Here is a 917994-nt window from a genome sequence, read left to right as displayed (position 1 = left end):
ATCTGGTGCTCTCATACTTAGATGATTTCTTCTTGTCCTGGTAGTCGTTCTAGCACCTAGACATTGTCTACGAGTTATGACAAATATTTGACGGTAATTTTGATGGATATCTGGTGCTCTGATACGCAGACGATGTTCCGTCGTCCTGGCACTTGGACATCGTCTACGAGATATGACAGATATTTGACAATAATTTGAATCGAGACCTGACGCTCTTATCTGTAGAAGATGTCTCGTTGTCCTGGTAGTCGTCCTGGCTTCTGGACATCGACTACGAGTAATGACAGATATTTGACAGTAATTTTAATAAATATCTGGTGCTCTTATACGTAGCTGATGTGGCTTTTGTCTGGTAGTCGTACTAGCACCTAGATATCGTCTACGGGTTATACAACAAATTTTGACGGAAATTTTGATGGATATCTGGTGCTCTGATCTCTCTACGTAGACAATGTTCCGTCGCCTGGCACCTAGACATCGTCTACGAGATATGACAGATATTTGACAATAATTTTAATAAATATCTGGTACTCTAATACGTAGATTATGTCTCTTTGTCCTGGTAGTCTTCCTAGCACCTAGATATCGTCTAGGGTTATAAACAAAAATTGACGGTATTTTGATGGATATCTGATGCTCTGATCTTCTACGTAGACAATGTTCCGTCGCCCTGGCAACTAGACATCGTCTACGAGATATGACAGATATTGACAGTAATTTTAATAAATATCTGGTGCTCTCATCTGTAGATGATGTCCGTAACCCCAGGAGTCGTCCTGCATTCGGACATGTCTACGAGTTATTACAGATATTTGACAATAATTTTAATTGAAATCTGATGCTATTATTTGGACAACGTCTACGAGATATGACAGATATTTTACGGTTATTTTAATAAATATCTAGTGCTCTCATACGTAGATGATTCTCTTGTCCTGGTAGTCGTCCTGGCTTCTGGACATCGTCTACTAGTTATTACAGATATTCCGACAGTAATTTTAATAAATATCTAGTGCTCTGATACGTAGCTGATGTCTCCTTGTCTGTTAGTCGTCCTGGCACCTAGACATCGTCTACGAGTAACGACAGATATTTTACGGTAATTTTTAATAAATATCTGTGCTCTGATACGTAGCTGATGTCTCTTTGTCCTGGTAGTCTTCTAGCACCTAGTATCGTCTACGAGTATGACAGGTATTTACGGTAATTTTATAATATCTGGTGCTCTAATACGTAGATGATGTCTCTTTGTCCTGGTAGTCGTCCTAGCACCTAGATATCGTCTACGAGTTTTGACAAAGATTTGACGGTAATTTTGATGGATATCTGACGCTCTTATCTGTAGAAGATGTCTCGTTATCCTGGTCGTCGTCCTGGCTCCTGGACATCGACTACGAGTAATAATAGATATTTGACAGTAATTTTAATAAATATCTGGTGCTTCATCTGTAGATGATGTCCCGTAACCCCAGGAGTCGTCCTGGCATTCGGACATCGTCTACGAGTTATTACAGATATTTGACAATAATTTTAATTGAAATCTGATGCTATTATTTGGACAACGTCTACGAGATATGACAGATATTTGACGGTTATTTTAATAAATATCTGGTGCTCTCATAAGTAGATGATGTCTCTTTGTCCTGGTAGTCGTACTAGCACCTAGATATCGTCTACGAGTTATGACAAATATTTGACAATAATTTGAATCGAGATCTGTCGCTCTTATCTGTAGAATCTGTCTCGTTGTCCTGGTATTCGTTCAAGCTCCTAGACATTCTCTACGAGTAATGACAGATATTTTACCGGTAATTTTAATAAATATCTGGTGCTCTCATAAGTAGATGACTTCTCCTTGTCCTGGTAGTCGTTCTGGCTTCTGGACATCGACTACGAGTAATGACAGATATTTGACAGTAATTTTAATAAATATCTGGTGCTCTAATACGTAGCTGATGTCGCTTTGTCCTGGTAGTCGTACTAACACCTAGATATCGTCTACGGGTTATAACAAATATTTGACGGTAATTTGATGGATATCTGGTGCTCTGATCTCTCTACGTAGACAATGTTCCGTCGCCCTGGCACCTAGACATCGTCTGCGAGATATGACAGATATTTGACAATAATTTTAATAAATATCTGGTACTCTAATACGTAGATTATGTCTCTTTGTCCTGGTAGTCTTCCTAGCACCTAGATATCGTCTACGGGTTATAACAAATATTTGACGGTAATTTTGATGGATATCTGGTGCTCTGATCTCTCTACGTAGACAATGTTCCGTCGCCCTGGCACCTAGACATCGTCTACGAGATATGACAGATATTTGACAATAATTTTAATAATATCTGGTACTCTAATACGTAGATTATGTCTCTTTGTCCTGGTAGTCTTCCTAGCACCTAGATATCGTCTACGGGTTATAACAAATATTTGACGGTAATTTTGATGGAAATCTGGTGCTCTGATCTCTCTACGTAGACAATGTTCCGTCGCCCTGGCACCTAGACATCGTCTTCGAGATATGACAGATATTTGACAGTAATTTTAATAAATATCTGGTGCTCTCATCTGTAGATGATGTCCCGTAACCCCAGGAGTCGTCCTGGCATTCGGACATCGTCTACGAGTTATTACAGATATTTGACAATAATTTTAATTGAAATCTGATGCTATTATTTGGACAACGTCTACGAGATATGACAGATATTTGACGGTTATTTTAATAAATATCTGGTGCTCTCATACGTAGATGACTTCTCCTTGTCCTGGTAGTCGTCCTGGCTTCTGGACATCGTCTACTAGTTATTACAGATATTCGACAGTAATTTTAATAAATATCTAGTGCTCTGATACGTAGATGATGTCTCCTTGTCCTGTTAGTCGTCCTGGCACCTAGACATCGTCTACGAGTAACGACAGATATTTTACGGTAATTTTAATAAATATCTGGTGCTCTGATACGTAGCTGATGTCTCTTTGTCCTGGTAGTCTTCCTAGCACCTAGATATCGTCTACGAGTTATGACAGGTATTTTACGGTAATTTTTATAAATATCTGGTGCTCTAATACGTAGATGATGTCTCTTTGTCCTGGTAGTCGTCCTAGCACCTAGATATCGTCTACGAGTTTTGACAAAGATTTGACGGTAATTTTGATGGATATCTGACGCTCTTATCTGTAGAAGATGTCTCGTTATCCTGGTCGTCGTTCTGGCTCCTGGACATCGACTACGAGTAATAATAGATATTTGACAGTAATTTTAATAAATATCTGGTGCTCTGATCTGTAGATGATGTCCCGTAACCCCAGGAGTCGTCCTGGCATTCGGACATCGTCTACGAGTTATTACAGATATTTGACAATAATTTTAATTGAAATCTGATGCTATTATTTGGACAACGTCTACGAGATATGACAGATATTTGACGGTTATTTTAATAAATATCTGGTGCTCTCATACGTAGATGACTTCTACTTGTCCTGGTAGTCGTCCTGGCTTCTGGAAATCGTCTACGAGTTATTACAGATATTCGACAGTAATTTTAATAAATATCTAGTGCTCTGATACGTAGATGATGTCTCCTTGTCCTGGTAGTCGTACTAGCACCAAGATATCGTCTACGAGTTATGACAAATATTTGACGGTAATTTTGATGGATATCTGGTGCTCTGATCTCTCTACGTAGACAATGTTCCGTCGCCCTGGCACCTAGACATCGTCTACGAGATATAACAGATATTTGATAATAATTTTAATAAATATCTGGTACTCTAATACGTAGATTATGTCTCTTTGTCCTGGTAGTCTTCCTAGCACCTAGATATCGTCTACGAGTTATGACAAATATTTGACGGTAATTTTGATGGATATCTGGTGATCTGATCTCTCTACGTAGACGATGTTCCGTCGCCCTGGCACCTAGACATCGTCTACGAGATATAACAGATATTTGACAATAATTTGAATCGAGATCTGACGCTCTTATCTGTATAAGATGTCTCGTTGTCCTGGTCGAATAAATATCTGGTGCTCTCATCTGTAGATGATGTCCCGTAACCCCAGGATTCGTCCTGGCATTCGGACATCGTCTACGAGATATGACAGATATTTGACGGTTATTTTAATTAATATCTGGGGCTCTAATACGTAGATGATGTCTCTTTGTCCTGGTAGTCGTCCTAGCACCTAGCTATCGTCTACGAGTTATGACAAATATTTGACGGTAATTTTGATGGATATCTGGTGCTCTGATACGTAGATGATGTCTCTTTGTCCTGGTAGTCGTCCTAGCACCTAGATATCGTCTACGAGTTTTGACAAAGATTTGACGCTAATTTTGATGGATATCTGGTGCTCTGATCTCTCTACGTAGACAATGTTCCGTCGCCCTGGCACCTAGACATCGTCTGCGAGATATGACAGATATTTGACAATTATTTTAATAAATATCTGGTACTCTAATACGTAGATTATGTCTCTTTGTCCTGGTAGTCTTCCTAGCACCTAGATATCGTCTACGGGTTATAACAAATATTTGACGGTAATTTTGATGGATATCTGGTGCTCTGATCTCTCTACGTAGACAATGTTCCGTCGCCCTGGCACCTAGACATCGTCTACGAGATATAACAGATATTTGATAATAATTTTAATAAATATCTGGTACTCTAATACGTAGATTATGTCTCTTTGTCCTGGTAGTCTTCCTAGCACCTAGATATCGTCTACGAGTTATGACAAATATTTGACGGTAATTTTGATGGATATCTGACGCTCTTATCTGTAGAAGATGTCTCGTTATCCTGGTCGTCGTCCTGGCTCCTGGACATCGACTACGAGTAATAATAGATATTTGACAGTAATTTTAATAAATATCTGGTGCTCTCATCTGTAGATGACTTCTCCTTGTCCTGGTAGTCGTCCTGGCTTCTGGAAATCGTCTACGAGTTATTACAGATATTCGACAGTAATTTTAATAAATATCTAGTGCTCTGATACGTAGATGATGTCTCCTTGTCCTGTTAGTCGTCCTGGCACCTAGACATCGTCTACGAGTAACGACAGATATTTTACGGTAATTTTGATGGATATCTGGTGCTCTGATACGTAGCTGATGTCGCTTTGTCCTGGTAGTCGTACTAGCACCTAGACATCGTCTACGAGATATAACAGATATTTGACAATAATTTGATTCGAGATCTGACGCTCTTATCTGTAGAAGATGTCTCGTTGTCCTGGTCGAATAAATATCTGGTGCTCTCATCTGTAGATGATGTCCCGTAACCCCAGGATTCGTCCTGGCATTCGGACATCGTCTACGAGATATGACAGATATTTGACGGTTATTTTAATTAATATCTGGGGCTCTCATACGTAGATGATATCCTGTTGTGCTAGTAGTCATCCTGGCACCTGAACATCGTCTACAATATATGACAAATATTTGACAATAATTTGAATCGAGATCTGTCGCTCTTATCTGTAGATGCTGTCTCGTTGTCCTGGTAGTCGTTCTAGCACCTAGACATTGTCTACGAGTAATGACAGATATTTTACTGTAATTTTAATAAATATCTGGTGCTCTCATACGTAGATGATGTCTCTTTGTCCTGGTAGTCGTACTAGCACCTAGATATCGTCTACGAGTTATGACAAATATTTGACAATAATTTGAATCGAGATCTGTCGCTCTTATCTGTAGAATCTGTCTCGTTGTCCTGGTATTCGTTCTAGCTCCTAGACATTCTCTACGAGTAATGACAGATATTTTACGGTAATTTTAATAAATATCTGGTGCTCTCATAAGTAGATGATTTCTCCTTGTCCTCGTACTCGTCCTGGCTTCTGGACATCGACTACGAATAATGACAGATATTTGATAGTAATTGTATTAAATATCTGGTTCTCTTATACGTAGATGATGTCTCTTTGTCCTGGTAGTCGTCCTAGCACCTAGATATCGTCTACGAGTTATGACAAATATTTGACGGTAATTTTGATGGATATCTGGTGCTCTGATCTCTCTACGTAGACGATGTTCCGTCGTCCTGGCACCTAGACATCGTCTACGAGATATAACAGATATTTCACAATAATTTGAATCGAGATCTGACGCTCTTATCTGTATAAGATTTCTCGTTGTCCTGGTCGAATAAATATCTGTTGCTCTCATCTGTAGATGATGTCCCGTAACCCCAGGATTCGTCCTGGCATTCGGACATCGTCTACGAGATATGACAGATATTTGACGGTTATTTTAATTAATATCTGGGGCTCTAATACGTAGATGATGTCTCTTTGTCCTGGTAGTCGTTCTAGCACCTAGACATTGTCTACGAGTAATGACAGATATTTGACGGTAATTTTGATGGATATCTGGTGCTCTGATACGTAGATGATGTCTCTTTGTCCTGGTAGTCGTCCTAGCACCTAGATATCGTCTACGAGTTATGACAAATATTTGACGGTAATTTTGATGGAAATCTGGTGCTCTGATCTCTCTACGTAGACGATGTTCCGTCGTCCTGGCACCTAGACATCGTCTACGAGATATAACAGATATTTGACAATAATTTGAATCGAGATCTGACGCTCTTATCTGTAGAAGATGTCTCGTTGTCCTGGTCGAATAAATATCTGGTGCTCTCATCTGTAGATGATGTCCCGTAACCCCAGGATTCGTCCTGGCATTCGGACATCGTCTACGAGATATGACAGATATTTGACGGTTATTTTAATTAATATCTGGGGCTCTCATACGTAGATGATATCCTGTTGTGCTAGTAGTCATCCTGGCACCTGAACATCGTCTACAATATATGACAAATATTTGACAATAATTTGAATCGAGATCTGTCGCTCTTATCTGTAGAATCTGTCTCGTTGTCCTGGTATTCGTTCTAGCTCCTAGACATTCTCTACGAGTAATGACAGATATTTTACGGTAATTTTAATAAATATCTGGTGCTCTCATAAGTAGATGATTTCTCCTTGTCCTCGTACTCGTCCTGGCTTCTCGACATCGACTAAGAATAATGACAGATATTTGATAGTAATTGTATTAAATATCTGGTGCTCTTATACGTAGATGATGTCTCTTTGTCCTGGTAGTCGTCCTAGCACCTAGATATCGTCTACGAGTTATGACAAATATTTGACGGTAATTTTGATGGATATCTGGTGCTCTGATCTCTCTACGTAGACGATGGTCCGTCGTCCTGGCACCTAGACATCGTCTACGAGATATAACAGATATTTGACAATAATTTGAATCGAGATCTGTCGCTCTTATCTGTAGATGCTGTCTCGTTGTCCTGGTAGTCGTTCTAGCACCTAGACATTGTCTACGAGTAATGACAGATATTTTACCGTAATTTTAATAAATATCTGGTGCTCTCATACGTAGATGATGTCTCTTTGTCCTGGTAGTCGTACTAGCACCTAGATATCGTCTACGAGTTATGACAAATATTTGACAATAATTTGAATCGAGATCTGTCGCTCTTATCTGTAGAATCTGTCTCGTTGTCCTGGTATTCGTTCTAGCTCCTAGACATTCTCTACGAGATATGACAGATATTTGACGGTTATTTTAATTAATATCTGGGGCTCTAATACGTAGATGATGTCTCTTTGTCCTGGTAGTCGTCCTAGCACCTAGCTATCGTCTACGAGTTATGACAAGTATTTGACGGTAATTTTGATGGATATCTGGTGCTCTGATACGTAGATGATGTCTCTTTGTCCTGGTAGTCGTCCTAGCACCTAGATATCGTCTACGAGTTATGACAAATATTTGACGGTAATTTTGATGGATATCTGGTGCTCTGATCTCTCTACGTAGACGATGTTCCGTCGCCCTGGCCCCTAGACATCGTCTACGAGATATAAAAGATATTTGACAATAATTTTAATAAATATCTGGTACTCTAATACGAAGATTATGTCTCTTTGTCCTGGTAGTCTTCCTAGCACCTAGATATCGTCTACGAGTTATGACAAATATTTGACGGTAATTTTGATGGATATCTGGTGCTCTGATCTCTCTACGTAAACGATGTTCCGTCGTCCTGGCACCTAGACATCGTCTACGAGATATAACAGATATTTGACAATAATTTGAATCGAGATCTGACGCTCTTATCTGTAGAAGATGTCTCGTTGTCCTGGTCGAATAAATATCTGGTGCTCTCATCTGTAGATGATGTCCCGTAACCCCAGGATTCGTCCTGGCATTCGGACATCGTCTACGAGATATGACAGATATTTGACGGTTATTTTAATTAATATCTGGGGCTCTCATACGTAGATGATATCCTGTTGTGCTAGTAGTCATCCTGGCACCTGAACATCGTCTACAATATATGACAAATATTTGACAATAATTTGAATCGAGATCTGTCGCTCTTATCTGTAGATGCTGTCTCGTTGTCCTGGTAGTCGTTCTAGCACCTAGACATTGTCTACGAGTAATGACAGATATTTTACGGTAATTTTAATAAATATCTGGTGCTCTCATACGTAGATGATGTCTCTTTGTCCTGGTAGTCGTACTAGCACCTAGATATCGTCTACGAGTTATGACAAATATTTGACAATAATTTGAATCGAGATCTGTCGCTCATATCTGTAGAATCTGTCTCGTTGTCCTGGTATTCGTTCTAGCTCCTAGACATTCTCTACGAGTAATGACAGATATTTTACGGTAATTTTAATAAATATCTGGTGCACTCATACATAGATGATTTCTCCTTGTCCTGGTAGTCGTACTAGGACCTAGATATCGTCTACGAGTTATGACAAATATTTGACAATAATTTGAATCGAGATCTGTCGCTCTTATCTGCAGAAGCTGTCTCGTTGTCCTGGTATTCGTTCTAGCTCCTAGACATTCTCTACGAGTAATGACAGATATTTTACGGTAATTTTAATAAATATCTGGTGCTCTCATAAGTAGATGATTTCTCCTTGTCCTCGTACTCGTCCTGGCTTCTGGACATCGACTATGAATAATGACAGATATTTGATAGTAATTGTATTAAATATCTGGTGCTCTTATACGTAGATGATGTCTCTTTGTCCTGGTAGTCGTCCTAGCACCTAGATATCGTCTACGAGTTATGACAAATATTTGGCGGTAATTTTGATGGATATCTGGTGCTCTGATCTCTCTACGTAGACGATGTTCCGTCGTCCTGGCACCTAGACATCGTCTACGAGATATAACAGATATTTGACAATAATTTGAATCGAGATCTGACGCTCTTATCTGTAGAAGATGTCTCGTTGTCCTGGTCGAATAAATATCTGGTGCTCTCATCTGTAGATGATGTCCCGTAACCCCAGGATTCGTCCTGGCATTCGGACATCGTCTACGAGATATGACAGATATTTGACGGTTATTTTAATTAATATCTGGGGCTCTAATACGTAGATGATGTCTCTTAGTCCTGGTAGTCGTCCTAGCACCTAGCTATCGTCTACGAATTATGACAAATATTTGACGGTAATTTTAATAAATATCTGGTGCTCTCATAAGTAGATGATTTCTCCTTGTCCTCGTACTCGTCCTGGCTTCTGGACATCGACTATGAATAATGACAGATATTTGATAGTAATTGTATTAAATATCTGGTGCTCTTATACGTAGATGATGTCTCTTTGTCCTGGTAGTCGTCCTAGCACCTAGATATCGTCTACGAGTTATGACAAATATTTGACGGTAATTTTGATGGATATCTGGTGCTCTGATACGTAGATGATGTCTCTTTGTCCTGGTAGTCGTCCTAGCACCTAGATATCGTCTACGAGTTATGACAAATATTTGACGGTAATTTTGATGGATATCTGGTGCTCTGATACGTAGATGATGTCTCTTTGTCCTGGTAGTCGTCCTAGCACCTAGATATCGTCTACGAGTTATGACAAATATTTGACGGTAATTTTGATGGATATCTGGTGCTCTGATCTCTCTACGTAGACGATGATCCGTCGCCCTGGCACCTAGACATCGTCTACGAGATATAACAGATATTTGACAATAATTTTAATAAATATCTGGTACTCTAATACGAAGATTATGTCTCTTTGTCCTGGTAGTCTTCCTAGCACCTAGATATCGTCTACGAGTTATGACAAATATTTGACGGTAATTTTGATGGATATCTGGTGCTCTGATCTCTCTACGTAGACGATGTTCCGTCGTCCTGGCACCTAGACATCGTCTACGAGATATAACAGATATTTGACAATAATTTGAATCGAGATCTGACGCACTTATCTGTAGAAGATGTCTCGTTGTCCTGGTCGAATAAATATCTGGTGCTCTCATCTGTAGATGATGTCCCGTAACCCCAGGATTCGTCCTGGCATTCGGACATCGTCTACGAGATATGACAGATATTTGACGGTTATTTTAATTAATATCTGGGGCTCTCATACGTAGATGATATCCTGTTGTGCTAGTAGTCATCCTGGCACCTGAACATCGTCTACAATATATGACAAATATTTGACAATAATTTGAATCGAGATCTGTCGCTCTTATCTGTAGATGCTGTCTCGTTGTCCTGGTAGTCGTTCTAGCACCTAGACATTGTCTACGAGTAATGACAGATATTTTACGGTAATTTTAATAAATATCTGGTGCTCTCATACGTAGATGATGTCTCTTTGTCCTGGTAGTCGTACTAGCACCTAGATATCGTCTACGAGTTATGACAAATATTTGACAATAATTTGAATCGAGATCTGTCGCTCTTATCTGTAGAATCTGTCTCGTTGTCCTGGTATTCGTTCTAGCTCCTAGACATTCTCTACGAGTAATGACAGATATTTTACGGTAATTTTAATAAATATCTGGTGCTCTCATACTTAGATGATTTCTCCTTGTCCTGGTAGTCGTACTAGGACCTAGATATCGTCTACGAGTTATGACAAATATTTGACAATAATTTGAATCGAGATCTGTCGCTCTTATCTGCAGAAGCTGTCTCGTTGTCCTGGTATTCGTTCTAGCTCCTAGACATTCTCTACGAGTAATGACAGATATTTTACGTTAATTTTAATAAATATCTGGTGCTCTCATAAGTAGATGATTTCTCCTTGTCCTCGTACTCGTCCTGGCTTCTGGACATCGACTACGAATAATGACAGATATTTGATAGTAATTGTATTAAATATCTGGTGATCTTATACGTAGATGATGTCTCTTTGTCCTGGTAGTCGTCCTAGCACCTAGATATCGTCTACGAGTTATGACAAATATTTGACGGTAATTTTGATGGATATCTGGTGCTCTGATCTCTCTACGTAGACGATGTTCCGTCGTCCTGGCACCTAGACATCGTCTACGAGATATAACAGATATTTGACAATAATTTGAATCGAGATCTGTCGCTCTTATCTGTAGATGCTGTCTCGTTGTCCTGGTAGTCGTTCTAGCACCTAGACATTGTCTACGAGTAATGACAGATATTTTACGGTAATTTTAATAAATATCTGGTGCTCTCATACGTAGATGATGTCTCTTTGTCCTGGTAGTCGTTCTAGCACCTAGACAGTGTCTACGAGTAATGACAGATATTTGACGGTAATTTTGATGGATATCTGGTGCTCTGATACGTAGATGATGTCTCTTTGTCCTGGTAGTCGTCCTAGCACCTAGATATCGTCTACGAGTTATGACAAATATTTGACGGTAATTTTGATGGATATCTGACGCTCTTATCTGTAGAAGATGTCTCGTTATCCTGGTCGTCGTCCTGGCTCCTGGACATCGACTACGAGTAATAATAGATATTTGACAGTAATTTTAATAAATATCTGGTGCTCTCATCTGTAGATGATGTCCCGTAACCCCAGGAGTCGTCCTGGCATTCGGACATCGTCTACGAGTTATTACAGATATTTGACAATAATTTTAATTGAAATCTGATGCTATTATTTGGACAACGTCTACGTGATATGACAGATATTTGACGGTTATTTTAATAAATATCTGGTGCTCTCATACGTAGATGACTTCTACTTGTCCTGGTAGTCGTCCTGGCTTCTGGAAATCGTCTACGAGTTATTACAGATATTCCACAGTAATTTTAATAAATATCTAGTGCTCTGATACGTAGATGATGTCTCCTTGTCCTGGTAGTCGTACTAGCACCAAGATATCGTCTACGAGTTATGACAAATATTTGACGGTAATTTTGATGGATATCTGGTGCTCTGATCTCTCTACGTAGACAATGTTCCGTCGCCCTGGCACCTAGACATCGTCTACGAGATATAACAGATATTTGACAATAATTTGAATCGATATCTGACGCTCTTATCTGTATAAGATGTCTCGTTGTCCTGGTCGAATAAATATCTGGTGCTCTCATCTGTAGATGATGTCCCGTAACCCCAGGATTCGTCCTGGCATTCGGACATCGTCTACGAGATATGACAGATATTTGACGGTTATTTTAATTAATATCTGGGGCTCTAATACGTAGATGATGTCTCTTTGTCCTGGTAGTCGTCCTAGCACCTAGCTATCGTCTACGAGTTATGACAAATATTTGACGGTAATTTTGATGGATATCTGGTGCTCTGATACGTAGATGATGCCTCTTTGTCCTGGTAGTCGTCCTAGCACCTAGATATCGTCTACGAGTTTTGACAAAGATTTGACGGTAATTTTGATGGATATCTGACGCTCTTATCTGTAGAAGATGTCTCGTTATCCTGGTCGTCGTCCTGGCTCCTGGACATCGACTACGAGTAATAATAGATATTTGACAGTAATTTTAATAAATATCTGGTGCTCTCATCTGTAGATGATGTCCCGTAACCCCAGGAGTCGTCCTGGCATTCGGACATCGTCTACGAGTTATTACAGATATTTGACAATAATTTTAATTGAAATCTGATGCTATTATCTGGACAACGTCTACGAGATATGACAGATATTTGACGGTTATTTTAATAAATATCTGGTGCTCTCATACGTAGATGACTTCTCCTTGTCCTGGTAGTCGTCCTGGCTTCTGGAAATCGTCTACGAGTTATTACAGATATTCGACAGTAATTTTAATAAATATCTAGTGCTCTGATACGTAGATGATGTCTCCTTGTCCTGTTAGTCGTCCTGGCACCTAGACATCGTCTACGAGTAACGACAGATATTTTACGGTAATTTTGATGGATATCTGGTGCTCTGATACGTAGCTGATGTCGCTTTGTCCTGGTAGTCGTACTAGCACCTAGACATCGTCTACGAGATATAACAGATATTTGACAATAATTTGATTCGAGATCTGACGCTCTTATCTGTAGAAGATGTCTCGTTGTCCTGGTCGAATAAATATCTGGTGCTCTCATCTGTAGATGATGTCCCGTAACCCCAGGATTCGTCCTGGCATTCGGACATCGTCTACGAGATATGACAGATATTTGACGGTTATTTTAATTAATATCTGGGGCTCTCATACGTAGATGATATCCTGTTGTGCTAGTAGTCATCCTGGCACCTGAACATCGTCTACAATATATGACAAATATTTGACAATAATTTGAATCGAGATCTGTCGCTCTTATCTGTAGATGCTGTCTCGTTGTCCTGGTAGTCGTTCTAGCACCTAGACATTGTCTACGAGTAATGACAGATATTTTACGGTAATTTTAATAAATATCTGGTGCTCTCATACGTAGATGATGTCTCTTTGTCCTGGTAGTCGTACTAGCACCTAGATATCGTCTACGAGTTATGACAAATATTTGACAATAATTTGAATCGAGATCTGTCGCTCTTATCTGTAGAATCTGTCTCGTTGTCCTGGTATTCGTTCTAGCTCCTAGACATTCTCTACGAGTAATGACAGATATTTTACGGTAATTTTAATAAATATCTGGTGCTCTCATAAGTAGATGATTTCTCCTTGTCCTCGTACTCGTCCTGGCTTCTGGACATCGACTACGAATAATGACAGATATTTGATAGTAATTGTATTAAATATCTGGTTCTCTTATACGTAGATGATGTCTCTTTGTCCTGGTAGTCGTCCTAGCACCTAGATATCGTCTACGAGTTATGACAAATATTTGACGGTAATTTTGATGGATATCTGGTGCTCTGATCTCTCTACGTAGACGATGTTCCGTCGTCCTGGCACCTAGACATCGTCTACGAGATATAACAGATATTTGACAATAATTTGAATCGAGATCTGACGCTCTTATCTGTATAAGATTTCTCGTTGTCCTGGTCGAATAAATATCTGTTGCTCTCATCTGTAGATGATGTCCCGTAACCCCAGGATTCGTCCTGGCATTCGGACATCGTCTACGAGATATGACAGATATTTGACGGTTATTTTAATTAATATCTGGGGCTCTAATACGTAGATGATGTCTCTTTGTCCTGGTAGTCGTTCTAGCACCTAGACATTGTCTACGAGTAATGACAGATATTTGACGGTAATTTTGATGGATATCTGGTGCTCTGATACGTAGATGATGTCTCTTTGTCCTGGTAGTCGTTCTAGCACCTAGACATTGTCTACGAGTAATGACAGATATTTGACGGTAATTTTGATGGATATCTGGTGCTCTGATCTCTCTACGTAGACGATGTTCCGTCGCCCTGGCACCTAGACATCGTCTACGAGATATAACAAATATTTGACAATAATTTTAATAAATATCTGGTACTCTAATACGAAGATTATGTCTCTTTGTCCTGGTAGTCTTCCTAGCACCTAGATATCGTCTACGAGTTATGACAAATATTTGACGGTCATTTTGATGGATATCTGGTGCTCTGATCTCTCTACGTAGACGATGTTCCGTCGTCCTGGCACCTAGACATCGTCTACGAGATATAACAGATATTTGACAATAATTTGAATCGAGATCTGTCGCTCTTATCTGTAGAATCTGTCTCGTTGTCCTGGTATTCGTTCTAGCTCCTAGACATTCTCTACGAGTAATGACAGATATTTTACGGTAATTTTAATAAATATCTGGTGCTCTCATACTTAGATGATTTCTCCTTGTCCTGGTAGTCGTACTATGACCTAGATATCGTCTACGAGTTATGACAAATATTTGACGGTAATTTTGATGGATATCTGGTGCTCTGATCTCTCTACGTAGACGATGTTCCGTCGTCCTGGCACCTAGACATCGTCTACGAGATATAACAGATATTTGACAATAATTTGAATCGAGATCTGACGCTCTTATCTGTATAAGATGTCTCGTTGTCCTGGTCGAATAAATATCTGGTGCTCTCATCTGTAGATGATGTCCCGTAACCCCAGGATTCGTCCTGGCATTCGGACATCGTCTACGAGATATGACAGATATTTGACGGTTATTTTAATTAATATCTGGGGCTCTAATACGTAGATGATGTCTCTTGGTCCTGGTAGTCGTCCTAGCACCTAGCTATCGTCTACGAGTTATGACAAATATTTGACGGTAATTTTGATGGATATCTGGTGCTCTGATACGTAGATGATGTCTCTTTGTCCTGGTAGTCGTCCTAGCACCTAGATATCGTCTACGAGTTATGACAAATATTTGACGGTAATTTTGATGGATATCTGGTGCTCTGATCTCTCTACGTAGACGATGTTCCGTCGCCCTGGCACCTAGACATCGTCTACGAGATATAACAGATATTTGACAATAATTTTAATAAATATCTGGTACTCTAATACGAAGATTATGTCTCTTTGTCCTGGTAGTCTTCCTAGCACCTAGATATCGTCTACGAGTTATGACAAATATTTGACGGTAATTTTGATGGATATCTGGTGCTCTGATCTCTCTACGTAGACGATGTTCCGTCGTCCTGGCACCTAGACATCGTCTACGAGATATAACAGATATTTGACAATAATTTGAATCGAGATCTGACGCACTTATCTGTAGAAGATGTCTCGTTGTCCTGGTCGAATAAATATCTGGTGCTCTCATCTGTAGATGATGTCCCGTAACCCCAGGATTCGTCCTGGCATTCGGACATCGTCTACGAGATATGACAGATATTTGACGGTTATTTTAATTAATATCTGGGGCTCTCATACGTAGATGATATCCTGTTGTGCTAGTAGTCATCCTGGCACCTGAACATCGTCTACAATATATGACAAATATTTGACAATAATTTGAATCGAGATCTGTCGCTCTTATCTGTAGATGCTGTCTCGTTGTCCTGGTAGTCGTTCTAACACCTAGACATTGTCTACGAGTAATGACAGATATTTTACGGTAATTTTAATAAATATCTGGTGCTCTCATACATAGAGGATGCCTCCTTGTCCTGGTAGTCATCCTGGCAATGACATATATTTTACCGTAATTTTAATCGTTATCTGGTGCTCTCATACGTAGATGATGTCTCTTTGTCCTGGTAGTCGTACTAGCACCTAGATATCGTCTACGAGTTATGACAAATATTTGACAATAATTTGAATCGAGATCTGTCGCTCTTATCTGTAGAATCTGTCTCGTTGTCCTGGTATTCGTTCTAGCTCCTAGACATTCTCTACGAGTAATGACAGATATTTTACGGTAATTTTAATAAATATCTGGTGCTCTCATACTTAGATGATTTCTCCTTGTCCTGGTAGTCGTACTAGGACCTAGATATCGTCTACGAGTTATGACAAATATTTGACAATAATTTGAATCGAGATCTGTCGCTCTTATCTGCAGAAGCTGTCTCGTTGTCCTGGTATTCGTTCTAGCTCCTAGACATTCTCTACGAGTAATGACAGATATTTTACGTTAATTTTAATAAATATCTGGTGCTCTCATAAGTAGATGATTTCTCCTTGTCCTCGTACTCGTCCTGGCTTCTGGACATCGACTACGAATAATGACAGATATTTGATAGTAATTGTATTAAATATCTGGTGATCTTATACGTAGATGATGTCTCTTTGTCCTGGTAGTCGTCCTAGCACCTAGATATCGTCTACGAGTTATGACAAATATTTGACAATAATTTGAATCGAGATCTGTCGCTCTTATCTGTAGATGCTGTCTCGTTGTCCTGGTAGTCGTTCTAGCACCTAGACATTGTCTACGAGTAATGACAGATATTTTACGGTAATTTTAATAAATATCTGGTGCTCTCATACGTAGATGATGTCTCTTTGTCCTGGTAGTCGTTCTAGCACCTAGACATTGTCTACGAGTAATGACAGATATTTGACGGTAATTTTGATGGATATCTGGTGCTCTGATACGTAGATGATGTCTCTTTGTCCTGGTAGTCGTCCTAGCACCTAGATATCGTCTACGAGTTATGACAAATATTTGACGTTAATTTTGATGGATATCTGGTGCTCTGATCTCTCTACGTAGACGATGTTCCGTCGCCCTGGCACCTAGACATCGTCTACGAGATATAACAAATATTTGACAATAATTTTAATAAATATCTGGTACTCTAATACGAAGATTATGTCTCTTTGTCCTGGTAGTCTTCCTAGCGCCTAGATATCGTCTACGAGTTATGACAAATATTTGACGGTAATTTTGATGGATATCTGGTGCTCTGATCTCTCTACGTAGACGATGTTCCGTCGTCCTGGCACCTAGACATCGTCTACGAGATATAACAGATATTTGACAATAATTTGAATCGAGATCTGTCGCTCTTATCTGTAGATGCTGTCTCGTTGTCCTGGTAGTCGTTCTAGCACCTAGACATTGTCTACGAGTAATGACAGATATTTTACGGTAATTTTAATAAATATCTGGTGCTCTCATACGTAGATGATGTCTCTTTGTCCTGGTAGTCGTACTAGCACCTAGATATCGTCTACGAGTTATGACAAATATTTGACAATAATTTGAATCGAGATCTGTCGCTCTTATCTGTAGAATCTGTCTCGTTGTCCTGGTATTCGTTCTAGCTCCTAGACATTCTCTACGAGATATGACAGATATTTGACGGTTATTTTAATTAATATCTGGGGCTCTAATACGTAGATGATGTCTCTTTGTCCTGGTAGTCGTCCTAGCACCTAGCTATCGTCTACGACTTATGACAAATATTTGACGGTAATTTTGATGGATATCTGGTGCTCTGATACGTAGATGATGTCTCTTTGTCCTGGTAGTCGTCCTAGCACCTAGATATCGTCTACGAGTTATGACAAATATTTGAAGGTAATTTTGATGGATATCTGGTGCTCTGATCTCTCTACGTAGACGATGTTCCGTCGCCCTGGCACCTAGACATCGTCTACGAGATATAACAGATATTTGACAATAATTTTAATAAATATCTGGTACTCTAATACGAAGATTATGTCTCTTTGTGCTGGTAGTCTTCCTAGCACCTAGATATCGTCTACGAGTTATGACAAATATTTGACGGTAATTTTGATGGATATCTGGTGCTCTGATCTCTCTACGTAGACGATGTTCCGTCGTCCTGGCACCTAGACATCGTCTACGAGATATAACAGATATTTCACAATAATTTGAATCGAGATCTGACGCTCTTATCTGTAGAAGATGTCTCGTTGTCCTGGTATTCGTTCTAGCTCCTAGACATTCTCTACGAGTAATGACAGATATTTTACGGTAATTTTAATAAATATCTGGTGCTCTCATACTTAGATGATTTCTCCTTGTCCTGGTAGTCTTCCTAGCACCTAGATATCGTCTACGAGTTATGACAAATATTTGACGGTAATTTTGATGGATATCTGGTGCTCTGATCTCTCTACGTAGACGATGTTCCGTCGTCCTGGCACCTAGACATCGTCTACGAGATATAACAGATATTTCACAATAATTTGAATCGAGATCTGACGCTCTTATCTGTAGAAGATGTCTCGTTGTCCTGGTCGAATAAATATCTGGTGCTCTCATCTGTAGATGATGTCCCGTAACCCCAGGATTCGTCCTGGCATTCGGACATCGTCTACGAGATATGACAGATATTTGACGGTTATTTTAATTAATATCTGGGGCTCTCATACGTAGATGATATCCTGTTGTGCTAGTAGTCATCCTGGCACCTGAACATCGTCTACAATATATGACAAATATTTGACAATAATTTGAATCGAGATCTGTCGCTCTTATCTGTAGAATCTGTCTCGTTGTCCTGGTATTCGTTCTAGCTCCTAGACATTCTCTACGAGTAATGACAGATATTTTACGGTAATTTTAATAAATATCTGGTGCTCTCATAAGTAGATGATTTCTCCTTGTCCTCGTACTCGTCCTGGCTTCTCGACATCGACTAAGAATAATGACAGATATTTGATAGTAATTGTATTAAATATCTGGTGCTCTTATACGTAGATGATGTCTCTTTGTCCTGGTAGTCGTCCTAGCACCTAGATATCGTCTACGAGTTATGACAAATATTTGACTGTAATTTTGATGGATATCTGGTGCTCTGATCTCTCTACGTAGACGATGTTCCGTCGTCCTGGCACCTAGACATCGTCTACGAGATATAACAGATATTTGACAATAATTTGAATCGAGATCTGTCGCTCTTATCTGTAGATGCTGTCTCGTTGTCCTGGTAGTCGTTCTAGCACCTAGACATTGTCTACGAGTAATGACAGATATTTTACGGTAATTTTAATAAATATCTGGTGCTCTCATACGTAGATGATGTCTCTTTGTCCTGGTAGTCGTACTAGCACCTAGATATCGTCTACGAGTTATGACAAATATTTGACAATAATTTGAATCGAGATCTGTCGCTCTTATCTGTAGAATCTGTCTCGTTGTCCTGGTATTCGTTCTAGCTCCTAGACATTCTCTACGAGATATGACAGATATTTGACGGTTATTTTAATTAATATCTGGGGCTCTAATACGTAGATGATGTCTCTTTGTCCTGGTAGTCGTCCTAGCACCTAGCTATCGTCTACGAGTTATGACAAGTATTTGACGGTAATTTTGATGGATATCTGGTGCTCTGATACGTAGATGATGTCTCTTTGTCCTGGTAGTCGTCCTAGCACCTAGATATCGTCTACGAGTTATGACAAATATTTGACGGTAATTTTGATGGATATCTGGTGCTCTGATCTCTCTACGTAGACGATGTTCCGTCGCCCTGGCACCTAGACATCGTCTACGAGATATAAAAGATATTTGACAATAATTTTAATAAATATCTGGTACTCTAATACGAAAATTATGTCTCTTTGTCCTGGTAGTCTTCCTAGCACCTAGATATCGTCTACGTGTTATGACAAATATTTGACGGTAATTTTGATGGATATCTGGTGCTCTGATCTCTCTACGTAGACGATGTTCCGTCGTCCTGGCACCTAGACATCGTCTACGAGATATAACAGATATTTGACAATAATTTGAATCGAGATCTGACGCTCTTATCTGTAGAAGATGTCTCGTTGTCCTGGTCGAATAAATATCTGGTGCTCTCATCTGTAGATGATGTCCCGTAACCCCAGGATTCGTCCTGGCATTCGGACATCGTCTACGAGATATGACAGATATTTGACGGTTATTTTAATTAATATCTGGGGCTCTCATACGTAGATGATATCCTGTTGTGCTAGTAGTCATCATGGCACCTGAACATCGTCTACAATATATGACAAATATTTGACAATAATTTGAATCGAGATCTGTCGCTCTTATCTGTAGATGCTGTCTCGTTGTCCTGGTAGTCGTTCTAGCACCTAGACATTGTCTACGAGTAATGACAGATATTTTACGGTAATTTTAATAAATATCTGGTGCTCTCATACGTAGATGATGTCTCTTTGTCCTGGTAGTCGTACTAGCACCTAGATATCGTCTACGAGTTATGACAAATATTTGACAATAATTTGAATCGAGATCTGTCGCTCATATCTGTAGAATCTGTCTCGTTGTCCTGGTATTCGTTCTAGCTCCTAGACATTCTCTACGAGTAATGACAGATATTTTACGGTAATTTTAATAAATATCTGGTGCACTCATACATAGATGATTTCTCCTTGTCCTGGTAGTCGTACTAGGACCTAGATATCGTCTACGAGTTATGACAAATATTTGACAATAATTTGAATCGAGATCTGTCGCTCTTATCTGCAGAAGCTGTCTCGTTGTCCTGGTATTCGTTCTAGCTCCTAGACATTCTCTACGAGTAATGACAGATATTTTACGGTAATTTTAATAAATATCTGGTGCTCTCATAAGTAGATGATTTCTCCTTGTCCTCGTACTCGTCCTGGCTTCTGGACATCGACTACGAATAATGACAGATATTTGATAGTAATTGTATTAAATATCTGGTGCTCTTATACGTAGATGATGTCTCTTTGTCCTGGTAGTCGTCCTAGCACCTAGATATCGTCTACGAGTTATGACAAATATTTGGCGGTAATTTTGATGGATATCTGGTGCTCTGATCTCTCTACGTAGACGATGTTCCGTCGTCCTGGCACCTAGACATCGTCTACGAGATATAACAGATATTTGACAATAATTTGAATCGAGATCTGACGCTCTTATCTGTATAAGATGTCTCGTTGTCCTGGTCGAATAAATATCTGGTGCTCTCAGCTGTAGATGATGTCCCGTAACCCCAGGATTCGTCCTGGCATTCGGACATCGTCTACGAGATATGACAGATATTTGACGGTTATTTTAATTAATATCTGGGGCTCTAATACGTAGATGATGTCTCTTTGTCCTGGTAGTCGTCCTAGCACCTAGCTATCGTCTACGAGATATGACAAATATTTGACGGTAATTTTGATGGATATCTGGTGCTCTGATACGTAGATGATGTCTCTTTGTCCTGGTAGTCGTCCTAGCACCTAGATATCGTCTACGAGTTATGACAAATATTTGACGGTAATTTTGATGGATATCTGGTGCTCTGATACGTAGATGATGTCTCTTTGTCCTGGTAGTCGTCCTAGCACCTAGATATCGTCTACGAGTTATGACAAATATTTGACGGTAATTTTGATGGATATCTGGTGCTCTGATCTCTCTACGTAGACGATGTTCCGTCGTCCTGGCACCTAGACATCGTCTACGAGATATAACAGATATTTGACAATAATTTGAATCGAGATCTGACGCTCTTATCTGTAGAAGATGTCTCGTTGTCCTGGTCGAATAAATATCTGGTGCTCTCATCTGTAGATGATGTCCCGTAACCCCAGGATTCGTCCTGGCATTCGGACATCGTCTACGAGATATGACAGATATTTGACGGTTATTTTAATTAATATCTGGGGCTCTCATACGTAGATGATATCCTGTTGTGCTAGTAGTCATCCTGGCACCTGAACATCGTCTACAATATATGTCAAATATTTGACAATAATTTGAATCGAGATCTGTCGCTCTTATCTGTAGATGCTGTCTCGTTGTCCTGGTAGTCGTTCTAGCACCTAGACATTGTCTACGAGTAATGACAGATATTTTACGGTAATTTTAATAAATATCTGGTGCTCTCATACGTAGATGATGTCTCTTTGTCCTGGTAGTCGTACTAGCACCTAGATATCGTCTACGAGTTATGACAAATATTTGACAATAATTTGAATCGAGATCTGTCGCTCTTATCTGCAGAAGCTGTCTCGTTGTCCTGGTATTCGTTCTAGCTCCTAGACATTCTCTACGAGTAATGACAGATATTTTACGGTAATTTTAATAAATATCTGGTGCTCTCATAAGTAGATGATTTCTCCTTGTCCTCGTACTCGTCCTGGCTTCTGGACATCGACTACGAATAATGACAGATATTTGATAGTAATTGTATTAAATATCTGGTGCTCTTATACGTAGATGATGTCTCTTTGTCCTGGTAGTCGTCCTAGCACCTAGATATCGTCTACGAGTTATGACAAATATTTGACGGTAATTTTGATGGATATCTGGTGCTCTGATCTCTCTACGTAGACGATGTTCCGTCGTCCTGGCACCTAGACATCGTCTACGAGATATAACAGATATTTGACAATAATTTGAATCGAGATCTGACGCTCTTATCTGTATAAGATGTCTCGTTGTCCTGGTCGAATAAATATCTGGTGCTCTCATCTGTAGATGATGTCCCGTAACCCCAGGATTCGTCCTGGCATTCGGACATCGTCTACGAGATATGACAGATATTTGACGGTTATTTTAATTAATATCTGGGGCTCTAATACGTAGATGATGTCTCTTTGTCCTGGTAGTCGTCCTAGCACCTAGCTATCGTCTACGAGTTATGACAAATATTTGACGGTAATTTTGATGGATATCTGGTGCTCTGATACGTAGATGATGTCTCTTTGTCCTGGTAGTCGTCCTAGCACCTAGATATCGTCTACGAGTTATGACAAATATTTGACGGTAATTTTGATGGATATCTGGTGCTCTGATCTCTCTACGTAGACGATGTTCCGTCGCCCTGGCACCTAGACATCGTCTACGAGATATAACAGATATTTGACAATAATTTTAATAAATATCTGGTACTCTAATACGAAGATTATGTCTCTTTGTCCTGGTAGTCTTCCTAGCACCTAGATATCGTCTACGAGTTATGACAAATATTTGACGGTAATTTTGATGGATATCTGGTGCTCTGATCTCTCTACGTAGACGATGTTCCGTCGTCCTGGCACCTAGACATCGTCTACGAGATATAACAGATATTTGACAATAATTTGAATCGAGATCTGACGCACTTATCTGTAGAATATGTCTCGTTGTCCTGGTCGAATAAATATCTGGTGCTCTCATCTGTAGATGATGTCCCGTAACCCCAGGATTCGTCCTGGCATTCGGACATCGTCTACGAGATATGACAGATATTTGACGGTTATTTTAATTAATATCTGGGGCTCTCATACGTAGATGATATCCTGTTGTGCTAGTAGTCATCCTGGCACCTGAACATCGTCTACAATATATGACAAATATTTGACAATAATTTGAATCGAGATCTGTCGCTCTTATCTGTAGATGCTATCTCGTTGTCCTGGTAGTCGTTCTAGCACCTAGACATTGTCTACGAGTAATGACAGATATTTTACGGTAATTTTAATAAATATCTGGTGCTCTCATACATAGAGGATGCCTCCTTGTCCTGGTAGTCATCCTGGCAATGACATATATTTTACCGTAATTTTAATCGTTATCTGGTGCTCTCATACGTAGATGATGTCTCTTTGTCCTGGTAGTCGTACTAGCACCTAGATATCGTCTACGAGTTATGACAAATATTTGACAATAATTTGAATCGAGATCTGTCGCTCTTATCTGTAGAATCTGTCTCGTTGTCCTGGTATTCGTTCTAGCTCCTAGACATTCTCTACGAGATATGACAGATATTTGACGGTTATTTTAATTAATATCTGGGGCTCTAATACGTAGATGATGTCTCTTTGTCCTGGTAGTCGTCCTAGCACCTAGCTATCGTCTACGAGTTATGACAAGTATTTGACGGTAATTTTGATGGATATCTGGTGCTCTGATACGTAGATGATGTCTCTTTGTCCTGGTAGTCGTCCTAGCACCTAGATATCGTCTACGAGTTATGACAAATATTTGACGGTAATTTTGATGGATATCTGGTGCTCTGATCTCTCTACGTAGACGATGTTCCGTCGTCCTGGCACCTAGACATCGTCTACGAGATATAACAGATATTTGACAATAATTTGAATCGAGATCTGACGCTCTTATCTGTATAAGATGTCTCGTTGTCCTGGTCGAATAAATATCTGGTGCTCTCATCTGTAGATGATGTCCCGTAACCCCAGGAATCGTCCTGGCATTCGGACATCGTCTACGAGATATGACAGATATTTGACGGTTATTTTAATTAATATCTGGGGCTCTAATACGTAGATGATGTCTCTTTGTCCTGGTAGTCGTCCTAGCACCTAGCTATCGTCTACGAGTTATGACAAATATTTGACGGTAATTTTGATGGATATCTGGTGCTCTGATACGTAGATGATGTCTCTTTGTCCTGGTAGTCGTCCTAGCACCTAGATATCGTCTACGAGTTATGACAAATATTTGAAGGTAATTTTGATGGATATCTGGTGCTCTGATCTCTCTACGTAGACGATGTTCCGTCGCCCTGGCACCTAGACATCGACTACGAGTTATGACAAATATTTGACAATAATTTGAATAGAGATCTGTCGCTCTTATCTGTAGAAGCTGTCTCGTTGTCCTGGTATTCGTTCTAGCTCCTAGACATTCTCTACGAGTAATGACAGATATTTTACGTTAATTTTAATAAATATCTGGTGCTCTCATAAGTAGATGATTTCTCCTTGTCCTCGTACTCGTCCTGGCTTCTGGACATCGACTACGAATAATGACAGATATTTGATAGTAATTGTATTAAATATCTGGTGATCTTATACGTAGATGATGTCTCTTTGTCCTGGTAGTCGTACTAGCACCTAGATATCGTCTACGAGTTATGACAAATATTTGACAATAATTTGAATCGAGATCTGTCGCTCTTATCTGTAGAATCTGTCTCGTTGTCCTGGTATTCGTTCTAGCTCCTAGACATTCTCTACGAGATATGACAGATATTTGACGGTTATTTTAATTAATATCTGGTGCTCTGATACGTAGATGATGTCTCTTTGTCCTGGTAGTCGTCCTAGCACCTAGATATCGTCTACGAGTTATGACAAATATTTGAAGGTAATTTTGATGGATATCTGGCGCTCTGATCTCTCTACGTAGACGATGTTCCGTCGCCCTGGCACCTAGACATCGACTACGAGTTATGACAAATATTTGACAATAATTTGAATAGAGATCTGTCGCTCTTATCTGTAGAAGCTGTCTCGTTGTCCTGGTATTCGTTCTAGCTCCTAGACATTCTCTACGAGTAATGACATATATTTTACGGTATGTTTAATAAATATCTGGTGCTCTCATACTTAGATGATTTCTCCTTGTCCTGGTAGTCGTACTAGGACCTAGATATCGTCTACGAGTTATGACAAATATTTGACAATAATTTGAATCGAGATCTGTCGCTCTTATCTGCAGAAGCTGTCTCGTTGTCCTGGTATTCGTTCTAGCTCCTAGACATTCTCTACGAGTAATGACAGATATTTTACGGTAATTTTAATAAATATCTGGTGCTCTCATAAGTAGATGATTTCTCCTTGTCCTCGTACTCGTCCTGGCTTCTGGACATCGACTAAGAATAATGACAGATATTTGATAGTAATTGTATTAAATATCTGGTGCTCTTATACGTAGATGATGTCTCTTTGTCCTGGTAGTCGTCCTAGCACCTAGATATCGTCTACGAGTTATGACAAATATTTGACGGTAATTTTGATGGATATCTGCTGCTCTGATCTCTCTACGTAGACGATGTTCCGTCGTCCTGGCACCTAGACATCGTCTACGAGATATAACAGATATTTGACAATAATTTGAATCGAGATCTGACGCTCTTATCTGTAGAAGATGTCTCGTTGTCCTGGTCGAATAAATATCTGGTGCTCTCGTCTGTAGATGATGTCCCGTAACCCCAGGATTCGTCCTGGCATTCGGACATCGTCTACGAGATATGACAGATATTTGACGGTTATTTTAATTAATATCTGGGGCTCTCATACGTAGATGATATCCTGTTGTGCTAGTAGTCATCCTGGCACCTGAATATCGTCTACAATATATGACAAATATTTGACAATAATTTGAATCGAGATCTGTCGCTCTTATCTGTAGATGCTGTCTTGTTGTCCTGGTAGTCGTTCTAGCACCTAGACATTGTCTACGAGTAATGACAGATATTTTGCGGTAATTTTAATAAATATCTGGTGCTCTCATACGTAGATGATGTCTCTTTGTCCTGGTAGTCGTACTAGCACCTAGATATCGTCTACGAGTTATGACAAATATTTGACAATAATTTGAATCGAGATCTGTCGCTCTTATCTGCAGAAGCTGTCTCGTTGTCCTGGTATTCGTTCTAGCTCCTAGAAATTCTCTACGAGTAATGACAGATATTTTACGGTAATTTTAATAAATATCTGGTGCTCTCATAAGTAGATGATTTCTCGTTGTCCTCGTACTCGTCCTGGCTTCTGGACATCGACTACGAATAATGACAGATATTTGATAGTAATTGTATTAAATATCTGGTGCTCTTATACGTAGATGATGTCTCTTTGTCCTGGTAGTCGTCCTAGCACCTAGCTATCGTCTACGAGTTATGACAAGTATTTGACGGTAATTTTGATGGATATCTGGTGCTCTGATACGTAGATGATGTCTCTTTGTCCTGGTAGTCGTCCTAGCACCTAGATATTGTCTACGAGTAATGACAGATATTTTACGGTAATTTTAATAAATATCTGGTGCTCTCATACGTAGATGATGTCTCTTTGTCCTGGTAGTCGTTCTAGCACCTAGACATTGTCTACGAGTAATGACAGATATTTGACGGTAATTTTGATGGATATCTGGTGCTCTGATACGTAGATGATGTCTCTTTGTCCTGGTAGTCGTCCTAGCACCTAGATATCGTCTACGAGTTATGACAAATATTTGACGGTAATTTTGATGGATATCTGGTGCTCTGATCTCTCTACGTAGACGATGTTCCGTCGCCCTGGCACCTAGACATCGTCTACGAGATATAACAAATATTTGACAATAATTTTAATAAATATCTGGTACTCTAATACGAAGATTATGTCTCTTTGTCCTGGTAGTCTTCCTAGCACCTAGATATCGTCTACGAGTTATGACAAATATTTGACGGTAATTTTGATGGATATCTGGTGCTCTGATCTCTCTGAGTAGACGATGTTCCGTCGTCCTGGCACCTAGACATCGTCTACGAGATATAACAGATATTTGACAATAATTTGAATCGAGATCTGTCGCTCTTATCTGTAGATGCTGTCTCGTTGTCCTGGTAGTCGTTCTAGCACCTAGACATTGTCTACGAGTAATGACAGATATTTTACGGTAATTTTAATAAATATCTGGTGCTCTCATACGTAGATGATGTCTCTTTGTCCTGGTAGTCGTACTAGCACCTAGATATCGTCTACGAGTTATGACAAATATTTGACAATAATTTGAATCGAGATCTGTCGCTCTTATCTGTAGAATCTGTCTCGTTGTCCTGGTATTCGTTCTAGCTCCTAGACATTCTCTACGAGATATGACAGATATTTGACGGTTATTTTAATTAATATCTGGTGCTCTGATACGTAGATGATGTCTCTTTGTCCTGGTAGTCGTCCTAGCACCTAGATATCGTCTACGAGTTATGACAAATATTTGAAGGTAATTTTGATGGATATCTGGTGCTCTGATCTCTCTACGTAGACGATGTTCCGTCGCCCTGGCACCTAGACATCGTCTACGAGATATAACAGATATTTGACAATAATTTTAATAAATATGTGGTACTCTAATACGAAGATTATGTCTCTTTGTGCTGGTAGTCTTCCTAGCACCTAGATATCGTCTACGAGTTATGACAAATATTTGACGGTAATTTTGATGGATATCTGGTGCTCTGATCTCTCTACGTAGACGATGTTCCGTCGTCCTGGCACCTAGACATCGTCTACGAGATATAACAGATATTTGACAATAATTTGAATCGAGATCTGACGCTCTTATCTGTAGAAGATGTCTCGTTGTCCTGGTCGAATAAATATCTGGTGCTCTCATCTGTAGATGATGTCCCGTAACCCCAGGATTCGTCCTGGCATTCGGACATCGTCTACGAGATATGACAGATATTTGACGGTTATTTTAATTAATATCTGGTGCTCTCATACGTAGATGATATCCTGTTGTGCTAGTAGTCATCCTGGCACCTGAACATCGTCTACAATATATGACAAATATTTGACAATAATTTGAATCGAGATCTGTCGCTCTTATCTGTAGATGCTGTCTTGTTGTCCTGGTAGTCGTTCTAGCACCTAGACATTGTCTACGAGTAATGACAGATATTTTGCGGTAATTTTAATAAATATCTGGTGCTCTCATACGTAGATGATGTCTCTTTGTCCTGGTAGTCGTACTAGCACCTAGATATCGTCTACGAGTTATGACAAATATTTGACAATAATTTGAATCGAGATCTGTCGCTCTTATCTGTAGAATCTGTCTCGTTGTCCTGGTATTCGTTCTAGCTCCTAGACATTCTCTACGAGTAATGACAGATATTTTACGGTAATTTTAATAAATATCTGGTGCTCTCATACGTAGATGATGTCTCTTTGTCCTGGTAGTCGTACTAGGACCTAGATATCGTCTACGAGTTATGACAAATATTTGACAATAATTTGAATCGAGATCTGTCGCTCATATCTGCAGAAGTTGTCTCGTTGTCCTGGTATTCGTTCTAGCTCCTAGACATTCTCTACGAGTAATGACAGATATTTTACGGTAATTTTAATAAATATCTGGTGCTCTCATAAGTAGATGATTTCTCCTTGTCCTCGTACTCGTCCTGGCTTCTGGACATCGACTAAGAATAATGACAGATATTTGATAGTAATTGTATTAAATATCTGGTGCTCTTATACGTAGATGATGTCTCTTTGTCCTGGTAGTCGTCCTAGCACCTAGATATCGTCTACGAGTTATGACAAATATTTGACGGTAATTTTGATGGATATCTGGTGCTCTGATCTCTCTACGTAGACGATGTTCCGTCGTCCTGGCACCTAGACATCGTCTACGAGATATAACAGATATTTGACAATAATTTGAATCGAGATCTGACGCTCTTATCTGTATAAGATGTCTCGTTGTCCTGGTCGAATAAATATCTGGTGCTCTCATCTGTAGATGATGTCCCGTAACCCCAGGATTCGTCCTGGCATTCGGACATCGTCTACGAGATATGACAGATATTTGACGGTTATTTTAATTAATATCTGGGGCTCTAATACGTAGATGATGTCTCTTTGTCCTGGTAGTCGTCCTAGCACCTAGCTATCGTCTACGAGTTATGACAAATATTTGACGGTAATTTTGATGGATATCTGGTGCTCTGATCTCTCTACGTAGACGATGTTCCGTCGTCCTGGCACCTAGACATCGTCTACGAGATATAACAGATATTTGACAATAATTTGAATCGAGATCTGTCGCTCTTATCTGTAGATGCTGTCTCGTTGTCCTGGTAGTCGTTCTAGCACCTAGACATTGTCTACGAGTAATGACAGATATTTTACGGTAATTTTAATAAATATCTGGTGCTCTCATACGTAGATGATGTCTCTTTGTCCTGGTAGTCGTTCTAGCACCTAGACATTGTCTACGAGTAATGACAGATATTTGACGGTAATTTTGATGGATATCTGGTGCTCTTATACGTAGATGATGTCTCTTTGTCCTGGTAGTCGTCCTAGCACCTAGATATCGTCTACGAGTTATGACAAATATTTGACGGTAATTTTGATGGATATCTGGTGCTCTGATCTCTCTACGTAGACGATGTTACGTCGCCCTGGCACCTAGACATCGTCTACGAGATATAACAAATATTTGACAATAATTTTAATAAATATCTGGTACTCTAATACGAAGATTATGTCTCTTTGTCCTGGTAGTCTTCCTAGCACCTAGATATCGTCTACGAGTTATGACAAATATTTGACGGTAATTTTGATGGATATCTGGTGCTCTGATCTCTCTACGTAGACGATGTTCCGTCGTCCTGGCACCTAGACATCGTCTACGAGATATAACAGATATTTGACAATAATTTGAATCGAGATCTGTCGCTCTTATCTGTAGATGCTGTCTCGTTGTCCTGGTAGTCGTTCTAGCACCTAGACATTGTCTACGAGTAATGACAGATATTTCACGGTAATTTTAATAAATATCTGGTGCTCTCATACGTAGATGATGTCTCTTTGTCCTGGTAGTCGTACTAGCACCTAGATATCGTCTACGAGTTATGACAAATATTTGACAATAATTTGAATCGAGATCTGTCGCTCTTATCTGTAGAATCTGTCTCGTTGTCCTGGTATTCGTTCTAGCTCCTAGACATTCTCTACGAGATATGACAGATATTTGACGGTTATTTTAATTAATATCTGGGGCTCTAATACGTAGATGATGTCTCTTTGTCCTGGTAGTCGTCCTAGCACCTAGCTATCGTCTACGAGTTATGACAAGTATTTGACGGTAATTTTGATGGATATCTGGTGCTCTGATACGTAGATGATGTCTCTTTGTCCTGGTAGTCGTCCTAGCACCTAGATATCGTCTACGAGTTATGACAAATATTTGAAGGTAATTTTGATGGATATCTGGTGCTCTGATCTCTCTACGTAGACGATGTTCCGTCGCCCTGGCACCTAGACATCGTCTACGAGATATAACAGATATTTGACAATAATTCTAATAAATATCTGGTACTCTAATACGAAGATTATGTCTCTTTGTGCTGGTAGTCTTCCTAGCACCTAGATATCGTCTACGAGTTATGACAAATATTTGACGGTAATTTTGATGGATATCTGGTGCTCTGATCTCTCTACGTAGACGATGTTCCGTCGTCCTGGCACCTAGACATCGTCTACGAGATATAACAGATATTTGACAATAATTTGAATCGAGATCTGACGCTCTTATCTGTAGAAGATGTCTCGTTGTCCTGGTCGAATAAATATCTGGTGCTCTCATCTGTAGATGATGTCCCGTAACCCCAGGATTCGTCCTGGCATTCGGACATCGTCTACGAGATATGACAGATATTTGACGGTTATTTTAATTAATATCTGGGGCTCTAATACGTAGATGATGTCTCTTTGTCCTGGTAGTCGTCCTAGCACCTAGCTATCGTCTACGAGTTATGACAAATATTTGACGGTAATTTTGATGGATATCTGGTGCTCTGATACGTAGATGATGTCTCTTTGTCCTGGTAGTCGTCCTAGCACCTAGATATCGTCTACGAGTTATGACAAATATTTGACGGTAATTTTGATGGATATCTGGTGCTCTGATCTCTCTACGTAGACGATGTTCCGTCGTCCTGGCACCTAGACATCGTCTACGAGATATAACAGATATTTGACAATAATTTGAATCGAGATCTGACGCTCTTATCTGTATAAGATGTCTCGTTGTCCTGGTCGAATAAATATCTGGTGCTCTCATCTGTAGATGATGTCCCGTAACCCCAGGATTCGTCCTGGCATTCGGACATCGTCTACCAGATATGACAGATATTTGACGGTTATTTTAATTAATATCTGGGGCTCTAATACGTAGATGATGTCTCTTTGTCCTGGTAGTCGTCCTAGCACCTAGCTATCGTCTACGAGTTATGACAAATATTTGACGGTAATTTTGATGGATATCTGGTGCTCTGATAGGTAGATGATGTCTCTTTGTCCTGGTAGTCGTCCTAGCACCTAGATATCGTCTACGAGTTATGACAAATATTTGAAGGTAATTTTGATGGATATCTGGTGCTCTGATCTCTCTACGTAGACGATGTTCCGTCGCCCTGGCACCTAGACATCGACTACGAGTTATGACAAATATTTGACAATAATTTGAATAGAGATCTGTCGCTCTTATCTGTAGAAGCTGTCTCGTTGTCCTGGTATTCGTTCTAGCTCCTAGACATTCTCTACGAGTAATGACAGATATTTTACGGTAATTTTAATAAATATCTGGTGCTCTAATACGTAGATGCTGTCTCATTGTCCTGGTTGTCGTCCTAGCACCTAGCTATCGTCTACGAGTTATGACAAATATTTGACGGTAATTTTGATGGATATCTGGTGCTCTGATACGTAGATGATGTCTCTTTGTCCTGGTAGTCGTCCTAGCACCTAGATATGGTCTACGAGTTATGACAAATATTTGCCGGTAATTTTAATGGATATCTGGTGCTCTGATCTCTCTACGTAGACGATGTTCCGTCGTCCTGGCACCTAGACATCGTCGACGAGATATGACAGATATTTGACAATAATTTTAATAAATATCTGGTGCTCTAATACGTAGATTATGTCTATTTGTCATGGTAATCGTCCTAGCACCTAGATATCGTCTACGAGTTATGACAAATATTTGACGGTAATTTTGATGGATATCTGGTGCTCTGATCTCTCTACGTAGACGATGTTCCGTCGTCCTGGCACCTAGACATCGTCTACGAGATATGACAGATATTTGACAATAATTTGAATCGAGATCTGTCGCTCTTATCTGTAGAAGATGTCTCCTTGTCCTGGTAGTCGTTCTAGCACCTAGACATTGTCTACGAGTAATGACATATATTTTACGGTAATTTTAATAAATATCTGGTGCTCTCATACTTAGATGATTTCTCCTTGTCCTGGTAGTCGTACTAGGACCTAGATATCGTCTACGAGTTAAGACAAATATTTGACAATAATTTGAATCGAGATCTGTCGCTCTTATCTGCAGAAGCTGTCTCGTTGTCCTGGTATTCGTTCTAGCTCCTAGACATTCTCTACGAGATATGACAGATATTTGACGGTTATTTTAATTAATATCTGGGGCTCTAATACGTAGATGATGTCTCTTTGTCCTGGTAGTCGTCCTAGCACCTAGCTATCGTCTACGAGTTATGACAAGTATTTGACGGTAATTTTGATGGATATCTGGTGCTCTGATACGTAGATGATGTCTCTTTGTCCTGGTAGTCGTCCTAGCACCTAGATATCGTCTACGAGTTATGACAAATATTTGACGGTAATTTTGATGGATATCTGGTGCTCTGATCTCTCTACGTAGACGATGTTCCGTCGCCCTGGCACCTAGACGTCGTCTACTAGATATAACAGATATTTGACAATAATTTTAATAAATATCTGGTACTCTAATACGAAGATTATGTCTCTTTGTCCTGGTAGTCTTCCTAGCACCTAGATATCGTCTACGAGTTATGACAAATATTTGAAGGTAATTTTGATGGATATATGGTGCTCTGATCTCTCTACGTAGACGATGTTCCGTCGCCCTGGCACCTAGACATCGACTACGAGTTATGACAAATATTTGACAATAATTTGAATAGAGATCTGTCGCTCTTATCTGTAGAAGCTGTCTCGTTGTCCTGGTATTCGTTCTAGCTCCTAGACATTCTCTACGAGTAATGACAGATATTTTACGGTAATTTTAATAAATATCTGGTGCTCTAATACGTAGATGCTGTCTCATTGTCCTGGTTGTCTACCTAGCACCTAGATATGGTCTACGAGTTATGACAAATATTTGACGGTAATTTTAATGGATATCTGGTGCTCTGATCTCTCTACGTAGACGATGTTCCGTCGTCCTGGCACCTAGACATCGTCGACGAGATATGACAGATATTTGACAATAATTTTAATAAATATCTGGTGCTCTAATACGTAGATTATGTCTATTTGTCATGGTAATCGTCCTAGCACCTAGATATCGTCTACGAGTTATGACAAATATTTGACGGTAATTTTGATGGATATCTGGTGCTCTGATCTCTCTACGTAGACGATGTTCCGTCGTCCTGGCACCTAGACATCGTCTACGAGATATGACAGATATTTGACAATAATTTGAATCGAGATCTGTCGCTCTTATCTGTAAAAGATGTCTCCTTGTCCTGGTAGTCGTTCTAGCACCTAGACATTGTCTACGAGTAATGACATATATTTTACGGTAATTTTAATAAATATCTGGTGCTCTCATACTTAGATGATTTCTCCTTGTCCTGGTAGTCGTACTAGGACCTAGATATCGTCTACGGGTTATGACAAATATTTGACAATAATTTGAATCGAGATCTGTCGCTCTTATCTGCAGAAGCTGTCTCGTTGTCCTGGTATTCGTTCTAGCTCCTAGACATTCTCTACGAGATATGACAGATATTTGACGGTTATTTTAATTAATATCTTGGGCTCTAATACGTAGATGATGTCTCTTTGTCCTGGTAGTCGTCCTAGCACCTAGATATCGTCTACGAGTTATGACAAATATTTGAAGGTAATTTTGATGGATATCTGGTGCTCTGATCTCTCTACGTAGACGATGTTCCGTCGCCCTGGCACCTAGATATCGACTACGAGTTATGACAAATATTTGACAATAATTTGAATAGAGATCTGTCGCTCTTATCTGTAGAAGCTGTCTCGTTGTCCTGGTATTCGTTCTAGCTCCTAGACATTCTCTACGAGTAATGACAGATATTTTACGTTAATTTTAATAAATATCTGGTGCTCTCATAAGTAGATGATTTCTCCTTGTCCTCGTACTCGTCCTGGCTTCTGGACATCGACTACGAATAATGACAGATATTTGATAGTAATTGTATTAAATATCTGGTGATCTTATACGTAGATGATGTCTCTTTGTCCTGGTAGTAGTACTAGCACCTAGATATCGTCTACGAGTTATGACAAATATTTGACAATAATTTGAATCGAGATCTGTCGCTCTTATCTGTAGAATCTGTCTCGTTGTCCTGGTATTCGTTCTAGCTCCTAGACATTCTCTACGAGATATGACAGATATTTGACGGTTATTTTAATTAATATCTGGTGCTCTGATACGTAGATGATGTCTCTTTGTCCTGGTAGTCTACCTAGCACCTAGATATGGTCTACGAGTTATGACAAATATTTGACGGTAATTTTAATGGATATCTGGTGCTCTGATCTCTCTACGTAGACGATGTTCCGTCGTCCTGGCACCTAGACATCGTCTACGAGATATGACAGATATTTGACAATAATTTGAATCGAGATCTGACGCTCTTATCTGTAGAAGATGTCTCCTTGTCCTGGTAGTCGTTCTAGCACCTAAACATTGTCTACGAGTAATGACATATATTTTACGGTAATTTTAATAAATATCTGGTGCTCTCATACTTAGATGATTTCTCCTTGTCCTGGTAGTCGTACTAGGACCTAGATATCGTCTACGAGTTATGACAAATATTTGACAATAATTTGAATCGAGATCTGTCGCTCTTATCTGCAGAAGCTGTCTCGTTGTCCTGGTATTCGTTCTAGCTCCTAGACATTCTCTACGAGTAATGACAGATATTTTACGGTAATTTTAATAAATATCTGGTGCTCTCATAAGTAGATGATTTCTCGTTGTCCTCGTACTCGTCCTGGCTTCTGGACATCGACTACGAATAATGACAGATATTTGATAGTAATTGTATTAAATATCTGGTGCTCTCATAAGTAGATGATTTCTCGTTGTCCTCGTACTCGTCCTGGCTTCTGGACATCGACTACGAATAATGACAGATATTTGATAGTAATTGTATTAAATATCTGGTGCTCTGATACGTAGATGATGTCTCTTTGTCCTGGTAGTCGTCCTAGCACCTAGATATTGTCTACGAGTAATGACAGATATTTGACGGTAATTTTGATGGATATCTGGTGCTCTCATACGTAGATGATGTCTCTTTGTCCTGGTAGTCGTCCTAGCACCTAGATATCGTCTACGAGTTATGACAAATATTTGACGGTAATTTTGATGGATATCTGGTGCTCTGATCTCTCTACGTAGACGATGTTCCGTCGCCCTGGCACCTAGACATCGTCTACGAGATATAACAAATATTTGACAATAATTTTAATAAATATCTGGTACTCTAATACGAAGATTATGTCTCTTTGTCCTGGTAGTCTTCCTAGCACCTAGATATCGTCTACGAGTTATGACAAATATTTGACGGTAATTTTGATGGATATCTGGTGCTCTGATCTCTCTGAGTAGACGATGTTCCGTCGTCCTGGCACCTAGACATCGTCTACGAGATATAACAGATATTTGACAATAATTTGAATCGAGATCTGTCGCTCTTATCTGTAGAATCTGTCTCGTTGTCCTGGTAGTCGTTCTAGCTCCTAGACATTCTCTACGAGATATGACAGATATTTGACGGTTATTTTAATTAATATCTGGTGCTCTGATACGTAGATGATGTCTCTTTGTCCTGGTAGTCGTCCTAGCACCTAGATATCGTCTACGAGTTATGACAAATATTTGAAGGTAATTTTGATGGATATCTGGTGCTCTGATCTCTCTACGTAGACGATGTTCCGTCGCCCTGGCACCTAGACATCGTCTACGAGATATAACAGATATTTGACAATAATTTTAATAAATATGTGGTACTCTAATACGAAGATTATGTCTCTTTGTGCTGGTAGTCTTCCTAGCACCTAGATATCGTCTACGAGTTATGACAAATATTTGACGGTAATTTTGATGGATATCTGGTGCTCTGATCTCTCTACGTAGACGATGTTCCGTCGTCCTGGCACCTAGACATCGTCTACGAGATATAACAGATATTTGACAATAATTTGAATCGAGATCTGACGCTCTTATCTGTAGAAGATGTCTCGTTGTCCTGGTCGAATAAATATCTGGTGCTCTCATCTGTAGATGATGTCCCGTAACCCCAGGATTCGTCCTGGCATTCGGACATCGTCTACGAGATATGACAGATATTTGACGGTTATTTTAATTAATATCTGGTGCTCTCATACGTAGATGATATCCTGTTGTGCTAGTAGTCATCCTGGCACCTGAACATCGTCTACAATATATGACAAATATTTGACAATAATTTGAATCGAGATCTGTCGCTCTTATCTGTAGATGCTGTCTTGTTGTCCTGGTAGTCGTTCTAGCACCTAGACATTGTCTACGAGTAATGACAGATATTTTGCGGTAATTTTAATAAATATCTGGTGCTCTCATACGTAGATGATGTCTCTTTGTCCTGGTAGTCGTACTAGCACCTAGATATCGTCTACGAGTTATGACAAATATTTGACAATAATTTGAATCGAGATCTGTCGCTCTTATCTGTAGAATCTGTCTCGTTGTCCTGGTATTCGTTCTAGCTCCTAGACATTCTCTACGAGTAATGACAGATATTTTACGGTAATTTTAATAAATATCTGGTGCTCTCATACGTAGATGATGTCTCTTTGTCCTGGTAGTCGTACTAGGACCTAGATATCGTCTACGAGTTATGACAAATATTTGACAATAATTTGAATCGAGATCTGTCGCTCATATCTGCAGAAGTTGTCTCGTTGTCCTGGTATTCGTTCTAGCTCCTAGACATTCTCTACGAGTAATGACAGATATTTTACGGTAATTTTAATAAATATCTGGTGCTCTCATAAGTAGATGATTTCTCCTTGTCCTCGTACTCGTCCTGGCTTCTGGACATCGACTAAGAATAATGACAGATATTTGATAGTAATTGTATTAAATATCTGGTGCTCTTATACGTAGATGATGTCTCTTTGTCCTGGTAGTTGTCCTAGCACCTAGATATCGTCTACGAGTTATGACAAATATTTGACGGTAATTTTGATGGATATCTGGTGCTCTGATCTCTCTACGTAGACGATGTTCCGTCGTCCTGGCACCTAGACATCGTCTACGAGATATAACAGATATTTGACAATAATTTGAATCGAGATCTGACGCTCTTATCTGTATAAGATGTCTCGTTGTCCTGGTCGAATAAATATCTGGTGCTCTCATCTGTAGATGATGTCCCGTAACCCCAGGATTCGTCCTGGCATTCGGACATCGTCTACCAGATATGACAGATATTTGACGGTTATTTTAATTAATATCTGGGGCTCTAATACGTAGATGATGTCTCTTTGTCCTGGTAGTCGTCCTAGCACCTAGCTATCGTCTACGAGTTATGACAAATATTTGACGGTAATTTTGATGGATATCTGGTGCTCTGATAGGTAGATGATGTCTCTTTGTCCTGGTAGTCGTCCTAGCACCTAGATATCGTCTACGAGTTATGACAAATATTTGAAGGTAATTTTGATGGATATCTGGTGCTCTGATCTCTCTACGTAGACGATGATCCGTCGCCCTGGCACCTAGACATCGTCTACGAGATATAACAGATATTTGACAATAATTTTAATAAATATCTGGTACTCTAATACGAAGATTATGTCTCTTTGTCCTGGTAGTCGTCCTAGCACCTAGATATCGTCTACGAGTTATGACAAATATTTGAAGGTAATTTTGATGGATATCTGGTGCTCTGATCTCTCTACGTAGACGATGATCCGTCGCCCTGGCACCTAGACATCGTCTACGAGATATAACAGATATTTGACAATAATTTTAATAAATATCTGGTACTCTAATACGAAGATTATGTCTCGATGTTCAGGTAGTCGTCCTGGCAGCTAGTCATCGTCTACGAGTAATGACAGATATTTAACAATAATTTGATTCGAGATCTGTCGCTCTTATCTGTAGATGCTGTCTCGTTGTCCTGGTAGTCGTTCTAGCACCTAGACATTGTCTACGAGTAATGACAGATATTTTACGGTCATTTTAATAAATATCTGGTGCTCTCATACGTAGATGATTTCTCCTTGTCCTGGTAGTCGTACTAGGACCTAGATATTGTCTACGAGTTATGACAAATATTTGACAATAATTTGAATCGAGATCTGTCGCTCTTATCTGTAGATGCTGTATCGTTGTCCTGGTAGTCGCTCTAGCACCTAGACATTCTCTACGAGTAATGACAGATATTTTACGGTAATTTTAATAAATATCTGGTGCTCTCATAAGTAGATGATTTCTCCTTGTCCTCGTACTCGTCCTGGCTTCTGGACATCGACTACGAATAATGACAGATATTTGATAGTAATTTTAATAAATATCTGGTGCTCTAATACGTAGATGATGTCTCGTTATCCTGGTCGTCGTCCTGGCTCCTGGACATCGACTACGAATAATGACAGATATTTGACAGTAATTTTAATAAATATCTGGTGCTCTAATACGTAGATGCTGTCTCATTGTCCTGGGTGTCGTCCGAGCACCTAGATATTGTCTACGAGTTATGACAAATATTTGACGGTAATTTTGATGGTTATCTGGTGCTCTGATCTCTCTACGTAGACGATGTTCCGTCGTCCTGGCACCTAGACATCGTCTACGAGATATGACAGATATTTGACAATAATTTGAATCGAGATCTGACGCTCTTATCTGTAGAAGATGTCTCCTTGTCCTGGTAGTCGTTCTAGCACCTAGACATTGTCTACGAGTAATGACATATATTTTACGGTAATTTTAATAAATATCTGGTGCTCTCATACTTAGATGATTTCTCCTTGTCCTGGTAGTCGTACTAGGACCTAGATATCGTCTACGAGTTATGACAAATATTTGACAATAATTTGAATCGAGATCTGTCGCTCTTATCTGCAGAAGCTGTCTCGTTGTCCTGGTATTCGTTCTAGCTCCTAGACATTCTCTACGAGATATGACAGATATTTGACGGTTATTTTAATTAATATCTGGGGCTCTAATACGTAGATGATGTCTCTTTGTCCTGGTAGTCGTCCTAGCACCTAGCTATCGTCTACGAGTTATGACAAGTATTTGACGGTAATTTTGATGGATATCTGGTGCTATGATACGTAGATGATGTCTCTTTGTCCTGGTAGTCGTCCTAGCACCTAGATATCGTCTACGAGTTATGACAAATATTTGACGGTAATTTTGATGGATATCTGGTGCTCTGATCTCTCTACGTAGACGATGTTCCGTCGCCCTGGCACCTAGACATCGTCTACTAGATATAACAGATATTTGACAATAATTTTAATAAATATCTGGTACTCTAATACGAAGATTATGTCTCTTTGTCCTGGTAGTCTTCCTAGCACCTAGATATCGTCTACGAGTTATGACAAATATTTGAAGGTAATTTTGATGGATATATGGTGCTCTGATCTCTCTACGTAGACGATGTTCCGTCGCCCTGGCATCTAGACATCGACTACGAGTTATGACAAATATTTGACAATAATTTGAATAGAGATCTGTCGCTCTTATCTGTAGAAGCTGTCTCGTTGTCCTGGTATTCGTTCTAGCTCCTAGACATTCTCTACGAGTAATGACAGATATTTTACGGTAATTTTAATAAATATCTGGTGCTCTAATACGTAGATGCTGTCTCATTGTCCTGGTTGTCTACCTAGCACCTAGATATGGTCTACGAGTTATGACAAATATTTGACGGTAATTTTAATGGATATCTGGTGCTCTGATCTCTCTACGTAGACGATGTTCCGTCGTCCTGGCACCTAGACATCGTCGACGAGATATGACAGATATTTGACAATAATTTTAATAAATATCTGGTGCTCTAATACGTAGATTATGTCTATTTGTCATGGTAATCGTCCTAGCACCTAGATATCGTCTACGAGTTATGACAAATATTTGACGGTAATTTTGATGGATATCTGGTGCTCTGATCTCTCTACGTAGACGATGTTCCGTCGTCCTGGCACCTAGACATCGTCTACGAGATATGACAGATATTTGACAATAATTTGAATCGAGATCTGACGCTCTTATCTGTAGAAGATGTCTCGATGTTCAGGTAGTCGTCCTAGCACCTAGACATTGTCTACGAATAATGACAGATATTTGACAGTAATTTTAATAAATATCTGACGCTCTTATAATCACTCTTACATCTGTATAAGATGTCTCCTTGTCCTGGTAGTCGTCCTGGCACCTAGACATCGTCTACGAGTAATGACAGATATTTAACAATAATTTGAATCGAGATCTGTCGCTCTTATCTGTAGATGCTGTTTCGTTGTCCTGGTATTCGTTCTAGCACCTAGTTATTGTCTACGAGTAATGACAGATATTTCACGGCTATTTTAATTAATATCTGGGGCTCTCATACGTAGATGATGTCTCTTTGTCCGGGTAGTCGTTCTAGCACCATGACATCGACTACGAGTAATGACAGATATTTTACGGTAATTTTAATAAATATCTGGTGCTCACAAACGTAGATGACTTCTCCTTGTCCTGGTAGTCGTCCTGGCTTCTGGACATCGTCTACGAGTTAATACAGATATTTGACAATAATTTTAATTGAAATCTGGTGCTATTATTTGGACGTCTACGAGATATGACAGATATTTTACGGTTAATTTAATTAATATCTGGTGCTCTTATTCGTAGACAATCTTCTGTCGGTCTGAGAGTCGTCCTAGCACCTAGATATCGTCTACGAGTTATGACAAATATTTGTCGGTAATTTTGATGGATATCAGTGCTCTGATCTCTCTACGTAGACGATGTTCCATCGTCCTGGCACCTAGATATCGTCTACGAGATATGACAGATATTTGACAATAATTTGAATCGAGATCTGACGCTCTTATCTGTAGAAGATGTCTCGATGTTCAGGTAGTCGTCCTGGCAGCTAGTCATCGTCTACGAGTAATGACAGATATTTAACAATAATTTGAATCGAGATCTGTCGCTCTTATCTGTAGATGCTGTCTCGTTGTCCTGGTAGTCGTTCTAGCACCTAGACATTGTCTACGAGTAATGACAGATATTTTACGGTCATTTTAATAAATATCTGGTGCTCTCATACGTAGATGATTTCTCCTTGTCCTGGTAGTCGTACTAGGACCTAGATATTGTCTACGAGTTATGACAAATATTTGACAATAATTTGAATCGAGATCTGTCGCTCTTATCTGTAGATGCTGTATCGTTGTCCTGGTAGTCGTTCTAGCACCTAGACATTCTCTACGAGTAATGACAGATATTTTACGGTAATTTTAATAAATATCTGGTGCTCTCATAAGTAGATGATTTCTCCTTGTCCTCGTACTCGTCCTGGCTTCTGGACATCGACTACGAATAATGACAGATATTTGATAGTAATTTTAATAAATATCTGGTGCTCTAATACGTAGATGATGTCTCGTTATCCTGGTCGTCGTCCTGGCTCCTGGACATCGACTACGAATAATGACAGATATTTGACAGTAATTTTAATAAATATCTGGTGCTCTAATACGTAGATGCTGTCTCATTGTCCTGGGTGTCGTCCGAGCACCTAGATATTGTCTACGAGTTATGACAAATATTTGACGGTAATTTTGATGGTTATCTGGTGCTCTGATCTCTCTACGTAGACGATGTTCCGTCGTCCTGGCACCTAGACATCGTCGACGAGATATGACAGATATTTGACAATAATTTTAATAAATATCTGGTGCTCTAATACGTAGATTATGTCTATTTGTCATGGTAATCGTCCTAGCACCTAGATATCGTCTACGAGTTATGACAAATATTTGACGGTAATTTTGATGGATATCTGGTGCTCTGATCTCTCTACGTAGACGATGTTCCGTCGTCCTGGCACCTAGACATCGTCTACGAGATATGACAGATATTTGACAATAATTTGAATCGAGATCTGACGCTCTTATCTGTAGAAGATGTCTCCTTGTCCTGGTAGTCGTTCTAGCACCTAGACATTGTCTACGAGTAATGACATATATTTTACGGTAATTTTAATAAATATCTGGTGCTCTCATACTTAGATGATTTCTCCTTGTCCTGGTAGTCGTACTAGGACCTAGATATCGTCTACGAGTTATGACAAATATTTGACAATAATTTGAATCGAGATCTGTCGCTCTTATCTGCAGAAGCTGTCTCGTTGTCCTGGTCTTCGTTCTAGCTCCTAGACATTCTCTACGAGATATGACAGATATTTGACGGTTATTTTAATTAATATCTGGGGCTCTAATACGTAGATGATGTCTCTTTGTCCTGGTAGTCGTCCTAGCACCTAGCTATCGTCTACGAGTTATGACAAGTATTTGACGGTAATTTTGATGGATATCTGGTGCTCTGATACGTAGATGATGTCTCTTTGTCCTGGTAGTCGTCCTAGCACCTAGATATCGTCTACGAGTTATGACAAATATTTGACGGTAATTTTGATGGATATCTGGTGCTCTGATCTCTCTACGTAGACGATGTTCCGTCGCCCTGGCACCTAGACATCGTCTACTAGATATAACAGATATTTGACAATAATTTTAATAAATATCTGGTACTCTAATACGAAGATTATGTCTCTTTGTCCTGGTAGTCTTCCTAGCACCTAGATATCGTCTACGAGTTATGACAAATATTTGAAGGTAATTTTGATGGATATATGGTGCTCTGATCTCTCTACGTAGATGATGTTCCGTCGCCCTGGCATCTAGACATCGACTACGAGTTATGACAAATATTTGACAATAATTTGAATAGAGATCTGTCGCTCTTATCTGTAGAAGCTGTCTCGTTGTCCTGGTATTCGTTCTAGCTCCTAGACATTCTCTACGAGTAATGACAGATATTTTACGGTAATTTTAATAAATATCTGGTGCTCTGATACGTAGATGATGTCTCTTTGTCCTGGTAGTCGTCCTAGCACCTAGATATCGTCTACGAGTTATGACAAATATTTGACGGTAATTTTGATGGTTATCTGGTGCTCTGATCTCTCTACGTAGACGATGTTCCGTCGCCCTGGCACCTAGACATCGTCTACTAGATATAACAGATATTTGACAATAATTTTAATAAATATCTGGTACTCTAATACGAAGATTATGTCTCTTTGTCCTGGTAGTCTTCCTAGCACCTAGATATCGTCTACGAGTTATGACAAATATTTGAAGGTAATTTTGATGGATATATGGTGCTCTGATCTCTCTACGTAGACGATGTTCCGTCGTCCTGGCACCTAGACATCGACTACGAGTTATGACAAATATTTGACAATAATTTGAATAGAGATCTGTCGCTCTTATCTGTAGAAGCTGTCTCGTTGTCCTGGTATTCGTTCTAGCTCCTACACATTCTCTACGAGTAATGACAGATATTTTACGGTAATTTTAATAAATATCTGGTGCTCTAATACGTAGATGCTGTCTCATTGTCCTGGTTGTCTACCTAGCACCTAGATATGGTCTACGAGTTATGACAAATATTTGACGGTAATTTTAATGGATATCTGGTGCTCTGATCTCTCTACGTAGACGATGTTCCGTCGTCCTGGCACCTAGACATCGTCGACGAGATATGACAGATATTTGACAATAATTTTAATAAATATCTGGTGCTCTAATACGTAGATTATGTCTATTTGTCATGGGAATCGTCCTAACACCTAGATATCGTCTACGAGTTATGACAAATATTTGACGGTAATTTTGATGGATATCTGGTGCTCTGATCTCTCTACGTAGATGATGTTCCGTCGTCCTGGCACCTAGACATCGTCTACGAGATATGACAGATATTTGACAATAATTTGAATCGAGATCTGACGCTCTTATCTGTAGAAGATGTCTCCTTGTCCTGGTAGTCGTTCTAGCACCTAGACATTGTCTACGAGTAATGACATATATTTAACGGTAATTTTAATAAATATCTGGTGCTCACAAACGTAGATGACTTCTCCTTGTCCTGGTAGTCGTCCTGGCTTCTGGACATCGACTACGAGTAATGACAGATATTTTACAATAATTTTAATAAATATCTGGTGCTCTAATACGTAGATGATGTCTCTTTGTCCTGGTAGTCGTTCTAGCACCTAGATATCGACTACGAGTTATGACAAATATTTGACAATAATTTGAATAGAGATCTGTCGCTCTTATCTGTAGAAGCTGTCTCGTTGTCCTGGTATTCGTTCTAGCTCCTAGACATTCTCTACGAGTAATGACAGATATTTTACGGTAATTTTAATAAATATCTGGTGCTCTAATACGTAGATGCTGTCTCATTGTCCTGGTTGTCTACCTAGCACCTAGATATGGTCTACGAGTTATGACAAATATTTGACGGTAATTTTAATGGATATCTGGTGCTCTGATCTCTCTACGTAGACGATGTTCCGTCGTCCTGGCACCTAGACATCGTCGACGAGATATGACAAATATTTGACGGTAATTTTGATGGATATCTGGTGCTCTGATCTCTCTACGTAGACGATGTTCCGTCGTCCTGGCACCTAGACATCGTCTACGAGATATGACAGATATTTGACAATAATTTGAATCGAGATCTGACGCTCTTATCTGTAGAAGATGTCTCCTTGTCCTGGTAGTCGTTCTAGCACCTAGACATTGTCTACGAGTAATGACATATATTTAACGGTAATTTTAATAAATATCTGGTGCTCTAATACGTAGATTATGTCTATTTGTCATGGTAATCGTCCTAGCACCTAGATATCGTCTACGAGTTATGACAAATATTTGACGGTAATTTTGATGGATATCTGGTGCTCTGATCTCTCTACGTAGACGATGTTCCGTCGTCCTGGCACCTAGACATCGTCTACGAGATATGACAGATATTTGACAATAATTTGAATCGAGATCTGACGCTCTTATCTGTAGAAGATGTCTCCTTGTCCTGGTAGTCGTTCTAGCACCTAGACATTGTCTACGAGTAATGACATATATTTAACGGTAATTTTAATAAATATCTGGTGCTCACAAACGTAGATGACTTCTCCTTGTCCTGGTAGTCGTCCTGGCTTCTGGACATCGACTACGAGTAATGACAGATATTTGACAATAATTTTAATAAATATCTGGTGCTCTAATACGTAGATGATGTCTCTTTGTCCTGGTAGTCGTTCTAGCACCTAGATATCGACCACGAGTTATGACAAATATTTGACAATAATTTGAATAGAGATCTGTCGCTCTTATCTGTAGAAGCTGTCTCGTTGTCCTGGTATTCGTTCTAGCTCCTAGACATTTTCTACGAGTAATGACAGATATTTTACGGTAATTTTAATAAATATCTGGTGCTCTAATACGTAGATGCTGTCTCATTTTCCTGGTTGTCGTCCTAGTACCTAGATATGGTCTACGAGTTATGACAAATATTTGACGGTAATTTTAATGGATATCTGGTGCTCTGATCTCTCTACGTAGACGATGTTCCGTCGTCCTGGCACCTAGACATCGTCGACGAGATATGACAGATATTTGACAATAATTTTAATAAATATCTGGTGCTCTAATACGTAGATGATGTCTCTTTGTCCTGGTAGTCGTTCTAGCACCTAGATATCGACCACGAGTTATGACAAATATTTGACAATAATTTGAATAGAGATCTGTCGCTCTTATCTGTAGAAGCTGTCTCGTTGTCCTGGTATTCGTTCTAGCTCCTAGACATTTTCTACGAGTAATGACAGATATTTTACGGTAATTTTAATAAATATCTGGTGCTCTAATACGTAGATGCTGTCTCATTTTCCTGGTAATCGTCCTAGCATCTAGATATCGTCTACGAGTTATAACAAATATTTGACGGTAATTTTGATGGATATCTGGTGCTCTGATCTCTCTACGTAAACGATGTTCCGTCGTCCTGGCACCTAGACATCGTCTACGAGATATGACAGATATTTGACAATAATTTGAATCGAGATCTGACGCTCTTATCTGTAGAAGATGTCTCGATGTTCAGGTAGTCGTCCTAGCACCTAGACATTGTCTACGAATAATGACAGATATTTGACAGTAATTTTAATAAATATCTGACGCTCTTATAATCACTCTTACATCTGTATAAGATGTCTCCTTGTCCTGGTAGTCGTCCTGGCACCTAGACATCGTCTACGAGTAATGACAGATATTTAACAATAATTTGAATCGAGATCTGTCGCTCTTATCTGTAGATGCTGTTTCGTTGTCCTGGTATTCGTTCTAGCACCTAGTTATTGTCTACGAGTAATGACAGATATTTCACGGCTATTTTAATTAATATCTGGGGCTCTCATACGTAGATGATGTCTCTTTGTCCTGGTAGTCGTTCTAGCACCATGACATCGACTACGAGTAATGACAGATATTTTACGGTAATTTTAATAAATATCTGGTGCTCACAAACGTAGATGACTTCTCCTTGTCCTGGTAGTCGTCCTGGCTTCTGGACATCGTCTACGAGTTAATACAGATATTTGACAATAATTTTAATTGAAATCTGGTGCTATTATTTGGACGTCTACGAGATATGACAGATATTTTACGGTTAATTTAATTAATATCTGGTGCTCTTATTCGTAGACAATCTTCTGTCGGTCTGAGAGTCGTCCTAGCACCTAGATATCGTCTACGAGTTATGACAAATATTTGTCGGTAATTTTGATGGATATCTGGTGCTCTGATCTCTCTACGTAGACGATGTTCCATCGTCCTGGCACCTAGATATCGTCTACGAGATATGACAGATATTTGACAATAATTTGAATCGAGATCTGACGCTCTTATCTGTAGAAGATGTCTCGATGTTCAGGTAGTCGTCCTGGCAGCTAGTCATCGTCTACGAGTAATGACAGATATTTAACAATAATTTGATTCGAGATCTGTCGCTCTTATCTGTAGATGCTGTCTCGTTGTCCTGGTAGTCGTTCTAGCACCTAGACATTGTCTACGAGTAATGACAGATATTTTACGGTCATTTTAATAAATATCTGGTGCTCTCATACGTAGATGATTTCTCCTTGTCCTGGTAGTCGTACTAGGACCTAGATTTTGTCTACGAGTTATGACAAATATTTGACAATAATTTGAATCGAGATCTGTCGCTCTTATCTGTAGATGCTGTATCGTTGTCCTGGTAGTCGTTCTAGCACCTAGACATTCTCTACGAGTAATGACAGATATTTTACGGTAATTTTAATAAATATCTGGTGCTCTCATAAGTAGATGATTTCTCCTTGTCCTCGTACTCGTCCTGGCTTCTGGACATCGACTACGAATAATGACAGATATTTGATAGTAATTTTAATAAATATCTGGTGCTCTAATACGTAGATGATGTCTCGTTATCCTGGTCGTCGTCCTGGCTCCTGGACATCGACTACGAATAATGACAGATATTTGACAGTAATTTTAATAAATATCTGGTGTTCTAATACGTAGATGCTGTCTCATTGTCCTGGGTGTCGTCCGAGCACCTAGATATTGTCTACGAGTTATGACAAATATTTGACGGTAATTTTGATGGTTATCTGGTGCTCTGATCTCTCTACGTAGACGATGTTCCGTCGTCCTGGCACCTAGACATCGTCGACGAGATATGACAGATATTTGACAATAATTTTAATAAATATCTGGTGCTCTAATACGTAGATTATGTCTATTTGTCATGGTAATCGTCCTAGCACCTAGATATCGTCTACGAGTTATGACAAATATTTGACGGTAATTTTGATGGATATCTGGTGCTCTGATCTCTCTACGTAGACGATGTTCCGTCGTCCTGGCACCTAGACATCGTCTACGAGATATGACAGATATTTGACAATAATTTGAATCGAGATCTGACGCTCTTATCTGTAGAAGATGTCTCCTTGTCCTGGTAGTCGTTCTAGCACCTAGACATTGTCTACGAGTAATGACATATATTTTACGGTAATTTTAATAAATATCTGGTGCTCTCATACGTAGATGATGTCTCTTTGTCCTGGTAGTCGTACTAGCACCTAGATATCGTCTACGAGTTATGACAAATATTTGACAATAATTTGAATCGAGATCTGTCGCTCTTATCTGTAGAATCTGTCTCGTTGTCCTGGTATTCGTTCTAGCTCCTAGACATTCTCTACGAGATATGACAGATATTTGACGGTTATTTTAATTAATATCTGGGGCTCTAATACGTAGATGATGTCTCTTTGTCCTGGTAGTCGTCCTAGCACCTAGCTATCGTCTACGAGTTATGACAAGTATTTGACGGTAATTTTGATGGATATCTGGTGCTCTGATACGTAGATGATGTCTCTTTGTCCTGGTAGTCGTCCTAGCACCTAGATATCGTCTACGAGTTATGACAAATATTTGACGGTAATTTTGATGGTTATCTGGTGCTCTGATCTCTCTACGTAGACGATGTTCCGTCGCCCTGGCACCTAGACATCGTCTACTAGATATAACAGATATTTGACAATAATTTTAATAAATATCTGGTACTCTAATACGAAGATTATGTCTCTTTGTCCTGGTAGTCTTCCTAGCACCTAGATATCGTCTACGAGTTATGACAAATATTTGAAGGTAATTTTGATGGATATATGGTGCTCTGATCTCTCTACGTAGACGATGTTCCGTCGCCCTGGCACCTAGACATCGACTACGAGTTATGACAAATATTTGACAATAATTTGAATAGAGATCTGTCGCTCTTATCTGTAGAAGCTGTCTCGTTGTCCTGGTATTCGTTCTAGCTCCTACACATTCTCTACGAGTAATGACAGATATTTTACGGTAATTTTAATAAATATCTGGTGCTCTAATACGTAGATGCTGTCTCATTGTCCTGGTTGTCTACCTAGCACCTAGATATGGTCTACGAGTTATGACAAATATTTGACGGTAATTTTAATGGATATCTGGTGCTCTGATCTCTCTACGTAGACGATGTTCCGTCGTCCTGGCACCTAGACATCGTCGACGAGATATGACAGATATTTGACAATAATTTTAATAAATATCTGGTGCTCTAATACGTAGATTATGTCTATTTGTCATGGTAATCGTCCTAACACCTAGATATCGTCTACGAGTTATGACAAATATTTGACGGTAATTTTGATGGATATCTGGTGCTCTGATCTCTCTACGTAGATGATGTTCCGTCGTCCTGGCACCTAGACATCGTCTACGAGATATGACAGATATTTGACAATAATTTGAATCGAGATCTGACGCTCTTATCTGTAGAAGATGTCTCCTTGTCCTGGTAGTCGTTCTAGCACCTAGACATTGTCTACGAGTAATGACATATATTTAACGGTAATTTTAATAAATATCTGGTGCTCACAAACGTAGATGACTTCTCCTTGTCCTGGTAGTCGTCCTGGCTTCTGGACATCGACTACGAGTAATGACAGATATTTTACAATAATTTTAATAAATATCTGGTGCTCTAATACGTAGATGATGTCTCTTTGTCCTGGTAGTCGTTCTAGCACCTAGATATCGACTACGAGTTATGACAAATATTTGACAATAATTTGAATAGAGATCTGTCGCTCTTATCTGTAGAAGCTGTCTCGTTGTCCTGGTATTCGTTCTAGCTCCTAGACATTTTCTACGAGTAATGACAGATATTTTACGGTAATTTTAATAAATATCTGGTGCTCTAATACGTAGATGCTGTCTCATTTTCCTGGTTGTCGTCCTAGCACCTAGATATGGTCTACGAGTTATGACAAATATTTGACGGTAATTTCAATGGATATCTGGTGCTCTGATCTCTCTACGTAGACGATGTTCCGTCGTCCTGGCACCTAGACATCGTCGACGAGATATGACAGATATTTGACAATAATTTTAATAAATATCTGGTGCTCTAATACGTAGATTATGTCTATTTGTCATGGTAATCGTCCTAGCACCTAGATATCGTCTACGAGTTATAACAAATATTTGACGGTAATTTTGATGGATATCTGGTGCTCTGATCTCTCTACGTAAACGATGTTCCGTCGTCCTGGCACCTAGACATCGTCTACGAGATATGACAGATATTTGACAATAATTTGAATCGAGATCTGACGCTCTTATCTGTAGAAGATGTCTCGATGTTCAGGTAGTCGTCCTAGCACCTAGACATTGTCTACGAATAATGACAGATATTTGACAGTAATTTTAATAAATATCTGACGCTCTTATAATCACTCTTACATCTGTATAAGATGTCTCCTTGTCCTGGTAGTCGTCCTGGCACCTAGACATCGTCTACGAGTAATGACAGATATTTAACAATAATTTGAATCGAGATCTGTCGCTCTTATCTGTAGATGCTGTTTCGTTGTCCTGGTATTCGTTCTAGCACCTAGTTATTGTCTACGAGTAATGACAGATATTTCACGGCTATTTTAATTAATATCTGGGGCTCTCATACGTAGATGATGTCTCTTTGTCCTGGTAGTCGTTCTAGCACCATGACATCGACTACGAGTAATGACAGATATTTTACGGTAATTTTAATAAATATCTGGTGCTCACAAACGTAGATGACTTCTCCTTGTCCTGGTAGTCGTCCTGGCTTCTGGACATCGTCTACGAGTTAATACAGATATTTGACAATAATTTTAATTGAAATCTGGTGCTATTATTTGGACGTCTACGAGATATGACAGATATTTTACGGTTAATTTAATTAATATCTGGTGCTCTTATTCGTAGACAATCTTCTGTCGGTCTGAGAGTCGTCCTAGCACCTAGATATCGTCTACGAGTTATGACAAATATTTGTCGGTAATTTTGATGGATATCAGTGCTCTGATCTCTCTACGTAGACGATGTTCCATCGTCCTGGCACCTAGATATCGTCTACGAGATATGACAGATATTTGACAATAATTTGAATCGAGATCTGACGCTCTTATCTGTAGAAGATGTCTCGATGTTCAGGTAGTCGTCCTGGCAGCTAGTCATCGTCTACGAGTAATGACAGATATTTAACAATAATTTGAATCGAGATCTGTCGCTCTTATCTGTAGATGCTGTCTCGTTGTCCTGGTAGTCGTTCTAGCATCTAGACATTGTCTACGAATAATGACAGATATTTTACGGTCATTTTAATAAATATCTGGTGCTCTCATACGTAGATGATTTCTCCTTGTCCTGGTAGTCGTACTAGGACCTAGATATTGTCTACGAGTTATGACAAATATTTGACAATAATTTGAATCGAGATCTGTCGCTCTTATCTGTAGATGCTGTATCGTTGTCCTGGTAGTCGTTCTAGCACCTAGACATTCTCTACGAGTAATGACAGATATTTTACGGTAATTTTAATAAATATCTGGTGCTCTCATAAGTAGATGATTTCTCCTTGTCCTCGTACTCGTCCTGGCTTCTGGACATCGACTACGAATAATGACAGATATTTGATAGTAATTTTAATAAATATCTGGTGCTCTAATACGTAGATGATGTCTCGTTATCCTGGTCGTCGTCCTGGCTCCTGGACATCGACTACGAATAATGACAGATATTTGACAGTAATTTGAATCGAGATCTGTCGCTCTTATCTGTAGAATCTGTCTCGTTGTCCTGGTATTCGTTCTAGCTCCTAGACATTCTCTACGAGTAATGACAGATATTTTACGGTAATTTTAATAAATATCTGGTGCTCTCATACGTAGATGATGTCTCTTTGTCCTGGTAGTCGTACTAGGACCTAGATATCGTCTAGGAGTTATGACAAATATTTGACAATAATTTGAATCGAGATCTGTCGCTCTTATCTGCAGAAGTTGTCTCGTTGTCCTGGTATTCGTTCTAGCTCCTAGACATTCTCTACGAGTAATGACAGATATTTTACGGTAATTTTAATAAATATCTGGTGCTCTCATAAGTATATGATTTCTCCTTGTCCTCGTACTCGTCCTGGCTTCTGGACATCGACTAAGAATAATGACAGATATTTGATAGTAATTGTATTAAATATCTGGTGCTCTTATACGTAGATGATGTCTCTTTGTCCTGGTAGTCGTCCTAGCACCTAGATATCGTCTACGAGATATGACAGATATTTGACGGTTATTTTAATTAATATCTGGGGCTCTAATACGTAGATGATGTCTCTTTGTCCTGGTAGTCGTCCTAGCACCTAGCTATCGTCTACGAGTTATGACAAATATTTGACGGTAATTTTGATGGATATCTGGTGCTCTGATCTCTCTACGTAGACGATGTTCCGTCGTCCTGGCACCTAGACATCGTCTACGAGATATAACAGATATTTGACAATAATTTGAATCGAGATCTGTCGCTCTTATCTGTAGATGCTGTCTCGTTGTCCTGGTAGTCGTTCTAGCACCTAGACATTGTCTACGAGTAATGACAGATATTTTACGGTAATTTTAATAAATATCTGGTGCTCTCATACGTAGATGATGTCTCTTTGTCCTGGTAGTCGTTCTAGCACCTAGACATTGTCTACGAGTAATGACAGATATTTGACGGTAATTTTGATGGATATCTGGTGCTCTGATACGTAGATGATGTCTCTTTGTCCTGGTAGTCGTCCTAGCACCTAGATATCGTCTACGAGTTATGACAAATATTTGACGGTAATTTTGATGGATATCTGGTGCTCTGATCTCTCTACGTAGACGATGTTCCGTCGCCCTGGCACCTAGACATCGTCTACGAGATATAACAAATATTTGACAATAATTTTAATAAATATCTGGTACTCTAATACGAAGATTATGTCTCTTTGTCCTGGTAGTCTTCCTAGCACCTAGATATCGTCTACGAGTTATGACAAATATTTGACGGTAATTTTGATGGATATCTGGTGCTCTGATCTCTCTACGTAGACGATGTTCCGTCGTCCTGGCACCTAGACATCGTCTACGAGATATAACAGATATTTGACAATAATTTGAATCGAGATCTGTCGCTCTTATCTGTAGATGCTGTCTCGTTGTCCTGGTAGTCGTTCTAGCACCTAGACATTGTCTACGAGTAATGACAGATATTTTACGGTAATTTTAATAAATATCTGGTGCTCTCATACGTAGATGATGTCTCTTTGTCCTGGTAGTCGTACTAGCACCTAGATATCGTCTACGAGTTATGACAAATATTTGACAATAATTTGAATCGAGATCTGTCGCTCTTATCTGTAGAATCTGTCTCGTTGTCCTGGTATTCGTTCTAGCTCCTAGACATTCTCTACGAGATATGACAGATATTTGACGGTTATTTTAATTAATATCTGGGGCTCTAATACGTAGATGATGTCTCTTTGTCCTGGTAGTCGTCCTAGCACCTAGCTATCGTCTACGAGTTATGACAAGTATTTGACGGTAATTTTGATGGATATCTGGTGCTCTGATACGTAGATGATGTCTCTTTGTCCTGGTAGTCGTCCTAGCACCTAGATATCGTCTACGAGTTATGACAAATATTTGAAGGTAATTTTGATGGTTATCTGGTGCTCTGATCTCTCTACGTAGACGATGTTCCGTCGTCCTGGCACCTAGACATCGTCGACGAGATATGACAGATATTTGACAATAATTTTAATAAATATCTGGTGCTCTAATACGTAGATTATGTCTATTTGTCATGGTAATCGTCCTAGCACCTAGATATCGTCTACGAGTTATGACAAATATTTGACGGTAATTTTGATGGATATCTGGTGCTCTGATCTCTCTACGTAGACGATGTTCCGTCGTCCTGGCACCTAGACATCGTCTACGAGATATGACAGATATTTGACAATAATTTGAATCGAGATCTGACGCTCTTATCTGTAGAAGATGTCTCCTTGTCCTGGTAGTCGTTCTAGCACCTAGACATTGTCTACGAGTAATGACATATATTTTACGGTAATTTTAATAAATATCTGGTGCTCTCATACGTAGATGATGTCTCTTTGTCCTGGTAGTCGTACTAGCACCTAGATATCGTCTACGAGTTATGACAAATATTTGACAATAATTTGAATCGAGATCTGTCGCTCTTATCTGTAGAATCTGTCTCGTTGTCCTGGTATTCGTTCTAGCTCCTAGACATTCTCTACGAGATATGACCGATCTTTGACGGTTATTTTAATTAATATCTGGGGCTCTAATACGTAGATGATGTCTCTTTGTCCTGGTAGTCGTCCTAGCACCTAGCTATCGTCTACGAGTTATGACAAGTATTTGACGGTAATTTTGATGGATATCTGGTGCTCTGATACGTAGATGATGTCTCTTTGTCCTGGTAGTCGTCCTAGCACCTAGATATCGTCTACGAGTTATGACAAATATTTGACGGTAATTTTGATGGTTATCTGGTGCTCTGATCTCTCTACGTAGACGATGTTCCGTCGCCCTGGCACCTAGACATCGTCTACTAGATATAACAGATATTTGACAATAATTTTAATAAATATCTGGTACTCTAATACGAAGATTATGTCTCTTTGTCCTGGTAGTCTTCCTAGCACCTAGATATCGTCTACGAGTTATGACAAATATTTGAAGGTAATTTTGATGGATATATGGTGCTCTGATCTCTCTACGTAGACGATGTTCCGTCGCCCTGGCACCTAGACATCGACTACGAGTTATGACAAATATTTGACAATAATTTGAATAGAGATCTGTCGCTCTTATCTGTAGAAGCTGTCTCGTTGTCCTGGTATTCGTTCTAGCTCCTACACATTCTCTACGAGTAATGACAGATATTTTACGGTAATTTTAATAAATATCTGGTGCTCTAATACGTAGATGCTGTCTCATTGTCCTGGTTGTCTACCTAGCACCTAGATATGGTCTACGAGTTATGACAAATATTTGACGGTAATTTTAATGGATATCTGGTGCTCTGATCTCTCTACGTAGACGATGTTCCGTCGTCCTGGCACCTAGACATCGTCGACGAGATATGACAGATATTTGACAATAATTTTAATAAATATCTGGTGCTCTAATACGTAGATTATGTCTATTTGTCATGGTAATCGTCCTAACACCTAGATATCGTCTACGAGTTATGACAAATATTTGACGGTAATTTTGATGGATATCTGGTGCTCTGATCTCTCTACGTAGATGATGTTCCGTCGTCCTGGCACCTAGACATCGTCTACGAGATATGACAGATATTTGACAATAATTTGAATCGAGATCTGACGCTCTTATCTGTAGAAGATGACTCCTTGTCCTGGTAGTCGTTCTAGCACCTAGACATTGTCTACGAGTAATGACATATATTTAACGGTAATTTTAATAAATATCTGGTGCTCACAAACGTAGATGACTTCTCCTTGTCCTGGTAGTCGTCCTGGCTTCTGGACATCGACTACGAGTAATGACAGATATTTTACAATTATTTTAATAAATATCTGGTGCTCTAATACGTAGATGATGTCTCTTTGTCCTGGTAGTCGTTCTAGCACCTAGATATCGACTACGAGTTATGACAAATATTTGACAATAATTTGAATAGAGATCTGTCGCTCTTATCTGTAGAAGCTGTCTCGTTGTCCTGGTATTCGTTCTAGCTCCTAGACATTTTCTACGAGTAATGACAGATATTTTACGGTAATTTTAATAAATATCTGGTGCTCTAATACGTAGATGCTGTCTCATTTTCCTGGTTATCGTCCTAGCACCTAGATATGGTCTACGAGTTATGACAAATATTTGACGGTAATTTCAATGGATATCTGGTGCTCTGATCTCTCTACGTAGACGATGTTCCGTCGTCCTGGCACCTAGACATCGTCGACGAGATATGACAGATATTTGACAATAATTTTAATAAATATCTGGTGCTCTAATACGTAGATTATGTCTATTTGTCATGGTAATCGTCCTAGCACCTAGATATCGTCTACGAGTTATAACAAATATTTGACGGTAATTTTGATGGATATCTGGTGCTCTGATCTCTCTACGTAAACGATGTTCCGTCGTCCTGGCACCTAGACATCGTCTACGAGATATGACAGATATTTGACAATAATTTGAATCGAGATCTGACGCTCTTATCTGTAGAAGATGTCTCGATGTTCAGGTAGTCGTCCTAGCACCTAGACATTGTCTACGAATAATGACAGATATTTGACAGTAATTTTAATAAATATCTGACGCTCTTATAATCACTCTTACATCTGTATAAGATGTCTCCTTGTCCTGGTAGTCGTCCTGGCACCTAGACATCGTCTACGAGTAATGACAGATATTTAACAATAATTTGAATCGAGATCTGTCGCTCTTATCTGTAGATGCTGTTTCGTTGTCCTGGTATTCGTTCTAGCACCTAGTTATTGTCTACGAGTAATGACAGATATTTCACGGCTATTTTAATTAATATCTGGGGCTCTCATACGTAGATGATGTCTCTTTGTCCTGGTAGTCGTTCTAGCACCATGACATCGACTACGAGTAATGACAGATATTTTACGGTAATTTTAATAAATATCTGGTGCTCACAAACGTAGATGACTTCTCCTTGTCCTGGTAGTCGTCCTGGCTTCTGGACATCGTCTACGAGTTAATACAGATATTTGACAATAATTTTAATTGAAATCTGGTGCTATTATTTGGACGTCTACGAGATATGACAGATATTTTACGGTTAATTTAATTAATATCTGGTGCTCTTATTCGTAGACAATCTTCTGTCGGTCTGAGAGTCGTCCTAGCACCTAGATATCGTCTACGAGTTATGACAAATATTTGTCGGTAATTTTGATGGATATCAGTGCTCTGATCTCTCTACGTAGACGATGTTCCATCGTCCTGGCACCTAGATATCGTCTACGAGATATGACAGATATTTGACAATAATTTGAATCGAGATCTGACGCTCTTATCTGTAGAAGATGTCTCGATGTTCAGGTAGTCGTCCTGGCAGCTAGTCATCGTCTACGAGTAATGACAGATATTTAACAATAATTTGAATCGAGATCTGTCGCTCTTATCTGTAGATGCTGTCTCGTTGTCCTGGTAGTCGTTCTAGCACCTAGACATTGTCTACGAATAATGACAGATATTTTACGGTCATTTTAATAAATATCTGGTGCTCTCATACGTAGATGATTTCTCCTTGTCCTGGTAGTCATACTAGGACCTAGATATTGTCTACGAGTTATGACAAATATTTGACAATAATTTGAATCGAGATCTGTCGCTCTTATCTGTAGATGCTGTATCGTTGTCCTGGTAGTCGTTCTAGCACCTAGACATTCTCTACGAGTAATGACAGATATTTTACGGTAATTTTAATAAATATCTGGTGCTCTCATAAGTAGATGATTTCTCCTTGTCCTCGTACTCGTCCTGGCTTCTGGACATCGACTACGAATAATGACAGATATTTGATAGTAATTTTAATAAATATCTGGTGCTCTAATACGTAGATGATGTCTCGTTATCCTGGTCGTCGTCCTGGCTCCTGGACATCGACTACGAATAATGACAGATATTTGACAGTAATTTGAATCGAGATCTGTCGCTCTTATCTGTAGAATCTGTCTCGTTGTCCTGGTATTCGTTCTAGCTCCTAGACATTCTCTACGAGTAATGACAGATATTTTACGGTAATTTTAATAAATATCTGGTGCTCTCATACGTAGATGATGTCTCTTTGTCCTGGTAGTCGTACTAGGACCTAGATATCGTCTAGGAGTTATGACAAATATTTGACAATAATTTGAATCGAGATCTGTCGCTCTTATCTGCAGAAGTTGTCTCGTTGTCCTGGTATTCGTTCTAGCTCCTAGACATTCTCTACGAGTAATGACAGATATTTTACGGTAATTTTAATAAATATCTGGTGCTCTCATAAGTATATGATTTCTCCTTGTCCTCGTACTCGTCCTGGCTTCTGGACATCGACTAAGAATAATGACAGATATTTGATAGTAATTGTATTAAATATCTGGTGCTCTTATACGTAGATGATGTCTCTTTGTCCTGGTAGTCGTCCTAGCACCTAGATATCGTCTACGAGTTATGACAAATATTTGACGGTAATTTTGATGGATATCTGGTGCTCTGATCTCTCTACGTAGACGATGTTCCGTCGTCCTGGCACCTAGACATCGTCTACGAGATATAACAGATATTTGACAATAATTTGAATCGAGATCTGACGCTCTTATCTGTATAAGATGTCTCGTTGTCCTCGTCGAATAAATATCTGGTGCTCTCATCTGTAGATGATGTCCCGTAACCCCAGGATTCGTCCTGGCATTCGGACATCGTCTACGAGATATGACAGATATTTGACGGTTATTTTAATTAATATCTGGGGCTCTAATACGTAGATGATGTCTCTTTGTCCTGGTAGTCGTCCTAGCACCTAGCTATCGTCTACGAGTTATGACAAATATTTGACGGTAATTTTGATGGATATCTGGTGCTCTGATCTCTCTACGTAGACGATGTTCCGTCGTCCTGGCACCTAGACATCGTCTACGAGATATAACAGATATTTGACAATAATTTGAATCGAGATCTGTCGCTCTTATCTGTAGATGCTGTCTCGTTGTCCTGGTAGTCGTTCTAGCACCTAGACATTGTCTACGAGTAATGACAGATATTTTACGGTAATTTTAATAAATATCTGGTGCTCTCATACGTAGATGATGTCTCTTTGTCCTGGTAGTCGTTCTAGCACCTAGACATTGTCTACGAGTAATGACAGATATTTGACGGTAATTTTGATGGATATCTGGTGCTCTGATACGTAGATGATGTCTCTTTGTCCTGGTAGTCGTCCTAGCACCTAGATATCGTCTACGAGTTATGACAAATATTTGACGGTAATTTTGATGGATATCTGGTGCTCTGATCTCTCTACGTAGACGATGTTCCGTCGCCCTGGCACCTAGACATCGTCTACGAGATATAACAAATATTTGACAATAATTTTAATAAATATCTGGTACTCTAATACGAAGATTATGTCTCTTTGTCCTGGTAGTCTTCCTAGCACCTAGATATCGTCTACGAGTTATGACAAATATTTGACGGTAATTTTGATGGATATCTGGTGCTCTGATCTCTCTACGTAGACGATGTTCCGTCGTCCTGGCACCTAGACATCGTCTACGAGATATAACAGATATTTGACAATAATTTGAATCGAGATCTGTCGCTCTTATCTGTAGATGCTGTCTCGTTGTCCTGGTAGTCGTTCTAGCACCTAGACATTGTCTACGAGTAATGACAGATATTTTACGGTAATTTTAATAAATATCTGGTGCTCTCATACGTAGATGATGTCTCTTTGTCCTGGTAGTCGTACTAGCACCTAGATATCGTCTACGAGTTATGACAAATATTTGACAATAATTTGAATCGAGATCTGTCGCTCTTATCTGTAGAATCTGTCTCGTTGTCCTGGTATTCGTTCTAGCTCCTAGACATTCTCTACGAGATATGACAGATATTTGACGGTTATTTTAATTAATATCTGGGGCTCTAATACGTAGATGATGTCTCTTTGTCCTGGTAGTCGTCCTAGCACCTAGCTATCGTCTACGAGTTATGACAAGTATTTGACGGTAATTTTGATGGATATCTGGTGCTCTGATACGTAGATGATGTCTCTTTGTCCTGGTAGTCGTCCTAGCACCTAGATATCGTCTACGAGTTATGACAAATATTTGAAGGTAATTTTGATGGATATCTGGTGCTCTGATCTCTCTACGTAGACGATGTTCCGTCGCCCTGGCACCTAGACATCGTCTACGAGATATAACAGATATTTGACAATAATTCTAATAAATATCTGGTACTCTAATACGAAGATTATGTCTCTTTGTGCTGGTAGTCTTCCTAGCACCTAGATATCGTCTACGAGTTATGACAAATATTTGACGGTAATTTTGATGGATATCTGGTGCTCTGATCTCTCTACGTAGACGATGTTCCGTCGTCCTGGCACCTAGACATCGTCTACGAGATATAACAGATATTTGACAATAATTTGAATCGAGATCTGACGCTCTTATCTGTAGAAGATGTCTCGTTGTCCTGGTCGAATAAATATCTGGTGCTCTCATCTGTAGATGATGTCCCGTAACCCCAGGATTCGTCCTGGCATTCGGACATCGTCTACGAGATATGACAGATATTTGACGGTTATTTTAATTAATATCTGGGGCTCTCATACGTAGATGATATCCTGTTGTGCTAGTAGTCATCCTGGCACCTGAACATCGTCTACAATATATGACAAATATTTGACAATAATTTGAATCGAGATCTGTCGCTCTTATCTGTAGATGCTGTCTTGTTGTCCTGGTAGTCGTTCTAGCACCTAGACATTGTCTACGAGTAATGACAGATATTTTGCGGTAATTTTAATAAATATCTGGTGCTCTCATACTTAGATGATTTCTCCTTGTCCTGGTAGTCGTACTAGGACCTAGATATCGTCTACGAGTTATGACAAATATTTGACAATAATTTGAATCGAGATCTGTCGCTCTTATCTGCAGAAGCTGTCTCGTTGTCCTGGTATTCGTTCTAGCTCCTAGACATTCTCTACGAGTAATGACAGATATTTTACGGTAATTTTAATAAATATCTGGTGCTCTCATAAGTAGATGATTTCTCCTTGTCCTCGTACTCGTCCTGGCTTCTGGACATCGACTAAGAATAATGACAGATATTTGATAGTAATTGTATTAAATATCTGGTGCTCTTATACGTAGATGATGTCTCTTTGTCCTGGTAGTCGTCCTAGCACCTAGATATCGTCTACGAGTTATGACTAATATTTGACGGTAATTTTGATGGATATCTGGTGCTCTGATCTCTCTACGTAGACGATGTTCCGTCGTCCTGGCACCTAGACATCGTCTACGAGATATAACAGATATTTGACAATAATTTGAATCGAGATCTGTCGCTCTTATCTGTAGATGCTGTCTCGTTGTCCTGGTAGTCGTTCTAGCACCTAGACATTGTCTACGAGTAATGGCAGATATTTTACGGAAATTTTAATAAATATCTGGTGCTCTCATACGTAGATGATTTCTCCTTGTCCTCGTACTCGTCCTGGCTTCTGGACATCGACTACGAATAATGACAGATATTTGATAGTAATTGTATTAAATATCTGGTACTCTTATACGTAGATGATGTCTCTTTGTCCTGGTAGTCGTCCTAGCACCTAGATATCGTCTACGAGTTATGACAAATATTTGACGGTAATTTTGATGGATATCTGGTGCTCTGATCTCTCTACGTAGACGATGTTCCGTCGTCCTGGCACCTAGACATCGTCTACGAGATATAACAGATATTTGACAATAATTTGAATCGAGATCTGACGCTCTTATCTGTATAAGATGTCTCGTTGTCCTGGTCGAATAAATATCTGGTGCTCTCATCTGTAGATGATGTCCCGTAACCCCAGGATTCGTCCTGGCATTCGGACATCGTCTACGAGATATGACAGATATTTGACGGTTATTTTAATTAATATCTGGGGCTCTAATACGTAGATGATGTCTCTTTGTCCTGGTAGTCGTCCTAGCACCTAGCTATCGTCTACGAGTTATGACAAATATTTGACGGTAATTTTGATGGATATCTGGTGCTCTGATACGTAGATGATGTCTCTTTGTCCTGGTAGTCGTCCTAGCACCTAGCTATCGTCTACGAGTTATGACAAGTATTTGACGGTAATTTTGATGGATATCTGGTGCTCTGATACGTAGATGATGTCTCTTTGTCCTGGTAGTCGTCCTAGCACCTAGATATCGTCTACGAGTTATGACAAATATTTGACGGTAATTTTGATGGATATCTGGTGCTCCGATCTCTCTACGTAGACGATGTTCCGTCGCCCTGGCACCTAGACATCGTCTACTAGATATAACAGATATTTGACAATAATTTTAATAAATATCTGGTACTCTAATACGAAGATTATGTCTCTTTGTCCTGGTAGTCTTCCTAGCACCTAGATATCGTCTACGAGTTATGACAAATATTTGAAGGTAATTTTGATGGATATATGGTGCTCTGATCTCTCTACGTAGACGATGTTCCGTCGCCCTGGCATCTAGACATCGACTACGAGTTATGACAAATATTTGACAATAATTTGAATAGAGATCTGTCGCTCTTATCTGTAGAAGCTGTCTCGTTGTCCTGGTATTCGTTCTAGCTCCTAGACATTCTCTACGAGTAATGACAGATATTTTACGGTAATTTTAATAAATATCTGGTGCTCTAATACGTAGATGCTGTCTCATTGTCCTGGTTGTCTACCTAGCACCTAGATATGGTCTACGAGTTATGACAAATATTTGACGGTAATTTTAATGGATATCTGGTGCTCTGATCTCTCTACGTAGACGATGTTCCGTCGTCCTGGCACCTAGACATCGTCTACGAGATATGACAGATATTTGACAATAATTTGAATCGAGATCTGACGCTCTTATCTGTAGAAGATGTCTCCTTGTCCTGGTAGTCGTTCTAGCACCTAGACATTGTCTACGAGTAATGACATATATTTAACGGTAATTTTAATAAATATCTGGTGCTCACAAACGTAGATGACTTCTCCTTGTCCTGGTAGTCGTCCTGGCTTCTGGACATCGACTACGAGTAATGACAGATATTTGACAATAATTTTAATAAATATCTGGTGCTCTAATACGTAGATGATGTCTCTTTGTCCTGGTAGTCGTTCTAGCACCTAGATATCGACTACGAGTTATGACAAATATTTGACAATAATTTGAATAGAGATCTGTCGCTCTTATCTGTAGAAGCTGTCTCGTTGTCCTGGTAGTCTTCCTAGCACCTAGATATCGTCTACGAGTTATGACAAATATTTGACGGTAATTTTGATGGATATCTGGTGCTCTGATCTCTCTACGTAGACGATGTTCCGTCGTCCTGGCACCTAGACATCGTCTACGAGATATAACAGATATTTGACAATAATTTGAATCAAGATCTGTCGCTCTTATCTGTAGATGCTGTCTCGTTGTCCTGGTAGTCGTTCTAGCACCTAGACATTGTTTACGAGTAATGACAGATATTTTACGGTAATTTTAATAAATATCTGGTGCTCTCATACGTAGATGATGTCTCTTTGTCCTGGTAGTCGTACTAGCACCTAGATATCGTCTACGAGTTATGACAAATATTTGACAATAATTTGAATCGAGATCTGTCGCTCTTATCTGTAGAATCTGTCTCGTTGTCCTGGTATTCGTTCTAGCTCCTAGACATTCTCTACGAGATATGACAGATATTTGACGGTTATTTTAATTAATATCTGGGGCTCTAATACGTAGATGATGTCTCTTTGTCCTGGTAGTCGTCCTAGCACCTAGCTATCGTCTACGAGTTATGACAAGTATTTGACGGTAATTTTGATGGATATCTGGTGCTCTGATACGTAGATGATGTCTCTTTGTCCTGGTAGTCGTCCTAGCACCTAGATATCGTCTACGAGTTATGACAAATATTTGAAGGTAATTTTGATGGATATCTGGTGCTCTGATCTCTCTACGTAGACGATGTTCCGTCGCCCTGGCACCTAGACATCGTCTACGAGATATAACAGATATTTGACAATAATTCTAATAAATATCTGGTACTCTAATACGAAGATTATGTCTCTTTGTGCTGGTAGTCTTCCTAGCACCTAGATATCGTCTACGAGTTATGACAAATATTTGACGGTAATTTTGATGGATATCTGGTGCTCTGATCTCTCTACGTAGACGATGTTCCGTCGTCCTGGCACCTAGACATCGTCTACGAGATATAACAGATATTTGACAATAATTTGAATCGAGATCTGACGCTCTTATCTGTAGAAGATGTCTCGTTGTCCTGGTCGAATAAATATCTGGTGCTCTCATCTGTAGATGATGTCCCGTAACCCCAGGATTCGTCCTGGCATTCGGACATCGTCTACGAGATATGACAGATATTTGACGGTTATTTTAATTAATATCTGGGGCTCTCATACGTAGATGATATCCTGTTGTGCTAGTAGTCATCCTGGCACCTGAACATCGTCTACAATATATGACAAATATTTGACAATAATTTGAATCGAGATCTGTCGCTCTTATCTGTAGATGCTGTCATGTTGTCCTGGTAGTCGTTCTAGCACCTAGACATTGTCTACGAGTAATGACAGATATTTTGCGGTAATTTTAATAAATATCTGGTGCTCTCATACGTAGATGATGTCTCTTTGTCCTGGTAGTCGTACTAGCACCTAGATATCGTCTACGAGTTATGACAAATATTTGACAATAATTTGAATCGAGATCTGTCGCTCTTATCTGTAGAATCTGTCTCGTTGTCCTGGTAGTCGTTCTAGCTCCTAGACATTCTCTACGAGTAATGACAGATATTTTACGGTAATTTTAATAAATATCTGGTGCTCTCATACTTAGATGATTTCTCCTTGTCCTGGTAGTCGTACTAGGACCTAGATATCGTCTACGAGTTATGACAAATATTTGACAATAATTTGAATCGAGATCTGTCGCTCTTATCTGCAGAAGCTGTCTCGTTGTCCTGGTATTCGTTCTAGCTCCTAGACATTCTCTACGAGTAATGACAGATATTTTACGGTAATTTTAATAAATATCTGGTGCTCTCATAAGTAGATGATTTCTCCTTGTCCTCGCACTCGTCCTGGCTTCTGGACATCGACTAAGAATAATGACAGATATTTGATAGTAATTGTATTAAATATCTGGTGCTCTTATACGTAGATGATGTCTCTTTGTCCTGGTAGTCTTCCTAGCACCTAGATATCGTCTACGAGTTATGACAAATATTTGACGGTAATTTTGATGGATATCTGGTGCTCTGATCTCTCTACGTAGACGATGTTCCGTCGTCCTGGCACCTAGACATCGTCTACGAGATATAACAGATATTTGACAATAATTTGAATCGAGATCTGTCGCTCTTATCTGTAGATGCTGTCTCGTTGTCCTGGTAGTCGTTCTAGCACCTAGACATTGTCTACGAGTAATGGCAGATATTTTACGGAAATTTTAATAAATATCTGGTGCTCTCATACGTAGATGATTTCTCCTAGTCCTCGTACTCGTCCTGGCTTCTGGACATCGACTACGAATAATGACAGATATTTGATAGTAATTGTATTAAATATCTGGTACTCTTATACGTAGATGATGTCTCTTTGTCCTGGTAGTCGTCCTAGCACCTAGATATCGTCTACGAGTTATGACAAATATTTGACGGTAATTTTGATGGATATCTGGTGCTCTGATCTCTCTACGTAGACGATGTTCCGTCGTCCTGGCACCTAGACATCGTCTACGAGATATAACAGATATTTGACAATAATTTGAATCGAGATCTGACGCTCTTATCTGTATAAGATGTCTCGTTGTCCTGGTCGAATAAATATCTGGTGCTCTCATCTGTAGATGATGTCCCGTAACCCCAGGATTCGTCCTGGCATTCGGACATCGTCTACGAGATATGACAGATATTTGACGGTTATTTTAATTAATATCTGGGGCTCTAATACGTAGATGATGTCTCTTTGTCCTGGTAGTCGTCCTAGCACCTAGCTATCGTCTACGAGTTATGACAAATATTTGACGGTAATTTTGACGGATATCTGGTGCTCTGATACGTAGATGATGTCTCTTTGTCCTGGTAGTCGTCCTAGCACCTAGATATCGTCTACGAGTTATGACAAATATTTGACGGTAATTTTGATGGATATCTGGTGCTCTGATACGTAGATGATGTCTCTTTGTCCTGGTAGTCGTCCTAGCACCTAGATATCGTCTACGAGTTATGACAAATATTTGACGGTAATTTTGACGGATATCTGGTGCTCTGATACGTAGATGATGTCTCTTTGTCCTGGTAGTCGTCCTAGCACCTAGATATCGTCTACGAGTTATGACAAATATTTGACGGTAATTTTGATGGATATCTGGTGCTCTAATACGTAGATGATGTCTCTTTGTCCTGGTAGTCGTCCTAGCACCTAGCTATCGTCTACGAGTTATGACAAATATTTGACGGTAATTTTGACGGATATCTGGTGCTCTGATACGTAGATGATGTCTCTTTGTCCTGGTAGTCGTCCTAGCACCTAGATATCGTCTACGAGTTATGACAAATATTTGACGGTAATTTTGATGGATATCTGGTGCTCTGATACGTAGATGATGTCTCCTTGTCCTGGTAGTCGTACTAGGACCTAGATATCGTCTACGAGTTATGACAAATATTTGACAATAATTTGAATCGAGATCTGTCGCTCTTATCTGCAGAAGCTGTCTCGTTGTCCTGGTATTCGTTCTAGCTCCTAGACATTCTCTACGAGTAATGACAGATATTTTACGGTAATTTTAATAAATATCTGGTGCTCTCATAAGTAGATGATTTCTCCTTGTCCTCGCACTCGTCCTGGCTTCTGGACATCGACTAAGAATAATGACAGATATTTGATAGTAATTGTATTAAATATCTGGTGCTCTTATACGTAGATGATGTCTCTTTGTCCTGGTAGTCTTCCTAGCACCTAGATATCGTCTACGAGTTATGACAAATATTTGACGGTAATTTTGATGGATATCTGGTGCTCTGATCTCTCTACGTAGACGATGTTCCGTCGTCCTGGCACCTAGACATCGTCTACGAGATATAACAGATATTTGACAATAATTTGAATCGAGATCTGTCGCTCTTATCTGTAGATGCTGTCTCGTTGTCCTGGTAGTCGTTCTAGCACCTAGACATTGTCTACGAGTAATGGCAGATATTTTACGGAAATTTTAATAAATATCTGGTGCTCTCATACGTAGATGATTTCTCCTAGTCCTCGTACTCGTCCTGGCTTCTGGACATCGACTACGAATAATGACAGATATTTGATAGTAATTGTATTAAATATCTGGTACTCTTATACGTAGATGATGTCTCTTTGTCCTGGTAGTCGTCCTAGCACCTAGATATCGTCTACGAGTTATGACAAATATTTGACGGTAATTTTGATGGATATCTGGTGCTCTGATCTCTCTACGTAGACGATGTTCCGTCGTCCTGGCACCTAGACATCGTCTACGAGATATAACAGATATTTGACAATAATTTGAATCGAGATCTGACGCTCTTATCTGTATAAGATGTCTCGTTGTCCTGGTCGAATAAATATCTGGTGCTCTCATCTGTAGATGATGTCCCGTAACCCCAGGATTCGTCCTGGCATTCGGACATCGTCTACGAGATATGACAGATATTTGACGGTTATTTTAATTAATATCTGGGGCTCTAATACGTAGATGATGTCTCTTTGTCCTGGTAGTCGTCCTAGCACCTAGCTATCGTCTACGAGTTATGACAAATATTTGACGGTAATTTTGACGGATATCTGGTGCTCTGATACGTAGATGATGTCTCTTTGTCCTGGTAGTCGTCCTAGCACCTAGATATCGTCTACGAGTTATGACAAATATTTGACGGTAATTTTGATGGATATCTGGTGCTCTGATACGTAGATGATGTCTCTTTGTCCTGGTAGTCGTCCTAGCACCTAGATATCGTCTACGAGTTATGACAAATATTTGACGGTAATTTTGATGGATATCTGGTGCTCTGATCTCTCTACGTAGACGATGTTCCGTCGCCCTGGCACCTAGACATCGACTACGAGTTATGACAAATATTTGACAATAATTTGAATAGAGATCTGTCGCTCTTATCTGTAGAAGCTGTCTCGTTGTCCTGGTATTCGTTCTAGCTCCTAGACATTCTCTACGAGTAATGACAGATATTTTACGGTAATTTTAATAAATATCTGGTGCTCTAATACGTAGATGCTGTCTCATTGTCCTGGTTGTCTACCTAGCACCTAGATATGGTCTACGAGTTATGACAAATATTTGACGGTAATTTTAATGGATATCTGGTGCTCTGATCTCTCTACGTAGACGATGTTCCGTCGTCCTGGCACCTAGACATCGTCGACGAGATATGACAGATATTTGACAATAATTTTAATAAATATCTGGTGCTCTAATACGTAGATTATGTCTATTTGTCATGGTATTCGTCCTAGCACCTAGATATCGTCTACGAGTTATGACAAATATTTGACGGTAATTTTGATGGATATCTGGTGCTCTGATCTCTCTACGTAGACGATGTTCCGTCGTCCTGGCACCTAGACATCGTCTACGAGATATGACAGATATTTGACAATAATTTGAATCGAGATCTGACGCTCTTATCTGTAGAAGATGTCTCCTTGTCCTGGTAGTCGTTCTAGCACCTAGACATTGTCTACGAGTAATGACATATATTTAACGGTAATTTTAATAAATATCTGGTGCTCACAAACGTAGATGACTTCTCCTTGTCCTGGTAGTCGTCCTGGCTTCTGGATATCGACTACGAGTAATGACAGATATTTGACAATAATTTTAATAAATATCTGGTGCTCTAATACGTAGATGATGTCTCTTTGTCCTGGTAGTCGTTCTAGCACCTAGATATCGACTACGAGTTATGACAAATATTTGACAATAATTTGAATAGAGATCTGTCGCTCTTATCTGTAGAAGCTGTCTCGTTGTCCTGGTATTCGTTCTAGCTCCTAGACATTTTCTACGAGTAATGACAGATATTTTACGGTAATTTTAATAAATATCTGGTGCTCTAATACGTAGATGCTGTCTCATTTTCCTGGTTGTCGTCCTAGCACCTAGATATGGTCTACGAGTTATGACAAATATTTGACGGTAATTTTAATGGATATCTGGTGCTCTGATCTCTCTACGTAGACGATGTTCCGTCGTCCTGGCACCTAGACATTCTCTACGAGTAATGACAGATATTTTACGGTAATTTTAATAAATATCTGGTGCTCTAATACGTAGATGCTGTCTCATTTTCCTGGTTGTCGTCCTAGCACCTAGGTATGGTCTACGAGTTATGACAAATATTTGACGGTAATTTTAATGGATATCTGGTGCTCTGATCTCTCTACGTAAACGATGTTCCGTCGTCCTGGCACCTAGACATCGTCTACGAGATATGACAGATATTTGACAATAAGTTGAATCGAGATCTGACGCTCTTATCTGTAGAAGATGTCTCGATGTTCAGGTAGTCGTCCTAGCACCTAGACATTGTCTACGAATAATGACAGATATTTGACAGTAATTTTAATAAATATCTGACGCTCTTATAATCACTCTTACATCTGTATAAGATGTCTCCTTGTCCTGGTAGTCGTCCTGGCACCTAGACATCGTCTACGAGTAATGACAGATATTTAACAATAATTTGAATCGAGATCTGTCGCTCTTATCTGTAGATGCTGTCTCGTTGTCCTGGTAGTCGTTCTAGCACCTAGACATTGTCTACGAGTAATGACAGATATTTTACGGTCATTTTAATAAATATCTGGTGCTCTCATACGTAGATGATTTCTCCTTGTCCTGGTAGTCGTACTAGGACCTAGATATTGTCTACGAGTTATGACAAATATTTGACAATAATTTGAATCGAGATCTGTCGCTCTTATCTGTAGATGCTGTATCGTTGTCCTGGTAGTCGTTCTAGCACCTAGACATTCTCTACGAGTAATGACAGATATTTTACGGTAATTTTAATAAATATCTGGTGCTCTCATAAGTAGATGATTTCTCCTTGTCCTCGTACTCGTCCTGGCTTCTGGACATCGACTACGAATAATGACAGATATTTGATAGTAATTTTAATAAATATCTGGTGCTCTAATACGTAGATGATGTCTCGTTATCCTGGTCGTCGTCCTGGCTCCTGGACATCGACTACGAATAATGACAGATATTTGACAGTAATTTTAATAAATATCTGGTGCTCTAATACGTAGATGCTGTCTCATTGTCCTGGGTGTGGTCCGAGCACCTAGATATTGTCTACGAGTTATGACAAATATTTGACGGTAATTTTGATGGTTATCTGGTGCTCTGATCTCTCTACGTAGACGATGTTCCGTCGTCCTGGCACCTAGACATCGTCTACGAGTAATGACAGATATTTAACAATAATTTGAATCGAGATCTTTCGCTCTTATCTGTAGATGCTCTCTCGTTGTCCTGGTATTCGTTCTAGTACCTAGTTATTGTCTACGAGTAATGACATATATTTTACGGTAATTTTAATAAATATCTGGTGCTCACAAACGTAGATGACTTCTCCTTGTCCTGGTAGTCGTCCTGGCTTCTGGACATCGACTACGAGTAATGACAGATATTTGACAATAATTTTAATAAATATCTGGTGCTCTAATACGTAGATGATGTCTCTTTGTCCTGGTAGTCGTTCTAGCACCTAGATATCGACTACGAGTTATGACAAATATTTGACAATAATTTGAATAGAGATCTGTCGCTCTTATCTGTAGAAGCTGTCTCGTTGTCCTGGTATTCGTTTTAGCTCCTAGACATTCTCTACGAGTAATGACAGATATTTTACGGTAATTTTAATAAATATCTGGTGCTCTAATACGTAGATGCTGTCTCATTTTCCTGGTTGTCGTCCTAGCACCTAGGTATGGTCTACGAGTTATGACAAATATTTGACGGTAATTTTAATGGATATCTGGTGCTCTGATCTCTCTACGTAAACGATGTTCCGTCGTCCTGGCACCTAGACATCGTCTACGAGATATGACAGATATTTGACAATAAGTTGAATCGAGATCTGACGCTCTTATCTGTAGAAGATGTCTCGATGTTCAGGTAGTCGTCCTAGCACCTAGACATTGTCTACGAATAATGACAGATATTTGACAGTAATTTTAATAAATATCTGACGCTCTTATAATCACTCTTACATCTGTATAAGATGTCTCCTTGTCCTGGTAGTCGTCCTGGCACCTAGACATCGTCTACGAGTAATGACAGATATTTAACAATAATTTGAATCGAGATCTGTCGCTCTTATCTGTAGATGCTGTTTCGTTGTCCTGGTATTCGTTCTAGCACCTAGTTATTGTCTACGAGTAATGACAGATATTTCACGGCTATTTTAATTAATATCTGGGGCTCTCATACGTAGATGATGTCTCTTTGTCCTGGTAGTCGTTCTAGCACCATGACATCGACTACGAGTAATGACAGATATTTTACGGTAATTTTAATAAATATCTGGTGCTCACAAACGTAGATGACTTCTCCTTGTCCTGGTAGTCGTCCTGGCTTCTGGACATCGTCTACGAGTTAATACAGATATTTGACAATAATTTTAATTGAAATCTGGTGCTATTATTTGGACGTCTACGAGATATGACAGATATTTTACGGTTAATTTAATTAATATCTGGTGCTCTTATTCGTAGACAATCTTCTGTCGGTCTGAGAGTCGTTCTAGCACCTAGATATCGTCTACGAGTTATGACAAATATTTGTCGGTAATTTTGATGGATATCTGGTGCTCTGATCTCTCTACGTAGACGATGTTCCATCGTCCTGGCACCTAGATATCGTCTACGAGATATGACAGATATTTGACAATAATTTGAATCGAGATCTGACGCTCTTATCTGTAGAAGATGTCTCGATGTTCAGGTAGTCGTTCTAGCACCTAGACATTGTCTACGAGTAATGACAGATATTTTACGGTCATTTTAATAAATATCTGGTGCTCTCATACGTAGATGATTTCTCCTTGTCCTGGTAGTCGTACTAGGACCTAGATATTGTCTACGAGTTATGACAAATATTTGACAATAATTTGAATCGAGATCTGTCGCTCTTATCTGTAGATGCTGTATCGTTGTCCTGGTAGTCGTTCTAGCACCTAGACATTCTCTACGAGTAATGACAGATATTTTACGGTAATTTTAATAAATATCTGGTGCTCTCATAAGTAGATGATTTCTCCTTGTCCTCGTACTCGTCCTGGCTTCTGGACATCGACTACGAATAATGACAGATATTTGATAGTAATTTTAATAAATATCTGGTGCTCTAATACGTAGATGATGTCTCGTTATCCTGGTCGTCGTCCTGGCTCCTGGACATCGACTACGAATAATGACAGATATTTGACAGTAATTTTAATAAATATCTGGTGCTCTAATACGTAGATGCTGTCTCATTGTCCTGGGTGTCGTCCGAGCACCTAGATATTGTCTACGAGTTATGACAAATATTTGACGGTAATTTTGATGGTTATCTGGTGCTCTGATCTCTCTACGTAGACGATGTTCCGTCGTCCTGGCACCTAGACATCGTCTACGAGTAATGACAGATATTTAACAATAATTTGAATCGAGATCTTTCGCTCTTATCTGTAGATGCTCTCTCGTTGTCCTGGTATTCGTTCTAGTACCTAGTTATTGTCTACGAGTAATGACATATATTTTACGGTAATTTTAATAAATATCTGGTGCTCACAAACGTAGATGACTTCTCCTTGTCCTGGTAGTCGTCCTGGCTTCTGGACATCGACTACGAGTAATGACAGATATTTGACAATAATTTTAATAAATATCTGGTGCTCTAATACGTAGATGATGTCTCTTTGTCCTGGTAGTCGTTCTAGCACCTAGATATCGACTACGAGTTATGACAAATATTTGACAATAATTTGAATAGAGATCTGTCGCTCTTATCTGTAGAAGCTGTCTCGTTGTCCTGGTATTCGTTCTAGCTCCTAGACATTCTCTACGAGTAATGACAGATATTTTACGGTAATTTTAATAAATATCTGGTGCTCTAATACGTAGATGCTGTCTCATTTTCCTGGTTGTCGTCCTAGCACCTAGGTATGGTCTACGAGTTATGACAAATATTTGACGGTAATTTTAATGGATATCTGGTGCTCTGATCTCTCTACGTAAACGATGTTCCGTCGTCCTGGCACCTAGACATCGTCTACGAGATATGACAGATATTTGACAATAATTTGAATCGAGATCTGACGCTCTTATCTGTAGAAGATGTCTCGATGTTCAGGTAGTCGTCCTAGCACCTAGACATTGTCTACGAATAATGACAGATATTTGACAGTAATTTTAATAAATATCTGACGCTCTTATAATCACTCTTACATCTGTATAAGATGTCTCCTTGTCCTGGTAGTCGCCCTGGCACCTAGACATCGTCTACGAGTAATGACAGATATTTAACAATAATTTGAATCGAGATCTGTCGCTCTTATCTGTAGATGCTGTTTCGTTGTCCTGGTATTCGTTCTAGCACCTAGTTATTGTCTACGAGTAATGACAGATATTTCACGGCTATTTTAATTAATATCTGGGGCTCTCATACGTAGATGATGTCTCTTTGTCCTGGTAGTCGTTCTAGCACCATGACATCGACTACGAGTAATGACAGATATTTTACGGTAATTTTAATAAATATCTGGTGCTCACAAACGTAGATGACTTCTCCTTGTCCTGGTAGTCGTCCTGGCTTCTGGACATCGTCTACGAGTTAATACAGATATTTGACAATAATTTTAATTGAAATCTGGTGCTATTATTTGGACGTCTACGAGATATGACAGATATTTTACGGTTAATTTAATTAATATCTGGTGCTCTTATTCGTAGATGATGTCCTGTCGTGCTAGTAGTCATCCTGGCACCTGAACATCGTCTACAATATATGACAAATATTTGACAATAATTTTAATCAAAATCTGGTGCTCTTATCCGTAGACAATCTTCTGTCGGTCTGAAAGCGTCCTAGCACCTAGATATCGTCTACGAGTTATGACAAATATTTGACGGTAATTTTGATGGATATCTGGTGCTCTGATCTCTCTACGTAGACGATGTTCCATCGTCCTGGCACCTAGACATCGTCTACGAGATATGACAGATATTTGACGGTTATTTTAATTTATATCTGGGGCTCTCATACATAGAGGATGCCTCCTTGTCCTGGTAGTCATCCTGGCAATGACATATATTTTACCGTAATTTTAATCGTTATCTGGTGCTCTTATACGTAGATGATGTCCTGTCGTGCTATTAGTCATCCTGGCACCTGAACATCGTCTACGATATATGACAAATATTTGACAATAATTTTAATCAAAATCTGATGCTCTTATCGGTGGACGATTTTCTGTCTGTCTGAGAGTCGTCCTAGCACCTAGACATTGTCTACGAATAATGACAGATATTTGATAGTAATTTTAATAAATATCTGGTGCTCTAATACGTAGAAGATGTCTCGTTGTCCTGGTAGTCGTCCTGGCACCTAGACATCGTCTACGAGTAATGACAGATATTTAACAATAATTTGAATCGTGATCTGTCGCTCTTATCTGTAGATGATGTCTCTTTGTCCTGGTAGTCGTCCTGGCTTCTGGACATCGACTACGAGTAATGACAGATATTTGACAGTAATTTTAATAAATATCTGATGCTCTCATACGTAGATGATGACCGGTCGTCCTGGGAGTAGCCCCGGCACCTAGACATCATCTACAAAATATGACAGATATTTGTAGGTAATTTTAATCATTATCTGGTGCTCTTATACGTAGACGATGTCCCGTCGTCCTGGGAGTCATCCTGGCACCTGGACATCGTCTACGAGATATGATAGATATTTGATGGTAATTTTAATCGATATCTGATGTAATGATTCGTAGTTAACATGCAATCATCGTGAGGGTTTCTAGACCCAGAGTATATATTTCATTTCAAACTACTGATAATTCGTGATAAATTTTGGATTGTAGTATAAATAAAACTTGCTCTTTGCGTATGACAGGGTTAAAACTGTCGTAATTATTAGATATAGATGTTCTAATAAAAACACCCTTATTTTAATTTTTTTATTATACCAAACAATTAATTCATTATTTCATGTGCTAAATTTATGGGGACACAACACTTTTAAATTACAAAAAAAAAGAATTATGAGTAAAAATTACAAAAATGAAAAAAATGAAAAATTTACATAACATTGCACCGAGTGCCACAATGGACCAGCAGGGATAATTAAAGGTTTATCACGGTAAAGTTAAAGGTATTTATACTAAATATCACTAAAAAAGTTTCTAATGATTTACTTTAATTTTGTCATTTTTGCTCATAATTTTTTTTTGCTGGATTTAAAGGTGTTGCCTTCCCTTAAATATAAAATTGACGTAAAAAAAACGGTAGTTTTACTGGTGAATTATCTGATTTGTTCACTAAATTTTAATGCAAAACACGTTTTAATATGATGAAATATTAAAAATTATCATATTTTCCAATAAAATATGTTAATGAAATGTTTTTTCTTTATTCGTATCTAATTTTATTCGTTTTTTTATCGTCTAATAAATTGTCATTGTGTTTATAAGTACACTTTTTACTTAGAAATAATTTAAAGTTATTTCTCGATGTCGCTCTTAAGAAGGAACATTCAATTAACCACGACTGAATACTGGAGTTCATTAATAGATTTCAGATCAAAAGATTGGCCTCGAGATTTATTTAGTCATATAACAAAACTTAATCTTATCGTAAATGGTCCTATTATTATTCGAAACAGTATTTCATTTAATGATAGAAATTCAGTTATTGCGTTTATAAGGTCGTAATCATTTTCACTTTTAATTTTATCATCGCTATAAAAGACAAAGCTTTTTCCATCAATTTTTTAAACTATATTTTTATCAATTTTTAATATATTGAAATTTAGAGGTGATAAAATTACTTTGTTTCTTAAAGCTAAATCATTTGTATCAATTTCATGACCAAAAATTTCTGTAGGTAGATCATTTTTACAGATAAATTCTTATGGGATTCTTTTAACATTATTTTCTCTTGCGGCGAGCTGCGTTGCAACGCGGATTAATTACAGGCGTTGTGAGAGTTCTCCGTCTCACCGAGGGATTGCAATCCGGTCGAGTATTTCCGAGTTTTCCCCTGAAATCGAGCCCCGTTACGATATTCAAATCGTATTTAAAAAATATTATATTATTACAGTTCGATTGATTGTTTTGCCTTCTTCAATTAATGACCATTATAAAATTATGTATTAAATATGCTTGACTATTTATAATTTTGCAAGTTTTTTGCCTATTTTCAATGATTTGCAGCTTATAAGGGATGCATTTTTACCTAATACGTATCGACAATCGTTGAAGCGTGAGCGCGATCGATGGGCCCTTAAACTCTTGCCTTACGCGAGTACAAATCTCAATCGCGATTTGTAAAATGGCCTCCGCTAATGGAGGCAATAAGCTTGGTGCCAATAAGTTAAATAAAAGTTTAACCAGTCACAGTCTAAATAATAAAAGTTCCAACAAAAAAAAAACCCCAATCGACAACAATACAAGAATGACAAGCTACGCAGCTATAATGCAAAGACATCAGTTTCCCACTAAAAAATAAGGCCTTATCATGGATTGTGTGGACAGTCTCACCTTGACCGACTACACCTGTGTCATAGGTGATATCGTACAACCTGTAAATATACTCAACGCCTCTAACATTTTCAACAACAGAATACGTCTCTTCCTTTCCACCAAAAAACTGATCGACGAAATCACAGCTAAGTACAAACACATTCCCATTGGTGAAGCATCTGTTACAGTACGTCCTGTAGTATCCAAATAACAAAGAGTGATCATTTCAAATATCTGTCCTACTATACCGCACTATATACTTGAAGAAGTAATTGATTGAATTGAAAAAAGTCTTAATATCAGACGTAGCTCTCCAATCTCAAGTCTTAGAGCAACTATATCTAAAGAAGGATACTCTCATGTTCTCAGTGATAGAAGGCAGATGTATATTAATCTTGACGACGTAGACAAGCTTCCTGAAATTATCAAAATAACCCACGATGACACCATGTATTATATCCATCCATCAACAGATGCCATCAAATGAAGCAATGCCCACATGCAAAACCCGACAACCAAAACAAAGATTTAAGTCCCCAAGTTGTAAATAGTTCATCAGTTACTTGAATTCCAGAGATTCCTGTGGCATTCCGAAATCGCTCTGAAATGACTTTTTCTGCTATTGAACGTACAAACAATTCGATCGTTCTCACCGAGTTCGCTCGCCCGCAATCTGTAGAATCATTACTACCACTAATGGAGCTTGACCAACGGGATGATGTTGCCGCAGATAAGTGCAACAAAAAGCGACACCTATCGTTATCTTCTACAGCAGGCTCATCGCTGATTCAAAACAAAAAACTGCATCTTTCTTTATCCGAATCTAGTCTTGAATCTTTCAACGAAAAAAACAACCCAACAACAAAAAGCTAAAAGCTCCAACTCCAAAAAAAGTCTAGTAAACTGAACACTCTAATGCAAGAAATTAAACTAAAAATTGAAGATCCTGTCTCAAACTTTCCACTGAATTATCAAAATTTCATCAATTTTCTCAAGCAAGTCTTTTCCAATCCTTCAGCCGTACTCGATATAGCAAACACATTCTCGGTCAACGTTGCTGATCTAATCAACATGATGAGGACACTACACCCAAACTTACCATCAAGCACCTTGAAACGAAAGTTCACTTCCATCATAAAAAACTGGATCAATCCTTATCAGAACCACTGATAACAAACAGCGTAAAAAGTACACAAGAATCACAATCTGACGAAAAAAAAAACAATATCACATCTCAATGACTTAAAATAGTATTTTGAAACAGTAGAAGCATAATTTAAAGGAAAGAAGAACTTTACTCAGTCCTTGAATATTTAGATATTTTTGTATGCGTTGAATCTTCATTGACAGACGCGAATCATTTCCATTCTTTTTTTGGCTTCAAAACATTTCGAAAAGATTGCAACTATTCCAGTGGAGGAGGTATCCTGATGCTGATTTAAAACAACTTAGCCTTTCTTGAAATTGAATTGAGACAATCTTACCTGCTCCGAACAATCCGTTGAACTAGCAGGTATTAAAATGACAAATATTAAGCCGTGTATTAAACTTTTAGTTTGTTACACAGCTCCGGGTATCATTCTTTATCAAAACACATGGGATGAAATCTTTGACAACATTCGAAAAAGTAAATTTACAATTTTTATGGGAGATACCAACGGACACAGACTCCACGAAAGTCTCAGTAATTCTAACATGTTTTTGCATAATTTTAACACAATCACCCATGTCACCCTTAATAGTTGCGCCTACTCTAACTTAGACTTAATATTTTCCTCCTCCAATCTTTCAAACAGAATACATACGAAAGTAGCTGACGATACCCTCGGCTCTGATCACTACCCGGGATTAATTGATGTTTTCATAGAAAAAAGTATTTATTACAAAAAGTCATTCAACCTTAAATCCATTAGAACAAATTGAGGAAAAGTCTACGAAAATCTAGAAAACAATTATTTCTAATTCTTTTCATCAGAGTTTGAAACATCTTGCACTAGAGAAAAATACTCAAAATGCACCAATACTGTATCAAGCGCAGTTTAACATAACACTCCGAAAAAAAGAATTGCAAATACAAAGATGCACAGGAATTCCGCTCGCTGGTGGGACGCGGAATGTCACAAAATAAAGAGGCTCCGTAAAGTTGCGCTAAAAAAATGGGAGTTTACCAAAAATAAGGATGACTACATTGAATATAAAGAGTATTGTGCAACGGTTAAAAAAACTTACAAAACAAAAAAAAAGAAACTTTTGTAGATTTTTTAGAGACTATCGATTTTAGAACAGACCCTAATTATGTTTGGCAAACCTCCAAAACTCTAAAAAACGCAGCGTATGAGCACGTAGAGAGCGCATACGGATCGCAGGTGCATCCGACTGCGACATTACACAACTGAGCGCCGAAAATCGGAGCGAGTGCTCTGACCTCTGTGTCAGCACTCCTTGTGCGCGTGAAAGACGACTACAAGGTGTAAGCGTCGATCCTTTATGGCGAATGCTGATTGGACTACCACGATCTTTTTCATCTAAATTTCGTAACTGCGTGAATTCGTACCGAGACTTTAAAAACCCCGGAGCCGATCCACGCAGTGCCTTTTTGCGTAGTGACTTACTCACTGTCGGCTACAACTGATTCTAAGGTGAAGCGGCGGTGTTTGCTAGTGTTAGTGTTTGGAGCGTGCTAAATTCGTCCAACACCTTGGGAGCGTGCTAAATCCGTTCCTTGGCATAGCATACACCGGAGAGCCCTTTGAATACAGATCAGTGTCACAGAGAGCAATACGAGCTAAGGTTCGTCGAGTGGAATTTCCGGCATTAGCAAAAGCAGTTGACCATCCTTATTTTAAATTGCCACGTGAACGCGTATAGATAATACAGTCAGCATCTGCCACAAAGGGTGATTAGAACCATCTGAGAGTGCGCAGGATATTAATAATAGTAAGTTAAGCCAAATATAACGAATCTCCGTCAACTCTGTAAACTGAACGTCTATGAAATGCTCTGGGCCAATAAAAACATAACAATCAATATAAATAAAACCTTTGTGTATTAAATAGATAATAATAACTAAACCTCAATCAAAACAAATAAATTCGAATCAGCTTCGCAGTCACGACGTGCAGGTAAGAGTACTTTACTTGTGGACTAACCATCAGCATCCACACACGAAACGAGTTAAGCTGACATAAGGTAGAGTCTGCAGAACACCGTAGTGCCACAAGCGACTTGCCTGCAACGACCGTAAGTACAGTGGACACTCACACGTCCACCAAACGCAGTCTAGGACAGAATACCGTCCGCACGAAAAATACGCGTCCGCGCAGACTAGCAGCGCGGGACATCCTCAATTCCACAGTCCGCGTGTAACTTTAGTAATAGAATTGGCTGTCGAGCCGAAGGCTAGTTTTCGCAAATAAATAATTATTTGTAAGACTCGCGTAGCCCGTTCTACTATCTAGTACGGTCTTTACATCTATTTAATCTCGTAAAATTCAATTATTCTCTTGAATCGAAGAATAACCATTCATATTGCGGCTTGGACGGGATTGATTATGAAGTATTGCAAAAGCTTCCTCTTTAGTATAAACTTATAATGGTAGATATTTTTAATAAAATGTATGAAACCAGCTCATATCCGAACGATTGGCAAAAATCATACGTCCATTTCATTAGAAAATCCGACGGACAAAATGTGAGACCAATGAGCTTAACGTCATGCTCTTGCAAACTTTTTGAATCCATGCTAAAAACTAAACTCCAATGGTGGATAGAGTCTAATAACATCCTGCCTAAAAGTCAAACTGGGTTTCGTAAAGGGCAATCCAAAATAGACAATCTTACCAATATCACCTTAAATGTATAGGAAGCCTTTTGTAAAAAAATGGATCTTTTACCTGCATTTCCAGTTGTAAATGGCGCATTTGAGCACGTAAATATTGGCATTCTCTTGCAATAATTGGCTACGATTGGGTGCCCTCTCAGATTGGTAAAATTAATTCAATTCTTGACCACCGAGCGTTTCATATACACCGAAATAAATGGTGACCAGTTTAAAACCGTTTACAAGGGTGTTCCGCAAGGCGGAGTGCTTAGTCATCTTTTATGCAACATGTACGTTGCAAAAATATGTGAAAATTTACCGAAAAGCATCACTGCGTCTCAATTTGCGGATGATATTGCGCTTTACTGTAAGAGGGGATACTTTAGATACATCTTTAGATACATGTAAAAATCTTTTAGAAAAGGCGATTTTAACCGTCAATTGTAATTAAAATAATCAAGGGTTAAAACTTTTCGCACATAAAACTGTTTTTATACATTTCAATAGGCGAAACATTAAACCAGGAGACACAGAAATTTCTGTCTACAACACGCTCATTAAATCTAGCGAATCCACCCATTTCCACGGTATCATTTTTGATTACAGGCTATATTCGAAAAAGCAAATTGAACAAGTAAACAAAAGAGTCTTCAGAGCTTTAAACATAATCAAATTTTTACGAAGCATGTGGTGGGGTGCCCATCCCAACACGCTGATAATCTTTTATAAGATCTTTGTAAGGTCTATTATGATTATGGGTGTTTTGTCTACTTCCCTACGCAATCTTCATCTCAACAAAAACTCGAAAAAATACAATATATGGCTATCAGATTAGCATTAGGATATAGAGCAAGCACTCCTACTAATATTCTTTTGGGAGAATCCAAACTACCACTTATACTAGAGCGCTTCAAGTATCTATGTAACCTATCTAAACAAAATATAGTCTAACTATGAACTGCCAATTTATAAGACTATATCTAATTTTAATAAACTAGCCCTTAAAAAATAACAATAGAAAATTTAGCAACAGAATTCTCCAAACTTGTATAAAAAGCACTCGTCCCTTAAATAATATCATCTATTCTAAAAATAATTTTCCTTTATACACCACGAACTATGAAATATTAACAAACAACATACAAGTTGATATCGAAACGGGAGAAAATCTAAAGAAAAGCTTTGACCCTAACTGTTTATTTAAAAAACCGATTTACAACAAAAACGTAAATATTTTTTTTACAGATGGTAGCTAATCCAAAAATTCTTCATCAGTAGAAAGTGCATGTCTCTATGAAAATCAAAACAAAGTAATTGTAAGAAGCATTGACAAGGCTGCTTCAATCTTCACCGCCGAATGCGTCACCATTAATGATGCTGTTGATATTGTGTTAACACAGCCAAATCAATCTTCTTATATATTCTCTGATTCACTTCATGCCTTGCTCTCGTTGAAAAGTTCCAATAACCATGTTAAAACTAACCCCTACGTTCTCGAAATCAAGAGGAAAATTTATGAATTTTCTATCAGTTTATCGAAATTTTTGCGAAATTTCGAAACCAAAACTCTTTTGGCACACGTGAGGAGTGGTGGCAACAAAAGAGCTGACTTATTCGCTAAGGATGCTGCGAACTCTGAGCCTACAGACACCCTAAAAATTCCTTTTACTGACTTCAAAGAATCAGCCAAAAACGACGCAAATTTAGGTACCCTTGAATTTATTAAAAACCAAGCATTAAGCAAAGGCAAAGATTATTTCAAAATATATTACAAGGACAGCCCCAAACCTTGGTTCGCTAAAACTAATCTATCTCGCAAAATTATATCCACCATTAACAGATGCAGAGCTGGCCACTACATTATTGCCTCCTTACTTATGCGTATAGGATTAAAAAAAACCTCTCTATGAGAATGTGGCGACGAATATCATTGACCATAATCTGTGGCACTGTTCTATGTTCAACGAACAGCGTCTAACGTTTATAAAAGAATTATACAAACAAAAAATGTACCTTCTTCTCTCATGCTCCACTCTATTATCGTTCCCTCATGTTCAAATCTGTCACGCTGTACACACATTCTTGAAAAATTGTAAATTACAAATTTAAAAAAATGTATACTTTGTAAAACCAAACATTTGTATAAGTGACATTGTTATGCAAAATAACTCTCTCATGAAAATTTTAATTGCCTAAATAAATGAAAAAAAGACATGAAATGTACTAGGTTAGAAGTGTCAAATTCGCATGTAAAACCTCTTATTAGCCTTTATATCATGTTTGTTTTCTACACAAATTCTGAAGGTCAGGCCCATACTAAAACTTTGCAACTACTTTTTAACTATGAAAAGGTATCTTTTTACTGTATTGACGTTGTCGGAGTCCGGATCGAACATTCAGATTTTTATATTTTAAGGTTTAAAATGCAAATAAGGTAGCCTTAACATATATATATATATATATATATATATATATATATATATATATATATATATATATATATATATATATATATATATATATATAGGGCTTTATAGGTATTATTATTAAAAAATTCAGAAAATTTCACTCAAAAAAGTATCAGGGTAGTTTTAGTTAAAAATGCACCACTTATGAGCTACAGATCATTGAAAATAGGCAAAAAATGCAAAAGTTGCTTAAAACCTCAACTTTGACCAGCTAGAACTCAAAGCCAAATGTAGCAATCGCGCTAAAATTTATTTTGGGAGTCAGGTACAATATATAGATAATATCTACAGTTTAGGCAAAAATTAAAATTTTCATATCTTCGATTTTACAGAGAACCATCCATATACATATATAATTTTATTTCTAATTTATTACAAACTTATCTGTATATTTCTATAAATACTTAATTATTATTAATATAATTTATACATTAAGAAAATAATATTATCCATTTTACCTACTTATGTGAAAAAACAATTATAATATATGTCGCCATTATTAAAAAAACCGCTGCCAATTCATTAGCACGTAGCTTCCTCCAACTAAATTTATAGGTCTAATAAATAAAATATTGTTTTAATATACAGTATAGAATACGAACGCTGCCGTCAATTTTTGTCACTAACGAATATATCGGTGTAACATAAATTCATAGATGGGGACTTTAACGACGTGCAACGACACCCCTATAAGAGGAAGCAAAAGTTTTAAGAAAAATCGGTTTTTACATTTTAGTTCTTTACTTGAGAACCGCTGGACAAAATCGTTTAAAATTTTAGCAGCAGACAGCTTTTTCATGCTAAATCACCGAATAAAATTTTGAAGCATTTGACTACATTGTATTCGAGATATATGGAATCAAAAAATTTTCAAAAAATAAATTGAAACCTTGATATCTTAAGAACTATAGGGGTTTAAAAGTTGCGCAATAAACATAGCCAAAACACATAAAATATCTACTTTTTCCCGGAATCTCAAGTGCAATAAGGCCTTTTTGCGTCCATAAGCGAGACACAAAAAAAACTCATTTTTTTCAGTTTTCGCATTATTACTGAAAAAATAAGTGGTCAAATCAATTGACATTTTAATGGGATATAGTTTGGCAGGTCATTCATCGACATAATTTTTTTCGCGAGGTTATGACGTTATTTTCAGAGATATGAATTTTTAAAAAAAATATCACCTCTTTTATTTTATCTGCCGAACAAAGCGTAAGTAGGTAATTTTATTTTCTTTTAAATGCATTATAGCTGTATTGTTTGTAACAACCTGATGATTGAAAAAAACGCAAAATAGTGTTTTTCAAAAATCAAAAAATGGTCATAAAAAAATATAGTTGAGAAAATAAAAAATAACTGTTATTACCAAATTCAGAATCCAAAAATATATATGCATGTCAAATTTTATTGATATTGACAGAGTTAATCCAGAAATACTACAATATGTATATACACACACATATATTCATAGGGCTAAGTGCAATCCATAAATGCAATAAAGTCTTTTTACGTCCATAATTGAGGCACAAAAAAACTCATTTTTCTCAGTTTTCGATTTATTATTGAAAAAATAAGTAATTAAATCACTTGAAATTTTAATTAGATATAGTTTGTCACGTGACCCATCGACATAATTTTTTTCGTGAGGTTATGATGTTTAGTTTCAGAAATATAAATTAAAATAAAAATCACCTTTTTCATTTTATCTGCCGAACAAAGCGGTCAATCCGAGGACCAAACAAGAAATAGTAAGTAATTTTATTCTGTTCGAAATGCATTTTAGCTAAATTGTTTGTAATAATGGGATGATCGAAAAAAACGCTGAATAGCGTTTTTCAAAAATCAAAATATGGCAAAAAAAATAGTTGAGAAAATAAAAAATCACTGTTTTTCCCGAATTTGGAATCTTAAAATAGATATGCATGTCAAATTTTATTGATATGGACGGAGTAGTTTCAGAAATTTTATGGTATACACACACACACATACACACATAGATATATATTCTTTGCTAGTTCTGATATTAAGCAATACATAATGTTGAAGCTACGTGCCAAAGAATTGGCAGCGGTTTATTTTCCAGTGATGGGGTGGGTAGTGGTCCTCTGATGTTGCCTGGTAATTTGAAATATTGTTTTCCTTCTATTTCGTGTGTGTAGCTTTTGATTTCTTGGTATAGTTTGCATGATCTTGATATTCCTTTGGCAAGGCTGTAGGCATTTTTTGTTATAAAATTATTGTCTAGAAAGTCATATAGTTTTTCTACCACACACACACACACACACACACATACATACACACGTACATCTATACGGACATTTTCTAAAAACACTTAATAGGAGCGAGAGAAACTTGAGAGCTAAAAACACTTGATTTGAACTTCCAATACACCAGAAAGTATTTTCTAGAAGTTTTGACGAAACTCAAAATTTTACTATTACTCAATATTTTAAACAAATTAACTACGAAAACAACTTGGGGTAAACGATGTATTTTTAACGAAAGGAGAAAATATTTTGTCCCTACTACAAAAGAGTAAAAACAGAAATTCGCTCTTTACCAAAGAGCAAATTGAAAATGTTCTCCTTTCTAAAAGTAGAAAAAGTATCCCAAAAATTTTGAAAACGTAAATTGAGGATTTTACTTTTTATCAAAGAGCAAATTGAAAATTTTCTCCTTACTAAAAGTAGCAAATGTATTCTGGAAATTTTAAAAGAAGTATATACTTATTTCTCGAGCAAAAACGATTAGTTTCTAGAAGAGCGAATAAAATAATAAACATGTTTTTTTAGGGTATGATGATGATATAACTTCAGATAAGCTCCGCATATTTTTGTTCAATTATATTTGTTAAATTTTATTTTTTGATGTTAATAATTCATACACGAGTAAAGGTTGCAGAAGAACATTTTCAATGTGCTCTTTGGTAAAGAGCGAATTTCTGTTTTTACTCTTTTAAAGTGAGTGCGAAACATTTTCTCCTTTCTGAAAGTAAAAATTTATATGTTTACCCTTTATAAAAGAGCGACTTGACGATTTTCCACTTTACGAAGAGCGAAAGTGATAGTTTGCTCTTTTCAAACTAGTAAATCGCAAAATTTTTACTCTTTAGGAGTTAGAGTGTACATATTTAAAATAAAATAAGATTAATCAAAATAAGTCGAGTTTATAACAATATTTTTGGAAACATAATATAACACAAACTCAAAATTGTTAAGTTCAAGGATGGGCTCAGTTTAATATTTATGAAACAAGCATGGTAAAATATGTAGTAAGTACACAAGAATGGTTTGTATCTGATCAATATATTATTTAAGTTTTTAGTTAACAATTATTTAATTCAGAACTTGATTGATCCCAACAATTCTATGTTTGTTATATTATGAATAAAATAATATTGTATAACTTATATTATTTAATATACTATAATTTACTTTATTCGATTGATCATATTTCTTTTTAGATCTGTAATTTTGTTTTAATCGAAATTATTATGTTTATACTATTATTATCGACATGCACTGTAATAATAAATAAATCAAACTCGGCTAACCGTTTACTTTTGTTGAAAGTTAATATTTCTGAGACATTACATTTTTTTTTCAATCAAACTTATTAGAAGTATCTGAAATATGTTCTAGAAATAAAATGTATATTTTATAAACAGTTTTAATTACAAACAAAACACAGTTAATGGACTCGACATTGACAATTCTTGAATCATAATTGATTTTATGTGATCGAACTATGTAAAAAATGTAGTTCGATTAATAAAAAAAAATACATTAATTGAAGTTTCTGATTAAGTTATTTTTTATATTGCAACTGCAGAATATTCTTAAATTTTCAGTTTGCGGGCTCCGCCTCAATCATTTACGTCAATAACGTAAGCTCGCGGCGCGTGATTAGATTAATACGCACTATTATATTATTTGCACGAAAAATATATAGAGGTTCCACATGTTGCTAATATATATCTAAAAAAACTAAACCATACATTGTGAATTATGATTAATAAACGAACGCAGTTACGATAATCTATTGTACTAATTTCATGGCCCCGATATTTTTGCAGCAATCGTGAACTTAACACCTCACGAAGAACAAAACCATCGACTCTCACATGTAACATTTGTACGATAATATTCTTATATTACAATAGCAGTCCGCGCATGCGTACAAATATTTTATAGGATAATATTTGTAGATTTTTCTAGTCTTTGCGACAATATGTATATATATATATATATATATATATATATATATATATATATATATATATATATATATATATATATATATATATATATATATATATATATATATATATATATATATATATATATATATGCGTGTAAGTTGTTTCATTGATCAGTCTGCTCTAATATTTTGATATAGTATAATCAGTAAATCATAAACATTTTGTACGATAATATTCCTATAAGTTTATTTGTAATATTTTTCTAATATAGTATTTGACGCAGAAAATCATAGTGTCAAAGCTGACTAAACTTTGGAAGGCAGTGTAAGTTAAATATATCTATTTATACATATTTCTGATATTCACAACTGCAATCTGTGCATTCATACCAATATGTATAAATAGCCGGGAAAGTGGTTTTGATTCCTCAGTCTGCCCTGAACTTTAGAAGTGGCCAGTTCGGAAAAATTATAATAATTTTGTACGATAATATTTATATACAGATCTGATATCTATCAATGCAGTCCGCGCAAGCGTACCAATATGTATAAATAGCCGGGGAAATTGTTTCGATTGCTCAGTCTGCTCTGGCCTTTGAAATTTGAATATATTCAATTGCTTTCTTCTAGAGGAAGCTTTGTAATAGTAAAATTTTAAGTTTCTTCAAAACTTCTAGAAATGGCTTTTTGGTGTGTTAGAAGTTCAAATCAATTGTTTTTAGCTCTCAAGTTTCTCTCGCTCCTGGCGATATCGTGAGCACTCGCAATAGACGTGTTCAACATCCTCTGTTGCATCCGAACATTTGGGCAGTTCGGATGGTCGTCTAGTTTAAACTGATGCAAGTACGCCCGAAAACATCCGTGCCCGGTCAAAAACTGCGTGAGGTAGTAGTTAACTTCTTTATGTCTTTTTCAAATCAAGTCCACTATCCTTGGTATAAGGCGATAAGTTTATCGTCCTTTGCCATTCAGCCATCGTCTTCTTTCTTGCAGCATCCCAGATCTCCTTCTAGATTTTGTCACTCGATCGTCTCCTAGCTTCGAATACGTCCTTACTTTTCAACGCTAAGAGGTCAATGGGTAGCATATCTGCTATAATGCAGGCATCATCGTCCGATACTCTTAGTGCACTTCGCCTGTACACGGTAGTCAACTTTCGTGCACACGATTTCACCCGCATTGCATCTGCCCATATTGGGGCTCCGTATAGCATAATCAATGTGGTTACACTGGCTAAAAGTAACCTTCGCTTATGAGATGGCCCTCCTTCATTTGGCATAAATCGTGATAGAGCAGTCCCAACTTTTGCTGCTTCATCACTGACTATCTCCAGAGGCTGTTTAAAACTTAGTCTTGCATCGATGGTGATGCCCAAGTATTTGATGGTTGGTTGAAAAACGATATCATGTCCATCCACCGTCAGTATGATTTCCTCCATCTTCTTCCTACTGAAAATGAGGATAACTTCTGTTTTGTGACTAACTAGTTCCAGTCCCATCTCTATTAGCCATTCGTGTATTATGACTCTTCAGCTATGTCTTTCAACTCTTTTTTATGTTTCGCTACTACCACTACTGCTATGTCGTCAGCGAATCCTATGACTGTTGCTCCTTCAGGTAATTGTAGCTTCAGTACCCCGTCATACATGATGTTCTAAGTCGGTGGGCCAAGTACCGACTCTTGGGGGACGCCTTCTGTAAATTTATATGTCTTGATACCGTCCTCAGTGTCATATAATAGTTTTGTGTCCGTCAAGTAGTCAGACATCACCCTTCTTATATATAAGGGCACATCCTGCTTCCAGAGTGCCTCGTATATTTTACTATATCTGGCAGAATTAAATGCATTTTTGACATACAATGTAACTATGGTGCAATACTTCTTTTTTCCTTCCTTCTATCTTTTCCCCTCCATCACTGTTTGATCAGTGTCAGTCACTAGACTAACTGCGTCCAGGGTTGAACGCTTCTTTCTGAAGCCATATTGGTGTTTCGCTAATCCACCTTTTCCTTTTATAAAATGATCCATTCTGACGCAGATAATGCATTTCAGAATCTTCCTTGGGGTATCCAGCATGCAGAGTGGTCTGTATGATGAGGACTCCTCGGGTGGTTTCTTTCCTTTTGGCAGAAGCACTAGTCGCTGTTTTTTTTCAGTTTGTAAGAAATGTTCCCTCTTCTAGACATGTATTGTACAAGTCTACGAAGACCTCTGGATGAGCATGAATGGCATGCTTTAACGCAATATTTGGAATGCCATCCGGACCTAGGGCCTTGTTGTTTTCTACCCTTCTGCAGGCGTCTAACAATTCCAGAATCGTGATCGGTGAGAAAGCCTCTTTATTTAAACCTCTTTCGATGACACTTGTCTTCTCCAGTTGCCTGGGGAACTGCGTGGTCACTATCCGGTGTAATAGCTCCGGGCAGTTTTTGGTGAAGGCACGTAGCTTCCTTTAATCTTCTTCATTACTATTTTTTACGGTCAACTCCAAGGGTCTTGTTCGACTCCGTCCTGTAATTCCTTAAGGCACCGTCGTTTGTTTTCGCGGATTTTCTTCTTAAGCTAGGCATCTACTATTTCCTGGTCTATACCAGTTTTATAGTATTTCTTCCTCGCCCGTTGTTCTCGTCTTCTGGTCCAGTAGCACTTGCTACGTGCATTCGCAATCTCCTTGTCACACCAGTATACTAGTGGTCGTGTACTGTATGCTACTCTTCGTGGCATTGCAGCGTCACATGCTTATGTGATGTTTACTGTCACCAGCTCCGCCTTGCTGTTTGCCGTCCCAGACAGTTGCATTTCTTCTAGTGCTAACAGGAACATCTCCTTATCATAATCCTTTGTTTTTCAACTAACTCTATTTATCGTTGTACTCGCGCTGGATCCCCTTTTTGGTATTTCTACCTTCATTATTATGGCCTGATGATCACTATGTGTGTAGTGTTTACTTACTGTCTATAGATCAACTGAGCCAATAAGGCTGCTACTAACAAATGTCAGGTTGACAATAGACCCTGCGTCTCCTCTTCTAAATGTGTGCGTGCATCATTGGTTAACTAGGATCAAATCCAGAAGAGCACATGCTTCCAGGAGTACTCATCCTCTGTAGTTAGTCTTCATGCTGCCTCACTCCACAGCTTACGCATTAAAGTCGCCTGCAATCAGTATTGGTTTTCTCCCTACTGCGTCTTGTATGAACCGATCTAGCAGTTGTTCGAACTGCTCGATTGAAGCGTTAGGTGAAGCGTAGCAGCTGTAAACAGTGACACCTGCTACCTTAGCCCGTATAAATCCTTCATTACCTATCTTCATTTTTTCACAGAAAGCAACGTTTGCACATGCACAGATTGCTGCTTCACCCGTAGTGTCCATTTCTCACAATGTTTCGTCTAGATCTCTATATTGTTCGCACACAATAACTACGTCCTGTAGGTAGGTCTACGTAAGTAGGTCCTGTGCTGTCTCATAGTGGTTTAGATGCACTATCTTCATTTTCGTTGGTTCTTCATTACTTTGAATACAGCTCGGTAGACTGGGCATGTATAGCTATCAGCTGCATGGATACTCTTTGATTTTCCATCCTTTTTCCGACAGAAAATGCAACTCAGCGCATTCGTGCAACTTTTCGCTGTATGTCCTTCTGTTCCGCACTTAAAACAGCATTTACTTTCTGTCGTACGTCTCTGTACACTGATGGTCGAGTCTCTTGACTAATCTCTTTGATTCTGCAATTAACCCAACCTACTTTAAGCTTTCCCCGTGCGATCGCTTTTTGTGCAATCTGGGCAGGCAGCTGTACGACGTCAGTCTGCGTATCTCCATGAGTTTTCCAAAGAGTCTTTACGGACGTCTCCTTTACTACTTTCTTCTCTTCTGGAAACTCTCTACTCAGGGCTTCTAGAATATCCTGCTTAGAGATAAGCATATCCAGATCTTTTATTGCAAAGATCACTTCATGCTGAAGTTTCTTAATTGTGGCTTCTTTTACCAGCACCGCTTTAACCGCTTCTTGAAGTTTCTGCGATTTTACTTCTCTGGTACATTGTAGCTCCAAAAGAAAATCTCCTGCCACCGTTTTGCGTATCTTATTCGCTGTTACTAAGCACCGTAAGATTAGGGTCTGCTTTTATTTTCCTTAAAATATTAGCGTACAAATTTTCTTCAGCAGCTTTTATAACAAGTGCATCAGGCCTTGTGAGACTTTCTCGTGGTTTTCTAGTGCCATTTTGGTTCTTTTCTTTCTTTTTATCCTTTCTAGTAATAACCTCCTGCCAGAGTGGGTCTGCTTTTTCTTTACGAAACACCTGTGATTGTATTTTTGATGCAACTTCCACAGAGGCTAATTCCTTATTTTTTCTCGTTCTTTTAGCGTAGTTTTCTTGTCGCTCTTCTACTTGCCTTATGCTTATTTAGCGTTCTCGTCGTCACAGCGTTTGATGCTTCTATCATCTGTGATGTCTTGTCTTCCTTTTGAATATGCTGCTGGTTCGGTGACATTTCCGCTTTTTATAGCATAAATCGAAGACTCTCCTTGATCTTTTCCAGCGCCACTTGTCCTCTTTTAATTTGCTTAACCTGGATCATAATCGCCGATAGATTGCTTTTAACAGACTTATGAATGTTGGATGCGTTTGACACAACATTATCCGTAGAGTCCAGCAGGTCTCGTCTCTTCTCCCATATGCTTTCTCGTTCCCGCTCAGCATCCTGGATTGTATTCCAAATCTCGAGAGTTCCTTTCCCTGCTTTCTTTCCTTGCTCGGTTAAATTTTCCATGCTCGATAATATTCTTCGTTCAGGCATGTGTCCAACCACCATCGATCCCCCATCTATAGAGGCAGCTGACATGGTCCCAACACATGACTGTAAGCGGTGCCAGACTAAGAACATCATACTAGAGTAAAGCACGCGATACTGCCCTAGCCCTATGAATGTGTGTGTGTGTATATATATTGTAGTATTTCTGGATTAACTCTGTCAATATCGATAAAATTTGACATGCATATATTTTTTGGATTCTGTATTTGGTAAAAACAGTTATTTTTTATTTTCTCAACTATATTTTTTTATGGCCATTTTTGATTTTTGAAAAACACTATTTTGCGTTTTTTTCAATCATCACGTTGTTACAAACAATCCAGCTATATTGCATTTAAAAGAAAATAAAATTACCTACTTACGCTTTGTTCGGGAGATAAAATAAAAGAGGTAATTTTTTTTTTTAATTCATATCTCTGAAAATAACGTCATAACCTCGCGAAAAAATTATGTCGATGAATGACCTGCCAAACTATATCCCATTAAAATGTCAATTGATTTGACCACTTATTTTTTCAGTAATAAATCGAAAACTGAAAAAAATGAGTTTTTTTTGTGTCTCGCTTATGGGCGCAAAAAGGCCTTATTGCACTTGAGATTCCGGGAAAAAGTAGATATTTTATGTGTTTTGGCTAAGTTCATTGCACAGCTTTCAAACCCCTATGGTTTATAAGATATCAAGGTTCCAAGTTTCTTGTTTTAAATTTTTTGATTCCATATATCTCGAATACAATGTAGTCAAATGCTTCAAAATTTTATTCGGTGATTTAGCATGAAAAAGCTATCTGCTGCTAAAATTTTAAACGATTTCGTTAAGCGGATTTCAAGTAAAGAGCTAAAATGTAAAAATCGTTTTCTCGAAAATTGCGCGAGCGTCCTATCTAATGAATAGCCTATTGTTTTGATGGTTAGATTGGTTAGGTACACATGTAAACATGCGTAAATTTCTGTGAAAAAATTGACGAAAGTGTTCATATTCTATAATAAAAACAGAGGATTCTGCAAACTTTTGGACAATGAACCATCCAAAACTTATATTAAATTATGTATCAAAAACCGCCTCATACATTATCAAGCAGTTCCTATTGAAAATTGTTTGCAAGATCTGACGTAAGACCATATCAACGATCTTATACAAGATCTGGTACAAGATCTTGTCCCAGATCTTACACAAGATCTTATCATCGATTTCAACCACGAACCTACATAAGATCTTACATAAGATCTTGAGTGAATTATTGGGAAAAAAAATTGTTTTACTTATCGTATAAGCAAGCTCTTATACAAGATCTGGTGCAAGATCTTGTGTAAGATCTTATGTAAGATCTTGTGTAAGATCTTAAGTCAGATCTGATGGGAGATTTTGCGTGATATTTACTGTAAAATCATGTATAATTTTATCAGGAAAAATATTTTTTTTTTATGAAAGCAAGATTTTATGCAAATTCGTACATAAAACCTCTTAAAAATTGTTTTTAAATGCTATTTCTTATTTCCTTCTCTCTTAAAATGATTGATATTTAGGTAAGTAGCAATTACAAAGCAAACTATAGCTGCCGATGAAAAATAAGACTAGTAGGATGGGGCCTGGAAGAAATGCTCGGGGATTCGCAAAATAACCACGATGCAAGATAGCCAATAAAAGTAGAAGTTTTACTATTTTATTCTGGATTAAAAAACTTTTTTTAAATTAACTCGTGTTTTATTTTACATACTGTAAATTAACATTTTATTAGGAAACAATATTTATTCTTGGTTTTTCTTCATACCAGCTAAATGCTCCTTTCGTAGGTCTTGTAGTTTTTGACTGATATATGGCTTCATTGTGTTCATTAGAAGCTCGACAGTGTCCTTGTCTTTTATTTTTTTTTTCTAAAAAGTCTTTGTACAACTCTGAAATTAAAAATGAATCAAATGAAATGAGTATTTCCTTGCGAAAATAATGTGCAGTGATCTGTGCATGGATCTCTGCAAAGTTTTCTGCACTGATCTCTGTCAAAAATTTGAACCTTCTATTTTTAATTTCCAGAAAAATCAAAAAATTATGAAAAATGCCTTACTAGGTATTATTATTTAGAAGATAACTCTATAACTTTGATAGTGAATTCCACAATTTTTATTTTTCAAGTTTTAAAAAATTTTTATGTCAATCTGTTATTAAATAAATAAAGTTTGTCTCCACAAGTTTGAGTCCACAACCAGAGTGTTGGTGTTATTATCAGGATGATAACACCCATTAAGGCATTTATTATGTTTTTAGCTTTTAAGAATTTTTTTTTGGAATTAAAAAAAATACGGACCAAATTATGTGCAGAGATCAGTGCAGAAAATTTTGCAGACATCTATGCACATATTTTTTTTGTAGCAGGTTTTTATGTTTATGGTATTTTACATTATTTAGATAAAGAAGGTGAAGTTTTATCAATAAAATTAATGGAGAATGCATGAACCTTCACAATTTTGTATAGCATAGTCTTACAAAATAATGTGCAAATATCTGAGTAGAAATCTCTACAGAAATCTGTGCACAGGTGTTTGCACATTATGTTAGTAAAGGGTAGCATAAAATTCCGCTTTGTTTGTATTCGAAAATAATCGCACATGTATGTAATCACCTTCCATACCCGTATAGAAAGAAACTGTTAAACTGTATATTTGCAATACTTTTTTGCATTTTGTAATTTACAATAATAAATTAAAAAAAAAACTAAAATTCGGCTTTACATATTTTTTGGCAATCAATATTTTATTGAAAAATAGCCCATTTTTCAATAAAAGTTTTTTTAATAAAATAAAGTTAATTCGCAAATCTCGATTTACCTACAATCCTGTAAACACGTTCGTAACACCAAAGCTAAAAATAATCTTTGAAAAATAGTTTTATTACCTCCGTCTGCTCATTAAGTTAATAATATTTATAAAGTTCAAATGTATTTTCCATCGAGAAAATCATTATTACTAGACATATAAAAATGTATAATACTATAAACTAGAATAAACTTCTGATTTGTAGTTGCATTTAGATTTTTATATTAATTCAGATTTGAAGATAATGGGTTAAAGGTTAATAAAATTGAGATTTGTAGTTAATCAATGTAGTTTGGATTATTAGGACTAAATTATTATCACTATCAAGGATTGATTTATCACAGGAATACAGTTTTTAAATCAATCGTGCACAGTATCCTGTTGAAATAACTTACGTGATTACTCTCACGATTATTAAAGCAGATACATGAGTAATTGCATGTATAACATCCGAATAGTAAAAAATTTCATGTGAGTACAGGATAGCCGCGTAAGTAGTCATGTTATTAGTCGCGTAATTGATTTCGTGATTATCTCATGATTAATATTAAAATTAATTGCTTCATTATATAATCAAGTTAGTTCTCGTGTGGGTTATTAATTTCTCGATATACATACGTGTTTAGTCACGTAAGTAAACGCGTGAGTAATCAGCGGAGTGATTACGGGAGTTGTCGAATGGGGTTTTTAGTAGGACAGGTTATAATAATTGTAATTTGATTGATTTAGAAGCTATATAATAGAGGTCTATGGTGTTTGGAAGAAATGGATTTGTAATGAAATTAAGGATCTGAAAAATTAATTTCTATAAGTTTATGCTAATAATATAAGCTTACACTGTGTAGTGACGAGATAAGTGAATTGGCACCTTGGCTGTAAAAAAAATTTTCTCTTTTAGTTGTGAATACGTAAAATTAATTAAATTTAGATTATAATAAGGGAATTTATAAAATGTATCTACGAGAATCTTAAAGGAGGCTAGAAAGCTGTGAATAGTGGGAACGAACAAGCGCTGAAAGTTTATGAGTGTGAGGATTCTGGGTGACTCAAACGGGGATGAAATACCTTAGGATCGCTCTGTAATCCAAAGTAATTCACATACTCCGTCGATCGCCCTGAAACAACTATATACTGACGACGACTTCGCAAGAAGTACAATACTACAGCGACAATACTGCAGCGAGGCATCAACATACTAACACAGGCCCTGAAGAAATTGTATCAAGCGCAACATATGTTTACGAAGGACTTCAGACTAATCAGCCTGATTTCATTCATGGAATCATCAAATTCACCCTGGAAAAGCTGGTTGACAAGTTTATCAAGAAGACATTGCTATACCCCTCCAAAGAGTAGGACAGCTTTGTGGCCCTGAAAAGAGCCGGTTGTGTTCTCGTGTGGTAATCAATGAGGCCTAGGTGGCCTAACGTAGCCTAGTAGGCTTACCGTGACCACCAATGCAACTCATGCACTGAATGGCGCAACTGACGCTCCTACTCCTTAGGAGATTGTTGGTCACTTGGAGAAAGTCTCTACGTAAAGCGATACTCGCCCACGGCTAATCTTAATCCATTTCTACTAAGTCCTCTTGCAGCCTTAAGCAATTTTGTAGGAGGGCTATCGCCTAAAATGTTCTTGGACTGCCTGAGTCCCTCGGCATTCTGCAATTTGGCGCTCAGTTCTTTGTTAAGCCAGCGCAGAGGTTATCAGCGCCTCTGCCCGCCAGCCTGTCCACCATTTCGTTGCCCACCACTCTGGACACCTGGGACCCACAGTAGTCTTACGACGTTGCGATTTGCTAGTACTTTCAGCGTCTCTCTATAGCTAAGAAGTTCTTTTGAAGTAACTCTGTGATGGCACCTAGAAGACTGGTATGCTGGTCGAGGGAGCATACAATCTCTTGTAAAGATCACATTACCAGTTGATCTAAACTGTAGACAGACGTTGGAGTTATTGGCAAATAGCAACGCTGTGCAAGGTAGCAAAATGCCAATGGAGTTAGACAGGCCAAAGATATCATAGGTTACACCCTACCGGTGAAATAGCTTGCGTCTACCAGAGGACTAAGAATAAATGGATTCAGGTTAGCCGTGGACTGGCTAACTGAACACTGAAAGGTAATGTACCACCTACAGAAAATAGGATACACAGATTCTGAGGATTGCAGGTAATGCAAAGAAGAAGAAAATACCACCTCTCACCTACTGTTTAGATGTCCTATTTTCACGGGGTCGAGGCAGAGCTTGTGGGATGTCTCCTTAACGGGGACAGAGGAGTTAAGGGCGGCTAACTTGACATGCCTAATTGCCGTAGCTGTCAACAAGAAATTGTAAGGTGTAATGTTATAGGTTAACGAGGCAAATTACTAAGACACTTTAGATAGATGCAGCCCTGCCAAGGTACTGTGGCCTACCCAAAATCGACAAAAATGAAAGTTCAATATCAATAGGTTAACCTTCTTATTTCTTGTCAAGAAGCTTTCTTAAAATTTGACAAAACAGCATGAAGAAGCCTGATTCACATACAGAAAATAGCTACGAATTCGTAAATAATAATGTTAATACTTCTGAAAATGATTGCTGGATCAGCCTCGATATAATTGCATATTACGATACAAGTGTCATAAATAGTCCGATACGGCACGATGTGTATTGGGCACCCAAGCATGACTAATGAGCGGTGCGTGGCTCAGTTGGTTAAGGCACGCACCTTAACTAACGAAAACTCAGCTGTTCAAGGCGTCAAGAATTTGATCCCCCGTAAAGTCACTTGGATTTTTTTTTCAGTGTAATTTCGGGGTTTCCTGTCTCACAGGCACATGCCTGGGCGAATGCGAAACAATAGTGAAGAATATATCAAAGGTAAATAAAAAAAATATTAGGGTAGCGGGTAGCCAGTCCGATGCACTAGACAGAGAAAGTCGGCCTTACTGGTGAGGAGCTGGTCGCTAAAACAAACTATTGTCAGCTTAACTAGCAAATGTGTGAGTCTGGGTCCTGACTGGAAATGCCTCGCAGGCGTAAGAGGTATGAGCCAGAAAATTGGTAGTAAAAAGGCGTTCAAAACAAAAGTAGGGACAAAAAATAGAGTGCTAAAGTGAATAAAGGTATAAAAACACTATCCATGCCCGTGCAAGATACTAGTGTATAAGCCCATCACTTTTCTTTTATAGCACTGACTCACTCATAAATTCGCTGTTGACCTGCAAAAATTGAACTCAGCAGGAAAACATTCTATACTGACAACGATTCCGTAATTGCGAGTTTTTACTTTAGGTTATTGTTAATTAACTTTTTGCACGTACAGGAACATTTCGATTAAATAAAACCTACTTTGATAGTTTCCTGATAAGGACGGTACTGATTGTTGAAACTACGAAGGGAAAAGAAAGAATTTTATGTATTTAAAGAAAGATCCTGATGTATTTTTGATGCTCGTTAACTACTTTAGATGCGCTCGGCGCGGTTTTTAGTTTTTACTTTCCACGTGCCTTCTTTAGAGTAAGACAACTAAAAAAGTGTTTGGAATAGTGATAAAATAACCATTATTCAATCTGGCTTTTGGCAATGTTTTGCCTGGCTTATAATATGTACAAAACATGTCAGTTCAATGTAGTTTTATTCTGTTATGGATTTATGAGCTCAAGAAATTCTGGATTCAAAGGTTTTAGGATTTTATGGTTAATTGATTAATGGTTGTAAGGAAGTAATACAAATTTATAGATTCAGGAGTTTATGCGATTATGAGATAAGGGTTGTATATGTTCAGTGGTTTATTAGTCTGTACGAGTTACTGTCAGTATCGAGTTCATCTTTGTTGCAGCAGAAGACAAGCGTTCTTTGAAAAACTTTGAAACTTAAGGTTTTGGTCGTACTTCATTTGTTAAACAAAAGTCTTGATAAATGTTCTATATTCAAGATACAATATAATTTCAAGAAATAACATTTTGAAGATGGGCTCTCAGAGCATTTTTCTACAGCACGATGCTACTGCATAGATGTATGCATAAAGCGAAAACTAATAAATTATGATTTTTTGAAAAAACTTGTAAGAACGTAAGAATGATATTTTATTGAAATGATATATACTGTGAAGTCCTTCATTTCCTATTCGTTTTTCGTGCGCAAAAGGAGCCGATTTGACGTAGTTAAAAAAGTATGATGGGTAACAAGGAGAAAGTGGCTTTTTCTGTCTAAGATGATGCTTGAACTAGAGTCAGAGTCACTAAAGGCTCGCTAGAAAATTCCAATTCTCCCTCCCCTTCCTAGGTGCACCATGTAGTAATAAATAGTTCTGATTCTCCATCATTCGTGCCAAGTTTGTTCCTACGTCATAATCGACAGCGGTATCCAGCCCACGTAAAATTGCGGGTAAGTACGAGGGATCATGACGGGTAATTACGAGGGATCAGGAGGATCAGAAATATTTAAATGTCTTTTTTGTAACAAACGAACGATTTTCGCGTTTTTTGTATCTATTAAACTGTTAATCTTTTTAAAAATGCGTTGATTTTGATTTATTTTCATTATTTATTTATTATTTACGAAAAAATTGAATTTCACTTTTTTGTAATGTTCGAACAAGAGCGTAGTTGCTATGTTATAAAATAGTGACGTCAGCCCTGTTTAACACGTACGAAAAAACACAAAAATATGTCCGCTCGTTACAAAAAATATGATGTGCACCAAAGACTAAGTGGGTTTTTTAGGCCGAGTGTAGAGTTTGCAGTACTTACCTGCGGTTCGTGCTACCTCTCCTCGACTTGTACTACAAAATCCACACTCGGTCTAACAAAGCCCATTCTACGACCTTGGTACACAATATATATGCTATTGTGCTCCGAGAGAAAAACATTCTGCATACACACATGCAAATGCCAAAATATTTCTGTAACTGAATTCGTATGCTTATTCATAATTATTATTGATTAAGTACCTTTGAGTAATTGCATTCGATCTGGCTCAAACTCCATTCTTTCTTCCCCAGGGTATCGAAACGAGGTAAGATGTAATTTAAGACATTTATTTTTTAGCTTGTTTTCAGGCCATATAAGTTCCATTAAGTCTCTCAAAAAGATCGTAGAATTCTTAGGTTTTCTCTTATTCATTTCTCTCCATATTTCTTTGTCTACTGAGACATCTAACCCTAAATAGATCTGAAAATGTTTGAATATTATCATATTATTGTAATATAGGCAAAGACACACACATGGATATTTTCCAAACTCAGTCAAGAAATGGACTTTTTATGACACGTGCATGAAAAACACCACTTTTCATGCATGTAAAATGAATAAAAAATCGAGTTTCTCTTATCAATGGAAGGAAATAATTTTTTCCTTGCCTCGTATCAAGAGAAGGAGTTTTAGGGTACTTTATACCCTAGATGCACAATGAATAAGATTGGTGTTCCGAAAGTCTTGTTGTTAGATTGTAAGTAAATTTGTTGGTAAAGAATACCGATACAAAAGTCCGATTTTTGAATTTAAAAAAAAAGTTAAACATTCTCGTATTTAGATGTTTGCTGATAAACTTTTTTGGTGTACTAGGAAATCTAAGTGGTAAATCTTTTTATCATGTCATAAATAAAATTTGAATTTTGCCGCCTGCTGAGCATCAACAATTTAAAGCGATTGTAGGTTATGTAATAAAATTCGCACGTTTAATTTGCGTTCCTAAATTCTTGTAGCAGGCGACTGATTATTTATTAAATGTTTCACGATAAAGCCCATCACTTTTTTAAGAAAGGATTAAAAACAAAAAACATGACATACCGTGTCTTCGTCCAGCTCTTCATATCTCTTGTGTCCTATGTTAAGCTCGAATTTTTCTGCAAATAAATAGAAGAATAAAATATATCAAAAGTAAAGAAGAAAATAAAGTGACAGATGTAGAGAAGCAAAGGAAGAAGGCAAGTAAGAGTAAGCACTATAAAAAGAGAAATAAAGAGAAACAAGAAAATTAATAGTTCTAGAAAAAAGTGAGGTGGGGAGAAAAAGAAAGAGAGGAGAGAGAGGGAGGGGGAGGGGGTGGGATGAGAAGAGAGAGGGGCGGGGAACAGAGAGGGAGGGAGGGGGGAAAAGAGCAGTTTAAAAAGTTACACAGAGGAAATAATGTAAGTTAAAGATGAAACTACTAACCCGCTATTTTATATTTCTTTGGCTTCCTTTTTTGGATGTTTGGTTTCCTTTTATTACTTGCGCATTAGTTGAATTTTCGGTCATAGTGCCTTGATTCTCTTTATTTGCTTCCTCTTCTTCATCCAAAAGATTTCAAGGCTCATGGCTAGCAAGAGTTGCGATGTGCTCTCAGAAGGTATAGTGACTTTACTTTTTAAGGTGTGCTAACTGTAGCTATAAAAAGTTAAAGTCAGCTATAACGTTTGTAAACGTCATCAAAATCTTTTAGCATGTACGTGTATGTGTGTTTTATGTGTATTTGACTGCGTGTACACACACACACACGGATCAAGCCACAGAGCCCAGTCCCGCCGTCGATTCCGATCGGGTGAAAGCCCTGGTAGTTGGCGCTGGCCTCATAGAGTTTGGGGGGGGGGGGGGGGGTGGGAGGCAAACTCATTTAGGAGCCGCAGAGGTTTGTCACCTGACCACTGCTGCATGTAGAGACGCAGGTGATATGGAAATAAAGGTTGATGCAGACAAAGATAAGAGAGCTGTTTGCATAACGCAAAGGAATGCGCACTTGGATCGCCTTGGCAGCAGAATTGATGAATTGATGGACTATGTCAGGGACAGGCACAATATGCACAAAAAAGTTAAAAATCTTGCCTGAATCATAAGAGCAAGCTATAAGAATCTCTGCATGGCAGATGATAACTTATAGCAATGCCAACGCCCGGGAACTCAGGGGAGGAAACCCAGGCAACCCCAAGTCTTAGATCTCGGAAGGTGGGTACAACAAAGAAAGCCCCAACTACTCCGTAGGATAGAAATGGAGGAAATAAAGAAGAGCATAATCAACCTAAAAAGGCAGCATGGCAGAAAGTCGCCACAAGAAAGTCAAAGAAAAAGGAAAGAAAGGCAAGCAAAGAGGATAAAAGTGTCCCTGGCGTTACAAACCAGAATAGGGCCAGTAAGGATGGACCAAAGCGGGCAAGACCTCTTAGACCGGATGCTTTAATCATCAAGCCTGCAGAAGGAAAGAGCTATGCAGACATTTTGTCAAAAATGAAAGCGGCTCCGTCACTTAAGATGCTGGTGAATAGCGTAAATAAAATACGCAGAACAGTTGCAGGAGATCTTCTGATAGAGCTTAAACGCACAAGAGAAGTCAAAATCTTGGACTTCCAAGAAGCAGTTAAAGCGGTACTAGTGGAAGGCGCCACAATAAGAGTACTCCAGCAAGAAGAAACCATTGAAGTAAGAGATCTAGACATGCTTACCTTAAAAGAGAAGGTACTAGAAGCACTACAGAAGGAAATTGGCAAAGAGAACATCATAGAAGACTCTATGATAAGATCTCTCCGAAAGACGTACGGTGACACGCAGATTGCAGTAATACGGGTACCAGCTTAGATAGCGGCTAAGATCAGAAAAGGATGGGTCAACTGTAGGATCCGGGTGGCTAACCGCAAAAACGAGCAGCTTAGGTGTTATAAATGTCTTGGTTTTGGCCATATCGGCAGAAACTGCACAGTAACTGAAGATAGAAGTAAGCTTTGCTTTAAATGTAGAAAAGATGGGCATAAAGCAAAGGAGTGTGAGAACCAACCCAACCGTGTACTCTGCAAAGGAGGCACAGGTGGAAAGAGTAACCACGAAGCTGGTAGCTATGCATGCCCAGTTTACCGAGCTGCAGTAGAAGCCACTAACAGATGAAGAAAATGAATATAGTGCAGTTGAATATAAATCACTGCGCGACTGCACAGAACCTACTGAGCCAGTATGTCCGTGAGACAGAAATCGACATAGCCATCGTCTTTGAACAATACAGAGACCTGGACAAACCATCGTGGGATATGGACAGTACTGGTAAAGCGGCGATATAGGCATGCGGAGACGCCGCTTTCCAGGAAAAACTGACAAGACGTAATGAAGAATTCGTACGCGCTAAGGTCGCAGGCGTACATATTTACAGCTGCTATGCTTCTCCTTACACGTCGATAGAACAATTCAGACAACTGTTGGACCGGCTAGTACAAGGATGCTGTAGGAAGATAACCGGTACTGACAGCAGGTGGTTTCAACGCCTGGGCAGTAGAGTGGGGCAGCCAAAGGACGAACGAAAGCGGACGAGCGCTATTGGAAGCATTCGCCCTCCTTGACTTGGTCTTAGTTAACCAGAAATGTTCTTACACATTTCAAAGAGGAGACGCAGGGTCCATCATAGATCTCACGTTTGTCAGTAGCTGCCTGATTGGCTTAGATCATGAACAGTTAGCGATCATTACACAAATAGTGATCACCAAGCGATAATAATGGAGATAAAAATATCAAAACAGAAATCCAACGGGAGGGCAACGACAAAAAGAGTCGGAAGGAAAACGATTATGATAACGGGACATTCCTGCTGGCTCTAGAAGAAATACAGTTGTTTGGATCGGCGAATGATAGGGTCGAGCAGGTAATAGGAAATATTACCCGAACCTGCGACGCAACGATGTCAAGAAGGGCTCCCAATAATAGACGACCGCCAGTATGCTCGTGGGATAAAGGAATTGACGATCCCCGCAGCGAGTGTCATCGAACCAGAAGACCGGAACAGCGGGCTTGGAAGAAATACTACAAGACTGGTCGAGGTAGAGAAATAGTAGACGCCGTTAACAAAGAAATGAAGGATGCTAAACGGATACTCAAGAAAAAAATCCGAGAAAATAAACGACGGTGCCTTAAAGAGTTACAGGACGAGGTTCAGCTAAATCCCCGGGGGCGACCGTACCAAGTAGTAATGAAGAAGATAAAGGGAGGTTATATTCCCCCTCCTAAGAGCCCAAAATTGTTGGACCGTATTGTGACCACACAAAGAGGATCCCGCATATATAAGAAGGATTATGTCTGACTACCTGAAAGATAGAACCCTCTTGTACGACACAGAGAGCGGTACGAAAACCTATCAAGTAACCGGAGGGGTCCCACAAGGGTCAGTGCTTGGCCCATTATTGTGGAACATCATGTACGATGGAGTACTTAGGCTAGAGCTACCTGAAGGGGCAACGGTTGTAGGGTTTGCAGATATGACATTGCAGTAGTGGTAGTAGCAAAGCAAAAGAAAGAGGTGACGGAAATCGCTAACGAGACAGTAGGTATAATCCACGATTGGCTAAAGCAGACTGGGCTTGAGCTTGCTAGCCACAAAACGGAGGCTATCCTTATATCTAGTAGGAACAAAATAGAGACAATAACGCTGACAGTGGACGGACACGAAATAGACTCTCAGCCGACCATTAAGTACATGGGAATCACCATGGACGCCAAACTAACGTTTAAGCAGCATCTCAAGAGGGTGAGCAATAAGGCAGCAAAAGTTGGTGCTACACTATCACGACTAATGCCAAATGTAGGTGGGCCAACGCAGGATCGGAGGTTACTCCTAGCCACTGTAACTACATCAATGATGTTATACGGTGCCCCAATATGGGCGGACGCTATGTTGGTGAAATCCTATGCACGAAAGCTGTCAACAGTTTATAGGAGAAGTGCATTGCGGGTCGCTTCTGCCTACCGAACAGTATCAGAAGATGCAGTGTGCGTTATCTCAAGTATGTCGCCTATTGAACTTCTAGCAACAGAACGAAAGAATATATACGAAGAAAGCCGGCGTGGTGACAATACTCAAAAGGAAGTTTGGAAATCCGCGAAGGAACAAACCCTAGCTGAGTGGCAAAGAGGATGGGACTTCAGTGGAAAGGGGCGATGGACGCACCGCCTCATACCACTTATTATGGGCTGGACCAATAGATGACACGGCGAAGTGAATGACTACCCTACGCAGGTTTTGAGCGGACATGGGCGCTTTCGAACCTATACCGCTTCAATATAGAGGACAATCCATATTGCCCAGTATGTTCGGAAGCAAACGAAGATTCGGAGCATGTTTTCTGTGACTGTTCACGATACGAAATGGAACGAGAAGAACTCGAGCGTTACCTTCAGACTAGGGTGACCCCTGAGTCAATGATGACAGCTATGCTAGCGTCGAAAGATGGCTGGTGCGCAGTAAACAACTACGTAAGGACCATTCTCAAGAAGGTTAGAAATGACGAAGAGAGTAGAAGGGAAGGACAAGGCGAAACAGCTGAGTAAAACTGTTGCTAGACGAAGGCCACTAAGTAGTAGATACGAAACGCTCCTCGGACTGATGCAGAGGAACGTAGGTCACAGAGTTGAGCTCTCACTCCCCTGCCCGATGCAGAGGAACGTAGGAGCTAGGGTTTAGTACCTGTAAGTGCTCCTCAGACCGATGCTGAGGAACATAGGTAACTGAGTTGAGCCCAGACTCCCTCACCCGATGCAGATGAACGTAGGTGTCGGGGTTGAGTCTGTCCAGAGGATGGCCGATGCTGCAGGAAACAGGCGGCTGGACGATGCACAATGAAGAATACGGCAGGACTATGTAGAATGAAGAAGACGAGTTTGATCCTGAACCCCTAATCACCTTGGTGGATGGGGATGTATAGAAATGTCAAACTTCAAAGGAGAAGCCAAAAAAGGCTAGTTAATGGGCCCCACGGAAGTATTGTTCAACGATACTACCTGTGGAAATCTGGTGTCGGAGGGCCACTTGTGCAGAGCCTGCCTACGCCACATAAAAATAAAAAAAAGAAACACACACACACACCACACACACACTTGACCTGATACGATTATTGACATAAGTACGCAATCCGGTATATAATGCCTTATAAGACCCGGAGAAATGTTGATGCACAGAAAGACATTTTAAACTGTAAGAGAACGCAGCAGCTCAGTGCTTAATTCGTACAACTCATGGTTTTGGTATTCCGATTTTCACGAAAGCTACTTGAGCCACGCCTTCCCTTTCTACAAAACTTATGGTGAAAGGTGTCATTTAACTGACGTTAGGATCTACCCAGTTTATTTACTTACCCAGTGTGTCCGTGAGCAGAAGGTAGACATAGCCATTGTGTGCGAGCAATACAGAAACCTGGAAGAGTCGACATGGGAATCTGATGGATCAGGCAAAGCAGCGATTTGGACATGCGGGGATGCTGCTTTTCAGGACAAATCAGCTACATGAGTGGAAGGTTTTGTACGAGCAAAAATAGCAGGTATACATATCTACAGCTTCTATGCCTCACTAAATGCGTTAATCGAAGAATTCGAACGATTGTTAGATATACTGGTACAGGATATCAGAGGAAGAAAGCCAGTGATTATTGCTGGTGACTTTAGAGAAGAGAATGCCTCCAGGAGCACCTGCCCTCTGAGGTTAGTCCTTTAACTGTCCCAATCTACTGCCCAAGCGTTAAAGTGGATTTGGTATTAGCCAATAAAGGCTGCACCCACACCTTCAGAAGATGAGACACGGGATCTATAGTAGGTCTGACGTATGTAAGCAGCTGCCTGATTGACTCAGTTGACGAGTGGATGGTAAGTGAAAACTATACAAATAGTGCCAAATCTGAGACGACCGACAGTATAATGGCGAGACAACGAAGTTGAGAGTGTCCGCGGCGAGTGCCATCGAACTAGGAGGCAGGAACAGCGGGTGAGGAAGAAATATTATAAGACCGGTAGATGCCAGGATATAGTAAAAGCACAAGAGCTGGAAATAAAGGACGTTAAGCGGAAACTCAAGAGGATAATTCGTGACAACAAGCGAAGGAGCCTCAAAGAACTGCAGGACGAGGTCAAACTGGATCCCTGGAGCCAACCTTATAAAGTAGTAATCAAAAAGATAAAGTGAAGTTACGTACCGCCTCCTAAGTGCACAGAATTAAGGCACCGTATCGTAACTATGCTATTTCCTCTTAAATTAGACGAAACATATGAAATTTAGAAATGGACAGACAATGTAACTATTACCCTAATCACTACGGAGCAGCTGTTGACTGCATGCAAAAAGGTGGGATACAACACGACTCCAAGCCCGAAAGGCATACCCAATATTGCATTGAAACATGCTATCTACGCCCGGCCTGAAGTCTTCGAAGACTTGTTTAATTCGTGTCTTAAGGGAGGAACGTTTTCTGCGAACTGGAAATAAAAACGTCCCATGCTGCTACCAGAAGGAGATAAGCCATCCGGAGAATCCGCATCGTACAGACCACTATGCATGATATACACATCAAGCAAGATTCTTAAACCCATAATCTGCGTAAGGATGGACCAGGCCATAGAAAGATCAAGTGGACTAGATGATTAACAATGTGTCTTTAAGAAGAAGCGCTCCACCCTAGATGCTGTCATCTTAGTGATCAGCTTAGTGTTAGCTTATTGATCGACACTGCCTAATCAGCGATAAAAGAACTCTAGACGTAAAAAATGCGTTCAACTTGACTGAATTCTTATAAGAGGAATAACATGAGAATCATATGAGGAAACATTTGAGCATCGTATGTTATATCGCAAGTTTGCAAAAGTATAAATAATCAGGTGTTGGGGATTTAAATGATCTACACAAACTATGCATTTAACCTTGTATATTTTCGTAGTCCCTCTTCAGAGAAAGTCTATAAATTACAAGAAAAGAAACGAAAAGAAACGCATAGTTCGAGTAGATCATTTGAATCCCCAACATCATAGTCCATTGTATAAACATCCAAGACAATCTCAATTAAAAATAGTCATACTTATTTTCCCGTGCTCTGACATAGATTTCTCTTTTACTACTACTGATGCTATACGAAATACTTCTATGAAGTGATTTTATATAAATATAATGTTGAAAAAAACTAAAACTAATGGATTAGTGGAGCGGTGAGAGCGGGCCAGAGCCCTCTAGATGCGGCACAAACTTTAGCATATCCACACTTCAAGAGTTAACGGCACGTATCGAAAGGATCATGCGCTGAGTCCTCGCGAGGTCGCTATGTATGGCAAAGCGAGTCAGTGAATCAAGAGTGCGGCGAGAGAATAGCCGCCAAGCACCAAGAAAAGGGAATAAAAGGCTGAGTTAGCGTGTTCTGAAAGAAAAAAACGAGCGAGAGGGAGAGAGGGGGGAGGTCGGTGACATTGAGCGATATAGATAACGTTATTTGCGTGCGTTCAGAGCGTTGGTGTTGCGCGCGAGAGAGGCGATGGAAAGAAGATTGCAAGAGAAAACGCGGCTGAAAACCATAAAATTGAAAAAAAGAGCGAGAATGTACAGGAAAAGTTTCAGAGCTGATTCTGAGAAACCAGGTCCACTTTGTGTTGCCGGTCGCGAGAGGGAAGGGAGATCAAACGTGGGCGAGGCACGTGTCGACAGAAACCTTTTCGAACACGGCGGCGTAGGGCGCTGAGAGATTTTAGATTTTAGATTTATTAGATTTATTTGACGTATAATATGTTGTACGATAAATTGTATACAGCAGCAATAGTAGTACAGCAAAAATGTGTATTGTGATAGTATGATAATGTGAAGATGGGTCAAGCGAGAGTGTGTGAGTGTGTGCGTTTGCGTGAATGTGTACAAGCATGTGTGTGTGTGCGTTTGAGTGAATGTGTACAAGCGATTCAAGTGTTTGTGTTTTCAAGCTCAAGAAAGTGCTCTTTAGCTAGTCTCTTGAAACCTGAGACAGATGTAGTGTTACGAATGTGAGATGGTAGGTTGTTCCATAGGTATGAGGCGCTGATATGAAACGAGTTCCTCAGCGTCTCCGTCGCGAATGTCGGAATATCCAGAGGTATCACCTCCCCCCTAACAGGCCGAAGTGTCACGCGGAAGTCAAAGTATGCCAGTACGTATGATGGTACGGCTGTGTTAAACATTTTTCTTAGGAAACAAACAGTGTAATACTTCCTGCGTCCGGCAGTGGTTAGCCACTGCAACTCCCGCCTGTATGGGGAGATGTGCTCATCTCTTCTTACACCATAGATGTACCGAATTCCTGTATTCACGAGCCTCTGAAGTTTTAGGTCGAGTTCCTGCGTCAGGTCACAGTATACGAGGGAACAATAGTCTATAAGAGGAAACAGGAGGGCCTGCACTAAGTGCTTGCGCAACCTGAGATTGGTGCTTTTCCTGAAAAAATAAAGCCTGTACATTAGTGTGTGAGCACGCTTACACACTTGTGTAATATGCTCCCTCCACGTAAGCTTAGAGTCGAGCACCAATCCCAGATTACGCATGGAAGATTCAAAGCTGACCTGGGCACCCCCTATGTTAATGAAAGTGTTAGCTGTTGAGGGTAATGCGTTTATGTAGTAGGGAGAGCCCAGGACAATTGCTTTAGTTTTAGTAACGTTAAGTTTTAGCTTATTCTGTGCAGCCCAACCAGTAATCCTCTCAGCATTGGCACTCATCTTGTTTGATAAAGAATCGAGCTCTTCGAGGTGGCATTGACTGTAAATTTGCAAGTCATCCGCGTAGATGAGATGGAAAACATCGGTATCAAGGCAGAAACCGATGTCATTAATGTACAATGCAAACAGCAGTGGACCCAGAACGGACCCCTGCGGGACGCCGATGTTGAGACGCCGAGGAGAAGAACGTTCGTTATTGTCACCAACGACGGCCTGCACTCTACCAGAGAGGTAGGAGGCAAACCAGCGGATGACTTGCTTTGAGAAGCCGAAGGTGGATAGCTTTCTCAGGAGCCTGACGTGACACACAGTGTCAAACGCCTTGCTAAAGTCAAAGAGAAGGAGTAGTGTTACTTTCTTTTTGTTTATCCCAGCTCTGGCATCATCAGTTAGCTTAATTAGGCCAGACTGAGTGCTGTGACCAGTGCGGAAGCCTGTTTGAAGGTTATCTAGTAATAGCCTTGATTCAAGGTATTCTGAGACTTGCCTGTGCACTAGCCACTCCAGAGCCTTGGAAAGAAAGCAGATAAGTGAAATCGGACGGTAATCAGTCAGGGCTGTTGGTGAGCTGACTTTGTTGAGTGCGCGCACAAGTGACATTTTCCAGGCAGATGGGAAGCAGGGTTCGCTAAGGGACAGGTTGAAAATATGACTTAGTGAGGGAGCAAGAACCGGCAAAGCTTTTGAGATGACAACCTGTGGGATGCCGTCGCTCCCCCTGGCCTGAGTGTCAAAGTGCGACACCGCAGCCAACACGTCCGATTCCGTTATAGGTTTGAATTCGAAATGTTCCGGGAGGTCAAGACTTTCCAGGGTAACAAGATAATCCTCAACAGCAGGAGCCAGCGGATCATTTGAGATCGCGCTGAAATGCGTGTTGAGTTCATCTGTGGTGAATCTAGATGGTAAGGGGGCCTTGGTGGCAGAAATTCCAAGTTTCTCCAGCTCTTTCCAGATCTCAGCAATATCGGTCAAGGTGGACAGGTGTGAATAGTAATAATTCAGTCTGGCCTCCTCGACTTGTTCGTGAGCATAGTCTCTAGCTAATCTGTAAACGCGTCGATCTGATTCGAGCCTGGAGTCCCTGAAACGCCTGTAAAGTCTATTGCTCTCGGATACAAGGCCACGAAGAGCCGCAGTGTACCACGGGTGACGTTGTCGTCCTGGTGTCACAGTCCGCAATGGAGCGAGGTGGTTGATGGCGTTAGTGAGGTTAGCGTTGAGTAAAGATATGCAGTCGTCAAGTGATGAAGTGGTGAGAGATGACCAGTCACATTCGCTAAGAAAGTCTCTCAGCTTCTCAGCGCTGATTCCTTTAAAGTTTCTGTATGAGTATGTATTTGGTACGTAGCGTGGAATCTGTACGTCGAGAGTGGCTGTGATAAGGTCGTGTCCGTTGATGAAAGGTGCGTTTGTCTTCCAATATAACTGCAGGCGATCCTGCTCGTCGATTAGGCACAGATCAAGCCAGGTGTCAGAACCCTGTTTATGGTGTGTGGCACCATAGGGAACGGACGAAAGAGAGTTCTCATCAATGAAGGCCCTGATGAAATTGGCATTTTCAGATGAGGATAGTTGGTCAGAGTTAAAGTCCCCCATTATAACCTTCGTGGAGTAGTTGTGCATGTGAATTGTTAGTTCGTTAATAAAGTTAGAGCCTTGGAAAAAAGGAGCATGAGGTGGACGATACACAACCCCCACGAAGATCGGAGAAACTCCCTTGGCCGATATCTCACAAAAGAGGTATTCAGGCTTGCCTGGCTTGCCGGACCATTCACCGTCGGATGATGAAATAACACTAACCGTCAGAGATTTGTGTATATAGAGGGCCACACCTCCACCGTTTCTGTTTCTGTCTCATCTGTAGAGCAGGTAATCATCCAGCGAAGGGCTGGATGTCACCTTCTCGCTTAGCCAGGTCTCAGTAACAGCTATTACGTGGAATAAAGAGCGAGTGGATAAAAAGAGCCTGATCATCTCAATGTGACCCGTGAGAGAGTTCGCATTAAAATAACAGACCCTTAGACCTTCAGACAGAGATACCTTAGAACCCGATGAAGACACGGCGGATGAGCTTGATGGCGGACGTGGTGGGATGAAATGTATGTGTGGCAGCTTCATTGTGGAGTGATGTTTACGGCGAGCGGGATCCGAGCTAAAAAATTATCCAGCTCGGCATCGGTGGTAATGACGGTGGCATGCTCGTTGTCATCGTTGCAGCGTACGAACAATCTCCCGTCCCTGACGAACGTTCGGCAGCCCTGCCTCCTCTTGTCTTCCAGCCTAGCCCGTGAACGCAGCTTCGGGACGTCGGTGGGGAGTAGCTCATTGATGTTTATGAGCCCTTGGTGGTCAGGGCTCAGAGAGAGAGAGAGAGAGAGAGAGAGAGAGAGAGAGAGAGAGAGAGAGAGAGAGAGAGAGAGAGAGAGAGAGAGAGAGAGAGAGAGAGAGAGAGAGAGAGAGAGAGAGAGAGAGAGAGAGAGAGAGAGAGAGAGAGTTGCATGCGACGAATGGTAGCGCGAACTTAGAGATATTTTGTAACTTTTGGGTTGCAATGAAGAGTGAATTGAATCTTATACTTTGGTGTGTTTCTTCCAGTCATCCCTGTGTAACTCGACTTGATGCAATCTAGCGAGACTTCTTCCGAGTTTGGAAATGGAACATTTTAGAAATAAAAATCATGTAGATAAGAGGCCGAGAAACGAAAGTAAAAATTCGTTTTCACGGATTTTTGCCACGTCACACAATAATGAAATGATACTTGTTAATATTGACATGTGGTTTGTACACAAATTTAAGAAACAGCATTTAGATATGTAAATTTTTAATGACAGTTTAAATCTAAAGATATGAAAGATTACGATAGCTAAGCGATCAAGACACTTAATTCACAACTTTAAAATCCCAAGTTCAACTCTTTGCGAGACAAAGTTTTTTTTATTATAATATTTTATACTACAGTGTGGCTAAAATCTGCTTTTAAGTTACGCCTATGTGACTACAGTAGTTTTTTTTGCACCGTGTGAGTGCACTCGTTAATCTCGGGCGCTAACCTTGATGTGCAAATAAGGACTACTTTAGTCACTAAAAGGTGCGACTTGTGGATTTTATCAGTCTGTGCTACAAAACTTTATACGATACTCGTGACTAAAGGAGGTTCACCACCAAAATCATTTTCTTAGGAAATTGATGAAACTTTGCAATTTAAAATGAATGATGAAACTTTAAAATTTCAGATCAATCCGATGTCTAGAAGCTTAGATATAAGGACTTAAAGTTTGGACGATTAACACGCGATCCCGTTGCTGGGCCCGCGAGCCCGCTGAGTCTCTCGCTTTCCGACGCGGCGAGTCTAACGATGTGTGCGTGCGGCCTGTAGAGGCGCATTCAAAAGTATCTGCGCTGCAGAGAGGGGGAAGCCATGCTGAGAGCGCAGCTAAAAAGCTTTGAGAAAACGTTTTTCCCGAGTTAAAATTACGATCTTATCGATTATTCAATAATAAATTATTGATAACTACCCTAGTGGAAATGGAAATTGTGCCGCACTGTGCCATACTGTGCCAAGCTGTGCCACACTGTGCTACATATATACCAATTCGAACATTTGGTAAAAGCTTAGCACAGTTTGGCACAGTGTGTAGCTCGCAAATTTTCGTCCTACCATATGCGCCATCTATCGTCAGGTTCTCTGCTACTTGGTTGTTGCTCTCTTCTGTCACTCGCTTTGGTTCGTGATATTGGTAACTTCCTCTTCTTTATTCTCGATGTGTTATTTTGCTTCTCTTTAACCATCTGACTTTCTTCTTAATCAATATTCCCCGTAGGCCATTTCTCATATATTTCAATGTCTTCCAATGTCGTACTTCTTCTCATGTTTTTCGAGGCTTTCTCTCCTCTAGATTAGCTTCTAGTCAATAAAGGCTACACCTGCACCTTTAAAAGAAGAAAAACAGAATCTATAGTAGATCTGTCTTATGTTAGCAGATATTAAATGGGCTTAGTTGACAAGTAGATCATCAGTGAGTACATGCAAATAACTATACAAATAGTGATCACGAGGCAATAGAGCTAAGTAAGTCAAAGTGAAAAGTAAACGCGAGTTCAAAGCAAAATAGAATTAGCTGGAAAGTGGTGTATGGCAAGCAAGTATTTTTGCTAGCATTAGAATATACGCAGTTGTTTATCTCGAACTGAAAAGTTGAGCAAGTGATAAGTATAAGTATACGAGCCTGCTATGCCGCCATGTCAGAAGAGTACCAAATTAGAAACGACTGCCATGATACTAGTGGGATAAAGAAATCAAGAGTGCCTGTAGCGAGTGTCTTACTATACTAGGAAGCAGGAACAGCTAGTAAGAAAGAAGTAGTAGAAGATTGGTAAAGGCAAGAAAATAGTAGACGCCCGAGAAGCCTATAGAATTGCAGGACGAGATCGAGTTAGATTAAACATACAAAATCGAGGCAAGGACAATCAATGAAGCTATTTCCCCAATTACCGCAGAGAAACTATTGACTGCATGCAAAATGGTGGGAAAGAACAAGGCTCCAGGCCCGGATGAAGTCTTCGTGGATGATTAATAATCTTAGAACGAGTGAAAGAACTCAGAGTGAGTTCCGACAAAAGGAAAGGGTTGAGTGAGTGAAGGGTTCTTTTTAATTAACACACGCGATTTCGCGGTACACAAAAAGCACTTGCTTTGGCATAAAAACCCTCACGGTTTAGAGGAAAAAGCCTCAGCAAGTGTAAGCTTTATTGAAAATAAGGAAAGGGAAACTATACAAATAAAAGAAAGAGAACAGTGACTCTAAAAGAGAAAAAACTCATGTGAAAGAACGCACGCAAACGTAAAGACGCGAGGTACCTTTTCCGCACGCAGAGAGAGCTCTCTTACCGCAAAGACAAACGCAAAAACCGCCGCTGAAGAGGGCGTTGAGCAGGCCTCGTCGTAGTTCGCCGCTGCTTCCGTCCTGGTCCTGGAGGTCTGGAAGCCGGGCCTGGGGAGCGAAAGGATGGTCCGCAACCGTGCACCAAGCGCGCCCCGACGTCTCGGGGAGCCAGACGCTTGGCACGAGGGCAACAAGGGGTGTTGCCGCTGTTCGCTCGCCCCGAAGGAGTCACGTACAACACGTGGACACCTTCGCCAACAAACCTTAAGACTATCGCCTCGAGGCACACTCACACACTCGCACAAATACACACACGCGAACGACGCGATCGCGAATTTTCCGCTAAACACTACAAACAAGGCGCAGAACGAGGTGAACAGTGATAGCTCTGAGAAGAACAAGTCACTGGCTCACCGTACAAAGAAAAAAAATCGAAAAGCGTAAGGAAGCCAAACGTGCGAAGCGCTAGGCAGTCCGAACAGGAATCCGCGCGCTCGCAAGCAGGGCCGGCGGCGCGCAACTCGGCGCATGCGCGCGCGCTCTCAACGTCGCAACGGAGAGCGCGCAGCGGCGCGAAATTCAAAAAGCCTAAATTTACACCTACACTACTTGAACGAATAAAACGAACTGAACAGTGGAATTATATAATTTATATCTCAAAGAAGAAATGTTCCCTACGGGCGAGTAAAAAAAAACGCCTTGTGCTGCTAAAAAAAGAAGATACTCTACCTGAAAAAGCCGCATCATAGAGACCACTATGTATGCTGGACAGTGTATGCAAGACACTGTCTGATCAGCGATGAAAGGGAAAATATGAAAAATAGGATACAAAAAACTGTGCTATTGACATGTCAAAAATGCGTTCAACTTTGCCAACTGGAGTAAGATAAAGGAGTCACCCCATAAACAGGAGGTATCTTTGTATATAAGAAGGATTGGTAGTAGAATTCTGTCCTTTTGGTTGTAAGACCAATATGATACAGTTCTATAATTGATAGAGTTCTAAGGTTAGAAGTACTTAAAGTACATTGCAGTGGTACAAGTAGCAAAAAAAAAAAACCAATGTAGTGGCAGATATTACTTGGGAGGCTATTCTTTTGTATAATTCACGAATGGCTGATTAATGGGATCCGAAACCCATCTTTTACCGACTGTATCAGTGCTCGACAGAAAATAGCATGCAACTAAAGAAGTGCAATGAATTATGAAAAACCAAGAGTTAGTTGTCCTTCCTTTTATAAACATCTATCACAGTTCCAAGTTTCAAATAAAAATATTAACGCATTAATAAATAGCATTTGAACGAAAATCAGTAGCTGAAGCGTGAGTATGCTGAGAATTTCGCATACTCTTATTTTTCATAATCTTTTCTTTATCCTCCCCCTTCATCTTAGCAACAATAAATTGTCCGCTTTTTCTCGCAAATTCGAACCCTGCGTTAACCTTTAGCGTATCATGTAAAAACTCCATTACCTATGCTTTAAAATCATTACCACCCGTATTCACGCCTCTAATTACAATAGTGTCTTTTATTTCTTTCCTCTCTTAATCATACAATAATTTTTGCATTATAACTACTCTCTCTCTCCCCTCTCTCTCTCTCTCTGATACGACGCGCTGCTTTTACCGCTCCATCCGCTTCTGAAACTCCATACGGAACCCCTGCCTCCCTCTGTTGTCGTGCTCTCTAAGCTAGTGGCCGACCTAGTGGTCTGCATTTCCTGCCATTCGTTTCCAATTCCTTTATTTGATTTTCTAACATTTCCAAACGCTCTCCTATTTCTACCAAAGCCGCGCTCATCGCTATCTTAGCTTTTTGCATCTCTACCTTTTCCTGCTTAATCTTTCTTACCTCATCTCTAATTTTATTTTTGAACACACGCATATCATCCTCCCGCTTCTCTAACTCGCGCCGTTTTTCAGTCTTGTCCTTCTTGGTTTTGCCCTTTTCCTCTTCCGCGAAGTTTACCTTCTTTGTCAGCTTCTGGTCGAACGTTGTTTGGGTTCCAGTACGGCCTCCTCCTTTGCTCTTGTTGTCCTCGTCAGTTTCCGCCTTCTTCATCTGCGACGATCTCGTATACGCACCGCCGCCGACCATTGCTCTACGCACAAAAAAGGACTCCCTATAACCAAGTACAAGCAACAGCACAGTTACTACACTTAGAGGGGAATCTGCGAAGAAGCAGACTCTAAGTGAGATTTAGAGATTGATGGTTGGATCTCTTCTTCTACGCTCCCTGATAGGACATAAAGTAGGGAAGGACGAATAGACAGGGTACATAGAGTAAAGATAAAACTGAGTGCTGATTGAGACTAGATTATATTAAACTATGTACAAGTTGACTAGGTTTGTTCACACCGGCGGACACGCCGTGACTGATTGATGAAAGTGACTGAGCTTACAAGCTCCCCGTGCGCTCGCTACGTCGTGGTGCTTGGTGGTGGTAGGAGGAGACCGCCACAGAGATGGTATAAACAAGATGGAACTCCAACAATAAGCGAATAGAGCGATGAACAAGGCTGGACATAGGGTAGTTAATTACTACCTCATGCAGTTTTTGAGCGGACATGGGTGCCTCTAAGCTTACCTGCACAGTTTTAAGAAAGATGGCTGTCCAAACTGTTTAGTATGTTTAGAAACAAATAAAGATGCCTAGCATGTCTTCTGCGATAGCTTAAGGTATCAACGGGAGTGGGAAGAACTAGAACGTTTTCTTTACGGCAAGAGTGACAGATGAGTCACTCATAACACTCATAACAACTACACGGGCGTCGGAGAATAGGTCGCGTGTAGTAAGCAATTACATAGTAGCCATCCTTAAGAATGTTAGAAAAGAAGAAAAAGACGGAACAAATAGATAAGTATCAGGTTCCTGGCTGTACAAAAGATGACCGGACACTGCTACACAAAATAGACTACCGGACGACGTAAAAATAATAAAACGAGTTACATCCTGAACCTTTAATCATCTTAGTGGATGGAGTTGTACGGAAATATAAAACTTTAAACGAAAAACCGGCTAGACTAATTAGCCTAGCCGGTTTTTCGTTAATCCCCATTAATTAATGAGTCTTACTGAAGTATTGTCTAATAATAGTGCTGGTACACGGAGAAAAAAAAAACGTTGCGCTTACTCAAAATCTAAGTAAATTTAACCTGGGTCGTTCAGTAACAGACTATCAAGTAAATCTAAATCGCTCGCGTAGTTTCAACTGAATGAACAGTTCGGCAGTTAACTCCAGTACTAAATAAAATTTGTAAATGAAAATTGCATAATATATATTATTACTATGCTCGACATTGCCTTAGTCATAGTTTGTTTGTGAAACCAAAAAGAAGGCCATATAATAATAAGAAGAAGAATATGCTTGACTGTGCCGCGAAAGGAACTCAAACAGAAGTTATGGGCACAAAGGAAGGTCGGCGCAGATCCGACTTCTCGGACGAAATACTCTATATTGTATCCATATATTTCTCTTTCTTTCTCTCTCTGTCTCTCGTTTCTCACGCTACACCATACTAGTATACTTCTTTAGGTTAGGTGTGCCCCGGCCGCCCCTTTTCGCTGTCGCGCGCAGTTACGTAGATTTTACAAAAGTCTGTAGTAGCATCTACTCAACGGCTTTACTTAAGTAGCTGCAGTAAACGCTACTGTTCTTTTTTATCCATGTAGAGATCCGGTTCCGGATGGTAACGTTTACAAAGCTTGCTCTGTCTAGGCCCAAATATAAAAAAAAACATAAGGAGTGCTGTAAAGTGCGTTGGCGAAAGATTGAAGGCTACTCACACCCTTATATTGGTACTGTTGCGCATACTTTTCACTTAGGACAGTCGCGCTTTCGATGCGTTCATCAGGCTCGTTGTCCAACATTCAAGCCTCTTTCACACTTGCTAAAATATATGTTCAGGCTGATCCCTTGCCTAAACAATACCTTACTGCTAGATGATACTGTACTTTTGTTGAACCACTTTTAGCATTGTGCAGTTTTTCGGTATTTATCATGACTGTTTTACCACTAACTCACTTTTGTTAAACTTAGTTGGTTGAGTTTGGCCAGTCAAATTGCAGTATGTTTATTTTCTGGGTTTTTGCTGTTTTGCTTTATGAGTTGCTATCGTCCTGCTTAGCTCGCTTACTTTGTCTTTTTCTATTAGGAATCTTTAGATATCACTGTCGTCATCCGCACGCCGATGAACCGGCTACTATCGTAGCATGCCTTACACTGTTAGAAAAAAATGTTGATCTACAGTAGGATACGCAGTAAAAATTATTGTTTACTCTAAAAATACAGCCATAAATTGTTGCAGTAAGAATTTTAGTTTATTTTTTAATGGAAGTGGAGCACTAAAAATACATCAATTAAAATAAAAATTAGTCATTGAAACATACTCAAATTTAAAAGATTTCTGTAATTATTAACTTTTCTCAAAATTAAAATTTTATTATTTGAAAAGATAGAAAGATAGAATGCTATTAATGATGAATTCATAACAATTATTACTTCCAAATATATCTAGTAACTTGTTCTTGTTAAAAATATTTTGACAATTTCAGAATATTTTGAAACTTGATAATACTAAGTCACAATAAAAAAAGCTTTATCATTATATTTTTTCAGATCGCATTTAACGATATTGCTGAAGAAATAATACCTCTTATTGATAATAACGCAAATCCTAGAATCTATCCTGCGGATAATGATGTTGTTATACACGAAAGTAGAACTACTGAAAACGAACCAAATCTGCACCCTGAAAATGTACATATAATTGGCTTTTTTAAATTTTGCTAAACTCAAATTCATGAATATTTTATCATATCGAGTCCAAATTTATCTATTTTATTCTAATCTTTAATATAAAAGTTGCATAAAGCGCATTTAAAATTGCCTATTCTTAGAATAAAACATGGCACAGAGCAATTACTCGAGTTTAAAATGTTTAATCTACTTATAATTTAGTTCAAATAAATAGTTTAAAGTACTTAATTGTTTATAGAATTACTTATCACAATATACATTCAATTACATAAATTCTATATTTAATTAATTTTTTCAGGATATTTCAAGTGTAATCATGATAATGATAGAAATTTTCATCTACCAGAAGATTTATTTGGAAACGATTCAGAGTTTTATTTTGATGATGAAATGAAAAAATAAAAAACTTAAAAGATTTGATGAACACAAAAGGATTTTTTGACACAATTACGACACCTGTTAATATAAGTAGAGGCGAGCTACTGTTAATGCTTTTAAAATTTTGTTTAATGAATCATACATGTCAAGCAGAAATGTCGAATTTGTTCAGATTTATTAATGCTATTTTTGCTGAACCTATATTACCGGAATCACGATATATGTTAGATATAATTCTAAATCCGGACAATAACACTGAATTATATGGGTGCTGTCTAACATGTGGAAATTGCCTTGGAAAATTAGGTGAAGTTGATGAAAAGGTGGTTTGCAATATTCGTCAAAATCAAACAGATCTATCTACTTCATCGTGTGAAAATTTATTTGCAATTCTTGATACCTCAAAATCAATATCTGATATTATCAGCAGTCATGAGGATTATTATAATTATATTGTGAAAGAAAGAGTTTATGAAGAAAATCATATGAAAGATATTTTTGATGGTAAAATGTATCGTGACTTTGTATCGGCACTTCCTGAACAAGACAATTAAATGCTCAAAATATTCGATTTGGCCTGTGTATCTAATGGTACATGAAATTCCTGTTCAAGATTTAGCAAAATTGTAACATGCTGTTTATGGTTTAATAAAATCAAACCGCCCATGGAGACTTTTTTATATTCACTTGTTAATCAAATTAACAGCTTATTCCGTGACGGTATTAATTGTACCATACAAGGAGAAGTGAGAAAGTTAAAATTATTCGTACTTCTTTGCTGTGTCGACACGATTGCTAGAGCTCCTGTTCTCGGAAAGAAGCAATTTAATGCTCACTTTGGTTGTGATTGGTGTGAACATCCTGGTGAATGGTGTGGAGGTAGTATGAGGTATCCTATATTATTTGAGACACCTAGAGAAAGAGATAAGGATACGACAATAGATTACATGTTACAAGTAGAATGTATGGAAAATCCAACTCCTATTTATGGCATCAAATCTGTATCACCTCTGATTAATTTACCACATTTTGATATTATCAACGGTTTTGTACCGGACTACATGCATTGCTGCTTGCTTGGAGTTGCGAAGCAAATTACTAATTATCTGCTTGATAAATGCGATACGCATCTTATTGATGATTTAATCAAAAGTATCAAGGTCCACATGTTGTAAGTCGCTTGTCTAGACCACTTTCAGACAGAAACTATTGGAAAGCACGGGAGTGGGAAAATTGGATCATATATTATAGCGTCCCAATTCTAGCTTCTAAAATCTGTAGTGAAATGCTTCATTACTGATCATGTCTATCGCCGTGTTTAAACACCCGAAAAATATAAGAACGCTTCCACGCCTTAGGAAAATACCCATTAGTCAACATCTTGTTAAAAATATCGACTATGGGCCTCTCCAAGACTGGCCAGCAGCGCTTAACAAAAACATTACATTGTCCGTACCAGGGTTCGCCGTGCATTTCAACTCACGGACGATAAGGCGCAGATCCTCCGCCAAAACACTTACATTGGAAATAAGCTCGTGCGAATCAAGAAGACGATTCAAAGGGCTAGTTGGACTAGAGTTATAAACTGAATTGAAATGGGAGGAGAACAAGTTAACCGTTTCAGGCTCCGATTCAGCCTTTAAATCATCAAGATACGTTGTAACTGGAATACCAGCCTCGCCCTTCAAACCCTTGACAAATGATCAGAACGCGTTTATCTTGGACCTAAGGCCGGTTTCCACAGATTGAACATAATCCCGGTACCGAGATCTCGACATCCGGATACAAACGGCGCGGAGCCTCTTAAATTCAATTTCATCGTTGGTTTCGCCAGTGAGCTTCCACGCTTTATGAGCCAACTTTTTATCTCTAATAGTACGTATAAGTTCTCGATCATACCATACAGGATATGTACTAGGATTCGATCTCGACAAAGGAACCTGTTTGCTAATACAGGTGCCCACAACATTATAAAAACCGCACAAAATATCATCGAGATAGTCACTAGAAAGGATCGAATCCCAGTCCACATCACTAAGATGGTTAACAATTGATTCGTAATCGGCAGCAAAAAAGTTACGTTTTGACACAGGTACAAAATCACTATCACAAGAAATATTAACATTAAAAGCACTCGGAACGTGATGACCATCGGTAGGCACAAGCTGTTCATTCAGTTCAAAGAGATCGATGAAATCAGGAGATCCAAACAATAGGTCCAACGAGTAGTCCTTCGATGGATGTGGTGGAATAAGTTGGGACAGTCCCAAAGATGAAAAACAGCCGCAGATGAGTTTAGCCTTCATGCGATGACCCGGATCCACATAGCCAGTCTGAGCAAACTGTAGTGGATTTGAGTGCCATGTGACGTAAGGAAGATTGTAATCTCCCACCATAACAAGCTGACAATCAGCATTGGCCTCAGCGACGATCTCCAGCCCATCGACATACTCCTGGTATCGTGTCGTATCGGAATAAGGCTGAAGATAGACCGCACCCAGGATCATGGTAATGTCTGGAAGTGAAATTCTGATGAAAATTTGCTCGAGTGAGGATTCGACAAATAATTCAGAGGAGTTGATGTGATTCCTTACAGCAACAAGAACGCCGCCACCTCTTGAGACCCCAACAGCCTGAAGGTCACGATCCCTTCTATAAATCCGATAGCCAACCAGTCCGAGCTCGGCAGATAATAAAGCGGGTTGCAGCCAAATCTCTGTAAAAACGATGATATCCGGTAAATAAGCCAGTTGAAGAAGATTTGAACGAAGATAGGTTAGCTTATTTACCAGTGAGTGGGCATTTTGGTAGTAGATGGTGAGCTTGGCTTTATCCGCAACACAACAATTAGCTTTGATGTCTGTTGGCAAGAAAAAACCCCTGACTCTTTTTGGCGTCAATGAGAGCTAAACTGTCCCGAACAAATTTGACTGTCTTGGGCCTGTCAGGATGGTCGCGATTATGCTTGCTCGCCTCCTCAAGCAGCTGACGACGACGTGCGCGCTGGGCTAGTGTAAGGTCTGCGGCAACAGAAATCCCAGATGGAAGCAGACTTCTGTGTGTGATAATACGGATCACCTCAAAACTGGTGCTGAACCTTACAACTATTGGAGGGAAGGCCCCTCGATAGGTCGGCCTGGCAAACCTCCTAACGCTGATCTTATCAAGACCCAGGCTGTAAATCTTGCCCAAGATCACCCTGACAGTCGCCAAATCAGAGTCTGACTCGCCAACTGGAACGTCGTACAGAAGGAGGTTGCGTGAGCGGTACAGTTGGTCCTGAACTTCCGACGCAGAGTCAAGAGAGGCAAGAGCCTGGACAACTCGGCCATCGGGCAGTGGTGTAGAACCGTCTCCAGACACGACAACCGGATCAGCCAGAACAGCAGATGGGCGCTCCTCAAGGGCCCTCAAACGGGCATCCAGCTTAGCGACTTCCTCACGTATAGCACGCCTCTCCGTCCTGTCCTGCTCCAGCTGAGAGTCAAAGCGCGCAAACCTGTCGTCAATACCAGTCAGGGACTCCCTGATCGTAGCTACCCTGCAGCAAGTTCTTCAGCTCCTCAAATTAATCATCGAAAACTGAGGCTTGGGCGGGGGCAGGAGACACCACCACTGACTCAGACGCTCCGACGGCAGCCGACACTAGGACCGAGGCAGGCACACGCGATCCCCCGATGCTCAGATGGCCAAAGGAAACGGAAGTCGAAGGTCCGAGACAGAGGTTACAGACCACTTTGTCAAGGTCATCGCTACACTTAACACAACCCGACAAGCCAGCACATTTCTCGTGGAAGCGACGGTTACATTTTGCACAGTCAAGGTCACCTTGACCAAAACGCACGCAGTTCACATATGCGCAACCGATACAACTGCTCAATCTCGGATTACGCTTGGTAACCAACGAATCATCTATTGGCATGACTCTGCCGTCCGAGGATGCCACACGGATGAAAAGCTTCCATTGAGCGACATTGCTGAAATCACAATCCGCAGACGAGGCACAACACACAAAATGCAATAAATGCGAAGAAAAGCCGAAAAACGATAAAATACAGACTCAAGTGGACGAAGTCAATGTGCAGTCAGCCGTTGGTACGGCAGTGTCCTTTTACACCCGTATACGCAGTGATACGAATAATTTTGTGAGAGTGGATTTTCGAGCGTGAAGGTTACTTAAACAAAATTAATTCGCACCGACACAGCCTGCGGACACAATATAAAAGGCTTTAGCACTCAAATAAATCAACTTAAAAATAGTTCGACTCCACGTGGTCGGGCAAACCTAACCTACAGAGACACTTGAATACTCGCACTCAGCTTACACAATAAAGCTAAAAATTTTGCACTATTTTACACTCAATTTACCCAACAACTAGACTAGATTAAAGCTAAATAACTAACACAATCAAACTCCGCACACATTCATTGTAAGCAAACAGCGCTAAATTTAGCGCTAAGTCTTGTTCAACCAAATCACATCACGCAAATTTTGAAGCTAGGCGTAGAGCATGGCAGCTGGAAACGATGATGAGGCGAGACGCACCAGGAGATCAAGCTGGAATTCACAGTTCGTTCCAGGAAAATCGTGTCAAAAAGCCAGAAGTGATGCCAAGATGGCTGCAGGGGGTCTTCACACACGGATGCCTTGTCGATGAACAGTACGATGAAGATTTCTCTGCGAGCGTCGAACCCCGGCCAATAAAAATTAGCACAGTCCGAACCTTGCAAAAAAGTGCGTGCAAGAAACTATAAACAAAGAGCCCGAAGGCAGATAAAGGCAGAGATAATCCAGTTAAAAGCAGGAGCGATTGAAAGTGCGTGTGCTTATATTTACCGTTAGATGGCGTCCGTCGGTTATCGCCAGTTCGGTAGCGTGTAACTCCATTTCTACCATCTTTGTACTAGCCTCTGACTTTTCATTCGGATGTGCGGCTATATACTCCGTCCACTCCTTGTGATTAAAGTTTTTCCAATATTTACCCGAATCCGACTCTTCTTCATCCTCCATTTCGACTGACAGACCCCTCGGTTCGACAACCTGGGGAGCGGCGTAAATAATCGGCCCAGGATTTACTGGGTAGATCGACGCGACTAATAATTCAACCCCAAGTAATTCGCGGGTTCCAGGGGGTTGAGCTGAGCTCTCGCTACTCCGTTTCCGAGGCTGGAGGACTTTGCAATTTGAGCTCTCACGTACTGTAACCCCTTCCTTGTTGCACAACTGGCAATATACCTGACGTGCTAACCTTCTCCCGATTGTTGGCCTAGGCCCGCGGACATTGGCCATGAGTCGGTTAAGTTGCGCTATCCTAGTCATAACTTTCTTGCAGACGCGTTCAGTTTCGTGTCTAGAGTTAGCCCTAAATACTTGGCCGATGGTTCCGTCATTATAGTCTCACCGCCTACCATCTTAGGTATGATGGTAGGTATTCGCTTTCTTGTCAAGATAACGATTTCGGTCTCAATCAGCGCTAATGTCAGTTCGTGATTTGCCATCCACCATAGCACTCTACTTATAATCGCATTCAACTTCGCTTGCGCGATGTCTACGTTTCGTGCCGTTATAACCGTGTAACGGTTTAATTTTCCCCAGGAGACTGGATAGTCAGTCAGTTCCAGGATCTGGATAGGGGAAAGGGGCAAAAAAAGAGTCTGTTTTTATATTTTTAATAATAACAAAATATATTTCTTAAGTAAAGAATAGCAATTTGCAATCAGTTGCTAAATCCCGGCTGATGAATTGTTTAAACTAACGCGGTTGACAATTTACAAGAATATCTACGCGATTTCGTTACAAGAATGATTCGGTGTTCGCGGCTACGGTGTTTCGGTACGGTGGCGCTTTGACGGATCGGTGGCGGGTTTTGAGGTTAGGAATTCATTCGGTATGGTGGAGTCGCACGGCTACGCTGATCCGAATCTGCGTACAGTAACGGGGTTTTGAGGTTATCCCTCGGATTTGTGGAGTTGTGTGGGCACGGCTTCACAAATCTTCGTCGCTCGTCTCGTTCCTCTCTTTATCCTGTGTGCGCACAGAGATAAAGCGAGTCGTGAGATGTCGGCGTAAGGCTGTGTTTGTTGGTTAGCAACTTACCTTTATTTCACGAGGACGTAAGCGCACGACCGGGTGAATCGCCGGTGGTGTAATTGTTACTCCCTCATCCCTCTCGGCTCATAACAGTATTTTATTATTTTTTGTAGTAAATTTCGAATTTATTAATCAGTACATTTTTACATTTCATACAATATTCTCACAAAAACTTTTTTTAATATTGTAAGCAAACTATTATTTTTTGTAGTAAATGTTAAATACATAAATAAGTACATTATTACATTTTGTGCAGTTTTCAAACAAAAGTTTTTTATTTACATATCATTCATTTCATTCCAAAATTTTTCAAATGCATAAAATTTAAATTGCTTTCTTATCACTTTGAAAAGCTCCATATCAGCAATAGTACAATTAAAATGAAAATTGGGCTATAAGTTTTTCTTACAGTAAAAGATGTAGATAAGGCTCTTTCGGGATTCTTACTCTTGATACAACCTAATTTTTGAAGTGGCATCTTTTGAACAAGATATTCTCGATGTTCTTGAAGCATTGTACACACAGTTCTTTTTTTGGACATTATTTCTTCGTCTTTTTCTCTTAAATTGCTGAGCCATATCGTAAACCAATGTAATTCGCAGTCACAAAGCAATGGATTATCTGTAAAGAAAATATTAAATTTAAAGTTTTCTGAATGCAATAAATTTAAAATTAACATTTGATGTCAAATAGTAGAAGACATTGCATTTGTCATAAAATAAAGGTTTGTTTCTCTTCAGTTATTGAATCGAAAACTCAGAAAAGATTACAAATCAACATAATATATTATCTTACATTATATTTATTTATTTATTTATTTATCAAACCACTTACAATGCATTTAGAAGGCATCCTATAGAGGTAAATAAAATTACCTGTACATAGGAAATGGTATAAAGAAAAGCTTAAAAACTAACCTAAAACTAAACAAGAAAGAAAAGTAGAAAAACAAAACAAGTATGTACTTTGCATACTCGTTGTGCTCCCCACCTTTCCAGCCCTTTCATACTGTTGTTGTAAAAATTGTTACTCATGATTGTGTTTATTTGTCTTTTCTAGCTACTAATATTCATTGCAAAAAATACACGCAATTGAATAAAGTTTTGAATTTGAATACGCAAATAACGATGATAAAACTTTTTAATGTTTAACAAAATACTTATTAATAATATATTTCCATATAGTTTATACTATAACTTTCAAAAATACTTATTTACATAAAATGTCTATTTGAGATCTCTTACATTGCGTTGGTTAATTGTAAAATACTAGTACTTAAAATTTAAGAGTTTTTCCATAATATATTGCATTCATTTTCTTTGATGTATTCTTTGAGTTTTGTTTTAACTGGTAGCTTACTACCACTTAATTCTTTCAGATCTCTTGTTAAATTGTTAAAAATTTTAATTGCTACATAGTAACTATTCTTAGTAGCTATTGTCTTAGATATTTTAGGTATTTGAATATCTTTGTTTCTTGTTTTGCTCGTCGAGTTAATATATTTTTGTCTTAGATTTTTATGATGGTACAAGATTGATTGATAAAGGAATAATTGTTTTACGTTTAGCGGGTATTTTTCTTTTATAAATTTGATTTTACAAATAATTTTCATGATTTTATTTTGTACTCCTTGAATTAGTTTAAGGCAAGTACCATAAGCTCCGCCCCATGCAATTATTCCATAATTAATTATGCTATGAAAGAAAGCGTAGTAATCAGTAAGTAGTGTTTTAGTGTCCATGATGTTCTTAATTTTAGCAAAAATAAAGATCAAATATTTGTTTTTTTTTTTTTATAATATAATCAACGTGTTTATCCCATTTCATATTAAAATCGAAGATTAATCCTAAATATTTATGGAATTCAACTCTTTTTAATGATTTGCTATCTAGCCTTATATCAACTGGTAATGGCACACTATCACTATCACAAATTTCCAAATCTCATGACAACCGTTTTCTCTACATTTAAAGACAATTTATTTACTGCTAGCCATTTCGCTACGGTTTTTAAATATTCATTCATCCTTTCCTCTGCCTTAGCCCACGTATCGTCACTCGAGATGACGATGGTGTCATCAGCGTAGGACAGGATAGAATCATTTGGCATATCTCTCAGTAGATCATTCACGTATATTATAAATAGTAACGGCCCTAGTATAGTTCCTTGAGGAATTCCAGTTGTTACGGTTTTATCTTCACTCATACAATTTGGAATTTTTACTCTTTGTTTCCTACTATCGAGACAGCTGATAAACAAATCTAAAGCAGTCCCTCTTACACCATATAGTTCTAATTTTTTAAGCAGAATTTTGTGGTTTACCATATAAAAAGCCTTGGATAGGTCTAAAAAAGCAGTTATCAGAGATTTGCTTTTATCCAAATTGTTGTAAATTAAGTTTGTTATGTAATTTAGACAATCTGTGGTGCCTCTATTACTAACAAAACCAAATTGTTTGTCTGATATTATATTATGTATTTCCATAAAATTGTAGAGCCTAATAAAAATTATTCTTTCAAGGATTTCCGCAATGTTTGAAATGAGGGATATAGCCGGTAGTTAGACATCAGAGTCTTAACCCCAGTTTTATAAGTAGGTATAACTTCAGCCCTCTTGAGGGCTGAAGGCCATACTGATTTCTCAATGCATAAGTTATAGATGTATTCCAATGGTGAAAGAATGTAATCTGCTATAGTTTGAAGGGCAGCTACACTTATATCATCCACTCCACCTGCTTTTTTTTCATGGAGCATATTATTTCATGTATCTCTATCGCATTCGTAGGTCTGATGAACATTGATTGATTATTACTGATTGGAAGTTTTACCTCATTTTCGTCCGGTACGACAATATGATTACTTAATGTTACTCCTATTGTACAGAAATACTCATTCAAAGTGTTTGCTATTTCCGCCCTATTTTCAAGCTTTACGTTATTGTCATATATATATATTCAATTTGTTCCTTTTTTGTACAGTTGATTTACCTAACTTAGCCTTAATTGTTTTCCACAGTTTCTTTAGATTATCACTGTTTCGCTCTATGGTTTCGCGATCGTATTTTATCTTAGCATCTTTGATGCCTTTATTTAATATTTTTGAATAATTAATATAGTCCTGTTTCAAAATTTGACACGTTGGTTTGCTCTTCATTAAATTATACAAGTTTTCTTTTGTTTATTGTTATCCAGTTTTTGCGTGGTACAGAATCTTTCTTTTTGTTTTTGTTTGCTTTGTTTGTAATAGTAGCTTTATCAACACAGTGTTGTATTATTTCTATTAAAGATTCTATAGCACAATCCGGGTTATCTATGCTCAAGATAGAGTTCCAATCAATTATACTTGCCTCTCTTCTTAGTTTTTTGTTACAAATAAGTTTCGAAACTGTATGGTCATTTATCTGTGCAGTTTCTTGTTTAAAATTTATCATCAGAGGGTACTGATCATTGAAAGGATTTGTTAACTTGTATGAATCTATTGAAATATTATTTGACTTAACAAAGAAGTTATCTATGCATGTACTTCCATCATTGTTGGTGGAGGGTCTAGTTATCGTTGTGAAACAAGGACTATATTTGAATTACAAAAAATTATTTATATATTCCTGGCTAAATGTTTTTTCGAATAAGTCTTTTGTACTAAAATTACCGTCAAGTATATCCACATTGAAATCACCCACTATACAATAGTTTTTTATCTTTCTCTGGGTTAACATGAATTTTTTAATGCTATGGATAAATTCTGTTTTTGGTAAGTCATGTGATCTGTAGATCGCGGAGACTTTAAAGGCTTCACCAGTTATTAGTTTTATATTTGTGCTTATTATCTTTAGTCTATCTATCTCATCTATACTAGTACTTTCAAATATGTTATTCTTTATATAAAGCATTACCCCGTCAGATTTATTGATTACACTATTATTGTAATAACTCTTATAACCACCTAGGTGAAAGTACTCTGGATGTTTTAGCTTCCATGTCTCCGTGCACACTACAATCACTGGCTTCCTAGCTAGTCGCTCAATAAAAGTCTCAAATTTCGCAAAATTTGCATTTAGACTTCTTACATTTATACATAATATTAAGTTTTTAGTTTTATCATCATTAAGACTTTTATTGAGGGTTCGTATGTTATAATATTCTATTTCACTATTTCTTATTTCAATAAAGTCAATGTCTTCCATTATGCGCTTTGTTGTTCATTTTGCTCACTATTCCTGAGTTTATGCTATGCAGACTTGTAGTCGATAATCCAGCTGATATTTAAGCGAAACAAATGTTTTCCGGTTCTCCGGGCCACCAGCCCTACGTCACACTTTTTTATATATTACGTTTTCTAGTTATGAAAAAAATGATTGACTATAAAAAGTTTGAGCCTTAAAAATTTTTGACCTCATATATTTTGGGTCTTAAAAAATTTGGGTCATAAAAATTTTGGATCTTTAAAATTTTAACTTTCAAAAAATTTTGGTTTCAAACATAAAATTTTACAAATTTTGGATCTTAAAATTTGGGCCTAACAAATTTTTATTCTCACGAATTTTCAACCTTCAAACCATTGAGTCTTAAAAATGTTGAACCTTCAGAAAATATATAGATGGAGACGTGTTCGTAAATTTAGGTTGATCCTAACAAACTTATTTTAGGCATTACAAAATGTGGTTCTTACGAACTAATTTCAAAATTAAAATAAATAAATGTTTACTTTATTGTTGTCTAGCTTCATTTATTGTACATTGTGATTTTGCTGCTGCATTAGTTTAATGCTACAGTAGATTTCATATTTTCAGCGCTGTATTTAAAAAATACAGCATCTGATTTTCACATATACAGCGCTGCATGTAAAAACTGCTGCAGCCAATTCTAATATTTCCAGCGCTACATTTAAAAAATGCTACAACTAATTTTTACACATACAGCCCTGCATTTAAAAAATGCTGCAGCCGATTCTTACATTTACAGCCCAGAATTTACAAAATGCTGCACCCGGTTCTCTTATTTTTAGCGCAGAATTTACAAAATGCTGCATCCGGTTCTCTTATTTTTAGCGCAAAATTTACAATGCTGCAGCCCATTTTCATATTTCCAGTGGTGCACTTAGAAAATAGAGCAGCTGTTATAATATCGTACTATTTAAAATGTTTCGTGTTGTTCTACTTTAGCATTGTTCATTTATAGCAAATTTAAATGTGGTCTATCTTTTACTTTCAATAAAGCCACATATAACTAACCATGACTAAAAACTGACCATGGCAGATAGACGCCAACTTTATTGTATAACTGACCTTGTGATTTATTTATTGTCAATGTGGAACCTTATCTGTGAAAAAAATATTTTTGACGCATATTAAAAAGTAGTTCTTCTTTTGATGGTGATAAAGTTATTCTTGGTATCAAATAGTACATTATGATATGTGTGACTTAAATGGTTCTTTTTTACACGGCGCAGTTAGCACCCGAGCGTAGCGACTACTTTAGTCACAGATAGGTGTGACTTAACAGCGTATTTTAGCCGCGCTGTGCTATAATCTAATTTTTCGATGATCTTTCCCTTTAAAATTTCTGCTTGGATCAAATGCTTTAAAAACTGTTTAACTATTAATCGTGTTTCATTACGAAGACCTTCATTATTATTCTAATTATTTAAGGTAGTTTACCGGAATATTTATTTTCTAGTTGAATTGCGAAGCAAGTTTTCTTAGAATATTTTTTTAAAACAAGCTTATGATGTAAAATAGCAATACAAATCATGGAGAAAAAGTTGGATAGGGCAAGCGAGGTCTTTTCTAAGATACAACAATTCAAAGTTTTCATCCCATGCTATCAGTATATCTCTATATAGGTGCGCAGTATTCCTCTCTCTTACAAGTTTTGAGAGTATTTTGTACTTTAAACAATTTATATCACAATTCTAATGTTTGATACTATAAATTGGAAGGTTTTGACATTAGATAACACTGCATACTTTTTTAAATAAGGAATTTTCTAATGAAAACCCTGATTGAGCACCACTGCAGCCAGTGAACTACCTTAATAAAATTTCAATGACTCCAATTTTAAATTGTAATTTATGTAGAGGAAGTCCATTAGGAGTTAAAGATTTCAGAAATTCTATAGGTAACATAACATCTAAGTTTTCTTCATTATTATTTTCTGTTGTATTTACACTTAAATATTGAACGAAATGTCCTTTCATAATAGCTTGTATTTTAATATCAATATCGATTAAATCATCATTTAATGTTTTGTCATTGATTTTTATGTTATTTCCAAAGATTTCTGTAATAATGTCTCCTTTTGATATCATGTTAACAGGTATTTGAAATAGTTCATTGTCTTGTTCATAAAGATTTAGACGTTTTCCATGACCAACATTTAATAGACATTGTTTGAAATTGTCATCGTTGTTGGATACACGAAGGTTTTGATTCAATTTCATGCGTCTAAAATTTGTCCGCAAGTAGCTTTACTTCACTAAATTTTCGATAACTTAAATTCGATTACTGTGTCAAACTACCGGTAATGTTTGTCTAAAATCTCCTGAAACGAGCATAGATTTATCAACAAACGTTATTTTTAAATCACATAAATCTTGAAAAAGACGATCAACTGCTTCAAAAGCAAATTTCGATATCATTGATATTTCATCCCATATTATAATTTATACATCTTAAAGTTTTTTTTTATTCATAGAATTAGGTTTTACATTACATGTTGCACAATCATTAATATTCGGTGGTAATTTAAATGTTGTATGTACTGTTCTTCCATTACTAAGTAAGTTCGCTGCAATACCAGTCTAAGCAATACATAAAAATGGTATATTATGTAATTTTCAGTAATCTATTAAAACATTAAGTAAATAACTTTTTTCACTCCTTCCTGGTGTATCAATAAAAATACACTTATACTGTTTATAATTTAAACTTTCTAAAACTGTATAATGTATATTTTTTTGATTTATGTTAAGGGATCCAACTTTCTTCTGTAATTTATCTAGCATATTAGTTTCTTTATAAAAAAATGTCGCATTATCAAATCCTTCAATGTACATTGTTATATTAGGCAAATTAAAATCACTTAACGTCAAACCGTTTACTTGCATTACTTTTTCAATTGCATTTACTGCTATATTATCACCTGTACATTCTTTATAATTAGGATGATAAAAATTACTCTTACATTTTTAATATAATTCTCGTGCATTGATTGGGTTATGAAAAATACAAATAAAAGCAAACAATTCGCATAGCACTGTTGGAAACTTTATTTATACTGCTTGTTGTATACATTTGTCTCACTCTTCATCTTCATTGATAAGATGTTTTGCTATAGCAGCTTTATAAAATGTAGAATATAAAACTTCGATAACAGTACGTAAATCTTCAAATAAGGTTGGCCTTTTACATGTAAAAGTAATAATCTGATAAAGTATCGTCCTCGATTTTATTCCATGTTTTTAGTTTTTCGTCAAATGTGTAATGTATTAGTTATGACGGGCGATATTAGCACGTCATAAGCTCAGCATGCCGCGAGAAGGAAGACTTGTACTAAATTCACACTGTTACAGGTACCAGCGCTGGCAAGGCGGGGAGAGCTGCTGGACGACGCGAGAGAGGCGGAGAGAGAGGGAGAGAGAGAGAAAATTCGGCGACACGCGACTGAGACGCGTGCCGCCAGATACGATCCGACCTTTGAACTGACTCCTCGCGAGACGCTCAGTACTTTCGGGAGATAGCTGTTAGGAGAGTAAAAGTTGAAGTGTGTGAGTGTGCGTGCGTATACGACATTGCGTCTCGCTACCGCATCCGGAACTGCACCGATGGGGTTCCGACTGCTGACAGCGAACATCAGGGCGATACCGGCTAATTGTAAGTGCCAGCTCTCTCTCTCTCTCTCACGCTACACTCGCCAGGGCTCTCCTTATCCTCCCTCGTACCTGCGACCTCGCTTGCTCGCATGCAAGCCCTGTATATAGTTTGTCAATAAACGCTGTGACAGTTCCTCAACAATCTCGACAGTCGTTATTTTGCATGTTCCTCCGCGTATACTTGTACCTCGCTCCATCACCGACCCAGCCGCCTCCGCGGGCTTGCGTCTCGCATATGTACGAGATCGCAGCATAACTGGCATGGCCGGAACCTATTCAGCACTAGGTGCTATCCCGACGACTCTCTTTCTCGAGAGTAACGAGGTCTACGGACCTTGATTATAGCGGAGCTGGAAACTGAGCAACTGCATCCAGTACACCGTTATATAGTGTATCAAAATAAATATAATTATATTATAATTTTTTGCATTAAGGTCAGTTTAATTTAATTTTAAAAATGCAGATTATGTCATTTCTATTATTTTATTTTTAATGTTTTCCTTCTTCCATTTTTCAAAATATATTTTTATTATATTAAAGTGCTAAATGACATCATCTTATGAGGCAGATATAATTTTGGGCCTTAAAATTCTTGGGTCTCAAAATTTTTGGGCCTTGAAAATTTTGGGCCTTAATATTTTTGGATCTCAAAATTTTTAGCCTTAATATTTTTGGATCTCAAAATTTTTAACCTTAATATTTTTGGGCTATACAATTTTGGGTTATTTAAATTTTCCTGTACGCCGTAAAGCCATTCACATCTTTTCTCAACAAGTGATATATAATATTTGTTTATTATTATTATTTACTGATTCGGAGGATTGGCGGAGTAGGTAGGCGTGGTGCAGGAATATAAAGCGCTTTGGGTTGATTCGTCTTTATTCGTGCCACTTGGTTCGGTTACATGTGTATATCAATTTGCACTGTGAACGACTGTCTTTGGCGGCGGCTGGCTGACGTCTGCCTCGGAGCAGCCGGGCTCGGGAGAGAGAGGGGAGCGCGCGGAGCGAGCGCGATCTCTTGGCGATTGAAGGAACTTTTGCAAAACTCCCGTACATTTACAATTCAAAGCTTACTATTTACATGTTGCCCATATATATCTAAAATAGAACAATATAATGGGTAAAGGTAAACATTTTAAAAAATAAATATTTGAAAGGCAAAAATTACGAATTGAATTATAAAGAAAGGTAAAATTTTAAGTCCCAGAATATCGAAAAGATATAATTTTGAAAACCTAAATTTGGAAATTCCTAAAAATATCGCTTTTGCAATATTTCAAAATCTCAGTTTATATATTTTGAATTTCTGATCTTCGCCCTTTCTAATTTTCATTTTAAAAATTTTTACCCTCACTCACAACTGACATATTTTATTAGTTTAATAATCCTTTAATATTTCATGATATATGATATTTTTTGTATATATTTTCACGTGTGTGACAATAATATCTAATTTAAATCATCATTTTTATTACTTTTATCTTTGAAACTTGAATTTTTTGAAAGTGAAATTGTTAAATTTTTTTTAACGTTACCCTGGATAATGCTACATATTGACTATAACTGAATACTGGATTTGGTAAATAGACACCAACTTTGTTTAATGTTTGGCCTTGTGATTTGTTGATTGTCGATGTGGAACCTTATCCTAATCGTACTGGAAACTGTCGTCTTGTCATCTCAAAAGAAATTTCTTCCTTTGAAGAAGTCAAATCAATCCGTGGTATTAAAACAACTTTACCAAATTGTTAACCGCTAGTTATTTCTGCTTGTATACAGGATTGCATCATTTTCCTTACATTTACTAGGAATCGGGGCGCGCTACGCGCGCTCTTATTTATACTTTTGGTTTCTATTTATAAACAAAAATGAACGAAATCATTGAAGTATATTGGAAAGAATTTTGAGCGCTGGAAAGAATTTCTAGAGATATTTGCATATAAGTATAAGATTTGATTAGAGATGCTATTCGAACAATGTATATAACTACAATGACATGTCATTGTAGTTATATGCATTGTATTCAAATTGGACATCTGACTCTTTACACTAATACTTGCGAAAATGGTGTAGAAACAGTCTACAATAACAGTTTCGTTATAAGTCACTTGGTTTGCTTTTTCACTTTAAACTCTATGGTTGCGTAAATAGAATTTTTATAATAGCTGTCTATATAAATATATAAAAATTATATAAGCTAATATAAAAATTATTTAATTTCATGTTTTAGAACCATGAAACAAACCTACAAACAAAATGTCAGCTTTCTAGCTATGATAGTTTTTGAATAAACCTAAAAACAAATTTATGGTATATCAATCGTATCGAACCAAAATTTTTGTTTGGGCCCTTGATTAAAATCTATCATAGCTAGATATCGTCGCTCCCTACGAAGAGTAGCACTGTTTCAATTTCCCGTCATAAGTGGCACAACTCATTTCACGCACGCTAGACTAGCAAAACTCAAAATTTCCCGCGCAGACTAGCACAACTCAAACTTTCTTACAACTTAAACAACGAGTTTCTATAAAAAATTCTTGATTTTTGCAAAACTGTCCCTAATGAACATTTTTAAATATTCACAATTTACGACTTTTTACTGAATTTAAAATTGTTTTCACAAATACAAGAATTTTTCACAAACATTTTTTAAAATTATTCACTTTTTTTAGAAACCATATAAAATTTCCGAAACCTTTTTAAACTTTGAGGTTTGTCTGTCTTAGTCCAAGGTTTTCATGAACTTAACCAACAAAATAACCCAATAAAAACGTAAAATGCTCACATTTCAAGTAATATAAAGTCGCGAGTTGTACTACTCTTGACCTATAGAGTATATAACCTCTTGACATATATAACTATAGAGTTTCAAACGAAAGAGCGAACCAAGAAATTTATATAGAAACTGTTATTGTAGACAGTTTCTACACCATTCTGGCAAGTATCAGTGTAAAAAGTCAGATGACCAACTTGAATACAGTGCACATAACTGTATAATGACATGTCAAATTGTTCGGATAGCACCTCTGATCAAATCACATATCTGGTGAAGATTAACAAAAGTCTATCAAAAAAAATGTTATTGTTTATTCTCGATAACGCATATATAATGATAGAATTTCTTGAACACCTTGAAACAAATCACTATGCAAAGTTTCAGCTCGTCACCATGCTTCTGCACTTCTGCATATGTATAAATATATGTGCGAGGTTAGGTTGCCCATTCTCAATACACACTATATAACTGGTAATATATAACCAGGTCTCTTTGCTACTATCTCATTTATTTATTTTATTTCAATCTTTCATTCTGGGCAAGCAAACACCTTAAAAATATATATCATTAAGGTTATGAGTTTAAAACATAGATCCTAAATCAAGAAGACGGCTGATCTCATTACCTAGGCAACTAACCCGCAACCAATCATAATCATGTATTAAATGCTTCACTACAAAGACCATCATTTTTTAAAGAGAGGACTTAAGTACCATTACAAAGCCCATCATTTAAATTTAAATTTTTCAGCAAAATTTAGAATGTTATTATAAATATTTAGTATATCATTCTTTTTCGGTTCTGAAATTGCTAATCAAACTATTTCGGAAAGTTTTTGGTACAGTTTTTTGTTTTGCTATCAATAAATAGTGAATTTAAGTTATTTTTACCACAAGGGCCATGTATCATTAATTGCTTAACGATATCATGTAATCTTGGATATTTTATTCCATGAGATATTTCTGCACTTATAAGTTTATCAACATCATCTGTATTGTTCAGTTTTTATGAATAAAACCCAACAAGCGCATATGTGGTAAACCTCCTTTCTGAAACTTAATTACATATGTATATGCAATACATTTTCGAAAAATGTATTTTTGAGAATTTTATTTAATAATTCATTAACATTTGCATTAAAAACTTTTACTACTAAATCAGATCTATTAATAGCTGATTCATTTTTTCTTAAATTTTGTTTAATTTCCTTCCATTTTAGGTTACATGTCATGGTAATGAAAAGATCTGTTTTATCATACTTTTGAACTGTTGTCATTGAGTCTAAAACATTTGTTGTAACGATCGTGAACTTCCTGAAAATGTTGAATAATAGTAATTTTTGGAGTTTGTGTAAAAACATGTGGGAAGTGTGTTTTGATGCATTTTTAGTCGAAAAATGATGTTTTGGGAGAATGTCTGTACGGATGTATGTGTGTGCGTATGTAGACGTCTGTATCTCAGCTTCCACTCACATGGAAAGGTACCCAACCCGAACTTACCGATTTTGATGATTTTCATATATGTTGTAGAACATAAAAAAATAAGAGACACGTATTTTTTTTTATCGGCTAATTTTCACTTTTAAGGGGTAAAAACCTCCCCTAAAGTTAACCCCCAAAAAGCGTTTTTTTTAAATATCTCGGCTTAAAATTAATATTTTTCAATAAAACAAATTGGAGGTTATTTCTTACAAAAAGAGCAAGTATTTCATGGTGATTTGAAGAGTAAGGGTAGCATCCCCTATTTTTTAGGGGTTGAAAACATATATTTTTTGGCATAATTTTATAATAAAAATGTTTAAACCGACTAAAAAAAATTGGAAAAAATGTTTAAACATCCTTAATAACAAAATTTAGTTGACGTCTTTCGGTGTTTTCATAAATATTACCCCTAAGGGGGTAAACCACCCCTAACACAAAATAACTGTAAATATGTAATTCAATACATAATATTTCGTAGAAAGTTTGTATATAGAGGTTTTCGAGGTCGCTGATTACAAATCTATCAGATTTTGAAAATTCAAAATGGCGGAACCAATAGGACGGAAATATCGAAAAAAAATTTTATATAATAAAAAAGTTTTAAACGACTAAAAAAATTGGAAAAAATTTGTAAACATCTATAATAAACAAATTAAGTTTTTCGATTTTTTCATAGATACTACCCTTTAGGGGGTAAACCACCCCTAACACAAAATAACTATAAGTATACTTCAATCCATAATATTTTGTAGAAGGTTTGTATATAAGGGTTTTCGAGATCGCTCTTTGCAAATCTGATATCAGATTTTGAAAATTCAAAATGGCGGAACCAATTTGGTGGACGAAAATGTCGAAAAAAAATTATAACTTTCATAAAAACTTGTTATAAATGTGTGATCTTTGTAGCCTGTACATGTGAACTAAAGAGCCTTAAACCCTAAACCCCTAAAGAACAAATAGGCTAAATGGTTGTGCTTTTTAACCAAACCACCTCAAATTCCTAAATTTGTAAACAAGAAAATTCTGTGTGTGAAGCAGTTTTATAATTTCCGTAGAAATTGTTATCAGAATGTTATTGAAATTCCTTTATTGTAAATTCAACTTATAATGTATTTTTGTTTATAATATTAGAGTATAATAATAATCTACAATCTTTTATCTTTTGCCATAGTGCATTTTTTGTATTGAGCATAAAGTATATTATTTTACGATGTTTTTACAATAATGGTAGTACTCATAAAAGTGTTTAAAGCACAATGCTTTTTTACACCAACCACATCGTACAATTGCAATGTTTGTGCACCCTTCTATTTCACAATGTGTTGCACAAGACTTTCCAAAACTGAAATCTATAGGATTATCAAATTTATCTGGTTTTTCATTGACGTAACCGCTTTTATACCAGGAATATTTAAACAAATCTATATATCTCGGTGAAGACAGTTGGTTGTGAACCAATGATTGAAGTTTAATTATATTATTTCTCACATGTAAATTCATATCATGATCCATTAACATTACATTATCAGAAAATGTTCGGACAAAGTTTTCCCAAATACGGAATCCATAGACATCAAGTGGTTGTATTTTTCCTGTGGTTCCAGTTGGAATTTTTTTTATGTTAATAATTTTATTTTGTGGCATTGTTTCTTCTATACCTTTGTCACAATGATCACTCCAAGAATCAAGTAATAGTATTGAGTGATGGCCTACATAGGGATAAAATATTTTTTCCAACCAGATTTTGAAGTGATCTGCAATTAAACGACTTACTAATTAATTGATCAACGATATTACAATGTAAAAATTGTTATTAGTTCCCTTACTTGTTGTTAATTTTCCAGATTTGGATGCTTCCATGTACACGTTTTCTGGTCTAAATACGTTTTGTTCTACAATAGGGCCAAACTTGCCACTTGGTTCCTTTAAAACAAGAAATAGCGGTGACAACAGTTGTCCAGTAGCTGATATTAGTGGCTGTATAGTATAACTATGCGTTGTTGCTGAAATTGACTGTACCAGACATTGCACTTGCTTTTCTCCTTCTACCGCTAATGTTCTTCCAGAATGCATTTCTAGCTGAAATCCGCTCTGATCTGTATTATACAAATTTTCGAGTCCAATCCTTGGTATACACGATTTAACGTCATCGATAAATGCTTCAGCTTTAGCCGTAAGTTCTGCACTACTTTCTAGTGTTTTTCTTGTTATGAACTTATTTATTTTCCTAGAAACTATTCGGTGTGCTTGCTTAAATTTGAGTAACCATTGTTTAGAAGCTTTGAATCTAATATCATCAAAACCAATTTCTTTTTTAGCTTGTAAGGCTCATCGAATTATATCTTCATCATGGATAATTGAACCACTGTCGAGAGCTGCTTGAAAATTATCCAGGGTATACTGACAAATTTGTGCTACTTTTTCTCTATACGTGCCACCTTTATTAATTGAATGAGCCCAACGACGTAGCTGACTAATAGATGATACTTTTTTGAATCTGTTTTGCACTGTTTTGAGACTTAAATTTTGCTTCGTTTTGCTACTTCTCCAAAATTCTACAGCTCTTTTTTTGTATTCAAAATCTAGTTCTTCATTATCTGCTGTACATTGATTTGTTGGTGCTATATCCGGATCAGGAAAATGATGTTGCACTTCATCTTCAATTATTTCCGCATTATGGTCTTTATACTCTTCTTGAAAATCCAAAGAGTCATCAGTAATCATTTCTACATCGTTGAAATCATGTGTTGCATCTATTAAAATTTCTTTTATTTTTTCGGCCAACTCTGTTTTATGATAATTCGTGACACTATCTGGTATGTTTAACGCTTGAAAGTATGCTAATAATAAGTTTAGAACGTTTAACGGATTAATTTTCATTTTTCAATCTAAAATGAAAACAAGCGGTAAAATTTATACAAGCTGTGTTTTTGCATGTAAGGCACGACTGCTACATTTCTACCAGAATAAAACGAGTGAATGTAAATTGAATCAAATCATTAATTTATGCATTGGAGAAGAATTCTCGTTCCACTTTGTGATGTTCGGAAAACTCTATTTTTGGTTTTATTCAACTTTTATTCACTTTGAAATTGAATAATGTAAATCTATATAAAATCACTAAAGAAAATTTTCTACAACTGTATGATACCACTGACAAACAAAAAGACGTACTATTCGTACTTTCCGGCATCGAACTAGAATACCCACAAAACTCACTCACTGCCTAAAAAATAACACAGGCAGCTGAGGAAACACTCGATGAAAACAATCTAAAAAAAGAACATACTGATTCGCACATATTGTCAACAACTTTTATGACATTTATCTGTGGAATTATCATTGAATGTACGATAACATTCATTAAACTAATGAATGCATATAAAATTCCCTTTCAATAACAACGTGTTCTTTAATTGCAAATGAAGTTCGAGTTTTAATATTCTTTTATGTATTTTTACCAATAACAAAAATTATCATAGTAATATAATAATAATAATAATAAGAAGAAGAATAAGCATAATTGCAATAGCAATAATAACAGTAATACTGATAATAGCAATGATAATGAAAAATAATAATAATAATTAGAATAATATTTATTATTAAATTTAGATTTTTTGATAAATTCATTAAATCGTAGCAAATAGTATTATTATGGAATTCCAGACTGTAAATATTTTACTATAGATACAATAATCATTACTTCGAGAATTCATCTAAAAAACTTTCGGCTTACGAAATAATTGTAACAATGAAAAACTCCCAAGTTTGACAACATTAAATTTTATTACAAAACGCAAAAGAGTTTGATAAACTAATTTTATTAACCTATGTTTTTTCATTTGCAAAAAAGTGTGGACTTTTTGAATTTATAAAATTATATAATTATGCAATTTATGAAATACTTTATAATTTATGAAATTACTTTTGAAATTATGCTAATTTATAAAAGCAGAAAAATAAATAATCTTTGATTGAAACATAAAACGAGACGTTATTTGTTACATACAAAATGATAGAATAAAATATCGGTAATATGTCTATACTCGTGTCTACGGTAAAGCATAGGCCTTCGGCTTGTCTGGAGGTTAGGGGTTTGGAGTCGTTTGGTTAAAAAGCACAACCATTTAGCCTATTTGTTCTTTAGGGGTTTAGGGTTTAAGGCTCTTTAGTTCACATGTACAGGCTACAAAGATCACACATTTGTAAACAAGTTTTTTTAAAAGTTAAAATTTTTTTTCGACATTTTCGCCCACCACATTGGTTTCGCCATTTTGTATTTTTAAAATCTGATATCAGATTTGTAAAGAGCGATCTCGAAAACCCCTATATACAAACCTTCTACAAAATATTATGGATTGAAGTATACTTATAGTTATTTTGTGTTAGGGGTGGTTTACCCCCCTAAGGGGAAGTATCTATGAAAAAACCGAAAAACTTAATTTGTTTATTACAGATGTTTACAAATTTTTTCCAAATTTTTTAGTCGTTTAAAACTTTTTTATTATATAAAATTTTTTTTCGATATTTCCGTCCGCCATATTGGATCCGCCATTTTGAATTTTCAAAATCTGATAGATTTGTAATCAGCGACCTCGAAAACCTTTATATACAAACTTTCTACGAAATATTATGTATTGAATTACATATTTACAGTTATTTTGTGTTAGGGGTGGTTTACCCCCTTAGGGATAATAGTTATGAAAACACCGAAAGACGTCAACTAAATTTTGTTATTAAGGATGTTTAAACATTTTTTCTAATTTTTTTAGTCGGTTTAAACATTTTTATTATAAAATTATGCCAAAAAATATATGTTTTCAACCCCTAAAAAATAGGGGATGCTACCCTTACTCTTCAAATCACCATGAAATACTTGCTCTTTTTGTAAGAAATAACCTCCAATTTGTTTCATTGAAAAATATTAATTTTAAGCCGAGATATTTAAAAAAAACGCTTTTTGGGGGTTAACTTTAGGGGAGGTTTTTACCCCTTAAAAGTGAAAATTAGCCGATAAAAAAAAATACGTGTCTCTTATTATTTTATGTTCTACAACATATATGAAAATCATCAAAATCGGTGAGTTCGGGTTGGGTACCTTTCCTTGTCAGTGGATTTTAACCCAACAAGTCTTATTTACGTTTTTACTAGAACATTGTGGTAGAACAAGTCTATTTTTACATTTTGTGTACGCGTTTTTTTTTTACAGTGATTTTTTAGTTCTGATACTTCAGTTTTTTCTAATAAAGTTATTGGAAAACTTAATAAAAGTAAATTAATTAATATGCACCTGAAAGAAAATAAAATTACCTATCTTTTAATCGTGGAAAATTAATATTATCGTTCGTCGTTCTTTTATTATACACCATAAAGCACAATTTTTTAAAATTGTTTTAACTTGAAAACCAAGTGTTAAATCTTAAAAAAAAACATGATTATTGAAAGTTATTACGACTATATTCCACTTAAATTTGATGTTATTTCATAGAACAGATCCTGAGAAAAACATCAAAAACTGAAAAAAGTCGTTTTTCTACGTGACGCGATAACTGGAGTAAGAAAGCAATAATTAAGTTCAAATTCTGGATTTAGTAAGCCTTATATAGCACCTTGATCCCTTTCTTTGACATATTTATGAAACTAATTAGTTTCGAAGATATTAAGCTTCAAAATTTTGTTTCTTTACCCTGTATACTCTATTATTTATAGTCTCTCGAACAAATGTTAGAGACTGGTGGATCTCGATGGACTAGTTGGCAATAAACAAAAACACTCTCCACCGTTAATTCGAATTAATATACCGTAAGAAAAGGCTTTGACTTTTATTGAAAGATAGAGTGTATTTACAAGTGTTAAATCTAAGGAAAAGTAATGAAAGCTTCTGTATTAAAGTACCGACGCGTGAACAACCATATTGTTACGGACGACACTGTAAGGCGAGTACGTGCGCTCACTGTGTTTCAGAAATACGAACTGACTATACAATCCACGAGAGCGGCAGAAGGCCGCTCGCGCAACAGGCGGAGAGAGAGAGAGAGAGAGAGAGAGAGAGAGAGAGAGAGAGAGAGAGAGAGAGAGTAGGAGCGAGTGAGCGCGCGTTGCCATGGCAACGCCCTTTTCGGTGCCGTGCGAGCAGGCTAATACATTCGAATTCGAGCTACAACAGCTCGCCTCTCGAACCTTCTCGCTCTCTCTCGGCGTAACCGTCTAATCTTTCGAACACTATATAACTGAAAACTGCATCGCTTGGATCTCAGCTTTAATTTATTGAATTTTTATCTATACCTAGGATCGTTTTTTTTTTGTTTTTTTTTTTTACCAATTTGTTGACAACAAGATTTTCAGTTACGCATGTGTGTTTGTTCATGGCGATTTTTCGATCACTAGTTATTTTAGATGCGTTCCACGAATTATCCTTACTATTATAGCTCAGAAACGATATGTTAAACTTTTCTTTGAAACATTATGATTATCGAATGTTATTATAACTATAGACTACTTTAATTTTAAGTTATTTCATGGAGTATATCCGGAGAAAAACGAGAAGGAGGAATTTCAACTCCAACGTGCAGAGTTTCTTTTTCTGTTTGTTTCTCTTTGGCAATCGGCGCGCGTTATCGTGACAAATGTCAATTTTCGAGTAAGGCACCCACGTATACCTCCCGTCAGATGGCAGTATGTAAGCCTATTTATAATAGTGTGATTGCACAGTAGAAAAATACTTGAAGCTAAATAAATACAATAAATGAATAAGAAATTTAATAATAAATAAAAAGTTTACAAATTTTCTTTTAATGCCGATGACATGCTATCGACTGTATATAATAATATAATATAAACAATTATAGCTATGCGAGAAAAAGAGAGAGAGAGAATTATAATTGAATATGTATATATAATTGATTCGAAATGATTTTATCTATCAAACGAAGAAGTACAGAAACGTCATAGAATTATATATAAAGTCGAAGCAATTCAAATATTAAAGCGATAAATAATGTTAAAGGAAGCTACGTGCCAAAGAATTGGCAGCGGTTCTTTTACGTTGTCATTGCGTTCCTTTTATCTTTTAAGTGATCTATGACACCTTTGTATAAATCTGTCCTTAATTAGTGTTGATTTTTATTAAAAAAAAATAATCGTGAACTTTTAACTTTAACCCAAGCATCAACAATGTATTGTTGAGTTAATTTCACTAAAATTAAGTAAGGATTAAAATATGGCATAGGATCAACATGTTTACTTATACGTAGGTGCTCTATGTTTTGAATATATGCATCTCGAGCTTCTGGTATTGACCATTTTCACCTACAAATACCACAGCTACTTCATCACATTTAGCTGCGTTATATCTACGTTTATCATGCTTAGATTTACGTGTTAAATACATCTCTAAAATAATTAACTTTTGAAAAAGTAAAAGGTTAGGCAAGTTCGATATATTCCGCAATGAAATTAAAGATTGAAAAGAACTGAGATCAATCAAACAAAGTCAAGTTTATCATATTTAATCGTAATGAAGCGAGAAACAACTCTCAAGATAATTATTATCACACCATGTCCGTTTCATTGTACTTATGGTGTTTGTATGACGTTCTATTACATAAAAAGAAAATTTCATTTGTTCACCAATAAACAAAAAAAAAACAAAAATTAAAAATAAAATATAAGCATCTTTAGCACCTTTAAATTACAGCTTTTTTGTAACTTTTTTATCACTAACATGAAATCTCTGATTGTTCTGATATACACCACCCTCGAATTATTTCTATACCTAGACACCAAAAACCACGGTGCGAATTACCCAGACCTAGTCATTGGCCACCCTGTACACCTAGACACCGCCCTTAAATGATTTTTATACCTAGACACCAAATATCATGGAGCGCGCCAACTAGACCTCGTCATTGGTCACCCTGTACACCTGAACACCGTCCTCGTATGATTTATGTACCTAGACACCAAAAACTATGGAACGCACCACCTAGACGTCGACATCGACCACCCTGTGCACTTAATCACCGTACTTAAATGATTTTTATACCAAGACACCGAAAACAACCTGAACCTTATCATCGGCTTCCCTGGCAAGCTAGTTACTGTTACTGCTTCGGAACGCAGAGTATGCACCGGCAATCTCTTAATTCTAAATATCGTAAGATAATATTATATGAGGAATGTGAGGATATGTAAAAAAGGTGTAAAAGCAATTCCCTATTATTTTTTATGCGCAGCTAACTTCAACGTCCTTTCACACTAGAGAAAAAGATAATGATTCAAGTAAATCATATACAAGATTGTTCATATTATATAAATGACAGCGTTTTTTTCGACAACTTCTATTAAAAATCACTGATTAGCACACGAATGTGATAGTATATAAAAATCACTTGGAAACAATTATGGAAAGTATCGTGTTTCTCAAAAGTAAAATCTCAGATACCAATATAAAAGTAAATAGTGTCGCGGGCGCCAAAGCTTCGTCTGCTTCTCAAACTCGTCTCGTGGCGCTACCGCGCCATTTGATCAAAATGTCTGTTTGTTACGGTTGATGATTGCTTTAGGCTTTCGTGTTATCGCCAAACGGCGGTCAATGTTACTTCATAATTATGGCAATATTAGTCGCGAGGACGCGATTTACCTTCAATAGTATGAGAATCTTTCTGTGCTTCAAGACGCGACTCCTAAATTCGATTAACGACTTTTAATAATCACGCGACTTCTCAATATTCTCCAAAAACAACCGATTCAACACTTAATTCAGTACTTCTCCGTGATATTAACACTTCAGTGGTCCAAAATGGCGGTGGTGTCCTTTTAACCGACGCGGCTCGACCAAGATGGCGATTGACAACTCGCCTCTGGAGGAAATCCTGGGAAACGCAAAGTCTATGATTTTAATCGTGGACCTTGGCCTCAATCCCTTGGTTTCCTAAAAATCGCGAGAACACCCGGGACTCGGAGACCCGTTGTGGCGCAATGATAGGAGGGAGGAATCCTCGGTCGTAATGGCCTGATGCCGGCGCTATCCAGAGATTTCTCAGATATATTGTCGCTATCTGCTTCGCGTTTCGGATTTGCGAGTCTATTGTTTAGTCCTCGACTTATTGGCGCCACGATCCAAAATACCATTTGTCCCGTTCGCCTTACCTCTCTCCATCCAGACTCCGCGATCGCGTCATCTAACCGAAACGGACAATACTTGTTGGCTTATTTTGCGCGGTTCGTACAATAACAAAACGACGAGAAAGCGCGATCTCCTTCGTGACAACTTCGGTCGTGATTTAAGCGAAGACTCGCGATTCTACGAATTCGCGACTCGACAACTCCATACGTACGACTCTACGACTTTACAACTAAAGACTACTACTTCGACTGCTCCAACTGTTCGGCTCCAGGGTTGACGACGAATTGAACGCTGAGGAAGCTTCATCGCGGCTCGAGCCCCTGCGCGTCCCGGAAAAGACGCATTCGGAACACCCTCTATATATTATATCTCCCGCGCGAAAGAATGCGAGTCATAATGAATATTAATGGCGTCCTGCGGCGCCAATTACGTATTGGCACTATTGTCTCATCCTGCCGCCACCTAACGCGGTCATTCGCGACGATAACGAATAGTACGGAAACTGCTAGTGGTGACGCACCATCTTTTCCAACGATGCTCGCGAGTGTCGACGCGCCTTTACGCCTACTGTACACGAGTCAGCTGCGCGGCTCTCTCTCTCTCTCTCTCTCTCTCTCTCTCTCTCTCTACAGGCGGCTAAAAATCACTTCTTCAATTTGGAAAATACACAAACATGACGCAAACATCTCATCTCATGAACACACTTTCATCTCATCTCACTTAATTCCATTACTCAGTTTCACACTTACACCCTGACACAACAATTATTATCTTTATTTCACCAAACTACTATAATGTATATGTACAACATAATGTACAAAAATAAAACCAATCTAAATCTAAATCTAAAATCTCTCTCTATCGCCGAGGCTCACGCGCGCGTTCCCTCTCTCCGCGGCTATACACTATCGCAGCTGCCATATGCTCGCGGCTCGGCGCTTACCTACTCGTACGAATGTTTTTGCGAGCGAGATGCGCGGCGAGGATGCGCAACGGTCAGTTGCGGCCTCGTGGCTATCGCGCGCGGATCTTCTCGTATTCCCGAGGACGACGCGAAGCCTCCTGGTGCCGTCACCATCAACAGGCACGACGGTTCTGTCGATATAACAGCGACCCAGGGTTTCAGTTGGGCCGCATTGGCGCTATTTCCGCGAGTGATGCTCTATCTGTCAGTACCGGGGTGCCACCTCTGGCTCCGGCGCTGACGGGTGAGGTTAGGAACCCCAGGCATACCGGATCACCGGAAATATAATCCAATGTTGTTGATTCCCCGATGCATTTGCCACAAATACATCTGAGAATAAACGGCTCGAAATTATGTGTTGTAATCGCGTGTCGTTAGAATAACGACACGTCGCACGTATAACTGGCAATTATAAACCTATGTTGAATCCACGTATAATAATAGATGATGCCCTATTTAAAAACCTAGTAACATCTTCAACAAAGTAAAAGGAGCTAAAATTTACACACATCTTGATATTACAGATGCTTATACTCATCTTTCTGCTGACGACGGGTACAGCCATGCTTTGACCTTCAATACTCCTACACATGGATTAGTTCGTCTTACACGAGCTGTTTACAGCGCAGCTAATGTTCCTGCAGTTTGGCAACGTCGATTAAAAGAAATCTTGCAAGGTCTAAAAAACGTTGAAAATTTTTTCGATGACATCATTGTATGGGTTGAAACTTTTGAAAAAAGTTGATTATTTTGGAAACGTGTTTGATCCGTCTTCTTGAAAATGGTGTTCATTTCAATCGATGTAAATGCGTTTTCACTACAAATTCTGTAGAATTTTTGGGCCATAAACTAGATATACAAGGTATTTATAAATCTGATTCTCACATCAAGGCAATTCGAGATGCACCTAAACCTTCTACACCTTAAGAACTAGATTTGTTTATTGGTAAAGCTACGTACTACAATTCATTAATTCCTAAATTCGCTACAAAACCTCGACCACTTCGAGACATGCTTCTTACATCATCTTTTCAATGGTCGCCAACTGCTGATAAAGCATACGAAGAGCTCAAATATATTCTCATTTCTCCTCAAGTCTTGATGCCATACGATCCTTCCTTACCTCTCATACTTGCCACTGATGCAAGAAAAGTAAGACTTGGAGCTGTTTTATCACATAAACTCAGCAACGAAATCGAAAGGCCAATTGCTCATGCAAGCCATACATTAACTGCTACTAAACAACGCTATCCTTAAATCGACGAAGAAGCTTTAGCTATTGTTTGGGCTTGTCAAAAATTTTTCAACTATTTATACGCTCGTCATTTTACACTGTATACAAATCACAAACCATTGACACAGATTTTTCATCCTATTATTTGTATCAGTCAAATGGCTAATTATGCTGATGACTCAGCTCATTTCAACTACGATATTAAGTTCAAACCAACTAAAGCTAATGCAAATGCAGATTATTGTTCACGTGCTCCACTTCCTTCAACGGTTGACGCTATTGAAGAAATTACAAAACTTGATTCTTTTGACACATTTATTATCAACCAGATTAATCAGTTTGCTGTACGAGCAGAGCAGATTGCGAAGGAATTATTTTTAAAACGAAACATTCGCACACGATTAGATCTTGATCGACCCGAACCTATCAACGAGAAGATTTCTGCGAAACATCAAGCTGATTCTATCAATACATACCGAGAATTCAAACCACTTAAACATGTTTATTTTCTTTCCGGTAATACAAAATTAGATAAATGGATTCCAGGACAAATTAATTCTCGTATAGTAGATCTGCATTATGGAATCAGTTACATGGAAAAAAAATATAAACGACACGTCGATCAAATTCGTGCTTTTACAAAAAGATCAAAAGAAGGGGAAGAAACAAGAAAGAAACCAGAAAGAGTAACATTTTATGAAGATAAAATTGGTGCTATTTTGACAACACTTTCCACTACAAGCACACAACGTCGTACTCGATTATACAAAAATAACGTAACTCCAAGATCTATGAGTACACAACAAGAAGTAAATACTGAAGTAATTACCCCATCATGTAAGGCTCCTTCGACTTCTCAGACTGATGAGTCGTTTAAAGAATCACTGACTATACAAGCTACGTCAACTCAAGAATCTTTAATTTCAAAATCTTTACCAACTTCAAGTGTTGAGATGTCTACGACTACAACGGTATCACAATCCTTAACATCTCAAGCATCTTTTCCATCTATTGTAAATGATTCATTCCAAAATCCATCTACCTCTGCAACTTTTCAAGAAGAATTTTCGTTTCGAACTCAAGATCAACGTACTGTACGTTTACCTTAAGAACAGTCATTTTTCATTCCAAATACACCGCCGAGTCGACGATCATCTCGGATACGCAAATCACGAACTATTTACTCTCCACCTTGATAATTCAAGAAATCTTTATAAAGGAGAGAGAAAATATAGCATATTTCAATTAACGTTTTTTCAAGTTCTATTATTTTTCATGCAACTTCATATTACTGATTGTAAATAATAACCGTCATTCTAAATAGAACTATTTTTGAGTGAACATCTGTGCAGTTTTCTTTATCCATACACAATAATTTTGTATGATTTCGTGTGTATGTTTACTTGTCAAAAAAAATTATTTAATTCTTTTAACAGCATTTAAGAACATGACACATCAGTTCGTAATCGTGATTGCGAGGTGATTTCATTATCAATGATGTATAGTTGTCCATATCTTCTGGCTTCGTTTTCGTCTGAATGTAAAATATAAATACTGTGGTGAATTTGACCACTTATTTGAATAATTTGAGGGCCTTTTCCGAATTTGAAATATTTAGCATTACAGAATTCACATATTTCACTCATGCTACCTAAATCATTCTTCATAATTACTGATTTATCGAAATTGAAATCAAACATAGCAACCAATTTTGTTATTGAAAATTTATTGAAATTTTTAACAGCGTAACCTTTTAATTTTTGTATTTATTATTATAATTTAATTACTTTTCAATTTTCTTCAGAGCTATAAATATATATACCTAATCAACTGAGCGACGTTAGGAGCGTGGTGACCCTGCTAGTACATATTGTCGTGAATTGCTAATCTTATTATAACATGCAAAATTTTGTGTTAACAATATTCTAATAATCTGTGCATAGCTTCCGGAGGACTTTAAGTAAGGAAAAAGATGAAATCAAATATAATGAAATCAATCAAGCAAGTCAGCGACGTGCGTTGTCCTTTCTTTCCGTCGCAGCCACTGCCCCTCTCTCGTTGTTTACTCATTAAAATAAACGACGCACTTAGGTACATGCACTCTCTCTCTCTCTCTCTCTCTCATTTATACACGCAGCCTTGAGATGCTTTACCCGGACCGCGTCAAACGTCGTTGTCACACGGCGAAATTTTGCCGTGTTACAAGTTACACTGGCTATGAGTAACTATCGACCCTGCGTTGGTCCACCTACATTTGGCATAAGTCGCGTTAGTGCAGCACCGTTTTTTGCTGCCTTATTGCTCACCCTCTCGAGATGCTGCTTAAACGTTAATCTGACGTCCATGGTGATTCCTAGGTACTTAATGGTCGGTTGAGAGTCTATTTCATGTCCGTCTACTGTCAGTGTTATTCGTTACCCCAGTTGACGTCATGCTGTAGTGGGGGAAAGGCACCGCCTTCTTCCCCTCTCCCCTTTCCCTCTTTCCAATTTATCTCTCTATTTATTTACTTATTATTCTTATTTTTTTTAAGAAAGTTGCTATAAATACTGTAATATAACTTATATTTTTAAGGCAATTTTCTACTATGAAAATGGGCAAGAAAGAATTGCAATAAATAATACAAGATAAGTATTTTATATTTTGTAACGGTAGATTATTTATTCAATGTATATTTAATGAGATAATTATACAAATTGTGATGAACATTGGTAACTTTCTTCTTTTTTTTGTAGATAATATTAACAAGAAAGATAGTAGTAAAAATAATAAAAGAAAACAGACATAATTAATCACTCATTTCATTTTATATATCGACAATTTTATCAAGATGATGAGATACAAGTTGGTAAAATATATCGACAATATCATTACGACTGAACGGAATTTGCATCGCACGCGTCTGCATAGTTGTTGTGACACTGTCGAACCATTTATCATCAATAAGTTTGATAATTGCTTTTACGAAAGTTATCGTATAAATACCAAGTTGTCTTACTGGTATATTGTCTGGATTAATACTCCTAATATATTCTACAGTCTCTCTAGCAACACAACTTACACTGCCCACTACAAACTTAAGATATTCTAGACGCGCAGCAATGCATTTTACAATATACTCATACAATCATAGAAACTTAACTTTTTTCATAAGAATAGTCGAATGATTCCGTTTGCTTACTATTGCAAATGTTTTGGGTGGGTTTGTATCTACAATTTTGATAGCCCTGTCTCTCTGACTGTGAGTGAATTTTGCTGTCCAACCTGTACCGCAAATTTGTTGACCTGTCATAGAATTGCTGCTGCTGCTACTGTGGTCGCAAAGATACTTAAAAAAGTCGTTGAAATACTTTGTGAATTGCAACCACTTATCGTGGGTAAAAGTAATTCCTTTCGAGTCATCGCCTGATAGTCGCAAAGCTGGTCTCTAGTACTCATCTTGCAAGTTGCTGTATTCTAGGCCGACAATGATTTCCGTTGTGTACTACTTGTCCAAAGTATACAAAGTGCTCAAGAGTCGAACTAGACAAAGTTTGTTTTCTTTCTGGTACGCCATTATGCGACTCTCTCACGATCACCACCTTCGAACGACTAACTCCGACTCTTAGCATAAAGTCTCAAGATGATAAGGTATGGTATGGATAAGGATTGTGGTGGTAGTAGAAACAGCCACGTGTAAGAGAGATACGGTATCATTATCTCCTCGAATTACAATAACGACATCTTAGAACTACAGCTTTGTAAGCACCTGACAATGCAACCGCCATTTCCAATGAAGTCCTCGTCATCGCTTTTTCCCTTTGTTTACAGCAGACATATCGTCTTACTACGTCATCATTTTTTGCAGATTTTCTGAAAAATTTTCGAGAAATTTCTTAAACCCCAGGCCATTACACATGTAATACAAAAACATGATGCAATATTGCCCGCAAACATTGGAAGAATCGCTCTGTAGTCGAATATGATTCCAGCGAAAATGTTTACAATTTTTTTTCAATCGATTAATATGTTCGAGAATAAATGAAAGTAATTTAAAACTATCAAAGTAAAAAGTGTTACAAGATTTGTCTGCATGTAAGACGACCCAGTGCATACCCGATCTCGTATGATCAACCATATTTACATCAAACGCTGTCGGTTTCGTCCACACTTTCGGTATCGGATCGGTTGGAAATACACCAAAAGTATGCAAGCGAACTTTCGATAGATTCTTTAGTATCTGAAGACTGTCCGTTGCATAGATCGCTTTAAGTGTTCCGAATTTCAGCTTTTTTGGAAGCACGCACAGACAGCCACGATTTTAACCTGTAAGAGTTATTTGAAGCGCATCGATAATTACTATGACAAGTTTTAACAGCGTGATGCATACAGTATACATCAGACGATAATTTAGCGAAAGACTATTATTTTGCGTAACAATATCCATTTATTACATTACATTACCTGTAGCATATATTTTTTGCACTCTTTTTGAAAGTTCTCTTAAAATTTTTTTTTACCGACTTAAAAGACACCTAGCCATCAAAGTAGTCCAGACCGTGATGATATTGGATCAGCCAATCGTTCTCGTTTCGTATATCTTCACTCAGATGATCAAGCGCTATCCCAGGTGTCAGTGTCTAATGACTGTTAAAGTTCCCATCAACGGACACTACGGCAACCTCTTTTGGCACATTCCGATGTTTCGCACCCTTGAAGAACTGTATGTCAATGATCACATCCATGATTGAGTGAAGCGTATATGACAGTGCTGGATTGTCGAAAATTAGAGAAAGAGACTGACTGTAGAAGTCGCATGCATGGCATTCATAAGCACAGTAGAGAAAGTAGCGGCATCTGTGAGAAGTAAACTGTTTTTATTTGCTAAAATCTATGATCACTTGACGCGAGGCATCAATTTCCAAAATATTATCATACTCTGCGTACAGAATGCAATTAACCGTTTCTGTTAGTGCATTGATAAAACGTACTTCAAGTCTAACACTACTGTGCTTAATCAAATTCCAGTGGCTGCAGTCATTCGCCGATAAATCGGGAGTCAAATCAAAAGCAAATAGACAGTAGCCGTGGGGATATTTTTCGCGCGTCACTTAATTACTCTCGTTGAGGAAGTGTATTTCCGTACCGGAGAACAGTGTGTGATACGCATCCACGTATAGATTTCTCGTCGTAAAGTCCGGTTGCAGTGGTTTCGAGGGCACCTGCACCCCATCAACGTACAAACATAGAAAGTTTATATTAAAATTTTGAAAATTGAAGAAATTAAGCAACCGATCACCATTAAAAGCTTTGTTATTTACGAAACCCAGGATGATTCTCTTTGGCAGCTGACCCAATATGATATTGTCCAATGTTTCACCGTGTACACCACTGTGCATAGTGACTGCCTTGACTTCCACCCGTGTCAATGGATATTTAGCCGTTGCTGGTAAGAGCGATTGAGCATGTGCAAGCAATATACTGGGACTGATTTTTACGTGTCTCACTAAAAGATAAGCCTCCTCCATGCGTACGGAAAAAAAACCCGCAGGGTTCATCAGGCAACAGTTATCATGAGATTTCACCAAACGCACCCTCACTTCGATACCGTTAAGTAGTAGCTTCTCTTGATTAAACACATCTGTATGGAGGTGTCCAACCAGGTCAACAGGTTTATTTGCAGCAAGTAACTTTTGCCCTTCCACAAACCCTTCGTTCAGGTTTTCTGTGTTGTTCATTTTTCCAGCCGTATCGTCACACCACAAGACAATCGACAGGTGAAAGTCTTTGGCGGCAGGTCCGTAATTTAGCAGCGTCTTTATGAATGCTCTGTAGGCATAAGCATTTGTAGGTTGTGACACGGGTTTCTTATTGTAAAATACATCCACTTGATCGAATAGTAAATGTATAAAATTGTTGAGTGGTCCCACCCGAATTTTTAAAAGTTTATAAGCCGCTTGATCAGCCTTAGCCACATCTTCTTCGCTTGTACTAGATTTTATACTCACACGAAGACTAAGCATTGTATGAGCCGGATCGAGATATTCATCGCTGTTCCCGGGTATCACAAATGTTATCGGTGAATCATTGGTCAAAGACAATATAGGCTTATATTGAACCTAATGCGAGCCTTCGACTGTCGTTTATGTTGGTGGAATGTCAAATAATAGCAGCTCCAACTTTAAACATTCGCACAAATGGGTATGTAAGAACGCCATCTTTAACTGTCAAAAATATCTCTTATCGTTCTGCTTCTCACTTCTCTTCTTTACATCACTACTCCTCGACTTGCGTTTCTTTCTTTCGCCAACGCCTCTTTTTTTCTTACGCGATGTGACAGGACCAGCGAGCAATTGCAACTGCGCAGGATTTCCTTAGCGCAACATTTTATATCCTGATACCTCCATCAACTTGTCCAGTTTCTCCTGAGCTTTTCTCTTAAGAATCTCACCAGATTCTCTCTACTATTGCGGAAAGACTTCTTTACTCGTGTGTTGTGTGATGCAACATCGGATATGATGTTGAATCCCGTATGTATGGCCTCTTTACCCACAGCTTTAGTCCCACGACTGATGAGTGAAAGGACGCGGCGAAATATGCCAGCTGGAAAGGAGCAAATACCACCGTGACCTGTTTGGTAGGGAGATCCGATGTAAATGTGACCAACTCCATGGTGTAAGGGTTCTGTTTCCCTCCCCTACTGTACTAGTAGGTAGCCATTGCCATATTGGCAGTTAAAGTAATCTTCGGAGCGATTCATGACTAGTCATCGACTTTCTTGAAATAAAGTGTTACAGTCACTGTCCCGAAATCGAATAGTATCGACTGGGCACATCCCTATTAAAAATTTTACTGAAGGTCTTATATAAGAACTTGCGCAAGATCGTACATAAGATCTTATGTTGATGATGAAAACGAAACCGCTGACAATTCATTGGCACGTAGCTTCCTTCAACTAAATTTATAGGTCCAATATATAAAATATTGTTTTAATATATCTATATATCTGCTTGCTAATGTATGAGGCGGTTTTTCATACATAATTTAATATAAGTTTTGGATATTTTATTGTTCAAAAGTTTGCAGACCCTTCTGTTTTATTATTATAAAATATGAACATTGTCGTCAATTTTTTTTCACAAAAATTCACGCATGTTTACATGTCTTCCTAACCAACCTAACCATCAAAATAACAGGGTATTCATTAGATGGGTTGCTCGCGTAATTTTCGAGAAAACGATTTTTACATTTTAGCTCTTTAGTTGAAAACCGCTTGACGAAATCGTTTAAAATTTTAGCAGTAGACAGCTATTTTTATGGTGAATAACCAAATAAAATTTTGAAGCATTTGACGACATTGATTTAAAGATATGAGAAAATGAATAATAATAATTGCTTACGAACCATAGGGGTTTGAAAGCTGTGCAATGAAATTAGCCAAAACACATAAAATATTTACTTTTTTCCGAAATCTCAAGTCCAATATGACCTTTTTGCGTCTGTAATCGAGGCACAAAAAAACTCATTTTCTTCATTTTTTGATTTATGATTGAAAAAATAAGTAGTCAAATCACTTGAAATTTTAATGGGATATAGTTTGACACGTGATCCATCGACATATTTTTTTTGCTAGGTTATGACGTTTAGTTTCAGAAAATTCAAAAAAATCACCTCATCCGTTTTATCTGCCGAACAAAGCAGTCGATCCCGAGTATCAAACGAGGAAAAGTAGGTAATTTTATTATCTTTTAAATGCATTATCGCTGAATTGTTTGTAACAGTGGGATGATTGGAAAAACCCAAAATAGTGTTTTTTAAAAATTGAAAAATAGCCATAAAAAATATAGTTAAGAAAATAAAAAATAACTGTTTTTCGAATGCATGTCGAATTTTATTGATATTAACGGAGTAGTTTCAGAAATATCACGGTTACACACACACACCCATACGGACATTTTCTAAAAACACTTGATTTGAACTTCTAACACACCAAAAAGTATTTTCTAGAAGTTTTGAAGATACTCAAAATCATACTATTACAAAGCTTCCTCTAGGAGAAAGCAATATTTTCATCAAATATTCATTCAAGATCTTACGCAAGATCGTATACAAGATCTTGCATAAGAGATTACGTAATATCTTTCCCAAGTTCTTACATAAGATCTTATCACCATGATCAATACAAATATTTTAATTTATTATTTATTCAAGATCTTATGTAAGTTCTTATAAAAGACCTTATGTAACACTTAAAAAGATATCTTTTTATTTATCATTTACTCAAGATCGTATGCAAGATCTTGTATAAGATCCTATGTATATCTTGAGTAAGTGATCAAAAAACGGTATCTCTTTGAGTGTTATATCAGATATTAGATAAGAACTTACATAAGATCTTGAATTAATTATTAATAAAAAGATTTCTTTTGATCATGGCGGTAAGATCTTGCATAAGATCTTATGTAAGAAATTAAGAAAGATATTACGTAATGTCTTATGCAAGATCTTGTATGCTATCTTGCGTAAGATCTTGAATGAATATTTGATGAAATAATTTTTTTTTTATCACGAACATAAGATCTTATATAAGATCTTTCGTAAGATCTTATCTTCGTTCTTGGTTGAAAATCGCTGATAAGATCTTATGTACGATCTTGAGTAAAATTTTTAATAGGGATTGGTCTCTTATATCTATTTCAATTGTCTGAAATGCGTTGAATAATAGTGGTATGTACATTGGTGGGGAGAAACTTTTGATTCGAGTAGTACCATATTCGTAATTATCGGTAATCATGGATACAGCTCCTAGTAGACGCAATTGAACATCACCTTTCACATTGACTCACAGATGTCGCTGTAGATGATGAACATGGATGGTTGTCCATTGGAAAGTACAGCAGGTCTATCCAACTCTATAGTGTATTGATTTCCAATTAAACAAATTCTTGTCTCTCCTATTCAAATCCAAGAATTTTTGTTTACTTTTCCAATAAATAGAGTTCGTGACTGAACTGTGAGCAGCTGCTTTTCGGGCTGACTCGATTGATCGTTCCATAACCACCACGTTTAAGGGAACACACCACCTTTAAATCCTGAAAAATAGAATTATGAGTAAAAATGTTCTTTTGGGCTCAGATTCAAGATGGATACTTTTTATACCTGCAGTTCTGGTATAAATACAGGGATTTTAATTTGAATGTTTGTTTAACTTTGCTAGTGGATTTCTTCTTTATTTTCTTGTCCTTTTTCTTTTTCTGCTTCAGCGCTCTTTTTATTCGTAAAAAAAATGTTTTGAACGTTATTTTGCTCACCATACAGCAGGCAGTCATCGTTGCCAGTGATCGCTCGTCTCTGGCGGCTTCATCCGCGAGCATTCGTGAAAATGCGTATTCAGCTAGCATGCGATTAGCCTTTCGTCGATTGCCTTACTTATCTACGTAGACTAAATCATGCTGACGATATGCTTTATCCAGCGGATTGATACCGAATTTACCACATTTAATACCTCTTGCTAGTTTTGTACCTGGACCACAGAATCTGTATCCGGGTACGTGCATTTCAAACGGTAGTAGATCGATCAATTCATCTAGTGTACTATTTGTTACACTTACTTGTTCTTCGTCTTCTGTGAATTTGGTATCTTGCTCAGGCTGAATCTTCCGCTCAAACGTCGCCATGTTGTAACTTCAGAAGTAGATGCTGCTACTTTTTTCGCACTTGCGCGACCGGCGACTGTTTTTTTTTTTGTTTGTGTACTCGCGCTGCTACCGCATTACTATTACTTTTTTCTGCTTCGTTACTGCCAATAGCACTGCTATTTGCGCGACTACCACACTCAGCACGATAAGGTGGTGTTCTAAATAGACGATTGATGCCCTGTGGTGTCAAAACCCGACGCGGAATAACACTGCTGGCACCACCTGGTGGTACCGGTGTAGAATTCCCAGGTGATGTACTATCCATCATATTCTCCCAAACGTGCTTATTACCAATAAATTTCTGCGGTATAAACGATTCACGGAAAGCAACGGCGAATTGCGTATGTCCAAGTGCTGGTGGACATTTTCTATTTCTCATAGTATCATTCATCAGATCAATCATGTTGGCGTAGTGTATACGCACATCACCTATTGTCACGCCACCGTTTGCATCCCAAGTAATATTATCACTAACTTGTAATTCACGCAATACGTGGCCGGCTTTACGTCTGTGCTTTGCAGGTACACTCTCTATGATACTTGCATCGATCCAATCCTCTTCTTCAACGCGCTGTATTTCATTATCATCGTCATTGTAATTGTCATCAGCGCCTTCGTCATAATCGCTGTCATTCTTTTTCTTCATTTGTCGCTGCTCTTTATCTTTCTCATCCTTTTTGATGACCTTAGCATAGCTATCAACGTCTTTGAATTGAATGTAGCTTTGTAGTACTGATCGATATTGACTCGATTTTTCTCGCTCACTTTTGCACGTAGACGAATTCAGTATATTGCTCATTTCAGCATCCAACCTGGTCATTATGTTACCTGGTGTCTGAACTGTCTTTAGTATAGAACCAACATTATTATCGCGTACACCATTTACTAACATACTCTGGAGACGTTCAATATTCTCGTGAGGTACAAGAACCATCTTTTTGGCGTGTTCCATATTGTCCACTTACTAATACTAGCCAACAGTGTGCCGATGATCAGTGCTAATAATACAGGCAAGAAACTATCATGCTGTACAATAATTTTCTTCTTCTTTTTTTAAATCAGCCGTCTGCAAGAGAGCTTTTCGCTGATTGTTATTTAAATAGAAAAGCGCCTTCAGAATGACAGCGTCCTTGCGAGTAAAGGAATGTTGCTTCTCAGGCGAACCCTTCACAGGGAGGCCATTAGTACAAGGTTCACACTATTACCACCATTTATCTTTTTATTGCGTGATACATAGACGTTGTGCAACTCGTTGTCCAAAAATATACAGGTGCGAAATCTGCAGTTGTCCAGTGTCTTCTGCTTCAAATCTAGCAGAAGATAACCGTAGGGTCTTGAGGTGGCGTTTCAGTAAGCTTCTTGCAAGAATCGTGAATTCTCCGGACACAGCTAACGCGATAACTGTAGTATCTGAGATCTGTCGTGCAAATTCCTGAAAATCACAATGTATTGAGCGTTTACATATATGTCGCGTTGTCCTTTACCCTGATGAAAGACGTTCTGCGTGATGAATATCACCGAGAGCAAGTGATGATGGATCGCTTTAGAGAATATATCGACTATACTAACGATGGATGATGATTCACGCAGCAAATCATTAATGATAACAAGTTTAGGTTTAGGATCGGCAGCCCAGTCACTAGTCTGTGGCAAACCCTCGCGAAATTCTACTTTTTTACCTTCTGGCTTAGCTGCCACTCTGCGTAGTAGATAATCACACGCTCAAACTGCCTAAAGACATGTAAAAGTAATTTAAGCTATCGATAAACTTTACCTGTAATACCTCTATCATGATTATTTTTGATCCATTCATTACTACCGATGGTACGACACGACCTTCATTAAACGTCTCCACAATATATGTGAAAATAAACTGTGCTTCAAATAATTGTGCTTTGTGTGCTATACATATTACTTGTTGAAATTGTTCTCTTCGAGCTATTGCAAGCTCGACGAATTGTTTTACCGGCTCGTCATCAAACACATATTCGCGAATGCCACATTTTTCACACCTTATTGAAATCTCTTCAATCTCTATGCAATATGTGCAGAGTTGTTGTGCAACATACAAATTTGGAATATGCACCTTTTTCTCTCCATTACCTAGCACAGGTATTGATTGCTGCGTTTCAAAATCGTAAAACAAAAATAGGACTAGATTTGTAGAATTTGAACTCTTGATCGGCTGTACATGACATAGGTATCTAATGAGTACCCGTGACTTGGACGTTGTGCAAAAAGATATATTGCACTCGTGTGATCTTTCCTGGTTATTTAAATTATTTTAAAACAATTTTGGGAGAGTTTAACTTTGCTACCCACACTACTGTTTCTATTTTACGTTCTTTTTTTCATATGATTTGCTTGACAATTATCAGCAAAAAATAATCTTGAAGAGTCGTTCTTTAAGTACCTCTGTCACACTACAGGGAGGCGACGACATACATTTATAACACTTGTTGGAGCATTTATGCTCCTCGGCTCGCCAATAACTTATTGCATGGTATACAGTAACCGGCGCTACCACCAGCTGCAACAAGATTCAATATCGGCTGATAAAGATGCACTCGTTCGTAATACATTATACGTAGCACATGTAAAACTTCATTACCGTAAGTAACGCTAACTGTTCGTGTCCCTTTATAAACTGGCGGGGCACTACGTCTAAATGTAAAAAAGTTGTAAACAACAATTTCTGCATTACGCGGAGCAAAATAATCTTAAAACTTACGGATTTCTTTTGCCAAATTAATAAGTTCTATGGCCGCATTTCTCTGTGTCCTTCCTCCACTATTCTGAATGAGATTCCAATATCTGTAAAGCTCCCCCGTACGTATTTGTCCTCTAATTGCGTACGTATAGGCAGTGACTAAATTTCGATGTAGACAAAAGTTGTCAATATTTAGACTTTTTATTCGCTGATTTTTCAGTCAAAAGCACTCGTCCATCACCCACTATATCTTCAACAATAGCACAATTAATCGATAATCTTTTGTTCACAGTAAACTCGTTGGCACTTTGTAGTAATCCTTAAAGATCTTTAATAAGGAAATCTCGAATGAGTCTGAACGATAGCCAAAGAGATCCACGATTGAACTACTCCGAATCGATGGTCACACCGATGAAATCGTTCAAGCCGCCTTTTTTGCAAAGTTGTCGATGCAAGTCTCGCACATAACCTTGAAGCCGAGAGTGAAAATCTGCATTCATGGGTGGTTCCGGTAAAATCCCTCGTATCTCTTTTTCATCGTAGTCAAAACGTCTGTATAAACGCGTTGACTTGCTTTCTATGCTAAATCGAGGATTTTCCTCTCCCCCTCTTACTTTACCGCTCTGCGAATAAACACCTGTAATATTCACTTATAGATTTTTTATATGTAATAATACGAAGAAATAATTTTCGCTCTTACCTTCATCAGCTGTGTTGGTTCTACTACTAGTGCTGTCACTACTGCTACTACTATAACTACTAGTATTACTACTGCTGCTACTTGTGCTATTGGTACGGCTACGTGTCTCTGAAACTAAAGTATAAGACGTGCCATGTTATGCTCGAAAAAAATTCGCATTACAATGACAAGTGTAATACTTCTCACGCCACTTTTTCTGCTGATGCAAAATACGATGCATATCAGAGCCGCAAACACACGGGAGTGCATTTTAAGAAGTTTGCGGTAAGCTAACGATAGCGACGTCGACGGCAATGACATTTACACTATCGACTTTTGTATCAGCAAATATGCATACTGTGAAAAAATGCCGCAAAATTAAAATGAAGAGTTTATGGAATACTGACAACAGAGATAGCAACGCCAGCGACATCAACACCGCCCGCTTCGACAACGACTGCGACGACAATGATGGCAACGACGACAGTGGCGGCGGCGGCGGTGACGATAAACTTGATACTCTGCGCGACATAGAAATAGTCTGCAAGGTCAGCTGCACGTGTCAATGAGTCATCTCCCAACTCGAAAGTCTGTGAAACAAGTACCTCGATAAAGGAGCTCTGTAATAGAAGACTCATCATGAGTCGTCGTCATCGTCCCTGGCCTGGGAAAAAAAGAAGGTATCAAGCATCCAAGCGCACGTGTGCTTCATTTGAGAATGCTGAAAGCGAAGACGACGACGACGACGACAACGTAAATACATCAGTGATAACCGTCGGGTATTCATTGCCATCAAGAATTATAAGTCCTTCAAAAATCGCCGAAAATGGGAATAAATGCGAACAACGCCAGAATTTTTTACTTTTTCTGGATAGCAGTTTTTACCCTATTTTAAATTTCTCGCAATTTTTTATAGGGACGGTCGTTTTCAACGATTTTTTCTTTTAAATTCAAGGTCCTGGGCCTAGCTGTCCATTAATCACGGAATAAATATCGTTCGCTTGATCAGGTAATAAATTACCCGTAGCGCAATAAAGTCTATTTAGCAATAATTTATCGTAACTTGCAAAATAATTAAACTATTCTAAATTTTTCACCTGTATACGCTTTGGCTACCTCAAATATGCTCAAATACGAAAGTTACATTGTTTATAAGCCTCTATCTCCGAAAGTTACAGTCAAAAGATTGTTATTATTAGCTCTAATTTGTTAATTAAGCATTGTCTACCTATTCATGTGATGAAAAAATGTATGAAATCAAATTTTGTTGACTGATATGGCTAGGGAATTTTTAATTAAAAAATTAGAGCTAAAAATAACAATTTTCCGACTGTAACTTTCAGAGATAGAGGCATACAGACAATGGCTTGAAACTTATGTATTTAATCATATTTGGGGTAGCCAACGCGTATACAAGTAACAAATTCAGAATATTTTGATTATTTTGCAAGCTACAATAAATTATTGCTTAATAGCCTTTATGACACGCCATGGCATAAACCTCGACTTAAGTCACGCTCGTGCAAAAATGCACTCGATAAAAAGTTTTCTTGTCGTTCTTTGTGTCATACAAAAGGGTTCTGTCTTTCAGATAGTTAGACATAATCCTTCTTATATATGCGGGTACCTTTTTTTCGTAGTGTCTCGTGTAGCTTGCCCCAGCTGGCTGAGTTAAACGCATTTCTAACATCCTGTGTAACAGTATCATAGTACTTTTTGGCTCCTTCTTTTCATCTCTCCCCTTCTATTGCAGATCTAGCAATGTCGACTACTAAGCTTACGGCGTCAAAAGTGGAGCGTTTTTTCCTGAAGCCGTATTAATATTCTGCTAGTCTACTTGGTTCTTTAATGACTTTGTCCATTCTATTGCTGATTATGCGCTCTAGAATCTTACCCGGGGTGTCCAACATGCAGAGTGGTCTGTATGAGGCAGCTCTAGGGGGCTTATCTCCTTTTGGTAGTAGTACCAGGCAGTGCTTCTTTCAGTTCTTAGGAAACGTCCCTTCTTAGAGACATAAATTGTACAAGTCCACAAAGTCATCGAATGGTAGTCACAATACGGTCCAGTAATTTCGGGCTTTGTGGAGGGGGAATATAATCTTCCTTTATCTTCTTTGTTACTACTTGGTAAGTTTGCCACCAGTGGTCTAGCTCAACCTCTTCTTGTAACTCTTTAAGGCAAAATTGTTTATTTTCTCGGATTTATTTCTTGAGTACCCGTTTAGTATCCTCTATTGCTTTGTTTTGGGCTTTTACTACTTCTTGACCTGTTTGTCATTGCACTCTTGTTGGATCTCCGTTTTAATATTCCTATCTCCATTATTATCGCTTGGTGGTAACTATTTGTGTGATGTTCGCTTACCGTCCATGATCTAACTAAGCCAATCAGGCAGCTGCTAACAAACATGAGATCTGTGATGGGCCCTGCGTCTGCTGTTTAGAACGTGTAAGAACATTTCTGGTTTACTAAGAACAAGTCAAGTTGGCCAAATGCTTCGAATAGCACTTGTCCATTTCCGTTCGTCTTTTGGCTGCCCCACTCTACTGCCCAGGAGTTGAAATCGCCTGCTATCGGTACCGGTTTTCTTCCTACAGCATCCTGTACGAGACGGACCAACAGTTGTCTGAATTGTTCCATCAGCGCGTTAGGAGAAGCATAGCAGCTGTAAATGTGTACGCCTGCGACCTTAGCGCGCACAAACCCTTCATTACGTCTTGTTATTTTTCCCTGGTAAGCAGCGTCGCCGCATGCCTATATCGCTGCTTTACCAGTACTGTCCATATCTCACGATGGTTTGTCCACGTCTCTGTATTGTTCACAGACGATGGCTATGTCGATCTCTGTCTCACGGACATACTAGCTCAGTAGGTCCTGTTCAGTCGCGCAGTGATTTATATTCAACTAAACTATTTTCAGTCAGTGGATTCTACTGCAGCTCGGTATACTGGGCATTTGTAGCTACCAGCTGCGTGGTCACTCTTCCTACTCGTGCCTCCTTTGCAGAGTACACAGTTGGGTTGGTTCTTACACTCCTTTGCTTTGTACATCTATTTAATATTTAAAGCAAAGCTTACTTCTATCTTTAGTTACTGTGCAGTTTTTGTCAATATGGCCAAAACTTTATAACACCAAGGCAGCTCGTTTTGGCGGTTAGCCACCTGGATCTTAAAGTTAACCAATCCTATTATGATCTTTTGTAGCTTAGTGATCTTAGCCGCTATCTAAGCTGGTACCCGTATTACTGCAATCTGCATATCACAGTACGACTTTTGCAGAGGTTTTATCGTAGAGTCTTCTATGATGTTCTCTTCGTCAATTTCCTTCCGCCGTGCTTCTAGTACCTCCTTTTTTAAGGTAAGCATGTCCAGATCTCTGATTTCAATGGTTTCTTCTTGCTGGATTCCTTTTTGTAGCGCCTTCTACTAGTACTGCTTTAACTGCTTCTTAGAAGTCCGAGGTTTTGATTTCTCTTGTGCATTAAAGCTTTATCAGAAGATCTCCTGCAACTGTTTTGCGTATTTTATTTACGCTATTCCCCAGCGTGTTAAGTGACGGAGCCGCTTTCATTTTTGACAAAATATCTGCATAGCTCTTTCCTTCTGCAGCCTTGATGATTAAAGCATCTGGTTTGGAAGGTCTTGCCCGCTTCAGTCCATCCTTGCTGGTCCTATTCTGGTTTTGTAACGCCAGGGACACTCTTATTCTCTTTGCTTACCTTTTTGCTGTAATTTTTTTTTATGTGGCGTAGGCAGAGCATGCTCTGCACAAGTGGCCCTTCGACACCTGATCCCCACAGGTAGTATCGTCAAACAATACTTCCGTGGGGCCCGCTAATTAGCCTACTTGGCTTCTTCTTTGGGGTTTGACATTTCCATACATTCCCCATCCATCGAAGTGATTAGGAGTTCAGGGTCAAACTCGTCTTCTTCTTTCTGCATCATCCAGTCGTCTGCTTCTTGCAGCATCGTCCGGTCGTATACTTCTTGCAGCATCGTTCGGTCATCCTCTGGACAGACTCAACCCCGACACCTACGTTCCTCTGCATCGGGTGAGCCAGTCTGGGGTCCAACTCAGTTACCTACGTTCCTCAGCATCGGTCTAGGGAGCACTTAAAGGTACTCAACCCTAGCTCCTACGTTCCTCTGCATCGGGTAGGGGAATGAGAGCTCGACTCTACGGCCTACGTTCCTCTGCATCAGTCCGAGGAGCGTTTTGTCTTAGCGACTTAATGGCCTTCGTCTAGCGACTTTTTACTCGGATATTTCGTCTTGTCTTTTCCTTTTTCCTTCTTCGTCTTTCCTGACCTTCTTAAGAATATCCGCGGCATAACTGTTTACAGTGTTCCATCCTTCATTTGAAGCCAGTAATGCTTCCAATATAGATTCAGGGGTAACTCTGGTTTGGAGGTAGCCCTCAAGATTTTCTCGCTCCTGCTGATATCATGAGCATTCACAAAAGACATGCTCTACATCTTCGTCAGCGTCCAAACAGACTGGGTAGTTTGGATGGTCCTCTATTTTAAATCGATGTAGGTACGCCCGAAAGCATCCGTGCCCCGTCAAAAACTGTGTGAGGTAGTAATTGACTTCCCCATATCCTCTTTCCATTCAGTTCGCTATTCTTGGAATAAGGCGATGTGTCCATCGCCCCTTGACGCTGGAATCCCATCTTTTTTGCCACTCGGTCATTGTCTGCTTCCTAGCGGAGGCACAAATTTCCCTCTGAGTGTTGTCATTAATCCGTCTCTTCGCCTCGAATATGTCCTTCCTCTCTATTGCTAAAAGGTCGATAGGCGGCATGCCTGCTATGATGCAGACCGCCTCGTCCGATACCGTACGGTAAGCCGATGCAACCCTTAGTGCACTTCTCCTGTACACGGTCGAAAGCTTTCTTGCGTAAGTTTTCACCAACATAGCATCCGCCCATATTGGGGCCCCGTACAATATAATCGATGTGATTACATTGGCCAAGAGCAACCATCGTTTCTGTGTTGGCCCTCCTACATTTGGCATCCACCTCGATAAAGCAGCGCTAACTTTTGCTGCTTTATCGCTTACTACTTCGAGATGATGTTTGAATGTTAGTCTTGCATCGATGGTGATGGCCAGATACTTGAGGGTCAGTTGAGATACAATCTCATGTCCACCAACCGTCAGTGTTATTCTCTCCATCTTCTTCCTACTAGAAATAAGGATAGTTTCGGTTTTGTGACTGCCCAGTTCTAGCCCTGCTTCTGCTAGCCATTCGTGTATTATACGAATGGACTCCTCGGCTATGTCTATCACTTCTTCTTTGTGCTTCGCTACCATCATTACTGCAATATTGTCAGCAAAGCCTACCACTGTTGCCCCTTTGGGTAATTCCAGCCTTAGTACCCCATCATACATGGTGTTCCAAATAGGCCAAGTACTGATCCTTGGGGGACGCCTCCTGTTACTTCATAGCTCTCCGTGCCGTTCTCGGTGTCATATAATAAGATTTTGTCCTTCAAATAGACAGACATCATCCTTCTTATATATAGAGGCACATCCTGCTTACGGAGTGCCTCATGAATCTTACTCCATTTCGCCGAGTTGAATGCATTTTTGACATCCAGTGTAACGATGGCGCAGTACTCCTTTGTTCCGCCGTTCCATCTTTTCCCTGCTATCGCTGATCGCGCCGTGTCATCACTAATCCTACCGCGTCCAGGGTTGAACGCTTCTTCCTGAAGCCATATTGGTGTTCCGCAAGTCCTCCAATCCTCCAACGTCCACAAAGACCCCTGGCCGGGCTTCGATAACATGCTTCAATGCGATATTGGGTATGCCATCTAATCCTGGAGCCTTGTTGTTTCCTATCCTCTTACAGGCAATTAGCACCTCGTCCATCATAATGGGGGAATATTTTCTTCGTTTACCTCTGCTTCGGTGATACACGGTTCGTCCAGCTGCCTGGGAAACAGTGTAGTCACAACCCTTTGTAATAATTCCGGGCACTTAGTAGGGGGTACATAGCTTCCCCTAATCTTCTTCATTACTATTTTATATGGTCTACCCCAGGGGTCCTGGTCGACCTCGTCCTGTAGCTCCTTAAGGCACCGTCGTTTGCTGTCGCGAATTGTCTTCTTTAGTTTCCGCTTGGCATCCTTCATTTCTTGGTTGCAGATATCCACTGCTTCCTGTCCTCTTCCAGTTCTATAGTACTTCTTCCTTGCCCGCTGTTCCGGCCTCCTGGTCCGGTGACACTCGCTACGGGCAACCTCCGCTTCCTTGTTCCACCAATATACTGGTGGCCGTTTTCGGTTGGGAACTCTTCTCGGCATAGCAGCGTCGCAGGCTCGGGTGATATTTTCCGACACCTGTTTAGCTTTACTGCTTGCCGATCCTATCAACTGCATTCCTTCCAATGCAAGCAGAAACATCTCCTTATCGTAGTCCTTCGTTTTCTAACCGACTCTATTGGTCCTTGTACTCTCGCTGGATCCCTGTCTCGATTTACTCCATTATTATGGCCTGGTGGTCGCTATTTGTGTAGTGTTCACTCACAGTCCACGTGTCAACTGTGTCAATTAGACAGCTGCTAACATACGTCAGATCTACAATAGATTCTGTGTCTCCTCTTCTAAAAGTGTACGTGCTACCCTGGTTGACTAGCAGCAAGTCTAGTAGAGCGAATGCTTCCAGTAGCACTCGCCCTCTTTGGTTTGTCCTTTGGCTGCCTCACTCTACGGCCCAAGCATTGAAGTCCCCTGCGATTAGTAGCGGTTTTCTTCCTACCGCATCTTGTACAAGTAGATCCAGCAGTTGTTCAAACTGCTCGATTGGCGCGTTAGGAGAAGCGTAGCAGCTATAAATATGTATACCTGCTACCTTCGCGTGTACAAAACCTTCTTCACGGTTGGTCATTTTTTCCTGGAAAGCAACGTCACCACATGCCCAGATTGCTGCTTTGCCAGTGCTGTCCGTATCCCACGATGGTTCGTCTAAGTCCCTGTATTGTTCGCACACAATGGCTACGTCAACCTCTGCCTCGAGGGCGTACTGGATTAGTAGGTCCTGTGCTGTCTCACAGTGATTCAAGTTTGCTGCACTATCTTCATTTTCTGGGTCTATCTAGTGCTCCTACTGTAGCTCGGTAGATTGAGCATGTATAACTACCAGCTGCATGATCACTTCCCTTCTGCACCACGTTCCTTACAGAGTACGCAGTTCGGTTCGTTGTTACATTCTCTGGCTTTGTGTCCTCCGGTTCCACATTTGTAGCACAGTTCACTGTGATCCTGAGTTACTGGGAAATTTTTGGCGATGTGGCCAAAACCCAGACATTTGAAGCATCTAAGCGGCCGCGTGTTCCGCTTCATCTCCCTTATTCGGCAGACCACCCAGCCTATCCTGATTTTCTGCTTTGCTAGCATCTGCTGGGCCATTCCCGCCGGCATTTGGATGACCGCTGTCTGCGTATCACCGTAAGCCTTCCGCAATGACTTCACTACCATCTCCTCCGTCGTGGACGTGTCGTCATATTGGAACTCCTTGTGTAGTGCCTCCAAGACTTCTTCCCCGCTGGTTAATACGTTGAGGTCCTTTATTTCAATGACCCCTACGTCTTGTAGAGTCCTTATGTTGGTACCATCCTCCAGCACCCCTTCGACTACTTTTCGAAGCTCTGCTGTCTTCCCTTTCGCCTTGTGTTGGAGTTCCAAGAGCAGGTCTCCGGTCGTCGTCCTGCATACCCTGCTTACGCTATCGCCAAGCATCGTCAGTGCAGGGTCCGCCTTCATCTTTCTCAAGATGTAGGCGTAAGACTTCCCCTCCACAGCCTTTATAATAAGGGCATCTGGCCGGGTTGGTCTTGCCCGTGGCGGTCTGTTATTTCTCGTTCCTTTTTGGCTTAAGGTACCAGTGCCATCTTTGTCGTCCTCTTCATTCTTCTTTTACTTCGTCTTCCTCGTTTCCACCACCTGCCAAGGTGGCTTTGTGCCTGGTGTGGGCAATGGGGACTGCGACGTTGCAGCCTTTTTTGCCTTCTTCCTGGTCGCCGTGTCCTCCTGCGGTGATGTTCTCCTACGCTTGTTCGGCGTTTGCTCCATCTGTCTATGGACGAAGGCGGGAGATGTTTAGCTCTCTCGATTCTTGCTACTTTTAGCCTTCGACTGTGTACCTGTTCTGTTCTGGATCGAAGTCGTAAAGTACTTTAGCGCTCTTCTAGTAGCCTTTGCCATAGTTTTCAACTATGTATGGATGTTTTTCTTATCCAAGATAAAATCCACCAGAGCTTCAACTTTCTCTTTAAGGAGAGTGAACGACATAGCCTTAATTTCTTGCTCCTTTTCTTTTCCTTATCTTACAATGCTCTCCTGATTTAGCCAATCTATACCTCCATTTTCATCTTCCGTCGCATGGGCAATGGGGGAAAGAAGGTCTATCAGGTTTGCGTTTGACGCGCTACCCAGACTGTTACTGTCTAGTTTACTTCCTTGCTCCTGATTTAGCCAATCTCTTCCCAAGCTATTGTTGCTGCTTATTTTCTGGGTAGGGAACACAGCTTCAATGACACTTTTCGAGGTATCCGAAGTCCTCGAGTTATTCTTTGTCGGTGTGCGTTGCATATTTCCGTTTCCCTTCTCTCTTCTCTCACCTACCTTCCACTCGGCTTTCACTCTGAAACTTAGCCTAGCTTACGTATATTCTGGCCTCGTGCCACAGTGCAAGTAGTCCTCAAACGCATCCGTGGAGGGATGGCGAGGCCCCTCCTGTCCACGGCGGGACCCTGTCCGGTCGCAACCCGGCACCACCGTAGCTATCAGGATTTTCGCCTGTTGATAGGGCAGCCAGAGCGTGTCAGCGTAACACCCCCGGGTCCCTGTACTACCCGGCAGCCTCGGAGTGTCAGAACCCAGTTTATCTCACTTCCTCCTACTTCAAACGTCGAAGTTAAGTCGCACTGCAGCAACCGGCGAGCGTCTGCTCAGCGATATTTTTAAGATCCAACCTCGTTTCTTGCAGTGAGTCTTAACTGATCTTTGTTAGGTCCGCGGGAGATATTTTATTTTTCTCCTACGCTCTGCAAGCAGCACTACGTATGTAGCACTATGTGCCCACAGAGAGCACCCTCTTTCCGCCACCATTGAGGACGCGCCACATGGGGTACAGCCTCCTCCTCGTGGACCTTTTTGCTGTGTGTGTATGCGTTTGCATGTTTATGTATTTATGTATGTATGCGTGTGTGTGTTAGTGTGTTCTTGTATGTATGTGTAAGATGGCTTCTTCTTTGATGTTTTGATATTTCCGTTCATCCCACATTTAGAATGGTGATAAGGGGTTTAGGGTCAAACTCGTCTTCATATTTTTGCATTGTCCGGTCGTCTACTTTGTGCAGCATTGTCCGGTCGTCTACTTTGTGCAGCATTGTCCGGTCGTCTACTTAGTGCAGCATTGTCCGGACATCCCTTGGACAGTCTCATCTTGCCCTTTTTTGCCGTATCCTCGGCTATTCCTATATTCCTTAGCAACATACTGGGCAATTTGGATTATCCTGTATCTTGAAGCGGTGTAGGTAGGCTCGAAAGCACCCATGACCGCTCAAAAACTGCGTAAGGTGGTAATTCACTTCTAGGCCAGGCTGTAGAGATTTGAAACTGCCTTATTGTGACATCATTTGTTACAGCAAACCGATTGTGGAATCATGTAGAGGATGATAAGCAGATAAAAGGTTATATGTTTTTTACTCGCATTTCCATTACTTATTGTTAGTTATTAACAACTTCATAAAAAACGCGATTTTTGTCTTTTTTTGCTTATAACTTTAAAATTAAGGAAGCTATCAGTATGCCTATAATCATTTATTTGTAGAAAATTGAAATATGTACAAAATGAGAGGTCAAACGCCTCAATCGGATTATTAGATTTTAAGATAATTAGAAAAAAACAAAAAATTAAGCGTTTTTTCAAAAATTCATAGCTCCCTCATTTTTTGAGTTGGAGCGCTAACATTTTGGGAATAAGTGGGAATTATAATGTTCTTTATATGTGCAAAAGTTGGGTGATGTCGGATTATTATTTTGCACAAAATCGCGATTCAAAGTTTGCGGTACGTTTTTTCAAGCAGACCTCTATGCTCTACCGTAAGTCCAATGGAAATTTCAAAAAAAGGATCGAAAAGTTGAAATCATGCACTACAAAACGTAGATTTCAGTTTTTTGATCAAGCGCCTGGAAGCATGCGAAAAACCATCGTAAAGTTCGTGAAAATTGGCCAAGCGCGCGCTCGTAGTCGAGTGGTGGGGGACGGAGCAGCGCTGGAGGAGAGGCGCATATATAGTAATAGGCGCGCGCGGCGCGCGTTACTTATCTTTGCATTGACATTTTTCAGCACCTACTGTAGCTATTTGAATGATTTTTTTTTATTTCAGGGTAACGGAACCAGAGGAATCCGATTCTTCTGGTTTTAAGCAACTTTTGCATTTTTTGCCTATTTTTAATGATTTGTAGCTCATAAGGGATGCATTTTTAACTAATACGTATCGGTAGACATGTAATGTACTAAGTGAAAAGTGTCAAATTTGCATGTAAAACAACTTATTAGATATTATGTCATGTTTGTTTTCAACATTACTTGTAGTAGAAGGTCAGGCCCATTCTTGAACTTTACAGCTAATTTATACTATAAAAAGGTATCATTTTCACTGTATTGAAGTTGTTGGAGTCCGGATCAAACATTCAGATTTTCATATTTTAAGATTTAAAATGCAAATAAGGTAGCCTTAACACACACACACACATATATATATATATATATATATATATATATATATATATATATATATATATAGGGCTTAAAAAGTATTTTTATTTAAAAATTCAGAAAATTTCACAAAAAAAAGTGTATGGATAGTTTTAGTTAAAAATGCATCCCTCATGAGCTACAAATCTATAAAAATAGGCAAAAAATGCAAAAATTGCTTGAAACCTCAACTTTGACCAACTCTTACTCAAAGCCAAGTAAGAGAATCGCGCTGAAATTTTTTTTTGGCACCGCATCCGCCATAGTTGATAGTGACTTAGTTAAACTTCTTCTTTTCTACAGCGCTTAGTGCTGCAGGCCTCGTTGCCAATTGCAATGCAAAATTGGATCCACGCGTTATTATACATAGCATTCCAGAAGATTACTGCAAAGAACAAATAGTTGCAATTCAGACTTCTGACAATGAGTGCCGTAACGATCCTGTTTGTGTAAATTGTAAGCAAAAGCTCATTAAACATTAAACTCAATATACTTAGCCACTTGGATTTGGCATTACAAGTGCTTCGCTGAGCCTTGGAACTCCTCTGCAAGCGAATGAATTTCTGGCTTTGCTATTTTGAGGCACGATCGACTTAGTTGCAAACGTTGCGGTGATATAGCTCTTTACACTCAGCTCGCTGTAGAATCGTTAGCACATTAGCGCGCCCTGAAAACTATATTAGATGGCCAGAGTTCGTTCTAGCTCGAGTAGCCCTTGATCGTCTTAAGCTGCTATGCGTACTTGCCTATATTTGCCCCAAGATAGGTTTTTGAAGCAATATCAAGAAAGTTATTTTTAACTTGGTGGGCGGTCTAAATTTTGAGTAATTGATTAATTCTTGCGCAATTATTGCTTACTCTCGGCCTTGCTGCAGCACATTTTGTGGGGTAAGGGTAAATATTTTGAAAATTAAAGATTTGAAATAAGAAAATTACAAATTTATTTATAACAAAAGGTAAAATCTTGAATTCCAAAATATTAGAAAAGTAGAAAAAGAAAAAGTTTTGACCACGAATATCACCATTCGCAATATTATAATTCAACATTTTTATTTTATAAATTTTTTCATTTTAAAATATCAGTTAAAAAATTTTGAATTTCTAATCTCTACCATTTCAAATTTTTATTTGTCAAAATTTTTGCCCTCACCCTTTTTAGGGCATAGTCACTACCTCAATCTCTCAAAATTTACAATACAAATTTACATTCGTATTTCTGGCAATTGCTTAGCTTTTATGCGTCAGCAGCTCCACCAGCCTTAGATCTCCGTTATTGATGCCTTTTTTGGATTGCTTCCCTCAGCTCAAAAAGACTGTATCATGTGAAATTTTTACATGTGACAAGTCGTTCAGAAGAGGTCGGGGTAAAACGTCCCAAGGTTGTGTGAATGTGATTGTGTGCATATAATCATTCGCGTCTGTTTCATTTTGAGTAAACGTTTCGGGAGAGAAAGATTCGCTTGTAAAAGACAATTAAAAGAGTTATAAAGAAACGAGAGAGGACGACGGATAAGGTTGACGCGGTCAAAGAAGGGTCAACAACTCGACAGGGCTCTCAAGGTTTGGCTTGCGCATCGTAAGGCGTCATATGCATATGTCAGAGTCTGGCAACACTGGCATCTGAAGCAGTTGGAACAGCACTACAGTTCATCCGCAGAGAGTCGGGGACAAAACCTGCTGCGTATTGCGCTCGAGATTAATAGTGTACGCTTGAATCGAGAGCCTTGATGTCAGAGGGATGTAATTGACTCTGGTCCCGTAACACACAAAGTAAACTGCGAGCTCCCTGCGAATTTTAGCTGTTTAGTGATTAGCGATAGTTTAAATTACGCGGGCGTCTGCTTTAACAGTCAGGCATTGAAAGAGAGATTTTGGAATTTAGATTTTGGATTAAGATTTAGATATGTTTTATTTTTTACATTACGTTGTACATATTTACATATAGAATACAAGAAGTAGCATAAATTTGTGTGTAAGTATTAAGTACATGGAATGGAATGAAATGAAATGTGATGAAGGAGTATATGTGTTTGCGTAAAGATTATGTGTTTTCCAGTTCAAAGAAATATTTTTTATCTGCTTGTTTAAAGTGCGATATGGATAGTGTGTTGCAAAGGTGTGATGGAATTCTTCGCGTCTCCGTCTTGAAAGCCGGGATATCTAAGGGGATCACATCACCCCTTACAGGTCTGAGCAAAACGTGGAAATCAAAAAAGGCTAGTATGTAGCCTAGTATGTAGAGAGAGAAAGAGAGAGAGAGAGACACACACACACATACATAAGTATCGCATCTCCTATGTCAAAAATATTTGAAGATGTCGCACTGAATAAAATTAATGGCTTCATCGCTAGAAAGAATCTTTTAAATCCTTTCTAATCGGGGATTCGGAAAGGCTACATCACTTCTTCTGCGCTGGTCTCTGTAAGCGACGATATCTGTAAAGCCATTAATTATGGAAAAATGACCATTCTTGTCTCCATGGATCAAACTCAAGGTTTAGGACTTGTTAATATAGAGCTCATTTTCAAATAACTACGCGTTTTTAGCTTCTTAGACTATATCTGCACCTCGTTGCGCTCCTTTCTATCCAATCGCACACAAGTTTTTACGTTAAGTACAGACGAATCATCTTCGCCTCTCCTTAGAACTTCGCGATTTTTTCAGAAATCACGTCCTGGGCCTCTGCTTTTTTCGATTTACATTGCAAAAGTTCTGTAATCAAGTTGGTCAGCTGAGTCTACCCCCTGTCATTGTTGATGGTTAGACCATAGACCCTTGTGATTCTCTTAAGCTTCTAAGCATTACCCTTGATAACTGCCTGACTTTGAAGAAGCGATGCACTATTACCGCGAGAAAGTGATTTTCTGCACTTGCCCGTGTAAGAAAGTGCGCGTACTTTATTCAACGCTCGATTAAGCATATGCTTGTGAAGATACATGTCTTTCCATACCTGAAACATTGCTCTTAGCTATTTCTTAGTTTGACGAAAGAAATGGTCACTTAATTAGATCGTTGTAAAAATGCTGCTTTATATTTCGTGTAGGTTGTCAATCGCTTTCAGTATCTCTCGCCGACATACCGGAAGTATAGTATTGCATACTTTAAGTGCAGGCTTGAATTGCTACCTGTTAACTTGCTCGTATCAGTCCTAAAGTCAAATATTCCCTCCTATCTAAGCGCTCACTTAAAGTACCGAAAAACTGAAGTTCTAAGCTGTAAACAAGCTATCGAGCTTGACTTAATAGTTGATTCTAACTTTGAGAAAATCCGAATTAAGCAGATTAAAAGGCAAATGAAATTGTTTAGGATAGGATAACAAATAAGAAAAAAAAAACTTAACAAACTAAATAGGCAATTATTACACTATTATTAAATACAATTACAATTATAACGATGTTTTATAACAGGACCTACAAATACATCATAATGGTCCGTATAAGCATCTACAAAAACGGTTAACACTATTAGTATACACTTTTAACTCAGAAAGTCAAAGCTGCGATGCCCCGGGTGTCCTCATCGGCCCATAGGCACCTTTCAAATTTTTACTGTTGATCAGACGGTCTCAACACCTCCAAGAGCAAGTGCATTCCCAATCCTGAAACTAAAAATGAATAAAAATATATAATATACAATTCTTTTCAATATAAATCATCAAGAAAATTAAAGTAGCGATTCTCACACATATTTTCTGGTAATGACAGTAACCCGCTCTAGGTGGAATTGGAGCAGGCAACGCGTCTCGTTTCGCTCGCTTGACTGTCCGAATACACTGCCAGTCCTCAAACTAAAAGAAAAAAAGGAAAAAATAAATAATAATATAAGCTTCATACACATGGGTGGTTCTCTGTAAAATCGAAGATGAAAATTTTTATTTTTGCCCAAACTGTATACATATGTTCTATATGTTGTACCTGACTCCCAAAAAAAAAATTTCAGCGCGATTCCTTCATTTGGCTTCGGGTTCTAGCTGGTCAAAGTTGAGGTTTCAAGCAATTTTTGCATTTTTTATCTATTTTCAATGATTCGTAGCTTATAAGGGATGCATTTTTAACTAAAACTATCAATATACTTTTTTATATACTTTTTGTATTCAAACCTTAAAATATAAAAATCTGAATGTTTGACCCGGACTCCGACAACCTTAATACAGTAAAAAGATACCTTTTTATAGTAAAAAAAGAGCTGTAAAGTTTTAGAATAGGCCCGACCTTCTAGTAGAAGTTATGTAGAAAACAAACATAATATATATATATATATGTATATATATATATATATATATATATATATATATATATATATATGGGTGGTTCTCTGTCAAATCGAAAATCAAAAATTTTTTTTTTCTTTAACCCACAGTAAATATGTTCCAGAAAGTTTCCAATGCACCTTAATTTTTTTAGATTTTTAAATTACTTTTTACCAAAATGGTAGGGAGCCAAAGATGTCAATTTTGGCAATTTTTGGGTTTTCAGCACAAATTAATTAATTCATAGATCCTCAGGGAAGCATTTTTAAATTTTTTAAATTTTTAAAATTTTTTCACCTTTTCAATAAAAATACCCTCAAAGTCATATATACAGTATGTCACAGATAAAGCGGACACATTTCTTTTTTGGTGATTCAGAAAAAAATAGCGTGAGCGCAAATAAAACTGGGGGGGGGGGGGGGGATGATTGAAGGTTAAATCTTGCTTAGTTACATAGTTAGGTTACATAGTTACCGTACCCTTTTTTTCTTAAGTTGTGAGGTTTCTTAACGGCCCTAGGTTTAATAAAATGATGCATAAAAAAAAATTAGGTAAGGTACTCTAAGCCCTTCCATTTGATAGGCCGTGGCAAATAATGCTTAAAACCGCGATTATACGATTACCTTTGTGCCTGTTCAATTTTAAATCAATTTTGTAAATTGATTTCTGAATAGGGAATATTTCGCCGGGCAACCGAATATGGCGGCATGCGACGCACTTCCGTACAGTTGTGACTCGAGGTTAGTGCGTCGTCTGCTACGTGCAGGTTATGTGATCTCATTCGCGAAACGACGAGGCTGCTGCTGCGCGGTATGTCCGCGCGACTCACGAACGCGTCCCTCCCTTGCACGCTTCGCTCACTCGAGCCGTACACTCTGACTCAAGCTGGCGCTCAAGGTCGCTCGCTTTAGGTGGGTCGCGCATCGCCTTGCTTTCTTCGCTGTCCCTCGGTGGTTGAGTCACGTCTTCTTCTAGGGATTCGATGTTGATGTTGCTTCGGAGTGGTTTTCGTCTTTCCGCCTTCTCTGTGGAGACGGCTGATGTCAGTACTGGCGTCTGGTGTCCGCCAGCTTTGTATCGTCTGCGAGATTGGCACGGTGGCCGTAATTCACCGCCCGTGCACCCTCGCCCTCTGCAGGCGCTTATCTCCAATCGTAGCTCCGAGTCGCAAGCATCTGACTCGAGCTTTCCACCAGCTGTTCCGTGGTATCTTCGGCTCTCCAGGGTCCGTGGTCTTCTTTACGGCCCTGCCAGGTGCCTTGTGCTGATGCTCACACATGCCTGTTGAATTTATCTCCTGGCCGACTGGCCTCGCTGACCGGGATAGTCGCGCACTACCGTCCGTCTCCTGCGCTTCCCTTCCTTTGTTAGGAAGTATCGCATCGAATGTGTCGGATGCGCCAAGTTCGTTCTGTCTTAATCACGAGACTTTGCTCGCCGTGCGCCTACCGTGGACGCACGATATTCCGGGGTCTGCAGCCTGCTTCGCGTCATGGATCTTCTGTTTTGCAGCCTTGGCGAACGTGGGGCTTGCACTCCGACTCGCCGTTGCTGTCGAGGCTCCGAAATTCTCTCGACGCGTGGCGATTTTCTTAACGCGCCTAACTTGCGAAAACTATGTTTGATAATAAAAAACTTACCACTACCCAGTTTGATCAAACCCCGAACGTTGGGGCGCCATTTTATAACGGGGTTTTCTAATTCGTCGGACGCGATAGCCAACGCGTCACCGAGAGTGCAACCCTCACTCTCTCTCCGCGGTCAATTTAGAGAATCTCGTTGCCAAACGCGAGGTGAGTGAAGCTTCTTGCTTTCGCGTTCGGACATGCACCGGCTACAGAGTTTTCCGTGAGCCTCGAACTGGGTAGCTGGGATCAGAATAAATAAGAACACGGGAATGTTAACAACAGAATGATAAACTATATTGAACTCAACTATAAATATGAATACAAAAACGCGTCGCCCGAAGCGACGGCGTATAATACGGGCGCGAGAGAGACGCGATAACCGGCGCGAACCGGACCAAAGCTCGGTGACCACGAGCAGCAGTCAGCGACGTTTCGCGCGGGCTTTTCCGTGGTAAACACACGCGAGACTTACACTGGTGCGAGGAGTCGGTCTCAACTCGCACCTCTCACCGTGGCGATGCGATCCCGGGCATCGAGAAGCGTTCGCCCTCGAACAATGAAGGCGTCCCTCCAGGTCCCTGTCGGCGCTCCCCTTACGGGCACGGGTCGAATCTATCCCACTAGCAAGCTTCTCGCGGTTCTGGAGATGAGCTCCTTTCTCGCGCGCTGGTAGCAAAAGTCTGTCGATTCTATTATTCGACGCGCTCGAGTTCCCTCTCGACCTCCCTCTCCTCGGTCTTCCGTAAGTACAGCCATCCGACGGCGTCGTCTGCCGCTCTAACCTGATTTCTCGCGACGAACAAGCGCGCGAGAATACAATATCTCGCCGCTCGTTACAATATATATATATATATATATATATATATATATATATATATATATATACTAGTGGGGCTCCGCCCCCCTGCTCGCTTCGCTCGCCAACCCCCTATTTTATCTTCAAAATTTTATTTTCATGAACTGATAATTATGTTCTGGATGGTTGAAAATGATCGATCTTATTGTATAAGAAAACCTGTTACTGGAAGTAAAAGTATTGTTTAACATTGAACTTCTACTATTAATGGCATTTAAAATAGTTTTAGCTAGTTTTTGAAGTTTTCTGACGCTTGAAATTCATCATTTGAATTTATATATATATTTTTTTTTAAATTAATTTTAATTTTTTTAATGTTCTTAATGTTTAAATCTTTGTGCCGCAAAAGGCATCTATAAAATGATAGACTTTTCGAGTTGCGCGCCATTGGGAGACGTGAGGTGATCCTGAAAATTAAATTATTTGGAAAACTGTCTCTTTATTCTGTCTCTCTAGTTCTGTCTGACTACTCATATTACCTGAAAATTCATCGAGGTCTTTGATCTCGCTTATCTTGTCCATTTTGTTGTTTATTCAATCAGTGAATCATCTATAATGATTATACTTTCTGATGGTTCTTTGAGTTCTTTGAACTCAATTATTCCCTAACTTATTTACACGTTATTAATAATTAACTTTAATCTTATAACTTAAATAAAATTAGAGATCTTCAATATCTGGTTCTCTTGGAACTGATACTTCTTACCTTAACCTAAACCTTAATTCTATTTAATATTATCCAATTTAAATCTATTTAATCATAATATGTTATAAATTTGTATTTAATTGGACTGTTAATGCGGCCTTATTTTACTACGCAATAGCGTTGTGAAAGTATGACGGTCTCAAGCCCGATAACGCAGAGAGCAGTCATGTTATTTGGTGGGGGGGGGGGCGATGGGGGGGGGGGGGGGGGGATGGGGGGCGGTGGGGGGGTGGTGGGGGGGTTTTTGAGATTTTCGAAAATAACAGAAAAATGAAAGAATTTTACGTGTTTTGGTGGGGGGGCCAAGGTGGGGGGGTGGTGGGGGGGTGGTGGGGGGAGTCTTGCCAAAATGACTATATAATATAGGAAGATATATATATATATATATATATATATATATATATATATATATCTTCCTATATTATATAGTCATTTTGGCAAGACTCCCCCCCCCCCCCTGGCCCCCCCACCACCCCCCCACCAAATAACATGACTGCTCTCTGCGTTATCGGGCTTGAGACCGTCATACTTTCACAACGCTATTGCGTAGTAAAATAAGGCCGCATTAACAGTCCAATTAAATACAAATTTATAACATATTATGATTAAATAGATTTAAATTGGATAATATTAAATAGAATTAAGGTTTAGGTTAAGGTAAGAAGTATCAGTTCCAAGAGAACCAGATATTGAAGATCTCTAATTTTATTTAAGTTATAAGATTAAAGTTAATTATTAATAACGTGTAAATAAGTTAGGGAATAATTGAGTTCAAAGAACTCAAAGAACCATCAGAAAGTATAATCATTATAGATGATTCACTGATTGAATAAACAACAAAATGGACAAGATAAGCGAGATCAAAGACCTCGATGAATTTTCAGGTAATATGAGTAGTCAGACAGAACTAGAGAGACAGAATAAAGAGACAGTTTTCCAAATAATTTAATTTTCAGGATCACCTCACGTCTCCCAATGGCGCGCAACTCGAAAAGTCTATCATTTTATAGATGCCTTTTGCGGCACAAAGATTTAAACATTAAGAACATTAAAAAAAATTACAATTAATTTAAAAAAAAATATATATATAAATTCAAATGATGAATTTCAAGCGTCAGAAAACTTCAAAAACTAGCTAAAACTATTTTAAATGCCATTAATAGTAGAAGTTCAATGTTAAACAATACTTTTACTTCCAGTAACAGGTTTTCTTATACAACAAGATCGATCATTTTCAACCATCCAGAACATAATTATCAGTTCATGAAAATAAAATTTTGAAGATAAAATCACACAGAAACTACAATAGGGGGTTGGCGAGCGAAGCGAGCAGGGGGGCGGAGCCCCACTAGTATATATATATATATATATATATATATATATATATATATATATATATGGGACGTTCCACGTCAAATGTAACAAAGCTCTGCCCAAAATTACTTTTGATCTAAAAAGGCTATAGCCGGGTTACTATGGTGAAATGGCCCCCTTGGAAAATGTATATATGTTATATACCATTCGATGGGGGATAAAAAAAAACTCCCATAGCCAAATTTTTAGCTCTCTGCCTAGTGCGCATGCGCAGTAACGTCGATAAACGTGTTTTTTTGATTTTATTTTTTTCTGAAGTCCCTATAGGATAAAAATTTTTTTAAAAATTCACATTGGTGTATTTTTATGTCATGAATAACTGCAATTTTTTTGGGATTACATAACCTCAAATATCGGATCTAAAAAAATTATTAAAGTTTTCAATCGATATTTTGACCCCCTTGTTTTTGAGGTGCAACTTTTTAAGTAGACTTTTTTTGTGTACTTTTTCCCGTTCTTTACGATGGCACTAACGTTTTTTCCTTAAAAATGGTGGCACAACTCGATTTGAGCCAAAAACTGATTTTTTTGCCATTTTTTCACGTTTTTAGCTGGTTAGTTAATTTAGTTACTAAAGTGACTCCTTTTGAGTAGTTTTGCATATCTTCCCATGAAAACATAATCAAATGAAATATTTTGTTCGCTCCAAGCCGTATTTTTTATATTATCTCACGTTTTCAATAATGGTCTTATCAGAATTTGAGGTAATAAAGGGTTTCTCTCTATATATAAAAAGAATATCGCCGCTGTCAGTGTCTGCTTTTCTCTTTAACCTAAAAATGCCCTCATTTGAGTGATTTAACGCCGAAAAAGGCCATTTTTGGTACCATGTAACCCAAAACTAACCTAAAAATGTCATAATGCAAGGGTTTTCACGCAAAAAAGCCTGTTTTTAGCTAAACATAGCCTTGAAATCGATCGTTTGAGGGTACTTTTGGCGTCTTGTGGTCTTAAAAAGGCCATATTTGGCTTATCTGCCTCTACTTAATTGATTATTCAAAATCTATTGACAGTAATAATTATCAGGTAAAAAGGAATTGAAGTTAAGTATGTTCAATTCGTACAAAGTATAATTTATTATCTTCATAGGCTATTTAAAATAAATTATGGAACGTATACAAGTAGCTTTTTAAAAATAACGAATGTTCACAATAGAAAAAATGATTCACTCATCATTGTCACTATCTTCATCAATACACACTTCAATTTGATCATTAAGAAACATTTTAGACAGAATTTCAGCTGGTCGTATGATTTTTGATAAATATCTTCCATGTGAAAGATAATAGATTATGGCAGCAATATGCGCACAACATCCTATAGTACGGTTACCGTTAGCACAATCACAACAGTGTCTTAAGATGCTAGAATAACCAATACCATTTGGTTTATACTCAACGAAACATTTGTATTGTTTTCTGTTAATATGCCTGGATTGAACTTCAAGTTTGAGAATATTGTTAGTCTCTTTTGAATATCCAATCTTCAAATTATTATCTGCGTCAAGCATTTCCGCTAAGTAAGATATTGTCTGTTTAAGCTGATATGTTCCTGTAAACAGAATTTTCAAATCTTTTATTGTTAATTCAGGAAAGTCTGGTAAATCATCCGAAGTTATTATTTTAAATGGTAGTTTCCGACGACTCCATCTTTTGTCTGCTACTAAAACTGCTAATGTATTTTCAACATTTTTTCTAGATTGCATAGCACTAAATATTTCATCTTGCATGTCTTCATCAGAATCTAGGCGTTTGCCAAACAAGTTATTTAAGTAGCAAGAAATTTTACAATAAGATCCAGTATTTTTCACCATTTTATTATCAAGTTTGTGATCTAATAACCTATATTTTTTCTTTTGAACTCCGTGCACTACTTCAACAACCCATCGCAGTTTTGTCGTGAATCTTGTTTCATTTGATTCTTGCGTAGAAAGTTGAGATTTTGAACCTTTGAGTGCAGGCATCAAAACAATATAACCCATATTTTCTAATTTTTGTTTAATGTCCCTGAAACCTCTATCCAGTATAAAAATGTCCCCTTGGCGAAGAAGTTTCTGTAAAATATTCTGCTTCTCTTCCAATATTTCAATCAGTATTGTAGCATCATTTTTATTTGCAAGATATGGACCTAACTGGTCAACAACATAACCATTAGTAGTACATATAGTAAATGGTTTAGTCAGAGGAACTTTTTTTGGCCTGAATAAGATTTTCTTTGGTACTCGTTATTAGAGCTTTTTTCATGCCTTATATAAGTACCATCAGCAATCAAAATAAGTTGTTTACCAGGATGTAATTTCTTTGCCATATTAGAAGTTTGATTTTCAATCAATTCATTTCTGTCTACATTTTCTAATCCAAAGTGTTTTGGTAGTAAATCTTTTTCGAAAGATAATAATACTGATTGACAAAAACGAGATACTTGTTGTTCGCTTTCAATGTCAAATATTGTAGAGATGAGCGAGTTAGAATTCCCAGAGCGCATTTTGAATAAAAATACGACAATGGCTTGTGTCGCTGTCCTTACACAGGAATTCTTCAGAGAAGTGAGTTGATCTTTAAGATAATTAATATTTTCCCACGTTAATCCCGTAAAAACTTTCAATTTTTTTTCAGGCATGGAAAATTCAGCTACTGTATCTAATAAAGTTTCGTCTGCTTCCATTGATAATTGACTCAAAAATTGTAGTAATTCATCAATATATACCGTACTTGTAGTGGAAAAAATATTAATTTTATTTAGTTCATCTTCATAAAATCTTTTTTTAATTAAATGTGTGCAACAGCATCTATTGCCATGTGGAATAAAAACATTCATTTTACTATAAACTTGAATTCGGGCCTCTAAAGGAACTAATATATTATTAGTCTGTTTTTGGTACCCACAAACAAAGCAATATTTATGTGTCGCAATCGTCCTTTGAATAAGTAATTCCGTGGTTGCTCGTACTTTTTGTTCCTTTATTGCGTATACAGATGATTGTGTACTTTCCTGAGATGATGAAGTGACAGTTAGCTGAGAAAATGATTCAGAAACATTTGAATCTTGAGACGAAGCAGTTGCTGGAACATTAACCTTTTTAGGTTTAGAGCTTGATATGTATTTGGCTAATCGCTTTCTACATGAATCACAAATTACATCATGGATGTAAATATCTTTATTTGATAATTGTTTAGCATATTCGATTTCAACTTCAGATTCGATTTCCTTTTCTCGACCAATTGATTTTCTAATATAAATATTACACATGGCACATCTTCGATCATCGCGTTTCCTGATGTTATCTGACTCTTCATTACTATTAGATGCCATATTTATTTAACCATTAGACAAGAAGATCACTTCTGAAATAATAAAATATAAATATTTTACAATACATTTAAAAATGCTGTTAGTTAGTTTTTAAAAATCTAAAAAAATTGTTTGCCTTTTTTTAAATTAAAAACTAGAATGAATAATAAATATTACAAAAATATTATAATCTAAGTTCTTGTATAATCCAGTTTTCTCAGTAGCTTTACATGAAAAGTAAAAAAATAATATTGCCTAGTAAAAGTGAAATAAGTTGTATTTCATTTATAAGTTTTTTAAGCAAATAATTTTTTTTTGTCATAAAAACTGTATTGAAGTGCTTGCACCTAGTGATTTTATAAAATCAACAAACCTATGAAATTATTATATTCAATTTGTTTTTTTGTAAAAATATGTTCTTGTATCTAGACATGAATAATAGTGTATTTTAAAATAAATAAATAATGTTGTTTTTAATGATGTTTCATATACGTATGTGTTTAAAGCATAGGTTAGCTTGTGTTTACTTTATTCATTTTACATTTTTTTAACTTAAAAGTTAATTGACAATTAATAAGTTCGCATCCTATTAGTTCTATTTTTCATTTTTATTATTTCTCATGTATTGTTTTTATGTAAAACCAAATATTTTTTCTCATCTCATAATAATTAACTATAGTAAAAATCACATCATATATAGTCATATGCAGATATTTATGTGCATTTTTTATTAATTTGACAGTATTTTATACATAAACAAATTAATTATTGTTCAAGACTTTCTATATTTTATCAATTTAATCATACTTGTATAATTAATATACCGCATTACATCAAAACATGCAACTCATCAATCGTCAAATCCGTTTCTAGCAAAAGTTTATTGTCATATTTTATTCAAATGTTTTTCCTTCTTAATTTTATTTAGTTAATAGTTTCAACAACTTTATGTTTAACTAATTTCTCATTTTACTTTATGTGATTAGCCTAAATTGGTTAAGTTAAATAGATAAAGACTCGTTCCCCTTACATGCATTGTACGTATATCTATATCTATAGGATTGAAAATTCATTTTTATTAATTACTTTTTTGTTAGCTTATTGATTTAAAATCTGATTGCTATTTTTGTTTTAGGATAAGATCGGATCTTTATGCGAGTACTAAAACAGTTTATAATTTAATGTTGGTTTAAACTTTTGATTTTATGCAAGAATTTAATAACGTACACAACATGTTTTTCTTATTTAGCGTATAAAAAGGTCTAATAATTATCTGTTATTATTATTACATTATTATATTATATTATTATATTATTATATCATATTATTATATTATTATATCATATTATTATATTACTATATTATCTGTCATTATTTTTGATACAATTACTCTTAATACTACAGAATTTATAATAAAAATTTTATTTTTCTACCCATTAATAAGTCTTACTCTGCATATACCGGTAAAATACAAGTGTATTTATTATAAATACATGGGAGATTTTTTTATTTATCAGTAGGTTGGTTACAGTATTTTTTTCAAAACTCAAAGTGTCGGCATAAAAATAACATTTTAGATATTAATAATAGGTTTTGATTTTAAAGAAGTTATTTAACAAAATATTAATTTATTGTGTAATATGTATTAGAAATACATATAACCCTAATATCAAAGCATATAATCTGTGATGTCAAAACTTTTGAAAAACTTTGTTAAATCTTCATTTTTTTAAAAGATATATAAAATATATAGTACTCACTTTAAATATACAAGATTGTTAGTTTTGAAGTAAACAGCAGAAAGATTTAAAGTAGCCGCGTCAGCCTTCGGTTCCAACTAACTCCAATGTATTTGAAAATAAATACTTAACTACTTTATTATTTTTTCTAGTATTGCTATCAATTATCAGTCAAAAGCCGAAATAGTAAAAAGAAAAATCGAAACAATTTTTATTTGCTAGATTTTAATTTACTTTAAAAGTTATAAACTTATACTAACAGCGTTTTCACCATTCACTTGTATTAGTATATTATGGAGAAAGTACAATTGAATCCGTCGTCCCGTACCGACCTCGGGACATACCGTCTGAAATAAGCTGTTTTTACGGGATTGGCTAATTCTGTACCGTCGATTGGGTTATCGAACAGAATTAGCCAATAATATAAAAGTGACTTATTTCAGACGGTATGTCCCGGGGTCGGTACGGGACGGGACGGGACGTATTGTACTTTCTCCCTTATATAGACAATTGTAAGAAAAAAAAAATTAGTTTTGAAAAAAACAATGTTGGCCATTGGTTTGCGCATCGTTTAATTAATTAAGAAATCAAAATACTTTATTTGTTTATGCTCCTGATAATTCTTAATTTTATGATTGACCATTCACTACGCAGATCGTCTGCATTGCAGCCGCCGCGTCAACCGCGCGGCCAAGCATAACCTTTTATTATAAATAAAAATAAACAATAAACAAAAAAGTGCGACAGAGACAATACTTTCGACCAATCACAGAACGTTTAAAAAGAACATAACATTAGCCATCAGTTTTATAATAAGGTGATATCACAATTCTGATAAGACCATCATTGAAAACGTAAGATAATATAAAAAATACGGCTTGGAGCGAACAAAATATTTCATTTGATTATGTTTTCATGGGAAGATATGCAAAACTACTCAAAAGGAGTCACTTTAGTAACTAAATTGTAACATGACCAGCTAAAAACGTGAAAAAATGGCAAAAAAATCAGTTTTTGGCTCAAATCGAGTTGTGCCACCATTTTTAAGGAAAAAACGTTAGTGCCATCGTAAAGAACGGGAAAAAGTACACAAAAAAAGTCTACTTAAAAAGTTGCACCTCAAAAACAAGGGGGTCAAAATATTGATTGAAAACTTTAATAATTTTTTTAGATCCGATATTTGAGGTTATGTAATCCCAAAAAAATTGCAGTTATTCATGACATAAAAATACACCAATGTGAATTTTTAAAAAAATTTTTATCCTATAGGGACTTCAGAAAAAAATAAAATCAAAAAAACACGTTTATCGACGTTACTGCGCATGCGCACTAGGCAGAGAGCTAAAAATTTGGCTATGGGAGTTTTTTTTTATCCCCCATCGAATGGTATATAACATATATACATTTTCCAAGGGGGCCATTTCACCATAGTAACCCGGCTATAGCCTTTGTTTAAATATGGAAAATTTAGCATTTTTTATGTACTTTCAATTAGTGAGGGTATTTTTATGTATTTTGTGCTGCTGAACATGAAACCGGCCGTCTTTTTTACCGATACCTCAAGCGCTCGTCCCTAACCTCAAAAAATCACCCAAAATGTCTGTTTTACGCGGTTAAGAAATTTACGTCTAGAGGAAAATTATTGACGAAGGCTATTTTTATGAATTTTGAGCCACTGAATTTGAACACGAAGCTTATTTCTTTGGTTTTCTATTAGTTAAGTACATTCGATTAAAACCAAATGCCTTTAAAACCTAAATAAGTAGATGGACGTAGCTTTACTTTATACCTGTTAAAAACATTTTTGGTCGTGTATGCTGATTCATGGATTCAAAGAAATAAATAGATGACATGGACTGATTCCTTTTGGAAAATGATTAAAATACCTGTCATTTTAGAAAATTTATTGATTTAATTAACTCGATTACGTCAATTCCATATGGCGTTCATAATGACCAAATATTACTAAACTTCATAAGTAATCAGAACAAAGCGCACGTTGTAATTGAATTTATTCTGAAAAGCCTTAGTTGGGATATTCTATGTGTGTGTGTGTGTGTGGATGTGTGTGTATGTATACCGTAATTTTTCTGGAACTACTCGGTCAATATCAATAAAATTTGACATGCATTTATATTTTTGGATTCTGAATTCGGGAAAAACATTTATTTTTTATTTTTCTAACTATTTTTTTATGTCCAATTTTTGATTTTTGAAAAACACTATTTTGCGTTTTTTTCAATCATCCCATCGTTACAAACAATTGAGCTAATATGCATTTGAAAGAGAATAAAATTACCTACTTTTCCCCGTTTGGTCCTCGTGGTCGACCGCTTTGTTCGACAGATAAAATAAAATTGTGATTTTTTTTTAAATTCATATCTCTGAAACTAAACATCATAACCTCACGAAAATCATGTCGATGGGTCACGTGTCAAACTATATCCCATTAAAATTTCAAGTGATTTGACTACTTATTTTTTCAGTAAAAAATCGAAAACTTGAAAAAATTAGTTTTTTTTTTGTGCCTCGATTACGGACGTAAAAAGGCTTTATTGTGCTTGAGATTTTGGGAAAAAGTAGATATTTTATGTATCTTGGCTAAGTTCATTGCGCAGCTTTCAAACCCCTATGCTTCTTAAGATATCAAGGTTTCAATTTTTTTTTTTGAAAATTTTTTGATTCCTTATATCTCTAAAACAATGCAGTCAAATGCTTCAAATTTGGTGATTAACCATAAAAAAAGCTATTTGTTGCTAAAATTTTAAACGATTTCGTCGAGTGGTTCTCAAGTAAAGAGCTAAAATGTAAAAACTGATTTTTCTTAAAACTTTTTCTTCCTCTTATAGGGGTGTTGTTGCACGTCGTTAAAGTCCCTCCCTATTAATTTATGCCAAAATTATATATATATATATATATATATATATATATATATATATATATATATATATATATATATATATATATATACATCAGTATGACATATAGTACATGAGTACTGCCAATCTTTGCGCAGATGGCTTGCTTAAACGCAGTAAAAATACTTTTTGGAAATATATTGAATTCAAATTATATTTCATTAACATATATTGTATGTATATTAAATCAATACATTTAAAATTTTTGAATTATAATTTTAAACTTTTTCGACGATTTCATCCGTTTCAGATCCACAAGATTTGGAACCTGTTAATTTGATTTATTTGGTATTCGGAGTTCTGATATACGACACTGTGTATGAATAATACAAATGGTGAATCAACGTTCTAAAAGAAGTGGTGTAGAGTAAAAAAATAAAGTCTCAAGACATTCACTTGTTTTTTTTTTATTAGAAAAATTATAAAATATACATTTCTCTTTTGTTTATAATCTTTGTTGTACATAATACACTAGTTTTATTATTGAAAGTTTATCAATATGATTATGTATAATTAAAGAGGAATGGGAAGGAGTCGTTGGGTTTTTGAAATAAGAAACGCATCAATTTCGCGGAAAATTGAGCGGAAAAAAAGCAATTTGAGTCGTCACATAAAGTTTGACCATGACAATGAGAAACAAACATGCAGAACATGTGATGTGCACTCTTCTAAAAGGGTGAGGTGCGAAATGTGTAAAAAATATATAAGGAGTGGATCAATGAAACGGCACGTTGCTACTTGTGGTTCAGTTTGTACCATTTGTGATCGAAAATTTACGTCGAGAGATATTTGACGCAACATATTAATCACAAATATTGACATATTGTAAAATATTAATAATACCATTGAAATATAAATAAAACTTTTCTTTTGTAGTTGCCCTGTACTCAATTCCAACTTATTCAGATCCACAATATTTTGTATTATGTTTTAATTGCTCCTTCAGCAAAATAATCGAGATTGAAAATATTTAACAAAAGCATTAACATTGTATATTTAAATAATGTTTTATCTATTGGAACTATAAATTTAGTTGGAGGAAGCTACTTGCCAATGAATTGGCAGCGGTTTTATATTTTTCTGTAGTTTATAACATTTTAAAAGTTTAACATTTTTTAAATTTATCAAATTTAGAAATGTTATTAACTCCAAAACAATGTAACAATATAATAATAAAAATAAATATAAAAAAATGTAAAAAGTGTATGATTCTGTAAAAAACTGTAAAGCATAGTCTAAATACAAACTATCTTTTATAGTGATTAACTATTTTTATTAGAATTTTATAATAATTTACAGTGTACAACTTTATAACATTAAATAAACGTTTTATCAAATTAATAAAATCCAAAAAGTGTGGACATTCGATCGTTTACTTATCGTTTTTTCCAATATTTCTTAAACTTTCATTCCAACGTTTCAAAGTGTGGTATTAAAAGTTTTTAAAATGTTTTTAGAGCCGTTTCATGTTAGGGCTACATTAAAACATTCACTAAACATATTTATTATTTATTTTATCATTATTATTGCCAATAAGATATTATATTTGCAGTATACTTAATACTATCAAAATTTAGTATCAATTAATAATATCAAAAAACTTCAAGATTACTAAAGAAAAGATTCTCGGCTGCACCGTCTGTTACAAAAATTTCAGTAGAATATGCGTTTTTAGTTTCTCCCGACAAAAAAATTACTGTGTTTAGATACTCTAATGCACCAAGACCATTATCAATAGTACAATATTAATAATTGAATTTTGATGTTAGTTTTTGTATATACGTTCAATTCTCACAATTACTGATTTGAATCGCGCGCGCTATTGCAGTTGTATACTTAGATAGAGTAGTTGTAGGTACGAGTGCAGAATATGTAATACGTATTGATTAGATAGTATAAATAGAGACGCCAAAATTCTACTCCCCCCTTTTCCGGCAGACGCCGACGTGATAACACGTATCTCGACCTCTCTCACGTGTAATTTACAAAGTACATAAAAATCGAATTATCAACGTTCACCGAGAATTATATTATTTGTTCACCTCAAGTTCACCACTCCGTTTCCTAAGTTAATAAACCAAAATATCAGGTTATGGGCCCAGGTAAAATCAACCGAAAACTGTACAAATTTTCCATTGTCGAACAGTGGTGATAATGGTGGCACAGTGACTGGCAAAAATTGAACGCCGTATAGTGAAGTGAGAGACCGATCATCGAGATGGCGAACAAAATCCAGAATGGATCTTTGCATATCATGGAAAAGCTCATTGGCAGCGAAAATTACAGGCCATGGGCAGTTTCGATGCGTGCACTCCTCGAGGTAGAAGATCTGTGGGATATCATCCCATCACCCGTAGATGGTCAAATTAGTACGGACCCGAAAAAGTTACAAAAGGCTCGAGGACGCATAATCCTGGCGATATAACCGGAGGGGTACGCATATGTGAAGAACGCATCCACTCTATAAGATGACAAGGGACTTGCAAGGAAGGTAACTTTACTCCAAGAGGCAACGACCACCGAATTTGAAGATTGCAAATCCATGGAAGCGTATGTATCGCGAATCATCTCGGCCGCGAGGAAATTGAGTGCTATAGGCACAAATTTAGCCGACGATCTAGTAGGAGCGCTTTTGCTCGACGGATTATCAGCCTCATACAAACCCATGATCATGGCACTCTAAAATTCAGGAGTGAACGTTACCGCAGACCTTGTGAAAAACAAGCTTTTAGAGGAACCGGTAAGTGGCGCAAGTGAAAACGATGTTGAATCTCGCGGGCTGTTTGCGCAGTCTTAATATACACATCAGCCACGTTCGAACGGCAACAACAGAGGGCGCCACCAATCCAGACAGAGCACGCGAAGAAATTCAAATATCAGGTGCTACAACTGTAACCAATATGGCCACATCTCTAAGAGATATACTGCTCCGATCCGCAAGAAAATCCAAGCTTTAACCATGCTCCCCACGCATGTAACTCACACAGCCGTCGTTGACTACTCTCTCGTTGTGGCTGAACGTTGCACACCAGGAGCTCCGGAAGTTTTGTTCACCATGGATCTAGTGAGTGAGGCAAATTCAGGAGACTGGATTTTGCAGTAAAGTACATCTGACCAACGTACGAAAACCCAGAACACTGAATGTCACAGCAGTGAATAAAGCCAAAGTACCCGTTGTAGCAGTCTGCCTGATCCAAACTCACCAGCTGTATCAACAGCTCTGAAAGTGACCGAAGTACCCAGTGTGCACCTATGGCATAGAAGGATGGCTCATCTTAACCACGAGTACTTGAAACAGCTCCGTCAAGTATCTACAGGCATTCAATTTGTGAATGATCAACCCGTCAAGTGTGAGACGTGTGTCACTGGAAAACTGATCAACAAACCCTACCATCCAAGCAGCAAACGTGCAAGCAGACCATTAGAACTTGTACACACAGATGTCTGCCAAGTTGAAGTTCCATCGCTTGGCCAGGCAAGGTATTTTATCACGTTCCTAGACGATTACTCTCGCAAGACATTTGTATATTTTTTAAAGAAGAAAGACGAAGTACCAGATACAGTGAGGAATTTTATCAAGTTAGTGCACAATCAGACTGATAACAAAATCAAAGTGATCAGATCTGACAACGGAAAAGAATATGTCAACAATGATCTGAAAAGCACCTTGGAACAACTTTGAGTAAAACATGAGACTTCTGTCCCCTACGTGCCACAACAAAATGGTCGTACCGAGAGGGTAAACAGAACCCTGCTTGAAAAGACTAGGTGTATGTTGGCTGAGTCGAACCTACCAAAAAGTTTCTGGGCAGAGGCTGTCTCCATAACATGCTGTATAAGCAACCGTAGTCCCAGGAGGTGTCTTGGTGGCCGTACTCCAGAGGAGCTGTGGACAGGACTACCACCAGACCTGTCTCATCTAAAAGTATTTGGAAGCCGAGCCAGGGCGTACGTCCCAAGCCACCAGAGGCAGAAGATAGAGGCTACTTCCAAGCCAGCTATTATGCTGGGCTATAGTGAAACTCAGAAAGGGTACAGGTTGTGGAGTCATGAAGACAAAAAGGCATTTACTTCATGTAAAGTGCAATTTTTTGAAGAAAATCCAGCAACTACGTGCACCAGAAACAAGATCTGTGCACCCATAGACACAGAGGCTGCCAACAACCTACCTGCAAACGTTGAAACAGCACATGGACATACAGTTGATATGAGAGCCGAGGACTTACCTGTAAACCTGGAACCAGAAGCTGAATCCGTAGACCTGCAACATGAAAACCCACCAGTGGAAGACGTACCCAACGCAGCACCTGTGAGAGAAGCAAGAAAAAGGACCTCGCCTATAGACCACGATGACCAACCCGTAAATAAGAAGAACAAGGAAGCGAGAAAGGATAATTTAACCTCTAAGTTGCAGGAAAATCAGCACAGCAAGGACTCGACTCGCCCCTTGACTAGATCAGCTGCCAAACTCAGCCAGTCTAAGGAAGCAGAAAGCTCAGATGACGACTTATCAACTGTTCCCACACGCAGACCTCAACGCAGGAAGAATAAACCCAGGTATCTCGACGAATTTGTCATTTACTCGACAGTAACTGAACCTGGTGAACCACGAACGTATGAGGAAGCTACGTCTGGTCATGAATCTGCATAGTGGAAGCGAGCCATGCAAGTGGAAATGAACTCCATAACCAAGAATGGAACTTGGTCGCTGTGCAATGTGCCATCAGGGCAACCAGTGATAGGCTGTCGATGGGTATACAAGAAGAAGGTAATGCCAGATAAGACAACCCGCTACAAAGCCAGACTAGTTGCACTAGGATATTCACAGATCCAAGGCATCAACTATGATGAGACGTACTCCCCAGTAGTACGATTTACATCCTTAAGGTTATTATTTGCATATGCTGCAAGGAAACGCTTGGACATTTATCATCTGGATGTGGAGACCGCGTTTTTGCATGGAGATATGGACACTACAGTATACCTACAGCAACCAAAAGGATTTGTTATCCAAGGAGAAGAAAGCAAGGTATGTTTACTCAAAAAAGCAATCTATAGATTGAAACAGGGCAGCAGAAATTGGAACGCCAAACTTGATCGAGCCCTCAAGGATATGAACATGAAACAATCAGATTCTGATGCATGTATTTACAGTTTCTTCACAGTCAACAAGTGTATCATAGCTGCATTGTTCGTGGATGACTTGATTGTTTTCACCGATAGCATTGATTTTTTAAAGACTTTTAAGGATTGCCTTGCAAGAATTTGCACCATCAAAGATCTTGGACCCATTCAAAGGTGCTTGGGCATAAATGTAACAGTCAATCAATAACAGGGATTCATCGAATTGGATCAAAGAGATTATATCAAGTCCATCTTGAAAAACTTCTCCATGCACGAATGCAGACCCACAAGCACACCGATGGATGCGAATCTTGATCTCAGCTCCAGCAAGTCACCTGATGCAGAGTCAGAGACACGTAATATACCCTATCAGAGTGCAGTAGGATCCTTGCTTTATCTAGCACAAGCAACGAGACCAGATTTGGCTTTTGCAGTCAGCACGATATCAAGATTCAACCAGTCTTTTGATCTGTCGCATTGGAACATCATTAAAAGGATATTTAGATATACACAAGGGACTCAAGACTGGAGGTTACGGTATGATCCTGATAGCGATTCTGAAATTACTGGCTACTGCGATGCCAGCTGGGCATCCAACACAGAAGATCCTTGCTCTACAACTAGCTATGTGTTTACGTGTCCGGGTGGAGCCATCAGCTGGAACAGCAGGAAGCAGACGACAGTGGCACTATCCAGCACAGAGGCAGAATACCTGTCATTGGCCGCTGCTACCCAAGAAGCAAGTTTGGCTCAGGAGATTGAGCATGGAACTACTAATTAAAGAATAGACACCCTTGCAGATTTTCTGTGATAATAAAGGAGCAATAGACTTGTCAAAGAACTCCAGATTCAGTGCCAGGACCAAGCATATAAATGTGCGACATCACTTCATACAAGAGAAGATAACAAACAAGGAGATTAAGGTGAATTTCGTTCCTTCTACCCACATGCTCGCAGATGCCTTAATTAAAGCTGTGAATTCTGCGAAGATTGAAGTTTTTTCCAACGCTGTGGGTTTGAAAAAAAAAACTTGAAGACTGAAGAATGAGAAGTTAGATATATAAGTGTATTTTATTTCTTTGTTTTTATAAGAATTTTTATATTCAACTGATATAAATGTTAGGTATTAATGTGATATTTAATTGTTCGATTGAGAGGGGCGTGATGTTAGTTTTTGTATATACGTTCAATTCTCACAATTACTGATTTGAATCGCGCGCGCTATTGCAGTTGTGTACTTAGATAGAGTAGTTGTAGGTACAAGTGCAGAATATGTAATACGTATTGATTAGATAGTATAAATAGAGACGCCAAAATTCTACTCCTCCCTTTTCCGGCAGACGCCGACGTGATAACACGTATCTCGAACTCTCACATGTGTAATTTAAAAGTACATAAAAATCGAATTATCAACGTTCACCGAGAGTTACATTATTTGTTCACCTCGAGTACACCACTCTGCTTCCTAAGTTCATAAACCAAAATATCAAATTTAAAATACGTTCAACAAAATAATACAAATATACAAAAATAAAAGTAATAATTAAAAAACTTAATTAAATTATAAAATTATAAATTAAAAAAATAAAGTAATGCGGGCTTTGTAATAAAGACAGTCTCAACCCTGTAAAACGCAGAGAGCTATCATAGGAATCAATAAAAAAATTGCACAGTATAAACCATATTATCAGTAATCAGTTACATTATTTAAGTGCACTGAAGTAAAAGTAAAAAAATAAAATTTAGCTTCGTGATCAAATTCAGTGGACCAAAATTCATAAAAATAGCCTTCGTCAATGATTTTCCTCTAGACGTAAATTTCTTAACCGCGTAAAAAAGACATTTTGGGTGGTTTTTTGAGGTTAGGGACGAGCGTTTGAGGTATCGGTAAAAAAGACGGCAGGTTTCGTATTCAGCAGCACAAAATACATAAAAATACTCTCTGTCAATAATTTTCCTCCCGTCGATCACAGGATAAACCTCTAAACTGCGTGAAAAAGCAATTTTGGGGGGTGGTTTTTGAGGTTAGGGACGAACGCTTGAGGTATCGGTAAAAATTACCGTCGGATTCTTGTTCAGCAGCTCAAAATACATGAATATAGTCGTTGCTTAGAATTTTTCTGAGCCCCTGTGATTTCTGACAGCTTGATCATTTCGTAAAGTAGTAATTTTTTAAGGTTAGGGAACGCGTAGCTCCATCTGGGAACAAAATTTTAAAAACTGCCTCTCACTAATTGAAAGTACATAAAAAATGCTAAATTTTCGATATTTTAAAAAATGTTTAGATCAAAAGGAATTTTGGGCAGAGCTTTGTTACGTTTGACGTGGAACGTCCCATATATATATATATATATATATATATATATATATATATATATATATATATATATATATACTTACACAGACACATTTTTTTATATTTATGATTCTTTTCATTTTTTGCACAATATGAATTGGATTAGTATCAGAACATTCAGATTAGATGTAAGAGAATCATGAAATACAAAGCTCATTTTTACCTTGAATTTATAGTGAGATTGATTCTTTTTGGAATAAGTAATGTCAGTGTGTTGATTTTTAACACTTGACATTTTTAAAACTGATTTCATTACATTCATTAGCGTATATTGATAAAAATACAGAAACACTTTTGTAAGCTATAACTATTAGACAATTTCTTTAAGGATTGCATAACTTTTTAGAGGAGAAATCATAATTATAATACTAAGATACAGAATGGTGAGGATGAGTACAAAATTTATAGTTGTCAACATTTTACCTTGTAAAAAGGTGTTTTTTTGAAACGATCAGAAGAAATCTTTTTATTAATAATTAATTTAAGATCTTATGTAAGTTCTTATAAAAGACCTTATGTAACACTTAGAGATATCTTTTTATTCATCATTTACTCAAGATCGTATGCAAGATCTTGTATTAGATCCTATGTATATCTTGAGTAAGTGATCAATAAAACGGTATCTCTTTAAGTGTTATATCAGATATTAGATAAGAACTTACATGAGATCTTAAATTAATTATTAATAAAAAGATTTCTTTTGATCATGGCGGTAAAATCTTGCATAAGATCTTATGTAAGAAATTGTGCAAGATATTACGTAATGTCTTATGCAAGATCTTGTAGATATATAATTTAATATTCCTGCTGGCCCATTGTGGCACTCGGTGCAATGATTTGTGAATTTCACTGTCCGTGAGATTCCAAGTAAACAAATAGTTCTTTTGGGCTCAAATTCAAGGAGGATACTTTGTATACCTGTAGATTTAGTATGAACGCAAGAATTTTTATTTGAATGCTTAGAAATGGTTTGGCGATAAAAATACTGAATTTTTTCTTTTTTTTTCGCTTACTATGCCACCTTTTTGTGTATAAAACATTTTCTAAACATTCGAATTAAAATCTCTGTATTCGTACTAAAACGACAGGTATCCTCCTTGAGTTTGAGCTTAAAAGAACCATTTGTTCACTTGGAATTCTACGGACAGTAAAAAAATTTACAAATCATTGCACCAAGTGCCACAGTGGGCCAGCAGAGATGATTAAGGTTTTAGCACGCCAAAGTTAAAGATATTTATACCAAATGTCGCTAAAAAAAATTTCAAATGATTTATTTTAATTTTGTCATTTTTACTCATAATTTATTTTTTTTTCAGGATATAAAGGTGTTGTGTCCCCTTAAGACATTTAAACATTTTAGTTTTATCTTGGGAACTGGAAAACTTTACAACACTCAATAATTCCTCTTCTACAATTATTGCTCGCCGAGCAACATTTACATAAAAGACTCGACAATCTGCGTGTGGCAATCTACGAGCTTCATTATGAATATGATAGCGGCAATGTCGCAATACCCGGCATAGCGCGCACCATTTGAAATTCATACGTTCAGTAGATTACATAAAAAAAATTTATTGTTTGTTAACTGTTAATAAAATGGGATAAGGAAAACAGAAGAGGAATAATTTTTTTTGTTTATTTAAATATTTAGTAATAATAACATTTCATATTAATTATTATTTTTAGAAATATAGCACATTTATAATATACGTAACATGTACTTTGGATTTCTTTGGAACATTTTTTAGTCGTTGATCTAATTAAACAATAATATTACATACATAACGATAAAAATACGTAGAAACAACAAACTAAACGAAAATAACTAAATCAAGATATTAATATTGAGAGCTTGTAACTAAACATTTTTCTAAAAATTCAGAAATTTTTTAAACAGTTGGTCTACTTTTTGTAACGGCAACCAGTCCATTTTCATGTTCACCAAATAGATTTATTAATCCAGCCAATTTATTATCTTTGTAAGTCTGAATTATTGTCTCATAAGAAATATGAGCAGCAACAATTTTTTTCGCGTCGCAAGCGAAGTGCATGACTTTAATCCCTCCAATTCTTGTAACTTAATCGGTAAATCTTTTATATAACTTTTTAGTTTAATTGCCTTCTCCCACAATAAAGTGTTGTCTATTATTTTTTGCGATGAAATGCCCAGCTTAATCATTACTTGCTCGAGCATAGTAACGTCACTTATTGCGTTGTGTGCATTGGCAGTTGATATATTATAGAGATTTGCAAGATTTTCTAATTTGTTTTCCTCTTTTTTTAGTGAGTCTTGTAGCTTTTTTTATAAGGGGCAACGTTTCAGCGAACCCATAAACTACTGTCTTATAATGATTTACAAGAAATGTTTTTTCAATTGCTGCTAACAATCTCGGGCGGTCAAAACTGCAATTGTGTGCGACTAAAACGCATCTCCCTTGTAATTTGCACAAAAATTTATAAAATTCTTGCAAAGCCTCTGATAGAACAACTGGGGGGACCACATTCTTATGCCACTGCAATTTGCCTCCGTCCTCTCGTAAGCCAGTGACTTTGCCTGCCTTCTCATTAATACGTTGACTAAGATTTATATTAATTGAAAACGATTTATCGCTACAACGAATAATATATATATATATATATATATATATATATATATATATATATATATATATATATATATATATATATATTGTGAAACTATCGCTCGTTTAAAATTACAAAAGATGTTAGAATGACTCTATCGGTCTATACGAGCACAATTAATTTTGAAATAATAGGCTATGACACTGTTCATTCTCAAAATTTGAGATTTCTGAACAGGCATGCCTTTCAAAAATAAAATAAAAATTTTGGCGTTTCGTCCTACCGTCATTGTTATATCTTTTGTGATTTATTGCCACATTTTGCAGCTATTTGCAAGATATCTGCTTCTTTTGAAAAGCCACCAGTTTCTAAGTCGAAAAAAAACAATTTTACGGTTGTTAATATTATTAGTACGTTTAAAATTGGAAGAGCATCGGCATTCAAAAGACCTACATCCGATTGATAAGTCTCAGGGCCTTTGACGGCTTCTTTTTTTTTGTCGCAGTTCTAATTTCTTTTTTTTTTTAAGTAACATACTTTTTCTCTTAAAGTCCTTGGACAGTGATTTTACGTATATTTTTTCGGCTCGAGAATCCAGCGCTCTATAATACTTTGCAGAGTATTTAGATGTAGATAACGATAGCTTTGTAGACAAACGATTTGCAAATTTGTCTCGTGTATTCTTTGTATTTATCGCAAAACCCAATCAAGCATCGTACGATGCCGATCCCCCATAAAATCGTATTTTTGGAGATTTACTACATATAACTATATTCAAGCTTTCGTTGGCATTACTCGATACTCCAGCTGGGAATCTATCAGTTTTACTGGCTAATGTGTTGCATAAGCACTTCGAAGCATCGAATAATTTTGATTCTGTAAAGCCATTTCCAATTGTAGAATGCTTGTATGTTTGTGGCTTTTGACGATAACCACACCAATTACCACAATTTGAAAGATCATTAAAACTGTGATATGGAATATTCTTTATCGCTGCAGACAAAATAATAATAATACACGAGTCGCGACAACTTTGCGACTCGTCGCGAAGCCGGAGTATTTGCGCTCGACGCGTGTTTCGCCGCGAAGGTCGCGCGTCTCGCACCACGCAGGTGGTATCCTCGCGCACAATCTCTCTCTCAAGCACTGCGCGCATCCACACTAACCTTCTGCTGGTCTTCTCGATGACGCCATCGCCAATTATCGAGGTCTAGCGCTGGACCGCTCGGCAGGACCTGGATCAGCCTAACGCACTCGCACACACTCCTTTCTCTACGCCGCACGTACCGCGAAACACCAATAGACGCACTTTCGCGATACGAGCGAAGCCGCGTGTTTATAATTCGGGAGTCAAAAGCTATCTGTCCTCCTCGCTGGACTAGCCCGCGCGCTCGCTCGTTCCGTCCCTCTCGCGCCTTCGAATTTCGCACGTGTTTTTTTATCGCGCGCGCGACTCTACGTACTCTCGTCGCGGCGCAGCGGTACTCATACCACTTCGTGTTAGCCGCGGTGCTCAACACGTTACAACGTTGCTTACTAGATAATAATAAGCTATCATATTTCTCTATTTGTTTACTAAAATTTTAGCATCTTTATTTTCATGATATTCAGTCATTGATTAATCAATTTAACTTGGCGGCAAAAATTTAGAAAAATTAGAATTTGAAAAAATTTAAGCATGAAAGGCAAAAATTAAAATACTGAAATTATAAAATCAAACAATTTCTAAAACAAAAATGTTGAATTGAAATATTAGGAAATATAAAATAACAAGAGTTTAGAGTATTTTTGTTTTAAATTTAGATTTGTTTCAAATCTTTATTATTTAAAATTTTTACTTCCACCCCTATTAGGAATTGACATTAGGAAAAAAGATTTTAACAAAACTTGAATTTTATCACTATTGTAATATTTTAACCGAGCGATGTTAGGAGCAAGGTTAATCGTGCTAGTAACTATTAACAAGTAAAGACAACAGTTTTTGCATAGCTCAGAACATCAAGTTTTTCTTCATTTTATAATTGTTGTCTTCTACATTCACTAGTTTTTTCTCAATCCAAACAGCTATATTCGGATTTCCACACATTTTTCTTAACTTTTTAAAAACACGCTTTTATTACATAATAGAATACTGTTATTACATAGTAAAATCTAATTAATGTAACTGTTAAAAACTCTTCAAATCTGATACCATCCGCAGTAAACTAAAAGAAAAAACTGAAAAAACTAATAACACCGGTCAATAACTGTTATCTTTGTCTCAATTCCGACATTTTTCTGCTAAAACTTTCTGTTTTGTTCAGTTATCTTCTGTTTTAGTCTGAAATCTTTAGATCGAAACTGGTTATGTGCAAAATTTGTATTCCACTAAAAATCAATATAAGTATGGAAAATTATGTAATTTTATACACAATTATCTTTTATATCCTTACATAAAGAATAATTTATTTCATTAATTTCATTATCATTTTATTTAATAAATTATTTAAATCATTAAATAAGTCAGTATTTAAAATATATTTCTGAATAGTGTGCGTGAAATGCACAATTACGCACGCTCCACGTGCGTGCAAGCACATTTTCCGCCCCCTGTATCGGAAAATAACGTTTGATAGACATGCTAAGACTTGATTTTTTAAATTTTATAAATAGATAAAATTCAGTTGCCAATAATCGAATGACACTTTATTGATTGTAGCATCACTATGAGTTTCTCACCTAAAATTTTTATGTTTAATGTTTTAAAATCAAAATATTGCTTAGAATGCTCTAATGCATCTATTTTTGAATACGGTTTTACTATTTGAAAAATAAATTTTGTAACACATGCACCATTTTCGCGTTTTTTTTTTTTTTTGACCTAAAATTAGGACAAAAATAGTCGTTTTCCGACCGGCGGGCGAAAAAATGCAGCAGTGGGGCGCAAAAGTATTTTTTCGCCCATTAATCAATTCATTGGCAAATCTTCTAAACTCGTGAATTTCAACAAGTCCAGTTTAAAATGCGAAAATCAGTACATGCGTTACAAAAAATATGGTGTGCACCAAGGGCTCGGTGAGAGTCAAAATTTTGAAAAATAAATATTTGAAAGGCAAAAATTACGAATTGAATTTTAACGAACGGTAAAATATTAAGTCCCACAATATTGGAAAGGTATAATTTTAAAAACCTAAATTTCTAAAAATAGCGCTTTTGAAATATTTTAACTACAAATATCACCTTTCGCAATATTTCAATTCAACATTTTTGTTTTATAAATTTTGTCATTTCTAAATCTCAGTTTATAAATTTTGAATTTCTAATCTTTACCCTTTCCAATTTTTATTTTTCAAAATTTTCACCCTCACCCCAAGGGCTAAGCGGGCTTTTTGGCCTCGTATGGTTGCAGTACTCGTTTGCGGCTCGTACAAAGCGGGGGGGGGGGGGGGGGATTTTTCCGAAAGCTACATTTTCAGATGGATATTTTTTCTGAAAAAAATATCCATCCTCGTTTCATAAGACATTAAGATATAGAATTGTCCAATGAAATATTGAAAAAAATCATAATATAAATACTCTTAAAGTGTAATTATCGTTTAAAATCCGTAAAAAACTAGAATTAAAAATTTCAAGTAATACAAATTTTTCTTGTTAAATTGTTTAATCAATGACTGAATATCATGAAAATAAAGATGCTAAAATTTTAGTAAACAAATAGAGAAATATGATAGCTTATTATCTAGTAAGCAACGTATAATTTTTATATTATCAAAAAACTTATCTATGCATACAATTATTTATCACTCGTGAGAACATTTACGTAATTTTGTTATGTATTAAAATTGTATAGTTGTCCACGTCAATTCATCACTGTCAATGTGACATTCATTTAAAAAAGAGGTAAAAAATGTATGCTGCAAATCACTTAAACCAATTAATTAGTGCAGAAATGCCTGATGAAAATGAAAATGAAAAATAGATAATCTGCTGTTGTATGACAATTTATGATACATTTATGATACTATAATATGATACTATACCTATAGGTATAGATGTACTTATTTTAAAACAAATTGAAAATTATTCTAAATCTAAAAGTCAATTAAATAATAACCATATACTCGAATTTAACAACATTTTAAAATTTTACTCGATTTTTGATATGCAATCTGCAGTTAATGCTCAAAAATTGTCTAATATTTAACCTCCCTGGCGGGTAAACAGTAACCGAATTGGGTTGTTGTTCGGTTGCAGTTCAGTTGCTGTTCGGTTGCTGTCTAATTTACGCAAATATAGCTATTTCATGCAAAAAATGGTCTAACAGGATAATATGGATGCCATTTAAACGCTAATGATGATAAATGAATAGGTTAAAATAGCAGTATTAAGAAAAAAACCATCTATTTACAATATAGCTGGTGGTACGTATTCGCATTCACAGTTTGAGGTTATAATTGGAAAATGGTATCTAGCAGGCTTGGATTCGAGTTTTTAGTTTAAAGGAAAGCATAGAATAATTTTTTGCATCAGGAAAAATTCTGTCTGACCAAAGACTTGAATCTACGCCCTGCACGAGGCCAAATAAGTACGGCAGTGCGCCTTAGCCGTCTGAGCCACGCAGACGTTGTTTCACACAAGCACTACGAGCTTCGCCATATGTTTGAATTATTCAAATTATTCAGCTTACGCCTAAATATCAATAATTTTATATTTACACGCGAAAAATTAATTGATTTATTGATATATTCATGAAATATAATTCTCACCCATAAAAAATGCCCAAGATATCGCTACTTTTAGGGAAATTAAAATGTCCAGTTTTTTCACATTTTATTTAGCCCGTTTTTGCCTTTACGGATATTTTAAATAGGTGATTTTCTACCAGAGGAAAGGTAAAATTTTGAGTCCCAAAATATTAGAAAGGTATAATTTTTGAAACTGAAATTTGAAAATTGCTAAATATATCCCTTTCGCGATATTTGAACCACAAATATCACCTTTCGCAATATTTCAATTCAAACTTTTTGTTTTATAAATTTTTTCATTTCAAAATTTTAATCGATAAATTTTGAATTTCTAATATTATTCATGGATTAATTTCCGATTTACCCCTGAAAGCCGAAGATTACCATACACATTTTAATATATAATAGAAGGATTGTCTGTTTTATACCTGAAAAAAAATAAATCCAACTGAAAAATCTAGCAAAATAAATAATACTGAAAACAACAAAAGATTACTGTTGTCTGTCTCAATTCCGACATTTTTCTGCTATCATCGGCAGTTTATAACTTTTTTCATTAGTTGTTTCCATTTATCTTTTACGCTAGGGAGGATTTAAGATATCATTATCATTTAATATGAAAGTAACTATATTATTATGTATTATGTTGTAGTACAGAATATAAATGTTATGATTGTTATCACCCTACAATTTATATTACATTAAAAATGTAAATAAAAAAATCACTACCAATTCTTTGGCACGTAGCTTCCATTAAGATTATGTATTGCTTTAATATTAGAATTGTTTTTACTTCGTATATATTGTAGCCAACATGGTGGGAGTGCGGATGGCCCCCGATTAGTGTGTCTCAAATTTTGCTTGTCACAGCCAGAAACTGCAACAACATTGATTTGCATAATATGTGACGCAGTATATCATTTTAGTTGTTTAGCACAAAAAATAACTGACATTAAATTTATAAGTGGAAACTTAATAGTGTGCCCAGAACACAGTGACAAAAACTTAACTTCAAAGTTAGATAAGGAAGGTTTAAGCAATGCAACAAGATTCCTGATTGCACAAATTAAAGTAAATAAAACAGAAGAAGTAAGGAGAGAACTACTACTTGAAGCTTTAACAACAGAACAGGATGAACTTGACATTAATATTAAAGAAAAGTATAAGTTGATAAAGAATGAAAACTTTCTTTTGAAACAGCTAGTTAGTGAATTGCAAGAAAAAAACGTACTACTTAAAGAAAATATGCTCAATAAGCAAAATGAAAGTGCCGCGGCTAGTTTTTGGTATGCAGAAGTTACAAGCTTCCCTAAACTATTACAAAAACAAGTACCTAAGATAACTGTAAAAAATGTGAGTAATAGAGAAAGAAAGTTATAGAGTGCTTAGTTACTGAAAAGAAGATTTAAACAAAAACTTGTACGTAAACAAAAAAGAAGAACTTATTATCAATTGCTTGAATAGTGAAAGTGCTATGCTAACTGAATCTATTTTGGAACATAAACTCGAAGGTATATGTGAGGTTAGGAAAAATACGTTGAAGAATTCTAAAATCGAAATTGTCAGAATAGATAACTATAGTAACATGGAAGGAGGAAGATATAAACATGAGAAATTTTGGAAGTTTCACTCACAAGAGGCAAGTGCTACATACGCACAAAAGCAATTTCAGTAGCTTAACTACAGTTCTAATGGAGGTTCCTGCTGACATATACAAATTCATCAACGGTAACAAATGCAATAACAGTTCTGTATGCCATACCATATACATAGACTCCACTGATTATCCTATAAGGCCTACCTTACCAGCGGTACATCAAGTTTATCGAGAACATGATACTACTACAGATACTGTTGGAATACGCCGAAAATGTGTACACTTTATGCACGCTCACACACAAGTACAGACACAGACATACAGCTACAGACTACAGCGTACAGAGGCCCAAGCAGAGAGGGTCCACTACCTGGACTTTATTGCACCCGCCGCCGGACTTAAGCCCCCATCGCAGCAGTGCGTCAGTTCCAGTACGGACACGACCAGAGCAACACACCGAGCAGAGCATTCAATCATACACACAGTTATTCTAAATATTCAGTTATTCAGTCTTGTACATCTTTTTAATCATTGTTAAATAAATAAAGTATCCTTCTATTTGTCACATACTTCACGCATATTCCTGATATTCCAACAGATACACATAACCCAACCAAAAACAACACAATGAAACAGCCTTTACAAGAACTACCTAAATCTACAAAACATAAACATGAAAGGAGTGAGGCAGCCAAGGAGCAACAGCTTCAACAATTGAACATGGCTCGAACACCACAACAACATGCTGCTCATGCAAAAGTACAAGGTTAAGAAACAGTAAAACTTAAATTAATAAAATGGATACTTTTGATTATCTAGATACAATACAGAAAGAAAAAACATACAGTGGTATTAGCGATCTAAACAAGAATATTAGCAACAAAAATGATATAATTATGCACTTAAATGTAAGGGACATGAATGCAAATTTTGACAAGGTAAAAATTTTTTTTGAAAGCCTGATCGTTAAGCCATCTGTTGTTTTTCTCCCTGAAGCATTTGAGCGGGCAAATCATAATTTTTTTGAACTGATCAGAAGTAACTATGAATACGAGTCTTACTACAACGATAGTAGGATTAATAGGAATGACGGAGTTATAGTTTTCTAAAATAGAAACTTGGTTCAGAGCACAGAAATTGTTCAACAGGGGAGGATTAGAATTGTGAATACAAAAATTAACTTAAATAATAACAGTAATATTGAAATCTCATCCACGTACAGATCTCATGGCATACCTAAGACTGAGTTAATATTAGATTTAAATAAATATTTGATAAAGGAGAGGAACGTTAAAAATCACTTAGTAATAGGAGATTTTAATATTGATATATTGGATCGCGATCATATGAGCCAAGAATTCCTGTGTAATTTCTTCGATAAAGAATATATTCCTGGATTCGTTGGAATTACGAGGCCACCTGTGGGCATTGCAGAGGGATCTTGCATTGATAATATTTTTATAAAAACTGATAACTTAAATACAATTACTTATAATATACAGCTTCGCCCTGGGGGTGTACAAGATCAATTCTGTACAATTGAGGGAGTTTCAAGGCAATAAAAAGCCTGCTATGCTGTTGGAAAGTACTTTAGCGCAAATTACTTTTATAGAATCAGGATTACAAAATTTTGCTCATTTCTTAATAAAGGAAAGTGATCAATGTATAAAGTGATCAAATTATACTCAGACTTGTTCCAATACACCTTCAGGACTAGTGTTTTTTGCAAGTTTCATTGATACACGTGGTTATAAATATTTAATTTTGTATTATTTAATTTCATGTATTTCTTACTAATTATTTTAGACGCACCTGCACCACTTTTGCCGGGAGTCCCGGAAGCTGTTCCGATGAATGAAGGTAGCTTTATGAAATAATAATGTATTTATCAATTGTGTATACAAAATACGTGCTATTAATAATTTTACTATATTTTTGCAGAAGGTGTACGTAGACGACGACGTCATAGGGGGGAAGAAGGAGGCGTTTCGTTTTTCGAAGAATGTTTAATCCACAGTCGGCAGATGCGCAAAGGTAGGAAGATCTAGGTCCGTTGCCAGCCCCCGGTGTAGTAAACGCTGTCCCCGCGCCGGTTCCTGGTGTAGTAAACTATGTTCCCGCGCCGGTTCCTGGTGTAGCAAACGATGTCTCCGCGCCGGTTCCTGGTGTAGTGAATGATGTTCCCGCGTCGGTTCTTGGTGTAGCAAATGATGGTCCTGAGCAGGTCCTGGGTGTGGCAGATGATGTCCTCGATCTGGTTCGCGGTTTAAAGTTGATGTTCCTCAACGGGTCCCACCTATGGAAGTTGATGTCCATGATCCGGTTCGCGGTTTAGAAGTTGATGTTCCTCGACCGATCCCACCTATGGAAGTTGATGTCCTCGATCCGGTGCCCGGTGTAGAAGTAAATGTTATTCAGCCGGTACCCGCCATGGCAGATGATGCCCCTGAGCCGATCCCTGGTGCAGCGGTTAATGTTGCTGGTGTACCAATGGATGTTGCCCATCTGGTTCTCGGTGTTGCAGTTCATCTCCCTGAGCCACCTGAACCAGTAGCAGGACAGCCTGAAGACATGCCTCTCAAGCAAAATGGTAATACAAATTTATTAAAGTATTTGTTTGCGCGGATAAAGCCTTAAATATCTGGATCCTCTTTTATATAATTCAATAGTGTATTACGACACTAGTGCGGTAAAGTAGTTTCACATCCCTTTGTTTGAAATCCCTTTACCCGCCTTGTATCGTACGATATTTTATGATACAACCTGCGTAAACCGACATTTAGCGAGTGCATTTTTGCATGAGCGTGGCATAAATCGAGGTTTACGCCACGGCGTGTCATAAAATTAATAAATATTAATGAATGCTTTGTGCATACAATTTCTGAAATTTGTATTACAGGGTTGATAGCTTCGTTTAGAGCACGTCTGCATTACTCGATCCCAGGTGGCATAACCGATATGCTCTGAAAAAGATCCTGCGTGTAGAGCTTCTAGTGATGCAAGGCTGATGCTTGATGAAGCACAACCCTAACATGATTGTAATAGTGATGTTCACTAATTTTTTTTTATTTCGTGTTTGATGAAGTAGGTGTTCAGTCGAGTGGTCTTTCGCTTCTCCATGAATTAAAAAAATCATTTTCTTACTTAACTTTGTAACACAAAAAATCTTGTTTATTTTCTTTCTTAATTTTTTTAAACAGCCTAACGTGCTTTTTTCTTATTTAGATATATGCATTGTTTGCTTGACTGACCGCAAGACGGTTGCATTTGTACCTTGTGGTCATTACTGCTGTTGTATGATTTACGGCAACAGATGTCAAAGGGAAATGGAGCGATGTCCAGCATGCCGCCAGGAATCGATAGCTGTTATGAAAGTATATTTTTAGTGTGTGCTATTTAATATTATTCCGCATTTTGTAATTTTTTTTAAAAAGCATTTTGTAAACCTCAGTATTCTTTTATAATAAAAAAAGTTCCTTGATATTATCCTTGATATTATCCTTTACAAAACAGTGTGGTGTATTGTGAATAGCTCATACGTGTTTGTTTCAATGTAATATTAAGAGAAGCTTATAGTACGAGAGAAACGCTGCAAGATCGACCATTGAAAACAATTAATTATTTAGAAAGCTTTGGTATGCTTTAAGCATTATAAAAGGAGAAAAGATTAATTTTCTTAGTCCTACGTTTTTATTTATGGTGAATCTTATCCGAATCCATACACTTTCTCCTATCTGTAAAACAATGCGGATTCTAAAATTTTTATTATTGTGTGCATGTAAATCAACGCTTTGTCATTGAAAAAACGTTTTAAATTACGAATTCAAGAAATATTGAGAAATTTCTTTATTTGTAATGCAATTGAACTTGTAATTGACACGTACAGTGTAAAAGTCCAAATAAGTCGAGAGGGAGTGACAAATGCAAGTGGTAGAGTATTCGATTAATAAATGATGTACAGAACCTTTTACAAATGTACATGCAATGTTATTTTTATTTTATTTATTTATTTTTTTTTTTGTCAAAGAAATTCTTATACTTATTACGTTTTATGCTTCATACAAGGATAAATGCAAATGAAGCCCCTTATTGATCCACTTTTTCTCCGTTGATAAATACTTGTACAGAATAAATCTGCTATAAATTTATATAAGTACACTGACAAGCATTCTGGTTTCACCAACAATACGTACACACCCACTTATTAATATCCTGTATTTTGAAAAACTTACATTTTGCCGTATGTACAAATACTTTACCGCCAAGTTGCATGTCTTAGTTGACTGAAAATATTTCAGTAACTGTAACTGCATAATCCCACTTTATTGCACCTATGCAATTAACAAAGTAAGCAGATACGCGTCTAGAAGAGGGGAGCTGCTTGAAGCGCGTATAATGTTGATGAAATATGTACTGTATTTTTAACACACGAATGTATCTTTTTTATAAGACACGAATTATTTCCGCGTTTTTTGTATGTATTAATTGGGACTAAAGTCGCTTTTTGACGGGCGAGCTACAATATTAATGTAGGGGTCTAAACTTTTTTTTGCCTACTTCATAGAACTAAGCAATTTTTAAAAAACGTCCACGCCTCATATAAAATATGGTGTGCAGCAAGGGTTAAGTTTGTTTTTTGACCTCGTGTGATTGCAGTACAAGAGGCCCACTTTATGCTCTTATTGGTACACAATATACTATTATTTACGGAACTTGTTGTGGTCATTCCTGGTTGGTCATGGGAAAGATTAACAAAAACTAGGTATTCATCAGCCTCAGCATTTACTAATTTAATTTTTAGATTGTAAAACTTGTATAATTTGAAGTTGCTGCTTCTCAGACTTTTTAAATTACTGAAATCACGTTACACACCTATGTATGTAACTTTTTAATCATGGTCGTGCTTTTGTAAAACGGAGTAGATTCTTTTTTAATAATCAACAATTTTTTTACCAATTACTTCACCGGATAAAACTCCGCATAACACACACAACTGCAATGATTGCAGTCCAGACGAGTGAAGGAACTGTATAGCGTATTACCCTGTAAAGCTGGATATATAAATAATTTCAAATTTGATCATGCATGGGAATGATTTCAAATTGTGGCCCTTCCTTATACACTCAACGAGATGATTTACTATTTTATTTACTGTTATTACTATTATTATTAATTATTATTATTGCTATTACTATTAAAGTGCTAAAAGAACATTTTTTGAATCTTTGTGTGCGAAATTCAATTTTGCCTACCTGCGTAGCGTGCTTGGAATTCTAAATATCACTCACGCTTATCTGCTAAGAACGAAGATTCGCACGCTCGTGTCAAAAAATAGTATACGAACCTCGTGCGCGTAGGTGATCACACTCGCTTTTTTTGTTTTCGCTTGTGCGAAAATTGCCTAATTCGCGCACTCATAACGTAATAAACTATTATGAAAATTAACGACAACTGGCACTGAATGCGGAAATTAAATTTCGCTAAATTTTCTTTACATGAGAAAAACATGACTTAATTGGATTCACCGTTTTCTAATCTCCTCGATATACTTCAAAGATTCCTTTGAATCCACTTAAATGGGTGCGATAGCACATTGCATTATTCGCGCAGAAAAGTAAAACATTTTATATTAGCACGTTTTACGACTCAAACTAATATTTTTTGTAGTTGGAACAATTTTTCAAAAATAAAACCTCAAAACCGTTAGTGTTTTTGTACAATGTGCGAGTCTACACGGCAAAATCTTGAAATGTACTTGTCTTTACGAATGGGACTGAAATCAGCAGTTTTAGGTGTGCTAATTTTTGTGGAAGCGGTGACGATGTACACTAATTGACAATATCTCGGCATATAGGATTATCTTTGATGACAGCGCAAGCGAGCCACTCTTCTTTTTATATTTATATTATTCTAATCCTTAATAATAATTAATAATATCATTTTAATTTATAAGTGGGCGAATTCTTTGTCTTTTTTTCTCTACATTACGTGTTGAATTTAGATTTACGGTAAACAAGGATAAGAAAGAGCAACTTCTTTATTGAATTCGTTAACTATAGCGCCATCTGGGCAAAAAAATAGCTACTTCTGGGCTTTTAACGTTTTTTATTTATCGTACATCTTCTATTCAATATTTAATCGCGTATTCTTTTTTATTTCGGATAATTTTTAAGTCGGCGTAATTGTTAGAATAACATCGGTGTAATCTCTAACATTCTGATATCTTTTAATTAAAAATTTGCTTTCGTAATTTTGTTTTTCTACTTTTTTTACATTTTTTCATTTACTATTGCAATGAATTTTGTATGCGATGATTCACTTATTACTTTTTACCATTAATTAAAAATATATTCATGCTTTATTAGCATTCTACAATAAAACTAATACTTTTAATTACCATTATAAGAATCTTCTTTTTTAAATCGATATAATCGTTTTCTGAAAAAATATCCATCTGAAAATGTAGCTTTCGGAAAAATTACCACCCCCCCCCCCCGAGAGCAAAAAACATAATTATTGTAGTACACATAAATACTCCTTACAAACGTATTTTCCTACACGACAAAATTCTATACAAATATTTTTTACACGGATATTCTCTACACCGATTTTTTATAATTTTACTACACTTCGAAACTCTACACAAGATAATATTGTTGTCAAATTCATCTGACAATAAGTTATGTGATTGTGTAGACTTTTGCAGTGAAGTAAAACGTACGCAAACTTACGCGTACTTACCTAGTAGTAGACAGTACAAAGACTTGCTGAAATGTACTCATTTATACGAATATGTACAGCTTTATACATTAAGCAATTGTCATTCGGAAAATATGATTGGACAAAAACATACGGATATACATTTGTACGGATATTTACATAAGCCTACAAAAACGTACACGAACGTACGCGAACGTACGCGGACGTACGCAATAGTGCATATGAATACAAAAAAGTATGGAAACATACGCAATTTCACATGTATGTACACACTTGTGCAGAAGATTAGTAATAATTATTCAACTTATAATTGTGTAGATATAACAAGGGAATTTAGGGATACAAAATATTATCCATATTAAATGTTTTTTTAAAAAATATTCATTCGTTTATTAATAGAATTAAATGTTTATTTAGTTAACATATTTTGCAATTGTTGCTTTGCTAAGGATATTTGTAACATATATGTTTTATATGCTTAACAAATACGTCCTCATTTTTCATCTTTGGTTTGTATTTTTTTGAAAAATATAAACACATTTTCTGTATGATTATATCCTACTTTACAAATTTTTGTAATTATACCAAAATCACTATTATTTGTTAGAAATATTGAATCGTTGGTTTTTTTATTTTGATTGTATGTGCAAGAAGTGTAACGACATCCATTTAAAATTATTTTGTGATATTTTGAACATTTACTTATTCGTAGGACATTAAAAAATGTTCTTGAATATAACTGTTCTATATCTAAGACTTTATGAATCTTTCCACGTCCTAATAAATTACAATTTTCAATTTTCTCATAAATCTTTATTATGTCATCATTACATATACCATCCCTGATAGAAACGGTATCCAAGTTATTTGGAAGTTTTCTTTGTCAGTTTTTGTTACAAGATGTAACGCTTTTTATCCTAGTTCTTTGGCAGTTTTTAGATTGAGTATTCTTACTTATTTTCTTCCGAAGATTGATTTGAGTTGATGAAATAATACGACACAGGTGCACGTGGTTAATGGCGATTCGAGGTTAGAATTGGAAAATCATTACTAGCAGGCTTATATTCGAGTTTTTTTTTAACGAAAGTATATAGAATAATGATTTGCATGCGAAAAATCATCCGAAAAATTTCGAGCGACCGGAGACTTGAACCCGAGCCCTGCACAAAGATAACCGCGCGCCTTAGCCAACCGAGCCAAGTAAATAAGTGACCAACTATCTTGGGCATTACTTTTCAAAAACAGCTCGATCTAAGAACTGCCAAAGAACTAGGATAGAAAGCGTTACATCTTGTAACAAGAACTGACAAAGAAAACTACGAAGTTCTTAGCTTTTTCACCATTTTAAATCGGCCATTTTCTACCAGGGATACATTTATGTTTCTTGTATCATCTGAAATATAATCTCTTTGTTGAATTGAAGGTAATTGCTGATAAACTAATAGTCTATAAACAATTTGTTGTGCAATACGATTATTACATTTTTTCTTTTTTAATAACAATATATTTTCATGTTCAAAATCAAATGTACTATAAGCCCATATAATTCTACAAAATAATGATTAATATTGCAGCTCTTTGTTGCAATGTATGAGTAATTGAGTCCTGTAAATATATATCCATGGCTGATACAAAAAGCGCCCAATAATTATAATACTAGACAGGTATAATTTCTTGTAAACAAATGAATAAATAATATATAAGCCAGCTTAACCATTGTGATACTTTCCATTTATGTCTTTCTTCAATATATCGAGGAATACTTAATAATATGGGAATTCGTGTATCATCATATACAGGGTGAGTCATTTTAATCTTTAATCTCAATTATCTCGTTGGCAAAGCATGCCAGCGAAAAAAGTTTCGGATAAAAGTTTTAGGTCAAGTCGATTTTTTCAAATAGAAACCCCTACTTTTGGCACCAGAAATGGAAAGAGCGGGAAATTTTACGTTTGAATATGACCTTGCCTTGACCTTGAATTCAATGCTCAAGGTCATTGGTCATGCCGATAACAGTACAACTGGTTAGCTGAACTCGAATGCATTCAAGGAGAAAATGTTACCCACAAAAGTTTTCAGTTTTCTCCCCGGCTGACGAATGGTCATCTTGACCCTGTCGTTAAACAGGATCTTCAAGGGCATTTAAGGTCAAGTTGATTTTTTGAAATGGAAACCCCTACTTTTAGCCCCATAAATGAAAAGAGAGTGACATGCGTTCAAAAATGAAAAAATTTTCAATATTTCCAGAAATTTTCAATATTTCCAGAAATTTTCAATATTTTCTAAAATTTTCGTAATTTTTTCAGTTTTCAAAAATTTTCAGTCATTCCATTATTTTGTATTAGTGTCAATTTTCAAAATTCTTGATGTAGTTAAGTCATTCCATTATTTTGTATTAGTGTCAATTTTTGAGAGTGAACTACTCTTAACAGTTATACAGATAGCAAATTAGTGCAGAAAAGCTTAATCGTGTTTTTTACTTCTTGTAAATCGATAATTATTATTGAAAAAAATCTGTTTCCCTGTTTATTGGTCTGTAACAAATTATTTTGATTTTGATCATGGCTGATTATGGTCCCAACGAAATCGTTGATATGATCATGATTTTGGGAGAAAGTCGAAATAATTATGCAGCAGCTGCCAGACTTTATGCTGAACGCTATCCCAATAGGAGACACCCAAGTAATGTTACTATTCAAACCTTAACTCAGAGAGCTCGAAATGGAGCTTTTGTTCGTCAACGCCGTCATCATGAATACGACGAAAACGATCCTCGTGTTATTACCATTCTAGCGATTATTCATCTTGATCCTCACATTAGTACTCGACAAATAGAAAGAGAAATAGGTATACCTCAATCAACAGCATCCCGAATATTGAGAAGGAGAAGATATCATCCTTATCACATAACATTAACACATCAGTTAACTCCAAATGATATGATTTTGCGAGTACGTTTTTGTCGATGGGCAATACGAATGATTCAACAAGATCAAGACTTTTTTAGGCACGTTCTTTTTTCAGATGAATCAACATTCAGAAACACTGGAGAATTGAATAGACATAATTGCCATTATTGGTCAGATGAAAATCCTCATTGGTTCAGGCCCATAGACAATCAACACCGCTGGAGTGTTATGGTCTGGTGTGGAATCATCAATGGCTATTTGATTGGTCCTTATTTCTTAGAAGAGAACGTGAATGGGGTAAACTTTTTGAGATTACTTCGAGACATTTTACCTGAATTACTAGAAAATGTAGAACTAGCCACAAGGCTAAGAATGTGGATCCAATTAGATGGAGCACCACCACATTATGCACGCATTGTTCGTGATTATTTAAACACCCGCTACAATGGCAGGTGGATTGGGCGAGGTAGCCCAGTTGCCTGGCCCCCTCGTTCACCTGATTTAACCCCTCCCGATTTTTACTTATGGGGATATCTTAAGAATGTTGTTTATGCTCAACGGCCAACAACGCGAGATAATATGATCGAACGCATTCGTACAGCTTGTGCAGCAATCCCTCGAGATGTTCTACTTAAAACCATAAGACAATTCAGAGCTCGACTTGATCTTTGCATCCAACAAAACGGCGGTAATTTCGAACAATTAATCAATGGTTAACTCCAGTTAACATTCCATAAAAATACCAAAAAAATAACAAAAAGGGAAAAAACAAAAAAAAAACAAATAAAAAAAAATAAAACAAAAAACAAAAAATGGGATGCTAAATCCTTTTGACAACCTCCTCGATGGTGCATCCTGGGTTCGGCTGATGTCAAAGGTAATTTCCGCACAAAAGATGATTTGTTTCCAAAATCACATGTTCGAACGTAAAATTTCTCGCTCTTTCCATTTCTGGTGCAAAAAGTAGGGGTTTCTATTTGAAAAAATCGACTTGACCTTCAAATGACCTTGAAGGTCATGCTCAATGACATTGTCAAGGTCATCATCAGATATCCAGGGAAAAATCCTAAAACTTTTACCCGAAACTTTTTTCGCTGGCATGCTTTGCCAACGAGATAATTGAGATTAAAGATTAAAATGACTCACCCTGTATATAGACCATATTGTCCCTTTGGAGTTATCTGCAGCTTTACAACCATCCGCATTGAAAGTGTATGAGAAATTATATGGATTTCCTAAAAGAATAGGATTTTCACTATATTCTATGTATATTTTACTGTCGAAAATATCTTCAAATGTTTTTTTATTTAGTTTTATACGATGAAATCTTTCTTGTAAGGCATTGGTAAAAATTGGATCCTCGAAAAGTCTTTGTAGCTGCTGTACAGGATTGATTTCAATAAAAAATGAACCTGCAGATGACGATTTAATTACTGAACCACAAGTGCAACGTATTATAAAATTCGATCTGTTGTTTTTTTCCAAATATTTGTTACACTTATTGCAAACTATATAATTTGTTAAACTTTTTTTAGGAACGTCAAGCACATTCATAATAGAAGGAAGCAGCAAGAAGGAGAAATCGAGAAGACAAAATAAGGAAATTCAGTCACACATTCGCAAGATGCACAACGCTCGCACTACATCCACACGCCTTACGAATATATCTACACTATATTAAAACACTAAAATGAGAAATTATGTAAATTATGTAAAAAATCACTGGAACTAGTGAATCATTCTGGGATGATAATTATTTTATGATATGCGGTGCAAACATAAATACATAATCCTACTACAAAAATAAAAAAAAACAGAATTAAGTCCACTTTTTCGATAACGAATGGTTCAAAAAAAGTGACCAGGTCATGAAACATTTCACATAAATTACATATAGGTATAAAATAATGATAAATATTATATTTATGTGATTTTTTTTTGTAGTTTATAAGAAATAAAGTATATGTATACATATATCAAAAACACAAATATGGCAAATATGTTTATTTGCATTTATAATCTGAATTATTTTCAAACATATGAGCCACATAGATACATATGTATGTTTTACATATATCATTAGTAGTGATCTAGAGATTCGGTCAAGATGAAAGGGATTCTGCGAATAATCATCTGAGCAGATATGATCTTGTTGTTCAAAGATATCTGTTTGTGAATGAGAAATGACGACTGCTCTATGTATGTGGATGACCTGCAGATCTACAGCCAATGCTACCTCGAGGAGCTTGAATCCTGTTCTGTCAGGATGAGCGCTAGCGCCGAGAGGATAATGGGCTGGGCTGCGCTGAATAGACTTAAACTAAATGTAACTAAAACTAAGGCTATCATCCTGGGTTCCCCCTACGCTCTACCTTCTACTGCTAACACTTATATAAATATAGGGGGAGGTCAACTTTGAATCATCGGTGCGCAACCTGGGGCTGGTGCTTGACTCCAAACTTACGTGGAAAGAGCACGTTACACAAATTTGTAAACGTGCTCACTCTTTAATGTACCGTCTCTATTTTTTTCGGAAAAGCACTAGCCTTAGATTGCGCCAACATTTAGTGCAAGCACTCCTGTTTCCCCTCATTGACTTGATTGCTCACTTGCTTACTGCGACCTGACTCAGGAACTTCACTTAAAACTGCAGAGGCTTTTCAATACGGGGATCCGTTATATCTATGGTGTGAGGAGGGACGAGCACATCTCCCCTTACAGGCGTGAGCTGCAATGGCTTAACACCGCCGGGCGTAGGAAATATTTCATGGCCTGTTTTCTAAGAAACATGTTCAACACCTCAATACCTACTTATCTATTAGCCTATTTTGATTTTCACGTCGCGCTCAGGCCTATGAGGGGTGATGTGACCCCACTGGACATCCCGTCCTTCAAGACGGAGACGCTGAAGAATTCATTTTTCATCAGCGCCTCCTACCTCTGGAATAGCCTTCCATCTCATCTTCGCAACACACTATCCATATCACACTTTAAACAAGCAGCTAAAAATTACTTCTTCAATCTGGAAAACACATAAACATCACACAAACATACACACATTCTCATTCATCTCATGTCACTTCATTCAATTTCACACTCTTCACACGCACTGGCACACTTACACAAAATTTTTATTCTTTTTATAATATACTATAATTGTATATGTACAACACAATGAACAACAATAAAAAACAATTAAATCTAAATCTAAATCTAAATCTATTCCCGCATATCGCAAGACGTAATCTGCAGATTTGGTCCGAACGAAAGGGATGCTGCGAATAATCATCTGTGCATATATGTCTGGGGGCCGGTGCCGAGGGGGTGGCATCCTTGCGGTGTTCGGCCTCGTCGCTGGTCCGTACCGCCTCCATCTCGACTCGAGCTTCCGTCGGCTGGGTCGTCTGCGTCTCCGCGTCGGTTGTGATCGTCGTTGTCGACTGCGTCCCTTTCTCGTCGGTATCTGGTGGGTCGGTCTGGGTCGTCGCGTCTGTCGTCGTCTGTTCCGTCCAGGTCTCGACGTCTACAGACGGTTGGAGTGGCTGCACCGAGAAGTGCTGTCGCGAGCGAGAGGCCACTACTACTGGTATGTCCACTTTACCCATGCAGGGTAGAGTGGACCCTGCTGCCGTGCAAGGTCGGCTGCGCACCACTTCGACGATCCTGTTTATCGTATCTTGAACCGCGTCTCGGATCGGAGGGTTGGCGCGGAGGAAGGCCTCGATCTTGTCGATGTGTCCGTCGAGGGGCTCGTAGGCCCACAGTGCCTCGTACTCCGGGTACTCCGCGTCATCTGTCCATAGTCTGTCGCGTGGTCTCGTGTGGGGTCGACGAAGGGGAGGCTCGTCGTCCGAGCGTGGTCTCGTGCGTGGTTGACGAACGGGAGGCTCGTCGTCCGAGGACTCCATATCCCAATCCATTGATTGGGATTCCCCCTCCTCCTTAGGGGGGCGGGTTGGCGACGAAGGTGCGCCCCAGGTGTAGGTGGCGTTTGAGGTACCTCGGTGGTGGATGGTGCCTCAGTGGAGGATGGTGCTCCACCCTCGTTGTCGCTGCTGATCAGCACGTAGTCCCCTTCGACGTCGACGTCCACTTCGAAATCTGAGGTGTCCCCCAGAAGGGTGTCCTCGTCTGCCGAGGACGGCCGAGACATGGCTGTCTCGAGGTTCCTCGCAGTCACGTGAGCGTACGTATGTGTCGGTAGCGTTCGAGGGTGTGTGTTTCGTGCGGTAGCTAGTGGTGGTACGTGTATGTGTGTGAGTGGGAGTAAGTGTAGCTGGTGTATGTGAGAAAAAAACTTGAATGAACGAGCGGTAGCGTGCTAGAAGCGGAGATTCTGGCGATAGCGTAGGTGATGTGCAAGCCTGGAAAGAATGGTGCAGCGTTAGCGGGGAATGCGGGCCAAGATTGAGGGTAATGCGTCTGTTCAGGGTGTGTTGTCTGTCTGTCTTGAATGATTGTAGCGTTTGAGGTCGGTAATATGGATGCGCGGTAATACTTTACCGTCTCCCCCGATTAATTCATAAATTAGTGGTGATATCACTTTCGTAACCGTGAATGGACCTTTGAACTTATTTACAAGCTTTGCTGCTACATTTTTAGCTGCATTAGATAAAACTCGATTTTTCACCCATACCTTCTCACCCGCTACAAACGTTATTGCGCGGTGCTTTTTGTCGTAGTGTTGGGCCTGTTGATCATGTGCTGTCTCCATGTTGTACACGACCCAGTCGCGTATTGCTGTCAGTCGTCGCATGCGTGCAACCCAGGTTGCCTTGTCTGTTTTGTCTATGTCCGGTATTGATTCTAATTCTTTGCGCAAGCTAAGTACGGGTAATGGTTCGCGGCCAAAGTTGAGGAAGACTGATGTTACCCCTGTGGAGGCGTGTTTGGCAGTGTTGAATGCGAAACGAAAATCGAGCAAGTGCTTATCCAAATCTCTATGGTCCTGACCAATAAATGCAGATATCATAGTTTTTAATACTCTATTAACCCTTTCGACTCGGTTTGCTTGCGGCCTATAGGGAGGTGTGTTCGAGTGGTGGATTTTAAGTTCGGTAGCTAGCGACGACATTATGTTATTCACGAATTCCATGCCGTTGTCTGTTAGTAAAACGCGAGGGGTTCCCCATCGGTTAATGACTAGGTCTAAAAGTGCATCTTTAATGTTCTTTCCGGTAGCTTTTCTCAACGCCCTTATTTCGACCCATTTTGTAAAAAGATCTTGAATTACGAGTACGTATGACATGCCAGACTTACTCGTTGGAAAAGGTCCCATTATGTCCGCCGCGACTAGTACCCAGGGGTGCTCGATTACTCTTTGACCTAGGTGCCCCGGGGCTAACCTCTGTTCGACTTTCGTGCGTTGGCATACGTCGCAGCCTCTGATGTAATACGTTACATCCTTAAACACTCCGGGCCAAAAGTATTCCTGCGATAAACGCGCGTATGACTTTTCGATTCCCGAGTGTCCCGCTTGGGTAGTCTCGTGGGCTTCAAAGAGTGCTTTTTCCCGTTCTATCGTTTTTTGGACTAATTTCCATTCCGAGCCGTCGTTAGTTATCGCATCTAGTACCAGATTTTCGACCCTGTGATATAACCGTTCGTTAATAATTTTCCAATCTAAGAATTTTCTCGGATTATTCTTCAGTCCTCGATACGCTTATCATACCAGTCTATGGGGGTATCGGAAATAGAAGCTAGCGTTTCCGTTGTACTTTCAAACATTCGCGACAGTGCATCGGGCACTCGATGTAGGGCTCCCTTTCTATATATTACCGTAATATCCTGTTCTAGCAGTAGCATTGCCCACCTCCCTAATCTACCTTGAGGGTTTTTGAGGTTTTGCAACCACAGTAAGCTGCTGTGATCCGTAATGACCGTAAACGGGCATCCGTCCACGTAACGTCTGAATTTCTCGCACGCCCATACGACCGCTAGGCATTCTAATTCCGTAGTTGTGTAATTTTTCATAGATATATCATCAGTATCGTATCATAGATCGTTTGGGTCAAAACTGCTCCCAGCCCTACCATGCTCGCACCTGTGTGGATTACAAACGGTTTTTCAAAATCTGGTCTAATTAGGATGGGGTCTGAGGTTAGTAGTTCTTTTAAGGTGTCAAATGCTTTGGATTGCGCGGGGCCCCATTCCCATGTTTGTTTCTTATGGAGCAGTCGGGTAATTGGTTCAGTTATCGTCGCGAAGTCTTTGATAAAGCGACGGTACCACGATGCCATCGCGATAAAGCGTCTGACTTGGCGCAGCGTTTTCGGTGGAGGGTAATTTCTAATGGGAGCCACTTTTTCGGTGTCTATTTTCAACCCTTCCTCGTTGATAACAAAACTTAAGTATCTTACCGACGCGCAGCAGAATTCGAATTTATCTCTGTTTAGCGTTAAGTTCGCGCCCTTGAGCTTATCGAGAACAATTTTTAAATAACGGAGATGATCATCAAAGTTTTCTGTAACTATTAATATGTCATCTAAGTAATAGAATACGTGCGGTTGTAGGCCCGGTCCTAATATTTTATCTTGCAATCTTTGAAATGTACTTGGTGCGCCCGAAAGGCCAAAACAAACTCTTTTGAAATGAAATAAACCGCGTCCCGGTACAATGAAAGCTGTTATTTCCCTGCTCTTTTCCTCTAATAAAATTTGAAAGTGCGCTTGTTTAGGGTCTATTGTCGAAATATAGCGCGCTCGCCTTAGATTATCTAAAATTGCCTCCATCAGTGGGAGTGGATAAGCGTCTTTCTTTGAACGGTGGCGGGTCGCCTCGGCCCAGGGCGCCAGGCATCGAGATGCCAAGGATCCCGCGATCCCCTTTCCGTGTGAGCGCCACCGTGTGTTGGGACCTGACGGCGTGGGAGATGAGCTTGGCTAGCTCTAAGGAATGGGTGGAGTATCGAACAGGGTCGTGGGTCATAAAACTCATTAAGGCTTGCTGCTGATATGATAAGTCGTATTTATTCTTCATTTTCCCTCTTAACAACCACAGCAACCTACCGAAAACCTGCGACCTCTACAGTCCAGAGGCACTACGCTGAACTAACTAAACTACTATGCGGCACGTCACGCCGCCGATCGAGGTCATCGTGAGTAAGAGCGAATTTCTCCACGCGGCCCCGCAACGATTTTAATAATTCTAACCTCCTTCCGGGGAGATCACCCGCGCCCACCGAGTAATCGACGCCACCGTCACGCTCGTCAGCGCGCCGTCCGCCGACTTGTCGGTGCGGGCGAATACCCGCCTCGCCTCTCTGATCGTCTACCGGCCCCGACGATCAGCACGTCCTTCGCGGCGTATTCTCGAGAGTTATGTGATTTCCCCGGCCCATCAGACGCTTATTTTTCCATATACCGCGTCGTGAAAAACCCGCACTACTATAATACTATAATCTCCGAAAACCACTTCACGATGTGACGACCTTGACACGACCGCGCGACGAAACACAACACTTGCCCGTCCTCTCCGCGCACACTAACTTAATCGCTAACTTACTTACTAACGGTAGCTCGGTAACACGCAGTAATCGGAAGCTGATAGGAATAGCGGGGGTGCGGAAACGATAGAAGGGAGGTACAATCCGAGGGGAGAGCGATAGCGAGGAAATATGCACAATACATGGGTAACGATAGCGAGGAATTGTGCGAGAGCGACAGCATGAAAAAGACAAACGGTAGCTTGAGCGGAGGGTAATGGAAGCGTGAATGGAACGATAGCGAGGAAAAACGAGAGCTTACAAAATTCGCAAAAGGCGACGAAACCTCACGGTACTCGACTCGCCGCCCTTGCCACGACCGTCAAAGTGCAATGAGTCGCACTAACCGTGTCGCGACGCGTTCATCCGAGGCACAGCCGCAATAATTTATTCGCACGCTAAGTACACTTTTACTTACTTGCTACGATAGCGAGAGCGAAGGCGAGCTGCAATGGAGCTCCCCACGCGAACTACTCCCCCTTCTGTGCGCCTACTCGCGGCTTGACCTGCCACGTTGTGAGGTTGTCGTCGCCTCTCTATTGCGTGGCGCAAATTTTCCACTTGTAACGTGCAGTCGAACTGCCACGTTACAGCAGATATGATCTGCTTTTTAAAGATATCTGTTTGTGAATGAGAAAAGACGACTGCCTATGTATTCACGCATATCACAAGACGTTATCTGCAGATTTCGTCCGAATGAAAGGGATTCTGCGAATAATGATGTGTGCAGATATGATCTGCATTTTTAAAGATATCTGTTTGTAAATGAGAAATTATGACTGCGATACGTATTCACGCTTATCGCAAGACGTTATCTGCAGATTTCATCCGAATGAAAGGGATTCTCCGAAAAATGATGTGTGCAGATATGATCTGCATTTTTAAAGATAGCTGTTTGTAAATGATAAATGATGACTGCGATACGTATTCACGCATATCACAAGACGTTATCTGCATATTTGGTCCTAACGAAAGGGATTCTACGAATAATGATGTGTGCAGATATGATCTGGTTTTTTAAAGATATCTGTTTGTGAATGGGAAATGTTGACTGCGATACGTATTCACGCATATCACAAGACGTTATCTGCATATTTGGTCCTAACGAAAGGGATTCTACGAATAATGATGTGTGCAGATATGAACTGGTTTTTTAAAGATATCTGTTTGTGAATGAGAAATGATGACTGCGATACGAATTTACGCATATCACAAGACGTTATCTGCAGATTTCATCCGAATGAAAGGGATTCTCCGAATAATGATGTGTGCAGATATGATCTGCATTTTTAAAGATATCTGTTTGTGAATGGGAAATGATGACTACGATACGTATTCACGCATATCACAAGGCGTTATCTGCAGATTTGGCCCGAACGAAAGGGATGCTACGAATAATCATTTGTGCAGATATGATCTGGATTTTTAAAGATATTTGTTTGTGAATGAGAAATGACGACTGCTCTATGCCTTCACGCATATAGCAAGACGTCATTTGCAGAAATGGCCCGAACGAAAGGGATGCTGCGAATAATCATCTGTGCAGATATGATCTGGCTTTTTAAAGATATCTGTTTGTGAATGAGAAATGACGACTGCTCTATGCCTTCACGCATATCGCAAGACGTAATCTGCAGACTTGGCCCGAACGAAAGGGATGCTGCGAATAGTGATGTGTGCAGATATGATCAGGCTTTTAAAAGATATCTTTTCGTGAATGAGAAATGATGACTGCGATACGTATTCACGCATATCACAAGACGTTATCTGCAGATTTGGTCCTAGCGAAAGGGATTCTGCGAATAATGAAGTGTGCAGATATGATCTGGTTTTTTAAAGATATTTGTTTGTGAATGAGAAATGACGACTGCTCTATGCCTTCACGCATCTCGCAAGACGTAATCTCCAGATTTGGTCCGAACGAAAGGGATGCTGCGAATAATCATCTGTGCAGATATGATTAGGCTTTTTAAAGATATCTGTTTGTGAATGAGAAATGATGACTGCGATACGTATTCACGCATATCACAAGACGTTATCTGCAGATTTCATCCGAATGTAAGAGATGCTCCAAATAATCATCTGTGCAGATGTTATCTGCTTTTTTAAAGATAGCTGTTTGTAAATGATAAATGATGACTGCGATACGTATTCACGCATATCACAAGACGTTATCTGCAGATTTCATCCGAATGAAAGGGATTCTCCGAATAATGATGTGTGCAGATATGATCTGCATTTTTAAAGATATCTGTTTTCGAATAGGAAATGATGACTGCGATACGTATTCACGCATATCACAAGACGTTATCTGCAGATTTGGACCTAACGAAAAGGATTCTGCGAATAATGATGTGTGCAGATATGATCTGCTTATTTAAAGATATCTTTTGGTGAATGAAAAATGATGACTGCGATACGTATTCACGCATATCACAAGACGTTATCTGCATATTTGGTCCTAACGAAAGGGATTCTACGAATAATGATGTGTGCAGATATGATCTGGTTTTTTAAAGATATTTGTTTGTGAATGAGAAATGATGACTGCGATACGAATTTACGCATATCACAAGACGTAATCTGCAGATTTGGCCCGAACGAAAGGGATGCTGCGAATAATCATTTGTGCAGATATGATCAGGCTTTTTAAATATATCTGTTTGTGAATGGGAAATGATGTCTGCGATACGTATTCACGCATATCACAAGACGTTATCTGCAGATTTCATCCGAATGTAAGAGATGCTCCAAATAATCATCTGTGCAGATGTGCTCTGCTTTTTTAAAGATAGCTGTTTGTAAATGATAAATGATGACTGCGATACGTATTCACGCATATCACACAAGACATAATCTGCAGATTTGGTCTGGATGAAAGGCATGCTGCGAATCATCATCTGTGCAGATATGATTAGGCTTTTTAAAGATATCTGTTTGTAAATAAGAAATGATGACTGCGATACGAATTTACGCATATCACAAGACGTTATCTGCAGATTTCATCCGAATGAAAGGGATTCTCCGAATAATGATGTGTGCAGATATGATCTGCATTTTTAAAGATATCTGTTTGTGAATGGGAAATGATGACTGCGATACGTATTCACGCATATCATAAGGCGTTATCTGCAGATTTGGCCCGAACGAAAGGGATTCTACGAATAATGATGTGTGCAGATATGATCTGGTTTTTTAAAGATATCTGTTTGTGAATGAGAAATGATGACTGCGATACGAATTTACGCATATCACAAGACGTTATCTGCAGATTTCATCCGAATGAAAGGGATTCTCCGAATAATGATGTGTGCAGATATGATCTGCATTTTTAAAGATATCTGTTTGTGAATGGGAAATGATGACTGCGATACGTATTCACGCATATCACAAGGCGTTATCTGCAGATTTGGCCCGAACGAAAGGGATGCTGCGAATAATCATTTGTGCAGATATGATCTGGATTTTTAAAGATATTTGTTTGTGAATGAGAAATGACGACTGCTCTATGCCTTCACGCATATAGCAAGACGTCATTTGCAGAAATGGCCCGAACGAAAGGGATGCTGCGAATAATCATCTGTGCAGATATGATCTGGCTTTTTAAAGATATCTGTTTGTGAATGAGAAATGACGACTGCTCTATGCCTTCACGCATATCGCAAGACGTAATCTGCAGACTTGGCCCGAACGAAAGGGATGCTGCGAATAGTGATGTGTGCAGATATGATCAGGCTTTTTAAAGATATCTTTTCGTGAATGAGAAATGATGACTGCGATACGTATTCACGCATATCACAAGACGTTATCTGCAGATTTGGTCCTAGCGAAAGGGATTCTGCGAATAATGAAGTGTGCAGATATGATCTGGTTTTTTAAAGATATTTGTTTGTGAATGAGAAATGACGACTGCTCTATGCCTTCACGCATCTCGCAAGACGTAATCTCCAGATTTGGTCCGAACGAAAGGGATGCTGCGAATAATCATCTGTGCAGATATGATTAGGCTTTTTAAAGATATCTGTTTGTGAATGAGAAATGATGACTGCGATACGTATTCACGCATATCACAAGACGTTATCTGCAGATTTCATCCGAATGTAAGAGATGCTCCAAATAATCATCTGTGCAGATGTTATCTGCTTTTTTAAAGATAGCTGTTTGTAAATGATAAATGATGACTGCGATACGTATTCACGCATATCACAAGACGTTATCTGCAGATTTCATCCGAATGAAAGGGATTCTCCGAATAATCATCTGTGCAGATATGATCTGCATTTTTAAAGATATCTGTTTGTGAATGGGAAATGATGACTGCGATACGTATTCACGCATATCACAAGACGTTATCTCCAGATTTGGTCCGAATGAAAGGGATTCTCTGAATAATCATCTGTGCAGATATGATCTGGCTTTTTAAAGATATCTGTTTGTAAATGAGAAATTATGACTGCGATACGTATTCACGCATATCACAAGACGTTATCTGCAGATTTGGACCTAACGAAAAGGATTTTGCGAATAATGATGTGTGCAGATATGATCTGCTTATTTAAAGATACCTTTGGTGAATGAGAAATGATGACTGCGATACGTATTCACGCATATCACAAGACGTTATCTGCAGATTTCATCCGAATGTAAGAGATGCTCCAAATAATCATCTGTGCAGATGTTATCTGCTTTTTTAAAGATAGCTGTTTGTAAATGATAAATGATGACTGCGATACGTATTCACGCATATCACAAGACGTTATCTGCAGATTTCATCCGAATGTAAGAGATGCTCCAAATAATCATCTGTGCAGATGTGATCTGCTTTTTTAAAGATAGCTGTTTGTAAATGATAAATGATGACTGCGATACGTATTCACGCATATCACACAAGACATAATCTGCAGATTTGGTCTGGATGAAAGGCATGCGGCGAATCATCATCTGTGCAGATATGATTAGGCTTTTTAAAGATATCTGTTTGTGAATGAGAAATGATGACTGCGATACGAATTTAGGCATATCACAAGACGTAATCTGCAGATTTGGCCCGAACGAAAGGGATGCTGCGAATAATCATCTGTGCAGATATGATCTGGCTTTTTAAAGATATCTGTTTGAAAATAAGAAATGACGACTGCTCTATGTATTCACGCATATCGCAAGACGTTATTTGCAGAAATGGTCCGAACGGAAGGGATGATGTGAATAATCATCTGTGCAGATGTGATCTGCTTTTTTAAAGATATCTGTTTGTAAATGAGAAATTATGACTGCGATACGTATTCACGCATATCACAAGACGTTATCTGCAGATTTGGACCTAACGAAAAGGATTTTGCGAATAATGATGTGCAGATATGATCTGCTTATTTAAAGATATCTTTTGGTGAATGAGAAATGATGACTGCGATGCGTATTCACGAATATCACAAGTCGTTATCTGCAGATTTGGTCCTAGCGAAAGGGATTCTGCGAATAATGAAGTGTGCAGATATGATCTGGTTTTATAAAGATATTTGTTTGCGAATGAGAAATGACGACTGCTCTATGCCTTCACGCATATCGCAAGACGTCATTTGCAGAAATGGCCCGAACGAAAGGGATGCTGCGAATAATGATGTGTACAGTTATGATCTGCTTTTTAAAGATATCTGTTTGTGAATGGGAAATGATGACTGCGATACGTATTCACGCATATCACACAAGACATAATCTGCGGATTTGGTCTGGATGAAAGGCATGCTGCGAATCATCATCTGTGCAGATATGATTAGGCTTTTTAAAGATATCTGTTTGTGAATGGGAAATGATGACAGCGATACGTATTCACGCATATCACAAGACGTTATCTGCAGATTTCATCCGAATGAAAGGGATTCTCCGAATAATGATGTGTGCAGATATGATCTGCATTTTTAAAGATATCTGTTTGTGAATGGGAAATGATGACTGCGATACGTATTCACGCATATCACAAGACGTTATCTCCAGATTTGGTCCGAATGAAAGGGATTCTCCGAATAATCATCTGTGCAGATATGATCTGGCTTTTTAAAGATATCTGTTTGTAAATAAGAAATGATGACTGCGATACGTATTCACGCATATCACAAGACGTTATCTGCATATTTGGTCCTAACGAAACGGATTCTACGAATAATGATGTGTGCAGATATGATCTGGTTTTTTGAAGATATTTGTTTGTGAATGAGAAATGACGACTGCTCTATGCCTTCACGCATCTCGCAAGACGTAATCTCCAGATTTGGTCCGAATGTAAGAGATGCTCCAAATAATCATCTGTGCAGATGTGATCTGCTTTTTTAAAGATATCTGTTTGTGAATGGGAAATGATGACTGCGATACGTATTCACGCATATCACACAAGACATAATCTGCAGATTTAGTCTGGATGAATGGCATGCTGCGAATCATCATCTGTGCAGATATGATTATGCTTTTTAAAGATATCTGTTTGTGAATGGGAAATGATGACTACGATACGTATTCACGCATATCACAAGACGTTATCTGCATATTTGGTCCTAACGAAAGGGATTCTACGAATAATGATGTGTGCAGATATGATCTGGTTTTTTAAAGATATTTGTTTGTGAATGAGAAATGACGACTGCTCTATGCCTTCACGCATCTCGCAAGACGTAATCTCCAGATTTGGTCCGAATGTAAGAGATGCTCCAAATAATCATCTTTGCAGATGTGATCTGCTTTTTTAAAGATAGCTGTTTGTAAATGATAAATGATGACTGCGATACGTATTCACGCATATCACACAAGACATAATCTGCAGATTTGGTCTGGATGAAAGGCATGCTGCGAATCATCATCTGTGCAGATATGATTATGCTTTTTTAAGATATCTGTTTGTGAATGAGAAATGACGACTGCTCTATGTATTCACGCATATCGCAAGACGTAATCTGCAGATTTTGTCCTAACGAAAGGGATGCTGCGAATAATGATGTGTACAGTTATGATCTGCTTTTTAAAGATATCTGTTTCTGAATGAGAAATGACGACTGCTCTATGTATTCACGCATATCACAAGTCTTAATCTGCAGATTTGGTCTTAACGAAAGGGATTCTTTGAATAATGATGTGTGCAGATATGATCTGGTTTTTTTAAGATATCTGTTTGTGAATGAGAAATGACGACTGCTCTATGCATTCACGCATATCGCAAGACGTTATTGGCAGATTTGGTCTGGATGAAAGGCATGCTGCGAATCATCATCTGAGCTGATATGATCTGGCTTTTTAAAGATATCTGTTTGTAAATGAGAAATGATGACTGCGATACGTATTTACGCACATCACAAGACGTTATCTGCAGATTTGGTCCTAACGAAAGGGATTCTGCGAATAATGATGTGTGCAGATATGATCTGCTTTTTGAAAGATATCTGTTTGTGAATGAGAAATGACGACTGCTCTATGTATTCACGCATATCGCAAGACGTAATCTGCAGATTTTGTCCTAACGAAAGGGATGCTGCGAATAATGATGTGTACAGTTATGATCTGCTTTTTAAAGATATCTGTTTCTGAATGAGAAATGACGACTGCTCTATGTATTCACGCATATCACAAGTCTTAATCTGCAGATATGGTCTGGATGAATGGGATGCTACGAATCATCATCTGAGCAGATATGGTCTGGCTTTCTAAAGATATCTGTTTGTAAATGAGAAATGATGACTGCCATATGTATTCACGCATAGCACAAGACGTTATCTACAGATTTGGTCTTAACGAAAGGGATTCTTCGAATAATGATGTGTGCAGATATGATCTGGTTTTTTTAAGATATCTGTTTGTGAATGAGAAATGACGACTGCTCTATACATTCACTCATATCGCAAGACGTTATTTGCAGAAATGGTCTGGATGAAACGGATGCTGCGAAGTATGATCTGTGCAGATATGATCTGGCTTTTTAAAGATATCTGTTTGTAAATGCGAAATGATGACTGCTCTATGTATTCACGCATATCTCAACACGTTATCTGCAGATTTGGACTGGATGAAAGGCATGCTGCGAATCATCATCTGAGCTGATATGATCTGGCTTTTTAAAGATATCTGTTTGTAAATGAGAAATGATGACTGCGATACGTATTTACGCATATCACAAGACGTTATCTGCAGATTTGGTCCTAACGAAAGGGATTCTGTGAATAATGATGTGTGCAGATATGATCTGCTTTTTGAAAGATATCTGTTTGTGAATGTGAAATGATGACTGCTCTATGTATTCACGCATATCGCAAGACGTAATCTGCAGATTTGGTCCTAACGAAAGGGATGCTGCGAATAATGATGTGTACAGTTATGATCTGCTTTTTAAAGATATCTGTTTCTGAATGAGAAATGACGACTGCTCTATGTATTCACGCATATCAAAAGTCGTAATCTGCAGATTTGGTCTGGATGAAAGGGATGCTACGAATCATCAACTGAGCAGATATGGTCTGGCTTTCTAAAGATATCTGTTTGTAAATGAGAAATGATGACTGCTCTATGTATTCACGCATAGCACAAGACGTTATCTACAGATTTGGTCTTAACGAAAGGGATTCTTCGAATAATGATGTGTGCAGATATGATCTGGTTTTTTTAAGATATCTGTTTGTGAATGAGAAATGACGACTGCTCTATGCATTCACGCATATCGCAAGACGTTATTGTCAGATTTGGTCTGGATGAAAGGCATGCTGCGAATCATCATCTGAGCTGATATGATCTGGCTTTCTAAAGATATCTGTTTGTAAATGAGAAATGATGACTGCGATATGTATTCACGCATAGCACAAGACGTTATCTACAGATTTGGTCTTAACGAAAGGGATTCTTCGAATAATGATGTGTGCAGATATGATCTGCTTTTTAAAGATATCTGTTTCTGAATGAGAAATGACGACTGCTCTATGTATTCACGCATATCACAAGTCTTAATCTGCAGATTTGGACTGGATGAAAGGCATGCTGCGAATCATCATCTGAGCTGATATGATCTGGCTTTTTAAAGATATCTGTTTGTAAATGAGAAATGATGACTGCGATACGTATTTACGCATATCACAAGACGTTATCTGCAGATTTGGTCCTAACGAAAGGGATTCTGCGAATAATGATGTGTGCAGATATGATCTGCTTGTTGAAAGATATCTATTTGTGAATGAGAAATGATGACTGCGATACGTATTTACGCACATCACAAGACGTTATCTGCAGATTTGGTCCTAACGAAAGGGATTCTGCGAATAATGATGTGTGCAGATATGATCTGCTTTTTTAAAGATATTTGTTTGTGAATGAGAAATGACGACTGCTCTATGCCTTCACGCATCTCGCAAGACGTGATCTGCAGATTTGGTCTGGATGAAAGGCATGCTGCGAATCATCATCTGTGCAGATATGATTAGGCCTTTTAAAGATATCTGTTTGTGAATGAGATATTACGACTGCTCTAGGTATTCACGCATAACGCAAGACGTAATCTGCAGATTTGGCCCGAACGAAGGGGATTCTTCGAATAATGATGTGTGCAGATATGATCTGCTTTTTAAAGATATCTGTTTCTGAATGAGAAATGACGACTGCTCTATGTATTCACGCATATCACAAGTCTTAATCTGCAGATTTGGACTGGATGAAAGGCATGCTGCGAATCATCATCTTAGCAGATATGATCTGGCTTTTTAAAGATATCTGTTTGTAAATGAGAAATGATGACTGCGATACGTATTTACGCATATCACAAGACGTTATCTGCAGATTTGGTCCTAACGAAAGGGATTCTGCGAATAATGATGTGTGCAGATATGATCTGCTTTTTGAAAGATATCTGTTTGTGAATGAGAAATGATGACTGCGATACGTATTTACGCACATCACAAGACGTTATCTGCAGATTTGGTCCTAACGAAAGGGATTCTGCGAATAATGATGTGTGCAGATATGATCTGCTTTTTTAAAGATATTTGTTTGTGAATGAGATATTACGACTGCTCTATGCCTTCACGCATATCGCAAGACGTCATTTGCAGAAATGGCCCGAACGAAAGGGATGCTGCGAATAATCATCTGTGCAGATATGAACTGGCTTTTTAAAGATATCTGTTTGTGAATGAGAAATGACGACTGCTCTATGCCTTCACGCATATCGCAAGACGTAATCTGCAGATTTGGCCCGAACGAAGGGGATGCTGCGAATAGTGATGTGTGCAGATATGATCAGGCTTTTTAAAGATATCTGTTTGTAAATGAGAAATGATGACTGCGATACGTATTTACGCACATCACAAGACGTTATCTGCAGATTTGGTCCTAACGAAAGGGATTCTGCGAATAATGATGTGTGCAGATATGATCTGCTTTTTGAAAGATATCTGTTTGTGAATGAGAAATGACGACTGCTCTATGTATTCACGCATATCGCAAGACGTAATCTGCAGATTTTGTCCTAACGAAAGGGATGATGCGAATAATGATGTGTACAGTTATGATCTGCTTTTTTAAAGATATTTGTTTGTGAATGAGAAATGACGACTGCTCTATGCCTTCACGCATCTCGCAAGACGTGATCTGCAGATTTGGTCTGGATGAAAGGCATGCTGCGAATCATCATCTGTGCAGATATGATTAGGCCTTTTAAAGATATCTGTTTGTGAATGAGATATTACGACTGCTCTAGGTATTCACGCATATCGCAAGACGTAATCTGCAGATTTGGCCCGAACGAAGGGGATTCTTCGAATAATGATGTGTGCAGATATGATCTGCTTTTTAAAGATATCTGTTTCTGAATGAGAAATGACGACTGCTCTATGTATTCACGGATATCACAAGTCTTAATCTGCAGATTTGGACTGGATGAAAGGCATGCTGCGAATCATCATCTGAGCTGATATGATCTGGCTTTTTAAAGATATCTGTTTGTAAATGAGAAATGATGACTGCGATACGTATTTACGCATATCACAAGACGTTATCTGCAGATTTGGTCCTAACGAAAGGGATTCTGCGATTAATGATGTGTGCAGATATGATCTGCTTTTTGAAAGATATCTGTTTGTGAATGAGAAATGATGACTGCGATACGTATTTACGCACATCACAAGATGTTATCTGCAGATTTGGTCCTAACGAAAGGGATTCTGCGAATAATGATGTGTGCAGATATGATCTGCTTTTTGAAAGATATCTGTTTGTGAATGAGAAATGATGACTGCGATACGTATTTACGCACATCACAAGACGTTATCTGCAGATTTGGTCCTAACGAAAGGGATTCTGCGAATAATGATGTGTGCAGATATGATCTGCTTTTTTAAAGATATTTGTTTGTGAATGAGAAATGACGACTGCTCTATGCCTTCACGCATCTCGCAAGACGTGATCTGCAGATTTGGTCTGGATGAAAGGCATGCTGCGAATCATCATCTGTGCAGATATGATTAGGCCTTTTAAAGATATCTGTTTGTGAATGAGATATTACGACTGCTCTAGGTATTCACGCATATCGCAAGACGTAATCTGCAGATTTGGCCCGAACGAAGGGGATGCTGCGAATAGTGATGTGTGCAGATATGATCAGGCTTTTTAAAGATATCTGTTTGTAAATGAGAAATGATGACTGCGATACGTATTTACGCACATCACAAGACGTTATCTGCAGATGTGGTCCTAACGAAAGGGATTCTGCGAATAATGATGTGTGCAGATATGATCTGCTTTTTTAAAGATATTTGTTTGTGAATGAGATATTACGACTGCTCTATGCCTTCACGCATATCGCAAGACGTCATTTGCAGAAATGGCCCGAACGAAAGGGATGCTGCGAATAATCATCTGTGCAGATATGAACTGGCTTTTTAAAGATATCTGTTTGTGAATGAGAAATGACGACTGCTCTATGCCTTCACGCATATCGCAAGACGTAATCTGCAGATTTGGCCCGAACGAAGGGGATGCTGCGAATAGTGATGTGTGCAGATATGATCAGGCTTTTTAAAGATATCTGTTTGTAAATGAGAAATGATGACTGCGATACGTATTTACGCACATCACAAGACGTTATCTGCAGATTTGGTCCTAACGAAAGGGATTCTGCGAATAATGATGTGTGCAGATATGATCTGCTTTTTGAAAGATATTTGTTTGTGAATGAGAAATGACGACTGCTCTATGCCTTCACGCATCTCGCAAGACGTGATCTGCAGATTTGGTCTGGATGAAAGGCATGCTGCGAATCATCATCTGTGCAGATATGATTAGGCCTTTTAAAGATATCTGTTTGTGAATGAGATATTACGACTGCTCTAGGTATTCACGCATATCGCAAGACGTAATCTGCAGATTTGGCCCGAACGAAGGGGATTCTTCGAATAATGATGTGTGCAGATATGATCTGCTTTTTAAAGATATCTGTTTCTGAATGAGAAATGACGACTGCTCTATGTATTCACGGATATCACAAGTCTTAATCTGCAGATTTGGACTGGATGAAAGGCATGCTGCGAATCATCATCTGAGCTGATATGATCTGGCTTTTTAAAGATATCTGTTTGTAAATGAGAAATGATGACTGCGATACGTATTTACGCATATCACAAGACGTTATCTGCAGATTTGGTCCTAACGAAAGGGATTCTGCGAATAATGATGTGTGCAGATATGATCTGCTTTTTGAAAGATATCTGTTTGTGAATGAGAAATGATGACTGCGATACGTATTTACGCACATCACAAGATGTTATCTGCAGATTTGGTCCTAACGAAAGGGATTCTGCGAATAATGATGTGTGCAGATATGATCTGCTTTTTGAAAGATATCTGTTTGTGAATGAGAAATGATGACTGCGATACGTATTTACGCACATCACAAGACGTTATCTGCAGATTTGGTCCTAACGAAAGGGATTCTGCGAATAATGATGTGTGCAGATATGATCTGCTTTTTTAAAGATATTTGTTTGTGAATGAGAAATGACGACTGCTCTATGCCTTCACGCATCTCGCAAGACGTGATCTGCAGATTTGGTCTGGATGAAAGGCCTACTGCGAATCATCATCTGTGCAGATATGATTAGGCCTTTTAAAGATATCTGTTTGTGAATGAGATATTACGACTGCTCTAGGTATTCACGCATATCGCAAGACGTAATCTGCAGATTTGGCCCGAACGAAGGGGATGCTGCGAATAGTGATGTGTGCAGATATGATCAGGCTTTTTAAAGATATCTGTTTGTAAATGAGAAATGATGACTGCGATACGTATTTACGCACATCACAAGACGTTATCTGCAGATTTGGTCCTAACGAAAGGGATTCTGCGAATAATGATGTGTGCAGATATGATCTGCTTTTTGAAAGATATCTGTTTGTGAATGAGAAATGACGACTGCTCTATGTATTCACGCATATCGCAAGACGTAATCTGCAGATTTTGTCCTAACGAAAGGGATGCTGCGAATAATGATGTGTACAGTTATGATCTGCTTTTTAAAGATATCTGTTTCTGAATGAGAAATGACGACTGCTCTATGTATTCACGGATATCACAAGTCTTAATCTGCAGATTTGGACTGGATGAAAGGCATGCTGCGAATCATCATCTGAGCTGATATGATCTGGCTTTTTAAAGATATCTGTTTGTAAATGAGAAATGATGACTGCGATACGTATTTACGCATATCACAAGACGTTATCTGCAGATTTGGTCCTAACGAAAGGGATTCTGCGAATAATGATGTGTGCAGATATGATCTGCTTTTTGAAAGATATCTGTTTGTGAATGAGAATTGATGACTGCGATACGTATTTACGCACATCACAAGATGTTATCTGCAGATTTGGTCCTAACGAAAGGGATTCTGCGAATAATGATGTGTGCAGATATGATCTGCTTTTTGAAAGATATCTGTTTGTGAATGAGAAATGATGACTGCGATACGTATTTACGCACATCACAAGACGTTATCTGCAGATTTGGTCCTAACGAAAGGGATTCTGCGAATAATGATGTGTGCAGATATGATCTGCTTTTTTAAAGATATTTGTTTGTGAATGAGAAATGACGACTGCTCTATGCCTTCACGCATCTCGCAAGACGTGATCTGCAGATTTGGTCTGGATGAAAGGCATGCTGCGAATCATCATCTGTGCAGATATGATTAGGCCTTTTAAAGATATCTGTTTGTGAATGAGATATTACGACTGCTCTAGGTATTCACGCATATCGCAAGACGTAATCTGCAGATTTGGCCCGAACGAAGGGGATGCTGCGAATAGTGATGTGTGCAGATATGATCAGGCTTTTTAAAGATATCTGTTTGTAAATGAGAAATGATGACTGCGATACGTATTTACGCACATCACAAGACGTTATCTGCAGATTTGGTCCTAACGAAAGGGATTCTTCGAATAATGATGTGTGCAGATGTTATCTACTTTTTTAAAGATAGCTGTTTGTAAATGATAAATGATGACTGCGATACGTATTCACGCATATCACAAGACGTTATCTGCAGATTTGGACCTAACGAAAAGGATACTTCGAATAATGATGTGTGCAGATATGATCTGGCTTTTTAAAGATATCTGTTTGTAAATAAGAAATGATGACTGCGATACGTATTCACGCATATCACAAGACGTTATCTGCATATTTGGTCCTAACGAAAGGGATTCTACGAATAATGATGTGTGCAGATATGATCTGGTTTTTTGAAGATATTTGTTTGTGAATGAGAAATGACGACTGCTCTATGCCTTCACGCATCTCGCAAGACGTAATCACCAGATTTGGTCCGAATGTAAGAGATGCTCCAAATAATCATCTGTGCAGATGTGATCTGCTTTTATAAAGATAGCTGTTTGTAAATGATAAATGATGACTGCGATACGTATTCACGCATATCACACAAGACATAATCTGCAGATTTGGTCTGGATGAAAGGCATGCTGCGAATCATCATCTGTGCAGATATGATTAGGCTTTTTAAAGATATCTGTTTCTGAATGAGAAATGATGACTGCGATACGAATTTACGCATATCACAAGACGTAATCTGCAGATTTGGCCCGAACGAAAGGGATGCTGCGAATAATCATTTGTGCAGATATGATCAGGCTTTTTAAAGATATCTGTTTGTGAATGGGAAATGATGTCTGCGATACGTATTCACGCATATCACAAGACGTTATCTGCAGATTTCATCCGAATGTAAGAGATGCTCCAAATAATCATCTGTGCAGATGTGATCTGCTTTTATAAAGATAGCTGTTTGTAAATGATAAATGATGACTGCGATACGTATTCACGCATATCACACAAGACATAATCTGCAGCTTTGGTCTGGATGAAAGGCATGCTGCGAATCATCATCTGTGCAGATATGATTAGGCTTTTTAAAGATATCTGTTTGTGAATGGGAAATGATGACAGCGATACGTATTCACGCATATCACAAGACGTTATCTGCAGATTTCATCCGAATGAAAGGGATTCTCCGAATAATCATCTGTGCAGATATGATCTGGCTTTTTAAAGATATCTGTTTGTAAATAAGAAATGATGACTGCGATACGTATTCACGCATATCACAAGACGTTATCTGCATATTTGGACCTAACGAAAGGGATTCTACGAATAATGATGTGTGCAGATATGATCTGGTTTTTTGAAGATATTTGTTTGTGAATGAGAAATGACGACTGCTCTATGCCTTCACGCATCTCGCAAGACGTAATCTCCAGATTTGGTCCGAATGTAAGAGATGCTCCAAATAATCATCTGTGCAGATGTGATCTGCTTTTTTAAAGATAGCTGTTTGTAAATGATAAATGATGACTGCGATACGTATTCACGCATATCACACAAGACATAATCTGCAGATTTGGTCTGGATGAAAGGCATGCTGCGAATCATCATCTGTGCAGATATGATTATGCTTTTTTAAGATATCTGTTTGTGAATGAGAAATGATGACTGCTATATGTATTCACGCATATCACAAGACATTATCTGCAGATTTCATCCGAATTAAAGGGATTCTCCGAATAATGATGTGTGCAGATATGATCTGCATTTTTAAAGATATCTGTTTGTGAATGGGAAATGATGACTGCGATACGTATTCACGCATATCACAAGACGTTATCTGCATATTTGGTCCTAACGAAAGGGATTCTACGAATAATGATGTGTGCAGATATGATCTGCTTTTTTAAAGATATTTGTTTGTGAATGAGAAATGACGACTGCTCTATGCCTTCACGCATCTCGCAAGACGTGATCTGCAGATTTGGTCTGGATGAAAGGCATGCTGCGAATCATCATCTGTGCAGATATGATTAGGCCTTTTAAAGATATCTGTTTGTGAATGAGATATTACGACTGCTCTAGGTATTCACGCATATCGCAAGACGTAATCTGCAGATTTGGCCCGAACGAAGGGGATGCTGCGAATAGTGATGTGTGCAGATATGATCAGGCTTTTTAAAGATATCTGTTTGTAAATGAGAAATGATGACTGCGATACGTATTTACGCACATCACAAGACGTTATCTGCAGATGTGGTCCTAACGAAAGGGATTCTGCGAATAATCATCTTTGCAGATGTGATCTGCTTTTTTAAAGATAGCTGTTTTTAAATGATAAATGATGACTGCGATACGTATTCACGCATATCACACAAGACATAATCTGCAGATTTGGTCTGGATGAAAGGCATGCTGCGAATCATCATCTGTGCAGATATGATTATGCTTTTTTAAGATATCTGTTTGTGAATGAGAAATGATGACTGCTATATGTATTCACGCATATCACAAGACGTTATCTGCATATTTGGTCCTAACGAAAGGGATTCTGCGAATAATGATGTGTGCAGATATGATCTGCATTTTGAAAGATATCTGTTTGTGAATGAGAAATGACGACTGCTCTATGTATTCACGCATATCGCAAGACGTAATCTGCAGATTTGGTCCTAACGAAAGGGATTCTTCGAATAATGATGTGTGCAGATATGATCTGGTTTTTTTAAAGATATCTGTTTGTGAATGTGAAATGATGACTGCTCTATGTATTCACGCATATCGCAAGACGTAATCTGCAGATTTGGTCCTAACGAAAGGGATGCTGCGAATAATGATGTGTACAGTTATGATCTGCTTTTTAAAGATATCTGTTTCTGAATGAGAAATGACGACTGCTCTATGTATTCACGCATATCAAAAGTCGTAATCTGCAGATTTGGTCTGGATGAAAGGGATGCTACGAATCATCATCTGAGCAGATATGGTCTGGCTTTCTAAAGATATCTGTTTGTAAATGAGAAATGATGACTGCTCTATGTATTCACGCATAGCACAAGACGTTATCTACAGATTTGGTCTTAACGAAAGGGATACTTCGAATAATGATGTGTGCAGATATGATCTGGTTTTTTTAAGATATCTGTTTGTGAATGAGAAATGACGACTGCTCTATGCATTCACGCATATCGCAAGACGTTATTGGCATATTTGGTGTGGATGAAAGGCATGCTGCGAATCATCATCTGAGCTGATATGATCTGGCTTTTTAAAGATATCTGTTTGTAAATGAGAAATGATGACTGCGATACGTATTTACGCATATCACAAAGACGTTATCTGCAGATTTGGTCCTAACGAAAGGGATTCTGCGAATAATGATGTGTGCAGATATGATTTGCTTTTTTAAAGATATCTGTTTGTGAATGAGATATTACGACTGCTCTATGCCTTCACGCATATCGCAAGACGTCATTTGCAGAAATGGCCCGAACGAAAGGGATGCTGCGAATAATGATGTGTGCAGATATGATCTGCTTTTTGAAAGATATCTGTTTGTGAATGAGAAATGACGACTGCTCTATGTATTCACGCATATCGCAAGACGTAATCTGCAGATTTTGTCCTAACGAAAGGGATGCTGCGAATAATGATGTGTACAGTTATGATCTGCTTTTTAAAGATATCTGTTTCTGAATGAGAAATGACGACTGCTCTATGTATTCACGCATATCACACAAGACATAATCTGCAGATTTGGTCTGGATGAAAGGCATGCTGCGAATCATCATCTGTGCAGATATGATTAGGCTTTTTAAAGATATCTGTTTCTGAATGAGAAATGATGACTGCGATACGAATTTACGCATATCACAAGACGTAATCTGCAGATTTGGCCCGAACGAAAGGGATTCTGCGATTAATGATGTGTGCAGATATGATCTGCTTTTTGAAAGATATCTGTTTGTGAATGAGAAATGATGACTGCGATACGTATTTACGCACATCACAAGATGTTATCTGCAGATTTGGTCCTAACGAAAGGGATTCTGCGAATAATGATGTGTGCAGATATGATCTGCTTTTTGAAAGATATCTGTTTGTGAATGAGAAATGATGACTGCGATACGTATTTACGCACATCACAAGACGTTATCTGCAGATTTGGTCCTAACGAAAGGGATTCTGCGAATAATGATGTGTGCAGATATGATCTGCTTTTTTAAAGATATTTGTTTGTGAATGAGAAATGACGACTGCTCTATGCCTTCACGCATCTCGCAAGACGTGATCTGCAGATTTGGTCTGGATGAAAGGCATGCTGCGAATCATCATCTGTGCAGATATGATTAGGCCTTTTAAAGATATCTGTTTGTGAATGAGATATTACGACTGCTCTAGGTATTCACGCATATCGCAAGACGTAATCTGCAGATTTGGCCCGAACGAAGGGGATGCTGCGAATAGTGATGTGTGCAGATATGATCAGGCTTTTTAAAGATATCTGTTTGTAAATGAGAAATGATGACTGCGATACGTATTTACGCACATCACAAGACGTTATCTGCAGATGTGGTCCTAACGAAAGGGATTCTGCGAATAATGATGTGTGCAGATATGATCTGCTTTTTTAAAGATATTTGTTTGTGAATGAGATATTACGACTGCTCTATGCCTTCACGCATATCGCAAGACGTCATTTGCAGAAATGGCCGAACGAAAGGGATGCTGCGAATAATCATCTGTGCAGATATGAACTGGCTTTTTAAAGATATCTGTTTGTGAATGAGAAATGACGACTGCTCTATGCTTCACGCATATCGCAAGACGTAATCTGCAGATTTGGCCCGAACGAAGGGATGCTGCGAATAGTGATGTGTGCAGATATGATCAGGCTTTTTAAAGATATCTGTTTGTAAATGAGAAATGATGACTGCGATACGTATTTACGCACATCACAAGACGTTATCTGCAGATTTGGTCCTAACGAAAGGGATTCTGCGAATAATGATGTGTGCAGATATGATCTGCTTTTTGAAAGATATCTGTTTGTGAATGAGAAATGACGACTGCTCTATGTATTCACGCATATCGCAAGACGTAATCTGCAGATTTTGTCCTAACGAAAGGGATGCTGCGAATAATGATGTGTACAGTTATGATCTGCTTTTTTAAAGATATTTGTTTGTGAATGAGAAATGACGACTGCTCTATGCCTTCACGCATCTCGCAAGACGTGATCTGCAGATTTGGTCTGGATGAAAGGCATGCTGCGAATCATCATCTGTGCAGATATGATTAGGCCTTTTAAAGATATCTGTTTGTGAATGAGATATTACGACTGCTCTAGGTATTCACGCATATCGCAAGACGTAATCTGCAGATTTGGCCCGAACGAAGGGATTCTTCGAATAATGATGTGTGCAGATATGATCTGCTTTTTAAAGATATCTGTTTCTGAATGAGAAATGACGACTGCTCTATGTATTCACGGATATCACAAGTCTTAATCTGCAGATTTGGACTGGATGAAAGGCATGCTGCGAATCATCATCTGAGCTGATATGATCTGGCTTTTTAAAGATATCTGTTTGTAAATGAGAAATGATGACTGCGATACGTATTTACGCATATCACAAGACGTTATCTGCAGATTTGGTCCTAACGAAAGGGATTCTGCGAATAATGATGTGTGCAGATATGATCTGCTTTTTGAAAGATATCTGTTTGTGAATGAGAAATGATGACTGCGATACGTATTTACGCACATCACAAGATGTTATCTGCAGATTTGGTCCTAACGAAAGGGATTCTGCGAATAATGATGTGTGCAGATATGATCTGCTTTTTGAAAGATATCTGTTTGTGAATGAGAAATGATGACTGCGATACGTATTTACGCACATCACAAGACGTTATCTGCAGATTTGGTCCTAACGAAAGGGATTCTGCGAATAATGATGTGTGCAGATATGATCTGCTTTTTTAAAGATATTTGTTTGTGAATGAGAAATGACGACTGCTCTATGCCTTCACGCATCTCGCAAGACGTGATCTGCAGATTTGGTCTGGATGAAAGGCTACTGCGAATCATCATCTGTGCAGATATGATTAGGCCTTTTAAAGATATCTGTTTGTGAATGAGATATTACGACTGCTCTAGGTATTCACGCATATCGCAAGACGTAATCTGCAGATTTGGCCCGAACGAAGGGGATGCTGCGAATAGTGATGTGTGCAGATATGATCAGGCTTTTTAAAGATATCTGTTTGTAAATGAGAAATGATGACTGCGATACGTATTTACGCACATCACAAGACGTTATCTGCAGATTTGGTCCTAACGAAAGGGATTCTGCGAATAATGATGTGTGCAGATATGATCTGCTTTTTGAAAGATATCTGTTTGTGAATGAGAAATGACGACTGCTCTATGTATTCACGCATATCGCAAGACGTAATCTGCAGATTTTGTCCTAACGAAAGGGATGCTGCGAATAATGATGTGTACAGTTATGATCTGCTTTTTAAAGATATCTGTTTCTGAATGAGAAATGACGACTGCTCTATGTATTCACGGATATCACAAGTCTTAATCTGCAGATTTGGACTGATGAAAGGCATGCTGCGAATCATCATCTGAGCTGATATGATCTGGCTTTTTAAAGATATCTGTTTGTAAATGAGAAATGATGACTGCGATACGTATTTACGCATATCACAAGACGTTATCTGCAGATTTGGTCCTAACGAAAGGGATTCTGCGAATAATGATGTGTGCAGATATGATCTGCTTTTTGAAAGATATCTGTTTGTGAATGAGAAATGATGACTGCGATACGTATTTACGCACATCACAAGATGTTATCTGCAGATTTGGTCCTAACGAAAGGGATTCTGCGAATAATGATGTGTGCAGATATGATCTGCTTTTTGAAAGATATCTGTTTGTGAATGAGAAATGATGACTGCGATACGTATTTACGCACATCACAAGACGTTATCTGCAGATTTGGTCCTAACGAAAGGGATTCTGCGAATAATGATGTGTGCAGATATGATCTGCTTTTTTAAAGATATTTGTTTGTGAATGAGAAATGACGACTGCTCTATGCCTTCACGCATCTCGCAAGACGTGATCTGCAGATTTGGTCTGGATGAAAGGCATGCTGCGAATCATCATCTGTGCAGATATGATTAGGCTTTTAAAGATATCTGTTTGTGAATGAGATATTACGACTGCTCTAGGTATTCACGCATATCGCAAGACGTAATCTGCAGATTTGGCCCGAACGAAGGGGATGCTGCGAATAGTGATGTGTGCAGATATGATCAGGCTTTTTAAAGATATCTGTTTGTAAATGAGAAATGATGACTGCGATACGTATTTACGCACATCACAAGACGTTATCTGCAGATTTGGTCCTAACGAAAGGGATTCTTCGAATAATGATGTGTGCAGATTTATCTACTTTTTAAAGATAGCTGTTTGTAAATGAAAATGATGACTGCGATACGTATTCACGCATATCACAAGACGTTATCTGCAGATTTGGACCTAACGAAAGGATCTCGAATAATGATGTGTGCAGATATGATCTGGCTTTTTAAAGATATCTGTTTGTAAATAGAAATGATGACTGCGATACGTATTCACGCATATCACAAGACGTTATCTGCAGATTTGGTCCTAACGAAAGGGATTCTCGAATAATGATGTGTGCAGATATGATCTGGTTTTTTAAAGATATTTGTTTGTGAATGAGAAATGACGACTGCTCTATGCCTTCACGCATATCGCAAGACGTAATCTGCAGATTTGGTCCGAATGAAAGGATGCTCCAAATATCATCTGTGCAGATATGATCTGCTTTTATAAAGATATCTGTTTGTAAATGAAAATGATGACTGCGATACGTATTCACGCATATCACAAGACGTAATCTGCAGATTTGGTCTGATGAAAGGCATGCTGCGAATCATCATCTGTGCAGATATGATTGGCTTTTTAAAGATATCTGTTCTGAATGAGAAATGATGACTGCGATACGTATTTACGCATATCACAAGACGTATCTGCAGATTTGGCCTAACGAAAGGGATTCTGCGAATAATGATGTGTGCAGATATGATCTGCTTTTTAAAGATATCTGTTTGTGAATGAGAAATGATGACTGCGATACGTATTCACGCATATCACAAGACGTTATCTGCAGATTTCATCCGAATGAAAGAGATGCTGCGAATAATCATCTGTGCAGATATGATCTGCTTTTTAAAGATATCTGTTTGTAATGAGAAATGACGACTGCTCTAGTATTCACGCATATCACAAGACTAATCTGCAGATTTGGTCTGGATGAAAGGATGCTGCGAATCATCATCTGTGCAGATATGATTGGCTTTTAAAGATATCTGTTTGTAATGAGAAATGATGACTGCGATATGTATTCACGCATATCACAAGACGTTATCTGCAGATTTGGTCCGAATGAAAGGGATTCTCGAATAATGATCTGTGCAGATATGATCTGGCTTTTTAAAGATATCTGTTTGTGAATGAGAAATGATGACTGCGATACGTATTCACGCATATCACAAGACGTTATTGCAGATTTGGTCCTAACGAAAGGATTCTCGAATAATGATGTGTGCAGATATATCTGGCTTTTAAAGATATCTGTTTGTGAATGAGAAATGACGACTGCTCTATGATTCACGCATATCGCAAGACGTATCTGCAGATTTGGTCCGAATGTAAGAGATGCTGCCAGAATAATCATCTGTGCAGATATGATCTGCTTTTTAAAGATATCTGTTTGTAAATGAAAATGATGACTGCGATACGTATTCACGCATATCACAAGACGTAATCTGCAGATTTGGTCTGGATGAAAGGATGCTGCGAATAATCATCTGTGCAGATATGATTCTGCTTTTTAAAGATATCTGTTTGTGAATGAGAAATGATGACTGCGATACGTATTCACGCATATCACAAGACGTTATCTGCAGATTTGGTCCTAACGAAAGGGATTCTGCGAATAATGATGTGTGCAGATATGATCTGCTTTTTGAAAGATATCTGTTTGTGAATGAGAAATGATGACTGCGATAGTATTCACGCATATCACAAGACGTTATCTGCAGATTTGTCCTAACGAAAGGGATTCTGCGAATAATGATGTGTGCAGATATGATCTGCTTTTTAAAGATATCTGTTTGTGAATGAGAAATGACGACTGCTCTATGTATTCACGCATATCCAAGCGTATCTGCAGATTTGGTCGTGAAGGATCTCGAATATCATCTGGCAGATATGTCTGGCTTTTAAAGATATCTGTTGTAATGAGAAATATGACTGCTATGTATTCACGCATACCAAGACGTAATCTCAGATTTGGTCTAACGAAAGGATCTCGAATAATGATGTGTGCAGATATGATCTGGCTTTTTAAAGATATCTGTTTGTGAATGAGAAATGACGACTGCTCTATGATTCACGCATATCACAAGACGTTATCTGCAGATTTGGTCTGGATGAAAGGATGCTGCGAATATGATCTGAGCTGATATGATCTGGCTTTTTAAAGATATCTGTTTGTAAATGAGAAATGATGACTGCGATACGTATTCACGCATATCACAAGACGTTATCTCAGATTTGGTCCTAATGAAAGGATTCTCGAATAATGATTGTGCAGATATGATCTGCTTTTTAAAGATATCTGTTTGTAAATAAGAAATGATGACTGCGATACGTATTCACGCATATCACAAGACGTTATCTGCAGATTTGGTCCTAACGAAAGGGATTCTGCGAATAATGATGTGTGCAGATATGATCTGCTTTTTGAAAGATATCTGTTTGTGAATGAGAAATGACGACTGCTCTATGTATTCACGCATATCGCAAGACGTAATCTGCAGATTTGTCCTAAGAAAGGGATGCTGCGAATAATGATGTGTACAGTTATGATCTGCTTTTTAAAGATATCTGTTTTGAATGAGAAATGACGACTGCTCTATGTATTCACGCATATCACAAGTCGTAATCTGCAGATTTGGTCTGGATGAAAGGGATGCTACGAATCATCATCTGAGCAGATATGGTCTGGCTTTCTAAAGATATCTGTTTGTAAATGAGAAATGATGACTGCGATATGTATTCACGCATAGCACAAGACGTTATCTACAGATTTGGTCTAACGAAAGGGATTCTTCGAATAATGATGTGTGCAGATATGATCTGGTTTTTTTAAGATATCTGTTTGTGAATGAGAAATGACGACTGCTCTATGCATTCACGCATATCGCAAGACGTTATTGCAGATGGTCTGGATGAAAGGATGCTGCGAATATATCTGTGCAGATATGATCTGCTTTTTAAAGATATCTGTTTGTAATGGAAATGATACTGCTTATGTATTCACGCATATCACAAACGTTATCTGCAGATTTGGTCTGGATGAAAGGCATGCTGCGAATCATCATCTGAGCTGATATGATCTGGCTTTTTAAAGATATCTGTTTGTAAATGAGAAATGATGACTGCGATACGTATTTACGCATATCACAAGACGTTATCTGCAGATTTGGTCCTAACGAAAGGGATTCTGCGAATAATGATGTGTGCAGATATGATCTGCTTTTTGAAAGATATCTGTTTGTGAATGAGAAATGACGACTGCTCTATGTATTCACGCATATCGCAAGACGTAATCTGCAGATTTGTTCTAACGAAAGGGATGCTGCGAATAATGATGTGTACAGATATGATCTGCTTTTTAAAGATATCTGTTTCTGAATGAGAAATGACGACTGCTCTATGTATTCACGCATATCACAAGTCGTAATCTGCAGATTTGGTCTGAATGAAAGGGATGCTACGAATCATCATCTGAGCAGATATGTCTGGCTTTTAAAGATATCTGTTTGTAAATGAGAAATGATGACTGCGATATGTATTCACGCATAGCACAAGACGTTATCTCAGATTTGGTCTAACGAAAGGATTCTCGAATAATGATGTGTGCAGATATGATCTGGTTTTTTAAGATATCTGTTTGTGAATGAGAAATGACGACTGCTCTATGCATTCACGCATATCGCAAGACGTTATTTGCAGAATTGGTCTGGATGAAAGGATGCTGCGAATTATGATCTGTGCAGATATGATCTGGCTTTTAAAGATATCTGTTTGTAAATGCGAAATGATGACTGCTCTATGTATTCACGCATATCACAAACGTTATCTGCAGATTTGGTCCTAACGAAAGGGATTCTGCGAATAATGATGTGTGCAGATATGATCTGCTTTTTGAAAGATATCTGTTTGTGAATGAGAAATGACGACTGCTCTATGTATTCACGCATATCGCAAGACGTAATCTGCAGATTTGGTCCTAACGAAAGGGATCTGCGAATAATGATGTGTGCAGATATGATCTGCTTTTTAAAGATATCTGTTTGTGAATGAGAAATGACGACTGCTCTATGTTCACGCATATCCAAAGTGATCTGCAGATTTGGTCTGGATGAAAGGGATGCTACGAATCATCATCTGAGCAGATATGGTCTGGCTTTCTAAAGATATCTGTTTGTAAATGAGAAATGATGACTGCTCTATGTATTCACGCATAGCACAAGACGTTATCTACAGATTTGGTCTTAACGAAAGGGATACTTCGAATAATGATGTGTGCAGATATGATCTGGTTTTTTTAAGATATCTGTTTGTGAATGAGAAATGACGACTGCTCTATGCATTCACGCATATCGCAAGACGTTATTGGCATATTTGGTGTGGATGAAAGGCATGCTGCGAATCATCATCTGAGCTGATATGATCTGGCTTTTTAAAGATATCTGTTTGTAAATGAGAAATGATGACTGCGATACGTATTTACGCATATCACAAAGACGTTATCTGCAGATTTGGTCCTAACGAAAGGGATTCTGCGAATAATGATGTGTGCAGATATGATTTGCTTTTTTAAAGATATCTGTTTGTGAATGAGATATTACGACTGCTCTATGCCTTCACGCATATCGCAAGACGTCATTTGCAGAAATGGCCCGAACGAAAGGGATGCTGCGAATAATGATGTGTGCAGATATGATCTGCTTTTTGAAAGATATCTGTTTGTGAATGAGAAATGACGACTGCTCTATGTATTCACGCATATCGCAAGACGTAATCTGCAGATTTTGTCCTAACGAAAGGGATGCTGCGAATAATGATGTGTACAGTTATGATCTGCTTTTTAAAGATATCTGTTTCTGAATGAGAAATGACGACTGCTCTATGTATTCACGCATATCACAAGTCTTAATCTGCCGATTTGGTCTGGATGGAAGGGATGCTACGAATCATCATCTGAGCAGATATGGTCTGACTTTCTAAAGATATCTGTTTGTAAATGAGAAATGATGACTGCGATATGTATTCACGCATAGCACAAGACGTTATCTACAGATTTGGTCTTAACGAAAGGGATTCTTCGAATAATGATGTGTGCAGATATGATCTGGTTTTTTTAAGATATCTGTTTGTGAATGAGAAATGACGACTGCTCTATGCATTCACGCATATCGCAAGACGTTATTTGCAGAAATGGTCTGGATGAAACGGATGCTGCGAAGTATGATCTGTGCAGATATGATCTGGCTTTTTAAAGATATCTGTTTGTAAATGCGAAATGATGACTGCTCTATGTATTCACGCATATCTCAACACGTTATCTGCAGATTTGGACTGGATGAAAGGCATGCTGCGAATCATCATCTGAGCTGATATGATCTGGCTTTTTAAAGATATCTGTTTGTAAATGAGAAATGATGACTGCGATACGTATTCACGCATATCACAAGACGTTATCTCCAGATTTGGTCCGAATGAAAGGGATTCTCCGAATAATCATCTGTGCAGATATGATCTGGCTTTTTAAAGATATCTGTTTGTAAATAAGAAATGATGACTGCGATACGTATTCACGCATATCACAAGACGTTATCTGCAGATTTGGTCCTAACGAAAGGGATTCTGCGAATAATGATGTGTGCAGATATGATCTGCTTTTTGAAAGATATCTGTTTGTGAATGAGAAATGACGACTGCTCTATGTATTCACGCATATCACAAGTCGTAATCTGCAGATTTGGTCTGGATGAAAGGGATGCTACGAATCATCATCTGAGCAGATATGGTCTGGCTTTCTAAAGATATCTGCTTGTAAATGAGAAATGATGACTGCGATATGTATTCACGCATAGCACAAGACGTTATCTACAGATTTGGTCTTAACGAAAGGGATTCTTCGAATAATGATGTGTGCAGATATGATCTGGTTTTTTTAAGATATCTGTTTGTGAATGAGAAATGACGACTGCTCTATGCATTCACGCATATCGCAAGACGTTATTTGCAGAAATGGTCTGGATGAAACGGATGCTGCGAAGTATGATCTGTGCAGATATGATCTGGCTTTTTAAAGATATCTGTTTGTAAATGCGAAATGATAACTGCTCTATGTATTCACGCATATCACAACACGTTATCTGCAGATTTGGTCTGGATGAAAGGCATGCTGCGAATCATCATCTGAGCTGATATGATCTGGCTTTTTAAAGATATCTGTTTGTAAATGAGAAATGATGACTGCGATACGTATTTACGCATATCACAAGACGTTATCTGCAGATTTGGTCCTAACGAAAGGGATTCTGCGAATAATGATGTGTGCAGATATGATCTGCTTTTTGAAAGATATCTGTTTGTGAATGAGAAATGACGACTGCTCTATGTATTCACGCATATCGCAAGACGTAATCTGCAGATTTTGTCCTAACGAAAGGGATGCTGCGAATAATGATGTGTACAGTTATGATCTGCTTTTTAAAGATATCTGTTTCTGAATGAGAAATGACGACTGCTCTATGTATTCACGCATATCACAAGTCGTAATCTGCAGATTTGGTCTGAATGAAAGGGATGCTACGAATCATCATCTGAGCAGATATGGTCTGGCTTTCTAAAGATATCTGTTTGTAAATGAGAAATGATGACTGCGATATGTATTCACGCATAGCACAAGACGTTATCTACAGATTTGGTCTTAACGAAAGGGATTCTTCGAATAATGATGTGTGCAGATATGATCTGCTTTTTGAAAGATATCTGTTTGTGAATGAGAAATGACGACTGCTCTATGTATTCACGCATATCGCAAGACGTAATCTGCAGATTTGGTCCTAACGAAAGGGATTCTGCGAATAATGATGTGTGCAGATATGATCTGCTTTTTTAAAGATATTTGTTTGTGAATGAGAAATGACGACTGCTCTATGCCTTCACGCATCTCGCAAGACGTGATCTGCAGATTTGGTCTGGATGAAAGGCATGCTGCGAATCATCATCTGAGCTGATATGATCTGGCTTTTTAAAGATATCTGTTTGTAAATGCGAAATGATGACTGCTCTATGTATTCATGCATATCGCAAGACGTAATCTGCAGATTTGGTCCTAACGAAAGGGATTCTTCGAATAATGATGTGTGCAGATATGATCAGGCTTTTTAAAGATATCTGTTTGTAAATGAGAAATGATGACTGCGATACGTATTTACGCACATCACAAGACGTTATCTGCAGATTTGGTCCTAACGAAAGGGATTCTGCGAATAATGATGTGTGCATATATGATCTGCTTTTTTAAAGATATTTGTTTGTGAATGAGAAATGACGACTGCTCTATGCCTTCACGCATCTCGCAAGACGTGATCTGCAGATTTGGTCTGGAAGAAAGGCATGCTGCGAATCATCATCTGAGCTGATATGAGCTGGCTTTTTAAAGATATCTGTTTGTAAATGAGAAATGATGACTGCGATACGTATTTACGCATATCACAAGACGTTATCTGCAGATTTGGTCCTAACGAAAGGGATTCTGCGAATAATGATGTGTGCAGATATGATCTGCTTTTTGAAAGATATCTGTTTGTGAATGAGAAATGACGACTGCTCTATGCCTTCACGCATCTCGCAAGAGGTGATCTGCAGATTTGGTCTGGATGAAAGGCATGCTGCGAATCATCATCTGAGCTGATATGATCTGGCTTTTTAAAGATATCTGTTTGTAAATGCGAAATGATGACTGCTCTATGTATTCACGCATATCGCAAGACGTAATCTGCAGATTTGGTCCTAACGAAAGGGATTCTTCGAATAATGATGTGTGCAGATATGATCAGGCTTTTTAAAGATATCTGTTTGTAAATGAGAAATGATGACTGCGATACGTATTTACGCACATCACAAGACGTTATCTGCAGATTTGGTCCTAACGAAAGGGATTCTGCGAATAATGATGTGTGCAGATATGATCTGCTTTTTTAAAGATATTTGTTTGTGAATGAGAAATGACGACTGCTCTATGCCTTCACGCATCTCGCAAGACGTGATCTGCAGATTTGGTCTGGATGAAAGGCATGCTGCGAATCATCATCTGAGCTGATATGATCTGGCTTTTTAAAGATATCTGTTTGTAAATGGGAAATGATGACTGCGATACGTATTTACGCATATCACAAGACGTTATCTGCAGATTTGGTCCTAACGAAAGGGATTCTGCGAATAATGATGTGTGCAGATATGATCTGCTTTTTGAAAGATATTTGTTTGTGAATGAGAAATGACGACTGCTCTATGCCTTCACGCATCTCGCAAGACGTGATCTGCAGATTTGGTCTGGATGAAAGGCATGCTGCGAATCATCATCTGAGCTGATATGATCTGGCTTTTTAAAGATATCTGTTTGTAAATGCGAAATGATGACTGCTCTATGTATTCACGCATATCGCAAGACGTAATCTGCAGATTTGGTCCTAACGAAAGGGATTCTTCGAATAATGATGTGTGCAGATATGATCAGGCTTTTTAAAGATATCTGTTTGTAAATGAGAAATGATGACTGCGATACGTATTTACGCACATCACAAGACGTTATCTGCAGATTTGGTCCTAACGAAAGGGATTCTGCGAATAATGATGTGTGCAGATATGATCTGCTTTTTTAAAGATATTTGTTTGTGAATGAGAAATGACGACTGCTCTATGCCTTCACGCATCTCGCAAGACGTGATCTGCAGATTTGGTCTGGATGAAAGGCATGCTGCGAATCATCATCTGAGCTGATATGATCTGGCTTTTTAAAGATATCTGTTTGTAAATGGGAAATGATGACTGCGATACGTATTTACGCATATCACAAGACGTTATCTGCAGATTTGGTCCTAACGAAAGGGATTCTGCGAATAATGATGTGTGCAGATATGATCTGCTTTTTGAAAGATATCTGTTTGTGAATGAGAAATGACGACTGCTCTATGCCTTCACGCATCTCGCAAGAGGTGATCTGCAGATTTGGTCTGGATGAAAGGCATGCTGCGAATCATCATCTGAGCTGATATGATCTGGCTTTTTAAAGATATCTGTTTGTAAATGCGAAATGATGACTGCTCTATGTATTCACGCATATCGCAAGACGTAATCTGCAGATTTGGTCCTAACGAAAGGTATTCTTCGAATAATGATGTGTGCAGATATGATCAGGCTTTTTAAAGATATCTGTTTGTAAATGAGAAATGATGACTGCGATACGTATTTACGCACATCACAAGACGTTATCTGCAGATTTGGTCCTAACGAAAGGGATTCTGCGAATAATGATGTGTGCAGATATGATCTGCTTTTTTAAAGATATTTGTTTGTGAATGAGAAATGACGACTGCTCTATGCCTTCACGTATCTCGCAAGACGTGATCTGCAGATTTGGTCTGGATGAAAGGCATGCTGCGAATCATCATCTGAGCTGATATGATCTGGCTTTTTAAAGATATCTGTTTGTAAATGGGAAATGATGACTGCGATACGTATTTACGCATATCACAAGACGTTATCTGCAGATTTGGTCCTAACGAAAGGGATTCTGCGAATAATGATGTGTGCAGATATGATCTGCTTTTTGAAAGATATTTGTTTGTGAATGAGAAATGACGACTGCTCTATGCCTTCACGCATCTCGCAAGACGTGATCTGCAGATTTGGTCTGGATGAAAGGCATGCTGCGAATCATCATCTGAGCTGATATGATCTGGCTTTTTAAAGATATCTGTTTGTAAATGAGAAATGATGACTGCGATACGTATTTACGCATATCACAAGACGTTATCTGCAGATTTGGTCCTAACGAAAGGGATTCTGCGAATAATGATGTGTGCAGATATGATCTGCTTTTTGAAAGATATCTGTTTGTGAATGAGAAATGACGACTGCTCTATGTATTCACGCATATCGCAAGACGTAATCTGCAGATTTTGTCCTAACGAAAGGGATGCTGCGAATAATGATGTGTACAGTTATGATGTGCTTTTTAAAGATATCTGTTTCTGAATGAGAAATGACGACTGCTCTATGTATTCACGCATATCACAAGTCGTAATCTGCAGATTTGGTCTGGATGAAAGGGATGCTACGAATCATCATCTGAGCAGATATGGTCTGGCTTTCTAAAGATATCTGTTTGTAAATGAGAAATGATGACTGCGATATGTATTCACGCATAGCACAAGACGTTATCTACAGATTTGGTCTTAACGAAAGGGATTCTTCGAATAATGATGTGTGCAGATATGATCTGGTTTTTTTAATATATCTGTTTGTGAATGAGAAATGACGACTGCTCTATGCATTCACGCATATCGCAAGACGTTATTTGCAGAAATGGTCTGGATGAAACGGATGCTGCGAAGTATGATCTGTGCAGATATGATCTGGCTTTTTAAAGATATCTGTTTGTAAATGCGAAATGATGACTGCTCTATGTATTCATGCATATCGCAAGACGTAATCTGCAGATTTGGTCCTAACGAAAGGGATTCTTCGAATAATGATGTGTGCAGATATGATCAGGCTTTTTAAAGATATCTGTTTGTAAATGAGAAATGATGACTGCGATACGTATTTACGCACATCACAAGACGTTATCTGCAGATTTGGTCCTAACGAAAGGGATTCTGCGAATAATGATGTGTGCATATATGATCTGCTTTTTTAAAGATATTTGTTTGTGAATGAGAAATGACGACTGCTCTATGCCTTCACGCATCTCGCAAGACGTGATCTGCAGATTTGGTCTGGATGAAAGGGATGCTACGAATCATCATCTGAGCAGATATGGTCTGGCTTTCTAAAGATATCTGTTTGTAAATGAGAAATGATGACTGCTCTATGTATTCACGCATAGCACAAGACGTTATCTACAGATTTGGTCTTAACGAAAGGGATTCTTCGAATAATGATGTGTGCAGATATGATCTGGTTTTTTTAAGATATCTGTTTGTGAATGAGAAATGACGACTGCTCTATGCATTCACGCATATCGCAAGACGTTATTTGCAGAAATGGTCTGGATGAAACGGATGCTGCGAATTATGATCTGTGCAGATATGATCTGGCTTTTTAAAGATATCTGTTTGTAAATGCGAAATGATAACTGCTCTATGTATTCACGCATATCACAACACGTTATCTGCAGATTTTGTCCTAACGAAAGGGATTCTGCGAATAATGATGTGTGCAGATATGATTTGCTTTTTTAAAGATATCTGTTTGTGAATGAGATATTACGACTGCTCTATGCCTTCACGCATATCGCAAGACGTCATTTGCAGAAATGGCCCGAACGAAAGGGATGCTGCGAATAATCATCTGTGCAGATATGATCTGGCTTTTTAAAGATATCTGTTTGTGAATGAGAAATGACGACTGCTCTATGTATTCACGCATATCGCAAGACGCAATCTGCAGATTTTGTCCTAACGAAAGGGATGCTGCGAATAATGATGTGTACAGTTACGATCTGCTTTTTAAAGATATCTGTTTCTGAATGAGAAATGACGACTGCTCTATGTATTCACGCATATCGCAAGACGTTATTGGCATATTTGGTGTGGATGAAAGGCATGCTGCGAATCATCATCTGAGCTGATATGATCTGGCTTTCTAAAGATATCTGTTTGTAAATGAGAAATGATGACTGCGATATGTATTCACGCATAGCACAAGACGTTATCTACAGATTTGGTCTTAACGAAAGGGATTCTGCGAATAATGATGTGTGCAGATATGATCTGCATTTTGAAAGATATCTGTTTGTGAATGAGAAATGACGACTGCTCTATGTATTCACGCATATCGCAAGACGTAATCTGCAGATTTGGTCCTAACGAAAGGGATTCTTCGAATAATGATGTGTGCAGATATGATCTGGTTTTTTTAAAGATATCTGTTTGTGAATGTGAAATGATGACTGCTCTATGTATTCACGCATATCGCAAGACGTAATCTGCAGATTTGGTCCTAACGAAAGGGATGCTGCGAATAATGATGTGTACAGTTATGATCTGCTTTTTAAAGATATCTGTTTCTGAATGAGAAATGACGACTGCTCTATGTATTCACGCATATCAAAAGTCGTAATCTGCAGATTTGGTCTGGATGAAAGGGATGCTACGAATCATCATCTGAGCAGATATGGTCTGGCGTTCTAAAGATATCTGTTTGTAAATGAGAAATGATGACTGCTCTATGTATTCACGCATAGCACAAGACGTTATCTACAGATTTGTTCTTAACGAAAGGGATACTTCGAATAATGATGTGTGCAGATATGATCTGGTTTTTTTAAGATATCTGTTTGTGAATGAGAAATGACGACTGCTCTATGCATTCACGCATATCGCAAGACGTTATTGGCATATTTGGTGTGGATGAAAGGCATGCTGCGAATCATCATCTGAGCTGATATGATCTGGCTTTTTAAAGATATCTGTTTGTAAATGAGAAATGATGACTGCGATACGTATTTACGCATATCACAAAGACGTTATCTGCAGATTTGGTCCTAACGAAAGGGATTCTGCGAATAATGATGTGTGCAGATATGATTTGCTTTTTTAAAGATATCTGTTTGTGAATGAGATATTACGACTGCTCTATGCCTTCACGCATATCGCAAGACGTCATTTGCAGAAATGGCCCGAACGAAAGGGATGCTGCGAATAATCATCTGTGCAGATATGATCTGGCTTTTTAAAGATATCTGTTTGTGAATGAGAAATGACGACTGCTCTATGCCTTCACGCATATCGCAAGACGTAATCTGCAGATTTGGCCCGAACGAAGGGGATGCTGCGAATAGTGATGTGTGCAGATATGATCAGGCTTTTTAAAGATATCTGTTTGTAAATGAGAAATGATGACTGCGATACGTATTTACGCACATCACAAGACGTTATCTGCAGATTTGGTCCTAACGAAAGGGATTCTGCGAATAATGATGTGTGCAGATATGATCTGCATTTTGAAAGATATCTGTTTGTGAATGAGAAATGACGACTGCTCTATGTATTCACGCATATCGCAAGACGTAATCTGCAGATTTGGTCTGGAAGAAAGGCATGCTGCGAATCATCATCTGAGCTGATATGAGCTGGCTTTTTAAAGATATCTGTTTGTAAATGAGAAATGATGACTGCGATACGTATTTACGCACATCACAAGACGTTATCTGCAGATTTGGTCCTAACGAAAGGGATTCTGCGAATAATGATGTGTGCAGATATGATCTGCTTTTTGAAAGATATCTGTTTGTGAATGAGAAATGACGACTGCTCTATGTATTCACGCATATCGCAAGACGTAATCTGCAGATTTTGTCCTAACGAAAGGGATGCTGCGAATAATGATGTGTACAGTTATGATCTGCTTTTTAAAGATATCTGTTTCTGAATGAGAAATGACGACTGCTCTATGTATTCACGCATATCACAAGTCTTAATCTGCCGATTTGGTCTGGATGGAAGGGATGCTACGAATCATCATCTGAGCAGATATGGTCTGGCTTTCTAAAGATATCTGTTTGTAAATGAGAAATGATGACTGCTCTATGTATTCACGCATAGCACAAGACGTTATCTACAGATTTGGTCTTAACGAAAGGGATACTTCGAATAATGATGTGTGCAGATATGATCTGGTTTTTTTAAGATATCTGTTTGTGAATGAGAAATGACGACTGCTCTATGCATTCACGCATATCGCAAGACGTTATTGGCATATTTGGTGTGGATGAAAGGCATGCTGCGAATCATCATCTGAGCTGATATGATCTGGCTTTTTAAAGATATCTGTTTGTAAATGAGAAATGATGACTGCGATACGTATTTACGCATATCACAAAGACGTTATCTGCAGATTTGGTCCTAACGAAAGGGATTCTGCGAATAATGATGTGTGCAGATATGATTTGCTTTTTTAAAGATATCTGTTTGTGAATGAGATATTACGACTGCTCTATGCCTTCACGCATATCGCAAGACGTCATTTGCAGAAATGGCCCGAACGAAAGGGATGCTGCGAATAATCATCTGTGCAGATATGATCTGGCTTTTTAAAGATATCTGTTTGTGAATGAGAAATGACGACTGCTCTATGCCTTCACGCATATCGCAAGACGTAATCTGCAGATTTGGCCCGAACGAAGGGGATGCTGCGAATAGTGATGTGTGCAGATATGATCTGCATTTTGAAAGATATCTGTTTGTGAATGAGAAATGACGACTGCTCTATGTATTCACGCATATCGCAAGACGTAATCTGCAGATTTGGTCTGGAAGAAAGGCATGCTGCGAATCATCATCTGAGCTGATATGAGCTGGCTTTTTAAAGATATCTGTTTGTAAATGAGAAATGATGACTGCGATACGTATTTACGCACATCACAAGACGTTATCTGCAGATTTGGTCCTAACGAAAGGGATTCTGCGAATAATGATGTGTGCAGATATGATCTGCTTTTTGAAAGATATCTGTTTGTGAATGAGAAATGACGACTGCTCTATGTATTCACGCATATCGCAAGACGTAATCTGCAGATTTTGTCCTAACGAAAGGGATGCTGCGAATAATGATGTGTACAGTTATGATCTGCTTTTTAAAGATATCTGTTTCTGAATGAGAAATGACGACTGCTCTATGTATTCACGCATATCACAAGTCTTAATCTGCCGATTTGGTCTGGATGGAAGGGATGCTACGAATCATCATCTGAGCAGATATGGTCTGGCTTTCTAAAGATATCTGTTTGTAAATGAGAAATGATGACTGCGATATGTATTCACGCATAGCACAAGACGTTATCTACAGATTTGGTCTTAACGAAAGGGATTCTTCGAATAATGATGTGTGCAGATATGATCTGGTTTTTTTAAGATATCTGTTTGTGAATGAGAAATGACGACTGCTCTATGCATTCACGCATATCGCAAGACGTTATTTGCAGAAATGGTCTGGATGAAACGGATGCTGCGAAATATGATCTGTGCAGATATGATCTGGCTTTTTAAAGATATCTGTTTGTAAATGCGAAATGATGACTGCTCTATGTATTCACGCATATCTCAACACGTTATCTGCAGATTTGGACTGGATGAAAGGCATGCTGCGAATCATCATCTGAGCTGATATGATCTGGCTTTTTAAAGATATCTGTTTGTAAATGAGAAATGATGAATGCGATACGTATTCACGCATATCACAAGACGTTATCTCCAGATTTGGTCCGAATGAAAGGGATTCTCCGAATAATCATCTGTGCAGATATGATCTGGCTTTTTAAAGATATCTGTTTGTAAATAAGAAATGATGACTGCGATACGTATTCACGCATATCACAAGACGTTATCTGCAGATTTGGTCCTAACGAAAGGGATTCTGCGAATAATGATGTGTGCAGATATGATCTGCTTTTTGAAAGATATCTGTTTGTGAATGAGAAATGACGACTGCTCTATGTATTCACGCATATCGCAAGACGTAATCTGCAGATTTTGTCCTAACGAAAGGGATGCTGCGAATAATGATGTGTACAGTTATGATCTGCTTTTTAAAGATATCTGTTTCTGAATGAGAAATGACGACTGCTCTATGTATTCACGCATATCACAAGTCGTAATCTGCAGATTTGGTCTGGATGAAAGGGATGCTACGAATCATCATCTGAGCAGATATGGTCTGGCTTTCTAAAGATATCTGTTTGTAAATGAGAAATGATGACTGCGATATGTATTCACGCATAGCACAAGACGTTATCTACAGATTTGGTCTTAACGAAAGGGATTCTTCGAATAATGATGTGTGCAGATATGATCTGGTTTTTTTAAGATATCTGTTTGTGAATGAGAAATGACGACTGCTCTATGCATTCACGCATATCGCAAGACGTTATTTGCAGAAATGGTCTGGATGAAACGGATGCTGCGAAGTATGATCTGAGCTGATATGATCTGGCTTTTTAAAGATATCTGTTTGTAAATGAGAAATGATGACTGCGATACGTATTCACGCATATCACAAGACGTTATCTCCAGATTTGGTCCGAATGAAAGGGATTCTCCGAATAATCATCTGTGCAGATATGATCTGGCTTTTTAAAGATATCTGTTTGTAAATAAGAAATGATGACTGCGATACGTATTCACGCATATCACAAGACGTTATCTGCAGATTTGGTCCTAACGAAAGGGATTCTGCGAATAATGATGTGTGCAGATATGATCTGCTTTTTGAAAGATATCTGTTTGTGAATGAGAAATGACGACTGCTCTATGTATTCACGCATATCGCAAGACGTAATCTGCAGATTTTGTCCTAACGAAAGGGATGCTGCGAATAATGATGTGTACAGTTATGATCTGCTTTTTAAAGATATCTGTTTCTGAATGAGAAATGACGACTGCTCTATGTATTCACGCATATCACAAGTCGTAATCTGCAGATTTGGTCTGGATGAAAGGGATGCTACGAATCATCATCTGAGCAGATATGGTCTGGCTTTCTAAAGATATCTGTTTGTAAATGAGAAATGATTACTGCGATATGTATTCACGCATAGCACAAGACGTTATCTACAGATTTGGTCTTAACGAAAGGGATTCTTCGAATAATGATGTGTGCAGATATGATCTGGTTTTTTTAAGATATCTGTTTGTGAATGAGAAATGACGACTGCTCTATGCATTCACGCATATCGCAAGACGTTATTTGCAGAAATGGTCTGGATGAAACGGATGCTGCGAAGTATGATCTGTGCAGATATGATCTGGCTTTTTAAAGATATCTGTTTGTAAATGCGAAATGATAACTGCTCTATGTATTCACGCATATCACAACACGTTATCTGCAGATTTGGTCTGGATGAAAGGCATGCTGCGAATCATCATCTGAGCTGATATGATCTGGCTTTTTAAAGATATCTGTTTGTAAATGAGAAATGATGACTGCGATACGTATTTACGCATATCACAAGACGTTATCTGCAGATTTGGTCCTAACGAAAGGGATTCTGCGAATAATGATGTGTGCAGATATGATCTGCTTTTTGAAAGATATCTGTTTGTGAATGAGAAATGACGACTGCTCTATGTATTCACGCATATCGCAAGACGTAATCTGCAGATTTTGTTCTAACGAAAGGGATGCTGCGAATAATGATGTGTACAGTTATGATCTGCTTTTTAAAGGTATCTGTTTCTGAATGAGAAATGACGACTGCTCTATGTATTCACGCATATCACAAGTCGTAATCTGCAGATTTGGTCTGAATGAAAGGGATGCTACGAATCATCATCTGAGCAGATATGGTCTGGCTTTCTAAAGATATCTGTTTGTAAATGAGAAATGATGACTGCGATATGTATTCACGCATAGCACAAGACGTTATCTACAGATTTGGTCTTAACGAAAGGGATTCTTCGAATAATGATGTGTGCAGATATGATCTGGTTTTTTTAAGATATCTGTTTGTGAATGAGAAATGACGACTGCTCTATGCATTCACTCATATCGCAAGACGTTATTTGCAGAAATGGTCTGGATGAAACGGATGCTGCGAATTATGATCTGTGCAGATATGATCTGGCTTTTTAAAGATATCTGTTTGTAAATGCGAAATGATGACTGCTCTATGTATTCACGCATATCACAACACGTTATCTGCAGATTTGGTCCTAACGAAAGGGATTCTGCGAATAATGATGTGTGCAGATATGATCTGCTTTTTGAAAGATATCTGTTTGTGAATGAGAAATGACGACTGCTCTATGTATTCACGCATATCGCAAGACGTAATCTGCAGATTTGGTCCTAACGAAAGGGATTCTGCGAATAATGATGTGTGCAGATATGATCTGCTTTTTTAAAGATATTTGTTTGTGAATGAGAAATGACGACTGCTCTATGCCTTCACGCATCTCGCAAGACGTGATCTGCAGATTTGGTCTGGATGAAAGGCATGCTGCGAATCATCATCTGAGCTGATATGATCTGGCTTTTTAAAGATATCTGTTTGTAAATGCGAAATGATGACTGCTCTATGTATTCATGCATATCGCAAGACGTAATCTGCAGATTTGGTCCTAACGAAAGGGATTCTTCGAATAATGATGTGTGCAGATATGATCAGGCTTTTTAAAGATATCTGTTTGTAAATGAGAAATGATGACTGAGATACGTATTTACGCATATCAAAAGTCGTAATCTGCAGATTTGGTCTGGATGAAAGGGATGCTACGAATCATCATCTGAGCAGATATGATCTGGCTTTTTAAAGATATCTGTTTGTAAATGAGAAATGATGACTGCGATACGTATTTACGCATATCACAAGACGTTATCTGCAGATTTGGTCCTAACGAAAGGGATTCTGCGAATAATGATGTGTGCAGATATGATCTGCTTTTTGAAAGATATCTGTTTGTGAATGAGAAATGACGACTGCTCTATGTATTCACGCATATCGCAAGACGTAATCTGCAGATTTTGTCCTAACGAAAGGGATGCTGCGAATAATGATGTGTACAGTTATGATCTGCTTTTTAAAGATATCTGTTTCTGAATGAGAAATGACGACTGCTCTATGTATTCACGCATATCACAAGTCGTAATCTGCAGATTTGGTCTGGATGAAAGGGATGCTACGAATCATCATCTGAGCAGATATGGTCTGGCTTTCTAAAGATATCTGTTTGTAAATGAGAAATGATGACTGCGATATGTATTCACGCATAGCACAAGACGTTATCTACAGATTTGGTCTTAACGAAAGGGATTCTTCGAATAATGATGTGTGCAGATATGATCTGGTTTTTTTAAGATATCTGTTTGTGAATGAGAAATGACGACTGCTCTATGCATTCACGCATATCGCAAGACGTTATTTGCAGAAATGGTCTGGATGAAACGGATGCTGCGAAGTATGATCTGTGCAGATATGATCTGGCTTTTTAAAGATATCTGTTTGTAAATGCGAAATGATAACTGCTCTATGTATTCACGCATATCACAACACGTTATCTGCAGATTTGGTCTGGATGAAAGGCATGCTGCGAATCATCATCTGAGCTGATATGATCTGGCTTTTTAAAGATATCTGTTTGTAAATGAGAAATGATGACTGCGATATGTATTCACGCATAGCACAAGACGTTATCTACAGATTTGGTCTTAACGAAAGGGATTCTTCGAATAATGATGTGTGCAGATATGATCTGGTTTTTTTAAGATATCTGTTTGTGAATGAGAAATGATGACTGCGATACGTATTTACGCATATCACAAGACGTTATCTGCAGATTTGGTCCTAACGAAAGGGATTCTGCGAATAATGATGTGTGCAGATATGATCTGCTTTTTGAAAGATATCTGTTTGTGAATGAGAAATGACGACTGCTCTATGTATTCACGCATATCGCAAGACGTAATCTGCAGATTTTGTCCTAACGAAAGGGATGCTGCGAATAATGATGTGTACAGTTATGATCTGCTTTTTAAAGATATCTGTTTCTGAATGAGAAATGACGACTGCTCTATGTATTCACGCATATCACAAGTCGTAATCTGCAGATTTGGTCTGAATGAAAGGGATGCTACGAATCATCATCTGAGCAGATATGGTCTGGCTTTCTAAAGATATCTGTTTGTAAATGAGAAATGATGACTGCGATATGTATTCACGCATAGCACAAGACGTTATCTACAGATTTGGTCTTAACGAAAGGGATTCTTCGAATAATGATGTGTGCAGATATGATCTGGTTTTTTTAAGATATCTGTTTGTGAATGAGAAATGACGACTGCTCTATGCATTCACTCATATCGCAAGACGTTATTTGCAGAAATGGTCTGGATGAAACGGATGCTGCGAATTATGATCTGTGCAGATATGATCTGGCTTTTTAAAGATATCTGTTTGTAAATGCGAAATGATGACTGCTCTATGTATTCACGTATATCACAACACGTTATCTGCAGATTTGGTCCTAACGAAAGGGATTCTGCGAATAATGATGTGTGCAGATATGATCTGCTTTTTGAAAGATATCTGTTTGTGAATGAGAAATGACGACTGCTCTATGTATTCACGCATATCGCAAGACGTAATCTGCAGATTTGGTCCTAACGAAAGGGATTCTGCGAATAATGATGTGTGCAGATATGATCTGCTTTTTTAAAGATATTTGTTTGTGAATGAGAAATGACGACTGCTCTATGCCTTCACGCATCTCGCAAGACGTGATCTGCAGATTTGGTCTGGATGAAAGGCATGCTGCGAATCATCATCTGAGCTGATATGATCTGGCTTTTTAAAGATATCTGTTTGTAAATGCGAAATGATGACTGCTCTATGTATTCATGCATATCGCAAGACGTAATCTGCAGATTTGGTCCTAACGAAAGGGATTCTTCGAATAATGATGTGTGCAGATATGATCAGGCTTTTTAAAGATATCTGTTTGTAAATGAGAAATGATGACTGCGATACGTATTTACGCACATCACAAGACGTTATCTGCAGATTTGGTCCTAACGAAAGGGATTCTGCGAATAATGATGTGTGCATATATGATCTGCTTTTTTAAAGATATTTGTTTGTGAATGAGAAATGACGACTGCTCTATGCCTTCACGCATCTCGCAAGACGTGATCTGCAGATTTGGTCTGGAAGAAAGGCATGCTGCGAATCATCATCTGAGCTGATATGATCTGGCTTTTTAAAGATATCTGTTTGTAAATGAGAAATGATGACTGCGATACGTATTTACGCATATCACAAGACGTTATCTGCAGATTTGGTCCTAACGAAAGGGATTCTGCGAATAATGATGTGTGCAGATATGATCTGCTTTTTGAAAGATATCTGTTTGTGAATGAGAAATGACGACTGCTCTATGCCTTCACGCATCTCGCAAGAGGTGATCTGCAGATTTGGTCTGGATGAAAGGCATGCTGCGAATCATCATCTGAGCTGATATGATCTGGCTTTTTAAAGATATCTGTTTGTAAATGCGAAATGATGACTGCTCTATGTATTCACGCATATCGCAAGACGTAATCTGCAGATTTGGTCCTAACGAAAGGTATTCTTCGAATAATGATGTGTGCAGATATGATCAGGCTTTTTAACGATATCTGTTTGTAAATGAGAAATGATGACTGCGATACGTATTTACGCACATCACAAGACGTTATCTGCAGATTTGGTCCTAACGAAAGGGATTCTGCGAATAATGATGTGTGCATATATGATCTGCTTTTTTAAAGATATTTGTTTGTGAATGAGAAATGACGACTGCTCTATGCCTTCACGCATCTCGCAAGACGTGATCTGCAGATTTGGTCTGGAAGAAAGGCATGCTGCGAATCATCATCTGAGCTGATATGATCTGGCTTTTTAAAGATATCTGTTTGTAAATGAGAAATGATGACTGCGATACGTATTTACGCATATCACAAGACGTTATCTGCAGATTTGGTCCTAACGAAAGGGATTCTGCGAATAATGATGTGTGCAGATATGATCTGCTTTTTGAAAGATATCTGTTTGTGAATGAGAAATGACGACTGCTCTATGCCTTCACGCATCTCGCAAGAGGTGATCTGCAGATTTGGTCTGGATGAAAGGCATGCTGCGAATCATCATCTGAGCTGATATGATCTGGCTTTTTAAAGATATCTGTTTGTAAATGCGAAATGATGACTGCTCTATGTATTCACGCATATCGCAAGACGTAATCTGCAGATTTGGTCCTAACGAAAGGTATTCTTCGAATAATGATGTGTGCAGATATGATCAGGCTTTTTAAAGATATCTGTTTGTAAATGAGAAATGATGACTGCGATACGTATTTACGCACATCACAAGACGTTATCTGCAGATTTGGTCCTAACGAAAGGGATTCTGCGAATAATGATGTGTGCAGATATGATCTGCTTTTTTAAAGATATTTGTTTGTGAATGAGAAATGACGACTGCTCTATGCCTTCACGTATCTCGCAAGACGTGATCTGCAGATTTGGTCTGGATGAAAGGCATGCTGCGAATCATCATCTGAGCTGATATGATCTGGCTTTTTAAAGATATCTGTTTGTAAATGGGAAATGATGACTGCGATACGTATTTACGCATATCACAAGACGTTATCTGCAGATTTGGTCCTAACGAAAGGGATTCTGCGAATAATGATGTGTGCAGATATGATCTGCTTTTTGAAAGATATTTGTTTGTGAATGAGAAATGACGACTGCTCTATGCCTTCACGCATCTCGCAAGACGTGATCTGCAGATTTGGTCTGGATGAAAGGCATGCTGCGAATCATCATCTGAGCTGATATGATCTGGCTTTTTAAAGATATCTGTTTGTAAATGCGAAATGATGACTGCTCTATGTATTCACGCATATCGCAAGACGTAATCTGCAGATTTGGTCCTAACGAAAGGGATTCTTCGAATAATGATGTGTGCAGATATGATCAGGCTTTTTAAAGATATCTGTTTGTAAATGAGAAATGATGACTGCGATACGTATTTACGCACATCACAAGACGTTATCTGCAGATTTGGTCCTAACGAAAGGGATTCTGCGAATAATGATGTGTGCAGATATGATCTGCTTTTTTAAAGATATTTGTTTGTGAATGAGAAATGACGACTGCTCTATGCCTTCACGCATCTCGCAAGACGTGATCTGCAGATTTGGTCTGGATGAAAGGCATGCTGCGAATCATCATCTGAGCTGATATGATCTGGCTTTTTAAAGATATCTGTTTGTAAATGCGAAATGATGACTGCTCTATGTATTCACGCATATCGCAAGACGTAATCTGCAGATTTGGTCCTAACGAAAGGTATTCTTCGAATAATGATGTGTGCAGATATGATCAGGCTTTTTAAAGATATCTGTTTGTAAATGAGAAATGATGACTGCGATACGTATTTACGCACATCACAAGACGTTATCTGCAGATTTGGTCCTAACGAAAGGGATTCTGCGAATAATGATGTGTGCAGATATGATCTGCTTTTTTAAAGATATTTGTTTGTGAATGAGAAATGACGACTGCTCTATGCCTTCACGTATCTCGCAAGACGTGATCTGCAGATTTGGTCTGGATGAAAGGCATGCTGCGAATCATCATCTGAGCTGATATGATCTGGCTTTTTAAAGATATCTGTTTGTAAATGGGAAATGATGACTGCGATACGTATTTACGCATATCACAAGACGTTATCTGCAGATTTGGTCCTAACGAAAGGTATTCTTCGAATAATGATGTGTGCAGATATGATCTGCTTTTTGAAAGATATTTGTTTGTGAATGAGAAATGACGACTGCTCTATGCCTTCACGCATCTCGCAAGACGTGATCTGCAGATTTGGTCTGGATGAAAGGCATGCTGCGAATCATCATCTGAGCTGATATGATCTGGCTTTTTAAAGATATCTGTTTGTAAATGCGAAATGATGACTGCTCTATGTATTCACGCATATCGCAAGACGTAATCTGCAGATTTGGTCCTAACGAAAGGGATTCTTCGAATAATGATGTGTGCAGATATGATCAGGCTTTTTAAAGATATCTGTTTGTAAATGAGAAATGATGACTGCGATACGTATTTACGCACATCACAAGACGTTATCTGCAGATTTGGTCCTAACGAAAGGGATTCTGCGAATAATGATGTGTGCAGATATGATCTGCTTTTTTAAAGATATTTGTTTGTGAATGAGAAATGACGACTGCTCTATGCCTTCACGCATCTCGCAAGACGTGATCTGCAGATTTGGTCTGGATGAAAGGCATGCTGCGAATCATCATCTGAGCTGATATGATCTGGCTTTTTAAAGATATCTGTTTGTAAATGAGAAATGATGACTGCGATACGTATTTACGCATATCACAAGACGTTATCTGCAGATTTGGTCCTAACGAAAGGGATTCTGCGAATAATGATGTGTGCAGATATGATCTGCTTTTTGAAAGATATCTGTTTGTGAATGAGAAATGACGACTGCTCTATGTATTCACGCATATCGCAAGACGTAATCTGCAGATTTGGTCCTAACGAAAGGGATTCTTCGAATAATGATGTGTGCAGATATGATCTGGTTTTTTTAAAGATATCTGTTTGTGAATGTGAAATGATGACTGCTCTATGTATTCACGCATATCACAAGACGTTATCTACAGATTTGGTCCTAACGAAAGGGATTGTGCGAATAATGATATGTGCTGATATGATCTGCTTTTTGAAAGATATCTGTTTGTGAATGAGCTCGGCCCTTATCAACTGGCCGGAAGCTAAGGGCAGCCCCCCATTGCGTTCGGGAGGAGGCGCAATGGGTATTTCATCCAACCCCTAATCCCAAGGTGTGAGCCATCGTGCTGAGGGGACTAGTTGGCCGCTGGGGTACTAGTCGGTCGCAATCGATGCCTCGTGGAAACCTGGCGAAATCTCCGAGTATCTAGCCTTATTGCCAGATGCGGGGCTCTGTGATGGCGGACCTTTACTTCCCCTACTACTCGTGGGACTTTTTATGGAACCTTACACAAAATATTTAGATGAGGGAGGAAGTGGTAGTGAAGCTCAAGGCTACAGGGCGGCACCGCCTAGTCAGCTGGAGGTGGAGCACCCCACCGCGATACCAGACGGGAAGATCGTCAAGGGCAACACTGCCTATAATACTCTGACCCGATGGATTACTGGGGCAGCTAGCACCAGTAAAAACCTAAATATTGTCCCCGCTAGGGCCTCAACCGCTGCGGTCCCTTCGCAGAACCCAACAGAGTTCGTAGCGCGTGGAAGCTCTGGGGAACCTTCGGGGTACCCGGAGCCGTCTCAGGGTGGGCAGGTCAGCATGGGCGTGGGCCTGCAACATCCGCCGGCAGGGGCGAATACGCGCACTGCTGGTGTTTCCGACACGGATCTTGCCGTGGGGGGGGGGGCTCAATGAACCCTCAGTCGGATCTAGTAACCGTCGGGCTTCGATCTCTGAAGTTCCGGCTGGGTCAGCGGGCGGGAACGGGAGAGCTCCAGGCGTTAAGCGGCGCAAGGACGCCGACTCGTCTCCGCCGGCGAATCTGACCGCCAGAAAACGACCCAACGTGGAGCCTGAAATCATGGCTGCCAGGATGGTAGACCCCCTCACGAGGGCGATCATGTGCGAGGGATATCCTGACGAGGAGCTGACGCATCAGCAGTTGGCACTCGTCAGCGAGTCGGTCCAGACAGAGATCGATAAGATCCCCAATGGACCGTGGCCCGAGTTCAATGTCTCCTTCGTGAAAATGGGGTCCATCGTCGTGGTAGCCAGCAACACCTTTTCGAGGGACTGGCTGGAGGAGATAATCCCCCGGCTAAGACCTTGGGAGGGCGCAAAGCTCCTCATGGTTGGGATGTCGGAGCTCAAGAAGCCTCGAAGGGCCACTCTCCGCGTGCCTGGAAACAGGCTTGAGCCGGGAGTGGTTCTGAGCCGACTGAGTCACAGGCATCCGGACCTGTTTATTAGTAGGTGGAGGGTACTGAGTACCGAAAGCAGGGAAGGGCCAGACTGTGGAACCTTTCTGGTGCTCAGCATACCTGAAACCTCGGTAAGGCTGCTCCGGCAGCCCAATTTTCAACTGCACTGAGGCCTGGGCCGGATTACCATCAGAGTTGATGAGGGTCCCCGGGGGCAGCGCAAATAGAGCAACACTGCCCCGTCATAATCACCATGGCTGGCGACGAGATAGTGTTTACACAAATAAACTTGCATCATAGAAAAGGTGCCTCGGCCGCACTGGTCAGGCGCATGGCTAAGATGTACACAGTCATATGCCTAATACAAGAACCTTGGCTAGTCTCGGGGAGGATCAGGGGTCTGGGGGGTGCTGGTCGGATCTATAGAGACCCCACGTGCAGCATTCCCAGGACGTGCATACTTGTTAAAGGTTTTGATGCTCTGCTGCTGCCGGCTCGGTGCAGCAGGGACCTCACGGCAATAAAGATCAAACTCCCTGTAGGAGGGGGCTCTGAGATGGAGGTTGTGGTGGCCTCTGGCTAATTCCCATACGACTCTCAGGAAGATCCCCCACCATGGGAGGTACAAGATCTTGTTGAACACTGTAGACAGCGAAGTATTCCTCTTATACTGGGATGCGACGGTAATGCTCATCACATAGTTTGGGGCAGTTCGGATACTAACGGCAGGGGCGACGCACTGCTGTAGTATCTGGTAACGACGAGTCTGTGTATTATGAACAGAGGCAGAGAACCTACCTTCTACAATTCGGTTAGAAGTGAGGTGATTGACCTAACTCTGTGTACAATTGGAATGGAGGGGTGGGTGGGCAGCTGGCGGGTATCTAACGAACCTTCACTGTCCGACCACAGATACATCCAATTCGAATGGAAGGAAAGATGCTCGGAAACAAGTGCCTTTAGGAATCCCAGGAAAACAGACTGGGCGTTCTTTAGGGAAACCCTTAGGAACGAGCTTCAATCCTTCAAACCAAGCTTTTGAACAACGGATGAGCTTGATCACTGGGTATTTGAGCTAGGTGAGATAGTAAACATCTCTTTCCAGAGAAGCTGTCCCTGGACCATCCCAAAGGGAACATGGGGTGGAACATGGTGGAACCGGGAGCTAGAGGATCTGCGACGTGAAACGGGGAGGACCTTTAACAGGGCCAAGAATACTCGCAATAGTGTCGATTGGCGGATTCACAGAGAAGCCCAGAGGCTATATAAAAACCGCACCAACGCGGTAAGAATCAAGGGATGAAGGGATTACTGCGAGGATATCGAGAGATATCCTGACGCGGCCAGACTCCTCCGGATACTCGCGAAAAATCCTGAGGTATGGCTTCAAACAATCAGACTGCCTACAGGAGAATACACAACCTCTGAAGAGGAGTGTTTAAAACTACTTCTGGAAGCCAACTTCTCGGGCAGTGCTAGAGAAACTCAGGGGACAGGTGCTAAGGGAGCGACAGGAGCCTATAGGACCACGCCTACCAAGGCACTTGGAATCCTTGTGAAGGTGGAACCACTCCATCTTACTATGATTGGGATGGCTGCTAAGGCAGCGCACAGACTCAATGCGTACGGACAATGGACACAAGGCACGAGGCACACCCGGCTCCCGGGTGGGGTGGGTCTCTTGCCGGAATTTTCCAACAAAATTGATATGATGATCCCGCGCTACTTCTTTGAAAGAAGATACAGGGTCGTGATACCGACAAGAGAAGAATGGAAGGCCCGCCGGAACAGTCTACCAGGAACTGGGGACGTCTGGTACACAGATGGCTCTAGGGCAGAGACTGGCACTGGTTCGGAGTACTACTGCCAAAGGGATGGAAGTGGAACCTTCTTTTCCCTGGGGCGGTATGCTACGGTCTTCCAGACCGAGATATACGCTATACTGACCTGCGCTCAGAGAAACATTGAACTCGGCGCAAGGGATAGAATTATCACCATTTGCTCATACAGTAAGGCGGCACTTAGAGTACTCATGGCTCATAGGACGACCTACAGACTGGTCTGGAAATGCAAAGTGGTTGTAAATCAGCTGACCGCTCACAACAACAAGGTCAGGCTGCTCGGGGTCCCAGGGCACACCGGGATAACGAAATAGCAGATAGACTTGCAGCTTTGGGAGCTAAACACCCTCCAATCAGGCCGGAGCCCTACACAGGTGCCGCAAGGTGCCTGCTAACGGGCGAAATCCGGGGCTGGGTTGAGAGGGAGCATACTAAGGAATAGCAAGGAACTCAAGGATGCAGACAAGCCAAAGCGGTAATGGGACAGGACACCAATGTCGGCTGGAGCAAGTGCATCGCAGGAGGCAGCAGAAATAACTCCCGACTCCTGACACAGATAGTGACCGGGCACCTCCACTTAAGGTACCACGGTCTGAAGATGGGGAAGGAGGCTACGGGTATATGCAGGTGGTGCGAGGGGGCGGAAGAAACGCCTACCCATGTACTGACTGTTGGCCCAAAATTTGCGCAGCTCAGACATCAGTGCTTGGGAGAGCTTTTCCCCACGTATGAAGAGATTAGGGCACACGACGCGGGAGCCATATTGACCTTCTGGAGAAGGGCAGGCTTACCTGCGTAGGGGACGCCATGACGAAGGGTGGTACAATGGGTTTACAGCCTAAGTTCCAGGGATCTTGGTGGTCCCCCCTTCATAGTAATAATAATAATAATAATAATAATAATAATAATAATAATAATAATAATAGTATCATGCGCTGATGCAAAATGTTTATGGAGAGAACCACAAAAAAAAACTTTAGAGCAATATAAAGCTACGAGAGTTAAGGACCATGAGTGCTATTCAAAATTCTACAAAGGCTGTCTAACTGTTTCATTGTCAGAAGATCAAAGTAAATTGATAATAGTACATTACATAACTAGGGGCGAAAGTTGGCTTTTTCAAGCGAGAATGATGATTGAGTGAGAATCAATCATCATCCGAGTCTGAAAAAGCCAATTCGCCCCTTGTTGTGTACCGTGATTTTTATAATCAGGGGATCGAGAGCGCTCTTTTAAGCCTGTCTAAAAAAGCAGAATTTCGAAAATTAAAATATTTTCATTTTTACAAATTTAAAAAATTTAAAAATTTTGGAAATTGTGGAGGCGAAAGTGCTGTCTACTTTCGCCCCTAGGGAAAAAACACGCCTTAAGATATATGTATATATGTGTATTTGGGTGTATATGTACATATACACACAAAAACACTAAAAAGCCCTTTCGCCCAGGCTTGAAAAACTCGACTTTTGCTCCACTTTTTCGTAGGTGAAAAGCGCGTTTTCGATGTACGTGTTATGAAAAAGAATTATTGCTCTCAGAGGGTGAAAATGCTTACACAAAATACATGTAAGTGAATGCCTATATTTATCATCTCATCGATCAATTTTTTATTCGGTGATTTTTTTTACAAAGTTTATATATAAAATATTCAATATTTCTACCATTTTTGTATGTATTGCTTTTGCAATTATTTTTTTAAAAGTATTGGAAGAAATGAAATTTTGGTGGTGAATAATAATGAAATAGATGATACTCTTGAAGTAGTTAAGGCCATCGTTAATAACAAAGAATCATCTATAATGAGAATAATATCACAAGTAAAAGTACCAGAAATGAACGATTGCTGTCATACAAGAATTTCTAATTTTTATACCGAAGATTTGGTTACTGCTTGTATCAATTCCGCATAACAGGCTCCAGGGTTTCCAAAATATTTACATACTTAGCAAATGAAAATCCTAATTGGCAAAAAAATCTTTATAATATTTTTATCCTCAAACTTTTCGATCTAAATACACATATCATGGCAATAAATATGAAAAAGTAGCTATTGCAGAGTATGAGAAGCTGACACAGACGACAGTTACTACGTGTGGTTTAGTAATACCTAAATCAAATGCTTGGATGGGATATAGTCCTGCTGGGCTCATAATCAAAAATGGCAAACATTATATACTAATTGAAGTGAAATGTCCTTACGCTGGGAAAGCCAGTACCATTTCTGATATCATAAAAGATATTAAATATCTACAAATAAATAATGATAATACAGCTACGTTCAAAGAAGGACACGAGTATTACTGCCATGTACAAATAGGAATTTCAGTTTTAAATGTCAAATCTACAGATTTCATTATTTATGCTCCATTTGATTCTACCTTTATTATTCTAAATGTGCCATTAAATGAAAATTATATTGTAAATGTTTTAACTATAGTCGAAAAAACCTATTTTACCCAGATGCTCCACTATATTTGTATGAATAAAATGGAAAATGTTCCAGATAATAAAAATACGTAAAATTAATTTTTAAAAACATTTTATATTATTTAATAGAAACCTTTTTTAATATTTATATATGTCAACTTTATCCATACTATTTTTAGAAAACGTTTACAAAATTAGCATACAAAACTTCTTTATAAATACATCACAGATAATTATAAATAATTTCACACAATAAATACTTATGAATATAGTCATTATACGTTAAATTTGTCATTTTTTAATATTGGAGAGCTTAAATTTACTATAGCACAAATAATTGTCATTATTTGTTCTATTCTAGGGACGAGAAACCCAGGTACTTTAGTGCTCAAAATTTTAAATACTTTTATCCGCTGATTGGATCTTTCAATATGTACACGTGCCTTAGCAATTTTCGCATTTAATAATGCTTCTTCTTTGGAGAATTGTATCTTGTCTATCAAAAATGGAGGTCATACTAATTTGACAACAAAACAAACTGTTTCAAACAAATTTCGTTAATTAGAAATCCCTCGTCAGTCATGAGAGCATCACCTTTTTCAAACAATAAAATGAAGTTGCTTTCTTCAAAAATTGCTTTGTCAGAACTCCTTCCCAAATAACCATCACTTAAAAAAGATATTATTCCAGCTGGTGTTACAGCTGTCATAAATCGTACAGTATAAGTACTTTTATACACTGAGTAAGATGCTAATCGGCAGCACAGATTCTTCGGTGATTGAATTGTGATCTATATTACATCAATCACAGCTCGGACATCGGTGAAGCCATTAAAGCACTCAGGAATGTTTTTTAAAATTTCATCCTTTTCTGGCCAATAAATGAAATGCTTCACACCAGCCTTTAGTATATCTAGCATTCTCAAAAAGATTTTTCTACAATTCTCTTCTGTATATATTTGGAACATGACTTACAACATTCCATAACTTACAGTCTGTTTTAATTTAATGAATGTCAAGATTATTTTATCTCTGATAGTTTTGAGAAACTCTTGCCGTACAAAGATGCTGATGCAGGCGTTGCAATTTTGACAACATTTTCTAAAAAATATAAATGATGAAAAAAAGGCAAACCAGTCATTGTAGACAAATCTTTGTCAGTTCTAATAAAATTCGAATAATTTTCAAATAACATTTGCACTTCTTTATCTTCGGATTCATATAATTTTGTTTGGACTGCTTTATCCTGATGTAACAATGCAGGATGTTCTATTTCTAAACTGACTGTATTTTTCAATATTGCTTTTTCTACGCTTTCATTTTCAATATTCTCAATATTTTCTAGACACTCGTTACTTTTACGTTCATTTTCAACTAACTTATTTTCTGAATTTTCATTTTTGTTTAAATTCTTCTGTCCAAATTTTTAGTGCTCCTTTTCCAATGATCGATTACGCACCCTTTCTGCCCTTTTCAGATCATTGTTCTTTTTTATTTCAGTTTTTTCTGTAATAGGCTCTAGAGCTGGCAAATTTACAGAGGGCACTGCAGACTTTTGTAGATACCTGTTCTTTGCCAGCATATCTACAATGAAATTACTATATTAATATAAATAATCAATAATAAAAATTTATGGTTTCAATGAATATGTGAATTCACATAGCAAGATATAATCATCTTTCTTGAAATGCAAAGAGCAGACTCTAGAAGTGGAAATAAGGCTTTTTATTTTCAATACTTTTTCCCAAGCCCACCTTCTATCAACATATTCAGTGCAATTATATTTATTTATAATTGGAACCTGAATCTCACCAATCTTTGGGAAAAAGTAAAATCTCACTGTAAGATCTCTTGCCACAGTTTTGCTGCTGTTTTTTCGAGGAGATAATTTCATGCCCGTTTCAAGGTTAGTTTCCATATTTCTATTAAACAAACAAATACTACATTCTAAATTTTTTCTGTAACTTTTTATTTCTTAGAGTACTTTATGTAATACTTACGAAAACGATTGTATTTGAAATCCTCACGTAAACAAACGATCAGCTGATCGCAGCAAAGTGCTCCGATATGAGTTTTGATATTTTACACTCGTAGCACACACTGCACGACAAAAACTTTTCGGTAAAACAAACGAATCGATCGAAATATCTTTGGTTACGCGATATTTTCTCTATTGGATACACTATTTAAAAAAAAAAAGTCGAAGGAAACATTGTCCTCACCTATACGGCCTGTGGATTTGGAACTTAACCCACCGTCATATGCACCGCCATATTGATGATATCACGTCCTCCGTTATATTGCCAATTGCGTATATTATTGTAGTATTCAGTAAGATGCTGTACGTTCACGTAAGTTTCCATTAACTAGCGTACGTTTGCGTACATTTCTGTACGTTTCCGTATCTTCTGATATTAATCTTTTTTTGTAAGCGTACTTAAAATGTAAGTTTCTATACGATGTTGTACATTTACGTACGTTTGCGTATGCTTGCTTACGTTCGCGTACGTTCGCGTACGTTTACATACGTTTCAGTAAACTGCTGTACAAAATGTTCGGATCGTAATCAAAATTTACGCTAACGTACATCAACGTACAGCGCCATAAGAAAATCTACAACAACGTACTGTAATATAACTCAAACGTACGATTTCCATTTTCATTGGGGCAGCATCCCATTTATCTCGGCCAAAACTGCAAATTTCATCTTGCGATATGCATAAATACATACAGCATTCGTCATTTTATGTTCACAAACACATAGTTTAAAAAAAAAAGATTATTTCCGCACAAATAATTATTTGCAGCATCCCTTTTATGTAAATCGTAACTGCAGATAACATCTTGTGATATGTATGAATACATACAGCATTTGTCATTTTATGTTCACAAACACATAGCTTTAAAAAAAAGATTATTTCCGCACAAATAATTATTTGCAGCATCCCTTTTATGTAAATCGTAACTGCAGATAACATCTTGTGATATGCATGAATACATAAAGCATTCGTTATTTAATATTTACAAACATAGAACTCTAAAAAAAAGATTATATCTGCACAAATATTTAATCGCAGGATCCCTTTTATCTGGACCAAATCTATTGATTATATTTTATGATATGCATGAATACATAACGCATTCGTTATTTCATATTCTTAAGGGGGCACACCACCTTTGAAATTAAAATCAAAATTTTTCATTAAAAATGTATCAATACTTATATAAATAAACCAAATTTGTTTACTATTCTTAGACATAATTACCTTTATTTTGATGGTTTTAGACTTTCTATATACCTCTATAATACCTACGTATAGTAGGGTCCATAATTCACTGACCGTAAGATTCCAAAAGAACGAATGGCCCAAATGAGGTCAAACTCCAGGATATTGTTTAAAAGTACATTAGTTATAGTATGAATGAGAGATTTGGTTTAAATTTTTAATGAAAAATTTTGATTTTAATTTCAACGGTGGTGTGCCCCCTTAAACTAATATTCTAATATTATTTTAAAACTGTTTAACTTATATTAATTTTTTTATACTACTACATTTCATTCTTTTTGATTTATCTTATTTTTTTACACCTGTAAGTTTTTTTGCAATTGAAATATATACCATTATGATACATAACATTATTGGCATGCACAATAATGCAGAATAAATCAAATTCACCTAACTCTTGTCAAAAGTTAAATTTTTGGGCAAACTTATTAGAAGTATCCTAAATTTCTTCTAAAAATTAAATATATTTCATACATATTTTTAATTAGAATAAAAATATAGTTATTAGACCTGTTAATTGGCGGTTATAACAGCACGGAATGTGGGCATCGCGCAAGCGAAGTTAAACGCGATCATGAGCAGAGTGCTATGGTGGATGACGAACCACGGATTGAGTTTAGCACTTGATAAGACCGAAATTGTCCTATTGACAGGAAAGCGGATACCGACCATCATACTCATGAAGGTAGGCAGCGAGACTATAACGACGAAACCATCAGCCAAGTATCTAGGAATAACTCTAGACACGAAGTTGAACTACCTAAATCTAACAGTTAGGCGGCTACTCATGGCGACCACTAACTCTATCCTGTTATATGGAGCCGGGGTTTGGGCCGACGCTATGACTATAAGTATCGGAAAAAGATTATGGCGGTACAGCGAAGGGGGGCCCTTAGAATAGCATGCTCCTACCGGACGGTCGCGGCCGAGGCATCGATGGTAATCGCGGGGGTAATCCCCGTAGATCTTCTTGCGATTAAACGCAAGCGGATCTACGAGGCTCGTTTAGCGTCGAATAGCACCTCGATTGCCGCGGAAGAAAGAGAAATAACAATGCTCAATTGGCAGACTAGGTGGACCGATTGTCCAAAGGCAAGATGGACTAGGACCCTTATAAAAGATGTGGGCCCGTGGGTGTACAGGAAATGGGGGGAGGTCAACTTTTACCTTACCCAGTTTTTCTCCGGTCACGGATACTTTAGGCAACACCGGGGTGTAAGTACTGCGGTGACGAACGGGACGACGTGAGACACACGTTTTTTGACTGCCCTCACTGGGCTGAAAAGCGTAGAGCACTGGAGCTGACGATAGGGGCGTTCACGCCCGAGACTGTAGTCGAAACAATGCTTGACAGCAAGCAGAACTGGGACGAGATAACGGCGTACGTGGAGACGGTTCTCCGCGCGAAAAACAATCACGGTTGTTTACAAGACTAGTTGATGGCTAGCACAGCTTAAGACAGACGACCCCCCGAAGGAATGCAAAAGCGGTTACCGGGGGGGTTTTCGCGGCCCTACGAGAGGTGGAGTTTTAGTGAGTATGCCTGGCGTTGTCCCGCGCCAGGAGGGTCTCACACACGCGGAGCCTCGCACGGCTCCTATCATGGTGCATTAAGCATTTCTCCAACTCTCCGGATAAACAAAAAAAAACCTGTTAATTGACAAATTTTTTAAGCATAATTAATATAATGTTATTGTATTATGTAAAATATATTTAGTTTTGTGAAAAAAATTAAAGTAATCGAATTTTCTCATTATGTTATTATAATAAAACTATGAAATTTTGCAAAATGATATAGGGGAGAGCCCGTAATTGATTGTAACTATTGTATGATCAACTGTAAATTTCCTTCATTTATTGTTATAAGCGAGTAGGTGGTTTTTTTAATTGTTATATTGTGGCGCGAAATTTGAATTTTAAATAGATTAGAGACCTGTTTAATGTCATATTAATATTAAATTGTAATTGAAACTTCCGAAAACAAAAAAAAATATGTTCAAGTGTTGCTTCAATGATTGAGCCGGTTCTGAGCTGGCACACTTTTGTATAAGACTTTGGATATAAATGAGTGTATGTTTTAAAGAATGAAAATAAATCATACAGATGAAAATCATTTGTTCATTTACTATAATTCATCTAATTTTTATTTACTTTAATATATCATATAATATTTAAATTTCAAGTGGCGCGGTAGCGCCACGAAGGGGAGTTTGAGAAGCAGATGAAGCCGCGGCGCCCGTGACACTATTTACTTCTATATTGGTGTTCGGATTTTTCATGATACAGAAAAAAATGCTTATTGTTACTGTTCGTAAGATTTTTTGGCTTATTAGTATGTTTTCTGAGCTAAACTATGATTTCCAACAAAAAGATTAGTTAAAAAGCTGCTTATGTTTATAATATGTGAGTGTATAATCCGCAAATGCTAAAATTACGTTTTTCTTCTTCAGCCCGAAATGTGAAAGGCCAGTTAAGTTAGCCGCAAGAAGTGTTAGGACCGTGAAGTTGGCCGCAAAGCTATAAACAGATAAGAATTGCTTTCTCAAGAAAATATAATAATATATTACGATATTTTGAATTAAGAGGTTGCCAGTGCATACTCTGCGTTCCGGAGCTGTAACAGTAACTAGCTTGCCAGGGTAGCCGATGCCACGGTCTAGGTGGTGCGCTCCGTGGTTTTTTGTGTCTAGGTGTAAAAATCACCCGAGGAAAGTGTCTAGAGGTACAGGGTGGCCGATAACGACGTCTAGGTAGTTAGCCCCGTAGTTTTTGGTGTCTAGGTGTAAAAATTATTCAAGGGCGGTGTCTAGATGTACAAGGTGGCTGATGACGAGGTCTGGGTAGTTCGCATCGTGGTTTTTGGTGTCTAGGTGTATAAACAATTCGAGGGTGATGTACATTAGAACAATCAGTGATTTCATCTTAGTAATAAAAATGTTACAAATAAGCTGTGGTCGAATGGTGCTAAAGATGCTTATATTTTATTTTTACGACTCTGAATATGAAATACTCTAAATAATTTTAAAAAAAGGATTGAAATCTCTAAAAAAAATTAACTCTTAAAAAAGTAAAAGGTTCCGCAACAAAATTACAGATAGAAAAGAACTGAGATCAATCAAACAAAGTCAAGTTTATTATATTTAATCGTAATGAAGCAAAGAACAACTCTCAAGATAATTACTACGTTACTTGCCATGCCCATTTCATTTTGTTTATTGGTAAACAACTCAATTTTCTTTTTATATATATTAGAACGTCATACAAACACTACCCTATTAAAAATTTTACTCAAGATCGTATATAAAAACTTACGTAAGATCTTATATCAGATCTTGGCGAAGATCTTGCGCAAGATCGTACGTAAGATCTTATCAGCGATTCTCAACCAAGAACTAACATAAAATCTTCTGTAAGATCTTATACAAGATCTTCTGTTCATGATGAAAAAAAAAATATTTTCATCAAATATTTATTCAAGATCTTACGCAAGATCGTATACAAGTTCTTGCATAAGAGATTCCGTAATATCTTTCCCAAGTTCTTACATAAGATATTATCCAAGATCTTACCACCATGATCAAAAAAATCTTTTTATCAATAATTAATTCAAGATCTTGTGTAAGTTCTTATAAAAGACCTTATGTAACACTTAAAGAGATATCTTTTTATTCATCATTTACTCAAGATCGTATGCAAGATCTTGTATAAGATCCTATGTATATCTTGAGTAAGTGATCAATAAAACGGTATCTCTTTATGTGTAATATCAGATATTAGATAAGAACTTACATAAGATCTTGAATTAATAATTAATAAAAAGATTTCTTTTGATTATGGCGATAAGATCTTATGTAAGAAATTGGGCAAAATATTATGTAATTTCTTACGCAAGATCTTGTATACTATCTTGCGTAAGATCTTAAATGAATATTTGATAAGAATAATTTTGTTTATCATGAACATAAGATTTTGTACAAAATCTTCCGTAAGATCTTATCTTCATTCTCGGTCGAAAATCGCTTTTACACTTTTTTTTTACATTTTTTTTACAAAACTAAATATGTAAATATACGAATACATATGAGTACTGATGCGTTGCCAAAGTAAATTTTCTACATTCTATTAAACATTTATTTTTGTTGCATTCTTATTATTAATTGTTAAAATAAAATTTTATTTACAAAATGATTTCTCACTTTGAGTATATATATATATATATATATATATATATATATATATATATATATATATATATATATATATATATATATATATATATATATATATATATATATATATATATATATATATATATATATATATGGGGTTCTCTGTCAAATCGAAGATCAAACATTTTTTTCTCCCTCAACCCACGGTAAATATGTTTCAGAAACAGTTTCCAATGCACCTGAATTTTTTCAGATTTTATTTTTAATAGTATATTACGTGCCTAGGGAGAAAAAACTTGGACAGTCCATAGCTCGTGTAAATTGTCACCCGAGCCGAAGGTGAGGGTGGCAAACACGAGGTATGGGCTGTTTCATTTTCCTCCCGTGGTGCGTATACTATTTTTCTTCACACCAGCACCAAAAATACACATTCCTCTCTAGGCGTCCGAAAGGGAATGTGGTACTTTCGGTGCAGGTGTGGAGAAAATTATTTTTTACCAAAATGGTAAGGAGCAAAAGATGTTAATTTTGGTAATTTTTGGGTTTTCAGCACAAATTAATTAATGTACAGCTCTTCAGGAAAGCATTTTTCACTATAGACATAAATATACTTTTTTTTGTAAAATTTTCTCACCTTTTTAATAAAAATACCCTTAAAGTCATATATATATATATATATATATATATATATATATGTGTGTGTTATACCTATCTTATAAGCCAACTATTTGAACCTGAATATTGGTGAAAGTAAGAGTTCGATTTGGACTACGACCACCAAAAAAATTCATAGAGATACCTTTTTATAGTGCAAAAGTTCCTGTATGGGTCTCAGAATGACAGAGACCCTGTATCTTTCGCTAAAAATGAAGATATCCATAAATTTGTGCTTAAATGATTAAAATTCATATTCAAAGCCTGTGGCAAAACTTATGAATTGCTTGGAGCATTCCTAAAAAAATTACAGAGGTAGTAAACATCAAAATAAAGAAAGTCACTGTAGAAGAAAATTGTTTCTTAATGACCATCATTGACGAAAAATTCAAAGCTTAGTGATAAATTATTCAAATACATGTTTGCTTATATAAATAAATTGCGTCACTTGGATCATCGCCAAAAAAATCATAAAACTTGTTATTGTTACAAATATTCCTACGGAAGTCAAGACATCGTAAATATATTATATCGCTTACAAAAATTAACTTAATTATTCACTGACTTTACTTCACTGACTGCAAAAAATTATAACATAAATCATACACTCGATCATAATTTTTCAAGGTTTCAAACAAATTTTGTTGCTAGCAATGTTCAATTGATATTTGTTAGATAACAAAATTTGTTGCTAACTATATTTAATTCCTATGTTTTAGAAATTTCTCTCGCTCAGTGTGAACGAGCATGTTTAAGGTACATTTTAAGCCAGGATAGAGTAAAGAAGACGGTCCGGATCTTACAGAAAGCCGTGGCAAGTGACTAAAAACACTTATTTATATAGTAAAATGTCATGAATTTTGGTCAATGATTTTACTAGGTATATACATGTTTCTTAAAAAAATGGTGTATATTTTATATATTTTTGATAGAATTTTTTTTTTCAAATTATATCAAATAAAATTTTTTTTGATAAGAAGAATATCTTCTTGTTTCTTGCAGAATTTAACCCAGGCTTCAGTGCTGGGGTCACGATTATTCGGAGGGTCGCTCAAATGCTAACTTCAAGGGGCAACGCGGTAAAAGCGATCTGCTTTGTCCCCTGAAGTCAGCCATCGGGTGACCCTGCATAAATGCGAAAATGTTCGAATTACCGGTGGCTGCACAGATAAATAAGAAAATGTCAAACTAAAACTAAAAAACAAGAACCCTAAGCCAGGGCTGTTAATCCCTTGTTGAAAATATATACCTGGATATCCAGGTGGATTTTTCATATGGATAATCTATATGGATTCATGAGGATTCCATATGGATATCCAGATGGATATCTATCTAGTTTTTTGGAAAGTCAAGACAGTTAAGGCTAAAATAAAGATTTATATATTAAAACCAATCCTAAATAAATGTCGGGGTCGATTAAATATTATGTTTCTATTGGATAAGATTCGAGTTTGTTGACGAAATTACAAATCTACACTACTATATTAAAATTCAATTATATTCCCGCGTGAAAATTGAAATTAGTTAAGAGAGGTCAATGAGATCTACATAAGAGTTTCATGAGATCTATATGAGATCTCATATATCTGAAATTCATAATGAGATCTCATGTAGATCTCATGTGAATCTCGTGTAATATTTTTACGTGGGTTCGGTCGATTTTGTAAAAACCCTCCAAAACTCGTAAAAAAAAATTAAATCTAGTTTACGGTAAACATGTTCTTTGAACTTAAAAAATGTCCGCCTGTCCGGCCGGATTTTGTTTGCATTTATTTTACAAAACTTGATAAATTTTATAAACAAAAAAACTATTTAATGGCATAGACAGGTACATATGATAAAAGTATACATTCCTAACAAAAAATATTTTAAAGATTTGGTCCAGGTGGAATTTATTCCACCATCTACCGATACAAACATTTGTTAGTGTTTAAGTAGTAGAGTCTGCGATTTCTCTTAAGGAGCGCAACCGTAAAATACAGTTCGCATGGATCCCCATGTCGCATAACGACATTTTTTAGCTGGCATCATTTGAACAGCTTAATAGGATTTTAGCAACAATTTTTAATATACGCGGTCCATTAAAATGATTAAAACAATTGATTCTATTAGAATGAAGATTCCATCAACTTGTTTTTAAGTAATATCTTTCTCACTTTTGACACAGGATCACAACGATATGTTGTTTTATTGATCTTTGTATATACAAATTCGAGTCGTAGAGTCTGCCATTTCTCTTTAGGTGTGCAAACGTAAAATACAGTTTGCACAGATCGTTTGTATTATTGCAATGTCGAACAAGAGATTACAACGACATTTTTGTACTAGCATCATTTGAAGAGCTTTATGGAATTTTAGCGAGAATTTTTAATATACGCGGACCTTGAAAAATGATTGGAAACAATTGATTTTAAAAGAACGGAGATTTCTCTAACGATTTTTTTATTAATACGATTGCAACGTTTTACACGAGATTAAAATGACATAGTGTTCTATGGATCTTTGTATATACGAGTTCGAGTTATAGAGTCTGCGATTTCTCTTAAGGGGTTAAACCTGGCAGTGCTGGGGTCACGATTATTCGGAGGATCGCGCAAATGCCAACTTCAAAGGGCAACGCGGTAAAAGCGATCTGCTTTGTCCCGTGAAGTCAGCCATCGGGCGACCCTGCATCAAATCGAAAATGTTCGAATTACCGGTGGCTGCACCGATGAATAAGAAAATGTCAAACTAAAACTAAAAAACAAGAACCCTAAGCTAGGGCTGTTAATCCACCTTGCATAGTACGTATAGTATACTATACGTATACTGTACGTATACTATACGTATAAACAGGTATAATAAACAAGACACAGTATAGTTAAAAAATCGAAAAAATAAATTGCTGTAATTAAATTTTGAATATCGGGCAACTAATTAGGTACTAAAAGAATAAAAGTTACTGTAAAAAAATGATTTTTCTTAACTTAACTAACAGTTATAAACATTCGTTAAACATTTTACATAATTTTACCCGAATCGCATTATTGAAATAGTACAAAATTTCAATTTCAGCATTACAGGCGGTTGAAAACGGTTGAATAATAAACTATATGAAAAGAATGAATTATGTAGACATAATTAGAATAATCTAAACGTTTAAACAACAATATTAATGTAATAAAACGATAAAGCCCCTTTTACGCTATGTACTAGAATTGTAAAATATTTTAATTACGCATCAACCTATGAATTAAAAGAAGTTTTTGAGGTCGCTGATTAAAAATCTGATATCAGATTTACAAAATAATTTGTTAAAACAGCTTTGTTTATGCAAATTACTGCATAATTGCACTCAGAGAAAGATATCATTGCCGTAAACATGTACACACGTTAGGAGCAATGATTGCTAATATATTCGTGTACATCTTACAAATATTCTATACGAAACAAAAACAGTTTGTATGTATACTATAGATTTCTATAGTATACATACAAAATATTGCGAGAAATATCTGTACGTTAATAGTTAACATATGAATTTCATGGCTATCGTGCGTAGTGTTGCGTGCAGATGGCGTTTCTCTCGTACCGCCTAACCTCAAAATCCGTCATCCTCTTTCATACAAAAAATATTCTTGAGGGTTATTTACCATGAATAATCAATAAATCATTAATAATAGAACGAAAGCAACTGAATATACCTAAGGAAGCATGCAAAGTGCTTTTGGAACGATATAATGTCAAAATTCAAAATGTTGTCTTTCATCGGCTTTTTGGGTCTAAATATTACATCTGATAGTTCTAGAGATAAAATAATAAGTGTGATTCCAACTGATTCAGCAGCCTCTCGCATTTCCAAAAAGGTATATGTCAACTAGTTTATTACTATTAGTTCAAAAGTTATTGGAAAAATTCAGTAGTGAGTTAAACATCATATCGTAATCATTCATTTATCAGATTTTGATTTTTCCAATAACTTTTGAACTAATAGTGATAAACTAGTTGACATATTCCTTTTTAGAAATGCCAGAGGCTGCTGAATCAGTTGGAATCACACTTATTATTTTATCTCTAGAACTGTCAGATCTGGTATTTAGACCCAAAAAGCCAAAGAAAGACAACAATTTGAATTTTGACATTATATTACTGTAATGTTACTCAGCATTAATAAAATTCATACAAGTGTGTTTTCTAATAATTTTTATCTGATTAGTTCATACAGTCGTAAAATGAAAAATCTTAAAGCGCAGCCATATGTTAACTATTAACATACAGCTATTTGACATATAACATAGCTTCGTTAACTATTAACATACGTATTATTGGCTCAAATCGAATATGCCTATGTTAACAGTTAACATATATGTTTGCTGCAATGTTTCTTGCCGAGCGGAACGAGGATAAAATCTAAAACAAAACTGCTTAAACCCAACTACACCACGCTTCCCGAGAGTAATAATTTATTTTAAAAAACTCCTCGGCACATCCAAGGAAAGCGAGAACAAAACCTACAACCAAAATGCTTAAACCCAACTACACCACGCTTCCTGAGGGTAATAATTTATTTAAACAACACCTCGGCACATCGAAGGAAGGTGAGCGGAGCGAGGATAAAATCTAAAACCAAAGCGCTTAAATCCAGCTACCCCATGCTCCCCAAAGGTAATAATTCTTTTAAACAACACTTCGGCACATTGGAGGAAGGTGAGCGAAGCAAGTAATTAACCGAAAACCAAAGCGCTTCAGCCCAACTACACCACGCTCCCCAAAGGTAATAATTTATTTAAACAACACCTTGGCACATCGAAGGAACGTGAGCGAAGCGTGGATAAAACCTGAAACCAAAGCGCTTAAACACAACTACACCACGCTCCCCGAGGGGAATAATTTATTTAAACAACACCTCGGCACATCGAAGGAAGGCGAGCGGAGCGAGGATAAAATCTGAAACCAAAGCGCTTAAACCCAGCTACACCACGCTCCCCAAAGGTAATAATTTATTTAAACAACACCTTGGCACATCGAAGGAACGTGAGCGAAGCGTGGATAAAACCTGAAACCAAAGCACTTAAACACAACTACACCACGCTCCCCGAGGGTAATAATTCTTTTAAACTACACCTCGGCACATCGAAAGATGGCAAGCAATTGCGAGAAATATATCAAAAACATACATTTTTTATTTTAGAAAAACAAATTACGTACAAGTTATGTAAAAATACTGTTTAAAATCTTATGATTCGAGTGTACTCATTTAAAGCTTGCATTCATATTTAATCCACGCGCTAAGAGAATTTTATAGGAAATGCGCGGCTAATGTCGATTAAAATAGCTTGTACATGTACAAATTATTGTACAACTACAACGTATTGTATACATGCTTGCTTACAATAATTATCGCAATTGCTCGCCTTTCTCCGCTGTACCGAGTACGGAAACTCACACTGCATGAGGGAGGTTTAAGAGTTCATGATTTTTATACAGGGTGAGTCATTTTAATCTTTAATCTCAATTATCTCGTTGGCAAAGCATGCCAGCGAAAAAAGTTTCGGATAAAAGTTTTAGGATTTTTCCCTGGCTATCTGATGATGACCTTGACAATGTCATTGAGCGTGACCTTCAAGGTCATTTGAAGGTCAAGTCGATTTTTTCAAATAGAAACCCCTACTTTTGGCACCAGAAATGGAAAGAGCGGGAAATTTTACGTTTGAATATGACCTTGCCTTGACCTTGAATTCAATGGTCAAGGTCATTGGTCATGCCGATAACAGTACAACTGGTTAGCTGAACTCGAATGCATTCAAGGAGAAAATGTTACTCACAAAAGTTTTCAGTTTTCACCCCGGCTGACGAATGGTCATCTTGACCCTGTCGTTAAACAGGATCTTCAAGGGCATTTCAAGGTCAAGTTGATTTTTTCAAATAGAAACCCCTACTTTTGGCACCATAAATGAAAAAAGAGTGACATGCGTTCAAAAATGAAAAAATTTTCAATATTTCCAGAAATTTTCAATATTTTCAAAAATTTTCAAAGTCATTCCATTATTTTGTATTAGTGTCAATTTTCAAAATTCTTGATGAGTTAAGTCATTCCATTATTTTGTATTAGTGTCAATTTTTGAGAGTAAACTACTCTTAACAGTTATGTAGATAGCAAATTAGTGCAGAAAAGCTTAATCGTGTTTTTTACTTCTTGTAAATCGATAATTATTATTGAAAAAAATCTGTTTCCCTGTTTACTGGTCTGTAACAAATTATTTTGATTTTGATCATGGCTGATTATGGTCCCAACGAAATCGTTGATATGAAAAATCCTAAAACTTTTACCCAAAACTTTTTTCGCTGGCATGCTTTGCCAACGAGATAATTGAGATTAAAGATTAAAATGACTCACCCTGTATATAAACTTGCCGTGCGTGGGGTAGGTGGAATTTAGTTTGAAATCAAATTATCTCTCCCGCCCGCCCCCCTCCAATGTGCCGAGTACGGAAAATCGCAGCGCGTGGGGTAGGTGGGTCTGAGAGTTTATGTTTTTGATCATTTTCGCACTTGCTCGTCGTCCTCCGATGTACCGAAATGTTTTTAATTACATTATTAATCTTGGAGAGCACGGGATAGTTGGGTTTACGCGCTTTGGTTTTTGATTTTATCCTCGCTCCGCTCACCTTCCTTCGATGTGCCGACATGTTGTTTAAATAAATTATTACCCTCAGGAAGCATGGTGTAGTTGGGTTTAAGCATTTTGGTTGTAGGTTTTGTTCTCGCTTTCCTTGGATGTGCCGAGGAGTTTTTTAAAATAAATTATTACTCTCGGGAAGCGTGGTGTAGTTGGGTTTAAGCAGTTTTGTTTTAGATTTTATCCTCGTTCCGCTCGGCAAGAAACATTGCAGCAAACATATATGTTAACTGTTAACATAGGCATATTCGATTTGAGCCAATAATACGTATGTTAATAGTTAACGAAGCTATGTTATATGTCAAATAGCTGTATGTTAATAGTTAACATATGGCTGCGCTTTAAGATTTTTCATTTTACGACTGTATGAACTAATCAGATAAAAATTATTAGAAAACACACTTGTATGAATTTTATTAATGCTGAGTAACATTACAGTAATATAATGTCAAAATTCAAATTGTTGTCTTTCTTTGGCTTTTTGGGTCTAAATACCAGATCTGACAGTTCTAGAGATAAAATAATAAGTGTGATTCCAACTGATTCAGCAGCCTCTGGCATTTCTAAAAAGGAATATGTCAACTAGTTTATCACTATTAGTTCAAAAGTTATTGGAAAAATCAAAATCTGATAAATGAATGATTACGATATGATGTTTAACACACTACTGAATTTTTCCAATAACTTTTGAACTAATAGTAATAAACTAGTTGACATATACCTTTTTGGAAATGCGAGAGGCTGCTGAATCAGTTGGAATCACACTTATTATTTTATCTCTAGAACTATCAGATGTAATATTTAGACCCAAAAAGCCGATGAAAGACAACATTTTGAATTTTGACATTATATCGTTCCAAAAGCACTTTGCATGCTTCCTTAGGTATATTCAGTTGCTTTCGTTCTATTATTAATGATTTATTGATTATTCATGGTAAATGGCAGACTCTACGACTCGAATTTGTATATACAAAGATCAATAAAACAACATATCGTTGTGATCCTGTGTCAAAAGTGAGAAAGATATTACTTAAAAACAGGTTGATGGAATCTTCATTCTAATAGAATCAATTGTTTTAATCATTTTAATGGACCGCGTATATTAAAAATTGTCGCTAAAATCCTATTAAGCTGTTCAAATGATGCCAGCTAAAAAATGTCGTTATGCGACATGGGGATCCATGCGAACTGTATTTTACGGTTGCGCTCCTTAAGAGAAATCGCAGACTCTACTACTTAAACACTAACAAATGTTTGTATCGGTAGATGGTGGAATAAATTCCACCTGGACCAAATCTTTAAAATATTGTTTGTTAGGAATGTATACTTTTATCATATGTACCTGTCTATGTCATTAAATAGTTTTTTTGTTTATAAAATTTATCAAGTTTTGTAAAATAAATGCAAACAAAATCCGCCCGGACAGGCGGACATTTTTTAAGTTCAAAGAACATGTTTACCGTAAACTAGATTTAATTTTTTTTTAACGAGTTTTGGAGGGTTTTTACAAAATTGATCGAACCCACGTAAACATATTACACGAGATTCACATGAAATCTAAATGAGATCTCATATAGATCTTATGAAACTCTTATGTAGATCTCATTGACCTCTCTTAAGTAATTTCAATTTTCACGCGGGAATATAATAAAATTTGAATATAGTAGTGTAGATTTGTAATTTCGTCAACAAACTCGAATCTTATCCAATAGAAACATAATATTTAATCGACCCCGACATTTATTGAGGATTGGTTTTAATAGTACTTTAATTGATCCAAATAATGAAAATAATAATCATTTTTCTAATATGATTTATTTGTGAATTTATCAATAAATTTCAATAGATTTATAAGGTAATCTATTTATATAATACTTTATGGATCTTAATACATTTTCACAGTTTGATTCAATTGATAACACTTCAAGTGATTTAAATTATCGAAGTTTAGTAATATCCTTTATGAAAAACCGCTGTCAATTTTTTAGCACGTAGCTTTCTCGTATAACTAAATTTATAGTTCCAATAGATTAAATATTGTTCAAATATACAGTATATTAATGCTTTTTTAAATACTTTCAACCTTAATTATTTTACTGAAAGAGGACCTGTAATAATATCATCTAATTTTCATGAAAATATTCAATCCTTAATATTTTAAATACCATAGGGTATTATATAAAATATAAAATCATGAATTTTCTTAAGGTATTGCTACCCATACTGTAGTAGTCAAAACAAGTCCTCTTTTAATATTTTGTTTATTTGCGAGATACACATAATAATAGAAGTTGCATAAATTAAGTTATATTAAATAATGATTAAACATTCTCATAAACAATTTTATTTACCGTAATTATTAATAAAAAGTTTTAGACAGAAGCTGATTTGACTCATTTTTTTAGGTTAAGTGTACATTTTTTAACTTTTATTTGTTTATTACTACGTTCCAAGCTTAGATTTTTGAGGTATCAACTTATTCGTTACATGTCTATCTACTAATTTGCAAAGTTTGGATATATTCTGAACGGTCAGTTTTGTGCAATCAAGCAATTACTCAAAAAGTGCAGATTTTCGCAAATTGAAATGTTTATAACTTTTGTCACAGGTTCCAAACCTTCACCAAATTTTAACTGAGTGTTTATCTTATCAATATCTAACGGTCAATCACTTTTGGGTAGCACTACCTTAAGACATTCTGAATTTTAGTTAGCGAGTTATAAGGTTTAACAAAAATAGTTATTGTTAGTTATACAGGGTATACAGGGTGAGAGACAAAGAATTTGAATCTTAATACCTATTCGAGGAGTTACGCGACGAGTGGCTCCACAAAATACGTGTAAAATTAAATGGGGTGTATCAGAACTAAAATAAGTATCATTTAAGATGGAGCGTATAGGGCTCGCGTAACACCTCGAATTAAGCTAATCGGTTTCATAAGTTGCAAAAAGAACTTAGCCAAGGTAAGCAAAATATCTACCTTTACTCAAAATTTAAACTTAATTAGAGTCTTTTTACTTCCGTAATCGTACGTTAAAGAAAATTAACCATCTCGGTTGGGTAACGTGTTAATCAAATAGAGGCATTTTTCCCCAAAATGAATATCTGAATTTCTTATAAATGGTCTAACTCTATGGTAATTAGTTCAATTATTTACATTATAACATGTTTAGGGGAAACATTTTTTATATATATCCGATAGTAAAAAATAACATGGCGTGTCATTTTTGATTGCGAATTTGGCCAACGGTTCGCCAATTGATGGTAAGTGTTTCTACCAGGGGTATGACATCAAAAATCCAATTTTTCGGTTTTCAATTTTTAGCTCAAAAACTAGTCGCCAAAATGGCTTAACATTTTTACAGCAAATAGATATTAGCGTTTTTTATTTTCATAAATTTTTTCAAAATGTTTGACAATTTAGTTTTTGAGTTATTAAATTTTTTTAGAAATCACCTTTTTTATGATAGCAATTGAACGGAACGGTCAATTTGGAAAATCTTACGGGAGAAAGTAGGCAATTTTACGCTCTTTTATATTTAGAAAAAAATCAAAAATATTTCTTCAAAAATTGAAAAATGGCTGTAATATATCCATGAAATGGTTAGAATCATAAAAAAAAATTCCCGAATTCAGAATGAGAAAAAAAAATGCACATCAAATTTTATTACTTTCGGTCGCGTGGTTCCAGAATCATAACAGTATACGTACACACACACGCGCGCGCGGCGGATAGGGGAATGCTCATCGGCAAGATGAGCTTTCCTGAACCAGCCGGAGGATGGATCAGAAATAAAATATGCTCCGCGGACCAAACAGGCTAGGAAAAAGCTTGAAAATAAATCTAATATGAATAGTGGGATAATAACATATTACTATCCTAAGCGGGTCAAGTCACAGAGTGCAGTCCTGCCACCGATTCCGATTGGGTGAAAGCTCCGGTGATCGGAAATTTTCTAAAAACTCATGATTCAAACTCTAAAAACCTTCAAATGCGTTTCTACGACGTTTTAGCGGAACTGAAAATTTAATTATTACAAAACTTTCTCTAGGAGGATGCAAAAACTTTATATTTCGATTAGGATCGATTAAATTCATTGCGAAACCAATCAGTTTTAATTGACTCTATGTTTCCTAATACAACCGCTTGGTATCGCTTCAAATGTTTATACTCGCAAGTGAAAAGATTTATTTTCCGTTACTATATAAGAAAGATCAAATGCAGAAAGATAGAATAGATTTATTAACTGAAATCGATTTGAATTGAAACTTTATTAAAATCATTTGACTTTATGAAATCTCACATGATTAAAAACAATTTATGTCAATTAAAATCCATTAACACTACGATATATACATCAGTTTCTGTTCAAAACGTTTGCATAACAATGTTTAACTAAACACTTTCGCCAGCAGTTTACCGTCGGTAAGTATTTCTATCACGGCATCTTCATAAATCTGTACATTTGTATAAGAATTATATTCTATTTTTTCCTTTAAAATTTATGAAATAATTGAAAGAATTGCCAAGATTGCAAAGTTCCTGTATATGCTTATAAATATACGTTAATGAATGTAGTAAAATCAGGTATATATATATATATATATATATATATATATATATATATATATGTCAAACATCAAGCATTTGAGTTCAGCAGCACAGATAAGATCAGCTGACTAGTAGTTATTAAAAAAAAAAAAGGTTACGGTGTTCTAAAATATTATTTTAATGCTCACTTGCCGTCTCATCTCATCTGCTGAACTTGGATGCTTGATGCTTGACATGTATACAACTGATTTCACTATATTCATTAATGTGTATTTATAAGCATGTACAGCAACTTTGCAAACTGCAAACACTTAGCAATTCTTTTAATAATTTCATAAGTTTTGAAGGAGAAATAAGAATAGAATTCTTATACAAAAGTACAGATTTATGAAGATACCCTGTTAGAAATGCTTACCAACTGTAAACTGATGGCCAAAGTGACGTTTTCAGCAGGTTCGTTGGCCAACTACAATCAACTGTTGGATTATTTTCTACCAGGGTCGAGACCAAACTTATAATTGTCAAAATTTTACCTTGTAAAAGGTGTTTTTCAAACCGATTTTATACCTGTTTAATTAAAGTTCAAAAAAATGACCTCGGCAGATAAACGACCTCTTGAGAGCCTTATTATCTTGCGTATCTTGTCTTTGAGGACCTGCTACTGTTGCTATTGAGCAACCTTGATCACCTGGGGCGGGAGGGTCTTGATGATGCTGGCAGGCAGCAGCGGTATGCTTGGATTTGTGGCCGGGTGTCACGTGTATGCTAAGCTTGAGGTTGGTCGGACTTCCGGCACTGCCGATCTATGGGGGTCACATTAGCTCCTCGTTGACGCCTATTGCCTCCTCCTCGTCCTCAAACATGATGTGACGTTCCATCGCAAACTTGTTCTAGGGCTCTTGTTGCCTAACGCGCCGTTTTCGGCTTGATGATCTTAAGCGCCAAGTAGTCCAGTCGAATAAGGTGAAAACTCATAATATATTTTCAAAAATTAAATATAGCAATGTTTCTGTACTTTATGGCGAAAAAGGGTATGATGATGATAATTTTCAAAAACTAACAAAAAAGGAGTGGTGGAAAGTTGTCAAATTTGCATATAAGTGGCAAAATTACGCATTTTTTAGTTTTTGCAGTGCCTATAAAAATCTAGACAATCGATCGAAAAATAACTTATGCTATGTTGGAGATACTTAAATTACCTATACATAAATGCACCTAAATCATTTTTTTATTAATTAGTTAGGTGTAAGATTAATGTCGAACGCGAAAAAATGCGTTTTCGAAAATTAGGCACTATTATTACAAAAATCGATGGATGTTGTTGAAACTTAACGAAAAGATGGCCAATACAACTGTCAATGTATGTGCCGAAAGCTGATTTGATTAACTGTCAAATTGTTGCTAGAGACATTTGTTAATTTATTTTAATGATTTTTTTGCAGCTAATTGTTTAATTACTAACCGTTGATTTCATAAGTTAATATCGCAGTTACAGGTTCTATTTGGACCAAAAAACGTGTGAAAAAAATTTCAATAAGTTAAAATTAAGATGCTCTTTGCAACCAAGAAAGTGGGACATCTAAAAAAGCGTTATAAATAAATTCTGCCATAGTCAGAGAAAAGCCGCTATGGAATTCGCTCTTTTTGCGTTTATCACTCGACAATTTGGTCAAAATTTGAATTTTGTTGTTCAAAGATATAAGTGAATAAAAAAAAATACTGGCTGATTTTGCATGTGAAAAGGATAGAAAAAGATATCCATGTTTTGTTTTTTGTAAACTTAATAGTTTTTGAATTAAAAATATAAATAAACTTGTTTTTTTTTAATATTAAGTTATTTTTAATTTAACAATAATTAGGTTTACAAAAAAATTATAGATACCTTTTTTTATCTTTTTCACATGCAGAATAAGCCAGTATTTTTTGGGCGCCAGGTCCGGTTTAAACCCAGTTAATGTATGTATATCGCACGGGCATGCTCTTGTCTGTGAGCATGTGTTTGTTAAGTCATATAGACATGGTACATACATAATATAAACACACATATAATTGTTGCGTTACATTGTATATAATACATTGAACACAGCTTGCCGGTTATATTGCCGGCCCTAAAAACAGCGTATTTTAAAGCATAAACGAAAATGTCAAACAAGTCTCCCTATAGTAGCCTACACTGTAAAATGATTTTGCTTCCTCCTAGAGGAATCTTTGTAATAGTCTTTGCAATGGTAAAATTTTGAGTTTCTTCAAAACTTCTAGAAAATACTTTTTGGTGTGTTAGAAGTTCAAATCAAGTATTTTTAGAAAAGGTCTGTATGGATGTGTGTGTATGTATACCGTAATATTTTTGGAACTACTTCGTCAATATCAATAAAATTTGACATGCTTATTATTTTTGGATTCTGAATTCGGGAAAAACAATTATTTTCTATTTTCTCAACTATATTTTTTTATGGCCAATTTTTGATTTTTGAAAAACACTATTTTGCGTTTTTTATCAATCATCCCATAGTTACAAACGATTCAGCTATATTGCATTTTAAAGAGAATAAAATTACTTTTCCTCGTTTGGTGCTCGGATCGACCGCTTTGTTCGGCAGATAAAATAAAAAAGGTAATTTTGGAATTTTGGTTTTAAATTCATATCTCTGAAACTAAACGTCATAACCTCGCAAAAAAAATGTCGATGGGTCACGTGTCAAACTATATCCCATTAAAATTTCAAGTGATTTGATTACTTATTATTTCAGTAATAAATCGAAAACTGAAGAAAATGAGTTTTTTTTTGTGCCTCGATTACGGACGCAAAAAGGCCTTATTGCACTTGAGATTTCGGGAAAAAGCAGATATTTTATGTGTTCTGGCTAAGTCTATTGCACAGCTTTCAAACTCCTATGGTTCGTAAGATATCAAGGTTTCAATTTTTTTTTGAAAATTTTTTAATTTCTCATATCTCTAAAACAATGTAGTCAAATGCTTCAACATTTTATTTGGTGATTCACCATAAAAAAGCTATCGCTGCTAAAATTTTAAACGATTTCGTCAAGCGGTTCTCAACTAAAGAGCTAAAATGTAAAAATCGTTTTGTCGAAAATTGCGCGAGCGACCTATCTAATGAATAGCCTGTTGTTTTGATGGTTAGGTTGGTTAGGAACACATATGAACATGCGTGAATATTTGTGAAAAAAAATTGACGACAGTGTTCATATTCTATAATAAAAAAACAGAGGGATCCGCAAACTTTTGGACAATGAACCATCCAAAACTTATATTAAATTTAGTTAGAGGAAGCTACGTGCCAATTAATTGGCAGCGGTTTTTAAAATCACTAAAATGTAGTAAAATTACATGAGGTTCCAACCCCACGTATAGCAATTTTACTACTCCAGCTACGTAAAATTACAAAAATGTAGCAATTTTACTATTATTGTAGTAAAATTGTTCCGCCTAGCGTTGGTCGGATTAATTTATTACTCTTAGCGTAGTAATTGTACATGGGTCAGATTCTCGCATTCAGTGTGAAAATACTATCCATGTATATTACGCACGCAGCAGTCTGAATATTATCACTTTCAAATAAAAAACGTGAAATTAAGATATAGACTCAGAATCGATTAATTTTTTGGCTATCGATTTTAATCTTATATTTTTAGCAGATAACACAAGTACTGACGTGAGCACCTCTATGTAGCGAGCCACGAAAATCTCGCAGCCAATCAAAGCGCGTGGTTCGCCTAGCAAGACACAAAAGACGTTCTTTCCAGAGCAAAATTAAGCCCGAAACTACGTACTTTTGGCCGAGGGATAAACCTACAAAGATTTAAGCGTTCAAGCGCTTACGTTTTGAATTTCTTAATACAACCTGACTAAAAAGAGCCTCTAATCGATCGTAGCCACAAGCCCCCCAAAACCTTAATTCGGCTTTGCCAATAGTTAGTATCTTATGCAAAAAGCACGAAATTTAACGGTGTTTTTTGATGCAACCAAATCGATTTAGTCATATTATTATTGATAAGATCCAGGTACTATTTTCTACGGATCATATCATACATCAAGTATTTTCACATTTTCGTCAAAAGGAAAGCTAAAAAATGAAAATATTTGACTAGGAAAAATTTCCTGTGTAGTAATTTTTATTACTTGTAGTGTAGTAATGCACATTTATCATGCATCAAATTTCATAATAGTAGTTACTTTTAGAATAGTTATCTTACCTGTGATATCTAGAAGTTTTAAGGTATCTACAATATTTTCAGTTACATCTTCAGGTATATGCATTAATTTATTATTCTGTAAATTTAGTATTTCTAGAGAGTTTAATGATTCAAATACTAATGGGGGTAGTATTTTAATCCTGAAAAATGTAGATTATTATAAGAAACTCACTTTTTTCCATGAAAAAGGTTGCAATGATTCTTTGCATTTTGTTATTTATTTATTGTCAAATATTAGACACATTATATTTGTATACATGTATTGTTTATGGATAGGTATTAAATATAATTTTATGTGTGCTAGAAACAGATCTGTTGCCCTTTAGAGAAATAGTTTATCGAGTTCTACATCCACACAGTGTTGATAGAATTAAGCAGTAGAATTCAGTCGGATTTGATAAGATTTTCTATTCATTTTAAAAATCTACTTTAAATAATTCTTTGCATAACATCAACTTGATAAAATGAAATAAACTATACAGAAATACTATTTCTTGTTTTAAAAAACAGTGTTAAGAGTTAGATTCAAAGGTGACAAGAAGTTGTATCGATTTCTTTTGTAATGTGTCATGTTGATATGTGTATATAAATATTATAACGAGGTTTTCTAGCCATCGCACGCGACAACTGGCACGTCATCGTGTAACTTTCTACTTTTCATCGCAGTAGACCTGAAATATCAGCAAGGTTAGACGCTGGTGCAATTTCCTTGGGACAATGTTTAAGAAGACCTTGTTAACAAACGCAAGGTTAGTAAAACTAACATTGCTTTCCTCGCGTTAGGACATATGTTCCCGTGCTCACGGCGTTTGCTAATTTTTCGTCACGATCGAAACTTCGCTGAATTTGCACTTTTTTACATTGGCAGCAAAGGACTCGTGGTGGTGTTTGAAGGAAAATATTCTTATGTATGTCAAGCGAGTTCCCAGTCGTCGGGAAATATGCTCTCGGAGTGATTCTCCTAGTTGACTTCTCCTTTGAAGTTTAACATTTCCATACATTCCATATCCACCAAGGTGATTAGGAGTTAGGGATCAGAGTTTTTCATTCTGCATCGTCTAGCCGTCTGCTCCCTGCATCATCGACCAGTCATCCTCTCGACAGACTCAATCCCGCCTGAGGAGCACTTAGAGGTGCCCAACCCTAGCTTCTACGTTCCTCTACATCAAGTAGGAGAGTGCGAGCTTAACTCTGTGACCTACGTTCCTCTGCATCAGTCCGAAAAGCGTTTCGTATCTACTACCTAGTGGCTTTCGTCTATCAACAGTTTTACTCAGTTTTTTCGCCTTGTCCTTCCCTTTTATTCTCTTCGGCATTTTTAACCTTCTTGAGAATGACCTTTACGTAGTTGTTTTCTGCGCACTAACCATCCTTTGACGCCAGCATAGCTGTCATGATTGACTCAGGTGTCATCCTAGTCTGAAGGTAACGCTCGAGTTCTTCTCGTTCCATTTTGTATCGCGAACAGTTACAGAAGACATGCTTCGTATCTTCGTTTGGTTTCAAACATACTGGTCAATTTGGATTACCTTCTATCTTGAAGCGGTGTAGGTAGGCTCGAAAGTACCCATGTCCACTCAAAAACTGCGTAAGGTAGTAATTCACTTCCCCGTGTCGTCTATCGATCCAGCCAACAATGCGTGGTATGAGGCGGTGCGTCCATCGCCCCTTTCCACTGGAGTCCTATTGTCTTTGCCACTCAGCTAGGGTTTGTTCCTTTGCGGATTTTCAAACTTCCGTTTAAGTATTGTCACCGCGCCGGCTTTCTTCGTATATATTCTTTCGTTTTATTGCTAGGTCTATAGGCGGCATACCTAAGATAACGCACACTGCATCTTCTGATACTGTTCGGTAGGCAGAAGCGACCTGCAATGCACTTCTTCTATAAACTACTGACAGCTTTCGTGCGTAGGGCTTCACCAACATTGCGTCCGCCCAGATTAGAGCATCGTATAACATAATTAATGTAGTTACACTAGGTAGGAGTAACCTTCGACCTTGCGTTAGACCACCTACATTTGGCATTAGTCGTGATAGTGCAGCACCAACTTTTGCTGCTTCATTGCTCACCCTCTCGAGATGCTGCTTGAACATTAATCTGGCGTTTATGGTCATTCCCATGTACTTAATGGTCGGATGAGAGTCTATTTTGTGACCATCTACTGTCAGTGTTGTCTCCATTTTCTTTCTACTAGATATAAGGATAGCCTCTGTTTTATGGCTAGAAAGCTTAAGTCCAGTCTGCTTTAGCCGATCTCGAATTATACCTACTGCGTTATCGATTTCCGTCACCTCTTTCTTTTGCTTTGCAACTACGACTACTGCAATGTCATCTGTAAATCCTACAACTGTTGCCCCTTTAGGTAGCTTTAGCCTAAGTACTCCATCGAACATGATGTTCCACAATGATGAGCCAAGCACTGATCCTCGTGAGACCTCTCCGGTTACTTTATAGTTTCTCGTACCGTTCTTTGTATCATGAAATAGAGTTCTGTCTTTCAGATAGTCAGACATAATCCTTCTTTTATTTGCGGGTACCTCTTTATCTCGTAGTACCTTGTGTTTCTTGCCCCAGCTAGCTGGGTCAAACACATTTTTAACATCCAGTATAACAATAGCACAGTTATTCTTGGCTCCCATTTTCCATCTCTTCCCTTCTATTGCAGTTCCAACGGTGTCGAGTACTAAGCTTACGGCGTTAAAAGTGGAGCGTTTTTTCCTGAAGCTGTATTGATATTCCGCTAGTCAACCTGGTTCTTCAATGACTTGGTCCATTCTAACGCCGATTATGCACTCTTTAATCTTGCCCGGATTGTCTAGCATGCAGAGCTGTCTGTATGAGGCAGCTTCTTTAGGTGGCTCATCTCCTTTATGTAGTAGTACCGAACGTTGCATTTTCCAGTTCGAGGAAACGTCTCTTCTTCGAGACATGAATTGTACAAGTCCAGAAAGACATCAGGGCATGCCTGTATAGCTTGTTTCGATGCAATATTGGGTATGCCATCCAAGAATGGAGCTTTGCTGTTCCCAACCCTTTTTCTTGCATCCAGTAGTTTCTTTGTAGTGATTGTTAAAATGATTTTGTCATTTTCCTCCGCCTCAGGGATAGCTGTTACTTATAGTGGAAGGGGAAACAGCGTGGTCACAATATGGTCCAGTAATTCCCGGCTTTTAGGAGGGGGAATATAAACCAGGGATCCAGCTCAACCTTGTCCTGTAACTCTTTACGGCACAGTCATTATAGCTAATGAAAATATATTTTAGCATCCTTTATTTCTTTGTTTCGGGCGTCTACTACTTCTTGACCACTACGAGACTTGTAGTATTTCTTTCTGGTCCGGTTCCGGTCGTAGAGTCTTCTGTGATGTTTTCTTCGCCAATTTCCTTTTGGAGTGCTTCTAGTACCTCCTCTTTTGAGGTATGCATGTCCAGAACTCTTAATTCAATGGTATTTTCTTCTTGTAGTGCTTTTATTGTGCTTTTATTGTATGCTTTTATTTGTATAATTTCATATATTTTTTTTAGCAAAAGGTCCAACTTGACTACTGTAAATAATAGCAGGAGTTTTTTTTTGCCAAAGGATGCATGATTTTTTTAACATGTTCCGCACATGAAGTGGTTGGTCTTCGTCTACAAATTTCTTTAAAGTGCGTAGCAGTCAATAAAGATCTTTGTAAGATATGCTACTCATCACAATCAGCCTGTTTCCGTGTATTTTTTTTTCAATTTCCAGTCGTCTGTTTTGAGTATTACAATGAAGAACTGAAGCATTGCAACAAGCATAATAAGATCCTCGCATACGCTAATTGATTCTTTTGCCGCTGACTAATTTTGCAAGTACATTGTTGCAGCTCTCGACTTTATTAGTGTCTAAACGTTGCAACAAACTGGCACAATTACAGGAAAGACGACTAATCGCTTCTTCAATTTCTAAGAAAATAGCAATTTTCATTATTTCCGGAACATAATTATTTTCATGTTCCTTCAATTTTCCATTGCAAAAGTAAGAGGCACAGTTTGTGTGCTCTCCAAAGATGTGGTACGGAACGTTAACAATATCATTTCGAAGTCTACGAATTTTTTCATCGTGTGAAACACTTTCATTGTGTTCGATAGCTTTCGTAATAGCAGTCCGTATCCTGAGTAAATTATTTTCAATCAATTTTCTCCATTTAGAAAGTTTTTTCTACCCTTTCCAACGTTTTTTAAGTTATGAGATAAATTTTTCAAGAGATGATTGGTACATTCAATTTTTTTCACGTGGATACCGTATTTTTTATAGGGATTTTCTTGAAGAATACGATTGTACACGCTGCAATCTCCGTCAGCAACTAAATATTCATAAATGATTCCGTGTTGTTCCATACTTTCTTCAAACCCATAAGCAATTAAATCTGCTTCCATACTCGATGAGCTTCGAGAAGAGTCGAAATTTTTGTAGCAGATATGTTTTTTCGGCCCTTGAACAAATAGAACAATATTTGTTTCTTACTCCCATATACGATATTTTTTGAGTATTGTAACCTAGTATTATTGCCATGCCCAAATTAGAATCAAACCTTCCATTCGCAAATGTCCTTCTCAAATAAGAACCCTCTCAGATAAGCCCGTATAATACTGATATTTGGATGAGTACAAGGTCCAAATGTTAGATGCTTTTTGAAATTAATTATTTGATTAAAAATGTGTGCCATATTTACAATACTTCGACTTTCATTGAAAAGCATGGTGTCAAAACTTTAAATGCTCGATGGTTAAATATTTTCGATATTACTTTGCATTTCTTTATCATTTTGCTTATGTTCATCATAATATGAGTCAAAATCTGTAGATCTGGTAATCAACTGTAGATCTAGTAATCGATCATCGCTTTCTTGATCTGATTCGTGCAAAATAGAAAGTAATTTTTTATTACATATCGGGTTCGATCCTGAGCTAACAATGACATATTCAACTTCATTATCATCGCAAGATAAAATGCGCAAAAGGCTTTCTTCTGTGAGTACCTCCCGTTATAAAATTAGATTCTAAAATACGTAATAATTCTTCTTCTGTGAGAACGTCACATGCATTAGATTTAATTTCTGTATCATCCATTTTATCGCCGAAAATATTACGTAACCCTTCATTGTGATTTTTTTTCGAGCTCTCTCTTGCGTTCTAATCTTTTTTCTCGTCCGCAAGATATAGTATAATTTTCATTTTCAATGTATTACTATCAATTTCATATCAAGGATAATAGTCGTTTACATTAGTTATGATTTCAAACAAATACGAATAAATACATGAATTTCATTATATCAAACATGATTGATAAATTACTTGATTTTATGGGATTTTTTACGGGAAGGTGCTTTGCGACTACTCCAGTATGTTTTGTGCTTATTATGTTTTTTCCGAGAATAACTTATCTTTATTATATATTTGAATTGGATCGCAAGCTTGAGAGGCTTTTACGCACTATTTCCGTGATCGCAGTTGCAATTGGTTATGAACGATTGAAGACTCAAATTGACATCTTTTGAATGATTTTTAACTTTAACATACACAGAAAATATAAAAAACAATAAACAACGCCATTTTTTTTTATCGAACATCAATTGATTTTTACATTTATTTTGATGATGAGATTCGCCCGACAGCGCATCGGATGGTTTGGATCTCGAGATTGTGGGGTTAGAGAAGATCGATCAATTGTTTTGGCCAAGCTTTGACAAGTTAAAAAGAGCGTAATTTCAAATATCTTTTTCTCCAGGATCCCGTTGATGGCTGCTATGCAGCTCGCTTCCGCGCAAAGACGGTATCAAAAACTATAACCGGTAATTTTTTCAGACTCCTATGTACAACCGTTTTCCTAAAAGTTGGGAGCAAAGAAGCCTGTCAATTTAACACGGTTAGTATATCTATATCACTGGTGTAATGGCCCCTTACGTATAAACTTCTAATTAAATATTTCATTCTGAACTATATTTTTTTTCTAACTTGTTTTTATTTTCATTTTGAATAAACAATTGATTAGGATCTTTGCATCTAGATAATGATACATACAGTTGCACAAGAAAGAAAAAACGTTTTTTTAAAGTATATTTCTAAATTATCAAAACTTTGTCCTTGAGATTTATTAATAGTCATAGCAAACACTAAGACTAAAGGAAATTATTTTCTGTATAAAACAATTAGCAATGATGATAAATTTCCAGTATTTAAAGTAATTCTAGGTATAAAAACTTTATTTCCAATTTTTTCCCCAGTGATAATTTTGGCTTCAATGTTGTACTCAAATAATTCGGTAACTTTTAATCGCGTGCCGGTACACAAACAGTCTGTTGTACTCAAGTTTCTTATTAACATAATAATAGCCCCAATTTTCAAATTAAGTTCATGAGGTGGCAATACTTTAGAAATGCTATATTTAATATTTTGATCGGATAATTTCGGCACACCTTGAAACGTTGCAGTAACAATACTGTAATAAATTTTTGTATCTTCTTCCCCGGTTGAAAAAAATCATATGTTTTCATCACTATGTTAAAAATATGTACTTTTATCATATGTTTTTGTGGTTCCAATTTAACATATGATAAAATCACACGCTAAAAACATGTAATAAAAACACATACTAATATCTTTTCTGATTTTTAATCGAAAATAAAACTTAAAAGCGACACATTTATTATATTTGGTGACCATAAATAGTAGTACCATGCTAATGATAACATCTGAAACGGTTTAATCTATGTTAGCCGTGAACCGCGTGTAAGTTCTGTGCCCGAGTAGTTATTAGAGAAGATAAAAGCACACCCGATGAATGCAATTAATGATGAAGGATCATTAGACACTACGGGTAATGATCAATAGTCTACGCACTCAATAGTCTCACCAGGTCGTGTGCTCACGTCCTGGTGAGTCTAAGGTTAACTCCTAACCTCCAAAACCAGTCTCACGCCGACATCTCACGACTCGCTTTATCGCTGTGTGCAAACAGGATAAAGAGACGAACGGAACGAGCGACGAAGATTTGTAGAGCTGTGCGCTCACGACTCTACAAGTCCGAGGGATAACCTCAAAATACCGTGACACTATCCCGACCGTTCCTGTGCCTTCACAGCGTGATTGGAATTGTTGTTGTGCGACACATTCGGATTGGCGTAGCCGTGCGCACACGACTCAACCGTCACAAATGAATTCCTAACCTCAAAATCCGCAACCGACCCGTAACACCGCTACCGGACTGATGCACTGATGCCGCAAACGCAGAAACCTTATTGTACCGAAATCGCGTAGACGTTCTTGTAATTTGTTAACTGCGTTAGTTTAAAGAATTTCACTTGTAAAGGCAAAGTATATTTAACGAGAACATAATTGATTTATGTTTCAGCCGGAATTTAACAACTTATTCCAAATACTATTGTTTGATTTAGAAATATACTTCATTTTTGTTAAGAATAAAAAACGGGCAAAAAACAGACTCTTTTTTGCCCGTTTTCTCTATCCAAATCCTGGAACCGACTGACTATCCAGTCTCTCGGTAAAAGATATATCGTTACAAATATAAGGATCTAGACGAACCATCGTGGAAAATGGACACTACGGTTACAGCAGCAGTCTGGGCATGTGGAAATGTTGCTTTCTGTGAACTAATGAAGATCCGTGAAGAAGGATTTATACGGGCTAAGGTAGCAGATATCACTGTTTAAAACTGTTACGCTTTACCTAACGCTCCAATTGAGCAGTTTAAACAACTGCTAGATCGGCTCATACAAGACGCAGTAGGGAGGAAACCAATACTGATTGCAGGCGACTTTAATGCGTGGGCTGTGGTGTGGAGCATCATAAAGACTAACCACAGAGGACAAGTACTCCTGGAAGCATTTGCTCTCCTGGATTTGATCCTAGTTAACCAAGTGTGCACCCACACATTTAGAAGAGGAGATGCAGGGTTTATTGCCGACCTCACATTTGTTAGTAGCAGCCTTATTGGCTCAGTTGATTCATGTACAGTAACTGAACACTATACACATAGTGATCATCAGGCCATAATAATGAAGGTAGGAATACCATAAAGGGAATCCAGCGCGAGTACAACGACAAATAAAGTTAGTTGGAAAACAAAGGATTATGATAAGGAGATGTTGCTGTTAGCACTAGAAGAAATGCAACTGTCTGAAACGGCGAACAGCAAGGCGGTGCAGGTGACGGTAAACATCACCCGAGCATGTGACGCTGCAATACCACGAAGAGTGGCATACAGTAGACGACCACCAGTACACTGGTGGGACAAGGAGATTGCGAATGCACGTAGCAAGTTCGACTAGACCAGAAGACGAGAACAACAGGTAAGGAAGAAATACCATAAAACTGGCCAGGAAATAGTAGATGCCCATGGACAAGAAATAAAGGACGCTAAAAGGAGTCTCAAGAAGAAAATCCGCGAAAAAAAAACGATGGTGCCTTAAGGAATCACAGGATGAGGTCGAACAAGACCCTCAGGGTCGACCGTACAAAATAGTAATGAATACGATTAAAGGAAGCTACGTGCCCCCTCCAAAATGCCCGGAGCTATTACACCGGGTAGTGACCACGCTGTTCCCCAGGCAACTGAAAGAGCCAAGTGTCATCGGAAGAGGTTTAAATGAAGAGACTCTCCCACCGATCACGATTGAGGAATTGTTAGACGCATGCAGAAGGGTGGGAAACAACAAAGACCCAGGGCCTGATGGCATTCCAAATATTGCGTTGAAGCATGCTCATCCAGAGGTCTTGGAGGCGTCCTCCAAGGGTCAGTACTTGGCCCACCGACTTGAAACATCATGTATGACAGGGTACTAAAGCTACAATTACCTAAAGGAGCAACAGTCGTAGGATTTGCTGACGACATAGCAGTAGTGGTAGTAGCGAAATATAAAGAAGAGTTGACAGACATAGCTAAAGAGTCGACCCGTATAATACACGAATGGCTAACAGAGACGGAACTAGAACTAGCTAGTCACAAAACGGAAGTTATCCTTATTTCCAGTAGGAAGAAGATGGAGGAAATCATACTGACGGTGGATGGACATAAGATCGTTTCTTAACCAACCATCACCATGGAGTTGTTCACCAATAAACAAAATGAAACAGTTATACCAAGTTACGTAGTAAGTATCTTAAGAGTTTTGAAGTGAGCGGTAGCTTTTCATGGTAATTCAATTTTTTGCGTCAACTAGACGACATGACTTTTTTAATATGCGCAAAACGTTTGCAGGTAAACATTATTGACTTATTGCGGTAAACATTATCACTGTATGACACGCTCTTGCGTAAACCTCGATTTACCGCACGCTCGTGCACAAATGCACTCTCTAAATCTCGGATTACGCACGTTGTGTCATAAAATATCGTACGATACTATTATTCTTATTATATTTTCTTTATCTTTCTATTTTATAATGTTGTTATAAGATTATTTCAGCAATTCATATTATGTGTATATCTACCACTGTTTTGATTCACGCAGTTGAGCGATCCGAGAACAGTGCGAGTCACGAGCGTTGACAAGCTCTCCATAGGATCAGATCGCTCTGTGCTATCGTTCAAGCAGGAGCTCGAATAAATGTACAAGGCTACTGCGCCTAAAGGCTTTATAATAAATACTCTGAGTGTCTTGCATATACAGCGTGTTTCATTTTAATCCGACCACGACAAAAAACCATGGAAAAACTAATTTTAACGAAAAATGACCTTAACAAAAGTTGAAGGGGTTAAGGGGGCCATCGAATGACACAAATACATATGACCTTGAACTCGATTTTCAAGGTCATTTGAGGGTAATTGTGATTTTTTTAAATAGGAACCTCTATTTTAGACCTTGGGATCGGATAGAGCGGAAAAAATTACGTCGCAAAGGATATTTTAAGTTTGCTTTGGTGACCTTGAAAAGGTCAATTCAAGGTCAAATAACAAAAAATCTGCTAACAGCTGTTTGTCTGATTTTATTTTACTGATGTAGAAAGATGACCTTGACAAAAGTTGAAGGGAGCAAAAGGGGCCATCTAATGACACCAACACCTTTGTCCTTGAACTCGATTTTCAAGGTCATTGTATTTTTTTAACGGGAACCCCTATTTTTGACCTCGGAATACGGAGTAGCGGAAAAAATTACGTCGGAAATGACATTTCAAGTTTGCCTTAGTGACCTTGAGAAGGTCAAATCAAGGTCAAATAAGAAGTATCAACCTAAGATTGTTTTCCTTTCAATTTTTTCGTAGAATTATCATTTTGTTATTGTAATAAACATTAAGAGAATAATTGACTTAAAATGTGATTATGCTTTGCTGACTTTAAAGCCATTTTGTAAGGTCAAAAGTGCAAAAATGCAATATCAAATGTTATGTGGATTCCATATTTATATCCTAACTTTAGTGTTGCCCAGGAACAACGACGTGGACGTAATAGGATTGTGTTCCCTTTGGGGTGCTTGATTAGAGTGAGTCTCCTTGCCTCTCACTTTTATTATGTACAGATTTGAATGTAGATGCCCAAAGACACCACCATTTTTTGGATTCTATTCAGTTCTTGGGATGTTTTCGTAAGCGAATTGTTATCCTATCTTTAGCGTTACTCAGGAACGACGTGGAAACAATTGGCTACTAATTTTCCTCATCGAATTTTGCCTGAATTTATTGTTGAAATAAATAATTTATTTTGTAAAGATGATTTTTCATGTTGAATTTTCCCGCGACTCATTGTTGAAATAGACAATTTTTCTAATAAGAGATCATGATGATGATCTTCGTTGTAATTACGACGTTCTCTAACCCGTGCTAGTTGCCCTTGTTGAGCTCTACGGTAAATCTCACGAATTGTTGTATGACTTGGATGTCTTCTATCGGGATATCGAATTCGATACAAGGCTGCAGCTTGTCGATAATTACGTCTAGATTCACCAAGAATCAATAAAATATCAACCCTTACAGCGGCTGGATAATCAGCCATTGTTAAAAATTTATAACAAGTTCAATAAAAAATTTTGTTTTTACCAAACTGAACAAATTAGATAGCTTTCGATGAGTAATAAATTTTAATAGAAAAAATAAAGGTCAATGAATGAAAAAGAGAAAATGTTAAACAAATGATATTTGATTAGTTTGGCTAATCAATAACTATTCAATAACTACTAAACTATTGAATACTAAGTGTAAGTAACAATGAGTAGAGGATAAATTCATATGAAAAGAGATCTCTTATTAGAAAAATTGTCTATTTCAACAATGAGTCGCGGGAAAATTCAACATGAAAAATCATCTTTACAAAATAAATTATTTATTTCAACAATAAATTCAGGCAAAATTCGATGAGGAAAATTAGTAGCCAATTGTTTCCACGTCGTTCCTGAGTAACGCTAAAGATAGGATAACAATTCGCTTACGAAAACATCCCAAGAACTGAATAGAATCCAAAAAAATGGTGGTGTCTTTGGGCACCTACATTCAAATCTGTACATAATAAAAGTGAGAGGCAAGGAGACTCACTCTAATCAAGCACCCCAAAGGGAACACAATCCTATTACGTCCACGTCGTTGTTCCTGGGCAACACTAAAGTTAGGATATAAATATGGACTCCACATAACATTTGATATTGCATTTTTGCACTTTTGACCTTACAAAATGGCTTTAAAGTCAGCAAAGCATAATCACATTTTAAGTCAATTATTCTCTTAACGTTTATTACAATAACAAAATGATAATTCTACGAAAAAATTGAAAGGAAAACAATCTTAGGCTGATACTTCTTATTTGACCTTGATTTGACCTTCTCAAGGTCACTAAGGCAAACTTGAAATGTCATTACCGACGTAATTTTTTCCGCTACTCCGTATTCCGAGGTCAAAAATAGGGGTTCCCGTTAAAAAAATACAATGACCTTGAAAATCGAGTTCAAGGTCAAAGGTGTTGGTGTCATTAGATGGCCCCTTTTGCTCCCTTCAACTTTTGTCAAGGTCATCTTTCTACATCAGTAAAATAAAATCAGACAAACAGCTGTTAGCAGATTTTTTGTTATTTGACCTTGAATTGACCTTTTCAAGGTCACCAAAACAAACTTAAAATATCCTTTGCGACGTAATTTTTTCCGCTCTCTCCGATCCCAAGGTCTAAAATAGAGGTTCCTATTTAAAAAAATCACAATTACCCTCAAATGACCTTGAAAATCGAGTTCAAGGTCATAGGTGTTTGTGTCATTCGATGGCCCCCTTAACCCCTTCAACTTTTGTTAAGGTCATTTTTCGTTAAAATTAGTTTTTCCATGGTTTTTTGTCGTGGTCGGATTAAAATGAAACACCCTGTATATTATTTCCTCTTGCTTTTATTCATTATACCTTTAATATACCTAAAGGTTATGGGCCCAGATGCTCAACGACGATAATTGCAAGTTATAGAAGAGGGAAACGAAAGTGATTGTAGTGCAAATAGTACTGATACTGTACGTACATTGATATCTGCAAGTGAACGTGTGTTTGGTTCTAAAATGTCTGAAACCAAACTATACCATATTCATCGATTCAATGGAAGCAACTATCAATTGTGGAAGCGCCAGATGGAGATCTACATGGCTGATAACGGGTTGAAAAAGTACATTGATGGATCGACACCGAAGCCAACAGCTGCTGCTGATCTGCCAGCATGGGAGAAAAAGGACGCCAGGTGCAGGCCTCTTTGATGCGTGGCTTTGAACTCGATCAACTGCGATATATGACGGACTGTACGACGGCCGCTGCTATTTTGGCCCGTCTGCACACAATTCACGCTGAGAAAAGTGACCAATCTGTTCAGGTATTGTTAAACCAATTTATTAACGCAAAAATGGATTCTGCGGATTCAATGGCAGATCACATCGCGAAAATAGTATCTCTCGCATAGCGTTTGAAGGATATTGACATGGAACAAAAAGAAGAAGTTGTGATTGCAAAAATTATTTCGAGTTTATCGGAAAAATATGATAATATGCGCACAGCGTGTATGCGGTCCCGCGGACAGATCGAAAGCTTGAGAAATTGACCGATCATTTAGTAAACGAAGAGTTGCTGTTAAATATCCGCGAGCGACGGAATGGTGTAACTCTGAGCAGCAAGCAAGAAGCATACTACGCGCGCGCTAAGCGAAATAATGTAAACAATAAAAGGTCGAATTTTGAAAACTAAGTGATGCAAAGCAACCGTGGCATTGGGCTCGAGAATGTACGGAGAAACGCAAACACTTAGAGAAAAAGAGCCAAAGAAAAAATACTCTCTCGTTAGCGAAGGCTGTTCTAACGACGATAATACTCATTTTGCTAGTAAATATATTAATGTGTTACGATGGAATGAGCGCAACTAATCAATATACTAACGGTGTGCAGAGTTCCTTTCTTCTTTAATTATCATTGTTTTTAATTTATGAAGGAATCCCTTTTGGCTACCGCAGACGCGGTTACTGCCTTCCAGGAAAGGGAGCCGGATAACGAAATCACTTTATACGGGGTTAAAATTTGTAAGAACTACTACGTTTTATTCGCTCGAATTAAAAGAAAAGAGAAAAGTACCTTTTTAGAATAGTATGTGTTTTTTTTTTCTCAGAGAAGAGGTGTTAGGGAAAATCTAAAAAAGACCATAGCGTGACTTTGTTTATGGGGTCGTCGAACAGCTCATTTATTTCATGTTGAGTGTTTAGTTGCAAATAATTCAGATGTAGAAAATGTATGTTTTGCAGATTCGGGCAAAACGGAAAATTTATGTGTAAAACGGGATTGGTTTAAGAAGTTAACTCTCTTTGAAATTAATAAACACAAAGTTCGCGTTGGCGATGGTAGCCTAGTCTCCGCTGTAGGTATTGGTGATGTCGATGTCAAGGTTAAAAATTCTGACGGAACTCATAATATACATACTATCGGTAACGTATGGTATGTGCCTGAGTTAAAGAAAAATTTACTGTCTGTTGGCCGTGCATCTGAAAAGGGCGTGAGAGTAACTTTTGTGGAGGGCGGAACAAGAGTTTTGTTTTTTAAAAATAAAAAATTTATTGTAGATGGTATTCGAGAAAATGCGAAGTTGTATAAACTCAATTTTTTGCCTGTATATAATTATAGTGATTCGAATGTAGTTAGAACAGGTAACTATATCGATGCGAATATTGTTAATACTACGAATAATTTAATGTAATGGCATGAAAAATTAGGGCACGTAAATTTCCAAACGCTAAGGAAAATGATTTCGAGCCGTTGTATAAACGATATGAATGTTTCTGATATAGGTAGTACAGACCCGTTCTGTGAAGGCTGCGTGCTAGGTAAACAGCATAGAACTCCGTTTCCAAAACATGGGGCGACTAGAGCCAAATATGCGGGAGAATTATTTCACGCTGATCTTTGTGGTGTGACAAGACACGAGTCTCGCACATGTAAGGCGACCGAAATAAACACGGCATACGCAGCGAGCGCGCGCGCGCAACGAAAGGCGAGGCCGCACGAGCGCGGAGCGCATCAACCGGCGAGCGACTCAGCGACGACGCGCCAGGTGGCGCGAGCGACGTACGCGGTGCGCCGTGAACGCACCCATACATATCCGCGCCGCGCGCCTTTATAAGGCGGATCGCGTGGCACGATGAGCAGTTCTACTCGAGTTCCACTCCAGGTAGCATCGTGCGCACACGTTACTACAAGGAACAGTGAGATATAGATCCGCGCTGACGAAGTCGTCTCGTGAGCACACGTGACGATTTGGTAGACGAACCGAAACCCGAAACTCCGAGTTGCCGTCGTGAGCACACGAGGCAACCCGGAACACCCGAGCGATATCGAGTCTCGTCTACGTGAGCACACGTGACGATACCCGGTGCCACCGTAAAAATCCTAACCAACAAAGCCAGCCTTACGCCGATATCTCACGAGTCGCTTTATCTCTGTGCGCACACCGGATAAAGAGAGGAACGAGGCGTGCGACGAAGATTTGTGAATCCGTGCGCACACGACTCCATAAATCCCAGGGATAACCTCAAAACCCCGTTGCACTATTCCGACCGTTACTGTGCGCACACAGAGCGGTCGAGATCGTTGTTACGCGACACATTCGGAACGGTGTAGCCGTGCGCACACGACTCCACCGTACCATATTATCAGGTGTAGCATCAGTTATTTCAGTAATAGTTTCTACGTTTTTGAATGATCAAAAATATTTTAAGTCTTTGAATTGTCGAAAATATTCTAAGTCCCGACAGAAGTTACGCGTAAAAAGTTAATCCGGCAGAGCTTCCGCATAGTAAGATTGTTAAAGACACACTGGCAGTGCGCGGACCTGTTGCTGGGCTCTTTTGTGCACTTCTAGAAAAGGTGATCTCCAATTTTTTGTCTCTTTCGTGGGGTGTATATTTGGCCAATTAGAAGGCCTAGATCAGCTTCTTGCCTTATTTGGAGCTTTTAATGCATGTGACGTTGCAGGAAGGGCCAATCAGAAAATCAGAGTAAAAATCCTCTCGTCTAGTACATCAAGTCCCCTTGTGCTCCTCTCCTGGCAAACTCGCCTTTGATTTACTTTTTCTTATCTGCAGGCTTATAGAAGCTCCTCTTATGTGTCATTTGCCGATAGCACTGCGCGCTCCGTGAGTTTCCCCTTCATTGCACGTTCATCGCTTTCTGGTATGCGCGGTCCATGATGTACGGTAGGCTCCTTATTTTTCTCTCTACTTGTGCTGTGCTGTATTCGTTATTTAAAATAAAACCTTTTTCAAAAGGTAAAAGGTGGGCAAGTATAAACTGTTTTTTATTTACTTTTAATTTTTTATTTGATGATATAATTCATTCAAATAATTATTTATATAAGTGACAAACTATGGTAAAAAAATATATGAAATCAAATAGTTAAATAACAATTACGTTTTTCGAATAAATTTATCAAATTTTTCTTTAATACGATTAATAATTTCTCCGAGGTACCTGGTGCCCAGGGTGGACATTATCAACGTCGTCTTCAAAAGTTTCAGGAAAATCCGTAGCATAATTAGTCGAAACTTGTTACTCGGGGATTTTTGGGGTCGCTGAACACGAATATCGCGAAGGCAACAGCCTCCGAGGTACCTGGTGCCCAGGGTGGACAATATGAACGTCGTCTCCTAGAGTTTTATGAGAACTTGTCACGCAATTAGTCGAAACTCGTTACTCGTGGGTTTCGGGAGTCACTTATCACTCTGTAGTTTATGAGGTATGTGTGGATACTGGTTGTAGGTATTGCTGTGGAGATAGATTCTAGCGTGTACATCTATTTATTTTACAAATCTTATTTGACGGTTGCTTTTAAACTAAAACTAATACTCACTATTTTAACAACAGTTTGATGATTCTCTTTTAAGTTAGTGAGTAATAAATAAAACCTTTCTCAAAAGTTAAAAGGTAGGCAAGTATAAACTGGTTTTTGTATACTCTTAATTTTGTATTTGATGTTGATATAATTCATTCAAATAATTATTTATATAAGTGACAAACTATGGTAAAAAAATATATGTAATCAAATAGTTAAATGGCAATTACGTATTTCGAATAAATTTATCAAATTATTAATTTTCAATGATAATTTTTCATTGTTTATTATCTGCTTTATCATTAATGATGTTGTGTTTCACTAAATTTAAGAGACATTATAAGTTTATTTGACAATGTTATTAATTTTTACCACTCAAACAATTCATATTAGGAACTATCAACCTATTTCTTATCATCGATGAGTGGCTTATAGCCGGTCTTTTTTGCGCTATGTTCCTGACCCATCGTGGTTGCCTAGTCATCTCCAAGTGAGACGCGACGCGTATCGGGCGCTATTTATAGCGGTAAAATAATAGTTGGAAAGAGAGGGAAAAATGTTACGATCTCCAGATAGGTAAACATTTATTGTCAAAGCCGATTCTCTCGTTTAAATTATCTGTTCTGTTGGTTCTACGAAATGTTTCTAGTTTAGTGTGTCGTTTTTTATAACACTCTCTATAACAGTCTTTTTTTACCCTACTGTCATTCGAGCGCGCTAACGCTAATTTTCCTGCGCATACACCCATCTTGCGCATTGGCTGATTGCCGAATAAGGATTTTTAATAATTGTTGCGGTATAAATAAGGAAAGATGTGATGGTGAATAATAATAAAATGTTTTTTTTAATGTATTAAAAATTTATTCAGGAAAGTATATACATGGTGTACGCAAGAGGTTAAATTTTTAGGCAAATTTTACATAATTTAGTACATCTTTTGCGATGAACGGTAAACCGGACACGATGATTTCGGATAATACAATTCTCAAATATTGCTCTTTAAAATTGTCGTTGTTATCGTCGACCATTTTATCCAGTACAAAGCCTTCTATAGCGATGTTATGTCTCGAATAAAACTGTTTAAATTCCTTGAAATCTGTCAAAATGTTCTTAACCCATTAAAAACCAGGCTAAACCTGGCAGAGATATCGAGAAACGAACTGTGCCATCCTTTGCATAACCAAAAAAAAAAAAAAATACTCGTGTTTTTCTTTTGTCGATCACAATTGTTTATAACAAATTATTTAAACAAATAACCCAAAATGTCGTAATTTTGCAAAACTGAATGCGTATATCGATTCTATGGGCAAAAACACGACAAAAACCTATGTAACTTTTTTTTTTCAGAGTTCAATTTGTTAGTGTAAAATACCTATAAACAATCGTACTCTGGGAAGGGAGCATTGACCATGCCAAATACCATGCAAAATATGGCAGAGATATCAAGAAACGAACTATGCCATCCTTTGCATAACCAAAAATACAAGTACCCGTGTTTTTTCTTTTGTCGATTACAATTGTTTGTAACAAATTATTTAAACAAATAACCCAAAATGTCGTAATTTTGCAAAACTGAATGCGGATATCGATTTTACGGGCAAAAACACGATAAAAACCTCAGTAACGTTTTTTTGTCAGAGTTCAATTTGTTAGTGTAAAATAAGAGTAAACAATCGTGCGCAAAGTAGTAAAAGTTTCAATAAGTTTCCGAGTTATGAACCCAATTATGGCTCATTGCCGTGATCTTCTTTGTGTTTTCTGCAAATAGGTTTGCAACATTTCGTATAGAACCATTCAGTTCTCGTCGAACACTTACCTATCCCGCATTTTTTTATACTTCCTTGTTTCATGATGTGTTCTGAAGAATTTTCGGCTTCCTCTTTTCCCTGGGAATACGTACTGATGATAGCTTCTGAATGTAATATTCACAAACTTCTTGAACAATATCTTTAGAACCTTTCTTTTCATCCGGATGGAGTTTATTGCAAATCACCGTAGCGTTCGCTAAAGATGCTTGGATAAGTCGCATAAAAAGACACCATGTCCATTTTTTACCTCTTATCGAAAGCATCAGAGCATTACAGTGTTGATCGTGGAGATCGACACCACCCATGTGTTTATTGTACATGAAAAAAGAATGAGGGAAAAGAATGGAATTTTTCGACGATTCCTGCCATCTTTGCATTGCCACTTTCGGTTCCTTCTAACAAAGTAGAAAGTAAACAGAAGCTAAAACATTTTGTGTGTTATTCCCTGATTTACCTGTGTAAATATCGAGGTCATAGATGTATCCATCAGAAGAACAAAGTGCCCACATCTTTATTCCAAACCTGATAGGCTTATTCCTGATACACTGCTTGATACCAAATCTACCGAAATATTTCACCATTACCTCATCTACCGATAGGTTGTAGTCGAAGAAACCGAATTGCATGCAATTCTCACGGAACATGTCATACATCGTTCTTACTTTCCAAACTTTGTCAGTTGGATTTTCATCTTGATGTTTATAAAATCGAATATTCTTCTTGATGGTAACAAATTTATTTCTTGTCATAAGTTAGGTAATAATTGGACACTCTAGGATTCGTTTTGTTGACCAATAATCATAAAGACGTTTTCTAGAATTGAAAATAGTAATCATTATGATTACAATAAATCATTCTAGATCATTTTTAGACAAATCGAAATGATTCTCAGAAGTAGCTTCCACAACATGATTCTTCATCGATTCCGAGAAGAATAACTCGAATAATTCTAAGGAATTTTTAAAAAACAATGGAGAATTAGCTGACAGATTGGAGTTGTCCTCGATATCAGGAGATATATTATCCAGAGTATCATCTTCCCAATCGTAAATATGATTCCGCTCCAATAATTTTTGAGTACTTGTGTAAGTACTTTTCACATATTCGTAAGAACCTGTAGGAAGATCATGAGATGTTATAGATCTTCTTCTAGATCAATATCCGAATCTACATCTGAACTTTCATGATCAGCAGGAACAACAATGCTATATCGATATATTGATCTTCGTCAATGTCAGAATCCTCAACTAAATCAGGTAGATCTCTAACTCTTCGTCTCGACATTATCAATTGCGTTATCGACATAGAATAATGAGAAATGACGTGTCCTTGCAGAGAAACTACAGCCACTTCTTTGGGCAAAAACTTGTCTTCTTTGTCCCTGAAGCCCTGAAGTTCTATCACGTAATCGTAATCCATGGTGAATGTATCGGGTGCTGCTGCTGCCGACGTCGATCAACTGAGTCGACGATATACAGCGTCAGAACTCTTATACCTCTTTTTTCTCTCTCCCACCACCCAGCCACTTTACGAATTAAAGTCCGTTATAATTTGTCTATTCGAGTCGATTTCGTGCACGTTGTCAAACTCTGCGTAAACAATGCAGTTTATCGTTTCCGTTAGAGCTTCGGCGAAACGAACCTCAACGCGTAGAGACCCCGAACGAACGAGATTCCAATGGCTGGTAAAATGCGCTGATAAATCCGGTGTCAGATCGAAAGCAAACAGGCAAAATCCGTTGGGATAACCGTAACGATCGATATCGAGACCCTCGTTTAGGAAATGTATACCTGTGCCGGAAAAAAGCGTATGATAAGCGTCTACGTATAGCTTATGGTCATCGGTAAAGCGTTGCTGCAACGGCCTACTGGGGACTTGAACGCCGTCCACGTAGAGCGAAATAAAGTTTATGTTAAAGTGTTGAAAATTGAAAGGGTTGAGCTTTCTATTGCCGTTGAAGGCTTTATTTTTAACAAAGCCCAGGATGATCCTTTTGGGTAGCTGTCCTAGTATAACGTTGTCCAGGATGTCGCCGAGTATACCGCTGTGCAGCGTAAACGACTTGACTTCGGCCTTTGTTAAGGGGTATTTGGCTGTTGTTTTAGCAAGAGCGTTCGCGTGCGCTAGTAAAATACCCGGCTTATCTTGGCACGACGCACGATCAGTGTGGCCTCCTTGATGTGCACCGAAAATTTTCCGTTGTCGGACCAGTCCATGAGACAAAAGACGTCTTTGCTACGGACCAATCTTACTCTCACGTCTACACCGTTGATCAGGAATTTCGATTGATTAAAAACGTCACAATGCAAATGTCCGATCATGTCGACGGCCTTGCCACCAGCTGTAAAGAACAGTCTGTTAATGAGACCTTGATTCGCACCATCAGCCTTACGATCTAAATTTGGCGCGGCATCCATGGCATCGGCGGTGTCGATGCTCCACAAAGCAGACGTGAGATGAGAGCGCATAGCAGGTGCCGCATAATTTAGCAGCGTTTCTATGTAGGCTCTATACGGATACGCATTGTTTGGCGGTGAAACTAACTTTTGATTGAAAAATATGTCAATCTGATCAAACATTGAGTGTATAAAGTTATTCACAGGGTCAACTTTGAGATTTTCGCTGGGTGTATCACTAGCTGGTAGTATTTGAACGGTCAGGTGCAACATGGTGTGCGCGAGATCGATGTAGTGATCGGTTGAACGTGGAATTAAAAATTCCAAGGGTGAGTCACCATCGTCGCTGAGCGACGAAATGGGTTTGTAGTAGAGATAAGCGCTACTTTCGATGGATGTTTGAGTGAAAGGAAGAGTAAAGTGTTCTAGCTCGCTCTTCATTCCCTCGCCGCTGCACGCATGTAGATACGCCATTGTTATTAATTTTAGGACCGAAAATATCTGTGACACTTCTGATCCGCCTCTTTCTCTTCTTTTTGCGCTCTAATTTCTTGCTTGGTTTTTTGCTTACTCGCTTTTTTGATTTTGCCTTGCGACGCACGTTGCGTACCGGTGTACGGCTCTTCTTCGACTGCCGTTTGCGCTTGGCAACAGGACCTATATAGCTGTTGTCGCTCATCATCATTTGATTAAGCTGCTTTTCTTTTCAAATTTTTACCCGACTCTTTCAGTCGACCGCTGAGGGCTTCTTTGAAATTAGCACCGTTATTGGCGACGTCGTCTATTACATTCAGGCCCGCGCGAACAGCTTCTTTGCCGACCGCTTTGGCACCGCGCGCGAGATAAGGTGCTATTCGACGACAAATCGAGCCCAGAAAGCTTCCAATATATGAACCTCGTTGGTAAGTCGCTCCGGTGTATACAGATTTTACACCGGCGCCGCCACCGACTTGGTCGTTATAGTAATGAATATAATGACTCATTTTTATGCCTACAGATTACGCTTAAAGTGAAGCGTAACCGTCAGTGTCCCGTACTCGAATGGTATTTTTTCACCGTGCTGATCTCTTATATCGATAACGATATTTTGGAAAGAGTGCTGCAGCAGTGGAATGTAATGGATCGGTGCAAACTGTTTAACCATGTACGTGCCGAATTTGTACTTTGAGTTTTCAAAAGCGACTATGCGCAAAAGTGCTGCTTGCGTATCGCCGACCGTGTACGGTATGCATATGTCTGTATAGACGTAAAGCTGATCGGGCACAGCGCGTGCCAAAGAGGCAGGTCTGCTACCCACGTTATTGCTTACATCCAAATTCGATGTTACAAAAGTGCCCGTTTGTCTGTGCACGGCATCTTCGAATCCAAATACGCGTCGAATTTTTTTATTCAAGGTTGTATAATAAGGATATTTACATTTACAAGTACGTCTCAAGGTGTAGTAGTAGCCTTTCTGAAATTCAGTCGGTGCGAGTATTTGATGCTCGCGAATATCTCGTACTTTCTTCAATTCTTCGGCCTGCTGGTCCACAGTTTCGTATATTCCATGATGAAAATTGTAGTACTGATCGCCGTCTTTGCTGGTCTCACTACCAAGTTTAAAAGTGTAGTACGCCTCGGGTTCTTGAATGTGCATAACGGTGCGCGGCACGTGGATTTTGGCTAGGCCCACGTGCCAATTTCCTGTCAGTCTTATTTTGCGGCACAGATGCGTGCTGAAACAAGTTGTCGCGTTATCGGGAAAATAGACCAAGCTGCTGTTACTCGGTAGCACGAGATAAAAGTCGTCCGCGTTATCCATAGTTTAAACACCTTTGATATCGCTCGCTTTTATCCAAGAGTTAAATTTATCGGGATATCCCAGCCACTTGACAAACAATTGTTTTTTATTTCCGCGACCCTTGGTTTTAATTACACGCTCTATCTTGAATTCTTGATCAGTTAGCATACGAGCAGCGCCTACGCGCACCAATTCCTCGTTGTAAAAAAATCCGTCAATGATTTCACTATTGAGATCCTCCAATTCGTATATATAGATACCTTGCCGCTGAGTTACGCGTTTGATTTTGAAAATTTCTTCGCTAAAGTTTTTTTCGAACCCTTTCGAAAAGGTGCCCTTGGATCGACTGATGCGCACGTAGTAGTTGACACGGTATTTAGGCTGTATCGGGTGCTTCTTTTCACGAGCGTGGCGCTGCTGCTCTACGTTGCTGCGGAATTTGTGCGCATTGTAGAGATTAACCGCAGCAGGCCTCATATTTGTAGACGTGTGAATCGTGTTGTTGTATGCGTCGACAATTTTCTGTAACACGCCAATGTAAAATTTGGTGTTGCGGTGGGTAAAGTACCTCCACATACGCTCTTTCAGCGTACGATTCACGCGTTCAACTACGGCCGCTTTGATATCCGGATTTCGGACGGTGCGAAAAGAAATGTCGTATTTTTTGAGAATTTTTTGAACAGCGCTACCTGTAAACTCTTTTTCCTTGTCCGATTGTAAACACTGAGGCACACGATTACCGGCTCGTTTGAGAATTTTTTCAATGGCTGTAGTGACTGTCTGAGCTGATTTATCGCGCAAGGGTTCGGCCCATACAAATTTACTGAGAACATCTATGACGACGAGTATATAACAGAATCCGTCATTCGCTCTTCTCCCAAACGTCGTCAATGTTGGTGACGTTATAGTGCAATCTTGAACAGTTTTTGCGTATCGGATGATGAAGTGTGTACGTATCCTAGTTGCTCAGCCACTCGTAGATGCGATTCTTTTCTTTGTCGGTTAAATATTTACCTCGAGTATTGACACGGAGGAGATTTCGAGCACCGGCGTAACCGGCCTCGTGTCCTGAATCATAATACTGTTTCTCAAACTTCATACCGGCAGATTTAACCATCTTTGTTCACGAGCCGATCGTCTTGGCGGCCGCGGCTGGTGTCTAACTTTACTCGGCGGCGGTGACGTGACTACTGTATCCGTACTTTTGCGCTTCGCCACCTTTATTCGAGCCGATATTTGTCTAATCATTTTTGAAAAGTGCGTATTCCCGACCAATTCATTCGGCGTTTCGGAGCTGGCGATAAACTTTGCAAATTGAAATTCTCCAACGGGCGGATCGTACTGGGTATATTTTTTTGGCTTTATCAATATATCGCTCAGTAAGTCTGCTATATTCGATTGAGGCACGAGACTACCGTCTATGATAACGCCACCCGTGTTGTTCCATTTGAGCCGATCGGACTCGTTAGCCTGCCAGTGTTAAGCAGCAAGCGTGCTTTTTTCTGATGACTTTTGGCACACTTTCGATAATAGTTTCTTCCGACAGCTGTGTCGCGAGATTCTCATCGCAAGGTTCTTCGAGTTGTTCGCTTTCCTTGAAGAACCGAAATCGTCGCAGTGCTTGCAAGTAGTTTTTACACTTTTCTTCTTCACTGATAAAATTTTTTGAATTAAGAATCTCATGCATTTCCGCGTCTAGTCGTGATCAGTTATCCCCAGGCGTTTGTACACTGCCCTCGGTTGTTGGTGGTGCTGGTATCGCGTGCTGCTGCTGAACAGTCGTAAGCTGGGCGGTGTTTTTTAAACGCTCGGCCATCGTCTCCGGTACATCATTTTTCTGGGGTGCTCCATGTTAGTGTAAAATTTTTGAAAAAATCGTGCTGATGAGCGGTTTGAGAAGCAGTGGTAAGAAAAAACCATCGCTCTGAATTATAGTGCGTTTTCGACGTTTTCGCTACCTTACCCCGAGCGGCGGTCGGTGGTTCGATCAATTTTCTCAAGACGCGTTTGTGCTTTTTTAGACGATGTTTTTCGCACTCCTTGATCTCGACAATTCCGTGTAGACGTTGAGCGCGCACTCGCAGATAGACTTGATGAGCTGTTTATCAGCGGTCCGTATCAAGGCATCGCACTGTTTTGCGTTGGCGTGACAGAGGGCGTTCAAAAGTGCAACGTGTTTTTTTGAAAAATGTTTACCACAAACAATACGTGGATCGGTGCTGCTGTTGCAGGATGTTCGTACGGCCATCGTCACAGAGAGATTGCTTTAGTCTCGTTACAATCGGCACATTAAATAATGTTGTGTATCGCACCTTGCATCTATCGTCGATTTGCCACGACGAGGCACGTACGCGTATTGCAGCTGATCGTAAGGAAAAACACATGTTCGAAATCGAAAGTCGTCCGGCGTATCCTGTTTTAAATCCAAGAGTAGATAGCTATGGGGGCGACTACATGCATCCATGTAGGCCTCTTGCAGAAATTTCGAGTCTTCGGGATAAACTTGTCGCGCTAGGTACTGGATTTGCGCACGGTCGCGAGGATTCTTGAACAGAACGATGTAATTCGAATTGAGAGACAAATCACGTTGATTTGCACCTTTGTAAAAAAGATTCTGACATAGATATATAGTGGATATGTTTTTGTGATGACAGCCACGTACAAATAAATCGAGTACTACACTGTTAGAAGATTCACGCATCAAGTCGTCTAAAATTAGCAATTTTTTCTTATCGTTATCGTTGGAATAGTCGCTTGGCTGTGGCAATCCTTCCCGAAACTCTATATTCAAATTACCGGGTATTTTGAATTCGTTCCTATACGTATCTTGTCATTCGACATAGTAAAATAATACGCGATCAAAGCGCACGTTGCACATTTCAAGCAGATTAGCGAGAAACCGTTTTACGCATACGGTTTTTCCACACATCGTTGGGCCTGATATGATGCATATGAACGGATGCTTCCAACGAATATCCATCTTTGTTACTGACAAAAACAAACAACCGTCCACCTGTTTTATTGTCGATGATCCCCGTGGCGGCACGGTGGCGGCTCGGTCGAGGCACGACACAGTCAGCTCATCGCGTACCTCGTTATCAGCTGTTTTCCCGGGCGGGTGGGTGCAAGATAAGCTGAAACGACGCGACCGCTGCTCTCTAGCCTACTACACGCGGTGTGATCAGCTGATGATCGGCCGCCGCGGTAATAAGCTGATTTTTGGAGTGATGGGTAATGGTAAATATATTAATTTTTTTACTTTTACAGTATAGATAAGAATACATCAAGGTAAGATTTTTCATTTATTTTCAATCATATTTATTGAGATGTAGACATATTTTACAATGGATTAGTTATTTTTTATAACCAAAAGGAAGAGAACAGTTTTTCGACATATATCGTCTTTTTTTAAGAATAACGCTATAAGTTTTGAACTCGTCGCAAGTCATAACCTCGTGAGTAAGTGTGCGCCTGATTGTTGAAAAGTGTACCTTAATTGTACGCTTGTCCTTGACGGTATCGTTGTTGCTTTTGTCGGCATTTTCACCAAATTCATCGTCAATTAGAGATTTTATGCTGTCAAAATTTATCTTTAAAGAATTATTGTAATTTAGACGTATACCATTGACTTTACAACATTCTATAGTGGCACCGGCGCTTGGTGTGATTGCCCGAACAGCGTAAAATTTCGGCGCTGCAGACATCATGGTTTCTATGTACGTACCCTCGCCATAACTTCTTAACTCATCCGTCATAGCACTTAAGAGATTACCTATTGGCGGCTAATATTCGGCCGGGTCGTTTTCATTTTTCACAAAAATGCACGAGTCTGTATCGCAGTATAGTAGGCGCGATCCGAGTTTTTCCAAGTAACCATACAGTTCGAGGCGTGCCTGCGCCGTTGTGTACGCTGCTATGACGACATTCGCATAGGGTGTCGATGTTACAGCTTCTTCTCTGAATTGCCAATTTACATACAGAATATCATCATTGATAGCTAAGATGTCGAAAACCTCCTTATCGGTAGTAAATAAAAGCTTCAACAAATTTTCGCGTGATTTGACAACAGTGGTTTGTTTCATATTTGTGCGCTGACCGAATTTACCCCATAAGCCAGTTGAACAAAGTTTCGCAACAGCCCGTAATCCAGGATTTTTTAAAATTTTTTCACGATCTAGAACGATACCCTCATCGCGCTCGTACTCGGCTAAATACCGCGCTTTCGCAATTTCGTTGATACACCAGCGGGGCCAGTCGGAGGCTTCTTGTTTTATCTTCAAAAATAGATTTACATACTGCGCAAAGAGCCCACCTTTCGTACCATCGAAGCGCGTCGTGTCGTACTGCCAAATGATGTATATCTCGCTTATGCGGTAACCGAGCTCAACGGCTTTGCGCAGCTCATCCGCCACCCAAGTACCGGTAAACTCACGATCCGCTATTTGTTCGTGATGACAATCTTCGGTGCGCGCCTCGGCGCAACAAGAGCGACATAGCGCAAAGAGGAGGCGACCGTGCATTTTAACAGGCAGCAGCGGCATATACAAATTTCGCGGCGGTAAAACTCTGCACTTGACCAAGCCCTCGACACCGTCAAGATTGTTGTAATCATCGCCAATCAATTCGCGACACTATTCACCTACGAAAATACGCGGATGACCGATTGGGAATTTTCCATGCTTACAGATGTACGGGTACAGCGAACAAATATCTGTATATTTGATTTTCTCGCCGTCTTTGACTTTGTAAAAAGGTATGATGTTTTCTGTTCGCCCTCCAAAAAATGCATCTCGCGGATTTAAAGTTATTCGACTCATTAGAGGATGATTTTTCACGTAGGAGGCGATCTCTTGGTTTCTCAATTTCACCTCGTCAAACTCGCATTCCCATATACTACGAACATCATAGCTGCAATCGCGCATTTTTTCCAATTTAGACATTGTGTTTTCGTATGCGGCGTTAAAGGTGCGACCATAAGCCAGCGATATCTCACGCGCTTTATCAAAACATTTCGGGCAGCCGTGCGTGCAACAACCCTCGTACTCGTATACTGTGCCTTTATGCTCTCTATTTATAAAGGTGGTAAAAATTCGTCCACTAGAAAACACTCGGGTAATCGAAACTCTCGAGCGCGCCCCGCGTGAATGATTTCTCGACCACACTCGCGTTCGCACTGAACCAACCACTCTATAGATTTTTGAGAATGTTTGTCACCTCGGCGATAACCGCTAGCAGGTATAATGCCTATAGTCTTATCGCATAAGAAATTTTTTCTGTACACAAGCGAGCAAGCACTTGCTATAGTAGTTGCTTCAACGGACAAATTTTACCCACATTCAGAAATATCTCTCGAAAAGCAACACAGGCGCGTCGCAAAATCTCCACATCCATACGTCAGTCTTCTACTATTTCTTTTTGAAAATCGAAAACATAATCAAGCCGAGTTTCATTGTTATACCACGCGTAGAACGCTTGTCGTTCATTGTCAGACATAGAATCTGGCGCGTAAAATCTTTCATCGGGTAGAGGGACGACGTAATTTTCGTTCTCGGGGATATTAAACAAATACTGGGAAATAGCCCTTTATCGCGCACGGTGGCAGACCAAAAGTTTCGGGCAATAAACTTAAGCGCATGTGAAAATAATTTAGACTGTCAATAAATTTGGTACGGCCACATTGTAGCAAAACGATATTTTTTCCATTGAGCTCGACACGAGGATTGGCATTTTCACACTCTTCGACTAAATACTTCAAAATAAACTGGGCATCGAAACCACTAGCATTGTGCACGATGCATATAATACGCTCAAACACCGATTTTTCAAGAACGTATAATTCAATGAAATGCTTTATGGCGTTTTCTCGAAAGATGTGTTTGCGTATACCGCAGGTGTCGCAGCGTATTTTCATATCATCGGCGCGTGTCAGATAGTCCGTACACAAATGTTAACAACGCATAGATTTGGAGTATGCAAACACGTATCTGCTCGCATTTTATACAGCGTATCTTGTTGTGTTTCAAAATCGTAAAACACGTAAAGGTACTTTTTAGATTCTTTTAGCTGTTTTGGAGCGCGCACAATCTGCATGTAACACGCGGCGATTGTAGAGTGCCGTGACCGACAAATTTTACAAAATAAAATACCACATTCTTGCTTTCCACGATGTATGTGTACGCGTTTCTGCCATGTTTGACATATTTTCAACAAATCGCAAATTTTCTTATTTCGCTTTTTATAAGACCCCACCGTTTTATGATTCTGAAAACAAGTGTTTCAGAAAAAACTTCTAAAGCAGTCGTTGCACTTAATCAGCTGAATGTCGTCTTTGCTACAACTAGGTGTAACAAAACAACGCGGGCATATCGAGTTACACACGTGTCGATCAACGTACTGATACTTTTTATTACAACGGTCGCAAAAAAATTTACTTTTAGCAGCACCCGTTAAATTCAAAATTGTATCAAAATGATGCACGGCTGCATCGTGACAAATATTAATGACTTTCGGTGAACAAAAGCCTCACCAACAACTAATGCTCGCGGCAAGCACAAATTATCAGAGTTTCGAATGATGGAAATTAAAGACCGTTGACCCAGCATATTTATACCAAAACTATTCTTTCGTCCAGCCCCAAGCGGCACCTCCACGTACGTAACTTCAATAGAAAAATTATCGTCTATTTCGAAATTTTCATTGCTCTGCGTTTCTCCGCTGACAAGCATCCATAAATTATCCACGAAAAAATTTGCGACTGGCCGTAGGGAAATACCAGCTGAACCGCGCGTGAAAATTTCACTATTTATCGTAACGCCTATCGAATCACTACTGCTCGCCATTGATACTAAATACGTGTGAATATCGCGCATTACTAACTCAAGCCACAAAATAGGATCAAAATTTTCAGGCATAGTCTCTAACACACGCATGACTATTCGCACACCATTTACACGAAATCTACGTACATAGTGATTAAGCTCTTCTATGATGGCAAATCGAACACCTGGACCTTGAATTCCGATATTATTATCGTTTTCTCTAACGCTAGCCTCGACGCTATCATTATCGCTGTGTACACGTTGCTCGTCACCGCTATGCGCACTTTCCTCACGATGCACACTACTGTCGCTGTGTATACTACGCTCACCACCACTACTCCGGCAGCTGCTGCTGCTGCTAGTACGGGTGCCGCTACTGCTACGGCTGCTGCTGCTGTAGCTGCGATATCTGCTGCCACTGCTGCTTCGGGTGGTAGAGCTGTCATTATCGCTACTTTGACGACGAGGCCGACGACGTACCTCTAATCCCCCGCCTATCTGTGTTGGCGTGTTTACAGCAGTATTTATGACACTTTCGGGTGAGTCGAAATCGTCGACACGGTTCTGCATTTGAAACTCCGGCGATATCGATGCACTACAGGCTGCTGCAATAATAGTTTTACAAAAAAAAAAAACAAGTCTATTATTTTATATAGCCATTATTTTTATTTATTTTTAAAAACACACATGCGCGAAGTAAAAAATGTTTTCTTTTGAATTCATTCTTCTGGCGGTCCATTAAAACTTTCATGAACACGGTCCAGTAAATCTACGATGTCCGGCGCCATATACAGAGGAGAATTTTCGTCTTCGGCCTGTGTATACAACCATCGCAACTCTTGGGCTCTACGCACTTTGTATATACGATCAATATAAACCTCTAAATTTGATGCGTTGAACCGCTCTATATGGAATCGGTGCCATTTTCGACTCTTCTTATAACTTTTCTTTAAAAAAAAAAAAAAAAAAATAAAGATTAAACTTACGCTCATTTATCCTATTGTCAAAAGCATCTCTTTCACCGTACCGATGATACGTCATTCGGGCGCGATCGACGATCTGATGATAAGAACGCTCGGCCTCTGGAACGGGCCGCGACTAAAAGTTTTGTATTACTGCGCGCTGAGAATTGTTTGTAGAGGCTGCCGCTGCTGCTGCTGTAGCTGTGTTATTGGCAGGTTCATCATCTTCGTCACTGCTTTCAGATATTGATCGTGCACTTCTCGGATATAAAAGCACGATTAGAAGCTTCGACATCTGGAGACGAAAAAAAATCTTCTTCTGAACACCACTCTTCATTCTCGTTATCAGCACGTGGAGTCGAACACGCCTGCGGAGGTCCTATAGGCGACGACGGCGTGAAATCAGCGTCACCCTCTCCGCTACTTTCAAGCATCGTAAATCCGCTCAAAATTTCGACTTGATGACCGTCGTTTAAACGTTCTGTCGCGGGAACAGAGGTTGAACACGCACTTGTAGCTGTGTCCTCGTCGGTATATGGCACAAGCTCTGATGGACCCGATACACGTTGGCGTGATCGCGGTACACTCGTACCAGCGCCGTCATCGTCACCGTCGTCATCGTCCAAATCGTAAGACAATCTACGTTTTGCAGATCGCAATGGTACCCATCGACGTATAGTGCCGCCGTCGCTGTCATCAATCGAGGACAAAACGGTATAAATTTGCCTATCTTCTTCATCGCCATGATCGTTGTTATCGCGCGTTTCCCTTAGAAGATTTTCGCGCGCTGTAAAACATATTTTATAAGAAATGTGTTGATTTAAAAAAATAATATTACAAAGTTGAGTACTTACCAACATTTCGTCGTATTCAGTCATTAAACACTGCAAAGGAACCATCTGATGAAGATCACGTAGTAAAATTAATTCGGCCGCTGTGCTTACAGGCAAATGATTTCCACGGAATATCAAGCGATACAGGCGAGCAATTTCACGAATAGTACAGCAGCTAAGAATCCAACGAAACATTCTTTTCAGATGTACGCAACTCATGCGTCTCAAGCGACGACGCCACTCAAAGTCGCACACTCTCCAGATAGCAGTATGATTTGCGCTTAATCGCAACAAATCCACTACACGTATAATAATACCGCGAAACTTATTTTCAGTAGAGTTTTCCATTATGAACGGTAAATGAAAGAGGTCTTTTCCGTGCACAATACTCATGAAAAGTGACACACACTTCTCGTTGTGCTTCGCCTTTTATGTCTAATAGGGAAAATGATTAAAATAAAAACGGATTTCTGTAACACCCCCGCCGAAATCGCCACGCGTATACAGAACTCATTCAGCTGCAATGCTAGCGCAATTGCGCCACTACCCCCTTGTATACTCATACACGACGGACGTCGTCCGCCATCGATATACGGTTGTAACGTACATATGCCAGTCCCTATAGATAATCATTCGTTAAGGCATTTGTATACATTCCGTGAAAGATGTTTCGGAAAACACGAACATCCTAGCGTGAGCTAAAACAGCATATTACCACCTCAACAGCCGCACACCTTGAGTATACAAAAATATACAGATGTCCCTTCGCCAGGATAACGACGATATTTAGACCCACCGTTTTTCCAAAGCACACAGCTGCTCGGAGATAAAAAGTTATTCTGCTACGGTGTCTTAAAGGACGAAATTCGATCAAAAACTTTTCTCCGAACCGTATAGTTCGACACGTAGTTCCACGTTCAAAGCTTAGAAAAAAAAGTAGAAATGGCCTCTTTCGACAACAGTTTAATCGATCAGGTGTGCGCTATGACGGACGCCCAGTACGACCCGGAAGAGTTGGACACCATTCTGCACGAATTGAAGTCCAGGACTGCAACAGAGCCTGCTGCGGCTATTACGACTAGTGATGTGCCAGAGCGTGAAATATGTGCTGCGTATTTCGACCCGGATATGATACGGGTGTTGACCGAAGCGATATGCGATCAAGGCGAAGAAGTGAACAATTTTCCGAGTAACGGCGCGAGTGAAGTGACCGATAGCGACAGTTCAGCGTTCGGCAATGAGCCCACTAGTGCAGTGTCTAATGTATGGTCTGAGCAAATTGGCGATAATTTGTTACAAGAATTATTCGAAGTGCCAGCCGAGTGTCGTGAATCCGTGCCCGCGATACCTGCCAGTACCGTCATCAACGAAGTAAACAGTGATAGTGCCGACGTCGATCTCGCAGCGTATGATGAAGAAATGTTTGGCCTCATGACTGCCGATATACTCGCCCTGATTCCACCGACTGATTGTGAAGCAGAGTAGCAGCAGCAGCAGCAGCAGGCGCAACAGCAGGAGCAACAGCAGCAGCAGCAGACGCAACAACAGCAGCCGAAGCAACAACAGCAGGAGCAGCCCCAAGAATTGCAGATATTTCAAGATATTCTGCGCATAGATGAAGGTTTGATGCATAATCGGAACACTGATAGTCTGCGTGTACACAAGAAAATCGCCGCCATCACGAGCGACTATATTCGGGCGCAGATCAAACATACCGCGCCGACCGTGTCCATCGCACACAAGCGTTTTACACGTCCAGTTTAGAATTCTTGGAGCCCTTCAAGAAACTAGAACTTGTGCAAACGCTCCAGCGGACAATCAACAGGAGTGTAGCGTGTATTAACACCGCAGTAACGGACTCGTGCTTAAGAAAAGATCACATGTTTATGTTCGCCTTAGCGCGAAAAATATTAGATGAAAATGCTGCTATCTGCACTCCACCCTTGATGACGCTTTCGTCATCAAGATTTATCAATAGCATCCGCATCGTAACAGACGGATGTATTGATAAAAAAAACCTACCACGTGTGACGGGAATAGAGGCGTACAGATTGTTGTACGACCTCTGTATGCTACAAGTATGCTGTACCGCATAGTAAGCATAACCTTTTTTAATATTTTTTTCTTTATACATAATTTAATCATACAGCCATTATATGTAAATTGTTTTTTAAAAATAAATAAAAACGGTTTACCGTTTATCGCAAAAAATGTGCGAAATTATTTTAAAGTTGCCTAAAAATTTAACCTCTCGTGTATACTATGTTTTTCCCTGAATAAACTTTTAATAAATTTATAAAAAAATACATTTTATTATTATTTACCATAACACCTTTCCTTCATTTATACCGCAACATTTATTAAACCTCCTTTTATGGCCATCAGCCAATAAGCAAGATGGATGTATTCTCTGGAAAATTAGCGGTTAATAGAAACCATCGAAACAAAAACATCCATACGTATAGAACAACTAACATTTGAATAAAAGAAACGAGACGCTGAGTATGTACAACAGATACATATATACACACATGAAAGTGGAAAGCAAATATAGCGCTTCTACACCATAAGGACATATCTGTTGCATTATCCAAAGTCGACTCAGCAACAGGTACTCCTTATCAGCCCCCGAGAAATCAATAATGACCTACGCCATAACAGACCCCCAGGCCGAGAGAGAGATAACGAGATAGAGGGGGATGTACACTATACCGGCCTAGGCCCCGAAGCCGAGGGGAGGGGGAAAATCAATAACGCCTGTCTCGCTATATGGCCCTTCTTACTACTATTAGTTTTAGTTTAAAAGCAACCGTCAAATAAGATTTGTAAAATAAATAGATGTACACAGACAAGTGACCCCCGAAACCCACGAGTAACGAGTTTCGACTAATTGCGTGACAAATTCTCATAAAACTCTAGGAGACGACGTTCATATTGTCCACGCTGGGCACCAGGTACCTCGGAGGCTGTTGCCTTCGCGATATTCGTGTTCAGCAACCCCAAATATCCCCGAGTAACAAGTTTCGACTAATTATGCTACGAATTTTCCTGAAACTTTTGAAGACGACGTTGATAATGTCCACCCTGGGCACCAGGTACCTCGGAGGCTGTTGCCGTCGCGATATTCGTGTTCAGCGACCCCCAAAACCCCTGAGCAGCAAACCTGGACTCATTTTAATAAATACTATGCACCGAATGCGTCTATTTATTATATATACATTTTATTTCTAATTCGATTTGATTTTTCGCACCACGGAAGTTTCGAGGATAAGAACGGAAATTAGGAGAAGAAAAAGTAATTGAAAAGGAAAACATAACACAAAATTTTGGTCAGCTATATAATGATAACGGATCGTTCAATTTTTACGAAACTTTTTTAAAATAAAACTTCTTTTAATATCTTTGAAAATAACGTTGATTCGCCTGATAAAACAACGTATTCCAATAAGATATAAATGTTTGAATATTTTGTAGAGGTTAGAAAACTCCATTTCAAAGAATATTAGGTTGCAGTGCGCCCGACAGCCCGTATAGTACTCTAGTACTTCTACTTGCCTTCGGGGGCGCTACCGCGCCCCTTGATATTTTATAGTGGCTCGGTTTTAGTATCGGTGTTTTATTATCGGCTTAGTCTTCTGCCTTAGAGTCGCAATGTGTGCGTGCATATCGGTGTGCTTTGCTTGGTCTCTTGCCGTAGAGTCGTAAGGTGTGCGCGTGTATCGGTGTTCTATTTTATCCTTATTGTTTTACGTGAACCTACTATTATTACTGAATTTCTTAACTGATTTCACTTGCCAATATTCGAGTTTAATTATGTTTTTATGTTTACTTCGCCTTACGTTGTCTTTTCTTGTTCTTATCTATCCAATTAATTATTAGATTTGTCAATTACTATCGGTTTTGTATTTAAGGTCTGTTTAATAATAATGTGATAGTATCCCGATGCCAAGTATAGTGTTATACTTTGTGCTATCGAGAGCGTCTTGTGACCTACATATTCTGAGTTTGCTATATCTTATTATACGCTATATTCTAGTGGAAAGGGTATCGACTGATTATCTTTACAATACTTGTTTTAAATATATTAAAATGCGAAAGAATGTGAGCATTTCACAACTCTTACCTTTAATTTTATTATACATGTTTACCTAAACATGGAAAAGTCTACACAAAATTATCCTAGTATTACAAAGTATTTTAACTGTCAAGCTGAAACGCATGTTATTTACTCGAGTTTACAAGACGAAGCGAAGTTTTGCCACGGATCAGCGCGGGCTGTCGTTGGACGGTGAAGTGGGGATCGTCAACTCTCAGAGCTCCTCGCTAGGTCTGTTGTCTCAAGCAAGTCGATATCTGCTCGTTTATACTTAGTAATACAGCTAAATTAGTTAATAATTATTCTTAAAATAATAAATTAATATACATTGTACATTTAAATATAAATTATCAGAAGATGGTAAACTTACATATTTTTTTGCAAATTAAGAAAAGTTATAGAGTCGCCATATCCGGTGAATGAGTCTTCCAAAAGATTAGAAATATTGTTTGCTCGTAAATCAAGATGTCTTAATCGATGTAGACGGCGGAGGGCGTCGCTTGGCACCGTATGTAAGTTATTGTCACCTAATTTTAAATACTGTAAATTTTCTGCAATATAAAAATTTAGTAAGATCTAAAAACGAGTAAATAATCAGTTAGTTACAATAATTAAATTAAATATTTTAAAAACAAATAGATAAGCTATAAGCTCATCGAATAATATGAATTTTAGATTACCCCCTCTCCACTCAAAGTGATCTACAATCAGATGTGTGTATTTTAGATAAAGAGTTTTCTGAATCACCTCTTCTGTTCATTTCTGTGCTAGCCCAATCCTTAGGATTGCCCACTCTCAAAGTGATTTTAAAATCCTATCTTAGAGTGATACCTTCTTTAATACTTTTTATGTTTTTCAAGCTTCTCCCCCTTGATGTCCAGATAGTCCCTTGTCCAAGTAATTTAGAACCCGTAGTGTGCATACGCCCCGTACAGTTGTCTAAAATGGCAAGAATGTAGACTTATTTCAGTAGCGCCTCGTAGAGTTGCGCTATAAACAATAACAAGGGCAATTTTTGAAGGTTAGAAGATGTACTTTTATGGAAAAATAACGACAAAAACCTTTCAGTATCAGAAGTCCTTTCAAAAAGCCCCTGAAATCATTGGGGGGTGTTTTTTGAGGTTAGAGACGGACGTTTGAGGTATCGGTAAAAACTACCGTCGGATTCTTGTTAAGCAGCTCAAAATACATGAAATATATATATATATATATATATATATATATATATATCTTCCTATATTATATAGTCATTTTGGCAAGACTCCCCCCCACCACCCCTCCACCCCCCCCACTACCCCCCCCCCCCCCCCCACCACCCCTCCACCACCCCCCCACCTTGGCCCCCCCACCAAAACACGTAAAATTCTTTCATTTTTCTGTTATTTTCGAAAATCTCAAACCCCCCCCCACCCACCCCCCCACCAAATAACACGACTGCTCTCTGCGTTATCGGGCTTGAGACCGTCATACTTTCACAACGCTATTGCGTAGTAAAATAAGGCCGCATTAACAGTCCAATTAAATACAAATTTATAACATATTATGATTAAATAGATTTAAATTGGATAATATTAAATAGAATTAAGGTTTAGGTTAAGGTAAGAAGTATCAGTTCCAAGAGAACCAGATATTGAAGATCTCTAATTTTATTTAAGTTATAAGATTAAAGTTAATTATTAATAACGTGTAAATAAGTTAGGGAATAATTGAGTTCAAAGAACTCAAAGAACCATCAGAAAGTATAATCATTATAGATGATTCACTGATTGAATAAACAACAAAATGGACAAGATAAGCGAGATCAAAGACCTCGATGAATTTTCAGGTAATATGAGTAGTCAGACAGAACTAGAGAGACAGAATAAAGAGACAGTTTTCCAAATAATTTAATTTTCAGGATCACCTCACGTCTCCCAATGGCGCGCAACTCGAAAAGTCTATCATTTTATAGATGCCTTTTGCGGCACAAAGATTTAAACATTAAGAACATTAAAAAAAATTAAAATTAATTTAAAAAAAAATATATATATAAATTCAAATGATGAATTTCAAGCGTCAGAAAACTTCAAAAACTAGCTAAAACTATTTTAAATGCCATTAATAGTAGAAGTTCAATGTTAAACAATACTTTTACTTCCAGTAACAGGTTTTCTTATACAATAAGATCGATCATTTTCAACCATCCAGAACATAATTATCAGTTCATGAAAATAAAATTTTGAAGATAAAATCACACAGAAACTACAATAGGGGGTTGGCGAGCGAAGCGAGCAGGGGGGCGGAGCCCCACTAGTATATATATATAATACAAATAGTTTTATTGTTCGCTACGTTCATAATTGAAATTTTAATTCAATTTTATCCGCTAGTATAAGGGACTGGACTTATTGCCAGCGCCTTAACTCGCGCCCAAAAAGTTTGCTCTGACTAAATTTTACTTGGAGAAGGAGCTTAGTGCTTTGTTCCGTTCAAGCTTGGTCGATCGAATGAGGCTGAGGAGTTGGATGAGGCGCCTTTTATCCTGTGAGGCGCTACTATGCCAAGCTACTGCTGCGCGCTTCTTCCTCCAGTTGGCCGGCGCTGCTACTGCTGCCGCTTCCCCTTCCAGTTTGCCGCTGCTTCTGCTCGCTGATTGGTTCGGCGTTGATCTTTTTTTTTATGTACTCCCTATTCGCGATTTTATTTCTGTGCACCTTGCTCACAGTGCACACAAGTCAGGACCGTTACAACTTTTCGCATGTGTATCAAACGTTATTTCCTGATACAGGGGGCGAAAATGTGCTTGAACGCACGCGCAGTATGCGTAATAGTGCATTTTACGCACACTATATCGAAATATATTTTAAATACTGGCTTATTTTATAATTTGGGTAAGTATTAAATAAAATGATAATGAAGTTAATTGATCTTTATGTAAAGATATAAAATATGATTTTGTATAAAATTAAATAATTTTCCATACTTATATTGATCCTTAGTGAAACAAAAATTCTGCACATAACAGTTTCCATCTAAAGATTTCAGACTAAAACAGAAGATAACTGAGCAAAACAGAAGTTTTCAGCAGAAGAATGTCGGAATTAAGACAAAGACAATGGTTATTTACAAGTATTATTAGTTTTCTTTTAGTTTACTGCCGATGGTACCAGATTTTAGCAGTTTTCAACAATTACGTTAATTAGATTCTATTATGTTATTAAAGGCGTGTTTTTAAAAGAATAAGAAAAATGTGTATAAATCCGAAGATAGCTGGTTTTTTTCCCAATCAAACTCGGAAAAATAAATACAACTGAAGGATCAAGCAAACTAAATAAAACTAAAGATAACAAAAGATTACCGTTGTCTGTGTCTCATTTCCGACATTCGTCTGCTATTATCTGCAGTTCATAACTTTTTTCTTTAGTTGTTTTCATTTTTCTTTTTCGCTAGGGATTTAAGATATTGTTATCATTTAATATAAAAGTAAATATCGTATTATGTATTACATTTTAGTACAGAATATAAATGTTATGATTGTTATAATCCTACACTTAACATTATATTATCAATGTAGATAAAAACAAGTTAAATTAATAGTATTTTATTGTTGGATTTTGTTAATATAATTTCATACTGTCATCAAATAATTATAAAGAGTTTGAAAACATTTTTTAATGTTCGAAATTTATTTCTATTTTATTTCATAATTTTAAAACTGGTCCTGTGTACTAGTAGCTGCAATTACTTTTATAGAATGTTGGTTGTATTGAATATATTGATTTATACTCGATGGTAATTAATTCTCGTAGAATGTTTTTGAAATCGTGCTTTTGATTAGTTAGAATTTATCAATCTGGCAATCTGACTGGAGCATTTTGTAAACGTTCCACAAGAATTAACTACCATCGAGTGTACATCTAATATTTAACAGTATATTTAATAATGACACTTTAAACAATTAAATATTATTAAGACAACTTTTAATGATTTCTTCGCTTTTATTGACGTAGATATTTTCTTTCATTTGTAAGACATTCAATAACTGACTTTATAAAATCAATATTGCTGTTTTTGTTTTTACTTGCGGATATTTTAGGAGCTTTTTCTGAGTTGGTCTAGAGTAATTTATGGCATCTGAGTACGTAAAGAACTTGCTGTCAGTTTTACTTCTGTTATTATGTAACTTTTCTTTAAGGAGGTTATTTTTCTTAGTTAATTCACCAAATAACCTTTTCAACAGCATGTTTTCAGTTTTCGGCAGTTCAAAATCACGTTCATCTATGGATTCACTTTCTTGCAAGTCTAGAGTCTTGGTACTAGTCTCAGCCAGAAGGTGTCACATCTTCTGATTTTGTTAGTTTAATCTGTGCTATCAAAAGTGATGCTGACTTACTTACAACTTCCTTATCAATTTTTGAGGTTATGTTTCGGTTTCTGAGTTCCGAGCAAACTATTATGTTATTCAAATAAATAAGGTGAATAACAATGATAGAGTCAACCCTTGTATAAAATAAAAATAAAAAATTCCAACAAATAGATATTCCACTGACGACGTTTCGTTGGTGTGGTTTCCAACCTCTTAAGATCAATAATATATATAAGATTATTACTAAAGAATTTATAGTTTTTGTTCTTTTGCTTGAGACAGCTAAGTTGATATGCCTCATCACAGATCACACATACTCACACTGCTGTTGTTAGAAGTTTTTGTTTGTAATATGCAAAATTATTGGCGCGCTCTTGGCATGTGAGGACGTATACGATTTTTGAGCTTAGAAGAGTTATCAAAATTTAGGAGAGAAACAAAGCAATTTTTTAAATTTTCAAAACTCCCGATCTAGCAAATTTTTGAATTGCGCGCCAAAATCAACATAGTTGATCAGTCAGAGGAGCAAACGTTTCTCCAGTGTCGATGGTGCTGCACCCTAGTGGCGAAAATTGGAACCAGACGCACAGCGACGACGATAACTGCTTTTGCGCTCTTTAGAAAGAGATAGAGCTATTTGTATCTAACCTCTAAACTTCTCTGAAGAAGAACCCCGTTTGGTAGAATTTTGAGCTGATGATCAAAAAAACGAGATTTTCCTTTTTTTTTCCTCTTTAGCGATGTTGAACACTAATATTATGTCCTTATGATGGAACAGCTATGAGGACGTTCACCGGCAGCATCGATGTTGTCCCTCGGTGGTGATCAAGAATATTGGTTTGTCTCTATCGGTCTTCCCGTGGCAGGTTGTGTGGTGAGAAAGGAGAGAAAGAACTTTAAGATATTTTCTCTTTTCTTCTCAACGTTTCGACGGACAATGCTGCCCTCATCAGAAGACTGATGTGAAAAAATTTTATTAAAAACTTGTTGTATAACAATATATGTACAGTGTGAAGGATAGAACTTTGAATTATGGAGAAGATCGGTACAAAGTTTTGTCGAGAAGGCGCTTCCCCGCCGCGCGGCAGGGGGAACGTAGGTGAACAGTGTTTCTCTCTCAGCTGTTCAATTCTAATTCGCGCGAATCGAGATTTTCGTCGTGTTTATATAGCGCGGAGCAGTGAGAAGAGAGTCGAGCGGTCGTGTTGACAATTTCTTCCGCTATTGACGTCAGAGCCTGGCTTATGATTGTTTTGTTTTCAGCTGGTGTATAAGGTGTGTGTATACTGTATTTAAATTTTGTGTGTCGATTTTTTATTTGATTTGAGCATTTCGTGAATGACACACTTGTGCATTATATCAAAGGTAGCTATTTTTATAAATATTTTTGTTGAAAATCATAATTAAGCATAATAAAATATGATATAAGTCAAAATAATTTAGAGTCAATGAAGGAATATATTTATTTTTTTGTAATGAAAAATGCGAACATCAAAATAGAAATAAATAGTAGTGCGGATGCCGCGGCTTCTTCTGCTTCTTAAACTCGCCTTTGCGGCGCTACTGCGCCATTTAATATTGAAACTTGATAATATATTGTGTTTACTTGATTATTAATACTTCATTAGATTATTTTATAATAAGTTAATGCTATACGTTTAAGGCGTCATACAGCTACTTAAATTTAAAATTGCTATAATTAATTATATAGCGCTTACAATTAGAAATCCCATTTGAAAGAATATATTAAAGGTTCGTCACTTTAATTTGAAAACTTACAATGCAATATTGTCCTGATTTTTTTTCCACTAAATTCTGAAGAGAAACAAGTCAATAGTACATTACGATACATGTTACCTAAGTAGCACTTTTTTGCACGCCGTGAGGTTTAATTACGCTCATTACGGCGTGCAGAACTGTTATCAGGTCACAAGTACCGTATAGAATTTTAAAGTACAGCCTACCTAAGCCTGTTGTCACGCCTATCCATGTCATAAGAAGTCCTATTTTTCACTGTGAGCTTAGCACACGAGCGTAGCAAGTGTTATAAACACGGTGCAAAAAAGGACTACTTAGATCACGGATATGCTCGGCTCACTGTGCAGGCTTAGGTCACACTGTACTATAAAAATATTTAAAAAATCTTGTTTTTGCAGAGTTTTCCAACTTAAAATGACTGGAACCTATATTCTATACCACAAATTTAACGTTTATTTCTCTACTTTAATAATCTGTAATAAGTTTTTGTCCTCAGTTTCTCTAAAGTAATGTTCAATAACAGATACACGAAAAATCGAAAAAAAAACTATGATTTCAGGGGCATTTTTAAAGGACTTCCCATACCGGAAGAAGATTGTCGTTTTTTTTTTCATGAAAGTACATCTTTTGACCTTCGTGAAAATCGCCCTCGTTATTTTCCGTACTGCTGTTTAATGAGGTGTTACTAAATTTTGTCTAAATTTTTGCCGTTTCAGACTACTGTGCCCCATATAAGTAGCATATCCTTTTACTTGATTACCCATTGAATTTAGAAATCATGAGCATTCAACTCTCACCTTTTTTTATCTGATAATAAAAATTATTATTTAGTTTTTTTGTGAGAAGAGAGGGAAAGGAAGAACTTCCCCTACTTCATTTTTTGAAGTGAATACTTCTATAGGCTCGCTAGTTACACATTCGGACCGCGGAGTGAATCGAGAAAAAATCAACCATCACGAATAAAGCGAACACTAAGAGGAGAAGATCTCCCTCTCTTCCTCTCCCCTCCACCGCGCTCTTCTTATCTTTTCGCTGTATTTCGGGCCCCTCCACGCTCTTGGATAGATTACTACTTGTATACACTGAAGTAGGATTATGGGAGCTTGGTACAAATGTCCATTAAATGCCACTGATTTTAGCAGAAGATTTTAATGTTAATTACTAAGTATGAACTACATTGAGTGTAGTATTTTTAAGGTTTTTATATAAAATCGATTCTAAAACATTTATATCTGTGGCTTTTCAGCAAAACGACAATACATTAATTCCTAATTTTTAAGTATAATTAAGTTACGGCAAAATTTCGTTGTTAACATAAATGTACGTTGTTTCTACATGATTCCTACGTTTCAAATCCATACATTAAAGGTTCGACTGCACGTGTCTTTCTCTATAAAATCATTTTCAGCAGTAAAGCATGGACTTAAGCTGTTTTTCTGGTCATAATTTTTTATTATTTGGACTTATTTCATTATGACACGTTTCGTCTGGACTATAGAAGCAAACTTACGAAAATATTGTACAAAAAACGCTGCCAATTCATTGGCACGTAGCTTTCTCCAAATAAAATTATATAATGAATTAGATATTGAATGCACAAGTGTGCTGTGTATCTGCGTCAAGATAGAAGCACTGGTGTAGTGCTCTACTGACTGCGCCATCTATACGCGAAATGCACTGACACCGGGCCCATGTTCCGATGCCCCTCTTACTCCGCGATGTTTGCTCGTCCGAGACAGATGTACTCAACCTTATCTTTCTGAATAAACGCCCATTCCACTACTTTGTGTGTCGATTTATTCTACAGGTTAAAGGCTTAGACACCCAGTTCGTATAAAACGGAATCTACATTCAATTCAAGTTGTAAGTTTGAACCAAGCCAGTCTACAGTGCAAAAGCGCAAGTGTTCAAAATGGAGAGCGATCTACTGAAAATTTCAAAGCTGAAAAGTGTCGAAAATTGGAGTGTCTGGAAGTTTCAGATTCGTGTGATTTTAATGTCTCATGAAACTTTTGATGTTGTGAACAGGACAGTGACAAAACCAGAATCTTTAGGAGCTACGGCAAGTGCCGAAGAAAAAACAAAATACGAAAAACAGTTAAGAGAGTTCAACATAAAGAACAGTATTGCCCAAAAGTTTATAGTGACGTCAATAGAAAGGCAACCAATGACGCACATTCTCAACTGCCAGTCAGCGAAATAAATGTGGGATAAACTTCATGAACTACAATCATTTTTTATCTGCTTGGGATTCAGCTGCATCTGCTAAGAAAACACTGGAGATTCTAACGTCCCGTCTAGTTATGGAAGAAACGCGAATGTCTTGTAACACCCCGTACAAGCTCCGCACAAAATTATAAAAAATATAAAATAAAAACTTTTGTTAAATAAAATTTTAGATTGTACGCAAGTATCTACTCTCCCCCACTCTTCATTCAAACGCTCCAGGTCAGCTGAGCTCACGGCAGCATAACACTAGCAGCGCCACGAGCCAGCGAGCGGCAGCAGCAGGCAGCAGCGAGAAAGCGGGGAGAGCGCGCAACACACTGTATATACCTGTATATAGCGAGCAGCGAGCGCAGCGGCGCGAAAGACGGAGTAGCGGCGCAGCGCGAGCATTAGAATATGCATGTATGAATGATAAATGTATATAGGTGTGAATGTATGTTTGCAGGTATGAATGTGAGAGTTTTTTTGGCGGCGCGATACCTGCTCTCTCCATGGCCTATATAAGGACCCGTATGAGCTATCCGAGCTCACTAGCCGAAGCGCAACTTAAGCGCCAGCGCAACTAAAGCGCCTAGTCCTTGCTTTTGAGCAACTTATGCCTTGAGCAGGTAAAAGACTTAGAATATTTTTGAATATTTCTCAAACTTATAAAATTTCTGTATCTCTAAATACTTATAAATTTGTCGAACCTGATAACGCAATCAATGCATATTAGTTAGTGAAACATAAAATAATTTCAAATCAATTGTATACTTAGAAAATCATGATCTTACTTATTACTACGTAATATTCCGGACCCCTTACATATTATAAGAATATACTATTATTTACAATCAAATTTCTATTTTTGATCTGCTGTCAGAATCCAGACGTAGATCAGTAAATGATCATTGCTCTTCTCAAGAAACTAAAATCTTATACGCGCACAAGACCAAGAAGAGTCGTGACCGTTTTAGTCTGTTCAAGAAAATTCGGAGAATAGCGCTTTTGCAGCAACTAGTCGAAACAAGAATTCGGGGAAAAATAAAAGTAAATCCAATTTGTATAAATGGCCTAAGAACGCAAAAGGAAAAAACGAAAGCGACGCTACTGGAAACAAGTCAATACGAGGAAATTGCTGGAACTGCGGAAGAGTTGGCCACAAACGCCACGCATCGACCTTTCTGGAAACTCTCGGCCTGCGAAGTTTGACTTGCGACGCCCTAACAACAATAAATCGTCGGACGATAGCAGCGCCCTTGTAGCAGAGTCGCTGATTTCAACGACTGGGAATATACAGTCAACAGCGTGGTTTTTGTTCATGTCCAGCAAGCGGGAGTACTTCACATCGCTCGAGTCTACTGATTGTCTGCCGATTCGCCTTGGAGACGGACGTCTACTGTTCGTGGAAGGTATAGGTCGTGTTCATATATTAGCGTATAACGGAAAAACATGGGTAAGAAAATATTTATCGAATGAGGGAGCAGTGCTTGCGATAAATATGAGTTTTAAATCGAATAAAGCTAAATATACTTTTTATAAAGATAATGAAATCGTGGCAATGGGCGGAAAACCGGAAACTAGTAATTTATTCATAATGAAAATAATAGTCGATAAAGTAGAAAAAAAAAGTTCGTATGTTGCTAAAGAAAAAGCGAACACGTAGATTGAGAAAAATATGTTACAGGTGTGGCACAAGCGTTTGGCTTACCAAAATTTTACACATGTTGAATATTTTCTTAAAAAAATAATGTTGAGATAGACGAATCATATCAGCTCCGTAATGCTTGTGCTTTCAGCAAAATGCATAGAAGTCTTTTTTCGTCCAGCGAAAATCATACGACTAAAGTTGGGAAAATAATTCATTCGGATTTATGTGGGTCAATGGAAATTAATTCTATCGGTGGCTCTCGATACTTTTTGTTGTTTAAAGAAGATTATTCGCTGTACGTTACCCTATATTTTCTTAAACATAAGAACAAAGTAAAAGATTGTTTTGTTAATTATATGCAACACTTGGAAAAAGAAACGGGCATGAAAATAAATATATTAAGAACTGGTAATGGTTTAGAATATGTTAACAAAGATTTGAGTGAAAAACTTTTTAGAAACAGTATCAAGCATCAAAGAACTGTTGTCTACACGCCACAATTAAACGGAAAAGCAGAGCGCAAAAATCGCATGCTCGCGGAAGCGGCGAGCACTATGTTATTCGCAAAGAATTTGCCGAAAAATCTATGGGCAGAGGCCGTAAATACAACATCGTACGTACTAACTAGGAGTTGGAAAACAAGTGATCCGAGTAAAACTTTGTACGATTTTGGTATGGAAACAAATGCAATTTCAACTATTTTAAAATTTTCGGTACTGAGGTTTATGCACACATTGATAAAAGTCATAGAAAAAAGTGGGATGCGAAATATAAAATCGGTTATTGTAGGAAAGGCTATAGGATTTTGATGTGCGATAAGAATAAAGTAGAAAAACATAGAGATGTTTTATTTAAAAATGAGTTAAAATCTAGTACTTTAGAAACAACAGATAATGAGCATGATTTTTACATTTTCGAGGCATCCAATGACATAAATCAATCCAAAGAGACAAAACTTATTAAAAAAAAAATGAAAATAATATTGCAAACAAAATCGAAAATCAAAATATGATTGTTGCAGAACCAGCGAATTAACAGAGGTATAATTTGCAAAACCGTAGAAATTTACAACCACCAAACCGTGGTGACATTGTAACTGATTACACGTTTAATTTCGAGCATATTGATGATTTTTTTATTACGGACTTTGATTAACCGAACGATTATCAACAAGCAATAAAAAGCGGAAACTCAAAGGCTTGGCAAACAGCCATGAATGAAGAAATTCTAGCACTTAATAAAAATAAGACTTGGGCTCTAGTTAACGCACCAATTAATGCAAAAGTACTCTCTAATAGATGGGTTTATAAAATAAAAATAATGTAAAATTTAGAGCCCGGCTGGTGATAAAAGGTTTTCTCCAAAAGAAATGTAGATGATAAGGAAATATTTAGCCCGGTGGCAAGATACAATTCGATTCGAATCTTCTTAGCTATAACATCTTCAGAAAATATGCATCGTATGCAATCCGATGTAAAATCAGCTTTCTTAAACGGTGATCTAAACGAAACCATGTATATGCATCAACCCAAAGGTTTGTTAAAAAAGAGTCTGTACAAGTCGAAACAATCTGCTAGATGCTAGAACGCGAAATTTTTAAAGTGTTTAGAAAAAATTTGATTTACATCATACCGATTGCTGATTTTTTACTAGTAATGGTAAACAAGAAAAATTAATTTTGATAATTTACTTTGATTATGGTGTAATTGCATCAAAAAGTAAAGAAAGATTGCATCTGTTTTTAAAATATCTCGAAGAAAATTTCGAAATAACGTCAAATTCTCTGAAATCATTTCCAGGCATAGAAATTAATACCTTGTCAAACGACTCGTTGTTCGTACATTAGAAAACATATGCTGAAAAGATTGCGAATACATTTAATTTAGACAATGCTAATACTGTCCGAATACCAGCTGATCCAAATAGCATCTCTACTATTTTCGAAAGTGGTGGGGAGAGAAGTGGGAACAATATTCCGTATAAAGAAGCTATTAGCAGCCTCATGTTTCTCGCAAATATAACTCGTCCGGACATTGCATTTGCAGTGGGAGTGCTTAACCGACATGCTGAAAATCCATCGAAAATTCATTGGAACGCGATAAAAAGAGTAATAAAGTATGTAAAGGGAACGACAGGGTACGGTCTAATTTATAATAGTAACAATGATTGTTCAAAAATATTAACGTATAGTGATGCGCAAATGACCACGCAACGCGAAAATCAGTCTCAGGTTTTGTTATAAAATTGGGTGATAGTCTTGTATCTTGGGGATCCAAAAGACAGCACGATTATTGCTCTTTCCACTACCGAGTCCGAGTTTATTGCTGCGTGCACTGCGGCACAAGCGGTCATTTGAACCGAAAGATTGATGAAAGGTTCTAATGATAATTGCAAAATACCTGTACTATACGTCGACAACCAGAGCGCAATTCAATTAATTAAAGGTTTGCGATATCACTGTCGTATAAAACATATAGACATGAAGTATACATTTATAAGAGAAAAACTATAACGAAGGCTTGTTTAAAATTGAATATGTTAATTTAGTGAATCAACAAGCAAATATTCTGACAAAATCATTACCTGTAAATCATTTGAATATTTACGAGATTTAATTCATGTAAGACGTCATTTATTGTAACTTGCGAACTATGTAATCAAAAGAAAATATTCTATGTATGTATTTTATACACTTATCTATTCTAAGTAAAAGTGTTTGAGATATAGAATGCACAAGTGTGCTGTGTATCTGCATTAAGATAGAAGCGCTGGTGTGGTGCTCTACTGACTGCGCCATCTATACGCGAAACGCACTGACGCCGGGCCCATGTCCCAATGCTCCTCTCACTCGACGATGATCGCTCGTCCGAGACAGATAACCTTATATCTCTGATTAAACGCCCATTCCACTACTCTGTGTGTCTATTTATTTTACAAGTATATTTATGCTTTTTAAATGTTTACAAATAAATTTTTCTTAAATGCCAGCAAAATGCACTTGAAGCTATGGTTTAACTTAAATAACCCATATCCCAAAAAGTGATTGAGAAAAATCGGGTTTTACATTTCAGCTATTTGCTTGAGAACCGATCAACGAAAAAGTCTAAAATTTCAACAGCAGATTTTTTTATGGTAAATCACCAAATAAAATTTTGAAGTATTTGACTACATTGTTTTAGAGATATGAGGAATCAAAAAATTAAAAAAAGAATTCAAACCTTGATATCTTAAGAACCATAAGGGTTTGAAAGCTGCGCAATAAACTTAGTCAAAACACATAAAATACCTTTTCTTAAAATCTCAAGTGCAATAAGGTCTTTTTAAGTCCGTAAAAAACTGATTTTTCCCAAATTTAGAATCCAAAAATAGGATATTGGATATACGGACATTTTCTAAAAACACGTATTCTAACTCCTAACACTTTAAAACGTGTTTCTAACGTGTTTTTGATAAAGTCGAAAATTTTCCTTTAACAAAGCTTTCTCTAGAAGGAAGCAAAAACAAAGTCTACAACACTTCTATTTCTGTATTCACTTCTATCGGCTGTCCCCAAGACAACCACATTTTTTTAAAAAGGACACAGTCACGCTTCTAATGCTTCTAATGTAAGTAAAAATATTGTGATTTATATGTAAAAAAAAATATTTAATTGGAATCCTCGTAGTAAAAGTCGTCAAAAGAAAATTAATTCGAACGAAATAACGCATATAAGCGTATATTTTACAAAGCGTGATGATAATTAAAAGACATACTGGTGACTATGAATACGTGGGTGAGTGTACATGTGTAAAGGAATGCTTAGAATCATTCTATCATACCATTATGGCGACGGGAAACCCTGACCTGCCGGATAAATTTGGATATAAACCGTTTAAGGGCCATCCTAGACATAAGTTAGGTGCCGTGTTTCATACAGATCATTTCAAAAAATTAATTCATAATATACAGGGTGACCCAATTTAAACGGGCACCGCTCATAATTCGTCAGGGACAGCCACAATCGAAAAAATGGTAGAGACCAAAGTTGTAGGATATCGAAGGGGCAACCCGATGGTGACCTTGGATTTGACTTTGAACGCGTTTTTCAAGGTCATTTGAAGGTCAACTTTGGATTTTTAAATAGGAACCCCATTCTTTTATTGCGGGAATGGAAAGAGCGGTAAATTTTACGTTCAGAATGGTATGTTCGGTTGCGGCACTGAAGGTCATCTCAATGTCCTGCAGCCAGAATGAAACCCCGCCTACGTAATTCCTCTAGCAACGCCAAATTAAAAAAAAGTGGTAGAGACCAAAGTTGTTGTATAGGGGGGGGGGGGAGAATTGTGACCTCGAATTTGAGCCAGTCCTACAAGGTCATTTCAAGGTCAAATTATTTTTTTTCAAACTTTACTTTTACTTTGTATCCGAGATGAAATCCCTTCTTAGATGTTCTCTGTCCAGCGGCCAAGACGCAAATGAGCCCTCGCTAGCGTCCAAACATAAGTCTCGCTATTCCCCGAATGATCCCTTCCGACGGTTAACTTGCGAATGACTCCTCTAGGTGGTCGCCACCTACCTACCCGAACTCCTGATGTGCGAAAAATAAAAATGGCTCCCGAAATAAGCCTTTTAAAATAAGTCCCGCGCTCAGTCTTGCCACCGCGACTCCGTCGAACCTTCCCCTACGACGCTTAACTCACGAATGATTTTCAAGCAGGCGCCCCGGCCCCGCGCCGTACCTGCCGCCCGAACTTTCGATTTGCAAAAATAAAAATAGCCTCCGAAAATTGTCGAAAGAGTCTCACACTCGGCCTTCCGCCAAAAATATTAACGAAAATTTTTATTAAAAAGCCAATCATCGATACAGAAAAAGATTAAGTAAAACATCGAAGTATTGTAGAAAAACGTCAAAGTTTGATAAAAACGTAAAAAAAAATATTAAATGTTTTATTTTTAAAAAATCATAAATTGATAAACCGTAATGCCAAAATATGAATAGAATTTTACAATAAAAAGCCATCGATACAGAAAAAGAAAAAGTAAAACATCGAAGTATAAAGTAAAAAAGTTTTTATATTTATTTTACACACATTTATTATTTGAATCAGAAATAAATTGCATTATGTTTTTTTAAATAACGTTGTTGTTTTTCCATTTAATTTATTCATAAATTATTATTGTTTTAAGTATACATAGATATACATACATACGTATGTTTGTATACATATGCTATACACACATACATGTAAACACGCATGTTGAAAATACATATGTATAAGCAGAATTATAAAGTTTGTAATACATACCATGTCGTCACACAGATTATACATACAATTACTGGCAACAGTTAATATAATTATTTAGTGATAATTCCACTGTATAAATATTTTAATTCTATTAGAAATATTTTTGCAGCAGAAATTGGTAGGTACTTAAAGTTTTTGCACTTTTCTATTAGATAAGTAATAATAAACAACCAACAACACTAAAAAATGTATGTTCATTATTTAAACTTGTACAATATGTAAGCTGTAAAATATTGTATTTAACACGATAATAATTAATTAATAACATACATATTAATATAAAATATTGCATCTAAAGTTATGTTAATGTAAAAAAATTTTTATCTAACGTAACAGAATATTTATTATTGTTAACAAATGAAGATTGTACTTTTTACATCATTTCATTTAATATTAAAAATAATACGAATATACATTTTCTATTAAAATTTTTGTATTAATGTCTTGTATAAAAAAAGTTCTGCAATACGTAATGAAGGTATTTCTTGAAGAATCAATTTACTTAAAATTAAAAAATGTTTGATATAATTTCAAGTCATAGCGATTATTCTAGAAAATATTGTTTAAGAGCTAAATATTCCGATTAATTACCCATATTTTAAATGTATGTATAAGTTTGATTTCACTTCATAAAATTTAATAAGTTAAAATAAATCTTTTACTAAAATACAATTTTAACTATTTTATAAGTTATCTATTAAAATTTACTTTTAACACTTTTGGAATTACAAAATATTTATTTATTATCTATTTCATAAAAGCTTCCTAATCAATAAATTATTTTATAATAAAAAATTAATAATTACTATTTGCAATTAAATAATTGTTTAAGTAGTTTTTTATTTATTATTTTTTGCAGAAAACAGTCTAAGTTCTAGTAATGCAGTAGAATTTTTTAATTTATTTAGATATTTATCGACTTCAAATACTAATTTAATAATTGAAAATATGTGATTTGAGTCATTTTTTAATTTTTGTAATACTTATAATCTAAGTAAATATGCCGGACTATAGTCGAAGCGAAATTCTTGATATTTTATTGATTTTGGGAGAGTGTCGAAGAAATTATAATGTAGCAGCACAATTATATCGGAGGCGTTTCCCAAACAGAAATCATCATCCATCTCGAAGTACGATCCAGAGAATTGAACAGCGAGAGAGGCGAGGACCTCAAAGATCACGACAACGTCATAGAGTAATGACTATCGAGCGAAATGATCCACGAGTATTGGTGGTGCTTGCTATGATTTATTTAGATCCTCATATTTCAATTCGACAAATAGAAGTACGATCTGGCATCCCGAGAGAAACAGTGAGAAGAATAACAAGACTCCATCGTTACCATCCATATCATATTACTTTGACCCAAGAGCTAACAGAACGTGATTTTGAAAGAAGGTTACGATTTTGCCAATGGGCACAGGAAAGATTGCAAAAAGATCCACATTTTTTCAGGTACGTCATGTTTTCCGATGAAGCCACTTTCCATAATACAGGTCAACTAAACCGACACAATTCCCACTATTGGTCCATTGAAAATCCTCATTGGACCCGTGCAGTCGATCACCAACATCAATGGAGTCTTGTAGTATGGTGTGGTATTGTTAATGGCTATCTAATTGGGCCTTACTTTTTTGACGGTAATGTTAACAGAGATAGATACCTCCATTTTCTGACAAATGAATTACCAAATCTGTTAGAAGATGTTAATATACAAACCAGAATGCGTATGTGGCTTCAACATGATGGTGCACCTGCGCATAGAAGTTTAGATGTTCAAGATTTTTTAAATCAAACATACCGTAATAGATGGATAGGTATTGGACGTGGTGAAGATCATGTTGAGTGGCCTCCACGATCCCCAGATCTCACGAGCCCAAAGAGGACATAGAAAAGTCAATTACTACCTCACGCAGTTCTTGACGGGGCACATATGCTTTCGGGGGTACCTCTACAGATTTAAAATAGAGGACTGGCCAAACTACTAAGTCTGTTTGGACGCTAACGAAGATGTGGGACATGTATTGTGCCTGTTCGCGATACCAAATGGAGTGTAAAGAACCCGAGTGTTATCTTCAGACTAGAGTGACACCGGAGTCAATGATGACAGCTGTGTTGACGTCGGAGAATAGTTGGTACGGAGTAAACAACTACGTAAGAACCATTTTCAAGAAGGTTAGAAATAACAAAGAGAAAAGAAGGAAACGACAAGGCAAAACAGCTGAGCAAAATGGTGCTAGACGAAGGATACTAAGTCGTATATCCAGAGGATGACCGGACAATACTGCACGAGGTAGACGACTGAATGATGCCACAGAAAGCAGACGGTCGGACGATGCAGAATAAAAAACGTGTCTGATCCTAAACCCCTAATCACCTTGGTGGATGGGGGATGTATGGAAATGTCAAACTTTAAAGGAGAAACCAACTAGGTTAGTTAACGAACCTCACAAAAGTATTGTTTAACGATGGTGCCTGTGGAGATCTGGTGTCGGTATCACATTCATACATCTATATAGACATTTTCCAAAAACACTATTTCTCGACTTAAAATACTTTAAAACACCCTTCTACATGCTTTTACACAAACTCCAAAAATTACTTTTACAAGATTTTCTTAGAAAGGAAGCTGCACTGCTGATACTATGGCTAAGAATATAAGCTTATTTCTTAGTTTATATGCGAACAAAAAGCAATTCGCTTGTATAAGCGTTATGAGCTCTCACTTTCATTGCTTCCTGCTTTACTGATGCTGTCTAAAAGACATGCGTAAATATAATTATAAAATTTCGAGTGGTTTGATAAATATATGGTTAAAAAATAATCTCGAGTAGTGCGAGAAACTCTTGCGCTCTAATTCACTACAGATACTGAATATACTATATTCTACACAACGCCTAGACTAAATTTTCAAAATAACTTTATATATCACTTCATACTTTTTCGAACAAACTTTTTGCACTCAAACTCACAATATATATTGAATATACTATATTCTACACTACGCCTAGCCTAAATTTCTTAAAAAACCTTATATTACATTTCATACTTTTTTGAACGAACTTTTTGCACTTACACTCACTATATATACTGAATATACAATATTTTGCACAACGCCTAGACTAAATTTTCAAAATAACCTTATATTACACATACTTGCTCATTACTTGCTTGAACTAACTTTTTTCACTTTAACTCTACACCATGCCTAGACTAAATTTTCAAAATGTTTTAACTCTACTTCCTTTTGCCTTTTTTCTGACTAAACCTTCTCTTTCTTCTATCTTCCTGAATCTTGTAATCCTGTTACTTTCTTATCACTCCTTTTTTTTTAAATTACACGCATAATCACCATATATTATTACACAGTCCGTATCCTGTAAGCCTGTGAACGGTAGAGGCTTGTCTTTGTCAACCACTACTTTATCATGTCGTACACATAATGTGTGCTGCCTTGCTATGGCTGACAGCAGCAAGTTACTTATATTGCTTTTATCACCATATATATACATTTAATATTTGCATGTTACTTAAAATCTTGAATTGATGAATTTTTTATTATATACTTGCGTCTACTAAACACTTACATATGTGTACATACATATATACCGCATATACACACAATATCTAAAACGATAAATCTTTAATCTTGCTTGCTCTGAACATAATACTATGTCTCAGAATAATAAAAATTCATATAAATTATAAAAATTTAAATCATTAACTCAATGATATATGGTTACTGCATCACAGAATCGACTTCTTAAACAAATATTGAACAAGATACTTTTACTAAATTGTAACTTATGCATTGTATACATTAATTAAATTGTAACTAGATTATACATAGCAAATTATAACAATCATAAATAACAATCATTATTGCATTGAAAAATTAATAATAATAATAATAAAAATTAAAATAAGAACAATATTTTAATCATAATTATAACCGTAAACAAATTTTTATGCAATTTTTGACTATAATGAAATATCAATGACATATTATACTTTGCAATCAAATGCAACAAAATCATTTATATACAAGATAAACAATAATTTTAATAAATGAAAAATAATATACTTTACCAGTCAAGAGGCTGGTAGAAAAATTCATCTACTACAAACATTATAAACATTGAAGAACCTGCAACAATAAAATAAATTCCACAAAGTAAATGCTTAATAGAGATAGTTTTAAGCAATAATTTTTGTTTTTAATTTATAATAAATTACTTATCTAATAATTCTATTGAAGTACTTTATTGAAAGCAGGATACACATACATGGAACACTTGTGCAATTTAACAAATTGTAATCATACTTGCACATATATCACTAATAATAAGAAAAAAATAACTATTCAACAATATTAGTATGCACCAACAATATATGAAATACAATTCACAATTTAAAATTGAAAAGTCAAAACAAATTAAAATCTAAAATACTAATAAAATATAGAGTGTAAACTTCAATATTAAAATTGAACAAACGATCCGAATCATAAACTACATAAATATTCGGGCGTCCAAGCAAAAGTGACACACCTAGCGGTAGAATTTAGAAGTACTGAAAGTACTAGAGAGTAATACCAAAACAATCAACAATGTAGGTACCTTAACCGATAAACTAATTGTTTAATCTGTCCCCACTGTTGTCATAAATCAGTGCAACCCAACTGTTCAATTGAATCTTTGTGTCTCCTAATATTATAGATAAATTGCTTTAAAAATTTCAATAAAATGCATCAATTTCCCATTTACTTACCGATTTAGAAGTAAAAAAAACACCTACAATTGCACTGCCCAGAATTTCCTGCCTGACAACTATAATGAGTGTTCAGAGTCTTACTATTACTATTATTAGTGGTGATTTGAATATTTATTTCATGTGGGTAATCAATTAACGAACTAGAGGTTAATCACAAATCAAAGTATTTATCCACTTACACATTTTGAACATTGAAGTACTACAAAGCCCACATAATAGAATATAATTAGAATTTAAGATACTGAAATCTTCTTCAAATGCTCTACTTCCCCCATTGATATATTTCATTAACTCAAAAATTTCAACAATTGCACTGGCCATTGCGAACTAACAAATTGCAACTAAATAAAGAAAATGATAAATAGAAAGTAAGCAAGTTTGTCACTGAAAAAAGCCGTGTTTTAAGAATAACTACAACTTTTATCTTCAACATTTTCATGTAAAACGTAGAGCCGCAAAGTATTATGATAAATAATTGATTTTTTTTTGCTACAGGAAACCGATTAGCTACGAACTTGAGTTATAAGCATTTTCATGATATCATGTCAATAGAAAATAGTTGTATTTTTCAAAGATCCACAACTTCTTAATTTAACTTTTTTTGTAGAATCCTTAGTATTCAACATATGGATTTAAAAAACGTTTTTGACCATTTTTGAAGATAACCGCATTCTGCGTAAATATTAAAAAAACGCGCGCAGCGCATCTAAACTTGCTAGTGTACTAAAAAATACATATTTTCATGTAAAACTCAGTCATACATATTTTTTTTTTATTTTTATTTTTTATTTAAATACATATAGTTATAAATTACAAGTTATATAATTATTGTTGTTTATTGTAATAGTGATATATAAAAATTCCTCCTCTTCCCTTGCCTCTTCTTCTGCCTCTGCCTTTTCCTCTGCCATTTCCTCCTCCTCGATTATTGTTTCCTCTATTATTACCTGCAATCATTTTTAATAAATTTTTATTATCTTCAATTCTTTATTTGAAATACTAAAGTTTAATTAATACAAAATAATAATTCAATAATTCACCTCGATTATTTTGCTGCAATTCACGCAACGTTTCTCCTTGTTGGCGAAGAATGTCCTGCAATCTTTGCAACTCCTCGAAAACGTTGCTTAAAACTTGATTCTAAAAAATAAATTATAATTTAAATATTTAATATGTCTTTATTATTATTCCAAATAACTTTGTACATTTTTTAACATTTTTTAGTTCCATATACTTTGAAAGAATTGATATTACAATATAAACACAAAATTATTGATAGATTAAAATTCAAATTTCCCACAAAAACTTATCTATTTAATTTAGATTTCTATTTTAATTGTATAATTTCATAAAAAAAAACTTAATAAGTGCATAATTATTATGAAATTTTACATTTAACTATCTCTCTGGTATATCATAACATTTTTTAATAATAATACTTTGTAAAAAATATTTACACCGAATTTTACATCAAATTTTATGTAATAATTTAAAACCTTTACGTGTACAATTTTACATAAATCAATTAAATTGTAAAACTTTACATAAAATTTTAAATAAAATTGTACGTAAAGATCAATATGTAAAATTTTATGTGAAATATTACATAAAGTTTTACAATTTTATTCGTGCATGTGAACATTTATATCTAATGGTCTAAATCTATACATAAAATTTTATGTAAAATTATGTGTATATATTTTTACAAGATAACTTTTTATTGTCTTGATATTTTCCTAGTAAAATTTTAACCAATCTGGCTGGCATATTTTCTATGATGAAAACTACTTATACAAACTAACCAGTTTCGCTAATATACATATAAAGCGCTTTGTATTTACGTGGCGCCACGCCCTGGACAGCGTCGGCGCCAGCGTAAGCAGACGCTGCAGCCGAGGCCTGACTTCGACTAGCGGGGTACCGCCGGAGTCAGCCTCAAGATGTCGTCCGCCCGACGCCACGCCGTGGCGAGCGGGGAGCACGTACCCGGTCGCCATTCTGGGACTGGCCGCCAGACTGAGCACACGCTCAATTTTCTTCAGTATTAATAGTTTTAAATAAAGTCTTCAGAGTTGAGTAATAGTACATCGGAGTGTGAGTCTTTTTCTCCTGTACCCTCCTGTGCCCACGCGACTCGCGTTCGTTAGTGATACAGTTAAATTCTAAAGGGGTGACCCCGTTCAGCAGCACGCTTCGGAGTCGGGCACAGCGCGAAGAACCGACGCCATCTTCGCCGCGTCATCTCACTCTTACTCTCGGCGGCCAGCCCATCCTTCTCTCTCGGCGTACCGCGCTGAGCCGAGAAAGAACTTTTTTTACTGATTCGACATAAGGCACGCCGGAGCCCATTTACAGCTCGCGGCGGCCACTTTTATTCTTCATTACTTCTTGCATCGAGCAGCGAGCACAGTCGCGCGCGGTGGCACGCGCGACCCCGGTGAATCTCGCCGCCGGTGAAGTGACCCTCAATCGAGCACCGGAGCAACACCAGGCGAGCACCAGAGGCACCTCGCCGCACGGCATACCAGCAGCGGGGAGTCTGCCTCCAGCCCCTCTACAGCTGGAGTGCGCGCGGAGCGGGCCCGTCGCTCGTCTCCCTGCCTGCAGCACACCACGCGGCGAGAGCAGCCGCACCACCGAGGACGAGGCACAGCACCAGAACATCGCGGTGACACGCACCAACGCACCGGGGTCCCAGCCAGGAGGTGCCTTCAACATCGGTGGAACAACACCGGCCGAGCAGCAGTCCAGCGGCAGCGCGGCGTCCACATCTCGCCATCATCATCGGCAGCGTCCGGCGGCAGTACCTTCACATCAGGTTTTTTTTTTCGCCCCGCAACAGGTATAGTCTTTTCGCGGCCTTGAGTCGCTCTTTCTTTTCAAGTGCCGCGTATACCTGTTGCGTGCCGCCGGCGCCGACGCCGCGCTTCACGCAGTTGGCCATCTTGCCGACTCGCGCTGTCTCCCGCGCTTTCTCGCCTTCCGCCCCGGCCCTCCCGCGCGAGCGGCCATTTTCCCTGTAGCGTTGCGCGCCGCGTAGAGCCAGCGCGCCGACCGCCGCGCGCGTTCCGCTGGCTCCGCTACCACCACGCGTGTCGCGCGAGGGCGCCACCCGCCACCCATCGGCGGTACGCCGCGCACACAGCGTGCCGCGTCTCGGCTCTCGTACCTCACAGCGCCTTGCCGCGCGCCGCGCGCTCAATTTTTTACACTCCGAGACAACCGCAAACCCATCCTCCGTGGGGCCTCAGAGCTCGCAAACGGGAGCGAATGGTTCGGAATCCATTCCAGCCCCGCCGCCCATGCCAATCGACGGGGTATTTCCGTATCCGCGGCCGGCTTACGAATCCACGCGCTGCGAGATTCCTTCATATTGGAGTGCTAATCCCGCATTGTGGCTCGCACAGGTCAACGCAGCTTTTGAGGCCGGGGGAGTGCGGAACGAGCGCCACAAATTCAACACAGTGGTGGCGCGGCTTCCCCAGGACATCGCAGAGGAGCTGTCGGACCTGATTTTCCAGCCTCCAACCGTCAACCGCTACGCAGCCCTCTGCCAGGCGGTGCTACGTCGCCTCTCCACCTCAGCCGACACCCAGCTTCACCAGGTCCTGAATGAGGTGCGCCTGGAGGACCGCACTCCATCCCAGCGGCTGCGTCACATGAGACGTCTCGCCAACGACGCGATTTCAGATGAGGCCTTGAAGGTCAAGTGGCTCGATCTCCTGACGCCGCACACCGGCCGGCTCTGCCAAGTCCTGCAGACCAGCTCTCTCGAGGAACTGGCCCACCTGGCTGACCTCGCCATGGTTCCAGAGCCGCAGGTCCACGCCGTCGCCTCTCGACTCTCAACACCTTCGTCGAGCGGCGTCTCGTCTCGTACGGCATCGTCCCAGCCAGATTCGGACATGGCCACGCTGCAGGCTTCGCTGGCGCAGCTCCTCACCACCTCGCAAAGGCAGAGCAAGCTGCTCGAAACCCTCGTGCGCAACAACACCAGCAACAACACCAGCAACAACATTAGCAATAGCAGCAGCAACAGCAGAGGCAGAGCGCGCTCTCGCTCTCGCCCCCGTCGTACCGCAGCGCCAGCGGCCGCCAGCGACGACATGTGCTGGTAGCACCGGAAATTCGTCCAGCAGGCCGTACAGTGCAAGCAGCCTTGTTCCTTCACCCCGGGCTCGGGAAACTAAAGGCGCCGCCGCCCCCGCAAGCCGAAGCGGTAGGCGCAGTCACGGAGAGACTCTTGCACATCACCGACCAGTCAACAAAGCTCAGGTTCCTGGTGGATACCGGTTCGGCCGTCTCACTGCAGCCTCTCGCGCACTTCAAGGAGACGAGACGACGTAGCCCTCTCACACTCAGTGCAGCCAACGCCTCAGCGATTGCTACCTACGGCACTCACTCGCTGACGCTGGACCTCACTCTGGCCAAACCACTCAACTGGAAGTTCATCGTAGCCGATCATGTCAGTTCATGTCAGTGATCCCATCCTAGGCGCGGATTTTCTGGCACATTTCGGCCTCGCTGTCGACCTCCATCACAGACAGCTCCTCGATGCTGACCACTCACACCATACCACCGGTGCAGTCCTTCCAGCTCGAGTCTTCTCCGTCGCAGTCAACATCACGGCCGACGTCGCTGAGGGTGTGTTTGCTGACCTGTTGCGAGACTACCAAGATCTAGCTACTCCAGGCAGCACCACCATTGTACTACCGGATCTCTCCGCCCTCCACCACATCGTGACGAACGGGCCACCAGCTGCAGCACGGCCACGCCGGCTCCACGGGGAGCGCCTCGAGGCTGCGCGTGCGGGTTTTCGAGCGCTTTTGGAGATGGGCATCGTCCGTTTATCAGACAGCTCCTGGGCGAGCCCTCTACAGCTGGTCAAGAAAGCCGATGGCTCATACCGCATCACGGGCGACTATCGCCAGCTCAACAGTCGCACCGTCCCGGACAGATATCCGCTCCCAGTGATAGAGGACCTCTTACTGGAACTACAAGGCGGCACCTTCTCGGTCATAGACTTGAAGAAGGCCTTTTACCAAGTCCCTATCGCTCCCGAAGACGCTCACAAGACGGCAATTACAACCCCCTTTGGGCTCTTCGAATTCACTCGCTCTTCGATGGGGCTCCGCAACGCAGCACAATCTCTCCAACGCGCAATGGATCATCTTCTGCGCGACCTGCCGTTCGCGCGAGCATATCTGGACGACATAGTCGTTGCATCCAGGGGTCGAGAGCAGCATTTGGAGCATCTCCGGGTCCTCGTCGCCACGTTACGCAAGGCACGCATCAAAATCAATCAGGACAAGTGCGTCCTGGCCAAAGAGTCAGTCAACTATCTCGGGTACTGCATCTCTAAAGATGGCTGTAGTCCACCACCAGGCAAGGTCGAGGCAATCCAAGCTTTTCCGTAGCCGGCTGACACTTCACAACTTCGTCGTTTCTTGGGGCTGGTCAACTACTACAGGCGATGCATCCCTGGTGCTGCACGCCTCCTCGCACCCCTCAACGATCTACTGAAGCTCTTGACGCAGTGCAAGAAACCGTCGCCTCTCGCCTGGACGAAGGAAGCAGAAGATGTCTTCGAGAAAACGAAGCGAGCGCTCGCAGACGCAGTCACCACTACCTATCTGCGTCGCGAGGCCCCTCTACGGCTCTACACCGACGCCTCCGACGTCGCCATCGGTGCTGCCCTGGAGCAGTACGAGAGGGAAGACATCTGGCGCCCGCTAGGCTTCTTTTCTAGAAAGCTCTCGGACACCGAGAGGCGCTACAGCACTTACGATAGAGAGCTTCTCGCCGCATTCGCCTCGGTTAAGCACTTCAGCAGCATCCTCGAGGGGCGCCCTTTCACCCTGTACACGGACCACAAGCCGCTGTCCCTCGCAGCTCAGCAGCCTCCGGAAAAAGCCTCGCCTCGCCAGTCCAGACAGCTTGACTACATATTCCAGTTCCCGATCAAGCTGGCGTACGTCAAGGGCCCCAACAACATCGCCGCAAGACCTGCCTCACCATCGTCGACAGGTTCTCCAGGTGGCCGCACGCCATCCTTCTTCCGGACCAACAGGCAGACACGGTCGCGCGAGCCTTCCTCGAGCACTGGATCAGCTCGTTCGGGACGCCGCTCACCATCACCACGGACCAGGGCCCGCAATTCGAGGCGCGCCTTTTCGCCGCCCTCGCCAACGTCATCGGCGCAGCCCGGGTGCACACAACACCTTACCACCCGCAGGCCAATGGGCTGGTGGAAAGGATGCATCGCACTCTCAAGGCGGCCCTCATGTGCTGCGCACCAACACCGTGACCGCAGGCCCTTCCAGCCGTCCTGCTGGGCCTCAGAACGACCTTCAAAGAGGATCTTCAGGCTTCCCCTGCCGAGATGCTCTTCGGCACAACTCTCCGAGTCCCAGGAGACTTCTTTGTTTCAGCTAGTCATCCAGGGGCGAACGCTCCGGCTTTCGTCGCCGAATTGCATGGTCTCATCGGCCAGTTGCGGGCAGCCCCAGGGTCCAGGCACCTTCCGCCTCGCACGCCGTTCTTCCACGCCGACTTGCGCACCTTCACGCACGTCTTCAGGCGAGTCGACACGGTCCGCACGACGCTGCAGCCGCCCTACACGGGGCCACACAGGGTGCTGCGACGCCTCGACGACCAGCCATACATGGTCGAGGTGAGCGGCGAGGCCAAGACTCTCTCGACCAGCTCCCTCAAGCTGGCGTACCTGGAGGTAGCCGATCAGCCGCCTACCAACGCCCCGCTCCCTGCGCGGGCCTCACCAGCTGCAGCGGCTCCGGCTCCTCCACCTGCCGCGCCATCGGCGCAGGCAGCTCCACCAGCCGCGCCATCGGCGCAGGCAGCAACACCACCAGCGCCCGAGGCACGGCCACTCGCACAGGGTCCTCCAGTTGGGCCATCCACGTAGGCGCATCCAGCGCCCACGCCGTCCACCCAGCCGCAACCACCTGTGTCGCCGCCTGTCTCGGCGCCTTCAACATCGCCGCCGCCGCCGCCCGCCGCCAGTCCATCCCTCAACAGGCCAAGAAAAACGGTGTCGTTCCGGACGCAGGACACGCCCGGCACTGGCGGGGGAGTAGCTGTGGCGCCACGCGCTGGACAGCGTCGGCGCCAGCGTAAGCAGACGCTGCAGCCGGGGCCTGACTTCGACTAGCGGGGTACCGCCGGAGTCAGCCTCAAGATGTCGTCCGCCCGACGCCACGCCGTGGCGAGCGGGGAGCACGTACCCGGTCGCCATTCTGAGGCTGGCCGCCAGACTGAGCACACGCTCAATTTTCTTCAGTATTAATAGTTTTAAGTAAAGTCTTCAGAGTTGAGTAATAGTACATCGGAGTGTGAGTCTTTTCCTCCTATACCCTCCTGTGCCCACGCGACTCGCGTTCGTTAGTGATACAGTTAAATTCTAAATGTATACTTAACCTTTTGAGGTTAATATCATATAGTATAATAACACTTATTCAATATAAGAAGAAAATGATTTATTAATGAAGGCTTGTATTGTTGATTATTTTTTAATTAAATCATACTTAACATTATTTTACATCTTACAAAGTTATGATGGTAGCTTAAGTAAATATAAACTAGTAAATAAAAGCCATATAATTTTAATAGCCGATATCCAAATCCATTAACCTTTGCCATCTGCATTATATTGAAGGTAAATATCTGGATTTTTGCACAAATATTTTTTCAAATGTTTAGAATTAAATTACAGCACCTGTTAAAATTTTCAGCTCAAGACCTATAAAATATTTGCTAACAGCCGAGTCAAATTTCACATAAAAATTATTACAAAAGATCTACTAATCTTACCAATTATATTTTTGGTTTCCAGTGTATTTTTACATTCAGAAGGATACAATAACTTAGTCTCTTTTCTCAATGCAATAATGAAAATCTTCACTTTTAAAAATTGCAATTGAATTTATCTCAAATAATACACTTTTAATACCTGTACAAAAATACACACTTACGTACAATTCTATACACTTTTGTATATTTATATACATTTTTTTTTCTATACTAGAAATACTGCACAATTTTCACATTTCACAATAAACCATAATATTTACATGAGTGTCCAAATAAAAATTTTAAATATGTCATCTGAGATCAATTTAGCTTTAAATTTCATTTCACTATCTACTTTATGTATATTTATGTATATGAGTTTTCGAATAAAAGCAACAACAAAATTTGAAAAGCAAGTATCATGTTCAAACTTCTTGTAACTATTAAAAGTGAAAATACTTATTAATGCATTAAGAAAAGAGACAAAGTTATTATAACTTTCTGCATATAAAAATACATTAGAATTTAGAAATACAACTAGCTAGAATTAGTAGATCCTCTAAAAAAATGCTAACAAGAAATTTGACACGACAAATCCAAAATTTATCATAGGCCTCGATCTGAATATTCCAACGAAGACAATTAAGTAAAAACTGCTACGATAACTTATATTTGACTAATTTAAATTAGTTAATAATAAAATAATAACAATTGATCATCACCTTCACATAGCTTCCATTTACTTATTTATTCTAACTTAAGTTATCAACATTACTTTTTAAGAGATAAAATAATTTTTTACACTTTATTGTGCTGCACACTTACAGTTTAATACATCTATTAAGGTAGTTCACTCAAAATTTCAACTTTCATACAGATCCTTGATTTTTGAGTATGTTATAGATGACGATGCAGCGGACACAGTGATATTTTTTTAAGGTACCAAGCGGTGCTCGTTTTCGAGATATTAAAGCCCAAAGTTGAGTGTTTTTATACAGGAGTAAATGGGAAACGCGCTTCGAAACGGACATTTCATCTAAGTACATAAAGCGTATATCATGTGGAATTTTAAAAAACTAGTATGTTCAACTTTAGAATATGAAGATTATGATTCGAGTTTGAGAAATATAGCAAGCGGTATTACTTTTCGAGATATTTTAATCCGAAATACGCATGTCTTACTTGGTCGGATGGGTCGCACGCACGAGAGGGGAGAGACGCACGAAACGTGGCAACGTCGCAACTCGACGAACACGTGTATCGTCGGTAATACCTATGGTAAAACAGTATATTACCCGCATGGGACTATTATAATAATTATATTTATAATATTATAATATTATTATTAAATATTTTAAAAGAAAAATAGTAGTAGTGGTAGGAAAGTACGAAATCAAATTATAATTGAACCTTTTTTATTAGTATAAAATGTATTTTTTAAACTTCTGTTTTAAATTCTTTCCAACATTAACGCATTACTTACTAGTAGTATCAAATATCATTCTTCATACATTGATCAAATCAATATTGAATGATGCATCAACAACGTAATATTCTCATAATAATCTCTAAAATAAGCTGTTAGGGTAGTAATAAATTTACCGAACTAACAAAGTAACGTTGTGTGATTATGCGGATGATAGCTTACTCTCCCATACGGGGGAGATCAGTACTTCGCACTGATTGTTGCGCCGAAACTGTTTGCGTGATAATAAAACACCAAGGAAAATTAAATTGTTAACGAGAACGACTTACTTGTGTTTGTTGACGGGGATGACCCAAAGGTTGACGATCAAAACTCTCAAATCAAACAATTTCTTAGACTCAATTATTTCAAAAATTCCTTTATTTGTTTCTGGAGACTTCAAATAACTTTCAAATGGAATAAGACACAATTTCGGTAAATGATGATCAAGACGGAAACACAAATAAGACTAAACTCCAACTTAAAAACTCAGAAATATAACTATAAAATCGAACTCTTGAATAGCGTCCTTACTCTTGGATCGCATACACAGGAATGAAAAATCGGGGGAGGCGAAGCTTGAAGAAAGCGGCATGGCTTTCTCCCACGCAGGGCCTTTACTTCTCCTTCGCACTTCAGTTTTGCCGCGCTCTCTTTCTTACTCATTAGGCCTTATGGGCCTAATTTGTTCAACATCTGTATTTCTGGAACTTTTTGTTCCTTTTCGAGCTTAGTAGTGGGGTTTGATTGCTTTGACTTTTTGTTTTCAGTATCATCAACTGGTTTGTCCTGCCGGTTGCTCAAAGTCTGTTGCTGGTATGATACTTTTGAAGTATCTTTAGGATTCACCTGTGATTGATCTTTAGAAGCTTTTGGTAGCCTTTCAATTTTATTTACACGAATAGTATCAGTATCAATACTAGGACGAAATTGCTGAACCGGCTTAATATTATTAGTTATCCTTGACTTTGTTGAATCAATAGTTTCGGACGAACCTGTCGTTGTATTATATACATTCGTCATTTTCTTTACTTCTCTATCTTCTGATAATGATTGATTTGGACTATTAGACGGCTTTACGTTTTCTTCAAGTTGAGAGCTTTTTTACGGTATCACGCGATTCATCCTTCTGTGTTTAAAGTATAGGATAATCACGTATACCGGAGCTAGAATTTTGCGAGTGATTCTTACGTACTCTTGTACCGTTATTTTTCGAATTGGCACTGGAGTCTCTGCTGCTTTCACCATTGCTGTTACTTTCTGAATCCGGCGAAGGAGAATAGTTTGGCAGCTGTTCGGGTATTTTGGGAGGCAGTGGATTAGTAGGTGTTGTCTCGTTTGAATTTGGATTAGAATTGTTACTTGACTGTTTATTTTCCTGCTGCAATTGACTTTGTTCCATCTTTTCTATATCCTGCACATATTTGACAACTTTGATTATGGCCTCATCTTGTGCCTCTGTTTTTTTGCTGCTTTCAGGTGATGTCTTAGATTTCGGCATGTTCGGTGATGGTGGTTTGTCGAGACTAAGACTCCCACCTTGCTGGCTAAAGTTATGTTGTCGTATTTTTCTGTCTGAATTGTCTAACACGACTAGAAATCGTACAAACAAACGCATAACTTATAAATCTGTAGTTTTGAAGTATGCTATCAATTGACTTATATAACTCTTTTATTTTTAGTTATTGTTACTTTATCATTTTCATCTTTTTTGGAACAAAATTTCGTAATACCGTCATCTCCCTCAGTCTTATAAAATTTCAAAAGCGACTGATAAGTAACGTTATGTTTCGCTAATCTTTTTTGCATCTCAGTTGTAATTATTCCGTTTAACTCATTCAAAAACATCATGTTTGCTTTAATTCTATTAGAAGTTTGCATGTCAATGCAACTTTCTTGAAACGTTTTTGAAAATTGGAATAAATTGTCTTTAAAATTAAACGCATTTACGAGCATCTCTAAAAGTATTACGTCACAAACAGCATCGTGAAATTTTTGACCTTCTTCTAATTTTAAAAAATCAGTAGCAAGATTTTCTAATTTGAATTTTGTAGGGCCTTTTCGGTCAACGAGTAATTTTTTAAACATTGATAGAGTGTCTGCAAAACCAGAAATCATTTGAAAATTTTTATTCCTACATATAATCCTAGTGTTTTTTTATAATTTATCACGCATTGTTCGCCTTTATTCAAAACGCATACGCTATCAGCTACTCTAAAATCACTAGCAGAGCTTGTGCTGAGGCATTCATTTTTTTGGCTTTATGAGCTACAATATTATTGAACGATTCATTTATTTGACTAGAGGCCGCAGCTGAAAATTTATGAGAATTCGCAGCATATTTGTCAAAAAAACTAACTAGTTTTGTATACAAGTCGTCGTCTGATAATGTAACTGTGTGTTTATCTTTGGTCTTACACCAGGAACTACAATTTTCATGTCGACCGTATAAATGATCCGGTATTCTTTTTAACTCGTCAGCTAACTTTTTACTTTGGCCCTTATTTTGCCTCACACCATAAGAAAAACATTTTTTATGTGACCTATGACTCCCTTTCGGTTCAATTGCTTGTGCGAATCTTTTAACTTGTATAATTCATTACTGAAATTCTTTACGAGGTGATTTGTATCAGCTAATTTGTCGATGTGAATATTGGGATTGTCTTTTCGCACAGCAGATATCATTGAGCTATCCTCATCACCGATAATACACCGGACTTGTAAACCAGCCTCTTTTAAAATTTTACTATGGTTTATTAATTGAACGCCAGCGTCTGCTTCCATGGCCTTCGCACTTCCATGAAAGTTTTTTCGGCAGTCGTGATCTACGTTACGCCCTGCATCGTATGTTCGGCATTTCCGATTTCTTGTCGCATAATCAATGACTTTACCTGACAAAAATCCTATCACGGTGCTGTAGCCGTTCAAGCTATCGTAGCTTTGGCCACGTTTCGTCCAACCAGTATCGAAGGAAACAATAATATTAATAATATCGCCTACAGCAGCATCGAAAGTTTGTTGTGATTCAGGAGTAGTGTTTTGATATGAGGATTTTAGAGCGGTAAGATTCGGGTATAAGTTGGACGCAATCTCTGGTGACCTACAAAGTTTTATAGAAATTCAATAAATAACGCAACACCTTTTTTTAATAGAGAACTTTTATATAGATTAGTTTATATACAGTGTATATGAATAAATCGAAAATCATAATTAATCAATCAAATAAGCAATATAAAATGTATACAATAGGCATACTAACTAGACAAAACCTTTGTATATAAACTTTCATTTGTACAATTATAAAATATTGGAATTCATTCGATGTTAATATCATTATTACATTTATAAAAACGCTGAATTACATTGAACTTATAAGAATCATACATGTTCAACAAATTCTATTATAAACACAGTGCCTCCTCGGAAAAAACTAACATGTGTTTTATAAAATACAAAATCGATTAGTTATATTGACATATTATTCATGTTTATTATAAATGTAATCCACTTATGACGATTAATGATTGATCCTTACAACTCATTACGTAGCTTCTCAATATTTTCTATGACTAGCTGTTTTTCTTCAATCTCAGCTGGTTCGAGCTTCAGTTTCGATTGCTGTTCCTATCATTTTCTCGTACTGCTTGTATAAATAATTGGAGATGGATGGTAAATTTGTACAAGCAAGAAGTTTGTTTAAATTGGTGTTTCCAACACCTGCGTGCACAGCTCCTGCAATAATACATTATAATAAATATGTATATATCTTATTATTGGAAAGAAATAACAAATTTGCCATTTTCATCCTTGCTGCTCATCTCAACTTTTGTTGTTCCTTGACATGAATCGCACTTGATTGTTAAAATCGAATAAAGACCGACACACTTTTCTTCAATCGTATTTGTTAAAGTTAAAATAGACTGGCACTCTTTACATTTCAGATTCTCTCCGAGTACATCCAAATCGTCTATACGCTTCCTGTTATCTTCTCTTGTCACCTTAGGCAAAACCTCTACTTGTTTCTTACTACCACCTGACATTGCTTGATATCGTCTGAATGTAGTTTTTTAAAGAAATCTCCCATTTTTATAACGATAATTTGTATTAGTTGGCGGACATGGCTTGTAGCGTGGCTTTCACAACCTCTCAACGCAACTGCCGAGCCAAACTGTAAACAAGAAGCCCAGAGAGAAAGAGAGAGAGAGAGAGAGAGAGAGAGAGAGAGAGAGAAGAGAGAGAGAGAGAGAGAGAGAGAGAGAGAGAGAGTAAGCGAGCGGCGTTGCCAGACTTCGGCGAGGCTTGGAGGGAGGTGCGCAGAAGTCTGATTTCGCACACTGCGCAACAAGCAGACAAGAATAGAGCGAATTGGTTCTCAACCACTTCTTCTCTGGGCATGGGGGGGGGGGGGGGGCGTGTATTGCGTGTCACTTCATTGAGCGGAGTTCCACTGGGCTGAGTGAACTACCTTAAAGTAATTCAAATTCATGCATATTCTCAGATTATAAATTTTTTTACTCCACTAATCCTATGAATATTAATTGACTTTTGATAATAATATTTTAATTCTTTTAAAAAAAAACAGTAACATTCTTATCAATAAAAATTAATAATTCAATCATTATTTATACTTCAAAAATACACCAATTGCCATAGTTACAAGGCAAAAAATCGCTATTCTCTTTTATAATTAAATCAAATTAATGTCGAATATTACCAAACTTGATAAAATATATAAATCTGATTACAAAAATAATAAAGTAGTTGCTCTCATTTAATTAAATCAAATAACTCAAATCGAATATAATAATATTATCAAACTTTGATATTATATGTACAATACAATTTGAAATCAAAAATAAATCTGTTACTCTCTTTTATGAATCAAATCAAATATCAAATATTACCAAATTTTAATACTATAAACAAACAATCCAATTAAAAAATATATCTTTTTCATTAAAATACTAGCAAAAAATATGAATTACTTTTAACTCAGGAGCAGTTTTCTATAATAAACATATGTTTTAACTCACATTTAAAATTTTTATCACGATATACTTGAAAAAAATTCTCAGGTTCCCTTGAATTAAATAAAATACCAAATGACTCTCAATAAATAAATTAAAAATAAAATTTACCACATCCCGAGGCTGGGGCTGAGGTGGTGGTTGCGAAAGGGGCTGAGGTGGTGGCTGCGGCTGGGGCTGATAATCATCACCCTTATTACGTTCTGAAAAATTTCAACATTAAATCATATTTAAAAAAGTATATAGGTACATACATATAATTATTATGCAATATAATTCTTATAAATACTTACCATCAGCCATAATAATTATATGTAATATTATAAATTATATAATATTATTATTATTCCAATCCCTTTCTACTAGTCCCTTTCCACTAATGCGCTGTGTGGTATGAGCAGCAAACAATACATACAGAAAATACACAATGTCTATAGACTTTCCACTTTCTATAAGCACTACAATCTCGAGTCGAATCACGAATTAATACTAACTTCAGAGCAATATCAAATATAAGAATTATCCACCCACCACCGCCAGGAGCGCTACTGAACATATAAGAATATGAGCACATACGTACGTTTCGCATTCACCATGTTAAGCGACTAGCGCCCTCTCAGCAACCAATAATGGACAAAGTAAAATACTTTAAAAGTATCTCACGACACATACGACATATATATATATATACACACACACACCCACATATGGATGGGGGTAAAAAAGCAGAACGGTAAATTTTCAGATGGATAAATTTTCAGAAAATATAAAGCAAACATCTTTTTTTCCAAAACAGATACAAATTAATTGGAAAATTAACCGTCCCTTTTGAAAAAATCCAACCTTTTTTTAATTTGAATTGTTTTTATACAATACAGAAAAATACTAAAGTACAAAAATATATTGCATTAATTTTACATCAGAATGCTATTAAATCAGAAAAATTGCATTTGATTGGTTAACTGTAACTAATGTTAAAAAATCATTAAAGTCATTAATAGGACTTCAAAAGATGGAATAGACAAATTTTAAAATAAAAAAACATCCGAAAATATTTGTCTATAAAGCGCTAAAAGTTGGTAGTTGGCTGAAATATCCAACTTCAGAATTTTAATAAGTTTGAACGTAATAGGCTGCTGTAAGATGGCACCTCCAGTCTTGGTATTTTAATGCCGCTATATTTTCTTAGCGTCAACGACAAACGAGAGCGCGACATTTGAAGGCGGAAAATCTACGTCACCAATGTCAGTTCGTTCTTCCTGCTTTATTTTATGTTGATGTATGAACATAGTGTAATTGTATACCAAGGGGGAAAAGGAGACCTTTTGCTTTTGCGTTTCCGTTTGCAGTACAGGCGAGCGTCAAAATTTGCCCTGTAGTCGGAGCAAAGTTGCACCCAATCCAAATATGCCCCACCTTCCCCTATATATATGATTTCTGCGCATGCGTGTCTGACTCGCTCGTTTACACAGTGCAGATCAGTCGCAGCTATACTCGCAGACTACAGTGCTCCTCCACTACCTAAAAGTTGTATAGTTCCGTTGCTATTTCATCTCTCCCCTCTACTCGTGCGTTATACGTCATTTCGTCTCTGTTCGAAGCAGGGCCGGATAAAGCAAAGCACCTGTATGGCAAATTGATATTTTTAATGTTATTCAAATTAAGTTTGAAGAATGTGCAAATTTATTTCATTCACATGAAAAAATTAGGGTATTTTATTAAAGGAGCGTTGAAATCATAACAATTTTGAATTGATTTATAATTCAATATTACAGAAATATGCACTTTTTGGTCAATTGTTTATTAAAATTAATAACACTATAATTATATTTCACTGTTGAAACCTTGTAAAATAAAAAAAAATAATAATGAAATAAAATAAATAAATGATTTATTTATATATACAATTTCACATATTATTGGCGTGAATATAAATTATTCTCAAGGCAACAATTGAATAGTTTAATTTTTTTGTATCATATCATTTTAAATGGGAGATATCGTCTTTAAAGGGCTCCAAGAAATACGTTTTTCATTCACTTGATACGCACCTTATAAGCTCCCTTTTCCCTTTCGCGAGTGGACGCGTAATCTGCTTTTTCTGTCGAGTGTTCAACTGTGTAGGCTGCGACCATGTTGCTACAGTTTCTGAAATATTTCCAGACAACTATAACGTACGACAGAAGGTAAGTCTTTTATTAAACTATTAACACAAACAGCGCAATTCAAAACATATTCTATTAATACGTGAGTGTGTGTATTTTCGATAATTATATATTGATTGATTTATATTGTCATCTCGCTAAAAACGGTTTTTAAGCTGCAACTTGAATTCTAAGCATTCTAAGAAAAAAGTTTTACGAAAAAGTTGTAGATCTTTGAGAAATACAACTTTTTCTGTTGACGTCAAATAAAAATACAGGTCCTAACTAGAGTTAACAGCTAAAATCAATTTTTATAGCAATAAATCAGATATTCGTTACAAAACTTTGCGGTTATACATTTTACATGAAAAAAGTTAAATGTCAAAGACAATGGGCACGGTAGCGCCCGCGGAAGTTGAATTTAAAGTTAAATTTAAATTTATTTAAATTTATTTTCCATTACCCCTCAAAGAATTTATTGCACTGAGTACTGTCAGTACTGTCAGTATTATATAAACAGTGCAACTTTTAATATAACAATTTTAGTGGCAAAATATACGTTAATTCATTATTAATTTAAAGAAAAAGTAATAATATAATGTTTCTATGTGTGTAAGAGAGATGGCAGTTAAGTATGAATAATTATTTTCAATTTAATCTTTGAGAGCCAATCTTGTATATATATCTATGTGATGTACAAGTCAGTCATTCTGATGCCATTTTCACTGTTTGTCGCTAGATGTCTAAATTTTTGCACGGAAAGTTGTTAACTTCTTTTAAAAAGAGCTACTGTGATAGTTTTTACTGCATGACCAGCCTCCATTGTAATTTCGAATTCGAGGCATATAAGAATTATTGGATTTGACAGGTCAAATATCATATTACGGTTGTTGCAGAGGATTTATTGACTCTGGCCAATTATATTTCTGCTTTGTAGTTGCTTTTTATATTCAGAAACTTACAATGGCATTGCCCTTATTCTCAAAGCATTGATAAGACTTTTTAGTTTCAAGATTTGAAAGTGATTTTGTACACGATACCTGTTTTTAGGCACGACCGCGACACGGAAGTGCCTTATAGTTTTGTCATCGAAAAATCTGTGAGATACAATATCTCACGCAATTTTCGATCGATCGGGTTGAAATTTTGGGAGGAGTCTCCGCTCGCACAAATCTAAAAACTAATTTTTTTTTTATTCTAATCGTCTACGTTTTTATAAAATGCGGGCACAATTTGTTCAATTTTTGCGTGTTTTTTGAATAAAAATTTTGGTGTTACACGATTATCTCTGGGAGACTTTTATCAATCGGGTTAAAAATTTATGTGCGAACTCCCCTCGTAATAGTAAGGTGCCAAATTCATTTTGAGCTTGATCCTGCATGTATACGCAGAATGCGGTCACATCAAAAATCGCTAAAAACGGTTTTTTGACTCTAACTCGAATTCTATGCATTCTACAAAAAAAAGTTAAATATAAAAGTTGTAGATCTCGAAGAAATACATCTTTTTCCTATTAACACTTAAGCGTGAAAATGCTTTTAATTCGAGTTAACAGGCCAAAATCGCAAAGCGATGCAAGGGATGCTAGTTGAATTTTGGATTTCACTGTTATTAAGTACATTGCTTGAGGTAAATCCAACTGTTAATATTGTTTCACTATCCCAAAAGAAATGTACATGCAAAAAATCAATTCTCTAGGTGTGTTGATTTGCAAATGAGATACCTGTTTATCAATTTTTATTTTCGCTCTCAATTGCAAACTAACACACCTAGAGAGCTGATTTTTTGCATGTAAATATATTTTGGAATTGTGTAACAATATTTAAAGTTGAATTAACCTCAAGTAATGCTCTTGTAATCTTAACTCTGACACCTGTATCAAAATTTAAATAAGCCGGGTGAAGTTTTTTTACACATTGTTACAGAGGATCTACTAACTGTAGACAATTACATTTCTGGATTCTGGTGTATTTTTATATCTAGGCCACGGTTAGTAGATCCTCTATGACAATCTGTACAAGAAATTTCATTCGGCTTTTTTAAATTTTGATACAGATTTTGAAAATGGCATCAGAATGACTGACTTGTACATTACATAGATATATATATATATATATACAAGAGACTGGCTCTCATAGATTGAATGATGCGAGATTTTCCACTCCTTCACTAAAAAAAACAAACGATGCGAAATTGTTCACTCCTTCAGTTGCTCCTTGAGACCAGAGTACCCCTCATGGGCCTTTTATACACTGGAAAAGGAGAAAACAACTTTAAATACATAGCAACATTTCTCTTGTGTTTCTAAAATATTATTATTGAAAAAGAAAAAATCTTATCTGATAGCTTATTGGAGCTGTAACAAGTTCAGCTGCAAGGGAAGTCTTGGGCTCTTTTTCTTTGGATGTACAGCTGCAGCGGAACCCGGATATAAAACTACAGTAGACCCTACATAACAATAAGTAGTGTAAGCTACATTTGAATCTTTGAATTTTTATTGCACATATCTTTTTTACTTGGGATGTTATAAAAAGAAAAGACTACCAAACTCACTCATCGCATCATGGTGCGAGTGACCTAGCATGAAGCAGACAGATTTTGGTTTGAATACGTCGATTATTGATGTATAGTGCTTTCACAACTAATGCTTCCACGAAAAGCAGCCAATCGATAAACAAAGTTTTGCAAAGCCACTTTTGAGCTAAATTTTCTGAAGGCGACAGTTCTTTTGGGAGTACAGTGAGAATCATGTTTTCACCCCTGGATGGCTGTTCAAACACTTTTATCTGGAAATAAAAACAATTTAAATTTAATCACTCTTTTAAATTTATAATAAATATTTAGAAAAGAGAAAAATTACCTTTGTTTTTGCTAACCATGCTGTGCGTGGAATGTGTTGTAATGTATGGAATCCATAATATAAACACTTAGTTGGACTCCTTTGCATAAACCTTTTATGGCTTTTACGACTTTATTTACTGGTATTAAAATATCATCCCTTTTCACTGCTAAAACTTGTGCATAACTTAGTATACTGGGGAAGTATTCGAAAGCCTCATAAATCCCTTGCTCTTTAACAACATTTATGGGAACATAGAGACTCTAATCGCCTTCTTTGTGACAAATCAGTTTTCTTAATTGGCAAGTCACTACGTCTATCAAATGACCTATTTAAGGTTTTCATTTTTTCTTGAAGAATCTGGTAATACTCTTAGATCCAGCTGCTGCTTTTTGTCTTGTCAATGTATTGTCAATGTCTTGTCTTCATTGTACTTGAATACTTGTAAAGACTCATCTCCTTTTCCATCTGTCACCAATGATAATTTCAAGTTTTGACATTTTATAAGACGAGCTGTTTCTGGATACTCTTCATCTTGAAGACATCGTTTCAGTGGCATTACTTGTTGAGATTTTCTCAGATATAGGATAATCAAAAGGATTGAGTCGATGGGAGTTGAAAGGTGCATCTTCCCATCTTCTGATCTGACATTATAATCGATGGACCAAGATCTCTTATTCTCAGGTCCTCTGGACTGAACACAAACATTGCAGCCTGATTGGAAGCTGGGTGTTTGAGCTTGACCATATCAGGATGTACACCTTCGGAGCTTTCCAAACTTTCCTCATGATGAAAACCCACGTATTGGGTTTTGCACTGGAGGCAAACTTGACGAACTACTTGAGACATCCTTTCACCCGCGGCATCTTGGATAATATTATAATACGATTCGCGCATCACCTGCAGTTTTATATTATAATATAACCTGCAAAAAAGTCGATGACGCGCGGCAACCCCTGTCACGACCACAGGAGAGAGAGAGAGAGAGAGAGAGAGAGAGAGAGAGAGAGAGAGAGAGAGAGAGAGAGAAAGAGAGACAGCACTTATTCAAAGCCGCAAAAACAAGCAGCATATCTCCAAAAAGATGTCGAGTTTCGCAGGTCCACTAGCAGAGGCCAAGCTCCAAAATCTTGCGGTCGTTGCCTTCGTTTTTCCTGAAGCAAAAAAGAGTATGAGACGTATAGACGGCTCACAGTCTACACAGCAGCCGCTAGCTCGAAACTATCTTTTTCCCATGCATGGCCATTCAGACCTGCAAAGTATTCAAGATGAGACTCAGTACCTGATAAATGAGACTAAAAATCGTCAATTTTATTAAAATTAATTGTGAGCTAAAATAAGCTGCTAACAAATTTGAATTTTGGCGCGTTGTTGGCGTCGCCATTGCAGCAAACATCGTTTGCGCGCTCTCTGCTTATGTGTTCGGTACAGGTTAGGTACGGTCTGCCGGTCGCGAGCTAGAGAGTATTACTTTATACCCGTAGGTATAAAGTAATTGGCCATCCCCCCCACTCCCAACAATACAAGTTTCCTTCCCCTACTATCACCGACTATCGCCACGCTGTCGCGCTCATGCGGAAGCACCGATGCCGGCTAATCTGTCAAAAGACAAAAACGTCTCGGCCGTCCAAGTGCACGCATGTACGCGAGAAGATACAAATCCACTCCTGGCTATCTACACGACTACGACCGGGCAGCGATCATGCAGCGGCATCCGATGATCCCGTTGCACCAACGAATCTACGTTGTGAGTCGAAGAACGTACGAAACCATGTAAGCAATTTAGCTTTTTTATAATATTCATCCTCGCTTCTTCTCGACAACTCAATCGCGATAAAAAATTACGTGGTGCAACAGCGATTTTTTTAAACAAACACGTATTGTGTTAACAACGCAAATTTTTTCGCGTTCAAATGTAATCAAAAAAGGCCGGCATTTGTTTCTTGTCATTCTTTTGTTTCAACGAATCGAAATTTAGTGTCGTATAATAACATCGTTTTTTCTCTGTTCACAATAAAATTTGCGTCGTGTAAACGTTTTTTTCGCGTTTGGAACAGAAATAAAAAATGGCGGCGATAAACAACGCTATCTCTCAAACCGAATTTTCGACTAGATATATATATATATATATATATATATATATATATATATATATATATATATATATATATATATGTATTAATGTCGAAGTTTGAGACCATGAATCTTGATATACACCAAAGTTTGAGTACATTTGCTAACTTTGGGGCCGGTCCCCAAACTTTTATACATCTAAGCCTAAATATAGGGACCGGCCCCAAAGTTTTATATATAATAGTACATATTTGGAGACAAATTCAATTGTGTATGCTAAAGTTTGAGGACTTTAGCAAATTTTGAGGACGGTCCTCAAAGTTTTATGTATCTAATCAGCAGTTTGAGGACGTAATAAGAATTATACACCCAATTTTAGGTACATGAGGGCGTACAACTACTACAAATATTATATAAGCTTAAAAAATAAACATTTTGTTAAGTTACAAATTAAGAAACTAAGCATCAAGTACAAAAATCTCTAATGCATCGTATAGTTCTTGATCTAGAAACTCCCAATTAAAATATGAAAAAGGCATATAGCCACAACCCTCTGACTTAGCGTCCTAAATATTCAGTATACTCCAAAGGTAACGTGCTTAGAATCAAGCAAAATAGATCCTGAGATTGAAAACAAGTTTATATGTTCAACTCAGACAAGAGCGTTAGACTTTTGATAAAAAACTAAAATATAAAAAAATTTTGAGCTAATTGGTGCATGATGTATAGTGTTAATTATATTCGTAGAACTTCGCTCAATTGACTGCTCAAAAAAGTTTAAAAACATGAGAAAACTAAAAACATTGATTAAGATTATCAGCTAAAATAAACAACAAGGAAAATCTCATTTGATTTTCGTACTAAATATATTTTTATACACTTTGATAAAGGCATCAGCACAACTCTCGAACTTAGCGTCTGAAATGGTATCCAAAATTTAAAACTCCTGATAGATTAAATGAATTAAACTTTGAGAAAAACATCGCCACATCCCTTCAACTGAGCGTCGTTAAAATACGGTATACATATATAGTTTTAAACTCTAATTGACGAAAATGTTCTTAAACTTAGGTACAAGTAGAAACGTTTGAATAAAGATAAATCTGTGACTGAAATAATAGCAATTTACTTATTAAGCAGCTTTTAAGATAATAAATGCAAGCTATACATCCTTAATGTAAGCATAGATCTTGGGTTTGATAATCGTTCCAAAATAACCTAATATTAATGGCTGGAATCAATATCGTAGATATACAGGTGCGTAAATTTGCGTTGTCAATCAAATCCAGCTGAGACAATAATCAAATTAAGAACATAAATATCTACTTAAAGTTTATCAATATCTACAAATTGAAACTCCTAGAAGATTAAATGAATTAAACTTTGAGAGAAGCATCACTACAACCCATTAAATATGCGTCCCCAAAATCCGGTATACATATATAGTTTTGAACTCATAATGAGGTGTACATAGACAAAGATGTTCCTGATCTTAGGTGCGCGTAGAAACGTTAAACTGAGACGAAACCACTGACTGAAATGATAGCAATTAACTTACTATAAAGCTGCTAGGTTGATTAGTGCAAGCTATACAACCTTAATGTGAGCATAGAACTTGAGTTAACTAATCGTGTCCAAATAACTTTAGAGTAATGGCTAGAAACAATCTCGTAGATATGCAGGTGCGAAATCATGCGTAGTGAATCAAATTCAGCAGTAAAAATAATCATAATAAAGACATTAAAATCTAGTTAAGCATAAATAGTACCAACTATATTAAAGACCTAGAAAAATAAATGAATTAAACTACAGAAAAGTATCGCCACAACCCTGTAACTAAGCGACCCCAAAATTCGGTATACATATATAGTTTTGAACTTATAATGAGGTGTACATAGACAAAGATGTTCCTGATCTTAGGTGCGCGTAGAAACGTTAAACTGAGACGAAACCACTGACTGAAATGATAGCAATTAACTTACTAAAAAGCTGCTAGGTTGATTAGTGCAAGCTATACAACCTTAATGTGAGCATAGAACTTGAGTTAACTAATCGTGTCCAAATAACTTTAGAGTAATGGCTAGAAACAATCTCGTAGATATGCAGGTGCGAAATCATGCGTAGTGAATCAAATTCAGCAGTAAAAATAATCATAATAAAGACATTAAAATCTAGTTAAGCATAAATAGTACCAACTATATTAAAGACCTAGAAAAATAAATGAATTAAACTACAGAAAAGTATCGCCACAACCCTGTAACTAAGCGACCCCAAAATTCGGTATACATATATAGTTTGGAACTTATAATGAGGTGTACATAGACAAAGATGTTCCTGATCTTAGGTGCGCGTAGAAACGTTAAACTGAGACAAAACCACTGACTGAAATTATGGCAATTAATTTACTAAAGAGCTGCTAGGTTGATTAGTGCAAGCTATACAACCTTAATGTGAGCATAGAACTTGAGTTAACTAATCGTGTCCAAATAACTTCAGAGTAATGGCTAGAAACAATCTCGTAGATATGCAGGTGCGAAATCATGCGTAGTGAATCAAATTCAGCAGTAAAAATAATCATAATAAAGACATTAAAATCTAGTTAAGCATAAATAGTACCAACTATATTAAAGACCTAGAAAAATAAATGAATTAAACTACAGAAAAGTATCGCCACAACCCTGTAACTAAGCGACCCCAAAATTCGGTATACATATATAGTTTTGAACTCATAATCAGGTGTACATAGACGAAAATGTTCCTAAAATTAGGTACGCGTGAAAAAGTTTTTCTGAGAATAAACCGCTGACTTAAATAATAACAATTTATTTATTAAACAACTTTTACGGTTATAAGTGCAAGCTATGCATCCTTAATGAAGGCATAGATCTTGGGTTTAATAATCTTTCTAAATTAACCTAATATTAACGGCTGGAAAAAAAATCGTACATATGCAGGTGCAAAAACCTGTGTAGTTAATTATATCTAGCAGCGAAAATAAAAAAAAGCATATGAATATCTACATAAAGTTTATTAGTATCTACAAATTAAAAATTCTAGAAAATTAAATGGATTCATCTTTGAGAGAAGCATCGCTACAACCCTTTAAATATGCGTCCCCAAAATTCGGTATACATATATAGTTTTGAACTCATAATGAGGTGTACATAGACAAAGATGTTCCTGATCTTACTTACGCGTGAAACATTTTTCTAAGAATGAACCGCTGACTAAAATGATGACAATTCACTTATTAAACAGTTTTTAAGGTAATAAGTGCAAGCTATGCATCCTTAATGAAGGCATAGATCTACGGTTTAATAATCGTTTAAAAATAACCTAATATTAATGGCTTGAAACAATATCGCAGATATGCAGGTGCGAAAACCTGCGTAGTTAATTAAATTCAGCGGCGAAAATAAAAAAAAGAACATAAATATCTACTTAAAGTTTATCAGTATCTACAAATTAAAACTCCTAGAAGAATAATTAAATTATACTTTGAGAGCAGCATCGCTACAACCCTTTACATATGCGTCCCCAAAATTCGGTATACATATATAGTTTTGAACTTATAATGAGGTGTACATAGACGAAAATGTTCCTAAAATTAGGTACGCGTGAAAAAGTTTTTCTGAGAATAAACCGCTGACTTAAATAATAACAATTTACTTATTAAACAGCTTTTACGGTTATAAGTGCAAGCTATGCATCCTTAATGAAGGCATAGATCTACGGTTTAATAATCGTTTAAAAATAACCTAATATTAATGGCTGGAAACAATATCGTACATATGCAGGTGCAAAAACCTGTGTAGTTAATTATATCTAGCAGCGAAAATAAAAAAAAGCATATGAATATCTACTTAAAGTTTATTAGTATCTACAAATTAAAACTTCTAGAAAATTAAATGAATTCAACTTTGAGAGAAGCATCGCTACAACCCTTTAAATATGCGTCCCCAAAATTCGGTATACATATATAGTTTTGAACTCATAATGAGGTGTACATAGACAAAGATGTTCCTGATCTTACTTACGCGTGAAACATTGTTCTAAGAATGAACCGCTGACTAAAATGATGACAATTCACTTATTAAACAGTTTTTAAGGTAATAAGTGCAAGCTATGCATCCTTAATGAAGGCATAGATCTACGGTTTAATAATCGTTTAAAAATAACCTAATATTAATGGCTTGAAACAATATCGCAGATATGCAGGTGCGAAAACCTGCGTAGTTAATTAAATCCAGCGGCGAAAATAAAAAAAAGAACATAAATATCTACTTAAAGTTTATCAGTATCTACAAATTAAAACTCCTAGAAGAATAATTAAATTATACTTTGAGAGCAGCATCGCTACAACCCTTTACATATGCGTCCCCAAAATTCGGTATACATATATAGTTTTGAACTTATAATGAGGTGTACATAGACAAAGATGTTCCTGATCTTAGGTGCGCGTAGAAACGTTAAACTGAGACGAAACCACTGACTGAAATGATAGCAATTAACTTACTAAAAAGCTGCTAGGTTGATTAGTGCAAGCTATACAACCTTAATGTGAGCATAGAACTTGAGTTAACTAATCGTGTCCAAATAACTTTAGAGTAATGGCTAGAAACAATCTCGTAGATATGCAGGTGCGAAATCATGCGTAGTGAATCAAATTCAGCAGTAAAAATAATCATAATAAAGACATTAAAATCTAGTTAAGCATAAATAGTACCAACTATATTAAAGACCTAGAAAAATAAATGAATTAAACTACAGAAAAGTATCGCCACAACCCTGTAACTAAGCGACCCCAAAATTCAGTATACATATATAGTTTTGAACTCATAATCAGGTATACATAGACAAAGATGTTCCTGATCTTAGGTGCGCGTAGAAACGTTAAACTGAGACGAAACAACTGACTAAAATGACAGGAATTTACTTACTAAAAAGCTGCTAAGTTGATAAGTGCAAGCTATACAACCTTAATGAAGGCATAGATCTTGGGTTCAATAATCGTTCCAAAATAACCTAATATTAATGACTGGAAACTAAATCGTAGATATGCAAATGCGAAAACCTGCGTAATTAATTAAATCCAGCGGCGAAAATAAAAAAAAGAACATAAATATCTACTTAAAGTTTATCAGTATCTACAAATTAAAACTCCTAGAAGAATAATTAAATTATACTTTGAGAGCAGCATCGCTACAACCCTTTACATATGCGTCCCCAAAATTCGGTATACATATATAGTTTTGAACTTATAATGAGGTGTACATAGACAAAGATGTTCCTGATCTTAGGTGCGCGTAGAAACGTTAAACTGAGACGAAACCACTGACTGAAATGATAGCAATTAACTTACTAAAAAGCTGCTAGGTTGATTAGTGCAAGCTATACAACCTTAATGTGAGCATAGAACTTGAGTTAACTAATCGTGTCCAAATAACTTTAGAGTAATGGCTAGAAACAATCTCGTAGATATGCAGGTGCGAAATCATGCGTAGTGAATCAAATTCAGCAGTAAAAATAATCATAATAAAGACATTAAAATCTAGTTAAGCATAAATAGTACCAACTATATTAAAGACCTAGAAAAATAAATGAATTAAACTACAGAAAAGTATCGCCACAACCCTGTAACTAAGCGACCCCAAAATTCAGTATACATATATAGTTTTGAACTCATAATCAGGTATACATAGACAAAGATGTTCCTGATCTTAGGTGCGCGTAGAAACGTTAAACTGAGACGAAACAACTGACTAAAATGACAGGAATTTACTTACTAAAAAGCTGCTAAGTTGATAAGTGCAAGCTATACAACCTTAATGAAGGCATAGATCTTGGGTTCAATAATCGTTCCAAAATAACCTAATATTAATGACTGGAAACTAAATCGTAGATATGCAAATGCGAAAACCTGCGTAATTAATTAAATCCAGCAGCGAAAGTAAAGAAAAGAACATAATATCTACTTAAAGTTTATCAGTATCTACAAATTCAAACTCCTAGAAGAATAATTAAATTATACTTTGAGAGCAGCATCGCTACAACCCTTTAAATATGCGTCCCCAAAATTTGGTATACATATATAGTTTTGAACTTATAATGAGGTGTACATAGACAAAGATGTTCCTGATCTTAGGTGCGCGTAGAAACGTTAAACTGAGACGAAACCACTGACTGAAATGATAGCAATTAACTTACTAAAAAGCTGCTAGGTTGATTAGTGCAAGCTATACAACCTTAATGTGAGCATAGAACTTGAGTTAACTAATCGTGTCCAAATAACTTTAGAGTAATGGCTAGAAACAATCTCGTAGATATGCAGGTGCGAAAACCTGCCTAGTTAATTAAATTCAGCGGCGGAAATAAAAATAAAAGAACATAAATGTCTACTTAAAGTTTATCAGTATCTACAAATTAAAACTCCTAGAAGAATAATTAAATTAAACTTTGAGAGCAGCATCGCTACAACCCTTTAAATATGCGTCCTCAAAATTCGGTATACATATATAGTTTTGAACTGATAATGAGGTGTACATAGACAAAGTTGTTTCTGATCATAAGTACGCGTAAAACATTTTTTCTAAGAATGAACCGCTGACTAAAATGATGGCAATTCACCTATTAAACAGTTTTTAAGGTAATAAGTGCAAGTTTTCGCTTCTGGATACGATTAACTAAGCATGTTTTCGAACGTGCTAAAGATCTATAGTATTTTTTCTAGCCATTACACAAGGTTATTTTGGAACGATAATTTAAGCCATGTTCTATTCGTGAAGTAAGATCATATAGATTGAACTTATTACCATAAAAACTGATTATTAATTAAATTGTCATAATATTAGACAGCAGTTTTATCTTAGTTAAAAATTTTTACACGTACCTAAGTTTAGGAACATATTTGTCGATGTACACCTCATTATAAGTCCAAAACTATATATGTATACCGAATTTTGAGGACGCTCAATCCGAGGGTCGTGGCGATGCTTCCCTCAAAGTTTTGTTTAAATTATTTTCTCTGAGTTTTAAATTGTGGATACAACTTATAAATTATTAGATTTTCATGTTCATACTTTGTCTATTTTCGCTTCTGGATTCGATTAACTAAGCAAGTTTTTGCACGTGCGAAAGATCTACGATATTATTTCTAGCCATTACTACAAGGTTATTTTGAAACGATTATTCAAGCCAAGTTCTATGCGTAAATTAACGTCGCATAGATTGCACTTATTACCATAAAAGCTGATTATTGATTTAATTGTCATAATATCAGACAGCAGTTTTATCTCAGTTAAACATTTTTACACGTACCTAAGTTTAGGAACATATTTGTTGATGCACACCTCATTATAAGACCAAAACTATATATGTATACCGAATTTTGAGGACGCTCAATTTGAGGGTCGTCGTGATGCTTTCCTCAAAGTTTTGTTTATGTGATTTTCTCGGAGTTTTAAATTGTAGATACAATTTATGTTTTATTAGATTTGTATGTTTATATTTTGTTTATTTTCGCTTCTGGATTCGATTAACTAAGCATGTTTTCGAACGTGCTAAAGATCTATGGTATTTTTTCTAGCCATCACTACAAGGTTATTTTGGAACGATAATTTAAGCCATGTTCTATGCGTGAAGTAAGGTCTTATAGATTGAACTTATTACCATAAAAACTGATTATTAATTAACTTGTCATAATATCAGACAGCAGTTTTATCTTAGTTAAAAATTTTTACACGTACCTAAGTTTAGGAACATATTTGTCGATGTACACCTCATTAAAAGTCCAAAACTATATATGTATACCGAATTTTGAGGACGCGCAATTCGAGGGTCGTGGCGATGCTGCCCTCAAAGTTTTGTTTAATTTATTTTCTCAGAGTTTTAAATTGTGGATACAATTTATGTTTTATTAGATTTTTATGTATATATTTTGTTTATTTTCGCTTCTGGATTTGATTAACTAAGCATGTTTTTGAACGTGCGAAAGATCTATGGTATTTTTTCTAGCCTTTACTACAAGGTTATTTTGAAACGATTATTCAAAACAAGTTCTATGCGTAAATCAACGTCTCATAGATTGCACTTATTACCATAAAAGCTGATTATTGATTAAATTGTCATAATATCAGACAGCAGTTTCATCCCAGTTGAATATTTTTAAACGTACCTAAGTTTAGGAACATATTGTTCGATTCGATTAACTAAGCAAGTTTTCGCTCGTCCGAATGATCTATGATATTTTTTTGAACGTGCGTAAGATCTATGGTATTTTTTCTAGCCATTACTACGAAGGTTATTTTGATACAATTATTCAAGCCAAGTTCTATGCGTAAATTAACTTCGCATAGATTGCACTTATTACAATAAAAGCTAAATATTGATTTAATTGTCATAATATGAGACAGTAGTTTTATCTCGTTAAACTGTTGTACGCGTACCTACGTTTAGGAACATATTTGTCGATGTACACCTCATTATAAGTCCAAAACTATATATGTATACCGAATTTTGAGGACGCTCAATTCGAGGGTCGTGGCGATGCTGCCCTCAAAGTTTTGTTTAATTTATTTTCTCAGAGTTTTAAATTGTGGATACAATTTATGTTTTATTAGATTTTTATGTATATATTTTGTTTATTTTCGCTTCTGGATTTGATTAACTAAGCATGTTTTCGCACGTGCGAAGATCTACGTTATTTTTTAGCCATTACTTAATTTAAGCCATGTTCTATGCGTAAAGTAATGTCTCATAGATTGCACTCATTACCATAAAAGCTGATTATTGATTAAATTGTCATAATATCAGACAGCAGTGTTATCTCGTTAAACTGTTGTACGCGTACCTACGTTTAGGAACATATTTGTCGATGTACACCTCATTATAAGTCCAAAACTATATATGTATACCGAATTTTGAGGACGCTCAATTCGAGGGTCGTGGCGATGCTGCCCTCAAAGTTTTGTTTAATTTATTTTCTCAGAGTTTTAGATTGTGGATACAATTTATGTTTATATTTTTTTTATTTTTGATCCTGGATTCGATTAACTATGCTTGTTTTTGCACGTGCGAAACATCTACGATATTTTTCAGCCATTAGTTTTTAAGTTTAGGAACATATTTGTTGATGTACACCTCATTATAAGCATAAAACTATATAGGTATATATCATGTTCCATTTGTCGCTGTTCTTCTCTATTGATTTTATTCCTTTTTACGCATAATAGCTGTAAGTCCCCAAAATTAGGTATACATATATTTATTTGGTCTCAAATGACTGTATACATATAAAAGTCCTCAAAATACGATGTATACGTAAATGATAGAGCCTAAACTACTATTTTTTCAAATAACTCTGTTTAAACTATAAAAATTGGGGTATATATTATGATTTTTGAGCTCAGCGACGTCATGTACATCTATATATAGTGTTTGTATAGCGATGTATACAACGTACCCAAACTTCGGCAAAGGTACATATATATATATATATATATATATATATATACACACACACATACGATACTACATTTCGATTCGTTTTAACAAAAGAATGACAAGAAACAAAATGGTTGGACGACAAAAAACCGCGGAAAACATTTATATATATATATATATATATATATATATATATATATATATATATATATATATATATATATCGTGCACCGCATGCGAATAGCGCGTTTGAGCTCTGGCCGGAGAATGTAGGTAGCATTGTACTGCGTGCAGCACAAGATGGCGCTACGTGTCCCAGGTTACAAGTAACCAATAAAACTCGTGGGCCCGAGGAAAAGTTTCTTTTTCCTGCTTTCGGCTCGGCGTACAACACCGCTATTCAAAGTTTCTAGTATTATTTTCCTTTCCCTTAACCTCAGCGACATACGGTAATAACTTTTTACTATCCTTTATCTTTCATTCTTTGTAAACAAAAACAACCAGAAACCATTATTAGATGTTTGTTTTCTTTCCCAAATTATCATAACCTTCAATCTTGTAATTGCCTGATTTGTAAAAAATTTGAATACCGCATTCAATGCTATTTCTTAGACATTTTTGAAAATTTAGCTTTTAGTTGTAAGCGAGACCCAAAAGTTCAACAATTCTTTTTTGGAAAGCCAAATGCAGAGCCATGCTTTGGTCTCCAAGTTTTACATTTCCGGAAAGAACTATGTGACTCATGCTTTCTCAGTTCGTTGACTTGCTAATTGTAAATATTTTTGAGGGATTAACTTCTGCACGATCTCTTCTCGATGGTGTCTTATTATTTCTCATTTTCTGGTCTTTCTTTCAAGTTTCTTTCACACTAAGCAGTATTCGCTTTACCTTGACTTCCCACTGAATACTATCTATCAATTCATTTTATAAGTGAGTTTTTCTATCATTTTCATATTTTTACAGATATCTCAAATGCAGAAACATAGCATATTGCTTCGGAACTGCGAAAATGGGGGTCGACATGGCAGAGATAATCGAGGTAGCACCTCACAGCAGTGCCTGTAACGTCGATGAGCATGCAATGGACCTCGCAAGGTTCAGAGATGCTCTTAAAACAGAAATGCAAAGGCAGTATTACCGTCTGAGAGATTTATATGAAACTATGTCATTGTTGTAAGTATCAGTTGAAGTAGGAATGAGTTTTACCATATAGATTCATAATTTTCACTAAGTTTTGTTACTGTTTTGTTTCAGGTATCCTGAAAGTGCATTAATGTTGCCCTTTGAGACGATAAGATCTTCTATGAAGGTGTGGAGACGGCGATTGTATCCCCCAATGCCCAATAATCTGCTAGATTTTGGAGTCCACCTGGAAAATCCAGCAAACCATCTCATGCTCCAATTTCACAGTGGAGAATTAACTTGTACAATCATCAGGGATGCAAACGGAGACGTACATATATGCCTAGCAGATCTAGGTCTTCTACGGTTCATTCAGCAAGACATCACTATTTTTCAAATCGATTCAACCTTTGATACAACCTCTGAAATGGACGGGCAGCTTCAACTTTTGACATGGCTAGGCGTCTATCACAATCATGTAAGAAATATTTTTTTTCATAACAAATCATACAAGTTTTGTTGTAAAAAACATAATGAACTGAGATTGTTCATTGATTCTAAGTAATCATTTTTTTTTATTATAATTTATTACTTAATAAAACCTTAATGTTTGCAGATACAGACACATACACACATCATCTCACTTAACAAAAAGTCACACACATATACACACACGCATATCTAAAAATGCTAATATTTTGTATTCGTTTTAAAATAGGATGTGGTTTTTAATGTCACGAAAGACGGAGGTGGCTTACCAGGCAGTGTGCGAGCACATAAGGAGAAATATGACTCATTCCAATGTGCGACTAATCGGATCGGACTTTGAGATTGGACAAAGAAATGCTGCCAGAAGAGTATTCCCAGATGCGTTCATTGTAGGATGCCATTTTGTTGGCGAGTCTTCGCGCCGCTTGCCGTCTACAGTATACTACAGGGCTAATCTAGCGCCACCATGCGGGCAGCGCTAGGTATTCACGCGTGCTCTGCAAAGTACTCTCTCTCCTGCCGACCGCTCTCGCAGCAACAGCTCCGTCGCCCGAGTTATACATCAGAGGAAAATAAATAGAGAGTTATAACAAGAATATTAGTGCCTAATTTTATTACGAGTTCTCCTCACCAACCATCCAACTAGGATTCCTCCAACACATTTCCATTACATTAGAGTAAGCCAAATTTGAGTTTATATGTAATCGATATTCCACGTTAGGCTTCGTAGAAACAGCTTTTTCCGTATATATCATTCTCTCTCTCTATCTCAATTCTGTCGTATGCTTTCTTCGCCTTTGCTTGCATCATTCTTATTGTCTTTGCTCTTTTGATCTTTTCATCTTCATTTCTCAATATACTGGTAGCTCTGATTTCACTTTATGAGTGAGTCCTCCTATCTATTCTTTTTTCTTCAAATTGGCCACTGCGAGTGTTGGTTTGGGTTTGAAGTCACAGCTCTTGCTTATTCGCTCTCTCACTTTCTGAAATGGTTTTGTTAATTGCCAACATAAGACTTCTTAAAGTTAAAATTATTTTAAACCATTAAGAAAATTGGAACATTAACCTTGTACTTTTACATTCCGTTTTATATTCTTCTGCTAAAACCTGTAAAGCAGTGCCTACTTTAAAACTCAATCTTTTCAATCGTTTTTACCTTCCTATTGTAGGATTGATTGCTTATGTATATCTAATCTATATATAATATAATAATTTTAATTTTATTTAGTTGCCACCCTGGTAAAATTTTTACCAGGGTACATGTAAATATAAATAATTCTAATCATTTATAAAGGCGTCGTCGCAAGAGGGAAGTGGCCCCAAAAAGTAGTCCAGTTAATCGTACTCGCTGAATCAACTGCACTAAAATGCGTGTCAGTGTTTTGGCATGTGATGAATGGACTGTTGAGTGGATTTCTCTCGTTTGACGGATATATTTTTTCTGCTCGGATCGCCGAGGATTTCCCCGTGTCTAGGCGTATGGAAAAAAAATTAATTCTCCACGAATTGTAGATCAGAGATTTACTCCTGTGACGTGCGGTTGAATGCATTATTAACAGCGTGTGGCATGTGGTTCGAAGGATAGTCGATTTTTCAAAAAGTTTCGATAGCTTCTCATTGTATTTTTATATGACTCTGTATTTTGGGATCAGGTGAACGGTTAGACGGGAAATATCAATAACGTCAGTACACGATGATATTGAAATGTATTATTAGATAGTACAAAGTATAAGATGCATGATACACATATTAGTAGGTATTCACTGTGCACTTCAGTCACTCGGGAAGACTTCCCACTGACTGACCTTTGGGCCTGCGGTGGGCCCTGTCTGCGGGGGTGCTTCCCTTTCTTTCCGCTCAGTGCGCATGCTCTTACGTATGATACTTCCGAGGGGAAAGATGATCACGCTTTCGCTCATCTCAGTCTTTCTCTTTCTCTCGCATTCTCTCACTCATTCTAGCGTCTGTTTACACAGATACACCCACACGCGTTACTCTCAGGCATACTCTTTCACTCCCACATTCGGCCCTTCCTGACATGTCGCGCGCCCTCGAGCGATGCCAGTTTTTTTTTTTTAGTTAGGTAAAAGCATCAGTACTAATTATTACTGATGTCACCAGTCCAAAATTCTTCAAATTCATTCTGTTGGAATTCTTCTAAGACATCAGGAGGAAGCATATTTTTTCAAATGAATGTAAAAATCCTGTTAGATTATTAGTAAAGTTTTCATTTTGATTTTGTGTTTCAAGCGAATTAAAATCAGACTATCCTCTCCTGCTGCCATAATAGCCTAGAACTGTAGATCTCGCTGGGCATACTACAAGCTTGCAACTCCGGTGTGGTGCAGCAGCGATGAGCTTTTCCGTTCTTATTCGCACCGAGGTCGATCTTATATTGCGCGCGGGCTTTCGCCTTATCACCGCGCTGCGCTGCGACAACCGATAATCAGACGCTCTCATGTCTAGTACGAGTTTTTTCATTGTGCTGCTGCTCTATTTTTGTACTTTTGAACTGCCAAAAGCCGCGCTAATGATATAGGTTAATTCTAAAGTTGAAAATGTTGTTCAGTGGCACCGATCACGTTAACGGTATCTAAAACTCTACCCAGCGCGCAAAACCAGCAAGAAAGTTCGTAAACACTGTCGGAATCTCCTCGAAAAAATATTTTTAATCATCATTCGCGCAGCTGCATTTCTCTCTCTCTCTCTCTCTCTCTCTCTCTCTCTCTCCCTCTCTCCCTCTCTCTCTCTCTCTTTTACTCACTCTATTTACATGCTACGTTTTCACACTCCCACAAGAATATATTCATTCTATCCGCTTTCTCTTGGGGATTGGAGTAATCCATGATAGCCGTATCGTAATTATTAATGATGGTATCCTCAGTTTGATTTTAATTTTCTTTTTTTGTCTTGGAGTTTCTGATTTCGTAAATAATCATGATGAAGCTAATTATTTCATCAGAAAGATACTGGCCCTAGCGATTCTTCCAGAAGATTTAATACTAAATGCGTTCGAAAATCTCGTTCATTCAATTTCAAGACCATCAAGAAGGAGACTTGATGCTTTTATTAATTATTACCGCACGTACTGGCTGGGAATAATTGGACCAGTAGGCTTTTCGGTTTTCGGTATCAAAAATCGTACGAACAATTTGATCGAAGCTTATCATAGTCGGCTTTTACACCGATTAGGATGAGATCCATCACCATGGAATTTTCTTGGTAAGAAATTCATTGGTTTGTTTATTTGGAATTTTTTAAAATGAAAACATGATTATTCATATTTATATAATATATTGTTTTCTTTCAGATAAGTTGAAACGCTTGTGCCAAAACTCTTGTAATGATCTGGAAACAATGGCGCGAACAATTGTAAGACGTCAAGTCAGATATGTTACAGTCTACAGAAATCACCAGTTGCAGAGGGTCTGGCGCCTACTGTACTTGCAACATATTTCCACGGAGCATTTCTTGACCATCTGTAGTAATTTGATAGGAGCAATTACCAAGCTATTTTAGCTCTGGAGGAGGAATTTGATCAAGCATTGGCAATTCATACCAATGGTTGGTATTAAATATTTTTGTTTTTTGATATTTTTTCTTTTCAGTAATGATTAACCCATATGTTAATGTATTTTAGGTGTAGATCCCGAATTTGATTTTCAAACCATTGCACGATACAGGAGAAACGAAAGATTAATGATAAACAGGCAATACCTTCAGGCGCCTGAAGTACAGGCTCCAGCTGAGGCTCCAGTAATTACTCAAAATTTCTTAAATTTTTATTACTCAGATAACTTTTTGTGATATATTAGTTATATATTTAACAATTTTAAATGCACTTTCACGGCTCACAATAGAAAAAGGGTGCGCGCGTGCAAAAGTTATAACGGTAGAGAGGGAAAGAGAGTGAGAAAGAGAGAGAGGGAGGGAGAGCACCCAAGTTAGAGCTCTGTAAGCGTTTTTCTTTTACGAGTTGCGAACTTCTGCTGTTTCGTGTGCTGGTAATTGAAGCCGAGAGTCGTGTCACGGTGTACAGACTAGTTTTGCCTCTTAAGGGTATCAGTGTTATTATAAAAAAACATCGAACAATTTTTCTATATGCCATATAGCAGGTATAGCATGTCTTCGAAGGCTAAAATTCATATTTTTCATTTTTTCCAGCTACCGCAGGCTTCATTTGGATCTGGGCTTTGAAGAGCACTTTTATACATCTACCAATGCTTAAAGCAAGTATAGTTTCCAAATTAATGTGGGCATTTGAAAATAATTATTATTTAAAAAAGTTGTCTAGAAAAGAACATATTATTTGGCATTTTTTAAACATTTTTGTTACATTTATTTTAATATATTTTAGACTTGTTTAAATAATAATTTTTTTCAAAACCCCACATTCATGTGGAAACTATATTTGTTTCCAGCATTTCTGGATGTCTACAAGTGTGCTTTGAAATCCAGAACCAAATAAACCTGCTATATGTCATACATAAATTGTTTCATGTTTTTTACAACGTACCTGAGTATTTTAAAAAGTTTTAGCCTTTTCTTGTCAACAATTTAGAAATTCGTTGAAGTGTTTTTAAAATTTTAATAATAAATAATGTTATAAATATAAAATTATGTGGCAAAGCAAGCGATGGTTTCGTACTACGAGAGTAGATGAGAGACCCTGCGTAGATGCTCTGGCGTTGCATGATCGAGGCTCGACGGAGCTGCACTCTATACTGTTTACTTATTGGTTGAAAATAAATCATTACATATCAATTCATTTGACGAAGTAGTTGCCAATCCTAGCAATAGTTGAGTGGGTAACGGCTTCTCTGAGTTTGAAATGTAATGCCGCTAATTATATGTATTTTCTTTGTATAACTTAACTTGTGATTTATTCTGAACGAAAAGAAAATTGCATCATCGCAAAACATAATAATCTGACGAATGTTTTTTTATTTATTTCAGTTCGATGCATCGTTTGTCTTGTCCAAAGAATGTGTACAGTTTTTCAGCCATGCGGGCATTTCAGCTGCTGCGAATCATGTTCTGCGAGACTTTTCGAGGACTCGAGGCAATGTCCGACCTGCCGTCATTACATTGATTCTGTAATGACAATCTTCAACGTCTGAAAGTTTCTTACTCTGTTCAATTACTTTTAATATTACTTTCATTAGTATTTTTTTACTTTTTTTTATTGCAAGATTGCTATTATTTATTGTAATTTATAAAAAGTGGATATCACGTAAGTAGGTAGAAACTCAGTAGTAAGTAAAATTACTAATTTTACTGCGAGTAGATCTTTTTGATTTAAAATAAAATCAGTTTTTACACTGTAAGTGCGTTGCTTTTACATGAACGCGATTTTTGTATCCATGATCTCTGTTTGTTCTAGGTCAGCAGCTAAGTTTTTGATACTATGTATTTTTTTATAAAGATTTTGACATGTTTTTGATAATTCTATAGAAACCCTTGAAGGGAAATAAAAAGCATATAAAATATTCGGCCAGATGTGTGTATACACTTCTATCGAATATACACATTTATATAGCTGTAGGAAATCAGGCCGATGTAGATGTACGTCGTACGCGTACATGTTATTTCGAGAGATGCAAGAGCGAAACATAATTGCGGAACGATTTTTATTGACGTATCAATGCAGATCGTTATTTCGACTATGTATACACAATATAATACTGTTGCGTAAAAAAAAAGAATTGGGATGGAGCACAGCGTCCACATTCCTCTTGTTAATCGAAATCTCAATACTGCGCCGTGAGAGATTTTTTTTTATTCTCTGTATATGGACGTTCGTTACATAAAAGCCAGAGAGAAGTATTTGTGTTGATCGAGAATTTTATTAATTGCCAAGCATTCCGGACACTCACGGAGCTATGCGAGCGACGCTTCGGTTAAAAAACAATAAGAGCATTAAAAATCGCTCCGGTTGGCGAGCCAACTGGTACACAAGCGTAAATTTACAACGGAAAAATGTTTGTTAATAGAAATGGTTCTTTTTTTTTATTTTCGAGTGTTTCGGTGCTTTCATACACACCGGTGAACTTTACCCGTCCGAGTAAATTAAATGATTTACTTGAGCCGCAGTAAATTCTCATCTGAATTATTTCGCTACGCAGTTTACGCTCCAGTAAACGAAGTCTACTTTATACCTGCTTCTCTTCGATGCTCGGCTTCTTTTTCCTCATCTTTTTCGCTATGCGATGCTGAATCCTATTTATAAACGTTACACGAGTTAAGGATACTTCTTTTTTTTTCGTTCAAATATAATCGCACACAATATCGGAATTTAATCTTCGGTCTTTTTATTCAAATTTCCACACTATATACAGCTGCAAATACAGCATTTGAAATTATAAATAGTCTAACTGTAAAAGAATCAATTATAATAATCGACGCGCCATTATAACGAGAAAAAGAGAGAAAAAAGCTTCTCCGACAGTTTACAAAACGACCAACATTAGTAGACACACATATACAGATATGAAGAAAAGAAGAAACTTATACAGGGCATTTAGTCACTGATGTATAAATCCTACACACAAAATATTTTCCTTGCGTTTTAGAAGCCCAATTTCTTTCGAGGACCGGATTCTCTCTCGAGATATATATACGTGTATGCGTGATCGAACTTCAACTGCTGCTGCTGCTGCTGAATTCAATTCTGACCTGAATATTGTATGCGTGTATTATAGGTATTTTCGAGACTGATGTTAAAGGCAAAACGAAAAGGCACAATGGCCGGGCTGTTTGTGGGTTTTTTTGAGTGCGGAGGACCGAGAATATCAGTAGTTCTCTTTTTTTTTTCATTTTTGTTGTATAAAGGGCGATGGCATAACGGCGAAATGATGGAGCTTTAAGGTGATTTTAATTTCGCCAACTTTTCGGCATAAATTGTAATTGGCTGATTGTACGCGCGGATGACGTCTAGACTGTAATTGGGAAACTCGAGGCGAAAGGTGGAGCCGATATTCTCGTGTGTGTACAAGATGATGGGAATTTTATATCGAGAGAAGCTCTCTGCGTATACTTTAATTCACTCGCGGCAATTTGCTAAATTTCAAGGTTTGCCATGGATTTTTACGAGCTTTATTTGTTCGTATTACAAGCACAACGCCCGATTGATTCTTGTACGCGTATTATTATACGATTTTTTCACTCAAAAACCCAACGAAATTCCTCAGAGCGACCGTATGCGCGCTCGAGTCGCATGTAACTGCACATTTCAGCGCTCGAGAGACGTTACAACCAAAAGTTTAAAAAATAAACGTATACATCTTATACGAGCAAAGCTGCAGCTCTCCGTATAACTCATTCGCGCAAAACGCTTCCAATAACTTACCTCGCGCGCACACACACTAGCGCAGCTTTTTTCACCGGCGCTTTTTGCCGCATCTCCCGCGCCGCCGCGATTCTAAGAGTTCCATCGCTAAACGCCCGATGATTGTGCGAAAACTCGCGAAGCGCATATAAATTTCATCCGCAAAAATCCGACTCTACGTGCGAGCCTTTTCTCCCTCGAGCGTAGTATACGTTGTGTAGATGTCGGTCAGGAGAATATATATATATATATATATATATATATATATATATATATAGGGGTGGTGGGGGGGAGTCTTGCCAAAATGACTATATAATATAGGAAGATATATATATATATATATATATATAGAAAGCAATGCCAACTTATATTGGCCGCGCGCGATAAATATCCCTCTCGCGCGTCGACACGTGTTATAATACTTATATCCGAGAGATTATATTCCGAGACGATTTGCGCGAATTTATCGCTTATTTGGGATACTTTTCGGAAACGAGGCTTTTCTTCGCAAATGTTGAAAGCTCGCGTAGTTTTCAAGGCGAGGAGAACAATTAAGTCGGAGATCGATGGGACGATTACGGCGGAAGGCGGTGTGCATATTTTTCGTTAATTAAGCGCGGGAGCCTTGAAACATTGTCGCGAGAGATTGATCGCATTGTGAAAATAAATAATAACCATACGGGTGCAACGTTATAATATTCACGAGTGTAAAGTTACACGTTTCGGTCCCTCCACCCGATGCGAACAAGACTCGCGCGCAATTATTACCAAAAGCGTCCGAAGAATGATTTACGACCTTCGCCGGAATAAAGTAAGTCACGTAGCTTTTCCACACACGATCGTCGTTTGCAAATCCCTATATTTACACGTACACGCGTGTTACTCGCTCGGAATTGATGTCTGTATCGTCGGCGCGCTAATGAGAGAACACGAGGACGTAGTAATGTATGTATTTACTTTTGTCATGCGCGGATACATCCCAAAAAAGAAGGATGTTGAGGCAGCAGCTTCGAAATTAAACGTCGGACATTATTTTTTCTTCTCAGCTCACGCGAGGGACTTAGTAATTGATACAATTTTTCAGGGCGACCGGCTCATCCCCGTTACGATACGAGGCTCTGGTACTATGGGACGATGCTGGTTGAAATTTGTATCGATCGGGTTATTAAGTATTCAGAAGAGAGAGAGAGAGAGAGAGAGAGAGAGAGAGAGAGAGAGAGAGAGAGAGAGAGAGAGAGAGAGAGCGAGAGAGAGAGAGAGCGAGAGAGAGAGAGAGAGAGAGATGTATGAACAATTGGACGGTTTTAATTGCTGGTGATTTTTAAGGGGATAAGTGAAGCTTGTGATAGATCTATTAATTCAATCGCTGTCGCGATTTTTTATGCAGATCAGGACGCGTGGAAATGATGGATACGGCGCGTTGTTATTAATAGATTTCGACGATCGGTATTATTTATCGTGGTAAGTTAAACGAGACATATGTACGCGCTCAAATGAAGCAATTAAAATGGCAGCGAGTTAATTAAGTTATACAAATATTTCGGTTTTTGCGCCAACTTTTTTTTCCTATACGCATACATACACTGCGCGTGTAACGTCTGTGGGGAGATAGGCGAGTTTTGCGGAAAAGTTTAAGCGAAGAATACATTTAAAGCAGATGCCTACAATGTAATCTGATCTTGCAGATTTCCTTCTTTGGATATAATGAGGTGTATTTCCAACGACGACGATGAGAATTAGAAAAAGTGCGCTCTCGAAGCTCTTTTCAATAACTAATTTAACAACGTCTCTCTCGCGTTCGTAATTTACATTCATAAAATGTTTAATTACAGCGCCTTAATCAAATTTATAAAGACTTTCGCTTACGCGAGCTCTCGTGTACAGACTTGTAACTTGTATCCGGGCTTAAAATATACCTTAAACATGCCCCCTCGGACCGATCGAGAGACATTACTAAAAAATATAAATCAAATACTGCTAGAAACAAATTTTGTTGCTAGCAATGTTTAATTGATATTTTTTAGATAACAAAATTTGTTGCTAACTATATTTAATTCATATTTTTTAGAAATGTCTCTCGATCGGTCGGAGGGGGCATGTTTAAGGTACATTTTAAGCCCGGATAGAGTAAAGAAGACGGTCCGGATCTTTCAAAAAACCGTGGCAAGTGACTGAAAACACTTATTTATATAGTGAAATGTCATGAATTTTGGTCAATGATTTTACAAGGTATATACATGTTTTTTTCGATAAAATTGGTGTATATTTTATATATTTTCAATAGAATTTTTTTTTCAAATTACATCAAATCAAAAATTTTTTGGTAAGAAGAATATCTTTTTGTTTTTTTGGAGGATTTAACCCAGGCTTGACCCCTTAAGTACCCGGTAGTAACTAGAAATAGAATGACACGCAATCGCTTACATGACAGTTGAGTAATTTTCACGTTGTTGAATGAATCGTTGAGAAGAATATATATAAAGCAGGAGAAAATCATTGACAATAACAACGTATACGCAGACGGTGGCTGTTTGAAGAAATAATTTATTGATCGACATCAGGATCAAGCGAAAATTTTATACAAGTGGTTTGTGTTGTCCTAAAGAAGGCATGTATAGTATATATAGCTTAAGGTGACTGATTATGTAATAGTTTATTGAAAATTCATAGTAATTTTCGAAAAACTATATTTTCACTGCAACAACAGTGACAAATTATTTCTGAAAGCGACACGTCGTTCGAAGTCGAGCTGACCGGACAGTCATCCAGGAACGTAGGCATCTTACCGGCACCAGCGTCCAGGACGTCTTCGTCATCCAGGACAATGCATGGATGAAATGGGCTGAAACAAATTTAACGTACTTTTGAAACCATTAGTTTCCGTATTAATGAAGGAAATTTAATTTAAATGACTAGAGCATTTTTTAAAAATCAAACATGTCAAAATTATTGAAAAATAGCTAAAACTTGGATATGCTTGATTTTAAAAAAATGCTCTAGTCATTTAAATTAAATTTCCGCCATTCATGTAGAAAGTTATGGTTTCAAAAGTATGCTAAAAAATTTTCAGCCCATTTCATCCACGCAGTCTCTTATACAATGACGTGTACAGTGCATAAGGATTTTTACCAGTGTTTGATTTTTCATCGAGGTACAGTAGGTCCCAAAAAGGCCTAAAAAAATCTTAAGACGTAGGTAAAGTTATGTTATTTAAGTGTACAAATTTTCAATTCAATCGAAGTTATGCATGTAAATTTAAAAATGATTTTTCTCAGGTTTTAAAAGTGTTGTGTCCCCTTAATGTGCTGACGCTAAGGCTGCCATTGCAATAGTCCTTTTTTGTAATATAATGAAGGTTCCAGAACGGAGATTTCTTTCTCCCTTTTAGTCTCGAGGGAGTGCTTGCGATTTTAAGTGCTTTTTAATCTTGCTGATTCTCTGTGTGTACATATACGTATACAATCTTCAATAATATATAAAAAAGAGAGCTTACTTGCGCCGCATGCGCGCCGCATATAATAGCGCGCGATTAATCGAAGCAAGAGAGAGAGAGAGCTTTTCACACAATGTGTTAGTATGGAAACTTCACACTGGGCAACTCTCTCAGTTTCCCTGTTTATAATTATTTATGAATACCCCCAAAAAGTATTTTTATAACACGTGCATAAAAAAGACCATTTTCGGCGCCTATAAACTGGGTCGAAAATGGGGTTTTCCGAGCGTCACACAAAAAGTAGAGCGAGAGTCCCTGATCACAATACATGTATCAATTAATCTATTTTCACCCCCTATATAGGTAGAACGAGCCTACAATAATCGGAGAATCGGAAATCGAGCGGACCGAAAATGATCGTTTTCGCCTTTAGCCTACGGCGCCCTCGACTACCACTCGTGCTCAAACATCATCCTCGCTTGGAAAAGTCCATTTTCGCCCCTTGTTGCACAATGTACTATTAATAACCCCAGAAGTCCAACTTATTTAAAATACTGTTTCACTAATTTACAGGAGGGCCCTTATACGTAGTAACAGTCTTCCTCTCAAAGAGCAATTTTTATGTTTTGTAAGCACTGTGGCGTCATCTGTGTAAAAGAGATAAAAGTTACCTTGTAAAGTGCCGTCATCTAACAAATTTAACGTTATTAAATTAAACTACATTCGTACATTTTAATTTTCGTACAATTATTATTCCATCAAAAATCGCGTATGACCTAAAATTTCTAATATCCTACTTTTCGATATAATTTTTAGAAAAAGGTAACAACCAAAATAAACATTCTAAATTTTTTATATTTTTACAGAATATTTTAAATTCTGATATCTTTAAAATAAATAATAATTTTCAGATTTATTTTTTCTAATTACTTGCATTATTTGTCGAATATTTTGACATTGGTATTTTCACTTATGTCATAATTTTATTATGCAATACTTTACTTATTTATTTGCATCATTCTTTGAAATGCATTATAATGCTTATAGTCATTCGAATAAAAATGTGTTAATTGCATTAAAGTTTTGATATATTTTTTTTTCGATTGATATGATAATTTTCTGAAAATTTACCGTTCTGCTTTTTTACCCCCACCCACACATATTTATACGTAACTATTCTTTTGAGGATTTATTTCGGCACCTATCCAGTATTTTAAGGATTATATCGTCTTTTAAGAATCGATCATCAAAAGACGAAAGTACACTTCCTGTCTTTTGAGGGTTTATCTAGAGTCTATTTACTCAGAGTATGTCGAAGTGTGTATGATTGATTCAGCACAACTCTGATTAAAGAGACTAAAAATCCTCAACCATATAATGTATGTATATATGTATAAAGACAACTTCCGATTATCGACCAAGTTAATGACAGTAGTCGATACCATTTACGATACCAATATAATACCGTTGAATCGCCAACGACAACATATATAATAACTAAATATTCGTTATATATGTTAAGCTGGTGAACCCTTACATATACATACAACATTATTCTTACGTATCTAATATATGAATAGTAATTATTTACGTATGACATATTTATACACGTCATGTATAGAATTTAATTAGATTATATAATAGGATAATTTTATATATTTCAGATTATGTTATTTTGTACGAATTAATTATTATTTAAAGTTTTTTTTAACTTTGCTAACATAATTAATGTTTCTTTATCACATATAGTGAGACAAATTTTATTGTATTTTATTCGATCTATTGAAAATTTATATGCCGGTCTGCGTAGTGTTAAAGGTCAAAAAATATTTACTTTTCTCTGCTGTTGGGTAAAATTTGTATCGTTGGATTTTTTGAATACTAAATTTTATATTTTATAATTTACTACAGTAATTTTTGCTAGCAAATGTTGTTTCTTACCGTTTTTATACAGTCGAGAAATTTTTGATTTATAAATATTTAAAGTACGTTGAATTATAACATATGAGTACGTATAAGTTTATAATTTATCCTATGTCATTATATACATTTTGTAGAATTTTTGTTTAAACTTTATTGTGTATCCTGTGGTTTTTACTGTTATCTTCTACACTAAATTTTTGATTATTAAGTTTATTTTTTTTACAAATAAAAAGTTGAATGTATTATTGCAAGCAAGAATTGAAAGTAGCTATGTTGGAAACTGCAGATAAAATCAAATAAAATATTATTTTTTAGAAAATGGAAAAGTATTTCCTGCGTTTCGGAGAATTGGCCGACTGTTTGCGTCTTGTCAGAAAGGGCCGGAGTGGGAGAGTGGGGAGTGGGAGAGTGGGGAGTGAGTATAGGTGCTATTCCTCCCTGCGATTGTAGTCTCTCGCTTAGCGCCACACGTCACACGTGCGCTCGTTAGCCGCTTGAAGTGATTTGCTTTATGTCTCTCTTGCTTGCATCGGTCACGGTCGAGTCATCACTTCATCAGTATCTCATCATCTTCCGAACGGTGCAGCCACGTTTTGGTGACGAAGGAACAAAGAGTGATTGTGTCAGCAGCGCAGTGTCCTGTCATCACCCTGGCGTCGTGTTTAGACTTCCTTGCAGAGGAAGTCATCTTAATCTGCCTGTTCCGTCGATTCTTCGTCAACCCAGTAAGTTTATTACATTTATTAATATCATTGCGTTATACTTTTCAAATATTTACTGCGTGTTTATGCGGGTTATTTACGTTTTGTGTTCCGCGTGCCCAATACAAAAACAAACGATCGCGTCGACCGATTCTCGGAAACGTGGACTTTTTTCGTAATTAAAAAAAATTACTGCATTCTTGTTTCACGAAATGTGCGTGCACTCGTATTTGTTTGTGGGTTACATTATGCTAGTAGTTTTTGTTCATGCAAATATGAAGAAGTTTGTTTATGGAACAAAACATAAAGCGAAATCCATTTGGCTATACTCCGCGCTGTTCCCTCCCCTCATCATTTCCGAATGCATAACCAAACGATCGCGTCTGCCGATTCTCGGAAACTTGGAATGTTTTCTTACTTAAAAAAATTACTGCATTTTTGTTTTATGTAATGTGCGTGAACTGTAAACGCACACCGTACAGCTATTCTTTTTTTACACGATTTCATATGTGATGTACTATAAGATCGTATAATATTTTCAAAAGATTTTATGAAATTTTTACGTACGCTTGCAATACTTTATTGTAATTTATTGTACAATACATTATTCTGTACCACTAACGTTTATTGTATTTTATTGTTTATAGCCGAGTTATCGCTTTGGACGTTGTGGTAAAACTTTATCTGGAACGGGAAGGTGGCCATATCAACGTGTTATTGTGCTTTTCCCATCAGCCATCATTTATCACGTAAGTTTCTATGCAGTTTATTAATTTGACCTTTTTAAACATGCTTAGTAGACTATCCTTAATTGTCGCGCATAGAGGTTTTTCACGGATATGCATGAGTTTTGTTTTCAAAGGTGCTCAGTGTTGTATTTGTTTAGATATTCCACTCGAAGATTTCGCTGCACTCCAATAGTTATATTACAATAAAACACTTAAAACTTTTTCGTCATTGTATATCAATTTTACAGTAATTTAATAAATATGTTCAATTTGTTTTCCTTTCAGCGCATGCAGGATGTTTTTTTATGTCAGAGACCAGGATGGACATTTTGAAATAATCAATCAAGATGAAATTTTTCGTTTTGATGCATCATGTTACGACAAATTTACTAAATATCCTATCTTCACTAAAGATAGAAGTTATAAAGGAAGCGTGGCATTTTTTGATGGTAACTATTGTTGTAACTTTTTTATATATATGTACAATTACTTCAAATTATTGTATCCTAAACTTTTTAATAAAATTTTACAGAGTCTATGGAAGGATTGAAAAAACAAATAGCATCGCAACGTCCTAAGGCACCCCCAAATGCTCTATTAGTTACAGCAGATGAATTATCTACCGAGGAATCTAATAAGACCACAAAATCAAAATCTAATAAGAACAATCCCACAGCACAAATTCTTCACGATAAATTAAAATCTCTGAGTCAACAAAAACAGGTAACCAAAACATCAATTATTTTAAAATTCTATTTTTTATTTATTCTTCTTCTTAGAAGTGTATTTATGTACGTGTTTTGTAATTCATACCCTAGTTGCATAGCCGCAACTCTCTCTTTACGAAGCGTATGTACGTATACACATTCTGAGTACACAGACTTTGTTAAATGCGAATTTGCGTGTGAGTGTATGAAAGAGAGGGGGGGGAGGGAGATGAACAATAGTGTATAGCTGTGCAAAAGTATTATCGAGTACTATCAAGTTGAGAAAGTTAAATTTTAGTTAAAATTAGCCGAAAATTGATTAAATAATTCACAACCTACTATATTTATATGTATAGAAGGCCGCATTACGTTTTCCTAAACGGTTCGAAATGTCTCTCATATTACTGGATAATAAATCACAGCATTGCAACGAGCTGCATCATATACATAATAGCTCTGCGCGTGCTTGCGAGAGAGTACTGGTCGACGTCTACCCCATTCATATTCGTCAGTGTGCGCATGTCTATCTGCAATGAAATTAAAAGTACAGGATTGTTTCCTACTAATACCTGCAATCCCGTGCAATTATATGTGCCGCCTCAGAAACTTTGATTTTATAAAATTCTAAAATTTAACAACATGCGGTGTACAATATGTAGACAATAATTATAAATGTAATTTAGAAATGATAAATTATATACGTTTATATAATAGCAAATACATACAATTTCTTTCAAAAAGAATTCTGCTGATGTAGTTCTGATCGCTTTATGACGATTTCGTGAGTTGTAAAAATATTATCACTTCAAAATTATATATTAGCTCCTATAATTGTTGACTCTTGTTGTATACGACCAAGTCTATAAAGTACTATAAAATTGTATATATATTTTATTGGATTTCTTTCAGTTAAATTTTTTTTTTTACTTCAGGTATCGATTTTAACTGAAAATTTCTTTTTCAATCTTAACACTTTAATATAATTGTAGCAGCTATATAATAAATAGGCGTTGAAATTTTTCGGTTAATATCACTTGTAGGTGTAACTTATCGTACAATTTCCATAAAAATGTGTGACATTTCATGCACAAATAAGTTATATTTTTTCTTTGTTATACAGAAAATATGGTGGTGTACATCGGGTTACGCTAATGCCGACGGTAACATTTTTTTATTCAGTAGAAACGTTGAATCTTATAAAATAAATAGATATATATCCATTCAGAAATTGCTTGTCATGTATGGTCAGTGAAATGACAATCATGGATGGTGGTTTACCCTGCTTAAACGCCTCTTTTGAAATTGAGCAGATATGTACAGATTGTACAAAAGCGTACAAAAGTATAGAATTTTTTCGCCTAAATAGTTATTTCTCAATTAGACCTTGGAATGTCCTTGATTCTGACCTGATAACGTCAAACTGCTTAAATGATTTGTTTCTCAATTTGACCTTGAAATTACCTCGATCCTGACCTGGTAGAGTCAATCTGACCGCGGATTTGGATTCAGCGACCACTAAAACCTATATGTATGGTACTTTATTATGTTTAAGTATCTTTTTCTCAATTTGACCTTGAAATGACCTTGATCCTGACCTGATAGAGACAAACTGACCGCAGATTTGGATTCATCAGGCTAAAATACTATAGGATATAAGTGTCTCAACCCCAGATCAAAACAATTAATTTTGGTTGTGTGGCTGTGTTATTAATCATTGATGAAATAAGTATGACAGGCCGACGAATGTTTTAACAAGTGAACCAAAGATTACAGCAAATATTTAGATCTAATGAACTATTCAGCGGTGTATCACTTATAGTTTGTGGAGACTTCAATCAGTTAAAACCTGTTATGGATGGCTGGATTTTCGAACCACAAAACACAACTCTAGAAATCATGCAAAGAGCTTACTTGTGGTCAAAGTTCAAAATCTATACTCTGAAAGAAATAATGCGCCAAAGAGATGATAAATTATTTGCTGAAGCACTAAATAATTTAACAACAGCTTCAACATGAACTATAGACTTTGATTTATTTAAATCGCGACAAATAAATAATATTCCAAATATTAACATACCAGAAAACTGTATAAGGTTATTTAGTACTAATAATGCAGTGAACCATTACAATAATACATTTTTAAATTCGTTAAACACAGAAGGATGTATCAGTGATTGTATTGACAACTGCATAGGAGAACGAACTGCAGCTGCAAAAACAAAATTATTAGAAAATGCAATAATGTTACCAGCTCAGAAAAAGCAAGGATTATCAAACAAATTACTATTGAAAATAACAGCCAGATATATTTTGACCAATATTGTTGACACCGAAGATGGCTTAACCAATGGAGCAACTGGAAAATTATAAAACATCCATTATGGATATTACGTTTGTATGAAAACCAAAAATAAAATAAACATGCCATTACAAGTTTATATTGAATTTGATGATGAGCATGTAGGAAAGAAAATGAGATCACAATATTTCGAAAAACTGAAAAGTAAAAATATTCCCATGAATTGGACACCAATTGATAGAATTTTACGATCTGTTAATATAACAAAATCATCAGCATTACAAATAAACACAAATCAGTTTCCTTTACAACCAGCAGAAGCAATGACAATACATAAATCGCAAGGATCCACGTATAAAACTGTATTTGTAAATATTGATAATATCAAAGACAAAAGAATGCTATACGTAGCATTTAGTCAAGTAACAAGCGCTTCTGGACTATTTCTAGAAGGAGAATATATACCACCATAAAAACACCCTGATAAAGTTGAAAACGAAATGCATCGTTTGAATCATGAAAGTCCTATATTACTTTCATTAAACTTTATAAAAAAATCATAGAAATTTAAATACTATAACTTATATTTATCAAAATGTAAGAAGTTTGAATAAAAATATTAATTATATAAGATATGATAGAAATTTCATTAATAGCGATATAATATCACTTGTTGAAACATGGACATTAAATAAAGACGTAATAGATATCGATGATTTTGAAATTATTTTTAGACAAAACTGTATAGGATCCATAAGGAAACCATATGGTTATGTAACATGCTTTAACAAAAAAATTAACTACGAATCCATAAAATGTTTTTACGAAAGAATGATTTCTGTAAATAAATGTTATGTATCATTTATGGGAATTAACATCGATAGGTATAGCATAATTACTGTTTATAAATCACCCAAATATCCATATTTTCATTTTACAACGAATTTAATAAATATTTTCGAAGAAATTAAAAAAACAAAATACATCAGGTATTATTTTTATAGGAGATTTTAATATTAATGTTAGGAATATTCATGACAGTGAAACAAAAAATATAATAAATATTATGTCAAATCATGGTTTAAAATTAACAATATCAGAAGACTCTGTAACAACAGATTAATATACGACAATTGATTTGTGCTTTAGTAATATTACTTTAAATGTTAACATTTTTGAAAGTATTTACAGTGATCACAAGCCATTATGGTTTGAATTACAAATAAATAATATGTGAATGAATAATTAAATTCGAATACAATAATTCTTTGATTTTAAAGTAACCATTTTATTAATGATACGATACAATGAATATGATGAATAATGAAACACTTTATGAAATCATATTAATTACAATAATTGAATTATTCATATTTATATACTAGATAACATTTAAAATTCAAAAAGTAAAATCAACTGAATTTATAGCCCAAGCATTATTCCTTCTAAAAAAACAGGCTAAACTTGCACGATATATGTTGCATTGCAGGATTTAAATACATACAGAACAAATTAGCAACTATAAATTCAGTTCATAATATTTTATATGATTTCATAAAAAAAATATATATTAGATTCTTATTTTAAAAATAAAATATAAAATGTATTAATCAATTAATAATAATTAAGATAAAATTTTAGTAATCAAATAAAATATATTTTATTTAATATACTTCTATTCAATAAAATACTGTACTTGAATAATAAATTCAAGTATATGTATCATCCTGTAGTGCAACATTTATCAGGAATAGTTTAGTCTGTTTTTTTAGCTGGAATAATGCTATTGCGAGAAAAGTCTCGTTGATTATTATTGTCTAATCGTATCATTAACGTTTACATTTCATATGTTATTATTATTACAATCCCTAAAATCTTTTATACACAAATCAACTGTCATTCAAATTTAACATTCTTTTATTGCAGTAAATCAATAAAAGTATTCGAATGAATCTGAGTAGTTTTATTTAGATTGTGCAATTGATGAATCTGAAAAAATTAATCTGTTTCATAAGAATACGAATTTCTTCTATACAACATGGTCAGGTGTTGTATAATATCAACGTATACGTATGGTTTAGTGAGTATATTGTTTATATAAAATATATATTTTTTGCAGCAAAGAAGAACGTCTCTCGCCACGTCACAACCGGTAATCAGAACAGCAAAAAAAGACGATGTCGGGTGTGTTTGATTTAGAGTACGTACTGTATATCTATATATACTGTTATATATAGATATACTACACATGTTAAAAACGAACGTACGTTCCTAAATCAAACGCACCCGTCTTCTTTCATCGTCAAGTCTTACCCCATTACAGTTTATCAATAATATTTGAATATCTGCATACTTTATGTGTGTGTGTGTGTGTGTATGCGCGCGCATGTGTGTATGTATCTGCATGTGTATGTGTGTATTCATCGGCGAACCTTTAAATATCGGCGAGTGCCTTATGTGAAAAGCAAAGCGTTTCGCTTTTAGCGATGTTTTATTATAGAATACAAACGCTGCCGTCAATTTTTTTTTCACAGAATATATATATATATATATATAAATGAATATTATTAAAATATCTATGGTTCATGCAAGCAACATCGACACCTACGAAAAGGCGACAGCTGTGAACAGACTGCGCGTGGGCGCGCAGGTCATGTGACCATTCTCCGTATGCGCGTCAATTTTAAATCACCAATGCGCGCTTATATGTCTAGTGTAACTGTGCCTGCTTTCTGCGCTGCTTGCAGACACCGCGTAGGTGGGACTGCTGACGTATAGGTGTACTTAGCAATTAATTTATTTATTAAATTAATTAAATAAGGAAAGATTCATATATACAAGGAAAACGACGCGATCATATAGGAACGAACGCTTACACATCTAGTGTAAGTCTGCCTGCGTGCTACGCTGTTTGTAGTCACCGCAAAGGTAGGGCTGCTAGTGTGTAAGTGAACTCTGCAATTAATAAATTAAGTAATTAATAATAATTAAGAAACGTCCCCACATATTTAAGCTCGTGCACAGACTGGGAAGACATACGAGAAAAGATTCTGGACCACTGTGATCTCCATTATGACCAGCCCGATGAGGAAGTATAGCTGCCACTTTACAGTGGAAACACGTAAATTTTCAATGGCAAAAAAGACTCTTTCTAGGTAACGAAGTTATGTCCATGAATAATGTATAATGTTTATATGTATGTATGAATATGTAAGTAAAAAGTCTGCGCGGATCTGTAAGAGGTTAAACACGAACGCACGAATTTGACTTGGTACGTGCGCACGTACAGACACTTAGTTAGTGCCCCACGCTCAATAAAACCTAGACCCTCACACAGATTTGCTAAACCTGTTCTCGTGCTCGGTGGGTCTCGGACGGCAGGAGCCGTGCTTCGGCACACATTTTGAAAGAAGAGGCTAGGTTGGTTAAAAAGTTTTTCTTTTCAGAAAGTGTTTCGACTAATTGCAAGGTAGCCCGCTGCTTGTGCACAAAGTGTCGGAATCCTTGCAAGGAAATCCTCTTAACCGCAGACTGATGACTATGCGTATTTTACAGACAAGAACATCCTCATACTGGAAGAATCAGCCAGAATGCTGGAGATTCTAAAGGCAGCTTAGGACCAAATGGTAGAGTTGAGAGGACCCGTAAACCACTCCAGCGACGTAGAAGGAACAGGAGCCATTACGTCAATGTCCACGCACACGTATGAAAACGTAACAAGCTGGTCAGTGGAATGTCATCAATCGCGAAAGAGAACGCCAGGATGAATGCAAACCTGAAAAATCTGACAAAGACTTTCAGAATGGATATAAACAACCTGACGAAGTCTGTAGACAGTCTGAGACTCAAGGATCAGAACACAGTTAGTAAACTCAAAGTCGTCAGCAACGTAAGCCTCGACGAGCTGTCAAGCTGCCTCTAAGGGGACGCGGTTTTTGCGCAGCGATCGGCAGTCAGTCTGTATTTCTGACACCAAGACTTAGATACTTTACAAGCACAGACTTCAAGGGTTCATCCACTCTCATGCCTGGATCACATAGTTTTAACCCGTATGAGTGGAACCATAATGTAAATATTAATATGTACAGAAACCTGTCCCCGACTTATCCTAGAATTGCCCGACCATCTTACGCCTCGTGCGTCCAGGTGTCGGCGACGAGTATTAACCTACGTTTTCACACAATAACTTTACACTTCCATCATAATCGTAAGAGTCTTTAATTCTACACTTCGCTTATTACTCGAAAATATAACCCGTATAGAAGATATAACCCTTTATTCAACGGAACACAATACAAAGAAATAGAGAGATAAAGACAGTGATCCGGAGGTAACTAACGCGTACGCGAGATAACCTTTTCGTTCGCGAAACCGAACAGGGAACTGCCTTTCACCCGCGAGACGGATACGACTGGAGGAAACGGAAAACGATTTACTGACCTTAAATCTTTCTAACTGGAACACCGGGTGAGGTAGAAATTGAGGCACGTCCGTTCAGGAGTAGACGGGGCGGCGAGTGCCGGCTTGAGCGCTCGCGGCTCGCGGCCGCCATTCTGCTCTCCCTAGCCGCCGTACCGCGCGCGCGCTGATTGGTCAACGTAGATAGCCCCGCGGACACGATGTCGAAACAGATAGCCGCGAAATTCGAATTATCGTAGCACAAAGACAACCTTTCACCAGCAGACAACCAAGCTAACTCTTGACTGCAGAACCCGCAGTGACTCCCAATGGCCCGTCGTCAGGGCCCTTGACTCGGGCGGCATCTGTCACTACGAACGCGAGATGCTGTAGTTTTTGTTCCTGACGTTCGTGCGGGCGAGCTGCCATCACGCTGGTCCTGCTGCATCAAACGCTCACGTAGGTAGACCCCACAAAGGGCTCCGCCACCTGCATCAGCTCTCTTACGGTGCGCGGGGCCGACTTGAACGCCCTGTCGAGGTGAAAGGTCGCTGCTGCTGCGCCAATCGTCGTCTCCTCGCATCTCTTACTCACGAGTCGGCGACGTGCGTTGTCCTTTTCGTCCGTCGCAGCCACTGCTCCTCTCTCGTCGTTTACTCAAAAAATAAACGACGCATTTAGACACGTTCACTCTCTCATTCACACAGGTAGCCTTGAGACGCTCTACCCTGACCGCGTCGAACGTCGTTGTTACACGGTGAAATTTTACCGTGTTACACAGTTTACTAAACCAAGATAAACTCGACCACGATAAGAACATTGTACGAAAAATCATCTTGAATAAAATAGATGACAAATATCATTCATTTATTAGGATTTACTCTGAGAAATACGACGATAGGACAAATTAGCACTTTTTGCGGCCTTCACGTATAACATTAGCATATATTCAGCTACTAGCTTTACACTCTCCAAATTGGTTTAGGCCGAATTGCACGCTTTCCAATAAAAATACCCTCCAATGAAAAATTAAGAACGTACAATGCATATATTAGAGATCTTATTTTGCGACTTGATGAGATGAAACTCTTGGCAGGGGAAAACCAAATTAAAATTAAACACAAATGAAAGGAAACATATAACAGAAAGGTTAGCAAATTTAAGGGAAAAGTAGGAGGTAATGCAAGACTCATTACTAATCCCCGGGCAGATAAATTTTACGGTAACGACGGTTACAGATATAAACTCTTAAAAATCATCGAATTTATAGGCAGGAAGAACGTAATTTTGGAATCCCCCAATAGGAAAAGAATTTGAAAACATATTGACAAATTAAAACCTGTAGAGGATGACTCTGACACTAATTCTGATTAGTTAATTGTATTTCTAAATATTTTGGACCAATTTTCATAAACCATATAAACTTACGTCTACTTTTGCAAGATGAACAATTTAAATCTATATTTCTTTATGATTTTTAATATAATAATAACGACCCAAAGTGAACCGCTATATCAATTGGATCTTTTAGACCCAAATCCCGGTATTTACTTTGAGAAAAAAATATTCAAAAAAGCAAGACACTTGAACATTTAGTTGTAAATAACAAAAAACTAGAAGACAAGGTTCTTATAGCGAACGCAATGAATGAGTTTTTTTGTAAAGTAGGTATTGATTTAAGTAACCAAATTCCAAATTTGGATGCTGATCAACTAAAACTTTCAGATAGAAATGACAAATCAATTTTCTAATATCCAACATTTTTGAAATTCTAAATATTATATATTCCATGAAGAAAAAAAAAACTGGCGGTGTTAATAATATCAGTGCAAAAACAATCAAAGTAATTGCAAGTGAGATAGCGATACCGTTGGAACACATTTTTAATATGTGTATCCAAGAATCAATGTGGTTAAACGCACTAAAACGTGCTGACATAGTCCCTATATTTAAGGTTGGATATTGGTCATTTATGTCGAATTACAGATCAATTTCTCTTATATCAAACCTAGCAAAAAATTTCTAGATAATCATATACAGTAGATTGTATACGTTTTTGACGGAATGTAAAATTATATCAGACAATCAATTTGGTTTTGTTAAAAATACAGGTACTACAGACGCGTTAAATTATGTATCAAACATTATTTATAATGGTATAGATAAAAGCAAGTCTATTATTACTACTTTTATGGACCTAGCTAAAGCATTTGACACTGTAGATCACAAGATACTGTTAGAAAAATTAGATAGATGTGGAATAAAAGAAAGTGCCTGAAAACAATGTGTAAAAATGCAAAACTGCAAAAGTGAATATAAAGAACTATAATTACTTTTTACTATAATTATTTTTGCATATAAAGAAATATCGATTAGTGTACCACAGAGAACCATATTGGGACTATTATTTTTCATCCTATATGTAAATGATCTACTAAGAAATATGCAAAAAGATACGACAATGTCTTATGCTGATGACACGTTTATCATAACGAGTGATAACAAGTGGTCATCTGGCCAGGAAAAGAAAAATAATTATCTTAGTAAAGTTGTACAGTGGCTTACTTTAAATAAGTTATCATTCAATGTTAGCAAGATAGTGTATATAGCGCATGGTAGCTACTATGATAGCGTTTCTAACACGTTAGAAATTGAATTAGGTAGTAATATAATAAAAAGAGTATAAAATCATAAATATCTTGGCTTAATTTTTGATTTTAATATGACATGGGATAAACACATAAATTTTATAGTCAAAAAGCTAAGTATTTAATTTTTGATATGAATAAGGTAAACAACAGTGAGAGAATCAACCCTTGTATGAAATAAAAATTCCAACAAATAGATATTCCACTGACGACGTTTCGTTGGTGTGGTTTCCTCTTAATATTGTAATTTAATATGTAATATTTGTAAAAATTGGTACGCATTTATTTAATTTTTATGACTGTATCTTATTGTAATTTATCCATATATATTTATTTACTTTGTCAATAAAGATCTGAAGAGGTTGAAAACCACACCAACGAAACGTCGTCAGTGAAATATCTATTTGTTGGAGTATTTATTTTATACAAAGGTTGACTCTCTCACTGTTGTTTACCTTATTTATTTTTTTAACATGGAGAGCAAAAAACATAATTGTTATTTAATTTTCGTTTTTGCAAAAATTAAAAATTTAATGGACTGTAAAACATTAACGATGATTTATTACGCATTTTTTCATAGTCCAGTAAATCATGGTATAATTGCCTAGGGGGGAGCGTACAACAATTTTCTAAATTTAATACAAAGCATATAAAAAATCATATAAAAAATAATAAATAAAAATCACTTTACAACGTGAGACTCTCCTCTTTCAGTAAGGCAACTATTCCAATTAGAGGCTGTGTCTTTCCATTACGTTACATTAAGAAACATATTTACTAAGAGCACTAGCAATACTAGAAATAAGAGTATACCGTTGCTAAGAATAAATTCCCTTATGAAAGAAACCTGCACACAAACTTGCAGAACTTTTTACAAAAATTGTTGAAGGCAAACATGCAAATAAGTGTGTATGATTATGTGCAAGTAAATGTACATAAATGTCTATAGGTAGATCAGTTGAAAGATCTGTAGGATGACATGCAGAAAACGTCTAAATAAAATTGTAAAGATAGCGTGCATGCAGTGTGCACGTCGATATGCACGTAATTATGCAAATAATTCGCGGAATTTCATTGCAGAATAGTTAACAAATAATCCTGTACGAAATTCGCATGTTTTGGAAGATCATTTTAGCAAGCTCCCTGCAGCCAACCTACAAGATCTATTTCATACGTTGCTCTGCACGTAAACCTACAAGGAACTGACGCAGTTTTGAGAATCGTTTTAGCAGCCTTCATAACAGTCGGCAAAGTTACCTGCAGAAAAGTCTATAGACATTACTGCACAAAAATCTGCAGAGATTCTTGAAGGAAATGATGCAAGGATATCAGTGGCATTTGAAGGAAATTGCTGAAATGTCTGCAGGAAAATCGGCAAAGATCGCTGGATTGTTTGTGCATAAACCCTAACAAGTCACCCTGCATGAAATGCGGAACATTTCAAAGAACCTCTTCACATATTGCTCTGCAGATAATCATGTAGGAAATTTGCGTAATTTCGGAAATCGTTTTAGCAATCTTAATAAAAGTCTACTGAATGTCCTGCAAAAAAGAGTAACGAGATTTTAACACAAAATTCTGCAAAGATTCCTGCAAAAAATTCTGCATAGATTTATAAAGAAAATACTAAAGAGATCCTGAAGAAATTTCTGCAGAAATGTCAGTGGTAAGTGAGAAAAATTGTGCAGACATGCGGTGGCATCTGCTGAAATCTTGGCACGGTAATTTGTAAAGATCGCTTGATCCTCATTGCATAAATCCTAATAAGTAATGCTGCATACAATTTGAATATTTCTAAGATCCTCTTCGCAGATTGTTCTGCAAGAAATCCTGCAGGGAATTTGCGCAATTTCGAAAATCGTTTTAGTAATAAAAATGTCTGCAGACTTTTCTGTAGAAAAGTGTACTGAAATTACTTCATAACATTTTACAGAGATTCCTGCAGTGTGTTCTGACGAGACTCTTACAAAAAATTCTGCAGAGATTCCTACAAAAAATTCTGCAGAGATTCCTGAAAAAATGAGGCATTGGAAGAAAATTCTGCAGACATGTAGTGGCAGCTGCTGACGTTTCTGCTGGAAAATCTTCAAATCTTTCAGAACAGTCTGCAGGAATATCTGCAAAGAATGTGAACTCATCTTTGAAGATTTGCCATGGCATCTACAAATATAAACTTTCTTTTTTAAGTTATGTTATTTACTCACCTTTTAAATTAATAATGTAAATATATCATAAATGGAGGGTATAAGAGTATATTGATTTTATAAATCATGTGATTATTTCGACTTATTACAAATTTACTGCACTTGTCGTATTACCAATAAGACAAGTAAAGCCGAGGAACGATAGAATAAATTTCTCAAATTTAAAAAATTAAATATTTATTCATCACTTATATTATTCAGTCTGTTTCAAATGTATTAACTATAGGAAAGATACAGTGTGTATCTAATTGATATGGAATGTCGTTACATTTTGACTCTATAGAACTAATTTCATGGCAGACCAGATTCGTTTTTTGCGCAATAAAAGAATACTTACGAGAACTATAATTTCTATTATTACATAATATCTCGTTTAGTATTGTGAATTTTTCACATATTATAACATATTTTTCTATATGTGAATTAGAAGAAGTTACTAAAAGCAATCGTGAAATGGTCAACAATTCTTTATCAGTAGTCAAAATTGTGCTTTTGTTTCTCTTCATGATCCTTTTATAGTTTGACGAGTACATGTTTGTATATAAATCTGTCATAAGTTTTACACTTTTGTAAAACTGGATCATGAATTGCTTGCTCAATTAAGATTTGTTCATTAAGTGTTAAGTTTATCATTTTTGGCTTTCCAAAGATACGCAAATCATCTCCATATTCTATACAGCTTTGTACTCTTGACTGATTCATTAATTTTAAAAATAAGTTCAATACTTTCGGATTTGTATCATTATTGGCAAAAACGTGAGATGTATTTCTTCTGTATCTTAGTCTAGTAAAACATTTTGCAATTTGTTGAGGTATATACTGAGTGCCGAAAAATAAGTGCCTTATTACCCCGTTAAAACCTTCGAAGGGAAAAGTGGACCACGCCCACAGAGCGCCGAAAAGAGAAACGTACTTTGGTATGTGTAGCAACAAATGCATATTATATTTCATAAATTCTATTCCATATAAGTCACGTACGTCTTTTACGAATTGGTGGAATGCATTTTTAGCTAATAACAAATCATCCTTAGAAATTTTTCTTTAAGAATCAAACTCAATCCAAAAACAAATAAATGCCAATGTTTGATATATCGCTGGTTCATTATACCTTGTAAACAAGGAATAGAATAGTAAAGGACAAAGTTTTTCCATTCATTAGCCTTATACTTATCAGTTATTTTCCTTCGTGTTCTCGTGATTTCTGATGGAGGTTTTAATAACAATAATTTTTCATTAAATTGATCCATTTTTCTTCCTATGTAATAATGTTTATTTTTATTGGTGGAATCGAACCGTGCAGTCACAAAAAGCTTTGCAACTCCAAGAAGACAAGTATGCATGTAATCGGGTGGCACTGAATGAATGACATCAAAATTTGATATACGGGATTTCTGTCATATTCATTAGATGAACGTATGTCCATTTCTGCCTCAGTTTTGTAGGCATAAACTCGTGCAAATCCCATTCCCATTAGTATTCTTTCGCCTTTCTCTAAACAATAACAGCAACCATATTTACCATTATATTGTTTCATGTTTTGAACCATTGGTCTAGCTACAGAATCAGCTGTACATAAAATAGTGTAAACTTTTATAACAATTTGATCGTGTACTTCTACGCAACGCTTAATGCCCTCGGTCTTTAGCATTTCTAATTCATTTATGAATGGTTGCAAATACATATTCATATTAGGTTTATTCTCACCATACCATAATCCACATAGCAAAACATTATTTTTGCGGATTCGATATGGCAACTCGTTTACGGTTACTAAAATTGGCCACAGAGAAGCTTTTGATGACTTCGATAGGTTAACACCATCAACGTTCCATTGTAATGTTATATCATTTGCACCAATAATGTTTCGCTTTTTCAGTCGCTTATATAATTTTGCATTGATGACATCAGTCTCCTGACATGTGTTCCTGAATTTCTCGTATAATTCGCTATGAACTAGATCTTCTAATTGTTTTCGCAAAGAAATACTAATGAAAAACTGACCTTTTCTTTTTAACATTTTTTTAGTATACTTTACTAAGCAGAAACGGCAAGTACCATTTCCTTCCTTATTAAGGGTCAATATTTCGTTGCAATCATCACAATAATAAGATTCTGTAGAGTCCAGTTGTGGGAAAGACTTCATAAAAAGATATATTGACTTGAATTCATCATGTGGTAGGTGGCAATCGATTGTACTGATCAGATTTTCGAAGCCGATATCCGGCAAACTGTGCCTTATTGCAAATGACAAATTGATCAGTTCACTTTCATTCTTCGTAATCCTACAATTTTCGTACAAGACATTGCGTTCCTGCAATAAAATTAAATAATATTAATACTTATGAGAGAGAGAGAGAGAGAGAAGCCAGAGGTGGGGAGCGCGCGCAGAAAGAGAGAAAGAGATAGAACGAGTGAGGTGAATATCGAGTCAGGATAAGAGAGAGGGGATGGCTGGCACGACAGTCTGGCGCCGTTACCGTTTTGGGAACGTGAGCTGGAAAAAGTTCACAGCGTGCCGTAATAAGTTATCACTTCAATAATGCTGCTGCATGTAATATAGCTCAAAAACGAATCAAACATCAGTTTAAACATAAAATGTACGAATTTACGAGGAATGTACTTCCTATGACGTTAAATTATATGAAATATAACCAACCTGATTATCGGAAAACTGTGTCTCTTCAGATTCTCCATAATTATTGTCCTCTTCGGTTTCGCTAAGAATACTCTCATTATATATATCTTCATTTTCTTCATCACTACTCAGGCATTCACTTTCTTTATCACTACTCAGGCATTCCTCATCGGATACATCGGATGCAGTATCTGTTTCATCGTCAGATTCTGAACTATATTGTACATTATCTATATTACCATCATCATTAGTTTCCATTGCAATGTCTTCAACAACAATTGGCGGATTGCATACTGTACCAATAGCCCTGGTTCGACATATCTTGCTATTTGCATGTATTTTATATTCGCTCTCATCATATACGTCAGATATCGCATCTTCACTATCCACAAAGCGATTTTGTTCGTTTTCATTGTCAGACGAGTCAACCTTGAATTAAAAGATAAAATTAACAATGATATAATTACCTCCCTGCAGATTTTTTGATAACAAATCGTCTAGGACAAAACGCTAATTGTTAAGTGTTGAGTAGTAAGCCTTAATTGAATAAAATTGTTTTTCTGTACTATCTGATTTTATAGTTTGTGGTTAAGAAATAAATCACAAACTATATATATATATATATATATATATATATATATATATATATATATATATATATATATATATATATATATATATATATATATATATATATATGTATGGGATCGACCGCAGCGAGAGAAAGATTTTTTTTCCCAAAGGAGAAAATAGTACATTATGCACCAAGATGAGAAGGAGGCCTTTTGCTCCCGCGTGTGAGTTTGCAGTACGAGGCGAAGGCGAGTGCGCATACCGAGCAGAAGCCGAGTACTGCAAACACGCAAGGAAGCAAAAGGCCTCTTTCTCTCCCTTGGTTGTATAATGTACTATTACTCCCGCATATGCGGGAGTTAAACTTTTAACTCCCGCAAAATTATTTTTCTACCGTCGGTCGAAAATTGACTACATTAGCCCCTAATTTTATGTCAAAAAACGCGGAAATCGCGCATGTGTGGTAAAAAGAATTATTCTCCCGCTTTTGAGTGAGGAAAATTTTTTTAGAAATATAATAGTGCCGGTAATTCGGTACGGGTACGAAATGTGGGTACTAACTAAAGCTGATGGAAACTTTTATGTGCAGCTCATGCATCGCTGCCCATAGCGCACGCAGCGGAATAGTCGCGCTCGCTTCGCAATGTACATAGTAGTATTACACAATAGTATTCAAAAATAAGGTTCTGAGAAAAATATACGGCCTAAAGTAAGATGAGTAGACTGGGTAATGAAGGAAATTACACATTGGGTTACATAATTTACATGCATCACAAGATATTTCAATTTATACTTGGAAAAAATGAATTAATCGTGTAGGACATTCAATAAAAAATCTTTAGAAAATCCTGCACGATTCCTGCAGATCTCATACAGAAATTTCTTAAAGCATTTTTGCATCAGGTATCGTGAGTGTATTCAGAGCGTTACTCCTGCAATAAATTATGCCTTACTTTTTATCATTAAAGTGGTTTAAAATTTTAAAAGTAATATAAAAATATTTCTATATTAGTTTGTACCATCTGGATGATACTTGCCTTGAAAAATGGTGGATCATTATAACCTAACTAAAATAGTGTGCAGAGATTTCTCTGAGTTTTATTAGAGCTCTCCGTTGAGATTTCTACACAGGGCTCTGCAGAGCTTTCTGCACAAAATTTGGACTCTAGTAATATAAACAAATTTTAGTTCCATAAAATTATTGTGAAAATTTAACTTTAATATAATATATATCCCTTACTAAAAAAAATGTCCATAGATTTCTGCACGGATCTCTGCAGAGATTTCTGCACTGATCCCTGCAGAGAAATCTGTAGAGATGTCTGCAGAGATCTCTGCAGGAAATTCGGACCCTCTGCAGAGGTGCCGTAAAACGTTATATAATGAACAACAATATAGTTTAAATGCATAAAAACTTATTTAAAACATAATTTCAGGCGGGTGTACATGCTAACGCAGCTCTGCAGAGAGTCTATATTTACTGCTGAGATCTCTGCAGACATCTCTGCAGACTTTTTTCGTAAGAGTATGAAAAAAATTAAGTTTCATGAAAGTGCTTGAATATGATATAACTTTAATACCCCTGGCAAGAAAAATAACGTGATTTCTCACACGATCAATCACGTGATGAATCACTTGAATTCGCACGTGATTAATCATCACGTTATTTCTAACGTGACGATTTAGCGTGATTCCTCACGTGAGAACGGAAAAAATACTTTGCCCTAACCTAGGATTGAGCTCAGGCAGTAAGATAATGGATTTTGAAGTTGAGGACCAGGGTTCAATCCTCGGTTAGAGAAAATTTTTTATTTCCTTTTTTTGCGGTCAATTTATTTGGATCATCAACAAATATATTTTTCTAATTGTTTAGTAAAAACAAAATAATTTATTTTAATTAAAACAAATATAAAATATAAAACTACAATTTTATGAGTGATTTCTGACGTGATTTTTAACGTGATTTGTCACGCGGAAATCACGCCAACTAGTCACGTGATAAATCATGTGATTTTTCTCGCCAAGGACACTATATTGTATTAAAGTTATATATCTATGAAGAACTGTTATGGAACTTTTTCATATTGCAGTCCTAATTTCCTGCAGAGAGCTCCGCAGAGATCTATGCATATTATTTACTAATAAAGTATGCAGAATTTCCTGCAATGAAATGCAGACCTCTATACGGGGAACTTGTACTCTCTGTAGACATGCAATGAAGTCTGCAGAGATACCTGCAGAGTTCGCTGCAGAGTTTTGTACAGATGCCGATAAATATCTGCACAGAGTACAAATTCCCAGCAGAGATCTCTGCAGGTGTCACTGCAGAAACCTGAACAGACCTTTTCTGAAAAAACATATCTTTTTTTGAAAAATTTAATGGGATTTGATTTGTTTTAATATTGCTGGTATCAAAAGATCCTGCAGATTTCTGTACAGATTCGAGATTTGTGCAAAAATTTGTGTGGAGAGCTCAGCAGAGGCTAAACATTTTTGTTTTTAATTATAAATTTAAGTAACCATATAATCATCTATTTTTTGTTGCATCATCCAGATAAAATGTACAACTTGTATAGAGGCACCCTTTTTATCGCTTTTGAGGTTTTTAAACATATTTTTATCTTATTAAGTAATTGTTTATTACAGGTAACTTTTGCTGCTCCTTACGAAAACACTCTTCAGGAAATTATACAGGTAATCCTGCAGGATATTTTGTAGGATATCGTGTAGGAAATCCTGCATGTATTTCGCAGTATTTCCAGGAGGATCACCTGCAGAATTGTTAAAAAATAATTATTTTTACAAGTAGCCTGCAGGAATTCCTGCAGGAATTTACAGCAGGAATTACTGTTGATTGCTTGTTTTAATAATAATTCTTTAAAATACTTAAAGATACGTATATATTTTTATATATAATTATAATTTTAATTTTATGATATTTTTAATCAATAAAAAAAGTTAAAAATTAAAATTTTATAGGCATTAGTCTCCATTTTTATTGCTATCATCCAGATGGTAGCACCTATACGCCGACAGATTTTTCATTTAAGTATTTTACAGAATTAGTATTCAAAAAATCAATCCAACAGGTTCCTCAAGGGAATCCTTCAAAAAAAAAAAAAATTGCTATAGGAATTCCTGCAGGATTATTGGAAAAATAATTTTTTAAAAACAATTCTGCAGAATTACCTGTAGGATTTTCTAAACGAATTTTCTACGAAATACATGCAGGATGTCCGCAAAATACCTCTAGCAAATCCTATAGAAATTTCTGGATAGTTTCCGTACGATTCCTGCAAGGTTCATGAAGAATTAGCTGAAAATTTTTCAGTTTGATTTCCTGCAGGATTTATTCATAAGGGGCTTCAACGAATATTTTCTTACTTTGAATATTCTTAAACACACTTTAAGGTATAGAACAACTAATTTTCTATTTTTTAAAGTAGAACATGCGAAAATGATACTGTTAAAAATTTTTTAATTCTAAAACCCACTTGAATTTATAGAATAACTGCTAAATTTTTAGATGTAAAGAATTGTTTGGATAATATTTCTTACGAAAAAAGTTTGCAGAGATTACTGTAGAGAAATATGCAGAAATTCATGAAGATAATTTTGAGTCTGCAGTAACATCTGCCGAAATCTGTGCAACAAACTCTGCAGAGATCTTTGCAGATTTATGCGCAGATTTATGTACAAAAATATCTGCAGACTTTTTTAGTAATGATATACTTGTACTTTAAAAACCAGCTTGATCAGCTGATCTGAAATTAGATCTGTTTTTGTCAATTACTCCCACGGTCGCTAGAGAAAGATTTGTAATAGCAAAAGTCTTAATTAAAAATTTATTTATTCTAGTTGAAAACAATAAAATTTGACATATTGATCAACATATGGGTGATTTTGCCGTAACTTACACAATTTATAGAATTTTAATTGGAATTTCAAGAAAAAAGCACGACGTATCAGTTCTGTAACACTAGTCAACTACCACTTCGGCACAATATATATCCAAGTATATTGCGTTTTTCTTAAGCAAATAGTTGGTATATTCGAATGTATGCGCGAGGAATTTATTATATTGATTGTATTGAGCTGCATGGGCTAATAAAGGCCTAAATGTATATAACTTTTTATAGAAACAATTTCTTGTGGTTTGGCCTTAGGTACTTGTTTTAAATATCATTTCAGTTAGAATAAGCGCTCTATAAGTTAAAATAGTTAATTTTACTATGGGAACATTTTGAAGCTTGTTTTGTGCAAATTACGGCAGAATCACCCACATATGTAAAAGTATAGTAAATATAATCTACAAATTTTTCAATAAGGTATATTTTATCTAAATGAAAATACTACATTTCTTGCAGTTAAATAATACTACAAAAAATAATTGATACCTTTTTTATCCTCTGTTTATACGCGTAATATTTGGTATCATTTGTCTAATGCATACACTTGTATAATTCATGAAAAAAAAATCTTAAGACCTTGTCAGAACACTGGACCTTTACATTAGTAGACTAATGATTTTAGGGGACCTAACCACCTTAAAATTAAAAAAAAATTAGGTATTGAATAATATTTTTATATAAAACTTAAATTGTTTAAATAATTGATTAAACAATGATGAAAGTTAAGTGGTACTGTAGAAAGCATCAAACATTTTTTATATTTACCATATGACAGGTGCAACATGTCTTTGAAGGCCAAAATTCACAATTTTCATTATTTCACTCACCGCAGACTTACTTAAGATATGGGCATCAGAGCAGTTTTTCTTTGATAGTAATACTTGAAATACATATAATTCTGACATGAGTGTAGGAATTTGTATTAAAATTTAATTTAATAAAGTAACCTATAACTTAAACAAAATTTTTGTCATTTTTTCAATTTTTAAACAATTTTTTTTATTTAACTGTAGACAACTTTTTAACATTAAATTTTAATACAAATTCCTACACTCATGTCAGAATTATATGTATTTTAAGTATTTCTATTAAAGAAAACGTGCTCTGAGATGCCCATATTTTAAGTAACTCTACGCTGAGTGAAATAATGTAAATTGGGAATTTTGGCCTTCAAAGACATATTGCACCTGACACATGGTAAATATAAAAAATGTTTGATGCTTTCTACAGTACTACTCAAAAATATATTTCAATATCTCATTTTTTTATTTTCAAGTGGGTAGGTCCCCTTAACCACTTAACTATTTTATCCTTACATTTACATCCCATAATGTAACATAAACAGGAACATGTAGGTCGCTAGGGTTCCTGATGACAAGGTCCAAGTCCATATTTTTTTTAATCCCCGTATGTACTACATACCAGCACGGTGTCTAGGTGGCTACGGTGGTAGATTACAAGGTCCAGATAGTCCGCTCCATAGGTTTTTTGTGTCTATATCTATACTACGTACTACTACATTATCAAGGTGGCTTATAGTTACAGAGCACACTACCTGGACCTCGTCATCGGACAGCTTAGCTACCTACAAATCATCCAAGTACAAAGTGCACACCTGGATATAAAAAAACTACAGTGTCTTAAAGTCTGTTTATTCATTAAATAAATAAATCTATAAAAATGATTTCAATGTAATATGAAGGGGCTCGATAGTGCTACACTGGCGATTAGACATACAATAATATTTTAAAATTTTTTGATATTTTACGCTTCTGACACATAAAAGCAAATGTATTTTAAAAAAATTAATTTAATGTTTGTTTCCTAAATTGAAAAATGACCACATTCTTATACAAATAATCAAACAGCAAATGAGTTTCGTATAATAATAATGATAGAAAAAATAAAATATTGCATAACATTTGTGAATGATAATTTAAAAATGTACACGGCAATTATCTCTGTTATACAATTATTATGATTTTTGTTTACTAACCTCTTCTGGACTTTCTTGTACACTTTTTTCATTTTCAGTTTTATGTCGACTACGTAAAGTTGAATAAGGAATTTTTAATAAAGGATTTTTTTCATATGCTTTAAAAGGACCTCTCGGCCTTCTGATGTTTCCATTATCGTTATCCATATATTTGTTTAAGCCTCTTTAAATGAACTGTTCCTGAAGTCAAAACAATCAAAATTATGGTAGGCATCAGCATAAGGAAGAAAGATTATTGTATTTTTGCTTCTCTTACCTCAAAGTGTGTTAGGTTAAGCTTTCAAAAATATAGTGTGGTAAACATAAACATACACAAGCCGCCATTTATTTATTTTTTTCTTTCTTATTTGAAAGTGAACGATACTGCAGGCTACAGGGCTGTCTGCTGTAGTCGAAGTAACGATAGTAGTGTGTGTGTGTGTGTGTGTGTGTGACTGTATATATATATATATATATATATATATATATATATATATATGCAGGATGAGTCATTTTAATCTTTAATCTCAATTATCTCGTTGGCAAAGCATGCCAGCGAAAAAAGTTTCGGGTAAAAGTTTTAGGATTTTTCCCTGGCTATCTGATAATGACCTTGACAATGTCATTGAGAATGACCTTCAAGGTCATTTGAAGGTCAAGTCGATTTTTTCAAATAGAAACCCCTACTTTTGGTACCAGAAATGGAAAGAGCGGGAAATTTTACGTTCGAACATGTGATTTTGGAAACAAATCATCTTTTGTGCGGAAATTACCTTTGACATCAGCCGAACCCAGGATGCACCATCGAGGAGGTTGTCAAAAGGATTTAGCATCCCATTTTTTGTTTTTTGTTTTATTTTTATTTGTTTTTTATTTTGTTTTTTCCCTTTTTGTTATTTTTTTGGTATTTTTATGGAATGTTAACTGGAGTTAACCATTGATTAATTGTTCGAAATTACCGCCGTTTTGTTGGATGCAAAGATCAAGTCGAGCTCTGAATTGTCTTATGGTTCTAAGTAGAACATCTCGAGGGATTGCTGCACAAGCTGTACGAATGCGTTCGATCATATTATCTCGCGTTGTTGGCCGTTGAGCATAAACAACATTCTTAAGATATCCCCATAAGTAAAAATCGGGAGGGGTTAAATCAGGTGAACGAGGGGGCCAGGCAACTGGGCCACCTCGCCCTATCCACCTGCCATTGTAGCGGGTGTTTAAATAATCACGAACAATGCGTGCATAATGTGGTGGTGCTCCATCTAATTGGATCCACATTCTTAGCCTTGTGGCTAGGTCTACATTTTCTAGTAATTCAGGTAAAATGTCTCGAAGTAATCTCAAAAAGTTTACCCCATTCACGTTCTCTTCAAAGAAATAAGGACCAATCAAATAGCCATTGATGATTCCACACCAGACCATAACACTCCAGCAGTGTTGATTGTCTATGGGCCTGAACCAATGAGGATTTTCATCTGACCAATAATGGCAATTATGTCTATTCAATTCTCCAGTGTTTCTGAATGTTGATTCATCTGAAAAAAGAACGTGCCTGAAAAAGTCTTGATCTTGTTGAATCATTCGTATTGCCCATCGACAAAAACGTACTCGCAAAATCATATCATTTGGAGTTAACTGTTGTGTTAATGTTATGTGATAAGGATGATATCTTCTCGCTCTCAATATTCGGGATGCTGTTGATTGGGGTATACCTATTTCTCTTTCTATTTGTCGAGTACTAATGTGAGGATCAAGATGAATAATCGCTAGAATGGTAATAACACGAGGATCGTTTTCGTCGTATTCATGATGACGGCGTTGAGGAACAAAAGCTCCATTTCGAGCTCTCTGAGTTAAGGTTTGAATAGTAACATTACTTGGGTGTCTCCTATTGGGATAGCGTTCAGCATAAAGTCTGGCAGCTGCTGCATAATTATTTCGACTTTCTTCCAAAATCATGATCATATCAACGATTTCGTTGGGACCATAATCAGCCATGATCAAAATCAAAATAATTTGTTACAGACCAATAAACAGGGAAACAGATTTTTTTCAATAATAATTATCGATTTACAAGAAGTAAAAAACACGATTAAGCTTTTCTGCACTAATTTGCTATCTGTATAACTGTTAAGAGTAGTTCACTCTCAAAAATTGACACTAATACAAAATAATGGAATGACTTAACTACATCAAGAATTTTGAAAATTGACACTAATACAAAATAATGGAATGACTTTGAAAATTTTTGAAAACTGAAAAGATTACGAAAATTTTAGAAAATATTGAAAATTTCTGGAAATATTGAAAATTTTTTCATTTTTGAACGCATGTCACTCTCTTTTCATTTATGGGGCTAAAAGTAGGGGTTTCCATTTCAAAAAATCAACTTGACCTTGAAATGCCCTTGAAGATCCTGTTTAACGACAGGGTCAAGATGACCATTCGTCAGCCGGGGAGAAAACTGAAAACTTTTGTGCGTAACATTTTCTCCTTGAATGCATTCGAGTTCAGCTAACCAATTGTACTGTTATCGGCATGACCAATGACCTTGACCATTGAATTCAAGGTCAAGGCGAGGTCATATTCAAACGTAAAATTTCCCGCTCTTTCCATTTCTGGTGCCAAAAGTAGGGGTTTCCATTTGAAAAAATCTACTGCACCTTCAAATGACCTTGAAGGTCACGCTCAATGACATTGTCAAGGTCATCATCAGATAGCCAGAGAAAAATCCTAAAACTTTTATCCGAAACTTTGTTCGCTGGCATGCTTTGCCAATGAGATACTTGAGATTAAAGATTAAAATGACTCACCCTGTGTGTATATATATATATATATATATATATATATATATATATATATATATATATATATATATATATACACTACTTTTTAAGACAACTAGAAATTGGCTTAGCGCGCGTGCCGCGCGCATTGATTTTATTGTTGTTGAACTCTCTGAAGTTGCTTCCTATTTTTTGATAACGGTCTGAATTGGCTCTGTATGAGCTTCAATTCGATACTATCGCTATCTTCCTTTTAGAAATGGAATACTGAGACTGCGGAACAGCCAGAGAATATATTTAAATGTAGATGGAGCCTTAAGGTCTAATGTTTTCGCTATGTGCGGAAGCAACAGTGGCGCCATGCGAAATACACGCAATCAAATGAGATGCATATCGTTTCATATTTGATTATGTGTATTTCGCATGGCACCATACTGTCGGTTCCGCACATTGCTAATATATATGAGGGATAGGAGGAACGGAACAGTGGTATTGTTCCGTTTTTGCGCAAAGGCAAAGGCCCTTATATACTAACTGCTACTGCATAGGTGTAGTACACGGCAAGTACGCGTGTAGTAAACGTGTAATTGAGGTGTATGAGTTGACATATATATGTTTCCCAACTCATATTATATAAGTCATATAGTATCGTTGGCCAAAATTAACAAAGTATCGATATATCCGCTCTTAAAAAATTGTTTCTCCTCAGCTTTTACAATATTCTTTGTAAATATATAGTATAATTAAATGCTAACAATAAAAGCGAAGGTATTTCATTCTTATTGGAGTGATTTTTACACTAAAAATAAAGCGCTTTGCTGCTTCTACAGTTTTGTACAATCACGTGGGCATGCAACGATAAGTCTTTCGGTTTTAAACTCTTTCTCACCAAAATGGCAAATTTCATGGCAACGGTCGATAAGAAACTTCGATCAGAATTGTCACAAATTCACAATCATGCAAGCATATTAGTAGAATTTGTGAACAATGACAATTCATTTGCTGTAGGATTCACAGCATGGCTTGAAAAAGATGATGCTGCCAGAAAAGATTATATCATTTTGTTGGAAGAGGAAGTCACAATCTTCTGGCCCACATGTGACACTCAATCTGCTGCTCTTTTAAAACCAAAGCTTCGAAAAGTAAATTTTGTTAAGCATGTTGTGAAAGTACTAGCCTATGGTGGTGAGTACAAATATAATTATTTTTATGATATTAATGAATGTGATTGGATAAACTTTCAATGTTATACCTGTATTTTATACTACATTTATTTCAGAATGGACAGATGTGAAGGAACAAATGAAAAATAAAGTAAAATATGATAAACTGAATGTTTCACTAAATAGCCGTAAAATTATCAAAAAAAAGGAATTTCATGGCGAGAAACAAAACGACACTCTACCACCCAAGAAAAAGAAAAGAAAAAATAGCAAAGTAGAACAAATACAAAATGAGGCGCTCCTGCATAGTATAAATCAAGAGGTTTGTAATTTTTCAAAAAATATTTGTATATTTTAGTTATAATATAATTTTAAAAAATTAGATATTTTATAATAAATCTTCTGAATAGGATACAGTAACACTGGATTCAAGCAACAATGTCAACTGCGATAAGCATTATTCAGAGAAAGCTATGCAGAAGAACAAGAACGCAAGTCTAAAGAGGAAACATGTGGCTAAATTAGATTATGACGATGTATATAATAGTAACGATTCTGACGGTGAAGTACCAAATAATTCACAGTCAGTTAAATCAAAAGATTCAAATCTCTCTACTTCTGACCCAAAGAAGAAAAGTAAGAATGCGCATGATAAAGAAAATCCTTATGACAAAAAACATGATCATTTTAATTTGTCATATTCCGATGATATTGAAATAGTCAATAAAGACAGAGAGAACAGAGCCACAACTCCTTTGCACGAATTAAATAAATCAAAAGATTTATTGCTTTCTGATGATGGTGATGGACAATTCAATGATGATGAAGACGATAGAAAAAATAAAATTCCCACCACCAAAGCAAAAAAAAAGGACAGAAGGAACGTGTGACATACACTACGCAAGAGTTAGCTTTGGTAAGACTAATTGTAAACTTTTATATTTATAATATTTTATTGATATCCCTTTATCATGTTGTATCATGAAAAATCAGTACAGTGAAATTAAATCATTTAAAATGTTATTTTTGATGATTTTTGTTTATAAAATAACTGTGCAAAATTTTTTCGTGTCAAAAAATACGTTTTGTAGGGTATCTTTGTATATATACAGTATCTTCAGTATCAATGAATGTCAGGTGCTGTATTCTGGAGGTTGCATGTAGACCATAGCTATGTAATTATGAAAGACATACTTTGTCGTGTCGTTCCACAAAGTTTGTGCCACCATGCAAAATTGAATGCACCCGGAAACTTTGTGGAACGACACGACAAATTATATCTTTTATAACCACATATCTATAGTCCACATATAGCCTCCAGAATACGCCCCCAGTATAAAGACAAAGTAAAAGTATTGTTGTAAGTTTAGCATGTTGATTGGTTTCATAACCTGTTAATTTCATTAATGTGTTAATGAAATTAGTGTCAAACAATGTGTTAATTTCATTCTACCCTGAGTGACATCATTATAATTTCCATTTTGACACTTATATGTAAATATAACTGGATAGAGCAAAGACATCGTTTATTTAACCAACGTAAAATGTGCATAGACGTCAGCTGATGGAATTTCAATCAGACAGTCAAGAAAAATCTTTCATATTACCTTGATTTAAAATTATTGAAAGAAGGTTATAATAATAATAATATTACAGTTCTTTACCTGTCTTTATGAAATTATTAACGTCAGCTGTCTGGACATTTTAATAAATGGCGTTAGATATTCCTAAAAAAGGTTATATTACAGGGTAATCTTTTAGGCCAAGGCAGTTATACATCTGGATTCTATTTCCAATTTAAGTGCAGAAAGTACTTTTACTTTGTCTTTATACTGGGGCCGTATTCTGTAGGCTACATGTGGACTACAGCTATGTGATTATGAAAGACATAATTTGTCGTGTCGTTCCACAAAGTTTGTGCCACTGTGCAAAACGAATGCAGCTGCAAAGTTATGAGTGCAATAATTTTAAATCAAGGTAATATGAACGATTTTTCTTGACTGTCTGGTTGAAATTCCAACAGCTGACGTCTATGAACATTTTACGTTGTTATTGTATACCAATTTACATGGGCTGTGATGGGAAATTGTACGAATTCGTGTATTTCTTGAATACAAAAATTGTTTATTAAACCTCAAAAAATACTTAAATACCCTCTTTTAAGCAACCACGTGGTTTTACTACGTAGTTTTTTTATGTAAGAAAAGATGATATAGTTTATAAAATAACACAATTTAACTAACTTCATCTATGCAGTTCTTTAACAAAATATATCTCACCAATAAACCATAAATAAAAAATTGCACACATTTTGACCAGTGCAGTATCGGTAGAGCATCCTTAAGTAGTTAAGAGTTAATTTTATTTCAATTTTAGACAACAATACAGTTTTTAAATTTATCAAAGACAATTTTTTCTTTTACAAATATTTTCTTTTCCTCACACCTGCACGGAAAGTACAATTTTCATTCTGGGCACCTGGTAGAACTGTGTATTTTTCATGCTGGTGTGAGGAAGAATAGTATACACGCCACGTGAGGAAAATTGGACAGCTACCCTCGCCTTCTGTTTGGGTGGCATTATACACGACATATGAACTGTCCAAGTTTTTTCCTTCCAAGGCCCGTAATATATACTATTACTTCAAATATTCTTGTGATATTTATACAGATATACATACATACACACTCACACTTCCGTGTGAGGCGTATTATAAGAAAGTTTGTTTTCTAGAATATTAAAAAAATTCACCCTTACAACGAAAGTATGCAGATATTTCTGTTGGAAATTTGGAGTCTCTGCAAACATGTATAGCGGCATCTGTAGATATATGTGCAGTAAACCTTGCAGAATTGACTGCAGCAAACTTTGCAGTGCTTTTTGAAAATTTTCTTACAGAGATTTCTGTAGATGCCACTGCATATCTGTTGCAGAGAGTTTTTTGCGTAAGGGACATAGAGTTTGCCGGCAGAAAAATAAAAAAAGAGATAATATAAAAATTTTTAACTTAAGAAAATATTCGTTTAAAATACATTTATTAGTAAGAAGATTTCAAAACTGTATTATTGTGTCTATTTATTTAGAATGAAATAAAATTAATGTTTCTTATCTGGCCCCTACAAAAAAAAATATATAATTTGTTGCAAAAGTATCTGCAGGCTACCCTACAAGATTGTTTATAGGATATTTTGGAAAAAATTGTGAAGGAAATCCTGTAACATATCCTACAGGAAATCATGTAGGCTTTCTTTTAAAATTAATTTTTTTCAAATTGAAAAGTAAACACCATTAACCTGCATGGGTCAACTGGTTCATTTCACGATTGCGCAATAGCCTTGAAGGGTTACGCATACTCTGGTAACTAAATCCATCGCAATCTTATTTGTATTATGATGCACATGCAGAAAAATTGCAGCAGCACGTAAGTGGTCTGCATCTGATTTCATCTATATTTCTGCAAACAGCAAATTATGAATGACAAGCATGCAACAAAATTACATAAAAATTGCTTTAATAACTTACAGCAAGGATCTTGCAGCAGACTTACAGCAAGCTCACTATATTTAAAGTGAATTTATAAATAATATATATTATATATATATATATATTATGTTACAATTTTTACACAATTCTGCTGCACGTATGAATTTGCAATACTGCTTTCACTATTTGGTTGTAATTTTGCTGGAGGCTAAATTGAACTTGAAAATTTTAGATGTTTTCTTGCATAAGTTTTACGTAATCTATGACAAAATTAACGGTCTTTAATGCTGCTGCAATTCCACTGCATGTGTCTGTGGACTTGATGTCTGACTGCAAAAATATCATTCAAAGTGCGAAACAGCCCACACATCTTCTGCATAATCAAAAGTGTAGAAGGTAGGGATGTGCGAGTCAAACTCAAACTTTTTTAGTTTTGATTGTAAAATAAGTGGGGGATTATAAAAAGCTACTTACACGATTGTCGAGTTTTTACACATATTTAACGAATACTATGGTTTTTTATTTGATACGTAACAGTGATATGCAACTTAAAGTTTTGAGTACTTTTTCGAGTTTTTTTTTCAAGTTATTGCCTGAAAAATAACTCAATTAGTTATTTGGACTGATATTTCAACCTCCCAACATTTTTTTCCATGTAGGATTACTTGTTACAGTTCATGCAGAAAGTATCAAGCGATATTTACAGATTTCCGTGGAAAGATTTCAGCAGATGCCACTGCATGTCTGTAGAATTTTATTTGTATGCCACTGTCATGACTGCAGAAATTTCTTCAGGAATCTTTATAGTATTTTCTTAATGAATTTATGCAGAATATTCTGCATATATCTCTGCAGAAGTTTGTGCAGAAATCTCTTAACACTTTTCTGCTGGAAACTACCGACTTTTCTATTAAGGGATGCCAAAACGATTTTGAAAATTATGCAAATTCCCTGCATGATTATTTGCAGAGCAATATGTGAAGAGGTTCTTTGAAATGTCCCACATTTCATGCAGGATGACTTGTTAGGGTTTATGCATAAACGATCCAGCGATCTTTGCCGATTTCCCTGCAGACATTTCAGCAATTTCCTTCAAATGCCACTGATATCTCTGCATCATTTCCTTCAAGAATCTCTGCAGATTTTTGTGCAGTAATGTCTATAGACTTTTCTGCAGGTAACTTTGCAGACTGTTATGAAGGCTGCCAAAACTGCGTCAGTTCCTTGTAGGTTTACGTGCAGAGCAACGTATGAAATAGATCTTGTAGGTTGGCGTGCAGGGAGCTTGCTAAAATGATCTTCCAAAATATGCGAATTTCGTACAGGATTATTTGTTAACTATTCTGCAATGAAATTCCGCGAATTATTTGCATAATTACGTGCATATCGACGTGCACACTGCATGCACGCTATCTTTACAATTTTATTTAGACGTTTTCTGCATGTCATCCTACAGATCTTTCAACTGATCTACCTATAGACATTTATGTACATTTACTTGCACATAATCATGCATACGTATCTGCATGTTTGGCTACAACAATTTTTGTAAAAAGTTCTGCAAGTTTGTGTGCAGGTTTCTTTCATAAGGGTTAAACTGTAAGTAAAAAGAACAGCTATTTTGTAGCTATAAACATATACAATGATCGCAAAAGTTTAATAACAAGCAAAGTCACAATAAAGAAAAGATCAAAAATGTTCATAAGAGTAAGATATGTCCTGTAAACAAAAAAAAAAAAAAAGTTTTAACACACTGTTACTTAAATTTTGCCGAAAAATTTTATATGTTTAATCAAAACTCTGTATTAGTGCATTATATTAGTTGTTAAATCTATTTTTATTAGATTGTAAGTCAATTTTTGATACCATCCCTATGTACATGAAACGGTCACGACTTATCTCGGTCCTGTAATAATTAAATTTATGTAAGAATACAAAATCTATTGATTTTACTATCTGAAAAGTCGCGAACATTTACTAATCTGCGTCGTGATTCTGACAACATATTAAATAGAAAGATTTAAAATTTTTATAATAATTCTCAATTATGATAGTTCAGGTCCGGGATACCAGGTAGTGGAGGTTTATCGCAGTAAAGAGATTTTTGTTCTTTATAACAAAAATAAATATATTCAAATAAATAAATAATAGAATATTGCTTATATCTTGCATATATTCTAAGTATCACAAAAATTAAATGGGTAAATCTGCTTTGATTTTACAAACAAAAATAAAGAGATACGCATTTAAGTTGCGTAATCTGATTTGAATCGTATGGTTACAAGAAGAGATTTTATGCAGATACGCTTAAATTTGCGTTATCTGATCGTATAAGAAATTTTACAATTAGGTAACGAAATTTTAGAATTAGGTAACGAAATTTTAGAATTAGGTAACGAAATTTTTCTAAATTATTTTGACAAGAATTAGAATTTTTCTAAGTCTAAGACTGATACGCTTTATGATGCGATATCGTGCTTAACTCGAAATTTTTATAAGTGTAGAAATATTCGAAAATATTCTAAGTCGTTTACTCGAGGCATAAGTTGCTCGGGAATTTTGACTAGGCGCCTAAGTTGCGCTGGAGCTAGTGAGCTCATACTGGCCGTGCGGGTCCTTTTATACTTTCACATTCACACTTTCACACAGACATTCACACCTATGTACAAAACCTATTCATACAAATAATTTATAATATGCGCCCGCTACGCCGCCGCCGCTTCTCCTTCTCTTCCGCCGCTTCTATATACATATATACATGGTGTGTTGGGCGCTCTCCCTCTTCGGTGTTGCTGCTACCGCCGCTCGCTGGCTCGTGGCACTGCTGAAATTGCGCTGTCAGCTGTAGCGCGGGTTTATCCTAGTTGAAAATGGGGGAGCGCGATACTCGCGTAAAATCTAAAAATGTATTCAATAAATTTTAGTTTTTTTTCTATATAGTTTTTTGCGCAGCTTATACGGGGCGTTACATACAGGCAACCCTGTTTGCCTCTATAGGGTGCCATTTTAAGTCATATGTATATGATCAATAAATACTAAATAATAAATACTAAAAAAAAGTGGGCATCATGAAAATGAGAAGAGCAGATTGATAGATTAAAAGCTACATTAACGTAGATGAATTCATGCAAATTCATGGACCATTAGATTCCTATCAAGCCGTCTACAACAGCTGCTTGACCCGAATAGAGGAAATAAAGTGTACGGGCGCACTAGGCCTGGACCTCATAAAACTTAATCATCAAATACTAAAGCATATTCAAGAAGGAACGAAAAAAACATTAAAACAATGACACACTAATCGTATCCAGCAGTAAGAAACCCTAGAAGCATTACCATAAAGAGGATCGCACCTTTAGAAATAGTAGACTCAATAAGTAAAAGTCTATTTGGACTAGTCATGACAAAAGACATAGAAAACATTACCAAAAATATAGATCCGCTGTTTCAAGACCAAGCAAAAATCTTGCAAGTAATGTACAAGAATGCACACATCGTTTCAGCACAATTTGAAGAGTTATACAACATAACTAGGAACCATCAGAAAGTACTCCAAGGATTTAAAGCAAGTCTGACCAAAAGAGTTAATACAGTAGTCAAACATTTAGTAGAAATTTAGTAGAAATAACATTATACGTAAGACGCATAGTTCGTTAAGTAATCAATAAGTCGTTTTAAGTCAGTACACATCGTAGACTATGAGACGACGGGACGGCAAGTGTGCATTGAAATAATATTTATGAAAATTGTAACCTTTTTTCTAATAACCACTAGTCAGCTGATCTTATCTCACCTGCTGAACTTGAATGCTTAATGCTTGACATATATAAAATTGATTTCACTACATTCATTAGCGTATATTTATATCCAGGTAGAAATGCTTACCAACGATAAACTGTTGGCCAATGTGACGATTTTAGCAGGTTCGTTAGCCAACCATAATCAACTGTTGGGTTATTTTCTGCCAGGGTGAAGACCAAACTTTTTACCTTGTAAAAGGTGCCAACATTTTACCTTGTAAAAGGTGTTTTTCAAATCAATTTCATACCCATTTAATACGTTTAATTAAAGTTCAGAATTACTATGACTTCTCAAGAGCCTTATTATCTTGCTTATCTTGTCTTTGAGGACCTGCTGCTGTTGATATTGAGCAACCTAGATCATCTGGGGCGTAAGGGTCTTGATGATGCTGGCAGACAGCAGAAGTAGGCTTGGATTTGTGGCCCGGTGTCACGGATATCCTAAGCTTGAGGTTGGTCAGACTTCCGACACTGCCGATCTATGGGGGCCGCGTCGGCTCCTCGTTGACGTCTATCGCCTCCTCCTTGTCCTCGAACTGGATTAGACGTTCCGTCGCAAACTCGTTCTCGTGCTCTCGTTGTCTAATGCGTCGTTTTTGGCTTGATGGTCTTGAGCGCCAAGTGTCATTTGCTGGTCGTCAGGGCAGCTCCGGCAGTCGTCGTTGCGGCGTTCGCCAATTGTGGTAAACCCTACTGCACTAATATATGAGGGCTGGCCGAAACCGCTGTAACGGAAGAAGGAAGAAGACCTTGTCGTTCATTGTCGACTCATTTCGAAGAAACAAGTGTATAAGGTCTTGAAGAGAGAATATAGTTGCCGTTGGGAAGGCTAAAGTACGAGGCGAACAACCATAGATGTGAAGGTCGGCATTAAAGGTGACGGGGTCGTCGTCAAGCTCGAGCTGTCAAAGCTCGTGAAGTTGAAGATGAGCTCATAGATTTGCCGTGGATCGAGGTGTCGATCTCGCTCTTCTTTGTTTTGACAGTCTTGCATGTCCTAAAGCGATTGGTCGGTGCTCAGTTTCCAATCCACCGATATGAACCAAGGGTCACAAGATGTTCACTGATGTAGAGCACGCTGTTGTTTACTCTCTGGATTCACACGTCGTGTTCGTGATGATCCACGCAAGTACTTGCGTTGAGGCTTGGCAGGTCTTTGGCGCCTAAATATAAGACACATTAATTTTGTCGGGAGGAATACTAGCGGCAGCGCGAAGGTTCTTTGATAAACGCACGATCATGCACAATCACGCACAATTACGCACAATAGACAGATTCGCAAGAGTTTGTGCATACCACGCAGCTTCAAAACACCACTGTTTTAGGCTATGTTTATGTTTGCACAAGGCTGGACGTACTCTGCTGCTGCGTGTGCATTAGGGTGGACCTTAATTTTTTTTTTTTCACTTGGGCCGGGCAAATATAGCTTCTATATACCTCAAAAACCATGCGCATATAGGTTTTGAACCCATAGCATCGATTTTTCACGTGCCTCAAAGCACCCGAAGTTTCTTATGGGATTTACATGTTAAAAAAGGGTCAAAACGTTTATCGTTCTGAAAACCTGTGAAAATTTTGGAATTGTAACTTTGGCAGTATATTTTCCCATGTATTTTGAGCCGCTGAATCGAATGGTGCTATTAGTTTTCACCGTAATAGTGAAATCAAGTTATAAGCCAAAATCGTTGAAAAACTCAAAAAAACGTGTAAAAATGGACTTTTAACGTTTATAATCAGTGATAAGTTGGAAAGTTTTTTTCAAAAACATACATTTTTATGTATTTTGAGCTCATTTAATGAATGGTGCAATTGGTTTTTGCCGATTCAATTGAGAAAACAAGATATAAGCCAAAATCGTCAAAAAGGTCGAAAATCACGGTAAAGTGACCAAAAAATGGGTTTGTTACAATGTTACTAATACGAGGTCAATTTTTTATACATAAAAAGTATAGTTATACATATCTGAAAAATTCTTTTGTATCGGATACGGGCTATATTCAAAAACCGGAAGGGTAAACCGGAATAGCTGTGAGTGGCTGTTGTCGTTCCAGAATTCTTATTTCGGATTTTCGTTCCATCGATGGGACCGCGGTCTAAAGCATTTTCGGATCAGCAAAGGGATCAGCTGACACGAAGTAACGTGAATACAAAATGGTAGTGTTGAATGTATACATATTATATTATACAACGATAAACAATAAACACTGTACGTTCTCTCTATCATCGGACTCAGAGCAATAAGCACTGCACGGCGAGCATATAGCTCATGTAAACATAAGAATATTTATATTAAACTTATTTTCCTATTTAACCACGGCTCAATTTATTTCAACAGGTACTTTTTAATTTCGAGATATATTGCTCCGCATGAACAATTTTATTTAGTTTTTCAACAATGGCTTATAATTTACGCGAAAGAGTCAATCACATTGGATATTGTACTAATCAAATAGTTGCAACTAATAATCTACCAACGATAAAACAAGTACTAGCTGCTTTATTCTATAACCTACGAAGAGTTTTAAAGTACCAAAACCAATATCAGAATGTGAAGTTTTTAGATAAATAAATGTCAAAAATTGTTAAATTTAATCCAACTGTGTTTTTCTCATTATATTAAAGTAAAATAAGCCTGTATGCAAAGTCTCAAATCTCTACCTATCATAGATCCAGAGATATGAGAAAAAATGTAATATTCAATATCAGCGCAACCCTAACTTTTTGTCAAACTTCATGCTTTTGGGACTCGCTGATATATTTGAAAGACTTGGAGTACTATAACTTCTTTTTTTATTATTAATTAAGTTAAATTACACTTACCTGTAAAGTTTTAAGTCTATATCTTCGAAAAAATAAAAGATATTACTTAAAATGCAAAATTTCATCTCTCCGTAAAACTCACTTTTGAACATAACTCAGCTTTATAGCGATCACGCCATGCAGTTGCAATAAACAATTTCTAATAGCTAGCCTCCAAAATCAACGATGTCTTGACGAGTTGAGTCAATTTCAAGAATATTGTCGTATTCGGCATATACAATGCAATTAACCGATTGTTGTAGAACACTTTCGAATCGTAATTCTAAACGAATGGTGCCATTTTTTATCAGATTCCAGTGTGTATTACAATTTGCAGATAGATCAGATGTGAGGTCAAACGCGTATAAACACTAACCGTGGGGATAATCTGTCCTGGATATATCGTTTCCGTCGTTTGCAAAATGAATACCCGTGCCACTAAATAATGTATGATAAGCATCTACATATCTATCTGGATAGTTTGGCTGTATAGCTCTACTAGGTATTTGTATCCCGTCTACACTCATTGCCAAGTAGTTTAAGTTGAAATGTTGAACATTGAACGGATCTTTACTGCCGTTAAAAGCTTTATTTGAAACTAAGCCTATTATTATACGTTTTGGTATTTGACCGAGAATAATGTTGTCTAAAGTTTCTCAGGTTATACCAGTGTGTAAAGTAAAGGATTTTACTTCAACACGCGTTAAAGGATATTTAGCTGTACCTTTAGATAAAGCTTTTGAGTGTGCAAGCAAAATCCCGGGATTAATCTTAGTACGACGTACTCGTAATCAAGCATCCAGAATTTTCACTTTTACATTTTCAGCCTCGTAGTTTATTAAACAAAAAGCATCTTTGGAACGTATAAGAGGAACTCTAACTTCCACTCCATTGAGGAGAAATTTCTCCTGATTGAAAACATCAGCGTGTAAATGGCCCAGTAAATCAATAGTTTTACCACCTTTAGTATAGTCACGACGAGCACAAGCCCCTAAATTAGTGGAAAAACTGTTTTTCCATCACTGCTAGGTGTCTGTAGAGCTGCATCCATATGGCCAGGTGTATCATTACACCATAGAGCACACGTCAAATGGGATTTTTTAGCTTCTTCTGAATAATTAAGTAATGTTTCTATGTATGCACGATAAGCGTAAGCGTTACTCGGAGGTGAAACTGCTTTTTGATTAAAAAATACGTCCACTTGGTTAAAAATACTATGCAGGAAGTTGTTAACAGGAGCAACTAAAGTCTTATCTTCTATGGGTGAATCTCCTTTTTCAAGACGTACACTAAGATTTATCATAGTATGAGCCAAATCAATATAATCATCTGAGTTTCCAGGAATAAGAAATTCTTAATATGAATCTTCAGAAATAGTCACCGGTTTATACTCAATCCATTGAGTACCTTCTATAGACGTCTGAGTAGGCGGTAGAGTGAATAAATCAAGTTCGGATTTTGCACACTCGCAAGAGTGAGCGTGAAGAAAAGCCATTTTTCTTAAGCGGGACCAAAAATATCACGTACTGAACCCGTTTTCTTCTTAATATTCCGTGTCTTTCTTTTCTTGCTTGATTTTTGACTGACTTTCTTTGTTTTCCTCGTCTTTGCTTTACGTGTAGTGTGCTTTCAATGCTGGTTAATTTTCGACTGGCGCTTACGCCGCTGTTGTCTACTTTTATAACCAGATCCCTCCATGAGACTCTCTATTTTTTCTTCAGCTTTTCTTTTCAAATTTAGACCTGATTCACGGGCTCGCGAACGTAGAGCTTGTTTGAATGTGGATTTATTTTCACTTACATCATCTATTATATGCATGCCTGCTCTGAGTGCTTCTCTTCCTACTGCGCGGGCACCTCGTTTCAGAAATGGCAACGCCCTACGAAAGAGACCTCCGAGAAAACTACCTATACCACCATGACCCTTCTGATACGGGGCTCCTGTATATATATGCTCGACACTACCACTACCGACTTGCGCCTCATAATAATGATCGTAATGCGTAATGTTAAATAAAGTTATGTTATTTGTCTAAAATGAAGTGTCACCATCGACGTTCCACACTCAAATGGTATTACAAGGCCCAGATGATCTCTTATATCTATTGTAATGGTTCGAAAGCAATTCCTTATTAAGGGTACGTAGTTTACAGGTGTAAAAGTTTGATACTGATTAGAAGCAAATACATAATCCTTGTAATTGACAGGGGCTATACGCAGTAGAGCTGCTTGTACGTCACCAACAATCGTTGGTTCACATACATGTATAAATATACAATTGTCTTGGTAGTGCATTCAGAATACTAGCAGGGCGAGTTGCTATAGCAGGATTACTGTCTACTTTTATACGTTCAGAAACCTCAGCAAAGCCTAGTATATCTAATGCAGCACGACTCATCTGCACTGAATGTTTAAAATTGCAGAGCTCATCACTGCATGTGCGTTCGGCAAAAACGTAGGTATTGTTATGCTCAATTGAAAATCAAAATATCATATGTGAATTGTTTATTAATAGAATTTCATTTAAATGCTCTAAAAATTCTATAAAATTATTATAAACGCCATAGGGAATAGATGCGGTTACTTCTAGGTTATGAACCGGTTGGTTGCCGTATATATCTCTATATAAAGGTGATATAGTTGAAAACATTGTTATATCTCTATCTTCTTTTCTTAAATGTAAAAATGAGCGCGGGAAGTGTATTTCAGAAATTCCTACTTCCCACGAGCCGTGCAAATTGATTTTTTGAGCTAGCTTCGTGACATAACAGGCAGTGGTGTTCTCTGGATATACTTTCATACTACTATTACTAGGTAAAATCATATAAAACTGGTTTTTCTTCATTTTGTTTAGATTTTTTTTATATCTTTAGCAGGTATCCAAGAATTAAATTTACTAGGGTAGCCAACCCAGCTAACAAAATATTTTTTCTTTTTACATTTACCACTTGATTTGATAATTTTATCTATTTTGTATTCTGTGTTGGTTAAATCTTTTTCTATGACTGCGAGTTCTTCCTCATAAAATATACCGTCTATCAACTCACCATTTAAATCCTTGAGCTCGTAAACTGGTGGTTTTCTATGTTTTAATACTTTGATAATTTTAAAAACTTCCTCTGACCAGTTAGCCTCATAACCTTTCTCGAAGGTACCTTTTGTTTTGCTTATACTTACTATGTCCCCAACTGAGTACTTGGGTTTTCTCTCCTGTGTTTTATACCTGAGATCCACGTTACGCTTAGCCTGTTGGGCATTATATATAGTAACAGCTGCTGGCGCCATCTTAATTGTGGAATGTCTAGAATTATTGTAACCATAAACTAGATCTTGCAGAATATCGATGTAACGTTTTGTGTTTTTATGTGTAAAATAACGCCACATCCGTTCTTTTAAAGTACGATTAAATCTTTCAACAATAGCTGCTTTAATGTCTGGATTTCTAGTTACCTGGTGAGTTATATTTTTTGATTTTAAGAAAGTTTGCATTTTAAGGCCTAAAAACGCACCAACTTTATCAGTTTGAAATATAATAGGCGTTCTATCATTACTTCTCGAAAGAATTTTTTTAAACGCCTCCGTAACGGTTAAACAAGTTTTGTCTTTAATAGGTTCGACAAAGACATATTTACTTAGTACGTCGATAACCACTAGTAAATATGAAAAATCATCGTTATAAGTTTTTAATGGTGTAAGCTCTATAAGATTACCCTCCCACACAGAATCTATAGTCGGTACATTATAATGAAGTCTTTGAAATTTCCGGTGTACTGGTTTATGCAATGTATAAGCATCTTGGGCTCTTAACCACTTGTAAATATTATTTTTATCTGCTTTATTCTTGATTTTATGCGTAGCCTGCTTCATCTTTTGGGTTATAATAAATTTTATTTAAAAACTGATTAGCTTCATCCATATTTATTTATTTTACAAATTACATAGGAAATTTTAACCAACCACCTACTTGTATAATATTACTACCACTACTGTTTTTACCGATTTTTCTTCTAGCTCTTTTACTTCGTACTCTGTATGAACTGTCGACGGCATCGTCGTCGGAGACCACGTTGTCTATTGCTGTATTTATTATTGTCGAAGCATCCGTATATGAACTATTATTCAAAGACGATGAACCATTAGCTGATTTTCTATTAGGTATAGGTGTAGAAGTGTATGGCGAGTTTTGAAGAGTCGATTGTTTAGATAAAAGACTACTGTTGTTAGACCTCGAATAAGGTAATGATAGTGGCGTAAATTTTTTCCTTCTTTATATAATTCAGTGTTCCCGATAAATTCTAAAGGCATCCCGACATCGAGTAATAACCAAGCGAAATGTTCGCGTCCTGTAGCTCTCACGCCTTTTCTACTACGTACAGCATCATTTATAAGATCTATGATATTTGAATTTGGAAGAGTAACTCCATCTATCGTTACTGTCCCGCGATCATCCAGGTTAATCTTGATGAGTTATTTAAGTTTTTTTAAAAATTGTAGCATTAACTCCGCTTTATGTCTATAGCTTACTGGTACTGACATAGCAATGGTTGCCATGTCAATGGCATACTCCTGCTCTTCTATTTTAACACTTGGCGTGTTTGAAATTTTAATATTCTTCTTTAGATCTTCTACAAAAAATAAATATCTTTGTAACACCTGTTTGTATTTTTGCCACTTTTCTCTCTCATCTTTTTCAGAAGAATTTAAAATTTCATTAATTTCAAAATCTAGTCGTGATAAATGGTTTCCAGGGGTTTATACACTATTTGAGACCTTTACGACCTAGTTTTTGCTTAGTAACATGTCATTATTCAGGGGCTGCTGCTGCTGTTGTTGTAACTTAGTTATCGAGTGACGTTCTAGATGTTGACGGTGCCATTATATACGCAGGACTGGTAAATCAGTCTCACCTACGTTTCTTTTTATATTACGTGGAATATAGACATATTGATGCTTGTCATCAGGAAAAATGCATGTGCGCACTCTACATGATTCAGGAATACTTTGTTTTAAATCTAACAGTAAATAACCATGAGGAACCGACGTGGCATCGAAATAAGCTTCTTGTAAGAATTTCGAATTTTCAGGATAAACTTGACGCGCCATATGCTGGATTTGAGCACGATCTCGTGGATTTTTAAAAATAACAATATAGTTAGCATTTAACGAAATATCTCTTTGTTTCGGTCCTTGATGAAATAAATTCTGTGAGATTAAAATACATGATTTTCGATGATGAGAACCTTTTGTAAAAAGATCACAAATCGTATTGTTTGAAGATTCGCGCATAAGGTCATCGATAACTATTAATTTCGGTCTAGAATCCGACACAAAATCCTCATCCTGTGGAAGGCCTTCATGAAATTCGACGTCCTTACCGTATTCTAAGTAACCGTCTTGCCATTCTGAATAGTAAAGCATTTTACGGACAAAAGGTGTGTCTGACATGACATCTATATTCCGAAAAAATCGTTTAACAAAGTGCGTCTTTCCGCAGCCTGTCGGGCCACATATCATAGAGGTCCAAGGGTGTTTCCATGGTAGACTCATTTTTATTTTTCAGAAAAAGCTTATTTGTCGAGCAGGTCACGCACGCGCTCCGGGTACACGACAAGCTATTATTTAGCTAATATACAAGTTCACTCCGAGGCCGCTACTCTAGCAATGACCGCTATCGTTTAGCTTCTTTCACTTTATAAGCTTGTTAGGGTATGTAATATTAATAATGTAATTCATAAGGTAAGCTATTGAATTTAGAAATAATTTACGCATTAGAATTATTTAAAATTATTATTTATTAAATTTAGCAAATACACAAAATATTACATTTTAATAACGATGTTTCTTCGAAAAAGGTATTATTATTTTTTCATATGATAAATCACCACAAGTTCTATACATATATCTTAATTTTTTTGTTACGTGTATTGGACAGTAGGGATTATCTGTAAAACCATATATTTTTTCAACGTTGGAAACCATAAAGTCGATTGACGTTACATCATATATCTCGATCATTTTTAATAAATGACTAATATGTCTATTTTTGAATGAAAAAATACAATAACGTTTATCAAGAATTTCATCGTCCACCATGAAACTACAGTTGTGTATTATGTACCGACATTGAAATGAAAACAAAATTTTAGTAAATTGTGAAAAGTATTTCAAGTTTTTTAACACATCAACGTATTTTTCCTTATTCTCTTTTTTCATTAGTAAAAGTGTATGTACAATACGATGCCATGCCAGCCCTTCCAATGATTGTTTATACTCAGGAAAGAAGCGACAGTTAGATACGCTACAGTTTATGCAGAATTTTTCCTCCAGGTTAATTTTGTTAGGTACTGGAAATAAGAAAAAAAACAAACACATTAACACAAAAATAAAGTGCTAACTCTTTAAACTTTATTCAATTTTATTGAACATTAAAAATAATAATATAAACTAAGTTTTGGGTCTCCTTTTCGATGATTACAAAAATACTTATCACTATTAACGTGTATAGGACATCTATGGTTATCTGTACATACTCCAATATTATATTTGTTATCTGTAGTAAATTGAATAGATAGTACATCACAGTAAATGATCCATCGTAATAAATCGGTGACTTTGTCGTTGTTTGAGTAAGTACAAAAATATTCATAGTCTACTATTGTAACTCTTCGAGGACAATCATCGGCATCGCAAAATTTACTATTACATATTATACACCACTCACACTTGCTTTGATATTTGACTTGGGCACTAAACTTTACATTGCAGACCTTCACAAATACACTTAATTAATCTAAATATTATTTATAATAATTATTTTTCTCCAACTTTAACCTAAGTAAATAACCTATAGCCTGTCTCCAGGCTATACCCTCCAAACTCTGCTTGAATGTAGGGAAATAATGACACGTCGGTACGTTACAAATAGCAGTGCTCTCTGAATTTAAAGCTAAAACAAAAATTTTTTTAAAATTAACATTATGTATATAACGAATAAAAATAAATTTTTACATTCTTTAAAATGGTTTCCGTATATTTTGAATTTTATTACAATTTTAGTTGATTTATATTTCTAAGCAAAATATTTACAATATATACATTTTATAAATATTTCATAAATTTTATTTACAATAAAAAGTTTATTAAACTTAATTATTTATACGTCTTTTTTTTAAATCCATAAGGACTTGATGAATTAACGCTTTTTGAGCGTCTTTTCATGCTGTTTAATTTACATGTTTTTGACTCGTTACATTTAACATCATGCATCGCCGTACGCCTGATTGAAGCAAAATTATGCACAATTCTATCACCCTTATTTAAACTAAAGATTTTATTTTTTCATGGTTAATTTTACTATTTGTTGAATAATTTGAACTAATACCCTTAATTTTACACACTTCATGCGTGGAACCATCGGTTTTTTTAACTTTATACGAATAAAATTTGGGTCCTGCTGTAACGAATGACTCGATATAACTTTTCACACCATAACTTTCAAGCTCATTAGTCATATCACCTAAGAAACATCCCGTAGGTACCTTGTACTCTCCAGGGGTATTTTTATTTAAGTATATACAGGAGTCAGTGTCATAATACAGCACTCTCCTACCAAGTTTTTCTAAATAAGAGTATAGTTTTAACCTAGCCTGAGCCGTAGTATAAGCGGCTATACTAACGTTTGTTACAGATGATGGTTTATAATTATCGTCTGTGTAAGCCCAGTTGATATAAAAAGTTTCCTGATTGACATGTAATACATTTTTCAAGGTTCTATCAGATGACTGTAAAATTTCCATAAGCTTAACCTGATCATTTATAATTTCTGTAACGCCCATATTTTCTTGCTGGCCAAACTTACCCCAAAATGAATTTAAACAAAGTTTAGCTAAAAATCTTAAGCCAGGATTTTTAGCTATTTTTTCTCTATCTAATTTTATACCCTCTTTTCGCTTATATTCTTAAATATAGTTCTCACGTGATTGCGCGTCGTTACAGTCACTGGGGTATCCAGAAGCTTGCTATTTTAATTTTAAAAAAGTATTTATATACTCAACAAACAGGCCCGATTCATTCTTCTCTGGATTATACTGTTTAACTTTGTACTGCCATATTTCATATATGGCAGTAATTTTATAACCTAAACTAACGGCTTTTTTCAACTCCTCCGATACCCAAGTGCCTGTAAGCTCTCTATCTGCTAAACGCTCATGGTTACAATCTTAACAGAGGGTGATTGTCAATATATCTCTTTATGTCAGCTGAAAACTTACTTTTTATTTTTTTGAAATCATAACCCCAAATTTCAGTTAATATATACCCAGCCTTTACTATTCGAGCCGACGTATTTAAAATTCGCGTATATTTTTCTTCGAAATTCGTACCATGTACAGTTTTTAAGCGTTCGGTACCCTTATAACATGAAGTACAACCATAAAAACACCCATGATATTGAAAAACGTATCGATCACCGGTGACCGATTCATAGTAACCGTCAACCAAAATGTTTTCGGTGAGCCTAACCTCAGCTCCTTTACCAGCGTGTTGAATGTCGAATCCTGTCTTCTTCTCTTTGAAAAGCAACCATTCTAAAGATTCTTTAGAATGAGTATTTTTCTTCCTGTAACCACCAGGCGGTATTATGTCTATTTCGTCAAGTTTGAGAAAGTTCTTACGAAAAACTTTCGAGCAAGCACTAGCAATTGTCGATGCTTCAACAAACGGACATGTACCACCTACTTCTACAAAACTTTTTCTAAACGCTGAACAAGCTTTTCTAAGAATGTCAACATCGGTTTTACAATATTTTAAAATTTCAGTTTGAAATTTGAAAACGTAATTAGATTCTCGCATCTCTTTATGCCACGATTGAAATTTTTCTCTCTCGTGAACACTCATGGAGTCTGGAGAGAAAAACTTCGCATGAGGTATAGTACCTTCGTAGTTATAATATTCCTTTTTATTAAATAAATGCGGAAACGTACCTTTAATCAGATCATCGGAAAAAACAAAAGCTTTTGGTAAGTCAGATAATTTCATATGAAAATAACACCGGCACACAAAATAAAAAAAGTTGTCTGCGCGAGAAATCAGACCTATCTATCTTTATGTTTTTCGGGTCGCTGAATTCGAATATAAGGTCAGTTAGGCCCTATCACGTCAGGGTCAAGGTCAGTTGGAGGTCAAATTAAGAAGAAAAGGTTTAAAAAAATTAAAATGCCATATATTTATGTTTTTTTGGTCGCTGTATCCAAATCCGCAATCAGTTTGGCCTCATCTCGTCAGGTTCAAGGTCAGTTCAAGGTCAAACTGAGAAGAAATGATTAAAAGAAATAAAAATGCCATACATTTATGTTTTTTCGGTCGCTGAATTCGAATATAAGGTCAGTTAGGCCCCATCACGTCAGGGTCAAGGTCAGTTGGAGGTCAAATTAAGAAGAAAAGGTTAAAAAAATTAAAATGCCATATATTTATGTTTATTTGGTCGCTGAATCCAAATCCGGAATCAGTTTGGCCCCATCTCGTCAGGTTCAAGGTCAGTTCAAGGTCAAACTGAGAAGAAATGGTTAAAAGAAATAAAAATGCCATACATTTATGTTTTTTTGGTCGCTGAATCTGAATCTGGGGTCAGTTTTACCCGATCACGTCAGGTTCAAGGTCAGTTCGAGGTCAAATTGGGAAGTAACGGTTAAAAAAATTTAAATGCTATATATTCATGTTTTTTTGGTCGCTGAATCCAATCCGGAATCAGTTTGGCCCCATCACGTCAGGGTCAAGGTCAGTTGAAGGTCAAACTGAGAAGAAATGGTTAAAAGAAATAAAAATGCCATACATTTATGTTTTTTTGGTCGCTGAATCTGAATCTAGGGTCAGTTTTACCCGATCACGTCAGGTTCAAGGTCAGTTCGAGGTCAAATTGGGAAGTAACGGTTAAAAAAATTAAAATGCTATATATTCATGTTTTTTTGGTTGCTGAATCCAAATCCGGAATCAGTTTGGCCCCATCACGTCAGGGTCAAGGTCAGTTCAAGGTCAAACTTAGAAGAAAAAGTTTAAACCGATTAAAATGTCATATCAAAACTTTCCAAAAATGGAAAAAGATACCGAAAAATTGTAAAAAATCTTATTTAATCACATAATATCTTCCTTGTGTACAGAGAAAAGTTGCTTTCGTTTATATTTTTTTCTTATTTTGCTTTTTTTCCACTAGCTTAGTAACTCTCGATGTCTTTCTTTACTCCTTTTTTCTCTTGTAACGAACTCTTTTTACTTCAAATGACCTATGCAATGGGTTTCTTTTTCTCTTTTTGTTATTTGTTTTAATGTCTCTCTTCAGTGTCCAGCAAAAATCTGCCATCATGTTGGCATTCCATCTTCCTTGGTATCGATTCTCCATTACACTTATATCTTGATGAAATCGTTCTCCCTGTTCTTCACTGACATCTCCATCAAAAATACCTTCTTTTAATTTAGCTTCACTTATTGCGGAAAACTTTTCTCCCAAATACTGGAAACAATCGCCATCTTTATTCAGAGCTTTGACGAACTGCTTCATGAGGCCAAGTTTGATATGAAGTGGTGGTAGCAGATAGTTTGATGGGTCAATCAATGGCGTACGTATAATGTTCCCCGATCCTGGTTCAAAATGTGTTCTAGTTGGCCATACTTGCTTAACGTAGTGATTTACCCTGTCTCTACTATCCCATAAACACAAGAAGCAGGGATTTTTAGTAAAACCTGATTGTTGTCCTAAGATCATGGTTGCAATTTTAAGATCAACAACATTTCTGTTTTATCTCTTTCCTAGCGTGTTACCATCGTATAACATCTACTGCAAACTTTTTGTGGCACCCAGTTTACATTTTGATTGGCTACTTCAATACCAAAGCATTCACTCTAAATCAACTTAAACATTTCAGATAACAAAACAAATTACAACTTTTATTACATCCATGTGAATACCAATTCTCTTTATCGTTAAGAAAGTATGGCCAACTAGAACACATTTTGAACCAGGATCGAGGAACATTATACGTACGCCATTGATTGATCCATCAAACTATCTGCTACCACCACTTCATATCAAACTTGGCCTCATGAAGCAGTTCGTCAAAGCTCTGGATAAAGATGGCGATTGTTTCCAGTATTTGGGAGAAAAGTTTCCCGCAATAAGTGATGCTAAATTAAAAGAAGGTATTTTTGATGGTCCTCATATTCGTACTCTATTTGAAGACGAAACATTTATCACAAAAATAAACGACACAGAAAAAGCTGCATGGCAAAGTTTTAAAACTGTTCGTGAGAACTTTTTAGGTAATAAAAAGAGTGAGAACTATCAGGAAATAGTTGAACAAATGTTGGAGAATTTCAAAAATTTGGGTTGCTTGATGAGTTATAAAATGCATTTCTTACATTCCCATCTTGATTACTTCCCTCTTAATCTAGGAGATGTCAGTGAAGAACAGGGAGAACGATTTCACCAAGATATAAGTGTAATGGAGAATCGATACCAAGGAAGATGGAATGCCAACATGATGGCAGATTTTTGCTGGACACTGAAGAGAGACATTAAAACAAATAACAAAAAGAGAAAAAGAAACCCATTGCATAGGTCATTTGAAGTAAAAAGAGTTCGTTACAAGAGAAAAAAGGAGTAAAGAAAGACATCGAGAGTTACTAAGCTAGTGGAAAAAAAGCAAAATAAGAAAAAAATATAAACGAAAGCAACTTTTCTCTGTACACAAGGAAGATATTATGTGATTAAATAAGATTTTTTACAATTTTTCGGTATCTTTTTCCATTTTTGGAAAGTTTTGATATGACAGTTTAATCTGTTTAAACTGTTTCTTCTCAGTTTGATCTTGAACTGACCTTGACCCTGACGTGATGGGGCCAAACTGATTCCGGATTTGGATTCAGCGACCAAAAAAACATGAATATATAGCATTTTAATTTTTTTAACCGTTACTTCCCAATTTGACCTCGAACTGACCTTGAACCTGACGAGATGGGGCCAAACTGATTCAGGATTTGGATTCAGTGACCAAAAAAGCATAAATATATGGCATTTTAATTTTTTAAAACCTTTTCTTCTTAATTTGACCTCCAACTGACCTTGACCCTGACGTGATGGGGCCAAACTGATTCAGGATTTGGATTCAGTGACCAAAAAAGCATAAATATATGGCATTTTAATTTTTTAAAACCTTTTCTTCTTAATTTGACCTCCAACTGACCTTGACCCTGACGTGATGGGGCCTAACTGACCTTATATTCGAATTCAGCGACCCGAAAAACATAAAGATAGATAGGTCTGATTTCTCGCGCAGACAACTTTTTTTATTTTGTGTGCCGGTGCAATTTAAGCTGTCAACAAATTTGAGCCCTTCACCTATAGTCATAAGCATGGTACTAGTACCATTCATTATGACTTTAGGTGTAATGTTTGTTTTTTCAACAAAGTATTTTAATATAAATTGAGCGTCAAAGCTCTTACTATTGTGTGCTATACACACAATTTGTTTTATATTTTTTGGTTTTGACGCTTCTGCATTTATTATTTATTCAATAAATAGTTTTACGGTGTTGGTGCCTTTGAACACAACAGTTACACCACCGCCACAAAACTCGCATTCTTGATTCATATTTGAATCAATACATTTTTCGCAGCATAACTGCACTACACCTAAATTTACATTATGTTTAAAAGAAGTTTTACTGAGACCTTCGAACTCTTCCTCTTGGGTAGTTTCAAAGTCATAAAAAAAGCATGCGCTGGTTTTTCTATGGCTTTACTATCTACCGTATTCTCAACATTTTTTTTAATTTTATTTCGGACAATCGGTACATAACACAAATGATTATACGGTCTTACGCATGTGCAAGTGGGGCAGTATGATTTGCCGCATTCATGAGCGTCCTGTTCAACGGATATGATATTATTACAAGTGTTGCACCTTTTCACAGCAGCGCAGATGCTGATATTTTTATTAAATGAGTTTATTTTTAAATGTCTATTGTAACACGCTTCACCGTAAAAATTAAGTGAACAATCGCGACATTTTATTATTTCGGTATTTTTCGGGCACATAGGTGTGGTCATACACCGGTCACACGTATACGCGCATTTGTGCGTTGATTTACGATTTAATTTTTTGTTATAAAAGGGACAGTAATATCTACAAGCTGTTAAACCAGTTAAGCTGGTGATAACGTCAAAGTGACCTACCTCATTATCTATTTGCTTATATAGTATGTTTAAAAAACGTTTTGGAGTTATATTTTCAGATTTTACGTATTTATAGCCATCAAAAAATATTGAGTCACCAGTACCTAATTGCTCTAACGTGTATATGTTAATTATAGTCTCATCTAATTTTAAAAAATCCTGAAATTTTTTTTATTTCGGGAAATCCACAACCAAGTGTTTCATTAATATCATCACCTGCGTTTCTACACAACTCTTCAGCTTTATCCAGCTGAAATTTCAATTTACTTTTTCGTATCCGTTCCCACTCGCTCTTCACGATAGGTGAATCCTGCTCCTGTTTTGCACAGTGCGCTAAGGCTACGACTTACGCGCGCGGTAGACATTTAGCGTCTTTATTAACTATGTTAACAACGGATTTTGATTTTATAATATCATAATTTGTTAGGGACCCTCCACCCGTAGGCGGTGTGATGCTAATTATTCTAATACATAAGGTGTCATCAACTTTCAATTCACGCGAACTCTGAGTGATTAGATCTATCATCCTCCAGAGATCGTTGAATTGGTAGTCGGTCAACAATCTAAAATTATGTAACGGTCCGTTTGGCAGAAAATTACTAGATATTGTGATTCATACGTAATCAGTCGACGCACAATTTTCAGTTATATAGCTAAATAAATTCAGCATACATCTCTGTAAATCATCCGGTCTATCGCTAACTAAAACATCTTCATTTATTTTTAAATTAACTTCCCTAGCATTAGTCTTAAATCTAGGATAGTAATCTATACTATCCGAAACTACAGCAAAGTACTCACTATTTTCCGGGGCTGCTGGTTCGGGTGCTCATGGAAAGTCTGCAGCTGTTGGTGCGGAAACCCCCGCTGCTGCGGCCTCTTGAAGCTCTGCTGCTACCTCTTGAACCTCAGCTGCTGCGACTTCATTAGATTCCGCTGCTGCGGCCTCCTGGAGCTCCGCTGAGGCCACCTCAGGGTGATCTGCTGCGGTTCTTTCAGTTAGTGAAAAGTTTTCCTCAGCTGTTATGACTGCTTCTTCCAATAGCGCGTCCGGAATCTCCATAGACTCTTCATCCAGGTTCTCTACTGTGCGTATTTTTTCGTACTCATTGAAGCAGCCACTCAAATCACTGGTCCAGCCACTGCCTAGAATTGAGCCGCCCTCACTAGAGTCACTATAATCGCCTATGCTATTCACACGTTTTTCTTGATTATGACGATGATGATTAGAACTTGCGTCGTCAAACTCTTCCAAAACCATCAATTCGGCGTCCCGATGGTCCTCGTCATTTAAACCGAATGACACGTCTCCAGGTAGCTCTGCATTCAGAGCGTCGAGAGCATCATTCTCGCGTTGTAGACCTAAAATAAGTAATAATATTAAAGCCGCGGTTTTAACTAATAAATTACGAATTTTAATAATAAATATTTACCCTCTCTCAGTCGAAGTAAATGACCCATCAAGGCTCTTACTTCAGGTGCGTTTTCGGTTCCTCGTGCTCTAAGCACTATAGACACGGTTTCTAAATCCTCTTTAAACACCCTGTGTCTATGTAAGACACCGATACACACCGTACTTTGCGCTTGGATAAATTCCCGGAACAACCTTCTCACATCCCTGACAGCATCCCTCAGCGCCGTGGTCAGGGTGCGGTTGGTCCGTTCTCCGCCACGAGGTTGATAGGCTCTCATATAGAGTTTCACTTCGTGAAGTTCATCCCGAATCCTGCGTATTTCTTGAATACACCCGCTGTCACCTCTAGCGTGGAGTAATGCCACGTCCAGGGCATCCTTGAAGATTTTGAACAAAGACTCCGTCTTGAAATCCATTTTGTACACTGAAGAAGTTCTCTGTGACTCAGATAGCTGCACAACACACTAGACACTGTGCACAATCCGCACTTGTAGACAGTAAGTATTTTATTATATGCAGCCACGTTAATGCACCTGTAATAAAATAATTTTGATGGATACTTTTCGGGCTACAAAATGAATCTTTGGAAATTCAGACGTACGTACGGCGGGGCTGGAGAGCGCTGAACCGACCCGAGACCCTTAATTACCTATCGAAGTGACCATTTAGGGAGTTTAATGGTCTACAACGTCGCGCTGTGTATGAACCGTTAATGACGTGCTTAGGATGGACACAGACTACCCATGCATGGTATTGTAACAGATGATCTAATAATAATAAAGTCATTTAGACAACCGATTCCTAACTTAAAGAACGATAACGATGCATCGTCATTACTGAGGCTGCGTTTGAGCGACTGAGTTTATGAGACATTTTAAATGCATCAGTGAAGCGTCGCTGTCCGATACTATCAGCCGTAGTGGGGCGACGGCATAGCGTACTATCTAGGTAATTATATTTAAACACAAATTTCGCCATACTCTAGTAATTAGAGTTATTATTCATACACGCTCTTTTCTCTTTCCCTTTCTTGTATAAACACGTATACTACCCTTTAACGCAAACGTATTTAAAGGATGGCTGTGACAGTCTTTGAGTATTCAAGTTGCTACGGCATTAAGTAACAGACGTACGTTTTCACATCAGTTTTTACAGTAGTATTACAAGTTTTGTTTAAAACATGAACAACACTCGTTTGTCAAGAGATACAAAGCGCATCGCAATGGCATCTTATAATTCACGAGAAGATACTCTGCAATATTTACTATATTCAAGAGTTTATCCATTAAACACATCGTGTACTAAAAAAATTATCGTTGGTCTTAAGCCCCAAAGCAATAACGATTTTATTTGTATTGTAAAAATAATTAATCAAACATTTTTTGGTATAAATTTCCCAACCGACACATGGACTACGTTCAAACTACATTTTGCTAAAAATAATAGTTATTTTAGTGACGAAGTACAGAATAATCCAACAGCTTTTGACAAGATCTCGTTCAACGGAATTACACTGAGCTTTACAACTTCATATAGGACCAAAGCTATATTACTGGATAAAATCGAGGAGAAGACCACCACTAGCTACACATCAATAATCACTAACGAATGTGTAGAATATGAAGTGAGCAATAAGAAAAAAGCGTACTCTCCTGCAATTGTTCTACAGAAGACGACTTTTGAGGGCATTGTTAATATGCTTGAGTGTATCGACTATACGATTGAGACATGTGTAAAAATAGCCTCTGCAGTGTCACAGTGCAGTAACGATATTATTAATAATGTTTACAAAAAATTTATTGAAAATACTGTACTCCCTCAAACTAAATCCTATGTCAAACAGTATTTACGCTCGAAAAATACTGAAATTAAAAATACAATATCAACTAACTTTGACGAGAATTTTAATAAAAATTATTTTGTCGTAATTTTTAGTGAACTGCTAACACTGCATTGTAATATAATATCAGAAACTGTAATAGAAAAAATTACGGCACCTAAGTGAATATTGTTATTGTGAATTATTATTCCATAAATATTGAAAATACAGCACATGATTTAAATATATATATATATATATATATATATATATACACATAAAATACAAACCTGTTTTTCCTTATTTACCGAAACTGAACATATATCCTGCACCTATTATTTATTTAGTTTTTCGTAATTATTATTGATATTTATTATTATTATTATTATTATTATTATTATTATTATTATTATATTCATATGAGCGTGTATAGACACTCTCGAGCAGGCGCTCGCGTGCACGTACACATATGCCTGAATGTGGAGATGTGTGTACACATATGCATACATACGGACGTGTACACATATGTATGCATACGTGTTAGAAGGTGCAGAAATCTACCTCACCAACACATAGTTAAAAGGACGCCACATGTACATGATGCATTGAGAGCTGCTGAAGGGAGGGGGTAACTCCCACAGACGCTACAGCCACGCTATATCGCTGGCTAGAGGGGAGAGGTACACAAGCCAACCACTCTGTCCGCCATCTTGGACCTAACCTTGTACGAGCTTCAGCTGGCCCCTACAACGGCGGCCATATTTGTCCCTATCCTTGTACGCCGACTGAGGCTCTCACCTCCCCTCTTTGGCCGCCATCTTGTCCCTATCCTTGCACATATACTACTATTGGCTACAGTATTAGATAAATGTAAAATTAGTAAAAGAGACGTAATGCATTTGTTGATGGCCGCTGCGGAAGCATTCAGCATTGATACGCGCAATTTAGTATTAAACACATCATCTATTCACAGGGCTCGTCAAAATTTTTGCAAAAAACGATATGAGACAATTAAAAAACTTGCTCCACCACTTTTTTCTGGTTTACCGAGCACCATCCACTGGGATGGAAAGTTGCTTCCAGGATATTTACGAAGAGAAACTACTGATATACTAGCGATTATTATTACAAGTAATGGAATGGAGCAACTCTTGGGTGTTCCAAATATCTCTTCTAGTAGTGGAATAAATCAAGCTCAAGCAGTATTCGATACTTTCAATGACTGGTCTTTATTAGAAAATATTGAAGCTCTTTGTTGTGATTCAACAGCTAGCAATACTGGTCGAATAAATAGAGCTTGTGTGTTATTAGAAAGATTAATCGATAAAGATCTTCTCTATTTTATCTGCCGGCATCATATTTACGAGCTTGTTCTAAGAAGTACTTTTGAAATAAAATTTGGCAAGACAACTGGTCCGGAGGTACAATTGTTTAAAAATTTTGGAGATTTTTGGAAATCTGTAGATCAAACAAAATTTGAACCGGGTATTAGTGATACTTTTGTAATTGAATCTCTGCAAGATGTAAAAGAAGAAATTTTAGACTTTTGTTCGAAGTCTTTAAAAAAGGATTTAAACAGAAGTGATTTCAAAGAATTTTTGGAACTAGTCATCATTTTTCTAGGCGGGAAATTACCTAGTGGTATAACTTTTTATCCACCTGGAGCTATTCACCATGCTAGGTGGATGGCAAAAGCTATATATTGTTTGAAAATATTCATCTTTCGGAAACAATATTTGCTAGATAAAAAAGATGTTGATGTAAAATGTAGAGACGTTTGCATTTTTATAGTAAGAGTCTACGTTCATGCCTGGTTTTGTACTCCATTTGCTGCTCAAGCACCAAATCAAGATTTAAAGTTTTTAAAATGTTTGTACGAATATAGAAGAATTGATGAAAGTATATCTGACTGTGCTGTTAGAAAATTTATGAATCACTTGTGGTATTTGACTCCGCAACTAACAGCACTAGCATTTTTTGAAATGAAGAAAAGTTAAAAATGTGCGAAGCTCTACAGTCAAATTCTAGTGCGTTTGTTTATGGAAAACGAATTTTAGTCAATGAAAAAAATTTGGATAAATTAGTGAATTCAAGTATTAGTGATTTTATTTGCAAAGACACTTATGAAACTTTTAAACGTTTAAAAATTGACACAACTTTTTTAGAAAAAATTCATCAAAATGGACCAAAGATAGAAAATACATTCATGGTTTGGAAGTTGTTAAAAATCTCAGAGTCGTGAATGATACAGCCGAACGAGAAGTAAAATTGATAACTGAATTCAACAATCTTTTGACTAAAGATGAAAAGCAATTGCAATACCTATTACCTGTAATAAAAGATTATCGAAGCTTGTTTTCAGATAGCAAGAAGGAAACGTTGATGCGGCGATATGAATGAATATTTTGTTTGAATATACGATTAGAACATTTTTGTACTGTTTTTTAATTTTTACCTTCAGAATCTCGCTTCGACAGATCGTTTTTCTTTATCTCAGCTTATAAATTTTCTTTTATTTTTTTAAACTAATATGTTTATGTGATTCAGTAGTTCAAAGTATAAATTAGTAGAAAATATTACAAATCAGCTTTTTGGCCTTTTTACCGTGATTTTCGAGTTTTTTGATGATTTTAACTTCTTTTCTCGATTGAATCGGCAAAAGCCAATTGCACTATTCGTTTAATGAGCTCAAAATATATAAAAATGTATGTTTTTGAAAAAAACTTTCCAACTTATCACTGATTATAAACGTTAAAAGTCCATTTTTACACGTTTTTTTGCGATTTTTCGAGTTTTTCAACGATTTTGGCTTATAACTTTTTTATTTCACTATTACAGCGAAAACTAATAGCACCATTCGATTCAGCGGCTCAAAATACATTGGAAAATATACTTCCAAAGTTAAAATTCCAAAATTTTCACAGGTTTTCAGAACGATAAACGTTTTGACCCTTTTTTAACATGTAAATCCCATAAGAAACTTCGGGTGCTTTGAGGCACGTGAAAAATCGATGCTATGGGTTCAAATCCTATATGCGCATGGTTTTTGAGGTATATAGAAGCTATATTTGCCCGTCCCGAGTGAAAAAAAAAATAATTAAGGTCCACCCTAGTATGCATCTGTCTTCTCAATTAAACACTGACGCACGGTTAAAAACGATGCAAGAAAAACTAGATAAAGACAACTAGACAACTTCTACCTTGAAAAATCTAGTCCTCTTGCCTCAGAATCTATGTGTAGATAGATGCTTACTCCGTGCGTTCGGCTCTCTGCAACTGCGATTCGTTTCGTAAAAGGCAGCGATGCTTAGCGGACACCTTTCTCACTCTTTTACTATTAGAGTTGCACATAATTTATATCTTCTGGAAACATTCACAGCGTAGTGTAGTATATTGCACTGATTGCTGAGAATAATCTTATTGTAACCTATTAGTATAACATATTTTGTATTGTTGTACTTAAAAAGATGAGAATCGCGTATGACCAAAATTTTAAGAAATGATCGCAAATTAATTTTTGATCATAATTATTTTCCTAAAAGAGAAATTTTTGGAGCAAAATATTATGGTTATTGAAAAGTACTCATTAAAATCTTTAAGATACATTACTCAAACATAAGCATCTAAGACATATTAGACAAGAAATCATTGGAGATAATAAAACGCATTTAGGTTAAGGGGACGGATACACCTTAAATAGTCAGAAAATGAAGAATCCAAATTATTGTTTAAATTTGTTACTTTTTAAATCAACAAAAATTAATTAATCAACAAAAATTGTTTAAACACTTTAAAAAGTAACAAATTTAATGTCCAGACAACTTTTTGAAATAATATTTTAATATAAAACCCCACATTCATCTGGAAACTATATGTGTTTGAAGCACATCTATTAGTATAAAAGTGCCCTTCGAAGCCCAAATCTTAAGTAAGTCTGCGGTAGCTGAAAAGTGGAAATTCTGAATTTTGGCCTTCGAAGAAATGTTATACCTGATAATATGGCACATATAAACATTTTTTTATCTTTTTACATTATACCTGAATATATTTAATTGTTTAATTAATTTCTTAAACAATTTAGGAAAAATATAAACAAAAAATTGAATTTTTCATTTTTTGACAATTTAAGGTGTATCCGTCCCCTTAAATAGCAAATATAAAGTATAATATTGTCGCGCTGCTCCCTGAGGGCACAGTTTATAAAAACATATACTTGCCATCGGGGCGCTATTGCGCTCCTTGATATCAAGAGTCGACGCAATCCACTAAAACGGAAGGACTATTGCAGTCATACATATACCATATATTAGTAAATAGAGAAACATAATAAATTTGAAATAGTCTTCATAAAACTTTCACACAGATACATGGCAATAAATTCCAACCAAGAAAGATACATTAAATTTGATACAGAACTTGCAAACAGATGTACAAGAACCCACTATGCCTTTCTTTGCCCGACATTCGGACCTATTGAAAGTACATCAATATTAAAAGACTGCGAGATAACAATGCTATTATATTATAATACCCAAATATTAAAAAGCTGTGATATTAGATATGAAACCAGCACAAGAACCCAGAGTAATTAAGTAAGAACCCATAAGTAAGAACAGTGGAGACCATGATAGTCGGACAGGAAACCAAATCCAATCAGACCACATATGTATACAAACCAGAAATATATCTGAAAATTCAAGACATGTACCCTATTCTCAGAGGAAGAGATCAAAACCTCGAAAATAATATACCTCGAATCAACGAAATTCTCGGACCAAACAAAGTTTTAATTGAGCGAAACCTTTGGACCAAATAGTAGAAAAATTAAATTAATTAAAAGAACACAAAAGGAGCGATTATCACACGAATACGTTACTATACAGCAGTCTAACTTTTCAATTAGTGATGGTAGCACGCATCATAGCACTAATCATGAGAATGAAATGTGGATTGATGAAAAACGCTTAATGTTACAAATAGACCCAAAATATTCTTACTTTATTACTCGCGTAGAAGACAAAGCTGACCCTATAAATGCTTGTAAAAGAATAGATTTAAATAAAAAACAGATATCTAAAATAAACCTAAACCCAATGATAACTAATAACCGATCCTTCTCTTTACTATAATCCAAACAAAGAATCCCAACACCACTTAGAAAATCAATGCATTACGCGTACACAAAGATAAAGAAAAAGCAAACACGAAATGGAAAGAAACATTTATGATGACATGTATGAGTCACAACGGACCATATAGACTGAAATGTTTCAATTAATTCAATTAATAAAGGTTTAATAAACCAACAACTACATTATAATCTCTATTACACTTAAATCATAAAAAGCAATTGAATAATATACACCACAATTTCGTGCGCATTGTTATGTTTCAATTCAGGATGACGCACGACAATCATCACCACGTATTTATCAGTGTAACACATACACATACACATACGAAACCTATTTGCCATCTCTTATTCTCATATAAATCTCGAAAATTGAAGTTTTACTCCAATAAATGAACCACTAAAATCCATTAAAAGCAACCTTAAAGGTGATAAATTAACTCTTACTCTATTAAAGCTACCCTTGAAAGCGACCCTTAAAGAACCAACTACTCAGCCCCATGATGTCCTTAAGCAATGAACTGCAGTAGCACTTGAATTATTGTTGTATCTCGTTAAGCCATAAACAGCAGTGGCAATGTTGTATTGTTGACCCATGCACAGCCGTAGCTTGTGGGTTAGTGCCGTTTTTAGGCCAAAGCCATTGAAAAAAGAAAATTTTTAATTTAACAGCAACACTGAAAATTGTACATTTCTTCGCTCGTTAAATAGAGCACCTTTAAAACTCCACAAAACATAGGATAAGTGATAACCAGCACCCTGCAGGACTAATATCTTAAATAAAAATACAATTTTACTTATACATGAGATATACACAAAATAATAACCTCCTTACCTAATCCCTACACCCAATAAGAATTTAACCTATAAAAACAATTTTACAAGTTAATACCACGTTTCTATCAAGTACCATTACTTTTAAGCAGCCCAAATTACATAACTCTTCAAATTAAAGATACATTGCATGATCATGCATGTTACACGATAGAAACCACAAACCATCTTTGTATATGAACTACATATAAACATAAAATATTCTGTTACAGGAATATGGACCACAACAACTTTAGAGTCCTTGATGTAGTGGGCATGAGAGGAAATGCTCTGCTCGCCAAATTCATCGGCAATCGAGAGAAAGCAATGAAACATTTCATAACATTTGGACCATGCACAATAAAATTTTCCAGCACAGCAACCCCGAACCTACACATGGCAGCAATTAACGCAGGACCCAGTAGACACCTTAACCCAATCCTTGGACCAAAATTTACCGCTATCAAGCCCCATACCAAAAAACAGGTCAAATTCGACGCATATAAAAGAGCAAGAAGAAGACATATGTGATACACTAAGCCTGATTAGTTATGCAAGACTCTCACAATAATCAACATACGAATTCAAAATACTATCTTATAACACAGAAAATAGCTTGCAATTACAATTATACACACGTATCATTATTAAAACCATTTAGCACCCAATATAAAAGGAAAAAGAGTTGTTTTTAAGCTCATCTCATCAAGACAGCAGGTAAGCCTTTTGATTATTTAACATTCAATTACGGAGGATAAAATTGTGTTTGGTCATAGGGATTTAAATCCTGGACAAAATCCCCCTCGAAACCGGGAGTGGGCCAGACAGACGGGGCTCAGTTAAAAAAAAAATAAAAATTGAATAAAGTAAACAAAACCACCCTAACATCCAGACATATCGCATGTATTAAATAATAATCTTCTCAGAAAAATATGGCGAATATGTAAATTCGTGTTTTTAATCAAAATAATTTTATAAATCATAACCGTCACATAAAAATATTTGTATATTTTACATACATCATCAGAAGTAATCTTAAGATTTTGTCTAGATGATAGGGATGCTACAAATAATTATTAGTATAGAAATAATCTTTTTTTTTAAAGTCATTTACTTGTAAACATGAAACGACGACTGCTGTATGTATTCATGCATATCACAAGATGTAATCTGCAATTTTAGTCAAGATAATAGGGATTCTGTGAATAATTATTTGTGCAAATCTGATTTTATTTCCTTCCTCAGAAAGCTTTGTAATGGTCATTTTTGGAGTTTTTGTAAAAACGTGTAGGAAGTGTGTTTTGATGTATTTTCAGTCAAAAAATAGAGTTTTTAGAAAATGTCTGTACTGATGTGTTTTCTGCTCAGTGGATTTTAACCCACTAAGTTTCATTTTTTTTTTTTTGTTTTTACTAGTACATAGTGGGGAAAATCTGTTTTTACATTTTGTGGACGCGTTTTTTTTTCTATGGTGATTCTTCAGTTTTGAGATTTAAGTTTTTCTAATAAAGTTATTAAAGTTTATAAAAGTGGATTGCCTAATATGTACCTGGAAGAAAATAAAATTACCTATCTTTTAACTGCCGAAAATGTATACTATCATTCGTCGTTTTTTCGTTTTACACCATAAAGCGCAATTTTTTGAAATTGTTTTAACTCGAAAACTTAATGTCGAACCTTTAAAAAAAAAAAGCATGAATATTGAAAGTTATTAGGACTATACACCACTTTAATTCAAAATCATTTCATGGGGCAGATCCTGAGAAAAACATCAAAAACTGAAAAAAGTCGTTTTTCTACGTGACGCGATAACTAGAGTAAAAAGGCAATAATCAAGTTTAAATTTTGGATTAAGTCAGCATTATATAGTACCTTAATCCCTTTCTTTACGCTGTTTATAAAACTAGTTAGTTTCAAATATATTAGGCTTTAAAATTTTGTTCTTTCACCCTGTATACTCTATATAACCCAAAACTGCATCGCTTAGATCTCAGCTTCTTTTTAATAGATTTTGATCTATACCTAGGCTTGTTTTTTTTTACTAATTCATGAAAAACAAGATTTTCAGTTATGCATGTGTATTTTTTCGTGGCGATTTTTCGATTAATAGTGATTTTGGACGCGTTCCGCAAACTATCTTAACCATTATATTTCAGAAACTGAATGTTTAACTTTTCTTTAAAAATTATGATTATTGAAGGTTATTATAACTATAAAGTTTGTTATAATTGAGAATTATTTTTTAAATAGTAAAACTTTATTCAAAAATACATGCATTAAAGCATTTTAAGCAATATTTTAATTTTAAAATATTGGACATGAAAATTACAGGTGAGAAAATCATAGTGATTTCACAATCAATAAAGTGTCTTTTTAAAATTATTAACTGAGTTTTATCTATTTATAAAATTTTAACATTTCGTAATAAAATTGTATATTTTGACATAAGAGCGCAAAAGTTAATTATACACAAGGTTAAAATCAACTTTTTGCATGTGTATCAAATGTTATTTTTCGATACAGGTGGCGAAAAATGAGTTTGAACGAACGCGGAGCGTGCGTTAAAGTGCATTTTATAGGCACTGTTTTGAAAAATATTATAAATACAGACTCATTTAATAATTTAAATAAGTATTAAATAAAATGATAATTCAATTAATTGATCTTCATGTAAGGATATGAAATTTGATTTTATATAAAATTACATAATTTTTTATACTTATATTGATTCCTAGGGGAAAAAAAATTATGGACATAACAGTTTCTATCTGAAGATTTTAGACTAAAACAGAAAATAACTGAACATAACAGAAATTTTCAGCAGAAGAATGTCGGAATTGAGACCAAGACAACAGTTATTTACAGGTGCTATTAGTTTTTAATATTTTTTTTAGTTTACGGCAGAGTTACCAGATTTTAATAGTTTTTAACAGTTACGTTAATTTGATTCTATTATATTATTAAAGGCGTGTTTTTAAAACGTTTAAAGAAATCAGTAGAAATTCGAAAATAACTGTTTACATTGGGAAAAACTAGTGAATGTACAAGAAAACAATTATAAAATAAAGAAAGCTGTTTTAAACTATGAAAAAACTGTTGTCTTCAATTAACAATAGTTATTGTCTGTTGTATTCATTTTTTTATTCATTTACAAAATCGTAAAATTTTATACCCGAAAAAGCTGAAGCAAACTGAAGAAAACACTAGCAAATTGAATAAAACTAAATACAACAGAAGATTTCTGTTGGTTATGTCAGAATTCCGACATTTATATGCTGTCATCTACAGTTCATAACTGTCTTTTTATATTTGTTTTCATTGTTTTTTCGTTAGGAATTTATGATATCGTCGTCATTTAATATAAAAGTAAATATCGCATTGTGTATTACATTTTAGTGCAGAATATAAATGTTATGATTGTTATAATCCTACAATCTACATTATATTATAAATGTAAATAGAAAAAAATGTGTAATTATTATTATTTTTTTTTATACTTATTGATATAATTAATACTGTCATGAAATGATTACAAAGAGTTTGAAAACATTTTTTAATATTTAAAATTTATTACTGTTTAAAAAAGGAAAAAAGATTTTAACAAAACTTAAATTTTATCATTATTGCAGTTATAAATATAAGTTATAAAAGAGCCAGTGATAAAAAGTCTTAACAAAGCTATCATTACCTATAATGCGCTACTAAATAGTCTAAAAGTACTAGATATGAATAAACCATCTGATAAGAATTTAATTAAAAAGTGGATTTAAATAAATCATTGACTATTTTTATGCTAGAATATAACATAGGAATTATTATTATTCCAAATTTATTTGATCGAAATGTATGTTGATGCGTGCGAAATGAAATATAAGCAGCTAACTGAAGTTATTGTTAAACGCATAATAGTTAGGTATACGATTGATCTTTTTTGTAGAATATAAGTATTATTATATTTTATATTCTATTTTTTTTATGTAATGCCAGTGCTTGCGAACTGGTAAGGCGTTTACCTCTGCAAGGGACTGAGTGTTTCTATTATTTAATTATATTCTGTACTATTTCTGGAATAAATAAATAAATCAAATTGCAATATATTGTGACAGCGCACATGCACACACACACACACACACACACACACACACACACTACGAAGCATGTATGTAGCACAGTGCGCGCGTAACAGCACATTCATCCGATATTCCGATAAAGGTGATGTTCAACATGGTCAAGATAACAGTTCGTCAGTCAGGGACAAATATGAAAACTTTTGTGGCTAACATTTCCTCTATAAATGTATTTGAGTTCAGTTAATTGATTGTACTGTTATCAGCATGAACAATGACCTTGACCATTGAACTTAAAGACAAGAAGAGGTCATATTTAAATGTAAAATTGTCCTATCTTTTCATTTCTGGTGCTAAAAGTATGAGGTTTTCATTTAAAATCATTAACTTGATCTTTAAATGACCTCGAAGTTAATGCTCAACGGCATTGTAAAGCGTCACATAGCCATAGAAAAATCCTAAATCATTTGTATAAAACTAGTTTTTATGTCATACTTCGCCAACGAGATAATTCGAATTAAAGAATAAAATAATTCACCCTGTATACCACCTAATCATTAGCCTGCACTTTATTATGACTGTATTAAAATTTCTCAATAATTATATACAAGACTTAAATTAACGTATTCTGTGCTTAGAATAGTTTAACTTTTCTTATACAAGCAAATAAAAATGACTATCAAAATTTCATCTGTCGTAAAATCTTACCTTCTAAACCTATAAATGCATCAGGATCCACACGAATTATTTGATTTCCTTCAAGTTCGAGAGAATTTAATAAAGTCAAATGAGAAAATGCTCGCGCTGGAATTTCATTAAGTTGATTATGTGCTAGTCCAAGTGAATCTAGATGTTTTAGACCTAAAATGTAGTAATAATTAATAAATATAACATAAAATTCATTATATCTCTAAAGTCTTTTATAAATAGCATTGAATTATTCTATGAGGGTCCATTATTTATAACAACTCGTACATGCTAAGTCTTTATATTTTTACATTAATATTTTCTGTTTCATTAATATATCGTTGGTATCTAAAAAAAGTAGCATAATTCATTATTTACGCCTAAAATTCAGAAATTTGAATTCTCACCGCAAAAATATGCACATTTAACTTTTTGCATCGAAGACTAGCATGTTTCAGTACTCGAACCAACATTGCTATCGGGGTACCGTAGGCCTGAAACGCTTACGAAAATCTTGATCTCAATATGTACATAAAGTTAAGTTATCTAAGTGTAATGAATTGCAAATCAATCAAAGTTATTCGTATAAATTTAAAAATAATTCGTCTTTTAAGGTTTTAAAAGTTCCTTGTGACCTTAAGTATTTATATCTCTGCACGTATGCATGCAGTGAAAATACCATGTATCAGAAGACGCTTGATGTTAGAAATCTTTTCTTCTATTTTAAATTAGACACTTTGTTCAAACCGCAAAATTTTATGCGCTTTTAGAATTCGGAAAATCTGAGTACTTTTTGGAAAAAAATTAATTTTACCTCGAAATGATCTTAAAGGGCAGGGTCAAACTCGAGGTCACTATTTGGCACTTCCTCGATTTCTTACAACTTGTGTTTCTACCATTTTGCTTCCTTCCTAAAGAAGCCTTGTAATAATAATTTTTAAAGTTAGTGTAAAAACATGTAGGAAGTGTGTTTTGATGCATTTTCGTTAAAAAATAGTGTTTCTGGAAAATGTCCGCGAGAATGTATGTGTGCGTGCGTGTTCGTTCGTATACGCATGTATCTGACCTTCCACTCTGTGGATTTCAACCCAGCATGTATTATTTCCTTTCTTTTTACTAGTACATAGTAGAAAAATACTTCGTTTTTACATTTTGTGGGCGCGTTTTTTTATAGTGATTTTTCTAGTTTTCTCTGATAAGGTTATTGGAAAAGTTGATAAAAGTAAATTACTCGATAACTAGCTGAAAAAGAATGAAAATTTTCCATCTTTCTACCACGGAATATTATCGTTTGTCTTTTTTTTTATTCTAAATTATAAAGCATAACTTTTTTAAATTGTATTAACTCCAAAACTGAATGTCCAACCTTTCTAAAAAAAAAATATGATTAATAAAGGTCATTAAAACTATACTCTTCTATAATTTCAAATCATTTTATGAAGCAGAACAGGAGAAAAACATCAATAACGGCAAAAAGTCGTGTTGTTAACATCAGTAACTGTAAAAAGACAACTGTATAACTAAAAACTGCATCTCTTGGATCTCAGTTTAACAATTATAGCTATGCGAGAGATAGAGAAAGATAAAGAATTATAATTGATTATGTATATGTAATTAATTAGAAATAATCTTATCTATCAAATCAAAAAGGACAAAAACTTTATAGAATTATACATGAATTATATACAATTTTGATATCAAAGCAGTACATAAAGTTAAAAAAAGCTACGTGCCAAAGAATTAGCAGCGGTTTTTTATTCTGGCGTTGCCAGGGAACTGACGTAGGTGAGGTTTCTAACTAGCTGGATGACCTTGAGATGACTTTTGATACCCCATCCAAAGATACCATTTTGAACTTAAAATTTCCGGCTCTTTTCATTTCCGTAATAAAATTCAGGGTTCCTATGTAAAAAATCGATGCTGACGTTTAAATGACCTTGAAATTCGCGTCTGAGGTCAAATTTTTCAATTAGAGCCCTCCCCGTAAAGTTATTAGCAGTGCCCGTTTCAATTGGATCACCCTGTATATAAATATATAAAATTGCATCAGCAACCGTCATAATATACATACATACATACATACATACATACTTACATATATATCTCTATATTATAAAGAAAATTTGCTGCCGTCATCGCCGGTTCAGAAAGTTTGTCCCTTAATTAGTGCTTAATTATTAGTACATAAAATATGTAAGTCTATTTTGTAAATATTACAAACACAAGCTTCTACCTTCTCCTGGAATAGTAGGTTTATTTCCTTTTTGATATTGTGTCGTTGGTCTCATATAATCTTAAACATTCATTTATTAACTTTAATTATCCGGAAGTCAATATATATTAAACGAAATTGTTAAGTGACAACAGTGCAGTGCAGTAAATATAAATATTTTCCATAATTTATCTGGAAAAAGAAACAATTTCTTTGGAACAAGAACCATAACTTGACGTCCATTGAGTTTTTGCTGCTCTTGATGTTGTTATAGAAAATACAGAAAGACTTGTTTGCAAAGATTTTTTCGTAAATTAAAGGTAAATACATAAATACTCTTTATCCTTGAGTGAATTCTATCGTTTGTTAGGCCGTTCTCTTATGTAAAGGTTAAATGGGAATACGCGCGCAATCAAATACATCTCTCTTTTTAAGAGTTGTGTATAAGGAGAGAGAATTCAATCCTAAATATTTCGAATAAGTCTCATGTGTTTTTGTGGTGCTATAGATTAGTTGTAGCTAAAGTTGCGTGCTGCAGTTGTAGCTGGACCGGCGATTGCTGTTGCTAGCTTACACCGCGGAGCCGTGGGCGAGGTCGGTGTGTTGAGTGGACTCGGCGCTCCGAAGAGGCTCGATGCGGCGACGAGCTTGCTCACGAGGGGCAATGATAGCGAGATGATAGACGAGAGCGAAAGCTTTGAGGATAACTTTGCGAAATACTCTTGTATCGCTGGGTCATTGACAATGGCGGGCGCTTGTCTGATTTTATTGCATCTGGATATTCTTCTCTCTGTGAGCTCAAGCCCACATGCTATATGATATACGACAACCTGCGAGAGAGTAGCTCTTCTATAAACTACATGTACGATGTATATCTCTCTGTCTTTTTCGTTTTTAAAGCTGTCGCGCGTAGCTAGCCTTCGATATTAATGACTGCGCACGAGAACTGCGTCGGGTTTTCCGAGAATTTTAATTTGAGAAGAGGGATAGAGCCGGAGCGCCATGTGCTATTATATTTATTTGTTTTACTCAACTCTACTTGATAGAGAGTGTAACGTTCCTATTTTTCCCGGGGTCGGATAGTTAGTCATATCCAGGATTGGTTTAGGGGAAAGGGTTGATTGAATAGTCCGTTTTAAATGTTAACAACAATAATCATATATTTTACGGTTAAATCAACAATGTGGGTGATTGATGTTATGGCCCACCTGTAACAGAAATATACATTCGCAGTTGTTAAGAATATTTTGCCTGTACAATTCAAGTGATTTCAATCAGCGCGGTTACAATATTATGGTACGATTACAGTGTTACAGTGCGGATACAGGTATAACGAGGTGGCATCGGTAATGCGGTACGGTGTCGGGCTTACAGAGCAACGACTTTGCGCGCACGACTCCGCCCTGTGTGCGCACAGTGACAAAAGGAGTCAAAAGACGTCAGCGTAAAGGTCATTTCGGAGTAGAGAGGTTAACCTGAAATTCACAGAGACGTGAGCGTACGACTCTGGATTGTCGGTGAGCGTCTCGCTACTTTCTTAACCCTCTGTGCGCACAGTGGCAGAGGTAGCAGAGATACGTTGGAGTGTGAGAGGCAGTTTTCGGCGCCTCTGGGTATCGTCCACGTGTGCACATGAGGACAAGACTAACAATTCTTTCTAGTTTGCCGATTATCTCGTGTGCTCACGATAATCATCCAGAAGATCGGAGTAAGGTAATGCGAACTAGCCGTCACGTGTGCTCACGAGACAGTTTCGTCGGTGGTAGTCTAACTCTGGCTCTCCTTACAGTATCGTGTGCTTATGGTACTGCTCGTATCGAAAACTTGAGCTGAACTGCCAGCAACGCCGCGCGGTCAGCCTTATAAAGCCCCGTGGCCTGGATGTGTGCGCTGTTGTACGTGTATGCCAGACGAGAGTGTTCGTGGCGCCTAGTGTGCACTGCGCCCGCCGCTTGGCGCGTTACGGCTGAATCGCTTGTCGGTGTGCGTCGGGCTGCTGTGGCCGGTGCTCATGTGGACACGCCTTCTTCTCGTTGCACGTGCGCTTATTCCGCGTCGTGTGGACTCGCGTTTACGTCGCGTGGCTAAGTTTGCTCTGAGCCTGTTGCAGCCGCCTTTACGTATATTTATCAGCGATACTCGTGTCTCACTGCAAGAAAAAGATCGTTGATAAAATCATTGCCGGGTTCCTAGCTATAAACCGAATACAATTTCTCAATATCGCAAGATTCGGACGAACGGATCTCCCGGGAAACCCATGACTGGCGATATATATTCTGTAAGCCGTTCCAGTTGAAAACCCGGCAAGCAGTAGAGATGTTATTTGACAATAATTATATTATGTATGTTGTAACATGGCAAACTAAAAGTGAGGGAAAAACTCAATTTTGATTATTCCGTGCTCATGTACTCTTAACACCACCGGTATTTGTCATCAATACCTTAATTTACCTGGGTGCCAGGTAAATGCATTCCCGGTCAGCTAGGTAGAGCATGTGATCCCAAGGGAGAATCCGCTAAATTTAACCACTCGGAATTTGTGGTTGGCCGTAATTATTTAACAAATACGTTCGTGTGTATACCGATAGGGAATCGAGTAGGTATTTAGGTCTTATGCAAGAAATAAATGTACTTGCAGATCTTTAGTTAAAGTAATTTGGACGAGAATCGTGTATTCATTCAAACCTAGCTATCCTTATCTAATGCAACTCAAAAAAAAAATTATTGAATTAATTTAATCACGGTGATCTTCGGCAAAGTCACGAGAACCATCAGCGTTGCCTAGAAATTTTACGATGTTAACCTATCTAAATGTCATTCTGACTAACTCTGTTCGATTCGTTTGAACCTGTGCGTCGAAGTACATATAGATGTATCTATCAATTTTCTTTTTCAAGATGCTGCACAAGTTGGAGTCATAGGTGTAATGTTTTGTGTCTAGCTTCGATTTATATTTCATATTACTATTGTGACAATTTATTTACTTTGCATTGTCTTTATCACAATCACTCGTTTAATGGGTTTCAGAGCATTTTAGCCCGGCATCATCTTGGCATGTGAGAAAGTACAAGATTTTTCAGCTTTAAAAAGTTATCAAAAAATGTTCAAGAGAAATACAAATTTCTAAATTTTCAGAACTTTCGCTTTAACGGGTTTTTAAATCATGCAACAAAATCACCATAACCAAACTGTCAGCAGAGCCAACGTTTGTCCAAAACCGATGGTGTTGCACCCTATTGGCAAAAATTGGAACCAGACGCACAGCAACGGTGACGGCTGATCTCGCGCTTATTAGAGAGATATAAAGCTATGTTTTTCTAATTTTTAAGCTTCTCAGTAAAACACCTTCATTCTGTAAAATTTGGAGCTAATGATTTACTAAGCGAGATTTTTTTTCTTCTCATCTTTAGCGCTGATTAGTACCGATGTTATTTCCGCATGATGAAACAACAGCTATGAGGATGTTCACCGGCAGCAGTTGTACAGTGTTTGACAGATAAGGTTATATTATCTCCTGTATTTGAAAATAACTCCTCTAGGTTTATAAAACACACAAAAAAATCGTAGTCTTTCAGCGCTAGCGTACGAGACAGATAGAACGTGTAATAAAACACATTGAAATGCTGTTAAAGAAGCAGAGCAAATTGATGATGCTGCTAGACTTACCGAGGGCGATGCCGTATTTAGATATGTGTACATGCACGCAAGACCGAAGTCAATGCTGCTTTAAGTGCGGTACATCGGGGCATGCAGCGAAAAGCTGCAACAACAAGCCAAGCTGTATTCTTTGCCACGGTGAAAATGGAGTGGAAAAAAGTGAACATGCTGCAGGTAGTTCAGCATGCCTAGCCTACCAAGCAGTATTAGGAGTAGCAAAAAAAGAATATGAGAATAGTACAACTTTCATCTAAATCACTGTGTAATAGCTTAGGACCTCCTCTATTAGTATGTCTGTGAGCAGAAGGCAGACGTAGCTATTGTGCAAGCAATACAAAAACCTAAAAGAGTCAACATGGAAATCTGATAGATGAGACAAAGTTGCCTCGCTGCTTTCCAGAAAAAATCAGATACACGGGTAGAAGGTTTTGTGCGAGCAAACATAGCGGGCATAAATATCTACAGCTGCTATGTTAGATTGATTGGTACAGGATGTCGGAGAAAGAAAGCCAGTGATGAATCCACTTATGCGGTACACTATATACGATGGAGTTTTAAGGTTAAAACTACCTGAAGGGGCAATGGTTGTGGGATTCACAAATGACATTGCAATGGCGGTAGTAGCAAAGGAAAAGAATGAAGTCCCAGAAATTACTAACGAGGCTATCCGAATAATAAATGAGTGGCTGATCGAGACAGGTCTAGAGCTTGCTATTCATAAAACGGAGGCTATCCTTATATCTAGGAAGAAACTGGAGACGATAAACTTGACGTTGGATGGACATGAGATTGTTTCTCTACCAATTAATAAATACTTAGGCATCACTATGGATACCAAATTGACATTAAATAAGCATTTTGCCATAGTGGGAGATAAGGCATCTAGAGTTAGTGCTACTCTATCAAGGTTGATGCCAAATTTAGGAGGGTGCAGAAACGAAGGTTACTCTTAGCCAGTGAAATCACATCGATTATTGTATACGGGGCTCCAATATAAGCAGATTCTATGTTGGCTAAATGTTATACACGAAAAATATCAACAGTGTACAGGAAAAGTGTACTAAGAGTCGCATCGGCTTATCGTCGGTATCAGACGATGCAGTCTGCATCATAGCAGGCATGCCACCTCTTGCCCTTTCAGCAATGGAGAGAAAGGACGTATTCGAGGCGAAGATAACCACAACACGCATAATGAAATCTGGGACTCCGCAAGAAAGTAGGCAATAACTAAGTGGCAAAAAAAGATGGGATTTCAGTGATAAGGGACGATGGACACATTGCCTCATACCAGGAATAGAGGTCTGGATGCAGAGGGGACATGGGAGACTCAGTTACTACCTTACGCAGTTTTTGGCAAGGCACGGATACTTTTGGGCGTACCTCTACATATTTAAAATAGAGGATGGTCAAAACTGCAAAGTCTGTTTGGACGCTTACAAAGCTGCGGAACATGTCCTCTGCGACTGTTTGCGATACCAAATGGAGGGTAAAAAACTCGAGTGTTATCTTCAGACTAGAGTGACACCTAAGTCAATGATGACAGCTATGCTGACGTCAGAGGATAATTAGTGCGCAGTAAACAACTACATAAGGACCAGAAGATTAGAAATGACAAAGAGAAAAGAAGGAAAGGACAAGATAAAACTGTTGACAAAGACCACTAAGTAGTAGATACGAAACGCTTCTCAAACCGATGCAGAGGAACGTAAGTAACAGAGTTGAGCTCTTACTCCCATGCTTGATGCTGAGGAATGTAGGAGCTAGGGTTGAATACCTTTAAGTGCAACGCTGTGCCTTCCAATACAGGTGCGCATTACCTAGCGCCTCGTATGCACTAGGATTTTTCTTTAACCGTAGGATTTGGTGCGATCGCCAACGTTTGTGAGAACGCAGGAAAGAGGGGAAAATAAACAATCACAGTAGGTACAGTTTATTGCAATCTGTATTTCGCCTGCAGGCACAACTTCGAGATCTGACATCGAGGAGCCCTACAACGCAGCAGGACAGCAGCAGCACTGTGCCTAGCATTGCGGAGATTCACAACCTTCACAGTGAACTGGCTGAAGTTAAAAGGCGCCAAGAACAGACCTTGAACAGTGTTGTTGTTGTCACGGGTCTTCACTATATCCGTGACACTTAGCTGCACTTCCTCGCGTACTTAGTGATGAACGAACTTGACTCTACGGTCCTCAGCAGAGACTTTACATCCGTCAGAACTATGAGAAGGCTTGATGCAACGAACAGCACAACCAGGGGTGACGGCAGACTGCCACCATTAGCCGTTACTCTCTCCTCAAGTGCGCTCGCTTGCTCAATCGTCGTCGCCAAAGCCCGAAAAGGTAAGCTGCACACCAATAAACTGGACGCAAGCTTGCTAAAGAAGGCAAAAGCTCTGAGCCGTGAATATCAAGGGCTCATAAACATCAACAAGCTGCTCCTTTTAGACGTTCACAAGCTACGTTCGAAGGCTAGGCTAGAGGCCAAGAGGAGGCAGGGTTGATGAGCTTATGTGAGAGACGGGAAACTCTACATGCGCTGTAATCATGACAACGAGCGCGCCACCGTCATCACCACCAATGCCGAGCAAAGCTCTTTTTCAGCTCGGATTCCGCCAGCTTCAACATCAACCAACGCTGTGGCTACAACATACACGCATCATTTCACCACACCCACCATCAAGCTCATCTGCTATGTCTTCATCTGATTCTAAGGTATCTCTGTCTAAAGGTTTAATAGTCATTTCAATACAAACTCTCTTACGGGTCACATTGAGATGATCAGGCTTTTCACAACATTTGCTTTCTATTCCACCTTATAGCTGTGACTGAAACCTGGCTGATCGACAAGGTAAAATCCATCCCATCACTGGATGACCACCTACTGTACAGACGAAACAGAAACAGGAACGGAGAAGGTGTTGCCCTTTACATACATAAATCACTGACAGTTAGCGTTACCTTTTTTGTGTGATGTTGGCAAAAAGAGTTTCTCCCATCTTCGTGGGGGTTGTGTATCGTCCACCTCATGCTCCCTTCTTCCAAGGCTCTAACTTCATAGACCAGCTAACAAACCACATGCACAACTATTCCACAAAGGTTATAATGGATAACTTTAACATAGACCAACTCTTCTTATCTGAAGATGCCAATTTCATCAGGGCCTTCATTGATGAAAACTCTCTTTTGTCGGTTCCCTATGATGCCACTTACCACAAACAGGGTTCTGATACCTGCCTCAACTTGTGTCTAATTAATGAGCAAGATCGTCTGCTATCGAAAACAGACGCACCCTTCATCAACGGATATGACCTTATCACGGCCACTCTCGACGTACAGATTCCACGCTATGTACCTAACACATACTCTTACAGAAGTACAAAGGAATGAGCTCTGAGAAGCTAAGAAACATTTTTAGCGCATATGACTCGTCATCCCTCATTTTCTCATCACTCGACGAATGCATAACTACGCTTAACGCTAACCTTACGAACGCCATTAATCATCTTGCTCTATTGGAGACTGTGACACTAAAACGGAAGCGTCACCCGTGGTTCACCACGGCTCTTCGTGACCTCGTATCTGAGAGGGATAAACTTTACATGCGTTTTAAACACTCTAGGTGTCTTTCGGATCACCGCATATATAGACTAGCTAGAGACGATGCTCACAGACAGGTCGAAGAAGCCATGCTGAATAACTATTATTTACGCCTACCAATCTTGACTGATATTGCCAAGATCTGCAGAGAACTAAAGAAACTTAAAATTTCCACCTCCACGGCTCCTTCACCATTTTACTTCTCCACAGACGAACTCAACAAGCATTTTAGCTCAATCTCCAACGATCCGCTTGCTCCTGCTGTTGAGGATTATCTTCACACTCTGAAAAGTCTAAAGCTCCTTGAACATTTCAAGTTTAGCACTGTAACGGAATCGGATGTGTTAACTGCGGTATCGCAATTCGAAACCTAGGCCAGGGGAAGTGACAAAATCCCACAGGTCGTTATTTCAAAAGCACTGCCACTTCTTGATCCTTTACTAAGTCGAATTTTTAACCTGTCCTTGAGCGAGTCCTGCTTTTCCTTTACCAGGAAATTGTCACTTGTGCGCGCACTCAACAAAGTCAGTTCACCAATAGCCCTGACTGACTCTCGTCCGATTTCACTTTTCTGCATTCTCTCCAAAGCCCTGGAGTGGCTAGTGCACAGGCGAGTCTTGGAGTACCTTAAATCAAGGCTATTGCTAGACAACCTTCAAACAGGCTTCCGCACTGGTCACAGCTCTCAGTCTGGCTTAATTAAGCAAACTGATGATGCCAAGACCGGACTTTACAGCAGAAATAACTGTATTTTTTTTTTCAGTGCAGACCGTCTGCAAATCGTCAGCCAATGCCACCATGAGGAGCTCGATTACTTCTCTAACAAGATGAGTACTAACGCCAATAGGTTGTGCTGCACAAAACCGACTATAACTCAACGTTAGTAAAACTTAAGCAATTGTCCTAGGCTCACCCTACTAAATAAATGCTCTACCTTCAGTCGCTAACACTTTTATTAATACTGGGTGTGTCCAGATCAATTTTGCATTTTCTGTGCGTAATCTGGGATTAGTACTTGATTCTAAACTCACGTGGAAGGGTCATGTCACACAATTGTGTAAGCATGCTCACTTACTAATGTACAGGCTCTACTTTTTCAGAAAGAGTACTAATTTCAGACTTCGCAAGCACCGTGTGCAAGCGCTCCTCTTTCCAATAATCGATTACTGTTTACTTGTGTACTGTAGCCTGACTCAGGAACTTAACTAAAAGCTACAAAGGCTCGTAAATACAGGGATCCGTTACATCTATGGTATAAGGAGAGACGAGCACATCTCCCTGTACAGGCAGGAGTTGCAATGGCTGACCACCGCCGGATGCAGGAAGTACTTTACTGCTTGCTTTCTTTGTAAAATATTAAATTCAGTCGTACCATCATACGTACTGACTTATTTTGATTTCCACGTTACACTTCGGTCTGTGAGAAGAGAGGTGATACCTCTGGATATATCTGCCTTTACCACAAAGACGCTAAGGAACTCGTTTCATATCAGCGCCTCATACTTGTGGAATAGCTTACCATCATACATCCGCAAAACTACATCCATCAACTTTGAAAAACTTGCTAAAAAGCACTTCTTCGAACTTGAAAACATGTAAACATCTTGTACACTCTCACATACACACACTTGCTCATTCTCGCTTACTCCAGTCTTTTTCCTCACACACTCTCACTCTACACTATCTATAATAGAGACACATTCAACCTTTCATTTATTTACTTATTTTTGCTTATACTATAATATTGTACAACATAATGTACTTGAATAAAATACAATTCAAATCTAAAAATCTAAATTTAAATCTCTCTTACTCGCGTACGCACTCTTGCCCCGAAGCCGTCGCCTGTGGCGTTACGTGGTACGTTCTTTCAGCTCTTTCTCTCTGACTCTCACGTTTACGCGCTTGACGCGGCTCTCGCCTGTCACTGCGCAACTTGCGCGATCTCTCTCTCTCTCTCTCTCTCTCTCTCTCTCTCTCTCTCTCTCTCTCTCTCTCTCAACGTCCAGGGTGGACAGTATCAACGTTGTCTTCAAGAGTTTCAGGGATATTCGTAACATAATAAGTCGAAACTCGTTACTCAGGGGTTTTCGAGGTCGCTGAACACAAATATCGCGACAGCAACGGTCTCCAAGGTACCTGGTGCCCAGGGTGGACAGTACCAACGTCGTCTTTAAGAGTTTTAGGGGAATTCGTAACATAATAAGTTGAAACTCGTTATTCTTGATCGAAGAATGTGTAACATAATAAGTCGAAACTCGTTATTCTTGATAAAACTCGTTATACTTGATAAACCTGTCGCTTAATAATTTTACGGTAAGATAAAAAGAATAGTTTTTTAATGATAATTTTTCATTTATTAATATCTGCTTTATTATTAACGATGTTGTGTTTCACTGAATTTGAAAGACGTTATAAGTTTATTTGACACCGTTATTAATTTTTATCAAATCACACAATTCACATTAGGAACTATCAACTGACGGGTTTATCAAGTATGTTTATAATAGTGTAGAATACCGCCAGTAAATTAACAATGACGTTAGGAAAACAATGAAATTATAAATCGTATTAAAGAATAATTTGATAAATTTATTCGAAATTATGCGTAATTGCCATTTCATATATTTTTTTACCATAGTTTGTCACTTATATAAATAATTATTTGAATGAATTATATCATCATCAGATTAAAAATTAACAGTAAATAAAAACTAGTTTATACTTGCCTACCTTTTACCTTTTGAGGAAGGTTTTATTTTAAAGATAAATCATACGAAGAGTTTCAACTGTCATTGTTCTAGAAATTTTATAAAATATATTATACAAAGTATTTTGTTTTTTTTTGACTAAGTATTGGATGTGTACAACGTAAAAGCGGATCTAGTAGAAATAGGACGGGTGGGTGTCGATCGGAGAGGTGCATCTTGGGTGGGGTTGACACAAGATAGGGTAGCGTGGAAGGCTTGCGTAGATAAGGCGATGAACTTTCGAGTTCCAAATGCCATGTAAAAAAAAAGAAAAAGTATTGGATGTGTTCGTTTCATTTCAAATTGTAATCTATGACAATCGCAAAATATTTAACGCTTTCAACTCGGGTAACAGCTTTGTCGCTTATTTTAATATTTGTTTGTGCTGGTACACTGTCAACATAGCTGCCGAAAGTCATACAGACTGTTTTATCTATATTCAATGATAATTTTTTGAGTGCTACCAGTTAGATATTACTCCTAAACACTTGTTCATATTATTTTAGGCATCTTCCCAATTTTTACCTGCCGCTAATATTGCCGTATCGTCAGCGAATACCATAATTGCCTCACGAGGGATCTCCCTTAAAATATCATTAATGTGTAGGATCAATAGTAATGGTCCTAGGATACTACACTGTGGTACCCCTGTATTTACTAATAAGAATTCGCTCTTCTTTCCATCTACCTTTACTCTTTGATATCTATTGTTTAGATAATTTGCAAGGAGATCGAACGCCTGGCCTCTGATCCCTATACAATACAGTTTGTCCAATAATATACGGTGATCAACAGTATTGAAAGCTTTCGCCAATCAATTCATAAAAATCGTATATTCAAGTATTAATAATTCTCTCAAAAATCTTAGCAATATTTGATATGAGGGAGATTCGTCGATAATTAGTTATGCTATGTCTTTCACCAGATTTGTAGATCGGTGTTATTTCAGCTTGTTTGAGTGAATCAGGCCATATTGGTTTTTCGATACACAGATTAAAAATATATGCTAACGGTTCTGCAATGTAGTTGAAAATTACCTTCAGCGTTTTGGCATTGATTTTGTCAATGCTACCATTTTTGAATTTCAAATTATTGATTATAGTTTTGACTTCTGTCGAATTAGTAAGTTTCAGAAAAATAGACTTAGGATTTATCTCGGGCAGTTTGAGTTTAGCATTATTTGGTTTTACAATATCATCACTCAATTTACGTCCTATCTTACAAAAAAAATTTGTTCATATTTTCAGCTATTTCTATTTTGTTTGTAATTTTATTATTATTGATCTTTATATAATTTATGGCATTATCATTGAATTTTTTTTTCATCTATTTTTTTGTTTATGATATTCCATAGCTTTTTAGGATTGTTAGCATTTTTTCAACTAGGCTTTTATCATATCTAAATTTAGCATCATTAATAACCGTGTCTAATGTTTTAGTGTACCTTTTATATTCATATTTGAGTTTTTCATTATTAACATCCATTTGCCATAATTTATATAAAAATTCTTCGGTTTTACATGAATTTACAATACCATTGGTGATCCAACTTTTTTTATATTTTCTTGGTTTCGTTTTGGTTAACTCAATACAATGTTTAATTTTAGATATTAAATTATCAGTTGCTAAGTTGGGATCCTGCATCGATATCATTTTATTCCAGTTTCTGTTTTCTGCTGTTTACTAATTATTTATAATTTAAATATGCTGTATTCAATTTTCATTATACCGAGTGCAATAAATATTGGGTAATGGTCAGTTATCGATAGTTTGAGTTTATAAGTTACTGTATTTTGGTTATCCGTTTTTATAAAAATATTATCAATGCAGGATCCTTCTATAGGTGGCGTTGTAATACCGACAAAACCCGGTATATATTCTTTTTCAAAGAAATTGCACATAAACTCTTGAATTGCATGATCGCATTCTGATAGATCAATATTAAAATCTCCTATTACTAAATGATTTTTAATATTTTTCTTTCTTATTAAGTATTTGTTTAAATTTAATATAAATTCACTCTTTTGTATTACATGTAATCTATATATAGCGGAAATTCCAATATTAGTACTATTAGTTAACTTAATTCTAGTATTTACAATCTTAATTTGACCCTGTTGAACGATTTCCGTTCTTTAAACTAAATACTTATTTACAAAAACAAAAACTCCGTCATTTCTATTGATCCTACTATCGTTGTAGTAGGACTTATATCCGTAGTTAGTGCCGATCAATTCATATATGTTATTATTTACTTGTTCAAAAGTTTCAGTACAAATAACAACCGTTGGTTTCGCCATAAGGCTTTTAAAGAATATTTTAACATTATCAAAATTTGCATTTGGGCTTCTTACATTTATTTGCATAATTAGATTATTTTTATTACTAAATGTCTGATTTATATCGTCAATACCACTGTATGTCATTTCTCTTTGCACAGAATCTCTTTGTATCAAGTCGAGATAATCGAAAATATCCATTATTTAATAATTAGTAGCTTTGCCGCTTCTTAACCTTGAATCCCTTTGTTAAGTAGGTAGCTGTTGCTTTGTAGATTTTGCTGTTTTTGTTGGTTTTGGTTGTTTTTGTTTTTGTTTAGGTGTTTGTGTTACTTCGTTTTTGGGTGAGCTTTGGGTTTCTATTATAGGTACCTTCTTATGGTAAACTGGGCGTACCGTCGATAAAATAGGTCTCACCAGATAGTCAGTTAACTCCATGTACTTGTTTATTTTTTTCTTTAATCATTAGGATCATATTTGATGTCCAAAGGCTATAGCCGGGTTACTATGGTGAAATGGCCCCCTTGGAAAATGTATATATGTTATATACCATTCGATGGGGGATAAAAAAAAACTCCCATAGCCAAATTTTTAGCTCTCTGCCTAGTGCGCATGCGCAGTAACGTCGATAAACGTGTTTTTTTGATTTTATTTTTTTCTGAAGTCCCTATAGGATAAAAATTTTTTTAAAAATTCACATTGGTGTATTTTTATGTCATGAATAACTGCAATTTTTTTGGGATTACATAACCTCAAATATCGGATCTAAAAAAATTATTAAAGTTTTCAATCGATATTTTGACCCCCTTGTTTTTGAGGTGCAACTTTTTAAGTAGACTTTTTTTGTGTACTTTTTCCCGTTCTTTACGATGGCACTAACGTTTTTTCCTTAAAAATGGTGGCACAACTCGATTTGAGCCAAAAACTGATTTTTTTGCCATTTTTTCACGTTTTTAGCTGGTTATGTTACAATTTAGTTACTAAAGTGACTCCTTTTGAGTAGTTTTGCATATCTTCCCATGAAAACATAATCAAATGAAATATTTTGTTCGCTCCAAGCCGTATTTTTTATATTATCTTACGTTTTCAATGATGGTCTTATCAGAATTTGAGGTAATAAAGGGTTTCTCTCTATATATAAAAAGAATATCGCCGCTGTCAGTGTCTGCTTTTCTCTTTAACCTAAAAATGCCCTCATTTGAGTGATTTAACGCCGAAAAAGGCCATTTTTGGTACCATGTAACCCAAAACTAACCTAAAAATGTCATAATGCAAGGGTTTTCACGCAAAAAAGCCTGTTTTTAGCTAAACATAGCCTTGAAATCGATCGTTTGAGGGTACTTTTGGCGTCTTGTGGTCTTAAAAAGGCCATATTTGGCTTATCTGCCTCTACTTAATTGATTATTCAAAATCTATTGACAGTAATAATTATCAGGTAAAAAGGAATTGAAGTTAAGTATGTTCAATTCGTACAAAGTATAATTTATTATCTTCATAGGCTATTTAAAATAAATTATGGAACGTATACAAGTAGCTTTTTAAAAATAACGAATGTTCACAATAGAAAAAATGATTCACTCATCATTGTCACTATCTTCATCAATACACACTTCAATTTGATCATTAAGAAACATTTTAGACAGAATTTCAGCTGGTCGTATGATTTTTGATAAATATCTTCCATGTGAAAGATAATAGATTATGGCAGCAATATGCGCACAACATCCTATAGTACGGTTACCGTTAGCACAATCACAACAGTGTCTTAAGATGCTAGAATAACCAATACCATTTGGTTTATACTCAACGAAACATTTGTATTGTTTTCTGTTAATATGCCTGGATTGAACTTCAAGTTTGAGAATATTGTTAGTCTCTTTTGAATATCCAATCTTCAAATTATTATCTGCGTCAAGCATTTCCGCTAAGTAAGATATTGTCTGTTTAAGCTGATATGTTCCTGTAAACAGAATTTTCAAATCTTTTATTGTTAATTCAGGAAAGTCTGGTAAATCATCCGAAGTTATTATTTTAAATGGTAGTTTCCGACGACTCCATCTTTTGTCTGCTACTAAAACTGCTAATGTATTTTCAACATTTTTTCTAGATTGCATAGCACTAAATATTTCATCTTGCATGTCTTCATCAGAATCTAGGCGTTTGCCAAACAAGTTATTTAAGTAGCAAGAAATTTTACAATAAGATCCAGTATTTTTCACCATTGTATTATCAAGTTTGTGATCTAATAACCTATATTTTTTCTTTTGAACTCCGTGCACTGCTTCAACAACCCATCGCAGTTTTGTCGTGAATATTGTTTCATTTGATTCTTGCGTAGAAAGTTGAGATTTTGAACCTTTGAGTGCAGGCATCAAAACAATATAACCCATATTTTCTAATTTTTGTTTAATGTCCCTGAAACCTCTATCCAGTATAAAAATGTCCCCTTGGCGAAGAAGTTTCTGTAAAATATTCTGCTTCTCTTCCAATATTTCAATCAGTATTGTAGCATCATTTTTATTTGCAAGATATGGACCTAACTGGTCAACAACATAACCATTAGTAGTACATATAGTAAATGGTTTAGTCAGAGGAACTTTTTTTTGGCCTGAATAAGATTTTCTTTGGTACTCGTTATTAGAGCTTTTTTCATGCCTTATATAAGTACCATCAGCAATCAAAATAAGTTGTTTACCAGGATGTAATTTCTTTGCCATATTAGAAGTTTGATTTTCAATCAATTCATTTCTGTCTACATTTTCTAATCCAAAGTGTTTTGGTAGTAAATCTTTTTCGAAAGATAATAATACTGATTGACAAAAACGAGATACTTGTTGTTCGCTTTCAATGTCAAATATTGTAGAGATGAGCGAGTTAGAATTCCCAGAGCGCATTTTGAATAAAAATACGACAATGGCTTGTGTCGCTGTCCTTACACAGGAATTCTTCAGAGAAGTGAGTTGATCTTTAAGATAATTAATATTTTCCCACGTTAATCCCGTAAAAACTTTCAATTTTTTTTCAGGCATGGAAAATTCAGCTACTGTATCTAATAAAGTTTCGTCTGCTTTCATTGATAATTGACTCAAAAATTGTAGTAATTCATCAATATATACCGTACTTGTAGTGGAAAAAATATTAATTTTATTTAGTTCATCTTCATAAAATCTTTTTTTAATTAAATGTGTGCAACAGCATCTATTGCCATGTGGAATAAAAACATTCATTTTACTATAAACTTGAATTCGGGCCTCTAAAGGAACTAATATATTATTAGTCTGTTTTTGGTACCCACAAACAAAGCAATATTTATGTGCCGCAATCGTCCTTTGAATAAGTAATTCCGTGGTTGCTCGTACTTTTTGTTCCTTTATTGTGTATACAGATGATTGTGTACTTTCCTGAGATGATGAAGTGACAGTTAGCTGAGAAAATGATTCAGAAACATTTGAATCTTGAGACGAAGCAGTTGCTGGAACATTAACCTTTTTAGGTTTAGAGCTTGATATGTATTTGGCTAATCGCTTTCTACATGAATCACAAATTACATCATGGATGTAAATATCTTTATTTGATAATTGTTTAGCATATTCGATTTCAACTTCAGATTCGATTTCCTTTTCTCGACCAATTGATTTTCTAATATAAATATTACACATGGCACATCATCGATCATCGCGTTTCCTGATGTTATCTGACTCTTCATTACTATTAGATGCCATATTTACTAAGTTCTTGTATAATCCAGTTTTCTCAGTAGCTTTACATGAAAAGTAAAAAAATAATATTGCCTAGTAAAAGTGAAATAAGTTGTATTTCATTTATAAGTTTTTTAAGCAAATAATTTTTTTTTGTCATAAAAACTGTATTGAAGTGCTTGCACCTAGTGATTTTATAAAATCAACAAACCTATGAAATTATTATATTCAATTTGTTTTTTTGTAAAAATATGTTCTTGTATCTAGACATGAATAATAGTGTATTTTAAAATAAATAAATAATGTTGTTTTTAATGATGTTTCATATACGTATGTGTTTAAAGCATAGGTTAGCTTGTGTTTACTTTATTCATTTTACATTTTTTTAACTTAAAAGTTAATTGACAATTAATAAGTTCGCATCCTATTAGTTCTATTTTTCATTTTTATTATTTCTCATGTATTGTTTTTATGTAAAACCAAATATTTTTTCTCATCTCATAATAATTAACTATAGTAAAAATCACATCATATATAGTCATATGCAGATATTTATGTGCATTTTTTATTAATTTGACAGTATTTTATACATAAACAAATTAATTATTGTTCAAGACTTTCTATATTTTATCAATTTAATCATACTTGTATAATTAATATACCGCATTACATCAAAACATGCAACTCATCAATCGTCAAATCCGTTTCTAGCAAAAGTTTATTGTCATATTTTATTCAAATGTTTTTCCTTCTTAATTTTATTTAGTTAATAGTTTCAACAACTTTATGTTTAACTAATTTCTCATTTTACTTTATGTGATTAGCCTAAATTGGTTAAGTTAAATAGATAAAGACTCGTTCCCCTTACATGCATTGTACGTATATCTATATCTATAGGATTGAAAATTAATTTTTATTAATTACTTTTTTGTTAGCTTATTGATTTAAAATCTGATTGCTATTTTTGTTTTAGGATAAGATCGGATCTTTATGCGAGTACTAAAACAGTTTATAATTTAATGTTGGTTTAAACTTTTGATTTTATGCAAGAATTTAATAACGTACACAACATGTTTTTCTTATTTAGCGTATAAAAAGGTCTAATAATTATCTGTTATTATTATTACATTATTATATTATTATATTATATTATTATATTATTATATCATATTATTATATTATTATATCATATTATTATATTACTATATTATCTGTCATTATTTTTGATACAATTACTCTTAATACTACAGAATTTATAATAAAAATTTTATTTTTCTACCCATTAATAAGTCTTACTCTGCATATACCGGTAAAATACAAGTGTATTTATTATAAATACATGGGAGATTTTTTATTTATCAGTAGGTTGGTTACAGTATTTTTTTCAAAACTCAAAGTGTCGGCATAAAAATAACATTTTAGATATTAATAATAGGTTTTGATTTTAAAGAAGTTATTTAACAAAATATTAATTTATTGTGTAATATGTATTAGAAATACATATAACCCTAATATCAAAGCATATAATCTGTGATGTCAAAACTTTTGAAAAACTTTGTTAAATCTTCATTTTTTTAAAAGATATGTAAAATATATAGTATTCACTTTAAATATACAAGATTGTTAGTTTTGAAGTAAACAGCAGAAAGATTTAAAGTAGCCGCGTCAGCCTTCGGTTCCAACTAACTCCAATGTATTTGAAAATAAATACTTAACTACTTTATTATTTTTTCTAGTATTGCTATCAATTATCAGTCAAAAGCCGAAATAGTAAAAAGAAAAATCGAAACAATTTTTATTTGCTAGATTTTAATTTACTTTAAAAGTTATAAACTTATACTAACAGCGTTTTCACCATTCACTTGTATTAGTATATTATGGAGAAAGTACAATTGAGTCCGTCGTCCCGTACCGACCTCGGGACATACCGTCTGAAATAAGCTGTTTTTACGGGATTGGCTAATTCTGTACCGTCGATTGGGTTATCGAACAGAATTAGCCAATAATATAAAAGTGACTTATTTCAGACGGTATGTCCCGGGGTCGGTACGGGACGGGACGGGACGTATTGTACTTTCTCCCTTATATAGACAATTGTAAGAAAAAAAAAAATTAGTTTTGAAAAAAACAATGTTGGCCATTGGTTTGCGCATCGTTTAATTAATTAAGAAATCAAAATACTTTATTTGTTTATGCTCCTGATAATTCTTAATTTTATGATTGACCATTCACTACGCAGATCGTCTGCATTGCAGCCGCCGCGTCAACCGCGCGGCCAAGCATAACCTTTTATTATAAATAAAAATAAACAATAAACAAAAAAGTGCGACAGAGACAATACTTTCGACCAATCACAGAACGTTTAAAAAGAACATAACATTAGCCATCAGTTTTATAATAAGGTGATATCATAATTCTGATAAGACCATCATTGAAAACGTAAGATAATATAAAAAATACGGCTTGGAGCGAACAAAATATTTCATTTGATTATGTTTTCATGGGAAGATATGCAAAACTACTCAAAAGGAGTCACTTTAGTAACTAAATTGTAACATAACCAGCTAAAAACGTGAAAAAATGGCAAAAAAATCAGTTTTTGGCTCAAATCGAGTTGTGCCACCATTTTTAAGGAAAAAACGTTAGTGCCATCGTAAAGAACGGGAAAAAGTACACAAAAAAAGTCTACTTAAAAAGTTGCACCTCAAAAACAAGGGGGTCAAAATATCGATTGAAAACTTTAATAATTTTTTTAGATCCGATATTTGAGGTTATGTAATCCCAAAAAAATTGCAGTTATTCATGACATAAAAATACACCAATGTGAATTTTTAAAAAAATTTTTATCCTATAGGGACTTCAGAAAAAAATAAAATCAAAAAAACACATTTATCGATGTTACTGCGCATGCGCACTAGGCAGAGAGCTAAAAATTTGGCTATGGGAGTTTTTTTTTATCCCCCATCGAATGGTATATAACATATATACATTTTCCAAGGGGGCCATTTCACCATAGTAACCCGGCTATAGCCTTTGTCTTGTATTTATAGTTAGTGTATTCACAGTTTAAACATTTCATGGTATTATGTACAGGTACTGGTCTTGTGATTGTTTGCGCATTTAAGGCATACACTAGTGTTGTTACATTTTTTACTGTTATGTCTAAACCTCTTACAATTATAACAGAGTCGTTGAACAAGTTATATACTTTGCAATTCTGGTATCCCACGAAAACCTTGCTTTCATTTTCTTTAATATATTTATGCACCTCAGCAGAAACCTTCATCCAAACTGTAGTCAGATTATTGTATTTATTTTTATACATGTGTAAAACTTTACCTTTGTTCGTACAACTACTAAAATTTCTTGCGTTTATATCTTCCTTGTAGTCTTGACCCTCAAATTTCTTACAATTGTCAATTCCAACAATTTTAATTTTGGGATTTTTCAATTCATCTTTTCTAACTTTACAAACACCTTCGAGGTTATGTTTTAGCACCTCTTTTGTTGGTGTAAGTAACACTTTCACTATTCCAACAGGAGATAATGAGTTCATCCTATTATTAACAAACATATTTGTAGTTTAAATCCTTTTATAAGTAGTTAAACACTGAATAACTTTTTCCCTAATGTCAACTGGTATGTTACCCACATTTTTACTGTTATCTTTGGCACCTCACTCCTACTAACAGTTAATTCTGAATTGAGTAAATCTAAGTTCTTACCCTCTGTTTTAGCCAGTGGTTCTCTTCTTATTTTCTCAGTTGTCTTAGATTTAATATGAGCAATAATTATTCTTGCTCATTCAGTCAGGCTGTTCTCCTCAATTTTAGAGGTTATGTTTTTCAAACTATGCTCGGGGCAGGTTATTTGATTTTCCCCAAGTATTTATAATTATCAGATATCTGATTAAGAAAGTTGATGTGAAAAGCCTCATCACAGGTGAAACACACTGCAGTTCCCACTTGCTCTCCAGTATGACACGATAAAAATGCGTGACGCTTACCAGGAAGCTTGCGTCGTGGCACTATGTTAGCTTATAATGTATTGTTGTTATTTTATTGGATTTTACTGGAATTTGTTTATGTGAGCATTTAACACTCTCTAAATGCCGAAGTGTAGGAGATGCTCAAATAACGTAGCGAACAAAGGCATAAATTGCACTACTTGTAATGTTTCTTTTCACGGTGGTTACCTTGCACGATTTGTAAGAGCAAAGGTTTGTGCAAAACCCTGCGGTCAAGCGACGTTCTATAGTTCAAACAAGATTATTGCTCAGCGTGAAAATTTCACTGAAAATTATAAGCGTGATTTTACTTTCGACAACGCTAGAGATCTAAATATCGACCCATTTCAGGATGTTAGTTTGCTTAGCAATAGCATGGTTTTAGAAACCTAACCAAGTACTTTAAATAGTTTTAGTCAGGAAATCGCGCTATGAATGTACCAGATGATTGGAGTACTTTTTCGTTAGATGACAAACTTCCCGCGGTTTTTCATCAAGTGGCCTTCACAAACACACACGTAGGCAATTCAACTGTGACGACAAACAATCTTTCAGAAAAAGTTGATAAGCTGCTTGTAGATATCTCAGGGTATAGAAAGTGCTTGCAAGATTTTAAGGAAGAGAATGCTACATTGCGTACCGAAATTACTGGATTAAAGAATTGACAGACAAGGGGTAATGCGAAATATAAAATTAATATGAAATATGGCATACCATTCAATTATCAGATCCCCTTGAAAGACCTAACTGCTGTTATGTTTCATGAATTAAATTTAGACTCCGAGTTGTCAGATGTGTATAGCTACAAAGAGATCAAACCAAGGCATGTGCGGAAGACTGTTAGCTCAAATGACCAGTCACAAGGCATAGGTACCTATTCGTATGTTATTGAATTTAAATCACTTTGTGTACGCGACAATGTTCTTAAGGTTAAGCGTTCTCGTGTTGTTTTAAAGATGCGTGATTTGTACACTAACAGAGGGGATTCGATGATTAATTTCTACGAAATGTTGTCGCCATATGCTTATAATTTGTATCGTGCTGCCAAAAATCATGCTCGTTTCTAGGCTACAAATATGTATTAATTAGGCTATTAATATAGTAACTCTGTTACAATGGCGGGACTTGGGCGTTGTCGTCCAGATCGGACGGGTGGGTGCCTATCACCACTACACAGCGCGTCCTTAGGTTGCGGATAGAGGAACAGCCCCTGCGAAAGAGGTTAGCTGCGAATAAATTGAATAAGCAGCCGCGGACAGTCGATAGGAACAGGCGTGGGTGTGATGAGCCCACACTGTCGAACGCATTCATCTAGAAACACTACGCAAGCACCACAACAACAAAAACATTTCACATTATCTCTTATCTCTCAATCTATCTCTTTCATCACACATTACAAAAATGGGCAAAAATCCTTCTGCCGAGGAGGATGCGGGAACGATGACAACTGCCCCGAAAGGGGATGTGTAGAATGATTCGTCACCTAGTCTTACGCGGTAACGATGCCAGCGAAGGCGCGCTGCCTTGCAGGGGGGGCGTTAGGATGCGAGAATGAAACCGTAGTGTGTCTGACGATGAATTGACACTGTCCTCGTCAAAGTCGGAAAGCTCTCATACTTAGTTCTAGAGAGGTATGGGGGTTATCACCTCTAGAACGGTGGACTCACCTGCGATCGGAACAGGATCCGAAGCGCGCGGGTTTAACATAACATCATGGCTCAAAAAAATCAAATCCGAACCAAAAGGGACTTAAGGGTCGGAACTTGGAATGTTCGCAGTCTATACAGAGCAGGTGCGTTTAAAGAACTCGTAAAGGAAGCTGATAGGTACAATCTAGATTTGGTAGCAATACAGGAATCGCGGTGGCCAGATGGCGGAGTACTAGCATCGGGTAACTTCACGTACCTGTATGGGGCCGGGAGTGGGGGATCTCTAGGTACCGGATTTCTCGTAAGCAAAAGCATCATACATTCGGTTAAAAGTTTCAAATCCGTCAATGATAGGCTCTCGTACATCATTATCGAAGGTGAATGGTATAGATATGTATTTATTAATGTACACTGTCCTACGGAGGACAAAGAAGAAGAAGCTAAGGATCTCTATTACGAAACTTTAGAGCAGGTAATCGACCAGTTCGCGTCTTACGACACAAGAATAGTATTAAGCGATTTCAATGCTAAAATAGGTAGGGAGGAAATGTTTAGGCCTACTATAGGGAAGGAAAGCCTGCACGAAGCCAGCAATGATAACGGTATTAGGGTCATAAATTTCGCGGCGGCAAGAGATCTTATAATCAAAACTACGTGTTTTAAGCACAAGAACATACACAAAGCAACGTGGACATCGCCGGACGGGGCCACACAGAACCAAATTGATAATTTCCTCATTGAAAAAAGACGTCATACTAATGTTCTTGACGTAAGGGCTTACAGAGGGGCAGATAGCGACTCGGACCACTTCCTAGTAGTAGCCAAATTAAGAGCTAGACTAGTAGCGAATCAAAATAGTAGGCGAGCAAACAAGGTAGAAAGCTTCGATATTGAGAAACTACGAGATAGAACAGAGCGAATTAGGTACCAGATAGAAATTAATAACAGGTTTCAGGCACTTGAAGAAGCAAACACATCGCCGGAGGGGAATGACGAACCGAATAGCTTATGGGGGGACATCGAAAAAACGGTAAAAGAGGCCGCGAACAAAGTACTGGGTAAAAGGAAAAAGCCAAAGAGCAAACCATGGTTTGACGAAGAGTGCGAACTCTGGTTTGAAAGGCGCAAAAAGGCTAAATTAGATAGCTTACAAAATAGAAGCGATAGGACCATAGAAGAGTATTCTAACGTAAGGAAACAGACGAGCGCGATCTACAGAAATAAGAAGCGGGAGTATCAAAAGAATCTTATTAGGAGAATAGAAACTAACAGTAAGGAAAATAACCCCCGCGAAATGTACAGAGGGATTAACGCCATCAGAAAGGGTTTTAGGAGCGCAATTGATGAAGGACGAAAACGGGGACCTCATAACAAATGACAACAAATTACTGTCGCTGTGGAAAAATTATTTCGATAAATTATTAAACGTGCACGAAAATAGCGAAGAATTAGGGGACGAAATTCACACTGCTGAACCCCACGTGGAGGAACTGAGCTACCAAGAAGTAGAGGCCGCGATTAAAAAACTAAAAAACAACAAAGCCGTGGGAAATGACTCTATACCAGCTGAGTTACTCAAATATGGGGGCGTCGAGCTCACTTTCAAAATCTATAAACTAGTATGTGCCATCTGGAAAAATGAAACAATACCCGAAAATTGGAAGGAATCTATCATTATACCGATTTTTAAAAAGGGGGATAAGACAGACTGCAATAATTATAGGGGTATCTCACTTTTAGCAACGTGCTATAAAGTTCTGTCAAACGTAATACAAGCTAGACTCACTCCATTCGCGGGAGATATAGTAGGAGATTATCAGTGCGGATTTCGGCGCAACAGATCGACGAGCGATCAAATGTTTACCATAAGACAGTTGTTAGAGAAAAAGTGGGAATTTTGCGAAACCATACACCAACTATTTATAGATTTTAAAAAAACGTACGACTCGATTAAGCGAAGCAAAATGTATCAAATTCTAGTACTTCTCGGTGTACCCAAAAAACTCGTGAGATTAATTCAAATATGTCTGAACGGAAGCACGGGAAAGGTCCGAGTAGGCGGTAATGTATCAGAACCCTTCATGATACGCGATGGTTTAAAACAAGGGGATGGGCTCTCTACGGTGTTGTTCAACTTAACGTTAGAGTATGCCGTTAGAAAAATGCAGGTTAGCCAGCTGGGCGCAACGCTTAATGGAACAACGCAGATACTAGGCTACGCAGATGATTTGGATATACTGGGGGATTGTAGGGAAACGGTAGCAAGAAACGCGGAAATCCTCATAAAAGCGGTGGAGTATACAGGGTTAAAAGTGAGTGAATCAAAAACAAAGTACATGATTGTGGATAAGCTAGGCACCTGCAGAGGGGAGGAAGATCTCAGAGTTGGGAATTTTACTTTTTAAAAGGTTAGCGAATTCAGGTATCTGGGTACGACCATAAATGATAGAAACGAGATTAATGTCGAAATAAATAAGAGACTCCATTCGGGTAATGCTTGCTTCTACGCCGTGAGTAATTTACTTAAGTCGAGGCTGTTGTCTAAAAACGTTAAAATAAGAATATACAGGACAATAATACTGCCGGTGGTTCTGTACGGGTGCGAAACGTGGGCTCTCACTAAGTAGGCGGACAACCGTTTTAGGGTATTTGAAAATAAAGTCTTGCGAAAAATATACGGGCCGAAGAAAGATGAGGAAACCGGAGAATGGAGGAGACTACACAATGATGAGTTACACAATCTGTACGCGTCACCAAATATTAACAGAATAATAAAATCGCGCAGATTGGGATGGGCAGGGCACGTAGCGAGAATGGGAGACGACCGTACGGCAGCGCGTGTCATGAAGGGCAGGCCGATGGTAACGCGACCTCTAGGTTGACCTAGACGTAGATGGGAGGACAACGTAAAAGCGGATCTAGTAGAAATAGGACGGGTGGGTGTCGATCGGAGAGGTGCATCTTGGGTGGGGTTGACACAAGATAAGGCAGCGTGGAAGGCTTGCGTAGATGAGGCGATGAACTTTCGAGTTCCAAATGCCACGTAAAAAAAAAAAAAAAAATTAATATAGTAACTGAGCGCGATATAAAATAATTGCAATGACATAAACCACACGAGCCAAATACGCATAATAACACGAACTGTTTATCAATTGTTGATATTGAGAATGAGATAAAATTACCTTCGAGTACGTTGCGCATAGCTGAGCTAAATGTAAATTCTATTAAAGCTCATTTTATCGAAATAAAGGCATTTCTTATTAATTTGCGAATTGATATTTTATCCATTTCCGAAACATAGCTTACGCCACTGCATGAATCCTCTAATTTTAATATTACTGGCTATGATTTCATGCGCAATTATGGAGGACTCAAATCGCATAAGCGTGCTAATGTTACTCAAGAGTGACTATGTTCAGGGTGGGGGTGTCGTATGTTATGTATGTGATGACTTAGTTTTTTCTATAATTGATTCATCTCAAATTGATAGCATACAAGAAACAGAATATCTGCTTCTAAGTATTGAAGACAAACAGAAGTTATTATTTAGCTCAGTTTATCGTCACCCGAAGAGCCAGACGTTGGTTAAGTTTTTGACTAGCCTGCAAAAAGGGTCGCATTTATTTAGTAATTAAGTCCACCAGAGTCTTTTTTGACTGCTCTTTCAACCGAATTGCAGGCCTGAATAGTACAGATGTTAGATGTAAATGATATTGTTGGCTCATTTCGTGAAGTTATTCTTCGTCCTCTTGATCTTCATGCGCCATTTACCTCACGTAAATTGCGCCGTCAACCTACTCCTTGGTTTTCAAAGAATCTCAAAGATCTCTGCAAAGAACGTGACCGATTATACGTTTATTAAAAATTTACTGGTAAAAATCATGACTTTGAGAGTTACAGGTCGTTTGAGAACCATGTCTATCGTGCAATAAAGCATGCTCGTGATACCTACATTGTCACAAATATCCAGGATCGATCAAGAGCTTAGAGCACCGCCATCGCAGCAGCTACAAGAAGCAGTACTTCCCCACCACAATATCATTCTACAAAATAATCTAATAGAATAGAAGAGTAGCGGCAATAGCGCACGGGGCGTAGATTATCCAAAAGAATGGCGGTCGTCAGAAAAACTGGCGCGGACTATCAACAGAATTAAAAAGATGTCACTGAACGAGCAAACTACGTCGCGATATCCCTCAAATAGCGACAAGCTCATCAAAATAACCACGTGACATGAAAACATCGAACAAGAGCGCTTTCCCGAAAATGAATCGGGTAAGTCCCACGTGGGGACGTTATCTTCGACATGAATAAAGTTCACGCTGAATAAGTTGAAAGTACAAAGCTGTAAAAGAGACCAAGGGACTCAATAGAAAAAAATAGTTCGCATAATTAAAAACTCAGTGGTGCAAAAGTTATACAAGTGCCACGTTCGTCGAAATGCACCATCCTTTCTCGTTACTGGAAGAGAGCCGACGCATAGAGGCGCCCATCTGCCAAAGGACCGACACGCACACAAACCTGACCGACTGAACCACCGACGCAAAACTAGCGAGCGCCAAGGATCTACTGTATAGAGTATCTGTATAGAGTAACAGAAGTAGCTCGACCGCTGAGAGCGTAAGATGGCTATATAGAGAGCCCGAGCACATGTTGTTCGTATACGACGATATAAGTGTAATCTCCAACAATGAGTATTAAATAAAGGTAAAACACTTACCCGAGGGGTCCACTGGAACAAGGTGATATTATTTATTACACCAAATCCCTCATTTATTAACAAATTTAGATCGTATTAGCAATGGATGAAAGGATGGCACTTTTCAAAGCAAAAAATAATCATAAAGTATAGTAATGAATAAAGCGATTTTATTTTGTATAAATTATCAAAATGATTGTTATTTTGTTTTATTATTATATATATATATATATATATGAAATAAGTATAATAGAATAAATAGAAAATAATAACAAACGCAAATTCTCATTAAAATGCCGATAGCTGAGTAGGTCCCACTTTTCAAGAAATAAAGTGGCTACACAGTTCGGTCGTGAATAAAGCACTATATGCAACACGAGAGTAAAGTCGATTATTCCCTCGGGTGATTTACTGCCCTCGATTTGCACAAGCAGTAAACTCTCACCTGAGGGAATAATCACCGACTTTACTCCCTTATTACATAATGTACTATTATTATGTCTGGAGTAATAACAATTTTGAAATTAAGGCAATAAATAATGTTGAAGCAGGCTACATGCCTAAGAATTAACAGCGGTTTTTTTACTGATATTTAGTAATGAAACCTTTAACCTTACCGTGCTAAAATATTAATTACCCTTTCTTGCCCATTGTAGCACTCGGTGCAATGTTTTGTGAATTATTTCACTGTCCGTAGGATTCCAAGTGATAGAGTGGTTGTTTTGGACTAAAATTTTAGGAGCATACTTTGTACACCTGTAGTTTTAGTATGAATTATTTAAAGTTCTTACATGAGAATTTACATGAGATCATGCATAAGTTCTTACATGAATATTTAATAAAGATAATTTTTTTACTATAAATGTAAGATCTTATATGAGATCTTATGTAAGCCTTTAAGTAGGTTCATGGTTGAAAATCAATGAAAAGATCTCGTGTACGATCTTGTACAAGATCTTGTTCCAAATTGTACATAAGACAGTTTGTAGGATCTTATCTCAGATCTTGCGAAAAATGTTTAATAGGATAGCATAACATAAATTAATACTTGCTAGATACAGAATGGTGAGGATAGGTACAAAACTTATAGTTGCCAACATTTTACCTTGTAAAATGTGTTTTTTTATTTCAAATACCATAGGGTCCTTATAACCTTATAAAATCATGAATTGTATTAAAACATTCTGAACTTTAGTTTGCGAGTTATAAGGTTTAAGGAGGTTCGGTGGTATTATGCGGGGGGGGGGGGGGGGGGCGCGGGGAGGTGCCTATCCTTTAACATAGGACAACAGCAGGGGTGACAACTTAAAATAAATTATTTTATTCCATCTAAAAACAATATTTTAAATTAAAAAATAATTTAAAAGGCCTTTACAATGTTATATCTACTGTTTTTAAACATTTCTGCGTTATATGACGTTTTTTTGTAACATATTTTCTTTAATAAAAAATCCAAATAAAAATAGAATAAATTTGGCAACAGCGCACGGATTGGATGTATGATGGCTGTACGTTGGTAGTAACTGATCTCACGCATCAATAGTTCAGCTGTGGCTACAACCTAAAAAGTGTAGAGACGTGCAGATTGTTCACAGTAGTTATTTTATGAAAGAAAAATGTCTAATCGTTGTAGACATAAAGGACGATTCATTAAAAAAAAGTACAGGATGCTTTATTAAGAAGATCTGAAAATGCTAAAAATCTCAACATGACCAAAATTGCAAAAAAAAAAAAAAAAAAATGATAGAGAATGACGAAGCTACAAATTGTAAAGTCGAAGGTAGCAGAATCATTGATGTGAAACACATGTCGGAGCAAATGATTTGCACTGCGTGCAAGACACTACTTCTAATGCAGGATGTCGAGTAAGAGACCATCAAGAGGTGTAGCTTCCATTTTTTATGTGCGCTGCAGTAATTATTTATTAGTTGTTCCTGTTAAAACTGACAAGGAATACAAATGTCCAGCATCAGGAAAAAAAAATGTTTGTGACAAATACTAAAACAGCGCTTGGTAAATATAGTCAATTTAATATCATTTTCTTGTTTTGATTTCTTTTCTTGGCATATTTCGTATACATAATTTTGCAGGATCTATACACACTGGAATAGGTGAAATACAAGCAAATAAGTTTCTTAATATCATGGGCATTTCTGGTATAGATTCTAAACTTTTCAAGAAGCACGAGAGGATTATTGGTCCATTCATAGAGTATGTTGCGAAGGAAAGCTGGTTGGAAGCAGCTGAAATGGAACGACTTTTGACATTGGAAAATATAGAAGAATTGAAAAAGCTGTTGTGAGTTTAATATTATGCGATACAATACTGGGTTCGCTCTATACAAGTACTATGAATACTTTATGATAATATAAATTGTATAAACGACATATTGAGAGATAATTACTCTCTATTATAATGAAATTATTAATTGATTTTTACAAATTCATCATGATTTTACATTTATTATTCTTAAGTTATAACCCATGTAAAACTTAATACAAAATAATATTGTATAAAAAAAGGTTTCTTATTTCACTTGACTTGGAACAAAATTTCTTACAGGCCTGAGGATTTACAGGAGCAATTTTTAGTTGTGAATGTCGACTCATCAGAAAGTGACCGACCGTTAGTGAGAATTTTTGCCTCGTATGATATGGACTGGAGCCAGCGTGGAAATGGACATGTGTACGACAGTTTAAATGGTTATTGTGCCATAATAGGATTGAAAACTGGGAAAGTCCTCGACTATTGTACCAAAAATAGAAAATGCAAGACTTGTGATTCAGAGCTTCGAACTGGTAAAAAAGTTGAACATGACTGTAGACTTAATTTCCATGGCAGCGCAAAGGCTATGGAATCTGATGGAGGATTAGAACTTGTCACTAAAAGTTCCATTTTAAAAGAAACTAATCTTCAAGTTGGAGTTTTCATTGGTGACAATGACATCAGCTGCATATCATCTATCCAGAAAGCGAGTTCTCACCAGGTTGTTAAATAGTCTGATATGAACCATTCTGTGAAAGGCATCGGAAACATACTTCATGAAATTCATAAAGAGAAGGCATCAGATCCTGAAAAAGAATTGACAAATGAGGTTATCAAGCATGTTCAACGCTGTTTCTCATATGCTGTCCACCAGAACAAAGGGGACATTCAAAAAATAAAAGTTGCTATTGAGAATATTCCACAACATCTGTTTGACCATCATGAGAAATGTGGCAATTGGTGTACTGGTAATCAAGAAAATGTATCTGGTATTAGACTTTCCAATCCACAATTGTTTGAAGCGTTAAAGTAGATTTTTGTTCAACTGACAAATACCGGAGAAAAATTTGCAAGTGCTGCGAGTAGTCAGGCGAATGAGAGTTTAAATAACTCTATGTGTAGTAAAGCACCAAAGAGGATATGCTACTCTACATCTGAATCTGGGGATTACAGATTTGCTGCTGCCATTGCATAAAAAAATTGTGGTATTGATTTTCTTAGAAGTACTATGATACATGCTAGTATACCTTGGAGTAAAAATGTAGATACTTATATTGAAAAATGTGACAAACAATTATTGAAAAGAAAGGAAAAATCTAGTCAACCACAAGTAAAAAAAAAGATTAGAACTAAAAGCTAAAAGATCGCAATTAAGAAATCAGAAAGAAAAAGATGAAGGAAATACGTACCAAAGCAATATAACTTTATTAGAATCTCACACTATTCAAAGTGTTCATGAAGAACAATGCCTTCATGTTTTGCCTAACGATACCATTTCTTATGGAACAGATGATCTTTGTATAGTATTCTTTGATTTAGAGACCGCTGGATTGAAGCTTTCGCATGAAATTCTTCAAATATCTATGAAATGTGGACAATTTATATTTACTTCTTTTATCACACCTACTCGCTCTATAGCTCCTGCCAAAACAAAAGCAAATGGTTTGAGTACAGTACACAAAAAATTATTCCAACATGGATATGAAGTTTTTACTAGGGCTAGTAGTGTAGTATTTCAAAAATTACTGGAGTATTTACTAAGTCTTGGAAAAAAATGCATTCTTGTGGCGCACAATTGTGCTTTTGATTCAAGTCGTCTTATTCTAGCTTTACAAAAGTTATCCCTCATTGACAAGTTCAAAGAAGTTGTTGCGGGATTTAGTGACACGCTTGGTTTATTTAGAAAAAACTATCCTAAGAGTCAAAATGGATATAAGCTAACGACACTAGCCTCTGAACTGATGAGTCTTCCATGCGATGGTGCCCATGATGCTAGTTTTGATACTTCTTTATTAGAAAAGCTTACAGTAGCTCATCTGCAAGTACTGGAGGTTATAAACAGCAAAAAATCTGTTGAAGATGTTATCACACAGATGGAAAATGCTGATAACAGTAGAAGAATTCTAAATACATATACACAGTTGAATTCTGTTTTAAAACTATCCATGTGGAAAAGATTGGCAAGTTTTGGAATAACGAAAGAGATGATACTCGAAACTTTTAAAACAAAAGGAAAAGAACAAACAGAAATTTTACTGAAAGGAGTCAATAATGAAAAGCCACAAATTATAAAAACAAAGAAAATGTTGATCAGTATTTTAGATTATCTCCAGGGACTCCAGGAGAACTTGTGATAAAGTGGACTTAAAGTTAAACTAGTTAGTTGCATTTTGACGTGCCAAAGATTTAAAAAAGTCAATAGATTGTATTGATTCATATATAATATATTAGTTAACTGATACCGTATATATAACAAGATTTTGTTTTAATAAAGAAAAATATTCTAGTTAATCTGACGTTAATACAATTGTTCATTGTGATCATTATACCAATCAAAACACATGAAATCAATGTTCAATATTGTTCATAACCTCCATATAAACAGTGCCAAGCAAAACGCCAAACAGACAGCGAAGATCTTTACGTATGATTAGGTTAGGTTAGGTACACACAGGCGTGCGTCTTTATGAGTGTGTGAGTTACGCTGTTGTCATATTTCTTATTAGGCCGTTCAAGATTTCAAAGACGGTATTGTAAGATCTCAATTATTGTAAATTACTTTGCAGATAGCAAGGTAACATACCTTTATAAAAATATCAAACGATTCCTCTTTATTTTCTCTATCAGTTCATATAAGTAAGTTTTGGCTCTCTACGCTTTTTCAACTTCATTTTGTGTTCCTAACAGTAGAACTGTTTGTGTCCCATAAGAAGCCGTGTAAAATTAGAAAATTTCAAAAGCGTGGTTTTTTAATATTATGTGGATAAAAATTAAAAAAAAATTATTTTGGTTTTTAAATATAATTAGGAATTATATTCTAAAATTTTATGCCGATCTCTACGCTTTTATAAAACCCCTGAACCTCCTTAACAGAAATAGTAATTTTCAGTTATACAGGGTATACAGGGTGAGAGACAAAGAATTTGAATACTGATATCTTTTAAACTAAACAGTTTTATAAGCTACAAAAAGAAGCTAGCTGATGTGATTTTCCCAAAATTTCAACTTAATTAAAGCCTACTTACTCCCGTTATCGTACGACATAGAAAACCCATTTTTTTCAGTTTTCGATTTTTAGCTTGAAAACTAGTCATCAAAATAGTTTAAAATTTTTACAACAAATAGATATTATCGTTTTTTATTGTCATACATTTTTTCAAAATGTTTGACAATGTACTTTTAGAGATATTAATTATTTTTTTTTTTAAATCACCTTTTTTATCATAAGAATTGAACGAAACGGTCAATCTGGAAAATCTTGCAAAAAAAGGAGGCAATTTTATGATTTTCCAGATACACTATGGTTGAATATATTGTATAGATCATATTATAAAAAAATATTTTTAAATATCAAAAAATGGCTACAATATGGCCATAAAATAGTCAGAATCATGAAAAAAATTATTTTTCCTGAAAATTTTTCCGTATTCAGAATCAGAAAATATATATGCATGCCAAATTTTATTACGATCGATACTCTGGTTCCAGAATTATGAAGGTATACATACATACATACACACAGCCATCCGCACGGACATTTTCTAAAAGCGCATGATTCGTACTCCAAACACCTTCAAATGCGTTTCTACGTTTGCGTTTCTAAGTTTCAGTGAAACTGAAAATTGTACTATTACAAAGCTTCCTCTTAGGAGGAAGCAAACATGGGCCTTTATATTTAGTTCACAGGTAGTGTTGAAAAAATAGATGTATAAATAATATAAGTAATTCATTACCCTGGTAGAAGAATAAGCTTAGGCATTGATTTGCTTAATAAAAATAAGGTTATTTCTTTCGTTAAAACTAACCTTTTTTTAACCAATTCTAAACTTAAAATAAGCAAATGCGCGCTTCTAATGTGATCATAACCCATATAAAGTGCATTGCAAAGAGCCAATATATAAATCTAGTTTTGTTACTTGGGGTTTTTGCGGCTGCAGAACACGTATATCGTGATGGCAACGCTCCCTGAGGTTTGTGGTGCTTAGTATGGACAGTATCAACGTCACCTCCTAGAGTTTTGTGGGAATTTGGAAAATGAAATACTAGGTACCTCGGACGCCCTTGTTGTCGCTGTATTCGTAATTAGCGACCTCAAAAACCCCCGAGTAATGAGTTTCAACTAATTATGTTTCAAATTCCAACAAAAATCCAAAAGACGACATTGATACTGTCCACCCTAAGCACCAGGTACTATGGAGAGCGTTGCCGTCGCAATATTTGTGGTTACCGACCCCAGAAACCCCCAAGTAACAAAACTGGACTTTTTTTGTTTAATATTTACCGACTTTTTTTGTTTTTTTTTGTGAACCTTTTTCTATGTTTTTTGGCCATAATCAGGTGTTTGTTTGAAAGCGACATAATGCAAGATGTCACGCTTTTCGTTTCATATCCTCCATGCCTGCCGAAATCGCCTCGCTGGTCGTGTAATTAAATGCCTCCTCGATTGCTAGGAATGACAGCAATTTGATGAATGAATACCAAACCCTTGTTCTTCATGCCCTTTTGAATGAAGCTAACTGCGTCCACTAGCGCTGTGTCCACCGACTTCCTTGTCTGGTAGGCATGCTGCTTGCTGTGCAGCGGCGCTTCTACCAGTGATGACTCCTTGATGTATCTGTCAAGCCATTTCGGGGTTTTGAGTAAAAACGAGGTCATGCTGATTGGCCCGAAGTCCATTGCGTTCGTGTGTTGTGTCTTACCTGGTTTGGGCAGAAAAGCCACCCTTGCCTGACCCCATTCTTCCAGCACATATCCTAGTGCCAGACAAGTTCGGTACAATTTCTCCAAGGCTGAGACTAATACGTCCATGCCCTGTTGCAGCAGAGCCGGGAAAATGCCGTCCGGATTATTATGTTTATAATGTCTATCAAGTATCCTTTGTAATAATTAAAGAATCGTATGTACGTATATCTATAGCTATGACTGACTGAGAACAAAAAAAAAAGAGAATCGGAGAGGCGAAAACTTAATTTTTTTCGTAAAATTAATTTTCAAACTTAATTATTTTACAAACGGCCAATTTTTTCAACAAAATATTATGTTAATTAGGAAGATCTTAAAATCTTTGAAATTGTATACTCATACATGAAAATCAACAGGAGATCGAATAAAATATATACAGAATTCGTAAAACGTTAATAGGTTATTTAGCAAATTCAAAGTATAATAGGTCGCGGCGTGCTCCCGACGGCACAGTGTATAAAACTTATACTTGGCATGGCGGTGCCACCATGCCCCTTGGTATTGAGGTTTAAATTTTTCCATGAAAATTATATGATTTGATATTGTGACGGGTGCTCCTTATGTAAAATAATTAAAATTAAAAGTATTTTGAAAATTAATAATATACTGTATATTTGAACAATATTTTATCTATTTGAAGTATAAATTTTGTTAGAGGAAGCTACATGCCAAAGAATTAACAGCGGTTTTTCTGTGTTTACAATAATGTTGTTTAATTTTATTTGATTTAAAACTTTAAATTTATAATAATTATCTTACAGAAATTTGAATATGATTGTTTTATATTTTATTTGTAAAGATTTGATACTTTCATCACTTTTATTCAAAATTATATGAGTACATAAAAATTGCTTAAGATGAATTTCCTTTTTTATAACATTTTTTTGTAACATTTTTTGTAAACAAAGATATGGTTTTCCCAATAAATTTCCATTTTAATATATTTCTTTTTTGTACTTATAATTTCAAAATCATAAGATATATCCAATATAATACAAAACCTCATATGAATCTGAATAAATTAGCTTGTATTTTATTCGTAAATATTTAATACTTTGAGCATTTATTATTCAGTCTCATATGAATATATAAAAGTTTTGTAAAATATGAATTTTGCAAAAGTAAAAGTTTGAAAATAGAATAGTAAATTAACAGTTATATGATACATGTACAATTTTACAATAAAAAAACAAGATTACGAATACCTGGTTGTGTATGTATGCGTACACGCGTGCGTGTATGTGTGCGTGTGTTTCTTTTTTATGTGGCGTTTTTATTTAGGCAAAGGAAGCTCTGCGAAAGTGGCTCTCCGACACCAGATCCCCATAGGCACCATCGTTAAACAATACTTTCGTTGGGCCCGTTAACTAGTCTAGTTGGCTTCTCCTTGAAAGTTTGATAATTCTATGCATTCCTCATGCACGCAGGTGATTAGAGGTTCAGGATCAAAGTCATCTTCTTCATTGCTTCGTCCAGCCATCTGCTTTCTACAGCATTGTTCAACTCCGACACTTACGTTCCTCTGCATCAAGTGAGAGAGTCTAGGATCAACTCAGTTTACCCACGTTTCTCTGTATCGGTCCAAGGACCGTTTCGAATTTACGACTTAGTGACCTTCATCTAGCAACATTTTACTCAGCTGTTTCACCTTGTCTTTTCCAGACCAGGTAGTTTAGACGGTCCTTTATTTTAAATCTGTGTAGGTATGCCTGAAAGCATCCGTGCTCCATCAAGATCTGTATGAGGTAGTGATTGACTTTCCCATGTCTTCTTTGCATCCAGTCTTCTATTCTTGGTATGAGGCGATGTGTCCATGGCCCCTTACTACTGGAATCCTATCTTTTTTGCAACTCACAAAAAGGATTACCATACTCTGGTTCATGGATTTTCATGAAACTTTTGGAGGAGTCTCAACTAACCGTATAATGACAAAAGCCACTTTTAGTTTGATCTCATACGCCTTTATTCGCTAGATACAGCGCACCCCTATTTTGCCTATTTTAATTAACTTATGAATGTATTAACATGCAATAATATTAATATACGGGTTATTGGGCTTACCGGGTAAGTCAAATAGGTTTTATAGCAGCACATGCGACTTCGTTTTTGCAGATTTATACAGGCCTATCGGTTACACTTCCATATTTTAAAATTGATAGTAAATAAAATTATCCATAAAATTATCCAGTCCTAGACCTGCCTTTGCAAGCCATTCGTGTATTGTATAGATAGGCTCCTCAGCTATTCAAAGGCGCGGCAGCGCCATGAAGACGAGTTTGAGAAGCAGACGAAGCTTTGGCACCCGTGAAACTATTTATTTCTATATTGGTGTTCGGATTTTTCATTATACAAAAAAAAAATGCTTATCATTATTGTTGGTAAGTTTTTTTGGCTTATTAAAATGTTTTCTAAGTTAAACTATGAATTCAAACAAAAATATTAGTGAAAAGGCTGTTTATTTTTATAATATGTGAGTGTATAATCCACAAATGCTAAAATCACGTTTTTCTTCTTCAGTCCGAAATGTGGTAGGACCGTTAAGCTGGTCACACAGATATATACAGATTGGTATGACTTTCTTAACAAAATAATATATTACGATATTCAGAGTTAAGAGGTTGCCAGTGCATACTCTGCGTTCCGCATCAATAACAGTAACTAGGTTAGCTGATGATAAGGTTCAGATAGTTTTTGGTGTCTAGGTAAATAAATTATGCGAGGGCGGTGTCTAGGTGTAAAAATCATTTGAACGCGGTGTCTAGGTGTACAGGGTAGTCAATGACGAGGTTTAGGTGGTACGCTCCCTGGTTTCAGGTGTCTAGGTGTGAAAATTATTTGAGAAAGGTGTCTAGGGGTACAGAGTGGACAATGACGACGTCTAGGTAGTTTGCAGCGTGGTTTTCGGTGTCTAGGTGTAAAAATGATTCAAGAGCAGTGTTAAGTGTACAAGGTGGCTGATGACGAGGTCTAGGTGGCGCGCTCCATGGTTTTAGGTATCTAGGTGTAAAAATCATTCAAGGAAGGTGTCTAGGGTGGCTAATGACGAGGTCGAGCTGGTGCGCTCCGTGGTTTTAGGTATCTTGGTGTAAAAATCATTCGAGGAAGGTGTCTGGGTGTATAGAGTAGCCTATGACGAAGTCTAGGTGGTGAATATTAAAAAAAATTTACTAAAAAGAACTGAAATCTCTAAAAAAATCATATTTCAATAAAGTAAGAGGTTAGGCGAGTTTGATGTATTCCGGAAAATTATTATGGGTGACGATCACGTAGCATTGCATACATATTCATTACAATAATTCTTATATTTGTCGAATTTAATTGTGACTTAACAAATACTGTAGCAAATGTAATAATTGTATCCATGGATTAAAAAGTAACGAGATCAATGAAAAATAGTTAAGCTTTAAATGTATAAATGATATAAATAATTCAACAATGGAAACTGTAACTTGTCATTTTAAAACTCTTTAATGTTATTTTAAGGAGGAGCTGAGGGGTGGCTAAGGAAGGGCTGAGGGGGAGGGGGCTGAATCTTACCTTGGCTCAAAACAATTATATATATATATATATATATATATATATATATATATATATATATATATATATACATATATACACAGACTAGTGGGGTTTCGCCCCTCTGCTCGCTTCGCTCGCCAACTCCCCATTTTAGTTTTTATGTGAATTTTTGGAAAATATAATTCTAAATAATGTATGGTTCAGAATTTTTTTCAAAATTAATTTTAATTTTTCCTTTTCCGACTAATTAGTAGCTGCCACGATCTATCAATAATTTATATGGTTTCCAACAGATATAACTGGAAACTTGCGAGTTATAATATGTAATCTGTAACATGATACATACATATAATATGTAACATGCAATCTAGAATGGAAAGAATTAAAATCAATTTTTAAACGATTTCCAAAAAATTCAATTTTTTTAATTGATATACCTTACATCACCATTAGACTATTTTACACAAAATTACAATTAAAAATGTAACTCACAAAAATATTTTTAGTGAAGTATTAGTTTGTGTTTATACAGTTGAGTTTCAAAAACGAGGTTGTCATAATAAAAAAATTGTATTAATGGCATGGACTGGTATAGCTTCAATATTACCCGAAAGGAATGTTGAGTCATAGAACTTTTCGTTCACCTTTAGATTTGACAAATATGAAAATTGCTGGATCTGATAGAGAAAAGTTACGGAAAGCAGATTTAATTATTTGGGATAAAGCTTCTATAATTCCTAAAAAAAGCTTTAGAAATAGTTAATTTAACTTTACGTGATCTATGTGATACTAACATTCCTTCCGGGAATAAATTAATAGTTTTAGGATGAGACTTTTGACAAATTCTACCTGTTGTAAAGAATATTAGTAGAACTATTATATTAGCAGGAACTATAAAAACATCATACCTCTGGTTACACTTCCATATTTTAAAATTGAACATCAACATGCATTTACTCATGTCACGTCAGCTTACCATTACCTAGACTGACCGGTCAAAGTAAACGCTAATATCACGTCGAACCAACAAGCAACCATACCACGGTAACTAAAGCTGTTACCCGGAACGTCAGGCATAGCAGGCACTGGCAAACCAACGAAGGTCGGCAACGCAGAACGCGACACGACCAGCCAGCGGCTAATACGTGCAGCCACGGAAGAAAGGGCGACGATCCTGAATAAACCACGTCAAACAAGGGGGAGACAATCCGGTATTACAGGACAATAAGAAAGCTATAAATCACTGACAACCAAACCCAAATAAGTGGAAATCGATGTAAAGATAAGGGAAATTACAATAAAAAAAAAACATTCTAGATGGCCAGGCTGTGGCAACGTACTGAGGGGCGCTGATCAATAAAGGAGAGCTCACCCCCGCTGAGATACGCACCCTCCCAAATTCCTGATTGGCTAGAACCTTCACTATGCTTATGCATTACCCTCATTCCTATAAATACTAATGGAGAGCAAGGAGGAGTATCTTTCGGATTCCGGAGTTCTTATTGGTAGGGCGAAGTTCTGCCCAACTTAAACTTTTTTTCGATAATTGGACTTAGACTCAGAGCGTTCCCCTAGTTTTCGGACTAAGTCGTATTTCCACCTCCGACACGAGTAAATCTGCGCCCTTGAGACGAGGTGCAGTGCCAGAACGAGAACGAGTTCAGCGAGTCGGTAACAACAAGCCAGCACTCTCAAAGTAAGTAATTTCTCCTTATCTTTACTCATACTCTAATCTCAGTGTCGCATGAATCGTTATTATGTCAATTCATAGTGTCGTAACTTAATAAGTTTAACGTAATTTGAAGTAGATCTGAGTTTCGCTATTCCGTGAGCTATAACACCATCAGTCGAGCTACCGGTCAAATCGCGCGCTTCTTTACCTTTTCCCTGGGCGGTATCGTGTGCGCGAACTGCGCTAAATAAAAGGTCTCATCAACTCGGACTACATAATTATTTCTAGCATACGAGTATTCGCTCTGTGCAGCCGCCCGTACGTAACACTCAATAGAAAATTTGCAAAATTATTATTAAATTAGGAGAAGGAATAATAGAAAAATTAAAAATTCCAGAAGTATGGAAAACGAATGATGTATGTTCAAAAACCTTTAGTTACGGCATAGATTTTATATTGAATAGTGTGATACTCACTTCTCACAATGAATATACTTATTAATTATAAAATCTTAAATCAAATGGAAGGAGAGACAAAAACTTATTACAGTGTAGATACTGCAACCTATCAAGGTGTTGATAAATTTGATGATAACAATTACGAAAATTTTCCGATCAAAATATTAAGTAGTATTTGTGAAGGATTACCACCTCATAAACTTGATTTAAAATTGAAGCTATTATTATGTGTTAGAGTCTACACTTCTCACGTTCTATATTCTCGCGATAGAAATAATGTTCAATCGAAATCACTAGATGTAGTAGAATACAAATACACTTTATTTGAACTATTAAGGAAATACAGAATTCAATAAGAATGTTTGCCCGTTTGATACACTCAGCAAAACTATCGATACGGCACGTTTTCCCACACGTCTGTACGCTATCGTTAACCAACGGGTTCTGACCGTCCGTTACACTCACGCCATCTCTAAATGGTCGCGGTTATTTCGGAATATAATATTTGGCCATCCTTGCATTTCGGTCCTCCAAGCGAACACCCTTTAAACTATACGCTGTTACATTACAAAATCATTAAGCTTACTAGGGACTCGGCGATTTCTCGTCGGTCATTTCTCTTCTTCGCTATTCTTACTTATCGGTTCACTTTCGTCTACCTTCAATTTTACAGTATTTTTCCTATCAGTTGGAATCGGATTGCTGCCCTGTCCTACGGATTCAATGACATCTTCTTGCGAATTCAAGTCGCCTTTCTCATAGCTCTCTTCGTCTTCAAGAGGTGTGCCTCGCCAAATTTTTAACTGGCTTACATAAGCTGTCGTATCTAACTTAGATGTATTCGCCGTATTCAAATTTTGTACACTATATGTATCTGAAGGTAATACGTCGACGATCGCAAAAGCTCCTTTATATCGAGAATGAAGCTAAGTGGACTCTCCCGTAGCTACAGCATTAGTTTTCATGAATACAATATCTCAGAGTTCGAATTTAACATTTTTAATGCGCGCTTTATCATACCTATCTATCGCCATTTTCTGCTCAACTTCAATTTTATGAATAGCTTCACGTCTAACTTCTTCTGGAATTCTATAAGACTCCGCATTTATCGTGAGCTCTCTACTCAGACCTGGCTTAAAACGAGGGATGTACCCATACAACATTTAGTACAGTAATTTTCCGGTAGTCTTACTTATAGATGCGTTTAAGTCTCGCTCTAACTGTTGTAGTTCCTTATCCCACGATTCAACGTTAGCTATATTGGACTTGAGAGCCAGCAAGATCGTTCGGTTCAACCGCTCTACCTGTCCGTTCGCCTGTGCATGTCTACTCGAATGCAGCATGTGCTTTATCCCGTTTTCTGAACCAAGTGTTTTAAATTTCTCGGAAGTGAATGCGGTTCCTTCATCGGTAATGAATCGTAACGGAGCTCCAAATCGCTCTATTAGTTTTTGTATCTGACCTACTGTAGTTGAAGCCTTTACATAACGAACTGCGAAGAGTTTACAGAATTTAGTCAAGTTACAAACTGCGGCGAGAATATAATTATTCTTTTTTGTTGACGTTATGAATGGTCTTAAGTGGTCTACATTAACAATTTTAAACGGACGTTTCCCCACAGGGATAGGATGCAGTTTGCCTGCCTGTTTTCCTACTTTGTTTTTTGCAAAAATGCATTCAATACATGCCGCAATATGTCTCCTTACGTAACTACGCATATGAGGAAAACAATAATATTCTCTAATTAGTGCTACCGTTCTATCTACGCCAAAGTGACTCGTAAGATCGTGTTTTTTAATGACTAATATATTTCTCATAGCTGCAGGCACTACATACAATTCTTTGTTTCCATTTTCGACGCGTTTATACAATACACCTTTTCGCAAAACATAGTCATTAACTTCTTTTAGTTTCTTGAGTTCACTGGGCTGACAGTGCACGCAAAGCTGCGTGTCGTCCGCAAACAGCATGTGTCGAGCAAAACGTAATGCGCGTGGCAAGTCTTTAATGTAGATAGCGAATAAGAGTGGGCCCAGGACGCTTCCCTGAGGTACTCCGGATGAGGCATGCAGCCAATCGGAAAGATTTCCACCCTCATCAACCACTGTTTTTACACGATCGACCAAGTAGCTAAAAAACCATTGAAGGGTTGCATTCGAGACATTTAGGCTCATACAGGCAGCATCCAAGTCGGCATCGGTAAGTGGAGGGCACTAGTTCACCATATTTGCATAGTGGATATTCAGGGAGTCGGCGCTGAAAATAGTGAGAGGAGAAGGCATCGAGCTGTTGGTAATACGAAGGTTTCTGAATTCGCGCCACTGCGCGTTCAGATTCCGAGCATTCTCGAGTTTGCTCGCGATGTATGCGTTTTTTGCCGAGTCTAACTTGTTAGATGCGTTTGTATTCCTCAACGTCATCATCGGTCGCTGACTGCAGAGCAGTTTTGTACTGTTTATCACGTTGCTTCATGAGCGCACGAATTGCTGGGCATACCCAGGGCTTGCGTTTAGACGATAGAACAATCGATCTAATCAGGGCCGCATTGTCGAATATCGTAGTAAGAGCCGAGGTCAGGACACGTTGGCCAACATTCAGGTCTGGAGGAGGAGAGCTGGTCCCGAACAGGAGGCTTTTGCTCGAGTGCTCCCTAGAGGGAGCCAGTAGAAAAGCATTCGCGAGAAAATCATCATTGGATGTAGAGAGTAGAGGTGCTAGGGCAGCATCGGCTTCACGGTCTAAAGAGGCCGCTGAGACTCGGCTAAGATCGCGTGAGATCTTCGTAATACAGAGTGATATAAGAGACGACTGTACTACTTACTAGAGAGAGGGAGAGAGAGAGAGAGAGAGAGAGAGAGATAGAGAGAGAGAGAGAGAGAGAGAGAGAGAGAGAGAGAGAGAGAGAGAGAGAGAGAGAGATTAGATTAGATTAGATTAGATTAGATTTATTTGACGTACAATATGTTGTACGATAAATTGTATACAGCAGCAATAGTAGTACAGCAAAAATGTGTATTGTGAAAGTATGATAATGTGAAGATGGGTCAAGCGAGAGTGTGTGAGTGTGTGCGTTTGCGTGAGTGTGTACAGGCGTGTGTGTGTGTGCGTTTGAGTGAATGTGTACAAGCGATTCAAGTGTTTGTGTTTTCAAGCTCAAGAAAGTGCTCTTTAGCTAGTCTCTTGAAACCTGAGACAGATGTAGTGTTACGAATGTGAGATGGTAGGTTGTTCCATAGGTATGAGGCGCTGATATGAAACGAGTTCCTCAGCGTCTCCGTCGCGAATGTCGGAATATCCAGAGGTATCACCTCCCCCCTAACAGTCCGAAGTGTCACGCGGAAGTCAAAGTATGCCAGTACGTATGATGGTACGGCTGTGTTAAACATTTTTCTTAGGAAACAAACAGTGAAATACTTCCTGCGTCCGGCAGTGGTTAGCCACTGCAACTCCCGCCTGTATGGGGAAATGTGCTCATCTCTTCTTACACCATAGATGTACCGAATTCCTGTATTCACGAGCCTCTGAAGTTTTAGGTCGAGTTCCTGCGTCAGGTCACAGTATACGAGGGAACAGTAGTCTATAAGAGGAAACAGGAGGGCCTGCACTAAGTGCTTGCGCAACCTGAGATTGGTGCTTTTCCTGAAAAAGTAAAGCCTGTACATTAGTGTGTGAGCACGCTTACACACTTGTGTAATATGCTCCCTCCACGTAAGCTTAGAGTCGAGCACCAATCCCAGATTACGCACGGAAGATTCAAAGCTGACCTGGGCACCCCCTATGTTAATGAAAGTGTTAGCTATTGAGGGTAATGCGTTTATGTAGTAGGGAGAGCCCAGGACAATTGCTTTAGTTTTAGCAACATTAAGTTTTAGCTTATTCTGTGCAGCCCAACCAGTAATCCTCTCAGCATTGGCACTCATCTTGTTTGATAAAGAATCGAGCTCTTCGAGGTGGCATTGACTGTAAATTTGCAAGTCATCCGCGTAGATGAGATGAAAAACATCGGTATCAAGGCAGAAACCGATGTCATTGATGTACAATGCAAACAGCAGTGGACCCAGAACGGACCCCTGCGGAACGCCGATGTTGAGACGCCGAGGAGAAGAACGTTCGTTATTGTCACCAACGACGGCCTGCTCTCTACCAGAGAGGTAGGAGGCAAACCAGCGGATGACTTGCTTTGAGAAGCCGAAGGTGGATAGCTTTCTCAGGAGCCTGACGTGACACACAGTGTCAAACGCCTTGCTAAAGTCAAAGAGAAGGAGTAGTGTTACTTTCTTTTTGTTTATCCCAGCTCTGGCATCATCAGTTAGCTTAATTAGGCCAGACTGAGTGCTGTGACCAGTGCGGAAGCCTGTTTGAAGGTTATCTAGTAATAGCCTTGATTCAAGGTATTCTGAGACTTGCCTATGCACTAGCCACTCCAGAGCCTTGGAGAGAAAGCAGAGAAGTGAAATCGGACGGTAATCAGTCAGGGCTGTTGGTGAGCTGACTTTGTTGAGTGCGCGCACAAGTGACATTTTCCAGGCAGATGGGAAGCAGGGTTCGCTAAGGGACAGGTTGAAAATATGACTTAGTAAGGGAGCAAGAACCGGCAAAGCTTTTGAGATGACAACCTGTGGGATGCCGTCGCTCCCCCTGGCCTGAGTGTCAAAGTGCGACACCGCAGCCAACACGTTCGATTCCGTTATAGGTTTGAATTCGAAATGTTCCGGGAGGTCAAAACTTTCCAGGGTAACAAGATAATTCTCAACAGCAGAAGCCAGCGGATCATTTGAGATCGCGCTGAAATGCGTGTTGAGTTCATCTGTGGTGAATCTAGATGGTAAGGGGGCCTTGGTGGCAGAAATTCCAAGTTTCTCCAGCTCTTTCCAGATCTCAGCAATATCAGTCAAGGTGGACAGGCGTGAATAGTAATAATTCAGCCTGGCCTCCTCGACTTGTTTGTGAGCATAGTCTCTAGCTAATCTGTAAACGCGTCGATCTGATTCGAGCCTGGAGTCCCTGAAACGCCTGTAAAGTCTATTGCTCTCGGATACAAGGCCACGAAGAGCCGCAGTGTACCACGGGTGACGTTGTCGTCCTGGAGTCACAGTCCGCAATGGAGCGAGGTGGTTGATGGCGTTAGTGAGGTTAGCGTTGAGTAAAGATATGCAGTCGTCAAGTGATGAGGTGGTGAGAGATGACCAGTCACATTCGCTAAGAAAGTCTCTCAGCTTCTCAGCGCTGATTCCTTTAAAGTTTCTGTATGAGTATGTATTTGGTACGTAGCGTGGAATCTGTACGTCGAGAGTGGCCGTGATAAGGTCGTGTCCGTTGATGAAAGGTGCGTCTGTCTTCCAGTATGACTGCAGGCGATCCTGCTCGTCGATTAGGCACAGATCAAGCCAGGTGTCAGAACCCTGTTTATGGTGTGTGGCACCATAGGGAACGGACGAAAGGGAGTTCTCATCAATAAAGGCCCTGATGAAATTGGCATCTTCAGATGAGGATAGTTGGTCAGAGTTAAAGTCCCCCATTATAACCTTCGTGGAGTAGTTGTGCATGTGAGTTGTTAGTTCGTTAATAAAGTTAGAGCCTTGGAAAAAAGGAGCATGAGGTGGACGATACACAACCCCCACGAAGATGGTAGAAACTCCCTTGGCCGATATCTCACAAAAGAGGTATTCAGGCTTGCCTGGCTTGCCGGACCATTCACCGTCGGATGTTGAAATAACACTAACCGTCAGAGATTTGTGTATATAGAGGGCCACACCTCCACCGTTTCTGTTTCTGTCTCGTCTGTAGAGCAGGTAATCATCCAGCGAAGGGCTGGATGTCACCTTCTCGCTTAGCCAGGTCTCAGTAACAGCTATTACGTGGAATAAAGAGCGAGTGGATAAAAAGAGCCTGATCACCTCAATGTGACCCGTGAGAGAGTTCGCATTAAAATGACAGACCCTTAGACCTTCAGACAGAGATACCTTAGAACCCGATGAAGACACGGCGGATGAGCTTGATGGCGGACGTGGTGGGATGAAATGTATGTGTGGCAGCTTCATTGTGGAGTGATGTTTACGGCGAGCGGGATCCGAGCTAAAAAGTTATCCAGCTCGGCGTCGGTGGTAATGACGGTGGCACGCTCGTTGTCATCGTTGCAGCGGACGAACAGTCTCCCGTCCCTGACGAACGTTCGGCAGCCCTGCCTCCTCTTGGCTTCCAGCCTAGCCCGTGAACGCAGCTTGTGGACGTCGGTGGGGAGTAGCTCATTGATGTTTATGAGCTCTTGGTGGGCAGGGCTCAGAGCTTTGGCCTCCTCCATCACGGTTGCGTCCAACTCGTTGGTGTGGAGCTTGCGTTTACGAGCTTTGGCAACGACGATTGCTCGTGCTAGTGCACTCGACGAGAGGGTGACGGCCAGTGGTGGCAATCTGCCGTCACTCCTGGCGGTGTTCCCGGGTACATCGAGCCTACCCATGACCCTGACGGATGCAATATCTCTCCGCAGGACCGTAGGGTCAAGTGCGTTTATGACTGCAAACGCGAGAAGATGCAGCGAGGTCTCACGGGTGTAGTGCAAGCCCGTGATAACAACAACACTATTTGAGGTCTGCTCCTGCCGTCGTTTGACCTCAGCCAGCTCACTGCGGAGGCTGCTAATTTCCGCAGCGCTGCTGCTGTTGTTGCTGTTGTTGTTGTTGTCCTGCTGCAATGCTGGGCTCCTCGATGAGAGATCTTGGACTTGCGCCTGCAACTCGGTGATGGTGGACTCAGCATTAAGTATGCGAGTCTTGAGTGCAGGCAGCTCATCGAGGGCCTTTAGGCGCTTCTCCAGCGGGCTAAGACGTTGCTCAATTCTCGAGATCCTCTCCGACACGATGTTTTGTGTCTGGATGGCTTCCGCATGAGCATTGCGGATGTCATTGAGAGCTTCACGAATGTCCTTCAATGCAGCTTCGATAGTTGGTGGTGAGCGAGTTGGTGAAGTACTTCGTGAAGTGTTGGCTGATGGTGGTGCCGATCTCGTCTTCTTCATCCCCGGTTGTTTTGGGGTGGTCTTAGCCGCTGTTGTCGCAGTCACCCCCGCCGCCGATGTTGACCTGGGCCCCGCTTTGGCACCCTTGGCGTCCGCACAGGGAGGACAGGCTATAAACTGCCTATCGTTTATCACGACTGTCTTGATGTTGATGGTGTTCAGACATTTGACGTGGTAATGGAGCTTGCAAAAAGCACACCTTTTCGGCTCCTTGTGCTGAATAGGCTGTTTACAGCTGCCGCATTGCCGAAAAGGCACTTCCCCGCTCTTTTCGACGTTTTCACTCATTTTCGTCGATAACTTACTGGCAGTCGGTAGAGCAGAAATTCGTGATGTGATGTTAAGTTATCGACGGAGTGGTAGAGTCGGTGTTATAACTCTTACGGCTAGATGGAGCGTTAGTGTAAAGAGCGAGAAAGCACCGACCTCAAACAATGTGCAGACGCCTTAGAAGTTCTCCCTCGATGCGGTAGATGTCTCCTCGATGTTGATTAGGAGCGGAGAGAGACGCCGTCCGAGCGGGAAACCAAGCCAAGCCGAGCCGAGTAGATTTTGAGGTTAGAAGCCGTGCAGAAAGTTTGTGCAGAAAAGATGTTGAAAATAAATTGCAACCTTCAGCGATTTATATGTCGTCGTAAAGGTTGCAAAAAAGAGCGTGCAACAATCTACAACAAAAGAGGGCCCGAAGCCAAGAAGCGGCAGAAAAGCAGTGCGAAAGTAGGAGCAGAATGAAAAGCTGTCAAAGCAACTCACCAGAGAGAGAGAGAGAGAGAGAGAGAGAGAGAGAGTCGTATGGCAAGGCATCGTCAGGTGCTACATGGAAGCTAATCTCTTTAGCGGTACATTCATCTACAGTGACAGTTTCAATAAAGATCCCACTTGATTTTCTGGCTTGCCAATTCCGACTAATGTATTCGAGGCACTAATAAATTTCAATCCATTTTCTTGCACGACCGAAGCCTTTACTGTACAGTCTGAGCTACCTGGATTGATAATTGCGTCAATTTCTACATTGTCGATCTGCACTTTCTTAACGTATTTAGAGGCCTTCTTTGCCATCAACGTGTCAACTAATTTTACCTCCGCGTCTCGCATCTTTTTCGGTTTAGTACATTCCTTAGAATAATTGCCGGTTTTGTTACAGTTAAAACATTCTTTATTGCGTTGCACCGTACAATTTTTGGCTATGTGCCCCCGCCCATGATTACGATAACATTCTACACCCGAACCGCCCACTGTAGTGTCGCTGTCACGTCGCTGTTGTTCGCTGCTACGTTGCTTGTTGCTGCCGTCAAACGTACCGTTGGCCCGATGTTGATCTTGTCCTCGGGTGGTGTTCTGCGCCGCTGTGGATTTGCCGTCGCTCGATGCCTTTCGTTGTACATTTGTAGTTGTCCTAAATGTCTCTGCCTTCGCTGAGATGCGCTGCTTTTAAGCCATCTCAAGCGCTCCGAACGCTATGATGCTCCGCAGTAGATCATCTTCGTCGAAATGGGTTTTACTCAGGACAAATGCACTGGCCTCCCTAGACCACAGCCGCACGGCAATCTGAGTATTGGTTTCCTCGAAGCTGAAGTTGAGCGCTTTACACAAGCGCAGCTTGTCGGAGAAATATTCTCGCGAGTCCTCGCTCGGTTCTTGGCTGCGTTTCAGCATGTCTTGCCATCGCTCGGTCAGTGTTTTCTCCGTTAGAAACGTACCGTAGAATGCCTTTCTGAAACTTTACCAATGTACTATAGTATTTATATGAGCATAATACCAGTTTCTGGCTGCTTTATCTAAGTGGCTACGTGCCGTTTTAAAAGCCACAGCCTCAGTCCACCCATGCAACGTGGCTGTCGATTCGAGTTGCTTTAAAGCATATCTTCGCGCTTGATGCACCGAAGAGCCCATCAAAGTTTTGAATGTTGTGTGACAGATCCGGTAAAACGTTTTAATGGAACGTACCTGCGGTTTGATTTTGATTTACCGTCTGTATGAGCTGAGCATTTTGCTTCATCATTTCCGCCATCGACGAGATCAGCTTTGCCAAATCGCTCTGCTCTCCTTTGTGTTGGTCCTCTGTCGAAGTTATCTTGCCGTCCGCCATTTTCAGCAACACCGCCGCTACCTCTTTCTCTCAATCTTCGTACTTGTCGTAGCGTCTCCGACGCTTTCTTCGATCGCCGAATCGCAAATCTCCGTATACAGCCTGTCTCGGCCCAACTCGTCCTCTTGACAACTGATATATCTCGTTCAGACTTCAATCGACGCTATCGCCTTTGTTTCTGGTTAGAATCTTCACACGACTTAAACTTTTCGGCTCCTTCCTCTGGCACTGGGTCTGAATCCTTTCTTCCGTCCAATATCGACTTCTATATTCTCGCGATAGAAATAATGTTCAATCGAAACTATTATATGTAGTAGAATACAAGTACACTTTATTTGAACTATTAAAAAAATACAGAATTTCTGCAAAACTATCGATGCGGCACGTTTGCCCACACGTCTGCTCGCACTCGTCGACCAACGGATTCTGACTGTCTTCACGCCCGCGTCTCTCTCGCGGACCCACTCAGGTTTACCAACGCAATATTCACACGAATCCGTCACACTCACACCATCTCTATGTGGTCGCGGTTATTTCGGAATATAACATATGTTAATAAGAAACTTAAGCAGAACAGACGGTTTGTGTAATGGCACGCGATTAAAAATTACTAATTATTTAAGTACAACATTGAAGCCAAATTTATAACTAGGAAAAAAATTGGAAATAAAGTATTTATACATAGAATTACTTTAAATACCGGAAATTAATCGTTATTGCCAATTATTTTATACAGAAAACAATTTCCTTTAGTCTTAGCGTTTGCTATGACTATTATTAAATCTCGAGGACAAAGTTGAAATAATGTAGGAATATACTTAAAAACCGTTTTTTCTCATGGGTTTTTTCTCATATGTATCATTATCTAGATGCAAAAATCCTAATCGATTGTTTATTTAAAATGAAAATGAAAAAAATGTAGAAATCGAAAACATAGTTTGGAATGAAATTTTTCATCATAAGTTTATACTTAAATTTCACGAATATACATGAATTTTTTTTTTAATTTAGTATACAAAATATTTTTGATTTAATTATATTATAGCTGTATCCACAAATATTTGGAAATAGAGTGGAATCCAATTCAAAATTCTTTAGTTTGAATAGAAAACGAAGCACATGAAAACTTTTTGCGAGCATTAAATAATCAAAGGGCACAACATGAATTAGAACAAGTAAGTTATGAACGTTATTTAAATGATTTAGTCAGAGAATATGATAAAGATCATTTAAAAAGATAACATTCACGAATTCAATTTTTCGAAATAATTCGTGATGAAATACAAATAACATACAAATTTACGAAACAATTATTACCTTCATATGTGTATCAGTTATTGTTTCATTACATGATCAAATTATATACAATACTTTTATGCAAGAAAATGAAAAAAATAAATCAATGCGCCTAAAGTACTTAAACTTGGGACATTTTTAATATTCATACAAAAAGTAGTTCTTATCATACTTTTCTGTTCCGTATCTGTGCAAATTGTCGTAACTTATCAGTGCTGTTGTATATATCGGTAAAAGGTGTGAAGCTATGGGGTGTGGGGCTGTTTGAAAAATAACGTAAAAATGAATGATGTTTACGTTATTCGATGGGGGGGGGGGGGCTGTGGGTGCTGCGGGGAAAGGGCGGGGGGATAATTCCGAAATAATTATATAATATGGGTAGATATATATCTTCCTATTTTATATAGTTTTTTACGTGATGAGTAAGTCTCAGCCCCTTCTCTCCTCTCCTTCTCCCCCTTCTCATACCCCTCCTCATACCTCTTTTTATAGTTTTCCTCATAATTTTTTATATTTTCTTTTTTACATAAGAATTTTTATCGTAATAATCAGAAATAATTGAGTATATAGAATGTTATCATGGTGCTGGTAGAAGAAGCCACAATCAAGAGGCTTTAGCATGAAGTGGTATTTAAAATAAAAGACCTTGACATGCTTACCTCTAAAAAGAATATTCTAGAAGCCCTGAATAGAGATATTTTAAAAGAGAAGGAAGTAGTAGAGAAGACGTCCGTAAAGACCCTCCAAAAAACCTACGGAGATACGCAGACCGACGTCGTACAGCTGCCTGCCCAGATTGCCCAAAAGGCGATCGCAAGGGAAAAGCTTAAAGTAGGTTAGGTCAATTGCAGAATCAGGGAGATTAGACACATTAAAAGAACTCAAGAACCAACAAAAATGAAGATTTGTTGGTTCTTGAGAAAAAAGAAGACACTGTTAGACAGCACAGAACCTACTCAACCAGTATGTCCGCGAGAAAGAGGTAGACGTAGCTATTATGTGCGAACAATATAAGGATCTAGACGAACCATTATGGAAAATGGAAACTACGGGTAAAGCAGCGATCCGGGCATGTAGAAACGTTGCTTTCTGTGAAAAAATGAATACCCGTGAAAAAGGATTTATACGGGCTAAGGTAGCAGGTGTCACTGTTTACAGCTGCTACGCTTCAACTAACGCTCCAAACGAGCAGTTCGAACAACTGCTGGATCGGCTCATACAAGACGCAGTAGGGAGGAAACCAGTACTATTTGCAGGCGACTTCAATGCGTGGGCTGTGAAGTGGGGCAGCATAAGGACTAATCACAGAGGTCGAATACTCCTAGAAGCAATCGCTCTCCTGGATTTGGTCCTAGTTAACCAATGATGCACCTACACATTTAGAAGAGGAGACGCAGGGTCTATTGTCGACCTGACGTTTGTTAGCAGCAGCCTTATTGGCTCAGTTGCTTCATGGACAGTAAGTGAGCACTACACACATAGTGATCACCAAGCCATAATAATGGAAAAAGGGATATCAAAACAAGGACCCAGCGCGAGTACAGCGACCAATAGAGTTAGTTGGAAAACCAAGGATTACGATAAAGAGATGTTCCTGTTAGCACTAGAAGAAATGCAACGGTCTGGAACTGCAAACAGCAAGGTGGAGCAGGTGACGGTAAACATCACCCAACAATGTGACGCTGCTATGCCTTGAAGAGTGGAATACAGTAGACGACCACCAGTATATCGGTGGGACAAGGAGATTGCAAATGCACGTAGCTAGTGCCACTAGACTAGAAGACGAGAACAACGGGCGAGAAAGAAATACTGTAAAACTTGTACAGGCAAGAAAATAGTAGATGCCTGCAGACAAGAAATAAAGGACGCTAAAAGAAGTCTTAAGAAGAAAATCCGCGAAAACAAACGACGGTGCCTTAAGGAATTACAGGACGGAGTCGAACAAGACCCTTGGAGTCGACCGTAAAAAATAGTAATGAAGAAGATTAAAGGAAGCTACTTGCCTTCACCAAACTTCCCGGAACTATTACATCGGGTAGTGACCACACTGTTTCCCAGGCAACTGAAAGAGCCAAGTGTCATCGAAAGAGGTTTAAATGAAGAGGCTATCCCACCGATCACGATTGAGGAATTGTTAACCACCTGCAGAAGGGTAGGAAACAACAAGGCACTAGGGCCGGATTGCATTCCAAATATTGCATTAAAGCATGTCATTCATGCTTATCCAGAGGTCTTCATAGACTTGTACAATACATATCTAGAAGAGGGAACATTCCCCACAAACTGGAAGAAACAGCGACTAGTGCTATTGCCAAAGGAAAAGAAACCACCCAGTAGTCCTCATCATGCAGACCGCTCTGCATGCTGGATACCCCTGGCTAGATCCTGGAACGCATTATCTGCATCAGAATGGATTATTTTATAGAAGAAAAAGGTGGATTAGCGGAACACCAATATGGCTTCAGAAAGAAGCGTTGAACCCTGGGCGCAGTTAGTCTAGTGATTGACACTGCACAAACAGCGATAGAGAAAAAAGATGGAAGAGAGAAAAAAAGAAGTATTGCGCTATAGTTACATTGGATGTCGAAAATGCATTCAATTCAGCCAGATGGAGTGAAATACACAAGGCACTACGGAAGCAGGGTGTACCCTTATGTATAAGAAGGATTATGTCCGACTACTTGAAAAACAGAATCTTATTATATGACACCGAGGACGGTACCAAGACTATAAAGTTACAGGACGTGTCCTCCAAGGGTCAGTACTTGGCCCACCAACTTGAAACATCATGTACGACGGGTTACTAAAGCTACAATTACCTGAAGAAGCAAAAGTCGTGGGATTCACTGACGACATAGCAGTAGTGGTAGTAGCAAAACATAAAGAAGAGGTGACAGACATAGCTGAAGAGTCTATAATACACGAATTGCTAACAGAAACGGGTCTGGAATTAGCCGGTCAAAAAACGGAAGTTATTCTCATTTCCAGTAGAAAGAAGACGGAGAAAATCACCCTGACGGTGGATGGAGATGAGATCGTTCCTGAACCAACTATCAAATACTTGGGCATCACCATCGATGCAAGACTCAGTTTTAAACAGCATCTAGAAGTAGTCAGTAATAAAGCAGCAAACGTTGGCGCTGCTCTATCACGATTGATTATAAATGTAGGAGGGCCAACTAAGAAGTGGATGTTACTCTTAGCCAGTGTAAACTCATTGATTATGCTATACGGAGCCCCAATATGGGCAGATGCAATGCGGGTGAAATCGTATGCAGGAAAGTTGACTACCGTGTATAGGTGAAGTGCTCTAAGGGTGGCGTCTGCTTACTGTTCGGTATCAAACGATGCTGCCTGCATTATAGCAGGCATGCCACCCATAGACCTTTTAGCGTTGGTAAAACAGGACGTATTCGAAGATAGGAGACGATCGAATGACAAAAGCCAGAAAGAAATCTGGGATGCCGCAAGAAAAAAGACTATAGCTGAATGACAAACAAGATGGAACGCTGGTGACAAGGCAAGGGGCGATGGACTTAGAGTCGATTATGACGGCCATGCTGACTTCAGAGGATTGATGGTGCGCAGTCAGCAAATATGCAGCAGACATTCTTGAGAAAGTCAAAAAAGATGAAAAAGACAAAAGAAGACAAGGAGGCTAAGTATGTATGTGTGTGTGCGACGCAGAAAATTAAGGATGACTATAGTGATGACGACCACATCAACCAGAAGCGGGCAAAAGCCCTCCGCCCCTCCGCGAAGCATTGCTGAACGGTGGTACCACGGGGTTCAGGGGCATAGAAGATGGAGCTAGGCACCTTTACCAAGGGTCGATAAAGGCAAAAAGGCCGTTTCTTCTTACGGCTGGGTATTTTTTCACCTGGCCGTAAGAGGGATGGGTTTGGTCGGTGTAATTTCGACACACGGCTGACATTGGGGATAGGGCTGTCTTGACGACCCTATAAACAAGGTCATACTATGGTCTTTCTATGATTGTCTCTAATACCTCTTTCTCCGAGAGAGAAACAAAAAAACACACACACATTAATACGAACATTTTCTCAAAACACTTGATTTGAACTTCTAACATACCAAAAAGTATTTTATAGAAGTTTTGATAAATCTCAAAATTTTACTATCACAAAGCTTTCTCTAGGAGGAAACAATAAAAAAAAAACTTTAAAGATAATAGTTGATAATTCAATATTGTTTCCATTCAGATGAATTCCACAAAAATAATAAGAACATTAAGAATTAATTATCATTGTAAATGAATTTTGTGATAATTTATGATTAGTTTTTTTTTTAAATAATAAGATAATTTACTTATATAGGTTTACAGCATAGGGTATAAAACATGTAAATAAATAAGGACCTTTTTTCTCATACGTTTTTGTACACTATCTTACATTTTCAGATGTGTTAACTTTTTTTACATTTTATTACATATGTTATTTTACCACCTAATATACTCAATATATTTTTTTAATTCTTAATTTTATATTAAAATGTAACAATGCATAAGAAATCGTAAGAAAAAGTAAAAGGATGTAAGCAGAAGTAAGAAAATAAAAAAGTCGCCATTTTTTTTATAAAATATTACGCTTACAGACAATTTTTTACATTTTGTTATACTCTTTTACGTATTGTTACATTTGTCGTTTCAATGAAGAGACCCCCATGAAATCCTGGATTAATGGATTTGTAATAAATTGTAATAAAACGTAACAAAATGTAATAAAATGTAGCAAACTGTAATAAAACGTAAAATGGTCCAAAATCCAACAAAAACCTACAAAATGGTAAGATTTGTTACATTTTCTTATCTTTTATTACACTTTATTACATTTTTTATTTCCACTTGGGTAAAAAATTAAGAAAACACAACACTTTTAGACGGTGAAAAAAAAGATTTACGAAGAATAATTACAAAATTGAAGTAAATAATTTGATATTGCTTCCTTCCTGAGGAAGCCTTGTAATGGTAATTTTTGGAGTTTGTAAAAACATGTAGGAAGTGTGTTTTGATGCATTTTTAGTCTAAAAATAGTGTTTTTAGAAAAGGTCGGTGTACGGATGTATGTGTGTATGTATTCGTTCGTATACGCCCGTATCTCAGTTTCTACTCAGTAGATTTCAACCCACCAAGTTTCATTTTCTTTGTTTTTACTAGTACATAGTGGGAAAACAGTCCGTTTTTTTCTATCGTGGTTTTTTAGTTTTGAGATTTTAGTTTTTTCTAATAAACTTTTTGGAAAAGTTAATAAAAGTGAATCGCTTAATATGTACCTGAATGAGAATAGAACTACCTATTTTTTTACTGCCAAAAATTTATACTATCATTTGTCGTTCTTTTGTTATACACCATAAAGCGCAATTTTTAAAAATCGTTTTAACTCGAAAACTAAATGTCGAACCTTTCTAAAAAATGCATAATTATTGAAGGTTATTAGGACTATACATCACATTAATTTAAAGTCATTTTATGGGACAGATCCCGAGAAAGACATCAAAAACTGAAAGAAGGCGTTTTTCTACGTGACGTGATAACTGAAGTAAAAAGGACAAAATGAGATTAAAATTTTAGACTTAGTTAGCATTATATAGTACCTTGATCGCTTTTTCTGGGCTGTTTATAAAACCAATTAGTTTCAAAGATATAAGGCTTTAAAATTTTGCTTTTTCACCCTGTATACTCTATACAACTGAAAACTACATCGCTTAGATCTCAGCTTTTATTTAATGGATTTTAATCTATACCTAGGCTCGTTTTTTCTGTTTTTTTTTTTTCAAACCAATTCGTGAAAAACAAGATTTATAATTACTCATGTGCATTTTTTTATGGCGATTTTTTTATTACTAGTGATTTTAGATGCGTTTCCCAAACTATCCTAACCATTATAACTTGAAAACTAAATGTTGAACTTTTCTTAAAAAATCATGATTATTGAAGATTATATGAACTATATAGAATGCTTTAATTCCAAGTCCTTTTATAAAGTAGATCCAAAGTCCTTCTGTTTGTGTTTCTCTTTGACAAATGGCGCGCGTTTTCGTGACAAATGTCAAAAAGTACAAAAACGTTAAAGAATTATATATGTAGTAAAAACAATCTGATATTAAAGCAAAACATAATCTTGAAGGAAGCTACGTGCCAAAGAATTGGCAGCGATTTTTTTAGTAATACTTGTTTTGTACAATGTTTTGTGAATTTTTTCACTGTCCGTAGGATTCCAAGTAAATAAGTGGTTCTTCTGGGCTAAAATTTTAGTAGGACACTTGTATTTTTGGTATAATTGCACGGATTTTAATTTAAATGAGTAGAAAATGTTTGGCGATGAAAAAACTGGATTTTATCTTTTTTTCCGCTTATTATGCTGTTGCGTCCTGAGACATATTGCAATATTTAGCAATAAGCCAGGCAGTACAATATTAATGAGTGCGTACAATAAGTAGCTTAGCGGAGTTACTGGTTACACTCGAATACGAGGTGCGATCAGTAGATATCAATCACTCAAACTGGACTATACAAATCTAAATCGAGATTTAACAAATTAACATTTGACTTCGGTAATATGCTAATCAGATGAGAATCAGATGAGGATCAGATGAGAATCAGATACGAATCAGATGAGAATCAGATACGAATCAGATGAGAATCAGATGAGTATCAGATGAGATTCAGATGATATTCAGATGAGAATATAAGAATCAGATGAGAGACAGGTAAGAATACAGGAAACAAGTGAAAATCAAATAAGACTCACTTGACTCTCATCTGAAAATTACGCCAAAATCACATTTAATTCTCAACTGATTATCATCAGCAGTTTTTCATTAGGGGATACCACTTTTTCTGTAACTAAACTTAATCATTAGGATTACACAATTAACGACGAATCATTATATTCTTCTAAGTTCTAAAAACATTAAATATAAACTTAAATAAGTGTAAACAAAAATGTAAACAAGACTTACATAAGAATAATAATGATTTCAATATATTGTATAACAAATAATATTGTATAAACAAATAATCATTGGAAAGTTTAATAACGAAAACATTTAATTTAATAACGAAAAAAAAACACTTTTCTTCTTACCTTAAAGGGACACATCTTTAAATTCTGAAAAAAAGAATTATGAATGAAAATGACAAACTAACAGTAAATCATTTGAAATTTTTTTAGATATTTTGATTTGAATGCTTAGAAATGGTTTGGCGATAAAAATACTGAATTTTTTCTTTTTTTTTCGCTTATTATGCCATCTTTTTAGGTCTAAAACATTTTCTAAACTTTCCATTTAAAATCCCTGCATTTATATCAAAACTACAGGTGTAAAAAGTATCCTCCTGGAATCTGAGCCCAAAAAAACTATTTGCACAATTGAAATCCTACGGACAGTGAAAAAATTCAGAAAACATTGTACCGTGTGCCACAATGAGTCAGCAGGGATAATTAAGGCTTTGGCATGGTAAAGTTAAAGGTATTTATATAAATGTCACTAAAAAAAAATTTTAAATAATTTACTTTAATTTTGTCATTTTTACTCATAATTCTTTCTTTTAGGATTTGGAAGTGTTGTGTCCCTTTAATGGCGGTGAGGAAAAAATATAATATATTTATTTTGTCAAAACTATGAATCAGAATATACATATGGGGGTGACGAGCGAAGCGAGCAGGGAGGAAAAGCCCCCTAGTGTGTGTGTGCGTGCGTGTGTGTGGGTGTGTATATATATATATATATACATATATATACATATATATATATATATATATATATATATATATATATATATATATATATATATATATATATATATATATATATATGAAAATTTTCATTTTTGCCAAAACGGTATATACAGGGTGACCCAATTTAAACGGGCACCGCTCATAACTCGTCAGGGACAGCCACAATCGAAAAAATGGTAGAGACCAAAGTTGTAGGATATCGAGGGGACAACCCGATGGTGACCTTGGATTTGACTTTGAACGCGTTTTTCAAGGTCATTTGAAGGTCAACTTTGGATTTTTAAATAGGAATCCCATTCTTTTATTGCGGGAATGGAAATAGCGGTAAATTTTACGTTCAGAATGGTATGTTCGGTTGCGGCACTGAAGGTCATCGCAAGGTCATGCAGCCAGAATGAAACCCCGCCTACGTAATTCCTCTAGCAACGCCAAATTAAAAAAATTGGTAGAGACCAAAGTTGTAGGATATCGAGGGGACAACCCGATGGTGACCTTGGATTTGACTTTGAACGCGTTTTTCAAGGTCATTTGAAGGTCAACTTTGGATTTTTAAATAGGAATCCCATTCTTTTATTGCGGGAATGGAAATAGCGGTAAATTTTACGTTCAGAATGGTATGTTCGGTTGCGGCACTGAAGGTCATCGCAAGGTCATGCAGCCAGAATGAAACCCCGCCTACGTAATTCCTCTAGCAACGCCAAATTAAAAAAATTGGTAGAGACCAAAGTTGTAGGATATCGAGGGGACAACCCGATGGTGACCTTGGATTTGACCTTGAACGCGTTTTTCAAGGTCATTTGAAGGTCAACTTTGGATTTTTAAATAGGAACCCCATTCTTTTATTGCGGGAATGGAAAGAGCGGTAAATTTTACGTTCAGAATGGTATGTTCGGTTGCTGCACTGAAGGTCATCTCAATGTCCTGCAGCCAGAATGAAACCCCGCCTACGTAATTCCTCTAGCAACGCCAAATTAAAAAAAAGTGGTAGAGACCAAAGTTGTTGTATAGGGGGGGGGGGGGGGGGGGGGGAGAATTGTGACCTCGAATTTGAGCCAGTCCTACAAGGTCATTTCAAGGTCAAATTATTTTTTTTCAAACAGCACCCACTTTTTCGACTCCGGATCCTGAAAGCGTGTAAAATGTTGCACTTTAAACGAAGTAGTAAATTTAAAATAGAAGAAAAGATTTTAATCATTTAGCGTACCATTTCCTGCGTTTTGTCATCATTATAAAACTTGATGTCCAGGACCCACGACGAGGACGTAGCAGGGTGGATTTTCAGGTCCCATTTTGATCCGGCCGATGAAGGCAAGACGTGAAGACACCGGCCGATTAAGGCAAGAATCATAGCCCGGCCGATGAAGGCAAGACGTGAAGACACCGGCAGATGAAGGCAAGACCATGAAAAAATCACTTTATAAATAGAGTTTAAGCTTTACCTAATTAAGTGTTCAAAAATCCCTCCATGATGTCTAATACATAGTTGAATTCTTCGCTCAAAGCTTCCAACAGTCGACAGAAGCACATGCCTTGGTATGCCTCTGCAAGTATTAATGATTCTTTGCATCATATTTTCTCTAGTAGTAGGGGCGTCCGCATACACGCTGTTTTTCAAAAAGCCCCATAAATAAAAATCTGGGCTCGTGAGATCTGGGGATCGTGGAGGCCACTCAACATGATCTTCACCACGTCCAATACCTATCCATCTATTACGGTATGTTTGATTTAAAAAATCTTGAACATCTAAACTTCTATGCGCAGGTGCACCATCATGTTGAAGCCACATACGCATTCTGGTTTGTATATTAACATCTTCTAACAGATTTGGTAATTCATTTGTCAGAAAATGGAGGTATCTATCTCTGTTAACATTACCGTCAAAAAAGTAAGGCCCAATTAGATAGCCATTAACAATACCACACCATACTACAAGACTCCATTGATGTTGGTGATCGACTGCACGGGTCCAATGAGGATTTTCAATGGACCAATAGTGGGAATTGTGTCGGTTTAGTTGACCTGTATTATGGAAAGTGGCTTCATCGGAAAACATGACGTACCTGAAAAAATGTGGATCGTTTTGCAATCTTTCCTGTGCCCATTGGCAAAATCGTAACCTTCTTTCAAAATCACGTTCTGTTATCTCTTGGGTCAAAGTAATATGATATGGATGGTAACGATGGAGTCTTGTTATTCTTCTCACTGTTTCTCTTGGGATGCCAGATCGTACTTCTATTTGTCGAATTGAAATATGAGGATCTAAATAAATCATAGCAAGCACCACCAATACTCGTGGATCATTTCGCTCGATAGTCATTACTCTATGACGTTGTCGTGATCTTTGAGGTCCTCGCCTCTCTCGCTGTTCAATTCTCTGGATCGTACTTCGAGATGGATGATGATTTCTGTTTGGGAAACGCCTCCGATATAATTGTGCTGCTGCATTATAATTTCTTCGACACTCTCCCAAAATCAATAAAATATCAACAATTTCGCTTCGACTATAGTCCGGCATATTTACTTAGATTATAAATATTACAAAAATAAAAAAAATGACTCAAATCACATATTTTCAATTATTAAATTAGTATTTGAAGTCGATAAATATCTAAATAAATTTAAAAATTCTACTGCATTACTAGAACTTAGACTGTTTTCTGCAAAAAATAATAAATAAAAAACTACTTAAACAATTATTTAATTGCAAATAGTAATTATTAATTTTTTATTATAAAATAATTTATTGATTAGGAAGCTTTTATGAAATAGATAATAAATAAATATTTTGTAATTCCAAAAGTGTTAAAAGTAAATTTTAATAGATAACTTATAAAATAGTTAAAATTGTATTTTAGTAAAAGATTTATTTTAACTTATTAAATTTTATGAAGTGAAATCAAACTTATACATACATTTAAAATATGGGTAATTAATCGGAATATTTAGCTCTTAAACAATATTTTCTAGAATAATCGCTATGACTTGAAATTATATCAAACATTTTTTAATTTTAAGTAAATTGATTCTTCAAGAAATACCTTCATTACGTATTGCAGAACTTTTTTTATACAAGACATTAATACAAAAATTTTAATAGAAAATGTATATTCGTATTATTTTTAATATTAAATGAAATGATGTAAAAAGTACAATCTTCATTTGTTAACAATAATATATATTCTGTTACGTTAGATAAAAATTTTTTTACATTAACATAACTTTAGATGCAATATTTTATATTAATATGTATGTTATTAATTAATTATTATCGTGTTAAATACAATATTTTACAGCTTACATATTGTACAAGTTTAAATAATGAACATACATTTTTTAGTGTTGTTGGTTGTTTATTATTACTTATCTAATAGAAAAGTGCAAAAAATTTAAGTACCTACCAATTTCTGCTGCAAAAATATTTCTAATAGAATTAAAATATTTATACAGTGGAATTATCACTAAATAATTATATTAACTGTTGCCAGTAATTGTATGTATAATCTGTGTGACGACATGGTATGTATTACAAACTTTATAATTCTGCTTATACATATGTATTTTCAACATGCGTGTTTACATGTATGTGTGTATAGCATATGTATACAAACATACGTATGTATGTATATCTATGCATACTTAAAACAATAATAATTTATGAATAAATTAAATGGAAAAACAACAACGTTATTTAAAAAAACATAATGCAATTTATTTCTGATTCAAATAATAAATGTGTGTAAAATAAATATAAAAACTTTTTTACTTTATACTTCGATGTTTTACTTTTTCTTTTTCTGTATCGATGGCTTTTTATTGTAAAATTCTATTCATATTTTGGCATTACGGTTTATCAATTTATGATTTTTTAAAAATAAAACATTTAATATTTTTTTTACGTTTTTATCAAACTTTGACGTTTTTCTACAATACTTCGATGTTTTACTTAATCTTTTTCTGTATCGATGATTGGCTTTTTAATAAAAATTTTCGTTAATATTTTTGGCGGAAGGCTGAGTGTGAGACTCTTTCGACAATTTTCGGAGGCTATTTTTATTTTTGCAAATCGAAAGTTCGGGCGGCAGGTACAGCGCGGGGCCGGGGCGCCTGCTTGAAAATCATTCGTGAGTTAAGCGTCGTAGGGGAAGGTTCGACGGAGTCGCGGTGGCAAGACTGAGCGCGGGACTTATTTTAAAAGGCTTATTTCGGGAGCCATTTTTATTTTTCGCACATCAGGAGTTCGGGTAGGTAGGTGGCGACCACCTAGAGGAGTCATTCGCAAGTTAACCGTCGGAAGGGATCATTCGGGGAATAGCGAGACTTATGTTTGGACGCTAGCGAGGGCTTATTTGCGTCTTGGCCGCTGGACAGAGAACATCTAAGAAGGGATTTCATCTCGGATACAAAGTAAAAGTAAAGTTTGAAAAAAAATAATTTGACCTTGAAATGACCTTGTAGGACTGGCTCAAATTCGAGGTCACAATTCCCCCCCCCCCCCCCCTATATAACAACTTTGGTCTCTACCACTTTTTTTTAATTTGGCGTTGCTAGAGGAATTACGTAGGCGGGGTTTCATTCTGGCTGCATGACCTTGCGATGACCTTCAGTGCCGCAACCGAACATACCATTCTGAACGTAAAATTTACCGCTCTTTCCATTCCCGTAATAAAAGAATGGGGTTCCTATTTAAAAATCCAAAGTTGACCTTCAAATGACCTTGAAAAACGCGTTCATAGTCAAATCCAAGGTCACCATCGGGTTGCCCCTTCGATATCCTACAACTTTGGTCTCTACCATTTTTTCGATTGTGGCTGTCCCTGACGAGTTATGAGCGGTGCCCGTTTAAATTGGGTCACCCTGTATATAAATTATGATAGTGTTAATATATCGCTATAAAATGAACTTAACGATTACTTATCTAATATTTATACAATTTATTATTAATGGGATGTCGTCTTAAAAGCTTCGCAAATCCGCCACGGGGTATTTTGTATTACCAAACTTCTAGAAAAACAGAATGTCTGATGAATTTTTCTCTCGGTAGAACGATTTATTAAACTCAACACTATGGCGCTACATACTCAGTTTTTCATTTGCAAACTTTATTCAAAAAGTTGTATGTAATAGAAAAATAGTGTTAATTGGGACGATATGCTCTTAGGTATATAACATCTAACATTTAGATTTTTAATATAGTTTCTGTGGCGATTATTTACCAATATTTTACATTTTTAATTTCAATATAATTATGTTGGATTCATATTTTATTTACATTTATCAATATGACATGATATTTAGTTTTAAGTGATAACTTCAGTTAATTAAGTTGTAGTACTAAGTAAATTACTTAAGTTACTTACTAAGTTAAGACTTCAGTAAATTAAGTTAAATTAAGTTAAATTTTAGTAATGTACTATTAGTGGAGATAATTTAGGTGAGATTATTTTCTTTGTTGTACAAATGTAACAGTGAAAATGCACAATAATTTTACCAACCTCTTGCAAAATGATATAGCCTTAGACTAACGATGTGGGTAAGGTATTCTTCCACATCATAGCTATGACAGAAAAAAATAATAATTATTACAATTATTCCTTACAAAAAATAAACAATTAATTTGTTTGTTAATTAGGCATTATTTAATTTATTAGGTTTTGTTTCTATGTACTAAAGCCCCTGTTGATACTAAAATTTGATGTTGCCAACGCAAGAATGTTTCAGCGTTTATGGGCAAAATCGTTGAATGCTACGTAATATTAATAGTATAACTATGGTACAAAATTAACCATTTCAGTTGGTTAACGTGTTAATCAAATGAAGCCCTTTTTTTCCAAAATAAATGTCTGCATTTCTTATAAATGATCTAACTGTATGGTAATTAGCTAAAGCATCTACATTATAACATGTTTACGTGGAAATTTTGTTATATTTATCCAATGGTACACAAATAACCATAGATATTAATAGTCATTTAAAAAAAGTTTACAAAAATTCGTATTTTACGCTAAATTAAAATGTACTCGTCGTAAAATATACTAATACTCCAAAATCAAATTATGAGGCTTCGCAAATAATATTTATATTAATACAATAAAACTTTAATAGGTGTAATCCTCAAAAAAAATCGCGTCAATCAGCATTCACGGTAACCCTAAATTATTACAGTATCAAACGCCGATGCTTCATTAAAGTGAGGCAATAGTACATTGTGCAATTAGGAGAGATGACGATATATTTTTATACTTGCACCAAACGTATACTATTGCGTACATGTAAAGCGGGCGTAATGCAAAGCGTATATGTAGCTCTTGATCGCTCGGGGACGAATAATATAACTTTACATTTCTTTCTATTTTACACGAACTCTACAACAAACTTCTGAATAAACATTTCTTTTTTTTTATAAGACACTGTTTTTTTGTAGACCGACAGAACGTTAGCAAGTAGTAGCCAAAACCTTCTTAGGTAAGCTGCAAAGTCTAGCAACTTTCGCAGTACAGCTGGATCAATAACATTTCCTATTGGCCAAGTTATCAACAAGGCTAGTGATATGCATAAACCCATCGGGAATTTTTTCTGGAGGCAAATGTGCTACTGCATAAGCCCTTTCCTGAATATATTCAAATTCCATAGGAATATCCTTGTAATCCCAACTTTTTGATAAGGCCTTTATAAATCATAATCATTTAGACGTTATTTGTTTTTTATTATTACCAGAAGAAATTTACAAGGTATGTATTTCATACCTGGAAACCTGCAGAGGTAAATAAAATTACCTGTTCGCAGTCTGGTTATAAAGGAAAAGAAAGATATAAACAAAACTTAAAATTAAAACTTAAAACTAACAAGGAAAGGTACCCAACCCAAACTCACCGATTTTGATGATTTTCATATATGTTGTAGAACATAAAAAAACAAGAGACACGTATTTTTTTTATCGGCTAATTTTCACTTTTAAGGGGTAAAAACCTCCCCTAAAGTTAACCCCCAAAAAGCGTTTTTTTTAAATATCTCGGCTTAAAATTAATATTTTTCAATGAAACAAATTGGAGGTTATTTCTTACAAAAAGAGCAAGTATTTCATGGTGATTTGAAGAGTAAGGGTAGCAGCCCCTATTTTTTAGGGGTTGAAAACATATATTTTTTGGCATAATTTTATAATAAAAATGTTTAAACCGACTAAAAAAAATTGGAAAAAATTTGTAAACATCTATAATAAACAAATTAAGTTTTTCGGTTTTTTCATAGATACTTCCCCTTAGGGGGGTAAACCACCCCTAACACAAAATAACTATAAGTATACTTCAATCCATAATATTTTGTAGAAGGTTTGTATATAGAGGTTTTCGAGGTCGCTGATTACAAATCTGTTATCAGATTTTGAAAATTCAAACTGGCGGATCCAATATGGTGGACGGAAATATCGAAAAAAAATTTTAACTTTCAAAAAAACTTGTTTACAAATGTGTGATCTTTGTAGCCTGTACATGTGAACTAAAGAGCCTTAAACCCTAAACCCCTAAAGAACAAATAGGCTAAATGGTTGTGCATTTTAACCAAACGACTCCAAACCCCTAACCTCCAGACAAGCCGAAGGCCTATGCTATACCGTAGACACGAGTATAGACATATTACCGATATTTTATTCTATCATTTTGTATGTAACAAATAACGTCTCGTTTTGTTTCAATCAAAGATTATTTATTTTTCTGCTTTTATAAATTAGCATAATTTCAAAAGTAATTTCATAAATTATAAAGTATTTCATAAATTGCATAATTATATAATTTTATAAATTCAAAAAGTCCACACTTTTTTGCAAATGAAAAAACATAGGTTAATAAAATTAGTTTATCAAACTCTTTTGCGTTTTGTAATAAAATTTAATGTTGTCAAACTTGGGAGTTTTTCATTGTTACAATTATTTCGTAAGCCGAAAGTTTTTTAGATGAATTCTCGAAGTAATGATTATTGTATCTATAGTAAAATATTTACAGTCTGGAATTCCATAATAATACTATTTGCAACGATTTAATGAATTTATCAAAAAATCTAAATTTAATAATAAATAATATTCTAATTATTATTATTATTTTTCATTATCATTGCTATTATCAGTATTACTGTTATTATTGCTATTGCAATTATGCTTATTCTTCTTCTTCTTATTATTATTATTATATTACTATGATAATTTTTGTTATTGGTAAAAATACATAAAAGAATATTAATACTCGAACTTCATTTGCAATTAAAGAACACGTTGTTATTGAAAGGGAATTTTATATGCATTCATTAGTTTAATGAATGTTATCGTACATTCAATGATAATTCCACAGATAAATGTCTTTCACTCATAAAAGTTGTTGACAATATGTGCGAATTAGTATGTTCTTTTTTTAGATTGTTTTCATCGAGTGTTTACCTCAGCTGCCTGTGTTATTTTTTAGGCAGTGAGTGAGTTTTGTGGGTATTCTAGTTCGATGCCGGAAAGCACGAATAGTACGTCTTTTTGTTTGTCAGTGGTATCATACAGTTGTAGAAAATTTTCTTTAGTGATTTTATATAGATTTACATTATTCAATTTCAAAGTGATAAAAGTTGAATAAAACCAAAAATAGAGTTTTCCGAACATCACAAAGTGGAACGAGAATTCTTCTCCAATGCATAAATTAATGATTTGATTCAATTTACATTCACTCGTTTTATTCTGGTAGAAATGTAGCAGTCGTGCCTTACATGCAAAAACACAGCTTGTATAAATTTTACCGCTTGTTTTCATTTTAGATTGAAAAATGAAAATTAATCCGTTAAACGTTCTAAACTTATTATTAGCATACTTTCAAGCGTTAAACATACCAGATAGTGTCACGAATTATCACGAAACAGAGTTGGCCGAAAAAATAAAAGAAATTTTAATAGATGCAACACATGATTTCAACGATGTAGAAATGATTACTGATGACTCTTTGGATTTTCAAGAAGAGTATAAAGACCATAATGCGGAAATAATTGAAGATGAAGTGCAACATCATTTTCCTGATCCGGATATAGCACCAACAAATCAATGTACAGCAGATAATGAAGAACTAGATTTTGAATACAAAAAAAGAGCTGTAGAATTTTGGAGAAGTAGCAAAACGAAGCAAAATTTAAGTCTCAAAACAGTGCAAAACAGATTCAAAAAAGTATCATCTATTAGTCAGCTACGTCGTTGGGCTCATTCAATTAATAAAGGTGGCACGTATAGAGAAAAAGTAGCACAAATTTGTCAGTATACCCTGGATAATTTTCAAGCAGCTCTCGACAGTGGTTCAATTATCCATGATGAAGATATAATTCGATGGGCCTTACAAGCTAAAAAAGAAATTGGTTTTGATGATATTAGATTCAAAGCTTCTAAACATTGGTTACTCAAATTTAAGCGAGCACACCGAATAGTTTCTAGGAAAATAAATAAGTTCATAACAAGAAAAACACTAGAAAGTAGTGCAGAACTTACGGCTAAAGCTGAAGCATTTATCGATGACGTTAAATCGTGTATACCAAGGATTGGACTCGAAAATTTGTATAATACAGATCAGAGCGGATTTCAGCTAGAAATGCATTCTGGAAGAACATTAGCAGTAGAAGGAGAAAAGCAAGTGCAATGTCTGGTACAGTCAATTTCAGCAACAACGCATAGTTATACTATACAGCCACTAATATCAGCTACTGGACAACTGTTGTCACCGCTATTTCTTGTTTATAGGAACCAAGTGGCAAGTTTGGCCCTATTGTAGAACAAAACATATTTAGACCAGAAAACGTGTACGTGGAAGCATCCAAATCTGGAAAATTAACAACAAGTAAGGGAACTAATAACAATTTTTACATTGTAATATCGTTGATCAGTTAATTAGTAAGTCGTTTAATTGCAGATCACTTCAAAATCTGGTTGGAAAAAATATTTTATCCCTATGTAGGCCATCACTCAATACTATTACTTGATTCTTGGAGTGGTCATTGTGACAAAGTTATAGAAGAAACAATGCCACAAAATAAAATTATTAACATAAAAAAATTCCAACTGGAACCACAGGAAAGATACAACCACTTGATGTCTATGGATTCCGTATTTGGAAAAACTTTGTCCGAACATTTTCTGATAATGTAATGTTAATGGATCATGATATGAATTTACATGTGAGAAATAATATAATTAAACTTCAATCATTGGTTCACAACCAACTGTCTTCACCGAGATATATAGATTTGTTTAAATATTCCTGGTATAAAAGCGGTTACGTCAATGAAAAACCAGATAAATTTGATAATCCTATAGATTTCAGTTTTGGAAAGTCTTGTGCAACACATTGTGAAATAGAAGGGTGCACAAACATTGCAATTGTACGATGTGGTTGGTGCAAAAAAGCATTGTGCTTTAAACACTTTTATGAGGACTACCATTATTGTAAAAACATCGTAAAATAATATATTTTATGCTCAATACAAAAAATGCACTATGGCAAAAGATAAAAGATTGTAGATTATTATTATACTCTAATATTATAAACAAAAATACATTATAAGTTGAATTTACAATAAAGGAATTTCAATAACATTCTGATAACAATTTCTACGGAAATTATAAAACTGCTTCACACACAGAATTTTCTTGTTTACAAATTTAGGAATTTGAGGTGGTTTGGTTAAAAAGCACAACCATTTAGCCTATTTGTTCTTTAGGGGTTTAGGGTTTAAGGCTCTTTAGTTCACATGTACAGGCTACAAAGATAACACATTTAAAACAAGTTAAAATTTTTTTTCGACATTTTCGTCCACCACATTGGTTCCGCCATTTTGAATTTTCAAAATCTGATATCAGATTTGCAAAGAGCGATCTCGAAAACCCTTATATACAAACCTTCTACAAAATATTATGGATTGAAGTATACTTATAGTCATTTTGTGTTAGGGGTGGTTTACCCCCTAAAAGGTAGTATCTATGAAAAAATCGAAAAACTTAATTTGTTTATTATAGATGTTTACAAATTTTTTCCAATTTTTTTAGTCGTTTAAAACTTTTTTATTATATAAAATTTTTTTTCGATATTTCCGTCCTATTGGTTCCGCCATTTTGAATTTTCAAAATCTGATAACAGATTTGTAATCAGCGACCTCGAAAACCTCTATATACAAACTTTCTACGAAATATTATGTATTGAATTACATATTTACAGTTATTTTGTGTTAGGGGTGGTTTACCCCCTTAGGGATAATATTTATGAAAACACCGAAAGACGTCAACTAAATTTTGTTATTAAGGATGTTTAAACATTTTTTCCAATTTTTTTAGTCGGTTTAAACATTTTTATTATAAAATTATGCCAAAAAATATATGTTTTCAACCCCTAAAAAATAGGGGATGCTACTCTTACTCTTCAAATCACCATGAAATACTTGCTCTTTTTGTAAGAAATAACCTCCAATTTGTTTCATTGAAAAATATTAATTTTAAGCCGAGATATTTAAAAAAAACGCTTTTTGGGGGTTAACTTTAGGGGAGGTTTTTACCCCTTAAAAGTGAAAATTAGCCGATAAAAAAAAATACGTGTCTCTTATTTTTTTATGTTCTACAACATATATGAAAATCATCAAAATCGGTGAGTTCGGGTTGGGTACCTTTCCTTGTAAGATATATACATTTGGCATAGCTTCTAATAACAAATTTGTGTATTGCATACAGAAACAATTTTTTTCTTTTATTATTTTTCTAACAGTTGTATCGTATCCAGTCTTTTATGATTTTCTTTTGAGGGTATTTATTTATATTTAATACTTTTAGTCGATTAGGAAGCTCATTATATACATTAATTGCTTTCATATAGCTGTTCTTATTGCTGATTCTCTTATTTGTTTTTGGTATAATAATACTTCTATTCCTAGTAACACTATCTGATGCTAAGAATTTTTCTTTGCGATCATAGTAGTGTAGTTTAAGAGCTTCGAAAGCAAACAGTTGACCTATATTTAATGGATTGTCTTGTAACAAAAAGTTATTTTTATTGATGATTTTTAAAATTTTGTTTTGTAATTTTTGAACTTGGTCTCGGCTATTCCTATATGCACCACCCCAAGCAATGATGCCATAAGTTATAATACTATGAAAAAATGCGTAGTAAATCATTCTGAGAGTCTCTATGGGCATTGATTTAGAGATTTTATAAAAAATATAGACTAGGTATTTAGTTTTTCCTACTATATATTGCATGCGGTTATCCCACTTTAGATTACTATCAAAGACAACTCCTAAATATTTAAAGTTCTCCACCCTAGTTATACTTTTATCAAGAATTTTAACATTTATCTGAGCTGGTACGCTTCCAATATTACTTCCAAAAGTCATGCACACTGTTTTTCCTATATTTAAGGACAACTTGTTTACTGCCAGCCACTCGGCAATTACACTTAAGAAATTGTTCATATTTACTTGAGCTTCTATCCAGTCTTTACCTGTAGCTATAATAGCAGTATCATCTGCATAAGAAATTATGGACTCGGGGGGAATCTCCTTTAAGACATCATTAATATACAGAATAAATAGTAGCGGTCCTAATATCGTTCCTTGCGGGACTCCTGTGTTAACTAAAGTTCTATCACTTTCATTACCGTCTATTTTGACTACTTGATATCTATCATTTAGATAGCTGGAAAGGAGATCCAACGCTTGACCCCTGATTCCAATACGATATAATTTGGCCAGTAGTATACTGTGGTCAACAGTATCAAAAGCCTTCGCCAGGTCAAGAAAGGCTATTATCGTAGGCTTACTCTTATCGATATTATTATATAATACATTGGTTAGGTAGTTCAGAGCATCCTTCGTACCAATCCCTCTCATAAAACCAAATTGTTGCTTAGAAATTATATTACTCTTTTCTACAAAATCATTTATTCTATTATACATAATTCGCTCAAGAATTTTTGCAACATTAGATATAAGAGAGATAGGTCGATAATTCGTGATCTTATGTTTTTCGCCTGATTTATAAATCGGCACTACTTCAGCACTCTTTAGAGCATCAGGCCATACCGCTTTTTCAATACACTTATTGAAAATATGGGTCAGAGGACCTGCTATATGATTACATAGCAATTTTAAAGTCTTGGCATTTATCTTATCAAATCCCCCATTTTTCAGTTTTAGCGTATTGATTATACTTATTATTTCAGCCATACTGGTTGGCTTTAAGAAAATCGACATAGGATTCATGTCAGGTAGCCTAAGTTCTGCGTTGACAGGTTTCACGATATTTGCACTTAATTTTCTCCCAATTTCGCAGAAGAAAGTATTCATGTTTTGAGCTATTTCGACTTTGTCTGTAATTTTCCTATCATTAACCTTTATATAATTTATGGTATCATTAGATTTTTTAACTTTACCGATTTTTGTATTTATTATTTCCCATAGTTTTTTTGGGTTGTTGTAATTATTCTGCACTAGATTCAATTCATATTTCATTTTGGCATCGGTAATTACCTTATCCAAGATTTTAGAGTAGGTTTTATACTGTATTTTAAGCTGTTTATTCTGCACATCTAGTTGCCACAAATTATACAAAAATTCTTTGGTTTCACATGATCTTATTATTGCGTTGGTAATCCAGTTTTTTCTACCATTTTGTCTATTAGCCTTTTTTGTTGTTTTTGACAATTCTACGCATTGCTTGATTTCATTTAACAATTTTTCTACAGCCAAGTTTGGATCAGGTATCGAACTAATTTCATCCCAGTTTCTTGAATTAGCGTTATTTATTATTTTTTTGTAGTTTACGAAAACATACGGTTCTTTAGTTACTGTCTTTAGCTTATTTACAGCTATGATAATCGGGTAATGATCCGTTAGATCATGCTTAAGCTTGTATGTGGCTGTGTTAATGTTGTGAGATTTAATGAAAATGTTGTCGATACATGATCCTTTAGCTCTACCGATAGCTGGCTTTGTAATACCAACAAAACCCTGAATAAATCCCTTATCAAGGAAGTTACATAGAAAATCTTGGCTATAATGATCACAGTCTAGCAGGTCAATATTAAAATCACCTATGACTAAGTGATTCTTTACATTTTTTTTATAAATTAAGTACTTATTAAGATCTAGTATAAATTCTGTTTTCGGTATCCCATGTGACCTATACATGACTGATATTTCAAGACCGCTTTTATCATTTAAGGTTATTCTAGTATTTATTATTTTAATTCTCCCTGCTTCAATGACTTTGGTATTTTGGACTAGATTGCTATTGATAAAAACAAAGACTCCATCATTCCTGTTTATCCTACTTTCGTTATAATAAGTTTTATATTCATAATCTGAACCATTCAGTTGATAGAAATTATAATTAACTTGATCAAAAGCTTCTGAACATATCACAATCACTGGTTTGATAGCTAAACTTTCTATTAAAATTTTCAGCTTATCAAAATTTGCATTCATACTACGAATGTTTACATGCATGATAAAGTCCTTCTTATTGTTTATAGCTTTGTTAAAATTTTCAATATTACCACATGTCCGTTCTTTTTGCATCGATTCATTTTGAAACCTATCCAAATAATCAAAAATATCCATTTTTACCTATTTCTTGATCTTGTTTTTATCACTCTTATTGGCTGGTGACAATGCAGAGGATTGCGGTTTTAGATGGTTCAGTGGAATTTGTGGATCACGTCTTGTGATTGGTCTTCTGTTGTGTTCAGTTTCTGGCTTTGTTTTGTTGCGTGGAGTGTCATTTTCCTGTTGTTCACTATCTACGACATTATTAGCCTCTGTGGATACTTTACGCCTGTTTGCCAATTCTATGCTGTGATAGATCGATTCAGTTTCAGGTAGAGTAGGTTTTATCGGGTAATCAATAGAGTCAATATATCTGTCAATTTTCTTTTTCAAGATGCTGCACAAGTTAGAGTCATAAGTATGATGTTTTGTGTCTAACTTTGACTTGTATTTTGTGTTACTATAATGACAGTTAATGCACTTAGCATAATCTTTATCACAATTACACGTATTATGCTTCCCGGAACATTTCAAACACAGAAACTCATTTTGGCATTTCCTGGCACTGTGTCCAAATCTACCGCACTTGAAACACGGGCAAACGTTAACCAAATCATAGGCTTTGCATTGCTGATATCCAACAAAAACTTTGTTATTTTTTCTCTTATATGCTTGTAGATGTCAGCTGGGACTTCCATTATGACCGTACTCAAGCTATTATAATTATTCTTATACATGTGTAGGACTTGTCCTCCCTTTTCAAAATAACTGAAGTTCCTTTCGTTTATGTCCTTTTCAATATCCTTGATGTCCATATTTGCGTGATTATCTATACCTACTATCTTAATTTTCGGGTTGTTGAGTTCATTTTTCATGACATCACATTTGTCCTCTAGTTTTTCCTTTAGTACTGTCTCTGTCAATACCGCACTATTCTCATTAAGACAGCTTATAATGACTTCTTCATTTTTATTTACGTAGATGTTCTTTGTTTGGATGTTTTTTTCAGCTGTTAGACATTCAATAACTGACTTCATAACATCTATATTACTGTGGTTGTTTTTTCTTACGGATATTTTAGGAATTTTTTTATGGATTGGTCTAGAGTACTTCATGGCATCTGAGTATGTAAGGACATTGTTGTCAGTTTTACTTCTGGTGTTTTGTAATTTTTCTTTTAGGAGGTCATTTTTATCAGTTAATTCACTAACTAATCTCCTTAACAGCATGTTTTCCGTTTTCAGCAGTTCAAGATCACTTTCATCTATGGAATCAGTTTCTTGCAAGTCTTGAGTCTTGTTACTAGTTTCTGCCAGAAGGTCATTCCTCACATCTTCTGATTTTTTTAGTTTAATCTGTGCAATTAAAAGTGATACCGACTCACTCAGGACATCCTCATCAATTTTTGAGGTTATGTTCCGATCACTGTGTTCAGAGCATACTATAAGGTTATTACCAATGAATTTAAAGTTTTCATTCTTGTTCTTAAGGCTTATTGTAATATTTTTAATAGAACGAGTAATTGGCTTAAATTGGCTTAAACTTAAAGTGATAAAGTTGCATTCTGTCTTTTAATGATATACAAATATACAATTTTTTTTCTATTTCTTTGTAGTACAAAACATTTTTAGTATGTTTTTATTTTGAATCTATTTTTCTTTTTTTGTGACAGAAGAAAATGTAAATAGTTAATGTGTGTGTGTATATACACACACATAATACGTTAAAAATTAAAAGTCGACATAATATAGCTGTACGTAAAATACAAAAATCAGATAATTCATTTAATTTGAAATTTTAGGACGAGAATTTGAGAACGATGTTCCTGTGCTTCGACGACGAAGACTACATTTCGGTAATATTTTTTTTTAAGTAACAATATATTTATTATTAGATTTTATCCAAGCTGCTACAAAGATTATATTTTGACTCATGCAGTGAGAGATGCAGAGCAGATACTCGAACCGTTAGCTCAGCCAATTCTCCCAGTTCGAAGACGAGGCAGGCCTCGTCAAAATGCGAATGCTGCTGCTGAAGAACAGCCAGCTGTACGTAGACGAGGAAGACCTCGAAGAAACGAAAATATACCTGACAACGCAGTAGTTGATGAACCAGCCCCACGTAGACGAGACAGGCCTCAACGAAACGTACCCGCCGAAGAAGTAGTGGACGAACCCGCCCCACGCCGACGAGGCAGGTCTCGACGCAATCGAAATGTGCCAGTCGAAGAAAATATAGAAGAAGTTATTGCAAGTCTTGAGTCTTGTTACTAGTTTCTGCCAGAAGGTCATTCCTCACATCTTCTGATTTTTTTAGTTTAATCTGTGCAATTAAAAGTGATACCGACTCACTCAGGACATCCTCATCAATTTTTGAGGTTATGTTCCGATCACTGTGTTCAGAGCATACTATAAGGTTATTACCAATGAATTTAAAGTTTTCATTCTTGTTCTTAAGGCTTATTGTAATATTTTTAATAGAACGAGTACAGCCTGGTAGAAAATGAACGAGTTTAACAGTTCGACTTGGTAGCGTACCGCAAGCGCTAAAGCCGAAATCTTCGCTATTATCGCACAAGAAATTTTTAGACAACTTCTAAAGACTGGCAACATATTGATTTACATTGACTGTACTGAATGAAGTATCGGTGTACGCAAGTTCCACCCGGGTAAGAGTAAGGCTATTCACTCAATTCATATGTTCATTGTTCATTTTATTAAATAATGAATACGAAAGTAACGATTTTCCTTTTTTTTTATTTTAATCGTCGCCTCTTCCTCGCGTTGTAGTTATTATTGTTTGCAGAACGTATGCTTAATTACACAAATACGAAAGTTATCTAGTATGAATTATTGTGATAATTGTCATACCAACGCCGGAACAGTGTATTTTCGTGCTATAAGCAAGTGTATTTACTTATTATTTATGATCATAACAATTTTTGAGGTTAGCTAAGCTACAACATTCGAATCAACCACCATAGCTCCAACAACCCCTTAATGTACGCATACATCTGGTATTTATGTTTAAAAATGTTATCGGTAGGGATTTCCTGCCATTTTTGTTCTGGCTAGTTCAAGAACCACAGTTATGTACAACGCTATATGGGATAAGGTTTTTAAAATCGTTCCCAACCCAAGACAAAATGTCCTAAGTCTAATGGGCGATTTTGAAAGATCTCTGATAAACAGTGGCCGTAAAAATTTTCCAAATGCAACAATTTCTGGTTGCTTGTTTCACTATAAGCAGGTGATGATTTTTTCTAATTATTTCTCTGGTAGAAAATTGAATAATTTTTTTCTATTAACTTCAAATGTGATCCAAAATTTTACATTTTACTAAATAAATTTACAACGAATTTCCAATTATCGTAACCTATTATGATAAAGGTACACATTTTAATATTATTTGCCCATTTTTGGTCACAAGTTACATTACTTGAAACAGTTTCTACATAGTTCATTCTTAGCAACAAAATAATATTGTAAGTTTAAAGACTAAATAATCAAATGTAGTGCTAATAAATATGAGGCAATAAGGACGCAAGTTCAAACCCGATTACTTGAAGACGATTTTTCCCCTAGAAAATAATTTAGTTCAATGAACATATGAATTGAGTGAATAGCCTTACTCTTACCCGGGTGGAACTTGCGTACACCGATACTTCATTCAGTACAGTCAATGTAAATCAATATGTTGCCAGTCTTTAGAAGTTGTCTAAAAATTTCTTGGGCGATAATAGCGAAGATTTCGGCTTTAGCGCTTGCGGTACGCTACTAAGTCGAACTGTTAAACTCGTTCATTTTCTACCAGGCTGTACTCGTTCTATTAAAAATATTACAATAACGTCTAAATGATTATGATTTATAAAGGCCTTATCAAAAAGTTGGGATGACAAGGATATTCCTATGGAATTTGAATATATTCAGGAAAGAGCTTATGCAGTAGCACATTTGCCTCCAGAAAAAATTCCCGATGGGTTTATGCATATCACTAGCCTTGTTGATAACTTGGCCAATAGGAAATGTTATTGATCCAGCTGTACTGCGAAAGTTGCTAGACTTTGCAGCTTACCTAAGAAGGTTTTGGCTAGTACTTGCTAACGTTCTGTCGGTCTACAAAAAAACAGTGTCTTATAAAAAAAAAAAGAAATGTTTATTCAGATAGATGTTTATTCAGAAGTTTGTTGTAGAGTTCGTGTAAAATAGAAAGAAATGTAAAGTTATATTATTCGTCCCCGAGCGATCAAGAGCTACATATACGCTTTGCATTACGCCCGCTTTACATGTACGCAATAGTATACGTTTGGTGCAAGTATAAAAATATATCGTCATCTCTCCTAATTGCACAATGTACTATTGCCTCACTTTAATGAAGCATCGGCGTTTGATACTGTAATAATTTAGGGTTACCGTGAATGCTGATTGACGCGATTTTTTTTTGAGGATTACACCTATTAAAGTTTTATTGTATTAATATAAATATTATTTGCGAAGCCTCGTAATTTGATTTTGGAATATTAGTAGATTTTACGACGAGTACATTTTAATTTAGCGTAAAATACGAATTTTTGTAAACTTTTTTTAAATGACTATTAATATCTATGGTTATTTGTGTACCATTGAATAAATATAACAAAATTTCCACGTAAACATGTTATAATGTAGATGCTTTAGCTAATTACCATACAGTTAGATCATTTATAAGAAATGCAGACATTTATTTTGGAAAAAAAGGGCTTCATTTGATTAACACGTTAACCAACTGAAATGGTTAATTTTGTACCATAGTTATACTATTAATATTACGTAGCATTCAACGATTTTGCCCATAAACGCTGAAACATTCTTGCGTTGGCAACATCAAATTTTAGTATCAACAGGGGCTTTAGTACATAGAAACAAAACCTAATAAATTAAATAATGCCTAATTAACAAACAAATTAATTGTTTATTTTTTGTAAGGAATAATTGTAATAATTATTATTTTTTTCTGTCATAGCTATGATGTGGAAGAATACCTTACCCACATCGCTAGTCTAAGGCGATATCATTTTGCAAGAGGTTCGTAAAATTATTGTGCATTTTCACTGTTACATTTTTACAACAAAGAAAATAATCCCTGGTAAAAATGTTAACAAGTTGGAGTATAATTTAGAACTACAGTTGTGTTTTAAATCTTGTGTACAATATAATTGAAATCTTAAAGAAGTCGTAAATTGACTGTATTATCCTTCTGACAGATTTATGTACACTTGATTTAAAAGTGTAATAAACATCCATACTACCATATTTGCTTATAATATAATCAATTAAATTATACGAACTAGTCAATTTTGTACCAGGGTGTTTTTTCATTTTTAATAAATCTTTAAATAAAAATGTAGACAGATAGATAATTATCAAAATGCAAAATACAAAAAATACTAAAAGTTAAGCTATTATTCAGAATCAACTTATAATGGATATAACAATTTCTCCCAGTTTATTTTATTACTTTGCAAAATGATTATACTTTGAACCAATGATTAATATCGTATATAAAGTTCTTTAAAAATATTCTTTTTCATTGTATCTCAAATTTTTTATAATTTAAAATATGGATAGTAATTAGTTATATAAAAGTAAAATTATGTCACAATAAGTTGTATGAACTCTGTCAGAAATAGCTATTAATATAGTATTACAATAAACATTTCTTGAAATCAAATTATTCATATTTGTTAGTGCACGAATATAATGAGTGTGTGCAACGGACTCTACGATACGCAGCTGAGGAAGAAGAAGTGGAAGAAAATGACGAAGACATCAATGTGGAGGAAGAACAAAATGTACACTTTGGTATAAATGACGTAGATTTTCTAAGAAACGAATTAAATCCTTACGCTGGTCCAGGTATATAACAAAGCATTAACAATTTTTTATTGTTTTTCTTAGCATTATATTTTTGACATTGATTTAAAAAAAAAAAAACAAAAAAATAATAATTACTTAAAGTGATAAAGTTGCATTCTGTCTTTTAATGATATACAAATATACAATTTTTTTTCTATTTCTTTGTAGTACAAAACATTTTTAGTATGTTTTTATTTTGAATCTATTTTTCTTTTTTTGTGACAGAAGAAAATGTAAATAGTTAATGTGTGTGTGTATATACACACACATAATACGTTAAAAATTAAAAGTCGACATAATATAGCTGTACGTAAAATACAAAAATCAGATAATTCATTTAATTTGAAATTTTAGGACGAGAATTTGAGAACGATGTTCCTGTGCTTCGACGACGAAGACTACATTTCGGTAATATTTTTTTTTAAGTAACAATATATTTATTATTAGATTTTATCCAAGCTGCTACAAAGATTATATTTTGACTCATGCAGTGAGAGATGCAGAGCAGATACTCGAACCGTTAGCTCAGCCAATTCTCCCAGTTCGAAGACGAGGCAGGCCTCGTCAAAATGCGAATGCTGCTGCTGAAGAACAGCCAGCTGTACGTAGACGAGGAAGACCTCGAAGAAACGAAAATATACCTGACAACGCAGTAGTTGATGAACCAGCCCCACGTAGACGAGACAGGCCTCAACGAAACGTACCCGCCGAAGAAGTAGTGGACGAACCCGCCCCACGCCGACGAGGCAGGTCTCGACGCAATCGAAATGTGCCAGTCGAAGAAAATATAGAAGAAGTTATTGAAGGAGGCATTAGAGAATACGCTAATGTAGAACCAGCAGGCATCCAAGCAGGCATCGGAGAACACAATGCAGAACCCATTAGAGAGGCCGACGAAGCAGCCAACGAAGAAGGCCAACTCATCAACGAAGAAGGCATCAGAGAACACGTTGGAAGTGGCTGAGGAACCTGCCGCAGCAGTTGGAGGACTGGCCGGAGAAGTTGAAGAACCTGCCGGGGCAGTCATAGAAAATGTTGCTGAACCAGACATCGAGGATATTGTCGAACCGTTGGTCGATAATCCCGTACCAAAGAACAAGAGAAACGTTCGCTGAGGTAGCAAGAATGTGTGTAAGTAAAATGTCATAAGTTACATACTATTGGAATGCGTTACTGTTCATTTAGTACACAATCTTTCAATTTACATACTTATCAATAGTTACCCCTTTCTTTAACAACCATATACTTTGGACGTATTTTACGCGTTCTATATTTTTTAATTTACACTTTTAATGGTTAGAATTTCAAACATGCACAGAAATCGCGTGCGAACCTAACAAAGAAAGAATAATATTGCCATATTCTTTGTCAAGTAGGATATGAATAAAAATTAAAATCGTTTGAATAATAATTAGAATTTTTTTATATTGTTGAAAATTAATTATTCTACAACGTCATTGCAAGTTAATAAAATAGAAACTCCTGCTTTTATTTGGCTGGCAAACAATACTATAAGTTATAATCTCAATTAGCAACTTAAAATCCCCAGACGTTTCTAGAAGCCGTGTTTTCCGAGCAAAATAAAAAAAGAAAGTTTAATTTATACGTTGTATGTTCTTCCACTTCTGTAATAGTTCTTATTAAGTATAAGATAGATATAAACTATTACGTAAACTATTTTTATTTATGTATATAATAATTTCTTTCTATTGTATTACTTTTTATAGAAAATCTACAAGCAGGTATTCGAATCTAAAATTTTATTTTATTTTACCAATTTATGTTACTAATTTGACAAAACATTACTATTACTATTTACAAATTTAAAATAGAACGTTTGCTAGTAATTGGAATCATTATGCTGTTTTTTAATTTGTTAATTTCATACTAAAATAGTATAACATGCAATAACTGTACAAAATAGGTGATTCTCTCATCAGTTAAATTTGTTGCAAACATATATGAAACACATGCGTATAAATGTTTCCTGCAATTGTCTTTAAACAAAAAATTTATGACAAAAGGACAAGTGTGGGTTACTCTTATGCGTCTGTATTGCAAATACTACTCTGTCTAATAAGGTGCTCTAACAGAGTTCTCTTTCTAAAAACGATTTAAAATGAACTATGAATGTAAATTAATTGAAAATGAATTGAACAAAAATCAAAATATAAAAAACGAAATAAAAGCAAATTTTAAACAAATTTAAACAAAAATTAAACACGAAAAATTAAATCAAAAATTGAGAGAAATGAAAGAAGGATTTAAAAAGTTGAATAACTAAAAAATTTAATAAAAATTAAAATAAAAAATTAATTAAAATTATAATATTAAACTCTAACTATAAAAAACATGCTTTTTTGAAGATTAAATAATTAAAAAAAAACTTAGATTTATACATTGAAAGAATGTACTATTTTGTTCTTAAATGTAAGAATCAACTAGTTTGTGCACACATTTGTATTTTTTTCAAATTTGATTATACGAAGTAATAATGTTGATATCCCTTCATTACGTAAACAGCATTATAAGTTACGCTATAAGAATACATGTCAATAATCTTTACATGCTTACCGTTAAAACCTTCACGTAAGATTTTATAGCTACTAGGAAATCTAAGTGCGCTTCACGCACGCCTTATCATGTCATCAATTATATCTTTCCAGAAAGATTTTTAATTTTGCCGCCTGCTGAGTACTAATAGTTTGAAGCGTTTATAGGTTATGTCATGAAATTCGCGATCCTTAGTTCTTGTACTAGACGAACAATCATTGATTAAATGCTTCATAACAAAGTCCATCACTTTAAGAGAGGATACGGTCGCGAATATAGTTATATTTGCGTACATTGTTTAAGTTACAACTTTACTAAATATCAATTTATCTACGGATACGAACATAATTATAGAACATATTCGTATAGAAGAGTGCCGACTGGCACCAACTTTACTGATGGTCACGATACTTGAAAGAATGTCTGTGAATCCGTTGCTTGGTTAAATTAGTGTGCCGATCGGCACCTTCTTGTGCCAATCTACGCATTTTAAGACTAATGAGAACATTCTGTGCAAAAAAAAAAACATTTTTTGGAACCAAATTTATGTAGAAATACAATACGTCGAAATCGTTTTTTGTAATTAAAACAGCAGTTTCGGATATTTCTAACAGACAGAAAATGTTAATGTAAACTTAGTAAATTTGAGTAGAGACACTCGTACCGCAGTTCTCATAGGAACCTTAATATTTTTCTTAACGTGACGTATACATTCTAAATTGCACAAAATGTACAATGTTCACGCATACATCTATTGTTCATACGAGAATGCTGATCTCTGCATATTTCGATGAAATATTAGACTAATAATTAAATAAATTTATAAAGTTTCTATTTGCGTACATTGTTGAAATAAGAAGTATATTGAATAACCATTTACAGTGTACAAGTAAGTTTTTTGAATAGTTTTTATCTTCTTGTAATCGCGATCATTCGTATAGAAGAGTGCCGACTGGCACCAACTTTACTGATGTTCACGATACTTGAAAGAATCTCTGTTAATTCATTGCTTGGTTAAATTAGTGTGCCGACTGGCACCTTCTTTTGTCCAATCGACGAATCTATGGCTTGACTCAATTTTCAGTGGTTACAAATGACCACGGATATTTTTTTTATTTCTTCATTTTTTTTATTGAAAAGTAAACATCAATCATTTAAATAGCGTAAAAACAGATTATGATACAATAGATGTATGTTATCAAAACGTTCGTAACTGATTTGTGATCATAATTTTGTAAAAGCTAGAGCAAGTACAAAGGTGGCAAAAAGTAAGCAGGTAATGGTTATGAAACTTAAAGATTGCATATTTAAGTTTATCAATCTTGGAGATGAATGTAAAATTAATTAAAAGTTTTTTTCCTTAATGTTTTACTAGACAATGCTCGGAAAGGTCGATGATCTCGTCTTCTAAGTATGCATTGAACGTAAATAACGGCGTTCAAAAGAAAATTTCTAAAAAAAATCCTCTAATTGAATCATAAATTAAAATCACAGAATAATATTAACTTGCTGTGACTTTAATATCATATATTAAAGTCACAGCATAATATTAATATAATATTAACTTAATAATATAATAAAATTAACAAATTAACATTATCTATGCAATATAATTAATATTATATATTTTATTTTTATTAAGTTTGCGCCGTATGCTACACGAGGGAGCATCTCCACAAATTGCCAGGCTGCTGTCATCGTATCTGCAAGGTCCGCGTCAAAAAGCTGATTAAGAAGGAATGCCCGAGCTGTAGACAACCTATAACAACCTATTTGCCGGAGCATATGATGGAAGACGAGGCGTGGAATGAAAATATACCAGCACAACTCGAGCGTGACTTCCATTACCAGTTATTTAAAGATTTTTTGAGGGAGGTTGAACAAGAGATTGACCATGACGTTGACTATGACAGCAATTAGACAATGTAAGTAGATTATGTGAATAGCTTTATAAATACTTTATAAATACTACACAGATATCTAAGGGAATTCAAAATATCCATGACATCAAGGATATCGACCAACATCAAGGACAAAGTTGAAAAGCACACGAACACACAGACGCCGGACAAACTCTACACAAAAATATCCCTACATCCTACACAAAAAATTTTAAACAGATATTTACTGCATGGGAATTCCCTACATACATTTTCGATAATTTTACTATACCGTAAAACTCTACACAATTGTATAATTTATTGTTATACATTGTTGATAACAATAGGTTACACAATTGTGTAGAGTTTTGCGGTTTAGTAAAATTATCGAAAATGTGTGTAGGGAATTCCCCTGCAGTAAATATTTGTGTAGAATTTTTTCGTACAGTTATTTCTTGTGTAGAATTATTTTGTGTAGGGTGTAGGGTTATTTTTGTGTAGAGTTTGTCCGGCGTCCAACCACACACACACACACACACACGCGCGCGCGCACACAGTGGATTATGCCTATACTTTGTTAAAATGTAATTTTATATTTGAAATACTTCAGTTAATTACATAAATTTTAATTATATATATATATATATATATATATATATATATATATATACATATATAGATATAATTAAAATAAATAAGAGAAATAAGAATAAAAGAATATATATGGGACGTTTCACGTCAACCGGACCGTCAGTGCACCCAAAATTTGGGTTAACCTAACAAGACGTTTGAGGGCTCAAAATGATCGTCTGGTCAAGGGCTTTTGAAAAAGTTCTGGCCTTTTCAAAAATCCAATGTGGCGCATAAAATATGGAGCCTGAAACCCACGTTTTCATAGCACATTCAACAAAAACAATAGTAAAAATGTTCTAATTTGTGAAATATCCCACCAAAAAGCATGTACAACTCATGATAGGACATATTATTGACAATGCTGACGGAATTCCAAAATGAAAAATGGCGGATCCAAAATGGCGGACATTATACCACCACCAAACCCATTTTACCGCAACAAATGATTTTTGATCACTTTAAAGTATCGATATGAGGGTTTTCAGGGTCACTGAATCTTAGCTTGACCTCGAAATTTCAAAATTTAAAATGGTGGATCCAAAATGGCGGACATTATACCGCCACTAAACCAATTTTACCGCAACAAATCATTTTAGATCAATTTATAGTATCGATATGGAGGTTTGTGAGGTAAATGGTTATAAATGTATTATCGAAATCAGTATTTGTGCACATGAATCTTATATTTTTCCGGTCTATTAGATTTAGAATTATCTGTCTGCGGTTTTTACACTTACATTTTTCTATTGTTCTGTGTATATGTATATGCCTGCGTGGATGAAAAAAATATATAATTTAGCCAAATGAATCAATCTTTAATGACATTTTGTACACTCTTATCAATTCTGGCTCCTCGTTCGTAGAGTTTTTACTGGTGATAAATGGCTTTCGCCGATATCATAAATTACTCTGTTCCTAGGTTCATTGGCATTTGAGTAATGCATGACTTTCAACGTTTCATTATTTTCTGGGATAAATCTATGCCCCATTTGTATGTTTGTGACAGGTGGGCAGTTTTTAAATCTCTTTGTTAGGAATTGACGAGTTAGTTCGTGATCTTTTTTGGTGTATAAGAAAAATTTTATATTGAATGATCGCCCATTAGCCCATGAATAAAGAGCTTTAACATCTAGAATTGCTTTATTTTTTGCAGCTTGTAAGCTCGCTCTTGTAGCTTCTCTCTTTACTATCGCTCCAACTCCATCGCAACTACCTTTTCCGTGTGCTGTTGCAAAACAGTGCCATTCAGCATCAACGCCAAAATCTCTCTTATGACTCATTAAACTACTCATTTGATAACGATTTTTAAAATGCTGTTTAGCACCATCAGTAGCATATATTACCTTTTTTACTGTGGGACAAACCTTGCGAATTTCAGGTATAAGTTTTTGCTGCATTATGTATACTGCAGTGGCATCATGAGTACTACAGTCGGACAGAGATACTGTACTGAAATGCTATAGCTTGCCTTCAGATTTATAATAAACAACAGCAGGAAAAAGCGTACTTTGATCATTATTAAAATGAAATGCCTGTGTAACATCTTGGGCTGTAAAAGCATAGTTCTCAGCAAAATCCAATTGAGCAAGAACCTCTTCATCTGAAAGATTATCTTTCTTCCCAGAAATAAAATTTGATTGTTCCTTAGCGATGAAGTGATGAGGTATCAACTTTTCTAGGCTAGAACATAAAGTTTCAATAAATTCTTGCGATGTTAGGCATTGTTTTATCAAAGTGTATCTATCGGTTGATTGCCACGTGCTGAAGATGACTTGATCAATATTGTGCACATCCATATTATTCTCAACGTAATTAGAAAACTTTTGAATGTCCGGACAAAATTTGCATTCATTCAAATAACAGCTTGGTTTGGGATCCTCACATAGAACGAAATTCAAACAATCTTTATAATTCTTCAGAATATTGTTTGAGGTTTTTTCTATATTTACTGCGTCAATCGTCGCCTTGAAATTTTGGTGTATCGTACATACACATACATTGTGTGTACCAGAGGATCCTGCAAAGACACAACATTTTGATCTCAGTTCCGCAAACTTGGTAAGCCCAATCGGATGTTCAGGAAACTGTTCTTTAAATTGATTATGAAGGTTCTTAATATCAGTAAGTAATAATATTTTTTGCACTTTTATTTTTTCACCATATAAATAAATACTGACGGTATCTTTTTTATTTGTCATAATTCTGCTGTTAAGATCATTTTCGTAAAAATCTTCAACTTTCTGAGTAGTTTCTGCAGGTAATATTTTTCCACGTTTTGCAACAGGAGAAGCCAAAACTCCATCTGATTCTCTTAACTGTTTTGCTTTACGAGCCATTCTGTGAGACACACCACATTGGTTCATAATTTTACGTATTGCCCAGTGTTCGGGCAAAATAGTAAGAATACTGACACGTAATGGATCGTTCTCCGACAGGGATTGGAATTTGTTTTTAAGTCCAGTTAAAATATCTGTAAGATCATCTTGCATAGGTGCATCCGTGTTTGAAACCGAAGGTGAGTCAGTCTCTGATTCAAAATCAACACTCATACTGACGTTTGGAGATGACAAATCATGTAGTTTGTAAAAGGATTTTCTACATGTATCACAAATCAGTGAAGATGTTGGATAATCAGGATAGACATCTTGAAATTCTTTGGAGATCTTCCTAAGAGATTTGCTGTGTCCTGTATTAATATAATATGGATTAACGCATCTATCGATACGATATTTTTTCGCAGGAGAAGACATTGTTGTAGAATATGAGAAAGCACAACCAAAACAAAAAAAAATGTTAGAAATAACAAAATTACGGCTAGTACAGTTGAACAAGGAGTTGCCGATAAAGTAAGACTTACTCAACAACTGCCTTAAAAAAGATGTTGAAGAAGAAGTCGCCAATGTATCTATTAATGTACCTATTAACTATCCTAAAAAGGACTGTTGGAGAAAAAGTCGCCTATGAATAGAGCCACTGATGGACTTGCTCACCAACTATCCTGAAAAAGACTGTTGGAGAAAAAGTCGCCGATGAAGAAAGCATTCCTTGAAGAAAATATTCCTTTCTATGGGTTGCTAAACGTGGGAAGGGGTTGAGGGTGTAGGTAAAAAAGAGGGATGAAATAAATCACTTGAAAGCAATAAATTCCTTTGCCACAAAACAGTTTTATTTGCTGAAGTCTTTGCACAAGTTGTCATTGGAGACGAGCCGTGTACTTGCAGCATTAGGCTGTTGGAAGAGGGGCGAGGTACAGCGCTGGACCCGGCCTCCTTATGTGCCCTCCGCGACGCTACTTCACTTGTGGGTAATGCGCAGCCGCCTAGCGGCGCGCCACGGTACTAGCGCCGCGGTGATAAGCGCTGCAGCGTGCGTGGCGTGTTCGGCGAGTTGCGCGTTAGCAGGGGCTTTTCGCGAGAGAGCCTGCGGGTGGGTTATGACAAATATCCGCCAGTTTATATTGGCCATATTGAATTTAAAAATTTCGAGGTTAAAATAAGGTGTAGTGGCCCCAAAAACCCTCATATCGATACTTTAAAGTGATCTAAAATCATTTGTTGCGGTAAAATTGGTTTGGTGGTGGTATAATGTCCGCCATTTTGGATCCGCCATTTTTGATTTTGGAATTCCGTCAGCATTGTCAATAATATGTCCTATCATGAGTTGTACATGCTTTTTGGTGGGATATTTCACAAATTAGAACATTTTTACTATTGTTTTTGTTGAATGTGCTATGAAAACGTGGGTTTCAGGCTCCATATTTTATGCGCCACATTGGATTTTTGAAAAGGCCAGAACTTTTTCAAAGGCCCTTGACCAGACGATCATTTTGAGCCCTCAAACGTCTTGTTAGGTTAACCCAAATTTTGGGTGCACTGATGGTCCGGTTGACGTGAAACGTCCCATACATATATGGGGAATTCTTTGTCAAAAAAGCCACCCCCCCTGCCCATTTCAATTGTGGGGAAACAAATTTTTTGAGCATATGAAAAAATTTGTCAAGAAGTGTAGTTTTTTATGCCATAAGGTGTTTTTTGAAAAAAATAAATTTAATCTCAAAAAAACTGTCTAAAGTGAGGCATCTCGCAAAAAAGTGCCATTTTTTAGTCAAAAATAATCGAAAAAAATATAATTCCTCAATAATTTTGACCAAATTACTCATTAAAAGTATTTTGGGAGTCGCTGAACAAGAATCCGATGTCAAATTTCAAATTCAAAATGGCGGATCCAAGATGGCGGACATTTTTTTTCTTACTGTTGACCCATTTCTACTAAATTCTGTATGTTGGGGTTTTTGGGATCGCTGATTAAGATTCCGAATTCGAATTTCAAATTCAAGATATTTGATCCAAGATAGAGGATCTTAATTTCGAATTGCTGAATGCAGATCCAAAATGACGGACAGATAATTTCTTATTATTGGCTGTATTCTACAAAATTTTGTAAACGGAAGTTTTTCAGGTCTCTGATAACGAATTTGAGCTCAGGTTTCAAATTCAAGGTGGCGGATTCAAGATGGCGGACATTGCTTTTTTATTATAGATCTGAGATTAAATTAACGACATATTTTTATTTCCCTCCAATGTATAGAATTATTAAATTGATTCAATTCAAATTTTTGTGGCGCTTTATTCTCAAATCAGTATCGACAGTCCTTGTCAGGATAGTCGGCTTATTGAGATATTCGGTGCTCTTCAACATCGGCGTACTCTCAATAGCTGTCCTTCTTAGGATAGTTATTGAGATTTTTTTTCAGGTTCAATAACAAAATTTGTGGTTTATATTCAACAGTCCTTTTTAGGATAGTTGATCAATTTTCCATAAATTTTTGTGACCCTTTATTCTCACATCAGTATCGACAGTCCTTTTCAGGATAGTCAGTTTTTTGAGATATTGGGCGCTTTTTCTTTGGATATTTATGAATATATTGATCAAGATGGGTGATAAGTTGAGAACAGACAGATGCGTGGATTTGTTTAGGAAACCCGGTGAAAAGGGTCATTATGGAAAAGATCTCCGTAGGGTTTCTGGTGCTCTAATAAAACAATTCCCTAGTTTACATCCCGACTCTAGAATTTGTGCGGCTTGTCGAAAAAAGGCTTCTGATTTAAATTCAAACGAAATGGGTGAATCTATTCCAGCCAATACAAGTGCTTCTGATGAATCGTATAATGCTAATTCTCGTATGTCCAAGGATGAAGAAAACCTTGATTCTAGAGTGTCACCGGAACCAGAAGTTCGATCCCAAAGAGAAATTGATCTAGAGAAAATGCTAGATGGGCTTAAAACTAAATTTTCATCTTTGTACAGGAACGATCCTCTAAGAGTCAGGATTCTTACTATTGCTCCAAGTTCATAGAGCACGAGAAAGATTGCTAATGAGTTTAATGCTTCAAGATATTTGGTTCAAAAGTCTAAAAGGCTGAAGAGTATGAATGGGGTTTTAAGTGAAACTGTTGCGAAAGCGGGTCGTAGTTTGTCCCAGGAAACTGTGAAAAATATTGAAGAATTTTACAATAACGATATGTATAGTCGAATCATGCCATCAAAGAAAGACGTTGTTTCCGTAAAAAATAAAGATGGCGCAAGAGAAGAAAAACGTAAACGTTTATTATTATTGAATATGAAAGAACTCTATTCTTGTTTTAAAGAAACTCATCCGAAAATCGAAATTTCTTTTAGTAAATTTGCATTTCTAAGACCAAAATACTGTATTCTTCCCGGAGCATCTGGAACGCATTCGGTATGCGTATGCACTATCCATCAAAATATGAAACTAATGTTAGATGCAATAAACCTGAAGCAATTGACTGAAAATACAAGTACTCCTCTTTCTAATTATAAAGATTGCATAGAAAAAATGGTTTGTTCTAATCCAACTTCCGATTGTTACATCAACAAGTGTAATAAATGTCCAGGAACTGAAAAAATTATATCTGTAATAAGTAAACAATTAGAAGATTCCTGTATTTCTGATATAAAATATTCATCGTGGACTGACACTGATAGAGCAACATTAACCGAACAGACATCGAGTGTTGAAGATTATTTATTGGATCTAGACAATAAGCTAAATACTCTGAAAGTTCATTCTTACATTGCTAAGCAGCAGACTCAGTTTATAAATGAAAAAAAAGAAAATCTTAGCCCTCATGAAGTACTTGTAATGTTTGATTTCTCAGAGAATTATGCTTACGTGTGTCAGGATGCTTCCCACGCTTTCCATTTCAACAATAATCAATGTACAGTGGTACCTGTGATTTTCTATTACAAAGAAAATAATGACGTTATCCATCAGAGTATGGTTTTTTTGTCTGATAGCCTGAAACATGACACTGCCGCTGTATATGCTATTCAAACGCTATTGATACCAGAAATTAAAAAAAAAGTTAAAAGAGTTCAAAAAATTTATTATTCGACTGATGGCGCTAGGCAACATTTTAAAAATAAATTTCAAATAAACAACTTGATTAATCATAAAAAAGATTTTAATATTCAAGCAGAATGGCATTACACAGCAACTGCACATGGAAAAAGTATGTATGATGGAATAGGTGCGCGCTACTTTCAAAAGGTCAGCCTACAAGGCAAGCCTTACGGCAAAACCATCTGAAGCAATATTAACTCCCCAAGCCCTATTCAATTGGGCAAAAAAACATTTTGATAACATATCTATTTTCTACTTTGATAAAGTATTACATGACAAGGTGAGGCGAAAATTGAATCAAAGATATCTTAATTGTGAGAGTGTTCCTGAGATTTCGAAAAACCACGGTTTTATAATACGAAACAATGGAATTGTTTTGATTAAAAAATTTTCTAATGATACGGAAACAAATGCAAATCACTGGTCACCACAATAATCAAAGAATTAAAAAATTATTTTGAATTTTGTTAACCTAACCTCAGTTTTGTATTAAGTGAACATTAATATTTTTTGACCATCAATATTTTTTAATATCGAATTTTGAATATATTATTCGATGATAAATAAGGAATGTCCGCCATCTTGAATCCGCCACCTTGAATTTGAAACCTGAGCTCAAATTCGTTATCAGAGACCCGAAAAACTTCCGTTCACAAAATTTTGTAGAATACAGCCAATAATAAGAAATTATCTGTCCGTCATTTTGGATCTGCATTCAGCAATTCGAAATTAAGATCCTCTATCTTGGATCAAATATCTTGATTTGAAATTCGAATTCGGAATCTTAATCAGCGATCCCAAAAACCCCAACATACAGAATTTAGTAGAAATGGGTCAACAGTAAGAAAAAAAATGTCCGCCATCTTGGATCCGCCATTTTGAATTTGAAATTTGACATCGGATTCTTGTTCAGCGACTCCCAAAATACTTTTAATGAGTAATTTGGTCAAAATTATTGAGGAATTATATTTTTTTCGATTATTTTTGACTAAAAAATGGCACTTTTTTGCGAGATGCCTCACTTTAGACAGTTTTTTTGAGGTTAAATTTATTTTTTTCAAAAAACACCTAATGGCATAAAAAACTACACTTCTTGACAAATTTTTTCATATGCTCAAAAAATTTGTTTCCCCACAATTGAAATGGGCAGGGGGGGTGGCTTTTTTGACAAAGAATTCCCCATATATATATATATATATATATATATATATATATATATATATATATATATATATATGTATATATATATATTCTCAATAACAGCAAAAATTCTTTTATTCTTAGTTTAGCAAAGGAAGGGATACCAACTAAAAAAACGCGCCTATCTATTTACCTCACGGGTGGCGTGGAAAAAAATAGAATTACTATTTTGAAGATCAGTTTGTATAGTAGTCCTCTTTTAATTTAATTTTTATTACATTGTTTAACCTTCAACTACTGTCAGTTATGTATTGGAGCTATTATATATATATATATATATATATATATATATATATATATATATATATATATATATATATATATATATATATATATATATATATATAAGCGGGCAAAAAAAAAATGAAAACGATCCCTAAAATTTTTTAAATAAAATGGTTAGTAGTTCACATCAAATATACGTGTATGATTGTGTATGTATATGATTATGTATATATGTGTGTGTACATGTGCGTAAACGCGGATATTAGTACATGCGTTATAAAAAATATGGTGTACACCAAGGACTAAGTGGGCTTTTCGGCCTTGTCTGGTTGCAGTACGCCTTGACTCGTACTGCAAACTTCACACTTGGCTTAAAAAAGCCCACTTTACGCCCTTGGTACACAAGATACTATTTCATACATAATTTAAAAAGTATGTGCCCAATAATTTAAGTATGTGCACAACGACTTAATTTATTGTGCACAAAAAACACGCACGTGCGCTAACTTCACGATACAAAAATGAACTGCTTTAGTACAATACACACTTGGAATGAGTCGTTCTTCATGGTGCGGTGTTTAAACGCAATCGCTGTGCTCGGGCATGCCCGAGTATACATGCCGTACCTTAAAATAGTATTCAAGGTAACCATTACGCCATCTATGAGCATTAATATAAATTACAGTGTGCACATCTCTGTGATTTCGGTGTTCACAATCACCTGTTACATGGTATATCTAAGAATCGAATTAGTGCACAATACGTTTGTGCACAATAATATTTGTGCGCGATTTATGTTGCGTGCACAAAAAATTGACGTATACAGAAAAGTGTGCACAACTTTTCGTTGTAAAATAATAAATAACATTTACTGTGCACAAAGATCTTGAGCCAAATTATTTACTTTAATAATTTATTCTGTGCACGATATTTTGTGTACAATCAATAAGCTTACAATGTCTGTAATTAATATTATGTGTACAATCAATTGGTTTGTACTTTGTGCACAAAAGTAAATCTGAGTAATTGTCGCTGTGTACGATCTTTTGTGTACAATGAAACTCATTGAAAGTTTAGTGTTCAACTTGTGCAGAATCAATCTGTGCACAATAATTATTTTCTGGTTTTTTAATTTTACTAAAAGTGATGTGCAAAATCAAATAGGTGTTGTGTATAAAATTTAAATAATAATTTTCTGTGTACAATCATTAAGTGCACTAGCGTTTAGTGAAGTAAAGTCCTAATAACTTCGAACAATCATGTTTTTTTCTAGAAAGATTCAACATTTAGTTTTCGGATTAAAACAATTTAAAAAAATTGCGGTTTATAGTGTATAATAAAAGAACGATGAACGATAATATAAATAAATAAATCACGGAAGAGGCGCAAATATAAATGATTAATCATAGTCAACAATCTATTCCCTAACTATTTAAATTTTGCTTCGATTGAGAATTAATAAATAGAGATCGGTGTGTACTCTATAAGTACAAACTTATAGTTCCTAAAATTTTTCCATCTTTTAATATTCACTAACATAATTTTATGTGAAAATATTTGTAATTATTAATGTAAATTGATGTAAGAATTACCTTCGAAATCTCCCTCTTTAATCACTGAGATACGATTTTCTTGCATTTCCAGTTTTTTTAACATATCAAGAGACGACAGCGAGGAAGTAGGTATATGTAGTAGTTCGTTTCCTCCTAAATTGAGCCTTTTCAACTTTCTTCTAAGAAAATAATATTATATTGAAGTACATGTATTGTTTGTTGTTTAAAAAAGAGGTACATAAAATTTAAATAGTATAAATATTTTCTGCAATGCCATTACTTCATAATATTTTCATCCTCTTTGGATGAAAAATAAAATAAATAAATGAATGAATAACGTTTAAGGGAAGGTCGGAGCCACGTTAATTGGTTCAAATATCACCTAACCTCGAAAACTGTTTATATCATAAATAATAAATAGAAACACTTGGTTATAGCGTGCAAATGCAGTGTTCCACGGATACTTTTGTAATAATTTATACCGTATAAGTATCATTTATGTGTAATTTTGCACAATTTCTGAAAATCACAAGAACTAAAACGAGAAGTGCAAGTGGCGATATTAGTAAAATGGCCATTACCTTCATACACAAAATTCCTATAATACACATAATTCCCTGCGATGTGGAGTTGAATGTGTTTTAGCGTCGATCTGACAAAATGCTCAATGAGCACCTTGTGACATATTGATTACGTAGGCTCTCAATTGTTTAAATGTACCGTTAATAAAACAGAATTTACAAAATAATATCACTTAAAAAATATTGAAGTAAAAATCGTAACTCATGTACTTTGGTGTAAGATTTAACCTCAAGTTTTCAAAAAAATATTGACGAAAAATAAATTAAATACGGCTAATAAGCAGCTACAAGTAAAGATTTAAGAAGTGTATTTAACTTGCAGAGATCGATAAATTTTTATAAAAATAAGAATTAAGATATGAAAAAAATCCGTCTAGTTCCAAATTTTTGATATGATTGATGCCTTCTTTCTTTAATTAACTTGGTCTGTAAAATTCAAAGCTTCCATAGGTAGGAAACAAAAACTTTATTCTTTAATAATGGAAAGTATTATTTATAACAATCATAATTTTGTAGAACTTATACAGTGTAGTGATCGAGTTATAACGGTTTAAACAAATTTCACTTCTAGTGCATAACAAAAGAACAATAAACGATAATCTAAATTATCCGCGGTAAAAAGATAGAAAATATTATTCACTCTTAGGTACACATTTACTATTTTATATATATACTAGTGGGGCTTCGCCTCCCTGCTCGCTTCGCTTGCCAACCCCCCATTTCAGTTTCTGTGTGATGTTTATTTTGAAAATGTTATCTTTATGATTTGATGATTACGTTCTAGTTGGTTAAGAACGATCTTATTGTATTATATAAAATTTGTAGATCATAAAAAAGTCAAGAATTTATTGTTTGTCAAAATTGAGAAAATCAAAAGAAATAAAGTAAAAGTACTTAATTAACGTTGAACTTCTACTGCTAATGGAATTTAAAATATATAGTTTTTTTCCATTTTTTCGGAATTTTTTTTTAAATTAATTTTGATTCTCCTTATTTTTGATTATATGTTACAATTATAAATAAATATGGTCCGCCACTCTTTCTTATAATAACCATTGCGGCTTTGTTGAATGACCTGTGGCCTCTAATATATGTTGATGATCGATCTTTTTGTTTTTACGTAGCATAATGAGGAAAAAAATCTGTTTTTCATTTTATTAATGTGTTTTGGTTTCATAGCGATTCTTTGATTTACTTTTTTGTGATAATTTTATCAAAAGAGTTAATAAAAATAGTGGCGTCCGTGGCGCGACGACAGAACTTCTGCCTTCCAAGCCAGAGGATCTCGGTTCAAGCCCGGGGTCCGTCACTTTTCGTTGCACTTTTGACTAGTAACAAAAGTAATTTATTTTTAATCTTCGAGTTCACGCCCTCCTGCTTATCCAGGGTTTCGGTCATTTCCCTGGCCATTTCTCTTACCTCCCGTATCTTGTCATGCAAGCTGGCATGAGCTTGTAGCCATTCCCTTGTGGTCTGGCTCTCTTTGCCTACCGTTCCACTCTCATATCGGTATTCTGCAGCACTCATGGCACTACATATACTGGTACTGCTGCTTGATTTATGGATTGGATATCCACCAATTCTCTTGTGTTGTTGGCACCCTTAAGGTCTCCACTTTCAGGTTCTCCTGTGAGTTTCTCCCGAGTTCGTTCGTGGTTCCCATGTTATAAGAATTTTCTTCATTCTGGCATGTGTCCAACCCCCTGGAGCCTTTCTACAATAGGTTCAGTTCAGCTGTTTAGCTGTTCAGTCGTGTCTTGTTCAAAACGTAGCAAAGAGGCGGTCCACTATCTGTATATTAGACATTCATGACTGTAAAACGGCTTATTAAATTAATTGAATTTTTTAATAAAATATGGCGTTTTTTTGATACGTTTATATTATAGTTCGATTAGAGCTTAAAATATACTATATTAATGCGAAATTCGATTAATTTAATAGACAAATTAACAATCACGAATGGTAATCATATAGATAGTGGACCTCTTCTTTGCTACGTTTTGAATAAGACACGACTGAACTGAACGAGTGGAACAGCTGAACTGAACCTATTGTATAAAGGCTCCTGAATTCCCCCGTCTATGGGGGCCGCTGACATGGACCTAACACATTACTGTAGACGGTGCCAGACTTGGTACATCATGCCAGGGTATAGCACGCGCTATCGCACTAGCCCACCTTTACTCTTTCGAGCCTCCTACTCCGTACAAAGGTGCTCGGCTTTCTGGAGAGTTTCCGGCGGATGTCACACGATATCACGCACTTGCTCAAGCCGGTTGACCGAAACCAGCTAAGTAACCAGCCTCCCGTCTTGCTGTCAGCGGGAGCCAAAGATGGTTCGGGTCACTTCGGCACGCAACCGTAGGTTTCAGAAAGAGACCGTTAGATCGCCTCTCTATCCAGGATCTCCTTTTGGCAGCTCACAGGTCGCACCACGCGGTAAACGCGACGGCCTGATTTGGTCCACGGAGCCTATTTTCACATACGGGGTGTTAGCTTGCCCACGCGGAATGAATATGTTTAACATGTATTTTATTAGAACTATTTTCTCCGTAAAGAATAAAAACCAGGATCCATTCCTTCAGTATTATAATATAAAACACTCTATAAAGAATAAATCCTTTGGTAAAGAATAAAACTCGTCATTAATTATTTGAAAATGGCAGAGCGAAATTTTATTCTTCACAAAAAATTAAACTTTGAGATTTATTCTTTACAAAAGAAAAAATTGTGCTATTTATTCTTTTGAAATGGTGAACCAAAATTTAATTCTTTGGAAAAGATTAAATTGTGCGATTTATTCTTTTAAAATGGCGGAGTAAAAATTTATTCTTTTTTAAAAGTAAATCTCGCAGTTTAATCTTTTGTAAATAATAAATCTCGCAGTTTAAACTTTCATAAAGATTAATCTGTACGTTTTATTCTTTACAGCAGAATAAATTATACCTTTTATTATTTCTGTACTCGTAAAAAGTATAAAAGTAATGATTTATACTTTCCTAAAGAAGTAAACAAAACATGTATTCTTTCTAGCGCCTGTTTTCGTTCTTTAGTCTTCAGAGTACAGGGTAACGTTAAAAAAAATTTAACAATTTTACTTTTAAAAAATTCAAGTTTCGAGGATAAAAGTTAAAATAATAATGATTCAAACAAGATATATACGAAAAATATCGTATATAATGAAATATTAAATTAATAATATACTAATAAAATATGTCAGTTATTGAGGAATGATGTGAATGGATTCACTGCACACAGATACTTTAAGTATACTTTAATATAATAGTTGAAGTAGATATATAAAAAAATTAACTTTTGAAAAAGTAAAAGGTTAGGCGAGTTTGATATATTCCGCAACGAAATTACAGATGGAAAAGAACTGAGATCAATCAAAGTCAAGTTTATCATATTTAATCGTAATGAAGCGAGAAGCAACTCTCAAGATAATTAATATTTAACTTGCCATGCCCGTTTCATTGTACTTATGGTGTTTGTATAACGTTTTAATACATAAAAAGAAAATTTCAGTTGTCCAACAATAAACAAAGTGAAACGGGCATGGCAAGTTAAATATTAATTATCTTGAGAGTTGCTTCTCGCTTCATTACGATTAAATATGATAAACTTGACTTTGATTGATCTCAGTTCTTTTCCATCTGTAATTTCGTTGCGGAATATATCAAACTCGCCTAACCTTTAACTTTTTCAAAAGTTAATTTTTTTTTAAAGATTTTAATCCTTTTTTTAATTTTTTTGAGTATTTCATATTCGACATCGTAAAAATAAAATATAAGTATCTTTAACCCGTTGACCACAGCTTTTTTGTAACATTTTTATCACTAACATGAAATCACTAATTGTTCTGATATACACCCCTTTTGAATTATTTCTACACCTAGACACCAAAAACCACGGTGAAGACCTCATCATCGGCCACCCTGTACACCTAGACACCGCGTTCAAATGATTTTTACACCTAGACACCAAAAACCACAGGGCGAACTACCTAGACGTCGTCATCGGCCACCCTGTACACCTAGACACTACTCTTGAATGACTTTCACATCTAGACACCAAAAACCACGGAGCGCTTCACCTGGCCCTCGTCATCGGCTACCCTGTACACTTGGACACCGCCCTTGAATGTTTTTTATACCTGAACACCAAAAACCACGGAGCGCACTACCTAGACCTCGCCATCGGTCACTCTGTACACCTAGACACCGCGTTCAAATGATTTTTACACCTAGACACCAAAAACCACAGGGCGAACTACCTAGACGTCGTCATCGGCCACCCTGTACACCTAGACACTACTCTTGAATGACTTTCACATCTAGACACCAAAAACCACGGAGCGCTTCACCTGGCCCTCGTCATCGGCTACCCTGTACACTTGGACACCGCCCTTGAATGTTTTTTATACCTGAACACCAAAAACCACGGAGCGCACTACCTAGACCTCGCCATCGGTCACTCTGTACACCTGGACACCGCGTTCAAATGATTTTTACACCTAGACACCAAAAACCACGGGGCGAACTACCTAGACCTCGTCACCGGTAACCTTGTACACCTAGACACCGCTCTTGAATAATTTTTATACCTATAATATAAACTCTTAATTTAATAGGACGCCGCAGTAATATTTTTTTGTATGTAACCCCGCAATGATATGAGGAGTGTGAGGATATATAAAAAAGGTGGAAAAGCAATTCCCTATCATTTTTGATGCGCAGCTAACTTCACCGCCCTTTCACACTGGAGGCGGATAACTTCACCGTCCTTTCACATTGGAGAAAAAGATAATGATTTGAGCAAATCATATACAACATTGTTTATATTATATAAATGACAGCGTTTTTTTTTTTGACAACTTCTATTAAAAATCACTGATTAGCACATGAATGTAATAATATATAAAAATTACTTAGTAATAATTATGGAAAGTATCGTTTTTCTTAAAAGTAAAATCTCGGATACCAATATAGAAGTAAATAGTGTCGCGGGCGCAAAAGCTTCGTCTGCTTCTCAAACTCGCCTTCGTGGCGCTACCGCGCCACTTGATAAATTAATAATAAACAAATAAATCATCTCTTATTTTAGATATATATGGGTAGCATGTAAATAATGTGCTATGAATTATAAATAATAATAAAAAAATAAAATATGTCAGTTATTGAGAAAAGATGTGAATGGTATCAGAAAATTTAAATAACCCAAAAATTTTGAGGCCCTAAATTTTCAAGACCTAAAAATTATAATTCCCAATAATTTTAAGGTCCAAAATTATATCCGCCTTATAGATGATGTTCAGACGTCAGGGTAACTCCTAGATGTTAAGTTATTGAGAAAAGATGTGAATGGCTTCACGGCACACAGGTACATTGAGCACTCTAATATAATAGTAGATTGTTTGGAAATGGCTTACAGAAAGTCTGAGGGGGCATGTTTAAGGTATATCTTAAGCCTGGGTAGAGTAAAGAAGACGGTCCGGATCTTTCACAAAGCCGTAGCAAGTGACTAAAAACACTTATTTATATAGTAAAATGTCATGAATTTTGGTGAGTGATTTTGTATGGTATATATATGATATTTTTTAGTAGAAATAGAGTATATTGTAAATATTTTCAGTAGGTATTTTTTGTTTTCTAATTTACGTGAAGAAAAAAAAATTTTATTAAACAAATATTTTTTCTTTGTTTTTCTTTACAGGGTTTAACCCAGGCTGGACTCCTTAACTCGGCTTACAAAGAAATCAACCTGCTATAATAAGGGCGGGGAGCGACAATGTCCTGCATTGGCTGAATTTTTTCGAAAACTTCTGCATACAGTGCGATGCCTCAGGCACTGTTACGTCATAGGTTAAATAAAAAAATAATAAAAATTTAAATAAAATAAAATAACGACGCAGCTGCGTGACAAAAAAACATTATATATTTCGTAGAGATTAAGAACAGGTGAGCGTCCGGACAGCGCAATTAGGAGCGCGCAGGTACAGCGATCATGATCCGTGTACGGCAGGCAGCGGTCCTATCTTAGAATTTGTGCGCAGCCGGGAAAAACCAAAGTATCTGGAGAAATTGCCAGCGACAATCTGGCGCCTCGAACTTTGTTTGTGCTGCGCCGCAGAATGCAAAGCTGCGCAAAGCAAATTTTAAATTTAAAAAGTAGACTATTTATAATAAATAAAATAAAAATTAAGATTCATATAAAGTATGGACAGTTGAAAAGTATTAAGTTGCAATTGTGCATATTTTATTTATTTTAAAGATGCAGAACTCGTATTCGTGGCGTAGAAAGAAATGTATACTCGCACAAGTTTTACGATATGTTTTCAGTTTAATTAGATAGTTTATAAAACAAAACTAGTTAGAAATAGCAGTTAAGTTATAATAATAATATTAAGTTTAAATAATAATAAAATACTGTAATGAAGATTTGAAATTTTAAAATATTAAGTTATAATAGATTTGAAATCGATCGCGATAGTAAATTAAAATCATAGTTGATAATTGTTATTATATATAAGCAAATATTGTAAAATTTAGAAATAATTAGAATTAAACTTTAAGAAAATTAGAAATAGTACAGGGAGAGCCATCTAGCGGAAAATCGGCAGGGCTAGGAAAATAGCGTGGGCGGGACCGAAGGTGGAGCGGAAGAAGATCGGAAGAGGCACCAAGCGGAAAGCAGCGATGCTCTATGTCGATATAGAGGGCGCAGATGCGGACCCAAAGGGATGGGCCTATGAAAAAGATGCGACGCGTGGGCGAAGGGAAGAAAAACGTGTAGAGAAAAGTTCAGTCTGATATGAGAGGCTCGTCGAGGAGTTCAGCCGAGGTGGCTGCTCCCAAGCATAATTCGAAGTTTTAAATTTTGTATTTTTTCAAGCCGTGGTGGCTAAAGTGTGGACAACAATTTTCAAAGATTTCAAAAGATACATTACTAAAACATACTTGTAGTAAAGTTTAATTTAATTATTTTCCGGACATATATCAATCACTAAAAACTTTATTATTTATCAAAAACAAGAAGAAAGGAGTTTACAATCCAGTAAACTCAGAATTGGCTACAATCTTCTAAAAGAAAAATAAGTGAAAATTATATAAGATAATTAATGAATAACTGCCGCTTATTTTACAAATATATTTTGGGAGGACTTGTCGAGTTGCCTGAAGGGTTGACTGGACTTCGCTTGTCGGAGGCCTTTTGACCTACAGTTCAACGAGACCTGTTCATTAGTTTGGGAAGGGTTTTGAATAAATTCACGCGGAATATTAAAATAAATAAGGGAGCGACTCTATCCCGAGTTTAGCGAAAGCTGACTTAAAACGGAGAATATTACATTGTGCGCCGACGTTCGGACGTAACAGCACCGGGTTAAGTATTATCCTGACGTCAATAATCGAAGGTGTGGAAAGAGTAATTGCATTCGCTGGTCGAACTATGACTGCGGCCTACCGCAATTTTACCGCTAGCGAACGGGAGTATTTAGCAGTTATATGAGCCATACGCAAGTACCGCCCGTATATTGAAGGCTATCTGCAAACGTAAACGCACAAAAAACGCAAAAACGTCAGGCGAAGTATTTCAACGCAAGACTTATAAATATTGAATTCTCAGTAGGCTATAAAGTGATAAAAAAAAATTATGTACTATTCAAAGAAACTTAAGAGTCAACGGCTGAAGATCCAGAAAAACATGCGAGCAATGCCACTGAATCAAAAAGGCCGAAAAAACGCGGTAGACCGAAAAAATATCAAATCTTTACAAGTCGTGCAAGTAGAGCAATTGGTACGAATCGCGCCCGCGATCAATTTATCCCCTTGTCGGACCCAAGCTCAAACAGCAGCAGACCAATAGCGTTAAAAACTTTCTAAATACTTCCTATTTCTACTTACCTTGTATTCCTTACATTTCTACCTTCTGTAAATTTACCCTGGCTCCTCTTTTCTAGTTTAATATCCAATATTGACCTCTCTACTCCGTAGCGGCTGATCAATAACGAAGAAGATAGACTCCAAGAACATCGACAAAGCAAGCAGCTTGGGAGATCTTCCTCCCTGGGAAACCGCACCGACGACCAAGACTCCGAGCCAGGCCGACTTAATCTGAACCTTGAGTTAGGCCAACCGGCCGAAATTCCAGCGCTCGAATGCCAAGAGCTTCCACCGGCCGAAGTTCCATCAATTGACCGCTAAGAGCTTTCACCAGCCTAGCCAACATCCGGCATCGAGCTCCGCAACGGCCGATACCGAGGATGGGGCAACAGAGTCAGATGAGTACTCAGACACGGATCAGTGCAACCGTTCGCTCTTCGTAGTTCCCGATACTCCGATGGGAGAAAAGCAGCAAGTAAGAAAACTGCAGGTGAAACTCAAGAAAATTGAGGACGCCCGCATGAGCGGAGATTGAGAGCAAGCACCTAGCGCAAACAGCAGTCGAAGTCCGGGTGCAGCTCATCGTCGCCCTCGAGGAAGCTCTCGAAACTGGCAAGGAACTCCGGGGAGATTATGAACATCGTCCGGGTATAACTTACTCTAAGACTCGAGAAAAGAAGGTAGCAGAAGACTTGGCGATATGAAAAGCCATGGCCAACTGACCGAGAACTACGCTAACTCCTCAGCAAAACCCTCTGGCAGCAGAGAAGCCTATTCAGCCGACGAAGACCGCGCAATCGGCCGAAAAGTCTCTGCTGACGGGCAAAGGAGCCAACCGCAAATAGCAGAGAGGCCCGAGTCGCAAAGAATTAAAAGCGGCCAAGAAAGCACGTAAGACCAGAGAAGAAGCGGCCGCTACAGCAGCAAGAACAAACCATAAGGCGGTAGCTGCATTAGCCTAAGCAGAATAAGCAAAAAGAAAGGAAAAAGAGGAAAACATCAAGGCATTAAACGTAGAATTCGAAGAGCGCCGCCTGCGCAAGAAGACGGCAAAAGCTACTCTCCCAGCATTCACCGAGCCAGGAGCCCAATGTTCAATCTGATTTAAGGAACTGTCCCAACATCGAGATCCACGAAACAGATCTCTTGTACGACTTCCACAACAGAAGAAATTAAAGGACAACGTCCGACATTCTTTCCTTATCTTTCCTTTCCTTGAACGCTACTGTCTGCTCAGCAACTAGGCCTACGGCCGATATGATATTTTTTATTTTAGTTAAATTATTATTGTAAAAATAGAAGGAGGTATCCCCTCAAAAAAGTGATTTTTTTCTTGTGTGCCTTATTACTCTAAGTAGTGTTCATTTATGAATAAAGATTTTTTTATTAAGCTTATCTAACTTCAATTAAAGGACTTACAGCATTAGAGTAGCACAATTCAATCAAACAAGTAACAATATTTTTATTTGAATTTCGTTGTACTTAGACAACCGCAGGTTATTCATATTTTTATATCACATTCTTCAAAGATATTACAAATAATATTTAAGACCCTTACGTCAAGGGTAAACAAAAATGACTTAATTGTTAACGGTGGGTATTGATTTAACTTTTTTAGTTTCGTGATTAACTTTTGTCTTTGCAATTCGTATTTAGGACAATTACACAGTGTGTGGTTAAGGTCCTGTTGCTCGTATTCACAGTCAGATTTTGAATCTATTACAATATGTATACGGTACAAGGATGCTGCAAAGTTATAATGATTAGATCTGCATCTATTAATTGTGACGATATCTTTTCTGGAGAGGTTTTTGTTATAAAACCAAGGTTTACTTTTTTCTATATTATAAATTGTAAAGTACTCAACTCCCTTTTTTTGCCCTTGTTTTTTTTTAGCAAGATTAGACATACTCACTAACGCTGTTTTTTTACTGTTTCAAAGAGATTAGTTTACGGTATACTTTGGTGATTTACATAACTTTTATTTGTAGCTTTTTTGGTTGCGAGATCAGCAGATTCGTTTCCCTCGATTCCCGCATGCGCAGAAATCCAGTAAAGTTTTAACTTATTATTTGTATTTTGTTCAGTGATAGAATTAAATTTACTCTTAATTTGTAGAATGAAAGGATTAGTACGGATACTACTGTTAGGACTATTAAGGGTTCCCGGCGTACTATAGAATCGAAGAAAATAATTATGTAACTATCCATGTGTGTCATATTCATGCGATGTCCATTGCCTGGTTAATCGCAATACATTTGGCCGTTAAAACGGAGGTGGCGCCGTGTCTACTTTTACATACATCAATTTTTAAATTCGGAGCTATACATGCTGACCCAACATGTGGGTTTCCTAGGATCTTTCTACCGTCTCTATAAATATCCAGAACCTTGTGTTTTTCAAGGAATGCTTTCAGTGTTACATTTGGATTTTTTCCTTGGCTAATTTTTGTCCTAAGCTTTTATGATAGGGTATAGAGGTAATAATTGTATTAAAGTCATGAGTATAGATAACGAAATTGTCATGAGTGTCAATTAGGTCTTTATACTCTGTCATATTTTCGATATAACGGTTAAGAATTTTTTAGTTAGTTGTGCATAAGGTTGTTTTTATTCGATAAGGTTTTTAGGATATATTTATTACCTAGAAATTTATATTGATGGGTGTGCTCTTTCTGTAGCCTAAAGCGCATCCTATTGCTGCGTACTGTATTTGTTCTAATTTTTTAGCGTATTTTTCTTTGTTGGGGAAATACAAAAAGCAGCCATATTCCAATAAAGATCGAAGGTTACTTTTATACAGTATGAGGGGAGTCTCTGGGTCTGAACCATGCCACGTACCGCATAAGAATTTTATCATATTCATTGCTTTGTTGCACCTTGTTTGAATCATAATAATGTGTGCAGAGAAAGTTAGCTTGTAATCGAACATGATACCCAAAAAAAGCGTGCATTCTTTAGATTTTATTTTGTGGTTTTGAATACGAATTTTTGTAGTTCCTGGTTGAATATTGTTGTTGTTGAAATATATTACGCTGTTTTTTAAGGAGCTAGTTTGAGTCCTTAATTTGCTAAATTATATTGGATGATGGTAATTGATTTTTCGATGACCTTTACACATTCATCAAGGGAAGTAGCGTTTCAGTAAATAGCAGTGTCATCTGCAAATTGTGAAATAGTCACACTTTTAGGTAAATTTTTTTAATGGCGGCTACATATACAAGGTAGAAGAGAGGGCTCAGTACGTCTCCCTGTAGGACCCCTTTACAAACTTCAGTGATTTCTTGCCCCTCGATGTTTGTGTGTAGGTATCATTCGTAGGTCAGAAATTCAGTAAATTTGATTACTTGGTCTGAGAATTTAATACTAGCTAATTTATTCAACAGTAAGTCGCTTAAGACATTGCTAAAGGCGCCAGAAACATCGCGAAAGTACGTCATTTTTTTTTACTTAATGCTTTATCGACATAGAGAATTAGTTTGGCTAAGTTGTCTTTGCACGATCTGCCTCTGCGAAAGCCAGACTGCTGAACTGAAATTAGATTGTTCGTTTTAATCCAGTATTCCAGCCTAGCTTTGAGCATCCTTTCGAACGTTTTGCATAGACATGAGGTCAAGGCGATTGGTTTCACTCTACTGACATCCGGTTTGTCAATAAAATAAATTGCCGGGTCCTTCCAGGCATTTGGAAAATCACTCTTTTCATACATTTCGTTAAAAATGTCGAGAAGCAGTAGTTTATAAGTGTCAAGGAGATTTTGTAGGCACTCGTAATCTATTTCATCTAAACCCGGGGATGCTTTTATTTTGCCTGAATTAAAGCTTATATCAAGTTTGACAAAAGAAAAGTATATCTATAAGATCTATTAAGTTATTTGTGAATTCCCATTTTCCATTTTCTGAAAGAAGCCCGACGTAGTCTTTTGATTCTGTTGCAGTCATCATCTCACCAGGGAACAGAATTTCGCGTTTGTTTTTTCTTATTATAATTTTTTCGGTGCCTAGAAGCAACAATTAAGTCGGAGATAATATTTATAAAATGTTCGCATTTTTTAGATGGCAGCATAGAGTTATATTCGGAAGAGAAGAAGGAAGAGTACATAATATCTAGATTGGTTTCTACCTTTTTCCAGTCCGTTCTGATAGATTTAAGTCTATAGGAGCGGTTAAAGTATAAATGTCTTTGCGTTTCTACTTCTAGGATAATAGGAAAGTGGTCTGAACCGAATGTTTCGTCCTGTACATTTACAGATATATTATCGGCGATTTCATGTTTGAAATGACTAAATCAATATTAGAGTTATTGTTGTTATTTTGAACATTTGAGTGTGTAATAGTATTGCAATTATGCAAAAATAAGTTTTTTGTATAACGCTATTATGAAGCCTATCGCTGGTAATGGCCGTCTTCTTGTAGTTTCACTTACTGTTATGTGAGTTGAAGTCTCCGACTAAAATCGCGTCAATATTCTTGTTGATATTATTTAAGACTGAATTCCATTTCGTTTGTGTCAAACTGCTTCCCGGAATTTTATAGTAGGCTAGTAAGTCCAGGTTCGGTGTAGTATTTGTTATACGTATGCCTGCTATTTTCACGTCTGAAATTTGTGTCGAGATTTCAGCTATAATACCAATAATTTAAATGTGTTGTAACTAAAAACAGAAGACCACCTCCTCGTGAATTATCTCTGTCTTTTCTGTACGTATTAAAACATTTTTAAATGCTTCTTGCAACTCGTTTTTCGTGATTTTACGCTTCGAATATCCCAAAACAATATTTTTAGTGTCAGAGTAAAATTGTAATTAGCCATTTATGAAATTCTTACACTCTCAAACTCAACAACACTCTCACTGCCGGACTCACTAACAGATAGATGCATTTCACTCTTTGTTAGATGTTTTGGTGATGCGCGATTTCATGTGTCGATTGTCAATTAGGCTTTATATTTGTGTTAAACAGACATCTAGGCTTGAGAGATCACTTGTTTATTTACCGGCAACATATCGAATGTCTGACAAACCGTATGTTTCCCAAATGAAACTTGCCATCTCGTTGGTATCCATTTTTAATTTCTCTTTCTTAGAGTTTAAGAAGTCGAGAGCTGGTGAAGTTTTATGGTGATTTCTGTTAGCGTATTCGACGGTTTCATTTTTTTTTTTGAAGATGTTTTTATTTTTTGTTCTTTTTTCGGATCAAGTTTGTCACTGACAGAAGAAGTAGTATTAGAGTGGGTTCTTTTATTCTGGGTTGCAGGAATTACGATTCTATGATTGTGGTAGAGTCATTCTGACCTTTAGTTTGCTTTTCGATTAGTTTTGGAAATTCATCGATAGGATGAGAGAGAATTTCCAGTAGAGGTGATCGTAGTTCATGCAGAGTATTTGTTTGGTTTCGACAGAATTTCTGTGTATGACCTTCTTCTTTGCACGTAAAACTTATAAGTTTGTCTGTAGAAAAAAAGATCCAACTAGCCATGTCGTCGTAGCTTATTTTCAGTGCTTCGGGCAGTTTCGAAAGGTCTTCTGGTTGAATATACATTTATCGGCGAAAGCTCATAAGATGAGAAAATCCTGTAGTTCTGATAGATGATGCTTTTATGTGCGTTATCTTGGACGTTGGCGTGATACCATGAGTTGCAAGTTCGTTTTCAATAACAGAAAATGGAATAAACAGTTGTACGTTAGAAATTAAGATACGTTTCGTCTTTGAATACAGTGGACGAATCGTTAGTTGATGCTCTTTGATTTTTATTTGTTTGATTTCGAGAACAAGATTATTTGCTAGTTCAACTGTACTGAGGTATAGACAGACGCGTCTTTGTGAGATCCTTGAGACAAATTTTACGTTTATGGGTTAGACCAATTTTCCGATTTCAATACAATAATCTTCTATAGTGAGACAATCAATTACATCCATAATAACAGCTTGTTCTTTCGTAGGACATTTCTCTTGTTGGACTGCAGTTGCGTAAGTTGCAGCAGACTGCAACTGTGCTATTTGAGCCATTTTTTGTGCCTTAAAGTTACTTTTTTATGAGCAGGTTATCTGAGGTCAGAGATAACCTGCAGTGCACTTTTTACGGAACTACACTACCGCACTTAACTGAAATATATTTGTCGGTTATGTTGTATATTAAATAGATTTGTACATTCGTGTCACCGAATGCAGCAAAGCCAAGTGTTTACTTAGCGGGAGGAGGACAAATGTCTTTTCTGTGTAGCGGTTAGCGCAAGACTGATTGACTAAAGATAATATAAAAATAATACACTTGATCTTCCTTATAGTCATTTATTAGAAATTGCAAATGCATAAAATAAATTGACCCTAAACGTCCGGATAGCTGTAGAGAGATAGAGCTGGTACGCTTATTAAGCAACACAGCGTCAGAGGGGGGAGGGGTATATGACGGTGTGCCATGACGCCTTCCAGAACTATATCTGATTCATGTATATAACAGCTATCCATTATAGCTACCAGCGGCGCACAGTAAGTCGTAAGAGCGAGAGGGCGAAGCAGCGACACTTATGAGGTAAGAGAGAGAGAGAGAGAGAGAGAGAGAGAGAGAGAGAGAGAGAGAGAGCCGCGTGCGTGTGTGCATGTCTCGCCAAGTGTGAGAGTAAGAGAGAGTGGGAGAAAGCTTGTGCTTCCCATGCTACTGCGTTCAGCGCTGTCATGACAATTAACTTTCTACCACCAAGCCGAATAGTCGAATTTTAAAATCGCTTAGCTTTGTCCACTGCGTGCCTATCCTGGAGGATTATTGCTGCTTCAGAAGCGTGTCCCTGGTTTGTCGCAAGGTGGAGTAACTCCGTTAACAAGTCCGCTAATTGTACCGGCAACGAGCAGCTCCAGTCGAGGCTACGTGGCATCCTTTGCGAGTCTGCACGAGTGCGAATATAAGTACCTTCTTGATCGCTATTCTCTCTCTCTGCATTATTAGCCCTGATTCGTCTCTCTCTTGCCTTGCGCCTCTGTACATTGCTTTTGCGTTACATAAAGCTAACTCTTGATTTAATTCACTTTTGTTATTTCATCCCTGACTACCTTTTCCCGCGCTTCTCTCATATTTGTCTCTCGCGACTAAGGTACGCAGCATAAAACTGACGAAGCCTGCGCGGGCTCACGTGTTAGAGGACGAGTACGTGTAGCAAACTGCGCTACGGGTAAGACTTCGTACAGAGGTACCCTTAATCCGCATATATGTGCGGGATTGAGCTTAAAATAGAACCACAAAGTTTTAGTGATAAGGGGAGTTTACACACAAATGTTTAGGTCAATTAAAATGTTTTAGCAATTTAACATCGAAATTTCTGCCCATTAAATACAGGACAAAATTTTCGCGACATCCACGTTAGCTCAATTTTAGATCATAAGAATGCCCATGTGCAACGAGGCGCAAAGCATCTGCAGATGTATGAGGCCAGATGATGATTATTATAAAATATATAAAAGAACAAATAAAAAATATAAAATTCTCTGTTCATCAGTCGACAAGTATAGTAAAAAATAAGTATATAATATATAATGACATCGAATTACTCATTTCCCAATTAAAAAACAAACTTTTAATACAGAAAATAAGTGTTATCCCATAGTTAAATTAAATGATTGAAAAGATAAAATTTCTTCAGAAAAATACATTAAAAAAAAATTAGCTTTATACAGAAAATCGTGAGATCAACAAATAAGTGTAGAAAAAAATCTGCAATAAACAAAAAAAGACGTGAAAAACGATCAAAAGCAAATAAGACCAAAAATAATAAAAGAGTAAATTTAAAAAGGGTATTAGATTATGACAAGAAAAGAGCAGTAGAAAAAGCTGAAATTAATTAAAAACGAAAAGATAAAAGCGTGTTAAAAAAATATTGATTCTGCACGACATAATAGTATATTCCAATACTATTGCGGTAAAGTAGTTTCAGCCTCGTGGGGACAATATCGCTCGAGTGAAACGAGGGTGGTAAGTCCCCACGAGGGTAAAATCCCTTTACCCGCCTTGTATTTTACAATATTTTATAAAACAACGTGCATAAACCGAGATTTAGCGAGTGTATTTTTACACGAGCGTGACTAAATCGAAGTTTATGCCACGGCGTGTCATAAATGATGTTTCATGAGATGCAATATTAATTACTGAGAATTATTCAGTTAAAATAGACGCAATCTGTAAATTTTATAATGCAAAGCATTTTGAATATGTATAAAATGTTAAAGATACAAATTTTCAAAATTGTTGTCATAAAGGTAAAGTTATACTACCAGAAGATCTATTATATAATCTTGATCTTGATTGATGCGCGTTGAAGTCTTCTCAACCGTCTGAAGGGTAGAGCATAAAGAAAATATGCTCCACGAATCAAACAGGCTAGGGGAAAAAACCCCGAATATTAATCAAACATGGATAGTGAGTTAATAACATTACTACTCCAAACGGGTCAAGCCACACAGCGCAGTCCCGCTGCCGATTCAAATCGGGTAAAAGCCCCGGCGGTCGGCGGTGGCCCCATGGTGATGGGGGGGGGGGGCAAACTCACTTAGATGCCTCAGAGTTTAGTCACTTTGCGACAGTACACGATACACTCCCTCACACATACGCACAGACAACACTCCCAACCACGCGCGATGAAACGATAATCGAGGCAACAGGAGCCGCACGTAAAGCATAAAGATAAAGTTAGGCTCATAGAAAGAGAGAAAGAGAGAGAATTGAGAAAGTAGCGTGACAAGAGATAGCTCTCTGACCACCGCAGCGCCTATAGAGACGCTATAAGAAAGACAGAGACGGGCGACGCGATGGAGCCCAAGAAAAAGAGAAAGAGACAAAGAAGTTCGAAGCAGAGAGAATAGAAAGACTCTCTCCGATTCTAGCTGCGCTAGTGAGCGAACGTGGTTAAAGCCACTAGCTAATTTACAAACTGATGGACACGTCCTGTCCAGCAGCGTGGTTCCACGGATATTGAGACTAACCAGGGCGAAGCCAGCCCGACTATCAAGACGCAGCGGCAGGGCGAAGCCAGCCCGACTATCAAGGCGCAGCGGCAGGGCGAAGCCAGCCCGACTATCAAGGCGCAGCGACAGGGCGAAGCCAGCCCGATTATCAAGGCGCAGCGGCAGGGCGAAGCCAGCCCGACTATCAACGCGCAGCGGCAGGGCGAAGCCAATGCGACCAGCATAGGTGCACAATCGAGGGCGAAAAGAGAGCGTCGGCCATCAACCCGACCGAGCACCGACGGATAGCACGACGACCGAAGCATCACCTCCAGCGTCAGTGCATCGAAAGCATAATGGTGGGAACAATTGCTTTATAAAAGCGACGGCCAATTTCGGCGATCGTCTTATCGCTAAACACGCGGATAACATACGCGGCGTGCAATGCGCAGTTCGAAGCATTATTGTCATTTCCAATTAAATAAACGCTCAGAAGGCAGAATCAGCCCTCCTGAAATTGTAGCGTAGTAAACCCGTATTATTTATCCGCATATGCATGTCTTGATTCCTACAAACATTTCTAGCCAAGCACAAAAGGACTCCGCCACTCTCCGCGGTCCGTCAAAATTGAGACGCTGAGCAGCCGAGGTAAGACCTTCGTTGTCACCGAGACGTCATTACGTTGACTGGGATCGATCTACGCGACAGCCAAACGCTTAGCCGGGTTAAAATAAATAATACGCACAGGTAGATCGCATACCCTTGTTACAACTTAATCCCTGCTGCACGTAGAAACGCAGGTGATATGGAAATGGAGGTTGAAGACAATGATAAAAGAGCTGTTTGTGTAACACAAAGGAATTGACTATGTCAAGGATAGGCACAATGTGCACAAACGAATTGAAGATCTTGCCTGAAGCATAACAGCAAGCTATAGGAATCTCTGTATGGAAGATAATAACTTACAGCGATGACGCCAGGGAACTCAGGAGAGGGTAAAACACAGACAACCCTAAGTCTTAGATCTTGGAAGGCGGGTACAACAAAGGGAGCTCCAACTACTTCACAGGATAAATTAAAGGAAATAAAGAAAAGGATAACCATCCTAAAAAGGCAGCGTGGCCAGAAGTCGTCACAAGAAAATCAAAGAAAAAGGAGAAGAAAGCAAGCAAAGGGGATAAAAGTGTCCCTGGCTTTACCAACCAGAATAGGACCAGCAAAGATGGGCCGAAGCAAGCAAGACCCCCCAGACTAAATGCATTAATCATCAAGGCTAAAGAAGGAAAGATCTATGCAGACATTTGGTCAAAAATGAAAGCGGCTCCGTCACTTAACAAGCTGAAAAATAGCGTAAATAAAATACACAGAACAGTGGCAGGAGATCTTTTTATAGAGCTTAAACGCACAAGAGAAGTCAAAACATCGGATTTTCAAAAAGCAGTTAGAGCGGTACTAGTAGAAGGTGCCACAAGAAAAGCACTACAGCAAGAAGAAGCCATTGAAGTAAGAGATCTGGACATGCTTACCTCCAAAGATGAGGTACTAGAAGCACTACAGAAGAAAATTGGCGAAGAGAATATCATAGAAGACTCTACGATAAGATCTCTGCGAAATACGTACGGTAACACACAGATTGCAGTGATAAGATTATTAGATAGTGGCTCAGATCACTAAGCAACAGAAGATTATAATAGGATGAGCCAACTAAGGATCCGGGTAGCTAACCGCAAAAACGAGCCGCTTAGTTATTATAATTGCCTAGGTTTCGGCCATATCGGCAGATAGAAGATAGAAGTAAGCTTTGCTTAAAATGTAGAAAAGATAAGCACAACGCGAAGGAGCGTAAGAACCAACCTAACTGTGTACCCTGCAAAGAAGGCACAGGTGGGAAAAGTGATCACGCAGCTAGTAGCTACGCATGCCCAGTTTACCGAGCTGCAGTAGAAGCCACTGACAGACAAAGAAAATGAAAATAGTGAGATTAAAAATAAACCACACCGCGACTACACACGACCTACTGAGCCAGTATGTCCATGAGACAGAGATGATACATAGAGACAGATCAACATGGGCATCGTCTGTGAACAATACAGAGACCTGGATAAATCATCTTGGGATATGGAAAGTACTGGTAATGCGGCGATATGGGCATGCGGAAACGCCGCTTTCCAGGAAAAAATGACAAGACGTAATGAAGGATTCGTACGTGCTAAGGTCGTAGGCGTACACATTTACAGCTGCTATGCTTTTTCTAACGTGCCGATAAAACAATTCAGACAACTGTTAGACCGGCTAGTACAGAATGCTGTAGAAAGAAAACCAGTACCGATAGCAATCGATTTCAACGTCTGGGCAGTAAAAAGAGGCAGCCAAAAGACGAACGAAAGAAGACGAGCGCTATTGGAAGCATTCGGCCTTCTTGACTTGGTCTTAATTAACGAGGGATGTTCTTACACATTTCAAAGAGGCGACGCAGGGTTCATCATAGATCAAGACAGAGATATAACGAGAGTACAACGACGTAGAGAGTTAGTTGGAAAACGGAGAATTATGATAAGGAGACATCTCTACTGGCCTTAGAAGAAATACAGCTGTTTGGATCTGCGAATGATAAGGTCAGGCAGGTAATATAAAACACCACCCGAGCCTGCGACGCAACGATGCCCAGGAGGGCTTCTAATAATAGACGACCACCAGTATACTAGTGGGATAAAATAATTGACGCTGCTCGCAGCGAGTGTCATCAAACCAGAAGACGGGAACAGTGGGCCAGGAAGTAATACTACAAGACGGGTCAAAGTCAAGAAGTAATCGATGTCCGAAACAGAAAAATGAAGGATGCTAAACGGATACTCAAGAAAAAAATCCAAGAAAATGAACGGTTTTCCCTTCAACTGGAAGTAACAGCTATTCCCGAAGCGGAAGCAAACGACGAAATCCTTCCAACAATTACCACAGAGGAATTACTGGCTACATGCAAAATAATTGGGAACAACAAGGCTCCAGGCCTAGAAAGCATACCCAATATTACATTGAAAGAAGCTATACAGGCACGCCCTGATGTCTTTGTGGACCTGTACAATTCATGTCTCGAAGAAGGGAAGTTTCTTAAGAACTGAAAGCAGCATTGCCTGGTACAACGACCAAAAGGAGATAAGCAACCTGGAGAAGCTGCCTCAAACAGACCACTCTACATTTTGGACACCCCGGGCAAGATTTTAGAGCGCATAATCAGCGTTAGAAAAGACCAAGTCATTGAAGAACCAGGTAGACTAGCAAAATATCAATACGGCCTTAGGAAAAGACGCTCCACTCTTGCCACCGAAAGTTTAGTAGTCGACACCGCTAGAACTGCAATGGAAGGGAATAGATGAAAATAAAAAGCCAAAAAGTACTGTGCTATTGATACACTGGATGTTAAAAATGCGTTTAACTCAGCCAGTTAGGGCAAGATACACGAGGCGCTACAGAAAAAGAGGTACCCGTATATATAAGAAAGATTATGTCCGACTACCTGAAAGACAGAACCCTTTTATATGACACAGAGAACAACACGAAAACCAATAAAGTAACCGGAGGAGCCCCACAAGGGTCAGTGCTTGGCCCATTATTGTGGAACATAATGTAAGATTAAGTACTTATACTAGAGCTACCCGAAGGGGCAACGGTTGTAGGATTTGTAGATGACATTGCAATAGTGGTAGTAGCGAAGCTAAAGGAAAATGTGACGAAAATCGCTAACAAGGCAGTAGGTGTAATACGCGATTAGCTAATGCAGACTGGACTTGAGCTTGCTAGCCATAAATCGGAGGCTATCCTTATATCTAGTCGGAAAAAACTGGATACAATAACACTGACAGTAGACGGACACGAAATAGACTCTTAGCCGACCATCAAGTACCTAAAAATCACCATGGACTCCAGACTAACGTTCAAGCAGCATCTCGAGAGGGCGAGAAATTTGGCAGCAAAAGTTGGTGCTGCACTATCGCAATTAATGCTAAATGTAGGTTGACCACCGCAGGGTCGAAGGTTACTTCTAGCCAGTGTTACTACATCAACTATGTTATACGGTGCCCCAATATGGGCGGACGCTATGTTGGTTGAAGTCCTACGCACGAAATCTGTCAACAGTTTATAGAAAAAGTGAATTGCAGGTCGCTTCTGCCTAATAAACAATATCAGAAGATGCAGTGTGCGTTATCTGAGGTATGCCGCCTATAAACCTTCTAGCAATAAAACGAAATAATATATACAAAGAAAGACGGCGTGGTGACAATACTCAAGAAGTTTGGAAATCTACAAAGGAATAAACCCTAGCTGAGTGACAAAGACGATGGGACTCCAGTGAAAAGGAGCGATTGATGCACCGCCTCATACCACGTATTGTTTACTGGACCTAAAGACGACACTGGAAAGTAAATTACTACTTTACGCAGTTTTTGAGCGGACATGGGTGCTTTTGAGCCTACCTACACCGCTTCGAGATAAAAAATATTCAAATTGCCTTGTATGTTTGGAAGCAAACGAAGATGCGGAGCATGTCTTCTGTGACTGTTTGCAATACGAAATGAAACAAGAAGAACTCGAGTGTTACCTTCAGACTAGAGTGACACCTGAGTCAATGATGACAGCTATGCTGACGTTAAAGGATGGTTAATGAGCAGTAAGCAACTACGTGAGGACCATTCTCAAGAAGGTTAGAAATGACGAAGAGAATAGACGGGAAGGACAAGGCGAAACAGCTAAATAAACCTGTCGCTAGACGAAGGCCACTAAGTAATTGATATGAAACGCTCCTCGGACTGATGCAGAGGAACGTAGGTTACAGAGTTAAGCCTATACTCCCTCACCTAATACAGAGGAACGTAGGTGTCGGAGTTGAGTCTGTCCAGAAGATTACCATTCGATGCTGCTCGAAGTAGACGACTGGATGAAGCTGCAGGGAGCAGACGGTTGGACGATGCAGGATGAAGAATACAAGTTTGATTCCGAACCCCTAAGCATCTTGGTGGATGAGGGATGTATGAAAAAGTCAAACTTCAAAGGAGAAGCCAACTAGGCTAGTTAACGGGCCCCACGAAAGTATTGTTTAACGATATTACTTGGGGGGAAAAATATCAAAAATTTCAAAAAATATCAAAATTTTTCAAAAAATATCAAAATTTTACAAAAAATATCAAAATTTTTCAAAAAATATCAAAAATTTTCAAAAAATATCAAAATTTTTCAAAAAATTAAAAAAATTTGTTTATTTTTGAGTGTTTAATAGTAGCGGGAGGGAATACCCATTCCCTCCCGCACGCTCGAAATGAACAGCTTGTCATTCACTTTAGAGGCATGGAAACGGGTCTTTTTCATGGACGTGTTAAGAAAAGTCTATACCTTGACTTGTCGAGTAGATTTTGAACTTGTTTTGGAAGAATACTTCGATTATCAACAGAAAAACATAAATTTTCTTACTTACATTTTTATAAATTATAATTGTCTGTATAATTTAATATATACATGTTTGAAATACAAAAATAAATCTTTGCTTACTTGTCAAGTCCTCTAAATGCATCCGACTCAATTACTGAAATTTTGTTTTCATAAAGTGTGAGGATTTCAAGTGTATCCAAACCTTCAAATGCTTTCTTATGTATAGTAGTAATCTTGTTATGATTTATATTTAGAATAAGAAGCTGGTGGAGAGTCTTGAGGGCTGCAGATGGTACAGAGGCTAACGAATTTTGTGAAATATCCAGCTGTGTTAAAGCTTTACCTATAATATAAATATTCATTGACACACACACACACATATATATATATATATATATATATATATATATATATATATATATATCGATTTATTTATTTATTTATATTAATCTCTCTATATTATATAGTTGTGAATGTAATCATGTTTCTGCATCTACGCAATATTCTACATAATATTAAAATACTATATTTTCATTATTTTTGCAAAAATCATTTAGTGCTCGTGAATTAAATTTATATTATATATCTCTTGTGATCAGCGTTGTGCCTAGAACCATTTTAATATGGCGTCAATGGCCAAAACTGACGTACTAACTTTCACTAAATTACTACGCATGCAGAACAGCCGTATCGGTGTGAGCGCCTGGTCGAGCAATGGCTGAGCATAAGCAGTAAGTTCAGCTAAGTTGCAAATAAAAATGTTTGATTTTTGTAGGTTATATGTAATTATAGTTGCAAAACTTGCCGAAAGCAAGTCTTTCTGTCTATTTTGCAGTCTGTTTTCTTTCTTTAACATAAAATGTGATAATTTTCTTACTTAAAATTTAAACCTGAACGGTTTTAGAAAGTGTAATATAAAAAAATCTTTTAACCAAAGTAAACAAATTAGGCGAGTTTGATGTATTGCGTATTTACCATACATGTCAATGATTTTATTTTCAATAAAATCAAACTAAAAACAACTGAGATCAATCAAAAAGTCAAGTTCATAACCATATTATTTTGTTCATAATATGGCAAACAAAAAATCATTGTATTTACTTAATAGCTAAATCAAATCTTTGGTAATTCAAAATAAAGTAATGTATTAATACATTATAAACATGCCAACATGGCGCAAGGATGAAAAAAGCCTTTTGATTGGAATTCGAATCATATGTTTTTAGAAAATGTTCGTGCGGATATCTGCGCGCGCGCATGTGTATGTGTGCGTGTGTGTATGAGTATGAGTATGCATCGTAACGGTCTCGACTTGTGCGAGCGTCGGAAAAAGACTCGCGCATAAAAAATATTTTGTAACGGGGGTGTATCAAAAAGAAGATTAGCGCCGAACCAATCAGCAAGCAGCAGCAGCATACTGGAATGAAAAGTGACAGCAGTAGCAACAGCGGCGGACTTGAGGGGGAAGCGGTGGCTGTGGCTCGGCGCAGTAGTACCTTACAGGATAAATATCGCCTTGCTCAGCTCCTCAACCTCATTCGCTCGATTAAGCTCAAATATAAAGGAGCATGAAGACTCCTACTTCTAGTAGACTTCGGTCAGAGCATATTTTTGTGCGCAAGCTAAGGCGCTGGCACTACGTCCAGTCCCTTACGCTTGCGGTTTAAATTAAATCAATTACAGCTGTTAACGTAGTGAACAATAAACTATTTGAATATTAATATATAAAATTTTCTTGTATCTTTACCTTTAGCTTTCGTATAGTTCGACTTCAAAGGCATTAAGTCCTCTAAAGGTCAACTATACAAGTTTGCGTTACTTTCGCGTGAGAAAATCTTGTTTTTTAAACTGAATTACGGGATTCAGTTACGCTACATTGACACGTCGACGAGTGTATGTGTGCGAGTAAACAGGCTGTAATTTCGTAGCTTACGTTGGAGCAACGAAAATACAACCTAGGAGCTATCTCTAGTGTGTGTATAAGTGTTACAGTTTCGCGAGCTGCCACGACGTTGTTAGCGATATCGCGTGCAAGATACGCGGCGATAAAAAGCACGGACGGCTAAGAATGAAGATTACGGCAGATTTGGAAAAAGTCACCGAGCAATGGTGCATAAGCCGGAACAGCGTTGAACGCAAGATAACGCTAGAGTCGTTAGAGTTGCGTCAGGACGGCAGACGTTTAAATCAAGCTAGGCGACTACAGAGATGGTTACTAGGCGAGTACGTGCCAACAGACTTTGTGCCATCCCCTAATATGTCAGCAGAGGAAGCGCGCACCAAGCGAGAAGGGTTGCGCGTGGCGTTCATCGAGCATACGTCCGAAGAGACCTCAGGACGCTCAAAGTGTTCAGTGTTTGGAGTCAATGATGACGCCGGCAGGCACATCCAATAGTACAGTTGAGTCGTGCAATGCAGGCAAACTGCTAAGTGGAAGCGCACATTAAGTTCAGCACACCGCAGTTTATGGTAGAGACTGAAGTCGACAAATGGTTGCTGAAGCTTTCAAAAGAGGAAGTAAATCGCGTCCTGAAAATGCTGATATTGATTCTAATAGTATGTATGTATATGTATATATCAATATAGATACACATATATATATATAAAATATATGATGAAGTTGGCCAATGCACGAAAATCATGCAGAATCTTTGATAGTTCATTGAGAAAAGTGCATATATATGTATACATAATATGTATGAATACGTATATGTATATACGTATACATATATATCTTATATATAAAATATATGATGGAATATATATTGCGTTTGTAAACGTTGTTTTATTATTATAAAAGAATTTCGTTAAGATCATTTATAATAACAGTTTTTCAAGTTGACTAGTCTTCTTGAGTTGATTCATTTCCACTGCCTGAATCAGTATTTTCCTCGTCATTATTTTCAATAATAATGAGTTTTTTCATTTCATCTGTCAATTTACTCATTTTTTTATTTGCTTTGTACGGTCGATTTAGTAAGGATAAATATGGATCAGAATATAATAATAATCTCTGGTACATATCCGTATTAGTCGCGATTCTGAAAATGGAATGTAATTTATTCGAGTGCTTTAAAGAAGACTAAACAATTATATTCAATAGTTTTAGAAAAGAAACTGTAATCTACCTTGAAATTTTTCTTGAGAATCTATCCCTAAATCTTTTTACATTTTTGTTGTTACTTTCCTGGGCTTCTTCGGACAGCATTCCTATTGGTAAAAGTAACTGATCCATTATTTAATGGCCATGTATTACATGCATTGAAGGTGGCATATAGTACCAATTGTAAAGATTGGTATACATTCTTGCGGTACATTCACAAAATTCTTTGAAAGCTATTATCTTCATTTTATAGACTGAAGATATAATAGATAATATAATTTTGAATCTTTTCAGCGATTTTTCGCCAAACCCTAATTTTATTTTATTAGTTTATATGTAATTATTATTGTTTTGTATAATTATTATAATAATAAACCAGGTCAATCCTTAAGCACTTAGCTTCCTTCAATTTAATGTATTACTTCAATAAACTAATGCATATAGATTTCTCATAGAGGAAGCTTTGCAATATTAAAATTTTCAACTTCATTAAAATCGTGTTAGAAAGTATTTTTTTACTAGCAATTAACGTCTAGTATTTTTAAAGAAAAATTCATCTTTTTTAATTTTGATGTAAAATGTATACAAGTAATTGAAACACATCTCGATAAATAAGCTATTTTATCACCTGTAACTCTGGCGACAACATCCACGTTATTAAAAAATCTTCGCGATGTATTACCATCGTTGGTATTTCCAGACCCTTGTATCGGTGCATCAACCAATATTCCAAGGGTATCGTGAAGACTCTTGAATTTGCTTTTTTCGATCACAAACAATATTTTCTTTTTTTTGAAACCTTAAAATAATAAATTGAAATAATAAAAGGATTAAGAATTATTATTACTAAATTTGATTAGAAACCGATTAGTTTTACGTTAAAACAAATGAAAAATCTTTTAAAAGGAGCACCTGTATTTTTATCACGTTTTGAAGTAATTTATTTATTAATTTAAAACATTTAATAGTTTCATAAATATCTATGTAGGGTGTTCATTAAGGATAATTTACAATTTTAACTTAGATATCGTAATCATCAAATATCATAAAAACAGAAACATTTAAGGCTTAATAATTAAAAAGAATTTTTAAAATTAAAATGTCCGGGTAAAAATAATTAAAAAAAAAACAAATAAGATATTTTATATTACAGCAAAGTAATCGCGTAAACAATAATGATATATCTCATAATTCAAAATCAACAAAAACAACTCTTCCACAAATACGAAATACTTACTCTCCACATTTTAATTTCTATCCGATAAGAAATATGAAGTACAAGTTCCATAAACCGTATATGGACATGAAGAACTGAAAAGCCATATTTTAAAGCTGACTCTTGAATAGGCCTATTCAGTAAATAGTCAATTTTGTTTAATTGTGATATTGTCGTATCACAAACAAAACATCTTTGCGATGAAGTGTCATTTAGCGCATTACAAACCTGAAAATTTATTGAATTCAAGCACGATTAATAAAATTATTTAATGTTCTCGATACTGTTCATTAATTATATGAACAAATAGTTGTAAGAGAACATTTTTTATTATTTAGATAATATTAATAGATTAAACCTTAGTCAAAATCGAAATATTTAAAATGGCTAGAAAACTAAGAAATGGCCATGAGAAATGGCTAGAAATTAGCTGGTGATAAAATGGTTTTTCTTACATTTTTTGAGCATTTGATAGAATAAACATAACCTCAAAATTATCATTTTTTCTATTTTGTAATCGAGCACATTTTACATAACCATTTTCCAGCCATTAAATAGCTATGATTTCTATATTCATTAGACAATCCTAATCAATGTTTACAATTTTGAAAATGACTTTTATAGCACTGTGTGACTTAAACCCGCTATATAGCCACACTTTTTCGTGGCTAAAATAGTTCTTTTTTACACCGCTTCCAGCGCCACAAAAGCCATTAGAAAAGAGAAGTGACTTTTTTACACTCTATCAGAGAACGGAAATAAACACTACTTAACCTAAAAATTATTCCCTTATGAAGTGCTTTGACATTTAAAATACATCAAAAAACTAAATAATAATTAAATAACTGGACACAAATAGGTAAGTTCATTAAATGATAAACATTAAAAGTAGGATTCAATTTAAATATATTTAATTCTTGGTCACAGCTCGGTCACAACAATATATTAAAATTTTGATATAAAACTCTGACTATAAATATTATGAATACAACTAAAAATTATTCTAAAATATAAACTACAATTTACAGTTTTTCTGTTTGGACGGCTTTGTCTAACTTAATGCAATTTACATCTATAACAGGACTATTGACACTATTTATGGTAACATTACAGTTATTAAAAATATAAGTTGACCTAGTTTCATCTGATGAACCTAAAACGTACAACCCAATGTCAGGATTGCAATGAACTGGCAAATTTAATTCCTGTCTTTCATTGAAAACTTTCTTCGTTGTAGGTCGTTGACAAGGCAGGTTATTAAATGAAGCATTTATGTTTTCAATGGACCTAAGAACACCCGCTGATGGAATTTTCTTTGATGTAGATGGTGCAACAACAATCTTGGTATCTAATTCTTGAATGTTCTTGATTGTTGGACCAGAATGAGAAACTGCAACTAGTTTTTTCCTTTGATGATACAGGTACAGCTGTAGTTATAGAAGTTGATGGTGCGCAGTGGATCTCTGTCTCTGTATCAGGAACGATATCAATGGTTTCAGCTTGCTTTGATTCTTTTGGTAATGTAGCACTTGTGGAATTTGATGCAAAATTCTCTTCGACTGACACAGGAACAGTATCATCTACCTTAGCTCGCTTATTGGTTACAATTTCTGATCCTATCTGATTACTAATCTTCTTCTTATTGTTCAAGGAATCTGCTATGTAACCAGAAGCAACAGTGCTGGACTTCCATCCATCATGTCGTTTTAGCGTAGTCAGGTCAGCACCCGCATCGACTAACAGAGTTGTTGAGGTTCTCCGGAAGCAGTGTCCAGTATAATTATCAGGCAAATTTAAAAAAGTTGCTATTTCTTTTGGAACTTGCTGGAATATATTACCAAGAAATATCAAATAGTGGACCAGCGATAGTAAACGATCTTGGAACGTAATTTTTTGTTTTGTTGATCTTGATTAGCAGTACATCTTCGTTTTCCAATCTCTTCACATCATCTTGGAGAATATTAGTGAATTCTTCTCTTCGTAGAGCTCCATAGATTCCAAAAATAAGAACACACTGTAAGGTTTATTTAAATTAGATATTTTAAGATAATTATTGATATATAATTTGAATAAATATTGAAGTTGTATAATTACTTTATCAAGCAAATATAAATGATCAGGTGCATCGTTAAGAAATGTGGAAGTATGGTTTGACGTAAAGATAAGTGACTTCTTTGGTCGATATCCTACAGATTTCTTTTTCAAAAAAGCCATTAACTTTATGTAGTCAGCAATATCAATGATATTGTAAGCTTTCATCGTAGCCTTCAACATTGAATAAGAAGACCACAGGGAAGGTGGTACGTACTTAGTTGAGAGATGTGCAAAATATGTTAGTAGCACATCCTCACAAAATGAGTTAGACCCATTTTCCTTGCGCCACATTTTAAAGGTGTTATATGCTGCTGTGTAAATCATTTTTGATTTGGTAGGCAGCAAATCTAATGTTACATTCGAGCAACTTCTTTCATCGCATATGGCACAAAATCACCATTTTCACCTTCACTTTCTGAACTACTCATGTTAGATATTTAACTGATATTTAGATATTATAAACTTATTAAACGAAATATAAATAATAATTTATAAACTAACAGAAGTTCAACAAATAAAAATAACCTTAAAAACTACAATGTAAACTTATGCTATGAACTCTAAAACACAATATCAATCAATAAAAATAATTCAATGAATTTCAGCTTCAAAAGAGACCACTTTTACCGCGAATATCAGTTACAGAGCTTTCGATTTAACTTCCAATGATGAGTTACATGAGAGGGCGCTAACCAGAAAATGATGCCGTCGTAGGGCAATGTACCTACTTTACGTTATGCCAATATAACTAACCTAAACTAAAATGATACCGTAGGTAGGGCCAAAACGAGATATGCGTTCAAGATAGTATATGAGATACGAAAATGTGATGATTATTCTTAAATAATTAATTTTTATAAGGGCGGGGGGGGGGGGTGCTCCCCCCCGAACCCTCCGTTCCCCCTGCCTGACTGCCCACCGCCGTACTGATACTCAGTGCACGAAATCGGTTTTGCAAAAAATTGAGAATAATCAAGTTGCTGGCGGGTTTAAGTCGATCGGGTGCTAACTGCGCCGTGTAAAAAAGAACCATTTAAGTCACACGTATCGTAATGTACTATTGAGCCAGTCAAATGATTTGCTAGTAATTAAATGAAATCAATTGCAACAAGAGAATTATATATCGCACAAAAAATAAAAAAATTGAAGTTGAAATTTTTTATGTCAGTAATGCTTTACCTTGCCATCAATCATTGTCAATATCATTTCAAATTCTATTTTACACCCAGCAACTTCAACATCATTCAAATTTTGTATTTGCTGTTTAAAATCTGACTCTTCCGCTTTACATAATTCATCAGTTTCTTTGCGATAAAAAATTTTAATAGGTCGACAAAGTCGAGTTGATGATGGAGCTGGATTTTCCCAATAAATTTGATTATTACTCTTGTCAACTAGTTTTAGTGGAACTAGTGATGAACAAAACAAGTAATCAAGAGCACTGCCTTTTTCACCGGATATTTGTTTATGTCTGTTTGCATTAGTTCCATCAAACCCATATTTAGCATACAGAACTAAACGTGTATTTGTTTCTTTATCAAATGTTAATTTTAACGAAGAACATAATCTCTTGACAGTATACGTTATAAACGTTAAAAAATGATATATCCATTTATTACTTAAATTCTAGCTTTATATTTATGATAATTTGCCGATAATTGATTATATGAAATGGTTTGAATTTCTTAATTATTTTCATAATTTTTTTATTAAATATAGACAAACTTTTAAATATATATGTGGATTAGTGATTAGTAAGAACTCTTATGTATATTGCAAGAACATAAACCATTAGTCCTTAAAACTAAATTACGGAAATTTCGCCTACTACAAATATATATTTTATAAAAAAAAGTAATACTTTTTTGTAAGGGTATAAATCGTGGTTATGCTGCCGAGCTCGATTTCTAATTTCGTTATATGTGTCTCTTGTCATGTTATTCGCTATCATGAGTTCCAAAGCTTCTTCTGCAGACATTTTTGTCATTTTCGAGTAGCTTTTTGCATCTTGTACAGCGTTTGCTAAGTCGTTTGCAGAGTTACTTTCAAAAATGTCATTAATTAATTGAACCCCTTCTTATTTCCATCTATTTTAAGTTTTTTCTTTGCAATTTCACAAAGCTCATCAGTACTTAGAGTACTGGCTGAGGCATTACATCTTTTGTTTTTTGTTTTTTTTTACAGCTTGCACTGTATAGAACTATCGGTCGACCTTGCTTACGTACTGAAAAAATGTACATTAATTTTAAGGGGACTAATACACCTTAATTTGGAAAATTATACTATTAAATTTAATTTTTCATATTTTTACAATTGGTGTATCTGTTCTCTTAAGGAACATGAAATGAGAGTTTACTTTTGTAAACGTATACTAGTAAAAGGGTTAATAATGATTTTTAAAATAACAAGTTCTACACTTTTTTTTTCTTTTTTACATGGCATTTGGGCTCGAAAGTTCATCGCCTCATCTACGCAAGCCTTCCACGCTGCCCTATCTTGTGTCAACCCCACCCAAGATGCACCTCTCCGATCGACACCCACCCATCCTATTTCTACTAGATCCGCTTTTACGTTGTCCTCCCATCTACGTCCAGGTCTACCTAGAGGTCGCGTTACCATCGGCCTGCCCTTCATGACACGCGCTGCCATACGGTCGTCTCCCATTCTCGCTACGTGCCCTGCCCATCCCAATCTGCGCGATTTTATTATTCTGTTAATATTTGGTGACGCGTACAGATTGTGTACACACAACAGCCTCGACTTAAGTAAATTACTCACGGCGTAGAAGCAAGCATTACCCGAATGGAGTCTCTTATTTATTTCGACATTAATCTCGTTTCTATCATTTATGGTCGTACCCAGATACCTGAATTCGCTAACCTTTTCAAAAGTAAAATTCCCAACTCTGAGATCTTCCTCCCCACTGCAGATGCCTAGCTTATCCACAATCATGTACTTTGTTTTTGATTCACTCACTTCTAACCCTGTATACTCCACCGCTTTTATGAGAATTTCTGCGTTTCTTGCTACCGTTTCCCTACAATCCCCCAGTATATCCAAATCATCTGCGTAGCCTAGTATCTGCGTTGTTCCATTAAGTGTTGCGCCCAGCTGGCTAACCTGCATTTTTCTAACGGCATACTCTAACGTTAAGTTCAACAGCACCGTAGAGAGCCCATCCCCTTGTTTTAAACCATCGCGTATCATGAAGGGTTCTGATACATTACCGCCTACTCGGACCTTACCCGTGCTTCCGTTCAGACATATTTGAATTAATCTCACGAGTTTTTTCGGTACACCGAGAAGTACTAGAATTTGATACATTTTGCTTCGCTTAATAGAGTAGTACGCTTTTTTAAAATATATAAATAGTTGGTGTATGGTTTCGCAAAATTCCCACTTTTTCTCTAACAACTGTCTTATGGTAAACATTTGATCGCTCGTCGATCTGTTGCGCCGAAATCCGCACTGATAATCTCCTACTATATCTTCCGCGAATGGAGTGAGTCTAGCTTGTATTACGTTTGACAGAACTTTGTAGCACGTTGCTAAAAGTGAAATACCCCTATAGTTATTGCACTCTGTCTTATCCCCCTTTTTAAAAATCGGTATAATGATAGATTCCTTCCAATTTTCGGGTATTGTTTCATTTTTCCAGATGGCACATACTAGTTTATAGATTTTGAAAGTGAGCTCGACGCCCCCATATTTGAGTAACTCAGCTGGTATAGAGTCATTTCCCGCGGCTTTATTGTTTTTTAGTTTTTTAATCACGGCCTCTACTTCTTGGTAGCTCGGTTCCTCCACGTGGGGTTCAGCAGTGTGAATTTCGTCCCCTAATTCTTCGCTATTTTTGTGCACGTTTAATAATTTATCGAAATAATTTTTCCACAGCGACAGTAATTCGTTGTCATTTGTTACGAGGTCCCCGTTTTCGTCCTTCATCAATTGCGCTCTACTCCTAAAACCCTTTCTGATGGCGTTAATCCCTCTGTACATTTCGCGGGGGTTATTTTCCTTACTGTTAGTTTCTATTCTCCTAGTAAGATTCTTTTGATACTCACGCTTCTTATTTCTGTAGATCGCGCTCGTCTGTTTCCTTACGTTAGAATACTCTTCTACGGTCCTATCGCTTCTATTTTGTAAGCTATCTAATTTAGCCTTTTGGCGCCTTTCAAACCAGAGTTCGCACTCTTCGTCAAACCATGGTTTGCTCTTTGGCTTTTTCTTTTTAACCAGTACTTTGTTCGCGGCCTCTTTTACCGTTTTTTCGATGTCCCCCCATAAGCTATTCGGTTCGTCATTCCCCTCCGGCGATGTGTTTGCTTCTTCAAGTGCCTGAAACCTGTTATTAATTTCTATCTGGTACCTAATTCGCTCTGTTCTATCTCGTAGTTTCTCAATATCGAAGCTTTCTACCTTGTTTGCTCGTTTACTATTTTGATTCGCTACTAGTCTAGCTCTTAATTTGGCTACTACTAGGAAGTGGCCCGAGTCGCTATCTGCCCCTCTGTAAGCCCTTACGTCAAGAACATTAGTATGACGTCTTTTTTCAATGAGGAAATGATCAATTTGGTTCTGTGTGGCCCCGTCCGGCGATGTCCACGTTGCCTTGTGTATGTTCTTGTGCTTAAAACACGTAGTTTTGATTATAAGATCTTTTGCCGCCGCGAAGTTTATGACCCTAATACCGTTATCATTGCTGGCTTCGTGCAGGCTTTCCTTACCTATAGTAGGCCTAAAAATTTCCTCCCTACCTATTTTAGCATTGAAATCGCCTAATACTATTCTTGTGTCGTAAGACGCGAACTGGTCGATTACCTGCTCTAAAGTTTCGTAATAGAGATCCTTAGCTTCTTCTTCTTTGTCCTCCGTAGGACAGTGTACATTAATGAATACATATCTATACCATTCACCTTCGATAATGATGTACGAGAGCCTATCATTGACGGATTTTAAACTTTTAACCGAATGTATGATGCTTTTGCTTACGAGAAATCCGGTGCCTAGAGATCCCCCACTCCCGGCCCCATACAGGTACGTGAAGTTACCCGATGCTAGTACTCCGCCATCTGGCCACCGCGATTCCTGTATTGCTACCAAATCTAGATTGTACCTATCAGCTTCTTTTACGAGTTCTTTAAACGCACCTGCTCTGTATAGACTGCAAACATTCCAAGTTCCAACCCTTAAGTCCCTTTTGGTTCGGATTTGATTTTTTTGAGCCATGATGTTATGTTAAAACCCGCGCGCTTCGGATCCTGTTCCGATCGCAGGTGAGTCCACCGTTCTAGAGGTGATAACCCCCATACCTCTCTAGAACTAAGTATGAGAGCTTTCCGACTTTGACGAGGACAGTGTCAATTCGTCGTCAGACACACTACGGTTTCATTCTCGCATCCTAACGCCCCCCTGCAAGGCAGCGCGCCTTCGCTGGCATCGTTACCGCGTAAGACCAGGTGACAAATCATTCTACACATCCCCTTTCGGGGCAGTTGTCATCGCTCCCGCATCCTCCTCGGCAGCAGGATTTTTGCCCATTTTTGTAATGTGTGATGAAAGAGATAGATTGAGAGATAAGAGATAATGTGAAGTGTTTTTGTTGTTGTGGTGCTTGCGTAGTGTTTCTAGATGAATGCGTTCGACAGTGTGGGCTCATCACACCCACGCCTGTTCCTATCGGCTGTCCACGGCTGCTTATTCAATTTATTTGCAGCTAACCTCTTTCTCAGGGGCTGTTCCTCTATCCGCAACCTAAGGACGCGCTGTGTAGTGGTGATAGGCACCCACCCGTCCGATCTGGACGACAACGCCCAAGACCCGCTTAGGGTAGCGGCATTGTAACAGACAAGTTCCACACTACATCTCAAAAACTAATGAACTTGAATATAAAGATATTATGTATTCTATTTATGTTAACAATAATAATCTACAGTTTTTAGACTTTAATTTATAAGTTTCAATCAGTATTTTGAAAAAAGTATATTAAAATCTACCATACAAAATACATACTCTATAATAAAGGAAATAATTACCAGGGTTTGGAGCGCAATCGTGTTCAGTTGCATGTAGTATAAAATGAAAATCCTTTTCTAGCCAGTCTGCATACACACTCTCAAACTGTGAAAAATATTTTTGTTTTTTTTTTGGGAGTTTATCAATTTTTTTGTTGTAATGGTTAAAAAAACTCTTGCTGAGGCTTTGTTTTAAAGCAGCCTGAATTTCTTCAATTGATTGCAAATGAAATTTACCCACAACGTGTTTCACTATAGCCTCTTTTTGTTCAGCAACACTTCCACTATTATTATTCCTCCAAAAAGATATAATCACTTTGTTTTTTATAAAGTAGTCACCCATTATAAAACAAAATTACAACTATCAATAATCAAAACGTTAATGCGTTTGATGCGCAATATTCTTCTAGCTAGTCAGTCATGCACAGTTTTCCCAACTAGTAGCTACTGTTACAACGACAGAATTATCAGAACGTTCACGTGTTTAATGCGCAATATTCTGCTAACTAGTTGTTAAAGTCACGCTTAGGTGAAATACACAACACGCATGTATATATGCCGGGAAGGAAACGTAAACATTGCAGGATTATTGAATACATATCAATTGTAGTGTTATGGAATGGATATGGGGGAAATCACTTTAAATAATACACACACGCCCACTCACACACACACACACACATGCTATTTACTCAAAGAACTATCGAAGATTCTGGATGATTTCCGTGCATAGGCCAACTCCATCATATAGTTTATATATACGATCTATATATATATATATATATATATATATATATATATATATATATATATATATATATATATATATATATATATATATATATATATATATATATATATATCTTCCTATATTATATAATTATTACCACCAAATAACGTAAAATTCTTTCATTTTTACGTGATTATTGAAAATGCATATACCCCCCCCCCCCCCACCAACCCTCCACTAGGCCCCCCCCACCACCCCCCCACCATACTCCTTCATGTTTTTAATGTATTTCAAATACTAATTAACAGTGAAATGAGTTTAAAAACTAAAATCTATAAAAATCTAAATTAGTAGAAAATTAAAATTAGAAAAAAATAAATACAGATAAAGTATAGAAATAATTTAAACAACAATATTTCTACTATTTCCACACCACCTATGAGGTAAATAGAATGGCGTTTTTTTTTGTTATGTGGTATCCCCAGTAGGCCTAATCCACATATTGTTTTAAGATTGATTATTTAAAAATTTTTTCTTTGTATTTTATGTATTCAGTCTTTCATATAAATTTAAATATGCTTACGTATTTTATTCGTAAATGTATAATACTTTAAGCAAACATACTTTAAATTAATATGAATATCTTAATAAAATTAATTCAAGTTACGAAGAAGTTCAAGTTAATTCAATTCAAGAAGTTCTAGAAAATAAGAAAACTTAAAATAAATTTAGTTATAATATTAATGTGTTAAACACAAAATTGAAAAAAAAGAATACGTATACTAATAATATTCATAAAAAAGCTATTTTTGTTCATGTATTATTTGTGTTGAAAATGACCAAAAAAATGACAAAAAAAGTGTACTAATAATTTGTGTACTATCTATTTTATATTCTTCTATCTAAATCTTTTTTTTACATTTGATGTGAATTTTTTATTATGGGTAAACAAAAAATTTAATAAAAAAATCGTTGTTTACTAATAATTTATCTATTAATGTTTATTTATCATTTATTATTTATTATTAATTTAAAAAAAAATTAATGTTCAGTGTGTTCATTCTCACGAATATGATTGATAATATTGCCAATATTTAGAATATATTTTACATAAGCGACATTATCATTCTTTAATGATGATGGCAATTTTTTTTACGAAAATCTAATATTTGTTTTGTAGTAATAGTAATATCAGTAGGCATTTCATCTAAATAAGTAAAATAAGATTTTATGATTTTATTATTATCAAAACATTCGTAGAATTTAATGAGTGAATTTAAATTGTGTAATTGTTCTATATCATATTCATCCATCATGCTTTGTAAATAAATTTCATAATTTACTTGATCAATTACATATTGTTCTACTTGATTATTTAATGCACGTAAATACTGTCTATGTTCATTATTTTCTACTATAACAAAAGAATTTTGAACTATATCCCATTCCATTTCTGTAAAATAACAAAATAAATTACATAAAACAACAATAATTAATCTTTTAATCAAAAATTTCATTCCAAACTATATTTTCGATTTCTGAATTATTATCACTTTCTATTTGTATAAACAATCGATTAGGATTTTTGCATCTAGATAATGATACATATAATTGACCATGAGAAAAAAGAGGTTTTTTAAAATATAATCCTACATTATCGAAACTTTGACCCTGAGAGTACAACGATAGTACAACATTTATTAAAAGATAAAGTAGAAAATTACAACAAAATATAGTTAAAAGAAATATTAAACCTGAACAAAAATAAGTGTATAAGACTTAACATAAGAATTTTCGCAAATTAAATAAAATAAATAACATTGTAAAACAAATTATTATATTAAAAATAATTGATTACCCACTAAATACATTAGTAGGTAAATTAATTTATTTATAATAAACTATATTAATACGTAACGTTAATCGATTATCATAAAAAGATAATTGGGTTTATTTATATTAAAATCAGCTTATAAACTTTTATAAATATCAAATTGGGGGGTTGGCGAGCGAAGCGAGCAAGGGGGCGAAGCCCCACTAGTATACATATATATATATATATATAATTTTATGATACTATATGTATGGGTGGTTCTCTGTGATATCGGAGATTTAAATTTAAATTTTTGCCCAAAGTGTACATATATGCTGTACCTGACTCACGAAAAAAATTTCAGCGCGATTTCTTCATTTGACTTCGGTTCTAGCTGGTCAAGGTTGAGATTTCAAGCAATTTTTGCAATTTTTGCATTTTTTGCCTATTTTCAATGATTTGTAGCTTATAAGGGATGCATTTTTAACTAAAACTATCTGGATACTTTTCGTGTGAAATTTTCTGAATTTTTTCATAAAAATACTTTCAAAGCCCTATATGTATTTTAAGGCTACCTTATTTGCATTTTAAACCCTTAAATATGAAAATATGAATGTTTTACCCGGACTTCAACAACCTCAATACAGTAAAAAGATACCTTATTATAGTAAATAAGTAGCTGTAAAGTTTTAGAATGTGCCTGACCTTCTACTAGAAGTTATGTAGAAAACGAACATGATATAATGTCTAATAAGTGGTTTTACATTCAAATTTTACACTTATAACCTAGTACATTTCATGACTACCGCTATCAACATGTGTTTGTATCGGTAGACATAAAATTGCATCAAAGTCCTTATCTATGAACTTGTACGTTTTAGAGAATAATGCCAATCGCATTTCATTGGTCAACTTTATCTGTTTTGATCCATACATTCGGCATACGAATTCTTCCAAAACTAACATCGTTGATTCGTCGCAGTTTGGATAATTGCCTATGTCGGCGCACACTTTGATATATTGTTCAGAACGTCAAAGTATACCAAAAGGGTGGTTTTTCCCTTCTGATAAAAAGCAGGATTATAACCACACCCAGTGAGGGCGTGATAAGCCGGCAGAGCTAAGCAGCGCACAACACTGCACGCATGTGTTTGCTTTTCAACGGCTGCCAGACCGATTTATCATTACTCGAACTTTGCCAGACCAAATTTTTGTAACATTCTATATTATACAAAAAAAGTTTACAAAATATGTTTTAGTAGGGATGATTTCAGTCAAACTACTTCATTTTTCCGACAAGGTTTTCCGACTGCCAGACCCATTTAAAACCGCTTACAATCTGCCAGACTAACTTTTTTATGCAATTTGGTATGTCAACAATGTATACTAAAAATTTCAGTAGTAATGATTTTGGCTAAAAATCAAAATATTATAATACGCCCTAGTAAAGCGTTGCACCACTAAATTCATGCCAGACCAAGCATTCCTAAATTAGAGAGATATGTAATCTTCGGAAAACAGTTTCCCATGTGTAAAGAAATGTCACGCATTGCTGTCACAAGCTCTCGGACTAACAGGACCGGCTTTAAAATTTTAGAATAAAATAAAAATGCTAAGACTCTTTGAATAAAATTAAAAAACTCTTTGTAATTATTTGATGACAGTATTAATTATATTAACAAAATCTAACAAAAAAATAATATTAATTAAACATTATTTTGATTTACATGTATAAAATAATGTAAATTGTAAGATTATAACAATCATGACTTTTATATTCTGTACTAAAATGTAATACATAATACGATATTTACTTTTATATTAAATTGAAAAAAAACGTTATGAACTGCAGATGATAATAGAAAAATGTCTAATCATAATAAAGCAACAACATTTTGTTTGGTCAATAAAGCGCTTATCTAACTTAAGGTTAAATTATATACTGACCAATTAAGAACAACTTTCAAAATACTTACTACGTAACTTGCCATAACCATTTCATTGTACTTATGGTATTTTAATGACGTTCTAATACACAAAGAGAAAATTTTAGTTATTCCCCTAGCGAAAAAATCACGTGATTCATCACACGATTAATCACGTAATAGATTACTTGACTTCTCACGTGATTCATCACTTGACTATTTAGCATGATAAATCACGTTTAAAATCACGTAAAAAATCTCTCATAAAATTAAGGTATTTGTTTTCATCGCGTGATAAATCACTACAAATAGTCACATGATAAATGACGTGATTTATCATGTAAGAATTCAAGTGATCTATCACGCAATGAATCGTGTGATAAATCACGTGATTTTTTTCGCCAGGATCACCATAAACAAAATGAAACGATCATGGCAAGTTACGTAGTAAGTATCTTGAGAGTTTTTCTAATTGATCAGTATATAACTTAAGTTAAGTAAGCCCTTTATTGACCAACAAAATTGTGTTGCTTCATTATGATTAAATACAATAAACTGGGCTTTGGTTGATTGATCTCAGTTCTTGTCTATCTGTTATTTCGTTGCGGAATATATCAAACTTGACTAAACTTTTACTTTTTAAAAGTTAATTTTTCAAGATTTTAGTCCTTTCTAGTAAATTTTTTTAGGTATTTCATATTTCTTCTAAAAATAAAATATAAGCATCTTCCGTACCTTTTGACCATAGTTTTATTGTAACATTTTTATCACTAACATAAAATCACTGATTGTTCTGATACACTACCCTCCAATGATTTCTACACCTAGACAGCAAAATTAAGTGCAAACTACCTAGACCTCCTCATCGGCCACCCGGTACACCAAGACGCCGTCCTCGTATGATGTATGTGCCTAGAAATAAAAAACCAGGGAGCGCACCACCTAGACTTTGTCATCGGCCACCCTGTACACCTAGACGTCGTTCTCGTATGATTTATTTAACTAGACACCAAATACCACAGAGCGCACCACCTAGACTTCGTAATCGACCATACTATATATATATATATATATATATATATATATATATGACAGTACAGCATTGTGTACTAACAGCCTTTGTATTATTTAAGTATAATTACTGTGTAAAAAGTGTCATCAATGTGCTTAAAGTCACCGATGATGAGGTTCGCATAGATATTTCAATCTTATCAGTATGCGAGTCAGTTACTCTCAACCACCAAATCTCTCAAAATCATGGTACATCCATGATATTAAAGGTGGATGTCTGTTATTTTGCGTTAAGACTTGTTTAATTGTTTAGAAACAGATTGCTATATCAGTTTTTACTTAACAGTCTTGGTATGGCTTTTCACCCTGAACCTTATGGGTTCGGCGTCAAAAAATACAGGTAGCTTTGTACATGAAAGTCGTATTCATATCAGCTAGAATGAATTCAACTTGATATACTGTTTCAACATGCCAATACAAATTAAGTTGGAAAATTTCAGCTCTCTAAGTATGATAGTTTTCAAATGAGAGTGAGAATAAAATTGTGAAACAAGTAATCGAAACCAATAAAATTAGATTATGCTCTTATTTGAAAATTATCATACCTAGAGGGCTGGAATTTTGCAAATTAATTTATGTTTGCATGTTGTAACAATATATTGAGTTAAATTCATTCTAGCTGATATGAATTCGACTTTCATGTATAGACCCACCTGTATTTTTGCCGCCAAAGCCACAGGGTTCAGGGTGCAAAGCCGAACCAAGACTGTTAAGTGAAACCTGAGATAGCAGGCTGTTTCTAAATAATTTAACAAGACTTAATGCAAAAGAACAGACATCAAACTTCAATATCATGGATTTAGCATGATTATGAAAGATTTGGTGGTTGACAGTGACGGCACTCGTATACTAATGAGATTGAAATACCTGTGCAAACCTGATTATTAGTGACTTTGAGCATCGATGACACTTTCCACACAGTAATTGCACTTGAACAACACTAAGTCAGTCAGTACAGCATGCTTGTACATACTGTCATATATGACAGTATGAATGTGTAGGGTTAGCTTTTTACTTTTAATGGGCACTTTAAAAGTCATATTTTCTCTTCAAAATCATTGTAGATGAATTAATAGGCTAAATATTCATCATTCAACATTGACTGAAACTGTGAAAACTGTAGTTCTGTCTGCTATGCTAAGCTGCTGTATAACATAGCAGACAGCCTCTACAATACGCGTCATATACTTCTCGTATGCCTGTCCCTGGTCTGAACCGTACGCACATGCGTAAAATATTTCTCGACGGATTCTGGGTTTCATTTCTACCGAGTCGCTAAGGAACGGGCCATAACTTATCGGCCATTTGCTACCAGGGATATATAATACATTAATGAAAGTATATAATTTATGGTGATGTTTGTTTAAAACATCTATTTGATTATAAGTTACGGTTTATTTGAATAAATATATATTGTTTAATATTAATTTCTCTTTCTATACTGATAAACTCGTGTAAGTACTCTTCATATAAAGAAAATAATTACATAACGATTTTTGTCATTTCATATTCACAAACACATAGCTTTAAAAAAAGGATCATATCTGCAGAAATAACACAGCCCCACAATAAAAAAAATTGTAAGTCCCAAAAACTTGACCACGGTACTTATATGTTTTTGGGATCGCTGAATCCGAATCCAGGGTCATTTTAACCCCATCAGATATTAAGTCAAGGTCAAATAGGGGTCAAATTATCAAAATACATTAAGAAAAGAGTAAACTATGGTATCTTGGGGTTTTTGGGGTTGCTGAATGCGAATCCGGGGTCAGTTTAACCCCATCAGAACTTTCTCAATGTCAGTTGAAGGTCAAATTATCGAAATACAGGAAAAATACACTAAAACCATGGTATCTTGGGGTTTTTGGGGTCGCTGAATGCGAATCCGGGCTTATTACAACCCTATCAGGTCATGGTCAAGGTCAGTTGAAGGTCTAATCATAAAGATTCATAAAAAGTAAAATCAAACCATGACATTTAGGTGTTTTTGGGGTCGCTGAATCCGAATCCAGGGTCAGTATAGTCCCATAAGGTTATATTTATGGTCAGTTCAAGGTTAGTTCAAGGTCATGGACGTAAAGAGAGTGAAAAAAATTGTTATAAACTGAAACAATGCAAAAGGTAATGTAAACCATAAAGCAAAGAACAATATATATGCAAGTACAATCGTATCTTTTAAAACTATATCATAGTTTGCTGCTCCTTCATTTACTTTAAATTTGTTAGAAGTATATGCAAGTCAATAAAATACCCGTAAAAATATTAAGCCCATTACTCTTTTTTATGGTAACGAACTATTTTATTGTCAAATGATCTACGAAGTGGATTATACTTCCGCTTCTCCGATGTTGATGGTAGATCTCTTTTTAACGACCAACAGTAATCTGCTAACATATTTACGTACCATCTTCCTTGGTACCTGCGCTCCATTTCCTTGATATCTTGGTGAAATCTCTCTCCCTGCTCTTCGCTGTAATCACCTAGGTTTTCTGGAAACTCATCAACATGCGAATATAAAAAGTGTAATTTTAGATTCATTAGGCAGTCTTCATTATCGGGTGTCTCTCTCAGTGTAAGTCCCAAGACGATTGATGTTGACTATCTTGGGTTTGTGTTAAGGTCTTCTTTCCCAAAAGGTTTCCAAAGTCATGTTGCAGTAATCTTCATCTCACTTGTATCACTTGTATTTCCTACTTGATACGAACGGATATGAATATGCTGTTTGTTTGCCCCCAGGGTACCTCCACGTGGTGACGGTGGGAAACGACCGATTCTTTTTTTCGGTCGGCTAAACCCCTGGGTGAAGGCTTTACAGCCGTCATGGCAGACAAACAGCAAAAAATTACGATGCAGGGATTCGGAACCCCAGTATCGGCGGCTGATCAGGGTGAGCAAGCGGGCCCGCAGGCGTCGTCATCGAGCGACCGCAGCTCTTTGTTAGTGGGAAACTTGGCTTTCGAAGAGTATAATACTACAAGAATTTATCACTTGAGGTCTGGTGACCAAGAAAGCCTTATAGCAAAACGGGATAGTTTTTGTTACATTTGTGGCAAGTATGAGACCCCAAAAAATAGAAGAAAAATCAATCAAAATATTAAAGAGCAGTACAAGAACATGTTTGACTTAGACATGAAAATTGACGAATTTGATTGGGTTCCTAAAATCATATGCGGAATATGTAGGAAAATGCTACAGAAAGGCATAAATGGTAAAACTGAAGTAAAAATGAAAGTGCCTATGATATGGAAGGAACCTTTAAGGAAAGAAGACTGTTATTTTTGTAATACGAATTTGCATGGAGTTAATAGTAAAATCAAGTCGCACATTAATTACGCTAACGTTGAAAGTGTCACGAAACCTCTATATGAATCGTCAATTGATAAAAGAGAAGATCCACTGGGTACGTACGTAAGTGGAAGTATGGATCTTGAGGAAGATTTAGAAAGTCATGATAAAGATGAAATGATAGAAGAAGAAATGGAGGAAGGAGATGTTATTGCGGAAGAAGAAAAATCGCCTGATGAAGACAATGACGTTGCTAGTACAAGTGATACAAGTGACGAGGAATACATCTCCTATAATGCTAAGAAGGAGAAAGGTCCACTTACACAAGAAAAAGTGAATGATCTCATACGCGATTTGGGCCTACCAAAGGATGGGGCGGAGTACTTGGCTTCATGGCTAAAAGAAAATACTAATAAAGCTGGAAAAATTCAAGTTTCTTACTACCGAGACAGAGATAAGAAATATCGTGATTATTTCGCTAAAGATGAAGAATTTTCCTTAGTTTACTGCAAAGATATAGTTGGGTTGATGAATTGCTTTAAACATGGATGTTACAACCCCAACGAGTAGAGATTGTTCATCGATTCGTCGACGAGAAGTTTAAAAGCCGTTCTGTTAGACAATACAAATGTTTATGCAGCCATTCCCATAGGATATTCGGTAATACTGAATGAAGAGTACTGTAACATGAAAGTAATATTAGACCGAATAAAATACAATGATCAGAAATGGCAAATATGTGGGGATCTTAAAATCATAACAATACTTCTGGGGCAACAATCGGGATTCACAAAATATCCTTACTATTTATGTGAATGGGATAGTAGGGATAGAAAGAATCGTTACATAAAGAGTGTCTGGCCCCTTAGAAAAAAGTTCGAACCGGCTTCTAAGAATATAAAAGAAAAGCCACTTGTTGATCCATCAAAAATTCGTATACCACCTCTGCACATTAAATTGGGACTTATAAAACAATGGGTAAAATCTTTAGACAAAGATGGTAGCTGCTTTAAGTATCTGCGAAATCAGTTTCCCAAATTAAGTGATGCTAAAGTAAATGAAGGAATTTTCGATGGCCCTCAGATTCGTAAGATGATAAATGATGAAATTTTTGTTACGAAAATGAATCATACAGAGAGAGAAGCATGGTTATGTTTAGAGGACGTAATTAAAAATTTTCTTGGAAATCATAAGAGCCCAAATTACGAACAAATAGTTTTAAATTTAGTAAATAGTTACAAAAATCAAGACTGCCTAATGAATCTAAAATTACACTTTTTATATTCGCATGTTGATGAGTTTGCAGAAAACCTAGGTGATTCGGATTCAGCGATCCCAAAAACATATAAGTACAGTGGTCAAGCTTTTGGGACTTACAATTTTTTTTATTGTGGGGCTGTGTAATTGTAAACTTTCTATCATTAATCAATAAACATTAATAATGCAATGATTATTTTTATTTTATAAATATACCAATTTCGCACAATTATTAAGCACAAAAAGATAGTATACTACAAATCTACAAAGTATTACACGTGTAATACACATATAATCGTATTATATATCGTACGCATTAACATGTTGTTATAACATTAACGAACCATGCTTAAATCAAACATGTATTTTAGTATGTCAATTATGATTACTTTAATCCGTAAACCTTTTCAGACAAATTAAACATTTGTACTTTTATTGATACTATGCACTCGCGTGTGAGTCGTCAAATATTGTTTATATTTATATTTTTTTGAGCAGATTTCACATTCATAAATTCGCCATTTATATGCACATTTATATGATCAACACTTTTGCAAATAATTTTTTTTTACAAAAATCATACATAAATTTTGTATGTCCTGTAGTAAGTAAAAAGGATATAAATTAAATGAATTATATAAACTTTATAATTCTTGCTATATATCTTCCTATATATTATATAACAACGAACTTCTGTTTTTAAATGTCCTTTGCGCCGTTTATCACGACGGTTCTGACGTCAAAGGAGAGTATTGAAATGTCTGGTTTCTTCCCGCGTTCCGCGTCCGGGAATATAAGGTCGGTTCGTTTCGTCTTTAGAACTTATAGTTCGATTTCAAGCGCGCGATTATGATTTTACAATTATTAACAACACGTTCTCTCTGCGTTTTCTTCGGGCTTGAGACCGACAATAGGCCGCATTAAAAGTGTGTACGGGAAATAGTACGGGATAAGGTAGATCATTCCAGGTGGAAGCTTAGATGTAGACTGAGATCCAAGCAGGTTCATCCACGGCTGCACGCCGAGTAGTTTTTGGGAGAGAGAGGGAAAGAGACAGAGAAAGATTTTTAGATTTAGATTTAATTGTTTTTTTATTGTTGTACATTGTGTTGTACATATACAATTATAGTATATTATAAAAAGAATAAAAATTTTGTGTAGGGTGCTAGTGCGTGTGAAATGGAATGAAGTGAAATGAGATGAATGAGAATGTGTGTGTATGTTTGTGTGATGTTTATGTGTTTTCCAGATTGATGAAGTAATTTGTAGCTGGTTGTTTGAAGTGTGATATGGATAGTGTGTTGCGAAGATGAGATGGAAGGCTATTCCAGAGGTAGGAGGCGCTGATGAAAAATAAATTCTTCAGCGTCTCCGTCTTGAAGGACGGGATGTCCAGTGGAGTCATCTCACCCCTCACACGACGTGGAAATCAAAATAGGCTAATAGATAAATAGGTATTGAACATTTTTCTTAGAAAACAGGCCATGAAGTATTTCCTACGTCCGGCGGTGTTAAGCCATTGCAGCTCACGCCTGTAAGGGGAGATGTGCTCGTCCCTCCTCACACCGTAGATATAACGGATCCCCGTATTGACAAGCCTCTGCAGTTTTAAGTCAAGTTCCTGAGCCAGGTCGCAGTAAGCAAGTGAGCAATAGTCAATTAGGGGAAACAGGAGTGCTTGCACTAAATGTTGGCGCAATCTAAGGCTAGTGCTTTTCCGAAAAAAATAGAGATGGTACATTAAAGAGTGAGCACGTTTACAAATTTGTGTAACGTGCTCTTTCCACGTAAGTTTGGAGTCGAGCACTAGCCCCAGGTTGCGCACCGATGATTCATAGTTGACCTGGGCTCCCCCTATATTTATATAGGTGTTAGCAGTAGAAGGTAGAGCGTTTATATAGTAGGGGGAACCCAGGACGATAGCCTTAGTTTTAGTTACATTTAGTTTAAGTTTATTCAGCGCAGCCTAGCCTATTATCCTCTCGGCGTTAGCGCTCATCCTGACAGAATAGGAGTCAAGCTCCTCGAGGTAGCATTGGCTGTAGATCTGCAGGTCATCCGCGGAGATTAGATGGGACACATCTGAATCTAGGCAAAAACCAATATCATTGATGTACAACGAGAACAACAAGGGGCCTAAAACTGACCCCTGTGGGACACCGGTGTTTAGTGGTAGAAAGGTAGAGATCTCATTGTTGTCACCAATGACGGCCTGTTCTCTTTCCGGGAGGTAAGATGCAAGCCAGCGGATAACCTGCTTGGAGAAGCCGAAGGAGGATAGCTTTCCGAGTAGCCTGACGTAACACACCGTATCAAACGCCTTGCTAAAATCAAATAGAAGTAGAAGAGTGACCTTCTTCCTGTCTATCCCAAGCCTGACATCATCAGTCAGCTTAATTAAGCCGGACTACGTGCTATGGCCAGTGTGAAAACCAGTTTGGAAGTTGTCAAGATAAAGTCTTGTTTCAAGGTATTCAGAGATTTGATTGTGCACCAGCCACTCCAGCGCCTTGGATAGGAAACAAAGTAGAGAGATCGGACCGGTAGTCTGTTACAGCTGTTGGAGAGTTGATCTTGTTTAATGCTCTTACGAGCGATGACTTCCAGGCGGAAGGAAAACGTGCCTCGCTCAAAGACAGGTTGAAAATTTGACAAAGTAAAGGAGCGAGTATTGGCAATGCTTTAGAGATTACAACCTGTGGGATGCCATCGCTTCCCCTGGCCTGGGTATTGAAGTGTGATACTGCAGCCAGCACGTCCGACTCTGTGATAGCCCTGAAGATGAAATGTTCAGGAAGGTCTAGACTCTCAAGGGTTCGTAGATACTTCTCAACAGATGGAGCTTGAGGATCATTTTTAGATGGAACTAAAGTGTTTGTTGAGAGCATCTGGAGAGAACCGAGCAGGTGGAGAAGATTTAGAGGTAGTAATACCAAGATTTTCAAGTTCTCTCCATATCTCTGCAACGTCGGTCAGAGTAGACAAGCGTGAATAATAGTAATTCAGCCTGGCCTCCTGGACCTGTCTTTGAGCGTCGTCCCTTGCGATTCTATAAAAGTATAGATCCCTAGGTAGTCGACTTCTGCGAAAGCGCCTGTAGAGTCTATTCCTTTTAGTTAAAAGGTCACGAAGAGCCGCGGTGAACCACGGGTGTCGTTTACGTCCAGGTGTCACAGTCTTTAATGGGGCGAGATGATTTATGGCTTTCGTGATGTTGTCGTAAAGGATGGTAATGCATTCGTCAAGTGATGGCGTGGTGAAAGACGACCAGTCACATGCGCTAAGGAAGTCCCTTAGCTTCTCAGCACAAATTCTTTTGTAGTTTCTGTAGGTGTATGTAGCAGGTACGTGGCATGGAATCTGTACGTCGAGTGTGGCTGTGATAAGGTCATGTCCGTTGATGAAAGGAGTGTCTGTCTTCCAATATGAGAGCAGGCGATCCTGCTCATCGATTAAGCATAGGTCGAGCCAGGTGTCAGAGTCCTGTCTGTGATGGGTTGCACCATATGGCACAGAAGTAAGGGAGTTTTCGTCGATGAAAGCCTTGATGAAGTTGGCGTCTTCAGACGAGGAAAGCTGGTCTGCATTAAAGTCTCCCATGATGACCTTCGTGGAGTAATTGTGCATATGTGTTGTTAGTTGTTCAATGAAATTAGATCCCTGGATAAAGGGAGAATGAGGAGGGCGATACACATCCCTACGAAGATGGGCGATATTCCCTTAGCTGTGATTTCACAGAAAAGATACTCCGGCTTACCTGGTTTGCCCGACCATTCACCGTCAGATGACTAAATAATACTAGCTGTCAATGAGTGATGAATGTAGAGGGCCACACCTTCACCGTTCCTGTTTCTGTCCCGTCTGTACAGAGTGTAGTCGTCCAGTGAAGGGGTGGACGATATCTTATCGCTTTGCCAGGTCCCAGTTACAGCTATTACGTGGAAAGGGGAACGAGTGGACAAGAAGAACCGGATCATCTCAATGTAACCCGTAAGGGAATTCGCATTGAAATGACAGACCCTTAGGCCCCCAGACAGAGACGTTTTAGAAGTAGATGTGGATGAGTTTAATATTTTAGATGGTGGTTTTGGTGGGATGATGTGTATGTGTTTTAGTGTATGGTGTCCGTGTTAGCTGTTGGCGGCGTGCGGGCTAAAAAAGCTTCAAGATCCGCATCTGTAGTGATGATGGTGGCCCGTTCATTGTCCTCGCCAGAACGGATGAAGATCCTGCTATCCCTCACGAAAGAGCGGCATCCCCTTCTCTTCTTTGCCTCCAGCCTGGCCTTGACTCGCAGCTTGTGGATGTCTGGAGGAAGCAGCTCATTGATGTTGATGAGTCCCTGGTGGTCTGGGCAGAGGAAGCTCTCGCTTCCTCCAGTAGTGCACCATCCAATTCACTAGTGTGAAGCTTGCGTTTCCTGGCTTTGGCCACTATGGTGGAGCGGGCCAGCGCACTGGAAGAGAGAGTGACAGCTAGAGGTGGGAGTCTGCTGTCACCTTGCGCATTGATGTTCTTTGCGTCAAGTCTCCCCTTGATCCTGACGGCTGCCACGTCCCGCTTCAGTACCGTGGGATCCAGTGCAGCCAGGACGGAGAAAGCCAGGAGTTGCAGTGACATCTCCTGGATATAGGCCAGGCCGGTGATCACCACCACATTGCCCGCAGAACGCTCCTGCCTCCTCTTGATCTCAGCCAGCTCGCTGCGGAGGTTGTTGATCTCCTCCGAGGCTGGAGCAATGCTGTTGTTCTACTGCTCTGCGGAGCTCCTTCACGACAGTTCTTGGTATTGTGCTTGCAGCTCAGAGATGGAGGACTCGACATTGCTTAGCCGAGTCTTGAGCGCAGGCAAGTCGTCAAGGGCTTTGAGGCGTTTTTCTAGGAGGCCAAGTCTCTTCTCGATTCGTGAGACCCTTTCAGACACGGTGTTTTGTGCCTGAAGGGCCTCATTTTGGACCCTCCTGATGTCGTCCAGTGCCGCGAAGATGTCCTCGAGGGACCCCTCGATGGACGTCGCCTGTGTTCTTGCAGGCGACTGGATTCTGGAGCCGGCAAGAGATGAGGGCGCAGACTTATTCTTCTTGGGCACACCTGTTACAGGCATGCCCTTGGCGGATATGTTTGCTGTCGCTGCCGCCGATTTCGCCCTCGTCTGCGTGATCTTGGGCGTGACGACGGCGTATTCACCTGCACAGGCAGCACAGGAGAGTGTGGGAGCATCTCCCACCATTATTGACCGTAGAGCGACGCAAATGGTGTGGAAATGCTCGTTGCACAACTCACAGGTCCTCATTTTTCCCCTGGCTGCTTTGTTGCAGTGAGCACACGTAACTGGCGTTTCGGCATTTTTCCCACCAATTCCGCTCATTTTAGACGATGTTATGTCTCTGTCGATAACTTACTGTGTTTGATGGTGGTGATCCGTCTGTCCAACAGGTGGCTCCACGTGTATCACTTAGAGGGAAAAAGAGACGCCGTGCAGCGAGGAGAGAAGCCGTGCGTGTTTGCAGGTTATGTGTCAGCGACAGATGTTGAAACAGGAAAAAAGCGTTGTAGGAAGTTGCAGCCTCCAGTGAATATTATATCACGTTGAAGGTTGCAGAATAGCGCATGCAACAAACTACAAAAGAATAGGCCCGAAGTCAGCATGCGGCAGTAAGAGTGCAGAGAAAAATAAGCAAAGCAGAGCAGGACTTTGTGTACTCACGTGAAGTTGGCAGAGATAGAGAGAGAAAGCAGGGGGGGGGGGTAAGGACCCAGATGAGCTGCAGGCAGAGGGCTCGGGTTCTGAGGTCCTAAGGATTAGTGCGCTTGGGAAAATCTCTGCGCACGTTTTATGACGGGTGGCAAAAAAGATCGTAAAGGGGGTAAAAGTGCCTCTCGGATTCGTGCGGAAAAACATCGAGGAAAGATTGTCAGTTATATTAGAAACTAGATTTTATTCTTTTATTTTGAATATTCGCGCTTCTAGTATGGCGGACGGTATATTTACGTAACAGTATATAGTGGACTGCGAGTAGGTAAGCAAGGCTGGTTCTGCCTCCCCCCACCACTCAACTTTTACATGTGAATACAGCGTCCCCACTTTTTCAATTAACTCACCTGTACAGGTGAGAATGCGTGCTAGAAGCTTCTAGAATATTCTAGAAGCCTCTAGATGTTTGGTGGTGGGGGGGAAATTCACGCGGTCCAAGGATGTGTATACTCCCGACAGCATGATGCCTGGGGTATACTCCCAGCAGTCTGAGGTATACTCCTGGAAGCGTGCTGTTCAAGGTTAAGTCCTGGCAGCGTGCTGTTCAATGTGAACTCCTGGCAGCGTGTTGTCTCCAGGAGGCCGTTCGAGGTCAGAGGGTCTACAGATTTTAGAAGCGTGTGATGCTTGCGTCAGTGAAACGTCAATCGATGAGCATGTAGATGATGACTCGCGCGGCGAGATAAAGCGATCAAGTTGCATCCACTGTTTTTTCGCGAGCATCTTTATACTTTAAACATCCTGTTGCTTTATTATTGACTGCTCACTTCAGTGCGTATGCTGTCCAACACAAGGACCCATCCATTCAGTGGGAATACGTAAATGTGGCGTCATGAACGTGTACTCGTCTTTGTCATTCATTTTACTATAACAGATAAAATAGTGCAATGTGAACTCTTGACAGCGTGCTGTCAGGAGGGTCTACAGATTTTAGAATGGTATTTAACAGTATGCATAAGGATTAGGGATAAAGGATTAAAATGCAATAGTCACAATTAAAATTAATACATTTATTCAACATTACTTTATACACAACTCATTTAGTTTTCTCTCAAGTACTGGTACCATAATTTTGCCCATTCTTTCGATTCTTAATTTGAAACGCTCTTGATCTCGGGCTACTTGCTCCCACTCTCCACATCGTGCATTTTTATGTGCATATGTCCATCCACACATTAAATGATCTGTTGGCTTTTCTTGAAAATGCACTCGCTTCTTCATGCTGTTATTTATTTTGAGCATTCAGTTTACACTGCACGCAATCTCTTCTTAATGGTGGGGTTCCATTCACAATGCAATTGTGCTCTCGGCAGAAGATGGCGTATTGTCGTGAACTTATGGTGTGGGCACAGTGGCTCCAAAATATCATATTTCAGCCTCTGTAACGAGGGAAAGTCCATTTCACTCATATCAACTACGTGAAAATTGAACTTCTCGAGCCATTGCTTCTAGAACAGTTTTCAAGACATTTTCCAGCTCCTCGTAGGCCAGATCTTCCGAACTCCATGATAATCCGTGATAATTGCGTTCCAGCCAGAGATTTTCAGACTTGTACTTGGCTGTGAGTCTGCGCCACGGTGTAGGCGGCTTGAAAAAAAACACCACCATCTTGTGTTGAGCGTTGAGTGGAACTAGGACAAGTTCCTTGACAACAAATTCGTTTACAGGCTTTCTGAATCCTTGCACATCGAGCACGTACTCCATTTTGACTGACTGCCTACCACAAGCTGCTTCTCAATTTATACCATCTTCTCCCACCACCCTTTAAACAATTTTTTTACATCTCCACTCATAGGGTTGTATTCGACTATACGATCGTGTAGGATGAGACAATATGCAGAGGTGCCAACTGGAATATTTGCCCTAGCCTTAAATTCGAGACGTACATCAACTGATGCTTGTTTAAGTGACTCATTTTGTTTTGAGCAGTCAATGATAACGAGAGGAGCATACGACAGATAGTCGACCTTTTTCAGCATTGGTTCTACCTCTTTATTGTAGTAAGCATTTTGAAAGTTGGCATACATATCGTAGAGTAGAGCATACTGATTATTAGTAATATTGAGATTGAGATTTCCATAGGGATAGTGTTGAGAGTTGAGAAAAAGTGTAACGTTGCTTATATTACAATGATCAAAGCGAATAGCATTGGCTGTTTTTCGTTCTTTTCGAAGTTTTTTTTTTCCTCAAGCCTTGTCCACGTCTCAGATACATATCGTAGCCCTCTTTGTAAGGTTTAAGATAGAGACCTCGGCCACCGAGCGCAATAGCTTCCATTGTTTTGTTATGTCTTTCGCTTTCGTCAAGCTGTCGTTTAGCGGCGCTAGCATCTGTGACGGGTGGTGACGGGGTCCTGCCCCAAAGACAACGACTGACCTTGCTCTAGTAAACTTTATTGCAGGTTGTGAGCTCCGCTCGCGAGCTCTGCCGCCAATCAACTGCCCGCTTTGCCATCGACGCGGCTCGTCGACGGTTAGCGGTCGCACGCGCGAAGGTGCAACCCGATGCACCTTTGCTCGTGCGAACTCTCCGAGTCCGCCGTTCTCTGCTGACGGAGCATTGCATGCGCCGTCGGCAGCGGCGACCCGAGCCGTCACCGGAGAGCCTGGGGCTCGTCCGTGACACATCGTTCACTGCTTTAGCGATACCAGCATCGCCACCTGCTAATACACCTGTTGCACTCAAACCGGCAAATATCGGAATGAGAAATGGTAGGAATCCTCCGATTTTGGATGGGACTGGCAGCACACGTGGAATACGTACATTTTTCTTGTCCCCAGCCTTGTTTACAGCCTGACGAGCAGCCTTAAGAGCGCTGCGAATGACTGCGTGAGAGTTATTGCTTGGAACAGCAGAAGTAGAAGCAGCTTTGATCACTTTAGCCAGCGAAATAGATGGCTTCTTCTTTTTAATTCGTTTGAGACCCATTCCAAACTTGGATTTTGCCTTCATGGTGCCTGCTATGGCGAGGGCAGCTGCTTTTTCGCCAACTCCCGCGTCTACCGCCCGGACTCGCTCCCAGGCTTTTGCGGCCAAAATCTTATCTGCAGCGTTTCTTGCTTCGACGTTTTCTCGATTCTGTGAGTAGGCAATATCGTGCTCTTTGCAAGCTCTATCAAGATTATTGATTCCAGGATCTCCACGTGCTAGTCGTTTCGCTAGTTTAGTGCCGGGACCGCAGTACTGATATCCCGGAATATGCAGCTCTACTGGAAGCTTGTTGATGAGTGTATTCTTTTACAACATTACATTTTTATTATTTTAATTAATAAATTCAATCATTCATACTTTTTAGAACTATAAGAAACACCAATATATTTATATTCTTTTGCTACTACAGCTGTTACTGCTAACCTCAACGTCGTGTTTATTTTGTAAAAGTGAGTAAGTTTTACTTATAATATTATTTTATGTATGTATTCATAGTGTAACGATTCGAAAGCTAATAAAAATGCAATCAATATATAATAGATTATTGGTATGTAGTATACATGGGTTCAGAATTAGCACTTTGAAAAATAGTAATAGAAGCACTATTATAGCAGAAACTATAAAATCATCATACCTTTGGTCAAATTTCCATATTTTTAAGTTAAATATAAACATGCGTTCATGTTATAAAGAATTTTCAAAATTGTTACTGAAAATTGGAGAAGGAATTATTACAAAATTTAAAATTCCAAATGAATGGAAAACAAATGATGTATGTTCAAAAATTTTTGGTAAAAAATTTCACTTTTAGTTGAATAGTGTAATACTCACTTCGCATAATGAATACACGTATTTCTTAAAAATAAAAAAATTTTATGACAGATGGATGGCGAGGAAAAAACATATTATAGCATAGATACTGCAACATACAAAGGTGTTGACAAATCTGATGATAATATTTATATAAATTTTCCGATAGAAGTATAATATTCGTGAAGGATTACTACATGAACTTAATTTGAAAATTGGTGCAATTGTTATGTTAATAAGAAACTTAAGTATAACAGAAGGTTTATGTAATGGCACACGATTAAAAATTACGAAATTATTTAAGTACAACATAGAAGCTGAAATTATAACTGGAGTAAAAATTGGAAATAAAGTTTTTGGAAATTGGAAATTGGAAATAAAGTTTTTGGAAATTGGAAATTGGAAATTGGAAATAAAGTTTCTGGAAATTGGAAATAAATTTTTTGGAAATTGGAAATAAAGTTTTTGGAAATTGGAAATTGGAAATAAAGTTTCTGGAAATTGGAAATAAATTTTTTGGAAATTGGAAATAAAGTTTTTGGAAATTGGAAATTGGAAATAAAGTTTCTGGAAATTGGAAATAAATTTTTTGGAAATTGGAAATAAAGTTTTTGGAAATTGGAAATTGGAAATTGGAAATAAAGTTTTTGGAAATTGGAAATAAAGTTTTTATACCGAGAGTTACTTTAAATACTGGAAATTCACCTTCATCTTCGTTACCACTTATTATACATATATAGAAAACAATTTCCCTTAGCATTTGCAATGACTATTAATAAATCCCAAGGTCAAATTTTCGATAATGTAAGATCCCTAGCCCCGATAACATCGCGTGCCGGGCATTTTGGGGTCACGCATGCTGGCTGCTCGTGCCGTCATTGTGACGTCCCCAAGACATCTTTCGTTGGAATTTTCAACAATTTTTTTTTTCCTGCCATTCGGGAAGTCATAATGTTGACATTTTGGCGGCACAGCGTGCCAGCACGCGTGCTCACATTGCGGCAGCACGAAACTTTGTCAGAATGACGGCCATGAGTGCCGGCTGTATGACACCGACACGAACGAAGGCAATATGTCGGCATTTTGCTGTTACGCCGTGTTGGCACTCATGGCAGCATTATGACGACATTTTGAGGAGTTACATGACGGCATTGTGCCTTCGACCTGTGTTCAAAATTTATTAACATTTGGCGCTGTCAGAGTGCTAGCAGAATGCCTGCTGGGAGTGCTGCTCGCCATGACAGCATTCTGTCGGAACGAAATACCCGCAGCATGCTGGCTTTGTTGGCTGCGAAACTTTTCAGCCGCGCAAAATTTTGTTGTTATTCGTTTATAAATGAATATATAACGAAATAAATAACAAAATTACGTGAATTGATGGTAATTATATCTACAAGTATTATATGTAGCATAATGTTGACAATTGTTAGTTTTATTAGAAAATAAAGTTTAATAATTAAGTTATTAACGTATTTATAAGAGGGATATAACCCGCTTCTGTTAATTTATAATAAACATTTAAGATATATTTTGAATTATCAATAGATGTATAGAAATATGTTTTTATGACGAATGAACAATTACAATAGTTGTAAATTCATCGTGAAATTAATTAATAATTTTTATTGTTAAATTAACAATTCCCTTACCTACACATAGATTATTAATAAGTAGGAATTTTTATTGTTAATAAATTTTGTCTTTATCGTTAGATAATTCGAAAAATCAAAAATTCAATTGGAATTTCGCGCCGTTCATGTGATTCCGGCATTTTTATACTCGCCGGAAAATTGGTCGATTTCGCTCTTTTGTTTTTGACGTTTTGCGCGTGAAAAGCAAAATTCTCTGTTCACTCCATAATAATTGAATTTCAATATAATTATTGAGTGTTTAAGCAGCTACAGCAATACATTATCTTTGGTAAGCATAACAATATTTATATTCAACGTTTTTTCATAATGAATGTTTATAATCAGTGTTTTATTGTATGTTATATTAATGTTAACAAAAGGTTGCGGTAATGATATTGATAAAAGTTTCTGTCACTTTCACGTTAATATATGTCAAATATTAACGTACTTCATAATAAATTATAAACTTAAAGTTCGAAATAATTGTTGCTACAAACTTTTATCAATCAATATATTTTATTATACTCGCTCGACAAAGTTTATGAAAAATGAGGTTAAGTGCAACAATTTTCTATTGTCCTCACAGTTTCAGATATCGTTTCAAACAATAACTCTTGGTGTACGAACTGTCCTTGCCTACATCCACCAGCAGAGGCTGATATAGGAAGCGGATCCAGGAAGCTGCACCTGCAGCATCATCGCAGATCCTTCTTTCATCTTTCTTTTCTTTCCCTTTTCTTAATTATTTACTTTCCTTTTTCACCTATTATAACAATAGATGCAAACTGTCTTCTCTTATTTCTGAAAAAGAAAATTCAATTTCTGAAATACTTTCTCTTTGTCGAGGTACCATCATCTTCTTGGGGATTGCTGAACGAAGCTGCTCTTCTTCTGGAATATCTAGCTGTCCACATAACTTCAAAAAAACAAGTTGAAAGTTACACCAACAAAAAAGGTATACAACATGTATAGATATTTAAATTTATATCCTATTTCATGATTTAATTGATTACTTTGATTTGTATTTAATGAATTTTTTCTTCATCAGGCATATTATTATTTTTTTTTTCAGGGATGTGCTTTTATATTGCACTTTCCTGATTAATTATGCAAGTGCGTAAACTAATCTAGTTGTATTTACAGGTTAAAAACTTAGAAGTTCAACGGAAAACCAAGGCCATCAAGGTACTCTGCACTTCTGGTCTGGAAAACTGCAGTTAACAGGATATTCGCAGTCAATCTCTTCGTTAGCAGTTCCTCGATAAGGATATAACATTCTGCCCAAGTGTCTACAAGTTGTTTACTTGGTACTTTTTGTTAAGCTTGATCCTGTTACCAAGTTTATCTGAAAGCTTGCATGCGCTTAGCCAGTTTACACATGTATCATAAGTGATGTATCTGTAAGCCAAAGTGACACATGTTTTATAGTTTTTGACTGTTTTTGTACGTACAGACACTTGTAATAACTCTGTCTGTTACTCAGTACATGAACAGAATTTTGCACTTTTAAGAGTGCCAGTATGTGTCAGGTATAATGTGAATTCAACCTTATTGTTCATATACTGATTTAACAGACAGAGTTATTATGAGTTTGTGTACTCGAAAAAACTGTCAAAAAACATAATCTTAATAAATACAACTATTAGGTACCTTTACAACAAAAGATTTTAACGAATACACCTTGGAATCTGGCTTAGCGGGTGTTTTCTTACAGGTCAACTTGCTAACCAATGAAGCTACATGAAAAGTGTCAAAGTAATTAGTTTTGCAATGACTAACAAAACCTGTATGCCAAATTTCAGAGCTCTACTTCAAAAACTGCATGAATGACAGGAAAATATCATGAGACTGACTTTTATGTTTTACGAGTGATGAGTTTCAATCTTTGTTGGACATGCTATTTATACAGTTTTTGAAGTAGAGCTCTGAAATTTCGCATGGACATTTTAAAATTGATTGTGAAATAAACTTCTATCGTTTTTTTTATTTAACTTTTGTTTGTTTTAATTTTCAGCAGTAGACCTTGACCCGGAGTTTTATTTTTTGTGTGTGACTTTGCTGACATTCTAACAGAGGATTTCTTATATCAGTAATAAGTGGCACTACTGTTTTCTACTACATTTTTAAGTATATAAAAATAATTTCTTCACCTCAGTATATAATAGTTCACTGGCATGTATACCAAATAAAATAATGACTGACACTATTATTCGACACAATCGACACACCTATTGAAGTAATTGCAAAAGTAATTATTATTTTTATGTTCTTCAAAATAGAGTAGAAAAGGGATCCTCTGTCACAATGTTTGTACAAAATCACACACAAAAATTTAAAAGCTGTATCAAGGTCTACAGCTAAAGATTAGACTAACGAAATAAAGTTAAATAACTTCTAGGGTAGTTCTCTGCTTGGAAAAAATTATAAATAAAATGTTCAAAAAAAAAGACTGTTTATCAGTCGTACAAGAAAATGCCTGTCTAATTATATATTCTCCTACCATTCGGACGGTTTTTTAAGTCGAGCTCTGAAATGTTGCGCATTTGTTTTAAAAGTGTTTCAAAAATAACCACCTTCAGAAATTTTATACGATCATATCATTAGCATGCATATAATAATACGTTACGTATCTTTTATAGGTTTGCTCATCAACCGGAAAATCAACGGCTGCAGTGAAATTAACAGTCACTACAATAATTTTGGCCAAATCATCTCTCAGGCATTGTAAGGGTATTGTCGTCTCTTGAGAGCAACACATTTTGGTTTTATTTTTTACATTCATTTATATCTTTAAATTGTTCTTTTTATTGGTATTTTACTTGCTTCGTTTTTTGTAATTTCATCGTACGTTATCGGATAAGTAGCTCTTCTCGAACATCGCGTCGAAATGTATAGGCTTCAAAGTTTACGGTCTAGGAAACCCTTGAATAATTGCAGTGCTGATCACAGAGCTCGCAGAAGAAGATTGTTCGAAAGAGCGCGGGATGATTATCTATCAGAAACTGCTTCAAATCATTCAGCTGACTCTCATGACTCTCTTGCCGACGTTCGTTCTTTAGCTTCAGTTTATCGCTTTGATGAACACGTAGCTTCTCCTCCTCTTCATGATAGCACAATCGATACAAATCGTCCTTTTGAAGTTGGTTCCAGTAACAGCGTTTCGAATGAATTAGAATCGAATGATGGCGATTGTGTTGGTTTGCGCGAAAACGTAGACATTTTTGAAGAAAAATTAGGCACGGTTTTCGCTGAACAAAACATGACTCACCAGCAAATAAAAGCTGTTTTGCAAGTCATCAAAAGTCATGATTGTTTCTCAAGCATGCATGTCGATCCGAGGACAATCATGAAAACACCTGCTTACTGTAATCTTCCCATTATAGAAGTTGGCGGAGGCGAGTATCTGCATGTGGGTGTCAGAAATGCTTTGGTCAAATGTCTTTCATCGACTCCTGTAAACATGCATACCGATACCCTGCTTCAATTAGATTTCAGCACTGACGAGGCTTCTCTGGACAAAGTTGGTAAAATCTTGATGTGGCCTATGCAGATTAGAGTAGTCAATATTTTTAACAGTAGCCCATACATTGTCGGTGTATTTAAAGGCTCGAGAAAACCAAACTCCGCATTGACATTCTTCCAGCCGTTTAAAGAGGAGATGCAGGAATTATATGACAATGGGCTTGATTTTCAGATCAAAAATTTTGTCGTTCGTTCAAGGTGCTTTGTTGCCGATGCACCTGCTCGTACTTTTTCTTTGGGTCATCGCGGGCACAATTCTCGTGCTCCTTGTTCAAGATGCTGGGTTAGAGGGGAGTGTGTTCGAGTTGGAGTTATGGTGTATAAAGGAACGGATCATAGGCTTCGTACAGAGAATGAATATTCTTTAATGGTAGATACGGATCACCACAATTGTATAGAATGCCCACTTGCTTCGCTTCATTTCAATATAGTTTCCGGTACGGTATTTGATTATATGCACTTAGTGTGTCTTGGCGTAATGGAAAAAATCTTGCAAGGAGTAATAGATGGCAGGTTCATAAAATCATCGAAAATATCAAATAAGAGTCATCTACAAGCTCTAGATCGTCGGCTTGAAATAGTTAAAATGTACTGTCCAAGAGATTTTGCTCGGAAGCCTACCAATATTGCGAAGCATGGCAAGTTTAAAGCCACTGAGCAAAGACAGATAATTCTGTACAGTGGGCCGGTTATTTTTTACGGATTAGTAAACGATGCTGTGTTCTGTTCGGTCAGTCATTTTCTCCTTCTTCACACTGCGATCAGAATTCTAGTAGATCCTGGACACACGATCCAATCTATTGATTTTGCAGACAATTGCATCAAACTCTTTAACGAAACTTCTTCCGATGTTTATGGCGTAGAATTTCTATCGTATAACGTTCATGCTCTTTTACATCTCCCCGACGATGTTAGATCCTTTGGTCCGTTAGATTTGTTTTCAGCATTTCCCTACGAAAACAATATGACGTATTGTCGCAAAATGTGTAGGAAACCGAGTCAGCATTTGTAACAGGTTGCTAATAGGAATGCGGAAAATTGCCATACGCAGAGTAAAGTACTCGTCGATCCATCCAGACTAAAGTTCACTGCAAAGCACGTAAGAGGTCCTACTCCACCAGTCGACGATTACAATTATTGTCAATATAGTAAAGTCCTTACAGGGTCGATTTATTTGTCAATACTTCGATATGATAGCGCAATTGTTCTTCGAAACGGTTCCATAGCTATTATTCAAAATATTATAGAACGTAATAATGGATGCTATTTTCTTTTAAAACAATTTACAAAAATTGACGATTTCTTTGATCTTCCGTGTCGCTCATCTGCCATTGGTGTTTATCTTTGTTTGTTATTAAGCCCAGAATTGATTTACGTTAGTCTCAATCAAATCGCAGGGAAATGTTTTTTAATGCCGTACTGGTCGAAAGAAGATCCAACTAAAGAATGTAGCACCGAACGTTTCGTCGTTGTTAAAATTATTTCTACGCAGATCGCAAATTAATTTTATAGCATTGCGTGGCATACTCCCTGCTATAAAATAATCTACTTTACACGTGTAATAATGTACGACTGTACTATTTTATAGCTAATTTTACACACTAGTACAAACATACATTATCATCGTAGATGAACGGCAAGGCCAAAAAGAACACCGGAGGACTTTCTGTAGCTGCTGCTGCAGAAAATCTTAGCAGAAAGATGACCCTCTTGGAAGGCTCTCAGTCGCTGTTGGCCCCTTCCTTAACAAAGAAGAAAATAAAGAAGCGGCCACAACCTCTGGCTCATTCGACGCCAATACCTGGGGCATATCAGCAGCTGCTGGAAACACCGCCGCCAAAGAGGCCAATGCAAAAATATTCGGCTCATTCGCAGCCAAAAGCTGGGACATCCCAGCAACTTCAGGAAGCACCGCCACCGAAGAGACCAAAGATTAATCTCACAGCTCCGAGATCAACACCAGTCTCAGTTGTTAAAAAGATTAAGAAGCCTGCAACTGCATTGACCAACATTGCTTTGCAGCGGAGAAGTATGAGTAAAAATTACTATTGTTAAATAAAATATTATTTATATTATTCTGCTACGCTACCACTAATTTATTCTTTTGTTACATTTCAGTGCAACCCGATACAATTTCTCAATTGGGCGCATCGTCGTCGACCATCGAATTGACGGAGAAGATTAAGTAAGTAACAAATTTAATGATCCGCAGTTCAAACTTGTGTTTTTAATAATTCAATTCTTTTATTCGACATTTCAGTTCGCTCAACAGAAAAATCATCAACGTTGAAGAAACAAATACGTAATATACTTTGCATAATTTTATTTCTTGCTATAAATTTATTTTATTCGTTTATTTTTTGTTACAGCACCATCAACAACCGACTCACATCCCTTGAGAATTCGGTCAAGTAAAATCTACGTTTATATTAATTTAAACTTAAGTATAATATATTTTATTTTACATTAATACGTTTGATTTTAGATCATTGGACGATAGAACAAAGCGGATGGAGGAAATGCAAGAGTAAGTTGACATTTATGGTTGAATTTTGCAATCGAAACGATAATTGCAAATTATCGACTAATTTTACTTTTTAGATCCATGTTGAAGATGCACAAGGACATGACGAAAAGAAACTCCCCTAAGGCTAGAAGAAGACCTGCCTGCTTCCCTTTTAAGTCGATTGCAGATCTGCTTGAATTTAACAATTCGAATGAGGAGCTGTATGACGATGTCGTGAGTATCCGTGTTCTTCTAATTAATAAATAATTAGTATTATATTGAAAAAACTTGTTGTAGGTCAACTATCTTGCCTACCTGGGAGGTGCAAATCTCTGTGACGAAGCTAACTTTTATTTTAAAAACTGCTTTGAATTCGACGCCGACCTCTTCCGTAATCTGTCCTGGCTTGGCTCCAGAATCGACGATGTCAAGGTGTCTCTAATGTCGACTCGTTTAGCGCATGCTTGCGAAGGTACGCATACTTCGAATTACTTGCGATTCATATAATTCCTATTACCTTTTTATTTTACAGCTGCAATGAATCTCAACAAGGACGCTTTAGAGAAGCCCACAAAAGACAAATTCGCCACTGCCATGACGAAGTCAATTAAGGCAATTAAGAATGCCAAGGAAGCGTATCGTCGAAAGAGAGCTGCTGCACAAAATGGTAGAAACGGTCCTGCAAACGCTCAGCAGCCACGGCAGCCTCCACAACGACGCGGTGTTCGTGTCCATTTGCCGATCAACAATCGTGTCCTCAATGAACCGCAAGACGAGCTGAACAACCGGCTGCAGAGCAACGAGAACTACAGAGATCCCCTCCCACCCAGGCAATTGGAACCTGCCAATAATGATGAGGAGGACGAGGACCAGTACGCTGACGAGATCGAGGACGAGGCAGAAGAATCGGAAGAGGAACAGGGGGAGAACGAGGAGGAAGAAGAAGAGGAAGACGAAGAGGAAGAAGAAGAGGAAGAAGAAGGGGAAAATAACAAAGACGAGTACGAAGAAAAATCTCAGAAGAGATTGAAGAAAGAAGAAAAGCACCAAAACGAGGACGAGGAAAATTATTGGAATGGATTCATCGAAAATCAAGAAGATGAATGCAACAATGACGACGACGACCCATTAAGCTGCGACTTGTTTGCCGAGCCGTAATGAAGAGGATTTGAGGGATGAGTTAATCATTTGTTTTTCTTATACATTTCTTTTATTTTAAATAATTCTTCTCCTTACAGCATGATAAAATAATACACATAAGTTTTTATCTTTTTGATTATTTATTTATTGAACAGTAGTGTTTTATGTGAATTTTTTTATCTAAACGCTCTTTTACATTTTTTTTTATTTTTTAACGTAGCTTTTAATTTATTTTTTGAAATTCAAAATTAAATATTAGATTTATAAATTCATTCATTTCAGTTCATTACTTTTTAGAAATGTAAGAGAGCGTTGGAGGGGCTGATCGCTGTTCGCTGGGCCTCACAGAGTTGGGCGAGGTCGGGGCCTTTCTCACTCTAAACCATAAAAAAATTCTTTGCAGATACTGGAACAAAAATTTGCCTGTAAGCAGACTGCTTAACAATCCTTGTTAAAAATTATCCTTTGCAAACTAAAAAGCCGGTGCTGCTAATACAGGTAAACTTGCTAAGAGAATCAAGTTAACTGGCAGGGTATGTACTTTTCAATCTATTAAAATTGCATGATAAACTTGCTCATAGCAATGTTCGCCAGTTGAAGACAAAACAATGTTCATCATGCCATTTTAATAGGTCTGAAATTTCGAATACAAGTGTCATTTTCACCACAAAACTATTTACCGTGTCAGTTTTAGGTAACTTGATCCTTGTCAAAAGTTTACATGTACCTTCACCTCCGGCTTTTGAGGTTGCGACTCTGATTTTTCATAAGGGTTGTCAAGCAGTCTCAGCAGAAATTACAATATTTTCTAGTCTTATTTACCTATACCTATTTTTTTGTGCAGATGACTATGGCTGTGCATGTGGTATGTACGCGCCATGTCTCTCTTGATGCGCAACACAGAAGTAAAGTGTCTACTAAAAGCTAGTGCAAGTCTTGTGCGGGGAAGGAACATTATTAGGGATTAGCATGTGAGGGAGTAGGCTAGTTAATCTAAGATCTCTTCGAGCCTGAACATCCACACGCGTTTAGCCAGAAAAAGCCTATGATTCTTACAATGAATGATAAAGTGATCTTTTAAGTTTTATTTAAGTTTGCCTATTCTTTATATGCACTGACTTTTATACAAAGGCGATATATATTTTTATAGTAAAAAATCGAATAAGAATAAAAAATACAATAGTCTCTACAGCCAAGAGATTCACTTCATTAATTATTGTAAGAAATTACAGACTTATTCTGGCTAAGCGTATGCAGGTGTTAAGATGAACGTTATAACAGGTACAATTTAACAACAAAATCATAATCTGCCTAGCTTTGTTATGTTATCTAAAGTCCCTGTACAGAATTTCAGATCTCTAGGTTAAATAGCATTTCAATTACAAGGTCTTAAAAATATTCTTATACGTCTTTTCATCGGTCTTTTCATCGGCTTCTTTAGGATGTTCCTCTTATAATGTTTATCTAAACACTCGCACTAACAACTGTCTTATACTTAACGATTGTTATAATATACTTTGTATTATATATGGCGTGATATTAATTCACTTATTTTATTGCTCTTGCGCTTATTTATTATAATTGTATTTTTTATCTTTATTTAAATTTGTTTTACTTAATATTAATAAAAAATAATTTTATTAAAATGAATTTTCAGAGGTGTTATATATATATATATATATATATATATATATATGGGACGTTTCACGTCAACCGGACCATCAGTGCACCCAAAATTTGGGTTAACCTAACAAGACGTTTGAGGTCTCAAAATGATCGTCTGGTCAAGGGCTTTTGAAAAAGTTCTGGCCTTTTCAAAAATCCAATGTGGCGCATAAAATATGGAGCCTGAAACCCACTTTTTCATAGCACATTCAACAAAAACAATAGTAAAAATGTTCTAATTTGTGAAATATCCCACCAAAAAGCATGTACAACTCATGATAGGACATATTATTGACAATGCTGACGGAATTCCAAAATCAAAAATGGCGGAATCAAAATGGTGGACATTATACCTCCACCAAACCCATTTTACCGCAACAAATGATTTTTGATCAGTTTAAGTATCGATATGGGGGTTTTCAGGGTCACTGAATCTTATTTTAACCTCGACATTTCAAAATTCGAAATGGTGGATCCCAAATGGCGGACATTATACCACCACCAAACCAATTTTACCGCAACAAATGATTTTAGATCACTTTAAAGTATCGATATGAGGGTTTTTGGGGCCACTGCACCTTATTTTAACCTCGAAATTTTTAAATCCAAAATGGCCGATCCAAAATGGCGGACATTATACAACCACCAAAACTATTTTACCGCAATGAACGATTTTAAATCAGTTTATAATTATCCACCCTGCCAGTTCCACAGTCAGAGACATAAGTGAGACAGAGTTTAGTAACAATATCAATTCAACAAACTTATCAGACGGAACAAGTGCATTAGGCGACCTCAGCAGAGCTTGTAATGAACTCAGACGATCTATTGCCCTAAACGCAACTAATTCAAAAATAAACATAAAGAGAAATTATAAATTAACAAAAAAAGTACCACTTAACATTTGGTTAGACAATATAAATGCTGAATTAAAAGCTAATAATCTTGCAGACATACTTGACGATTCTCAACAATCAGACGTTTCAGAGACAGTAATAGAAAGACAAAACAGAAAATACCAAGTCAGAGACATTCTAATAAGTCGCGTAGATGATTATTACCATAATAAGATTTTACAAATAAAAGACCCATTAGAAATAGTCAATAAAATCAAAGAGTTCAGACGAGCAGAGGCCAATGTTACCGATTCTTCAGTCAGAGAAAAATTATATAGTCTCAAAATGAACAATAGAGAATCAGTAAACGAATTTTGCGATTGTTTTGACTCTATTCTCAGAGATTTTGAAAATTGTATTACCAAAACACCTCTGACGGAGGAAGAGATAAGATCGGCCTTCTTTCAAGCTGTTAGTATAAAATTTAAAGAAATCAGATCGGCCAATATTATCAGACTTCAAGCAACCAAATCAGAGATGAGCCTTGATTACATAAAAACTTTGATACTACAGCTGGAATCAGACAGACGCAAATCAGACGGTCAGCCTTCAGACGACAGGCAAAAATTGCAGCTAAACAGGCGATAATCACAGACAAGTGTTATCGCTGCAATAAGGTGGGACACAGAGCAGCCTTTTGTCCTCTTAAAGAGTACAATCTATGGTACTGCTTTTATTGCCAGGCTGTAGCTCCACACAAAGGGGATGATTGTCCAAATAAGGACAATCCCAAAGATGGGTATATAAAATCTTATACATATAACAACACAAACACACAACACAAACACAACAGTAATAACTTCAGAGGTAGAGGTAACAGAGGAAGGGGTGGTTATAATAATGTCAGAGGTAGAGGAAATAATGTAAGAAGGGGATCTTTCAAACGCAAGGTCGATATACAAACACCAGGCCGAAATCAGAAGAAGGGATACAAGGTCAAAGCGATGCTAACAGGTAACAACACACATATAATTAATAAAACACCTACAAAACTAGTACTTATTGCGGACTCTGGCGCAACAGAGCATATAGTAAATAAGAGCATAATTTTAAGTAACTTCAGAAAAAGTTCAGGCGAATATATCAGAAGTGCAAATAAAAATAAATCTGCAAACATCTCTATAGACGGCAAACGAGATTTAATTTTAAAATCAGAATCAAATGAGAATAACAAAATAATTTTGACAAATGTAATTTCTGCCAAAAATATTTCAGACAATCTGATCTCTCTCAGACGTTTTGCAGACGTAGGTTTGAGTATTTATTTGGATAATAAAATACTTAAAATCTACGATAAAAATTCAGACGAAGAGTATTTAGCTGGGACGTATGAAAAGCCAAACTGGATAATTTCTTTAAACGTAGCAAAACATGAACAATCAGACGAGCAACAAGAAGTATACGATAAGTATTCATGCACGGCTAACATAGTCTCGGTTGACGAGTTCTTGCAGCAATCTCAGTCAGATATCAAGGATCTTGAGGATCAAAACGAATCAGATGAAACTAACGCATCAGAGGGACCTCAGATGAATCCGACTGAGATTGGGAGGGAGAAGCAGCAAGAACGAACTGTACAAGAATCAAATTCATCTAGTCAGAGAGAAGTTTGTGATACAAACTTAGATGAACAAATTCTGAACAGGAAAATCCTAAATATAGACGACTCGTCAGAAGAAATGCTGAAATATCTACAAAATAATTTGGACAACAAATCAGATAGACAAGAAAAGAAGCTGAACGAAGGAATGCTCTGGCATATCAAATTAGGTCACGCTTCTCTGCAATATTTACTATTGCTACAAAAGTCAGAAGATAAACTCAGAAAGGTAAAATTCGACAAATCCATTACAGACTGCGAAGTTTGCGTCCTAGCAAAAATGGAAAACCTGCCGTTCTCAGAAGTCAGAGTCAGAGCAACAAGGCCATTAGAAAGGATACACACAGACACAATGGGACCACTTAAACCAGTCTCGTATCCTGGGGAAAATAAATTCATAATAGGATTTATTGATGATCACACCAGATTTGCCAAATGTATGTTCGCGAGATCATTTTAAGCTATCACTACTAACAGTTAAGTTTAATCCAACTTTCAATCTTATTATTTTACGAATGTTTTTCTATATTTACAGATTTTACTTTATTAGGAAGCGCATTAAATATCACTACGGCTTTCTTAAAGCTATTCTTATCACTAATTCTTTTATTATTTTTGGGTATAATAATACTTTTATTCCTTGTTATACTATTAGACGTAAGAAATTGATATTTAAGGTCATCATAGTGTAGTCTCAATGCCTCCAAGCAAAAATGTTGTTCTATTTTTGGGGATTGTCCTGAACTACAAAATTGTTTTTATTTACTATTTTTAGTATTTTTTTTTGTAAGTTCTGTGGAATATTTAAGTTGTTTTGATATGCTCCTCCCCAAGCTATAATGCCATAACTTATTATGCTATGAAAGAAAGCATAATTAATTATACGTAGAGTTTCAACTGTCATTGTTTTTACGATTTTATAAAATATATACAGCAGATATTTTGTAACTATGTATTGAATGTGCTTGTTCCATTTTAAATTGTAATCGATGACGATCCCGAAATATTTAACGCTTTCGACCCTGTTAATTGTTTTGTCTCTTATTTTAATATTTGTTTGCGCTGGTACACTATCGACGTAACTGCCGAAACGCCACCTTTCTTAAGTTTTAAATTATTGATTATAGTTGTTACTTCTGTCGAATTCGTTGGTTTCAGAAAAATGGAATTTGCATTCAATTTAGGTAGTTCAAGTTCAGCATTATTAGGTTTCCATTAATATCACTCAATTTACGGCCTATCTTACAGAAAAATTTGTTCATGTTATAGTTATTTTAGGCTTTTTTCGGAGTGGCTTTGGAAAACTGGTTATCTCTGAATACGACAGACTTTTTGAGGTCCTCTCGTTTGGCTTTATTTGCAGTTTTTCTTTTAAAAGAGTTGTTTTCATTTAGTTCACTTACTAATTGTTTCAGTAGAAAATTTTCGTTCTTGACAAGTTTGTATTTTTCTTCAATATAGATTTCAAGCGAATCTTGTGCTGTACTTAATACACTTGGTAAAAGTTTACTCCTTATTTCTTCTGATTTGCTCAATTTTATTTGAGCAATCAACAATCCCGCTGCGTTATTTAGACTTTCCTCATCAATTTTTGAGGTTAGGTCTCTGCTGCCATGCCCTGGACAGATTATTAGACTTGCACTAATAATTTTAAACTCAATTGATTTTTCAGCTAGATAATTACGATGATACGCTGCATCGCAAATGACACAAACTAGTGTCGTAGTTGTTTTTAGCGTGTGACAAGCAAAATTACTAGCGCACTTGTCGGGAGGCATCCGCTCTCCCGCCATGTTGGACTGTATGATATAAAACATTGAAACAGAAGAAGAAACTCTGAACGTAGGAGTTAAAATTCCTCCTTCCCGGTTTCTCCGGATCTGCTCTAATAAATTACTTAAAATTAAAGTGGTGTATAGCACTAACAACCTTCGATAATCATGAATTTTTTTAAAAATACAAGATGATAAAAAATGAAAACTTACCTCTGAAATAGCTAGTCAGTGAATCGCAGAAAACTTCTATATGTAGAAATAATAAGTTTTCCAAAACCACTGCAAAAAAGTGCCTAAGATAACCGCGAAAAAAGTAAGCAACTAAGCTGTGGACTTCAAAAAGAAAGTAATAGAATGCTTACTAACCGAAAAGATGATCCAAACAAAAAATTTGTACGTTAATAGAAAAGAAGAACTAATTATCAACTGCTGCTGCACTGATGGTCCGGTTGACGTGAAACGTCCCATATATATACATACCGGGTACCGAAAATGCGCAAATGTAGGCACAATGTTTTCATACAGCTTCGCATAATGCTGGCACAATGGCAAAATGCTGCGCAAGCTGGGATTCCTCGCGAATTAAAGTGTTTTGAAAATGCCGACATAATGAGCACATCTCATGTTGGCATATCGACAGCATCGGTGCCGTCATTGTGCTTAGCACAATGCCGTCATTACCGTGTCCCGGAGCAGGCCCCGATAACATCGCGTGCCGGGCATTTTGGGGTCACGCATGCTGGCCGCTCGTGCCGTCATTGTGACGTCCCCAAGACATCTTTCGTTGGAATTTTCAACAATTTTTTTTTCCTGCCATTCGGGAAGTCATAATGTTGACATTTTGACGGCACAGCGTGCCAGCACACGTGCTCACATTGCGACGGCACGAAACTTTGTCAGAATGACGGCCATGAGTGCCGGCTGTATGACACCGACACGAACGAAGGCAAAATGTTGGCATTTTGCGGTCACGCCGTGTTGCCACTTATGGCAGCATTATGACGACATTTTGAGGAGCTACATGACGGCATTGTACCTTCGACCCGTGTTCAAAATTTATTAACATTTGGCGCTGTCAGAGTGCTAGCAGAATACCTGCTGGGAGTACTGCTCGCCATGACAGCATTCTGTCGAAACGAAATTCCCGCAGAATGCTGGCTTTGTTGGCTGCAAAACTTAGAAAATTTTCAGCTGCGCAATTCACGAAATAATGCTTTTTAATGTATTATATTTTAAGGCTGTTGATTTTGTTAATTTGGGCTATTATGTATCCACCGGACTTTGTTCGTTGTCAATTTTCACTAATCATATTATTATGACTACTCTTTTATAACTACCGAATTTATAGCAGCCTGCCAGTTTCGCGCTTTACACGAAATAAGCGGCGAATATCAATGTTGTTAAACGCGTTAATAATAATTTTGGTGATTGTTTATTACAATAACTTGCAACTTTATTAACATCAACAGCTGCTCGCAGTATATAAGGACACAATTAGCTACGACTTGTAACAAGTGTTCGTGGTCGAGTGGTAAAGTGCCAGCCTGCTAACTGAAAGGTTCAGGATTCGATCCCCCTTAGGGTTTTAATTTTTTTGTTTTTTCGCTTAATTTAAGTGCCGGCACGATGCTTGCACCGCGTGCCGTCTTTGTGCTCAGCACAATGCCATCATTTCCGTGTCCCGGAGCAGGGGTACCTGGACGTCACGCGTGGCCCATTCCGTGAAGTCTCCGTGCCGTCATTCGGCCGACATCATGTTATCGGGGTTAGTACTTTTACAATATTAATTAACAATTGCCCGTAATTACCTTAAAGCTGCTGTCCGCCGTAAATGTTGGAAAAACATGCCTCAACAGAGGAATCCGTCGGGAATACAAGTTTTCCAGATTTCGTGCAAAAATTTTCTCAATTCAATAAGTTCTCAATTTCCGAAAAACCCATGTGTGTCAAAATTTGCCAAAGTGTTCCAGAGTGTGCCAAAGTATACCAAGGTATGCCAAAGTGTAATAAATTTCCGAATTTGAACACTTTGGAACATTATGGCACATTTTGGCACACTTTGGCACACTTTGGCACACAATCCATTTCCACTAGGGATTATATTTAAAAAAACCATTATTTTCTCATGGACAATTATATGTAGCATTATCCAGATGTAAAAACCCTAATCAATTATTTATCCAAATTGAAAATGAAAATGATACATAAATTAAAAATATAGTTTGGAAGGAAATTTTTAATTAATACAAAGTATTTGTATAAAATTTCTTGATTTTATAGTTGTTATTTTTTCTTTTGTGATATCAGTGAATATATATATTGGCTCTCAACAACTACATATTTTCACCTTATGCTCTCTGTAAAAACTGCAATCTGGCTTACGCGTTCACTAATAATGTATATACTCTAGTACAGCTCCTGCACAGTAGCTATTTCAAAATATAACATACGAAACTATACATTTCAAAACAATTTTATATAAGACATTTCATCTTTTGTCTCACATTCATTATTTTATAGATATACTAAATCTTGACAATGGAATTGAACCCACTTCAAAATTCTTTCGTTCAAGTTGACAATGATGAGCACAGAAATTATTTACGAGCATTAAATGTTCAAGTAGAAGAACACATAATTGATGAAGTAAGTTATATCAATCAGACGATACAGGAAAATGATGAAAATGACTTGAGATACTTAAATTCGAAAATTGAATTTTATGAGGAATTTAAAATATTAGAAAACACATAAAAAAATTACAGTACTCGATCAAATTCCAACAAAAATTACATTAACAATTCAAACTATTCTAAAGTTTCGTAAAAACAAAATTTATTTCCAAATGATTTAAAAGATGATACTGAGGCTTATGTTAAATACATCATCAATATAGCCAATATATTAGATCACATTTATCAAAATTAGTGAATAAATTAATTTTATAATATATTTCTTTCTTTCATAAAATTATTTTCTTTTCAAAATTAATTCATTATTTTTTCAGAAAAAATTTCCGTGGTTATAGGGCTCTCGGCGATGATTCCACGTTTTTTTTTAGATTATTGTATAAAAATGAATCAGTATTAATTATTTTTTGTTTAAATGCATTATCTTTAGAACAAAATTCATTCATTTTTAACAATAACAATAATTTAGTACAATTTGATCATGTCAGAAAATTATATGAAATTATTGGTAACACCGGCACACAAAATAAAAAAAGTTGTCTGCGCGAGAAATCAGACCTATCTATCTTTATGTTTTTTGGGTCGCTGAATTCGAATATAAGGTCAGTTAGGCCCCATTACGTCAGGGTCAAGGTCAGTAGGAGGTCAAATTAAGAAGAAAAGGTTTAAAAAAATTAAAATGCCATATATTTATGTTTTTTTAGTCGCTGAATCCAAATCCGGAATCAGTTTTACCCGATCACGTCAGGTTCAAGGTCAGTTCGAAGTCAAATTGGGAAGTAACGGTTAAAAAAATTAAAATGCTATATATTCATGTTTTTTTGGTCGCTGAATCCAAATCCGGAATCAGTTTGGCCCCATCACGTCAGGGTCAAGGTCAGTTCAAGGTCAAACTGAGAAGAAACAGTTTAAACCGATTAAAATGTCATATCAAAACTATTCAAAAATGGAAAAAGATACCGAAAAATTGTAAAAAATCTTATTTAATCACATAATATCTGAAGACCATATCATTGGTTTTGTAAATTTCAAGTTTCTTTCTGTTTTATCTCTTTCCCAGCGTGTTACCATCGTATAACATCTACTGCAAACTTTTTGTGGCACCCAGTTTACATTTTGATTGGCTACTTCAATACCAAAGCATTCACTGTAAATCAATTCTCCAACATGTCAAAATGACTGCTATTTTTGTATGACTAATACCAAAGGTTTTAATACGGCTACTAAATCTAAAATTGTATAAGCAGACGTTTCTTCAGTAGTGAAACCTGTGAGAATAGAAGTCATGGATAAAACTGTTAGTATCGAACCCATGGATGTGGACCGCTCAGGCGAAGTAGAAGAAATGCAAGTTGATGAGTCCTGTGACGAAGAAGGTTCTGAGGTTGAAGACGAATCTGACGAAGAATCCTCAAACGAAGAATACCTGCCAGCTAGTACAAGAAAAGCTCCAGAAACCTTTAACCAAGAAGAGTTAAGTGATCTTATTCGAAATTTAAGATTACCTAAAGATGGAGGAGAATATCTAGCGTCAGTTCTTAAAACGAAAAATCTGTTAGCAAAAGGAACAACGGCCTCTTTTTATCGAGATAGAGAAAAAGAATTTAGGAATTTTTGTACGAACGATGAAGAGAATTCGTTGGTATATTGTATAGATGTTAAAGGTTTAGTCGATGCAATAAAACCGAATACGTATAAAGACGAGGAATGGAGACTTTTTATTGATTCGTCAAAACGAAGTCTGAAAGCTGTTCTGCTTCATAACGGGAACAGGTTTGCATCTATTCCCATAGCTCACTCGACTAAGCTGAAAGAGACTTATGAAAATTTAGAAATTGTATTGGAAAAAATAACGTACTTGGAACATCAATGGAAAATTTGTGGTGATCTTAAAATTGCAACCATGATCTTAGGACAACAATCAGGTTTTACTAAAAATCCCTGCTTCTTGTGTTTATGGGATAGTAGAGACAGGGTAAATCACTACGTTAAGAAAGTATGGCCAACTAGAACACATTTTGAACCAGGATCGAGGAACATTATACGTACGCCATTGATTGACCCATCAAACTATCTGCTACCACCACTTCATATCAAACTTGGCCTCATGAAGCAGTTCGTCAAAGCTCTGGATAAAGATGGCGATTGTTTCCAGTATTTGGGAGATAAGTTTCCCGCAATAAGTGAAGCTAAATTAAAAGAAGGTATTTTTGATGGTCCTCAAATTCGTACTCTATTTGAAGACGAAACATTTATCACAAAAATAAACGATACAGAAAAAGCTGCATGGCAAAGTTTTAAAACTGTTCGTGAGAACTTTTTAGGAAATAAAAAGAGTGAGAACTATCAGGAACTAGTTGAACAAATGTTGGAGAATTTCAAAAATTTGGGTTGCTTGATGAGTTATAAAATGCATTTCTTACATTCCCATCTTGATTACTTCCCTCTTAATCTAGGAGATGTCAGTGAAGAACAGGGAGAACGATTTCATCAAGATATAAGTGTAATGGAGAATCGATACCAAGGAAGATGGAATGTCAACATGATGGCAGATTTTTGCTGGACACTGAAGAGAGACATTAAAACAAATAACAAAAAGAGAAAAAATAACCCATTGCATAGGTCATTTGAAGTAAAAAGAGTTCGTTACAAGAGAAAAAAGGAGTAAAGAAAGACATCGAGAGTTACTAAGCTAGTGGAATAAAAGCAAAATAAGAAAAAAATATAAACGAAAGCAACTTTTCTCTGTACACAAGGAAGATATTATGTGATTAAATAAGATTTTTTACAATTTTTCGTTATCTTTTTCCATTTTTGGAAAGTTTTGATATGACATTTTAATCGGTTTAAATTGTTTCTTCTCAGTTTGACCTTGAATTGACCTTGACCCTGACGTGGTGGGGCCAAACTGATTCCGGATTTGGATTCAGCGACAAAAAAAAAACATGAATATATAGCATTTTAATTTTTTTAACCGTTTCTTCCGAATTTGACCTCGAATTGACCTTGAACCTGACGTGATCGGGTAAAACTGACCCCAGATTCAGATTCAGCGATCAAAAAAACATAAATATATGGCATTTTAATTTTTGTAAACCGTTTCTTCTTAATTTGACCTCCTACTGACCTTGACCCTGACCTAATGGGGCCTAACTGACCTTATATTCGAATTCAGCGACCCAACACCTTTGACCTTGAACTCGATTTTCAAGGTCTTTTGAAGGTCATTGTATTTTTTTAACGGGAACCCCTATTTTTGACCTCGGAATACGGAGCAGCGGAAAAAATAACGTCGGAAATGACATTTCAAGTTTGCCTTAGTGACCTTGAGAAGGTCAATTCAAGGTCAAATAAGAAGTATCAGCCTAAGATTGTTTTCCTTTCAATTTTTTCGTAGAATTATCATTTTGTTATTGTAATAAACATTCAGAGAATAATTGACTTAAAATGTGATTATGCTTTGCTGACTTCAAAGCCATTTTGTAAGGTCAAAAGTGCAAAAATGCAATATCAAATATGTAGAGTCCATATTTATTATTATTGTATTAAAAATACAAAGACCTTCAAATGACCTTGAAAATCAAGTTCAAGGTCAAAGGTGTTGGTGTCATTAGATGGGCCCCTTTTGCTCCCTTCAACTTTTGTCAAGGTCATCTTTCGACATCAGTAAAATAAAACCAGACAAACAGCTGTTTAGCAGATTTTTTGTTATTTGACCTTCAATTGACCTCCTCAAGGTCACCAAAGCAAACTTAAAATATCCTTTGCGGCGTAATTTTTTCCGCTCTATCCGATTCCAAGGTCTAAAATAGAGGTTCCTATTTAAAAAAATCACAATTACCCTCAAATGACTTTGAAAACCGAGTTCAAGGTCCTAAGTGTTTGTGTCATTCGATGGCCCCCTTTACCTCCTTCAACTTTTGTTAAGGTCATTTTTCGTTAAAATTAGTTTTCCATGGTTTTTTGTCGTGGTCGGATTAAAATGAAACACCCTGTATATATACATATATACAGGGTGACCCAATTTAAACGGGCACCGCTCATAACTCGTCAGGGGCAGCCAAAATCGAAAAAATGGTAGAGACCAAAGTTGTAGGATATCGAAGGGGCAACCCGATGGTGACCTTGGATTTGACCTTGAACGCGTTTTTCAAGGTCATTTGAAGGTCAACTTTGGATTTTTAAATAGGAACCCCATTCTTTTATTGCGGGAATGGAAAGAGCGGTAAATTTTACGTTCAGAATGGTATGTTCGGTTGCGGCACTGAAGGTCATCTCAATGTCCTGCAGCCAGAATGAAACCCCGCCTACGTAATTCCTCTAGCAACCCCAAATTAAAAAAAAGTGGTAGAAACCAAAGTTGTTGTATAGGGGGGGGGGGGAGAATTGTGACTTCGAATTTGAGCTAGTCCTACAAGGTCATTTCAAGGTCAAATTATTTTTTTTCAAACTTTACTTTTACTTTGTATCCGAGATGAAATCCCTTCTTAGATGTTCTCTGTCCAGCGGCCAAGACGCAAATGAGCCCTCGCTAGCGTCCAAACATAAGTCTCGCTATTCCCCGAATGATCCCTTCCGACGGTTAACTTGCGAATGACTCCTCTAGGTGGTCGACACCTACCTACCCGAACTCCTGATGTGCGAAAAATAAAAATGGCTCCCGAAATAAGCCTTTTAAAATAAGTCCCGCGCTCAGACTTGCCACCGCGACTCCGTCGAACCTTCCCCTACGACGCTTAACTCACGAATGATTTTCAAGCAGGCGCCCCGGCCCCGCGCCGTACCTGCCGCCCGAACTTTCGATTTGCAAAAATAAAAATAGCCTCCGAAAATTGTCGAAAGAGTCTCACACTCGGCCTTCCGCCAAAAATATTAACGAAAATTTTTATTAAAAAGCCAATCATCGATACAGAAAAAGATTAAGTAAAACATCGAAGTATTGTAGAAAAACGTCAAAGTTTGATAAAAACGTAAAAAAAATATTAAATGTTTTATTTTTAAAATATCATAAATTGATAAACCGTAATGCCAAAATATGAATAGAATTTTACAATAAAAAGCCATCGATACAGAAAAAGAAAAAGTAAAACATCGAAGTATAAAGTAAAAAAGTTTTTATATTTATTTTACACACATTTATTATTTGAATCAGAAATAAATTGCATTATGTTTTTTTAAATAACGTTGTTGTTTTTCCATTTAATTTATTCATAAATTATTATTGTTTTAAGTATACATAGATATACATACATACGTATGTTTGTATACATATGCTATACACACATACATGTAAACACGCATGTTGAAAATACATATGTATAAGCAGAATTATAAAGTTTGTAATACATACCATGTCGTCACACAGATTATACATACAATTACTGGCAACAGTTAATATAATTATTTAGTGATAATTCCACTGTATAAATATTTTAATTCTATTAGAAATATTTTTGCAGCAGAAATTGGTAGGTACTTAAATTTTTTGCACTTTTCTATTAGATAAGTAATAATAAACAACCAACAACACTAAAAAATGTATGTTCATTATTTAAACTTGTACAATATGTAAGCTGTAAAATATTGTATTTAACACGATAATAATTAATTAATAACATACATATTAATATAAAATATTGCATCTAAAGTTATGTTAATGTAAAAAAATTTTTATCTAACGTAACAGAATATTTATTATTGTTAACAAATGAAGATTGTACTTTTTACATCATTTCATTTAATATTAAAAATAATACGAATATACATTTTCTATTAAAATTTTTGTATTAATGTCTTGTATAAAAAAAGTTCTGCAATACGTAATGAAGGTATTTCTTGAAGAATCAATTTTCTTAAAATTAAAAAATGTTTGATATAATTTCAAGTCATAGCGATTATTCTAGAAAATATTGTTTAAGAGCTAAATATTCCGATTAATTACCCATATTTTAAATGTATGTATAAGTTTGATTTCACTTCATAAAATTTAATAAGTTAAAATAAATCTTTTACTAAAATACAATTTTAACTATTTTATAAGTTATCTATTAAAATTTACTTTTAACACTTTTGGAATTACAAAATATTTATTTATTATCTATTTCATAAAAGCTTCCTAATCAATAAATTATTTTATAATAAAAAATTAATAATTACTATTTGCAATTAAATAATTGTTTAAGTAGTTTTTTATTTATTATTTTTTGCAGAAAACAGTCTAAGTTCTAGTAATGCAGTAGAATTTTTTAATTTATTTAGATATTTATCGACTTCAAATACTAATTTAATAATTGAAAATATGTGATTTGAGTCATTTTTTAATTTTTGTAATATTTATAATCTAAGTAAATATGCCGGACTATAGTCGAAGCGAAATTCTTGATATTTTATTGATTTTGGGAGAGTGTCGAAGAAATTATAATGCAGCAGCACAATTATATCGGAGGCGTTTCCCTAACAGAAATCATCATCCATCTCGAAGTACGATCCAGAGAATTGAACAGCGAGAGAGGCGAGGACCTCAAAGATCACGACAACGTCATAGAGTAATGACTATCGAGCGAAATGATCCACGAGTATTGGTGGTGCTTGCTATGATTTATTTAGATCCTCATATTTCAATTCGACAAATAGAAGTACGATCTGGCATCCCGAGAGAAACAGTGAGAAGAATAACAAGACTCCATCGTTACCATCCATATCATATTACTTTGACCCAAGAGCTAACAGAACGTGATTTTGAAAGAAGGTTACGATTTTGCCAATGGGCACAGGAAAGATTGCAAAACGATCCACATTTTTTCAGGTACGTCATGTTTTCCGATGAAGCCACTTTCCATAATACAGGTCAACTAAACCGACACAATTCCCACTATTGGTCCATTGAAAATCCTCATTGGACCCGTGCAGTCGATCACCAACATCAATGGAGTCTTGTAGTATGGTGTGGTATTGTTAATGGCTATCTAATTGGGCCTTACTTTTTTGACGGTAATGTTAACAGAGATAGATACCTCCATTTTCTGACAAATGAATTACCAAATCTGTTAGAAGATGTTAATATACAAACCAGAATGCGTATGTGGCTTCAACATGATGGTGCACCTGCGCATAGAAGTTTAGATGTTCAAGATTTTTTAAATCAAACATACCGTAATAGATGGATAGGTATTGGACGTGGTGAAGATCATGTTGAGTGGCCTCCACGATCCCCAGATCTCACGAGCCCAGATTTTTATTTATGGGGCTTTTTGAAAAACAGCGTGTATGCGGACGCCTCTACTACTAGAGAAAATATGATGCAAAGAATCATTAATACTTGCAGAGGCATACCAAGGCATGTGCTTCTGTCGACTGTTGGAAGCTTTGAGCGAAGAATTCAACTATGTATTAGACATCATGGAGGGATTTTTGAACACTTAATTAGGTAAAGCTTAAACTCTATTTATAAAGTGATTTTTTCATGGTCTTGCCTTCATCTGCCGGTGTCTTCACGTCTTGCCTTCATCGGCCGGGCTATGATTCTTGCCTTAATCGGCCGGTGTCTTCACGTCTTGCCTTCATCGGCCGGGCTATGATTCTTGCCTTAATCGGCCGGTGTCTTCACGTCTTGCCTTCATCGGCCGGATCAAAATGGGACCTGAAAATCCACCCTGCTACGTCCTCGTCGTGGGTCCTGGACATCAAGTTTTATAATGATGACAAAACGCAGGAAATGGTACGCTAAATGATTAAAATCTTTTCTTCTATTTTAAATTTACTACTTCGTTTAAAGTGCAACATTTTACACGCTTTCAGGATCCGGAGTCGAAAAAGTGGGTGCTGTTTGAAAAAAAATAATTTGACCTTGAAATGACCTTGTAGGACTGGCTCAAATTCGGGGTCACAATTCCCCCCCCCCCCCCCCCCCTATACAACAACTTTGGTCTCTACCACTTTTTTTTAATTTGGCGTTGCTAGAGGAATTACGTAGGCGGGGTTTCATTCTGGCTGCAGGACATTGAGATGACCTTCAGTGCCGCAACCGAACATACCATTCTGAACGTAAAATTTACCGCTCTTTCCATTCCCGCAATAAAAGAATGGGGTTCCTATTTAAAAATCCAAAGTTGACCTTCAAATGACCTTGAAAAACGCGTTCAAGGTCAAATCCAAGGTCACCATCGGGTTGTCCCCTCGATATCCTACAACTTTGGTCTCTACCATTTTTTCGATTGTGGCTGTCCCTGACGAGTTATGAGCGGTGCCCGTTTAAATTGGGTCACCCTGTATATAGTAACAAGGCAACATTTCGCCGTGTAACAACGATGTTCGATGCGGTCGGGGTAGAGCGTCTCAAGGCTACCTGTGTGAATGAGAGAGTGCACATTTCTAAGTGCGTCGTTTATTTTTCGAGTGATAGACGAGAGAGGAGCAGTGGCTGCGGCGGACGAAAAGGACAACGCACATCGCCGACTTATGAGTGAGAGGTGCGAGGAGACGACGAGCAACGTTGGCGAAGCAGTAGCGACCTTTCACCTCGACAGGGCGTTCAAGTCGGCCCCGCGCACCGTAAGACAGCCGATGCAGGTGGCGGAGCCTTTCGTGGTGTCTACCTACATGAGCGTCTGATGCAGCAGGACCAGCGTGATGGTAGCTCGCCTGCACGAACGCCAGGAACAAAAACTACAGCGTCTCGCGTTCGTAGTGACAGATGCCGCTCGAGTCAAGGGCCCTGACGACGGGGCATTGGGGGTCACTACGGGTTCCGCAGTCAAGAATTATCTTGGTTGTCTGCGGGTGATAGGCTGTCTGTGCGCTACGAGAATTCGAATTTCGCGGCTATCTGTTTCGACATCGTGTCCGCGGGGCTATCTGCGTTGACCAAAAAGCGCGCGCGCGGTACGGCGGCTAGGGAGAGCAGAGTGGCGGCCGCGAGCCACGAGCGCTCAAGCCGGCACTCGCCTGTCGCGACTACTCCTGAACGGACGTGCCTCAATTTCAACCTCACCCGGTGTTCCAGCTAGAAGGATTTAAGGTCAGTGAATCGTTTTCCGTTTTCTTCGGTCGTATCCGTTTCGCGGGTGAACGGCATTTCCACGTTCGGATTCGCGAACGAAAAGGTTATCTCGCGTATGCGTTAGTTACCTTCGGATCGCTGTCTTTATCTCTTTATCTCAAACGAAAACGTAGGTCAATACTTGGTGCCGACACTTGGATGCACGAGGCGTAAGGTGGTCGGGCAATTCTAGGATAAGTCGTTCGGCATTTGCGGAATTCGCGTTCGACGTAATTGTTTAAGTGACTGAGAGACGAAAAGTGCAAGCAAGTGTGTGATCTGGTTGCTTCTTGAGCGATGAGACGCGCGCGAGTCACGCGGGATATCTTTCGAGTACGGGTATTTGCTTGTCGGAGTTGCCTTTGTTGACGGGTTATCTTAGCAAATTGTACGAGTCGAGTATAAATTATAAGAATTTACTATGAATATACAGTACCATCTGATAAACCACGTGTCTCTATTATCTCGGACAGCCCGCTCTCCTTACCGTTTTTCGGGGCTGCAGCTAGCCGAGCAAACCACGTGCAAAAAAAAACCCTCGTGCCGGAAAATAAAGAGTCGCAAGACTCTGGCGTTCACGAAGAGCACCTCGCGTTACCGGGTTATTTTCCAAGCCCCGGGCGAGGGATTGCACCATAGTTACAATATATATATGGGACGTTTCACGTCAACCGGACCATCAGTGCACCCAAAATTTGGGTTAACCTAACAACACGTTTGAGGTCTCAAAATGATCGTCTGGTCAAGGGCTTTTGAAAAAGTTCTGGCATTTTCAAAAATCCAATGTGGCGCATAAAATATGGAGCCTGAAACCCACGTTTTCATAGCACATTCAACAAAAACAATAGTAAAAATGTTCTAATTTGTGAAATATCCCACCAAAAAGCATGTACAACTCATGATAGGACATATTATTGACAATGCTGACGGAATTCCAAAATCAAAAATTCCTACTAGTGGTGAATTTTTTATAATTTTTGTCCTATTATCAACATCAAGATTTGCGGCGGAAGCTGTGCGTTTATTAGATTTTGTTTCTTCCACCTGCTTCGAAACAGCTTCGTCGTACGATTCTGGATAAAAAAAATATATATATGTTTAAATATTATTAGGCTCAAAAACTAAAAATTTTAGATGTATTTTTTGGTAAATTGATCGAGCCGTATATATATCCGTATATAATCATATTCTTACCCACAGACGCAATTATGCAGGCTACTTTTCGCGTCATCCAGTTTTCTAAAAGCGTACTCCTGGCCAATATATGATGCTGTTTAGAATATTCAAAACTTTCCTGAGGCCAAACGCAATTTTTTCCGTCACAACTCAGCCAATTTCCTGGGACGATGACAGTTGCGGGGCTCTCCACAAATTGAACGACGTGGAGCATTGAAGCGAAAAGAGTAGAAGCTTTTTTGTCTGCAAAAGAAGGTACTCAAATGATCACATTATTTTTCATACAATAAAATATGGGAACAACATACGATATTTCGTACACACATCTTAAAATATGAAATATTATACGCTTTACAAACAAGTATATTTTTGTCGCGCAGCTGAAATAATTCATATCTATTACATAACTCTTATGTTAGGAGCAACGGAGCAAATGCTTGCCTTAACGGTCATCTACCCGTGTGACCAAAATTCTCTTATTTATCGCGAAATCGTTGAACATTGATTTTTCTGTTTGAAAATGCACGTTCGTCGAACCCACCGATTCGCGCTTAATTTTCTTGCCCTGAAGCTTACTTTCGTTGACCTGCGTGGAGGATTCAGAGGCTAAGCAACGAGTTGTTCCGGTTGTTCCGCCTTCTGGTCTAGCCACCGAGAGTAACGAAGAATTTGCAAATTGCAAAACGTCAAACCTTCGACACTTGCTCGCGTTTTTTTTTTTTTTTTGACATTACTTGCACCATTGGCATCGAAATTGAAACTCAGTAAAAATTATTGACACTAAAGGTCAGTTCCAACTGTGATGTGATTGTTCCGTGTGAATGTAGCGTTTATACGTATGGCAGATGTCCGGAACATAAACAGAGTTCGTCACTCATCTATATTTCATTATTCCAGTTTTAAGGCAAATAAAATCGGAGTTTGCTCGGAAAATTTCTTAAATTAAGTTTTGATTCATTCCCGATCGATAATGGGCACACAATCACATCACAGTCGTTAATATTTTGAGTGTAAAAAGTCCCTAACAGCAACGCATCGTATACTCGTTGGAGAAAAGGAGTACGTGATAACCGTAACAGAGCGAAACACACAAGTTTCTGAAGCAGCTGTAACCTTAACCTAATTTTTGTCAGATAAGTATCTTATTTCAATTTAGAGTTGATTATTGACTATTGTGCCACTTTAAAATAAGATCTTATTTCTTTGTTAAGAGAATGTTATTTATATTTCAGTATTCGAATGACAGCAGAAGCCCTGTTAGAAGTAATCAACCAGCAAAGGAAATATTCAAATTATCAGTGTATCAGCAGAAAAATTTTGTTCAAGACTTTTATAAAAACAACTTTGGCAATCCGACGATTTAAAAGTGCATAATACACATGTAGCCAAAATCAATTTCAATAGTCCAGTGATTTATTATGACTAAGTGCGTTAAGGATTTGAAAAGCTTATCAAATTGTTTCAAGTGTAGTTATGGTGTAAAATGCTAAGCTAAGAGTGAAAACATAAAAATTATTGGTGCAAGAAAAGAGATCATTAAATTTTAGTCATGATGCTCCAGTGCTTTGAATGATTGAGTTGGTATACTTAATTAGTGCATCGACAATTTTGCATTAAGAAGCAACAATCAACACATTTTTTGGTCTGTTTGCTCGTATTTTCACAAACTATTACGAGTGTACTTCTCTTACAACACTTTAACCCCGATAACATGATGTCGGCGGAATGACGGCAGCGAGACTGCTCGGAATGGGCCACTCGTGATGTCCAGGTATCCCTGCTCTGGGACACGGAAATGACGGCATTGTGCTGAGGCACGCGGTGCAAGCATCATGCCGGCACTTAAATTAACGAAAAAACAAAAAAATTAAAACCCTAACGGGGATCGAACCCTGAACCTTTCAATTAGCAGGCTGGCACTTTACCACTCGACCACGAACACTTGTTACAAGTCGTAGCTAATTGTGTCCTTATGTACTGCGAGCAGCTGTTGATGTTAATAAAGTTGCAAGTTATTGTAATAAACAATCACCAAAATTATTATTAACGCGTTTAACAACATTGATATTCGCCGCTTATTTCGTGTAAGGCGCGAAACTGGCAGGCTGCTATAAATTCGGTAGTTATAAAAGAGTAGTCATAATAATATGATTAGTGAAAATTGACAACGAACAAAGTCCGGTGGATACATAATAGCCCAAATTAACAAAATCAACAGCCTTAAAATATAATACATTAAAAAGCATTATTTCGTGAATTGCGCAGCTGAAAATTTTCTAAGTTTCGCAGCCAACAAAGCCAGCATTCTGCGGGAATTTCGTTTCGACAGAATGCTGTCATGGCGAGCAGTACTCCCAGCAGGTATTCTGCTAGCACTCTGACAGCGCCAAATGTTAATAAATTTTGAACACGGGTCGAAGGCACAATGCCGTCATGTAGCTCCTCAAAATGTCGTCATAATGCTGCCATGAGTGGCAACACGGCGTGACCGCAAAATGCCAACATTTTGCCTTCGTTCGTGTCGGTGTCATACAGCCGGCACTCATGGCCGTCATTCTGACAAAGTTTCGTGCCGTCGCAATGTGAGCACGCGTGCTGACACGCTGTGCCGCCAAAATGTCAACATTATGACTTCCCGAATGGCATGGAAAAAAATTGTTGAAAATTCCAACGAAAGATGTCTTGGGGACGTCACAATGACGGCACAAGCGGCCAGTATGCGTGACCCCAAAATGCCCGGCACGCGATGTTATCGGGCAAAATGATAAACCAGCAGTGACAATAAAATGTTATCGGTATAAGAGAAGAACAATCAATTTTAGACCAAGTCACAAGTGTTTTAAATAATTGAATGGACGTGTTGACCATTTATGTTACAAAAGTGGAGTGACACAAAGAAGCAACAATCAACTGAACTTTTGGTCTGATTGCTCGCATTTTCACATGAATTAGATTGAATAAACTGGTGAACTTTTGGTGTTGAAAATATAAAAATGATCAGTGCAAGAAAAGAGATCATTAAATTTTAGTCATGATGCTCGAGTGCTTTTCATAATTGACTTGGTATGCTCAATTAGTGCATGAACAATTTTACATTGAGAGACGCAGTCATATTAAGAAGCAACAATCAACATTTTTTATATCTCTTTGCTCGTATCACATGAATTTGTTAGGAAAAATTGTCCCTGTTGGAAGCTTATCAAACTGTTTCAAGTGTAGTTATGATGTATAAGTAGACGCGTTGACCATTTATGTTACAAAAGTGCAGTGATACAAAGAAGCAACAATCAACTGAACTTTTGGTCTGATTGCGCTTAAGCCGCTGCTAAGCCGACAGTGAAAACATACAAATAAAAAACTTTCAGTGTTTTAATATTCTGCAGTGAACTATAATAGTGTGTGTAAAATGTGATGTTGCTCAATGCAGTTGTACTAAGAAGCTTGTTTGTTACTTACGCTTTAGAAAAATTATTACCTGGAGATTCTCCAGAAGCAGCCATAATTTTTGTTTTTTCATTGTTGTCTTTGTAAGGTGCATTCATGAGTGTATCATCCAATGGCTCATGCATCGTAGGGGTATCATCTAGTGGATGTGCAATATCATCATTAGTAACTATGCAGTCATAACAATTATTAATATTTTAATTTTTTCATTATAATTAAATTATCAATGTGTCATGTTAAAAAACTTGAACCTCTTTTTCTAAACTTATCATTTTCTTCAACTCCCTTACAAAAAATAAATCACCTTTTGGTTTGGAAGTAACGGTGATTTGCTCGCTGTTTCCAAAGTTGTTGCCCTCTTGTTGCACAGGCTCATCATCTTCAGAGTTCGAAAAATCTATTGACTTGGGGGATCTGGCTGGCTGCATGATTAATTCATCATATGAAGAAGAAGCGTTGAGTTTTAAATCTGCAAAAGTAAAATCATAAGTACTTAGCTTATTAAAATATGATCCTGGAATTTCATATTATGTTTATTTTGTCTGGTATATATAAAACAAGCTTTTTGAGATATATATAGAACAGCTTCTGTCCTTTTTCTTAAATAATAATTCATGATTCGTTATCTTTCAGTAAACATGCATAAACTAAACTTTACAAATCAGCATAAAGATCAAAGTTGAAAGAATGATTACTCGGTAACTGTATTGAACTGATTTGTTGAATCCCTGACGTAGAAGGCATCTCTGGACCATTTGCTACAACCACTTCAGTTAGATTTGACTTGACGGATGATGGCAAAGTAGAAGAAGAGTCTTCAATTAGAAGTATACATTTTAAGTATATAACTTGTCTTTTCGTCCTTCATGAACCAGAAATTTGGTATTACCGCTGCGGATTCATCGTCGAATTCGAAGACCAGCCAAGGTGTCGACATGTTGTAAAAATCAGCCACGTGCTTCACACCGCGTTTTTTGTTGTTCATCTTGAGAGTTGACTCCCGACAATGCCTCCGAAAATTCTTTGCCGGTCGAGACGCGTGTGCCTGCGACACAGACCGACTGTCTAACCAATCACCCCTCTCTCTCTCTCTCCCTTCCCCTCTCTCTCTTCCCTGACCAAAGCTATATCTCCTACAGTTCTTTATACTATACACTTAAGCTTTACAGTATATACTCTAATACTATACATTTCTTTGTATTACAAATGGGTAAAACGCGTTTCCATGAGCTATTGACATCTAATAAGACGTATAGGTCATTGTAAGCACCCACGTTACACTATACGTATACATGTAGGGGAGGATGGGGCGATTTCGTAATGTGGCTGATTCATATATTTAAATATTTTCGATGCGCGAACTTTTTACCCGGTTTCGCGACGTAAATTTTGACGCCTTACATACCTCCGTACGTTTACTTATGGTTCTAGTATATCTTAAAAAGTAAAAATAGTGTTATTTCATACATTTAAGTCACAAATCACAAATCGCTACGTGCTAAGGTACGTAACTTTGATATGTACCGCAAAGATACGTGCAAAATAAACATATTTATTTTCAACAAAGTTAACTTGATGTTTCTACAATGGGGCGATTAATAATTGAAAGGCGGCAAAGATATTTACTCAGAAAAAAAAGTTGCGAAATGGCCCCATTCTCCCCTATATAACTGTTATTTTTGGGAAGTAAATATATATACGCGTTGGAAAAGTCATATTATGCTCGCAAAATATGCACGAATTACATACGCGCTTCAAGTGATGAAATATGATTGTTTTTTTTCTTCATACACTATGAATACTTTTTTCTTCATAACTACGAATCGACAGCAACCAGTGCCCTCCCGATTCTCATACAGCGGAGCCGCGAATTTTCGGCTCCAGCGGCCCGAAATCGCTGTGCTGCTGTTCAGTAAGCAACGGGAGGGGAGAAGAACTCTTCGAAGAGTAAAGCAGTGCGCGCGAAGACACGCACAACGTTGCGCGTCAAGTCTTGTAAACACAACAAACTGTGTTAAACGTTGAATCGCGACATTGAATAAAAATTCATGTATACAATAGTACAAGTAAGAAAAAACGCGTGTTGTGGTACGTACGACATTCCTTTATCCTCTGAACTGTCGCGTATAAACACAAATGAACGCGCTAGACCATTCTCATTGAATTCGATGCACATGATAAAACAACTAGTACCTAACGGAACGTAAGCAGCAGTAGATATAAATACTTAACATTTAACCGTCAAACCAATCGATAATTCATGAAATGCCTGTCTTACATTTGATTTTAACATAGTCTCCAAGAACTTGCACAGACGTTGCTATTACTGTTTACTCTGTTGCATCACGTAATAAGTTTTGATACCGGCAAGTTTTTCAACGTCCACATTCTGGCAAGATTCGTACGAGCAACAGAGACACTGCTTAGAATAATTAAATAAAATAATAATGTTAACTTACCTGCTGGGAGAAGCCGATTGATAACTAGCTATATACTTTCTTTGTTGCGATACTCCGTGTAAATACAAAATAACAAGATGCCGGTGTGATATATTTGCTAAACTGTATTCGAAATATACTGAAGTATTAGCACAATAACAGAAACTGGCCACAATAGAGCCAAAGCAGAGACTGCTGTGAGGTCGAAAATCCATTATAGTTATTACCTGTTTCTCTCCGCATCTTAGCAATAATTCTGAGAGGGCGCTAAAAGCTCACTTCAAAATCAACCGTTATAAATGTCATTATACTTTTCGTAACAAATATATAAAGTTTGTAATGAAATACGTAACGTAAGGTAAACATATCAATATTAATTCCTATGCATATGCGACATGAATATATTCTGAGAGTGCTTCGTCAGAAGTCGAGTCTGGCTCTATATGCTGCTACAAGCTACGGCCGGTCTCGACTTGTGTCTTATGACGTTGCTTTGAACCTTTGGAGTTCAAAATACATTGACGTCGGTGTACATATTTTAAACACTTAAACTTCAATTCATAATCAGTCGCGCGCAATTATGCTACGATGTTTCCTCGTGAATACATGAATGTAAATGTATGAACGAATTAGAAACGTTTCTACAACTTTTGCAGTTTTTAAGAACAAACTTTTATTTTGTTTCTAAATCATCGATCTTCTCAAAATCGTTTCTCGAATGAGACAGGCTTTTTCATGTGATTACGGCATATATTACTTCATCAGGTGCATACGCGGATATATGCATGGAAACGCGTTTTACCCATTTGTAATACAAAGAAAAATGTATAGTATTAGAGTATACTTTAATTCTTAAGGGTATAGTATAAACAACTGTAGGAGATATAGCTTTTGTCAGGGAAGAGAGAGGGAGAGAGAGAGAGAGAGAGAGAGAGAGAGAGAGAGAGAGAGAGAGAGAGAGGAGATTGTTTAGTCAGTCGGTCTGTGTCGCAGGCAGACGCGTCTCGAGTCTCGAGCGGCAAAAATTTTTCGGCGGCATTATGTATACTTCTAATTGAAGACTCTTCTTCTACTTTGCCATCATCCGTCAAGTCAAATCTAACTGAATTGGTTGTAGCAAATGGTCCAGAGATGCCTTCTACGTCAGGGATTCAACAAATCAGTTCAATACAGTTACCGAGTAATCATTCTTTCAACTTTGATCTTTATGCTGATTTGTAAAGTTTAGTTTATGCATGTTTACTGAAAGATAACGAATCATGAATTATTATTTAAGAAAAAGGACAGAAGCTGTTCTATATATATCTCAAAAAGCTTGTTTTATATATACCAGATAAAATAAACATAATATGAAATTCCAGGATCATATTTTAATAAGCTAAGTACTTATGATTTTACTTTTGCAGATTTAAAACTCAACGCTTCTTCTTCATATGATGAATTAATCATGCAGCAAGCCAGATCCCCCAAGTCAATAGATTTTTCGAACTCTGAAGATGATGAGCCTATGCAACAAGAGGGCAACAACTTTGGAAACAGCGAGCAAATCACCGTTACTTCTAAACCAAAAGGTGATTTATTTTTTGTAAGGGAGTTGAAGAAAATGATAAGTTTAGAAAAAGAGGTTCAAGTTTTTTAACATGACACATTGATAATTTAATTATAATGAAAAAATTAAAATATTAATAATTGTTATGACTGCATACTTACTAATGATGATATTGCACATCCACTAGATGATACCCCTACGATGCATGAGCCATTGGATGATACACTCATGAATGCACCTTATAAAGACAACAATGAAAAAACAAAAATTATGGCTGCTTCTGGAGAATCTCCAGGAAATAATTTTTCTAAAGCGTAAGTAACAAACAAGCTTCTTAGTACAACTGCATTGAGCAACATCACATTTTACACACACTATTATAGTTCACTGCAGAATATTAAAACACTGAAAGTTTTTTATTTGTATGTTTTCACTGTCGGCTTAGCAGCGGCTTAAGCGCAATCAGACCAAAAGTTCAGTTGATTGTTGCTTCTTTGTATCACTGCACTTTTGTAACATAAATGGTCAACGCGTCCACTTGTACATCATAACTACACTTGAAACAGTTTGATAAGCTTCCAACAGGGACAATTTTTCCTAACAAATTCATGTGATACGAGCAAAGAGATATAAAAAATGTTGATTGTTGCTTCTTAGTATGACTGCGTCTCTCAATGTAAAATTGTTCATGCACTAATTGAGCATACCAAGTCAATTATGAAAAGCACTCGAGCATCATGACTAAAATTTAATGATCTCTTTTCTTGCACTGATCATTTTTATATTTTCAACACCAAAAGTTCACCAGTTTATTCAATCTAATTCATGTGAAAATGCGAGCAATCAGACCAAAAGTTCAGTTGATTGTTGCTTCTTTGTGTCACTGCACTTTTGTAACATAAATGGTCAACACGTCCATTCAATTATTTAAAACACTTGTGACTTGGTCTAAAATTGATTGTTCTTCTCTTATACCGATAACATTTTATTGTCACTGCTGGTTTATCATTTTGCCCGATAACATCGCGTGCCGGGCATTTTGGGGTCACGCATACTGGCCGCTTGTGCCGTCATTGTGACGTCCCCAAGACATCTTTCGTTGGAATTTTCAACAATTTTTTTCCCTGCCATTCGGGAAGTCATAATGTTGACATTTTGGCGGCACAGCGTGTCAGCACGCGTGCTCACATTGCGACGGCACGAAACTTTGTCAGAATGATGGCTATGAGTGCCGGCTGTATGACACCGACACGAACGAAGGCAAAATGTCGGCTTTTTGCGGTCACGCCGTGTTGGCACTCATGGCAGCATTATGACGACATTTTGAGGAGCTACATGACGGCATTGTGCCTTCGACCCGTGTTCAAAATTTATTAACATTTGGCGCTGTCAGAGTGCTAGCAGAATGCCTGCTGGGAGTGCTGCTCGCCATGACAGCATTCTGTCCGAACGAATTTCCCGCAGAATACCGGCTTTGTTGGCTGCGAAACATAGAAAATTTTCAGCCGCACAATTCACGAAATAAGGCTTTTCAATGTATTATATTTTAAGGCTGTTGATTTTGTTAATTTGGGCTATTATTTATCCACCGGACTTTGTTCCTTGCCAATTTTTATTAATTATATTATTATGACTACTCTTTCATGACTACCGAATTTATAGCAGCCTGCCAGTTTCGCGCCTTACACGAAATAAGCGGCGAATATCAATGCTGTTAAACGCGTTAATAATGATTTTGGTGATTGTTTATTACAATAACTTGCAACTTTATTAACATCAACAGCTGCTCGCAGTACATAAGGACACAATTAGCTATGACTTGTACAAGTGTTCGTGGTCGAGTGGTAAAGTGCCAGCCTGCTAATTGAAAGGTTCAGGGTTCGATCCCCGTTAGGGTTTTAATTTTTTTGTTTTTTCGTTAATTTAAGTGCCGGCATGATGCTTGCACCGTGTGCCTCAGCACAATGCCGTCATTTCCGTGTCCCAGAGCAGGGGTACCTGGACGTCACGAGTGGCCCATTCCGAGCAGTCTCGCTGCCGTCATTCCGCCGACATCATGTTATCGGGGTTAAAGTGTTGAAAGAGAAGTACACTCGTAATAGTTTGTGAAAATACGAGCAAACAGACCAAAAAATGTGTTGATTGTTGCTTCTTAATGCAAAATTGTTGATGCACTAATTAAGTATACCAACTCAATCATTCAAAGCACTGGAGCATCATGACTAAAATTTAATGATCTCTTTTCTTGCATCAATAATTTTTATGTTTTCACTCTTAGCTTAGCATTTTACACCATAACTACACTTGAAACAATTTGATAAGCTTTTCAAATCCTTAACGCACTTAGTCATAATAAATCACTGGACTATTGAAATTGATTTTGGCTACATGTGTATTATGCACTTTTAAATCGTCGGATTGCCAAAGTTGTTTTTATAAAAGTCTTGAACAAAATTTTTCTGCTGATACACTGATAATTTGAATATTTCCTTTGCTGGTTGATTACTTCTAAGAGGGCTTCTGCTGTCATTCGAATACTGAAATATAAATAACATTCTCTTAACAAAGAAATAAGATCTTATTTTAAAGTGGCACAATAGTCAATAATCAACTCTAAATTGAAATAAGATACTTATCTGACAAAAATTAGGTTAAGGTTACAGCTGCTTCAGAAACTTGTGTGTTTGGCTCCTATACGGCTATCACGTACTCCTTTTCTCCAACGAGTATACGATGCGTTGCTGTTAGGGACTTTTTACACTCAAAATATTAACGACTGTGATGTGATTGTGTGTCCATTACCGATCGGGAATGAATCAAAACTTAATTTAAAAAATTTTCCGAGCAAACTCCGATTTTATTTACCTTAAAACTGGAATAATGAAATATAGATGTGTGACGAACGATGTTTACGTTCCGGACATCTGTCAGACGTATAAACGCTACATTCACACGGAACAATCACATCACAGTTGAAACTGACCTTTAGTGTCAATAATTTTTACTGAGTTGCAATTTCGATGCCAATGGTGCAAGTAACGTCAAAAAAAAAAAAAAAAAAAAAAACGCGAGCAAGTGTCGAAGGTTTGACGTTTTGCAATTTGCAAATTCTTCGTTACTCTCGGTGGCTAGACCAGAAGGCGGAACAACCGGAACAACTCGTTGCTTAGCCTCTGAATCCTCCACGCAGGTCAACGAAAGTAAGCTTCAGGGCAAGAAAATTAAGCGCGAATCGGTGGGTTCGACGAACGTGCATTTTCAAACAGAAAAATCAATGTTCAACGATTTCGCGATAAATAAGAGAATTTTGGTCACACGGGTAGATGACCGTTAAGGCAAGCATTTGCTCCGTTGCTCCTAACATAAGAGTTATGTAATAGATATGAATTATTTCAGCTGCGCGACAAAAATATACTTGTTTGTAAAGCGTATAATATTTCATATTTTAAGATGTGTGTACGAAATATCGTATGTTGTTCCCATATTTTATTGTATGAAAAATAATGTGATCATTTGAGTACCTTCTTTTGCAGACAAAAAAGCTTCTACTCTTTTCGCTTCAATGCTCCACGTCGTTCAATTTGTGGAGAGCCCCGCAACTGTCATCGTCCCAGGAAATTGGCTGAGTTGTGGCGGAAAAAATTGCGTTTGGCCTCAGGAAAGTTCTGAATATTCTAAACAGCATCATATATTGGCCAGGAGTACGCTTTCAGAAAACTGGATGACGCGAAAAGTAGCCTGCATAATTGCGTCTGTGGGTAAGAATATGATTATATACGGATATATATACGGCTCGATCAATTTACCAAAAAATACATCTAAAATTTTTAGTTTTTGAGCCTAATAATATTTAAACATATATATATTTTTTTTATCCAGAATCGTACGACGAAGCTGTTTCGAAGCAGGTGGAAGAAACAAAATCTAATAAAGGCACAGCTTCCGCCGCAAATCTTGATGTTGATAATAGGACAAAAATTATAAAAAATTCACCACTAGTAGGAATCAAAAATCTTGAAGGAAAACAAAAACTTGCTGGTCCGAGCAAGCGATCGAAAAAATCTGTAGGAACAAGTGATAATCTGAGATGAATTCGTCAAGTTCCAAGAATCTTGTAGCACAAAAACAATTGTCACTGCAAGAAATAAAAAATTTAGATGCAGATGATAAAGTTGTTTATGTTGCTTGTACGTAACATCTATTTGTTTACACGAAGAAAAGTAATTAGAAATATCGGTATAATCAACATTCTTATTTACTTGTATGCATTTCAGCAATATTGCACGAAGTCTTCACGCGGAATCAAGCAGAAGAAAAGCTGCAAAATGAAAGTCGATATTTGTCTGCACCGAGTACTGGTACTCGTGGATATTGCAATGACAATTCTGCAGTTGCAGCTCGCTTTCCAATTAATTCGCTCAAAGACTTCGTAAAATTGAACGATGATCTTCGAGATGCCAATTATGCCAATCAAGTCGTGAGTAACACTAATTGTTGACACTTCCTCCCTCTCATTCTCTCTCTCTCTCTCTCTCTCTCTCTCTCTCTCTCTCTCTCTCTCTCTGGTGAGTACAGCTGTTCTGCTTTTGTTTGCACATCTTTCTTAGAACTCTTACTGCCGCACGCTGCCTTCGGGCCTTTTGTTTTTGTAGTTAGTTGCATGCGCTTTTTGCAACCTTCGTCGTGATATAATAATCACTGGAGGCTGCAATTCTCTTCAACGCTAATTTCCTGCACAAACATCTCTCGCTGGAACCTAACCTGCCAACTCGCTTGGCTTCTCTCCTCTTTGCACGGCGTCTTTTCTTCCTCAAAGCGATCCACGTGGAGCCACCTGTTGGATTCATCGAACACTATCAGCAACATCATCAATCGAAGTAAGTTATCGACGGAGACTCAAAAATTTTAAAAATGAGCGGGAATAGTGGAAAGAGTACCGAATCGCTCCCTACGTGTGCACAATGCAACAAATCGGCTAAGGGGAAGATGAAGATATGCGAGCTGTGCGAAAAGCATTTTCACTCAATGTGTATCAACCTCCGATCCATAATGGTGAGGGATGCCGCCACGCTCGCCTGTGCAGTCTGTGCGGAGGACTACGTCATCGTCACTCCTAAAACCACGCAGACGAGGGCGAAAACGGCAGCAGCAGCAGCATCGAACATCTCGGGCAAGGGCACACCTACAACCGCCGTGCACAACAATAAGAACAATAAGAACAAATCGGCACCCCCCTCCCTTGCGGGCTCCAGAGCCCAGTCGCCTGTACGACCACAAGCTACTACCATTGCATCGTCCCTTAAGGACATCTTTACAGCACTGGATGACATAAGAAAAATCCAGAGTGAGGCCCTTCAGGCGCAAAACACCATGTCTGAAAGGGTCTCACAAATAGAGAAGAGGCTAGTCCCCTTAGAAAACCGCCTCAAAGCCCTCGATGACATTCCTGCACTTAAGACTCGACTAAATACTGTCGAGTCATCTATCACCCAACTGCAGGAACAATACCATCAGCTATCGTCGAGGAGCACTGCAGAGCTTCAGAACATCAGCATCGCCCCTGCCTCAGAGGAGATCATCAACCTCCGCAGCGAGCTGGCTGAGGTTAAAAGGAGGCAGGAGCGCTCTGCCAATAATGTGGTGGTAATCTCTGGCCTGGCCTACACCAAGGAGTCGTCGTTACCGCTCCTGGCTCACGCTGTCCTGGCTGCACTGGATCCCACTGTCCTAAGACGTGATGTGGCAACCGTCAGGACAATGGGAAGACTAGACGCAAACAACATCAATACGCAAGATGACAGCAGATCTCCACCCCTTGCTGTCACATTATCATCCAGTGCCCTGGCCCGCTCAATCATAGCGGCCAAGGCCAGGAAGCGCAAGTTACACACCACCGAACTCGATGCTGGACTACTGGAGGAAGCGAAAGCTCTATATCCAGACCACCAAGGACTCGTTAACATCAACGAGCTGCTTCCTCCAGACATCCACAAGCTGTGCATCAGGGCCAGGCTGGAGGCTAAAAAGAGGAAAGGCTGCCGGTCGTACGTGAGAGACGGGAGAATCTATATCCGTTCTGGCGAAGACAATGAACGGGCCACCATCATATCATCTGAAGAAAATCTACAGGCTTTTTTAGCCCGAACATCGACTACAGCCAACACGGACAACACACAAACACACTAAAACAGCTACACATCATCCCACCAAAACCTCCATCTAACACATCCACATCTAAATCACTCGCATCTATTTCCAAAGCGTCTCTGTCTGAAGGCCTACGAGTCTGTCATTTTAATGCGAACTCTCTCACGGGTCACATTGAGATGATCAGATTCTTCTTGTCCACTTGTGCCCCCTTTCACGTAATGGCTGTGACTGAAACCTGGTTAAGTGACAAGATATCATCCATCCCTTCACTGGATGACTACACTCTTTACAGACGGGACAGAAACAGGAACGGTGGAGGTGTGGCCCTCTACATCCATCATTCATTAACAGCTTCTATTATCTCGTCATCTGATGGTGAATGGTCGGGCAAACCAGGTAAGCCGGAGTACCTGTTCTGTGAAGTCACGTCTAAGGGAATATCACCCATCTTCGTGGGGGTTGTGTATCGCCCTCCTCATTCTCCCTTTATCCAGGGATCTAATTTTATTGACCAACTAACACTTCATATGCATAACTACTCCACGAAGGTCATCATGGGTGATTTCAACGCTGACCAACTTTCCTCGTCTGAAGACGCCAATTTCATCAAGGCGTTTATCGACGAGAACTCCCTTATGTCTGTGCCATTTGGTGCAACTCACCACAGACCGGACTCCGACACCTGGCTAGACCTCTGTTTAATTGATGAGCAGGATAGACTGCTCTCATATTGGAAGACTGACACCCCTTTCATAAACGGACATGACCTGATCACGGCCACACTCGACGTACAGATTCCACGCTACGTACCTACTACATACACCTACAGAAACTATAAAGGAATCTGTGCTGAGAAGCTAAGGGACTTCCTTAGCGCATGTGACTGGTCATCCTTCGCCACGCCATCACTAGACGAATGCATCACTATTCTCAACACTAACATCTCAAACGCCATCAACATTCTCGCCCCATTAAAAACTGTGACTCCCGGACGCAAACGTCACCCGTGGTTCACCGCGGCTCTTCGTGACCTTTTAACTGAAAGGAATAGGCTCTACAGGCGTTTTCGCAGAAGTCGTCTACTTTGGGACCTATATTTTTATAGAGTTGCCAGAGATGACGCCCACAAACGGATTGAGGAAGCTAGGCTGGATTATTATTATTCACGCCTATCAACCCTGACCGACGTTGCAGAGATATGGAGGGAACTACAAAAACTCGGTATTTCTACCTCTAAATCTTCTCCACCTTCTCGGTTCTCTCCAGATGCTCTCAACCATCACTTTAGTTCCATCTCAAATGATCCTCAAGCTCCATCAGTTGAGGAATATCTGCGAACCCTCGAGAGTCTAGACCTCCCTAAACACTTCATCTTTAGGGAAATCACTGAGTCGGACGTGTCTGCTGCAGTATCGCACTTTAATACCCAGGCCAGGGGGAGTGACGGCATCCCACAGGTTGTAATTACTAAAGCATTGCCAATACTCGCTCCTCTACTCTGTCAAATTTTTAACCTGTCATTGAGCGAGGCTTGCTTTCCCTCGGCCTGGAAATCATCGCTCGTAAGAGCATTAAATAAGATCAACTCTCCAACTGCTGTAACAGACTATCGTCCGATCTCTCTACTTTGTTTTCTATCCAAGGCGCTGGAGTGGCTGGTGCACAACCAGATATCTGAATACCTAGAGTCAAGACTCTACCTCGACAACTTCCAAACTGGTTTTCGCACTGGCCACAGCACGCAGTCCGGCTTAATTAAGCTGACTGACGATGTCAGGCTTGGGATGGACAGAAAGAAGGTCACCCTTCTACTTCTTTTTGACTTTAGCAAGGCGTTTGATACGGTGTGTCACGTCAGGCTACTCAGAAAGCTATCCTCTTTCGGCTTTTCTAAGCAGGTTATCCGCTGGCTTGCATCATATCTATCGGGAAGAGAGCAAGCAGTCATTGGTGACAACAATGAAATCTCTGCATTTCTACCACTTAACACCGGTGTTCCACAGGGGTCTGTCTTAGGACCCCTGCTGTTCTCGTTGTACATCAATGACATTGGCTATTGCCTTGATGCAGATATGTCCCATCTCATCTATGCGGATGATCTGCAGATCTACAGCCAATGCCACCTCGAGGAGCTCGACTCCTGCTCTGTCAGGATGAGTGCTAACGCCGAGAGGATTAGTAGCTGGGCTGCTTTGAACAGGCTTAAACTGAATGTTACTAAAACCAAGGCTATTGTCCTGGGTTCCCCCTATTATATAAATGCTTTACCTAATACCGCTAACACCTATATAAATATAGGGGGAGCCCAGGTCAATTTTGAATCATCTGTGCGTAATCTGGGGCTGGTGCTAGACTCCAAACTCACATGGAAAGAGCACGTTACGCAAATTTGTAAACGTGCTCACTCTTTAATGTATCGCCTCTATTTCTTTCGGAAGAGCACCAGCCTCAGGCTGCGCAAACATCTGGTGCAGGCACTCCTTTTCCCTCTCATTGACTACTGCTCACTTGTTTACTGTGACTTATCACAAGAACTTGACCTAAAACTACAGAGACTTGTCAATACGGGGATCCGCTACATCTATGGTGTAAGGAGGGACGAGCACATCTCCCCTTACAGGCGTGAGCTGCAATGGCTCACCACCGCCGGACGTAGGAAATATTTTATGGCCTGTTTTCTAAGGAAAATTTTCAACACCACTACACCATCTTATCTAGTTGCCTATTTTGATTTCCACGTCGCGCTCAGGCCTGTGAGGGGTGAGGTGACTCCACTGGACATTCCGCCCTTCAAAACGGAGACACTAAGGAACTCATTTTTCATCAGCGCCTCTTACCTCTGGAATAGCCTGCCATCTCAAATACGTAACACACAATCCATATCTAACTTTAAAATACTAGCGAAAAATTACTTTTTCAATATGGAAAACACTTAAACATCACACAAACATCCACACTTCCGCTTTCATCTCATCTCACCTCATACCATTTCATTTCACACTCGTCACTCGTGCTATCACCAAACTCACACACGCCTACACCAAACTCACACACTGAATACCTTATACTTTTTATTTTACTTCTTTATATTGATATATGTACAACATAATGTACAATAATAAAAATTAATTAATCTAATCTAATCTAATCTCTCTCTCTCTCTCTCTCTCTCTCTGATTTCGTGAAAAAATTATTTATCTAAAATATATTTACAGCGTAACTACATAAGAATAATAGAAGGCAGGAAAATCACCATGCATGAGACAGCTAGAGAAATCTTGGGAAGAATACTCACAGATAAAGTTGCCATAAAATATAATTTTTGTGGAACGATGCGCAAAAACAGAAAGTACCCTTTCAAAATCTTGTGCATATGGGACTTGATATTTAGTAATGTTTATTCGATAACGCTATAATTGTAATTTTCATTTAACAAATTTCTAAATTAATGTATATCATGATTCAGCTGGATCTCGTGCAAAGGAAATGGAAAATATTGCTCATTCACACGATAATTCTCAAGATACGGAAGAAGAAGAAAATGACGCTAATGCTGACAAACAAGAAATAAACCACAAGGAAAATGAAAGTCAAGAAATCGACAAGGAAAGTGATGGCGAATAAGATTTTTATTATTTTATGTATTTAGACTAGCTTTTAAATTTGAAACTCAGATTCTACTTTCTTTCATAAGTAGATACATCGCAAAATTTGAATTAAAGTTGTATTAGAACCACTATATATTGAACTGTATCATCGCAAAATGAATACTAATATGCCTAAGATTTTTTGGAAAAGTTTTGAAGGATTTTTCGAACGTCAAAATTTATGCGTATTAGTAATCGGGCTTCCTGGACCTCTTATTATTCACGATCAATGATCCATGATATCCGTCGGGACTAAAACGTTGTGTTTTTTTATGCAGATTTCAAACATAGAAATGAAATGAATAATCGTAAAATATTTTAAAGAAATGTTTACTGAAAGATAAGTGGGATATTCCAAAATTATTTCACAAAAATTTATTAGTTTTCTAGGAATCAAGGAATAATAAAAATATATTCTAATAGTATTTCAAAGAATTATTTAATAAAAGATTTCAGGTCATGCATAGAGAGAAATTTTTAATAAATTTTGCTATAGTTTTAACAAAATTCAGGATATAATACAGTAAAAATCAGGCATACACGGCCTATATTAAATTTTAATATATTATAAAGTAAATTTTGCTATAAATATAGCAAAATTTATCAGGCTTATAATGAAAATCTCATTGTACAAATTAAGACATACAAAAAATAACTTGAATGTCTTAAATTATTTGGTAAAAATTATTTGGATATCTAAAAAAGTCATTTTTCTCTTAAACATCATTTTTACCACAATTTAGAGTGTGCTACTTGATTCTTTGTGACATTTTAAACAAAAAATATTTTTATCACTTTTAGTCAAGATTCAATAGATTTTAAGAAAACACGCATTATGTGGGTACATAGATAAATAAAAAAATTATTTTTCTCAAAATCTATTGAATCTAGACTAAAAGTAATAGAGATATTTTTTCCCTAAAATGTCACAAAAAATCAAGTAGTACACTCTTAATTGTGGTAAAAATGTTATTGTAAAAAACTTCATGTATCGGCAATTGACAGCTATTTTCAACTTTTTCAATTTGAGGGATAAATAAATTATGGCTCCATCAATGGAGTGTTTGTGATATTTACATTTAAATGTGCCTCTATCATTTTTTTGATAGAGCTCATATAGGCACGACTGTGTCCTACAGTTTTGTCATTGAAAAATGTTTAGGCACGACCGCGACACGGAAGTGCCTTATAGTTTTGCCATCGAAAAATGTTTAGGCACGACCGCGACACGGAAGTGCCTTATAGTTTTGTCATCGAAAAATGTGTGAGATGCGATATCTCACGCAATTTTTGACCGATAAGGCTGAAATTTTGGGAGGAGTCTCTTCTCGCACAAACCTAAAAACTCTTTTTTTTTATCCCGATCGTCTACGTCTTTTTAAAATGTGGGCACAATTTGTTCAATTTTTGCGTGTTTTTTGAATAAAAATTTTGGTGTAACAAGATTATCTCTAAGTCTTTTATCAATCGGGCTAAAAATTTGTGTGCAAACTCCCCTCATAATAGTAAAGTGCCAAATTTATTTTGGGCTTGGTCCTACATGTATACGCAGAATGTAGTAACATCCAAAAATGATTAAAAACGGTTTTTTGGCTTTAACTCAAATTCTATGCATTCTACAAAAAAAAAGTTAAAAGGTAAAGTTGTAGATCTTAAAAAAATACAACTTTTATTAACACTTACTTACTTACTTACTTGATAACATTTGAAGATTAGACTGGTAATTCTCTACAGTTTTAACTTCAAGATTTATCACAGTGACCAAAAAAAAGATAAGTATACAGCTTTTTTATTAGCAAGGATAAAATAACCTTTTTATTACATTTCTATGAAAATTCAAGAAATGCCTTTTTTGTTTGCAAGTAAAAAACGTTGTAAAGAGCCCAAAGGTATAAGTGAATATACCACATAATTGCTGAGAGTCGAGGCCTATGTGTGTAGAACATAGAAAACTTTGTCCTTAAGGATTTGGTAAGCACTAATTTAAGTTATACTTTCAACAATAATCATAAACTTTAATGTTGATTTTCTTTAAATGTGATTTTTACAGATTTTAGCTCACTGTCCGTAGGATTCGAACTGAACGAATGGTTCTTTTGAGCTCAAATTCAAGGAGGATACTTTGTACACCTGTAGTTTTAGTATGAATGCAGGGATTTTAATTTGAATGTTTAGAAAATGTTTTATACACATAAAGGTGGCATAATAAGCGAAAAAAAAGAAAAAATGTAGTATTTTCTTCGCCAAACCATTTCTTAGCATTCAAATTAAAATCCCTGCATTCATACCAAAACTACAGGTTTACAAAGAATCCTCCTTGTAAATCCCTTAAAACTGGTTTTGAAATTTCATTTTTATCTGTAAAATCTATAGCTAGAAGTCACAGACATAAACGTTTGCAATCTGTCCTTCCAATCGTTATCATATATGTGTATGAAAAGTTATAGAGTCAGAGGTTGCGGTTAAAGTGACGACTATGCATTTCAGCCTAGGAAATAATCACAATTTGTTTATATTAAATACACTTTTTCTTTCTATTGAATAAACTTATAGCATGATTGAAAAATTACGTAACAAAATAGCAGTTGTTTTAGGTTAAATCAATTGATGGAAATTATATCGAATTTTATAGAACCCAGACTATCCTTAAGTCCCAGACTAATTTACATAACCCTAAACAAATAAGTTACTTTGTCACATGGCACAGCTAATTGTCAATCACAGAATATTAAAATTTACTCGACAAAAAAGCATCTAATAAGTTAAAAACAAGCTATATAGATAGGATTTTCTAATGTCAATAATTTATTTATGCGGTATCTTGTAACGCTACGTTTTTCACAGATCATACATTTTATATAAAAAATAAAATATATATAATAAATCAACAAACCTGATATAGAGACCAACAAAAAAGTAATCCACAATTGTTATAAATGCATATGTTCATAAATCGATCGATTTCGATTGCCTTTGTTCCACAATGACGCTGAAAAATGAAAACAATACAATTATTTCTTCTGACAATTAATCTATTATTGCTAATACAGAGAAAACAATTGTATACTAACTTTGGAAATGCTGCACTTGTTATTTTTATTTTTTGTCTAATAAATATAGTATTTCCATCATACGTGCACGAAAAAGGCCACTTTCCATGCATGTAAAATGAATGGAAAACCGAGTCTTACCGATTTTTCTTTGACTTAAATTCTGAATTCGAATTCCATTTTCTGTATTACAGCTCGATAAAAAGCGATATAAATTAATAAAAATTGATAAAGATCGACAAATATTTATACAAAAACTACAGTTCGTTGCTCCCTAAATTTCAGATCTTACGTAAACTAGTACTTGTGGTATTCGCTGCGAAGACTAGCACGATTCATGACTCAAACTAATTATCTTTTTAGTATGAGAAACGGTTATGATAATTTAATAATTTTTGTACTAGCTGACTCGTTGCATCTGAATGTTACTTTGTACCACTTTAGCGTTCATATAAATATATCATCAATTTTTTAAGCATAAAGCCCCGAAACCGTAACTGTTTCCGTAAAACGTACTAGTTTTCGCGGCAAAGACGTAAAACGAGCTATTCTTCGCGGTAAGGTTGTGAAAAGTGCTACTCTTCCAAAGGGATTGGAAACGTGCTAGTCTTCGTAGGGAGCGACGAGTTGGAATCGATAATCGATGTAATTTCAAGATGATCTAGTCCACATAGTATTGAAAGCTTCCAAGTTAAACTTTCAAGGAAGATTTTATTTAATCCTTCCCATAAGCTTGATAACTTTATTGTAACTTTTATTAGTATAACAAAAACACGTTACCTGGAAGCTTCGTTGAATATTATAGTAACCTATCAAAAAATATTTACACATGAGATCATAGAACGTTTTCAGGTAATATTACATAAGCTACCATTAAGATTACACGGAACTTACAACAATAGTTATGGTAATATTTCAGAAATGCTTCCCTAAAATCTTTTGCGGTGATAAGAACAACCTTTCACAAACTATTTCTTCGAATCTTTCTAGAGTTGTTTCTAAAAAATAAAGGTAATTATTCGCTTAAGATTATTTGAATACAACGTCAAATATTTCAACAAGAAGTCTGAAAACATTACTGTCAGCTTTATTGAGTGGTTGAAAAATGTTTCGTATATAACGTTGAATTGGAATCTTTTGAAATATTTCTGTAACCTTTTACAAAATATTGCTTAGAATGTTGAAACATTATTCCTCATCGTGAACTTTCTGAGTGAGCCAGATTACAGTTAGCATTCTTGGCTGATTGAAGAATGTTTCGAGAATCACGTTGCATTGAAATCTTTCAAAATCTTTGAGTAATCCCTCACAAAATATTGCTCGAAATCTCGAACCAATATTCCCCGTAATCTTCCAATACGAATTTATTTGGAATCTTGCCCACATAACACGTTTAAGAAACGTTTCTCAAATGTTGTATTTGAACCTTAAAACGTTGAATCTGAAGTTTCTGAACGTTCCAGAAACGTTTCTAAAACGTAAGCAAATGTTTAAGACACGTTTCCAACAAACTTGAAAAAAAATTTTTCGTTCGGAAATATAATCCACGTTTTCCAAGCGTTGTAGCGACGTTTCTCAAAAGTTGCTCACAACGATTGAGAAACCTTTCAACAACGCTTTTAATACGTTTCGAAGGATAAAATAACATTTTTTTGTTAAGTTTATATACGTTCCGGCAACGTTAAATCAACGTTTTAAAAACTTTGTTAACGTACTGAAACTATCGTACTAATGATTACAGTTACATCATCTAGGTGGCGTCTAGTAAACCACAAGCTGTGAAGTAGTGCTCTGGTGTCTACATCGAAAAGTGTAGCATTTAGGGTGGTAAGGTAGGAATTCTCGGGGAAGGTGGTAGTATAAATTATTACTTTTGATATTTTTTACTAAATTCAAATCTAGGAAACGTTTCAGAAACGTTCTGACAATGTAACTTTTCCAACAAAAGCGGACATTTCCACGTTTTAGAAACGTTTCTAAAACTTCGGTAAACTTCAAATTCAACGTTTAACGTTTCTCAATCGTTTCGTGCTATGTGGACGTATACGCTTTTGATAACTCGTCAAATGATATCGCTTAATTAGAATCTCGAAATGATGTTTTACGTAATTATGTATCCACGGAAGCTTATGCAATAATAGAACATTACAGAAAGATTGCAGCTTTCTTGACTGTTTGGTAATATAATTTAATGAAATATTACAGATCTTGAACTTAGTACGATTTTTTGAGTGAAGCTAGAATAAAAAAAGTACGCTCGGAGCATCCAGAGTTTTAACAAATTATTTAAGAATCTAAAATAGGGACTTGTAAGGTTCCAGTTGGGTTTCTCAAGTTTTCGAAAGATTTCTATAACCTTACTCGGAATAATTGTTTTATTTTTCATGTAATTTTCGAGGTAAGCTTTGAAGAAGCTTTTTTTTGTAATATTTTCCGTAAGATTTCAGCTTCGAATGCTCTGCTTGAAATCTTTCAAAAGCCTAACGTTACTTTTTACAAAATATTGCTTCTAATTCTCCCTGGTAGAAAAAGCCAACGATTGAAGAGCCACTCGATATCAATAAAAGATTTACTACTCAAATCGATAAGTTTTCTTATTTACTTCAATGGTGTATCACATTGATACCCATCAGCTTCAAACGTTGGCTTTTTCCACCGAGGAGAATTGTGCAAAGATCTGTGTAAAAACTCTACAGAGATCGATCTAATATATGCACAGATCTCTGCACATTATTTTCCTAAGGGTTTTGTAAAAGGTCCTCCGGATCGACCGCTTTGCTTGGCAAATAAAATGAAAAAGATGATTTTTTTTTTAAATTCATATCTCTGAAACTAAACGTCATAAACTCGTAAAAACAATCATGTCGATGGGTCATGTGTCAAACCTTATCTCATTAAAATTTCAAGTGATTTGATTACTTATTTTTTTAGTAATAAATCGAAAACTGAAAAAAATGAGTTTTTTGTGCCTTGATTATGGACGCAAAAATGCCTTATTGCACTTGACATTTTGGGAAAAAGTAGATATTTTATCTGTTTTGGCTAAGTTCATTGCGCAGTTTTCAAACCCCTATGGTTCTTAAGATATCAAGGTTTCAATTTTTTTTTGAAAATTTTTCGATTACTTATCTCTCTAAAACAATGTAGTCAAATGCTTCAAAATTTTAGCGGTTTTCAAGTAAAGAGCTAAAATGTAAAGAACGATATTTCTCAAAACTTTTGCTTCCTCTTATAGGGGTGTCGTTGCGCATCGTTAAAGTTACTCTCTATGAATTTATGTCATACTGATGTATATTGTCATATTCGGTTTCAAGATAAGAGATTAACAACACGTATTTATAGAAAAGCACACTTGAACTCAGACTCTTTATTCTAACGTAAACAACTGTTCTCAACAACTGACAGAACCAGACTGAACTGAAACAACAATATCCACGATCTCGTTGCTAAGGGTCGCTATGCGCGATTCTCGGTGTTCGTCGAATCGCGCAACGTTTAGGCTCGGTCACAACATTGCCTTCTCCTTTTCATTTTGTCGTCCCGACAATCATAACCATTCATCCTTCAAGCGGGTTGATTCTCTTACAATCCAATGATGACTCACAGGAACTGACACCAACATCCTCTACCTTGACGCATCCTAGGCATCAAGTTACCAAGCAATGCTTACAGACGCTATTCAAATAATCACTTGACAAGACTAAGACGGACCTGTCTCTTGAACAATCTACTTTAATCATCCTTTTTATTTCCTCATCATTGGGTTGGTCGTAATCGGTCTTCAGACAAAAGGGGGAAGTTGACGTGCCGTGGAACCTCACCTCAAGTCCCTGCTCTGGTATTTACCTTCACGCTCACAGGAAAAACCACAGCTCAAAAGAACCGTGAGCAAAGCAGTCTTCATTAACGGGTATCTCTCTCACAACTCACTCTTGTCAGTGTAAGTCCCAAGACGATTGATGTTCACTTTCTTGGATTTATGTCTTAGTAAACGACGAATACAATAGCCGAAGTCATTGATTTTTCTCACAACCTCCTAAGGTACTCCCAATTCAACTCTAGTTTTGGTGCTTTTCCGTTAGTTGTTCGAGGGTTTAAGAACCAAACTTTTTGGCATTGGGAATATTCAACGTTGAGAGCTCGTTTGTCATACCAAGACTTCGTCTTTGCCGATCGTGAGTCAATCCGGTCTCGTACCATTTTATGGATCTCACTGAGTTTCCTCTAAAGCCTGTGACCTCCTCTGATAGACACCCTCAAATCAAGTCCAAAGGAAGCCTTAGATCAAAACCGGTGTACATCTCAGCTGGAGTAGCTCCGGTCATCGCATGTTTGAAGTACCCGTAAGCTAACAGAAATAGTAAAACCCAACGATCCCAGTCTTTCTGATGTATGTATTTTGAGAGATAGCAAAGTAGTGTTGTCTTTCAACTTATCCGTTTGATTGTGGGTGTAATGGTGATGTTTTTGTCTTTTTAATTCCTAACAACTCAGATAAATTTTTAATCAATTTCGAATCGAAATTTGTCCCTTGATCAGTATTTACTTCTAAAGGTAGCCCATATCTACAAACAATCCAATCAAAGGAAATCTCAGCAATAGTTTATGTTCTCATATTAGAGAGAGGAAAACCTTCAACCCACTTCGAGAAAGAGTCTATCACAACTAAGAGGTATTTATTGCCTAAAGAAGAAAGTGGAAAGGGGCTTAAAATATCCATTTTAAGTCTTTCGAATGGAACTCCTGAATTGTAAATCTTCATCTCACCATGGTCTTTATCTGGAGAATATTTTTTTTCAATGCAAACTTCAAAGGATTTACACCAATTTTCTACGTCTCTTTTGCAAGTAGCCCAATAAAATCTTTTTCTAATTTTATCTAGAGTTTTGTTTACTCGGAAATGTTCTCCAGATGGCGAATCACGTGCTTCTTCTAAAATATCTTTGATTTTATCTATAGGAACAACCAATTGACGAATTTTATGATCTAAATTTGTTAAAATCTATTCTTTATACAATATTCAATTAATCAACACTAACGAATCCCATTGTGAACAATTGATTTTAGTTCATCTATCGAATAAATTATGCGGTACTTCCTGTGAGACTTTATGCAGGCCTATCAGCGGGACTTTATGCGGAGCTTTCTGCAGTACTTTTCGCGGGCCTATTAGCAAGACTTTATGCGAAGATTTCGGCAGGACGTTATGTGAACCTATCAGCAGGACTTTATGTGGAGCTTTTGGCTGTAAGCCGAAAGCTTCGCATAAAGTTTCACTTATAGTCCCGCGGAAAGAACTGCAAAAAGTACCTTATTAAGTTCCGCTGACAGTCCCGCGAAAGGAGCCGCAGCAAGTCCCGCTAATTTGCCCGCGAAAAGCGCCGCAAAAGCTCCGCAAAGAGTTCTGCTGATAGGCCCGCGGACAGTACAGCCGAAAAATCCGCATAAAGTCCCGCTGATAGGCCCGCGAAAAGTGTTTCTCGTGTGATTTGCCAGTATGTCGAAGGGCCTTAAGTCTCTGGAAAATTTATTAAAATTAGTTCTGTCAGTTGAACAAAAATCATTCGCACATGCAGATCGTCAGACTTTGCGAAAGAATTGCGCTTTTCGATCTCTTCGGCTCTCTTTGTTACTCCGTTCGCCGCCGCCGACCTCCTTAGCAACGGCGCTGCGGCCGCCGCGCTCACTTCCCCTCACGCACTTTTTCGTTCGGCGCTGTGGTGGGGGGATTTTTCTTTCTTGACTGGGAAATTGAAAAGTGGAGAAAAATTTTTCGGACTAATTCCCCTATACTCAGTTGTTTACGCTGATCACGATGGTATATAAATGTTGTATTGTTTTAGAATCACCCTGTATGCACAAATATTTTGGTTATTCCTATAAAACTGAATTCAAAATTAAATTGCAACTTTTTATGTATAAATTATTGTGCGGGATACTAAATCCAGGCTGCAATCATTTGAAAGAGAGGAAAGAGAGAAGGAGAGAGAGAGAGAAAGAGGAAAAAAGAGATAAAGAGAACCATACTTAACATTGAAAGTTAAGTATTTTCAATCAATAAAATTTTGACATAGCAAATAGACAGAATATCCAATAAAATGTAAAAATGTAAAATAACAACAAAAAAATTATTGGATATAGCAATTGCTTATTTCGTTGCTTTTCGTATTTTTTGTTTAATACGGAAGAAAATTATATGAAAGTTAAAGCTAAAATTGTAAATCATGTTTATGAAAATTGGGAATATTTTGAGCCATTTATCGTAGGCGACGAATCTTTAAAAATTACTGATAGAAGTACTTATAAAATGCATATGTCAATGAATGGTACGTACGGCAGTGAAACCACGTTTTAATTAAATTATAAAAAATGCATAATTTAGGAAATACGTAATCGCCGAATACAATCCGTGTAACTTCGCATCATATAACGACGTACGCTATATTAATTAAATCTTTTAAGCTGAATCAGTACAATTCACTTTCAAAATCCAAGTGTATATACTGAACTAGAAAAATCTAAACTCAATAATGAAAATTGCTTAGATTGAAGAAAAGCTCTAAGTAGCTTACTACATCCCTCTAAACTATGCTAAATACCTAAACAATCAATTTTCTAATATTCTAATTGAAATCCTACAAACGAAATATCATCCTTTTGTTTACTTCCTCTTGAAAACTGCGATACAAAAGTGTTGTATTATTTATCTGAAATTACAATAGAATAAAATTAAAATAAGATATATTTTAAGAATATCTACAAACAAAAATAAATAATTGATACAAATACAAATAAGTTACTAATTTTCCAGTAGTTTTGACGATAGTGTTGATGACCGCCAGAAGAATACCAATCAAAACTTTGACAACAATATTGAAAAAAAACCAGGATAATACTGTATAAGCATCGACAGGCATTACGAACGCGAAGTGCAAGCGTCGGGCGGCGTGGCGCGCTAGTTTTTTTTTTTTAAAGTATATTTTAAATGCAAGCTAAAGTTTTATAATGTAAATTATAAGAGTAGAATAGGCCTACTGGGGATACCACTTTTCTCTTAATAAATTAATAACCAAAATTAAATAAATTTAATACTAAAAAACATTTTACTCTAATAATAAGTCTAATAAACATTGTATAAAAACACATAATAAATGTAAAAATATAAATGTTAAGCAACTTATATAAAGAGTAATAAATGTTAGTAATTATATTTAAGAAAAACACATTGCTGATGTTTATTAACAAAATATTAAAAAAAAAACACCAACAGCATACTCCACTAAATTTACAGTGTGTTCATGGCAGTACCCCTTGGGTGGTGTGAAAATCTGTCAGTACTTTCTGAATTGCATATTTAGTAAATTAATAGATAATAATTAATCATATCATATTATATCCAAATGGGGCATTGGCAAGCGAAGCGAAAAAGGGTAAAATATATATCATAGGTTGCCCAAATAAGTATAACTAATAACCCAATATGAGGGGGAGCCAGAAACAGTAAAATTAAGTAAAAATCATTCATTATTAACCCAATAATGAAATTTGGGTTAAAAATGACGTGAAAAAGGGCATAATTTTAACCCAATCACCCAAATTGACATGAAACTAATTTCTGAAACGGCGGCGGCGGCGAAGATTTTTTATTAATATAGAGAGATAAGATGGTCTTTTTATGAAACTTTTTGTAAATGTACGGGGCCTGCGAGCCCTATATGAACCAAGAAAACCTGTATACTGACTTGTAAATTAATCTGAACTTGGCTATATAGGACTTCAGAGCCCTTAGTCATGAATAAAGAAATCTAATATCTCTCTCTATATGCAGAGACGTCTGCAGAAAGTTCTGCGAAAATTTCTGCACATTTATTTCATAAGTGAATGTCAGATATTTCGCGAATGTTTTGCAGGAATCCTTGCAGGATGACTGTAAACCAACGTGCACACTGCATGTAGGTTTTCTTTAGGATTTAATGCATGATGTTTTCTGCATGTCATTCTGCTGAACTATCAACTGGTCTACTTACAGACGTTCATGTACATTATCTTACACATAATCCTGCACATTACCTGTATGTTGGCATACAACAATGTTTGTAAAAAATTTTGTAGGTATCTGTGCAGGTTATTTTCGTTAGAGTAAGCTTACACATATAATGGCGACAATATGCTATTTGCTCGCGCTTGGGCCGACTATCACAGACTGTTTCAAAGTCGTGTATGCCGAATCGAACTATATAACCCGATTTATAGTTGCCAGATTGGCGTAAACCTTTTTTATTAAAATTAAAAATTTATTAAATTTAAATAACTTACCAATAGATGATAAAGAAGTTTCTTCAACAACGGCAAGACTGCTATTATGAATCGTAAGATGATGTATGTCTAAGCCTAGGAATACAAAACCCTGTAATTTTGGCATATTGTTGTGCCTTAATTTTAAATAAAATATGATTGAATTTTGTCGTCCTTTAAGACCATCCATTGCTTTACTTATATGATTAAAGTCAGTAAATTCACAGATTACATCTAAACCATTTTTTTTTATACTGCAAGTGCATGGAGATATTTCTGTCGGATTTGGGCACTGTTGAATATTTTGAGCTTCGACTACAATTTTCAATGATTGTAATAGAAGACAAAAAAAGTAACTTATTAAAAACTGTTTAAAAAGATACATCTTGAAAAAACTTTGCAGTAATGAAAGGTTATTGATATGGTTTTAACAGTGTCCGTGGTAACAAATTAGATGCATAATCATCTAATTTCTGATACCTTGTCATTAGATTTTCTCTCGCATCTGTAAACATTATAAATTTTATTTATCTAAAATAAAATAACCATTTTACAACGGTATTCTATGGTAAGTGATATTTTTGATATTTATTTACATTCGCAAAAAAGTGAGATCGATATTTGTTTTGTTTTGATACTACCTTGATTTAAAAATCATTCTTTTCAGGCATTAATTTAAAAATTGTAAAATTAGGCTATTTTAAGGCAATTGCCCATATTAGTGAGTAAAGAACACCAATAGATAACTCAGAAGCACTCTTATATAAGTATAAGCACCCGCAGATAACAGCGCGTGCGAGGCACACTAAAAGCATGAATACTCGGCACGCATGACGGCTTTGTGCCATTATATATCGTCGGTCCCTACAAAGAGTAGTATGGTTCGGATTTTCTACGAAGAGTGATACAGTTCAGATTTTCGCGGCGAAGAATAGTATAGTCCAGATTTTACGGTGAAGAGTAGTACAGTTCAGATTTTTGCGGCGAACAGTAGTACAGTTCAGAGTCTCGCGACAGAGTACAGTTCAGCTTCGCACCGAGAAGACACCATACAAACCCTACGGAAAAATAACCCTACACCCTACACAATAGTATATTTTGATACAATGGCGTAAGTGTTGCATCTAGGACGATAGAGTGAGGTTTGTCGCGGACTTGCCCAAGCGTGGATAATGAATTGAACAACAATTTATATTTAAAAAAAAAGTTTTTATAAGTAGAACATTTTTTTTCACTTAAAGCTATTCTACAGTTATAAGCCTTAGGCAATCTATAATCTTTTATCAACTTCCGACATACAGTAATTACTGAGATAGAATTCTTGACTTAGTTGTACCGAATAACCAGTGACGACCTCGAAAGTAGAACTTTTGAATAATCTGCAAGTTTAATCTTTCTCATCTTTGGGTGGGTGCTTGTTTTGGCGTAATCCATTGCCTAGTATTTTCAAACTGCTGTTTACTCTTATTTTCTTCAACTTTTTCCCACAAAGTAGTGATTTTGCTAGTAGTTTTCTTTATCATTTTACGTGTTCCCTGATTCAAGGCATTCGAGATAATATTCAAATTGCTATTTGATCAAAAGACCCACTGAGTCTGCGACAAATACCGCTCTTATTGGTAAAGACTATTTAATTATTAGAAGAGGACTTGATTACTTGGCTGTAGCTGCACGGAGAAAAAAGTGAGTTTAGAGGGACACCAGCACTCGTGTGCAGAATGAGAAACGCTTAATTATATCGATACAGCACATACACATGACATTACTGCACACAATCGTGCCACATGAGAAGGGTTTAACCGAAGCCGATACAGCACAAACCCAGTGCTGTTTTGGCACCAGTTCTTGTGCTACCTCGTTTACAGCGCGCGCAGTGTTACAGAGGCATTTTTTCTTTTCGACATGTGGCATCAGAGTTCTAGTTGTGGCTTATTATATTTGTTATTATTTTATTCAAAGGTGTATCACCGATACGATATCCAATTCAAAATAGTTACCAAAAAATAGCTATTACTAAACAGCTAAGCCCGAGATCTTGAATAAAAAAAATTGTCGAAAATGACCGCCCCTATAAAAAATGCGTGCTATTTGAAATGGGGTAAAATTCGTCGAAAATGCCATTGGAACAAGAATTTTCAGTATTTTCTCGGATTTTCTCATTTTAGACAATTTAAAACAGGGCACGACAATTACAAGCAATTTAAAATAGAGTGAAAATCGTCTGAGAAAATCCGACAAAATACTAAAAACACTTGTTTCGATGCCATTTTCGACGAATTTTACCTTATTTCAAATAGTACGCATTTTTTATAGGGACGGTCATTATGGACAATTTTTCATTTTGAATTCAAGATCTCAGACTGCTGTTCAATAATGTCGGAAAAAATAATGTTTGCTCAGCTAGGTAATAAATTACCCGGGGCGCAATAAAGACTATTTTTTGGTAACTATTTGAAATTGGATATCGTATCAGTGATATACCTTTGAATAAAATAATAACAAATATAGTAAGCCACAACTAGAACTCTGATGCCACGCGTTGAACATAAAAAATGCCTCTGTGACACAGCAGCTGTATAGCATAGCAGAATAGCATGATGGAACCCTATGTACACTATTCCTAAAAAAAAATTGCATGATTATTACAACATTCTACGGGCTGCATTCAGATTTGTTTAATTGATTGTAATTCACCCGATGCACGTCATGGAATTAACTTTAGTGATCGGCTTTATTAGTTAAAAAACAAAATCCCAGCTGCTAGTCAAGCTGCAAGAGTCGTTATTACCATCTTTGGTACACATATATTTCGAAATATACTATTGTTTAGGGTGTATGGTTTGTTCGGTGTCTTCCCCGGGAGGATTTGCACTGTAATACTCTTCGCCGCGAAAATCTGAACTGTACTACTCTTCGCCGCAATAATCTGAACTGTAGAACTCTTCGTGGCAAATATGAACTGTACTACTCTTCGTAGGAAATCTTAACTGTACTGCTCTTCGTAGAACCGACGATATGACTATATAGATAAGTATTAATAAATTAAGTTTTTTGAGGTTAGGGTTCCATTAATTTTGACTTCTTGTTTCTTGTAACGTTTATAAGTTATTATTGCACAAATTGTCATAAAGTTTCTTTACATATTTTGAAATTTCATCTACTAAATTCACTATAGACAATCATTCAGAAAGTTACATTTTAATTCATTAATTATATAGTGTTATAAGATGTCTCTTGTTGTCTGTATACTTATTAAATTGACATTTATGTAATGTTGCTGTCTCAAAGAATGTACAGGTTAAAATCAATTCGCAATAGACGTAAGTAGATAGGCTATTCGCTCTGTGCACAATTTACTATCAGCGCCACTTTTGGCGGCAAAATTGAGAACTGTTGGTTTGCTAAAATATATTGGCTTATATGGAGAGTTATACAAAATAATTTGGTAAGAAATTAATATTGCTTTAAACCGACGCTAACTTTTTTGAAAGATAAATATCAGTGCCCTTGATGTATACAAAAATTGACAAGCATTTTAAACATCTAGGGATTTCATAAGAAATATTTTTGTTACTTTCCCATATAAGCTACACATTTTTGCAACCATTTAGTTCCAAGGGTGGCCACCAATTTATGTAGAATACGCGTAAAATACCTCAACACACAGAGTGAATAGGCATACCAAAACATAGGCATACACTCCCTCTTCTTTCAAAGTCTTTTAGCACCCGATGAGAGTGGGATCATTTTTCCTCTCTTCAGAGGAAAAATGATCCCTCTTTTTTTTTATTGCTTCCTTCTAGAGAAAGCTTTGTAATAGTAAAATTGAGTTTCGTCAAAACTTCTAGAAAATACTTTTTGATGTGTTAGAAGTTCAAATCAAGTGTTTTTAGAAAATGTCCATATATGTGTGTAGATGTGTGTATGTATACCGTAATATTTCTGGTGTTTTTCTTTCTCGCGGAGAAAGAGATATTAAGAAAAGTCTTAGAAAGACCATAGCATAACCTTGTTTATGGAGTCGTCAAAACATCCCCATCCACAATGTCAGCCGTGAGTCGAATTCCCACCAACTAAACCCATCCTCTGTACGGCCATGTGAAAAAAACACCCAGCCGTAAAAAGGAACGCCCTCTTGGCCTTTATTGACCCTTGGTGAAGGTGCCTAACTCCATCTTATATGCCCCTGAACCCCTCGGGTACCACCGCCAGGGAATACTTCGCGAGAGGGGGGGGGGCGAAGGGCTTTTGTCCGCTTCTGGTTGATGTGGTCGTCATCACTATAGTCATCCTTCATTTTCTGCTTCGCACATACACACGTACGTACTCAGCCTCTTCGTCTTCTTCTGTCTTCTTCGTCTTGCCGGACTTTCTTAAGAATGTCTGCTGCATAGTTGCTGACTGCGCACCATCTATCCTCTGAGGTCAGCATAGCCGTTGTAATCGACTCAGGAGTTACTCTGATCTGAAGATAACTCTCAAGATCCTCTCGCTCCTGATGATATCGTGAGTACTCGCAAAAGACGTGCTCAACATCCTCTGTTGCATCTGAACATATTGGGCTGTTCGGATGGTCGTCTAGTTTGAACCGATGCAAGTACGCCTGAAAACATCCGTGCCTGGTCGCAAACTGCGTGAGGTAGTAGTTAACATCACCATGTCTTCTTCCAATCCAGACCTTTATTCTTGGTATAAGGTGATGAGTCCATCGTCCTTTGCCACTAGCGTCCCATGTTGTTTGCCATTCAGCCATCGTCTTCTTTCTTGCGGCATCCCAGATCTCCTTCTGGCTTTTGTCACTGAATCGTCTCCTAGCTTTGAATACGTCCTTTCTTTCCAACGCTAAGAGGTCAATGGGTAGCATACCTGCTATGATACAGGCAGCATCATCCGATACCGTACAGTAAGCGGACGCCAGTCTAGTGCACTTCGCCTATACATGGTAGTCAACTTTCGTGCATACGATTTCACTCGCATCGCATCTGCCCATATTGGGGCTCCGTAAAGCATAATCGATGTAGTTACACTAGCTAAGAGTAACCTTCGCTTCTGAGATGGCCCTCCTACAATTGGCCTTAATCGTGATAGAGCAGCTCCAATTTTTGCTGCTTTATCATTGACTATTTCCAGATGCTGTTTAAATCTTAGACTTGCATCGATGGTGATGCCCAAGTATTTGATGGTTGGTTGAGAAACGATCTCATTTCCATCTACTATCAGTATGATTTCTTCCATCTTCTTCATACTGGAAATAAGGATAACTTCAGTTTTGTGACTGACTCATTCCAATCCCGTCTCTATTAGCCATTCGTGTATTACACGGGTTGACTCTTCAGCTATGTCTGTCAACTCTTTTTTATGTTTCGTTACTACCACTACTGCTATGTCGTCAGCGAATCCTACGACTGTTGCTCCTTCAGGTAATTGTAGCTTAAGTACCCCGTCATACATGATGTTCCAAGTCGGTGGGGCAAGTACTGACCCTTGGGGGACGCCTCTTGTAACTTTATATGTATTGGTACCGTCCTCAGTTTCATATAATAGTAACTATCCTTCAAGTAGTCGGACATCATCCTTCTTATATACAAGGGCACATCCTGATTCCGAAGTGCCTTGTGTATTTTACTCCATCTGGCCGAATTAAATGCATTTTTGACATCCAATTTAACTATGGAGCAGTACTTCTTTTTTCCTCCCTTCCATCTTTTCCCCTCTATCGTTGTTTGTGCAGTGTCAATCACTAGACTAACTGCGTCTAGGGTTAAACGCTTCTTTCTGAAGCCATATTGGTGTTTCGCCAATCCACCTTTTTCTTCTATAAAATGATCCATTTTGTCGAAGATAATGCGTTCCAGAATCTTCCCCGTGGGTATACAGCATGCAGAGTGGTCTGTATGATAAGGACTCCTCGGGTGGTTTTTTTCCTTTTGGAAGAAGCACTAGTCGCTGTTTTTTCCAGTTTGTGGGAAATGTTCCCTCTTCTAGACATGTATTGTAGAAGTCTACGAAGACCTCTGGATAAGCATGAGTGGCATGCTTTAACGCAATATTTGGAATGCTATCCGGCCCTGAGGCCTTGCTGTTTCCTTGAGAAGAAAAATTCGTGGTGGGACGAAGAATGAAGAAGCAAAAAAGCAGAGGTAAGAAAGCTAGATAACCGGGAAGAAATTCTAGGAAGTGGTGAAATGTAGAAGAAGGAAGAGAAGAATGAGATGTAGCAGTGCAATAAAAAATGAAAAATAGATCAAACATTTCAAAGAACAGTTAGGGAAGGATGAAGAGAGAGGGGAGGTAGTAAGCGAACCAGGGACAGAGGAGGACGGAAAGTCTACAAGAAAAGAAGAGCTAATAACTGAAAACGAGGTGAGAAAAGCAATAAGAAAAATGAAGGACGGAAGTAGTAGTGATGGTGGCAAACGATGCAACAGGGTTAAAGCAGATGCTAAAGAAATTTAAGAAAATTATATAGAAAAGGCTTAGAATTGATCACAGAAGAATCGAATATAATGATATTCAAAAACGGGAAAAGGGGAAAGAAGCAGGAAAGATTTGTCTGGGAAGATAAGCAGATAGAAATAATAAAAATGGGAAAGAAGAGGCACAGTTTAAAAAGGTAAGAGAAAGGCAAGACCAGTAACGAGCTCGATGTGGGGGCTAGGAAAAGAGCTTTTCAGAGATAACTGGGGACTAAAAATAAAGATATTTGATACTAAGACGGCGGCCTTACCTGGTAGGTATGAGAGCAGCAACGGATAACTTGCCGATATCGGCAAGTTACCGACCATGTAGTGCTAGCGTCAACTATGTAATAATCTACCTGAGCGCAGGTAGATGGCGTGCGTGTATAAAGCATTGGAGAGAGGGATAGCCTCGGGCATAGAAGGAGCTCCGCTACGCTGACGAAGTCATTCGCTCTCTGATGCATAAATCAGGCCGATAGAATGAACTGTTGATCTCATCTACCGACCAATCGTCCGAATACTTAGTATGCAACGAGCATAGTGCTCTCGAAAGGTTATCCGGGGGATTATTCCTCTTTCCAAATAAAATATCAGTTTTTGATCTTCTGTATATTATGCACAATATATATCTATATATATATATATATATAATTCTCTTTTCTAATTAAAGTATTTTCAACTTTATTTCATATACCTCCCACCCCTTCGTCTTACTCTTTCATGGACAAGACTCTTGATCCCTGCCTTGACTGAGCCGGCAACACACATATGTAAACGTGAAATTGTGGTTTCTTCCAAAGCATCTCTTAATTGCCCAGACCATTGATCATCACCCGTAGTGTTGGATAATCCTTGGTCATTCATTACATCCGTCGGAGAAGTGAAAATCACTAGGGAAGAGGTAGAAAACGAAATACATGGAAAGATGAATAGGGACGAGGAAAAAGGAATCTTGAAACGCTCCGACTGGGCTCTACTTATATATTTTTTGATGGTCCGAAATTTCGTGGTATTTGAATCTCTTCTTTTTATGAAATTCAATTTATACGTTGGTATTTCGTACTTGGCTAACGTATTGTAGCCAAAACTAATATAGCTGATAGGAAATTTTTATATTTGAATTTTATTTTAGGTCTTTCAGCAGGTTCTTTAGCAAAAACACAACAAACACAGAAAGCAGAAGTTAAAAGTAAAAAAGAAAAGATGTTTTTTGGAGAAAGGAAGAAAGAGAGGGAGATAAGGGAGTTGAAAGATGAAGTAGAAGACTGGAAGATTGAAGCGAGATTTGAAAGAGAGAGAAGAGAGGCGCTGAAGAGAAAATTGCAGGAGATGATTGAAGACGTAGAGATGGTGACGGGAAAGATGACAAGTTTGCAGAGAGAAATGGAAGAAATGAGAGAAGGGATGCTAAGAAAAATGAATAAAGGGGTGGCGATCAAGAAGTAGCAAGGAGATGAGAAGAGTAAGGAAAGTGGTCGAATATAGAGACGATAATAAGAGAAAGAAGAACAGATGAATTAGGTAAAAGAAAAGGTGAGAGCAGGTGCAAGTTATGGGAAAGAGGTCTAATAGTACACTTGAATAATTGGACGGAAGAGGACTTGGTGAAAAACTGGTTGGAAGACATAATGGAAGGCGTAGAATAGGAATTAGAGGACAAAAGAACAGAGGACACTAAAAAGGTAATATTTAAAAGGAAAGAAGCATTGAGATGAGACGGGAGAAGAGGGCAAAAATAAAAGAAGGAAGGAAAAAGAGGACAATGAAGAGGGAGATGCCATGTACCAAAAGGAATAGGTAGCGGAGATAGAAGGAGAAAAGTACACATGGGACGAAAAAAAGGAGAGAATAATAAAGACAAGAAAAGGGACAGGGAGAAGGGAGAAGAGAAAAGATACAGGAAATAGAGGTCAGGAGACTCGGAGGAGGACGAGGAAGATTCAAAGAGAAAGAGAGATAGAGAGTGGGAGAGAGAGAATATAAACACATAAATACACACATAGAGACACGAACGCACAAAGCGCCGGAGTACACACACACGCGCATACACGAGAGCACAGATTTAGTAACTAAAATCACATAACTCAAAACATACACACAACAGAGTTAAAATTAAACAGGAATAAATGATACCAGATGAATGTAAATATTGTAAACACTTGTAATTAGTAAATCAATAAAGTTAATTTTTATTGTTATTATGATGTTGGCAATTATAAGTCATGTGTCCATTCTAACGAGTCTAACTTAGTATTGTAATTATAATTTTTCCTATAAAAAGTCATGGAATCCTTGAAGAAATTGTCAAATGTTTACAGTTTACAAAAGTTTTTTTGTATTTTTATCAATGTAAGGACGGCAAGTAAGCATTACAATAATAATGTTGAAAAGTATAACCATCTTATTTTTTATAAACTAGTCAGCAGATTCTAGCTTACCTGCACTGACAATCATTTCTTACTCCAAGAAGATTTAGTCACACTATAGCTTCAAGATAAAAATCCGCTTTGTGTTTAAATGATTCTCCTATAATTAAGAGGAATTTGCTTGATTTTTTTATATTTATGATTTTGCTTATTTTTGTGCACAAGATGATTTGGATTAGTTTTTAGATTAATTCTTTTTCGAGTAAGAAATTATTTTTGTTAGTGTGCTGATTTTTAACACTTGACATTTTTAAAACTGATTTCACTACATTCATTAGCGTACATTGATAAAAATACAAATAAACTTTTGTATGCTGTAAACATTTGACTATTTCTTTAAGGATTTCATGACTTTTTAGAGGAGAAATTATAATTACAATACTAAGTTAGATTCGTTAGGATGGACATATAACTTATAGTTGCCAATATTTTACCTTGTAAAAGGTGTTCTTTGAACTAATTTCACGACCTTTTAATGAGTTTAATTAAATAAACTCACAATGGAAATATTTTTGACAGAAGAAATCCTTCAAGAGGCTGTTAAAATATTGTCGATGTTTACGAAGCCTAGCAGGATTCTGATTTCCAACAAAGACTAACACAATTCAAATTTTTTGCACTTTTTTTAGTAGGCATTTTTTGTAAGGAAAACGGCAAAATATTGAGTTACACTTGTCTTCGTTGGAAATTGTTAAATATTGATATCTGTCTAGCAGCAGCAGCAGCGTAGTAGGCTATAGGACTTTTTATCGGGTGTTACGGGTATGCTATAAGCTTGAAGCTAGTCGCTGCCAATCTCTGGGGCCACGTCAGTTCGTCGACATCCACCTCCTCCTCGTTTTCGAACTTGAGGAGATTGTTGCCATAGTCGATCGCATTTTGACTCGAAGTTCATGGGCTCTGATTGCCTGATGCACAATCCAGCAGCTACTGGCAGCTTTTGCTTAAGCGCGAACTTTTCCATTGACTTAGTCTTGAGCGCGAGTGGAGCTGAGGAGCGTCTTTGGCGGTTGTCGTTGCGGTGCTCGCCAGCTGCGGCAAGCTCTGCTGCACCGATGATATGTGAGGCCTGATCAAGTTCGACGAGCCGACCATTATTGAGGTGGTGTTATACAGTCACTCTCATGTCAAAGTTGAAACAGCTGTAACGAAAAAAGAAAGATCTTGTCGTTAATTTTCGACTTCGGAAGAATAATTAATCGTATGAGGTCTTAGAGTCAGAGTATCTGGTTGCTATTGAGCGAGAAGCCTCTGGTATACAAATTAAACGACCAGCCACAAAGGTCGCGTACTTGCGACCGACGGGTTCGTCGTCGAGGACAAGTGGAGAGCTTCTGCAGTATAGTTAAAGACGAGCTAAGAGTGACCGCTGATTACACTACCGGTCTCGCTCTTGATTTGGCAGTCCAGCATGTTCTGATGGAGCAATTTGTCGATGTCCAGTGTCTAGTCTATCGTTGTGAGCTTAGGGTCCTTTACCGGTTCTTGATCCAGGGCGCTTGTATGGCTATTCAGTCACATCTCTCGAACTCGTTTTAGGCCTGTGGAAAAAGCAGAAGGCCATGTAGTCTTCTGCTAATTTTGGGAAAACAAGCGCTATAAGCCTGTGAAAGATCAATTTGTGTTGCTTTTGTGTATGATTCTGGTGCAAGCCAAAATGGTCGTTGAGGTTAGAATTGCAGTCAACGGGATCTTCGTCGAACTCTAGTAAGCGAAAACTTGGCAAAGTTACAGTCGAGCTTCGATTGCCCGTGGATCACGCACGCTGTCGACTCGATCTCCATGTCGCAGTCTAGCAAGTCATAGTACGATTCGCCGGTGCCTACTTTGTAGTCCATCGATGTGCGCCAGGGGTCACAAGCACGTTGCTGTGTTTACTCTCTATTCCCAGCATTCACGTCCACGTCGTGTCTGTGATGATCTGCTTGGACTTGTTGCGGGATGTCGTGGGTACTGGGTACGCTGAGCTTGAGGCTGGACTGCTGATCTCCGCCTGGGGAAGCGTCAGCTCCTCGTTCCCTCATTGACATGTACATCCTCCTCCATGTGCTCAACTCATTCTCGGGCTCGTTGTCTAATGCGTCGCCCAGAAGTCACTATATAGCTGTTAAGGGAATACGACCGAGTTCAGGTTGACTAGCTATGATCAAGGTGGCGTGGGCGTCGCGCCGCTCAGGTTGAGATTAAAGCTGTTGCTGTAACGGAAGATTAAGGAATTAGACCTTGCAGTCTTCGACACGTTTCGGAAGTTTAGTTAGCGAAAATGAGGTTATGGAGAAAAAGGATCAAGATATACGTATTGCAGCCAGCGGGGTCGTCACCGAGCTCAAGTGGTTAGAGCGCTCGATGAAGTTAAAGCCCAGCTGGCTGCTGATTACGCTGTCGATCTCGCTCTTGATCTCTGGCGATCCACGCTATAAGTAGTGCTCGAGTCGTCCTGATAAACTCGACGCTTTGACATAAAAATCTTGACGGGCGATACACTAGCGGTAGTTCGAGTATCTTCTTTGTATACTATCTCTACTGCCGTCGGTACTTAAAATTTGAATGCAACACCAGTTATGCACCAAAACTTAAAGACTATTCGTAAAATTTTATATAAAAATCAAGACAACTTGTTGATTCCGAGTGGCACAGCAGTAGAAAGCAAAATATTCAAATGCCTATTTATTCAGGATTTTCAATTTATGAAGAATGCACGGTGGACTTCAAAACAAAACGATGCTCTGAAAATTATTTATTCGCGGCGTAGACGTAATTCCAGCGCTGCCGATCTCCATTAGAGGCTGGCTCGTTACTGTCTACCTATTCCTCCTCGTCCACGAACTTGACGAGACCGTTGCCGTACTCACGTTCCGTCTCAACAGTCGGATTCGCAAGAGTTCGATTAGCAATTCCTCGAGCGCATTGACGAGCTCTGAAACACTACTGTTTTAGGCTCTGTTTTATGTTTACACGAGGCCCGACGGACATCTGCTGCTGCGTGAGCCTCGAGATCGATCCTTCGTCTTAATCATAACACTGATCCACTTTTATAAATGATGCAACAAATAACTGAGTAGATGAACTTCTAGCCTCAAAAATTGGATAATTTCGATTATTTTAAACTTACTTAACGTTGCTATTGTTGTATCTTTTCTTGATCTTCATTCATTCATACCATAACTAATGTACTTTTAGACAATATCCTGGAGTTTAAGCTCATTTGGGCCATTCGTTTTTTTGAAATCTCACGGTCAGTGAATTATGGACTCCCTACTACACGTAGGTATTATAAAGGTATATATAAGGTCTAAAACCATCAAAATAAAGGTAAATATGTCTTAGAATAGTAAAAAAAATTTGGTTTATAATTATAAATATTTAGAAATTTTCAATGAAAAATTTTGATTTTAATTTCAAAGGTGGTGTGCCCCCTTAATTATTTTACAAGCGAGGGATTTTTCTAGCAAAATAATATGATAATTAGAAAGATCTTATAAACACCTTTAAAATTGTATACTCATACATAAAAATTAACAACAGATTGACTGAAATACATACAGAATTCGTGAAACGTAAATAGGTTATCTAGCAAATTCAAAGTAAAACTTATATTTGCCATCGGGGCGCTACCGCGCCCCTCGATTTCAATAATTTTATGGATCATTCAAAGAAAAGCTACGCAAACTAGAAGAAAAAGCTATGTAAAATTCTTTACATTTAAAAAAATCTAAATTAATTTTCTCTCTAACAAATCAATCGCCAAAATCACTGTTGCATACTTTCAGCGGTACCGAAAAAAAGCTCGAGGATATAGCAACGATTCTAAAGTATGTATTGCAAATGATGTTGTTACAGTGCACATGCATACACACGATGCGGCATGTACCCAGCACAGTACGCGCGTAACGACTCATTTACTCACACATACGTACAGACAAGACACATACTCATGCAGGATAAAACGATGATCAAGGCGGCAGGTGCTGCACGCGAAGCAATAAGGCTAGGTTAGGCCCACAGAAAGAGAGGGAAAATCAAGAAAGCAGCGCGACAAGAGAGAGAGCGCGCTAACCATCGCTTCGCATACAGAGACGCTGTAAAAAAGAGAGAGACGAGCGACGCGAAGGAGCTCGAGAGAAGAGGAAAGAGACAAGATAGTCCGAAGGGGAGAAAAGACAAAGCCTTTCTCCAATCCTAGCTGCGCTAGCAAGCGCACGTGGCTAAAGCCACCGGCCAATATATAAGCCGATGGGCACGTTCTGCCCAGCAGTATGGTTCTGCAGCCATCGAGACTAACCAGGGCGAAGTCAGCCTGACCATCGAGACGCAGCAGCAAAGCGAAGCCATCCCGAGCATCCAGGTGAGGCAGTGAGGCCACTGCAACCAGCACATCCACGTATCAGAGGGCAAGAAGAAAGCGTCGAATGCTGACTCGACTGAGCACCGATGGACAGCACAACGACTAGGTAAGGGTAAGTAGCCCGACAGATAATTAGAGTAGATTCGCGGGAACGATTTTTTTGTAAAAGCGACGGTCGATCTTGACGATCGTCTCATTGACAATACGCGGATAATACACGCGGCGCGCGGCGCGCAACTCAGCGCAACATTATCTTTCTTTCGATTGAATAAACGCTCAGGGGGTAGAATCAGCCCGCCTGAGTTTAGAGCATAATAAGCTCAAATTATTTATAAGTGCATGCATTCCCCGATTTCTACAAACATTTCAGCCAAGCACAAAAGGACTCCACTACTCTCCGTGGTCCGTCGAAACAAAGACGCTGAGCAACCAAGGTAAGACCTTTGTCATTGCAGAAACGACATTTTGTCGACTAGAAGTGATTCACGCGACAGCCCGACGCTTGGCAGGTGTTCTGTCGAGACCCGAGGAGATGAGTTCCGCCGTAACAACGGTGTCGAGCGAACTCAGCAAGGTCGACATAGAACCGGTGGTGCCATCTCCCGTGCTTGAGTTGAGCAAGAGATGTCGCAACTTGCTGCGATCGCCGACAGCGCCACCGGCCTCGAGTTGCGCGCGGTCGGACGAGCGCCGAGTCAGTTGACTATAAGACGCTAAGCAAGTGAAAGCTCGTGCAGTCTAAGCTAGCGAACGAATCGAACAACACTTTAGCATTGCGATCTCGTCCGTATCTCCGTCGAATGATTCTCTGGTGCTGGTGCTTCTTGCTACGTTCTCTCTCTCTCTCTCTCTCTCTCTCTCTCTTTCTATCTAGATTTCTCTCATTTGTACTCTCTTTCTCTCTATCGCTGCCTGCTAACCGCGTTCGGCTCGCGACCGACAAAGAAAACAAGCGGGAATCCACGCCTAAGGGGCTCCCCGCGCGACAATTTATGGTGCCTCCTGTGAGGTGTGGACTCAGCGAAATCTCCAGCTAGAAGCATCGAGGAAGGCCAGTCAGCCAAGGACAATGGATTCATCGAGGATCCCCAGGTCATCGCACAGATGTCATCCCCGGGGCACCTCTCTAGCTGCCGCTTGAAGGTCAACGCGTACTGAAAAGATAAGTAGCGTTCATTTGTTCGATTCGCGTTATGCTAGTGTGAATTTGAACATGTCCCGCTCTTTGTTCTGTTTCGCGCGCAAGCACACGAAATTGCGCGTAGCGGCGAGCGGCGAGATGTAACGCGTCGTAGAGCGACTTCTGGTAATTCTAGCGCGTAGGGACACGTGCTCAACAGCGGTGAGCATGCATACGATCTATCAGTGTTCTGCGTTTACTGCGTTGTCTGTTCAGCAACATTGGGTTGCTGTAAGGACGAAAAAATGATGTAGAAAGTGCTAATTATTCGAAGCGAACCGCGTGCGTGAAATTCAGGAATTAGGAGAGCGCGCTAGTTGGCGATACGTCCCGACCCAACACAACCCGGTTGACGCTTTATCCCGCGGACAACTCCCGAAAGAATTCCTGCGAAATGATACGTGGTTTACCGAGCCCATTTGGTTACGGCATACGGAGGCCTCATGGCCCGCAAACACAGTCGTACAACAGTACTGAGGATCGCATGTTCCTATTGCGGTTTCCAAAGTACCGCATGTTGCTTAACGTCGCAACGATATGCTTACGATGGCTTCCTTCGGGACAACCGTTCCGAGGAAAACCCATCACGGTCAAGGAAAAACAAGACGCCGAAACCTGCATTTTTCGAATCATTCAGCAGGACGCGTTTTCCGATTCAATTGCATGCTTGGCGTGGGGTACTAAGGTGAAGAGGTCGCATATTGTGGCACTTAATTCGTGTTTAGGCGCGAATGGAGTAATACGTGTGGAGGATGGCATATTGCGGCACTTCATTCGAGTTTAGACGCGAATGGAGTAGTACGGTGGGAGGCCATTTGAAAAACGCAGATATCCCTATAGCTAGTAAGCACCCCATACTGCTTCCAGGAATCACGTCACGAATTTGATTATTCGGAAAGCTCACGAGTCAAATTACCACTCCGGAGTTCAAAGTACTCTTTTCCATTTGCGACAACGTTTTTGGTTGATCGACGCTAAGAATAAGGTTCGTCACGTCATTCGCAAGTGTGTCACGTGTGTAAGACACAAGCCAATTTCGCTTAATTTTTTCATTAAAAAGAAAAAGCGGTATAATCGAGCAATTCTTAAGGCGTACGGGTGGGTTTTTGTCTATATGGCTACAAAAGCAGTAACCATAGAAAAAACCAGCGACTTGACCACTGAAGGTTTTATAGGCGCGTTCGCTGAGACGATTGTTGACTTTCTTTTTATTCGATCGTATATTTTTTGTCCCTCATTTGCGTATATCTTCTGGCTTTGTTTTCGTCTGGATATAAGGTATAAATATTGTGAAAAATTTGACTACTTATTCGAATAACTTGAGGGCCTTTCTCAACAAGAGCGTCAAATCTAGCTCCGAAACTTGCGAAGGCAAGTGTATTATTATAATGTTTACCATTATTTAAAAAGCGTTTACTTTTGTCAGTATTTCCAGAAACTATTTCTTTTAAACGTAAAGGATAAGTCATATTGTCGGATAATACAACGTTTCCTCTATTGCAACAATTAATAAATTTGAAATGAATCCTAAGATTAAATTCACATATTTCACTTATACTACCTAAATCATTCTCCAAAATTGCTAATTCATCGAAATCAAAATCGAACATGGCATCTAATTTTGTTATTAAAAATTCATTGAAATTTTTAATAGCTTAACCATTTAATTTTTTGTACTTTTGATAATCTTGATAATCTTATTACTTTTTATTTTCATTAGATATATATATATATATATATACCTAATCAACCAAGCGACGTTAGGAGTTAGGTGACCCTGCTAGTATATTATAATATATTATGATATTCATAATTAAGAGGTTTTCGGTGCATACTCTGCGTTCAGTACGGAGCAGTAACAGTAACTAGGTGGCTAGGGTAGCCAATGACAAGGTCTAGGTAGTTTCCGGTGTCTTTGTGTAAATATCATTCAAGTACGGTGTCTAGGTGTACAGAGAGGAAGATGACGGTGTCTAGGTGGTGCGCTCCATGGTTTTTGGTGTCTAAGTAAATAAATTATACGAGGACGGCGTCTAGGTGTACAGGATAGCTGAAGACGAGGTCTCGGTATCTCGCAACGTGATTTTTTGTTTCTAGGTGTGAAAATCATTCAAGGGCGGTGTCTAGGTGTACAGGTTGACCGATGACCAGATCTAGGTGGTGCGCTTCGTAGTTTTTGGTGTCTAGGTATATAAATCATATGATGAAGATGTCTAAATTTACAGGGTGGCCGAAACCGAGGTTTAAGTAGTTCTTAGCTAGAAGATCTTAGCTCAACCGATGAAAAGGTTATTTCTAGTTTGGAATCTCTCAATAAAATCCCAAAATGAATACAACAAGTTTAAAATTACTTAAAATCCTTTTTCTAAACGCTAGAAGTTTCGTCAAACGTAAAGAAGACATACAACAGAATTTACCCAAAATTAACATTCTCGTGTGTGTCGAGAGCTTTCTACATCCTGGAATAAGAATATCAACTTCCCTAGATTCGTCAACTACAGGTTAGACAAAATGTATTTGTATGGAGACGGAATTCTACTTTTGGTTCGCTTGAATTTAGCATTTTGCAAAATTAAAAATCTAGTTACTCCCGTTCAAACTTTCGAAGTGTGTGGAATTCAAATTAATAATGTTTATTCAGCTTTTAGTCTAATAGCATATTACAGATCCCCAGGTCCTGTTTTTTCACTTGAACAATGGGAAAAAGTTTCTAATAATCTATAGAACGAAAATAACTACATATTGAGATGGCAAGTACATATTATAATATATATCTAGTACTTATATACGTATATAAGTACTATAGTACTATACATGCTGCCGGGCGCACCGCAACCTTATATTTTTTGAAATGGAGTTTTCTAACCTCTACAAAATATTCAAACAGTTATATCTTATTGAAATACGTTGTTTTATCAGGCGAATCAATGTTACTTTAAAATATATTGAAAAAACTTTTGTTAATAAAAGTTTCGTAAAAAATGAACGATCCGTTATCATTCTATAGCTGACCAAAATTTTGTGTTGTGTTTTTTTTTTTCAATATTTTTTCTTCTCCCAACTTCTGTTCTTATCCTCAAAACTTTCGTGGAGAGAAACATCAAATCGAATTGGAAATAAAATGTATACATAATAAAAAGACGCATTCAGTGCATAGTATTTATTAAAATGAGTCCTACTTTGCTACTCGGGGGTTTTGGGGGTCGCTGAACACGAATATCGCGACGACAACAGTCTCCGAGGTACCTGGTGCCCAGGGTGGACAGTATCATCGTCGTCTTCAAGACTTTCAGGGGAATTTGTAGCATAATTAGTCGAAACTTGTTACTCAGGGGTTTTTGGGGTCGCTGAACACGAATATCGCGAAGGTAACAGCCTCCGAGGTACCTGGTGCCCAGGGTGGACAATATGAACGTCGTATCCTACAGTTTTATGAGAATTTGTAACGCAATTAGTCGAAACTCGTTACTCGGGGGTATTTGGGGTCGCTGAACCCGAATATTGCGACGACAACAGTCTCCGAGGTACCTGGTGCCCAGGGTGGACAGTATCATCGTCGTCTTCAAGACTTTCAGGGGAATTTGTAGCATAATTAGTCGAAACTTGTTACTCAGGGGTTTTTGGGGTCGCTGAACACGAATATCGCGAAGGTAACAGCCTCCGAGGTACCTGGTGCCCAGGGTGGACAATATGAACGTCGTATCCTACAGTTTTATGAGAATTTGTAACGCAATTAGTCGAAACTCGTTACTCGGGGGTATTTGGGGTCGCTGAACCCGAATATTGCGACAGCAACGGCCTCCGAGGTACCTGGAGCCCAGGGTGGACAGTATCAACGTCGTCTTCAAGAGTTTCAGGGAAATTTGTAACATAATAAGTCGAAACTTGTTACTCAAGGGTTTTGGGGGTCACTTATCGATATTGCTGTAGAGATAGATTTTAGCGTGTACATCTATTTATTTTACAAATCTTATTTGACGGTTGCTTTTGAATTCAAACTAATACTCACTATTTTAACAAGAGTTTGATGATTCTCTTTTAAGTTAGTGAGGTATAATGTAATATATCTATCGAGAGAATAGTTTTTATTATAATAATTGATTACCCTTAAAAATTCGTGAAATCTTTAAAATAAAACCTTTCTCAAAAGGTAAAAGATAGGCAAGTATAAACTGGTTTTTATTTACTATTATTATCTTTTTTTTCTGATAATGATATATAATTCATTCAAATAATCATTTATATAAGTAACGATCTATGGTAAAAAATATATGAAATTAAATAATTAAATGGCAAGTACGTATTTGTAATAAATTTATCAAATTATTCTTTAATACAATTTATAATTTTGTTGTTTTCCTCACGTCATTGTTAATTTACTGGCGGTATTCTACACAACTATGAACTTGATAAGCCCGTCGGTTTATAGTTCCTAATGTGAATTGTTTAATTCGATAAAAAATAATAACATTGTCAAATAAACTCATTAAATCTCCCAAATTTAGTAAAACAGATATTGAAAAATGAAAAATTATCATTGAAAAATCATTATTTTTATCTCACCGTAAAATTATTAAGCGACGGGGTTATCAAGTATGTGCATAGTAGTGTAGAATAACAATGACGTTAGGAAAACAATGAAATTATGAATGGTATTAAAGAATAATTTGATAAATTTATTACAAATACGTACTTGCCATTGAACTATTTGATTTCATATATTTTTTACCATAGTTCGTTACTTATATAAATAATTATTTAAATGAATTAAAATAATAGTAAATAAAAACCAGTTTATACTTGCCTACCTTTTACCTTTTGAGAAAGGTTTTATTTTAAAGTCCAATTTACGTTAGTATTAGCACAGTGAGGCATATTCACCAGAATAGGCCAAACTGCAAAGCATTTTTACATGACATAATTTGCTCAGCTCACCGATAAGCCAAGCGTGTGTGTATGAGAGTCGACGTATGAGTATGGGGATTATTTAGTCGAAATAAAGTAATGTAATTCGTAGAGTGGAAATTATGTACTGAGTGACGGAGTGATACTGACTCGTGAGAGTGTGTGTCTGAGCAAAATGTTCTGCCAGAAAACTTGTAAAATAACGATAACTTAACAAAGTATGTAATGCGCATGCGCGCAGACGTGTGCGAGAGCATCACGTCTAAATCCGCCGCGAGAAGGCATACATTTTAGAACACAGTCTGGAACAGATCCCCCCAGTAGTGCCGAGAATTAAAGTCTTTTTTTTTTTGTTCGCGACGGAATTTTTAGAGCACGAGACATCATCAAAACGAGAGGAAGGAAGATTAGCAGAGAGTATTTACAGAGGTAGACCAAGTGAAGTATTTGTTTAAGAATTTAATATCCATACTGTCGGGAGTAGGCTTGCTCGATTCGCGAAGCCATTCTCTGTAACCGTCGGAAGTTTTGTTCGCGAAACCATATCACACGGGTTTAAGTTTTCCGCCGAATTTCAGTCGACGCTTTGTTGTGAATCGCATAACTAGCTAAAAATAAAGACGTGTGATTTCAGTGTGTCAATATAAAGTGTCATAATTTGTCTTCCGGTTTATCCACGGCCGAATTTCCTTAGATATAAGGAGTTCATAATAGCCGGCAACGTGTAGTGAATTTTGTCTATAGTCAAATTCGTTCGACCTGGCGCCCGTTTAATAAATAGGGTCGGGCGATATTAAAGCCAGTTTTAGCGAGTGAATGGCGTAGTCTTACGCCTGGATTTTCCTGAAAATCCACCTCGTTACAGTGGCTGCCGAATGCGTGGGGCACGGTCGTGAAAAGTCGGAAAAATTAAGTGCGGAGAAGACGGAAGTGTGTAGTGCATGACATTTTTGCAGCCAGATAAACGCTTAGCAGCCATCTTGAATACTCGGCGTCGACGATGTGCAAATAAAATTTTAGCGTTGTGCTTCGTGCTTAGCCCACCCAAGTGGTAAATAAAAATTTCAGAGTGAATTATTAATAAATTGATTTACCCTTTTACTATCTAATTACACCCTATATAATGTATTGATTATGCATGAATAATTATAAGTATTAATGGATATAATATTTTAATATATATATAATAATATATAATTTCTCTATAATATATATATATATATATATATATATATGTGTGTGTGTGTGTGTGTGTGTGTGTGTGTGTTTCCCCATATACATGTGTCGTGAAAACCAACACTGAATTTTGATCTCTCGCTGGTTTCGCAGATCCCATATACCCCGATAAATTTTTTTTTTGTAACCTTTGAAGAATCAACAATTTCAGCCGGGTAACAGTAGAACGGCTAAAGAGTTGATCACTGACCCATCTAAAGATTCGCGGTCGAATAAGTTGTAGTACTGTCAATTAATAAAGTAAATAATTATTACTAGCTTCTCTGCCGGTAAAACCCTAATAAAATTTCTTTTTGCCAAGATTTGAGACGCCCCGCAATTAGCAGCGGCGCTAATCAAAAATTTACAATTTACTAGTCGGATTTTTCCAGCGAGAGAGACACGGACCCAAGGGGGGCCCTACAACCTATATAGTGAATTTAGTCTGACTTCCCTGGTGATACCAGAACTCAACCAGCACAGTATATCGATTGAGTCGTGAAATAGCCCGTCCTAGGGAAAATCTATCACTCTGGTTTGGTACTATCCCTAAGGTAACATTTTTTTTTTGAGGAATCCGCGACATTATTGCAGTCGATCTTATCAAGAAAATTTAACAGTCAGGTCACCGACAGGCTCAGTAGTTTTGTTCGCCCTTATCAACCAAGACTTTGAAATTTATCGGAGAGAAGCAATTATGGATAATCACAGGAGTATGATGGACGCCTTACGTAATGACTGAGAAATCCGAAGCCTTGCCAACGAGATCAGAAAGTACGATGAAGATGATGTTGAGGAAGAGCTTAAATCGCTAAAAATAAGTACAAAGGGGAATAAGGCGATTTTACTAGATCGTCTATTGAGAGCTGAAATTTTACGGGCAGGGTTGAGCGAGCAAGTGCCGTGGTTCATTCTGAAGAATATTAGTCCCAGATAACATAGTGCAAGAAGAGCCTCTGCCTTCAAAAGCAAAAATATTCTAGCCGTGATCCCGTACATTTTGTCAAAAAAGCCAGCATGTGGTTCAGAACAAAGAAAAAGGAATTTAAAGACTAGAAGGCTTTTAAGAAGGCATTCTAACAGCAGTTTATCAGTCAAGTGAGCGACGAGGACGTGATGGAAGAACTACGTAGACGGACACAAGGAAAAGGGGAGAAGATATCCACATCCATTATGAATTTTAAGTACATCGCAGCTCACCTAAAGAGACCAATGAGATTGAAAGAACAGCTAAATTTGTTGACGGAGATATTACGGCCGGAATACCGTAATGTGATTAGGAAGAAAAAGATAGAATCCTATGAAGACGTTAAGAAGTACTGCCGGACATTAGAGGAGGAAATGGAAAAGGACGCAATGTATACACCACCACCCAGTGTTGAGAAAAGCCGATTCCCAGTCGCAGCATGGACGCCAGCTTCGAAAGCGAAAGTAGCAGCTACCAAGGATGTCGAGAAAGCAGCTGTAGTTACCAACGCGAATCCTAACAGGCAAAGCAACAACAATAACAATAAAAATAGAAAACAGAAGCAACAGCAGAATTGACCAACAGTAACCTCAGCCACGATCACAGATCAACCAGTGAACAACTCGACTTACGACTACAAGCAAACTAAAAGTGGCCCACAAGGATGGAAACCAGGTAATATGCAACCGCAAATATAGGCCCAATAACTGCAAAGCAAGGCTGACACCACTGATGCTGCCCAGAGTCAACCACCAATCCAGTACAAGAACAGAGGTTCTCCACAATTTGTGGGAGCGTGCTATTACTGTTAGCAGGTTGGCCATAGAGCATCAGTCTGTCCGACTGTGGAGTGTTATACATGCCATCAAAAAGGCCATTAATCAGCAGTTTGCCCAAATCGTAGCCGAAGCCAAGTCCAATGTCAAGTCTGCGGCCAATTCAGCGCAACTTTCCATAATTGTGGAAATTGTGTCCCAATTCGAACCATGTGGGGAAGTGGCAACGAAGGGACATCCCTGGGGCCGATGCCTCCCGCAACACCGCATTAACGGCCTCAGACGAAGTCGCAAAAACTTCTAGCTCTGTAACTCCGTTATCAGAGGTAGTTGAAGTTTTGGGAGAGGGGGGTAGTGGTCGAGGACCACTAAAACCAGAGACGAAAGAAGGGAAAGAGAAGTCGCTGCCAAACGCTAACGTAACCCGTAGGCCAGATAACAGCATAGAGATGAGAGAAGAGGAAGAGAAGTTGCTGCCAAACGCTAACGTAACCCGTTGGCCAAATAACAGTGTAGTAGTAGTGAGAGAGGAGAACGAGAAGTTGTTGCCAGACGCTAACGTAACCCGTTAGCCAAATAACCGAGATGGAGTAGTGGAGGAGAACAAAGTAGCAGCCAGTGAAACAGTTCAAAACTCATCGAGCAGCAAAGAGGACAGCGTATCTTGCCCTTGGAGAAACAAACTCCAAAACAGTGCGCATTGCAGCCAATTCAAAACTCAATATAAGTGGAACAAATCTACTCTGCTAACACTGGACTTAAGTAGCGAATCAGAAGAGTCGTTGTTGAATGAGAGAGTGCGGTATAACAGGAGGCAATCCTCTGTAGACAAGAACGCATCGAAGATTAGAGGCCCGACTCTAGAACAGGGCATCCTTTATTCTCGAGAATGCATCGATAAAGTCAAGCAGAGAGTTGTCAGCAGAGTAGATAACAAGAAGCCAATCCAAGACAAGAGAGAGAAGATTGTTGAGTTGATAAAAGAAGAAGATTTTGGAAATTTGAGTAAGATTGAATGGGCCCTCGATCAGCTACAGTCAGTAGACATAGCAGCCGAAGACTAATCACTGCCAGAAACTAAAGAAGTTGTTGAAAAGAAAAAGCCGATACTGCCAGATCCTGACTCAGACTACTTAAGCCCGCCAGCCCAAATCTTCGACGGAGTAGAGCATTAAGCACCTACGCCGTGATAGCTGATAATCGGAACTACATGCAGGTAGTCTTGAGCGGAACAACCTATCGAGCACTTTTCGATCCTGGCACCGTGATTACCTTAGTAGGTCCAAGAGTAGCCGAGAAGTTCGAAGGCAGATTGACAGCCGCTCAAGCTTCTATACAGGCGATTACTGGCGAATTATCACCCGTAATGGGATATTTACAGATCAATATTGAACTAGAAGGCATCGATGCATCGATTGGGCACGACGTGGTGTTCGGTAGGGATTTTTGCGAAATCTTTAAGATAGACACGGATAATAGGGGTTGATGAAGAGCAAATGGTGGAGTATGGCGTAGGTTTAATGATCAAGATCCGCCAGAAAATGATAAGGTCTTTGCTGAATGTACCGGAATAACAGAGCTGGATGAAGATGAAAGAAGACAGATAAAAGAGATAGTCGACGGAACCCTGCCTGAATACTCACTGGACGCATTAGGTTTTACAGATCTCACCAAGCACCACATCCGTCTTACTTGTGACACGCCAGTGAGACAGAAGTTCCGTCAGAGATCTAATGAATTTCCACAGTGGAGAGTAGAAGACGGCCAACTATACCGATTCAAAAGAGACCCATTGTTAGACCCTATCACTCACAGCGACGAAGCCTGGAAACTAGTACTACTAGCCGAACAACGAAAAAAATTCATGACTGTTGCTCACGGGGAAGTTACCGCCGGACACCTAGGAGTCGAAAAGACATACAACAGAATAGCCAGAGAGTATTTTTGGCCGGAAATGTATCATAATGTCTATTCCTTTGTTACTGCCTGCCCGACTTGTCAGCAATGCAAAGTGTCACAACAAGGCCCACAAGGCTTCATAGGAAAGATAATCATGGAGAAACCATGGACTGTTGTAGCTGCCGATATGATGGAATTCCCGAGGAGTAAAAGCCAGAATAAATATTTACTAGTCTTCCAAGATCTCTTTAATCGCTGGGTGGAAGTCAAAACATTGCATAAGGCCGACGGAAAATCAGTTGCTCAAGCTTTCGAAGAGTTGGTATTATTTCGCTGGGAGACGCCGGAGTATCTGTTAACCGACAATGGGACGGAGTTTCTAAACAAAAATGTTGCCGAGACGTTAAAGGAGTACGGCGTGACGCACATAACTACACCACCGTACTACCCCCAAGCCAATCCTGTCGAGAGGAGTAACCGCACCCTTAAAACAATAATAGCGATATTCGCCGAAAATCACAGAGATTGGGATAAGCACGTCCATGAACTCCGTCACGCTATGAGTACCGCTGTACAGTCAACACTCAAGACATCTCCAGCCTTTTTGAATTTTGGCCGACACGCCACTCAAGTCAAGAGTTTACGCAAAGAAATTGAAAATCGGGGTCCTAAACTACAATTAGATCCTACAGTATGGGAAGATCGTATGAAACGATTAGATGCTTTACGAGAACTTTTTGCCAAATTTATAAATGACGCGAGATACAAACAGGGGAACATATATAATAGAGGGCGTCGACTAGCCGGTTCCGCAGTCGGATATCTTGTTTTGAGAACAATTCATTATCTATCAAATGCCGCTGAAAGTTTCTCTGCCAAATTCGCACCCAAATTCGAGGGACCTTTCCGAATTACTGAACAGAAATTTCCTACCGTGTATATCTTGGAAGCTGAGGAGGGTAACAGTCAGAAAATCGCGAAAGTACACGTGTCAGACTTTAAACGATATCTACCGTCGCGAAATCCTAAAACTAACAGCCCTAGTCCTAATCCTACAAGCCGGTAGTGGAATACAGCATGCAGCAGAATCGTACCCGTTGTATCGACAATATATGTGGTTTGTATAGGTGGTGGAGTAGAAATTGTGTTGTCCTATTATACCGTGTTGGTTTTGTACTTACTTTTAATTTGTTGTAGCGCTCTGAAGATGTTTCGGCCAACCCGTGCTCGACGCGCTGTGTACAGGCAGAGACACGTAGCGGATGTGGGCTTCGTTCTACCGGACTTCACCGTCGTACCAACCGACTTCGTGTCCCCGCAGTGGAGGTCGAGACACGAGCGTGATTGCCGTAGCAAAAGCCCAGAGGTGGATGATGGGATCTTGCGACGGGAGCTCTTAGCTCAAGCAGAGATTAGTAGAGAGATTGCCGATGAGCATGGGCGAAAGCGTGCCGTGCGATATGCAGTCGTAAGCTAGCGCCGCCCTGCGGTTTTCGCTCCGAACTATACGCATCTAGAAGCAGCGGAGGAGAAGTAGGGGCGGTCGTACGCAACTAGCTTCCCCACCAGCAGCAGCGGCGAAGAGGGAAGTAGAGAGTACACAATCACATCGCGGCGCGGCAGAGCATAGAGGAGAAATAATATAAGCGGCGGTAACTGTCAAGGATTCGGGCTTACGCGGTGAATATGATTCATAAACAATGATATATTTATAAACAATCACCGATAAACTCTATTACAGACTAAACTCTAAGCCCTTAATGCCAGTGGACATGATCGTCTTTATGAAATCAACCCTCATAATTAAAAACTTTAATTTTTTAGACGGATTATGATTAAACCGACACAAACACGTTAAGATTAAGCTTAAACAAAGCTAAATTAAACTAACAAGCCACCCCAGCCTCCCGATAAACATATGCTACTTTCAGTTATTCTCCATCAACGATGATTGTGGCGGCGCGGTCTACGTTGTTGCTTGGTATTCTTATGCACTCGGGTTCGAGTCCAAGTCTCAGCAAATTTTTTTTTTCTACTTGCTGATAGAATATATAGTATACAATAATAACGCAATATGCCATTCTACTTCTGCAATTATATTTCAATTTAGGTATGTATACGGTACAGAGGGGACCTGCAATGTATAACTACCATTATTTATAGTTTTTTATGTAAAGAAAAAATACAATTTTAAATAAATTTAAATTATCTTATTAGTACGATAACGTTTTATTAATTACATTGATATTAAAAAAAAATTATTAATTTGTATTCCTAAAATTCAAGAAGTTTCATTGTTACTTTTTTTTCATAAACGATTAAGAAGTAAATTATACCTATATTTATTGCAGGCCCACCGTATACTTACCTAAATTGAAATATAATTGCAGAAGCAGAATGGCATATTGCGTTATTATTGTATACTGTATATTTTATCAGCAAGTAGAAAAAAAAAGATTTGCTGAGACTCGGACTCGAACCCGAGTGCATAAGAATACCAAGCAACAACGTAGACCGCGCCGCCACAATCATCGTTGGTGGAGAAAAACTGAAAGTAGCATATGTTTATCGGGAGGCTGGGGTGGCTTATTAGTTTAATTTAGCTTTGTTTAAGCTTAAAAAATTAAAGTTTTCAAAAGTTTTAGATTCTAATTTTTTTACACTTATGTTGTTGTTTAAACATTCTTTTTAGTCCAATAATATGCCCGAATAGTTATTTGGTGTTGGTTGAAACTACCGCGAGGTGTGGATGCGCAAATTCGACAGTCGCCGTTTGTCACTTTTCTTCCGCCGCGTCAGGCGCGGTGGACCTAAGAATATATAGCACCTCTCCCTTCTCCTCCACTGCCGCTGGATGCGTATACTTCCCCTACGCTCCTTTTCTAGATGCGTATAGTTCGATCGCAGGCCGCAAGTGGCGTCATGATCGAATTCGCCACGTATTTTTAACACGGCATCGGCAATCTCTCTACTAATCTCTGGCTCAAGCCGCAGATCGCCGCCGGAAGAAAGAAGAGGAGGAGAGAAAAAGGTTACTGCTGGCCGACTCGGACGACGAAACGGACGGCAAATTGTCGCAGCAAGCCCCCTCTTTGAGAGGAAAGCCATCGGAGAGTCCGACTTGACATAGGTAGCCGCTTTATCTGGTGTTGACGGATCCTTAGTTCCCCCGAGAAGATCTGAAGATGAGCGCCACCACGAGTGTAGGCGCAAAGCCCAAGATATTGCAGCCGAACCTAAACGTGACGCCGTCAACGAGGGTCTCAGCCTAGGATCGCCTGAAGAGCATAGAGGAGCTCGCGGGCTAGCAACACAAAGCGGCCCTGACTTCTCAGAATCGGTTCTGAGCGACTCTCGCGTTTCTTCCAGTTCTCCGCGGCTTTTCTCCCGATTCTACTCGCGTCTTCTCCTACGACTTCTCTCGCGCAATTTCTTCTCCCATACACACACGTCTTTCCCAACGACACACACTCGCGTCTCTCTTTCTCTCTCTGTCTCTCTCTCTCTCTCTCTCTCTCTCTCTCTCTCTCTCTCTCTCTCTCTCTCTCTCTCTCTCTCTCTCTCACGGAATCGGACGTGTTGGCTGCGGTATCGCACTTTGACACCCAGGCCAGGGGAAGTGACGGCATCCCACAGGTTGTCATCTCAAAAGCATTGCTGGTTCTCGCTCCTTTACTAACAAGGAAAGGTACCCAACCCGAACTCACCGATTTTGATGATTTTCATATATGTTGTAGAACATAAAAAAATAAGAGACACGTATTTTTTTTTATCGGCTAATTTTCACTTTTAAGGGGTAAAAACCTCCCCTAAAGTTAACCCCCAAAAAGCGTTTTTTTTAAATATCTCGGCTTAAAATTAATATTTTTCAATGAAACAAATTGGAGGTTATTTCTTACAAAAAGAGCAAGTATTTCATGGTGATTTGAAGAGTAAGGGTAGCATCCCCTATTTTTTAGGGGTTGAAAACATATATTTTTTGGCATAATTTTATAGTAAAAATGTTTAAACCGACTAAAAAAAATTGGAAAAAATGTTTAAACATCCTTAATAACAAAATTTAGTTGACGTCTTTCGGTGTTTTCATAAATATTATCCCTAAGGGGGTAAACCACCCCTAACACAAAATAACTGTAAATATGTAATTCAATACATAATATTTCGTAGAAAGTTTGTATATAGAGGTTTTCGAGGTCGCTGATTACAGTCAGATTTTGAAAATTCAAAATGGCGGATCCAATATGGCGGACGGAAATATCGAAAAAAAATTTTATATAATAAAAAAGTTTTAAACGACTAAAAAATTTGGAAAAAATTTGTAAACATCTATAATAAACAAATTAAGTTTTTCGGTTTTTTCATAGATACTTCCCCTTAGGGGGGTAAACCACCCCTAACACAAAATAACTATAAGTATACTTCAATCCATAATATTTTGTAGAAGGTTTGTATATAGGGGTTTTCGAGATCGCTCTTTACAAATCTGATATCAGATTTTAAAAATACAAAATGGCGAAACCAATGTGGTGGACGAAAATGTCGAAAAAAAATTTTAACTTTCAAAAAAACTTGTTTACAAATGTGTGATCTTTGTAGCCTGTACATGTGAACTAAAGAGCCTTAAACCCTAAACCCCTAAAGAACAAATAGGCTAAATGGTTGTGCTTTTTAACCAAACGACTCCAAACCCCTAACCTCCAGACAAGCCAAAGGCCTATGCTTTACCGTAGACACGAGTATAGACATATTACCGATATTTTATTCTATCATTTTGTATGTAACAAATAACGTCTCGTTTTATGTTTCAATCAAAGATTATTTATTTTTCTGCTTTTATAAATTAGCATAATTTCAAAAGTAATTTCATAAATTATAAAGTATTTCATAAATTGCATAATTATATAATTTTATAAATTCAAAAAGTCCACACTTTTTTGCAAATGAAAAAACATAGGTTAATAAAATTAGTTTATCAAACTCTTTTGCGTTTTGTAATAAAATTTAATGTTGTCAAACTTGGGAGTTTTTCATTGTTACAATTATTTCGTAAGCCGAAAGTTTTTTAGATGAATTCTCGAAGTAATGATTATTGTATCTATAGTAAAATATTTACAGTCTGGAATTCCATAATAATACTATTTGCAACGATTTAATGAATTTATCAAAAAATCTAAATTTAATAATAAATATTATTCTAATTATTATTATTATTTTTCATTATCATTGCTATTATCAGTATTACTGTTATTATTGCTATTGCAATTATGCTTATTCTTCTTCTTATTATTATTATTATTATATTACTATGATAATTTTTGTTATTGGTAAAAATACATAAAAGAATATTAATACTCGAACTTCATTTGCAATTAAAGAACACGTTGTTATTGAAAGGGAATTTTATATGCATTCATTAGTTTAATGAATGTTATCGTACATTCAATGATAATTCCACAGATAAATGTCTTTCACTCATAAAAGTTGTTGACAATATGTGCGAATCAGTATGTTCTTTTTTTAGATTGTTTTCATCGAGTGTTTACCTCAGCTGCCTGTGTTATTTTTTAGGCAGTGAGTGAGTTTTGTGGGTATTCTAGTTCGATGCCGGAAAGCACGAATAGTACGTCTTTTTGTTTGTCAGTGGTATCATACAGTTGTAGAAAATTTTCTTTAGTGATTTTATATAGATTTACATTATTCAATTTCAAAGTGAATAAAAGTTGAATAAAACCAAAAATAGAGTTTTCCGAACATCACAAAGTGGAACGAGAATTCTTCTCCAATGCATAAATTAATGATTTGATTCAATTTACATTCACTCGTTTTATTCTGGTGGAAATGTAGCAGTCGTGCCTTACATGCAAAAACACAGCTTGTATAAATTTTACCGCTTGTTTTCATTTTAGATTGAAAAATGAAAATTAATCCGTTAAACGTTCTAAACTTATTATTAGCATACTTTCAAGCGTTAAACATACCAGATAGTGTCACGAATTATCACAAAACAGAGTTGGCCGAAAAAATAAAAGAAATTTTAATAGATGCAACACATTATTTCAACGATGTAGAAATGATTACTGATGACTCTTTGGATTTTCAAGAAGAGTATAAAGACCATAATGCGGAAATAATTGAAGATGAAGTGCAACATCATTTTCCTGATCCGGATATAGCACCAACAAATCAATGTACAGCAGATAATGAAGAACTAGATTTTGAATACAAAAAAAGAGCTGTAGAATTTTGGAGAAGTAGCAAAACGAAGCAAAATTTAAGTCTCAAAACAGTGCAAAACAGATTCAAAAAAGTATCATCTATTAGTCAGCTACGTCGTTGGGCTCATTCAATTAATAAAGGTGGCACAAATTTGTCAGTATACCCTGGATAATTTTCAAGCAGCTCTCGACAGTGGTTCAATTATCCATGATGAAGATATAATTCGATGGGCCTTACAAGCTAAAAAAGAAATTGGTTTTGATGATATTAGATTCAAAGCTTCTAAACATTGGTTACTCAAATTTAAGCAAGCACACCGAATAGTTTCTAGGAAAATAAATAAGTTCATAACAAGAAAAACACTAGAAAGTAGTGCAGAACTTACGGCTAAAGCTGAAGCATTTATCGATGACGTTAAATCGTGTATACCAAGGATTGGACTCGAAAATTTGTATAATACAGATCAGAGCGGATTTCAGCTAGAAATGCATTCTGGAAGAACATTAGCAGTAGAAGGAGAAAAGCAAGTGCAATGTCTGGTACAGTCAATTTCAGCAACAACGCATAGTTATACTATACAGCCACTAATATCAGCTACTGGACAACTGTTGTCACCGCTATTTCTTGTTTTAAAGGAACCAAGTGGCAAGTTTGGCCCTATTGTAGAACAAAACATATTTAGACCAGAAAACGTGTACGTGGAAGCATCCAAATCTGGAAAATTAACAACAAGTAAGGGAACTAATAACAATTTTTACATTGTAACATCGTTGATCAGTTAATTAGTAAGTCGTTTAATTGCAGATCACTTCAAAATCTGGTTGGAAAAAATATTTTATCCCTATGTAGGCCATCACTCAATACTATTACTTGATTCTTGGAGTGGTCATTGTGACAAAGTTATAGAAGAAACAATGCCACAAAATAAAATTATTAACATAAAAAAATTCCAACTGGAACCACAGGAAAAATACAACCACTTGATGTCTATGGATTCCGTATTTGGAAAAACTTTGTCCGAACATTTTCTGATAATGTAATGTTAATGGATCATGATATGAATTTACATGTGAGAAATAATATAATTAAACTTCAATCATTGGTTCACAACCAACTGTCTTCACTACTCTAATATTATAAACAAAAATACATTATAAGTTGAATTTACAATAAAGGAATTTCAATAACATTCTGATAACAATTTCTACGGAAATTATAAAACTGCTTCACACACAGAATTTTCTTGTTTACAAATTTAGGAATTTGAGGTGGTTTGGTTAAAAAGCACAACCATTTAGCCTATTTGTTCTTTAGGGGTTTAGGGTTTAAGGCTCTTTAGTTCACATGTACAGGCTTCAAAGATCACACATTTATAACAAGTTTTTATGAAAGTTAAAATTTTTTTTCGACATTTTCGTCCACCACATTGGTTCCGCCATTTTGAATTTTCAAAATCTGATATCAGATTTGCAAAGAGCGATCTCGAAAACCCTTATATACAAACCTTCTACAAAATATTATGGATTGAATTACATATTTACAGTTATTTTGTGTTAGGGGTGGTTTACCCCCTTAGGGATAATATTTATGAAAACACCGAAAGACGTCAACTAAATTTTGTTATTAAGGATGTTTAAACATATTTTCCAATTTTTTTTAGTCGGTTTAAACATTTTTATTATAAAATTATGCCAAAAAATATATGTTTTCAACCCCTAAAAAATAGGGGATGCTACCCTTACTCTTCAAATCACCATGAAATACTTGCTCTTTTTGTAAGAAATAACCTCCAATTTGTTTCATTGAAAAATATTAATTTTAAGCCGAGATATTTAAAAAAAACGCTTTTTGGGGGTTAACTTTAGGGGAGGTTTTTACCCCTTAAAAGTGAAAATTAGCCGATAAAAAAAATACGTGTCTCTTATTTTTTTATGTTCTACAACATATATGAAAATCATCAAAATCGGTGAGTTCGGGTTGGGTACCTTTCCTTGTAAGTCACATTTTCAACCTGTCTCTGAGCGTGCCCTGCTTCCCATCTGCCTGGAAACTGTCACTTGTGCGCGCACTCAACAAGATCAGTTCACCAACAGCCCTGACTGACTACCGTCCGATTTCACTTGTCTGCTTTCTCTCCAAGGCCCTGGAGTGGCTGGTGCACAAGCAGATCTCAGAATACCTTGAATCAAGGCTATTGCTAGACAACCTTTAAACAGGCTTCCGCACTGGTCACAGCACTCAGTCTGGCCTAATTAAGCTAACTGATGATGCCAGGATCGGGATAAACAAAAAGAAAGTAACACTACTCCTTCTCTTCGACTTTAGCAAGGCGTTTGACACTGTGTATCACGTCAGGCTCCTGAGAAAGCTATCCACTTTCGGCTTCTCAAAGCAAGTCATTCGCTGGTTTGCCTCCTACCTCTCTGGGAGAGAGCAGGCCGTCGTTGGTGACAATAGTGAGCGTTCTTCTCCTCGGCGTCTTAACATCGGCGTCCCGCAGGGATCCGTTCTGGGTCCCTTGCTATTCGCATTGTACATCAACGACATCGGTTTCTGCCTTGATACCGATGTTTCCCATCTCATCTATGCGGACGACTTGCAAATTTACAGTCAATGCCACCTTGAGGAGCTCGATTGTTTGTCAAACAAGATGAGTGCTAATGCCGAGAGGATAATGGGCTGGGCTGCACAGAACAGGCTAAAACTTAATGTTGCTAAAACCAAAGCAATTGTCCTGGGCTCTCCCTACTACATAAACGCCTTACCCTCAACAGCTAACACCTATATTATCATTGGGGGTGCCCAGGTCAGCTTTGAATCTTCCGTGCGTAATCTGGGATTGGTGCTCGACTCTAAACTTACGTGGAAGGAGCACGTTACACAAGTGTGTAAGCGTGCTCACTCACTAATGTACAGGCTTTACTTTTTCAGAAAGAGTACCAATCTCAGGTTGCGCAAGCACTTAGTGCAAGCGCTCCTGTTTCCCCTTATTGTCTATTGCTCTCTTGTATACTGTGACCTGACGCAGGAACTCGACTTAAAACTACAGAGGCTCGTGAATACAGGAATTCGTTACATCTACGGTGTAAGGAGAGATGAGCGCATCTCCCCGTACAGGGGGGAGCTGCAGTCGCTAACCACTGCAGGACGCAGGAGGTATTTCACTGCTTGTTTCTTACGAAAGATGTTTAACACAGCCGTACCATCATATGTACTGGCATACTTCGACTTCCGCGTGATACTCCGGCCTGTTAGGGGGGAGGTGACACCTCTGGATATTCCTACCTTCGCGACGGAGACGCTGAGGAACTCGTTTCATATCAGCGCCTCATACCTATGGAACAACCTACCATCACACATTCGTAATACTGCTTCTATCTCAGGTTTCAGGAAACTAGCTAAAGAGCACTTCTTCGAACTCGAAAACACATGAACATCATGTTCACACTCACGCACACGCACACACTCTCGCTTAACTCATTCTCACCTTATCATCACACTACACATCTACCACAACAGACATCTTTTACTATTATTATGCCTGTACACTTACTACTCCTGCTGTACATAATTGATCGTACAACACATTGTACGTAAAATAAAACCAATTAATCTAATCTCTCACTCACGGCAGAGCTACATTTCGCGTCCGCGATCACGCATTCCTCGAATTCTCTCCCCACGACTCCTTTCCTGGAACACTCGACGACTGCTCGTTGCTCTGTTGTTTCTCCAAAACTCCTCTTCTTCTCCGACTCTCACAAACAAACAAAATCATACGCGCATTAATAATTGCAAAACGCAATTATTACTCTCTCGGGAAAGGCGGCCTTGCGACGGACAACGTACCGTCGCACTCAACTCGATAATCTGTCGTCGACAACCTAGTTTTAAGCTAATCATGCAATTTTTGCAGCCATGCAGTCTCGGGAGAGTGTTGAGAGAAAGAGAGAGAGAGAGAGAGAGAGAGAGAGAGAGAGAGAGAACCTTGGGATATTTGTTGTGGAAAACTGCAACATTCCGAGTATGTTTAGTTTTGGGAGGGGGAATGCAACAAGGTAACCATAGAGGTAAAAATCTCTCTCTCTCTCTCTCTCTCTCTTCCATGCTACTCCCTACCGGGGCTGTACCACTCTATGAGTTGGTACTAGTAGCATTGGGAATCTGTTTTGTAGAAAGGAGAGAGAAAAATAGCAGTCGGATGATCGCTACTAGTTCCCGTCAGAAAGAAAGAGAGAGAGAGTAGCAGACCACGCCGAGCTATACTGCGTAGCTTTGCCACCAGCCTCACTACTACAATCTCGCCGATCCACACGCATACACTACATGGAAGAAGCCAGTGTGGCGCCGAACCAGCGTGAGTGACGAAGAGAGCGAACCGCTGAGAGTGGGAAAACCGCGTCGTGCGGACCCGCTCGCAATTTACCGATAAGCCGAGCGTGTGTGTGTGAGAGTCGTTGTATGAGTATACGAATTATTTAGCCAGAATGAGATAATGTAATTTGCAAATCGAAAATTATGTACTGAATGAAGGAGTGCTACTGACTCGCGAGGGTGTGTTTCTGAGCAAAATATTCTGTCAGAAAACTTGTAATACAACAATAAATTAATGAAGTATGTATAGCGCATGTGCGCAATTGTATGCGAGACCTCGTGTCGAAATTCGCCGAGGTGACTTGAACACTTGGGTACGAGACTTAGAAGAAAGCAGTTGTAGAAAATAAATTAGGTTTCGAATCGCTGCCTAGAACAGACCCCCTGGTAGTGCCACAAATAAATTAGTGTTTTTCTTGTCGTGGCGAAGTTTCAGGGAACGATACATCATCCGAACGAGAGGAAGGAAGATTAGCAGAGAGTATTTACAGAGGTTGACCAAGTGAAGTATTCGTTTAAGAATTTCATAGCCATGCTTGCTCGATTCGCGGAGCCATTCTGTGTAACCGTTGGAAGTTTCGTTCGCGTAAGCGTATCACTCGGGTTTAGGTTCGCCGCCGAATTTCAGTCGATGCATTGTTGTGAATCGCATAATTAGCTAAAAATAAAGACGTGTGATTTCAGTGTGTCAATATAAAGTGTCATGATTTGTCTCCCGACTTTATCCACGGCCGAATCTCCTCATAGATAAGAAGTCTCCATTAGCCGGTAACGTGTTATCGAATTTTGTCTGAAGTTAAATTCGTTCAACCTGGCACCCGTTTGATAAATACAGTCGGGCGATATTGAAGCCAGTATTAACGAGTGAGTGGCGTAATCTCACGCCTGGATTTCCCCGAAAATCCACCCCGTTATAAGTGCTTCTGCCAAAGGAAAAGAAACAATCCCAGGAGTCCTCATCACACAGACCACTCTGCATGCTGGATACTTAAGGCAAGATCCTAGAACGCAGTATCTGCGCCAGAATGGATTAATTTATAGAAGGATAAGGTAGATTACGAGGCACTCCGGAAGCAGGATGTGCCCTTATGTATAAGAAGGATGATGTCCGACTACTTAAAGGACAGAATCTGATTATATGACACTGAGGACAATACCAAGACCTATAAAGTTACAGAAGGAGTTCCCCGAGGGTCAGTACTCGGCCCACTGACTTGAAACATCATGTACGACGGGGTACTAAAGCTACAATTACCGGAAGGAGCAACAGTCGTCGGATTTGCTGACGACATAGCAGTAGTATTAGTAGCAAAACATGAAGAAGAGGTGACAGACATAGCTGAAGAGTCAACCCGTATAATACACGAATGGTCAACAGAGACAGATCTGAAACTTGCTAGCCACAAAACAGAAGTTATTTTAATTTCTAGTAGGAAAAAGATGAAAGAAATTACACTGACGGTGGATGGACATAAAATCGTTTCTCAACCAACCATAAAATACTTGGGTATCACCATCGATGCAAGACTAAGTTTCAAACAGAATCTGGAACTAATCAGTGATAAAGCAGCAAAAGTTGGCGCTGTTCTATCCCGATTGATGTCAAGTGTAGGAAGGCCAACGCAGAAGCGAAGGTTACTCTTAGCCAGTGTAATCACATCAATTATGCTATACGGGGCCCCAATTTGGGTAGATGCGATGCGGGTAAAATCGTATGCACAAAAGTTGACTACCGTGTATAGGCAAAGTGCACTAAGAGTGGCGTCCGCTTATCATACGGTATCATACGCTGCTGTTTGCATTATAGCAGGCATGCCGCCCAATGACCTTATAGCGTTAGGAAGTAAGGACGTATTCGAACCTAGGAGACGAACGAATGACAAAAGTTTAGACAGAGATCTGGAATGCCGAGAGAAAGAAGACGATGGCTGAATGGCAAACAAGATGGGACGCTACTGGCAAGGGCCAATAGACTCATCAAGAAGACTGGATTGGAAAACAAATGGAAAAGTTAACTACTACCTCACGCAGTTTTCGACCGGGCACGGATGTTTCTGGGCGTACCTGCACCGGTTCAAACTAGACGGCTGTCCGAACTGCCCAATATGTTCGGATGCAACTGAGGATGTTGAGCACGTTTTTTGCGAGTGCTTACGATATCATCAGGAGCAAGGAGAACTCAAGAGTTATCTTCAGAACATTACTCCTGAGTCGATTATGACATGCTAACTTCAGAGGATGGATGGTGCCCAGTTAACAACTATGCAGCAGAGATTCTCAAGAAAGTTAGAAAATACAAAGAAGACAGAAGAAGACGAAGTTCGAGTATGTAAGTGTGTGTGTGTGCGACGCAGAAAATGAAGGATGATTATAGTAATGACAACCACATCAACCAGAAGCGGGCAAATACCTCCCCCCCCCCCCCCATTGCTTTACGGTGGTACCGCGATGTTCAGGGGCATAGAAGATCGAGCTAGGCACCTCTACCGAGAATCGATAACGACAAAGAGGGCTTCCTTTTTACGGCTGGGTGTTTTTTCATCTGGCTGTAAGAGAGATGGGTTTAGTTGGTGTAAATCTGTTACACAGCTGAAGGTAGTTCGCCAGAATATTTGTTTTTTTAGGATATCGCTCAAACTTTGTTTACATGTTCAATTAAGTGTCCTCTACAACGTGGTATTTTGTTTACCCCCCAAGCGACATTATTTTTGAAAATATTGAACATTGAAATTTTGTATTTTAACATGGGAAGCCTATACCGAGTCCGAATTTTGAGGACGTTGAGTTGAATTGCGAAGCAAGTTTTCTTAGACTATTTTTAAAAAATTAGCTTATGGTGTAAAATAGCAATATATGGAGAAAAAGTTGGATAGGACAAACAAGGCTTTTTTTTAAGATACAACAATCCAAAGTTTTCATCCCATGCTATCAGTATATCTATATAGGTATGCAATGTTTATCTCTCTTACAAGTTTTCAGATTTTTTTATACTCTAAATAATTCATATCACCATTCTAATGTTAGATACTATGAATTGTAAGGTTTTGACATTATATAACACTGTATAATATCTTAAAAAAGGAATTTTTCAATAAAAATCCTAATTGAGCACCACTGCAGCCGGTGAACTACCTTAAGTTGAATTCGATTCGCTTAATGTTATAAGTTTTCATAATATATGCAAAGGCAATGAAAAATAATGAAAGAGAGAATTTAAACTCTCAAGGGGCTCGTCATGGAGAAAGAATGACGAGCCAAGAACAAAACCAGAGCCAGAGACAATAGCAGGATCCAGATCAACACACATACCAACAACAAATGCAGAACTACGACCAAGGGAAGCAGAACCTAAATCAGAACAGCCAGAACAACTATGGACCACAGAGAGCACCGCTAATGACAATCCTGACAAAACAGCCCGAGTTTCAAGAATGTGTTCAACCAACTGCACGGGACCTGAAAAGTTTAATTGGGAAAATGATGAACCAACAGCAGTGAAAATACGAGTGCTAGAAGAGACCACTAAACCATGGATGACATTCATGATAGACAATGGAGCAACGGTGAATTTAAATTAGGCTTCATAGACGACAATATGCCAATAAATATGCAAGTTGTACGATGGCTTGGAGAGATTACTACAGAAACGGTACCAACTCTAGGATCTGTTTATCTACTCATCAAGAATAGTCCAGTGAAATTTCACATAGTTAGAGACGACTTTCCAACACCACACGCTGGATTATTAGGAAGAAATTACTTAAAGAAGGAAGAAGCAGTCATCTCTTATCACAACAACGTTCTAATGGTGAGCGGAGACGTAATGCATCCAATGCCATTTTTGGGACAGGAAAAGGAATACAGAGAGCAAAGAAAAAGAGCACACAACCCTTACAAATCGAGTGACATACTACAAGTTGAGGAGAGAAATAATGACAAAGAATCATGTAACATGAACGCTTCAGAAAATGCAGATGTACCCATGAAAACAAAACACATTATAAAAGCCAGAACGAGACAAGTCGTCAGAATCAATTTGATTAAAACTGAATTAAAAGAAGGATACATACCAAGAATAGATGTAAGAAACAAAGACGTATTCCTGGGAGAAGGAGTAGTAATCAATGACAATAATACCTGCAAAATGCTAGCAATAAATACAAGTGAACACGATGTCACCATAGAAGTTGATGCCAAAGAACTCATACCGTTCGAAACTGAACCAGAATTTTTAGAAAAGACAGATAGTGATTTTAACGGCGAAATTGTAGTCGACAAAATTAAACGATTAGAGAGAGTAAAAGAAGCCATTAGAAGAAGCCACCTAAATAAAGAAGAATTAAAACTTGTAGATCGTATTATAGAGGATTATTTAGACAGATTTCTATTACTTGGAGACAAATTACCATGCACAGGCATGATTCAGCACCATATGCATTTAGAGGATGATATACCTATAAATACGAAACAATACAGACATCCGCCAAAACATAAATAAGTGGTTAGAGAAAGTGTAGAAAAGAACTTACGAGATAGAATTATTAGAGAGTCAAATTCACCATGCAACTCACCAATATGGATAGTACCGAAAAAGCCTGACAGTCACGGAAATCCGAGATGGAGAATGGTGATCGACTTCCGAGAACTCAACAAAAAGACAATCAGAGATGCTTACCCCCTACCCAACATCGCTGATATAATGGATCAATTGGGAGGAGCCACATACTTTTCCATTTTTGATCTTGCAAGTGGTTTCCAACAAATACCAATGGCCCCAGAAGATTGTTACAAGACGGCTTTCACGTCCATCAATGGACACTATGAATACACTAGAATGCCAGAGGGATTGAAGAATGCAACGGCTACATTCCAACGACTAATGGAGAAGGTACTCAGAGGTTTACAGAACATACAGATGCTAGTTTACTTAGACGATATAATAGTATATAGTAAAGATCTTTAAGAACATGAACAAAGAATTAGAAACTTGATTGAGAGACTCAGATATGCGAAACTAGTATTACAACCAGATAAAATAGAGTTCTTTAGAAGAGAAGTCGGATTCCGGGACACGTCATAAGCGCTAAGGGCATAGAGTCAAACCCAGAAAAGGTAATCGCTATAGCAAAACTTGCCACACCTATTACAGAAAATACATAAAAGACTTTACAAAAATCGCGAAACCACTCAATGACCTACTAAAGAAAAGTGTAAAATTTGAATGGACAGAAGAGTGTGAGAACAGTTATCAGCAACTAAAAGAATGTTTGATGAAAGAACCAATTTTACAATTTCCAGACTTTGATAAAGAATTCACATTAACCATAGATGCTTCTGATTACGCCATCGGTGCAGTACTCAGTCAAGAAAAAGACGGTTTTGATCACCCGGTATAATATTTATTCAGAGCGCTCAACAAAGCTGAAAGAAATTACTCAACTACAGAAAAAGAACGTCTCGCTGTACTATATGCCTTGCACCAATTTAGACAATATTTATTATGCAGAAAGTTCACGCTAGTGAGTGATCATGAATCACTGAACTAGATGCATAGCAGAAAAGATCCAGGACAGAGGTTAATGAGATAGATGTTTAGATTCACTGGATACGAATATACCTTCAAATATAAACCAGGCAAATTAAATAAAAACGCTGATGCGCTATCACGAAACCAGCCAGAAATGACTGAAGAAGAAATCAAAGAGAATCTACCTAGTATAAAGGTGATGGTCATAGAGGAGAAACAAAAGAAACAAGAAAAATCATCAGTAACGACCACAACGTCATCCAAGGCAACAATACAGCCACGAAGCAGAATACAATCAGCAGATGACATAACAAATAAACCCAGAGGAAGAGGGAAACCAATAGGCTCAAAACCCAATAAAGAGGCACCTAAATTAGACCATAGCGTAATGACACAGAGAACCAGAGCAAGGCGCACGCAAACACAAATTCCAGTGGGGCAGTATATCAAACAAGGCGCAATACCAAAAGTACTGAAGACGGCTGTAATAGGAAGAAAAACAAAGACAGAAAAGTCAGCAGAAACCGAAACATCAACATCCAAAGCTACCACTGTAAAACTGTTTAACTGTCATTGATGTATCTGAATCTGCATCGGTTGAACTTTCGGAATCTTCTCTCTGACAGTTAACCCATCTAGAAGATCATGGCTATCATCTACAGCCAATGAAGACAGTGATTTGGACAAACCTCCAATACCTGATCCCAGGTATAGCGGATTGCGACAAGAAGAGTCGGGAACAACAGAAGGAGAAACACAAGACGAAGAGGTGTTTTCCTCAGGCGAGAGCCTACAAGAAACCTACAAGAAACATCAAACAAAGATGATACAGGGAACGAATCGGACGTTGAAAGTGTAACTGACATAATAAGGCCACCACCAAGAAGAACGCTGTCAGTGACGCCAACAATAAAAAGCGACAGTCCTACAGACAACAGCACGCCGAGAGATAAAATCAGAAATCGAAAAAAATTAGGAGTGTTAAGTGAAATAGAAGCAAAAGAAGGATCAATGATAGATATACGATTTTCAAAACCACCTGAAGTGACAATGCTTTTTCTTTTGCCCACACCACCAGACATGGAGCCACTAAACAAAAACTACACTCCAGCAGGAGATGACCACGAATCGGAAGATGCCGCGACACACATAACCAAGGAATTCAAGAAAATTCCTCACAACATAATTACCATAAGAGAATGCCTCAAGCACAAAAGAGACAACATTGTTCATTTCCTATCAGTAGACTGTGACACTCGTCAACAAAGAAATCAAAAGTTTCCGAGTGGCAAGAAAAGGAGATATATTAGACCAATTAGAGTCACCAGCCTTCTGAGAGATGATTTACAAACATTTTCATCAAAGCGGAATAAGAGTGACAATGTGATACGGAAAAGCAGAAGTACCAGCTGAAAAACACAGAAACGAAATAATCAGCCATCTTCAAGACAGTCTAACAGGAGGACACAAGGGAATCAATTAAACTTACCATAAAATAAGAGAACGATATTATTGGCCAGGAATGAGGAATGATGTTCAAGACTACATTCGAAGATGTGCAAGCTGCCAAGAGCAGAATATAGAGAGATTCGAAACAAGAGAACCAATGATAATCACGGACACTCCAATAGACGCATTTCACAAAGTTTCAATTGACACAGTTGGAAAACTCAAAATGACTCCAAGAGGCAACTGTCACCTCTTAACAATGCAGTGTAATTTAACGAAATATCTGATAGCCATACCCATCAAGAACCTTAATGCCACCACAATAGCTGATGCACTAGCAAAGTACCTCATTTGCCCATTTGCAGTTCGGAGCACCAAGAGCCATACTCTCAGGCAGAGTCACCAGTTGTCTCTCTAGCATAGTCGAATCTCTACTCAAACTGTTTAAAATTAACCATCTCACCACTTCAGGATATAGACCGCAAACAAATGGGTCGTTAGAAAGGAGCCACGCCCCACTCATAGAATTCATTAGAATATACTCACGATGATTGGGACCATTTAACGCCATTTGCGACGTTTACCTATAACACCAGCGTGCATGCAGTCACTAACTTCACCCCATTCGAACTAGTTTACGGGCGAATAGCACGTTACCCGTTGAGAATACCGTCTGACGAAAAATTAAAAACATACAATGTTTATATGCGTGACTTAGTATTAAGGTTAGAAGAAATGAAAATCTTAGCAGGCGAAACCCAAATAGCGAACAAAGTCTAAACAAAAGAAAGATACGACAAAAAGGTTAAAACATTTAAGGGTAAGGTAGGCGGATATGCGAGACTAATCAATGAACCCCGTGTAAGTAAATTCGATGCTTATAGGAATAAACCACTGAAAATAATTGAATTTTTAGGTAAGGAAATCTCATTTTGGAATACTCCAATGGCAAGCGTATACGAAAACATATAGACGAATTAAAACTAGTAGAGGATAAGTCTGATGATGATGATTCAGTTTCCCTCGACTAATCAGTAATAATGTTACAGGATGAGAATTTTAAATATTTTAATAATAATACTTAATCATCTACTCAACGAGAGCAGATGTAAACCTGTATACCAGATAGAATCCCTAAAACCCAATCCTGGAATATATTTTGAAAAATTGGACGTGATCAGAATAAAAAGAGCAACATGGAAACTCAACATCTACATCAACGTGGAAGATTTTATGCAGTCATTCAGAGTAAGAAGTTCGTACAATTACATCTGATAGACAGCAATTCTAACATAATCTCAACAAAATTCGAGGAACTATACAACATAACCAGCAACCATCACAAAGTGCTACAAGGATTTGAAAGAGAGTTAACAAAAACAATCAAAAGTGTGCTACGAGAAAAGGAAGGAATGAATTACCAAGTCGAAATAATGATATACGTAAAACGATTGGAATCAACATTAGACCACGTCATCAAAAGCAATGAGAAACTATTAGCAATTTTACAAAAGCTAAAAAAGGAAAAATACACCCAGAACTCATGAAACAAGATGTGCTCCATCAAATGAACATGGACGTAAAAAGAGTGAGTCGAGACTTAGAATTCCCAATACCGCCAGAGCACATGAGAGCAGAAGAACTAGCCAAAATATCGAAGATCGATGCTATACACCAAAACGAACGAATGTTAGCCGTGCTGCATTTACCACTAGTAGACCGAATACCGTATCCAGAATTGCCAAAGAAGAGAGAACCAGAACCAAGAAGACTCCCACGTATTGCACAAGAAAACACTACCACAAAGTTCCACGAAAAATGCAAAAGAATGATAGAAGCAGAAATATACAGCTTACACGATGTGACTTGCAAGAAACAAGCAAAATGGTCTCAAGAACAAGCCAATGAAGCCCCTCTAGACAAACTACAACCATTAAAAGAAACCATATTGGAACTAAAGGACAAAATAGCCAGACTGGAAAGCCAGAAACAAAACAGAGAAGAAAATTCCATTACCAGCAACCCTACGACAAGTGCCAGCGCAAATGACCAGAATCAACATAAATCCGAAACACCCTCAAAATAATAGACGATGCTTTAAACGATAGCGATATGATTATAGATTAGGAAAAGTAAGCAATGAGATGGGACCAATTAACATGTGTGAATGAGAGAATGAATGATTGACCGCCATATACCCCACGAATACCCCATTTAATAATAATGCTTAGATTTTTTTCTTTCTCTCTTACGAATTTTTCATACCTTGTTTTACAGAAATGTTTGACGAGGAATCGACACACATCACCATCCGGTTTGGCCCACCAGGAAAACTACCCGTTGTCATGACACTACTGAATAAGTACGGACCAAACAACACCAAGAACTTTAGACTTACCAATCACGGAACCGACTATGCCACAGGCACATTGACAATAACGTACAGGACAAGCACAGGTACGATAAAGCTACTACGTGATTATGAACTGAACAGACAGACAGACCAACCAACAAACGCTGTAGAAACTAGCACTGACAGTTCTGAGCACTTTAATTACACCGACTCTACGGACAACACTGACGATTCAAACAATAACAACATTGATAATAATGACAGAATTGCCTCAAAGGAGAACACTGCTAACAATGACAATAACTCAACAGACAACATCGAAGCTTACACCATTAATGAGCCGAACTTAACCCTACGACATATATACAGCCCGCAAGACCACGTACGACTCGTTAAAGTAAACTTGACAGATGCTTACACAGTGACAGCCACATACATAGGTACGACAATAGACGCAGAGGCATTATTCAGACAACATGGGCCCTGCAACACCGAACACCACACGACGAAAGACAAAGACATCAAAACTATAACAACTAGGTATCAGATGAAAAATTATGCGCTTAAAGTAATCAACAAATACAAAGAACACATACAGTAAACGAACGCTGACATACAGGGACCAGCGACAAAACAACAAACCAATCAGGAGAAAACAATATAATACGTGCAAACACCGGATACTGTATGTATACGAGTACCCGGACATACGACAAGAGAAAATTTAATAGAGACATTCCAACAATTCGGAAATATCATAGACGTAAGACACTTAGAGCCTGAAGACGGACAAAATGGACGATACACTGCATTCATCCAGTTTGAAAACCAGGACAGCACAGACAAAGCAGTAGAAAAGACACAAATGACGCACTCGAAAGACTAGCTTACAACAAAGTATACACATCAACACGATCCACTGCACAGCAAAAGACAGAAAAAGAACAAAACACAACACAACAGAAACTAAAATCAACAAGTTGGACCGTTGACCCCGGCAACAATACAAAATTATACATACTAGCATCACAAATCCAGAAATTTCGACGCTTAACGAACGCAAGAAGTAACCCTATACCAAAAACAAACTTCTCCTCCCTCGGGTGAAAGCGAGCGTGCACAGTCGACGCTGCAGTTTAGCCGTTGACCGTAGCTTAGGCCCATAAGGTCTAATGAGCAAGAAAGAGAGCGCGGCTAGGCTGAAGTGCGAAGAGAGGAGAAGTAAGCACCCTGCGTGGGAGAAAGCCTCGACTCTCTCTGTAGTACCACCTCCCCCGAATCTCCATTCCAGTGTGTGCGATCCAAGAGTAAGGACGCATTTTATTTTTTTTCGAGTATTATATTGAGTTTTACATTGAGTTCTATAATAGAGTTTCAATCTGAGTTTTGGTTAATCATCATAGTCAAAATTTAATTAGAACCATACGTCAAAATTTATGTACTAGAAAATATTCAAATCACGAAAATAAAACCCAGAGAAAGAAGATCTACCGCATTGAGTCTTCATTAATTTGACGTCACGGCTGATTATTTTGCCAAACCCAATCCCAGGTGGTTTTTAGAGAACGGATCATTCCGATTTTGGAGATAGTGTAGTATTGTCTTAAGTCAACTCAACAGTCATCTACGTCTACGAAACAAAGTAAGTGAAATATACTAGATATATTCAATCACCGTCGTCAATATTCAAATTCAAACAAACAGTCAAGCCGCGGTAGCTAACAGGTTGTTTTGGCGTCTCCTGTATAGGGGGCTGGTTGGTTCGTGTTCCCGGGGATTATTAGTTAAAAGGGCAGTAAAAACTCCTACTTAACAGATTTATAGTTTCATAAAAACAAATCCGCACATATTCATATGCGCATTAAGAAAATGATAATTTAATGAATTGAATGAATAAGAAAGCTATAATTAATACTGAAATATTCTTACCATTACAAAAAATTGAATAATTTCTCCATTTTCTGAGCTTCTTCATCCTTATAAATGTCAATATATTTACTTCAACTATTTAATAGAAACTGAGTTTTTAAAAAATTTTTTAGTTAAAATAGTAATTATCAATTGCTCAATTTGCATCATTTTTGTACTCAAAATAAGTGGTTCTTCAATTCTGTAATACATTTTATATTACCTGAGAAATATTGCATGCATTACTAATCACACACAAACAAATAAATAAGTATTATAAATCAATATAATGTCAATAGTATATTAAGAAGCAGACTAAGATTATTTCTAACGCATGGGTGATATAATTTTTATGCTCGCACTTAAATTTTAGTTGATTCTAAAAATATCCAAACCAAAAATAGTACATTACGATATTCGTGACTTACATGGTTCAGTTTCACATGGCGCGTAGTTAGTACCCGAGCGTATTGAGAAGATAAGAACCGTTTTAGTCGTACGTATCATAATGTAGTATTTTTGGTTTGAATTCTTTTTCGAGCGTTAGGCATTCAATAACTCTCTTTCTCAAGTCTATAGCTTCGGTGTCCAAGTTCTTTACTTTTATCATTGGAACTTTTTTTATGGAGTGTTTTCGATTGATTAGTCACCTAGGCATAAGTCGAACTAGGTGGTATAAATTCCTTCTGCTTATTTTCTAGTTTTTTTTTTTACTGTTTTTTTCTTCTGCAAGTTCTCCAACAAGTTGCTTCAATAGAAAATGTTCAGTATTCAGTATGTTGAACTTCTCAGCGCTATCATTTTCCAATGACTTCTGCGATGAACACGAGACTTCATATAATAGTTTTTTCCTTTATAACCTTATAACCTCAGTTTTCTCTTATTGTATTTGAGCAATAATCAATTTCGCTGTATCACTTATGCTATCATCCTCAGTTTTTGAGGTTATGTCCTTCATACTATGCGATGTCGTCCTTGCTATATCACACTTTTCCTCGCAAGCGAGGGGTGTCGACGGTGTTCCGTACGGGGTGGTCGTCAAAGCTCTCCCAATTATTGGCGAATTTATTCTTAAATTATTTAACTACTCCTTCACTCAGGGAATCTTTCCGAGTATCTGGAAGCAGGCTCAGTTAATCACGCTAAGAAAGACCAGCGCTCCTTCCAACGTTAAGGACTTTCGTCCAATTGCATTACTCTGCTTCCTCTCAAAGGTACTCGAGAAGATCGCGCATACTCAGATCACGAAGTATCTTAACAAAAATAATATACTCGACCCCTTCCAGGCTGGTTTCCGCAAACACCACAGTACACAAACAGCGTTATTAAAATTGACCGACGACGTACGCATGGCAATTGACAGAAAGAAGGTGACGCTTATGCTGATGTTTGACTTCAGCAAGGCCTTTGACACCATCTCACCTTCTAAATTACTATCTAAACTGAGACAGCTGGGGTTCTCTAGGGCAGCTCTCCTGTGGATTAAATCATATTCACAAGGGCGATCTCGGATGGTAATTTCGAATAAAAACGGAACCTCAGAGTGGCTTGAAACCAATCTGGGTGTTCCACAGGGTTCTGTCCTGGGACCCCTGCTGTTCAGTCTCTATGTCAATGACCTGCAAACCATACTTGACAGTTCCACAATTAAACATCTTTTTTATGCGGACGACCTCCAGATTTATCTACACACCAACAAAGATAATTTCCTGGACGGCGTGGCTCGACTGGCAGAAGCGGCACGGCTGGTTTCTGACTGGGCGGGGAGCTCCGGTCTGCGACTCAACTCTGGCAAAACCAAGTCCATATTTTTCGGGTCCATGAAGAACGTTAATGATATTAAATCATGGAACATCCCTGGGGTTTTGTTGCCGGACGGAGTGAGCGTCCCATTCAGTGAGACGGTCGTAAGCCTCGGTGTTGTATTGGATAGCAAACTTACTTGGAAACCGCAAGTAGGTACTATCACAAAAAAAGTCAACAAAGTCCTGTACAGCCTGCGGTTTATCAGGGGCTGCACCACCGAGGCCCCCCCGCAGAAGGCTAGTCGAGACACTGATACAACCACACATCGATTACTGTACTGTGACCATTCTGGACGCTTCGAACGAACAACGTATTCGGTTACAGAGACTGAGCAATTCATGTGTGAGATTTATCTTTGGGGTTAGAAGGGATGAACACATCAGTCCCTACTGGAGGCGTCTTCAATGACTTCGTACCGATTTGAGAGGATCTACTTTGAGGCTATTTTACTATACAGAGTAACTCGGATTGGTGAACCTTTTTATTTGGCCTCTTTCTTCTGCAAAGACAAGCCGAGACCCTCCAGTAGGGAAGTTCCTCCGGAACTGAGAATCCCTACCGTGAGCACTGAAACCGGGGCTAGGGTTTTCCAGGTTCAGAGTACTCGGTTCTGGAACTCTCTCCCTTCTACCCTGCATAACCTGCCATCACTCGCCTCCTTCAAGAGGGCAATGCGACGGCACCTACTGGCCAGCGAGTCGTAGCGACTCTGAGCTCTCTGTCACTGTCTATTTATATATATTTATTCTAGATTGACTAGGCCCTCAGGCTGTAACTTACTCTCTAACCGTATGTGCAATGTAGATAGGTCTATGACCAAACCTGATCTGTACAACTCAGAGAAAGTCTATTTTGATATTTTAATGTGATAGTTGCAATGGTATCTTACCTTATCTATATTTTAATTATGTGATTTTCTATTGTGATACTTGCGTTCATATTTTACCTTAGTTTTATTAATATGTGACAATCAATACCTTTCTGCGTCGTTGTTAATATACATACATATGCTATCATTTATTTATTTGTCTCTTATTAATGTTATACAAATATATGCAACACAGTGGCACATTTGTGATATTTGTAAAATTTTTAAATTGTACTATTTGTTTTGCTATATGCAAATAAAGACCTATCTTCTATCTATGCTTATTGAAAACCTTTAAGTTTTTACTCGTTAGCGAGTCTTCGCGCTACTTGATTAAAGTCAGGTCTACTGCGTAAACCAATCGCCACCTAACGGACTTTTGCGCTATGTACGCTCACTCTTCAGAGCTCGCCAATGCTAGGGTCACGATTATTCGGAGGGGCACCCAAATACTAACTACAGGGTGCACCGTGGTAAGAGCAATCCGCTTTACCTCCTGAAATCAGCCATTGGACATTCCTGCACCAATTTGAAAATGTTTGAATGTGTGGCCACGCCGTTTGAATAAGTATTTATAGTCTCTCGAACTAATGTTAGAGACTTGTGGATCTCGATGGACTAGTTGGCAATAAACAAAAACACTCTCAACCGTTAATTTGAATTAATATGCCGTAAGAAAAGGCTTTGATATTTATTGAAAGATAGAGTGTATTTACAAGTGTTTAAACTAAGGAAAAGAAATGAAGGCTACAGTATTAAAGTACCGACGCGAGAACAACGATATTGTTACGGACGACACTGTGAGGCGAGTACGTGCGCTCACAGTGTTTCGGCAATACGTACTGACTATATAATCAGCGAGAGCGGCAGAAGGCCGCTCGCGCAACAGGCGGAGATAGAGAGAGTAGGAGCGAACGAGCGCGCGTTGCCATGGCAACGCCCTTTTCGGTGATACTCCTCCATAAACTTCCTATAGGCACTATCTACTCTCGAATCTTGCGCTCGACGCTTCTCTGAGCGGAGCAAACATGCCACAGCAATCTGCCTCGTGTGTGCAAATGAAACCTCTGACAAATTCTCAGAGAATGGTAAGCGAACGACAAATCTGCCCTTAGAATCCCGGTAGACAGTATCCGCGAAATAATCCTCGTAATACTGATCCTCCTTGGACAAAACTTTTCAAGTGGAAATCTTCTCCATCTCCCAAAACCTCTCTAACAATGACGAAACCGAAGGCTCCACTTCCACATGACAGGCCTGAGCAGTCTGAGCTCCATCAGACTCAGGACTAGAAGACGCTCTACCCGTCAAAATCCACCCAAAAACGGTCTCCTGCGCAACAGGAGTATTAGTTGCACCAGCTCTGAGCCCTGGACGAATGATAGCAGCGTACACCTCTGCGCTGAGCACGCAGTCTATACGCTTTGAGCGAGCAAAATCTGGATCAGCAAGCTGCAAGCCCCTGATGTGATCCCAATTGGACACTACGACCTCCTCTCGCGGCAAAAATCCCGTTACCTCTCTCAACACCAACACCGAAAACTCCAAACAAAATTCTGAGTTCAACCTGGACTTTAATTGAAGAAAAACCCTTTGACACCGCAGAAGGACCTGCACCGACACCAACCACAGACACAGAAACAGGCTTAATTTTTGCGGACAAACAGTGCACAACTCTTTGTATAACAAAAGAGACCTCTGCACACGGATCAACCAAGCATCTAGCGTACATCGAATTACCATCTACGGATTGAAGTAAGACCTTGGCTGTGGCCATCAACCGGGTCCTACCCACCACTGTTGTACTTGCTGATACCTCCAGCATACTTGACTTGCCGATGAGGACCCTTACATAAGCTACATTTTACAGAGGCATTGTGATTGCCTTTAGCAAACGACGTGCTAGTTGCGTTGGCTGAGACTGACTCACGCCGAGACGAACGATTCGAACCATTACCCTTCTGACTAGACTGTTTGGTAGGTGACTCCGCATCACCATCTGCATCCTGATCAAGCGAGGACGCACGAGTCTCGAGAAAATTTGTGAGAGCTGAAAATGTGGAAAAACCTACCACCGACACTTGCGAAATACGCCACCCTTCTCGCGTCTCATTATCCAACTTGCTCTCGACCATATGGATAAGCCAACTATCCCAATGTTCGCACGGGTAACCTACATCCTTGAATGTTTTAAGCGCGGCTTCCGCCTTATCCAGTAACTCGATCAACTCTCCCGATGATTTACGCTTAACCGGTTTCATATCGATCAGCAATTCCATATACGTATGCATGCGTCTCGTAGGGTTATCGTACCTGCGCATCAATTTTTGCCAAGCCAAGTCAAAACTAGCATCCGTCAACGGAAGACCCTTTACTATGAGCGCTGCAGGCCCTTCAACCGAGTCTACTAAATATTGCATCTTGATAGCATCCGGTAAGTTGGCCTTGTTTTTCACTATCGAAGAAAATTGCTCCTTGAAGGTCTCCCATTCCTCGGCTTTTCCGGAAAATTTCGGGATATGACATTTCGGCATGTTCGCGAACTCCGACGGACCCGGCACAGGTGGTGCGTGTACGACCTGACTATTTTGCGCGCCTGCAGCGGTTACCGGTGGCCTCGCGGCGATTTCCAAATCTTCAATTGACTGAAGCACATCCGCTTTACTCTCCACATAACTCGACTCAACCTCGAGATACTCGTCGTTATCGAAGTACGCCTCGCCTTTGAAAGCCGACCTATTCGCTTGCAGGACCAGACCCTTTGAGTGTACTCGGGCCATTACGACTCTAACAAACTCAAACGCGTGCGCATGTGCGGCAGCGTGTGAGCAGATGCCGCTAATCTTGCCGTATTACGTTTAAAATTCAGCAAGAACCCGCTTATGCGCTTCTGCTTAACTCATTCTGCAGCCGCATCAGCCATTGTTGCAGAGTGCCAACTCGATCAAATACGAATAATACTTCATTCAGAAATTTTAGCAGCGATCGAACTACGAGTAGAGAGCGAGTCAAAAAAAAAATAAATAAAAATGATGCTTAAGTGCCGCCGAAGGTCCGCATATACACGGACACTAATTAATATGGTTGTCGAGACGCCAGTGCGCGAAGAAATGCGCTGTGTGGTGCGGCCCCCGCGGCCTAACGATGCACGACAGCGAAAATGTCCATCTCGTCCGGACGGCGAACCGAGCAACGAGCGATGCGCCGAGTGAGAGAGCTTGCGCCGGACGTTGAACTGCGCACAGCTGCTAGTGCGAATGCACGAACGAGAGAGAGAGAGAGAGAGAGAGAGAGAGAGAGAGAGAGAGAGAGAGAGAGCGAGACTAGGAGCGAACACCGCTCTGCCGCTGCCTCAACATCGCCTGACGATGCCAAGTGAGCGAGAGCGAGACAGAGCAAGCGAGAGAGAGAGAGAGAGAGAGAGAGAGAGAGAGAGAGAGAGAGAGAGAATGAAATTCAAACCTCGTTTACGCCGGTGCCGTCGACTCCCGTGATGACTTTGCGTACTGGTCGCGTCGTCCCGTGACGGGAATGCGGTACCAATATGGTCGTCTTCTTCTTATGTCCCCTCGTTGTGCCCCAAATTGGCGAACTCGTGGCGTCCCTCGAAGTTCAAATCTTGACGTCTAGCCTCTAAACCTGTAACCTCTAATCCTCTAAACTTCTAATACGTCTAACCTCTAAACAAATTAATACTTCTAACCGTCTAAACATCTAAATTGTTACAACAACAACAAGCAGCTAGGCCCAATGCGGCCAACTGCGAGAGCGAATTCCAGGAAGATTCTGGACGCTCTCCGACCGTTGCGACTTCGAATAGTCGAACGGCTGCCGAAGTACTTTAACACACCTTCACTATGCAAAAAACTTTTCCGTACACAATATACTTATTGCCACGATACTGCACGCTCTGCTACCAATATTTATAGTCTCTCGAACTAATGTTAGAGACTTGTGGATCTCGATGGACTAGTTGGCAATAAACAAAAACACTCTCAACCGTTAATTTGAATTAATATGCCGTGAGGAAAGGCTTTGATATTTATTGAAAGATAGAGTGTATTTACAAGTGTTTAAACTAAGGAAAAGAAATGAAGGCTACAGTATTAAAGTACCGACGCGTGAACAACGATATTGTTACGGACGACACTGTGAGGCGAGTACGTGCGCTCACAGTGTTTCGGCAATACGTACTGACTATATAATCAGCGAGAGCGGCAGAAGGCCGCTCGCGCAACAGGCGGAGAGAGAGAGAGAGAGAGAGAGAGAGAGAGAGAGAGAGAGAGTAGGAGCGAGCAAGCGCGCGTTGCCATGGCAACGCCCTTTTCGGTGCCGTGCGAGCAGGCTAATAAGTTCGAATTCGAGCGATAACAGCTCGCCTCTCGAACCTTCTCGCTCTCTCTCTTGGCGTAACCGTCTAATCTTTCGAACAATAAGACAATGCCAATATGAAACTAAAAGACCTAAGACTCAGATATAAAACGTAATAACTAGTATATCCCATAACCTTAAACTTACCTAACCCTTGCACAGCAAGATGCAAATACAAAATTATAATACCAAACAACAATTATCTAAAACCACCTACACCAAACACAGCAAGTTGCTAACATAAAACGAAAATACTAAAACACTTAAGCTTACCTACCTGATGCGCAGCAAATTACGAATTAAAAACGTAAATACAAAATACTAAGTCTCTAAATCAATTTACCTAATATGCAGAAAGATAAAAACATTAAGTTGTTGAATATGTCGACACCTTGAAGGAAGGCAAGCGATGGCAAGAGTAATATTAATAACCAAAACATTTAAACCCACCTACCCCATGCAGCCTTGTCAAAAGTATTTACATTCAATTTTAGATGAAATTTTATGCAAAGATTATAAACTATTACATGTAAAACTTTATGTAAAATTTTACATATAGATATTTACGTACAATTTCATGTAAAATCATAGATAAAGTCTTACAATTTTATTGATTCATGTAAAATTTTACATGCAATAGTATAGCAAATATTTTTAACAGGGAGCAAGAGCTTGACTAAGAAGATATTTTTTTCAAATACGTCGGCATATATCGAAGGGAGGCGAACGAGAGAGAGAGAGAGAGAGCGAGAGAGTGAGAGAGAGAGAGAGAGAGAGAGAGAGAGAGAGAGAGAGAGAGAGTAAGCATAATGTAAGCTAAGATGATAATATCATCTAGAGAATAATTTAGCAAGAGTTCCTCAATACAATTCTTGCCTTGGGTAAAATCAAAACTCTCTTGTTGTATGAGGTTGGTATGTTTTGGAATTTTGGTTTTCGACACTACTCTTGCACGATGCCCCCTGAAGTTAGCATTTGGGTGTCCCCAAACTTTTGATGTTCAGTCTACTCCCGACTACTGAGACAGCAACAGCACCGATATACTTGCTAGTGTGTGAATGAAATCTAGGTGGTCGCTTTTGTGTCACCTCTTCATCACTCCCAAGAGATTCACTTTAACAGATTGTGGGCCAAGATCGCTGAAGAAGAGGAAGGACCAATATGTAGGCGTATCAGAGGCTCAGAAAAAAAAACCGCTGCCAATTCTTCGGCACGTAGCTTCCTTTAACATTATGTATTGCTTTAATATCAAAATTATTTACTTCATATATATTTCTATAAAGTTTTTGTACTTTTTCGTTTGATAGATAAAATTATTTCTAATTAATTGCATAAACATAATCGATTATAATTCTCTCTCTCTTTCTTTCGCATAGCTATAATTGTTAAACTGATCTCCAAGAGTCATCACCCTCACTTTTTTACCTGACACTCTATTTACTATCTTATATGTATATTTGTAAACAGGGTGTTAGTTTTATTAGTTGATATATTATCTCTGCCATTATGTTTCATTTTCTCACACACTTTAATAAAATATATTTTACATAATATTTGTAATAATTACATTTTGATGATATCGTTTCCTCACCACCAAGCGTTAGATATTTCGGCGCGTTTTTTTTTGGAAGGAAATGTAACAGTTTTCCTTTCTCAACATTTTTCTATTAACTTATTCTATTAAATTATTTTCAATTTACGCCACGAAAGCCATGAGATTTCACGTCTTTGCCACGAAGAGCATTAAATTTCAATAGTTGCCGCGAAGAATATGAGATTACACATTTTCGCCACGTAAACTAACAGATTTCACGTTTTTGCCACCAAGACTAACAAATTTCAGGTTCTGATAAAATTTATGAACATCAAAATGCATACAATAAAATCTAAAAAGGGTTCAAATGAATAATAAAATAGTGATCGAAAAATCGCCATGAAAAAACACACATGCGTAACTGAAAATCTTGTTTTTAACGAATTGGTAAAACAGAAAAAAACGAGCCTAGGTATAGATTAAAATCCATTCAATAGAAGCTGAGATCGAAGCGATGCAGTTTTCAGTTATATAGAGTATACAGAGTGAGAAACAAAATTTTGAAGCTTAATATCTTTGAAACTAACTGGTTTCATAAACAACCCAAGAAAAGGGATCAACGTGCTATATAATGCTAACTTAATCCAAAATTTCAAATGGATTATTGCCTTTTTACTTCAGTATTGGGTTCCATAGAAAAAAAGACTTTTTTAGTTTTTGATGTTTTTCTCCGGATCTGCTCCATAAAATGACTTAAAATTGTGATTTAAAAGTGATATATAATTATAATTACCTTCAATAACCATTTCTTAGAAAGATTCGACATTTACTTTTCGAATTATGACGGTTTCAAAAAATTGCACTTTATGGTGTATAATAAATGAACTACGAACGATAATATGAATTCTCAGCGGTAAAAATATAGGTAATTTTATTCTCTTTCATGTGCATATTAAGCAATTTACTTGACAATTTACTAAAATGTAAAACGGACTGTTTTCCCATCAGGTTATAGTAAAAACGAAGAAAATGAGAATTGGTGGATTAAAATCCACTGAGTAGAAGCTGAGATACAGATGTCTACGAACGAACACACACATACACCCGTATGGACATTTTCTAAAAACACTATTTTTCGACTAAAAATGCATCAAAACACACTTCCTACATGTTTTTACACAAACTCAAAAATTTACTATTACAAGGCTTCCTTAGGAAGGAAGCAAAATTCAGAAGAAAATGTAAGTACAACCTTTGTATGGTGTTAATCAGTGATCGAGAAGTTTTTTCTTTTACCCGGTTTTGGGAATGTGTCAAATTATTTTTGAATACTTCTTTAGGCGCCGGGTACACACTTTACGGGGAAGCGAATCAGCGAGTGGCGACCGTCACGGCGGCGCAACAGACCAGTAGATAGGCTATAGGCATACTGAAACACACGGGTTCTAGAACACCCCCTCCCTTTCAAAGTGTTCCAGAATCCTATGGATTCTATAACACCCAAGAGTGTTTTAGAATCCGAAGTAGAAAGGAGGGGGAGAGCTTCCCCCTCTTTCACATGTTCCAGTATGCCTACAGTGTTCTCTACTATTTTTTTTTTAATTTTTTTTCTTACAAATGTTTGCATGACTGATAGAATAATTGTATATAAGTTTACGTAAGTTTGACAGTGTGAAGTGCGCAGGCAGTCTTATAGATTGGATTATGATTTGTAAATACTGTGACGCTCTGAAATGATGGTTTTGATGGATAGCCATATTGTTGAATGTTGTAGACGGAAAATTTGAATCGTTGAAGCCATTTCTGTTTTAATGCACCGATGACAAAAATGTTTGATGCGTCATGTAAAGTGTCACGAAGCAAGTTTCCAATTTGAGAGTAGTCATGTCCATCTGTTTTCTACCTTATGCCATGATAATTATGTTTAAGCCAATTGTTTTTCCTTTGCATTTTGTCTGAGAGTTTTTTCCATGATAAGGGATTTTTGAATGTTAGAAAAACAGGATCACTATTTTCGTTGAGAGATATAATTGCTATTTCCTTAAGAATATAATCTTGGGTTCAAATTCAAATTTCAGCCGTACATCGACAGGAGCGTTCTTAAGAGATTCGTTTTGTCGTGAACAGTCAACAACTACGAGTGGACTTTGACAACAGCGATGAAATACGAATTTCATTGCTGTTGTCAAAGCTTAATGATGAGTATGGTTGATGTGCGTGTACTTCGTAATGAGCAATAGACTCATCGAATACGACACCTGATTAAATGCTTAGAATTTCGTCCATTTTTCTGGAAGCAGCAAAGAATTACACACGGGAATTTTTTCCACGAACTTTTAGTCATAGACTTTTCAGAAGCTGATTGCTCTTGCGTGTTAACGGTTTCTTCGGAGTTTCTTCGGTCGACTGATGACTGGTTGACATGATGGCTGACTTATATATGATCCAGAATTGTAAACAATACCCATTATATAGATTTGATGTGGAGACGTGCGACGGAACTTCTATGATTTTATATCCCAGAGGTACTCTGGGAAAGAACTCATGGATTGTATGAACTTTTTTATTATTGATATAAGCACCTTCAGTAATATTGCACTCAACTCTAACTGCATTGATTCTCAATATTTCCACTGGTAAATCAGAGCTGTGTTGAATGTTCTTTTTAAGAATGCGAGGAGCAAAGCCAAGGAGACGGCCTATGGAATCGTTAGGTGTGAGATCTATCGGATGACTGCAGAAAATTTTACTTTTAAGAGTATTATTGTTAGCTTTAAAAGAGAATTCAATTCCTTTGGATTTCAATGTTACTTGTAAAAATTGATTAATAGCATCAATCTCATAACTGCCAGTAGGAATACTAATAGCAGTATTTCCGTTTAAATGCAGTTTATCATTTGAATAGTTAACATTGGGAATAGAGTTTAATGATAAAAGTTCAACTAAACCCAAGACAAAACTTTTATCCTGTGGTAGTTCAATCGAAGGAAAGTATTGCGCTTCTAGGACAGATGAATTTCCTGAGAAACTCAGAGTGAAGCTATCTTCCATGACTGATCGAAAGATAATGATTCCATTTGTCTGTGAGCACCTCTTTTATAGTCTCCCAGCTAAGAAATAAAGACAAAGATGGTCACCTATAAATGAGTCAAAATTTTGATATCTTATATAGTTGTATTTCACTTCCTTCACGTTAAAATTCAACATAAGATCTTTAGGAGGATTGAGATCGCCTAAACTATCAAAATAAATCACTTCAAGACCACGTTTGCGATAGCCAACCCAGTGAGTGCCTCTATTTTGAAAGTCATCCAAGTTTACCACTGCTGATTCATTATGCAATGGGCCATCGGAAGGTAAATTATTTCTCATGGAAACACCACGGAAATCTGAGATTTTCATCATATGAGCATATTTTTTTAGATCGTAGTCAGTTAGTGCACGATTTAGCAAAGTTAAATCGAAGTTTTTTTTTTCTACTGACTTGATGACCACGAGTTGAAGGTCGCCACTCGATCACCACCAGCTTGAGGTAGAGACCTTTGTCTAAAGCAATAGCTTCCATGGCCTCATTATGCCTCTTACTTTCTTCATGATTTTTCTGCGCAGCTTTAGCATCATTAACTGCTTTAGCTATTCCAGTAGCACCTCCAGCTAGAGCACCGGTGGCACTTAGTCCTCCGAACAACGGAATGAGAAAAGGAAGAACTCCACCAATTTTTTATGGAAGCGGCAGAACACGTGAAATGATAACTTTTTTCTTTCCACCTACACTTTTAACAGCTTGACGTGTACCCTTCAAGGCTGATTGAATAACCTTGCGAGAATGTTTACTTGCTGTAATTGATTTTTTAGCTACATTCACTAACTTATTAAATTTCAGTCACATTCCAGTTTTTCCTTTTAATTTCATAGCATTGCTAACAGCAAAAGCAAACGATTTTTCACCAAGACTAGCATCCTTGGCTCTGACACGTTGCATAACTTCCTCAGCAAGCTTCTTGTCAGCAGCTTTGCGATCTCCGTTTTTATCATTTAAGTAAGCTATATCATGTTTTTTTACATGCCTGATCAAGAGGATGAATGCCAGGATCTCCTCTTTTCATTCGCTTTTTCAATTTGATTCCGGGACCGCAGTATTGATATCCAGGAAGATGCATTTCAACACAAACAGGTAAGTTCATGGTATAAAAAGAGCATTTATATTTCGAGAGCTCAATGTTATATCTGACTCTATTGAGTGAACATGGATTGTACCGAGCGGAACGAACAACTCCCCGTGACAAATTTCGATTTTGGAAAAGGGAAGAGAAAAAAGCGTCATGGGAATTACTACCAGATAGTATACGAGCAGTTTTCTGCGGGCCATCGAACTGTGGAAAAACAAATAGTTTATTGACTTTAATAACACATCCCAATGGTCTTAGGTTTGAAAATTTGTATGTATACTCTAAATCCTTGAATCAGCCAAATTATCAATTTCTCAAAAATGTCCTAGATCCGATTGAAGGAGTATCATATCTTTCGTTCAGTGAGCATGAATCTGTATTATCTCCGGATGAAGCCCTTCCAAATTCAATTATGATTTTTGATGATCTGGCATGTAAGAAGCAGAGATAACGTCAGAGCATTCTTCTGTATGAGGAGAAATAAAAGTGTAGATAGTTTCTATCTATGTCAATCTTATGCTCATATAGGAAAATATCTCATTAGGGATAATGTCAATTTATTAGTAATTTATTGTCAAAATGATGTAAATCTTAAACGTGTATATATATATATCGGGTGACCCAATTTAAACGGGCACCGCTCATAACTCGTCAGGGACAGCCACAATCGAAAAAATGGTAGAGACCAAAGTTGTAGGATATCGAAGGGGCAACCCGATGGTGACCTTGGATTTGACTTTGAACGCGTTTTTCAAGGTCATTTGAAGGTCAACTTTGGTTTTTTAAATAGGAACCCCATTCTTTTATTGCGGGAATGGAAAGAGCGGTAAATTTTACGTTCAGAATGGTATGTTCGGTTGCGGCACTGAAGGTCATCTCAATGTCCTGCAGCCAGAATGAAACCCCGCCTACGTAATTCCTCTAGCAACGCCAAATTAAAAAAAAGTGGTAGAGACCAAAGTTGTTGTATAGGGGGGGGGGGGGGGAATTGTGACCTCGAATTTGAGCCAGTCCTACAAGGTCATTTCAAGGTCAAATTATTTTTTTTCAAACTTTACTTTTACTTTGTATCCGAGATGAAATCCCTTCTTAGATGTTCTCTGTCCAGCGGCCAAGACGCAAATGAGCCCTCGCTAGCGTCCAAACATAAGTCTCGCTATTCCCCGAATGATCCCTTCCGACGGTTAACTTGCGAATGACTCCTCTAGGTGGTCGCCACCTACCTACCCGAACTCCTGATGTGCGAAAAATAAAAATGGCTCCCGAAATATGCCTTTTAAAATAAGTCCCGCGCTCAGTCTTGCCACCGCGACTCCGTCGAACCTTCCCCTACGACGCTTAACTCACGAATGATTTTCAAGCAGGCGCCCCGGCCCCGCGCCGTACCTGCCGCCCGAACTTTCGATTTGCAAAAATAAAAATAGCCTCCGAAAATTGTCGAAGAGTCTCACACTCGGCCTTCCGCCAAAAATATTAACGAAAATTTTTATTAAAAAGCCAATCATCGATACAGAAAAAGATTAAGTAAAACATCGAAGTATTGTAGAAAAACGTCAAAGTTTGATAAAAACGTAAAAAAAAATATTAAATGTTTTATTTTTAAAAAATCATAAATTGATAAACCGTAATGCCAAAATATGAATAGAATTTTACAATAAAAAGCCATCGATACAGAAAAAGAAAAAGTAAAACATCGAAGTATAAAGTAAAAAAGTTTTTATATTTATTTTACACACATTTATTATTTGAATCAGAAATAAATTGCATTATGTTTTTTTAAATAACGTTGTTGTTTTTCCATTTAATTTATTCATAAATTATTATTGTTTTAAGTATACATAGATATACATACATACGTATGTTTGTATACATATGCTATACACACATACATGTAAACACGCATGTTGAAAATACATATGTATAAGCAGAATTATAAAGTTTGTAATACATACCATGTCGTCACACAGATTATACATACATTTACTGGCAACAGTTAATATAATTATTTAGTGATAATTCCACTGTATAAATATTTTAATTCTATTAGAAATATTTTTGCAGCAGAAATTGGTAGGTACTTAAATTTTTTGCACTTTTCTATTAGATAAGTAATAATAAACAACCAACAACACTAAAAAATGTATGTTCATTATTTAAACTTGTACAATATGTAAGCTGTAAAATATTGTATTTAACACGATAATAATTAATTAATAACATACATATTAATATAAAATATTGCATCTAAAGTTATGTTAATGTATAAAAATTTTTATCTAACGTAACAGAATATTTATTATTGTTAACAAATGAAGATTGTACTTTTTACATCATTTCATTTAATATTAAAAATAATACGAATATACATTTTCTATTAAAATTTTTGTATTAATGTCTTGTATAAAAAAAGTTCTGCAATACGTAATGAAGGTATTTCTTGAAGAATCAATTTACTTAAAATTAAAAAATGTTTGATATAATTTCAAGTCATAGCGATTATTCTAGAAAATATTGTTTAAGAGCTAAATATTCCGATTAATTACCCATATTTTAAATGTATGTATAAGTTTGATTTCACTTCATAAAATTTAATAAGTTAAAATAAATCTTTTACTAAAATACAATTTTAACTATTTTATAAGTTATCTATTAAAATTTACTTTTAACACTTTTGGAATTACAAAATATTTATTTATTATCTATTTCATAAAAGCTTCCTAATCAATAAATTATTTTATAATAAAAAATTAATAATTACTATTTGCAATTAAATAATTGTTTAAGTAGTTTTTTATTTATTATTTTTTGCAGAAAACAGTCTAAGTTCTAGTAATGCAGTAGAATTTTTAAATTTATTTAGATATTTATCGACTTCAAATACTAATTTAATAATTGAAAATATGTGATTTGAGTCATTTTTTTTATTTTTGTAATATTTATAATCTAAGTAAATATGCCGAACTATAGTCGAAGCGAAATTGTTGATATTTTATTGATTTTGGGAGAGTGTCGAAGAAATTATAATGCAGCAGCACAATTATATCGGAGGCGTTTCCCAAACAGAAATCATCATCCATCTCGAAGTACGATCCAGAGAATTGAACAGCGAGAGAGGCGAGGACCTCAAAGATCATGGTACGCTAAATGATTAAAATCTTTTCTTCTATTTTAAATTTACTACTTCGTTTAAAGTGCAACATTTTACACGCTTTCAGGATCCGGAGTCGAAAAAGTGGGTGCTGTTTGAAAAAAAATAATTTGACCTTGAAATGACCTTGTAGGACTGGCTCAAATTCGAGGTCACAATTCTCCCCCCCCCCCCTATACAACAACTTTGGTCTCTACCACTTTTTTTTAATTTGGCGTTGCTAGAGGAATTACGTAGGCGGGGTTTCATTCTGGCTGCAGGACATTGAGATGACCTTCAGTGCCGCAACCGAACATACCATTCTGAACGTAAAATTTACCGCTCTTTCCATTCCCGCAATAAAAGAATGGGGTTCCTATTTAAAAATCCAAAGTTGACCTTCAAATGACCTTGAAAAACGCGTTCAAGGTCAAATCCAAGGTCACCATCGGGTTGTCCCCTCGATATCCTACAATTTTAATCTCTACCAATTTTTTTAATTTGGCGTTGCTAGAGGAATTACGTAGGCGGGGTTTTATTCTGGCTGCATGACCTTGAGATGACCTTCAGTGCCGCAACCGAACATACCATTCTGAACGTAAAATTTACCGCTCTTTCCATTCCCGCAATAAAAGAATGGGGTTCCTATTTAAAAAACCAAAGTTGACCTTCAAATGACCTTGAAAAACGCGTTCAAAGTCAAATCCAAGGTCACCATCGGGTTGCCCCTTCGATATCCTACAACTTTGGTCTCTACCATTTTTTCGATTGTGGCTGTCCCTGACGAGTTATGAGCGGTGCCCGTTTAAATTGGGTCACCCCAGGCATTGGTTTCAATTTTACACCAGATGGTGATTTTAATTTAGAAAATAAGCGACTTTGCAACCTAGGACAGCCAAATCATCCAAACGATGCAATCACCTTGCATTCACTGAAAGTTATTCTACAAACTAAAATAAATTATATAGCTGCTAAACTTGCTGGAATTGGTGAAGTTATAGAAGAATATAAGCAGCAAGATGAAAAACATCAATTGGAAGTGAATGCAAAATTGCGTTATCTTTATAATACAACTCTTCGCAATTACTCCGGTATTTATTATATCATTGAAAAAGTGAATAAACGATTAAAAGTTCATATAAATGAATTTCCAGGTGGATTTTCATCTACTGTAAACGATGATGTAACGTCAAAGAGTAGCTGAAGAGCTGCATAAGCCAGCACGTCGGCAATAAAAGAGAAGGAAATATGACATACGTGGAATATATAAGACTTCGCAAGCTGATCTTGTAGAAATGATACCATATTCTAAAGAGTACAAAGGTTTTCATTACTTACTCACTGTCATAGATATATTTTCAAAGTATGCATGGGCCATCCCAGTCAAGTCAAAGAGTGGTAATGATGTGACTGCAGCTATGAATTCAATACTGAAAGAAGGTCGAATACCGAAGAATCTACAAACTGACCAAGGAAAAGAATTTTACAATTTAATTTTTAAAAAACTTATGAAGAAGCACAATATAAACTTATACTCTTTACATAGTAATCTTCATGCAAGCATATACGAATGATTTAATAGAACGTTAAAAAATGCGCTGTGGTTAGAATTCAGTAAACAAGGAAGCTATAAATGGTTGGGTATTTTACCTAACTTGCTCAAAGCATACAATTCAAGAAAACATCGGACAACAGGAACCAAGCCTGAAAATGTTACACAGGCAAATGAGCAAGAAGTCAAGAGACATTTTCCAAATGATAAGTCGCTAGTGAAAAAACCAAAATTCAAAGTAGGAGATAAAGTACGAATAAGTAGGATAAAACATGTTTTTGAAAAAGGTTACACGCCAAATTGATCAACGGAAATTATCACAATAACGCGAGTTGTAAAAACAGATCCTGTAACTTACTACCTCAAAGATTATTATGATAAACCCATCTCTGGCGGCTTTTATGAAACGGAAATTCACAAAACTATGTATCCAGAAATTTATTTAGTAGAAAAAGTTTTAATGAAAAGTGGTAAACGTGTATATGTTAAATGGTTAGGATTCAGTAGCGATCACAATAGTTGGATAAATAAAAATGAGATTGTATGAATTACTTAAGGTTCAAACAAATAAGAAAGCAAATGTTATTTTATTTAATAATGTATTTATTCATGTAGATTACATACAAGTTTAAACAAATAAATAGTATTAAACAATAATCAGTCTTATATTTCATTATTTTAGCATGTGCTGAACTTAAAAGAAGTTCCACCCTGATATGATATGAATAAACTAAGTTTATTTACTGTGTTAGAGACATTATAGAAAAGTTCTTGATCTTTGAAGTTTGCTGATGAGATTTTCCCAGGCAGAAATATATTAAAGCTGTCATTGATCTCAGCCACGATCTTTGTGCCGAATCTCGTCTTTACTTCCTTGAGTGCAGTCACCATGTACGCATAATCTTTTTCCAAGTCCGTGACTTTTTTCTTAGGCAAGAACTCGCGCTCAGCAGTCTTGTTGAGAGCAGATAGATCCATTCTGAAAAGTGAAAATAAGAATGTATGTTAGTGAAAAAATGTCTCATAGGTGAGAATTGAGGGAGAACTAAGAAATAGAACTTACTTATTTTAGAATTAGGCGCGTTTTGATCTCTTTGCACAACGTTGATTGTTCGCTTTGATTTCTCGAATGTGCTCTTCGTCGTGCTGCGTCCGTTCATATAGCCCGTTTCCCACCACAATTTCTGCCCCTTCCATAGCCTCTAGTAATAAATCCCTTCTCTCCTCTTGTTCAGTTCCTAACCTGTCCAATGATAGATCCCACTCGTGCATAAACTCCTCTAAAACATCATATTCAATTCTGATTCGCCTCCATCACCATAAAGTGTTATCCCCACCCGCGAAGCATTTTCATTGGTTGCTTCATACCCCACTTACTTTTTCCCTCTCTTTTTCGTCCTTCAGCTTCGCCACTAGATGCATTGGGCATTACCATTGCCCATCTATAAAGATTGTTAATATTGAAATATAAGAGAGTCTTTTTTTCTGACTTGGCATACCAATTACAACACTGACTTATTCCACTTCGAATGCCTGATTCGATAAGCATTAGCAAGTCAATGTCTGTAAGAAGCTCCAATTCTACCTTTGTCATTTTTAAAGCTGCTGAAAAAGTTACTACAGGAGTCGTATAAAAGTGAGCAGGACATAAATCATAGGCTTTAAGAGATGTTTCTCGAAAATTCTTGAAAACGTCGGCCAATAGTAAAACATCGATTTTCAGATGATCTTCGAAGATCTGAATATTCTCCCAACGTACTAATATTGAACTTATCCCAAACTTGGACAGCATGCTTATAGTCTTCTTCAGCAATACGAGAATCTGTTAGCTTATTAGAAAAATCATTTTTTTTCTGGCAATTTTGTAGTCGTCAACTTGATCGAACCATCTGATCGAAATTCCTTTACTGCTATCGGCACATTTTTCAGATATGATGCAAGCTTTTCCAATGATGACGGTAAAAATCGCAAAGAATCTATGAATCTAAAACTGATATCACAGTCATCTATATACTTCGTGAATGTAATACATTTTTCCTTATTGTGTGGTATTAGAGTGACTCGTCCTTTCATCAACGTTGAAGTGGCCATCTCTAAAATAATAAATTAAAATAAAGTGAGTATCGTAATTGAGGTTATGAAAAACCACAAGAATAAATTTTGAATCCGTATAATTCATGTTACATGAATTGTAAGCTGCACCTCTGAAAGTGAAGAAGAAAATCTATCTTAAAATTACAAAATTCGATTACTTTATTTTATATATAATTGAAAAGACAACTTACCGCCTTGTGAGATGACAATGGTCTCGTACACCAATTAATTTTAATTCTCGAACAAACCATGCTGCAGCTGTCTCTTCTTCTTCGTTTTTTCTTCTGTATGATCTATAGCCAGATAAGCTGTCGTCAAAGCTGCATTTTATGTAGTACCCTATGCTGTATGCTCCATGTTGTTGGAGAGCATTCTCATTCTCAGTAGGCTTCAATAAACGTTCAAAATCTGCATAAATAACAAAAAGTACTTTTTCACTCTTACTATAATCATCAAATTCTAGAATATTATTCTTAGAGTCAGGTAAATTAATTCGACAGTTATTCATATTTTTACAGTTATTTTCATGAACTTCTAATCTTTCTTCACGATAAAATATTTGTAAACACCTTTCACAATGGTAAGATTTTATGTGGGCTTCAGACAGTTGAGAACTCAGAAGACGAGACATGCTTTTGATCCAGACTTAATGATATTTAGGCAAGATTCCATCATCAGCACGATTATGTTCATCATGTTCATCTATGTAAAAATCTTGAATAATGAGTAGATTTACGTGTTTTTCCTTTTTTTCTAAGGAAATATGACAAGGAGATACTTCGTACTTTGGTCCATATTTTCTAAGCATGTATACATTTACTGAAATATTATTTAATTTTTCAAATTTCTGTATATCTGGTGGTAGTTTTACTTGAAATTCAATATCTCCCAAGTTTATTTTGTTCTCATGCAATCGATATTGATTAGCTCTATGGGGATTACTTTTACTGGGATATAATGCTGAAAAAATAGTATACTTAAAACACTGATTGTCATTGTTATGAACGTTAATACACGCTTTTTTCTTCTCGATAAACATTGGAAGAGGAATGTATGAACTGCCCTTGAGTGGCGAATATTTTTTCATATTTATGCATAAACTTATAATACTCTTTAAAGTCCAGCCAGAATCCTTTTCCTGAAATTCTTCTAGCTGTAAAAGGGTGGGATCTTTGATATTATTTTTAAACCATTCATCTAAATCTGTTGCCAAGTATACTGTAGCACTTTTACTTGTAAAATATTTTATGTCCGTAGTTTCGTCTCCATTTTTCTGTATAGAAAATTCTGCAATAAAGTCTGAATTTATTTTCACAGCATTATCTTATTTTAAGCATGTCTCTGTTTTAACTTTAAAGAGTTTTTGTGCATCATTTAGGAAACTTAGAATGTCTACATGTTTTATATTTACAACCACACCACTTCTAATGTGATTTTGTAACGCAGACTGCACATCTCGCTACTCAACTCTAGTTTTTTCGGATTTTAAAATACCACCTTGAAGAAGATGTTGCTCAAATTCAACTTGCATACATGAAAGATGTGCCATACAAGTTTGACATTTCTGTATCTCTCCTCGTGTAAGATTAGATTTTACTATTTTCTCATTTAACTCCTTTATAGTAGAATTACACATGTCTAGCTAATAATTAATATCGTTAATGCTCGTTTGGCCAGCATTTTGTAAAGTGCCACGAAGTAATTGAACAAGGCGTTCAAAAAAATCGATTTGTCATCTTTGCTTATTAGAATATCACTTAAAAAAATTTACGAAATATGATTTATCTTGGGGTTTTCTTTTCCCTAGTTTACTGATTGGGTGTGCTTTGCTGCTGTTGCTGCTACTGCTTGCTTGTGCGTTGTTGCTACTGCTTGCTTGTGCGTAGCTGCTACTGCTTGCTTGTGCGTAGCTGCTACTGCTTGCTTGTGCGTTGCTGCTACTGCTTGTTAGTGCGTTGCTGCTGCTCGGTTTATCCTTACTGCTGTTCGCTCGTATCTTGCAAGACGAGCAGCTTGCAGATGTGCAGCTCGACGATGATGAGCTACTGCTCGATCTCGAGCTAGAACTCGAAGTCGAACTTGAACGGCGTCTAAAAGTCGAACTTGAACGGCGTCTAAAAGTCGAACTTAAACGGCGCCTCGAAGATGATCTTGGTTGAGCGTATATGAATAAATTGAAATATAACAATAGCAGCAACTAATTTTATTTTTTGTTAGCGCTAATACAACGTCAACAGATAGATAATATATTATAAAAATTAATAAAGCAAAATATTAATAACCAAAATAATAACAATTTAATTTTGATACAAATATGTGCCTTTAATGGTAGAATTTATTAAGCATTTTAACAGATTTATTAATTGAATAAACTTTTCTGACATTAAGATTATTATGTATTATAGTATTAAAATTATATGCATATTTTGTATATTTCAGAATTTTATTTCTTATTTCTTATTTATTTTAATTATTTACTATTTTTAACTTTAAACTATTGCATATTTGATATGATTTATTATACTTGATTATTACAACTATTAAATTTATACTTAACTCTAATTATATTTTAATATATTAACAGTTAAATTTAGTTTATAAAAATTCAGGTAAATATATTTATTTACTCATTATTATATCGAAAGAATGACAGTTTCAATCCTGTTAAACGCAAAGTGTATTATTAATAAGCTAATAAACTCGGATTGGTATCTAATTTTTTTTTATTTGCATAAACTTGGATTAAAATCTAATTTTTTTTCTCGATCTACACCCCCACACACACGCACACGTACACGCACACACACATACAAAATCAAAAATAAACTTTTCCCTCTCAGAAGACGATGTCCAAATGTCAAAATCACCTCCCAGATGGTGAGACATGGTCTATGATACAACGCACATATACAACAAAAGTACCAGAAGAAAATTTTAATTTCCAGTAGACGATATCCAGGTGCCAGGATGATCCTAAGGTTAATCCATTATAAATGTAGTATGCATGATATATGAGTCTACCTTCCAAGTTATACAAAGTTTAACCACAAAAAAAACTTGTTTATAATTATAAATATATTAACAGCGTTAGAATTCCAGATTGCAAAATTCAATCTTTACATTAAAATATCCCAATATTGGCGCACAAAAAAAATAACATAAAACGGTAAAAATGTTCTTAGATGTTAGGAATAATGTGACAGTTAAAAAAATTTCAATTAGAATTGAAGGGATTTGAATAAATTGAACTGGAAATGCCGTTTTGGACAGAAATTTAAGCAAGTTAATATTATGTAGAGTAGAAGATTAATTCAAGATCTTATGTAAGTTCTTATCTAATATCTGATATAACACTTAAAGATATACTGTTTTATTGATCACTTACTCAAGATATACATAGGATCTTAGACAAGATCTTGCATATAAGAACTTATATAAGATCTCGAATAAATTATAAATTAAAAGATTTGTATTGATCATGGTGGTAAGATCTTGCATAACATCTTATGTAAGAACTTAGGAAAGGTATTACGTAATCTCTTATGCAAGATCTTGTATACGATCTTGAATGAATATTTGATAAAAATATTATTTTTTATGATGAACATAAGATCTTGTATAAGATCTTACGGAAGATTTTATGTGAGTTCTTGGTTAAAAATCGCTGATAAGATCTTATGTACAAGCTTGCGCAAGATCTTCGCCAAGATCTGATATAAGATCTTACGTAAATTCTTATATCACGATCTTGAGTAAAATTTTTAATAGGTAAGTAATATATCGATCAATTGCAAACAACCCTTAAGATTGCAAGTTTCAATATTTTGCCTTCACAATATAAATGTTGAATTGTGACTTATAAAATTAAAACCACATAAATACAGACTGCTGCTTGCGTAATTTGAAATCTATTATTGTGAGTATATTTAGACTTGGGCAAAATATAGTATTTATTATCTTGTAGAAATTACTAAGTATTTCAGTTAGTTAATTTGGGTACATCGTGGTACAGAGCAGGATAGTAGAACGAGGTAAATTCAATAACAGTGTTCTTTTTATGTTTTATAATATATGGGAGGCACGAAGCCTTTATTCGCTTTATTTATTAGAATTACTAGGAGTGAGGCGCGCTTCGCGCACTCTTGATTCTATCTCTGCCTAATAACACTGGTAGAAAATCTACCATAAGTGTTGGGCGGCATACTAACGTCTGCTAATATTTTATAAGCATGTAACATGTTACTAAATCCCTCAAAATTATTTTTTAATAAATATATTAATAATGCTCAATGTCGTCATCATTGGTTTGACTAGTGAACTTGAAGAAAAGTTCAGTATAAGAGTCAGTGGATTTGTCTATCATTACAATGCCATTTATTTGCATTATAAAAAAGCTATACAACTGAAATTTTACACAGATACTTACTATGCTACCTAGAAAACATGTAACCTACATGATTATGATTTAACTGTTTCCGTTCATATTTTCACATCCAGGCTTATGCGAATTTTTTAATTGCGCAGGTCAAATTTTACTTATAGCCAGTTACGCAGAAACTACTAGCTCTAGCACATTGTATTTCTGGTTTCTAGCATATTTTTACATGGAGAAAGTGATAAATGTTTTGGCTTTTTTGTCAAGGTATTGGGTAATTAGAATTTTGACTTTTAACAGTTGTAAGAGATTTTAAGACCGATACCTGTTTCTCCATTTTTGCATTTTTTCTCATTCGATATCTTTCCACAATCACAAAAGAAATCTATATGCAATATATGAGCTTTCTAGACCTGTTAGTTTTCGAAAAAACGGACAAGGTTATACGCGGACTTGTGGCATTAAATAATAATTGACTCTATTCTTTGCTAAGTGAGAAAATAATGAAACGAAAGACGCGAGTCCAAGGTCGTTGAGATGCGCACTGTGTGTCCGTTGCGGCCCCTAAAAGTGACCCGACATTCCTGGCTGCTGAGGTAGAGAAAAATATTATTATGTTAGCATACTAAGATGAGAAGTTGGTTAGATTATTGTAGAAAAGGTTACGTTATAAATAATTCTTAAGCGAACAATTTGTTGTACCTTGCCTGTGACAGAAGCGTGTGCCTGGTATTCAACAGGTCTTACAGACTGAACAAATTGTTAGTAGTAATTAAAAAGAAATGCAAATGTTGAGAAAAAATATTGAATAGCGATTTTAGAGTGACTTGGAAATAAACACGAACACATGAGCGCAAGTAACAATGAAGGTGATAGTCTTGTACGTATTAGTTGTTAGGCAGCACAAGATTATTAGAGCGATGTGGTTAATAATTTTGACTGTTGTGCGTCCTAGGATAACAGGGTGGGGTCGACGTAGCCAGCCCAGCCGGACGTCGTATAGCGGTACTTTTACGTCCCGTCGGAGGCGAGTTAGATATTAGTTCCGATCTACCGCACTGGTGCAAAATAGTGTTTAAATAGTTTCGAGTGCCTGGAGGGACGCCTCCAGAACCACCTCAGCCAGCACCTACTCCCGGCGCCGTCGTCGGTCGTGAGGACGAGGAATAGAGCGTTCGGCCAGCGACCGAGTAAGTAAGACTTTTATTGATATCCGCGACGAAGCCGTCGAAGGCCGACATTCGTCGCCACAGAATCGTCGGCCCGGCTTCGCCTGAGGAACCGCGCGCGTCCTTCTCGCAATCGCGCGCTCAAGCGTCGTATTCGGAATTCTGTAACATTCTGTATTTTAACTAAGATTTTAACAATATATTTTTATTCTATTAAATCCATACACGAGTATTTCTTTCTGTGTACAATACGAGTGCGAGAGAGAAAAACTCCGGGGGGGGGGGGGGTGGAGACTTTTTATTGATTCGTCAAAACGAAGTCTGAAAGCTGTTCTGCTTCATAACGGAAACAGGTTTGCATCTTTTCCCATAGCTCACTCGAATAAGCTGAAAGAAACTTATGAAAATTTAGAAATTGTATTAGAAAAAATAAAGTACTTGGAACATCAATGGAAAATTTGTGGTGATCTTAAAATTGCAACCATGATCTTAGGACAACAATCAGGTTTTACTAAAAATCCCTGCTTCTTGTGTTTATGCGATAGTAGAGAGAGGGTAAATCACTACGTTAAGAAAGTATGGCCAACTAGAACACATTTTGAACCAAGATCGAGGAACATTATACGTACGCCATTGATTGACCCATCAAACTATCTGCTACCACCACTTCATATGAAACTTGGCCTCATGAAGCAGTTCGTCAAAGCTCTGGATAAAGATGGCGATTGTTTCCAGTATTTAGGAGAAAAGTTTCCCGCAATAAGTGATGCTAAATTAAAAGAAGGTATTTTTGATGGTCCTCAAATTTGTACTCTATTTGAAGACGAAACATTTATTACAAAAAGGAACCTCACAGAAAAAGCTGCATAGCAAAGTTTCAAAACTGTTCGTGAGAACTTTTTAGGAAATAAAAAGAGTGAGAACTATCAGGAACTAGTTGCACAAATGTTGGAGAATTTCAAAAATTTGGGTTGCTTGATTAGTTATAAAATACATTTCTTACATTCCCATCTTGATTACTTTCCTCTTAATCTAGGATACGTCAGTGAAGAACAGGGAGAACGATTTCATCAAGATATAAGTGTAATAGAGAATCGATACCAAGGAAGATGGAATGTCAACATGATGGCAGATTTTTGCTGGACGCTGAAGAGAGACATTAAAACAAATAACAAAAAGAGAAAAAGAAAGCCATTGCATAGGTCATTTGAAGTAAAAAGAGTTCGTTACAAGAGAAAAAAGGAGTAAAGAAAGACATCGACAGTTACTAAACTAGTGGAAAAAAAATAAGAAAAAAATATAAACGAAAACAAACTTTGCTCTGTACACAAGGAAGACATTAAGTGATCAAATCTCTTGAATAAGACTTTTTCCATTTTTGGAAAGTTTTATATAACATTTTTATCGGTTTAAACTGTTTCTTCTCAGTTTGACCTTGAACTGGCCTTGACCCAAACGTGATGGGGCCAGACTGACCCCGGATTCGGATTCAGCGACCTAAAAAACATAAGGATACATGGGTCTGATTTTTTGTACAGACATCTTTTTTTATTTTATGTGCCGGTGTCTATATTTTTAAATTTAATAAAACAGTATCATAAATTTAAAATTGATGTTTTAAAAGAAAAAAATTTAATTAAGCATAGAGGTCGGTAAAACATGAAAATATTTCATAGGTATAATTTCAATATTTTTCTAATTTACTTTTTCTTTTAAAGAATATTATTATATTTGTAATTGTTCAACTATAGCGGACTAAGCATTAATAAACAAGTCAGTTTAGACTACACCGATTTCCATATTGCCCCGATGTTTGTAAATGCAGTTTACGCATCCTTGCTAAAAATAACCAATTAGACCCGATTAAAAAAAAAATAATCGGTTTTAATACGTTTTTGTGATTCGGGATTTCCGAATATAAACCAATTAACACAATTATAACCAATTTGCACCGATTAGGCAAAATTTTCGATGGTGTTTTAATCGGTTATAATTGTGTTTATATTCGGAAATCCCGGATCACAAAAACGTTTTAAAGCCGATTAGTTTTTTTTTTCAATCGGTCTAAATCGTTTGTAATTGCATAAGTGTGGCGGTTATTTCTCTGTATTCGGCTGAAATCGGTTATAATAAAGGAGGCATTTGAAATATAGTTGTTAATTTTTTGTAATCGGTCTAAATTGTTTGTATTCATTTTTATTGAAAAAAATAATTTGTTATTTATTATTAAATAATGCAAAACTATGTCTTTAAATGCATTTTTCTCTGTAATGTTAATATTTTCTTATGCAACTAAATATAATTAATATTTGGTTAACTATATCGATAAGCATTATCTACATGCTTATATAGCAGTCGTGTACTTTTTAATTACTTTTCAGTAATTTTAACAAAACTGTTCAAGTCAACCTAGAACTTTTTACATCTCATTTGCTACAACTATTAACTAATTTTTGGTTAGTAATACTATTACTTTTATAAAACTTTAGAAATAAAATCGTTCACATCATTTTCCTTTTCAGCTATATCCTGTGGCGACGTTTCATTCCTATTTTTCTTTGATGATTTAGGTTTAGTAGCCTGGCTTTCAGGATCTTCACTATCACTGTTAGTTAAATCTGCATCACGTCTACTTCTTTTCTTAGAGGTGGTTTTGGCTTTTGGCGTTGGTGGCCTTTTAAGTTCAGCTATCTTTTTAGCAGCATAATAACTGAACCTTAAAAGAGGTCACTTTGAAAACATTTTTGTTCCTTCTTTGTGGATTTGTAAATATTCTCCATCCAGTACATGTAAAAATCTACAATAAATTAAATTATTGTGTCAAAATCAATACTGTAACATTTTTTATGTACATAATCAATATTTATGATACTTTATATACATATTATGTACCATAACATGCTCCCAATTTGACTTCATCTAATTTGTTGCATTTAACGGCTTTTCCTCCACTTCTTCTGCTCTGAATCCCTGATTGTGTGCTTGTAATTAGTTCCTTTGTGTCGAAAACTAATGTTAATATGTTCGCTGCTATCAAGCTTGGAGTTTTACAAGAATTTAATAATCGATTGTAGTCTCTTTCGGTTAACCATACATCTCGCCCTATATGATACTGTACAAAAGATAATATTATATGAGTGAAAATTAAAAATCAATATATAATATATAGTAAATATAGTTGCATAAATGTATTTTACCCTTCATAAATCTTCTGTGGTTTTTAAATATCCAATAGCTGGAAAATTTAGCTCCACGCTGACACTAGTTTGAGCCGCAAGAATTTTATCAAACATGTCTGAAACAGAAAAATAGATTTTATTAAATATATTATGAATAATCGGCATAATCACATCAATAATTAATAGAGAATTTGTTATTTTTGTATTTCATATCCATTTTTTTCTTTTGCCTGCTCAATTACAGATACTTGTAGTTCTTGATTTAACTTACTCACTTTTTCACATATAGCTGTTTGTTGCGTGTATTTTTTTTTTTTTTTTGTAAATATCTTTTTCTTTCATCAACTTTTGATTTTCGTTCGATAAGGTTTCTATTTTTGTCCTTAAATTAGTATTAATTTTAGTAAAATCAACAATCTTTTTTTCTAACGTCGTTAGTGTTTCAATGTTCTTGATCTAAAAAATATTTATTACACATTATTAAATTAATAAATTCATTTTGTAGGTATAAAAATTAAAAATTATTTTTTTACAGTAGGTCCATTACGATGAGATGCTTCCTTTGAGTCTTGATGATGAGTACCGTTCCTTAATTGATCTGAAGCTTGATCATCATTTAAATTTAGCGGTGTTTTACTTTGTGGATTGTCTATTTTTGAATGTTCTTCTCCCGTGTTTACTATCTAAAAAATATGTTTGTTTGGAGAGGATTATTTTTTCAAGTAAAGAAAACAAGCCACCGAAAAAACTAAAGCGTACTTGTGAAAATTGTAAAAAAGAAGCTTGTATAACATCAGCCTCAGAAAACTATTTTTTGACCATTGATTTAGCTGATCAATTAAAAATTCTTTTCTCGAATCAGGAAATATTAAATGACGTTTCAAAAAATATTACAACTAATAGAAATGAATTTAAAGGCTCAATACACAAAAAAATATTAGCAGAATTCGATCAAGATAATAAAAAAGTTGAATATTTGTTAACGTTCAATTTTAATACAGACGGTGCCCTTTTAACAAAGAGTGGGAAAAAAAGCTTTTGGCTTATTATTTTGGCAGGTCTTCTAATGGTAAAAAGTGAACCAAAAAGTAATTTAATGAATTTATATTTTTCTAAATTTATCAAGCAAATAAATAGCCTTTACGAAGATGATATATCATTGACACATAATGGTACTGAGTATTTATTTAAATTTTGTACGCTTAGCTTTCCTGTTGATACAGTTTGTCGTCCTATTGTACAGAATCGTCTCCAGTTCAATGCTTACTGTGGTTGCAGCTGGTCCGAGCAATTAGGTTTTTATTTAAAAGCAGTTCATGGTATTCGATACTTGCGAAACCAAGAAAGTGTACTTAGATTTCATGAAAGTCATTTGCAGTATATAATGGAAGCTACGGATGTTCGAGTTCCTAGAAACGGTGTAAGAGGCTATTCTGCTATACTTGAGTTACCGCATATGGACATAGTTTGGCCTTTTCCGTATGAGGCTCCTTCTTGGTGTCATATGACTCATGAATTTATGGAAAAAAACTGACTGTGAATAACAGAATTAGTAATAAAGACTTAAATGAAATGGAAAGACAATATCTTAAAATTACTCCTACACATGAGATACATAGGCTTCCACGAGCAGGAATAATTAATTAAGATTGTATTCTTTTTGTGTTGCAATTTCAAGATTTATACAGAGAAGGCGCAATGACATTTAATGTACATTTTGTAATGCATTGCGTCGAGTCAGTAAGAAAAACCGGGCCTCTTTCTAAAAATCCAGCTTTTCCTTACGAAAGTTTTATTTATACGCTCAAAAAATTTATTAGTGGCCCTAAAGGCATGGATATACAAATAGTAAGAAAGCATTTACAATCAATAATTTTCAAATGTAATTCTAAGGAAATGTTGAATGCATCTGAAGACACAGCTAATTATTGTTTTAACTTATTTACCCCAAGGAGAATGTCAAAATTTTACAAAGAAATTAAAGATGTCACGTTTTGTGGAAAAGGCATTTTTGAAAACAATGCAGAGCAAGTTGAATGCGTTGCTTATATAAGTGCATATTCAAAGGGGTGATTTATCATAGTGCTAAGTATGTGCAAGAGAAAAAAACCGACGATAGTTATATTCAATTAGTAAATGGTAAATTTTACAGAAGTTGGAAAATATTGCACTGTAGTAATAACTGTATTTTAAAATTAAAACCAATTCCGATATATTCTAACGATCCCTTTCCTGGTGTTTATCACATTAAGCAATTAAAAAATGAAGATAATAATAACATTATTTCCATTGACATTAATAATGTAAAAAGCAAAGTAATGGTTATAATTATAGAAAATTCGCGTTATTTATGTACTATGCCAAATGCATTTGAAATTCAATAAACAAATGAAATCTCATTCAAAATTTTGTTTTCTTCATTCCTTATACGCAATGAAGGATAACAATAATCCGGAACATAGCCTATTAGAACCAATTCGTACCGATTTTATATTATGTATAATACTTTAAAACCAATTTATTCCGAACATAAAGTATCGGTTGAATTCCAATTTTAAATGATTTCGATTATGACCTATTAATACCCCCCATTAAAACTGATTAAGTCAGAAAATAAAATATCGTTTAATACCGATTTCACCCAATCCCGATTATAACCGATTATAACTGTCTCCAACGCTTATCCCTTAAACACGATTACGTTCAAAGCAATATTAGAACCAATTAATTCCGATCATCAAACATCGGTTAAAAACAAATTTCAACCGATTCGTATTACACCCGATTATCCTCGACTTAAACGCTGATCCTTAAAGACACGATTACATTTAAAAACGATTATTATCAACCTACACTCTAATCCTTTAAAACACGATTACATTTGCACCACTATAACAACCGATTAATCCCGATCACACGTATTGGTTAAATACTGATTAGGACCGATTCCGATTACAACCGATTATTCCCGTATACGGTTCAAATTACAAAAAAAAAATCAACGGTTAAGACAGATTTTTTCCAATTAAAAGAAATCGGGGTTTTACGTATTTGAACCGACTTCCAATTAAAGCCGATTAAAACCAATTAATGAACAATCGTACTGCTCGAGTAGTCCGATTAAAACCGATTAGACCCGATAAAAATGAAATCGGTATTAATCGGTTCTAATTGGTCATTTTTAGCAGGGATGCGCAACTTTGTATATAAATAGCCAGGACAGTGCTTTTATAGCTCAGTCTGTTTTTGCCCTTTGAAGCGGAGTGGTTGCTAAAACATGAAAATATTTCAGAAGTATAATTTTACTATTTTTCTAATTTACTTTTACTTTCAAAGGATGATATTCGCGATTGTTCAACTATAGCGGACTGAGCATTAATAAACAAGTCAGTTTAGACTACATCGATTTCCATATCGCCTCGATCTTTGTATGTACAGTCTACGTATGCGCAACTTTTTATATAAATAGCTAGGACAGTGCTTTTATAGTTCAGTCTGTGTTTGCCCTTTGAAACAGAGAGGACGGTAAAAATGAAAACCCTGTCCAAAACATTGATATCATGGTTGATACTATCTTGATTGTACCTTGATTTTAACCTTAATATCAACCTTGATTCCATTTTAATTAAAACGAATATTAAACGTGAATTGCAGGTTTAACAGTATAAATATTGATAATGCATAAGTAAAGGCATCGACTGTTGAAATTTATAATCTATACGAATAACAATTTGAGAACAAAAATTGAAAATAGCTAATCCAAAATGACCAACCTCAGCATGCGTGTTTGTATTATATGGCTCTGAAAATTTGTTTCTTGTCGTATTTTTGCCATCGCTAAACCAAAATTTGACGATGAAAATTCAAAATGGCTGATCCAAAATGGCCAACCCATCAGTCCTAAGATTTTAGGGTCGCTAAACACGAATCTGACGCAAAATTACTTATTTAAGCAATGCTGTTAATGCAAATTATTGCAATATTGAGAATTTAACAAACACTAGTTTTATTTTAGGGGTTTTGAAGGTCGCTGATCACGAATATGTTACTAGATTTGCAAAATCATTTGTTTAAACAATTGTTTTTACATAAATTATGGCGAAATTCGCCTTTTTTCATATGATTAATAAAAAGGATTGAATATATACCGTTTTTGGGATTGCTATGCACAAATCTAATATCGAAATTCCATTTCTGTAGCAAAAAAATATTAATCGCTCCATATTAATAATTTTTTAAAACTATTGGCACATCGGAGAGATGCAAGAATAAAATGTCAAGGTCAAAATTGTTCAACTAACGTTCTCCACACGCCCTTTAAAAAAAAATACACTTACTAAAAGACTACGTTAGCACATCGGACTATGGCAAGCAAAGCTAGGAATGAATCTAAACCAAAAATACTTAAACCAAAGTACCCCATACTTCCCGAATAAAATAACTTATTTAAACTACACCTCGGCACATCGAAGAAGTGCGAGCTGAACGGGGAATAAATCTTAAACCTGAATGTGTAAAGTCAATCACCCCATGCTCCCCGAGTACAATAATTTACTTTAAAAACACGTCGGAACATCGAAAGAAGGCAAGCAAAGCGAGAAATAAATCTAAACCCAAAATACTGTAACCAAAGTACCCCACTCTTCCCGAGTGTAATAATTTATTTTAAAAACACGTAGGCACATCGGAGGAAGGCAAGCGAAGCAAGGACTAAATCAAAACTCGGAACTTTTAACCCACTTACCCCACGCTCTCTGACTGTAATAATTTATTTAAACTACACCTCGCACATCAAATGTTTCCTTACTACGATGTACGAGGTGTAGTTTAAATCAATTATCAAATTCTGAGAGCGTTGGGTGGTTAGGTTCATGCACATTAGTCTCAGATGTATAGACTACAGATATACCGAAACTGTGCTCCTCATGAAACTAGCGGGTGAGGGTTCATACAGCCCTTAAGCGCTGCCAATAACCGAGTAAATAATGCTCTTAATATTGTTACACCTATGAAAATTTATCACGTTTACGTATTAACGTGGGTATATACTTGAGTGACGGTTAGAAAATAACATTTTTCATTTACACTATTATTCCATTGGAAATTGCGACGCGTGCGGAATTTTTTTTTAATTTTCGTAAAGTATATTCAAATGTTAGATCACATAGTGACAGTGACGCATAGAGTATTTCGCGGCGCGTGGTATAGGTGAGTTTAAAAGCACTCGTTTTAAACGCTACCTCGAATTTCACTTGCCACCCTTCGATATACGGCATATTTTTTAAATAGAAATATTTTCCCGCAGAGAACTCTCGAAGCGTCGGGTATCCTATATTAGTTATTTTTAAAATACTATCATTGTTGTCGTTTGCCTCCCATCGATATGTTGGCATATTTTGTTAAGTAATATATTTTTGCCTTAAACATTTGCGGCAAGTGGTGTAGGCGGGTGCGGAAACTTTTGTTTTAAGCGACTGCTTGCTCTCGCCTGGCTCTCTTCAATGTTCCTTCTATTTAAAAAAGTATATTTTTTGTTTAGAACTTGTGGCTTGAGGTGTAGGTGGGTTTTAAATCAAGATAACGTTTAAAATGGACACGACTGTTTTTGGTCTTGTGCGCGTATAAGATTTTAGTTTTTTGAGTAGAGCAATGATCATTTACTGATCTGCGCCTGGATTCTGGCATCAGATCACAAATAGAAATTTGATTCTATATAATAGTATATTCTTACTCTAAAAAAATTGACTTTTAAAAAAGTAAAAGGTTAAGCGAGTTAAATATTTTCCGCAACAAAATTGCAGATAAAAAAGACCTGAGCTCAATCAAACAAAGTCGAGTTTATTATATTTAATCATAATATCGCAAAAAAATTGTTTTGTTTAATCAAGGGCTTACTTAACTTAAAGTCAAGTTACATGATGATCCATCAGAAACAGCTCTCAAGATACTTACTACGTAACTTGCTATGCCCTTTTTATTGTACTTATCGTATGTATCACGTTCTAATACATAAAAAGAAAATTTTAGATTACCAGAAAACAAAATGAAACGGGCCTGGCAGGTTACGTAGTAAGTATATTGAGAGTTATTTCTAATGGATCATCATGTAACTTGACTTGAAGGGTATTGGAATAGTGGAATAAATAATAATACTGAGGTTAATAATAGTAATGTATATTGAAATAATTGTGTCGGCAATAGCCTTGGTGAACACGTCCGCTCACATCGGAGTCTAACGGCAGAGAGGGAGTATAGTACAGTGTCACATAGTCTGACTCCACGGAGCTGAGTATACAGTATAGTATGCGCTTAGAGTATATACACGAGGCATGCGCATTATGCTCGCGTTCGCTCGAGCTTGTCTCGTTGCACGAAATCGTCGTCAACCAGTAGATGGCGCGACGAGTACCATTTTATGTATTATGACTGTATAAATTCGCATATTACAACACGCCTCCTGAATTTTACAGTCGTGATATTTTTACATTATAATTCGATACATTTGAGTTTTCAATTTCGCATACAATTATTTTGTCATCGCATTTTACATTAATTGAATTAAGAGCATTTCAAGTGAACTTGAGTCTTACAACTGAACTTGGCGATTATTACTTTGAACTTGGGTTTTTACAATTGAACTTGGAATTTGGTATGGACATTTTAGATTAATCTTAAGCCTTTTCTATTGTTTAAAAACTTTGTCTTGTCCAGACTCTTTGTGAGGATGTCTGCTAAATTACATTTGGAGTCAACTTTTACAATATTTATTTTGCTCATTTCATAACTTTCATTTATATAATGATATTGCACTTCGATGTGCTTTGAGTTTGGAGTAAAATTAACAAATTTTGCGATTGCGATTGCTCCTGAATTATCTTCGTAAATAGTTGTTGGTTCATGTAAATTTACATCAAATGATTCGCTCAATAAATTTCTTACAAACAATATTTCGGAGACTGCCTCTGACAAAGCTACATATTCAGCAAAAGTTGAGCATTTTGTTACCGCATCTTGTTTGTGGGTTTTCCAAAAAATTACATTACCATATAATCTAATTACGTATCCACTTGTGGATTTTCTATCTACATTATCGCCAGCAAAATCGGAATCTACCATACAATCTAGTATCTCGCTATTTATATTATCACAATATGTTAGTGTCAAGTCTATAGTCTTGTACAAATATTTTAAGACTCGCATCGCATACTTATAGTGAGTTTGATCGAAGCAACTTTGATATCGACTTAAATAATTTACGCTGTACGATATATCTGGCCTTGTGCCTGAGCTTATATATAGCAGTTCTCCTATCAAGTTTCTGTACTTTATTCGTTCGTCTATTTGGCTAGCTTGATCTAATTTTAGATTAGTCTCCATTGGAGTATCATATAATTTTGCATTTTCTAGATAATATTTAGCAGCCAAAGATTCAATATATTTGGTTTGACTTGAGGTCATTTTGTGTCCATCATCGCTATAATCTATATCAATACCTATATATTGGCTAATTTTGCCCATTTTACTTTGCCATTATCACATCGTAATTTTGTAACCTTTATATTGAATTTATTTTCTACTAAATTAACAAATTCTTTCAAACAACTTGCAGTCTCTGATTTATATTTAATACAAAAGATTCTAGTGCACTTACTATAATCATCAACAAATGTTAAGAAATATTTTTCTCCACCATAACCAGTTGTGCTATGTGGACCATTTAGATCAGTATGAATTAGTTCTAAAATTTCAGTAGTTTTTGTTCTATTATTTTCGAATGGTGCATTTGCCATTTTACTTGCTATACAATTTGCACATTTCATTTCAATATTTTCTATTTTATCAGGCAAACCTTCAACTAATTTATTATTTACTAATTTGTTCAAATATTGAAAATTTACATGGCCGAGTGCCCTATGCCATTTTTCTTTGTCAGTTAATTTTACTGAATTTACATACATTTCATTACTTGCTCTTTTTGATACAAAACTTTTCATATAGAAAAAATTTTCCTTTTTGTTTGCTACAGCTATTAACTCTCTAGATTTATTAAAAATTTTTGCAATATCTTTATTTGCTAATACTGTATAATTTTCAGTTATTTTTGCAAGACTCATCAAATTTTGTTTAATGCCTTCAACATAATAGACATTTTTTATATCAATATATTTTTGATTATAATAATTTTTAAAATAAGTTTTAACATTACCTATTTTGGTTGCTTTTAACATTTTACCATCTGGTAATTTTACATCAACAGGATTTTTCAAATCTACACATTTATCAAAGAATTTATCATGTTTTATAATATGATCTGTGCAACCACTATCTAATAACCAATCAATTTCGCTACAATTTTCGCTACAACCTGTTACATGATTTACTTCACTTGTTTTATCATTCTTATACTTTTCCCGAGGGTAGGTATAAGAATTGTTCGAGTCGTGGCATACCTGTGTTGTCCATGATTCAGATGAATAGTTGCCCTGTTGCTCGCTTGAAGAGTCACCTCTGGATACGACCTTGTCCTCTGTCTCGGCCACGACTTCTGTAGTTTCCACCTCTATTGTAGCCTCTTTGATGATCTTGTTGACCTTGACTGGATTGAGCACCTCGTCCTCGGTTACTCTGCTGTGGTGGTCTCGTGCATGCATTTCTGTAATGTCCAACTTTTCCACAGTTGTAACATTTACCTTCGAACTTGGCTGTAAAAGTACTTACATTGCTCTTTTTATCAGAATCGTTTTTTGTATAATTTTTCTCTTTAATTTTTGATTTGACATAATCTACTGTCCTTTGATCTTCTGGAATGACATCACTGAAGTCTCCTATGTAGATGTAGCTTGGTGGTAGTGCTCGTATTAAATACCTCATCTTCTCTGTTTCCTCTAGTTTTCCACCAGCCGCCTTGAACTCGTTCACGGTTTTCTCGAATTCTGCGAAAAAATCGTCTACTTGATCAAAATTCTTCAATTTTAATTCTTCCAGCTTTCCTCTGCAAATTATTTGTAGTGACGTGGATTGCGTCGAATACATTTTATCGAATTTTTCCATCATGTCAAATGCTGATTTACATTCACCAATATATTCTAATTGTTTATCGGATACAGTGCTTATTATAATCGTTCTTGCTTTTAAATCTTTTTTCTGCCATTCACCTTCTTTATCTTTGTATGCAGCAGTTTTCTTGATTTCTTTTAAAAATATTTTTCTAATCTTATTTCTTATTTTCTTTGTTAATTCAATATCTGTAGCATCTAATTCATTCTCTTGTTTTACTCTATGTTTAAGCCACGAGAACATGTGCTTAACCTCGAAATTGCCACGTGCTCTGTACTAGCACGTTACCACGTGTTTCACTTGCCGACTTTAATCTATTAACATCGCACTTTAATCTTTATTAATTTTCAAAAATGTTCTTATTGATTAGTACCTGACAACTTTATCTTCGTCACTGAGCATATATTTTTTGACTTTAACCTTTTATAAACCGGTTAATCTTCACTTGAAATTTTTCTTTTTTTGACGGACGTTTCGACACAAGGTTCAAATTTCAATGCTTCACAAGCATATAATCTTTCTGAGAAATTTTCTCCTTTAATTTCACTGCTCAATTTTTCACTGTGCGGTTCACTTTGTTAACAATAACCGTTAACTTCTTTCCCACGTGGCTTTCTTCTAACCTCACATTTTACCCCCCTCAATTTTACAGTTCCCCGATGGTTAATGTAAAATTGAAAAAATAAAGTTAACCACGGTCTGCTACCATGTTGGAATAGTGGAATAAATAATAATACTGAGGTTAATAATAGTAATGTATATTGAAATAATTGTGTGTCGGTAATAGCCTTGGTGAACACGTCCGCTCACATCGGAGTCTAACGGCAGAGAGGGAGTATAGTACAGTTGCGCATAGTCTGACTCCACGGAGCTGAGTATACAGTATAGTATGCGCTTAGAGTATATACGCGAGGCATGCGCATTATGCTCGCGTTCGCTCGAGCTTGTCTCGTTGCACGAAATCGTCGTCAACCAGTAGATGACGCGACGAGTACCGTTTTATATATTACGACTGTATAAATTCACATATTACAACAAAGGGGACGGATACACCTTAAATAGTCAAAAAAAGAAAAATTCTTTGTTTAAATTTTTTGTTTATATTTTTCTCAAATTGTTTAAAAAATGAATAAACTATTAAATATATTCAGGTATAATGTAAGAAACATAAAACCATGTTTATATGTGCTATATTATCAGGTATGACATTTCTTCGAAGGCCAAAATAGATATGCTTTTAACACATATAGTTATCCAGATATTCAGATGAGAGTGATGTTTTGCAAAAAAATATTATTGAATATATGTCTGTGTATATATATATATATATATATATATATATATATATATATATATATATATATATATATATAATTATGTAACCTAGCCTATTACATTACATGTTAACGCTATAGTATTTACACGTTATGTAGTAACAATTAGCAACGAAATAATAACTATGTAATATAAGTACCACTTACCATTACTTTATATAGATAATATCAGATAATATGAAATATTAGGATATAACAAAAAATACTAATAGTCAAAATTATATAAATTTTTCTGTCATTATTTGCAATTATTTGTTTTTTTTTTTAATATTTTCTAAAAGAATTTTGTTTTTGTTTAATTTCGTAATTATTATTGATTATTATTAATTTATATTTAATCTTTATTTGGAAATGGATATAGTGATACATGATCTTAATGTACATAAAAATATATTATATAATATTTATATTATTTTTATATGCATTCATAATAATTTAATATTTATCGAAAATTGAAATTATTTAAATATTACAAAAAGAAAAATCATTTTAAAAAATTGCGCATAAGATCTATATACTCTATGCACTACTTTAACAGAAGACGTTGTTTCCCATAACTAATTAAAGAATATATATATATATATATATATATATATATATATATATATATATATATATATATATATATATATATATATATATATATATATATATGTAAATCCTAGTAGGTGTACCCCCGACTGCGCAGGTACTATCCCTCACACTTTCCATACGATCCTCGCGCAGGTATGGACGACGACCCTCGCACAGGTGTTTTCCTCTACTTTTACTCAATGTATGCGAGAAATGTTCACTATACAGACTTCGTGTAGATAATTCACGGATACGTATACAAACTATCCCTCGCAGATGTATACAGCTTCTAGTGTCAGCTGTTTTCTGACTGAGAAACGCTAAGCTAGAAAATATTTACCACCGACTGTGCGTGCAGGTACTATCCCTTGCACTTTCCCAGAGACAACACTGCTGTTTAAAAATCATTTGCAGAGATATCTGATTGGGTGTGTAGGGAACGCACAGATGTCTCTCGCACCGAGATACAGCAATTTTCTTAGACGTCCTAAATAAATTCAGAGTGAGATTTTCTCCAAGATCTTTTCTTGTGAGAAGAGGATAATCTCGCATTCTCACAGTCGAGATTCGAAACAAAAGGGAGTGTCTACTAAGAGGAGATGGACACTAGTTTTTCAAAATTTGGTGAGGGAAATTTTAGCACGAATCGTAAGGCTTTCCACCCTCAATAGATGTGAGGAGGTGTGTTTTTCAAAAATTAGGAGAGAAAACTTTTACACCAATCACAGGACTTTAGAAAAATGCTGTGGAATGGGAAGGGGCTGTTTTCGCAATAAAAAGCCCACCGTAGGCTGCGGTGAGTCAGTTCAATTTTCGGTTTTGAAATTGAATATCGAGTGAAATGGCACCCAAGAGTTGTCCAGGAAGCTGCAGCAGCAGCAGCAGGAATAGCATCAGGACGATGCAGGATAGAATTCGGTGGCTAATTGCCAACGCTCCAACATTGCTTATGATGTTGGAGCATGTCTCCTGGGCCATGGAGGCCATCAATTCACGTAAGTAAATAATTATTTTGATTTTTCATAATTAAAAAATAAAAAAATAATTTTTTCAAAATTTTTTTCAATTTTTAGTGCCATCGCTGCCACCACTTGCTGCCATGCAGCAATTATATGAAGGAATTAGGCCAGGAAGCTCTTCGTCCAACCCTGCCCGCCGAGAGAGTCCAAGCTCGTCGTCCAGCACTGCCCGCCGAGAGAGTCCAAGCTCGTCGTCCAGCACTGCCCGCCGAGAGACGCCAAGCTCTCAGCCCAGTACTGCCCGCCGAGAGGGGCCTTCAGCTGGACCGAGCACATCAGCGAGTACTAGGCCCAGTCGTCCGGCGGATAAGAGGACAAGCTCGAAGAGGTCGAGCTCCTCCTCGAGCTCTAGTTCGAGCTCCAGCACCTCATCTAGTTGCGAGTCATGCAAGTCGGTGAAGAGCATGAGGGATTTAAAACCGATTCCGAAAAAAGCAAAATTGGATGGTGAGTTTCTTTTTAAATTCATAATAAAATTTTTTTTTATATAATTATAATATTTAATATTAATTATTTTGCAATCTTTTTTGTTTAGGTGATTCAAAAACTGAGAAGCCGTCCAGTCGCGGGCTGCTTAGTTTGAAGAAACTAAGCAGTAGCAGTGGCATTCAGGCCATAACTCAACAGCAACAACAGCAGCAACCACGGCAGCAACAACAGCAGCAACAACAACAGCAGCAGCAACATCAGCAGCAACAACAGCAGCAGCAACATCAGCAGCGGCAGCAACAACAAAGGAATGTTCCGCGAATTATCGATATGGCGATTGTGATCGACCCTATCGATGTAACAAAATTTAAAAAAAAAAGTAATGTAAAAATTTATTAATTTTTTTTATGAGCCTATGTACAAAAAATAGAATAAGGTGTTAATACAAAAAAAAAAAAATATTGTATACATTTTCGTCCTTTCTTTTAATTCACTTTGTTCATTGATTTTTTAGCGAGGAATCGAGGTGCAGGGTTTCGCGCACAATAAAGAGTAACACTTCCTCACTTATAGTTTTCAAATTAGACTTTATTAATAGACGTAATATCACAAACTTCGAGATCGCGTGGCGGACAGATTACTGTGTCTCGGTGTCGTACTGGAGGACGATGTGTCGCGTGCCGTTGCCTGTGACCAAGAGAGCGAGCGGCTTGCTCGTTTCCGGCAGGAAACGCTCGGGGGAGGGCAGCGCTCTCTAGTAGATCGCCCGAGGCTGAAGGAGCTGCTTGCGGCGACCGCGAGATGGTGCCAGCAGTCCGGGTGGAGCAACCGCCACAGGTACTCCCCCCTTAGTGAGCTTCCCCTGGGAAGCGAACGAAACCCTTTTCTGGACGACGGGGTGATCTGAAACAGAAGGTCTTGTGTCGCTGTTGGACGGCACGAGGTCTTCTGACTGGACCTCGCTGTTGGACGGCCCGTTGTCTTCTGACTCCTGGTTGACCTGGCTCGGCTCGGACGCTGGTGAGGATGCCGTTGGTGCCGTGGAGCTAGGAGGCGTCAGCGGGTCGGATGTGTCCTGGTGGGCTGGGATGAGAGCGTCGGTGGTGACAGCCTTCTCCACACCGTTGACCAGGATGATGTAGACCTTCTCGCTCATCCTTCGAACGACCTTGAAAGGGCCGACGTACGGCGGGACCAGTGGCTTCCTCACCGAGTCGACGCGCTGGTAGACGTGGGTGCAGGTAGCCAGGAGCTTCAGCCGGAAAGGCTTGTAGTTGCCGTGATGAGAAGCCGGAACTGGCCTGATGATGTTGAAAAGCTCCCTCAGCTTCCCAGCGAAGGAGCCTGGGTCTGCGGGAGCGCTGTTGGTGACGAAGAACTCTCCAGGGATGCGCAGGGTCGTCCCGTATAACATCTCCGCTGGAGAGGCCTGGAGGTCTTCCTTGAGGCAAGATCTGAGACCCAGCATGGTGATGGGCAGCCTGTCGGGCCATGGCGAGGATTCCTCACACATCAAGGCAGCCTTCAGGGTCCGGTGGAACCGCTCGATAAGGCCATTTGCCTGAGGATGGTACGGCGTCGTATGGATCTTGTGAGAGCCAACAATTCGAGCGAGTGAAGTGAACAAGGCGGACTCGAATTGGGTGCCCTGGTCAGTCGTAATGGTGATCGGAGCACCGTAATGAGCTATCCAGTGCTCGAAGAAACTCTTGGCGATGGTCTCGGCCCTGATGTCTGCCAGCGGCACCACCACAGGCCATCTGGAGAAGCGGTCGATCATCGTGAGGCAGTAGCGAAGGTTCCCGACGAGTGGCATGACGATGATGTCCATATGCACATGCTCGAACCTGTTGTCAGGTACCTCGAACGATGCGAGAGCTTCTCGGTTGTGACGCTGGACCTTTGAACGTTGACAAGAGTCGCAGGAGCGCGCCCAGGAGTTGACGTCCTTGCGAATACCAGGCCAGGCGAACTTCTCAGTCAGCATGCGGACGGTGGCTCGCACACTGGGATGAGCTGGGCGATGGAGCAAGTCAAAGGCGACTCGACGAAGCTGAGCTGGCAAGTAAGGACGGACCACTTTGTCCAGGACGTTGCAGTAAACGCTATGACCTTGGATGTCGAGCTGTTGGAGAGCGAGCGTGCCTGCCTCCAGGAGATGTGGGAGCTCCTGGTCGTCCTTCTGAGCTGCAGCTATGGCGGCCGGTTCGAGGGTTGACGGCATGCTGATGGTCGAGCATGGCCTCGAAAGCGCGTCAGCCACCACGTTGTCCTCGCCTTTGACGTGCTGGAACCTGGCGTTGAACTGGAGCACGTAGTCGAGATGTCGTTGCTGCCGGGGCGTTGCCTTATCCGCTGGTTTGGCAGCTGCGTAGACCAGCGGTTTGTGGTCCGTCTTGACGACGAACTCACGTCCCTCCAGTATGCGACTGAAGTGCTTCACTGCCTCGTAGACAGCGAGAAGCTCGCGATCGTACGTGCTGTACCTGGTCTCGGTTGGTGACAGCTTCCTGGAGAAGAAGCCTACAGGTTGCCAGCAGTCGTCAACCTTCTGCTCCAAAGCAGCCCCAATGGCGATGTCGGAGGCGTCGGTTGAGAGCGAGAGAGGCGCCGTGGGAGAGAGGTAGGAGGCCCTGGAAGCACCTGCAAGGCTGGCCTTAGCGACCTCGAAAGCGATCTCAGCTTCTGGCGTCCACTTCAGTACCTGTCGACTGCCCTTGTGGATGCCCCTAAGAAGCTCGTTGAGTGGGGCCTGCTGTTGAGCTGCATGCGGAATGCAGCGTCTGTAAAAATTCAGCATTCCCAGGAAACGTCGTAGAGCTTTGGGCGACTCTGGTCTCGGAAAGCTCCGGATTGCATCGATCTTCCGCGCTGGTGGTCGGAAGCCCTGGTTGGAGACGGTGAAACCCAGGAAATCCACCTCGCTCTGACCAAAGGCGCACTTGTCGATGTTGACGGTCAGCCGTGCCTGACGCAGGCGCTCGAACAGTGCTCGCAAATGTGCCTGGTGCTGTTCGTGATTCCTGGACATCACGATGATGTCGTCTATGTAGGCCCGCGTGAATGGAAGGTCTCGAAGGAGATTATCCATGAAGCGCTGAAACGTCTGCGTAGCATTCCGGAGGCCTAGAGACAGAGAGCAGAACTCGAAGAGTCCGAAAGGTGTCGTCACCGCCGTTTTGCAGATGTCCTTTGGGTCCATTGGCACCTGGTAGTACGCCTTCTCCAGGTCAATGACCGAGAAGACGTGGCACTCCCGACAGTCTTGCAGAAGGTCCTCTATCCGCGGCAAAGCGTAGCGGTCCGGGATGGTCTCGGCATTCAGCTTGCGGTAATCGCCAGTGGCGCGGAATCCTCCCTTCGGTTTGGCCACCATGTGAAGGGGGCTGGACCATTGCTCTGAACCTGGGCGGATGATGCCTCGCTGTAGCAGCTTGTTAAAGATCTCCTTCGCAGCTGAGAGACGCTCGCCGTAGAGAGGACGAGGACGAGAATGGACCGGTGGCCCCGTTGTGTGGATCTCGTGCTTGACCTCGAAGCCGGTGGGCGTAGCACACCCCTCGTGTGGCTGGGCTAGATCAGCGAACTCGGCTAGCAACCGCTGGTATGCGTCCGGACTGCCACTGGAGCTGGGGCCTGCGACCACGGAAACGCCGTGGATGGAAGTTGCCCGGATCTCGGCCGGGGTGGAGATCATCGTGGCCGGGTCGATGAGGCGGCGATGCTGGAGGTCCACCAGAAACCCTGAGTGGTGAAGGAAGTCCGCCCCCAGGATCGCCACAGGAACGTCCGCCACGATGAATGGCCAAGGGATGGCACGGCGGAGTCCGAGGTTGAGTGTCAACAGGCGCCTGCCGAATGTGTGTACCGGGGTGCCGTTTGCCGCCACTAGTCGAAGCGGCTGGACGTCGAGGTTGCGCTCTCGCACTGCCGAACGGGGCAGGAGCGACAGCACCGAGCCGGAGTCCACCAGGAAGCTGGTGTTCGTGGTCCTGTCGAGTACGTGTAGGCGGTTTTCAGCACACGTAGGGCTGTCGGAGACCGCCAAAGCTCCAGGCAGCCGTCCTAGTTTCCCTGGTTGGGCTGGAAGGAGCAGGGCTGTCTGCAGTGCGTCGCCTGGGCTCCGAATCGTTGGTGGTAATAGCGGTGGTTTGGATTCCCTGCTGGAGTTCGCGACCTTGAACGGCTTTGACGGCCACCCTGTTGGCTGTTGCTATGCTGTCCTCGCTGGTTGTTGCCCAATTTCTGGATTGCTTCGAGGGTCCTAGTGGTTGCGGAAGCGATCTCCGCCAACGAAATACGGATGGCAGCGAACTCGGCGACCAGGCGAGGGTCAGCTGTCCCGGCAGACGTCGTCGCAGCAGCAGCAGGAGCAGGTGGAACAGGAGCGGGCACTCGGACCGGTGACTGTGCTTGCCTGGTGCCCGGGTGCACTGCGTAGGTGGCTGGCCCAGTCTCGACGATCCCGTCGGCTACCTCTGCGAGCTCGTCCAGGGGGCTGTTTCGCAGGATGCGCAGCATTTTTGCGACGTTGTCCGGCATGAGGTCGAGCCAGCGGAAACGGAGCGCCTCGTCGTCTATGCTTCCCGCAGCCAGAGCGCGCATGTGACGCAGGAGTTGTGATGGCTTGCGCGTGCCCAGCTCTAACCCGGTGAAGAGCGTTTGCAGCCTCTTCTGCGCCGTCAGGCCATAGCGCTCGAGAATGCGCGTCTTCATGTACAGGTATTTGCCTGAATCGGGCGGCGTGCGCATAACGTCCAGCATGTCCTGGACGACCTTCTGGTCGAGGCTGGAAATGAGCGTGTTATAGCGGTGCAGGTCCGATAGGATTTGGTTGCACCCAAAAATGCTCTCCAGTTGGAGAAACCAGGCCTCGGGACAATGCTTCCAAAATGGCGGCGTTCGAATCGCCACGTGGCGTAGCGCAGCGAGATCAGCGCTGGGGCCGGTCGTGCTGCCATTACCTGATCCTCCCGGGTTTGTCTCGCCGGTGCCGGTGCCATTGGGAATGTCTCCGCTGCTGCCGCCGCCGGGGCCGGCCGGGTTTCCGGGATCGATCATGTCGACTGCGTCTTTGTCGTCCGAGTCGAGGTTTTCGCGGAACTCCTTCGTCTTGTCGCGAAGCGTGCGGTTTTTGTCACCGCTAACTCGGCGTGGAGTCTCCGTCGCACTGAGTTTTTTTTTTTTTTTTTTTTTTTTGTCTCTCTTACCGCCCGCACTGAGTCACTGTCGATAAGCTCGTGTTCGTGGGGGTGCCCGCGTGGCCACTGAAATCCGCCGCGATCACGTCGGGGTCACCAATTTAGCGAGGAATCGAGGTGCAGGGTTTCGCGCACAATAAAGAGTAACACTTCCTCACTTATAGTTTTCAAATTAGACTTTATTAATAGACGTAATATCACAAACTTCGAGATCGCGTGGCGGACAGATTACTGTGTGTCGGTGTCGTACTGGCGGACGATGTGTCGCGTGCCGTTGCCTGTGACCAAGAGAGCGAGCGGCTTGCTCGTCTCCGGCAGGAAACGCTCGGGGGAGGGCAGCGCTCTCTAGTAGATCGCCCGAGGCTGAAGGAGCTGCTTGCGGCGACCGCGAGATGGTGCCAGCAGTCCGGGTGGAGCAACCGCCACAATTTCATTGAAAAAAAAAAATGGCCTTTCTTTTAATAATACTATTATGTAGTAGACTATTAATTCATTAACTTATTAAATAAAATATAAATGCTTGATTGTTATTTTTAATATTTGTTTTCTATCACAGAAATATATCAAACTTTACAATATATGATTCTCAACTTTCTCTTAAATTTTTAAGGTTATATCTCAACTCAGTTTTGTGTCAACGTACACATCATGTTTCTTTTTGTAACAATAGTAATATTTACAATATAGAATATTATAAATACACAAAATATAATTTGATATGCATTATAGTATTATATTTCATTTTAATATTAGAATTAATTTTAGAAATTAAAACAAATCAAAAAAAAATCTAATGATACTTTTTACGCATTCTTGGCTTCACTTCATCCGGTCATGACTTTTTTTTTATACAGGGATCATAATAATTATTATAAAAATATTTAAGCATTGTTTTTTTTTATCTTATTGATCTTTATTTCCAATATAAACATGTACATGTATTATTTTTTTTAAAAATATTATCAATTTCATCTTGGCCAAATGATGATTCTAGATAATTTAACAGCCAAGCTCGTATTGATATAACATTGTGAATGGCGCACATAGGTTTTCTCCGTATGCAAAGAGCATGGTTGAAACAAAAGTACTGGTTTTCACTTATTATTTCTTCAAGAGGTGGACATCCGAAGTCTTCAACATTTGAAATGGATCTGCAAAGTATCAGATAAAAATTAAAAATAAGTATCAAAACGTTTCAAAATAATTAACTTACATGTTTGGCAAAATATTTTTCATCCATCGGGCTTTCTGTTCTCCCTTTATGAATATTTTTTCTACTCCTTGCGTGCAGATTTGCAAGATTCGATAAAGACGATGATACGGAATATCGCCAGAGTTCCACGCTATTCCATAATGACTCTTTTCCAACCATTGAGACATACATTTTTCCTCTTCTGTCAGTTCTTCCCAAGCCATTGGAGGTTTGAAAAGATATGCGGTCGGTAAGGCAGCATGGTTTGTTAAAGAATTAAAGTCAATTGGTGAAAAAATTGACGTACTCTACAAGAATCCAAAACCAATGAGACTCACAGATTTAGAGGAAATATCTTTTCGGAGATCATCAACTTGTCATATATGTCGGAAACCAATCACTGGTGAAGAACTTGCTGTACGAGACCATTGTCATCTCACAGGGCGGTAAGTTGCCTTCTCGATTATATTTGAAATAAAGTAAACGAAATTTTGTAATTCTAAGATAGATTTTCTTCTTCAGTTTCAGAGGTGCAGCTCATAATTCTTGTAACTTGAATTATAAGGATTCAAGATTCATTCCTGTGGTTTTTCATAACCTCAATTACGACACTCATTTTATTTTAAAAGAGATTGCTACTTCTACGTTGATGAAAGGACGAGTAAATTTAATACCTCACAATAAGGAGAAATATATTTCTTTTACAAAATACGTGGATGACTGCAACATAAGTTTTAGATTCATAGATTCTTGGCGTTTTCTACCTTCATCATTGGAAAAGCTTGCATCATATCTGAAAAATGTGCCGATAGCAGTAAAGGAATTTCGATCAGATGGACTTACAGATGAAAAGATAGATCTCCTTCGACGAAAAGGTGTATTTCCATATGATTTTGTAAATGGATTAGATAAGTTGACGACTACAAAATTGCCAGAAAAGAATGATTTTTATAATAAGCTAACAGATTCTCATATTGCTGAAGAAGACTATAAGCATGCTGTCCAAGTTTGGAATAAGTTCAATATTAGTACGTTGGGAGAATATTCAGATCTTTATCTGAAAACCGATGTTTTACTATTGGTCGACGTTTTCGAGAGTTTTCGTGAAACATCTCTTAAAGCCTATGATTTATGTCCTGCTCACTTTTATACGACTCCTGGACTAACTTTTTCAGCAGCTTTAAAAATGACAAAGGTAGAATTGGAGCTTCTTACAGATATTGCATGCTAATGTTTATTGAATCGGGCATTCGAGGTGGAATAAGTCAGTGTTGTAATCGATATGCCAAGGCAAACAATCCATATATGGGCTCTTCATACGATAAGGATCAGAAAACAAAGACTCTCTTATATTTTGATATTAACAATCTTTATAGATGGGCAATGGTACAGCCTTTACCAGTTGGAAAATTCAAATGGATTGAATATGAGACAAATCCAAATTTTTTTAATACACCACCAGATTCTGATATTGGCTATTTTGCTGAAGTTGACTTGGAGTATCCCGAAGAAATACATGATGATCATAGGGATTTACCTTTTTGCGCAGAACATCTTGCACCACCTGGCTCAAAGCAGAAGAAACTTCTCACGACTTTAAATGACAAAAAAAGATATGTCATTCATTATCGAGCACTTAAGCAGGTTTTAGATAATGGACTTCGATTAAAAAAGGTGCATAGGATTTTGAGTTTTGAGCAAAGGGCGTGGCTCAAACCATATGTTGAATTTAACACAGAAAAGCGAAAGCAGGCAAAGAATGAGTTTGAAAAACTCTTCTACAAATTGTTAATTAATGCAGTCTATGGAAAGTGTATTGAACGAGAGCGGAAACGTGTAGATGTGCGATTAGTAAATAAATTTACAGGCAGATACGGAGCAGAAGCACGCATAGCTCTACCAAATTTTAACAGTTGTGCAATCTTCGATGAAAATTTGGTTGCCATTCAGCTGAAGAGGACAAGTATTACAATCAAAAAACCAATATACGTTGGTCTCTCAATTCTAGATTTGTCAAAAACACTAGTATATGATTTTCATTATTCATATATGAAGAAGCGAGTTGGAGAAAAATGCAAACTCCTTTATACGGACACCGATAGTTTAATATATGAAGTTGAGGATGTTGATATGTATCAAGTAATGAAAGAAGATATACATAAATTTGATACTTCTGATTATGACGAAAATAATCAGTTTGGAATTCCACATGTTAATAAAAAAGTTCCTGGATTGATGAAAGATGAATGCTGTGGCAAGATTATGACAGAATTCATTGGTTTAAGAAGCAAAATGTACAGTATTTTGATTAATGGAGCCGCGACAGTGAAAAAAGCTAAAGGTATAAAATCTAATGTTGTAAAGAAATCAATCACGTTCGAAGATTATCGAAAATGCCTTCAGGATCTTGTTATTATAAAACGTGAGCAGTGTAATATTCGTTCAAAATTACACATTGTGCATACTGAGAAACAGGAAAAAATTGCTCTAAGTCCACACGATGATAAAAGAATCTTATTGCCTCATAGTACTGACACTTTGCCTTGGGGACAATACAGAATTATGGAAGAACAGATGGCGCAAGCTGCAATGCAAGTAGAGGGAGATGCAGTGGAGGGGATTGTAGTGGAGGAGAGGGGCAACAATGGCGAAGGACGAAAAAGAGAGGGAGAAAGTGAGTGGGGGCATGAAGCAACCAATGAGAATGCTTCGCGGGTGGGGATGACACTTTATACTGATGGAGGGGAACCAATCAGGATTGAATATGATGTTTTAGAGGAGTTTATGCACGAGTGGGATCCATCATTGGATAGGTTAGGAACTGAACAAGAAGAGAGAAGTGATATATTACTAGAGGCTATGGAAGGGGCAGAAATTGTGGTGGGAAACGGGCTATATGAACGGACGCAGCACGATGAACAGCACATTCGAGAAATCGAAGTGAACAACCAACCTTGTGCAAAGAGACCAAGACTCACCTAACTCTAAAATAAGTAAGTTCTATTTCTTAGTTCTCTCTCTCTCTCTCTCTCTCTCTCTCTCTCTCTCTCTCTCTCTCTCTCAATTCTCACCTATGAGACATTTTTCACTAACATATATTTTTATTTTTACTTTTCAGAATGGATCTATCTGCACTCAACAAGATTGCCGAGCGCGAGTTCTTGCCTAAGAAGAAAGTCACGGACTTAGAAAAAGATCATGACTACATGGTGACTGCACTCAAGGAGGTGAAGACGAGATTCGGCACGAAGATCGTGGCCGAAATCGATGACAGCTTTCAAATATTTCTGCCGGGGAAGATCTCATCAGCAGTCTTGAAAGATCAAGAACTGTTCAACAATCTCTCTAACACAGCAAATAAACTCAGTTTATTTGTAACATATCAGGGTGGAACTTCATTTAAGTTCAGTACTTGCTAAAAATAAATAAAATAAAATACAAAGATTGATTATTTTTTCAAACTATTTATTTGTTCGAAACTTGTACATAATATACATGAATAAATGCAGTATTAAACTTAATTTACAATTGTTTTCTTATTTATATATCCTAGATAATTCATACAACCTCATTTTTATCTATCCAACTATTGTGCTCGTCACTAAATCCTAACCATTTAACATATATGCGTTTACCACTTTTCTTTAAAACTTTTTCTACTAGATAAATTTCAGGATTCAAAGTTTTGTGAATTTCCGTTTCATAAATGCCGCCAGAGACGGGTTTATCATGATAATCTTTGAGGTGGTAAGTTACTGGATCTGTTTTTACAACTCGCGTTATTGTGAAAATTTCCGTAGACCAGTTAGGCGTGTAACCTTTTTCAAAAACATTTTTTATCCTACTTATTCGTACTTTATCTCCTACTTTGAATTTCGGTTTTTTCACTGGTGACTTTTCAGTAGGAAAACGTCTCTTGACTTCTCGCTCATTTGCCTGTGTAACATTTTCAGGCTCGATTCCTGTCGTCCGATGTTTTCTCGAATTGTATGCTTTGAGCAAGTTAGGTAAAATATCCATCCATTTATAGCTTCCTTGTTTGCTGAATTCTAACCACATTGCATTTTTTAACGTTCTATTGAATCGTTCGCATATGCTTGCATGAAGATTACTATGTGAAGAGTATAAGTGTATATTGTGCTTCTTCATAAGTTTTTGAAAAATTGAATTGTAAAATTCTTTTCCTTGGTCAGTTTGTAGATTCTTCGGTACTCGACCTTCTTTCAGTATTGACTTCATAGCTGCAGTAACATCCTGACCACTCTTCGACTTGACTGGCACGGCCCACGCGTAGTTTGAAAATACGTCTATGACAGTGAGTAAGTAGCGGAAATCTTTGTTGTCGCTAGCGTAAGGAATCATTTCCACAAGATCACCTTGCCAAGTCTCATCTATTCCGCGTATATCATATTTTCTTCGCTTGTACCTGCGGCGTGCAGCTTTATGCAGCTCTTCAGCTACTTTTTGCTTTTCCATCTTCTTTGATTATAAAATTATTCAATTGACCAATAATATATTCAACGCTTGCGAAATTACGTTGAGAAATATCATTAAGATATTTTAATTTTTTGTCCACTTCAGATTTAAGGCTTTCAACTTGCTCCCTATATTGGTCTATAAGTTCACCAATTCCAGTAATTTTAGAAGATATATAATTTACTTCCGTCTGCAGGATAACTTGCAGTGAATGCAAAGTGATTGCATCTTTTGGATTGCGTGGCTCTCCGCGATTACAAAGTCGCCTCTCTTCTAAGTCAAAATCGCCGTCTGATGTAAAATTAAAACCATTTCCTGGAGGTCCGCGACTCACTTGCTGCGAGCTCCCAAGTTTTCTTCCGAACACATCGAGACTCATTTTACTACTGATACAAATAAGCAAGTTGTGTGTATTAATATATACGTCCAGCTTCACGCAATTCTTCAATAATTGAATGAATTTCATTCGTGTGATTGTTATTTCCAGCAGATCGTTCGGCAATCAATAATCGAAGTCGTTCGACAAGCTCATTTGGATCGTCCCAGTAGACAAGATCTATGGAAGAATTTTTCTTAGCTATTTTATATTTAGGTACAAGTCCTCCTCCACTGCTGTTGTTCTTTTTATTTGGAGTGCTGCGGAACATGGGTGCTAAGATATTTTTATATTTATTACTTCTCGACATTCTTATAGATTCATCTTTGCTGAATTTTTTCCGATGAGCATTTGATGCTTCCAGAATCTTGCGATAATTTTCACGATCTGCTGAACTCAGAAGAAGATCATCCGGATATTTTTTAAATAGCAATTCCATCAGTCCATTCGTTTTAGGATAACTTTCATTTCTGACTTTGACATATTTATCATCAAACTCTATTTCTGAATCACCAATCATGTACACTCCATCAACCTTTCGCACTCCGTATATATTGTCAATTGTTCTACGGCTTTTATCTAACAATGATAAAAAGTCTTCAGCTGATTCATTTTTTCCACTCGCAGATTTAAATGTAGAATTGATTATTGTGTCAAAAGCATCATCTTCATCATCATCATCATAATCATAAACAGTATAATCCAATAAACTTGTTTTATTATTATTTTGATCGTTGAGCAAACTTGATCGATCGATTCTTGTTCGTTTTTTCATTTTCTTACTGACTTTTTCTTGAGGAGAAAGATGACTTTTTCAAAATCATCTTTCTCCTGTTTTAATAAAGTCTATTTTTTTTTAATAGCCTCACGAGCTCGCAAGAGCTCACTAAGAACATACTTCTCTTTCTTGAAGTCTGACATGCTGACGTGGCGATGTCTACAACTGAACTGTAAGTTTGAGACTCATAATTCCTTTTTTATTGCAAAACAGTCAAATCCTTTTCTGTATCTACCCTCATTCATCGGTCTATCTTTGTCAATAACGATGAATCCATATCTATCATTCTTCCAACATTCAGAACAAAGATTCCGAAATTCATTGAAAGTTAAATCGGTATTCACATGATCTTCATAGATATGTTTAAGATTTACATCATCTTGTCGATAAATCACCAACAAATTAACATTATCCCTAATGAGATGTTTACTTATATGAGCATACGATTGACATAGATAGAAACTGTCTACACTTTTGTGTCTCCCCATGCAGAAAAATGCTCTGACGTTATCCTGCTTCTCACAAGCAACATCGTCAAATATCATAATTGAATTTGGAAGGGCTTCATCTGGAGATACTACGGACTCATGCTCACTGAATGGAAGATATGATACTCCTTCAATCGGCTCCAAGACATTTTTGAGAAACTGATACTTTGGCTGATTCAAGGATTTAGAGTATACATACAAATTTTCAAACCTAAGACCATTGGGATGTGTTATTAAAGTCAATAAACTATTTGTTTTTCCACAGTTCGATGGCCCGCAGAAAACTGCTCGTATACTATCTGGTAGTAATTCCCATGACGCTTTTTTCTCTTCCCTTTTCCAAAATCGAAATTTGTCACGGGGAGTTGTTCGTTCCGCTCGGTACAATCCATGTTCACTCAATAGAGTCAGATATAACATTGAGCTCTCGAAATATAAATGCTCTTTTTATACCATGAACGTCAGTTGTGAATCAACGCTTGAAGAGAGATGATCATACACAAATCTCAGAAACAGCCGAAAGGCAATGGACTGCTTGATAAAGTGATCAATAACTTACCTGTTGAAATGCATCTTCCTGGATATCAATACTGCGGTCCCGGAACCAAATTGAAAAAGCGAATGAAAAGAGGAGATCCTGGTATTAATCCGCTTGATCAGGCATGTAAAAAACATGACATAGCTTACTCTGATAAAAACGGGGATCGTAAAGCTGCTGACAAGAAGCTTGCTGAGGAAGCTATGCAACGTGTCAGAGCCAAGGATGCGAGTCTTGGTGAAAAAGCGTTTGCTTTTGCTGTTAGCAATGCTATGAAATTAAAAGGAAAAACTGGAATGGGACTGAAATTTAATAAGTTAGTGACTGTAGCTAAAAAATCAATGACAGCAAGTAAACATTCTCGCAAGGTTATTCAATCAGCGTTGAAGGGTGCACGTCAGGCTGTTAAAAGTGTAGGTGGAAAGAAAAAAGTTATCATTCCACGTGTTCTGCCGCTTCCAGCAAAAATTGGTGGAGTTCTTCCTTTTCTCATTCCATTGTTCGCAGGACTAACAATAAGTGCCACCGGTGCTCTAGCAGGAGGTGCTGCTGGAATAGCTAAAGCAGTAAATGATGCCAAGGCGGCACAGAAAAATCTTGAAGAAAGTAAGAGGCATAATAAGACCATGGAAGCTATTGCTTTAGGGAAAGGTCTCTATCTCAAACCATATAAAACTGGAATGGGATTATTCATGAAACCTCATGTTGGGAGTTGTCAAGTTATTAGAAAAAAAAAACTTTGATTTAACTTTGCCAAATCATCCATTGACTGACTATGATCTCATGAAATACGCTCGTATGCTGCAAATCCCATATTTCCGTGGTGTTTTTATGAGGAATAATCTGCCCTCTGATGGTCCGTGGTGTAATGAATCCGCTATTGTCAACTTGGATGATTTTCAGAATAGAGGCACTCACTGGGTATGTTTTCAAAAACGAGGCAACGCAGTCATTTATTTTGATAGTTTCGGTGATCTGAAACCTCCCATAGATCTCATGATATATTTTAACGTGAAAGAAGTGAAATATAACTATACAAGATATCAGTCTTTCGACTCATTCATTTTTGGGCATCTTTGTCTACAATTCTTGGCTGGATCACTATAAAACAGGAGCTCACCAGACAAACAAATCATTCTCTTCCAATCAGTCATGGAAGACAGTTTCACGCTGAGTCTAACGGGAAAATCTTCTGTTCTAGAAGCACAATATTTCCCTTCAATCGAACTACCAGAGCATAAAAATTTTGTTTTGGGCTTAGTTGAACTTTTAACATTCAACTCTATTCCAAACGTTGACTCATCAAACAATAAAGTTCATTTGAATGGTGAATTTATTACTATTCCAACTGGCAGTTACGAGATTGATGCTCTTGATCAATTTTTACAAGCAGCTTTGAAAGCTAAAGGAATTAATTTTTCCTTGAAAGCTAACAACAATACTCTCAGAAGTGAAATTACTTGCAGTCATCCCTTAGATTTCAGACCACACGATTCAATAGGTCGTCTCCTTGGCTTCACTCCTCGTATTCTCAAAGTTAAAGATCTTCACAGCTCTGATTTACCTGTGAAAATATTGAAAATCAACGCACTGCGAGTAGAGTGCAACATCACTGCAGGTGCTTACATCAATGACAAAAGAGTTCACACAATCCATGAGTTCTTTCCCCGCGTGCCTCCAGGATATAAAATCATAGAAGTTCCGTCTCATGTCATATATCTACCGCTCAGCGTCAAGTGCATAGATCATCTACAAATTCGAATCGTCGATCAGGATGGAAATTTGGTGAATTTTCGAGGAGAGGAAATCACTATTAGACTCCACATCAAATCTGTATAATGGGTATCGTTTTCAATTCTGGATCATATATAAGTCAGCCATCATGTCAACCAGTCATCAGTCGACCGAAGAAACTCAAACCGTTAACACGCAAGAGCATTCAGTTTCTGAAAAGCCTAGGACTAAAAGTTCGTGGAAAAAATTCACGTGTGTAATTCTTTGCTGCTTCCAGAAAAATGGACGAAATTCTAAGCATACAATCAGGTGTCGTATTCGATGAGTCTATTGCTCATTACGAGGTACACGCCCATCAACCATACTCATCATTAAGCTTTGATAATAGTGATGAAATTCGTATTTCTATACAACATCAAGATCTATGTCTCCTGCCATCACGTAGTTCTATCCATGTATGTGGAAAATTGAAACTCAAAACTGGTTCAACAGCTCCAGCTAAAACTACATTCGTGAACAATGGCATTTGTCATCTGTTTGATGAAATTCGTTATGAAATTAATGCTGTGGAGATAGATAAAAGTAAAAATGTTGGTTTGAGCAGTCTTATGAAAGGATGGACTTCATTTAATTCGAATCAGAATAATATGCTAGAAAATGCAGGCTGGCTTGGCAATGAAGAAAACGACAAATCGTTTGTCGATGAAAAGGGAAACTTTGACGTTGCGATTCCGCTGAGTATGATCATGGGCTTTGCAGAAGACTATAAAAAAATTATAATTAACATGAAGCATGAGCTCATTCTTACAAGATCGAGAAGTGACTTGAATGCAATAATCCAGGAAGGTACTACGACATCTGGTGTAACTGCTTATGAAGATTGTGAAGTAAAAATATCGAAGATAGAATGGTTAATGCCATATGTCATTGCATCTGATAAACAAAAAATTCAGCTATTGAATTTCATTGGTAAAGATAATCCCATCTCTATGTGTTTTCGTTCTTGGGAGATATTTGAATATCCTCTTCTCCCAAGCACGAATAAACACGTCTGGACAGTGAAAGCATCAAATCAACTGGAGAAACCTCGTTTTGTAATTCTCGGACTACAAACAAAGAGAAAAGCTGTAAGAACTGCAAATGCGAGTAGATTTGATCATTGCGAGATAAGTAATGTGAAACTTTTCTTAAATTCACAATATTATCCATACAACAATATGAATCTCGACATATATAACAATCAGTATGCGATTCTCTATGATATGTATGCTAATTTTCAAAAATCATACTATGGAAGAGATCCACAGCCGATGCTGACAAAATCCATGTTCATCAAGAATGAACCGCTAATAGTTATTGACTGTTCACGACAAAACGAATCTCTCAAGAACGCTCCTGTTGATGTACGTCTGGAGTTTGAGGCTAAAAAAGATTTTCCTGCTAACACTTCAGCCTACTGTCTGATCTTGCACGATCGCATCGTTCAGTACAATCCTATTAGTGGAGATGTCAAGAAGCTTGTCTAAGCTGCACCGGAAAATGGAGTATGCAGTAGACATGACTGGTTTCAAGCAAACCGAAGAAGATTATATTCTAAAGGAATTAGCAATCATAACTCTCTAGGAAAATAGTGCAGATCCTATTGTTCTAATATTTAAAAATCCCTTCCCCTGGAAAAAACTCTCAGACAAAATGCAAAGGGAAAACAACTGGCTTAAACATAATCATCATGGCATGAACTGGAAAACCGATGGACATGACTACTCTCAAATTGGAAACTTGCTTCGTGACGCTTTACACGATGCATCAAAAATTTTTGTCATCGGTGCATTAAAACAGAAATGGCTTCAACGATTCAAATTTCCCGTCTACAACATTCAACAATATGGCTATCCATCAAAACCATCTTTCAAGTGCGTCACAGTATGCACCAACCATAATCCAATCTACAAGACTGCCTGCGCACTTCACACTGTCAAACTTATAAAATTATTCTATCAGTCATGCAAACATTTGTAAGAAAAAAATAAAAAAATAAATAAATAAATAAAAAAAAATAGTAGAGAACACTATAGGCATACTGGCTCATTTACGGTTTCTGGCTCACTTTGAGAAAGGGGGTGAGCCAGAATTCGTACGCATTCTGACTCACATTGAGAGAGGAGGGGGTGAGCCAGAATCCGCATGAGCCAGTATGCCTATAGCCTATCTACTAATAGGTCGAAATAGATGAATTTTTAGGTTATGTAGGTAAAAAAAATCATTCATTAATTAAAAAAATAGTATATGATTGTCTCAAAAATTCCCAATTATTTTAAAATGCATTTTTATGGCATATTAATGCATTAACAAGTAGCTAAAATATCGTTTTCTTAAAATTTCGTACTTTTCATGGGTGCCCCGGCTCGACACCATCAGAAAACAATATTCTGATATTTTTCCCTATATCTGAGAAGTACAACCTTCATTTTAAAAAAAATTAGTTCCCTAGCACTTTCCTGAGAGGCGCAATTTGATTTTGACAATACTTTTCCTGAAATCGCCCATAGTGCGGCGTTTAGGGGTACAGGGTGGCCGATGACGAGGTCCAGGTGGTGCGCTCCGTGGTATTTAGTGTCTAGGTGTAAAATCATTTGAGGACTGTATCTAGGTGTAAAGAGTAGCCGATGACGAAGTATGGGTGGTAAATACTTGAAAAAATGTACTAAGAAGGACTGAAATCTCAAAAATTTGACTTTTAAATAAGTAAAAGGTTAGGCGAGTTTAATATTTTCCGCAACGAAATTACAGATAAAAAGGAACTGAGATCAATCAAACAAAGTCAAGTTTATTATATTTAATCATAATAACGCAAAAAAATTGTTTTGTTTAATCAAGGGCTTACTTAATTTAAGGGGACGGATACACCTTAAATAGTCAAAAATATTTGTCCCAAGTTGTTTAAGAAATAAATAGACTATTAAATATATTCAGGTATAATGTAAGAAACATAAAATCATGTTATATGTGTGATATTATCAGGTATGACCTTTATTTGAAGGCCAAAACTCAGAATTTCCATTTCTCAGCTACCGCAGACTTACTTAAGATTTGGGCTTCAAAGGGCACTTTTATACTAATAGATATGCTTCGAACACATATAGTTTCCAGATGAGTGTGGGGTTTTACAAAAAAATATTATTTAAAAAATTGGTTAAACACTTTAAAAAGTAACAAATTTTAAGTTAATATCCAGACAACTTTTTTCAATAATATTTTTTTGCAAAACATCACTCTCATCTGGATATCTGGATAACTATATGTGTTAGAAGCATATCTATTTTGGCCTTCGAAGAAATGTCATACCTGATAATATAGCACATATAAACATGGTTTTATGTTTCTTACATTATACCTGAATATATTTAATAGTTTATTCATTTTTTAAACAATTTGAGAAAAATATAAACAAAAAATTTAAACAAAGAATTTTTCATTTTTTGACTATTTAAGGTGTATCCGTCCCCTTAAAGTCAAGTTACATGATGATCCATTAGAAATAACTCTCAATATACTTACTACGTAACCTACCAGGCCCGTTTCATTTTGTTTTCTGGTAATCTAAAATTTTCTTTTTGTGTATTAGAACGTGACACAAATACCATAAGTACAATAAAAAGGACATAGCAAGTTACGTAGTAAGTATCTAGAGAGCTGTTTCTGATGAATCATCATGTAACTTGACTTTAAGTTAAGTAAGCCCTTGATTAAACAAAACAATTTTTTGCGATATTATGACTAAATATAATAAACTTGCAATTTTGTTGCGGAAAATATTTAACTCGCCTAACCTTTTACTTTTTTAAAAGTCAATTTTTTTAGAGTAAGAATATACTATTATATAGAATCAAATTTCTATTTGTGATCTGATGTCAGAATCCAGACGCAGATCAGTAAATGATCATTGCTCTACTCAAAAAACTAAAATCTTATAAGCGCACAAGACCAAAAAGAGTCGTAGTGCGCCGTCCTCGAATGATTTTTAAACCTGGACACCAAAAACCACGGTGTGAACTACTTGGACGTCGTCATCGGCCACCCTGTACCCCTAGATGCCGTCCTCGAATGATTTCTATACCTAGACACCATAGAACATACAGCACTTCATATGATAGAAATGTATGGGAAAGCAATATCCAACTACACTATACTATAGCTTATAAGTGGTAAACTTTACGGCCCTAACGTTTTTCTGTCTGGAGAATCTCAAAATCGCACATCGTTCATTATAAGCTACAATTTTTGCAGCAGATTAAGTGACGGAAAAACAATAATAAATAATAAATCCAACTACACTGCATGCGCAGCTAACTTTAGGGTCCTAACATTTGTCTGGAGAATAAATAGATGATTTGAGCATTCGGGAATGACATATCCATTTATTTTGAAAATAAAACAGTTTTTTTTTGACAATATTTTTGGTATAATCAGAGTTTAGCACAAAAATATGCTAATGAGTCAAAAATTAATTGAAAACAGTAATAATATGCATTTTTTATGGATACTATAAAAATCCGAACACCAATATAGAAGTAAATAGTGTCACGGCGCCGCGGCTTCGTCTGCTTTCCAAACTCACCTTCGTGGCACTACCGCGCTACTTGATAATATGTAACAGGTTCGGGATACCAGGTAGTGAAAAGTTATTTTAATACAATGTATGTTATTTCTTTTAAATAAACAAAATACATTCTATCTGTAGTCTTTTAAGATAGAATATAGCGTAAATTGCAAGTATTCTTGGTAACAGAGAATTTTATATGTTCGCTTTGATTATACAATATAATTATAAGACAATACGCTTTATTTTGCGTTATTGGCTTTAGATCACAATTTTCTAAGTATACAATTGATTTGAAATTATTTTATGTTTCGCTAACTGATACGCGTTAGTTGCGTTATCAGGTTCGACAAATTTATAAGTATTTAGAGATACAGCAATTTTATAAGTTTGAGAAATATTCGAAAATATTCTAGGTCTTTTACCTGCTCGAGGCAAAAGTTGCTCAAGAGCAGGGACTAGGCGCTTTAGTTGCGCTTCGGCTAGCTCATACGGGTCTTGATATAGGCCACGGAGAGAGCGGGTACCGAGCTGCTGGAAAAACTCTCACATTCATATACACACACATACATTCACACCAATATACATTCATCATTCATACACTTATAATATAATGCGCACGCCGCGCCGCCGCTCGCTCACTACTCCTTCTCTAAATATAATCGCACCGCTGCGCTCGCCACTCGCTGTGTATAGGTATACATGCGTGTTGCGCGCTCTCCTCGCTTTCTTGCTGCTTCCTGCTGCTGCCGCTGGCTGGCTCGTGGCACTCCTGTTGTTCATATAGAGAGTGAGGAAGCGCAAGATGCTCTCGTACAATCTAAAATATTATTCCGTTAAATTAAGTATTTAATATTTTGTATAATTTTATGCGGAACTTGTACGGGGTGTTACACGTTCTCGCCTTCGCATTCTATCCTCCTATGTGCTGGAGTATTCACTAAATGAGTATTCTTCTATGAAAATTCGTGGCGCGTGGGGTAGGTGAGTTTAAGAGTTTTTATTTAGAGGGTCCCCTAGCTCTTGCTTACCACCCTTTGATGTCCCGGCGTATTTATTAAATAACTATTCTTACATAAACAATTGCGAGACCCGGGATAGGTAGATTTAAGGGCTCTAGTTTTAGATCGGCATATGTGGGGTAGTTTGGTTTACGCATTTTAGTTTTGGATTTATTCCTTGTTCAGCTCGCCTTCCTTTGATGTACCGACGTGTTTTTAAAATAAATTATTACACTCGGAGGACGTGGGGTAGTTGGGTTTATGCACTCTGATTTTAAATTTTATCCACGCTTTGCTCGCTTTCCTTCGACGTGCCGAGGTGTAGCGTAAATAAATTATTTTCCATGGGGAACATGGAGTAAGTGGGTTAAAGGGTTTTTGGTTTATTTCTCGCTGTGCTTGTCTTTCTTCGGTGTGCCGACGTGTTTTTAAAAAAAATTATTTTACTTGGGAAGTGTAAAGTAATTTGGTTTAAGCATTTAGGTTTTAGATTTTATCCATGTTTTACTCGTTTTCCTTCGATGTGCCAATGTGTAGCCTAAATAAATTATTTTCCTTGGAGAACATGGAGTAAGTGGGTTAAATGGTTTTGGGTTTATTTCTCGCTTTGCTTGCCTTCATTCAATGTCCCGACATGTTTGTAATGTAAATTATTGTACTAGTGGAGCGTGGGGTAATTCGGTATACACGTTTAGGTTTTAAATTTATTCTTCGCTTAGCTTGCCTTCTTTCGATGTATAAGGTGTAGTTTAAATAAGTTATTTTACTCGGAATGCGAGAGGTACTTTGGTTTAAGTATTTTTGGTTTAGATTTATTCCTTGCTTTGCTTGCCTATGTTCGATGAGCTAAGGTAGACTTTTGGTTAAAAAAAGGGCGTGTGAAAAACGTAAGTTCAACAATTTTGGCCTTACATTTTATTCTCGCCACTCTCTGATGTGCCAATACAGTTTTAAAGTAAAATATTTATCAATATGAAGCGATTAATATTTATTTGCCACAAAAACGGAATTTCGATATCAGATTTGTATTTAAATGGCCAGGACAGTGATTTTATAGCTTAGTCCGTTTTTGCAATTTGAAGCGGAAAGGTCAGTAATACATGAAAATATTTCATAGGTATTATTTCAATATTTTTCTAATTTTCTTTTCCTTTAAAAGGATGATATTCGTGATTGTTCAACTATAGCGGACTGTGCATTAATAAACAAGTCTATTGAGACTATACCGATTTCCATATTGCCCCAATGTTTGTATATGCAGTTTACGCATGCGTCACATTGTATATAAATACCTAGGACAGTGTTTTTATAGCTCCGACCGATTTTGCACTTTGAAGCGGAAAGGTCAGTAATACATGAAAATATTTCGTAGGTATTATTTCAATATTTTTCTAATTTTCTTTTCCTTTAAAAGGATGATGTTCGTGTTTGTTCAACTATAGCGGACTGTACATTAATAAACAAGTCTATTTAGACTATACCGATTTCCATATTGCCCCAATGTTTGTATATGCATTTTACGCATGCGTCAAATTGTATATAAATACCTAGGACAGTGTTTTTATAGCTGAGACCGATTTTGCCCTGTAATTCGGAATGGTCGGTAGAACCTGAAATCATTTCATAGGTATAATTTTAATATTTCTCTAATTTTCGTTTCCTTTAAAGGGATGATGTTCGTGATTATTCAACTATAGCGGACTGAGAGTAAATAAACAAGACAGTATAGACTACACCGACTTCCATATTGCCCCAATGTTTGTATATGCTGTTTACGCATGCGTAACTTTGTATATACATGGCCAGGACAGTGCTTTTATAGCTCAGTCTGTTATTGCCCCTTGATGCGGAGAGGCTGATAAAACATGAAAATATTCCATAGGTATTATTTCAATATTTTTCTCATTTACTTTTCCTTTTGAAGAATGATATTCGTGATCGTTCAACTATAGCGGACTCAGCATTAATAAACAAGTCTGTTTAGACTATACCGATTTCCATATTGCTCCGATGTTTGTATATGCAGTCTACGCATGCGCAACTTTGTATTTAAATGGCCAGAACAGTGCTTTTATAGCTCCGACCGATTTTGCACTTTGAAGCGGAAAGGTCAGTAATACATGAAAATATTTCGTAATTATTATTTTAATATTTCTCTAATTTTCTTTTCCTTTAAAAGGATGATGTTCGTGATTGTTCAACTATAGCGGACTGAGAGTTAACAAACAAAACAGTTTAGACTACACCGACTTCCATATTGCACCAATATTTGTATATGCAGTTTACGCATGCGTAACTTTGTATATACATGGCCAGGACAGTGCTTTTATAGCTCAGTCTGTTTTTGCCCCTTGATGCGGAGAGGTTGATAAAACATGAAAATATTCCTAAAGTGGAATTTCAATATTTTTCTCATTTACTTTTCCTTTTGAAGGATGATGAACGTTATTGTTCAACTATAGCGGACTGAGAGTTAATAAACAAGACAGTTTAGACTACACCGACTTCCATATTGCCCCAATGTTTGTATATGCAGATTATGCATGCACAACTTTATATACATGGCCAGGACAGTGCTTTTATAGCTCAGTCCGTTTTTGCACTTTGAAGCGGAAAGGTCAGTAATAAATGAAAATATTTCATAGGTATTATTTCAATATTTTTCTAATTTACTTTTCCTTTTGGAGAATGATAATCATGATTGTTCAACTATAGCGGACTGAGAGTCAATAAACAAGACATTTTACACTACACCGATTTCCATATTGCCCCGATGCTTGTATATGCAGTTTACGCATGCGCAACTTTGTATATAAATACCTAGGACAGAGCTTTTATAGCTCAGTATGTTTTTGCCCTTTAAAGCGGATTGGTCGGTAAAATGTGAAAATATTCCAAAAGAATAATTTATATATTTTTCTAATTTACTTTTCCTTTTCAAGGATGATGAACGTTATTGTTCAACTATAGCGGACTCAGCATTAATAAACAAGTCTGTTTAGACTATACTGATTTCCATATTGCGGCAATGTTTGTACAAGCAGTCTACACATGCGCAACTTTGTATTAAAATGGCCAGGACAGTGATTTTATAGCTCCGACCGATTTTGCACTTTGAAGCGGAAAGGTCAGTAATACATGAAAATATTTCGTAGTTATTATTTTAATATTTCTCTAATTTTCTTTTCCTTTAAAAGGATGATGTTCGTGTTTGTTCAACTATAGCGGACTGTGCATTAATAAACAAGTCTATTTAGACTATACCGATTTCCATATTGCCCCAATGTTTGTATATGCATTTTACGCATGCGTCAAATTGTATATAAATACCTAGGACAGTGTTTTTATAGCTGAGACCGATTTTGCCCTGTAATTCGGAATGGTCGGTAGAAACTGAAATCATTTCATAGGAATAATTTTAATATTTCTCTAATTTTCGTTTCCTTTAAATGGATGATGTTCGTGATTATTCAACTATAGCGGACTCAGCATTAATAAACAAGTCTGTTTAGACTATACTGATTTCCAAATTGCGGCAAAGTTTGTATATGCAGATTACGCATGCCAAACTTTGTATATACATGGCCAGGACAGTGCTTTTATAGCTCAAAACGATTTTGCACTTTGACCCGGGAAGGGCAGTAATACATGAAAATAATTCATAGGTAATATTTTAATATTTCTCTAATTTACTTTTCCATTTAAAGCATGATATTGTTCAACTATAGCGGACTCAGCATTAATAAACAAGTCTGTTTAGACTATACCGATTTCCATATTGCTCCGATGTTTGTATATGCAGTTTACGCATGCGCAACTTTGTATATACATGGCCAGGACAGTGATTTTATAGCTCCAACTGATTTTGGACTTTGAAGCGGAAAGGTCAGTAATAAATGAAAATATTTCATAGGTATTATTTCAATATTTTTCTAATTTACTTTTCCTTTTGGAGAATGATAATCATGATTGTTCAACTATAGCGGACTGAGAGTCAATAAACAAGACATTTTAGACTACACCGATTTCCATATTGCCCCGATGCTTGTATATGCAGTTTACGCATGCGCAACTTTGTATATACATGGCCAGGACAGTGCTTTTATAGCTCAGTCTGTTTTTGCCCCTTGATGCGGAGAGGTTGATAAAACATGAAAATATTCCTAAAGTGGAATTTCAATATTTTTCTCATTTACTTTTCCTTTTGAAGGATGATGAACGTTATTGTTCAACTATAGCGGACTGAGAGTTAATCAACAAGACAGTTTAGACTACACCGACTTCCATATTGCCCCAATGTTTGTATATGCAGATTATGCATGCACAACTTTATATACATGGCCAGGACAGTGCTTTTATAGCTGAGACCGATTTTGCACTTTGAAGCGGAAATGTCAGTAATACATGAAAATATTTCATAGGTATTATTTCAATATTTTTCTAATTTTCTTTTCCTTTAAATGGATGATATTCGTGATTGTTCAACTATAGCGGACTGTGCATTAATAAACAAATCTATTTAGACTATACCGATTTCCATATTGCCCCAATGTTTGTATATGCAGTTTACGCATGCGTCAAATTGTATATAAATACCTAGGACAGTGTTTTTATAGCTGAGACCGATTTTGCCCTGTAATTCGGAATGGTCGGTAGAACCTGAAATCATTTCATAGGTATAATTTTAATATTTCTCTAATTTTCGTTTCCTTTAAAAGGATGATGTTCGTGATTATTCAACTATAGCGGACTCAGCATTAATAAACAAGTCTGTTTAGACTATACTGATTTCCATATTGCGGCAATGTTTGTATATGCAGATTACGCATGCCAAACTTTGTATATACATGGCCAGGACAGTGCTTTTATAGCTCAAAACGATTTTGCACTTTGACCCGGGAAGGTCAGTAATACATGAAAATATTTCATAGGTAATATTTTAATATTTCTCTAATTTACTTTTCCATTTAAAGCATGATATTGTTCAACTATAGCGGACTGAGATTCAATAAACAAGACATTTTAGACTACACCGATTTCCATATTGCACCGATGCTTGTATATGCAGTTTACGCATGCGCAACTTTATATACATGGCCAGGACAGTGCTTTTATAGCTGAGACCGATTTTGCACTTTGAAGCGGAAAGGTCAGTAATACATGTTAATATTTCATAGGTATTATTTCAATATTTTTCTAATTTTCTTTTCCTTTAAAAGGATGATATTCGTGATTGTTCAACTATAGCGGACTGTGCATTTATAAACAAGTCTATTTAGACTATACCGATTTCCATATTGCCCCAATGTTTGTATATGCAGTTTACGCATGCGTCAAATTGTATATAAATACCTAGGACAGTGTTTTTATAGCTGAGACCTATTTTGCCCTGTAATTCGGAATGGTCGGTAGAACCTGAAATCATTTCATAGGTATAATTTTAATATTTCTCTAATTTTCGTTTCCTTTAAAAGGATGATGTTCGTGATTATTCAACTATAGCGGACTGAGAGTAAATAAACAAGACAGTATAGACTACACCGACTTCCATATGGCCCCAATGTTTGTATATGCAGTTTACGCATGCGTAACTTTGTATATACATGTCCAGGACAGTGCTTTTATAGCTCAGTCTGTTATTGCCTCTTGATGCGGAGAGGTTGATAAAACATGAAAATATTCCATAGGTATTATTTCAATATTTTTCTCATTTACTTTTCCTTTTGAAGAATGATATTCGTGATCGTTCAACTATAGCTGACTGAGCATTATTAAACAAGTCAGTTTAGACTACACCGATTTCCATATTACTCCAATGTTTGTATATGCAGTCTACGCATGCGCAACTTAGTATTTAAATGGCCAGTACAGTGATTTTATAGCTCCGACCGATTTTGCACTTTGAAGCGGAAAGGTCAGTAATACATGAAAATATTTCGTAGTTATTATTTTAATATTTCTCTAATTTTCTTTTCCTTTAAAAGGATGATGTTCGTGATTGTTCAACTATAGCGGACTGAGAGTTAATAAACAAGACAGTTTACACTACACCGACTTCCATCTTGCACCAATATTTGTATATGCAGTTTACGCATGCGCAACTTTGTATATACATGGCCAGGACAGTGCTTTAATAGCTCAGTATATTTTTGCCCTTTAAAGCGGATTGGTCGGTAAAATGTGAAAATATACCAAAAGAATAATTTAAATATTTTTCTAATTTACATTTCCTTTTGAAGCATGATGAACGTTATTGTTCAACTACAGCGGTCTACGAATTTATAAACAAGGCAGTTTAGACTACACCGATTTCCATATTGCCCGAATGTTTGTATATGCAGTTTACGCATGCGCAATTTTGTATATAAATACCTAGGACAGTGCTTTTATAGCTCAGTATGTTTTTGCTACTTGATGCGGAGAGGTCGATAAAACATGAAAATATTCCTAAAGTGGAATTTCAATAATTTTCTAGTTTACTTTTTCTTTTAGAAGATGATATTCGTGATCGTTCAACTATAGCGGACTCAGCATTAATAAACAAGTCTGTTTAGACTATACCAATTTCCATATTGCGGCAATGTTTGTATATGCAGTCTACACATGCGCAGCTTTGTATTTAAATGGCCAGGACAGTGCTTTTATAGCTTAATCTGTTTTTGCCCCTTGACGCGGAGAGGTTGATAAAACAGGAAAATATTCCAAAAGTATTATTTCAATATTTTTCTCATTTACTTTTCCTTTTGAAGAATGATATTCGTGATCGTTCAACTATAGCTGACTGAGCATTATTAAACAAGTCAGTTTAAACTACACCGATTTCCATATTACTCCAATGTTTGTATATGCAGTCTACGCATGCGCAACTTTGTATTTAAATGGCCAGTACAGTGATTTTATAGCTCCGACCGATTTTGCACTTTGAAGCGGAAAGGTCAGTAATACATGAAAATATTTCGTAGTTATTATTTTAATATTTCTCTAATTTTCTTTTCCTTTAAAAGGATGATGTTCGTGATTGTTCAACTATAGCGGACTGAGAGTTAATAAACAAGACAGTTTAGACTACACCGACTTCCATCTTGCACCAATATTTGTATATGCAGTTTACGCATGCACAACTTTATATACATGGCCAGGACAGTGCTTTTATAGCTCAGTATATTTTTGCCCTTTAAAGCGGATTGGTCGGTAAAATGTGAAAATATACCAAAAGAATAATTTAAATATTTTTCTAATTTACTTTTCCTTTTGATGGATGATGTACGTTATTGTTCAACTACAGCGGTCTACGCATTTATAAACAAGGCAGTTTAGACTGCACCGATTTCAATATTGCCTCAATGTTTGTATATGCAGTATAAGCATGTGCAACTTTGTATATAAATACCTAGGACGGTGCTTTTATAGCTCAGTATGTTTTTGCCCCTTGATGCGGAGAGGTCGATAAAACGTGAAAATATTCCAAAAAATTAATTTAATTTTTTTTCTAATTTACTTTTCCTTTTGATGGATGATGTACGTTATTGTTCAACTACAGCGGTCTACGAATTTATAAACAAGGCAGTTTAGACTACACCGATTTCCATATTGCCCGAATGTTTGTATATGCAGTTTACGCATGCGCAATTTTGTATATAAATACATAGGACGGTGCTTTTATAGCTCAGTATGTTTTTGCCCCTTGATGCGGAGAGGTCGATAAAACATGAAAATATTCCTAAAGTGGAATTTCAATATTTATCTAGTTTACTTTTTCTTTTAGAAGATGATATTCGTGATCGTTCAACTATAGCGGACTCAGCATTAATAAACAAGTCTGTTTAGACTATACCAATTTCCATATTGCGGCAATGTTTGTATATGCAGTTTACGCATGCGCAACTTTGTATATACATGGCCAGGACAGTGCTTTAATAGCTCAGTATATTTTTGCCCTTTAAAGCGGATTGGTCGGTAAAATGTGAAAATATACCAAAAGAATAATTTAAATATTTTTCTAATTTACTTTTCCTTTTGAAGCATGATGAACGTTATTGTTCAACTACAGCGGTCTACGCATTTATAAACAAGGCAGTTTAGACTGCACCGATTTCAATATTGCCTCAATGTTTGTATATGCAGTATAAGCATGTGCAACTTTGTATATAAATACATAGGACGGTGCTTTTATAGCTCAGTATGTTTTTGCCCCTTGATGCGGAGAGGTCGATAAAACGTGAAAATATTCCAAAAAATTAATTTAATTTTTTTTCTAATTTACTTTTCCTTTTGATGGATGATGTACGTTATTGTTCAACTACAGCGGTCTACGAATTTATAAACAAGGCAGTTTAGACTACACCGATTTCCATATTGCCCGAATTTTTGTATATGCAGTTTACGCATGCGCAATTTTGTATATAAATACCTAGGACAGTGCTTTTATAGCTCAGTATGTTTTTGCTACTTGATGCGGAGAGGTCGATAAAACATGAAAATATTCCTAAAGTGGAATTTCAATATTTTTCTAGTTTACTTTTTCTTTTAGAAGATGATATTCGTGATCGTTCAACTATAGCGGACTCAGCATTAATAAACAAGTCTGTTTAGACTATACCGATTTCCATATTGCCCCAATGTTCGTATATGCAGTTTACGCATGAGCAACGTTGTATATAAATACCTAGGACAGTGCTTTTATAGCTCAAAACGATTTTGCACTTTGACCCGGGAAGGTCAGTAATACATGAAAATATTTCATAGGTAATATTTTAATATTTCTCTAATTTACTTTTCTATTTAAAGCATGATGAACGTTATTGTTCAACTATAGCGGACTCAGCATTAATAAACAAGTCTGTTTAGACTAAACCGATTTCCATATTGCGGCAATGTTTGTATATGCAATTTACGCATGCGCAACTTTGTATTTAAATGGCCAGGACAGTGCTTTTATAGCTTAATCTGTTTTTGCCCCTTGATGCGGAGAGGTTGATAAAACAGGAAAATATTCCAAAAGTATTATTTTAATATTTCTCTAATTTACTTTTCCTTTAAAAGGATGATGTTCGTGATTATTCAACTATAGCGGACTGAGAGTAAATAAACAAGACAGTATAGACTACACCGACTTCCATATGGCCCCAATGTTTGTATATGCAGTTTACGCATGCGTAACTTTGTATATACATGTCCAGGACAGTGCTTTTATAGCTCAGTCTGTTATTGCCCCTTGATGCGGAGAGGTTGATAAAACATGAAAATATTCCATAGGTATTATTTCAATATTTTTCTCATTTACTTTTCCTTTTGAAGAATGATATTCGTGATCGTTCAACTATAGCTGACTGAGCATTATTAAACAAGTCAGTTTAGACTACACCGATTTCCATATTACTCCAATGTTTGTATATGCAGTCTACGCATGCGCAACTTTGTATTTAAATGGCCAGTACAGTGATTTTATAGCTCCGACCGATTTTGCACTTTGAAGCGGAAAGGTCAGTAATACATGAAAATATTTCGTAGTTATTATTTTAATATTTCTCTAATTTTCTTTTCCTTTAAAAGGATGATGTTCGTGATTGTTCAACTATAGCGGACTGAGAGTTAATAAACAAGACAGTTTACACTACACCGACTTCCATCTTGCACCAATATTTGTATATGCAGTTTACGCATGCGCAACTTTGTATATACATGGCCAGGACAGTGCTTTAATAGCTCAGTATATTTTTGCCCTTTAAAGCGGATTGGTCGGTAAAATGTGAAAATATACCAAAAGAATAATTTAAATATTTTTCTAATTTACATTTCCTTTTGAAGCATGATGAACGTTATTGTTCAACTACAGCGGTCTACGAATTTATAAACAAGGCAGTTTAGACTACACCGATTTCCATATTGCCCGAATGTTTGTATATGCAGTTTACGCATGCGCAATTTTGTATATAAATACCTAGGACAGTGCTTTTATAGCTCAGTATGTTTTTGCTACTTGATGCGGAGAGGTCGATAAAACATGAAAATATTCCTAAAGTGGAATTTCAATAATTTTCTAGTTTACTTTTTCTTTTAGAAGATGATATTCGTGATCGTTCAACTATAGCGGACTCAGCATTAATAAACAAGTCTGTTTAGACTATACCAATTTCCATATTGCGGCAATGTTTGTATATGCAGTCTACACATGCGCAGCTTTGTATTTAAATGGCCAGGACAGTGCTTTTATAGCTTAATCTGTTTTTGCCCCTTGATGCGGAGAGGTTGATAAAACAGGAAAATATTCCAAAAGTATTATTTCAATATTTTTCTCATTTACTTTTCCTTTTGAAGAATGATATTCGTGATCGTTCAACTATAGCTGACTGAGCATTATTAAACAAGTCAGTTTAAACTACACCGATTTCCATATTACTCCAATGTTTGTATATGCAGTCTACGCATGCGCAACTTTGTATTTAAATGGCCAGTACAGTGATTTTATAGCTCCGACCGATTTTGCACTTTGAAGCGGAAAGGTCAGTAATACATGAAAATATTTCGTAGTTATTATTTTAATATTTCTCTAATTTTCTTTTCCTTTAAAAGGATGATGTTCGTGATTGTTCAACTATAGCGGACTGAGAGTTAATAAACAAGACAGTTTAGACTACACCGACTTCCATCTCGCACCAATATTTGTATATGCAGTTTACGCATGCACAACTTTATATACATGGCCAGGACAGTGCTTTTATAGCTCAGTATATTTTTGCCCTTTAAAGCGGATTGGTCGGTAAAATGTGAAAATATACCAAAAGAATAATTTAAATATTTTTCTAATTTACTTTTCCTTTTGATGGATGATGTACGTTATTGTTCAACTACAGCGGTCTACGCATTTATAAACAAGGCAGTTTAGACTGCACCGATTTCAATATTGCCTCAATGTTTGTATATGCAGTATAAGCATGTGCAACTTTGTATATAAATACCTAGGACGGTGCTTTTATAGCTCAGTATGTTTTTGCCCCTTGATGCGGAGAGGTCGATAAAACGTGAAAATATTCCAAAAAATTAATTTAATTTTTTTTCTAATTTACTTTTCCTTTTGATGGATGATGTACGTTATTGTTCAACTACAGCGGTCTACGAATTTATAAACAAGGCAGTTTAGACTACACCGATTTCCATATTGCCCGAATGTTTGTATATGCAGTTTACGCATGCGCAATTTTGTATATAAATACATAGGACGGTGCTTTTATAGCTCAGTATGTTTTTGCCCCTTGATGCGGAGAGGTCGATAAAACATGAAAATATTCCTAAAGTGGAATTACAATATTTATCTAGTTTACTTTTTCTTTTAGAAGATGATATTCGTGATCGTTCAACTATAGCGGACTCAGCATTAATAAACAAGTCTGTTTAGACTATACCAATTTCCATATTGCGGCAATGTTTGTATATGCAGTTTACGCATGCGCAACTTTGTATATACATGGCCAGGACAGTGCTTTAATAGCTCAGTATATTTTTGCCCTTTAAAGCGGATTGGTCGGTAAAATGTGAAAATATACCAAAAGAATAATTTAAATATTTTTCTAATTTACTTTTCCTTTTGAAGCATGATGAACGTTATTGTTCAACTACAGCGGTCTACGCATTTATAAACAAGGCAGTTTAGACTGCACCGATTTCAATATTGCCAATGTTCGTATATGCAGTTTACGCATGAGCAACGTTGTATATAAATACCTAGGACGGTGCTTTTATAGCTCAAAACAATTTTGCACTTTGACCCGGGAAGGTCAGTAATACATGAAAATATTTCATAGGTAATATTTTAATATTTCTCTAATTTACTTTTCTATTTAAAGCATGATGAACGTTATTGTTCAACTATAGCGGACTCAGCATTAATAAACAAGTCTGTTTAGACTAAACCGATTTCCATATTGCGGCAATGTTTGTATATGCAATTTACGCATGCGCAACTTTGTATTTAAATGGCCAGGACAGTGCTTTTATAGCTTAATCTGTTTTTGCCCCTTGATGCGGAGAGGTTGATAAAACAGGAAAATATTCCAAAAGTATTATTTTAATATTTCTCTAATTTACTTTTCCTTTTGAAGGATGATATTCGTAATTGTTCAACTATAGCGGACTGAGAGTTAATAAACAATACTGTTTAGACTACCCCGATTTCCATATTGCCCCAATGTTTGTATTTGCAGTATACGCATGCGCAACTTTGTATATAAATACCTAGGACAGAGCTTTTATAGCTCAGTATGTTTTTGCCCTTTAAAACGGATTGGTCGGTAAAATGTGAAAATATTCCAAAAGAATAATTTATATATTTTTCTAATTTACTTTTCCTTTTGAAGAATGATATTCGTGATCGTTCAACTATAGCTGACTGAGCATTATTAAACATGTCAGTTTAGACTACACCGATTTCCATATTGCTCCAATGTTTGTATATGCAGTCTACGCATGCGCAACTTTGTATTTAAATGGCCAGTACAGTGATTTTATAGCTCCGACCGATTTTGCACTTTGAAGCGGAAAGGTCAGTAATACATGAAAATATTTCATAGGTATTATTTCAATATTTTTCTAATTTTCTTTTCCTCTAAAAGGATGATATTCGTGATTGTTCAACTATAGCGGACTCAGCATTAATAAACAAGTCTGTTTAGACTAAACCGATTTCCATATTGCGGCAATGTTTGTATATGCAATTTACGCATGTGCAATTTTGTATATAAATACCTAGGACAGTGCTTTTATAGCTCAGTATATTTTTGCCCCTTGATGCGGAGAGGTCGATAAAACATGAAAATATTCCTAAAGTGGAATTTCAATATTTTTCTCATTTACTTTTCCTTTTGAAGAATGATTTTCGTGATCGTTCAACTATAGCTGACTGAGCATTATTAAACAATCAGTTTAGACTACACCGATTTCCATATTGCTCCAATGTTTGTATTAGCAGTCTACGCATGCGCAACTTTGTATTTAAATGGCCAGGACAGTGATTTTATAGCTCCGACCGATTTTGCACTTTGAAGCGGAAAGGTCAGTAATACATGAAAATATTTCGTAGTTATTATTTTAATATTTCTCTAATTTTCTTTTCCTTTAAAAGGATGATGTTCGTGTTTGTTCAACTATAGCGGACTGAGAGTTAATAAACAATACTGTTTAGACTACCCCGATTTCCATATTGCCCCAATTTTTGTATTTGCAGTATACGCATGCGCAACTTTGTATATAAATACCTAGGACAGAGCTTTTATAGCTCAGTATGTTTTTGCCCCTTGATGCGGAGAGGTCGATAAAACGTGAAAATATTCCTAAAGTGGAATTTCAATATTTTTCTCATTTACTTTTCCTTTTGAAGAATGATTTTCGTGATCGTTCAACTATAGCTGACTGAGCATTATTAAACAATCAGTTTAGACTACACCGATTTCCATATTGCTCCAATGTTTGTATATGCAGTCTACGCATGCGCAACTTTGTATTTAAATGGCCAGGACAGTGATTTTATAGCTCCGACCGATTTTGCACTTTGAAGCGGAAAGGTCAGTAATACATGAAAATATTTCGTAGTTATTATTTTAATATTTCTCTAATTTTCTTTTCCTTTAAAAGGATGATGTTCGTGTTTGTTCAACTATAGCGGACTGAGAGTTAATAAACAATACTGTTTAGACTACCCCGATTTCCATATTGCCCCAATGTTTGTATTTGCAGTATACGCATGCGCAACTTTGTATATAAATACCTAGGACAGAGCTTTTATAGCTCAGTATGTTTTTGCCCTATAAAACGGATTGGTCGGTAAAATGTGAAAATATTCCAAAAGAATAATTTATATATTTTTCTAATTTACTTTTCCTTTTGAAGGATGATGAACGTTATTGTTCAACTATAGCGGACTCAGCATTAATAAACAAGTCTGTTTAGACTATACTGATTTCCATATTGCGGCAATGTTTGTACATGCAGTCTACACATGCGCAACTTTGTATTTAAATGGCCAGGACAGTGATTTTATAGCTCCGACCGATTTTGCACTTTGAAGCGGAAAGGTCAGTAATACATGAAAATATTTCGTAGTTATTATTTTAATATTTCTCTAATTTTCTTTTCCTTTAAAAGGATGATGTTCGTGATTGTTCAACTATAGCGGACTGAGAGTTAATAAACAAGTCTGTTTAGACTAAACCGATTTCCATATTGCGGCAATGTTTGTATATGCAATTTACGCATACGCAATTTTGTATATAAATACCTAGGACAGTGTTTTTATAGCTCAGTCTGTTTTTGCCCCTTGATGCGGAGAGGTCGATAAAACATGAAAATATTTCATAGGTATAATTTTAATATTTCTCTAATTTTCTTTTCCTTTAAAAGGATGATGTTCGTGTTTGTTCAACTATAGCGGACTGAGAGTTAATAAACAATACTGTTTAGACTACCCCGATTTCCATATTGCCCCAATGTTTGTATTTGCAGTATACGCATGCGCAACTTTGTATAGAAATACCTAGGACAGAGCTTTTATAGCTCAGTATGTTTTTGCCCTTTAAAACGGATTGGTCAGTAAAATGTGAAAATATTCCAAAAGAATAATTTATATATTTTTCTAATTTACTTTTCCTTTTGAAGGATGATGAACGTTATTGTTCAACTATAGCTGACTCAGCATTAATAAACAAGTCTGTTTAGACTATACTGATTTCCATATTGCCCCAATGTTTGTACATGCAGTCTACGCATGCGCAACTTTGTATTTAAATGGCCAGGACAGTGATTTTATAGCCCCGACCGGTTTTGCACTTTGAAGCGGAAAGGTCAGTAATACATGAAAATATTTCGTAGTTATTATTTTAATATTTCTCTAATTTTCTTTTCCTTTAAAAGGATGATGTTCGTGATTGTTCAACTATAGCGGACTGAGAGTTAATAAACAAGACTGTTTAGACTAAACCGATTTCCATATTGCGGCAATATTTGTATATGCAGTTTATGCATGAGCAACTTTGTATATAAATACCTAGGACAGTGCTTTTATAGCTCCGACCGATTTTGCACTTTGAAGCGGAAAGGTCCGTAATACATGAAAATATTTCGTAGTTATTATTTTAATATTTCTCTAATTTTCTTTTCCTTTAAAAGGATGATGTTCGTGATTGTTCAACTATAGCGGACTGAGAGTTAATAAACAAGACAGTTTAGACTACACCGACTTCCATATTGCCCCAATATTTGTATATGCAGATTACGCATGCGAAACTTTGTATATACATGGCCAGGACAGTGCTTTTATAGCTCAGTCTGTTTTGTTCAACTATAGCGGACTGAGAGTTAATAAACAAGACAGTTTAGACTACACCGTCTTCCATATTGCCCCAATATTTGTATATGCAGTCTACGCATGCGCAACTTTGTATTTAAATGGCCAGGACAGTGATTTTATAGCTCAGTCCGTTTTTGCACTTAGAAGCGGAAGGGTCAGTAATACATGAAAATATTTCATAGTTATTATTTTAATATTTCTCTAATTTTCTTTTCCTTTAAAAGGATGATGTTCGTGATTGTTCAACTATAGCGGACTGAGAGTTAATAAACAAGTCAGTTTAGACTACCCCGATTTCCATATTGCCCCAATGTTTGTATTTGCAGTATACGCATGCGCAACTTTGTATATAAATACCTAGGACAGAGCTTTTATAGCTCAGTATGTTTTTGCCCTATAAAACGGATTGGTCGGTAAAATGTGAAAATATTCCAAAAGAATAATTTATATATTTTTCTAATTTACTTTTCCTTTTGAAGGATGATGAACGTTATTGTTCAACTATAGCGGACTCAGCATTAATAAACAAGTCTGTTTAGACTATACTGATTTCCATATTGCCCCAATGTTTGTACATGCAGTCTACACATGCGCAACTTTGTATTTAAATGGCCAGGACAGTGATTTTATAGCTCCGACCGATTTTGCACTTTGAAGCGGAAAGGTCAGTAATACATGAAAATATTTCGTAGTTATTATTTTAATATTTCTCTAATTTTCTTTTCCTTTAAAAGGATGATGTTCGTGATTGTTCAACTATAGCGGACTGAGAGTTAATAAACAAGTCTGTTTAGACTAAACCGATTTCCATATTGCGGCAATGTTTGTATATGCAATTTACGCATACGCAATTTTGTATATAAATACCTAGGACAGTGTTTTTATAGCTCAGTCTGTTTTTGCCCCTTGATGCGGAGAGGTCGATAAAACATGAAAATATTTCATAGGTATAATTTTAATATTTCTCTAATTTTCTTTTCCTTTAAAAGGATGATGTTCGTGTTTGTTCAACTATAGCGGACTGAGAGTTAATAAACAATACTGTTTAGACTACCCCGATTTCCATATTGCCCCAATGTTTGTATTTGCAGTATACGCATGCGCAACTTTGTATAGAAATACCTAGGACAGAGCTTTTATAGCTCAGTATGTTTTTGCCCTTTAAAACGGATTGGTCAGTAAAATGTGAAAATATTCCAAAAGAATAATTTATATATTTTTCTAATTTACTTTTCCTTTTGAAGGATGATGAACGTTATTGTTCAACTATAGCTGACTCAGCATTAATAAACAAGTCTGTTTAGACTATACTGATTTCCATATTGCCCCAATGTTTGTACATGCAGTCTACGCATGCGCAACTTTGTATTTAAATGGCCAGGACAGTGATTTTATAGCCCCGACCGGTTTTGCACTTTGAAGCGGAAAGGTCAGTAATACATGAAAATATTTCGTAGTTATTATTTTAATATTTCTCTAATTTTCTTTTCCTTTAAAAGGATGATGTTCGTGATTGTTCAACTATAGCGGACTGAGAGTTAATAAACAAGACTGTTTAGACTAAACCGATTTCCATATTGCGGCAATATTTGTATATGCAGTTTATGCATGAGCAACTTTGTATATAAATACCTAGGACAGTGCTTTTATAGCTCCGACCGATTTTGCACTTTGAAGCGGAAAGGTCCGTAATACATGAAAATATTTCGTAGTTATTATTTTAATATTTCTCTAATTTTCTTTTCCTTTAAAAGGATGATGTTCGTGATTGTTCAACTATAGCGGACTGAGAGTTAATAAACAAGACAGTTTAGACTACACCGACTTCCATATTGCCCCAATATTTGTATATGCAGATTACGCATGCGAAACTTTGTATATACATGGCCAGGACAGTGCTTTTATAGCTCAGTCTGTTTTGTTCAACTATAGCGGACTGAGAGTTAATAAACAAGACAGTTTAGACTACACCGTCTTCCATATTGCCCCAATATTTGTATATGCAGTCTACGCATGCGCAACTTTGTATTTAAATGGCCAGGACAGTGATTTTATAGCTCAGTCCGTTTTTGCACTTAGAAGCGGAAGGGTCAGTAATACATGAAAATATTTCATAGTTATTATTTTAATATTTCTGTAATTTTCTTTTCCTTTAAAAGGATGATGTTCGTGATTGTTCAACTATAGCGGACTGAGAGTTAATAAACAAGTCAGTTTAGACTACACCTATTTCCATATTGTCCCAATGTTTGTATATGCAGTCTACGCATGCGCAACTTTGTATTTAAATGGCCAGGACAGTGCTTTTATAGCTCAATCTGTTTTTGCCCCTTGATGCGGAGAGGTCGATAAAACATGAAAATATTCCAAAAGAATAATTTATATATTTTTCTAATTTACTTTTCCTTTTGAAGGATGATGAACGTTATTGTTCAACTATAGCTGACTCAGCATTAGACTTCCATATTGCCCCAATGTTTGTATATGCAGTTTACGCATGCGCAACTTTGTATATGATGGCCAGGACAGTGCTTTTATAGCTCAGTCTGTTTTTGCCCCTTGATGCGGAGAGGTTGATAAAACATGAAAATATTTCAAAAGTATAATTTCAATATTTTTCTAATTTTCTTTTCCTTTAAAAGGATGATATTCGTGATTGTTCAACTATAGCGGACTGAGAGTTAATAAACAAGACAGTATAGACTACACCGACTTCCATATTGCCCCAATCTTTGTATATGCAGTTTACGCATGCGCAACTTTGTATATAAATACCTAGGATAGAGCTTTTATAGCTCAGTATGTTTTTGCCCTTTAAAGCGGATTGGTCGGTAAAAAGTGAAAATATTCCAAAAGAATAATTTATATATTTTTCTAATTTACTTTTCCTTTTGAAGGATGATGAACGTTATTGTTCAACTATAGCGGACTCAGCATTAATAAACAAGTCTGTTTAGACTAAACCGATTTCCATATTGCGGCAATGTTTGTATATGCAATTTACGCATGCGCAATTTTGTATATAAATACCTAGGACAGTGCTTTTATAGCTCAGTATATTTTTGCCCCTTGATGCGGAGAGGTCGATAAAACATGAAAATATTCCTAAAGTGGAATTTCAATATTTTTCTCATTTACTTTTCCTTTTGAAGAATGATTTTCGTGATCGTTCAACTATAGCTGACTGAGCATTATTAAACAATCAGTTTAGACTACACCGATTTCCATATTGCTCCAATGTTTGTATATGCAGTCTACGCATGCGCAACTTTGTATTTAAATGGCCAGGACAGTGATTTTATAGCTCCGACCGATTTTGCACTTTGAAGCGGAAAGGTCAGTAATACATGAAAATATTTCGTAGTTATTATTTTAATATTTCTCTAATTTTCTTTTCCTTTAAAAGGATGATGTTCGTGTTTGTTCAACTATAGCGGACTGAGAGTTAATAAACAATACTGTTTAGACTACCCCGATTTCCATATTGCCCCAATTTTTGTATTTGCAGTATACGCATGCGCAACTTTGTATATAAATACCTAGGACAGAGCTTTTATAGCTCAGTATGTTTTTGCCCCTTGATGCGGAGAGGTCGATAAAACGTGAAAATAGTCCAAAAAATTAATTTAATTTTTTTTCTAATTTACTTTTCCTTTTGAAGCATGATGAACGTTATTGTTCAACTACAGCGGTCTATGCCTTTATAAACAAGGCAGTTTAGACTATCCCGATTTCCATATTGCGGCAATGTTTGTATATGCAATTTACGCATGCGCAATTTTGTATATAAATACCTAGGACAGTGCTTTTATAGCTCAGTATATTTTTGCCCCTTGATGCGGAGAGGTCGATAAAACATGAAAATATTCATAAGGTGGAATTTCAATATTTTTCTCATTTACTTTTCCTTTTGAAGAATGATTTTCGTGATCGTTCAACTATGGCGGACTCAGCATTAATAAACAAGTCTGTTTAGACTATACCGATTTCCATATTGCTCCGATGTTTGTATATGCAGTCTACGCATGCGCAACTTTGTATTTAAATGGCCAGAACAGTGCTTTTATAGCTCCGACCGATTTTGCACTTTGAAGCGGAAAGGTCAGTAATACATGAAAATATTTCGTAATTATTATTTTAATATTTCTCTAATTTTCTTTTCCTTTAAAAGGATGATGTTCGTGTTTGTTCAACTATAGCGGACTGCGAGTTAATAAACAATACTGTTTAGACTACCCCGATTTCCATATTGCCCCAATGTTTGTATTTGCAGTATACGCATGCGCAACTTTGTATATAAATACCTAGGACAGAGCTTTTATAGCTCAGTATGTTTTTGCCCTATAAAACGGATTGGTCGGTAAAATGTGAAAATATTCCAAAAGAATAATTTATATATTTTTCTAATTTACTTTTCCTTTTGAAGGATGATGAACGTTATTGTTCAACTATAGCGGACTCAGCATTAATAAACAAGTCCGTTTAGACTATACTGATTTCCATATTGCGGCAATGTTTGTACATGCAGTCTACACATGCGCAACTTTGTATTTAAATGGCCAGGACAGTGATTTTATAGCTCCGACCGATTTTGCACTTTGAAGCGGAAAGGTCAGTAATACATGAAAATATTTCGTAGTTATTATTTTAATATTTCTCTAATTTTCTTTTCCTTTAAAAGGATGATGTTCGTGATTGTTCAACTATAGCGGACTGAGAGTTAATAAACAAGTCTGTTTAGACTAAACCGATTTCCATATTGCGGCAATGTTTGTATATGCAATTTACGCATACGCAATTTTGTATATAAATACCTAGGACAGTGTTTTTATAGCTCAGTCTGTTTTTGCCCCTTGATGCGGAGAGGTCGATAAAACATGAAAATATTTCATAGGTATAATTTTAATATTTCTCTAATTTTCTTTTCCTTTAAAAGGATGATGTTCGTGTTTGTTCAACTATAGCGGACTGAGAGTTAATAAACAATACTGTTTAGACTACCCCGATTTCCATATTGCCCCAATGTTTGTATTTGCAGTATACGCATGCGCAACTTTGTATAGAAATACCTAGGACAGAGCTTTTATAGCTCAGTATGTTTTTGCCCTTTAAAACGGATTGGTCGGTAAAATGTGAAAATATTCCAAAAGAATAATTTATATATTTTTCTAATTTACTTTTCCTTTTGAAGGATGATGAACGTTATTGTTCAACTATAGCGGACTCAGCATTAATAAACAAGTCTGTTTAGACTATACTGATTTCCATATTGCGGCAATGTTTGTACATGCAGTCTACACATGCGCAACTTTGTATTTAAATGGGCAGGACAGTGATTTTATAGCTCAGTATGTTTTTGCCCTTTAAAGCGGATTGGTCGGTAAAATGTGAAAATATTCCAAAAGAATAATTTATATATTTTTCTAATTTACTTTTCCTTTTGAAGGATGATGAACGTTATTGTTCAACTATAGCTGACTCAGCATTAATAAACAAGTCTGTTTAGACTATACTGATTTCCATATTGCCCCAATGTTTGTACATGCAGTCTACGCATGCGCAACTTTGTATTTAAATGGCCAGGACAGTGATTTTATAGCCCCGACCGGTTTTGCACTTTGAAGCGGAAAGGTCAGTAATACATGAAAATATTTCGTAGTTATTATTTTAATATTTCTCTAATTTTCTTTTCCTTTAAAAGGATGATGTTCGTGATTGTTCAACTATAGCGGACTGAGAGTTAATAAACAAGACTGTTTAGACTAAACCGATTTCCATATTGCGGCAATATTTGTATATGCAGTTTATGCATGAGCAACTTTGTATATAAATACCTAGGACAGTGCTTTTATAGCTCCGACCGATTTTGCACTTTGAAGCGGAAAGGTCCGTAATACATGAAAATATTTCGTAGTTATTATTTTAATATTTCTCTAATTTTCTTTTCCTTTAAAAGGATGATGTTCGTGATTGTTCAACTATAGCGGACTGAGAGTTAATAAACAAGACAGTTTAGACTACACCGACTTCCATATTGCCCCAATGTTTGTATATGCAGTTTACGCATGCGCAACTTTGTATATGATGGCCAGGACAGTGCTTTTATAGCTCAGTCTGTTTTTGCCCCTTGATGCGGAGAGGTTGATAAAACATGAAAATATTTCAAAAGTATAATTTCAATATTTTTCTAATTTTCTTTTCCTTTAAAAGGATGATATTCGTGATTGTTCAACTATAGCGGACTGAGAGTTAATAAACAAGACAGTATAGACTACACCGACTTCCATATTGCCCCAATCTTTGTATATGCAGTTTACGCATGCGCAACTTTGTATATAAATACCTAGGATAGAGCTTTTATAGCTCAGTATGTTTTTGCCCTTTAAAGCGGATTGGTCGGTAAAAAGTGAAAATATTCCAAAAGAATAATTTATATATTTTTCTAATTTACTTTTCCTTTTGAAGGATGATGAACGTTATTGTTCAACTATAGCGGACTCAGCATTAATAAACAAGTCTGTTTAGACTAAACCGATTTCCATATTGCGGCAATGTTTGTATATGCAATTTACGCATGCGCAATTTTGTATATAAATACCTAGGACAGTGCTTTTATAGCTCAGTATATTTTTGCCCCTTGATGCGGAGAGGTCGATAAAACATGAAAATATTCCTAAAGTGGAATTTCAATATTTTTCTCATTTACTTTTCCTTTTGAAGAATGATTTTCGTGATCGTTCAACTATAGCTGACTGAGCATTATTAAACAATCAGTTTAGACTACACCGATTTCCATATTGCTCCAATGTTTGTATATGCAGTCTACGCATGCGCAACTTTGTATTTAAATGGCCAGGACAGTGATTTTATAGCTCCGACCGATTTTGCACTTTGAAGCGGAAAGGTCAGTAATACATGAAAATATTTCGTAGTTATTATTTTAATATTTCTCTAATTTTCTTTTCCTTTAAAAGGATGATGTTCGTGTTTGTTCAACTATAGCGGACTGAGAGTTAATAAACAATACTGTTTAGACTACCCCGATTTCCATATTGCCCCAATTTTTGTATTTGCAGTATACGCATGCGCAACTTTGTATATAAATACCTAGGACAGAGCTTTTATAGCTCAGTATGTTTTTGCCCCTTGATGCGGAGAGGTCGATAAAACGTGAAAATAGTCCAAAAAATTAATTTAATTTTTTTTCTAATTTACTTTTCCTTTTGAAGCATGATGAACGTTATTGTTCAACTACAGCGGTCTATGCCTTTATAAACAAGGCAGTTTAGACTATCCCGATTTCCATATTGCGGCAATGTTTGTATATGCAATTTACGCATGCGCAATTTTGTATATAAATACCTAGGACAGTGCTTTTATAGCTCAGTATATTTTTGCCCCTTGATGCGGAGAGGTCGATAAAACATGAAAATATTCATAAGGTGGAATTTCAATATTTTTCTCATTTACTTTTCCTTTTGAAGAATGATTTTCGTGATCGTTCAACTATGGCGGACTCAGCATTAATAAACAAGTCTGTTTAGACTATACTGATTTTCATATTGCGGCAATGTTTGTACATGCAGTCTACACATGCGCAACTTTGTATTTAAATGGCTAGGACAGTGATTTTATAGCTCCGACCGATTTTGCACTTTGAAGCGGAAAGGTCAGTAATACATGAAAATATTTCGTAGTTATTATTTTAATATTTCTCTAATTTTCTTTTCCTTTAAAAGGATGATGTTCGTGTTTGTTCAACTATAGCGGACTGCGAGTTAATAAACAATACTGTTTAGACTACCCCGATTTCCATATTGCCCCAATGTTTGTATTTGCAGTATACGCATGCGCAACTTTGTATATAAATACCTAGGACAGAGCTTTTATAGCTCAGTATGTTTTTGCCCTATAAAACGGATTGGTCGGTAAAATGTGAAAATATTCCAAAAGAATAATTTATATATTTTTCTAATTTACTTTTCCTTTTGAAGGATGATGAACGTTATTGTTCAACTATAGCGGACTCAGCATTAATAAACAAGTCTGTTTAGACTATACTGATTTCCATATTGCGGCAATGTTTGTACATGCAGTCTACACATGCGCAACTTTGTATTTAAATGGCCAGGACAGTGATTTTATAGCTCCGACCGATTTTGCACTTTGAAGCGGAAAGGTCAGTAATACATGAAAATATTTCGTAGTTATTATTTTAATATTTCTCTAATTTTCTTTTCCTTTAAAAGGATGATGTTCGTGATTGTTCAACTATAGCGGACTGAGAGTTAATAAACAAGTCTGTTTAGACTAAACCGATTTCCATATTGCGGCAATGTTTGTATATGCAATTTAAGCATACGCAATTTTGTATATAAATACCTAGGACAGTGTTTTTATAGCTCAGTCTGTTTTTGCCCCTTGATGCGGAGAGGTCGATAAAACATGAAAATATTTCATAGGTATAATTTTAATATTTCTCTAATTTTCTTTTCCTTTAAAAGGATGATGTTCGTGTTTGTTCAACTATAGCGGACTGAGAGTTAATAAACAATACTGTTTAGACTACCCCGATTTCCATATTGCCCCAATGTTTGTATTTGCAGTATACGCATGCGCAACTTTGTATAGAAATACCTAGGACAGAGCTTTTATAGCTCAGTATGTTTTTGCCCTTTAAAACGGATTGGTCGGTAAAACGTGAAAATATTCCAAAAGAATAATTTATATATTTTTCTAATTTACTTTTCCTTTTGAAGGATGATGAACGTTATTGTTCAACTATAGCGGACTCAGCATTAATAAACAAGTCTGTTTAGACTATACTGATTTCCATATTGCGGCAATGTTTGTACATGCAGTCTACACATGCGCAACTTTGTATTTAAATGGGCAGGACAGTGATTTTATAGCTCAGTATGTTTTTGCCCTTTAAAGCGGATTGGTCGGTAAAATGTGAAAATATTCCAAAAGAATAATTTATATATTTTTCTAATTTACTTTTCCTTTTGAAGGATGATGAACGTTATTGTTCAACTATAGCTGACTCAGCATTAATAAACAAGTCTGTTTAGACTATACTGATTTCCATATTGCCCCAATGTTTGTACATGCAGTCTACGCATGCGCAACTTTGTATTTAAATGGCCAGGACAGTGATTTTATAGCCCCGACCGGTTTTGCACTTTGAAGCGGAAAGGTCAGTAATACATGAAAATATTTCGTAGTTATTATTTTAATATTTCTCTAATTTTCTTTTCCTTTAAAAGGATGATGTTCGTGATTGTTCAACTATAGCGGACTGAGAGTTAATAAACAAGACTGTTTAGACTAAACCGATTTCCATATTGCGGCAATATTTGTATATGCAGTTTATGCATGAGCAACTTTGTATATAAATACCTAGGACAGTGCTTTTATAGCTCCGACCGATTTTGCACTTTGAAGCGGAAAGGTCCGTAATACATGAAAATATTTCGTAGTTATTATTTTAATATTTCTCTAATTTTCTTTTCCTTTAAAAGGATGATGTTCGTGATTGTTCAACTATAGCGGACTGAGAGTTAATAAACAAGACAGTTTAGACTACACCGACTTCCATATTGCCCCAATATTTGTATATGCAGATTACGCATGCGAAACTTTGTATATACATGGCCAGGACAGTGCTTTTATAGCTCAGTCTGTTTTGTTCAACTATAGCGGACTGAGAGTTAATAAACAAGACAGTTTAGACTACACCGTCTTCCATATTGCCCCAATATTTGTATATGCAGTCTACGCATGCGCAACTTTGTATTTAAATGGCCAGGACAGTGATTTTATAGCTCAGTCCGTTTTTGCACTTAGAAGCGGAAGGGTCAGTAATACATGAAAATATTTCATAGTTATTATTTTAATATTTCTGTAATTTTCTTTTCCTTTAAAAGGATGATGTTCGTGATTGTTCAACTATAGCGGACTGAGAGTTAATAAACAAGTCAGTTTAGACTACACCTATTTCCATATTGCCCCAATGTTTGTATATGCAGTCTACGCATGCGCAACTTTGTATTTAAATGGCCAGGACAGTGCTTTTATAGCTCAATCTGTTTTTGCCCCTTGATGCGGAGAGGTCGATAAAACATGAAAATATTCCAAAAGAATAATTTATATATTTTTCTAATTTACTTTTCCTTTTGAAGGATGATGAACGTTATTGTTCAACTATAGCTGACTCAGCATTAATAAACAAGTCTGTTTAGACTATACTGATTTCCATATCGCCCCAATGTTTGTATATGCAGTCTACGCATGCGCAACTTTGTATTTAAATGGCCAGGACAGTGATTTTATAGCTCAAAACGATTTTGCACGTTGACCCGGGAAGGTCAGTAATACATGAAAATATTTCATAGGTATAATTTTAATATTTCTCTAATTTTCTTTTCCTTTAAAAGGATGATGTTCGTGTTTGTTCAACTATAGCGGACTGAGAGTTAATAAACAATACTGTTTAGACTACCCCGATTTCCATATTGCCCCAATGTTTGTATTTGCAGTATACGCATGCGCAACTTTGTATATAAATACCTAGGACAGAGCTTTTATAGCTCAGTATGTTTTTGCCCTTTAAAACGGATTGGTCGGTAAAATGTGAAAATATTCCAAAAGAATAATTTATATATTTTTCTAATTTACTTTTCCTTTTGAAGAATGATATTCGTGATCGTTCAACTATAGCTGACTGAGCATTATTAAACATGTCAGTTTAGACTACACCGATTTCCATATTGCTCCAATGTTTGTATATGCAGTCTACGCATGCGCAACTTTGTATTTAAATGGCCAGTACAGTGATTTTATAGCTCCGACCGATTTTGCACTTTGAAGCGGAAAGGTCAGTAATACATGAAAATATTTCATAGGTATTATTTCAATATTTTTCTAATTTTCTTTTCCTCTAAAAGGATGATATTCGTGATTGTTCAACTATAGCGGACTCAGCATTAATAAACAAGTCTGTTTAGACTAAACCGATTTCCATATTGCCCCAATGTTTGTATATGCAATTTACGCATGTGCAACTTTGTATATACATGGCCAGGACAGTGCTTTTATAGCTCAGTCTGTTTTTGCGCCTTGATGCGGAGAGGTCGATAAAACATGAAAATATTCCTAAAGTGGAATTTCAATATTTTTCTCATTTACTTTTCCTTTTGAAGAATGATTTTCGTGATCGTTCAACTATAGCTGACTGAGCATTATTAAACAATCAGTTTAGACTACACCGATTTCCATATTGCTCCAATGTTTGTATATGCAGTCTACGCATGCGCAACTTTGTATATAAATACCTAGGATAGAGCTTTTATAGCTCAGTATGTTTTTGCCCTTTAAAGCGGATTGGTCGGTAAAAAGTGAAAATATTCCAAAAGAATAATTTATATATTTTTCTAATTTACTTTTCCTTTTGAAGGATGATGAACGTTATTGTTCAACTATAGCGGACTCAGCATTAATAAACAAGTCTGTTTAGACTAAACCGATTTCCATATTGCCCCAATGTTTGTATTTGCAGTATACGCATGCGCAACTTTGTATATAAATACCTAGGACAGAGCTTTTATAGCTCAGTATGTTTTTGCCCTATAAAACGGATTGGTCGGTAAAATGTGAAAATATTCCAAAAGAATAATTTTTATATTTTTCTAATTTACTTTTCCTTTTGAAGGATGATGAACGTTATTGTTCAACTATAGCGGACTCAGCATTAATAAACAAGTCTGTTTAGACTATACTGATTTCCATATTGCGGCAATGTTTGTACATGCAGTCTACACATGCGCAACTTTGTATTTAAATGGCCAGGACAGTGATTTTATAGCTCCGACCGATTTTGCACTTTGAAGCGGAAAGGTCAGTAATACATGAAAATATTTCGTAGTTATTATTTTAATATTTCTCTAATTTTCTTTTCCTTTAAAAGGATGATGTTCGTGATTGTTCAACTATAGCGGACTGAGAGTTAATATACAAGACAGTTTAGACTACACCGACTTCCATATTGCCCCAATATTTGTATATGCAGATTACGCATGCGAAACTTTGTATATACATGGCCAGGACAGTGCTTTTATAGCTCAGTCTGTTTTGTTCAACTATAGCGGACTGAGAGTTAATAAACAAGACAGTTTAGACTACACCGACTTCCATATTGCCCCAATGTTTGTATATGCAGTTTACGCATGCGCAACTTTGTATATGATGGCCAGGACAGTGCTTTTATAGCTCAGTCTGTTTTTGCCCCTTGATGCGGAGAGGTTGATAAAACATGAAAATATTTCAAAAGTATAATTTCAATATTTTTCTAATTTTCTTTTCCTTTAAAAGGATGATATTCGTGATTGTTCAACTATAGCGGACTGAGAGTTAATAAACAAGTCTGTTTAGACTATACTGATTTTCATATTGCGGCAATGTTTGTACATGCAGTCTACACATGCGCAACTTTGTATTTAAATGGCTAGGACAGTGATTTTATAGCTCCGACCGATTTTGCACTTTGAAGCGGAAAGGTCAGTAATACATGAAAATATTTCGTAGTTATTATTTTAATATTTCTCTAATTTTCTTTTCCTTTAAAAGGATGATGTTCGTGTTTGTTCAACTATAGCGGACTGCGAGTTAATAAACAATACTGTTTAGACTACCCCGATTTCCATATTGCCCCAATGTTTGTATTTGCAGTATACGCATGCGCAACTTTGTATATAAATACCTAGGACAGAGCTTTTATAGCTCAGAATATTTTTGCCCCTTGATGCGGAGAGGTCGATAAAACATGAAAATATTCATAAGGTGGAATTTCAATATTTTTCTCATTTACTTTTCCTTTTGAAGAATGATTTTCGTGATCGTTCAACTATGGCGGACTCAGCATTAATAAACAAGTCTGTTTAGACTATACTGATTTTCATATTGCGGCAATGTTTGTACATGCAGTCTACACATGCGCAACTTTGTATTTAAATGGCCAGGACAGTGATTTTATAGCTCCGACCGATTTTGCACTTTGTAGCGGAAAGGTCAGTAATACATGAAAATATTTCGTAGTTATTATTTTAATATTTCTCTAATTTTCTTTTCCTTTAAAAGGATGATGTTCGTGATTGTTCAACTATAGCGGACTGAGAGTTAATATACAAGACAGTTTAGACTACACCGACTTCCATATTGCCCCAATATTTGTATATGCAGATTACGCATGCGAAACTTTGTATATACATGGCCAGGACAGTGCTTTTATAGCTCAGTCAGTTTTGTTCAACTATAGCGCACTCAGCATTAATAAACAAGTCTGTTTAGACTATACTGATTTCCATATTGCCCCAATGTTTGTATATGCAGTTTACGCATGCGCAACTTTGTATATGATGGCCAGGACAGTGCTTTTATAGCTCAGTCTGTTTTTGTCCCTTGATGCGGAGAGGTTGATAAAACATGAAAATATTTCAAAAGTATAATTTCAATATTTTTCTCATTTACTTTTCCTTTTGAAGGATGATGTTCGTGATTGTTCAACTATAGCGGACTGAGAGTTAATAAACAAGTCTGTTTAGACTAAACCGATTTCCATATTGCGGCAATGTTTGTATATGCAATTTACGCATGCGCAATTTTGTATATAAATACCTAGGACAGTGTTTTTATAGCTCAGTATATTTTTGCCCCTTGATGCGGAGACGTCGATAAAACATGAAAATATTCCTAAAGTGGAATTTCAATATTTTTCTCATTTACTTTTCCTTTTGAAGAATGATTTTCGTGATCGTTCAACTATAGCTGACTGAGCATTATTAAACAATCAGTTTAGACTACACCGATTTCCATATTGCTCCAATGTTTGTATATGCAGTCTACGCATGCGCAACTTTGTATTTAAATGGCCAGGACAGTGATTTTATAGCTCAAAACGATTTTGCACTTTGACCCGGGAAGGTCAGTAATACATGAAAATATTTCATAGGTATAATTTTAATATTTCTCTAATTTTCTTTTCCTTTAAAAGGATGATGTTCGTGATTGTTCAACTATAGCGGACTGAGAGTTAATAAACAAGACAGTTTAGACTACACAGACTTCCATATTGCCCCAATATTTGTATATGCAGTATACGCATGCGCAGCTTTGTATATAAATACCTAGGACAGAGCTTTTATAGCTCAGTATGTTTTTGCCCTTTAAAGCGGATTGGTCGGTAAAATGTGATAATATACCAAAAGAATAATTTAAATATTTTTCTAATTTACTTTTCCTTTTGAAGCATGATGAACGTTATTGTTCAACTACAGCGGTCTATGCCTTTATAAACAAGGCAGTTTAGACTATCCCGATTTCCATATTGCGGCTATGTTTGTATATGCAATTTACGCATGCGCAATTTTGTATATAAATACCTAGGACAGTGCTTTTATAGCTCAGTCTGTTTTTGCCCCTTGATGCGGAGAGGTTGATAAAACATGAAAATATTTCAAAAGTATAATTTCAATATTTTTCTCATTTACTTTTCCTTTTGAAGGATGATGTTCGTGATTGTTCAACTATAGCGGACTGAGAGTTAATAAACAAGTCTGTTTAGACTAAACCGATTTCCATATTGCGGCAATGTTTGTATATGCAATTTACGCATACGCAATTTTGTATATAAATACCTAGGACAGTGTTTTTATAGCTCAGTATATTTTTGCCCCTTGATGCGGAGAGGTCGATAAAACATGAAAATATTCCTAAAGTGGAATTTCAATATTTTTCTCATTTACTTTTCCTTTTGAAGAATGATTTTCGTGATCTTTCAACTATAGCTGACTGAGCATTATTAAACAATCAGTTTAGACTACACCGATTTCCATATTGCTCCAATGTTTGTATATGCAGTCTACGCATGCGCAACTTTGTATTTAAATGGCCAGGACAGTGATTTTATAGCTCAAAACGATTTTGCACGTTGACCCGGGAAGGTCAGTAATACATGAAAATATTTCATAGGTATAATTTTAATATTTCTCTAATTTTCTTTTCCTTTAAAAGGATGATGTTCGTGTTTGTTCAACTATAGCGGACTGAGAGTTAATAAACAATACTGTTTAGACTACCCCGATTTCCATATTGCCCCAATGTTTGTATTTGCAGTATACGCATGCGCAACTTTGTATAGAAATACCTAGGACAGAGCTTTTATAGCTCAGTATGTTTTTGCCCTTTAAAACGGATTGGTCGGTAAAATGTGAAAATATTCCAAAAGAATAATTTATATATTTTTCTAATTTACTTTTCCTTTTGAAGGATGATGAACGTTATTGTTCAACTATAGCGGACTCAGCATTAATAAACAAGTCTGTTTAGACTATACTGATTTCCATATTGCGGCAATGTTTGTACATGCAGTCTACACATGCGCAACTTTGTATTTAAATGGCCAGGACAGTGATTTTATAGCTCAGTATGTTTTTGCCCTTTAAAGCGGATTGGTCGGTAAAATGTGAAAATATTCCAAAAGAATAATTTATATATTTTTCTAATTTACTTTTCCTTTTGAAGGATGATGAACGTTATTGTTCAACTATAGCTGACTCAGCATTAATAAACAAGTCTGTTTAGACTATACTGATTTCCATATTGCCCCAATGTTTGTACATGCAGTCTACGCATGCGCAACTTTGTATTTAAATGGCCAGGACAGTGATTTTATAGCCCCGACCGGTTTTGCACTTTGAAGCGGAAAGGTCAGTAATACATGAAAATATTTCGTAGTTATTATTTTAATATTTCTCTAATTTTCTTTTCCTTTAAAAGGATGATGTTCGTGATTGTTCAACTATAGCGGACTGAGAGTTAATAAACAAGACTGTTTAGACTAAACCGATTTCCATATTGCGGCAATATTTGTATATGCAGTTTATGCATGAGCAACTTTGTATATAAAAACCTAGGACAGTGCTTTTATAGCTCCGACCGATTTTGCACTTTGAAGCGGAAAGGTCCGTAATACATGAAAATATTTCGTAGTTATTATTTTAATATTTCTCTAATTTTCTTTTCCTTTAAAAGGAAGATGTTCGTGATTGTTCAACTATAGCGGACTGAGAGTTAATAAACAAGACAGTTTAGACTACACCGACTTCCATATTGCCCCAATATTTGTATATGCAGATTACGCATGCGAAACTTTGTATATACATGGCCAGGACAGTGCTTTTATAGCTCAGTCTGTTTTGTTCAACTATAGCGGACTGAGAGTTAATAAACAAGACAGTTTAGACTACACCGTCTTCCATATTGCCCCAATATTTGTATATGCAGTCTACGCATGCGCAACTTTGTATTTAAATGGCCAGGACAGTGATTTTATAGCTCAGTCCGTTTTTGCACTTAGAAGCGGAAGGGTCAGTAATACATGAAAATATTTCATAGTTATTATTTTAATATTTCTGTAATTTTCTTTTCCTTTAAAAGGATGATGTTCGTGATTGTTCAACTATAGCGGACTGAGAGTTAATAAACAAGTCAGTTTAGACTACACCTATTTCCATATTGCCCCAATGTTTGTATATGCAGTCTACGCATGCGCAACTTTGTATTTAAATGGCCAGGGCAGTGCTTTTATAGCTCAATCTGTTTTTGCCCCTTGATGCGGAGAGGTCGATAAAACATGAAAATATTCCAAAAGAATAATTTATATATTTTTCTAATTTACTTTTCCTTTTGAAGGATGATGAACGTTATTGTTCAACTATAGCTGACTCAGCATTAATAAACAAGTCTGTTTAGACTATACTGATTTCCATATCGCCCCAATGTTTGTACATGCAGTCTACGCATGCGCAACTTTGTATTTAAATGGCCAGGACAGTGATTTTATAGCCCCGACCGATTTTGCACTTTGAAGCGGAAAGGTCAGTAATACATGAAAATATTTCGTAGTTATTATTTTAATATTTCTCTAATTTTCTTTTCCTTTAAAAGGATGATGTTCGTGATTGTTCAACTATAGCGGACTGAGAGTTAATAAACAAGACTGTTTAGACTAAACCGATTTCCATATTGCGGCAATATTTGTATATGCAGTTTATGCATGAGCAACTTTGTATATAAAAACCTAGGACAGTGCTTTTATAGCTCCGACCGATTTTGCACTTTGAAGCGGAAAGGTCCGTAATACATGAAAATATTTCGTAGTTATTATTTTAATATTTCTCTAATTTTCTTTTCCTTTAAAAGGATGATGTTCGTGATTGTTCAACTATAGCGGACTGAGAGTTAATAAACAAGACAGTTTAGACTACACCGACTTCCATATTGCCCCAATATTTGTATATGCAGATTACGCATGCGAAACTTTGTATATACATGGCCAGGACAGTGCTTTTATAGCTCAGTCTGTTTTGTTCAACTATAGCGGACTGAGAGTTAATAAACAAGACAGTTTAGACTACACCGTCTTCCATATTGCCCTAATATTTGTATATGCAGTCTACGCATGCGCAACTTTGTATTTAAATGGCCAGGACAGTGATTTTATAGCTCAGTCCGTTTTTGCACTTAGAAGCGGAAGGGTCAGTAATACATGAAAATATTTCATAGTTATTATTTTAATATTTCTGTAATTTTCTTTTCCTTTAAAAGTATGATGTTCGTGATTGTTCAACTATAGCGGACTGAGAGTTAATAAACAAGTCAGTTTAGACTACCCCGATTTCCATATTGCCCCAATGTTTGTATTTGCAGTATACGCATGCGCAACTTTGTATATAAATACCTAGGACAGAGCTTTTATAGCTCAGTATGTTTTTGACCTTTAAAACGGATTGGTCGGTAAAATGTGAAAATATTCCAAAAGAATAATTTATATATTTTTCTAATTTACTTTTCCTTTTGAAGGATGATGTACGTTATTGTTCAACTATAGCGGACTCAGCATTAATAAACAAGTCTGTTTAGACTATACTGATTTCCATATTGCGGCAATGTTTGTACATGCAGTCTACACATGCGCAACTTTGTATTTAAATGGCCAGGACAGTGATTTTATAGCTCAGTATGTTTTTGCCCTTTAAAGCGGATTGGTCGGTAAAATGTGAAAATATTCCAAAAGAATAATTTATATATTTTTCTAATTTACTTTTCCTTTTGAAGGATGATGAACGTTATTGTTCAACTATAGCTGACTCAGCATTAATAAACAAGTCTGTTTAGACTATACTGATTTCCATATTGCACCAATGTTTGTACATGCAGTCTACGCATGCGCAACTTTGTATTTAAATGGCCAGGACAGTGATTTTATAGCCCCGACCGATTTTGCACTTTGAAGCGGAAAGGTCAGTAATACCTGAAAATATTTCGTAGTTATTATTTTAATACTTCTCTAATTTACTTTTCCTTTAAAAGGATGATGTTCGTGATTGTTCAACTATAGCGGACTGAGAGTTAATAAACAAGACTGTTTAGACTAAACCGATTTCCATATTGCGGCAATATTTGTATATGCAGTTTATGCATGAGCAACTTTGTATATAAAAACCTAGGACAGTGCTTTTATAGCTCCGACCGATTTTGCACTTTGAAGCGGAAAGGTCCGTAATACATGAAAATATTTCGTAGTTATTATTTTAATATTTCTCTAATTTTCTTTTCCTTTAAAAGGATGATGTTCGTGTTTGTTCTACTATAGCGGACTGAGAGTTAATAAACAATACTGTTTAGACTACCCCGATTTCCATATTGCCCCAATGTTTGTATTTGCAGTATACGCATGCGCAACTTTGTATATAAATACCTAGGACAGAGCTTTTATAGCTCAGTATGTTTTTGCCCTTTAAAACGGATTGGTCGGTAAAATGTGAAAATATTCCAAAAGAATAATTTATATATTTTTCTAATTTACTTTTCCTTTTGAAGGATGATGAACGTTATTGTACAACTATAGCGGACTCAGCATTAATAAACAAGTCTGTTTAGACTATACTGATTTCCATATTGCGGCAATGTTTGTACATGCAGTCTACACATGCGCAACTTTGTATTTAAATGGCCAGGACAGTGATTTTATAGCTCAGTATGTTTTTGCCCTTTAAAGCGGATTGGTCGGTAAAATGTGAAAATATTCCAAAAGAATAATTTATATATTTTTCTAATTTACTTTTCCTTTTGAAGGATGATGAACGTTATTGTTCAACTATAGCGGACTCAGCATTAATAAACAAGTCTGTTTAGACTACACCGATTTCCATATTGCTCCAATGTTTGTATATGCAGTCTACGCATGCGCAACTTTGTATTTAAATGGCCAGGACAGTGATGTTATAGCCCCGACCGATTTTGCACTTTGAAGCGGAAAGGTCAGTAATACATGAAAATATTTCATAGGTATTATTTCAATATTTTTCTAATTTTCTTTTCCTTTAAAAGGATGATATTCGTGATTGTTCAACTATAGCGGACTCAGCATTAATAAACAAGTCTGTTTAGACTAAACCGATTTCCATATTGCGGCAATGTTTGTATATGCAATTTACGCATGCGCAATTTTGTATATAAATACCTAGGACAGTGCTTTTATAGCTCAGTATATTTTTGCCCCTTGATGCGGAGAGGTCGATAAAACATGAAAATATTCCTAAAGTGGAATTTCAATATTTTTCTCATTTACTTTTCCTTTTGAAGAATGATTTTCGTGATCGTTCAACTATAGCTGACTGAGCATTATTAAATAATCAGTTTAGACTACACCGATTTCCATATTGCTCCAATGTTTGTATATGCAGTCTACGCATGCGCAACTTTGTATTTAAATGGCCAGGACAGTGATTTTATAGCTTAGTCCGTTTTTGCACTTTGAAGCGGAAAGGTCAGTAATACATGAACATATTTCATAGGTATTATTTCAATATTTTTCTAATTTTCTTTTCCTTTAAAAGGATGTTATTCGTGATTGTTCAACTATAGTGGACTGAGAGTTAATAAACAAGACAGTATAGACTACACAGACTTCCATATTGCCCCAATCTTTATATATGCAGTTTACGCATGCGCAACTTTGTATATAAATACCTAGGACAGAGCTTTTATAGCTCAGTATGTTTTTGCCCTTTAAAGCGGATTGGTCGGTAAAATGTGAAAATATTCCAAAAGAATAATTTATATATTTTTCTAATTTACTTTTCCTTTTGAAGGATGATGAACGTTATTGTTCAACTATAGCGCACTCAGCATTAATAAACAAGTCTGTTTAGACTATACTGATTTCCATATTGCCCCAATGTTTGTATATGCAGTTTACGCATGCGCAACTTTGTATATACATGGCCAGGACAGTGCTTTTATAGCTCAGTCTGTTTTTGCCCCTTGATGCGGAGAGGTTGATAAAACATGAAAATATTTCAAAAGTATAATTTCAATATTTTTCTCATTTACTTTTCCTTTTGAAGGATGATATTCGTGATTGTTCAACTATAGCGGACTCAGCATTAATAAACAAGTCTGTTTAGACTAAACCGATTTCCATATTGCGGCAATGTTTGTATATGCAATTTACGCATGCGCAATTTTGTATATAAATACCTAGGACAGTGTTTTTATAGCTCAGTATATTTTTGCCCCTTGATGCGGAGACGTCGATAAAACATGAAAATATTCCTAAAGTGGAATTTCAATATTTTTCTCATTTACTTTTCCTTTTGAAGAATGATTTTCGTGATCGTTCAACTATAGCTGACTGAGCATTATTAAACAATCAGTTTAGACTACACCGATTTCCATATTGCTCCAATGTTTGTATATGCAGTCTACGCATGCGCAACTTTGTATTTAAATGGCCAGGACAGTGATTTTATAGCTCAAAACGATTTTGCACTTTGACCCGGGAAGGTCAGTAATACATGAAAATATTTCATAGGTATAATTTTAATATTTCTCTAATTTTCTTTTCCTTTAAAAGGATGATGTTCGTGATTGTTCAACTATAGCGGACTGAGAGTTAATAAACAAGACAGTTTAGACTACACAGACTTCCATATTGCCCCAATATTTGTATATGCAGTATACGCATGCGCAGCTTTGTATATAAATACCTAGGACAGAGCTTTTATAGCTCAGTATGTTTTTGCCCTTTAAAGCGGATTGGTCGGTAAAATGTGATAATATACCAAAAGAATAATTTAAATATTTTTCTAATTTACTTTTCCTTTTGAAGCATGATGAACGTTATTGTTCAACTACAGCGGTCTATGCCTTTATAAACAAGGCAGTTTAGACTATCCCGATTTCCATATTGCGGCTATGTTTGTATATGCAATTTACGCATGCGCAATTTTGTATATAAATACCTAGGACAGTGCTTTTATAGCTCAGTCTGTTTTTGCCCCTTGATGCGGAGAGGTTGATAAAACATGAAAATATTTCAAAAGTATAATTTCAATATTTTTCTCATTTACTTTTCCTTTTGAAGGATGATGTTCGTGATTGTTCAACTATAGCGGACTGAGAGTTAATAAACAAGTCTGTTTAGACTAAACCGATTTCCATATTGCGGCAATGTTTGTATATGCAATTTACGCATACGCAATTTTGTATATAAATACCTAGGACAGTGTTTTTATAGCTCAGTATATTTTTGCCCCTTGATGCGGAGAGGTCGATAAAACATGAAAATATTCCTAAAGTGGAATTTCAATATTTTCTCATTTACTTTTCCTTTTGAAGAATGATTTTCGTGATCTTTCAAATATAGCTGACTGAGCATTATTAAACAATCAGTTTAGACTACACCGATTTCCATATTGCTCCAATGTTTGTATATGCAGTCTACGCATGCGCAACTTTGTATTTAAATGGCCAGGACAGTGATTTTATAGCTCAAAACGATTTTGCACGTTGACCCGGGAAGGTCAGTAATACATGAAAATATTTCATAGGTATAATTTTAATATTTCTCTAATTTTCTTTTCCTTTAAAAGGATGATGTTCGTGTTTGTTCAACTATAGCGGACTGAGAGTTAATAAACAATACTGTTTAGACTACCCCGATTTCCATATTGCCCCAATGTTTGTATTTGCAGTATACGCATGCGCAACTTTGTATAGAAATACCTAGGACAGAGCTTTTATAGCTCAGTATGTTTTTGCCCTTTAAAACGGATTGGTCGGTAAAATGTGAAAATATTCCAAAAGAATAATTTATATATTTTTCTAATTTACTTTTCCTTTTGAAGGATGATGAACGTTATTGTTCAACTATAGCGGACTCAGCATTAATAAACAAGTCTGTTTAGACTATACTGATTTCCATATTGCGGCAATGTTTGTACATGCAGTCTACACATGCGCAACTTTGTATTTAAATGGCCAGGACAGTGATTTTATAGCTCAGTATGTTTTTGCCCTTTAAAGCGGATTGGTCGGTAAAATGTGAAAATATTCCAAAAGAATAATTTATATATTTTTCTAATTTACTTTTCCTTTTGAAGGATGATGAACGTTATTGTTCAACTATAGCTGACTCAGCATTAATAAACAAGTCTGTTTAGACTATACTGATTTCCATATTGCCCCAATGTTTGTACATGCAGTCTACGCATGCGCAACTTTGTATTTAAATGGCCAGGACAGTGATTTTATAGCCCCGACCGGTTTTGCACTTTGAAGCGGAAAGGTCAGTAATACATGAAAATATTTCGTAGTTATTATTTTAATATTTCTCTAATTTTCTTTTCCTTTAAAAGGATGATGTTCGTGATTGTTCAACTATAGCGGACTGAGAGTTAATAAACAAGACTGTTTAGACTAAACCGATTTCCATATTGCGGCAATATTTGTATATGCAGTTTATGCATGAGCAACTTTGTATATAAAAACCTAGGACAGTGCTTTTATAGCTCCGACCGATTTTGCACTTTGAAGCGGAAAGGTCCGTAATACATGAAAATATTTCGTAGTTATTATTTTAATATTTCTCTAATTTTCTTTTCCTTTAAAAGGAAGATGTTCGTGATTGTTCAACTATAGCGGACTGAGAGTTAATAAACAAGACAGTTTAGACTACACCGACTTCCATATTGCCCCAATATTTGTATATGCAGATTACGCATGCGAAACTTTGTATATACATGGCCAGGACAGTGCTTTTATAGCTCAGTCTGTTTTGTTCAACTATAGCGGACTGAGAGTTAATAAACAAGACAGTTTAGACTACACCGTCTTCCATATTGCCCCAATATTTGTATATGCAGTCTACGCATGCGCAACTTTGTATTTAAATGGCCAGGACAGTGATTTTATAGCTCAGTCCGTTTTTGCACTTAGAAGCGGAAGGGTCAGTAATACATGAAAATATTTCATAGTTATTATTTTAATATTTCTGTAATTTTCTTTTCCTTTAAAAGGATGATGTTCGTGATTGTTCAACTATAGCGGACTGAGAGTTAATAAACAAGTCAGTTTAGACTACACCTATTTCCATATTGCCCCAATGTTTGTATATGCAGTCTACGCATGCGCAACTTTGTATTTAAATGGCCAGGGCAGTGCTTTTATAGCTCAATCTGTTTTTGCCCCTTGATGCGGAGAGGTCGATAAAACATGAAAATATTCCAAAAGAATAATTTATATATTTTTCTAATTTACTTTTCCTTTTGAAGGATGATGAACGTTATTGTTCAACTATAGCTGACTCAGCATTAATAAACAAGTCTGTTTAGACTATACTGATTTCCATATCGCCCCAATGTTTGTACATGCAGTCTACGCATGCGCAACTTTGTATTTAAATGGCCAGGACAGTGATTTTATAGCCCCGACCGATTTTGCACTTTGAAGCGGAAAGGTCAGTAATACATGAAAATATTTCGTAGTTATTATTTTAATATTTCTCTAATTTTCTTTTCCTTTAAAAGGATGATGTTCGTGATTGTTCAACTATAGCGGACTGAGAGTTAATAAACAAGACTGTTTAGACTAAACCGATTTCCATATTGCGGCAATATTTGTATATGCAGTTTATGCATGAGCAACTTTGTATATAAAAACCTAGGACAGTGCTTTTATAGCTCCGACCGATTTTGCACTTTGAAGCGGAAAGGTCCGTAATACATGAAAATATTTCGTAGTTATTATTTTAATATTTCTCTAATTTTCTTTTCCTTTAAAAGGATGATGTTCGTGATTGTTCAACTATAGCGGACTGAGAGTTAATAAACAAGACAGTTTAGACTACACCGACTTCCATATTGCCCCAATATTTGTATATGCAGATTACGCATGCGAAACTTTGTATATACATGGCCAGGACAGTGCTTTTATAGCTCAGTCTGTTTTGTTCAACTATAGCGGACTGAGAGTTAATAAACAAGACAGTTTAGACTACACCGTCTTCCATATTGCCCTAATATTTGTATATGCAGTCTACGCATGCGCAACTTTGTATTTAAATGGCCAGGACAGTGATTTTATAGCTCAGTCCGTTTTTGCACTTAGAAGCGGAAGGGTCAGTAATACATGAAAATATTTCATAGTTATTATTTTAATATTTTTCTAATTTTCTTTTCCTTTAAAAGGATGATATTCGTGATTGTTCAACTATAGCGGACTCAGCATTAATAAACAAGTCTGTTTAGACTAAACCGATTTCCATATTGCGGCAATGTTTGTATATGCAATTTACGCATGCGCAATTTTGTATATAAATACCTAGGACAGTGCTTTTATAGCTCAGTATATTTTTGCCCCTTGATGCGGAGAGGTCGATAAAACATGAAAATATTCCTAAAGTGGAATTTCAATATTTTTCTCATTTACTTTTCCTTTTGAAGAATGATTTTCGTGATCGTTCAACTATAGCTGACTGAGCATTATTAAATAATCAGTTTAGACTACACCGATTTCCATATTGCTCCAATGTTTGTATATGCAGTCTACGCATGCGCAACTTTGTATTTAAATGGCCAGGACAGTGATTTTATAGCTTAGTCCGTTTTTGCACTTTGAAGCGGAAAGGTCAGTAATACATGAACATATTTCATAGGTATTATTTCAATATTTTTCTAATTTTCTTTTCCTTTAAAAGGATGTTATTCGTGATTGTTCAACTATAGTGGACTGAGAGTTAATAAACAAGACAGTATAGACTACACAGACTTCCATATTGCCCCAATCTTTATATATGCAGTTTACGCATGCGCAACTTTGTATATAAATACCTAGGACAGAGCTTTTATAGCTCAGTATGTTTTTGCCCTTTAAAGCGGATTGGTCGGTAAAATGTGAAAATATTCCAAAAGAATAATTTATATATTTTTCTAATTTACTTTTCCTTTTGAAGGATGATGAACGTTATTGTTCAACTATAGCGCACTCAGCATTAATAAACAAGTCTGTTTAGACTATACTGATTTCCATATTGCCCCAATGTTTGTATATGCAGTTTACGCATGCGCAACTTTGTATATACATGGCCAGGACAGTGCTTTTATAGCTCAGTCTGTTTTTGCCCCTTGATGCGGAGAGGTTGATAAAACATGAAAATATTTCAAAAGTATAATTTCTATATTTTTCTCATTTACTTTTCCTTTTGAAGGATGATATTCGTGATTGTTCAACTATAGCGGACTCAGCATTAATAAACAAGTCTGTTTAGACTAAACCGATTTCCATATTGCGGCAATGTTTGTATATGCAATTTACGCATGCGCAATTTTGTATATAAATACCTAGGACAGTGTTTTTATAGCTGAGACCGATTTTGCCCTGTAATTCGGAATGGTCGGTAGAACCTGAAATCATTTCATAGGTATAATTTTAATATTTCTCTAATTTACTTTTCCTTTTAAAGCATGATGTTCGTTATTGTTCAACTATAGCGGACTGAGAGTTAATAAACAAGACAGTTTAGAATACACCGACTTCCATATTGCCCCAATGTTTGTATATGCAGTATACGCATGCGCAACTTTGTATATAAATACCTAGGACAGTGCTTTTATAGCTCAGTATGTTTTTGCTACTTGATGCGGAGAGGTCGATAAAACATGAAAATATTCCTAAAGTGGAATTTCAATATTTTTCTAGTTTACTTTTTCTTTTAGAAGATGATATTCGTTATCGTTCAACTATAGCGGACTCAGCATTAATAAACAAGTCTGTTTAGACTATACCGATTTCCATATTGCCCCAATGTTCGTATATGCAGTTTACGCATGAGCAACGTTGTATATAAATACCTAGGACAGTGCTTTTATAGCTCAAAACGATTTTGCACTTCGACCCGGGAAGGTCAGTAATACATGAAAATATTTCATAGGTAATATTTTAATATTTCTCTAATTTACTTTTCCATTTAAAGCATGATGAACGTTATTGTTCAACTATAGCGGACTCAGCATTAATAAACAAGTCTGTTTAGACTATACCGATTTCCATATTGCGGCAATGTTTGTATATGCAGTCTACACATGCGCAACTTTGTATTTAAATGGATAGGACAGTGCTTTTATAGCTTAATCTGTTTTTGCCCCTTGATGCGGAGAGGTTGATAAAACAGGAAAATATTCCAAAAGTATTATTTTAATATTTCTCTAATTTACTTTTCCTTTTAAAGCATGATGTTCGTTATTGTTCAACTATAGCGGACTGAGAGTTAATAATCAAGACAGTTTAGAATACACCGACTTCCATATTGCCCCAATGTTTGTATTTGCAGTATACGCATGCGCAACTTTGTATATAAATGGCCAGGACAGTGCTTTCATAGCTCAATCTGTTTTTGTCCTTTAAAGTGTAATGGACGGTAAAATGTGAATATATTCCAAAAGTATAATTTTAATATTTTTCTCATTTACTTTTCCTTTTGAAGAATGATATTCGTGATCGTTCAACTATAGCTGACTGAGCATTATTAAACATGTCTGTTTAGACTATACCGATTTCCATATTGCCCCAATGTTCGTATATGCAGTTTACGCATGAGCAACGTTGTATATAAATACCTAGGACAGTGCTTTTATAGCTCAAAACGATTTTGGACTTTGACCAGGGAAGGTCAGTAATACATGAAAATATTTCATAGGTAATATTTTAATATTTCTCTAATTTACTTTTCCATTTAAAGCATGATGAACGTTATTGTTCAACTATAGCGGACTCAGCATTAATAAACAAGTCTGTTTAGACTATCCCGATTTCCATATTGCGGCAATGTTTGTATATGCAGTCTACACATGCGCAACTTTGTATTTAAATGGATAGGACAGAGCTTTTATAGCTCAGTATGTTTTTGCCCTTTAAAGCGGATTGGTCGGTAAAATGTGAAAATATTCCAAAAGAATAATTTATATATTTTTCTAATTTACTTTTCCTTTTGAAGGATGATGAACGTTATTGTTCAACTATAGCGGACTCAGCATTAATAAACAAGTCTGTTTAGACTATACTGATTTCCATATTGCCCCAATGTTTGTATATGCAGTTTACGCATGCGCAACTTTGTATATACATGGCCAGGACAGTGCTTTTATAGCTCTGTCTGTTTTTGCCCCTTGATGCGGAGAGGTTGATAAAACATGAACATATTTCAAAAGTATAATTTCAATATTTTTCTCATTTACTTTTCCTTTTGAAGGATGATATTCGTGATTGTTCAACTATAGCGGACTCAGCATTAATAAACAAGTCTGTTTAGACTAAACCGATTTCAATATTGCGGCAATGTTTGTATATGCAATTTACGCATGCGCAATTTTGTATATAAATACCTAGGACAGTGCTTTTATAGCTCAGTATATTTTTGCCCCTTGATGCGGAGAGGTCGATAAAACATGAAAATATTCCTAAAGTGGAATTTCAATATTTTTCTCATTTACTTTTCCTTTTGAAGAATGATTTTCGTGATCGTTCAACTATAGCTGACTGAGCATTATTAAACAAGTCAGTTTAGACTACGCCGATTTCCATATTGCTCCAATGTTTGTACATGCAGTCTACGCATGCGCAACTTTGTATTTAAATGGCCAGGACAGTGATTTTATAGCCCCGACCGATTTTGCACTTTGAAGCGGAAAGGTCAGTAATACATGAAAATATTTCGTAGTTATTATTTTAATATTTCTCTAATTTTCTTTTCCTTTAAAAGGATGATGTTCGTGATTGTTCAACTATAGCGGACTGAGAGTTAATAAACAAGACTGTTTAGACTAAACCGATTTCCATATTGCGGCAATATTTGTATATGCAGTTTATGCATGAGCAACTTTGTATATAAAAACCTAGGACAGTGCTTTTATAGCTCCGACCGATTTTGCACTTTGAAGCGGAAAGGTCCGTAATACATGAAAATATTTCGTAGTTATTATTTTAATATTTCTCTAATTTTCTTTTCCTTTAAAAGGATGATGTTCGTGATTGTTCAACTATAGCGGACTGAGAGTTAATAAACAAGACAGTTTAGACTACACCGACTTCCATATTGCCCCAATATTTGTATATGCAGTCTACGCATGCGCAACTTTGTATTTAAATGGCCAGGACAGTGATTTTATAGCTCAGTCCGTTTTTGCACTTAGAAGCGGAAGGGTCAGTAATACATGAAAATATTTCATAGTTACTATTTTAATATTTCTGTAATTTTCTTTTCCTTTAAAAGGATGATGTTCGTGATTGTTCAACTATAGCGGACTGAGAGTTAATAAACAAGTCAGTTTAGACTACACCTATTTCCATATTGCCCCAATGTTTGTATATGCAGTCTACGCATTTGCAACTTTGTATTTAAATGGCCAGGACAGTGCTTTTATAGCTCAATCTGTTTTTGCCCCTTGATGCGGAGAGGTCGATAAAACATGAAAATATTTCAAAAGTATAATTTCAATATTTTTCTCATTTACTTTTCCTTTTGAAGAATGATATTCGTGATCGTTCAACTATAGCGGATTCAGCATTAATAAACAAGTCTGTTTAGACTATACTGATTTCCATATTGCGGCAATGTTTGTATATGCAGATTACGCATGCGAAACTTTGTATATACATGGCCAGGACAGTGCTTTTATAGCTCAAAACGATTTTGCACCTTGACCCGGGAAGGTCAGTAATACATGAAAATATTTCATAGGTAATATTTTAATATTTCTCTAATTTACTTTTCCATTTAAAGCATGATATTGTTCAACTATAGCGGACTCAGCATTAATAAACAAGTCTGTTAAGACTATACCGATTTCCATATTGCTCCGATGTTTGTATATGCAGTTTACGCATGCGCAACTTTATATACATGGCCAGGACAGTGCTTTTATAGCTCAGTCCGTTTTTGCACTTTGAAGCGGAAAGGTAAGTAATAAATGAAAATATTTCATAGGTATTATTTCAATATTTTTCTAATTTACTTTTCCTTTTGGAGAATGATAATCATGATTGTTCAACTATAGCGGACTGAGAGTCAATAAACAAGACATTTTAGACTACACCGATTTCCATATTGCCCCGATGCTTGTATATGCAGTTTACGCATGCGCAACTTTGTATATACATGGCCAGGACAGTGCTTTTATAGCTCAGTCTGTTTTTGCCCCTTGATGCGGAGAGGTTGATAAAACATGAAAATATTTCAAAAATATAATTTCAATATTTTTCTCATTTACTTTTCCTTTTGAAGGATGATATTCGTGATTGTTCAACAATAGCGGACTGAGAGATAATAAACAAGACAGTTTAGACTACACCGACTTCCATATTGCCCCAATGTTTGTATATGCAGATTATGCATGCACAACTTTATATACATGGCCAGGACAGTGCTTTTATAGCTCAGTCCGTTTTTGCACTTCGACCCGGGAAGGTCAGTAATACATGAAAATATTTCATAGGTAATATTTTAATATTTCTCTAATTTACTTTTCCATTTAAAGCATGATGTTCGTGATTGTTCAACTATAGCGGACTGAGAGTTAATAAACAAGACTGTTTAGACTAAACCGATTTCCATATTGCGGCAATATTTGTATATGCAGTTTATGCATGAGCAACTTTGTATATAAAAACCTAGGACAGTGCTTTTATAGCTCCGACCGATTTTGCACTTTGAAGCGGAAAGGTCCGTAATACATGAAAATATTTCGTAGTTATTATTTTAATATTTCTCTAATTTTCTTTTCCTTTAAAAGGATGATGTTCGTGATTGTTCAACTATAGCGGACTGAGAGTTAATAAACAAGACAGTTTAGACTACACCGACTTCCATATTGCCCCAATATTTGTATATGCAGTCTACGCATGCGCAACTTTGTATTTAAATGGCCAGGACAGTGATTTTATAGCTCAGTCCGTTTTTGCACTTAGAAGCGGAAGGGTCAGTAATACATGAAAATATTTCATAGTTACTATTTTAATATTTCTGTAATTTTCTTTTCCTTTAAAAGGATGATGTTCGTGATTGTTCAACTATAGCGGACTGAGAGTTAATAAACAAGTCAGTTTAGACTACACCTATTTCCATATTGCCCCAATGTTTGTATATGCAGTCTACGCATTTGCAACTTTGTATTTAAATGGCCAGGACAGTGCTTTTATAGCTCAATCTGTTTTTGCCCCTTGATGCGGAGAGGTCGATAAAACATGAAAATATTTCAAAAGTATAATTTCAATATTTTTCTCATTTACTTTTCCTTTTGAAGAATGATATTCGTGATCGTTCAACTATAGCGGATTCAGCATTAATAAACAAGTCTGTTTAGACTATACTGATTTCCATATTGCGGCAATGTTTGTATATGCAGATTACGCATGCGAAACTTTGTATATACATGGCCAGGACAGTGCTTTTATAGCTCAAAACGATTTTGCACCTTGACCCGGGAAGGTCAGTAATACATGAAAATATTTCATAGGTAATATTTTAATATTTCTCTAATTTACTTTTCCATTTAAAGCATGATATTGTTTAACTATAGCGGACTCAGCATTAATAAACAAGTCTGTTAAGACTATACCGATTTCCATATTGCTCCGATGTTTGTATATGCAGTTTACGCATGCGCAACTTTATATACATGGCCAGGACAGTGCTTTTATAGCTCAGTCCGTTTTTGCACTTTGAAGCGGAAAGGTAAGTAATAAATGAAAATATTTCATAGGTATTATTTCAATATTTTTCTAATTTACTTTTCCTTTTGGAGAATGATAATCATGATTGTTCAACTATAGCGGACTGAGAGTCAATAAACAAGACATTTTAGACTACACCGATTTCCATATTGCCCCGATGCTTGTATATGCAGTTTACGCATGCGCAACTTTGTATATACATGGCCAGGACAGTGCTTTTATAGCTCAGTCTGTTTTTGCCCCTTGATGCGGAGAGGTTGATAAAACATGAAAATATTTCAAAAATATAATTTCAATATTTTTCTCATTTACTTTTCCTTTTGAAGGATGATATTCGTGATTGTTCAACAATAGCGGACTGAGAGATAATAAACAAGACAGTTTAGACTACACCGACTTCCATATTGCCCCAATGTTTGTATATGCAGATTATGCATGCACAACTTTATATACATGGCCAGGACAGTGCTTTTATAGCTCAGTCCGTTTTTGCACTTTGAAGCTTAAAGGTAAGTAATAAATGAAAATATTTCATAGGTATTATTTCAATATTTTTCTAATTTACTTTTCCTTTTGGAGAATGATAATCATGATTGTTCAACTATAGCGGACTGAGAGTCAATAAACAAGACATTTTAGACTACACCGATTTCCATATTGCCCCGATGCTTGTATATGCAGTTTACGCATGCGCAACTTTGTATATACATGCCAAGGACAGTGCTCTTATAGCTCAGTCTGTTTTTGCCCCTTGATGCGGAGAAGTTGATAAAACATGAAAATATTTCAAAAATATAATTTCAATATTTTTCTCATTTACTTTTCCTTTTGAAGGATGATATTCGTGATTGTTCAACAATAGCGGACTCAGCATTAATAAACAAGTCTGTTGAGACTATACGGATTTCCATATTGCGGCAATGTTTGTATATGCAGTTTATGCATGAGCAACTTTGTATACAAATACCTAGGACAGTGCTTTTATAGCTCAAACCGATTTTGCACATTGACCCGGGAAGGTCAGTAATACATGAAAATATTTCATAGGTATTATTTTAATATTTCTGTAATTTACTTTTCCTTTTGAAGGATGATATTCGTGATTGTTCAACTATAGCGGACTCAGCATTAATAAACAAGTCTGTTTAGACTATACCGATTTCCATATTGCGGCAACGTTTGTATATGCAGTCTACACATGCGCAACTTTGTATTTAAATGGCCAGGACAGTGCTTTTATAGCTTAATTTGTTTTTGCCCCTTGATGCGGAGAGGTCGATAAAACATGAAAATATTTTAAAAGTATTATTTTAATATTTCTCTAATTTACTTTTCCTTTTGAAGGATGATATTCGTGATTGTTCAACTATAGCTGACTGAGCATTATTAAACAATCAGTTTAGACTACACCGATTTCCATATTGCTCCAATGTTTGTATATGCAGTCTACGCATGCGCAACTTTGTATTTAAATGGCCAGGACAGTGATGTTATAGCTCAAAACGATTTTGCACTTTGACCCGGGAAGGTCAGTAATACATGAAAATATTTCAAAAGAATAATTTCAATATTTTTCTCATTTACTTTTCCTTTTGAAGGATGATATTCGTGATGGTTCAACTATAGCGGACTCAGCATTAATAAACAAGTCTGTTTAGACTAAACCGATTTCCATATTGCGGCAATGTTTGTATATGCAATTTGCGCATGCGCAATTTTGTATATAAATACCTAGGACAGTGCTTTTATAGCTCAGTATGTTTTTGCCCCTTGATGCGGAGAGGTCGATAAAACATGAAAATATTCCTAAAGTGGAATTTCAATATTTTTCTCATTTACTTTTCCTTTTGAAGAATGATTTACGTGATCGTTCAACTGTAGCTGACTGAGCATTATTAAACAAGTCTGTTTAGACTACACCGATTTCCATATTGCTCCAATGTTTGTATATGCAGATTATGCATGCACAACTTTATATACATGGCCAGGACAGTGCTTTTATAGCTCAGTCCGTTTTTGCACTTTGAAGCGGAAAGTTCAGTAATAAATGAAAATATTTCATAGGTATTATTTCAATATTTTTCTAATTTACTTTTCCTTTTGGAGAATGAAAATCGTGATTGTTCGACTATAGCGGACTGAGAGTCAATAAACAAGACATTTTAGACTACACCGATTTCCATATTGCCCCGATGTTTGTATATGCAGATTACGCATGCGAAACTTTGTATATACATGGCCAGGACAGTGCTTTTACAGCTCAGTCTGTTCTTACCTTTTAAAGCGGAATGTTCGGTAAATCGTGAAAATATTCCAAAAGAATAATTTCAATATTTTTCTAATTTACTTTTCCTTTTAAAGCATGATGTACGTTATTGTTCAACTATAGCGGACTCAGCAATAATAAACAAGTCAGTTTAGACTACACCGATTTCCATATTGCTCCGATGTTTGTATATGCAGTTTACGCATGCGCAACTTTGTATATACATGGCCAGGACAGTGCTTTTATAGCTCAGTCTGTTTTTGCCCCTTGATGCGGAGAGGTTGATAAAACAGGAAAATATTTCAAATGTATAATTTCAATATTTTTCTCATTTACTTTTCCTTTTGAAGGTTGATGAACGTTATTGTTCAACTATAGCGGAGTGAGCATTAATAAACGAGTCTGTTTGACTATACCGATTTCCATATTGCCCCAATGTTCGTATATGCATTTTATGCATGAGCAACGTTGTATATAAATACCTAAGACAGTGCTTTTATAGCTCAAAACGATTTTGCACTTTGAACCGGGAAGGTCAGTAATACATGAAAATATTTCATAGGTATAATTTTAATATTTCTCTAATTTACTTTTCCTTTTAAAGCATGATGAACGTTATTGTTCAACTATAGCGGAGTGAGCATTAATAAACGAGTCTGTTTGACTATACCGATTTCCATATTGCCCCAATGTTCGTATATGCAGTGTATGCATGAGCAACGTTGTATATAAATACCTAGGACAGTGCTTTTATAGCTCAAAACTATTTTGCACTTTGACCCGGGAAGGTCAGTAAAACATGAAAATATTCCTAAAGTTTAATTTCAATATTTTTGTAAGTAGTAGTGGCTGCATGGCTACTGGGCCAACCGGGTTCTGTTCCACCAAATACCGACGCATGGTAACTCATATTTGTAGATCCCTGTTTTACCGACAGAACATTGCTTATCGACTTGCTGTGAGCGGTGGCGCCCCCGCCGACGCATGGCAACCCATATTAGTAGGTCCCTGTTTTACCGACAGAGCATTGCATATCGGCCATGCTGCCCGCGGTGGCGCCCCCCATATACCAGTGTTGTCGACGTTATCGACCCCCCCCCCTCCATAGCTCAGAGTGAGCATCAGTAATTTACTTTATCGACCTTTTATGCGATGGATAATTTGGAATAGGATTTGTAGGATTAAAGGTAGAGATAAACTAATGTTGCCGACGATGGCGCCTCCGTTACCGACCCAACCTGTTTTATCAAACATGATTGGTTGAAATTTCAATATGACTAATTTGTTCAGGAGCTGACATCTAGACGCTGGCTGAGTCTCTGAGCAATGAGCATCTAGCCATCCTGAGGGCTTATGAAACTTCTAATAATATTTAGGCAGGGCATATACAAAGACTTCATCAGTTTTTGATGCTACTGATGAAGGAATAGGATTTTAGGATTTGGTGATAATACAAATATAAATCCAGTATTCATGATATATTTTATGCTTTATTTATAAAAATCCTTATTTTTTATATGAGTATACATATTGTATTATAGCTAAAACATATGTAAAAGCTCTTATAACTAAAACACATTTCAAAATTTTTATTTATTACATGAGTATATATTCTTATAACCAAAATACATGTATTAAAAAATTTTTAAAATGAATACATGAAAATTCTTGAAGAAATACAATAGTGATATTGGCATCTAAACATGTTAACCCTTAAGAAGAAATGTGAAATACCGTGCCTATATATATATTTATATATTTATATATTTATATATATATATATATATATATATATATATATATATATATATATATATATATATATATATATATATATATATATATATATATATATATATATATATTATATATATATATATATATATATATATATATATATATATATATATATATATATATATATATATATATATATATATATATATATATATATATATATATATATATATATATATATATATATATATATATTATATATATATATATATATATATATATATATATATATATATATATATATATATATATATATATATATATATATAGTTACTTAACCTATACGTTGATGTGACCATTTCAATGCAATTATAAGTACGCAACTAAACAGCTAAAGCTAAACGCAGTATAAATCTGTGCCATTTTTTCTTGACTATAAACACTCATCCATCAATCCATTGTTGTTAATGTTTCTATGTAAATCCATTTTTTGTAATTATATCTATCATATCAAAAATCCTTAAAGTTAGTATAAATTATAGAATTTAGCAAATAATAATAGTAATACAAAATAAATGTATATATGAGATCGCAGTGCGCTCCCGACAGCACAGTATATAAAACTTATACTTGCCATCTGGGCGCTCTGAACGGTACAATGTATACAACTTATACTTGCTATCGGGGCGCTACCGCACTCCTTGACATAGTCTTAAGCTAAAAGTGATCGCATATATATATATATATATATATATATATATATATATTTCAAATATTCGTTAGAAATAGCATTAGAGAACCGTTAGAGTACATAATAAACTTATATAAATCTAATAGTAATTAAATTGTGATTTATAAATTGGATAATACTTTCAATGTAAGATGTTATATAAAAATCCTACTCATTAAGAATAAATTTATAAATAAAATATTTAAAATATACTTACAAATTCTACAGCTTACTCAACTATTGTAGAGAACAGTATACTGCTTGAGTACACTCGGAAATGTATACAAACATGGAGCATAGGACTGCTTAAATATACTACAAATGTGTACCCCTTCCACTAAAAAAAGCTTCTCAAGCTCGATTCATTCACGCTTGCGACGTGCAACGTCTCTTTTCATGTTTCTTTGAACGACATGAGCTACCCCCTCTCTCATACGTTTATATGCATCTCCCATAGTCCCCACTCGGGCCTCTACAAGCAGTATTTTCGTTCAAAGCGCACCGATTTTGTATATTGCGCGCGGTACAGCAGATACAGCTAGATCCTGGGATTTTTTCGACTACCCTCTCTCTCATACTTTTAAATGCGTTCCCCACAGTCCCCACTCTAGCGTATTGCGTCGATTCTCTACAGCCTGCGCAGTGCAGTCGAAACAGCTAGATCTTCGGATTTTCCACTACCCTCTCCCCCGTACTTTAAAATACGTTTCCCATAGTCCCCACGCAGACGCCTGTAGGCTTATGTTTTCGGTACATTGACTCTCTACAGCGAGAGCTGCAACCGAACGTCTGGAGACGAATTTTCGAGCAAAGTACGCTGATTCTCTACTTTTTTTCTCGTTTTCTCAGCTACCCTCTCCCCCGTACAAATTTTCGTTCGAAGCGCCTCAATTTTCTACTCTCTTTCTCACTTTCTTCGTTACCCCCCCCTCCTCCGTACTTTTAAATACGTTTCCTATAGTCCCCACGCGAGCGACTAGAGATGAATTTTCAATGCACTAACTCTCATCGATAACCCTCATTTTTCACACATGAAAATAATGAAACGCAAATGAAAAATTATCCCCACCCTTGCATCTATTATATTATTTAAGTCAGAGCGCTGATGAAATTTATTTTAGTTGTCTTTCTACAAGGATTAGTTTATTATCGCATTGAAAGAAATCTTCTACACATATTATATCAGCAACATTAAAATAAAGTAATAGTGGTATAAATATTACTATTTATATTAAATTAAATAAATTATTCAAAATATCAGTATTCTGAATGTATAGAATTGAGTCGAAGCATCTAAAACACTTAAAAGCTCAAATTTCTTTGGTCGAAACTTTCCCAATCCCTTAAACAGATACGGCTAGTTTATTTGACAATTATTGCACGCAGATGTGTGAGAGCCAAACGCTTTAGATACACTTGCAAGTCGATAGAACCATTCGAATCATAGCTCTCGGTGAAGTAAAATCGTGCGTACGTGTGTGGGTGCATGTGTAAACAAATACGAAACAGTTAAAAAAATTTTGTTTATACAAGTGATTTAAAAAAAAAAATTTATCCTCATCATCAACATCAGCATGGAGAATAAAGTAAGTAAATTTTTATACATCTCTATCTCTCTCTCTCTCTCTCTCTCTCTCTCTCTCTCTCTCTCTCTCTCTCTCTCTCTCTCTCTCTCTCTCTCTCTCTCTCTCTCTCTCATCTACCTCGTACTGAAAAGACATGCAGATACCTGTACTTTCTCTCTCTGTCTCTTTCTCGCACACAAGCTACACGCTCTATGCATACACGTGCACTTTACAATTTCTTTCTCTCTATCACTATCTATCTCAAACTAATGCTAGTAATCTTATATATTTATTGACTATTTGCTATTTTTCAGGAAAACGTGAATCCTATGTGGTATCAGGGCAACTCCGTATTAAGCTGTGAAATCGACAAAGTAAGAAATAATTTAAAGCATGTATTTGTTTCTAAGTTTATTCTTTATAAAAATAATTAATTTTTAAATTTATTTTATAGGATGGTTTAAATTATTCAATGGGGTTAAACTATCTCTTAATTGATACTAATAGTCAAGAAGCTGATAAGAATAGTATGAAACAGGACCCACAACTTCAAGAAAATCAGTCAAAAAGTGACAAAAATGAAATTTGTGAAACCGGAGAGTTACAGCAGCATGAAAATACGTCAAATGCTAACATAAGTATATTGGAAGAATTTGATATCGATATTGATAGCATTATTAATGCTGAAATCGTAAATATGTCAGATGAGAGAGTGCTTGAAATATACAAAAATTTAACCGAATCTTTAGAAAATGAGTATAGAGAAGATACACTACAAGAACAACAGCAGCAGCAACAACAACAAGAGGAAGTTCAACAGCAGCAGGAGCAACAACAACCACAACAGCAGCATCAACAACAACCACAACAGCAGTCGCAACAACTACAACAACAACAAATTGATTTAATTAATTTAACAGAGACGCAAGAAGAGAATAAAGGTGATCTTAGTCATGAAAAATTCACGCAATCCTGGTCGATAATTAGTTCATCAGTTATTGAAAAATTAATTGAAAAGATAGAAGAGTCGGTAAAAAGACTACAGCAGCAAAATAATAATATATTGAGTGAACTTATAAAAATGAACAAACATTTAGAATTATTCTTGCAATTATCAATCACACAACAACCTAAGAAGCAGCAGAAAGGAAAGAAACGGAAATCAGCTGAAAGTAAACCAAAAAATTGTAAAAAAACTAAAAAAGATGAAGGTAATCATGAAAAATTTTAAGAGAAATTCAAAAATTAGCCTCAAATGTTCGTCATGCCTTAAACCAAAATAAAGAAAAAACGAGTAAGAATTCAAAAATACGATCAGATTTGTAATAAGTTGTATTTTTTGTTGAATTTATTTAGTATTGTAATTATAAGTATAAAATCAGATTTTTTTATACCAAAATAAAACAAAGTTTTAATAACATTTGTATTATTTAATTTATTAATCCTCATCCTCTTCCACTTTTTCTTGCACACAATATCACACATACACACACAGACACGCTCACACACACACACGCACACACACGTACACATACCATTATTAACGACCACTCTTACAAAAAGATCATTCGAATTTCTTTTACGTTAGTCACATTCATGTAGTCGCATCCGCAGGTATCCAGTAGACCTCTGTTTTACCACTTGGTCCAATCGGTTCTCTCTTACGCTAGTGACACAGCAGCTATCTCTCTCTCTCTCTCTCTCTCTCTCTCTCTCTCTCTCTCTCTCTCTCTCTCTCTCTCTCTCTCTCTCTCTCTCTCTCTCTACTGCATACACACACGTGCGCAGTAGCTTTTTCTCTCGCGCTTTGCTCACACATCTGACAGTGGTCAAGTAGTAGGCACACGTACACTACTCCCACATTGGGCATTAGACCTGTTTTACGATCCAACACTCGTTTAGTCCTATCTGCTGGTTAAGAATAGATCTTTTTTATCTACTTTTATCTTATTTACTTTACAATATCAATCACAAATATCCGCATTAAAATATATAAATTAAACAATATTTTGTTTATTTTATTTATAGATATCAACTGTGAAAATGGAGGATATTATAAATGAATGCCTACAGCAAGTTAAGCTCTTGGAAGAGGTCGAAAGATTATTATTTTCTGCTACAAGTACAGTTGATTTATCCACTGTAACACGATGGAACCATCAATTTCTTTTACCATTAAAGACATTTCGTAAAGTTTTGAGTAATAAAAAGCTTACCGTTCAAGAACGACAAAGCATTATATGTACAATCGGAAAAATAGAATGTATGAGAGCAAGACTTGAAATTATGACTAGAAGAAAAAGCGGTGCTGGAGTACAAATAAATAAACAAAATACTGTCACTGATCGCGTGCGTTGGATTGACATGGATAACGCCTTTGAAAACCGCATGAGGACTGCTGTTATAGCAAATTTGACACACATTGATATAATTAATTTCCTACGAGACTCTGCAATATTATTTTCACGAAGAATAAAAAGTATGATGCACTCAAATGATAAAGCTTTTAAAATTAACACTGTTTTATCACGTACATTTACAAAAACATGTGTAGAGAATAATGAAAATGTCGAAGAAAAAGAAGGAGAGTGCATTGAGACTAAATATTTCAACACGAAAAATCATGAAATTGTATGTACAACATTGTTAAACAAATGGTTCAAGTCTAATGTTATTGAACCTCTACTCACAGATATTGAAGAATTTCAAGAACGTGATTCTGGTTGGACTCTACATTCTATTGAAAACATACAGATAAATATAAATAAATTTAATCTAATGCGTGCCGGTAGCTCTTATATACCATTACCAGCATTCGTAGAGAAAAGAAAGCATGCATAAATGTTAAAAATTATGATAACAAATGCTTTATATGGGCAATTTTATCTGCATTATATCCAGTAAAAAATGGAAATCATTCTAATAGATTGAATAGTTATATTCAGTATGAAAACATTTTAAATATGAAAGGTATTGAGTTGCCAGTATCATTGAAAAGTATCCCAAGATTTGAAAAGCAAAATAATGCAATATCAATAAATGTGTTTGGTCTAGATAACAAAGATATTACACCTCTCTATTTAACATCATGTAAAAAGAGTAATCATATCAATCTTCTTTTACTCACAAATGATAATTTAGATGGTGGTGATGTTGATGAAAGTGATGAGTTTTTATCTCAATCACATTATGTATACATTAAAAGTCTGTCACGTTTAATCAGTAATAATTTGACAAATAGAAAAAAGAAACTCTATGTTTGCGATAGATGTTTAAATTTTTTGTATAAAGAGGATGACTTAATAACACATGAAGAGCATTGCAAAATATTAAATAAATGTAGAATTAGACTGCCTAATGCCTGTAATGTAATTAACCACTGGCAACTTTGCTGCCTGCTTCTTAAGATCCATCATGCTTCTTAAAATTTCATATCATGACTGACTCGATATATTATAAATATGAGCATTTATAGTACCCTCAGTCAGTCTCGCATGAGCTTGTTAAGAGCTAGCATCATGCATCAGAAAAAAGGTACAGGTTTAGTGAATACATTGATTAACAAATTACCCATTGAACTTCATGTGCCTGGTTATCAGTACTGTGGCCCAGGTACTAAACTTGCTAAACGTTTAGCTCGTGGTGATTCATGAATAAATCCTTTAGACGCTGCTTGTAAGGAACACGATATTGCCTACTCAAAAAATCCTGATAACATTCAAGAGAGAAACGCAGCTGATCAGATTTTAGCAGAGAAGGCGTGGCAGAGAGTGAAATCTAGAGACGCTGGTTTGAAAGAAAAAGCAACAGCTTTCGCTATAGCAAATACCATGAAGTTAAAATCAAAGCTTGGTTTGGGTGTTGGAAGAGGAGGAGTAAGAGGAGGTGGCAGGCGTAGATCTAATAAACTTAAGAAAACGATTTCAAAGAAAAAGATTACACTGAAAAATTTGATCAAGTCAATGGGAAAACCTATCATTCCTGGCAACGATTCTCGCTCTATGATAAAGTCAACACTAAAGATGGCTCGAGAGCATGTGAAAAATGTTGGTGGAAAAAGTAAAGTTAATGTTTCACGCATATTGCCTGTTCCCAGCAAAGTAGGTGGCTTTCTTCCAGCACTTATCCCACTTTTTGCTGGTCTCAGTGCAGTAGGCTCACTTACAGGAGGAGCTGCGGGAATCGCTAAAGCAATAAATAAAGCAAGTGCTGCTAATAAACAAATGGAAGAGCAAAAAAGACATAATGAAAAAATTGAAATGTTGGCACTCGGTAAAGGACTGTTTCTAAAACCTCATCGTAAAGGTTTCGGCATCTTTCTGAAGAAGAAGAACAAAAAGTGCAAAGGAAGAAAAAAAAAACTTTGATGAAATAAGATGATGCCTAAACGTGCACTTGCCGACTACGGTTTGCTCAAATATGTAAACCTAATGAATATACCAAATTTTCGAGGAGTTTTTATGAGAAATGCTCTGCCTTCAAACGGTTGTCGAGCCAGAGAATCGGCAATCATTAATCTGGATGATGCAAGTGGACCTGGCACGCATTGGGTAGCTTATCGAAAAATTGGTAATGAGGTTACATACTTTGATAGTTTCGGTGATTTATAACCACCACGAGATCTTATGAATTACTGGAAAGTATCTCAAGTTAAGTACAATTATCAGAGGTATCAGGAATTTTCAACTTTCATCTGTGGTCATCTCTGTCTGAAATTTCTCTGCAATCAGCTCAATCGTAAAGATAATTTTTGTCTATATAAAAAGAAATCTACATGAATGATTTGAATTAGTCTACTCAAGATGGTTGTTGAATCAATGACTCTCAGCCTTTCCGGCACCTCCTCAATCCTTGAGACGCACTATTTTCCTTCAATAGAACTGGATTCGGATAAGCAATACAGTATTGGACTTGTTGAGCTGCTAACTTTTAATTCTATACCGAACGTCGATGAAAACTGTAATACATTTTATGTTGGTCAAGAAATAATTTAACTACCTACTGGCAGCTATGAGATTGAGGATATTGATCGAACTCTACAAGGTATCATCGATACTCGAGGTATAAAAGTTAGTATCAAACCAAATAATAATACGTTACGAAGTGTTATTATTTGTAGTCATGAAATAGATTTCCGACCGACTGACTCGATTGGTCGTCTACTAGGATTCACTCCAAGACTTTTGAAGCCCTATATAAGTCACAACTCAGAATTACCAGTAGCTATTCTCAAAGTGAACTTTACGAGTTGAATGTAACATTACGACAGGAGCATACATAAATCAGCAGAAAGTTCATACAATACATGAATTTTTCCCAGCAGTTCCGCCAGGCCATAAGATAATCGAAGTGCCTAAACAAATAATTTACTTGCCAATATCTGTGAAAGTGATCGATCACCTACAACTACGCATAGTAGATCAAGATGGTGATTTGGTTAATCTCCGAGGTGAAATTATTACAATTCGTCTACATTTAAAAAGCCATTGAAATGGGTATTGTTTTTAATGCTGACAAAAGTTATATTAATAGCTCAGTATATCGTCAGACAGTCAGTCAGCAACGAGTGATCAAACGATTAACACATCAGAACAGTCAGTTTCTACAAAGTCTCGGTCTCAAAGTGCGTGGTGGAGGAAGAACGGGACCTCAAGCGAGAAAAATACTGAAAAAATAACTTGTACGTTTATCTGTTGTTGTTGTGTGCCTCAGAAAAATGGAATCAGTTCTTAACGTACAATCCCCTGTCATCTTTGATGAATCTGTCTCGCATTATGAGGTTCATGTACATCAACCCTATACCTCACTTGCATTCAATAATAGTGATGAAATTCGGATAGCTATACAACATCAAGATTTGTGTGTTCTACCATCAAAAAGTTCTCTACATATTTGTGGAAAGATTACTAGACAGGATGGACAAGCAGTACAACACACCCTTTTTGTGAACAATGCTATTAGTCATCTCTTTGAAGAAATTCGATATGAAATGAATGCCATAGAGATTGATCGATGTAAGAACGTTGCTGCTACAACCCTGATGAAAGGTTACACATCTTTCTCAACTAGTCAACTAAAGTATCTTGAAAATTCTGGCTGGACACCTATTACTGACGTGGGAAATATAGCTGATAATAATGAAAAGTTTGATGTGACAGTTCCTCTATCAATGATTGTTGGTTTAGCTTAAGATTATCGCAAAATCGTTGTAAACGTTAAACATGAACTTATTCTCACAAGATCCAGAAATGATTTGAATGCTGTTTTGCAAGAGGCTTTAATGGTGGACGGGAGACCGACATATGAAGAATTCAAAATCGAGATCAATCGTATAGAGTGGCTTATGCCCTACCTCATGCTGTCAGACCGACGAAAAATACAACTATTTAACTATATTCAAAAAGATATACCGATTTCGATGAGTTTTCGTTCATGGGAGTTGTATGAGTATCCAGTACTTCCAACAACCACGCAACATGTATGGACTGTAAAAACATCGAATCAGCTAGAAAAACCACGTTTTATCATTCTCGGTTTTCAAACAGGGAGGAAAGGAGTACGAAGACAAAATGCTAGTCATTTTGATCATTGTAATATTAGTAATGTCAAACTTTTCCTCAACTCTCAGAGCTATCCATATGGAAATCTGAATCTTGATATTTTAAACAATCAGTTTGCCATGATTTACGATATGTATGCTAATTTTCAGAATGCGTATTATTCTGATAGAATTGTAATAGATTCCCTTGTAAGCAAAGAAGATTTCATTACAAATGCTCCACTCATAGTTATCGACTGCTCAAAACAAAACGAGTCACTCAAACAGGCAGCTGTAGACGTACGTCTTGAATTTGAATGTAAGCGTAATATACCTGTGGACACTACAGCGTATTGTCTAATTCTACATGATCGCATTGTCAAGTATAATCCTATAAGTGGTGATATTAAGAAACTTGTTTGAAACTATATAAAGCTTGCAGGAACAAACATTTGAATCAGTATTACCTTAAACCATCAGTCAGGATAGATATAAAAAATGAAACGAAATAGCATTCCGTACACACCTCTCAAGGAGGATAAAAGCGTTAGTAGAGTGCAAGATGATAAACAATGTAATACGTATCGTGGAGAACCTTGTTCTACTCCTGTTAATAAATTTGAACGGTTAAAAATTACTTTTGAGAAATATTCCACTAATACGAAGTCCATGCCAGAAAATCAAGGTTATAAGAAGTTCTGAAAGATTTTATAATATACATGTCTTTACAAATAATGTTTTATGTACCTATCTTTTTTGAATAAAGTAAAATAAAAATGAATATTTTGATGTATTTATTTATTAATCTTAACCTTTAATCCTACAAATCCTATTCCAAATTATCTATCACAACCCAGGTGGATAAAGTAAATTACCGATGCTCACTCTGAGCTATGGAGGGGGGGAGGGGTCGGTAACGTCGACAACACTGGTTTATGGGGGGCGCCACCGCTGGTAGCAGGGTCGATATGCAATGCTCTGTCAGTAAAACAGGGACCTGCTAATATGAGTTACCATGCGTCGGCGGGGGCGCCACCGCTAACAGCACGGTCGACGTGTAATGATCTGTCGGTAAAACAGGGATCTACTAATATGAGTTACCGTGCGTCGGTATTTGGTGGCCCAGAACCCGCTTGGCCCAGTAGCCGCGCAGCCCCTACTACTTTTCTAATTTACTTTTCCTTTTGAAGTATGATATTCGTGATTGTTCAACTATAGCGGACTGAGCAATAATAAACAAGTCAGTTTAGACTACACCGATTTCCATATTGCCCCAATGTTTGTATATGCAGTTTACGCATGCGCAAGTTTGTATATAAATACCTAGGACGGTGCTTTTATAGGTCAGTCTGTTTTTGCCCTTTCAAGCGGAATGGACGGTAAAACATGAAAATATTCCAAAAGTATAATTTTAATATTTTTCTAATTTACTTTTCCTTTTGAAGGATGATGAACGTTATTGTGAAACTATAGCGGTCTACGCATTTATAAACAAGTCACTTTAGACTACACCAATTTCCATTTTGCCCCGATGTTTGTATATGCAGTTTACGCATGCGCATCTTTGTATATAAATGGCCAGGACAGTGCTTTTATAGCTCAGTCTGTTTTTGCCGTTTGAAGCGCAGAGGTTGGTAAAACATGAACATATTTCAAAAGTATAATTTTAATATTTTTCTAATTTGTATATAAATACTTATATCATTTACTTTGGTAGCTATACTTATTTACTTTTAAGCCGTGCAGTTTATGCTTTGTATCAAAGCTTAAGTTTATATGTATACTGTTTCACATTTAAACTTTTTGTGCTACGAACTTGTTGTTACTTTGTCGACTTAATCGGTTTCAGTAGTGGGGCGCTATTCGTCGAGCGATTGGTGAAACGAATCTGAAATTGTTACTCTGAAGTCGATATTGTTTTACAAGTAAACGCACTGTTAAAGAGGTTTAAATGAGATGCGAATCACAAGTAGGTCACTTTGATTCTTATTCGTTAAGAAATATAGATAGTGTGACTCTGAAGGACCGGAGAACTGAAGAATAATTGTTGATGCCGAATATATAATTATTACATAACCAAACGCACTGTAAAAGAGGTTAAAATGAGACGCAAATTATAAATAGGTCACTCTAATTCTAATAAATTAAGAAATATAGATCGTGTGACCCTGAAAGACCGAAGAACGAGGAGCTCTTGAAAAAAAGTGTTCATGCTTAATATAATGTATAATATAATATAATATCAAAAACGATTAAAATGATTTCAATCATATTCTATTAGAAGCAATTTCATTTGACTCATCATTAATTACGATTAACTAACAAACACTCAAATATTATTAAAATCTATTATTTTTAGTTATAATATAGTCTTTAAAAACGATACGATTACTTTGGATTAAACCTGACATTGCCGCATTATTTTAGCGATTTTAAGGTTAATAAAATAGATTAAAATAGTTTAAATTGAATTGTTAGTGATAATGCGGATTGAAAATGATTAAAATTAATGCTAAAAATTAGCATTAATTGCTATACGATTAAAATGTATTATAATTGATTCTTCTAAAATGATCACAAGGATTAGAAGTATTAGGAACGATTAAAATGTGATTAAAATTAATCAAATTTTATCGTTTATAATCTTCAGCTATTAGCAGGGAAGGGCTAAACGGGCTTTTTGGCCTCGTGTGGTTGCAGTACTCGTCTGCGGCTTGTACTGCAAACTCCACACTCGGCCTAAAAAAGCCCACTTCACGCCCTTGGTACACAATATACTATTCGTAACACATGTGTAATTTCTACGTTTTTCAAACCTAAAAAGTGGTTCAAGTGACTTTTTTGACTGGCCTTTATGAAAAATTTGTAAAAATGATTAAAACATGTACTGACACTCATGAATACAACATGTATATGCAGCATAAAAACAATCAAACACTAAAAAAAAATTTAAAGAAAACTGTTCTGGTCGAGTTAGATAGCTTTTTTTGTTTTCCAAAGCAATTTTGATTTAACGGCTACATCATAAGTTATTTTCATACACAATTCTCACGTCAATTGAATATGCCATTAGCTCATATGCCACGTATAATGGGTCCGATCGCTTTTTTCAAATAACATCACACAGGTCATGTATGACTATCTGTAATTTATATTTTATATCTTTATTGTCATGAAAGACAAATCAAAATGACTTAAAAAACTGAATAAAAGTTATTCCTTTTAGTGGTGTACGAACCTAACTTCTACCAGTGCTCTTTTGTTTGACAGTATGCCAGTTAAACACGCTATTTCTGAGCATAAAAAAATGAACATTTTAGTTTTAAGTTTGATATATTAACTACTATAAGGGCATGATATACACGTACTTTAACTATAATAATTTAATAATTTAATTACATGATAATAAAGAGCAGATGACAAGTTTCAAACAGAATCGAAAATTTTTGTTTTATTTATTGTCTACGTTCAGCCGTGAGAGCGAGTAAAAATAGTTATTGCCGCGCGCGAGATGTGTATGCACATGCGCGGCTCGGTACCCGACATTTTGTCAATGCGATATTTTGTCAAAGCGACATTTTACCAAAGGGAAATTTTACGAAGTGACACTTCACCAGGTGACATTCTACTAAACCGGCATTTCTCCAAACGAGGCATTTCGACAAAAATAATGAATATATTGAAAAAAAGCAATAAAATAAAATTAGTTAAAAACCATTGGCTAAGTAGGTCGATTGAACCTTGTGGGACTACTGGTTATTGGGTTTTTGTGTAGTTTGAAGCTATTATATTGGTATTTAGAAGGTATTGATTCACGGTGCTTTAAAAAATAATCCATTACTGTCGTTTGCTTGTTACAGACTTTTCAAGGGTTGTTTATATGACAGACCCGCATGCTTAAAATAATAACCATACCCCATTACCGGTCTTGATTTGTGTTACAGTTGGTTATGGTACCGAGTTGCTTAACTGAATAACTCGAAGTAAAAATAGTGCGTTACTGGGTTAAGATGTTAAGCTAATGTAAGGGTTAAGATAAAAAGTGTGTATAGGAGTTGATTCCAGTACCTATTTCCTTAATATGTGACATACTCGCATACTTAAAAAAATAGCAATGCTAACCTCATTTCTGCCCTTGACCTGTGCTGCAGTTGGTTTTTATACCGAGTTAATGTTACGTCAATAAAAGTAACAATGTTATGTCAATAGAAAGTCCATAAAGGATGAAAAGTTCTAAGAAAACGTGTATGTTGGCAAAATTTTGGTAGTAAAGTACAAATATAACCATACTTAGCGAATGTGACTATGAATTTCGATTAGGACGGTGAAAATAATTCAACCTGGACGATTTTCTTGATGTTGTAGGGGCTTTTGATGTCCTATATGGTAGAGCTATTAATATTGCAAAATAACTAAATGGGAAACAAAATCGTGAAAGCTAATTTTTTTTTTAATATTGAAAAATTGTCGTTTAGTATAAAAGATTGATATTAACAATAATTAGGGGAGAGGGAGGCGAACTTGAACGCGGGGCAATACTATAACTCTTCTAAAACTTTTGAGTAAAGCTTTTCTGTAAACGGTGTTCATGCGTGCACGGCCAGTAAATCAAAAATTCTTAAATACTTTCTGTACCTTTTTTCTACATCAGGTACGGGGAAATACTGTACATAAGATTAACAAAGAGAAATATGGACTTGAAATTTTTTAGTACTTTAATTATAGCTTAAAATGTTTCGTAGATACTAAAAAAAAAGATCAGTAGAAATGCAGTATGCTCAAAACGGCTGTCAAATGCCGCAAAAGCTGCGGTGAGGGATGACTGACCTATAATAGCGACATGGGTCGCCAATATGATATAAAAGCTTCAACTCCGTCACAGCGCATAAAAAATAAAAAAATAAAGTTTGAAACATTATGTATACAATTTTCTGATTAATTTTTTCACCCCATTCTATTGTACCGATGATATGTGCAGAGGCCTGATCGAGTTGGTGTCGCAGCTACTTATGTCGAGGTTAAAAGAGCTGTAACAGAGAAAGGTAGATCTTGTCGTTCATTTTTGGCTTTTTCTGGAGGAACAAACGCATGAGGTCTCGGAGCAAGAGTATATAGTTACCGCTTAGGAAGGCTCTGATACGAGTCGAACAACCAGCATAAGCCGTAGAGGTCGTCTTTGCAATCAATGGGGTCATCATCAAGCTTGAGCAGTCAGAACTCATAAAGTTGAAGACGAGTTAATACAAAGGGGCGGCTGATTACAATATTGGTCTCGTTCTTGATATCGCAGTCCAGTATATCGGTGTGATTTTTCAATGTGTCTAATCAATCATCCTCACGTCCTAGTGGTTCTTCTCGTCCCCATACTCGGTTAAAGATCGTTGACAGAGTCGCATCCCGCCTTAAACTTGTTTCTAAGCTGTGGAAGATCAAGAGGAAAACATTGTAGTCCTTGGCTCATTTCGAGAAAACAATAGCGTATGAGCTTGCGAAAGAACAAAACAATCGTGATCTTACTTGTTAAAGAGCTGTTTCCTCTGCCCTTGTGTATCGCGTTCTCATGTCGCAGTCAGCATATCCTGGAGCGATTGACCAGTGTCCAATTTTCAGTCCATCGATGTGAGCCAAAGGTTCCGAGACATTTCCAGTTGATATAGAGCACGCTGCTGTGTTTACTCTATACTAAACACTTACACGTCATGTATGATATACTTACGCGAGAGCTTGCATCGCGTCCTGGCTGGTGCTCTCGGCGCTTATAAAACACATTATATTTCTTATCGAGCGGTACACTATCGATAGCACGAGGGTCCTTCAGCAAACGTATAACCACGCACACATACTGATTTAAGAGAGTTCGATTATATAGCGAGTTTTCATACCCGTACACCGACAAGCTCCGATACACCGCACTGTTTTAGGCTATGTTTTATGTTTACACCGTTACACGAGTCTCGATGTACGCTGCTGCCGCGTTAGCCTCTTCCAGCTACATATAGTCACACACTGATCCACGATCACAAATGGCAACTTCTAGCCTAGAAAATCTAATCCTCGTCTCTCACATATTCTTTATGATAATGCTTAGGTGACCTTACTTAACAACTTCTTGCTTTTTTATATGTGTAAATAGAAACAGCTTACTAACCTTCTAAACGATTATCATGACATATCTTGCATTGTTGTACTTAAAAGGATGAGAATTGCACATGACCAAAATTTAAGAAATCATCGCAAATTAATTTTTGATCATAATTATTTTGCTAAAAGAGAAATTTGCGAAGCAAAATATTATGATCATTAGTAAGTTCTCATTAAAATCTTTAAGATGCATTATCCAAACATAAGCATCTAAGACATATCAGACAAGAAATCATTGGAGCCAATAAAACGCATTTAGGTTATTTAGCAAATTCAAAGTTAATAGGGTCGCGCTGCTCCCTGACGGCACAGTGTATAAAACCGTATACTTATGCCATCGGGGCGCTACCGCATTCCTTGATGTATGTATGTATGTATGTATCCGTTCACTAAATTTTGTCCTCATTATAACTCTGGAACGGATTGATATAATAAGGTAAAATTTTGCATGCTATTTGATTATGTCTCAACTTAGAACTGATTTAATTTTGGAGTCAAATGACTGACTTGTTTTGATTTTTTATAATTATCGATTATCTACATTTCTAATCTTTGAAAAAGCATACTGCTAATTCAGTTAGCAGCGGTTTTTACATTTTGTTAACGCGTTTTTTTATAGATTTTTTTTCATATTTGAGTTTTTTCTAATAAAGTTATTAAAGAAGTTAACTTCAGTAAATCGTCTGATATATACCTTAAAGAGAATATAATTACCTATCTTTCAACTGCGGACCTACTGAAAAAAATCGCACGACTATTCGCGTGAAGAATCGCGGGAATAATCGCGCGATTAATCGTCTTAATTTTCAAATAAAATAAAATTGTTTGAAATGCAAAATTAGTTTGCGGGTTAGCCAGTATAGGTCTTACCATCTGGACTTAAACTCCTAAATTGGCCAGCCCGCTTAATAATTTTGCATTTCAAACAATTTTATTTTACTAAAAAATTTATTTTAGATGAAACGTGCGATTAGTCACGCGATTAATCGTGCGACTAATTGCATCGAAAAAAGTTCGATAAATTAACGAGATTAATCCCGCGATTAATCACGCAAATAATCGCACTACTTATTGCGCGATTTTTTTCAGTAGGCGGAGAATTCGTATTATTGGTTATTTTGGGAAAATATCGTTTCTTTTACGTTTATACGTAAAAATTTTGGACACTAGGACGGCAAAACCAAGTTTCTCAAATTGACAGACTCAATAAATATAGCATTAAATATCACAAAAAATATTGTTTTAACACTCCTTGCGTGAAATGCGGTTTTTCGGGCTCGTATTCTATACACAAAACACAAGATTTTTTACCGAGTGCGTAATAGTACATTACGATACAAGTGGCATAAATCGTACTTTATGGCACAGCGTGTATAAGCGCCTGAGCGCAGCGAGTGCGCTTAACGCCGTGCCATCAAGATCGACTTATGACACGTGTATCGTACAATATTTTATAGCATCTGTCTGACATAAGTCCGCTGTCACGCCTATCCGTGGCATTAGCAGTATATTTTTTCACCGTGCGCCCAAGCGTAGCGAGGGTGATAAGCACGGTGAAATAATGGACTACTTGATAGGCGTGACATAAGTGCGGACTTATGCCACGTAGAGCTATGAATACATTTCTTAATTAATCTTATCTTAAAATATATAAGAAATATTTTGTAGATATACGCATATTAAAACTTTGTTTAAATATCCTTAAAAATTTAAACCAAAAATCTAATTTTTTTTTAATATATTGACCCTTTTGAGAAGTATGTAATGCATTTAAGTTCAAATAAAAAAAAGATCACTCTAAAAAGTGACATTTTTTAAGCGATAATTCTAAGTTCATTTATAGAGTACTAGGAATGAAGGCGCGCTCTTGATTCTATCTCTGTCTAATAATACTGGTAGAAAATCTACCATAAGTGTTGGGCGGCACACTAACTGCTAATATTTTATAAGCATGTAACATGTTACTATATCCCTCAAAACTATTTTTTAATAAATATATTAATAACACCGGCACACAAAATAAAAAAAGATGTCTGTACAAAAAATCAGACCCATGTATCCTTATGTTTTTCGAGTCGCTGAATTCGAATCCGGTGTCAGTTTGGCCCCATCACGTCAGGGTCAAGGCCAGTTGGAGGTCAAATTAAGAAGAAACGGTTCAAAAAAATTAAAATGCCATATATGTATGTTTTTTAGGTCGCTGAATCCGAATCCGGGGTCAGTTTGGCCCTATCACGTCAGGTTCAAGGTCAGTTCAAGGTCAAAATGAGAAGAAACGGTTCAAAAAAATTGAAATGCCATATATTTATGTTTTTTTGGTCGCTAAATCCGAATCCGGGGTCAGTTTGACCCGATCACGTCAGGGTCAAGGTCAGTTCGAGGTCAAATTGAGAATAAACGGTTAAAAAATGAAAATACCATATATTTATGTTTTTTTGATCGCTGAATCCGAATCCGGGGTCAGTCTGGTCCCATCACGTTAGAGTCAAGGCCAGTTCAAGGTCAAACTGAGAAGAAACAGTTTAAACCGATAAAAATGTTATATAAAACTTTCCAAAAATGGAAAAAGATACCAAAAATTGTAAAAAGTCTTATTCAAGAGATTTGATCACTTAAAAGCTTCCTTGTGTACAGAGCAAAGTTGCTTTCGTTTATATTTTTTTCTTATTTTTTTTTTCCACTAGTTTAGTAACTGTCGATGTCTTTCTTTACCCCTTTTTTCTCTTGTAACCAACTCTTTTTTCTTCAAATGACCTATGCAATGGGTTTCTTTTTCTCTTTTTGTTATTTGTTTTAATATCTCTCTTCAGCGTCCAGCAAAAATTTGCCATCATGTTGACATTCCATCTTCCTTGGTATCGATTCTCCATTACACTTATATCTTGATGAAATCGTTCGTGAGAACTTTTTAGGAAATAAAAAGAGTGAGAACTATCAGGAACTAGTTGCACAAATGTTGGAGAATTTCAAAAATTTGGGTTGCTTGATGAGTTATAAAATGCATTTCTTACATTCCCATCTGGATTACTTTCCTCTTCTAGGAGACGATTTCATCTAGGAGACGATTTCATCAAGATAAAAAACAAGAAAAAAATATAAACGAAAGCAACTTTGCTCTGTACACAAGGAAGATATTAAGTGATCAAATCTCTTGAATAAGACTTTTTACAATTTTTGGTATCTTTTTCCATTTTTGGAAAGTTTTATATAACATTTTTATCAATTTAAACTGTTTCTTCTCAGTTTGACCTTGAACTGACCTTGAACCTGACGTGATAGGGCAAACTGACCCCGGATTCGGATTCAGCGACCTAAAAAATATACATATATGACATTTTTATCAATTTAAACTGTTTCTTCTCAGTTTGACCTTGAACTGACCTTGACCCTGACGTGATAGGGCCAAACTGACACCGGATTCGGATTCAGCGACCAAAAAAACATAAATATATGACATTTCAATTTTTTTGAAACGTTTCTTCTCAGTTTGTCCTTGAACTGACCTTGACCCTGACGTGATAGGGTCAAACTGACCCCGGATTCGGATTCAGCGACCTAAAAAACATACATATATGGCATTTTAATTTTTTTGAACCGTTTCTTCTTAATTTGACCTCCAACTGACCCTGACCCTGACGTGATGGGGCCAAACTGACACCGGATTTGAATTCAGCGACTCAAAAAACATAAGGATACATAGGTCCGATTTTTTGTACAGACATCTTTTTTTATTTTGTGTGCCGGTGTAATGCTCAATGTCGTCATCATTGGTTTGAATAGTGAATTTGAAGAAAAGTTCAGTATAAGAGTCAGTGGGTTTGTCTAACATTAAAATGCCATTTATTTGCATTATAAAAAAGCAACTGAAATTTTACACAGATACTTACTATGCTACCTAGAAAACATGTAACCTACATGATTATGATTTAACTGTTTTCATTCATATTTTCACATCGAGGTCCATATGAATTTTTTAATTTAGCGTATCAAATTTTGCTTGTAGACAGTTGCACAGAAACTACCATCTCTAGCACATTGTATTTCTGGTTTCCAGTGTATTTTTACATGAAGAAAGTGATAAGTATTTTAGCTTTTTTGTCAAGGCATTAATTAGAATTTTGACTTTTAACAGTTGTGAGAGATTTTGAGACCGATACCTGTTTTTCCATTTTTGCATTTATTCTCATTCAAAAACTAACAGGTCTAGAAAGCTCATATTTTGCATATAGATTTCTTTTGTGATTGTGAAAAGATATTTAAAGTTGAATTGACCTTAACTGAAAAACTTCTGATTTCGACTCCGACACTGATGTGAATGCAAACTCATGCTATACGACTAAATAATTATCATGGGTGTTGTAGTCGGACACAAAAGTATTTCAGTTAACGTTGAAACTGGCTATAAGTAAAATTTGACCTGCACAATTAAAAAATTCGCATGAGTCTGGATGTGAAAATATGAACGAAAACAGTTAAATCAGAATCATCTAGGTTACATATTTCTAGGTAACATGTCTAGTAGCCTTTTTACAATTCAAAGAGCATTGTATAATGATAGACTTAAACTTACTGACTCCGATACTGAACTTTTCTTTAAATTCACCTCTCAAACCACACCGAGGGCGACTTTGGGCACAGAAACACAGTATATCTTCAAACTCTTTATTCTTTTAATTGAACTTCTCACTGACATTTCAAAAAACAAAATAATATTCACACATTTTATTACTACTTCAAATGGGATTAGGGTGCCACTTTTCACATCTTTTACAAAGCATATTGTTCTTGAAATCTTAATCTATTTGATAGACAACAAGCTACTATTACTTTAGATATTGATCTCATCGCGCATATAATCGTATAGCATTATTATATGTACATAATATATAATAGCACAATCGCGTGTCACCGAGTAGCAGATAAATGTCGGTAAAGTATATTATAACTGGCATATAATACATCTCACCGGAAGTCATGTGACCGGAGAAGACGAAATATCGGGAGAAGAAACTCTGACGAAAAGAAATTCACCGAGCAAATTTTCAACTTGTAATGTTAAGTTAATAACGTAATATATTCGAATTATCCTTTCAAATATGAAAGATTAGCTTAATATATTTCAAATAGATACCAACAGATTACGTATACGCTCAATACTAATGATTTAAATGTGATTGGAGATTTTTGTTGAAGGTTAAAAAACCCAATTTTAAAGTATATATACGGTTGCCCTGTCCTGAACCGAACTTCGTCCTTTCTTGCCAGTGCAACACTATCGCGCCTTTTGATTCATAAGATATGAAATACGAAAATTTGCATGTCTCAAAAACATAAGTAAAATGTTCATTAAACCTTGCGAAAATAAAATTTACATATAATTTTTAAATTATTTTTGTACATATTTTATAAATAATTTATATTAATATTTTAAAATGTTTTATTAAAATATTGTATATCAATATTTTTAAAAATTTAATATATTTTTAAATATTTACAAATGTTAGTCTGAGGTTTGGCAGCAATTTGTCAAGGAAATATTTTTGTAATCTTTTAAAAATATTACAAAATATTTTGAAATATGTTAAAAATGTTTTGCAAATATTATAAAATGATATTAGAATATTTTTTTTTGCAATATTTTTTAGAAACATTTCTACTTTAGGACAATTAAGATTGTAACAATATTTTAGAAATATGCTTGAAATGATTGCAGTAACATGTAAAATATTTTCAAAATAATTTTAAAATATTTTTGTGCTGTTAGGGTTAATTACCGCAAATACGGGACAAAATATATGATGGCATAAAAAGCTTTAGTCCTGCTTTTTAGGGAATAAAGTGGCTATTATTGTTAAGTCGTACAACAAATTTTATACAGGTCTACTAAACCATTATAACAAATTAATTTAAATGTTTGATAATAGTTTGTATCGAAATTAAATTTTTGAATATTATTTCATCCAAACTGTATTGTAATATTAAAATTTTTTTTAATATTAGATATATAAGAATTATAACAAAAGGTAAAATTGTAACTCCCAAAACATTGGAAAGGTATAATGTTGAAAACCTAAATTTGGAAATTCCTAAAAATATCGCTTTTGCAATCTTTTAACTACAAATATTACCTCTCACAATATTTTAATTCAACATTTTTGTTTTATAAATTATTTTATTTCAAAATCTCAGTTTATATATTTTGTATTTCTAATCTTTACCCTTTCTGATATTTATTTTTCAAAATGTTTACCCTCACCCTCTAGTATGAATAATTTCATGTATCCAGCTCCCAGTAACAGATGGAGTTACTTTACAGTTTTTTTCGTACATATTTGTGGTCTAAGGAACATACTTCGATACTATTATTTTAAATTAATCACAGCAAAAGTAATAATGAAAATAAGAAAATGTGTATTTCAAAAGTGTGACGAAACATTGAATCAGGACCATTCCTAATCATAGAGGGCTATTTTAGGAACAAATTTACTTAAAATTTTTTTATTTTTGTTGGGGGTAAGTAAATAGTTACAGCCGAAATAGTTGAAATTATCCATACTGGGCGCATGTTTTTGAGATCTCGTAAATTGCATGTTTTGCGTTAACGCAGATAACTTTTTTTAGTTGCTATACTTTGACTGGCGCCCGTCCGTTTCCTTGTAGAAAATGGACTAGAGAACACGTAGAAATTTTGAATTTGAATATTTATCGTTCCGTTCAAAAGCTATGCCCAAAATAGCTAAGGGTATCCGTACTGGGCACATCCCCTATGCCATCTTCTTTTTAACCTACTATATATCACAAAAAAATTACCTTAACAGATCCTGTGTAGTTAATATAACCGTTCTTATACACGTATTTCTAAAAGCACTATATTTAAAGGAAACTAGAAAATTAATATTATGTTTCCAATGAAGAGGCTTTTTGCATTTATAAAAAAAAAAACTATAATATTTACTTGAATTCGAATTTACTGAGAAAAGCTTATTTCTACATTTAATTCAAATATCGCGTAGGTTATATTCATATTATTGATGTTGTGCAAAACGCTTAAATCCCAAGAAATTTCGCTCAATATTTGGATAAGGAAGGTTCAGCGAAAATTAATTAATCTATTTATTAGTTAATATATTTGAAAATTTATGCTTCACAAAATATAAATACTTTGTAGTAGTAAAATACACTTTTAGGAGTTCTTTTATATCCTTTCTTTTATACTCTTTTCGAAGATTTTGAAAAAATGATTATGAAAATGTCTGAATTTGATCTTATATAAAGTGATTACATATGAAATACATTAGAATTATACAAACCTGATGTTTCTTGTTATAACTAGATAAATATTTGTATTTCCAAAAAATGTTTGCTTCTAACAAAACAATACATTTTATTGCTAAAAACATAATTTTGACTGCGAGTAGCTCAAAATCGTATATACTAATCGCAATATTAGTGTTTTGAAAATAGATATTTTGCACGAATTTATCAATATTTAATGTACATTATTACAAGGTTATATTATATTATTGAATATTTATCATTTTAACGCATGATTATGTGTGAATTGTAAAAGTCTACTATTCTATATGAAGGAGCGTTTGCACCTGCGCACTCTGAGTTGAAAAATGTACTCGTTATATTTATCCATAACAGTATTTACAAAAGTTAATTTTAAAAGTCATACATAAATATTTCAGACATAGATAAGGAATAAAATTTGTATTATTCTTCGAAATCCGATTGATTGCCAACATAAGTTACGATAAAATTGATATTGTTGTTATTGTTAAGTTCAAACATCTAGTTCAAACATTCAGACTCTAGAAAACTATCCTCATACTTTTAAAACTCAAACACTGCTCCCAGGTTCCGATATTGAGTACTTAAGGACGAAACAAGGGAATTTATTTGGGATGACTAAAGATAAGTTAAGGGATATGTGTGCGTGTACACACACACACATATATATGTCATTCTGCGAGAAGTATAAAATGTAAAAAAATAGGTGCCACCTTCAAACTATATGCGAACGCAAAGTTACAGGCCAATTACTAATTACCAAATAATATATGCGCCCCGGGTAATTTATTACCTGGTGAACCAAACATTATTTTTTCTGGCATTAATGGGCAACTAAGCCTAAGTTCTTGAATTAAAACGAAAATCGTTCAAAATATATGTCTTCCATATCAAAAGTTTTGAACAATTTAAATTACGCTAAAATTCTTGGAAAATGCGAAAAAATGACTGAAAAATCAGAATTTTTACTTATTTGTCAAATTATTTATAGGATTTGAAATAGTAGATATAAGTATTGAGGTAGATTACTAGCGCGCCCGACTGCCGCGCTGAAGTTCTCGCCGCTGACAAAAGATTTTATCTACAAAGTATCCTAGGTTAGTAACAATAACTACAAAAATAAAACGTAAAATAATGAATAATAATGTATAAGTCAAGATACATCCGAAAGTAATTAGATCTATATGTTTTTTCAAAACACAGAGGAAGCTGTAAGCGGTAGCGCCACGAAGGCGAGTTTGAGTAGCTTCGGTGCCTACGTTACTATTTACTTCTATATTAATATTTGCATTATTTATTATAAAGAAATAAATTCTTCTTTTTGTTGTCTCTAAGTTATTTTGACTTATATTAAAATTTATATGCCTAATTATAATTTTTAACAAAAATATTAATAAAAAAAATACCTTTTTATGTATAATATACGAGTGTTTTATTCACAAATGCTTCAATAAGATTTTTATTCTCCCTTCAAAAAGTGTTAGGACCGTTAAATTAGTCACGAGAAGTGTTAGTAGGACCGTGAAATTGTCCGTAGAAAGTTTAGTCGAATACATTATTACAACATATCATATGACAGTTATAGAATAGTATTGAGAGTTTAAAATATCCTGGTACAAATATAAACCGGTTTCTAGCTAGTATTTAACGTGACCTACTAGAAAGTAGCTGGAAATTAGCTTTAAACCCGTTATCAGCATTTTTTAGCGGTTTTGCAGAGTGAGTTATTTGAAGCTGGTTTACTGTTTGAAGCTTGCGAATTAGACAGCGTGTAACCTATCGATGAATATACGAGTTTTCAATTTACATGCTTAATCTGAACTTGGCTCTTTGTCAGGGTATTCTAATATCATAAGCATTTATAAGTCTTCGGAAAACATATTATAACATCAAAATAATCATGACATCCCGCTTAAGGAATACCACACTGTTCGTAACTGCGATGCCATGTGTGTGTGTGAGAGAGAGAGAGAGAGAGAGAGAGAGAATTTATTAACGCCCTCGCCCAGAGGGCCGTGGGGCGAGGTAAGCAATACATGAAGTAAATATAGAGATACCAATTTATAGTTAATCAACAGCGAGTTTTTGTTTAGTTTTTGTAACAGTAACGACGCATTAGAGTATGGCGCATTAATGGCAAGTGAGGCATTTTCAAACTCAGACTTAAGATACCGCTAGGACCATAGATGCACGTAAAGGCGCTGATTGAAAATGTTGAGCAAACTGCTCAACCTAATTTTTACAGAAAGGGAGTCCCAAAAGAGCATTCCCTTGACGTTAAAGGATTTCCAATACATCTCAGTTGCAGAAAACGGTATAACGAATGCAGATGGGTTGCTTCTGCTCGATGGCAGGCAACACATTAAAAAGGTGGTAGGGCGTTTAACAATAAACAATTTGTACAATAGTACTCCTAAATGATAATTCCTTCTATGATTGAGCTAGAGCCATCCTAACTTCTCGTAATATGGTTTAAGCGACGCATATTTTTTTAGATGAAATATGTATCGCACAGCCGTGTTACAGAGTCTTTACAGTTTTATTGCAAGGTAACCAATGTACGGTAAAACTAGGGTACTAATTAATTGAACTTCTAGACAGCTGTTTATTCTATAGCCTTTATAGCTTAACCGATATAACGTAAAATGGACTTTTATAAAGATACTGGATACATGTGAATTCCATGCAAGCGTTTGATATAAGTTGATTCGAAGGTTCCTTGCAGTATCTTCAAAGGGAATTATTACTCCACCCACTACTATTGGCGCAATACTAGCTAGACGCATATGATGTTGCACTAACCCAATAAGCATGGCTTTTGTCTTACTAACATTAAGAAAAACCCCTTAAGTTGCGATCAATCGAGGATATGACAAGCATCCTTATTTAACTTGGCAACAGCTAAATATTAATCACGAGGATGGCATTGATCGTATATCTGTAGGTCATCGGCAAATAGCATGTATTTCGATTGACAGTACTGAAGAAGAGAAAATTACGTCGTTGTCGTCGTTGTCGTCGTTGTCGAGGTAAATCAGGAAAATGATTGGACCTGGTGAAGAACCTTGTGGTACGTACCCTAGAAGTGCTAGGTAAGAACAGCGAAAGCGTGCCATACAAACTGACTACTGCTTGCATACGTCCAGACATATAAAAATGACACCATACTATCGTCTCATTTAAAAGCCCAATGCTCTTGAGTTTCTTGAGTAGCGTGGCATGGTCAATGGTGTCGAATGCACGTTTAAAATCGAAAAGTAACAACAGCGTAATCAAACCGGAATCCGCTTTCCTTCCAATATTGTCAGTAACCTTCAAAAGGGCAGATTGGGTGCTGTAGTTTCTCCGGAATCTTGACTAATACGATGTGAACAATCGGTACTTCTTAAGGTACTCAACCACCTGTGTGGTCATCAGTCCATAAAATACTTTCTTAAAATACGAGATATTAGCTACGGGACGTGTATCACCCGTTGAGCTGGATATAGGACACTTGTGGGTAAGGGTACAAATTTGAAGAATAAAAATTTTAAATGGTCAAAATTAGAAATTTTTAAACTGAGATTTTAAAATGAAAAAGTTTATAAAATAAAAATGTTTAATTTAAATATTGTGCAAGGTGATATTTGTGGTCAAAATATTACGCAAGGGATATTTTTATGAATTCCCAAATTCTGGTTTTAAAAATTATACCTTACTAATATTTTGGAACTCAAAATTGTATCTTTTGTTATAAATCAATTCGTAATTTTCTCCTTTTAAATCTTTATTTTTCAAAATGTTTACCCTTACCCGACACTTGTTTAGCGGCACAATAACAGATTGTCTCCATGTGAATGGATAATCGTCGGTTGAAATAGATTCATTAAACAGATCTATAGAAAATGGAGCAAGTTTTAGAAGCACATTCCGAAAATACGAAAGAGATAGGCCATCACTGTTACGACTTTTGGCCTTTGGTAGATTTTCGTGCTTAGCCTGGAATACTAAGATGCGATCTAGAGATCTAAAGCTAAATTTAGGCCTCTAAAGTGGTAAACACCGAGAATTCTCAAGTACCGATTGTAGCACAGTGTCTGAGCATGGGGGGTGGGCACAAGTCACCGAGGAATAGAATCCAATTAGCTCCTTTTCGTCGAAGAAATGCAGAGACGATTTATTCTTGGGAGGAACCATGCCATATTTCCGCAGAAAAGCCCAACAATTCGCTTTATCTCTACAGCCAGCTAGTAAATAGGTATCAAGAGCTTTCCTGATTACACGCTTGACTTTTCTGCAAGCGTTCTCATAAATAACTTTGGCCAGATTTCTACCTGATTGCTCAGCAATCTTGTGTAATTTGTCCAGTACTTGTACTTATTCCTAATTTCATGTCCGAACCGTGGTAGAGTTTTTCTATGGAACTTTTTCGTAGTAGGCGGTACCACAGTATCAAGTGCTGTACAAGCTATTCTCTGAAAACTTTTTAGGCGACAATCGACAGTGATATTTGTTTCAAAGGCCAGCTCATAAAATTTAGTTTACAAAGACTCAGGGAGAGTAACTGTGAAAATCTCTTGACGTAAATTCAACTACTTGTCGATGTATTCATGACCATTAAAATAACTAGCAAGAAACGCTCGCTTCACTCGCGATTTACAAATTAATTGTAATAATATTGAATTATTTGACGCGCCATTACTTAATGAACTATTAAATATTAGATGTACACTCTAACTATGATAAATTCTAACCAATCAAAAGCAAAATTTCAAAAACGTTCCACGAGATTCAATTACCGTCAAGTATAAATAAATATATTCAATACAGTCAACATTCTATAAAAGTAGTTATAGCTACTAGTACACTCTAAAGTCTATAATACAAAAACAGGCGCTTGAAAGAATAAATGCTTTGATTACTTCTTTGGGAACGTATAAATCATTACTTTTATAATTTGGACGAGTACAAAAAGAATTAAAGGTACAGTTTATTCTCGTATAAAGAATAAAACGTACGGTTTAATCTTTTGTAAAGTAGCAATCGCACGGCTCAATCTTTTGCAGAGAATAAAATTTCGGCCCACCATTTTAAAAGAATAAATAGCACAATTTATATTCTTTTGTAAAGATTCGATCTCACAGTTTAATTTTTTGTAAGAATAATATTCTGCTTCGTCATTTTAAAAGAATAAATCGCACAATTTATTCTTTTCTAAAGATTTAATCTTTAAAAAAAAATTAAATTTTCCTCCGTCATTTCAAAAGAATAAATGTCGAGTTTTATTCATTACCAAAAGATTGAATCAAGCGATTTCATATTTATCAAAAAATCCCTGGTGGAAGTAATTAAGTGTGCCAAAGTATGCTATAGTGTGCAAAAGTGTGCCAAAGTGTGTGATACTGTGCTATACTGTGCCGTACTGTGTCAAAGTGTTCAAATGCGGAAATTTGCTGCACTTTGGCATACCTTGGCCCACTTTGGCACACTTTGGCACACTCTGACACGCATAGGTTTTTCGGAAACGAGCATCACTTTTTTGACACAGTATGGTACAGTATGGCACGGTATAGCACAGTATAGCACAGTATGGCACAGCATGGCACATTTTATCACACTTTGGCACAGTATGGCACATCATGACACATTTTATCACACTTTGGCACACTATGGCAAACTTTGGCACACTTCGGCACAGTGAGGTATATCCCGCCACCCGCGCGCCAAAACATTACCACTGCACGATGCCGTCATATCGACGGCACGCATAGAGATTAAAGTCCCAGTAGTACATTACGATAAATAATTTACTAAAAAAAATTCAGCGTTGGTAAGACTTGAACCCAGATCATTTGGGTTAGTAAGCTGAAGGTCTACCACTGAGCCACGAGTACTCGTTACAGTTAATACAAAAATTTAGACTCATGTACTTCAAGCAGCTTTAGACACTTCGTACTTTTACGATATTAATTAACAATTGCCCGTAATTGCCTTAAAGCTGCCGCCCGCCGTCAACGTTGGAAAAACATGCCTTAACAGGGGAATCCGCCGGGAATCCAAGTTTTCCGAATTTCGAAAAAAAATTTTCTTAGTCCACAATTCCCGAAAAACCCATGTGTGTCAAAATGTGCCTAAGTGTGCCAAAGTGTGCTAAAATGTGCCAAAGTATGCCAAAGTATGCCATGGTATGTCAAAGTGTGACAAATTTCCGAATTTCAACACTTTAGAACATTATGGCACACTATGACACACTTTAGCATACTTTCGCACAATTTGGCACACTTTGGTACGAAATCTATTTCCACTAGAAAAAATGTATTCATATAAATTAAAAAACAAATCGTTATTGTTATAATTATCCAAAAGAATAATTATACATAAACATTTATTGTACAAAAATTTTATTTATTGATCATTTTAATGTCCTGACGCATACAATCAAATCGAATCAATGCAGGACGATAGCATCTGCAGATAACATCATATGATATGCATAAATAAATACAGCATTCGTAATTTCATATTAACAAAAACATATCTTTAAAAAAAAAAGATTATATCTGTACAGAAAATTATTTGTAGCATCCCGTTTATCTTCTGATCTGCGGATAACATCTTGTTATATGCATAAATACATACAGCACTTGTAATTTTATATTCACAAACACATAGCTTTAAAAAATATCATATCTGCACAAAAATTATTTGCAGCATCTCTTTTATCTTGACTTAATCTTATTCATAAACACATAGCTTTAAAAAAAAATCATATAAGCAAAAAAGTAATTTGCAGCATCCCTTTTATGTGGACCAAATCTGCAGATTACATCTTGTTATATACATAAATACATACAGCATTTGTCATTTTATTATCACAAACACATAGCTTTAAAAAAAGATCATATCTGCAGAAAAATTATTTACAGCATCACTTTTATCTGAACTTAATCTGCAGAACACATCTTGTTATATGCATAAATACATACAGCATTCGTCTTTTTATATTTAGAAACACATAGCTTTAAAACAAAGAGTATATTTGCACAAAATATTATTTGCAGCATCCTATATTTTTGGCAGGGTCAGTTTCTACTCATAAGAATTGCACACGATTTAATATAACACAAACGTTTATGAATTTTCTATTCTGTGCAATGTGTTTTTGATTGAACGCACATGGAAAATATAAAAATTTTGATATCGATCTATACGTCCCTATTAACACAATGAAGAAATAAATATTTGTCGTATTTTCAAATCGTACACAATATATTGTGTACTGAAATTTTATGGAAAATAATTAGGAATGGTCGATATTTTACACATATTATTATACACAATTAAGTCGCGCACAAATTTATTTTTGTTTGGTAATGATTTATTTTACACCAACATCAAAGTATTTTACACGTGAGTAATATATACGCGAAAAAAATTTGTCTACACTTCTCTTAATACACATTTAAATAAGTTACGAAAAAACCATAGCAAAGATTTTACACATATTATTGTGCACTATCGTCCAAATTAAGTATTCTACACTTGGTCCATTGTTATATAATGAATAATTTTTATTCTACACACATGGAAAACTTTAGTTATTTCATTTTCATACTTCGTACACAACCTATTGTACACACTATGTATGACGCTGTGCCTTCCAACACAGGTGCGTAACATCTAGCGCCTCATATACACTGGGATTTTTCTTTAATCGCAGGATTTAGCGCGATGACCAACGTGTGGGAGAATGCAGGGTAGAGGGGGAAATGATTACATTTAACAGATACAGTTTATTGCACACTGTATTTCGCCCAGCTTTTTCGTACAACGCGGTGGCTATAATGCCTTCCGCGCACAATGTAGCCACGCAGGGATTATGCGCGCGCGTCAACGTTGACGATTAGCTTATAGCCCGTTCCTCGAACTTGAGGACAGGCCGGCGCCGTCAACAACAAGCCGACTTGCTTGTATCTTACGCTTGCCCTAACCTAGTTGCACAATGCACTATTCTAATTCAGTGTACGGTGCAAAGTTGCATTTTAGAAATTTAAGACTGTTTGATATTTTCTAATTCTTCCTGACTTATTTTCCACAAAATTCCATGACTTTTTCTTAATTTGCAGATGACCTTTATCGTCTGAACACGGTCGAAAAAAAACAATGATTAAAACACCGCGTTCTAAAGAAAATATTTGAAACATTGAGGCGAAGACTGAATCTATGGATGGCATTCGTGTTCTGAAATTCCGAACCTCAAGAGTAAATATCTCAACACCATAATATCTGGAACCTTTCATGTTTTTGTTTATATATAAAGTATAAAATTTAATAAAGTAAAATACATTAGAGAATTATAATATTGTGCTTTGCAGTTATTTATTCTAATTAAGTTGCGTTTCTTTAACAATCTGAAACATCTAAAACAACATAAATTAAATTTAAATAAATCTAAAGGAACGAAATTTTATTATGTTTGTAGAAATAGTAAATCAGTCAGTCGATTCCAGGATCTGGATAGGGGAAATGGGCAAAAATGAGTCTGTTTTTATATTCTTAACAATAATGAAATATATTTCTAAATCAAACAATAGTATTTGGAATCAGTTGTTAAATCCCGGCTAAAACAGAAATCAATTATGCGTCTCGTTAAAAATACTGCGCCTTTACAAGTGAAATTGTTTAAACTAACGCGGTTAGCAAATTATAAGAATGTCTACGCGATTTCGTTACAATAATGTTTCAGCGGTTGCGGCATCGGTGTATCGAGGTTAGGAATTCATTCGGGGCGGTGGAGTCGTGTGCGCATGGCTACGCTGAACCGAATGTGTCGCGTAATAACGATTCCGATCGCTTTGTGTGCGCACAGAAACGGTCGGGATAGTATCAAGGTGTTTTAAGGTTATCCTTGGACTCCACAAATCTTCGTCGCTCGTCTCGTTCTTCTCTTTATACTGTGTGCACACAGCGATAAAGCAAGTCGCGAGATGTCGGCATAAGGCTGGCTTCGCAGGTTAGGAGTTAACCTTAGATTCACCAGGACGTGAGCGCAAGACCTGAAGAATCGCCGGTTGAACTATTGTTACCTCGTCAACCCTGTGGGCTTACAATGGTAGAGGAAGGCAGCAACGTGTCGGGATGTAGGTTAGGATTTTACCGTGGCACCGGGTGTCGTCTACGTGTGCTCACGTAGACGAGGCTTGGTATCGTTCGGATGTTCCGGGTTGCCTCGTGTGCTCACGATGGCAATTCAGAGTTTCGGGTTTCGGTGCGTCTACTAGATCGTCACGTAGGCTCACGTGACAATTTCGTCGGCGTGGGTCGGAGTGGAGCTCGAGTAGAACTGCCCATTGCGCCGCGCGGTACGCTTTATAAGGGCGCGCGGCGCAGATGTGTATAGGTGTGTTCATTGCGCGCCGCCTGGCGCATCGCCGCTGAGTCGCTTGCTGGCTGCCGCACTCTGCGCTCGTGCAGACTCGCCTTGCAGATGTTGCGCGTGCGCGCTCAATCCGCGTCGTGCGAATTCGTCTTTTGTTCATTTCGCGCGCGCTGGCTGCGCATGCCGCGTCTATTGCGGCCGCCTTCACATGTATTTACATGTGCGATATTCGTGTCTCGTCACACCATCATTGCGAATATAGACTTGATTTCTTATAATTGCAACATTATGCTATTAAATTGCATATTACGGACGTGATTTATTTCTATATTCACAGAAAATAACTTTGAATCTCAAATATAATATCATTTAATCCTGGAGAAATCATCGAGGAGATGCGTCGAGTGTGTAACGTTGCTTAACATAGAATGTCATCAGTTCCAAGCTTATGACGCGAAAATGCGGCGCTTGCCATTAATAGCCTGGTAATAAGGCAGCTTTTAACGCCAGACTTCCAGGCCACGGGGAAAAAGGTTGCTAGGAAAATATTGTTTTTCGAATTTTTGGAGCTGTCAAGAAATAATTTAAGCCTTTTAGCAAAAGAATATTAGGCAATTTGAATGACTTTTACTTCCATAGAGGTTCATTTTGAATTTTTAACTTTTTCATTCTTATTATTTTTAGTCGATATACGCGACAGCAAACAAGGGTAAACGGGCTTGAATAAAATTTCTTCACATGATGCCAACAGACTTTTACAATATATCCGTACTTAAAAGCCGGGATATCCAGGGGGATCGCCTCATTTCTTACGGATCTAAGCGAGAGATAGATAGATTGATAGATAGATAGGTCTTTATTTGCTAAAAGCAAAAAATAATACAAATTAGATCACAAAGACTATGTCGCATACAGTCTAACATAAAGAGATAATAAAATATGTAAAAATACCGTCACATAAAATCACATAAAATCACATTTCGTCATATTTAATTATCACATTAAACTTTTCTAATATTACGCTGTACATTTAAGGTTTGGTCATAGACCTATCTGTATTGCACGTTTGAAATCTAAAATACGTAATACTGAAAGAATTTTTACGGCCTAAGGGCCGAGTCTAACTATATTAAAAATTAGATTAAGATTAAGAATGCAGCGCCAGAGGGCTCAGAGTCGTCACGATTTAGTGGCCAGCAGATGCCGCCGTAGTGCCCCCTTGAAGGAGGCGAGAAATGGCAGGTTTCGCACTGGAGGGTCTTTGCTAGTGTTTATTGAAAAATGAGGCCAGATATGAAGGTTCACCGATCCGGATTATTCTGTATAACAGAATGGCCTCAAAGTAGAGCCTTCTGGAATCGGTGAGAAGCCATTCTAGACTCCTCCGGTAAGGACTGATGTGTTCATCCCGCCTAACCCAGAAGATGAATCTCACACACGAAGGATAGTCACAGCACAGTAGTCGATGTGCGGTTGTATAAGTGTCTCAACAAGCCTTCTGCGAGAGTCTCAGTGGTGCAACCCCTGATAAACCGCAGGCTATACAGGGCTTTATTTACTTTTTTCGTGATAGCATCCATCTGCGGTTTCCAAGTAAGTTTGCTATCCAATACAACACCGAGACTCACGACCGTCTCACTGAATGGGACGATCACTCCGTCCGGCAACGGAACCCCTGGCAAGTTCCATGATTTGATATCATTAACGTTCTTCATGGACCCGAAAAATATAGATTTGGTTTTGCCGGAGTTAAGTCGCAGACCGGAGCTCTCCGCGCAGCCAGAAACCAGCCGTGCCGCTTCTGCCAGTCGAGCCACGCCGTCCAGGAAATGATCTTTGTTGGTGTGTAGATAGATCTGGAGGTCATCCGCATAAAAAAGATGTTTAATTGTGTTGCCGTCAAGTATATTTTGCAGGTCGTTGACATGAGAGAGGGAGAGAGAAAGAGAGAGAGAGAAAATGCCTCTTATGGCAGCAAAAGCCTTCTGTGTCGCGCATAGCCGGCACTTACGTACTGCACTACTGAAATTCTCTCTCTCTCTCTCCCTCTCTCTCTCTCTCCCTCTCTCTCTCTCTCTCTCTCCCTCTCTCTCTCTCTCTCCCTCTCTCTCTCTCTCTCTCTCTCTCTCTTTCATCGCTCGTAAGAGCATTAAACAAGATCAACTCTCCTACAGCTGTAACTGACTACCGACCGATTTCCCTACTTTGCTTTCTATCCAAGGCGCTGGAGTGGCTGGTGCACAATCAAATCTCTGAATACCTTGAAACTAGACTCTATCTTGATAGTTTCCAAACTGGTTTTCGCACTGGCCACAGCACGCAGTCCGGCTTGATTAAGCTGACTGATGATGTCAGGCTTGGAATGGACAGGAAGAAGGTCACCCTTCTGCTTCTTTTTGATTTTAGCAAGGCGTTTTATACAGTGTGTCACGTCAGGCTACTCAGAAAGCTACCCTCCTTCGGCTTCTCCAAGCAGGTTATCCGCTGGCTTGCATCTTACCTTTCTGGTAGAGAACAGGCCGTCATTGGTGACAACAACGAACTCTCTACATTCCTACCACTAAACACCGGTGTCCCACAGGGGTCAGTCTTGGGCCCCTTATTGTTCGCGTTATACATCAATGACATTGGCCTCTGCCTTGACTCAGATATATCCCATCTAGTCTACGCGGATGATCTGCAAATCTACTGTCAATGCCCCCTTGAGGAGCTCGATTCCTGTTCTGACAAGATGAGTGCTAACGCCGAGAGGATAATGGGCTGGGCAGCACTAAACAGACTTAAGCTGAATGTTAGTAAGACTAAGGCGATCGTCCTGGGCTCACCCTACTATATCAATGCTCTACCTTCTACTGCTAATACCTATATAAATATAGGGGGGGCCCAGGTCAACTTTGAATCATCTGTGCGCAACCTGGGGCTGGTGCTTGACTCAAAACTTACGTGGAAAGAGCACGTTACACAAACTTGTAAACGTGCTCACTCTTTAATGTATCGGCTATATTTCTTTCGGAAGAGCAATAGCCTCAGGTTGCGCCAACATTTGGTGCAAGCACTCCTATTTCCCCTCATCGACTACTGCTCACTTGTTTACTGCGACCTGACTCAAGAGCTTGACTTAAAACTGCAGAGGCTTGTCAATACGGGAATCCGATACATCTATGATGTAAGGAGGGACGAGCACATCTCCCCTTACAGGCGTGAGTTGCAATGGCTCACCACCGCCGGACGTAGGAAGTACTTCATGGCCTGTTTTCTTAGAAAAATTTTCAACACCTCAATACCAGCTTATCTACTAGCCTATTTTGACTTCCACGTCGCACTCAGGCCTGTCAGGGGCGAGGTGACTCCACTGGACATCCCGTCCTTCAAGACGGAGACGCTGAGGAATTCATTTTTCATCAGCGCCTCCTACCTCTGGAACAGCCTTCCATCTCAACTTCGCGACACACTATCCATATCACACTTCAAACAAGCAGCTAAAAATTATTTCTTTAATTTGGAAAACACATAAACATCGCACAAACATACATACATTCTCTTTCATCTCATGTCATCTCTCAACATCACACACACACCTTATACTATATACCCTTACACAAATTTTATTTATTCCTTTATCATAATACACTATATTTGTTATATGTACAACAAAATGTACAAAAATAAAGAGCAATTAATCTAATCTAATCTAATCTCTCTCTCTCTTAGTAATAAATCTCACTAAAATAAATTTTGTCTTTCGAAGCTACAATTTGTTTAAATTTTAGTTTGCTTCTATGATAGCTGGAAGTTTCTTTACTGGATATTTCATTCTCATAGCATGGTTCGCTGCTTCGGTTAAATTTCTATAATTGCACAGGGGTCGCAAATATTGTTGAATATTTCCCCTAATTCCTAGTACATACCCGATAATGGCAAATTCTTCGGTACTTGTTTTTGTTCCGAAAAATTCTTTGTATTTTTCACGCGTTTGAACTAGCATTGTTCTGTGCTATTCGCGAAGGTCTGACTCTATAATAAAAGGCTTGAACGCTTTCTTCATCGCGTTGTTTACTACATATTATGTCAATTTTTCTCTCCATAACTTCGTAAGACATTTTAGCTTCGCTGATGTTTAGAGCGTTCTACGTGCTGTTGTCCCCGACTCTAGATTAATGGATCTTCCTTCACCGTCGTCGCAAATTGGCGCGTCGGGATTATCGGGAAGGTTTTCTTCTTTTGATTGGCGTTGAGAAGGTTTTGGCTTTTCCGGTTTTTTGTTACCCAAGTGTAGTAATAGTTGTGTCACCGAGTTCGATAATGATCCTAGAAGATGGATAGACCAATCGTATATACTATAAAGTGCATAACCGTGCAAGATTGTATTGATTAGTAATTTGATTAGTCTGATTAGTAAGATAATTCCTAATATCCCTGCACTTGCGGTGCCGAATGTGAGAAATTTTCCCCCAATGTGATTCCAAGTATTGTTAGCGAGTGATTCGAATAATTCTGGATCTAAAAATTGATTGATCGATATCCCTTTTCCTTGTATATTATTTCCTGTAATTTTCAAAGCGATGTTATTCAGCACTTATGATCTTTCAAGAGAAAACATAATATGAGCCCGTAGGTCATTTAAATCCGATTCAGTATATATCCCGCTTACGGCTATTGCTTTGGGCGCAATGTTTTCCCATGTACTCTTGGTTTGCGGGCGCAATGATACCGGAGCTACTATACTCGAGGGTGCAGGTATAAATTAAAGCCAATAAGAGCTCATGTTAAACATTGGTGGCATAGCGCCACTACAACTTATCTGAGTACCGGCTTTAATTAAAATCCGCGTTCTAAGAGAAACAAAATTTTCCTCTCCTTTTGTTGCAGGTAACTGATTATAGCACTTTTTGGTACTGCTATGGACAAGGCATTTTTTAACATTCGTCTCTCAAGTTCGCATTTATGTTTTAATAAATCATAATACATCTGACTAATTTGACTCTTCAAATGTTTTTCAATATATACGAATTTTGAATTGACGTATCTGAATTTTCTACTAACGAATTTGATTTGGGTAAAAATGTTTTATCATCAAAATTAGATTGTGACCACAGACCTTTATTTCTCCGATATTAGTTAAGGCGAATGTGATATCTTGTGTCTCTAACATATATGTAACTTGTTCTGATTTGTATTCTTTATTTCTATTAGAATATATCTCATATTATACGGTATACTTTTTGCTTCCGCATGTGTCTTCTGGTAGCGGTTCCCAAAAAGCGTAACCTTCTAAAACGTCTCTACACTTAGTATCGGATAATTGGCAATTAGTTCCCGATCTTAGCTGTATTCTGTTAAAGTTTAGATTTATCATGGCATAGTAATTAGACAACGAAATTTTAACAAATCCCTGCACTAAAAACGTCGGTCCAATGTCCGTAAGGATCGGAATAGGACGTGCCTTTACATGTAGGATATGTATCTACAGTGCCCGCGAAGACTATCGGTGTTGAAAACGTAGCGTTTCTCGGTATGTTATTTATTCATTTCTCTGAAGTTCTTTGTAATAACTAATTTCACCATCTAATACTTCTGATGAATTTGAATGCAATCCGCAATGCGTTATATGACGTGTTACTTTTACCGAACATTGCATTACGTGAACTTTAGCGAATTCATTTATTTGCAATAGTTGTATATATTGTTTAGTAATATTTAATTTTGGTCTCTCTTCTCATCACATTCTCCTACTTCCAAAAGAGATATGGTTGTTAAATTCGTCAATTGGTCTCCGCAATCAAATCCAACCAGACGAGTTTCCATACTTAATTCGAACATCCAGATCATCAAACCCATGAAGTATAGTGTTTACATTTTGTTGACAATCTGAAACGCAAAATAAAGTTTTTCCTGGCGCTCCCCCCTTTGTGTTTGTTCGAGTTTGCGTGTAATTGTAACTGATGCGGACTTGTCTTTATCGAAGGATTTATTTTGTTATACTTCGGTGGAAGGGAGATATAGATTTTTTATCGGTAGAGGAAAGCGATTTATATTGAATCGTTCAAAAATCTCCTTAATCGGGACTTCTATTTCGTCAACTTCTGCTCTGAAGTGTACAGGAAATCTAGGTGCATTGTTTTTAAATCTATTTCTGATATCTTTAAAACAAAGTAAGGAAGCTAATAGCCCTGCTAGAATGACTACTATTGCGAGTGCTACTAGAAATATAACAATTAATCTTTCTTTAATATTCTTCTCAAAATTTCCAGTTTCTAATTATCTTGCTTTAGCTTCTGATTCCCAAACGGAAAGTGCAGTCGCCCAATCTACTTTTAATACCTTTTCCGCCTTTGTTGATTTTAATAAAGCAATTATATTTGCAATAGAACTATTCTTGGCTAATTTTAGCTTGACTTGAGGAAACGTTACGGTGCTGAAAGACGAATAACTACGTATAGTTGACATTAATTCGTGCTCCCTTGCAATTACTTTGCACCCTAATCGTATTTTTAAAGACCCGGCAGAATTGTCGTTATTTCCACCTGTTTTCTACAATTGACCTGCAATTCAGTTGTTTCGTGAAGCGAAAATACCCAAGCCTGGCTGTTTTCGATGCTAGTCCAAAAAGGCGTAAACTGATCTCGATATTTAACATTGCACTTTCGGTAGTCTATGTTAGTAGGTCGTTATAATAGCGTCAATTCGCAACTATTGTTTTCGAGTTCGGAAAAAATATTTTGATGAGGACGACAGAATAATTCTCTAGTTGTTGTTAAACAGGTCTTAATTTGCTCGTTCGTTATAATGTAACTTGCGTCTTTTAATATGCCAAGTAAGGATGATTAAGGCTCAACGTATAATGTGCCCGTATTGCCATCTAATAATTTTACCAGTACTGGTAGAGATTTTAATCGATATATTGTGAATTGTGTGTCTGATATCAAGGGAAATTTAAAACTTATTAAAAGTCGATCGATAATTTTTCCGTAATTTATTTCTGATATACCTCCGAGTACATCTATGCGAGCAAGATATTCTGCCAAAGGAAATTGATAAGGATGGTTTAGTCTAACTGTATTCTCTATAACTTCGCGTAGATCTTGATAATTTATAAGGCTAGCATATGCCTGACGAATTCCTAAACCTCGAACAACTTCCAATGCCCCTTTAAATAAACTAATATACATATTTAAGTATGATTCTAACATTTTTATTATTTCAATAACAGTTGCTGCTAAATTCTGACCCTCTTTGATTTTTCTCAGTTTCTTTAATTTATGATCTAACGCTTCAAATATCGTTTCATCTCCCTTATAGTTTCTCCCTTCAAACTGATCTAAAGTACTCCGGGTTAAATGCAATTTTATGCCAAGAAAACATACAAATTTTGTTTCTGTTATTTTAATCTTAGTATGCTATCATCATATTTTAATTTTGAAATATTTGTCGAATTTCCAGCTATTGTTTCTAAATATGCTGTAAGATCGAAATCTAATTGTTGTGCTCGATCTAATTGCTTACTTAATTTTTCCAACTCTTCTTTTTGTTCGTCGCAAATCTTATAAGTGGTACAACGATTTTCGGTTGACTCGATTATTTGAAGTAGTTTAGAGACGTTCAAATGGTTTTTATGGAAGTCCAAATACACGAGATATGTCCATTCGTCTCGGATAAAACGTAATTCATTAATTCTTTTGAAATACATTCCCGGGTTATGTTCAATCAACTGGGGTATGACGTTAGTTGAAATTTTCTTACACCCGATTATACTACTTCAAATAAGTATAATAAAATAAAATATTGTGTTTATTGTCTGTTTACTGAAAAGGGAAAACAATCCCTTAGTTTGTGTTCGTGTATAATGTGTGTAATCCCCTCTTCCTTTTATTTAATTATTATTATTATATTAGCTATTATCTTTATAATTTGAATAATGTTAGTAATTTACAGAAAGTAAAAGAATTCATGCATTTTGTGTAGAGGAATATAGGTTTTTAAGTATTGTTGTTACAAGGAATTCTCCTTTCTTATAAAAAAAAATTCAAATTGACTCATTCTTCTTCTCGCTTGATTTTGAATTGCTTTATATTTTTACTTAACTTAGATAATAATTATAAGCAAATGTATAACAACTTAACTCAAAATGATCTTTCAACCTCTTTTCTTATTATTTAAATGTATTTTGTTCTATTGTACATTCTTCTTGCAATAAACATATCACGTCTTCGTTAGTGGTTGATGGAATTTGATTTTGTTCTATTGTACATTCTTCTTGCAATAAACATATCACGTCTTCGTTAGTGGTTGATGGAATTTGATTTTGTTCTATTGTACATTCTTCTTGCAATAAACATATCACGTCTTCGTTAGTGGTTGATGGAATTTGATGGGGGTCATTTATCTTCTTAGCTTGCCAAATTTTTAATTCTGCCATGGTGATTCGGAAATTCGCAATTAGTTCTCTTCGATAAGGGTTCTGTGTTGTTTGCACTAGTCTGAATTCTTCGAGGCATCCTTTTGTAGCTTGCTCGTAGATAACTCTTCGCCTTGGTCCGACTAATAAACTATATAGTTCTCGTTTGACTCCTTTCTTTACTTCTTGTAGTTGCATTTGTACCAATGATCCTTCACAGTCGTGATATAGTGACAAGAGAGTAGTCTGTCTGTTTATGGCAAATCGATCTTTTGGATGCAATTCTCTTTTTAAATGGCCAAGTAATGCCATTCTACGTACCAGAGCTTTCTTTCCCTCGTTGCTTTCTCTATAATTTAGTGAAGGCCTTTCTGGATCACTGTATTTACCTCTCTCTTCTCTATTGCACTTGATCTTCTTAACTTGAGTGCTCGGCGATCGATTTGGCTGTTCCGAGTTAGCCGTACTACGAGTTGCTGGCGGGTGTTCGCTAACTCTCGGTGAGTTAAATTTTCTCTTAGTTTGTGGTTTCTTTGGATGGATGTCATTCTATTGATCCTTGTCACTGTAGTAACAAAAGAGTCTATCGAAAGTTTAATGGCCAAGGTTCACTTGAAAACTCTCGAGTTGAAGTGCTTCGGGGTCTTAAACAAGTACCAAGTTCTCTGATGTCCTCGTCGTGATAGATGTCCACAACCCCCGGGCACAGAAACGATTGGGTTTCGCAGCGCCGGGATCGGTTGGCTAACAAAGTCGGGTTAATTTGAAAGCGCTAAAGGGTACCAAAAGGGTGTGCTTGTTTGCTCTCAACAGAGCGTCGAGCGTTTGAGTCGTTGCGACTACATAGCAGCTATCGCACCCAAATGGCTAAACTCGCACCGAAAGACGAGTCAAAGGCCGCGTAAAGGAAGGATCGGCGCAAACCTCTCGATATAATAAAATAGATCTGTGACCTGTCATGGCTCACCTGGGGCCCGTGGTTAGTAGGGAAACTGAAAGCTACGGGCCCTGGGAGGGAGTCATCGAACAGGGACAGAAGCTCTCTCCTGCCCTTCGAAAGCGATTAGGCTCCATCCAGGGATTAAGGTCGTTTACTGGACCCTAATGATAGCCAAACGGTAAAGGGCAGTCGGGGTACTGGCCGAGTCCCGCTTCGGCGGCTTAGCTCAGTACGTAACCTGACGTTCTGCACCATTTACGCGATTGGTACCGGCCACTTCAAACGATGCATTTGTGGGAAACGAGGCGTGTGTAGCGGGGCAGACGGAGGGCTATACCCTCTCTTTGGGTGAGACTGGAAGCGGCGATGGTAAAGTTGCGGAACGTTGATCCAACGCGTACGGACAGCCACCACGCTTTTCGAAAGGAATAAATATGGGAAGGGGCCTGCTTTACGGCGGGTTCCGAACCGATGACCAGTATGATGGATGCACTAATACACAGGGCCGGGAAGCCGGGCCCCACATTGCGAATTTCGAAGGATTCCGTTCGCTTTGTGTACCCCGGAGGGTTGGACTCTGTGTGGCAGTGGTAACAGACTTCACGGTTATATAGTGTAAACCGGAGCCACTTTTTCGAATGCGAAGTGGAAGACGTGGGGTTGCTAGAATGTACCCGCGAACTCTTACCAAGTGTTACGACTCTATACGAAGTGTATAAATTCATTTCTGTGGGGCCTTTTAGAACGAAAAGGCCTCCGTGATCACGAGTTCTGGTACCCGATTTAGGGGCCGCCGGCTGAGGTTAATCAGTCTCCCTTATGCGATTGAGAGAGTTATCCAACTACTTGGGTTCGTGTCTTCCCGATGGGATGATTAACTCGCTGATCGATCGTGTGGCGGCAGTAAATACCCAAGGGTGATGCAAACTGTCGTTAGTGGAAAGAGGCTAGTACCCTTATAAATAGTGTAGTAACAAAAGAATATGTGTTTGTCAATCGTGATTGTGGATTCGTGAATAGACTTTAATAATAGGCTATATTTTCTAACATAAGACTGGGGACTTGATCAAATGTATCAACCCTTAGTTCACTCCTCCTTCTCATCCCGCCAAGTTCTTTTTTCAATTAATCTATCAATGGCTTGGGATAAAATTCCATTATTAAAGGGAAATTTCCGATTATTATTTTTCTTTCCGTTCTGGCGGAATATACATGACTTTGATACTCGTAGAAGTGACACAGTCGATCGCTATATTAGGTTTTTATATGTTACCCCTGGTGCTATGTAGGATTCACTCATAAGCTCCTACTTTTGACAAGCTCGTATGTATTCAACATAGATCCATGGGTAGCATTCTTTTAATATTTGTATGTCTCTATTATCGTTTTTTATTGTTGTTTTTTGAGCTAGGTGCCAAAGGAATAATGGCATGGCTACCCAAGGTAGTCGTTCATCAGAGATGTACTATATTTCGTCACCTGGAGGATACATCAGCGCTCCTTTCTCGAACAATAATTCTAGCCGAACGATGCTGTCATCAATAAATGCTAACTTCAAAGCGGTGTCTCCGTTACTAACCCTCTTGTTAACATCTGAAGTTTTCTCTAAAATTGCCCGCACTGCTAATACACTGCCGAATTATACTGCAGAATGCAGAATTCCTTTACCATTCACCGTGATTAATTCCACCTCAGCTTCTTGTTGCAATAAAAGGTTAAGAGCATCATCATTATGTTTTTTTTAATTACTGCTTCGATCAGATATCTCGCATTAGTGGCCGGCGAGTTGATTGACACTTCCTTGCTCAATAATAACTCTACATTTCGTCGAGAGTTTAGATAAGATGCTCCAGCAGCTCTTTCCAACAGAACTGGTCTAGACGTTAATAGATATTCTATACGTTCTAGTATCACTCGTAAAATCTCGGAGTTAGAGGCACAAGCTAGCTCTAAGGGATTATTGACATAATAATCTCTGGAATCTGCATCAACTCCCATATCCAGTAGCATTTGAACTACTAAAAAATTATATCTTTCTATGGCGAATTTCATAGCTGCGACTCCGACTCAGTCTAAACATTTGGCTTGAATTCCGGCCTTGGCCAGTAGTTGCACGTATTACACATCATTGTATTTGGTAGCTTGACATAGTGTAGAACACAATCAGATAGGGCTCGATTCAGGATTAACTCCGAGCTCTACTAATCTTTCTAATATATCTAGTCGTTTATAATATACAGCGGCGAATATTGTTGGAATTCGCCAGAAATCAGACGGTTGAGACCAATCAACTTTATACTTTAACAGTAGTAATATTATTTTTTCGTCGTTTCTTATTACAGCTGAGGACATAGCTTCAGCGAGCCGTAACGTTGATTTTCGTGGATATACTTCGATGCTATATGTCACTATCTTCATGGCGAACAATGACGGCATCTTCGATAATCGTACACATTTCTTCTATTGTCAAGAATCTTGCTAATATCCGTAGAAATTTTTTCACGTCCTTCCTCTCCTTGAGCCAGATCTTTTGTCGTATGATGTAAATCCTTTCTTGTTGACACGAAAATGTAAAATTGAACCAGGTACGCATTTTTCCGATGAAGTTGGCCATCTTTAGGATAAGGAGGGAGAAACTAATCAGACTATGTCAGTGTAAAATAGGTGTGCAAGGCTTGAAAATCAAGTTGACACACTTATATACTTATAATTAATTATTACGGTTGAATTGGTGTGCTCCGATGAGCATAACGTTGCCTTGGTCATTGAGCACAGTAAGGCTCTGATGACAAGTATACATTGACGTAGTAGTGCCTTGATAGCAAGCATATATCACGAGCGTGATAACGTTTCGATGACAACGATAGATCGGCACACGCGGTAGCACCTCGATGATAAGAGTATGTCAACAAGTACGGTAGTGCTTGGATTACACGTATATTTGAGAAATGCGATAGTGTCAAGCGTATCTGTAATCACCATTGGGCTTTTTGTTATTACTCAGACGAGCTTTTTTAATTGGCAAGTAAAATACTTGCGGATGTACATTTGTATGTCTACTTTCATATTTTTCCAATTATATCCATATACCATATCTGCCGATGGTTGAACAGTGAGAGCTTCTCCGATAATTCTTACTCGTTCACTCAAACGTTCATGAACAATAGTTCCTCAACAAATGACAATTTTTACAAGTAGGCCGCGTAGGATCGTTCTAATTTTGATAACTATCTCATCCCATGACACATTCTCTACAGAGCTGCTTTTAGCAATGCTGATTAATAGTAATCTTTCTTTTATTATAGATGTTTTTAATTTTTCAACCCACTCGTTGAATTTTTAATTAAAGTGGACATGCTTTCACCTTTGTCGCCTCGTAGTATTATTATAAAGTGATGTTTGTTACTTTAAGGCATTGTTTTTAACTCGCCTATTGAGCAGTTATGTAATCGGAGAAGTTCATGGCGTTCCTCTAATAGTCGTGCACGATTGTCATATGGTGTGCCTTTGGAAGTCATAATATACAAGTAATTATCTTTTTGCATAAATAGCTTTTTTTTACATTTTACAAAAATTTTCCATAGCTTCGAAAACGCAGCTTCGTAGCCTTGACCTGCGTTCCTCCGCTAGGCTCTAGAAACTCCTTTGATATATTGATCTCTGTCTCTTATGGCAGCTCTATAGTGCTATAAATTTCTTCAACTTTGGTGTGGTCTTTGTTTGCAGCTTCTGGCTCTGTCGCTGGCGTGGTCGCTTTATGTGGCGTAGCTTCAAGAGTGTTGCCTACTCGTTGTGCAAGCGCAAGTGTATTGCCGCCCTGCATGGCTTTTGCCTTCCCCCTGCGTTCAATCTTATCCCTCGTATTGTTAGGAGCTTTATTTCGATTGTCCTCATCATTCGGTCGTTCTAGTTTACTTGCGCGTGTTCGGGTCATTCTACTTGACGGCAGTATTTCTGATTCTGTGATATTCTTTGAATTTGCTGAATTCCCAGCACTCGTCGATTTGCATTCCCGAATTTTTGTTTGTAATTCTGTAGTTGAGTCAAGTTGTTGCTCTTGGCTTATGTAGCTTCCTCCGTTTGTTTCTTGCAAAATGTGCATCACGGCTTTAGAATCTTCCTCAATCAGATTGCGCGAGAGTGCGTCAGCATTTAGATTAATTAAGCCGAGCTTGTACCCAATGTCAAAATCATGTTCAATTAATTTAAATCTTCAACGAGTCTCTCGTGAATTAGGGTCTCGCTATTCCTTTCACCAACATAGAGGTAAATGGTCAGTATATATTGTACATTTTGTACCTAATAAGTAGTGTCTAAAATGTCTTATTCCGAAAACCATCGTGAGTGCCTCCCTCGAATAAGTAACGCGTCTTGATGTCATTGGGGACTCTCAAAGCATAAGCTTCCGGTCTATCTTGGCCTATAGGCCCTTGAGACAGCACGGCTCTAACGCAGGTGTAACTAGTGCTTGTAGCAAGTACAAAGGGTTTTGTAAAATCGGGATAAATCAATATGGGCTCTTTACATAATTTTTCTTTCATTATAACAAAGGATTCTTGCGCTTTGTCGTCCCACACGAAAGATACAGTGTGTTGAAGCAAATTGCTTAATGTTTTTTCTATTTTAGAAGAACCATCAATGAATCTGCGATAGTATTCCGCCGAACCTAAAACTTGGCGAACTTTTATAAGTTTTTTTCCAAGGAAATTTCCTTACCGCTTTCATTTTCTTAGGGCCGGGGCGCACATATTCCTTGTTAATAACGTGACCAAATAACTTACTTCATTTCTTCTACTGTTTTGGCGTATACAATGATATCGTCGACATATACGCATACATTAGAAGAACCGGAATTTAATTCTTGTTTGTCTTCGGGTAATATGTCCCGGGAGCCCGTACTCTCATCTTTCATAGGTGTGTTATGAATTATTTTGTTTATGCAGCGCATAAATGCTGCATGGCTAGGCCTTGCATCGCTCGATACCATTCATATTGAAATTTGCCGTATGCGGTAAATGCAGTTTTGTGGCGATCTTCGGGATGTAATCGTATTTCATAGAAGCTGGACGCGAGATCTAACACGGTAAAATATTTCGATCCTCCGAACTGATAGAAAATGTTCTGTATGTTTAGCAAGGGATATTTAACTGATAAGGCGACTTTCTTGAATTCGCGAAACTCTAGCACGATCCTATATCTCGAATTGCCGTGACTATTGTCTTTTTGTCCTTTTTTGAGCCCGCTGTCTAAGAAATCTTTAATCTTGTCTGCCATCGGTTTTTAATGTGCATTTGAAAGTCGACATTCTTTGACGCTGACGGGCTGGTTATTTATGGTAGGAATACGTTGTTAAATTAAATAAATAGCCGTTAGTTTCTCTTTAGACAGATGAAATTGTTCGTAATAAATAGTAATAAAAGTATTAATGGTCGTCTTCTCTTCAGGCTCAAGATGGCTCAGCCGTGAAAGCCGCGACGCCCACGCTACTATTTACTTCTGTTGATGTTCAAATTTTTATTACAAAGAAATATATGCATTTCTTTGTTGTCTACAAATTATGAGGTGCCTCGGGTTTTCAAGGCACTTTGGAGAGTAATCGAGCAACGGAGCGACGAAGCGACTTTTCAATAGTGTTGGTGCTCCGACGGTCAGCGAGTGACTGGCGAGAATTTTGCGCACTTGGATCGCCTTGGCAGCAGAACACGTACCGAACAGTATCAGAAGATGCAGTGTGCGTTATTTCAAGTATGTCGCCTATTGACCTTCTAGCAACAGAACGAAATAATATATTCGTATATATACGAAGAAAACCAGCGTAGTGACATTACTCAAAAGGAAGTTTGGAAATCCGCAAAGAAACAAACCTTAGCTGACTGGCAAAAACGATGGGACTGCAGTGGAAAGAGGCCACCTCATACCACGTATTGTTGGCTGGACCAATAGACGACACGGGGAAGTAAATTACTACCTTACGCAGTTTTTGAGCGGTCATGGATGCTTTCAAGCCTACATATACCGCTTCAATATAGAGGATAATCCAAATTGCCCAGTATGTTTAGAAGCAAACGAAGGTGCGGAGCATGTCTTCTATAACTGTTCGCGGTACGAAATGGAACGAGAAGAACTCGAGCGTTACCTTCAGACTAGGGTGACCCCTGAGTTAATGATGACAGCTATGCTTGCGTCGAAAGATGGCTGGTGCGCAGTAAACAACTACGTAAGGACCATTCTCAAGAAGGTTAGAAATGAAGAAGAGAATAGAAGGGAAGGACAAGGCGAAACAGCTGAGTAAAACTGTTGCTAGACGAAGGCCACTAGGTAATAGATACAAAACGCTTCTCAGACTGATGCAGAGAAACGTATATGTCACAGAGTTGAGCCCTCACTCCCCTGCTTGATGCAGAGGAACGTAGGAGCTAGGATTGAGTACCTCTAAGTACTCCTCAGACCGATGCTGAGGAACGTAGGTAACTGAGTTGAGCCCAGACTCCCTCACCCGATTCAAAGGAACGTAGGTATCGAGGTTAAGTCTGTCTAGAGGATGGCCCGTCGATGCTGCTCGAAATAGACGACCCGTCGATGCTCTAGGAAGCAGACAACTGGATGATGCAGAATGAAGAAGACGGCAGGACAATGCAAAATGAAGAAGACGAGTTTGATCCTGAACCCCTAATCACCTTGATGGATGGGGGATGTATGGAAACGTCAAACTTTAAAGGAGAAGCCAAAAAAGGCTAGTTAACGGGCCCCACGGAAGTATTGTTCAATGATAGTACCTGTGGGGATCACGTGTCAGAGGGCCACTAGTGCAGAGCTTGCTCTGCTTACGCCACATTAAAAAAAAACACACAAACTCAAACAGAGCCAAGCACTTTGTTCGGGTTAAAAGGTTTGAGGGAGTGGAGGTAGACTAGAGCAGTATCGCGTGCTATACCCTGGTATTATGTTCCCAGTCTTCCACCGCTTACAGTCATGTGTTGGGGCCATGTCAGCTGCCTTCATAGACAGGGGGATTGAAGGTGGTCGGATACACAGCGGGATAAAGACTATTATCCAGCATAAATAATTTAACCAAGCAAGAAAAGAAAGCAGGAAAAGGATCTCTCGAGATCTGAAATACAATCCGAGATGTTAAGCGAGAACAAGAAAGCATATGGGAGAAGATCAGGGACAAGCTGGACTCTATGGATAATGTTGTGTCAAACGCATCTAACATTCCTAAGTCTGTTAAAAGCGATCTATCGTCGATTATGATCCAGGTTAAGCGGCTCGAAAGAGGACAAGTGGCGCTGAAAAAGAGCAAGGAGAGCATTGAATTGATGCTAGGTAAAGCGGAAATGTTACCGAACAAGCAGAATATCCAGAAGGAGGACAAGGCATCATAGACGATAGAAGTATCAAACGCGGTGACGACAAGAACGCTAAATAAGCGTAAGGCAATGTCACCAAGCTAGGTAAAAGGATATTCTAGAAGCCCCAAGTAGAGAGTTTTTAAAAGAGAAGGAAGTATGGACTCTATGGATAATGTTGTGTCAAACGCATCTAACATTCCTAAGTCTGTTAAAAGCGATCTATCGTCGATTATGATCCAGGTTAAGCGGCTCGAAAGAGGACAAGTGGCGCTGAAAAAGAGCAAGGAGAGCATTGAATTGATGCTAGGTAAAGCGGAAATGTTACCGAACAAGCAGAATATCCAGAAGGAGGACAAGGCATCATAGACGATAGAAGAATCAAACGCGGTGACGACAAGAACGCTAAATAAGCGTAAGGCAATGTCACCAAGCTAGGTAAAAGGATATTCTAGAAGCCCCAAGTAGAGAGTTTTTAAAAGAGAAGGAAGTAGGATAACGTCCGTAAAGACCTTCCAGAAAACCTATGGAAATTGTCAGATCACCGTCGTACAGCTGCCTGCTCAGATTTCCCAAAAGGCGATCGCAAGGGGAAAGCTCAAAGTAGGTTGGGTTAATTGCAGAATCAGGAAGATTGGTCAAGAGTTGCGACCACCTAGATGCTATAAATACCTAGGTTTTATCCATATCGCAAAAAAGTGTACAGAGACGTACGACAGAAGTAAATCTATATTAAAATTTTATATGCGATCAATTTTGTAAAAACCCTCCAAAACTCGTAATAAGAAAAGAATTAGATCTATTTTACGGTAGAAATGTTCTTTGAACTTAAATCATTCAAGTAAAAAAAAATATTAAATGTATCAAATTTCAATTAGTTTTTAGCAGTGAAAGAACTTAAAAAATGTCTGTCTGTCCGTCCGTCCGTTCGTTCCAATTTTTTTTTGCATTTATTTCACAAAACTTGATGTATTTTATAAACAAAAAACTATTGATTAGTGAAGACAGGTACATATGATAAAAATATACATTTCTACTAAAAAACATTTTCAAGATTTGATCCACGTAGATTGGAAGCTGTGAAAACAATTAAAAAAAAATTATATTAGGTCTATTTTGTAAAAACCCTCTAAAACTCGTAAAAATAAACAAATTAAATATATCTTAAGGTAAAAATGTTCTTTGAACGTAAATCATTTAGGTTACCAAAAAAAGTCGAAAGTATCAAATTTAAATTAGTTTTTAGCAGTGGAAGAACTTAAAAAATGTCTGACTCTCCATCCGTCCGTCCGTCCGGATTCTTTTTAGCATTTATTTTACAATACTTAAAGTATTTTATAAATAAAAAACTATTCAATGGTATAGTCAGGTACATATGATGAAAATATACATTCCTACTAAAAAACTTACAAAAAAAAAATAGACGCAATAAATTAATTTTTATAATTTTTACATATATCATGACGTATATAAAACGTATATAAAAAAGTCATAACCGGATGAAGTGAAGCCAAGAATGCGTCAATATGATTGGCTCATGTAGTGCGCATGCGTCAAAAGTATCGTTAGAATTTTTTGATTTGTTTTTGATTTCTAAAATTGATTCTAATATTAAAAATGTAATATAATACTATAATACATATCAAATTATAATTTGTGTATTTATAATATTCTAGAGACATTCTACTCTCGAGTCTATTCTATTCTCGAGACATAACCTTACAATTTTAATAGGAAGTTGGCGACGAAACCGCGGCAATTTTGAAATTTATATGAGCGCGAAATGAATCATATATTGTAAAGTTTGATATATTTCCGTGATAGAAAACAAATATTAAAAATATCAATCAAGTATTTAAGTTCCATTTAATAAGTTAATGAAATTATAGTCTACTACAGTGCGCGCAACGCACTGCGCCAAGTCTAGTATATATATATATATATATATATATATATATATATATATATAGGTGGTTCTCTGTCAAATCGAAGATCAAAAATTTTTTTCTTTTTCAACTCACGGTAAATATGTTCCAGAAACAGTTTCCAATGCACCTGAAATTTTTCAGATTTTTAAATTACTTTTTACCAAAATGGTAGGGAGCCAAAGATCTCAATTTTGGCAATTTTTGGGTTTTCAGCACAAATTAATTAATTCATAACTCCTCAGGGAAGCATTTTTTACTATAGACATGAATATGCTTTTTTTGTAAAATTTTCTCACCTTTTTAATAAAAATACCCTCAGAGTCATATATATATATATATATATATATATATATATATATATATATATATATATGTTATACCTATCTTATAAGCTACTTTAACCTTAATATTGGTGAAAGTAAGATTTCGATCCGGACTACGACCACCAAAAAATTCATGGAGATACCTTTGTATAGTGCAAAAGTACCTGTATGAGTCCAGAAATGGCAAAAATCCTGTATCTTTGGCTAAAAATGAAGATATCTATACATCTGTGCTAAAATAATTAAATTTCATATTTAAAGCCTGTAGCAAAGCTTATGAATTGCTTAGAGCATTCCTAAAAAAGTCACAGAGGTTCCAAACATCAAAATAAAGAAAGTCACTGTAGGAGAAAATTGTTCCTTAATGTCCATCATTGACTAAAAATTCAAAGCATAGTGATAAATTATCTATATCCATGTTTGCTTATAGCAATAAATTGCGTCACTTGTATCATCGCCAAAAAATCAAAACTTGATTGTATTGTTACAAATATTCCTACTGAAGTTAAGAAATCGTAAATATATTATATTTTATTTTATCATAAATATATTAGATTTACATAAAAGGGATGCTACAAATAATTACTTGTGCAGATACAATCGTTTTTTTTTTAAGTTTTGTGTTAGTGACATATAATGACGAATGCTGTAAGTATTCATTTATATCACAAGATAAAATCCGCAGTTTTGGTCGAGATCAAAGGGATGCTGCAAATAGTTATTTGTGCGGGTATAATCTTTTTTTAATTCTATGTGTTTGTGAATATGAAATGACGCACATGCATATCACAAGATAAAATCTGCAATTTTGGTCGAGATAAATGGAGACGATAAATGGATATTCGAAGACGGTGTCTGGGTGTACGGGTGGCCTATGACAAGGTCTAGGTGGTGCGCTTCGTGGTTTTTTCTGTCTAGGTGTAAAAATAATTCGAGGACGGTGTCTAGGTGTAGAGTGTGACCGATGAAGAGGTTTAGGTGGTGCGCTCCGTGGTATTTGGTGTCTAGGTCAATGAATCATATGGGAACGGCGTCTAGGTGTACAGGGTGGCTGATGACAAAGTCAAGGTGGTGTGCTCCGTGGTTTTTTATTTCTATGTACATACATCATACGTGGACGGCGTCTTGGTGTACAGGGTAGCTGATGACGAGGTCTCGGTAGTTTGCACCTAGTTTTGGTGTCTAGGTGTAAAAATCATTCGAGGGTAGTGCATCAGAACAATCAGTGATTTCATGTGAGTGATAAAAATGTTTCAATAAAATTATGGTCAAAAGGTGCTAAAGATGCTTATATTTTATTTCTAGGAGAAATACAAAATACCTTAAAAAATTACTAAAATGGACTAAAATCTCAGAAAATTAACTTTTACAAAGATAAAAGGTTAGACGAGTTTGATATATTCCGCAACGAAATAACAGATAAAAAAGAAATAAGATCAATCAACCAAAGTCCAGTTAATCATATTTAATCATAATGAAGCAACGACATTTTTTTGTCAATAAAGGGCTTACATAACGTAAGTTAAGTTATATACTGATGAATTAGAAAAATATAGCTGTCTCAGGGACAGCCGATAGTAGTAAATACTTTAATAGATGGTGTGGAATTTTGGAAAATTTTGAATTGTTCCGTTGTCAGAGAATCAAACGTATACGAAGTAAGAAATGTACTATTCTTCGCAGCGGGCTGCGAATGTACTTGTATTCGACGCAAGAGTTCAAAATATATATACTATATTCTTCGCGGCAAAATTGAAATGAATTAGTCTTTGACGCAAATTCAAATGCATCTTCGTTGAGTGCAAAGTACTAATCTCCAAGGATACATTTAATAGTGACATCTTTAATAAATTTTTATAATTTTTTGATTTAGTGATTTTGATGCGTAAAACGCCGCCATTTTCTTATTTTTTCAACTTAATCGCAACTTTGACAGAGAGTTAAAAAATCTTAGATGAAGTAATCATTGATCAACTAGTAAATTTAGGATTGGCAAAATAGAATACGAATAAAGAAAATATAATAAGAATAATAGTATCGTACGATATTTTATGACACAACGTGCGTAATCCGAGATTTAGAGAGTGCATTTTCGCACGAGCTTACGTTTAATCAAGGTTTACGCCAGGGCTATTCATACAGTGATAATTTTTACCGCAATAAGTCAATGATGTTTACCTGCGAACGTTTTGCGCCTATTAAAAAGTCACGTCGTCTAGCTGACGCAAAAAAATTGAAATACCATGCAAAGGTACCTCTATATTAGCGCGTCGGAAATCCGAGAAAATCCGATAGCCACTTGCAACGTGTGTAAATAATTGTGGCTGATATGTAAGGGAAGAGCTGAGCTGTGCGAGCATGCTTACATGCGCGGCAAAGAGTGCGTGGTGGAGGAAAAGAGCTGCTGCTGCTTCCGTGACGATCGGTCTGTCGCGCCGCCGTGACGGTCGCTGCTCGCTGATTCACACCCCAGTAAAATGTGTACCCGGCGAGCCTATAGAAGTATTCACTTCAAAACTCTCAATATACTTACTACGCAACTTACCATGGTCGTTTCATTTTGTTTATTAGTGAACAACTAAAATTTTCTCTTTACGTATCTGATTATAACGTCATAAAAACACCATAAGTACAATGAATCGGTCATAGTAAGTTACGTAGTAAGTATCTTGAAAATTCTTCCTAATTGACCAGTATATAATTTAACTTTAATTTAAGTAAGCCCTTTATCGACCAATAAAAATTTTGTTGCTTCATTATGATTAAATATAATAAACTTGACTTTGGTTAATTGATCTCAGTTATTTTTTATCTGTAATTTCGTTGCGGAATATATCAAACTCGCTTAACCTTTTACTTTTTTCAAAGTTAATTTCCTTTTTTATGTTATTAAAGGCGTGTTTTTAAAAAAGTTAAGAAAAATGAGTAGAAATCCGAAGATAGCTGTTTCGATTTGGAACAAACTAGTAAACGAAGAAGACAGCAATTATAAAATAAAGAAAACTGCTATGAACTATAAAAAAAACTGTTGTCTTTACTTATTAATAGTTATTGTAGTATTCATTTTTTTATTTATTTTCTAGATTGTGAAATTTTACACCTGAAAGAAAAGAAAGCCAACTGAAGTATCTAGCAAACTAAATAAAGCTGAAGACAACAAAAGATTACTGTTATCTGTGTCTCAATTCCGACATTTTTCTGCTATCATCTGCAGTTTATAACGTTTTTTTTTCCAATTGTTTTTATTTTTATTTTTTGTTAGGGATTGAAGATATCGTTATCATTTAATATAAAAGTAAATATCGTATTATGTATTACATGTTAGTACAGAATATAAATGTTATGATTATTATAATCTCACAATTTACATTATTTTATAAACGTAAATTAATATATATATATATATATATATATATGCCGTCGCGCGAGGGAAGCGAACATAGCGTCCCTCCCTCAATTTCTTTTCGACCCCCACTTTTCGACGTTTGCCGGGCTATGATCGAGGCTTCAAAGGCGAAGTAATCCTAGAAAAAAGGGCCCCGATCCCAGTTGTAAATCACATGTGTATCGCCTCAGCCCGGACCTTTCACACTTAAAAAAATAACTTATCCAAAATTTTGTAAATTAAATTGCTCATAGTAAATGCAAATAATAGTTTAACTTTTGTATTGTTAAAAAATTAAAAGTCAACAAAATTTGAACGGAAAATCGGATTAAAATAGTTTTACATCATGTAATAAATATAAGGTATGATTGATATTCAATATTATAGGAGAAAAATAAGTGCAAAATACATGCCTTAATTTTTATTTTAAGTAAATTAAAATAATGTTCTTGCAAATATAAAATAATTGTTACAAAATTTTAATCATGCTTTTGACGCTTCAACTAATTTTCACTTGTTCATAAATTTAGGAAAATAAGTTTATATTTTTCGATAACAATAAAGTGTTACATAATAAATATTAAAAATAATTTAATGAAACTATAATGTAGAGCAATTTTGATCCGATTTTTTCCATTCAAAATTTGTTGACATTCATTTTTTAGAAATATATAACTTATTAATTTTATTTTGTATGCAATTTATTGAATTTATCAAATTTTAGATAGGTGAATTTTTTTCTAGTGTGAAAAGCCCGGGCCGAGACTCTACACGTCATAATTTTCAGTCATAAGTTTTTTTTTCTAATAGGACTACTGTGAGTCCGCCAAACTTTAAGTGGTGGGGGTTGAATAGGAACTGAGGGAGGTAAAGGCTTTCCCTCTTGCACTTACATCTTCCTATTAGAAAAAAAAGTTCCCTATGTTTGCTTTCCTGGCGCTATTACGGTATATATATATATATATATATATATATATATATATATACATGCCGTAACAGCCGGAATGGGCCTGACCTTCTACTAGAAGTTATGTAGAAAATTTCATGTCTACCAATACAAACACATGTTGGTATCGATAGTCATGAAATGTACTAGGTTATAAGTGTCAAATTTTAGAAAGTCAGGCCTATTTCAAAACTTTACAGCTACTTTTTTACTATAAAAAGGTATCTTTTTACTGTACTGAGGTTGTCGGAGTCTGGATCAAACATTCAGATTTTTATATTTTATGGTTTAAAATGTAAATAAGGTAGCCTTAACATACATATAGGGCTTTAAAAGTATTTTGATTAAAAAATTAAGAAATTTCACAAAAAAAAATTATCTGGATAGTTTTAGTTAAAAATGCATCCCTTATAAGCTACAAATCATTGAAAATAAGCAAAAAATGCAAAAATTGCTTGGAACTTCAACTTGGACCAGCTAGAACTCAAAGCCAAATGAAGAAATCGCGCTAAATTTGTTTTTGGGAATCAGGTACAACATATAGAACATATATGTACAGTTTAGGCAAAAATTAAAATTTTCATCTTTGATTTCACTGATATATATATATATATATATATATATATATATATATATATATATGTTTATGCCGAGTGGGCACTTTGGGGAGATTTACAAAAACCATATCTTTGATGTTCCATAGGATATTTAGCTTTACTTACACCCAAAAATTACTGTAATATCGTCTATTTCTCAAAATATGGAATTTTAACCAACATATGTCCAATTAAAGCTACTTTATGGCACTTCGGGGAGATGAAAACTCTCCAAAGTGCTTACGATATTTTATTTAGAGTTTTTATTACAAATGTAAAACATAGTAAAAAACAGTTCAAAAACTGTGAGAGAAAAGCATCTGTAAATAAAAATAGGTAAAATAATGGCTATGCAATAGAATATGCATTCTCACCAAGATTAATCACCGGACTATAGAGACAGCATAACTAACGCGATAATAGTCAGTAAACCAAATATTCAATTGAGTAATGAATTATTAAAAGATAGACAGTCAGTGGTGGCAGACTGGAACATAAGTTGTAGTTCCTAACATAAGCAACTTAAAGTAACCGGATAACGGCGACAGCACTAGCACCGTCACCAATGGAGGCAGTATAGAATAAACTTTCATTTCACATTGAACATACAACCTCACGTTATCAAAATGCACCACCAGACTATGACATCCGTAATAGAATATAGGTGATGAGTAAAAACTATATTTATAACGATAAGCATATAATTAGATATTCTTTTTTAACCAACATTAATCAGCCGGACTATAACGACAGCATAACTCACGCGATAAAAAGGCAGTAAACTATATATTTAAGCAAGTAATAAACTAACAAAATAAAGACAGTCAGTGATCGCAAACCAAAAAATAATGACAAGTTGTAGTTGCTAACATTAGATACTTTAAGTAACCGAATAACGGCGACAGCACTACCACCGTCATTTACGCGGTCAGAATCCAATAAATTATGAAACTACATTAAACCGTTTTGTTATGAAAGTACGCCAGCGGAAGATAACGACTGTAATGATATTATCAACAATAAGTAACAGCTTTATTTATAACGATAAGCATTTAATTATCAAAGAAGCTGCAAGTATAAATACATGGAATCATGGCTATTGCTATATTGATTTTGTATTATTACCAGCATTATTCATCCGGACTATAACGACAGCATAACTAACCGATACAAAGGACATTAAACAAAATATTTGATTGAATAATTAATTAACAAATAAAAGAAAGTAAAAGGTGATAGACCAAAAATATTGACTAGTTGTAGTTGCTAATATTAGCAACTTAAAGTAACCGGATAACGGCGACAGCACTACCACCGTCATTTACGCAGTCATTATCCAAAAGTACGCACAGCGGAACATAATGTCTGTAATGATATTATCAACGATAAGTAACAGCTTTATTTATAACGATAAGCATGTGATTATTAAAGAAACTGTAAGTATAAATAGATGAAATAATGGTTATGCAATAGATCTTGTATTACCGGCATTATTCACCCGGACTGTAACGACAGCATAACTAACGCGATAAAGGAAAGTAAACTAAATAATTGATTCAATAATAAATTAACAAAAGAAAAACAGTTCAGGGTAGCAGACCAAAAAATAATGACAAGGTGTGGTTGCTAAAATAAGAAACTTATAGTAGCCGGATTACGGCGACAGCACTACCACTGTCACCTACGCAGTCAGATTCAAATAAATCATCAAACTACATAAAACTAGTTTGTAACAAAAGTACGCCACAGGACCATAACGACTGTAATTAAGATATCGGTGATAAGTAACAGTTTTATTTATAATGATAAACATATAATTGGATATTTTTTGATCACCAGCATTAATCAGCCGGAATATAACGAAAGCATAACTAACTCGATAAAAGGGCCGTAAATTAATTATTTAAACGAGTAATGAATTAACAAAAGAAAGGCAGTGAATGGTGGCAGACTGAAAAACAACGACAAGTTGTGTTTGCTAACATTAGCAACTCAAAGTAACCGGATATCGGCGATAGCACTACCACCGTCATTTACGCAGTCAGAATCCAAAAGTACGCCAGCGGAACATAACGACTGTAATGATATTATCAACGATAAGTAACAGCTTTCTTTATGACGATAAGCATGTAATTATCAAAGAGGTTGCAAGTATAAATACATGGAATAATGGCTATTGCTACAGATTTTGTATTATTACCATTCATCCGGATTATCACGACAGCATAACTAACGAGATCAAAGGGCAATAAACTAAATATTCGATTGAATAATAAATTAACGAATAAAAGAAAGTATAAGGTGACAAACCAAAAAATAATGACAATTTGTGGTTGCTAACATTAGCAACTCAAAGTAACCGGATAACGGCGACAGCACTACCACCGTCACCTACGCAGTCAGATTTGAACAGAGATCAAACAACATTAAGCCATTTTGTTATGAAAGTACGCCAGCATACCATACCGACTGTAATTAAGATATCGGTGATAAGTAACAGTTTTATTTATAATGATAAACATATAATTGGATATTTTTTGATCACCAGCATTAATCAGCCGGAATATAACGAAAGCATAACTAACTCGATAAAAGGGCCGTAAATTAATTATTTAAACGAGTAATGAATTAACAAAAGAAAGGCAGTGAATGGTGGCAGACTGAAAAACAACGACAAGTTGTGTTTGCTAACATTAGCAACTCAAAGTAACCGGATATCGGCGATAGCACTACCACCGTCATTTACGCAGTCAGAACCAAATAACTAATCAAACGACAATGAGCAGTTTTATTATGAAAGTGTGCTACCGGACTATAACGATTGCAATGAGATTATCTGCGATAAGTAACAGCTTTATTGATAATGATGTGCATATAATTAGATTTCTTTTCACCAGCATTAATAAGTCCGGGCGCTGAAAGGGGGTAGAGTGATCAATTTTTTTATTATAAGGTCGCCACGGTTACCAACCGTTTTTTTTTTATGTATTTTGAGACGTAGAATCCGAATTTCATGGTTTCCGGTTGTCAAAATGGTCAGTTTGTTATTTATTTAACAATTTAATGCAAGTTTGCCCTGAATTGTATTAAAATGTTAAATAAATAAAAAACTAATCACTTTCACGCCTGGAAACCGTGAAATTGGGATTCTACGTCTCAAAATACATAAAAAAACGTTTGGTTACCGTGGCGACCTTAGAATAAAAAAATTGATCACTCTACCCCCTTTCAGCGCCCGGACTTATTAATGCTGGTGAAAAGAAATCTAATTATATGCTCATCATTATCAATAAAGCTGTGACTTATCGCAGATAATCTCATTACAGTCGTTATAGTCCGGTGGCACACTTTCATAATAAAACTGCTCATTGTCGTTTGATAAGTTATTTGGTTCTGACTGCTTAGGTGACGGTGGTAGTGCTGTCGTCGTAATATGGTTTTTTTAAGTTTTTTATGTTAGCAAACACAACTTGTCATTATTTTTTAGTCTGTCACCTTTTACTTTCTTTTATTTGTTAATTTATTATTCAATCAAATATTTTGTTTACTGTCCTTTGAATCCGTTAGTTATGCTGTCGTTATTGTCCGGATGAATAATGCTGGTAATAATACAAAATCTATGACCCAGCCAATATATCATCCATTTATACTTACAGCTTCTATGATAATCACATGCTTATCGTTATAAATAAAGCTGTTACTGATCACCGATAATATCATTACTGTCGGTATGGTATGCTGGCGTACTTTCATAACAAAACGGTTTAATGTAGTTTGATAATTGATTTGAATCTGACTCCGCAGGTCACTGTGGTAGTGCTGTCGCCGTAATCCGGTTACTTTAAGTTGCTAATGTGAGCAACTATAACTTGTTGTTATTTTTCAGTCTGCCACCATTAACTGTCTTTCTTTTGTTAATTCATTACTCGTTTAAATATTTAATTTACGGCCCTTTTATCGAGTTTGTTATGCTCTCGTTATAGTTCGGCTGATTAATGCTGGTGATAAAAAAATATCTAATTATATGTTTATCATTATAAATAAAGCTGTTACTTATTACCGATATCTCTATTACAGTTGTTATGGTCCGGTGGCGTACTTTTGTAACAAACAAGTTTAATGTAGTTTGCTGAAATTGAAATTTTAGTCTACTGCCCTTTTATCGCGTTAGTTATGCTGTCGTTATATAGTATGGGTAGTTAATGCTGGTAGTAAAAAAAAATCTATTGTATGGCCTTAACCGACGTAATTATATTTACAGATTATTAGCTAGTTAAATACTAATGATTATGTATAAAACTTATTACCGACAATTTTATTACAGACGTTACAGTCCAGTTGTCTCGTTTGATAATGTAACAAATCAATATAGTATGAAAATTTATTCGATACCGATGGCGTATGTAACGGTGTAAAGTGAAGTCGCTGTTATCCGTTAATTTATGTTGCTAATGTTCGCAACTACAACCTATAATTATTTTTCAGTCTGCTTCCACTGACTGTCTTTCTTTTATAATTTTATTATTTAATTTAATATTTTTTATACTGTGCTTTTAACGCCTTAGAAAGATTCTATTCCATGACCTTTAACTCACATAATTATATTTACAGATTCTTAGTTACTGAAATCCTGATCGTTATAGTAAAACTCTTACACTTATCACCGATAATCTCATTGCAGTCGTTGCAGTCCTGTGTCTTTCTTTTGTAGATCTATTATGCAATCAAATATTTAGTCTACGGCCCTTTAATCGCGTTGGTTATACTGTCGGCATAGTCAGGATGATTATTCTTGTCATGTTAAAAAAAACTATGCCATCGCCTTTAACTTAACCAATTATATTTACAGATTCTTAGCTAGTTAGAAACTAATCATTATATATGAAGCTATTACTTATTACCGATAATCTTATTACATTCTGGTGGTATCGTTTGATAACGTAACGAGTCAATGTATTATGAAAATTTATTCGATTATGAATGCGTAGTTATCAGTGGTTGTGCTGTGATTGTTATCCGGTTACTCTAAAAGTTAATAATGTTTACAACCACAACCTGTTATTATGTTCCGGTTTGCTACCATTGACAGTTAGGCCAAGCAACAGAGCATTTCTTCATGACATAAAGACTATAGAAAAACGAACTGTTGGGTCATGTGAAGGTCAGTTAGTAGATGAAAACTGCACACTTTCCAACTCCTGAATCATTGTCTTATGCTTTGTTATTAACAAATTAGTGCACTTTTGTTTTGAATATACAGTGGAAACTATTTAAAGAATCTTTTTGCTGCAATAGGATTAGTTGTTGAGAACAAAATTCCGAAGAGAATGAGATCTCGAATGATGCAATCGGACAATTAAAACCAAAGTTATTGCGAAAAAACCGAAAAATTCTCCATTTTTTTGAAAAATTTATAACTTTGCCAATTTTAAATATTGAGAAATGAAATTTTGCACACAAGTAGCTATTAACATATACCTCATGTGTGCAAACCCCGGTTTCTGTCAGACAAATAGTTTTTGTGCAGTTGCTGTCGGAAAATTTTTTTGCACTAATTTGTTAATAACAAAGCATAAGTCAATGATTCAGGAGTTGGAAAGTGTGCAGTTTTCATCTACTAACTGACCTTCACATGACCCAACAGTTCGTTTTTCTATAGTCTCTATGTCACCAAAAGGGCATTTTTTGCTCTGTTGCTTGGCCTAAGACTGTCTTTTGTTAATTTATTATTAAATAAAATATTCAGTCTATCGCCCTTTTGTTGCGTTAGTTTTGCTGTTGTTATAGTCTGGATGAATAGTCCTGGTCATGTTGTTGTTTTAGTCCAGATGACTAACTCTGGTCACCTTGAAAAAAATCTATTCCACGACCTCTAAGCCACCAAATTATATTTACAGATTCTTACCTAGTTAAATATTAATCAATATATATATATATATATATCTTCCTATATTATATAGTCATTTTGGCAAGACTCCCCCCCACCACCCCTCCACCCCCCCCCACTACCCCCCCACCACCCCTCCACCACCCCCCCACCTTGGCCCCCCCACCAAAACACGTAAAATTCTTTCATTTTTCTGTTATTTTCGAAAATCTCAAAAACCCCCCCACCCCCCCCCCCCCCACCGCCCCCCCCCGCTTTTATTGCGTTAGTTTTGCTGTCGATATAGTCCGGATGACTAATTCTGGTCATGTTCTCATTATAGTCCGGATGAATTATTCTGGTCACGTTCAGAAAAAATTAATTTCATGGCCTTTTACCCACCAAAATTACCACCCCACTTGTAAAAACGTCGTCTTTACCCGGTTTTTCAGGGGTTGATAATTTTATGATATCCTCATATTACTTTCTTGTTTGCCAGCGCAGATCAGTTAAAGTAATCACAATGTCACCGTTAATGGGTAAAAAATGTATGTTTATGATAATATATGTTTTACTAACAATCCTTACGCTATACTAGCGCAGGTTGTTTGCTGTCCTTACACTGTCATTTTTTTCGGTCCTTAAGTACAACACTTGAATAAATGCAAAATGTCGTCATTATCCGGATTGAATTATTATATGACAATATACTATTGTAACACGCCTAATGTTATAGTTACGACGTCTCAATTTGATATCCTATATTGTCGTTCTTATCCAGGATCAGTTTTTTTCCGTCATAATTGAAAATGTCGTTAGTATCCGGTTATTAAACGGATTATTAGATTATAAATAAAATAGTAAATTTTATCAGTAGATTTAGTCTACGTCAGCTCCGTTTGTTCAAAGTTGATTTACTGTCGTTCGTTTCATGTCCTCAAATACAACACTTGAGTTAATGCAAAATGTCATCATTATCACGTTTGAATTATTATATGACAATATACTATTGTAACACGCCTAATGTTATAGTTACGACGTTTCAATTTCAGATACTATATTGTCGTTCTTATCCTGGATCAGTTTTTTTTCCGTCATAATTGATAATGTCGTTAGTATCCGGTCATTAAAAGGATTATTAGATTATGAATATATTAATAAATTTTATAAGTAGTTTTAGTCTAGGTCAGCTCCGTTTGTTCAAAGTTGATGTACTGTCGTTCGTTTCCGGTCCTTAAGTACAACACTTGAATAAATGCAAAATGTCGTCATTATCCAGTTTGAATTATTTTACGAAAATATACTATTGTAATAATCCTAATGTTATAGTGACGACGTTTCAATTTTAGATACTATATTGTCGTTCTTATCCTGGATTAGTTTTTTTTCGTTATAATTGAAAATGTCGTTAGTATCCGGTCATTAAAGGGATTATTAGATTATGAATAAGTTAATAAATTTTATGAGTAGTATTAGTCTAGGTTAGCTACGTTTGTTCAAAGTTGATGTACTGTAGTTCGTTTCAGGTCGTCAAGTACAACACTTGAATAAATGCAAAATGTCGTCATTATCCGGATTGAATTATTATATGACAATATACTATTGTAACACGCCTAATGTTATAGTTACGACGTCTCAATTTGATATCCTATATTGTCGTTCTTATCCAGGATCAGTTTTTTTCCGTCATAATTGAAAATGTCGTTAGTATCCGTTTATTAAACGGATTATTAGATTATAAATAAAATAGTAAATTTTATCAGTAGATTTAGTCTACGTCAGCTCCGTTTGTTCAAAGTTGATGTACTGTCTTTCGTTTCCGGTCCTTAAGTACAACACTTGAGTTAATGCAAAATGTCGTCATTATCAGTTTGAGATACTATATTGTCGTACTTATCCTGGATCAGTTTTTTTTCCGTCATAATTGAAAATGTCGTTAGTATCCGGTCATTAAAAGGATTATTAGATTATGAATATATTAATAAATTTTATGAGTAGTTTTAGTCTAGGTCAGCTCCGTTTGTTCAAAGTTGATGTACTGTCGTTCGTTTCCGGTCCTTAAGTACAACACTTGAATAAATGCAAAATGTCGACATTATCCAGTTTGAATTATTTTACGAAAATATACTATTGTAATAATCCTAATGTTATAGTGACGACGTTGCAATTTTAGATACTATATTGTCGTTCTTATCCTGGATTAGTTTTTTTTCGTTATAATTGAAAATGTCGTTAGTATCCGGTCATTAAAGGGATTATTAGATTATGAATAAGTTAATAAATTTTATGAGTAGTTTTAGTCTAGGTTAGCTACGTTTGTTCAAAGTTGATGTACTGTAGTTCGTTTCAGGTCGTCAAGTACAACACTTGAGTTAATGCAAAATGTCATCATTATCCGGTTTGAATTATTAGATGACAATATACTATTGTAATAAGCCTAATGTTATAGTAACGACGTTGCAATTTGTGATACTATATTGTCGTTCTTATCCTGAATCAGTTTTTTTTCCGTCACAATTGAAAATGTCGTTAGTATCCGGTTATTAAACGGATTATTAGATTATAAATAAAATAGTAAATTTTATCAGTAGATTTAGTCTACGTCAGCTCCGTTTGTTCAAAGTTGATGTACTGTCGTTCGTTTCCGGTCCTCAAGTACAACACTTGAGTTAATGCAAAATGTCGTCATTATCAGTTTGAGACACTATATTGACGTTCTTATCCTGGATCAGTTTTTTTTTCCGTCATAATTGAAAATGTCGTAAGTATGCGGTCATTAAAAGGATTATTAGATTATGAATATATTAATAAATTTTATGAGTAGTTTTAGTCTAGGTCAGCTCCGTTTGTTCAAATTGATGTACTGTCGTTCGTTTCCGGTCCTCAAGTACAACACTTAAGTTAATGCAAAATGTCATCATTATCCGGTTTGAATTATTATATGACAATATACTATTGCACTAAGCCTACTGTTATAGTGACGATATTTCAATTTGAGATACTATATTGTCGTTCTTATCCTGGATTAGTTTTTTCCGTCATAATTGAAAATGACGTTAGTATCCGGTCATTAAAGGGATTATTAGATTATGAATAAATTAATAAATTTTATGAGTAGTTTTAGTCTAGGTTAGCTCCGTTTGTTCAAAGTTGATGTACTGTCGTTCGTTTCAGGTCGTCTAGTACAACACTTAAGTTAATGCAAAATGTCATCATTATCCGGTTTGAATTATTATATGACAATATACTATTGTAATAAGCCTAATGTTATATTGACGACATTTCAATTTGAGATACTATATTGTCGTTCTTATGCTGGATTAGTTTTTTTCGTCACAATTGAAAATGTCGTTAGTATCTGGTCATTAAAGGGATTATTAGATTATGAATAAGTTAATAAATTTTATGTGTAGTTTTAGTGGAGGTCAGCTCCGTTTGTTCAAAGTTGATGTACTGTCGTACGTTTCGGGTCCTCAAGTACAACACTTGAATAAATGTAAAATGTCGTCATTATCCGGTTTGAATTATTTTACGAAAATATACTATTGTAATAATCCTAATGTTATAGTGACGACGTTGCAATTTTAGATACTATATTGTCGTTCTTATCCTGGATTAGTTTTTTTTCGTTATAATTGAAAATGTCGTTAGTATCCGGTCATTAAAGGGATTATTAGATTATGAATAAGTTAATAAATTTTATGAGTAGTTTTAGTCTAGGTTAGCTACGTTTGTTCAAAGTTGATGTACTGTAGTTCGTTTCAGGTCGTCAAGTACAACACTTAAGTTAATGCAAAATGTCATCATTATCCGGTTTGAATTATTATATGACAATATACTATTGTACTAAGCCTACTGTTATAGTGACGATATTTCAATTTGAGATACTATATTGTCGTTCTTATCCTGGATTAGTTTTTTCCGTCATAATTGAAAATGACGTTAGTATCCGGTCATTAAAGGGATTATTAGATTATGAATAAATTAATAAATTTTATGAGTAGTTTTAGTCTAGGTTAGCTCCGTTTGTTCAAAGTTGATGTACTGTCGTTCGTTTCAGGTCGTCTAGTACAACACTTAAGTTAATGCAAAATGTCATCATTATCCGGTTTGAATTATTATATGACAATATACTATTGTAATAAGCCTAATATTATATTGACGACATTTCAATTTGAGATACTATATTGTCGTTCTTATGCTGGATTAGTTTTTTTCGTCACAATTGAAAATGTCGTTAGTATCTGGTCATTAAAGGGATTATTAGATTATGAATAAGTTAATAAATTTTATGTGTAGTTTTAGTGGAGGTCAGGTCCGTTTGTTCAAAGTTGATGTAATGTCGTACGTTTCGGGTCCTCAAGTACAACACTTGAATAAATGTAAAATGTCGTCATTATCCGGTTTGAATTATTATATGACAATATACTATTGTAATAAGCCTAATGTTATAGTGACGACGTTGCAATTTTAGATACTATATAGTCGTTCTTATACTGGATCAGTTTTTTTCCTTCATAATTAAAAATGTCGTTAGTATCCGGTCATTAAATGGATTATTAGATTATGAATAAATTAATAAATTTTATGAGTAGTTTTAGTCTAGGTCAGCTCCGTTTGTTCAAATTGATGTACAGTCGTTCGTTTCCGGTCCTCAAGTACAGCACTTGAGTTAATGCAAAATGTCATCATTATCCGGTTTGAATTATTATATGACAATATACTATTGTAATAAGCCTAATGTTATAGTGACGACATTTCAATTTGAGATACTATATTGTCGTGCTTATCCTGGATTAGTTTTTTTTTCGTCACAATTGAAAATGTCGTTAGTATCTGGTCATTAAAGGGATTATTAGATTATGAATAAATTAATAAATTTTATGAGTAGTTTTAGTCTAGGTTAGCTCCGTTTGTTCAAAGTTGATGTACTGTCGTTCGTTTCAGGTCGTCTAGTACAACACTTAAGTTAATGCAAAATGTCATCATTATCCGGTTTGAATTATTATATGACAATATACTAATGTAATAAGCCTTATGTTATAGTGACAACATTGCAATTTGAGATACTATATTGTCGTTCTTATCCTGGATTAGTTTTTTTTTCGTCCCAATTGAAAATGTCGTTAGTATCCGGTCATTAAAAGGATTATTAGATTATGAATATATTAATAAATTTTATGAGTAGTTTTAGTCTAGGTCAGCTCCGTTTGTTCAAAGTTGATGTACTGTCGTTCGTTTCCGGTCCTTAAGTACAACACTTGAATAAATGCAAAATGTCGTCATTATCCAGTTTGAATTATTTTACGAAAATATACTATTGTAATAATCCTAATGTTATAGTGACGACGTTGCAATTTTAGATACTATATTGTCGTTCTTATCCTGGATTAGTTTTTTTTCGTTATAATTGAAAATGTCGTTAGTATCCGGTCATTAAAGGGATTATTAGATTATGAATAAGTTAATAAATTTTATGAGTAGTTTTAGTCTAGGTTAGCTACGTTTGTTCAAAGTTGATGTACTGTAGTTCGTTTCAGGTCGTCAAGTACAACACTTAAGTTAATGCAAAATGTCATCATTATCCGGTTTGAATTATTATATGACAATATACTATTGTACTAAGCCTACTGTTATAGTGACGATATTTCAATTTGAGATACTATATTGTCGTTCTTATCCTGGATTAGTTTTTTCCGTCATAATTGAAAATGACGTTAGTATCCGGTCATTAAAGGGATTATTAGATTATGAATAAATTAATAAATTTTATGAGTAGTTTTAGTCTAGGTTAGCTCCGTTTGTTCAAAGTTGATGTACTGTCGTTCGTTTCAGGTCGTCTAGTACAACACTTAAGTTAATGCAAAATGTCATCATTATCCGGTTTGAATTATTATATGACAATATACTATTGTAATAAGCCTAATATTATATTGACGACATTTCAATTTGAGATACTATATTGTCGTTCTTATGCTGGATTAGTTTTTTTCGTCACAATTGAAAATGTCGTTAGTATCTGGTCATTAAAGGGATTATTAGATTATGAATAAGTTAATAAATTTTATGTGTAGTTTTAGTGGAGGTCAGGTCCGTTTGTTCAAAGTTGATGTAATGTCGTACGTTTCGGGTCCTCAAGTACAACACTTGAATAAATGTAAAATGTCGTCATTATCCGGTTTGAATTATTATATGACAATATACTATTGTAATAAGCCTAATGTTATAGTGACGACGTTGCAATTTTAGATACTATATAGTCGTTCTTATACTGGATCAGTTTTTTTCCTTCATAATTAAAAATGTCGTTAGTATCCGGTCATTAAATGGATTATTAGATTATGAATAAATTAATAAATTTTATGAGTAGTTTTAGTCTAGGTCAGCTCCGTTTGTTCAAATTGATGTACAGTCGTTCGTTTCCGGTCCTCAAGTACAGCACTTGAGTTAATGCAAAATGTCATCATTATCCGGTTTGAATTATTATATGACAATATACTATTGTAATAAGCCTAATGTTATAGTGACGACATTTCAATTTGAGATACTATATTGTCGTGCTTATCCTGGATTAGTTTTTTTTTCGTCACAATTGAAAATGTCGTTAGTATCTGGTCATTAAAGGGATTATTAGATTATGAATAAATTAATAAATTTTATGAGTAGTTTTAGTCTAGGTTAGCTCCGTTTGTTCAAAGTTGATGTACTGTCGTTCGTTTCAGGTCGTCTAGTACAACACTTAAGTTAATGCAAAATGTCATCATTATCCGGTTTGAATTATTATATGACAATATACTAATGTAATAAGCCTTATGTTATAGTGACAACATTGCAATTTGAGATACTATATTGTCGTTCTTATCCTGGATTAGTTTTTTTTTCGTCCCAATTGCAAATGTCGTTAGTATCTGGTCATTAAAGGGATTATTAGATTATGAATAAGTTAATAAATTTTATGAGTAGTTTTAGTCTAGGTTAGCTACGTTTGTTCAAAGTTGATGTACTGTAGTTCGTTTCAGGTCGTCAAGTACAACACTTGAATAAATGCAAAATGTCGTCATTATCCGGATTGAATTATTATATGACAATATACTATTGTAACACGCCTAATGTTATAGTTACGACGTCTCAATTTGATACCCTATATTGTCGTTCTTATCCAGGATCAGTTTTTTTCCGTCATAATTGAAAATGTCGTTAGTATCCGGTTATTAAACGGATTATTAGATTATAAATAAAATAGTAAATTTTATCAGTAGATTTAGTCTACGTCAGCTCCGTTTGTTCAAAGTTGATGTACTGTCTTTCGTTTCCGGTCCTTAAGTACAACACTTGAGTTAATGCAAAATGTCGTCATTATCAGTTTGAGATACTATATTGTCGTACTTATCCTGGATCAGTTTTTTTTCCGTCATAATTGAAAATGTCGTTAGTATCCGGTCATTAAAAGGATTATTAGATTATGAATATATTAATAAATTTTATGAGTAGTTTTAGTCTAGGTCAGCTCCGTTTGTTCAAAGTTGATGTACTGTCGTTCGTTTCCGGTCCTTAAGTACAACACTTGAATAAATGCAAAATGTCGTCATTATCCAGTTTGAATTATTTTACGAAAATATACTATTGTAATAAGCCTAATGTTATAGTGACGACATTTCAATTTGAGATACTATATTGTCGTGCTTATCCTGGATTAGTTTTTTTTTCGTCACAATTGAAAATGTCGTTAGTATCTGGTCATTAAAGGGATTATTAGATTATGAATAAATTAATAAATTTTATGAGTAGTTTTAGTCTAGGTTAGCTCCGTTTGTTCAAAGTTGATGTACTGTCGTTCGTTTCAGGTCGTGTAGTACGACACTTGAGTTAATGCAAAATGTCGTCATTATCAGTTTGAGATACTATATTGTCGTACTTATCCTGGATCAGTTTTTTTTCCGTCATAATTGAAAATGTCGTTAGTATCCGGTCATTAAAAGGATTATTAGATTATGAATATATTAATAAATTTTATGAGTAGTTTTAGTCTAGGTCAGCTCCGTTTGTTCAAAGTTGATGTACTGTCGTTCGTTTCCGGTCCTTAAGTACAACACTTGAATAAATGCAAAATGTCGTCATTATCCAGTTTGAATTATTTTACGAAAATATACTATTGTAATAAGCCTAATGTTATAGTGACGACATTTCAATTTGAGATACTATATTGTCGTGCTTATCCTGGATTAGTTTTTTTTTCGTCACAATTGAAAATGTCGTTAGTATCTGGTCATTAAAGGGATTATTAGATTATGAATAAATTAATAAATTTTATGAGTAGTTTTAGTCTAGGTTAGCTCCGTTTGTTCAAAGTTGATGTACTGTCGTTCGTTTCAGGTCGTCTAGTACAACACTTAAGTTAATGCAAAATGTCATCATTATCCGGTTTGAATTATTATATGACAATATACTAATGTAATAAGCCTTATGTTATAGTGACAACATTGCAATTTGAGATACTATATTGTCGTTCTTATCCTGGATTAGTTTTTTTTTCGTCCCAATTGCAAATGTCGTTAGTATCTGGTCATTAAAGGGATTATTAGATTATGAATAAGTTAATAAATTTTATGAGTAGTTTTAGTCTAGGTTAGCTACGTTTGTTCAAAGTTGATGTACTGTAGTTCGTTTCAGGTCGTCAAGTACAACACTTGAATAAATGCAAAATGTCGTCATTATCCGGATTGAATTATTATATGACAATATACTATTGTAACACGCCTAATGTTATAGTTACGACGTCTCAATTTGATACCCTATATTGTCGTTCTTATCCAGGATCAGTTTTTTTCCGTCATAATTGAAAATGTCGTTAGTATCCGGTTATTAAACGGATTATTAGATTATAAATAAAATAGTAAATTTTATCAGTAGATTTAGTCTACGTCAGCTCCGTTTGTTCAAAGTTGATGTACTGTCTTTCGTTTCCGGTCCTTAAGTACAACACTTGAGTTAATGCAAAATGTCGTCATTATCAGTTTGAGATACTATATTGTCGTACTTATCCTGGATCAGTTTTTTTTCCGTCATAATTGAAAATGTCGTTAGTATCCGGTCATTAAAAGGATTATTAGATTATGAATATATTAATAAATTTTATGAGTAGTTTTAGTCTAGGTCAGCTCCGTTTGTTCAAAGTTGATGTACTGTCGTTCGTTTCCGGTCCTTAAGTACAACACTTGAATTAATGCAAAATGTCGTCATTATCCAGTTTGAATTATTTTACGAAAATATACTATTGTAATAATCCTAATGTTATAGTGACGACGTTGCAATTTTAGATACTATATTGTCGTTCTTATCCTGGATTAGTTTTTTTTCGTTATAATTGAAAATGTCGTTAGTATCCGGTCATTAAAGGGATTATTAGATTATGAATAAGTTAATAAATTTTATGAGTAGTTTTAGTCTAGGTTAGCTACGTTTGTTCAAAGTTGATGTACTGTAGTTCGTTTCAGGTCGTCAAGTACAACACTTGAGTTAATGCAAAATGTCATCATTATCCGGTTTGAATTATTAGATGACAATATACTATTGTAATAAGCCTAATGTTATAGTAACGACGTTGCAATTTGTGATACTATATTGTCGTTCTTATCCTGAATCAGTTTTTTTTCCGTCACAATTGAAAATGTCGTTAGTATCCGGTTATTAAACGGATTATTAGATTATAAATAAAATAGTAAATTTTATCAGTAGATTTAGTCTACGTCAGCTCCGTTTGTTCAAAGTTGATGTACTGTCGTTCGTTTCCGGTCCTCAAGTACAACACTTGAGTTAATGCAAAATGTCGTCATTATCAGTTTGAGACACTATATTGACGTTCTTATCCTGGATCAGTTTTTTTTTTCCGTCATAATTGAAAATGTCGTTAGTATGCGGTCATTAAAAGGATTATTAGATTATGAATATATTAATAAATTTTATGAGTAGTTTTAGTCTAGGTCAGCTCCGTTTGTTCAAATTGATGTACTGTCGTTCGTTTCCGGTCCTCAAGTACAACACTTAAGTTAATGCAAAATGTCATCATTATCCGGTTTGAATTATTATATGACAATATACTATTGTACTAAGCCTACTGTTATAGTGACGATATTTCAATTTGAGATACTATATTGTCGTTCTTATCCTGGATTAGTTTTTTCCGTCATAATTGAAAATGACGTTAGTATCCGGTCATTAAAGGGATTCGTAGATTATGAATAAATTAATAAATTTTATCAGGATATTTATTCTAGGTCAGCTCCGTTTGTTCAAAGTTGATGTACTGTCGTACGTTTCGGGTCCTCAAGTACAACACTTGAATAAATGCAAAATGTCGTCATTATCCGGTTTGAATTATTATATGACAATATACTATTGTAACACGCCTAATGTTATAGTTACGACGTTTCAATTTCAGATACTATATTGTCGTTCTTATCCTGGATCAATTTTTTTCCTTCATAATTGATAATGTCGTTAGTATCCGGTCATTAAAGGGATTAGTAGATTATGCATAAATTAATAAATTTTATCAGGATATTTATTCTAGGTCAGCTCCGTTTGTTCAAAGTTGATTTACTGTCGTTCGTTTCATGTCCTCAAGTACAACGCTTGAGTTAATGCAAAATGTCATCATTATCCCGTTTGAATTATTATATGACAATATACTATTGTAATAAGCCTAATGTTATAGTGACAACATTGCAATTTGAGATACTATATTGTCGTTCTTATGCTGGATTAGTTTTTTTCGTCACAATTGAAAATGTCGTTAGTATCTGGTCATTAAAGGGATTATCAGATTATGAATAAGTTAATAAATTTTATGTGTAGTTTTAGTGGAGGTCAGCTCCGTTTGTTCAAAGTTGATGTACTGTCGTACGTTTCGGGTCCTCAAGTACAACACATGAATAAATGCAAAATGTCGTCATTATCCGGTTTGAATTATTATATGACAATATACTATTGTAATAAGCCTAATGTTATAGTGACGACGTTGCAATTTGAGATACTATATTGTCGTTCTTATCCTGGATTAGTTTTTTTTTCGTCCCAATTGCAAATGTCGTTAGTATCTGGTCATTAAAGGGATTATCAGATTATGAATAAGTTAATAAATTTTATGTGTAGTTTTAGTGGAGGTCAGCTCCGTTTGTTCAAAGTTGTTGTACTGTCGTACGTTTCGGGTCCTCAAGTACAACACTTGAATAAATGCAAAATGTCGTCATTATCCGGTTTGAATTATTATATGACAATATACTATTGTAACACGCCTAATGTTATAGTTACGACGTTTCAATTTCAGATACTATATTGTCGTTCTTATCCTGGATCAATTTTTTTCCTTCATAATTGATAATGTCGTTTGTATCCGGTCATTAAAGGGATTAGTAGATTATGCATAAATTAATAAATTTTATCAGGATATTTATTCTAGGTCAGCTCCGTTTGTTCAAAGTTGATTTACTGTCGTTCGTTTCATGTCCTCAAGTACAACGCTTGAGTTAATGCAAAATGTCATCATTATCCCGTTTGAATTATTATATGACAATATACTATTGTAATAAGCCTAATGTTATAGTGACAACATTGAAATTTGAGATACTATATTGTCGTTCTTATGCTGGATTAGTTTTTTTCGTCACAATTGAAAATGTCGTTAGTATCTGGTCATTAAAGGGATTATCAGATTATGAATAAGTTAATAAATTTTATGTGTAGTTTTAGTGGAGGTCAGCTCCGTTTGTTCAAAGTTGATGTACTGTCGTACGTTTCGGGTCCTCAAGTACAACACATGAATAAATGCAAAATGTCGTCATTATCCGGTTTGAATTATTATATGACAATATACTATTGTAATAAGCCTAATGTTATAGTGACGACGTTGCAATTTGAGATCCTATATTGTCGTTCTTATCCTGGATCAGTTTTTTTTCTTCATAATTGATAATGTCGTTAGTATCCGGTCATTAAAGGGATTCGTAGATTATGAATAAATTAATAAATTTTATCAGGATATTTATTCTAGGTCAGCTCCGTTTGTTCAAAGTTGATTTACTGTCGTTCGTTTCATGTCCTCAAATACAACACTTGAGTTAATGCAAAATGTCATCATTATCACGTTTGAATTATTATATGACAATATACTATTGTAACACGCCTAATGTTATAGTTACGACGTTTCAATTTCAGATACTATATTGTCGTTCTTATCCTGGATCAATTTTTTTCCTTCATAATTGATAATGTCGTTAGTATCCGGTCATTAAAGGGATTAGTAGATTATGCATAAATTAATAAATTTTATCAGGATATTTATTCTAGGTCAGCTCCGTTTGTTCAAAGTTGATTTACTGTCGTTCGTTTCATGTCCTCAAGTACAACGCTTGAGTTAATGCAAAATGTCATCATTATCCCGTTTGAATTATTATATGACAATATACTATTGTAATAAGCCTAATGTTATAGTGACAACATTGCAATTTGAGATACTATATTGTCGTTCTTATGCTGGATTAGTTTTTTTCGTCACAATTGAAAATGTCGTTAGTATCTGGTCATTAAAGGGATTATCAGATTATGAATAAGTTAATAAATTTTATGTGTAGTTTTAGTGGAGGTCAGCTCCGTTTGTTCAAAGTTGATGTACTGTCGTACGTTTCGGGTCCTCAAGTACAACACTTGAATAAATGCAAAATGTCGTCATTATCCGGTTTGAATTATTATATGACAATATACTATTGTAACACGCCTAATGTTATAGTTACGACGTTTCAATTTCAGATACTATATTGTCGTTCTTATCCTGGATCAATTTTTTTCCTTCATAATTGATAATGTCGTTAGTATCCGGTCATTAAAGGGATTAGTAGATTATGCATAAATTAATAAATTTTATCAGGATATTTATTCTAGGTCAGCTCCGTTTGTTCAAAGTTGATTTACTGTCGTTCGTTTCATGTCCTCAAGTACAACGCTTGAGTTAATGCAAAATGTCATCATTATCCCGTTTGAATTATTATATGACAATATACTATTGTAATAAGCCTAATGTTATAGTGACAACATTGCAATTTGAGATACTATATTGTCGTTCTTATGCTGGATTAGTTTTTTTCGTCACAATTGAAAATGTCGTTAGTATCTGGTCATTAAAGGGATTATCAGATTATGAATAAGTTAATAAATTTTATGTGTAGTTTTAGTGGAGGTCAGCTCCGTTTGTTCAAAGTTGATGTACTGTCGTACGTTTCGGGTCCTCAAGTACAACACATGAATAAATGCAAAATGTCGTCATTATCCGGTTTGAATTATTATATGACAATATACTATTGTAATAAGCCTAATGTTATAGTGACGACGTTGCAATTTGAGATACTATATTGTCGTTCTTATCCTGGATTAGTTTTTTTTTCGTCCCAATTGCAAATGTCGTTAGTATCTGGTCATTAAAGGGATTATTAGATTATGAATAAGTTAATAAATTTTATGAGTAGTTTTAGTCTAGGTTAGCTACGTTTGTTCAAAGTTGATGTACTGTAGTTCGTTTCAGGTCGTCAAGTACAACACTTGAATAAATGCAAAATGTCGTCATTATCCGGATTGAATTATTATATGACAATATACTATTGTAACACGCCTAATGTTATAGTTACGACGTCTCAATTTGATACCCTATATTGTCGTTCTTATCCAGGATCAGTTTTTTTCCGTCATAATTGAAAATGTCGTTAGTATCCGGTTATTAAACGGATTATTAGATTATAAATAAAATAGTAAATTTTATCAGTAGATTTAGTCTACGTCAGCTCCGTTTGTTCAAAGTTGATGTACTGTCTTTCGTTTCCGGTCCTTAAGTACAACACTTGAGTTAATGCAAAATGTCGTCATTATCAGTTTGAGATACTATATTGTCGTACTTATCCTGGATCAGTTTTTTTTCCGTCATAATTGAAAATGTCGTTAGTATCCGGTCATTAAAAGGATTATTAGATTATGAATATATTAATAAATTTTATGAGTAGTTTTAGTCTAGGTCAGCTCCGTTTGTTCAAAGTTGATGTACTGTCGTTCGTTTCCGGTCCTTAAGTACAACACTTGAATAAATGCAAAATGTCGTCATTATCCAGTTTGAATTATTTTACGAAAATATACTATTGTAATAAGCCTAATGTTATAGTGACGACATTTCAATTTGAGATACTATATTGTCGTGCTTATCCTGGATTAGTTTTTTTTTCGTCACAATTGAAAATGTCGTTAGTATCTGGTCATTAAAGGGATTATTAGATTATGAATAAATTAATAAATTTTATGAGTAGTTTTAGTCTAGGTTAGCTCCGTTTGTTCAAAGTTGATGTACTGTCGTTCGTTTCAGGTCGTCTAGTACAACACTTGAGTTAATGCAAAATGTCGTCATTATCAGTTTGAGATACTATATTGTCGTACTTATCCTGGATCAGTTTTTTTTCCGTCATAATTGAAAATGTCGTTAGTATCCGGTCATTAAAAGGATTATTAGATTATGAATATATTAATAAATTTTATGAGTAGTTTTAGTCTAGGTCAGCTCCGTTTGTTCAAAGTTGATGTACTGTCGTTCGTTTCCGGTCCTTAAGTACAACACTTGAATAAATGCAAAATGTCGTCATTATCCAGTTTGAATTATTTTACGAAAATATACTATTGTAATAAGCCTAATGTTATAGTGACGACATTTCAATTTGAGATACTATATTGTCGTGCTTATCCTGGATTAGTTTTTTTTTCGTCACAATTGAAAATGTCGTTAGTATCTGGTCATTAAAGGGATTATTAGATTATGAATAAATTAATAAATTTTATGAGTAGTTTTAGTCTAGGTTAGCTCCGTTTGTTCAAAGTTGATGTACTGTCGTTCGTTTCAGGTCGTCTAGTACAACACTTAAGTTAATGCAAAATGTCATCATTATCCGGTTTGAATTATTATATGACAATATACTAATGTAATAAGCCTTATGTTATAGTGACAACATTGCAATTTGAGATACTATATTGTCGTTCTTATCCTGGATTAGTTTTTTTTTCGTCCCAATTGCAAATGTCGTTAGTATCTGGTCATTAAAGGGATTATTAGATTATGAATAAGTTAATAAATTTTATGAGTAGTTTTAGTCTAGGTTAGCTACGTTTGTTCAAAGTTGATGTACTGTAGTTCGTTTCAGGTCGTCAAGTACAACACTTGAATAAATGCAAAATGTCGTCATTATCCGGATTGAATTATTATATGACAATATACTATTGTAACACGCCTAATGTTATAGTTACGACGTCTCAATTTGATACCCTATATTGTCGTTCTTATCCAGGATCAGTTTTTTTCCGTCATAATTGAAAATGTCGTTAGTATCCGGTTATTAAACGGATTATTAGATTATAAATAAAATAGTAAATTTTATCAGTAGATTTAGTCTACGTCAGCTCCGTTTGTTCAAAGTTGATGTACTGTCTTTCGTTTCCGGTCCTTAAGTACAACACTTGAGTTAATGCAAAATGTCGTCATTATCAGTTTGAGATACTATATTGTCGTACTTATCCTGGATCAGTTTTTTTTCCGTCATAATTGAAAATGTCGTTAGTATCCGGTCATTAAAAGGATTATTAGATTATGAATATATTAATAAATTTTATGAGTAGTTTTAGTCTAGGTCAGCTCCGTTTGTTCAAAGTTGATGTACTGTCGTTCGTTTCCGGTCCTTAAGTACAACACTTGAATAAATGCAAAATGTCGTCATTATCCAGTTTGAATTATTTTACGAAAATATACTATTGTAATAAGCCTAATGTTATAGTGACGACATTTCAATTTGAGATACTATATTGTCGTGCTTATCCTGGATTAGTTTTTTTTTCGTCACAATTGAAAATGTCGTTAGTATCTGGTCATTAAAGGGATTATTAGATTATGAATAAATTAATAAATTTTATGAGTAGTTTTAGTCTAGGTTAGCTCCGTTTGTTCAAAGTTGATGTACTGTCGTTCGTTTCAGGTCGTCTAGTACAACACTTGAGTTAATGCAAAATGTCGTCATTATCAGTTTGAGATACTATATTGTCGTACTTATCCTGGATCAGTTTTTTTTCCGTCATAATTGAAAATGTCGTTAGTATCCGGTCATTAAAAGGATTATTAGATTATGAATATATTAATAAATTTTATGAGTAGTTTTAGTCTAGGTCAGCTCCGTTTGTTCAAAGTTGATGTACTGTCGTTCGTTTCCGGTCCTTAAGTACAACACTTGAATAAATGCAAAATGTCGTCATTATCCAGTTTGAATTATTTTACGAAAATATACTATTGTAATAAGCCTAATGTTATAGTGACGACATTTCAATTTGAGATACTATATTGTCGTGCTTATCCTGGATTAGTTTTTTTTTCGTCACAATTGAAAATGTCGTTAGTATCTGGTCATTAAAGGGATTATTAGATTATGAATAAATTAATAAATTTTATGAGTAGTTTTAGTCTAGGTTAGCTCCGTTTGTTCAAAGTTGATGTACTGTCGTTCGTTTCAGGTCGTCTAGTACAACACTTAAGTTAATGCAAAATGTCATCATTATCCGGTTTGAATTATTATATGACAATATACTAATGTAATAAGCCTTATGTTATAGTGACAACATTGCAATTTGAGATACTATATTGTCGTTCTTATCCTGGATTAGTTTTTTTTTCGTCCCAATTGCAAATGTCGTTAGTATCTGGTCATTAAAGGGATTATTAGATTATGAATAAGTTAATAAATTTTATGAGTAGTTTTAGTCTAGGTTAGCTACGTTTGTTCAAAGTTGATGTACTGTAGTTCGTTTCAGGTCGTCAAGTACAACACTTGAATAAATGCAAAATGTCGTCATTATCCGGATTGAATTATTATATGACAATATACTATTGTAACACGCCTAATGTTATAGTTACGACGTCTCAATTTGATACCCTATATTGTCGTTCTTATCCAGGATCAGTTTTTTTCCGTCATAATTGAAAATGTCGTTAGTATCCGGTTATTAAACGGATTATTAGATTATAAATAAAATAGTAAATTTTATCAGTAGATTTAGTCTACGTCAGCTCCGTTTGTTCAAAGTTGATGTACTGTCTTTCGTTTCCGGTCCTTAAGTACAACACTTGAGTTAATGCAAAATGTCGTCATTATCAGTTTGAGATACTATATTGTCGTACTTATCCTGGATCAGTTTTTTTTCCGTCATAATTGAAAATGTCGTTAGTATCCGGTCATTAAAAGGATTATTAGATTATGAATATATTAATAAATTTTATGAGTAGTTTTAGTCTAGGTCAGCTCCGTTTGTTCAAAGTTGATGTACTGTCGTTCGTTTCCGGTCCTTAAGTACAACACTTGAATTAATGCAAAATGTCGTCATTATCCAGTTTGAATTATTTTACGAAAATATACTATTGTAATAATCCTAATGTTATAGTGACGACGTTGCAATTTTAGATACTATATTGTCGTTCTTATCCTGGATTAGTTTTTTTTCGTTATAATTGAAAATGTCGTTAGTATCCGGTCATTAAAGGGATTATTAGATTATGAATAAGTTAATAAATTTTATGAGTAGTTTTAGTCTAGGTTAGCTACGTTTGTTCAAAGTTGATGTACTGTAGTTCGTTTCAGGTCGTCAAGTACAACACTTGAGTTAATGCAAAATGTCATCATTATCCGGTTTGAATTATTAGATGACAATATACTATTGTAATAAGCCTAATGTTATAGTAACGACGTTGCAATTTGTGATACTATATTGTCGTTCTTATCCTGAATCAGTTTTTTTTCCGTCACAATTGAAAATGTCGTTAGTATCCGGTTATTAAACGGATTATTAGATTATAAATAAAATAGTAAATTTTATCAGTAGATTTAGTCTACGTCAGCTCCGTTTGTTCAAAGTTGATGTACTGTCGTTCGTTTCCGGTCCTCAAGTACAACACTTGAGTTAATGCAAAATGTCGTCATTATCAGTTTGAGACACTATATTGACGTTCTTATCCTGGATCAGTTTTTTTTTCCGTCATAATTGAAAATGTCGTTAGTATGCGGTCATTAAAAGGATTATTAGATTATGAATATATTAATAAATTTTATGAGTAGTTTTAGTCTAGGTCAGCTCCGTTTGTTCAAATTGATGTACTGTCGTTCGTTTCCGGTCCTCAAGTACAACACTTAAGTTAATGCAAAATGTCATCATTATCCGGTTTGAATTATTATATGACAATATACTATTGTACTAAGCCTACTGTTATAGTGACGATATTTCAATTTGAGATACTATATTGTCGTTCTTATCCTGGATTAGTTTTTTCCGTCATAATTGAAAATGACGTTAGTATCCGGTCATTAAAGGGATTCGTAGATTATGAATAAATTAATAAATTTTATCAGGATATTTATTCTAGGTCAGCTCCGTTTGTTCAAAGTTGATGTACTGTCGTACGTTTCGGGTCCTCAAGTACAACACTTGAATAAATGCAAAATGTCGTCATTATCCGGTTTGAATTATTATATGACAATATACTATTGTAACACGCCTAATGTTATAGTTACGACGTTTCAATTTCAGATACTATATTGTCGTTCTTATCCTGGATCAATTTTTTTCCTTCATAATTGATAATGTCGTTAGTATCCGGTCATTAAAGGGATTAGTAGATTATGCATAAATTAATAAATTTTATCAGGATATTTATTCTAGGTCAGCTCCGTTTGTTCAAAGTTGATTTACTGTCGTTCGTTTCATGTCCTCAAGTACAACGCTTGAGTTAATGCAAAATGTCATCATTATCCCGTTTGAATTATTATATGACAATATACTATTGTAATAAGCCTAATGTTATAGTGACAACATTGCAATTTGAGATACTATATTGTCGTTCTTATGCTGGATTAGTTTTTTTCGTCACAATTGAAAATGTCGTTAGTATCTGGTCATTAAAGGGATTATCAGATTATGAATAAGTTAATAAATTTTATGTGTAGTTTTAGTGGAGGTCAGCTCCGTTTGTTCAAAGTTGATGTACTGTCGTACGTTTCGGGTCCTCAAGTACAACACATGAATAAATGCAAAATGTCGTCATTATCCGGTTTGAATTATTATATGACAATATACTATTGTAATAAGCCTAATGTTATAGTGACGACGTTGCAATTTGAGATACTATATTGTCGTTCTTATCCTGGATCAGTTTTTTTTCTTCATAATTGATAATGTCGTTAGTATCCGGTCATTAAAGGGATTAGTAGATTATGAATAAATTAATAAATTTTATCAGGATATTTATTCTAGGTCAGCTCCGTTTGTTCAAAGTTGATTTACTGTCGTTCGTTTCATGTCCTCAAATACAACACTTGAGTTAATGCAAAATGTCATCATTATCACGTTTGAATTATTATATGACAATATACTATTGTAACACGCCTAATGTTATAGTTACGACGTTTCAATTTCAGATACTATATTGTCGTTCTTATCCTGGATCAATTTTTTTCCTTCATAATTGATAATGTCGTTAGTATCCGGTCATTAAAGGGATTAGTAGATTATGCATAAATTAATAAATTTTATCAGGATATTTATTCTAGGTCAGCTCCGTTTGTTCAAAGTTGATTTACTGTCGTTCGTTTCATGTCCTCAAGTACAACGCTTGAGTTAATGCAAAATGTCATCATTATCCCGTTTGAATTATTATATGACAATATACTATTGTAATAAGCCTAATGTTATAGTGACAACATTGCAATTTGAGATACTATATTGTCGTTCTTATACTGGATTAGTTTTTTTCGTCACAATTGAAAATGTCGTTAGTATCTGGTCATTAAAGGGATTATCAGATTATGAATAAGTTAATAAATTTTATGTGTAGTTTTAGTGGAGGTCAGCTCCGTTTGTTCAAAGTTGATGTACTGTCGTACGTTTCGGGTCCTCAAGTACAACGCTTGAGTTAATGCAAAATGTCATCATTATCCCGTTTGAATTATTATATGACAATATACTATTGTAATAAGCCTAATGTTATAGTGACAACATTGCAATTTGAGATACTATATTGTCGTTCTTATGCTGGATTAGTTTTTTTCGTCACAATTGAAAATGTCGTTAGTATCTGGTCATTAAAGGGATTATCAGATTATGAATAAGTTAATAAATTTTATGTGTAGTTTTAGTGGAGGTCAGCTCCGTTTGTTCAAAGTTGTTGTACTGTCGTACGTTTCGGGTCCTCAAGTACAACACTTGAATAAATGCAAAATGTCGTCATTATCCGGTTTGAATTATTATATGACAATATACTATTGTAAAGCCTAATGTTATAGTGACGACGTTTGCAATTTAGATACTATATTGTCGTTCTTATCCTGGATCAGTTTTTTTCCTTCATAATTGATAATGTCGTTAGTATCCGGTCATTAAAGGGATTAGTAGATTATGAATAAATTAATAAATTTTATCAGGATATTTATTCTAGGTCAGCTCCGTTTGTTCAAAGTTGATTTACTGTCGTTCGTTTCATGTCCTCAATACAACACTTGAGTTAATGCAAAATGTCATCATTATCACGTTTGAATTATTATATGACAATATACTATTGTAACACGCCTAATGTTATAGTTACGACGTTCAATTTCAGATACTATATTGTCGTTCTTATCCTGGATCAATTTTTTTCCTTCATAATTGATAATGTCGTTAGTATCCGGTCATTAAAGGGATTAGTAGATTATGATAAATTAATAAATTTTATAGGTATTTATTCTAGGTCAGCTCCGTTTGTTCAAAGTTGATTTACTGTCGTTCGTTTCATGTCCTCAAGTACAACGCTGAGTTAATGCAAAATGTCATCATTATCCCGTTTGAATTATTATATGACAATATACTATTGTAATAAGCCTAATGTTATAGTGACAACATTGCAATTTGAGATACTATATTGTCGTTCTTATGCTGGATTAGTTTTTTTCGTCACAATTGAAAATGTCGTTAGTATCTGGTCATTAAAGGGATTATCAGATTATGAATAAGTTAATAAATTTTATGTGTAGTTTTAGTGGAGGTCAGCTCCGTTTGTTCAAAGTTGATGTACTGTCGTACGTTTCGGGTCCTCAAGTACAACACTTGAATAAATGCAAAATGTCGTCATTATCCGGTTTGAATTATTATATGACAATATACTATTGTAACACGCCTAATGTTATAGTTACGACGTTTCAATTTCAGATACTATATTGTCGTTCTTATCCTGGATCAATTTTTTTCCTTCATAATTGATAATGTCGTTAGTATCCGGTCATTAAAGGGATTAGTAGATTATGCATAAATTAATAAATTTTATCAGGATATTTATTCTAGGTCAGCTCCGTTTGTTCAAAGTTGATTTACTGTCGTTCGTTTCATGTCCTCAAGTACAACGCTTGAGTTAATGCAAAATGTCATCATTATCCCGTTTGAATTATTATATGACAATATACTATTGTAATAAGCCTAATGTTATAGTGACAACATTGCAATTTGAGATACTATATTGTCGTTCTTATGCTGGATTAGTTTTTTTCGTCACAATTGAAAATGTCGTTAGTATCTGGTCATTAAAGGGATTATCAGATTATGAATAAGTTAATAAATTTTATGTGTAGTTTTAGTGGAGGTCAGCTCCGTTTGTTCAAAGTTGATGTACTGTCGTACGTTTCGGGTCCTCAAGTACAACACATGAATAAATGCAAAATGTCGTCATTATCCGGTTTGAATTATTATATGACAATATACTATTGTAATAAGCCTAATGTTATAGTGACGACGTTGCAATTTGAGATACTATATTGTCGTTCTTATCCTGGATTAGTTTTTTTTTCGTCCCAATTGCAAATGTCGTTAGTATCTGGTCATTAAAGGGATTATTAGATTATGAATAAGTTAATAAATTTTATGAGTAGTTTTAGTCTAGGTTAGCTACGTTTGTTCAAAGTTGATGTACTGTAGTTCGTTTCAGGTCGTCAAGTACAACACTTGAATAAATGCAAAATGTCGTCATTATCCGGATTGAATTATTATATGACAATATACTATTGTAACACGCCTAATGTTATAGTTACGACGTCTCAATTTGATACCCTATATTGTCGTTCTTATCCAGGATCAGTTTTTTTCCGTCATAATTGAAAATGTCGTTAGTATCCGGTTATTAAACGGATTATTAGATTATAAATAAAATAGTAAATTTTATCAGTAGATTTAGTCTACGTCAGCTCCGTTTGTTCAAAGTTGATGTACTGTCTTTCGTTTCCGGTCCTTAAGTACAACACTTGAGTTAATGCAAAATGTCGTCATTATCAGTTTGAGATACTATATTGTCGTACTTATCCTGGATCAGTTTTTTTTCCGTCATAATTGAAAATGTCGTTAGTATCCGGTCATTAAAAGGATTATTAGATTATGAATATATTAATAAATTTTATGAGTAGTTTTAGTCTAGGTCAGCTCCGTTTGTTCAAAGTTGATGTACTGTCGTTCGTTTCCGGTCCTTAAGTACAACACTTGAATAAATGCAAAATGTCGTCATTATCCAGTTTGAATTATTTTACGAAAATATACTATTGTAATAAGCCTAATGTTATAGTGACGACATTTCAATTTGAGATACTATATTGTCGTGCTTATCCTGGATTAGTTTTTTTTTCGTCACAATTGAAAATGTCGTTAGTATCTGGTCATTAAAGGGATTATTAGATTATGAATAAATTAATAAATTTTATCAGGATATTTATTCTAGGTCAGCTCCGTTTGTTCAAAGTTGATTTACTGTCGTTCGTTTCATGTCCTCAAATACAACACTTGAGTTAATGCAAAATGTCATCATTATCACGTTTGAATTATTATATGACAATATACTATTGTAACACGCCTAATGTTATAGTTACGACGTTTCAATTTCAGATACTATATTGTCGTTCTTATCCTGGATCAATTTTTTTCCTTCATAATTGATAATGTCGTTAGTATCCGGTCATTAAAGGGATTAGTAGATTATGCATAAATTAATAAATTTTATCAGGATATTTATTCTAGGTCAGCTCCGTTTGTTCAAAGTTGATTTACTGTCGTTCGTTTCATGTCCTCAAGTACAACGCTTGAGTTAATGCAAAATGTCATCATTATCCCGTTTGAATTATTATATGACAATATACTATTGTAATAAGCCTAATGTTATAGTGACGACGTTGCAATTTGAGATACTATATTGTCGTTCTTATCCTGGATCAGTTTTTTTTCTTCATAATTGAAAATGTCGTTAGTATCTGGTCATTAAAGGGATTATCAGATTATGAATAAGTTAATAAATTTTATGTGTAATTTAGTGGAGGTCAGCTCCGTTTGTTCAAAGTTGATGTACTGTCGTACGTTTCGGGTCCTCAAGTACAACACTTGAATAAATGCAAAATGTCGTCATTATCCGGTTTGAATTATTATATGACAATATACTATTGTAATAAGCCTAATGTTATAGTGACGACGTTGCAATTTGAGATACTATATTGTCGTTCTTATCCTGGATCAGTTTTTTTTCTTCATAATTGATAATGTCGTTAGTATCCGGTCATTAAAGGGATTAGTAGATTATGAATAAATTAATAAATTTTATCAGGATATTTATTCTAGGTCAGCTCCGTTTGTTCAAAGTTGATTTACTGTCGTTCGTTTCATGTCCTCAAATACAACACTTGAGTTAATGCAAAATGTCATCATTATCACGTTTGAATTATTATATGACAATATACTATTGTAACACGCCTAATGTTATAGTTACGACGTTTCAATTTCAGATACTATATTGTCGTTCTTATCCTGGATCAATTTTTTTCCTTCATAATTGATAATGTCGTTAGTATCCGGTCATTAAAGGGATTAGTAGATTATGCATAAATTAATAAATTTTATCAGGATATTTATTCTAGGTCAGCTCCGTTTGTTCAAAGTTGATTTACTGTCGTTCGTTTCATGTCCTCAAGTACAACGCTTGAGTTAATGCAAAATGTCATCATTATCCCGTTTGAATTATTATATAACAATATACTATTGTAATAAGCCTAATGTTATAGTGACAACATTGCAATTTGAGATACTATATTGTCGTTCGTATCCTGGATTAGTTTTTTTCGTCACAATTGAATATGTCGTTAGTATCTGGTCATTAAAGGGATTATTAGATTATGAATACATTAATAAATTTTATGTGTAGTTTTAGTCTAGGTCAGCTCCGTTTGTTCAAAATTGATGTACTGTCGTACATTTCGGGTCCTCAAGTACAACACTTGAATAAATGCAAAATGTCGTCATTATCCGGTTTGAATTATTATATGACAATATACTATTGTAATAAGCCTAATGTTATAGTGACGACGTTGCAATTTTAGTTACTATATAGTCGTTCTTATACTGGATCAGTTTTTTTCCTTCATAATTGAAAATGTCGTTAGTATCTGGTCATTAAAGGGATTATTAGATTATGAATAAATTAATAAATTTGATGTGTAGTTTTAGTCTAGGTCAGCTCCGTTTGTTCAAAGTTGATGTACTGTCGTACGTTTCGGGTCTTCAAGTACAACACTTGAGTTAATGCAAAATGTCATCATTATCCGGTTTGAATTATTATATGACAATATACTATTGTAATAAGCCTAATGTTATAGTGACAACATTGCAATTTGAGATACTATATTGTCGTTCTTATCCTGAATTAGTTTTTTTTTCGTCACAATTGAAAATGTCGGTAGTATCTGGTCATTAAAGGGATTATTAGATTATGAATAAATTAATAAATTTTATGAGTAGATTTAATCTAGGTCAGCCACGTTTGTTCCAAGTTGATGTACTGTCGTTCGTTTCCGGTCCTCAAGTACAACACTTGAATAAATGCAAAATGTCGTCATTATCCGGTTTGAATTATTATATGACAATATACTATTGTAACACGCCTAATGTTATAGTTACGACGTTTCAATTTCAGATACTATATTGTCGTTCTTATCCTGGATCAATTTTTTTCCTTCATAATTGATAATGTCGTTAGTATCCGGTCATTAAAGGGATTAGTAGATTATGCATAAATTAATAAATTTTATCAGGATATTTATTCTAGGTCAGCTCCGTTTGTTCAAAGTTGATTTACTGTCGTTCGTTTCATGTCCTCAAATACAACACTTGAGTTAATGCAAAATGTCATCATTATCACGTTTGAATTATTATATGACAATATACTATTGTAACACGCCTAATGTTATAGTTACGACGTTTCAATTTCAGATACTATATTGTCGTTCTTATCCTGGATCAATTTTTTTCCTTCATAATTGATAATGTCGTTAGTATCCGGTCATTAAAGGGATTAGTAGATTATGAATAAATTAATAAATTTGATGTGTAGTTTTAGTCTAGGTCAGCTCCGTTTGTTCAAAGTTGATGTACTGTCGTACGTTTCGGGTCTTCAAGTACAACACTTGAGTTAATGCAAAATGTCATCATTATCCGGTTTGAATTATTATATGACAATATACTATTGTAATAAGCCTAATGTTATAGTGACAACATTGCAATTTGAGATACTATATTGTCGTTCTTATCCTGAATTAGTTTTTTTTTCGTCACAATTGAAAATGTCGGTAGTATCTGGTCATTAAAGGGATTATTAGATTATGAATAAATTAATAAATTTTATGAGTAGATTTAATCTAGGTCAGCCACGTTTGTTCCAAGTTGATGTACTGTCGTTCGTTTCCGGTCCTCAAGTACAACACTTGAATAAATGCAAAATGTCGTCATTATCCGGTTTGAATTATTATATGACAATATACTATTGTAACACGCCTAATGTTATAGTTACGACGTTTCAATTTCAGATACTATATTGTCGTTCTTATCCTGGATCAATTTTTTTCCTTCATAATTGATAATGTCGTTAGTATCCGGTCATTAAAGGGTTAGTAGATTATGCATAAATTAATAAATTTTATCAGGATATTTATTCTAGGTCAGCTCCGTTTGTTCAAAGTTGATTTACTGTCGTTCGTTTCATGTCCTCAAGTACAACGCTTGAGTTAATGCAAAATGTCATCATTATCCCGTTTGAATTATTATATGACAATATACTATTGTAATAAGCCTAATGTTATAGTGACAACATTGCAATTTGAGATACTATATTGTCGTTCTTATGCTGGATTAGTTTTTTTCGTCACAATTGAAAATGTCGTTAGTATCTGGTCATTAAAGGGATTATCAGATTATGAATAAGTTAATAAATTTTATGTATAGTTTTAGTGGAGGTCAGCTCCGTTTGTTCAAAGTTGATTTACTGTCGTTCGTTTCATGTCCTCAAGTACAACGCTTGAGTTAATGCAAAATGTCATCATTATCCCGTTTGAATTATTATATGACAATATACTATTGTAATAAGCCTAATGTTATAGTGACAACATTGCAATTTGAGATACTATATTGTCGTTCTTATGCTGGATTAGTTTTTTTCGTCACAATTGAAAATGTCGTTAGTATCTGGTCATTAAAGGGATTATCAGATTATGAATAAGTTAATAAATTTTATGTGTAGTTTTAGTGGAGGTCAGCTCCGTTTGTTCAAAGTTGATGTACTGTCGTACGATTCGGGTCCTCAAGTACAACACATGAATAAATGCAAAATGTCGTCATTATCCGGTTTGAATTATTATATGACAATATACTATTGTAATAAGCCTAATGTTATAGTGACGACGTTGCAATTTGAGATACTATATTGTCGTTCTTATCCTGGATCAGTTTTTTTTCTTCATAATTGATAATGTCGTTAGTATCCGGTCATTAAAGGGATTAGTAGATTATGAATAAATTAATAAATTTTATCAGGATATTTATTCTAGGTCAGCTCCGTTTGTTCAAAGTTGATTTACTGTCGTTCGTTTCATGTCCTCAAATACAACACTTGAGTTAATGCAAAATGTCATCATTATCACGTTTGAATTATTATATGACAATATACTATTGTAACACGCCTAATGTTATAGTTACGACGTTTCAATTTCAGATACTATATTGTCGTTCTTATCCTGGATCAATTTTTTTCCTTCATAATTGATAATGTCGTTAGTATCCGGTCATTAAAGGGATTAGTAGATTATGCATAAATTAATAAATTTTATCAGGATATTTATTCTAGGTCAGCTCCGTTTGTTCAAATTTGATTTACTGTCGTTCGTTTCATGTCCTCAAGTACAACGCTTGAGTTAATGCAAAATGTCATCATTATCCCGTTTGAATTATTATATGACAATATACTATTGTAATAAGCCTAATGTTATAGTGACAACATTGCAATTTGAGATACTATATTGTCGTTCTTATGCTGGATTAGTTTTTTTCGTCACAATTGAAAATGTCGTTAGTATCTGGTCATTAAAGGGATTATTAGATTATGAATACATTAATAAATTTTATGTGTAGTTTTAGTCTAGGTCAGCTCCGTTTGTTCAAAATTGATGTACTGTCGTACATTTCGGGTCCTCAAGTACAACACTTGAATAAATGCAAAATGTCGTCATTATCCGGTTTGAATTATTATATGACAATATACTATTGTAATAAGCCTAATGTTATAGTGACGACGTTGCAATTTTAGTTACTATATAGTCGTTCTTATACTGGATCAGTTTTTTTCCTTCATAATTGAAAATGTCGTTAGTATCTGGTCATTAAAGGGATTATTAGATTATGAATAAATTAATAAATTTGATGTGTAGTTTTAGTCTAGGTCAGCTCCGTTTGTTCAAAGTTGATGTACTGTCGTACGTTTCGGGTCTTCAAGTACAACACTTGAGTTAATGCAAAATGTCATCATTATCCGGTTTGAATTATTATATGACAATATACTATTGTAATAAGCCTAATGTTATAGTGACAACATTGCAATTTGAGATACTATATTGTCGTTCTTATGCTGGATTAGTTTTTTTCGTCACAATTGAAAATGTCGTTAGTATCTGGTCATTAAAGGGATTATCAGATTATGAATAAGTTAATAAATTTTATGTATAGTTTTAGTGGAGGTCAGCTCCGTTTGTTCAAAGTTGATGTACTGTCGTACGTTTCGGGTCCTCAAGTACAACACATGAATAAATGCAAAATGTCGTCATTATCCGGTTTGAATTATTATATGACAATATACTATTGTAATAAGCCTAATGTTATAGTGACGACGTTGCAATTTGAGATACTATATTGTCGTTCTTATCTTGGATCAGTTTTTTTTCTTCATAATTGATAATGTCGTTAGTATCCGGTCATTAAAGGGATTAGTAGATTATGAATAAATTAATAAATTTTATCAGGATATTTATTCTAGGTCAGCTCCGTTTGTTCAAAGTTGATTTACTGTCGTTCGTTTCATGTCCTCAAATACAACACTTGAGTTAATGCAAAATGTCATCATTATCACGTTTGAATTATTATATGACAATATACTATTGTAACACGCCTAATGTTATAGTTACGACGTTTCAATTTCAGATACTATATTGTCGTTCTTATCCTGGATCAATTTTTTTCCTTCATAATTGATAATGTCGTTAGTATCCGGTCATTAAAGGGATTAGTAGATTGTGCATAAATTAATAAATTTTATCAGGATATTTATTCTAGGTCAGCTCCGTTTGTTCAAAGTTGATTTACTGTCGTTCGTTTCATGTCCTCAAGTACAACGCTTGAGTTAATGCAAAATGTCATCATTATCCCGTTTGAATTATTATATGACAATATACTATTGTAATAAGCCTAATGTTATAGTGACAACATTGCAATTTGAGAAACTATATTGTCGTTCTTATGCTGGATTAGTTTTTTTCGTCACAATTGAAAATGTCGTTAGTATCTGGTCATTAAAGGGATTATCAGATTATGAATAAGTTAATAAATTTTATGTGTAGTTTTAGTGGAGGTCAGCTCCGTTTGTTCAAAGTTGATGTACTGTCGTACGATTCGGGTCCTCAAGTACAACACATGAATAAATGCAAAATGTCGTCATTATCCGGTTTGAATTATTATATGACAATATACTATTGTAATAAGCCTAATGTTATAGTGACGACGTTGCAATTTGAGATACTATATTGTCGTTCTTATCCTGGATCAGTTTTTTTTCTTCATAATTGATAATGTCGTTAGTATCCGGTCATTAAAGGGATTAGTAGATTATGAATAAATTAATAAATTTTATCAGGATATTTATTCTAGGTCAGCTCCGTTTGTTCAAAGTTGATTTACTGTCGTTCGTTTCATGTCCTCAAATACAACACTTGAGTTAATGCAAAATGTCATCATTATCACGTTTGAATTATTATATGACAATATACTATTGTAACACGCCTAATGTTATAGTTACGACGTTTCAATTTCAGATACTATATTGTCGTTCTTATCCTGGATCAATTTTTTTCCTTCATAATTGATAATGTCGTTAGTATCCGGTCATTAAAGGGATTAGTAGATTATGCATAAATTAATAAATTTTATCAGGATATTTATTCTAGGTCAGCTCCGTTTGTTCAAATTTGATTTACTGTCGTTCGTTTCATGTCCTCAAGTACAACGCTTGAGTTAATGCAAAATGTCATCATTATCCCGTTTGAATTATTATATGAAAATATACTATTGTAATAATCCTAATGTTATAGTGACAACGTTGCAATTTTAGATACTATATTGTCGTTCGTATCCTGGAATAGTTTTTTTCGTCACAATTGAAAATGTCGTTAGTATCTGGTCATTAAAGGGATTATTAGATTATGAATAAATTAATAAATTTTATGTGTAGTTTTAGTCTAGGTCAGCTCCATTTGTTCAAAGTTGATGTACTGTCGTACATTTCGGGTCCTCAAGTACAACACTTGAGTTAATGCAAAATGTCATCATTATCCGATTTGAATTATTATATGACAATATACTATTGTAATAAGCCTAATGTTATAGTGACGACATTTCAATTTGAGATACTATATTGTCGTTCTTATCCTGGATTAGTTTTTTTTCGTCACAATTGAAAATGTCGTTAGTATCCGGTTATTAAAGGGATTATTAGATTATGAATAAATTATTAAATTTTATGAGTAGTTTTAGTCTAGGTCAGCTCCGTTTGTTCAAAGTTGATGTACTGTCGTTCGTTTCCGGTCCTCAAGTACAGCACTTGAGTTAATCCAAATGTCATCATTATCCGGTTTGAATTATTATATGACAATATACTATTGTAATAAGCCTAATGTTATAGTGACGACATTTCAATTTGAGATAATATATTGTCGTTCTTATACTGGATTAGTTTTTTTTTTCGTCACAATTGAAAATGTCGTTAGTATCTGGTCATTAAAGGGATTATTAGATTATGAATAAATTAATAAATTTTATGTGTAGTTTTAG

The 917994-nt window shown here is 36.6% G+C and overlaps 7 protein-coding genes and 6 long non-coding RNA genes across 56 annotated transcripts; 9 read left to right on the top strand and 4 right to left on the bottom strand.

Annotated features, from left to right (window-relative positions):
* Positions 1-100978: 100978 nt before the first annotated feature.
* On the bottom strand, positions 100979-102383 carry LOC116416465. The gene is made up of 3 exons (XR_004226881.1): positions 102022-102383; positions 101656-101711; positions 100979-101037 (listed from the first exon to the last, which is right to left on the bottom strand). It is a non-coding gene; the product is annotated as an uncharacterized LOC116416465 (long non-coding RNA).
* A 24144-nt stretch (positions 102384-126527) lies between these two features.
* LOC100117118 (leucine-rich repeat-containing G-protein coupled receptor 4) lies at positions 126528-849044 on the bottom strand. 41 transcript variants are annotated; one of them, XM_031925169.2, is made up of 12 exons: positions 848395-849035; positions 780995-781057; positions 731816-731941; positions 714624-714825; positions 668623-669106; positions 580508-580730; positions 557616-557755; positions 463121-463273; positions 334396-334576; positions 299029-299168; positions 162966-163079; positions 126670-127044 (listed from the first exon to the last, which is right to left on the bottom strand). In XM_031925169.2, the coding sequence occupies exons 5-12, from the start codon at positions 668984-668986 to the stop codon at positions 126764-126766; spliced, it is 1596 nt and encodes a 531-aa protein (XP_031781029.1). In that variant the 5' UTR covers positions 668987-669106; positions 714624-714825; positions 731816-731941; positions 780995-781057; positions 848395-849035; the 3' UTR covers positions 126670-126763. The 41 variants fall into 41 exon arrangements, 30 of the variants coding, with proteins under 30 accessions (XP_032457424.1, XP_031781038.1, XP_032457423.1 ...); XM_031925168.2 differs by lacking the exon at positions 780995-781057; XM_031925173.2 differs by lacking the exon at positions 780995-781057 and having other exon boundaries at positions 731820-731941.
* Positions 399611-459057, top strand: LOC103316721. Of its 3 annotated transcripts, XR_004226883.1 has the most exons (5): positions 399611-399862; positions 400486-400587; positions 400852-401015; positions 401099-402054; positions 458579-459057. XR_004226883.1 is itself a non-coding variant. In XM_031925188.1 (4 exons), the coding sequence occupies exons 1-3, from the start codon at positions 425593-425595 to the stop codon at positions 426750-426752; spliced, it is 978 nt and encodes a 325-aa protein (XP_031781048.1). In that variant the 5' UTR covers positions 425333-425592; the 3' UTR covers positions 426753-426778; positions 458579-459057. The 3 variants fall into 3 exon arrangements, 2 of the variants coding, with proteins under 2 accessions (XP_031781048.1, XP_031781047.1); XM_031925188.1 differs by lacking the exons at positions 399611-399862; positions 400486-400587; positions 400852-401015; positions 401099-402054 and adding exons at positions 425333-425884; positions 425979-426184; positions 426273-426778; XM_031925187.1 differs by lacking the exons at positions 399611-399862; positions 400486-400587; positions 400852-401015; positions 401099-402054; positions 458579-459057 and adding exons at positions 425333-425884; positions 425979-426184; positions 426273-426778; positions 426954-427003.
* LOC116416470 lies at positions 412983-422752 on the bottom strand. Its single transcript, XM_031925186.2, has 3 exons — positions 421938-422752; positions 415479-415886; positions 412983-415133 (listed from the first exon to the last, which is right to left on the bottom strand). Exons 1-3 carry the CDS (start codon positions 422082-422084, stop codon positions 414123-414125), a joined length of 1566 nt encoding a protein of 521 aa, XP_031781046.1. The 5' UTR covers positions 422085-422752; the 3' UTR covers positions 412983-414122.
* On the bottom strand, positions 583153-584929 carry LOC116416472. The gene is made up of 3 exons (XM_031925192.1): positions 584728-584929; positions 583516-584289; positions 583153-583428 (listed from the first exon to the last, which is right to left on the bottom strand). Exons 2-3 carry the CDS (start codon positions 583620-583622, stop codon positions 583230-583232), a joined length of 306 nt encoding a protein of 101 aa, XP_031781052.1. The 5' UTR covers positions 583623-584289; positions 584728-584929; the 3' UTR covers positions 583153-583229.
* Positions 585533-586481, top strand: LOC107981927. 2 transcript variants are annotated; one of them, XR_001729610.2, is made up of 4 exons: positions 585533-585866; positions 585944-586050; positions 586128-586223; positions 586358-586481. It is a non-coding gene; the product is annotated as an uncharacterized LOC107981927 (long non-coding RNA). The 2 variants fall into 2 exon arrangements; XR_001729609.2 differs by having other exon boundaries at positions 585533-586050.
* LOC103316731 (putative protein TPRXL) lies at positions 754652-755814 on the top strand. The gene is made up of 4 exons (XM_031925167.1): positions 754652-754805; positions 754884-755276; positions 755365-755441; positions 755773-755814. Exons 1-4 carry the CDS (start codon positions 754652-754654, stop codon positions 755812-755814), a joined length of 666 nt encoding a protein of 221 aa, XP_031781027.1.
* On the top strand, positions 761964-762882 carry LOC107981514. Its single transcript, XM_016987536.2, has 2 exons — positions 761964-762097; positions 762174-762882. Exons 1-2 carry the CDS (start codon positions 761979-761981, stop codon positions 762880-762882), a joined length of 828 nt encoding a protein of 275 aa, XP_016843025.1. The 5' UTR covers positions 761964-761978.
* Positions 792265-793746, top strand: LOC116416475. The gene is made up of 3 exons (XR_004226887.1): positions 792265-792408; positions 792479-792663; positions 793622-793746. It is a non-coding gene; the product is annotated as an uncharacterized LOC116416475 (long non-coding RNA).
* Positions 796467-797314, top strand: LOC116416474. The gene is made up of 3 exons (XR_004226886.1): positions 796467-796610; positions 796681-796865; positions 797190-797314. It is a non-coding gene; the product is annotated as an uncharacterized LOC116416474 (long non-coding RNA).
* Positions 797518-799357, top strand: LOC116416476. The gene is made up of 3 exons (XR_004226888.1): positions 797518-798648; positions 798719-799158; positions 799229-799357. It is a non-coding gene; the product is annotated as an uncharacterized LOC116416476 (long non-coding RNA).
* LOC116416469 lies at positions 834122-835366 on the top strand. Its single transcript, XM_031925166.1, has 2 exons — positions 834122-834549; positions 834646-835366. Exons 1-2 carry the CDS (start codon positions 834122-834124, stop codon positions 835364-835366), a joined length of 1149 nt encoding a protein of 382 aa, XP_031781026.1.
* LOC116416473 lies at positions 847399-856719 on the top strand. Its single transcript, XR_004226885.1, has 2 exons — positions 847399-847597; positions 856486-856719. It is a non-coding gene; the product is annotated as an uncharacterized LOC116416473 (long non-coding RNA).
* Positions 856720-917994: the final 61275 nt, after the last annotated feature.

This window comes from Nasonia vitripennis (genome assembly GCF_009193385.2).
Source record: "Nasonia vitripennis strain AsymCx chromosome 2 unlocalized genomic scaffold, Nvit_psr_1.1 chr2_random0006, whole genome shotgun sequence".
NCBI classification, from domain to species: Eukaryota; Metazoa; Arthropoda; class Insecta; order Hymenoptera; family Pteromalidae; genus Nasonia; species Nasonia vitripennis.
Note: the sequence above shows the minus strand (reverse complement) of the source record. Positions and strands in the feature narration are given on the sequence as shown.

Bases quoted from the DNA above. Each gene is read 5' to 3' on its own strand.
- LOC116416470 (XM_031925186.2), bottom strand. From the start codon at position 422,084: ATGGATAACGATAATGGAAACATCAGAAGGCCGAGAGGTCCTTTTAAA. The intron at 415,887-421,937 runs GTTAGTAAACAA...TTTTAATTCAAG, and splicing joins TACAAGAAAGTCCAGAAGAG to GTTGACTCGTCTGACAATGA. The intron at 415,134-415,478 runs GTTGGTTATATT...ATTTTATTGCAG, and splicing joins CACAGTTTTCCGATAATCAG to GAACGCAATGTCTTGTACGA.
- LOC103316721 (XM_031925188.1), top strand. From the start codon at position 425,593: ATGGCAAATTTCATGGCAACGGTCGATAAGAAACTTCGATCAGAATTG. The intron at 425,885-425,978 runs GTGAGTACAAAT...CATTTATTTCAG, and splicing joins GAAAGTACTAGCCTATGGTG to AATGGACAGATGTGAAGGAA. The intron at 426,185-426,272 runs GTTTGTAATTTT...TCTTCTGAATAG, and splicing joins TGCATAGTATAAATCAAGAG to GATACAGTAACACTGGATTC.
- LOC116416472 (XM_031925192.1), bottom strand. From the start codon at position 583,622: ATGGATCAGTTACTTTTACCAATAGGAATGCTGTCCGAAGAAGCCCAG. The intron at 583,429-583,515 runs GTAGATTACAGT...TTCCATTTTCAG, and splicing joins TTCTCAAGAAAAATTTCAAG to AATCGCGACTAATACGGATA.
- LOC100117118 (XM_031925169.2), bottom strand. From the start codon at position 668,986: ATGTATCTTTTTAAACAGTTTTTAATAAGTTACTTTTTTTGTCTTCTA. The intron at 463,274-557,615 runs GTAATTCTTACA...ACTACATTTTAG, and splicing joins TAAAGAGGGAGATTTCGAAG to GTCTAAAACATCTAGATTCA. The intron at 127,045-162,965 runs GTAAGAGCGAAA...TTTTCTTTACAG, and splicing joins AACCAACACAGCTGATGAAG to ATAATCCATTGCTTTGTGAC.
- LOC103316731 (XM_031925167.1), top strand. From the start codon at position 754,652: ATGGCACCCAAGAGTTGTCCAGGAAGCTGCAGCAGCAGCAGCAGGAAT. The intron at 754,806-754,883 runs GTAAGTAAATAA...TTCAATTTTTAG, and splicing joins CATGGAGGCCATCAATTCAC to TGCCATCGCTGCCACCACTT. The intron at 755,277-755,364 runs GTGAGTTTCTTT...TTTTTTGTTTAG, and splicing joins GAAAAAAGCAAAATTGGATG to GTGATTCAAAAACTGAGAAG.
- LOC107981514 (XM_016987536.2), top strand. From the start codon at position 761,979: ATGAGACTCACAGATTTAGAGGAAATATCTTTTCGGAGATCATCAACT. The intron at 762,098-762,173 runs GTAAGTTGCCTT...TTTCTTCTTCAG, and splicing joins CATTGTCATCTCACAGGGCG to TTTCAGAGGTGCAGCTCATA.
- LOC116416469 (XM_031925166.1), top strand. From the start codon at position 834,122: ATGGAATCAGTTCTTAACGTACAATCCCCTGTCATCTTTGATGAATCT. The intron at 834,550-834,645 runs GTTTGATGTGAC...TATTCTCACAAG, and splicing joins ATAGCTGATAATAATGAAAA to ATCCAGAAATGATTTGAATG.